Source organism: Elephas maximus, chromosome 8 (assembly GCF_024166365.1).
Source record: "Elephas maximus indicus isolate mEleMax1 chromosome 8, mEleMax1 primary haplotype, whole genome shotgun sequence".
NCBI lineage: Eukaryota > Metazoa > Chordata > Mammalia > Proboscidea > Elephantidae > Elephas > Elephas maximus.
Genome location: NC_064826.1, coordinates 72,024,366 through 73,177,798, shown reverse-complemented (window position 1 = coordinate 73,177,798; position 1,153,433 = coordinate 72,024,366). Strand labels below are relative to the sequence as shown.

Below are 1,153,433 nucleotides of genomic sequence, written 5' to 3'. Positions count from 1 at the left end.
GCATAACCTTGCTGAACTTCAGTTACATCATATATAAAATGTAAATAAAACATTACAACTTCATAAAATTGTATATCATGCTCAAAGTGCTTAGCTCAATGCCTGGGCCATACTAAGCACTCAATAAATGTTAACAATAAAACAAAACTGTTGAGGTCGAGTGGATTTTTCAGAAGTAGATCTCCAGCCCTCTGAGTGGATTCAAACCTACAACCTTTTGGTTAGCAGCCAAGTACTTAACAGTTTCACCACTCAGGGGCTCCCAACAAATGTGAATTACTATGAATACTATTAAATGCCTGTCCCCATACTGTGTTTACCACAGCAAAAAAATAATGATTCTGTTTAGAAATACTTTCAACCAGAAAGCTAAAAAAAAAAAATTATAAAGGTATTGAAAATAGAAAAAGCAGTGGATGATATTGCTACCCACTGTCCACATTGATCGTCTTTAAAGTCTCCCAGGATCATTCACACAATGTACATTCACGAGCCCATGAAAGCAAATGTCAGTGTTACCTTGTGTAACCTTCATCTGTTACCTTCATCACCCTCCCCACCCATTTTCTACATGTCATAGCTATCCAAAACGCAGCAAGGTTTATCCTATCTTTATCTCTGCTCAAATCTTGGTTTTGTGAATGATACGTCAATTTGGCTTCTGGTTTCTAATGTTCTTAGATGCCATCGAGTTGGTTCCGATTCATAGCTACCTAATGTACAACAGAGTGAAACACTGCCTGGTCCTGCACCATCCTTACAATCCTTATGCTTTAGCCTATTTGTTGCAGCCACTCTGTCAATCCATCTTGTTAAAGGTCTTCCTCTTTTTCACTGACCCTCTCTACTTTACCAAACATCATGTCCTTCTCCAGGGACTGGTCCCTCCTGATAACATGTCCAAAGTATGTAAGATAAAGTCTCCCCATCCTTGCTTCGAAGGGGCATTCTGGCTATACTTCTACCAAGGCAAATTCGTTCGTACTTCCTGGCAGTCCGTGGTATATTCAATATTTTTCACTAGCACCATAACCCGAAGGCATCGATTCTTCTTTCGTCTTCCTTATTCATTACCCAGCTTTCACATGCATATGAGGTGATTGAAACTACAATGGTTTGGATCAGGTGCACTTTAGTCCTTAAAGTAACATCTTTGCTTTTTAACACTTTAAAGAGGTCTTTTGCAGCAGATTTGCCCAATGCAATATGTCATTCGTTGATTTCTTGACTGCTGCTTCCATGGGTGGTGTTTGTGGATCCAAGTAAAATGAAATCCTTGACAACTGCAATATTTTCTCCATTTATCATGACGTTGTTTATTGGTCCAATTGTGAGGATTTTTGTTTTCTTTATATTGAGGTGCAATCCATAGTGAAGGTTGTAGCCTTTGATCTTTATCATTAAGGGCTTCAAATCCTCTTCATTTTCAGCAAGCAAGGTTACATCATCAGCACATTGCAGGTTGTTAATGAGTCTTCCTCCAGTCCTGAGGCTGCACCTTTCTTCATATGGTCCGGTTTCTCAGATTATTTGCTCAGCATACAGATTAAATAAATATGGTGAAAGGATACAATCCCAACGCACACCTTTTCTGACTTGAAGCCATGCAGTATCCCCTTGTTCTGTTCAAACTACTGCCTCTTGGTCTATGTACAGGTTCTTCATGAGCACAATTAAGTGTTTGGAAATTCCCATGCTTTCCAATGTTATTCATAATTTGTTATGACCCACACAGTGAATGTCTTTGCATAGTCAATAAAACACAGATAAACATCTTTCTGGTATTCTCTGCTCTCAGCCAAGATCCATGTAACATCAGCAATGATATCCCTCCTTCCATGTCCTCTTCTGAATACAGCTTGAATTTCTGAAGTTTCCTTGTCTATGTACTGCTTTTGAATGATCTTCAGCAAAATTTACTTATGTGTGATATTAATGATATTGATCAATAATTTCTGCATTCTGTTGAATCATCTTCCTTTGGAATGGGTACAAATATTCATCTCTTCCAGTCAGTTGACCAGAGAGCTGTCTCCCAAATTCCTTGGCATAGCCAAGTTGGGGCTTCCAGTGTTGCATCATTTGTTGAAACATCTCAATCGATATTCCGTCAGTTCCTGAAGCCTCATTTTTCACAAATGCCTTCAGAGCAACTTGGACTTCTTCCTTCAGTACCATTGGTTCTTGATCATACACTATCTCCTGAAATGGTAGAACGCCAACTTCATCTTTCTTGCCTATAAGCTATGACTTTGTCCAGTAAATGGCATTTGCCTTGCCCCATGATCTTTAGGAAGAATTCTCAATCCAGGTACAAGTAAAGAAACTTTACCTCAATTTCAAACTCTAGACCAGTGTTATTACCCTGGAAGTGAGGGGCAAGAGAGATAAGATTTAAATATTTTATAGCTTAGTAGCCTAAGTTACTATTTGAGGCTAGCTTATTATTTTTTTTATATGTATAGAATGATCACATTTAAAATAATTGGATAATGATAATCTTGGTTTTCCATTTTCCAAATATTCTGTCTGAATTAACAGTTTAGTATGAATGTGTTTCACTAAACGAACTTGTTGAGTTAAAGACGCTTGATCAAACAAGGAAACCCAATTTGGCATATCTATAACCAGGCAGATGATATGTACATACCAAATAACTGATTACGTAAATTACATAATTGAGGGGTTTTTATCATAACAGATGCCTTTTGCTTTTTGGCTACACTGTTACAGGCCATTATGGAAAGGATATATGAATATGCTCCCAAATACCTATTATTCTAGTGCAGCAATGATATATTTCAAATACCTTCTTCATTCTCCATTATTCCTTTTCTATGGTCTTTTTTCCCAATTTCCAACAGTAAGCTAGGGTAATAAAAAATGGGCCAATTTATGAAAACTCTTGTTAGCTAAACAATTAACATGCTGATTACAATTAGGATGAATATCTCTGATAATTATATTTTATGAAAAGCATTCATTTTTAAAATTACATTTTTTATAACAGCAAACTCAGAATCTATATTCAGTATAGATTCATAACATCTAGAGAAAATATGGAATCACACAAAACAAGTTTTAAGCAGCTTTTTATTTCATTTCTTAAATAAATAATTTCTAAGTTAGACCTTTCCCCCTTAAGTGTCCAAGTGTTTTAAAATTTCTACTGAGTTAGTTTCAAACCACCTGGCATTTCTCATATTTCTACAGGAGCAGCAGGTAGCACTGGGTGGGGGCTAAATTATTGATCTAAGAGATGTGAATTCACCTAGAACTTATTTAATTTGGAAATCCTGGAAACAAGCTCTCATTTGCCTCTCTAAATATGTCACTTAATTGAAAAGAAAGGTTGACTTTTCCAAGAACTATTTTGAAGCCAAAATTGGCATTTAGCCAAAATTCAGCTACCTTGTATTTGCATCTGTGATTTTCCTGTCATATGTGGACTGTTTTGCATTTGATCTTATTGAGTTGCATTTTGGAAATGAAATTTTAGTGAAGTGCTCTTTCTCAGAGCTGGGAAAAGCTAATGGTGAGTGACACAGTCTTGAAGTTAATAATTCGTAGGTTTATTAAAGACTTGGGGAAGGCAGTGGCCAAATGGAGAGAGATGATTTTCCAATTAAGTAAAATTTGAAAGTTTTACTTAAAAATGAATTTCTTTCTAGAGAGAAATAACAATATATATCAAGAAAAAAAAAATTTTAGCACTGAATATTTATAATTCATTAAATGAATTTCACTTATCATCCAATCAACATCTATTCTTCTAAGTGCTCATGTGATACTTGAGAACTAACATTACCTCCCTTGTAGCTTTTGTTTGAACATGTGCTAACAGAGACATCTGATTCTTATATGAAGTTCATAAACTAGTCGGAGAATTAGTTATGTATTCTAAATATTGATACTATGACCAGGTGTTTCCCATGCACGAGACCTGGTTGACCAGTTCTTATTGCATGTAATTGCACAAATGTCTGAATTTTTTAATAACCGCATTGAGTTTGTGCTATATACCAGCAAGTGGGTTAGGTGCTTTATAGATTCCCAAAGAAGACTGAAGTTGTTTTCATTCTTTCAGTTAAAAACATTTTTGCTTGGAATTTTTCCACTGCTTTTGTTTTAGTATTGAAGTTTTCCAGAGACAATTGACTTTAAAGATGAAATCTTTGATTGGTCCAAATTAATCCACTGGATTGGTTTAATTCAGTGAAAAGAAATTACTCAGAATATTTTTTAGCCTTCTGTGAAAAATGGACTCAAAATCTCACTTTCAGCCTGCCATGGTATCATCATGTAGTCATAGACTTAGAACCTGGTGAAAGGAGGAGTCCATGTGGTTTTAAAAGTTCCTAGTTCAAACTTTGGCAGCATTGTCGCAATCAGAGTCCAGATACTGCAGAAACATTTAAACTCCGTAAAATATATCTTCATGCTTTTCTATGTTCGGTGTAGTTTTTCTTTTCCTTTGAGTTTATTTCAGATTCTAATGGGTTATCTATATGGATTTTGAGCTCAGAGCCAAAGTATTTTATTTAGTTTCTAAGTTTCCGTGCCAAGTTCCTAGAATAATATTAAGTATCAGGTGGGTGAAATAGAATTCAAATAGGGTGAGCATCAGGCTCACAATCCAGTTGCCAAAATTATTTCCATATACATTATATTGCATTCATGGGCTATTTTCTCTGAAGGAAAAAAAAAGTGGGGGGGGGCATCAGGTTTCAATCATAAAAATTAAGAAAACAGGCTAATTGTATTTATATTTGACAATAGTCTATCAGTTCATTTGCCATAATATTAGTAAAGAGTTAGTTCATTCTTAAAATATATATGGACAATCTGATTCCAGAATTTGCATTGTGGACCAAAATACTACAGTATATTCAGATTAGAACCCTTTGCATCACTGAAAGTGTTAGGAAAGAAAAAAACATGTAAAATCAACTGGGGAATCACAATTTAATGCCTATAATCCTTTTCTTCCCTACGTACAGAAATAGGAAAACAAATAAATTTAATACATTTGTTTAAGAAAGTATCAGTGAGGTGATAAAGCTGTAGAACATTGACCTTGTATTGTTAGCATATCTGACTGCATTTGGCTTCCATGGTACTAAGGCAGTAAAAAGCAAATAAAACCTAATAGCAAATATTCAATAAATACTGTTGATTGAATATTCTGTGGAAAATGAGACATAACTCAGTTTATTGGAAAGTCACAGAACTTCTAGGACTTATGAAAATGTTATTGCTAGAAGAAAAGAAGCAGATTCCACCTCAACCATGCCTGTTTTACAAAGAAAGATATTTTGAAATCCTAAATAAGTGACTTATGCAAGGTCCTATAAGTAAATACCGGCAGAATTTGTGAAAGTCACTTGAATTTTCTGGGCTTTGTTTCCTTACAGGTAAAACATGTGTGTACAGGGAAAAATAAGGATGAAAATCTATAGTTTTGCTTGAATCAACATTTTCACACTGAGCTGGCTTTCCATGTGCTCTGCTCATCCAGAACAGGTAAACAACAGGATTTCATGATCTAGTGATTAATATATTGGATTAACGTCATCCTTATGAGCCAACTTTACTCTCAAATCCCCACACCCAAGTCCAGCCAAAATCAAGATGCTTATTGTAATTCTACTTTGAAGGACTTCCATTTGGGTTTCAGACAATTAGTGAACCGGGGGACAGAGAAAAGCTCAGTTTCTCTCAGAGACTTTGTAAGTAAGGACTTCTCCCTACCACATCACGAAAATTTAAACTTCATCATTCCTTTGGACAGAAGCAAGGAGAAATTAAAAATGCAATTTCAATGTTTTGAAAATTTCATAAAGAGGCAAAATATAAATTAGTTGCTATGAGCTGGCTGAATTTGTACTACGATAACAATAAGGGCAGACGCAAATGTCTTATTTTTTCATTGCCATGAAGTGAATGTTCAATAACATAAAAGAAGCAGACAAAAGAAGAAAATCTTAGTTCAAAGAGTTGGGGAAAAGTGCTTAAAATGCCCTACTAATAAAAGTACAATATGAGTCCGGTTACATCCCCAGCCTGAAATGGCCTGTAGTCTACCTCTAGACATTTATCTTTCCTTAATCCATTAACCCATTGCCGTCGAGCCAATTCCGACTCATAGTGACCCTATAGGACAGAGTAGAACTACCCCATAGAGTTTCCAGGGAGCACCTGGTGGATTCAAATTACCAACCTTTTGGTTAGCAGCCATAGCACAGGGTTTCCTTAGTAACATGCACGCATATAAAAAAAAAAAAAATTCATGCATGTAATCAGGGAAACTAGCTGGTAGCAGAAAATATGTTAGCAAGAAAAGTTAATAATAGCCTACATGTACTCCAAAATGGGAATTTATAAAATAATTAACAAGAAAATAATTGGGGTAGAAATAAATAATACATTTTCTTCTAAAATATTAAGTCCAGTGAGTTCATTTAACCTCTTACATTTTTTCTGATCTCTGGAGAAGAGTTATCTCTATTGTCGAGACAGGAAACCATAGTCTTGAGATGTGAGATAACTTACCTAAGTTTAACCAGAGAATCCATGACAGAAGTAGAAATACATTAAGATCTTCATAGACAAAAACTGATACATTTCAGATACAATAAGTCACATTTTGTCTATGATTAAGCCATTTTATATTCTGTAGTATAAAAAGGAATAGAACTCCATTGTTCAGAACACATGTAACAACAAATGAAAAGAATCATGAAAGTCTACTATTACTTAGTCCAATCTGCAGAGCAAATTGTTTCAATAAGTTTGAATAAACATCCAAGTGTCTGGCAATTTGGACAATGATCTTTTCCTTTTTTAGTGGCTTTTTCAATATCCATTCCATGTTCCAGCAGAAAACCTTGTTATACTTTCATATTTCTAGAGTTTTCCCTGACTCAAAATGAACAGAGATAGCAATTTGTTGGAGAATGATATGGTCGTTACTATTTTCCTGATTCTTCCAAACATAAAATCTCAGAATGAAGTATTTGCAAGGCTACTTGATAAAAAAAATAGCCTCTAATAACTTAACAAAGAGTTAAAGCTACAAAAAAAAAAAAAAAAAAAAAAAAAACCTCTACCACCACCATTTATCTTCTTTAGCTTTATTTTGATAGTTTGGGCTGTTCAAAATACATCGATTTATGTCTTTTGCTTTTGAAAGATCGCAAAAGCTTAATCCAAAGTGTATTTTTCTTGTCCGATGTTATCTTGAGACAATATTTGTAGCAAATACATAACACCATACCCAATTTTAGTGATCATGACATTTCAGAAGAACTCCTGGTGGATCAATGTGGAGATACAGGAACCTTTCAGAAGGTCATATGACGAGATCTGTCCACAAGGAGAGGAAAAAGTAGTGCAACCCTTCCTTGATTTGCATATGGATGTGGTCAGGTGGGCCTTCTGTGCTAACTCACCAGCATGTGTCAATCAATCTTTTCCTCAAAAGGATACCCACACATTAAAAAAAAAAAAAAAAAAACACATTAAATGCCAACAATTCTAGGAGACATTTCTCTTGAAGGTGGAATATCAAACTCTAGTGTATTTGTTACTGTAACAGCCAAAAATTAATGAAGAATAAAGCTGAAAATGCTTCCTTCCCCAGAGCATATGAATAATACATTCTTTTTTTTTTAGTGTGTGCAACAAAACTGTACACTAAATATCATTCTGCTTATTCTGCCGGTTGAGAATATAATATGGAGTTTAGAAAGCAGATTAACACTGATTTTCAGTTATAAAGACTGTATTTTTGGAATTGGATTTTTCATTGGATTAGATATAGGCTGCTTGTTTAAAATACATATTTTGAGCAATCTCTAATATGTCAAGATCGCTGGTGATGGAAGAATGTGGGGGTAAATCTTGATTTTCCTTTATATATTTATGCTAGAGCATCTCTGACTTTGCAAGTGAACAAGGTCATGTGTACGTGCACTTTAAACCACGCAACTGAATGTACCTGTCTTAGTTATGCAGTGCTGCTATAACAGAAATACCACAAGTGGGTGGTTTTAACAAACAGAAAATTATTTTCTCATAGTTTAGGAGGTTAAAAGTTCAAATTTAGGATGCTGGCTCTGAGGAAGGCTCTCTCTGCCTGCTCTAGGGAAAATTCTTGTCTCTTTCAGCTTCTCTTCCTCTATTCTTTGGCGACCTCTATGTGGCATTATTCTTTCTGATAGTGTCCCACCTGGCCAGTGTTTGAGGCAGCGCCAAAAGCGTAGGCTGGAGTCATGGGTAGTAAAGCAGCCCCGAAATATTCTTGGAAAGATTTGGTTCAGATTACAAAAAAAGAGGCAGTAAAAGCCATGCTGATTGGACTGTTGTTAGATGCCGCAAAGTCACTTCTGACTCATAGCTACTCTACATACAATAGAATGAAACACTGCCTGGTCCTGTGCCATCCTCACAATCTTTGCTAGGCTTGAGCCCATCGGTGCAGCCCTGTGTCAGTCCATTCACTGAGGGTCTTCCTCTTTTTTGTCTTTGGTATGGTTACTTTGTACCCGGCATAGTGCAGCAGTTGTCATTAAAATGCCTGCTACTCATGTTAACCACAGAATCCATCCCATAATTAACAATAATTACCCCATTGTCAGGAGATTACATTATCAGTTTTTTTTCCTACTTACAGCTATAGCTTGTTCTTGTGAGGCCAGACCAGAGGAGGTTATTCCATGCCCTGGAAGGGTGATATCTACTCTCCATGTACTTACAGAATATTTAGGGCCACCCCCCGTGCTTAAGGTACTACTCATATCTCTTTGTTTAGTTATCCAAGATGACTTCAGTCCAGTCTTGGCCTTTCAACAGCGAAGTCCACCAGGGAGAGCCTCCTTGGCTGTAAGAGGCATTAATCAATCACTTAGCCAACAATCAAACTGATTTGCTATTTTGACACTATAATGAGCCCAGGAAAGAAACATGTTTTCCTGTGTCTTCCAAAGAGAATTAGAAGGGGTGCAAAGGAGAAGGCAGACTGAGTTTTTAGTGGAAAGAAATTTATTAGATACATATATGGGGCAGTCATTATTTTCCATTAATATATAACTTTCATTATTATTTCTGTTTGCCAAAACTTCAGTGCCTAATGGAGTTTTTCCTTGCTGGGTGTGTACCATACCTTGTGCCCAAGGGGGTCTATTTTTGTAGTAGTTGCAGTCAATGGGAAAGGCAGGATCCAGCTTACTGTTGCAGCCAGTGTCCCTCGTAATATACGTTGTGACCCATACCAATACCACATACTCGCCTTAAACTCAGGGCCACTGGGGAGCATGGGGTCAAAGGCTAGAGAGAGGGAATCCTCCTACCTTACTGGCAGTAAGAGTTCCACCCACTCATTTGCACTCCTTGGATACCCCAATCTATTTCCTCCCTGTCTAGGACTTACATTCTTTGGTGTCCTCAGTGATAGGACTCATCTGGTAGAGTTTAGTTCCAGCATATATGTGGCTGGCGAGGTCTTTATAGCCTAGAAGATGGGCCTGGGGATGGCTTGACAGCTAGTCACTCACATAAGCACCACCCTTCCATAGTGGGAGTTTCATTTAGATTTCTCAAAACCACAGGGAGAGCTATGGTCCAATGACACAAAGTGGGGAGACCAGTTAGGGTTTTAATTTGCTTCTTAAGAAGGCTGTTTCTTTTGTTTTGTTCTATTTTATTTTATTTTTTTTATTTTTGATTAATCCTACCCTTTGGGGGTTATGTTACTGTTGTTAAGCACCATCGAGTTGGTTCCTACTCAAAGCTACCCTGTGAAGCACTGGCTGGTCCTGGGCCATTCTCAACATCGTTGTTTGCACTTGAGCCCATTGTTACAGCCACTGTGTAAATTCATCTCATTGAGGTGCTTCCTCTTTTTCACTGACCTTCTACTTTACCAAGCATCATGTCCTTCTCCAGAGACTGGTCCCTCCTGACAATATGTCCAAAGTATGTGAGACAAAGTCTTGCCATGCTTGCTTCTAAGGAGCACTCTGGTTGTACTTCTTCCAAGACAGATTTGTTCATTCTTTTGGCAGTCCATGATACATTCCGTATTCTTTGCCAACACCATCACTCAATGGCATCAATTCTTCTTTGGTCTTCCTTATTCATTGTCCAGCTTTCACATGCATATGACAGGATTGAAAACACCATGGCTTGGGTCAGGCGCACCTTAGCCTTCAAGGTGACATCTTTTCTTTTTAACATATTAAAAAAGTCTTTTGCAGCAGATTTGCCCGATGCAATGGATCTTTTGATTTCTTGACTGCTGCTTCCACGGGTGTTGATTGTGGATCCAAGTAAAATGAAATCCTTGACAACTTCCATCTTCTCTCCATTTATCATGATGTTGCTCATTGGTCCAGATAGGAGTTATAAACCAAATCAAAACCAAACCCAGTACCGTTGAGTCGATTCCAACTCATAGCGACCCTATAGGACAGAGTAGAACTGCCCCATAGAGTTTCCAAGGAGCACCTGGCGGATTTGAACTGCTGACCCTTTGGTAGCAGCCGTAGCACTTAACTACTACACCACCAGGGTTGCTAGCTAATGCCTTGATTTTCAGCCCATTGCTGGACAAGGCTCCAGTAAAGCGAGACCCTTGGTCACTATTAATCTGTTTAAATGTGTCATACATTGCAATTAATTTTTCAAGGCCTGAAATGGTAGCGGCCTGATTCGCCCTTGTCCTAGGAAAAGCTCGCGATAGCCCACTCTAACTATCTACACAAGGGAGACATGATATCCTTTGGTTTGGGGAAGAGGTAGCATATAATCTATTTACCAAATTTGCAAAGGATGTCCTGTTACATCCTTAAATTGAAAAGGTCATTTAGGGTAGCAAACAGGACTTAACAGCAAGCTCAACGTCATTTTTAGTAACAGCAAGTCTGGCCATTTGTGCTAATCTCCAGGTAGTTTGGACACCTCGGTGCCCTCCCTTTTTGAGTATCCATATGGCAATGTCTTGGCTATCAGTAAGCTCTTAGAGCTGTTATGGTATCTGCTTCTATACCGCCTGTGGGGAATTAGCGGTATTTTTTTTTTTTTTACTACAACATGGTACACATGTTTTTTACTACAACATGGTACACAGCCACTTTAAACCCAGATTGTTTTAACTTGTCCCAAATATCTTGCCACAACTCCTGCCCCTATAAAGGCCTTCCATTAATTTCTCATTTATTCTTTTCCTTTTGTGATATCCAAAGTGTGAGGCTTTCATTACTGCCCAAGAGCCTGTGTAAATATTCACTGGGTGTGGTTCTTGAGTAATCACTAACCAGACCACAGGTAATTCTGTCCATTGAATACTATGCCCAGTACACAACTCAATCAGTAGATGTCCATGGTGGGTTGTACTGCCATGGAGGCTCAAGCGGGTGGCTGGCCTGCGCTACAGCCATCCATATACCATGCACCTCCTGCAGGGGTGCCTTCTCCTTCTGAAACTTGTTTAGGACTTTCAGGGGGTATTAGGCATAGTGGTTAAGTGCTACCACTGCTAACCAAAAGATCAGCAGTTCAAATCCACCAGGCGCTCCTTGGAAACTCTATCAGGCAGTTCTACTCTGACCTATGGGGTCTCTATGAGCAGGAATCCACTCGATGCCAACGGTTTTAACAGTATGAAAATTAGTTTGCTACAGACACTCAGCATGGTCTCCTGGTACTCCAATAGCTCTCTTAGATTCTAGTTTTTCACTTTCTTGCCTTGTCTGTTAGGTATTGAGGCTTTTTAGGTCACAGATTATTTTGAGAATCCAATGAACACTCTGAACTACCTTCCTTTAAAAGTGTTTTTCCCACAAGAAAATTATGGGGATTTCACAGAATCAGAGATTGATTCGTGAATTGTTCTTGTTCAGTGCTGTTTGGAGCCGTTGAGTCGCTCAACTCATAGCCGGGTCCTGTGCCATCTTTGAAATCATTGTTATGCTTGATCCCATTGTTGCAGCCACGCTATCGATCCATCTCATTGAGGGTCTTTTTGTTTTTCGATGACCCTCTACTTTACCAAGCATGATGTTCTTCTCCAGGGATTGGTCCCTCCTGATAATATGCCCAAAGTACATGAGACAAACCTCACCATCCTCACTTCTAAGGAGCTTTCTGGGTGTACTTCAAAGACAGATTTGTTGTTTCTTCTGGCAGTCCATGGGATATTCAATATTCTTGAAAACACCGTAATTCAAAGATGTTGATTCTTCTTTGCTCTTCCTTATTCATTGTCCAGCTTTCACATGCATATGAAGTGATTAAAAAAATACTGTAGCTTGGGTCAGATGAGGAGCTCTGGTGGCACAGTGGTTAAGAGATCAGCTGCTAACCAGAAGGTTGGCAGTTCGAATCCACCAGCCACTCCGTGGAAACACTATGGGGCAGTTCTACTGTGTCCCATAGGGTGGCTATGAGTCAGAATTGACTCAACAACAATGTGTTTAGTTTTTTGGTTAAGTCAGGCACACCTTAGTTCTTTGACTTTTAACACTTTGATTTTCAACATCTTTGATTTTTAACACTTTAAAGAGGTCTTTTGCAGCAGATTTGCCCAATGTAATATGTCTTTTGATTTCTTGACTGCTGTTTCCATGGGTGTTGATTGTGGATCCAAGTAAAATGAAATCCTTGACAATCTCAGTATTTTCTCCATTTATCATGGTGTTGCTTATTGGTCCAGTTGTTTTCTGGATTTTCTTTATGTTGAGGTGCAATCCATATTGAAGGCTGTAGTCTTTGGTTTTCATCAGTAAGTGCCTCAAGTCCTCTTCACTTTCAGCAAGCAGGGTTGTGTCATCTGCATATCACAGGTTGTTATACTGCTGAGTCTTCCTCCAATCCTGATGCTGTCTTCTTCCTCATATAGTCCAGCTTCTCGTATTATTTGCTCAGTACACACACTGAATAAGTATGGTCAAAGGATACAACACTGATGCACATATTTCCCGACTTTAAGCCATAAAATATCCCCTTGTTCTGTTCCAACAATGCTTCGATTAGTGAATTATGGACCCCAAATTAAGATGCCTGTCCTAAGGAAAAAAGGTATGCTTTGGGATATCATAATAGTCAACTTTTAAAACAATTGTGGTTTCAACATGTTGGGCATGGTGATAAAGAGACCCTCAGTTATTTGTCTTTGGCTTTTACCAATGAAGGGTCAATCCAAAACTCTTCTAGTCAAAACTGCTTTTACTTATTTTCAAAGGTTAATTTTGATTCGAAGTAAGCTTGTGAGACTTTAATTATTTCAGTGTTAGTTGAATTGAATATGGTTATAGCACTATCACTTGTGTATTCAAAAAAAGTCTTTGCTTTAAAAGGGGATCGGTTGTGAATACCAAGATTGCTTTCCGTGGACTACCTTCTCAAATAAATTTTTCCACAAGGAATCATCCAGACACCATCATGTTAGCTGTTTGACTGATTAGAAAAGACAATTTTTAGGTGTCATGTAAGTATGGGTTCAGAACATCAATCTATGTTCAACGAGCAGTATGACAGTATGACAACAAGCTGATTCATTGTTTCTCTAGTTAGAGTAGTTTTCTGCCTTTTTTCTTTTTTTCTGGTTAACTAACTCATTGTTGATCTATTGAGATGAATTGTCAGTTCAAAACAAAACACAGAATCCCTAGATGAGCCCCTGTTGGCACAGTAGTTAAAGCGCTCCACTGCTAACTGAAAAGGTTGACAGTTCAAAACTAACAGCAGCACTGAAGGAGAAAGATGTGGCAGTCTACTTCTGTAAAGATTACAGCCTTGGAACCCTACGGGGCAGTTCTACTCTGTCTTACAGGGTTGCTGTGAATCAGAATTGACTCCACCAAAACGGATTTATTATGTGTGTGCTTATGTTCGTAAATATTATCATTCTCATTTTTCTTGCATACTTTATTTGAAATAAAATTTCTAATTACAATACTTAATAGATTGTAGATAGAGAAACGTACATTATTACTACTTAAATCTTTTTATTTATTTTTTGTTAATAATTATTTTCTTGTGCTTTTTCCATAAATAATACAAGCATAGCACTTTAACTTTTATTATTAATGCTAGGTTATAAAATAATTTTCTAAATCTGATGTAATAAAAATGATTACTAAGATTCAGGTCTCAAGATAATGCTTGAAATGCTTAAATAACATTTTTATAAACATAAAATAATGTACTATGGTGTTCAAACCCATTTATCTAATCTTCATTTTGTTATAGAGGTAGTTTGTATATACAAAATAACATACATTTACATGGGGGAGGGATTGCGTTTCCTCCCATGTCTGCTTACATATTAAATCATCATACTGTAGGTAAATGTAGGTTTTATACTACGTAAACAAGTGAGAGGATGAGTCTTTTCACTAATCCATATTTACATGTATTATCTGAATTTTTACTGGTGACAGTGAATCAAGTTGTCATCATGCTTTATGGAAATGTACATTGAAAACTTAAAAAAATGCTATATAAACATGTTGTTGTTATTAGCTGTTGTCAAGTTGGCCTCTGGCTCATGGCAACCCCATGCACAATGGGATTAGATCACTGGGAGCCATAGAGTTCTTATTAGCTGATTTTTCAGAAGTAGATTGCCAGGCCTGTCTTCCTAGTCTGTCATAGTAGTCTGGAAACTCCATGGAAACATGTTTAGCATCACGGCAACACTCAAGCCTCCACTGACAGATGAGTTGGTGACTGTGTCTGAGGTCCACTGACTGGGAATCAAACCTGGGTCTCTCGCATTAATGGCAAGAATCCTACCACTGAACCACCAATGCTTTCACAGTCCACTCCCAACTGGTTGTCTTGGGATGCTTGCTCTGGGGTAAGCCAGCACCATGTAAGAAGTCAGCTTACTGTGTTTAAACAAAAAAATATTATACAAAATCATATATATGGTGAGAGATCAAACATACTGTAAAAAAAGAGGATACAAAAAAGGAGATGGCCAGTGTCACTGAACAATTCTTATAGAAACTGTTAAATAGAAACCTAATTTTCTACGTAAACTTTCACAAAAAAAACAATAAAATATTATTTTTTTAAAAAAAGGAGGTACGTAACAGCAGAATGTTGATAGTGCTTAATAATCTGGGTGTTGGAACTATGAGTCATAATTCCCAGTTTTAATATTATAATGAAATTTCCAAAATATTTATTTAAAAGTATTCATTGCCATTATAATCAAAGCAAAATAAGCCAATAAAGAAAGAGAAAAATAAATTATATTGTTCTGTTGTTATTAGCTGCTGTGCTGTTGACTCTGATTCATGGCAGCCTCACATAAAAAACAACAGAGCAAAATGCAATCCAGTCCTACATCACTTTCACAACTGTCAACATGTGCAAGTCCATCAATATTATTCTAGGTAAATTTAAATATTAATATTATTCATTTAAAATGTTTTCTTTTGCTATTTTCTAAGTACTCTAAAATTTCAGTCAAATATACAGTTATAAGAAAAAAAATTTAGAAGACTGGGGACTTTAAATAAAGTTATTATTCCTATCTAAAGGATGGGAAGAGACTAAAATGATGTATAGAAATTTTAGCCTTTTTGTGAGGCCTGTTGCCCAAATGTAATATTCCAAAATGAATGAGGGATTATTGATCTATAAGTAATATAGTTAAAAAAGTGTTTTATAGCATATCAGAATTAAAAGTATGGTGAAATAAGCATGTAACATAAAATAAACCAGGGTAGGTCAATAAAAGAATCAGACACAGGTCATTCAAGTTAACATGCTTTGTCTTTTTAAAAAATATTTACAGAAGTGAACTGACATGTGAACACTTTGCAAATGCACACACACACACACACACACACACACCTATTTTGCTCTTAATGAGTCTGATTGGCATGTTTTCAGACTGAGTTATATGTTTTCTTTAGGAATAATTCATTTTTATTTTGTATTATAAGTTGTACTAATATAATCATGCCATTAAATAATGGGATAAAATTATGGCTATTCAAATTCTGTATGTAAACTAGTAAGAGACGATATTACCAAATTAGGTACCTAGTAAAATGTGTGGCAATGTTAAGGCATAGATCAGAAACCAGAGTCTAATTCTGATTTAATAAAACAAGATAAAAAAATTAGTATTACTACACTGTTCTTCCAAAGAGTGTTAAGAAAGGGAAAGGTCCTGGGTAAGAATTATTTGGTTGTTGCTGCAGCTGTGGTTGCTGTTGCCATTAATGCTGGTGTTGTGTGATTACACAAGCTCATTACTGATTCAGATATGAAGGGACTTGAAAGGACTGTATGAAATAATTTTATAAATAAGAAAATTTTCCAAATTTATGCAGTATATCGATGTTGGAGGTGGAGTAGAATGCTAGGACCTCAGTTAATTCAGTAAATGTTTATTGACTGAGTAAATTGATTTTTTCTTATCCAGCGTGTGCTCATTATTAGTTTAGATACAATGGCAGATACAGAAATTTTTCTCTCTGAGCCAAAAAAATTTATATATATGGATTTTTACAGCCTAAAAAGTTTTTGTTCTTCTTTAATCCCTTAGCAGAAAAAAATATCCATCACCATCTTATTACTGTCATTCTCAAACGCCATCATTATTCTCGATCTTCACCTTTTGGAAACTGTGTTTCTCTACCTGGCTACCTCACTCTCCAGGTTATGTAGATTTCTTATAACGGGAGTTTCTTTAAATTATGTTTGTGATTTCTGTGGGGGATTGGAAAAAATAATAAGCATAAGTTTTTTTATAGACTGCAGTTATAAAGAAGAGAAATTAAATGTTAAAATATGGCTGCTTATGGCCTGATTAAAATTTAATTATTAGAATTACGAACAAGATAAAATAGATTTTCTAATAACAATTTGATCCCTGCTACAAATAACTGAAGTATATTAAATCAATTAGAGTTGGGAGCTGACTTTTGGTACAATAACTCTAGAAAAGATGTCCAATGAAGCTTCCTGCTTCTGATGGTGTGAGCAGACTTGGGCGTGTGGGGAGAAGCCTGATCCTCAGGGCCTGAGTGGAAACAGCTACACTGAATATGATATATATTTGGATTATGCACAAAGACCTAATTCAAAATTTTGGTTTTGGTTTTTCCTCTGAACTAATAGCAAGAAAAAAAAAATATATATATATATATAGCAAGAGCAAGGCACCTGAAATATTCAAGACATGGTCCAGGGGGAATCAATAACACTGCTTTGTCACAAATCAAGTCTAGTAGGACAGTCTTGCCCACAAGAATGCTCTGCCTTTGGTGAAATGAAGAGTTTAAGAGACTGGGGTGATAATGCTGCAAGATCCTTCTTTTCATTGCACCCAAAATATATCTACATCTGTATCTTAATATTTGGAGGCTAAGTATTAAAAAAAAAAAAAAAAATTTCTTTTTAAGTATTAAGAATGCCCTTGACTTCTTTCTTGTAACATATGGAGTAGCTTATATTGAAGTAACATTTTGCCAAGAACAATTATAAAAGCTGAAAAAATTAGCTGTTGGAAGGTAGCTGATACTTGAGGGGCAAATATTCCAAAGAGAAGGAAAATTCATTGAAATGAACCCTGCATTCACAGCAACTTTTAATATTCAGAGTATTCGCTAATTCCCCGTGTAGGGTGGAGAAGATGAAAACTAAGCATCGTTATACCAGGGAGACAAATATTGGAGGATACCAGGCCGCAAGGCTCGAATATCCAAGATCTCAGAAAAATGGAAACTGCAAATTAATAAGACGAAAATTCTGCTTTAATTTCTCCCTGAGATATTTGCCATGTCATAAGCTTTGCATGGACAAATAATCAGAGACCTGCAGCTACAAAATGAAAAATCTAGAGAAAGAAATTGAAACCTCAGGGGCTGCAGCTATGACAACTGGGGTTCAGAGTATGGCAAGGAGGATGGACCCTGATAAATCAGGCTTTCAGTTGAGAAACTGGAAGGATAATGTCCTCAGAAGAAAGCAGATTTGTCTCTACACCACCTTTCAGTCAAAAGAAAATGAAATTCTTTTACGAGCAAGACAACATCATTCAGAGTGTCATCTCAACAATTTTTCATATGCAAGGTACTACATTCAGGAAAAAAATACCATGGATGCCAGGAAAACAAGTCTAAAGGGCCAAAAGATAAAAGAAACACCCACTTAGAAGATCCAGATATCAAAGTTATAGGAAATGGACTTTGAAATAACTGTGACAATGTTCATTAAAATAGATGCTAAAGTAAGAATTCAATCAGATACTTGGAATACATAAAAAAGTAACAAATGATAATCGTAGAACTAAAAAAAAACAAAATCACTGAAATTAGGAAAATATTAGAAGGGTTTTACAGCAGACTAGGATTAGTGAACTAAAAGATAAAATTCTGGACTGAATCAAAGAGAGAAGAAAGGATGGAAAATACAGAAAAGAGCATAGGGAATGTACAGACTCTTGTGAACAGCTCTAACATATACATAATCAGATTCCCAAAAGAATAGGAAAGGAAGAGTAGGAAGAAGCAACATATGAAGAGATACCATCTCAGAATTTTCCAAAACTGATGAAAGACATCAAGTTACGGATTCAAGAACCTCTATAAATTCTATAAACACCTTTATAAATATGTACCTTATAGTACAATCACTAAAAAACAAAGCAAAAAGAAAATATTAAAAGCAGCCAGAAGAATTGCCCTCAGAAAGCGTGGAAATACAGGAAGAAATGAAGAACAACAGAGAGGAGACATACGTGAGTAAATACAAACAATGCTATTATGCCGTGTAGGCATTAAAATATATGTAGAATGTAGAATTAAAATACCTGTCTTCAATAGCACAAAAGACAGTAATTAACTATATGGAGTGTTATAAGTATTATTTATCCAGAAAGTGGTAAAAGTACTCATTTAATGTTGAATTTATTAAGTCAATGAATAACACTGGAACCTCCACATTTTTCTCTTCCTTCAGGGCAGCTGGTGGGTTTGAACCACCAACCTTTCCATTGGAAGCCGAGCACTTAACCACTGCACCACCAGAGCTCCGTCTACTGGCCTAGGGCAACTGGTAAAGAGATAGTAAAAGAATGTATAACCCAAGCTAATAAAGGGGGGGATGTTAAATAATTGAATATGTTTTAATAGTAATAATAAATAGTTAATTAATCCAAAAGAAAGCAAGGGAAAAAAAAAAGAGAGAGAAGACTATGAGAAGAATAGAAAACCCTCATTTGGTAGGCTTAAACGAAAAGATACCAGGAAATTCTTTAATTAAATGGCATAATAACTTCAACAAAAGACAAAGATTTTCAGAAAACAACCCATATATCTATCAACTACAGAATGGATAATTTAGATGTGGTCTAGTCACACAATGGAATAATACGCACAGTAAAACCTGGGAAAGCTGGAACCTATGTGAGGTGGAAACCTGTCAGAGAAGGAAAATGCAAATATTTTCCACTAAAATGAGCAAGAGAAACATGGTAAGACTGCACTCTGTCTAAGGTGGAAAACTTGAGAGACCCGGAAAAAGATGGAAATCCCATTGAGTTCCCGCTCTCACAGGTTTCCCTGTACATTGAGCTACTACTATATACAATAACATGGATACATCTCCGCAAAATGTTAAGTAAAAGAACAATACAAAAGACTGTACATACTGAATGACTTGATTTTTTTAAAAGATACAATGAAAAGGCAACAAGTAATTTATGGTCAAAGAATCAAAACTAGTAGTTTACGTTGACAGAGTAATGACTTAGAGGAGGTATGAGGGAAGCTTCCGGGAGATGATAGTGTTCTAAATTCAAACTGAATGATGATTATTAAAAAGTTTTGTCAAGCTTTACATTTATTATTTGTGTTCACTTGAGGTATGTACACTTCAATAAAAATATTTACAAAAAAAGAGGTATCTTCATTTTAAATGTAGAATCTATTGGGAGATGCCAACTAGGAAATTGTTTATTTGGTTGGTTGGTTGTTTCATTTTGTTTTAAATTGCAGCAGAGTGTGGCATTGCCAAAAATGCTCTGAGTTAGGAATCAAAACACCTGTGTTAGATCTGTCGCTCACTAATTGTTCTTCCTTGGTGATGTCATTACCTCCTAGTACCAGGATCCTTACCTGTAAAATGAGCAAAATAAAGATAACTACTAGTTTGTTTGCCTTCACATGATGGTTGTGAAGATCAAATAAAAAATTATTTTTAGAAAGAACTATTGAGGCTACAATACTCTTTGCATCTTGTCCAGTTTTTCTCCTATACCTCTGTCGTGCTTCATAATGACCCTATGATTGGTATATACTGAGTTAATCATCTATGAGGTGTAATTGGAAAGATCCTGAGAAAGACTACTTCAAGGCAAAAATATCTTCGTCTATCCTAGCCTGAAATTAAATCACCTTTCATGTACTTTGGCATTTAAAGCTTTTTTTCAAAGGACAAATGAGTGAATTAAAAAAAAAAAATTGGCACATATGGGAGATTCGAGATTGATATTCATAACACTCCAAGAGTTCCTACAAACTTTTTAAAAAAAGACTATCTAATTTTAAAATGGGCAAATTTTATAAAGAAAAAAAAATCACCGATGAGGAAGTCCACATGGCCAATAAATATGAGAAAAGATTTCATCTCACTAGTGGTTGGAGAACTTCAAATGGAAGCAGCAGCATCTGCATATCATTATTCTCCCATCAGATTGGCAAAGTTATTAAGAATTTTCCTGTCCAGTATTATCATAAAAGTGTAGAAAGGGAAACTCTTTTGTGTTGGTGATAGGAAAGTTCGATACGAATGCTTTTTAGAAATTTATTTGGCAATATCAATAAAATGAGAAATACCTTGGATCTAGCACTCCCTGTTTGTGTATAATATCTACAAACGGGCCATTTATAAACAGGGCATCTGTAAAAGGTCTGAATCGCAGCATTTTGAGGGAGGGTCTATCAACAGCAGTTACCAACTTAGGTATCTATGAACAGAGGAATGCTGAATAGATTGTGGTATGTCCACAGTGCAGAATATTTTGTATCTGTGAAAAATAGTGAGTTAGATCTATACATATAGACCTGAAGGATTATATAGTTCCTGTTTTAGGGGAGAAAAAGATACAAATGGATACAACATAACTTGATTTTTATAAAAAGAAAAACAAAAGCTTCCCAAATGCTCTGTCTGTGTGCCTGTGATGTCTATGAGTGTGAGTAAGTATGGAGATGGATACATACCATGTGGTAATAATAAGTTACCTGGGATAAACCAAAAAAAACAAAGCAGTTGCCATCGAGTAGATGCCAACTCATAGCGACTCTATAGGGCAGAGTAGAACTGCCCCACAGAGTTTCCAAGGAGCGGCTAGTGGATTTGAACTGCCAACCTTTTGGTTAGCAGCCGAGTTCTTGACTACTGCGTCCCAGTGCTCCACCCGGGATAAAGCAGGGTGAAAAGCTTGTGGTATTCTTTTAAACTATTTCTTAGGAATTATCTTGTATTATAAAATAAATACTCCAGAGGCTGTTATTAATATTTTCCTAGAAATTAATTGGTGAATCCTGAGGAAGAGCCATATAGCATGAGTGATAAACACTGGGGATAGCCAGAGAGAAGTTTTCTTTGTCAGGAGAAAAAGGGAAGTTACCAAAAATAAATTTAATCAACTTCACAATTTTTTTCAGGGACCACCGACAAAGATCTAGAGGTCAGCACAAGAAGCCATACACAGAACAGGCTAGTGAGACAACAAGGTGTTGTGGGTATCCTCAGGATATAAATTAAGACAGGAAAACCCTCAGTTCAAGGAGCTCCCAGTTTAATAGATTGTGTTCTTCTCTTTATTTAATATTTATATGAAATTAAAACTTGTGCAGTTCCTATTCATATAAAGATCAAATTATAAATTAGAAAATGACATTTTAACCTCTGTGATCAATTACATCTATGGCACATTCAGACTTTTTTTTTTTTTTTTTCCTAATTTAAGGAGCTTGCTGCCACCTATGGATAAGAATAGAGTATTACAGTTTTCATCAAGACACCCCAATATCTACCAGTGAGCTATATGGCTCTAAGTAACAGATGTAGGCTTGAGTTTGATGCAATTTAGTTCAGTTCAATTCAGTTAAAACAATATTTATTATCAATTTTAAACACTGAGGCATTCAAAGATGAATAAGCAAGACACTGATCCTCAAGGTGCTTAAAGTATCATGAGTGAGACAAACCTAACCCACTGCAGTCGAGCCGATTCCGACCTAGAAACACATAAAATTTCAGCACCATGAGATAAAAGCAAATGTACTTGATACAACACCGTAGCTCAGTTTTAATGACCTGTAAGGGTGAAACAGAACGTGAGGATTAGAGGCTGAGGAATTAGATACAGCACGGGTCATGGACAACTGTGCACACTGCAGTGGTATAGAATGAGTTAAGTCCTGGAATGCTGGGTACAGATGTTGATTACGTGAATGTGAAACTCAGCCAAAAGGTCGGGACTGGAAATAAACATTTATGAGTTGGTGGGTAAGAACAATGGATAACCATGCAAATGGATGTATGACACAAAAAGAGTGTATCAGACTGTGTGCGGTGAAAAATGGGCAAAAGAGAGGAGTTAAGAGCACCATTAACGAAGTGAGAGAAGGTCAAGAAACCAATCAGGACATAGTTCGAGAAAGGGAAACCCAGAAATGCAGAACAGAATTTCAAATTCTTGTGGAATCCACACTTTCTGGACCCATTAAGGCTGGATGAACCCCCGAAACTATTATCCTGGGATAATCTTGAAACTTTAAGTCTTAAACCAAAAATATTCCCTGAAGTTGTATTTAAACCAAACAATAGTTTAGCTTAATTAGTAAAGAACGTCTGCCTTGAGCATTGTGCTCTTTTAAGAACTATTTATATAGGATCAAACTGACAACAGCAACTCAAAAGATTAGATAGGAAATGTAGGAGGCAGTGAGTTTATATTAACGGGGGAGGAACAATTTGGAAGGGGAAACCCAGGATACTGAACAGAGATTTTTGTTTTATTTTTTCTGTGTCACAGAACCCTGAAAAAAAATTAACTTTGGTAAAAACATAGGTTCTTTCCCAGAAAAACACAAAAACCTGCTTAAAGAATAAATAATGCATTGCATTTATGTAATTTCTTTGAAAATAAATTTAAAAATATAAAATCAATACAAATATGCAGAATAGCTAATAGTAACAGCAATTAATATAACCAATATAATCAATATTAACTGGTAAAAAAATTAATATATCTCATACAATCAATAATAAAATATAAAAATCAATATTGTTATGTATTTGCCCTCTATTTTTCCTTTTGCATATATATAGAAATGAAAGCAAGAAAAAAACATGGCTCCATGGAAAGGATTTTGATTTTGCTGAGTAGCCCTAGTGGTGCAGTGGTTAAGAACTTGGCTGCTAACCAAAAGTTTGGCAGCTTTAATCCAACAGCCATTTCTTAGAAACCCTATGGGGCAGTTCAACTCTGTCCTATAGGGTCACTGAGTCATAATCGACTCGTAAGCAATGGGTTTTGGTAAGTAGATTTTAAGTGCAAACTAAATATTATATTTGATATTAATTTAATCTTTTAATTATAATTATAATGGTGTCCAATGATGAAAACCCTGACACAAAATATTATAGCTGCATATAGGAAAGCCACCACTCATCTGTCAGTTTGTCATACTGTGGTGGCTTGTGTGTTGCTGCGATGTTGGAAGCTATGCCACTGATATTTCAAATACTGGCAGGGTCACCCATGGTGGAGAGGTTATAGTAGAGCTTCCAGACTAAAACAGACTAGGAAGAAGGTCCTGACAGTCTACTTCTGAAAAAATTGGCCAGTGAAAACCTTATGAATTGCAGCAGAACACAGTCTGATATAGTGCCGGAAGATGAGCCCCTTAAGTTAGGAAGCATCCAAAATACAACTAGGGAAGTAGAATTGACCTTAATGACATGGATGGAATAAAGCTTTCAGGACCTTCATTTGCTGATGTGGCACAACTCAAAATGAGAATAGCTGCAAACATCCATTAATAATCAGAACATGGAATGTACAAAGTATGAATCTAGGAAAATTTAAAGTCATCAATAATGAAATGGAACGCATAAACATCGATATTCTTCTAGGCATTAGTGAGCTGAAATGAATTGGTATTAGTCATTTTGAATCAGACAATCATATCATCTACTATGCTGGGAACGACAAATTGAAGAGCAATAGCATTGCATTCATCACCAAAAGAACATTTCAAGATCTATTCAGAAGTACGACACTGTCAGTGATAGGATAATAGCCGTATGCCCACAAGGAAGACCAGTTAATACGACTATTATTCAAATTTACACATCAACCACTAATGCCAAAGATAAAGAAATTGAAGATTTCTGCCAAATTCTGCAGTCTGAAATTGATCAAACATGCAATCGAGATACATTAATAATTACTAGGGATTGGAATGACAAAATTTGAAACAAAGAAGAAGCATTGGAAGTTGGAAAATATGGCCTCGGTGACAGAAACGACACCGGAGATCACATGATAAAATTTTGCAAGACCAAGGACTTATTCATTGAAAATACCTTTTTTCAACAACATTAATGGCAACTATACACGTGGACTTCGCCAGATGGAATGCACAGGAATCAAATCAACTACATCTGTGGAAACAATAGAGAAACTCAATATCGTCAGAACAAGGCCAGGGGCCGACTTCGGAACAGACCAACAATTGCTCACATGCAAGTTCAAGTTGAAGCTGAAGAAAATTAAAACAAGTCCTTGAGAGCCAAAATACAGCCTTGAGTATATCCCCCGAGTTTAGAAACCAAACCAAGAATAGATATGATTCATTGAACACTAATGACTGAAGAGCAGATTAGTTGTGGGATGACATCAAGGACATCATATATGAAGAAAGCAAGAGGTCATTAAAAAGACAGGAAAGAAAAGACCAAAAAGGATGTTAGTAGAGATTTTGAAACTTGCTCTTGAACATACAGTAGCTAGAGCAAATGAAAGAAATGAGGAAGTAAAGGAGCTGAACCGAAGATTTCAAAGGGCAGCTCAAGAAGACAAAGTATTGTAATTGAAATACAAAGACCTCGAGTTAGAAAAGCAAAATGGAAGAAGCCACTCGACATTTCTCAAGCTGAAAGAACTGAAAATTCAAGCCAGGATTTGCAACATTTAAGGATTCTATGGACAAATACTGAAGGATGCAGGAAATATCAAAAGAAGATGGAAGGAATACAGAGAGCAACTGTATCAAAAAGAATTGGTCGACATTCAACCATTTCAGGAGGTAGCATATGATCAAGGACCGATGGCACTGAAGGAAGTAGTCCAAGCTGCACTGAAAGCATGGGTGAAAAACAAGGCTCCAGTAACTGATGGAATACCAATTGAGATGTTTCAACAAACAGACGCAACACTGGAGGTACTCTCTCATCTATGCAAAAAAATTTGGAATACAGCTACCTAGCCAGCCAACTAGAAGAGATCTGTATTTGTGCCCATTCCAAAAAAAAGATGATCCAAAAGAATGCAGAAATTATCAAACAATAGCATTAATATCACATGCAAGTAAATTTCGCTGAAGATCATTCAAAAGTAGTTGCAGCAGTACATCGACAGGCAACTGCCAGAAATTCAAGATGGATTAGGAAGAAGAAGTAGAATGAGGGATATCATGGCTAATGTCAGATGTTTGTGTGTGTTTTATTGACTATGCAAACGCATTCGACTGTGTGGACCATAATAAATTATGGATAACATTGCAAAGAATAGCAATTCCAGAACACTTAATTGTGCTCATGAGGAAACTGTACATATAGACCAAGAGGCAGTCATTCAAACCGAGCAAGGGGACACTGTGTGGCTTAAAGTCAAGAAAGTTGTGTGTCAGGATTGTATCCTTTCACCATAATTTTTCCATCTGTATGCTGAACAAGTAATCTGAAAAGCCAGACTATTTGCCGAACGCAGCATCAGGTTTGGAGGAAGGCTCACTAACAACCTGTGATATGCTTGCTGAAAGTGAAGAAGACTTGAAGTACTTACTGATGAAGATCAAAGACTGTAGTCTTCAGTAGGCATGACACCTCAACATAAAGAAAACAAAAATCCTCACAACTGGACCAATAAATAACATCATGATAAATGGAAAAAAGATTGAAGTTGTCAAGGATTTCATTTTACTTAGATCTACAATCAACACCCACGGGAATAGCAGTCAAGAAATCAAATGACATATTTCATTGGGCAAATCCACTGCAAAAGACCTCTTTGAAGTGTTGAAAAGCGAAGATGTCACTTTGAGAACTAATGTGCAACTGACCCAAACCATGGTGTTTTCAATCGCCTCATATGCTTGCAAAAGCTAGACAATGAATAAGGAAGACCGAAAAAGAACCAATGCCTTTGAATTACAGCGTTGGCGAAGACTATTGAATAGCCCATGGACTGCCAGAAGAACAAACAAATCTGTCCTGGAAGAAGCACAGCCAGAATGTTCCTTAGAAGTGAGGATGGTGGGACTTCGTCTCATGTAGTTTGGACATGCTATCAAGTGGGACCAGTCCCTGGAGAAGGACATCATGCTTGGTAAAGTAGAGGGTCAGGGAAAAAGAGAAAGCCCTTCAACGAGGTGAATTGACACAATGGCTGCAACAATGGGCTCAAACATAATGATTGTGAGGATGGCGCAGGACTGGGCAGTGTTTTGTTCCGTTGTACACAGGGTTGGTCTGAGTTGGAACCTACTCGATGGCACTGTGAACAATGCAGGAGATAAGACAAAAAAGGTGGAGGGAAGGTTCAATATAGAGATTGAGATTATATAGGTTCCAAATGATATGGGGTTCCAGAGGACACAGTGAAAGAGCTGGCAAGTAGGAGGACTGAGTAGCAGGAAGGAGCAAAAAAAATTCTGAGATAAAATGCGGGAGTGATTAAAGGACTATGTGACATGACTAATACTTTGCAATGGAATTAGTTGGCTTCAACTTTGTGTTGAGCATTGTCGATTAGCATTCAGTTTCAGTTCCACCTCCTCCAAGCCTGCTATCCTGTAACACAGAGGCTGAAAAGCCGAAAAGCTTATTTCTGATTCTCTAATTTTTTTTTTTTAATATAGTCAGTTTTCTAGGTACAAGTTAGATTCCCATCACTAGACTCAATCATGAGGATTTGGAGGGCATGTTGAAGCGATGGACACCTTCCTGATGTTTTGGGATCTTTCCTTCTAGCTGTCAAGAACGTAAAGAAGTAGGTTTTCCGTGGCAGTGCTCTATTCCAGGGCCCAGCCAACAGCTTCATGGCTGTCTGGGGGCACTCTAGTGAGGGTAGTGACCAGACTTTTCCGGTGTTCATTCAACAACTTTGTGGCCACTGAGAGCCACAAGTGCTGGTGGCTGAAGAGGCATCAGCAACTCCCTAATCCCTACGGCATGCTGCTTTGCTTTTATCTAAGGAAATGTGCCTCTGAACTATTTCCAGCGATAGGCTCTTGTTTTCTAACATGCCTGACAATGACAGGGGTAGAAGGTCCTCTATCAGGGTAGATTCTTCTGCCCTGAGATTCCTGACCCAGACTAGAGCTTGTTCCTGAGCACTTGCAATGATTTTGTGAGCATCCAATTCCTGAATTAAATCCATTTCTGCTTATAGTATCACGGTGGTTTTTGTTTTCTGCACTGCACCTTAATGGATAGCTTTCTCACTATTTTTCTGTGACCTATGTGTTACTTACTATTTCACCTACAGTACCCAATGCATAAACCAAAAATCAAACCCATTACTGTTGAGTTGATTCCAACTCATAGGAACCCTGTAGGACAAAATAGAACTGCCCCATAGTGTTTCCAAGGAGTAGGTGGTGGATTTGAACTGTCGACCTTTTTGGATAGCATCCAAACTATTAACCACTGTGCGGCCAGGGCTCCATCCAAAACGTAGTGACCCATTAAAAATAAATATTTGTTTAAGTAATAAACATGGAGGTTTAAATTCCTTGGGGATTTTTAATTCAAGTAGGAGATGCAAAAACACAAGTGAGCAACCAATTTGGTATTTTCTCTATTCTGTGGTTTTCACAATTTCTCATTAGAAATAGGTCATGCTTATTTATTAAAACAAGCTGATCACTATATAGAAATAAGGTTTAAAACAGAACCATAAAAAAGAGGCTTTCTGAAAGGGACTTCCAGGTATCTTCTTGTTTATACACTGCTTCTAATGGTGAGCTATACACTTGATTTTAAGAAATGGGACCTGAATATAGTGAATTAGATCCTTTGAAATCTTCTTCACTTAATACAGATAATGTGCTCTCCCAGACCAGGCCTATTAACTATAAAATCCATTTATTACAGTTCCTCACTGGTATGTGAACTTTTCACTGCTGCTGAAAGATGAAACTCTCAATCAGCAGAAACACCATTATGATTCCAAGAAATAACACTGAGGAATCCATGAGGCCTGAAGCAAGGCTAGGAATTATCTTTTGTAATTAGAGGCTAAGAAAGGTGTCCTTTCAAGGTTTCATTTTTTTGAAAGTCTATTATTAAAGTCATTCAACATGACCTTTTTTTTTTTGTACAAGAAGCTACATGTTTCCTCAATACATCAATTTTCTTGTCTCCTTTTGTAGTGAGTAATATTCGTTTGCCCACTTTGAACTGCAGCTCCTTCATCTTTCAGGTTAAACAAGTGTCAAAATGTAATGGTGAAAGTGTGGCGTTTTATGCTCCACTCCCATCTGGCAGACGCTCCCCTGTATGACTATGGTGCACTGGATTTTCAGTGTTACATATGTGAAGAACTACACTCTCAACCAAACATTCTTTGCAAACTGCCACATGAACTAACATTGCTTTTTAATTACAAAATAATACACTGGAGGACACATTTCTGATTCATGTAGTAATTTTTGGAGATAACTAGCCAATAGGTCAAGAAAAAAAAATACAGGTCTATAGCCATAGTTACCCGATGAAGCTGAAGCCACCACCTCCACCACCAGTTGTCGTGCAGGCAACTCCTACTCATGGTGACCTCATGTGTGTCAGAGTAGAACTGTTCTCCTTAGCGTTTTCAATGGCTGATTTTTCAGAAGATCAACAGGCCTTTTTTCCAAAGTGCCTCTGGTTAGAATCAAACCTCTAACCTTTTGGTTAGCAACCAAGCACAGTAACCACTTGCACTACCCAGGGACTGATTAGGCCTGTTATCTCTTTTCTCACTAACTCACTTTCACGTTTTCATTCCTATTTAAAAATAACTCCACTCATCAAGTGATTACGCCAGGGATGGGGTTAAGCGCTTTCCACTCACTATTCCATTTCACCCTCACCACAACCCTAGGAGGTATGCATTGATACACTTATGTTACAGATGAGGAAGCTGAAATACAATAGGACCCAGAGATGGGATTCCAGAACAGGTCTGCCTAATTACAAAATCTCTTAACTGCTACACAATCAGCCCAGTGCTGTTCTTTAATCAAAAGACAACGTGGTTAGTGAAAAGGCATTTGGAAAGTGAGGTCAGAGACTATAATGCCAACCATCTTCGAGTTATGAAGACTTCTGATCCTCCATACCCTCAACTATAAAACCTCTTGAGCAGAGGTTGTCAGATAGCAGCTTTTCCATTCAGTTGTTTCTTTGGCCTGAACAATGTTTAGTTTTGTATTTTTAATTAATTGTTACCTTTAAAATTGGAATTTTTTTTTAAATAAAAAAAGTAATATATCTGACTTTTCCTGAACATAAAAGATCACCTGGCAAAAATAGACCCAAATTATCTGATGCAACAAACAGCTGGGGGTGGAAGACATTCCCTTGACTGCATTCTTGACTTCCTAATTCATACTACTTTCAATTGCATTGCACCTAACAGGAGTCACACATTTACATCACCTACCCTGCCTCTGTGGACATTTGAGTATCCACTTTTTCCTTAAGCCATGGTTTGTAAAGTGCCCTATGCAGAGCTAGCAGGTGGGGCTCTACTCCATATTCAACCAAAACTGTTATTGATGCTGTCTTAGTCATCTAGTGCTGCTATAACAGAAATACCACAAGTGGACGGCTTTAACAAAAAGAAGTTTATTCTCTCATAGTCTGGTAGGCTTGGAGTCTGAATTCAGGTAACAGGTTGCAGGGAAAAGCTTTCTCTCTCTGTCGCTCTGGAGGAAGGTCCTTGTCATCAGTCTCCCCTTGGTCTGGGAACATCTCCGCACAGGAAACTCAGGTCCAGAGGATGTGCTCTGCTCCCACCGCTGCTCTCTTGGTGGTATGAGGTTCCCATGTCTCTCTGCTTGTTTCTCTCTTTTATGTCTCAAAAGAGACTGGCTTAAGACACTACCTAGTCTTGTAGATCTCATCAATATAACTGCCACTAATCCATCTTATTACATCATAGTGATAGGATTTACAATACATAGGGAAATCACATGATAAGATAAAACAGGAGACAATCATACAATCATACAAGGGAATCATGATCTACCCAAGCTGACAGATATTTCTGGGAGCCACAATTCAATCCATGACAAATGCATACAAAATAATTCGAATAAGTTTTTCTTCACCTTAAAAACAAAGCTTAAAAACCACCGATCTAGATGATTCCTTCAGCTCTAAGGTTTTTTTTAATTGAGATAGAAATAGAATATCTTTAGTTCTGATTTATTATTCAAGAGATTAGAAAATACAGAAGTTCTAAATTAAAAATCTGTAGTGAGTTTCAATAAAACAAAAAAATAATATATGGTTAAATATTAAGGAAAAAACACAGTACTGAAAAAAAAATAAGGCAGGATTAATTTAATGTTATTTAAATTTAATTTTAAATGCAATATTCCAAAAATTTGTGAGGGGTGAGAAAACTACAGCAGGCAGGCCAAATATGACTGCTGCCTGTTTTTGTAAATAAAGTTTTATTGGAACAAAGCCAGACCCCTTCACTTCTATGTTGCCTATGACTTTAATAGCATCACAATGGCAGAAAAATGAGACCTGCTAGTCTTTAAACCATATGCTCAGGCATTTGTTAGAGGGTAGATACTGTGAAGTTATCAACTAAGAAGGCAAAAAAACAAAACAAACAAAAAAGCCTTTTGCAGATATTGCTGAACGATAAATTCACAAATTGTCTGTTGCAAATTGGTCCTATAGTAAACAATTATTTTATTCCTGCTGATCTCACAAATAAACTGAGAAAGTGAAGTTTATCTTTTTGTCCCAGTTTTATAACGTGTTTTACAAGTTGAAACTAAAGACATACACTAAAAAACATCAGGGCTTTCATCCAACCCTTATTACATTTTTCTTTCATAGGCTTCAAGATGAGTATTTTCATCTGGCTCCCCTTACTTAAAAAATATGCTATATTTCATTTTAATCCTAGGAGAGCAGGTGCCTTTTTTGTGTATAATAAGGGTTTGCTCAACACCACATTTTCTCCAAGAAAACTTAAACCTTTACTTTCAGAAACAGGCTATAAGCATTTAAATGGCAATTTCCATTTCAAAAAAATGAACTATAAACAATAAATAGAATTATCCATTTGGCCACCTCTTGCCTTTAGCATCATGCCTATTCCTCCAAATCTATACGCAGATCTGTGGCCTGAACTCTGATACTCTCCAGGGCCTCAGACCAGTCTCTGTTGATAGATTTTCTCCTTTCCCTTCAGGTAGGGATTCTGTGAATGGAGTTGCTCATAGCAGTTTCAGTAGTCCTACAGGGAGGCTCAGAGATTGAGACTGCCAGAGAGAAACTGGGACCCATTCCCTCTGCAAACACAACCACACTTCTGAAGATGACCCAATGGTTTGAAGTCCATCCCTAGGGTCACACTATGGGAGCTATGCAGCCATGACTGAAGAAGACAGGTCCACATGATGGTAGGATCCTGGATCATCGAGTCACTGTTGGAAGATAAGCCCCCTCATTCAGGAATGCTTGGATTGATCCACTGACTCCACTGGAAATTCATGAAATGTGAAGACATTGCAAGTTCTAGCTGATATTTCCTGTGTTTTTACTTCTGAAACCCAGATCATTGAGATAATATATTTGTTGAGGCCTTTCTTCCCCAGTGTCTGCTCACCTACTGTAACAAAACACAAATAAGGGAGATTGCTTCCAGGGTGTCTTAATTATCTCGTGTTGCTATAACAGCAATACCACAAGTGGATGGCTTTAACAAAGAGAAATTTATTTCCTCACAGTAAAGTAGGCTAAAAGTCCAAAATTTGGAGCATCAGCTCCAGGGGAAGGCTCTCTCTCTGTTGGCTCCAGAGGAAGGTCCTTCTCATCAATCTTTCCCTAGACTAGGAGCTTCTCTGCGCAGGAACCCTGGGTCCAAACGACGCACTCTGCTCCCGGCACTGCTTTTTTGGTGGTATGAAGTCCCCCTGTCCCTCTGCTCACTTCTCTTATATCTCAAAAGTACCAGCTCAAGACACAATCCAATCCCATAGATTGAGTCCTGCCTCATCAACACAACTGCTGCCCATCCACCCTCATTAACATCACAGAGGCAGGATTTACAACACAAAGGAAAATCACATCAAATGGCAAAATGGTGGACAATCACAGATTACTGGGAATCATGGCCCAGCCAAATTGATGCACACATTTTTTGGTGAACACAATCCAATCCATGACACAGGGGTAGGAAATTTCTGTGTCCTTTGTAGACAAGATCAGGTTTCCAGACTACAGATGGAAACTTTAAATCCAGAGAAGACTTATGTAGGGAAATGGTTAGAAGTAGGACATTCCCAAGGTTTCAATAGGCAGTTACAGCCTACAAGCTACTGGCCAGAGGAGAACTGCAGAGCCCTTTGGAACCATACAGTGACTACTGATAGCCACAAAAATATCTTTCTAGCTAGTCCTGGAGCAGGTGTACCATATTCTGATGATGGTGACTGAATTATGGGCACAAAACTCAAGTCTTTTTGAGTTTTCCTGAGAAATTGTTATGCGCTGCTTTGATTTTTTTTTTTTCCCACCAGAAGACAGCACACTGGAGAGAGAAAAAGAGCTAGCTAATCTGTCTTCTGCCCTAGTTGAGAGTATCTTTAAATCAGTGAGAATATTGGCAGAACAAAGAAACTTTTGACACCCTGGATTCACTTGCAGTGAAGACCAGTCCTCTGGAGAACAGCTCTGCCTCTCTGCCTTTTCACTGGAAGATACAGTCCATCTTCTTGAGATAGAACTGAAAAGTGAATTCCCCAAAATTTCATGCCACAGAGTGATGATGGCTCACCTTCAAGGAGACACGGTCACTGGAAGAGGCATCAAAATCCCTTCTATATGAAGTAAATGAGGCCGAAAACATCTTAAAGCTATCTCAGGAGAATGTAGGCCACCACCAGAGGGAAAAAGTTCATGGTTTTGTTGAAAATGTTCAGCTTTAGGAAAGCCTGAAATTTTTCGTACAAGAAGATACTGAGTGGAAGAAAGAGTGCGGGAGCTGAAGAAGCAGGAAAAAAAAATACGCTTGAAAACTTCCACGCACAAAGGGAACAGGTTGTAAATGATAAAAATCTGACTGAAACTGTGCTGAAGCTGATAAATATACTGGCTCTCTTTAAGAAAAAACTGCATGAATGACAACCACAAGGAACTAGACAGCAAATTAGAAAATGGAAACCAAAATTATCCATCAGAAATCATTCGAAGAAACCCGTGAGGTTGTGAATTTAACTATTTCTTTAAAAAAAAAAAAAAAAAACTTGAAAAAGAAAAACAAGGAACACTTAAAATTTTTCTGCCAGAAAAATCAGATGAATTAAGAGGTTATATTTAAAATCAAAAATCTCCAACCAGCACGACAGGAGACTGTGGCAGCTGCGAGGCGGCAACGGTGCTTCGTGCCTTGACGAGAGCGCCTGGCTTTCAAGCAGCGGATGGATGTAACCGGCTCAGCACGAGGTCGGGGAAGCGACTGGCAGTGCGGCACGTGGCAGCTCGGAACGTCTGCTTGGCACGTACTCATTTGAGTATAAATTCCACAAAAATGAAAATGCAGTTTTAAGCGCGGTTTTAAATGTCTCCATGGGAGCATTTTACGGATGGGCCACCAAAAAGTGAAATCCACTTGATGATTATCAAGGGAAGAATGTTGAATAGACAGTATTGCTACAACATGAAAACATAGCTGTTAAATGTAATGAGTTACATCCACCTACCTATCTATGTAACACAGGTTTTAAGGGAGAGCAATTTTTGCTTAAGCGAATATAACACAACTTCATAATTGTTGAAACAACACAGAAACCCTCCGGAAAACAGCCATGCTCCCGTGTGTTTTCTGTGAGTATGGAGGATATACACAATGTGGTAATATTTGGTTACTTAGGAAATAGGGCATGGTGAAATCTTGTAATACTTTTTGTTATTACTTAGTAAGTCACAAATATTACTTAATATGACACAAATAACTTCAGAGTGTCATTGATATTTTATTCAAAATCGACGAATGCTTGAGGAAAAGCCATAAGGAATGAGTTATAAATTTTAAGGGGCAGTCAGAGAGGGAGGCTCTTTATTAAGGAAAAGAGGGAAGTTACCAAAAATCAACATACTATCTTCACAATTTTGCTCAGGGACCACCAAACAAAGATGTAGGGTCAGCACAAGAGCCAGTGCAGAGAACCTTTTAGAAGAAAGAATTCTCTGCCAGTGAAACACTAATCCCCAGAACTTACGTTAGGAGGACGATTAAAAAAAAAGTCCTATTTGGTGAATAATTTTGAGGACCAGAGAACATTGCTTTTAAACCATGTAGAAAGATTTTTTCAAATACAGGTATTTTCAGTAAGCCTTGATAAATTAGGTAACCAAGCCATAACGAATGCCATATTGTCTTTTGATAACTTCAGTGGGAAACAGCTATCTACTTATATATTTTGGTGACATGACATTTCATTTTGTAAACCACTTGCTACTTTTATGTCATATCTACCTAGCCACATTTAACTGGTTTATTATGGCAAAATGGAATCCTGGAAGGAAAACTGTGTCTACATTAAAATAATTTGTTCGATATCCAAAAAAAAGTTAACTTTTCAAATATCTTTTTGCTTTTAAACCTTGTTATATTGTCCAGAGAATGTGAAAAAAGCAGGATGTGGGCTATCCATCTATATTTACCTATAAAAACCCATTATCACTGAATCAATTCTGACTCATGGCAACCCCATGTGTTACAGAGAACTGCTTCATAGGATTTTCTTGGCTGTAATCTACAGAAATAGATGACCAGGCCTTTCTTCTGCAGCACTGCTAGGTGGGTTCACACCACCAACCTTTAGGTTAGCACCCAACTGCAAATCACTTGTGCCATTCAGGAAAATTTATCTGCATTTTCTTCAAAATTTGAGATAAGCTCCTCATACCATTTGGCTCTGGGTGAAACTGGCAATCAGTTTATACTAAAATGAAAAGGTTGGAAGGCAGTGAGACAATGATGCATTACAGGTGACTGGGGATTCTACGTGACTAAGACAGAAAAACCCTCAATTCAAGATGATCTCAGTTTAATAGACTATACTCTTTCCTTGTTGCTTAATACTTCTGCAACTAAAAGTTTATGCAGTTATTATTCTTATAAGACTAAGGTTTAAGTGAGATAATGTAATTGTAACCTCAGTGATCAATTATATCTATGGTGCTTATAGACCATTTGTTTCCCAATTGTAGAAGCTTGCTTCCACCTATGGATAAGGAGAGAGCACTGCCGAATTCATCAGGATATCCCAATATTTACCAGTGAGCCATCCAGCTGTGGGTATGAAACGTAGGGTTGAGTTAGAGCGAATTTAGTTCAGTTCAATTCAGGCCAACGATGTTTGTTATCAATATTAAACACTGAATTAGGTACGCAGCATTCGAAGATCAGCAAGGTTGGATGCTCAAGGCGCATAATGATGTGTGAGATAAACCTAGTAACAGATAAAATTTCAACACCATGAGATAAAAACGAATATACTAAGACAACAGCGGAGTTCAGTTTTCATGATGTGTAAGTTTGAACCAGAAAATGTGAGTAGTAAAGGCTGAAGAGTTAGGTACAGCCCAGATCACAGACAACTGTGTATATTAATGGGTGATAGAACCACCACCATTGCCATCGAGTCGATTCCGACTCATACCGACCTTAGAAGACAGAATAGAACTGCCCTATAGAGTTTCCAAGGAGCACCTGGCAGATCCGAACTGCCTACCTTTTGGTTAGTACCCATAGCACTTCACAACTATGCCACCAGGGTTTCCAGGTAATATAAGTTTGGGTAGAAACGTTTATATGTAAGTCTGAAGCTCAGTAAGCGGGAGATACACATTTATGGGTTGGTGGGTAAGAATAACAAATAAACCATGAAAATGGATGGGTCATGAAAGAAGAGTATACAGACAAAGTGAAAAGAACTATGGGCCAAGGCGAGGAGTTAAGAACACCATTAATTAAGGGTCAAAAGACCAAGAGATTTTTCAGGAGGTAGTTTAGGAAAGGGAATCCCATAACCAAGAGAATTCAGGAGAAGTTAATTCTAGATCCCCAGATCAAAAACCAAACTCACTGCCATCAAGTCGATTCCGACTCATAGCGACCCTATAGGACAGGGAACTGCCCCGTAGAGCTTCCAAGGAATGCCTGGCAGATTCGAACTGCTGACCTCTTGGTTAGTAGCCATAGCACTTAACCACCATGCCACAAGGGTTTCCTCTAGATCCTGGAACCCTTAAAAAAGTTGTGAAAGAAACACATGGTTGCTTTTTCAGAAAAATGAATAAAAACCTATAAAAATAACTTGTATTGATTGCTTTAAAAACAAATTTATATAGAGTTTTTATCCATAGTAACTCATTGTATATATAACTAATATAATCATGAATTCCTTGGAGCTAATACAAGTCATCTAATTCTGCCTGTAGCCAGTACCCTATGGCCTACAACTGCACGCTGAGAACACTTTGAGTTGTTCTACCTCTAACTCAACCAAATGCTTGGCACCACAACATACCATCAGTTGGGCTAGTGGGAGGGGACAGCTTTTATAAACCAATGCTAACTTTGGTCTGTTCACTGCACAGGCAGAAAGCCTTATCATTCCCAGTTGGGGGAAATGGAAAAGGCTGATTACACCCAGAGCAAACCAACCCGTGAGCTGTGAGCACTCTAGGCCTACTGGTCCCACAGGAAATCTAGGCAATTGTTAAGGATTATCTCCTTCAAAATGATATGTTAAAGTCCTAACCCTCAGTATCTTTGAATATGACCTTGTTTGGGAATGGGGTCTTTGAAGGTATCAGTTAACAAGAGGTCATACAAGTGGTGCCCTTATAAGAGGAGGAGACAGGAGACACACAGAAGACGGCCACATGAAGACAGAGGCAGAGGTTGGAGCTGCAAGCCAAATAATGACAAGAATCACCAGCTGTCACCAGAAGCTAGGAAAAAGGCATGGAACAGATTGTCCTTCAGAGCTCTCAGAAGACATCAACACACCCAACACCCTGATTTTAGCCTCCTGGCTCCAAGAACTGAAGCAGTAAACTTCTGTTCTTATAAACCACCCAACGTGCAGTACTTTGTTATGGCAGCCCTAGGAAACTAACACAGGGATCCTAACAGTGTTGTGCTCCAACCCATTCTACACACGGGCAGTTCAGTTTTTTAGTGGAGCAGGCTGCCATAGAGGACTTGTGTGCCCATGTCCCTGGGTAAAACTTTCTTCTGTAATTTGGAAGCCTAAACCTGTCTACAAAGGACACAGAAATTTACCTCCATTGGGAGCAATCTCCATCATTTGTGTTTTGTCACATTAAGCAAGCAGTCACTGGGGCTGAAGGATCTCGACAAATATTTTATCTCAATCAGCTGGGTTTTAATAGTAAGGACTCAGGAAATACCAGAACTGCCAATGCCTTCATATTGCATGGATCTCGAGTGGATCCAATGTGTCACATGAATCCAAGCATTCCTGGATGAGGGGGTGTAATGGATTGAATTGTGTCCCCCAAAAATACGTGTCAACTTGGTTAAGCCATGTGTGGTTGTCCTCCATTTTGTGATTTTCCTGCATGTTATAAATCATAATCTCCGCCTGTGGTTAAAAGGATTAGGGTGGGATGTAACACCCTTGCTCAGGCCACATCCTTGATTCAATGTACAGGGAAGCAAGCATAGAGTTGGGGACCTCATACCACCAAGCAGCACCAGAAGCAGAGCACGTCCTTTGGACACGGGGTCTCTGTGCCTGAGAAGTTCCTCGACCAGGGGAAGATTGAGGACAGGGACCGTCCTCCAGAGTCAAGAGAAAGCCTTCCCCTGGAGCCGATACTCTGTACTTGTAACCTATTAGACTGTGAGAAAATAAATTTCGTTTTGTTAAAGACATCCACTTGTGGTATGTTTGTTATGGGGGCACTAGATTACTAAGACAGGGGGCTTCTCCACTTGTGACCCAATGATCCAGGATCCTACCATCATGTTGACCTGCCTTGTTAGTCATGGCTATATGGCTCCCACAGTGGCCCTGGGGATGGACTCCAAACTAACGCTGTCTAAATAAGTGTGGTTGCCTCTGCAGAGGGAGCACGTTCTAATTTCTCTCTAGATGAGTCACCTCCAGTGGATACAGGCCAGTCCTCTAAACTTAGAAAGTCTGTTTGGCAACAACAAAGATGAGAACTGGTCCATCTTTTCACTGGAGAATACAGTAGACCTTCTGGACAGAAAATTCAAATGGTGGTCCCCTAAAATTCCATTTCATGGAGAGGACGCATCATCTTCAAGGACACTCACTCAAAAAGGCTTATCCAAAGCCCTGCAAAAACACCCTAAAGTCTTATCAGAAGAATGTAGAACATGAGAGAAATAGTTATCGGTTTTGTTGAAAAGGTTCTACCTCAGGGAAGCCTCAATCTTCTTGTCCAAGAAGATGCAGGATGGAAGTAGTATTGAACTGACAGAACATAAAAAAACTGCTTGAACGCTTCAACACACAAAAGCAACTGGTTATAAATGACAGCCGGTTAAAAGTGATTGAAACTGAAGATTATACAGTTACTTGCTTTCTTTAGAGATTACATGGATGACAGCAACAAGGAATTAGAGTAAATCAGAAAGTACATAGTTGTTAGAAACTCTTTTAGAAGTTAGAATCTAAATTTTTAGAAACTCGATGCTGTATTTGTTTCCTTTAAAAAACTTGAAAAAGAATATTTAAAAATGTGTGTGAAGAAAATCAAATTCACAAAACACTCATACTTCCAATAAAGTCCCCTAACAGTAGAAGGGATGGCTAACATAGCTGGTGGCAGCAAAAAGACAGTGATGAAGGGCACATCTAGCTTTTAACAAGTGGAGCTGGTAGTGAATCTATATAGCTCAAGGTACAGGAAGCCACTGGTAGTGCATGTAGTTCTAGAGATGTTTATTGAGAGAAGAGTCCATGTTCAACCTCTTTAATCCCTGACAAAAAAAAGTTTAAAACAGTAAAGTTAAAACTATAAAACAAGGTCTCAACCCACCTGGATCAAAGGAGAATGAAGAACACCAAGGTCACACGATAACTATGAGCCCAAGAGACAGAAAGGGCCACAACCAATGACTGCCCTGACAGGGAACACAACAGAGAACCCCTGAGGGAGCAGGAGAATAGTGGGATGCAGACCCCAAATTCTCATAAAAAGACCAGACTTAATGGTCTGAGACTAGAGGAATCCTGGCGGTCATGGTCCCCAAACCTTCTGTTGGCCCAGGACAGAAACCATTCCCAAAGACAACTCATCAGACATGGAAGGGACTGGACAATGGGTTGGAGAGAGATGCTGATGAAGAGTGAGCTACTTGTATCGGGTGGACACTTGAGACTGTGTTGGCATCTCTTGTCTGGAGGGGAGAAAGGAGGGTAGAGAGGGTTAGAAACTGGCAAAATTGTCACGAAAGGAGAGACTGGAAGGGCTGACTCATTAGGGGGAGAGTAAGTGGGAGTATGGAATAAGGTGTACATAAGCTTATATGTGACAGACTGACTTGATTTGTAAACATTAAAGCTCAATAAAAATTAAAAAAAAAAACTATAAAACAAGGCAACTTCATTAGTACTTCCTCCTTGTGTTCAAATATGAATATTAAATGAAAGGTGACTTGTTCTTATCTTCTAAGTTTCCTGTCCTGTAGAACAATCTACAGCGTGAAAAAAAAATTACAGGCAACATTTTAACTGTTTAGGATATGATTTTGCCCTGTTATCTTGATCTTAACCTGTTTTACTAAATTTTCTTTGTAAAAAAGGAGCACAAGCACCCCTTCACCTAAAATCTGCTAAATATTAAAACCCAATTTCTTAGGTCATTTCCTGAAAACACTACACCTTATCATGAAAACACTGATCCCTGCCTTCTTTGTTCTGCTTATAGATTTAATAGGTCTTCATGAAGAACTTTCAAAACTGCATGTATGTAATATATCAAGCATTTATCAGACAAAATATTCCACGAAAAAACCACCACTATTCATAAAGATGCTGTCATGGATTGAATTATGTCCCCCCAAAAATGTATCAACTCGGTTAGGCCATGATCCCCAGTACTGTGTGGTTGTCCTCCATTTTGTGATTGTAATTTTATGTTGAGAGGTTTAGGGTGGGATTGTAACAACACCCTTACTCTCTCAAGAAATAAAAGGGAAGCAAGCAGAGAGTTGGAGACCTCATACCACCAAGAAAGCAGCACAGGGGGCAGACTATGTCCTTTGGACCCAGGCTCCCTGCACCTGAGAAGCTCCTCAACCAGGGAAAGACTGAGGACAAGGACCTTCCTCCAGAGCTGAGACTGAAAGCCTTCCCTGGAGCTGATGTCCTGAATTTGGACTTGTAACCTAGTAGACGATGAGAAAATAAATTTCTCTTCATTAAAGCCATCCACTTGTGATATTTCTGCTACAGCAGCACTAGGTAACTAAGACAGATGGTTCAACGTTTACTAAATCGCACAACCCTTTTCTTCTATGTAATAGCCTTGTAATCTCTACTTACGTAGGCTCTAAGCTCCTATTAAAGTTGTAACTTCTTTAATAGAACAGAAATACAAGGTGAGTGACAAATGTTTATTCATTTAGTTTTTTTAAACAGCTTTATCAAGATAGTTCACACCACATTTAAAGTGTACATACAATTCAATGGCTTTTAGTATGTTAAGATGTGAAATCACCAATTTTAGAATGTATTTATAATCTCAAAAATACACCTGTAAAAAAAAAATAAAAAAATAAACCTGTACCCTTAACTATCACTCCCTTACCCGCCCACCAGTCTGAAGCAACCACTAATCTACTCCCTCTGTGGACTTGCCTATTCTAGATATTAACATAAAGAGTCACATAGTAGGTGGTCTTTTGTGATTGACTTCTTGCACTAGCATGTTTTCAAAGTCTGCTCACGTTACTGCTTGAAGTTTTCTTACAAGGCCCTCAGAACCACCTGTGCAGCCCTTAAAACATGACATATTCACACGCCCAATCTCACTATGACCAGCCCTTTCTGAGCCTCCTCATCCCAGAGTACTGAAGTACTCATTTTTAAAAATATTTACAGTAACTCAGCTCTGAAGATATTGTTGCACTATTTAAAATCAAGAAACAGATATTAAAACAAAAATAAAAAAACCTTCCACATCTTGGCTATTCCTCCAACTCCCCCTGAAATGTAACTCTTCCATCTCTCTTTCCAGTTTCCATAATGAAAATTTCTTATCTTCAAGGCTACCCTCAAAAGCTAGTTCCAAGGAACTACTTCCTGATATTGCAAACATATAATCCTCCACTGAAAGCCTACAGCCCCCATTTTTGTTTTGATGTCTTACATGTCACTTAATCTCCCTCATATCCTAGTCATTCAAAAAACTATCATTTTATTGTTTGCTTTACACTCTCCTCTTCACTTCCTTTCTAAATGCCTTCATGGATCTAATCTTTGTGTGCCTCACAGCAGGTATTAAATTGCCTCTCCAGATTTCTTGTTTCTTCTTCGGGTTTGTGTTTCTTATTTGTTGGTTGGGGCGGGGGGGTATGGATTTTTTTTTAAGCAACAAAAACTCATTAATCATCATCCGTGGATGACTCTGCCTCTGTCGGTGTCTGTGACACTTGGTCACTCACCTCGCCGCTGATGCATAGGGAGTGTAGTGTTGCCCGCTCTTCGCGTGAGATTTTACGCTCAAAAGCACTTTTGAGTGTGCTTTCAGGGAGCCCTCCCCTAATGTGTTTCCCTGCTCTATAGTTGCGCATAGTTGGTGTTGTCTCTGCTGCGTGGTACAGAGCCGCAGATGCCAGGTTTGGAAATGCTGCCGTCTTCACCTTCTGGGCTTCAGGGTGTTTGATTGCCTTGGCATAAGGAAACCATTCTCCAGTTTTTTCACGAAGTCTCTCATATGCTTCATAGAACTTGGGTATCTCCTCTTTTACTTCAGGTATTAGGATCAAGCTCGAATCACACTCGTTAAGGAACCTCTTAATAGCACTGAGAGTAGTCATCTGTGACCATCGAGCCACCATATGGACTTGCACCATCATCTGTTCAGCTGGACCTGTGAATTTGGTACTTAAAATTCTACGCAAGACTCTATGACACCAGGGCTGAAGAGACAAGTAGATGACATAAGCAGACACATTAATAGCAGGATACGGTGTGTGCTCCATGTCTGTATTGACTGCCACCTTGAACGCTTTGAACCTGTTTTCTGCAGTCCTCATATGGCTATTGTCCCGTGAGTCCTTGAACAAGGCGATGAGAATGTTCAGCGTTGCATGGTATAATCCAAGCCTATGTTCCGGATCATCGGGAACTTCAGGGATTGACAGCTGAGGGGTGCCATATAACTGCATTTGCCAAGTAACTGCTTCTCCAGTAATGACAGGGGTGACCTTGACAACAGGACCTTTGAAGGTTGGGAAAACAGCAGATAAGACAGTCATGCACAGGGTCCTAATAGTTCGTTTTCGCCTCATTTCTGGAGAGTATAGCATTGCCAGGGCAAGCCGATGTCTGTCAGCAGCAGGCAAAGCAACGATCCTCTTGGCCTCTCTGGAAAAAGGGTGCACAGGCACCGCGTCGTCATCTGAACCAGTCGCCATCTGTCTGATTTGGTTAGGCTTGTGGAGGGAATCCTCTGCAGACGTTCTAGGAAAGTTTCTGAGTATTTTAAGTTACCTAAATTGAGAAATGACAGTAAAATGGTTTATTAAAAAACAAAACAAATCTGCTACATCACTGCTACCAAGCCATTCTGTTGTCTGAGCAAACAAAGCAGCTCCCACTTACTCACTCTGGACTTTCTGGAAACCTGAGTAAAATGATGCTCACTACTAGACTACTTAACAGATAATTTAAGTACACTTTCAAGGAACCTACAACCCACAAAAATACCGAAAAACTGTATGAAAACGTCAATGATCATGATTAAAAACTCTAAGCTTTGTAGGCTTTTCTTATCCTTCAGTGTTGTTTTTAATTATTTATGGGTGGTAAACCTATAAATCAGCCCCAGTTGTGAATATACGAAACAGTGCTCTACATTACTTTGCACTCAAAGTTTACAGCTGTAACTAGTAGTACTGAACCTGCTGGGACAAAAATTAACATTCTCCTTAGTATTTCATCCCAAACTGAAAAACTGTCTAATTCACTATCTCAATATACAGTTCTCCATTATAAAATTCATCAACGATCATTTTTTCTTGTGGCTCTAGGGACAGTGCCTGAATCCTGGGAGATATACAGTAATGATGAAGTTGTGCACTTGGAGTCAAGTTAGAATTCTCCTATCATTTCCTACCTGATGTACTTTGGGTAATTTATTCTTTTCCTCACCTACAAAATTTAAAAATCCAGGGTCTTATAACTACCTACTGAACATATCCACCTAGACATCAAGTATGTCTCTCAAAACTTCCACGTCTAGAAGTGAGCTCCTGATCTCTCCTCTGATGCACACACCCAAATCCACTTTTCTCCGTTTCAGTAAATGGCTGCCCCATTCTTGCAGCTGCATCTTTTCTCTATAATCCATATTCAGAAAATCAAAAACAGCCATTTGGCCATACCTTAAAAATATTTCTAGACCGATAAAACTGTACTTCCCCCCCCCCCGCCACCTTAGGATGGTACATTACTCCTTTTAACTATAATAATCCTTTTATTCTTGCAAAGGTAAAGCTATCACACACTCAAAATGTAATCTTCCCCAGGGCACTTCTCATAGCTTTTGTACACATTATGCATCCTGGAACTGTCCTCCTGTCTCTCCAGGGTCACATATCAACTTTAGCCAACCAGACAATGAGAAGAGTATAAGGCACCTTCATGATTTCAACTTACTGCCACTGCTACTAAAAAAGCCTGGAAAAAAAATTGCCTCTAACACAAAATACAGCAAAGGAACTGATATTCCCTCTACAGATCACAAATACCACTAAAAATTTTCACTCAAGAGACAGTATAAAAAAAAAAAAAAAACCTTAATAGCAGGCGGGAAAGGGAAAATACTGGGGACAGAGAAGTGGTTTCCCTTATTATTGCTTTACCATTACCATCCAGTCAATTCCGACTCAAAGCGACCCTATAGGACACAGCAGAACTGCTCCACAGGGTTTCCCCCAGGCTGTAATCTTCACAGAAGCAGACTGACTGCCACATTTTTCTCCAGCAGAGCGGATGGTGGACTCAAACCTCTGGCTTTTGGTTAGCAACCAAGTGCTTCAACCACTGTACCACTAGAACTACTTAGTATTATGGCTTTTTTCTTTTCTTTCTGGTCTTTTGACTAAACACAACTGACATGAAGTTTTCATTTTAATTCCAAGGGTTTTTAGAGCATAAAGCTTAGCTTAGCTGCAGGGGTTTTATTATATCTGAGCAAATGAATACCAACATTCTTCAGAGAAAAAACAATGCAGTAACACATATCCCTAGCAATTCTTCCTGCTCCTTGACAGGTGGGACAAGTGACACTATCTTTTCCTCTGAATCCCACATAAAGAAACTGAGAGACATCTTCACTTTCTCCATCTTCATTAAGGACTTCACTACTAACCAATCCATTCCCTATTTTCAGTTGATATGACTCCATCATAAGCATTGTCTTTATTTGAACACAGCAGCAAAGGAGAAAAAGATTTTTCCCATGTCTACAGAAAAACAAAAGCCTTACAGTAAACTTCAAGAAAAAAGTACTCTAAAAATCACTACTACATGTTTAATTTAATTAATTTGAAATGAATTTCAAGGGGAGGTTCAAATTCTTTTTTGAAATAAGAATTATATGCCATTGAAACACCAAAAACAAGTAAACCATTTACTAGACTTCAGAAGTGGTTTTCAAAAAAAATTATGAAATTCTGTCAGTCTTGTGATAATTAAACATTCATACATTAACAAAGGTCTATACTGAAGAGAATCACATGGGCTTCATTTGCCTTAGAATAAAAGAAAAACATTCTACGTTTCAAACAATTACTACTAAAGGCAAAAGTTGCTTTGGGGAGACAAGTAGATATAGTTAAATGTACTATCAGCTAATTTCAAAGTAGTTTTCTCAGCCTTTTAAGTTTCATGCCCCTTTGTAGTAAATAACATTGATATTTCTTCCCACCCTCAACTCCACCCTCAGATTTCCTATTTTAATCTTTTAAGCACTTGCACCCAACATAACTCAAAAACAAATTCTGCAGATTTTTCTTTCAACAGCAGGCAGTTAAAATTATGAAGATAAATTCCAAAATATTATATATAACTCATACTAACTAATATAGATAACTCATATAACTAATACTAAGCAGCAAAATTTGGAACATTAATTTCAAAATTTTAGGATGACAGTGTCAAAAATAACACAGGGAAAACTAAGTATAAAATTTAAAAGCATGTAAGAAAAAGTAATTAATACTAATACCTATACAAAAAAAAAAAAAACACCTCTACAGGTAGGTAATACAATAACATTGCAGCTAAGGCCGTACGATTTTAAGATTGAGAGGAATTTATAAGTCATATAACACAACAAAAGCAAGCGCCAACAGACAAAATGTATAAACGGGACCTCATAAAAATTATTTTTGTTCAAAAGACTTTATTAAAAAAAGTGAAAAGATTTTGGAGAGTGGTGTCTGGGGTCTTAAATGCTAGCCAAGTGGCCATCTAAGATGCATCGATTGGTCTCAACCCACCTGGACAAAAGGAGAATGAAAAACACCAAAGACACAAGGTAAAGATGAGCCCAAGAGACAGAAAGGGCCACATAAACCAGAGACTACATCAGCCTGAGACCAGAAGAACTAGATGGTGGCTGGCTACAACTGATGACTGCCCTGACAGGGAACACAACAGAGAATCCTTGAGCAAGCAGGACAGCAGTGGGACGCAGACCTCAAGTTCTTGTAAAAAGACCAGACTTAATGGTCTGACTGAGACTAGAAGGACCCTGGAGGTCATGGTCCCCAGACCTTCTGTTAGCCCAAGACAGGAATTCCCAAAGCCAACTCTTGAGACAGGGATTGGACTGGACTATGGGATACAAAACGATACTGAAGAGTGAGCTTCTTGGATCAAGTAGACACATGAAACTACATGGGCAGCTCCTGTCTAAAAGGGAGATGAGAGGGCAGAGGTGGTCAGAAGCTGGCAAAATGGACACAAAAATACAGAGTGGAGGGAAGGAGTGTACTGCCTCATTACGGGGAGAGCAACAAGGAGTATACAGCAAGGTGTATATAAATTTTTGTATGACAGACTAAAAAAAAAGTGAAAAGATAACCCACAGGATGGGAGAAAAATTTCAGGAACCATATATCCAATAATGCTAATAGTCAAAATACACTTTAAAACTTCTACAACTTAACGACAACACACACAATCAAAAAACAGGCAAAGGACCTGAACGGACATTTCACCAAAGAAGATATTCAAATGGCCAACAACACATGACAAATTGCTCAGTATTATTAGCCATTAGAGACACAAACAAAAACTACAAGATACCACCTCATCCCTATTAGAATGGCAATGATTAAAAACTAAATAAAAAAGGGAAATAGGTGTGGCAAAACTGGAACCCTCATCCATTGCTGGTGGGAATGTAAAATGGTACAGCTGCTATGGAAAACTTCTGCAGTTCCTCAAAAAGTTGAACAAATTACTACCATATAACCCAGCAATCCCAACCCTAGGTACGTACCCATTAGTTAAAGTTCGACTATAAACAGAAACCTGGGCACCACTTTTCACAACAGCTAAAAGGTGGAAACAATCAAAATTTCCATCAACAGATGAACAGATACACTAAATCTGGTACATACACACTCCTCCATAAAGAGAAATGCAAGTCACAACATGGATGAACCTTGAAAACATCCTGCTGAGTGAAATAAGTCAGTCCCAAAAGGACAAATACTGTATGATCTCACAGGAAATAATTAAATAAATGTATCACTGGTTAACAGGGGAGGGTGGGAGGGAAAAGGGAGTTTTTGCTTAGGAGGCATTAAGTTTATGTTAACGGTGGTGGAATGATTTGAAAGATAGGAAGAATGGGTGCACAACTTGAAAAATGTAATCAATGGTACATGTAGTAATTGCTAAGATGGCATATGTTACATATATTTTCTCCATAAAAGACAAAGTCATATAATCCAATCTGCCAATTTCTGGAGGGAAAGTTAAATAAAGGGAGAAGGCAGAATTATAAAATATTTCCTCTCTAAATTTGATCATATATCTCTCATCGGTTCCTAAAAACAGATTAGATATTGGTACAAAGGGATAAATTATGTCTTTTAAAAATCCTCATCTTTTGATGAGGAAAACTGACACTTTCAACAATTCTATTCATCCAACTGTATGAAAAAAAGTTTACTTTTTAAAACTGGCCCACCTCCCATTTGTTACAGTCACTCAAACACAGCACAGTGAGGGGAAACTATACTATTACACAAGCTTAAAACGGTAAAATGAGAAATAAAGATGCTGTTTCTCTCTGTCTCAATTAAAAAACCCATTTTTTTTTTTATGTACAAGTTGTTCATATAAGTTCATAACAAATGACCTATACCTTCTAAAAAAGCCTATCTTTTGATTTGGCTTAATTACATTTAATTCGAGCCAAACCAATCAATACTTGCAAGCTACAGGTGGTTCAAAGGTGAATTAGCATCCCTGTCCCACAGGGTCCCTGAGTCAGAATTGACTGGATGATAATGGGTTTTTCTGTTTGTTTGTTTGTTTTGGTGGCGCAGTGGATAAGAGCTCTGCTGCTAACCTTTGACTCCACCAGCGGCTCCTGAGAAACCCTATGGGGGCGATTCTACTCTGCCCTATAAGGTCACTATGAGTCGGAAATACTCCATGGCAACATGTTTGGTTTTTTGGTCCCATACTTGACCTTGAAGGATTGTGGAATACTACATGAGCTGGGTTCAGTGGGCCTCACAATCTTGGCCTCAAGAGGCAACCGGCTCTAGGATCTGATGGGGCGGGGGGTGTTATGTACATCCCATTGGAAGGCCTTTTGGGGGGAAAAGGCACAGAAGGCAAAGTCAAATGGCTCTCAGCCTGGCCTGTTCTCTATCCTTATTGAACAGTTGTCTGATAGGGTCTGCCTCTTGTCCGTCAAAGCTAATGGACAAGCGCCATCCTTTATCAGATACTAGGCATCCCCTCCTCCTTGGCAGATTTTCTTCTGAGCACTGAGAGTTCAATTAGGTTTATTCTTGGAGACACGTTGATTTATTAAGAGGTGTCAGACACCTTTTCCTCATCCCTATGCTCAACGCTTTTATCGCAGTCTCTTAATTTACTGAAAACCAACGCTGATATCAGAGTCAGAATAGGAAAAATTAATAAAAATATAATACCCCTTTCTTAGTAGGCCGGGATCCCCTGCGCAAAACACTAATTTCAGTTCTGTAAGGGCTTGAAATATTGCGAAGCCAGCACTTTTCAAAAGGGCTTTGAACAAATCCTAGCTCATGGCCTACTCTGTAAGGGGAAAAAAAAAACACCACGGGGAAAGTAAAAAAAAAAATCAGGGGCCTGCTGGCGGATCACGGCTCGGGGGCCTGGAACCAACCCCAACCGCCCGACTTGCGCCGAACCGGGAGCCCCTTAGCAGACGGCGCGGCCCCGCAGGGATAAATCACGCGACACCTCCACCTCCCAGCCCAGCACGCTGCCCGTCCCCTGACGGCCTCCCCTCCTCCTCCCCGTCGGCCCGTCTCTTCCGTGACGCCGCCGTTGGCCTTCTTCCAGAAAGGGCTGCGAGTCTGGGGTAGCTCACCGGCACGCTGGACGCTGCGCAGTCCCGGGCTGTTCCGACGCGAACAGGCCGGAGGACGGCTCACCAAGGCCGCAGTCGTAGGTCCGGGGGTGGGAACACAGGGGCTGCAACGTGGGATGCCGCAGGCTTGCGGTGGGGGAAGCGGCAGCAAGTAGACGTCATCAGCTGAGGACGGCGCCTGCGCAGAGTGTTCCCTAAAGGTGCAGAAGCTAGCACAACGCATGCGTCCGTGCTCGGCCTTCCTTAAGCCGAAGAGCTGTGTAGAATGTGCGCTTTACCGATCTCCCCAACTCCGTTTGTCCAGCTTTGAAAGTAAAACGTAGCCACTCTAATGCTGGAAGCTTCAAAAATAGTCCCTCCTTCTTGCTTTCCTAACAGACGATTTCGTCTTGTAAAGGGATAAAACACACGCTCTCAGTTGAGCAGCCTCCTGGCCCACGCTCTGGGAGTCGTCCCTGATACCTGCCTCAGACACACGTCCGGCATCCAAAAAGTTGCAACTATTTTAACCTAGCACCTCTTGCACACTAGAAAAGGGAAACTGCAAAGGAACAATACTACTGGTTTTTGTTTGGTTTTGCTCATACTCTCTAATATGCATGCAGATAGACCCCATATGATAATTTATTTTTGACATGCGTTAAAAAAAAAAAGCAGGATGCAATAGACAACAGAATCTATAATATAAAAATACGATGTAATCACATACAGATGTAAGTGTATAGTTATATGTGCCTTGAAATGGAAGGAAATACACAAACTAGCAAGAGGGTCAAAATCAGGATCAGTACAAAAAGGTAAGCATGGGCGATGTCTCGGAGGGTTCTTAACGTGAAAGTTGGGCAACCAAAAAAGAGAAAGCTACTCTCAAAAGTTCATACATGTCTTTCACCAACCGGGAAATGCATGGAGCAGCAGTGTCTGGAGCTTTTTACTGGCTTCGGTACTTAAGCATGATTGAATCACGCTCCCCTCCTTCTCTCCCTGAGGTCAGCTGGTATTAGGCCATGATGATGGTCTTTAGGGTCAGGCCAGCCCCCACATTAACATAAACCCTCAGGTGATGCTCAGGGGTTTTAATAGGCACTGAATTTGCTCAAGAAATTCCAATGATTATCTTTCAGAAACCAAAGAAAAAGGCCAAATTGCTCTCTGTAAAGTGATTCATTAACACACTAAGTTGGAATGGACATGTTGGCATTGTGAGGCCAACAGCCTCCGGGCACCATTACCAACCCCCAACTTGCAAGTAGAGTAGCATGAGCCATCTCCCCTTCTAACTGGTTTCTCCAGATGTTTTTTCGACAACAGGCCAACTTCCTGCCCAAGATAAAAAAAAAAAAAACAGACCACAGAATCAGTTAAGACCAAATTGGTCCCGCCTCAGGTAGCAGAGCCATCAACCCCATCCTCTGAGTGACCCCAGAACCTTTCTTCCACCTGAAGAAACTAAACTTTAGCGGCCCAGGATGGGGGAAGACTTTCAGAAGGGAGGGGTCTGGGCCTAAGATTTGGTTTGAAAGCCCTCCTTTTGGACTGAGCAAGCACACAGATGGAGCCGCCCATGAACGCCTTTCCGGGACAAACCAATCAGTGACCACTTCCCACCAGGACACTTCCTCGGTTCTTGCCCCTTATAAAAACTGTTTCAGCCATTGTTCAGGGAGCCATCTTGTCAGCCTAAGTCCCAGTGTGCCCATTTGTTTGGCCAACCAAATAAAGCATCTTTGGCTTTCACCCGTTTAGTGTCTCTGTGGCTGCGCTGGAACCCATGGTAACAATGGGTTTGGGTAGGTTGAATTTTCTAATTTTTGTAAAATTTAACATGCATTATTTTTCAATGAAAAAATTTATTTATTTTTTTAATTCCCAAGGCTTAACCACTTTTCTCTCAAGTAAGTTCATCACTTAAAACACGTTGACCAAACCATTGGAGTTCACACAGGAGTAAATCTTTATAAGAGAAGATTCTTTAAAAAGCAGTATAGTGCATGATTAGGGTCGAAGACTTAGCCGACTGCGTGGAGTTGAGCCCCAGCCTGGTTAGGACTTACTAATTGGAAACCCTGGTGGTGTAGTGGTTAAGTGCTACAGTTGCTAACCAAGAGGTCTGCAGTTCCTATCTGCCAGGCGCTCCTTGGAAGCTCTATGGGGCAGTTCTACTCTGTCCTATAGGGTCGCTATGAGTCGGAATCAACTCCACGGGAGTGGGTTTAATAGAGTCGGTGGAACAGTGAGCAAGATATTTAACTTCTTTGTAAGAAAATATTATCTGTAAATTGGAGATGGTAATAGTACATACCTCAGGGTTGTACATGTTCAGGAGCCTGACACTTGTAAGGAACTCAGTAAACATCAAATATTATTTATGACAGAATTACAGCCTATAAAGCAATAAAGTATTTTAAAGACAGATATTGAACGCTGAGTGCATTTGCTCCTGTACTCCCAGTTTTCAACATTAAAGCACATTTTGAAAGAAAAAAATTTCCAATTGTTTAGTTAACAATGATTTACTATATTCTGATTTCAGTACCAGTCTTGTGTGCTCTCAGGTATGAAAGTCATATCATTTTAAGAATTTTTGGTGAAGATACTAAAAGGAAATCTTCTCCCAAACCAGACAACCTCTCTACAAAAATAAAAGAGAAAGAACACTTTAATATTGAATAAGCATTAAATCAGAATGTGATGCATCACAGGCAATCTGCTAAAGAGATTGCAAAGACAGAAATCTTAACAATTAAATATTTAAGGGGATACAATCCATTACATTCATATTTTCTAGATAGTTGTTAATTTTCTAATCTTTTGGACCCAGAGATAGGACTGGGCCATTTGAATTTATGCTAATCTCCTTCCTAGGAAGAGGAAGATGGAGGAGGATCACCTGAAATTATACTCCAGAGAGGTAGCTGCCAGACTTTTGAGGAGATCTCTTAGATTTGCATACTATTCAAAGAAACAAATAAGTTACAATTACAAGTTATCTAAAGTGAATTCTGAAAGAACAGAGCAGGAGGAGAGCTTCTTCCCTGTTTTCAATGGGGATAATTAAAACTTCTTATATTCAATTTGAATTTTTCCTTACAGAGTCCAGTATAACTTAGAGTAGTAAGAAAACCATCATTGCTGAATGATTTCTGGTTATAATTACCATTGCTGCTCAAACTAAGGGATTTCTCCAGGTTGAATGGAAATCTTTTTTTCTGTACAATGGTCCTGGATCAACAATGGGCTCAAACATAGCAACAATTGTGAGGGTGGAGCAGGACTGGGCAGTGTTTCATTCTACATAGTGTTATAGAAAAAAACTCCAACGCTGTTTCAAGTTAAAACAGATTTATTAAGGGTTTAAAACAATTGGAATTGGGTAACTACACATAGCCCACTGGAAATAGAACCAGGTAGTCCAAGTGCAGTTGGTTATACAAGTATTTTTAACCTAACTTGACTGTTCCAGGTCCGCTTGGCAAGGCCATAGATACACAAAATGGGTGAAAGTGAAAGAAGAAGCTTTATTTGGTTGGCCAAACAAAGGAGCACACCATCACTTGCATCACCAAGATGGCTCCCTGAACAATGGCGGAAACAGTGTTAGGGAAAGGGTCCTAGGGAAAGGAGCAAGGTCATTAATCAGTCTGGCCGGAAAAAGACGTCCCAGGGCGTTCCATCATCTGCACTTGGTCAGTCCAATAGGGGAGAGTCTCTCAAACTAGGGCTTAGGCTCAGACCCCTCGTGTCCGAATCTTGGCCCGCTAAAATTTGGCTCTGTCCAGCAGGAGAAGAGTTCTGGGTGACCCTGGAACTTTCCTCCTGCTGAAGAGAAAGAAAATTTTTATTACTGAATAAGCATTAAATCAGTATAATACATCACATGCAGTTTGCTAAAGAGAGTTCATAGAAAGGAATCTTACTCTTCAGATAGGTAAATGGATACAACCCATTACGTTCATGTTTTCAAGATAAAATTACTAATTTTCTAATACACTTATGGCAGGATATCTTAAATTATGCTTATCTTGTGGGAAACTGGGAGGTAAAGGTATGAAGGTCCTTGATGATTACATTTCGAAAGAGATGGCTCCCAGGCCTATAAGGAAACATCCTTGATTTACATTTTCAAAGAAACAGAAAAAGAATTTACAATTACAGGTTACTCATTGCCATAGAGTCAATTCCCACTCATAGGGCCCCTTTAGTACAGAGTAGAACTGCCCCACAGGGTTTCTAAGGCTATAATCTTTATGGAAGCAGACTGCCACATCTTTCTCCTTCAGAGTGGCTGGTGGGTTCAAACTGCCAACCTTTTAGTTAGCAGCCAAGTGCTTAACAATTACTAAGCCTCGTTAATATTTAGCATAATGCCTGGCTAATAATCAATAATCGACAGCAATAGGGTCACTATTAGTCAGAATCAATTCGATGGCAATGGTTTTCTTTGTTTGTTTTTTGGCTTTCAGTATATTGCAAGCACAATAATTCTATTCAATTTTTTGGGACAGATAAATATACTAATTAGAAAATGAGATCTAAGTGAGCAGGGACACTGGTCATCACTGAGCATATTTTACTAAATATTACCCAGTAATATTTTTAATATCTAGATATTGCTTACTAATGTGTAGAAGCACCCCAAATTAATTTAGGGCTCCCAGTATGAGATGGTGGCTATGCTAAGATCTGCAGCCAGAACTCCATTTTGAATCAAAAGTATCATCTGTGTCAAGAATGAAGCCTATCATTTCTGTAATTCCTCACTGTACCCTGAGAAAATTACTTGGTGAACAATTTTAGAGGAGAATGTAATTTTGCTTGCTTAAGAATATACCCTGCTCAGGAAACTGAGTCCAAAACAATTCTCAGAACAGATGCTTACTCAAGATAAACCTTAGAATTATGTGTGTCTTCTCTGTGGTAATGCAAGGAGGGTCTCATGATCATTTCTAGGCCAGATGGACCCAATTTAATGACTACTTTGTAACTTTTTTTGTAACTTTAAACAAAACTCTTCAGATGTACCCTCTGATGTACCAATCAGATGTCCCCTCACCTAATTTTGTAACCATTGCTGGAAAAATGGCATGGCTGAGTCCTCTGACCTCCTCTTAACTTCACAAGGGGGAAGGAGAATCAAGATCAACAGCCCAAGGCTGATTGCTACGAGGCAGAGGTCAGACATGCCTTGCTCTGCCATCTTTACCAATTCTGTCACAATCATCCTTCCCACAGCACTTTATACTTTTCTGCTGAGTTTGGTAATTCATTGCAATGGCCACACAAATCTCACAGACAATATTCACAATTATGGGGTTTATTAGGGAAGTAACAGGTTACAATTCAGATTCCAGAACACTCAGGATACAGTTCTTCCATGAGGACAGCCTCTTCTTAGCCACGCCCACAGGCACACCTCTCTCTGGGCACCAATCAATGTAATGGCACTAAGTAGATAATTAGGCAACAAAGCTCTATAAGTCAATCATTGGTAAGGTTCCACTTTGTTATCCTGCCTTTGACAATGATGTATCTTTACTTCCTTTTGTAACAGTATATTAGCTGCCTCCTGATTGTAATTCAGTGGATTTTGCTAGTTTCTTGTGCCAGATTCACACTGGCAGATCCCTCATTGCAATGATTTTCTTTGTCTCAGTCTTGGCTTAATAAAAATATTTTTTAATCAAATTTGAGTCCGGGGTCTGTTTCCCTGAGACGTTATCTTCAGAGACCCCGAGAAATTGATAACCCAGAGTTCTGGCATCAGCATGAGCCCCCTGAAGCTCATTCATCTCCACAGACTCTTGGGTGTCGCTAGGGTAAGCCCTCTTCAATTCAAGCTCCACTTTGTTGAATAGAGCTTTTTGAGATTTATTGAAGGATCTGGTTTCATTTTGTTCTTACAAGCATTAACCTGTGCTAGTGGCAGTAGTAGAGGTTCTGGGTTTGCGCAAAACACAGTCCTAGAAGTTTTTGGGTTTTTGGAATCTCAGGCTCAAAACCAAGGGCATGGGTCAGCTGGTTAAAAGCTGTTAGGGCAGCCACCAGCAACAGAAAGTGGTTAAAGTCTCCTGTGACAGGATAAGCTAGTTCAGAGGATGGGCCAGAAGCAGTAGGCTACCCGTTGACCACAAGACAACACCTCTGCAACTCTCAGACACACATGGTTTAAGCAATACACTCTCCAAACCCCACGGCACACTCCATCAGGATTTTACAGAGTCTGAGAGTCCAAAACTTTGAACAAACTCGAACCTTCTCTGTAAATGATAAATACCATATCTAGGGGACAGTCAGTAAAATATATGGCCACTTTGGGGTTCTTTTGAACTATCTGAATTGAGCCTTTTGTGCAGTAAATTAGAACAGAAAGGCTCCTGAATTAAAAAGCCTGTAAAAGACATCAAGAAAGCAGAATAGCTTCCCTGTAGGTTACTGTATCCAAATTAACAAAACAAAACATAGAGCTAAAATGTCAAAGCCCTGCTCCTATCTGCCCTTTTAAAGTCCATCCTAGTATGGATATTGAGGGTACTTTCCAATTAGAGAAACTACCCAAATATGTTTAAAATAAGAGACTAGGTCTATAGCCGGCAAAATGACAGGCTCAGAAGAAATGAAACCGGGTTTCGTATGGTTGCTACGAAGGAACCCCAGAGGACTGCCTCCCTGCCAAGAGTTTTATTTGACTCTGGGAAACCAAAGTTTCAACCTAATTTTTAACATGGCTCATGAATGAGCCTGGATCCTCCACCCCTACCAGGACGCTGGTTTGGAGTTCATATTTTAAACTGAATATACTAGGAATATTTTAGAATTTCAGTCATTCTTTTGAGAAGACAGGTTCTTTTTCCCACCCATTTTCAGAAAATGAGTTTCCATTTGAGTTGCCTCTTCTTTCCCCTGAGGAAATTTTGTTTAATCCTCAGGTTTTGCTGCAAGATTTAATCTACCTCCTTTTAAGAATCTGGCAAGTTAATAAGTTTATCTAGGACCTGTTTTTTCTGTTAAATTGATTTGATCTCATCCCCCCCAAAATTAATTACTATATACATTTTAAGAAACTGGATTCCCCATATGTTTCTGTTGTATGGTATTGTACAAGCCTGGTTTTTGAGCTGGCCTCACAGACGAGTAAATGTATATGGTTTTTCTGTTTCATTTTATGTTTCTGTCTTGTCTAGTAACTATTATGGCTAATAGTTACTAGGTTTTTTCTTTTCTCATGAAGCAGTCTTTTAAATCTTTTAAGTCTCAGGAGTCAGGCTTTCAGTGGCTACATTGAGAAAAATTTAATATAAATTGGTCTATTTGAAAAGTGCGTTAAAAAAAGGATAACTTGATTATTTTTGATTGGTATAACAAGGCCTTAAAGAGACAAATTATTCTAAACTGCTTCTCTAAAGGATCCTGTGAAGTATGCAAAAGTCAGGATTATGAAAATATAATAATTTCCTATTTCTGGGTGGTATTATTAGATTATAATATTTTCTTAAATAACTTGCTATGATTGGTTTGACAAGTAAGCATTTATATATATTAAATAATCCTAATATTCCCAAGGATCAATGAAAATAAGTTTGTTCAGACAATGGTTTTTATGTCAACCGTGAAAACAAAATTCTAAAAGAAAAACCTTTCTAAGTAACTTAAGTCAGATATTATATGAAATGTGTGTTATTCAAAGAAAAGACATAATTTTTATTAATTCCAGAAGGACAAGAAATAGAAGGCTCACAAGACTGGGAAAATTTAGACTCCCCTATAGTAGCTTTCTGAGTCCCCATAACTGAGAACACCCAGTGCAAAACAAGAAAAACAAAGTAAGAAGCCCTTCTTAAGTTTTATGACTCTAATTTTCATGGATTAACTTTAGAAAGTTTTATAACATCAACAGTTAACTAAAACAGAAGACATTGGAACATAGGAAAAGGCTAAACTGATTACCAAGACTATAATAAAAACTGGAAGAAAATAATTTACTTATTTCTTGTCTTTCAAAATACCTAAGCCAATTTAAACATATGTAAATGAATTAAGATTATAGTTTTCATTGTATATGTAATTCACATCCCTGGTTAGACTTATTCCGAGGTATTTTATTCTGTGGGGCCCTGGTGGTGCAATGGTTAAGAGCTAGGCTGCTAACAAAAAAGCTGGCAGTTCAAATCCACCAGCCGCTCCTTGGAAACCCTGTGGGGTGGTCCTCCTCTGTCTTACAGGGTCTCTATGAGTTGGAATCAGCTCGATGGCAGCATGTTTTTTTTTTTTTTTTAATTTTATTCACTTAAATGCTATTATAAATGGAATTGTTTCCCTAATTTCCCTTTCAGATTTCTCACTACTGGTGTATAGAAAATGAGCTGATTTTTGTTTGTTGGCCTTGTACCCTGGAATATTGCTAAATCCCCTATTAGCTCCAGAAGTTTTCTTGTGGACTCTGGGATTTTCTATATATAGGATCATATCATCCATGAACAGAGATAATTTTACTTCTCTTCCAATCTGGATAAATTTTATTTCTTTTTCTTGTTTTATTGCTCTGGCTAGGACTTTTTCTGCATCCATATAGATGTTCATGTGGTTCTTTTCCTTTGTTCTATTAATGTGGTGTATTACATTTATTGATTTTCTAATGTTGATGTGTCCCTGCTTTCCTGGAATAAATCCTACTTGGTCATGGTTTGTGACTCTTTTAATATGCTGTTGTATTCTGTCCATTAGTATTTTGTTGGGGATTTTTGCATCTAGATTAATAAGAGATATTGGCTTGCAATTTTCTTTTTTTGTGTTGTCTTTGTCTGGTTTTAGTATCAGGGTTATGTTTCTTCATAGGATGAATTAGGGAGTATTCCTTATTTCTCTGTCTTTTGGAAGAATTTAAACAGTATTTGTGTCAATTCTTCTCTAAATGTTTGGTAGAATTCCCCAGTGAAGCCGTATGGTCCAGGGCTTTTGTTGTTGTTCAGAGTTTTTAAATCACTGATTTGATCTCTTCACTTGTTATGGGCTGTTGAGACTTTCTATTTCCTCTTGAGTCAGTTTGGGTAGGTTGTGTACTTCTAAGAATTTGTCTATTTCATCTAGGTTATCCAGTTTGTTGCCACACACTTGTTCATAATATTCTGTCATAATTCTCTTTGTTTCTATCAGGTCAGTTGTAATGTTGCCTCTTTCATTTCTTACTTTTTTGCACCCTTCCTCTTTTTTGCCAGTCTAGCTAAAGGTTTGTCAATTTTGTTGATCTTTTCAAAGATCCAACTTCTTTTATTGATCCTCTCTATTGTTTTCTATTTTATTTATTAAACCTCTGATCTTTATTATTTCCTTTCTTCTGGTAGGCTTAGGCTTAGTTTGCTCTTCTCTTTCTAGTTCCTAGAGGTGACAAGTAGGCTGTTAATTTGAAAATTTTCTTCTTTTTTTATGTAGGCATTTATTGCTATAAGTTTCCCACTGAGTACTGCCTTAGCTGCATCCCATAAGTTTTGGTATGTTGTGCTTTCATTTTCATTTAGCTCTAAGAAATTCGTGATTTCCCTTTTGATTTCTTCCTTGACCCATTGGCAGTTTAATCATGTGTTGTTTAATTTCCATATGTTTGTGTATTTTCCAGGTTTTTTTCTGTTATTGATGTCTAGTTTCACTCCACTGTTTTCAGAGACAATACTTTGTATGATTTCAATCTTTTTAAATTTATCCAGACTTGATTTGTGACCTAAAATGTGGTCTGTCCTGAAGAATGTGTGCACTGAAACAAAACGTTTATTGTGTTGTTTTGGGTGGAGTGTTCTATATATGCCTATTAAGTCCAGTTGGTTTGTAGTGTCGTTCAGTCCCTCTGTTTCCTCGTTGTTCTTTTAGATGTTCTGTCCACTATTCAAAGTCTCCAACTGTTATTGTAGTACTGTCTATCTCTCCCTTCAATTCTTTCAGTGTTTGCTTTGTGTATTTAGGCACCCCGATGTTGGGTGGATATATATGATTACTGAATCTTCTTGATTTGACCCTTTAATCACTATATAATGTCCATCTTTATCTCTTTTGACAGATTTTGACTTAAAGTTTACCTTGTCTAATATTAAGATTGCTATTCCAGCTCTCTTATTGCTAGCATGGAATATTTTTTTTTCAACCCTTTCACTTGCAACTTATTTGTGCCCTTGGGTATAAGGTGTGTCTCTTGTAAACAGCATACAGTTGGATCATGTTTTTTTAATCCATTCTGCCATTCTCTGCCTTTTGATTGAAGCATTTAGTCCATTTACGTTTGCTGTAATTACTGATAAGAAGTGACTTACTTCTGCCATTTTGTTATTTGTTTTTGTGTGTCTTAAGCATTCTTTGTCTTTGTTCTTTACTACTGCCTGCTTTTGTGTTTTGTTGTTTTATTGTAGTGATCCTCATTGGTTCTCTTCTCCTTCCCTTTTGTGTATATTTTTTAATATATTAGTTCTTATCATGAATATTACATTTAAGAGCTTGTATTTATAACATTCTAGAGTAAGTTGGTACCAACTTAACTTCAGTAACATACAAGAAATTCTATATCTACATCATTCCTATCCCCTCCTTTTGTTGTTATTATCAGTAATTATGTCTTTATATTTCATGTGCTCTGTAACATACTTTTATCCTCACAAAGGACAAAATATTTAAAGTTATCAAGCATGAATACCTTATTACTAGCCCTTAAACTTGTCCATGATTTTCCCTTTATGAGAGATCTTTCTTTTTATGCATAGCTTTGAATTACTTTCTAGTGGTTTTTCCCTACCATCTACAGAAGTCCCGTTAGTATTTTTTGTAGGGCAGGTCTGGTGATATGAACTCTTCGCAGCTTCTGTTTGTCTGGGAATGTTTTAATTTCACCCTCATTCTTGAAGGATAGTTGAGCTGGGTATAGTATATTGGTTAACAGTTTTTTTTCTTTCAGCACTTTAAATATATCATTACATTGCCTTCTGGCCTCCAATGTTTCTGAGGCAATATCAGCACTTAATCTTATTGGGGGTCTTTTGTATGTGACTGTTTGATTTCTATCACTGCTTTCAGGATTTCCTCTTTATCTTTAATTTTTGAGAGCATAACTATGTGTCTTGGTATACATCTCTTTGGGTTTATTCTGTTTGGGGTTCTTTTAGCTTTTTGGATTTGTAGATTCATTTCATTTGTTAGATTGGGGAAATTTTCTGACATTATTTCTTCCTATAGTCTTTCCATCCCCCTCTCTCTCATCTCCTTCTGGAATTCCCATGATGTATATATCAGACCTCTTGTTGTTGTCCAATAATTCCATTACACTGTGCTTAGACAACTTGAGCCTCCATTCTTGTTGCTCATCAGCCTCTGTAATTTTAACTATCTTATCCTCTAATTTACTCTTTCTTCTGCCTGATTAAATCTATAGGTATGTCCTTCTATTGGGTTTCTTGTTTCAGTAGTTGTCTCTTTCAGTTGCGATATTTCTTTTCTTAGATCCTCATTCTGTTATTGCATTGTTTCCCTTATTTCTTTTTTTAGCTCTTTGTCCATGTTTCCCCTTAGTTTTTAAATTGTATTCAATGTTGTATTATAGTCTTCCTTTTTGTTTATTATTTGTTCATTTCTGGATGTGTGTTCACTCCCTTTGTCATGTTCATTTGGATGGGCCATTGTTCCTCTGTTCTTTGTGTGTCTAGTAATTTTTTGTTGGGGCATTGGAATTTTTGAGGGTGTTAACTGTTTCAGTTTTCCCCAGCATTTGGTGTTTTTGCCTGCATTACTTTCTGCAAGAAACTCTTAGGTGTGTAGAGTCTCTGGCCTTTGCCTACCATTTCCTCTCCCTCTCCACGATAGCTCCTTCTCCCTCCCTGGTTTAATTGGGATTCAAGAGTCCCAGATGTAATTTTTCAACTTCCAATTTCTCCCAAACACACCAGGGAACAGGCTGTGGTCAGTCTGTCCACCAGAGGGCACAACAAATGAGGCGAGATATTGTGTACTAATCAATCTGTCCACGAGGTGGCACAGTTCCCTCTCTGGTTATTACTCCCTTCTTCATTCAATCACGTTTTTTGAGAGAAAACTCACACCCAGTGAGCCCCCTTCGGGGCTGGGTGTTGCCCTCTGGTTTTGCTGTAGGCGTCCTTCTCTGCTCTGTGAGGGCTGCTTATATCTCAGCTGGTATTCAGGAGAAGCACAGGCACACTTTGTTTCTGGAGGAGGAGAGGCTGTTGCTCTCCAGAAGATGTCTTGTTGTTTTCAGAGCCCCACTGGTCCTGTGATGGTTGAGGGACCAGTCTTGACTTAGGTGACCCACCTCCTGACTCCACTGTAAATAACTATCAATGTTTGCAATCTTAATAATCTTATCCTCTAATTCACTGATTTTTTTTCTTCTGCCTGATTAAATGGGAACAGACTCTACTACACAGGTCTTCTGTAGTAATTCACAGTAGGCTTGCAGCTGACAGTGGGGCGGGGGGGTGCTGGCACACGACAAATGGACCCCCAGGGATGTCTGTCTTGTTGCTCTCAGAGCTGCCCTGGAGCATGTTGGCTGTCAGTGTATCCTCCACTCAAGATGCCTGCATCCTAGTACACAGCAGACTCAGTCAGCAGTCCTCAGCACCAATCAGAGGGGAAGCAGGCAGACCCAAACTGAATCTCTGGGAGGTTTGTCCTTTTGGTTTCAAAGCCCTGTGCTATGGGTTGTGCAGGGAAGCAGGTAGCATGTTGTTTATGAGAACAGATTCCATTGCACTCTACTTCCATAGCAATTCACAGTAAGCTTGCAGCCGACAGTGTCCAGGTGGCAGAGGTGCTGACACAGTCCAAATGGACCCTCGGGAAGGTCTCCCTTGTTGATTTTAGAGCAGAAGCTTGGGATCTTTTCTCTTCGTACAAGCAGGGGGTGTGTAATTAGAGAAACAGACTCTTTTTCTGGGGCCACTTGCCCAGTTCACAGCAGCCGGTGGCCCACGCGGCTGAGGGAGGAGCAAGGATGGTGGGAGAAGCAATTTTCTTGCTGTACGTGACTCATTGATTTGTTGATTCTCCCCTGTCTGCAGTTCCCCACTGCTTTCCTCTGCCCCCCAATTTAGAGTCCCTCAAAGCCAAGCACCATTTCCTTGTTGTATTTCTTGTTGTATTTGTAGGGGAGGATTGGAATGATGCTTTGTTTATGCTGCCATCATCCCAGAATTTCAAAGGTAATTATGTTTTAGAGTATACAAGCTTAAAATAATTTCTAAGATCTTTAGTTAATTTACTGATATTCAGTTAATATTCTTTATAATTTAAAGTTCATACTCCTTCCCTTTTTATGCCACAGAGAGAAGATATTTGGGTCTGCTAATGAATGTGTTCATTATTGCCACTTAAAGAGTTGTACAAATGACAAAGTCTGAAAAGTTTATGAAAATGGGAAATTATTTCATACAGTCAAAGTTTTTAGCTATCCAGCTAAATGTTTGATGAGTTGATTTATGAGATTTTTAAAAGCTTTAATGTCAAATAGCAAAAAAAATTGGGTTTCTCATTGTTAAAAGAGCAGTATTTTCTGTGATAACTGAGGTGAAGAGTTAGTTTATTTTTTATGTAATCTGCCTCAAAGGCCAGGGCTTGAAGTCTCATTAGAATAAATTCTTAAGTCAAAAAGTAAACCACATGGCTTTGAAAAAGCTCAGGTTTTTTTGCTTTTGTTTTTTTATCCCTTAAGAGCTCTGGTTAAATAACTCAAGCATTGTTTTGCAGGGACCTATGATAAACTGTCGACAACCGTGAAACTTTGTAGAAAGCCACAAAAGAACTGTTTGTTTTATAAGGAGAAAAATGCTAAAAATAAAAGGGTTTACTTAGTATGTAATGAACTACATGAAACATTTGATCTGAAGAAAATCAGAGCAAGTCCAAGAGAGCCAAAATATGACCTTGAGTATATCCCACCTGAATTTAAAGACCATCTCAAGAATAGATTTGACGCATTGAACGCTAGTGACCAAAGATCAGACGAATTGTGGAATGACATCAAGGACATCATCCATGAAGAAAGCAAGAGGTCACTGAAAAGAAAGAAAAGACCAAGATGAATGTCAGAGGAGACTCTGAAACCTGCTCTTGAACGTCGAGCAGCTAGAGCAAAAGGCAGAATTGATGAAGTAAAAGAACCAAACAGAAGAGTTCAAAGGGCCGCTTGGGAAGACAAAGTAAAGTATTATAATGACATGTGCAAAGAGCTGGAGATGGAAAACCAAAAGGAAGAACACGCTCTGCATTTCTCACGCTGAAAGCACTGAAGAAAAAATTCAAGCCTCGAGTTGCAATAGTGAAGGATTCCATGGGGAAAATATTAAACGATGCAGGAAGCATCAAAACAAGATGGAAGGAATACACAGAGTCATTATACCAAAAAAAAATTAGTTGGTATTCAACCATTTCAAGAGGTGGCATATGATCAGGAACCAATGGTACTGAAGGAAGAAGTCCAAGCTGCTCTGAAGGCATTGGTGAAAAACAAGGCTCCAGGAATTGACGGAACGTCAATTGAGATGTTTCAACAAACAGGTGCAGTGCTGGAGGTGCTCACTTGTTTATGCCAAGAAATATGGAAGACAGCTTCCTGGCCAACTGACTGGAAAAGATCCATATTTATACCTATTCCCAAGAAAGGTGATCCAACTGAATGTGGAAATTATAGAACAATATCATTAATATCACACACAAGCAAAATTTTGCCGAAAAAAAAAATATATATATATATTTTTTAAGATCATTAAAAAATGGCTACAGCACTATATCGACAGGGAACTGCCAGAAATTCAGGCTGGTTTCAGAAGAGGACATGGAACCAGGGATATCATTGCTGATGTCAGATGGATCCTGGCTGAAAGCAGAGAATACCAGAAGGATGTTTACCTGTGTTTTATTGACTATGCAAAGGCATTCGACTGTGTGGATCATAACAAACTATGGATAACACTGCGAAGAATGGGAATTCCAGAACACTTAATTGTGCTCATGAGGAACCTTTACATAGATCAAGAGGCATTTGTTCGGACGGAACAAGGTTTAAAGTCAGGAAAGGTGTGTGTCAGGGTTATATTCTTTCACCGTATCTATTCAATCTGTATGCTGAGCAAATAATACAAGAAGCTGGACTATATGAAGAAGAACAGGGCATCAGGATTGGAGGAAGACTCATTAACAACCTGTGTTATGCAGATGACACAACCTTGCTTCCTGAAAGTGAAGAGGACTTGAAGCACTTACTAATGAAGATCAAAGACCACAGCCTTCAGTATGGATTACACTTCAACATAAAGAAAACAAAAATCCTCACAACTGGACCAATGAGCAACATCATGATAAACGGAGAAAAGATTGAAGTTGTCAAGGATTTCATTTTACTTGGATCCACAATCAACAGCCATGGAAGCAGCAGTCAAGAAATCAAAAGACGCGTTGCATTGGACAAATCTGCTGCAAAGGACCTCTTCAAAGTGTTGAAGAGCAAAGATATCACCCTGAAGACTAAGGTGTGCCTGACCCAAGCCATGGTATTTTCTATCACATCATATGTGTGTGAAAGCTGGACAATGAATAAGGAAGATCGAAGAAGAATTGATGCCTCTGAATTGTGGTGTTGGCGAAGAATATTGAATATACCGTGGACTGCCAAAAGAATGAACAAATCTGTCTTGGAAGAAGTGCGGCCAGAATGCTCCTTAGAGGCAAGAATGGCGAGACTGCATCTTACATACTTTGGACATGTTGTCAGGAGAGATCTGTCCCTGGAGAAGGACATCATACTTGGCAGAGTACAGGGTCAGCGGAAAAGAGGAAGACCCTCAACGAGGTGGATTGACACAGTGGCTGCAACAATGAGCTCAAGCATAACAACGATTGTAAGGATGGCACAGCACCAGGCAGTGTTTCGTTCTGTTGTGCATAGAGGGTCACTATGAGTCGAAACCGACTCAACGGCATCTAACAACAACAACAACAACATGAAACATGTTGTTGAATCAGGAGAAATGCCGAATTTTCTATGACGTAAAATTCACATGTCAATTATGTTTGCCTAATATAAAATAATAAGTATGTAATATTATGTCATGATTTTATTATTTCAACTGGTAAGTCAATCACAACTTTATTTTCCTTTAAATCTAGCATTCATCAAGCCAATAATTTTAAGTAAGGAATTCACATCACTCCCCCATGGAATTTTTTAATTACTATTCAAATGTTTAAAGACTCAATAATCTTAGTTTATTCATGGTATATTCTATTTAATATTATGTCTCAAAATTATTACTAAAGCTCTTTAAAAACAAGGTTAATCATTATGCTTAGAGATATTTTCATTTAAAGTTCTTTTTTGTTTTTGAATTGACTTTATTCAGCTTCGATTTAATTTTATAATTAATTCCTATTTTTATTTTTAAGAAGTATTATTATTATTATAAGTTAATCATGACCATTTTAAGTTTGTCATCTGCAGATATTTTACTTTGCTTGACCAAAATATTTCAACAAAATAGACTGTCAGACCTATGAAAAGGAATATAATGTTTCTAACGTGGGCACTATTTGACAAAATCAAGATTTCTAGAACTCCTATGTAGAAGATGATGGAGTTTTCCAACTACTATTAATCTAGAATTGCATGGGACCAAAATTAACTACATAGGATGGAGTAAACAAAAAAAAAATTTTATCCTAAGGTTTATATGAGAATATTGCTGATGTTCAATGTTCTATTGTCTAGATATAAAAAATCTTTTTTTCTTTCCCTTGTTAGCCCAGATTTGTATTTCAATAGTGTAATCATTTAACTTCTATTTGTGTACCTTGAGAAGGATTGGAAGATATTATAGCGCAAGTCAAAATTCTGACTAAATATATTCAAAGTGTTTTAAATGATTCCAACTGTGGATTACAGGAAATGAATACTGAGATGACTATGATAAGAGAAGTAGTGCTTCAAAACTGAATGTCCTTCCCTTATGTTACTTATACCAACAATTTTTAAGCTAATGTTATAAAAGATACTTTTCACAAGTTAAAAAAATACCTTTCATAAGCAAAGACTAAATCCAAAAATCTACTTAACATCTCCCCAGGATAATATGTATATTGGAAGAGACAGGAATTAAAGAACTCATTGGACCCTTGCTAGAAGGAACTGTACTTAGTCCTTCTCACTAACCTTTATGGTGCTAAATTACAGGGAGTTAAAATTTGAATCCATCTTTTTCAGTTAAAGAAGGCTAAAGCCCCTGACTGGACTGTTAAACCTACTGAAGGACTTAAACTGAAGTTCAAATGTCCTTGTGACCAGAAACAGACAACATCGAAAGTAGATGGCCCCTTCCAAGATCACAAAACAAGGTTCATGTAACCTACTAAAATTTTTGGACTTTGTTTCCTGATTACTGGTATTATTATGGTAGTTGCTTTATTACACACTTATGGTATCTCTTGTTTTAATAGCCTCTTTTTTATATGCAAATAACTGAAGGAGAATGTTTACATTATCATAACTATTATTTTTATGATATTTGCTTTATTGTATTACTTTGTAGTTAACATTCTTACACTATGAAACCTTTCTTAAGTGTTCTCTTACTGTATATAGTGACTCTTGCAGATGTCTGGCATAATAATGCCTTTGTTAGAGTAATTCAATCAGTAGCCAGTGCTGGTAATCTGACTGACTGTTCAATTTGTCATCATATTCCCAAATCTGGACATACTTATCCAGACCCTTTAACTATGCCTACGTTTAACTACAGCTCTTTACTTAATTCTATTGTAAATCCTAACATTTCCATTAAGCAGGCTATAAATGTCAGGTTATAGTACCCTCCAGAATAATTAACAAGTCCCCAGGTGCCTTATTTCAATTTAACTCAACACCCTCGAGTCAGTGATACAGGGAAAATCTTAAAAACCTGTGCCAAAAATTCATAGAAATTTTACCCATGGACTGATTGGTCACTCATAAGCCCAAGATATCTCGGGTATCTTCAAACTCTTATACAAGGACCTTACTGTGGTACCAAAGAAAAGCTGTCCTTTATGTTGGGGGCTATTATTTAAAAGAACGACTCAAAAAGTCAACAAAACCATCCCTTCTCCACAAAATGACACTACGAATAATATGAACTGTGCTCCTCTTGAATATGTATTTTTGTTGGGGATCAAAATACCCCATTAAGAAAAGCCCAAATCAGAATAACAGAACCTATGCTTGGGCATACATAGATGGTTTGAAAATAACAGGTAAATGTACACTTAGCAACTGGACCAATAACCTGAAACTCTTTTCCTGACACAAAACAAATTATGAAAACCCTGTGATGGACAGGTCCAGGGATGGATGAACATTTTTCCAGGGCCTTTTTTGACTTGTGGGTATCCCCAAACTTTAAAAAATCTATTCGCAATTTTTCTGCTGCTATTTTTTTTTTTTATGTTCCAAATAAAAAATGAACTAGCGAACAGCATGGAAACTCAACAAAAATCTATAATCTCTCTTACCAAAGTTGTGTTGGATTACAGAATTGCCCTAGATTTCCTTCTGGCACACCAAGGGGGATTATATGTTATTGTTAATACCTCTTGTTGCACCTGAGTAAACAGATCAGGTAAAACAGGACAAAATTTAAAGAAAGTTTGACAGCAAACCACTTGGCTACAATCAATGACATCCAGACCTGACTTTTCTTTCTTAGATATTTTTTAGCTGGTTACCTGATATAACAGGATTTTGTTTTCATTCTATCCTTCAAGCTGGTCTAGTCATACTAATTGTTGTTATTATTATAATTATCTGTACTATTAAATGCTGCATGAGATGTATGTCTAATACATTTGAACAAGTTACAAATTCTATGCCCATAAAAAAACGATGTACTTAGAAAAGAACAATTACTAATATGACTTTGACCTCTTACCATAAGCTCAGCCTCCTCATCATGTCAGGTGAGGTCTCTTATTTCTGTTCAGCTCCTTACTCTCCCAACCCATTACTTAACATCCAGTGGTGCCCAGTTGTCTAATTACAATGTCTATGATCTTAAATGTCTGTAGAGGCAGACTGCCATCCAATAAGAAAAGACCTTGTTGAAGATGAAGTTACTCCTTTGTGGGAGCTCAGAAAATCTGAAAACTAGTTCACCCTGAAGATGAGACTCCTATCCCAGCAAGGCAGAAGATTGAAGATGTGATCAAGGAATCTCTTTCTAATGAGATTCATGATCAAAAGGGGAAATTGAGTAGGAGCACCTCAAGTTAACTTATTAACATGAGATGGTGGCTATGCTAAGGTCTGAGGCCAAAACTGGATTTTGAATCTAAAGTAACTTCTGCATTAAGAATAAAGGCTGTCATTTCTGTAACCCTCCACTGTATTCTGAGAAAATTACTTGGTAAACAATTTTAGAGAAGAATGTAATTTTGCTTGCTTAAAGGTTTTCCTTGCTCAGTAAACCCAGTCCAAAATCTCAGCAACAGGTGCTTACTCAAGGTAAACCTTAGAATTATGCATGTCCTCCCTGTGGTCATACAAGGAGGGTTCATGACTGTTTTGAGGCCAGATGGACCCAACTTAATGATTACTTTGTAATTTGAAAAAAAAAATTTTAAAACATATGTAATCTACCAATCAGATGTATCCTCACCAAATGTTGTAACCATTACTGAAATGTCAACCAATCACTGAAATTTAATTGAAGTTCCTTGTTTTCTTATAAAAACTCCCTGAACTGTCTCCTCCTTGGATCACTTTGTTCAGAATCTTCTGGCCCTTGTGATTTCCAATGCACAATTTTTTTTTAATTCCTTCAATAAAACTCTTTGCTTTAATTTTAACAGAGATGCTAGTTTGATCTTCGACACTAATTATTACAAAGATTGGATACTCATACTTACCATAAAGTCACAGAAATCTGGTCAAGAATATCATAGTATTTCTAGAGTAGCAGGCAGTTTATAAATTGTTAGATTTCTGAAAAAATAAAGAAGAATGCAAAAGCATATTTTACAAATTTGATCTGAGTACAATGGTCAATGGAAAAAATTTCTTAGCATGTTTAGGTAGTTTTCTTCCAGACTTTGCTACAGCCATTATATGTATTACAAAGAATGAAAGAAGAAAATATTACTGGTCATTGAAAAAAGAGACCAACTGGCAAATAGGCCCAAATTCTGTCAGTGGGAACAATCAGCTGGAGGGTAGTAGCAGCTTCCTTTATATGGTCAATTCTTCATGCCCTAGTCCCCACCACTCCAAGTTGCCTCGTTCCTAACCAGAGCCATTAGTTTGCATCACCTGTTGGCGTCTGTGAGTATCTGAGTTTTAACCTTCACATTGAGCTCTGTTTTCCAAACTGCCCTCTGCAGAACTGACAGATGGGACTACAAATCCTCCTTCATCTTCAACCAAAGTATTATATATGTACCACTTTCTTTGAATAATAGCTCTTCATCTTAAAAAAAGCTTAAAAGCCACTGATCTGGATGATTTCTCCAACTCTAAAAATGTTAAACTTAATTCTGATTTAACTAGAGTATCTTTTTACTATTTTTATTATTATGCAGATTAGAAATACTGCATTTCTAAAATAGATTTGAAATGAGTTTCAATAAAACAAAAAATAAGGTAATATATTTAAATATTAAAGAAGGAAAAACATTCATTATGTAGAAGATGGGTAGGAAATAAGACATAATCTTTTAAGAATCCGTGAGGGACCAGGAAACTATAGCCCACAGGTCAAATTTGACTATTATCTGTTTTTTGAATAAAGTTTCATTGGAACACAATCCTGTCTATTTGTTTATGTATTGTCTGCAACTATTTTTGCTCTATAAAGACAGTAAAAAAGTGAAAACAGAAATCATACGGCCCTCAAAGCCGGAAGTATTTGCTCTCTGGCCATTACCAAAAGTTTGTTGAGCCTACGGCAAAAGCTACATAGCACCCATATTGCAGAATGGTTCTAGCACAATTGGGGAATGCTCTTGTTGTTAGGTCCCAATTGAGTTGGTTTCGACTCATAATGACCATATGTACCACAGAACGAAATACTGCTTGGTCCTGCACCATCCTCACAATCTTTGCTGTGTTTGAGCCCATTGTTGCAGCTACTATGTCAGTTTATCTTGTTGACAGCCATCCTCTTTTTCACTGACCCTCTGTTTTACCGAGTATGATGTCTTGTCCAGGGACTGGCCCCTCCTGATAACATGTCCAAAGTATGTGAGATGTTTCACCATCCTCCCTTATAAGGAACATTCCGGCTGTACTTTTTCCAAGACAGATTTGTTCATTCTTCTGGCAGTCCATGGTATATTTAATATTCTTCACCAACACCATAATTCAAATGCATCAATTCTTCTTTGGTGTTCCAGGGCTAAGTGATGACTAAGGCAGTTTCCTGCCCACTTAGATCTCATATTCTAATTAGTATATTCACTCTGTCACAAACAATTGAATAGAATATTTCAATTACTGTGTTTGCAATTTATGTACAAATAATATAAAAAAATTTTTCAGTCAATTATTGAGCACTTGACAGGCATTATGCTACATATTGGAGCCCTGGTGGTATGGTGGTTAAGGACTACGACTGCTAATCAAAAGGGCGGCAGTTCAAATCTACCACCCGCTCCTTGGAAACCCTATTAGGGCAGCTCTACTCTGTCCTATAGGGTCACTATGAGTCAGAATGAGTTGACAGCAATGTTTTGTTTTTTTTTAATGCTAAATATATATAAATAAATACATGTATGGGTATATATACAAATATATTTATAATTTAATTTTCATACCATCCCAATAATTACCCCTTGCCGTGGAGTCAATTCCAACTCATAGAGTCCTTATAGGACAGAGCAGAGCTGCCTCATAAGGTTTCCAAGACTGTTCTTTACAGAAGCAGACTGCCACATATTTCTCCTGTGGAGTGGCAGGTGGGTTTGAATCTCTTTTGGTGAGGAGCTGAGTGCTTAAACATTTTTCTACCAGGGTTCCTATCCCAACAATAATAATAAAAAAAAAAATAGACACTACTGTATCATTTATATTTTCCAGATAGTTTAACTAACATGCTTAATGTCACATTTAAATCCAGGCATCAATGTCTAGAGCCTCGGCTCTTAAGAACAAAGTAGGGGGTCATGGAAACATATGATGGAAGCAGGGCTATGCCCTCAAAAACAAAGACGTTTGCTAGAGGTGGTTTATTAGTTAAATTGTAAGGAATGAATGGAAGTTAACCAGAAAAATAGGATAGAGAGAAAGATTACTGCCATAGGCAATCTCTAAATTTCCCGATAATTTAGTCTACTTCAGACTGCAGAGAAAAGTTATGCTGAGATAATGAAGTTGCATTGACAGGCTACATGAGAAATAACAATACAATAACAAAAACCTCAGTCATTTGTTGAGCACGTTCTATAAGCCATGTATGCTAAAGTTTCATATGTATTGTTTTATTTTACCCACACAATAACTTTATTAGGCAAACACTGCTTTATGAACTCAATTTCACAGATAGAAAAACAAAGGTAAAGTATCTTGCTTAGAGTTACCTAGATGGGAAGTGGCAAGCCAGTTTTCAAAACAAGGTGTTCTTCCATTGTGCATGGCCTTAGCCACTGCACAAACTGTCTCACATCATTCTTTGAGTATGATGCCTCCTTCAGCCTAATGTGGTTTCTCTCACAGCAGTAGAATTCTGGTGGTTACCTTCCCGTGTCAAGAATTCAAATTCTCCAAAGATGAGGACATGATGGATTCAGAGAATCAGCGTCTCTCCCATGTGGCAGAACTGCCATGCATCTTTTCTTCCTGTGGGTCAGGTAGGGATCCCTTGGCCAACTAGCTGCAGAGTAACACATTCAAAACTTTAGGCGATCACAGGGATGAGTGTGGCACTTTGCAAATCAAGAATTCAATTTCATGAGCTCTCAGGTAACTTGCCCAAAGTCATCCACCTTTTAGAAATGTCAGATCCCAAACTTTTAATCAATGTCAGTTTAATCCAATAATGTTTGGTCCTCTTTTCTGTATCATGATAATTTACACACATATACAGAACTTAATTTCTTGATACTTAAAATATCAGAAAATCTAGAATTTACTTAAGCACACTAAAGCCTTCAACTTTTCTTTTAATAGTCTAAACTGTATTTTAGGCCTGATGAGTTTGCTAATAGGCAAGAATTATGGGGAAAAAAAGGTAGAGAATTCCAGAAACTGTATATTTTTATGTGTAATAGTTATGATAGTTTGAGAACATTTTAGAGGCCTTGAGAATATCTTCAAAATTTGTCATTCCAATTTTATATGAACACCAAATTTTAAGAGATTTTACTTAGCTTTATTGCATTAAGTACCAAGTGAAATGCATTGAAATTTTTCAGGCAAACAGTGTTACTGTTGTTTTTACATCATAGCTAAAGGTATTATAACATTTTTGCCAAGAAGGATTCAAAATTAAATCGCAGAAGAAAACAAGAGACCTAATTTTATGATCAAACCGTTTTTGATAAGAGATTTTTATTTTGGAGGAAAATAAATGCAAGTTGAGAACACACATATGATAATCCAATTTCTTTTTCCTCTTAAAACAAGTTTGTTTGGAAAATAGTATGGAAGTTTCTTAAAGCTAAACATAACAACATATGGTCCACCAACTTCACACTTAGATATCTACCCAAGGGTAATGAACACACATACCCACACAAAAACTGAAGACTCAAATGTTCATAACAGCGTTATTCACATTGGCCAAAAACTGAAAAAACAAAACAAAATTCCCATCAACTGATGAGTGGATAAACAAAATGTGATATAATGATACACTGGAATCTTATTTGGCAATAAAAAGAAATAAATGACTAATACAGCTATATCATGAATAACCTCAAAGAATAAAATAAGCCAGTCACAAAAGAATACTGTGATGGTTAATGTTACATGTCAACTTGGCCAGGCCATGATTCTCATATTATGTAATTATCCTCCATTTTGTGATCTCATGTAAGGGTAGTTTCCTTGGGGGATATGGCCTGCATCCAATATATATGGACTTTCTGGCAAAGTTCACTAGCTCTCCATCCTGCATGCAACTTGTCATCCCCTGACCTCCAGTTCTTGAGATGTCAGCCTGCTGCCTTACCTGCAGATTTTGGGATTTGCCAGCTCCCACACCCCTGTGAGCCAGCAGCCTTCCGCCTGACCTGCTGATTTTGGGTTCATCAGCCTCTGCAACCATGTGAATCAGGAAAAGCCTTCAGCCTGATGCCTAACCCGTAGATTTGGGACTTGCCAGCATCCACAATTGTGTGAGCCATTTCCTTGAAATAAATTTTTATGTATGTATCTATATATGCTTCACTGGTTTTGGAGTGCTGGAGGTGCAGCGGTAAAGAGCTCAGCTACTAACCAAAAGGTTGGCAGTTCGAATTCACCAGCCACTCCTTGGAAACTCTATGGGACAGTTCTACTCTGTCCCATAGGGTTGCTATGAGTCAGAATCTACTCCATGGAAATGAGTTTTGTTTGTTTGTTTCACATGTTTTGCTCCTCTAGAGAACCCAGCCTAAGACATTTGGTACTGAGAATGGTTCTAGAGGAACAAAATCTAAGGAATAAGTTTTCTGAATTGGTTCTCAAGTCTGGCTAGACCTAATTAGACTGATAACTCTCATTCCAGTAGGGAAGAGGACACTGCTAATACATGATGTGAGGTGACAGTAGAAAAAAGTAAAATGTCACCACCATTGGATCAAATATTTGTGAGAAACAAGGCTCTGGGTGACTGTATATTTGATACTCTTCTACCATTTTGTCAGACTGAGAAGTATCAAGAGGCTAGTTGGTTGGTCCTGCTTTGCTAAACAAGGTGGCAAGAGAAAGAGATGAGCTCAGGGATTCTGAGTCACAGCACAAGCGCTGCATAAAAGGCCTAAAAGTGGCCATTTGTCCCCTGAAAGAAGCCTTATTTCTTGTGGTACCAGAGCCAATATTTCCAAAAACCAAACTGAGAGTCTTATCTTAAGAGTGGCTGAATTACAACACCAATTGAATTCCCAAGTTCTAATGGTGTCTGAAGTTAGAGTGAGGGCATTGATTGGCAACAAATGGAATCCTGAAACTTGGGGTGGGGACATACAGGCAGATAATCAGGAAGCTGGGGACAGCCTTAAATTCCATTGAGTCACTCCTGCCAACAGAACCAGAACACCTATTCCCATATGGAGAGATTACTGTCTTTGTCTGCTAAGCAACCCCCCAGTAAAACCATTATTCCTTTCACCCCCATCTAATGAGATTAACCCAGCTGTGTCTGAAGAGCCTTTGTCTGAGATATGCCCTGGGATGGCATTTGGGGCATTGACAGGAGCATCACCTGAGACAGATGCCTTACAAGACATTGCTGAATGTCCCCAGAACCCACTCCCCACTACCTATTTTTGCTTCTAGACATATAACTAGACTTAAGTTCCAGTGAGCCTCAAGAGGAAAAGTACAAAGTATAACCCAGGATGAGGTTCACTACACTCCAAAATAATTGCTTGATTTTTTCTCATATATACAGAAACCTGGGGAATGTGTGTGGAAATGGCTATTAAGGGTGTGGGATAATGGTGCAAGGAACATACTGTTGGATCACTCTGAGTTTATTGATATGGACCCACTAAGCACAGATTCTTCATTCAAAGTTTCAGTTGGAGAGGTCAGGAAAGGATCCAGTAGTTTATTTGGTTGGTTCACTGAAGCATGGATTAAGTGGTGGCTTACAATAAGTCAAGTTGAAATGCCAGAATTGCCTTGATATGCTGTAGAAGAGGGTATCAAAAGGCTTAGGGAAATTGGCATGTTAGAGTGGATTTATCAGGTTGGACCTACAGACCCACCCATGTACTGCCCAGAGGACACAACTTTCACCACAATGCTAAGGAACAAATTTGTGAAGGGAGTCAAGCACCCTTGAAGACTGCTGTAATTGCTATTTTATGTAAGCCAAATTTGACACTGGGAACTGCCCTAAGTGAATTAAGACACTTAGATCAAGAGGCAGCTGTTCGGACAGAATAAGGGGATACTGAGTGGTTTAAAGTGAGGAAAAGTGTGCATCAGGGCTGTATCCTTTCACCATACCTATTCAATCTGTATGTTGAGCAAATAATACAAGAAGCTGGACTATATGAAGAAGAATGGGACATTGGGATTGGAGGAAGACTCATTAAAAACCTGTTATGCAGATGACACAACCTTCCTTGCTGAAAGTGAAGAGGACTTGAAGCACTTACTGGTGAAGATCAAAGACCACAGCCTTCAGTATGGATTGCACTGCAACATAAAGAAAACAAAAATCCTCACAACTGGACCAATAAGCAACATCATGATAAACAGAGAACAGATTGAAGTTGTCAAGGATTTCACTTTACTTGGATCCACAATCAACACCCATGGAAGCAGCAGTCAATAAATCAAAAGACACATTGCATTGGGCAAATCTGCAGCAAAGGACCTCTTTAAAGTGTTGAAAAGCAAAGATGTCACCTTGAAGACTAAGGTGTGCCTAACTGAAGCCATGGTATTTTTAATCGTATCATATGTGTGTGAAAGCTGGACGATGAATAAGGAAGACCGAAGAAGAATTAATGCCTTTGAATTGTGGTGTTGGCAAAGAATATTGAATATACCATGGACTGCCAAAAGAATGAACAAATCTGCCATGGAAGAAGTGCAACCAGGATGCTCCTTGGAAGCAAGGATGGTGAGACTGCGTCTTACATACTTTGGATGTGTTGTCAGGAAGGATCAGTCCCTGGAGGAGGACATCATGCTTGGTAAAGTACAGGGTCAGTGGAAAAGAGGGAGACCCTCAACGAGGTGGAATGACACAGTGGCTGCAACAATGGGCTCAAGCATGACAACGATTGTAAGAATGGCGCAGGACCGGGCAGTGTTTTGTTCTGTTGTGCATAGGATCACTGAGCTGGAACCGACTTGACAGCACCTAGCAACAACAACAAATTACAATAGGGCTGATTGGACCCCTGAGTGGTAGGGGCCAAGTGGCGGCACTTCACCACCAAAGACAAGGTGAGTGTGGTTACCATAGTGCACAGCAGAGTCAAAGAAGTAGTCAGAATAGTCTGACTTGTATGGAGTTAGGCACTGGCTACTTAGTCACGGCTTCTGTAGGAGTGAAATAGATCAGAAAGCTCCTAAAGATTTACTTGATCTACGCAAGTGGAAGAATTCTAGATCAAGTGAATGGCAGTCTAACTCAAGTCACCAGTATAGAGTGTCACAGCCATTCAATTAATCCCAAGACTTGAGCCAGTTTAGAGACCCACAGCCCTTTGAATGAAGGCCAGGTCCCCTTGAGGAAGGACTCCACTACACTGCCAAAAATTTATACCATTAATCTTTCTCCCAGCCTTCTCCAAAGGGGAAATGCCTGTTATGAGAGCAACTGTTCATTAGGGAAAAGGAAATAATCAGACTTTTGGGGATTGCTGGACACTGGCCCCAAACTGATACTAATTCCAGGAGACTTAGTATGTCACTGGGGCCCACCAGACAGAGTTGGGATATACAGAGGTCAGATTACTATGGAATCTTAGTTCAGGTCCATCTCACAGTGGGTCTAGTGGGTCCCCAAATCCATCTTGTAATGTGTTCCCCAGTTCCAGAATGCATAATTGGAATAGGCATACTCAGTAACTGGCAGAACCCCCATATTGGATCCCTGACAAGTAGAGTAAGGGCTATTACAGCAGGAAAGGCCAAGTGGAAGCCATTAGAACTGACCTTACCTAGGAAAAATAGTAAACCAAAGGCAATACCATGTTCTTGGAGTGATCACTGCCACCATCAAGGACTTGAAGGGTGGAAGGGTGGTAATTCCCAACACATCCCCATTCAACTTGCCTATTTGACCTATGCAAAAAACAGGTGGATCTTAGAGAATGAGAATGGATTATTGTAAACTTAACAAGGTAGTGATGCCAATTGCAGCTGCTTTTCTATATGTGTTTTCATTGCTTGAGCAAATTAATACAACTGTTGGTACCTGGCAGGCAGCTACTTATCTGGCCAATACATTTTTCTTAATTCTGGTTTCAAAGGAACACCAGAAGCAGTTTGACTTCAGCTGGCAATATCAGCAATACACCTTCACTGTCCTGCCTCAGAGGTATATCAACTCTCCAACCCTATGTCATAATTTAGTCTGCAGGGACATTGATCACCTTTTCCTTCCATAAAACATCACACTGGTCCATTAAATTGATGACTGTATGGTGAATGGACCCAGTAAGGAAGAAGTATCAATGAATCTAGACTTATTGGTAAGACACTTATGTGCTGGAGGAAGGGAATTTAATTTGACAAAAATTCAGGCTCCTTCCACCTCAGTGAAATTTCTAGGGGTCCAGTGGTGTGGGGCATGTCAAGATATTCCATCGGAAATGAAGGATAAGTGGCTGCATCTGGCCCCTCCTACAACTAAAAAGGGGGCACAATGTCTGGTGGACCTCTTTGGATTTTGGAGGCAACATATTCTTCCTTTGTGTGTACTACTCTGGCTTATTTATCAAGTGCCTTGAAATGCTGCTAGTTTTGAGTGGGACCCAGAACAACAGAAGATTGTGAAACAGGTTCAGCCTGCCATGCAAGCTATTCTGCCACTTGGGCCATATGATCCAGCTGATCCCTTGCTGCTTGAAGTGGCAGTGGCAGATAGAGATGCTGTTTGGAGTCTTGCCAGGTTCTATTGGTGAATCACAGAGAAGACCCTTAGGACTTTGGAGCAAAGCCCTATCATCCTCTGCAGATAACTGTTCTCCTTTTAAGAAAAAGTTTTTGGCTTATTACTGGGTCTTAGTAGAGACTGAATACTTAATCATGGACCACCAAGTCACCATGTGGCCTGAGCTTCCCATCATGAACTGAGTGTTATCTGACCCACAGAGTCATAAAGTCAGACATTCACAGCAACACTCCATCACTAATAGAAGTGGTATATATGAGATGGAGCTCAAGTGGGCCCTGAAGGCACAAGTCAGCTGCATGAGGAAGTGGCCCAAATGCCTCTGGTCTCCACTTCTGTTACATCCACCATTCCTCTCCCAGTCTGTACCTGTGGCCTCATGGGGAGTTCCTTATGAACAGTTGACTAAGGAAAACTTGTGCCTGGTTTATAGATGGTTCTGTGCGATGCACAGGCACCACTAGAAAGTAGTCAGAAGCACCACTGCAGTCCTTTTCTGGGACCTCCCTGAAAGATAGTGGTGAAGGGAAATCCTCCCAATGGACAGAACTTCAAGCAGTGCACCTGGTTGTTCACTTTGTTTGTGAAGGAGAAAAGCCAGATGTGCAACTGTATACTTATTATTGGGCTGTAGCCAATTGTTTGGCTGGATGGTCAGGGACTTGGAAGGAATATTATTGAAAACTGGTGAGATAGGGACAAGAGGTATGTGGATAGACCTCTCTGAATGGGCCAAAGCAGTGAAGATATTTGTATCTCACGTGAATGCTCACCAAAGGATGACCTCAGCAGAGGAGAATTTTAACAATCAAGTGGACAGGATAATGCCATCAGTGGAAACCAGTCATCCTCTTTCCCCAACCACTCCTGTCACTGTCCAATGGGCTCGTGAACAAAGTGGCCATGGTGGCAGAAATGGAGGTTATTCATGGGCTCAGTAACATGGACTTCCACTTATCAAGACCATGTTGGCTAGTCACTGCTGAGTGTCCAATCTGCCAGCAGCAAAGACCAATGGTGGGTCTCCCACATGGCACCATTCCTCAGACAACCAACCAGCAACCTGGTGGCTGGTTGGTTACATTGGATCACTTCCATCATGGAAAATACGGTGTTTTGTTCTTACTGGGAGAGATACTTACTTTGGATATGGATTTGTTTTCCTTACACGCAATGCTTCTGCCAAAGCTACCATCCATGGACTTATAGAATGCCTTATCTACCATCATGGTATCCCACAGAGCATAGCCCTTGGATCAAAGGACTCACTTCACAGCAAATGAAGTGCAGCAATGGGCCCATGCTCATGGAATTCACTGGTCTTACTATGTTCCCCATCATCCTGAAGCAGCTGGCTTGATAGAATAATGGGATGGCCTTCTAAAGATACAATTACGGCACCAGCTAGGTGGTAATACTTTGTAGGGTTGGGGCAATGTTCTCCAGCAGGCTGTATATGCTGTATATGCTCTAAACCAGCAACCAATATGTGGTGCTACAGGCCCAGAAATCAAGGGGTGGAAATGTTAGTGGCACCACTCACTATTATCCCTAGTGACCCACTCACAAAAATTGTGCTTCCTGTCTCTCCAACCCTTATGCTTTGTGGGTCTACAAGTCTTAGCTCTAAAGGGAGGACTGTTCCCAACTGGAGACACAACACTGTTTCCACTGAACTGGAAGTTAAGAATGCCACCCGACCACTTGGGCTCCTCAGGCCTCTGGATCAACAAAGAAAGGAGTTACCATATTGGGTGGTATGATTGATCCTGATTACCAAGGGGAAATCAGATTTATATTATATAATGGAGCTAAAGAAGAGTATGTCAGAAATACAGGAGATCTTTAGGACATCTCGTAGTACTACCATGCCCTGTGATTAAATTAAAGTCAATGGAAAACTACAGCAACCCAAGTCTGACTTGACTACTAATGGCACAGACTCTTTGGGAATGAAAGTTTGGGTCACCCCACCAGACAAAGAACCATAACCAGCTGAGGTGCTTGCTGAGGGTAAAGGGAATACAGAATGAGTAGTGGAAGAAGTAGTTCTAAATACCAGTTACAACCATGTGAGCAACTGCAGAAACGAGGGCTATATTTGTTTTATATATATATACACAAACACCCCAAATATTTTTGTTTTCTTTCTTCCCTTATTCCATTACTTATAAAATATAAGATATAAACAGGGCTCATGCGTTTTTGGTTGTATGCATGTTAGTTGTATCATGTTGGGTGCAAGTATGACTTTATAATTTTATTTATTTAGAGATTATATATGTTTTAAGGACATGTGTACAGGTGCCAAGTTGAAAAAGGGATGGACTGTGATGGTTAATGTTATGTGTCAATTTGGCTAGGCCATGATTCTCAGTATTATGTAATTATCCTTCATTTTGTGATCTGATGTAAAGGGAGTTTCACTGGGGGTATGGCCTCTATCCAATATATGAGGACATTCTGACAAAGCTCACTTGCTCTCATTCCTGCATCTGACTTGTCATTCTCTGACCTCCAGTTCCTGGACATGACCTGCAGATTTTGGGAATCTCCAACTCCCACAACTGCTTGAACCAGTTCCTTGAAATAAATCTCTCTATATTTATATATGTAGCCCTGGTGGTGCAGTGGCTGAGAGTTACAGTGAGCCGTGGCTGCTAACCAAAAAGGTTGGCAATTCGAATCCACCAGCCACTCCTTGGAAACCCTATGCAGCAGTTCTACTCTTTCCTATAGGGTTGCTATATATATATATATACACACACACACATATATATATGAAAAGTAAATGTAAACACACACACACACACATCACTGGTTTTGCTCTAGAGCCTAAGACAAATACATATCTATGATCCCTTTTCAATGAAATTTCAAAAGGCATATATATATATATATATTTTTTTTTTTTTAGAGACAGAAAATAGATTAGTTGTTGCCTGTGGCTGAAGACTGGACTGAGGAGTGAATGTAAGTTGGGTTGAGTTTTCTCTTTAGAGTGATGGAAATGTTCTAAAATCAGATCGTGGTAATGTTTGTACCACCCTGTAAATATACTAAAATTCATTGAATTATATAAACCAAAAAAAAAAAAAAAACCAAACTCACTGCAGTCGAGTGGATTCCGACTCATAGCGACCCTATAGGACAGAGTAGAACTGCCCCCATAGAGTTTCCAAGGAATGCCTGGTGGATTTGAACTGCCAGCCTCTTGGTTAGCAGGCGTAGCACTTAACCACTATGCCACCAGGGTTTCCATTGAATTATATATACACTGAAAAACTGGTAAATTTTATGCTATGCAAATTACATCTCAATAAAACTGTTTTTAAAAATGAGTTTGTATCTTCTAAAATATCTAACCGGAGATGGGCCAAGATGGTGGAGTAGTCAGGTACCTCCTGTGGTCCCTCTTACAACAAAGGCCTGAAAAAACAAGTGAATCGGTTATATATGACAATCTAGCAGCCCTGAACATCAAAGGCAAAGTTAAGAAATTGGACTTAGTGGCAGGGGGAGGGAGAGATGGTTCAGAAGCAGCGAGGAGATGCCAGACCTGATCCAGCAGGAAGCGGCACCCTGCAGGCCGGGATCAGCTAGCACCAGTGGTGAGGCAAGCAGTGGAATTTGGGATGCGTTTTCCACGTCGGGAGAGACCAGTTGGCAGAGTCTAACCTACTCACACCTCCGGAATCAGTGAAAATCAGTGCTCAATCGACAAAAGGTAAGTACATGCATCTAATCTACCACGAGGATCAAAAAACACCCCTTTGGGAAAAACCTCTTCCCCTTTACCTGCCCCCTTCCAGCTCTGCACTGGGTCTGAGCTGGTTTCAGAGATTGCAGCATCCTCTGGGCCAGAAGTAGGATCTGTCAGGTGCCTTGAGCCATTCTCCCAGCCTTGGAGGGGGAACAAATTAACAAGCAGGAAAAAATAATCTGCCAGCTCCCCAAAGCTGGCAGAAACAGCTCCTTTGCCTATGCACAGGCATAAGGGGTCCACAGACTTTGAATGCCTTTCACCCCCCTCATAGACCTGTGTGGGCCCGTTTCAACAGCGTAGACCCTCATTATGCAGTACAACAGAGTATATACCTGAAGTCTAACTTCAACTGTTTCACCTATATGGTGGAGAAACAGCTTCGTGACATTTGACACCACTCTGCCTATTAAGCAGGGTCCTCATCTACCCACATCAAGGACCTGAGAACTGGCGGCTCCACCCACACCACCTAGCCACCCATGACAGAGGTCCAAGAATAAGCGGTGCCTCCCAGTCCTCACAGCCAACAGCATCGCGTGCCCATAGTCTGGCTGCAAAACGCACCCACCTATGCACTCTAGGGAATGGGGACACTCTTTCCTCACAGACACTCAGGGGCAGTTGTCAGCCCAGTCTTGCTCAGCGTGTAACCCCCTACTGCAGCCAGACACCCGTGCCTACACCAATCACCCTTGCTCATCTAGAACTGTAGGTGAGAGCCTGCACCACACACTTAGTGACTGGCTACCTGGACACCTGAGCTAAATTCACATAAGAAAAGTAAATGGACCCCTGGGCTCACATACCTAGTAAACAGGTCTAACCACCTGTGACAGGACATTAGAGCTTCAAAGCCACCAATGATCAAACTAGCTCACTTGAGCAGCCTCCTTGGACATATCAAAATGAAATATCTAGCTCACTTCACATTGAATTAGGATGGCTGTTTGGGACTAGCAAGGACAAAAAGTAAATTCACTAATATTTATTAGATTGTTCTATAAATCCAACAACTCATTTCCTAAATAACACTGCTGCTCAAATATTATCAAATATTCCTCCTATAGTTTTAAAATTTAACAAATTATATATTACAAGTTACAGTTACATGGTTTAAATGCTTTGTGATTTAGAAAGTATATGATAATGTAAATCATATAAACAAAACCATATATATCATGTAGCTTTACCACCCGCTACAACATTTTATTTAAAGCTTTTAGAAGAATCTAAATGGATCATTCAAACATAGCCATACAGAAAAGGAAAAATAAATAGAAATTTCATGATTAAAAACTTTGAAATGTACATAATGGAAACAAATACATAAATTACTTACCAACCAGACACTTCAATTTCAAAGGCATTTTATAATGTATATTTCACATTAAACAGTATTACCTGATATATATGGATGACTGTTGAAAGGAAAAACATAGACCTTTGTTTAACTTCATTCACAGGAACATTAATATTCAAGGCTCATTTTTAAATCACATTGTGGAAAATATTAATTTGAAACCAGTTACATTCTTTATTAAAAGTTGCTTTTATTGTATAAAAATGACATAAATAAAACATTTGCAAAGTAATTTCTCAGACTCCTGAAAAATATTCTGTAGCGCTGGGATATTTTTCCACATTCAAATATTAAGGTAAAAAGAGTCCACTGCAATCTTATAGTACAATTCTCTCATTTTGCTGTTGAAAGCAATGCATTAATGACAGCTATAAATTTTTCCTGATAAATACAAAAATTTATGTTCCTACTTGTGGGTTGGCTGTATGTTAGCACTTTAACGTGTCTATTGGAGATAGCTGAAATTGTGAAAACTCTAGTAGACAGAATAACGACCCTGCCAATTCATGTCAATATCCTAATTTGTGGAACTTGTAAATATGTTACCTAAGTGCAGTAGTTAACAGCTCAACTGCTACCCAAAATGTTGACAGTTTGAATCCAAAAACTGCTCCTTGGAAATCCTACAGGGCAGTTCTACTCTGTCTTAAAGGGTCACTGTGAGTCGGAATCTGAACTGACTCGACAGCAACAAGTTTATGGGTAGAGGGTAAAGGGGCTTTGTAGACGTGATGAAATTAAGGATCTCTAGATGTGGAGGTTATTCTGGATTATCTAGAGAGGTCCAATAGAAGAAGGCAGGGGGATCAGAGTCAGGGAGAGATTTAAGGACCTAAGCAGAGGTCAGAGAGAGAAGATGCTATGCTGTTGATTTTGAATGTGGAGGAAGGGGTCATCAGCCAAGGAATGTAGTAGATCTCTAGAAGTTGGAAAGGAAAATAAACAAATTCTTTCCCTAGAATCTCCAGAAGAAGATTGCTGGCCTATCAACAACTTAATTTTAGCCCAATAAAACTGATTTTGTACTTCTGATCTCCAGAACTACAACATAATAAGAAAATAAGGTAATCAATTCATGTTGTTTTAAGTCATTAGATTTCTAGTGAGTTGTGTGGGTGGCACAAATTTTAAGTGCTCAGCTACTAGCCAAAATGTTGATGGTTCAAACCCACCCAGAGGAACCTTGGAAGACAGGCCTAGTGATTCGCTTCTGAAAAATCACAGCGTTGAAAACCCTATTGAGCAGTTCTGCTCTGCACATGTGGGGTAACCATGAGTCAGAATCGACTCAATGGCAACTACCACCACCACCAACAGCAGGTTTGTGGTAAATTTAACAAATTTCCACAATATTAAAATAGTAATAGGAATCTAATACAATGTTTAAAGAACTAAGATTATCATAAAAGTTTCATAAAAAGGTTCATAGACACATCCAAACTCCCTCAGAGGCCGATTTGCTGGGCGGAGAGCTGGGGACCATGGTCTCGGGGGACATCTAGCTCAATTGGCATAACATAGTTTATAAAGAAAATATTCTACATCCTACTTTGGTGAGTAGTGTCTGGGGTCTTAAAAGCCTGTGAGTGGCCATCTAAGATACTCCACTGGTCCTAACCCTCCTGGAGCAAGGGAGAATGAAGAAAACCAAGGACACAAGGGAAAGATTAGTCCAAAGGACTAAAGAGCCACAGCTACCACAGCCTCCACCAGACTGAGTCCAGCACAACTTGATGGTGCCTGGCTACCACCACAGACTGCTCTGACAGGGATCACGATAGAGGGTCCTGGACAGAGCTGGAAAAAAATGTAGAACAAAATTCAAACTCACAAAAAAGACTAGACTTACCGGTCTGACAGAGACTGGAGAAACCCCAAGAGTATGGCCTCCAGATACCCTTTTAACTCAGTATTGAGGTCATTCCTGAGGTTCACTCTTCAGCCAAAGATTAGACAGGCCCAAAAAACAATACACGTAGCTCAACCATGCATATAAGACTAATTGGGCACACCAGCCCAGGGGCAAGGATGAGAAGGCAGGAGGGGATGAGAAAGCTGGACGAATGGATATGGGGAACCCAAGGTTGATACATCACGGGATTGGGAACCAATGTCAGAGAACAGTATGTGTATTGTTTAATAAGAAACTAATTTGCTCTGTAAACCTTCATATAAAGCACAATTAAACAACAACAAAAAAAAAGCTGGTGCTGAAAGGAAAAAAAGAAAAACTAAGATTAGTCTAGCCTAGTAAATGCACTGTGAATACTTTTTTTTTTTTAACCTTAGTCTAAATCAATTATGGCATTTCTGGTGAATTGATATTTTAATTTCAAGTATATAGAAACTGGACTGAGATCTCAACTCCTAATATGGACATTTTTTGAGTTCTAGTCCTTAAAAATGCTAATCACAGATCCATTCATGCCAGGGATACAGAGGTAAAGAAAAGAGTGACGCCCTGCTTAGAGCTTACCCTCTAGGGGGGTGGGGCAAATAATAAACACAGATACAGATAAAATATTTGAAGTTCTAAGAAGGACATAAATGGTGTGATGGCTAGAGAATGTCCTGTTAGTGAAACAGAGTGTTCAGGAGGTGAAATTCCACTGAGACCTGTAGGATAAGCAGTCAATCATGTCAAGGGCAACGCCTGGCTTGTTTTTGGAACTGTCAGAAGACCAGTGGGTGGAGGCTGAGTAGGGTTAGGGAAAGAAATAAAAACATTTGAATATAAAGAGATAAGCCAAGGTTCAAGTCTTGCAGGTAACAGCACTGCTTGTGGGTTTACCCATTATGACTGGGAGATCAGTGAAAGATTTTAACATTGTGAAAGCTCAATGCGGCTGTTGTATGTCGAAGACAGACATTGGATGGGGTCAGACTGAAGCACTGAAAACAAGTACAGGCAGTCCCTGTATTACAAATGAGTTCCATTCCTAAATCTGTCTTTAAATGGAATTTGTAGGTAAATGGGAACAGTTAGGCATGGTTTGTATCTAAGTTAGGCAAATGTTTATCTTAGTGCACAGTGTTACCTCTCTATACATAAGAAACATTAAAAAATCACTTCCAAATACATTAAAACATCTTTAACATAATAATACAGTAACATTTTGACGTGTCACAAAGTACTGCCCATTTGTTATTATGAACCAATGTATGTACCTTGAATATAACACCAAAAAAAAAAAAAAAAAAACCCATTGCCATCAATTCCAGCTCATAGCGACCCTACAGGACAGAGGAGAACTGTCCCATAGGGTTTCCAAAGCAGTGCTTGGTGGATGCAAACTGCCAACCTTTTGGTTAGCAGCTGTAGTGCTTATATAATAGTTTTACCTTTAATATAGGTACTCCAAGGAACTCTATGGGGCGGTTCTACTCTGTCCTATAGGGTCACTATGAGTCGGAATTGACTCGATGGCACTGGATATTAGATTGTACCTTTAATATAATAGGCCTTACAGGGGTTAGTTCATAACTATGACCTGTATATAAGTCAGATGTTCCTAACTCAGGGACTGCCTGTACAGTGTTTTTTGAAGTAACCCTCATGAGCAATAGTGGTGGCCTGACCCAGGGTGATGGCAGTGGTATACACAGGAGTACAAGGATTTGAGGTCTAGACATCTTGTTCATGGACTCAACACAGAGGTAGAGCAATGACTAAAAGAAAGAGAGGAATCCTCAAGCCAGCTTCCTGGTTTATGACTGGAGGGACTGTGAAGAGAGGTGCCATTTACTGGATAGGGGAGAAACAAGGGTTAAAGAGGCTTTTTAGGAACTAAACAAATGTTTCACTCTACTTTTCTTTTGAAATTTATGAGAGTGTCTTAGCTCTACATCAAGTAGGTATACCAACATGGATAAAGCAAATTTATAATGCCGCTTTCAGGCATCATCTTTCCAGCTATCAACTGACTTTCTTCATGAATATATTTTAATGAAATAAACCTTGGTCACTTTTCCTTCTCATCTGGTTTGCTATGAGCCATAGGCCAGAATGACTAATAACTAAAAAAAAAAAAAAAAGAATATGAGGAAAAGTTTTAATTCTCCTGGAATCCAGATTTTTGGCATTTATGGAGTTGGGCTGACCCACCCAGGTAATTTGCCCTTTTGAACCTTAAGCCTTAAGGGCACTGGTTTTCCTGGTATCACCTTCAGGTCAAACAATAGCTTTGTAAGCAGTTTAGCAGAGACCATTTTGCGACAGGCATTGGGCTCTTTTAGAGAATTATCTATGTGCAGCCAGCTTCCAGAAGCAGAACTCCAGGGTCTGACTGGAAGTGTAGGGCATGTCCTTAGTGACTTGTTTCTACAAATGGCCTACCATGGAATCCTGCTTGTGTTCTGATGCTATCTCCAGAGAAATTAACATGACAATGACCTATATAACACGTTTTCACTATCCCCTCTTTCCCTGAGCGCCTTTCCAAGACTTTCAGGTTGAGGCTGCTTGACAGCCATCTACCCACAATGAATACAGTTACACTACTTTCTCTTTTTTCTCTTTTTGACAATTATTATTGTTTTTTAAAAAAGCAGGAATGAGAGAAAGTTCAGCCTATGAAGGAGAATTAAAATTAGGATTTATTTGGCAAATTTCATTTTTTGGAATTCATCGTGAGGAAGTTTCAATTCTCCTGGAACCCAGACTTCTGGGTCCACCCAGACCATATTCCTCAGATCTTTTGAACCTGGAGCCTTGAGCACACTGGTTTCTAAAAGGCATCCTTGAGTCAAACAATAGTCTAGATAATTTTATGAAGACCATTTTGCAACAGACATTATGCTCTTTTTAAGAATTATCTATTCGCAGTCAGTTCTGAGAAACAGAGATGCCAAAGGTCAGAACAGAGCTGTTTTAGTGTTATGTCAGTAATTACACTGTTCTTCGAGACACTGCTTTAAGAAATCCTTCCTGAGCCACAAATTATTTTTTCAGTTTTGTTCTGGCTCTTTTCCCATGGGCAATGTTGATATGGCAGGGTATAAAAATCTTTGGAGTTTCGCCATCTTCAGAACCCTTTTGACTCCCTAATGGAAATGCTACTCCTATTTGCAAATCGTATATTCAATAAAGTTCAATCAATTTCTATTACTGGCTTAATATGATTTTTATCAATTGCCAATGCATCTTACCTCTTTCCTGTATTTTCAGGTACCATCTCTATAATTGATTGCAATAAAATTATTGATCGTATATAGGCAGTCACCAGACTCTTGGAAAGGGAAGCAGCTATGCTGTCCAGGTCTTTACAGCAGTGAATTATCTTATGAAAGATACTGAGCCTATCTGCTGATTTTCTCACTCTGAAAATGAGCAAACCGAACTATCTTGATTGGATAGGGTCTGCTTAGCAAAAGACCAGTTTATTTTTCCTTGTAAACAAAGGAATACCACACATAAATTGACTGCAGGATTTACACCTTCTTTACTAAAATATAGGAAACCCTGGTGGCGTAGTGGTTAAGTGCTATGGCTGCTAACCAAAGGGTCAGCAGTTCGAATCCGCCAGGCTCCTTGGAAACTCTATGGGGCAGTTCTACTCTGTCCTATATGGTTGCTGTGGGTCGGAATCGACTCAACGGCACTGGGTTTGGTTTGGTTTTTGGTTTTACTAAATTCCCTGGCTGGCCTAATTGGCTTGTGCTTGACTACTAACCTAAAGGTTAAACAAAAGACACTAAAAAAAAAATCTCCGGGTTTTCATCCTTTTCACCTTAAATTGTTCTTCCATATTAAAAACGAAAATCATTTGTCTACCCCCACCAGAAAGCTCTATTTCATTTTATCCTATAAGACCGAGTGCCTTCTCAGGGTGTAAAAGGGAGGCTACACACACACACATTTTGTCCATCATGAAGACATTCTTTTCCAAAGTGGACTAATACTTTATTTTAAAGATGTTTTAAATTTTTAAACTTAGTAATTTTCCTTCAAATAAAGTTATTAAAAAGTTGTTAAACCCTCCTTTATGCACTGAGCCATCTGCTGCCCTCACTCATGCTTAGTCCAAGTCTCCATTCTCCAAATCTATACAAGGACCTGTGGTCCGAGCATTGTGGTGCCCAACAGGGCCCGCAGACTACCCTCTGCTGACCACTGTCTTTTCTACTCAGGTAAGAGCACTGGGAATGGAGTCACTGAGGGCAAAGTCCCAGGTGATGGACAAAGGGGCACCCTTTCTTCCCATTGAACTTTGCAAAGCTTCCTTTACTGGAAGTCCATCACAGCAGTTTCTAGGATTACCAAATGTTCCCAAAACATTAAGACAGTGAGACTCAAGATGCCAAGCTTCATCTCCGGAGCTTGCCTGTTGGCTGTGCAACTGTAGAAATGACATGCAAAGTGCTGAAGCCACAGTCGGGACTTAAAGGTGCACCTTGAGCTCCTAGAGGTGGGCGGTTGTGGTTTTCTGACTGGTGGAGGGAGTGAGGGAGTTGTGGAGTGGCTCCAGGGAAGGTCCATTGTCTTGCCTAGAAAGGCCTGGCAGCTCCTCAGAGTCAAGACATGCAGCTCCCCTGAAGGCAGAGTGAGAATAGAGGGACAAAGTTCAAAGACAGGAGGGCGGAGGGGCTAAGACAGACGTCCCCAGGCTGTGGAAAATTCCACTGCCTCAAGAAGCTTCCTTGACATACCCTGTAGCTTTACATTAATATCCTGGTTGCCCTTTCCTAACTGCTGCCCAGAACTACAGAAACTGGCAGAAACCAGTTTAGGTGTTGTGATGGTTAAAGCTGTGTGTCAACTTGGCTGGGCCATGATTCTTAGTGGTTTGGCAATTGTATGATGTAATCACTTCCAACATCTGTGACCACCTCCGTAACAGGATCTGCTGTGAATATTCATTCAGCTTAAGGGAGTTTCCTTAGGTACGCGCCCTGCGTTGAACTTAAGCGGACATTCTGGCAAGGCTCATAGACTGTTACTTGCTCTGGATCCTGCTCTTCTGACCTCCAGTTCTTGGGACTTGAGCTAGCAGCCTACCTGCTGATCTTGGGATCTGTCCATCTTCACAGCCTGTGACCAAAAGCCCTGCTCTCTGACCTGCCAATCTTGGGTTCACCAGTCCCTACAGCTATGTGAATCGGAAGAAGCCTCGATCTTGACCCATGGACTTGGGATGTTCCAGCCTCTACAACCACATGAGACATTTCCTTGGTATAAATGTCTCTATAGAGTCAGAACTGACTCGAGGGCACTGGGTTAATATATTTATATGCTTCACTGACTTTGCTTCTCTAGAGAACCCAGCCAAAGACACTCTATTAACCTAAGTTTTTTTAATAAATGTAAAATAACTAGGCTTTTTTTTTTTTTTTAATGTCAGAATGCCACTTTACTATTTTACAAAAAAATACCCAGGTATCTAAGATTGTGCTGGGGTTTTCAGCACCTTACTCCCCAAGGTCAACTTACATGGGATGCAAGATCATGACCCAGTACTGCTGTTTTTATAATTTATTGTGAGAAATTACTGTCTACAAGATCTCATACCACCAAGAAAGCAGTGCCAGAAGAGTGCTTCCTTTAAACTTGGGGTTCCTAAACTGAGAAGCTCCTAGTTCAGGGGAAGATTGATGACAAGAACCTTCCTCCGGGGTCGACAGAGAGAAACCCTTCCCCTGAAGCTGACACCTTGGACTTCTGGCTTATCTGACTGTGACAGAATAAACTTTGGTTTGCTGAAGCCATCCACTTGTGGTATTTCTGTTACAGCAGTACTAGGTAACTAGGATAGCCATCATGTTGACATTCTAGATAATTTTTTAACTCATTAAGTACCTCATTCATAGTAACTTTCCTGCCTGTGGGTAAAATTTAACTGCCATTTTTTGAACACGTGGTGCATGAAGTTATATGTAAACCCCATTGCACCTGCGTAATATGATTAGGTATGATGCTGATGTAACCTCTATCAACTTCCTGCTTGTAAACCCCTCTTACCCTGGCTAAGCAGTCTTGGAGGCAGCAGCCTCAATTGTTCCTTTCCTTGCACAAGGAAATAAAGATGCCTTTCTGATGTCCCACCTCAGCCTCTTGCTTACTGGCTGTAGTAAGTAGCACTGAGCAAAACCTTGGTTTTCGATCCAGCCAGAGGGCAGCAGTGGCCCCATCCTCCCACACTAGCAGTGGGGACCCTGGACGCTTTTGGCCCCCACCCACCTTCACAGCAATGATTGGTAGTGCCTGGGCTCTGGCTGATGCTTCTGGTCCGAGTAAAAGTCCTCGAGGTAGTGGTTCTCCAAGAAACCACCTGGACCAAAGGGGGAGGGGAGCTGACTTCTCAGATGACATGCAGTAACCCTGTGCATTTCGATGAACCACATGTGACATTTGGTGCTGACAGCCGCCCTATCCTGCTCCTGTGTTTGCAATGGTCACTTTGTTGCTTAAGCTCTTTGGTTTTCCATTGTGTGCAAACAACTGCCGCTCCTTCTCTTGCTCTAATGGCTTGGTCCTGTTTTGTTGCTGGGGTGGTTGTTTTCTGTTGATATCCTCTTCCTTGAAGTCCCTGTCATTTCCTGTAAGAAACTTCGATCTGTCAGGGATCCTACTAGCAAGTGGATCTGAACTTTCAGAAAGTTCAGTATCCAAATGCACACTGCACTATTTCTACCCTCTGCCCCACAGAAATTACTGGGGAACATTTTCTCTCTACAATAAATCAGTAGTTTTTTCTATGTCAGAATTAGTTTTGCTACCGTAAAAGAAATCTCTACTGAATAGCCCACTCTCAACGTCTTTAATCCCTGACAAAGAAAAGTTTAAAATATAATGAAGTTTGGAAAAAAAAAATAAAACAAAGCATGTCATTAGCCCTTCCTACTTGTGTTCAACCGAATGTGGAGATCATTGAGTATCATTAATATCACACACAAGTAAAATTCTGCTGAAGACTATTCAAAAGCAGCTGCAGCAGTATATCAACAGGGAATTGCCAGAAATCCAGGCCAGATACAGAAGAGGATGTGGAACCAGGGATATCACTGCTGCTGTCAGATGGTTCCTGGCTAAGAGTATCAGAACGATGCTTACCTGTGTTTTATTGACTACACAAAGGCATCAACTGCGTGGAGCATAACAAATTATGGATCACACTGCGAAGAATGGAAATTCCAGAACACTTAATTGTGCTCATGAGGAGCCTGTACATAGATCAAGAAGCAATTTGTTTGGACAGAACAAGCAGATACTGCGTGATTTAACGTCAGGAAAGATGTGCATGAGGGTTACATCCTTTCACTATACCTATTCAATCTGTATGCTGAGCAAATAATACGAGAACGTGGAGTATATGAACAACGGAACATCAGGACTGCAGGAACACTCATTAACAACCTGCATTATACAGATAACACAACCTTGCTTGCTCAAAGTGAAGAGGACTTGAAGCACTTACTGATGAAGATCAAAGACCACAGCCTTCAGTATGGATTACACCTCAACATAAAGAAAACAAAAATCCTCACAACTGCACCAATAAGCAACATCATCATAAACAGAAAAAAGACTGAAGTTGTCAAGCATTTCATTTTACATGGATCCACAATCAAAACCCATGGAAGCAGCAGTCAAGAAATCAAAAGACACATTGCACTGGGCAAATATGCTGCAAAGGACCTCTTTAGAGTGTTGAAAAAAGCAAAGATGTCACTTTGAAGACTAAGGTGTGCCTGACCCAAGCCATGGTACTTTCAATTGCATCATATGTATGCAAAAGCTGGACAGTGAATAAGGACTGAAGAACTGACATCTTTGAATTGTGGTGTTGGTGAAGAATACGGAATATACCACGGACTGCCAAAAGAACAAATCTGTCTTGGAAGAAGTACAACCAGAATTCTCCTTAGAAGTAAGGATGGCGAGGCTGTGTCTTACATACTTCGGAAATGTTGTCAGGAAGGATCAGTCCCTGGAGAAGGACATCATGGTTGGTAGAGAGTCAGTGAAAAAGTGGAAGACCCTCGACAAGATGGATTGACACAGTGCCTGCAACAATGAGCTGAAGCATGAGGATTGTAAGCACGGTGCAGGACTGGGCAGTGTTTCGTTCTGTGCTACATACAGGGTCACTATGAGTCACAACCGACTCGACGGCACCTAACAACAACAACACTTGTGTTCAACTAGGAATACTAAATGAAAAGTGAGTTGTTCTTATCTTCCAAGTTTCCCATCCTGTGTACAACTACCTGCATCTTGGGGAAAAAAAAATGTAAGCAACATTTATTCAGGATATGATTTTGTCCTTTAATCATCTTCTTGACCTTAATCTGTTTTATTCAGTTTTGCTTTCTAAAAACAGGGAGCAAGCACCCCAACCTAAAACTTGCTAAATATTAAAACCCAATTTATTAAGCCATTTCCTGAAACACTACCCCTTATCATGGAATCACTGATGCCTGCCTTCTTTGTTTTGCTTAGTTTTAACAGGTCTTCAAGAAGAACTTTTAAGACTGTATGTATATAACACATGAAGCATTTATTAAACAAAATATTCCCCCAAAATCACCAATGTTCGTAAAGGTGCTTCAAAGTTTACTAGGTTGCATAACCCTTTTGCTTCTATATAACACACTTATGTCTACATTTGCAGGCTCTAAGGTCCTATAATTATTAATTTCTTTATGTTTAACTGAACAGAAATACAAGATGAGTGGCAAATGTTTATTCATTTTCTTTTTTAGAACAGCTTTATTGAGATAGTTCACATCCCATTTGAAGTGTACACTTCAATGGCATTTAGTATGTTCAGATGTGAAATCACCAATTTTAGAATATACTCTCAAAAATAACCTGTAAAAAAAATTAAAAAAGTAAACCTGTACCCTTAACTATCACTCCCTTACCCCATACCCCACAGCCTGAAGCAACCACTAATCTACTTTTCCTCTATAGATTTACGTATTCCGGATGTTGTACAAAGAGTCGCATAGTGAGTGATCTTTTGTGACTGACTTCTTGCACTAGCATGTTTTCAAGGTCTGCTCACGTTACGGCATGAAGAGTTTTCTTACAAAGCCTTCAGGGCCACCTGTGCAGCTCTTAACGTGACATATCCACAAGCTCAATCTCACTATGACCAGCCCTTTCCGAGCCTCCACATCCCCGAGTGCTGAAGTACTCAATTTTAGAAATATTTACAGTAATCCAGCTTTGAAGATATTGTTGCACTATTTAAAATCAAGCAGACATTGAAAAAAAAAAAAAAAAAGTTTCCACATCTTCACTGTTCCTCTAACTCCCCCTGAAATGTAACTCTTCCACCTCTCACCAGTTTCCATAACGAAAATTTCTTATCTTCAAGGCTACCCTCAAAAGCTAGTTCCAAGGAACTACTTTCTGATCGTGCAAACATATAATCCTCCACTGAAAGCCTACAGCCCCCATGTTCGTTTCGATATCTTACATGTCACTCAATCTCCCTCATATCCTAGTCATTCAAAAAACTATCATTTTATTGTTTGCTTTACCCTCTCCTCCTCATTTCCTTTCTAAATGCCTTCATGGATCTAATCTTTGTGTGCCTCACAGCAGCTATTAAATTGCCTCTCCAGATTTCTTTTTTGGGTTTGTGTTTCTTATTTGTTTGTTTGGGGGGGGGGGTTACGGATTTTTTTTTTAAGCAACAAAAACTCATTAATCATCATCCGTGGATGACTCTGCCTCTGTCGGTGTCTGTGACACTTGGTCACTCACCTCACCGCTGATGCATAGGGAGTGTAGTGTTGCCCGCTCTTCGCGTGAGATTTTACGCTCAAAAGCACTTTTGAGTGTGCTTTCAGGGAGCCCTCCCCTAATGTGTTTCCCTGCTCTATAGTTGCGCATAGTTGGTGTTGTCTCTGCTGCGTGGTACAGAGCCGCAGATGCCAGGTTTGGAAATGCTGCCGTCTTCACCTTCTGGGCTTCAGGGTGTTTGATTGCCTTGGCATAAGGAAACCATTCTCCAGTTTTTTCACGAAGTCTCTCATATGCTTCATAGAACTTGGGTATCTCCTCTTTTACTTCAGGTATTAGGATCAAGCTCGAATCACACTCGTTAAGGAACCTCTTAATAGCACTGAGAGTAGTCATCTGTGACCATCGAGCCACCATATGGACTTGCACCATCATCTGTTCAGCTGGACCTGTGAATCTGGTACTTAAAATTCTACGCAAGACTCTATGACACCAGGGCTGAAGAGACAAGTAGATGACATAAGCAGACACATTAATAGCAGGATACGGTGTGTGCTCCATGTCTGTATTGACTGCCACCTTGAACGCTTTGAACCTGTTTTCTGCAGTCCTCATATGGCTATTGTCCCGTGAGTCCTTGAACAAGGCGATGAGAATGTTCAGCGTTGCATGGTATAATCCAAGCCTATGTTCTGGATCATCGGGAACTTCAGGGATTGACAGCTGAGGGGTGCCATATAACTGCATTTGCCAAGTAACTGCTTCTCCAGTAATGACAGGGGTGACCTTGACGACAGGGCCTTTGAAGGTTGGGAAAACAGCAGATAAGATAGTCATGCACAGGGTCCTAATAGTTCGTTTTCGCCTCATTTCTGGAGAGTATAGCATTGCCAGGGCAAGCCGATGTCTGTCAGCAGCAGGCAGAGCAACGATCCTCTTGGCCTCTCTGGAAAAAGGGTGCACAGGCACCGCGTCGTCATCTGAACCAGTCGCCATCTGTCTGATTCGATTAGGCTTGTAGAGGGAATCCTCTGCAGACGTTCTAGGAAAGTTTCTGAGTATTTTAAGTTACCTAAATTGAGAAATGACAGTAAAATGGTTTATTAAAAAACAAACAAAACCAAAAAAATTTGCTACATCACTGCTACCATGCCCATTCTGTTGTCTGAGCAAACAAAGCAGTTCCCACTCACTCACTCTGGACTTTCTGGAAACCTGAGTAGAGTGATGCTTACTACTGGATTACCTAACAGGTAACTTAAGTACACCTTAAGGTACCTACAACACATAAAAACACTCCAAAGCTGTATGAAAACTTCAATGATAGTGATTAAAAATTCTTAACTTTATTGGCTTTTCTTATCCTTCAGTGTTGTTTTTAATTATTTATTGGGTGGTAAGCCTATATAAATCAGCCCTAGTTGTGAATATATGAAACAATGTTCTAGATTTGCACTCAAAGTTTACAGCTACAGATAGTAGCACTGAACCTACTGGTACAAAAATTAACATTCCACTTAGTATTTCATCCCAAATCGAAAAATTGCCTAATTCACTATCTTAATATGTAGTTCTCCATTACAAAATTCATCAATGATCATTTTTCTTGTGGCTCTAGGAACAGTGCCTGAACCCTGGGAGATACATAGTAACGATGAAGTTATCAGAGTTGCGTGTTGTGTTTGGAGTCAAGTTAGAATTCTCCTATCATTTCCTACCTGAAGTATTTCAGATAATTTACTCTTTTCCTCACCTACAAAATTTAAAAATCCAGGGTCTTATAACTACGTACCTACTGAACATATCCACCTAGACATCAAGTATGTCTCTCAAAACTTCCATGTCTAGAAGTGAGCTCCTTCCTGATCTCTCCTCTGATGCACACACCCAAATGCACTTTTCTCCATTTCGGTAAATGGCTGCCCCATTCTTGCAGCTGCTTCTTTTCTCTATAATCCACATTCAGGAAACCAAAAACGGCCATTTGGCCATACCTTAAAAATATATCTAGACTGATAAAACAGTACTTTTTTCCCCCCACCTTAGTATGGTATATTAGTCCTTTTAACTATAATAATCCTTTTATTCTCAAACTATTATTCTTGCAAAGGTAAAGCTATCACACACTCAAAATGTAATCTTCTTTGGGGCACTTCTCATAGCTTTTGTATACATTATGCACACTATAACTCTGTCCTTGTATCTCTCCAGGGTCATATATCAACTTTAGCCAACCAGACAATGAGAAGAGCACAAGGTATCTTCATGATTTCCACTTATCGCCACTGCTACTTAAGTCCCCTAGGTAGCTTGGAATAAAAGTTGCCTCTAACACAAAATACAGCAAAGGAACTGATATTCCCTCTATAGATCACAAATACCACTAAAAATTTTCACTCAAGAGACAGTGTACATCTACCTTAATAGGAGGCGGGAAAGGGAAAATACTGGGGACAGAGAAGTGGTTTCCCTTATTATTGCTTTACCATTGCCATCCAGTCAATTCTGACTCAAAGTGACCCTATAGGACACAGCAGAACTGCTCCACAGGGTTTCCAAGGCTGTAATCTTCACAGAAGCAGACTGACTGCCACATTTTTCTCCAGCAGAGCGGATGGTGGACTCAAACCTCTGGCTTTTGGTTAGCAACCAAGTGCTTCAACCACTGTACCACCAGAACTACTTAGTATTATGGCTTTTTTCTTTTCTTTCTGGTCTTTTGACTAAACACAACTGACATGAAGTTTTCATTTTAATTCCAAGGGTTTTTAGAGCATAAAGCTTAGCTCAGCTGCAGGGGTTTTATTATATCTGAGCAAATGAATACCAACATTCTTCAGAGAAAAAACAATGCAGTAACACATATCCCTAGCAATTCTTCCTGCTCCTTGACAGGTGGGACAAGTGACATTATCTTTTCCTCTGAATCCCACAAAAAGAAACTGAGAGACATCTTCACTTTCTCCATCTGCATTAAGGACTTCACTACTAACCAATCCATTCCCTATTTTCAGTTGATATGACTCCATGGTAAGCACTGTCTTTATCTGAACACAGCAGCAAAGGAGAAAAAGACTTTCCCCATGTCTACAGAAAAACAAAAGCCTTACAGTAAACTTCATAAAAAAGTACACTAAAAATCATTATTAGATGTTTATACTGATTTAATTAATTTGGAATAAATTGCGAGGTAATGTTCAAATTCTTTTTTGAAGAATTATATGCTATTGAAATAGCATCTAAAACAAGTAAACCATTTACTTCAGAAGTGGTTTTCAAAAAAAATTACGAAATTGTATCAATCCTGTGATAATTAAACGTTCAAACATTGATAAAGGTCTATACTTTTGTAGGGCTCTCTGAAGAGAATCATGTAGGCTTCATTTGCCTTAGAATAAAACAAAAACACATTCTACATTTCAAACAATTACTACTAAAGGCAAAAGTTGCTTTGGGCAGATTACAAATAGGTATAGTTAAATGTACTACCAGGTAATTTCAAAGTAGTATTTCTCAGGCTTTTATGTTTCATGCCCCTCTCTAGTAAATAACATTGATAATTCTTCCCACCCTCAATTCCACCCTTAGATTTCCTGTTTTAAACTTTTAAGCACTTGCACCTGAACACAACTCAAAAACAAATCCTACAGGTTTTTCTTTCAACAGCTCGCAATTAAAATGATAAAGATAAATTCCAAAATATTATATATAATTCATTAATACTAAGCAGCAAAATTTGGAAAATTTCAAAATTTTAGGATGACAGTGTCAAAAATAACATAGGGAAAACTAAATATGAATTTAAAAGCCATGAAAGAAAAAGTAACTAATACTAATACCTGTACAAAAAATAACCTCTGCAGGAAGTAATATATCACAGTAACATTGCAGTTAAGAATTTGAAGACTGAGAGGAATTTAGAAGTCATATAATCTGACAACAAAAGCAACCAGCAAAAGACAAAATGAACAGGACCTCATAAAAATTACTTTTGTTCAAAAGGCTTCATCAAAAAAGGAGAAGAGATACCCTACAGAACGGAAGAAAAATTTCTGGAACCATTTATCTGATAATGCTCTAGTATCTAAAATATATTTTAAAACTTCTATAATTTAACAAAAAGACAACACAATTAAAAAATGGGCAAAGGACTTGAACAGACATTTCACCAAAGAAGATACTCAAATGGCTAACAACACAAAAAAAGTTGCTCAGCATCATTAGTCATTAGAGACGCAAATCAAAACTACCAATGAGATACTACTACCTCACCCCTTATTAGAATGGCAATGATTAAAAACTAAATAAAAAAGGAAAATATATGTGGCAAAACTGGAACCCTCATCCATTGCTGGTGGGAACGTAAAATGGTACAACCACTATGGAAAAGTTCTGCAGTTCCTCAAAAAGTTGAACAAATTACTACCATATAACCCAGCAATCCCAACTCTAGGTATATATCCAGGAGCGAAGGCTTGACTACAAACAGAAACCTACGCACCACTGTTCACCACAGCACTCTTCCTGATAGCCAAAAGGTGGAAACAACCAAAATGCCCATCAAAAGATGAATACCCAAAAAACCCAAACCCATCGCAGTCAATTCCGACTCACAGCGACCCTATAGGATACAGTAGAACTGCCCTATAGGGTTTCCAAGGAGTGGCTGGTAGATTCGAACTGCCAACCTTTTGGTTAGCAACCAAAGGCTTGCGCCACCAGGGCTCCGTAAAAAGATGGATATACTAAATCTGGTGCATACACGCTCTGCCATAAAGAAAAATGCATGCCACAACTTGGGTGAACCTTGAAAACATCATGCTGAGTGACATAAGTCAGTTGCAAAAAGAGAGATGCAGTATAGTCTCATTTACAGGAAATACATATATAGTGGTTAACAGGGAGAATGGAGGGGAGAAGGGAGTTTTTACTTAGGGAGCACTGAGTTTATGTTAATGGTGGTGGAATGATTTGGAAAAGAATAGAAAGAATGGGTACATAACTTGAAAAATGTAATCAATGGTAAATGTAGTAACTGTAAAAATGGCATATATTATGTATATTTTCACAATAAAAGAAAAATCATAATTCAACTCGCTGATTTCATCCATTTGCTGCAGTCACTCAAACATAGAACAAACAGTGGGGGAATAGACAAAATTGTCAAATGAGGAACAAAGCTGATGTTTCACTCTCACAATTATAAAAAAAAATCTATGTACAAGTTGTCCAGATAAGTTCACAACAAATGATTTACGGCCTCTAAAAAAGCCTGCCTCCCTTGATTTAGCTCAATTACATTACATTCAAGCCAAACCAATACTCGCCAGCTACAGGTGGTTCACAGGCGAATTAGCATACCTTGGTGTGCACTGGTTGAGAGCTCAGCTGCTAAAACCAAAGGTCAGTGGTTCAAATCCACCAGCCTCTCCTTGGAAACTCTATGGGGCAATTCTACTCTATCCTATACGGTCACTATAAGTTGGAAATAATCGATGGCAACATGTTCGGTTTTTCTGGTCCCCACACGTGACCTTGGGGCCTAGAGGAAAACCACATTAGCTGGGTTCAGTGGGCCTCACATCCCGGCCTCAGAGGCACCAGCTCTGGCATCTCAGTTAATGCAGGTGGGGGTGTAAGGTGCAGTCCACTAAAGGCCTTGTAGGGAAAACACACAGAAAGCAAAGCCAAATGGCTCTCAGCCTGGGCTGTTTTCTACCTTATCGAACAGTTGCCTGATAGGGTCTGCCTCTGACAGGTGTTTCGTCAAAGCTAATGGACAAGCGCCATCCTTTATCAGATACTAGGCATCCCCGCTTCCTTCCCAGATTTTCTTCTGAGCACTGAGGGTTCAATTAGGTTTATTCTTGAAGACACGTTGATTTATTAAGAGGTGTCAGATACCTTTTCCTCTTCCCTATGCTCAACGTTTCTATCTCAGTCTCTCAATTTACTAAAAACCAACGCCGATCTCAGACTCGGAAAAGGAAAAATTAATTAAAATACAATACCCCTTTTCTTAGTAGGTCGGGATCCCCTGAGCAAAACACCGATTTTAGTTCGATAAGGGCTTGAAACATAAGGAAACCAGCACTTTTCAAAAGGGCTTTAAACAACAACAAAAAAGGTACCACGAGAAAAACAAAACAAAACTAGGGACCTGCTGGCGGCTGATGGCGCGGGGGCTTGGAATCAACCCCAACGGCCCTACTGGAGCTGAAGCGGGAGCCCCCTGGCAGGCGGCGCGGCCCCGCAGGGGTAAGTCACGCGACACCTCCACCTCCCAGCCCAGCGCGCGGCTCGGCCCCAACGGCTTCCCCTTCTCCTCATCAGGCCCATCTCTTCCGTGACGCCGCCGTTGGCCTCGCTCCAGAAAGAGACCTGAGGACTGCGAGTCCGGGGGTCGCTCACCGGCACGCGGGGCGCTGCACAGTCCCCAGCTGCTCCGACGCGAACAGGCCGGAGAATGGCTCACCAAGACCGCAGTCCTAGGCCCGAAGGTAGGAGCGCAGAGACTAAAACATGGGGCGCCTCTGGCTCGAGGCTTGGAGGGGGCAGCGCGAAGACGTCATCAGCTGAGGCCCACGCCTGCGCAGAGCGCTCCTTAAAGATCCAGCAGGAAGCACGACGCACGCGTCCTTCCTCGGCTTGCCGTAAGCCAAAGAGAGCCGCAGAAGCTGTTGTGTGCTTTATGGATCTCCACAACTCAGTTTTTCCAGGCTTGAAAGTAAAATATATCCGCTCTAATGCTGGGAGCTTTAAAAATAGCCCTTCCTCTTTTCCTAAGAGGCGATTTCCTATTGTAAATGGCGAAAATATACACGCCCTCTGTTGTGCAGCTTCCTGGCCCACACTCTGGGAGTCGTCCCTGGCACCTGCCTCAGACACCGTCCGGCAGTCAAAAAGTTCCGTGTATTTTAACTTAGCACTTCTTGCCCACTAGAAGGAGAAACTGCAAGCGAACAGGACCTCTGGATTTTGTTTGGTTTTGTTCATGCTCTGTCATATGCAGGCAGGTTAACTGCTCTAATAAACCGTATGTAATAGTTTGTACATTTTTTGACATGCGTTAAAAAGTAAAAGCAAGTCTCAATAGACAACAGAATCTATAGTATAAAAATACAATGCAATCGCATGTAGATATAAATGAATAGTTTATATGTGCCTTGAAATGGAAGGAAATAGACAAATTGTAAGCAATCGTTTGTGAGACTGCTTAGAAAAAAAAAGTCCTCAAAATGTGGGATCACTCAAACGCCCATCTTCCCCTTTTCTCTCCAGTCTGATACCAGCTGCCACTCAACACTTCTTTCTATGACGCTAGACACTTGAACATAGGTCAGATCTCACAAGTTGAAAGGACACCATCCTTTAGATTGTTAAATAGGCAGGCGCCATGGCCATAGGGTTGGAGGTCCACAGGGCACCCTTCTTACCTGTTGAGCAATAATTAAGGGTTTCGCACTAGCCTTTCAGAATGCCAGCTGCAAGTCAGGTACTTCCTCTGGGTTCCCCCTCACTTTTGACTTGCTGGCTCCCACTGCTCTTTTTGGTTTGATAATGCACTTGAAGTTCTCAGGAATGTGCTATACTTACATTTACATTTCACCACAGCCTTCTGCAACAAAGAGAGTTTTATTGTGACATGCCAGATAACAAAAATGAGAAATTGGCCATAAGCACTCAGACTATAACAGACTAAAATGTAAAGACATGCAATCCATAAGTGCTTTCTATACATTTTTGACAGTTACTGATTCATTATGAGTAAGAGTCTTTCAACATGCCCTTTACAATCATTGGAACATGTACCTATGAGTAAATTACTTACAGACTGTGACTGGTTAAAGTAAAGACAAAGAACTAAGATCATGATTGGGTGAGCTTTTCTTGTTTTTCTCTTCTAGCAAATTGGTCTCTTGGCTCAGGAGTCCTGGGTCTGTCATATGATGGTGACTTTTTATTTGTTAAATGTGGGCTATGTGTGATGTTGTGTAGATCTTTAACTTGTTTCTTGGGGTAAATTGTTACTTAGTGTTGACATGCACCTCTACAGTCCATTGACCTGGTTGGAGCAACTCTGTCCTACTCCTTTAATGTAGTTTCCTATTTTTTGAAGTCCTATAGATTCTGATAAACAAGTTAGCCTTTTTTGGTTATGGCCTGTTGTGGTTAGGTTAACCCTTTATCACTCTCTCCTTTTGATCACTGATTACTGTAAGTACATAGATGATACCTGGATTTTGCTGGGCCCCTAGATGGCAGCCATGGCAGGCACTTTACACTCACAGTCTGATTTTCACCGGATATTGTCTGCTTCTTTGCCTGGGTTGTTAGGTAAGGGTTACAACTCCGTCAGTTGTATTCCAGAAACGGGCAGAATTAATATACATTATTGGTTTTGGAGCTGAACATGTTCTAGGGTGCTGGCATTTATTAATTCCAGAGAGCGCACATTTGAACAAAATATAGATTAAGCCAATTAATATTATTATTATTGAAACACCTTGCAAAGGGGCATCTTAAGATGGCTGCTGGGTGACCACTTCCAACTGCAGGCCTATAACCATAAATCAGAGATCCTGATGAACATGAGGTGAAGAATATTGCTTTGCTGAATGAGAAAAGATGTGAAGTGGGCTACTACTTCCTAGCCTAAATGAAAGTGATGTTGAGTTGAATTCTGAAGATGAAGCCACATCAGAAAGCTCTAGCCTTCACTTACAGGGAACTAAAAAAGATCATATGACTAGAAAAACAGAAATCTCAGATTTCTGTACAGATGGACCAAAGACTGAAATAGAGGCAAATGTAAATGCATATAAAGAGTGATCTTCCACAATTTCCTTACATATCTGGAATAAATTTTAAAAATTACATAAAAAAAATTCTGAACAGAAAACCTCAACCTCAAGTTTCAGGAGGAAAGAAAGAAAACACTCCAGGAAAGGTGTTTATTTTAATTCAGGTAAATTGAAGAATGAAGAGATATCTCATAGTGAAAGATCCTCAAATGAAGCCCAGTGGAAGGAGCTTAATCAATATCTTAGACTCAGTAATAGGTTTGACCCCACTGTAAAAAAGAAAAAAAAAAAAAACATGACAAGTCAGGTGTTGAAAAGAGCATAGACAAGGCTGTGGAAGATTAGAATATTGGGAAGGCTGGGGAACTCAGTAATCAGCTGGCTACTCGACAGCTTGGTGTTAAAATTACCAAAGCTATCGCCTGCCACTACTTTGTAAAAGCCAAAAAGGATGCTGAAAATTCGCAGGTTGTTCAAAAAAAGAAGAAACTTGCATGGAAATTTGAAGCAAAGAAGAGATGGCAAACCAAACTCAACATGGGAATGTAACTTGCCAGAGTTCTTCAGGATCTTTCTAGACTCCAAGTACTCGAAAAGATTCTTCTGTGTGTATTAAATGTGTCAAGAAACTGATAGAAGTAGAAAAACTAAGCATAAAATTTAGGAGTTGATTATCAAACCTTTTCAGTCTTTTTCCAAAGAGCTTATACTATTGAAGCAGAGCACTCTGTTATTGGTAAAAGAAATCTAAGCATACACACAGAAACAAATGATAGGATTCATTTATTTATTTATGTAGACTTTATAGTATAAGGCAGCCCTGGTGGTGTAGTGGTTAAGTACTACGGCTGCTGACCAAGAGGTTGGCAGTTGGAATTCGCCAGGCACTCCTTGGAAATGCTATGGGGCAGTTCTACTCTGTTTGGTTTTTAGTTTTATAGTATAAAGTCAATTTTACTTTTTATCCATTTGGCATAACATAGCCAGTGAGTTCCTTGTACTTTTTTTGTCTATTTGGTTTAACTGCACTTATTCTGGAATTTGCTTTTTAAGATTGGTATTTGTTTACCATAGATGGTCATAAGTGCTAAAGAAATCTCACTTGGTACTGTCTTTTACAGATGATTGTAATTATCTTTTTTGGGGGGTTAATTATCTTAATGTTATAAAAATAATTATTGACTTCTTTATTGGGAGGTAGTAGATATTTCACAGTTAAATGGTAAAAGCAAATGATTAATTTTTGTGTACCTTCATTTCAATAAAAACATCACAGACTGTAAAAACAAACAAAAAAATAAACAAAGCAATGCTTTGTAGGAACGAGTAAGCCCAAGATCCTATTCCTTGGGGGAGCCATCCAAATAAATCTAGGGTTTGTAAATGGGGAATAGTGTATAGCCAAACAGCCTGTTGTCTAATTTTACGGCTATTTTTTTCTACAATTCCAGAAGCATTTATCTAAGAGCAATAGGATGTATTGGCTACCACACATACCCCTCCTTGCTGTGCCAATAAGAAGTCTAATACGATCCGATTGCCTAAGGTAATCTTTGCCAGAGAACTTGTTGCCATGAAGTCAATTCCGACTCGTAGTGACTGTATAGGACAGAGTAGAACTGCCCCATAGGGTTTCCAAGGAGCAGCTGGTGGATTCAAATAGCTGACCTTTTGGTTAGCAGCCAAACACTTAACTGCTGTACCACCAGGGCCCCACAAAGTGTCATCCCACTGTATTGGCCAGGAATCAAACCTCGGTCAACTGCTTGGAAGGCAGCTGTGCTCATCACTATACCATCAACGCCATTGCTGAGTTAGAATCAACTTGATGGCAATGGGTTTGCAAGAGAGGTTAATGAGTTTTGTTGAGCTGACGTTCCATCAGCAACGTTATCAGCTATTTATGCCACTGTAGCAGACAGATTTTATAAAGGTTTTTCTAATCCTATTATACCATAAACCCACTACCGTTCAGTCGATTCCAAGTCATAGTGACCCTATAGAACAGAGTAGAACTGCCCCATAGAGTTTCCAAGGAGTACCTGGTGGATTCGAACTGCTGACCTCTTGGTTAGCAGCCGTAACACCTAACCACTACGCCACCAGTATTTCCCTAGTATACCATATGAGTGAATTAATGCTCTTAAAAATGATCAACCCCATCTTGGCTGTTATTCTATGGGATTCTCATATACTTCTCTTTGGATTATTGAAATTTGTTTGATACTCCTCATCCAATGTTGACTGGTGCTTTTGGAATAAATGTTAAAAGTAGTACCTGTTGGTCCTAAGGTTGATTACCCTTACATTCTCCACCCATCTACACATGGAATAGCCTATGATGAGGACTGTTTCTAGGAAAGGGTTGTTTAAACCACTGTTATTTGATCCCCCACATAGGAACACATGACCCTAAGGGGCACAAATGACAGTATTGGTACAAGGGTCAGGAATAGAAAAATTTACATGAGTTAGCCATGTAATTGCATATTGTTATTGTTATTGCATATTTGAAGTTTTCCAAACTTAAGTTCTAACTTAGTATAATTTTCAGAACAGGGATTGTCATTAATAGTTTAATTGTAGTTGTCATATTTAGGATATGGCTCATTTAAAGTTTTTAAACAATTCTGATATCAATGATCATAATACCTAGGTGATTCAGGATAGTATTCTATAAAATATAGTCCTAATTCTCCTTCCTGTACACATGAAACTTGGGGGATAACTACCTTTGCTCCTTTACAATCTATAACTAGGTATACCTGTGAAATTGTAGCAAGGAATATTTAGGTAAAATGGCATGTTAGGGGGATGCCACAATTTAACCCTTAGTGCTCATTTTAGGACAGAGATAGAATTTGTTGTTGGTGAAGGGATAACATAGTAGTTTAATATTGGCGAAGCTAAGGGATCTGAATTGTTTTGTACAGAATTAAGATTATGATTACATATCCAACAATAAGTTAAATTCCCTGCACCAGCAACTGATTGAGCTAATTTTACAAATCCATTTTCTTCTCAGGCTGAAGTTAAGACACATATGGAGAAGACTAGAGTTATATTAATTAAACCTGTAATAATATAGATGAATAACAGACAATGGATGAAATATAGCAACTATCAGGATTATTGCTATGATTAAAGAGACTAAACCACAAACTTCAACCTAATGTATTTAACACTCTTGTTTTCAATATACAATAATTACAATAAGGCAAGTTAGCATAAAAAAAAAGTCCTACTAATTGAGCCAACTCTTTTTTTCTGTTCCTTCACTTTCTGGTGTAGGTTGGATGGAAGGTTCGGCCTTTGGTGGAGGACCATTAGTGGTGGTGTGCAGGCAGCATTTAAAATTCAGCTTTAGTCTTCCTGTTGGTTCAATAACCCATTTAGAAACTTTGGTTTTCTTCAGGTGGGATAGATGTAGCCATAATTTTACTCCCTGTGGATTTAGCAGCACAATCTTTAGTTAGTAGCACTAAGTAAGATTTTTTCCATCAAGGTTTGAGGGAATCATTAATTTGATGATGATTCCAATACACATAATCTCCTGGTTCAGGTTTATAAGTTGAAGAATTAGAAATAGTGTGCTTGTTTGATATGCATGTTGCAGCTGGTAAGCATGATCTTTAGCATATTGAACTAAACCTTGACAATATTTCAGCAGATTAGTAGAAAGGCGATTTCACTTAATATTATTAACCCCATAAGGTAAAACCATAGGGCAGCCAGTTATAATTTCAAAAAGTGTTAGTTTGTGAGGACCAAAGGACATTGATCGTAAATCAGCTAAGACCAGGGGAAAAGCTTGAGGCTAAGCCAGTCCTAATCAAGAGGTTAATTTAGCTAATTGGTTCTTTATAATACCATTGGTTCCTTCTACCAGTCCTGAGGATTGAGGATGATATGGACAGTACAAGCGCTGTAGAATGGGAAAAATTTTACACATAGAAGTTACTACTTGCCCAATAAAATGAGTTCCTTTATCATTACAATGAATTCCTGGAGTACCCCAAGTAGGAATTATATTTTCTAAAAGTTTCTTTGCCACAAAGGTGGCAGTGGAATTCCTACAAGGAAAAACCTCTATTCAACGAGAATATCTACAAATCATGACCAATACATATTTGTATCCCTGTGAGGGAGTTAATTGAATAAAATCCATTTGTCATTCGAACATAGGTCTGGTGGAAAAGGGTACCTGCCAACCAGGGGTCTGAGTCCTTTCGCTGGATGAAATTCAGCACAGGTTGGGCATTGTCTGACTACCTTATCTGAAGCCCTCCAAAAATGACCCCAATAGTATTTCTTCATTATTTGCCCTCCCTTATCCTGTCTTAAATGATCTCTTAAATGAAAACTAGTAGCCACTGGGATGTGTAAATCCTTAGGGAGTACATACTGATATTTAGTCCCATGCACAATTTTGTTTGCTAGTTTATCTGGCATCCTTCAGCTTTCCATTGAATTTGTTCAGAGGAAGGGGCAGCTTTTTGATGTAATGACAGGCTATGCCATTTTTCTTCCCCTTTTTCCCTGGATCCTCAAACCAAGGCTCAGGTAAAGGGATATTTTGTGCATTATAACAAATCCGGCATAGGTCTCATCCAAAAAATGTATATGTGGAATGATACCTGTTATTTTCAGTTGTGCCAGCCATTAGCATTAGTCTAAATGCCGGCACTAGTCCACTTCCTACCTCATATAGATAATAGGCTGCTGCCTTAAAATTTCCCCGAAACTTTGATCAAAAAAGGCAATAAGATCTTCCTTCCATATAGATTTGATTTCAGATAGACAGTCTAATAATAATATAAGGTGGGGACCTTGAGGTATTACTGGTCTGTTTGCAGGTTCCACCCATAATTGGGTGGTGGCATCTAGACAACACTCTTCTGGAGCTACTTGCTGGTGTTGTTTTATTATTTGAAAATGTGGGTAAGTTATGAATGGTGATTAGGAGTTAACAAGAGGAGGGGGAAGACCTCAAATTCTTCTATTTAGAATTTTGAGGGAGCCTGTGCTAATTCCCTTAAACGGAGTTGAACTCCTATTTTGCTCATTAGCTGAGACTGAATATTCCTGAAGGGGGGTCTGAGGAGCCAGTTTAGCAGCTTTGTCAGCCAATCTATTTCTCTTTACTTCCTCTCTTTTGGGGTCCCAGTTAGCTTGTATTTTTATTAATGCTATTTCAGTAGGTAATAAGAGAGCTTCCAGCAAATTGGCCACTAAAGTACCATTCTTTACAGCTTGTCCTGAGGAAGTTAAAAATCCCTTCTCTTTCCATAGCATTCTGAAATAAAAAATTATTTCATAGATGTAACAAGAATTGTTATATATATTGACTGGCCTTGTGCCAACTTACATGCTCTTGATAAGGCTATAAGCTCAGCATTTGGGCCAAGGTTACCTCAGACAAAGGTCCACTCTCCAATACCTCTGCCATGGTAGTGATGATGTATCCTTCTTGATACCTAGAACTAGAAGCTTCAAGTTTTAGATAGGAAACATCTACAAACAGCACAAGTGAAGGATTGGAGAGCAGAGTTTCTTACAGATCTAGTCTAGGAGATAAAAGTTGATCTGTTAAATCAAAACAGTCATGATCAATGTCATTATCAATTAGATCAGGCATGAGGGTAACTGGATTTGAGGCTTCTATGGTGTGTAATCTATGGTTGGGCAACAAGAAGAGCATCATAGGAAGTTACCTGGCTAGCAGAAAAGTGTTTGGTTAGAGTAGAATTTAAGAAACTGCAAGTAAGACATATACATCTAGATCATCTCCCAGTGCTATATCAGTTTTTGTTTCTACTAGTTTGGCAGTGGCTGCAACTCCTTGAAGACATGGAGGATAAGCTTTGACTATTGGATCTAATTGTATACTATAGTACCCTACAGGTCTGTGTCTGTCTCCAGGCTCCTGAGTTAGCACTCTTATAGGCATTCCCTTGTATTTCATAAAGGAAAAGAGAGATATCTAAATAATAGTTAGGGGACCCAAGAGCTGGAGTGTGATTTAGAGATTCTTTTAGTTTAGTTATGGCTTGCACAGCTTCCATAGACAGGTCAAAAGGAAGATTAAGAGATATTACCTTTAAGAGTAAATACATAAAGAGGTTGTGCTAACAAAAAGAAATTTGAAATCTGATCTTTACAAATCCACATAATCCTAAAAATCACTTTATCTGTTTCTTTGTTGTAGGTATAGGGTAGAAAAGGATAGCTTCTTTTTGTTTTGGATCAATTGAGATTCCTTTTGCAGAGATTAAATGACCAAGATATTTTATTTGTAGAAGGGCAGACTATAATTTTTCCCTGGACATATTATGCCAGACGATGTAATAACAGAAGACTATCCTGTACGTTTGCTTGCTTAGTGTTAGAACAGTCTAAAAGATCATCAACACATTGGAGTAACACAGATTTATGTTCAAACTGTAAAGGCAACAAGTCAGCATGTAAAATCTGGAAAATGTGGTGAGGCTGTCAGTGAATCCTTGGGGTATGACAGTTAAGATTGTTGTTGATTATTCCACATAAAGGCAAACAATATTTGGCTCTCTGGATGAACCGGAATACTAAAAAAAAGGCATCACAGAGGTCAGCGACTGTAAACCATGTGGTGTCTGGTAGAATTTGGGCTAATAGCAAATGTGGATTTGGAAAAACAGGGGTTTGAGAGATAACAATGTAATTAATAGCACTAAGCTCTTGTACAAATCACTAACAGTGGCTATTAGGTTTTCTGACTGGAAATAGTGGGATATTACAAGGGTTAGTGTGGTTTTTTAGTATATGAAATGATGAATCCTCTCAGTAAAAAATCTTGGATGATAGGTTTCAGTCCTTCCTTTGCTTCAGGTTTTAAAGGGTATTGAGCTACTTTCAGTAAGGGCTTAGTGGGATCTATTTGGACTTTAATAGGTTTAGCTGATAGAATGTGGCCGACATCAGTTGACAAGGAAGCCAAGAATTGTGATGGTATTTGATTTAGAATTTGAGTCTCTTTTTCTAAGGGCAGGGTATCCTTGTCCTTCGATACCAAAAGACCTTGTAATAAACACAGGGTTTATTTTACCTCAGGCAACCGGGTCTTATCTTCTTTTTTCAGCTTCAGAGAAATTGAGTAATACATCCCCTGCGTCTGCAAACTGAATATGGCATTTCCATTTGGAAAGAAAGTCACACCCTAACAAATTTACAGGAGTACTATCACTTAGTAAAAATGAGTGGAAGTCTTCTATTGGCCCTAAAGAAACTGGTATGGGTAAAGAATGAGTTAAAATTTGTTCCTCATTGGAAATCTTTACAACATAAGAAGTCAGAAGGAAGAAGCCTTTACAAACTCACAGCCGTATCCACAAAAAAAAAAAAAAGGAAGGTATAAAACCAAACCAAACCTCTTGCCGTCAAGTCAATTCTGACTCATAACAACCCTATAGGACAGAATAAAACTGCCCCATATGGTTTCCAAGGACCACCTGGTGGATTTGAAATGCCAACCTTTTGGTTAGCAGCCCTAGTGCTTAACCACTGTCCCACCAGGGTTTAGGCTCCCCATTTATTTGGAGCATTGTTTCTTCCTGTTAGGACAAGAGGACTACTATCAAATTCCTTATAAGTTGCCCCGAATATCATCACATTGATTTTTCTAAAAGTGGAGTTGAAGGAGTCACTTTTTATTTATTAAGCTTAAAACAATCCATTTAAAGTGACCAGGTTTCTTGCAATAGTTACAGACCATGGGAGTAGTATTATTGGTGGGAGAATTCCTTGCTTTGGGTTTCTGTAATTGCCGTAATTGGAGAGCCATTAACTTTTCTTTGTTTTTTTTTTTTCTCAGCCTCTTTCTTTTGCTGTTCTGTAATTTGGTTTAATTTATAGGCTAAAGTGGCTAATTGAGAAGTATCAATACTGTCCCAATTTAATTGATGCCTTTTTACCATTTGGGCTACTTCAAGATTCAGCCCTCCTACAAATAGTGAATTAAGGGTGACCTTAAAAAAATCTTTTTTTAGGCCCTTCATTAGTAATTTTTAACGCTGAATGTTCTATAAATATTTTAGTTAACCTGTCTATAATTATAGATAGATTCATCTTTTTCTTGATTGCAAGCTTGTAATTTCGTCCAATTGACTTTTGGAGGGGAAACTTTGAAGAAACAGTCTATAAGTTCTCTTATTAATTTCTTGGTTTCTGTTCTAACAGTTGTACCTGAGGCACCTATGTGGATACTTAAAGTTTTTTCAGGATCTACTTTAAAAAAAAAAAAAAAAAAATTTTTTTTTTTTCTTACCCATTTTGCTGCTTCTTTCTTTTGTCCTCCGATGGGCATCACCAGGTGCTAACAACATGTTTGTTAAATTATAAATAACAACAACAGGACTGACTTCAAATATTTCAGCTAATATCCTAAATTCATGAATAAAGTTGTGGGGATTTTCCCTTGGGTCAGGGAATTATTTTACAATGAGCTAAAGTTCAGCCTTAGACCATGGGTGGAAGGAGACTTCAGTGTGCCCATCTTCGGCCCTCTGTTTAACTACCAAGAGCCTGGTAGGCCCAGTATCTTAAGAGCTAGCAAATGACATTTCAGATAAAGCCAAATTCTCTAAGTCTGGATAGAGATTGGAAGGCAATAATTTGACTGAGTCCAGCGTTGTATTGCCTTCCAACCCTTTTTGCAATGTTTGAATTTATTTGGCTTGCTTAGACACTACTTCCTATAGGGAGGAAAATTTGTCACAATATTGTCATTGAGATGGCTCAAAACACCAATTATAAAAAATTTCCTATTGTGGTTGGTTCACACGAGACCCTTGACTTCCTAGTTTACATCTCATCTCAAATACAATATTTAAGCCAAATTAAAATTTCCCCATAGGGACCTCTGTTTAGCCTTACAGTCCTTAGTAAGATTGTGCAATTTTTCGAAATACTGATCAGCAGTGGCAACAATTTTGAACCATATAGGACCAGGGATCCCAGGTGGGGAGGATATTGTCGATCTGGTTATTATTTGCCATTATCTTTTGTTAGCTAACACAGAAAAGAACAGGAGACAAAAAAGAAACACAACCATAAAATTAAGAACTACAGTTTTACCAAAAGACCTCCAGATGGAGCCCTCAAAAATCTCAAAATGAAGCTTCAAACAAAAGTTACCAAGTCTTTTTTTTAACAAAAATATTCTGCAATTATATTTCCTATTATGCAGAAAAGCAGTAAAGTTTGTATTAGACAGCACTTATCTCAGTGGAAGAACCTCTGAAGGCGACGCAACAAAGCAGAATACAATGGATCTCCAGTGGTGCCAATAAGCAGGTCAGGTCTCCTGGAGATCCAACGAGGAATTCGCTAGAGAGGACTCTGCTTGTGCTGTGCCAATCTGTTCTAGGGAAACAGCATTTACCAAAGACTTCTGCAACAAAGAGATTTTCATTGTGACATATCGGAAAACAAAAATGGGACATTAGCAGCAAGCACTCAGACCAGAACCCAAATAAGTACAATCTGTAAGTACTTTTTTTTATACAATTTTGACAGGGGCTGATTCATTATGAGTAAGCGTGTTTCAACTTGCTCTTTACAATCATTGGAACATGTACCTGTGAGTAATTTACTTACAGACTATGATTGGTCAAAGCAAAGACAAAGAACTATGATCACGATTGGGTGAACTTTTACTTTTCTTTTCTAACAATTTGACTTTTTGGCTTAGGGGTCCTGGGTCTGTCATATGATGGTTGCTTTTTATTTGTTATGTGGGCTATAAGTGATTTTGGTAGGTCTTTTTTTTTTTTTAACTTGCTTATTGGGGTAAATTGTTACTTAGTTTTGGTATTCACGTTCACAGTCCATTGAACCAGTTAGAGTACTCTGTCCTACTCCTTGGATGTAGCTTCCTATTGTTTGAAGTCCTATAACCCACCCAGTCCTATAGAATCTGACAAACAAGTTGGCCTTTTGTGATTATGGCCTGCTGTGGTTAGGTTAACCCTTTATCAGATTCTAGCAAGAGGATCAAGATCAGGATCAGTACAGAGAAGTTAAACATGGGGAGTGATTGGGGAGAGTTCCAAACATGAAGGCTGAGGATCCAAAAAAGAGGACGCTACCCTCAAATGTTCATACATGTCTTTCCCCAACTGGGAAATGCACGGAGCAACAGTGTCCAGATCTTTTATTGGCTTCATCTTGTAGGCACGATTGATTGAATCACGCTTCCCTCCCTTTCTCCCTGAGGGCAGCTGGTAGCAAGCCATGACAGTGACCTTTCCAGTCAGGCCAGCCCCCGCTCATTAGCATAAATCATCATGAGGTGCCCAGAGTTTTTAAGTATAAAGGCACTGCATTTGCTCAGGAATTTCCAGTGGCTATTTCTGAGGACACTACATTTCTGAGGAACCAAGGAAAAAGGCCAAACTGCTTTGTAAAGTGATTCAGAGTCAGAATCAACATGATGACAATGGGGTTTGGTGGGTTGAATTTTCTCTAATTTTTGTATAATTTAACATGCATTATTTTTCAATAAAAAAAAGTTACATTTTTTTAAATCCTAATGCTTAACCACTTTTCTCTCAATTTATTACTTAACGTAAAACACATTGGGCAAACCGTTGGAATTTACACAGAAGTAAACCTTTCTATGAGAAGATTTCTTTAAAAAGCAGTGTAGTACATGGTCAGGGTCATAGACTTAGGAGCCACACTGCATGGAGGCGAACCCCAGCCCAACCAGGACTTACTAACAGAGTCAGCGGAACACTGAGCAAGATACTTAGCTTCTTTATACAGAAATATTATCTGTAAAATGGAGATGGTAATAGCACATACCTCATACGGCTGTACAAGCTCAGGAGCCTGATGCTTGGGAGGCACTCAGTAAATATTAAGTGTTGTTATTACAAAATTACAGTCTACAGAGCAATGAAGTATTTTAAAGACAGATATTGAACACTGAGTGCATTTGTTCCAGTACTCCTATTTTTCAACATTAAAGCAAATTTTTTTATATATATGAAATTTTAGTTTATTTCACATTTATCTATATTAATGGGGGCATGGTTTTTGCTAACACTTTAAAATAAAGAGGTCTTTTGTAGCACATTTCCCCAATGCGATGTGTCATTTGATTTCTTTGTTGTTGTTGTGTTTGTTTTTAAATTTTTATTGTGCTTTAAGTGAAAGTTTACAAATCAAGTCAGCCTCCTATACAAAAACTTATATACACCTTGCTATGTACGCCTGGTTGCTCTCCCCCTAGTAAGACGCACACTCTTTCTCTCTACCCTGTATTTCTGTGTCCGTTCAGCCAGCTTCTGTACCCCTCAGCTTTCACTTCTCCCTCCCAGGCAAGAGCTGCCCACATAGTCTCATGTGTCTACCTGATCGAAGAGGCTAGCTCTCACCAGTATCATTTTCTATCCTATATTCCAGTCCAATCCCTGTCTGAAGTGTTGGCTTTGGGAATGGTTCCTGTCTTGGGCTAATGAAAGGTTTGGGGACCATGACCTCCGGGGTCCTTCTAGTCTCAGTCAGACCTTTAAGTCTGGTCTTTTTACGAGAATTTGAGGTCTGTATCCTACTGTTCTCCTGCTCCCTCAGGGATTCTCTGTTGTGTTCCCTGTCAAGGCAGTCATCGGTTGTAGCCGGGCACCATATAGTTCTTCTGATCTCAGGTTTTATGTGGTAAAAAAAAAAAAAAAAAAAAAGTTTTTTTTTTTCTGTCTCTTGGGCTCATAATTACCGTGTGTCTTTGGTGTTCTTCATTCTCCTTTGCTTCGTGTGGGTTGAGACCAATTGATGCATTTTAGATGGCTGCTTGCTAGCATTCAACAGTGAAGCACATTTTGAAAGATAAAATTTTCTGAGAAGTTTCCAATTGTTCGGTTAACAGTGATTTACTGAATTCTGATTTCACTGGCAGTGTATGTGCTATCAAATATGAAGGTCATATGATTTTAAGAGTTGTTGGGGAAGACACTGAAAGTGAAATTTTCTCCCAATTCAGAAAACCACTCCACAAAAATAAAAGCGAAGGAACAGTTTTATATTGCATAAGCATTAAATTAGAATGCCATGCATCACAAGTTTGTTGAACCTAGAACAAAAGCTAGGTAGCACCCATATTGCAAAATGGTTCTAGCTCTGTTGGGGACTGTTGTTGTTAGGTGCCAATAGAGTAGGTTCTGACAGATAGCGACCCTATGTACCAGAGAGCAAAACACTGCCTGGTCCTGCACCATCCTCACAATCATCGCTATGTTTGAGCCCATTGTTGCAGCCACCATGTCAATTCATCTCATTGAGGGTCTTCCTTTCTTTGCTGACCCTCTGCTTTACCAGGTATGATGTCCTTCTGCAGGGACTGGTTCCTCCTGATAACATGTCCAAAGTGTATAAAACAAAGTCTCACTGTCCTCTCTTGTAAGAAGCATTCTGGCTGTACTTCTTCCAAGACAGATTTATTTGGCAGTCCATAGTATATTTAATTTATTTAATATCTTTTGGCAACATCATATTCAAATGCATGAATTCCTTTTTGGTCTTTCAGGGCTAAGTGATGACTAAGGCAGTGTCCCACCCACCTAGATCTCATAATTAGTATATTTACTCTGTCGCAAACCATTGAATAAAAATTTCAATTATTGTGCTTGGAAATAATATACAATCTTTTGATGAGCAGCTGAGTGCTTAACCACTATCCCACCAGGGCTCTTATCTTAACAATAGACATAACTATATTATTTCCATTTTCAAGATAGTTTAACTAACATGCTTAATGTCACATTTAAACCCAGGCATCCATGTCCAGAGCTTTAGCTCTTAAGAACGAAGTAGGGGGTTGTCTTAGCTATCTAGTACTGCTCTAACAGAAATACCACAAGTGGATGGCTTTAACAAACAGAAGTTTATTCTCTCACAGCCTGATAGGTTAGAAGTCCAAATTCAGGATGCCAGCTCCAGGGGAAGGCTTTCTCTCTCTGTCCCTTCATCAACCTTCACTTGGTCTAAGAGTTTCTCCGCACAGGAACCCTGGGTCCAAAGAACATGCTCTGCTCCAGTGCTGCTTTCTTGGTGGTATGAGGTCCCCATTTCTCTCTACTTGCATCTCTCTTTTATATCTCAAAAGAGATTGGCTTAAGACACAATCATATCTCGTAAATCTCATCAACATAACAGCTGCTAATCCATCTCATTAACATCATAGTGATAGGATTTATAACACTTAGGAAAATCACATCAGATGACGAAATGGTGGAAAATCACACAATACTGGGAGTCATGACCTAGCCAAATTGTTACATATTTTGGGGGAACACAATTCAATCCATGACGGTAGTCTTGGGAGCATATGATGGCAGAGGGGCTCTTATTCAGCACTCAAATGCAGGGACATTTGCTAGAGGTGATGTATTAGCTAGATTATAAGGAATGAATAGGAGTTAACCAGAAAAACAAGAGGGAAAGAAAGATTATTGCCATAGCCAATCCCTGAATTTCCTATAATTTAGTCTACTTCAGACTGCAGCGAAAGTTATGCTGAGATAATGGAGTTGCATTGACATGCTACGTAAGAAATAATGTAATAACAAATACCTCAGTCATTTGTTGAACATGTTCTCCATGCCAGGTATGCTAAAACTTCACGTGTTTTTTTTATTTTACCAACACAATAACTTTATTTGGTGCACACTGTTTTATGAACTGTATTTTGCAGATAGAAAATCAAGCGTAAATTATCTTGCTCAGAGCTACCTAGATGGGAAGTCACCAGCCAGTTTTCAAAACAAGACATTCTCATTCCATAACACATGGCCTTTGCCACTGCGCAAACTATCTCACATCAATCCTTCAGTATACTGTATTTTTATGCAAATATCATGCGCATTACATGTTTTTTGCCTACCGCTCAACCCCCCTTGCTATTTTTGTAAATGAGCTATCTGCACATTACATGTGTGGGCATGTTATTTATGTGGGTGCTTTTTATTGGTGAAAAAATATGGTAATGCCTGTTATGGATTGAATTGTGTCCCCCCAAAATATGTGCCAACTTGGCTAGGACATGATTCCCAGTAGTATGTAATTATCCTCCTTTTTGTGATCTGATGTAATTATCTTCCATTTTGTGATATTATGTAACTATCCCCCATTTTATGTGTTGAAAATCTAAAATCTGTATGAGATGGGATTAGTGTGGGATCTATCTTGAGTCAAATCCTTCAGGTCACTGCCTTAGTCAAGTCACTGTCATACTCAAATCATACCCTTATTCAAGTTACCACCTTACTCAAGTCACACCCTTACTCTAGTCACACCCTTGATTGAGTCATACCTTTTGTCTTACAAGAGATAAAAGGCAAAAGAAGTGAGTAGAAAGTCAAGGGGCCTCACTACCACCAAAAAAAGAAGAACTGGGAGTGGAGGACATCTTTTGGACCCAGGGCCCTGCGTTGAGAACTTCCTAGACCCAGAGGAAGATTGTTGCCTAGACATATGGATCTCTCCAAGGAATGCCGGGCCCATGGATGTTGAAAGGAGACAAGGATCTTCCTCCAGAGCTGACAGAGAGAGAAAGCCTTCCCCTAGAACTGGCACCCTGAATTCAGACTTCTATCCTCCTAAGCTGTGAGAAATTAAATTAATGTTTATTAAAGCTGCCCATTTGTGGCATTTCTGTTATAGCAGCACCAGATAACAAAGACAGCCTCCTTCAGTATAATGTGGTAGCTGTCACAGCAATGGAGTCCTGGCAGCTGACTTCCCTGTGTCTAGAATTCAAATTCTCCTGACATGATGGGTTCAGACACTTAGCATCTCTCCCATGGGACAGAACTGCCATACAGCTTTCTTCCTGTGGGTCAGGTAGGGATCCCTGAGCCAATCAGCTGCAACCAGAGTAACACATTCAAAACATTAGGTGATCACAGGGATGAGTGTTGTACTCTACAAATTAAGAATTCAATTAAAAAACAAACAACAAAAAAAGAATTCAATAATTTTTTTTCTTTTTTAAGTAACTTGCCGAAAGTCATCCAGCTTTTAAAAGTGTCAGATCCCAAAGTTGAATCAATGACAATCTAGTGCAATAATGTTTTATTCTTTTTTCTATATTATGATAATTCACACATATGTAGAAATTTAATTTCTTGATACTTAAAATATCAGAAATTGTAGAATTTACTTAAGCACATTAAAGCCTTCATTTTTTCCTTTAATGGCGTAAAGTGTATTTTAAGCCTGAAGGGGCCTGTAAAAGACAAAAAAAAAAAGGCTGAAAATTTCAGAAATAGGATATTTTTATATGCAATATTTATGATAGCTTAAGAACCTTTTAGAGGCATTGAGATTATCTTTAAAACCTGTCATTCCAATTTCACACAAACAGCAAACTTTAAGAAGTGTAATTTAGCCTTATTTCATTAGTACCGAGTGGAATGCATTGACATTTTTCAGACAATCAGGGTTGTTGTTTTTACATCATAGCTAAATGTATTATAACATTTTTGTCAAGAACGTTTCAAAATTAAATCACGGAAGAAAATAAGAGACCTAATTTTATGATCAAAGCATTTTTGAGAGATTTTTATTTTGGAGGAAAATAAACGGAAGCTAGGAACGCTATGAGTCAGAACCGACTGGAGAACATCTAACAACAACAGGAATACACATATGATAATCCGATGTCTTTTCCCTTTCAAAATAGGTTTGTTTGGAAAATAATATGGCAGTTTCTTAAAAAGCTAAACGTAACCTTTACATATAATCCAGCAATTTCACTCTTATGTGTCTACCCAAGAGTAGTGAATACCTATACCCACATAAAAACTTAAACTGAAGTGTTCATAGCAATATTATTCACAATGGTCAAAAAGTGGAAACAAAACAAAATTCCCATCAATTAATGAATGGATAAACAAAATGTGATATGTGAATACAATGGAACCTGCTCTGACAATAAAAAGAAATAAATAACTGACATAGCCACAATATGACCTCGAAGAGTGAAAGAAGCCAATCACAAAAGAATATATACTTATGATTGCATTAATATGAAATGTCCAAAGGCAGAACATAGATTGGTGCTGTTTTTTTAAGGCTGAAGATTAGAATGGGGAGTGAGTAAAGTTGGTATAAGGTTTCTCTTTAGCTTGATGGAAATGTTCTAAAACTTGAGGGCACTGCGTTTTTTTGTTTTTTTTTTTAATGTTTGTACTACCCTGTAAATATACCAAAATTCATTGAATTATACACTTAAAATGGGTAAATTTTATGGGATGCAAATTACATCTCAATAAAACTGTTTTTAAAAATGAATTTGTACCTTCTAAAATATCTGGCTCATTTTTAAATTGAATGAGGATGGCTGTTTGGGGCCAGCAAGGAAAAAAACTGAATTCACAGAAGTTTATTAGTCTGTTTTGTAAATTGAACAATTCATTTCCCTAAATAATGAAAAACACCCACTGCTGTGTGTCAATTCAGACTCATACCGACTCAAAAGGACTTCCAAGGCTGTAAATCTCTGTGGAAGCAGGCTGTCAGATCTTTCTCCCGCAAGCCACTGGTGGTTTCCAGCTGCATGCCGGCCTTTCCTTTAGCAGTGGATGGCTTTAACCACTGCACCACCAGAACTCCTTAAATAATGACGTTACTGCTCAAATATTATCAAATATTCCTCTAAATTCATAGAATTTAACAAATTATATATTACAAGTTATAATTACGTGACTCAAATGCTTTGTAATTTAGAAAGGAATGATTATGTAAATCATATAAACAAAACCAGGTATGTCACATAGCTTTACCACCTGCTACAATGTTTTATTTAAAGCTTCTAGATAATAGAAGATTCAAATAAAGCCATGACAGAAAAGGAAAAATAAATAGAAATTTGACGATTAAAGTCTTTCAGATATGTGCAATGGGGACAAGTACGTAAATTACTTGCCAGCCAGACACTTCAATTTCAAAGGCATTTCATAATGCATGTTTCACATTAAACAGTTACTTGATATATATGGATGACTGTTGAAAGGAAAAACATAAACCTTTGTTTAACTTCATTCAAAGGAACATAAAACTAAGTTCATTTTTAAATCACATTGTGGAAAATATTAAACTGAAACAAGTATGCTCTTTATTAAAAAAGTATTTTTAAATGTTGCTTTTATTGTATAAAAATGACAGCAGTAAAACATTTGAAAAGTAATTTCTCAGCCTACTGAAAAATATTATGTAGCATTGGGCTATTTTTCCACATTCAAATGCTCAAATTTTAGGGTAAAAAAAGTCCATTGCAATCTTGTAGTACAGTTCTGTCATTTTGCTGTTGAAAGCAATGCATTAATGACAGCTATGAATTTTTTTTTTCCTGATAAATACAATTTATGTTTCTACTTCTGGGGTGGCTGTATGTTAGCACTTTAATGTGTCTATTGGAAGATAGCCAAAATTGTGGAAGCCGAAGTATATTAGACAGAATAATGACCTTGCCAATATATCTCAACATCCTAATCCCTGGAACCTATAAATATGCTACCTTAGATGATAAAGGAGCTTTGCAAATGTGATGAAGTTAAGGATCTTTAGATATGGAGGTTATCCTGGATTGTCTAGAGTCTTACATAATCACAAAGGTCCTTATAGAAGAAGGCAGGGGGATCAGAGTCAGGGAGAGATGTAAGGACCTAAGCAGAGGTCAGAGAGGAGAGGAGATGCTATGCCGCTGGTTTTGAAGATGGAGGAAGGGGCCATGAGACAAGGAATGTACTAGGTCTCTAAAAGATAGAAAAGGCAAAGAAACAAATTCTTCCCCTAGAGTTTCCAAGGAGATTACTGGCCTACTGACAACTTAATTTTTAGCCCAATGAAATTGATTTTATACTTCCGACATCCAGAACTGAAATGTAGTAAGATAATAAGGTAATTATGATCATTAAGTTTGCGTGTCAGCTTGGCTGGGCCATGATTCACAGTGGTTTGGCAGTTATAATATAGTCTGGCAGTCATACAGTGGTGTGATCTCCACCACGATGAGATTTGATATAATGTGATCACTTGCAAAATGGGATCTGCTGTGAGCAGCCAATCAGTTGAAAGGGAGTTTCCTTGGGAATGTGGTCTGCATCCGATACAGGTGGACTTTCTGGTAAGGCTCGTGGGCTTTTGCTTGCTCTGGATCCTGCAGCTGGCTCCTGTTCACCTGACCTTTGGTTCTTGGGACTTGAGCTAGCAGTTTACCTGCCGTCTTGTCTGCTGATATTGGCATTCGTTGGTCTTCAAAGTCTGTGAGCCAGAACCCTGTTGTCTGACTTGCCAGTCTTGGCAAGGGGCAGCAGCTGGGGAATCAAACCCAGGGAGCAAGAGAATGCACAGGCACAACACCCCATCATAAGTCCAGCTACGAATCCCAGAGGCCTCAGGGACAGGAGCCATCTTGCATCGCTCTAGGCCCTCCTCATCTCCACTTGCAAGCCTCTTCGATAAAGCTTTGCTCGTGTGGAAAACTCTATGTGCCTTACCTGCTCATTCTTGACCAGTGAGAGGCAAGAACCTTATTCTGGTAACAGCTTCACCCTTTCACAGATTGACTAAAAACTGTCCCATCACTGTGATTCTACATTTTGAATTATTTTTCTTAATAATCATGGAAACCCTGGTGGCATAATGGTTAAGAGCTATGGCTGTTAATCAAAAGGTTGGAAGTTCGAATCCACCAGACGCTCCTTTGGAAACCATATGAGGTAGTTCTCTTCTGTCCTATAGGGTCGCTATGAGTTGGAATCAACTTGACAGCAACGGGTTTTGGTTTAACAATCATTGGTACAAGTTTCAGTGACAACAGTCAGGAGGGTCTTCATTTGTCCAACAAATCTTACTATTTAATAAATACTAAGAGAAAAAGAAAGCAGTGGAAAATATGTGGGACTTTTGTACTGTTTCAGGTTTGCTTATATGAAAGATTCCCTAAAAGATGTTTTCCAAGGTTGCCCTAACTATTGTTTTTACACCTTAGGGCCCAGTTGATGTGTCCTTGTGAGCCCAGCTCCAGCTGGGCCATGTTTTTTATACTCAAGGACAAGGAATAAGGGCTCTAATTTCAACTCCTAAATCACTCCCTAGTGGAAATGTTAACCCAGTTTGCAAATCGTATATTCAATAAACTTCAGTTTCTATTATAGGCTTAATATGGTTTTTGTTTTAACAACTGTGCACCTGACCTCTATGTTTCCTGTAGTTGTTTTTAAGTACAATCTCTATAAAAGATTGCAGTGAAATCATTGATCATATATAGGTAGTCACCAGACTCTTGGGGAGGAAAGCAGCTACATTGTTCTGGTCTTCCTGGAAGTGAATTATCATCTTGTGAAAGATACGGAGCCTATCTGCTGATTTTCTTACTCTGAAAATGAGCAAACCAAACGATCGTGATTGAATAGGATCTGCTTGACCAAATGTCCAGTTTATTTTCCCCTTATACAAATGAATGCCATGTAGAGATTATGACTGCATAGTTTACTCCTTCTTTAGCAAAATAAGGTCCCTGAGTAGAGAAATCGGTTTGTGCTCGACTGTAACCTAAACCCTCTGGGGCAGTTCTACTCTGTTCTATAGTGTTGCTATGAGTAGGAATTGACTTAAAGGTTAAACAAAAGACATATATTAAAAAAACTCTGGGTTTTCATCCTTCCCACATTAAGTTGTTTTTCCATAATTAGGCTTAAAGATGAAAATCATCTGTCCACCCCCACCAAAAAGTTCCATTTCCTTTTTATTCTACATGATCGGGTGCCTTTTCTGGGTGTGAAAGAGAGGCCACTTATACATATTGTCCACCACGAAGATAATCTTTTTGGAAAATGGGTTAATACTTTATTTTGAAAGAGAAGTTTTAAACTTAGTATTTTTCCTTCAAATAAAATTCATAACTTTTTTTTTTTTAAAAGCTTCCTTTATGCATTGCGAAACCCTGGTGGCATAGTGATTAAGAGCTATGGCTGCTAACCAAAAGGCCGGCAATTCGAATCCACCAGGTGCTCCTTGGAAACCCTATGGGGCAGTTCTACTCTGTTCTGTAGGGTTGCTATGAGTCGGAATGGACTGGATGGCAACGGGTTTATGCAGTGAGCCATCTCCTGTCCTCACCCATGCTTAGTCCAAGTCTCCATTCTCCAAATCTATACGAAGACCTTTGGCCCAAACCTTGTGGTGCCCAACGGTGCCCCCAGACTACACTTTGCTGACCATTGTCTCTTTTCCACTCAGGTAAGAGCACTGGAAACGGAGTCGCTGAAGGCAAAATCCCAGGTGATGGAAACGGGGGCATCCTTTGTTCGCACTGGACCTTGCAAAGCTTCCTTTACCGGACGTCCATCTCAGCAGTTTCTAAGATTACCAAGAGTTCACAAAACCTTTGTTAAAGACTGCAAGACTCAAGGTGCCAAGCTTCATCTCCGGAGCTTTTCCCTTGCCTGCGCAACTGCGTAAAGGACATATAAAGTACTGGAGCCACAGCCGAGACTTAAAGGCGCACCTCGAGCTCCTAGAGGTGGGCGGTTGTTGCTTTCTAACAGGCGGCGGAAGTGAGGAGGGAGGAGTTGTGGAACTGCTAAGGGAAAGGCTCATGTCGTGACTAGAAAGGCCAGGCTGCTCCTCAGAGCCAAGACATGCAGCTCCCCTGAAGGCAGAGTGGGAACACAGGGACAAAGTCCGAAGACAGGAGCGCGAACGGACTGCGGCGGCCCCATCCTCCCCCATCGGTACTGGGGACCCTGAACGTCTTTGGCTCTCGCCCGCCTCGGGAGCGATGGTTGGCACAGCCTGGGCTCTAGCGCTGGCGCTGATGCTCCTGGCCCCGGGGGAAGGTCGGTGAGGTAGGGGGCTGGCAGGTGAGACTCCGGGGTGCGGCCAGGAGCACAGGGGGAGGGGAGCTGACTTCTCAAATGACAGGCAGAGTGTCCCTGTGCATCTCGGTGACCGCATCTGATATTTGGCGCTGACCGACAGCGGTTCTGTCCCGCTCCTGTGTTTGCAATAGTCACTATGTCGCTCGAGCTCTTTGGTTTTTCATTGTGTGCAAACGATTGCTGCTCCTTCCCTTGCTCTATTGGCTCCGTCCTGTTTTGTTCTTGGGGTGCCTGTTTTCTGTTGATTTCCTGTTCCTTGAAGTCCCTTTAAATTCCTGTAAGAAACTTTTGCTTGATCTGCCAGGGATCATACTGGCAAGTGGATTCGAATTTTCAGAAAGAAGTTCAGTTCCAAACTGCAAACTGTACAATTTCTACTCGCCACCTCTTACAAATTATTAATTGGGGAACATTTTATTTCTACAACAAATCGGTATTTTGTGTGTGAGGTTTTTCATGTATCTGTTAGAATCAGTTTTGCTACTGTAAAAAAGATCTCTATTGAGCAAATAGCCCACTCTCAACGTCTTTAATCCTTGACCAAAAAACTCAACAAAACCTAGCTTAAAATATAGTGAAGTTAAAAAATAAAACAAAGCAATTTTATTAGCCCTCCCTACTTGTGTTCAACTAGGAATACTAAATGGTAGGTGACTCATTCTTATCTTCCAAGTTTCCTGTCCTGTGTATACCTGAATCTTGGGGGGGAAAAAATGTGCAATATTTATAACTTTAGGATATGATTTTGTCCTTTGAACATCTTGTCAACTTTAATCTGTTTTACTAAGGTACATCTTACTTTATAAAAAGGGGGAGCAAGCATCCCCTGACCTAAAATTTGCTAAATATTAAAACCCAATTTATTAGATCATTTCATGAAAGGATACAACTTAACATGGTATCATTGACCCCTGCCTTCCTTCTTTTGCTTACAGATTTAACACGTTGTCATGGAAAGGTTTTTAAAAAAATACACGTATATAACATATCAAATGCATATTTATTACAGGGAGACAAAATGTTCCAAGAAAAAAAAATGACCAATATTTATAAAGGGAGAATCTTCAGTGTTTAGTATAGATTACATAACCCCCTCCCTCCCTTTTGCCTGTATGTAATAGCCTTCTGATCTCTTTATTTAAGGCAAACATTGTCGCTTACCAGGTTCTAACATTCTATCATGATAAAGTTGGTAACTTCTTTATGGTTTACAGAGTGAAAATACAAGGGGAGGAAAGTGGAAAATACATTTAGTCGGCATTTTTTGTATTTTTTTTCTTAAATAGCTGTATTGAGATAGTTCACATTCCATACGACTGACCCATTTAATCTACACAATTCAATGGCTTTTAGAATATCACAGATGTGTGCAACACCTATCTGTGCTACACCACAGTCAGTTTTACATTTTCATTACTGAAAAAGTAAATGTGTGTCTTTAACTCTCACACTGTGTCTCTCTCCCTTCCCCACAGACCTAAGTCGCCATTAAACTACTTTCTGCCCGTACAGATGTGCCTATCCTGGATATTTATTACAAAAAGAATCATAAAATCGGTGGTGTTTTGTGAGTGGTTTCTCTCACTTCGGATGTTTTCAAGGTTCACTCATGTTGCTACCTAAGAGTTCCCATATATCCCCTTCTTCCTGCACACTGTTACTCCTATTATTAACATGTTGTTTTCCTGTGGTATGTTTGTTACAATCGAGGAACCAATATTGACATATTATTATTAACTGAAGTCCATAATCTACATTAGGGTTCATAATTGGTATTGTATACCCCTATGGGCTTCGACAAATGTATAATGTCATGTATCCGCCAACACACTTTCATGCAGACTATTTCCACTGCCCTAAAAAGACTAGAGGAAATGTGCTCAATTTATTCATCCCTCCTCCCTCCCCCTTGAATCCCTAGTAACCACTAATCTTTTCATTGCCTTTATAGTTTTGCCTTTTCCAAAATAGCATGTAGTTGAAATCATACACTATGTAGCTTTTCCAAACGTTTTTTTTTTTTCACTTAATAATATGCTGTTAGGATTCCTCTATGTCTTTTCATGGCTTGGTAACTCATTTCTTTTTTTAATCACTGACTAATACTCTATTATATGGATGTACCACAATTTGTTTATCCATTCACCTATTGAAGGGCATTGTAATTGCTTCCAATTTTTGACAATTAACAATAAAGCGTGTATAATCATTTGGGAGCCTTGGTGGTGAAGTGGAATTGATATGATGGCACAGAAGAACAACATAAACATTTGAGTGCAGGTCTTTATGTGGATATATATTTTCAACTTATTTAGGTAAATACCTATGAGCCCAATTACCGGTTCGTATGGTAGGGCTATGTTTAGCTTTGTAACAAATTGCCAGACCATCTTTCAAAGTGGCTCTACCATTTTGCATTCCCACCAGCAATGAATGAGCGTTCCTATTGCTCCACATTCTCACCAGCATTTGGTGTTATCAGTGTTTTGGATTTTAGTCATTATACGTATGTAATGATGTCTCATTGTTATTTTGATTTGCAATTCCCTAGTGGCATATGGGAAACCCTGGTGGCTTAGTGGTTAAGTGCTGCAGCTGCTAACCAAAAGGTTGCCAGTTCAAATCCACCAGGCACTCTTGAGAAACTCTATGGGGCAGTTCCCCTCTATCCAATGGGTTCACTATGAGTCAGAATCAACTTGATGGCAACGGGATTTTTTTCTTTAATGGTATATGGAGTCCCTGGGAAGTGCAAACAGTTAAGGAGCTTGTGTGCTAACCAATTCCACCCAGAGATGCCTCAGGATAAAGGCCTGGTGATCTACTTCTGAAAAAGTAGCCATTGAAAACTGTATGGAGTGCAGTTCTACTCTGACACACCTGGGGTCACCATGAGTCAGAATCAACTTGAGAACAAGTGGTTTTAAATCTTTTTGCCTTTGCATTGGTGGTGCAGTGATCGACTTCTCACCTTCCATGTGGGGGACCTAGATTCGATTCCCTGGGATTGCAGCTCATGCATAGCCACCACCTGCCTGTCAGCGGAAGCTTAGGTGTTGCTATGATGCTGAACAGGTTTCAGTGAAGCTTCCAGACTAAAACAGACTGGGAAGAATGGCCTAGTGATCTACTTCTGAAAATCAGCCACTGAAAGCCCTATAGATCACAATGGTCCAATCTACAACCAATCCTGGGGATGGTACAAGACTGGGTAGTATTAGGTTTTGTTGTACATGGGATTGCCATGAGTTGAGGGGTCTACTCAGTGCTAACAACAAGAACAAAATCAAGAACAATTGGCATGTTGTTAAGTGTTAAGAACTAGTGACAATAGAGTTTTTGGAGCTTAAATACATCACTAACAGTGTTTATGAAAACTGCACGTTAAGTCACCCTTTGACTTACTAAGAGGCCCTAACATTTCAGATATCTTTATGTTCAGTTGTGTGTTTATTTGCCTTACTTTTGTTTTGGAATTCAGTTTTAAATGAGAACTTGAATATGTTAACTCTGAAAACACGTATGTAAAGATACGAATCTTTCTATCCTAGCTCAGGAGTGTTCTCCGGGGGGACACCAGATTCTTCAGAGCCCTTACAGAGGTGTCCATTTTGACACAGTGCACCGCCAGCAGTCAGCTGTTCAAAAGCTTATATGTGACCATTCCCTCTCCCCTGGATGGTATCGTTTTCTCATCTTTGACAGACCTGCTGAGATGCCAACCAAATGTGTCGAGGTATTTCAACTCACTGAGAACTTCATGAGTTATTTCTTTATTTATTTAAAATATCAGGATTGAACCTTCTTACAACCCATTTATTTTCACACCAAAATATTATTTTAATTTTGTATTAAGATTGAATTAATTTAAAGGAGTATTCCCATTTTCCCATTCTAATAATGACAGTAATAGTTGATGTTACATACCATGCAATCCACCAACTGTTTTTAGCCAGAGTGTTTTATATAATCTTCACAACATCTCCAGATAAGGAGTATCATTATTATTTCCATCTCATAATGCAGAAAACTTGTATTGTTAAGTGTAACTGCTCTGGGGTCACCCATCTAGCTGGTGAAAGAGTTGAGTCTTGAACGCAGGCAGTCATTCTTCAAAGTTCATGTGATTAACCACAAGTAAACTACCATCAAGGAGCCCTGGTGGCACAGTGGTAAAGTGTTTGGCTGCTAACTGAGAGGCTGGCAGTTTGAACCCACCAGCTGCTCTGTGGGAGAAAGATGTGCCAGTCTCCTTTCACAAAGAGTATAGCCTTGGAAACCCTATGGGGCAGTTCCACTCTGTCCTACAGTGTCGCTATGAATCAGAATCGACTCAATGGCAGTGGGCAGTGGTAAACCTGCAAGCAGTAAGATACCATATTTATTTTCAAGAACTTCAGTTCTATTGGTTGCTGTCTGGTGCTGCCTTTGTTAACTGTGGGCTCTGATGGTTTGAAAACTAGAATCCAGCACCTCCTATTCCAAGACTAAAGAACTCAGCCTGGCAGTGAAATCTCAAAGCAGTTCCTCGTTCCCAATCTAAAGGCAGTGCACCGAGAGCAAATTCAATACTCACCCCAGTGAAACCTCCCTCTCAAACCTACACTGTGCATGGCCAACAAACTCAGCATACCCTTGCATTTCTTTACAGCTGTGAACACAAGCGTGGAACTTTCAAAAACACGTCATGTTTAATTTTGTCTATTTATGAACTTTTATAAATGAAATCACACAGGATGTATTTTTCTGCAATTTATTTTTACACAGAGCTCACGTTCTTAACTACAGCAAATTCTGAGTCTCATCGTAGCAGGTTCGTGTTTAGCTGAACTATCCCAACTGCCTTTTTTCACTCAGAGAGCCTTGACTAATACATTTCCTTTCAAAATGCCTCCAAGAGAAGGATGTCGAGTGTAAGAGAAGGAGGTCTTGCAGCAGTAAGTGGCTCAGTTCTGCCCAAAGCCCAGTGTTTATTCTCATTGACTCTGGTTTAATTTTCTATTTAATTTTATCTTCCATCTAGAAATGATGTGATAATTGGCTTCAAGTGTAGCTTTAACTTGATCTTTTTCCAGATCTCCAATCAATTGCTCCGTCACCAGATTTTGAACAATCTTTTCCTTCTCTCGTGATACGTTATGCCTCCTGAACTATGTATTAACTTCTCGTAGGTACTACTTCCATCAATTTTTCAAGAAATTTCCGAGATCGGTATGTCTTTGTGCGGACAGCAACTTCAGATCGACTTATGTGGTCTTTGAATGTGTGAGCCATTTTAGTGGATTATCAGATAATTTCTCTTGTTTACAATAATAATGCTACAAATGGAATAGACATATTTATAATGTAATAAAGGTATATTAATTATGAGGAATCGACCCTTAAATTGAACATTCCTTAAAGTTATTTTTTCTTATATAGTTCAAGTCCAAATTATTAGAGTGATAATTTAGTATTTTTTTAAAGGTCGTTCAGGAGAAAATGCCAAGCTGACATATCTACCATGCGTGAAAATAATTTGGATTTTCAGTTTTTTTTTTTTTTTTTTTAAATCCTCTAATGCAAAAGCCGAACCACTGTGGAACACAGATGCCCATCTGGTTGTCTCTGAGAGATTCGAAACACTGCCTCCTCCTGGGGAGATGACGCAACTGACTGCTTGTGCCACATGGCAGTTTTTGTTTAGCACTACGAAAGACTGTTGCCTTTTTCAAATCCCCGTGTCTGTAAGAAACTGTGGAAAATTTTTCGTGTATTTACTGCAGCCCACTCAAGGATGTATGGGATATTGTGCAGAAGGTAAGAAAACATTAATAATGCATGTAAACTACTAATTATGGAACTATGTCAATGTGTGCCATTTTCCGCCTAAGTGGTATTGAGCTCATGCAAATCTCACTAATTGTCCATTATTACTAGAGAAAAGCTATATTTAGGGCTTAAATTGGCCAGAATATTTGTTTAGGATTCTTTACCAAGATTTTAAAATCCTCAAAAATAAATGTTGGTGTGAAAGAATCAAAGCAGACTTGTTTTCATTTTCCCACTTAAAAATTCTTCTGCTTTCCTTATTCCTGTTTATACTTTTTGAATTAAGGGATGAAGGGTGGTGAGTAAAGATTATTGTGAAAAATATGTGTTTAATTTAATTTTCCAAATATCTACCTTTGTTGAATGCTTATCCTGTGCCAGGAATTATTTTAGGCCTGGGGTTATAGTAGTGAACAAGACAGATGGAATATCTGCTGTCATGGAACTTATGTTCTAGCAGAAGACCGCGAAGAATACTCATATAAAAATAAATAGGATGTAACCCAAAGAACAAAAATAAGTATCCTTGAGTCTTTACTCATATAAATACATGATTGATGGAATAAATAAATGGGAGAAAGGAGACGAACATTCCTTAAAGAAGAATTGTGGTAATACACGTAGCTAGTACCCTATGCAGAAGGTGGAGCTTAACTCCCTGCCTTTTGACTGTGGATCGGACTTAGTGACTCACTTCTAAAGAATAGGATGTGGACAGGAAAAAAATAGTGACTTCACAGGGAGAAGTCTGGCAGACACCATCTTAATCAAGTGATCAAGGTTAACATCATCAGTAATAATCCTGTTGATATAATGTACTCCTGATAACATGCCATAAAAAAGGGCACTTCACCTCTGTGGTAATAGTGGTGGTAGCACAATGGTTAAATGCTTGCCTGCTAACCAAAATGTCGGTGGTTCAACTCACCAGCAGCTCCATGGAAGAAAAGATCTGGTGACCTGTTCCCATAAAGATTACACCCTAGGGAACCCTACGAGGCAGTTCTACTCTGTCCTGTAGGGTGACTATGAGTAAGAATCAACTTGATGTCACAGAACAGCAACAACAACGTCTGTGATATACTTCCCAACAAAATATAACTCAAGCCTAATCATGAGAAAATGTTGTTGTTAGCTGCTGCTAAGTCAGCATCTGATTCATGGTGATCCTATGCACAATAGGATTGGAAGGCCACTGAGCCCTGTACAGCATCATAGATAGCAACATGCAAACCTCTGGCAGATGTACCCAAGTCTCCTATATGGAAGGCGAGAATTCTTCTTGGATATATGCAGTTTTATATTTTTTTACGCCCACTTGAATAATTATACAAATTTTAACCTTTTGCAGCTATTTCTGATTCAAAGTTACAACAGTGTGGCCCTGATGAAATTGAAATCGGAGGTGACTGTGTTCGTAAGTATCACATTTTGTGTTTTTAACAACGTACTAATAAACTAGTAATTTCAACAGCTTCAAACCCTGAAGACAGGTAGTTTGGCAGTTTATCTCAACATTCTTAAAAATGTACATATCTTTGTATGTAGCAATTCTATTTCCAAGAATCTACCTTAAAAAAATATTTAAGGAATGCTCAAGCACTATTTTATAACAACTTTTCTTAATAATATGAAAATAAGAAACAGCAAATACACAATAAATGGTGATTGGTTCAATACTTAAGATGTATCCACAATGGCAAAATACTCCATAAACACCATTAAAATGTAGGAAAACATTGTCATTGGTCAATATTCATGGTATAGTGTAGCTTAGAAATCAGATTATACTGTATAATCCCACTTTTGTTTTCTAGAAATGGTTTTATTAGTACCAAATAAGTCTTGAAAAAGGAACACCTAATATATTAATGGTGGTTGTGATTTTTTTTCTCTTTAATCTGTATTTTTACTTTTCTATCTTTGTGTTTTTCCTTCTTTAATTTGTAAATGTTATTTCAAATATTTAAAAACAGTCTTACTATAATAATTCTTAAAATAAATCACTCTGAGTTGCTTTTCCATGCCCTATATTCCAATTGAAGCTCTGGTGGCACAGTGGTTAAGAGCTCGGCTGCTAACTAAAAGGTTGGCAGTTCTTATCCACCAGCCGCTCCTTGAAAACCCTGTGGGGGCAGTTCTCTGTCCTATAGGGTCACAATGAGTTGGCATTGACTCAACAGCAACTTTTTTTTAAAAAAATACAATTAGAAATACATTTTTCAGACTCCTTTCCTACTATTCTTTAAACAAGCTGTTATATCTGAAATTCTCAGTTTAATTAGACCCCGTGATTTAATTTCTTAAGAGAATAAAGCAATATCCCTAATAATACCAACTAAAACCAAACCCATTGCTGTGGAGTTGATTCTGACTGACAACAACCCTATATAAAAAAAAAAATAGCACAAAGTAAAACTGCCCCATAGGGTTTCCAAGGAGCAGCTGGTGGATTTGAACAGCTGACTTTTTGATTAGCAGCCAAATGCTTAACCACTGCACAACCAGGGCTCCATCCCTAATAATAGTAACATTAAACATTATATTGACTGTTATGCATAGTAGGTATCATAGTTATTTCTATAACAGAAACACCACAAGTGGGTGGTTCTCACAATAGAAGTTTATTTTTTCACAGTTTAGTAGGCTAGAAGTTCACATTCATGGTGCTAACTCTAAGGGAAGGCTTTCTCTCTCTGTTGGCTCTGGGAGAAGGTCCTTGTCTCTTCAGCTTCTATTCCTTGGCTCCTTGGTGATCTTCATGTGGTGTGGCATCTATCTTCCCCCACCTCTCTATGCCTAATCTGCTCTCTTTATATCTGAAAAGAGATTGACTCAAAACACACCCTATACTAACACTGCCTCATTAACATAACAAAGAAAACCTATTCCCAAATGAGATTATAACTGCAGGTTAAAAAAAAAAAAACCACCCAAACCCACTGCTGTTAAGTTGATTCCGACTCACAGCAACTCTATAGGACATAGTAGAACTGCCCTGTAGGGTTTCCAAGGAGCAGCTGGTGGATTCGAACTGCTGACTGTTTGGTTAGCAGCCACAGCTCTTAACCACTGCACCACCAGGCTCCTAACCTGAAAACCAAACTCGTTGCTGTCGAATCCATTCCAACTCATAGTGATCCTGGTGGATTCAAACTGCTCACCTTTTGGTTAGCAGCTGTAGCACTTAACCACTAGCCACCGGTGTTTCCAGGCTCCTAACCACAGGTATGAAAAAGCAAAAACCAAACCGGTTGCTGTCGAGTCGATTCTGACTCATAGTGATTCTATAGGATAGAGTAGAACTGCCACATAGGGTTTCTAAGGAGTGGCTGGTAGATTTGAACTGCTGACCTTTTGGTTAGCAGCTGACTGTTAACCACTGCATCACCAGGGTGCCACCACAGTGATTAGGCTTTACAGCACATATTTTGGGGGTACACGATTCAATTCATAACAGTAGGTAGGAATTTTGTTTATGATGTACATGTGTTATAGTAAAGCCCTCTTTCTTCCTTTAATAAACAGGAAATCTCAGCTAAATTGGAGCCACTATGCTAATTTTTTGTTTTTTTTAACATATTGCAGTAAAAAATTAGCATAACATGCTAAGGAAAAGACATAGAAGGCACGAGTTGTTTTCATAAAAATATGGTACGTAAGATTTTTTTTCCACCCTTAGGTTAATTAAGGTCTCTCAGAATTTTCCACAATCTACATGACAGGGCAGAAAAATTAATTTTGTGATTATCATAAAATTACCATATACATAATAAAGAAAAATTACTTGAACATTTTAAAATATTTTTTTAAATCTTATTTTTTAAAAATTCATCACTTAGTTTTTTTCCATATTTAAAACAGAACAAAACAAAAGCCTGTTTAGCCCAAGAGACAGAAGGGGCCACATGAACCAGAGACCTACATCATCCTGAGACCAGAAGAACTAGTTGGTGCCCGGCCACAATCGATGACTGCCCTGACAGGGAGCACAACAGAGAACCCCTGAGGGAGCAGGAGATCAGTGGGATGCAGACCCCAAATTCTCATAAAAAGACCAGACTTAATGGTCTGACTGAGACTAGAGGAATCCCGGCGGTCATGGTCCCCAAACCTTCTGTTGGCCCAGGACAGGAACCATTCCCGAAGACAACTCATCATCAGAAATGAAAGGGACTGGACAGTGGGTAGGAGAGAGATGCTGATGAAGAGTGAGCTAATGATATCAGGTGGACACTTGAGACTGTGTTGGCATCTTCTGTCTGGAGGGGGGATGGGAGGATAGAGAGAGTTGGAAGCTGGCAAAATTGTCATGAAAGGAGAGACCAGAAGGGCTGACTCATTAGGAGGAGAGCAAGTGGGACTACAGAGTAAGGTGTATATAAACTTATATGTGACAGTCAGACTTGATTTGTAAACATTCACTTGAAGCTCAATAAAAGTTAATAAAAAAAAAAAGGCCCGTTTAATCTTGCAAATTCCCAGAAATTAAAAATGGTGAGATATTTCTATGAGCTTCTAATGAAAACTTCTGAATTTTTTTAACCTCAGAAAAATGAAAAGAATAAACCTAGTGTTCAACATCTGCTATATTTCGCTAAGACAGTACGATTATTCCTACAACAAACACCTCATTCAGTCCAGAGTAATCGTGAAAATCATAAGTAAAATAATAAGTCATCTGATTTTACTCCAATGACTATTTTTCTTTATGTCATGCAATTGTAATGTATAAAATCTTAATTTTATTTTTTTATTCTATCCTTTAGAAAAGGTAATTGTTCAAAAGAATATACTTTCAAAAAAAAAAAAAAAAGAATATACTTTCCTGTTTAAGAGCTAGACCTTTGAAGGGTAAACATTTTCAAAATATATTAATATAAATGATAACTTACGATACTATCAATATTTGAGTGATTATGAGTCAAAATATATGTTCTGCTTTGTCGGTGGCTAGAGAATAGTCATTTTCCTAAATTTGTTTTATTTTTCCCTTAAAATAAATCTGTAAATTACGGTTTTCGTGTGCTTTTTCTGAAAGCTAGTCTCCATATTTCTTTCAGATGCTCTACTAAAAATTATGCCTTTTCTCCCAGTAGGTCAACTGCCTGCCTCATTCCCACCACCACCTCCAGGAAGGCCAGAGATACTGGTGGAATTGATTGAGTTCAGGCTTTTCTGTAGGTGTGCCTTTGATGTTTCTCCTACAAACAGCTCTGTGGGATTTCTCACAACCTGGTCTAGACTTTCTTCTCAAGAATTCAAAGAGGAGCTGAAACAAGAGACCACAGTTCAGGCATTCTCTCTTTTAGAACTTGACGGTATAAATCTCAGACTTGGAGACAGGGTATGTTTAAAAACAATTTGATTTTCTTTTCTTTTCATGAATACATTGTTTTTCACAATTTTTTTGTTCATATCCTAAATATAGTTTTTCTACCCAGAATATAAAACACTAATATTTTTCTTTTTCTTTTTTCCTTGGCAATTGTGCTAATTCCAGTGATAACTGAGTGAGTCAGAAATCTTATTAATTATACATGAGTATCTGATTTTAGCAATTCATTGATTATTACTGATGAATCCTTATAACTCTATGTGTTTTTATGGTTTTAAAATTATATGCTTTTATTCTAGAAAAGTGTTTTAAAATTTTTCCAATGATGATAATAGTTTTTCTCTCTTTTAAAATACATTTTAAATGTAAAGCCTCTTGTTGTTATTGTTGTAAGGTGCCGTCGAGTAGGCACCAACTCATAGAGACACTATATACAACAGCACGAAACCCTGCCTGGTCCAGCACCATTCTCACAATTGTTGTTATGCATGAGCCCATTGTTGCAGCCGCTGTGTCAGTCCGTCTCATTAGGGTCTTCCTCTTTTTTGCTGACCCCCCATTGTAAAGGCTACTACACTTTAATTTGAGGTTTGAATAAGTAATTATAATGATGCAATTTTTCTCAATTTTCAAGCATTTTTAAATTATTTAGTATGTTTTATTATCTCATGCACGAAGAACTGAAATTAAGTATTTAAAGATAATTTACACACATTTCCTCCATTTTTTTATTGCTAAGTGATTATTTGTTAACTGTATTCATAGATATTCTGTAGTGCTTCCATCTTTTTCTTGGAGAAACCACATGTACAAAGTTTAGCCATTGAAAGCCAAGAGTTTTTTGCGGGAATTAAGGTATGTAGCAATGGGGATGGTTCAGAAAGATTTTTCCTCTGTGACCTTCTTTTCCAAAGCGTGATCTATGTATGATGCTGGTTGTAGGACCGCATTATAGATAGAATCAAAATATGGAGAACCAGGAGTCTATTTTTGAAGAATAACCCAGATTACCCTAATACATACAAAACCTGACTGCCCTTGTTAATAAAGTTGAAATATATTTGGATTATTTCGGTACTTCTTAAGTTAGAACCATACAAAAGCTCTATTCCTACAGTTCACTCTATCATGCAACTAAAAGTTGGAGTATTAATATTTAGCTATTGCACGTTTGAGAAAGCAAGTACCAAGCCATCTACTAGAGCCTCTCACTAGGGTAGAATTGACACAGAGTGATGGGCTCTAAGGACTGCAGAGTTTGAGCTAACTAAACAAACACCAGGGATCCAAGAACTGATGAGCTGTTGCAGCAGATGAGTAGAGGTGACAGGGAATCCAGGAGTGGTGGAAGGAGCAGGACAGTACCAGGAGGTCCAGACAGGCAAGCACTGTGCCCTGGGAATTCTCAGCCACAAGACCAGAGTTCGTTCTGACTCATCTCTAGTCCAAGGACAAGATGGGGTATTCGATAGATTGCAAGATTGTGACTCAGGAAGAGAATAAAGTCTGTTCCTGGATCAAGTCCATGTCTACACAGCAGGGACCAGAGAAAGGAGTGAGAAAAGTGGACTACATTGTCAGAATAGTGTAACCACAGTGGGGTGGGGAACTACAACGTTCTCAGAATAGTATAACCACAGTGGGGATGTGGGGAAGCTGAGGTCAGACCTTGGGAACACAGGAACCCTTTGACCCACATCCTTAAGAGCTTGGTTAGCAAACAATATCAGGGCCAGTAGCCAATCACTGAAAAAAAAAAAAAAAACCAAACCCATTGCTGTCAAGTCAATTCTGACTCATAGTGACCCTGTAGGACAGAGTAGAACTACCCCATAGAGTTTCCAAGGAGTGCCTGGTGGGTTCGAACTGCTGACCTTTATGGTTAGCAGCTGTAGCACTTAACCACTATACCACCAGGGTTTCCAGCTAACCACCAGGTACTTAATATTTGTTTGGCTAAGAAACAGGGCTGGATTACCCAATAAGAAAGGTACAAAGGGGCCCAGTTGTGCCTTCCCGCCAATCTGCAGTGCACAGTTTCACCTGTGCCCCACCACGTCAAAGATGTGGTGAAACCCATGTGAAACTGCTCACCACAGATCAGCAAGTAAATAAAATTATGTCCGTGTATACCTTGCTCAGTACAAGCCAGTGCTACTGTATTTACTGGGTAATCTGCCCCTGCTAAGAGAAAGAGAATATTCAGTTCTAAAACACAGCTGTTCTGAAGACTAGCCCAGAATGGAGAATGCCTAAAAACTTCATGCCTCGAACTAGGATTGGCCTGTGAACCAGGACAGGGTCTGTCCTATGGTGCAGTACTCAGTAAACTCAACTGTGGAAAATAGAGGCTAGGAAATAAGCTGAAGGTTGAGATATTTCAGATGACCAACAATAAATTAATTTATAATCCAAAAAAAGTTAAAATTTCTAATTGAGTTGATGAATACTGTTACTATTGTTAGGTGCCATGGAGTTGGTTCTGACTCAGAGAGACCCTATGTACTAATCCCTAAGAATAAACAGACTTACTTGTGGTGTGAGTCAGTAAACATTAGCAAAACAAATGGAAGAATTAAAGAATCTGTCTCCTCCTTTGTCCACTGCCCACCGTGGAACCAGAACCACTAAAGCAGGCTCTGATGAGACTTCCCCGACATGTGTTGGGGAGCTAAGTTGGGTCTAAACTCAGAGCAGAACAGCCGCTCCATGTACTCTCTGTGCATTGCTCAGAGAAGTTTGATTCTAATTTCTCTTGTTTAATTAAAAAATTCCAGTGTTTAAGTTATTACCACCAACTCGTTTAACAAAAAATGAATTGTTAAGAAAAATTACCTTATGAAATAATTATATCAAAAAATAAGTTATATTTTAACATGATTGCTCTATATATTTTCTTAAACTAGTTGCAACCTGAACTGAGCACTATATCAGAAGATGGGAAAGAGTACCAGTTGAGGATAGAGAGCACAGTTCCTATCGTTTGTTCTGAATTCAGTGAGCTTGATCAGGAATGCAAAATCTCATTAAAACTAAAAACTGTTGATCAAGGTAATATACTAAATTCATTTAATTGTATGATTAGATCTAAAATAATAATGGAAGCTTTTTTCCTTCTAGAAAATGTCACTGAAATATACGTATATATTAAATATACATATATAATTAAATGTTTATATCAAGTTATAGCTGAATCATGTTAATAATATTGTGCTAAATTTATGATTGTCAAAGCAATTCACATTTATTCAACCTGGTCTAATGTATAAATAAATAATAATAATAATTCAAAGGAGCTCTGGTGGTACAATGGTTAACACTCAGCTGCAAACCAAAAGGTCAGTGGTTCGAGACCACCAGTTGCTCTGTGGCAGAAAAGACCTGGCAATCCGCACCCATAAAGATTAAACCAAACCCATTGCCACTGAGTCGATTCGGATTCACAGTGACCTTATAGGACAGGGTAGAACTGTCCCATACAGTTCCCAAGGAGTAGGTGATGGATTCAAACTGCTGACCTTTTGGTTAGCAGCCCAACTCTTAACCTGCACTATCAGGGCTCCCCCATAAAGATTACAGTCTAGGAAACCCTATGGGGCAGTTCTACTCTGTCATATGGGGTCACTGAGTTGGAATTGGCTTGATGACAATAATAATTCCTTGACCAGCCTCCTCTTTCTCCCTCTCCAACTTCTCCCCGTTTTCCTCCTCTTCCTCTGCCTCCTTCTTCTCTTTCCTTGGTTTTCATAGATTGAGGAACAAACTACTCTTCCAGAATTTCCACATCATCCCCACTAAGGGCAGTATGATCAGTTATGTTCACATTTCCAGTTCATGCAATGTGGGTCTTATAATTCATTCTTCACGCTTGTCTCCCTAATGTCAGCTTATGTTTGGGATCTTTTGTTTTAGAATTCTTCTGTTTAAATTAATAGTTATGTAGATGTTACATGCATGGCCACATATACTTCACTGACCCAAGCAGAGAGAGAAGACTGAAGTCTTTACACAGAACACGGTAGAATATAAGAAGACACACAGTGTGTGGCAGTGATTGTGTTGAGCCTTCCCCCCACCCACAAGCCTCTGACTTAGAGACCAAATCAAATAAAAGATACATAGATTAAAATGTAACCTTTAAGGAAGATTTTATTCACCTACCCTTTTACCGTAGGGCATAAAATTTTATTTGTTGTTGTTAGGTGCCGACTCATAGCGACCCTATAGGACAGAACAGAACTGCCCCATAGGGTTTCCAAGGAGTGGCTGGTGGATTCGAACTGCCGACCTTTTGGTTAGCAGCCATAGCTCTTAACCACTTTGCCACCAGGGCTCCAAAATTTTATTTAGTAATAAATAAATCAAACACAATGTTTAAAGGTCTTCATGTCTATATTATACCTAGTTAAATCAGAGAAACAAAAGGATGAAAAATGTTTGGAAAGAGGAAGAGTCTCTTGGGAATTATACAACAGGAAAAGAGATGGATAAGGATATAGAAAGAGAAATTAAGATATGCTATCCTATTTTTTTTTTTTATCCTATATAAAAGAAAAAAAAAGTTTTTTTTCTTTTATAGGGTCGCTATGAGTCAGAATCGACTCGACGGTACTGGGTTTGGTTTTGGTTTTGGAACCTGAGATACTGAGCCCTGGTGGCACAGTGGTTAAGAGTTTGGCTGCTAACCAAAAGATCGGCAGTTCGAATCCACAGCTCCTTGGAAACTCAATGGGACGGTTGTACTCTGTCCTATAGGGTTGCTATGAAGTGGAATTGACTCTATGGCAACAGGTTTTTTTTGTTTTTGTTTTTAAATCCTGAGATATTTGACAGTAAGCAAACTAAAATAAAATCCAACTACTGACTCAGATCATAATGTACTGCAGTTTACATGATAAATAGGGGAGAGGAAGATGTTATTGATATTTGTAGAAGCTGTGTGAGGCAGAGATCTCCTTCAGTTATAAATGGATTTAAAATAGAATCACATGCTCTCAGTTCTTTCCAACAATGCAAACATCACTATAATAATAACATCCTAAATATAGTCCTACATTTTGAGAATTTGCATGTTCTTGTTTTTGGTCAAATAAAAACAATTTTTTTTTTCCTGGAGAAATATCTCTGGATTTCATTCTGAATATTATGTTATGTTCTTTAAGTATATTGCCTGTAAGTCTGTAATAGAGAACCAGATGGTATCTTTCAGTGTATCTCTAAAAGACTATGCTGCTTTTGTACAGGTTCCAAAGAATAGAATTCTTGGCCCTCATACCATATACAGACAAAATGATGTCAGGGGCTAGATCTAGGCCAGATATAGTCCATATTCACCTTAAAGAGCCAGTTAATTGTGTGGATGTTTCTGTTATTTTTCCATGTGCATGGGAAAAGTCTATATTTTTAGGAAAAAATGCATAAGGAGAAATGTAATTTTTTCAGAAATTTTGAATCTAGTATACTGTACCTATAACTGATAATTGACCAGTATGATTTTACACCTGAAAAAGATGTGTGAGAGAAAAGGAGATAGAAAGCTTTTAATGATTATTTTCTTCTTCCTTGACTCTCAGGAGAACTTTGTAAAATTATTAACTGGATGCAATAGGAGAATACACACAAACACACATACGCACACTTCCTTTGTGGACAATTTTGCAATTATGGGGTGGGGGATCTACTCTTTTTGTTTAAGCTTTAATTACTTTCTCCAGCTTTTTGAAGTTACACAAATTCATGGAGTTCCCTCTTCCTCTTTTGTTACCATTTTCTTTCCAAATTATTTTATTGTTCTTTTTTCCCTGGGAGAGGTAGGATCTGAGTTTCTGAAAATATTAGAATATGTGGGAACTGAAAGAAGATAGATTGCTTATTACTGGTGTGGAATCATCTGAATTTGTTTTAAGTCTTCTAGTTTTAAGGAGCCTCGGTGGCATAGTGGTTAAGAGTTTGGCTGCTAACCAAAAGGTTGGCAGTTTGAAACCACCAGCTGCTCCTTGGTAACCCTATGGGGCAGTTCTACTCTGTCCTGTAGTAGGGTTCAGAATCAACTTGAAGGCAATGGGTTTGGTTTGGTTTATATTAATAATAATAATGACATTGCTATAGTTCAACAATAGATAAAACATAAATACACGCCCTAGGAAATATTGCAGAAATACCTGGGCCTAGGGCCAAATCTTAGGCAGAAAAAAATCAAATTATAGTGTTTCTTGGTGCCAGAATTAGGGTTTGTTTTTTTTTTCAATAGTAACAGGATGCATTTTGTTTTTACTTTTGAATTCCATGCGGGTGTACATTAACTTATAAATGTAAAGAAAACAGCAATTTTGTGTGTATATATGTATGTATTGAAGTTGGTTAATTATGTATAAAGATCACATAGAGTTTAATAGCTTTGATTTTATTTAGAAAAAAATGCAGCCATATTTTTTCAAGTAAGAGAAAGTAATTTAAGAATAATCTCTCAATTTGGTATTCTCTGTTGATCGAGCTATTAGATGCTTTGGTTATTATATTTTTCTAGGAAAAAAACTAATACAGTTTTTCATTAAAACAGGTGAAGAACAGCTAGGCTTAAATTTGGCCCTTTCTTCCTGTCATGTGGACCTTCATCAGACATCATCCTGTGAAAATGGAACCTGTAGCCATGGTTTTGTGTACTACACTGCTGTAACAGACTTTTCTCGAGATGGAAATCGAGTTACAAACATTTTGGTGGAGCCTATAGTCAGTGAGGATTTCCTGTGGAACAGCTACAGTCCAGCCAGCGTCCAGGTGGACAAATTATAAAAACGTCTTAATAAATGAAGCTTTGGAAAGATGCATGTATTTTATCAGTATATCTTGTAAAATTTACATTTCAAAATTATTTGGTAAAAATTACTTTTGTTTTTTAAATGACTCGATTTTCAATAACTGGTAAAATGATAATTAAAATATATTGAGATTGCTAGACAGTTTATTATATATCACTAAATAATAATAGTAATATTTACTGAAAATTTCTTTGCTTTTAAGATCAGAGTAAAAGATGTCCCAACTGCTTACTGCTATTCATTTACTGACCCTCATATAATTACATTTGATGGCAGGTAATTTTCTCAAATTTTTTTCTGTTAGTATTTTTTGTTTTGGTCTTGGTTGTTGTTTTGTTCTAAACACCATACTGTTTTATTATTTTGTTATTCCCATTCACTGAAAAATCACAAAGTAAAGGCATATATGGTTATCACTGGCTTGTTTCCAAATACTAGCTTATTTGTATAGAAGTGTTTGCCTTGAAATTTATTCCTTAGTAAAAATATGGACTAGTTTTGAGGCTGAATTTGTAAAAAAAAAAAAAAAAGAGGATTATTGTAAATGCAGACAGTCACCTTTGCTTGACCATTTATTCGTTTTTAATAATGATTAGATTATTTGCTTTAGAGATATTTACTGTTTCGATTTTACATGACATTAAAATAAGCCTTAAGACGTGGGCAAGAAGATTAAGTTAATACATTAGAATTAGTTAAAAAAAAAGCTTCCAGTAGCCGTGTTGAGTTGATTCCAACTTACGGTGGCTCCATGTATGTCAGAGTAGTACTGTGCTCTGTAAGATTTTCAGTGGCAGATTTGTCAGAGATATATCACTAGACCTTTCTTCGGGGTATACTACTAGACTTTTCTTCTGAAGTGCCTGTGGTGGACTCCAACCTCTAACTTTTTGGTTAGCAACCGAGAGCATTACCCATTTGCTCCACCAAGGGACGTGGAGATTTATTTAATGCAATTCAATTCAACAACGTCAATTGTGCAACAACTAAGTGGCAGACTATGTTCTAAGTGCTGGGGTATGGCCATGAATAAAATAGACAAACATTTCCTGACCTTAACTTTCAATAGGTGAAGAGAGATATGAAGATGATTAATAAGTAACTATAAAGTGTATCTGATGAAGATATGTGCTATGAGGAAAACTAAAGCAGAGGTGGAAAAGGGAATGCTGGAGTTAGGGGTTGCAAATTATATTAAAATAGGGTGGTTAGAGAAAGCCAGAATGTGACTATGCCGTTTGGGCAAAGACTTGAAGAAAGTGAGGGAGACAGCCATGAGCACATGGGAGAAGCCCTCAGCAAGCCTCTTTACCACAGGGCCTTTGCACATATTGGCACCTCTATCTGGAACACTCTTCCCCCAAATATCCCTATAGCTCTTTCTCTTATCTTTTTCAAGTCTGTAGTTATATGTAACCTCAGTGAGGCCTTTCTGGTCACCATAGTCATCAATATCTAACAAGTCAGATGTTTTACTTATTTATTTATTTTGCTTCTTGTCTCTCTCCCTGCTAGAATGCAGATTCCATGAGAGCAGGGAATTTTGTCTGTTTCCTCAGTTCTGTTTCTGCAGCACCATAGCAGTGACTGTTACATAGTAAAGGTGATAAAAAACCATGGTTGAATAAATGAAAATGAAGTAGTCTATCCTTTATTATTTACTGTTCGTTCTTGTATATGTTTCGTTATGAAACGTTAAGTGAATAATAGATGTTTTTTGTTATTTTCCCCATCTTGAAAAAATGTATCTGGACCCTGTTTCCTCTGTCAACTGTAGCCCCATTTTTCTGCTCCACTTTACACTAAAACTTCTCTAAAATATTAGAATGCCAACAAACATAAATTTTTTTTTTACCCCATCCTTTGATTTTTTTTATGTTAACTTTTATTGAGCTTCAAGTGAACATTTACAAATCCAGTCAGTCTGTCACATATAAGTTTACATACATCTTACTCCGTACTCCCATTTGCCCTCCCCCTAATGAGTCAGCCCTTCCAGTCTCTCCTTTCGTGACAATTTTGCCAGCTTCCCACTCTCTCTATCCTCCAATCCCCCCTCCAGACAGGAGATGCCAACACAATCTCAAGTGTCCACCTGATATAATTAGCTCACTCTTCATCAGCATCTCTCTCCCACCCACTGTCCAGTCCCTTTCATGTCTGATGAGTTGTCTTCAGGGATGGTTCCTGTCCTGTGCCAACAAAAGGTCTGGGGACCATGGCAGCCGGGATTCCTCCAGGCTCAGTCAGACCATTAAGTATGGTCTTTTTATGAGAATTTGGGGTCTGCATCCCACTGATCTCCTGCTCCCTCAGGGGTTCTCTGTTGTGCTCCCTGTCAGGGCAGTCATCGGTTGTGGCCGGGCACCATCTAGTTCTTCTGGTCTCAGGATGATGTAGGTCTCTGGTTCATGTGGCCCTTTCTGTCTCTTGGGCTCATAGTTATCGTGTGACCTTGGTGTTCTTCATTCTCCTTTGTTCCAGGTGGGTTGAGACCAATTGATGCATCTTAGATGGCTGCTTGTTAGCATTTAAGACCCCAGACGCCACATTTCAAAGTGGGATGCAGAATGTTTTCATAATAGAATTATTTTGCCAATTGACTTAGAAGTCCCCTTAAGCCATAGTCCCCAAACCCCTGCCCTTGCTCCACTTACCTTTGAAGCATTCAGTATATCCCAGAAACTTCTTTGCTTTTGGTCCAGTCCAGTTGAGCTGACCTTCCCTGTATTGAGTGTTGTCCTTCCCTTCACCTAAAGTAGTTCTTATCTACTAACTAATCAGTAAATAACCCTCTCCTACCCCCCTCCCTCCCCCCCTCGTAACTACAAAAGTATGTGTTCTCAGTTTATACTATTTCTCAAGATCTTATAATAGTGGTCTTACACAATATTTGTCCTTTTGCCTCTGACTAATTTCACTCAGCATAATGCCTTCCAGGTTCCTCCATGTTATGAAATGTTCCACAGATTCGTCACTGTTCTTTATCGATGCATAGTATTACATTGTGTGAATATACCATAATTTATTTATCCATTCATCCGTTGATGGGCACCTTGATTGCTTCCACCTTTTTGCTATTGTAAACACTGCTTCAATAAACATGGGTGTGCATATATCTGTTCGTGTAAACGCTCTTATTTCTCTAGGGTATATTCCGAGGAGTGGGATTTCTGGGTTGTATGGTAGTTCTATTTCTAACTGTTTAAGATAACGCCAGATAGATTTCCAAAGAGGTTGTACCATTTTACATTCCCACCAGCAGTGTATAAGAGTTCCAATCTCTCCGCAGCCTCTCCAACATTTACTATTTTGTGTTTTTTGGATTAATGCCAGCCTTGTTGGAGTGAGATGGAATCTCATCGTAGTTTTAATTTGCATTTCTCTAATGGCTAATGATCGAGAGCATTTTCTCATGTATCTGTTAGCTGCCTGAATATCTTCTTTAGTGAAGTGCGTGTTCATATCCTTTGCCCACTTTTTGATTGGGTTGTTTGTCTTTTTGTGGTTGAGTTTTAACAGAATCATATAGATTTTAGAGATTAGGTGCTTGTCGGAGAAGTCATAGCTGAAAATTCTTTCCCAATCTGTAGGTGGTCTTTTTACTCTTTTGGTGAAGTCTTTAGATGAGTTTGATTTTTAGGAGTTCCCACTTATCTGGTTTCTCTTTGTCATTTTTGGTAGTGTTTTGTATTCTGTTTATGTCTTGTATTAGGGCTCCTAATGTTGTCCCTATTTTTTCTTCCATGATCTTTATTGTTTTAGTCTTTATGTTTAGGTCTTTGATCCACTTGGAGTTAGTTTTTGTGCATGGTATGAGGTATGAGTCCTGTAAAAATTTTTAATATATTGTATTTAATATATTGCTAAGTACATTATAATTTACAAAATTATTTCCTCTACAATTCATCTATATGGCACTAACCAAAATGTAGACTGTTCTAGTAATAATTTCTTAATACTTGTCTTTTATTGATGTTAAAATATTATTAAAACATTAATGAAACCTCAATTAGGGACTGGTAGTGCCTCTCTGCTATTTTTATTGGTTCAATAGTGGATAATGCTTCTTTTAATACTGGATTACTCTTAACATTTAATGGTTTAATTAATGTAGTAAATAATATTTAGGGCATACTTTAAAATATTAATTTGCATGTGCTTTTAATTTGGGCATTAAAATTAGTTTTTTTTACGTGTAATTTAAAAAAATGTCCTATTCTGTCATTTTTTCCCCCAATGACAAAGCTCCTGAAATTACAGAGCTTGAGAATGCTGGATTTTGTGATGTTCGAAAATATAATTATATGATGGTGAGAGTTTTTGGTCTAGGTTTCAAGGAATCATCTTCAATTAAATGTGAAGTTACTAAACTGCAGGTATGTGAATTAGGCGTTGATGACAATTAAATTTTGTAAATAATTCAGATTAATTTTAACTTTGATTAATTTGGTGTATCAATTAACAACATGCCTAAAGGATGAACAGGATTTCAGAGAGACTTGAACAGGAAAATGATCAAGTTGCTTACCCTTAAAGTTCCCCCTATTAGTTAACTCTATTAAAGTCTTTAAAGTAATTTTTGAGGTATTGGTCCACTACTTTAAGTCAGCAAGAAATTAAAAGAATATCAAGCTTGATATGTATATTTCTGTATTTCTTAGAAAGCAAAAACACAAAAGAATAGAGATCATTCTTCATTAGCCAGGACACCCAGCAATGAATTTTAGGTTATAGGGTTATGAACGTTTTCCTTTTACAAACCAAAAATGTGAAGATTAATTGATCTTATCTCTTATATTTCCCTTAATGTGAATTACATACTGAAAAATTACAAAGCAAAAACAGTGTTTTTTTCTTTCTTGAAGTCACAAAAGACGGCCAAGATCACTCAGTTTGAACATTGATATATCAAATTATACCTTATATTTGATGACTATTCATATAATCTTTCTTTTCTTTATTCAAGTAGAATTTTAAGGAAAGCTCTATGAATTTAGAAAGTATTTACATGGGTAAAGCTGATCATTTAAAACAGCAAATCATTATCTTCATTTTTTCTCCAAATTAATGAAGCCATGTGTGATTGAGATTGAGAATTTACAGGAAGAAACTATTTTTTATCAAAAATTTATTCACAAGGAGTATGCTTGTTTAGAGATTTTTAAGGATAGAGGCTTTTTAAATGAAATATTAACTATTTTAATCCCAATGAAATAATGAAGCACACAATAGAAAAAGTAATGTATATAGTTTGATTCACTCCAATATTACCCAAGAGAGTGAACATTATATTGGTCTTGGCAGAATGAATCATATGACATCGCCCTGCCATTAAGCGATTTGCCAAAAGAGAAATTTATAGATTTATCTTCTTTTAAACCAAAAAACAAACAAAAACCCACTGCCGTGGAGTCAGTTCCGACTTATAGCGACCCTACAGGACAGAGTGGAAACCCTGGTGGCATAGTGGTTAAGTGCTACAGCTGCCAACCAAAGGGTCGGCAGTTCAAATCCGCCAGGCGCTCCTTGGAAACTCTATGGGGCAGTTCTACTCTGTCCCATACGGTCGCTATGAGTCGGAATCGACTCGACGGCACTGGGTTTGGTTTGGTTTGGTTTATAGGACAGAGTAGAACTGCCCCACAGGGTTTCCAAGGAGCGCCTGGTGAATTTGAACTGCCAACCTTTTGGTTAGTAGTGTAGCTCCTAACCACTACACCACCAAGGTTTCCTTATCTTCTCTTACAAAGTACATTTTGTTCTTAGTTTCATATACATTATTTGCTGTGATATTTCTTCTCATACTACTTCCCTCTTCCAAACATCTTATAAATAAAGAGTAACTATGGAGCCCTGGTGGCAGAGTGATTAAAGAGCTTGGCTGCTAACCAAAAGGTCAGCAGTTCAAATCCACCAACCGCTCCTTTGAAATCCTACGGGGCAGTTCTACTCTGTCCTTTAGGGTTGCTATGAGTCGGAATCGACTTAACGGCAATGGGTTTGGTATGGAGCCAAATTAAAATTCTCTAACACACTGCACATTATTGAAAGAAACAGATACGTTCTCTCGACAAAACCAAGATTAGAATCTAGTATTTATTTTATATTATGCTGAAGGTTTTAAGTTGGTCCCTCCCGACTTCAAACTCACTCAATACTGGGTTTTAAAGGCTCTTCTATCTTTTGATCCCTTGATCCGAAACTATCTAATTTGGCATTGTTTTAGAATCCTGAACCCCACCTGCAAACCTAGTTTGTTTGGAATGAAACATCAAGTATTCGCTTGTGCGCTAAGCTAGTAACCTTGTTACATTTCCAGTCAACATAAGCGAATTTCTGTCCACTTTTTTAGTTTGTACCCCAGTTTCCTGCAGTGACTGGACTCCTCTTAAAAATCTAGCTTCTTGGATAAAAAAAAAAAAAAGATCATGCATAATCTCTCATGATTGCTGTAGCATGAAAGAGTAATTAAAACATTTTTTATTTTGGAATAATTTGAGACTTGCAGAAAAGTTGCAAAAATAGTATAGGGAGTTGCCAATTATCCTTCACCCAGCTTCTCCTAAAACTAACATTTTCCATATTCATAAAATAATTATTAAAACCAAGAAATTAATCATAATACAATACTATTAACTCCAGGTCTTATTCAAATTTTGCCTATTGTCCAACTAATATTCCTTTGTTTGGCTCAGGATCCTGCCCAGGATTTCATGTTGCATTTGGTTGTCATGTGTCTTTAGTCTCCTCCAAACCATGACAGTTGCTCAGATTTTATTTGTCTTTCATGTACTCGGAACTTTTCAAGAGTACTGGCCAGTTTGTAGAATGTCCCATAATTTGGGTTTGCCTAATGTTTTCTCATGATTAAATGAGGTTATACATTTTTGGCAAGAAGACCACAAACTCATGGCTTGCCGTTATCAGTGCACCCTCCCAGGTACAACATCTGACCTTTCTCCCCAGTCTATTCATTAGATTATTTATATCAGTATGGACTAATGAGTGTTTTATTTTATGGGTTATCATTCAATACTGTCAATATTTATTTTGCTGGTTAAATCATCCCAGCATTGACCATTGCAGGCTTGAACCTCTGGCTTCTGCTCTACTAAAATCCATGCTGCTCTATACATCCTTGTCTTTTCACATACTATTCCTTCCAGGCATGTTGAATCTCATTCCCTCTGTTTCTGCCCCAAGAGTCCAAATGGCAAACTCATTTTTTACTTTCCGGAATAGAAGTATCATTTTACTTTGAAGCTTTCCTTGACTCTGCTAGTTCGATTTGGTGGCTTCTTTCTCAATTGTTGCACCTTATTTGAATGTGTTACAGCAATAATAAAATTATATTGTGTATGCCTGCCCTTTGCTTTGTAATCTCTTTTCATTGGAATACCCCCTGCACGTAGTAGATACTCACAAAATATTTATTAATAGAAAAAATCAGAGCCAAGTTTCTTCATCCTTCTGGGTAGGTCAAAAGTCATTATGTAGTGACCAATTCTATATGGTCAGTATTGGTAAACTTCTTTCATTTGAGCCCTCAAGAAATTGTTGAGTCAGAAGAAGCAATTTATGTCAATGTAGATAAATTTTCATTATTCCAAATAAAACTTAGTATCAATGTGACTTTTGTTTTCTCATTATACATTCTTTTATCCCAGACATGTATTTTAAAATTTATGATTTGATTATGTGTAATTCACTAGCAAAATATTTTCGTAATTTAACAGACTTTAATTGCTTTCTCATTATCCCTTCACTATAACAGCAGTGCATGGGTCCTTGGAGAACCCATCTGTGTTCGTGCTGTTTTTCAAAATAGCAGAATTGTTGATTGCCAGCTGCCCACTGGTGTCCAGCAGTCTGATACCATGGATCTGATGGGTGAGCAGCCAATTGTGAAGTGGCAAGTGAAGGTAAAAAACCCCCACAAAACTATGTACATATATGTATATGTGTGTGTGTATACATGTATAGTTTATATATAGAAAACTAAGCGAATATTTATAAGTTAACATTTCGTAATAAATTTGTGAGGCTACATATAGAACAAATTATCTTATTATAAAACTACATCTTACAGGTATCTAATGATGGTTATAGATTCAGTGATCCCAAAATAATTATCATATACGATGGTGCTTGTCAAGTTTGTGGTCTCTATGAAAATGACTCATGCACTCTGAAGGTATGCATCTTTTCACTTATTTTCACATTTACATTATGGGTATTTTTATTTCCCATATTACTTGTGGTTTTTCCAGTTGCATATCAGAAATGCTAATAGAGAAAAACTTCTCAAGTTTATATAATTTAAAACTATATAATCTTGAGAAAAGCTTTTCTCTATTAGAAACTATTACTCTGCATAAGTCTTCTTGAAATTGCAAGGGTGCATTTCTGCCTTTAACATTTTAAAGTGGTGTGTTGTTTATTCCTAATCAAGAGGAGATTCAGACTGAATTTTTCACTCTTTCACTCTGACATACGTTCTTTTTCTAGTAGTAATAATGATTTTCCAGTAAGATATCTCTACTTGGATATCTGGTCCTCTTTGTAGTGATATGCGTTTGGGTAGAATTTGTCAAATGCATAAGGTTAATGCTTTTTTTTTTTTAATTATTGTACTTTAGATGAAGGTTCACTGAACAAACTAGCTTCTCCTTAAAAAATTAGTACACATATTGTTTTGTGACATTGGTTACCAACCCCATGACATGTCAACACCCTCTCTTCTTGACCTTGGGTTCCCTATTACCAGCTTTCTTGTCCCCTTCTGCCTTCTACCCCTTGCCTCTGGGCTGGTGTGCTCCTTTAGTCTTGTTTTGCTTTATGGGCCTGTCTAACCTTTGGCTGAAGGGTGAACCTCAGGAGTGACCTTAGTAAGGTTAAGAGGAGTTTCTTTTTCCACCTGAAAAGTAAATTTGTTGGACCATGCAGATATGTGCCACTTGATGGATTACAGAAATATGGGACAGCCTGAGTGGAGTCCTCATGGTCACACCCTTTTCTTAATCTATATCTAGACTACTGGGTTTGTCAACAGGCTTCTTATATATGATTTGCTGATTTAACATACACTGTTGATCATTTTGGGTTTTGTTGATCTCATAGGGAGCCCTGGTAGCACAGCAGTTAAGCTCTCTGGCTGTTAACTGAAAGGTCGGTGGTTCAAACCCACCAGCCGATCAGCGGGAGAAAGATGTGGCAGTCTGCTTCCGTAAGGATTTACAGCCTTGGAAACCCTACTGGGCAGCTCTACTCTGTCTTATAGGGTTGCTATGAGTCGGAATCAACTCAACAGCAATGGATTTGGTTTCAGTTTTTGGTCGATTTCATATGACTTGGGTCTTCAAAAGTGAGGAATATATCAAATAATATTTATGTGTATGGAACAAAAAGTATTTTTTCTCAATTTTAACTCTGACTTTCCTTAGTAGCCATCAGATCATATCAATAAGAAGTTTCTGTTTTTCAGAAGTTGCCTGATTTTTATTTTCTTCCACATATTCCATTTCTACATGTCCTACAATAACTACTTTTAAAATGTTAAAGATTATTTTATAATCTTGAGGCTTTTTTTTTTTTACAATGTTCTGGATGATCTCAAGGGAAATATTGTAAAATGAGCTGTTTATATATTATGAACAGAATTTGGTCTTTTCCTAGGTTAAAAGTGATTGCTACATTTAACAAGCATTATTTCTGTGTGTGTCAACTTCCTTTTCAACTGTTTTGTGTAATGATGTTCATTATCCAGTGTGGATAATTGTGCCATGAATTTGACCCCACTGATCGCAGGGCACAGTGGGCTGCTAGAAGAAGGGAGGATAGCTATAAATTAATGTGAGTCTATAAGATGTATGGGGAGGGGAGAAAAAACAAAGCAGGTTTATTACTTTATAAATAAAATATTTCCAGCATGAGTTTAGCAGAAATAAAACGGAGCTTTTATTTTGTGTTATTTTAAGTCCAGTAGTTCTGAATAGGGATGCAGCTTTTTCTATTCCTTCCAAATTGATCAGCTTCATAGGCATTTACACACAGGAAATAATTTGTTTTCTAACATGCATTTATGTTTGTGAGATATGAAAAAATACTTCCTAATCAAAACAGATTTATAATTCAGTTTTACTAGAATCATTAGTATATATGTGACTATCCTCCTATATCGTTTTTTCTCACTGAATACCAACTATGGTTGTATGTTCATTGGTGTTTTCTTTTTTTTAAAATTCCGTTAGGAAAAAGTTTGCTTTATCGATGGACTCTGCTATGTTGAAGGGGATAAAAATCCCACCAGCCCTTGTTTGATATGTAGACCTAACATTTCAAAATTCACTTGGTCATTTTCAGAAAGTAAGTTATTCTTTATTAATCTGTATATTTCCTATAGAAGATATTTGTAAAGCAGTCTTAAACCATGACTTAAATTATTTTGTTTGAGATGGATGAGCACTGTATTCAGTTTAGCATCTCTCTTAAATGTGTAATTTACTTTGCTTTAAGAAAATATAAGATTACTTCTTTTTATAATTTCTGTTATACTTCATATGGTATTGAATTTTTATTTTAATATTTAATGAGGAAAATGAACATGAATTATCAATGGGAGAAATGGATAATTTAGCTACACACAATTTGCGAAAGTCCAAATACCTACTAGCAAAATGGCCTCTCAAACACTTTATACAAAAAAAAAAAAAAAAATCCATCAACAAATATCAGTGTGTTTACTGAAAAAAGAATATTAGTTTGAAGGCGAGGGCCTAAATCCTACTCTTAGCTTTACCAATGTTCAGTTTTATGACAAAGTTTTGACTATTTAACCTCCCAAGGCCAGAGGTTCATCTTCTGTTCAATAGAATACCTGCACTCAATAATCTATGAAGTGCCTTACAGCACTATCATTTTGTGACTCCGAGTATAATACTGGGTATGGTTAATTGCTGGATACTTTGTTCTACTCAAACAATATACCAAATTCTAGTTATATGCCAGATAATTTATTCACTTTCCCAAATAGAGCTATGTATTACTCCATGTATGTGCCCCTCAATTTCTCTTCCCTCAGTGGGAAGACAAAGGCATCATTAGCTACAATAAGTTACAATTACTCCCCAACCTCATGTAATTTTATCTAATGGAGTCGTAAAACCTTATATTTGCACAGTGTTTTGTGATATCATTATACGTGTTTGGGCGTTATTGTGTTAGACCATCTGCCACATGATTCACAGCTCAGGTATAAGACTTATGGAATATTTTAAGATGACAGTGGAAATATGGGGAAGAATTTATTGCAAGAGACAAAGAAAGCAGAACATAACTTCTGAATCAGTGTCCATTTGTATTTTTAATGGCTATATATGATTGATTCAACATAGAGTCACAGTGTCAAAAGATATAAGGGATCTTAAAATATTACCTGTTCCAATTCCTTCATATTGAGGATGAGGAAACTAATTATCAATAAATGAAGCTGCTGTGTAAGGATATGCAGGGCAAAACTAGAGCCAGAAATGCAGTCTCTTGGCATCAATGCTTCCTTGATGCAAGCAGAGTTTTGTGCCCAGTGCAAGGTAATGAGTCTGTTCTATCTACTAAGCCAGTAAGTTTTGCATATAAGACAATATAAAAAGATGTATTAAATCACTTCATGAAAGTAAAGGACCTGTCTCTGTCCCCTGAAATAGCCACCATATGAATGTGTAAGCTCAGCCACTAGAAGGATTTTTGAGGAACAGAAGATTGGCACGACTGTGTTGTTGAGTTGCCATTGAGTCGATTCCGACTCACAGTGATCCATCTGTGCAGAGTAGAACTGCTACATAGAGTTTTCAAGGCTGTGATTTTTCCAAAGCAGATCACTAGGCCTGTCTTCTGAGGTGCCTCTGGGTGGGTTTGAACCGCCAACATTTTGGTTAGTAGTCAAGCGCTTAAACATTCGTGCCATCCAGGTGCCCCTTGATTGGAATGACCACTGATTCACAAATATTATAACTGGAGAGATGGATACAGCAAGGAAAGTTTAGGGGAGAGAAATGAACAATCCAGTCATGGATGGTAAGGGAGAGATACAGAAAGGAAGGGCTAGAGGGTGAAAGCGAGGATGAAAGGGACAGATGGTGAAGGAGAGCCAGTGAGAGAGCCAGCAGTGAGGTAGCGAACACTGAGAATTAATTTCAGATGCAGAGGAGTTGCACCCCGCCTGGGCAATGAAAATGCATTTATTTCTTACTATAGTCAAAGTGTTTTCGCGCTTTCATAGCAAAGCTTGGAGTCTTGCACCTGTCCCTTACTTTTACATTTCAAAGAATGGAATGGAATTTATTCAAAATGTTTTAAAAAAAAAAAAAGGAGATGGTGGTGGTGGTTTGGGGAAGGCGGCTGATAGAAATTTTAGCAGAGGTCAAACTGTATAAAATGCCAGTGTCAGTGGGAGCTTTCCGCATCACACTTCTTTCCTTTTCTACTCAGGTACAACACTACATGTTTTCTCTGTTAAAGGTAACCAGCCCCCAGCGCTTCAAGCACTACAAGACAAGTTGCAGGCATTTTATGGGGAAAACTTTGTGTACCAGTTCATGGCCTTCCATCCAGAAGGTTCTGGCATTCATTTTGCCTTAGACTCTGGTCCTGAAGGAGCAAGTGTTTCCCCCACAGGACTGCTTATGTGGAAAACAGTCACATACCCCCCAGCGATTCACTCTACACCTTAGTGATGACTGTAATGCTGAAACCAGAGTCACAATAGAGGTAATATTTGTAATGATGAATACACTTGATTTTTAACAAGAGTAATAACTGCATAATTTTTTACTATTCCTTATAAGACTTTAAAACATTAGGAGAGAGCTTCAGTCATGGCAAGCGTGCATCAAATCACTAATTCCTAGACCACTGTCTTCTGAACTCAGCTATGCTGAGGATACAGAATTCATTCATATCTCCCTCCATTAAAGGTCTGTATTAACCTCTGATTAGCTTATGCTCTTTTCCATCAAGTGATGGTTATTTTAGAATTTCAAGTATTGAATTAGAAATCAAGGTTATAAATATAAGGCTTGAAATAACAAATTAGCAACTATGGTTCTATTTTTTTAATTTACTTTTTTTTCTGTCAGTCATGAGCTCTTAATACTTATAAACTGCTTTGGTGCCCTCTGCTCACATGAATCTTGGGGCACACTTTTCACAGAAATGACACTATAAAGGGCACTTAGGTTCTGTATCATGTTAACCTAGTCATTTAAATGATCGTTTGGGAACTGACCCAGGTATCTGTCTTCTACCTTTTTTTTTTTTTTTCAGTTGTTCTGCTTGCATTATGGAAATTATCCCAAGGATCTATTATTTTGTCTGTGCTCTGGTATAATTGCCTTATTAAGCCATTTTAAAAAAAAAAAATCATGGTATTAAATGTATTTTTAAAAATTGTTTGCAAAAAATGTGCAATTTGGTCATACTTGTACGTAAACATGCATGCCTATCATGATTCCAGGGGCATAAACTGAAGAAAATTTTATTGCAAAGTAAAGCATTTACCTTTTGTTTCTCTTGTAGGTGACCGTGAAGTCTTGTGATTGCTTGAATGGTGGCTCATGTGTGTCTGATACTAGCTTTCCTCCAGGAAGTGGGGCATACTTGTGTGTCTGCTTGCCTGGCTTTCAGGGTGATCTTTGTGAAGAAGACATCAGTGAGTGCCGATCTAGCCCCTGTGGCCGTGGCTGATGTATTAGTGGTTTTCCCAGTTATTCCTGTCATTGTCCGTCTGAGCTCAAAGGTAAGTTTTGGTTCCTTATGAACCAAATTAGAATGTGAAGAAATTAGAAAGGAAAACGCCTTGGAACTTTCATCTATAGATTTCTCAAGCACATGTGTGGTCCTAGAGATTTTGATAAGCCTTTTTAAAATTCTAATAAAAAGTCATCAAAAATATATTTGCTGTCCATATTTCTTGGTTTTGTACTGCTTACATGGATTCTTGTAATTTTGCTCATTTTTCTGGTTTTAATAGCAATATTGTATGTCTGTACTGTGTTTTGCCTATTTATAAACATTTTTCTGTTTATAGTTCAGATGTAGAAATACATTTAAGTGTATTATTACTAAAATATAATATGGAAAAGAAAATTATGACTAGAGCAATATAAAATAATCACTCAAGAGGTTTTATTTATAATTCATTAATTTAGAAATATTGTGGTATAAAGTTAGATTGAAATGAAATGAACTTTTAGTATATTTGCTAACTTATTAAAAAAAAGTTGTCCTAAAATGCTTGGTTCCAGTAACCCCAAGTAAGTATATAACTGATGACCTTTAAATTTCAAGACTTTTAAAAAATGTATATAATACCTTATTTAATTTAAATGGACGTAAATGTTAAATAAGTAAATATGCAATAATTTAACTGGTGTTTTTCTTGAAGACAATTATTTTAACATTATAACAGAACTAAACAGAATATTCATGTGTCTTCTAATTTTCCTCAGCATTTTAAAATAAAAATTTCATCATTCAGGACTATGAACATAAGTAGCTTTTATTTTTTTCTGTCATATTGTGCTATAGACATTTGAAAGAATTCAAATTTTTCCCCATTGGTACTTCATAGATTTTTCTATAATATGGGTTACCATTAATGACTCTGAATTTGTTCATTCAAAGAAGTTGTTACATACTCCAAAGAACATCACTTTATCTTAAAAATTTTTATTGAGGGAAATCCCAAGACTGAATTTTCTAGCACACAGTAAAATTTTCATGGAATTTCACAGCCAGTACAATGGCTGAACAAAGTGTCCTTAAGCTAAGAAGGAAACTCTTCCGAATAGCTTTTTTTAATCACGGAATTTCTAAACAATGTAGAAATTACTACTATAATATGGTAATTTTGTGCTTTAAAAATATTAGTGCCCTTCTTAAATCACCTTAGTTCTAGGGAAAATCTTATGTACTGAAGAGCCTGGTTGATTGTTAAATGGAATTAACTAATAACTTTGTATTTGATATATAATGCAGCATCATTCTCCTCTCATAATGTATTTGACTGCTCCATGCGTAGTGGTTAAGTGCTACGGCTGCTAACCAAAGGGTCAGCAGTTCAAATCCACCAGGCACTCCTTGGAAACTCTATGGGGCAGTTCTACTCCGTCCTATAGGGTCGCTATGAGTCGGAATTGACTCGAGGGCACGGGTGTATTGGGATTAGAGTGGCATACATAAAGAGTAGGGGAAATCAAATAATGAAAACCTGATTGAACATATAGTATTTTTAAATTAAATAACTAGAACTCTTGATCTATGTTTTGTTTAGGCCAAAATTGCCAGGAAGATGTTGATGAGTGTGAATCCAGTCCTTGCTTTCCAGGAGTGGAGTGCCTCAATACCTTTGGCTCTTATCATTGTGGTTCATGTCCAAAAGGACTTTATGGTGATGGAAAAATATGTCGTGGTAAAAGCCTCTGTTTTCTTCCATGAGAATTTCTTTGCTGCATTTAATTAATTCAAATCACTGTTATATTCACTCTTTCTCTCATGCATTCATTCAGTACATATGCATTGTGTCCTGCCACAAGCTAGATCCAGACAATGCAGACTTAAGACAGGTCCTCTGACTTAATACCTTAGAGTGTGATAGCAGGGAGTAGGGCATGTAGCTTAAAAAGGCAGGATAAAGTATTCCTTGTATTTTGGTAAGAATGCCTGCAGGGAATAGTAGAGACACTACCCAGGGAATCACATCTACCTGAAAGGGTGAAGAAAAGGAAATATCACTAGGGCTGAATCTGAGAAATCTTAGGAAGGAGAAGGTGTTCTATGAAGAAGAACAGTAGGAGCAAAGGCCCAGAGGCACACTTTGGGAACTATGAATAATTCAGCATGTCTAAAGCATAGGGAAACCCTGGTGGCATAGTGGTTTCAGAGCTGCAGCTGTTAACCAAAAGGGTGGCAGTTCAAATCCACCAGGCATCCCTTGGAAACCCTATGGGGCAGTTCTACTCTGTCCTATAGGGTGGCTATGAGTCAGAATCGACTGGACAGCGGCTGGTTTGTTTGGTTTTTTCTAGAGCGTAGGAGCTAAGGGGGGACTGCTATAAGAGTTGAAGCTAGAAAGGTAGCCTGTGGCCAGATCACTCGCCAAGACTTGGGGGGTCACTTTTTAAATAGGATTTTGAAGTAGACTTTGAAGTAGAAGAGGAACAGGATAAGGTTTACATTTGAGGAAGTTCATTTAAGGAGTAGTCTGAAGAATGGCCCATTTGTAGGGAAGGAGCTAGGTAAGCCTGAAAGTGGGAAGAAGAGCTAAGACATTATTAAGACTATATAGCAACACTTGAAGTTGTTTTGACCTAAGGTGAGATGAGAATGGATGAAAGAGATGCTAAAGAAGCAAGTTGACAGTGCTTCTTCAGTGAGTGGACTTAGAATGGGGAGGGAAAAAGAGCAATTAAGCTTCACGTGCTTGATTTAGAAAAAAGGGAGTATAGAATTGGCAGTCACACGCAATATGAAAAACCAAGGTGATTTTGGAGGGGGAAGATAATGGATACATAGAGACTGAGGTCACTATGGAATATCTAGGTGGAGCTCAGGAAGGAGAACTGAGTTAAAGATGCAATTCTTTGGTTCATTAGCCATGGGATGAAATTGCCCGGGGGGGGGGGCACTGAAATTAAAAAGAGGACAAAAAGAAATATTAGGGGATGTTAACATTTCAAAAGATTTAAGTAGAAATGTAAATTTTAGAAGACAGTATTAAAGAACCATACTTTAAGGTAATGGGACCCTATTTTGGTGATTTACCACCTTGTGCTTCAAATTGGTGTGGGTCTGTCTAGTGGTGGAGGCAACAAAAATGAAGAGCATAGCGCAGTATGGCAAGGGGAATTCCCTACTATTTCAGCAACTCACATTTCTCCCTTAACATACAGAGCCTAATACTCAATACTGTCCCACCTTCCACCCTATGCACTTAGGCTATCTAACATCCTTCTTTTGCAGAGGTCCATTCCCTCAACAAAACCCTTCTTAACTGGGATTAAAAATGAAAGCAAGTCTAACCAAATCTCACTGCACATGAATAACGAACAAATCTCTTCAATTTGTCATAAGTATTGTGTATTTTAGGAGGAGAGTTATTAATCCAAATAATTTTTTCAAGTTTATCTTTATTTTTTTTTTTATTGTACTTTAGATGAAGATTTACAAAGCAAACCAGCTCCGCAAAATGTCAACAAATCCAAATAATTTTTGATTGTTGGCAGTTTTTAGTGAGTTTTATGTTAGGCACCAGAGTCAATGCATGTAAAAATAATGTGCAGTTGTTCTTGAAATTATTACTAACTAGTAGAGGAAAGAGACAGTTAATATTGTGAAGAACACAGTTTTGTGGGAGCATACAGTTGGAAGAAACCGATTGGGTGGCTGAATGGGACTGAGGACAGGTGCCATTTAAGCTAGTTTTTTTCCTACTCTCATTTGGAACGAGTTTAATCCAAGTGATACTTGTATGTTCTTATTCACGATGCTTTGATTTAATAATAGTTTCACTCCGATGGTCATTTCTAATTCTTTTTTTTTTTTTCAGAAAGAGTGAGAAAGCTTATTAAAGAAATGCATACATCACCGGGGACCCAGCAGCAACACAGGCTGTCTCTGTGGAGTCCCAAAGAGCAGTTTTACATTAGAGGTTATATAGAATCTTACAAGGGTTACAAGTGTCTTTGTAGTCCCCTGCCAGACATTTCTTTATTAGGCTAAAGACATAAGACATACATATCTGATACCTGGGCTTCAACTTTCCTGTGGGGGTCATATGCCACAGATAGTCTGGACAGAACAAAAGGTTATTTGCATCAGTTTAAAACAAAGAACAAAGTCATTAACATCTGCTCAAAACAAAGTCATTAACAGGTATGTGAGGAGGCAGGCAGAGGAAGAACAACTTTTTTTTTTTAGTTCTGTCAAGCTCTCAGTTGCCCGTTTTGAAATAGGAGAAGACATGCTGGGTGGTGTTGGGGTCACATATTCCCCCCTCTGAAACTTGGGTGAGCATATTCACTAATCCCAAGTTTCAACCTATTCCTTACAGATCACAGTGTTTCAGGCGATAGAATTGGGCCTTCTGCCTGTAACAGGTTTGAGCTATCTATTGGACAGAGAATGTAATTTTACATATAAGCATAAATTGGAGACAGGTAACATTAATAGGCCTATAACAACCAATTTAATTTCACTAATAAATAAGGTTTTTAACCATGTAAAATCTGGCAATTAAGAAAAATTAAATTTTTCATGAATTTTGTAACAGTTCTCAGCTATAAATATTAGAATATTAACTCTGTGTACGAGAATACAAACTTTGATGAGACAGGACTTGAGGGCCGAGTTAGGCATGTAACCCTCTGTTCAGACAGGGCAGACAGGAATCAGTAACGTTTAACACTTCTCTAGCAATATAGATCTAGAAATTTTTATTTCTTAACAAGGGGTTGGGGGTGCGTTTATCTCAGGGACAAAGATTCCCTGGGCAAAGGTCTCTCTAGCTCCTAATAATAGTCTCATTCAAGTTAGCATTAAAAACATTTTTACTTTTTTAACCTTAGAAAGTCTTAACTTCAGGCCGTTGATCCGTTAGGCTTTCTACTCCTTGTCACTGTAGACGGGGCAGGGCTTGACTTGGAATGATGGGTCCATGGCTTGACTCCTGCAAGCTTTACAACTGTGTCAGTGCTGAGTGGTGCGGTGAAGGCTCCAGTCCACTTAGGTTGTAACAGGAGGTCCTTCTACTTCCGGAGGAGCACCTGGTCACAGCTATTTCAAGAGGGAACTTTTATCTGATATAACTGGGAAAGAGTTTTGGTTAGAGAAAGCAAGTATTTAGACATCATTACATTAGGGGCTGGGTGGAGGATCACGGGGAGAGTTGGTGGAGACAATATGGTCTCTCATAAAGTATCTCAAAAGCACTGATTTTAAGTTTTCCCCGGGGTGCAATACAGGCTCAGAGGAGGGCCAGTGGCAGAACATCTGTCTGTCTAGGGCACAGTTTACTAAGATGACAGTTTACAGTCTGATTCATTCTTTCACACTTTTCCAATAGATTGAGGTCTCCATGTTGTGTGGAGTTTCCACTCTATTCTTAGGGACAGTTAAAACCTGTTGTACCTCTCTCTAGCCGTCTTGGTCCAGCGGGGAAAAGCCTCTGCCCATCCTGAAAAAGAATCTACACACACCAGTAAATAGTTCATCCAATGTTTAGTATCGAACACTTTACAAAAGTTAAATTTGATTTCTCTCAAAAGCTGTGTTTGGTGTACTGTTAGCCAACTAGAGGTAAGCCACAAATGTCCTTTTTGTTGCAATACTACAATCACTGCATGAGGGACAAATGGGATAGTATCATGTCCCAAAGAAATTAACACAATCACCTTTGATAATGTTAGTGGTGGCCCTTCTGCAGCGGGGACTGGCACCTCCTGGAGTGGGTAAAGCCCTCCCAGGGGAACTGGGCCAAATTTTACCCCATGGCTAGTATGCGGTGGGGAGACCGTATCTGCCCCGCCTCCTCTGCCCCCCCTTTCAGCGCCTTCACATTCTCATCTTTTGATACCACCTGGGAGGGCTCACAATGGGGTTTTTCCAGGTGGGGGAATAAGAACATCCCTAGGTTCTTCATCTCTTATCTTGTCATCATCATTCACCTGCACAACAGGGGCAAAAGCAGAGGCTTTATCCTTTTTCCAGGCCATAAAGTCATAAAACATTCTGCATACAGTTTTTCTTCTCACTTGTTAGTTCAAGTACAGAACAGATCAAGCTTTACAATAGTACCAAAATCTCCAGAGCCATTTACAGACCACACTTGATTACGCAAAATATCAAGACGTCTCTTAGTTAGGGAATCCCATCCTAAATAAGTCCAATTCTTAGTGGACTCTCGGCTGGAATCTTACCTCCTGGGTACCCACTAGGAACAGGGAACTGCACCGTTCTCTCGTCCAACCTCACGGGACCTAGTCACCAGTTCTTGGAGGGAGTCTATGAGGACCGATGCCCCTGTGGCTATTACAGAGGATTTACCACCCGATGCCATGGCCAACAGAAACTTTCTCCCTTTATCTGGAGCTCTCTGCTGTGGAGTCCTTCCCCATCACCAGACCTCTGGGCCACCACAGGTTGAGAGACCTCCACAATTCAAGGAGGGGTGCACCTTCCCTCTTCCCAGGTCCATCCCAGGGGCTTGGTCCTTAGGGAGATGGAACCAGGGCCTGAATAATTCGAGCCCCACATTGGGCGCCAAATTTGTTACCTGATTAGGGTCCATGCCCTGGATTAGTCGAGCCAATGAAACATACTCCAAGTCAGAAAGAGTGAGAAAGTTTATTAAGGAGATGCATACATCACCGGGGACCCAGCAGCAACACAGGCTGTCTTTATGGAGTCCCCTCTAATTCTTAATAAAATCATTAATTATTGTTCTTTAACTTTTATGCTGTCCAACATTCCAAGTGATCTTGTGAACTGAAATGGATAATAAATTTCTTGAAGGAAAAAACCACATCATTACTTCTTATGGCCTGGTTCCTATAGTGTCATACATATAAACCCCAAAACCAAACCAATTGCTGTTAAGTCGATTCTGACTCATAGAGATCCTGTAGAATCCTATAGAACTTCCCCATGTGTTTCCTAGGTTGTAATCCTTACAGAAGCAGACTGCCACATCTTTCTTCACAGAGCAGCTGGTGGGTTTGAACCCCTGTCCTTTAGATTAGCAGCCGAGCACTTAATCACTGTGCCACTAGGTATCCTTGTTATACACATTGAAAACAATAACAAAAAAAAATCAAACCTGATGCTGTGAAGTCAGTTCCCACTCATAGCAACCCTATAGGACAAAGTAGAACTGCCCATGGGGTTTCCAAGGAGCAGCTGGTGAATTCAAACTGCCAGACCTTTTGGTTAGCAGCCAAGCTCTTAACCACTGTGACACTAGAGCTAAAAAAAAAAAAAAATGCTAAATAAAGAAATGAATTACTACCAAATTGTGAGTAGAGCAAAGTATTAGTAAATGTTATTGACTAACAATTTCTACTTGTTTTTCTGTTGTTTACATATAGATTTTCATCCATCATCAACTGAGAATTCATCAATTGGTACAAACTTTACCCATAGTCCTGCTACTATCGAAAAGTTTATGGACACAACTAACCATATCTCACACTTACTAAAATCAGTTACAACTCAGATGAATAATTCAAAGAAGTCTATTTCCTATCATACGTCAGGTTTTGAACGTGTGGATCATGCTGTCGGCACAAATCTCAGTCTGGATGAGTTGAAAGTTTCTGTACACAACCTTAGTTCTTTAAGCATCAACCCAAACAGCTCCCATGGCAAAGCAAAGGATGTCATTCAGGGCACCATCCAGAAAGAAGCAGGAGAGTATAATTCTCAGATTTATAGGTCTTCCCAAGGCTACACACAGCAAAACAGGATGGCTTTGCATCATCAGTTACTAGAGCAATCACTATCTCACCAGAAAAGCCTGGATCCACCAAAATATCAACTTGTGCTGATTCACCTTGTTTTCTTGTGTGCCAACCACAGATGGTCGCTTCAAACGTGGACGCTGTCCATTTGGGTATTACGGAGATGGTATCAATTGCAGAGGTAGTATAAAAACTCTTCGGAAGATTCAAAACCATTTTTCTAGTTCTAATTTAAGCAATTAAGAAGAAATGCTTTTCTATTTTTCCATTTATTTATTTCTAATTATTCCATTTTTTCTGTATATCCTTTAATAGTTTGAAGAAAAACGGATGCTTTTTTCCTGTTTTTAGAATAATGTTAATATTATATAGTATTGCAAGTATATAATATATATTATATATATAATATTTATTGTGTACCTGCCTACTGTGTTTCAGGGTCTGTGGAAACATTCTGTATCAATAATGTCATATAATCCACAAAAATCCCACAGAGTGGGTGTTATTTTTCCCACTTTACAGATGAGAAAGAACTTTGGAGGGCTAATTGACTTTTCTGACATGAAGCACTAAAGGAGATAAAATGAGGATGCGGACATAGGCCTGATTAACACTGTAGTTTGGACTCTTTTCAACTCACAGTGGGCATTTGCCATTTCAAACTACCAATTCTAACATATTTTCTCATTTGCATAAACTAGGTTTCTTGTAATTCTGTGGATAAAAGAAGTACATGGCTTTAATTTTGAAAGAAATGTTTACATCTTTTCACTATCATCAGTTTTGTTTTATCTGATACAAATCAAATCTTTAGCATTGACAACATAGAAGTTATTTTTTTGTTATTGTTTTGGCTTGTTTGAAACCAAATTTAAGCAAGACAGCAGTTGGAGAATTCCTTTTGTTCCCAGTGTTACCTAGAGGAACTTGGTTTTTCTCTTTTCTGTGGGCATAATAATAATAAAAGTATCAATAGCTAAAAGTTTATAATAGAAAACTCCTTTTTATTTAGGAATAAGACAAAATAACCTTTTGCATTTCAGCCACTTCAGAAAGTGTTAAATGCCAAATACAAGATATCAGGCAGATAGAAGAAGTCTAAGGAATACTATAAACTTAAAATTTTCCTGGCATCTTGATCTTGAAATTATGATTATCCCTGGCATTCACCAACATTTGATTAGTACCTGAAACTTCTTCATCACCCCCTGAAAAAGACTAATCCCATTTACGATTAGCAGTCAGCCCTGACCAGGTTCTGCTAGGGGAGTAAATACCACCTATGATACTTCTTTTTTTACCCTTAAATGTTTTCTCAGTCATTGTAGTAGTAAAATAAATATAGGGGAAAATAATGATATACATAAATGTAGTGGTTATTGTTTAATAACAGTATTAATGTTTTCAAATTTCAGATAATTTTACTTTTACTATAAATCTATGGGCAACATGTATATTATATTGACAATTAAGTCTTTTTTTCTTGACTTTTACAGCCATTTGTAGACACCCATGTGGAAAAAGCAGGGAGTGTGTTGCCCCAAATATATGCAAATGTAAACCTGGTTACACCGGTTCTAACTGCCAGACTGGTAGGTACAGCTTTCATTAGTTTACTTAATGAATTTTAATTGATAATTAATAGTCTAAACCAGGAGCGCTGGTGGCACAGTGGTTAAGAGCTGCTATGAGCTATGGCTGCTAACCAAAAGGTCTGCAGTTCAAATCTACCAGCTGCTCCTTGGAAACCGTATGGAGCATTTCTACTCTGTCCTATGGGGTCACTATGAGTCGGAATCGACTGGATGGCAATGAATTTGGTTTTGGTTTTGGTTTTGGTTTTTTGGTCATTCTAAACCATGGTTTTTATTTTATACAGCTGTATGTCACCCTGAATGTAAAAACTATGGAAAATGTATTAAGCCTAACATTTGTGAATGTCCTCCAGGACATGGTGGAGCAACCTGTGATGAAGGTGATAATCTAAATTAAAAATCAAGTAGTAGAGCCAAAATAAAGTACTTCTTTTTTTCTTTAAAATCTTTTCTAAAAATAATTCCATTTTACTGTGTATATACTAATATGTATTTGTTAATGTTGGTGAGGGACTATGAGTTTTATAAATGTTTATTAAAAGTAATTTTATTTATAGATATTAAAAACTTAAAGTTTCTAAAATCAGAGTGCCTAAGCAGAAACTTTTTTTGTCTTTGGCAAAATTATCTCCTGAAACAATTTCTTGAGATTTAGTTACAAGGTGTCAGTTTACCCCTATAGGTATTTTAGCATAAAGCAAAGGATGCCTAATTATTGAATGACTTGTCAAATATATTGTTCCAAGGAAATGTTAATTGCCAAATAGATAAAAGACAGCAGGTAGTTAGAAGAAACTTGGAAAGTGTTCTTTTAAGTATGCCTATAGCCTTTTTTTTTTTTTTTTTATAGCCTTATAATTTCATTGCTTTGGTTTAAATCTAAAATAGAGAATTTATTAAATGGCATTTCTAAAATGGATAATATTTTAAAGAAACAAATTTGTTGCTTATTTTTAAAATAATATTACAAAAAAATATACTTTGGTAAATGGTCCATACAGTTGTTAATAAATTGTGAGTGACCTTAAATATTTTCATGACTAAACCCAAAAATACTTTCATGACTAGGTAAGGTACAAATTAACAAAGTAAGTTTAGAGTGAATTGTGGAAACATTTAATATAAATATCATATGAAAATAACTAAGGAAATATAGAAATGTTTATTCATTTATAGAGTAGGGATACATAATTCCAAGTCTCACTTTTCAAAAGAAACTTAAGGTTCATGTATGCATCAAGTTAAGCAAAAGTTTCATAAACCAAAGGATGCTGATGATGTGTGGTGTTAACCCATATAGTCAGTCCCGCAGAGATAAACGTCACAGTAAAAGAGAACCGAGCTCATTGTACATTGCTCTTACAAAAAGGTTTAATTGTGGTAGTGTGTCATTATTACAAACTAACTTCTTTTATTAAAAGCTGACTTAATAACATAATCTGTGTCTGCAGAACACTGTAACCCGCCTTGTCGACATGGTGGCATGTGCTTGGCTGGCAATCATTGCACTTGTCCTTACGGTTTTGTAGGACCAAGGTGTGAAACAAGTAAGCAAAACTCTTGCAGTCTATCATAATGATAGTCTCCTCTGACTCACTGATGGATAACATTAAATGAGACGAACACAAACCCTAAGTAAACAACACACATTCATGATTTAGTACCACTGTCATTAAAAAACTAAATGACACCCATTGCCATTGAGTCGATTCTGACTCATAGCGACCCTATAGGACAGAGTAGAACTGCCCCCTAGGGTTTCCAAGAAGCACCTGGTAGATTCAAACTGCCGACCTTTTAGTTAGCAGCTGTAGCCCTTAACCACTACACCACCAGGGTTTCCCCACTGTCATTACCATCCAGCATGTCACTGTGAGCAACCACAGGTGAGCAGTACCAAGATAAAGAAGCTTGTTCTTTGAGATAGTAGGAATTTCCGTTTGTTATTTGCATATAAATTTATCTTATTTAATTTATGCTCATGACTGCTTTCATCAGTAACTAGTGGTTTTCCCAAACATCCAACACTTGTTTACCACTCAGTGATTTTCTCCTTTTCCCATTTCTATTAGCAAAAAGAACTGAGTTTGAGAATTGGATGGCTTTGAAAGCTGAAGTATAAATTATGTTTTATTTTTCTCTCTGATATTAACAGAAAATGATTGGCAGTTATGAGCTGGTAGGTAATAGCCAACAATACGATCATTCCAAGTCTCATTTACCTTTCTTTTATAATTTTATAATCTTAGTGGTTTGTAACCGGCACTGCGAAAACGGATGTGAATGTGTTACACCAGATGTTTGCCAGTGCAAGCCTGGCTGGTATGGACCCACCTGTAGTGCAGGTAAAATCAGAAATATTTTCAATGAACATGTCTGTTAAAAGAAACTTAAAATGTGGCCATGTCCCAAAGACTTGCACCTAAGAAACGTAAAACTGATTTGACAAGCCTGGTATGAGGTCATTTTTTCAGATGGATTTTTTAAACAGCCAGTTGCAATTGAGTTGATACCAACTCATTGTGACCCCAGGTATGTCAGAGTAGAACAATGCACCATATGGTTTTCAATTGCTGATTTTTTAGAACTAGATCACCAGGCCTTTCTTCCAAGGTGCCTTTATATGGACTCTAACGCCCACCTTTCGGTCGGCAGTAATTGTGTTGAACTCTTTGTAACACTCTAGGAACTCCAGGTTTTTAAAAACCCTATCTCTAATCTACATTCTTTTTCTTCTTATATTAAACTACACAGTGTTTTATAAGCTCTACTGTAAGCCTATCCAATCAATTTTTTTGACTTTATATTTCTCTCATTCCACTTGTCTGTCTCATGGCAGAAAGCAGAACTTTGTTGCATCTTCTATGTTTGTTAAGTTTTTCAACCACATTACGCACATTATATTTCATTAAATGTCCATGCAATTCTGAATGAAGTAGACACCTATTGTGTTAGTACTAATGTAATTCCATGTATTTATCACAGTTTTAGGTTTGCTTCTTTGGCATCAGTGTTTGTGCTTCTCTATGCTTAATTTAATGTCCCTTGCAATTTTCTTAATGTCAACTGAATTAAACATTTATGGCTTACCAACTATGTGTGAGGAATGATGTAAGGAGAGGCTTGGATCAATACAATTTTGCTCTGATTTCAAGTAACATATTATTAGTGAAGGAGACATGAGTTACAGTTATAAAAAAATAACTATGATGTAAGTTGGGTTATAAGTAATGTAATTGGTGCACAGTTCCCTGGAAACAGAGAAGAAAGAAATTAATTCCAGCAAATGGAGGTTGGAAGAAAATAGTGTTTGAGGTAGTATTTGGGGAATGGGTGTGGTCTAGATAGGCCTTTCTAAGTGAAGCAAAGAAGCAAAAGCAGAAAATGTTTCTGAATGTGCTAGGACTTGTGTGCAGTGTTCCTGTTTGAATGGGGGTGACTTAAAGAATTACACATGGCCAAATGTATTTGAACAGATTAGAAGCCATCCAGTTAGCGCTGTTGAATTGTCTTTTCTTGACTTCCTACCGTTTTTTTTCAGTTTACCAAGGGCTTGGTATTATTTGTAAACTTAACGGACATACTTTCAAAGCTATTGCCCAGTTATTTCATTCCTCTTCTTTTATGGTGACACAGTGGTTAATGTGCTTGGCTGCTGACCAAGAGGTTGGCGGTTTGAACCCACCAGCCGCTCCGCCGGAGAAAAATGTGGCAGTCTGCTTCTGTAAAGATTTACAGCCTTGAAAACCCTATAGGGCAGTTCTACTCTGTCCTACAGGGTCGCTAAAAAAAAAAAACCAGTTGCCTTCGAGTCCGACTCATAGTGACTCCATAGCACAGAGTAGAACTGCCCCATAGAGTTTCCAAAGTGCCTGGTGGATTCAAATTGCTGACCTTTTGGTTAGCAGCTGTAGCACTCAACCACTACACTACCAGGGTTTCCAACAGGGTCGCTATGAGTCAGAATCAACTTGACAGCAGTGGGTTTGGTTTTAGGGTTTTACTTACAGCAAACAAAACAAAACAAAACAACAGGCACTGTTTTGTACTTCTGTGAAGCTTTCAATTTTTTTAAATAATAAAACTTTTGTGGTCTCTTTCCCTTCTGCTTTCATTAGCTTTGTGTGACCCCGTTTGCCTCAATGGTGGTTCCTGTAATAAGCCAAACATTTGCCTCTGTCCAAATGGATTCTTTGGTGCACAGTGTCAGAATGGTAATTATCATTTCTTTATAAAAAGTCAAAGGGAAGGTTATTCATAAATGGATCTTTGTGTAAATATGATGAGATAATTTCTAAGGGGGAGATACTGTTTATTTCAGGGCTCTATTTGGATGTTGTAGGTTTGGCCACTAAACTACCAATTCATAGAAATGTATCAGAGTTATTATATAAAAGGGTTGTATTTATCCAACTCATGCTTGACTCACAACCTTGTCACTTGTCTGTATGGTTTCGTAGGACCAAGGTGTGAATAACAAATCAGCATAGTTCTCTTGCAGTCTATTGTAATGAAATGGCAACAGTTTTGCTGCCTTCACAGTAAAAACGATGATTTATGGTCCGTCTAATGTCCACTACTATCCCGTGATCTCTCTTGACTTTATTTTCATTAAACATTTGTGAATCCTATGGACAACACTGTGCAAGGTGATGTGGGAAATAAAGATCCATCATATTCCCCCTTCATGGCCTGATACTTGTGACTCCTTCCATGATGTAATTAATGCTGTAGGTTTCATCAGAATAATTCAAATATTTTGAGGCTGACAGTGCAAATGTGACTTAATGTCAATAAATGATATTTAAAATATATTTTCTGTGTCTTTATATGCATTGGATTTCTACAAAATGTAAAGCAGATTTTTTATATAGAACATGTCATACCTACCTTGAAGTCCTGCTCATATAGTGGCTAAGAGCTCGGCTGCTAAAAGGTCGGCAGTTTGAATCCACTAGCCACTCCTTGGAAACCTTATGGGGCAGTTCTACTCTGTCCTATAGGGTCGCTCTGAGTCGGAATCAACTTGATGGCATTGGGTTTGGTATACTCCTTGTCATGTTAGAGTTTAATTCACTATCCCATTTTTTTTTTTTTTTTCTTTTTTGGAGTTTTGCTAGGATTCTCAGGACGACATTGAGACAGAAAAGAAACCACCATTTGGTGGCACAATGGTTAAGAGCTATGGCTGTTGACCAGAAGGTCGGCAGTTTGAATCCACCAGCTGCTCCTTGGAAACCCTATGGGGCAGTTCTACTCTGTCCTATAGGGTCTCTATGAGTTGGAAGTGACTCGATGGCAATGGGTTGGGTTAATATGAAATATATGGACATAGGAAATGGGTTCCTCTAATTCAGATTTCCTTAACAAAATAGTTTGAGAAATGAAAAGAAGTAAGGAATACATTAAGGCATATCTTGAAAACTGAGAGACTATGACTAAACCCATGCCAAAGGGTTATAGATGTGGTTCCGAGTGGAGAATGTAAGAAAGGAAATGAAGGAGCTTACATTTCTCATGCTATCTGCAGTAGCTGGAAACTATGAGAAAATTCTCTTTCTCCAAAACTTAAATCCCAACCTATGTAACTGGAAAAAGGAAGACATATGTAAATCATTAAATTGAATTAAAAATTATCTGTTGAACATATGCCATGTGCTTAGAGCCTGGAGAAAAGGTTGCTGTAGTGGGAAACAAGCAGGTTTTGGAGTTTGCTAGTCTCTACAACTAACAGTCATGGACTTTGGAAATTCCCTTCAACTCTCTGGGCCTCAGACTTAGTCCGACCTGGGTAGTTGCCGCGAGGTGAAAACTAGACATGCGGTGGACTACCTGCACCTACAGTGGACAATCAGCGCATGGTTGGCTGCCATAAGCAGTCTTATTATTATTGTCATTAGGACATGCCATGGAAGATGCAGGTAAAATATAAAACGAAAAAAATAGTTATTCTTGTGAGGCCAAATGGTAGGAAGGGAACATGGCATATACACACCAAAAGCAATTGAATAAAATCAGGTAGAGTACAGCTAAAAATAAATATGAGGAGCATATACTGTGTATGCTATAGAATTTCAAAAGAAGAAGGGAGGAATTATCGTAGAAACATCAGAAAAGGCCTAAACGTCTTTATTAATAAAGAAGGTTAAAATGTATGGCTGGAGAGATGTTTGAATATACCTCCCAATTTTCTTACCCTCTTGGATGCCATAAGCCCATTCCACATGGGGGGAGCTCCAGTTACTTGGCTCACTTTGGGGTCTGATGGGCGATTCATCTGAGGCAGAGAAAATCACCAAATCGATGTGTGTGAAGGTAGATTTTCTGATAAACTTTTTTTTTCCTAAAACGGGATTGTGGTGAGCATGACCAAGTTTAAGATTTATGCCTTTTATCAAATGTTGTTTTCAATTATATGTGTACTTTTGCACATATATTTATCTATATTGTATTGTAGATATTTATCAATTATAGCAAGTCTTATCATAATCAGTTTTTTTTGTTTTTTTTTTTAGTTTAACATTTCTAATCATGGGCATTTCCTCTGGTATTTTGCAATCTAAATAAGTAATTTTCCCTAATAGAAATAATCTTAGATTATATAAAATGGAAGAGCTTTTCTACATTAATAAAAAGTCCTAATATAACCCCACATGAGAGAAAGTGTACTCAGGCATGAACCAGGAAAGATTCAGCGTAAAGGAGTGGAAATTATCCACTTACTAATAGCATTCATTTATATCGTTTTACAGCTAAAATACTACGTTATTTTCATTTATAAATCTCTTTGACATTAGCGAAATTTTTCTTACAATATTTGGAAATAAAGAAAGCTGCTATTTAAAAATGCAAACTGGGAGTCAACTTATACCAGCACTGTGACCAAAACCGGTTAATTAGACATCCATCTGTAAAAGAGTAAACTAATTCCTAAACCTGAATGGTGCCTAAGATTTCGGAAAGTTATTAATCTATTTAATCAGCATTTAGGGAGGGATTAAATGTTTCTGAAAAACTCCAGGCCAGTTTGCCTGGATACCGTTTTAAAAATAACTATTTTCATATTTGAAAGAAACATGAAGCGATAATAATCATTTCATAAAAGATGGTAAACATCAGCCTCTGAATTCCATGGACAGAATTATATACACAGAAGATACTAGTAAAAAGTATTCAAGATTAACCAATAAATTGTTCCTAACAAAACCAAGGATTTGCTGTTGAGATTTGGACCAAGCCTTCACCGGAGCAAGCTGTACACGAAGCTCCACCTTCATTACCTCAGTTGGTATTCAAAAGTCTATCTTAAAATATTTTTAATTATCACATGATAGGCTGTTGGAATCCTTCTAATTTCCACAGAAACAGGTACATTTTTATTTTGAGCTTGGTTCTAACTTATTTTCTTGTTTTTTGTCCAGACCATTTCATTCTCTAATTCAAAGGATGGTGGAACAGAAGTTTCATAGTATATGCACTATGATACTGAAGACTTCATTCATTATCAATATTTCAGCAATACATTTCAACTTGTGCTAAGCCACTAGCAGCTTATAGCTACTAGCATTAGATTTTATGATTTAGAAGGGACAGTTTTAATGACTTACAGTTGTGATCTTTTACTTTAATAGCACATCCCTCAGCCTTATGGCCTTTTAGATAAAAAGTACACGATACCATGTGTAATGTATGATAATGGAGCATGTAATATTCACAGATTGCTGCCTTGTGCTCTTTTAGCTATCTGTCGTCCCCCCTGTAAGAATGGTGGCAACTGCATGAGACATAATGTGTGTTCCTGTCGTGATGGATATGCTGGCAGGAGATGCCAAAAAAGTAAGACACACCTAAATGTATTTGCCAAATACAGGTAAAGCTTTCACAAAACGGTTTTTATACAAGGGCTGATATTTTATGTTTTTTTTCTTAAGGCATCTGTGATCCTATGTGCATGAATGGAGGAAAATGTGTGGGACCAAACGTCTGCTCTTGTCCTTCTGGTTGGAAAGGGAAACGATGCAACACACGTAAGAGGAATCCTCCTAAAATGCTAAGCCTTCATCCTTTGTGGGGACAAAAGGAAAGCATTTTCCTTGATTTTGTTTGTTTGTACTTATTTATTTGCTCCTGTTTTAGGAGAAATCATTTTAAAGTAATGCAAAGCCCTATGAACTTTCGGAGTAGCAGAGGAAAAAAATTTTCCTTTCTATGAAATTACTCTTTCAAATCAGCAGCTATTGCAGTGTATTTGTGGAAGTGAAAACTGGGAAGCAACATAAACTTCCAACAATTGGGGAGAATCTAACTCATGATGCATGTCAACGATGGAACACTGTACAAACATTAAAATCACGTTTTCTAAGAATGTGTAATAACATTGAGAAATGTTCTTGATAAAATATTAAGGCAAGAGATCCTTTAATTGACTTTTAACCATCACCTGTTTTCTTTATTTCAATTTTTGTTGTTTGTAATAGGATTAGACTAGTAGTTAAATTTTCAACTTGTTTATATTTCCTATTATCTGCTTTCAGAAATGTAAAAATGGCGGTGAATGTATTGCTCCAAGCATGTGCCATTGTCCAGCTACCTGGGAAGGAATGCAGTGCCAGGTATGTAAGACTATGGGAACTGTTTCCTACTAAACATTATGAATCTAAATCTGTTGTAATTGAACAAAGCATAGCCATAGGGCACTGGGGGAATTCAGACGCTAATACTCTTTTTTAAAGTTTGGTTTTAGAAAATAAAGATTAGTCTACGTTATACCCATTTAAAAGAAGAAAGTATCTTATACTATATCAACACTTTGTATGGCATACACCGAATAAATAACCCCACTGCCATCAAGTCAATTCTGACTCATAGTGACCATATAGGACAGAGTAGAACTGCCCCATAGGGCTTCCAACCTGTAAATCTTTAGCGAGACAGACTGCCACATCTTTCTCCCTTGGAGTGGCTGGTGGGTGCAAACAGCAGCAGAACGCTTTAAGCAGTGCACCACCAGGGCTCGTAAAAAAAGGCTGTGGCATAAAAAAGGCTGTGGCATAGCTAGCCTCAAATATGGTTTTTGGGTCTTCAGTGAAGTTCCTTCTGGATAGCGACCCTAAGGACAGAGTAGAAATGCGCTATAGGGTTTCCAAGGAGAAGCTGGTGGATTCTAACTGCCGACATTTTTGTTAAAAACCAAACCAAACCCGTTGCTGTAGAGTGGATTCTGACTCATTGCTGTAGAGTGGATTCTGACTCATAGTGACCCTATTAGCGACCCTATAGGAGAGAGTAGAACTGCCCCCATAGAGTTTCCAAGGAGCACCTGGTGGATTCAAACTGCTGAACTTTCAGTTAGTGGCCATAGCTCTTAACCACTACACCAGCAGGGTTTCTGACCTTTTGGTTAAAAAAAAAAATTAGCAGCCGAAAATGCTAGGAAGAAGAGTTAGCAGTCACAATTTGGGTTGTTTGTTCTGGAAAGAGGACTGTGTGAATCATGAGAGGTAATGTTGAGAAGATGTTAACAGCACATTAATGTGGAAATATGCCCAGTGGTTGCAGATTGAGGTGCTCTGAAAGGCACAGCCATGGTTTGTGGACCCTGAAGCACCTTTGTATGGATTAGAAAACCTCCCCCTTCCTCTTTGTATGGATTAGAAAACCTTCCCCTTCCTCACAACGTTTTATGACTGTCCTAAAATAGTGCTGGAGCCCTGGTGGCACAGTGGTTAAGCACTCAGGCTGCTAACTAAAAGGTCAGCAGTTCTAATCCACCAGTTGCTACTTAGAAGCCCTATGGGGCAGCCCTATTCTGTCCTGTAGGGTCGCTGTGAGTCTATTCCAACTCATAGCGACCCTACAGGACAGAGTAGAACTGCCCCATAGAGTTTCCAAGGAGCGCCTGGCGGATTCAAACTGCCGACCCTTCGGTTAGCAGCCGTAGCACTTAACCATTACACCACAAGGGTTTCCTTTTTAATATCGTGATGATATTATTTGAATAGGAGCCCTGATGGCGAAGCAGTTAAGCGTTTGGCTCTAACCAAAATGTCGGCAATTCAAATCCGCCAGTCGCCCTTGAAATCCTTATAGGGCAGTTCTACTGTGTCCTACAGAGTAGCTTTGAGTCAGAATCAACTCCAAGGCAAAAGCCTTTGGGCTTTTTTTTTTTCTTCTTCTTTTTTCTTTTCGGTATTATTTGAACAGGATGTGTTACTGCCATCTGCTGGCTAGTTTTTGTAATAAGGATTCAAATCTATGATGTCCACAATGTAAATAGCGCTTCCTTAGCTGTAGGGTCCTTGTGCCTTGTACAAACTGCCCAGCTGTATACAGCAGCCCTGTGGAAAACACATCCCTTCAAATGGTATAAAACCAGATGGAACATATTTTTGAAAAATGCAAGTTTTCAATATGAGGTACTGAAACAGTACCTCTCCCCTGAAAAATGACTGTACGCTATATAATTTTATATTCTGCTTATTTTCACTCAAAGGCGTAGTGGTTAAATGCTATGGCTGCTAACCAAGAGGTCAGTAGTTCACATCCGCCAGGCGCCCCTTGGAAACTCTATGGGGCAGTTCTACTGTGTCCTATAGGGTCGCTATGAATCAAAATCCACTCGACGGCATTGGGTTATTACTTAAAAGCATTTATCGTGTCCTTAAAAATGTAATTTTAAATGATATAAATAATTCCATTATGTAATTACCATAAATCACTTAACCTTTCTCCTTATGTTAAACATTCTATTTACTTACAAGTTATTACTATTGTGGAATTGCATTTATATTAAAAATAGGTATTTTTAATAAGGCTTTTCTTCTCCACAAACGTAAAAGTTCCTGTTGCCAGAGGTTTTTTTTTTTTTCCCCCTCTCTTTCACCCAAAATGGCTGTATTCTTTAAGCAAAAGTTATTTAAGTCCCTGCGAATTCTCCATTCTCTAGAAAGAGCTTCCTCTTTTATTAGGGAGCATTTCTCCAATATACAAATTGTTTATTAAATTTGATTTAGGAAATTATATTGGAATCATTATTCCCTGTCCTTGAGCATAGAAAATGTGACCCAGCTGGAACTGGGCTCGCAAGGGCTCACAAGGACTCACAAGGACACATCTACTGAGCCCTGAGATAAAGACAATAGCTAGGATAATCCTGGGAAATATCTTTTAGGGAAGAAAAATATCTTTTAGGGAACCTTTCAAATAAGCCAATCAAACAGCACACAAAAGACTTTCTACTCTTCTCTTTTTTATTAGCATTTAGTGAATAGAAAATTGTTGGACCAACAAAGACCCTCCTGACTGTCATTACTGAAACCTATACCAATGATTATTAAGAAAGATGATTCAAAATGTAGAATCACGTTGATTTAGCAGCTTTTAGCCAATCGGTGAAAAGGGGAAGCTTTCAATGATTCTACTCATCCCGTGATGTTAGTATATACTGATGATGCTGTGACCTTCCTCGGATTCGGGCAGACATTAGCTCTGGCAGCATGCTCGTCTGCTTCCCACTTTTGCCTTTTTGAATATATGCCAGATAAAACTTTCTTTTTGCTTTACTAAACTATATGATGTTTTTTCCCTACAACAAATCATAGTGCAATCAAATATGGTGTTATTTTAAATTAATACATGATTATATTTTTAACACTATGATAAGTGTTATAAGCATTGTCTCTGTATGTAGATATATAGGTAGATGCAGATTTTTTAAATTTCCTTGAGAGAGATTTCAAGAGAGAAATTTCTAGTACAGGCAGTGTGAAAATCTTTAAGAAGTTTCCAGTAGAATGTTTTACATTCAACTCGTAATGATTGTATATGAAACAGTCAGTTTTTCATACATTGGCTAGTATTGCGTTCTTTCTTTTTTGAATTCTTGCTAAGTTGTTAAAAAGCAAATTATAAACATTTTCTGTTATTGATTTGACTCTCTTTCAAAAAAAAAAAAGCAGACTACATTAAAATGTAGCCAATGTAAATTTCTAATTGCTCTAATAACATCTTTATAGAATTGCAAAAGTGTTGTTTAGAGATTTGGGTATTTTGCTTTTCGTTATATGTGTGTGTGTGTATGTGCGTCTTCTGTTTGTGGGAAAATGGGAGTTCAGTCAGCCATTCCTAGCTTCTTATGACCACTTTAGTGGTCCAGTTACTAAATAGCTTCAGATTACTGGAATACAAAATGTCACAAGTATTCCTTGTCAAAAGATAAAAATTAACGTATTGCAGCAGTTTGCAATACAGAGTGTCTTTATGGAGGTAGGTATGTATTTCCCGATGTGTGTTCTTGCCGCACTGGATATTCTGGAGTTAGATGTGAAAAGAAAATTCAGGTATTTTAAATGAGTAGTAGCTTGGCATCTGCATGTCTGTCCAGATATTCTATTTGTATCTGTTACTGTTTTATTTTCTTTTATTTCCAAAGGAAAAAAACATATAAGGGTGACTATTTGTCTCTAAAACAAAAAAGTAATATCATTTTAATGTCATTATAGGCTTTTCCATACAAAATTCTAATGTGCATTTGAAAAATTTCAATGTGTAGGTAAAACTGTCAAATGTAATGCAGTATTTCATGGCACTGGAGTGGAAAGAGCATATATTCCCCGATTTGTATTTAAGACACCACTATTTATACTTTGGTCAAATACTAGATCAAGAGAAGCCTTCGCCGTCTTAAAAAATGAATCTATCACTCTTAAATCAGTGAGTCACTATGTCATTGACTTGAGGTAGCCCTAAATAGTTTTTAGTGGGGCATGTTTCTCTGATCATATCTGTGTTTTTAAAGATTGAACTACTTTTTGTTTGGTCTTTAATCTTAAATTTCCAAATATCAACTGCCAAGATATTTTTTCAGCCCTAGGGTTGCTATGAGTAGGAACCTACTGGATGGCACCTAAGAACAACACAAAGGAATACAGCAGATCTCTCAAAAATTGCTTAAAGTTAATCTGTATTAGTTTTAATATCAGTGTATGCTGGGGTACTGGGATTTTAAAAAGTATAGGAAATTTTCTTCTTGAAGTTTGACACTGGATCAGTCTGTCTTAGGGGTAAAATGGGTGGATATATGCTTTTCTCCGGGGACTGATGTTCACCCTGGAAGAATATGGCTCCTATTTTGAAAATAATAAGAGCATAATAGGACTATCCCCCAGGTATCTGTCAGGTTGTCGTACTGTGGAGGCTTGTGTGTTGCTGTGAAGCTGGAAGCTATGCCATCGCTATTCAGATACCAGTAGGGTCACCCATGGTGGACAGGTTTCAGCAGAGCATCCAGACTAAGACAGACTAGGAAGAAGGACCTGGCAGTCTACTTCTGAAAAGTGTTAACCAGTGAACACCTGATGAATAGCAGCAGAACATTGTCTGATATAGTACTGGAAGATGAGCCCCCCAGGTTGGAAGGCACTCAAAAGATGACTGGGGAAGAGCTGCCTCCTCAAAGTAGGGTCGATCTTAATGATGTGGATGGAGTAACCTTTCGGGACCTTTATTTGCTGATGTGGCACAACCCAAAAGGAGAAGAAACAGCTGCAAACATTCATTAATAATTGGAATGTGGAATGTATGAAGTATGAATCTAGGAAAATTGGAAATCGTCAAAAACGACATGGAATATATAAACATCAATATCCTAGGCATTAGTGAGCTGAAATGGACTGGTATTGGCCATTTTGAATTGTCTACTATGCCAGGGATGACAACTTGAAGAGGAATGGCTTTGCATTCATCATCAAAAAGAACATTTCAAGATCTATCCTAAAGTACAACGCTGTCAGTGATAGAATGATATCCATATGCCTACAAGGAAGACCAGTTAATACAAATATTATTCAAATTTACCCACCAATCACTAAGGCTAAAGATGAAGAAATTAAAATTTTTACCAACTCCTGCACTCTGAAATCAATCGAACCTGCAATCAGGATGCATTGATAATTACTGGTGACTGGAAAGTGAAAGTTGGAAACAAAGAAGGATCGGTAGTTGGAATATATGGCCTTGGTGATGGAAACGATGCTGGAGATTGTGTGATAGAATTTTGCAAGACCAATGACTTCTTCACTGCAAATACATTTTTTCACCAACATTAACAGCGACAATACACATGGATCTCACCAGATGGAATACACAGGAATCAAATAGACTACATCTGTGGAAAGAGATGATGGAAAAACTCAGCATCATCAGTGAGAACAAGGCCAGGGGCTGACTTTGGAACACAGATTGCTCATATGCAAATTCAAGTTGAAACTGAAGAAAATTAGAACAAGTCGACGAGAGCCAAAGTACGAACTTGAGTATATCTCACCTGAATTTAGAGACCATCTCAAGAATAGATTTGACGTGTTGAACATTAATGACTGAAGAGCAGACGAGTTGTGGAATGACATTAAGGACATCGTACGTGAAGAAAGTAAGAGGTCATTAAAAAGACAGGAAAGAAAGAAAAGACCAGAATGGATGTCAGAAGGGACTCTGAAACTTGTTCTTGAACGTCAAGCGGATAAAGCAAAAGGAAGAAATGATGAAGTAAAAGACCTGAACAGAAGATTTCAAAGGGCTGCTCGAGAAGCCAAAGCAATATATTATGATGACATGTGCAAAAAGCTGGAGAGAGAAAACCAAAAGGGAAGAACATACTCGGCATTTCTTAAGCTGAAAGAATTGAAAAAAAAAAATTCAAGCCTCAAGTTGCAATACTGAAGGATTCTATGGGGAAAATATTAAATGACGCAGGAAGCATCAAAAGAAGATGGAAGGATACACAGAGTCATTACACCAAAAAGAACTGGTCAATGTTCAACCATTTCAAGAGGTAGCATATGATCAGGAACTGATGATACTGAAGGAAGAAGTCCAAACTGCGCTGAAGGCATTGGCAAAAAACAAGGCTCTGGGAATTGATGGAATATCGATTGAGATGTTTCAACAAAGGGATGCAGCACTGGAAGTGCTCACTCAACGTATGCCAAGAAATTTGGAAGACAGCTACCTGGCCAACCAACTGGAAGAGATCCATATTTATGCCTATTCCTAAGAAAGGTGACCCAACTGAATGTGGAAATTATTGAACAAGATCATTAATATCACACGCAAGCAAAATCTTGCTGAAGATCATTCAAAAGCAGCTGCAGCAGTATATCGACAGGGAACTGCCAGAAATTCAGGCTGGTTTCAGAAGAGGATATGGAACGAGGGATATCATTACTAATGTCAGATGGATCCTGGCTGAAAGCAGAGAATACCAGAAGGATGTTTACCTGCATTTTCTTGACTATGCAAAGGCATTCGACTATGTGGATCATAACAAATTATGGATAACAATGCAAAGAATGGGAACTCCAGAACACTTAATTGTGCTCATGAGGAACCTGTACATAGATCAAGAGGCAGTTGTTCAGACAGAACAAGGGGATACTGCTTGGTTTAAAGTCAGAAAAGGTGTGCGTCAGGGTTGTTTTCTTTCACCATACCTATTCAGTCTGTATGCTGAGGAAGTAATCCGAGAAGCTGGACTATATGAAGAAAAACGGGTCATCAGGATGGGAGGAAGGCTCATTAACAACCTGCATTATACAGATGACACAACCTTGCTTGCTGAAAGTGAAGAGGGCTTGAAGCAATTACTGATGAAGATCAAAGACCACAGCCTTCAGTATGGATTACACCTCAACATAAAAAAAACAAAACTTCTGACAACTGGGCCAATAAGCCACATCATGATAAATGGTGAAAAGATTGAAGTTGTCTAGGATTTCATTTTACTTGGATCCACAATCAACACCCGTGAAAGCAGCAGTCAAGAAATCAAAAGACGCGTTGCAATGGACAAATCTGCTGCAAAAGACCTCTTTAAAGTATTGAAAAGCAAAAGATGTCACCTTGAAGACTAAGGTGTGCCTGACACAAGCCATGGTGTTTTCAACAGTATCATATGCGTGCAAAAACTGGACAATGAATAAGGAAGACTGAAGAAGCATTGACGCCTTTGAATTGTGGTATTGGTAAAGAGTATTGAATATACCATGGACTTCCAAAAAAACGAACAAATCTGTCTTGGAAGAAATACAACCAGAATGCTCCTTAGAAGCAAGGATGACTGCATCGTAGGACTTTGGACATGTTGTCAGAGGGATCAGTCTCTAGTGAAGGACCTCAAGCTTGGTAAGGTACAGGGTCAGCGGAAAATTGCAAGACTCTCAACTAGATGGATTGACACAGTGGCTGCAACAATGGGCTCAGGCATAACAATGATAGTGAGCGTGGTGCAAGACCGGGCAGTGTTTCATTCTGTGCTACATAGGGTTGCTATGAGTTGGAACTGACTCGATGGCACCTAACAACACCTAAGAACAACAACAGGACTATGGTTTCAAACACTGAAGATAAAAGTTATTAAGTACTTATTTGATTAGCTATTGTTCAAAAATAAAAACAAAAGCTGGAGTTCCCTAGATTTGAGGGCCACTTTAAATATTATTTTATTTAGAAAACCACGGCACTGGGTCTGGGATGATCTCAAAAATTTTCAATTACATCTTGAATTGACCCTGTGAACCTGAATACTTCTGTGTTTCCATTTTTATGTATTTATTTACAACCTGAGTCTTTCCTTGTATGATCAACAGCATATCATCTTCATCCCCATTACTGTTGCTTCCAGGACTGCATCTGGAACCGTATTAAGGAAGGGAAGGAAAAGGAAAAGGAAAATAGAAATATATAAAGACCAGCTCAAGGACGAAGCATATTTCCTGCTTTACTCTAATGTGCCCTCTTAACTTCATTTCTCACTCTAGCTTTTTATTCTTTTGCTCATTGGTGCCATCATTTTTGTTTGTTTTTGATATGTCTTTGGTTCCTAAACACAGGGCACAAAGGGAATTTTCTTTAGTAAGAAAACAACCACTGGAACCTTCACTAACTCCTCCCTGCTCCTCTTCCTCCTATCTTCCTCGAAGTAGAGTGCAGGCTTGCTGAATTACCTCTGGCCTGTCTTTGGGCATCCTGAGTTAATGGGTGAGAGAAAGGAATGGAGGATACTGATTGGATTGCTGGAATTTCACTGAAAAGGACAGAGATTGACTGGGTAGAGACAGAAGACACAGAGAAAGGGGAAATGGACAAGGGAGGAAAGAGACATTAAAGAGGGCGTTACTGTCGTTGTTGAATCGACTCTGACTCATGGAACAACCCCGTGTAACTCCATGTATGCAGGGTAGAACTTTTGGAAGCAAATCACTGGACGTCTCCCAGGTGTCTCTGGGCAAGTTTGAACCGCTCACCTTTCAGCAAGTAGTCCCGCGCTTAACTGTGCCACCCAGGGACTCCTACTAAAGTGAATAGGTTGATAAAGAGCTTTGAGAGTCCTATAACCTGTTGCCAAGCCGCCCGATGCACTTAGCACTGGCCCTTCTACATCTTTTTTCTGTGACCTTCGGCAAGTTATTTAACCCCTCTGAACCTCAGATTTCTCATCTGTCATGCAGAGCAAAACTATCACCTAATCATAGGGTTGCTGTAAGGATTAAATATGTTAACGCATGTGAAGTACCTAGAACAGTACCTGGCACATAATAAGGACTATGCAAAACGACTATGCAAGAGTGTGTTAATATTGTTTCATTTAATAGAGGAGTAGAGAGAGGCAGAGGAGGAGAAGGATGAGAAAAGATATTTGGGAGAAATGTTGCAATGCGTTATGAATATAAATCATCTGTTTCTGAAGGATATCAGACAAAAATGTACTTGGTTTTGTTGGGCATAAATGTTTCTTGAATGTAACCCTTTGCCAAGATGGGGTCATGTAGTATCCAAGTTCCATTCAGTTGCGATTGTTTTTTCTGTTCTTCAAATTTGATCTTGATGATACCCCAATTTTATAAAAGCTGTTTCAAGTCTCTAATAGCAAACATAGAATCAAAAGATCTTTATGTATTATGGTAAAGGAAAGGAGGCAGCAAATAATGATTAAGAATTAAAATGATTTCTAATATTCACTTGTGCTTGATTTCCCCCTTCCTACTACAGGTAAAACACCGCTGAGTAACGTCAAGTATATGAATTACAAGCACATGTCGTAAGAAGAGAAACTTCTTAATCACGGAAGTGAAGATAACTACTTGCAGTTTATCTGAATATCATTTCAAAAATATTTTAAAGACTATAAAACAAAAATAGAAACTAATAAAAATAAAGTTATCCTAGTTTTTTTTTTAGTTGTCATTGTTAGAGAAACGCAAAAAAGAAATCCAGGTTATTGACTTTGAAACGTGATTTGATATTTGCATATTGAGCTGATTTATCTGACATTACAGTCATTTACGATGTTTAGTAAACCAGCAATCTTCCCAATCCTTAACTGTGACTATGTCTGTGTTTTCAGGGACCAGTCAGCATAACAGAAGCCACATGATGTATTCCAGGTATAAAGCGTTTAATACAGAATTAGGCATTGTTTTTTTTAGGACTTACAGGAGTTGGGGTGGGGTTGGGGGGACAGAGGTCTTGGAAGCGGCTGCTGAAGGTCCGAGAGGTTGCTACTGAAGGTTTAAGCCTGAAGCACTAAGCAGTCCTTTACAGAAGCTTTCCTGCGTCTGTTGCAATACTTGAGAATCTTAAAAATTGACCTCTAAGTATCTCAGGAAAAGCGTGTGATTCTCAAAAAATTTGCTGGAAGCAACTGAGAATCTTTGATCTGCCCTAGCCTCTAGCTATAAAGACTTCTCGAGAATAATGGCTTCCTCCACATTTTCACGTCCAACCCTCAGGCAAGTTCTTCTCACTGGCAAGTTCTAACTCAGGAGTAAAAAGGAGCCCTGGTGGTGCAGCGGTCAAGCGCTGGGCTGCTAACGAAGTTTAAAACCAGCTCCATGGGAGAAAGATGTGGCAGACTGCTTCAGTAAAGATTTACAGCCTTGGAAATCCTATAGGGAGTTCTACTCTGTCCTACAGGGGCACCATGAGTAGGAATGGATTTGATGGCAATGGTTTGGGCTTTTAGGTTTTGGGGCCCAGAACCACACAGGGAAGAGGATTCTGGAAAATGTAGTTCCCAGCCTTAGAAGGGAGTGGCAGTTACACCAAAAGGAAAAGAGTGAGCTAACAAAGAAAGGCTAGACATTTTGCATCTTATTGCTTTTGCCTGTATTTAGGAGATCAAAGTATCAAAGCCGTCACTTCCAGTGATAAAAACCACCATATTTAGTTTGGTCTTTCTATTGCTCTGGCCTATACTGTTCCAGGCGAATGGGAAGAAATAATGAACACTTTCACTTTAAAAGACTTACTCAATCATTGTATTTATGCGTAAAGACAATCTCAAAATGCCATTGTCATCTTTCCATTCTTTTGGTACCATGATCCATTTTGGTGTAGAAGTCAAGAGAGAGGTAATCACAAAACCAAATGCTCCTGCAAATGTCAAAAGTGAAGTGGATACTTAATAAAAGCAAAATTAGATTAAATGAAAATGTCAACAAGGAATAAATATATAACTAGAAGATTTGTCTCAGAGACGCAAATAATTGGAAGTTCCTAACCACAAAATGAAACCCGTTGCTATCTAGTCGATCCTGGTTCATATGACCCTATAGGATAGAGTAGAACTGCCCCATAATGTTTCCAAGACTGCAATCTTTATCAAAGCAGAATGCCACATCTTTCTCCAGTAGGAGTGGGGTGGTAGGTTCAAACCACTGCACCACCAGGGCCCCTAACTGCAAGTTAGCTAATGCTATAAATCTTCCTTTTCTTTACTATCTCATGTTATTGTGTACTGTTGAGTCCATTGCGATTCATATCGACCCTATTGGAGAGTAGAACTCTCCCATAGGGATTCCTAGGCTTTAATCTTTACAGGAGCATATTACCAGGTCTTTTCTCCCATAGAGCAGCTGGTAGGTTCCAACTGCTGACATTTTGGTTAGCAGCTGAAGATTAACCATGCATCATCGGAGCTCCTCTTCTACCTCATATTTGACCTGAAACTTTTCATTTAGCTTTCAAAAAACTTTTAATTTGAACATACTCATATTCAATCATATGAACTTAAATACAAAACTTATTTTATCTTTTAAGTAGAAAATAAAAATGCAAAATAAGCTTTTAGACACTTATCGTGTACTTAAATTTTTTAATTCTTGTGAAAACATGAGGACTAGGAAGGAAAAATAGAGCCCTAGTGGTGCAGTGGTTAAGTGCTTGGCTGCTAACCAAAAGATCAGCGGTTGGAACCCAACAGTTACTCCAGAGAGAAGAGACCTGGGAATTTGTTCCTGTAAAGATGACAGCGTAGGAAACCCTACGAGGCAGTTCTACTCTATCCTACAGAGCCCCTAAGAGATGGATTCAACTCGATGGCACACAACAGCAGGAAGAAAAAAGTACTCTAGAAAAAAATTATTTTTAAGTTGTTTATAATGCAAATTGAAATACTATGAGAATACATATAATTTTCACATCAGTCTCTGTCAGTTTTGCTCAGTATACAAATAACAATTTTATCATTGATTTTCAGTGTGTACTTGTTACAATTAAAAAGTTTTAATTGCTCAAGGGTTCCTCTATTCTGAAATGCCTAAACTAATACATTTAACTTTTTATAAACATTTCCTAGTTCCACACCAAGAATCCTAAGATACAATTAAAATATTAATCAGTAGACTATCCATTTGTAATAGATTTAATGGACCTGTATATACTAATAATGCAGAAATGCTATGGTTTACAGATTTTATCTGAAACTACTCCTTATGAAAGCTAACAACTCATACAAATGGAAGCAATTTCTTAAAAATGTAAGTTTAGAAAAGTAAGTAACTTGATAAATTTATAGGGAAAAATATAGTTCTTGGCTTATTTCTTGGTGATATTTTCACATCAACTACCCTAGCTAAAAATTTAATCAAAATCTATTTGCAAAATATTCTGAAAATAATGAATGTTGAGAATTCAAGCAAAGGTACTTACAAATATGTACCTTTCAATGTTCACCTTATAAATCATTTCCCAAAAAGAATTCAGATCATTGACCTTGTTTTATGTGCTTGGTTGTTTTGTGTTTACTCATGTTAACATTGAAATGAAATGTTTGAGTTGTCAAAAATTCTCTTACCCTCTACTTAAAGCACAGCACTTCTCTAAACTTTAAAATATGCCTATTAGCCCTTATTCTAAAATATTACAATCTTTTTTTATAAAACAAATTATAAACTTATCTACTTTTTCATATTCAGAAGTTAAAAAAACCTTAAAACTGCATACAAGATAAAATTTAAAATTTTAAGTTAAAGCTGTTTGGGAATATTTGGAACCCATAATGTAAACATAGGTATATTGTATATATATTTCAACTTTATAAAGTACAATTATGTAATTTTTAACAAGCATCTATGTGCTAGATTTTAAACCATGTGTATCTATATTAAACAAAATGAATACAATTTAATTTTACCTCCCTTTTTACCCTGGTGGCATAGTGGTTAAGAGCTATTGCTGCTAACCAAAAGGTTAGCAGTTCGAATCCACCAGGCGCTTCTTGGAAATCCTTTGGGGAGGTTCTACTCCGTCGTCTAGGATGACTATGAGTTGGAATCAACTCAACAGCAATGGCTTTTTTTTTTTTTTTTACTACTTAATCATTTGTTTATTACTTATGATACATGCCAGTTACTTATGAGTCTGAAAAAAAACATTAAATAGGAGAGTGGGAGGAAACAGTAAATACAGAAACCTAAAAGGAGAAACACTGTCTTCTGTATCTACAATCTTCCTAACTATAGATAAGAAGTAAATTATAGGGCAGAGTTAAAAGATTTTTTTTTTTGAGAAATAGCCATCTGTTCATAGAAAGCAAAGTAAGAAATCTAAGTGGATGTATTAACTATTTATTACATAAGGGGCATTAAATAGCACTGCAGATGATATTTTCTCAATTACTATTTTCAAACGATACTGAAAATATCAACTCAATTCTTGTTTATAGGAAAAAAATAATTCTGGCCTTAAAGTCCTTAATGATTGTGTAAGTCTTAATCACATTTTCCTTGTCTGATGAAGTGGATGAAATGGTAGATTTGTAAATAGTGATAAGGCAGAGTTGTGCTGGAATTGCTAGTATTTCATGTTGAATAAGAAATTTATCCTATAAAACTTGTTCTCAGATGCCTTTCATCTTTCAAAGCACTTGGCTCTTAATCCCAGAAAATAGGTTGAAAAGACAGATGTTGATTAGTTTTTACCCCAAGTTTCCAATTTTCCTCACAAAGACAACCTGGTTTTACACTTTAAACTTTTCCTGTTGTTAAAAACTATGGACTAGGATCTTTGACACTCTACTTCCTCTAATCAATCATGTTAACAATGAACTGGATTGATCTAGAGTTTGCTGAGGGCAAGTATGTTGAAATGCTACCTAGCCCTGGGGTTGAAGAGTGGGAAAGTACCTCAGTTTCAGTCATTTCTTGTCCCTATCCTAAGAAGTTCACTTTCTCCAGCAAGTCTACTTTCTCCCACAAGTTGAAGTTTTTGTTTGGTTCAACCCAATAAAAATGATAGTTTATTAAAAGGATACGGGGAAATCCCAGAGAGCCCAGGGGCAAGAAACAAACCTGGGTTTATAGGGCACCAGGAAGCAATCAAGAAAAGAGGTCCACTCTTTTCTCTTTCTGGAGCTGCAGGGTCCATCCTATTTCTGCTTCTCTGTAAGTCTCTGGTCCTCTCTGCCCATTGCTGTTCTTTATTGATCTTCCTCAGGATCCAGTGTTGCTACCAGATCTATATGGTGATCTTTCACTTCCAAATGGTTGCTACACATTGGCTAGAAAACACGTCATTTAGTTCCAAAGTCTTGAGTAAGGAAAATCTCATAGGGTAATGACGAGTGAGTAAATTGTGTGGGCTGGTTATGCTATGAATGTTAAAATAAAAGATGTTAATTCATTGATAGAAATATTCTGAAAGGAATGTGTTCCAAGAAGAATTCCTGAACCAAGAGCCTGTTTTATTTTAGGTATGGGGTATGTATGCATCCACACCTTGGAGGCACTAGATGTTAGATAAAGAAGACTCTGCAGAAGTAGACCTGGAGGCAGGAAAGCAGCATGGCACATCGGGCTGAGGCTTTAAAGTCATTGCACTTGGGCTTGAATTTAGCCCCAAATTCTGACTTTACCTCTTCCCATTTATATGGACTTGTGCAGTGTGCTTCACTTCTCTCTACACTTCGATTCCTTTTGTAAAATATGAATTGTTAGTTGCCCTCAAGTCTGCTCCAGCTCACGGCGACCTTACGTAGAGCAGAGCGAAACGTTGCCTGGTCCTGCACCATCTTCACAACCATTGGTATGTTTGAGTCCATTGTTGCAGCTATTGTGTCAGTCCATCTCACTGAGGGTTTCCCTCATTTCTGCTGGGATAAATAATGCTTATTTTACAGGATTAGTGCAGTAGTTTTACATTTTAAATTGAGGTGTATAAATAACTTTTCATAATGACTGTCGTCTGATAAACTCTCAATATATGGGTGTTACTGTATGCTTTTCATTGCTAAAAATGACTGTGAAACTAGCTGAGGAAATGATGCAGTTAGATCCTTATTTGGGTTTTTGGTTTTTTAATGACTGCTATCTTGTTTCCTGGCTAAATAATTTATTTTTAAAAAGTATTAATTAAATAACATGTGAGTTAAAAAAAATAGGTGAAATAAATTTTAAACCAACTATGGAAAACATTTGGTAAGAACCAGACTAAAAGGACTGAAAGTAGCTGGAGCGCAAAGATGAATTTGGGGGCTAAGTGGGTGCCACACCCTGTCCTAAGTGGTTCAAGTGATTCACCTGTGAAGAGGTACTCTTTGTGGTCCCATTTTAAAGAGGGGGAAATAGACACAGAATAGTCAAGTGACTTGCCTGCAAAAAAGCGGTGAGCTGAAATATGAATTCAAAAAATCTAGCCCTTGAACCTGTTCTTTACATTACACTATGCCTTCCTCAGTGCTACACAGGCTCTGGGTACCGGGAGAGCCAGACTCTTTCTAGAGCATGTTTCACCATGTTCAATAGTATAACAGTGTTTTTGAAACCCTGCCATACAAAACCATGCAGAGCATCTCCATTTAATCAAACCTTAGCTAGTTAGTTCTTCCACACTAAGCAAGCAGCCTGTGAATACGACTGGGTTGTCACCTTTGTGGGCCAGATATTCTCCTCTACTTAAAAACATCAAAATTACATTTTACCACTGTGTTGGAATAAAGACAAAGATATTAATACTATCTATTTATTTTCTTTGACCTAAAAGTTCATTTTTTTCCTTTTGATTTTTAAAAGAAATTTAAACATTTTCTTGGGCCTGAGGCACTGTCTCCTGGCCCTGCCTGCTGGTTTGGGACAATTTACATACCAAAGCTTACACCACTTTACATAACCATGTGGCTCCTCTGGGAGAATAAAAGAAAGGAAAAGAAAGAAAGGAAAGTCAAACTAGAAGTCATTGCAATTTACCTTTTTACTGTCTAGAATAGCCTTCTGCCTCATTGCTGAAACAATTTTAACCTCAATTACAACTTGTCAAATTGTTTCTACTGCCAGATGAAATTAAGCAAATTTTGCCTGCAGATGGCGCCAGATCCTCAGTTCCCAGTTAACACATCATAAATGCAAAATGACCACTTTGGTAAGAGAGTGCATTAAATGTTTAATGCGAACATGACATTTTTCAAAATAAAATTCTTAACACGATATCAATCTTTCTGGTGCGTTTAGGCATCTTCTTTATACCTAGCGATTATTCAATAATTTTAGCCACTTGCCTGAGTACAGCTAACAGTTTTCATTATGCTAGTAAGGAATATTACTTTCATTTAAAGATTTGATGACTTACTGAATCTGTCTGAGATTAAAACTGCTCTGAGTAATATTAGGTGAGGCAGAAAAAGTTTTTTTCTGTATATATTGAATTAAAAAAGTCAAGTTTTAAAATAGGCAGTACTTTCAGGTGTTTCAACATTATCATACCTTTCCTGTCATTGAGAAATAATCATATAAAATCAATATATATCAATTATATACTGTATACACACACACACACACACACACACATACACAAACATATATAGACTGGATTCTCATATAAATCTTAAATCTTCCTCACCCAAGGAATCGGCAATAATCTTTGTGTAGTGTGGCCAAGGTACTATTATGGTCTAATTTGGATTCTTCTCGGATCTCAGAACTACCATCTGAGCTTCCCTCACTGCTTTGGTTCCATGCTGCCTGAGCTGAGATGTCCTCTTCTTGGTTCAGGGTTCCAATTACTAATCAAAGGAAATGCTTAGTTGGCTTATTTCACTCGCTAAGTTGTATTTTTAGGTACCAAAAACCCACACCAAACCAGTTGCAGTCTAGCTGGTTCCAACTCTTGGTGACCCCATGTACTGCAGAGTGGAGCTGTGCTCCATAGGGGTTTTAAGGCTGTGACCTTCTGGAAGCAGACTGTCAAGCCTTTTTCCAGGGCACCTCTGAGTGGTTTCAAATCACCAACTTTTCGGTTAGATGCTGAGTGCTTAACCTTTTGCACCACCCAAGGACTTCTTTAGGCACTAAAATCTATCAATTGATTGCTACTGAAGACTGATGCTGTCTTCTATATGAGTTAATGAAGATGGTGGCTGCATGATGCTAAAAAAAAAAAAAAAAAAAATGCTACCTTCCTCTAATCTGACTGCCCTTTGCCACGTCATCATTCTCTGCGGACGCATTCTCAGCTGATGACTGACACTTTCTAATGACTGTGAAGATGGACAGGATTTTTTCAAACTCCTTTTTGTGTCGATAGGCAATTCCTTCTTTGGATTTGACCTGAAAACCTGTCTCCTTATATCAAAGGGTCAACCCACTTCCAGTGGAATGTCACCCAGATACAACTGTGCAGCATTACAGACGCTGTAACAGTCCGACTACTTCCTTTCCAGTAGTAGATACCCTACAGGAAAAGAGTAGAAGGGGACTGCCTGGTTCAGTCTAGGAGTAAATTGCAATGCAGCAATCAAGCTTGTTGAAAAATCTGGGCACCTTCACAGAGAAAATTAGTCACATGAGTCACAGGCAAATATTTTGAAAAAATATGCTAGTTTTCATTTTCGCCTCATAAAAGAAGAAATGACTATAGGAAATTTGCACTTCCAGAACATAAAGCCTGAGTCGCTCACTTTGAGGCTGCCATACGGTTGTGTGCCTGGCTCTGTAGAGCGAGAGTGGGATTTTTCTAGAGCATATGCCCGAATCAAGAAGGGCAATGAGATAGAGAGGACAGAAGGCAGTTTACAGTTAATGCTAAAGTCCTGATGCCTAAAACATTCTCAGAAAGCCTCCAACTGTAGACCTGCATTAGGAAGGAAGATGCTGCCAAGAAATACATAGAAGTTTTTTCTCCTGAAATAAAAGAACAAAAATCTCAGAGTATTACTTGTCAGCTCTGCTTAGGTGGTCTAATGTTCTAATTACTGTTAAACCAAACAATTAAGACAAAATTCCCATTTCTAAGGGTTTTGAATATCATTACAGTCTTCCAAGTAAATAAATATTGAGTCCCCACTAAAAAAATAAAGCTCCCTTTCCAATCCATGCAGGGAGGCAGGTTCCAGCCTCTGCCGGTCCCCATTACTATACTGCAGTGAGCAACTTGCTAGAAAGAGAAAATTGTTGGGTTCCCCAGCCTCCACCCAGTTCCCATCACGTCAGCTCAGACTCATGGCAACTTCTTGTGTGTCAGACTAGAACTACAAGGTTCTTAGTGGCTGAGTTTTTGAAGGTGGATCACCAGGACTTTGTTTTGAGGTTCCTCTGGGTAGACTCAAATTTCTGACCCTTTGGTTGGTAGCTAAGTGGGTTAACTGTTTGCAACACCGGGGGACTCCCCACCATCCTTCAGGGCATACTAAAATGACAAACATGGTTGAAACTTCAATAACTAACCAGTTTGTAACTTCTGATAAAACACTCATGCTGAAAATATCCACATGAGATTTTTAGTTAGGCCCCAAGCTCTTTGTAAAAGCCATGTTGCAATTGATTAAAATGATTGTTACTCGTTACTTAAGAAAAGAAACAAAGTAAATTCGTTATTACATGTAGAAAACTGTCACAGAAAGGTAAGCACACTTACACCCCCATATTACAGTTATTATTGATACAATATTTATGAGAACAACTTTGTTATTTTTTAGTGTTCATTTGAGTTGAAATCTGCAGACTATTATGAATACTTCAGTTAATATTTAATAATAATTAAATTAACAAAAAACTAAAATAAAAATTTATAATCGTTTATTGTGATTTTTTCACATGGCCTTCTAGAATCAGAGGAAATCAAAATTTTAAATAATATCAAAATTTTAACAATTACCCCTTGATATGTCAGTTATTCCTCTAATAATTTATCTTACAGAGATACTTCACTATCAAAAATATTTATTAGAACACAATTTCCAACAATAAAGAATAATACGTAATAAAAAATTTTAAATGACAATGAATAAGGAAATAGCTAAATTATCATATATAAAGCCATGGGATTCTATACTACCAATTAAAACATAACACTACACTCTAATAACACATAAATATGGCTATGTTATTGTTATGGGTTGAATTGTACCTGCCTAAAATGTGTGTCAGCTTGGGTAGGCCATGATTTTCAGTGTTGTGTGGTTGTCCACCATTTTGTGATCTGATGTGATTTTCCTATGTGTTGTAAATCCTCCCTCTATGATGTTAATGAGGCAGGATTAGAGATAGTAATGTTAATGAGGCAGGACTCAAGATAGAGGATTAGGTTGTACATTGAGTCAATCTTTTTTGAGATATAAAAGAGAGAATTGAGTGGAGGAAGGGGACCTCATGCCATCAACAAAGAATCGCCAGGGGCAGAGCATGTCCTTTAGACCTGGGTACCTACATTGAGAGGCTCCTAGACCAGGGGAAGATTGATGACTAGTACCTTTCTCCAGAACCAACAGAGAAAGAAAGCATTCCCCAGGAGCTGGCACCCTGAATTTAGACTTGTAGCTTCCTGGACTGTGACAGAATAAATTTCCATTTGTTAAAGCCGTTTCTGTAACAGCCACACTAGATAACTAAGACAGTTATATCAGATGAAAAATGTGAAAAGGCAAATTTCTTGACAATAATTATAATATAATCTCACAGTGGGTGGTGTGTGGTGGTGGTTAATCTCATTTTAAAATGTATATACTTTTGCATGTTTAAAAATGTATATATTTTTAATGTCATAGAAAATGTCTAAAAAGACAGGTACCAAATTTTTAAAGTCATTACCTCAGACAAGTGGGATTATGGGGTGAACAGTAACTTTAGGTAGATTTTACTTAATACTTCATATATATTTGTACTACATAAAAGATTTTATAATAATCTTGAATTACTTGCATTTTTTTTTAAAGAAACTCCAAGTCTCAAACAATGCAGCTTTCTAGAAATACAACATTCAGAATAATACGAGTTGAAAATCAAAGAACTACTTCATTCTTTGTCTTATTTGAAAAGGAGGAAGAATGTAATAAAATGAATAATGAAGTTAATCTCTTAATTTTATAAAATTTTAGACATGGTACTGTATAATTGCACTTTTCAGAGTAAAAGATTTTGCAATCTCATTATTGAATACGTATTAAAGTTGGAGACTCTTGCATTTAAATCAGGGGAACGGTTTACAGCCTCATGAGTCTTACCACAAGATTAAAATTAATTACTGAGAATTTTCCTGTGAGGCCAAACTGGACAAGCAATCAGTCATAAGATAATGTTATTAGCTTGATTCATGTTATCAAAGTGTGTTTCTGATAATACTGGGCGGAGAGTGGTGATGGTACAGGAGAGACATATACTACATTTCAAAATGATGAAACCACGTTCTGTTTGCTTTGGTTCTAAAATTTACAGTTCACACCCATGGCAAAGAGTTGAGTTTATGACCTAAATAATTCAAGCAAAAGGCTTACATTTGTCTAAATTTATGGGAGCACATATACCACAAAATAATATTTTCTACTGATAAGTTGGTAGAATGCATTTTGTGTGAAAATTTTTAAGACATTTAAAGGACATCAAATTAATGATACTTCAAAATGAATTAATGGATCTTTCACTTTAAAAATAGAATTAACTTGCAGTATTCATTTCATATATAGATAATCTGAGGTGTGCTGGGATGAAATGACCTTCCCAAGGACTCATAAATCAGATTGTCAAGGGTCAGTCTTGAATAGGTAAAGGATGTTTTGTTACAAAAATGACTGCTGTTTTTCTTTTTCTTTCTCTAGATTTTATTTATTTTGTTATTGTTGTTGAAATACATATGGTAAAACATACACAAATTCAACAGTTTCTACATGTAAAATTTAGCAACAGTGATTACATTCCAACTCATACCAACACTACAAGACAGAGTAGAACTACCCCATAGGGTTTCCAAGAGTATAATCTTTACGGAAGCAGATTGCCACATCTTTCTCCTGCAGAGTGGCTGGTGGGTTCGAACCACAGACCTTTCAGTTAGCAGCCAAGCACTTAACCAGTGCACCACCAGGGTTCCTGTAATTTAGCTAAATGTTTGCTCACCATTCTCTGTTGCCTCTCAAACGTCTTTTTGGAATCATTTTTCTTCCTCTTAAAGTACATCCTTTTTGAAGCTCCTTTAGCGAAAGTCTGTTGATGGTAAATATTGTTTTTGTTTATCTGCAAATATTACTATAATCCCTCATATTAGGGATAATTTTGCTAGATACTTAATTCTTGATTTGTAGTAAGTTTCTTTCTATGTATTGAAGCTATTAGTCATTGCCTACTGTTGTTAAAGTTTCTGTTATCAGTCTAATTGTTTTTACTGACTTTTATTCTGGTTGTATTTCTATTCTTTTTTTAATTTGGTGCTGTGTAGTTTAACTGCAAGGTATCTGGATGTCAATTTATTTTTTATTTATATTCCTCAATAATTACTGTGCTTCCTGTATCTATGGATTCATATCATACCTACTCATAGGGTTGTTATATGATCAAATTACTTAGTGAATGTCAAGCACTGTTGAGAGCACCTGGCACATAGTAAGTTCTCTGTATGTGTTTTCTACTATTATTGAATAATTGTTGCATTTATTATGATCTCCTTTAATATTGCCCCCCTTAACTCCATTATTTGTATTCTTTTCCCTAAGGTGCCTATTATAAACATAAAACATTTGTCCATCTCAATGTTCATGTTAGTTAATTAGTATTTCCCATTTTCTGAATCCTTGTTTCTCTGTGCTACCAGGTATTTTCTTCAAACTTATCTCCTAAGTCACTAAATCTCTTTTAAATTGTGTCTAATCTTGTGTTTAATCTGTCTATGCCGGTAATTAGCCAATTGAACATGCACACCCATTCTCTGCCCTTCTCGCTGGCTGTGTGCCTAGATATTGAACTCTACAGAGTGTCTCACCTAGGCTGCTTTATCTTATGGTTTCTGATTGGGTCATGGCAGTGGAAGTCATCAGCAGTTCTAAGGGCCGAAGGAGTGCCCTGCCAAAACAAAACCCCTCAAAACTAGGCCTATAAACAACATTTTGATAAACAGTGAAGAAATTGAAGTTGTCAAGGATTTCATTCTATGGATCAATAATTAATGTCCATGGAAGCGCAGCAGTCATATTGGGTAAATCTGCTGCAAAATACCTCTTTGAATCTTAAAAAGCAAAGTTGTCACTTTGATGACTAAGGTGCACCTGACCTGAGCCATGTGTATATCACATGCATGTGAAAACTGGACAATAAAAAAGGAAAAGTGAAAAGAATTGACACATTTGAATTGTGATGTTGGTGAAGAATATTGAATATACCATGGACTGCTGGAAGAACAAACAAACCAGTATTGGAGGAAGTATGGCCAGCATGCTCCTTAGAAGCAAGGATGGCAAGACTTCATCTCAATTACTTTAGACACATCATCAGGAGGGACCAATCACTGGAGAAGGACATCATGTTTAGTAGAGGGTCAGCAAAAAAGAGAGAGGCCCTCAATGAAATGAATTGATACAGTGGCTGCAACAATGGGCTCAAACATAGCGATGATTGTGAGGGTGGTGCAGGATCAGGCAATGTTTCTTTCTGTTACATATAAGGTTGCTATGAATTGGAGCCCATTCGAAGGCCCCTAACAACAACCATCTCCCTGGGTTATCATAACACTTGTATTTTAATAATATTAACAATTTGCTTCTTTGTAAAGCCTGGCTTTATTTTTGATATATGAGAGACAGAAGAATACAAGAGCATGTTTCCTCAAAAAAAAACTGAATTGCATTCTGCAGAATCATTACAAATTCCCAAATAAACCAAGAAAAACAAATTATTTTTGCTTCACCTGGGTATTATGCCCATCATCACTGAGTGATTTATGTAAAACTGCTTCAAGAACGTTAAGGATAAATCGATGAATACTTTCTCACCCTAAGTAAGAGAGGCAGAACAATTCTCTTTAAATGTAGCACAGCTGGTAACAGAATGGACATTGTTGAATGAAGATGGAGAATCTGATTATAAAAAGGAAGAAAAACTGTTTAGAGACTAGCGTAAGTGATCCAAAGCTTTCAGAAGTGGAAAAAATAAAGGCAGCTGAAAAGTAAATTTATGAGCTAACACGTTGTTTTCTTGCTCACATAAATGATGGATGTGAATCATAAAAAATGCATTGCTGCTCTTCTGTATAGTTTTATTATTTATTTACATGTAATTAATACAATATTAATAAGGACATAACAAAGTGGAAGTTTGTGCAGTTAACTTTTAAATTTATGAAGGAAGAACAGAACAACAAAAAAAGGAAAAGTGAAGAAACTAATCACATACTGGGGAAAAAAATATTGCTTTATTACACAGCTTCTTCACTTTTAGCTACATTTTACAGTTACTGACCTAAATTTACTAAGTGTGATCATGGGCGCTGCAATAGTCCTGGATCATTTTTAGTTTCCCTACAACATCTCCATGAACTGAAACATGTGCACATCATTTTCAGAGCTGCTGTTCTCGCTCCCAACACCCCTACTTTGAGTTGGTAGCAGGAAAACTTAACCAACTCTCCAGATCTGCCCAATGATCATTTTATTAATCCTAACCTGTCATAGTCTCCCTAAGGTCCTTGAGACAACAACTATCCTCCAAAATCCCCTCTAAGCAGTTCATAGTCCTTGAGCTTTCTACCTACTCTAGCTGTGCTTTTAACCACCCTACACATGACAAGAAATAAAATAGTAATGAATATGATATAATTGTTCACCTTGATATACACACTTCTTGTTGTAAGGTGTGTGTATATCAAGGTGAACAACTATACTATATTCATTATTACTATTTTATTTTTGGTCATGTGTATGGTGATTAAAAGTATAGCTAGGTCAGATAGAAAGTTCAAGGACTATGGACAAGCATAGAAGGGCTTTGTGGTAGGCATACCGCCCTAGTTGTTATCTAAAGGACCCAAGTCAATGAGAGCCAAAGTAGGACCTTGAGTGTATCCCACCTGAATCTAAAGACCATTTCAAGAATAGGTTTGACACATTGAGAATAAATGACCAAAATCCAAATGAATTATGGGATGACATCAAAGACATCATACATGAAGAAGGAAAAAGGTCATTAAAAAGAAAAGAAAGAAAGACCAAAATAGATGTCAGAAGAGACTCTGAAACGTGCTCTCGAATGTAGAATAGCTAAAGCAAAAAGAAGGAACGATGAAGTAAAGGAGCTGAACAGAAGAATTCATAAGGCAGCTAGAGAAGACAAAGTAAAGTATTACAATGAAATGTGCAAAGGCCTGGAGTTAGAAAACTAAAAGGGGAAAACATGCTCAGCATTTCTCAAGTTGAAAGAACTGAAGAAAAAATTCAAACTTCAAGCTGCAATATTGAAAGGGTCTATGGGGAAAATAGTGAATGATGCAGGAAGCATCAAAAGAAGATGGAAGGAATACACAGAGTCACTGTACCAAAAAGAATTAGTTGATGTTCAACCATTTCAGGAGGTAGCATATGATCAGGAACCAACAGTACTGAAGGAAGAAGTCCAAGCTGCATTGAAGGCACTGGTGAAAAACAAAGCCCCAGGAATTGATGGAATACCAACTGAAATGTTTCAACAAATGGATGTAATGCTGGAAGAACTCAGTTGTCTATGCTAAGAAATTTGGAAGACAGTTACATGGCTAACCAACTGGAAGAGATCCATATTTGTGCCCATTCTAAAGAAAGGTGATCCAACATAACGCGAAAATCATCGAACAACATCATTAATATCACATGCAAGTAAAGTTTTGCTGAAGACAATTAAAAAATGGTTGCAGCAGTACAACAACAGGGAATTGCCAGGAATTCAAGCCTGATTCAGAAGAGGACATGGAATGAGGGATGTCATTGCTGATGTCATTGCTAATGTCAATTGGATCTTGGCTGAAAGCAGAGAATATCAGAAAGATGTTTACCTGTGTTTTATTGACTATGTAAAGGCATTTGACTGTGTGGATCATAACAAATTACGGATAAAATTGTGAATGGTAATTCCAGAACACTTAATTGTGCTCATGTGGAATAGACCAAGGAGCAGTCGTTCGGACAGAATGAGGAGATACTGCATGGTTTAAAGTCAGGAAAGGTGTACGTCACGGTTGTATCCTTTCACCATACTTATTCAATCTGTCTGCTGAGCAAACATTCCAAGAAGCCAGACTATATGAAGAAGAAGTTGGCATCAGGATCAGAGGAAGACTCATTGTCAACCTCTGAAATACAGATGACACAATCTTGCTTGTTAAAAGTGAAGAAGACTTGAAGCACTTACTGAAGAAAATCAAAAACTATAGCCTTCAGTATGGATTATGCCTCAACATAAAACAAAAATCCTCACAACTGGACCAATAAGAAACGTCATGATAAACGGAGAAAAGATTGAAGTTGTCAAGGATTTCATTTTACTTGGATCCACAATCCATGCCCTTGGAAGGAGCAGTCAAGAAATCAAAAGATCCATTGTACTGGGCAAATCTGCTGCAAAAGACCTCTTTAAAGTGTTGAAAATACAAAGATGTCACTGAGGACTGAGGTGTGCCTGACCCAAGCTGTGGTATTTTCAATTGCCTCATACACATGTAAACAATATGCCTCATATGCATGCTGAATGATGACTAAGGAAGACTGAAGAAGAATTGATGTCTTTGAATTATGGTGTTGGTGAAGAATAGTGAATATGCCATGGATTGCCAGAAGAACAAACAAACCTGTCTTGGAAGAAGTACAGCCAGAATGCTCCCTAAAAGCAAGGATGGAGAGACTTCATCTCTTGTACTTTGGACATGTTATCAGGAGGGACCGGTCCCTGGAGAAGAACATCATGCTTGGTAAAGTAGAGGGTCAGTGAAAAAGAGGAAGACCCTCAACAAGATGGACTGACACTGTGGCTGCAAAAACGGGCTCAAACATAACAACGATTGTGAGGATGGCACAGGACATGGGAGTATTATATTCTGTTGCACGTAAGTTCACTATGAGTTGGAACATAGTTCAATAATTAAAGTATAAAAGATTTAAATCAGGAAAGAAAAAATCTAATGGAAAATTGGTCTATAACAATTCAGGAAGTTAAAAAATACTAATACCCATGTTTGGAGTTGACAAATTAAACTTATCTTGGGGGTTTTAGAATTTATCTAAGAAGAAACTCCAAATAGTACTGTTGGCTAAAACAACCGTATATTTCTTTTGAAAAGATGGTGCTTTAATGAAGGTTTGCTTCAAGCCAGCAAAAGCATGTATGTGTTTGTTTTGCAAGTACTAAGGGGTTGGCAAATACGAGTATTTCTAAAACCAAATCCAATTTATTCTCATTTTGAATAAATTGACCAGAGTATAACATCAATGGGGAAATGTGAAAACACACTTTCTGTGTTACTTAGAGAAAACCGCGAATAAATGTATCTGTCCTGAAAAATATATAACTGAACTCAGCACTCTAGATACTTTTATCAATTATTAAGGATGCAAGTAAAGGAAATTTTAAGGCCTCTATTCCTTGCTCCCCTCTGCCCTATAGTTTTAAAGCATCTTTGTTCCTTGTGATTTATTGTCATGTTTGTGCATTCTAGCCCCAGAGTCATAGTTAGGGGACAGCTAAAATTAAGGGACTAAAGAATAGCCTGCCAATCTTTGCCCCTTGGGTAGAAGGCTGCTATAAAGCAAGTGAAAAATGAAGCATCATTAAGAATAAATTGTAGGCTTTCAGTTTGTTCCTTTATTCTGAAAATGGGTTTTCTTTTTTGAGAATCATCTCTTTCCATTTGAGTTGGCTTGTATTATAAGCTGATTGTGGCATTCTGTTTTCATCTGAATCTGCCCAGATGTTCCTTCCATTTACAAGATAAATTTCTACTTCACATACAAAGTTCTGTATATTTAATCCCCATCTGATGAGTTAGGTTTCCAAGTCCTGGTAAAGTTTTTAGAAACTTACAGCATTTTTTGTTTTTTGTTTTGAATCTATGCTGTCTGATATCAACACAGTTTTTGTTGACTTTTTTATTTTATTAAGTTTTCTAATTTTTTTGCCAATCAGTTACATTTTATATTTAAAAGCAGCATATTCATGTTAAAAAAGAACCTGAATATTCAGTTTTGAAGTGTGTTTTTAAAAGTTCTATTTCTTACTTTTCATTTTCATTATTAGTATGGATGAAAATTTTAATGTTCAGTTTCTTTTTAATCATATTTAATTTATAACTATAGAAAATGATATACAAATACAAATTAAATTTCAAGGTGAGTTGAACTTCTTCATTAACCAGGAAATGATGAATACATATTGATAATTATGCTTGGAAGGTAAGAGGAAAAAATGCAGAATCCCGGGTCCCACTGCAGACATACTAGATCAGAATCTTCATTTTAAACAATATCCCCAGATGTTTCGTCTGTACAGAAAAGTTCAAAAAGCACTGATATATATATATACCTTTTGTCTGTCAGTTCGTCATACTGTGGTGGCTTGTGTGTTGTTGTGATGCTTGAAGCTATGCCACTGGTTGACAGGTTTCAGTGGAGCTTCCAGCATAAGACAGATTAGAAGAAGGACCTGGTAATCCACTTCTAAAAAAAATTGGGTAGTGAAAACCTATAAATAGCAGCAGAACATTGTCTGGTATAGTCCTGGAAGATGAGCCCCTCAGGTTGGAAGGCACTCAAAATATGACTGGGGAAGAGCTGCCTCCTTCAAGTAGTGTCAACCTTGATGATGTGGATCGAGTAAATCTTTTGGGACCTTCATTTGCTGATTCGGCATGACTTAAAATAAGAAGAAAGCTGCAAGGATCCATTAATAATTGAAAAGTGGAACATACAAAACATGAAACTAGGAATATTGGAAGTCATCAAAAATAAAATGTAGCACAAAAAGATTGATATACTAGGCATTAGTGAGCTGAAATGGACTGGTATTGGCTACTTTGAATCAGACTACTATGGTCTACATATGGTCTACTATGGTGAGAATGACAAATTGAAGAAGAATGCCATTGTATTCATTGTCAAAAAGAACATTTCAAGCTCTATCCTGAAGTACAATCCTGTGAGTGATAGGATAATATCCATATGGCACCTGCAAGGAAGATCAGCTAATACTACTATTATTCAAATTTATGCACCAACCACTAAAGCCAAAGATGAAGAAATTGAAGACTTTTACCGAATTCTGCAGGCGGAAATTGATCAAACATGCAATCAAGATGTACTGATAATTACTGGTGTTTGGAATGTGAAAGTTAGAAACAAAGAAGAAGGATCAGTAGTTGGAAAATATGGCCTTGGTGATAGAAATGACACCAGAGATTGTGTAACAGAATTTTGCAAGACTGATGTCTTCTTCATTGCAAATACATTTTTCAGCAACATAAACGGTGACTATTCACATGGGCCTCGCCAGATGGAACGCACAGGAATCAAATCGACTACATCTGTGGAAAGAGCCGACGGAGAAGCTCAATATCATCAGTCTGAACAACGACAGGGGCCAACTGTGAAACAGACCATTAATTGCTCATACGGAAGTTCAAGCTGAAGCTGAGGAAAATTAGAACAAGTTCACAAGAGCCAAAGTATGACTTGAGTATACCCCACCTGAATTTAAAGACTGTATCAGGAAGGGATTTGACACATTCAACACTAATGACCGAAGATCAAATTGTGGGATGACATCAAGGACGTCACACATGAAGAAAGCAAAAGGTCATTAAAAACACAAGAAAGAAAGGAAAGACCAAAATGGATGTCAGAAGAGACTGAAGCTTGCTTTTGAAAGTAAAGTAGTTAAAGTGAATGCAAGAAATGATAATGTAAAAGAGCTGAACAGAGGATTGCAAAGAGCAGTTGAAGAAGACAAAGTAAAATATTATAATGACATGTGCAAAGGCCTGGAGTTAGAAAACCAAGGAAGAATACACTTGGCATTTCTTAAGCTGAAAGAACTGAAGAAAAAATTCAAGCCTTGAGTTGCAATATTGAAGGATTCTGTGGGCAAAATATTGAATGACGCAGGAGGCACTAAAGAACATGGAAGGAATAGAGTCACTATACCAAAAAGAATCGGTCAATGTTTAACCATTTCAGAAGGTAGCATGTGATCAAGAACCAATGGTATTGAAGGAAGAAGTCCAAGCCACACTGAAGGCATTGGTGAAAAAGAAGGCTCCAGGAACTGACAGAAAACCAATTCAGATGTTTCAACGAACAGTTGCAATGCTGGAAGTGCTCACTTGTCTATGCTAAGAAATTTGGAAGACAGCTATTTCGCCAACTGACTGAAAGAGATCCATATCTGTGCCCATTCCAAAGCAAGGTGATCAAAAGAATGCATAAATTATCGAATAATATCATTAATATCACATGCAAGGTAACTTAAAAACGGTTGCAGCAGCACATCAATAGGAAACTGCCAAAAATTCAAGCCAGATTCAGAAGAGGATGTGGAAGAAGGTATATCATTGCTGATGTCAGATGAATCTTGGCTGAAAGCAGAGAATCCAGAAGGATGTTTTAATGGTGTTTTATTGACTATGCAAAGGTGTTAGGCTGTGTGGATCATAACAAATTATGGATAACATTGTGAAGAATGAGAATTCCAGAACACTTAATTGTGCTCATGTGGAAATTATACATAGACCAAGAGGCAGTTGTTCGAAGAGAACCAGGGGATAGTGCGTGGTTTAAAGTCAGGAAAGGTGTGTGTCACCGTTGTATCCTTTCACCATACTTATTCAATCTGTATGCTGAGGAACTAATCTGAGAAGCTGGACTATATGCAGAAGAATGTGACATCAGGGTTGGAGGAAGACTCATTAACAACCTGCAGATGTTAATGCAGATGATCCAACCCTGCTTGCTGAAAGCAAAGAGGACTTTCACTGCCCAGTCCTGTGCCATCCGCACAGTAGTTGTTACGCTGGAGCCCATTGTTGCAGCCACTGTGTCAATCCACCTCGTTAAGGGTCTTCCTCTTTTTTGCTGACCCTGTACTTTACCAAGCATGATGTCCTCCTGACAACAAGCATTCTGGTTATACTTCTTCTTCTTTTTTTTTTTTAAACAATTTTTATTGAGCTTTAAGTGTAAGTTTACAAATCAAGTCAGTCTGTCACATATAAGCTTATATACACCTTACTACATACTCCCATTTACTCTCCCCCTAATGAGTCAGCCCGCTCCCTCCTTCCAGTCTCTCCTTTAGTGATCGTTTTGCCAGTTTCTAACCCTCTCTACCCTCCCATCTCCCTCCAGACAGGAGATGCCAACATAGTCTCAAGTGTCCACCTGATACAAGTAGCTCACTCTTCATCAGCATCTCTCTCCAACCCATTGTCCAGTCCCTTCCATGTCTGATGAGTTGTCTTCAGGAATGGTTCCTGTCCTGGGCCAACAGAAGGTTTGGGGACCATGATCACCGGGATTCTTCTAGTCTCAGTCAGACCATTAAGTCTGGTCTTTTTATGAGAATTTGGGGTCTGCATCCCACTGTTCTGCTCCCTCAGGGGTTCTCTGTTGCACTCCCTGTCAGGGCAGTCATCGTTTTTGGCCGGGCGCCATATAGTTCTTCTTGTCTCAGGATGATGTAACTCTGTAGTTCATGTGGCCCTTTCTATTTCTTGGGCTCATAGTTATCATGTGACCTTGGTGTTCTTCATTCTCCTTTGATCTAGGTGGGTTGAGACCAATTGATGCATCTTAGATGGCCGCTTGTTAGCATTTAAGACCCCAGATGACACACTTCAAAGTGGGATGCAGAATGTTTTCATAATAGAATTTATTTTGCCAATTGACTTAGAAGTCCCCTTAAGCCATGGTCCCCAAACCCCCGCCCTTGCTCTGCTGACCTTTGAAGCATTCAGTTTATCCCAGAAACTTCTTTGCTTTTGGTCCAGTCCAGTTGAGCTGACCTTCCCTGTATTGAGTGTTGTCCTTCCCTTCACCTAAAGTAGTTCTTATCTACTAACTAATCAGTAAATAACCCTCTCCCACCCTCCCTCCCTCCCCCCTCTCGTAACCACAAAAGAATGTGTTCTTCTCAGTTTATACTATTTCTCAAGAACTTATAATAGTGGTCTTATACAGTATTTGTCCTTTTGCATCTGACTAATTTCACTCAGCATAATGCCTTCCAGGTTCCTCCATGTTATGAAATGTTTCACAGATTCCTCATTGTTCTTTATTGATGCATAGTATTCCATTGTGTGAATATACCATAATTTATTTAACCGTTATTTAATCTGTTGATGGACACCTTGGTTGCTTCCAGCTTTTTGCTATTGTAAACAGAGCTGCAATAAATGTGGGTGTGCATATATCAGTTCGTGTAAAGGCTCTTATTTCTTTAGGGTATATTCCGAGGAGTGGGATTTCTTTTTTTTATGGTAGTTCTATTTCTAACTTTTTAAGAAAACGCCAGATCGATTTCCAAAGTGGTTATACCATTTTACATTGCCACCAAGCAGTGTATAAGAGTTCCAATCTCTCCGCAGCCTCTCCAACATTTATTATTTTGTGTTTTTTGGATTAATGCCAGCCTTGTTGGAGTGAGATGGAATCTCATCGTAGTTTTAATTTGCATTTCTCTAACAGCTAATGATCGAGAGCATTTTCTCATGTATCTGTTAGCTGCCTGAATATCTTCTTTAGTGAAGTGCGTGTTCATGTCCTTTGCCCACTTTTTGATTGGGTTGTTTGTCTTCTTGTGGTTGAGTTTTAACAGAATCATATAGATTTTAGAGATCAGGCGCTGGTCGGGGATGTCATAGCTGAAAATTTTTTCCCAGTCTGTAGGTGGTCTTTTACTCTTTTGGTGAAGTCTTTAGATGAGCATAGGTGTTTGATTTTTAGGAGCTCCCAGTTATCTGGTTTCTCTTCGTCATTTTTGGTAATGTTTTGTATTCTGTTTATGCCTTGTATTAGGGCTTCTAAAATTGTCCCTATTTCTTCTTCCATGATCTTTATCATTTTAGTCTTTATGTTTAGGTCTTTGATCCACTTGGAGTTAGTTTTGGTGCATGGTGTGAGGTATGGGTCCTGTTTCATTTTTTTGCAAATGGATATCCAGTTATGCCAGCACCATTTGTTAAAAAAGACTATCTTTTCTCCAATTAACTGACACTGGTCCTTTGTCAAATATCAGCTGCTCATATGTGGATGGATTTATATCTGGGTTCTCAATTCTGTTCCATTGGTCTATGTGCCTGTTGTTGTACCAGTACCAGGCTGTTTTGACTACTGTGGCTGTATAATAGCTTCTGAAATCAGGTAGAGTGAGGCCTCCCACTTTCTTCTTCTTTTTCAGTAATGCTTTACTTATCCGGGGCTTCTTTCCCTTCCATATGAAGTTGGTGATTTATTTCTCCATCACATTAAAAAATGTCATTGGAATTTGGATCAGAAGTGCATTGTATGTATAGATGGCTTTTGGTAGAATAGACATTTTTACTATGTTAAGTCTTCCTATCCATGAGCAAGGTATGTTTTTCCACTTATGTAGGTCCCTTTTAGTTTCTTGCACTAGTACTTTGTAGTTTTCTTTGTATAGGTCTTTTACATCTTTGGTAAGATTTATTCCTAAGTATTTTATCTTCTTGGGGGCTATTGCGATGGTATTGATTTGGCGATTTCCTTTTGTTGATGTAGAGGGATCCAACTGATTTTTTGTGTGTTTATCTTGTAACCTGAAACTCTGCCGAACTCTTCTATTAGTTTCAGTAATTTCCTTGAGGATTCCTTAGGGTTTTCTGTGTATAAGATCATGTCATCTGCAAACAGAGATACTTTTACTTCTTCCTTGCCAATCTGGATGCCCTTTATTTCTTTATCTAGCCTAATTGCCTACACAATGTTGAATAAGAGTGGTGATAAAGGGCATCCTTGTCTGGTTCCCGATCTCAAGGGGAATGCTTTCAGGCTCTCTCCATTTAGAGTGATGTTGGCTGTTGGCATATAGATGCCCTTTATTATGTTGAGGAATTTTCCTTCAATTCCTATTTTGCTGAGAGTTTTTATCATGAGTGGGTGTTGGACTTTGTCAAATGCCTTTTCTGCATCAATTGATAAGATCGTGTGGTTTTTGTCTTTTATTTATATGGTGGATTACATTAATGGTTTTTCTAATATTAAACCAACCTTGCATACCTGGTATAAATCCCACTTGGTCGTGGTGGACTATTTTCTTGGTATGTTGTTGAATTCTATTGGCTAGAATTTTGTTGAGGATTTTTGCATCTATGTTCATGAGGGATATAGGCCTATAATTTTCTTTTTTTGTGGTGTCTTCACCTGGTTTTGGTATCACGGATATGGTGGCTTCATAGAATGAGTTAAGTAGTATTCCATCATTTTCTATGCTTTGAAATACCTTTGGTAGTAGTGGTGTTAACTCTTCTGAAAGTTTGGTAGAACTGTGCAGTGAAGCTGTCTGGGCCAGGGCTTTTTTTTTGTTGGGAGTTTTTGGATTACCTTTTCAATCTCTTTTTTTGTTATGGGTCTATTTAGTTGTTCTACTTCTGATTGTGTTAGTTTAGGTAGGTAGTGTTTTTCTAGGAATTCATGCATTTCTTCTAGGTTTGCAAATTCATTAGAGTACAATTTTTAATAATAATCTGACACGATTCTTTTAATTTCAGTTGGGTCTGTTGTGATATGGCCCATCTCGTTTCTTATTCGGGTTGTTTCCTTTCCTGTATTTCTTTAGTCAGTCTGGCCAATGGTTTATCAATTTTGTTAATTTTTTCAAAGAACCAGCTTTTGGCTTTGTTAATTCTTTCAATTGTTTTTCTGTTCTCTAATTCATTTAGATCAGCTCTAATTTTTATTATTTGTTTTCTTCTGGTGCCTGATGGATTCTTTTGTTGCTCACTTTCTATTTGTTCAAGTTGTAGGGACAGTTCTCTGCTTTTGGCTCTTTCTTCTTTTTGTATGTGTGCATTTATTGATACAAATTGGCCTCTGAGCACTGCTTTTGCTGTGTCCCAGAGGTTTTGATAGGAAGTATTTTCATTCTCGTTGCATTCTATGAATTTCTTTATTCCCTCCTTAATGTCTTCTATAATCCAGCCTTTTTTCAGCAGGGTATTGTTCAGTTTCCAAGTATTTGATTTCTTTTCCCTCATTTTTCTGTTATTGATTTCCACTTTTATGGCCTTGTGGTCTGAGAAGATGCTTTGTAATATTTCGATGTTTTGGATTCTGCAAAGGTTTGTTTTATGGCCTAATATGTGATCTATTCTAGAGAATGTTCCATGTGCGCTAGAAAAAAAAGTACACTTTGCAGCTGTTGGGTGGAGTGTTCTGTATAAGTCTATGAGGTCAAGTTGGTTGATTGTAGCAATTAGGTCTTCCGTGTCTCTATTGAGCTTCTTACTGGAAGTGGTGTGTTGAAGTCTCCTACTATAATTGTGGAGGTGTCTATCTCACTTTTCAGTTCTGTTAAAGTTTGTTTTATGTATCTTGCAGCCCTGTCATTGGGTGCATAAATATTTAATATGGTTATATCTTCCTGGTCAATTGCCCCTTTAATCATTATGCAGTGTCCTTCTTTATCCTTTGTGGTGGATTTAACTTTAAAGTCTATTTTGTCAGAAATTAATATTGCTACTCCTCTTCTTTTTTGCTTGTTGTTTGCTTGATATATTTTTTTCCATCTTTTGAGTTTTAGTTTGTTTGTGTCTCTAAGTCTAAGGTGTGTCTCTTGTAGGCAGCATATAGACGGATCGTGTTTCTTTATCCAGTCTGAGACTGTCTCTTTATTGGCACATTTAGTCCATTTACATTCAGCGTAATTATAGATAAGTATGTGCTTAGTGCTGTCATTTTGATGCCTTTTTGTGTGTGTTGTTGACAATTTCATTTTTCCACTTACTTTTTTTGTGCTGAGATGTTTTTCTTTGTAAATTGTGTGTTCCTCATTTTCATAGTATTTGACTTTATGTTTGCTGAGTCGTTATGTTTTTCGTGGTTTTTATTTTGAGTTATGGAATTGTTAGACCTCTTTGTGGTTACCTTAATATTTACCCCTATTTTTCTAAGTAAAAACCTAACTTGTATTGTCCTATATCGCCTTGTTTTCCTCTCCACATGGCAGTTCTATGCCTCCTGTATTTAGTCCCTCTTTTTGCTTATTGTGATCTTTTACATAATGACTCCAATGATTCCCTGTTTTGAGCATTTTTTTTCTTTTTAAAATTAATCTTAATTTGTTTTTGTGATTTCCCTATTTGAGTTGATATCAGGATGTTCTGTTCTGTGTCCTTGTGTTGTGTTGGTATCTGATATTATTGATTTTCTGAACAATGGTTATACTTCTTCCAAGACAAGATTTGTTCATTCTTTTGACAGTCCCGGTATAATCAATATTCTTCGCCAACACCACAACTCAAAGGTGTCAATTCTTCTTTGGTCTTCCTTATTCATTGTCCAGCTTTCACATGTATATGATCGACTGAAAATGCCAAAGTTTTGGTCAGGCACACCTTAGTCTTCAAGGTGACATCTTTGCTCTTTGACACTTTAAAGAGGTCCTTTGGAGCAGATTCGTTCAATGCAATGCATCTTTTGATTTTGTGACTGATGCTTCCATGGGTGTTGATTTTGAATCCAAGTACAATGAAATCCTCTACAACGTAAATCTTTTCTCCATTAATCATGATGTGGTTTATTAGTCCATTTGTGAGGAGTTTTATTTTCTTTATGTTGAGGTATAATCTATACTGAAGGCTGTGGTCTTTGATCTTCATCAGTAAGTGCTTCAAGTCTTCTGCACTTTCAGCAAGCAAGGCTGTGTCATCTGCCTAGGGCAGGTTGGTAATGAGTCTTCCTCTGATCCTGATGCCCCATTCTTCTTCATATAGTCCAGTTTCTTGGATATTTGCTCAGCATACAGATTGAATAGTTATGGTGAAAGGATACAACCATGACATACACCTTTCCTGACTTTAAACCATGCAGTATCCCCTTATTCTATCTGTACAACTGCTTCTTGATCTATGTACAGGTTCCTCATGAGCACAATTAAGTGTTCTGGAATTCCCATTCTTCGCAATGTTATCCATAATTTATTACGATCTGCACAGTCATGTTCCTTTGCATAGTCAATAAAACACAGGTAAACATCCTTCTGGTATTCTCTGCTTTCAGCCAGGATCCATCTGACATTAGCAATGATATCCCTGGTTCTATGTCCTCTTCTGAATGTGGCCTGAGTTTCTGGCAGTTCTCTGCCAGTATGCTGCTGCAGCCACTTTTGAATGATCTTCAGCAAGATTTTTGCTTGCGTGTGATATTAATGATATTGTTCGATAATCTCCAAATTCAGTTGGATCACCTTTCATGGGAACATGTATAAATATGGATCTCTTCCAGTCAGTTGGCCAGGTTGCTGTCTTCCAAATTTCTTGGCATAGACAAGTGAGCACTTGCAGGGTGGTATCTGTTTGTTGAAACATCTCAATTGGTGTTCTGTCAATCTTGGAGCCTTGCTTTTCACCAATGTCTTGAGAGCAGCTTGGGCTTCCTCCTTCAGTACCATCAGTTCCTGATCATATGCTATCTCTTGAAATGGTTGAAAGTTGACTAGTTCTTTTTGGTGTAATGACTCTGTGTATTCCTTCCATCTTCTTTTGATGTTTCCTGTGTAGTTTAATGTTTTCCCCACAGAATCCTTCACTATTGCAACTCGAGGCTTGAATTTTTTCTTCAGTTCTTTCAGCTTGAGAAACGCGGAGCATGTTCTTCCCTTTGGTTTTCCATCTCCAGCTCTTTGCACATGTTATTACAATACTTTGTCTTCTCGAGCCACCCTTTGAAGAGTCTTCTGTTCAGTTCTCTTACTTCATCATTTCCTCCTTTTGCTTTAGCTGCTTGGTGGCTCAACATTCAAAAGGAAATTTCAGAGTCTCCTCTGACATCCCTCTGGGTCTTTTCTTTCTTTCCCACCTTTTCAAGACCTCTTGCTTTCTTCATGCATGATGTCCTTGATGTCATTCCACAACTCGTCTGGTCTCCCATCATTAGTGTTCAATGCATCAAATCTATTCTTGAGATGGTCTCTAGATTCAGGTGGGATATACTCAAGGTCATATATTGGTTCTTGTGGACTTGCTCTTGTTTTCTTCAGTTTCAACTGTTCAATAATAGCTTAGTAAATAGGAATTAAGGTTCTTAACGTAACAACGATTTCAGGGGTTGAGTGTCTGGGTCTTGACTCCACAGTTCCATGATATCACCGGTGTCCTGGAATCCTTATCTTTCCAAACTGCCTTCTTACCATTTGGCCACAATTCTCATGCTTGCTGATTCACGGTCCAAGATGGGTGCTCTATCACCAAGCTCATTTCCATGTTTTATGCAAAAAGAAGAAGAAGCAGGATGAATGAACTTTTCTATCAGGAAAGCAGAAGTATTGGAAGAAACCCTCAGCTTTCATCTTATAAGAGAGGGCTTTCTAAGCTGTATGCAAGTCTAGAATAGTATTTTATGTCTCGACACATTGTTACCACAAACAAAATTGGGATTTTTTTAGGAAGAAGAAAACAGAATAAACATTGGGTAGGCAACTAACAGTGTTTTCTACAAGAAATATATTTACATGGATAGACACTATTCTTAGCACAAAGTGACTATCACTCAATTACCTGGTTAAATTGATCTGTATTAGGCAGTTAAACTGAGTAATTCAGACCACTCCCCACCTCACAGGATAATGTATTATAATTAAAAGTAGATGATTCAAGATACGGAAAAAATAAGTTTCTACATGAAATTGCAATTCTTAAAAATATAACTGTTATTCTCATTGTTTTTATTATCTATTATCATTACAGAATATGATTTTTTTAAATTAGAAAATGGGTTATATATAATGTACAATTAACCACAGCTAAACTTGCATATATAAAATCTATTTTAATAACATGTTTGAAAAGCTACACTGCAATTTGACTTCAACAGAAAATTGAAAAGCGTAAGCTATTTGGCAGAGAACATCTATTTCTTAATTTCAAAGATTGTTAAAATCAATTGAGAAATTGTTTCACCATATCCTTTCATTCCACTTCATAGCACTCCTAGTGAAACCCACAGGGCTTGGACAGTCATGCCAAGATGGCTATCATGCAACATTTCAAACTCTGTTGGCTAGTTATGTAGTCATTAAGAAGAATGATTTTTTTCCTAAAGTAATTTTCATATTTCTGACTAAATTTTCCATTAAATTATTTAAAAAGTTGTAGGACACAACGGAGATGTGTGATAAAATAAATTGAGCACAAATTAGAAATCTGATTTAAACCACTGTTCTATGTTTTAACGTTTTTAAGTAATTTGCTCCTGTGTTGAGGTAATTTAAAAAAATATATTCATTATATTGTTTCCATCGTTATGCTGGATATTTCCTGTTCATCTCTCCAGATACCCTCTATATCTGTCTCCACCCTGGTCTGTGCCCCAAGAGGCTGACTCCAGGAGGCATCATTGGTTTTCCTGCCCATGGGTGTTTGTTTCTGCCAGTGAGGAAAAGTCAGGAGATTGGAGAGTGGGAGGAGAGTAAGGTCAAGATATTCATTCCTAAGGCACTTCCTCCATGCTATATCGCCTCTGGTTGTTTGCTGCACCATGGCTCCTGTCAGGTGACCTTCTCTATACAACTTCTATAAAATTCTCCTGTACCTAATAGTTGCTACTTCCCCTCACTTCTTTAAAGGTAGGACTAAGAAAGGCTTCCTGCTGCTATTTGCCCAGGAGGGGTGGGGGGTGTGAGGTTGAGGCATCATTCCGCAATGCTTTTTCTAATCCATATCCTCAACATTGTAAAAAGTCATTTTACTTAATGCTCCTTCATGACCAAGCTTGAGGGTCAGTGTATTTCCTACTAGGACCTTACCCAAACCAAAACCAAACCCAGTGCCGTCGAGTAGATTCCAACTCATAGCGACCCTATAGGACAGAGAAGAACTGCCCCATAGAGTTTCCAAGGAGTGCCTGGTGGATTTGAACTGCTGACCCTTTGGTTAGCAGCCGTAGAACTTAACTACTATGCCACCAGGGCTTCTAGCAACCTAACTGATAGCAATTGATCTAAGTATGTTCCTCTTTCCTATTCCAAATAGCTAGAAAAGCTTTAAAAGCCAGTAAATTTCTACAGAGTCAAAAACTGAATAGTGACCTTAATTTCTGTGGACACACATCACTTTATTTGAAAATCCAAGATGGATGGTTGAACTTCTTCCTTGCAGACAGAACACCTTTCTTCCAATGTTCTCAAATAATTTTTTTGACCAGTTATATGTTTCCTTTTTTCTGTTGCATGGATTTTACAATTAATTTTGGCCACTGAGTATCTTTAGAAAAAGTAAAGATAATGATTTTACCACAGATTTGTTCTCTTTGAAGCCTATATTATATCTTTAAGACAAAAGGAGAAAAGTGGAGGGGGCCAGCTTCTACCTATTTAAAAGTTTGTTTTGAATAATTCTCTTTCTTCTCCCAGTCTCTGCTTCTACCAAGTGAACCAAGGATTTATACAATATTTTCCCAGTATATCCTCCTCTTTCCAACTCAGCCTAGAATAACAAAGTTTTGAAAAATCTTAAGCACTATTGAAGTGTTACCTTTACCCAATGCCCAAATCAGTACAACCAACTACTTATTGGATATTTCTACCAAGGTATCAGATAGACCTCTCATATTTAATATGCACAAATATAAACATTAAGTTTTTATTTTTCATCTGGCTCACTCCTCTTCTTCTATGGTAAATGGCAGCATTGTCCTCATCAAATGAAAAACTATGTTCATTCTCAACTTTTTGTTTTTCCTTTCTCTGCCATCAAGTAATAATGGTTATTACAATGACAGCTCCAAGCATGTACGGATTACCTTTTACATCCCATGCTTCAAATAAGTGCTTAACATAAACTGATTTCTGACACATTTGAAAAAATAGCTAAAATTTTGGGGGAGTGATATGTATCGTACATCATGCTAAGAGTTTAATCTGCATTATCTCAGTCTTCATAACATCACTTTGGTGTTAATTTTATCTCCATATTTCCCAGATGAGGCTGAAACAAGTAAGTTATATAAACTCCCAATGTTTTAACTCCCTATTATCCCAATGTCACATATAAGAAAACTGATTCTCAAAGATCCTTAATAAATTTGCTTAAGATTACATTGGTGCTATGCACAATTTTTCTTCCAAAATGCCCAGATACATAGCTTTTATTCAAATTTGTTCAAAGAGTGGGGGGTTTTAGCACAACATATACCCATACAAAAACTGGTACAAGAATGTTCAGAGTAGCACTATCCATAATAGCCAAAAAATGGAAACAACACAAATGCCATCAACTGATGTATAAAAAAAGTATAGATAAACAAAATGTGCTATATACATACAATGGAATATTATTCAGGCATATAAAAGGACAGAATTGCTGGTACAGGCTACAACATTAATGAACCTTGAAAACATTATTCTAAGTGAAAGAAACCAGTCACAAAAGATGGCATATTTTATGATTATGTGTATACGGAATGTCCGGAATAGGCAAATCCAAAGAGACAGAAAATAGATTAGTGGTTGCCAAAGGCTGGGGTAAGAGGAAAAATGGGGAGGGACTGCTACTGTGTAAGGAGCTTCTCTTTTGGGTAATAAGAACGTTCTGTAATTAGATAATGGTGATCGTTGCACAAGGAGCCCTGCTGGTGCAGTGGTTAAGCACTAGGCAGCTAACTGAAAGATCAGCAGTTGGAACCCACTAGCCACTCCTCCTGGGAGAAAAGACCTGGTGATCTGCCCCCTTAAAGATTCAGGCTAGAAAACCCTATGGGGCAGTTTTACTTTGTCACATTGGGTCACTATAAGTTGGAATCGACTTGATGGCAGACAACAACAATGGTTGCATAATTTTGTTAATATACTAAAATCACTGAATTGTTCACTCTGAAAGAGCGAATTTTACGTATGTGAATTATATTTAAAAAAGAAAAGATCTGGTTTAAAAAATCCTATTGTGTTATTTCCCTGCTTAAAACTCTCCACTGATATATAAAGCCCGTGTTTAGGCCTTTGCATAGCTATGCAGTCTTATCTTTTACCAAGGCTTTTCTACCATCCTATATATTCCATATTATACATATGTGTGTGTATGTGTGTATATATATATATACACACACACATATATATACACATACCACCAGGGCTCCTTAGATACGTACCTATGCCCCCCGCCCACACACATACCCTCATATGACACGTGCCTTCTACGTTTGTTTGTTAAATGTACCCTCTCCCTGTGAGGTATTTTCATAAGGGCTACTATGTCAATCTTTTTTATATGTTGGTGTATTCTCTCTAGTTTAAAAATGTCTCGATGCCTAATTAAACATAAAATAAGCATCTCTCATGCATTGAATTTTTATGTCATTTTATGACTATGACAAATAAAATTAAATTTTCTAGTGGGCAGCCTGCTAATTCTTGTGGTTTCATAATAAAAGTTTAAATGTAATGAAAACATGTAGTGATTTAGTTTGGAAAAAAGATCAAGTCCATTAAAATAATATAAAACCCAAAGTGCCGTTGATACAACGTCATTATTTTTAAAAAATAAATATTAAATAATTCACAGTCTGTTACTCTGAATAAACAAGTAGTCAGCTAAGACATTACTTGCTAAACTTTAAGAGTATGAAAACATGGAATAGGAAGATCTTGAAACGTTCTTTTTGACGATGAATGCAACGCCATTCCTCTTCAAGTTGTCATTCTCAGCATAGTAGACTATATGATTGTCCAATTCAAAATGGCCAATACCAGTCCATTTCAGTTCACTAATGCCTAGGATATCGATGTTTATGTGATCCATTTCATTTTTGATGATTTCCAATTTTCCTAGATTCATACTTCCTACATACCAGGTTCCGATTATTAAAGGATGTTTGCAGCTGTTTCTTCTCATTTTGAGTAGTGCCACATCAGCAAATGACGGTCCTGAAAGCTTTACTCCATCCAAATCATTAAGGTTGACTCTACCTTGAGGAGGCAGCTCTTCCCCAGTCATCTTTTGAGCGCCTTCCAACCTGGGGGGCTCACCTTCCAGCACTATATCAGACAATGTTCTGCTGCTATTCATACCACTTCTGAAAAGCATTACGGAAATTACTTTTCAAAATTTAATCACTTGTTCTGGCACTAAGGAGTTGCTAGAAAAAGATTTATACCCCCATTGTGGATAAGTATAAATGCTGAAAAAAGTTTATAAATGCATTAAAAAAAAACCATTTCCTGACACTGGAAAGCACCAAGTAACAATGGCGTGATGACAGGGTCTGATGTCCTCCAACCCCACAAGGGGGAAGAAGAACCCAGATCAACAGTGTGAGGCTGACTCCCATGAAGCAACGGCCACACAAGTCTTCTCTCTCCATCATCTTTACTAATTCTGATACCAACGGTCCCTCACACAGCACTCTCTACTTCTCTGCTGGGTTCAATAATTCATTCCAGAGGCCACACAGAATTCAAAGGTCATACTCATGATTAGGGGTTTATTATAAGGGAAGTAACAGCTACAATTCAGGCTCAGAATCACTCAGGATAGAGTTTTTCATCAGGACAGCCTCTTCCCAACCGTCCTCTCAGGCAAGCCTTTCCTTGGCCCTAGGCATCTCCCCAAAGGCACTCAGCTTTCTCTCTCCATGAGCCAGGAAGCCGACAGCGCCATCTCCTGCTGCTGGGTCTCTGCTGTCAGGTCTCTCTTGCCATTAGTTCTCACCATCTTCAGGGCTACAGCTTGCTCTGTCTCTCTCACTCAGCCTCTTGCTTCCAGGGGCTTCTCAGCACAGGGATCCCAGGATGCACTCTCCACTCCCGGCTGTTCTTCCTTGGTGGTGGTAGGATTCTCCTCTCTGCTCTGGAATTGGCTCTCTTTTAAGGCAAAACTGACCAATCCCCTTGGTGGGCCACAACTACCCTAACACAGAGTCCCACCCAATCACCTGTGTGGGAGTTACAAGACCATGGCTAGAAAAGCCACATACAAAAGTAATCAATTGCACCATACACCACACGGTGGGAAAAGGAAGAAGATGAGGTGAGCCCACATTCACTCTGGCTTTCTCTCTGAATATGTTTCAAGCTGCAATCTCGGAAAATAGAAGAAAAATGTTGCAGTTTCACTAGGTGGAGAAAACAAAGATCAGAGTGACACACTATGCTAGGGTTTGTGGGTTAGCGTACTGAAAAGAAGGGAGCCACACATAACAAGACCAAAAGCTGTGCATAAATCATTCTTCTTGGTCTTTGTCAAACTCCTTGCATATTCAGTATGAAGAAACTCTCATTTGCTAAAAACAAACAAACAGCAACAACAAGAAACCTTTTAACCAGCAGGTAATAGCTGCCGGGGTATTGAAGAGCTTTGAAGAGCTAAGCAGACATTATAGACTGGCCAGTACTACGAGAAGCCAGATTGGATTTGGGACCCATCCAGAGCGCAGATTCCTTCACAAATAATTGGAGCTTGAGTTTTTACTTTAGAACTCATAAAGGCCAGCCTTATGAGTAAAGACAATAAATTTGATTAAGAGGGTAATTAAAATAGAACAAGGCTGCAAGTTATACCTCAAAAAAAAAAAAAAAAGGCACATTTTCCTTTCCCATGCAAATGAATCAACAAAGAATTGCAATCTTTTTTCTTCATGCAATTAACTTTTAGTTCTGCTTCAAAGATAAATGGAAACATTATCTTCAGTATATTACATTGTATTTTCTTTTAAAATTTAATTGTTAAGATAATTTTCATATTTACCTTCCTTTTTTAAAAAAAATTTATTGTACTTTAGATGAAGATTTACAGAACAAACTAGTTTCTCATTGAACAGTTAGTACACATAATGTTTTGTAACATTGGTTAACAGCCCCATGACACGTCAGCACTCTCCCTTCTCAACCTTGGGTTCCCTATTACTAGCTTTCCTGTCCCCTCCTGCCTTCAGTCCTTGTCCCAGGGCTGGTGCTCCCCTTTGGTCTTGTTTTGTTTTATGGGCCTGTCCAATCTTTGGCTGAAGGGTGAACCTCAGGAGTGACTTCATCAATGAGCTGAAAGGGTGTCCAGGGGCCATACTCTCAGAGTTTCTCCAGGCTTTGTCAAGCCAGTAAGTCTGGTCTTTCTTTTTGAGTTAGAATTTTGTTCCACATTTTTCTCCAGCTCTGTCTGGGAACTTCTATTGTGATCCCTGTCAGAGAAGTCAGTGGTGGTGGGCACCATCTAGTTGTACTGGACTCATTATGGTGGAGGCTGTGATAGCTGTGGTCCATTAGCTTCCTTTTGATTGTTTATGTTATAAAAAACTAAATCAGATTGTTGCCAAGTATACACTGGATCATTTATTCTAATGTTTTAGCAAAAATTGAGAATTGGAGTTGTGATACTAATTACTAATCAAAGATCTAAAGCAAACATCTTTGTAGAGTTAAATGATGGCTTCTCCTGGATTTTGTCCCAAAATGAAAATGTCTAATTCAATGGTCCCTTCACTGTCTAGTTGAGGAGTACTGAAATTCAGAGCGAGGGACTATAACTATGCAGTCAACACTTTTCAAATATTTTTTCCTAGGTTTGTGGAGTATTTGCTTAGTAACAACAATCATTCTTTTTCAGTTTATCCATTAAGCAACAGTGTAATAAGCTAGGAATCTGGACATATGGGACAGAGGAATGTTTAAACTAGTTTATCAGAAATATAGTCTTATCTTGGGAGGCTTAGGTAATATTAAGTAGCTTTTTGAGCATTTTGTCTTAATGACAGATCAGCCATTTGTGAGAGATTATAGCGGAAATATCTTTAGATTGGGAATCTAGCTCCGCGGTATTTAATTATAGGGCCTTCCCTAAGTCCCTGGGTCTCAACTTCCTTAGAAATATAAAAAGGGTTATTTCTAAAATTCTTCCATTCTATTGCCTAAGATAAAGTTCCACAATAATTTTTTAATATACTGTATTATTGTATTATGGCTTTCTATATCATAGCCACTTATCTATGCAGACTTATTAAGAATTCAATCACTTTTCCACTTTATATACAGATCAGTGCTTTGCTAACAATAGGGAAAAGAGGGACATTTCTACATGTACAATAGTAATTTCAAGAAAGCTTTATCATATGCATGGATTCCTCCATTTTCTCCCCTCCTTTTACATGATAGCATGAAAATGTTACAAATACACTCACCTGCATCAGTAACATCTTTTCAACCCTGTCCTGGTACTTGAGAAAGCCATAAGAGCTTTGTTACATAATCAGGAGCAGCTTGTTTAGATATAAAAATGTAATAACCAAGTCAACGGACTGTTAAATATTTTGTACTTTTATAAGAATAACTATGCTTTTATGAGACCAACATTAGAAAATATGGGTGTCTTAGTTATCTAGTGCTGCTATAATAGAAATAACACAAGTGCATGGCTTTGGCTTTAACAAACAGAAATTTATTTTCTCACAGTATAGGGGGCTAGAAGTCCAAATTCAGGCTGCTGGGCTCTAGGGGAAGGCTATCTCTGTCTGCTCTGGAGGAAGGTCCTAGTCTCTTTTCAGCTTCTATTCCTTGGTTCCTTGTTGATCTCCATGTGGCTTGGCATCTATCTTCTTTCATTTGTGCTTGCTTGATTGCTTAATCCGCTCTTTTATATTTCAAAAGAGATCGATTTAAGACACAGTCTACAGTAATATGCCATATTAACCTAATAAAAACCCATTCCCAAATAGTATTATAACCACAGGTATAAAAAAAACTGTGATCTTTAAGGCTGTGTGTCAACTTGGCTGGGCCATGATTCTCAGTGGTTTGGAAGTTACGATGTAGTTTGGCAGTGGTATGATAATGTGATCACTTCCATGATGAGATATGATATAATGTGATCACCTCCATAATGGGATCTGCTGTGAATAGTCAATCACTTGAAAGGGAGTTTCATTGGGAATGTGGCTCACAATGAATACCAGCAGAGTTTCTGGCAGGGCTCGTGGGTTTTTGCTTGCTCTGTATCCTGCAGCTGGCTCCTGTTTGTCTGACCTCCAGTTCTTGGGACTTGATCTAGCAGCTTACCTGCTATCTTGCCTGCTGATCTCGGGATTCATTGGTCTTCGCAGCCGGTGAGCAAGAGCCCTGATGTCTGATCTGCCAATCTTGGGTTTTCCAGACTCTGTAGCTACATGAATCAGGAGAAGCCTCCAGCCTGACCCACAGATTTTGGCCATTCCAGTCTACAACTGAGTGAGCCATTTCCTTTATATAAATCTCCTTACATCTATCTATGCCTTTACTGGTTTTGCTTCTCTAGAGAACACAGCCCAAGACAAAAACCAAACCAAAGCCGTTGCTGTCGAGTTGATTCTGATTCATAGGGACTCCACAGAACACAGTGGAACTGCCTGATAGGGTTTCCAAGGAGTGGCTGGTAAATTGGAACTGATGGCCTTTTGGTTAGCAGCCAAACATTTAACCGCTGTGCCACCAGGGTCCCCCAACCACAGGTATAGGGGTTAGGATTTACAGCATATATTTTTGGGGGACACAATTCAATTCATAACAATGAGTAAAACACCAGTTTATACAAAATAACATGGATAGCATAATTTCAAAATTAATCTCATTTTCTGCCAAACAGCATGCTTTGGGCAGCCACTGTGGATCAAGGAATCTGGGCAGGGAAAGAGAAATTTCGTGGAAGTTTTGAGGTTTCTCCTCATCCCATCCATACGTGACCAATAAGCAACATCATGACAAATGGAGAAATGATTGAAATTGTCAAGGATTTCATTTTACTTGGATCCATAATCAATGCCCATAAATGCAGAAATCAAACAATACATTGCTTTGGGAAAATCTGCTACAAGAGTTTTAAAAGTCTTAAAAAGCAAAGATGTCACCTTGAAGACTAAGGTGCTCCTGTTCCAAGCCATGGTGTTTTCAATTGCCTCAAATGCATGCAAAAGCCGGACAATGAATAAGAAAGACTGAAGAAGAATTGATGCCGGCAAACAGTATTGAATATACCACAGACTGCGAAAAGAATGAACAAATCTGTCTTGGAAGGAGTACAGCCAGAATACTCCTCAGAAGCAAGGATAGAGAGGCTATGTTTCATATGTTTAGGACATGTTATCAGGAGGGACCAGTTCCTGGAGAAGGACGTCATGCTTGGCAAAGTACAGGGTCACTGAAAAAGAGAAAGACCCTCAATGAGATGGACACAGTTGCCGCAACAATGGGCTCGAGCGTAACAATGATTGTGAGGATGGCGCAGGACAGGGCAGTGTTTCATTCTGTTGTACATAGGGTCGCTATGAGTTGGAACCACCTCAAAGGCACCTAACACCAACAACGATGAGAACGTCACCCCACCCAGTCCATGTCTGGAATACTCCTCCCACTTGGTGGCCCCAGACCCCACTCCTGGGCATTTGTCTTTAAAGATTCTCCAAGAAGCCTGAGGATGGAAGGCCAGGTTTAAATTTAGAATTTTCAGGCTCTTCTTAGCTCTGCTGCTGAATGTGTTGATGGCAAAAGCCAGTCCCCTGTCCCTTGCTCATCCCCACTTCACTGCCTACTCCTCCTCTTCCCACAACTGCATCATCCTATACTGGAAGGGACTCCTGTGCCAGTGGGACACCCACACAATCAAGATTCGTGGATACCTCTTCTACTGTCTAGGTGTGAGTGCTCCTCCTGCAGGCTGGTCAACAGGCTCCACAGGCCTGAGAAAGGGGTCCAAGGCTTTAGTTTCAGGGCAGGGAATCCAGAGTCCCAAGTACCCATGGCACAGCCCTGATAGCCATATCCTTTTGGCTCTCTGGGGAATGGCTGAAAGGAGACTGTAGCACCTGCTGGGGCAGAGGTCCCTGTTGACTAGTCTGAGATGTATTGATCATAATGCTACTGGAAAGACAAAATTTGCTGTGTTCAACACGTAAAATACAAAGAATTGTGCTCAAAAGGTCAATGTTGTTAGAAAGTAGAATGATAGCAAGAACATTTGGTGAATGGAAAATACTGTCTTGGGATTGGAGTCTTATGACTCTGATGCTTACTGGCAATCACATCTGACCCCAGGAAGAATTGAACCATGTGGGTTTTGTGTTCATGTGTTCCCACCTCTCTGTGCCCTCTCTGTTTTCTCTCAGGATATGGAACCTGGTTAAAACAGAGTTGCTTCACTTAAAATTGTTGTTGTTAGGTGTCGCAGAGTTGGCTCCAACTCATAGTGACATATGTACACAAGAACAAAACATTGCCTGGAATTACTCTCCTTATGAAGAGGTGACCTTATTTTTGTTTTCCTTCTCACCCTTAGATACTCCTTTCATCTTGAGGAAAACAATATCATCTAGGTGAAAGGAAAAAATCAAGGGCAAGAAGTGCAATCTCCTCAACAGAATCCTCTCAGGGGATTTTTCATTTTAAAAGATGATACTCACTGGCAGAAATGAATTTTTTCTTGGTGGAAATCCAGATATTACAGCAAAGCTTGTTGAAGAGATTGTTTGGGTCAATGTATCCTATCGATAGCTACCTCAGTTGAGATGAAAGGCAATATCACAATGAGTGGTGCATTTTTGGAAAATATATTAAAAATAAATAGGGTTGTGAAGATTTACTTTTAACCTAGGAGCACTGAGAGTGCTATTATACCACACAGATGTTAGTGATGGAGGAGAGGATGGAAAGACAGGATGGAAGATATGTAAAATTAATGTCTAAAATTTATATCAAGTGATAGAGAAAATATCATTAAGTTTACCTCAGTGTACAAAAAAAAAGAAAGAAAAAAAACCAAAAAACTTAGCTGTCTCCTTCATAAGGAAGAAAAAAAAAGACCAACTGTTTTTACAAACTCTTTATAGGCATTTATACAGTACTTGTCTATTTCAGATTCTCATTTTCCTACTTTACAACCTAGGAATGACTTTTTAGAGGTGCAGCTAATGGCCCCATTTTCTTTCACTAATATAATTATTTCACCGGAAATTACTACTATATATTGTTTTATATTTCTTCCATAATTTTATTCATATATTAATCTCATATGGTGCCTACCTTATAAGAGAAACACATTCTAAGAAATTATCAGGAGAGATTTTATGCAGAAATAACAATGGTATATGATGTCCCTACTTAACCGTTTATGCTTACATAACTCCAGCGGTGTTCAAAGCGTTCCACAAATATTGAGTCATTAAAGCTTAGTACCCCTGTGAGGTGCATGTGGCTACTATGATTATACTTTATTATTACTCAGACACATCAATTTTTCCCCGGAGTCCTGAATGGCCCTTGCAGAAAGTATTGGCTATTTAATATCCTCTGTCTGAGAATCACAATTCAGATTTATAAAATTAACTCGTTTTTTCCTTGGATTGTCTCTTGTGAGCTACCAGCCATGATCCACTTCAGGTAGCATAGCTGAAATAGTGCTCAACCACTTTTCAGAAAGCCTCCAGTCAAAAGGTCCATTTTGTCTGCTTCCAGAGACATGGAAAAGAAGCAAAATACTTGAAGGATGAAAAGTAATCAGTAGGTGACATGAAAATTACTGGTGCATTTTCTATTATTTATGGAAGAATATACGATGTGCCTGGATTGTGCTGAATCTACTCTAGAGACAAGGAGACTGAGCTTTTGAAAGACTGTATAATTTGGCAAAATACAGCTCTTAAGTGTCATAGGTGGTCCCAGAACTCTGGTTTCTTTAGTTCTAGCCCGATGGTTTAAGCCTCATAACTGAATTTCCCAAGGTATAACACACTTGCTCCCAGTACCAGTTGCCTTTGAGTCTATTCTGACTAATGGCGAACCAATGTGTGTCAGAGTAGGACTGTGCTCCATAGGGTTTTCAATGGCTGATTTTTTTTTTTTAATATTGAACATTTTATTGTGCTTTAAAGTTTACACAGCAAATTAGTTTCCCATGCAACAATTTATACACAAATTGTTCTGTGACATTGTTTGCAATCCCGGCAATGAGTCAGCACCCTCTCCATTTCCACCCTGGGTTTCCTGTTTCCATTTGCCCAGCTTCCTGCCCCTTCTTGCATTCTCGTCTTTGCTTTTGGGCAAATGTTGCCCTTTTGGTCTCATATAGTTGATTGTTCTAAGGAGTACATTCCTCACACGTGTTATTTTATAGGCCTATTATTGGGCTAAAAGGTGATCTTGGGGAGTAGCATTAGTTCCAAGTTAGAAGGGTGTCTTAGGGCTATAGTCTCGGTGGTTCCTCCAATCTCTATCAGATCAGTAAGTCTGGTCTTTTTTATGAATTTGAATTTTGTTCTACATTTTCCTTCCACTCCAACTGGGACCTTCTCTTGTGTCCCTGGTCAGAGCAGTTGGTAATGGTAGCCAGGCACCATGTAGTTATTCTGGTCTCAGGCTAGTGGAGGCTGTGGTTCATGTGGGCCATTACTCCTTTGGACTAATTGCTTCCTTCAGTCTTTGGTTTCTTCACTCTCCTTTGCTCCAGATGGGAAGAACAATGGTTGTATCTCAGATGGCCACTCACAAGCTTTTAAGACCCCAGATAATACTCACTAAAGTAGGATGTAGAACATTATCTTTATGAACTACGTCAATTGACCTAGAAGTCCCCTGAGACTATGGTCATCAGCTGCTAATGTAGGGACACAATTTGGCACGATTTGACTTTTCTCTGTCATAAATATATTTCAATTTAATAATTATGTATTTCATTGTATTTTTAAAATATTTTTTCCATCAAATTGTTATATTATAGAAATTATAGTTGAGGAGATGGATCTGGAGTGCTAGATAAGTAGAAATGATGGCTATCACAAAGGTGCTACATTAATGCCTAAGGTTTGGCAAACGTACTATGTACGATTTCAAAGACTTTGAAGTGTGTTTGCGTGTGTGTGTGTTAGTGTAGAGAGGGTGTATGGTTAGAAGGTAAGGATGTTGTAGAGGCTGGTAGCTCTAGCTCCAGTGTATTTTTTTTTTTAAATACTTGTGTTTTTGGTGAACGTTTACACAGCAAATTATGTTCCCATTTAACAATTTCTATATATACTGTTCAGTGACATTGATTATATTTTCTACATTGTGTCAACATTCTCATTTCCATTCTGGTTGTTCTGTTTCCATTAATCTAGGTTTTCTGATTCAATAAGTCTGGCTTTTTTTTAAAGAATTTGAGTTTCATTCTACAATTTTCTCCCATTCTATCCGGGACCATCTATTCTGTCCCTGGTCAGAATGCTTGGTAGTGGTTGCCAGGTACTATCTTGTTCTTCTGGTCTCAGGGTGCTTCTGTTTATTTTTGAGGGAATAAAACTGATTTTATATATATATATATATATATATATATATATATATATATATATATATATAAAGAAAATGAAAAGTTTAAAACAAGCAGCTTGTTCTATCATGACGCTTTAGATTCATACCGATATGCTGAAATCCTAGTACATCCACTTACTAGTTGTGTGACCTTAGGAAAGTTATTTGTCTCTCTGATCTTTGGTTTCTTCATTAGTAAATGGTGATAACCCCTGACATTTAGTACTAGAGTGAGGATTAACAAATACAACATAGAGAGAGCACTTAACTTGCACTAGAAAGCATTAAACAAAAGATGTCTACTACTGTTACTTCTGAAGTCCCTGGGTGGTGCAAATGGTTAATGGTTTCAGCTGCTAACTGAAAAGGTTAGTAGTTCGTGTTCACCTAGAAGCACCTTCGAAGAAAGGCCTGGCAATTTACTTCTGAAAAATCAGCCATTGAAAACCCTGTAGAGCACAGTTCTACTGACACAAATGTGATTTTCAAATTCATGGTTATCTCATAGTCTCAAAGGGCTGCTACAGGTCCTGCTATTAAGTTGGGGTACCAGGCAACAGAAAAGAGCAATGGAAGAAGAACATGCCCTTACTCTTTAAAGACTACCATGAGTCCCATATAATACTTCCACATACATATTATTAGCTAGATTTAGTCATATGCCATTCTCTGGGTGGTACAAATGGTTAGTCACTGGACTACTAACCTTGCAATGTTGGTGGTTCAAGCCCACCCAGAGGATCCTCAGAAGTAAGGCCTGTCACAGCCTTGAAAACCCTGTGGAGTGCAGTTCTCCTCTGCAAACATGGGGTTGGCATTAGTCAGAATCGACTCAATGGCAACCAACAACAACAAGCCGCGAGAAAGGCTGGTATGGTCTTTGACTGACTGGCAATGTGCCCACCTAAAAACCAAGGATCTAAGAAAGGAGAATCGGTATTGTAAGACAATTAGAAATCTCTACCAAAATGAAGGCGTTACATTACCTTTGTGAGGAACTATGCCATTAGAATCATAAGGTGTCCCAACAGATACATGACTAATGCATAGAGAAGCCATTCACATAAAGGGCAGCTGATTTATTAGCCCTTCAGCTGCTTTGTTCCTTGAGCTTACATAAATCCAAACACTATAATCACCTCTACAGTGTCCGCACAATTCACCCACATTACATTGTTTGTAAATAACTCATAAATGACAGATTAGCACCAACAAGAACACTTCATGTAAACATTGACTAAGCAATATCAATTTGATTTCCATAACCCTTGTTTGTCTAGCTAATATATATAAGATTCTTGTTTTGTGAAAATCATGTATTAATATGTTGAACAGAACATTAAAATCTGTCTTCATCTAAGAAATAGATTTTGTAATAGCAATGTTTTATGTACTACATTGCATTGAATAAAATTTTAAAAACATGTGTAGTACCTAAATCTAAATGATTTCTTACATATCATTTAAAAAAACAGATTGCCCATATAGTAAATTTGCATCAGTTATCAAAGTAATCATAAGCAATTAATTTTTAGTAATTGTGTTGCTCGCACTGGTACTAAAAGATCCATATGGTTGAAATAACTTCTTTTTGTTATATTTCTTCCTTAGCGACCTCAAATATCTTTCTGTGGAACAATTCTGATTTGTACTGAGTATACTTCTTGTTTTAATTATGCAATTGACACCAGCTAAATTGTAGAAAAAAATTGAAACTATAAATAATGGGAAAAAAATTAAAACCACACATCATCCTACTTGAGATTTACACTGTTACTGTCTTAGTCATCTAGTGTTGCTATAACAGAAATACCAAAAGGGGATGGCTTTAACAAAGAGAAATTTACTTCCTCCCAATACAGTAGGCTAGAAGTCCAGATTCAGGGCGTCAGCTCCAGGCGAAGGCTCTCTCTCTGTTGGCTCTGGGCTCTGGAGGGAGGTCATTCTCATGAATCTTCCCCTGGCCTAGGAGCTTCTTCATTTAGGAACTCAGGTTCCAAAGGATTCACTTTGCTCGTGGCACTGCTTTCTTGGTGGTATGAGGTCCCCGTCTCCCTGATCGCTTCTCTCATTTATATCTCAAAAGAAACTGGCTCAAGACACAATCCAATCCTGTAGATTGAGTCCTGCCTCATCAACACAACTGCCACCCATCCTCCCTCATTAACATCATAGTGGCAGGATTTACAACACAGGAAAATCACATCAGATGACAAAACGGTGGACAATCACACAATACCAGGAATCATGGCCCAGCCAAATTGATACACACATTTTTGGGGGACACAATTCAATCCATGAGTTACTAAATGGGTATATATCCTTTCCGAAATTTGGTGTGGCTGCTCAGTCCACTTTGACTCATTTTTTTCTGTGCACTACTGTGTTCTCTACTTTAAGGTACCAAACCAAACCAAACCCACTGCTGTCAATTCCAACTCATAGACACCCTATAGGACAGGGTAGAGCTGCCCCATAGGGTTTCCAAGGAGCAGCTGGTGGATTCGAACTGCCGACCTTTTGGTTAGCAGCCTGAGCTCTTACATACCTGCTAGATCAAAATGATTAAGTTAATCAAATCTTCTATATCCTTAACTTTTAGTTTCAGAGAAAGAAACGTTACATCCTCCACTAACGTCAATTCTTGCTTTCTGTATTTTGAAGTCATTTGGTTTGGTTAAGGGCAGCTCTCATTGTTTTATCCGGAGGTGATCACACTGTTCAGTGTCCCTTGGGCCCTCTCTAGTTCCCTGTTTCTACCCCTGCAGGCATGCAGCCTCTTGCTTCTACCTTTTAGGATGGTATTATCCCAAGGACTACTTTCTATCTTTAATATGATCCTGTTTTTTACGGTTTTTTTTTCCTATTTCATGGATATTTCCTCAGTTTGTAGTCAAATGTGAGCTCCTCTTCTCGGTTTTTGAGTTATAAATTTTTCTTAAAAAAAAAAAATCAATTTGAGTGAGGAAAAACATACTGCAGTGCATGTTTAATCTGATACGTTAAAATTTGAAATCCATACTTACATATTTATTCATACAAGTATTTCAAGAAGAAAAAAATACTAAAACTAGATTGTTCTATCCAGGCAAACACATATTTTAAATTGGGAGATAAATGACAAATTGTTCTCCAATAAAGCTAGTCACTTAGCAAATGAGAATGTATTATCATTGCAACACAATTTTGCCACTAGTGGTTAGTATACATTTAAAAAAATATTTTATAGTCTGGAAGGAAAATATTACATTTTATTGGCATTTCTTTACTTGTGAGTTCAAGTGTAAATTCCCACTCAAACACTTGATTGCAATTGATATCTGAAACTAATGGATTTGAATTACAAAAGGTAGGCTTACATTAGCTTCATCTTTTTTTTTTTTTTTTAAGACCATAAAACCTAGGGCTAAAAAAAAAAAATCGGATGATTGCATTACCTATGATATGGAATAGAAAATAACGCTCATAAAGAGAATAAATAGACATGGTTGTTAGGCTGCCTTAATGTTTCAACTTTTCAGCCACAAAGTAACTTAGCTTTGAAAAATAAATACTGATGAAAACATCTGTTATTTGCCCTAGTTGGAGTTCCAATTAACTCTGGATACAGCCAGCTGGCCTGGCTAAACGTCTCTGCAGCTCAACTGGAATCCTATTACAGCAAACTGTCTGAAACTTTAAATAGGCAGTTTGCAAGACAATTCAAAGCGGCAGCTTGCTGGCAGTATTTTTTGTCTACGGCTCTAGATAACTAAATAAAAATACTCACTGTTAAGAGCAAGTGTCCTTGAATACTGTATTTCTACAACTGAAAAGTGAATGAGGACTTGAAAAAAGCCACCAGCACTTAAAGTCATGTTGCCTTAAAAAGAATGTTTGAAGTGCTCACTCACCCTATATAATGCCATTTTGACCTCCTTGTAAATCAGTATGTATACATATCCAGAATTGGTATGTAATATGTATGGTCATCCTCAGAAGTCAGTTATCATATTTTTATACACACACACACACACACACACACACACACACCTGGTGGCACAATGGTTAAGCACTCAGCTGCTAACCTAAAGGTTGGTGGTTTGAACCCACCTGGCAGCTCTGCAGGTGAAAGACCTGGTGATTTGCTTTCATTATGATTACAACCAAGAGCACCCTGTGAAGCAGTTCTACTCTGTCACGAGGTTGCTCTGAGTCGGAATCGACTCAACTGCATCCAACAACAACACACATGTATTTTAAAATTCAGTTAATTTAAGGGAAAATAATTAACAAGGGTACAATCTATTCTAATGAAAGTTTGGGAATGATGTCCTATACTTCCTTTCAGAATAGGATTAACAAACAGAAATTATTTTGTTCATCATCTCCTTAAGTATAGGGCTTGCCTAAATTGTCTCTCCGTGACACTCAGAGAAAATAGCATTTGTTCAGCCCAGTAGGACAAACCAAGGATGCACATAGCCTGAGATGACCAGCCAACCCAGGATCCACCTGGCCAGCAGAGGGCGGGCACACCTGTAATCCATTTGCAGTACAATGATCAGAAAGTTCTTCTCAGACTTCCCATGATCTTCCTTGCCCGGTATCCCATTCTCCCATCCCGCTAAAATTCTATAGCTGTATTCCAGCTCCAGTGTCCATCTTAGTATTGAAATGAGTTCTGAAGACTAGGGGAGAGTACAAAGTCCAAGAGATAGCAGTGGGTGAACCACTTTATTCATATTCTCTAAACTGTCTCTTTTTGAGGTTGGGGCTGTTTTACCTTTATCTTTGTACCCTTATAGTACCAAACACAATGCCGTGTATGTAGTTACACTTAAAGCTTACTGGATTGAAAACTTTGGGGATCCACCGCCACAGTGCTATTTTGAGTTCTTGCAACTCAAAGTATCATAAAATGGGTCTTTAAACAGTCTTTGAAAAACATGATAAAAATACTCTGCATAAAAGGGAGATTGTGATAATATTTATACAATACCCTCACCTTTAATCAATCTAAAAATGCTAAAAGCAGGACCTAAAAACCCTAACAGCCTGCAAGAAAAGCAATGTATCACTTTTCTGACATTGTTATTTTTTATTGAAAGGTCAAGTCAAATTTAAATTCCAAGTTGATTTCCAAAGTGAAAATTAGTTTTTTTTTTTTTCTTAAATCAGCCTCTTCAATGCAAACATTGTCACTTTGCAAAGCACTGCCTTAATGGACATACACATTTAAAGAAAAAAAAAACTGCTTATATCCTGTTGTCATTCCTATATCAGAATACCAATGAAAAATTCACGTGTTATTAAGATACTACTAGATATTACATTGAAAGTAGCAAAAAATTGAAATGACTGAGATTCTATATAATTAATGGCAAATAAGTGAAATGCTGCAAATATTAAGCTCTCACATCAGCATTATTACCTAGTATTATCTGGAGTAGATATCTGGAAGCTGTACATCAATCCGTGGAGATAAGAAAGCAGTAAAGTGTTAATAATGCAGTTTTCTAGATTCAGGACAATGTTCCAATCCTAGTTCCACCATTTACTAGATGTATGACTTTAGAATTGAATATTCTCATGACTGCAAAAAGAACAAATCAGTGTTAGAAGAAATACAATTAGAACACTCCTTAGAAGTGAGGATGGCAAGACTTTGATTCACTCTGAACGTATCATCTGGAAAAACCAATCACTAGAAAAGGACATCATGTCTGGTAGAGGGTCAGCAAAAAGAAGGAAAACCCTCAGTGAAATGGACTGATGCACAGCTACAACAATGGACTTGAACATACCAAGGATCATGAAAATGGCACAGGACCAGGCAACATTTTGTTCTGTAATACATAAGGTTGTGTAACTTTAGGAATGTTACTTAAATGTCTAAGTCTCAGTTTTCCTGGAAAATAACAGTAATAGTGCCTACCTCATAAAGCTGCAAATATTACATAAAATAATGCATAAAGAATGCTTATTACAGTGCCTGACAGAGAAAAAGCTCTAAACATCTTAGCTATTATTTGATCATTTTATGAAGGAAAAGAAGACATTAGTTGAAGAAAGTTTGCTTTTAAAATCAGCATAAGCAACAAATATTCAAATAATGTAATTTTAGGAAATTTTATAGTATCTCAAAAAAAATGCAGAAAAGCTATTCAAAATAGACACAAATATATAAGTAGGTCAGGGAGTAATTTTTAAAAATTATAGTTTATATATGAATAACTTTTGGGGTGAGACCTTTTTACTCAAAGTATACAATTTCAGATACATGAAGTTCACGTTTGAATAAACATCCCTTTTGAAAAAGCTGATTTTAACCTTATTCTAAACTTCACATAGGTTGTTACAGATACCACTGATGTCTCCATTTAAATTTATTCTAAATGGTAGAAAGAACTGTTGACAAATTATTAACAAGGCAGTAAAGGTGGTTTTTGTTTGTGGGATGACAGGCGCATCCTCTTAAAGAATAAAATATCTGAAGCAGACTTGGGACTAGAATTCTTTCAGTTCCAGTCTTTTCTTGGCAATGTTTTAAAAATATCACTGGTGCTACAGTGGCTAAGAGTTCAGGCTGCTAACCAAAAGGTCAGCAGTTTGAATCCACCAGCTGCTCCCTGGAAACCCTATGGAACAGTTGTACACTGCCTATAGTGACACTATGAGTCAGAATTGACTCAACGGCAGTTTTTTTTTTTTTTTTTAATCAGTGTATTTAAAATCTGGGATTCATGAAACCAAATGACAGAATTTTCTATATAAAACTACTTCAAGATGACATCCATTGTACAGTCTCAGACATATTTTTTTAAGTTCCTTTCGAAGACTAAATATTTGAAATATATATTAAAATGTTTTCTCTATCACCGTTATTTTAAAAATAAGTCCTGTTTTTCTCTATTATTCTATCAAGAAAGTTTTGGGCACATTTCGAGAACTTCATGCTACTTGGTACAAGATTTAAAAAACCATAATTCAAACACTACAATGGCAAAACATGTTTAAGTGTTGATTAAAATAAAAGTTTAAAATGAGAGTTCAAAAACGTCTTTGTGATTGGGCAATTCCTTTAAAAGTACATACTCAGAAAAAAAGTTGCTAAGCGTTGAGTAGGTCTGGAGAGAAAGTTGAATCTGACAAAAGCCTTCAAGAATGAAAGGACACTTGTGCTGGGCATTTAAAAACAGGTATTGGTAATGGCTGCATAACATGACTGAGGTAATTGGTGTTAGTGAATTGTACATGTGAAAAATGTTGAATTGGTAAATGTTATCTACATTTTTATAATGACAAAACAGAAAACAAACAAACAAACAAAAACCCAGACAGGATTGGGAGCAAAAAAGAAATACAGAATGAGCAAAGGCATAAAGAAAGAAATGTTTCTAAGGAATGACAAAGAGCTCAGTTTGGCTGGGACACAGGTGACAGGCAATAAGAGGAAGTAAGATTGTGAAATTTAGGTTATGGTCAGATAATGAAAGGTTCTCAATACCACAGTAAGGATTTTGGCTTTTTTCAGTAAAAAAAAAAATTGGAGTAATAACAGATTTCAAGTATGAGGCAGATTCCAGAGATATTACAGCATTTGGCAACCAATGACTGCAAGTGGATGAAAGAGAGATATCAGAGAGGGTCTTAAAGTGGATTATTTGGAGGGTTAGTATTGTAAGGATTTAACAGTTTTTAAGGTAACATTCATACGTGGATTTGTTTACAGCAACAGAACTTCAGAAGCATAACCAAAATATTTGACTGAAATGAATTTTATTTTTCATGCTAAAATTTTTACAGTTTTGTCATACACAAGAACAGAGCTGAATTTAAAAAAACAGCATTTCTATTCATTTACTGTCATAAGCACGTTTTGTTACATGAACAGCAACAAGTTATAATTACAGAACACCTAAACTTGGAAATTTAGTAAGTGCTTTATGATGGACACCACTACATAATATAAACAAAAGTACTTGCTATGGATGGAATTACGTCCCCCCCCCCACCCCCCCAAAAAATAGGTGCTGTAAATCTTAACTTCTATGCCTGTGGTTATAATCCCCTTTGGGAATAGGTTGCCTGTTATATGAATGAGGCGGCATTAGTGCAGGGTTTGTCTTGGGTCAATCTCTTTTGAGACAGAAAAGAGATTAAACAAGCCAGCAGAGGTGAGATGGATGAGAGGTGCGCCAAGCCACAGGAACATCTTCCAGGACCAGAAGCTACAAAGAGACGAGGACCTTCTTCTAGAGCTGACAGAGAGAGAAGGCCCTCCCCTAGAGTTGCTGCCCTGAATTTGGACTTCTAGCCTCATAAACTCTGAGAAAATGAATTTGTTTGTTAAAACCATCTACTTGTGGTATTTGTCTTTCAGCAGTACGGGATAACTAAGACAGCACCCAAACATATTCTCACATTCTCTATTATTATTCGTCATCCCACAGTTAAAATCAAGGGCTAGAATCTAACTAGTAATACAAATGTAACTAGTAATTCAAGTATCTGACCAAGCAGGTCAGTCAGCAAGCATGCCAAATAATTTTCTAAAATCTTTAGTTGTAAAAGGAAATACAAGACAAAGCACACAAGGCATGACTTGCTGACATTTTATGCTCAAAACAAGCTATCATACAATGAAATTGAAATTCTGCATCTAGAAAAAAAAAATAACATCTTTTGCTGCTTGGCACTGTTCCATTTACACAATAATGCAAGGATGAACAGCACGTACAGCACTTAGAATCATGCAATTATAGCTGATACAGTGCCTCCCACACTTCTAGTTTCTAAAACTCTGGGGGACGTGGGATAATTTGAACTGTAATAGTCTACCATGGGTAGTAATATTACCTCTTGGCCATTGGCCCAACACTAATCCTTCTTTTTTTTTGGTATACAAAATATGCTGGAAACACTTCTCTTAAACACATTTCAATTAATGTAATTAAACAGAAGGCAATGAGTTCCTTCTAGAAAAGTTAGATTTAGCTATGAAAAATTTGCCACATATTTTTATTATGGGAGATTTTTAGGGTCCAACAGCAAACCAAAACCAAACCCACTGCCATCAAGTCGATTCCAACTCACAGCGACCCTGTGTGACAGAGTAGAACTGCCCCGTAGAGTTTCCAAGGAGTGCCTGGTGGATTTGAACTGCCGACCTCTTGGTTAGCAACTATAGCACTTAATCACTATGCCACCAGGGTTTCCGGGTCAAACACAGACCATACTATATTCTTTAATTTAAAGCCACATATAAAGAACTACATACATAATCACATCTGCCATTTAAGAAGTGGAAGTTATCATTTTTATCTCCATAATAACTACAAATGTATTACTTGCTTTTATCCAAATTAAAGATAATTTCAAAAATCTACTCTGAAATTTACATTCTGACTATGTACAAAAACACACAATTCTTCTTCCTAATCAGGAATTTTAGTTGACAAGTATTTACTTTGAAGTAAGTAGATCTGGGATATAGAAGGTTTTGATCCAAGCACATATGCCGTATTTTTATGCGAATAATGCATGCTTTCTAGTTTGTTTGCCCACCATTCCCTCCTTCCACAAGGTATTTTCATAAGGGCTGCTACACCAATTTTTTTTTTTTCATGTTGTTGTAACGTGAAAACGCCTCACGGGGACAGTGCAGTTTGCAAACAAATGTAGAAGGCAACTATTATTTTTGTAAAACTATGTTATTTTACTTTAATGTAAAAGTAAAAACCACATTTTTAAAATAAAGCTTAAATTGTTTTACCCCACCCTCTCAAACATGTAATATTTTTTCCTTAAAATAGTTTAAGATAAACATCTCATTTAAAATCTGATTTTACAAAAAAGAGAAATAAAAATTCACTCTTAGGTGTGTTTGAGTCAAGTAGTTGCTGCCTCCAGATGTGTAAGCTAAAAACCATTACCTGGTGACATTATGGTAACTAACCATTTTCTTACACCCTAAAAAAAAAAAAAAATAGTAGCTTGAAATTCAAGTCATACTGCTTATCAAAGAAGAATATGTTTAAAATTTTACAATTTTTAAAAAGAAAAAAAATTATTGTCCAATAGATATGCATGAGTATCTTTTAAGCCAACAGTAAATATTTTCACTATACCAAAGATATACAAAATAATAAAATATCCTAATAATCTTACGTGTAAGTGCAGCAACAAATATATTTTTTTCAAATAGAATATTTTTAAAGGCTAGCAAGAAAACAGGTTAAATAGTAATAGCAATAATGCTTGAGTCAAAACAGAACTGGCTTCAATTCCAAATCTGTCATTTTCTAGCATACGCGTATTAACGTCTCTAAAAATCATTTCTCTTAGGTGTAAAATGGGGGAGAATAATAGTAACTACTTTAGAGAACTGTTTTGAGGAATAATAATATATAAAAGATGTGCAGTATCTGACAAACAGCAAGTATCCAATAAATACTAGCTATCCTGAGCAGTAACTTACTTTGGGGGTACTCAACTGAAACTATTTTCCTAAACAAGATATAATCATTATATAAGAAACTCCATGTCCTTCCTTCCTCTTCTGAAAGATGAGGACCCTATCTCCTTCCTTGGTCTGACTCATAGGCCTATGGGAATTAAGAAAATATGTGAAAGAGCTCAGAAAATGGCCAAGTGTATCTATATACATAAGGTAATATCAGCACAGTCAGAAAGAAGTCTATTAAGGTGTAATGTAAGAGAAAGTTATTACTAAAGTATCAGAAACAAGTATCTAAGAACTGTAACAAAACAAACAAGAAATGGGGTTGGAAGAACTGGGGGGATGTCATCCAATGACACTGTACAATTTATATTGCAATAAAGCCGAGGTTAAGTACCACGAGTGACTCATTAAGGCTAAAGTTTCAAGTCTCCTAATAAGTTACTTTTATTCTGTTTTGGCAGTCACTTCATATGTATTTTAGCACTTACTGTGCTATTTTCAAGCTATAATTCAGAAGATCTGAAGTGAGTCATATATTCTTATAAATTTTTATAGAAAATAATCATCTCATTGGCCTAAACAAAAAAGGCCTAGAAAAACTGCACACAAATTAGTCGTTTAAATGTGATGTACTAGAATAAAGATGGTCATTTAGCAATTTTAAACAATTTATCTGGTTATCTAATATTTTCATTGTGCTCTTATTTTCAAAACTCAAATATATCAGCCTCTATTATTTATGAATTTCTCTGACAATGTATCAGTTGTGTTATTCTGTAATCAAGGAATAGTAAATTTTAACAGAAAAATTAAGCTATACATTATGCTCCAATGTATTTTATAAGTGTTTATGCCCCACTTGACAAATTTCAAATACCAGTTTAGAACTATATAAATCTTAGTCCATCAGTACTACTTTGATCGTTGACTATTAATTCCGTGACCTTTTTCTCTAATTTTTAATCATACTAACCTGAGGCAGGTAGGGCTGTCCAATGGATACTTTAAATGACAGACCACAGATGTGGGAGACAGAAAAACTAGATCCAACCCCAATTACACTGTTTACTAACTCTATGACCCGCAAGAGGTCCTTTAACTTCTCCACGTCCTTCTTCTTCTGAAAGATGAGGACCCTTTCGCCCTCCTTTGTCTGACTCATAGGCCTGTGAGGAATTGTGTAAGAAAGTATGTGGAAGAGCTCAGAAAATGGCGAAGTTCTATATACAGAAGGTAGTATCAGCAGAGTTTGCTGTAATATTGGATTTGGCTAGAAAGAACAGTCTATTAAGGTGTAATGCAAGAGAAGGTTATTACTGCAAGTATTAGAAATAGATTTGTAACATCTTTTACCATGTCTTCTGGATAAGTTCTGAAAACACCATTATAAATGTATTTAAAAAATGTTTCAATACTTATCCAATTACCATTTAAAAGCAGGAATTGGACACTGACCTAAGGGAAGTTAATCTCATTCACTCTTCCCAGATTTTTTACAGCTATAATGCTCTCATACCTGGATGTGTTTCTGTAGTGTTTTACAGTCTGTTTTGTTTCAGCTTATCCAGATAGTTACTTAACCCCTAAGAATAGCGCATTTTTTTCCCCTACCATTGTTTTCTTTCTTCCTTTTAAATTCTAGTGTTTTCTGACTTAAACTGTACAATGAAACTAGGTATAATAAATGGGTTTTTAATAGGATATAATAAAGTTTAACTTTTTTGATTTTACATATAGAAAGTTATCAAAATACTGTATTTCTACGTCACTAGCTAAATGTGAAACTAGATAGGTGACTAGTCAGGTATCCAGAAACAGGTTTGGAAGCCCTAACCTAGATATAGGTGACTGTTGAAGTCAGAGGAGGAGAAAGGGCAGACAAAAAGGAACCTAGATCATGCTCATTAATAAAGATAGGTAATGAGAGAAAATTGAAATGAGAATGATTTTAAAAATACAAGTAGAATCAATACATTAGAAAAGTGTATGGTTTCACATACACACACACAGTAGTAATCAGCAAAACGTAAGAAAAAAATGAAAATAAAGATTGGGTTTGACTAGAAAATCCATAATGAATTTACAGTGGTGATATTGGTTTAAATAAGACTGGATGAGACAGCAACGAATGAAAGGAATACTGAGTAAGGGAAAGAAGTTACCTAGCACATTTCATACATTTAAAATGCTCACTCAGGAAAATTTGGAGAAAATGATCATGAAAGCTAAGGGGAGACCTGAGTGTGCTTAAAGGCAGAAGGCAGGGCTTCATTAACTCTAAATAATTATCGTATTTTTATGCAAGTAACACACATGTATGTTTTCGGCAAACCATGCAGCTTCCCCTACGCGTTACTTTCACAAGCGTGCTACACTCATATTTTTTTACATGCTGCTGACTTCAATTTTTCTTTCTATCCAATGGACTTAATATTGCCAGGATAAAACTGATCCCATAGAAACTTCATTTAAGGTAGGTATTTTCCTTAATCAAGTGCAACCAATGGTGAACTGAACAGACTTGTGATGGAAATACGACGCCATGTTGAAACCAAAGAGTACGAATGCACGTAGAGCTGGAAATTACTAAGAAATGATCTTAGCCCTAAAACTACAAAAAAATGTTGTCTACATTTTACTGTTTTCATAAATCTTAAGTTGAAACATAATTTTTGATAATCATGTCTTTGAAATCAATAAAAGTCACCAGCAGAAAATGTTTTCATCTTAAACTAAGCCATTTTAGTTTATTATCATCACCATCATCATCTGACTTCCGGAACCCTTCAAAGTTGACCAATTTTTGCTCCTAGTCATCTGGAAGTTGCTGGCCTACAATGGTTCTCATTCTCATGGAAAGGCCGTTCCTTTCCGTGAATTCCCAGGTGAAACCCGCCTTGAAATTTGAGAGTCCGCTTTCATCTGCCAGAAGCTTCCCTTTGATCTGCAATGTGACAGTAGAGACTGTTTGATTTTGTTCTCTTTGAGAAATAAATCTACTCGAATTTCAAGTCATTCTCCAACTCAGGCCATTTCGTTTTGGGCCAACGATGTGAGCATTTTTGCAGATTCATTTTCTCCAGCTCCCTTTTCTCCTTTCTCCATTTGTGAATGGACGGCTCTCCAACCTGTAACTCTCTCACTGCCACTCTGCTGTTTATTTCTTCCATCCTTGCAATGACTTTCAGATTGAAATCAGCACTGTAGGACTTGTGTTTAATTCCTGCTGTGATCCTAAAGGGTTCTAAGATTTGGATTTATAAACTGATAAAATGTGCACAATATAATCGATAACTGGCTGGTTCTAGCAGAGAGATCACAAAATTCAAATGTGAGGTATACAAGTGGCAAGGGTCTTTTTATATGCTTGCGAACATATAACTAAGATAACTTATGATCACTGATGAAAGACACTGGTGTTAAAAAGACATAATAAGACTATGAAATAAACAGACCCAACACAGTTTAATGGTTTCACTTAAGATGATCTGATAAGGTTTTCACATTCAACTGTTCAGCCAAGAGCAATTGTTTATCAGTTCTGCTTTGTTTACGCCTCCAATTAAAAGCCAGAGTCAGAAGATGACTGTGATAATTATGCCAATACAGACCGAATCAAGATTTCTACTGACAGCTACTTTATGCCATTTATGCCAGTGCAGGCTTTGCTTTAAGCTTCCAATTGATAGCATGTAATTTACGGACAGGCTTCAAAAGGTTCAAGGTTTTAATTGATAACTCAAAGTGACAGGGATATAACTACCAACTTAAATTAACAGAAACAAACACAAAGTTTCAGTTTTTTATTTTCAGATTACTAGGTTATTATCAAACTTGATTCATGACTTCTTGACCATGGCTTATACTTTTATTATACAAATATGATCAAAAGTAACATTTTTGGACTACTGAATGTGGCAGTTCTACTCTGTTCTGTAGGGTCGCTATGAGTCGGAATCGACTGGACAGCACTGGTTTTTGGGTTGGGAATGCGGCCAAAATTCACTTCTGGAAATGTCGTGAGACATGCGTGGTATATACAAGGGGGTGCTATACCAGAAGTTTTTTTTATATAACTTTGTCATTTCTGCACATTATATGTGTGTGCACGTTTACGTGGGTGTGCTACTTGAGAAAAAATACAATAAATGTAGTTCATATTTTACAGTTCAGAGTGGAAGGCTGATAAATAGGTTATGTTTCAAACCTAAGTTAGGCACTTGGGGATGAGGAATGCAGGGACAAACGTGAATTCTGTCACTGAGAAACAGAAATAAATCAATCTCAAGCCTTTTACTTTTTGGTGTTATACCTCATACCCTAGGCTCAGTAATACGTATTTAAAGGTACTCAGAACTTGGTGAGTGAAAAGACAAAAAGACCAAATAGAAAATGTATTAAAAAAATAAAACAGCAAAGCCAGTAACTCAGTAATTTACACTTGAAAACAATTTTAAATAAAATCAAAACTAAAAGTAGCAAGCTTTTAGAGCATCATACCCATGTGATATGCAAGGTGATTAAGTTTTTAAAAGCACAAAGTTTGACTTCAATATTGCCATCGTCATTTAGTGGTTTAATGATCTTGAATATTTTACAAAAGAAATAGTTCTCTCCTCTAAAATACTGATAAAATTGATGGCTTTGGTACCTAAAGCAAGGGTCTTCACAATTCTTCAGTATGAAAAGCAACATAACGAGGATCATCAAAATATGTGATTTCAAATCTACTTTATACGCCAGATGCAGTATATAGCTGGAACCATATCCACATTTTACAAGTTTCTGGATTTCATTTATTTTTCTGAGCAACTTACTTTAGTTTTGAATCTGTACGACTTTGACATTTATTAAAGCTATATAAAAGCCATGCACAGTTTATAATATTGCACATTAAATGACTACTTTTGAAGATCACACAAAAATGTCACAAAACTATAACATGGAAAGACATGAAAAACATTATTCAGGAGTATTAAAAATTTTAGGTATAGAGTTTTGCAAAGATTATTTTGGTTTGTAAGTATTATGCAAGCACTAGCTTGAAATAAGACTGGCAAAACATGCAAAAGAGCAGAACTTCGACAAACGAAAAGCTAAAGTATTTTAGCTAAAAGCTGAAATACCAGGTAGTTGAAATACTACCATGTAACAATGGGAATTTATAAAATAGGAAAAAAAGTTATTCTTTAAAAGTCTTCCATGAATAATAGGCTCTCAGTAATTCTCTATAAAAACATTCAGAAATAGAGTTTTCAAATTATGTTCATCACCACAATTGTATTTTTGTAGTGATTGGATCTGTGAATTTTAAATAATTTATTGTCCTACAGAGGAAGTTCCACTTTTCCCCTATGGGGTGGGGGGGGGGGGGCGGGAGGGAGGCAAAGAAAACCAATTGGTAAATTTAGATCCAAGTAAAATATCCTGATACAAATATATCATTAACACCAGAGTGGAAAGTTGCAGTAACTGCAAGTCCACATACTTCTAACTGTACTCTTAAAATAGGAGTGTAAACTTTAGATTTGTTCAATTAAAGATCTCCTATTAGGAAGTACCTTATCTTTGAAAGTTTTAAAAATATCAATAGGCATTTCTTCTTTTCCAGCTGTATCTCCTTCAGCTTTTACTGCTGTGGCTGAAGAACATTCAGATACTCAGACTGGCCCAACTGGTAAGTTGTGTTCCTTCCACAATCTACATACTGGTACCTCTCCTGGGATATCTGCTCAGAGTGCCCGAAGTATGTTGTTGTCACAGTAACTCTAAAAATAAAATAAATGGGGACAAACAAAAATAGTTATATAAAAAGATTTTCTAAAGTGAAAATACTTTTAAATATAAAAATTCTCTTCAGGAGAGATTCTTTGATTAATGATAACTTAATATTGTGAATGGACCCTTGGTGGTGTAATGGTTAAGCGCTCGGCTGCTAACCAAAAGGATGGCAGTTCAAATCCACCTGCCACTCCTTGGACACTCTATAGGGCAGTTCTACTCTGTCCTGTAGGGTCACTATGAGTCAGAACCGACTTGTCAGCACCTAACAACAATATTGTGAACAGAGGCTGTTGAAGGAATATTTCCGCAACAGACAACCACGATGCTAGTTGAGCAAGCCCTATCCAAATAATAAAACACAATAAACGTAATTTCTTGAAAACATTTATCTTCAGTTAAAAATACGTAAGGTACCCCACACTTAAAAGTAATCATACAGTTCTTTTATCATAGGAAATCTGTTAACCAAATGTCAGCTAAACATCAAAGTACCAAATCCACAACTCACTAATGTTTGATTGGCTTACCCATTGCCATCGAGTCGCTTCTGATTCATAGCAATCCTACAGGATAGAGTAGAACTGCCCCATAGGGTTTCCTAGGCTGTAATCTTTATGGAAGCAGACTGCCACATCTTTCTCCTATGGAATGGCTGGTGGGTTTGAACTGTCAATCTTTCAGTTAGCACCTGAGCACTTAACCACTGCATAACACCCAAGTAAAAAGCCGATAACATTCTAAAGTTTTTTTCTAAATTTGTCTTTTTAAAAAAAATTCAGAATGTTTACTCCTATAGAAAAATTGTGCTTAGGTTTTCAGGGTGATTCCCACAAAGCCTTTTTTTTTTTTTTTTATAGCTAGAACACCTTAGATTTACAATTTAAAAAGTAAAAAACAATAATGCTGTAATATTAACTTTAAAGAACTAAATTAAGAAGATGTTCATCATTGATGCTAATAATGAAATAAAATTGTAAGGAAGAGAGGTAGTGTGAGATTCTGGGAAAGTTTTGCTTACTTTCACAAATCATGTCTAATTTTAAGTGGGTAAGTATGAGAATTATAATTTTTAAAAGGGATTATAAAAATCAAATTATAATTGTGAAATCCCAATAAATGTCACTGCTCTGCTCTTAAATTAAATCCTGGTCTCAAAAAATTAAAACATTTTTTAACAAAATTTGTATTTACAAAAAAATTGTCAAAATAATGGTACTATGTTTCATCTCAAGTTACAAATATATTAAGTATGGTAAAAAATTAAAAATAAACATTTAGGAGGAAGAAGGGAAATCGTGGTTGATCCAGGCTCCTCCAGCTCACGCCCTGGTATTCCTTCATGCAGTGAAGGTGCAAACCCTGAACTCAAAGAACGGTTAATGCTCTCCACTGACTGTGACTCTGCCAGTTCTAAGAACGGTTAATGCTCTCCACTGATTGTGACTCTGCCGGTTCTAAGAACGGTTAATGCTCTCCACTGACTGTGACTCTGCCGGTTCTAAGAACGGTTAATGCTCTCCACTGACTGTGACTCTGCCAGTTCTAAGAACGGTTAATGCTCTCCACTGACTGTGACTCTGCCAGTTCTAAGAACGGTTAATGCTCTCCACTGACTGTGACTCTGCCAGTTCTAAGCCACAGACCTTCAGACAACTATCAACCTTACCTCCTATTGAGAATTTTTAGACCAGCCTATGACTTCTCTGCTCTACAGGTGCTAGGAAATATGTAATATGCACACACTTAGGCCACTCATTCTCATTCTCTGTCCAGCGTCCTTCCACCCAAATCCTATCCTGCTTTACTGCTCCCAATCTTATCTACCATGCCCTCTGGAGCATCTTTTCAACTCATAGCAGTGTGTTTTTACTTCCTTTCCTAAACCAGAATCCAGTTCATCCTGGAACAATTAAGAAGCTGATTTCTTCCATACACAAGACATCACAGGGTAGGGCCTGCTTGCTCTCAGCATATGCCAACATCACTGTCCTCAAACAAAATCTATACCCTTTTAGGGACGGCTGATACTATCTTCTCCTTCTCATTACTATTAACAAAAATTTACCACAGGCAGAAAGGTACTGGATGTCGAACTAAGACTTCCTCTTTACCCAACCCATACCATTTTCCTGAGCTTTTCAATGCCTAGGTTCACTATTTGTCAGCCATGTGATCCTTCACTACTACTCTAATCTTTCATTTACTTATTTGTACAGGGGATAACATTTATCTTACTTTATGACACTCTTATAAAGCTAAGATACTCTATATGCTATAAGCCAATATGATAAATATAAAGTTTTAACAAAAAATATCTTTCAGAGGGAAAAAAAAAATCATACTTACTGCATCATGAGTACTATGTTATGCACTTTGATGGATATCAGTGTACAGAAATCACTGTCAAAGCAAATATATCAATAAATGCAAATTATGACATTATAAATTTAGAACAGCTTAATTACCATCATTCTTCCTATATTAAAGCTAATAGATACTATTAAAAACAGTTTAATTACCATTCCTCTTCCTATATTAACACAAATGTAGATACTATTAGGAAAACAAGTATTTTATTTATTGAGCATTTTCTATACTTCAAATACTAACTGACATATTTCATGACTTCTTATTCTAAAATTATATATGCTTTAATACTCTTACAGTTGGAGAGTTGTTTTAATGTGGGCCACAAATTACTTATACTTTCCACTAACCATCTGAAATCCTTAGTTACCCAAAATTTCTAGGTCCAGGCTTATTACCAAAAGACGATGAAAACTTATAATTATTTCTTCTAATCAACAAGAATAATAATCATTTAAATCTAATTTAAAAGCTTCAGAATTTCAAACCACTATTAGAGTATTACACATTATTACCATTTATAGTCCTCTTATACTAAAGTAGAAATCCTGGTGACGTAGTGATTAAGTGCTACAGCTGCTAACCAAAGGGTCAGCAGTTCGAATCCGCCAGGCACTCCTTGGAAACTCTATGGGGCAGTTCTACTCTGCCCCATGGGGTTGCTATGAGTCGGAATCGACTCGACAGCACTGGGTTTGGTTTTGGGTTTATACCAAAGCATCAATATATGAACACAGGGCTGTCGTAACATAGTGAATACAAATAAAAACTGAAATAGTGGTGTTTATAATCCTAATCCTCAAAAATAAAACAAAAAAATCATAATTTTGTGTATAAGCATAAGGGAAGAATGGAGATGAACACAGGCCAGAAGGAATATTCCAAAATTCACTGATAAGATTATGGGAAATTAAAAAAATATATATTCTTTATACTTTATTCTACAGCTTTACTATTTAGTAAAACAAGTTATTAAAAAATCAGAACTTACAACATATAACTCATTTCTTCTGCTATAATAGTAGGTACTGTGTAATCAATCTGAAAGGCAAAAAATGAAAAGAATCAACAGAGAATAGAATCAAAACACCAAATACTTCAGATTCATTTCATACCTTCAACGAGTTCAGGAATCTCTCTCTTTATGAGCTTGATTCTAAGATCTCCTCTTATACATGCAAAAGTCTTATATATTTCAAAGTCAAATTTTTGAGAAATTCTCCTGCCCTCCTCAAGTTAACATGATACACAAAGTTGAGGCTTGGTTAACTCCTTGAAATTATCTCATGACTGAGGCTTACTTGTTTCATATCAAGTGGACCAATATTGGTTATGTTGTTTAAGCGTGCCTTTCCGATAACTGTTTTTGAAAACTGAACTTGTGCAGTGATGTTTTCAACTTCAACAGAATAATAGTTATTGTTCGTTATATTCAGTGTGTTCTGCAAGAGAAAAAAGGCAGAAGATGTAGATGTTATCTGAAAACATGCATAATACATATTCAAATTAATAAGAACAATGACTTCATCTAGGAAGAAGAAAAGTGTTACCAAAAATGTCAAAGAACATCAAATGATGTTGGTATATTGTATGCATATACAAATATACCAAATATTGTAGGTATATTGTATGCATAGTGCTCACCCATAAAACCAAAGAACATTATTTGGTTTTATGGATGAGCACTATGCATACAATATACCTATAATAAACACACAAATTCACAAAAAACAAACAGGTCCAGAAATATATAGTATAGGAATATGGAAAAATGAATGTTAGAAAATGTATTTGAGGCCTTAGTTAGCAAAATGTTAATAAAAATAATAAATTTATTCTATATGTAATCTACGTTTTTTTACTAATTACAAATATATATTGGTATCCGTAGACTATGTCAAAAGCTGCTTCCTACTCTATTACATATAATGATGACCGTTTAAAATGTTAACTAGTACTCAAAATAACTTCTCTTGTTTAAAGCAAGAAAAAAAAAAATCAAACCTGCTGCAGTTGACCGATTCTGGCTCATAGCAGCTCTCCAGGGCAGAGCAGAACTGCCCCATGGGGTTTCCAAGGAGCGGCTGATGAATTTGAACTGACCCTTTGGTTAGCAGTCTGAGCCCCCAGGGCTCTCTTCTCATTTAAAGGAAAGTAGTATTTTAACTTATATACTAGCAGGATTTATACCAAGTCAGTATAGAGGAGAAATAAGATAGATTCAAACCCATTTGGTTGGAAAGAAATATGTGGCTGCATCATTTCTATACTTAGGTAACAACTGGGATCGGTTTCTGCATTTCTTATTCACAACTATCGTCTCAAATTACTTTAGAAACGGTCAATGAAAACAGAAACAAAAATGTTAAATTAAGAAACAACAGATGATAATAAAACATCTAAAATAGAGCAAAAGATAGCATAAATAAAATCAATAGGTAAAAATGATAAATCTGGAAAAAGTATTCATAAGGCAGAAGGCAGACAGCAATGGTTACCATCTATAATGTACAATCAGACCTTAAAAATTAAAAAGAAAATGACAAAGGCCTAATAGAAGGCAAAAAAAAAAAAGGTAGGCAAAGGATATGAGCAGGCAAATTAAAAAAGTAAAAAACCTAAATGGCTAAGAAACATTCAGAGAGATTCTCAAATTCAATTTGAGTCAGGGAGTCTGTAGTCAGGAAAAAGTTAATGGAAGTAAAAATGAAATACTGCTTTATATTCATCTAATCAATAAGGTTTGTAGAAAGCAACAAATTCTATTCCTGGCAGGGACATGGACAAAGGGAACACTGCTGTCAAATATGTGAAGTGTTACTGTCATTTTGATAAGTAATCTACCAACATCCATTAAAATAAAAATTATACAGCTATAGATATGTATCTGTATGTATGTATCTCCTTGACTATGATACATCCCAGAATCTACTGCACAGAAATAAAAACACTAGGACGTTAATGACAGTGTTCTTTGGAGTGGCAAAAAATAAAAAGAAAATTAATGCCCATTAATAAAGGGGATATTAAGTTCTTACACGCAGTATTACAAAACCATTAAAAAGAAAAGATTAACTCGAAACCAGATAACATACATAAATCTACAGTATTTGATACTCGAATAGTTTTTGGAGGTTGGACAAAAAAAAACCTGGCCACTGTCTGAAACCATGTTCAAATGGGACAATGTGCTGTTGTTCCAAATGAATTCTCCAGTCAAATAAAATGATTCATAATCAGCATTGCTCTATGAATGTTTTGGTGCACGTTTTTACACAGATAGTTAAAAAAGAAAAAAAGTCCATAGATTGACAGCTTTTGAGAGTCTGCAATAATACAATGAGGGTGAAAGGAGCCCTGGGGATGCAATGGTTAAGCACTCAGCTGATAACCGAAAGGCTGGTGATCCAAACCCATAAAGCAGCTCTGTGGGAGAAAGACCTGGCGATCTGCTCCTACAAAGATTTCAGCCTAGGAAACCCTACGAGACAGTTTAACTGTGTCACACTGGGTTGCAAAGAGTCTGAACTGACTCTCCCTCACCTAACAATAACAAGTGAGGGTGAATGTATTCTGAGGAAGTTCTATTTTTATCTTGTAATTAGGCAGCAATCCCATTTTAACACACATTCCTTTTCACTCCATCCCTCCCTCTTCTCAACCACACATCTCTACCTTAATTTCAATCAAACCAACCATTTCCACAAGAAAAACCAACTGAGTCCAGTATCTCTCTTCGGAACAAATGACTGCCAACAGATACACTTTGATGCTTGAAGGCATAAATGGTCAGTAACAGCATGATTAATATACATCTTTTTTTTTTTTCCCCTAATGCAGTAGTTTGCAAACCATGCTTTTCTCAAACAAATGTTAACAGGTAAAAGTCTTTCTCTGAGGGTGGTTTTTTTTTTTTTTTTTTTACTGTGCTTTAGATGAAGGTTTACAGAGCAAATTAGTTTCTCATTAAACAATTCATACACATATTGCTTTGTAACACTGGTTGCCAACTCCACAACATGTCAACATTCTCTCCTTCTTGACCTTGGGTTTCCCATTACCAGCTTTCCTGTCCCCTCCTGACTTCTAGTCCTTGCCCCTTAGCTGGTGTGCCCCTTTAGTCTCATTTTGTTTTACGGGCCTGCTTTTTTGCAAGCAAACCTCAGGAGTGACTTCGGTACTGAGTTAAAAGGGTATCTGGGGGTCATACTCTTGGGGTTTCTTCAGTCTGTCAGACCAGTATGTCTAGTCTTTTTTTGTGAGTTAGAATTTTGTTGTACATTTTTTTCTAGCTCTGTGTGGAACCCTCTCTATTGTGATCTGTCAGAGCAGTCAGTGGTCGTAGCTGGGCACCGTCTAGCTGTGCTGGACTCAGTCTGGTGGACGCTGTGGTAGCTCTGGTCCATTAGTCCTTTAGGCTAATCTTTCCCTTGTGTCTTTGGTTTTCTTCATTCTCCCTTAGTCCAGATGGGGTGCTTCTCTGAGGTTTTTTCAAATAGAGGGTACATCTTCAAATGTGTTAATTTACGATAGAGAAATCTGTCACCTGTACTTTACCTTTAAACACAATAAAGGAATGGTCCGTTAAAAATGACAAAAATCATATTTCACGATATACAAAGGAGTGAAAATTTTCCAGCTGTAACATCTCTTGAATGCAAGTATGTTAATACCTTGCCAGGAGCTATTCAGAGTCAAATGTTGAAAGGCTAAAACAACAACAACAAAAACCACTGCTATGGAGTCAATTCCAACCCACAGCAATCCTAGAGGACAGAACAGAAGGGCCCCATAGGGTTTCCAAGGAGTGGCTGGTGGATTTGAACTGCCAATCTTTTGGTTAAGCAGGCTTATGACTTAATCACTGTGCCACCAGTGCTATTCAGTGTCAAATGTTGCAAATACTTTCATTTTTTTCCTGGCAATCAACTGGTTATTTTATTTTACCTTCCTGAAAGCATCTTGAAATGCTAAATGCTATTGTAGTACATTTGATATGCAAAGAATTGCCAGTATTTATTATTTGCCATTTTCAGCAGAAACAAGAATGATAGAGAAGGTCAATACAACAAAGACACACAGAAAGCAATATGATCAGCATTACATTTAAAAAACATCCTCCCAACATGGTCAAAGGTACTGCTTAACAGGAAAAAAGACTATGTCGAATATCTTTAATATAAGTTTGTACTTACTGTGATATTTAAATATATTGTACGCTTTTGAACGTCATAGCTAACATATGCTGACTTTACTCCAACGTACTTCACGTCGATAGAGTGAGGAAAAAGGAAAAACACAGCTAATCCGGAAAGGAGCAGACAGACAAACACAGATGCCATCACATACAGCTTTCTGAAAAGGAAAATTGAATATTCAAATATATATAAATCAAAAATTACATAATGAAACATTTTGAAAAAGTATCTTAAACTTGAAATTTCTCCCAATATACTACACTAGCAGGAAAAGGTATATAATTTAACCAACTTTTTGTATTTTAAAAGTATTGGTAAAGGTTCTGTCCGTCTACTTAAGTTTGAAAATGTTCTTTTTAAAAGATGAATTCACTTTCAGGGAGAGTGGGATTTTAGGTTTATGACAGAAAATTTGTTGCAGTGATTCCCAGACCAGGCTACACATTGGAATTAAGTTGGGGAGCTTGATAAAAATACAAATTTCAAGAATTCCTTCTGAACTCATTGAAGCAGTATTTTCATGTGTGCGTTTTGTCATTACATAATCCCGACTGCTTATCAGAACCACCTGTAAAGCCCTTAAAAAAATAGCATATCCACATGCCTCACCAACCTCATTATAATCAGTCCTTTTTGAGCCTCCCTATCCCAAAGTACTTAAATACTCAATTAAAAAAAGTACTGTTTACATTAACTCTGCTTTGAAGATAACTGTTACCCTGTTTCTTTAAAATAAAAAAAGGAGATAATATTATGTATGTAAAGGAGAAGTTCATGAAGTCTTTCTGACCAGGACTAAATGACTGAATTAAACTCAGTTTTTGTTAAATTAAACCGGTCTTCATGCCTTCCTGGGACTCACTGCCTAGCTGGTCTCATCACCCAATCCAAACTTTTCACAGGCACCTGCAATCTGGCTCCTTAATTGCTAGTAGCCACGGGAACTGGGAGTTTCACTTTGTGGTCAAACCAGGATGTAAAAGAAATACACTCTAAGGAAGGCAACCTTGACACAGGTGTCTTTTTGTGTAAAGTGGGCCTAATAAATGTTTAATTAACAAAAATGTTTATTAACAAGGATGTAATAAAAAAAAATTGTTTTGAAGGGATCTTGGAGCTAGCCTTACCTAAAGTTTCCCAGACAACTTAAACAGGGTTTTGTTTTAACAAGCTGTCTCTGGGAAATGAGGTACTGGTACTGAAGGGTTATCACAAATCCCTAAGATGCAGTATTGCCATTCTTGCTTCTAAGGAGCATTCTGGCTGTATTTCTTCTAAGACAGCTTTGTTCCTTCTTTTAGCAAGCAGTCCGGGGTATATTCAATACTATTCCTCAACGCCACAATTCAAAGGCGTCAATTCCTCTTTGGTCCTCCTTATTTGTCATCCAGCTTTCACATGCATATGAGGTGACTGAAAACACCATGGGTTGGGTCAGGCACACCTTACTCTTCAAGGTGACACCCTTACTTTTTAACACTTTAAAGAGGTCTTTTGCAGCAGGCTTGACTAACGCAATGCAGTCATTTGATTTCTTTTGACTGCTGCTGCCATGGGTGTTGATTCTGGATCCAAGTAAAATGAAATCTGTGACGTCAAGTAGTGTCTAGACAAGGTGAACCAGGGGAAAAATCGCACTGTCAGTCTAAGCCATCAGATGGCGATCCTGTTGTTTCTGTTACTCAGGCAGCCACTGTTACACCTCCTTCTCCTGCTGCCACTCCTCTCTTTCCTCCTCTGGCAGATGCCTCCCTTCATCTGCCTCTACCTCCACGTCTCCTTTTCTATTCTAAAAACATAGCAATTGAACTTCCTTATTGTGCTGAGGACTTTGGACTTATAATGGCCAAAGACAAGCCCCACATCAAGATGCCTTTTAAAATTAAGCAACCCGACCAAAGTGGGTAACTTCCACAAGTAAGTTTTACACTGTGGAGCAAGACAGAGCCAAGAGTCACAGTTAAGGATTTTCCCAAGCCCAGGGAAGATCTAGGTAAATTTACTGAGGAACTCCAAATTCTCACCTCTACCTACCAGATAGGAATTTCTGACCTTTATCAATTTATTCTTATGTTGTTGGGGCCTGGGGAGGCCCAATTGTGTATCACAGAGGCTGGATGGTATGGGAAAGGGACTCTGCACAGAGGCTGGATGGTATGGGAAAGGGACTCTGCTGATTCCCTTTTCACTAAAAACTACTAGAGATCTATTGTTGGAAACTAGGCAAATTTATCATCTGTTGATTAAAGCAATCCCAAGAGTACTTCCAAAAACAAACCTTCGAGCTTGTGAACAAGGGTAGAAGTGTACAAATTTTAGAGATAGATTAGAAATGTTCCTTAAACACTAAGGATTAAAATCAAAAGATTCCGAGATTGCCTTCAATTCTATTTTTGTCAATGGTTTGAACCTAGAGCTTCAAAACTGGTCAAATGCCACTGCTTAGACTGGAAACAGCTCCCTGTAGAAACCTTTTTGGACACTGTTTACAAAATGGCTCAAACCACTGAGCAGCAAAATCAGGCCTGTGAACAAAGAACTAAAACCAGGCAAGAAAAACAGATAGCCTAGGAGCTGCAAACTCCTGGGGTGCAGGAGTTCAATACTGGAGCCCAAAGGGGAGAAAACCAATTGGGAATACCAGTGTATTTTTACTGTAAGAAACCACAACATTTTAAATGGAAACATCTAAATTAAAGAATAAATTGGGAATGCTACCTCCTGCTTTGTCTCCAGTAGGATCAGTTGATGGGGCTCTGGGGATCAAAGGGGGTTTTTCCAGTAGTGGCTTTAAATAATCAGGGAAAAACTATTAGTACATAGGGAAAATTGCAAGTTTTTAACTGATACAAGAACCACTTTGTCAGCTTTGAATCCCATGTGATTGAAAAATCTCTTACCCTGGAGTAATAAAACTTCTAAAATTGTGGGAATTATGAACCACGAGCAAACTGTAACTTCTTCTCTGCCAGTTAATGTTTCTTTAGAATCTACAGAAGGTGTACAACCCTTTTTATTAAGTTTAAATACGTTTTATGTAAATGGAATTGTTTAAATACCTTTTATCTAAATGGAATTATCATCTACAATTTACTGAACAGGCAAAAATGCTTCTTAGAAGTTATCTGGGATGAGTGAATTATGGATAGTGAAGAAACTACTATTTTCAGGGACTTACTATGTCTTTACAGGAAGGCAACCCTCACCCAACCACTGATTCCATTTCCCGTGTCAGGCAGGCAGAAGTGCTGCTGCCACCTCAAGGGTGCCCAGTGACCATCACTGGGATGCTGGGTGGCCCTCCTGCCTCAGATTACCGTTCTGCAGTTCCAGAAATATTAGTTGCCATGTCTTCCACAGATGTTGGTGGAGGTTTGTCAACTGAACCCAACAAAATTCAAATAGATCATGCTAAGTCTTTGCCTAGGGTTTCATAATACCCTATAAGGAATGAAGCAAGGGAAAGACTAGCCACAATAAAACAAGATTTCCTTAAAAAAGGGACTCGTTATCTCTTACACTAGTCCATGTAACACTCCTGTTTTCTCTGTAAAGAAATCCCAGAATTGAGAATGGTCTTTTGTGCAAGTCTTATGAACCATTAACTGTGTAGTCATCCCGTGCTTTCTGATTTTGCCTAACCCCCACCTACTTTAATATTCCTCCTGAAACTACCCATTTTACTGTAATAGATTTATGCAGCACCTTTTTGGTGTCCTGGTTCACCCAGAAAACTAATACCTATTTGCTTTTATGTGGAATAATCAAAAGTTTACCTGGACGGTTATGTCCCAGGAGTATCCTGAAAGGCCCACTTACCTTTCCCAAGTTTTACACACCGATTTACAGTCTTTATAATTCGCTGATGGTTTTGCTCTCCTCCAATACTTTGATGATTTGTTAGTCTGTTCCCTTTTATTAGATGCATGCTTTTTAGGGATAATATTGTTACTACAGCATTTGGCCACTAGGTGGCATAAAGTATTCAAAAAATTACAATTGGCTCTACTTTCAGTAAACATTCACGGCATATTATGTCAACAAAGAGAGTTTATATGGACTCACAAAGGAAGGATTCAATTCAGGCTTTCCCTATCCCTACCACTACGCAGCAGCTGAGAGGATTCTTAGGGTTTTGTGGGTACTGTCATGCCTGGATTCTTACTTTTCCCTAATAGGTCAGCTGCTTTACCAGTTTTTAAAGGGACCTGCACTTGATCCATTTCGGTTATCTGAGGAGAGCATCCGAGTTGTTTTTAAGTTAAAGGAATCACTTCCCACCACCCCAGCTTTAGGATTTCCCAGTTATAAACTGGATTTTTCTTTGTATGTCCTGGAAATAACTAGAAAAGCTTTGGGGGTCCTCACTCAGACACATGGGGGGCAGCAGTGACCCATGGAATGCTACAGCTTACAATTAGATCCAGTAGCCAGGGAGTATCTCCCATGCCTTAGAGCAGCTGTCACCACAGCCTGGCTGGGGGAAGCCAAGCCAATATTGTACTCACGCAATTTTTTGGTGTGTATGTCCCCACGCTGTAGCTGCAATCTTAAATTCTTCCCTAATCCAGTATTTGTCCGCCAGCAGGGTAGCCTGCCATGAAGTCCTACTTTTAGCTGTGTCTGACATTATGCTGCACACTATTAACTTTTTAAACCTAGCTATCCTGTTGCCTATACCTGATGATTTTGAAACTGTTCTTCATGATTACTTGGATTTAACAGACCAGTCACTCACTCCAAGACAAGACCTGCAGAGACTTCCCTCCCCAATCCTGACTTGATTCTTTTTGTTGATGGGTCATATCTAAAACCAGATTCCTCTAGTTCTCGTTATTAAGGTGGATATACTACTACTACATCTACTGAGGTCCTGGAAAGCAACCCACTACCAGATGTTACTTCAGCCCAACAAGCTGAACTGACTGCACTCACCAGGGCTTGTGAGATGGCGTCCAGAAAATCCGTAATCATTTACATGGATTTGAAGTATGGCTTTGGAACTGCTGATAATTTGGGGATGTTATGGAAACAAATGGGGTCTTGAACAAATTAAAATTAAAAATCCCCTAGTGACTGACCTCCTGGACTCTCTCTTGCTCCCATCTGAGATTGCAGTAGTTAAAATCCAGGCCCATCAACCTAACAACATTCCCCAAATGGATTTAGAGGGAATGGTTTATCCGATGAGGCTGCCAAAAAGGCTGCACCTCAATCCACTGCTGACAGTCCCTGCCACGACCAGGATAAAAAAAACCTCGTAACCCGTTGCCATTAAGTCGATTCCGACTCATAGTGACCCCATTGGACAGAGTAGAACTGCCCCATAGAGTTTCCAAGGAGCGCCTGGTAGATTTGAACTGCCGACCTTTATGCTTAGCAGCCATAGCACTTAACCACTATGCCACCAGGGTTTCCCGGGATAAAAAGCAGGGAATAAAAGAATTAACGGCCTTTGAAACTGCCAAACTCTAATTATTTGAAAACCTTAATCCATGTTAAGTTAGGTCTGGCTAAGCAGAGTCCATGCCTTTTTAATTTCTCTTACTTTTTAAAAATCCTTAGCCGTTACAGCTTCTGAGGAAGAAGTCAAGGACTGGAGATATGCTGAGTTCTATCAGGGCTCCACTACGCAGCTCTGCATAGGCCTGGCAATAGACCTGTCCTGCCAGGTTGTTTACATGTGCCCTTACTCTGAACCTGTTTCACAGACATGAGGAACATGTCCAATGATGAAGTGATTAGTTTTTTAGAAAGACAATTTTTGGAAAGTTTTTTAGTCGCAGTCAAGCACGTTACATTCTTTCGCCCATGTTGCTTTCATTATGATGAATGCTTCTAGCAGTGATTGTTACAGACCTCCTTAGAAGCACTGTCCTGATTACCCCTCTATTCATGGCAAATGCCACACTTGCAATGCAGAATCCCTTGGAGCAGCCAAGGGTATAGCAACTGAAGACCCTAAACGGGACCCTCCAGTTTGGCATGATTTAGCCTGCCACCAGGAATATGCTCCTGAATTAGAGGTGGAACAGTAAATAAAAGAAGGCTGTAAATTTAATAATCTTCCCTGTGGGAAGGGCCTGATGCCAAATCTGTTGTCCCCAAGGACTTGCATATTCCCCTTGCACCCACCTTCTCCATGAAAGAACATCTGGCAGAGACAAAACAACAGGCATTTTACAAAAACATTTTTTGGGACAGTTTTGGAAGGCCGCGGACAAACTAGTCAAGTAATATTCTATCTACTCAGAATTTAATCCAGGTAAACATTATTAACCCCCACCTGGAAAGTATCCCTTGCCAACTGGCCAATGGTCAAATGGGAGATACGTTTTATGCACCTAACACCTGCCAATGGTTATATATTTTTACTAGTTATGATTCGCAGATATTCACATTGGATTGTGGCCTTTCCTTGTCTAAAAGCCACAACAGCATTTATCGCAAAAATGTTATTAAAATATATCCTTCCCACGTGGGGAATACTAGCTGTGCTTTGCAGTGACAGAGGAATCCACTTTATGGGACAAATAATAAAGGTCACTTGTTGTATTTTTCTGAGACTCTGCTGTCTTTATCATCCCTAGTCTTCTGGCCTTGTGGAAAGGACCAAGAGAATCATAAAAACTCAACTGGTGAAGCTCAGTGTCTACAGGATTGACCTAGCTGCAGGCCCTCCCGTCAAAATGTCAATGAACATGCCTTTCACCCTGCATAAATTAACTCCTTATGAGATTGTCATGGGTTGGACAATGAACTTACCATATTCAGTAGTCATTGCAGATTCAAATTTAATCCAAGCTGATTTATTGAAGTATTGCCAATCTTTGATTCACTATGCTAAAGAACATGCTACCTTTCTTAAAGAGGATTTTAACACTAAGAATATTGAAGAGCCTGCTACCTTTCCTCTATCTGGAGATTATGCCTATTGGAAAAAACATCAATTAAAGGATTCCCTTGAGCCTCGATGGAAGGGACCCTACTTAGTCTTATTCACAAATTCTTGTGCTGCCAAATTATAGGCAGTCAAGGGCTGGATTCATTTATCCCAACTGAAGGAAGCCCTGACTCCCAAATGGACAGTTGAGCCTCAGGAAGGATTAAAATTCAAACATTGCCAGGAAAACAAAAACAGATGACAGCTGGGTAGACTACTTTCCCAAGAACTCTGGACCTGGCCTGAAACTTCCTACACAGCCTGCGGTAAAATTTGGAGTGTCTGCCTTTTTCTTTACCATTTTTGATATCTCAGTATTGTTAGCTGTTATACATAATTGAGGAATTATATGCTGGTGGTTTTGGTGATATATTAAGCCAATTGTTATTTCTGAAATAAGTTATGTAAATGAGGGCTTTAACTCTTTGAATTTTTCTTAGTCACTAGGATCATATACTCTTTACCTGTGGGTGTTTACTGGTTTTAATAATCTAACTTATTTGTGGTGCCACCTTCTGACCATTATAGTTATTTTTGCTTTATCCAACTTTTTAACTTGTATGGGACTTTAGGACTACTCTTTTCTTGTCTTAAGTTTTATAACTGTTTCTACCATTTATATTCTATTAACTCCTTGCTATTAATGTGATCACTGGTTAATTTAGTAAAAAAAAAAAAAAAAAATTAGTAAGATCCATGAATTTTTGAAATAACATTATAACTTTTTATTAGTGTTTTAATTATATTTGTCCTTTGTTGGTTAATAGTCTTTTTATCCTCCTTTAAGCCTTTCATTGCTGAAATTTATTTTGTTATTGCTATTATTTAAATGTTAATACCCCCTGTTTATTTCTTTTGGGCTGTGTTTCTCCACTATGAAACTCTTCTTAAACTTATCTGTCATACCTGCTGCTCATCGCACCTCCCATTAATTGCTGGCAGAATGCTTTTCTTAAGCTCATTCAGGCAGCTGCACGATTCACAAATCTTACTGATTGCCGGATCTGTCATCCTTTACCCAAAACTGTACATGAGAACTCAGATCCATTAGCTACTCCCATACTAACTTACAGTTTTGTTCCCCTGCTACCACTAATTTTAACACCACCTCTAGGTCAGCCATATATGTGGGACTATGGTGTCCTCTGAGATACTGGCTCAACCCCAGGTCTCATGTTTCAATCTAACTAGGGTTAGAGCCAAAGAGTGTTTCAAAATACCCTGGGCCTCCTCTTCAGATTGTAAAAATGATCCCTTAATTTCATATAATACCTGTCTCAGACACTGGAATGTGGCTTTTTCAGGAAATTTAACAGCGTGTATACAGGGAAAAAGGTCTTTTTGTGGCCAAATGGAGGCTTGGTGAGGTTAGAACTACTGTCTATTTCCAACAACTTCTTGACAGAAAATTGGCTTGAACAGATAAACCAAACCACCCCTCTCCCAGGTAAACATGCCAGGACCAGCATAAAAAGAGCCCATACAGCTATGTATTTTTCTGTGGAGGATCAAGATACCTCACCTTTGACAATTCACATCCAAATGATGAGTCCTATACCTGGGCTTTATCTTGTTTGGATGACTGGAATATGACAGGCCATAGGGGAATCCCTTTAGACATCCATTCTTACAATGAGAGTTTACACTGGACTAACCACCTGAAATTATTGGAAAGGAGCAGAAACAACTGGTCAAGAGATAAGCAAGGGAGAGGTAGAGGGAACCCCTTAAAGGAGTTCAGTGGTTTAGGTTATAATTTTTTGAGGATATTTCTCTTAGTGCAGAGTAGGAGATTTACAACATGTCATCCGTAACATCTCCAGAACCATGGAAGAAATAGCAGATGATGTTGCCAATGCTATGACTGCTCAAGAGAAATTACTGAACTCACTTGTCAAAGTAGTTTTGGATAATCAAATCGCTCTAAATTTCCTGTTAGCCCAGCAAAGAGGGGTCCATGCTATAAATAACCTCTTGCACATCTGGATTAACATTTCAGGAGAAGTAGAACATGATACTACAAAAATATGTGAAAAGACCACCTGGTTACACATTACCAAAAAAAATACATTTGGTTTTTCCTTTTCTGATATGTTTAGCTAGTTACCCAACAGAGTGGGTGCCAAGATTAGGTCAATTCTGTTCTCCAGTGTTATGGTTTTAATGTTAAGTTATTGTAATCAGCACTGTTAAATGCCATATGAAAGTAACCACTGAAGCTCTGACCCACAGAAACAACCTGATGCCCATGCGCAACCTAATGTATGTGGAGGCAATGATCATTTTTAATGGGCTGGAAGAGTCGCATGTTTAGTTGAACTATATTGTAAGGTGACTCTAAGCCACTAAGTATTCTTCTAACCAATGTAAGAGCTTTACAATAGTATGGTGAAGAAAATCTGAAGCTGCCTAATAGCTACAAACACCTTGCAGAAGATGAATACTCCTCTGTGGGAGACCTAAGACCAGCTCACTCTGAAGAGTAGAACTCCCATACAGCAAAGGTAAAAATAAAATGTTTGCTGGTTCAAGCAGCTATCAGGAAGGAGCATAACCAATGATGATTTAAAACTAAGTCCATGCAGAAGAACTAATTCTTAACGTGATCAGAGGATGTGCAATAAAACCTCTGATCAAAAGAAGGGAAATGTAAAGAACTTCATGAAGCCTTTCTGACCAGGATTAAATGACTGAATTAAACTCAGTTTTTGCTAAGTTAAACTCATCTTTTTACACGCTTGCCTGAGACTCTATATTTGCCTAGCTGCTCTCAACAGAGTCAACCCAGACTTTTCTCAGGTACCTGCAATTTGGTTCCTTAACTGCTAGCAGTCATAGGAACCAAGAGAATTTCACTCTGCAATCAAGCCAGAATGTAAAAATAACACACTCCAAGGCAGGCAATCTTGACACTGGTGTCTTTTTGTGTAAAGAGGGCCTAAGAAATGTTTCTTTATAACAAGGGTATAATAAAAAAAATTGTTTTAAAGGGGTCCTGGAGCTAGCCTTATCTAAACCTTCACAGACAACTTAAAAGGGTTTTGTTTTAACAAGCTATTTCTGGGAAATGAGGTACTGGTACGGAATGGTTATCACAAATCTCTAAGACATCTGGTTAGAGCTGCTTAACATCAACCAGTAATGTTTTTATAACCTCTCCCAAGGGATATGTGACTATGACTGAAAACCTCTGAAATTACTCCCTGAACTCAATCACTGTAAGCCTTTGTTCCCAATTAACCAGTAGAAGCCCACTCTCCATCTCCTAACCCACCCTTCTTGTGACCTCAACCAAAGACTAGCCAAACAAACCACAGCATTGTAATTTCTTTGTTCCTTGGACTATATCTGTTCCTATTAGAGGCTCTCTTGCTGGAGTCATCAGTTCTCACTTATGTGAGCTGGTGTTAAGGACTGAGTGGTTTTATTCTCCACAACATGCACATACAAGAAAAAATCTCGCACGCCTTTGCTGTTCTTCTAACTGTCTCTGAAATATATCTTTTGCATATCTCACTCTTTCTTTCCAGTTTCCACTGATGGAAATTTATCTTCAGTATTACCCTCAAAAGCTCTAGTTTCAAGAAACTATTTCCTGATCTTGCCAATATATAATCCTCAGTGGAAAGCCTACAACATTCTTCGGCTTCTATGTTTCATGTCACTTACTTTAATCTCCCCTTCATATTCTAGACATTCAAAAAAATTATCATTTTATCTTTCCCTCTACTCTGTCCTCCTCATCACCTCCTTTCTAAATCCCTTGATGGATTTAATCTTTGTATGCCTCACAACAGTTACTGAAGATTCTCCTTCAGATGTTGTATAAATATTTGAGTATCTTAAGTAATCTAAATTGAGAAATGAGAATAAAATGGCTTATTAAAAACAAAATAAAACTAATATTTGCTGTATCACTGTTACTACGCCCATACTTTTGTCTGAGCAAACAAAGTGGTGCCCACTCACTCACTCTAGACTCTCTCAACTTGAGAGGTAACCACCGCTGGGTTACCTAATAGAATATGAAATGAGGGATATCACTGCTGATGTCAGATGGACCTTGGCTCAAAGTAGAGAAAACCAGAAAGATCTCTGCCTGTTTTATCAACTATGCAAAAGCATTCAACTGTATGGATCACACTGGAAAGAATGGGAATTCCAGAACACTTAATTTTGTTCACAAAGAACCTGTACGTGGATCAAGAAGCAGTTGTTCAAACAGGGAAAGGGGATACTGCACTGGAAAAGGCATGTGGCAGGGCTGTATTCTTTTACCTTACTTATTCAATCTATATGCTGAAAAAACAATCTGAGAAGCTGGGCTACATGAAGAACACAACATGAGGATTAGAGAAAGACTCATTAACCACCTAAGGTATGCAGATGACACAACCTTGCCTGCTGAAAATGACTTGAGGTACTTAATGATGAAGGTAAAAGATTATACTGCCTTCAGTATGGACACCTGAACATAAAGAAAATCAAAATCCTTACAAATGGACCAATAAACGTCATGGTAATGGTGAAAAAATGGAAGTTGTCAAGGACTTCATTCTTCCTGGATCAACAATCAATGTCTATGGAAGCACCAGTCAAGAAATCAAATGACATACTGTATTAGGCAAACGCGCGGCAAAAGATCTCTTTAAAGTGTTAAAAAAGCAAAGGTGTCACTTTGATGACTCAGGTGTGCCTGGACTGAAAAAGAATCGACGCATCTGAAATGTGATGCTTGTGAACAACACTGAATGTCATTCACTGCGAGAACAACAAACAAATCTGTCTTGGAGGAAGTACACCCAGAATACTCCTTAGAAGTGAGGACTGAGAGACTTTGTCTTGCTTACTTTGGACACGTTATTGGGAGGACCAATCCCTGGAAAAGGACATTCTCGGTAGAGGGTCAGCAGAAAAGAGGGAGACTATGAGTGAGGTGGACTGACACAGTGGCTGTAACAATGGGCTTAAATATAGCAATGATTGTGAGGATGGCGCAGGCCTGCACATTTTGTTATACACAAAGTCACAACGAGTTGGAGCTGACTTGACAGCACCTAATAACAATAGCAGGCAGGAGAATTGCAGCCTTTAAGGCTTTTTTTTCCCATTACTTAGGGAGTACTCTTCTGAATACTCCACTCAATGCCCTGTGAATTATGTTTTCCATACTCATAACGTAAAAACAATTGAGTTGGTGAAAACAAGCATTCCTAGCTCTCTTAGAGCTCAGAGATTGTTCCATCTGCTCCTTTTGAGTTGTTCCTTTCCACCCTCAGGTGCTTTGCTCACATGTGTTGAGCAGTACTCAGGTGACGACTTAAAGCACACCCTCTGCGTATCTCTGGAGCTTTTCCTCTGTGCAGCTGCCTCCTCTCTAGTACTCTACCCTTTTAACTGACTTCTGAGACTCCCAGTTCCATCTCCTCAATTCATGGAGATTGCTGAGCTCTGTCTGGATTCCTTTCCTTGTGCCGCAGCCTGAAACCTTGCTCTAGGCAGTAAGCTGGTACAATCATAGCTTTGTTTTGTTTTCTTTTTCTTAAGGATTACTGTCCTGCATTGTCTGATATCCACTGTTTAAAAACATTGTTTCAATTTGTTCAGTTTTTTAGTTGTTTCAGGTGGGAGGGTAAATTCAGTCCTTACTCCATCTTGGTTGGAAGTGGGAATCCAATTTATTTGACTTTGTATCTCTTTGCTCTTACGCTGAAAATCTTAATGGTACTTACATAATTACTTAGTTGTTTTATTCTATAAAACCTGTGTAATAATTTCAAAATAACACCAACATTACTACTATCAATGCAACTACTGAATGCAGTTCAAAATTTTGTTGTTGTTGTCATTTAGAACACATCTCACTAAACCTTGACAGTCAAAGTGTTTTCAAATCATTTGAAGTAATTCTTTCATGTGTGGTCCTGTCACAAACTTGATATACAGTTAGATTTGCTAGTTTCAGTTTACTTCAATTTTTATTTAGTTATTTTTTTCCAAGTTTGTCTTTTTAGGTATGCTAAAAAAAAAAAAAAAAATTACATGGTTCTAAAGCCAAACATAGGAGCCCTGGTGGTGCAATGGTAAAGCACTCAGCTGCTAACTGAAAGGTCAGCAGGTCTAACCCACTAGTGGCTCTGAAAGAGAAAAGACCTGGCGATGTGCTCTGGTAAAGATTATAGCCTAGGAAACCCTATGGGGCAGTTCTCCCCTAACGTACAAGTTCACTATGAGTCAGAATCGACTCTAGGCACGCAAAAACAACAAAGCTAAAACAATTAAAGACTATGATCATATACAGAAACCCTGGTGGTGTAGTGGTCAAGTCCTACGGCTGCTAACCAAAGGGTCGGCAGTTCGAATCCGCCAGGCGCTCCTTGGAAACTCTATGGGGCAGTTCTACTTTGTTCTATAGGGATGCTATGAGTCGGAATTGACTCGATGGCACTGGGGTTATGTACATATACAACATACATATATACATAAACACAAACATGTACATGTATGCATAAATATATGTATGTCTGTGTGTATACATCTTGTTTGCTTATCTGTTTCCTCTTCTAAGTCCCCCCCCACCCCAAACTCTGTAAGTAATTAGTTTTATTAGTTTTTGGTTTACCATTCCATATTCCATTGTTTCTCTCTGTATGTACGTGTATGTGTATGCTTGTTTCTTCAAATAAAAACGTGCTCTGGATATCACATGATAGTAACTTACACAGTTCTTAGTCATTCACTTTACCATCATGTAAACGTAGCATAATTTATTCTACCAGTCCCCTATTGTTAGTCATTCAGATTGTTTGTAGTCTTTTGCTATGTCACAAACACTGGCACAATGAATACTTATGCAAATTCCAACTATCCTTAGATTTTTCAAAGTAGAATTCTGAAGCCAAAGGGTAAATGCATAAACAATCATGATCAAAACCAACAAAATCAAACCCGCTGCCATTGAGTCCACTCTAACTCATAGAGACCCTATAGGACAGGACAGAGTTGCCCCGTAGGTTTCCAAGAACGCGCGGTAGATTCGAACTGTTGACCTTTTGGTTAGCAACTGTAGCTCTTAACCACTATGCCACCAGGGTTTCCAAAAATAGTAACTGTGACAGGTAATGCCAAATATCCTTCCACTAGCAATGCATGAGTATGCTAGTTTTCACAGGGCATTGCCCACAAAATACGTTGTCAAAATTTTGGATGACTGCCAATCTGATAAAAATCTGATAGATGAGAAAAATACCTCAGTGTAGTTTCCATTTGCAATTCTCTTATGAGCAAGATTGAATACCTCTTTACATGCTGAAGGGCCTTTTTTTGGCAGGGGGAGAACTGGCTGTTCATAGCTCTTATCCATATTTTTAGTTGGTGACTGGCGTTTCTCCTCTCAATTTCTGAAGCTCTTTAAAAAGTAAGGATATCAGCCCTCCAACTAAGTTACAGGCGTTGTTTTCCGGTTTGCCATTTGAATCTTTATTTCAATTAAGGTTTAGTTTTTGACCTTGTAAAAATTTACCTATACTCTGTCAAATTTATTAATCTCATCACTTCTGAATTCTGAATGAGTGGGAAAAGCTTTCTCCACTCTCAGGTTTTTCACTCTGATTGCCTGCATGCTTAACAGATTTCACGCTTAAAGATCAGATTAACTATTTATAAAATCCTTGTTTCAGTTCATTTCAGTGAGTATCTTAAACATGTTGCTCTACTGCCGTTTTGTTTCAAGCACTGTGGTCAAGAAGTAGCATGCCGATCTGATTTTCTATCCCTTAAATCAATTGATCCTTTGCCTGGGTGCTCAAAGGATCCCCCCATCCCTACCTTTCAAAGTCTAGTAATTTCACTGGCATGGATTGATTTTTCCAGGATCATGGTATGTCTTTTCAACATGTGGGTTCAAATCTTTTACTTCAAGAAAGTATTCCTGAATTAAATATTTAATGTTTGCTCAGTTCTACTTGTTTTCTTCAGAAATGCCAATTACGTGTACATTCAATCTTCTCTGTCTTCTATATCATATTCTCTCAAGTCCTTTTCATTACTTTGTGTCTTCTTTTTCCTCTTTTATCCCCTATTTCCTTTATAGTACTTGTCATAGTATCTATTTACACTTCTATTCTCCCAGTTTTATCTTCATTTCTGAATTTTCCCCAGATTAGTTCAAGGGGTGTGTAGACTATTTTCACATCCTCTTGTTTATTCAGCTCATTTCTGAACTTTTCAATTTCTGACTTATGCTGTTCTTTCATGGCTTCCATGGTTTTAATTCATTTTTGAACATTTTATATCAAAGTTTTTCATGTCTTTCTAGGTACTTTAATCACCTCTCAGCATTTTGTTCAGTTCTCCTTTTCCTCCCCGCCCCCCCGCCCCGCCCAATATCTTTGTATGATGGTTGACTGGAATTCTCTTCTGTTGCTCATGTGTAAATAAGATGGAATTTTGGAATTTTTAAGGTTCTAGTTTAGGAGACTGGAATGGGCCAGAGTGGGTTTCCTAGTTTCATTGCTCAGGGGCTTCCTTCTTCGTAATTACAGAAGTATTAGAAAAGATGGCTTCTATGTGTAGCCACCTACATAGTTCTGAGATTCTCTCCCTCATATCTGAGACTTTACTAGCTTGTACAAACTGGATACGATCCTCAGCAGTTTGGATTTTTTCCTTCCCCTTAGGATGTATCTTTGTCCTTTTGTAAGAGTTTTGTTGAGTTTTTCTAAGGTCTTTGAGGACTTAGGATGCTCCAGTTCCTTCTGACCTTCTCAAGGCCCCTTTGTGGAACTCTGTGGCCTTTCTGCACTCTTCCTATGCAGTCTTCCCATTTTAACAGATGACCTTGAAGGTTATCTGTAGAGGGGAGAGAGTCCTCTGAGTGGAATCTTCCCCTTTTGGCTGACTATTTGCCCATAGGGCCCTTACGAACTCCCCTGTTGCTTCCTTTTGCAACTGCCACACATCTACTAAGCAAATTTGGGTCTCTGCTGTCATGATGGTTTGAATACTTATTTTTATTCTGGGGTTGGAGGAAATACCTTATCGCTAATTTTTTTTTTAAAGAAAATGTTGTTTGCGGTGTCCTTATTCTGCTGTATTTTAGGCCTTTCTGTTTTAACAAATAGATTTGAAGAGATTCACGTATTGTGCTGTCTTCAAGACCTTATCTCGACTAGGCAATTTTTTTTTTTTTTTTGTAAGGATAAAAAACATATGACGGCATGCTTGAACATCCAAACCAAATGCAAACCTGGTGTCATCGAGTCGATTCTGACTCATAGTGACCCTATACGACACAGTAAAACTGTCCCATAGGGTTTTGAAGGCTGTAATCTTTACGGAAGCAGACTGCCACATCTTTCTCCCATGGAGTGGCTAGTGGGTTCGAACCACCGACCTCTCACCAGTTGAGTGCTTAATCACTGTGCCATTAGAGCTCCTTATGATTTAACAACCTGATATTGTTTTCCTTTTAATAGTTTAAATAATTGTAATTATACAAAACACAAAAACAAAAGAAAACGAAACACAATTGCCATTTTCTTTAAATTACTTACGTTCTTCTTGGCCTTAATCTCTGATCACTATAGGGAATCAATGCCACGAGTTGGTTTTCTTGTCCTAAAAGTACAAGAAGTTTGATTTAGAAATTTATTAACATGATTAATTAAAATACAGTGGGGCTCTGCATCACATTCTGGTTTGGAAAGATCAGAATATCATCTAGCTCTCATCTCATTCCTCTAGGAAAGTGCTCTAGAAGTTAAAAAAAATTATTCGGTAGTTTAGCTCCATATCAGACACTACGTTTTTTCACACCTATGTATCTGTTGTTGTTAGGTGACCTCGAGTTGGTTCCAACTCATAGCAACCCCATGTAAAACAAAACGAAACACTGCCTGGTCCTGTGCCATCCTCACAGTTGTTGTTATGCTTGAGCCCACTGCTGCTGCCACTATGACAATCCATCTCTTCCTCTCTTTTGCTGGCCCTCTATTTTACTAAGCACGATGTCCTTCTCCAGAGACTGATCCCTCCTGATATCATATCCGCATGTCTTGCTGGTCAAAAACATTACAAAGAATGAGTACTCTATTACTTTCTTCCACTGAAGATCTAAAATACCCCTGCTTTTAAAAAAAAAGACAAAAAACCCCAAACCCATTGCCGTAGAGTCGATTCCGACTCACAGCAACCTTAGAGGACAGGGTAGAACTGCCCCATAGAGTTTCCAAGGAGTGCCTGGTAGATTTGAACTGCTGACCTTTTGGTTAGCAGCTAAAGCGCTTAACAAAAATCACACTACTTGATTTACGAACAGCAATCTGGTAGAGCTGATCACTCTCTCCTCCTTGGTGGATTTTCTTCACTTGTCTTCCAGGAAACCACACACACAGGAATTTCTTACTCCCACTCTAGCTGCTCTTTCTCAGTGTCCTTTGCTAATAATTCCTTCTCATCTCACTGACTTTGAAATACTGGAATGCCTCAGGGTTCAGTGCTGGGCCTCTTCTCTTCTGTATCCACACTAGGAAATTTGGTGCTCTTATCTACCTCATGGCTATAAGTACCATCTATACACTGCTGGCCTTATCTATATCCTTGAATTCAGGCTCTTTTAACTAACTGTGAGCCCTGGTTATGCAGTGGTTAAGAAGATGGCTGTGAACCAAAAGGTCGGCAGTTTGAATCTCTGCTCCTTGGAAACCCTATGAGGCAATTCTACTCTGTCCAATAGGGTCACTGTGAGTTGGAATTGACTTGATGCCAACAGTTTGGTTTGGTTTACTGTCTTTGGCCCTGATGGCAACAGGTTTGGTTTTTATAGTTAAGTGAGTAGCCCTGGTGGCACAGTGGTTAAAGTGCAGAGCTGCCAACCAAAGGTTGGAGGTTTGAACCGATCAGCTGCTCTGTGTGAATCTGTGTCCATAAAGATTTACAGCCTTGGAAACCCTACTGCTGTCAAGTCGATTCCTACTCATAGCAACCCCTACAGAACAGTGCAGAACTGCCCCACAGGGTTTCCAAGGCTGTAAATCTTTACAGAAGCAGATTGCCACATCTTCCTCCCACGGAACAGCTTCTGGGTTTAAACCACTGATCTTTTGGTTACAGGTGAGCACTTTAACCACAGGACTCCAAACACAAGGTACCTTTATTATTTCTGCCTGTTGCCACTGATACTAAAATAGTCTGGGGGTGGGGGTTGGGGCTCCCTCTAACACAAAATGTAGTAAAAGAACTACGATATGCCCTCTATAGACGCCAGATAGTCCTAAAGGTTTTCACTCAAAAGACAGTACATATCTATTACAAAAAAACCCCAAACCCACAGCGACCCTACAGGACAGAGTAGAACTGCCCCATAAGGTTTCCAAGCTTATAATCTTTAGGGAAGCAGACTGCCACACCTTTCTTCTGTGGCGTGGCTGGTAGGTCTGAACTGCCGACCTCTGAGTTAACAGTCAAGCACTTAACCATTGAGCCACCAGGGCTCTCTACTACAATAACCAAAAAAACCCACTGCCATTGAGTCAGCTCCAACTATAGCAACCCCACAGGACAGAGGACTGCCCCACAGGGTTTCCACGGAGTGGCTGGTAGATGTGAACTGCCAACATTTTGGTTAGCTGCTGAGTTCTTCTCCACTGTGCCACCAGGGCTCCCTCTACTATAACAGCAGGTGAAGGAAAAAATACTGGGGTCAGGGGGGTGGTTTCCATTGCTGTTGCCTTAGGAACTGTAATAATTAATATTCATATCCCGGTTTTTTTTCGTGTGTGTGTGTGTGTGTATCCTTTAAAGATAACTCACATGAAGTTTTAATTCTAAGAATTTTTAGAACACAGTGAAAGGCTTAAACAAGTGGGTTGTGTATTTGTACAAACGCCTGCAATCTTTATGTAAAGCAGAAACAATGCAATAACACATACCCCTAGGAATTCTTCCTGTTCCCTGACAAGTGGGACAAGTGACACTATCTCTTCCTGTGAATTCCACATACGGAAACTGAGAGACATCTCCATTTCTTGTATCTTCATTATGGACTTCACTATTAACCAATCCATTCCTCATATTTTCAGTTGATGTGACTCCATCGTAACCATCCTCTTTATTTGAATGCAAAGGCAAATGAGAAAAAGACTTCCCCATGTCTGAAAAAGAAGAAAAATCATACAGTAAACTTCAAGAAAAAGTACAGTCAAAATATTATATTTGTACTGATGTAATTAATTTGAAACAAATTTCAAGGGAGTGTTCAAGTTACTTTTTGGATTAGAATTATATTCTATCAAAATAATGTCTAAAAAAAAGTGAGCCATTTACTAGAGTTCAGAAGCGTTTTTCCCACAAAATATCACGAAATGACATCAAACTTGTTATAAGAATAGGTATACAAACACTGACAAAGGTCTGTACTTTCTCAGAGTTCTCTGGAGAGAAACATGCAGGCTTCATTTGTTTTAGAAATGAAACAAAAACACATTCTACCTTTAAAATAATTACCACTAAAGACAAAAGTTGCAGTCACTCAACATAGCACAAACAGCAGGTGAAAAATTAAACCACTAAACAAAATTGTAGAATGAGAAATAAAGATATATTTTCACTATTTCTTCATTAAAAAAAAAAATCTCTGACATTGATTACATTCTTTGAGTTGTGCAACCATTCTCACTCTGCTTTTCTGAGTTGTTCCTCGATAAGCTTACTGCCCCCTAAGGTTCCTACTTAATCTTTGAAATTGTCATTGTCAATTTGATCCCATATACCAAAAACAAACAAACAAACCCACTGCCATTAAGTAGATTACGACTCACAGCGACACTATAGGACAGAGTAGAGCTGCCCCATAGAGTTTCCAAGAGTGCCTAGTGGACTCGAACTGCTGATCTCTTGGTTAGCAGCCATAGCACTTAACCACTATGCCACCAGGGTTTCCTGATCCCATGTAGATAGGTCTTAAACGATCATAATGCTCAAGGCAGACTTTTTTTTACTAGTTAAACTATGCTATTATTTGGTTTTATGAAGACTTCGGGGAATATTTTTGATTTAAGGTTTACAGATTATCTCAGGGCAATACTTTCGGAGGTTCAATCAGCCTCCATGGCTCCAGAAAGTATGGAGTCCATGAGAATTTGAAATTCTGTTCTACATTTTCCCCTTTTAATGAGGATTCTTCTTAGAATCTTCGATTACAAATGTAATCAATGCCACTGAATTGTATATGTAGAAACTACTGAATTGGTAAATGTTTTGCTGTGTATAGTCTCACAACAAAATAAATAAAATTTTAAAAGAATCCACATACAAGCTGCCTATATAAGTTCCAAAACAAACGATTTATGATTTCTAAAAAAGCATTATTTTTCTCTTCATTTGGCCCAGTTACATAAAGTTGGAACCAAACCATTTACCAGGTACAGGTGGTTGAAAGGCGAATTAGCATCCCTGTCCCCACATCTAACCTTGCCGCCTAGTGAGATACCACAAGAGCTGGGTTCAGTGGGCCTCAGAGCTTGCCCCAGAGGCAATGGCTCCAGGATCTCAGTTAACGCAGGTGGGGGTGTAAGGCGCAGTCCACTGGAAGGCCTTAAGGGGAAAGACAAAAAAGGCAAAGCCAAATGGCTCTCGGGCGGGCCGTTCTCTATCCTTATGCAACAGTTGCCTAACAGAGTCTGCCTCTTACAGGTGTTTCGTCAAAGCTTATGGCCAAGCGCCAGATTTTACCCGGTACTAGGCATCCCTGCCTCCTCGCCAGGTTTTTGTCTGAGCCCTGAGCGTTCAATTCGTTTATTCTTGGAGACACGTTGATTTATTAACAGGTGCCAAACACCTCCTCTTCCCTATGCTCGATGTTTTTATCACAGTCTCTTAATTTCCTGAAAACCAACACGGATCTCAGACTGGGTAAAATTAAAAACAAAAAAAGTACAGCAACCTATCCTTAAATGGGTCGTGATCCCCTGCACAAAATACTGATTCTAGTTCTGAAAAAGCTTGAGATACAGGAAAACCAGCAGCTTTCAAAAGCGCTGTAAACGAAACCCAGCATACAGCCTACGCATTAAGGGTAAGAAAAAAAAATTCAAACCAACCATGCAAAAAACCTCACGAACAGTCAAAACTGGCCAGCGGGCCACGCAAGGCGTGGGGGCCCGAATCAACCCCCAGCGCCCGACTTGTGCCGACCCGCAGCCCCTTGGCAGGCGGCGCGGCCCGCAGGGTAAGTCACACGACACCTCCACCTCCCAGCCTGCGCGCCGCCCGGCCCCGACGGCCTCCCCTCCTCCTCCTCGTCCGGCCCGTCTCTTCCCGTGGCGCCGCCGCCGCTGCTCGGTCCCGTTCCCAAAGGGGACCTGAGGGCTGCGATTCCGGGGTCGCTCACCGGCAAGCGGGGCGCAGCTGCGCACTCCCGGACTGCTCCGACGCGGACAGGCCCGGGGATGGGTCACGAAGTCCGCAGTTGCGGACGCGGGGGTGGCCCGTGGGGCGCCGCCGGCTGCAGGCGGAGGAGGAGCAGCACAAACACAGCATCAGCTGAAGCCCGCGCCTGCGCAGAGCGCTCCCCAAAGCGCCAACGAATGCACTACGCATGCGCCTTTCCTCGGCTTTCCTGAAGCCCGGACGCGCAGCCGATGTGATTGTGACCTTTTCCGATGTGGACAACCATGTTTCTCCAGACCTGAAAGTAAATTATGGCCGCTCTAATTCTGGAAGCTTTCAGAGTAGTCCCTCCTGCTTTTTTCCCTAGCAGTCCATTTCCTCTTGCAAAAGGGGAAAACACGCACGTCCTCACCTGAGCAGACCCCCGGCCCATGCTCTAGGTGTCGTCCATGACACCTGCCTCGCACACAGGTCCGGCAGCCAAAAAGTTACGTCTATTTTAACCTAGAATCTCTTGCCCACTAGGAAAGGGAAACTGCAAGCGAACAGGACCCCTGGTTTTGGTTTTTGTTTGGTTTTGGTTTTGCTTATGCTGTCTCTCCTTTTTTACTTGTGCTGTCTGATTCGTGGTCCTTAACTCAGTGGTTAGCTATGCTGTGGTGAGACCCAGGGTAAAATCCTAGTGCCACACGTCATCGCTGTGACTTGGAGCTACTCTCTCCAACACTTCTAAGCCTAGATATTCTCATTTAGGAAATAGGAATAATAATACAGAGTTGTTCTGAGGTTTAAATGAAATTGTAATAGCTACCAAGAGCAGACTACTCTCACTATCTGCGAAAGGTTAACATTTAATGAATGGTAGCTATTGTTAGAATCAAATTCACAAGATACGTAGTAAACAAGCAAAGAACCATAATGGTAATTTATTTCTCTATTCTGACAGGATCACAGTGTGTTTGGCCAATGGAATGTGAAGATATGGAGTAGTAATATAAGAAATGGAAGGTAAAACAATACACCATTTAATATTTCCAGTGATTATATCCAGGTTGGTTAGGTGAAGATGTTGGTGAAGATGTAAATTCTTAACTGTTTTCTAGTGGGACAGGCAATATATATCAAGACTTAAAAATGCTGACATCCTTTGGCACAGCAATTCCACTCTTAGGAATTGATCCTAAACCTCATGAGAGCTTTACAACCATTTATGTACCAGGTGTTTTTCCTTCAGTAACCTAAAGGTCTAACAAAGGGATATTAATTAAATTGTTATTTTTCATCCTGCTTTATTTAGCTCATGTCTGAAGTTGTGGGGAAAAAAAAAAGAGCAACTCCAAAGCTTTTTCTAAAAAGCTTCCTTTGAAGGTATGACTGTCCGCTTCTTAGACTTACTGAGTTATTTGAATTAAGGAACAGCCATGCAGTGACATCCTATAAAGCCAGTAAAACTCATATCGTGGAGATGTTTTGTTACATGGGGAATGATAATAATACCTTAAAGAATAAAGTAGGATGCAATAGGTAAGAGAATATATAATATTAAAATAGTATATAATTCTTTCTGGCTTGACTTCAGGAATGACTCCCTAGATAGATAGCGGAACTACCATTTCCTGTAACCACTGTCCCCCATTCAACCCCTTATTTTCATAATCGAAATCTTCACATTCCCTTTCTTTTAAAAGCTGTATCCTGTATTAAATTCTGCAAATAATTCCTCTCTCCAATCTTTGTGTCCATATTTCTCTTTTTTAAAATAATATTTTATTGCATTTTTGGTGAAAGTTTACACAGCAAATTAGGTTCCCATTTAACAGTTTTCTACACAAGTCGTTCAGTTCATATTGCTTTTAAGGTAAGATCTTCTATATGTCCTGTGTCCCCTCCGTGTTGCCTCACTCTAATATGGGGCTAATCTTCTCTTTCCGTATGTTAAAATGTCATTTCCAAAATATGAATTTAAAGCTCATGAATGATTTCCGCTATAGTTATTTGAATCTTTTGTAGTCTCATTATAATAATCATCATAATTTCTAATAAGAATAATTATTGTTGTTGTTAGGTGCTGTTGAGTTGGTTGCCACTCATAGTGACCCTGTGTACAACAGAATGAAACACTGCTCAGTCCTGTGCCATCCTGACGATCGTTGTTATGCTTGAGCCCATTGCTGACCACTGTGTCAGTCCATCTTATTGAGGGTCTTCCTCTCTTCCATTACCCTCTATTTTACCAAACGTGACATCCTTTTCCAGGGACTGGACCCTCCTGATAACATGTCCAAAGTAAGTGAGATGAAGTCTCACCATCCTTACTTCTAAGGAGCATTCTGGCTGTACTTCTTCTAAGACAGATCTGTTCATTCTTCTGGCAGTCCATGGTATATTCAATATTCTTCACCAACACCACAATTCAAAGATGTCAATTCTTCTTTGGTCTTCCTTATTCATTGTCCAGCTTTCAAATGCATTTGAGGCATTTGAAAATACCATGGCTTGGGTCAGGCGCGCCTTAGTCTTCAAGGTGACATCTTTGCTTTTTAACAGTTTAAAGAGGTTTTGTGCGTGGTAGGACTAGTTTAACCCAGTGAAGGATGATCTGTTACAATATCTGGTATTTGCTCTTAAATTATTTCATGTTTTGTGTGTTTTAATTACATTTTATGGTCTGTAAATCTTTGGTAATAATCTGACACACATAGTTTTCTGTTCATGGTGCTTTGTGGTATGATGGTGAGGAACCACATTTAAACATGTGGCAGAGTGATGTAGAGAGACCAAAGGAGCATCCAGAAGCAGTGATATGACACCACAAAGTCATGGAGACTTGAGCCAGGATCAGAGCACAGAAAACAATGACAGTCAATTTTTAACAAAAGTTAGAAGCCCTCCTCAGAAATCTTCAGAAAAAACTGGGGAGTACAGCCCACTAGAGAACAGGGTTTAGGTAGAGTTCAGCTGCTAACCAAAAGGTCGGCAGTTCAAATCCACCAGCTGCTCCTCGGAAACTGTATGGGGCAGTTCTTCTCTGTCCTGTAGGGTTGCTCTGAGTTGGAATCAACTCAATGGCAGTGGGTTTGTCTTTGGAAAGGGTGACCGTAGAAGACTGGAGAACTAGGGAGACATGTTGGGTAATTACACATACGGAATCTCTACTCAGGTATTTTCAGTTTCTTGTCTATTTCCAATTCTAATCTCAAATTTAATCTAATGAGAAAGAATGGGAAGCAGAACCTTCTTGGTTTCAAAGGGTGGAGCCACAGCCTCCTAGCTTACAAAGAGTTGAATCTTCGTCAACTCATTTTTGGAGTGTGGGGCTACCATTAAGGTGTGCCAGGGACATGGAGCCACCACCAGAGCTGAAGGGGTGAGGCCACTATGCCCAAGGGGCAGAAAAATGGGGTTTCCTGGGGCTGAGGTAGTAGGGTTGCCACTCAGATGGCCTAGGAGAATGGGGCTTCCCAAAGACAAAGGAGCAGAGTTGTTGTCCCAGTGAGGCTGGAAGGTGGACCTGAAGCCCAGGGCTGAGGGACCTCCACCCAGAATCCAGAGGGTGTGGCCAACACCCAGAGTCTAGAGAGCAAGACCATTGCCTAGATGGTCTCAGCGAACAGAGGATTATTATCAAGCCTTGAGAGCTAATGTAAATTTTTCTTGGGGGTTTTGGACTTGCTTGGTGCTTGTTATCTCCTTTTTCCCTCCAGTTTCTCCCATTTGTAATGGAAATGTCTACCTTGTGCCTGTTCCACCATTGTACTTAGGAAACATAATTTGTCATCTAGATTTTACAGGTTCACAGATAAAAGGAATTTTGCCCCATGATGGAATACTCAAGGATGGTGAGACTATGTCTCACATACTTTGGACATGTTATCAGGAGGGATCAGTCCCTGGAGAAGGACATCATGCTTGGTAAAGTAGAGGGTCAGTGAAAAAGAGGAAGACCCTCAATGAAATGAATTGCCACAGTGATTGCAACAATGGGCTCAAGCATAACAACGATTGTGAGGAGGGCGCAGGAACGGGCGGTGTTTGTTCTGTTGTACATGGAGTTGGTATGAGCCGGCACCTACTTGAAGGCACCTATCAACAACAACAACATGCCTGTTGTTATAATTTCAGTTGGAAATTGGTAGTCTTTGTTATGTTAATGAGACATGATTAGTGTAGGGTGTATTTTCAGTCAATCTATTTTGACAGAGAAAAGAGATTAAACACAAACTAATAAACCAAGATGAGGGAAGAGAGATGCCACACCACATGAAGATCACCCAGGAGGAGAAACTCAAAGAGACAAGGACGTTCCTCCAGAGCTGACAGAGAGAGAAAGCCTCCCCCTAAAGCAGGCACCCTGAATTCAGACTTCTAGCTTCTTAAACTGTGAGAAAATAAATTCCTGTTTGTTAAAGCCACGCACTTGTGGCATTTCTGTTATAGCAGTGCTAGATAGCTAAGATAGGGTCTTAAACAAATATGCTTTTAGATATTTCTAACTTTTTCATGCATACTCTTTTGCAACAGGTCAAGAATATTAATATTACTTGTGTTTTCAAGTATTAGCCTAGTACTTCACATATAACACAGCCATAAGTTCTTCTTTTAAGTGATAACAGGATTTATCAAATTAGAATTCATTCAAAATGTATTCCAGGGCAACGCTTGTTAAATTTTTTTTATGTCACGAATCTCTTTAGCAATCTGACTTTCCTCTCCCAAGAAAGGAAAGAGTCATACAAAAATGCTTCGTATTTATTTTTAAACGGTTCACAGATTCCCTTGAAGTCTCTCCATGAAGTCCAGATTTAAAAATCTGGCTATAAAATCGGGAAGGATTAATGTGGCAAGGAAAAGGATTGTAAAACCCAATTAGATAAAGACAGCTATATTTAGGCCCAAGTCATTACAACAGTGGTGTTATATTTGCTAGTAATTATTTCTTCTCATCCCCAAAAGTGGTTTTCGGACATAATAATTATGAAGTAGAGTTAGAAAGGCAGGATATAAATGTGGCTTATCAGTACTAGTTGATCCTACATTTCTTTTCAGAAAACCCTGAACAAATTCATTTTCTTCTTTTTGCAGTTTTTCTATTTTCTGTCTTGAAAAAGTGTTATCATTATTTAAACTGAACTTTAAGTTTTAAATGAACAAATTTTCATTTTTATTTATGGAACAGGAAGCTGCTTGGATACCTCGATTCTGGCTATAGGGGTTTCTCAAAGTTGCCTCAGTGGCAACCAAGGTGAGGAGGGGTGGGGAGAAGTGTAAGTGGATTCAGCTTTATATGGATTGTCATTTAAAACTTACCAACACCCTAATCATATGTGATGATCTTCTAGATATGACACAGTAAATATAAAGTATGAATAATTTAATCAAAATCAAATTAATTAAAATTTTAAAGTTTATGTTTCAAGGGAGTTCCTACATGTGTAGATCTCATCGCTTCCACACCGAATATTTCCCTGAGCTCAAGATAATTTTTTAAAAAGACTATGTAGGGCATATAATTCAATAAATTTGTTCTTTCTCATTAAATATTAAATAAAATAGACAAGAAACTGAACATACATGAGAGTAGAGATTTCATGTGTGTAATTACCCAACGTGTCTCCCTAGTTCTCCTGTCTTCCAGAGTCACCCTTTCCATTAGTAAACCCAAATCAAATCCATTGCCATTGAGTTGATTCTGACTCAGCAGACCTGACTATAGGACAGAGTAGAACGGCCCCATAGGGTTTCTAAGGAGTGGCTGGTGAATTTGAACTGCCGACCTTTTGATTGGAGCCAAGCTCTGCCTGAACCTCTTCTCCCGAGGCTGTACTCCCCAATTTTTCTGAAGATTTCTGAGGAGGGCTTGTAACTTTTGTTAATAATTGATTGTCATTGTTTTCTATGCTCTGCTCCTGGCTCAAGTCTCCATGATTTTGTAGAGTCGTATCACCACTTCTGGATGCTCTTTTGGTCTCTCTACATCACTTTGCCACATGTTTAAATGTGGTTCTTCGCCATCATACCACAAGGCACCTTGAACAGAAAACTATATATGTACTGTTCTTTAAGCAGTAATTTATCGTTTGAAGCTAAACGGTAAAAAGTTAAATATGAATAGTAGAATCCCTAGACCAACTTTGTCTGGCACAAACATAGTTAAGTCACATGTGTAATTTTCAGTTTTCTGTAGTTTGCTATGAGGAACTCTGGTGGCATAGTGATTAAGAGCTTGGCTGCTAACCAAAAGGTCGGCAGTTTGAATCTACCAGCCACACCTTGGAAACCATATGGGACGGTTCTACTCTGTCCTGTAGGGTTACTGTAAGTTCAAATCAACTCAGTGGCAACGGGTACAGGATAGATTGAATTGTGTACCCTCAAAATATTTGTCAACTTGGCTAGGCCATAATTCCCAGTATTGTGTGATTGTCCATCATTTTGTTATCTGCTGTGACTGTCTTATGTGTTGCAAATCCTACCTCTCTGATGTTAATGAGGCAGGATCAGAGGCAGTTATGTTAATGAGGCAGGACTCAATTTACAAGATCAGGTTGTATCTTGAGTCAGTCTCTTTTGAGATACAAAAGAGAGAAGCTGCAGAGAGACAGAGGGACCTCATACCACCAGAAAGTAATGCCAGGAGCAGAGCATGTCCTTTGGACCTGGGGTTCCTGCACTGAGAAGCTCCTCAACCAGGGGAAGATTGGTGACAAGGATCTTTCCCCAGAACCAAAAGAGAGAGAAAGCCTTCCTGTAGAGGTGGCACCCTGAATTTGGACTTTCAGCTTCTTAAACTGTGAGAGAATAAATTTCTCTTTGTTAAAGCTATCCACTCCTCGTATTTTTGTGTTAGCAGCACTAGATAACTAAGACGGTACCTATCGTCTGATCTGACCATCAGTACTACCTAAACTCTGAAGACCCTTCTTGTATTTTATGGGTCTTTAACATTGCAATATTTACACAGTGCAGTTATGTGAAACAGAAAAATGATTTGTTGGTGTTGAAATAAGTGTTAACATTACACACTATAAATTTGAAAAAAATTACTTTTATAAAAAGTAAATTGAGATAAAGGAGGTGACTAATAAGTGGAATTTGAACCTTTGTCTCTGTATTTGAATGCTTTTTTCCTACACATCTGACCTGACCTGATCATAAATAATTTGGATGAAACTTCTAAATCCAATAAATATTACCTTCTCATATAATAAATTCCATGAAAACGATTGTATGTTGTTTATCTTTAGTTCTCCTTCATATTTACTATTAGTTGTTTTCTGGCTTATTAAGTCCAGTTAGTACAATCCGGTTTGACAAAGAGACCAAGAAGAGAGAGGAAATAGATCCATGTGATAATCCAGAATTCAGAAGCAGACAGCAGATTCAGACTGACTAGTACGAACCAAGAGGCATAATTGACAGTAGCTTTAATGAGCTAATACCAGATGATGATACTGACAGGTCGTTTGTACCTTTATCTAGGGAAAGGGCTAGTGAATGTTCTTTTTCCGCTGGAAAAAAGCATTGAGGATTGTAGCCTGCAGAGCTAGCTGATTAGTTCCACAAGAGCGTGCCCTTTTGTTTGACTTTTAGCCCCTTGATGTCTGGCCTTGGGCATATGGGCTGAGTGTTTGTTAGGATGGCTGTTTGACGAGATACTGATGCCTTCTGCAGGGGAATCCAACTGTAAACACACTGCCAGGCCTTGCTGCCCTTGGTCTTCATCTGCCTTTCCTGACTTGTTCTCTCTGCCACTGAGACTTCATTCCTGTTCTGCTCTCTTAGAATGTGCTTACCACCTTCCCATTGCACTTTTGTGTGTTTTTACTGCTTAATCATTATTTGCCAGCTAATGTTAAATAGGTAGTGTTAGTGCTGTATATCGTTAGTACCTTACTTTTATTAACCTCATTTTTAAGAATTAATGATCTACATGCAAGTGTTATTATTCATTTGCTTACAGATTTACTTGAACTTTTTCCTTAATATGATCATTCCGATGGCATTTGCCAATCTATTTTCATTAAAATACGTTGGAAAGCTCATAGAATACTGGGCAGCAATGCTTTGAATCACAGATACAAAAGTAAACAACACTCAGGGAACATTTGAACAGACTTTGGCACCAGCTAAGTAAATCAATGGAAAGACACAGTCTGTTGCTTGAATCTAGTACCTGATGACTAATGGAAAATTACAGTGCCTTGCTTCTAACTTTGTCCTTCCTATAAGGCTTTAGTTTCACAAGAGATCAGGCTTGCGTATGTAACTGATAGAACACCCAAACAAAAATAAGCCTTGTTAAAGCAATCATCTGCGAGAAGGTTCTACTTACTTTGTTTTTCCTACTCATGACACAAAACTTGGCTAGAGTAATCACAGACAGGTCATTGTTTCAAATGTATCTGATAAAAAATTCTTCTATTTGGACATTATGAAGGCTTTTTTTTTTTTAATGTTTAGAACCACTGAACTCCCTATAGACTGAGAACTATATAAATTCTACTCTACAGTCCACTGGGAACATAGTCAAGTGCAACAGACAGCAGGTTTTCAGATTCCTTTTTCACTGTAAAGTTGCAATATGATGTAGCCTCATGTATGTGAGGATGTTGCCTTTTTTTTGTTCAAGTCTGAATTCATTTTGTTGTGAAATCCAAATTGGTTGAGTCTTCTTTTGTGTCTCTCTGTGCTCTTGATTTTGTAAAATTTTCTAGTTCTTGCCCCAAGTCTCCAAAATTTGTTAAGCATAGCCTTTATTGGTTGTATTTTTGAAATGTTGAATATCTTTCTTGGCTTCTTTTTTAATCCAGCGTACAACCCTTCTTTAACGACCCTTCATGAGAATTGGCTGAGAACAGTCACACAATACGGGGAATTATGGCTTAGCCAAGGTGACACATATTTTGGGGGGACAGAATTCAATCCATGACAGGCATTTACCTAAGAGTGGAATTGCTGGGTCATATGGTAATTTTGAGGCCCTGGTGGTGCACCGATTAAGAGCTCAGCTGCTAACCAAAAGGCCAGCAGTTCAAATCTACCAGCTGCTCCTTTGAAACCCTATTGGGCAGTTGTACTGTGTTTTGTAGGATGGCTATGAGTCTGAATTAACTCCATGGCAACTGGTTTAGTTTGGTTTGTGATATTTCTGTGTTCAAGAAGTGGGAAACAGTTCAACTTCTTGAGGAACTGCTAAACTGTTTTCCACAGTGGCTGCCTCATTTTATAATCCTACTAACACTTTTTTTTTTTACTAACACAGGATGAAAAAAACACTAATTTTAAGAATAAAATTTATGTGATTGTAAATTAAATGTATTCATTTACTGTTGTCCTCATCCGTATACTTTCACTCCACCAGTCTGTTTTCTTTCTGTCTCTTCAAAGCTTCATCTTATTCTTTGGAGCTTACCAACAGTACATGCTTTTGCATAGATTGAAATGCTCTCTTAAAACATACATTTTAATTTACATTAATAAAAATCTGCCAGAATTTTGGTGCACTAGAAATGCCTTGAACATGGCCGCCTTGTACTGCCTTACCTTGGATATATGCAAACACTATAATAAGTAGTGATGATGACACAGGAAAGTAATGTTTCATTAATTATGTGAATATCAATACATATGAAAATGATGTCAGTGATTGATTAAAATTAGGCACAGAAAAAATCCAACCCAACCTGTTGATATTGAGTTGATTCTGACTCATAGTGACCCTATAGGATGGAGTAGAACTGCCCCATAGGGTTTCCAAGGAGTGGTTGGTGGATTTGAACTGCTGACCTCTTGGTCAGCAGCCTGAGCTCTTAACCACTACCAGGGCTCCATAAATTAGGCATAGTCAATGTTAAATATTTTATTAGGAAAATGCGAAATGGTATAATAATGAAATATTAATAATAATATTATTACCTATATGCTTTAAATTTGAGGAGAGAAATGGGATACCTGAGTAATGTCGAAACATCAGAAACTTTTAATATGGAATTCATACTTGAAATAGATGTACTTTAAATTTGTCAAGCAATGTATAGGTATGCTAATGTGGACAAATAAGGAGGTATTGATGATAGTTACATAATACTCTAGACAGAACTTTCCCTTAACAGAATCATAATTCTGTAAAGCAGTACTATCCATATTGTTTTGCTGCTCTCTCTGTGCTTCTGCCCATAGGTTTACTTCACCTATCAGATTTGGTTTTCTAACAGTCACCAAATGGGAAGAGTGTTTTGTTTCACTATAGCTGTTCTATTGCTTATATATATGATGCTTTTATTGTTGTATCAAGGGAATTTCATGTTGAAATTTAATGAATGATAGTCCTTGGGTGAGTAAAGTGTAAGCCAATTGGGTGAAATTGAACCACCCTCAATTGAATAGGTTGGTTTAATTCCTGGAATCAGCATTGGTAACTTTGCTGGGAAGACCCACCAAAAACTATTTTATCAATTATGAAATTGCATAGGTGATTGTGGAGACCATAATACACTCCAGATTTAACAAGCAATGTGGCGAAATACCATTTTAAAACATATAATACTACCAACCTAATACCAGTAGCATGTATACTCATAGCTGTTCTTCCTGACATAGGGGATCATTTACCTTAATTCAGCAATTTCTCTCTCTCTTTCCCTCTCTCCCTAAACACACCACAAGAACACACAAGCACAAACGAACTTACTCAGTCTTAAGATTTAAGGGTATATTTTGGAGGTATACAACAGACTGAAATTAATTGACTTATAAAGGAACTTGTATCTCATTAGCATATTGCTCTTATTAACTGATTTGTTCATCATTTTATACTCTAAAAACTTTCCTGCATTATTCAAAGCCTAACGAGTTAAATTTCACAGCAAAAAATGTTCATTTTCTGTAATTTATGTTTTAATATTTTATTTAAAAATCTGTTAAATGGTCAAGATCTTTTAATGATAATACTTGAATTAAAAGTACTGTATTTAAAAAGTCATGCTGAAAAAGAGTTGCTTTGTAAGTTGATACAGAACAGATCAACCTATGGGTGTTGTCACTATAAGTTTATTTCAGAATATTTTTGATTTTCTAACAATCGCATGTGCATGAATACAGACTTATTCTGTTTATTACTATTATTAATAAGGAATATTTTATTTAGAATTTGTTGTCGCCTCTTAGATAATAGTTTGAAAACAAGGAAACCACAAAAAGATGGCTATTATGTAGTTTGTAGAATCATGTAATTTATATTCTAGTGGGAAAGACTGACAATAAACCAGTAAAATAATAGATCATCGTACCGAAATACCAAGTATTGATAAGTGCTATGAACAAATGTAAATAGAATAAGAGGTAAAAGAATAATGAAAGAGTAATATTTGTCATACATCTTTCTGAGAAGATGCTGCTTTGGCTGGGACTGATTAAAGGGCAGAAGCCAGCCACGTGATCATGTAGAGGAAGAACATTTTGACAGAGGAGCAGCAGTGACTCTGAGATCAGGGACTGTGAGGCATATTCCAGCAAAAGAAGGAGACCGGTGTGCCTGGAGAAGAGTGAGAAAGGGGAGAGTAATTAGAACCATGGTCATAGAACTAGATCATCAAGCATCATTATTTTCTCAGTATTGTGGGAAGCTGGGACTAAGAGTAGGGGGAAAATGATTTTACATTTTAAAAGAATTGCTATGGCTACTGTGTGAAAAATAGCAAGAACAGAAGCGGGTTGTCCAGTTAGGAGGCTTTTGAAGTAGTCTAGGCAAGAGATGATAGCTTGTATTAGGGTGGTAGTGGTGAAAGTGGTCATAAATGGACAGATTTTAGATATATTATTTAGGTGGGATCAATAAGAGTTGCTGATAAATCACAAATGAAGAAGCGATAAAAATCAAGGGTAACTCCAAGATGGTGCCCTCTCTCTCTCTCTCAACTCTCCTCTCTTTTGTTACCCATCCACCTTCTCAATACCCCCCCATCATTCCTCTCTTCTTTCTCTCTCTCACACACAGACCTCTGCTTACTCTCCTTAACTCTCTTCCCGTCTGTCCTTCATTTCCTACCTTACCTTCTGCTTTTCTCTGCCTTTCTGCTCCTCTTTCCCCTTCCATATTTTTCTCTCTGACTTTCATTATTTTAAAAATAATTGTTTGCTATGTTGAAAATGTACTGTGGGGAGTCTGAGCTGTGAGAACTGTAAGAAGGCTTTCCATTAACCTGGATGAGTGACTAGGATGGTGAGCAGTGGACAGGGTAAATGGTTAGATTTGGGACACATTTTTAAGGTTGAGCCAGCAGGACTTACTGACGGATTGAGTGTAATAGGTGGAGTTGAGAATAATCATAAATTACTGCAAGGTTTTGTGGCCCGAGCAAAGTATAAATTGTGCCATCTTCAACTGAGATGGAGAAGACTCTGGGGCAAGTAGGTTTGGTTGAGGATTTTGAGTGGGGATAAGAAGCTTTATGTTTTTGAACATTTTAATTTTGACATTCAACATCCAGTGGAGATGTAGGGTAGCCTGGAGTCCAGGGGAGAGGATGAAGCTAACTATAGTCATTCAGTTGTTGCGGTATACATGCCTTAACATGGCCCCCAATGAGTCACGCCCTTGTGAAATCCCTCCTTGGAGTGTGGGTGGAACTTGTGACTTGCATCTGACAAATCAAATATGACTAAGGTAATGAGCTGTCATTCCTATGATTATGCTTTGTTATATAAGATTGTCCAAGTAGAGTGGAGAGAGATTCTCCTGTTGGCCTTGAATAAACAAACAGTCATACTGTGAAATTCCTGTAGATAAGGAAGGACTACATGGCAGGCAACTACTGGTGACCTCTAGGACCCAAGAGCAGCTTCCACTCAACAGCCAGTAAGAAGTAGGGGCCCTCAGTCATACAGATGCAAGGGAATGAATTGTGCCAAAAACCTGAGGGAGTTTAGAGTCTAATTCTTTCCTAGTCAAGCCTCTAGCTGAGAACACAGCCTAACCAACACTTTGATTGCAGCCTTGTGTGACACTTTGATTAAGCAGAAGAACGAGCTGTGCCGCAGGCAAAGTCCTGACACGCAGAAACTGCTAAACCACTTGCATTTGTTATGCAGCAATAGAGAACTAATACAGTTGTGGTAATTAATCTTAAAGATGAAAGTTTTCAGTTTTTAGTCAGTGAGAATATTATGGGTGCCTTTATTTTTTTTTGCTTTACTTTGCCATAGTTGTTTTGAAATTTTTGAGATGAAAAAGTAAGGCATATAATCGGAAATGTAAAATAATCTATTTTGAAATATGTTTAAGGGTATTCTCTCTTCCTTCTTTGTAAAGATGACAAAATGAAATGAAACAAATTAAAGATAAGGGAATAGTTAATTAAATTAGTATTACTAGTTATACTTATTGAAATATTATTCAAAAGTAACTCTGAAACAATGTGGAAAAATGTTGGATACAGAACTATAAATGTGTATACCAAGACTAGAAGGAAATTTTCTAAAATGTTGAATTTTTTATTTCTCAAACTTTCTGTAAGTTAATGTGATATTGTCTTTATAACAGACTCAAAACCACAAGCATTCTAGGAATATGAGTAAAGCCTTTAAAATGGCTTTTGTAGTTCGATAACAGTGCCAGTATCCTATAAATGGCTAATTACAGAATACGAAAATTTTGCAAATAGATATTATGTGATGTAGGTAATGAGTTTCACCATAGATGTGGCTTTAGTAACATGACTGTATTTATCTTGTATATGATTATAATATAAGCAATAGCTAATGCACTTCCCTTGCCCTTAAGAAATATTGACATATTGACTGAGATATATATATATATTTGGCATTCTAGGCTCTGACACAGTCCAAATATAATAATTACTGATGACATCATTATATCAGCTCAGAGGAAGAAATTTAAGATGGAGTTTTTTTTTAAAAGTAGACTGTATTATTTAGAGCAGTTTTAGGTTTACAGAAAAATTGTGCAGAAAATACAGAAAGTTCCCATATATCCTGTTTCCTCCTGCTTACTCTTTCTCCTGTTATTAACATTTTCTCTTCTTGTGTTATATTTGTTGTACTTGATGAATTAGTAATGGTACATTATTATTAACTAAAGTCTAGAGTTTACATTCGGGTTTGCTTTTTTTGTTGTGTAATCCTATGGATTTTGACAAATATATAATGTCATGCATCTGTCATTAAAGTATCATACAGAATAGTTTCATTGTCATAAAATTGCTTGTGTTCCATCTATTCATCCTTCTTTCCTTTCCCTGAGCCCCTGGAAACCACTGATCTGTTTACTGTCTCTATAGTTTTGCCTTTTGCAGAATGTCATATTATTGTTGTTAGGTGCTGTCGCGTCGGTTCCAACTCATAGTGATCCCACAGGACAGAGTAGAACTTCCCCGTAGGGTTTCCAAGGAGCGATTGGTTGATTTGAACTGCCAATCTTTTAGTTAGCACCTGAGCTCTTAACCATTACGCCACCAGGGCTCCAGAATGTCAGGTAGTTAGAATATTACTATACTATTTTTTTTATGTAGCTTTTTCTGGAAACCCTGGTGGGACAGTGGTTAGTGCTACGGCTCTTAACCAAGAGGTCGGCAGTTCAAATCCGCCAGGCGCTCCTTGGAAACTCTACTGGCAGTTCTACTCTGTCCTATAGGGTCGCTATGAGTCGGAATCGACTCCACGGCAGTGGGTTTGGGTTTTGAATGTAGCTTTTTCAGACTGGCTTCTTTCATTTAGCAGTATGTGCTTAATGATCCCCCATGTCATTTTGAAGCTTAATAGTTCATTGCTTTTTATCAACTGTATGGATGTGCCACAATTTGTTTATCCATTTACCTACTGAAAGCATCTGGGTCACTTCCAATTTTTGGCAAGTATGAATAAAGCTGTTACAAACATACATGTGCAAGTTTTTGTGTGGACATATATTTTCAACTCATTTAGCGTGATTGCTGGATTATATGGTAAGCCTGTGTTTAGCTTTGTAAGAAACTGCTAATCTGACTGTAACATTTGCGTTCTTTCCAGCAATGAATGAGAGTTCCTGTTGCACCACATCCTTGCTAACATTTGTTGTTGTCAGTGTTCTGCACGTTGTTGTTGTTTGCCATCAAATTGGCTTTGACTCATGGAACCCTCATATATAACAGAAGGAAATGTCCCATCTTGCACCATCCTCACGATGGTTGGTGTATTTGAGTCCATTATTGTGGCTATTGTTGCAGTCCATCTCATTAAGGGCTCCATTGCTTTCGCTGACCCTCTATTTTACCAAACATGATATCATTTTCTAGCAATTGGTCTTTCCTCATGGAGTATCCAAAGTAAGCAAGCTGAAGTTTCACCATCCTTGCTTCTGAGGAACGTTCTGGTTGTATTTCTTCTAAGATTGTTCTGGATTTTAGCCATTCTAAATGGTAAGCTGAAGTTTTAATGAAGTGTTTCTCCACGTTTAGTTTTTGATTGTCTCAAGGAGTCAACAATAGCAACTAAAATATGATAATACTGGACAAAGCAAGAAACCACTGAGTCATTCTTTCAGCCTAAACCATTACCAGTTGATTCTGCACCTTAGAGGAATACCCAAAATTCAGTCCTCAAGTAGAAAAAATGTGGTCAATGAGATTTGTATTGAATAAAGTCTTACATCCTACCTTGAGAGCTTTGGATACTTTAAAGTTCTGGTCTGTAAATGTTTTGCATTAGGTGTTATTTCCTAATTACCTGATTGTATTTTATTTGACTTGGATATTATATCAATTTTATAAATTATCAAACTGAAACTAAGATCAATAGCATCTCCCTCATTTGTGCTCTTTGCAGATCAGTATTAGTAATCTAATGCCACATGAAATTAGCATATATATCCTTAAAAATTTGTCAATTATATAGTTTATTCATAACTTAGAATTAATTACAGACACCACATTATTGATAAACCAATGCCAGATTGCTGCCTAGGTTTTGGGCTTGAGTATCACAACCCATCTGTTTGTCCCTACAGTACAATTTTTATATCTAAGTCATGATAGGGTCAAAAAGCCATTGTTAATTGTTAGAGAAAAATAAAGGATATGTTCTTCTGCAAATGCATTGCCAATTTGTATAAATTATATTAAGAATTATACATACATTATACTTAACCATTCCGTGTTAAGTGGAATGTTTCAATTTATCAATCTGTCATCCATTACATTGCTGATTATGACACCAAGTTAAAGTGTAAAATTTACATGTCACATATGCATTGATTGTTTAAATCTTACTATGTCTTATATAAATACTTCAAAGTAAAAAAGCCATTTGAATATTAATGCCTTTTATGATTTTCCTAAATTATTCTTCAAATAATTTGCATGTAATTCAAGTAAAGAAGGTTTTTCTATATTTACTAAACCAGTGTTATTCTTTGCATTTTCTTGATTTCAGTTCCTTAGTTTTCTTGCTCTTACAATTTGGCTGAACCATATGAAATAGCAATTTCTGCAGTTCAAAATGATCAAATATGGGCAATTTCATTTGGTTCAAGTTCATATAAGAGAAATGACAACAGAAAATGGATAAATGTTTATAATATGGAGGGTACTTGTCCTTGAAGAGCCAATGACTAATACTGTAGTATCAATTATTTTTTTCTTGGAAAAGAAAGATCAGTTGGAATTACGAGATGAACGTTAGGTTTCGCTTCATCCGTGTAAAGTTAGTTTCCTCAAGACGCCAAGATCAATTCATCTGAGGTTAATCATGTTGTAGGCATTATTATTTACTGTGAAATAACATTTATCTTACAATGATGATGTAATATTTCTACTTCCAAAGCACACAAAGCATATTCTTTCCTAATAAATTATTTGTCTTTAAAGTTGCTGGATGACCAGTGATTCTAACTACTGCATTGTGGATTCTGTGTAAATTTCTAGTTATTATACAAGTGATCTAGCTTGATAGGATTTATTCCATATGTCCTGTTTTGTTTTGTAAACAGTCAGGCTGTAAAATTGACAATCTTTTGTAATAAATAAATAATGAATGTATGATAAGCTGTAATAATGTTTTATGTTCATATGAAATAATAATTACTAGATTAGTATTGGTTTACTCTTTGATTCTGTTTCTTTTTAAACTAGATGAACTGTTACACAGTGATGTGCAAACAAGTGGGAGTCAGTATTTGTAACAGTATCTAGTATTCATATCTTGTACTCTAGTCGGGTTAGTGTGGAGAGAAATATGAAAGAAAACATTGAAAATACTTTTAGCTTTTATTTTAAGTGGCAGCCTATTACTAGATATATAAAATCATTTGGTATTTATTGGAAGATATTCAGTTATCAAAACAGGTAAGAAAAAGTGAAGCAAAACATTTTAGCATTAAAAGAAGCAGGAGTTATTAGTTTTTAAGCTGATATTGATAAGTTTAGGATTGACAACACCAGGAAGTCTTATCAATAGTGCTCCTTCATAGCACATTTAATGCTACAGTATAAAAAATGGAATGAACATAGTTAGCTGTAGCTAATTAAAAATTTTAAGTGTTTTACAAAAACAGATTTTCTTCTGGTGGAATAAAAGAAAAAGAAGATGTAACTATAAAATTAGGCCTCCAGCCCTGGTGGCATAGTGCTCAAGACTGTGGCTGCTCACCAAAAGGTTGGCAGTTCAAATCTACCAGCCGCTCCTTGGAAACCCTGTCGGGCAGTTTTACTGTGTCCTATAGGGTCACCATGAGTTGGAACTGACTGGAGGGCAATGGGTTTAGTTCAATTTTATTCTATACACCAGAGATCTGTGGCAAATTAATTTTATTCTATTACAGTTATATGGAATAGGAAGGATAGGAAGAATTAGGATCATTTTTAATACATTTGTTTGCACCATCACTGTATTACGGTTCGTCTAGTTACAAGCAATAGTGACAACAACAAACAGAATCAAGAGTGAATCAATAGGTATCTTGTTATTTTACATGAACATAGAACATATATCTTTCTTCCTTTTCTACCTCTCTTCTGTCCCTCCTTTGTACTTTCTTTTTTCCTTCGTTTTTCTTTTGAGGAAAAAAAATAAGAAAAATGGGTTGAGTAGGAAAGATAGGAAATGGTTTTATTACTGTAAAAACTTTCAGTGACAAAACAACAGTCTTAAAGATAAGAGGAGAAAGACTTGTTAATTTCTCTCACCCATGTATTATGGAGGTCTTTTCTCCCCATTAATGCCCTTTGTGAGATGACAATGATCTATCTAGATATTCTTGGTATTACTCTATCAGTCTCACTTTAAGGCTCTTTATCCAATTTCACAGATGATAACTTCTAGTTTGTAAACCATTGGTTATCAATTAAAAGAAATCATCCAGAACTAACTCCTTGGCTAGTGCAATTAATCTTATATAGTCTAATCCCTATTTGATGAAGTGATCTGCATCAAAAAACGGAGTATTTACTCCATATCATACCTTTGGTGTGCTGATAATCAATTTTTACTATCATCATACTCATTAGAGGAAGAGGAGAAGAAAATGATGTATCTCACATGCAGGCCATCATCCATCATATTGCAAATCATACCATTTCACAAGATGAGGAATTCTGAATACTCTGCCTTCCTATGCAAGGTCAAGTCTGGATGTAAAATAACAGGAGCAATTAAAAATTATGTATGAATAATGACAAAAGTGTTAAGTATGAATCTTTGTTTAGAGTATATATTATATTCCAACTCTTTATTCATTTATACCAATAATTTATAAAGATATTATTGTGTAATATAAAATGCTTAAAAACCTGTTTTTAATTTCTGTAGCTACTCCTCAAGACTGGATGTCAGTCATTTAAACCAGTGTTCCCTGCCTTGCCTCCAGGGGGCATTTGGCAATGTGTAGAGACATTTTGATTGGAAGTGGGGTACTACTGGCATCTAGTGGGAAGAGGCTAGGAATGCTGCTACGTATTCTACAATGCACAGGACAGCCCTCTACAACAAAGATTTATTTGATCCAAAATTTCGATTGTGCTGAGATTGAGAAACCCTGATTTAAAGACATACAGACTAAGCACATCCTGTGTGCTTACTGTTGCGCTAGGAGCATTTAGCCATACGAAATATACAGCATTGCAGATTCACGTATAACTTGGTCCCTCCATAATTCTGTAATACTATCAAGGCATATAATCTGAGATTCAGCCACAAAATAGGTTCTTCCATGGCCACAAGCAGGAAGGTAGATAGCCATGAATATCTGATATTCATATGGATGCCTTGCACAAAACGTGTTTGAATAGCTCCAATAATTAAAGCAGGTATTCCAAGGATAACTCTCCAGTCTGTCAAATATTTGGAACCTCTATCAGATCTTTATTATTTCTTATCAGCTTTTGGGGGGTAGATGTTACATACAATAAAATTGATCAATGTGTGTACAATTTGATGAATTTTGGTGTATTCACCAGACTGTTCCCTATGCCCTCAGCCGTCCCTCTTCTTCCACCAGCCCTAGCTCCTGGAAACCATGCATTTGTTCTCTCACAGTATAAGCTTGTATTTTCTGGACATTCAACATGCATGGAGTAATACAGTATGTAGTCTTCTGTGTCTGACTTGACTTAGCAGCATACTTCTGAGATTCAGCCATGTTCTTGTATGTGTCAGTAGTTCCTCCCTTTTTATTTCTAAGCAAGGTTCTATTGTATAGATATGCAAAAATTTGTTCACCCACTAACCAGTTGATGGTGATGTGATTTGTTTTCAGTTTTTTCTATTGTGAGTGAAGCTACCATTACCATTCAAGTACTCTTTCTGTGAATGTATGTTTTCGTGTTTGTTGTGGGTAGTTATCTAGTACTAGAGTTGTTGAGTCATACGATGAGCGTATGCCTAACTCTGCCAGACTTTTTCCAAAGTGATTATATCATTATTCCCACTGTCGGTGTTCAAGAGTTACTACACATCTTTCTTCATCAACATTTGGTATTGTTTGTCTTTTTAATATTAGCCATTCTACTTGGTGTATAGTGGCATATCATTGTTTTAATTTGTATGTCGTTAATGACGGAGTATTGTTCTTCTGCTTATTTGCTGTTCATATTTTTTTCCTTTCGGGGTAGTTTGTGTTCTGGTCTTTTGCTCATTTTTTAATAGGATTTTCTGCCTTCTTATAAAATTGTAAGGTTTCTATATATATTCTGGAAAAGTCATTTATCAGATAACTTTTTTTTTTACTAGTGTTGTTTTTCTGTTCTAGGATCCAATCCAGAATACTACAATATGTTTAGGTTTCATGTCTCTTTAAGTTCCCCTGATTGATTACATTTTCTCAATAATTTTTTTGGTTTTCATGACCTTCTGAGTTTTGAAAATTACCTGTCAGATGTTTTGTAGAAGGTCCCTTATTTTGGATTTATCTCATGTTTTCTCATCATTACACTGTACTTATGGATTTTGGAGAAGAATACTCCAGAAGTATTCTCATCACATCCTATGAGGGGGTAATAATACCAACATGCATTATCACTGGTTATCTTAACCTTGATCACTTGATTAAGGTTGTGTCTGCTAGATTTCTGCATTGTGAGGCTACTATTTTTCCCTTTACATTTTCTGTTCTTTGGAAGTGAGTCATTAAATCCAAACCATACTCAAGAGGGGGAAAGTTAAACTCACCTACTGGAGGGAGGAGTATCAAAAATTTTGTATACATATGTTAAAATCATAATAATTAATATTTATTTGAGGAAAGATACTTTGGGCTTATGCAGCTATTCTGTTTCTCCTTAGAATTATGCCAATGAATTTTAACATTCAGCAGCATTTCATGTCTGCAGCAATTATTATTGTGTCTGATTTTATATATATATATATATGCACACACATATGTGTGTGTGTATACACATACACAGAGATGGATACAGACATTAACATCTATGTATACATGGGTTAGAATATCTACATATATTTTATAAATATATGCATATATATATTTGTATATCTACTTCTCTGTATATTTATATACATATGAGTGCATACTGATATCTGCAACTCCATTACAGTATCAGAGGATTTATTCTATCCTTTCCCATTTGCTTATTTGTAACTTCTTTTTGTAGCATTGAGAAACCGGACTCTCATTATCTCAAATTGTGGTAGGCAGAATTCTAAGATGGCCCCTCAGATATTTACCTCTGGTATTACTCCCGTGATTATATTACATTACATGGTTGAGGGATTTTGCAGATGAAATTAAGTTTACCAATCAGTTGACCTTACCATAGGAACATTATGCAGGATGGCCTAACTTAACCACTTGAGCCCTTTAAAAGCAGAGAGTTTTCTCTACCCAGTCTCGAAGGCTACGTCAGAGAGTTTCAAAACATGAAAGAGACTCTACCCAAGAGAGCTTCCCCATTTCTGAGATGGCAGAGAGTATGTGGAGGGACCTGAGGGTGGCCTCTAGAAGCTGAGAGTGACCCCTGGACATCAGCCAGCAAGAAGATAGGAACCCCAAGGAACTGAATTCTGGAAACAACTTAAAAAAGCCTGGAAGTATTTTCTTTCCCAAAGTTTCTAGACGAGACCCTGGGCTAGCTGACACTCTGATTCTGGTCTTATGAAATCCCAGCCAGAGGTCCTAGTCCAGCCCACCCATACTTTGAACCTACAGAACTGTGAGATAATAAATAGGAATCATTTCAGGCTGCTAAATTTGTGGTAATTTGTTACACAAGTTTGTATTGTAGAATAGTAATACAAAAATATATTTACTTGTTTTTCTACCCTAATACCCATAAACCAAAAAAGACCAAACCCAGTGCCGTCAAGTCAATTTGGACTCATAGCGACCCTAAAGGACAGAGTAGAACTGCCCCACAGAGTTTCCAAGGAGCGCCTGGCGGATTTGAACTACTAGCCCTTTAGTTAGCAGCCATAGCACTTAACCACTACACCACCAGGGTTCCTCTAATATACGTATAGTTTCAAATTGCTTTTCTGTATTCCTGTGAGAAATAATGTTATCAACTAGAGTACAGTGTTTGTGAACAGTTCTTTTTATCTTTAACCTTACAATACCCAGTCAAAACATTGTTTTCCTGTGCTCACTTCCTCAGCACATATACTAAAATTGGAGCGATACAGAGAAGCTTAACATGGCCCCTGCACGTGGATGACATGCAAGTTCATGAAGCATTCCATATTTTAAAAAACCATTGTTTTCCAAAATTACATCAGTCAGCTCCTTTTAGTAAGATTGTTATATATATGCAATACAGTTAGATTTATTTCTCAAAGTCTGCTTTCTGTCTCGAGCCTCTCTGATATTCTGGTTGAATTTTCCAGGATGCTTTTTCAGTATTTTCAGTTTGAGGGTGGAAACCCTGGTGGTGTAGTGGCTAAGTGCTACAGCTCCTAACCAAAAGGTCGACAGTTTGGATCCACCAGGCACTCCTTGGAAAATCTATGGGGCAGTTCTACTCTGTTCTATAAAGTCTCTATGAGTCAGAATCAACTCGACAGCAATGGGTTTGCTTTTTTTTCTTTTTTAATTTTCTTTCTGTAACCCTGGTGGCCCAGTGGTTAAGAGTCTCACTGCCAACCAAAAGGTTGGCAGTTCTAATTCACCAACTGCTCCTTGAAAACCCTATAGGGAAGTTCTGCTCTGTCCTGTTGAGTTGTTATGAGTTGGAATTGACTCGACGGCAGTGGGTTTGATTTTTCTTTCTTTGGCTATTTTCTTTCTGACAGTTGTATAGCCATGTTAGGATGACAGCTAACTCTGTTCTCTTTTCCAGGCACTCTTGTTTGTTTTCTCAGATTGACCTTGCTCACTGCAAAAGCTTGTGACAGTATGAGAAATCACTTGCTAGGATTTGATGATTTTTCTTATTTTTACGCATAGGTTTTTTAAAGTTTGGGCATTCTGTGCTTTCTAAATACTCTGAGGACATGACCCTTGTGTGGTTTTATTTGTGTTTCTGAATTGTTTTGGGAAGCATGGGAAGAAGTGATTTGGCTACTCAATTCAGAAATCTTTTAATTTTGATCCTTGAATATATTTATTTTGATTTTAAGACCAGCTGTGTCCATTAGTTTTCTTTGGTGTGATGGTTAATTTTACACGTTAGTTTACTAGGCTGTAGTGCCCAGGTGTTTGGTAAAAGCTAGTCTTGTTGCTGTTATAAAATAGTTACATGTGATTAAGTCAGTTGGCCTCAAGTAAAAGAAATCACTTTCCGTAATGTTGATGAGCCACAATCAATCAGTTGAACTCAAGAGCTAAAAGGGAATTTCCCTAGGATGTGTTCTGCCTCCAGACTATAAATATCTATTTTGCCAGAACAAGCTTACTCTTCATTCCTGCTGTCACTTCACCTGTGGATTTGGGGACCCAAGCCTGCAGGAGGCTCCATCCTGTTGCCTGAACTACAACTTTTGGACTTGCTATAAACCAAACCCAACCCAACCCGTTGCCTGCCAGCTCCTCACAATCAGGTGAACCAATTCCTTAAAGTAAACTAATCTCTCTTTCTCACACTCTCTCTCTTTTTTTTTTTTTTTTTAATTGGTTCTGCTTCTCTAGGGAACCCTAAGACATTTGGCTATATTTATTTTTTAATTGCTCTGGGTTTGACACAGAGACAGTAATCAAAATAATTTTGATCAGAAGTGATCTAACATACTTCTTAAGGCCACCCTTGGTTACTGAGGAGAATTTATCGGATGTAGCCGGGGTGATCAACTACGTAGAATTTTGGTTTTGGGTTTTTGAGTTAAGAAGTGTGCTAAGATGTTCACAGGCTATGTGGAGGCTACAGGGTAGATTCAAGCTGGATTTTGGAGGAAAAAATCAAAAGTACCTGCTACTCTACGAATTTAAGATTTTGTCTCAAACTTTGTAAACTTTTATGATTCTGACATCTGTTAGTATACTGTTAATTATATATATATATAAAAGACATTTCATAATAACCTGTATCTTTTAAAAAAATTTACAGACATTTGGACATTATCTCCTAAATACATTTAATTGAATGGAAGGTAAAATGTTTTTTGGGGTGAACGTGTTGGTGGTTAAAGATTTGACCGTTAGGAGATATTATTTCTTATTGGAAATACAATTTCTTAAAACTTGAGCCAACTTTCGTGGTCCATTCCTACATTTTACTTATGAGAAAACTAAGGCTTTGAGAACGTTAGCCATTTGCAGAGCTGGCACCAGTATCTAGACCCTAATGCTAGTGAATTTTTTTTTTTTTCCATTACCCTTTGCTGCCACATACAGAAGAAATGAGTATATTAGTTAAAAAAAAATAGGGTTAAACTATTTTTTAAAAAGTTGTGCAACGGAAATGATTTAAAACTGCCCAGTAGATAGAATATTGGAAATAGGAAGCCCTTTGTTTGGTAGTTATGACTGCTTACTGCGTGAAAGGTGGCAAGCAATAAAATAAGCTCCCAGAAATAAGTGCTCTGGCTACCACTTATTTTGGCAATTGTCAGGAAAGATGAATTAGTCAGTATAAATTCCCCAATGGTGGCATGACATGTAAGACTAATAAAACTATACCTGATGATTCCCTTGGAGAGTGAAAGAATAACTTCAAAGAAGAACCAGAATTAACAAGAAATGAGGCCAATCTTTCACAGCACCATGAAGGTTAGAAAGATAAAGCTATAGTACTCCAAAAGCCATGAAATTACTTCTAAAGGCAATAATCGATTTAGTGGGAAATATTAGAAAAGTCAAAAAACAGCATCAACAAGAGTGGTAAGCCCTGGAGGTCACAATCATCAAAACGGTGGCTGGTAAATCCTGTTTCCCTCCCCCTGTTCCTCAGCTAAGATTGATTCCATGCTGAATCCTGAGCCTGAAACAACTGTTTCCTGAGAAGAAGCCTTTTACTTACTAAGAATTACTTTCCCTTGAAAGGAAGGGAGGGAGGGAGGGAGGGAGGCAGGAAGAAAGGAAAAGGAGATAAAAGGGAAGGACTATCATTGTGTTTTCTTCCTAATATTCTTTACTTGAATAGTTGACCTAAAAGACTTCAATAAAATAGACTTTCTGAGGTTTCTTGTATCTCTCACAATAACATTCAGTTAATGATTTCTTGATCATTTCAAGTCTTTTTTGAATATTATGCATTTCTTTGTGCTCTAGTAATCTGCATTGACTCTCCTCTCACATTCAGTTGTCAATTGTTAATCGGAGATTTTCAATCCGTAATTATTTATTGAGCTAGCACTATGTTATGTCTTGTGGATACTGAGTTGGAAAAAGTCTCAGTACACACATAAACCACTGACGTCTAGTTGAGAGGTTCCTCCTTTTATCTGAGATCATCATTACCCGTTTGAGATGGAACAACTCTGGAGAATGGTTAGGGAAATGTAACCAAGTTAGAACAATAATTTTCTCTGTTTTTCTAAGTTTTGTAAAGTGAACACATTTTCTATGACAATCACAATAATACTAAAAATTGTTTTAAAACTTTAGAGACATCAAAACAAAAATTTAGATTAAAAAATCAGAAACCGTGAATATATTTTTGTTTCTTTAGTTTTTACTTGTACCTCAAATTTTTGTCGAATAATAAATATACATTTTTGAAGGATTGGATGATATTTCAGTATTCTTCTTACCCCCCCCACACTCCTAAGTCCCTTTACCCAGAGATGCCACATTTAATTGATTCTTGCAGTACTTTAGTCTGTTATTTCTTTTTTTTTAAAATTTTTCTTGTGCTTTAAGTGAAAGTTTACAAATCAAGTCAGTCCCTCACACAAAAACTTATATACACCTTGCTATACATTCCCAATTGCTCTCCAACTAATGAGACAGCCCGCTCCCTCCCTCCACTCTCTTTTCGTGTCCATTTAACTAGCTTCTAACCCCCTCTACCCCCTCATCACCCCTCCAGGCAGGAGATGCCAACATAGTCTCAAGTGTCCACCTGATCCAAGAAGCTCACTCCTCACCAGCATCCCTCTCCAACCCACTGTCCAGTCCAATCCATGTCTCAAGAGTTGGCTTTGGGAATGGTTTCTGTCCTGGGCCAACAGAAGGCCTGGGGGCCATGACTACCAGCATCCTTCTAGTCTCAGTCAGACCATTAAATCTGGTCTTTTCATGAGAATTGGGGTCTGCATCCCACTGCTCTCGTGCTCCCTCAGGGGTTCTCTGTCAGGGCAGTCATCGGTTGTAGCTGGGCACCATCTAGTTCTTCTGGTCTCAGGCTGATATAGCCTCTGGTTTATGTGGCTCTTTCTGTCTCTTGGGCTGGTAATTACTTTGTGTCTTTGGTGTTTTTCATTCTCCTTTGATCCAGGTGGGTTGAGACCAATTGATGCATCTTAGATGGCTGCTTGCTACCGTTTAAGACCCTAGACGCCACTCTCCAAAGTGGGATGCAGAATGTTTTCCTAATAGATTTTATTATGCCAATTGACTTAGGTATCCTCTGAAATCATGGTCTCCAAACCCCTGCCCCTGCTACGCTGGACTTCAAAGCATGCAGTTTATTCAGAAAACTGCTTTTGGTTTAGTCCATTTGTGCTGACCTTGCCTGTATTGTGTGTTGTCTTTCCTGTCACCTAAAGTTGTTCTTATCTACTATCTAATTAGTGAATACCCAGTCTATTATTTCTAAATAACATGCCTGTACTGATATTTCCTGAATTGCAGTTACAGATATTATCTACAGAATTTCTTCAGTGGACTATGAGGATAAGGTTTTCTTTCTCTTCTTTGGTTTCTCCCCCTCTATCACACACTTTTCCTATTCCAGTTTTTGATTGAGTCATTATTTATGGTTGTAATGTTTATGACTACCTAAATACTATTTACCTCAAGTTGGAGATTTTCTAACCATATAAAATATACCTTTGGTTTAGTTTTTGAGTAAGAGATTGTTTTGATCACTTCTCATGGGCAGCTTCTGATTTCTCCCTGTGGTAGCCTTGACAGTTTTTTTTTTGTTCTCCCCCAAAAATACATTCCACAGAGAAGCAGTGAGCAAAAAAGATTTTACCAAAGACTGTTTAGAGAAGGAGGCTTTTTAGGGGTATAGGTCATATACTATATACCACAAAATATTTTTACTCCTCCCAGAACCTCCCTGAGAAATTTTTTACCAAGTCTTTCTCCTCAGTTGCCTGACAACAAAGATCTCCTCTCTATTTCCCCTCCCTCCTGATAATTTTTATAATTTCCTGTGCATAGATCTCTCTCTAATTCTCCCACCCTGTGCTTCAACTCTCTTCTTTCATATGCTATATATTTTAGCTCTTCTCAGGCATCTCTACATTTGCATCCTCAAGACAAAATTTGATACCACTTCAAGTCCATGGGAGTCCTGGTGGCGTAGCAGTTAAGAGCTACAGCTGCTAACCAAAGGGTCAGCAGTTTGAACCCACCAGCCACTCCTTAGAAGCCCTGTGGGGCAATTCTACTCTGTTCTATAAGGTTGCTATGAACTGGAATCAACTTGATGGCAACAGGTTTGATTTGGTTTTCAAATCCGTGAAATAGCTTTGCATCAGTCAGGATAAGCTAGATTGTGCCCTAGTAATCAACTACCCCTAAATTTCAAGTGCTTAATGTAGAGACAGTTATTTCTTACTCATGGTACATGTTCCATGCAAGTTGGCAGGCGGAATCTGAACAAAGTAATTACTTGGGGACCCAGGTCGATTCGTGCTTCCGTGATCATGGCAACAAGAAGGAGGGTGACACATTTCATTTCTGACCAACCAAGGCCATCTAGTTGATTCCGAATTATTGCAATTCCACATGTGTCAGAGTAGAACTGTGTTCCATGGGGTTTTCAGTGGCTGATGTATTTTCAGAAATAGATCACCAGGCCTTTCTTTCCAGGCACCTCTGGGTGGACTGGAACCTCCATCCTTTCAGTTAGCAGCCTATCATGTTAACCATTTGCACCACACAGGGACTCTCCACTCACACTTTATCAGACAAAGCAAGTTACATGTTTACACTGAAGTTCAACAAGGACGGAGAAGTATAATACCCTACCCTGTGCCAGGAAAGAGAAACGGAATATATGTGAACAGCTTTAATGACAGCCTCAGCCATTATACTGTGTGGAGACTCTGTATATTACAAACAAAGGGGGCTGTTATAAATAACATCCATTTTTAAATTATCTGTGAAAAGAATTTTTTTCTTCCATTACATATATTTTGATAGTTTTTAGGAAATACGAAAACACCAGCAACCCTGACTCACTTCTGACAAACGCACCCAGTGGATCTCATAGCATTCTAATAGAGGGAGATGTAATTTTCCTTATCTTGAAACATTTTCAAAAAATATCCACCTAAGAGTTTACTTTTAAACTGATTAAACATTAACCTTAAAATATTTTGAAAGCTATTTAAAATTTCCAAAATGTAACACCCAACTTCTTAGAAATGAAAATAAATCCAAGGCAAAAACCTTGGATTAGATGCATATTTGGTTTGCTACTATACTACATTTAATTTATGACAATTATTAAAAATCTAAGATAGTAATTTAGCATTGAGAACATTGAAAACACTGAATATAAATTTGCCTCAGAAGGTAAAATTTTAGTCAGAAATTGAATACCAACCAATATCACATATTTATTGTCTTTGATTAACTTTAGGGCCTTGAAAAAAACAACATTAATATAACAATAATACAGGCTTTTGCTTACAGCAAACTGTGTTTCTCACTGCCAGTAACCATCATTTCAGGTCCAGTAAGCAAATAGAGACTACCCATTCATTTCATGCAAGCCCTGACAAGCTGACTGTGGAAACAAATGTCCCTTGTTGCTCAACTAGGTTGGGTTCAAACTGGTGACTTGGAGGTGAAAGGTTGTGGATTCTGTTATCAATCATTTAACCTACTCACTCCTCCAGCAGCAAAGCACCAACTCAGACATGAGAGAGAATTGTTTGGTTCAATTCATTAGCCCGTTACTCTGTTAGCAAAATACCATATTGTATAAAAAATGAATAGCATAAAAAGTAGCTTCCTTTTACTGTAACATGTGCAATTGTGTGAGTAAAATCTGCCAAATATGATGTCCTGCAAATTGCTATGAATTATTAGTGAGAAAATTCATTTGTAGTTTCTAGGTATTTCTTCTTGTCTGTGACTGTCAAACAATGGCAGTGTGATGGATTGAGTCACCCCAAGGAGATCTGCTGTGAACAGAGTCTCTGGCCTCTGACAAATAACATTACAGACCTAACATTAACACTTACGTTAACATACTTGGGGAATAAGTTATTTTACTTTTCCAACACACTATTTTTATTTCTTCCCTTAAGTATATAGTAGAGAGCAGAAGGTGATTGCTAAGAGAAGTCAAGAGTTGCAGTTTGGGTTTACTTATTATTTTATAACTCTGAGGATAATTCATTTAAAAAAATTTCTCAAAACAATATAAAAAGATGAAGATTGAACATAGTCTCATGATTAGCATACAACATTTGATAAAAGTTTAAAATGTACTTTTATGTTACTCTCTGTGATGACTTGAACTTCTAAAAGCACTGTGGCAGCATGTTTATTCTGGAAGGGTTCCAACTGCAATTTTATGTCAAACTGATCAACTGCTTACTTTGTGCTTACTCTGTTCCAGGAGATAGAAATTAATACAACTAACAAATTACCTACTGTTATGTAGCTTATATTCTATGGAGAGGATCATATAAATGGATAAACAAATATATAATAACGGATAAATATATAATAACGATGATGATTTTAATAAGTGCTATGAAAAAGCAAAACCAAACAAAAAACAAAGCAAGATAAGTGAAATGGGAATCTTGCAGTTTTTTACTTTAGGTAGATTAATCATAAAAAGCCTCTATGAGGAAATAGCTTGGAGACCTGGTGGTGAAGTGGTTAAGAGCTTGGCTGCTAACCAAAACATCGGCAGTTTGAATCCACAAGCAGCAACTCGGAAACCCAAGGGGGCAGTTCTACTCCGTTCTGTAGGGCTGGTATGGGTTGGAATCAACTTGATGGCAATGGGTTGGTTTGGTTTTTAATGAGGAAATAGCTTGTGAGCAGAAATTGGAATAAAGAGAGAAAGTAAGTTTATTTAAGGAAAAATTCCAGACCAAAAAGACAGCAAATAAAAGTTGTATTCAAAAATCGGCAAGGAGATCAGTGTAGCTGGAGAAAAATGTATGAAGGGAGGAAAGATAGGATATGAGGTAAGAGAACCAGACGTCAGATAATTTGGAGCCCCAAACCGTGTAAAGCCTTGGGACTTTGTTCTGAGTGTCACAGGAATCCTTCGGAAGGATTGAGAACAGGAAATTAATAAATGATTTATCTGTTAATGGATATTCTTTGGCTGTTGTGTGAACAGTAGACTTTAGACTGTCAAGAGTCGAAGCAAAGAGGGCCTTACAGAAGCCCAGGCAAGTATTCACAGTGGTTGGGTCCAAATGATGGTAAGAAGTAGTATATTCTCGGTATAATGTGAAAGAAAAGCTAATAGGATTTTTGAGTCTGAGAAGAACAAAGGCATCAAGAATGACTCCAAATGTTTGACTTGATCATATAGGTGAATGGTGGGGCCATTAGCTTAGATAAGGAACACTGCAAGAGATGTGAATTTGAGTGGCAGAGGAATCAATAGTGTATACTGTACATGATGAATTTGTGAGAAGATGCCTATTAGAGCCCTATGTTTGTGCTCTATGCTGCATAACAAATTACCACGAATTTAATGGCTTAAAACAATACAAATTCATTATGTCACGATTTCTTTGGGGTTTAGAGTCTGGGTAAGGAGCCCTGGTAGCTCAATGGTTAAGTGCTTGGCTGCTAACTGAAAGGTTAGCAGTTTAAACCTGCCAGCTGCTTCATGGGAGAAAAGACCTGGTGATTTCCTGTAAAGATTAAAAAAACAAAAAACAAACCCCCCAAAAAAACCCTCGCTATCGATTCAATTCTGACTTATAGCAACCCTGTAGGACAGAGTAGAACTGCCCCACAGGATTTCCAAGGAGCAGCTGGTGGATTCCAACTGCTGACCTTTTGGGTAGCAGCAGAGCTCTTAACTACTGTGTAACCAGGGCTCCACTATAAAGATTATAGCCTTGGAAATCCTATGGGACAGTTCTACTCTGTCCTATATGGTCGCTATGACTCGGAATCTTCTCAACCACACACAACAATAACAACAGAGTCTGGGTGACTACTTAGCTGAGTATTCTGCAAGCTTGCAAGATGCCCATCAGCTGAGTTCTCATCTGGAAGCATGACTGGAGAAGTATCTGTTTCTAAGCTCACTCATGTTGCAGCTTTAGGGCTTATATAAACTTGCTTTTTTAAAACCAACAGGAAGAAGAAGACTCTAGAAGAAGTCTGCTAGTAAGATGGAGTCTTATATAATGTAAATAATCAGAGGAGTGATATCGCATTATCTTTACCACAATCAGATCACAGATTTGTCCACACTCAAGGGGAGGGGATTCTACAAGGGCTTGACAACAAGGCTGTGGGGGTCATGCGGCCCACCTTAAGGTCTGTAGACATCTAAGTGGATAAACTGAGTAGGCAGTTGAGTATACATTCCAGAAGAGACATCAGGGCTGGAGATAAAAATTTTAGAGTTGTCAAAATATTAATGTTTTTAGAGCATTGGTTCTAGATGAAAACATAATTAGTAACCATATGGAATTAGTAGACATTTTGTTTGAATTGCTATATAGGAAGAATATCCCCATTAATAAGATTTTTTTTTTTAAAAAGTGCAGAAAATATTTCTTAGTGGGTAAGTTCTTACTTGCCATACCATGTCTATCACTATTAATTGTTGTCTAGTATTGTCTAGAGATGGATTGACATAGTGGTTACAACAATGGGCTCAAACATAGCAACGATTGTGAGGATAGTGCAGGACTGGGCAAGTGTTTCATTCTGTTGTACATGGGTCACTGTTAAGTTGGAACCAACTCTACGGCACATAACAGCACTAACATTGGATGCTTAGGATGTGGTGCTCAAATATTGTGCTAAAACTTTAATGAGGTCGTCTCGCCTGATTCCTGTAGTAAACTAATGACAAAGGTCATATTATTATTTATTTTTTTAATTCATGACAAAACATGTTCAAGATCACACAACTGCTAAATGATACAACGAATGTGACCCGTAACCCACGCACTTAACCACATCCTTTTGTGCTTCCCTTTGTGGCCAATTTACATGGATCCTTGTTTCCAAGTTTCCACTCCTGATCATTGATTAGTGTTCTTTTTGTCCCCTTGAGCTTGACTTTCTTCTTGATTTGCTTCCTCTAGTCCTTCATCCATATCATATCAACTTACTTCCTCATTTCCTTGGGAGCAATCAACATGTTTTTGCAAGCCACAGTTGCTTTAATGTCCTGTAATAGACAAATCCACCACTCATCTGTCAGTTTGTCATACTGTTGTGGCTTAAATGTTGCTGGAAGCGTTGCCACTGGTATTTTAAATACCAGCAGGGTCACCCATAGTAGACTCGTTTCAGTGGAGCTTCCAGACTAAGATTACAAAAAAGGACCTGATGACCTACTTTTCAAAAAAATTGGCCAGTGAAAATCTTATGAATAACAGTGGAACATTGTCTGATATAGTGCCAAAAGATGAGCCCCTCAGGTCGGAAGGCACTCAAAACACAACTGGCGAAGACCTGCCTCCTCAAAGCAGAGTTAACCTTAATGATGTGGATGGAGTAAAGCTTTCGGGACCTTCATTTGCTGATGTGGCATGACTCAAAATAAAAAGAAATGGCCACGAGCTTCTATTAATAATCAGAACATGGAATGTGAGAAGTATGAATCTAGGAAAATTGGGAGTTGTCAAAAATGAAATGCTTGAAGATTTAGTGAGCTAAAATGGACTGGTATTCACCATTTTGAATGGAAAAATGATATGGTCTACTGTGCCAGGAATGACAATTTAAAGAGAACAACGTTGCATTCATTATCAAAAAGAACATTTCAAGATATATCCTGAAGAACAACGCTGTCATTTTTGACTGTTTTTGGGGGGATAAAATAGACTCTCTGTATTCTTGTACACCTTGCAGTATTCACATTGTACACCCTGCAATTCTGTTTTACCCTGAATATGCAGTAGAAACACATCTTATTACTAATATTAGGGCAAGGATAACAACATTTAGAGTGAAAGAGATAGACTAAATTACATAATACTGTAAATGAATGCAGTATATAATATATATTAATTATAACCTTTCACCTGGAGCTAAGTACAAAATAGCATAAGAGAATCAGCTAAAATTTATTTTATGAAGCATTCCACTGTAATTGAGAAACATTTCATATCATCCTTTATCATTATTATGTATACATTTCTTCTGTGAAGCAAAATTCTTAGTACCTTGTGCCTTGATTAGATAGTTCCATACATAAAGACACTGAATGACTCTGGGTAATTGTTAAGAAATACTACTGCTACTACTATTACTGCTGTTGCTACTACTACTATGACTACCACTACCAAAAAAAACAACTACTAGCAAATATGTAGTTGTTATTATATCTCTTTTAATTGCCATAACCACTCTATGAAGTGCATACTATTATTGTCTATATTATGCAGATGAGGATACTAAGATATGGAGAGGTTAGTGATGTCCCTAAGATTACACAGCTAGTTAGCATGCTTGGAGTTAGAAATCAGACTTTCTGACTTTGGAGTCCATCTAATTACTGTCAGTACAAAATAGTATTACCGATAACCCACGTCGTTGTTGTTGTTAGGTGCCGCCAAGTCAGTTCCAACTCATAGCAACCCTGTGCACAACAGAACAAAACACTGCCCGGTCCTGACCCATCCTTACAGTCATTGCCATGCTTGAGCTCATTGGTGCAGCCACTGTGTCAATCCACCTTGTTAAGGGTCTTCCTCTTTTCCGCTGACCCTGTATTCTGCTAAGCATGATGTCCTTCTCCAGGGACTGATCCCTCCAGACAACACGTCCAAAGTATGTAAGAGGCAGTCTCACCATCCCTGCTTCTAAGGAACATTCTGGCCTCACTTCTTCCAAGGCAGATTTGTTTGTTCTTTTGGCAGTCCATGGTATATTCAATATTCTTCGCCAACACCACAATTCAAAGGCGTCAACTCTTCTTCGGTCTTCCTTATTCATTGTCCAGCTTTCACATGCATATGATGTGATTGAAAATACCATGGCTTGCGTCAGGTGCACCTTAGTCTTCAAGGCGACATCTTTGCTCTTTAACGCTTTAAAGAGGTCCTTTGCAGCAGATTTACCCAATGCAATGCGTCTTTTGATTTCTTGACTGCTGCTTCCTTATCATGATACCAACATCATCATAAACGGAGAAAAGACTGAAGTTGTCAAGGATTTCATTTCACTTGGATCCATAATCAACAGCCATGGAAGCAGCAGTCAGATAACCAACAAGAAATTATAAACCATCGTAATTTTTCTGTTGCTATTTGCCCCAGTGAAAATCACTTTAAATCTGATTTGCCCTGACAAAGAAGTGGAAAAGGGGCTTCATTTTAGAAAGATACAGGTTTTCTTTGTTAATACTTTATTTGATTTGCAGATTCTAGTCATGAAATGGAGACTGTAGCATGTTCTCTGTAGGCTGTATCTTGGGTGCATCTGTGCCCTTGCAGTGCTTGTATTCTAGTGCTGAAACACACCAGACATACTAAACAAGTGTTAGAAAATGATCATGCTTTAGAAAAAGAATAAAATAGAGCAGAATAAAAAAATCAGGAGCATGAGTATAACCCGTTGCCTTGGAGTCAATTCCAACTCATTGTGACCCTATAGGACCGAGTAGAACTGCCCTATGTGGCTTCCAAAGAGTGCCTGGTAGACTCAAACTGCCAACCTTTTGGTTAGCAGCCATAGCTTTAAACCACTCTGCCACATAGGGAGTTGTAATTTAAACAGGAGGATCAGAATGAACCTCACTGAAAAAGTTAAGACTTGAGCGAAGACCTGAAGGAGGTGCGGGAGTTAGCCAAGTGATATCTGGGAGTAGAGGATTTCAGCACCTGGGAATAGGCAGTCACAGACTCTAATGAGATAGTGTTCCTGCCGTTTTTTTTCCAAGTAACAGCAGGAGGTCTGTGGGGTTGGAATGGAGTGAAAGAGAGGAGAGTAGACTGGTGAGGTCAGAGAGCTAATGAGCAGGGGGTGGCACTGGTGATTGGGGGACAGCGTGTTATGTACTCTCTATGGGAAAAAACCTGAGGGTGGATATAAAATATGAATATAAAATATGTAAAACTTCATGAATAAGAGATCATATTTATTAAAGATTAGACAGATGAAAAAATTGTGATTTATTCTGGACACATAATGAACAAATAAAGAGGATAAATAGTATTCTGCTACAATTCTTGGTTTGTTCGTTTTAGTTCTGTAGAGATTATTTGCAGATTGTGGTACATATTGAAATATGTAATTCCATTATGTGGTTCATTTTTAAAAAGACACCACAATAAGTTAGACCCATTGAGATGGGACAACTGTATGTATATCATGTTGAGGTTTTGCAATATGATTTTGCATATTTATCGTTATTTGTTGAATATATTTAATACATTTGAATGCGTTTCATTTTGCTGGAGTACCAGTGATTTTCTATATTAAACATCCTCTATGCTTTGATGCAGAAATTAATGCTTGGAATTCACTGCACACGTAAAGCACATAAATACTTGTTTTGATGTTGAGTAAATAACTAGCTTTTCCACCTTGCCTTTTCTTCCAATTTCTTTAGAACAGGAAGGTGTAAGAGAAAACCTGGGGTGCTTCGTGAGCATTGTTATGGATTGAATTGTGGCCCCAAAAAGTAGATATGGCTAGGCCATGATTCCCAGTATTGTATGATTGTCTACCATTTTGTCATCTGATGGGATTTTCCCTTGTGTTGTAAATCCTGTCACTGTGATGTTAATGAGATGGGTTAGCAGCAGTTACATTGTTAAGATCTACAAGGTTAGATTGTGTCTTAAGCCAGTCTCTTTTGAGATATAAAAGAGAGAAGAGAGCAGAGAGACAGGGGGACCTCATACCACCAAGAAAGCAGCATCTGGAGAAAAGCGTGTTCTTTGGACCCCAGGTCCCTGTGCCTGAGAACCATCTGACCAGGGAAGGTTGATGACAAGGTCCTTCCTCCAGAGCCAACAGAGAAAGCCTTCCCCTGGAGCTGATAGCCTGAATTTGGACTTGTAGCCTACTAGACTGTGAAAGAATAAATTTCTCTTCGTTAAGGCCATCCACTTGTGGTATTTCTATTATAGCAGCACTTGATGACTAAGGTAAACGTGAAAGAAAAAATAGAATGTACTACGTTTTTATGTAGGAAAGCTACAATATAAAGCTTTATATATTTAAGAAATAACATTCAAATGGCTCATTGATACAGGGTTTAGTTAATGTTGCATGTTTGGGATTAGTGTTTCCCTCCATTTATTCTTAATGTAGCTGTTAGAATTTTTCAGCATACTCAACCTCAGATATAATGTGAAATAAAAGTAAAAATTCTACTGTTTCTCCCCATACAAGATTCCCTTAGTCCATGATTGCTTTCTATTTGTGAGTGTACCAACTTCTTAAACCTGTAAAAACTCTTGTCTTCATACTAACATTTATCTCATCACATTGCTTTTGCATTTTCAAACTACTTGGCTATTTTGTCATTTTAATACAAAATTGTAGCTTGATAATAAGAAAGGTTACTTAGACTTGTGCCTAAATAGAAATAGACCAATAAGCCTTTGCTAGAATGAAAACTTCATAGTCCTTACTACCCAATCTGTCTTCTCCTACAGAAGATTCTGATTTTAATTTTTTTTATTAATAAACATTGTCTTGTGCGATAATATTGAATTTATACAAAAGTTACGAACAAAGTGCAGAGAGTTCCTAGATATCTTTCACCCATTTTCCCTTAATGGTAACATATAACCACGGTAACATTTGTCAAAATAAGAGATTAACTTTGATATATGTCTTAGTCATCTAGTGCTGCCATAACAGAAATACCACAAGTGGATGGCTTTAACAAAGAGAAATTTATATTCTCACCATCTAGTAGGTTACAAGTCCAAATTCAGGGTGTCGCCTCCAGGGGAAGGCTTTCTCTCTCTGTTGGCTCTGGAAGAAGGTCCTTGTCCTCAATCTTCCCCTGCTTGAGGAGCGCCTCAGGTGCAGGGACCCCATGTCCAAAGGACGTGCTCTGCTCCTGGTGCTCCTTTCTTGGTGGTATGAGGTTCCCAACTCTTTGCTTGCTTCCCTTTCCTTTTATCTCTTGAGAGATAAACAGAGGTGCAGGCCACACCCCAGGGAAACTCCCTTTACCTTGGATCAGGGAGATGACCTGAGTAAGGGTGGTATTACAATCCCACCTTAATCCTCTCAACATAAAATTAGAATCACAAAATGGAGGGCAACTGTACAATACTGGGAATCATGGCCTAACCAAGTTGATACACACATTTTTGGGGGGACATAATTCAATCCATGGCAGTATATTACTACTGACAAATCTACGGACCAGTTTTCTACTAAAGTTCCTTTTCTGTTCCAGCACTGAATTTCTGTTTCAGGATATCATATTGCATTAGTCAATGTTAGTTTTTAAGTGGAGTCCCTGGGTGGTGCAAATGGTTAACACACTCAACTGTTAACTGAAAGGCTGGAGGTTAGAGTCCGCCCAGAGGCATCTTGGAAGAAAAGCCTGGTGATCTACTTCTGAGAAATTTGCCATTGGAAACTCTGTAGAGCACAGTTTTACTCTGACACAGATGGAGTTGCCATGAGTCGGAATTGACTCCATGGCAACTGTTTTTTTTCCCCCCCAATACTGAAGTTTTATCTATTGTCTTCCCTCAGTATGCTCTAATTTTGCTTGCTTGATGAACCTAAGAATGTTCTCATGTTTCTGCTACTCCGACTCTAATCTGACTCTTTGAGTTTATTGCCCTCTGCATTCCAGTTTTTTGAATCAGTGTTCTTGGCAGGATCCGTAGTCATCAATGGCTATGATGATACTGTGAAAGATGATGGTGGCAAAGATAATAAAAAGAAAAGGATTTAGTTGAATTGTTTTTAGTAGAAAGAATCTTTTCATGCATGAAATCTCAAATTACAATGCATCTGCATTACTGCAATATCATGTCATGACCTCGGACACCTTGAATATTCCCAAGGCAACAACAGAGCCAGGACATCAGTTTATACCACACACTCTTCAGCCTTTGGGACTGAAAGAATCAGGTTTAGTTATCTTAACTAAATAAGATAATGCTTATATAAATTTCGTTGCTTATAAACACAGTTTTCTAAACTTAAAAAGTTAGTTGCATTGAAAATCCACTTTAAAATATTTATTTTTAATGTATGCATATGGTTAAAAATAGTTTAAAAGAGCTTTTAGTAAATAGTAACCATCCTCTCTCTAACCCCAATTCACCTCTAGCTAGTCACTTTTTTTTTAATTCAGAAGTCCTAATTTATTGTGAACTCCTTATTTCTTTTGTAATTCCATAGTTCTGAACATTAATAAATATATATTTGTTCAAAAGCTCTAGTGTCTAAACTTTCTCAAAGTTTTTCAATTAAACATTTATTTTTAAATGATTATAGATTCAGATGCAATTTTAAGAAATAATATGGGGAGATCCCATATACTCTTCACCCAGTTTCCTTCAGTGTTAACATCTTGTGAAACTGCAATATAATAACTAAGATATTGACATTGATACAGTAAAGATGCAGAACAGTTCCATCATCACAAGGATCCCTCATGTTAACCTTTTATAGCAACATCCACTTTCACTCTCACCTCTCCTTAACTCTCCATAACCACTAATCTGTTCTCCATTCATATAATTTTGCCATTTCAAAAATGATATATAAATGGAATTATGCAGTATGTAACATTTAGGATTGGCATTTTTCACACAAAAAAATTATCTGGAGATTCATCCCGGTTCTTGTGCGTATCAATGATTCATTCCTTTTTATTTCTGAACGGTATTCGATGGTATGACTATGCCACAATGTGTTTAACTATTTACCCAATGAAGGACATCTGGGTTGCTTCCATTTTGGACTATTATGAATCAAGCTGCTATAAATAATTGTGGATAGATTTTTATGTGAACATGATTCTTCATTTCTGTGGCATGAATGCCCAGGAGTGGAATTGCCAGGAGTGGAATTGCTGGGTCATACGGTAGTTGCATGTTTAGATTTTTAAGAAACAGCCAAACTGATTTTCAGGGAGAGTGGACCATTTTACATTTCCACCCGCAATCTATGAGTGATCCAATTTCTTCACATCCTCACCAGCATTTGTTGTTTTTGGTATTTTTTATTTTGGCCATTCTGATACGTCTGTAAACCAAAAAAACCAAACCCATTGCTGTTGAGTCAATTCTGACTTATAGTGACCCTATAGGACAGAGTAGAACTGCCCCATAGGGTTTCAGAGGAGCAGCTTATGGATTTGCACTGCTGACATTTTGGTTAGCAGTGGCGCTCTTAGCCACTGCACCACCAGGGCTCCCCATTAGTGACCTATTATTGTAAGTTTAATTTGCATTTCTGTTAGTTAATGTTATTGAACTCATTTTAGGTACTTATTTGCCAAACATGTATCTTTTCCAGTAAAATATGTTTGTATGTCTTTTGCCCATTTTAAAATTGGATTTTTGTTTTATTGTTTATATTTGAGAATTATGTATTCTAGATACTAGTTCTTTTTTAGATATGTGTTTGCAAAGTTTCTTCCAGTTTGCACCTGACCTTTTCATCATCTGAACAGAGTCTTTCACACATCCTGACAGTGTTGCAAGAATGAAGACCAGGAACCTCCCTTTTCTAGCTTCATTTGAAAAAAATCTTTGGAAAGGACTATTGTTAACATGGCCTGGATTAATAATCATGGACTAAGAGACTGGTTGAATTATGACTGGCTCTGCTTGGGTTTTCTGCTCGTCCCAGATAATCGAAAGAAGAGAATGTAGCACATTGTGGGGATACTAGCGTGGATTTAGGTAGTTGCCCCTATGTGTATATACAAAAATTTAAAATGCTCTTAAATAATCCAAATTGTATAACACACATGCAAAACACATACATACACACTAGCAAGCCAAAAACTCTTAAAAATATTATTGTGCATATTAAAATCTTCGCACATAACAGATTGTCTAAAGTCATTCAATTGTGTATTTGGTGGCTATTTATTAAACAAAGATACTAGCTTAAAAAAAATAAACAGATAACTATACACAGTTGTAGACCAAGCAAGGGAAGTGGCAGAGAGTACAATTCTTTTTCTTAAAACTTTTTTCAGGTTGCATGTGGGAGACAAAGCACTTCAGAAACATTTCCATGGAACACCAGAATATATTTATATATACGTCAACATATTAATTAGTGCTTCTTTTGGGGATGTCCTGATAAGGAAAGTGATTCAAATTTGTCTTTCATTATTCTCCATGTTCATGTACTGAAAACCTTTATATGAGCGCAGCGTTCAGGCAGGTCGCTTGACTCTGAACGTGAGTGTAACCAGGCAGTCAGTTTTAGGTAGTAATAAAAACCTCTGTGGTCCACAAATAAAAGAGTTTGCCCTTTGATAAAATAACAAAAGAGGCTGTAAAATGAAATGGAAAGATGGGACACAATAGGATAATTTAGACTTGAAATCAAATATGAAAAACCACAGAGATCCTGAGAAATCTGGTTAATCCTGAATTTAATACTTTATCAAGAGCTCAATCAAAACATCTTTATAAAAAAAACATTTTCGTTTCCGTTTTTCAATTTCTTCTTCTCCAAGATAATCAGTTAACTATTTGTTGCCTATCTATTCCACATGTTTTTCATTTTCTTTCGTAATAGGCTCATCTTCTTTCTGCGAGTAAATGGAAAGCAGATCAATTCATAGCTGGTAAGTGCTTCTTTGCTGTTACAAAAGGTACTGTAGACAGCATCGTAAAGACAAGTGAATCAAACCTTCTCACATGTTTGCTTTTGAAATGTTTATTACAAATACTATGGCATAAAGATTTTATATACTTTTATTGCAGAAAAGCAAACTTTAACAAGTTATGAGGGAGGAGCCAATGGGGCAGTTCTGCTCAGCGGCAATGGGTTTTTCATCTTCGGCTGTCTGTAAAAGAATATAAAATCTTTACAACATAGTATTTGCAGTATAAATATTTCAAAAGTAAACATTTGAGAAGGTTTGATTCACTTGTCTTTACAATGCTCTCTCGAGTATAATGCCCAAGAAGCACTTACTAGCTATGTATTATTTTGTTTTCCATTTACTCACAGAAAGAAGGACATATTACGAAAGAAAATAGTGACCATATAGGACAGAACAGAACTGCTGGTTCCAAGGAGTGGCTGGTGGATTAGAACTGCCGACCTTTTGGTTAGCAGCCGAGCTCTTGACCACTGTGCCACCAGGGCTCCTGAAGAAGAAAATGGGACTCAAACTCTCAGTATAACCCACAATTTCCACCTCCAAATAGTTCCCATGTATGAGATCCCTTAAATTATATTGTAACCCTTCCCTCTAGGGACTTGACCTCCAGTTTGAGAAGTACTGGCATTGATATATGAAATACACAGATAATGCAAAAAAACCTCATTTTACCAGGTAGTTTTATCTTCTGCCCCCATCAATCATATTACAAAATCTGTCAACAGGAAGCAAATTGCCTGGCTTAAATTTCACCTCCGCTTCCTTCACATGGTCAGTCTGGAGGAACTGTTAATGGCTAATATAAATGATGAAAGTGAACAGGAATGAAAATATGGAGGTACTAGTCTAGTTAATTAGCCTCTAAATAATAAGATTCAATTAATCTATGGGTGGGAGCCCTGGTGATGCAGTGGTTAAGCAGCTCGCTGTTAACCAAAAGGTCAGGAGTTCAAACCCACCATCCGCTCTGTAGGAGAAAGATGTGGCTGTCTGCTTCTGTAAAGATTAAAAAAAAACCAGTGCCAGCCTTGGAAATCCTATGGGGCAGTTCTACTCTGTCCTACAGGGTTTCTGTGAGTTGAAATTCAACTCAATGGCAATGGCTTTAGCTTTTGGGTTTATATTACAATGCTTGTTTTGAAAGAAAAATAAATTCTTCAATTTGAAAAATAAAACGTAGCATATTATTTAAGTTCTGAAGTATTGTGATTTAGACTATAAGAGTCATAGTTATTTGGGGTGGGGCCAAGTAGGGTGTGATTAGACATTTTCAAGAAGAAAGTAGAATCTGAGTCCTGCTTTGAATGTTGGACCTAACGTGAATAATAAGAAGGGAGAGGGGTGTTCATGTCAGGTAAAGAACAACATGAAGGCAGATCAAGTGCCTACTAAGTCACTGGCTGCAGACTCTAGGAAAATAGGTCAGAAAAAGCCAGAATGTTAGAGTGTATAGGTAGGTGGTTTCTTGATGTACAAATTAAGGTTTTACTAGGAAAAGGTGAAGTTAGATGTGCTCAATGGTACTTGAATTTTTTTTCTCCTAGAATTTACCTTACTAGATTTTTAAGGACATTATATTGCTATGGAAACCATAAATCCGACCTTAAGAAATGTGTGACTGTAAAATAACCCTTGGGCCCACTGCCTGCAGGAAGTGAAGCAAGAATGCTTCACAGTCCCCAGAGCATCACAGCCTCCAAACCCACTTCATACGTGGCCTACAGGACAGAGTCTGGGTCACAGAAGATAATAACCAAGATAATTCCTATGAATACAATTCCCTCTTTAAAAGTCCCAGAATGAGAGTTTTAATACCATTATTTTGCCCCTGGTCTACCATTGTGTGTGTGTTCTTTGTCTGTGTATGGCTATGTATATAGTGAGTGGAGGGAACAGATTGATTCTCTTTTAGCTCACAGTCACCTCTGGCCTGAGGGAAAGGGACTCACTTAGAGATCTGAGTTCTCTAACTGGACTAAGGAACTGGTGGGAAATTTGTCACTTTGGACTGTTTCCTTTGGAGAGGGGGATGATTTTGTTCTATCCATGGAAAATGTGCATATGTATATTTGATGACCAGAGTGGCAGACAATGTTGTTTACTAAAATTGTGTTTTCTTTCTCCTGGGAACAGGATAGATTACATTTATCAGATATGAAGAGCTATCCATTGTGTTATGAAAATACAAAAATAATAGTATCTCAAATATATAAAAGCCAATAATTATTTTGTTGGATCTTCTCCTAACTAATGTGCCAAATATAGATTGTCTGCAAAAGATAGTAACTTTTTGGCTCAAAGTTTAGTCTTCAAATACCTCATGATAAAAATTTTAGCTGGCAATAATTTTTCTATGATAGTGTCTTAGGTATCTAATGCTGCTATAACAGAAAAACCACAAGTGGATGGCTTTAACAGGAAGAAATTTATTTCCTCACAGTATAGTAGGCTAAAAGTCCAAATTCAGGATGTTAGTTCCAGGGGAACACTTTCTCTCTTTGTTGGCTTTGGAGGAAGGTCATTCTCATCAATCTTTCCCTGGTCTAGGAGCTTCTCCATGCAGGAACCCCAGGTCCAAAGGATACGCTCTGCTCCCACCTCTGCTTTCTTGGTGGCATGAGGTAAATTTTTGTACTTTCATAGTACAGTGGCTAGCTCTTTATATCTTACCAACAAATATCAGTATAAAAGTCTGCCTTTATTATCCCCTTTTCCCCTTAATAATGTGCTTTTAACTGCCTGGAGAAGTCTGGTCAATGTATTATCATATAATTCATAATCATAATGATCATTAAGGTGCATCAGATTCCAAAGTGCTCAAGCTTATATCCAACATTAAGATTTTCAGCATCTGAAATAATATTGTTTATTGAGAGCTATAATAATTTTATAAACAAAGTATAAATTTTCCATATTAGCAAAATTATTATATTTATTTAAGAACATATTTTAAACTCTAAACCAGGTCCCCTATCTCTCTGCTTGCTCCTCTCCTTTATATCCCAAAAGATACAATCCAAACACATACAATCCAATCCCATAGGTTGAGTCTTGCCCATGAACACAACTGCCGCCCATCCCCCCTCATTAACATCACAGAGGCAGGATTTACAACACATAGGAAAATCACATCCAATGGCAAAATGGTGGACAACCACACAATACTGGGAATCATGGCCCAGCCAAATTGATACACATTTTGGGGGGACACAATTCAGTCCATGACAGATTGTTAACTTATATACACTGGTATCTTTAGTTTGAAGTACAATAGAATTTGCTACTTAATAAATATTTAAGCTTTGTGTTAACTGGAATGATAACCTTGGTGACATAAATTAATCTAGCAGTATCTTTCTTTGGAAAATATTGTGTGAAATTGGGAGAGGCAAATTTGTTTTCCTTTTACTAATGATGTATTTTTTAGGGTGAAAGAGTAGTAAATTTATTTAATGGGGCCAGATGCTTTTTCTTTTTATTTAAATTATTTCCTGGATGTTAGAAAGTTCATCAGGTCAATATGATGCTCTGAAATAGAATCTCGTACATGAGAGTAAATCAGTTATTGTAGGCTACTACTATGCTCTGACTATGGGAGAGTGGTTATCTTTCCTTTGTGGGAAGGGTCTATAGCCTCCTACCTTAACTGCTGTCTGAGCACACATGTCCCTGATTCTCATTATTCTGTATGCCAGAGTCGGTGTGGGATTGGTGTTATTAAAATTAGTTCAGAATCTCTTGAGCTGGGATCTAGGCATCAGTGTTTTTAAAGTGGTATGGAACCCTGCTGGTGTAGTGACTAAGAGCTCAGGATGCTAACCATAAGGTCGGCAATTCGACTCCACCAGCTGCTCCTTGGAAACCCTATGGGGCAGTTCTAGTCTGTCCTAAAAAAACCGAACCTGTTGCCATTGAGTCGATTCCGACTCATAGCAACCCTATAGGACGAAGTAAAACTGCCCCGTAGGGTTTCCAAGGAGCACCTGTTGGAGTTGAACTGCTGACCTTTTGTTTAGCAGCTATGGCACTTAACCACTACGCCACCAGGGTTTCCATTCTGTCCTAGAGGGTCTCTGTAAGTCAGAATTGACTTAACAGCAATGGGTTTGGTTTTGTTTGGTATACAGAACATTTAGGCAACGAAAATCAGCAAAGGTAGAACACATGGGAGCAAAATTGGTGAATATCAATTTGGGCTAGAATATAGGCTTCACAGAGTGAAGCAATGGTGAGTCACTGTGCCACCAGGGTTTCTCAGCAATTTATTAGGAATATTAAAGTGGCAGTGGTCTACGGGTAGATTGGAAATGGGAAAGACTAGATCAGAAATTTCCAGACTAATGTCTGTGGTCTGGATTCTGTAACTCAGTTAATCCTCAGAAACTGTATAGGATTTTTTTAGGAAGAGAGTATAAACTTACCATTAGATTTTTAAAGGCATCTGGAAACTCTGGTAGCATGTGTTTAAGAGCTATGGCTGCTAACCAAAAGGCCGGCAGTTCAAATCCACCGGGCGCTCCTTGGAAACCCTATGGGGCAGTTCTATTCTGTCCTCTAGGGTCACTATGAGTCAGAATTGACTTAACGGCAATGGGTTTGGAACTCTCCAAAGGCTAAAAACAACTAGATTAGAGAAGCAACTCAGTTAAGAGGTTTTGACTCTTGCCCACATAAGAGGTATTGAATACCCAAATCATGCTTGTGGCAATTGACACAGAAAGATGATTGATGATAGGAATGTTTTGTGGGTGGACTAAGGTCTTAGGTCTTAGAAGCTGAACGTGTGTGTGTGTTTATGTATGCAAGAGAGAGAGAGTATTAAAAACAATAGGAATTAGGAGACGAGAGAACAGAAAGAATGCTTGATATGATTAAAGAGGAAAATGGTTATCAGGAATGAGCAGTGGAAGAGATACCAAGTTCATATATACCTTGAGTCTGACAACTAAATGGATAGAGCTGAATTTCTAAATAAATTGTATTCATCAGAAAGGAAAAAAAAAAAAAAGAAAGAAAAGTCAGTAGTAAATCCAGGCTCCTTATATTTTCCCCATCATCATTTAACATTTATGACAAGTAGCAGACTAATTTTCTTTTTATTCATTTGTTCTTTGCTAATAAAAATATATCTTTTTATTTTCTGATTACCGTTCTACATGTAAGTAAAATTAAAAAAAAATGTACTGAGAATAGAATAAGACTCTTTAACCATAATTTCAAAAAAAGTTTTAATTATAAAAATATGTACTTAGAGTTTTAGATTTAGATACAATTGTGGGAAAAGTGTAGGCGTTCATTATAATTATGAAGAGATAAATATTTAAAATTTCATTTTTCTCACATAAGGATAGGAAACAATTGATGCTCAAGGATCTGAGAGATGGATGAAATCTTACTGCTGCTTTGCAGATAAGGCTCAGGTGAATGAAATGATAAATGGTCATTGGCAACAAAATTGACAGGTCCCTACATTCAACCATATCACATATCTGTAGGGTCAGGGCAATGAAATATGATGCCCTTGGGTTAAATAAAAAACCAGTGAGCGAAAGAGTAGATTTGATTCCTGGCAGATTAGACTTATAAGGAAAAACCAAACCAAACCAAACCAAACCCACTGCCATCGAGTTGATTCGACTCATAGGGACCCTACAGGACAGAGTAGAACTGCCCCATAGAGTTTCCAAGGAGCGCCTGGCGGGTTCGAACTGCTGACCTTTTGGTTAGCCTCTGTAGCAAGGAAAAACCACGTACGATTTATGCTAATAAAATCAGTTGAGGGTTGCTTGAGAGAAGCCTTTACAAATAGTTATTATTTCAAACAGAGAGTGAGTCAGTCACAAAGTCTGTCTGTGTTTATCATTATTTTGCCACTTGATTGATTTCTATAGCTCCAGCAGGTACATCAACTTTACCTAATAAACTTATATTTTATTTTCTACATTGTAACAATCTGATAACTTCCACAGAGCTAAGTATACTAAGTAGTGGCTTAGTTTTCTTTCTGCTTTCACCAGCTCTCTTTTCCTTTTTTTTTGGACACAGAGTTATGTTAGCCCGTATGCTTCCTAGACCCAGGGTGGGGAATGACTCTTTTTCTGGTAAAGTTTTGATGTAACATCTGTAATGCCGTCTCTCCAAATCAGCTCCTTTAATAAAGCAACATTTGAGTGGCATGACAGTATATTTTCTCTTTGTTTGAAGGTTCGTATTGAAGAATAGGATATGTGATAAAAACACTGAAGGAGAATTCTTTCTTGAAATTTTAATTCAATCCGCCAAGTAGTTTTTAGTGCTTACTAGGCATTCCATGGAAACCCTGGTGGTGTAGTGGTTAAGTGCTACAGCTGCTAATCAAGAGGTCAGCAGTTTGAATCTGCCAGGTACTCCTTGGAAACTCTATCGGGCAGTTCTACTTTGTCTTATAGGGTTACCGTGAGTCGGGGTCGACTTGACGGCAGTGGGTTTTTTTTTTTAGGCATTCCACATTTTTTTTTTTATACATAATGGGAATCAGTGAAATTAGAAAGTTCCCATCTGTTCCACTAAAGTTTACTTTTTTCTAGCTGACTTCAGCAAACTAGAAGCAAGTTCAGACTAGAAACAAGTTGGATACTAGTTGGGATTTGGGCAGATGGGTAGGAAAAAAGACCAAGGGAAACAGAAGGGAAGAATATTGATGAGAGTTTTTTTAAATAACGGGTAATGGATTCTGAGTTAGATAGTGAGAATGATGGTAGGGTAGTGAGCTAGATAGTAGGATGATGTCACTACGTAAGGAAAGTGTAGAGGTCCTGGCCTTCTCAAAGATATTGTAGAACAGTGAGAGTGAGAATAATTAAAGCAAAACAATGAAAACCAGATTTCTGTACTAAGAGAGCAGGGTTTTTTTTTAGAGTAGGTGCTTAAAAAATACTTAATTTTTTCCTGTTGGGTCTGTTTTAACTGATGGTGACCCCATAAGTGCAGAGTAGAACTGCTCCATGTTGTTACTGTTGTGGTTAGGTGCTGTCGAGTCGGTTCCGACTCAAAGTGACCCTATGCACAACAGAACGAAACACTGCCCAGTCCTGTGCCATCCTTACAATCGTTGTTATCCTTGAGCTCATTGTTGCAGCCCCTGTGTCAGTCCACCTCGTTGAGGGTCTTCCTCTTTTCTGCTGACCCTGTACTCTGCCAAGCATGATGTCCTTCTCCAGGGCATGATCCCTCCTGACAACACGTCCAAAGTATGTAAGACACAGTTTCACCATCCTTGCCTCTAAGGAGCATTCTGGCTGCGCTTCTTCCAAGACAGATTTGTCCGTTCTTTTGGTAGTCCATGGTATATTCAATATCCTTTACGAACACCACAGTTCAAAGGTGTCAACTCTGCATCGGTCTTCTTATTCATTTTCCAGCTTTTTGCATGTATATCATGCGATTGAAAATACCATGGCTTGGGTCAGGCGCACGTTGGTCTTCGGGGTGATATCTTTGCTCTTCAACGCTTTGAAGAGGTCCTTTGCAGCAGATTTGCCCAATGCAATGCGTCTTTTGATTTCTTGACTGCTGCTTCCGTGGCTGTTGATTGTGGATCTAAGGAAAATGAAATCCTCGACAACTTCAGTCTTTTCTCCATTTATCATGATGTTGCTTATTGGTCCAGTTGTGAGGATTTTTGTTTTCTTTATGTTGAGGTGTAACCCATACTGAAGGCTGTGGTCTTTGATCTTCATTAGCAAGTGCTTCAAGTCCTCTTCACTTTCAGCAAGCAAGTTTGTGTCATCTGCATAACGCAGGCTGTAAATGAGTCTTCCTCCAATCCTGATGCCTGTTCTTCTTCATATAGTCTAGTTTCTCAGATTATTTGTTCAGCATACAGATTAAATAGGTATGGTGAAAGAATACAACCCTGACCACGCCTTTCCTGACTTTAAACCAATCAGTATCCCCTTGTTCTGTCCAAACGACTGCCTCTTGATCTATGTAAAGGTTCTTCATGAGCACAATTAAGTGTTCTGGAATTCCCATTCTTCGCAGTGTTATCCATAGGTTGTTATGATCCACACAGTCGGATGCCTTTGCATAGTCAATAAAACACAGGTAAACATCCTTCTGGTATTCTCTGCTTTCAGAGATCAAAAGCTGTGATCTTTTGGAAGTTGTTTGGAAGCATCTCAGAAGAAAGCCCTGGCAGTGAGTTCAAACTGCCAACTTTCAGTTAGTAGTCCCTCGACTACTTAACTGTTCGGACTGCCCAAACCAAACCAAACCCATTGCTGTGGAGCTGATTTCAACTCATAGCGACCCTATCGGACAGACTAGAACTGCCCCATAGAGATTCCAAGGCTGTAAATCTTTACAGAAGCAAATGGCCACATTTTTCCCCTGTGGAATGGCTGGTGAGTTTGAACCAGCAAACTTTTGGTTACAGCTGAGTGCTTAACCATAGCACCATTAGAGCTCTTGCACCACCCAAGGACTCCTAAATACTGTCTACCCACCCACTACCATGGAGTCCATCCTGACTCATCGCAACCCCATAGGGCTTCCAAGGCTGTAAATCTCAGTGGAAGCAGACCGCCACATCTTTCCGCTGTGGAGATACTGTTGGTTTCGAACTGCTGACCTTTCGGTTAGCAGTGGATCTCTTTAACTACTGCACCACCAGGGCTTCTTAAACACTCTTTAGTGTCCTTTATTTTCTTCTTAATTTAAGGATAAGGAGAATTTGATGTGTGATATTATCTAACTCCTTTATTTAGATAACGATTTGTTAAAATAGAAATATATATTATACTTTAAAATAATTCCTAATTCTAAAAAAAAAAAAAAAAGAGAAAATGACTATGGCATGTTAGGAAGGGAAAATATTAAAGTGACTTTAAATGACTGTAAGGAATATTTTTATTTTAATCATTTTTAGAGTCTCGCTGTAATAATTATAGTGTTCTTATTTCTTGCAGTGTACTGATCAAGCACAGTTACAGTTAGAGCACATGAAATACCAAATTACATTACTATAAAAGACATAATAGCACACTATTAACCAGTTTGGTATCCCATGTATATTGAGTAGCCTAAGGGATTAAATTGTAGATATTAAAATTACCTTTCTTTTCTTTTAATGGACAACTTACTTAAAGCTAGTGTAAAAATCTACTTATTATAAAATTGAATAAAACTATGTGCTACAGTAAATTAGCTATAATGCCAAATCTTTGTTTATGAAAATTTGCTTTTCGGCTTTCACTAATAGTAATGGGAGACAATTTATCATATAGCTGTTTTTAGATGACAGAATAAAAACATGAAAACATAAAACATCATTAATTTATGGTAAATTATAATGCCTAATATGATCTAATTTCAACCTTGGTCAAATCTATATTTACCTGTTTAAAAAATGATTTAAACCTAATTCATGGTGTCTTTATTTCCCCTTACCTATCTATGATTTGGGTGCTTCCATTTTAATAAAGAGGAGGACAGGGTATATATTAAATAAATATATGTAAAGATAGGTTTGCTTTACCATTTTTAAAAATTGTCTGCAAGTCATTCAGAGTTTATGCATGTGTTTTAGTGGGTAGAAATGATTGAGATATGTTACAAAACAAAATGTACTCAGACTCAGATGGGGTGTCAGGGCATACATGAAATTGATCCTTATGCAAATATAGAACTCATACTGATTACTATGCTCTTCAACCTACACCTTCACTCATACAAGAAATAAATAGCTCCTACTTTTTTTTACCCTCAAGGAGCTTACAATCTAGAATAGATAGGTAATGCAAATGTAAGTGCAACAATAAAATGGTGTTCAAGGTTGTCATCAATTGAATTATGTCCCCCCAAAAAAGTTTGTATCAATTTGGCTAGCCATGATTCCCAGTATTGTGTGATTGTCCTCCATTTTGTGATTGTAATTTTATGTCAAAGAGGATTAGGATGGGGTTGTAACACTTTTAAGTTCACATCTCTGATCCAGTGTAAAGGGAGTTTCCCTGGGATGTAGCCTGCACCATCTTTTATCTTATAAGAGATAAAAGGAAAGGGAAGCGAGCAGTGCTGGGAGCAAAACGTGTCCTTTGGAGCTGGGGACCCTGCCCAGAGAAGCTCCTAGCCCAGGGAAAGATTGATGAGAAGGGCGACAGAAAGAGAAAGCCTTCCCCTGGAATTGAAGCCCTGAATTTGGACTTTAGCCTACTTCACTGTGAGGAAATAAATTTCTTTTTGTTAAAGCCATCCACTTGTGGTATTTCTGTTATAGCAGCACTAGGTGCCTAAGACAAAGGTACTGTAAAGTTCAAAGATGTCTAACTCAGACTGGGGAGTCAGGGGAAGCTATATAGAGAAGGCTAACACTTCAACTGAAGCTAGTCGGCAAGTTGGATTTAACTTGTTTGAATAGAGTATATAGGCCAGTGTGTATAGGGATAAAGGCTGCAGGATATTCCAGGCAGTAGATCAGCTTGTGCAAAGATTTGGGATTATGAGAGAATGTTTCCAATGATAAATATTAAAAATAGTTAAGTATGGCTGGAGTGTAAGAGAATCATAAGGATGAACCTAAAACGTTGGGTAGTAGCACATCATGAAGGGAATTATGTGCTAAGACAAGTGTTTAGAAGTGTATCCTTCAGCCCAAAAGGAGCCATTGAAGGAGATGAAGCAATGGAAAGATTTTAGAAAGGCCTCTCTAGTTGCAGAGTGGAGGATGGATCGGAGACTGTTGACTGGAGGAAAAAGATAAATGTAGAGATTTAATAGGCACGTACAAACTAAAACCACAAATGTAACAGAAGGGGATGTTTCCAGCTCTTTTTGCAAGAGAGTTAAGAATCTCTTTGCTCTTAACTTGGAAACTGTTTCCTTATAGCCCTTCTAAAATATAGAGAGGTAATTCTAATTACCTGACTAGTTCTTAAGATCTCCAGTATAAGACCAGGTATTGTCCATAAAACTGAATTTCTCATACTCCCTCACCTGCACTGTGGTATCATAGGGCCTGGAACAATATACCTTGAGCATTTTTAGACTAAACTACTCTTATGCCGGAGGAAGTGAAGATAAGCCTACGGCGTGATCATTTCTCCCCAATTTTATTGTTGTTTTTAGTTGCCATTGAGCTGAATCCAAGTCATGGCAACCGCATGTGTGCAGAGTAGAACTGCTCCATAGGGTTTTCAAAGTGGTAGCCTTTCGGAAACAGATAGCCAGGCCTTTCTTTCGTGGAGCCACTGGGTGGGTTTGAAGCTAGTAGCCAAACACTTAACTGTTTGCACCGCCCAGAGACTCCTTCTCCCTAAATTGAAGAAACCGGCCTTTTTTGAAGAGTTAATTAAACAAATATACAGTGAGAAACTGAGAAGAGGAACAGAGAAAAAGAGCTTTGAATTTCATTTGCTGTAGTCCCTGCACCACACTCCATTATATATTCCCAAGGGTGATGATTCACTACTCCCTCTATTTCTATAAGCTCTTTCAGTACATTGTTTCTTTTTTGCTTAACCTAGTTTGAGGTGGGTGTTTATTACCTGTACCCTGATTAATATATCCTCTTTCTCACCAAAACATTATCCTCATAAATGTGACATATTTATTCATTTCTCTATCCTTTTCATGATGTTTATATCCACTTAATCTTAATATCCCATCACCTCTACCTGTTGATTCAGTTTTATAAATACTGAATGACGTTATTCTATGGGTAACAGTGTATATTGTGCACTGTTGATGCAGAATCTAGTAACACATAGTGCCTAATCTTGAAGAGTTCATAATATATGGGAAATCAAACATGCTAGCAGAAAAGAACAATGCCATGTTATAATCTTTGAACTATTATTAGAACCATGAACAAATTACTGCAGAAGCACAAAGGAGGGAGTCAGGGTCCAGACAGTATCATTAGTAAAATTTTTTCGAGAATATTCTGGACCATATTAATCTCCTCTGTGATCTCATATCACCTTTCATTTTGCCACTTAATCCTATATAAAAAAAAAATCCTATATAAAAAAAAAATCCTATACTGTCTTATTTTTGTTATCTAATGATTTCATTGATGTTGTATCTCTTTTCTAAAACTTATTTTAAGCCCTTGGTGTGTAAAGAATGTGCTTTTCTTTTCCTCTATACTTCTTCAAGTATTTACCACTTATTAGAAGGTGAAATAATACTCAGAATTATAGATTCAGGATTATAAAAGTAAAATACTTTAAAATCATCTAAAGCCTTTAAAAAAAAAAAAGAATAGAAACAGGCCAAGTGGTTTTTAAGCGACTGGCTTACAAATTATCAAAGCCATTTAGTGGAAACTCTAAACCAGAGTCTCTCAACCTTGGTGCTGTTGACATCGGCAGTGGATAATTCTTTGTTGTGGGGGCTCTTCTGTGCAATATAAGATGTTGGTCACTGGCCTCTACCCACTAGAAGCCAGTGGCACTACTCTTTGGGAACAAAATTGCCCCTTGTTGAGAACCTCTAATCTAAGCTCTTTTCCTCCTATTTCTCAATTCCTAGTCTCTTTTTACCACTAGATACTACACAAAATATCATTTTTTATATTGTAGTGCAGTGAATTGCTTAATATGGCCCTTCTAGCCATAGTCTTTGTGACTCACACACAGTGATTGAGTAAGACTATGCAAATAAGGTATATGGAACCCTATTCAGGAACTGGTCTATTTTGCCATCCTGCTAGACTTAAAATGAACCATCCCAGAGACAGGAGGAGAGGATCTCACCACCACCAAGAAGGAAGAGCCAGGAGTGGAGTATGCCCATTGGACCTGGGAAACTGTGCTGAAAAGCTCCTGAAACCAGGAGACCAAGAGAGAAATAGAGAGCGGGAAAGAGAGAGATAGAGAGCCATAACACTGAAGACAGCAAGAAACGGTGGCAGAAAAATGGCAGCAGGAGAGACAGGCAGGAGACAGTGCACTGAGGCTTCGAAGCCCATGGAGCAAGAAAGCTGAGTGTCTTTGGGCAGGAGGCTTGCTACCTCTGGGCACTTGGTGGATTAGGGTGCCTTGGAGCACTTATCAGTAGAGCTAAAACAGCTTTGTAACACTTGCCTGAGTAAGGCTAAGGCCAGAGAGAGGCATGCCTGCAGGCACAGCTAAGAGGCTCTCCTGATCAAAGAACTGTATCCTGAGCGTTCCTGAACCTGAATTGTATTTATTCCCTAACAAATCCTATAATCATGAGTAGTGTCTGCGCATTCTGTATGGCCATTGCAATGAATTACCAAACTCAGCAGAGAAGTAGAGAGTGCTGTGGGAAGGACAGTTGGTGTCAGAATTGGTAAAGATGGTGGAGAGAGGAGGCATGTCTGACCCCTGCCTCATAGGAACCAGCCTTGGACTGTTGATCTAGATTCTACTTACCCCTCGTGAAGTTAGAGGAGGTCAGACGCCACCCCCATGTTGTTTTTACGTATATGTTTTTACTTTTCTAGGGCTGTATTTTATGGCTGTATTTTCTAAAAGCAAAGTTCAGCTATATTAAATAGCCAAACTTAAGAATGCTGTGAAATCAGAAATAAGTTAAAAAAAAAAAAAAAAGTTATAATGGAAAAATTTGGATGTTAAAACAGTATGTCATAATACAGAAATGAAATTCAGAAGAAGAAATATTTTTCCTTGGGTTGGTATTTTTCCCTATTTGTACCTTCTTCTCTTGAACCACTTGGATCTGTTCAGATTTGCAAGCAGAACCACTGACCATCTTATCTTCTCTAACCCTCATTATGGTCTTGCAGACAATTGCTTAGAAATTGCCACAGCTAAAACTAAAAACAATAAACATTTGTCATCTCAAAGTTTCCAAGGGTCAAGAGTTCAGGCAAAGCTTAGCTGGTCCCTCTTCTCAGAGTTTTGCAAGACTGCAATCAATGAATTGGCTGGTCTGTGTTCTACTCTGGAGGCTTGAATAAGAAGAAATCCACTTCCATGCTTATTGAGGTTGTTCACAACATCCATTTCCTTGTGGTTATATGACTGAGAGCCCCAGGTTCTTACTGGCTGTTGGCTGGAGGTCATCCTCAGGTCTTAGAGGCTACCTCCAGGACTCTGCTACTCCACTGGGTAGTTCATGACATGACAATTTCCTTATTCAAGTCCAGCAGGAGAGCACATAAACTAATTAAGGGAGTAACATCCCATTACCTTTTTCATATTCTATTGGTTAGGAGCAAGTCACAGGTGCCATTTGAATTCAAGGGAAGGGGATTATACAACGATGTGATTCATAGGAGGCCACTTTTAGAGTATGTCCTCCAAAAATACATTCATCAAGTTCTTGGTCAAAAGTAAAAATCTAATAGTGATCCTATTGAAATTGAATGATCCATTTTGTTTCATACAGTGGTCTTTAAAAAAATATAATTGGATCCATGGACTACAACCATCACCCTTCTCCCACTACTTATAACGTTGCAATAATTTCCCAGCACACCTGGAATAAAGGCTGAATTCCTCGCTAACATGAGTTGGCACCTGTTGACCTCATCTTCTGTGACTTTCTCCCTTGCTCCTGTGCCCCAGCCACACTGTTTGTTTTCAGTGTAGGCCTTTGAAGTAGTTATTACCTCTACTTACCTTGTCTTTGTAAATTCTGCCGCAAAGTAAAATCTCAGAAGAGCCTTCTCTAACTGCTCAATCTAGAATTTTACTACTTGTTGCTCAGTTATTACATAACCTCGATTGTATAGCACTAGTGATGTTTTCTTCTGGTTTATATTGGCTGATTGCTGCTTAATCCCTACCTCCTCCACAGTAGAATACAAGCCCTGTCAGAGCCTGGTCCTGATGCGCTGGGTTGAGTTTTTTTACTCCCAGTATCCAGGGCAGTTTGTCTCATTGGAAGTGCTCAACCCGTATTTGTTACGTGAATGAGTGCCCCAAATTAGTCCCCACTGGAGGCATCTGTTATTATTACAAAAGAAATAGGATTCCCACTTTTAAAATGCTTATTTTCAGATACAATGAAATCCCAAGCAAAATTCCGACAGCATTCTTTATAGAAATGGAAAAACTAATCCTGAATTGGAAAGACAAGGGACCACAAATAGCCAAGGCAATTTGGAAGAAGAACAAAGTGGGAGGCCTCACACTTCCCCACTTCAAAACATATTACAAAGCTACAATAATCACAACAGCCTGGTACTAATTTATTGATAAACACATGGACCAATAGAATAGAATTGAAAACCCAGAAAGAAATCCAAACATCTTTGCTCAATTGATTTTCGACAAGGAAGCCAAATCCATTCAATAGGGAAGGAACAGTCTTCAACAGATGGTGCTGGCAAAACTGGATTCCCATGTGTAGGAAAATGAAACAAGATCCACAGCTCACACCACACACAAAAACTAATTCAAAATGGACCGAGGACCCAAATATTAAATCTAAAACCATAAAGTTCTTGGAAGAAAATATAGGAGCAAAGATTTGAGACCTAGTTTTTTTCAATGATTGTTTATCAAACAACAAATGCACAAGCAGCAGAAAACAAAATACATTACTGGGACCTCATAAAAGTTAAATACTTAGTCTCAGCAAAAGACTTTATCAAAAGAGTAAAGACACAACCTACAGATTGGGAAAAAATCTTTGGGAACAATATAATTTTATATTTAATATCTACAATATATTGAAAACTTCTACAACTTACGAAAAAGACAACCCAGTTAAAAACTGGGCAAAGGACATGAACAGACATTTCACCAGAGGATATTCAAATGGCCAGCAAACATATGAAAAGATGCTCGATGTCATTAGCCATCAGAGAAATGCAAATGAAAACCACAATGATATACCATTTCACTCCAACTAGGTTGTTTAAAATTTTTTTTAAAAAGGAAAATAACAACTGTTGGAGGGGATGTGGAGAAATTGGAACCCTCATCCACTGCTGGTGGGAATGCAAAATGGTATAGCCATTGAGGAAAATAGTCTGGCAGTTCCTCAAAAAACTAGAGATAGAGCTGTCTTACGACCCAACAATCCTACTCCTAGGTATATATGCAACGGGTATAACAGAAGAGACTAGAACAGATATATACACACCTATGTTCACTGCAGCACTATTTAAATAGCAAAATGGTGGAAACAACTTAAGTGCCCATCAACAGATGAATAGATAAATAAAATGTGGTACATACATACGATGGACTACTACTACTCAGTGATAAATAAAAAGTGAGTTCCCAAAACATCTTACAATGTGAATGAACCTGGAGGACATTATGTTTGGTTGAGCAAAATAAGTCAGTTACAAAAAGACAAAAATTGTATATTCTCTCTTTTATGAAATAACACAAATAAGTAAATATACAGAGACTAATGTTTTAATGTTTAGAAGCCCTGGTAGTACAGTGGTTAAGCACTCATCTGCTAACTGAAACGTTAGGGGTTTGAACACACCAGTTGCTCCATGGGAGAAAGATGTGGCAGTCAGCTTCCCTAAAGATTAAAGCCTCGGAAACCCTATGGAGCCATTCACTTCTGTCCTATAGGGTTACTATAAGTCAGCATTGACTGGATGGCTATGGTTTTTTTTTTTTTCTTTTTCAGAATGTTCATTAGTGGTTACCAGGGGTGGGGGTGGGGAGAGGGAGAAGTATGCCCTAGGTTGTTGTTGTGGTTAGGTGCTGCTGAGTAAGTTCTGCTCACAGTGACCCCAAAGTTAACACTTGTTTACTATCTAGTTAGTAATTTCCCCTCCCCACCCCTTCCTTTCCTCATAACTATCAAAGATTGTTTTTCTTCTGTATGTAAACCATTTCTTGGGTTTTTGTAGTAGTGGTTTTATATAATATTTGTCCTTTAGTGACTGACATTATTTCACTCAGCATAATGCCCTCCACATTCATCCATGTTGTGAGATGTTTTGTGGATTCATCATTGTTCTTTATATTCCATGTGTGTATGTACATAATTTGTTCATCCATTCATCCTTTGATGGGCACTTAGGCTGTTTCCATCCTTTTGCTATTGTGAATAATGCTGGAATGAACATGGATGTGCATATGCCTATTCCTGTGACAGCTCTTGTTTCTCTAGGATATATTTCTAGGAGTGGAATTGCTTGATCGTATGGTATTTCTAGTTCTAGCTTTTTAAAGAGGCACTATATCATTTTTTCATAGTGGTTGTACCATTTTACATTCCCACTAGCAGTGCATAAGAGTTCCAAGCTCCCACAAACTCTACAACATTTGTTGTTTTCTGTTTTTTTTTTTAATTTGTGCCAGTAATGTTAGAATGAGATGGTAGCTCATCGTAGTTTTGATTTGCATTTCTCTAATGGCTAATGATCACAAGCATTTCCTGTGTCGCTTAGCTACCTGAATGTCTTCTTCCATGAAGTGTCTGTTCATATCCTTTGCCCATTTTTATTGATTGGGTTATTTGTCTTTTTATTGTTGAGGTGTTGAAGTAGTCTATAGATTTTAGAGATTAGGCCATTGTCAGATATGTCATAGCCAATTTTTTTTTCCTGTTTGTAGGTTCTCTTTTTATTCTTTTGGTGAAGATTTTGATGAATAAAAGTGTTTTATATTTAGGTCTTTGATCCATTTTGAGTTAGTTTTTGTGTATGCTGTGAGATATGAGTCCTGTTTCATTTTTTTATAGAGGGACATCCAGTTTTGTCAGCACCATTTGTTAAAAAGACTATCTTTTCCCCATTTAATGGACTTTGGTTGTTTGTCAAAGATCAGCTGGCTGTAGCTGGATGGATTTACCTCCAGATTCTCGATTCTGTTCCTTTGGTGTATGTGTCTATCAGTGTACCAGTACTAGGCTGTTTTGGCTACCGTGGCTGTATAGTAGGTTCTGAGATAAGGTAGTGTGAAGCCTCCTACTATCCGAGACCTCTTTCCTTTCCGTATAAAGCTGGTGATTCTATCTTGCTGTCTCACTAAAGAATGGTGTTGGTATTTGGGTTGGGATTGCGCTGTATCTGTAGACTGCTTTGGACAGAATTGACATTTTTGCAATGTTGAGTCTTCCTATCTATGAGCTTGATGTTTTTCCATTTATGTAGATCTCTTTTGGTTTCTCACAGTACTGTTCAGTGATTTTTTTTTGTATAGGTCTTTTACAACCCTGGTTAGATTTATTCCTAAGTATTTTATCTTTTTAGGGGCTATTATAAATGATATTGTTTTCCTGATTTCCTTTTTGAAGTTCTTGTTGTTGGTGCATAGGAATACAACTGATTTTTGTATGTAGACCTTGTATCTTGCTACTTCGCCGAATCTATTAGTTCCAGTAGCTTCTTGTGGAATCTTTGGGGTTATCTATGTATAGTATCATATCATCTGTGAATAGGGATTGTTTTACTTCTTCGTTGCCAATTTGGATGCCCTTTATTTCTTTTTCTTGCCTTATTGCTCTAGCTAGGACTTCTAGCACAATGTTAAACAACCAAAAACAAACCATTGCCCTTGAGTCAATTCTGGCTCATAGTCACCCTCCCTATAAGACAGAGAAGAACTGCCCCATAAAATTTATAAGGAGTGCCTGGTGGATTCCAAATGCAGACCTTTTGGTTAGCAACCATAGCTCTTAACCACGATACCACCAGGGTTTCCAGCGTTAAATAGGAATAGTGATAAAGGGCATCCTTGTCTTGTTCACTTCTCAGGGGAAATGCTTTTGGCTTTTCTCTGTTGAAAATGATGTTGACTGCTGGTTTTATATAAACCAAACAACAGAAACCCATTGCCGTTGAGTTGATTCCAACTTATAGTGACCCTATAGGTCAGAGTAAAACTGCCCCATAGGGTTTCCAAGGAGCAGCTGGTGGATTTGAACTGCTGACCTTTTGGTTAGCAGCCAAACTCTTAACCACCGCACCACCAAGTTTTGTGTAGATGTCCTTTATTATGCTGAGAATTTTCTGTTCTATTCCTATTTTATTGAGAGTTTTTAATCAGAAATGGGTGTTGGACTTCATCAAATGCCTTTTCTGCTGTTTGAAATAATCATGTGATTCTTTTCTTTTGTTCTATTTTTGTGGTGGATTACACTGATTCATACCACTTGCATAAGTGGTATGAATCCCACTTGGTTATGGTTTTCTAAAAAATATGATATCGAATTCTATTGGCTAGAATTTTGTTGAGAAGTTTTGCATCTATATTCATGAGAGATATTGGGTCTGTAATTTTCTTTTTTTGTGGTTTGTTTACCTGGCTTTGATATCAGGTTATCCCGGCTTTATAGAATGAATTCAGGAGTATTCCTTCCTTTTCTGTGTGCCGAAATAATTTGCATAGTACTGGTATGAGCTCTTTCAATGTTTGGTAGAATTCTCCAGGGAAGCCATCGGGCCATGGCTTTTTGTTGTTGTTGTTGGGAGTTTTTTTTTTTAATTACTTCCTCAATCTCTTCACTTGTTATGGGTCTGTTCAGATTTTCTGTCTCAGCTTGTTTAGGTAGGTAGTGTGTTTTTACAAATTTGTCCGTTTCCTGTAGGTTCTCAAATTTGTTGGAGTACAGTTTCTTACAGTATTCTGTTATGACCCTTTTACTTCAGTTGGGCCTGTTGTACTGTCCCCCATGTCATTTTTTATGTGGGTTATTTGATTCCTCACCTCTTTTTCTTTTGTCAGTTTGGCCAGTGGTTTGCCAATCTTTTCAAAGAACCAGCTTTTGATCTTGTGGATTCTTTCTATTGTTTTTCTGTTCTCTATTTCATTTATTTCTGCTCTAATCTTTATTATTTCCTTTCTTCTAGTGGCTGTGGGCTTCTTTTGCTGTTCTCTTTCTATTTGTTCAAATTTTTGCACATTCTTTTTTGATGTGTGCTTTTATTGTTAGAAACTGACCTCTGAGCACTGCCTTTGCTATGTTCCAGAGGTTTTGGTATGATGTGCTTTATTCTTATTTGATTCTAGGAATTTTTTGATTCCCTCTTTGATTTCTTCTATTACCTAGTTGTTTTTAAGCAAGGAGTTATTCAGTTTCCATGTATTTGATTTTTTTCCCCTGGTTCTTCCTGTAACTGATTTCTGTTTTTATGGCATTGTGACCAGAGAGGATCCTTTGTATTATTTAGATGTTATGGATTTTGTTGAGGGTTACTTTGTGGCCTAAAATGTGACCTATTCTGGAGAACATTCCATGGGCTTTAGAAAAGAATGTATACTTTGCTGTTCTTGGTTGGACTATTCTGTATATGTCTATGAGGTCATGTTGGTTGATTTTGTCATTTACATCTTCTGTATCTTTGTTGAGTTTCTTTCTAGAAGTTCTGTCCTTTACCAGGAGGAGTGTGTTGAAGTCTCCTATTACAAGAACAGCGTGGGGGCAGTGTTCAACCTCCTCCAACCTCACAAGGGGGAAGGAGAAACAAGATCAACAGCGCAAGGCAGACTCCCATGAGGTGGTACCCAGACAAGCCTTCTCTTTCCACCATCTTTACTTATTCTGATACCACACTTCCCTTACACGGAACTCAAAGACCATACTCACGATAATGGGGTGTATTATAAGGGAAGTAGCAGTTATAATTCAGACTCAGAAACACTTAGGATACAGCTCTTTCATCAGGACAGCCTCTTCCCAACTGTGCTCACAGGCACGTCTCTCCCTGGCCCCAGGACCCTCCCCAAGAGCACTCAGCTTGCTTTCTCCCTGGGCCGGGAAGCCTACCGTGCCATCTCCTGCTGCCAGATCTCTGCTCCTGGATCTCTCCTGTCACCACTTCTCACCATCTTCAGGGTTACAGCTTGCTCTCTGTCTTAGTCTCCTGCTTCCAGGAGCTTCTCAGCACAGCAGTCCCAGGTCCAAAGGATGCACTCTCCACTCCTGGCTGTTTTTCCTTGGTGGTGGTAGGATCCTCCTCTCAGCTCTGGAATTGGCTCTCTTTTAAGGCAAAACTGACCAATCCCCTTGGTGGGCCACAATTACCCTATCACACAATCCCACCCAGTCACCTGGGTGGGAGCTACAAATCCATGGCTAGAAAGGCCACACAAAAGTAATCAATCCCACCACAGACTATCCTCTGGCTTTTCTAGTCATGGTTCTTTCATATTTGGAGGATAACTTCCCCCTCCCAATCATTTTACCAGCCCAAAACAGCCATTAGCAATTAGTCTTTCAATAGGGCAAAAAGCCCACAGGGTGAGCATACTTACAAAAAAAAAAATTAGGCACCAGCAATTCATTGTCATGGGGGCCTGTGGGTGGGGGTGGGCTGTTGTGCCAGTGGCACTCTATCCATGGTGGCACGGCAGGGACTGATGGGAAGTAGGGGGAGGTAGTGTATGGGGCTAGGTGGAAGGGAGAAAGGAAAGGAAAATAGAGAAAAAAATGGAAGTGTGGCGGGGCTGGTGAGTGGGGGTGAGGTGTACCTTGTGGCTGGTGAGAAGGCAGGGGAGGTGATATACTGGGCTAGGTGGGAGCTCTTTGAAGTTGCCTTCCCATACTCCCTGTCCAAGGTTGTTGCTGGCTGTGCTCCAGGATAGTGACGCTGTGCCATGTTGGTTGGCAGGGGACCTCCATTCTGTATTTCTTCTTGCTTTCTTCTTTCTTTCAGTTTCTTTTTCCATTCAGTGTTTGATCTAGTTCTTTCTCCCTTCATTTGATGCTTAGGGTTCCAGGATTGACATTTGTATCTGTTTTACTTAGTTTTTCGGGTCTTTGCTGCAGAGGTCTACACGGTATGTCTGTCTGTGGTGCCTTGTTGGCTCTTCCTTCTGTCATTTTATTTCTTGACTGCTGCTTCCATGGGTGTTGATTGTGGATCCAAGCAAAATGAAATCCATGATAACTTCAATATTTTCTCTTTTTATCATGATGTTGCTTATTGGTCCAGTTGTGAGGATTTTGTTTTCTGTTGAGATGTGTTCAATAATGAAGGCTGTGGTCTTTGATCTTCATAAGTAAGTGCTTCACCTCCTCTTTCCTGTCAGCAAGTAAGATTGTGTCATCTGCATATCACGGGTTGTTCATGAGTCTTTCTCCAACCCTGATGCTGCATTCTTCTTCATATAGTCCAGCTTCTTGACTTATTTGCTCAGCATACAGATTGAATAAGTGTGGTGAAAGGATATGACCCTTTCCCATACCTTTCCTAGGTAGTAGTCACTTTTTGTTTATAGTTATAGGAAAGGGTGATTACAGTGTGACTGATGTAATTGATGTCAATAAGCTGTGCATAGGGAAAATGGATGAATGGGCCAATGCTAGGTTTTGTATGGTTTTGCAACAGTAATAACAATCAAAAGGGAGGGGGGCTACAGATGCTGATACTACTTAGACATAACCCTGTGGGATTAATACTCTTGGTTTGGGGGCTTAGTGTCGTCGTCTCCTGGGATAATCAAGTCGATTAACATAATATGGTTCTTAAAGTTTATGTTCTACCTCCCAGTATGGTGAACAGTGTCTGGGGTCTTAAAAGCTTATGAGTGGCCATCTAAGATACAACTATTGGTGTTTATTCATCCAAACAAAAGAGAAAGAAGGAAATCCAAGAATCAGAGAAATAACTGGACTATAGGACTAATTGTCTCTATGAAGCACTGCGTTCTCTACCTTGAGACCAGAGAACTAGATGGTGCCTGACTACCAGTACTGATCATTCTCATCAGGGACACAATAGATGAATCCTGATAAAAAGAAAGAAAAACGTGGGACAGAACTTCAAATTCTTAAGAATTTGGACTTACTAAACCTATTGAGGCTGGAGGAGTTCCTGAGACCATGGCCCTGAGTTGCTCTTCAAATCTTGAATTGAAACTACCTCCTAAAGTCACCTTTAAAGTAAGTAACAGTTTAGCCCAAAGATTAAAGACCATCACCCTCCAGTATTGTGTTAGAAAAAGAAATTATCTATGTAAGGTCAAAGGTTCAACAGCTATAATTGTCCTGTTATCTGTGGAGGATTGGTTCCAGGACCCCCTGCAGATACCTACCAAAATCCGTGGATGCTCAAGTCCTTTATATAGAATGTCGTAGTATTTTTATAAAACCTATACACATCCTTCTGTATACTTTATATCATTTCTAGATTACCAATAATATCCAATACAATGTGAATGCTATCTAAATAATCTAAATAGTTGTCAAAAAAACCAAACCCAATGCCGTTGAGTCAATTCCAACTCACAGTGACCCTACAGGACAGAGTAGAAGTGCCCCCAAAGAATTTCCAAGGAGCGCCTGGTGGATTCAAACTGCCAACTTCTTGGTTAGCAGCCCTAGCACTTAACCATTACCTCACCAGGGTTTCCAATAGTTGTCAAGTGCTATGTAAATAGCACTTTATGCTCTGTCTTAGCCTTTGAGGGATTGCTTTGACCACTTAATAGCTTTTTGGTAGCCATTTTTTTTTTTCACAGAAACAAAGGATGCACACAACACAAGTAGCCAACAAAGGAGATGCAAGGTGAACAATGCTGAAACGGATGAGTGATAAAGAGGGACTGAGGATCTGTGAAACAGCAGGAGGCTGAAGCAGGGTGTGCCTACACATCGCTTCATTTGTGTGGATTCAGCAAAGAGCTCGGCATGCCGCAAATTCAAGTTTTGCTTTTGGGAACTTTATTTTATTTTTTAGCATTTTCAATCTGCTGTTATTTCAATTAGTGGATGTGCAACCTGTGGACACAGAGAGCCAACTGTATTTTAAAGCATAGATGAGAAGGTTGAGGGGCTGGGAGTGTAAGTAAATGGAAGTGGAGCAGCTAGAACAGAAATAATGAGAACGCTGACACAATGTGAAGAATGTAACCAATGTCACCAATCATTATGTTTAGAAACTAGAATAGGAGTGGGTTTTGCTGTGTACATTTTCATCAAAAATAAAAAATATTCTTAAAAAATGCATATCTTTTCTCCTGGGTTTTTGGTTTGACCCCCTGTGTAATTTGTCGTAACCTTAAAAACAAGTACTGTGATTTGTAATTCTTAGTGATCGTGACAAAACCTCACACTCTGAGAATATCATTTCTGGTACTTGATAAATGTGTGTTACTTGCCAGGACTCCATGACTCTTTGTTGAAATGCATTCATGGATTAACTGGTTTGCACTTATTTACTGATTACCAAGTGTTTTTTTTTTTTTTTTGCTAGTTTGATATTGTTATTTACAAGTCGTATTGTTACTAACTAAATATATTCTGTACGATATAAATTATTATGTATGCCAAGAAAAAAATAATGAAGAAACCTATTGCAACTGCAGTCTGTTTATTTTCTTAAAGAAACCCATGCATCACAATGTTATGCTTAAGATTATCAATATCTGGTTTAATACAAATATCTCAAGAATTTCAGTAATTTTAGGACTATTCCACTATATTTGAAAGGCAAATGATAGCTCCATTAAAAAAAAAAAAATCTCTACTAAATAAATTGTAGGTCCTGGGACCACTTCCAGCTTATACAGTGCTTCCATGTGATGAACTTGATGAAGAGGTTGGTTTGTGTTTGGGGTACAACTGATACTGCTGGCAGTGTGGACTAGAGGAAATAGAGACCTGGACTGGAAGTGGATAAACGATGGATTGTGCAGAGTTTGCATTTTCATATAGTATTTTTTTTAATTTGAGAATTATTCTACTCAAAAAAATATGTACTTTAAGATATTTTTTATACCAAGTATAACCCAAAACCAAACCCACTGCTGTCGAGTTGATTGCGACTCATAGCGACCCTATAGGACAGAGTAGAACTGCCCCGTAGAGTTTCCAGGGAGCACCTTGTGGATTCGAACTGCTGACCTTTTGGTTAGCAGCTGTAGCACTTAACCACTATGCCACCAGGGTTTCTGTACCAAGTATAAGCGTCACTAAATTCTGTAAGATTGAAAATAAAATCAAGTATGTTTCTTATCAGGAGACAATTTGGACTTTTAAAAGCACACTTAAATATGCAGGAATTCATAGAAGAATTCATTTAATACTTTATAGCACAATGGTTTGCAAAGAAGTATGCAAAAATTTATACTTAATTAAAAGGTTAAGAATGCTGACTATGGAATCTCCCATAACCATCTGCTCCAGTAACAACTGAAGGAACAAAGCTAGAGGAAGGTAATTAATCTTCGAGAGTAAAAGTGTTGCACTATCAATTGTCCCATTTGAGATATATAATTGAATTTTCACAAACCATACAATAATCTACTTTTAAAGGCGAAAACACAGAATATGTATATTTATGACATTTCTTTGGCATCTTTATTTTTTGATGAAGAGTTTCAAAACTACTAATCTGTGTAACATTTCTATAATAACTGTTCAAAAGTTGTCTTAGACCAGTTTTACTAAATAGCTCATGACTGTTAAATAGTAAGTGACAGAGTTTTAATGAATGCCATTAACAAGGACCTCATAAGTAGAAGGAATAATGTCTTTTCCAGCAAGACACATTGTTTTCTTTGTGATGCTAACCCAGAAAAAACCCAGTGCCTTAAAATATCTTTTCACGTATTATACAAAGCCTGCAGCATTACTTTGAGCAGACTGCACTTGTATGCCCTTCAGTGATAAGGTTTCAAATGAAAGCCCTTCTCCCGAATGAGAAGTGTGTGGGAGGAAAATCCCATTCATTATTCAGCACTGTACACAGGGCAGTCATCGTGATGCACAATAGATTTACCTTGTTAAGTAAAATAGAAGGGGTGCTTGCACTTTGGTGTTTTCTGTCTATTGAATAAACAAGTTCACAGTTGTTGTTTTTTTTAAGAATAGCTGGTGCTAAGGCTCTGAATGAACAGTGTTTGGGATGTAAAACAGTAGGAAACTTGCTTAGAGTTGGTGCTCAAGGAGGGCATCTCTGGGGAGGTAGCTTATTTAAGCTGAGATTTGAAAGATAAACGGGAGAAAGCACTAGGTAAAACCAGGGAATGTGGCTTTATATAAGCCAAGGAAAGAGAAGAAAGTTGTCTGTAGTCACTGCATTTCAGTTAGTTAAGAACAGTGACACTTAGTCATTAGATTTAATAACAGGAAGGCTGTAAGTTGCTTTGGCAAGAACAGTTTCAGTTGAGTGCTTTTTGTGGTCATTGTTAGTTTCAGTGGAGTGGATTCCAACTCATGGAGACCCCAGGTGTGCTGACTAGAACAGCTCCAAAGGGTTTTCAAAGATGTGACCTTAGTCCTTTCTTCTGAGGTGCTTCTGAATGGGTTTGAACTGCCAATCTTTTGGCTAGTAGTCGAGCTTTTAACCATATGCGTTGTCTGGAACAGAATTTAAATTAGTCAGAATTGAGGAATGAATGGGAGTGGGGTGGGAGGTTACTGTGAAAAGGAAGCCCTGCACACAGACAGCCAACCTCAAATACAATGTTTTTTAGCCTATCTCATGTTGTTGAACAATCTAAAACTTAACAACAGAAATTGTAAAGTGTAAGTTAATAACATTGTAAATTACTACAGTGTAAATTTTTACAAAGGAGTTTTATACAACCATTAAAAATGTGCAAGAGAAAGATTTAATGATATATGGAAATGCTCAGTGTTAAAGTTGAAAGAATATAAAATTGGGTATACAAAATTTTTTTTTAAATATATGTAACTGTAATACATTTGCCTATGGATATAAATAGAAAATGAATGTAGATATTATATATTATATTTTATGCTCGATATATGTGTATATATGTAAATGTATATAACTGGGAGGGAATACATTGAGATATAAACAGGTGTTTTCTTTGTGTGATAGTTTTATTGATTTTTTTAAAATGGATGTACATTTTTATAATCACAATTTTAAAATTAAGCGTTGTAAATAAAATATCGTAAGCTTTCAAATCAGATAGATTTGGTTCAAATCTATGCTCTGATATTCACTAATTAAACTTTTCCAAGTAAAACTTTTATCCTCTGTAAAGGTGGAATTATAGTAACTTCCTTGTAAAGTTCTTGGGAAGATTAGATTGACAGTGTACTAAAAGCTCCTAACACTTTAAAAATACTTATACCTTCAACAACTTGCCATAGATTTAAAAAATATATATATCTTCAGTTATATGGAGTAAGAAACAAAGAGCAACGGTACAATAAATTAGGAAAAGAAGATAAAATTTTAAGTAAACTAATAGAATTATCAGATAGGCTAGTGGTTACAACGTGGTGGTGCAGTGGTTAAGAGCTCAGCTGCTAACCAAAAGTCAGCAGTTCAAATCCAGCAGCTGCTCCTTGGAATCCCTGTGGGGCAGTAAAACTCTGTCCTGTAGGTCACTATGAGTTGGGATTTACTTGATAACAACAGGTTTGGTTTGGTGTTTAGACAGCAAAAAGCTTCAGTGAGTCTGTTTTGGCTTAGTTTTTTAAGAATGAAAATACAGAAATTTTTGTCAGAGGAAAGTCTTTATCATCCATAATATGTATTCTTTGAAATTTTTCTGTCTAGGTAAGTATATCCAAAAAGTATACTGTCATTAATGACTAGGTGCTTGCATGTTCTACAGAAACCTAATGTGACCCATTTTGATCTTAAATCCACTCATGGTTATACTTCTGGAATTTGGAGGGTGAAAGAACTCTGGAAGGTTAACATGAAAAAATACAAAAAAAAAAAAAAAAGCCAGTTATAAATTGGACCCACAATAATAGAAAGTGGAGATTTTCCTACATGACTTTATGAAAAACAGAGCCAGGTCACTCCATTATTTTTATTTTAAAATTTAAGAAACAGATAAACTAACTTCTTTCCTTCTGAGGTTTTGTGGTAAAATGTATCCCTTCTTGAAGAGTAATAGAAAAAAGAGAATAAAATTTTCTACACCTAAGGCTAAAACAAAATTGCAACCTAAATGAAATTCCTCTTTCATGCATCCTCTGGCATGAATCCAGGTTCATAAACTTCAGTCTTTTGAGTGTCCTATAAAAATGGTAATCTAAGTTGAATTTAGTAGATATCTTTTTATGTATATTAAAAAACTACTTAGTACATATATGCTTTAGTGATATTCTTATGAGAGCTATCCCCCTTAAGCAACTATGATATCGGGCATACAGAGGAAGATTTGGCAAACGTGGACCCTTCCGTTAAGGGGGTTGCAGTCTATGTTTGATAACATGGATGGGAAGTCACATAAAGGGTATCCAGGAGAATGAATAATACCAGCATTAAGTAAGAAACAAAAATAATGAGATCTGGGTACGTCTTGAAAGAGATCAGCAAAAGAGTTACGGTTGTATATGCAAGTAAGATACATTCAGATCAGAGGTGCTACCCTCTCCTATATTTCTGGGGAGAACTTCAGGGAAAATAATGGGACTTCAGTGATAGTTTGAGTAGTAGAAGGAAGCCCATGAGTGGTAGATACTCTAGATATCAGATACGTCTGCTGAAATACAATGACGATTTTCCTCCACTGAGAATATAATTAGATTACATATAAACTATCAAAATGGTGTTATATGATGAAGTCATTTAAAAAAAACAAAAACCCGTTGCCATCGAGTCGATTCCCACTCATAGCTTCCCTATAGGACAGATTTAGAACTGCCCCATAGGGTTTCCAATGAGTGGCTGGTGGGTTCAAACTGCTGACTTTTTGCTTAGCAGCCAAGCTGAAGTCATTAGGAATAAAAAAAAAATTTTTTTTTTTTTTTGCAGTCATTAGTAACCAACAATTCAGAGTCCTGTAACTAGACCAGGTAAGAAATCCAGGAAGCAGTATGGATAAAACAGCTGTGTTAGTTAAAAGCACCTTCTTTGGAGTCAGACATCAGAATTCCAGTAGTGGCTCAACCACTTATTATAACTTAATTTCTAAGCCTAAATTTTCTGACCTGTAAAATATGGATAGTAAGTAGTCCCACAAGCCCATTCTGTCCTATTAGCAGCAATGACCTAAGGTTGGGATTGATCATGAAACTTATGAGACACAGTGCATTTTAACCAGCACCAAAATTCTTAACTTTAAGAGAGGACAGGGAAGGAAAGAACACAGCACACAGAGCAACAACATAGCAGAGGCAGTACATTTCCCATGACTAATATGCACTGCTTTTGTTGTCCCAGTCTTTTCATACTTGGGACTCTGATCATGAGAGATGATGTTGGACAATCTCATCTTAGGGGAGCAATTAGCTCTGCAATGTCTTGGCTCTTATCTTTAATTAGGTACACAGTCACCTCAGGTACTCATGATTAGCCTCAATCTTCAAAGAAGTTTTTTGTTATTAATATGGATTACTTAAGTAATTTTCTGAACAAGGCAGGTGCTTGGTCCAGTACATAGTTCTTGGCAGTATTCTCACTTATCTTCTATCTGGCATCCTATTTTACTATAAATTCTAGGGAATATGATGCTAGGAGGATTGACCAAGGGACAAATTCTCAGGCATTCCTAAAGCTAGAGGAAAGGTCACACACAGAGCTGTGAGCTCTTGCCATCCAGATTCTACCACAGAGAATTTTATGAGGATTTAATAGAATAGTATAATTAAATTGCTTAGCATAGTGAATGGCATGCAGTGCTTAATACATATCAGTTAACAATTATTAATAAAGCTCAATATATAAATATTTGGTTTCATGGTTTTATCTGACCATATTTTATTTAGGATGTAATATATGTGACTGTAGTTACTGGCTTGCTACTACTACTCAACACATATCTACACACCTTTATATTTTTCATGAATATCACATTTGGAAGAAATTTTATAGTTTGTCATCAGGAGCCAAAGATACTTTATATTACTTAGTTTATATTTTCATCACTAAATGAACACTTAGATATATATTTAAGTAGTTATTACAGAGAATTAATTTGGTTATGACATCAAATCTGTTTATTTCATAATATTAGAGTAAGTCTCCATTCAGGCAAAGTTGCTCAAGATCTTTGCCCTGTCATCAATAAATTATAAGAATTATTGTATTATTTTAGTGGAAATTATAAATAGAAACAGATGCTCCATAGGATTAATTTATATGCACACTTATTCTTAACGTTATGTCTCTAGAAGCAAAGCATATGGGGAGGTTATAGCATTTTGTATTATTAGCCTTCAGAGGAACATAGAAGTAAAGCAAGGAATGAAACCAAATAAAGTTACCCTCTCTGCTTTTTCTAGGGCTGCTTTTCACCCTGATCATGATTTCTTAAAATCCGTAAAATAAAGAAATACCACATTTTGAGTATTTGGGGCCCTCTGGTCCATAGGCTGTCTTATTTATTAGATTTCAAAGCATTTTGGAGAATGTTAGGAAGAGATTTATTTTTAGTCATGGCATGGTTTCTTGTTGCTCTTCTTTTCCCTGTTTCTGTTAGTTGTCTTTCCTCTGTATTCTTCTTTCAACTTTAGTCTGATAATCTTACAATTTACTTCAGTGTGTTCCCTTAAAAAATCATATGAGAAAGGTATAAGTAAGTAAAGTTAACAAAAAATACAAGACAATAGCCAACCAAAATTTGGATAATTCCCCCTTTTATATTCTATCAGTTCCTAGGTGTGCTTTCTCTTAGGAAGGTACTTAAGCTCTCATGAGGATGGTCTCTTATCTGTGCTACTTTTTGTAAATAGTTCGTGGATTTCTAAAGGAGGGGAGAATTAATGGTTTTAATGGACAGGCAAAGACTGCCTTTAAAGGGAAATATTCCCAGAGATCAACAGGGGCAACCCTGATGCCTTTAAGGATTCTGTGCTTAAATGGTATGCCTGTTCATTTCCCAGCAAGAGTTAGGACTGCTAGACTCCTAGCAAAAGATAATGCATTACTTTCCTAGTGAGTTCATGACTGAATCATGACTTAATCATGTCCTAGCACATGCAGATTTAATGGTAAAACATGTCGAGGCCCTAGATCCTAGGCTGATGAAAAGAGGGAGGAGGCGAAGGTCCAGCTTGATAGTGGCAGGAAAATGAATCCAGCTACAGAGTTATGGAATGACATCAAGGACATCATACATGAAGAAAGCAATAGGTCGTTAAAAAAAAAGGAAAGAAAGAAAAGACCAAAATGGATGTCAGAAGAGACTCAAACTTGCTCTTGAACATACAATAGCTAGAGCAAAAGGAAGAAATGGTTATAAAAGAGCTGAACTGAAGATTTAAAAAGGGCTGCTTGAGAAGACAAATCAAAGTATTACATTGAAAAGTGCAAAGACCTGGAGCTAGAAGACCAAAAGGGAGTAACACACTCAGCATTTGTCAAGCTGAAGGAAGAGAAAAAATTCAAGCCTCGAGTTGCAGTTTCAAAGGATTTTATGGGCAAAATATTGAACAACACAAGAAGCATCAAAAGCAGATGGAAGGAATACAGAGTTACTATACCAAAAAGAACTGGTCAATGTTCAACCATGTCAGGAGGTAGCATATTATTAAGAACTGATGTTATTGAAGGAAGAAGTCCAAGATGCTCTGAAGGCATTGATGAAAAACAAGGCTCCAGGAATTGACGGAATACCAACTGAGATGTTTCAGCAAAACAGATGAAGTGGTGGAAGTACTTACTCATCTATGCCCAGAAATTTGGAACACAGCTACCTGGCCAACTGACTGGAACAGATCCATATTTGTGCCCATTCCAAAGAAAAGTGATCCAACAGAATGTGGAAATTATTGAATAATATCATTAATGTCACATGCCAGTAAAATTTTGCTGAAGATCATTAAAAAATGGTAGCAGTACATTGATAGGGAACTGCCAGAAATACAAACTGGATTCAGAAGAGGATGTGAATCAAGAGATATCATTACTGATGTCAGATGGATCTTGACCGAAAGCAGAGGATAACAAAAAGATGTTTAACTGTGTTTTATTGACTATGCAAAGGCATTCGACTGTGTGGATCATAAAAATTATTAATAACATTGCAAATAACATTGGAATTCCAGAGCACTTAATTGTATTCATGCCGAACCTGTACCTGCCCAAAGTCAGTAGTTCGAACAGAGCAAGGGGATATTGCATGGTTGAAAATCAGGACAGGGTTGTATCCTTTCACCGTACTTACTCAATCTGTATGCTGAGCAAGTAATCCAAGAAGCTGGACTGTATGAGGAGGAACATGGCATCAGGATTGGTGGAAGACTCATTAACAATCTACGATATGCAGATGACACAACCTTGCTTACTGAAAGCAAAGAGGCCTTGAAGTACTCCCTGATGAAGATTAAAAACTTCAGTATGGATTACACCTCAACATAAAGAAAACAAAAGTCTTCACAACTGGACCAATAAGCAACATCCTGATAAATGAAGAAAATATTGAAGTTGTTGAGGATTTCCTTTTACTTAGACCAACAGTCAGCACCCATGGATGCAGCAGTCAAGAAATCAAATGATGATGTGGCAACAAATGTCACAAAATAATATGTGTAGTAATTCTTTAATGAGAAACTATTTTGCTTTGTAAACTTTCATCTAAAGTACAACAAAAAAAGAAATATGGGAAATAAATAAAAACCAATAAAATATAATGTATTACCACAGCAAAAAAAAAAAAAAAAAAAAAAGCAGTGTATTGCATTGGGCAAATCTGTTACAAAAGACCTCTTTAAAGTGTTGTAAAGCAAAGATGTCACTCTGAGGACTAAGGTGTGCATGACTCAAGCCATATTTTCAATTGCCTCATATGCATGAGAAAGCTGGGCAATGAATAAGGAATACTGAAGAGGAATTGATGACTTTGAATTACAGTGTTGGTGAAAAATATTGCATATGCCATGGACTGCCAGAAGAACAAACAAATCTGTCTTGGAAGAAGTATAGCCAGAATGCTCCTTAGAAGCAAGGATGGTGAGACTTCATCTGTTGTACTTTGGACATGTTATCAGCAGGGACCATTCCCTGGAGAAGGACATCATGCTTGGTAAAAGAGAGGGTCAATGAAAAAGAGGAAGACCCTCAATGAGATAGATTGACACAACAATGGGCTGCAACAATGGGTTCAAACATAGCAACGATTGTGAAGGTGGCTCAGGACCAGGCAATGTTTCCTTCTTTTGTACATAGAGTCACTATGAGTCAGAACCAACTTGATGGCACCTAACAACAACATAGAGCTGGATCCTGCAGTGGATAATTAATTATCTGCATGTAATCTGAAGGGCTAAGAGAGAAAAGTCATGGATCAGGCACTTGTGGGCAATTTATGGAGCCATATGCTTCACTTGGGTTCAGCAACATGAAAAGTGTAGGTGGCACAGTGAGAGAGTCATTGGCATCCTGATCCAGGTGATCTGTGCACCATGAAAAAATTCTAACCAGTTATTCTAACCAAGCAAAGGAAATGCGACTCAGGAAAATGTTACTTCCCATTTAGAGACCAAATCTAAAACCAAACCCATTGCTGTCAAGTAGTTTCTAACTCACAGAGGCCCTGTAGGACAGTAGAATTGCCCTCTGAGCTTTCCAAGGCTGTAAATCTTTACGGAAGCAGACAGCCACATCTTCCTCCTGCATAGCAGCTGATGGATTTGAACTGCCTACCTTTTGGTTAAAGGCTGAGTACTTAATCACTGCACCACCAGTGTTCCTTCCCTTTTAGAGAACTGATACTTTAATCTGGGATGGAGTTAGAATCTCAGGCCTGTATGCTCTAGCTCATTCCTGCAGAGAAGTTAGTATAACTGTATGGGAAAAACACCGTATACTGTGTCCATGGCTGGGAGATAAGTTACAATCCCCATTGAATGATAGGCAGAGGAATCTGGAGACAAGTGTACTCAGCATCTCCTTCATACCGCTCATGCCTTCCTTTCCATAGAACCTCACTTTAGGAATAATCCTTGGAATGCAGCAATGAAACGAGTGGTTTTAGGAACCAATCGGATGAAATATATAAACATCAGTTTTCTAACTCTTCAAGCAAGTTTAGTCTAATGAAATGTTGTTTCAAAATTTGAAAACAAGCCAATAAGTGCGCCAACTTATTAGTGCCCAGTGTTTATTTCCCAAGCAGTGGAGACGTCTGATTCCTGTCAAATATAAAGAATACTAAGATTCTTACTGCAGATATGTTAGTGTTTCTTGTTTTGACATGTTTGAATGCTGCAAGGATTATGCTATAGGTACTCCTCTGACTTTGAGAAGATGGAGTGTGCTTTGTAACTGAGATTATAAGCTTATGACCTTCTTCAAAATGTTAGAGATAACACTTTTTTTATAAAATTGCAAGCAGATTACATTTTAGACTCAATGGGAAGTATGACTTGTGTACTGCATTTTCTTAAAATGAAGTTTTGTTGTTAGGTGCCGTCGAGTTGTTTATGACTCCTAGTAACCCTGTGTACAACAGAACAAAATACTGCCCAGCCCAGCACCATCCTCACAATCATTGCTATACTTGAGCCCATTGTTGCAGCCACTCTGTCAATCTATCTTGTTGAGGGTCTTCCTCTTTTTTCACTGACTCTATACCAAGCATGATGTCATCCTCCAGGAACTGGTCCCTCCTAATAACATGTCCAAAGTATATGAGGTGAAGTCTTGCCATTGTTGCTTGAGGAGCATTCTGGCTGTACTTCTTCCAAGTCAGAGTTATTCGTTCTTCTGGTGGCCCATGGTATATATTCAATATTCTTTGCCAACACCATAATTCAAAGGCATCAATTCTTCTTCTATATTCCTTATTTATTGTCCAGCTTTTACATGCATATGAGGCGACTGAAAATACCATATCTCAAGTCAGGAATACCTTAGTCCCCAAAGTGACATCTTTGCTTTTAACACTTTAAAGATGTCTTTTATAGCAGATTTGCCCAATGCAATACGTTGCTTGATTTCTTGACTGCTGTTTCCATTGGTGTTTGTTGTGGGTCCAAGTAAGATGAAGTTCTTGACAACTTCAGTCTTTTCTCTGTTTATCATGGTGTTGCTTATTGGTCCAGTTGTGAGGATTTTTGTTTCCTTTGTATTTCGTAAAGATGTGCGGTGGGATTGATTACTTTTGTGGGTGACCTTTCTAGCCATGGTCTTTTAACTCCCACCCAGGTGACTCTGTGATAGTATAATTGTGGCCTACCAAGGGGATTGGTTGGTTTTGCCTTAGAAGAGAGCCGATTCCAGAGCAGAGAGGAGGAGTCCACCACCAAGGAAGGAGAGAGCAGCCGCAGACACCCAGCAGCAGGAGACGGTGCTTTGGGCTTCCTGGCCCATGGAGAGAGAAAGCTGAGTGCCTGTGGGCAGAGACTGTGGGCCAGGGAGAGGCGTGTCTGGAAGTACGGCTGGGGAAAGGCTATCCTGCTGGAAGAACTGTATCCTGAGTATTCTTGAGCCTGAATTGTAACTGTTACTCTCATAATAAACCCCATAATCATGGGTGTGGTCTGTGAGTTCTGTGTGGTCATTGCAATGAATAGTTGAACCCAGGAGAGAGGTAGAGAGTGCTGTGTTAGGGACCGTTGGTGTCAGAATTAGTAAAGATGGCAGAGAGAGGAAACTTGTCTGGCCTCTGCCTCACGGGAGTTAGCCTTGTGCTGTTGATCTTGGCTCTCCTTCCCACTTGTGAAGTTAGATGAGGTCAGACAGTGCCCCTGAGCTGTTTTTAGAAGGTGCAATCCATACTGAAGGCTGTAGTCTTTGATCTCCATCAATAAGCGCTTCAAGTCCTCTTCATTAAATGGAAATTATCTTATTTTTCTATATCTGAAAACCATTTGTGATACGTTTAAAATGCTCTTCAGTAGTCCATGTATCAATTACTAAACTTCGGTGTCAGAATCACTTGGAATGCTTATTTAAAAAGGTAATGTCTGTCCAACCAATTTGGAATCACCAGCTGACTCTGATGAGCAGCTGATGGTCTCTTCCACTGTTGGCTCCTGACCTTGTTCAGACTAATATTGAGCTTCTCCATTGTCTCTTTCACAGATGTAGTCAACTTGATTCCTGTATATTTTGTCCGGCGAGGTCCCCAGTCACTGTTTGTGCTGCTGAGAAAAGGTAATTCCAATGAATAAGTCATTAGTCATGCAAAATTCTGTCATGCGATCTCTGGCATCATTTCTATCACCAAGGCCATATTTTCCAACTACTGGCCCTTCTTCTTTATTTCCAACTTTTGCACTCCAATTACCAGTAATTATCAATCCCTTTTGATTGCATGTTTCATCAATTTCAGACTACAGAAGTTGGTAAAAATCTTTAATTTCTTCAAGAAACCAAAAGACACGTTGTGTTGGGCAAATCTGCTGCAAAAGACCTCTTTAAAGTGTTGTAAAGCAAAGATGTCACTTCGAGGACTAAGCTGTGCATGACTCAAGCCATGGTACTTTCCATCGCCTCTTATGCATGCTAAAGCTGGACAATGAATAAGGAAGATCAAAGAGGAGTTGATACCTTTGTATTGTGGTGTTGGAGAAGAGTACTGAATATACCATGGGCTGCCATAGAACAAACAAATCTGTCTTGGAAGAAGTACAGCCTGAATGCTCCTTAGAAATGAGGATGGCAAGACCTTGTCTCACATACTTTGGACATGTTATCAGGAGGGACCAGTTCTTGGAGGAGGACCATGCTTGGTAATGTAGAGGGTCAGCAGAAGAGAATACCCTCAAGGAGATGGATTGACACAGTGTCTGCAACGATGGGCTCAAGCATAGTAAGATTGTGAGGATGATGCAGGACCAGGCAGTGTTTCATTCTATTGTATGTAGGATCGCTATGAGTTGGAGCAGACTTGATGGCGCTTAACAACAAAAAGTGCTACAGGTGCAAAGAAGAAATGTACCCTCCTTAGGAGAGAAGAGTGAGGTACACTATTTCACGGAACAGGTGATTTGCAAATTTAGCTGAAGCAAGTTTTCAGAGAAGGAGAAAGATGCTCCAGGGAGGAAAAATAGATAGTCCTATATATTTTTTTTTTTTTTATGTGTTCAGACAGAATGTGAAGTTCTGGTGGCTGGAACCCTGTGTGCATGAGCAGAAATCTAGGGGTTTAATTAAGGTGGTTCATGTGAATTACAGTAAGGAGATTCTGCTAGTCTGTTCATAATGAGCAGTATTGAAAGATTTTAAGGAAAAGAAGTATATGACCAGATGGTGTTCTACAGCCTTTAGTATATTAAATAGAAAATAATCTCTTAAAAGGAAGCTTGTGTCCCAGTATCTGTCTCCATTGCACCAAAACAGCAAACTGACAGTGATTATTTTGAATGAATACGCAATGCAAAATGATCAGCTTTTTTTTTTTTTAATTGAATTGATGAGATTACTGTCATCCAGGACACGCAATCAAAGATTCCAGTAATTTTGCTATGGGCAATGTTCCAAATGACTCTAATCCTGAATTTTTTATGTAAAGTAAGCAATCCTGTACAGAGAAAGGCAGTTTTTAGGTTTATTAACATCTGAATGAAAATGATGTTTTTAAATTCTATTCTTATTGGGACTTTTTGCCTATATGTAGAATTCCTGGATGCAACTCAGCTGTGACAGCTACGTGTGCTGTTGATTTTCTCAGGCACACAGCACACCAAACTGGCCTCTCCGTGCCTGTCCTTCACCAACTCAGAAAGTTCTTATTTAATCCTCAGGGACAGAGAAAGAAAAAAAAAAAAAAAGTCTAAGGAGAGGCCAAGGAGATTCAACAACTATTTATAGACTAACCTTGTATTTGAGAAGACCAGCTCTTACAGAGAGGGAACTAAAGCTTTCTGTGTGTGTTTCATAGAAACAGCAGCAATGGGAAATATAAGAAAATGATTCCTAAATAAAAAGAATATTTTGTGATTCTAAAGAAGGTCGGGAATAAATATAAAATTAACAAGCACACTAAAGTGAAATGAGTCTTTAGTGTCATCTCTTCTTTCATTGTTCTCTTGGGATGTTTATCTTGAAATTATTTTCTCAGATTCCCCTGACTCCCCAAGAGTTGCCAACATTATAAAACAAATTTAGTATCACTCTCTATCATGAATGTAAGATGTAAACCTCTGTTGAAATTTTCTTTAAACGTAAAAATTAATAAATATTAATACGTTAGTGACTTTAAAGAAATGGTACTGTTTACATAACATTGGAAGTATGAGAGATGCTTTGTTCCTTTTTTGTTTGGGAGCAATTTCATGGAGCTGTAGGATTTTTTTTTTGCGACACTGTTGTTGTTGTTAAAAAAAAAAATTTTTTTTTTTTTTGTTGTTGTTGTTGTATAACCCTGCCCAGAAGATTCCCATCCCCCATCTGTTCACTATAATGTTTTCTTCCCATTTTATTCCAGAAGATGCCAAGACAGCCTCCTGGTGGGTTACCTTGGCAACCTCATGTGTCATGTTTTAGAATGTCCCGGAGCTGCAGTTTTATTTCCATTTGCATGCACTTCAGTCACCTAACTGTAAATTAAGAAGGTCTGTTGTCGAGCCAACCTTTTTTTCCTTGCAGTGTGAAAAACAGATAATTAGAATTACTGTTCAGTAAAATCCACTTATATTTAGTACTGTATACAGGAATCGACTCGACAGCACTGGGTTTTTCTGGGTATATAGGAAAACTTTGATTACTGTTATCTAAAGTCATGATTTTTTCACATGACACTTCATAAACTGATGCAGTCATACAACAGAATATAGTACACAGTGTATTAGACACATAATATACCCAGTGTGACTGCTTGATCTCATCTTTGAAAAGCATGTCACTTTACAATATTTTGATGACAAGCATACAAAGGCTTTTCTCATCAGAACTTTTGACATGTCAATCAGTATAAGACTGCAGTGGCTGAAGATTATTATATCAAGCTACAAATCTCAAACAGCTTCCAAACAAATGTTGAAAGTATTCCATTTTAATATTTTGCTTCTGAAGAATAATATCTCTTATAGCCATATCTTTTAAAAGTTAGTGACATACTTTCTTTTTTATCATCTTAAAATAATTTCATATGTACTTTTTGTGGGAAATAGCCTACAATTTGTATTAATTTTCAAAGGTAGACTTTCTGCAGTTTTATAAAAAAACAAGAGATAGAGAAGTCCTAACATTTGAGCAAAATTGTATCTAAAGTTAGTAGCAAAGCTGAAATGAAAAGTAATTTTCTCTATATTTATTAGGTATCAGAATCAGTTTGATGGAGCACTGTTTTCTCTTCAGGAGGAAAACCAACAGCACCTGTGCTCCACAGTCTGAGATGTTCTCTGCTTCTCAGTAAAGAGTTCAGGCATTCTATGGTCACTTAGGAAACCCTGATGGCATAGTGGTTAAGTGCTATAGCTGCTAACCAAAAAGTTGGCAATTCAAATCCACCAGGTGCTTCTTGGAAACTCTATTGAGCAGTTCTACTCTGTCTTATATGGTCGCTATGAGTCGGAATTGACTCAACGGCAACGGGTTTGGTATTTTTTTTGTTTTTATGGTCACTTAGGAAACCCTGGTGGTGTAGTGGTTAAGTGCTATGGCTGCTAACCAAAAGGTCAGCAGTTCAAATCTGCCAGGTGCTCCTTGGAAACTCCTTGGGGCAGTTCTACTCTGACCTATAGGGTTGCTATGAGTTGGAATCGACTCGACGGCAACAGGTCTGGTTTTTGGATTTTTTATGGTCACTTAAAATATTCTGAGAAGGATATGCTTCTATGGATTAGTGACTTCTCTGACTCAGACTCAGTGTTATTTTGAAATTAACAATCTTCTCTTTCTAAGCAAGGGTCTCTAAAGAGCTTATTCTGAGCAGTTTTTACTATCACTATAAATTGAACTGTATCTCCCCGCTTTTGTTCCTTTGGAGCACTGGCTGAACATACTTAAATAAGTGCTAGGAAATCCAGTAGCTACTTTTTAAAATAATGTTTCCTTCCAGGCTTGATTATCCTGTATTATGCTGTATTTTAGTTTATAGAGTTTGATGAAAAGGATGAAAGTATATCTTCATTGTTCGTGAATTTTCCATTTTCCAAAGTCCTTCCCACCCTAAAAGTATTAGCAAAATCTTCCAATATGATGCGTTCCCGAAGGATATCTGTGCCTGAATATCATCCTTTTATGAACATCCTCACAGCGATACGCTTCCTTTAGAGATGCGTTTGTAATGGACAATGCAACGCATTATATGGACCTAGAGTAAGACATGGTGTGTTTTAACTCCAAAAGGAAGTAAAACTAACTTGATATCTTGCTTATCAGTATAAAAATGCTTTGTAAGTAGATAACAAGCAGACAAAAGACCAGTGCCTGGGCTGATTAACTTTGACAGCATAATTCAGCTTGTTTGTGATACATTAACTATCAAAACTTGAGTTTGCCTATCCAAATTTTGTTCTTTAAACACTATTGAAGTCTTCTCCAAACTTTAGCTTTTCACAACATCGATGATTCATTCTGTATTTTTAGGTTAACAGTTTTAATGGTTGCATAACAAAGGTAGATTGTTAGCTGGTACTGTATGACTGGTAGAATAGACTGCTGCTGGTTCTGAGCAGCTATAATAGACAGCGTTTATCACATGTAGTCAAGTGTGATTTTTCATTTAAAATACTTTAGAAGACCTCAGGCACATATGGATGGGTTAAAATCATCCTTCCCAGTTCATGGAATATTGTCAATAATGTTCTATGAAATATTGTTTTCTTTCTTTCAAAATTTTTAAAATAATTTTGTTGCAGTATAATTTACATAGAATGAACTGAACATATTTAAGTGTACAATTTGATGAATCTTGACGTGTGAATACGCCCATAAGAGCATCAACACAATCAAGAAAATGAGCATATCCATCGGCACCCAAAGTTCCCTTGTACACCTTTGTAATCTCTCCCTCCTGCCACGTCCCAACCATGGATCTCCTTTCTGTCACTATCTCTTTCCAGTTGTCATTGACTCATTTCCAACTCATATGATCCCGTGTGTGTCAGAGTAGAACTGTGCACCATTGGGTTTTCAATGGCTGATTTTTTTGGAAGTAGATTGCAAGGATTTTCTTTCAGGGTGCCTCTGGGTGAACTGAAACCTCCAACCTTTCGGTTAGCAGCTGAGTGTGTTAACAATTTGCACCACCCAATTTGCACCACCCAGGGACTCCTTTCCTTCTGTTGTACATGTCCCCATGAGTTGGAGACACTCAGTAGCACCTAACAGCAACAACATCCCAATTTATGAATATACCACTATTTGTTTATCCAACTTCTGATGGATATTTGGATGTTTTCCAGTTTGGATCTATTCAATTATGTGATGGTAAACTGGCCCTCTGGAAGAAAAAATGCACTGATTTGTAGCATTTGCCAATTCCCCTAGTGTAAATACTTTCACCATGGCCAATTTTAAGCTGCCAATGGCTTAACAAGCTTGCAAAATTCCTATATTTAACAGTTGTCTCTCGTGAGCTGCTGCAAGCTGGCTCCAACACACATCTGGAGCTATTATAAAGAAAGCTGCTCTGGATGCTCTTGTGCAAGGCTTTTTGTTTTTTGTGGACATAGTTCATTTGGGTATGAACTAAGTGAGATTTCTGTGTCATAGAGTAGGCATATGTTTAATTTTAGTATAAATTAACAAATAATTTCTTAGTTTGCTGAGAATTATCACAATAAATAGGATTAAACTAAAACCAAACCTATTGCCATTGAGTTGATTCCGACTTACAGTGACTACATAGGACAGAGTAGAACTGCCCCATAGAGTTGCCAAGAAGCACCTGGTAGAGTCGAACTGCCGACCTTTTGGTTCGCAGCTGTAGCACTTGACCACTACACCACCAGGATTTCCATAAATAGGGTTCCAAACCAAACCAAACCCAGTGCTGTCGAGTCGATTCTGACTCATAGCGACCGTATAGGACAGAGTAGAACTGCCCCATAGAGTTTCCAAGGAGCGCCTGGCGGGTTTGAACTGCTGACCCTTTGGTTAGTAGCCATAGCACTTAACCACTACACCACCAGGGTTTCCATAAATAGGGTTAGAGCTTATCAAATTTCATCTCTCCATTTATTGAAATAGTATTGTGCTTTTTCTTCTTGAGCCATCAATGGGAAGAATTGTAGAGATTTTTTTTGATCTTAAACTTTACATACATTGATGGTATCAATCCTATTTGATCATGTCATATTATTTTTTGAACACTTTTTTGGATTTAATTAGCCAGTGTTTTGTTTAGGATTTTTGCATGTATGCTTTAGTATTTTTTTTCCCTAAAATGAAAGCATAATTTCTAAACTGAGATTAAAATTTAAAGTATATTAATTGCAGCATATAAATGTTTCTCATATTTCTATTATTGCTTATTTTTAATCTTATTTTTTTCCTTATTCTTTAAGGCCATAGTCCTAAATCCATGGTTTTCAACCCTGGCAGTACGTTGGAATCACCTGGGGAACTTTTATGAAAAATCCAGGGACTCCCCTAGACAAATCAGAATCTCTGAGGTTGGAACCTAGGCACTGTTAAAGCTCTGCAGGCCATTCCTGTGTGCAGCCAGGTGTGAGATTGACTATTCTAAAAGTTGACAGATCGGGCATGGGTATTATAAATGTTAGGGAATGGCTGTGAGAATCACATTGGGATCTCACTTTCTCTTTACAGAGAATTTGCTGCTTTTGGAAATGCCTAGGTGTGTCTGGAACACACACGCATATAACACACACACGACCCTGAAGACTCTCTTGTAGAGATGAAATCTTAATTTCAGCCATCTTTGTAACAGCTCTTCAGTATTAAAACCTATTAAAACTTATGTTGCCTTAGATTCCAAGGAGTTTTTTGTATGTTTATCTTATAACCTGAGATTCTGCCAAACTCTTGTATTAGTTTCAGTAGTTTTCTGGAGGATTCCTTAGGGTTTTCTGTGTATAAGATCATGTCATCTGCAAATAGAGATAATTTTACTTCTTCCTTGCCTATCCGGATGCCCTTTATTTCTTTGTCTAGCCTAATTGCTCTGGCTAGGACCTCTAGCACAATGTTGAATAAGAGCAGTGATAAAGGGCATCCTTGTCTGGTTCCCGTTCTCAAGGGAAATGCTTTCAGGCTCTCTCCATTTAGAGTGATGTTGGCTGTTGGCTTTGTATAGATGCCCTTTATTATGTTGAGGAATTTTCCTTCAATTCCTATTTTGCTGAGAGTTTTTATCATGAATGGGTGTTGGACTTTGTCAAATGCCTTTTCTGCATCAATTGATAAGATCATGTGGTTTTGTCTTTTGTTTTATTTATATGGTGGATTACATTAATGGTTTTTCTAATATTAAACCAGCAGTCCCACTTGGTCATGGTGGATTATTTTTTTGATGTGGTGTTGAATTCGATTGGCTAGAATTTTGTTGAGGATTTTTGCACCTATGTTCATGAGGGATATAGGTCTGTAATTTTCTTTTTTTGTAATGTCTTTACCTGGTTTTGGTATCAGGGAGATGGTGGCTTCATAGAACGAGTTAGGTAGTATTCCATCATTTTCTATGCTTTGAAATACCTTTAGTAGTAGTGGTGTTAACTCTTCTCTGAAAGTTTGGTAGAACTCTGCAGTGAAGCCGTCTGGGCCAGGGCTTTTTTTTTGTTGGGAGTTTTTTGGTTACCTTTTCAATCTTTTTTTTTGTTATGGGTCTATTTAGTTGTTCTACTTCTCATTGTGTTAGTTTAGGTAGGTAGTGTTTTTCTAGGAATTCGTCCATTTCTTCTAGGTTTGCAAATTTGTTAAGAGTACAATTTTTTGTAATAATCTGATATGATTCTTTTAATTTCAGTTGGGTGTGTTGTGATATGGCCCATCTCGTTTCTTATTCAGGTTATTTGTTTCCTTTCCTGTATTTCTTTAGTCAGTCTGGCCAATGGTTTATCAATTTTGTTCATTTTTTCAAAGAACCAGCTTTTGGTCTTGTTAATTCTTTCAGTTGTTTTTCTGTTCTCTAATTCATTTTTTTTTTTTAATTCATTTAGTTCAGCTCTAATTTTTATTATTTGTTTTCTTCTGGTGCCTGATGGATTCTTTTGTTGCTCCCTCTCTATTTGTTCAAGTTGTAGGGACAGTTCTCTGATTTTGGCTTTTTCTTCTTTATGTATGTGTGCATTTATCGATATAAATTGACCTCTGAGCACTGCTTTTGCTGTGTCGCAGAGGTTTTGATAGGAAGTGTTTTCATTCTCGTTGCATTCTATGAATTTCTTTATTCCCTCCTTAATGTCTTTTTTCAGCAGGGTATTGTTCAATTTCCAAGTATTCAATTTCTTTTCCCTCATTTTTCTGTTATTGATTTCCACTTTTATGGCCTTGTGGTCTGAGAAGATGCTTTGTAATATTTCAATGTTTTGGATTCTGCAAAGGTTTGTTTTATGACCTAATATGTGGTCTATTCTAGAGAATGTTCCATGTGCACTAGAAAAAAAAAGTATACTTTGCCACTGTTGGGTGGACTGTTCTGTGTAAGTCTATGAGGTCAAGTTGGTTGATTGTAGCAATTAGGTCTTCCATGTCTCTATTGAGCTTCTTACTGGAAGTCCTATCCTTCTCCGAAAGTGGTGTGTTGAAGTCTCCTACTATAATTGCGGAGGTGTCTATCTCACTTTTCAGTTCTGTTAAAGTTTGTTTTATGTATCTTGCAGCCCTGTCATTGGGTGCATAAATATTTAATATGGTTATATCTTCCTGGTCAATTGTCCCTTTAATCATTATGCAGTGTCCTTCTTTATCCTTTGTGGTGGATTTAACTTTAAAGTCTATTTTGTCAGAAATTAATATTGCTACTCCTGCTCTTTTTTGCCTGTCGTTTGCTTGATATATTTTTTTCCATCCTTTGAGTTTTTGTTTGTGTCTCTAAGTCTAAGGTGTGTCTCTTGTAGGCAGCATATAGGTGGATCGTGTTTCTTTATCCAGTCTGAGACTCTCTGTCTCTTTATTGGCACATTTAGTCCATTTACATTCAGCATAATTATAGATAAGTATGTGTTTGGTGCTGTCATTTTGATGCCTTTTTCTGTGTGTTGTTGACAATTTCATTTTTCCACTTACTTTTTTGTGCTGAGACATTTTTCTTTGTAAATTGTGTGTTCCTCATTTTCATAGTAGTTGAATTTGTGTTTGCTGAGCCATTATGTTTTTCTTGGTTTTTATTTTGAGTTATGGAATCGTTAGACCTCTTTGTGGTTACCTTAATATTTACCCCTATTTTTCTAAGTAAAAACCTAACTTGTAATGTCCTATATCGCCTTGTTTTCCTCTCCATATGGCAGTTCTGTGCCTCTTGTATTTAGTCCCTCTTTTTGATTATTGTGATCTTTTACATACTGACTTCAATGACTCCCTGTTTTGAGCATTTTTTTCTTTTTAAAATTAATCTTAATTTGTTTTTGTGATTTCCCTATATGAGTTGATATCAGGATGTTCCGTTCTGTGACCTTGTGTTGTGCTGGTATCTGATATTATTGATTTTCTGACCAAACAATTTCTTTTAGTATTTCTTGTAGCTTTGGTTTGGTTTTTGCAAATTCTCTAAGCTTGTGTTTATCTGTAAATGTTTTAATTTCGCCTTCATATTTTAGAGAGAGTTTTGCTGGGTATATGATCCTTGGCTGGCAGTTTTTCTCCTTCAGTGCTCTATATATGTCATCCCCTTGCATTCTTGACTGCAAGGTTTCTGCTGAGTAGTCTGAACTTACTCTTATTGATTCTCCTTTGTAGGAGACCTTTCTTTTATCCCTGGCTGCTTTTAAAATTTTCTGTTTATCTTTGGTTTTGGCAAGTTTGATGATAATATGTCTTGGTGATTTTCTTTTTGGATCAATCTTATATGGGGTTCGATGAGCATCTTGGGTGGATATTCTTTCGTCTTTCATGATGTCAGGGAAGTTTTCTGCCAACAGATCTTCAACTGTTCTCTCTGTATTTTCTGTTATCCCTCCCTGTTCTGGAACTCCAATCACATGCAAGTTATTTTTCTTAATATAATCCCACATGATTCTTAGGGTTTCTTCATTTTTTAAAATTCTTTTCTCTGATTTTTTTCAAGTATATTGGTGTCAATTGCCTTATCCTCTAGCTCCCCCACTCTGCATTCCAATTGCTTGATTCTGCTCCTCTGACTTCCTATTGAGTTGTCTAATTCTGTAATTTCACTGTTAATCTTTTGGATTTCTGAATGCTGTCTCTCTATGGATTCTTGCAGGTTATTAATTTTTCCACTATGTTCTTGAATAATCTTTTTGGTTTGTTCAACTGCTTTACCAGTGTGTTCCTTGGCTTTTTCTGTAGATTGCCTTATTTCATTTCTGAGGTCATCCCTGATGTCTTGAAGCATTCTGTAAATTAGTTTTTTATATTCTGCATCTGGCAATTCCAGGATTGTATCTTCATTTGGGAAAGATTTTGATTCTTTAATTTGGGGAGTTGTAGAAGCAATCATGGTCTGTTTCTTTATGTGGTTTGATATTGACTGCTGTCTCCGAGCCATGTATAAGATGTTGTAATGGTTTATTTTATATTTTCTCACTGAGTCTTATCTTGTTTTGTATTCTTTCAATATATGTAGATGGGCTACTAGATTGTGCTGTCTTGATTGTTGTAGCCCTTGAATCACTTATGTCCTATTACCAGCTGGTTTGGGCTGTTACCAGATATATAAGCCTATGAGTCGATTCACTATTCTTGAGTAGAATCTGATTTCGGGTCACCGAGTGTGTGGTGCAGACTGTCACCTAACCACCTAGAGGAGTAGTGGTGATAGTTGTGTGCATCAGATTCTAGTAGCAGCAGGGGGTCACATTCCAGGGGGGACAGGATGCTGACAGGCTTCCCCCAAGTTCTAGTGAAGTAGGTGTGTCTCTATTCCTAAAGCACTTTGGTGGGTGGGGTCTGCAGCTGTACCTTAGGCACCCAGTGCATGTATCTCTATAGATTGGTCGGTGTCACCATCCTCAGACCCCTAAGGCAGGAGGCTAGGTGGTCTGGGGGTAGATTCAGCCCTCATTTCCCCGTTGTGGGTCGGTGAGGGCTCTGTTTAATACACAGAGATATCAGACCTGGGAAACTTGTCTTTGCAGTAATCCGCTAAAACAGTTACAGTCAGATCCCTATCAGAATTGCCTTTGCATTATAATAGCCACCTTGTTCCCTGTAGGGATGAAAGCCCAAGTCTGTGGATCTCATATGCTTGGCTGGAGCTGGTTCTGTATTTTTAGTCCAATTTCAGGAAGTCAGGGAAGGATTTTTGGTCCCTGGGTTTTTTGTAGCTGCTTCTCTCAGGCCAGGAGAATGGGTTAGGAAAAGACAAAAAAAAAAAAAAAAAAACGAAAACAAAAACTGCAGAACACTTCACTCTCTGGCTCAGGAAATTCCAATGTTAATGAAGCCTCCTGGGAAGGGGAGGGGAGGGATTAGATAGGTAGGAGAGAGTAGCACCCCGAATATAGACAAAGTTACTTATCTTGCATGGTGATGACTGTTTTATCTGGGATTCGCAAGGGGTGTGTAGCCTGTGTGCTATTGGCTGGGTTGAGATTGCCCCCGAGAGTCAGGCCCACGTCCTGTGCTTGTGCAGTCTCAGAAGCCGTGGTCAGTTCCTCTGCTCCCAGTCCAAAGCCTAGCGCCAAGGTTCCCCGGCTGGGACTCCACACTCCAAGCTCCAAAACCAGTTGGTGCCTCCCAGTGACTGCTCCTCCTGTCAGCTGAGTCGCTGCGCTGCCTGCGTGCACTGGCTGGGCTTCCGCCAAGGTCACTTCTGAGGGCTAGGGCTGCATCCCGTGTTTGTGTCATCTCAGGATGCCTTGCTCAGCTCCCCTGCGCCTACTCCAAAGCCTGGTGCTAAGGTTTTCTGACTGGGACACTGACTCCAGGCTCTGAAAGCAGTCATTGCTTCCCCGTGGTTGCTCATTCTCAGTCTCTGTCACTCAGGTCAACTCTTTAGATCTGTGTTTGATGGTCAGGGTTCGTGGATTGTCATGTATGTGATTGATTCACTTGTTTTTCCGAGTCTTTGTTGCAAGAGGGATGCAAGGTAGCTTCTACCTAGTCAGCCATCTTGGCCCCCTCCAACGAGTTTTTTATCTGCTTTTATCTGTTCCAACAATTTCAGCATTGTCAGCAATGATCTTTACCTGCGAGTTTCATTTTGTTAAAATGTGATTGAGGAGAGGGTTAGATTAGATGGCCTCTCATTCTCCTTTGGTTCTGGAGTCCTGTGAGTCTTAAAGAAGGTGTTAATTTGCCTATTTAGCTCTTTTAATTAGTTTTGCAGCCCATCGACCAGCTATCCAGTCACACCAAGGTGAAATATATTTTTACCATTTTTTGCCACCATCTCTCCTTTTCTTGTCTGAAAAGAAATGATCAGAAAGTTCCAGGTGGTGAGGGTCTAGCATGTGACTACATGCTTACAGTCTCAATAAGTCCCTTAATTTTCTAACTGGGAAAAAACAAGTTACTTTATTTTCAAAAATAAGAAAGTATTATTTTCTCCCCTTCCTTGCTTCACATAGGTTTTCTGTGTATTTATACATTTATCTCTGTCTGCTTTTGCCAACCATCTGCTTCCATAAAGGGTTTTTTTCCATTCCATCTTGAAGTTTAATTCTTTAAATTTTGTTTACACATATTGACTTTCTGAATTTTGAACAGTAGTTTTTGAGTGTGATTTTCTTTATTGTGGTATGTATGTATATAAAACAAAACATTTTAAAATAGCTATTTTCCAAAATCTCAGAGTTTTAAAATTAATAAAGTGAAATTTTCTATAGTCTTAAGATAATTTTGGGTACACTTAATGAGATAGTTTTCAAGTCCATCAAAAGAAGAGCCTCCCAGGTACCTTCCCTTTCAATCCTGAAAGTATGGGCTCTTATGAGACAGCTGAGACTCCAGAAACACCCAGAATCAGAGTGAATTGACTGTAGATCTTAAGTTTGAATTCAGGTTTATTAACTCCTGGGCCTTCAAGTCGCAACACAAAATAGACAGTTTCTTTATTAAGCACATTGATCCTAACACTGTGTATTTTGGAGTATTATAAACATTTGCTAGGTGTGGTCCAGACCAGTGAAGTAGGGAACCCCAAGACCCCACTGCTGTCGTGTCGATTTCAATTCATAGCGACCCCATAGAGTTTGCACAGCTGTAAATCTCTGTGGAAGCAGGCTGTCACGACCTTCTCCTGCAGAGCAGCTGGTGGTTTTGAACTGCTGACCTTTCACTTAGCAGTAGATCGCTTTAACCACTGCACGAGCAGGGCCCCTTAAAGTAGGGAAAGATATACAAATTATAGGAGTCCATTCAGAAGTGTGGAAAGAGTATAGGACCAAGAATGGCGTTCTTTTGTTTACTGTTGTTGAGGAAGTCGTTTACCGTTTCAGTGTTTCCCATTCCTTGAGATGGAAGACTGATTCTTCCTAATTTATCTTAAGATTCCTATGAGTAATAAATGAGGTAATAGATAAGAAAGTTCTATCAAATTTTAAAAGTGTAAGGTACATCAAGAATTTATGAATGTTAAAGCCAGTCACTGGGATGACTTTGTCCATTGTGGGAAATCTATAGAGGTGAGTTGAAGCCAGAGCCGTAAACAGTGTATCGTCAATGATGAGAATCCTATGACCTCTATTGAATACCTTTATTTTAGCTACTTAGTATATTTTGTTGCACATGGCCACTTTCCTTTGCTATGGGTATAATTAATCTCTAAGAAATCATGCGAATATGTTTAATGTTATTATTTCAAGGCAGTTTTTCTTCCCCAATCAGGAAAGTAAGGACTGGCATTAGATCTCTTATCAGGAAATAAATTACCATGCAGTTTAATTCAATAAGTGGCATCTTTTTATTAAATTGATTTTGTAAATGAGAAAAGGTCTGAAACCTTGTTATACGTAGTATGTTGTATTTTGTTTTCCATTTTTAATCAGATTTAATCTGTAAATTCTTCATGCGTTTCCATTTTGGACGATCTACAATTCTCTTGATTAGTGTATCTATCCATTTCCTCACATACAAGGCAATTAATCTTATCTTTTCCCTAGAGTCTATTTTTAATACATTAGTTAGGGAAAGGAAATAGAATGTAAAATGTCAGTAAAGAAATTATGTACTTCATTTCCTTTTAGTTTTGAATAATATAGATGGATTAAGTATATGTGATACCTAAAGCCCAAACCCACTGCTGTTGAGTTGATGCCAACTCCTAGTGAGCCTACAGGACAGAATAGAACTGTCCTACAAGGTTTCCAAGGCTGTAAATCTTTAAGGGAGTAAACTGCCACATCTTTCTCCCGCAGAGCAGCTGGTGGATTCAAACTGCTGACCTTTTGGTTAGCAGCTGAGTACCCTAACCATTGTACCATCGGGGTTCACTTAGGTATACATGATAGCCCCTGGAAAACACTAAATATTGTCTCCTTTCTGCTTAAAGAATACCAGGATCATCTGTGTTGTAAAGAAGTAAATTTTTCTAAGTAAATGAATCACAGGATTCGGTACTTGGGTCATTTAGATCATTGGTTCTTGAGGGAGAAGGGGAGATAATTTTGCCCCAAAGGAGACTTTGGCACTATCTGGAGTCACTTTTGTGTAAAATACCTGAGGGGGTACTACAGACATCTAATATGTAGAGACCAAGGATGCTACTGAAGATCCTACAATGCAAGGTCAGAATTATCAGGTCTAAAATGTCAGTAGTGCAAGGTTGAGCAAACCCTGCTTAGATTCAAATGGCGATAAAAATTTCATGATTACTTGAAAAGAACCTATTCACAGGGAGCTGAGGATGAAAAAGAAGGAATTTCATAGAGGAAAGTCGAAATAAGTGTAAAAGAAATGAATGATCTCAGCATCCAGCCTGGCAGTACTGTAGTGTTTACATTAGTTTCACCTTTGACACTTCCAAAAGTTAGGAGAAAGACCCAAGTAGACCTAATAGCTTAAATCCGAACGCTGTTCTGTCAAGGGTTGGTGGTGGCAGGGTGGATCCATGGCTGCTTCTGTCTTTGTAGATCACTGCCAGATACGGAACCCTTTGCAGTAAACGATTTGGCCTTTTGGTCCTGGTTCCTGAGAGCAGGACCACACCTGAGGCCAAAGAGTGGTGGGCAGACCTGATAACAGGGATCACCTGGGGGGGCGATGCTAACTAAGCTTCAGGAAGCACAAGGTGAGGCCAATAAAGGCCTTTGAAGATGGAGACTCACTAGAGCTTCTAGGATGGAGAGAGTACACACATTCTGGGGGGGGGGGGGGGAGGGGTAAGCACGTCCCCTGGGGTGTAACCAGACAGGTCCAGGTCTGCTCGGTGCTATAAAGATACAAAGCAGGTGAAAGTGAAAGAAGAAGCTTTATTTACTTGGCCAAATAAAGGAGTACACCGCTGCTGGTGTAGCCAAGGTGGCTCCCTGAATAATTGCTCAGGAGGTTTATATGGGTAAAGTAAATTGGGTATGGGAGTCTTCAGAAACGCCTTAAGACGAGGTCAGCTTGCGGTTGGCTTGGCAGAAAAAGGCGTTCCCCCTGGGGGCAGTCTGGTCTTCTGTGCCTGCTCAGTCTGAAAGGGGTGCCATAAAGATGGCGTTTTGCCCACTTTAGGGGCATCGAAAGGGGGGTGTTTTTCCCGGCCTCTGATATCTGTAAGTCATCTGAAGGACATTGATTACTAGTATTGTGCACATCTGGTTCTTTCCAATTTTAGTTGGTCCTAGACCCCAGTCTTTGTTTTTCTCAACTGAGCTGGAAACAGGGAACATACCTAATAAGGGGATAGTTTAAAAACAGGGTGTTCTTTATCGCTTAAGATGGCGGGCACAACTCCTTGCCTATCCAAGATGGTGGGTGTGCTGTCAATCTCAGGGGGACATGGAAGCTTTGTGCTGAAAACCCCTTCCAGCCATCTTTCTTCCAGTTTGTGTCCTTTTTAGTTCTGTGTTAAAGATAACCCTTTCCCTGCAGTTTGTGAATTGCTTTTAACCCATTATTGGACCTAAGAAACACAAGGGACCTGGCCCTGGGTAAATGGTGAGGAGAGAAGAAGGATTGGATCGGTACTGGATGACCTGGCCCTGGATAAATAGGGCTAAGAGAGGGAAGGGACCCGTGCCCAATGATCTATCCCTGGATGGCTGGGATTGAGAGAGTAATGACTGCACTGGCGGCTGGAGTCTGAACTGACCAGGGGAGGGGTGAGAAAAAGCGCAGTCACTGAGGACGGCCAGGAAGAAAAATAATCGAGGGGAAAGTGGAATAAAAACAAAATTTAAATAGTATAGGAGTACAATGGTGTCTTTTGTCGTTCTGTGTAGTTTTATTAGGGGCAAGGGCGGTGGCAGGGCCGGAAAGACATTGGGGAGCACAAGGAGTGTGTTAACCATTTCCTAGCGGGAAGTAATGGTGCCAGTCTCTCAGCCTACAGCCTCCAAAGCCAGAGTGAACCCTGGTGGTCCTGAGACCAGCCGGGGACGCAAGGGTTGGGTCCGAGGATGGCACACCAGGAGGCTGAGCTTTCACCTGTGTCACTGCCGGCTGTGGGACCTTTGCAAGGGGGCGTGGGCTCTAGCGAGTGTACAGGACAGGGTTGGGGAAGAGGAGTTGTGGGGACTGCTGCGCGAAGCTGGGGAGCTGGGGCTGGAGACGCCGCAGATCTTAACGGGCAGGGATGGAGTGAGCCGGCCAGGAGAGGCACCTAGGTCCGCTGCCTCTGCACTGCGGCTGGAGCCGGTGGCTGGGGCAGCAGCGGTGCGGTGGCAGGGTAGGCGGTGTGTACAGTCCCCGGTCGGAGGCAGGACGCGCGCCCCCAGCAGGCGCCTTTGAGGAGCGCGCAGGTTCTGAATGAGAAGCGGCCTGATTCGTGGCACGAGGCCGCGCCCCACTTCCTTGTCTCCCCCCTTTCCGACGCCCTGCGTCCTCCTAATGGAAGGGTGGTAAAGGGAGTATCTCTCGCCAGCACATACTTTCTTTGAGGGGCTACACGGGGAGCCGAGGGCTGCACACAGTGGGGTCCACGCTGTGGGACGTCGCAGGAAGAGGGCAACCTCAAGTCTCGCACCCTCCGCTCCCTCTGTCCAGGTCTCTTTTGGAACAGCTCACTGGGAAAACTGTTGCTTGTAAGTTTTGTCTGCTTAGTTAGACAACTAAGTTCACAATATTTTCTCCCCTCTTTGGTGGTGGTGGGGGTTGAGGGGATGTTGGTGGAATGTGGAGAGAGCAGGGAGATTTGCCTTGGATGCAAACAGTAAATATTTTAAATAAATATGTTCATAGTAAAGTTTTATCCTTCTCAACTGTCACCTCTTACTCTCTTCAACAACTATAACTTGAAGCTGAGCACAGTGAAAGAGGAAGTCCATGCTGACCACAAAATTGGAGGTCTCTCATTGAGCAGACCTAGTTAATGAAATCTATTCAGCTGAAACCGGGGCTTTATTTCCCTTTGGACCCCTCCCTGATGAGAATTTGCATTTTCGCCCCAGACCTACTGAATCAGAAAATGCAGGTTCTGATTCAGTAAATCTGGGGTGGATTTATGAGAATGCAGATTCTCAGCAGCAGGTCCAGGGAGGCGGGTAATAAACAGTTCAAAGACCTGGCGGAAACAAAGAAGTGGCAGGATATCATTAGAAAAACTTAAAAATAGTTCTCTGTTCCTTGCATGCATTTAAAGATAAAGTTGGTTTTATATGAAAGAAAGCTAAAATTGGTGCCAATTGTGTTAACCAACAAAATCCACTGGCACTGTACACATATTGAACAATTCTGTGAAAATCAGCCTAATGTAAAATACTAGGAAGGAGACTTTTTAGCAGGGGAAGAGGAGATAAAGATTTCTGGAATAGAAAACAAGTTTAATGCCAAACCTGTAAGCTAAGCTACTTCAATACAATTTTAGTTACATATATGATGGAGCAGGAGTCTGAAGGTTTTTGTTGGAGCTCTGCTTATTGATTAGGTGGCATCAAACAAGCCATTTAACAGTTTGAGGCTAGTTTCCTCAACCTTAAAATTAAAAGATAATCAGTGGTTTGGATAGTGGGAATAAGGTATACAGCTGTTTTTCAAACTCTGCATGCCTCATCAGCTTCCCCAGCCCCAACAGCTTTAGATGACCAGGTTGGGGGCTGTGGGGTGAGGGAAATAGGGTATATTTCCCGGGTGATTCCGATCATGGTCTCTTACTCATTGCTTCCCCATTAGGAAATCCTTGAATCCCATTGGACTGGCATATGGGTAAGTTAACATCTAACTCTATAAACTACTGAGTACTTTTTTTTGTTTTTTATGCAAAAAATTTTCCTTCGGTCATTTTTTTCTCCTGAAGAACCAAAATAGTAAAATACAGATTATAAAGTAGGGTGAGATGGTGAATGCTTTAACTTTGAATTTTATTATTAAAGGTTATCCAGTTTTTCTTCTTGCCATGAGTATGGCACAACACATGTTAAATTCACTATAGCAGGCCTAGCATTTTAAGAACAAATTTCAAAATCTTATAGGCTATGGGGGAATGAGTTTATTAGCCAATTAAGTCTTTAATTTCTAACTTGTTTCATTTGTCTGAGGCTGCCTGGGTGAGTCTTCTGCTTAAAGTGGGCAAACTCAACCTAAGCAGGTTTCTCGGACTGACAGCATGCCCTGTCTCTGACAGCATGCCCTGTCTCTGACAGCAGCTGAATTGCACCAAGGGCTGAATCCTCATTTCACTGGAATCTACCTGGAATTATTAATATCTGAGGTGAATATCATTTTGTCAAGTACTTAAGCTATTATTGGTAGATCATGCTTAGAAATTTTTATTTGTCTTGATTGTTATAATGTATATATTATATACATTATATGAAAGTATTAGATTTATTCTCTTGAGTGAGATAATGGATATACCTGAATCCATGGGATTCTGAGCAACAAAAAGCATGCGTATCCCTTTTTGTGGCTGTTATTAATCATTTGATACTAAAATCTAACTTAACAGTTAATTCCTTGGTGAGGATTAGTTTGTGTTTGCTTAGGTTGGATGAATACTCGTTGCCATCGAGTCAGTTCTGACTCATAGCAACCCTATAGAACAGAGAACTGCCCCATAGAGTTCCCAAGGAGCAGGTGGTGGATTCGAACTGACAACCTTTTGGTTAGCAGCCAAGCTCTTAACCACTGCGCTGGTTGGATGGATAACCAAAACCAAACCAAACCTGTTGCCATTGAGCGGATTCTGACTCATAGCGATCCTTTAGGACAGAATAGAACTGCCCCATAGAGTTGGTTGGATGGATACAAAACCAAAAACCAAACCCAGTGCCGTCGAGCTGATTCCAACTCATTGTGACCCTATAGGACAGAGTAGAACTGCCTCATAGAGTTTCCAAGGAGCACCTGGCAGATTCGAACTGCTGACCCTTTGCTTAGCAGCCGTAGCACTTAACCACTATGCCACCAGGGTTTCTGGTTGGATGGATAGTCTATGCAAATTCAATTCTTTAACATATTCCTCAGGTATTTCCAAGGTTATAGGTTGGGGAAAATTCTTCCATTTCTATTTAAATCTCTAAAATAATCACAACAGGATGATAAAATGGCAGAGTTTCAACAAAGGAATGAAAGAAAACAGTTAGTACTCAGCATATTCCACAGTGAGGTGTGCCTGGAAAGGAACTAGAGAAAATCTAGTTCTCAACTCTTATGTTATTGGAAACATGTTAGGGGTTAGTTTGATGAGGATGTTGAGGAGGCCTGATAAGAAAGTTTCTTTGGACCAAATAAGTGCTTCCACATGTTTTCCATTGAGAAAGAGACAACCAATGTTTCATTTATAAAGGAAGGAAGTGAAAGAAGGAGTCACTCCCAGTTGGAATCAAGTAAAGGAACTTCAGAGTGCCCAATTATTGTGTAACAACCCAGTGGCACCTGAACTCAAGGTAGACGCATCTCCAAGAGACCAAAGAAAGTCTCCAGAACCAGTGATCATGACTTATGGATTATTGGGAACCTTACTTATGGGACTACCAGCCCATAGCAGTGGCTGGACCAGTTTAGTGCTCTGCAACCGCTTAGCAGGGGTCACAAACTTATATACCATTCCAGCTGTGACCAAGGCTCATTGTTTTTCTCCTACGTCCTTGGTCAGCCAGCGTTCCTAGGGACTTCACGTCCAGGCCCAGGTGTTTTTTTTTTTTTTTTAATTGTGCTTTAAGTGAAAGTTTACACATCAAGTCAGTCTCTCATAGAAAACCTTGTATACACCTTGCTATATACTCCTAGTTGTTTTCCCCCTGATGAGACAGCACAGTCCTTCTCTCCGCCCTGTGTTTCTGCCAGCTTCTGTACCCCTCAGCCTTCACCTTTCCTCTCCAAACAGGAGCTGCCCAAATAGTCTGATGTGTCTACTTGATCGAAGAAGTGCATTCCTCACCAGTATGATTTTCTGTCTTGTAGTCCAGTCCAATCCCTGTCTGAAGAGTTGGCTTCAAGAATGGTCTGGGTACCATGACCACTGGGATCCTTCTGGTCTCAGTCAGACCATTAAGTCTGGTCTTTTTACTAGAATTTGGTGTCTGCATCCCACTGCTCTCCTGCCCCTTCAGGGATTCTGTGTTGTGTTCTCTGTCATGGCAGCAATTGGTTGTAGCTGGGCACTGTCTAGTTCTTCTGGTCTCAGGCTGATGTAGTCTTTGATTTATGTGGCCCATTCTGACACTTGGGCTCATGCTTACCTTGTGTCTTTGGTGTTTGTCATTCTTCTTTGCTCCAGGTGGGCTGAGACCAATTGTTGCATCTTAGCCGCTTGCTAGTGTTTAAGACCCCAGATGCCATTCTCCAAAATGGGATGCAGAATATTTTCTTAATAGTTTTTATTATGGCAATTGACCTAGATGTCCCCTGAAACCATGGTTCCCAAACCCTCGCCCCTACTACTCTGGCCTTCGAAGCATTTGGTTTATTCAGGAAACTTCTTTGCTTTTGGTATAGTCCAGTGTGCTGACCTCTCCTGTATTGTGTGTTGTCCATCATGTCACCTAAATTAGTTCGTATCTACTATCTAATTAGTGAATCCTCCTCCCCCTCCTTCTCTCCCTACCCCGTCTCATAACCATCAAAGAATATTTTCTTCTCTGTTTAGACTATTTCTTGAGTTCTTATAATAGTGGTCTCATACAGTATTTGTCCTTTGGCAACTGACTAATTTCACTCAACATAATGCCTTCCAGATTCCTGCATCTTATGAAATGTTTCACAGATTTATCATTGTTCTTTATCAATGTGTAGTATTCCATTGTGTGAATATACCATAATTTATTTATCCATTCATCCGTTGATGGGGACTTTGGTTGCTTCCAACTTTTTCCTATTGTAAACAGTGCTGCAGGGAACATGGGTATGCATATATCTGTTTGTGTGATGCAGGTCCAGATGTTTTTCTTCTTGTTGCTAAGGCATTCCTTGGCCTTGGCCACTGGCCCAGTCATGCCACCCCTGGCCTTGTACCTTAGCCGGAGTCCATCCTGAGCTCATCCCCAGAATGCTTCAGAGAAGAGCAAAGCTGACTCCATTAGGAGGGAACACATATAGCTGAGTAGCATTACCTTATATTCCACCCCTGCATACCCTCCTAATGTCCCTTACAGTCTTACCGCCTCCCTCTTCCATGATAGCTCTCGGACTTGGTATGCAGAGGAGCATTGCAAAAGTAGACCACATATGCAGTATAACCCACAACACAGAAAAAGACATAGTAATAAGAGTCCCAGTATCACCCAGGAGCCTGTCCGCTAAGTGGATAGGAGGGACTGCAGCCAGCTGGAGATGGGGTCAGTGGTGTCAGGTTCCATAGCAGTGATGTGTTGCTGCAAGTCCTGGAGAGCCAAAGATGCATTTTTAGAGCCATTAGGGATATATACAAGATTCAGTTTTTACCATGGCGCAGGTGGTGCCCTGGGCGATAGTCAGTATGTCAAGAGCCATCCTATTCTGAAGGACAACCTTCTGTATTTGTTGAGTCTCCCCATTCAGAAGGGTGATAGCCCACCTGGTGTCATTATATGCAGCCTTGGTGTCTGGCTAGCGCCTCTACCTGCCACTCCACATCTGTAGTGGCAGCCTGGGGCGAGAACAGGGCTAAGGGATAAAACCATCATGATGTGCACCAGTGTCTGTGCCAGGCTGTTACAGTTTGCTAGTTGCTGGGAACACTAGGGAGGGTGGTATATATAAATATTAGCAGCTATGTATGACCGTCCCCAGGTGCAGCACCCCAACCAGTCATAGGGCAGGTATGGCCGCCCATGCGAGCCGCATGTCCAAAGCCACCCCTTGGGCAATGGGTATGTGCCTGTTCATAGGCTTTGCTTTTGCTTCCCAAACCCAACTATTGGCAAGAGCTAGCAGGGTTCTAGCACACAGTTGTCAGGGGTCCAACCCATCACCCTGAGGGGTTGAGAAGTATTAGTCCTGTTCCTAAGCTCCGAACAAAGGGGAACTTGGCCCTTTTTAAGGACTTGCTTCCACTTGCAGTAGGGCATTGTACACTGCCCATGACTGTTTCTCCAGCATGCTGTACTTCTCTTCCACTCCTTGCCACAACTGGGACTAAAATCCCAGTGGCACTCTCTTGTTGCTTTGCCATTGCCATAGGACCCACCTGTACCCCTTGGGTAACAGGCTACGTCCAGTTGGCACGGCTGACCCTGCATTAACGCTCCTAAAGCCTGTATTTGTTTTACAGCGAACTTTGCCTGCTGGTTTACAGCGAACTTTGCCTGCTGGAACGTTTCCTCTTCCTTTGTCTTTCAGTCCCACACTGCTCTTTTCTTTACACTCTTTGTGTCTCTGTCCTTCCTCTCTTATGGGCTCTCTCTTCTTCTCACACCCTCACTTTCTAGAACTCTCCCCAGTCTCACCTTTTGTCTCTTTCTCTCCAATCTTTGTCTCTTCTAATCTCTCTCTCTCTCAGTCTCTTCCACTTTAGCCCCCTCCGCCCCCGTATCACTTTCTCACCCAATCTTTTTGCCTCTCTCTCCCTCAGTCTCACTTCCTTTTTCACTAACCTATATAGGGGCCGTAGGGGCTGTACCAAATGGGGTATGAAGGGGTGCTAATACCCCAGGAGCCTGACAAATGCCTTCAGTTGCTTCACAATTTCTGGGCAAGGGTAGGGTTGGATCTTATCTATCACTGATGTTCACTGCCCATCCCCGCGACTGGAGGTGCATGACTACCTCAGCAACTGCAGTCTGCAAAGAAGCAAACGAGTCAGAGGTCAGCATGACATCATCAGTATAGTGGAATACACCCACCCTGGCAGGGAGAGTCCACTGCTTAAGGTCAGCAGCAACCATGCCATGGCATATGGTGGGCCTGTGGTACCCTTCTGGGAGCACTGTGGAGGTCCACTGTCTCGCCTCCCAACTGAAGGCAAACTGGTCCTGGCTGTCTGGGTGTAGAGGGATGCTAAAGAAAGTGTTAGCCAAGTTAAGCACAAAATGATAGGTGCCCAGTGCCTCCCCCATTTGTTCCATCATCTGCGCGATGTCGGGTGCAGCTGCGGACAAAGGGGAGTCACCTTATTCAATTCCTGGTAGCCTACCATCATTCTCAGGAGCCGTCTGGCTTGCTCACTGGCCAGACAGGACTATTGAAGGGGTTCTCGGCCTGTCTCAGAATCCCCACTCGGTGCAGCTTGTGCATGGTCTCAGTGATTTTTTGGTGCCTTGCAGGGAGGCAGTTCTGCTTAAGGGCTACGAATCGAGCTGGGGAGGGCAACCACATAGGGGACCATTTAGCAGTACCTTGTACTACTACAGTTTTTACGGCTCTCACTCACAGGTGGAACTAGCCTGAGGAGGTCTGCAACTCCAGCCCTACCAGGATATCTGTGCCCAGAATGTACCCTGGTACTGGGGCTACGTATGCATACCTGGGGCCTTTGGGGGTAGGCTTCCAATCTCCACCACTAGTTTGATTTGGCACACCCTGATGGCCCTGCCTCCACGTCCATCAATGGCTTAGTGGCCCTTTAAGCCTGTTCAGGTTACCGCAAATAAGAGTGCATTCTGCTCTGGTGTCCACCAAAACCAAAACATGTTGCTTGTTAGTGGGGGTCCAGTGTATGATCATTTCAGCGTATGGCCTCCAGTCCCCCATCACCAGGTGGAGGGCTTCCTGCACCCAGGGGGCACCTTGGCCATACCCCTAGTTGAGGGGCCAGGGAGGCTCCCACCCCTTGGCAGGGGTGGGGGGCTGTAGGCTTGGCCTCCTCTCTTCCTCTCTGGTCACTGCCTTTGTGGAGCGCAGATCTTTTGTGGAACAATTGTGTACCAAAGAAACACATTTTATAGAACAGACAGTTTGATCAAACATATGGCACAAATAAGAAATGCCCTTGCAGAGAACTGCTGCATTGAGACCCCAGACTGCTTGCCTGAGATGCATGGTCCAGGCTGGGGTTGTCTTGTCCCCTCCTATCAGCCCTTTAAACTTGTCCATTGAAGTGCTCAACTGCCTCTATGACTTGGGGTGATAACGAATGTGAAGAGTTCATTCAAGATCCAGTGGAAGCCTCTGTATAGGATAAAAAGCCCCGATATGATTTACCTGCTGAGAACACCCTGGCCTGTTGGCTCAGGAATCTGTCCCTGAACAGGTTTTAGCCTTGGCCAGGGTCTTGTAGGCAGGTCAGCTTCCCTGTGCTGTCTGGCTTTTTCTGATGATAGTGGCAATCCATGCGTGTAGGCCCAGTCTAAGGTGGTATGTGAATCTGCATGGACCGTCCTCTCTTAAATCCAGGAGGTGGTCGGTTGCACATCTGTTTGCTCTGGAGCAGACAGTGTTTCAGCCTCTGCAGTCAACTGGTAAGACCAGTCTGCTTGTTGGTTGTTTTCTACTGTCAGCATAGGGGCTTTTCTGATGACTGTTCACACAAGTAACAAAAGCTTATCAGGAGCAGAACTGATTTTGGTTTTTTTTGTCCAGATGTCTCATCCATAGGGACCTTCTTTATATTTCAGTCTGAGGGTTGTCAGTGGCCAGACTGAATGGCCAGGCTATTAGCTATAGCCCACGTCACAGTTTCTGTGTGCCTCTAAAAATGGCCCTGTTATTGTTTTTAGGTGCCGTTGAGTTGTTACTGACTCATAGTGACCCTATGCACGACAGAATGAAACACTGCCCGGTTCTGAGCCATCCTTAAAATCATTGTTAATGCTTGAGCCCATTCTTGCAGCCACTGTGTCTGTCCACCTCACTGAGTGTCTTCCTCTTTTCTGCTGACCCTGTACTCTACAAAGCATGATGTCCTTCTCCAGAGACTGATCCCTCCTGACAACATGTCCGAAGTATGTAAGACACAGTCTCACCATCCTTGCTTCTAAGGAGAATTCTGGTTGTACTTCCTCCAAGACAGATTTGTTCATTCTTTTGGCAGTCCATGGTATATTCAATATTCTTCGCCAACACAATTCAAAGGTATCCATTCTTCTTTGGTCTTCCTTATTCATTGTCCAGCTTTCACATGCATGTGAGGTGATTGAAAATACCATGGCTAGTGTCAGGCACACCTTAGTCTTCAAGGTGACATCTTTGCTTTTCAGCACTTTAAAGAGGTCCTTTGCAGGAGATTTGCCTGGTGCAATGCGTCTTTTGATTTCTTGACTGCTGCTTCCATGGCTGTTGATTGTGGATCCAAGTAAAATGAAATCCTTGATAACTTCAGTCTTTTCTCCTTTTATCATGATGTTCCTTATTGGTCCAGTTGTGAGGATTTTTGTTTTCTTTATGTTGAGGTGTAATCCATACTAAAGGCTGTGGTCTTTGATCTTCGTTAATAAGTGCTTCGAGTCCTCTTCGCTTTCAGCAGGCAAGGTTGTGTCATCTGCATAATGCAGGTTGTTAATGAGTCTTCTCCAATCCTGATGCCCGTTCTTCTTCATATAGTCCAGCTTCTCATATTGTTTGCTCAACATACAGACTGAATAGGATACAACCCTGACGCACACCTTTCCTGACTTTAAAACACTCAGTATCCCCTTGTTCTGTCTAAACAACTCCCTCTTGACCTATGTACAGGTTCTTCATGAGCACAATTAAGGGTTCTGGAATTCCCATTTTTCACAATGTTATCCATAATTTGTTATGATTCACACAGTCAAATGCCTTTGCATAGTCAGTAAAACACAGGTAAACATCTTTCTGGTATTCTCTGCTTTCAGCCAGGAGCCATTTGACATTAGCAATGATATCTCTGGTTCCACGTCCTTTTCTGAATCCAGCCTGAATTTCTGGCAGTTCCCTGTTAATATACTCCTACAGCCGCTTTTGAATGATCTTCAGCAAGGTTTTTGCTTGCGTGTGATATTAATGATATTGTTCCATAATTTCCACATTCTATTGGATCATCTTTCTTGGGAATAGGCATAAATATGGATCTCTTCCAGTCGTTGGTCAGGAAGCTGTCTTCCGTATTTCTTGGCATAGATGAGTAAGCACTTCCGTTGTGGTATATCCGTTTGTTGAAACATCTCATTTGATATTCCATCAATTCCTGGAGCCTTGTTTTTCTCCAATGCCTTCAATGCAGCTTGGACTTCTTCCTTAAGTATCATCAGTTCCTGATTAGATGCTACCTCTTGAGATGGTTGAAAGTCGACTAATTCTTTTTGGCGTAATGACTCTGTGTATTCCTTCCATCTTCTTTTGATGCTTCCTGCGTTGTTTAATATTTTCCCCATAGAATCCTTCACTACTGCAGCTCTTCAGTTCTTTCAGCTGAGCGTGTTCTTCCCTTTCGGTTTTCTATCTCCAGCTCTTTGCACATGTAATTATAATACTTTGTCCTCTTGAGCTGCCCTTTGAAATCGTCTGTTCAGTTCTTTTGCTTCATCATTTCTTCCTTTTCCTTTAGCTGCTCGACATTTGAGACCAAGTTTCAGAGTCTCCTCTGATATCCATCTTGGTCTTTTCTTTCTTGACTTTTCAATGACCTCTTGCTTTGTTCATATATGATATCCTTCCACAACTTATCTGGTCTTCGGTCATTATTGTTCAACATGTCAAATCTGTTCTTGAGATGGTCTCTAAATTCAGGTGGCATATACGCGAGGTCGTATTTTGGTTCTTGAGGACTTGCTCTGATTTTCTTCAGTTTCAGCTTGAACTTGAATATAAGCAATTGATGGTCTGTTCCACAGTTGGCCTCTGGCCTTATTTTGACTGACGATATTGAGCTTTTCCATCGTCTCTTTCCACAGATGTAGTTGATTTGATTCCTGTGTTTTCCATCTGGCCAGGCCATGTATATGGTTGCCATTTATGTTGGTGAAAAAAGGTATTTGAAATGAAGAAGTCATTGGTCCTGTGAAATTCTATCATTTGATCCCTGGCATTTTTTTTCTATTACCAAGGCCATATTTTCCAACTACCAACCCTTTTTTTTTGGTTCCAACTTTTGCATTCCAATCACCGGTAATTATCAACGCATTCTGTCTGATTGCATGTTCAATAAATTTCAGATTGTGGAAGCTGATAAAAATCTTAAGTTTCTTCATCCTTGGTCTTAGTGGTTGGTGTGTAGACTTGAATAATAGTTGTATTAACTAGTCTTCCTTGTAGGTGTGTGGATATTATCCTATCACTGACAGCATTGTACTTCAGGATAGATCTTAAAATGTTCTTTTTGACAATGAATACAACACCATTCCTCTTCAAGTTGTCATTCCTGGCATAGTAGACCATATGATTGATTCAAAATGACCAATACCAGTTCATTTCAGCTCACTAATGCCTAAGCTACTGATGTTTATGGATTCCATTTCATTTTTGATGATTTCCAATTTTCCTAGAAAATTTCCTACATTCCATGTTCCAGTTATTCTAGGATGTTCGCAGCTGTTTCTTCTCATTTTGAATCATGCCACATCAGCAAATGAAGGTCCTGACAGCTTTACACCATCCATATCATTAAGGTCCACACTACTCTGAAGAAGCAGCTCTTCCCCAGTTGTCTTTGGAGTACCTTCCAACCTAGGGGCTCATTTTTTGGCACTGTATCAGGTAGCGTTCTGCTGCTATTCATAAGGTTTTCACTGGCTAATTCTTTTCAGAAGTAGCTGCCGGGTCCTTCTTCCTAGCCTGTCTTAGTCCAGATGCTCAGCTGAAACCTGTCGACCATGGGTGGCCCTGCTGGTGTCTGAATACTGGTGACATGGCTTCCAGCATCACAGCAACATGCAAGCCCCTTCAGTATGACAAACTGACAGACATGTGGGGGAAAAATGGCCGTAACTGCAGCAATTCCAATCAGGACTTGGAGGAAAATATCTACTGAGGTATGCATTAATACATCAACAGCATAAGTATATACAATAAGGGTTCGTAGGGGCCCCAAAAGGACTTACCCATAGTCAGGCTTGGGCAAGTGTCTCAATGATAGTGACCTCAGATCCCAAAGTTTACCTCATTGAACTTTAATTGTAACATAAGGCCTTTGGCTCTGCCTGGTGACAGAGACACCTAGGCTTAATTCTCGGTCTTAATTATTTCTGAAAGAAGATCTGGGAAAAGTTGGCAGAGCTGTCACTCATTAGTGGAGCCAAGCCTCCGCCATACCAAGTGCGAGCATGGGTCCAGCCCAGTTGCCTGGTAACCTGGAGATGGTCCAGCTATTTTAATTTTCCCATTACTGTTGCAGTTGCAACTATGTTGCTGATTGGTTATTTTGGCAGGGGCAGCTATCCAAGAATTCCAGAGAGGGCCTCTGAGGTCTCTTCAAGGTTGCTCACACAAGCTATATTGAAGGACTTTTTGCTTCCTTTTTTTTTTTTTTTTTTTCCTTTTTTCCCTGCTGTTTTAACTCTTGCTTTGTACTGGATGTTATAGGCTCTTCTCCTGCCAGGGACCTGCTTAGCTCCTCCAGCTATCTACAGTCCCATTCTCTACCAGCTGAGCTAGCTGGGCTTCACTGGCCAACCTGGGATTTCCCCCACAGAAAATCATACAGGTCAGGCTTCCCCACAAAGCGGTCTCTGGCCAACCCAAGGTTTCCTCCACAGATGCCTCTTGCTCCTGCAGACAAGACACTGATATTTCAGTGGACGAGGAATGTGCTGCATGCAAATCCTCCAGTTGCAGCTCTGCTTCCAGCTGCCTAATTAGGACCGTAGTGGCTATCTTCACATTGGGCACCCCCTCAGTGCTGCCAGGAGGAGCCATCCCACACTAGCTGCCTCAGTGTGGCAATCCTGCTTTTGCGTTGAGGCCTCCTGCTGACACAGCATATGTTCAATGTCCTTAGGCATTTTTGGGGCATCCCCATATTCATGCAGTGGGCTCCACTTATCCAAGATAGCTGCGACCTCCCCCCTACATGGAGGGCAGAGGCCATCTGAACCTGTCCATGGAGGACAGGGTCCATCCCCAAGCCCCACATGAAAGACAGGGGCCATCTGACCCCACCCACCTGACATGGTGGACAGGGGCCGTCCTGGGATTCCTTCTGTCAAGGTCCCTCTCCCCACCACATGTCCAGTGCTCACAGTTTCCTCGATCTCCTAGCTGGCTCTCTAGTTGGTGTGTAACAGTGCAGTGGCACCTGAACCCAAGGTTGGCCGTGTCTCCAAGAGACTGAAGAAAGACTCCAAAACCAGCAGTGATGACATATGGTTTATTGAGAAGCTTATTTACAGACTGTTGGCCCAGGGTGGTGGCTGGACCAGTTTAGTGCTCTGCAACTGCCTAGCAGGGGACACAGCTTGTATACTGTTCCAGCTGGGACCAAGGCTTATTGTTTTTTTCCCACGTTCTTGGGCAGCCAGCATTCCCAGGGACTTCACATCCAGGCCCAGATGTTTTTCTTCTTGTTGCTAAGGCGTTCCTTGGCCTTGGCCACTGGCCCAGTCACACCACTCCCGGCCTCGTACCTTAGCCTGAGTCCATCCCGAGTTCATCCCCAGCATGCTTCAGAGAAGAGCAAAGCTGGCTGCATTAGGAGGCGTGCATATAGCTGAATAGCATTACCCTACAACAATGACAGGGCCAAGTCTGTGTTCCTTGTTGTTTTGGCAATTAATGTTTATGTGCGCCTGAAAAGTCTAAAGATGAGAGCCTGAAACACCCCTGACTGACCAGAGAGGTAGAGTGCTCCATTGCAAATGAGCTGCACTGACATGTACAGCAGGGTAGGTTGTATAAGTTCCTCCTGTTGATGCTTTGGAGGAAGCTAGCCTGAAGCAATTTTGCAAGGTTTTCCACCCAAGAGGGACAAAGGGACTTCTGGAAGCCGAGGGGTTGAGGGAAGCAAGTGGAAGCCACCAGCTGAAAGAGACAACATCCATGTCATAGGAAGTACAGAGTTCCCAGTAGATAATACTTTTGAAGAATTACAAATATGTTCCTCCCCCAACCCCCAAACCAGGAGTCCCTTTTCCCGCTAGATCTGAGCTGTACTGAGCTAGTCTAATAAATCAGAGAGAAGAAAGCACCTTATTCTCACTACTACAGGCTTCTCATCCTGGGAAAAGGATATTTTACTTTTGTATGATATGTGATTTTGATCATTAAGTAGACATTTAAATTAATGAAATGAAACTACTCTTCTGACTAAAAGAGGACATGAAAGCTATGAATATTTCCTGAGGTTTTATCTAGGAACTAGGAAGAAACTAACCCAGAGAAGATGGATGAAAGAATAGTGGGAGAAGGAGAACTTTCCTTATAGACACTAACAAGTCTTAACTCTTTTAATAAAATCATTATACTCTAATAATTCCTTTGGCTTGGCTGTGAGACCTTTACCAGTGTGATTAACTTTCCAAAGATTTAGTTTTTATGTCGGTAAATAAACATTTTCAATTAGTATTTATTAAATATTTTTCACTCTAATTTTTACTGATATTTAATAATACTCATCTCAAATCATATTGTGAAAATCAAGTTGTTATTAGTACAGTGCTTGACACAATGGAAGCAAATGCTACCAGCTATTCTTGATACTATTGAGTTTTACACAAATGTCATAGCACGTGGTTCAGTATTGGACTCAGTTAGGTGCATATTAAAACCAGCTTCCATTGAATCAGTCTGACTCATGGTGATTCCATGTGTTTTCTGTTAAGTTGAATTATCGCAACTGCTTGGCTGAGGCAATAGATACAGATTTCTAGGACTGGGTTAGAAGTTCAGGCAGTCCCCGGGTTACGAACAAGATCCATTCCCAAGTGTGCCTTTAAGTTGAATTTGTAGTTAAGTTGGACCAGGTGCATCTTATTTAGCCTTAGTTTAGTGCAAGAAAAGTCTTGAAGCCTTTTCAGTTATTTAGAAGCTGCACATGCAGGAAGTGAAGGTGATTTTGATGAATTTGTTGCTGTAGGGGCTGGTTCAAGGAGTCCTGGTGTTGCAGTGGTTAAACTGCTTGGCTGTAAACCGAAATGTTAGTGGTTCGAGCCACTCCCTGGGAGAAAAGTGTGGCAGTCTGCTTCCATAAAGATTTAGAACCTTAGCAACGCCTTGCTAAGGCGTGCCTTGGCCACTAGCCCAGTCACACCACTCCCGGCCTTGTACCTTAGCCTGAGTCCATCCCAAGTTCATCCCCAGCATGCTTCAGAGAAGAGCAAAGCTGGCTCCATTAGGAGGGGTGCATATAGCTGAATAGCATTACCCTATAATGATCATAGGGCCAAGTATGTGTTCCTTGATGTTTTGGCAGTTCTATGGGGCAGTTCTACTCTGTCCTGTAGGGTTGCTATGAGTCAGAATCGACTCGATGGCAGTAAGTTTGTTTTTTGTTTTTTTGTGGTTTAGGGATTTGTTCAATCATTTCAAAGTGAGGGTAAATTTACATAACATTAAAGGGCAAGTACGGCTTGTCCATAAGTTGGACGTTTGTAACCAGGCAACTTACTGTAGTAACTGAAAGAATAAACATGTCTGATTTTTCTGTTGATCCTAGCTGTGAAGAAGGAAGCTTTCCTAACAAGTCTTTTCCCAGACTCCTTCAGTAGTAAAAATGATAAAACAGCTTCTTAAAGATATAACTAAATGTGTAGTTGTGAAAGTCGGGACAGAAACTAGGACTCTATTGGCCATTTTATAAAATGGTTTGGGGGAAGAAGAAAAACAGGAGATTCTGATGTTCAAAATGGAGTCAAATTGTTGAAGGCAGAGCTAATACTTCTAGGTCAGATTATATAGATGTCCATTTGCCAGTGAACTGTTTTCAGATAACTGAAACATCAAAGGCACATGTGGCTGTGGAGAAGATGTAAATATTTGGGAATAATCAGAACCACTACTTTGGCTTTAAACACCAGGAAAGTTCATGTTCAACTGATGACCATCTAAGAGTTAGATTGACTTGGATTAGAGAAAACTAGGTTAGTATTTAGGACTGTATTCAGTTATAATCTTTTTCAGTTATTTTTATGAATTGCCTAGGTGAGTCTTGTCATGACTTACAAGACAAATGATTGTGTTAACACTTGTGTTACTGAAATCAGTATATTTTGGAATAAAGCAGTGTATAGAATAGGCACTGCATTTTCTTTAAAAGGGCTTGTACGTTTGTATAAGACAAATTTCACAAGTAGCCATCCATTCAAACTCCTTTAATTAAATCTCCTTTTCTCCAGTCACCATAATTTAAGGTAAACTACCTTTTTCTTTGAGTATAAATGATGCCCTCTAATTTAACCAACTATGTGATGGACTTGACGTGGAACTAGCTAAGTAACAATGAAAACTGCTATCAGAGACAAATGTAAAATGTATTTGATAGTTTCACAGGGATTTTCTTCTGTTTGATATATGGTGATGTTAAAATCACTGGGAGTATTTGAAGGAAGACTTGGGTCATTAAGTGAAAGGTAGGTGGTGGTTCATCCATGTCAGTTCTTGAAATTGGTTGTAAAATGCACCATGAAATGAACTTCTCCCATTTGTTATTATGTCTCTAGATATCTTTGATATTAAGCATTAGACTACCAGATTGAAATTGTTGGACTTAAGCATTTAATTAGGTGACACAGAATCAGATATGTGGTTAAATATAGGAGTCTGTGACACTTGTAAATAAACAGTTACATTGTGGCTTATGTGGTCATAATATATTTAAGGCATGATCAGAACAGTTATCATCTAGTAACAGTTCAAGAATCCACAGTTATATTTGGTCCTTTTAAAATTACATTCTCATTAACTTTTAGTCTTTATGTTGGTTTGTTGGTTTATTACAAAACAAGGACAATGTTCTTGCTAGCATAAATCAGTTAAATTGACGTGATAGTACCTTTAATCACGTACACTAATTTAATATTTTCCCATGTTGGGAGGATATTGCAGTCTTGATTTTAAAAACAGACAAAAAAACCCTAGCCTATTAGCGATGAGGAATGTGAGCTCTGAAGCCAGATAGACTGCATTCAAACCTTGGCTCCACCTTACCCTAGCCATGTGATCTTGGGCGTGTTAGTTATCCTTGCTGAGGCTGTTTCTTTATTTGTAAAGTGATATAGTATCTGTACCTTCTTCAAAGGGTTGTTGTGGTGATTGAATAACTTAATATATATAAAGGACTTAGAATATTGCTTGACACAGGTATTATCAGCAAATCTTAACTACTAGCTAAGTTTTACATATTTTTTCTGTCCTGTACCAGGTTTTATACATTCTCTTCTGTTAAATTTTCATCTTCTTGACTTCCTTTAGTTTCCTACGGATAAGAATCTAACTTCTCTAGGCTGGAAGTGTGTTTGTCTTAGTTATTTAGTGCTGCCATAACAGAAATACCACAAGTAGATGGCTTTAATGAACATAAATTAATTTTCTCATAGTTAAAACAAAAAACCAAACCCGTTGCCGTCAAGCTAATTCCAACTCATAGCTACCCTGTAGGACAGAGTAGAACTACCCATAGGGTTTCCAGGTTGCGACTGGTGAATTTGAACTGCCGACCTTTTGGTTAGCAGATTGAGCTCTTAACCACCGTGCCACTAGAAACATGAATTCAGGGTGCCAGCTCTAGGGTAAGGCTTTATATCTCTGCTGACTCTGGAAGAAGTTCCTTGTCTCTTCTAAGCTGCTGCTCCTGGGCAGTCTTCATGTGGCTAGGCATCTCTCTTCCCCTGTCTGTGCTCTCCTCACTTGTTTAATCTCCTTTATATCCCAAAAGAGGTTGACTCAAGACATACCCTACACTAATCCTGCCTTATAACATAATAAAGACAAACCATTCCCAAAAGGGATTATGATCACAGGCATACCAAAAAAAACTTGTTGCTATAGAGTTGATTCCAACTCATAGTGATCCTATAGAGGTTAGGATTTACAACACATATTTTTGGGGATATAATTCAGTCCATAACATCCTACCCTTTGCTTCCCCAAATTCATGTCCTCATCAGTGCAAAACACATTCACCCCATTACATCATCCCAAAAGTCTTAAATCAACTCCGGGGCCCAAATCTCCTGTTCTGAATCATCTAAATCAAATATGGGTGAGACTTTAGGCATATTCCATCCTGGGAAAAAATTCTTCATCTGTGAATGTGTGAAATGCAGAATACAAGTTATCTGCCTCCACAGTACAACGGTGGAACAGGCACAAGATAGACATTTCCATTACAAATGAGAGAAATTGAAGGGAAAGAAGTGATAGTAGGCACCAAGCAAGTCAAAAACCCAGTAGAACAAATTACGTTAGCTCTCAAGTCTTCAAAATAATCCTCTGTTCTCTGAGGACATCTGGGCAATGGCCTTTCCCTCCAGACTCTGGGTGTTGGCCATATTCTCTGGCTTCTGGGTGGAGGCCACTCAGCCCTGGGCTTCAGCTCTACCTTCCAGGCCCTCTGGAATTGCAACTCTGCTCACTTGGCTTTAGGCAGCCTCATTTTTCTAGTCCATCTGAGTGGCGACAGTACTCCCTTGGCCCTGACAGGCCCTGGTCTTCTGTTCCTTGGACATGGCAGCCCTGATCCCTCAGTTTTAGGCAGCGACCCCATCCCCCTGGCACTTGGGAACAGTAGTCCCACACTCCTGAGCCAAGTTGGTGAAGATCTGACTCTTTGAAAACTAGGAGGCCATCGCCCCACACTTTGAAACACAGCAGATGTGCTTCCACCCTATGAAATTGAGGCCGCCTGCATCCTGTGCTCCTTCCAACAGTCCCACTGAATTCTAAGCTGCTCCAGAGATGGTCCTTTCTTTTCTTGGAGGACAACAGATGTAGCTCCTTTGACCTGTTGCTTGTGTGGAGTTCAAGAGGCAGACAGCGTTCTTTCATTTATCTTTTTCTGTCCCATTTAGTCTAAGCTGATGGGTTTTCCGATGTGGTACTTAGTTAGAGCCATCAGTCACAGGCTTAATCTCTTTAACAAAAGATTGTGTAGACACGTTCTTGGTGAAAAGTCTAGGACACATGTCCTTAGCTTCCACTACAGAATTTTCCAGATCTTGCTTAGAAATCTCATTAACCAGATATCCAAGTTGATCACTTACAAGTTCTACCTTCCACCAAACATTTGGACATAATTCAGACAAGTTCTTTGCCACTGCATAAAAAGCGTCGCTCTTCCTCCCTTGTCCAATCAGTTCATTATTTTCTTTTAAAGTCTCACCAGAAGTGCATTTAAATGTCCACATTTCTAGCAACATTCTATTGCTCATGCCATATGTATTCTTTAAGATACTTTCTCTATAGCTCTCCTCACTTCCTTCTGAACCCTCACCAGATTTGCCTTTGACATCCATAATTCTACCACCAGTCTCTTCAAGGCAATCTGCTTTTACTGTTAAAAACCAAACTCACTGCCGTCAATTCCAACTCATAGCAACCCTATAGGACAGAGTAGAAGGGCCCTAGAGGGTTTCCAAGGAGAGGCTGGTAGATTCAAACTGCCAGCCTTTTGGTTAGCAGCCAAGCTCTTCAGGACTCTGTAGGCCTTTACTACTAAACTCTTCCGGCCTCTACCCATTACGCAATTCTAAAACACTTCTACATTTTAGGTATCTGTTAGAGCAGCACCCCACTCTTCTCATACCAAATTATGCCTTAGTTATCTAGTGCTGCTATGGCAGAAATACCACAAGTGGATGACTCCAACAGTCAAACTTATTTTCTCACAGTTTAGGAAGCTAGACATCTGATTTAGGGTGCTAGCTCTAGGGGAAGACTTTCTCTCTCTGTTGGCTCTAGAGGAATGTCCTTGTCTCTTCAGCTTCTACTTCCTGGTTTCTTGGAGATCTCCATGTGTCTTGGCATGTATCTTACCCCATCTCTGCTAGTTTGTGTTTAGCCTGTCTTACCTCAAAAGAAATTGACTCAAAGTACACTTTATGTTAATCCGGTCTTTAATGTAGTAAAGACAGCCCAGTCCCAAATGGGATTGTAACCACAGGTGTAGAGGTTAGGATCGGCAGTAGCTTTTGGTTTGGTATTTTTTCAGGACACAGTTCAATCTATAACAGTGTTCCTGTGGGCATATTTACATATTTAGTATAGGTGCATATGTGTATTTACATGTATATATTTTATGTAATAAAAATTCTGTTTTGAGGGAAGATGTATCTGAAGCATTTGCAGGATTCTCTTTATCCTAACAGCCATCATTTTGTTAGAGGCAATTGTGTACTGTTCTAAATACACAACTACATAAAATGTTTACAAGCCTTAATCGGTGACTGACATAGATCACCTATCATTGTGTATTAGATCACTTGTTCCAAAGTGTCTTTGAAGAGTCCTTTAATGATGACAAAGCTGCACATGATACTTGAAAAGTTTTTCTTTTTAAATAATCAAAAAAAAAAAAAAATAAAGGGCACTAAAAATTCAATGTGGGAAGCTTCAGGGTAGTGAAGATTGACTGAAGTTTGGGTTAGAGCCCTGCCTCTGATACTTACTAGCTGTGTAACCTTACACAAATTATTTAACCTGGGTTCCTTCTTTTAAATTATACATTTCTTAAAATTCATTTAAATGCATTCATATGATTCATGTTTCTCATGGTTTATACAATGCTTAAAACAGGCTGGCACAGAGTAAACACTAGAAATGTGATCGCTGCTATTACTGTTCTGTAACTCGTATTAACAACTGTCTTAAAAATGTTTGACTTTGTTTTACAGTGGAAGCTGTTATGGATTGAATTGTGTACCCCCAAAATGCGTTCTAAATCTTAACTCCTGTGGCAATGTGCTTGGCTGCCTGCCATAATGTCGGCGGTTCAAACGCACCAGTCTTCTCTGTGAGAGAAAGATGCCGCAGTATGCTTGTATAAAGAATAAAGTCCTTGCCATCAAGCCAATTCTAACTCATAGAGTCCCTATAGGACAGTAGAACTGTCCCATAGGGTTTCTTTAGGGAAGCAGGTGGCCACATCTGGTGAGTTCGAACCAGTGACCTTTTGGTTAGCAGCTGAATGTTTAATCACTGCACTACCAGGGCTCTATTTTCCGTGAAGATTACAGCCTTGGAAACCCTATGGGGGAGTTCTTTTGTGTCCTATAGGATCACTATGAGTTGGAAACAATGGGTTTGGTTTGGTTTTTATATCTGTGGTCATATGGTTTCATTTGGAAATGATTTTCTTTGCTATGTTAATGTGACAGTATTAGTGTAGAATGTCTCTTAAGTCTATCTCTTTTGAGATATAAAAGATTAAACAAGCAAATGAGAAGTAGAGGTAGGAGAAGAGAGATGCCAAGCCACATGAAAATCGCCTAGGTGTGGAAACTCAAAGAGAGGAGGCTCTTCCTCCAGAGTCCACAGAGAGAGGAAGCCTTTCCCAAGAGCTGGCATCCTGAATTCAGACTTCTAGCCTCCTAAACTGTGAGAAAATAAATTACTATTTATTAAAACCACTCTTTGTGGTATTTCTGTTATAGCAGCCCTGGATAACTAAGGCAGAAGCTAACAAAAAAATTCATCATTTTTTCTCCCCAGTGAAGAAATCTCCAAGAATATATAATTGGTAGTAGACCAGTATGGAAACCCTGGTGGCATAGTGGTTAAGGACTATGGCTGCTAGCCAAGAGATCAGCAGTTCGAATCCGCCAGGCGCTCCTTGGAAACTCTATGGTGCAGTTCTACTCTGTACTATAGGGTCACTATGAGTCGGAATCGACTCGACGGCAGTGGGGTTTAGACCAGTATAGCATCTATATATATGAATGACAGTAATTTCAATTCTCAGTGAAAGTAGCATGTGTAAGACAGCTATTCTTCATTTCAATTTGAAAATAACAAAAATTGTTTTCTTAGTGTCAGAGGTCAAAATTAGACAAATGTCAATACAAAATTGGACTATCTCACACCTGAAATACCTTTTGGTAGCTTGAGTAAAAACCTCAATATTAAGTGTCTATTACATTTACTTTTCAATTTTAGTACAGAATAATCTTATTTAATGAGCATAAAAGTCAGGAATAGTTTTCAGTTTTGCTTTGGTTGTGAAAACTCAACCTGAGAAGGATCACTTCCAGATTTACATAACCACATCTTGTCCTTCTAAGATTTAAAAGAGAAAGGACTGCCATTTCTAAATACAGGTAGAGCAACATGTGAGTTCCCCAATGTCAGTTTTCACAAAGGAGAGACTTTTGAGGAGCACTTAATATGGGAAAAGCCATGTGGCTAATTGAAAGACATGCGTCCTTAAAACCAGCCTCAGCAAAGCAACTCAAAAATGAAACCCTAACCCAGAAAGTTTTATGTCTTAGAAGACTGACACAATAGCAGAAGTTTAATTTTCCAAATATATGAGTGTATGTTTTATTAGTTTTTCAGAACATTAGATAATAGACAACACAAATTGAAGGGAAATGTGTTTGTGAGCTGAAATTAAAAAATTCTAAATGAGCAATTATTAAGGCTTTCATTCCTGTGACTGGGGACAGCTGCAGAGTTAGAGGCCCATGTCAGTTACTCAGCATTTATGGAATATCTAGTGTGTGCACTAAGTTCTAGATAATACTATAACATATACAGAAATACATCAATCACAAGCAAATTTTCTTCTTAAGCATAAATTATTTTAAGTTGCATAGGGACTTTTTGGAACAAGGTAGAAGATAGTGTAAAATCAAGCATTTACTACAGTAGGCATCACTGTTGGAAAAGGCAACTTATTTATGGTCCTTACAACTGTGACACATAATTTATGATTATGAAAAGCCTTTGAATTTAACTATAAATCATTAAAATGTTAATTAAAAGATTTTGTAAAATAATTACACTCTTGAGGGTATAAAACAGAAACATTTTATAAGGCATCATCTTGCTAAAGCAGCTATATTTAAAGATGTTTCCAAAATTGCAGGTATCTAGGGAGTTATAAAGACAGCTATGATATGTGCATTTCAAACCACATTCTGCCAGGAAGCTTGAGACATGGACAGGGAGGGGTGTTTTTCACTCTTTCTCAATGGTGTGAGCTGGTAGGAAATAGAAAAAACTAGTAATAAAAATGCCCAAGTTGTCTTTTTTCTCCTCTTACCAGCTTTATCCAGTGGGCTATGGAAGGGTAAGGAGCAGGAACCAGAAATGAGTAACTCTTCTGTCTGCTGGCAGATAGTGTCTGCAACTGGGAACTGTATAGGAAAGAGAAAGGGGACATAAAGGTTGCTATCATGCAATATCATGCAGAGGAAAAAAATGTGAAATTAAAATTGAGTTTAAATACAGATGAGAATGTTTACAACATATTTATAAAAGAAAAAAATTGTCCTAAGATTATATCATGTAAGAAAATTCATTTAGGTTTCTGTGCTTGAAATTCTGACCATACAGAAAAAAAGTGTGGTCACTATTTTAAGGGCAGAGAAACATTGTCATTCTTTGGACAGACTCTTACACTTTGCTAATCGCAAACAATGGCTTTTTTTAAACTATCGTTTTAAGCCAAGGATTTAGCAAAGAGGTTATACTAACAGGTCTCAACTTATATTAGCCCCCTCTGTATCCCCTGCTTGCTAATTAGATACCACCCCTGTCAGATCTTTACCCCATTGCTTTTAGAAAGTGCTATTGGTTATATCTGCCCTTTGACTTTTTTTTTAATTAGTAATTCTGTTTGGAACGTGTTCTACTTTCTATTCTCTGGCTATTTTAAACATCCTAAAAGATCAGGTTAAGTTCTGCATCCTCAATAATGTCCTTTAAATTTTTTTCCGCTACAGCCCTCACCACATTTCATTACTTATTAAATAATTATGAATAATATTTTATAATTGTAAATCATGCAAATGTGAATTCAAAGTCCAACTAAGATGCAAACTCCCTTAGGCATGGATGCCATATTCTTTCTTCTGTATTCTGATCAGTGTAAATAATAGTGATAAAAACAAAGTTGGTAATGAAGAGATACGAGGGTCAATCAATGGGAAATTTGTATTACAACATTGTATAGGAAACTTGTATTATAACATAGTATATCATAAAAAAAATCATACTTGCAGAAATAAGTTATTTTGTTGTTAATCAAATGTAATGGTTCTCTACTGGTATGGTATAGGACATTGAGTTCTCAAGCCCTTCATAGATGTGTCTCAAATTTTGATCAATGTGTAGTTTTTAAAAAATAGTTCAAAATGATTCTGGCCATCAACTAGAAAGCTTAATTTAGTTGACCATAAGTTTGAGAGTAAATAACAATTTGCTGCTCATTTAAAAAATGTGTAAATACAATGCATATATCATACAAACCAGTCTTTAATTTAGTCCATGTTTATGCTACTATTTGATATTTTTTCCTTTAGTAGACTAAGTTGGAATTATTTACTACAAATTAGCCATGTTTATATTTTGAACTTGTTCGTATGGTGGTTATTGAATGAAAAAAAATCTTTATCTTTTTTACTATAGGTGAAAATAAAATTCTGAAGCTTGACAACAGATGAGTCTCTTAAATTATATAATCTTATATGTAAAAAAAAAAAATTTTTTTATGTGTAATTACAACTAACGAAATTTTTGTGCCAGTCTAGATTTTGCAAAGTTTTGTGATGCTATGAAAGAAATAGCTATATTACTCAGATACAGCAGAAGGTGCTAATTCAGCACTTCCTATTTAGATATTGAAAATATCTGATAGTTAAGGGCGTATAGTCCAGAAATTCAGAATAGCATTTGTTTATCTGTGTGCTAATGATATGAAAATTCCATGTCTGGGACCTCACTTTGGAAACCCCTTTTAATGTCTTGTAACAGAAACAACTGGGAAACATATTTTCTCTTCAAGTATTCAGAAATAATGCAAAGATCCCTCTGTTATCTCTTTATATTAAATATAACTCACCCCTGGAGTGGCATAATTTCCAGAACCCTCAATATCATTTCCTGTTTTCAGCTGAATTCTCCCTAGTTGATGAGACTCTTCTAAATATGCGGCAAGTTATCTAAAACAAAAACTTACCAGGCCAACAGAAAAAAAAAAAAAAACAGCAACCCAAGACAACTATTTGTGACATGTAAGTAAAATGCTTAACATTTAATTAACTTTTAAATATTTTACCTATGAGAAGAGTGGATTGTGGGATTTAAAATAAGAAAAAGGGTATGACTTCGTGAGCTATTTGACTCCTAAAGAGTTCTCTCCTGTGAAATAACAGAAGAAATCAGTTTAGAAATCATTATATGCATATAAACAACTTTTTAGATTTGTATACTATGTTTTCCTTAGATTGCTAAGCTAACTGTGAAAGCATGACCTACTTTCCTCAACTTCTGCCTCATAAGTGGGTATTTATTTATATATTATGCACTGCTATTTTCTCCCTGAGTCACTTTTACAAAAAGCACTTCCAAAATTGACTCATTAAAAACAGACAGTTCTGCGAATCTTAATCAGAGCTTCATAGTTTGTATTCATCTGGTTTACAACTCTGAATTGCCAGTACTTGTTGAATTATTTATATAAAAATGAATGCATTTTAACTTTTCTTTAATTGGCAGTATCTAATAATATCTCCTATTTGCTACTCGCCTTGTGGACATTAAGAGAATGGTGATAAATTCAATTGCCATTTTGGAAGCCTGGCCTAGATAATCCTTTTTCTGGAAAATTGCTGATTTATGCCAGAGCACACTTTATAAATTTCTTTTGAAAAATACATCACTCTTTTCCTTTATCCTTAATGCAGTCCATGAACTCTTTCTCTTTTTAATGTTTTGCTTCTAAGAACTGATGACCTGGAAAAATTTAGGTAGATACCAACCAACATAAGGAAATCTCAATAAAGGTAGTGTGGTATAGTGGCTACGTGCATGGAGCTATAAAAGTCAGACTGAGTGGGTTTGAATTCTTTCTTTGCCCTTTTTGGGCTGGATGACAATGGGTAGGCTTCTCAAACTCTCTTGGCTTTAGTTTTCTTATCTGTGTAAGACAGGTAATAACACCAAGGGCACTATTTAGGGTACGGTAGAAATGAAGATTAAAAAAGGTAATACATAAAAGGCTTGGGATTAGTGCCTGGGGTGTGCAAAGCACTCAGTAAGTGTTGCATTTTAATATTTATAAAATAATTGTTGTCGTTAGATGCTGTCATGTCAGTTCCTACTCATAATGACCCTATGTACAACAGAAAAAAACACTGCCCATTCCTGTGCCACTCTCACAGTCATTGCTATGTCGAGCCCATTACTGCAGCCATTGTGTCAGTCCATCGCATTGAGAGTCTTCCTCTTTTTCACTGACCCTCTACCTTTCCAAGCATGATGTCCTTCTCGAGGGACTGGGCCCTCCTGAAAATATGTCCAAAGTATGTGAGATGAAGTCTCGCCGTCATCACTTCCAAGAAGCGTTCTGGCTATACTTCCAAGACAGACTTGTTCATTCTTCTGGCAGTTCGTGGTATAGTGTTCTCCACCAACACCATAATTCAAAGGCATCAATTCTTCCTCGATACTCCTTATTCACTGTCCAGCTTTCACATGCATATGAGGCAATGGGAAATACCATTGCTTGGGTCAGGCACACTTTAGACATCAAAATGGCATCTTTGCCTTTCAACACTTTAAAGAGATCTCCTGCAGCAGATTTGCCTAATGCAATATGTTGTTTGATTTCTTGACTCCTGCTTCCATGAACGCTGATTGTGGATCCAAGTAAAATGAAATCCTTGACAACTTCAATCTTCTCTGTGTTTATCATGCTGCTCATTGGTCCAGCTGTGAAGATTTTTGTTTTCTTTATGTTGAGGTGTAATCCACACTGAAGGCTGTGGTCTTTGATCTTCATCAGCAAGTGCTTCAAGTCCTCTTCACTTTCAGCAAGCAAGATTGTGTCATCTGCATAACGCAGGTTGTTAATGAGTCTTTCTCCAATCCTGATACTCCGTTCTTCTTCATATAGTCCAGTTTCTCAGATTATTTGCTCAGCATACAGATTGAATAAGTATGGTGAAAGGATACAGCCCTGACGTACAACTTTTCCTGACTTTAAACCAGGCAGTGTCCCCTTGTTCTGTTCGAACAATTGCCTTTTGGTCTATGTATTTGTTCCTTATGAGTACAATTAAGTGTTCTGGAATTCCTGTCCTTTGCAGTGTTATCTGTAATTTGTTATAATCCACACAGTCGAATGCCTTTGCATAATCAATAAAACACAGGTTAATTATCTTTCTGGTATTCTCTGTTTTCAGCCAAGATCCATCTGACATCAGCAATGATATTCCTTGTTTCACGTCCTCTTCTGAATCTGCTTGAATTTCTGGCAGCTCTGTCAATGTACTGCTGCAACTGTTTTTGAGTTAATAGTAGCTAACAAAACAAATGCCAAATTTTCATCTTTATTCAGCTGTAACAGGAATTGGACCAGTTTTCAGTATTGTCACAGAAAGAATAAATGAAAGTCAAACCGAACATCTCTCCCATGATTAACCTTTTGCTCCACCCTTAGCATATTTGCTTGAGATATTAAGAACAGAACAAAAAGCAAGACAATTAAAAAAAAAATTGTATAAGACCACTATTATAAGATCTTGAGAAATAGTTTAAACTGAGAACACATTCTTTTGTGGTTACGAGAGCAGGGAGGGAGGGTGGGAGAGGGTTATTTACTGATTAGATAGTAGATAAGAACTACTTTAGGTGAAGGGAAGGACAACACTCAATACAGGGGAGGTCAGCTCAACTGCTATTGGACCAAAAGCAAAGAAGTTTCCTGAATAAACTGAATGCTTTGAAGGTCAGTGGAGCAAGGGCAGGGGTTTGGGGACTATGGTTTCAGGGGACATCTAAGTCAATTGGCAAAATAAATTCTATTAAGAAAACATTCTACATCCCACTTTGAAGTGTGGCGTCTGGGGTCTTAAATGCTAACAAGTGGCCATCTAAGATGCATCAATGAGTCTTAACCCACCTGGATCAAAGGAAGGCCCAGGTCACAAGGTATGAGCCCAAGAGACAGAAAGGGCCACATGAACTAGAGACTACATCATCCTGAGACCAAAGAACTATATGGTGCCCGGCCACAACCGATGACTGCCCTGACAGGGAGCACAACAGAGAACCCCTGAGGGAGCAGGAGAACAATGGGATGCAGACCCCAAATTCTCGTAAAAAGACCAGACTTAATGGTCTGACTAAGACTAGAAGAATCCTGGCCATCATGGTCCCCAAACCTTCTGTTGGCCCAGATTTAGCCAACTCATCAGACATGGATTGGACTGGACAATGGATTGGAGAGAGATGCTGATGAGGAGTGAGCTACTTGCATGAGGTGGACAGTTGAGACTATGTTGGCATCTCCTGTCTGGAGGGGAGATGGGAGGGTAGAGGGGATTAGAAACTGGCAAAACGTTCATGAAAGAAGAGACTGGAAGGAGGGAGCGGGCCGACTTATTGGGGGGGAGTAAGTGGGAGTATGTAGTAAGGTGTATATAAGTTTATATGTGAGAGACTGACTTGATTTGTAAACTTTCACTTAAAGCACAATAAAAAATTATATAAAAAAAAAACCCCACAGGAGACTAGAATTTAAATGGACAAGATGTTTTAAGAGATTGGGCACAACTTGAGCCATATATGGAAAGAGTTTCAGAAGTCTTTTGCTGAGCAGGATGTTTAGCAGAAAATAGCAGTCCTCAATAAGTGCATATCCCATTCTGAAAAGAATTAATGTATCATAACTTCCTGGTAAGGTCCTGTGGTTTGTAGTTACCTCCCTTGCCTTTCATACAGGAGGACTGTAATAGAACCCTGCACGCTAAGGTGGTTTTATGATATATAGTTCTGAAATATGAATCTTTGGCTGGGGGTTGACTATGATGATAGTAGAGTAAGATTGATACTCTTGACCTTTTGGTGGCTTAAATTACCCTCTTCAATTTTGGAATAAATTATTTTAAGAGTTACATTCTAGCCTTCTATCCACTGGCCTACCCTGTTTTTCCTTTTTATCTGTCTTACTCTTCTCAGAAGTCTAGAGGTACAGTCCACAGGGAGATTATGTTCACAGTGAGTGTCATAGGGGGAAAAAGCAGAGTACGAACTCCTGGTCCTTTTTCCCAACCTCCCCTGCAAGTCTCTTGCCAACATTCACACTGTGTAGAAAGCTCTGAGGTTAAAGTTTCATAGAAAGATCTAGAGATTGTTTAAAAAAAGATCTCTGAAGTGACTAATTTGATATTTTTTTCTATATTAACATATATTTAGAATGTTGCTTGGCTTCTATTCAGATAGGTTTCATAAATTATAACTTATATGTAGTCAATAATTTTACATTTTAAAATTAAATGACTGTTACTTTGCCGTATTGATCATATTTAATCTACATCAATCAATACTAATCTTTCAGGCGAATCAGTTTTTACATTGACCACAACAAAGTCATTATATGCATATTAGTCAAGTGCCACAACATAAAAATTGTATTAATTTAAGGAGTGAAAAAGTATTGCATTTTATACTACTTGATATTTGATGCTTACAGTCTTAATTCTTTACCTCATTTTTACTGTTAATGAATTATTCCAGTGGCTAAACCCTCAACCATGTGCTCATCAAATGAAATAAAATATGTAAAGTGCCCAGGACAATGTCTGGCACATAAATGAGTTTACCAAATATTGTATTCTTTCAATTTTTACCTTTGAAAATGAGGATATTAAGAATTTAATCAACTCAGGTAGGTAGGAAGATACCAAACCAAACCAAACCATTGCTGTATTATTATTATTATTATTATTTTTACTTAAAATAACTTTCTTTTTATGCCTGGCAAAAATATCTGAGGTAAGGAAATGCTAAGGGCCTTAGTCCCTGCTTAGCATGGAGAAGGGAGGTAAAAATCAGAAAGAAAATCAGTATCTCAAAGGAATATGGTCACATATATGATATCTTAAAAAATATTTCAGATATCGTAAAAGGAAATGATCGAGATTCTGAACATTTTCTTGGATCCCACCAACATTCAAATTGCCTGGGTATGTGCGCAGAGAAATGTGTGTGGGTTGGGAAATAGACGGGCTAAGTAAACGGTGCTTCTCAAAGTCCTGGGAATAATGAACTGTTTTTCCCAACCACTCCTGGACCAATACTTTTGTAAGATACACTGGAAATGAATTATTAGAAATATGAAATGAAGAAAAAAGACCCCCAAGATAGAGGTTCCATTTGTTTGATTAAATAATCATAAAATTAAATTTAAATAGAGATGATCAGAACAAATATCCCAGGAGAAAAGGAAATTATGCAACTGTGTATATGTTACATTCTGGAAATGATGTATCAGGATACATTGTCAATTAATGTAAAATCACTATTACACTTACAACTTTTTGTTATAAAGTTATATCTTAACAGTTATGAAGGGAATAGGGAGTCCTCATTATCAACACATATGAACAATTTAATCTGTTTGTATATCCATGTCTTAGTCTGGATTCTCTAGAGGAACAAACCCAGTGAAATGTGTGTGTGTGCGTACAGAGAAATTTACTTCATGTAAATGGCTCACGCAATTGTGTTGTTTGGTGCTGTGGAGTCAGCTCTGACTTATAGTGACCCTATGCACAACAAAACGGAACACTGCCTAGTCCAGTGCCATCCTCACGATCATTGTTATGCTGGAGCCCATTGTCACAGCCACTGTGTCAATCCATCTCATTGAGGGCCTTCCTCTTTTTCACTGACCCTTCACCAAACATGATGTCCTTCTCCAGGGGCTGATCCCTCCTGATAACGTCCAAAGTATGTGAAACATAGCCTCACCATCCTTGCTTCTAAGAAGCATTCTGGGGTTGTAGAGGTTGGCAAGTCCCAAATCTGTGGGTCAGGTAGCAGGTTGGAGACCTCTGCTGGCTCACGAGGTTATTGGGGCTGGCGAATCCCAAAATATGTGGGTCTGGTAGCAGGCTGGAGACCTTTGTTGCCTCACAGGGTTGTGGGGGCTGACAAATCCAAAATGTGCAGGTCAGGAGGCAGGCTGAAGACTTCCTGCAGGCTTACATCCCAAGAACCAGAAACCAAGTGGTAAGAAAAATATAGAGTCCAGAGAAAGTGAGCTTAGCCAGGACATTTGTATAGGAGAGGCAGGCCACACCCTCGGGGAAACACCCCTTTCAATTGATTGGCTTACCACATCAGATCATGTCATGGAAGGTGATTACATTATATTATGGAAAAGCACCCAGCCCACTGTCTCCCAAACCACTGAGAATCATAGCCTAGCCAAGTTGACATATTAGCTATCACAATAAAGTTTTCAATGTGATGCATGAACTAATCTAAACTAGATTGAATTAATGGCCATGCTACTCTCAAGGGGAAACAGCCTATATTGTTTTTGTATTTCAGTGACCCTAGTGATAGAAAAACTAGTATTATGAGTATGTTGATGGGAATAAAGAAAAAAATTTTAAAGCAATTCTAGAAAATTCAGAATATTCATTTTTAACTTTCATCCTAAATGTAGCAAGTGATTGCTGTATTTTCAAAAAAATCATTTTCAATCCTTCATCCATAGCTACTTCCCACAACTTACTCTATAACGATTTGGTTGAATTTAAATTCATTTGATTGAATAAATTGATTCCATATCTATGACTTTCATATATATGGATCTTCTTTTAATGGAAAATAAAATTCAGAATTCCACCTCAAATTGTAAGGTGTAATCTTTTCAGATAATCCAGTATGAAAACTATCACCTACTTCGTTGGTAATTGTTAAATCATTCTAGATCTTTTCATGCCAACCAGTAGAAACTCTCTCCTTTTATACTTCTCGCTTTTTTTCTCTAAATTTTATTTATCATTGAAAATGTTACATTCCTTAATTGCATGGACATATCGTGGCTAAGAGTTTGGCTGCTAACCAAAAGGTCAGCAGTTTGAATCCACCAGCTACTCCTTGTAAACCCTATGGGGCAGCTCTACTCTGTCCTGTAGGATTGCTGTGAGTCGGAATCAACTCGACGGCAGTAGGTTTGGTTTTGGTTTTTGGCATTAAGATCATTGAAGATACTGAGAACATCAGACAAATTAGCAGGTCTTGATGTCCAAGTTTTTGTCTTTAACTGTTAGAGACCAAACATTTCTTACCACTCAGAAAAACTAAATGTCTGTTCCATAGTTCAAAGATTTGCAACAGAACTTTTCCCCTCTATAACCAGCATTGATATTAGTTGTTATGGACTACATTTTGAGGAGTACTGATCTAAATAACTATTGCAAAAAGATCTTAACAGTGAACAGCAGAATCATCCCCACTTAGGCAGAACGAATGGGACAATGTTTCCTTTTGTCTATAAACCATTCTTGGCTATGTGTTTGGCTGTGTGTTGTCCCTATATTCTCTGTCTCCAGGAATATCCCTGTTGCCCATTTTAGAAAGATTTTACTTATATAAATTGTTGGGTGATTCGTGAAGATATACACTAGGCTTTCTGCGGCCCTGACAATGGTCCTCTCTTTAGATCACAGACATGGTACTGGGAACATAATAACTGCTTAGTCAAGTCCAGTTTATTGGTCTGTGTCAGGCCACAGTTTAGTTCTTGTTTTCCATGGATGGTAGGAAGTTTCCTTTCTCAAATATTTACATTTAGCTTAGACTTAGTCACAAAAGGAGGTTATGTTTTGTTCTCCAGAAAGTCTAATATTTCTAAATATGTTCCAGGGGATAGTTGGGAATGTAGGCAGCCAAGTTTACATCAGGCAGCATTAAAAAATGATTATACAGTTGTTTCTTGAATTCTTGTTCCTTTCTCCCTTTACTCGTCTCTGTACTCTAGACCCTCACTCTTAGAAAGTCTATTTTTAGAGAACTGTCAGGAAATTAGTCTCTAATGATTTTGTCATAGCTTCAAGGCTTTAAAGTTGCTGTGTGAAAGACTCAATATAAATAAGGGGTAATTATTATAATTTTGTATATTTTAATGTAGGAAACACAAGAATTAAGAATTCTTGTTTTCATGAGGTCTCCGTTTAGAAAGCCTAATCATTTCTGGGATTGTTAAAACGGGCTTCTTATTAGTCATATAGCTTCTCTCCAGCTATGCCCCTACCCCACTTTGCCTTTTTCCTCCCTACTATTGCTAGAGTAATCTTGTAAATACAATAAGATATCATTTTTCTATTTTCAAATTCTTCTGTAGTTCCAGTTGAGTTTTTTAGTAATTAAGGAATTGTTGCTATTTTTTTCCAGTGTGCTCTTGGCACTGTGGTCATGTTCCCTCCCCACCAAAAAAGGTCCTAATTTTTATTTCATTTTTATCTTTAGGTGTTGTAATTCTATGATTTTTATTTTGTTCTTTGACCTTTTCTTGATATTCTATTCCTAGAACTAGGTATTAAAAAAAAAATATCCAATGTGTGTTATTACTATATTAAAAAAATCCTTTAATGGCTTCTCATTGCTTTATTTATAATGTCTAACTTTTTAACACCACACTAAAATCCATGTCTACCTGTCATTCATATTTCCATATATTTTCTCACAGTCCTGTATTCCGAAATACCAAGGTATCTGCACCTCAGATTTCTGATTCCTTGTCCTTTCTTGTCTCTGTGTGTCTGTTTGCATTGTTCACTCTATATTGAATGCCCTTTCCCCTTCTCAAATTGCTAACTCTTGTGCTGCTTTAGTAATTGAAGTGCATGCATATTATTGAAATTTGTACCCTATGAAATGACACATTTTTTCAACCCCCTTTTACACAGTGGGCTACTTGGAAGCAGCATGCGTGTCTTTCCTGTCATTATCTGGAATGGTATATTGTTAGCTGCTGTGCAGTCAGCTCCCACTTATGGCCATGTATAACACGATCAAATGTTGCCCGGTCCTATGCCATCTCTATGACCTTTGACATGTCTGAGCCCGTTGTTGTGGCTGTTGTGTCAATCCATGCTATTGAGGGTTTCCCTCATTTTCACTGACCCTCTACTTTACATTTTTAGGTATTGGTCCTTCTTGATGACGTGTCCAAAGTAAGCAAGACAAGTGTTGACATCCTCGAGTCTAAGGAGCATTCTGACTTTATTTTTTTCTAAGACCAATTTGTTTGTTTTTCTGGCAGTTCACAGTATATTCATTATTCTTTGCCAACACCGCAGTTGAAATGTGTCAATTTTTTTCTGTCTTTTTTCATTGTCCATCTTTCACATGCATATAAGGTGATTAAAAAGCTCGTGGTTTAGGTCAGGTGAACCTTAGTCATCAAAGTGACATCTTTGCTTTTTAGAACTTTAAAGAGTTCTTTTGCAGCACGTTTGCCCAATTAATACATTGATTTCTTCATTGCTGTTCTTCTATGGGAAACCCTGGTGGTGTAATGGTTAAGTGCTTCTGACCAAGAGGTTGGCAGTTCATATCCTCCAGGCACTCCTTGGAAACTCTATGGGGCAGTTCTACTCTGTCCTATAGGTCGCTATGAGTCAGAATCGACTCGACAGCAGTGGGTTTGGTTTGGTTGGTGTGCTCCTGTGGGCATTGATTATTGAACCAAGTAGAATGAAATCCTTGACAATTTCAGTTTTTTCCTCCATTTATCATGATGTTGATTATTGGTCCAGTTGTGAGGATTTTTGTTTTTATAAAGAAAACAAAAATCCTCACATTGGAATGGCAGAAAGTAGGTATTTGTGTTTAATGAATAACTGTATACGTTTGTAGGCCCAAAGCATTTTCTCTTACCCTGCATTATCTTCCTTCCCATGTGAGAGACAATTTCTAACCTAGTGTAAAGAAACCTTCTCCATGCTTCAAACTTGGGTAAGTCATGGGGTTGAGACAGACTTCTTCCTTTCTCCTTCCTCCTCCTTTCTCATCAAAATCATTCTTCCCACTCCACCTAGAAACATTAAAAACTAAAAGTAGACACAAATAAACAAGAATGGACTCATGTTGTTAAGTTGCAATCACTTGGGCTCCAACTCACTGGCGACTTTATGTATAACAGAATAACACGTTGCCTGGTCCTGCACCATCTTCATGTTAGTTGGTATGTTGGAGTCCATTGCTACAGCAATTGTGTCATGCCTTCCGACCTCAGGAGCTCATTTTCTAGTAGTATATCAGATAATATTTTTTGCAAACCATAGGTTTTCATGGGCTAATATTTAGATTGCCAGGCCTTCCTGATTTTAGTCTGAAGGCTCTGCTGAAACCTGCTACCATGCTGGTATTTGAAATACCAGTGGCATAGCCTCCAACATCGTAGCTGGAATGGACTCAATAGATGTGCTCTGAAAAAAACTCATTGTCCTCCATATTTTTTGATATTTTAAATATCTGGCTTCTGCTATTTCTTTATGTGGACAATGCTAGAGCATAATTTACAGATTTTTTCCATTCATAAGAATATCTGGAATACATTTTCTTTAAGGGCACATAATGTCTCAAATTACAGCTATTGGGTTTGATATTATAATAAAGTATGTTAAAACTTAAGTTTTTGGTTTCTTTGCTTAAATGCAGATTGTAATGCTACAATATAGAAAAATAAAGTAATGCTTCACAAGGAAGATGTTTACTGACTATCCATTACTGTATTTGAAATTTATTTGAAGTGGAGAAATTACTCTTTGAAAATTAGTTCACCTATTTCTCATGACTAAATTATCCTTACTTAGTCTTTTTTTTCCCCCTTTGAAACAGTACTGTTTTATCTGTATATCTTAACATCACTAAGGAACATTAATCAAATAATACTTTCACATAAAACTGCAGGTGCAGATCCATTACAATATTTTAAATGTAATTAATTCTTGTCAACCATAATGGGTTGAAAATATGAAAATATGTGGTGGTAGAATAAAGAAAAGATGCTTTTCTCAAGTTTGCTTTTTTTTTTTTTGTGAGAGAAAACAAACACCCATTTAGTTTTAACTGCTGAGTTCAGAAGGTAGACATGTGCTTCTAGCTAAGGTCTAAATAACAACCAGCCTCACAGTAATTCTGGTATGGTAATGATAGCATCATTAAATCACCGTGATAACATAATGGATGGGATGTTTGTTTCAGTAGCTACAAGGTGTTTCATGTTCTTGTGTCTGCCTGAATATAGATTTGTCTCTCCCTAATACCAAAAATTAAGAGATGATCTAACTTTATACTTCCAACTGAAAGCTGTTTGTCATTAAAAAAAGAAAAAAAGTCTTTATAATAGTGAGCTGCTTGAAGAATCTAACTTGGTTGGAAAAGCATGGAGAACTTTTTATTTCGCTGATGTATTTCACGTCCTTTTGAATGAGCACTTATACTTTTCCAGCAATAACACACTCTTTTAGAAAATTAGTATGAATAATATCTGCTTTTAAAAGCACTGAATCTAAGTGCCTGATTTTACACATTATGTATACGTTACTGTTAAACAAAATTGAAATTGGGCTTAGATTTCCCGTAATCTCTATCTCTCAAGCAAAAGGTAACTGTAGTCAACAATATTCTTGCATTTTTATTGAAAAATATTATGTAATAGTTATTTAGAGTCTTAAAAACTTTTTGTTGTAAATATAAATCTTCTTAATGTATGCATATGTGTATATATGAAGCATTCAGAATGATCTTTAATAATGAGCAAAAAATGAACATATCACCCTCATGTTTAAAAATTTGTGGCTACTCGTCATCTGGCTTGTGCCACCCTCTCCAGTTTCAACTAGAATTACTCTTTCTTTTTCCATTAGAGCCAAAGCCAGGCTTCTTTCACTTCCTCAAATTAGCCATACTTTCTCCCATCGCAGGGACTTTGCCTTTCTCTTATTTGGTTGTACCTTTTCACTGTTACCTGATGGATGAAAGGCGAGAAAAAATGCAGTGCAGAAGTCAAAGTGAAAAGAGCTAGAGATCTTAACTGAACTGTGGCTAAAATATTTATACAAAATCTTAAACCATATGACCTTGTGAACATATTTCTAGGGTCCCTCTCAGGACTTTGGAAGAGACTCACGCCACTGAGAGGCCAGAAGCTTACACTTCATTATCCTTGTTCAGTATTTCTCTCTGTTACTATTCTCTGTAAATAAAACATTTTAAAGTGTGCATGGATCCAGGTACAGCGTGACCAAATGATTTCCTTGGGAACAAACATTTTGAAAATTCTTAAGAGTGGAATATAATTCACAACTCTTGGAATTTAGGAAGCAAGCTAGGGAAGGTCACAAAAAAAGCCCAAACCATTGCCATTGAGTCAATTCCTGCTCATAGCGACCCTTTAGTGTGGTGATAGAGAGAAGGTAAAAAGTAGATCACAGCTATCACCTTCCTACTACATTAGCCGTTGCTGAATAATTAAACACGCATAATGCTGGTTTCTTCTTATGCTTTGTCTATGCTATTTGTCATCTTGAATTTGAGGACACCTTTTGTGAGGCAAATTCAGTCTTCAATTAAAAACGAATAGAATAGAGCCCTAATGTTTCCCACTAGATAACTCTTCGGAGCTAACGCCGTTTAAAAAAACTTCCAGATACTTGATTCTGGCTGTGATGAGATTCTGTTTTTTAATTGTGTGTGCAAGATAACTTGATGTAATAATGCTGCACTTTCTAAAAATAAAAAAAAAAAAAACTTCCTATACATATCCGAATCATATACCCAGACCTGTGGTGCTGTATTAGAACCGAGGGTATCTCATATAGATGTATTTAAGTCATCAAACCAATAAGAGATCGGGGAATGCAGTTGTAACTTTCTTATAGTAGGAAAATTTACATTCATCTTTAAATCTTTCATAACAACTAGCTCAGAGCTTACACTTTGTAGAAACTAAATAAATTTTGTTCATTGAATGGATCAATGTACTAAGAAGAAGTGTAGTTATGGATCCCTTGTACCAAGAAAAATTTGATTCCAATTTGCTGTTTAAGCTATAGATGAAAGAAATAAAAGTAATTTATAGCTCTTTCCAGCATGAAACTCTCATTTTTTCTTTTTCAACTAATGAACCATTTTCTAATATCTTTTAGGAAAAAGAGTTGGGAGAACACAATAAAAGATGAAAATGAAAGACTTTACATGGTATGATAACATATTCTAAAAAAAAAACTAAACTAAAAGGACTATTGTTGTATGTTTACAGTACAGATGCCTATAATAACTACCATAGTGCTTGGCATATATTTAGCTATTATAGTAGTCACTGGTGCTATCAACCAAGTGTTATTGGCTCTCTACCTCTGGGCACATGATATGACTGACATTCCCCACCAGCTGAATGAGTTAGGTATTGCCTTATTACTTGCTTTGTTTGATGGAATGGGTGCACAAGCAAAGATTTAAAAAAAGCCTTGGCAATTGTCGAAACATGGAGATGAAGCCCCTCTCAGCCTGAGCCTCTGAGAGATAAAAACATGGAACATTGCCACAGCTGATCTGAATAGACGTGCAGTACGAGTGAGAAATGGATTGCTGCTGTTTGAAGGAACTGAGATTTTAGAGGTTGTTATTGCAGTATAACCTAGTCTATTCAGATGAATATAGTCATGGATAGATATCTGACTGATGTGATAAAAAATAAAACATAATATTAATTTTTCCAGTGTTTTTTGATTTAAAAAAAAATAGAGGATTCAGGTTTTAGGATTGAATTTAGGCATTTACATGAATTAAATCATGTAAACCCATATTAACCCAAATATTTCTGTATTGTATAAATACAGCATCTTAAATATATTTTGACAATCGTTTCTTTCCTGTATATGACTCTATAATATGAATAGAAAAATTTTAAAATAATTACAAATGATTATAACATATATAATTATTGTAATTATATGTGTAGAATCACATATAATATTTAATATATAGAGATAAGGAGTTATTTAGCTCTTGAGATTCTTCTTTATAATATTTTCTTGATGCACTGAGTACCCGGATAGAGGTTTCATAATCCATTTAACTAGGGTTTTGTATTGATTGATTTCTAAATTCTGAAATGGCTGTGCATGGTGAAATTGTGAATGAGTCATCTGGGATAAAATAAACTTAAGCAAATTATTACCAATATTTTCAAAGATTAAATTTTATTTAGCTTACTGTATACTCGTTATATTTGAATTCTTTGCTTTTAAGAATTGTTGTGTGCTGTAGAGTCGATTCTATAGTAATAGCAACCCTACAGGCTGGAGTAGAACCACCCCATAGGGTTTCCAAGGAGCAGCTGGTGGATTTGAACTGCACACCTTTTGGTTGGCAGCCTGAGCTCTTAACCACTTCACCACCAGGTCTGTGTAAGGGTGGTCAGTGTAAAAAGAACATCTTTGTAGATATTAGAGATCAGATCTGCTAGTTATGAATAAATGACCGTTGCTCTCACAATGCCATATTTTCTTCATTTTTATACAAATTAAATTTCTTTTGTATAATATTGAGTGTGAGTTTCTGTATGCTTTATAAGAAAAATGCTTTTCAGAATTTTGCTTTATTATTTTTTCAGATGATCTTAGCCTAATCAAGAATAATTTTCTACGTTCTAATTTTCTTTATCCCAATAATGAATATTTTCAAAGAAGGCAAACTTCAAAGAGCTTCATTTTATATAAAGCCTGGTAGCAGTGGGAGTGTGGAAGATATTAAATCACATATGATTGCTCAAAATGATTCAGGATTTTCTAGTAAGTTAATTGAGGTAGGATGAGAAGAAAGGTATATTTTACTGTTTCTACAGAGATAAGCTTATCATTTCTTTCAAAAATGATTATTTCTTTGCAGTTCCCAGTGCTGAATATTCTCTTTTTTCTAGACTAGCTTTCAAATGTAGTTAATTTTTCTTTTGGAACTTGGAATGATTCCTTTTCTCAATTCCCTGTGCTACAAGATCAGCATCTATTGCCTGGATTCTTAAAACAGTCTCTTAAGGTGGAATGCAAACCTCTGGTTCAGTGGCTTCCCTCCTTCCCTTCCTGCTTCCAACTCCCTCCCTCCCCAGTGTACACAAAATGCATTCACTTATCATTCAAACTTTCTCATACCATCTCTCTTTGAATAGGTTGCCAAAAACAGTACATGTTCTCTGAGCCGCTGTTACATATTAAATTATGTTCCCCCAAAAGACGTTAATGTCCTAACCCCTGCACCTGTGAATGTCACCCTGTTTGGAAATGGGGCCTTTGGAGATGTTAGTAGTTAGGTTCACATGAGGCTTACATTAGGTTGATTCTAATCCAATATGACTCTTGTCCTTATAAAAGAGAAGATACTGATACAGAGGCAGAGGAAGGACACCATGTGATGCTGCAGTGCAAGCCAAGGAATGCCTGGAGCAACCAGAAGCTAGGAAAGAGGCATGGAACAGATTCTCCCTCAAAACCTCAGAAGGCATCAACATGGCCACCACCCTGATCTCAGACTTCTAGCCTTCAGAACTGTGAGACAATAAAAGTTCTGTTGTGTAAAGCCACTCACTTTGTGGTATTTTGTTATGGCAGCCCTAGGAAACTAATACAGCCACCATGTTTGAACTCTGGTATAGAAGATAAGTTTTAAAGATAGCCTCTGCAGGTTAAAGATGTGGCAGCCTGTTTCCATAAAGATTTACAGCCCTAGAAACCCAAAGGGGCAGTTCTACTCTCTCCTGTATGGTCACTATGAGTCGGAATTGACACGATGGCAGTGGGTTTGGTTTTGATTCGGAATACTTAACAACCAGAGAAGTCAGAAGGATGGCAGCTTTGGGACACCTCTTCCCTCTAGAGTGTTGGGGGTGTAACACAGGATAGGGAAGTGGAATAAAACAGTGCATCTTACTAAATAAGGCCTGGGCTGTTGTAGGCCTCTCTTGGCCAATAGCCTGGAAATCAGGGTCCATTGTATAGCAGGTCTCCTCCTTTCTGTGACATGTCCGTGCATACGTTGGTGATTCTTGCCATAGAACATCCACCTACTCTGGGACATCTATTATGACTGGATATCTATGGTACAAAACTTTGCCCTTTAGAAAATGACCAAAATAATATTCCGGGAATTCTTTCCTGAGTCTGTGCCACTGGTCTTATAACTGTGACATAGAAAAATTTTTTGCAATGCTTCATTGGTCTAGAGAGAACAGGGGGCGGCAGAAGTGTATGAGGAAAGAAGGAGGGCAGAGAGTTTCCTGTGAGGAGGTAAAAGTTGTTCTGGGATTTTGGGCCTGCATTGGGAGGTTCAGAAAGGTTAGGAGAGAAAAGGTGGGAAGATGACAGAGCTGGAGGAGGAGTCTTTGAAAAAAGTGGAAGGGACAAGGAAGAAGTAAAATACATACAGGGATTAGAGAATGGAAGAAAGTAAATGATACCAGAAAGAACTTAAGTTTAATGGACAGGGCCTCATCCCTCCTGATTTTGGTGACTTCATTTTAGAACCTTGAAGAGAACTACAGGTAAGAGATCTCCAGCGATATTAGGTTTCAAAAGAACCAAGGAGAATGCACATAAAGTCGTTCATGTTCAGAAAGTGCAAGGTCATATCAGAGCAGTTAACAATCAAGTAAGAATTTTACTGCCATATGTAATTTTTGAACTCAGACTGCCAAACTTTTTTACACTTGATATAATGTTATTGTTAGGTGCTGTCAAGTCGGTTCCTACACGTGGTGACTTTGTGTACAACAGAATGAAACACTTCCCGCTCTTGCACCATCCTCACAATTGTTATGTTTGACCTCATTGTTACAGCCCCTGTGTCAATGTATCTTGTTGAGGGTCTTCCTATTTTTCGCTGACCCTCTACTTTACCACGCATGATGTCCTTCTCCAGGGACTGGTCCCTCCTGATGATACGTTCAAACTATGTGAGACGTAGCCTCACCATCCTTACTTCTAAGGAGTATTCTGGCTGTATTTTTTCCAAGACGGATTTGTTCGTTCTTTTGGCAGTTCATGGTATAGTCAATATTTTTAGCAAACCCAGCAGTTCAAAGGCATTAGTTCTTTAGTCTCCTTTATTCATTGTCCAGCTTCCGCATGCATATGAGGCAATTGAAAACACCGTGGCTTTGGTCAGGCACACCTTAGTTCTCAAGATGTGACATTTTTGCTTTTTAACACTTTAAAGAAATTTTTGCAGCAGATATGCTCAGCACAGTGTATTGTTTGATTTCTTGACTCCTGCTTCCGTGGGTGTTAATTGTGGATGCAAGTAAAGTGAAATCCTTAACAACTTGTATCTTTTCTCCATTTATCATTGATATAATACTATTCCTAAATAATGACTGTGGTTTACTGGGTGTAGACTGTACAAACAGCATGGTATATATGTTGAATACCTGCTCTGCTTCTGGGAGTCTGGAATTTTGCTAAATGCTAGGCAGAGGGTGCCTACATGGCCAGCCCCCAGTAAAATCCTTGGTCACTGATGTCTAATAAGCTTTCTTGGTAGGTAGCACTTCCCGTGTGTTGTTACTATTTGACATTAGAGGAATTAAGTCTGTCCTGGATGATTCGATGGGTAGAGGACTTTTGGAAGCTTGTGCCTGGTTTCTTCTGGACTTCATCCAACGTACATTTTTCCTTTGCTGATTTTGCTCAGTTTTCTTTAACTAATAAATTTGAGGTATGATTATGACTATATCCTGAGTTCTGTGAGTCCATGTAGCTAATCATAGAACCTGGGAAGTGGTCTTGGGGACCCTTGGCACAACTCTATCTCAATTTGGAAGCAAATTGAGAAAGACCAGGGTACTGATCCTGAGGAATTCATAGTCTTATGGATGAGAAAGAAGGGGAAAAGGAGGGTGTGTAAGGGGAAATTATATATTCATATAGATGGTGTCAGTGTAATTTGGTTCACAATGACAGAGGTATACAGTGGGAACACTAAAAGGGATATTTATTCCCGGGACTCAGAATACTTTAAGTCAGGTTTTAAAGAATGAAAAATATTTAGCCAGTTTTAGGAAGGTGGGAAATACATACTGAGTGAGCAGAGGGACCTGAATATCTAAGGAAAATAATATTACTAATAATAGTAGTAGTAATAATTATAGTAATGGGTCACAAGAACAGCAGCAAACATACAATGCTTACCAAGTGCCAGAAATTTTCTAAGTCCTTTACATACATTAATTCATTAAATCCTCATAGTAATCCTGTGAAGTAGATAATATTATAGGTTTTGAAAAATGAAGAAACTTGGATAGAAGAAATTAAATATATTGTCTAGATTCATACCTGGTGTACCTGGAGGAAACGCTGGTTGCGTAGTAGTTAAGAGTTCAGCTGCTAACCAACAGGTTGGCAGTTTAAATCCACGAGCTGCTCCTTGGAAACCCTATGGAGCAGTTCCACTCTGTCCTGTAGGGTCGCTATGAGTTGGAATCGACTCGACTGCAGTAGGTTTGGTTTTGGTTGATACACCTGGAATTTGAACTCAGACAGTCTGGCTCTTAACCATTACTACGTGCTGTTGTTTCAAAGAAAGCAGGGAGGATATATTTGTTTAATAATTTTCTTTTTCAATTACAAACTTCTGATGTAGAAAATGTATTTGAATTAAACACACGTGCGTTGGGAATTTCCAGTATAAGAATTGCACACCTAGAATAATGGAACATGCTCTGATATGTGATGTAGACTAAGAGAGCCAATGTGGATATGAAGCTTTGTTTCCTTTGTGTATGTGTAAACTCAATAGTGTCCTCATAGTGCCTAGAATAGTAATATAAGCGTGGCAGCATAGCAAATAATTGATGCTTTTGTTGAATAATGTCTAGTCTCCCCTTGGATAGTTTGTAGTTTGTAGCTCTTGTACTATTACATCTGACTTAATATTTTCCGTGGTGGATGACTTTTTTCATATGTCTTTATCTATACAGTGAATACTGTGAGAGCCAGAACTCAACAATACTCCCTTGTTTTTCTAAATCTCACAAGTTTTCTGCTTTTGATAGAGTGCGGTCTTACCACTTTCTATGGCTCCTTTTGGTGGAAAATATTAGCATTTTCCTTCTCTGACAGGTTTTCCTGCTTTCCCAGGTTTTATCATATCTATCTATCCATCCATCTGTCATCTATCTCATTATATAAAAGGTGTGGATATGTGATTTCTTAAAGTTTTAGATAGAATTAAGAGAATTAAAATTGCTACCTTTTAACTTTTTCTCCTTGAAACTGTAATAAGGCTTCAGTACTTTAAGTAATATCTTTAGGTCCATTTAGTATTTTAGCATTCTCTCTTGCTAACCTTCTTACTGCTGTATCATCGTGAACTGTACTCATTTTTAATGCACTTGGAAAAGTGAAATTTTCAAATGGTCTGGCACATATGTATAACAAATGCTACTTTGATAGATGGTGAATGAAAGCCAGACATACAGTTGAGCATAATGATGAGATTCATATATTTATGGAGTGATTTTTTGTAAAATTAGCCAATGAAGTTTTTTAAATAATGTACTTTTTAGGAAAATGGTGGTACTATTCTCATTTAGATATAGCTTTTTTTTAGATATAGCTTAGTATGATCTTTGATATAATTATATGCCTAGAGTGATAACATTATGCTACTTAATTTTAGTTATTTTCTTTTTTAATTCCTGGAATTACCATTTGATTCATTTTTATAGTTCTTTACTGAAGTTCTGCTCTTGTTATCTAAACTTGTGACCATAATTTACAACTTTATTTTAATATCCATGTCTGTTAACTCCAATATTTATATCTGCCTTGTGTTTATTTCTGTTGTCTTTTTTTCTGGCTTTCAGTCTCTTGGTCTTTTTTCTTTGTATGCCCGATAATTTTTTATGGAATGTTTTCTGTCCATTGTGTATGAAGAATTTTAGTTGTAATTTGAATCTCTGGATAGTGTTTTGTTTGTCCTCAAAAGAGAGTTCACTTTTGCTGCTTTAGTCAGAGAGAAGGAGTATATCATATTATTCAGTTCAGTCAAGGAGGGCACTTATTCAGAATTGCAATGCAATCTTAGTGAGGGTTGGTCTACTTTTGGCTCATCCTGAAATATGTGTGTGTAGATGTATATATGTACATATGCAAATACAAGTGTAAACATATCTGACATAAAATCTTATTTGGCTAAGTGGAATTTATATTAACATTCATGAGTCCTAACTGGAGTATTTACCAGAGCCCTTTCTCCTGACACCTTTGAACTCCAATTTCTGTCTTCTAGCCCCATAAGGCTGTTCAAAGCTGTGTTCAGTTTCTTAGCCCCCTATCCCTGCTCTTTGGGATCATGGGGTCTCAGTTCTCCATAGCATTAGCAGTTCTCAAGTAATTCTGCCTTCAGATTGGTATAATGTGGATTTTGTACAACTTTTCCAGTTCTGAGCAGCATAAGTCTACAGCAAGTTTTTTTTTTTTTGGGCAGAAAACACTACGTGTTACTGAAGAATACAAAATGTAGAGCACACTTAGGCATTTTATTTGCTGTAGAATCTGTGATAATCAATTGCAGAACACTTGGATACTATTAAAAAAACTACACTGAACAATATCCCTATTGTGCAGTAAATAGCATATTAGTCGGGGGAAGGTGAATAAACTTATATACCTGTAAGACACTTAACATATAGTGGATAATTAGGTTTAATAATTGCTTAGTTACATATTTCCCAGTCCAGAGCATAGTCTGCACTTAGACTTCTACACATCATGCCATTAAAAAAGTAAATAACTCAATAACCTATACCTCAAGCTCCATGCTGTAGCTAGTTTCCCATTGTGGCTCATATTTGAAATTCATCTATTTCATTTTTTTTATAGCTGTAATCATTATGTTTTTATCTTATAATAAATGAGTTGGTAATAGGTAGGGACTTGAGTATGAGTGATAGTAAAAAGTATAAAGTATCTGAAAATGTATAAGTATCCCTTGCTTCTGACTGCTGGTCTCAATGTAAGTTCACTACTTATAAAAATGTCATTGTTTTCAGATCTTGATGAGAGCCTTTTCCCTCAATAAATTAGAGGGAATGTCATTTTATTACTTCACATAACTCAACACTAAGAATTACTACAGATGCACATTTCCCCAGAAGCTATTTCACATACTTTTACAAACAAATGAGAAAAGGCACACAAGAGGAATTAGGTATTTAATCATTTAGTAGCAGTTCTAACTTACAGCTTTGACATAACACTTCAACAAAACAGTGAATTGATTGATTCAAGAAAAGTACTCAGACTGTTAATTACACTCTTTGAAATATTTGGTTTCAAAATTTCAGATGTGAGTTATTCTTTTGACAGTCTGTGGGCGTTCGTTTAATTATTGATGCCTTTTACAAGTGCTTTGTGTGCATCAGTTTTACAAGAAAAACATCCCTCCTCGTTACCACCTCCAACCACATCGTCAATACACAGAGATCATCCACAGACGAAAGTGTTGACTCTGAGCCCATTAGATTGTATTCATATTGGAAAAGTAAGTTTGGCTTCTAATTTTGGAGTATTTCTAACATCTGAGAGGTCAGCAATAGTATGACTTTCAATTATGAAATATACCCAAACCCAAATCCACTGCCGTCAAGTTGATTCCAACTCATAGAAACTGTATAGGACAGAGCAGAACTGCCGCATCGGGTTTCCAAGGCCATAAAATCTTTATGGAAGCAGACTGCCACATCTTTCTCCTTGGAGTGGCTGGTGGGTTTGAACCATCAGCCTTTTGGTTAGCAGCTGAGCACTTTAACCACTGCACTACTAGGGCTCCTTCATGATATGTACGATAACTAAAATAGCCTGTCCTAGTAATTTTTTTGTGGTTTCTTCTCACCTCTAACCCAGAACCAACATACTATTTTTTAAAGTAGGTTAATATCACCATTCTTTACTTCTGTTTCTTCTTAGCAGTCAGAATCCCTCTGATCTCAAGAATGAAAATATGTAATTCTGTATACATCTTCATATATTATTATTTTAATACATCTTCATATAATACATTATAAATGCTTTTGCATTTATTCATATGCTGAATGAATTCTGAGGAATTTAATAAATTCTTACTAAAATGCATTTTTGGTTTTTATCTCTTTAGGACTAAGTGACTGTCAGTTTGGACATAATGGAGTTTGTTACAGGAATGTGACTGCATTTGGTACATTTGAGCATGAATCACTTGACCATGCTTTGCATCCTATTCTTTATACATGTTCCTACTTATATGACTACATCAAATTGTATGGACTTTTGTACTAAGGAATACAGAAGTAGATGCTAGCTACTAAGGATCTCTATATGCAAATATAGAGAAGGAAATAAAAAAAATGGGTTTTAGACAGAGTAATAATAATCATTGTAATTATTATAATAATTACTTTAAGTTAGGCTAAATGCTTATGAAATACCGGTCTGTGTTCTAAGCGCTTGGGGTTCTTGACGTTTCAGTGTCACAGGAGGAAGATCATAAAGCAGCAATCATAGTCAATAGAATGTCTTCAGGCACGAATCAGGACATGTTAAAGAGCAAGGCTGAAAAGATAAACATGCAGTTTTGGCTCAAATATGTCTTAGAATGTGTGACTTTAAGCCATGGTCCTTTGTTATATAAGCAATTACTTTTCATACTTTTGAGAAATTATTTATATGATTCGTTACTTATTTGGATGTATTGTTGTTACAAGGTGCTGTTGAGTTGATTCTGACTCACAGTGACCCAATTTAACAGACTAAAACTGCCCTGTAGGGTTTTCTCGGCTGTAATCTTTACGGAAGCAGATCACCAGGTCTTTCTCCCATGGAGCTGCTGGGTAGGTTCAAACTGCCAACCTTTCGGTTAGCAGCTGAGCACTTAACCATTGAGCCACTAGAGTACCTATTTGGATATGTAATTTGATTTTATGTATGTAAACTTATATTTTCCTTAATAAGCACGCTCTTATTTGCACACACCCAAACTGGAAAGTGACACCAGCTGCAGAGGAGCTTCTGTTAATGTCTTCCAGTTGGAAATGCCCTAAGGAAATTTAATTTTTAAGATAAATGATACCTTTATATAATAGAAGAAATGACAAATAGATACAAATACAGCGAGTGTTAGGCACCATGAGGAATAAAAAAAATCTGAGGTGATTTCTGTCAGACGGACCCTTATAACATAAAAGAAGTAAATAAGTATTAACCACAGATAGATAAAAATGGAATTTGCCAAATTGTAGGTAAAGAGAATAGAAAGAGTTAAGGGAAGGAAAATCCTCTCTTACAGAGCCATTGCTCTCAAACAGAGGAAAAGGAACTGAATCTCATGGACCTTTAGAATTTGATCTCTGTCTTCAAGGAGCCATGTAAGAGAATAGACTTCTTTTTCTGTGTTTCAGTGAACCATCCAATTAATCTCTTAGCTTCTTTTATCCTGGACTGGATGCTAGTCTTAGCTTTTAATGTTGGATCTTCCCCTCACTACTCAATTTGTTGTCTGCTCCTTTCTCCTCCCCTAATTTTGCAGAATTTGCGTCTTCATGCTGTACATTTTAAAGCAAGAAGATCTGATTTACAAAGTAAACCATGTCTCTTCTAAATTGATTGAGTAATGTTACAAAAATAAAACCTTCCTTCGGCTCTAGGCCTCCCAGCTTTCCCTGGCAGAGAAGAGGTGGGGGTAGGTTGGAGACTGCATATATTTCCACAGATTTGAAGAAAGGTTTTGATTCTTACACTGAAGATGATTTGTATGCTGATGTATGCTAATCACACAGCAGAATTCTCTAATAACATGGCTAATTAATGATGCTGACTCAGGCTAAAATGTTAGCCCGTGTGGCATGTTTATCTTGTCCTCCAGCACCAGTGGTGTAAAGGGATTGATTTCACCGTAATGCTAGTGAATATGATGAATTTCAAAAAGTAGATTATTGTTTTGTTATAGATCAAACTAAATCTTAATGAACAAGAAAAATAATTGCTGGAAAGTGGGTTTGGGGTTGACTTCGATAGGGTTGATATAAGTAATGTGAGGAAAACAGTAATTACAAGCAAGTAAACTCCCTCAAGCACTATTTTAATGATGGATACATTCCAAGAGGGCTCTTGTCTCCTCAGAGCAAAGGTTGGAAGCCCCTTTCTGACACACAGTGATGTCTTATTTTGGTTGTCAGGTGCATACTTTAGGAGAAAAACAGATCTAGAAATATATAAAAGCACGGTTGCTTTTCAGGAGGGAAACATACTGTGGCTATAAGAATCAAGCTTCTTCAGAGGTTTTTTGTTGCATATCTGAACTTCTGACTCTTTGGAACATAGGTAGATTTTAGCAATTAAAACCCTTTAAATGAAATTAGACAATAGGAAACATGAATATTTTTCTTCCTGTTATGTCTTGGACTCAAGCTGGAATGAATTTGGGGTCTATTTTTTTTTTTAATTTTGTTGAGAATATACACAGCAAAACATACATAATTCAACAGTTTTTACGTGTACAGTTCAGTGACATTGGTTACCTCTTTTGAGTTGTGTAACCATTCTCACTGTCCTTTTCTGAGTTGTTCCTCCCCCATTAGCTCTCATGGTTTGCTTTTAATGGGTACTTACATAGGGCATTAATTCATAACTATTTCATGATAATCCATTTTGGGATATGTATCCTTATGCATGTTAAGTTAGAATTATGTACTCTCTTCTGCTGTTGGATGGCAAGCACATACTTCTAATTATGAGAGTAGCCAGGGGTTGAATTCAGGCCTCTGACTGGAGACTCCCTCCTACTACCCTTCCAGATTGTTCACAAGAGAGCAGGCAGAAAAGGGATGTCCTAGAAAATCACGGACTGGTCCCTGGCCCAGGAAGCCTCTAGAAATGTGGGCTGTATGTCCAGGACCTTTGAAGATGCCTTTTAGTAAGAAAGATAAATGTTCCCTCTGACTTTTAAAAATTTTGAGTGAAATATGCAGAGAGGCAAGTGCAAAATCAGTATTAGAATAAAAATTTAGGACAAAGAAAATCTGGACAAATGAAAGGATGGACTAAATCTGAGAAATTTAATGATCTTCGTACTAATTATAGGGCTGCCCACCAATTCAGGAAAAAATGGTGAATAATTCACATAAATGATTACAAAGACCAGCCCACTGCCATCGAGTCGATTCCAACTCATAGCGGCCATATAGGAGAGAGTAGAACTGCCCCATAGGGTTTCCAAGGCTGTAAATTTTCACAGAAGCAGGCTGCCACATCTTTCTCATGTGGAGCAGCTGGTGCGTTGGAACCTTCAGTTAGCAGTTGAGTGCTTTAGCCACTGTTCCATCAGGGCTCAGTAAAGACCAAACCGCCCAAACCAAACCCATTGCCATTGAGTTGATTCCAACTCATGGTAACCTCTAGGGAAGAGTAGAACTGCCCCACAGGGTGTCCAGGGAAGTGCTGGTGGATTCAAACTGCCAACCTTTTGGTTAGCAGCTGAGCTCTTAACCACTGCGCTACCAGGGCTCCCCAGTATAAAGACCGGTGGTCCTCAAATTTGGCATGCATCAAAATCACAAAAGGGCTTGTTAAGATCCAGATTGCCAGGCTCTGCCCCCAGGGTTACTGATTTATTAGGTCTGGGGCGGAGTCCCAAAATTTGCATTTTAGCTAGTTCTCAGGTGATGGGGAATCTCCTGGTCTGGGACCACACTCTGAGAATCATTGGTGAGTACCTTTAACGTATGTGACAAACTCCATAGTTCAGGATTCATTAAGGGGAGACTAAGGAGAAACGAAATCATTGGCTCCTCTGTCGGTCATCTTGACCGTTCTAGTTAGGAACAACCTGAAGGAAGGCCCAACCTGAAAGAGGGAGGAAAAAGAAACGCTTATTTCTGCCAGACTTTTTAGCTAGAGAAAATGAAAGACAAAAGGAGTGGGGCTTTAACATAGGCTGCTCTAAGACCTACTTGAAGAGCCTTGGCTCCTTTTCCTAAGGGAAACTGTTTAACATCTGGTCCTCAAATAATTTTTCCAGTTTTGTGTAAAGAACCCCATGTGATTCAAATGTGCAGCAAAGTTTAAGAACCACTGGGTCAGGAATTTTCTGTTACAGGAGTTTTCTATTTTCTCTGTCATTATTTTTAACCTTAAAGCCTGGGTGTAATTCACTCATCATCTTCACATTCTCTGGGTCCACAGTCGTGAACCATGATCTTGAGAAAGACACAACACGACCTTAGTTCTACATCTCCTAGTCTCTGGCAGTGACCTTTGCTTCCTAAATCAACTGGGATTCAGGCTTGCTCTGGCTCAGGCAGTGTCCAGTTAGTTCCCACCTGGCTCTCTGGATCACAAGCTCTTGACACAGTATAGTCCCTCCTCTCCTCAATATGGTGTTGCCTGTGCCTTTCAGAATAGGATCTCCGAAAACAGGGCCCCATCTGGCTTCTAAGTGTGGCCTACTTGAAAGTTTTAGTGCAGATTTTATAATTTTCGCCAAATTAGCGCTAAGAGTTGCTACTAAGATTATCTGTTCATTTAACTACTGGCAACAGCTGCCTCAGTGGTGAGCTTAGTTAAATAGTAATTGTAATGGAAATAAAATGTAATTAGTTATATCATTTGAGTGGTTCTGGCTTCCATTAAAAGGCGGCATGAAACAAGGCATATCATGATGGATAACTCACAAAGCTAGTTACAACTATGTGTCAAGCACAGTGCACTTGACTCTAGAGCTATGTTTTCTTCTCTGGCACCTTCTTGAATTCCCAGTATTATCAACAAAACAATCAGCTGGCTAGATTTCTGACCATTAGGCTGGCTAATCAGAGCACCTGGTAGCATAGGGTTACTTTCTGAAGGTTTCAAAGGCCTTTTCCTAAAGGCTTTCTATCTGATAAATGCAAATGTAGGAAACCTACTGCCCATTTGAAAATTAGGTCTAACTATTTATTTTCATTTCAAAATGGTAAAAATGCAATTCCAGTGGAGAAACTTACATTCATTATTTTTATTATAAAACTGGCCTGGATATAAAATAGGTTGTTTCTTTTTCTGATGTAGCAGAGTAACAAACGACTTGAGCATAGCTATAGAACACTGCATGATCAAATGAGTGAAATGTCATAAAATTTTCAGTACTGGGTAGAATTCTCATCACACATTAAGTTGAAAAATGAGAGAAGCAAGACTTCTGCTGCAACACACTTTGGTAAAAAGTCCAGTTTTCTTGATAAAAAAAAAAAAATGCCTATCCCACTCCCTTTTGAGCAGTATCTTTGAAATATTACTAACCTCCATGGCAGAGGTTGCTTAATCTGCAAATTTATCATCTAGCAAGCCATTATTATTGCTAATAACCCTTATTCACATTACCCAGAGAACTGCTTCTCCTACCATTCCTTAATAAATGAAGTACAGCATAGTAGGCGTACTGAAACCTATTAGATTTTCACACATCATTAGTCCCCACCTCCCTTAAAGTTTTAGCGTATATTTTTCCTTTATGTCATTTTCTCCACTGAGGCGATTTCCTTCTACTAATCAAACATATTGAGTTAAATTTCATACACTTTAGTATAATTCTGTCTCATTCTATTTTAAAAATATTTAAAGCGTAGTCTCAAGTGGGTAGGTGAAAATATATTTACTCAGTCTGTTTGATGACAGTATTTTGTAAGTACAAATAATCTGTTTTGATTGTATGGATGGTGTCAAACTTGCTATATAGTATGTAACTCAACAAAAACAAATCCTTTAGTTTGACTGTCATGATTCATCATGATAACATCACAACACACTCTTTTCACCAAGATCATTTTTTGGGGTTGAACTTACTATAAAAAATTTACTTTTTTTTTTTGTAGTTTAGATGAAAATTTACAGAACAGATTAATTTCTCATTAAATAGTATTCATATTGTTTTATGACATTGGTTAACAACCCCATGACATGTCAACACTCTCCCTTCTCTACCTTGGGTTCCCTATTACCAGGTTTCCCGTCCCCTCCTGCCCTCTAGTCCTTGCCCTGGGCTGGTGTGCCCCTTTAGGCTTGTTTTATGGTCCTGTCTAATCTTTGGATGAAGGGTGAACTTCGGGAGTGACTTCATTACTGAGCTAAAAGGATGTCCCAGGACCATACTCTCGGGGTTTCTCCAGTCTCTGTCAGGCCAGTAAGTCTGTTTTCTTTTTTTGTGAGTCAGAATTTTGTTCTACATTTTTCTCCAGCTCTGTCTGGGAACCATCTAGTTGTTCTGGACTCAGTCTGGTGGAGGCTGTGGTAGATGTGGTTCGTTAGTCCTTTGGACTAATCTTTCCCTTGTATGTTTAGCTTTCTTCATTGTTCCTTGCTCCCAAGGGGGTGAGACCAGTGGAGTATCTTAGATGGCTGCTCAGAGGTCTTTAAGACCCCAGACGCTACTCACCGAAGTAGAATGTAGAACATTTTCTTTATAAACTATGTTATGCCAGTTGAGCTGGGTATTCCCTGAGACCATGGTCCTCACAGCCCTCAGCCCAGCAATTCAGTCCCTCAGGGAGTTTGGATATGTCTATGGAGCGTCCATGACCTTGCCTTGTATAAGTTGTGCTGGCTTCCCCAGTATTGTGTACTGTCTTAACAAACCAAAAAACAAAACCCGTTGTTGTTGAGTCAATTCTGCCTCATAGCGACCCTGTAAGGACAGAGTAGAACTGCCCCATGGAGTTTCCAGTGAGGGCTTGGTGTATTTGAACTGCTGACTTTTTGGTTAGCAGCCGTAGCACTTTACCACTAGCCACCAGGGTTTCCATGTACTGTCTTCCCCTTCACCAAAGTTACCACTTACCTATTGTCTATTTGAAAATGTTTACTTTTTAATGTTCTTTTTCATTAATTGTTTCCAAGTCATTTATTTACTTTTGATACACAGTACTTCAGCACATTGTACCAGAGTTTCCACCAAATTAGGTAAAAGTATTTTGAAGGAATGGCATACAAAAAAAAAGCTTTCTTTCCAGTTTCTCATGATTTTTGTTTCCTTCATAAATTTCCGTAGGAGAATTCAACCTCTCAATTAACAGTGAACATTCTGTCTTTGACCCTGGTGGCGCAGTGGTTAAGAACTACAGCAAGCTATGACTGCTACGCAAAAGGTCTGTGGTTCAAATTTACCAGGAGCTCCTTGGAAACCCTGTGGGCCCATTCTACTCTGTCCTGTAGGGTCACTGTGAGTCAGAATCAACTCGAAAGCAATGGATTTGGTTTTTTTAGTTTATTCTGTCTTTAAGGGACCTTGGCAGTGCAGTGGTTAAAGAGCACACCTGCTAACTGAAAGGTCAGCTGTTCAAACCTACCAGCCACTCCTTGGGAGAAAGATGTGGCAGTCTCCTTCCATAAGGGTTTACAACCTTGGAAACCCTATGGGGGTAGTTATACTCTGTCCTATAGGGTCAGTATGAGTTGGAATCGACTGGATGGCAGTGGGTTTTTTTTAAATTCTGTCTTTGGTTAGATGTAGCAAAAATCGGCTTGCTAATCATATTCATGATGATCTTCCAGCAGATCTTAACAGTCAAGGCTTTTGTATGTCAGTCAATACCAGGTATGTTTCAAAACACAAGTAGACCTTTTGGGATCAAATTCTGAACTTAGGAGCCTGGATATGTGTTGTGAAGGTCAGCAGAACCAGCTCTCTTTTTCAGCAGATCAGGGCAGTAAAGTCTGCAGGTTTTCAGGATAGCTGAAGTAAGAGGAAAAACTATGTGGTGACTGCTTTGATTATGTCCTTGAATGACCACATTTTAATGATTAAAGAATGTTATTTTTTTTTTAATAAACAAATTAGGCAAACACTTTTGTAGCATTTATCCAAAGCCAGGTACTTCATATATATTACTTTTGATACACTCTTTTTGAAATGATCTAAAACTTTTAGAAAATATAGAGAAGTATTTTCCCTAAATAACTTGAAATCAAGTTGTTGACATGATGACCCTTCAGCCCCAATATATTGTATGTATTTCCTGCAAAAACAAGGACACTTTCCTTCTATATAACTACAACATATAAATCAGGAAATTAACATTGGTACATTATTAACAGTTAATCATCAGACCCCATTCAAGTTTCATAATTTTTTCCAGTGTCCTTTCTAGAAAAACGATCTAGTCCCAAAACACATGTAGTTTCATGTCTGCATTGTCTCCTTCAATCTGGAAAAGTTGTTTTAGTCTTTCCTTGACTTTCATGAAGTTGACACTTAGAAGATTACAGGCCAGTTATTTTGTATAATATTAGTCTCATAATTTGGGTTTATCCGATGATGTTTCTTCTTGATTAGATTCAGGTTAAGCATTTTTGGCAAGAGTACAACCAAAGTAAGATTCTGTCCTTCTTATTGCATTCTGTCAAGTGGCACGTGATTTCCAGTAGTCCCATCACTGGTGATTTGAACTTTGATCACTGGGTTAAGATGGTGTGTTCCAGTCTTTGTCAGTGTGAAGTTACTCTTTTCCCCTTTATGATTAATAAGATCTTTTGTGTCTGTGTGGTAAATAATTCAGGATCATGTAAATATCTTATTCCTCATCAACTTTTCTGCTGAATTCATATATTTCTTTATGTCATTATATCTCATAGATTCTCACTGTGAGTTATGCTTTGTTTCTATTATATGTTTTGTTGCTCAAATTGATCTAGATTTGACCAGTGAGATTTCAAGCCAGCCTCTGTGTCCTTTTGATATGTCCCCATCATACATTGAGCACTTCACACTTTTTGACTCCTCCAGCCTATATGCAGGTACTTCTCCAAGGATCTCTGGTTCCTTTGAGTGGAGGAGGATATTTAGAAAACAAGATCTGGGTTCCATTTATACTGGTAGTTATTTGAGTGTCACTGCTCCCAGGTCTAGTCAGTTGGGTCCAGAGATGGGGGTTAAAAAATACACACACACATATACACAAAAATACACATACATATATTTCTACCTATATTTATCTATATCTGGTAGGAGTTCACACCAATACCTTTAAATTCAATCTAATATCATTTGGTTCATTGTAATTATTTTTCCTTTCCATATTTATAACTACTTTCTCCAATAATGAAAAACCTGGCTCCCATTATCCACAATATGTTTGCTTATTTGATTGGTTCCCCTGCAAGTAGCCAATCTTTTTTGGCCTGCTGCCGCATACTCCTTGCTGTACCTCCTTCTCCTACCCCACCTCCTTTGGACCTTCTCCAGTAACCATTCAATCTCTGATACCTTCATTATGTCATCTTGGCCCTCAACTTCACCCTCAGTGATAGACAATCCCCTCATCATGCTGGTGTCTGACACCTTGCCCTCAGTTACTACTGCCACCTTGCTTTCCCCCTCACCACCTCACCATGTGAATACCTTCCTCAGACTTCGTGGACTCAGTGTTCTGCTGTCCTGAGCTGCTTCAGATTTGCCTGACCCATATATATTCACATGTAACTATGCTTAACATGAAAGTGCGTTTGCACCAAATTGTCCATAAAGAAAAGAGAAAGGGAAAAATCTCTATGTAATATATTTTGTAGGTTTACAACCTCCAGCAAGATTGATAACATCATCACCCTCATATTTTAGATTTGGAAGCTAAGTGTTGAGAGATCACTTTGCAGAAAAGTTATGAAGCTGGGATTTGAATCTCGGCTCTTACTTCACAATCTTTGTTCTTTATACTCCGTAATATTTTTTTTCACTATTATAAGGTATAAAGGTATTTTCAGTTATATAAAATACTTACCAAGATCAAAACACAAGCAACATATATTAATGGTGAGACAAGGGTAAGTTAAATTCCTTGTAACATGACTAGGGAAGACCAGGCTGAGCATTGTGGCCAACAAGCAGGTTAGGTTCTGAGCCTTTAAGCCAAAGGAAGGGGGACCCTTGTGACGTGCCCAAAACAAGTTTGGCAAATGGACCAAGCAGAATAAATTCTGCCTGAGAATATTAAGAGGAAAGAATATATTTGTTCCTCCCCTTACCATTTCTGCTTCCACTAAGGAACACAAAAAAAGGGGGATTAGTAAAAAAAAAAAAAAAAAAGAACTAAATAAAAAACTGTTATATTTGTTGATATATCACTTGGGTGAATTATCTATAATGACATGTAGAAGACCTTCATAATATCTTTTTTTTTCTTTTAAGTTGTTGTTAGATGCTGTTGAGTCAGTTCTGACTCATAGCTACTCTATGTACACCAGAACAAAACACTGCCCAGTCATGCGCCATCCTCACAATCCTTGTTCTTGATCATATGCTACCTCCTAAAATGGTTGAACGTTGACCAATTCTTTTTGGTACAGTGACTCTTTGTATTACTTCCATTTGCTTTTGATGCTTCCTGCATTATTCATTATTTTGCCCGTAGAATCCTTCAAAATTGCAACTCGAGGCTTGAATTTTTTCTTCAGTTCTTTCAGCTTGAGCAATGTCCAGTGTGTTCTTCCTTTTTCGTTTTCTAACTCCAGGTCTTTGCATTTTTCATTATAATATTTTATTTTATCTTTTCGAGCTATTCTCTGAAATCTTCTGTTCAGCTTTTTACTTCATCATTTCTTCTATTCCCTTTAGCTACTCTGGGTACAAGAGCAAGTTTCAGAGACTCTTCCGACATCTGTTTGGGATTTTTCTTTCTTTTTAATGACCTTTTGTTTTGTTCATGTATGATGTCCTTTATGTCTTCCCACACTTGTCTGGTCTTTGGTCATTAGTGTTCAGTGTGTCAGATCTATTCTTGAGATGGTCTTTCACAGGTTCCTTATAGTATGGACCTCATCTTGTTATTTTTGAATCCTCAGAACCTATTACACATGACTGGGAAATTGTGGGTACTCCATAAATGCTTATTGAATGAATGAATGGCCCAGCAATAATATCACAGCCCCAAAGAAGACACTGTACTAGGTTGAAGGGAAGGAGCTACTAAGTGAAGGGTTGGAGATTTGAACCCACCAGCAGCTCTCTAAGAGAAAAGACTTGGTGATCTGCTCCTGTAAAGATTATAGCCTAGGAAGTCCTATAGGGCAGTTCTACTCCATCATATAGGGTCATTATGAGTCAGAATCAACTTAACGGTACACAACAACAGGCTGATGAGACAAACATGAAAATAGACAACATTTTTGCTTCGGTACATTTTTTAAGTCAATGGAATTGCCCAAATCAAAGTCACTTTGAAGTTGACTGTGTACAAATCTGACCACTGCTCGTCCACTTGCTTCTCCCCTTCTCTGCTGTTCTCTTTCCCTTCTCTTCTTCCTCTCCCCTCCCTTCCCTTTCCTTTTTTTCTCTTCTATCTTTCTCTTTCTCTCTCCCTCATGCCTTCCCTTTCTCTCTCCCCGAGCTCCTCTCCTTTTTTGTGGTTTGCTATAGGTTAATGTATTAAACTGTTACAATGTTTTAACTCTGGTTTTCTTTTGGGGAAAACAAAAAAGTTCTTCTGACAGTCTGTAGTAAATATATTAATGAACGTGGTGAATTAATTTTATTTCCAATTTTTATTTCTTTGCTGGGCCAAACTTTGTAACTGTTAATCTTATTTGTCAGTTGAAAATGACATTTTAAATATTTTAACAACCTAATAAATTCTAATATCAATTTTGTATGTAAAATAAACTGTACTAATTATAAATGACATTTATGAATATTTGGCATGCAACTAGTTTTACTTAAAATTATTGAAATCACTGAGGCTGTTAAAGTAATCTGGTAGTTTATAGATTTATACTTTAGGAAGTTGAGAACTTCTCTGGATAGAGAAGAGCTATTAGAAAAATAATTCCTTATCTTTGTCACTTATGCATTAATAGGAATGTTGCTACCACAGTGATTTCTGGGGATCTCAGTCAGTCTTCTTTTCCACCTGTTGGGCTTTGCAATCTGTCTAGTTGCATTCTACTCTGAGAATGCTGGAGTTCCATTAAACATCACTTTTTAAATCAATAGCCATCTATATTGAAGAAGTATGAGATTGAGGAAACAATATTCCAGATCTAAGCAGAAATCAGAATCAAATATATTTGACTTTCATGGCTAAGTGCTATTAGATCAACTTGTGTCTTACAATTTGATTAGGGCATACATTAAGGTCAATATGGTTTCCATTACGCAGGGAAAACTCAAGAAGTTTTGGAAGGATTCTGACTAAGCCTGTGCTCTCTCAGGTCCTCCTGTTATAGGCGGCCCTAAAAATATCAGTGGCAATAGCCACAGCTGTAAAACTGTCTTTTTTTTTCTCCCACTTATGTTAACTATATAATATGCACATAAATTAAAAGAAGAAAAATCATCACCAATGATTACTATATGCAGATATGACCGCTGCTAATATTTTGATGAATATTCTCATTCTCTCTCTCTGTGTCTCAATCTGCATCACACAGATGAAACTTAAAAAAAAAAAAAAGAATGGCGGAAAACACAAGTCAAAACTCAAAACTGCCCAGAGGGATACCTGCTCTTTTTCTTTCCAGTTCTCAACTCTGTTTCCTTGGGTTTGTGGATTCACGGTGGCTGTAGCAGATACAGGACATGTATTTTCTCAGACTCAGGGGTGATAGAAAAAAGTATACTCCTCTTTCCAGTTACTTGAAAGACTGCAGATTAAGTCTGATTTGAGCCTGGCACTGTGAAGTCTTCTGGGCCAAGAATCAAGAAATGTGGTAGGGGAATAAAGAGGGTGGTTCATCAGAAACTTATTAGAGTGAGGTTTTCAAAAGAAGAGTAAGTGGCTGTTAAGCTACGAAATGATGTCTACCATGTGTGTTTAATGGTGTGTGTGTAAATGTGTTTGTATGAATTAAGTGTTTAAACAATACTATGATGCCTGCAATTTGAAACTTCCTTCATTTATCCAACTTACTTTTCAGAAAATTTTCATGTCATTATATATTACCTTATTATGTTAAAGCCCGTCGTCTTCCCCCTTCCAGCCTTTTATGTCTCTTGGATCTCCCAGCCAACTCCCCAAACAGTTTCCCAAACAACATCTAGGGCAGTTGAGCAACAGTGATCCCTCAGACCCACCATACCCCTCAGTAATAAAAGGGACTCTACTGATAACAGGTGAGCCCTGGTGGTGCAGTGGTTAAGAGCTCAGCTGCTAACCAAAAAGTTGGCTATTCCAGTCCACCAACTGCTCTTTGGAAACCCCATGGGGCAGTTCCACTCTGTCCTGTAGGAATCGACTCCATGGCAAAGTTTTTTTTTTTTTTTTTTTTACTTACAGCAGGATCCTCTTGCTCTACCAAAAACCCAGTGCCGTCAAGTCAATTCTGACTCATAGCAATCCTATGAGACAGAGTAGAACTGCCCCATAGAGTTTCCAAGGAGCGCCTGGTGGATTTGAATAGCAGCCATAGCAGTTAACCACTATGCCACCAGGGTTTCCCCTCTTGCTCTAGAGAAGGCTAATTGCTTACAAAAGCAATTTTTTTAACCTATGGAAGACATTATTGTCTAGAAATTGTGCGTTGTTATAAATTGTACATCTCTACAGAAATGCCAAATACTCATGTGCAAGTCCTGTAGGATTCTGTTTTCCATATTTTCGATCTACAGTGAGTTTATGAAGCAAACTTGTTCTAGAAATGAATGAAAATGACAAAATAACAGGCAAATTGCAGAAACCACATTAGCGATGAGAGAAAATGGTGAGGTAGATTAAAAAATATTGAAAATTATTGAATATTGAACTGCAGATGATTTATAAGAGATATTTTTTAGGTGCCTCATTTTTCCAAATGACAAACTTTTAGAAAATTATTATGCAATTTTGGGGGCATTTATGAAAACATTTAAATTATATTAAGTTTGTAAGCGAGTTGCAGTAATTCTTTGATAAATATTATAAATGGGAAAAAATTTGTGTAGAAATGTGAACTAGCTTTCCTTGATTTATATTTTATGGTTAGATTTTTTTTATTACTTTTAAAAGTTGTGCATATTTATAAAAACCTTTTTTTTTCTGTTCCCATAAGGGATGTCAGACATGGCAGAAACAATATTCACCCTCTCCTGACTTTATTTGTCTGACAATTTCATTAAGATGGCGCCTTTAAAAGGGGCTATGAAGAAAATATGGCAGCTGCTTTGTAAGGTTGGAAAAAGAGAATAAATGAATAAAAGAGAAAAGAAAGAAAATATTAGAGTAAGGGGAATATGAGAGTTTCCAGGGTAAGTGTTTAAGGAAGAAAGGGACAGGAAAAATAAGAAAATGAGAGGTTTTTTTCCTGAGGGAATAAATCCAAGTTTTCAGCCTTTTTTTTTTTTTTTGGTTTCTGCCTTAATTATACAGTATCACCATTTTCTTATTTTATCAGAAAAAGCTTGGATATGGGGAAAATAAGGGAGGGACCAGTTTATGAGGCCGTACCTTGGCTCCTTGCTTTTATTGGTATTTCTTACTCTGCCTTTTTGCTGCCCTTCACAAGTCAAAAGGAATATAAATGTTTAGGAGTTAATATGTATGACAGTCCTGAAAATGATCATGTTTTCTGAGATAGTAAAAATTTATTTTAAAATAGTGGAATGCAGTATTAAATTAATCTTACTGAGTGCCTCCTCATTTCTTAGGTGTCTGGATTTAAACATTTTTCTTGAGCAAAATTTCTGTTTATTTTCAGACTGTTTCTATGGCAACAGAAATTTTAGATGTAAAGCTCAATTTTAGCTATTCTTTTGCCCTTTCAGCCTTTATAGAAAAAGGCTTTCTTTCCGATTCCCTCATTTATTTTCTTCAGTAAAAATAGCTTCTATGTACAGTCTTAGCTGTAGGCATGCTATTCATTAAATCTAACTGCTTGATCTCTTAGCATATACTCAGAGAAACCTTAAGTCTGAGCCTTTGCTTATAATGATTTCTCTGCTGAGATATTGAAATACAGATTCCAAATTGTATTTGTTTACACACACACACACATATATACATACATATGTATGTGGGTATATGTGTTTGCTATATGTTCTATGTAAATTTTTTAATATCCTATTTAGGGTGTCAAGAGCTCTAAGGTTTTTGTATTTTATTATTTTGCCTAAAATTATAAAAATTTATATCTTCTTCTGATATGCACTTACATCTCTGCCAGCTTGAATCAAATTTTATAAAATTGGTTGCTTTCACGTTTTTTAATTTCCTAGTCTCTTTCATGGCTGTTTTGGGTCTTGTCTATTTTATATTCTTCTTTTTTTTTTTCTCAGCTGGATGTTAAAAAGTGTGCAGTGTGCTAAAATGTGTCACCCAAGGTCTTTGCCTTAGAGCAACTTACTGTTGGAATAATCTCCCATGGAATATTAATGACATGTAAGAATAATGTGAAAGTAGTGTTCAGAGTCTACTGTAGCCTTCTGAAAACCCGGGGAATATTATAGTTCCAGCTTCTTTCCTTTTTTAATATATGTGTACTTATATTTATTTTTTGTCTTGTTCTTAATCTTGGAGAATCTTTTCTACTTAAGATTTTGTGATAATTTTGTTATAGTTATCTCAGTATAGATCGTCATCTTGTTTTCAGAATTAATTGTGAGATTCTCAGGATCACAGCTAGGGAAGAAATCCTCCTAGTGATTCCTATTTTACATTTCAGGAATCTGGTAGTGGTGATGGCAGTAGTCTAAGAGACATAATGTTCTTCAAAATACATGTAGAGTTCCTTTAATTTTCTCCCCCATCTATATCCCTCTATTGCCTCTAGCCATTTCTTAGGAAGTAGGTGAAAATGGGGAGGCCTGTCTTAACTAGTTGGGCCTAGTTGTGGGTAGATCATTGCCAGCACACCATATTTAGAATGTTGTCAAAGTCCATTATGACCATGGTGTAGGGAGGGGACTATGACTTTATCTGCTCTAGATTCTACTGTAAGCTCCTGTTCCCAAAATGAATACATATGTAGGGTATTAAGGGAAATTGAAGAAATTATTACTATAGACTTTAAGTAGTTGACCCAAAGCTACCTCTGCAGAGTTGTGGAGGTAGAGGACGAAGTGGGTAGTGCCTCTTGCTTAGCTACCTGATTGCTGCTTCTCACATCAGGATTGATGGCTTGGACTAGGTCTTGGACTATGGAATGGGTGGATGTTAAACATGAACATCTTTACTTCACTCTCTCCATTCTCCACCCCTTTCCTTCAGTCTTCTCTCTTTAATCACTTCCTTTTGTTCTGAATCCCCTTCCTGCTTCCAGCATCTCTGACACACAAACACCTAAGGATTTAGTTTTTTTTTTTTTAGTCTCCAGTGATCCTTTGTGTCTTGCAAATTTTGCAGCCTAAAGCCTCTGCTGAAAGTCTTCAGCTTTTCTGCTGGTTTTGCAGAGGAAGGAAGGGGAATGTGCTAAGGCTTCTGTGTCTTTTATTTGTGTTAGAGGAGTGTAATGATGACTTTGTTTCTCATTTGGAGAGAGGAGATAGATGATAGAGTGGGCCAGGGGATTTCACTCCAGGCTGTAGCTTATTTTCACCTGAAGTATCCGAAATCAAACACATCTCCCACTGTGGTGATTCATTTATTTATTTCAAAAGGTCCCCATCTGGTCTACATGAGAAATTCATATCCCTTCTATTAACATAACTTTGACCTTATTTCTTACACACAAATAACTAATAATGCTAGCCTTATTATAACACAAGAGCATCCGCCTTTCCCTGCCCTGGGCTATGCTAAAAATTGCCTTATATTAACAGGTAATGAAGGGTGCTATGCCATTTGCTGCTCCCCAATTCCTAGGTTTCTTCCTGAACACTAGGAGGGATAGGAAGGAAATTCAATTCACCAAATTGCTTCTTAGAAAACAATTTGTGCAGTGGTGTCCTGAAATTAGTAATCCAGTAGACACACAACCTCTAAGAGATTCTTGTTTTCTTTCTTCTCACTCTAAACACTGTAGGTTTTGTGTCCTGTGTAAAATAGAAATGTTCCCGAATATCTGTATGAAGCATTCAGTTTTGTTTTTATTTTTTCAAACTTTCAAGGTAAAATAATCCAGAACTGAAATTATAGGTACTTTTATTTATGGAAGGAGTACATGTAACAGGATAATTTACAAAATTTAGTTTAGGACACGTGTTCTTTGATAATAATAGAGCTATCTTTTCAGTCATTTACATCCCTGAATCTTTTGGTCACTATTTCTATTTAATATTGGAAAAAATCATACAAAAGCACTCATGGTTTTTGTTTGCAAAGAACGAATATTTTTACAAATACTTTTAATAGTTCATTTTTAGAAATAACTATCAAATGCTACATTTTTCTTATATTTTTATAAAAGTGTACTTCATGCTTCTGTTACCAAAAAAAAGACCTTCAAACTTTTATTTGTGATAATTTGACAGATAAAATTTATCAGAACTTCAGTTTTTCTGAATGTGCTCACAATTTCTCTTTCCCTATATCATGGTACCTACTTTTTCTGGTTTATCTGTAGCTTGCCATTTAGCCCTTAGTTCTTCACTAATCTCTAATCTCACACTTGTAACACAGGCTATTTATCATCCCTGGTTCCTACCATTCATATATTTTCCTTTTTTTTCATTTATCTCTGTATTTCCTGACCAGTTTATTTTTTTCCTCTTTGCCTGTTACTTGGACCTCATCATTGCCAAATATTTTTCTCTTTACTAACTGCTATTTGTCTTCTGAAATTATATGATATAGCTGTATTTTCATCATTTGTTACTAGATTTTATTTCCTTTCTGAGGGTCTTAGATCTAATGACACTGTGTGGAGGTAACAGCAATTGGATTTTATCCTCCTACTGCTTCAAATGAGGTACCATTATCCATTTTATAAGTTTATTGATCAACCACAGTGTCATGTGCCAGCCATGTGCTAGTGGCCCTAGGGATACAAAGATGAATAAATCATAGTTTTTGAAGTCAAGAACCTTATAAAATAAGCTGCTGATGAATGTCTGATCCACATAATCAATGGTTTACGATGACAGATAATTCATAGCTACAAGTTCATTATGATGGCAAATTTTTGTAATTCTCCATATCCATATTTGAACTGTTACTGATATTGGAATTATATATGCTAATCACTTCTTTAAAGAGCCTTGGTGGTACAGTGGTTAAAGCACTCAGCTGCTAACTGAAATGTTGGTGTTTTGAACCCACCAGCTACTCTTTGGGAGAAAGATGTGGCAGTCTGCTTCCATAAAGATTACAGCCTTGGAAACAGGTCGGTTCTACTCTGTCCTATAGGGTCGCTATGAGTCAGAATTGACTTGATGGTGATGGGTTAACTACTTCCTTAGCACTGCTAGAGAATAAGGTAGTCTGTATAATTAGTATTTCTAAATAATTGAGCAATTTCTAGGTTCTTGGCATATTTTAAAGGTTTTGATGGGTACATTTCTTTTTATAGCATTTTATGGATGACATGGTCTAGAAGTTGGAAAGAATGGGGAGTGTGAATGTCATGAAGCCATTTTAAAGTAACAAATAGTGACCAAAGTTAAGATTCATTTTTTATTTTAGATAATATTTTATTTAGTTCAGGTGAAAGTTTACACAGATTAGGTTTCCTTTCAACAATTTCTACACAAATTGTTCAGTGATGTTGGTTACATTCTTCACAACGCCTGAACATTCTCATCGTTGCTGTTCTGTATGTTCCATTTCCAGTAATCTAGTTTCCCTACTCCCTTACCTTTTCATCTTTTTTTTTTTTTTTAAAGCAATTTTTGACCTTTTGGTTAAGATTCATTTTTGTATAATTATAGAGTAAAATATGTGTTCAAATTTTTCAAATTGTTTTTATTTAGGAAATACAATTAACAGTATTTTTTATATTTGTCAGGAAAAAACTAGTTGACATTTATTAATTGCCTGCTGTGACAGTGGCTTGGCTGGACATGTGTTATCTTATTTAACATCCTAGCTGACCTATTTTGTGACCTCAGATACCTAGTTTATTCTACTACATATGATGTTCTTAAATATTGGAAATAGATAACACAAATGAAAATTTGTAGTTTTTATCTAGTATTTTTGTGCACAGGCAATCTTTGTGATCAGTCTATGTGCATATCTCAAAAGTGAAGATTCCTTTAAAAAGAACTGACTCAGGCAAATGTCTACTCAAATACCCTTCTCCTGGATGCTACAAATTATAATTTCCTTTCTACTGTTGTTGCCTATTATTGAAAAGCTCCATTTCTCAAACTTCGATCCCCATTTTCACTTCTTTTTCTAACGTTAGTACCAGATGAAGTCTGCAATAGTATGACTAGAAATCATAAAAACCCATGGAGAAGAGAGATAAAGCTCTGAGAACACTTCCGTTTTCCACTCTTTACTGTTCTCATAGGTTTTGTTCCTTAGACCCTGTCCTGCCTTTGCTCTTCGGTAAGTTTACTTGAGAGGCTGCTGAGTTGAGGGTTTATAAAATAAAGTTCAGATTTACTTCAGACTTTTATATATACAAATATCCTTCATTATCCCTTCTTAAAAATATTTAATTGGGCTTTCAGTAAAGGCATACGTTACAGTTTAGGCTCCCATTACGTTGCGGTTTAGGTTTCCATTCCACAATTTCTACACAAATTATTCATTGACATTGGTTACTTTCTTCATAATGCGTGAACATTTTCAGTATTTCCATTCTGGCTATTCTGTTTCCATTAATCTAATTTCCCTGGCCCGCTACATTCTCATCTTTGTTTTAAAGTAATCATTGATCATTTGGTCTCATATAGATAGTTTTTTGAAGAATCACAACACAGGCGATATTCTTTATTTTGTGAGCCAATCTGTTAGCTAACTAAGAGGCACTAGTTTCGGTTCAAGGTTTAAAGAGTATCTCGGCAGTAATCTCAGGAAGTCCTTCAGTCTCAACTGGTCCAGTAAGTCTGTTTTTTTTCTTTTTAATGGAATTTGAGGTTCTGTTCCATATTTTTCTTCCATTCTATCAGGGTCCATCTGTTGTGGCCCTAGTCAGAATTATCGGTAGTTGCAGCTGGGTTCCATCTAGTTCTTCTGGTCTCAGGGTAGATGAGGCTGTAGTTCATGTAGACTATTAGCCCTGTAGATTAGCTTCTCCTTTGAATCTAGCCTTTGGTTTTTTTCTTTCTCTTTTCCTCCAAATGAGTAGAGACCAAGAGTTGTATCTTAGATGGCCACTCATTAGCTTATAAGACCCCAGATGCTACTCACCAAACAATGATGTGGAACATTAACTTTATAAACTACATGTTATGCCAATTGACTGAGATGTCCCATGAAACTATGACCCTAATCCTTCAAACCCAGGAGATCAATCCCACGAGGTGTTTGGTTATATCTACTAAGAAGTAGACATGGAAATCCTATGGGGCAGCTCTGCTTTGTCCTATAGGGTTGCTACAAGTTGGAGTCGATTTAACGGCAATGGGTTAATGGGTTATGTGTGACTCTGACCGCAATTGTGCCGTAGTGTATGTGTGTGTGTATATACACACACACATAATATATGCATACTGTTCACATATGTACATATACTTATGCATATACCTATATATACACTTATATACTTACCTATATGCATATATGTGCCTACATACATACATACATATATACCCACACATATATTTTTTTGGTTGTTGGTTGCTGTTGTTTCATGATTATAATGCCATGACAATTACCAAAAGTTCCTTTTCTTGTGTACATTTTAGTGACATTATTTACCTTCATCAAGCTGTGTACAGTTCGCCCTCAGTGTTACCTGTTTCCATCACCAAAAATAATGTGTCTACCATCTAGAGATAGAATCACCCTTTCTATCTCTTCCCCCATCCCTGGTAACCACAAATGAACATTAGTTTCTGAATAGTTGTCTGTTCATGTCATTTCATAAAAGTGAGAACATAAAATATTTATCTTTTTTGTGATTGACTTATTTCACTCAACACAATGTCCTCCAGGTTAATCCACCTTCCCAGATGTCTTGGGAACTCATTTTTCTTTATTGCTGAGTAGTATTCCATTGTATGTATGCACCACATTTTACTTGTCCGTTCATCTATCGATATGCACTCAGGTTGTTTCCTTCTTTTTGCTGTTGTGAATAGTGCTGCAATAAACATAGATGTGCATATCCTTATCTCTTATATGTATCCATTTTCCTTGTACAAAGAGGTACAGTGTGATATTAGGGACATTATTTTTAGCAATAACCAGTCCTAGAAAATCAAAAAAGGTTTTGATTTAGGGAAAGACTGATAGGGGAAAAAATTTGTAAAAATATATTTATTTCCACAATGGACTTAGAGAGAAACTGTGGGTAAAATATAAGTCAATTCCTAGGACCCCCAGAAGAGGGTGATAAGGAACCAGTAAACGAAGACATGTTCTGTATGTCTTACTACAAACTCTTGAAAATACACTGCTGGCCCTTCACTCTACTTCCCCTTACTGATGTCTTATTGGACCCTTGCCTCAGGCCTTGGGATTCACTAAAATGTAATAGGTGTAGTTCTCTTTTCTAGAAGCAAAAGAAATAGTTACATGATTTCCAACTTTGAAGTACATCAGAAGGCAGCTGGTTTTGTCATGGTGTTTGAGAGTCATCATTGGATTTTCCTTCCAAAACGTATTTCCAGCTATCTGACACCATGCCTGCGGGTTCATCTTTTAAAAAAGAAGAAATTATTTCTTAGAGGCTTTTAAAAAATCTTTTTATTTCAAGGAAATCTTACTAAAAGGCAAATTTCCCCAGGGAAGTAATTAGTATTATGGTGTATGGCTGCTTTTGCTCCCTAACAGCAGAGTTACTAGTTGCAACACAGACTGTGTGGCCCACAAGGCTTAAAATATTAACTATATGGCTTTCTTAAAAAACTTTTACTAATCCCTAGTTTAGAGTATGAGCTCTGAAATTCAAATTGTGTGGATTTGAATACCAGCTTTTACTTAGTTCCTTGACCTTGGAGAAGTAACTTAAAGTCCCAGTATCTGTTTTCTTATCTGTAAAATAGAATAATAATAGAAAGCACTTGAGGCTGTGTCTAACACATAGCACTCAATGAGTATTAGCTCTTAAACAGACCTAAAATCAAAATATAAAATTTACTTACTCTGTTGAAATGAATTTATTATATCGACCAATTTTGATGATCTGATTGACTGAATTTAAAGCCTTGATTCAGATTGGGTCAGTGGGCTGCTGTTTCACATTCACAGCAGTTCTACTGAGCTCAATCCATATGAAAGTTTTACAAATAATTTTAAAATAGCCACCATAAAAAACAACCAAAAGAAGCAACTTAAAAATTCGTTAGTAATTCTTTATCTTTTGAAACAGACAGCAGTGTCCATATTTTCTGTTTTGGCTTTATCAGCTTATGTTAGGGACTGAGCATGGAGTCCAGCTACAGGTTGTATTTTTGTATTGATCTTCTTTCATATTGATCTCGTTTATTGAAGTGTAGTGAACTTGGTCATGCTGAAATCCACTCAGCAAATCCCAGTAACAAAAGAGTTGGTTGAAACCAGGCCAAAGGTAATATTATCAGTGAGGCAAAAGGATTTCATTAAGGATAGCAACTGATTCTTTTAACGAGCCAAAAGTGCATTTTAGAATTTTGAACCTGAAAAATCTGTTGGATAAGATAGTTAATGTATGGCTTTTGACATACACTGAAACATTAGGCTTTTCTCTAACTGCTTTTTGATCCATTTTCTTGATAAACACGTAGCGTCTACATTGCTAAAAAGACACTGTCATAATGACAGATTATCTTAAACAAAGGTATGCAAAAGAACGTGTCATGTTGATTAATGCCACTTATATTACTATATTCAGTAATCTTAGATGTTTGATCATTTAAATACACAATGGAAAATGAGCTAAGCATTTGTGTATGTGTTTGTGTGTATAGTGTGTATAATGCTGCTGTCAATGACTTTCAAAATATGATGTATGTGATAAAACTAGATTTCCTCTTATATGGGAAGGTATGTGTGCTTAGGGGTTTGTAGAATCCTTGAGAAATATCTTCATGTGAGTGTATTTTCTACGGATGATGGATTTGATATTCTGTATCTATCTTTTTTCTGATAGTCTGGACCTATCTTATCTGTAAAGCAATGCAAATATTCAATAAAAATCCTGCCTTGCAATGGGAATCCCTTACATTCAGGGGTCAGAAATCTTAGAGGTAAATAAAGTATCAGCATCAGGATAGTAATTGTACATAAAGATTACTAACACAGCTTAAAGAGAGTCATGGACATGGAAACAGAATGACATAAGTATTATTCATTATCCAATTCCAGATTCAGTCTGTGAATTAAATCTGAACTAGAAGAGTTGGTTCCTCTTTGTGCTGAACATTTCAAGGCGGACTGTGTAGTCAGATGTTTTATATCAGAATTGAAGTAGCATTGCTGTTAGGTGCCATCAAGGCAGTTCTAACTCAGAGCAACCCTGTGTACAAAAGAACGAAACACTGCCCAGTGCCATCTTCACAATCGTTGCTATGGTTGAGCCCATTGTTGCAGCCACTGTGTCAATCCGTCTCATTGATGATCATCCTCTTTTTCACTGACGCTCTCCTTTACCAAGCATGATGACCTTCTCCAGGGACTGAACCCTCCTGATAACACGTCCAAAGTATGTGATACGAAGTCTCACCATCTTCGCTTCCAAGGAGCACTCTGGCTGTACTCCTTCCAAGACAAACTTGTTCATTTGTCTGGCAGTCCATAGTATATTCAATATTCTTTGCCAGCACCATCATTCAAAGTCATCAATTCTTCCTTGGTCTTCCTTATTCATCGTTTAGCTTTCACATGCATAGGAGGTGATTGAAAATATCATGGTTTGGGTCAGCCGCACCTTAGTCCTCAAAGTGACATCTTTGCTTTTCAACACTTCTAAAGAGGTCTTTTGCAGCAGATTTGCCCCGTGCAATGCGTCCTTTGATTTCTTGACTGCTCCTTCCATGGGCGTTGATTGTGGACCCACATAAAATGAAATCCTTGACAACCTTAGTCTTTTCTCTGTTTATTATCATGTTGCTTATAGGTCCAGTTGTAAGGATGTTTTTTTATGTTGAGATGTAATCCATACTGAAGGCTGTAGTCTTTGATCTTCTCAGTGTCTCAAGTCCTCTTCACTTTCAGCAAGTAAGGTTATGTCACTAGCATTTCATAGGTTGTTAATGAGCCTTCCTCAAATCCTAATGCCACATTCTTCTTCATATAGTGCAGTTTCTCAGATTATTTGCTCAGCATACAGATTGAATAAGTATAATGAAAGGATACAACCCTGAAGCACATCTTTCCTGATTTTAAACCACTCAGTATCCCCTTATTCTGTTCGAACAACTGTCTCTTGGTCTATGTACAGGTTCGTCGTGAACACAATTAAGTGTTCTGCAATTCCCATTCTTTGTAGTGTTATCGATAATTTTTTATGATCCACACAGTCAAATGTCTTGCATAGTCAACACGATATAGGTAAACATCTTTCTGGTATTCTCTGCTTTCAGCCAACATCCATCTGACATCAGCAATGAAACCAGAAACTTTAGTCATTACCCATTCTATAAATTTATGGCCTGTAATTCTGGGAGTCACATTTCTTAGCATTGTTTATTATTACCATTCACATTCTTAGTTATTTATTTGAATAATAGAAAATTTGTTAGCAATTAAGGTTTATTGTTGTTGTTGTTAAACCCCTAGTCACCTAACTTAGATTAATTCTTTAAGTTTTCTTGCATAATATGAAACCAAAGAGCCAGATGTGGTGGGATTAACATGAGCACCTATAAGTTCTTCCTCTTCTCAAATAACAAAGAAATAGCATTGCTTTTTTTTTTTTTTTTTTTTTATTATTTCCTATAGTTTCTTGGGGGCAGTTCTACTCTATCCTGTAGGGTCGCTATGAGTCCAAATCGACTCGACGGCACTGAGTTTGGTTTTTTGGTTTTTGGTATAGTTTCATTAATGCCTCTCGGTGTCAGAAGTGGGAATCACCAGATATGACTGTTCTTTGTCTCAAAAGGTAGAATTGAAGTTAAATAACTTATTCTTGGTTAACATTAGATTTTGACATTTAAATATTTCTTACGATTGGAGGACAACGAGCTTTCTCTAGTTTTTCTTATCTTCTTCTGTAATTGTAAATACTACCTACCTGCTTGAAACTCATAATTTATGCGCCAACTCAAAGCATTTTTTTTTAGAAACTCAGACATGTGGATCCAGTTGCCTACTTGACATCGTCTCTTATATGTCTCATATAAAACATTAAACTTTTTAATGTGAAAAAAAAAATACATGCAGAAAAGTGCCTTTACTGCCACCTCTCCAGTAAACACTGTCCTAATTTCTGACAACATTAATTAGTTTGGTGACCTGGTTTTTAATGTAGTAATAATCTTATTATTTATATTCATAATACTTTAACTTTATTGCAGTTACCAATATACTTATTTGTTTACTGTCTGTCTCACATAAGCTGTATGCTACCTGAGTACAAGGTTTTATCCATAATATATCATAGCATAGCTAAACAAAAGGGTGGAGTCTCAATTGCATCCCTGAAGTGCCCTTAGAAGTAAGACCTGGCGACCTACTTCTGAAAAATCAGTGATTGAAAACCCTGTATAGCACAGTTCTGATACACATTAGGGTCGTCATGAGTCAAAGTCTACTCAATGGAAACTGGTTTTTGTTTTAGTTACATAGGTGTATACATGAGCACAAATATGTGTGCACATGCATATAACCTGAAGAGCTTAGCTTTTGATCATGACTGTTCTATTAAATACCTAAGTTAGTTAAAGCATGCGTGGGGGTGGGGGAAAACTATAAGGTGGTATCTTAAAATGATGTTTGGGGTTAAAAAAAGATACAAAACTATTAAGGTAGTATCCTAAAAACTGACAGTACAGCTGTGCTTAGAGGCAAAATTTTACTTCTTTTAAAAAATACCTTGCTAAGTATTTTATAAATTACTGTTTTTAAAGCACTAGGGAAAAGAAAAGAAAAAAAAAAAAAAACCTATTGCCATTGCGAGCCCATTCTGACTCACAGTGACTCTGTAGGATGGGGTAGAACTGCCTCATAGAGTTTCCAGGGAGCATCTGGTGGAGTCGAACTGCCAACCTTTTGTGTATATGATAATATTATCTGTGAATAGGAAGTTTTACTTCTTCCTTATCAACTTGGATGCCCTTTATTCCCTTTCTTGCCTTATTGCCCTAGCTAGGATTTCAGTACAATAATGAATAAGAGTGGTGAGAAAGGGCATCCTTGTCTTTCCCATTGTCAAGAAGAATGCTTTCAGGCTCTCTCCATTGAGAATAATGTTGGCTGTTGGTTTTGTATATATGCCTGTAATTATATTGAGGAATTTCCCTTGAATTCCTATTTTGCTAAGGGCTTTTATCAGGAATGGGTGTTGGACTTTATTAAATGTCTTTTCTTCATTGATTGAGATAATCATGAGATCCTTGTTCTTTGCTTTATATGTGATGGATTTACATTGATTGATTTTCTTTTTTATGTAATTTTTTATTATAGGTGTGACTTGATCGACTTTTCCATATAAGCTTATTTTCCTTTTTTTGTGTGTGTGTGTGCTTTAGGTGAAGGTTTACAGAGCAAATTAGTTTCTCATTAAGCAATTAATAATATGTTGTTTTGTGACATTTGTTGCCAACCCCACGACACATCAGCAGTCTCCCCTCTCGACCTTTGATTCCCCAGTTGTCCGGCTTTCTGGTCCTCTCCTGCTTTCCCGTCCTTGCCTCTGGCCTGGTGTGCCCATTTAGTCTGGTGTACATGGTTGAGCTAACCTATCTAATCTTTGGCTGAAGGGCAAACCTCAGGAGTGACTTCAGTACTGAGTTAAAAGGGTGTCTGGGGGCCATACTCTCAGGGTTTCTCTAGTCTCTGTCAGGCAAGTAAGTCTGGTCTTTTTTTGTGAGTTTGAATTTTACTCTACATTTGTATCCAGCTCTGCCCGAGACCCTTTATTGTGATCCCTGCCAAAGCAGTCAGTGGTGGTAGCGGGGCACCATCTAGTTACGCTGGATTCAGTCTGGTGGAGCTGTGGTAGTTGTGGTCCATTCATTCTTTGGACTAGTCTTTCCCTTTTGTCTTTGGTTTTCTTCATTCTCCCTTGCTTCAGGCAGGGTGGGACCAGTAGACATATCTTACAAGATTTTTATGTTGATTGATGTTCTAATGTTGAACCATCCTTGCATACCTGGTATGAATCCCACTTGGTCATGGTGAACTATATTTCTGTATGCTGTTGTATTCTGTTTACTAGAATTAGAACTGTAGACCATTTGGTTAACAGCCAAGCTTTTAACCACTCTACCACCAGGGCTCAGGTAGGGCCATATGCATTTTTAAGCATCTTAGTGTACATGCTGCTGATTTCTGTGCTGAAATTCTGATAATACTAATAAACTTGCTTTAGAAACTTTTCTGACCAAATGATAAGTTTCTTTTTTTTTATTCCTGAAAATAGTATATTAGCAGTTTTAACTGCTTATAATTTCTTTTGAATATAATTTCATCATCAGCAGCATCAGTATAAAGAAAACTAAATACCAGTCTAAGTGTTGAGGGTGTAATGCTGTGAAAATAATTGAGTAGTAGGAAAAACCAGAGTCAATTCAGTTCAACATAGACTATATGACTTCCTTCTGCAAAGCAAAATTGATATATATACTAGAAAGATTAAAGTTGGTTTTTCTGCTAAGCAACTGAAGGAACTGGTTTTTTGAAAACATAATTTATAAAAAACAGAAACCTATGCTTTATGAGAATTTTCCTCAAATGCATATTTGACCAAATTATGGGATGTTCGTTGAAGAACTTTGAGGGGCATAAAGTAATTTTTAATTTAATTAGGAAACTATGCCAAATGATAATTAAAACATAAACATGGCAGGTAAATAATTTGTTGCTCCACAGTGGATCATGGGTACATGAAAAGAGCGAAACAACAACTTCCTATAAGGGAGTAAATGGGATGTGTCTCATTGCTAAAAGGAAGCATAACTAAAAAGGTAGTTTGGAAAATAAATTATTTGTTGAGGTGGCATTTAAATATGCTTAAGAAGATAACCACGCCTCATGACAAATGTGGGGTGTGTAGAATAACTTACTGAATGTTATTCTGTGGAAACATTTTGTAAATCATGCTCATGTTAGATTTATTTTTTCCATTAAAATATAAAAAGCCTCTCAACAATTCCTATCCCTTAAAAGAATTTAAGTTACTGGTTTGTTGGATTTTTTATACTTAACTTGAAGCTTGTTTGCCTGTTGTATTTGAACTTAAATAATGAGAAAATAACCTTAAAGTAATAAAATATTACTTTAATATTATCTGTCTTATTACTTCCATTTTTTCCCTTTTGGTTAAATAAATGTATGCATCTGATGTAGGGACAAAATTTAGAGCAGGGAAGAAAAGCAACAAGACAGGGAGACTCAATTCTTCATTCAACAAAGCCCTTTTAAAACAAATTATAGTAATGTGAAGGTCAAGCTAGACTTAATTTTTGATAAGAATTAAAAATAAAGAACATGAAGACTTTTATCATCAATATCCTTTATACAAAAGTTTAGAAGACTTTTTTTCCTTTTACATGTAATTGCATCTTAAAATTTAATGTTAAACTTAAGACAATGCTGGTTAAGTTAAAATTGGTGAACTATATGAAGAATCATGTCTTGGAAAACAGCTCTTGAATTCTTGTGGCTTTTTTTTCTGATCCCAGAGTAAAGTTAGCTAGTAACTTTTTTTTTTTTTTTCCAATAATTAGTTGATAGCTCGATGTACCTCTGAAAGTAACGGAGAAAGCATTAATCCAATGGGTCTCCTGTCCTTCTTCTGTTCCCATCTCATCTTTCTAGCCTCACTTTTTCTTGGAATTTAAAATATTAGCAGTTTTTATACTTCTGGCAGCTGTAATAGGTGCCACACAACAGTAATAAAGAATTTAACATGGTTTATTTATCTTACAAATGATTCCTATGCCTTTATTTAAAACTGATGTCAGGATCAATTCAATAGACATGGCTCCCAAGGTCACCTAATAAAGTATTCTATTTCTAAAGGTTACTTAATTTTTAAGTAAAATGTCATATGAACACTTAAATCCATTACCCACTAGTACCCACTGCTGTCGAGTTGATTCCTACTTATAGCGACCCTATAGGGCAGAGTAGAACTGCCCCATAGAGTTTCCAAGGAGCGCTTGGCAGATTTGAACTGCTGACCTCTTGGTTAGCAGCTGTAGCACTTAACCACTACGCCACCAGGGTTTTAGTCTCTTAAAAATGAATATAGTTATATCAGTTATAAAGAGTCCTGGTGGTGCCGTGGCTAAGTCTCGGCTCCTAACCGAAAGATAGGTGGTTCGAACCCACCAGCCGCTCTGTGGGAGAAAGATGTGGCAGTCAGCTTCCCTAAAGATTACAGCCTTGTAAACCCTATGGGGCATTGCTACTCTGTCCTGTAGGTTCTCTGTGAGTCACAATCAATAAGACGGCAAGGGGTATGGTTTTTGGTTTTGATACTAAGTTATACACTTATTGTGGCTTTATCTCTATATTGTAAACTTAGACTTCAGAATAATTCAGTACAGATTAAAAAAAAAAAAACTTGTTGCCATCAAGTCGATTTCAACTCATGGCAACTCCATATATTACAGAGTAGAACTGCTCCATAGGTTGACTTGCTGTGAAGCCTAGTGAAGGGCAAACAGGCTTAGCTGGACATGGCTGCTGTCATGTTTTCTGCTAGTTCACTGGCATTTGCTAAATAATTCCTAGTGTAATTCTTGCTGAGGAGGGTTACGTAAGTCTGGAGGCATCCCTGGCTTGTAGCCACTATTGTTCAACACCACCATAAAACCCGTCTCCCACTGTGGAGTGCTTGGTCCTGCTGCTGCTCAGGACCTGACATGTATATAAGTCTCCCTAATAAACTCCTTTGCTGCCACCCTGGAGTTGCCCACCTCTTTGGTCTCTCATAATCCTTTATTTTTGGAGGCAAGTTTCATGTTACTAGCCTGTGCTGGGGTAGATGTCAAGGAAATGGATAGTGGGAGTGAGGCCTCTGGGGGGGAAATCCTGGGTTGGCCAGCACCCTCCTTGTGGGGAGGTTTGGCCCACATGCTTGATGTGCATGGGCCACCACGTGAGTACGGGGATGCCCCAAAAATGCTAAGCGGCATAACCCGGTTGTAATGTAACGGAAGATGCTCACCTTCATAAGTATGGAAAGGAATCTAGGAAAACAGTAGCCGCTGCAGGGTGGCTGCTGCTCTGGACCATTTGGCCGGCCACGGATGCCCAGTTAGCTGCTGAAGTGTGCGTAAAAGCTTTGCAGGAAGAATTACAGTTGGAAAGGGATGCGCAGCAATCGTATGTGTCCGTGATCAACATATTGAGCAGCTGCATCTGTAAACGGGATGAGCAATAAGAAATGCTTACCTGCAGGTTTGTAAAATTGGGAGGAAGGAAAGTTCCAAAGGCAAAGATAAGAGCATTGTTGATGAAAGGTGACTGGGACGTGAAAACATGGAATCCTTGGGAAAGCAAGTCTGATAGTGACTTGTATGTACAGCCAATAGTAGAGGAGAAGCCTTGCTTGGAAGATCAGCCCTTCTGGGCATGGCTGCTCATTACCCATAAAATGAAAATTGCTCATGAGTCCAATGACCATAGACAAGAAATCTCGGCTTCCAGTTCTATGACAATCCCGGAATATACTCCCACTGAGTTGACTGGATTATGTGAGAAATTCCAGCAGAAAGGAAAGGAAACCATTACAGCTTGGTTATTATATCTGTGGGATATTGGAGGATACAGTGCCTCTTTAAATGGATCCAAAGCAGAAAAAATGAGTAGTATAGTCACCTACCGCACCCTCTGGTAGCATCCACGCAGCTCAGAACACTGAAGACATACACATCTTCACAAATTGGACCATCTTGTGTTATACAAAGTGTGGCCAAATGAGGGGGATCTTCCTGATATTCTTGGGAAGTGGTCTGCCATAGAGGAGCTACAGCAACTAATAATGGAAGCTAGGCATGTGCCATACCATTTATGCTCAGCACTTCCGGGGACCAGACAATGAACTCTTCCCTACAGGAACGAAAGCAAAGATCCTACAGGTGGCCCCACCCTCCTGGTGCGTCACACGGATGGCTATAGCTAGTATCTTAGAGTGCCAGACAGTCTACCAGGTGGGACAAGCCATAGCTGTTTTGAATTGAACTGAGAGGGCTAGAGAAAAGGGGGTGTGAGTCATCGGAAGAGAGAAAAGAAAGGCTGAATATAAGACAACCATCCAAGGACCCCCTTAAAAGTAATCAGGAAGCAGATGTAGGTGGACTTTAGTGGCTGCTGGGACGGCAGTAGAAAGGGTAGATAACTGAATATGGTTTTAGTCAACCTTTGGAAGAATCTGAGACTGGAACAACAATACCGCCCTCTGGGTCCCACTGCACCCCATGAGGACGTGCCTGTTGCCACCAGGTAGACCCCACCAATCCTTAGAGACTAGGGGTGGGGCCAAGGTCACCGGCAGGTCAGGGCCCCGCAGGGGGACTGTAGGCCCCACGTAGAGGTGACAATACATTGATCAAAAACAAACAAGCAGCGGTGCTCTCTCTGGTTGAGGGGCAGGATGCATCCTTACCTTTGGAAACTCTGAATGAGTTTAAGGGTCTCCCTTGGCAGTTGATGGGTATGGCGGAAAGTCCATCCATGTACATCAGGTACTTCTGACCCTACAAATAGGACATACTCCCCCTAAACCAAATCAAGTTTGTATTTCCCCAATACCAGAATACGTTCTAGGGGCTGTCCTCACGGCACTGACTTTGACTACAACTGTGGGTGAATTCCAACTGTGAGCAAGGGTGGTAAAAGCAATCTTCAGGGGGTAATGTTTCATGGGAATCAGTGACCTTTCCTCTACTACAAAGAGTGGTAGACATCAGAAAACATAAGTTGCCCAGAAGACATAAGAAAATCAGTGAAACCATTTTGAAATTGAAAAGATAGGCTTCCTCCAGGAAGCCCACAGTGCTTTAATAGCCATGTATGACCTGTGAAGAAATTAGATGGGTCCTGGCATATGACTGTGGACTATAGAGAACTTAACAAGGTGATCCCTCCTATACATGGTGTAGTACTGAACATAACTTTCTTGTTGGAAACCAATAGTAGAGGCCTGAGCATGTATCATGCTGTGTTAGACCTGGCCAATGCATTCTTCAGCATCTCTCTAGCCCCGTCTGCTGAAGACCAGTTTGCCTTCACCTGGGAGCGTCAGTAGTCGACATTCCAGGTGCTACTCCAAGATAACGACATAGTTCCACATCTGCCACTATGGTTGCTAGGATCTCTTTTCTCCTTCCCCACCATTGTCCAGTGGTTTCATTACATTGATATCATGTTAACTGCTTAAGATGTTTCTCTGTTACGGGAGTGTCTAGATGACCTAATCATTTACCTACAGAGGAAAGGATGGGTTGTGAATCCCCAAAAGGGGCAGGGGCTGGGAACATTGGTAAAACTCCTACGGGCCGTCTGGTCAGGTAAGACCTGTGTATTGCCTGAAGCCATAGTCAATAAATTACAAGCTTACCCTACCCCTGAGATACCAAAAGAAGTGCAGACCTCCTTGGGTCTTTTGGGGTGTTGGAGAGTATTAATTCCCCGCTTGGCCTGGTGCTTGAGATCACTCTATCAACGGGTAAAAAAAGGGTGCCTCTTGGGATTGGAATAATGAACAGTAGCAAGCTTTCGAGAAGGCAATGGTGTTGGTTGCCTAAGTGAAAGCGCTGGGTACGATATGGGAAGGGTTACCCTTCCGGTCAGACGTAAGCAGCACTGAAGATGGCTTTGGCTGGGCTTTGTGGCAAGATCAGGATGGAACTAAAGTACCTCTAGGTTTTTGATCTCAACTATGGAAGGAGTCAGAAGATCAATACAGTCCCATGGAGAAACAATTATTGCCTGCCTGTAATGTTCTCTGTCAGGTAGAGCTGTTAACAGGGGCAAGAGGGGTAACCTGTTACACAGTTTTGCCCTTAAATGAGTGGGTCAATAGGCTGTTTTCCAAGTCATTATCAGCTATCACCCAGACAGCTATGTTGACCAAATGGCATGCATGCCTGCAACAGCACAGTGCCCTTTCTGCCAGTCCGTTGTCTCAAGAGTTACAGACTGTACTTGGTCCAGCGACATATCAAGATGACCACTCAGCACAGGCTAGTGAGCCACCGGATCCACCTCCCCTCTCTTCTAAAAGATAGGAAGACCTCTTGCCAGCAGGCACCTGGTGCACAGATGGCTCTAGCTAAGGTATACCACCACTATGGATGGCAGTGGCTGTGCAAGCCTCTACTGACACCATTTGGTTTGAAACCAGCTCAGGGCAGAGCAGTCAGTGGGCTAAATTAAGGGTGTATGGATGGTCGTCGCCCACAAACCCAGTCCTTAACCCTGTGTATTGGACAGTTGGGCGGTGGCCTGTGGGTTAACTATGTGAATAGGCTAATAACATAAGGAGCAGTGGACAGTAATGGGTCCTGTCCTGTCGGGGAAAGCCGTGTGGCAGAACATCTGGGATCCGCTCCAAGCCTCAGATGCTACTCTGTCTTCAAGTAGCAGCCCATTCACCTCTTTCCCCATTGGGAAGCCAAAAGCAGACACTATAGTACAAGTTAGAACAGTACATCCCGAAGGGGAAACTGCCCATAGGATTCACCAGAAAAGTGGCCACTGTAGTGCCCGTGTTGGTTAGAAAATACCTAAAGAGCCAGGCATAGCAGTGAAGTATAGTGATTTGGTGGTGGTTATACAAAATTGCCCCCTGTGCTCATACCAATGTCCAAGACATCTGCCCCACGATCCTGGGAAGATACATAAAGAGAATACAGCCAGAGGTGGACTGGCAGGTAGATTATATAGGGCCCGTACCCTACGGTAAAGGAGCAAAATACTCTCTGGTTTGTGTGGACACTGCTACCGGTTTGACACAGGTGTTCCCATGGAAACGAATGAACTAGACTACTGCAATAAAAGGATTACAAAAATTGAGTATTATGTACGGAATACTGCAAAGGACTGATAGTGACCAGGGCACACACTTTACAGGTCATGAACATCATACTGACACTTGGCATATTTCAGCATGAGAAAACGAACAGTACTTTTAACCATGCTAGAGAAGGCCTAAATCCCTTCTCCGTGCATCCTTTCCCCTGAGCTTAACCACGGTTGGCATTTGGAGTTCTGGAATATAGAACGCAGCTTCAAAAATGGTGACCCTGTGGAGAAGGAAGGGCTCTAGTAGAAAATAAAATGTTTAGAAAGGAGAAGACCAAAAGAGAAGGTTTTAGGAGAGCAAATTTTAGAGAAGGGAAAACCTAATTATCTTTTCTATTGAAAACTGAGCCTCTTAATTCCTTTGTGTTTCTGAGGATTCTATAATATGAGAGCTTAGCAATCATAGAGGTGAAATGAGACTGGTGTGAACCTGTCCTGGAGGTTTAAATTTGATCCCAGAAAATGTTTCTTACAGGATTATTATAAGGGTAAAATGAGTTACTGGAAGTGAATTAATCCAGTTTAGTGCTTAATAGAGAGTGGTGACTACCAAAGCGAATTTCTCTTTCATGAAGGAGAATATCTATGGACAGCCCTCTGCTGATCTTCTGGTCAGTAAAATTTAAAATCTCGTAGTTGTATGTCTCCTAATATACATATCATAGAATTATAAAATTTTACCCCAGTTTCTTGTGAAGGATGCTTTAATTTGTCTTTTACAGATTTTCTGGAAGAGAAAAAAAGAACTTTCAGAAATATACATTAGATAACCTTTTTTCCCCTTCTGCTATTAATTCAATTCATTAAACTCTAATGTAGTTCAATAACTGTATTTATAGCATTGTTTTTCATAACCCTGACTCCTTAGGCCCTTGAGGATGCCATTTCACTAATTAAGTATCTTTTGTCTAGTCACATGTTTTTCCCTAAGTAGTGTGAAATAAGCTCATCTATTCTATACTATTGTCAAGATCCAGAATAATTTTCATTTTCTCTAATAAAAAACAAACTCTTCCAAATCTTATATTTTCTACTCAGGGGATCATACTAAAACTTTTGATATTCTCAAATCATGGGAAAAAGATTAATTTAGCAAATATAATTTTGTGATTCTTCTAATTTACTATTGACCAAGACACACACACACACGCACGCACACACACACACCCCAAACCAAAAACCCAACGGATTTTAAAAGTTAATTGCTAATCTACCTTATACTAACAGCTACAGATACATTACAAATGTACGTATTGTTTCTCTTAGCCAATAAACTGGTTTATTAGTTAGCATTTGCCTTCCACATTGCTGATAAAAATAGCACAAGTATATATGACCAAGCAATTAAAATAAAAGGCTTCCCAAGAACATACTAAACCCGTAGTATTTAAAAGTAAAACTAAAGTTGCTGTCTTGATTTTTAGTTAACTTGGAATTAAGTGGTTATATATGCGTGTTAGCAGCAATCAAGCTGAATTTATTTGCAAACCCTGAGATCATTCAAACAGTGTCCCAGGGGGCCCTGAAAGAACCAATTAGCCTATACCAACCACTCAAGATATGATCATCCTTAAGTACCATGTAAACTAAACCAATCTGACTAAAGAATTGTCTGTCTGAATGCCTCATTTAATGATAAAAATGTTGTAAGAAAGTGAATTGTCTCTTATTTCTCTGAACCACTTTCCCCTAACTATTGTTAATTCACCAGAGTGAGAATAAACCATATGGACCATCCAATTCTGTCAAACGAGGAAGACCCTCAGTGAGGTAGATTGACACAGTGGCTGCAACAGTGAGCTCAAGCATAACACAACGATCATGAGGATGGCACAGGACGGCGTAGTGTTTCGTTCTGTTGTACACAGGGTCGCTATGAGTCAGAACTGACTCCATGGCACCTAACGACAATCTTACAGAAAGGAGAAATGACTAGCCAAAGGGCACATAACAGGTTAACGAGAAAGGTGCGATTGAAATCTATGTCTCCTTAGCCTAATTAAGGATAGTGTTGTATGTAATAAAGTTTCCTATAAATTACTATACATAGTGGAAGGGAAAAAAAAAGGTAAAGACTCTATGACTTCTATTATTTTTTCCAACTTATTCTACTTATATTTCACTTTTTTAAAAATCTTTCCATCATTAATTAGTCACCTCTTCTGCATTTTTAAAAATTTTATTTTGTTGTTGTTGAAAATATACACAGCAAAACAACACCAACTCAACCATTTCTACATGTACAATTCAGTGACATTGATTATATTCTTTGGGTTGTGCAACCATTCTCACCCTCTTTTTCTGAGTTATTCCTCCCCCGTTAACATAATCTCATTCCTCCCAAGATTCCTTTCAAGTTGGTGTTGTCACTTTGATCCCTTATAGATAGTTCTTAAAAGAACATGATGCTCAAGGCAGACATTTTTTACTAGTTAAGCTAAACTTGTTTGGCTTTAAGATTTCAGGGGATATTTTTGGTTTAAGGTTTAAAGATTATCTCAGGCAATAGTTTCAGGGGTTCATCCAGCCTCCTTTGCTCCAGAAAGCCTGGCATCCATGAAAATTTGAAATTCTGTTTGCATTTTCTCCCTTTGATCAGGATTCTTCTATAGAATCTTTGATCAAAATGTTCAGTATTGTTAGCTGGGCACCATCCAGTTCTTCTGGTCTGATGGCAAAGGAAGCAGTTGTTCGTGGAGACAGTTAGCCACACATTTCATATCCTCTTCCTATTCCTGACTCTCCTTTCTGTATTGCTCCAGGAAAATAGAAACCAATTGCCACATTTCGATGGCTGCTTGTAAGCTTTTAAGACCCCAGGCACTACTCAATGAACAAGGAGGTAGAACAGAAGCACTAAAAACATTATGATGCTAATTAACTGTAATGTCCTATGAAACCATGACCCTAAACCTCCAAACCAAAGAACCAAATCCCACGAGGTGTTTGGTTGTACTTAAGCAGCCTCAGCAGCTACTCTTTTTTTTTTTTTTTGTCATCATAGTAAATATATCTGTCACACAACTTTTGCCAATTAAACTTTTTACAGGTATACAGCTTATTGAAAGCAATTATAGTAATCAGCTGTGCAACTCTACGCTTGATAAATGCAATTTTTCTATCACCGTTAACCCCCTTTTTACTCTACCCTCCCTCTCCTAGTAACCACTAACAAATTTTGGTTTCTATTCATTTCTCTTTTCTTGTCTTTTTATATATGTGAGGTCAGACAATATTTGCCCTTTTGTGACTGACTTATTTCACTCAGCACAGTGTCTTCAGGCTCCATCCATATTATAGCATGTGTCAAGACAGACTTCATTTCTTCCACTGGCCGAGTAGTATTCCATTGCATGTATGTACAACATTTTGTTTATTCATCTGTTGTCAGGCATTTAGTTTGTTTCCTCCACCTTTTGGCTATTGTGAATAGCACAATAAACATTGATGTACAAGTCTCTGTTTGAGTTTCTGCTTTCAAGTCTTTTGGGTATATACTTGGAGTGGAATTGCTGGGCTATAGGGTCGCTATAAGTCAGAATCGGGTTGACGGCAGTGGGTATGTTGTTGTTGTTGTTAGGTGCTGTGGAGTTATTTCTGACTCACAGCAACCCTATGCACCATGGAAAGAAACCACTCCCAGTCCTGCACCGTCCTTAATAATCATTGTTATGCTTGAGCCCATTGTTGCAGCCACTATGTCAATTCATCTTGTTGAGGGCCTTCCTCTTTTCTGCTGACCCTGAACTTTACCAAGAATGATGCCTTCTCCAGGGACTGATCCCTCCTGACAACATGTTCAAAGTATGCAAGACATAGTCTCGCCATCCTTGCTTCTAAGGAGCATTCTGGTTGTACTTCTTCCAAGACAGATTTTTTCGTTCTTTTGGCAGTCCATGGTATACAATATTCTTTGCCAACACAATTCAAAGGCATCAGTTCTTCTTCGGCCTTACGTATTCATTGTCTAGCTTTCACATGCATGTGGGACAATTGAGGAAATACCATCGTTTGAGTCTGGCGCATCTTAGTCTTCAAGTTGACATCTTTGCTTTTCAACACTTTAAAGAGGTCCTTTGCAGCAGATTTGCCCAGTGCAGTGCATCTTTTGATTTCTTGACTGCTGCTTCCATGGGTGTTGATTGTGGATCCAAGTAAAGTGAAATCCTTGACAATTTCAATCTTTTCTCCGTTTATCATGATGTTGCTTATTGGTCCAGTTGTAAGGATTTTTGTTTTCTTTGTGTTGAGGTGTAATCGATACTGAAGGCTGTGGTCTTGGATCTTCATCAGTAAGTGCTTCAAGTCCTCTTCACTTTCAGCGAGCAAGATTGTATCATCTGCATAACACAGGTTGTTAATGAGTCTTCCTCCAATCCTGATGCCCCGTTCTTTTTCATATAGTCCAGCTTTTTTCGGATTATTTGCTCAGTGTACAGATTGAATAGGTATGGTGAAAGGATAGAACCCTGACACATACCTTTCCTAACTTTAAACCACTCAGTATCCCCTTGTTTTGATCTATGTGCAGGTTCGTTGTGAGCACCACTAAGTGCTCTGGAATTCCTGTTCTTCAAAATATTATCCATAATTTATTATGAGCCACACAGTCAAATGCCTTTGCATAGTCAATAAAACACAGGTAAACATCCTTTTGGTATTCTGTGCTTTCAGCCAGGATCCATCTGACATCAGCAATGATATCCCTGGTTCCATGTCCTCTTCTGAGTCTGGCTTGAATTTCTGCCAGTTTCCTGTTGATATATTGCTGTAGCCACTTTTGAATGATCTTCAGCAAAATTTTGCTTGCATGTGATATTGTTCAATAATTTCCATGTTCGGTTGGATCACCTTTCTTGGGAATAGGCATAAATATGCATCTCTTCCAGTCGATTGGTCAGGTTCTTGTCTTCCAAATTTCTAGGCACAGACAAGAACGGGTATGGTAGTTCTATTTTTAGTGTTCTGAGGAACCACCACACCTTTTTTTGAAGGGCTGCACCATTTTGCGTTCCAACCAGCAATGGGCAAGTCTTGCAGTTTCTCCACGTCCTTGAAAACATTTATTTATTTTAATTTTAGTTGTCCTTTTGTTGTGTTATGTGCTGTCGAGTTAGTTCTGACTCATAGTGACCCCACATACAACAGAATGAAACACTCCCTGGTACTGCGCCATCCTCACAATTGTTGCTATATTTGAGCCCATTAGCCATTCTAATGGGAGTGAAATGCTATCTGTCTTAGGCTGAGTTCTCTAGCAAAGCAAAACCAGTGAAGTGTGTATATATTCCAACTCATAGCGACCCTGTAGGACAGAGTAGAACTGTCCCATAGGGTTTCCAAGGAGCAGCTTGTGGATTTTGAACTGCTGGCTGACCTTTTGGCTAGCAGTCAAGCTCTTAACTGCTGTGCTACAAGTGTGTGTGTGTGTGTGTGTATACACATACATATATATGTATATGTGAATATATGTAGATGTATATATACATATATACACAAATAGAGCGAGAGAGAAAGAGAGATCTTTATCTCATGGAAATGGCTTCTGCCATTGTAGAGGCGGCAAGTCCCAAGTCTGTGGGTCAGGCATCCGGCTGAATGCTTCTTCTGACTCAGGTGGGTGCAGGGGCTGTTGCACCCAAGATCTGTGGCTCAACAGGCTACAGAAGCTGATGTATCTAAGATGGGCAGGCAGTATGACAGGCAGCTGGCTCAAGTCCCAAGAAACAGAGGTCAGATGGTGATGAGTTGGATTCAGGATACAGAGAAAGCAAGCCAGCTTTGCCAGAATGTCCATATATATATATATATATATATATATATATATTGGATACAGCCCACACCCCTGAGAAAACTCCCCTTACAACTGTTTGGCTAATCACATCAAATCACGTCAGGAGGATGAGTACATCATTACATAACTGCCAAACTACTTTATTACTGCCAAACCACTGAGAATCATGGCCCAGCCAAGTTGACACACAAACTTAACCATCCTAATATCTCACTGTGGTTTTGATTTGCATCTTGCTGATGGCTAATGACATTGAGCATCTGTTCATGTGTTTGGTGGCCATTTGAATGTCCTCGTTGGTGAAATGTCTATTCAAGTCCTTTGCCCATTTTATAATTGGGTTATTTGTCTTTTTGTTGTTGAGGATTTATATATGTTGCCATTCCACATAAAGTTAGGCTTGGTTTTTCCATTTCTATAAAGAAGGCTGTTGACCTCTTCTGCATTTCTGGTAAATAAAACAAAATTATCGCTTCCTGAATGAATTTGAGGTTTAGCTCTTTGCTGCTGTATTTCTTTAAAACATTCTAGACAAATAAAAGTTTGCCATATTTAAGAAGATTCCTGTCATAGCATCCTTAATTTGGAAGTATCAGTGGTTTCATTCAGATTTAGAATTTTTAATAGACTTAAGGGATATCATTACACTTGGATAAACTTTCCCTGATAAATGGTTAAGTATGACTATATTTCTGAATGACAAATAGATGACTGTTTTTATATCTTCCTGTTTTTTACCAAAAACTCCAAAATCCTTTGTATTTAATGAAGTATAGTTGCTAAAAGACTAAAAGAACATTTTGTTCGGATAAATATTAGAGTATTCATCTATTTCTTTCCATTAAACAAACAAACAAATGAAAAACTTTTGTTTTCCTTGCAGAATAATTTCTACTGGAAAAGATGCTTTTTTTAAATTATAAGATAAAATTTAGTTGAGCACAGTTTTTTTTTTTTATGCTTTTGTTTTGGTTTTTATGAATCTGAGTCTACAAGCTGTAATTGAACATGATGGTTAAATGGTGGCACAAGGTTTCGATGTGGGTACAGATTATTGGCCTTGATATATTGAACTGTAGTTGAATCTAACAATTATATACAGTATGTGCTGTTATGAAGATTAAAGTAGTTTGAACTTTTCATATATTTACTCAACTATAGTAAAATGCAGATTAAATGTTTCTAAAGTAAATAGTTTTAAAGTCAATAGTCTCCAAGAACCACAAGTACCCTTCCTTGAAAATACACTCCTTAAAAATTTTACTCCGTCATTCTAGCATGAGTTTCATTTTAGTTTGCTTGTCTAACCCTGTCTTACCGAAATAAGGAACTTAATTTGATAATTTAATAACTTAATTATGATCTTGTTGGCAGTTTCTGTGTTGAAATGTTTTTAAAATTCTGACTACCAAATAAATAGAAATATATGCCCCATATATTTTAATGTTCTCATATATTTCTCTGTATTATTATTATTTTTTTTTTTTAGCTCTTTAACATTTAGATATAAAGCATTTAACAAGATCTGAAGGAGAGACTATAATCCTGAGAACACATTTTTTCTCCTTTATTACTGTTGAGTAGGAGGAGGTGCATGTTAAAGACAGGCCCTGACCTCAGATGCCGTCAGCCACTGCTCTTCTGCTGTACTGCTCTTCTCTCCCACTCTCCCACACAACATTTTTCTTTTAAATTAAACTGTTCATTAATACTGTTCCACCCTGGAGTCCTTTATGGATTTTCTCACATTTATTATATGAATTTCCTTTTTGTCAGCAAAATTATGACAGTTAAAACACAAAGGTTTTGAAAGCTATGTGACATTTTTAAAATAGAGGCTGACTTTAATGCAGTTTAGAGTTACACAGTGGAAAGATACTTGTCGTACGTCAGGTTTGTCCAAACGCTTTTCTCGTTTCTCCATAGGTAACTTTCAGATTTGCACAGAACAGGAAATTTCTAATATCTTGGGGATGGCAAATATGATTTTAAATGTAATGCGTAGTTAATTTAAGGCTGTTTTTCAAATATGTCAATATTTTCACATTTTAGTTTATGACAGTTGAAAATTAGTTAATTGAATAATTTAAGTGCCTGAGGGCATTCTTCTCCAGAAAAAAACACAAAGGAAAAGAAATAAAGCTGAAGTAAACAGAAGAGAGGAAATTAATGTTTTATAGATATACTCTTATAACTGCATAGTTTAATTGTTGCTGTTCTTGTGTTACTGATATCTGTTTGCTTGTAAGGGGTCTGCAGAAACACATTTATTTAATCCTTTCTTGTGTTAATCCTTTTTTTGTGTTTAGCAAAGGACCTGTTTTGTTGTTTTTGTTGTTATCATTCCCTGATTGCAGAAAGTCAAACCCTCTATAAGGCTGTGTTTCCATAGAGTCAGTTATCAACATGCACTGCTTTTAGATCTGTTCAGTCATCATTTAATCATGAGTTACTTTTCATTTATGCTAAATATTAACTGCTTTTTGCCAATTTTTTTGGCCTTTGTGCTTTTGCTTATTTTCTAGTTCTTAAATCACCTGATGTGAAGAAAATAAACTGAAACACTTGAAGCAGGAAACTTAGTAGTATCTCTTCACAAATGTTGGGTGAATGTTTGGCTCAAGTTAAAAGTAAGAAATTGTTCTGTTTTTCACTGATCGTGACTCATTATGCCTAAATTAGATAGTTCTTTAAAGCAATTATGTATTATATAAAATAACATGCTTGGTAGAGGGTCAGTGAAAAAGAAGAAGACCCTCAACAAGATGGACTGACACAGTGGCTACAACAGTGGGCTCAAGCACAACAACAATTGTAAGGATGGCACAGGACCGGGCAGTGTTTCATTCTCTTGTACACTGGGTTGCTATGAGTCAGAACCGACTTGATGGCACCCAACAACAACAACAATAACAGTAACAACAAAATATATAATATGCATTATATAATATATATAAATGTCTTATGTTAAAAAAAAGAAAAACTTGTTGCCATTGAGTCCATTCCGACTCTTGGCGAACCCTTGTGTTACAGAGTTGAACAAATCACCAGGCCTGTCTCCTGAGGTGCCACTGGGAGGTGTATTTGAACTACCAACCTTTAAATTAGTAGCTGAGTGCAAACCATGTGCACAATGTTGTAAATACAACAAAAGTAAAGAAACAAGGAAATATGTTATGGCATTTTTTTTACTGAGTCACTTAAGTGTTTTATGTTTAGTTTTGTAATTTCTTTCTGCCTGAGAATAACTTTTTCTTTATTATATAAAAATACAGAAATTCTAGCTGAAACAAAAATATACCCAACAATAATTAGGCTGACATAACTTTGAAAAAAGTAAAAAAAAAAAATAATAATGAAATGAAAAGTCCACAGTAGAAGAGAAAATCTAGGTAAACACTTTTTAGATAAAACATTAAAAGTGCAGAGTTCATGAAAGAAAAAAAAAGTTTGACTTTATTTAAATTAAAAACTTCTGCTCTGTGAAAAACATGTTAAGAGAAGGAAAAGGCAAGCCATAGACTGGGAGAAAATATTTGCAAAACATGTATCTGCTAAAAGATTTACAATCAAAATATACAAAGAATTCTTAAAACTCAGAAACAACCCAATCACAAAGTGAGCAAAAAATCTGAACAGAACCTCATCAAAGAAGATACACAGATGGTAAATAAGCATAAGAACAAATGCTCAACATTATATGTCATTAACGCAAACCAAAACCCAAATCAAAACAACAGTGTGGTACTACTACACACCTATCAGAGGGGCTAAAATCCAAAGCACTGACAACTGGAGTAGAGCAACAGGAATGCTCGTTAATTGCTGGTGGGCATGTAAAATGGTACAGCCACTTTGGAAGACAATCTGGCAGTTTCTTATAAAGCTAAACGTAGGCTCACCATATGATCCAGCAGTTAGCTCCTAGGTATTTATTCAAATGAGATAAGAACAATTGTTTATATAAAAACCTGTACATGAATGTTTATACCAGCTTTATTCAGAATGGACCAAAAATTGTAAGCAACTAAGATGTATTTGAGTAGGCGAATGAATAAATTGTGGTACATTCATACCCTCCCCCCCCCAAAAAACCCCTTGCTGTCAAGTTGATTCTGACATGCAGAGATCATGTAGGGCAGAGTAGAATGCCCCCATAGGGTTTCCGAAGCTATAAATCTTTACGGAAGCAGATTGCCACATCCTTTTCCCATGGAGCAGCTGGTGGGTGTGAACTGCTGACTTTTCAGTTAGTAGTCAGTGCTTTAACCGTTGTACCGCCAGGGCTCCTTATATCCACACAGTGGAGTATTATTCAGTGATAAAAAAGAAATGAGCTATCAAGCCACTGAAAGATCTGGAGAAACCTTAAGTTCATATTGCTAAGTGATAACGGCCAGTCTGAATAAGGTAACGTACGACTCCAATTACTGTACTTTTATGCAAATAGCGCTCACCTTCTGCGTTTGTTTCCCAGACACACGTTTCCACCATGAGGCACCCTCACAAGCAACACCATGCCAATCCTCTTCCACATGCTGCTGTAAAAAAAAAAAAAAAAAGTAGCATAGAGCACTAACTTGTGGGGAGGGGAGGGAAGGGTGTGGCTGGCAAACAAACACAGAAGGTGTGTGTTATTTGCATAAAAATACGGTGTGTGACATTCTGGAAAAGGCAAAACTATACAGACAATGAAAAGCTCTGTGATTTTATTCTAGAGTTTCAGGGAGAAGGGGGAGGAGTGAATACGTTGAGCACAGGGCATTTTTAAGGCAGTGAAACTTCCGTAGGATAATTTAACAATGGACACGTGACATTATGCATTTGTCAAAACCTATAGGACTATCCACCATGAAGAGTGAACCCTAATGTAAACTGTGGACTTTAATAATAAGGTATCAACATCAGTTCACCAATTATAATAAATGTACTACAGGAATGCAAGATGTTAATAATTTGAGAAATAGTGTGCACTGGGGAAATGGGTATATGGGAATTTTGTACTTTCTGTACAACCTCTAAACCTAAGACTGCTCTAGAAAAGTCCACAATAATATTTTACATTCAAGAGCAAGGTTCAAATTATAAAAACCTGGTGTAAGCTTGGGTTGCTTAATTGGTACTTTACCAGTGAGCCCCGTATTACCAATTTAAGATTCATCTATAATCATGACTTCTAAAGTTAGAGAGCTAAGGTTTTTGGAGAGATTCCAGAATGTTTTAAACTATGAGCATTGCATTTTGTGTTTTTATGTAGTGATTGGCTAAGCTTTATGTAGTGATTGGCTAAGCATAAGGTTATATTTATTCGCATGTATGAATTTATTTATTTCAGCATTTATTTACTGAAGAGCTAATAAGTACTCAGCTCTGTGTTATGTATTGGGGATATAGCTTCTTGACAAGATAAAATCAGTTTCTTTTTTTAAAAATAAAGTAAAAATACTGGTTGAAAATTGAGAACAAATGGAAATGCTCACTTCTTCATTTACTGACAAAGAAAAACGCAGGAATGATACAACAGCTATGGAGGGTGGCTACAAGGGCATTGTCCTCAGGCAGAAGGAAATGTATCATTTACCCTCCCACTCCAAGTAAGGCAGGGGCTCAGCAAGTATCAAATCCCAACAGTATTCACCCTTGCCAGACACAGGGTGGAAAGGGAAACTGAAGGAGAGAATTGTTTAAATGAAGTTAGAACAAAACTCCAAAAGAATATTTAATTGGACCAAAAAGCCCACACAATTTGATGTGCCTATAAACAACGTTTCCACGGAAATTTCTTCTAAATTATTGTTTGGGAGACTTACTCATGCCTTTTTTATTTATATGCAGAGAATAGCTTGTTGTATTTCCCTGTGGTGGGCAAATTAACTAGCTTTACTGCCCTGGCATACTTTCTCTATGTTTCTAAACTAAATGCCAGCAACCATCTATAAAGTATCAGTAGAAACCATCAGTAATGAGGTAGCCAATGAGATTGCATGAAAGGTGCATTTGGGGGTTCTAACCTGGTCTCCATATCTTCCATTCTGTCTGTTAACTTCAAAGAGATTATCTTCTTTCACAATTTGTCTTACTATTTGCAGTTTATCTCAAAGTGAATGTTCTGTAGTCACCTAAGGTAAATACTGCAAAGTTAGAAGTTACAGTATTTTAAAAATTAATTCCTAACACGTGTTATTTTTACATTGTTAATGTTAATTTTAAAATAAGACTCGCTTACTGAAATGTGGTAAAATACTGAAATGTGGTAAAATACAGAAGTGTAGAGGAGAAGTTAAAAATCAACTCGAATTTCAGGAGAGAGTAATTGTCAGTATTTTGGAGAACTGCCCTCCACGTGTAGACATAAACACACGCACACACATTTATATAAAAACTTAGCATCCATGTGCATAATGAGATTTACCTCAGAATGACTGGACTGCACCCTTAGTTTTTGCTTTCCTGTTTCCTCATTGCCACTGGCAATACTGTCATACTGAGGTCACGGGCCAGGTCTCTTGAAATAGTATTTTCATATCCCTTTTATACATATAGCCTACCGTTGAATATATCCTATCGTTGAATTGTGTCACTTCTTTCTAACATCTGGAAATTTTCAAACATTCAAAAAAATGGGGGCAATAGTATAGTCCCCTCCAACGCATTTATGTGTTATGTGTAAATATTTTAAAGGAAACCTCACATTTTATTTTTGTATCCATAAGTGTTAATACTTCAGTATTTATCCCTACTGGAGAAGGATTTTTTCTCCCATATCTCCTCTATAACAATAATTAACAATAAAACTAAATGCCTAGTCTGTGCTCAGTTTTCCCCAGTTGTCACACAAATGTTTGTTTATAGTTGGTTTGTCTTAATCAGGATGCAAATAAGGTCCAAACACTGCAGTTAGTTGGTGTGTCTCTTAAGTCTGTATTACTTCACCCTCTTCCCCTCCTATTTTTTACCCTCCACATTTATTTGTTGAAGAAACAAGCTGTATGTCCTGTAAAAATATTCTACATTTGGGATTTGACCAGTTGGGATCCTTTTGTGGCATTTAGTATATTCTCCTATACCCATTCCTCCATTACCTGTAAACAATTCATTAGATCTTGACATTTGGTTAAAACCATGTTCAATATTTTTGGCAAAAAGCTATTGAAATGTATCAGGAGGCACATAAGATCTTGTAATAGCACTTTTAGTGATTATAGTGTTATCAGTCTGACCTATCCAATAAGTGTCCCATCAACCTTTCACCCTAACAGTTTAATTAGCCACTAGTTGCCCAGATCCATTATTTCATTGTTGCTGTTGTTGTTAGGTGCCGTTGAGTCGGTTCCAACTCACAGCGACCCTGTGCACAACAGAACGAAACACTACCTGGTCCTGAGCCACCCCCACAGTCCTTGTTATGCTTGAGCTCATTGTTGCAGCCACTGTGTCAATCCACCTCTTTGAGTGTCTTCCTCTTTTCCGCTGACCCTGTATTCTACCAAGCATGGTGTCCTTCTCCAGGGACTGATCCCTCCTGACAACATGTCCAAAGTATGTAAGACACAGTCTCAACCATCCTTGCTTCTGAGGAGCCTTCTGGTTGTACTTCTTCCAAGACAGATTTGTTCATTCTTTTGGCATTCCATGGTATATTCAATATTCTTTGCCAACACCACAATTCAAAGGTATCAGTTCTTCTTTGGTCTTCCTTATTCATTGTCCAGCTTTCACATGCATATGATGTGATTGAAAATACCATGGCTTGGGTCAGGTGCACCTTAGTCTTCAAGGTGACATCTTTGCTCTTCAACACTTTAAATAGGTCCTTTGCAACAGATTTACCCAATGCAATGCATCTTTTGATTTCTTGACTGCTGCTTCTGTGTGTGTTGATTGTGGATCCAAGTAAAATGAAATCCTTGACAACTTCAGTCGTTTCTCCATTTATCATGTTCTTGCTCATCGGTCCAGTTGTGAGGATTTTTGTTTTCTTTATGTTGAGATGCAATCCATACTGAAGGCTGTGGTCTTTGATCTTCATTACTAAGTGCTTCAAGTCCTCTTCACTTTCAGCAAGGAAGGTTGTATCATCTGCATAACGCAGGTTGTTAATGGGCCTTCCTCCAATCCTGATGCCCTGTTCTTCTTCATATAGTCCAGGTTCTCCTATTATTTGCTCACCATACAGATTATTTCACTAGGGTTGAATAATGATGAATTTCTAATCCTGTCATGCTTACTACATTTTTTGGCCATTGAATACAGGTTCTTATATGGTGTTCAAGAGATTACCTTGGCAATGTGATCATTTCAGTTTGCCTGAGAATCACCTGGTTTTAGCAGTGATTGTCCTGTGCCCTGGGAAACCTCTCAGTTCCCAGAAAACCAAGGCAGGTCAATTTATGAACCAACCAATGGTTTTCTATCACTTTTAGCTATTAACTGTTGCTTTATTCAGGAAATTATGATGTGGTGGATTGAGGAGATATGGATGTTTGACTTCAGTCTCTGTCTTTTAGGCAACTCATGTAAACTTTAAAATCTTCAGTTTCTTATCTGTTACTTAGAGCATGTATCTTCTTCACAGGTAATTGAACGGGTTGGCATCAAAAAGCATGTGAGTATAGAAAAGTGCTACACAAAATCTAAGGATTACTAGTCCCCATTTCCATCATGTTTCATCTCTCATATTACACCTGAAGCCCTTCTTCTTTACCATTTGGTATCATTTTGAGTATTAGTATTCAGTCTGAGCTTCACCCCATGTGGGAGCTAAAGCTCTCAACCCCCAGGTCCTTTTAGACCACATATAGCAAATTACATTCAGTTGTGAATACTACATTGGAATAGATCTTAACATCAAAGGGCTTGTCCAGAGAAGGATGACCAGGATGGAGGTAGGCAAGAATCTTTATCATAGGAGAAGGATATCTCAGAGTCACTTATACATTAAAACTATGAAGATTCTTGTGTCATCTGTTTTTTTTTAGGCTTTAAGCTCCTTTGAATTAGGAGATAATAAAATGCCTGGCATATTAAAAGCCTTGATATTGATCTTCTGAGAAAATAAAAAAAAAGATAAGCAAATGGATTAGTAATTGAGAGGCCCAACGTATAAACGCTCAGATGAAGAAAACCTGTAACTTGATTTTGGTGTGGGCAGAGCCAGGCCTTGGACTAGAACTTAGGTTATTTTAGTCCCATTCCCACCTGTTTTCCACAGCAACAAACTGCCTAGAAATGTTAAACAAGAAAATAAAATAGTTAAAAGCATTATAGCAATCTACTAATATTTGAATGGAAGAGTAATTAGAGTTGATTTATGTAATTAAGGGTAAGAACCATAATAGCCAGAGCTGGACTATAACTATGAGAGAGCATTCCAACAATGAGAGTTGCCCTACTGCAGAATGGGCATCCCATCTGGAAGTGCTCAGTTGAAGCTGGGTGAGCATCTGTCAGATTTTACAGAGGGAATATGTATGCTGGCTGTTTTCAAACTACCTCCCAACTGTAGGACACTGTTATTATAAGAAATAAAGCAATCATAGGTACAACTCTCTAATTTCTCTGATAGAAATGGGTGTCTCCACTGGCAGGGACCCAGCTCCTCCTCAGCTGCTTCTGCTGCCGTCCCCAGCCATAGAAAGGAAGAGGGGGAATAAAGAGTTGGGCCTTTGTCCTTCCAGAGTCTAGTACTGTTGGCGGAACATCCCCTTTCTCATCAAAATGATTGGAGCAGTGAAGATGGTTATACAAGCAAACAGAGAATACGTTTTCATAAGCTTTGTTTTATTATAAACATGTCTCACATATGGTTTACTCTCCTTCATTTTCACTGTTATCCTTATTATCAACTGTCTGAATACTAAAATAGCTTCTTGACTGATTGTTCTCTGAACTTTCAACCCATTGATTCAACATTTGCCTGTATTTCTCTTTTTAAAAATACTGATTTCAGTGTACTGTATTTTTATGCAAATAATGCTCACCTTCTATGTTTGTTTGCCAACCATGCCCTTCCCCCATGAGGTATTTTCGTAAGTGCTGTTATACCAATTTTTTTAATGCTGCTGTTAAAAAAAAAAGAAAAAAACAGCATAGTGCACTTCCAAAAATAGCTTGCAGAGGGAGAGCGTGGTTGGCAAATAAACGTAGAAGGTGAGCGTTATTTGAGTAAAAATATGGTATTATTTGCTGTAAATTACTGGGCCTCTCTTTATGATTTATTCTAGGCTTTTGCTGTCTAACTTTCAAAGCACTTTAAGGTTAGTCTCTTATTGAGCCAACAGGTTGCCTTCCTTTTCATATTATATTGATGGTTCCTCCATAATAAATCATACAGCCTCTGAGGAAGACAACTCTAGACAACATGTGACCTTAAGGAGTTTCCTTAACCTTTTTATTATCTCTAAAATAAGAATAATAAAATTTTATTTATGGAATTATTAGGAATAGAGAAAAACACTCTGCACAATGCTTGACATATGATAAGAACTTCATCAACGTCAGTTCCTTTCCTTTGTCCCCAAGCTTCTTATATTTACTATGCCCATAGAGTTATTTTAATTGGGCACATTGTTCATTTTTCGCCTAATGTAAATTTGTTTGCCCATACAGTTATTTTAATTGGGCACATTGTTCATTTTTCACCTAACATAAATTTGTTTGTATATTTCATTAGTTGTCTTCTTTTTTTTTTAAAGGTTCACCATTGTGCTGTCAGGGTCTGCACTAGCAAATCCTGCCAACAATGCCAATTATACAAACTAGTCGAAGAAGACTAAGACCACCCATCTCTGATGACAAACTGTGTGGTGGATAATAAATCCCACTCCACATGCCAGCTGTGTTCTATGGAAATGTCAGCTCCCCTTACCTATTCAGACCCAGCTGCCCATGCAGCCTTTCTTCCTCTCACCCCCAGCCACTTGGGGCTAGGTCAGTGGGTACCAGCTGCAGGCTCAGGAGTCCACATGATTCTTTCTATTTCAGATTAGCCAGCCCCAAACCTGAGGCTTCTTTCTACCCCCTCAGGATACCAGCAGCAAGCACAGGAGTCCACACAACTCCCTTTTCTTTAGGTTGGCCAGCACCCCTGCTCCTTTGGGTCAAATGATTTCCTGAAATGACTCACAGAGTTCACAGGAAATGCCGTAACTGTGATAACAGCTTTACTATAGCAGAGAAGGATACAAACGAAGAGACACAGAGGGTGAAGCCGGGGGTGGGGGGGAGGGGTGAGGGGTGACAGTCTGGGGCTTCCATGTCCCAAGAGGATGTACTACCCTCTGAGAGCAGATATTTGCATTTACTAAACAGGAAACTTTCTGAGCCTCTGTCTTCCATAGCCTTTATTGGATTCACCATAAGATCATTCCATCATACCCGGTAGAGGCTTAATAAGCATCGGACCCCCAGGTAGTCCCTCTTGGCTGGTCACGACACCGCCTGACTCACATTTAGACTCACTGTCGGTCCAGCTCTTAGGAACCGAGACCAAAGGCCAAATGGCTTTCTGCAAGGTAATTCCACACCTTGCAGCCACTGGAACAAATTAGACTGAAAGTAGTAGTGTTATTTATTATAATATGGCTATTTGAAAAATAGCATGTGATGAATATTTGGGAAAGGCAGAAAGACTGAGTCCCTGCCTTATATAAAAAGGAAATTTTACATAGTGATGAAGGAAGAAGTGGCGTTCGTCTTCATATTTTATATAATTTAGCATGGCTGCGATACGTAATGAGCAGTTTGAACACTGATCCTTTGTTAGTCAGCCAAAAAGTGGTTGCCACATTGCATTTGTCATAATTTTTCACCAAATTCACTGAAAATTTCTTAGGCCAGAACCTAGTGTAAAATGATGCACATTCCACAAAAGAAATTAATCTTGTGCTATGCATATTATGGGTATCCACAAATTAGGTGAGTGCATGACAATTTATATCTAAAATAAAAGAAAGAGCAGAAATAAAATTCCAAGTATATTTAAAGTTATTGAGTTTCCCTTTAACTTGTCTGGCTTATATTGATACTGCTGTTTTGTTAGACTGAGTAGGTATAGTTTATAAATTGCTCTATGATTTTACGCTTGTTCTCTTGAGAGGAAGGAAGCCATTATTTTAATCAAATATTTATATAATACCTTTTGAGCAGCTTGGGGTCTAAATGAATGGTTGTCTGTGATGATGAAACGAAATTGACTTTGTTCCACTGGAAAATATAATAACCCACCAAAGTAAACATGAAAAGGCAAAAAGTGCAAGATGATAGGGAAAAAGTGTCAGTGGTAAACAAAACAACACTAAAAGCTCCCATGCTGTGATCTCAGAAAAGTTTTATATCCTAAAGAGTTCTTAAGTCTGAAATGAAGATATGATTTTATATACTTCGGAAACCTTGAAATGTGTACAGTATATTTGTTGCTAGAGAATACTTCTAGGGCATTGATCACCTGGTCAGAGTGCCTGCTTTTGTGAAAGTTCTTTAGTCCCAGCTCACTATAAAGGGCAATACCAGGAGGAACAAGGAGAAAAAAGCAGGACAGAAACAACAAAGCCAAGCGCAATTGTCTGAAATTCCACATTCTGTTTCACTTTTCAGTGTCCTCTCACAGTGCACCAAAAGTTACTAGTTTTCAAAGAAACCTAATTAATAGCAAATTCTTCTTCAAAAGAGTTCTGAGAAATAAGACAAAGAATCAAGGGATGGAGGCCAATGTCTTTGAAGGTATCTATGTTTTTAATGCTAGGGGCCTGCCTTGATTAGTGTTACACCACGGAAGAGTAGATTCTCCTGCTCCCTGCAGGTACCTTCCTCCAAGGGAAAAATGGAAAGAACTATGCTGAGAATACCCAGTGTGTTACTCCAGAATTCCCCAGTTGGCTAGCACCATTCCTTCTTCTCTGAGAAGAAGTGAGTGAGGGACTGAAGAGAGGCTAGGCATGTCAGAACAGTGGTGTTCCCATCACATACCAACATCAGGATTGTGAGAGAAGTAACCCTCAGTAATCTCATTTCCATATTAATCTGTAAATTAAATGCAATTCAAGTAAAAATTCTAGCAAGTGTTTTTGAGGAACCTGAGAAATTCATTCTAAAATGTGTAGGAAAAATCAAATTTTGAAAAAGATGAGCAAGGGGAGATATTTCATCCTACCAGATACTAAGACATGCTACAAAGCTATAGTAATATAAACAATATGGATATTTGTGCAGGAACAAACATACAGCCCAGTGCAAGAGAATGTAGAGCTCAGAAATACATCCAGGTGTAAATATGGGGGTTGATATATGGAAGAGAGATGGCTCCCAAAATCCATGAAGCAAATATGGATAGTTTATTTAGATGTATTGAAAAACCTGGTTTACTATAAGGAAAAAAGATAAAATTGAAGTGTATTTCACACCATGTAAAGGTGTTTTCCAGATGGATTTAAAGATAAAAATGTTAAAACTATAACTAAAATGGAAGAAAGTAGAGGTGATTGTCTTTGTGACCTTGGAGTAGAAAAGGACTTCCTCAAAAGACCCCTGTAATCACAGACTTGGAAACCCAAGTGGCGTAGTGGTTAAGTGCTGCGGCTGCTAACCAAACGGTTGGCAGTGTGAATCTGCCAGGCTGTCCTTGGAAACTCTATGGGGCAGTTCTACTCTGTCCTATAGGGTCGCTATGAGTAGGAATCGACTAGACGGCACTGGGTATTTTTGGGTTTTAATCACAAACTAATGAGGAAAAAAAATCCAGCAGATTCAACTACATCAAAGTCATTGATTTTTGTTCAGAAACTTGCAAAAATGGTAATAGGTTGGGGGAAAGTATCTGCAACATCCAAATCATTAAGAAAAATACGTGTTGACAGTATTAATAAACTATTTTGCATCAGCTAAAAAAAAAACAGGGAATTTAAAAGAAAAATGAGTAAATGGTAACTCACAGATAGGAAATGACTAACAAATATATGCAAACTCATCAGTAATGAAAGCAATGCAAATTAAAACAACTGTGAGACACTATTTTAAATAGAATATATATGTATTATTATTATTTTTTAACTTTTATTAAGCTTCAAGTGAACATTTACATATCCAATCAGTCTGTCACATGTAAGTTTACATACATCTTACTCCCTTCTCCCACTTGCTCTCCCCCTCTTGAGTCAGCCCTTTCAGTCTCTTGTTTCGTGACAATTTTGCCAGCTTCCCTCTCTCTCTATCCTCCCATCCCCCCTCCAGACAAGAGTTGCCAACACACTCTCAAGTGTCCACCTGATTTAATTAGCTCACTCTTCATCAGCATCTCTCTCCTCCCCGCTGACCAGTCCCTTTCATGTCCTATGAGTTGTCTTCGGGGATGGTTCCTGTCCTGTGCCAACAGAAGGTCTGGGGAGCATTGCTGCCGGGATTCCTCTAGTCGCAGTCAGACCATTAAATATGGTCTTTTTATGAGAATTTGGGGTCTGCATCCCACTGATCTCCTGCTCCCTCAGGAGTTCTCTGTTGTGCTCCCTGATAGGGCAGTCATCGATTGTGGCCGGGCACCAACTAGTTCTTCTGGTCTCAGGATGATGTAGGTCTCTGGTTCATGTGGCCCTTTCTGTCTCTTGGGCTCTTGGTTGTCGTGTGACCTTGGTGTTCTTCATTTTCCTTTGCTTCAGGTGGGTTGAGACCAATTGATGCATCTTAGATGGCCGCTTGTTAGCATTTAAGACCCCAGACGCCACATTTCAAAGTGGGATGCAGAATGTTTTCATAATAGAATTATTTTGCCAATTGACTTAGAAGTCCCCTCAAACCATGTTTCCCAGACCCCCGCCCCTGCTCCGCTGACCTTTGAAGCATTCATTTTATCCTGGAAACTTCTTTGCTTTTGGTCCAGTCCAATTGAGCTGACCTTCCATGTATTGAGTGTTGCCTTTCCCTTCACCCAAAGCAGTTCTTATCTACTGATTAATCAGTAAAAAACCCTCTCCCTCCCTCCCTCCCCCCCTCGTAACCACAAAAGTATGTGTTCTTCTCAGTTTTTACTATTCCTCAAGATCTTATAATAGTGGTCTTATACAATATTTGTCCTTTTGCCTCTGACTAATTTCGCTCAGCATAATGCCTTCCAGGTTCCTCCATGTTATGAAATGTTTCAGAGATTCGTCACTGTTCTTTATCGATGCGTAGTATTCCATTGTGTGAATATACCACAATTTATTTACCCATTCATCCGTTGATGGACACCTTGGTTGCTTCCAGCTTTTTGCTATTGTAAACAGAGCTGCAGTAAACATGGGTGTGCATATATCTGTTTGTGTGAAGGCTCTTGTATCTCTAGGGTGTATTCCGAGGAGTGGGATTTCTGGGTTGTATGGTAGTTCTATTTCCAACTGTTTAAGATAACCCCAGATGGATTTCCAAAGTGGTTGTACCATTTTACATTCCCACCAGCAGTGTATAAGAGTTCCAATCTCTCCGCAGCCTCTCCAACACTTATTATTTTGTGTTTTTTGGATTAATGCCAGCCTAGTTGGTGTGAGAAGGAATCTCATCGTAGTTTTAATTTGCATTTCTCTAATGGCTAATGATCGAGAGCATTTTCTCATGTATCTGTTGGCTGCCTGAATATCTTCTTTAGTGAAATGTGTGTTCATGTCCTTTGCCCACTTCTTGATTGGGTTGTTTGTCTTTTTGTGGTTGAGTTTTGACAGAATCATGTAGATTTTAGAGATCAGGCGTTGGTCTGAGATGTCATAGCTGAAAATTCTTTCCCAGTCTGTAGGTGGTCTTTTTACTCTTTTGGTGAAGTCTTTAGATGAGCATAGGTGTTTGATTTTTAGGAGCTCCCAGTTATCGGGTTTCTCTTCATCATTTTTGGTAATGTTTTGTATTCTGTTTATGCGTTGTATTAGGGCTCCTGGGGTTGTCCCTATTTTTTCTTCCATGATCTTTATCGTTTTAGTCTTTATGTTTAGGTCTTTGATCCACTTGGAGTTAGTTTTTGTGCATGGTGTGAGGTATGGGTCCTGTTTCATTTTTTTGCAGATGGATATCCAGTTATGCCAGCACCATTTGTTAAAAAGACTATCTTTTCCCCAATTAACTGACACTGGTCCTTTGTCAAATATCAGCTGCTCATACGTGGATGGATTTATCTCTGGGTTCTCAATTCTGTTCCATTGGTCTATGTGCCTGTTGTTGTACCAGTACCAGGCTGTTTTGACTACTGTGGCTGTATAATAGGTTCTGAAATCAGGTAGCGTGAGGCCTCCCACTTTCTTCTTCTTTTTCAGTAATGCTTTGCTTATCCAGGGCTTCTTTCCCTTCCATATGAAATTGGTGATTTGTTTCTCTATCCCCTTAAAATATGACATTGGTATTTGGATTGGAAGTGCGTTATATGTATAGATGGCTTTTGGTAGAATAGACATTTTTACTATGTTAAGTCTTCCTATCCATGAGCAGGGTATGTTTTTCCACTTAAGTATGTCCTTTTGAATTTCTTGTAGCAGAGCTTTGTAGTTTTCTTTGTATAGGTCTTTTACATCCTTGGTAAGATTTATTCCTAAGTATTTTATCTTCTTCGGGGCTACTGTGAATGGTATTGATTTGGTTATTTCCTCTTTGGTGTTCTTTTTGTTGATGTAGAGGAATCCAAGTGATTTTTGTATGTTTATTTTATAACCTGAGACTCTGCCAAACTCTTCTATTAGTTTCAGTAGTTTTCTGGAGGATTCCTTAGGGTTTTCTGTGTACAAGATCATGCCATGTGCAAATAGTGATAACTTTACTTCCTCCTTGCCAATCCGGATACCCTTTACTTCTTTGTCTAGCCTAATTGCCCTGGCTAGGACTTCAAGTACGATGTTGAATAAGAGCGGTGATAAAGGGCATCCTTGTCTGGTTCCCGTTCTCAAGGGAAATGCTTTCAGGTTCTCTCCATTTAGAGTGATATTGGCTGTTGGCTTTGCATAGATGCCCTTTATTATGTTGAGGAATTTTCCTTCAATTCCTATTTTGGTAAGAGTTTTTATCACAAATGGGTGTTGGACTTTGTCAAATGCCTTTTCTGCATCAATTGATAAGATCATGTGGTTTTTGTCTTTTGTTTTATTTATGTGATGGATTACATTAATGGTTTTTCTGATATTAAACCAGCCTTGCATACCTGCTATAAATCCCACTTGATTATGGTGAATTATTTTTTTGATGTGTTGTTGGATTCTATTGGCTAGAATTTTGTTGAGGATTTTTGCATCTATGTTCATGAGGGATATAGGTCTGTAATTTTCTTTTTTTGTAATGTCTTTACCTGGTTTTGGTATCAGGGAGATGGTGGCTTCATAGAATGAGTTGGGTAGTATTCCGTCCTTTTCTATGCTTTGAAATACCTTCAGTAGTAGTGGTGTTAACTCTTCTCTGAAAGTTTGGTAGAACTCTGCAGTGAAGCCGTCCTGGCCAGGGCTTTTTTTTGTTGGAAGTTTTTTGATTACCGTTTCAATCTCTTTTTTTGTTATGGGTCTATTTAGTTGTTCTACTTCTGAATGTGTTAGTTTAGGTAGGTAGTGTTTTTCCAAGAATTCATCCGTTTCTTTTAGGTTTTCAAATTTGTTAGAGTACAATTTTTCGTAGTAATCTGAAATGATTCTTTTAATTTCATTTGGTTCTGTTGTGATGTGGTCCTTCTCGTTTCTTATTCGGGTTATTTGTTTCCTTTCCTGTATTTCTTTAGTCAGTCTAGCCAATGGTTTATCAATTTTGTTAATTTTTTTGAAGAACCAGCTTTTGGCTTTGTTAATTCTTTCAAGTGTTTTTCTGTTCTCTAATTCATTTAGTTCAGCTCTAATTTTTATTATTTGTTTTCTTCTGGTGCCTGATGGGTTCTTTTGTTGCTCACTTTCTATTTGTTCAAGTTGTCAGGACAGTTCTCTGCTTTTGGCTCTTTCTTCTTTTTGTATGTGTGCATTTATTGATATAAATTGGCCTCTGAGCACTGCTTTTGCTGTGTCCCAGAGGTTTTGATAGGAAGTATTTTCATTCTCGTTGCATTCTATGAATTTCCTTATTCCCTCCTTGATGTCTTCTATAACCCAGTCTTTTTTCAGGAGGGTATTGTTCATTTTCCAAGTATTTGATTTCTTTTCCCTAATTTTTCTGTTATTGATTTCTAGTTTCATTGCCTTGTGGTCTGAGAAGATGCTTTGTAATATTTCGATGTTTTGGACTCTGCAAAGGTTTGTTTTATGACCTAATATGTGGTCTATTCTAGAGAATGTTCCATGTGCGCTAGAAAAAAAAGTATATTTTGCAGCAGTTGGGTGGAGAGTTCTGTATAAGTCAATGAGGTCAAGTTGGTTGATTGTTGTAAGTAGGTCTTCCATGTCTCTGTTGAGCTTCTTACTGGATGTCCTGTCCTTCTCCGAAAGTGGTGTGTTGAAGTCTCCTACTATAATTGTGGAGGTGTCTGTCTCACTTTTCAATTCTGTTAAAATTTGTTTTATGTATCTTGCAGCCCTGTCATTGGGTGCGTAAATATTTAATATGGTTATGTCTTCCTGATCAATTGTCCCTTTTATCATTATATAGTGTCCTTCTTTATCCTTTGTGGTGGATTTAAGTCTAAAGTCTATTTTGTCAGTAATTAATATTGCTACTCCTCTTCTTTTTTGCTTATTGTTTGCTTGATATATTTTTTTCCATCCTTTGAGTTTTAGTTTGTTTGTGTCTCTAAGTCTAAGGTGTGTCTCTTGTAGGCAGCATATAGATGGATCGTGTTTCTTTATCCAGTCTGTGACTCTCTGTCTCTTTATTGGTGCATTTAGTCCATTTACGTTCAGCGTAATTATAGATAAATAAGTTTTTAGTGCTGTCATTTTGATGCCTTTTTATGTGTGTTGTTGACCATTTGATTTTTCCACATACTTTTTTGTGCTGAGACGTTTTTCTTAGTAAATTGTGAGATCCTCATTTTCATAGTGTTTGACTTTATGTTAGTTGAGTCGTTACGTTTTTCTTGGCTTTTATCTTGAGTTATGGAGTTGATATTCCTTTTTGTGGTTACCTTATTATTTACCCCTATTATTCTAAGTAAAAACCTAACTTGTATTGTTCTATATCGCCTTGTATCACTTTCCATCTGGCAGTTCAATGCCTCCTGTATTTAGTCCCTCTTTTTGATTATTGTGATCTTTTACCTATTGACTTCCATGATTCCGTTTTGTGTACTATTTTATTTATTTATTTATTTTAATTAATCTTAATTTGTTTGTTTTTGTGATTTCCCTATTTGAGTTGATATCAGGACGTTCTGTTTTGTGACCTTGTATTGTGCTGGTACCTGATATTATTGGTTTTCTGACCAAACAATCTCCTTTAGCATTTCTTGTAGCTTTGGTTTGGTTTTTGCAAATTCTCTAAACTTGTGTTTATCTGTAAATATCTTAATTTCGCCTTCATATTTCAGAGAGAGTTTTGCTGGATATATGATCCTTGGCTGGCAGTTTTTCTCCTTCAGTGCTCTGTATATGTCGTCCCATTCCCTTCTTGTCTGCATGGTTTCTGCTGAGTAGTCTGAACTTATTGATTCTCCCTTGAAGGAAACCTTTCTTTTCTCCCTGGCTGCTTTTAAAATTTTCTGTTTATCTTTGGTTTTGGCAAGTTTGATGATAATATGTCTTGGTGTTTTTCTTTTTGGATCAATCTTAAATGGGGTTCGATGAGCATCTTGGATAGATATCCTTTCGTCTTTCATGATGTCAGGGAAGTTTTCTGTCAGGAGTTCTTCAGCTATTTTCTCTGTGTTTTCTGTCCCCCCTCCCTGTTCTGGGACTCCAATCACTCACAAGTTATCCTTCTTGATAGAGTCCCACATGATTCTTAGGGTTTCTTCATTTTTTTTAATTCTTTTCTCTGATTTTTTTTCAGCTATGTTGGTGTTGATTCCCTGGTCCTCCAGATGTCCCAGTCTGCATTCTAATTGCTCGAGTCTGCTCCTCTGACTTCCTATTGCGTTGTCTAATTCTGTAATTTTATTGTTAATCTTTTGGATTTCTACATGTTGTCTCTCTATGGATTCTTGCAACTTATTAATTTTTCCAGTATGTTCTTGGATAATCTTTTTGAGTTCTTCAACAGTTTTATCAGTGTGTTCCTTGGCTTTTTCTGAAGTTTGCCTTATTTTGTTTGTGATGTCTTGAAGCATTCTGTAAATTAGTTTTTTATATTCTGTATCTGATAATTCCAGGATTGTATCTTCATTTGGGAAGGATTTTGATTCTTTTGTTTGGGGGGTTGGAGAAGCTGTCATGGTCTGCTTCTTTATGTGGTTTGATATGGACTGCTGTCTCCGCGCCATCACTGGGAAACTAGTTTTTCCAGAAAATCCGCTGACTGGTATGCTGGCTCCAGGCTCTGAAAACAATCGCTGCTTCCCCGTATTTGTTTGTTCTCCGTCTCTAAATCTGTGTTTGTTGTTCAGAGTTCGTAGATTGTTATGTATGTGATTGATTCACTTGTTTTTCCGAGTCTTTGTTGCAAGAGGGATCCGCGGTAGCGTCCACCTAGTCTGCCATCTTGGCCCCGCCTCTCTTTAAATAGAATATATTTTTTAAATTTAGAAACATGGATTATTATTCAGCAAATAGAGGACATAAGAATCCTTCTGTACTTCTGATTGGCAAGTAAACTAACATAGACTCTCTGGGAAGTAATCTTACAGTGAATAGTGAAATTTAGCATGCTAAAATCTTATAACCCAGAAATTTTAGTGTTAGAGGATTTCTCAGTGGGTCCATGAAAGTGCTTATATAAATTCAGTCATTGCAGTTTGTCCTGTGCTATCGGAAACTGTTAGACAAATTAAGATATCCATCACAAAAATAAAGTATAAATAAAAAGTGGAAATAAAAGCAGAAAAGTTTGAAATTGATCTCAACAATGGAGTTGTTGTTAGGTACCATCAAGTCTGTTTCGACTCAGCAACCCCATCTACAAAGGAATGAAAAACCACCTGGTCCTGTTGCATCCTCACAAATCATAGCAATATTTGAGGCCAGTGTTGTAGCCACTGTGTCAATCCATCTTGTTGAGGGTCTTCCTTTTTTTTGCTGACACTCTACCTTACCAAACATGTTGTCCTTCTCCAGGGTTTGGTCCCTCCTGATAATATGTCCAAAGTACATGAGATGAATCGCAGCACCCTCACTTCCAAGGAGTGCTCTGGCTGTACTTCCAAGACAGGCTTGTTCATTCTTCTGACTGTCCTTGGTATATTCAATATTCTATGCCAACACCGTAATTCAAAAGTATCAATTCTTCTTTGGTCTTCCTTCTAACTTTTGCATGTATATGAGGCAATTGCTTGGGTCAGGCACACTTTAGTCCTCAAAGTGACATCTTTGCTTTTTAACACTTTGAAGAGGTTTTCGCAGATTTGTTTCCTTGGCCACAGCTTCCGTGGTCGTTAATTATGGATCCAAGTAAAATGAAATCACTGATGTCAGTCTTTTCTCTGTTTATCATGATGTTGCTTATTGGTCTGTTGTGAGAATTTTTTTATGTCGAGGTGTAATCCATACCGAAGGCCATAGTTGTTGATCTTCAGTATTTCACGTCCTCTTTACTTTCAGCAGGCAAAGTTGTATCACTTGCATGTGGAAGGTTGTTAATGAGTCTTCCTCCAATTCTGATTTCTTCTTCATGTAGTCCAGTTTCTCATATTATTTGCTCAGCATACAGAATTTATAAGTATGGTGAAAGGATACAACCCTGACACACCTTTCCTGATTTTAAACTGTGCAGTATACTCTTGTTCTTTTCAAACAACTGCCTGTTGATCTATGTACAGGTTCCACATGAGCACAATTAAGTGTTGGAATTGCCATTCTTTGCAGTGTTATCTGTAATTTGTTATAATCCTCAGAGTCAAATGCCTTTGCATAGTCAATAAAACACAGATAAACATCTTTCTGATAGTCTCTGCTTTCTGCCATGATCCATATGACATCAGCAATGGTATTCCCCCATCCATGTCCCCTTCAGAATCCAGCTCGAATTTCTCACAGTTCCCTATTTATGTACTGCTGCAACTATTTTTGAATTATGTTCAGCAAAATTTTACTTGTCTGTGTTCGATAATTCCACATTCCACTGAATCATCTGTTTTTGGAATGGACACAAATATGGATCTCTTCCAGTCAGTTAGCTAGGAAGCCATGTTCCAAATTTCTTGGCATAGACAGGTAAGCACCTCCAGCACTGCATCCCTTTGTTGAAACAGCCCAAGTGGTATTCTGTCAGTTCCTGGAGCCTTGCTTTTTGCCAGTGCCCTCAGTGTAGCTTGGACTTCTTCAGTACCATCAGTTTTTGATCATATGCTACTTCCTGAAATGGTCAAAAGTTGGCCAATTCTTTTGATTACAGTGACTCTGTGTATTCCTTCCATCTTTTTTGATGCTTCCTTTGTTGTTCAGTATTTCGCCCATAGAATCCTTCAGTATTGTAACTTGAGGCTTGAGTTTTTTCTTCAGTTCTTTTAATTTGAGAAATGCTGAACCAAGCATGTTCTTTTCTTTTGGTTTTCTAACTCCGAATCTTTGCACATTTCCTCATAATATTTTACTTTGCCTTCTCAGGCCACCCTTTGAAATCTTCTGGTCAGCTCTTTTACTTCATCATTCCATTCGCTTTAGCTACTATACATTCAAGAGCAAGTCTCAGAGTATCTTCTGCCATCCATTTAGACTTTTGTTTCTTTCTTATCTTGTAAAGGACCTTCTGCTTTCTTCATGTATGATGTCCTTGATGTCATCCCACAATTTGGTCTTCGGTCATTAATGTCCAGTGCGTCAAATCTATTTTTGAGACGGTCTCCAAATTTAGGTGGCGTACACTCAAGGCTCTATTTTGGTTCTTGTGGACTTGTTTTAATTTTCTTCAGCTTCAACTTTAACTTGCATATGAGCAGTTGATGATCTGTTCCGCAATTGGCTCCTGGCCTTGTTCTGATTGATGATACTGAGCTTCTCCATTATCTCTTTCCATGGATTTAGTCAATGTGATTCCTGTGTGTAGTGCTGTTCATGTTGTTGAAAAAAGTATTTGTAATGTCGTTGGTCTTGAAAAATTCAGTCACGCAGTCTCTGGCATCATTTCTATCATCAAGGCCATATTTTACAACTACAGATCTTCTTTGTTCCCAATTTCCATGTTCTCAATTTAAAACTGTAGAAGTTGGTAAAAATCTTCAGTTTCCTCATCTTTGCCATTATTAGTTGGTGCATAAATTTGAATAGTGGTCGATTAACTTTTCTTCCTCGTAGGCACATGGATATTGTCTTATCACTGATCACATTGTACTTCAGGATAGATCTTAAGATACTCTGTGATGAAGAACGTGATGCCTTTTCTCTTCAATTTGTCATTCCCAGAGTAATAGATCATATGACTGTCTGATTCAGAATGGCCAGTACCTGTCCATTTCAGCTCACTATTGCTTAGAGTTAGGGATTGAATTGTATCCGCTCAAAATATGTGTTAACTTGCCTAGGCCATATTTCCTAGTATTGTGTGATTATTTACCATTTTGTCATTTGATGTGATTTTCCTATTTGTTGTAAATTCTACGTCTATGATGTTAATGAGGCAGGATCAGATATGGTTATGGTAATGAGACCACACTCAATCTTTAAGATTTTGTTGTGGCTTGAGTCAGTCTCTTTTGAGATATAAAAGAGAAAAGCTAGCAGAGAAACAGAGGGACCTCGTACCACCAAGAAAATAGAGTTGGGAGCAGAGCACATCATTTGGACCCAGGGCGCTACATTGGGACACACCTAGACCAGGGGAAGGTTGAGGACAAGGACTTTTCCCCAGAGCCGACAGAGAGAGAGAGCCTTTCCCTGGACCTGGCACCCTGAATTCGTATTCTAGCCTCCTAAACTGTGAAAGAATAAATTTCTGTTTGTTAAAGCCACCCACTTGTGGTATTTCTGTTATAGCAGCACTAGATACCTAAGACACCTAGGATATCTATCTTCAAGCATCCATTTCATTTTTGATGACTTCCAATTTTTCTAGATTCATACTTTGCACATTCCATATTACAGTTATTAATGGATGTTTGTGGCTGTTTCTTCTCATTTTGAGTCATGCCACATCAGCAAATGAGAAGATCCTGAAAGCTTGACTCCATTCACATCATTATGGTCAAAACTACTTTGAAGAGTGCCTTCCAACCTAAGGGATTTATCTTCGGCACCATATCAGACAACGTTCTGCCACTATTCATAAGGTTTTTACTGGTCAGTTCCTTCTTTCTAGTTTATCTTCATCTGGAAGCTCCGCTGAATCCTCTCCACCAAGGATGACCCTGCTGGTATTTGAAATACCAGTGGCATAGCTTCCAGTATCACAGCAACACACAAGCCACCACAATACGACAACCTGAGAGACATGTCTGTGGTGGCAATGATATAGAAAGTATGCTAAAAAAAAAAAAAAAAAAATAGACAGTCATTATTTCTGAGTGGCTAAATTAGAGATTGTTGTTTTCTTTTGTAAATATTTTTGTTTTTCACATTTCCAACCATGGGTACATTTTTATTTTAAAATCAGGAAATATATCTGATTTGGTTAAAAATAATAATCTTTATTTAAATAGCAGTTCAAGAGATGTTGTCGCTCAGTAGGTTAAACTAGTATCAGCTGAAGAGAATGACAAAGATAAATGCAAATGTATCCAGGCATGAGACTGGTGCTTAGAGCAAGGACTTAATGATTGTATGGCCTAAGTGAGCTACGGGTATCAATAGCCTAAGAGATACAAATTGAGAACAATGTCTATCCTTGGAGAACTAGCATTACAAAGATACCTTTTCCTGTTCTAGTACATTTGAGAATTAGACCATTATTAGTTCTGATGCAAAGATTATTTTTTAATGTACTAAATATTATATTTCAATACTGTGATTCAATGGGACGTCAAATTATATGTTAATTCTCAGCACCAGAACCTGTCTTAGGCTGGGTTCTCTAGAAAAGCAAAACCAGTAATGCGTATAAATATTTAGAGAGAGATTTATATTAAGGAAACAGCTCATGTGATTATAGGGGTTGGAACGTCCCAAATCCTTGGATTAGGATAGAGTCGTTTCCTAATTCACAGAGCTGCAGAAGCTGGTGAACCCAAGATGAGCAGGTTGGAGAGCAGGGATCCTGCTGACAGGTTGTGATGGTCAAGGAATCCCCAAGGTTGGCAGGCAAGATCATAAGGTTTCTCCTGAGTCAGCTGCAGGGGCTGGCGAACCCAGGCAGGTCGGGGACCAGGACTCTTGCTCACTGGCCGTGAAGATCGGCGAATCCCAAGATGGACAGGTAAGCCGCTAGTTCAGTCCCAAGAACCAGAGGTCAGACAAGAGCTGCTGGATACAGAACAAGCCAACAACCTTTGCAAGGCGAGCAGGAAAAGGAAGTAGACAGCGGAAGGCAGAGAGATGAAGGCCGAGGGGGTGGTGAGCCATCACAGGCCCCACACCCACCGGTACCCCTTGGCACCTTCCATCATAGGGATGATCACATATCAGATTTCAACAGGAAAGTGATCACATTATACAACTGCCAAAACACTGAGAATCATGGCCCAGCCAAGTTGACACACAATCTTAACCATCACAGAACTCTTAAAGGATTTTTTTGAGTTTTGTAATATGTTCTCAGCTATGAAAAGTTTTAATTTTGTTAAGTGCTGTTATGATGATAATGTATCACCATATCAATTAACTAATATGATACTAATAATTTGGGTTCCAAAGTATGTATCACTACCTCCAGATCTTATAATCTCTAAGCATTAATATCTACTGTATATTTCATATAAATACTTTACCTAAACTGAGGGATATTCTTCATGGGTGTTATTACTACAGCTCGGGGAGCTTGTATTAGCAGTCCCCTGGAGCCTGGGTTTTTTCTTTCCTCCTGGAGATGGAGGGGTATGTGATATGTGATAGACTGCAGTGTCCCTGAGGGAACTTGAGTAAATGAATAATTCTGTGTAGATAAGCCATTTAATATCTCTGTTTAGAAGCATGTCCCTTCTAAAAGTTCCTCCTATGTTCCATTCTGCATTTCATTTGTAACTTAAAAATCAGATATATCAAAAGAAAACTGTGATGGTTAAGGGGAGACATAAGCTCTGGCTCCAAAGAGCAAAGAAGTAAAAGAGGGCTGGGAGTGATGTAGCCAGGTAGGCTATTGCGTTAATGAGAATTACCAGATGTTAAAGCTGCAGTCGTTAGTATTAATCAGATGGAGTCCCAATGTTTAAAAGAATTGGACTAAACTATAAACAAGGCTGAACATTATTAAAATTTCCTCCTGCACTCAAGGATCTGACATTCTCTTCCCAAAACTCAGTAATCGGACCATCTAAGATACAACTGTTGGCCTCTACTCACCTGCAAAAAAAAAAAAAACTGAAGGAAACCAAAGACTCAAAGAAGAAACTAGCCCACAGGACTAATAGCCTACACGAACCACACCTTATCAGAAGAACTAGATGGTGTCCATCTACCACTACCAACGGTTCTGATCAGGGACACGATAGAAGTCCCAGATAGAATGGGAGAAAAATGTAGAAAACTCAAATTCCTAAAAAAGTCAGACCTACTAGAGGAACCCCCTAAGATATCCTTTGAACTTGGAACTGAAGCCACTCCCAGAGATCACTTTTCATCTAAATAGTAGTTTGGCTTATAATATAAACATCATCTGAGAGTACTAAAAAAACTATGCTTCCTTAAATAACTATGTGAGACCATATGGTCAACATTAACCCTAAAGCAAAGATGAGAACACAAGGAGGGGCAGGGAAGCTAGATCAATGGAAACAGAACAAACAGAATGGAAATAACGAGACTGCTGACACATTGTGAAAAACGTAACCAATGTCACGGAACAATTTGTATAAAAATTGTGAAGTAGGAACCTAATTTGCTGTGTGATCTTTCACCTAAATCACAATAAAGTATTATTAAAAATCGACACATTGGCAAGTTATGGAAATAAGGAGAAACTTCGCTTATCCAGAAATACTAGAAATTCCAATCTGAAAATCAAGTTGCCTGAAATTTTTTCTGGATTTAGCTTACACTGCTCAAAATTTCACTTCTCAAAAAGTAAAGGAAGTGGCAGAGCAACTACTAACTTGGAGCTCTAATTCAGCCTAATAACGAGGACCTGAGTGCTCGGCAGCTAACCAAAATGTTCGCAGTTCCAACCTACCAGCCACTCCGAGGGAGAAAGATGTGGCATTCTGCCCCTATAAAGATTACAGCCTTGGAAACCCAATGGGACAGCTCCGCTCAGCCCTATTGGGTCACCAGGAGTCAGAATCGACTCTATGGCAGTCGATCTTGTGGGGGATGTCAGTGCAGATGCACGCTCAGATTCACGTCCTGGATGCATAGACGACAAGGCGGCCAAGCTCTGGGCAACATGCACCCAGCCGCTGCCCAAAACTGATCTGGTCGAGGTCTGAACATTAAACAAAGGCCAGAAAATCATCTAAAAAGTAAAGATGTGCTAGTGAAAAGGTATTAAATATATACCCAATATTAATTCATAACAATACATACGTATTTTATACCCAGTATGGACAAGTTATTTCTGTTTAAAAAATGAGTTTTGAACAGAAACTGCAATTGATTATTCCCAATAAATTGGTATTTTTTGAAATTGCAAAAAAAAAAAAAAAAGAATATTGAGTACATAATATGTACCAGAAACTGTGGTTGGTGATAAGGGTAGAAAAAAAAAAAAAAAGAAAAATACATTATACATAAATTATAAGTATAATTAAGTTAAAAGAAATAAAACAGAAAACTTTAAAAACAAAACAGTCAGTGGTAGGAATTTACACAATGGCTTTTTTCTCCAGGAACTGCTTTAGAATACTTTTCTCCACATTCTATAGTTACTTGGCTCCTTAGCTATTGGCATGATTTTCCTCAGTCTGGTATGTGGAAATCTAATTAGCCTATGAATTTTGTTGTACAGATGCCGGACATCAGGAAGGGTACACTAAGAGTGTATGATTCATGAATGACAAATTGTTATTGGTTCATGATAAGATAAGTACAGAGGTTGAGAGTAAGTGTTTAGAAACTTTGACAACAATTTGATATTTTTGTGGTGTTCAAACATGTGGTCAGGGACTAGTCTGGTTGAACAGGGTATAAAATAGCTCTGGTATTGAACTTGAGAGCTGAGTCGCAGAAGGCACAAATTGTGTTCTGGCGTCATGTGTTACAGGAGCATTTTAATGTATAATATTTAAAGACTCATTTAACAACTGTAGCCCAGTGTTCTATAAAATTTGGAATTCACTAACTTCTTCTATTGAAAGATAATGTAAATGTAATATAAATACAGGACAAATTATTGAAACAGGCTACTGATGAAATTTTGGAGATTAATTTTGAAAATAGAGCATGTCTTGCTTCATTTTGGATAAAAGTTAAAAACTAATATACTGAGTTGGATGGAATTGCTTTAAGAGCTTTTTTTCCTTTCCTGTCAGCTTATATATGTGTGAGAATAGCTCTCTACTATTAGTTTTATTTAACAAATGTAGAAATTGTTTACATATGTGGTATTGCCTGCAAATAGCATTGCCATCGATCCAATATAGATTAGATGTATTAACAAGAAGCAAGCTTATTTGTCACATCAAAAACTGTAAAAATTGTTATACATGGTATCTGTTTAAACTGTGTGTATAATTTTTCAGTATAGGAATTACTGTTTCACTCCTAGCTTTGTGTAAGTTATGGCAGCCAAACAAAAAGGAAAAGTTGCAAGAGTAATAATGATTTTTTATACTAATCGCCCATATACACACTTTCAACAAATTTATATAGTTTTTTTCTTAAAATCTTCTCTTATCCTGTGTCATGTTTATTCTGATTATATTTATTGAAATGGAATTTTGAATCTGATAATAAAAATTGGGTCTTACACTTTTTTTCATTTATTTTTCTAGTAATTAATTTTTCTTTTATAAACGTATTAGTCTGCAACCGTTTGGAAAAAATAACTTGGTTTGCCACATGAGTTAGCTTGAGAAGCTCTGTACTTAGAGTCTAAAATGTAGTAGGACATCAGAAAGAATGTGTGGAAGGAAAGTTTTTGAGGATACTGCACACCCTGTATATCACAGACAATATGGAGATATATCAGAAGTGCCCCGACCTCCATTTAAAATAATAGTAAGGTGAGTACAGTGTCCTAGACACCTTTACTTTTGTTTTTCTCCTCCTGTTTCATAGCTGCTGTTTCTAGAAACTACTTTCCCTCCCTCCAGCATACCTGTACAGATTCCATGATTTCTGTGGTATCAGCAGGGATGGCTTCACAGATTTGTGACCTAGGCAGTGGCACAGTGCCCCATACTTAGAAGAGCCCCACATGTACTTCAATACCCTGCTGTTGCCATTTCAAAATGCATAATGTTGAACAAGGAGCCCCATGTTTTCATATTGCACTGGGCCCACGACATTATAGCCCATCCTGGATAGCAGCCCTTTTAGTATGGTCACATTGATTAATTCAAAGCTAGGTGCCAGGTTGTAAGGATGGCACAGGACTGGGCCGAGCTGCATTCTGTTGTACATAGGGTTGCTATGAGTCAGAACTGACTTGACGGCACCTAACAACAACAGGTGCCAGACTGAAGCTTGGTCATCATAGGGTTTCCTAGGAATTTGAAATTCAGGTACAAGAGATGGGGAGACAAGTCTCAGTAACCATAGCAGCCTTGTAGATCTACAGACTTCTGCAGGAGCTCACCTTGTTCTTTTAATTTTTTTTTTTTCTGAGGCTTTTAACCCAAGAGGTCTTTGGTGGTGAAAATGTCGTGAACCACTGAATTTTAAGGCTTCCTCTTTCATTGATAAGAATGGAATTTGATCATTATGTAAGTCTGTAGTTCAGGGTACACATTTGATTGGTTTATGTTTTCTGGAAAAAAAAATTAATGCATTAGCTTAGACTCTGGGGCGGTTCTAGGTTTTGTAAGGCCAGAGGATAAAACAATTTCAGAGGCGTCTTTAAGAAAAAGAATGCAAAATTACTAATATAATATGTTTAGTGTCTTGGAAGGACTGTGCAAATGAGAGACACTCTGAAACTTAAGCTTCATTGCTTACATGTTATATCATTGTCTGCTGAGATGCATTTTTCCTCTTTTCACTAGAGTCTTGTTGATCATTTTCTTTGGGGCACATTTATTGTCACATGCAAATCACAGTTTTCCTTTAAAACCCTTTCATTGCTATTGGATTATAAAAAAAAATATATCAGCCACTTTTTATGTCTCAGGACCTCAGAGGTAAGCCTTTATTCCTGTTCTAATGCATTTCCCTTACTCTGGTTCTAATGCATTTAACCTCAAGGTGGGTCTCTTTTGAAATGTGTAAAACTCAACAGCCCTGAGTTTGGAGCTTCATTGTTGTGTAGATAGGGTATTCAGTTAGGCTTCCTGGGTATGCTTGTTTTGTAAACTTTTGCCTGTTTACCCTTAATACTGCTAGATAATGATGCCTGTTGGAATCGGAATCGACATTCAACGGCAGTGGGTTTTTTTCGGTTTAATGATGCCTGTCGACGGCATTGGCTTTTTTTTTAATGATGCCTGCTATGTTTTTCTGTTACTCTGTTCTCCTGAGAATTGCCTCTTCTCCAGGATAAAAATGTGCTATTCTTACCTCTCATTCATTCACAGCGGCCATCTTTTCCTGGCCTCACTCATTGTGGTCAGGAGTTGCTGCTCTACTACTATGAGGTTTGGAATTCTGCTTTAATCTTCCAGGACTGCTTGTCTTATCTCTGAATAGTAAGTAGTGGTTTTGTGATTAGGGAAACTGCATTGCGTTCGTAATTTTGAAGAGACTCTGACCCTTATAAGGTTTTCTTTACCCGGTATGCACTCTTAGATCCCAATCATTGCTTCCCTGTGTAGCTGGTGGCATGCACAGCTGTGAGCTTTCCAGCAATGTTCAATGGCTGCTTTTCTTCTTGATTCTTAGCTTTTAGTACTGCTTTTTGCAGTATTGAGGAATGTATAGTCACAATAATGTTCCTGAGGTAAAAAAAAAACCTCCTTGGTTTCCTGTAGCTGGGAAGGAGACTGCACTTAGGCAATTTTCTCCCATCGTGTATTCTCATGTTTGTTTGGAGTCATGCAGTAGTAATTATTCTAGTTTTGTGGAACCAAGAACTATTTTTTTCTGGTGCATCCCTCTGTTTTAGAAATGGTCAAGAGATTTAGAAGCACCAAGGAAGCAACAGAATGTTACTTTTCTCCACCCAACTGTGATGATCCCTCTGTTGACCTCAGCGATGATGCTGGAAAAAAAAAAAAAAAAAAACCTGAGTCAAATTCTGACAGTGGGAACCACAACAGTGACATGACAGAGGCGAGGAAGTGATGGGTGGAGCAGGGGAAGAGGATGGATTGTGTGGCGATGATTATGATGCAGGTGAATGGTCCGAGTGTAAGGGGGCCAAATGTGGGCCTTGCCTAGTGTGCAAGGAAAGCCAACAACCAAGACACCGGCCTTTGGAAAATGGAAAGCAACATTTATCATGAGCCAGCAAGAAAAGAGTCAGGAGGAATTTTCTCAGGTCAGGCTCTCTGCTCAAGGGTTGTGCCACACATTTATGGGGCAGCAGAATAAGGAAATTGCACATATTAAATTTCTGGTTAATCATATGCATAATAACAGCAAAGCGGGGGAGGATCTCAGGGCTGGATGCTGGTGTCAACCTCTCACTTCTGAATGCTTTCCCTCAATTTTGTACTGCAGCCTTTTGGTTCCTTCTGGTTTTTTAATGGCACTTTTGTTCCTGAGAAGTCATCTGGAGGACATGTGAGGTCTCTCCTCTGCATGTGTTGCAGGCCGCAGCTGGTCTTTACTGGTTTTAGCCAGTTTCTAACACCCAGGTGAGGATTTTCCGGGAAGATCAGAAGCTGAAAAACAACTTAAAATATCTTTAGCGGGCATGGCAGAGCTTCTTGCAAGACACCCTTACACAAGGATGTTTCCTGCTTTGAAAATCTAAGTGTCACTTAGATATGCTTCCCCAGATTTACCCTGACTTGGAAGAGTAAGAAAGAGAAAATAAGTTATTTTCTGTCAATATTTAACAGAAGAGATGTTGGAGATTATAAAGGACCAAACTAATTTCTACATGACCCAGGAGCGCATCAAACATTTTAAAGGGAAGAATATTGCAAGCCCCTCCATAAACTGGAAGCCTGCTTCCATAGAGGAAACAAAGACATTCATTGCAGTGCCCATGATGGGCATGTACATCTGACCGGCATGCAGACACTGTCGATCCAGTGACCCCTGCCTGGGTGTTGTTTGAATTCAAGAAATAATGGGTAAAGGCAGATTCATAAAACTGATTGAAAACATATACTGTAATGACAATTCAAAAGCTGTGGCAAGAGGAGAACCGGGCTATGACAGGCTGCACAAATTGTGCTCATTTATTGATGAGCTCAGTAGTCATCTAAGTGTATGCACCATCAAGAGTCACGGCAGTCAATGAAATCCTGGTACCATACAAGGAAAGATCATCAGTAAAACAATACATGCCCACGAAGTCTGTCAAAAACAGGTACAAAGTTGGTGTTTGGATTTTTAAACTGGCTTTGCGATTAACTTTGACATGTATTGTGGAAAATAAGACATAGCCAATGACTCATCTCTGTCCCTCAGAAAGTGGTGTTAGGGCTGTGTTAGCTGTGGTTCGGTACTCGGGCTCACAGCCTGAGATAATTTTTTACATCCTGTAAATTGATAAGCGTGCTGGAGGCAAGGGGATTGTATACTGTAGGCAGAACGAGAGTAACTAGAAAGGGGCTATCAGTCTATGCCGTGGGAGAAAGATAATTTACAGCATGGAGGATGTATATATTGTATGTGTGTCAGCTGTAAAGTGGCAGGACAGTAAACTGGTGACAGTTTTATCAGTGCCCCACAATCCACTGGCAAGAGACCCTCATTTTGGGTACATTACAAACAAGCAATAACTTCGGTGCTAGATGAGGTACAGCTCCAAAAAAGTGGGAAGCATTTTCCTGTAAATCCATCTAACAGGTGATGCAGGCAGTGCAACACTATGAAGAAGCAGAGTAGAACAAAATTTATGTGTGGGCATTGCCAGGTACCTTTATGCTTTACACCATGTTTTGCAAATATTAATGAATGAGGGGGGACAAAAAAGGATAAGAAGGAAACAGGAATAACATTTCTGTGCAGTCTTTGCCAGATGAATTCACATTTTACCTCATGGTTTGCATATTTTCAATTAAAAAAAAAACAAACACCAGAAAAGATTTTATCTTTGACTTGTATTGCAGATGTTTACTACTGCCAGGTCCTGTTGATAATAATGTGATACCAGAAATTGTATCTGAAAATCCATAACTCGTAAAAAATTCCAAATTGGTCTTTGAATCAGCATGTCTTCCATTAGTGAAAACACATGACATCAAAAAAAAAAAAAAAAAGTAATGGAAGGGTTAAAACGGTGTTAGTGATATTATAGTGTATATGTTTTTGGGAGTTTGAGCATATCAAAACAGAAGAGAAATTGTTTATTAATATTATTTACAGTGTACCTATGCCAAAAAAACAGTGCTTAATCTTCAATGAACTCCAAGTTATAGTCCAGTTATTATGCAATAGTATTTTTTTTTTTATTACAATATAGTAGACTTTCTGCATCCAGAGAAGTCCTTTTGTTAGGGATTTGCTTGGATAAAGCAAAATAAAAAATAATTTAAAATCTGTCTTGATATTTCTTTTTTCTGCTTAAAATCATTCAATAAGTAAATTTTATTCCAGCACAAAGCAACGTAGTTGAAAAGTTTGAGAAGGTAATGTGACCAAAAGGGAGAAAATTAAATATACGTTTATAGTTGTTTTTATTGGTGTCTAAAGATAAAGACTAAGTGTTTTGTTTGCACTATAACCGTATGCGGTCACTCACTTTGGACCACATGTGATATAGCACTATCATCTTAGAGAAACATTGCTCTGTGCGCCTTCAATTGTAAATATGTCATGAGACCTTAAGTTAATCATATTTGGGGTTTTAAAAAATTAAAAATTAATATTGTTACAGAATCATTTTACTAGGCCCCTGCATGTCCTCCCTTAAATTTCTCTCTTTTTTGGTGGTGGCTATTCCGTGATGATGTACATATGCTTCCTGTTACCCCAAGAGCCATTTGTACTGTATTTTTACGCAAATAACACGTGTTATACATTTTTTGCCAACTGTGCAACCCCTTCTACACTGTTTTTGTAAGTGCTGTGCAGGATGCTATATTTAAACTTGGGAGTGTTTTTGCAAAATAATATGGTAAATCAAAAGGGAAAGCAAACTAAAAAATATTTCTTACATCATTTAAAATGTGACAAATTTTGTATTATACTCTTAATATTTTCAAATTAAATACAACTTTTTATATAGCTTTCAAATAGAAAACTGGAAATACATTTTTATGTTATAAACATGACCAACTCCTAGAACGTACCCGCAAAACGTTTTGCTGCTTGTGTCCTTTTAAATTTGCATGTAAATTTCTAAATAAGTTTTTAACTTCAAAAGTGACTAGATATTTTAACTGTAACAGAAGGGACCTTGGCAGTCTAGAGGATACAGCCCTTTAAGTCAAGATGAGAATAATCAGCAGATGGCATCTTGAATACCTGTAGAGGCTATCAGGACATTGCATTTTTCAGAGATCTAAGAGAAGAGGCACAGCTGTATTCTCAGTTTTGGTGGGATATCAGCCTTGGCTGAGGCACAAAGAGTGTTATGGGTACCACACCATGGTTAGGAGGCATCTGGAGAATTGCAAGAGCCCTGGTGGCACAGGGGATAAGCACTCTGCTGCTAGCTGAAAGGTCAGCAGTTCGAACCCACTGGCCTCTTCATGGGAGAAAGATGTGGCAGTCTGCTTCCGTAAAGATTACAGCTTGGGAAACCCTGTGTCAGTTGTACTGTGAGTCGGAATCTACTTGATGCAACAAGTTTGTTTGTTTTAAGATGGACATATCCCAAGGTGAACCAAGTAGAGAACCACAGTTAGTGTCCTAAGAAGTCTGTGTTGTAAACAGGAAAATTATAGCTTGCATAAATATAAAGGGTAAATCAAGAAAAGAAACATGAGTGAGAATAATCTAGAGCAGCACTAATGCAGGCCTCAAATGTGAGGAACATAAATAGTTTCAAATTTTCTAGTAACTCATTTAAAAAGTGAAAAGAGGCAGGTGAAATTAGTTTTAATAAACATTTTGTTTAACTTAATATATCCAACATATCATTATTTCAACATGTAATCAATTTACGAATCAAATTACAAATGAGAGATTTTACATTTTTTTCCCAAGTCTTCAAAATCCAGTGTGAATTTTTTACTTAAACAGCACATCTCAGAAGCTGCATTTCAAGTGCTCGGTGGCCATATTACCTACGGGGTGTTGCATTGGACAGCACAGGCCTTGTAGTCACAGGTGACTAATGGGTTAAGGTGAAAGACTATAGGGTTAATCCATCAATAACAAGTTTGCCAGAGTCCCTTTTGTTTCAGTGCACATAACGGGAAATATAATAACCTAAATATTAGCCTCAGTTGTGCTTTTTCTGCTTACTTTCTGAATCTTAGATTTATTGGCTATGTAGACACAAAAATATATTCTCACGGTATAGGCCTTTGATATTCTATGAATGAGGACTTTCAATGCTATTAGAAATATGAAGTATATAGTTCTTATTCTATTACAAAGTATACTAGGAGAAGTTAGGAGAAAAAGTATATTAAAATTGAGTGTACCTATCTACCCAGAACAAATGACATTTTTATTTCACTGACTTTTCCGTAGCTTGTATTAAATAATCAAGTCTTTTAGGCAGGACCTGGAATTACTGTGTTTCTATCAATGAGCTTTTGAATTAAACAAGGCAATTAGATTAAACAAAAATATTTGGTCCTGTTCTAATTAAAAGCAAACATAAAAAGATTAAAAATCTTACAATATTATTAACAGTACTTATAAGTAGTATTTATAACTTTACATGCAAGGGGAAAAATACAGTCCAAGGGAAAGTACAGTTAATAAGGCAAAAAAAACTGGAATCAACCCAGTGGGATGAATAGACAGAAAATCAATGACCCAATGATTACCCTGTTTTCTCAAGAAAATAGTATGTGTATTTCTGTCATGCTACTATTAAATTAATAGTAAAAAGTGTGTGCTTTTTATACTGTATAATTAGAAACAAGGGAAATATAATTGCTCATTCAAAATCAGCTATAACCTATTATACTTGGGGAACAACTTTGAAGAAGATGCAAACACATAGTGAGAATTAACATCATGAATGCTTAACTAAGCTGTATGTCTCCTTCATGGCAGTTTGCACTTGTCTAAATTGGAAGATTACATTTTTGAAACTGAACAATGAAGTTATTTGACCTGTAATAATATAAAACTAGGAATCTTTAATGATGTTGGAGTATCAAATATATTCACACGTTTCTGTTATTTTAGCTATGAGTGGAATTACTAAGTCACAGAGTTTGTGCGTTTTTAATTCTTGGAGGCAATGACAAGCTACCTTCCAAAGTGAATGTGCCAATTTACACTCCTGTGAACTGTTCCAAGTCTTTACCAACACGTGGTATTTTCAAAGTTTTAAGCCAAGGCATCTTAGTGGGTTCGTAATTGTATTTCATTGTAGTTTTAACCTGTGCTGCCCAATTTACTAATAAGGCAGAAAACACTCATGTCTTTATTGTTGCACAGTAAGGATCATCATGAATCCAGCCCCAAAATGAGGAGGTTGATCAAGTCCTCACATTCCCACCTCTCCATCCTTGTCCCCAGCTGCCCCTGTGACACTCTTTCTCTGACTCTAGCAACCTGGAGCTAGGTCAGAACTCACACGTTAAAAAGACACCATTCTTCTGATGTTCAAATAGGCACATGCCAGCAATAAGTTTGGGGAATCCATACAGCACGTCAACCTTCTGACCTGCTGGCCACAAATTTGGGGCTGATTTCCTATTACCTCCGCAGGATGCCAATTGCAAGCCTGGAAGTCCACGTGACACCCTTACTTTCTGACCTCCTGACTCCTATTGTCCCTTTGGGTTCAATAATTTATAGGAATGACTGACAGAATTCATGGAGACTATATACTTGTGACTACAGATTTATTCCAGAAGCATACAAAGGAAGAGACACACACATAAGGCAAGGTCTGGGAGGGCTCCCCCAAAAAAGCTTCATGTCCCAAGGGATATGCTTCCTCCTGAAAGTAGATGTTCTCACAACCAGGAAGCTGCCAACCAGAAATCTCTTTGAGCCTAGAGTTCCAAGATTTTATCAGCCCGTCCTGCCTGATAGGCTAAATTCTGCCTCCTGAGACCAGTTAATAGCAGTCTCCCAGGTCTGTCCTGACCCAATTCATCAGCACAGATTCTCAGATACAGCCTGGAAGTGCCAGACCAAAGCAACCGAATCTCTCCAAGGGTTTTTTCTCTGGAGCCAAGGACAAAGGCCACCTGACTTGGGATAAAACCAAATCTTTTGGATATTCTCCTTTGTAAAGTACATCTCAAATATTTTGTTCATTTTTCTGTTTTGGGGGTGTCTCTGAGTCCGAATTGATTCACTGGCAATGTGTTAGGCTTTGTTTTTTTCCTCATTGATTTGTAGGTGTTATTTACATAAGCATTTTTTTAGAATTATGTGTTATAGATAGCCTCTTGACTCTTAATATTTTTGTTGAACAGACTTACTTAATTTTAACGTAGTTCAAATCATAAATTTGTTTATGGTCAGTGCTTTTTTTTTCTTTCCTATTTAAGAGGTTTTTCTCAGTTCTGAGCTCACGAAGATATTCTTTTTAAAGCTGAATTGCTTTGCTTCCTACATTGAGATTTACAATCCTAATGGAAATGATTTTTCTGTAAATGGTATGAGGTAGCAGTCAAGTCTCATGTTTTTGTTTTTTCCATATCCTGACTCAATTGACCCAGCCCTAATTATTGAAGATTGCACTTTATTTGCTGCTTTGCAGTTCCATCTTTGTCATAAATTGTCTGTGCGGGTCTGTTTCACAGATCTGTTTTTCTGCTGGGCACTTTGTTTGTATACCAGTATTGTTCTGTGTTATTTTAACTTTATAATGTTAGAAGGAATGTTCCCATTTGATCCTACAGTTTAAGGTATTCCTGGCTCTTTTTTTTTAATACCCTTTTTAAGACAAATATTGGAATAAATAAAAAATATCAAAAATCATTTTTACATTAATAAGATCTGTAATGATATCCTTTTTTCATTTCTGATATGGTTTGTGCTGTATCTCCAACCACTCCCTCTTTTTTTACTTCTTTATATGTCTTGCTTGGGTTAATCAATTTTATTTTCTTCTCTTATGTTCTTTAGACTCAATTTAATTTCCCATTCAAGATTTTTCATGAAATATTTAGGCTCATAGATTTAGTATTATTTCCTTTTCTAATATGTGCACTGTAAAGCTATACCTTTCCCTTTAAGTACAGCTTTACCATCATTAAAAGGTTTTTAAATATAGATTTTTCATTATTTAAAAAATAAAAATATGTGTACACTTCTAGCTTGAAAATATGCATACACGTAGTATGTATTAAGTTTCCTTTGTGATTTCTTCTTTGATCTATGAGGTATTTATATTTCTTAATTTCCAAATAAATGCTAATTCAAAATATCCTTTTTGTTATTGATTTTATTTATTTATTTATTTATTTATTTGCATACACGTAGCATGTATTAAATTTCCTTTGTGATTTCTTCTTTGATCTATGAGGTATTTATATTTCTTAATTTCCAAATAAATGCTAATTCAAAATATCCTTTTTGTTATTGATTTATAGTTTTACTCCATTGTGATCTGTGGCCATATTCTGTATGACTTTAATATACTAGAATTATTGAGTCTTGTGTTCAATTTAGTGATCAATGATTTTTTTTTTATGCCCTTGAAAATAAAGGTATATTTTGACTGTTCAACAACTGCTGTGTGTGTGTGTATACATGTGTCTCCATATTCAATAGGCCAAGATTGCTGAAAGTATAGTTCAATTTTCCATATTTTTTTGTCTTCTAGTTTCATCAGTGTCTGAGAGGTGTGTTAAAAATCTTCCACGATAGTTCTGGATTTGTCCATTTATCCTTGTATTTCTGTCAGTGTTTGCTTCATAAATATTGTGAATAAATATTGGGAAACACAAATTGAAAATTATCTGTTATGGATTAACCCTTTTATAATTAAGAAATAAGCCTCTTTATCTCTAATTTTCTTGTTTTAGCATAGACTTCTTTTTCTTAATAGTCTCACAATCTTTTCTGTTGATCGGAGCATTTAATGCCCTTATAGTTAATGTAATCAATGATATATTTTGGTTTTAATCCACTATCTTTCTACTTATCTTAGTGCTAATTCATTCAAGTGCTTTCTATATCCTTCTTTGTTCCTTTTTTCTCTTCTTATCAGTCTTCATTTTTTTTCTATATATCCACTTGGAAGTTACTTTACTATTACTTTAATTGATTCTTTTGGTGTTAAATAAACATTGTTCACTTATCAAAATAAAATACTAATTGACACCATTAAAATATTTTGTGCAATGCCAAGTACCTTATGATACTGTATCTTCATTTACTCCCCTCCCAACATAAAGGTCATTATTGTTGTGAATTTAATTCTATACACGTTTTAAATTCAAGCAAGACATTATCGTTGTTTGTTGTATATAGCCAACATTCCAGTATATTTACCTACATATTTACTATTATATTCTTTTGCATTTTCAGGATTGTCAGTTATGTTTTCCAACATTTTAAGATACTGTTTTCTGGTTTCTATTGTTCTTTTTGAGAATTTACCTATTAGGCTAATTCCTGGTGGTGCAATGATTAATGAGTCTGGCTATTAACCTAAAGGTTGGCAGTTTGAATCTACCAGCCACTCCTTGGAAACCCTGTGGGGCAGTTCCACTCAGTCCTATAGGGTTGCTATGAGTCAGAATTGACTTGATGGTGTCTGGTTTTATTTAGACTACTTCCTGCTCCTTTGAAAGTAATCTGTATTAATGGTTGCTTTGAAGATTTCCCTTTTTCTTTGATATTCAATAATTTTATTTTCATGTTCATAAGAATAGATTTCTATTATTGGGTTTATAGGACTGTTGTAAATTTATATCAATATCTTTAATCCATTTTGATCATTCTAAGCCATTATAATAGTATGCTTCATTTTTTCTCTCTATCCTGTTCTAGGACTCCAATCTATCCTGTTCTAGGACTCCAGTTAAACATATGGTAGACCTCTTCACCATATCTCCTATATTTCTAGCCCTCTCCTTTTATTCTTGATGGTGTTCTTTGAAGCACAAAAGTTTTTAATCTTGATGAAACCCAATTTAGTTTTTCTTTTTTGTCTTGTGCCACATACTAAGCCAAGTACATGACGATTTACTCTTATGTTTTCTTCTAAGTGTTTTATAGTTTTAGCTTTTGTGTTAAGGCCCATGATTCATTTGGAGTTAATTTTTCTTTATATTATGAAGTGGGAACCTAACTTCATTCTTTTACGTGAGTATATTCAGTTGTCCCAGGACCATTTGTTGAAAAGATTAATCTTTCCCTAATGATTTATCTTTATACTTTTCTTGAAAATATTTGACCATAACTGTAATGATTTATTTCTTTACTCTTAGTTGTATTCCATTGTATTTTATCTCTATTCTTGTAACACTACCACACTGTCTTGATTACTGTACTTTGTAGTAGATGTTGAAATCAGGAAATAAGAGCCCTCTAACTTTGTTCTCTTTTCCAATAATTTTTTGGCTATTTTTGGTTCCTTGATTTTCCATATCAATTTTACAACCACCTTGTTAATTTCTGGAAAAAAGGCAGCTGAGGTTTTTGGTAGAAATTGCATTGAATCTGTAGCTGAATTTTGGGATTATTTACCACTTTAACAATAGTAAGTGTGATCACACTGTTCAGGAAGTCCTATTAGTAATCCTCATTAAATGCTGCCTACAATATTAAGCAAATTGTGCACAGATATAACACCCATCAATGTTGTGCACCAAACCAAATGGGCAATTGGCATGGCAGGACATGGTACTGTTTTGTTTTTTCTGGCATCCTGATGCAACTTAGGGTAGTGGACTATTGGGAGGATGATCTGCCTCCATCCCTCTGATTTGGGCTGCCTAAGCAGAGGCCTTAGGCCCAGAGCATTCTCTGATAAGGAGACTGGAAATTGGGTTTCTGTCCCTTTCCTAAGCCCTTCCTCTTACCAGAGAAGCCTTCTACCCTATTCTGAGCACATAGTAACTTTCTCTGTTTTTTGCACATGTGCGAGCACCGTATGGTACCTGGCCAACCCCATTTCAGTATTTATTCCCTTGGGGAGGTAAGGAAACCCTGGTGGTGTAGTGGTTAAATGCTATGGCTGCTAACCAAAAGGTCCGCAGTTTGAGTCTGCCAGGCGCTCCTTGGAAACTGTATGGGGCAGTTCTACTCTGACCCATAGGGTCCCTATGAGTTGGAATCGACTCGACGGCAATGCGTTTGTTTTTTGGTGGGTTTAGGGAGGTAATGGGATCTCTTGGTCGGCGGCACAAGAGGGATGTGCACAGAGCAATGTCCTGTACCAGCTGTGAGGAGCAACTCCCTCTCTGGCCATGGGAGACATGCCCACAACTGACGTTAATCTCACTCTCTCTCTTGGTGAGTAAAGCGTTATTCTATGCACTAGTAAAGCTTGTGGTTTGTATCTTTTGTTGGTGACCTAAAAACCCTGTTATGAGTTATACAATGGGGAAATTTAAGCACAGGATTTTAGAGAGTTTCCCAAGGTCCCCCAATATGTGCCCAAATAGAACTGGGATTCTGAACAGCTTACTTTGTCATTTTTCTTTGTTTTGGTCGCTTAAAAAGGTGTTGATTTAAGCAATTAAAATTTTTGTAATGTATTAATCAGCTTGCTTAATTTAGTCACTTTAAATCATTATACATTTGTACAATAGGTCTTAATTATATTGCAGGCTTGTTGTTAGCTGCCGTTGAGTCACCTCCAATTCATGGTGACCCCATGCACAACAGAACGAGGACAATTTTGGTCAATAGGATTTTCATTGCTGATTTTTGGAAGTAGATTGTGAGACTTTTCTTCCTAGTTTCCTAGTTTAGAAGCTCTGCTGAAGCCTGTTAAGCATCATGGCAACACATAAGCCTCTACTGACAGACAGGTGGTGACTGTGTTTGAGGTGCATTGGCCAGGAATTGAACCCAGGCCCGCCATATGGAAGGCAAGAATTCTCATGAGGTTTGTTCCTCGACAACATGAGAGGCCAGTGAGAATATCCAACCTAAATTTTTAGTGAAATCCCTCTTTGACAATAGGTAAAGCACCAAGGGAAGCCAAGTGTATTAATTCTTTGTGAATTGACAGTATCTTTCAGTGTGCTCTCTAATTTCTAATATTATAGATAATGTGACTTCTGACCCACTCTGTGGGACTGAAAGACACAAAAGAGGAATAAATCTCCCGCTTACCATTTTTTCCTGTAACATCCTTTAGGATCCTTGAATAAAAGATATTTTGCAAATGCTGAAGACTTTATATAAGAATTGCACGCAGTCTAGAGGTAAAGGTCTATGGTGAGTTCTGCCATATGGTACACATGTCTAAGATAGGAAAGCATCTAATACACTATTTTGACAGGCAGTCATTTTTAATGGGCAATCCAGATTATCCTCAAAGGTATTGAATATATAGGGAAAACAGTCATGTATTCAATGGCTTGAATTTTCCTTCTTTTAATTTCCCAATTCCCCATAACTACTCACAATTTGCCTTGATTTCTATGCTAATTACTTCATTAATGCTTTGGAAATGAGGATGTTTGCTATACTCTGCAATTGTTAGGTCAAGGCAGAGTAAATTCTAGCTTTAAATAATTTCAATAAAATTATCACTGAAATGCTACCATTTATGATTTTTGTGCCTTTAAAATGCTTGGGAGATCCTATACTCCTTTAATTATACTCTGTTTTATATATGTACTTATACATACTTAGGGTGTTATGAAAAATATTATCCCAATTTAGAAGCTGTTAGTTGTTATCTTGATTTTAACAATATTTTAGTGTATGAAATATACTGGACCTTTTGAAATCAATATACTGAACATATCTAAGCAAATACTCTTGTGTTCCCTTTATACGTTTGTATAAAAACTTCAGAACTTATTATCTCCTAATTCCTCTCATATATTTAAAGGAATTAGAAGACATCAAGTTCTGACATTCTGTCTGTTTTCAGGCTTAATCCCACAAAGTGGGATTGATACAGTCTGTGAAATTTTACCACTATCATGAGATAAATACATTTTATGTTTAATATAGATGGATGGAAGTTCTTTTCTTTATTATATGTCACACAGCTCAGGTTACTATTTTAAAAACATTAAAATCACCGTGTACCAATTTCAAACATGTTCATAATTATCCTAATGAAAATATAATCTCAATTCCAAACAAAGGTGGAAAAAATGAAATGTGCCATAGAATACTTATTACCTGATTGGGTTAATTTAGGCTGTGGATTAAAGAAAATTCTGTTTTACTGACCAAGGAAGTTTTGTTTATAATTAATAGAGTCAGAGGATCTTGAAAATAAGATTTTAAGGTACATGCTAATTTTTATTTTTGCCCATAACTCTTCTAATACATGAAAGAAAATGAAGCAGCTAAAATTTTTTCTTAAAATAGTTTTTAATTATGATAGTTTAAATAAAGTATCCTTTTCTATAAATAAATAGGATAAAATCTTGAAACATATTACTATACATTGTAATTCTATCATTTTACTTAACATTTTATTAAATAATTTGATCTTCAGAACGATCCCCTGAGCTAAGGAAAATAAGTATACCCATTCCTCACTTATCAACATGTTTAGGTTCCCAAGACCAGGTTGTTAGGCAAAAATCGACATTATGAGAAAATGGAGGATGACCACATCATAAAAATAACCACAAAATCTCATCATTACATAACTGCCGAGCCACTGAGAATCATGGCCCAGCCAAGTTGACACATAGCCTTAACCATCACAGCCAGTGTTATTCTCACTTTGCACCTGAGCATTCATTACTGCCAGATGTACTTTGTCACTGTCCAAAATAGTTGGATAGATCTTTTACTGCTGTTACAAATGCGAAATTTGGATAATGCAATAGTTGATAAGTGAGGAATAGGTGTATAATATTAACACTGAATATTTAGGCATAGAGACATTAAGTTAATATTTTAAGAGCTGAAGTGAATACTCAAGGGTTCTGAATTCTAGTGCCCATTGAATTATACCAGTTATAAAGCATCAGTCAAAAAACCATAAAATTATAGAATTTTATAAGATTTTATAGAGCTCTATTTTTTTTAATAACACTTATAGCATGATTTCAATAATTGTAATAGGATATGAGATCGTCGAATTTTAGACATGCAGGCATTTTTAAAAAATTTAATGTGCTTTAAGTGAAAGTTTACAAATCAAGTCTGTCACACAAAAATTTATATACACCTTCCTATATAATTGCTCTCCCCCTAATGAGACAGCACACTCCTGCTCTCCACTCTCTATTCTCTCTATTTTCATGTCCATTCGGCCAGCTTCTGACCCTCCTCTGCCCTCTCATCTCCCCTCCAGACAGGAGCTGCCCACATAGTCTCATATGTCTACTTAATTGAAGAAGCTTACTCCTCACCAGTATCATTTTCTATCCCATAGGTCAGTCCAATGCCTGTCTGAAGAATTGGCTTTGGGAATGGTTCCTGTCTTGGGCTAACAGAAGGTCCAGAGACCATGACCTCCAGAGTCCTTCTAGTCTCAGTCAAACCATTAAGTCTGGTCTTTTTACGAGAATTTGAGTTCTGCATCCCACTGCTGTCCTGCTCCCTCAGGGGTTCTCTGTTGTGTTCCCTGTCAGGGCAGTCATCGGTTGTAGCCAGGCACCATGTAGTTCTTCTGGTCTCAGGTTGATGTAGTCTCTGATTTATGTGGCCCTTTCTGTCTCTTGGGCTCATAATTACCTTGTGTCTTTGGTGTTTTTCATTCTCCTTTGGTCCAGGTGGGTTGAGACCAATTGATGCATCTTAGATGGCTGCTTGCTAGTGTTTAAAACCCCAGATGCCACTCTCCAAAGTGGGATGCAGAATGTTTTCTTAATAGATTTTATTACGCCAATTGACCTAGATGTCCCCTGAAACCATGGTCCCCAAACCTCCACCCCTGCTACGCTGGCCTTTGAAGCGTTCAGTTTATTCAGGAAACTTCTTTGCTTTTGGTTTAGTCCATTCGTGCTGACCTCTGCTGTATTGTGTGGTCTTTCCCTTCACCTAAAATAGTTCTTGTCTACTATCTAATCAGTGAATACCCTTCTCCTTCCCTCCCTCCCCACTTTCATAACCATCAAAGAATATTTTCTTCTCTGTTTAAACTACTTTTTGAGTTCTTATAATAGTGGTCATACAATATTTGTCCCTTTGCAACTAATTTCACTCAGCATAATGCCTTCCAGATTCCTCCATATTATGAAATGTTTCACAAATTCATCACTGTTCTTTTTCGATGGATAGTATTCCATTGTGTGAATATGCCATAATTTATTTATCCATTCATCTGTTGATGAGCACCTTGGTTGCTTCCATCTTTTTGACATGCGAGCATTTTAACTATTAATGATAGAAACTTTATGATACACAGGATGAAAGGGGCCCAGTTCAAGGGAGATAAAATATGTTTCAATAAGTTTAACATATGGTTTCATGAACTATAATGACAGAAAGATTTCTAAAATACAGGCAAGAAAATTATGTTCTAAATAATATAAAAAAATAATAATATAGAGTACTATAAAATTGCATACAGTTGATTGATTCATTTATTCATTCTTTCAGGTCACAAATATTTACTGAATGCCTGTTATATGTTAGACCCTATTCTAATAGCTAGGAATACTAGATGGAATGTCTTTTAGAGAATTTGTTTTTTTAATAGTTTCATGAGTACTATGTAATAGTGAAGATGATGTTGAGTACTGATTTAAATCCTTCATATTTGGACTTTTTCAACATAATATACATTTGAATTATGAACACTGATATAATAATGATTGTAGCTGCTATAAACCTGTTACTGTTGAGTCTATTCGGACTCATAGCGACCCTATAGGATGGAGAAGAACTCCCCCACAGGGTTTCCAAGGAGTGGCTGGTGAATTTGAATTGTTAAATTTTTGCATAGCAGCCTAGCTCTTAACCGTTGTACCACCAGGGCTCCACAGCTGCTATAGTTTAAAATAAAACAAATTGAGGGATGTTGAGTAAAATGAAAGAAAAAACAAACTTGCAAATAATCAAAGGGGCAATGAGAAAGAGAAATGGAAATGAAGATACTTTGTCAGTTCTAATTATCCTAATTTGAAAAAGCAAATAGACCCACCAGATGTTACTACATGAGTTAATTCTGTTTTCAACGTATTAAAAGTAATTAACTTACATGCTTACACTTGTACAATTTCTTAGACTAGAGTTAAATCACGTTATGACTTTACATAACAGTCTTGAAGCAAAAGCACCTATTAGTGTGATGAAAACTCTTTGCAAGTGGAAAAATGCTGGCTGTATAATTATACGCTATTCTTTGAGGAGACTTCCCAGGACAGGCCTTAACCACTCCCAACATTTGTGGCAGGCATGGGGGGCTGAGACTTTGTTGTCATCCTGCTCCATTAAGTGACTGCTTGGCCACTCCTCATTAGGATTCCTCTGACACATTTCCTTTACATCCATAACTCCTCTAGAATCCCATAGAGGGAAGGTAAATTGAGGCAGTAAAGCTTAGCCTGCATTTTCCGTATGCTCGTCCACTTGTTAGCTGCTGTAGAGTCCATTTGGACTCGTGGCAACCCCATGTGTACAGAATAGTACTGTTCCAAGGGGTTTTGAAGGTTATGACCTTTTGGAAGCAGATTGCCAGCCCCGTCTTCTGAGATGCTTCTGAGTGAGTTCAAACTGCCAATTTCAGCTAGTAGTCGAGTGCTTATCTGTTTGTGCCACCCAGCTACTCCTACTGGTCAACTTAGTGACTTTGTAATAATAGCAGCTTTCATATATAGAGGAAACTCTAGTGGCATAGTGGTTAAGTGCTATGGATGCTAACCAAAAAGTTGGGAGTTCAGATCCACCAGGGGCTCCTTGGTAACTCTGTGGGGCAGTTCTACTCTGTACTATAGGATCACTATGAGTCTGAATTGACTTGATGGCAACAGGTTTGGTGTTTTTGTTTGTTTCATATATACAGCGTCAGAGACTGTCCTAAGTGCTTTACTTCTGCTTACATGTACCCAGTCATTTAATCCTTACAAGTCTTTAAGGCAAGTTTTTTTTTTTTTTTCAGAGTCTCTAGTTTACAGGTAAGGAGCTCTGGGTGGCACACAGTTAAGCGCTTGGCTGCTAACCTAAAAGGTTGGCAGTTCAAACCCACCCATCAGGTCCGTGGAAGAAAGAACAGGCAATCTGCTCCTGTAGAGATTACAGCCTAGGAAATCCTGTCGAGCAGGTCTACTTTGTCACACGGGGTTGCTATGAACCAGAATTGACTCAACAGCAACCAGCAGCAATTTTACAGATAAACTGCTGAAATCAGAGATCCAGAGAGGTCACGGGGTCAGTAGACACCCAGTGGAGATTCGAACCCACGCTATCTAGACTAGACAAGTCATGACCCTGAGGGAAAATATTCTATGATTTGGATTTTCCCATATTCGTGAGTTCTTTTCTTTGCCTTTTCTAATCTTTCTTAACGTAGATATGTTCATCTATAAAAGAGGAAAATTAGTATCTGCCTGCTTCCCTCACATGAAAAAAATTTTCGAAACTGTAAAATACTGTATAAGTGTCAAGACCCATTATCATTATCCCTTGGCAGTGTTGACAACCTCCTTCTTTATGCCACTCTTTTCTTTCTGGCTTTGTGGCAATAATCTTAAAAAAAAAAAAAGCTGAGAAGCTTTTCCCCAACTTATCTTACTGCTCCTTTCTTTTTCCTTTGTTGGCTCCATTTTCTCTTAACACCACAAAAAGTGGGTAAGAGCCAGGCTCCTATCCTTGGCCCTGGAGAACTGAGGTATGTTCTAGTCGGACTTCTTCATTTTATAGATGAGGAAACAAATTTTGAGTAGTTATTTGGTGCCACAATGTTAATTTTGTCAGAGATTGTTCATGCTCTTACCCAGCCTGAAGTCCTTCCACTGAAAACGCCAAGCCTATTGAATAGGAGGCATTTCTGCATCAAAGGGTGTCAGATTTGGAAGTTAAAGGTGGTTAAACATAAAAATTGCAACAGGAAATTTTAAAGATTGCAAGTAGTAATATCAGTTAAAAGGAGAAAATTAGACAAATTGATTCCATAATAAGAAGATACGCATTATCAGGGCAGAGTAACTAAAACATCTGTTTTTACATCTTTTGGGGAGGAAAAAACTAATTAGTCTGGACCTGGTTCAGAAAGATGTCATCTTAAATTACTTGTTTCTTCTGCTTACCAAAATAATGCAATTAGTTGGAGTGAGTAAAATAAAGAAGATAGGTTTAAAACAGATGTCTGGCATTAGGCATGCACACTATTAAAAACTCTGTATGGAACTGCCTCGTAGGCAGATTTATGCAGAACTAAATGTTGGTTCATTCTCAAGAAAAATTAGCCTTGATTGAAGTACATAGAATTAGCCATAGGTTTCATTTTTAATCAACAGAGAACATCATTTGGTCAAGTTAGAATGACGTGGTTTGTTATTCGAGGGAGAGGTGGATACTGATGGGAATTGTTTAGGTTAATCAGTCTGCTCAGTGGAAATAAAGCCATTGCCGTCAGGCTGATGCCGACTCATCACAACCCAATAGTACAGAGTAGAACTGCCCCATAGAGTTTCCAAGGAGGCCTGGTGGATTCGAACTGCTGACCTTTTGGTTAGCAACTGTAGCACTTAACCACTATGTCACCAGGGTTTCCATATATATATAGACATAGATAGATACATATATATGTGATATGAAATTTTATTTATTTTGTTAAATTAAAAAAATTTTTTTCTTAATTTTCTTTCAATTTAAGTTTTGAATGTATCTCTAGGTATATATGTATTTATACACACATACAAAGACACACTCGTCCTCAGAGAATTAAATGACGATAAATCTTATGTCTAATTTAGTAAATTTTTAATTAAACTTAACCAATCCTTTTCCTTGGTTTTCTTTGAATAAGGAAGACAACGGTTGGAAAGTTAGTCTCAGATGGCAACAAGCAGTTCTGTCCAAAGCATAAAGGGGATTTTTCTTTGAATTGGCAGCGTATTTAAGATAAAAGCAGAGTGGGACTTAAACTCCATTAGCTAGCTAAGGATCTTTAAGCATTTTCTTGGTGCCATGTAACCCTTCATAACCTATAAAGAATAAATGTTAGAGCAATAATAACTATAGTGTAATTAAATAGCTTTTCGTCCCTAGAAACGTCTGTGTACTTTTTTCCTCCCACATAGAATCAATTACCTTTATTTTTAAGCATGCAATTTCATTTTTTTTTTTTTTTAACTGATCAAGAATCCAGGGTGTATGGACCTCATATTTGTTTCCTAAGGCCTGGCCCAAAGCCTTGTGCCAACTTTTTAAAACATTTTTATTGTGCTTTAGGTGAAAATTTACACAGCAAATTAGTCCTATTGAACAATTCATACTCAGATTTTTCTGTGGCATCGGTTGCTATCCCTGCAATGTGTCAGCAGTCTCCCCATTCCCACCCTGCCTTCTCCATTTCCATCCCACCAGTTTTTCTGCTCCTCCTTGCCTTCTCATCTTTGCCTTTGGGCAAATGCTGCCTTTTTGGTTCCCTTTAGTTGATTGTTTTAAGGAGCAAATTCCTCATGGGTGTTACTGTTTATTTTATAGGACAATCTATTATTTGGTTGAAAGGTGACCTCTAGGAGTGGCTTTAGTACCAGGTTGAAAGGATGTCTTAGGGCAATCGTCTCAGGGTTTCCTCCAGTGTCAATTAGTCCAGTAAGTCTGATCTTTTTTTTTTTTAATGAGTTTGAGCTTTGTTCTACATTTTCATCCCATTCTAACTGGGACCTTCTACCATGTCCCTGGTCAGAGCTGTCAGTAGTGGTGGCCAGGCACCATCTAGTTCTTCTGGTCTTATGCTAGACTAGGCCATGATTTATGTGGGTCATTAGTCCTATGGACTAATTGGTTCCTTGAGTCTTTGGTTTCTTTCACTTTCCCTTGCTCTGGATGGAAAGAGACCAGCAGTTGTATCTTAGATGGCTGCTCACAAGCTTTTAAGACCCAGATGTTACTCGCCAAGCTGGAACATAAAACATTATCTTTAAGGTATGCCAGTTGACCTAGATGTCACCCGAGACTATGGTCCTTAGCCTTCAAATCCAGTAACACAGCCCCATGATGTGTTTGGCTATGTCTAAGAAGTTTCCGTAACCGTACCCACTATGTGCTCTGTTATGTATATGAATATATATGCAGCACATACAAATACATATATACAAATGCCCACGACTGTACCTATACATGGACATGCATGTACTCCCATACACCTTCCACACCTATACGGCATACATATCTACCTATGTAACCACTCACAGATTTTTGGTTGTTATTACTGTTGTTACAGAATTGTATATGTATAGCATATACTGTTGTTACTAGATGCCATCTAGTCCATTCCAACTCATAGAGACCCTATGTATAACAGAATGAAACACTGCCTGGTCCTGCGCCATCCTCACTATTGTTGCTGTTTGAGACCATTGTTGTAGCCAGTGTGTCAATCCATCTAGTCAAGGGTCTTCCTCTTTTTTACGGACACTCTACCTTACCAAGCATGATGTCATTCTCCAGGGACTAGTATCTCCTGATAACATGTCCAAAGTATGTGAAACAAAGTCTCACCATCATCACTTCCAAGGAGCACTCTGGCTGTACTTCTTCCAAGACAGACTTGTTCGTTCTTCTGGCAGTTCATAGCATACTCAGTATTCTTCCCCAACACCATAATTCAAAGGCATCAATTCTTCTTTGGTCTTCTTTACTCATTGTCCAGCTTTCACATGTATATAAGGCAATTGAAAATATTGTGACCTGGGGGCAGGTGCACATTAGTCCTCAAAGCAACATCTTTGCTTTTGAGCACTTTAAATAGGTCGTTTGCAGCAGATTTGCCCAATGCAATACGTTGTTTGTGGATCCAAGTAGAATGAAATCCTCGATAACTTCAATATTTTCTCCTTTTATCATGATGTTGCTTATTGGTCCAGTTGTGAGGGTTTTTGTTTTCTTTATGTTGAGGTGTATTCCATATTGAAGACTATAGTTTTTGGTCTTCATTAGTAAGTGCATCAAGTCCTCTTCACTTTCAGCAAGCAAGGTTGTGTCATCTGCATATGGAAGATGGTTATTAAGCCTTCCACTAATCCTGATGCCCTGTTCTTCATATAGCCCAGCTTCTCGGATAACTTGCACAGAGTACAGATTGAATAAGTAATGGTGAAAGGCTACAACCCTGGCACATACCCTTCTTGATTTTAAACCACGCAGCAGCCCCTCGTTCTGTTCGAACAACTGCCTTTTGGTCTATGTACAGGTTCTGCATGAATATAATTAAGTGTTCTGGAATTCCCATTCTTCACAGTGTTATCCATAATCTGTTATGATCCACAGAGTCAAATGCTGTTACAGAATCAGTAAAACACAGGTAAACATCTTTCTGGCATTCCTGCTTTCAGCCAAGATCCATCTGACATCAGCAATGATATTGCTCATCAATATCATATGCAAGCTGAAGCTGAAAAAAAAAGAAAACAAGTCCAGGAAAACCAAAATACTACCTTGAGTATATCCCACCTGAAATTTGGAGACCATCTCAAGAATAGATTTGATGCATTGAACACTAACGACCGAAGACCAAATGAGTTGTGGGATGACATTCAGGGCATCAAACATGAAGAAAGCATTTATCGTAGTTGTCCTTTAATTTGCTTACTTCTTAGTGTCTTCATTTGCCTTGGTCACATTGTGCTGACTTCCCCCATATTGTGTATTGCCGTTCCTTCAGCAGAATTAACACATGTCTACTATCTTGTTTTTTAGGGGGGACTATTTTGTGATTCTTCTTCCCTTCTACTCCTATCTCTGGTAACCATCAAAGAACATTGCTTTCTGTGTATAAACCTGTTCTTGATTTTTTATAAAAGTGGAGTCATTCAGTATTTTTCCTTTTGTGGTTGACTTATTTCATTCAGCATAATGTCCTCCAAATTCATCCATGTTTTAAGATGTTTCGTGGAATCATCATCATTCTTTGTTGTTGTAGGTATGTACCATTGTATGTATGTACCACATTTTGTTTAGCCATTCATCCATTCATGGACACTTAGGTTGTTTCCATCTTTCCGCTATGTCAATAATGCAGTGAACATGGCTGTGCATATGTCTATTCATGGCACTACTGTAATTTCTCTAGGATATATAGCTAGGAATGGGATAAGGACATCATGCTTGGCAAAGTACAGGGTCAGTGGAAAAGAGGAAGACCCTCAATGAGGTGGACTGACACAGTGGCTGCAACAATGAGCTGAAGCATAGCAACGTTTATAAGGATGGCGCAGGACTGGGCAGTGTTTCTTTCTGTGGTGCATAGGGTCGCTATGAGTTAGAGCCGATTCGGCGCACCTAACAACAACAGCATATACCTAGGAATGGGATTGCTGGATCATATTTCTATTTCTAGCTTTTTAAGGAAGTGCCATACCATCTTCCATAGTGCTTGTACCTTACAATCCCACCAGCAGCATGGAAGAGTTCAGTCTCCCCACAACCTTGCCAGCATTTGTTGTTTCCTGTTTTTTTTTTTTTTTTTGATAAATGCCATTTTTGCAGGGGTGAAATGGTATCTCATTGTAATTTTGATTTGCATTTCTCTAATGTCTGATGATCCTGAGCATCTCTTCATGTATTTGTTAGCTACCTGGATGTCTTCCTTGGTGTATGTTCTTGTCCTTTGCCCATTTTTTGATTGGATTGTTTGTCTTTTTGTTGTTGAGGTGTTGAAGTTATCTATATATTTTAGAGGTTAGACCCTTTCAGATATGTTGTTGCCAAAACATTTTTGCAGCCCGTAGGTTCTCTCCTTACTCTTTTGGTAAAGTCTTTTGATAATCAGAGGTATTTAATTTTTAGGAGATTCTAGTTAACTAGTTTATCTTCTGTTGTTTGTGCATTTTTGGTTATGTTTATTTATGCCATAAATTAGGACCCCTAGCTTTGTCCCTGAATCATCATCCAAGAACTTTATAGTTTTAGGTTTAACATTTAGGTCTTTGATCCATTTGTGTTAGTTTTTACGTATGGTGTGAGGTATGGATCCTGTTTGTTTTTTTTTTTTGCAAATGGATATCCAGTTTTGCCATCACCTTTTGTTAAAGAGACTATCTCTTCTCTATTGAATGAACTTCTACCCTTTGTCAAAGACCAGCTGTCCATAGCTGGATGGATTTAATTCTGGATCCTTAATTCTGTTCCATTGATCTGTGTGTCTGTCATTTTACCAGTACTGGGCAGTTTTGACTGCCATGGCTGTATATTAAGTTCAGAGATCAGGAAGTGTTAGGCCTCCTTCTTTGTTCTTCTTCAATAGTGCTTTAGCTATTCAGGGCCTCTTTCCTTTCCATATAAAGTTGGATATTAGTTTTTCCATTTTGTTAGAGAATATTCTTGGGATTTGGATTGAAATTGCATTATGTCTATAGATCACTTTGGGTAGTATTGACATTTTCACAATGTTAAATCTTCCTATCCATGAGCATGGTATGTTTTTCCATATATATAGGTCTCTTTTATTTTTTATTTTTTTGGTTTCCCACAGTAGTGTTTTGTAGTTTTCCTTGGATAAGTCTTTTATGTCCCTGATTAGATTTACTCCTAGGTATTTTTATCCTTTAGGGGGCTATTATAAATGGTGTTGTTTTCTTGATTTCCTTTTTGGAGTTCTTCTTGCTAGTGTAGATGAATCCAACTTATTTTTGTAGATTGATCTTGTACCCTGACACTTTGCTGAACCTTCTTTCAGTTCCAGTAACTTTCTTGTGGCATCTCTGGGATTTTCTATGTTTAGGATCATGCCATGTGTGAATAGGGTTAGTTTTATTTCTTTCTTATCAAATTGGCTGCCCTTATTTCCCTTTCTTGCTTTCTTGCTCTGGCTAGAATTTCCAGTACAATATTGAGTAAGAGTGGTAATGATGGTCACCTTTGTCTCATTCCCATTTTCAAGGATAATGCTTTCAATCTCCATTGAGAATAATGTTGGCTGATGGTATTGTATATGTGCCCTTAATTATGTTGAGGAATTTCCATTCTGTTGCTGTTTTGTTGAGAGTTTTTATCAGGAAAGGATGTTGGATTTTATCAAAAGCCTTTTTTACATCGATTGAGATGATCGTATGATTCTTTTCCTTTGTTTTATTTGTGTGGTGAGTTACATTGATTGATTTTCTGTTATTGAACCACTCTTGGATTCCTGGTATGAATACCACCTCATCGTGATGTATTGTTTTTTTGATACGCTGTTGTATTCTGTTGGGTAGAATTTTGTTGAGAATTTTTTCATCTGTATTCCTGAGGGATATTGGTATTAATGTACTCTTGAAATATTTGTCCATCTATTCATTAAAAACATTTCCTGAACATCTATGCACAAAGCATGGGACAAATGAGGATATGATGAATACAGCCTCTTCTCTCACAGAGCCTATTGTCCTGTAAAGGATGTAGATTTATGGTTTTCAATTCAGTGTGATATGGGGTGTGGGATGGGAACTTTTAGTGAGCTCTATGTATGTATATAGAGCCAGCTAATCTATTCTGTTGCAGGAAGGTGAGAGGGAGCAGGAGAGTGGAGGGATATGGCAAGGGAGGATATGAGGCTGCATTTTGCAGAGGATGGAAAGTTGGCAGAGCCAGATTATGAATCGCCTAATGAACTTTGTGGAGCTCTGGTGATACAGTGGTTAAGTGATATGGCTACTAACAAAAAAGGTCGGCTGTTCAAATCCACCAGCTGCTTCTTGGAAACCCTATGGGGCAGTTCTACTCTGTCCTCTGGGGTTGCTATGGGTTGGAATCAACTCCCTGGCAATGAGTTTTTTTGGCTAATGCACTTTGCTAAGAATTTTAAAACTCATGTAGTGAACAATGGACAACCACTGGATGGTTTTAATGGGGAAAGACATGAGTGAGACAATTTGCATTTTAGAAAGATCATTGTTTAAATTGATTTGCCAATTAGAATTCTTTTTAGGCAGGATTTATTTCCTCTAATTGTTTACATAGCTATCTGTCAATACAGGCTTATCAGATACTACAATAAAGAAAGGAGAAATTTGGTTTTGTTCATTTCTGTCTGATAGTTATCTATTGTGTGCTTACTAAGCATATTGCAACTTGCTAGGTTCTGTGAAGTATAATAAGAATCCTGAGATTACACCAGGGCTGTTCCAGTTATAGAGCATGATGGAGTTCTGAGTAAGACAAAGAATCCCTCCACATTCTTGATTTCAGAGAGTGGAGCAATCACTTGTTTACTTTTCTAGTCCAGTTGCTTTTAAACCAATGCTGAATCTCCTTACAGAGATACCCTGAGGAGGCAGGGCCAAGATGGGGAATAGTCAGATGCATCCTGTGGTCCCTCTTACAACAAAGACCAGAAAAAGGAAGTGAATTGATTATACATTACAGTCTAGGAGCCCTGAACATCAAAGACAAAGTTGAGGAGTCAGACTGAGCAGCAGGGGGAAGGAGAGACAGTTCAGAAGCAGCAAAGAAGTGTCAGACTTGAGCTAGCTGGCCCGCTGCATGCTGGATTGGCTGGTGCATGTAGGCTGAGGCAAGCAGTAGTGCTTGGGATGTATTTTATCACTTTGGGAAAGACTGGGTGGTGGAGAGTCTGCACAATCCTCCAGAGCCAGGGGGAAGCAGCACTGGATCTGTGACAGTTAAATGCAAGCATCTAACCTACCCCACCAGATCAAAAGAAATCCTCACCCTCTGGGACTTTCATAGCAGAGAAGTGCCTCTTTCCCGTCACCCACCGCCTCCTCACTTAGCTCTGATACCAATCCAGCAGAATTCAACAATTGCCACACCCCCTAAGCTGGAAATAGGAGCTATTGTGACCAAACCAGTCTTGAGGCTTTAGGGGAAAAAACAAACATATAAAACCTGCCAACTCCCCTAAGCTAGTTACTAGGGACTAACCACGCCCAAACCAGTCTGTTGGCTTTAAGAAATCACCACATGCCCTAAGCTGGGAATTCAAATCAGGCACTGTCCCTTTGCCTACGCACAGGCATAAGAGGTCCATGGACTTCGAATGCCCTTTACCCCTGCCTAGACCTGTGTGGGCCAATTCACCAGTATAGGCCCACATTAGCATAGAACAACAGGGTATATACTTGAAGCCTATTTTCACTGCAACAGCCAAGAGCAGTGGCAGATTCATGACATTTGACACTGCCCTGCCCATTAAGCAGGATCTTCATCCACCCACATCAGGGGCCCGAGGACTGGCGGATTCACCCATTCCACCTAGCCACCTATGACAAAAAAAAAAAAAAAATTATTTTTTATTTTTGGTGTGATAATAAGTGGTGCCTCCCAGACCTTACAGTCAACTGCATTAGGTGCCCATAGTCCAGCTGCAAAACCCACCCACCTATGTGCCCTAGGGGACAGGGACATACCTTCCACCTAGGTACTCAGAGGCAGCCATCAACCCCTTACCTTGCTCAGCACATAGACCCCTACTACGTCCAGATAACTGCACCTGCTCCAATCACCCCTACATAGGTCTGCCTATCTAGGACTGTATGTGAGAGCCTGCACCACATACTCGGTGACCGATCACCTGGACGCCGGAGCTGAATCCATACAAGAAAAGTAAACAGACTCCTGGGCTCACACACCTAGTAGCAGCTCTTATCACCTGGTGACAGGGCATGAGAAGTTCAAAGATGCCAATAACCAAAGTAGCTCACACACCCAGCCTATTTGGGCATATCAAAACAAAACAAAATAAAAGAAAAAGCTAGGACGCAGTAAGCAAACATACAATAAATATAACTTATTGATTAAAAAAAAAAAAATTTTTTTTTTTTTATTGATGGCTTGGACACAATTAAAATATCAAATCACATAAAGAAGCAGATCAAGATGGTTCCAGCAAGTGACCAAAACAAAGAACCAAGAAACCTTCCAGAGGAAGATAAAGTCTTAGAATTACTGGAGGTAGAATTCAGAAGTTTAATATACAGAGCTCTTCAAGAGATCAGGAAGGCGATCAGGTAAAACTCTGACCAAGCCAAGGAACACACAGACAAAGCGATAGAGGAATTCAGGAAAGCTATACAAGATCAGAATGACAAATTTAATAGGTTGCTAGAATCCATAGGGAGACAGCAAATAGAAATTCAAAAGATTAACAATAAAATTTAAGAATTAGACAACTCCACAGAGGTACCCTGAAATCACCCTCTTTATCTCCCATTATCCTTTCTTTTCTACCTCTCTCCAGCCAGACTTTGATGGCAGTCGTGGGTTTCTCCAAGAAAATCCTCTTTTATACAGCTGTCTCCTGAATTCATGCCTGCAAATCCTAATTGCCTTGGGTCTTCACAGTCTTAATAGCATCTAGAAGAAAATGTTTTTTTTTTAATTTTTATTGTATTACTTTGATATACTAAAACCAGGTTATGCTGATAAATGTTTAACAACCTGCTTTTTGGGGAGGGAGGAAAGTGCCATGATTTGTAGCCACTGTCAATGGTGTAAATAATCCCACCATTATTGATTTCACGCTACAAACTTGACCTCACTGAATGTGGAGTTGGGAAGAGATGCATATACCTGGCTCTTGCAAGTACAAGCCAGCTCCCAAGTACTATGGAAACATTCCCTTCCTACTGGATGAGGGAATAGTGAGGGACAAAAAGAGGGCAGAGAACTCTGGAACCCCATGATGCCTCACATAAGTCAAGTGAAACAGAGAAAAGTAAATTAAGAGAAATTGTTCTTGAAAAAATTTTCCCTGTCAAGCTCAGAATGTTAGAAATATTCCTTCAGCTCTGGGTTTAGAAATTGAGAATAAAAAGGTAGTTGGCTTTTTGTCTGCTAACTTGCTTTTGGTTTTGAAATCTAGCCTATACATGGCCGTCAGAGAGATACTTTGAAAATGCTAATGTAATCTGTTCTGCCCTTCTGCTAACTTTTAGTCTGATTTGTCTGTGTACCATACTTCTTCTACTTGTCCTTGTTCCAATTGACTTGAGTATGATGTTATATTGTATTGTAAAATTTTTTTCTGATGTTATATTAGATTGTATTTTAAAATTAGAAATATATAAAAAGGAAAAATAAACTTAAATACTCTGTAATTCTACAACAGAAATGCCTGCTGGAAATATTTTCAGTTAGTTTCCTTCATGTCTATCTGGTCTCTCTGATTATCTGTGTGTCTGTGTGTATGCACATTTACTTAAAGACATATGTAAAATATTTTAATCACTGTATAATCTTATTTTCTTCATTTTTAATAGAAAGTAAATCATAGGTATTTTCTACATAATAGATATTTTTAGTAAATCATATTGGTAGTGGTTAGCGCATACTCTGTGATAAACAGTATATCAGAATTACTTCTTTGTGTATTTTGACAATTTAAGAAATTTATAATTATTTACTATTATAGATAATATTCTGAAGAACATGTATTTCTTTATATGCATTTCTTATTTTTTTCCTTGGAGTAGCATCCCAAAAATGAAATGAATTGTTCAAGAGCATGAGTTTACAAGAACTTCAATATAAAAATGCTTACAGGAAAGATTAGAGAAAAATATTGCTTTCCCTCAGCAGAATACAAGAGCTACATTTTACTGCAACATCACTAGTATTCAATATTAAAAATATTTGCTAATTTGTTAGAAGAAAATCAGTTTTTAACTGTTTTGATTTCAGTTTAGTAGTAAGGTTTAATATACATTTGTTTGCCCTTTTTTTTTTAATCCTTTCATAAACTGATCAGTGTTTGATCCAGTTTTCTATGGTGATCTTAATTTTTTTTTAATTAATTTGAATGGACACTTGAAATTTAGAGACTTATTGATTTCTCATTTTGTGGCTTATTTTGCCTTTTTTTAACATAGGAATTTTTTTTATGATTTACTTTTTTGCTTAGAATCCTGTCTTTTACACCAGGAACAGATACATGTTGACTTGTACTTTCTTCTTGTACTTTTATGATTTAAAAAATTGTTCAGCCCTTTAATGTATCTGAAATTTATTCTGGTGTATTATTGAGCTGAATGGGAATTGTGGTGGTGTAACAGTTCAGCACTCTGCTGCTATGATGGTTAAGGTTATGTGTCATCTTGGTTAGGCCATGATTCTCAGTGATTTGGCAGATATTATGTAATCATCCTCTATTTTGTGATCTCATGTAAGCAGCCAGTCAGTTGAAAGCCAGTCAGTTTCCTTGGGGGTATGGCCTACCTCCAGTATATATGGATGTTTTGGCACAGCTCTCTCAGGATCCTGCATCCAACTCATCATCCTCTGACCTGCATCTCCTCTGCACTGTCTGCATCATCCTCATCTTTGGCAGTCCCTCTGGCTGTCAAAAGTGCAGTGGCTGTGACCTTGCACTTTCTTAGGGTGATGTGGGAGGCCATCTCCTTCAGAGCAGCCCCATCACCCCTCTGGAAGTGGTGGAGCATGATCTGCAGCTGCTGGCTTACCTGGGGCAGACTCGCTCCACAACTGTATCAGACTTGGTGGTCATATGCTCTCTGAGGAAGTCCTGCACTTCATCTAACACCAAGTCAGCATTATGGATGAAATACTTCTCCACTGCACCACCCACCCCTGCTCCCCCCGCCCCCCACCTACTTGGCCTTCTCCTGGCTGTGCACAACACCAAAGCCATTCTCCACAGCAGTCTGGAAGGCTGACCGTGCAAACACCAGCTCTGGAGAGTGCCTGTGAATCTTCACTGATGCTTGACCCACGGTTTTGGGACTTGCCAGCTTCCACAACTGCATGGACCATTTTCTTGAAATAAATCTTTCTGTTTATAGGGTCGCTATGAGTCGCGATCGACTCGCTGGCAATGGGTTTGGGTTTTCGGTTTTGATATATATATGTATACGTGTGTGTGTATATATGTATATATATATATAAAAAAAAATATATATATATATATATATACACGCACACACTTCACTGGTTTTGCACCTCTAGAGAACCCAGAGGATGACAAGTCAGATGTAGGATCCAGAGAATGCTTTGGCAGAACATCCATATATATTGGATGCAGGCCACACACCCAGTGAAACTGATTGGATTTCAACTAATTGGCTTTCAACTGATTGGTTGTTCAAGTGTTTGGCTGCTTATGTCATATCCCAAAATGGAAGATGATTGCATAATATCTGTGAAACCACTGAGAATCATGGCCTAGACAAGTTGACACATAACCCTTAACCATCACAGTTGCTAACCAAAAGATTCATGGTTCAAACTCACCCAGCAGCTCCATGGGAGAAAAGTCTTGGCAATCTGCTCCTGTAAAGATTATAGGCTAGCTATGAGTCAGAATGGACTTGACAGCACCTGACAAGAACAACAATCAATTTGAAGACCTAAATTATTTTCCCAACACCTCTTCATTTCCTTCTTAGCATTTACTTAAACAACACATTTTCATTATTGACTTAGTGCTTTATTTGTTATATATTAAATGCTATATTGAAAAAAATTCTATTTCTAGGTTATAGCTTGTTTTTCATTTATGTCTGTATGCTTACATGCTGCTGGACTATTAAAATTATGCAGCTTTTTTTGTTATTTAAATGTGATAATGCATATCCTCTCTCATTACTCCGTATAAATTTTACTTGGCTCTGTATATCTGTTAATTTTTCCAGTTAAACTTCACTTTAATTTCATTAAATTAGTTGTTAATCTCAATCCCACTGGAGTGTTATTATGGGAAGAATTGAAGTTTTTACAAACAATTTGTTCACATTCAGTAACATGGTATTTTTTTTCCTCCATTTATTTAGGTATCCTGCATGCATTTATAGAAAGATGTAGTTTCCTATCTATTTAAAAATGCATTTCATGCTAGCTGTTACATACTTTTATTTGGTTGCTACTGTTAATGGCTCCCATATCCATTAAATAATCCATTGCTATGGTACGTGAAAACAGGCAGTAATTTGATAAGTTGTTAATTATATAAACTTTATCAGTTGGTCCTCTTCTGTTATTTTTTTAAATAAAATTTTGAAATGTACTGAATTTATAATATTGATAGCTTTTATTTCTGCTTAATAAGTTGTTTATTTCAGGACTTCCAGAATGAAATTATAATCGATACCCTGAAACATATTTAACAGGGGATTTCTATATTCTATAGGGTTGCTATGAGTTGGAATCAACTCAATGGCACTGGGTTTGGTTTTTGGTTTATTGTTCAGTATAAGATTGATTTACATAAGATACAATTGGTCTCTATGTGTCCGGAGTACAAGAGAAAGAAGGAAACCCAGACTCGGAGAAGAAACTAGTCCACAGGACTAATAGTTTACACGAAGCACGACCTCATCTACCCTGAGATCAGAAGACAAGACGGCGCCCAGTGACCACTACTGACCATTCTGATCGGGAACACAATAGATCTTGATAGAATGGGGGCAAGATATATAACAACTCAAATTCTTGAAAAGTCCAGACTTACTGGACCAGTTAAGACTGGAGAACTCCCTGAGACTATGACCCAGACCCAAAAAACCAAACCCAGTGCTGCTGAGTCAATTCCGACTCATAGTGACAGCGTAGAACTGCTCCATAGAGTTTCCAAGGAGCGCCTGGCGGATTTGAACTGCTGACCTTTTGGTAAGCAGCCATAGCACTTAACCATTAGGCCACCAGGGTTTTCCTATCGCCCAGAGATACACTTTAAACCTTCAACCAAAACCATTCCATGAGGTCAGTTTTAGCTAACAGATTGGCTTATGTTAAGTGCTACCACCCGTGAGTACTCTTTTAAAATATCATCTATATGAGACCAAATAGCCAACATTTACTCAAAAAATGAAGATTAAAGAAGGCAAGGGGGTAGGGAAAGTAGATAAGTGGAAACGAACAACCAGTACAGAAATAATAAGAAAGCTGACACACTGTGAAAAATGTAACCAATGTCACTGAACAAATTGTGTAGAAATTGTTAAATGGGAATCTAATTTGCTGTGTAAACTTTCACTGAAAACACAATAAAATATTTTAATAAAAAAAGGTGTATTTAAAATAAGTATTTGAAAGTTTTAAAGCATGGACATTGGATTTTATGTAAAATATTTTTGTTATATTGTTGGTCCTTGTTCATATAATTGTGTCTATAAGATGATGCTGGCATCTGATGTCAGAGCATTAGTGCATTACTAGCATTCTTAGAAAAACCTGCTTTGACTGTGATAAATGACTATTTTACTATACGACTGAGTTCTATTCATTTGCCAGCATTTGGTTCAGCATTATAAAGCTCATATTCACGGAGACTGGATCTCTGGTTTTACTATTTTATGCTTTTTGTTTCAAATCATATTAGGTTGGTAGTATTGGTTAGATGAAATGATTCCCTAGTTTAGCGTGTTTCTTACATAGTAAATACTGCATATCTCAGAAATCTCATAGGTGAATGAATGCTACTTGAATGCTTTATGCAGCGTTGGAATTAGACTTTTATTTTGTACATTCAGGTCTGCCATAATGTGACATATGTGTCTTAAAAATCACCCACTGTGCAAAATCATGTAATAAAAACCACAGGGCTTATGGGGAAAATGGGGTTATGGAGCATTTAGAATCATTGCCAATGACACACAAAGAAAAAGATTAGTACCAAGTAAAAACTGTAGCATGGTTTTTTACACATGTTAAATGGAGATGGATCTATCTATCATCTAAGTTCTTTTCCTTTCTGTCATCAATACTACAATATGATACTTTACCTTAAAAGTCCTGAAGTTTGCTTTTAGGTAGAAGTCAGAAGAATTGCAGCTTGAGTTATTGTGGAGTTGTGAAAGGAAGGTTAACTAAAAACAGGAAAAGTTGTAACCTGTATGGATCGGTGTGGCTCACGATGAATTCTGAGAACTGGGGTAGCTGGGAGATGTTTGAGGTATGTACATGGGTGAGTTTTTTGTATTCTTACATGGCTCAGTTCAGTTAGGTACAGTTTTCTGCTTTCACCTAGTGTCTCTCCCAGATGAAACCACTCAAGCAAACCCAATTTGTGTTATGCTAATATTGTTGTTAATATACCAGTTGTGTTGGAACAAATTCACAATTTAAAAGAAATATTACAAAAGAACTGACTGCATTTGAAGGAGCTCAAATACTTTGGGAATTACTTTAGCAAGTAGTTCTTTTGTAAGTTCTATTTTTTGTTTTTATTCTCTATTTTTGATCTATTCAGATTTTCTTCTGAAATCACTTTTGGACATCCTGTGTATTTTATCTGCATTCTGGGTATACTTCTACTTTCGGGGCCTGATATTAGTCTTTGCCTCTGGCCCAATGCCCAGCCCCAATATCTGTATATGAGCCAATTGGGAAAAATAGAAGGGAGCCAATAGTTCCCAGAGGAAATGTTTATAACACCTTCTACCTCATTTCTCTGCCATGCATGAAGTCATCTCTCCTTTGGAGCAATTTTTTCTGCCAAAATAGTGGAGTTTAGAGTTTGTGCTGGTGCTTTTTCTGTGAATCATGACTATGACAGTCTATAAAATAATGATTCTTGTCTTACTACTTTAAAAGTGTGTTGTGTAATATGACAACTATATTTAGAGTTTTCAAGGAAGCAAATAATGTAGCATGATTATTCTACTAACTGTCTCAATAGTGACATGTAGGTATGGGAGCTGTTTTTAGAGCCTAAAGAAAATCTTAGGTACCACAAGCTCATATCCCATGATGAATAGCCAGAGCACCCCTTTATTAAAATCATGTTAGAATTTGAATTATATTTGCTTGAAAAAGCAGAAATGATCACTCAGAAACAACTACAATTTAAGAATTGCATAAATACCGAGAAATGCAAAATAAATGGGAATACTTTTACGAAGTAGGAGTTAATTATGAAAAAAGAAAACCACGGGAGGGGGAGGAAATGATGTGGGGCAGACTGCACAGCTAAGTGATGTTGTCTGTGTAATACTTAACCCTATTTCAACTTTGTCTAAAGGTAGAGGGGTTGCTTACTCCTCAGGTGAATACATGTGATAATTATAAGAATTACTACTAATGATACTAATGTATTGGTGGTAGTGATTCAGTAACTGATATGATGTAGTTTAAAAACTATTTTACATCATCTGTGCTCTGTATCTAGAATAAAAGGCTACATCAATTTGTTTATCCTTGGTATTGACAGGGATTATATAAGGCTTCTGTAAATTCCTACTCGAGAAGAACAGGTTCCTCCTTTAGCCTGTCACAAAATTTTGGTTGCAGAATTGTTTTAAAAAGGCAGAGAATTAGTAGGTTTCCAAGGAAAGCAAATACTACTAAAAATCTAGGCTAGTTGAATCTTACTTAAAATTCCATAGTGCCTAATTAAGAATTTCAAAGGAGTGAAAACAAAAGCTTGAACCCCAGCTGTCTCTTGAATGCAATATCAGGGATTCGCAGGAATAATGAACCATCTACTCATTACACATCGGTGGGGTTTGTTTGTTTTGTTTTTTGCAGACAGTCATCTGGTATTTACATTATGCTTTTTCTCCTATATCTGACCTGTGAAGACAGTCATGCCTTTTTTTGACTTTTCTTCATTTTAGCTAAGGAGAAGCCTATAAGAACAATAACCAAAATAGATAATTTTTCTGAAGTTTGATGAATTCAAGTCATTGAATTTGTGATGTTTTAAACTTTTAAAAAATCGTTTAGACATTACAAGAAAATTTTAAAAGTACTTTGAACTTATATATCTGACTATGAGTTAATGATAAATTCCCTTCTCTAATGGTACCTTATAATATTCCAGAGAAAGAAAGTTATAAACTTTTCAATGAAATATACTTCTCAGAAAAAAGTTCTGATGGCCTCAGACCAAAAGAGAGAGAGAGAGGGAGGAAATATTGAGCCAAGTAGCTTGCTTGCTCCTACAAGCAGGGTATGTTTGCCAATGGAACCTATTCCAAAAGTACCTGTATGGTATCAGATCTAATTACATTAAAATCATTCTAATGAATGAATGTGACTTGGCTTGAATACTCTTCTTAATTTCTGCTTTTTCAGTTTATACTCATAATTTGTCTATGACATGTTTTCACCTCTGTGTCGGTTGGAATTGTGAAACTGGATGGAGATAAAAGCAGTTTGCAGAATACTGTCACAAAATATTCTTTCAGTAATATTAATGGCTCTTCAAACTGGTTCCCAGGCATGACAAAATAATGAATCAAGGCGGAATTAAATTTTTTTGCATTCTTTCGAAGTGTGGCAACAGCGTTAGTCGTTAGGGTTGTTTTGTTTTCATTTAAAAGGTAGTAGTTAGTGCAATAATGCATCATATTAGTGTCTAACTAGCTAAAAGCATTTAGACACTGCTGTGAGGAAAAGCCTGTAGAGGGATAAATATACCCTCCCAACTCTAGAGAAACTGATTTTAGATGAAAGAAGTTTGGCTGGGAAAGACATTCTAAAATGGATAGAGAAGAAAGAACCATGGAGACTCTTAACTGAGACAAAGTTGAAGGGAGTTACTTGTTTGGTTTGCATGTAACATATTCCATTATTCATATTTTGGTGGCTTTTGCTATTAATGATCAGTTTCTAAGTACTTTAATATGTTTGGGTTCAAAGGTTAGGAACCGTTTTATTAGTATCGTGGTTGTAGGAAATTCATTTTAACCTTTAAGCCTTCATTGTTTCATATGTAAAATGAGGATTAAAATCCCAGCTCTATGTCCCATAAAAGACTGTGAGTGTGAAATGAGATAATACAATAAAAGAATGTTATAAACTTAAAGGTGTCATACACATTAGGTAACAGTATCATATGTCCATATATAGTTGAAAGAACTTAAGCATATCGTACTTTCTTTAGTCAGTATGAAAATGTAATTTATGGAATGAGGACTATGTGTCCCTTTGAAACTGCCTCTCAACTTCTAGTTTGTAAAAAACAGGCACCTATTGCATGATTCTCTGCGCAGTAACCAGAGTGAGTGAATAAAATCCAAATTTCTTACTATGGTTCACAAAGTCTATGATCATCTCTCCAGACTCATTTTCTGTCAGTCTTTTTGAGCCACACTGGCTGCCTTGCTGTCCCTAACAAGTTTATTGCCACCTCAGGGAGAATTTTTACTTTGGGTTCCCTCATCTTAGAATATTCTTCTGCCAGATTGTCACACATTTTGCTCCTTCCCCTCATTTATATTTCTACTAAAATACCACCTCTTTGGAGAAGTCTTTCTTTGCCATTCAGTGAAAATTTTCTCCTCACCCCCATTACTGTCTATCCTCTTACTCCCCTTAATTTTCCTCATTACTCGACATCATACATATATTTTCATCTTTATTATGATGGCTTGTTTGGGATTTTTTTTTCCTCTTTCCCCACTGGAAGGGAGTCTTTAGAAATTTAATAGTGTTGTTCACAGTATCCCAGCATCCAGACATTTTATGACACAGATAAGGTACACAAGAAGCATTGGGAAAAGCAAGAAAGCAATAAAGGAGAAAAAGAGAAGAAAATCAAATGAAAGGGGATGGAGGGAAGCAGGGAGGAAGAAAGGAAGGAAGGAAAAACACATGGGAGATTCTGGCCTATACATCGTGATCATTGGTAACTATTGTTTCCCAGTAGGCCAAAATACTGATTCAATATGTTGTCGTTAGGTGCCATAGAGTTGGTTCCGACTCATAGCAACCCTGTGTACCACAGAATGAAACACTGCCCAGTCCTGTGCCATCCTTACAATAGTTGTTATGCTTGAGCCTATTGCTGCAGCCACCATATAAATCCACTTCATTAAGGGTCTTCCTCTTTTCCACTGACCCTGTACTTTACCAAGCATGGTGTCCTTCTCCAGGGACTGATCCCTCCTGACAACCTGTTTAAAGTATGTAAGACGCAGTCTTGCCATCCTTGCTTCTAAGGAGCATTCTGGTTGTACTTCTGCCAAGACAGATTTGTTCGGTCTTTTGGCAGTCCATGGTATATTTAATATTCTTCGCCAACACCCCAATTCAAAGGCTTCAGTTCTTCTTCAGTGTTCCTTATTCCCTGTACAGCTTTTACATGCATATGATGTGATTGAAAATACCGTGGCTTGGGTCAAGCGTACCTTAGTCTTAAAGGTGATGTCTTTGCTTTTCAACACTTTAAAGAGGTCCTTTGCAGCAGATTGGCCCAGTGCAACACATCTTTTGATTTCTTGACTGCTGCTTCTGTGTGTGTTGATTGTGGATCCAACTAAAATGAAATCCTTGACAACTTCAGTCTTTTCTCCATTTATCATGATGTTGCTTGTTGGTCTAGTTGTGAGGATTTTTGGTTTCTTTATTTTTATTCCATACTGAAGGCTATGGTCTTTGATCTTCATCAGTAAGTGCTTCAAGTCCTCTTCACTTTCTGCAAGCAGGTTGTGTCATCTGTATAACGCAGGTTGTTAATGAATCTTCCTCCAATCCTGATGCCCCGTTTTTCTTCATATAGTCCAGCTTTTTTTGTATTATTTGCTCAGCATACAGATTGAATAGATATGGTGAAAGGATACAATCCTGACACATACCTTTCCTGACTTTAAACCACTCAGTATCCCCTTGTTCTGTCCGAACAACTGCCTCTTGATCTACATACAGGTTCCTCATGAGCACAATTAAGTGTTCTGGAATTCCCATTCTTTGCAATGTTATCCATAATTTGTTATGATCCACACAGTCGAATGCGTCTGCATAGTCAATAAAACACAGGTAAACATCTTTCTGGTATTCTCTGCTTTCAGCCAGGACCCATCTGACATCAGCAACTATATCCCTGGTTCCACATCCTCTTCTGTTGACATAGTGCTGCAGCCAGTTTTGAATGATGTTAAGCAAAATTTTACTTGCATGTGATATTGTTTAATAATTTCCACATTTAGTTGGATCACCTTTCCTGGGAATAGGCATAAACATGGATCTCTTCCAGCCTGTTGGTCAGGTACTAGCTTCAAAATTTCTTGGCTTAGATGAGTGAGCATTTTCAGCGTTGCATCTGTTTGTTGAAACAGCTCAATTGGTATTCTGTCAATTCCTGGAGCCTTGTTTTTCACCAATGCCTTCAGTGCAGCTTGGACTTCTTCCTTTAACATCATTGGTTCCTGATCATATGCTACCTCTTGAAATGTTTGAATGTTGACCAATTCTTTTTGGTATAATGACTCTATGTATTCCTTCCATCTTCTTTTGATGCTTCCTGCGTCACTTAATATTTTCCCCATAGAATCCTTCAGCATTGTAACTCAAGGCTTGAATTTTTTCTTCAGTTCTTTCAGCTTGAGAAATGCTGAGTGTGTTCTTTCCTTTTGGTTTTCTATCTCGAACTCTTTGCACATGTCCTTATAATACTTTGTCTTCTAGAGTCGCCCTTTGAAATCTACTCAGTTCTTGTTCTTCGTCATTTCTTCCTTTTGCTTTAGCTGCTCGACATTCAAGGGCAAGTTTCAGAGTCTCTTCTGATATCCATTTTGGTCTCTTCTTTCTTTCCTGTCTATTTAATGACCTCTTGTTTTCTTCATGTATGATGTCCTTCCACAACTCATCTGTTCTTCAGTCATTAGCGTTCAATGCATCAAAGCTATTCTTGAGATGGTCTCTAAATACTCAAGGTCGTTCTTCAGCTCTCGAGGACTTGTTCTAATGTTCTTCAGTTTCAACTTGAACTTGTATATGAGCAATTGATGGCCTGTTCCACAGTTGGCCCCTGGCCTTGTTCTGACTGATGGTATTGAGCTTTTCCATTGTCTCTTTCACAGATATCATCGATTTGATTCCCCTGTATTCCATCTGGCGAGGTCCATGTGTATAGTCGCTGTTTATGTTGGTAAAAAAGGTATTTGCAACGAAGAAGTTGTTGGTCTTGCAAAATTCTATCATGTCATCTCTGGCATCGTTTCTGTCACCAAGGCCATATTTTCCAACTACCAGTCCTCCTTCGTTTCCAACTTTCTAATGCCAATCACCAGTAATTATCAATGCATCCTGATTGCACGTTTGATCAATTTCGGACTGCAGAAGCTGGTAAAAATCTTCAATTTCTTTATCTTTGGCCTTAGTGGTTGGTGTGTAAATTTGAATAATATTTGTATTAATTGGTCTTCCTTGTAGGCATATGGATATTCTCCTATCACTGACAGCTTGTACTTCAGGATAGATCTTGAAATTTTCTTTTTGACAATGAGTGCAACGCCATTCCTCTTCATTCCTGGCATACTAGACCATATGATTGTCTGATTCAAAATGGCCAATACCAGTCCCTGTCGATATACTGCTTTTGAATGATCTTCAGTAGACTTTTGTTTGTGTGTGATATTAATATTGTTTGATAATTTCCACATTTGGTTGGATCACCTTTCTTCGTAATAGGCATAAGTATGACAGGGAACTGCCAGAAATTCAGGCTGGATTCAGAAGAGGATGTGGAACCAGGGATATAGTTGCCGATGTCAGATGGGTCCTGGCTGAAAGCAGAGAATACCAGAAAGATGTTTACCTGTGTTTTATTGACTATGCAGACGCATTTGACTGTGTGGATCATAACAAATTATGGATAACATTGCAAAGAATGGGAATTCCAGAACACTTAATTGTGCTCATGAGGAACCTGTATGTAGATCAAGAGGCAGTTGTTCGGACAGAACAAGGGGATACTGAGTGGTTTAAAGTCAGGAAAGGTGTGTGTCAGGATTGTATCCTTTCACCATATCTATTCAATCTGTATGCTGAGCAAATAATACAAAAAAAGCTGGACTATATGAAGAAGAACGGGGCATCAGGATTGGAGGAAGATTCATTAACAACCTGCGTTATACAGATGACACAACCTGCTTGCAGAAAGTGAAGAGGACTTGAAGCACTTACTGATGAAGATCAAAGACCATAGCCTTCAGTATGGAATAAAAATAAAGAAACCAAAAATCCTCACAACTGGACCAACAAGCAACATCATGATAAATGGAGAAAAGACTGAAGTTGTCAAGGATTTCATTTTAGTTGGATCCACAATCAACACACACAGAAGCAGCAGTCAAGAAATCAAAAGATGTGTTGCACTGGGCCAATCTGCTGCAAAGGACCTCTTTAAAGTGTTGAAAAGCAAAGACATCACCTTTAAGACTAAGGTACGCTTGACCCAAGCCACGGTATTTTCAATCACATCATATGCATGTAAAAGCTGTACAGGGAATAAGGAACACTGAAGAAGAACTGAAGCCTTTGAATTGGGGTGTTGGCGAAGAATATTAAATATACCATGGACTGCCAAAAGACCGAACAAATCTGTCTTGGCAGAAGTACAACCAGAATGCTCCTTAGAAGCAAGGATGGCAAGACTGCGTCTTACATACTTTAAACAGGTTGTCAGGAGGGATCAGTCCCTGGAGAAGGACACCATGCTTGGTAAAGTACAGGGTCAGTGGAAAAGAGGAAGACCCTTAATGAAGTGGATTTATATGGTGGCTGCAGCAATAGGCTCAAGCATATCAACAATTGTAAGGATGGCGCAGGACAGAGCAGTGTTTTGTCCTTTTTTGCATGGAGTCACTATGAGCCGGAACTGACTTGATGGCACCTAACAACAACAATACCAGTCCATTTCAGTTCACTGATGCCTAGGATATCTATGATTATGCATTCCATTTCATTATTGACTATTTCCAAGTTTCCTAGAGTCATCCTTCATACCTTCCAGGCTACAGTTATTAATGGATGTTTGCAGGTGTTTATTTTCATTTTGAGTCATGCCACATCAGCAAATGGAGATCCTGAAAGCTTGACTCCATCCACGTCATTAAGGTCGACTCTACTTTGAGGAGGCCGCTCTTCCCTAGTCATCTTTTCAGTGCCTTCCAATCTGAGGGGCTCTTCGTCCGGCAATATATCAACATTTCGCTCCTATTCATAAGGTTTTCACTGGCTAATCCTTTTCAGAAGTAGACTGCTGGGTCCTTCTTCCTAGTCGGTCTTAGTCTGGAAGCTCAGCTGAAACCTCTTCTCCGTGGGTGACACTGCTGGTGTCTGAATACTGGTGGCATAGCTTCAAGCATCACAGCCACATGCAGGCCCCCACAGTATGACAAACTGACAGACACGTGGGGGGATTCAATATGTGGAGGTATTGTTAATAGAATCTGAAGTTTAAAAATGCACTAGACTTTTGGGATAACCTTATATCTACATCTGTGTAAACATATAGATCATATGTGTATATTTATTACTGTATCTAAAAGGGTATAGATTCATATATCTAAATGGATAGATGTACATGTATATGATTATCAATGTATATACATATACACATGTGTGTATGTGTGTGTATTATATACGTTAATATTATTCTCACCTCCCCATGTGTGGTTGATACTTTTTACTTCACTGTATTGAAGCTAGTTGGCATTCAGCTGTTCTGTATTTTCCTTGTAGGACTTTGGAAGAAAAAGTTCTACTGTGGTGAGCATTTCTCTCCTTCCGTAGCTGGTAATGGCACAGTGGTTAAAGCACTCTGCTGGTAACCAGAAGGCCAGTGGTTCGAACCCACCAGCAGCTCCATGGGAGAAAAATGTGGCAGTCTGCTTCAGTAAAGATTACAGCTTTGGAAACCCTATGAGGCAGTTCTACCCTGTCCTATAGGACCACTGTGAGTCCAGATTGACTGGATGGCAGTGGGTTTGGTTTGGGTTTAGCTTAGCTGTTAATGATGTGTGATTTTTATTGCTGCTTGTCTACATATCTTTCAGCTAGATGAGCAGGCAGCATTACTATAAACCCACTGCTGTCAAGTCGATTCTGACTCATAGTGACTATAGCTGACCACAAAAAGTGACTGTGGTATTGATGGTATTTTTCACCTTAATCAACAATGAATGGAGTTCCATTTCTATTAAATTTACTGGTTATATTCCATTGCGAACACATTTTCTTAGTGAATCAATTACTTGACAACTAATAAATAGATCATAAACATTGCTACTTAGGTTTGAAATAATTAGCCCGGAGACCAGTATGGTAATTATTGCCATTCCATGTTCCTATAGCTCAGTGGTTCTCTAGAGGTATAGATTTCATTTCTGAAGATCAATCACTAGACTCATCTTCTGTGGTCTAATGCAATATTAAATCATTATAATATATCTTCGTTTACTGAGGTTGGGATCTGGTTTGGGGTTGAAAGAATTAGTTCCCTTTCTGCATTAAGCCGTTGGTCTCAATTATAGGTAGAATTTATATTCCCCTGCGTATAGAGAACCACATCAGAGCATTTGCTCTGTTTTTCAGATGGCATTGTTAACACATCACGTACCTCATTTTGTGTGCTATGCCTTTTATTTCTCTTTAGTATTCCTTTGAATTGCTCCATTAGAGGTACAACTATTCTTTTTTCTGGATATCTTGCCAATATCAAAGATGCTTGTTAATCAGTTCCAAAATTTTAAAAGAAATCAATCTCACATCTTTTGTTATCTTTCTATTATATGCTATGTAATTTTTGTTTCCTCATTTACCTGGAGGATATAGGGTAAAACAACTTTTGGTAAGTAAATGATGTCGGTTTTCTTAATTTTATTGGTTCCAAGTAATACCTAGTATTATGTAAACTAAATTTTTATACTATATACAATTTTAAATGTAACTTGCCTATTTCTTTAAAGGAACTTTTTATTGAATGTTACGATATTGATGATTCTCTGGTGATTTTTCTAGGAGAAATATTTTCTATGTATGTCTTGTTACAGTGGTAATGAATTTTACTTTTAAGCCTTTCAATTTTCTGAGGAGCATTTTATGTTCAAAATCATCCATTGGGGTTCATTTTGTGATAAGGTAGAACAATATGATCCCACACATGAAGACATGAAAAATGTAGTTTTCTTTAGATCTTAGATTATAGCCTAAATTTAATATTCCACAGATATTGCAACAGAAATATGGATAATAGAAGTAATATGCTTTACCTGAAACTCCATTCTCATTTATAAGCGAATATCCTGTTTTAATAGTCTTTCTGTTCCTCCTCAGATATTATAATATGCTCTCTCTGTTTTAGCAATCTAGACTGGAGCATATTTATATGCCCATGGATTTCACCAGCCTCTCAGAGTGTCATGACTCCACAAAAACTAGATGGTATATAGAATTTTGCATGTGATTTCGAGGGGTTTACTTCAGCCTAGGAAACTCTATGGAGCAGTTCTCTGTCCTGTAGGGTCCTAGGGTCACTATGAGTTGGAATCGACTTGATGGCAAACAACAACTTCCTTACCAGAGCCCATTTATGTGTAGGTGTGTTTTTATTTTGGCCCATGAAACTTTTCAGTGTGCAGCCATCCATATAATAACTGAAGTTTAAAGCATCATAGCTAAGGCCTCCTTTCTGAAATATGTTTGGAATTTAACATTTTTCTTGCAGAGTAGAGAGATCAGATTTAGTTTTACATTTAGAACCGGCTTCAAATCTAAACAGCTGTTGATTATTAACAGCTTGACACTACTGCAAAAATAGCCAGTGAGAACTGGGCAACAAGAGAGTTCATGTAATTTCTAAGACCATCAGCTGTGTGGGCCTTTTCTTCACGTAAACCCACCAAAACCAAATCCACTGCTGTCGAGTCAATTCCAACTCATAGTGACCCTATAGGACAGAGTAGAACTGCCCCATAGAGTTTCCAAGGAGCACCTGGTGGATTCAAACTGTCGACCCTTTGGTTAGCAGCTGTAGCACTTAACCACTACACCACCACGGTTTCCTTTTCCTCAAGTGCCTAAAAATAATACAGTAAAATGTGAGTTGTCAAGAAGATGATAATATTAACAAAAAAAAATTTAATTTAAAACACTTTAATATGAAGTTGTAAAAACGCAGGTATCCAATAACACCAGGACCTTCATTTGGGGGAAAGTTTTATTTTAATTAATTTCTGTATGTTTTTATTCTGCTTGCCTGTACTGCAAAATGTGTGTAGATTTCTCCTTCCTACATTCTGTGATGTCAGTGGAAGAATAAACTCTTATTGTCCACCCTTAATAATGTACTCTGTGCCCAATACCCTAACATTTTCTGAAAGGCTTTGTCTCCGTGATCACCTCCAATAACTCTATATCATATCCCTTTCACTTTCCTTCAGATTAGAAAATACTTTTCTATCAGAATTTACATTCACTCTCAGATCCTGCAGTTTCCCTGGTTCTCACCTAATCTGTTTCTATCTCTCCACAGACAAGTTTCTTTTCTAAGAGGTAATTTATTATCATTGTCTCTAATTTTTCACCTCAGTTCACTCCTCAAATCAATGTAATCTGTTTTCTGCCCTAAGCGTTCTTTTTTACCTTCTTCCACCAAGATTACAAATTATCTCTTAATTTACAAGTGTAATGGACACTCATTTAAAAAAAAAAGCAAAACTTTATTAATTGTCTTATTTAAAACATTTAGTACTGATAACTATGCCTCCTTCTTGATGTTAGATCTCAGCTCTCTCACCTTTCCCAACATTCCTCCTGATTCCTCCAGCCATCTCATAACTGTTGGTCATCCACATGTATTCCTCCTCTGTCCTCTCTATTCTATACATCTCTCTTTGGTTAATTTCACATATGCTTTTAACTTGCAAATATGTGCTCATGACTCTGAAATATTATAATTCACCATATTCTCCTGAGTTGCTAGACCATATTTTCGTATTTCCTACCTCAGTGTCTCACACGCATCTCAGAACTTTAATTTATCTTGGGACCCTAACTTGCAGCTTCTTCAATATTCTTTCACTGAATGAGTGTACAGCTCTGCACACAACTGCCTAAACCAAAATCTGGGCATCAACCCATAGTACATTAATTAATTTTGTTTCAAGCACAAACCAAAAAAAAAAACAAAAACCAAACCCGTTGCCGTCAAGTTGATTCCAACTTATATTGACCCTATAGGATAGGGTAGAACTGTCCCATAGAGTTTCCAAGGAGCACCTGGTGGATTGGAACTGCTGACCTTTTGGTTAGCAACTGTAGCACTTAATCACTACGCCACTAGGGTTTCCTGAAGCACAAAGAAAGGCCCTAATAGGTTTTAAGCCCATCCCATTGCCATCGAGTCGATTCTGGCTCACTGTGAACCTATAGGACAAAGTAGAACTACTGTATAGGGTTTCCAAGCAGTGGCTGGTGAATTTGAACTGCTACCCTTTTGATTAGCAGCCAGATGTTTAACTACTGCACCACCAGGGTTCTGAATAAAATAATGTAGGAATAATCTTACAAAATCTTGTTGGTTTTTAACCTGACTTTCTATCTTCTGTCTGAGTAATGGCCTGGTTGTGAAATGTAGTCAGCCCAAGGAGGGAGAGGTCGATGACTTGGTGATGATTGTTAGATTTTGAACTATTAAGAGCTTAGCTCAAAACATGATGATGATTAGTATTATAGCAACATATTAGTTTATTAGTGGGTACAGTATACTCTATACTAGGACAAGCCTTTTCTGTAAGGATCCAGAGAGTAAATATTTTAGACTTTGTGGGTCAAGAGACAAAATTGAAAATATTATGTGAATTCTTATATAATCATTTAAAATATAATCATATAAAATTGTAAAAAAAAAAATGATTTTAGCTCACCAAACATGTAAAAGCAGGCAGGGGCCGGAGTTTTGTATGCCCCACAGGTCCTAGTTTCCCAGCTTGTGCTCTGTAACATATTATAAATAAGAGCATCAAATTCTTGGTGCAATGAGCAGGACTAAAAAAAATTTTTTTAATTAACCCCCAAATTATATGCTATCTGACATTTTAGGTAGATAGATATAGTTGCTGTCAAGTTGATTCCTACTCATGGCAATCCCATGTGTGCAGCATAGAACTGCTCCACTGGGTTTTCAAGGCTTTAAACTTTCAGAAGCTAATTGCCAGACCAATCTTTCAAAGTATCTCTGGGTGGGTTTGAACCACCACCTTTAGTCTAGTGCTTAACCGTTTGTGCCACATGTATGTATATGTATGTGTATATATACATATACATGTATGGTTGTCTGTGTACATAAACATTAGACATATAGTGTATACATATGTGTATGTGTATATTGCTATGTTAAGAATTTTTTTCTTTGGAAACAGTAATTTTAATATTTAGGACTTAGTTTTTATTCTTCAGTGTTGTAATTTCTTGGTCGATGTAACTAATAAAGCACTAAATAAGTAATTGCATTTTTACTGCAATTGCATGTGAGCCAGAAATCTAGAATTTTTTATTACAAAGTCTCCCTAATTTTAAAATGTTTGCAACTTACTGAATTAAAAATTAAAAAAAGATGAAACAAAATAAATCTCCATCCTTTTCTCTTTAGATTCAGAATTACAGCTTGTTCCTTTGAAACAAATTTTACTATCAAAAGCAAAAATTCAAGTGTACTTGCATTCTAGGCATTTAAGATGGAGATCAGGTGTTTGGGGCTATGTATGCGTGTTTGAGATTTGCTTCAACCAAAGTTGTCTGAATACTAAGTCTTGCTAATGATTGCTAATTCTTTCTGTGGTTCTCACGTTCAATTTGTTCAAGAGAGGAGATTCAGTTAGTTAATAGATCATCATATTGGACAAAACATTTGTATTTATCAGTTTATTTGTTTTTACTAGACCATCTCCAAGGTCTGATGTCAATCTCTAGTCTGGCGTTTAAAGTCGGGGGAGCAGGTCATGACCAGTCAGTGTGTCATCACTCAGTGTGTAACCATGGTTGTGGGTATAGCAGGTAATTGCACTTTCATAGACTGTTCTACACATTATGTCTGTTCTCTGATCACTGCAGGTAAGATTCGGGTCAAATGCGGCTTGTATACACATTTACAATTTTATTCATTGAGATATTGAAGGGAAATAAGTGAAACTCAGAAATCTTTATTATTTATGTTTTATGACACCTACGTTCAAACTAAAAAATACACATCCAAATCTGAAACAATACAATAATCAAGAGAATTGCAGATAAAGAATAGAATCCTTCAAAAGTACAATTTATCATTTAAATATAATATCACTATCAGCTTTTGACTTGTAAAAAAAATTTTGGTGAAAATATATACAATAAAACATACACCAATTCAACAAATCTCTTTTTGACTTTGGTTTAAGTTCCAAATTGTTTAACAGTATAGTCTTGTTGAATTGGCAAATGTTGTGTTAGCTATATTTTTACAAAAAAAAAAAAAAAGACTAGGGAAGAGCTGCCTCATCATGGATTGACACAGTACCTGCAACAATAAACTCAAACATGCCAACCAACAATCGTGAAGATGGTGCAGGACCAGGCAATGTTTTGTTCTGTTGTGAATAAGGGCACCATGAGTTGTAGCTGACTCAACAGCAGCTAGCAACAACATGAAGATGTAAGGGAATAATACAGAATTTATTCTGCTTTGAGGGTGCTTATAAATCAGGAAAGCATGAAGAAAAGGTGGCTGTGGGGATACAAACATGAAAATTTTAGTTAAAATTTATTAGATTGGAAATATTCTGACTTTTAAAGAATAATAATAAAAAAAGAAACCTATTGCTGTTGAGTCAATTTCAACGCATAGAGACCCTATAGGATGGAATAGAACTTCCTCACAGGGTTTCCAAGGCTGTAATCTTTATGGAAGCAGACTGCCACATCTTTTCCCATGGAGCCACTGGTGAATTTGAACCTCCGACTTTTTGGTTAGCAGCCAAACACTTAACCCCTGTGCCACCAAACCAAACCAAACCAAACCAAACCAAACCAAACCAAACCAAACCAAACCAAACCAAACCAAACCAAACCAAACCAAACCAAACCAAACCAAACCAAACCAAACCAAACCAAACCAAACCAAACCAAACCAACTAAAAAATACCACATCCGTCGAGTCGATTCCAATTCATAGTGACCCTATAGGATGGAGTAGAACGGCTCCATAGGGTTTCCAAGGAGCAGCTGGTAGATTCAAACTGCCAATCTTTTGGCTAACAGCTGAACACTTGACCACTATGCCACCAGGCCTGCTTGAAAAAAAAAAAAAAGAATAATGCCCCTCAGTTTCTCCAGTGAGTTTCTGCAAATGTCTACTATATCCGAGACATCCTGTGGAGAGTTTGTGCTCTGCTACGTATAATTCCTGATGAGATATTCATAGTTTCTCTCCCAGTGCCACTTGCTGATGACAGTAAATAATATATAGCTTCAGATTCTAGGCTGTGTATTTGTCATTAAGCTTATAGGACAAACATAGATCAAGGAGAAAGAACAGAGTTTATACGCCGTGATTTATTTTTGAGTTACATGATTCAGTTGTGATTGATGTATGTGCAGCAGCTGGCTTTTGATGTAAAATACAATTTAAGCCTAAGAATCTATTAACCAAAGAGCTATGATTGGCATTAACTACAGTTATCTCATTCCGGGAAGTGAAGCCATATTTATAGAAGGGAACAGATAGCTTCTGAACGTATGTTGTAAACATATGGACAACATATCAAGGTGGTGTTTCGCCCAATTTTTATAGGCTACTGTGATGCACATTGCCATGGTACTTTTTTGTGTTCAAGTGATAAACTAGTTCAAGGTAAACAGGAACTCTGCATTGTAATTGCTAGCATCAGTGTACCAAGTGCCCTTAACAACTCGATTTAGAAAATCTGAGCCATTGACACAATAGGGCAGGTTAAAGCCAGGGGTACCTCAGTAACATTCTGAATAATGACAGCTTTAACCAGCAGTTATACCATCAAGGGTACTGAATTCAACCATGGGGAATTCATTTTTTCAAATCCAACATAGGCTACTTCATGCTTTATCAGATGACAACAGATAAAGTGATAAGTGAGTCATAACTTACAATATATATTGACATTGGGAGCTCAGTTTTATCATATTAGTATTTGTAACCATATTTCATTTCTTCCTTTCACGTGTGTTAGTAATTGAAGAGTTGATGCCAACAATACTGATCTCTCTCAAATACACAGAGAAACAATTTAAAAAAACAAAATAAAACTCTAGGAAAAGTATTTAGTTAACTGTGCTTTCCTCCTAAATTGCTGCCAAACCACCATCTTCTTTATGAATCTTTTGCTTCTATGACCCGGAAGTAGTGGATGGTAATAAATGATGTTTTCTGGGGTTCATATTTATACCTTAAAGGGCAACATCTGTAATATGTTTCCACACGAGAATCATCTGGGGAGTTTTTAAAAATACAGGTTTGGAAACTCCATCTGCACATATTTTACTTTAGTGAGTCCGGCTGGAGTGGAGCCCAAGAAACTGACCGGTAACCTCTTTCTCCCACCATGATTCTGATGAAACCCTACCTGGGGAAAAAGCTTGGAAAACACTGGAAGCAATACATACTTGATCTAATCAAATAACCCAATCATTTATATTTCCAAACATTCATTTAATAGATATTAAATTATTGTCATCAATACTTTGGAATGGGTTCTGTATTTATATTGTGTTTCTGCTGAAAGAGATCAAAGGATGCAACTTCCTTATTTTTAGATGAAGACCCAGGTGCGGTAGACTAGCCTAAGATAGTACCCAAACCCCAAAATGCTAATTTAGTGAATACATTTCTGATTTTACTTCAAACTTATTAGGTATAAAATACAAACTCTCCTCGTGCCTCCACAGATGTATATTAATACATGGAATATTAAGGTAATTAAGCTCAATAGACCTTGAAGTTACATTTTTTAATTTTAGCCTTAGATATATTTCCCTTTACTCTTTAGGATAAAAAAGTCTCCTTCACTGAGGAAAAGGAACAAGAAAAATACCAGGGATTTGCTTATTTATAAGGGCCTCTTCTTCAGTGTTTTGCATTATTTAAAAAAAAAAAAAAAAAACCTACATTTCAGATCTCTTTATTTGTTCATTTCTGCTTTTTAAATTAAATGTGATTATGAGTATAGTCCCCATAGATAGACTAGGAAATTTATTATTATTTTTTAATAATAGTAGAGAAAGATCTTGAAGAACAGGAGAGAAGAGCAAGCAAGTGAGCAAATAAAAAAGAGAACCCAAAAAACAAAAACTTAATTATGTACCTTTCCCAAGTCTGCTAAGAAAAAAAAAAAAAAAAACAACAAATTGCATTAATCTTTTATTTCATAAAAGATTAAAGTCCAACTACATACATGTATTCAAACACTCATCATCATTTTAAAGAGGCACAAATAATTTACTCTCACCTGTTCCATTCAAAAGGCTGTTTTGCCACACTATCAAGGGACCATGGCTGTCAGGAAGTTGTGTCTGTCTGTCTTTTTAGCTTGAAGATGTTCATTTCAGACTTAACTTTTTTTTTAAATAGCAAATTTACCACATTATTCCTTACCAGGGCTTTAGGAAAATATATGTATATGCAGAGACATGGAACCATCTAGCCTACTGTGTTTACTTAGTATGTGAAAGCCCTGGTGGGAGTTAATTGAGCCCATGCTGATTAATTATCAATGGAAATGAGTTTGGCCATTTTCTTTAGCACTGGGAAATTTAAACAAATAACATTGTTGAGTAAACATTGATACTATATTTGTGCATCCATTAAAGCATAAAAGCCTCTCATTTGAATTCCAAGCGGGTGGGTTAGAATAAGAAAAGGATTAGATGGAAGTATACTGCAGTATAAATGTATTCATGGGCTGGGTAAGCTCGCTTTGAGTAGAATCAGATTTACAAAGGAATCTCCATATACTCAGTTTCTTCTAAGAAGACTTGATCATTTTCAGATGAGAGAACCAATTCCTGGCTGAACATAATTAGAAATAACATCAACTTGTAATTACTTAATAAGCAGAATTATTTTATGGCATAATTTACTGGTGCTAACTTGTCAATTGATTATTTTCTTTTAGATATATAGCTGCAATAATGATCCACCCATGTGTTCACAGTGCCTGTGAATTCTCCTCTACCTCTTAAAAATATTGATCTCTGTTCAAAACTAAAACCATAGCATTAATGTTGCTTTTCAAAATGCCACTATCCACCGGCACCAAGTTTTCAAAACATAACTGCATTTATTTTAAATATTTGGAATAAAATGCACGTTCTACAATTGTTTAGAGGAAAAAAGTTGATATCACCTAAAATATAGTTGAACCAATAGCACTTTTTCAGAAAATGTTTTGGATTACATGAAAAAGCATATTATAGAAGATGGCGGAATAGACAGACGCTTCTGTCAAGCCCTCTTTACAACAAAGACCTGAAAAAACAAGTGAAGCAAGTATATTTGTGACAAGCTGGGAGCCCTGAGCATCAAAGACAAGCTTAGACAACGAACTGAGGGGCAGGGGGAGGAAGAGGCCGTTCAGAAGTGGAGAGGAATTACCTGACTTGAATTGTGGAGAGCCCTCGGGCACCATTCCTGGAGCAGTGGCAGCAGTGGCCGAGGACTGGTACTAGCATTTGGCTGTAGTTTCCTCAGGGAGAAGCAGCCAGCCACACAGCCTACTTACACCTGTAGAACCTGAGGAGAACGACGCTCTCAGCAAAAGCTAAGTATATGCGTATATTTTACTGTGCCCACCCACCCCCAAGCCGGCTTCAGTGGCTGAATCCCTGGGGGCCTGAGATAGACCCTGGTGATCACCTAGAGCAATCCTCCCGGCCTTGGGGAAGGAAAAAATTTGCAACTGGGGGGAAAAGATAATTTGCTAGCTCCATTAACTGGGGGAGCTCAGGACAGAAGTGGCTCCTGTCCAGGCATAAACTGTCTGTGGACCTTGAGCACCTTTCCTTTCTGCATGGACCTGTGTGGGCCTATTTTAGGAGAATAGGCCCTTGTTAGCAAACTCCAACCATTTCAGCAGTGTGGTGGAGAGGTGGGTGTTTGATGTTTGACATCACTTTGCCTATTAAACAAGGTCCTCATCTACCCACATCAGGGACCTAAGGACTGGTAGCTCCACTCAGGTCACCCAGCCACCTGTGACAGGGGTCCAAAGATAACTGGTACCTCCTAGTCCTTACAGCCAAAAAACTTTGGGTGCCCATGGTCCCTCTGCAGAACCCACCCACCAGCACACTCTAGGGAACAGGGAGACTTGGGGGTCAGTTTTCAGCCCCCCTGCCTTGTTCACAGCATGACCCCCTGTTGCAATCAGATACTGGTATATACACCAATCACCCCTGCCCCTCTAAGACTGTAGGACAGAGCCTGTACCACACACTTGATATCAGCTACCTGGAAACCTGAGCTGAATTCATACAAGAAAACTGAATGGACTCCTAGACTGTTATACCTGATAACAGCTCTAGCCAGCTGGGGACAGGACGTCAGAGCTCCAAAGGTGAAAATAATCAAGCTAGCTCACTCAAGCAACTTATAGGGGTATACCAAAACAAAACAAAGCAAGCAGCTATGACACAGTAAGCAATCATAAACTAATACTACTGTATAGTAACTTATAGATGGCTTGGAGACAACAGTCAATATCAGGTCACATAAAGAAACAGAACATGATCACTTCAACAGGCTCTCAAAACAAAGAATCCAGGGATCTTCTAGATGAAAGTGCATTCCTGGAATTACCAGATGCAGAATACAAAAGTTTAATATACAGAACCCTTCAAGACATCAGGAAGGAAATGAGGCAACATGCAGAATAAGCCAAGGAACACACAGATAAAGCAACTGAAGAAATCAGAAAGGTTATTCAGGAACATAATGAAAAGTTTAATAAGCTGGAAAAATCCATAGACAGCAATCAGAAATTCAGAAGATTAACAATAAAATTACAGAATTAGATAACTCAACAGAAAGTCAGAGGAGCAGAATTGAGCAAGTAGAAGCTAGAATTTCTGAACTTGAAGATAAATCACTTGGCACTAATATATCTGAAGAAAAATCAGATAAAAGAATTAAAAAAAATGAAGAAACCTTAAGAATCATGTAGGACTCTATCAAGAGAAATAACCTACGAGGATTGGAGTACCAGAACAGGGAAGGATAACAGAAAATACAGAGAAAATTATTGAATATTTGTTGGCAGAAAACTTCCCTGATATTGTGAAAGATGAGAAGATATCTATCCAAGATGCTCATCAAACTCCACATAAGGTAGATCTTAAAAGAAAGTCACCAAGACATATTATAATCAAGGTTGCCAAAACCAAAGATAAGGAGACAAGTATAAGAGCAGTGAGGGATAAAAGAAAAGTCACCTACAAGGGAGAGCCAATAAGAATAAGCTCGGACTACTCAGCAGAAACCATGCAGGCAAGAAGGCAATGGGATGACATATTTAAAAAATTGAAGGAAAAAAATTGCCTGCCAAGAATCATGTATCCATCAAAACTGTCTCTTAAATATGAAGGTGAAATTAAGACATTTCCAGATAAACACAAGTTGACGGAATTCGTAAAAACCAAACCAAAGCTACCAGAAAACTAAAGGGAGTTCTTTGGTTAGAAAATCAATAATATCAGGTATCAACCCAAGACTAGAACACTAGGCAGAGGAACCAGAAGTCAACCCAGACAGGGAAATCCAAAAAAACAAAGCAAGATTATATAAAAAAAAAAAAAGCCCAAAACAGGGTAACAGTGATGTTATTATATAAAAAAAGACAACATTAAAATAATAAAGAGGACTAAGAAATGTAATTATACACCTTCCATATGGAGAGGAAGATAAGGCGATACAAAGAAATAAAAGTTAGCTTTAAATTTAGAAAAATAGGGGTAAATAATAAGGTAACCACAAAGGAGACAAACTATCCTACTCATCAAAATAAAATATGAGGGAAAAATACAGACTCAGCAGAAACAAAATCAACAACAACAAACATGAGGAAAGGACAATATATAAAGAAAATCTACTCAGCACATAAAATCAAGTGGGGAAAAGAAACTGTCAACACACAAAGACATCAAAATGATAACACTAAATTCATACTTATCCATAATTACCCTGAATGTAAATGGACTAAATGTACCAATAAAGAGACAGACAGTGGCAGAATGGATTAAAAAAAAAGACCCGTCTATATGCTGCCTACAAGAGACACACCTTAGACTTAGAGACACAAACAAACTAAAACTCAAAGGATGGAAAAAAAATGTATCAAGCAAACAACAATCAAAAAAGAGCAGGAGTGGCAATATTAATTTCTGACAAAATAGACTTTAAAGTTAAATCCATCAGAAGGGATAAGGAAGGACACTATATAATGATTGAAGGGACAATACACCAAGAAGATATAACCATATTAAATATTTATGCACCCAATGACAGGGCTGCAAGATACATAAAACAAACTCTATCAGCAGTGAAAAGTGAGATAGACAGCTCCACAATAATAGTAGGAGACTTCAACACACCACTTTTGGTGAAGGACAGGACATCCAGAAAGAAGCTCAATAAAGACATGGAAGATCTAAATGCCAAAATCAACCAACTTGGCCTGGTAGCCATATACAGAACACTCCACCCAACAGCAACCAACTATACTTTCTTTTCTAATGCACATGGAACATTCTCTAGAATAGACCACATATTAGGTCATAAAGCAAGCCTTAGCAGAATCCAAAACATTGAAATATTACGAAGCATCTTCTCTGACCATAAGACCATAAAAGTGGAAATCAATAATAGGAAAAGCAGGGAAAAGAAATCAAACACTTGGAAAGTGAACAATACCCTGCTCAAAAAAGACTGGATTATAGAAGACATTAAGGATGGAATAAAGAAATTCAGAGAATCCAATGAGAATGACAACACTTCCTATCAGAACCTTTGGAACACAGCAAAAGCGGTGCTCAGAGGCCAATTTATGTCAATAAATGCACACATCCAAAAAGAAGAAAGGGCCAAAATCAAAGAATTATCCGTACAACTTGAGCAACAAAAGAAACCCACAGGCACCAGAAGAAAACAAATGATAAAAATTAGAGCTGAACTAAATGAAATAGAAAACAGAAAAACAATTGAAAGAATTAACAAGACCAAAAGCTGTTTTTTTGAAAAACTCAACAAAATTGATAAACCACTGGCCAAACTGACAAAAGAAAAACAGGAGAGGAAGCAAATAACCTGAATAAGAAATGAGAGGGACTATATTACAATGGACCCAACTGAAATTAAAAGAATCATATCAGATTACTACAAAAAACTATACTCAAACTGGAAAACCTAGAGGAAATGGATGAATTCCTAGAAACACACTACCTACCTAAACTAACACAATCAGAAGTAGAACAACTAAATAGACCCATAACAAAAAAAGAGATTGAAAAGGTAATCAAAAAACTCCCAGGAAAAAAACCCTGGTCCAGACGGCTTCACTGCAGAGTTCTACCAAACTTTCAGAGAAGAGTTAACACCTCTACTACTAAAGGGTATTTCAGAGCATAGAAAAGGATGGAATACAACAAAACTCATTCTACAAAGCCACCATATCCCTGATACCAAAACCAGGTAAAGACACCACAAGAAAAGAAAATTACAGACCTATATCCCTCATGAATGTAGATGCAAAAATCCTCAACAAAATTCTAGCCAATAGAATTCAACAACATATCAAAAAAATAATTCAGCATGACCCAGTGGGATTCATACCAGGTATGCAGGGATGGTTCAACATTACAAAAACAATTAATGTAAACCACAACATAAATAAAACAAAAGACAAAAATCACATGATTTTATCAATTGATGCAGAAAAGGCATTTGACAAAGTTCAACACTCATTCATGATAAAAACTCTCAGCAAAATAGGAATAGAAGGAAAATTCCTCAGCATAATAAAGGGCATTTATACAAAGACAAAGCCAACATCACCCTAAATGGAGAGAGCCTAAAGACATTCCCACTGAGATCGGGTACCAGACAAGGATACCCTTTATCACCACTCTTATTCAACATTGTGCTGGAAGTCCTAGCCAGAGCAATTAGGCTAGATAAAGAAATAAAGGGCATCCAGATTGGCAAGGAAGAAGTAAAAGTATCTCTATTGCAGATGACATGATCTTATACACAGAAAACCCTAAGGAATCCTCCAGAAAACTACTGAAACTAATAGAAGAGTTCCGCAGAGTATCGGGATACAAGGTAAACATACAAAAATCAGTTGGATTCCTCTACACCAACAAAAAGAACATTGAAGAGGAAATCCCCAAATCAATGCCATTTACACTAGCCCCTAAGAAGATAAAATACTTAGGAATAAATCTTACCAGAGATGAAAAAGACTTATACAAAGAAAACTACAGTACACTCCTGCAAGAAACCAAAAGAGACTTAAGTGGAAGAACATACCTTGCTCGTGGATAGGGAGACTTAACATTATAAAAATGTCTATTCTACCAAAAGCGATCTATACATTTAATGCAATTCCGATCCAAATCCCAACAACATTCTTTAATTAGATGGGGAAACAAATCACCAACTTCATATGGAAGGGAAAGAGGCCCTGGATAAATAAGACATTACTGAAAAAGAAGAACAAAGTAGGAGGCCTTACTTTACCTGATTTTAGAACCTATTATACCGCCACAGTAGTCAAAACAGCCTGGTACTGGTACAACAACAGATACGTGGAACAATGGAACAGAATTGAGAATCCAGACATAAATCCATCTACATATGAGCAGTTGATATTTGACAAAGGCCCCAAAACAGTCAAATGGGGAAAAGACAGTCTTTTTAACAAATGGTGCTGGCATAACTGGATATCCATTTGCAAAAAAATGAAACAAGACCCATACCTCACTCCATGCACAAAAACTAACTCAAAATGGATCAAAGACCTAAATATAAAATCTAAAATGATAAAGATCATGGAAGAAAAAATAGGGACAATGTTAGGAGCCCTAATACATGGCATAAACAGTATACAAAACACTATTAAGAACGCAGAAGAAAAACTAGATAACTGGGAGCTCCTAAAACTGGAACACCTATGCTCATCCAAAGACTTCACCAAAAGACTAAAAAGACTACCTACAGACTCAGAAAAAGTTTTTAGCTATGACATTTCTGATCAACACCTGATCTCTAAAATCTACGATGCTGCAAAAACTCAACTGCAAAAAGATAAATAACCCAATCAAAAAATGGGCAAAAGATATGAATTGATACTTCACTAAAGAAGACATTCAGGTAGCTAACAGATATATGAGGAAATGTTCACGATCATTAGCCATTAGAGAAACGCAGATCAAAACTGCCATGAGATTTCATCTCACTCCAACAACAACAACAACAAAAAAGGCTGGCATTAATTCAAAAAACACAAAATAATAAATGTTGGAGAGGCTGTGGAGAGATTGGAACACTTATACACTGCTGGTGGCAATGTAAAATGGTACAAAGACTTTGGAAATCGATTTGGCACTTCCTTAAAAAGCTAGAAATAGAACTACCATACTATCCAGCAATCCCACTCCTTGGGATATATCCTAGAGAAATAAGAGCCTTTACACAAACAGATATATGCACGCTCGTGTTAATTGCAGCACTGTTTACAATAGCAAAAAGATGGAAACAACCAATGTGCCCATCAACAGATGAATGGATAAATAAATTATGGTATATTCACATAATGGAATACTATGCATCACTAAAGAACAGTGAGGAATCTGTGAAACATTTCATAACATGGAGGAAACTGGAAGGCATTATGCTGAGTGAAATTAGTCAGTTGCAAAAGGACAAATATTGTATAAGACCACTATTATATAAAAAAAAGAACTTGAGAAATAGTTTAAACTGAGAAGAAAACATTCTTTTGTGGTTACGAGAGAGGGGAGGGAGGGAGGGTGGGAGGGGGCATTCACTAATTAGTAGATAAGAATTACTTTAGGTTAAGGGAAAGTCAGCACACAATACAGGGGAGGTCAGCACAATTGGACTAAACCAAAAGCAAAGAAGTTTCCTAAATAAACTGAATGCTTCGAAGGCCAGCGTAGCAGGGGGAGGGGTCTGGGGACCATGGTTTCAGGGGACATCTAAGTCAATTGGCATAATAAAATCTATTAAGAAAACATTCTGCATAACGTCTGGGGTCTTAAATGCTAGCAAGCAGCCATCTAGGATGCATCAATGAGTCTCAATCCACCTGGATCAAAGGAGAATGAAGAACACCAAGGACACAAGGCGATTACAAGCCCAAGAGACAGAAAGGGCCACTTGAACCAGAGACTACATCATCCTGAGACCGGAAGAACTAGATGGTGCCTGGCTACAACCAATGACTGCCCTGAACAGGGAACACAGCAGAGAACCCCTGAGGGAGCAGAGGAGCAGTGGGATGCAGACTCCAAATTCTCATAAGACCAGACTTAATGGTCTGACTGAGACTAGAAGGACCCTGATGGTCATGGCCCCCAGACCTTCTGTTGCCCCAGGACAGGAACCATTCCGGGAGCCAACTCTTCAGACATGGATTGGACGGAACAATGGGTTGGAGAGGGATACTGGTGAGGAGTGAGCTTCTTGGATCAGGTGGACACTTGAGACTGTGTTGGCATCTCCTGCCTGGAGGGGAGATGAGAGGGTGGAGGAAGTTAGAAGCTGGCGAAATGGACACAAAAAGAGAGAGTGGAGAGAGAGTAATTGGGAGTGTGTATCAAGGTATATATGGGTTTTTGTGTGAGAGACTGACTTGATTTGTAAGCTTTCACTTAAAGCACAATAAAAATTATAACAAAAATTAGATGTTTAGAATAATGTGTTTTAAATCTGATGCTACCTTCAAGCAGGTGGGACTTCATAGGTGGCAGTCCCTTTCTCTGAATATTCCCAAAAGTGGTGACTTTTCAATATTTTTGCACTAACCAAGTTGACAAGAGGGTTGTTAAGAATATAAAAATATTTTAATGGAAGTAGAGTTAAAGCAAGGGTGTGATACACATAAAGTAGCAGAGTGGCTACAGTGTATGTATGCTTGTTTTTCTACAATCTAATGCTCTGGGCCCTAGCACCAGATATGGATACTCATGTTAAATTTTACCTCTGCTTCTGCTACACATTCAATTCCTTACCTAGCTTTGTTAAAAGAGTCCTGGTGAAGTGTTTCTCAGTGAGAAAAAAGGGCAGACCTGAGTCTCGTTTCCTGTATCATCATACACAAACACCAATCTGGGGATCAGGTGATGGGCCCAGGAATGACTTTACCTCATTTAGTTGGCACTGCCTCTTTCAAACTCCTCTTTGCTTTATCCTAAGTTGAGTATGTACAGTGACTGCATGTCTTGGGGGAATTTATTGATTCTTCTGACAAACAGATAAAGATAAGGTTTTAAGACAAAAGTGGGAAGATACATTGTTATTTGGGTAAAGTAATTGTCTTAGTTATCTAGTGCTGCTAAAATAGAAATACCGTAAGTGGATGGCTTTAACAAGCAAATTTATTTCACAGTCTAGGAGGCTGGAAGTCCAAATTCAGGGTGCCAGCTCCAGGCAAAATCTTTCTCTGTCAGTTCTGGGGGAAGGTACTTGTCATCAATCTTCCCCTTGTCTAGGAGCTTCTCAGTGCAGAGACCCCGGGTCCAAAGGACATACTCCACTCCCAGCTCTTCCTTTCTTGGAGGTATGAGGTTCATTTCTTCTTTGTTCTTTTTATATCTCAGAAGAAATCAACTCAAGATACAACTTAATCCTGTAGATTGAGTCCTCCTCATTAGCATAACTGCCTGTAATCCTGCCTCATTACATCATAGAGGTGAAGATTTACAACACATAGAATAAATACTTCAGATCACAAAATGGTGGTCAACCACACACTACTGGGAATCATGGCCTAGCCAAGTTGACACATTTTTGGGGGACACAATTCAATCCATAACAGTAATCAAAGGGCAAAGGAAGGAATTTAAATATCTCCTATACTTTTAAGAATCTTTTCATTTTTCGGCATTTTCTAAGGGCTTTTTTTAAAGACAGAAATAATTATTTTTGTGGGTATCGTCCCTTTATGTTCTTTAAAATGAGGATTCTAATCACACCCTTTGGACCAACCGGCCCTGGGTCTCAGATGTCCATATATAGCCCAGCTGGAGGAAGCAGTATCATTCCTCTTTTTTCTAGTCACATTATTTATGCGGATTGCAAAATTCTAGTCCTAAATTGCAGCTACAAAAAATGTCACTGTGTCTCAGTTTTATTTTTACTGACATTTATCCCTTGTCAGCTAATTTTTCAAGTACTATATTGGGCCCAGGATATCATTGCTGTTGTCAAATGGATCATGGCTGAAAGCAGAGAATACCAGAAAGATGTTTACCTGTGTTTTATTGACTATGCAAAGACATTTAATTGTGTGACTCATAACAAATTATGGATAACATTGTGAAGACTGGGAATTCCAGAACACTTAATTGTGCTCGTTAGGAACCTGTTCTTAGACCAAGAGGTAGTTGTTCAAACAGAACAGGAGGATACCGCATGTTTTAAAGTCAGGAAAGGTGTGTGTCAGGGTTCTCCATGCTTATTTAATCTGTATGCTGAGCAAATAATACAAGAAACTGGACTATATGAAGAAGAATGTGGCGTCAGGATTGGAGTAAGACTCATTAACAACCTTCGATATGCAGGTCACACAACCTTGCTTGCTGAAAGTGAAGAGGACTTGAAGCACTTACTGATGAAGATCAAAGACCACAGCCTTCAGTATGGATTACACTTCAGTATAAAGAAAACAAAAATCCTCACAATTGAATCAGTAAGCAACATCATGATAACTGGAGAAAAGATTGAAGTTGTCAAGGATTTCATTTTACTTGGATCCACAATAAACACCCATGGAAGCAGTAGTCAAGAAATCGAAGGATGCATTGCAGTGGGGAAATCTGCTACAAAAGATCTCTTTAGAAGTGTTAAAAAGCAAAGATGTTACTTTAAGGACTAAGGTGCACCTGACCCAAGCTGTGGTGTTTTTAATTGCCTCATATGCATGTGAAAGCTGGACAATGAATAAAGAAGACTGAAGAAGAATCGATGCCTTTGAATTATGGTGTTGGTGAAGAATATTGAATATACCATGGACTGCCAGAAGAATTAACAAATCTGTCTTGGAAGAAGTAGAATGAGAATGCTCCTTAGAAGCAAGGATGGCTTCATCTCACATACTTTGGACATGTTGTCAGGCGGGACCAGTCCCTGGAGAAGGACATCATGCTTGGTAGAGTAGAGGGTCAGCAAAAAAGAGGAAGACCCCCAACAAGATAGATTGACACAGTGGCTGCAACAATGGGCTCAAGCGTAACAACAATTGTGAGGATGGCTCAGAACCCGACAGTGTTTCGTTCTGTTGTGCATAGGGTTGCTATGAGTTGGAACCAACTCGATGGCACCTAACAACAACAACATGTTGGACCCAAGCATAAAATTTTCATTTTCAAATCTTGTGTAGTCCAATATAGGGCCATAAAATTAATTCTAGTATCTGTAATGAAAATCAAAAGGTAATCATCTATTCACCAAACGTATTATGCGTAGATGTTGGAAATGTAAAGGCGTTCCTGCTTTTGCGGCCATGGGGAAAGTATCTTCATAAACCAAAGATAGTAACCTAACTGCCTCAGGACCATGGTATAATATCAAACCAGGGATTTTAATGAAATCTTATATACAGTATAAAAGGCGTGTAAATATTTGGGCAGGATCTTGACGGATTGATAGATATAATATGGTCATGGAGAAATATGGTACAATGGGAAGAGCGTATTCCTGATGAAGAGAAGTTGCATGGGCAGTAATATAGAATTAGAAAAGTAAAAGGCCTGACCAGATGATGGCAAGTAAACTGAGTTGGCTGGAGATCTAGCAGGTTGACAAGTACTAGCTATCTAATAGATAATATCTAATAGTTATTGAGTATACTATATGTGAAAGGAAATGTGTCAAGCCTTTCTGTAGCTATTAGACCATTTAATCTTTACAACAATGTATTTTTTCATTTTTTATTGTTGTAAAAATATATAACATATTTGCCAATTGAGCGTTTTTCACATGTACAATTCAGTTATGGCAATTACATCAATCACGAATGACAATATTTTGAACTAACTATTCTTATGGAAATTTTGCAATTGAAGAAGGTGAGGCTCAGAGTTTGGTCATAGGTAGGCGATGCCAGGTATTAGAAGTATTTAATCTCATGTTACGGACCTGGTACCTTTTTTTTTTTTTTTTTTTTTGGCAATATGAATTTATTGAAAGCCTTGTAGTTTGTTTTTGCTCTTTAAAAGGAAATTAATATTTAATAAAGTGTAATTCATACGCTATGATAAAGCAACTTTAGTTCAGCACATAGACCATTTTCTAATAAGAATATGATGATTATTGCTTAATTGTAGAATTTCTTGATGTGTAAAGTATTGTTTCATAACGTATCCTTTGCCAGCTCTTCTTCCTCCAACCTACTTTTAAATATGAGGTCTAGGATCTGCTTCTCTTCCCTAGCCACAATTTTCTCTATATGCTGTCATCTAATTTGATGCTTTAAAATAGAATCTAACTTCCTACCTCTCTAGAATTTATATTTCTGATCTTAACCTCTTGCATGAACTTCATTATATTCATGTGATCAGTTGAGATGCCCACTTAAGTATCTAAAAATAAATTCATACTCTTGATTAGCCTGTATTTTTTGAGTTAGGCTGCCTGTTATGACAACTACAATTATTAAATAAGCCACCCTTTTCCCCACTCAGTTGAAATACTTTGTTCATTTATTTCCTCTACCTACTTAGGTCTGTTTCTTGACCTTTTTGCTGTATAGTGTTATCCTATTTTGATTGTGCAGATTTACATTTTCTGGTTTTGGTAGGCAGAATTCTAAGATAACCTCCACTTTAACCATGTATAATTCTCTACCCTTTGAATGTGGGTGGAATCTGTGAATATGATGAATCACTCCATAATTATATTACTTTATAGACAAAATTGACTTTATGAAAGGGAGATTATTTAGATGGGCATAACTTTATTACATGAACCCCTTAAAAGCAGAGTTTCTATGGCTGGTGGCAAAAGAGAAAGAACATGAGAAGTATGTGGGCGTTTCAACAGTAGAGAGGTTCTTCTTTCCTGCAATGGAGGGGAACCACTGGACAGGGATCCCAAGAGTTGCCTCTGAAACTGGTCCTCACCCAACAGCCAGCAAGAAAATGAGGACTACAGCCCTCCTACAACTACAGAGAACTGCATTCTGCCAATAACAGGAATGAGTTCAGAAAAGACTTCAAGTTCCAGATGAGAGAATGCAGCTTGCTGAAACCTTGATTTCAACCTTGTGATACTCAGCAGAGAACCCAACTATGTAGTGCTAGACTTCTGACTTAAAGAACTGTGAATAAAATGAATGTTGATTGAATCCACTAAGTTTGTGGTAATTTGGCACAAAGCAAAAATTAATACACTGGTAGAACACATTTCCTTTATAATATTGATTTTTTTTCCCAAACATTTATTAACTCTTCTTGGACATACGTTCTTCTGTCTGCATTTTAAAATCATTTTTCTGGTTCCCAAAACAAAAACAGTAAAAATACAATAATAGGATACTGATTAAAATGGCATCGTATGTTCATTTTCAAATGGATGATATTCTTAGAATATTATTTCCCTCAAGAAAATGGAATTTCTGTCAAGCCTTTTTTATTCTTTTGATTTTGATTTTACAACATTTTAATATAACTTTACATAGTTCATTTTAAGTTTATCTTTAATATGTATCTATTTTAATTTTCAGATATTTTGATTTTTAAAATCATCACCATTGAGAATAGAATATTTTGTTTCTATAATATAATCCCCAAAGAAAGTATATGTATTTTTTGTTTTTAATATATACCATTAAATGTTTAATTTTCTCAGCTAATTGTGTTAGCTAAACAGTTCAAAATAATATTCTATGACATTAAAATTTTATTTTACCATTGCAAAGTGCAATCAACATCGCACTTTGTGAAGATTAGTTAGTTTCAATATATAGGAGAGATTGGATAAAGAAAGGTATTCAAGACAGCAGGGAGAACAGTTAAGAGCTTATTTCAGTGGCCCAGGATGAGAAAAATGAAACCAAGGGTATATTTCAAAGGCAACACAGAGGTAAAATTGACAGAACTTAAGGACAAATGGAAATAGAATATAAGAGTAGATTAATTCAAATACAAGGTTTTAAATCTATATGCTCTGTCATTGGTGATTCAATTTACAGAGCCAGGCAGGAGCATAAGAGATAGAAAGTGGAGCAGAAATCAATGAATCTAGATATAATTCCACTGAGTTTATGATGCCAGAGGGACAATGAGGTTGAGGAAATTTGTCTGTTAAAAATTAGGGCCACATAATGTGTTGAAAGAAAACTCACCCTGAGAATATGGATTTTGGGTTGGATTCTCCCTCAAACTTTGCTGTAGAATAGCTGTGTGATCTTGGATAAAACATTTAATTTTCCTCAGCTTCAGTTACCTCATGTACTAAGCAAAAATAGTTAATTCACAAACATATTGAGCATCTATTATGTGGAATATATTGTTCTAGAGATTATGGGGCGGGGTTAAAACTAAAGTCATTTGAGAGATATCAAAGAAGAGTTGGAGGGGCGGAGCCAAGATGGCGGACTAGGCAGACGCTACCTCGGATCCCTCTTACAACAAAGACACGGAAAAACAAGTGAATCGATCACATACATAACAATCTACGATCCCTGAACAACAAACACAGATTTAGAGACGGAGAATGAACTAATACGGGGAAGCAGCGATTGTTTCCAGAGCCTGGAGCCAGCGTACCAGTCAGGTACGGTACAAGCACAGAGAGCTGCTCCACCCCCCTGAACTAACCCCGGGAGGGGGACCAGCCGGTTCCACGGGCGGCGTGGGACGCAGCCGGTAGGAGAAGTCCCCGGGAGGCAATGACTGGTCTTGGAGCAGAAAGAGCAACGTCCGAGCGGGGGAACCGTCCTGCAGGGATTTGGACTGGACGCAGGTACGGCAGAAATACGGAGAGTTGCTCCACCCCCCTGAACTAACCCCGGGAAGGGGCCCAGCCGGGTTGCGCGGGCGGCGTGGGACGCAGCCGGTAGGAGAAGTCCCCGGGAGGCAGCGACTGGTATTGGAGCGGGGAGAACAGCGTCCCAGCCGGGACACTCGGTCACGGCACAAGCACGGGGAGCTGCTCCACCCATCTGAACTAACCCCGGGAGGAGGCCCAACTGGTTCTCGGGGGGGCACGGCCACGCGGCTGGAGGGACGAGAAGTCCCCGGGAGGCAGCGACTGATTTTGGAGTCGAGAGTGCACCGTCCCAGTAGGGGAGCCTTGACGCTGGGCGTGGGGCTGGAAGCGGAGGATCTGACCGTGACTCCAGCGGGCCAGACCCCCCGGGGGCAATCTCCACACAGCCAGCACACATAGGCGACGCGCCCGCGGGAATCTCAGATATAATAGTCATTCCAAGCAAGACAAGCAACTCTGGCTATATTCTGAGGTGCTACTCTCCTATCTCTCTGTTCCCTCCCCCACCCTCCCCAGGCGGCTTCATTAACATCTGAATAGCCTGAGCCAGAGGGAGAACTCTGATAGGGATCTGACTGCATTTTTTTTTTAGCGGATTTTCTGGAAAAACTGGTTTCCCAGTGATGGCTTGGAGACAACAATCCATATCAAACCACTTAAAGAAGCAGACCATGACAGCTTCTCCAACCCCCCAAACAAAAGAATCAAAACCTTTCCCAAATGAAGATACAATCTTGGAATTATCAGATACAGAATATAAAAAACTAATTTACAGAATGCTTAATGATATCACAAATGAAATTAGGATAACTGCAGAAAAAGCCAAGGAACACACTGATAAAACTGTTGAAGAACTCAAAAAGATTATTCAAGAACATACTGGAAAAATTAATAAGTTGCAAGAATCCATAGAGAGACAACATGTAGAAATCCAAAAGATTAACAATAAAATAACAGAATTAGACAACGCACTAGGAAGTCAGAGGAGCAGACTCGAGCAATTAGAATGCAGACTGGGACATCTGGAGGACCAGGGAATCAACACCAACATAGCTGAAAAAAAATCAGATAAAAGAATTAAAAAAAATGAAACCCTAAGAATCATGTGGGACTCTATCAAGAAGGATAACCTGCGGGTGATTGGAGTCCCAGAACAGGGAGGGGGGACAGAAAACACAGAGAAAATAGTTGAAGAACTCCTCACAGAAAACTTCCCTGACATCATGAAAGACGAAAGGATATCTATCCAAGATGCTCATCGAACCCCATTTAAGATTGATCCAAAAAGAAAAACACCAAGACGTATTATCATCAAACTCACCAAAACCAAAGATAAAGAGAAAATTTTAAAAGCAGCCAGGGAGAAAAGAAAGGTTTCCTTCAAGGGAGAATCAATAAGAATATGTTCTGACTACTCAGCAGAAACCATGCAGGCAAGAAGGGAATGGGACGACATATACAGAACACTGAAGGAGAAAAAGTACCAGCCAAGGATCATATATCCAGCAAAACTCTCTCTGAAATATGAAGGCGAAATTAAGATATTTACAGACAAACACAAGTTTAGAGAATTTGCAAAAACCAAACCAAAGCTACAAGAAATACTAAAGGATATTGTTTGGTCAGAGAACCAATAATATCAGATATCAGCACAACACCAGGTCACAAAACAGAACGTCCTGATATCAACTCAAATAGGGAAATCACAAAAACAAACAAATTAAGATTAATTAAAAAAAATAATAATACACATAACAGGGAATCATGGAAGTCAATAGGTAAAAGATCACAATAATCAAAAAGAGGGACTAAATACAGGAGGCATTGAACTGCCATATGGAGAGTGATACAAGGCGATATAGAACAATACAAGTTAGGTTTTTACTTAGAAAAATAGGGGTAAATAATAAGGTAACCACAAAAAGGTATAACAACTCTATAACTCAAGATAAAAACCAAGAAAAACGTAACGACTCAACTAACATAAAGTCAAGCACTATGAAAATGAGGATCTCACAATTTACTAAGAAAAACGCCTCAGCACAAAAAAGTATGTGGAAAAATGAAATTGTCAACAACACACATAAAAAGGCATCAAAATGACAGCACTAAAAACTTATTTATGTATAATTACGCTGAATGTAAATGGACTAAATGCACCAATAAAGAGACAGAGAGTCACAGACTGGATAAAGAAACACGATCCATCTATATGCTGCCTACAAGAGACACACCTTAGACTTAGAGACACAAACGAGCTAAAACTAAAAGGATGGAAAAAAGTATATCAAGCAAACAATAAGCAAAAAAGAAGAGGAGTAGCAATATTAATTACTGACAAAATAGACTTTAGACTTAAATCCACCACAAAGGATAAAGAAGGACACTATATAATGATAAAAGGGACAATTGATCAGGAAGACATAACCATATTAAATATTTACGCACCCAATGACAGGGCTGCAAGATACATAAATCAAATTTTAACAGAATTGAAAAGCAAGATAGATACCTCCACAATTATAGTAGGAGACTTCAACACACCACTTTCGGAGAAGGACAGGACATCCAGTAAGAAGCTCAACAGAGACACGGAAGATCTAATTACAACAATCAACCAACTTGACCTCATTGACTTATACAGAACTCTCCACCCAACTGCTGCAAAATATACTTTTTTTTCTAGCGCACATGGAACATTCTCTAGAATAGACCACATATTAGGTCATAAAACAAACCTTTGCAGAGTCCAAAACATCGAAATATTACAAAGCATCTTCTCAGACCACAAGGCAATAAAACTAGAGATCAATAACAGAAAAACTAGGGAAAAGAAATCAAATACTTGGAAAATGAACAATATCCTCCTGAAAAAAGACTGGGTTATAGAAGACATCAAGGAGGGAATAAGGAAATTCATAGAAAACAACGAGAATGAAAATACTTCCTATCAAAACCTCTGGGACACAGCAAAAGCAGTGCTCAGAGGCCAATTTATATCAATAAATGCACACATACAAAAAGAAGAAAGAGCCAAAATCAGAGAACTGTCCCTACAACTTGAACAAATAGAAAGTGAGCAACAAAAGAATCCATCAAGCACCAGAAGAAAACAAATAATAAAAATTAGAGCTGAACTAAATGAATTAGAGAACAGAAAAACAATCGAAAGAATTAACAAAGCCAAAAGCTGGTTCTTTGAAAAAATTAACAAAATTGATAAACCATTGGCTAGACTGACTAAAGAAATACAGGAAAGGAAACAAATAACCCGAATAAGAAATGAGAAGGACCACATCACAACAGAACCAAATGAAATTAAAAGAATCATTTCAGATTACTACGAAAAATTGTACTCTAACAAATTTGAAAACCTAGAAGAAATGGATGAATTCCTGGAAAAACACTACCTACCTAAACTAACACATTCAGAAGTAGAACAGCGAAATAGACCCATAACAAAAAAAGAGATTGAAAGGGTAATCAAAAAACTCCCAACAAAAAAAAGCCCTGGCCCGGACGGCTTCACTGCAGAGTTCTACCAAACTTTCAGAGAAGAGTTAACACCACTACTACTAAAGGTATTCCAAAGCATAGAAAATGACGGAATACTACCCAACTCATTCTATGAAGCCACCATCTCCCTGATACCAAAACCAGGTAAAGACATTACAAAAAAAGAAAATTATAGACCTATATGCCTCATGAACATTGATGCAAAAAATCCTCAACAAAATTCTAGCCAATAGAATCCAACAACACATCAAAAAAATAATTCACCCTGATCAAGTGGGATTTATACCAGGTATGCAAGGCTGGTTTAATATCAGAAAAACCATTAATGTAATCCATCACATAAATAAAACAAAAGACAAAAACCACATGATCTTATCAATTGATGCAGAAAAGGCATTTGACAAAGTCCAACACCCATTCATGATAAAAACTCTTACCAAAATAGAAATTGAAGGAAAATTCCTCAACATAATAAAGGGCATCTATGCAAAGCCAACAGCCAATATCACTCTAAATGGAGAGAACCTGAAAGCATTTCCCTTGAGAACGGGAACCAGACAAGGATGCCCTTTATCACCGCTCTTATTCAACATCGTGCTGGAAGTCCTAGCCAGGGCAATTAGGCTAGACAAAAAAATAGAAAGTATCCGGATTGGCAAGGAAGAAGTAAAGTTATCACTATTTGCAGATGACATGATTATATACACAGAAAACCCTAAGGAATCCTCCAGAAAACTACTGAAACTAATAGAAGAGTTTGGCAGAGTCTCAGGTTATAAAATAAACATACAAAAATCACTTGGATTCCTCTACATCAACAAAAAGAACACCGAAGAGGAAATAACCAAATCAATACCATTCACAGTAGCCCCCAAGAAGATAAGATACTTAGGAATAAATCTTACCAAGGATGTAAAAGACCTATACAAAGAGAACTACAAAGCTCTACTACAAGAAATTCAAAAGGACATACTTAAGTGGAAAAACATACCTTGCTCATGGATAGGAAGACTTAACATAGTAAAAATGTCTATTCTACCAAAAGCCATCTATACATTTAACGCACTTCCGATCCAAATTCCAATGTCATATTTTAAGGGGATAGAGAAACAAATCACCAATTTCATATGGAAGGGAAAGAAGCCCCGGATAAGCAAAGCACTACTGAAAAAGAAGAAGAAAGTGGGAGGCCTCACCTTACCTGACTTCAGAACCTATTATACAGCCACAGTAGTCAAAACAGCCTGGTATTGGTACAACAACAGACACATAGACCAATGGAACAGAATTGAGAACCCAGACATAGATCCATCCACATATGAGCAGCTGATATTTGACAAAGGACCAGTGTCAATTAACTGGGGAAAAGATAGCCTTTTTAACAAATGGTGCAGGCATAACTGGATATCCATTTGCAAAAAAATGAAACAGGACCCATACCTCACACCATGCACAAAAACTAACTCCAAGTGGATCAAAGACCTAAACATAAAGACTAAAACGATAAAGATCATGGAAGAAAAAATTGGGACAACCCTAGGAGCCCTAATACAAGGTATAAACAGAATACAAAACATTACCAAAAATGATGAAGAGAAACCCGATAACTGGGAGCTCCTAAAAATCAAACACCTATGCTCATCTAAAGACTTCACCAAAAGAGTAAAAAGACCACCTACGGATTGGGAAAGAATTTTCAGCTATGACATCTCCGACCAGCGCCTGATCTCTAAAATCTACATGATTCTGTCAAAACTCAACCACAAAAAGACAAACAACCCAATCAAGAAGTGGGCAACGGATATGAACACACATTTCACTAAAGAAGATATTCAGGCAGCCAACAGATACATGAGAAAATGCTCTCGATCATTAGCCATTAGAGAAATGCAAATTAAAACTACGATGAGATTCCATCTCACACCAGCAAGGCTGGCATTAATCCAAAAAACACAAAATAATAAATGTTGGAGAGGCTGCGGAGAGATTGGAACTCTCATACACTGCTGGTGGGAATGTCAAATGGTACAACCACTTTGGAAATCTATCTGGCGTTATCTTAAACAGTTAGAAATAGAACTACCATACAACCCAGAAATCCCACTCCTAGGAATATACCCTAGAGATACAAGAGCCTTCACACAAACAGATATATGCACGCCTATGTTTATTGCAGCTCTGTTTACAATAGCAAAAAGTTGGAAGCAACCAAGGTGTCCATCAACGGATGAATGGGTAAATAAATTGTGGTGTATTCACACAATGGAATACTACGCATCGATAAAGAACAGTGACGAATCTCTGAAACATTTCATAACATGGAGGAACCTGGAAGGCATTATGCTGAGCGAAATGAGTCAGAGGCAAAAGGACAAATATTGTACAAGACCACTATTATAAGATCTTGAGAAATAGTAAACCTGAGAAGAACACATACTTTTGTGGTTACGAGCGGGGGAGGGAGGGAGGGTGGGAGAGGGTTTTTTTATTGATTAATCAGTAGATAAGAACTGCTTTAGGTGAAGGGAAAGACAACACTCAATACATGGATGGTCAGCTCAATTGGACTGGACCAAAAGCAAAGAAGTTTCCGGGATAAAATGAATGCTTCAAAGCTCAGCGGAGCAAGCGCGGGGGTCTGGGGAACATGGTTTGCGGGGACTTCTAAGTCAATTGGCAAAATAATTCTATTATGAAATCATTCTGCATCCCACTTTGGAATGTGGCGTCTGGGATCTTAAATGCTAACAAGCGGCCATCTAAGATGCAGCAATTGGTCTCAGCCCACCTGGAGCAAAGGAAAATAACACCAAGGCCACACGACAACTAAGAGCCCAAGAGACAGAAAGGGCCACATGAACCAGAGACCTACATCATGCTGAGACCAGAAGAACTAGTTGGTGCCCGGCCACAATCGATGACTGCCCTGACAGGGAGCACAGCAGAGGACCCCTGAGGGAGCAGGAGATCAGTGGGATCCAGACCCCAACTTCTCATAAAAAGACCAAACTTAATGGTCTGACTGAGACTGGAGGAATCCCGGCGGCCATGCTCCCCAGACCTTCTGTTGACACAGGACGGGAACCATCCCCGAAGACAACTCATCAGACATGAAAGGGACTGGTCAGCGGGTGGGAGAGAGACGCTGATGAAGAGTGAGCTAATTATATCAGGTGGACACTTGAGACTGTGTTGGCAACTCTTGTCTGGAGGGGGGTTGGGAGGATAGAGAGAGAGGGAAGCAGGCAAAATTGTCAAGAAAGGAGAGACTGAAAGGGCTGACTCAAGAGGGGGAGAGTAAGTGGGAGTAGGGAGTGAGATGTATGTAAACTTATATGTGACAGACTGGATTTGTAAACGTTCACTTGAAGCTTAATAAAAGTTATTAAAAAAAAAAAAAGAAGAGTTGGACAAAGATGAATGGCTGAGATTGGGAGACACACTGATGAGGAAAACCAAATCTTATTTGGGAACACTGGTCCAGTGAACTGAAATAGATACGGGAATCCTGAAGTCATCCACTTGAGAAGATGAAGATTTGAGTTAATGAAAAGAGGATGGAAGTGATTTCTTTAATCAAAACCGGTCTATGCCTCCTTACTGATAAATATGAGCCAAACTCTTGGTTTGAACATTAAGATCCTCATAACTCTGGTTCAGCTTTCCACATGATAGATGCTCTATATGCTTGGTGAATTTAACACCCTTGTCCTAGCCATATTGGTATACCAGCTCCGTTTCTGTACAGTGAAGTGGAGAAATTTTACCCTACTGAAGTGAAAAATCCAAAATGTGTCCATTCCTCTTTTAAAAATCTTTAAGTAGATCACTATTGCTTATAGGATAAAAATCTAAACTCCTTAGCGTAGCGTAAAAGGTGGTTTATGATCTTTCCCTGTCTAACTCCCTAGACTACTGCTTCCATTTTCACCTTGTATTTGAGTCATTTCAACCTGGTTACTACTATGCTATTTCAAATATACCTGACCTCATACATGTTTTTCCTTTGGCCTGGAATACCTTCCCCCATCACAGCATTGCTTACTCATCCAGTGGCCATAAGACTTCAAACCAATTTGATTATCATCTCCTTTGTGAGAAGTACTCTGACCTGCTCTCTTGCTCATCACAGAATCACTCATCTATGCCACTGTCATCTCCTGTGCACTTATCTATGTCATTGCTGTTTCATGTGCACCCTTTATTTGTTATAGTTAAAACATTGTTATTTGTTCATATCTTATTTCCTACATTTTTAAAGGTAGGGTGTATGTCATATTTTACTGCTCTTATTAAATATTTGTTTTGAGTTTTTCATCTTGGAATTTATTTTTTACCAGCAATTCTAGAATCAAGCCAGGTCCTCCAAAATCATTACTAAATAAGCGTTATTCTAGACAAATCCATTTCAATTGTCTGAATTGCTGTTCCTTTAGATTCTAAACACATTTCAAAATTGAAATAACCAATTTGCCTTTCAGCTATAGAGGAGAGAGAGCTTATCTTAAGCAAGCAAAAAAAAATAAAATAAAATAAAATATTCAGTACAGAGATCAATTCACTCTTTTGGAGGCTTTATCTAAAAAACATTTTACTCTGATACCCATTGAAATTTTTAGAAAAAATATATTCAATCTATTATTTCTATAATCAAATTCTCACTTGTAGGCTTGCATCACAATTTGTTTCAATCTCAGTTTAAAGCCTTCCTCTACTAGCACATTTATAGAACTGGGACATCTGCTACTGTTGGACACTCGGACTCCTGTAAGAGCTAGCTGCAGCATACATTATTTATTTGAACAGCTGGTTGATTTGTAAGTCTTTAAAAAATTCTCTTTCTAACGCCTCAACGTGTGATATTTTCTTTTGTACTTTCCTTTTTGGTCATTTATTTCCTACATATGTGAAATTTTTTAATATAACCAGGGTAATTAAAATAATAACAGTGAGAAACCTCTAATACAATGCCATCTACCCTATAGTTTTCCATATATTTTAAAAAAAAAGGTGTAGCATTATTTAATGTTCTGGAAGTCACTTATTAAGATATCCATGTTAGAAATAAAAATATCTGTGAATATTTCAGGGCTTCAAACTTGTTCTTTCTGGCTTGAGCCTCTGCTGAGAATTTGCCTTTCCACTCCAGATATACTGAGTCAGAATCTATGTAAGAATCACCTGGGGATCTTGTTAAAATATTACTTTTGGTCTTGTAGTGTATGTACCTTTAATAATACACTGAAATAGTACATATTTCCATGCCACTGATAACCTTTTTGGCATATTATTTTCTAATGCCTGTATACTTTTTCATCGTAAGGATGAACCACAGTTTAGTCAGATCCCTGTATTTGAACCCTAAATTGTTTACAGTTATTTGCTGTTATAAATAATTCAGCAGAGAATATTAAAAAAAAATCTTTCATAGTCCGTGAAAAAATCCTTAGGATACATTGCTGTAAAAGACAAAGGAAACATTTGTCTTAGATTATATTGCCTCTTACGGCTGATTTGCTCACCAAAAAATTTGTACCTGTTTATCCTCTCAGTGATTGTAATTACCAATTTATTATAAATTGTTCTATAGTTTTATGATTTCTTTAGTAAAGAAATATGTGTTAATTGTAGAAAAACTTAAAAAATATCCAAAGAGTAGAAAATCACCCAAAAATAAAAATCAGAACTCTCTCAATTTTACTACTTAGGTAAAATCGTATGCATGTGCATTTTATATATATATAAATATAAAATATATTTATATGCACATAAATACATATATATGTCTTATATACATACATATATAACATATACATATAAACGTGCGTGTGTGTGTATATATACACACACACGCACGTTTATATGTAATATATATATTCCATGAGCATTTTAGCAACGTGGCATATTATATGACATTTTAATGTTTTTCACACATCTGGCTTTATCTGTAAGATTCTAGATTCTAGAGTGGTGCTGTTCAATATGGTACCTACTAACCACACAGGGCCTTCGAGCACTGGAAACATGACCAGTTTGAATTGAGGTGCTGTAATTGTAAAATTCATACCCTTTTTGAAGACTTAGCATGAATAAAAGGATGTAAAATGCCTTAATAGCTACAAGCGTGCTGCAGCTTGTAGTATTTGCACAGAGATAGTAGCAAAAAAATTTTAATTAAAAGGAAACCTAGATCATCCTGGAGGGTAGAGATTCTTTTTTTCCCTTCAGTTGTTTGTACACAGCAAGCCAACTAAATCATCCTCCCAAACCTAAGCTCCTTTCTGGTGCCTCACATCCTTTTGAGATTAGCCTTAAGGTAGAGCAGTAATAAAGAACAGAAACTAGCTAAATAGTACCTTTGAGGCTTGAAGTAACTATGCAGCTTCTTATATAACAGTTAGAGACTAATTTAGACCCTGTGCGCATCTAGGCAAATAAATGTTATTCGATAATGATCCATTTTGTTTGCTTTGTGTTGCATCAAGCCATGGATTTGGTTTATAATGCAAGGACTGTTAGTGATTTGACACGAGGCACACTCAAACTGGGCTGGTGTCTTTCGGGTGTAAAGTGACCTTGCAGCACAGTTGATAGGCTTTTTTCAACCTTTAGAGCTGGGAGCATAGTAGTGTCCATTTGAATGCCAAATTGTGATAAAGTAGCAGAAGCAAAATTGCATACCATAATCACTGCAATTTTTTATCGAATTGAGTGCTTTGCTCTTTCTCTTGACAGAACAGTTTATTGAACGTGCTTTTGGAAAACAAAGAAAGATACTTTTTTTTTTTTTTTTGGCTTAAGAATAGAATGGAGCAAAAATGTGCCTACTTCAAGAGTGCATTTCTTAAGTGGAAGAACACTTTCAGGTGCAAACAGACTCTTTAGAAATATCATAAAACTGTGCTGCTCAAGGGCAATTCAGTGACTGATGAGGTTTATATCTGGCAGCCCAGTCAACTTGAACAATAGAAGTTTCTTATATCTTTTATTCCCGGGAAATGGAGAAATTCTACCAGCTAATAAAATATTTTCATTGTAAAGTAGAAAGATGATTTTAACAGAAGGCTAATACATTACTGTATACATTCAATAATAAAGGGTCTGCAGGTTAAAGTTTTATGATGAACATGAATGAATAGAAGAGCAATTCAGTTGTCCAAAGCTTAAGGTAGAAAATGACATTGGGAATTTCTGGCTTTCAATCATAGCTTCCGCATTGATGCCATTTTGGGTATTTAGGAAAGTGGCTACCTGGCCTTTCTTTGCACTCTTGAATTTAGTAATCTTTGAAAATATAATCTTGCAATTTTTATATCGTGTATTTTTTTTAAAGGGGCACAATGGTATTATCACAAAATATTTTGGTGATATTTATTAATACAACAAAAGCCTCAATTTTCAGAAGCTGAATTTTATTGTTATTTGTTTTTTGTTGTTACCTGTTCCTACAGATTATTTATTCTGATATTATTGACATTTTCATTGATACTATAATCTCATACTATAATAGAAGTGAATATCAAGAGTCTTGTAACTTTTATCCTTGTGTAAAATATCATTTCTTTTTAGTATGATTTTTAACAAAAATTATAAAAATAATTGATTATTTTGTATTTTGAAAGTTTCATATTCTTCAGTGCTAAATATCTTGATCATGATATTGACTTTTTCTAAACATTACTTAGCACAAATACTGTTCTACAAAGCATTTTATTCTGGAATCCCTTCTTTTATGGATTGAATTGTGTCCCCCCGAAAATGTGTGTCAACTTGGCTAGGTCATGATTCCCGATATTGTGTGATTGTATACCATTTTGTGATCTGATGTGATTTTTCTATGTTATAAATCCTATCTCTATGATGTTAATGAGGCAGTAATACAGGCAGTTATGTTAATAAGGCAGGACTCGATCTACAAGGTTAGGTTTTAAGTTAACCTCTTTTGAAATATGAAAGAGAAGAGCCAGCAAAAAGACTGGGGGACCTCATACCATCAAGAGACAAAAGCCAGGAGAATAGCATGTCCTTTGGACCCGGAGTCCTTGCTCTGAGAAGCTCCTCAACCGTGGAAGGTTGATGACAAGGACCTTCCCTAGGAGGTGACAGAGAGAGAAAGCCTTTTCCTGAAGCAGGTACCCTGAATTCAAACTTCTAGCCTACTAGACTATGAGACATAAACTTCTGTTAAAGCCATCCCCTGATGGTATTTCTGTTATAGCAGCACTAGATAACTAAGACACCTAAGCCAAGGAGTAGAAACCATATTATGCTTCAAGTCTGGCAATGTCTTGGTCAATATGTTTTAGAAAAAAAAATCCTGTATTTGATGGAATAGCTTGAAATGCCTGGCAGATGTTTACTCTTGCCCATTCTCTTGAAATTACTTACTATCCATTTAAATCGCCATTATTACTGAAAAATCTTAAGCATAAATTAATGAAGTCTTCCCCCAAAGAGAGCCAGACTTACAGCAACAGGGGTTACCAGGAAACTAAAGTTTATCCACTCATTATGTGTATTCCATATTTCTCTTTTGTTGGTGGCACTAAAATATATGTCTACTGATGAATAAACAGTTTAATATTGAGTGTTGATATAAAATTAAGAATTTAAAGTAGAAGGGCATTAAAAAAGGTAGATGATATTGTAAGCTTTTCTTTTCTCCTCTCCACCCCCCAGACCCTTCTGCCTTTATATAGTTAGGCTGTTTCTACAATTTCATCTTTCAATCTTGAGGACTAAGATTTTATTTGGGAGTATGCTTAGGTAAAGTACAACATTTTGGGGTATCTCTATTAATGTACTGTGTCTTTAGTTCACTTAAGTGAATGGCATATGTAGAAAAGAATTGAGTAGTACAAAAAGAGTTGTCATAAAAGGTAATTATAATTAATTGCTCAGCTATTGATGAGGCTCAGATCATATGAGGAAAAGCTACACCTAGCATACTGAGATATATTTTATCTGTTTTATTAGTACGTATATTATTATCAATTTTTTTAGATACTAGATACTGTATTTTTTCTAGACTCAAGTTTTATTAAGTATATACTGTGCAAACAAAACGCAAACTACTTTTCATGGGAAATATGCAAACAATCTGTATTTTAAAATGGACTATTACACACACACAAAAAGGAGTGAAATTAATTTTATCATTTCAATTAGTGTTTCCTATGTGATGGTCATCTTTTACCTGATTTTTGAACCATCTCTGTAGTGCATTAAAACTTCCTATTGACTTGTAAATCTTAATTTGAAAAATAATTACTAATAGGTAATTTCCATGTAATTCCTTATCTCTTTTCCTGTAAATCAATATAAATGAATCATAAAATTATAATTAATTCCCTACTTTACTTCTTTGGAAAACCTGGTGGCATAGTGGTTAAGTGCTACAGCTGCTAACCAAAGGGTCGGCAGTTCAAATCCGCCAGACGCTCCTTGGAAACTCTATGGGGCAGCTCTACTCTGTTTTATAGGGTCGCTATGAGTCGGAATCGACACGACGGCACTCGGTTTGGTTTGGTTTTGGTTTACTTCTTTTGTATGAAAGGCACCAGTTCCTGATAGCACAGGATTTGTAGAATTCTTTTTCTTCTGATAGGTTGTTCCTCAAATGCTGTCCTTAGGGTATCTTCCTTATATTACTGGGGCATGTTTTTATATCAGGTACTTAAGTTCCATCCTTAGCCTGGAAAGATATAGTTGCTGCAGATTCCCCTGCTGCTTCTGTTCTTGCTCTGATGGGCCTCTACTGTTTTGGCATAAATATTGCATTTACACCCTGAGAATGATTTTCTTGGTATTTAGGAGAGCTGTTATCAAGAACATGAGGAAATCATGAACCAGAGTATATTTTTGCACTCTGTATTCCGTTTTTTATTTATTTACTGTGTGTTGTCATGTCCTCAAATCACATGATTTATTTTCACAGTGTTATTTATAGAGCATGATGTACGCTCAGATAGGCATTGCAGCAGATTTTGTTTTCTTGTGTGGTTATATTTTTATCCAATTTATATTTGTCACATTTTTTACTATTTTTGCTAATGTTTAGAGTTTTTCTTTAGAAGCCATATGTGTAGTAGAAAAAACTTGGGCTTTTGGGACAGACATACCGGGGGTTAGAATGAAGCTCTCCTCCCTACTCTGTTATATTGGACAAGTTATTTCATTTCTAAAGTCTTAGTTTTGCCTTATAGGAATGAGAATAATAGTATCTTTTTTTGAAAATTGTTATGACAATTAAATGGAATAATGAATCTAAACTATGCTGCTCTGGGAAGATAGATGTTTAACAAATCTTAGCATCCCTTCTATGCTAGGGCATTATTAAATTTTCCAAATTAATTAGTAATAGAGGAGAGAATAATACGTATCTAAATTGGTCCTTGGTAGCTTTAGTAAATAAATTCTGCAGAGACCTGTCATTCTAAACTGATTTCTTAAGTTTTTCTTAAGCATTTCTTAGCAAATGTGAAGTCCCCAGTCTTCTGGCAAAGATCAGTTGAAGTTGTAAAACTCTGGATATTGCTGAAGTAGGGTTGAGTTTATCCAAGACAACATTGATATTAAAGAGGCTCAAACTGAGCAGTTTCTTCACAGAGTACTTTGAAAGGGGCCAAGAAATCTCCACTGTTTAAAAAAAAAAAAAAATTCTTCCCAATAATTATGCCTCATCTTCACGCATTTCCCTGTGATAAAATTTGACCCTATTTTTGAAGGAGCAGGAGCCTTAACAGTGATTAAGCACTTGGCTGCTAACCAAAAGATTGGTGGTTTGAATACACTAGCTGTTCTGTGGGAGAAAGATATGTCAGTCTGCTTCTGTGAAGATTACTGCCTTGAAAACCCTATGGAGCAGCTCTACTCTGCACACATGGGGTTGCCACGAGTCGGAATCAACTTGATGGCACCTAACAACAGCAACAATTCAGATTAATATGAATTGTATTGTTATACTCTTTTCTTCTGTAACAAGGGATTTGGGCAACAGGAGTTTTGATTGAGAGTTGGCGCACATAAGAGCCAAAAAAAATTTGGTGGTTGTCCTTGGGTGGAGCAAATGATTTGCACTAGGCTATTAACTGAAAAGTTGGTGATTCAAACTTACCCAGACATACCATGAAAGAAAGGCCTGGCAGCCTGCTTCCATAATGATTACAGCCAAGAAAACCCTGTGGAGCAGCTTTACTCTGTAACACATGGTGTTGTCATGAGTCAGAATTAACTCAGTCAGTGGCGACCAGTTTGGTTTGGTTTTTGAGAAACAACCAGACAGATGAGATGCAGGGTTAGCACACTGCTGTTTATTAGGAAAGACGCTTCATCCTAAAACCATTCTAAAGACAGTAGTACTTTATTACTATACCATTTAGCCCTAACCCTAGAGAAGTTTAGTTAACTTCAGTGTCCAGTTTTATCTACATAAAAAGAATGGCCTCCAAAACTTTCCTTGTCCATCTTGTGCTCCGTCTCGTAGGTATGGGTCAATACTATAAGAATAGTGACAATCTGTTAAAGACACAGTTCTATCATACTTACGTGACTAGATGAGGCTTATTCACCCTGAGGTAACGAATAGAAAGTGGCTTTGGGGATGATGGAGAGAAGGGTTTACCCCAGTCTCATGGCCAGTATGCAGATTTTGAGAATAAGTTATATCCAAGCATAATGGGTAAGTGACAAGAGCTTACGTCCAGCCACCATGGCACTGTATTAAGGTAAGTGTTGTGTGTGTATGTGTGTGCTATATGCACAAGCATGCATGCATTCGTGTATGTAAACCTAATAAGTTTGACGAGTTTAAACACTGAAATTATATGGAAAAATGTGACTGGAGCCCTTGATTGTGCACATTTAATACATTTGAAGAGCTCTTAGCTTCTTTGTAGGAAGTATCCATGCCCCAGATTTGAAAAAAGATTTACTAGGCTACTAATTCACCACGTATTTTAGCCATTCTTGCCTGGTTCAATAAATCATATGCCAAGTGTTTTGATGCAAACACTAACTGCTGATATTGTTGAAAAGAGTGACTTATTGGATGACATAGCAGACTTCCTGTTTTATTTTGTAACTAGTACACTTGCCTTTGGATTGAAGATGCATCCCTAAGTGTTTACATAGTGAAATAATTAGAAAGAGGGAAGACACTTATAAAAGTTGTTTAGTCAGACTAACTTCAGTTTCATGATTTCTTAACCCATTAGATGCTTGAGCTTGCAGAGGAAACAGCTGTCCCCAAGCATAATAAGAAGTGGAGCCTGAAGGAAGGGAAGAGATACAAGAACTTGTAAGATTCCACTTTCATGAAACTCTGGAAAAGGCAAAACTATAGAGTGGGAAATATATCAGTAATCACCAAGTGTTCGAGGTGTGTAGGTGGAGGGTTTTTCTATAAAGGGATAACATAGAGGAATTTTCAGGAGATGGAACTGTTCTTTTGAAACTGGTAATGGATGGATGATTCCATGCGTTTATCAACATGCATGGAACTGTGCATCACAATAAAGTGATTTTTACTCTATATAAGTTAAAAAAGAAAACCAGAATTTTTTTTGAAAGATGAAATACAGACTGTGACAAATAAAATTAACTTTTTTTATAAATCAGTCATATTACCACACTGAAGGGAATGGGAAAGAAAGGAGCTGATTCAAATAAGTTTGGAAAACAGTGTTTAATTGGATACTTTATGTTCAAAAGAAAAAGGAGCTTATAAAACACTTTACTGTAGCTGGTAAATTTGTCTCTCACAAGGTTATGGGCTAGCAATTCTGAAATTATTTCTATACTTGGGTTGAACAAATAAGTATATATATTGTAGATAATGAGAGCCAAATTTCTCTCTTTCAGAGAAAGAAGTTAAAATTACAAGGAAAGAGGCAGGTTATAATAAACCATGTGGAGCTGGATTTGAGTTAGAGTAATTTCTTAGGCTGGCTTCTCTAGAGAAGCAAAACCAGGAGAGTGTGTGTGTTTATATATAACAAGGAAATGGCTCATGTAGGTGTAGAGGCTGGCAAGTCCCAAGTCTGTGGGTCAGGCTGGAGGCTTCTCCTGACTCACATATCTACAGGGGATGATGAACCCAAGATTGGCAGGTCAGGCAGCAGGTCACTGGCTCACAGGCTGTGAAGGCTGATGAATCCCAAGATTGGCAGGCAATACGGCAGGCAGCTGGCTGGAGTCCCAAGAACTGGAAGTCACATGATGATGAGGCAGGTGCAGGATCCAGAACAAGCAAGCAAGCTCTGCCAGAACGACCATATATATATATTGGATGCAGGCTACACCCCCAAAGAAACTCCCCTTACAACTGATTGACTGATCAAATCAGATCACATCGTAGAGGATGACCACATTATTATGTAACTGCCAAACTACATCATTACATAACTGCCAAACCACTGAGAAACATGGCCAAGCCAAGTTAACACAACTTAACCATCACAGTAATCAACAGGAATCATGGTGATAGATAAAGAGATAGATCTATATAGATAGATAAAATGTGTGTGCATACATGAGTTAATATCCATACTTATACTGCTAATTGAAGGAGAAAGACTGGATGGATACCCCAGTAAGTGCTTCAAGTCTTCTTCACTTTCAGCAAGTAAGGTTGTGTCATCTGCATAACCCAGGTTGTTAATGAGTCGTATTGATCTCATCTAATTCCCAGTATGATGCACTGAGAAGGACGTGTCACCTCTGTGTGGTCTTTCCAATAATTCATCTCCTCAGTCTAATCATGAGAGTACATCAAACACCCTAATTTGAAGAAGATTAAAAAAAAGCAAACAAATAGTACTCTTCAAAGGTGTCGGGGTCAGGAAAGAAAAGGAAAGACTGAGGAAATCTCACAGATTGGAGAACATTAAGGAGACATGGAAACTAATTACAATGTAAATCCTGAATAGGACCTTGGAACATAAAAAGGACATTAGAGGAAAAATTTATGAAATTTGAGTAGGTCTGTGCATTAGTTAAAATATTCTACCAAAGATAATTTCTAAGTTTTGATAGATATTCAAAGGTTAAATAAACTGTTAACATAAGGCCAAAATGAATAAAGTATCTTCTTGGTATAATTTTTACCATTTTTGAAATACTTCTTTGAGTCTAAAATCATCTCAAGCTAAGTTTTGGACTTCATTTTTACCTAAGCTGGTGAAGCAGAACACATTGTGATCAATAAACTTAGTTTTCTTTTATCATGTCCCAATTTGTTGTTTAGTTCCTTTTTCACTGTTTTCCTAATCTGCTCTACTGATATTGCTTAGAAATAGATTTGCTTCACACTGTTAGTGTTAGCAATTTACATTGGACTCCTGAAGTTTTCAGAGAAATATTTGAGTAACATTATTCCCGAGAACCATGTAGTTTTTTTAAAAAAGCATTTAAGTTTAATAAAAATAAAAAGCAAAAGCAAGACATGTGATTTTAATGTTATTCAAAAATGTTTCCTAGTTCCTAGAAATATTTAAAATATACAAAACTATATCAGCCTGAAAGGTAGCATTGTGAGCATCAATTTAAGGGTTTTTTGTTTCCTTGTTTGTTTCTAAGATATATCTGTATGTTGTATTTGGGTGATTCCTTTAAATGAGTCGGTGTTGGATGACATTTAAGAGAAAATAAATTGTAAAAATTATTTAACCATTAATGACTAGATCCCATTTTCTTAACATAAAAAGTGATGCAGTATAAAAAATTATGTGGTAACATCTCATGCCACCAAAACCAAACCAAACTCATTGCTGTCAAGTCAATTCTGACTCATAGCGACTCTATATAGGACAGAGTAGAACGGCCCCATAGGGTTTCCAAGGAGCGCCAGGTAGATTCGAACTGCTGACCTTTTGTTTAGCAGCCGTAGCTCTTAACCACTACACCACTATGCCACCAGGGTTTCCTAGGATCTCATAGCAGAGATTTATTCATTTTAGACAGCTTCAGAAAATTATGGCAGCTCTTGAAGGCTCAGCTATATCTCAGCAAGAAGATGCAGGTGGAAGGACTAATGATAATTATAAATGGTGACACTGCAGTGATGTTTGGCTGTTTACCCAACATTTTCATGTACATCATCTTATTTAATTCTCACAGCTATCCTGTGAGAAGCTTGAAAGTGTGAAAAAATATGAAATCCCTTATGAAAAATCTGAAACCCAGAAAACTCATTCCCAAGACAACTATCATTTATGAAGAAAAAGAGTTACAAGAATGACATCATCACATTGGAGTAAAGGAGGAGAAAAGATGCTACCTGTTCACTAGTCAAAGAACCTCCTGACCTCTTAACAGTCTGAAGGAAGAATGTGAGTCATGTGCAAGGAGCCAAAGTGGTGTCACTTTGAATTATTCCTTTGTAATAAAGAAAAAAAGAAAATTTAATTTGCATAGGACCTTACTTTTTTATGGTTTATACATTTTGTTGATTTACTCCCTTTTTCCTCAGCATTGGATCTGTCATTCTGCATTGTTTATTCCTGAGCTTTTCCACCAGAATGTGGAAAACAACCAGTGTAATAATTTAAGCCACAAAAATGCGTGTATTGAATTCTGTATAGAACTAGCCTCAGAAGTTTGTTTAGTTACATTGTTGTCCAGCTGAGGGAAAAAATTTGCAAGGAATATTAAACAGATGGTCTATCATGAGTATGTTGAATTTTAGCCATTCTAATGTGTATGTTGTGGAATCTCATTTTGGTTTTAATCTGCATTTCCCTGGTGATCAATGATGTTGAATAAAATTTCCTGTGCTCATTTGTCATTTTTGTCTCTTCTTTTTTGAAAAACTTGATAAAGTTTTGCCCATTTTTAAAATGGGTTGTGTATCTTATTATTGAGTTCAGAGAGTTCTTTATATATCCTGGCCGATGTCCTTTAGCAGATAATGTATTAACAATATTTTCTGTTATCTGTGGCTTGCCTTTTTCTTTTTTTAAAAATTGTGCTTTAGGTGAAAGTTTACAGAGCAAATTAGTTTCTCATTGCCTTTTTATTTTCTTAATAGTGTTTTCAAAGAGCAAAAGTTTTTTTTTTAAATCCGATGAATTAATTTTTTTGTTTGTTTACAATTTTTATATCCTATGAAATCATTGCCTATGCCAAGGTTGCAAAAACTTTTCTCCTATTTTCCTTGAGAATTATGATTTTAGCTTTTACATTTAAGACTATGATTCATTTTGAGTTAATTTTTGTGTGTGGTTTGAATTAAATGTCAATATTCATTTTTTTCTCATAGAAATCCAATTATTCCGGCAACATTTATTGAAAAGACTTATGTCCGCTGTTGAATTGCTTTGGCACCTCCATTGCAAATCACATAGCCTGGCATATGTGGGTCCATATATGGATTCTCTATTTGATTCCATTGAACTCTTTATTATTTTGGCAACACCAGACAGTATAGGTTACTGTAGATGTATAAAAATTCTTAGAATCAAGTAGTTTGTTTTCTTTTTTAAAAAAATAATTGTTCCCCTTTTCCAGATCCTTTATATTTCATATATATTTTCGAATTAGCCTGTCAGTTTCTAAAAATAAATAAATAAAAGCCTGCTGCATCTCTGAATGGGATTGTGTTAAATGTATACATCAATTTTGGAAGGATTACAATTTAAGACTATTGAATTAATACTGTTAATTATATATATGTATGTGCATATCTGTACATATATAGGTATATATATTCCACAACATAACTTTTTAAGTTCTTAAAACATGTATTTGTGAAAACATCTGAGCGAGTTTAAGAGAAAAATACATAATTTTCTGTTTAATTTTCTCTTAAACTCACTCAGATGTTCTTGCAAATGCATGTTGAGTCGGAGCCAACTCAGCAGCAACTGATTTCTGGTTTTTGTTTTTAGTTTTTTACTTCATAATTGAAAGAGGTTGCACTAAGGTTCATTAAGTCAATGAGTAAGGTTAAATAAAAAGGGGGAAATAACAGATAAAATTGCTTCATTATAGGGGTTGGGTCTGAAAAGAACTAGGGAGCGATGAAGATATGATTCTTTGAAACTCACCCTAAACTACCTTTCTGCCTTTTGTCCTAATGACTTACCTATCTAAGTCTTTCTGTTCACGCTGGCTTACTTGAAATATTTCTGAAAGTTCTTTTATTTTACTCTTTCCACATTTTCGTTATGGCCGTAATGACACAACTGGAATGCCTGACTTTTCTCAGTCTGTTGAATTGTAGTCCTTCTTCCAGGTCAAACCTACTATGTTAAACCTTCCCTGACTTTTTGGTTAGCAGCCAAGCTCTTAACCACTGCACCATCAGGACTCCTTTTCCAGGGTAGAGTTGATCTTTCTATTTTCGTAATTACATTTCTATATGATCACAGTATCATAGGATATGCTCTATTTGGCCTGGAACTATGCGCGCTTTCATATCAGCTTGGTTCTTTCCTTATGCTTTTTCACTTTAAGCAAGTTTGTTATATGATTTCACATTCGTATGCTTGATTGTAAAGACAGAAATAAATAGTAGTTGAATAGATCTCTTTATTCTTGTCATAATTTTTCATTTCTCTCTATGGCAAACAGGTTTTACATCCATACCAGTCACTTAGCAGTTGCTGTGTAAAGTGCTGTATGGAGAACGACTGAGAAGCCACATCTCTACTTAGTGGTAAAAAGTGACATAATCAATAAGCAATGTTTGCCAGAGGCTTAGGTGGTGGCTGTCAGTGTGTCAAACCTGCATTATATTATTTTCATGAAATGTGGACCTGTTCCTTTACTAGTCTTCTAATTATAAACATGGTTCAAAAGATAATTGTAGTGTTGTTAGCTCGTTCTAGGCGTAGCCTTCCAAGTATTTTTTGGTTTATAACAATGCTGTAGTCATAAATTTTGGTTTCATATGCGCACTTTTTACAATTGCATTTCTATTTCCATTAAAAACCAAGCTGATATTATGGAGCTCTGGTGGCTCAGTGGTAAATGCCTGGCTGCTAACTGAAAGTTCAATGGTTTGAACCCACCAGGCTCTCCACAGGAGAAAGATGTGACAGTGTGATTTTGTAAAGATTACAGCCTTGGAAATCTTACGGGACAGCTCTACTGTGTCCTATAGGGTCACTATGAGTTGGAGTTGACTTGATGGCAATCGATATAATGGGTAGAGAGAGAGAGAGATCTGCAATGCATACATGAAAAAGATTGGTACTTCACCACAAATAGTTTGTAAATTACTCAGCAAAAGAGCTATGATGTACTTAAATGAAAAAAAAAAAATTACAATCTAAATATGGAATAATTGAAACATGTTCCCTAGAAAGCCCCCATTATTTTATGTGCAATTTGGCAGTCATCGTTAGGGACCTGTTTTTTCCTTTAGCCTCTTGACACCAACATTGTTTCAGGTCTATTACCTACTTCAGATTTGCTGTACTGTTCACAGTCATGGTGCCTCAATTTGTTTAAGACTTGGCTAGAGACTTTAAATGTGTTGCTAAGGGAAAATAATCCATCTAGTGCAAAGGCAATGTTCACATAAATGTTTTTAGTGGATTACTGGATTCTAGATGTAAAGTCATTTTTCTATCATTTAAAACCTACAAATAATACTAAAATCTATCTTTTTAATGGCCATGGTTTAGTTTATAGTTGGTACTTACCTGCCTGTTTCAAAAACACTTTACCTCTCTGAATAATGTTTCTTACAGTTGATTATATGATAAAGAAGCCTATGAGCAACTATTAAATGGTTTGGCATATATCATAACCAGTGATTACTAGTTTCATATATTAGAAATTATTTCTATGTTGTTAATAAGACTTAAAAATTAAATGTAAATACCCCTAAAGAAATATATTACTTTAATCTGTTATCACCCAAGGCAGTTTTAGGTACACTTTTGATGATTTCCTTACTCTAAGTGAAACATTGATATAGGATACTCTTCCCATGAGCAACGACAGGGATGTCCTGTATAAGATCGTCCTTACTGGTACTTCCTTGTGTGCCAAATTCAGCAAACTTCTGCATAGAAACTACCTTTTATTTATTAACTAATTCACTTTTCAATAATGAAGTGCTTTTATGTGATAGCTTCATTAAATTTTCAATTTTCTAAATATGTCATCAAAATAGTAAAACTTTTTCTGTTAAATGTCTTGATGCATTTGAAATTTGAGCTGGAAGAAAGCTAGGAACGTTGATTATGATTTCTTAGGTCGTCATGTTCTTATTCCTTTTTTTTTAAAAATCATGTTTAGTACGACTTAGCTCATTTTAGTGTGACTTCTTTTTCTCATCAGTGCAATCTCATCTCTCAGCCACTTTTCCTCATTTTCTTTTCTGAACTACGACATATTTATCATTCTCTTTTTGGAGCTTCTGTTATCCTTTATTGACTTTTTGTCTAACATAGATTCCATTTCTTACTTGATTACTAAGACACTAGTCTACTTTTAATTTCATTATTTTTCATTTCATACTTTTAATTCCATGAATGTTTTTAATTCTCTGAATCTTCTCAAGGTTAACTATATATTACGAAGTTTAAAGTTCTATATTATAATTCTTTACTGAATTGAACCTGAATTCTGCAATATTCTTAGGGATATTTATGATGATATGTCCCCAAATATATTCTTTTGCTTTTTTTATTTAGATATTCAACAAGCTTTTCTTGCTTATCTTTTGTATTCTAGTCACTATGTTGTGTACTGGGGACATAAAGATGAATATGGTTTATCTTTTTATACCTTGTATTCTACATGAGGAAACCCTGGTGGCGTAGTGGTTAAGTGCTATGGCTGCTAACCAGGAGGTCGGCAGTTCAAATCCATCAGGCGCTCCTTGGAAATTGGTTGGGGCAGTTCTTCTCTGTCCTATAGGGTTGCTATGAGTTAGAATCGACTCGATGGCAGTGGGTTTGGTTTTTTGAGGGGTTTGTTCTACATGAGGAAAGCAGGAACTTGGTAGTATATCCTCAACATAGGACAAGCATCAAAGCAAGAGGAGGTCCACGGTTACTTTATTTTGTGATACACCTTTCAAAAGGCAACAGTGGTTATTACAGATTGGATTGTGTCCCCCCCCCCAAAAAAAGTGTCAACTTGACTAGCCCATGATTTCCAGTGTGATTGGCCACCATTTTGTCATCTGATGTCATTTTCCTATGTCGTAAATCCTATTTCTATGATGTTAATGAAGTGGGATTAAAGGCAGTTATGTTAATGAGGCAGGACTCAATTTACAAGATTAGGTTGTGTTTTAAATCAATCTCTTTTGAGATATAAAAGAGAGAAGCAAGCAGAGAGACATGGGAATCTCATACCACCAAGAAAGAAGCACTAGCAGCATAGCAGGTCCTTTGCACCCAGGGTCCCTGCACTGAGAAGCTCCTTGACCAAGGAAAGATTGATGACAAAGACTTCCCCCAGAGCCGACAGAGAGAGAAAGCCTTCCCCTGGAGCTGGCACTGTGAATTTGGAGTTCTAGCCTCCAAAACTGTGAAAGAATAAATTTCTCTTTGTTAAAGACATCCACTTGTGATATTCCTGTTATCACAGCACTAGGTGACCAAGACAGACATGTTATCAGGAGGGACCAGTCCCTGGAAAAGGACGTCATGCTTGGTAACGTGGTTTGATAAGTGTTGGCAGAAAGAATGAATTTTCTTCTGTTTGTTCTTAGATGACTATGACATGGGCATATTTGGTAAAGGGTATTTCTGTATGTAACTTTTGGACTGTGAAATTGAGATAAAAAATTAAAGAAGAAAAAGAGACAACTTGAAAAAGTCTCTGGTCTTGTCTAGGATAGAGTGTTCCTTTTGGAAAAGAGTACAGGAATAGTGGCACACTTGCTCTTTGTGCTGGTTGTTAATATAGGAAACATTTTTTAAGTCAAAACCATTCGGTATGGGTAACCTATTTTCTTAAGCCATGTTTCCTGGGAAACAAATTCTGAGATGAGATTTGTGTGCAAGAAATTTACTGGGAAGTTTTCTCAGCAGTAATACCAGTGAGGGACTGAATAAGGTAGGATCAGGCAGAGATAGAAGTTGGACTGCAATTCAAGGGGAGCTCTGGAGCTAGGTGGCCTTTCAGAGTTGTTTTAAATTGAGGCAACCAGGCTCACTGGATGCTTTCTGCCCTGAGGAAGGAGGTGTAACCTTGGGTAAAGGACCTCCCTTCAGTTGCTTCTGGGTAGCTAAAGGCAGTTTCTGGGGAGAAATTTAGCTCTGAGCCATCAGCTGACAACTCTCCCAGCTGAGGAATGAGTTCCTAGATCCTAAAGGGAGATAGGAACAGTGCATAACAATATCACCTGTATTTGTCTCCTTTGTTTGTGTTGCTAATATTTGGAGTGGTGAGGAGGACTGAGAAGTGTACTTCAGTGTGATTTTTCCTCCTACTAAGAAAAATGCTGAAATTTATGGTAAGTGAGACTTGCTTATTTGCAACTCTAACTGTTCACATAGACCGCTTTGATAATTCTTCCTACCTTATTTACTTTTCCCTTGAGTTCACCTTAGAAGCAGAGTAATGTAGCAAGTCAGGAAGAAATCATAGTATACTTAAATAATTGCTCTTTTACTATACATTACTTAAGCCAATTGTATAGATTTGTCTAGTTATTAAATCAAGAGCTTATAATAAGAATTTAATATATCCTAACTGACACATTTTAACTGACACATTTTAACTAGTTCTTAACTATGTTGAAGTTCTTGTCATTTTATAGTGACAAATAATTAGAAATAATGTCGCCTGTATAATTCAAATCAAAGTAGTATCTAACTAGCAGACCCAGTGCAGTTTTGCTCAATTTCTCACTGAAGTACTCATGAAGATACTGAAGAGAACCCTTGGTAACTCTGTTAACAGACACTAAAAGGACAGCCTAATGTTAGATTCTGGCAAAAGTTGACTATTATTATGAGTAAATAAAAATGGATTAAGTAAAATCTATACAGATTTGGCACATAATAGATCCCAGTTTTACTTCAGGAAAAAAAATGTTTGGAAAAGGCAGAGATATGCTTTGTCATTCCTCCCTGCAAGAATCTTAGAGCATGAACCAGAGAACTTGGCACTACCCTTCTATAGTTCTTGGGATTACTCCATGAAGCAAATAGAACCCTTGATGTTTTTCTTCCCATTTTCTCAACTACCATCTTTCTGTGCCTCGGCATGGACTGCCAATGTCATAAAATAACTTAGACAAGAATAAAAAGATTAAAGATAAAGGTAGAGGAAGTAGAAGATCTTGCAATGATACCAGTATATTCCAGGTTATACCCTACAATCAAGAAAGGGTATCATGATTAGATCTTAGATAACAGGGAGTTGTACACCTCAGGAGGATAGAGGTATCTAAGGTGAAAATCTGGTAGAACAAGAAGCATTGTGCACATCTTTAGTACAGGTAGTCCTTGATTTACAACACGGTTCCATTTCAACGACTGTTGTAAGTCAGTTCTGAAGAAGTCAAATACCTCATTTTTTTAATTTTTAGTTTTCATTATTATTGCCTTTTATTATCAGCAACTTTATAAATCCAATCTTTGTCTTTGGGGGTTAGAAACATTACATATAAACTTACAGATATATTTTAGCACATACATACATAAAAAATAGACAAATCATGAAAATTTACTTTGATGATGAAGAAGAGTTGAATGGCACTGGCATTTTGTTGGTTGCAGTAATAACTCCACCTGTGGAAAGTTCTGGATCACCTGGTCATCCTTAGGGATGGGGATGGCATTTCTAGTCAGAAAGTGAGTGTGGTCCTTTTCTTTTTTTCTTCATATATTTTGCAGTAACATCTGACTGTTTCCCACATCTGTCTATTGACTTTAGCAAAGTGATCAGTGTTTGGGTCCATGTTTTCAAGCAACTGAAGCTCCTGGTTTAGATTAGAAGAAACTCCAGCTAATCCTTTCACCATAAAAATTTTGATATCTTCTCTCCTTCCTCTTCCTCATTATTTCATTCTTCTTCAGCTTTTCTTTCCTCTTCAAAATCCATTAAGCCCTAATCTGTCAATTCCCCTTCTTCCTGCTCTATAAGCTGTTCCACATCAGTGATACCAAGCTATAAATTCAGCGTTCTTGCTGTATGGATGATTTTTCCACCAATATCTTCCATCATATTATCCTGATCAAATGCCCGAAGCAAGTTCACATAACTTAACATTTTTTTCCCCATATTTCCTGCATGCATTTTCCAGTAACTTCCTCCTAGGAAGATGCAATATTCTAGATACACTGACAGTCGTAAGTATGGTTCATCTAACTTGAACACATCATAAGCTGGGGACTGCCTGTATAGATCTGGACAAGAATCACAAGTGAACAGAAATTGTTTAAGTGCAAACCACTTACTCTATTGATAAAAAATAATAGTGGCCCATTTTGGGGGGATAAAGAGAATGTTTTCGTTACCTTGTGCTGCCATAACACAAATCCCACAGATAGAGTGGCTTTAAAGAACAAGAATTTATTGTCTCAGTTTTGTAGGTCGTAAGTCCAAATCAGGACATTAGCTCCAGGAGAGGGTCTTACCTTGTTGGTAGCCCAGGTGTTTCTTGGCGTTTCTTGCCTTCTCGAGGGATCTTTATATGGTGTCTGTCTTAACTCCCGGTATGTGTCTGTATCTATTTTGCAAGACACCACTCAGAAGGGATTAGGTTACAGACTCACCCTCTTCCTGTGTGACCTTATTAACATAACAAAAGAAGACCCCTATTTCGTAACTGTTGCTAACAGGGTCTTGTTTACAGGTACAGGGATTAAAACTTTAATGTAACATTTTTGGAAGATACAATTTGATCCATAATAGGAAAATAATATAACATGTTATGCAAATTATTGTTGAACAAGAAAAAGGGAATAATGTCAAAAATAAGCACAAACTTATTATAGATAACTGAACCAAAAAAACAGGTGTAATTTGGTATTCTCAAGAGCTTGCAATAAGACTTACTGTCTTGAAATGGAGATAATAGTGCATAAATAGTGCAAACGATGACACAAATGAGAATAAGAAAAATAACACAGGGAAATGAAACAAAAATCCAATACCAGAAGTAAAATCCACATTGGAAGAAGTTAAAAGTAGAATTTATGCAATGGAAATAAATTTGTAAAGTGAAAAAAGCAAGCAAATGGGAGAAGATAGTCCAAAATGCCAATGAATTAAAATGAGAGAGTAAAAGCAATTGACATGGAAAACAGAAAACAGAACGCCAATTATGTGGCTACATAGCATTACTGACTAGGACCTGAGTAAAAATGGGCATAGATATTATCAAAGAAAAGATTAATACTCTCCTGGGCTGAAGAAACACCTGTGCATGTAGATTAAAAAGAACCTCGGTGTTTTAGACAATTAACTTAAAAAAAAAAAATGCTCCAACCCTAGATATTTTACGGCCAAACTTCTGAACTATAAAAATTAAGAACATTTCTACGGATTCAAAGGAATAAAGGTAGGTTACCTACGAAGAAACAAAAGCCAGGCTGTTATCTAACTTCTCTCCAGCAATATCAAATGCTAGGAAGTGATAGACTAATGTATATAGTTTTTTTTTTTTTCCTAATAAAAGGATTGCAATCTGTCGAATAATGCTAAAGCTGACAAAAACAAACAAATGAAAACATTTTCAGGTATGCAAAATCTGTTCAAAAAAGATATAATAGAAAAAAAAGCATTCAAGAATGAAGAAATAATGGAGAAGCAAGAGCCCTCAATAAGTCCTAAAATTTAATGCAATTTTCAAAAATCATTGTGAAAAAAGATATGCATAAAGTATAGTACAATAACAATGCCTATGATATTAAGAGAAATATTTTGAGAAACTTAAAGAGATAGAAATAATATGATTTTTTAAAATACACCCTGTAAGACATTGGATAAAACTAAACAAAACATTGATTGTATATATATCAGGAGAAATAAAAACAGAAAGCCCAAAATTAAGGCTATGTAAAAAATGAAAAATGTAAATTTTTATTGTTGTAAAAAATACGTAACACATTTGCCAGTTCAACATTTTTCAGGCGTACAACTTAGTGAAATCAATTATATCAATCATGTTGTGCAGCCATTATCCATAATCGATGCCAAATTTCCCATCACTGTAAACAGAAACTCACTGCTTCCTAAACAATGGATCTCCCTGTCCACCTCCCTTTTGCCCCTGGTAATCATTAAGAAACTTTGGTCTCTATACATTTGCCTGTTTTTATCATTTTATATTAATGAGGCCACACAATATTTGTCCTTTCATAATTGACTTATTTCACTCAAGACAATTTTTCAAGGGTCATCCATGTTGTAGCATGTGTCAGGATTTCAATGAATGTAGGTTTAATAAATATGTGTAAATGAATTAAACTTCTGTAACATTAATAATAATAATAAATCTATTCAACTGACAAGATATATACTAAAACAAAGTGTCACAACACGGTAAGAATTCAAGACTGGAAGAATTTACGTGAATAAAAACAAATAATTAATGCAAATATACTTCCAGGAAGGAGAGACCCTGGTAACACTGAGCTGTAAGCTGGGAATTCAAAAGACTGTATCCTAGGAGTAAGGTTTTCTTCCAGAGACAGAAGCCAAAGTAAAGAACCAACAATCAGTTGCCATCGAGTAGATTCTGACTTATGGCGTCTCTGTGTGTGTCAAAGTAGAATTGTGCTCCATAAGGTTCTCATGGGCTGATTTTTTATAAGAAGATCATCGGCCCTTTCTTCTGAGGTACCTCTGTATGGCCTCCAACCTCCAACTTTTTGGTTAGCAGCTCAGTGCATTAACTGCCTGCATCACCAAGGGACTCCAGAGAGTAAGGAAAGAACTCTCTCCCAAAAGAGCAGCATGTTCCTTCTTGAGTAAAAAACCCAGTGCCGTCGAGTCGATTCTGACTCATAGCAACCTTATAGGATGGAGTAGAACTGCCCCATAGAGTTTCCAAGGAGCGCCTGGCAAATTCGAACTCGCGACCCTTTGGTTAGCAGCCGTAGCACTTAACCACTATGCTGAGTAAAAAAAACTCAGCGTATCTACTTCTAGATTGACTACAGGGTAAATGTAAACAGCTTTTTTTCAGACCAACCATTCTAAGCCAGTTTACTAATTCAACTTGTTATCTGTTAAACAACCCACCCTAATTTTTATCTGATAGCAAGAGGCCAGGAAATAAGTAGATTTCTTAATGAAAATATTTTAATTTTCAAGATAATTCCCTGTTAGTCCCTGCTGAGAAGTGCATCTATTCTTTTGAGCTTTCATATTGCTTGACTGAATATGACTGCTTTTTTGCTTATTTCCCAGATTTCAAACAACTTATTGTGAACTTTAGAAACTATAATAAACTTGCTATATCGGTGTCACCTCTTACAATTTTACAGTACTTGTGTTTTATGTGTGTGTAAACTGAAAATCTATTAATTTCTCTATTCCACCTCACTTTTACTAAGCCTTCTCCCCATGATACCCTCTATTTAATCAAAAAGCCAGTGATGCCAAATGGTCAAGTCAAAAAAATGAGTGAATAGTGCAAAGCATAATTCAAAATACTCATTCCCATATCGCACTATCAGTCTGCATCTGAAGGTATATTACCCACTGGGGCCTGCTTGTTGAAGCAATCATGCACTTTATGTTTGTTATTTGGTCATTAAAGCTTCTGTCTAAGCACCTAGAGAACTGTATTTGTCACTCAGATTTCCTTTTATCTATTTTCATTTTCTGTGAGAAAACATTGTAGAATGGGAGCAGCTATCCAAATTGCTTCTGGGGACCCATTCTCTAAGATTTCCTTGTTCAAAGGAAGCCATTGCAGATGTTATTCATTCCAGGGATTTGTGTCTTGAAGAACAAAAATGTCAAAGGTGAGATTACATTACATTACTACCAGATCAATTTTTTTCTCTAGAGAATTACAGAATTTTGTATAATTAGTTTTCAGAAACCCTAAATTTAAAACTAATTTTTACATTGATACTTTAATAATACTTTCTTTTGCATTGCACTTAACTTTATTCATGTGAAAACACCAAAACAAATAAATTTCATTGTAGTACTATTTGCTTGTGTATCAGATATTCATAATCATTGAAATGATGTCATGGGAGATTTCGAAGATAAACTTATTTAGGTTAAAACAATGGAGAAAATAACTTGTGATATTCAATCAACTCAAGCTTCCAGCTTGTTTAAAATAATTTATCTGGCAATAACTAAATTTATTTTGTAAATCTAAAAGCGTTTTTTTCAATGCTGCCAACATCTATTTTCTTATTAGCTAATTTTATGGGTTTTGTTTTTTATCATGCCTTTTAGAAATACTACCCTATATGTACTCACAAAATATTTAAAACTAGGTTTGAAACAGTTGACATGACTAATGTAATAGTTGATTCATTAAAAGTAAAAGACATAACAACGGCATACTGGTTAGAGCAGTGAATTACTGAAGACAGTTAATATTTTGGGATTTTGCCTCTGGGAACTTGGTCCTATCTCTGTCCAGACAGCAATGTTTGTGAGCTTTCCAGGCCAGATGGCACAACATAGAATGTTGGAAAGAAAAAAAAAAAAAATCAAAGATGAAAGCTTTTGTTTTATTCGTGTTAATTTAATTAGAATAATACAAATTCCAAACTCTTAAATACTGATTGAGTTTGCCTTATCTCTACAGACTGAATATTTCTTCTTCATCGAATATCGTGATTAGGTTAGGTTGAAAGATACAGAAGAGATGAAAGTATTGACTATTATTCCTGTTTTTTAAAAATTAAATTGCTACTTACTGACATACAAATTAAGGAAAGGTTTTACTAACATTATTTTAAGTAAGTTTTAAGAGTTTTCATCGTGACATTGTACGCTGGTGTTTTTAAGCCAATGAAGTTTAGATATAAATGATGACTAAGCAAATTGAATCTAGCTCTTTTAAGATTTACTTACCTCCTAGTCTAGAAAAGAAGCATTGAACTGAGAATTAGATAAATACGTTTTGCTCCCAAGAGCGCCACCAAATCAATCACTCCTCTCTTAAGTATATTATGAAATTATTCATCCCAGAAGTACTGAAACTCACTGAAATTTTTATAAAGAAGATATGCTGTGATACAAAGATTAGAAAGTTTAGGCTTTACTTACCAATTTAGTCTTGAATGTTAATTATTAGAATATACTCTAGGTGTCCTTGTTTAAATAAAACCATTGTGGTTTGTTTAAAAATGAAATTTAATTTCAATAGACAATAATTATAGCATATTAATGATGAAGTGCTTTTTGGAAAGCAAGATATTCTTTTTATTTGCTGTTATCTTTTGTAGTGAACTTTTTATTTTAAATAAATTTCTTGAATATATCTCATTTTGATTTCATTTAACACTTATATTTGAGGGAAAGATAAATGTAAAGGTAAAATGGCAAATTTTACAAAGCCTTTGAGGTTCTGAGGTAATATAAAAATAGAAGCTGACACTCTTGGCATATATCTGCAGTGCTAATTAAGTTGTGATCTACTGGTTCCCATATGGTTTGCTTGGCTGCCATGATCACTGTTCTGATATCTCTAGGGCTTTAGAGGAGACATGAAAATAAGTAGAGGCCCAGGTGTCCATGGCCTAATTGGAACTGGGCAGTTAGCATAAGGAAAAATTAAACATTTTACTTCTCCTTTCTATTTCCCTTATGTCACATTATTTTTAATCTCTGTTTTGGGTGGAACATCAAATGTTTCTTCTTCAAGCAAATATCTTTGCCTATTGGTAAAAGTGATTAAACTCAAATATTGAGAGAGGACCTCTTACATACAATGTACTGTGCCAGATAGTAGGGAAACAACTAATGTGGTCCTTGCTCAAGGAAATTCTAATAAATTATGAAGTATAGGCATGTGAACAAATAATATAGATACATGTTAAATCATAGTTGTTTTCGAAGTGAGCATAATCATGATCACCTAGGGGAGTCAAGTAATGAATAGAATGATTACAAAGAATATTTAATACCATATCCATTCATTGTCTCTTAAAAAAGCAAAATCCGAATCTGTTGCTGTGGAGTCGATTCTGACTCATAGTGACCCTACAGGTAAATTGTTAGTTATTAGTCAATTTTTTTTTTTTTTTTTTGCACAAGTGAAAATGCCTTGGAAAATAGAGAAGCAAATAAAAATGGGGAAGCTCTTAACAGTTACTTGAGAGTCAAGTAGGAATGTTATGTCATCCTGATTTTTTAATGCTATTGTCTTACACCCACCAAATCAAAGATGATTGTTTTTGAAATACAACCTAATAGACAATATCACATGAGACTCTGCCAAAACATAACACTGGTAATCACTAATGTTTCAATTATAAGACATAAACCTATGATATATTTGCTTTATTTTTGAATAGGTACTACATTTCTATGGAAGATACATAGTCTTTCCTTATAGAAGCAGAGGAATCTTTTTTTGTCACTATTGCTTTGACACTATCAAAGATGATATATTCTGTTTTCCTTATTAATTATATGATCTAGGCCTTCTATATTCATAATTATTTTGCTCAATGAATAGGAAAATGAATGTGAAAAGTGAATCTAAGTTGTATATTACTATTTTGTTTCAGTATATTTTCTTTTGTATCACTGATAGTTTTTGCTTCATGAATGTTAGTACCATATTATTATGCACAGATATTTGCAACTTATATTATTTTTTACACTATGAAATCATAACTATGAATTTATAATGACTCAATTTTCTATTTTATTTTGCCATTGCCATCGAGTTGATTTTGTCTTATGGAGACCCCTATTGCTAACATATCCTCTAATCCTTTAAGACAATTTTCTTCCTCCCTATCCCACTTCCTTTTTTTATGTCTACCTTTAGTCAATTATATTTTTTCTTAGAATTTACCTATATAGTATTCAATGAGCTTGTACTACTCTACTTGATATATAAGATTTAAATTATATCTGTATCAAAAAATATAATAATTACTATAGATAGGGTCTGGGTTATAGATAATTATGTAATTATTGTAATTATGATTATAGCTGTTTTCAAAGCAGACATAATCATGTTTGCCTAGGGGAGTCAAGTAATGATTGGTATGACGTATATTTGGACTGGTAAGTATAAGTGATAATGAAAGTAATACACTTGCATTACTGCCATCTTTTGACACTCTTACTGTCGGTGTCTTAGTGTGGATTCTCTACAAGAGCAAAACCAATGAAGCGTATATATATATGAATAGATATAGAAAGATTTATTGCAAGGAGATGGCTCACGCAGTTGTTGGGGCTGGCAAGTCCCAAATTGGGTCAGGAGGCAGGCTGAAGACTTTTGCTGGCTCATGTGGCTGCAGGGGCTGGTGGGCCCAAAATCTGCAGGCAAGGAGGCAGACTGAAGACTTCTGCAGGCTTACATCACAAGAACCAGAGGTCAGGCAATGAGAAGAGTGTAGGGTCAAGAAAGAGAGTGACCCTTGCCAGAACATCTATTTACAGTGAAACCTGTGAGAGGGCTCCGGAACTTGACGGGGACTGCCTTGTTTTCACAGGTCTCTCAAGTTTTCTGCCTTTGACAAGTGCAGCCTTAACCCTTTTCTATTGCTTCTTTTAGTGGAAAATATTTGTTTTCCTTCTCTGACAGGTTTCCACCTTAGTCACATTCTGTCTTTCACAGGTTTTACTCTATATACTGGAGGCAGGACACACCCCCAAGGAAACTCTCCTTTCAACTGATTGGCTGATCACCTCAGATCACATCATGGAAGATGATTACATTATATTACATTATGGTAATAAGTCTAGTGTCTGCCAAACCACTGAGAGTCATCACCTAGCCAAGTTAACTTATAACATTAACCATCATACTTACTTTTTAAACTTTTTCTAATTTTAAAAGTTTTATGTAATTTTTTTCTTGCCACCATACTTCATAGATTAGTTTCAGAGATATTATGAGAATATAATATTGTTAAATAGATGTTGTGTTCACCAGTAGTCTTATTGCTTTAGTTTTCCTCATCATCCCTAAGTTATCTAACTGATCCTTCAGGAAAAATTTCTGGGAACATTATGCCCTAAACTGTTGCATAGTTCAAACTCTTGCATGTTGCCTGGGTGTAAATTCCTAGTCATAGTTTGTTTCATTAGGAATCTGTGGAAGTTTCCCCATTATCTTGGGGCATTTAAGGTTGATGTGAAGGTACCTGAGACTATTAAAAAATATTCCTCTTATATTTTGTTTGATCTTTCTGGCTGGCTGCACAAATGATAGTTTCTTTGACTTTAAACACCAGTAACTTTAGTAAGATATTTTTCTGTGTTGACGATCTTGGTATTTTTTTTCCTAGGATCAAGTTTTTGTATCAAAATGTAGATTCAAGTCTACTTGTATTTTAAGACTTTAATTATTTCTATGTGTATGTAAATATGTATTATGTTCCAGCCTTTTTTTTTCTTCTTTAGGAATTTCCGTTTTTATGCCCTTTTATGGGTTTCTATCAGGCTCATTCCAATTCTTTCTTAATTTCTCAGTGTTTTAATTTTAATCTACATCTTCGCTGAGCTCTTTCTGTTTGTATTTTATCCCTTCCTGTTTTTTTTTTTTTGTGGTATCTTCCCTAAATTTTCGTATCTGTGACACTTTGATGCATGAAAGCTATATCTTTATTCAATTTTGTAAATCCTTCAAAAAATTATTTAACAAAGCTTTCATCTATTCCTTGGCAACCTTTTGAAAAATTGTTTTATTATGGTAAAAATATATATAACAAAACATTTGCCAATTCAACATTTTTTATATGTGTAATTAGTTGCGTTGGTTACATCAATCATGCACAATCATCACTACTGTCCATTCCCAAAATATTCTACCAACATTAATGGAAACTTAATGCCCCCCTAAGCAAAGACTCCCCTTTTCTCCATCCCTCCAGCCCTCGTAACCACTAATAAGTTTCGGTCACTACGCATTTACCTATTTTATATAAGTGGGATTATACAATATTTGCCCTTTTGTGACTATCTTTACTCAACACAGTGTTTTCAAGATTCATCCATTTGTAGCATGTACCAGGACTTCATTTCTCGTTATTGCTGAGTAATATTCCATTGTATGCATACACCACATTTTGTTAATCCATTCGTCTGCTGATGAACAGTTAGATTGTTTCTACCTCTTGGCACCTCTTTGTAGGGCGTTCTTTTCTGCTTGTATTTTGTTTTATATTTTTCTTGTAGTACTTTCGTATAGATTGTAAAAACTCTATGCTTGGTCTAACCTTTAAAGGGATTTTGCATTTTTGTTTTTGTTTTTCAATTCTGGAGAGGCTAGAAGAATTTTCCAGTCTACCAGAAATTTTTTAAGTTAATGACTCAGGGATTTGTGTTTCTATTTGTTTAACCATATCTTAAATCAATAGGTACATACAACTGTACTTTTGTACACAATAAAAAGTTTCCTTCTTCCCTGGTGCCACAGATACTGAAAAATGCTTTCAAATATGGCTTGCATGTGTGCTCCCATCCCCAGCCTATGCATCCATTACAGCTACTGCAAACGTGGGATTTAGCTTTTGCACCTCGGTTTGGTTAGAGCCTTTTTACCTATTCTGTGTTTTAGGTTTACCAAAGGTAGCATTTATATTACTGTATATTATTCTTTCACTGACAGTGGGTGATTTTTTAGAAAGACAAAGGGTATTGCCAATATCATACCACCATTTTCACACAGGAAGTTCTTTAATTATTTAAATGGAAATTCAATTTTGATGGTAGTCCAAGATGAATTTGACTCTAATTACCCTACTGGGAGACAATTTAGTCTATGTAGTCAGTTGAGGATATGAGATTTAGAACTCTGTTATCCAGATGTGAATTTTAGCTCTTCTTCCTCTTTACATCTTTTAGAAAATTACTTAACTTTCCTCTGCTTCAATTTGTTCACCTATGAAACTATATTGATAAATAGCTGCCTCTTAGAGTTGCTGAAAGGATGACATGAGCTATCTCTGTAAAGTGCTCCAGATTAGAGCTTACCACATGGAACATCATATTCATCATCGTTATGCTCTGGTACTCTTAAACACAATATTATCACGTTTCACAAAAACGAAATCTTTCAAAAGTATAGATTTGCATATACTCTTCTGAAATTTCATTTTTGTTGAAGCTAAAAAAAAATTGATTGATGTCTAGGTGACTCAAAAAGAAGCCAGTTAGTTCATGAGTTTAATTTTTATTCATTTATCATCAGTAATGGGCCTCCGTATCAAAAATGGGATCCATTTTCAAAAATAAAATACTTAACATTTTGTCTGTAGGACATTTCAATTTGAAATTGCTTTAGTTTAACTTTTATGCAACAAAGGTCTTTCTAATTCACAAAGCTTTCTTTGGTATAAAAAGATTGTGGAATTATATCCTTAGTCAATTGATAATGAGAGTTTCCTACTAAGATTATAAAATATATATATATATATTTTTTTAGATTATAAAAAAAATTTTTATTTATAATCTTTTAAATAAATATGTCTATCATTTAGCTCTCCAACTAGCATTATTTCAGTTCGTTACCACATTGTTTCATTTCTTTCAAATTATTCCATTTTTATATTTAATTTTTAGCAACCATTAGCATACATTTCCTGCTCATTTACTGTTATTGTTCACTAATAAAAAAAAAAAAATAGGTCTGCTTAAAATCGTCAAGGGAATTTAGCTTTCCCTGGAAACAATCCAGGTGTTTGCAGACAATTGTCACACTTTCCTTCTGTCTTAATCATTCATTACTCAGTAAAGTATTCCTGCTCTAATTCCATTAAGATTCCTCATACATCAATCCTTTACTTACTCTTAATGTTCTTCTCTGAATCCTCATGATTATTTTAATCTTTCCAGTAAAGAGGCACCCTGAAATGAAAGTAAAGGGAGAAATAATATTGTATAAGTCAAATAGTCCCAGTGTATTATAACTTCCTAGAGTACAATAAAACATTCATGTAAACGCTAAGATAGTAAATACTCATTTACCCCTGGACTTTCAGAGAAGGATATATTTCAGAGTATCAAGTTGGGGGAAGGGCAGCTGTGTCTTTATGCACCCATGCATGGAAGTGTAATTTGCGTGGGAGTATTATTGTTTCTGAATAACTAAGCTATTCTAGAAATATGTAGTTAATGGAAAAAAAAAATGGAAAAAATTCTATTTTGGAAACTTGCTGGAAGAACAGTCCTCGGTGTAACAGTTTTCTTACTGGAACTGAAAGGTGTTTTTATGCTGAGGTACTTTACATGAAAGTATTTAAATTCAGTGTCCTTCTGGTGAAATTGACTCATCTCATTATCTGAGATCATCTGTTCTCATTCTTTTGGCTTTATTTAGCATAAAAACTTAACTTTTAAGCCGCCAACCCTCTTAGTACAAGATGAAAAACAAAGACTAAAAAGTCTTTGAAGGAAAACTGAACTGCTATGTTGAAATTCCGGTTCCCAAAATGAAGAAAAGGAAACTGAGTGGTACTGGATAATTTCAACCAGTTAGTCTTCTATGGTTAATTTCATAGTGAATGTGAACTTGCAGATCACCATTCAAAACCAGAATCCTAGGACTATGGACCCTACCCTAGCCCAGGAAATTTTCTGCTTTTTGGAAAGTCTTTTCTCTCTCAAATGAATGGAGGACTATTTTCCATCTTAATGCCTTTCACCTAATAAATGTATATTTGACTTTATGCAGAGTAGTTTTAGGGTTGATGATTTTTAAACTATTACAACATGAATGAAGAATGTGTGTTATGATGTTTGAGCAATATTGTGTATGTGGTGATAATGCTATAGAAATTTCAAAACTTTGACACTCTGGCAAACCTCTTCTAAATCAGTGCAGCTAAGGAGAAAACTAGCTAATTTCTTGATTCTCTGCCACATATATGTAACTCTCAAACCATGTAAAAAAATATGGAGACAAAATCAATACTCAGTTGTAACATTGCCTTTATTTTTTATATCTTTTTTACTTTTTTAGACGGTCTGTGATCTGATTTATCCATATATCAGTTTATTTTGCATTACGTTTGAACTTCAAAACTCCTTATATATGAAGTGCAATGAACATATATAAAAGGATACTTTTGATAACCATATGTATGTATAATTTACAAAACATCCCATTTAATTTTTTCTCTTTAAGTATTCTCAAAACTTCTCACACACTTATCATTCAAAAACTTATGAAAATTGTTTGTTTACGTATGTTTCTATAACTGATACCAAACCTTTTATACTGACGTATTTGAGTTGAATTTTGGTCTCACTAGAGTCGGAATCGACTCGACGGCACTGGGTCTGGGTTAATGAAGCTCACACATGATACTATTTATAGAAACCTAGTTAGTCCTTCTGTAAGTTCGAATTTACAGTGAGATGCAGCTATCAGAGAAGTCTAAACACAGTAGCTTTCATCAGAGAAAAACTCACTTCTTTTTCACTAATGGTTCTGGTAGGCAAATTCAGTTCCACTGAGTTACCCAGGACCCTAAACTGGAGTGTTGGTTCTGCCATTCTCAGCACGTGCTTCCTACAAAGAGCATGAGGTATCTACTCTAGCTGTCAGTCTGTATGACAGAAGAAGGTGCACTAGCACTGTGTCCACTTTCTGAAAGCATGCTGCAGTTTTATAGCCACAATTATGAAATAATGCAGTTTCATCCTTCATAGGAACCACTTGATCTTTGCCTGTTTTCCCACCCCCACCGCTAGCTCATTTATCTAGCCTCCTCATTTGCCACTTCCTCACTCAAATTGCATTCTGACTACAGAGAGCAAATCCTAAATCCTAAATATGTCATGTTCTGTACTGTACTATTTACACATCACGGACAGGCAGGCCCTTATGGCTGTAATTCCTTTTCTTTCCTAGCCTCGTTAACTCCCTCTCAGTCTTCAGTACACAAATCTCTGTCTTTGTTCACAATGTATCTCCTAATTATATTGTAAACTCCTTATGTAGTTATGCCATTTCTGAGTTGTGTGACCATGGGCAAGCTACTTAAACTTCCTGTGCCTCAGTTTCCTCCTGTAAAATCAGTGATATAAATTGTGCTTTCCTCATAGAGTTTAGGTAAAGACTGAATGAGTTCATCTATGCAGAGACCTTAGAATACTGTCCCTTTATATGACATTCAAGACTGAAAAAACTAATACATGGTGATAGCAGAAATGTGGTTACATATGGGGGTTTGAATCAATTAGAGGGGCAAAAGGAACATTCTGGGGTCTTAGAAATGTTCTGTATCTTGATTGGATTGTGGGTTTCATGGATGTATACATTTGTCAAAATCCACGGAAATGTCACTTAAGGTATGTGTACTTTACTACATGTAAAATTTACCTCCAACCGTGTGTCTGTCAGTTTGTCGTACTGTGGGGGCTTGCGTGTTGCTGTGATGCTGGAAGCTATGCCACTGGTATTCAGATACCAGCAGGGTCACGCACAGAGGACAGGTTTCAGCTGAGCTTCCAGACTAAGACAGACTAGGAAGAAGGACCCGGCAGTCTACTTCTGAAAAGCATTAGCTAGTGAAAATCTTATGAATAGCAGAGGAACATTGTCTGATATAGTGCTGGAAGATGAGCCCCCAGGTTGGAAGGCACTCAAAAGATGACTGAGGAAGTATTGCCTCCTCAAAGTAGAGTCGACCTTAATGACGTGGATGGAGTGTAAAGCTTTCGGGATGTTCATTCGCTGAAGTGGAACGACTCAAAATGAGAAGAAACAGCTGCAAACATGCATTAATAATCGGAACCTGGAATGTACGAAGTATGAATCTAGGAAAATTGGAAATTGTCAAAAATGAAATGAAATGCATAAACATCAATATCCTAGGCATTACTGAGCTGAAATGGACTGGTATTGGCCATTTTGAATCAGACAATCATATAGTCTACTCTGCCGGGAATGACAAGTTGAAGAGGAATGGTGTTGCATTCATTGTCAAAAAGAACGTTTCAAGATGTATCCTGAATTACTATGCTGTCAGTGATAGGATAATATCCATATGCCTATAAGGAAGACCAGCTAATACGACTTTTACTCAGATTTACACATCAACCACTAGGGCCAAAGATGAAGAAATAGAAGATTTTTATCAGCTGCTGCAGTCTGAAATTGATCGAACATGCAGTCAAGATGCATTGATAATTACCGGCGATTGGAATGTGAAAGTTGGAAACAAAGAAGAAGGATCAATAGTTGGAAAATATGGTCTTGGTGACAGAAACAATACCAGAGATCAAATTATAGAATTTCCTAAGACCAGCAGCTTCTTCATTGCAAATACCTTCTTTCATCAACATAAATGGCGACTGTACACATGGACCTCGCCAGATAGAACACATAGAAATCAAATTGACTACATCTGTGGAAAGAGACGATGGAAAAGCTCAATACCATCAGTCAGAACAAGGCCAGGGGCCGACTGTAGAACAGACCATCAATTGCTTATATGCAAGTTCAAGCTGAAACTGAAGAAAATCAGAGCAAGTCCACAAGAGCCAAAATATGACCTTGAGTATATCCCACCTGAATTTAGAGACCATCTGAAGAATAGATTTGACACATTGAACACTAGTGACCGAAGTCCAGACGAGTTGTGGAATGACATCAAGGACATCATCCATGAAGAAACCAAGAGGTCATTGAAAAGACAGGAAAGAAAGAAAAGACCAAGATGGATGTCAGAGGAGACTCTGAAACTTGCTTTCAAACGTCAAGCAGCTAAAGCAAAAGGAAGAACTGATGAAGTAAAAGAACTGAACAGAAGATTTCAAAGGGCGGCTCAAGAAGACAAAGTAAAGTATTATAAGGACATGTGCAAAGAGCTGGAGATGGAAAACCAAAAGGGAAGAACACACTCGGTGTTTCTCAAGCTGAAAGAACTGAAGAAAAACTTCGAGTCTCGAGTTGCAATAGTGAAGGATTCTATGGGGAAAGTATTAAACGACGCAGGAAGCAACAAAAGAAGATGGAAGAAATACACAGAGTCATTATACCAAAAAGAATTAGTCGACGTTCAAGCGTTTCAAGACGTAGCATATAATCAGGAACTGGTGGTACTGATGGAAGAAGTCCAAGCTGCTCTGAAGGCATTGGCGAAAAACAAGGCTCCAGGAATTGATGGAATATCAATTGAGATGTTTCAACAAACAGATGCAGCGCTGGAGGTGCTCACTCATCTACACCAAGAAATATGGAAGACAGCTTCCTGGCCAACTGACTGGAAGAGATCCATATTTATGCCTATTCCCAAGAAAGGTGATCCAACTGAATGTGAAAATTATAGAACAATATCATTAATATCACACGCAAGCAAAATTTTGCTAAAGGTCATTCAAAAATGGCTGCAGCAGTATATTGACAGGGAACTGCCAGAAATTTAGGCTGGTTTTGGAAGAGGACATGGAACCAGCGATATCATTGCTGATGTCAGATGGATCCTGGCTGAAAGCAGAGAATACCAGAAAGATGTTTACTTGTGTTTTATTGACTATGCAAAGGCATTCGACTGTGTGGATTGTAACAAATTATGGATAACACTGTGAAGAATCAGAATTCCAGAACACTTAATTGTGCTCGTGAGGAACCTTTACATAGATCAAGAGGCAGTTGTTGGGACAAAACAAGGGGATACTATGTGGTTTAAAGTTAGGAAAGGTGTTCATCAGGGTTGTACCGTTTCACCATATCTATTCAACCTGTATGCTGAGCAAATAATCTGAGAAGCTGGACTATATGAAGAAAAACGGGGCATCAGGATTGGAGGAAGACTCATTAACGACCTGCATTATGCAGATAACACAACCTTGCTTGCTGAAAGTGAAAAGTACTTGAAGCACCTACTGAGGAAAATCAGAGACCACAGCCTTCAGTATGGATTGCACCCCAACATAAAGAAAACAAAAATCGTCACAACCAGACCAGTGAGCAACATCATGATAAACAGAGAAAAGATTGCAGTTGTCAAGGATTTCATTTTACTTGGATCCACAATCAACAGCCATGGAAGCAGCAGTCAAGAAATCAAGAGATGCATTGCATTGGGTAAATCTGCTGCAAAGGACTCTTTATAGTGTTGAAGAACAAAGATGTCAACTTGAAGACTAAGGTGCTCCTGACCCAAGTCATGGTATTTTCAATCCCATCATATGCATGTAGAAGCTGGACAATGAATAAGGAAGACCAAAGAAGAACTGACACCTTTGAATTGCAGTGCTGGCGAAGAATATTGACTATGCCATGGACTGCCAAAAGAACAAATAAATCTGTCTTGGAAGAAGTACAACCAGAATGCTCCTTAGAAGCAAGGATGGGGAGACTGTGTCTTACATACATTGGACATGTTGTCAGGAGGGATCAGTCCCTGGAGAAAGACATCATGCTTGGCAAAGTACAGGGTCAGCAGAAAAGAGGAAGACCCTCAACAGGGTGGATTGACACAGTGGCTGCAGCATGAGCTCAAGCAGAACAAAGATTGTAAGGATGGCACAGGACCAGGCAGTGTTTCGTTTTGTTGTGCGTAGGGTTGCTGTGAGTCGGAAGTGACTTGACGGCACCTACCAACAACAACAACAAAATTTACCTCAATTTAAGAAATGAAACAAAACATTAAAAAGTCAATGTATTTGGTGACAAAGAATGTCAAAGGACAGTTTGCTGGGTGGGGAGAGGAGTGGGAAATCAAGGGTTCGGGGTTAGGTAGAGATGTCTGTACTATATGATAACCCTTATCTGAAATGAGGTGCTGTTCTAGAGACAAATATTTGGGAATAATCTGTATGTTGTTCTATTAATAGAAGATATTGTGTCTTCTTCTTCTTCTTGTTTTTAATGGGTGCCATAGCTAATTCTTACTGTAACTTCGAGTTCAAGGTTGACTACAGGGCCAGAGTTCCGAAACTGTTAATCCTATCTCTTGCATTCTAAACTACAACTTACTTCTTTTTTGTTGTTATTTGTTTTATAATATTTTAATTTCTTGGTATTACAAAGACTTTCCTCGTTACTTTCTGATGAGAGAATATGTCTATTCTAGTGTTAGTGTTCTGAAATTAAAACACTAAAAAGACAAAGAAATCCTCAAGACTTTTATCAAGGCTTGTTATTTAATCGTGACATATACATATAGTGGAGAAAAGATGAGGTCACATAATCAAAAGAATCGAATGCTCTATTTTAGTTATAAACCATTTGCATATTACATAGAAAAATTTTCTGTTTTGGTTAGGTGATAAATGGCTAACTATCCAACACAATTATACGATTCTACTTGTTACAGGTAAAGTGAGTATTAATTTGAATTAATATTTGTTAATTTTGAAAAAATAAGTTTATTAAATTTTACCAAAAAAATGGCTTTCTGTGAAGGTTATTCTCTTGATTTGTGAATAATAATCTTACTAATTAAACTTTTAATGTTTAGTTTGTCCAAGCATGAGGGAAAAAAAGCACACCCTTACTTGAAAGACAATGTTGTATGTATTTATGTCACCTAGACTAGTGGTTTTCAAAGTGTTTTTCTCTGGTCCTGCAGCATCAGCGTCACCATCACCATCACCATCACCAGGGAGCTTGTTAGAAATACAGATTTCTTGGGCCCCACCCAGAACTATGGGATTAGCAACTCTGGGGGAGGGCCTAATTATCTCTACTTTAACAAGCCCTCCAGGTGGTCCCAATGCATGTTAGTTTGAGAACAACTGACCTAGCAGACTAACATATTTTATTATCACATATACTTGGCATCTATGTATGTATGTTCTAAATATTAGTATTCTATATGCTGCTTTTTTCACATAGGTTCTGAATTAGAATTTTTATAACAGAATTAAAGCTGTATAACATGATTTTCAAAACATGAATACCATTGAATTGTTTGGCTGGACCATATTTTTACTATCGTTAAACATTTATGTTGTTTTAAATTTTTTACAAATATGTCATGATTAACAAATATGTAGAAAGGTTTGTCGTTGTTTTTTGGTGGGTTTATTTATTTTTGAATCTCAGGTTATCCCTTAAGGCTATATTCCTAGAGTGAAATTGATAAACCAGAAAATTCAAATATTTTTAAGCCTCTTGTTGTTTATTATTTCGTGACCTCTTTGTCCATTTATTCCCAGTAGAATTTATCTCATTTCCTTATATTTAAAAAAAGTTAAATATTGTTGTATAATATGAATTATATATAACTCCATCCCCTCCCATTTTGTCATTTATCTTTTAATTTTGCTGATGGTGGTTTTCCTACAAGAAATTTTGAAAATTTTACATAGTCAAATCTATCATTTTTTTATTACTTTTCTTTTTATGTTATGCTTAGAAAGACCTTTTCCACTAAAAGAGTTTCATAAATATTGATCTATATCTTGTTCTAGTATGTTTATGGTCTCTTTTAGTGTTTAACTCTTCAATCCATCTCAGCTTATAGTAAGAAAAGGACAAATGTTTACTCCAATGAAATTGCACGATTACTTTCATTCTTTCCTCATCCATTCGAAATGGCAGCTTTGTCACATAGCTCTCATGACTGACTGGCTGTTGCCACTCTCCCCACTGCTTCTGTGGTTATCCTTAGTTAACCATAGCAGAGCAGCCAAACGCTTCGTCCTGCACAACCAATGACGTATTTGAGGGAAAACCAGTGTCATAGAGTTTTCCCTTTCTTTTCCTCCTACTTAGTTTTGCATACTCTAGGTTAAAGTTTGTGTAGCTTTTGTCCAAATGATTCTTCTTACTCAGTAATTTAATCATATTAGTTGCCTTTTTGAGGCCCTATTAATCTCAGAAAAGAAAACAAAGCTCCAATAATCCTTGTATTTACCAGTTTTTCTTTCATATGCTTTTCTACTATGTTCTCCTGTGCACAAAGGTTCATGACCACTACTTCTGAATTATGGGCTCTCTTTGTTATAAAAGTAAATAAGTTTTATCAAATGCAATGCTTATTTTTATATTAATATTGTTACTTTTGCTGTGCTTTTGTTTACTTAATATGTATTCTCCAATCCTTTAACTTCTCTGAGCAGATGATTTTGTCTTTTGTTTTAACTGTTTTATTGTGGTGTAATTGACAGAAACAGTCTCCTTGGATCTCATTTAGAGCATAAATCAGACATATTTTAACAATTCCATATTTCTTACAGTAACTATTTCTCTGAGAAGACATCCTCTAATTATTTACACATACCCGCCTTTATGTGAAACTCCAGTATCTTTTCACATGTCTGTTAATTTTTCCCTGTTTGTTGATTTTTATGGGTAAAAGTCACAAACCTCAATCATAATTAGTAACTGAGATGAGCCCTATTAGCCATCATGTGCTTTCTGCTCTTTGCATTTAGTGCAAAGTAGCAGTTTAAAGTAATAACAACGCTGTGGGGTCCTCACTCAGGGTTACCTCTGACAATTCATCTGTGTCCAGAGGACTTGGTGAGATACAGGTGTGCGTCTGCAGGGCCTTGCCTCTCCCGGTTAGGGAATGTCAATGTGGTTCTGCGATAGTGTCTCTCCTTCTTTTCCCAGATGGGCTGTCTCACCACGGGAGAAGCCATAAGTCAGCCTTTCTTTCAATCTCTATCCTGACTCCTTTATATGAAGAAAGAAGTCCTTACAGTTTCAATATGATTCCATCTGTAGTTTCTATGACTCGCACTAGGTGTTACCTGACTGCATTTCATCCCTTCGGGTGAATTTAGGGAAAAAGAGAGAATAGTTTGATGAAGTTGCTTTCTATTCAAAAGTGGTTCTGATTTTTTTTTTTAATTTGGTGAAAAACCTTATATTTTACTTTTAATTGTATCTTATTACATTTAGCTTATCATTTAAGTCTTTCAGTATATATGGATATCTTTTTGCCTATAATCTAATGTATTTTATATCCCTCCCAGTTTAACTGTGCATATAAATGTGATGAACATTTATACAAGTTATTCATCCAAATTTTTAATAAAAGGAATAGGCCTACAATTTGTCTTTAGAGGTTGTCAGCTTTCCTATCATGGTCACTAATTTTAATTGTACTACATTATACTACATCTGAGAATATCTCACCTTACCCCAAGTTGGAAACCCTGGTGGTGTAATGGTTAAGTGTTCAGCTGTTAACCGAAAGGTCGGCAGTTCAAATCCACCAGGCGCTCCTTTGAAACCCTAGGGGGCAGTTCTACTCTGTCCTGTGGGGTCACTATGAGTCCGAATCGACTAGACGGAAATGGGTTTGGTTTTTTTGGTTTACCCCAAGTCGGTTTTTGTTTTGTTTTTACATTTTTTTCCCTTTGCTAGGCTAATGCACCCATCCTGCAGCACTGTGGGTACCCGTTAATAACAACTCATGTGTGTACCATTCTCTGGAGGACTGCTCTTAGCCGTTGGTGCCCCCTCCCCTGGAAATGCCTGAGATGGTATGCCCCACACTCTTTGGCCAATAACTGTCAAATGAGGGGGTATGAATGTCCAGCCTCCTTGTCTCAAAGCAGTATGCACCCTGTGGTAAAATTCATGCTCCAGAGCTCTCTATGGGATCAGGCTGAGGCTAGATTTCTCCTGAAACCACATTGTTGCATAGCATCTTCCCATACCCTGTACAGCTGCTCTCACTCCTTTACATGTTTATCCTAAGGGTACTCCTTCAAAAAAATCCTTAACACAGCTCTACTCCTAGGGAACCTACCTAAGATAACCACTTAACAAGTCTGGTACCTATGGCTTATTGACCCAGCCATTGCTGTCCTGATTCCAAATATCCAGAAAAGAGAACTGGGTCGATTCAGGCTGAGCTCAGCCCAGCTTCTAGGTTGAAGACCTGGGCCAGGTGTTTACTCCAGATACAATCATCTGTGGCCAGGAAGGGGTCAGAGTTATGTAGTATAGAATAAATGAGGTGTGTGGAGAGAGGAGGGAATTCTCAGAAAAGATTGGTCAGTCTCTGCAAAAGTGGATCCTACCACCTGCCCTACTCTTTGGTTTTTCTTGAATTGATTTTCTCAGTCTGTCTCCTTACTCCTCACCTCTCTCCCCACCTACAATCACAGGTTCAGATTGGAGAATGAGTTTTTTGTTTTTTTTTTTAATTGCACTTTAGGTGAAAGTTTACAGCTGAAGTTAATTTCTCATTGAAAAATTTTAATATTTACCCCAATTTTTCTAAGTTTAAACCTTTTATTTCTTTATATCACCTTGTCTTCCTCTCCATATGAAAGATCTGTGATTACATTTCTTAGTCCTTCTTTATTGTTTTAATGTTGTCTTCTTTTACGTAACGACATCACTGTTTCCCTGTTTTGAGCATTTTTTTATCTTGATTTTTTTTCCCTATCTGGGTTGACATCTGGTTGCTTTGTACTATGTTCTAGCCTTGGGTTGATATCTGATATTATTGATTTCCTAACCAGAGAACTCCCTTTAGTATTTCTTGTAGTTTTGGTTTGGTTTTTACAAATTCCCTAAACTTCTGTTTATCTGGAAATATCCTAAGTTCACCTTCATATTTGAGAGACAGTTTTGCTGGATATATGATTCTTGGCTGGCAATTTTTTCCTTCAATGCTTTATATATATCATCCCATTGCCTTCTTGGCTGCATGGTTTCTGCCGAGTAGTCTGAGCTTATTCTTATTAACTTTCCTTTGTAGGTGACTTTTCATTTATCCCTAAAAATAGCCACTCTTAAAATTCTCTATTTTTGGTTTTGGCGAGTTTAATTATAATATGTCTTGGTGACTTTCTTTTGAGATCTACCTTATGTGAAGTTTGATGAGCATCTTGGGTAGATATCCTCTCATCTTTCACGATATCAGGGAAGTTCTCTGCCAACAAATCTTCTACAATTCTCTCTGTATTTTCTGTTATCCCTCCCTGTTCTGGTACTCTAATCACTCGTAGGTTATTTCTCTTGATAAAGTCCCACATGATTCTTAGGGTTTTTTCGTTTTTTAAAATTCTTTTATCTGATTTTTCTTTGAATATATTGGTGCCAAGTGTTTTGCCTTCAGTCTCACTAATTCTGACTTCCACTTCCTCAATTCTGCTCCTCTGACTTTCTGTTGAGTTTTCTAATTCTGTAATTTTATTGTTAATCTTCTGAATTTCTGATTGCTGCCTCTATGGATTCTTGAAGCTTATTAAATTTTTCATTATGTTCTTGAATAACCTTTTTAATTTCTTCAACTGCTTTATTTTTGTGTTCCTTGGCTTTTTCTGTGTTTTACCTGATCTCCTTCCTGATGTCTTGAAGAGTTCTGTATATTAATCTTTTGTATTCTGCATCTGGTAATTCCAGGAATACACCTTCATCTGGAAGATTCCTTGATTGTTTGTTTTGAGAGCTTGTTGAAGCAATCATGATCTGCTTCTCTGTGATTTGATATTGACTGTTGTCTCCGAGCCATCTATAAGTTATTGTATTAGTTTATTTTATGTTTGCTTGCTGTATGTTAGCTTCTTGCTTTCTTTTGTTTTGATATGCGCAAATAAGCTGATTGAGTGAGCTGCTTGATTATTTTCACCTTTGAAGCTCTAACATCCTGTCATCAGATGGCTAGAGCTTTACCAGGTATATGAGCCTAGGAGTCCATTCACTTTTCTTGTATGGATTCAGCTCAGGTGTCCAGGTAGTTGGTCACCAAGTGTGTGGTACAGGCTCCGTCCTACAGTCTTAGAGGGGCAGGGGTGATTGGTGTAGGTACAGGTATCTGGTTGCAGCAGGGGTCACGCTCTGAACAAGGCAAGGGGCTGGCAACCATCCCCCAGGTGTCTGTGAGGAAAGTGCATCCGTGTTCTCTAGAGCGCACAGGTGGGTGGGTTCTGCGGATGGACCATGGGCACCCAAAGCTTTTTGTTGTAAGTACTGGGAGGTACCACTTATCCTTGTACTCCTGTCATGGGTAGCTAGGCGAAATGGGTGGAACCACCAGTCGTTAGGTCCCTGATAGGGGTAGGTGAGGACCCTGTTTAATAGGCAAAGTGGTGTCAAACATTAAACACTCACCTCTCCACCACACAGCTGAAACAGTTGCAGTCTGCCAACAAGATTCTCCTGAAATGGGCCAACACAGGTCCATGCAGGGGTGAAAGGCATTCAAAGTCTGTGGACAGTTTGTGCCTAGACAGGAGCCACTTCTGTCCTGAGCTTCCCAGCTTAGTGGAGCTGGCAGATTATTTTTTCCCCTAACTGTGAATTTATTCCTCCAGGAGAATGGCTCAGAGCATGCAGCAGGACTTATCTCAGGCCCAAGGAAATTGACAACCCCCGAAGCCAGCTTGGGGGCTGGGGGTGCAGTAAAATAAATGCAAGTACTTGTCTTTTGCCAAGAGGTCCGTTCTTCTCTAGTTCCAGAGGTGTGAATAGGCTGTGTGACTCTTTGTCTCTCCTTGAGGAAGCTGCATCCAGAATGCTACCGCAAGCCCTGCTGTGTTCACTCCAGGGAACGGTGCCTCAGTATTCCTGGTAATTCAGGTCCGGCAGCTCCTCTCCACTTCTGAACCATCTCTCCCTCCCCCTGCTGCTTGGTCCGTTTTCTAACTTTGTCTTTGGTGTTCAGGACTCCTAGCTTGTTGTATGTATAATTGTTTCACTTGTTTTTTCAGGTTTTTATTGTGAAAGGGATCACCAGAGGCATCTGACTGCTTCGCTGTCTTGGCCCTGCCTCTCTCATACAAAAATTTATACACACATTGTTTTTTGGCATTAGCTGCAATCCCCATAATGTGACAGCACACTCCACCTCTCCATCCCGGGTTCCCGGTGTCCATTCAACCAGTTCCTGTCCCGTCCTGCCTTCTCATCCTGCCTCCAGACAGGAGCTGCCCATTTGGTCTCTTATATCTGATTGAACTAAGAAGCACATTCCTCACATGTATTATTTTTGTTTTATAGTCCTGTCTAATCTTTGTCTGATGAGTGGGCTTCGGGAATGTTTTCAGTTCTAGGTTAACAGTGTGTCTGGGGGCCATAGTTTTGGGGGTTCCTCCAGCCTCTGTCAGACCATTAAGGCTGGTCTTTTTAGGTAAATTTGAGTTCTGTTCTACATTTTTCTCCTGCTCTGTCTGGGACTCTGTTTTGGGCGGTCACTGGTGGAAGCTGTGCACCAACTAGTTCTTCTGGTCTCAGGCTGGTGGAGACTCTGGTTCAAGTGGTCTCTTAGTCCTTTGGGCTAATGTTTTCCTTGTGTTTTTGGTTTTGTTCATTATCCTTTCTCCACATGGCATGAGACCAATCGATCTATCTTAGGTGGCTGCTTGCAAACTTTTAAGGTCCCAGATGCTGCTCACCAAAGTGGGATGTAGAACATTTTCTTAATAAACTTTGTTATGCCAGTTGATCTAGATGTCCCCCAAAACTATGGTTCCCAGGCCCCAGCCCCAACTACTCTGTTCCTCACTGTGTTTGGATGTGTGCGGGAAACTTCTTACCTTTTGCTTTGGTCCAGTTGTGCTGACTTCACCTGTATTGTGTGTCGTCCGTACCTTTGCCAAAGTTGATCCTTATCTACTATCTAGTTACTGACTTCCTCATTTTTTTTACGGATCCACCTTTAAAATAAATTCTGATTTTAAACATGTATGAATTTGAGACTATAACCTCAAGGCATATTTAAAATGGTGTCTACCGAAGAGGTAGGGCATAGTGAATTTACAGGTGGTAAAGCTGGGTTCATGGGTGTGTAGAAATATTGGACAAGCACCCAATAGTCCACTTATAGTTTCCCATTTACCCTCAAAATGTTCTGGGAGCTTCGTTTTATATTCAACACCAGTGATCCCACATCCTGGTAACTTTGGAAGTGACATAAAGCCTTGCTTGTTCCAGGGTGATCTCATTCCTCGTGGCCCTAACAGAGAGTGTCCCTGGGTCATAATTACAGTCTGTTTTTTCTTTCCATGTGAAGAACTTTTGTAAAATAGGTATTATATCTCTATTCCTCTGCAGTATACTTTAAAGAGATGGCTGGAGTGTAAGAATAGATAATTCACTCACATTAATCTGACTTTTTCTTACTGATATTGCACATTTATTGCTGTATACACTAAAAAGTTGTATAATTGGTTCTTATATATTACTCAAAACACACCTATTATATGAACCTTCAACTTGGCATTTGGATCCCTCTATAGGGTCACCCTGGTGGTGTAGTGGTTAAGTGCTACAGCTGCTAACCAAAAGGTCAGCAGTTCAAATCCACCAGGCACTCCTTAGAAACTCTGTGGGGCAGTTCTACTCTGTCCTATAGGGTCGCTATGAGTCAGAATTGACTTGACGGCAACAGGTTTGGTTTTATAGGGTCACTATGAGTTGGAACTGACTTGACAGCAATGAGTAATGGGTATAGGTTGCTGTGGAGCCCCGGTGGCACAGTAGTTAAAGTGTTCAGTTGCCAACCAAAAGGTTGGCAGTTCAAACCCACCAGTTGCTATGAGGAGGAAAGATGTAGCAATCTGCTCCTGTAAAGATTTATAGCCTGGAAAGCCCTGTGGGGAAGTTCTGTTCTGTCCTATAGGGCCACAATGAGTCAGAATTGACTCGAGGGCCAGTGGGTTCAGTTTGGCTATAGGTTGCTATGAGTTGGAATGAGTGACGGAAGTGGGTTTTTTTTTTTTTTTAAATAGATTTAGAAACAGGAAAATTAACTATTTAGCCTGTGTCTCATGAGGCTGCTATAGCATGTTGTGTGCTTTTACATTTCCTTTCATTTGTATTTGAACGTTACACTCAAACTGTTGAGTTCCCAAACATTTTGATTTACATCACAAAAGCCATATGGCTTTTTATCTTTTCTAGTACAAAGTTTCTTTCCCTTTGTGGGGAGATTAGAGCTTAATCCAACAACTTTTTCCCAACTGATATTATCTTAATAAGTTTTTATGAAAATAAGCTTCTCCCTACTGAACTAATTTTAATCATCATCACTGGCAAATGTTTTTACATGTGACTTATTGTTAGAGCCCTGTTGTTTCCTCATCCCGAGTTTCCCTACAGAATTCACTTTCACAGCTGGTTTGTGTTTGAGGCTGTGTGTCTTCAAAACAGATATTGGGTAAAGAAAGAAACTTGATAAAAGGACGTACAAATCAGGGCAATGTCAGCTGCATAAATATCCCCCACGTACAGGTTCTCACCAGGCAATTTTCAAATATTAAATAAAACAATATACACTTTGGGGGAGAAAGCTTATCTGTGAGACAGGGTAATTAGATGTAGTACATGTACGTGCATTTGAAATGAATAGCCTGTTCGTTAGCCAAGTAAAATACCAGCAACAAAAGGGTGACTTTTTTCCTTACATTTTCATTTAGTTTATTCTGCTTCTCTTTTCTTTGAATGGAATTGTCAATTTCCTGCTTTTCCATGGGAAAAGTTTCAGTGAACATTTATGTAGACACTTTTTTTTTTTTTTTTTTAGCTAAAACTAGGTATGCAATTGTATGGAGTTAATGGATATTAAGTCTGTTTTGCAATTTTCACATATTATGTCATTAATGAAAACATTTTCACTGCATTTAATGGCCAACAATCAAGGCCACTGTCATCTATGTTTTCCTTATTTAAATTCAGAATTATTAAGCTCTTTGGGTGAAATTGCCTTACAAACCCTGATTAAATTATCTAGGCACAGCTGTATATAGAACCACAAGTCTAGTAAATATTTGCAATCCATTATATTCTCTGCTTTGGTGATTAGTAGTCCATAAAGAGATTTTAAGCAAAGCTACGGGTTTAATCTATGCAGGCTTTACGTCTAGGATGCCAAACTGAATCGGGCAGTTATAGCAGGAAGTCAATGATGCAGCCACAATTTCTAAGCTACGACAGTGAATTTTTTAAAACCCGGAGGAATTGCAGGCCCATTTACTCCATCTGTGGTACACGGCAGGGGTAGACAGGAGCAAGGGTGTGTGAGACTCCAGTTACTGAATATAATGATTCTTCTGGGCATCAAGGGCTAACAAAACACACGTTAGCATGCACTGTGGGGTTTAGTATCTTCCACAAAGTGAGAGAAAGGGGCTTTTTATATCCAAACAAAAACTGTCTAGAAAACCAATTTATTCTGTTCTGATCTTAAGTTCTTTCCAAAGCATCTAATATCTTTTTATGACCTTTTATAAAAATAATTAAAATTAATTGATAGTTTTCTATTTTGATTGATTTATTTTCTATAACTAGGAGCCTCAGTTCCATAATTTTCAATGTGCCTTTACAAAAAAAAAAAAAATAATCAACACAAGTGCATACTGAGAGTAGAATTGGTGAGGCTGTATCTTTGAAACATTCAGCAATTGCAACTAGGAGACAACAGAAAAGAGAAAATAGTACAAGGAAACAGTGCCATTATCACAGGTTATTCATGGATTCCTTTTTAGACAGTGATTTGTTCAAGCGGTGGAATAATTATATGACAGTCATTTGATTGAGGATCTACATCTTAGATACAAATGGTGTTCAGACTCAGCTATTTACCAGCCTCAGTTTAAGCGGAGTGTTTGAAGTGTTAATAAAACTGGAGGCTCTTGAGTAACAGACCATCATGATAGCTGTCAGCCTTAAAGTAGAAACAGAAAGACATTAAAGAATTTTCAGAAACAAGGCATTTTAGAAATTTATATGCTATTAATTCTACTTAATTCGACGGCATTGGGTATTAAAATTCTACTTAGCCACCTCATTGTTTAAGAGTGACATGTCTATAAAAAGAAAAGTCAATAGAATAATGGCTAAATCAAATCTAAGTTCACAATTCTTGTATTGATGTCTTGTTTATCAACTTCTTCGTTCTTTCTCGTTTTACTGCCCTTTTCTAAGTTACGAGTCTATATGTACTAGCTGTATCTTTATTTGCCTTTTTCTGTGTACATAGGAATGCTTAGTAAATGGTCTCAGAAGCCAACACAATTAAATTACTCGTATCATCTCTCTATCACCCATCTATCTATCTATCTGTCTATCTATCTATCTATCTGTCTATCATCTATCTATCTCTGTCTCTCTATCATCTCTCTCTCTCTTCTATCACTTATTATATCTATTCATTTCCTTCATATTCCAGGAATGATTTGAGGTAGGTTGAATGGGGTACACTTAGTAAGAGAGAGAGAGAAATAAACAAGGAGACAAACTGACCATTGTGGAAACTGAGTCAAAATGAAAATGAGGATAGCAAATTTAGAGGAATTAAGGCACCGATTTCCTGTACAAAATTTGTGACATAAAGTCATGCATAATGTTTCCTAGTGTTCTTAATATCATAATCATCCAAATATGTAAAGAAAGAAAGAAAAAGATTTGGCAGTATCTGCAAGATTTCATAAAAAAAATATTTCTCACAGAAACTCAGCTTTTCATATTAGTGTGAGTTGAAAGAGAATGCAGTGAACAAGGGACAACATTGTTACCAATTCACAGCAATAAACATGACAATCATCTAAGGCCTTTCCTTACAATTTCCCTCATTACAGCTTGATGGCATGATGTCAACACAATGCAGCATAAGCACTATTGGAGGGCTGTAACTTCTAACCATGCAATGCCCTAATGCTGCTTTAGACTCGGAAAGGTAATTTGGACTTCTGAAAAAATACATTCTTCAACCGATTTTCCATGAACACTATTTCTCATAATGGGGCTTTTATCATCAATAATTGAGCAATTATAGATTTCAGAAAACAAAAAATTATAAACATGAAGGCTCTGGGAAAATTAGATAAATCTACATTCACCAAATAATACAAAGAAAAATTTTTTAGATGTATCTTAAAATCATTTTAGTATCTGTATGTATTTGCATAGTATAGAATATGTGCTTAAAATATTAAAATATTTCAACTTTAAAGGTCCAAAACCCAACATTCAATAAATATCTGAAATAGATGGGGCTGTCATTATTTCCATTTTACAGGTCATTTGTGTCCTTGACTTTTTTGTTTGTTCGTTTGTTTTGTCATTTGGAATTTTACATAAGTGGTTGGGCAGATTTTCATGAAGGAAGAGAAATCTATTCTAAAAACTCTTAAATGGTGAGCATCATGTCAATTTTGGTCAAGAGGGTATAATGAATTATTAAAGGCATGGTTTGTAGGGATATAAAAGAGGAAGAAGTGATCACTAAAAACAAGCATTAATTCAATAATAATATTCTGGACTATCTGTATTTCCATATTTAGAGATTTTAGTCTTAAAATTAGGGAAAGATAGTATACATAATGTATTCAAACTTGAACAAAGTATGTTATACTGTCCTTCTTCCTGTTCTTGAGAATAATATGGTACGTTATGTCACTTCCAAAGGCACCAGCATGTGGAGTGGTAAACCCCTGGGAACACTCATGTTGACTATAAAACGAAGCTCTTAGAACATTTTGGGGGTGAGTGGGAAATTATATGGGAACTATTGAATGCTAGTCCAATATTTCTACACACCCATGAGTCCAGCTTAGTTTTATCACCTATCTCTTTGGTAGTTATATACAATCCTACTTAGGATAATAGAGAGTCTTGGTGGCACTATGGTTAAGAGCTTGGCTGCTAACAAAAAGGCTGGCAGTTCGAATTCACCAGCTGCTCCTTGGAAACCCTATGGGGCAGCTCTACTCTGCTCTGTAGGGCTGCTATGAGTTGGAATCGCCTCAACGGCAAGGGGTTTTTAATGGGTTAGGGTGGTTTGGATTTGGGAAAAGAAATATAAACTCAAAGCATGTATAAAAACAGAATTTATTTTAAAGATGGCTCTGTGAAAAATGAGAAAAGCTTAAAAATGTAGAAACAAAATAAAACAAAACAAAAAACTCAACTTGGGGTAGGGTAAGATATTTTCAGTTGTAGTAAAATGTTATTGAAATGATATTTGGATTAACTAAATTTATTTCCATATCTGGAGTAGGAATCTTCATTCTAACATTTAATTAGCATGTCACCCATAAATCCCAGGTTTTCTTGGAAAGTCACAATTGCACTTCACATTTATATTTTTATTGGAGTCCTCAAGCCATGTGTCCAGTTAGCTGGCTGGAAATATATGTTATTATAGGTATTGGTAAGGTGACTTATTTTTTTCTCCCCCCCCCCCGTCCTTTGCTTTAACTTAAAATTTAAATACCAATCTATTTTAACTTTTTGAATTTGAGTAGGTTAAAGGATATTTAAGATGAAGAGTATTTGGAAAAGTAGATTTTTTTAATAGTATTCTAACTAATCTGAGTTTAGCAATGCCTCTGCTAACTTGATTGTTAAACCACTTTTTCTGATGGAGTGAGTGGATTAAATTACTTTCTAACACTACAAAAATTAAGGCAGAAGTTAAATCTTATTTTTTTTAATTTATGTTTGTGAGAACTTTCTGTTTTTCATACAGTCTGTTGAATTAAATCCTGTCGTAGGTTTAACTTTATCTTGCTGAGGAAACTCTGTAAAGAGATTCAACTAAAATAATTTTGGCAAAATATAAATAAAAGCACAAGCACAGCCAAGTAGCTACAACTTACCATAAAATGGTCCCACAAGAAAAAAGAAAAATCTATATATTGAGAAAGGATTCCTGGTGGCACAATGATTAAGAGTTGGCAAAGTATATATAGACAAAGTCTCGCCATCCTTGCTTCTAAGGAGCATTTTGGCTGTACTTATTCCAAGACAGATTTGTTCATTCTTTTAGCAGTCCATCCTATGGTCATCATTCTTCGCCAACACTCTAACTTATAGGCGTCAATCTTCTTTGGCCTTCTATATCATTGTCAAGCTTTCGAATGCATGTGAGGTGATTGAAAACACAATGGCTTGGAGCAGGCACACCTTAATTCTTAGAGTGACATTTTTCTTTTTTTTAACACTTTAAAGAGGTCTTTTGCAGCAGATTTGCCCAGTGCAATGCGTTGTTTGATTTCTTGACTGTTACTTCCACGGACGTTGATTGCGGATCCAAGTAAAATGAAATCATTGACTTCAATTTTTTCTCCCTTCATCATGATGTGGCATATTGGTCCAGTTGTGAGGATTTCTGTTTTCTTTATGTTGAGGTGCAGTCCATACTGAAGGCTGTAGTCTTTGATCTTTATCAGTAAATGCTTCAAGTCCTCTTCACTTTCAGCAAGCAAGGTTGTGTCATCTGCATAATGCTGGTTGCTAATAAGTCTTCCTCCAATCCTGATGCCTCGTTCTTCTTCTTATAGTCCAGTTTCTCGGATTATTTGCTCCACATACAGATTGAAAAGGTATGGTGAAAGGATACAACCCTGAAGCATACTTTTCCTGATTTTAAACCATGCAGTATCCCCTTGTTCTGTTCGAACAACTGCCTTTTGATCTATGTACACATCCCGCATAAACACAATTAAGTGTTCTGGAATTCCCATTCTTCACAATGTTATCCATAATTTGTTATGATTCACACAGTCAAATGCCTTTGCATAGTCAATAAAACACAGGTAAACATCTTTCTGATATTTTCTGCTTTCAGATATTAATTTCAAAAGGGATATTGGAAACAAAATAAATAAACAAATGTAAGGTAGTGGTTTAATAAACTTTACTGCAATTGTACTGTGCAATACCAAAAAGCGTATTACAGGAGTATGTTAAAACAAAATATTAAATAGTAAATATGGTTGGAGAAATAGTTTCAAAAGATAATTCTTTAGGTTTGTGAATAAAGTCAATTTTCACATCCCACATTAACATTTGAATTGAGAAGCATGAAGCTGATACTGTTTTTCTGCCTACTTTCATGCAAAAGATTTGAGTTTGCCCTTTTCTGGTTCAGTATTAAAGTAAGCATCTAAAATTAGCAACCTTGTTATGAGTTTTGTTAAGGAGAATTGTTATAAATTTAGTTAAGGAGAATCTCTAGGAAGTAAAGCGAGAATAAAAATAGCTTCAACATTAACAAGAAATGATAATTGTTAACATGTATCAAGCAATTGTTATATAGCAATGATTTTAAAATGCAGGGTCTCATTTAATCTACAAATATATACTAAATTCTGATTTTCATCCCATGTTAGAGACAAGAAATTGAGGCTTAAACCATCTAAGTAATTGGCCAATATCCTAGTTGGTGAGTGTGGAAGCCAAGGTGTGAACCATGTAGTTTGATGCCAGTTAGCAAACTCTTAACGGCTAGTTGTAATGCCTTCATGTGTTGTTGGATTCATAAATAAGGTTGTTGGATTTGTAAATAATAGTTGTTGCTACTTTATGCACTTCAGAGGAACAGAAATAGAGAACTGAATGATGTAACAGAGTATTATGAGGAAAACAAAGTAGAAGGCAGCCAGAAAAAAGTTATAAATGCAGTAAAAAGCTTGATTATTTTCCATATCCAAGGACAATATTTATTTCCTGACCATTGACATATCAGCTGAACACTCAAATGTGAAACATCCAAATTCATCTTAAATCAACAAATACGTAGAGTATGTATTATGTGCAGACAACTTTCCGGGAATTGGGATGCGAAATACCGACTCCCAGAATTCAGAGTCTAACTATAGAGACAGCTGGTAAAATAAAGTGGGACAGAACATTGAACATTACCCACTTACAGAGTGCCGCTATGAGTCCTGTAACTCAGTCTAAGGATTAGGAAAGACCCTCTGTAGGAAGTAAATTGCGATTAATTTTACAGAATAGGGAGAGGTTTCAGAAAGAGGAGGCATCATGAGCAAAGACAAGGAGATTTTGAGAGTGAATGTTGTGCTTGAAGGACCACAAGTATGTCTTGCGAGCAGGGTCATCATATGTGAGGTGGAGGGATGTGAGATGGGGCTGTCTAGAAGTGGATAAGAATTACTTGAGGAAGGCTTTGGATGCCCTGTTAAAATGTTAAGCTGTTTTCTTAAAGATAATGGGAACCTCCAATTTTTAGCTGGAGGGAGGAGAGGAGGAAGATTAGCTGTCTGTGTTAAAAATATGGTTTTGACAGCAGCCTTGAGAGTGTATTGCAGAGGTGTTTTCTAGAGTCTGAAAGACCATTTCTTTCTTCTTATTTTTTTAAGTTATGTTTTAGGTGAAAGTTTACACAGTAAATTAGCCAAAGCCCAAACCTGTTGCTGGAGAATGGTACACACAGGAGTTATAATTAAAGGGCACTCACGGCAACTGCAGGATGGGTGCATCATCCTAGTAAAGGAAATAAAATATAAAAACAAAACAAAACAAAAAAAACAACTTAGGGCTAAACCAAAAAAAAACAATCTCATTGTCATCCAGTCAATTCCAACTCATAGAGATCCTACAGGATACAGTAGAACTGCCCCATAGGATTTCCAAGGAGAGGCTGGTGGATTCAAACTGCCCAACTTTTGTTTAGCAGCCATAGCTCTTGACCACTGCGCCACTGGGGCTCCACACAGTAAATTAGGTTCCCAGTAAACAATTTTTGTATAAGTTGTTCCAAAACATTAGTTAAAATTTTCAGAATGTGTCAGCATTCTCATTATTTCCATTCTCTTTGTTCTGTTTCTATTTATCTAGCTTCCCTGCCCCTTCTTGTCTTGAAAGACCGTTATTTCTGAGGTTAGTAGGTCCAGTGTCAAATTTATGAAAGTTGAGTTGGAAAGGAAAGGTCTAACTTAATTAGAATTGGCAGCCCCCATTCTAATTGAATGGAAATGCTAGTGGCACAGTAGTTAAGAGCTACAGCTACTAATCAAAAGGTCTGCAGTTGGAATCCACCAGGCGCTCCTTGGAAAACCTATGGGGCAGATCTATTCTGTCCTATAGGGTCACTATTACTCGGAATTGACTTGACGGTAACGGGTTTGGTTTTTTTGGTTTTATCCTAATTGAATGGTTTACAGCCTAGGGGAAAATGAGTGTAAACTTAATTTTTTTTTATTTTATTTCTCCAAAATCTTTAGATGTAGTATTTATTCTGAGTACTGTATCTGTATATTCATCCAGTTGGCCCCTTAACACATAATTCTTCCACATCACTGCAAAATGGACCTCATATCCTCACTCCCCAAATTTCTCTTCCTCTCACATTTCCTATTTTGAGTAACAGAGATGTATGAATATAACTGAGATTCAACAGAAGTAAAACCACTTGTAGAATAGAAATTTAGTAGTATCTTGCCTACTAAATGAAGACTGGCCTTATTTAAGTTGTTTTCATATTAACAAAAATTAGTAAGAAATGAAGACAGAACCATGTGAGGCAAATAAATGGTTTATTTTTTCCACATAAATATTGGTATGTTTGAATAATACAAACCATCATGACTGCAATATAACTATTTAAATACTCATCTTGATAATGAGGAAAAGGTTTTTCTAAAAATATAACATAGGTAGATCTTAAACCAATATTCTCTTTCATAAATAATTTTTCAGAGCTCATTAACTCAATTGTTAATAACTTAGTTGAGTGTAAAATCTTTCTGTGAAGGTAATACATTAATTGAAAAACCCAGTCCTCATTCTATAGTGTAACTTTCCATCAGATAATTAATAAAAATATATTTGACATCAAATGATTCAATTATTTCTAGTCTTCCAAGGGAGCTTTTTGTCCATTCCCTACAAAATATGTCATGTATTACCAGTTAATTACCACTAAATATTTTTCCTCTTTGATGGGGAGAATGACTGCCATAATATATTTGTCTTTTTCTAATAAACTTATTTGATAGTTTAAAGTATGAAAGCACAGTTTAAAAGTGAAAGTGAACAATGGATAGGATACAATGCTGTGAGTGTTAAAGTGGACAATGAAGGGATGTTTTTTATTAGATTAGAAATACTGTTTCTTACAACTGAAGATGAAAATTATGTTGTGCTATAATGTTCCTTTCTAGCACACAGGATAAAATTTGCATATCTAAATTGGATCAGGCCAAATGGGTTTGCCTGGTCTCTCCTTTTCTCTTCTGAGCAGCAGCCAACTTGAAAAAGCCTGCAGGTGGATCCCAACAGTGAGTTTTAAAAAGTCCTTGTTCAAAAGTCTTCACATATGTGTGTATGTGTATGTGTGTATGCCTGTATATCTGTATGCATATATATTCAATTTATTTATTTCAATTTTAATTTCTTAGTTACACTGACAGCAAATTCCTCTACTTCCTTATAACTTATTTGCTTTACATGATTTTTTCATTCTGTGCAATTTTCAGAATCTTCTTTCTGCTCGTAGTGCCCCACACTGTTTTTCTTTCACTAGAATTTCTCTACCAGTTGATTTTTCAGAATGTGATAAATATTTTAAACTTTAAATTCTGAATGAAGTTATCCTTATATATTAATAAGTTATGCTTTCCTTTCCATTTGCATTTAAGGAAATAGCTGAAATATTTGATAAGGAATAAAATGGATTTTCCTGGAATATTTGTTATCCAAATAGATCCTATGTATTATTTCTTAAGTTCAAATTATTCGTTTTGTTTAGTCTCTTTATCCATAACTAAATTTTCCAGATAATCCACTAATAGGCAGATACAAACTTGACCCAAAATGGAATGTGCTCAAATTTTCATATTTGCATATATATTTGTCTTAAATTTTCATTTTTAATGAAATAAAAATGATATTTGTATTTCAAGAACTTTGAAATCTTATCATGGTTAATTACCCTCACACATTTTTAAGTTTAGAGAAAATGAATACAACGTGGAAATAATGCACCTCTTTGTTAGAATTCAAACAAGAATTCCATGTTCAAAACACTTGACACTAACCAAAACAAACCTGCTGCCTCAAGTCGATTCTGACTCATCGGGCCTATATATTTTTAAGCATTAAAATAAATCCAAAGACTTATAAGCCAAGACTATCTTATGCTCTTTTAGTGTTTTTAAAAGTTGGAAATGTTTTTGTTATTCTATTATATATGAGATGTTGTTGTTGTTAGGTGCCATCGAGTCAGTTACGACTCATAGTGACACCATGCACAACAGAACGAAACACTGCCTGGTCCTGCACCATCCTTACAATTGTTGTTATGCTTGAGCTCATTGTTGCAACCACTGTGTCAGTCCACCTCATTGAGGGTCTTCCTCTTTTCTGCTGACCCTTTACTCTGCCAAGCATGAGGTCCTTCTCCAGGGACTTATCCCTCCTGACAACATGTCCAAAGTATACAAGGTGCAGTTTCACCATCCTTGCTTTTAAGGAGCATTCTGACTGTACTTCTTCTAAGACAGATTTGTTCATTCTTTTGGCAGTCCATGGTATATTCAATATTCTTCGCCAACACCACAATTCAAAGGTGTCAATTCTTCTTCAGTTTTCCTTATTCATACATGTGAGATACTCATATATTTGTGAATAGAAAATAATGTTTTATTCAAAAACAGGTAGTCCCTGACTTAAACAATGGGATTCCATTTCAATGACTCTGTGGTTAACTGGGTTCAACATATGTGGAACACATCATTTTTTTTTTTTTGTTTTCATTACTGTTGTCTTTTATTATCAGTATTTTTATAAATTTGATCCTTCTTTGTCTTTGAGGGTTGAAACATTAGATATAAACTTACAGGTATATTTTAATACATACATACATTCATAAAAAAATACACAAATCGTAAAAATTTACTCCAATGATGAAGAGTTGGACAACATCGGCGTTTTGTCAGTTGCAGTAATAACTCTACTTGTGGAAGGTTCTGGATCATCTGGATCATCCTTGGGGATGGGTATAGCATTTCTAGTGAGAAAGTTAGTGAGAGTTTTCTGTATAGTCCTTTTCTTTTTTTCTTCATACATTTCATAGTTACGTCTCACTGCTTCCCAAATTTGCCTATTTGACTTTAATAAAGAGATCAGCATTTGGGTCCTTGTTTTCAAGCAACTGAAGCCCCTGATTTAGTTTAGAAAAAACTCCAGCTAATCCTTTCACTGTAAAATTTTTGATAGTTTTTCTCCTTCCTCTTCCTCATTATTTCTTTATTCTTCAAAATCCACTGAGTCCTGATCTGCTAATTCCCTTTCTTTGCGATCTAGGAGCTGTTCCACATCGAGATATCAAGTTCTAAATTCAGTGTTATTGCATGTGGACGATTTCCCACCAATCTGTTCCATCATATTGTCCCGATCAAATGCTCAGAGCATGTTCACATAACATAACAATTTTTCATATCCCCTGCATGAGTTTCCCATAACTTCTTTCCTGGAAGATGCAATGTTCCAGATACACTGAAGAATATTATAATTCTTCCAGAAACCGCATAATGTTACCATACCTCCACCTGTTGCAGCTATTGTCTGAGTAAACATAGTCCATACGTAGTATGCGTTGAAGGTGGCGATTGCACCTTGATCTATAGGCTGAATCACGGCTGTCATACTGAAAAGTAGATCCATCACTTTCACGTCTTGATTTAGATCATCTGAGATCATATGAGAAGGATATCCTGGGGCATTATCAGATAGCAGCAGGATCTTGAAAAGAATACCCTTTTCAAGGCAGTCAGCATGCACTTCTGGGATGAAACAATTAAAAAACCAGTCTTCGAATAACACAATTGTCATCCAGGCCTTAGAGTTACTTCTGTACTAGACTGGCAACTTATTTTCATCAATATTCTTTAATGCCCTGGGGCTTTCAGAATAGTAAACAAGAAAAGGTTTTAATTTAAATCCAGCAGCATTCCCTCCAAGCAGGCATCGACTTCACATCTTTGTGAATGTAAGTTCATTCTGGATCCTCTCCCAAAACAAGCATGTTTTATCCACATTAAAAATCTGCTCTGGTGGATATTCTTCATCTTGTATTAGCTTGTCCAGCTCATCTTTGAATTTTTCGGCAGCTTCAACATCGATGCTTCCTGCTTCTCCAGTTATACACATGTTGTGTAAACAAAATCTGCCTTTGAAGCGATGAAATCAGCCCTTGGTGGCCTTAAAGTACACATGGTAGTATTCCCCTTGCTGTTCCTCCAAGTTTTCAAAAAGGCTGGGTGTTTTCTTTTGAATTGTAAGTAAACTCATAGGAATCATTTTCTGGATTTGGTCTTCTATCCAAATCATCAATAGCTTCTCCACCTCATAGATTGGCCCTTGCCTCTTCTTTGTTAAAATTGTCAATTTTATGCTAAGCGCTCCTTTAACTGCCTCCAAAATCCTATTCTTATCCTTAATGACTGTCTAAACAGTCGAATGAAACAGTCCTTCCTCACATGCTATTTCACCAACTTTCTTTCCATTATCATAGGCCTTAATCATCATCATCTTTCTATCCATCTGCAGGGCTTTCCTCACCTTCTTTTTTGGATCAGAACTTTCAACGTCATGACTTCTTTTGCTAAACATATTGCTAGGGGTATAAGCAGTGCTCTTGTGACATACAGTTAGAGAAACTTGAATAACTGGACTTCAAATTAACAACTGATGTTTCTTATGGTACAAAATGCTGAATAAGATCATTCTATAGGCCTGGCCTACAACAAAGTTGGCCTCAGCGTCCTAACAATGAATTCAGAGTCAGAATGGTTGTTGGGCATCTGGTCAGTTCAGCTGTCATGTGTTGTTGGAATTGAACATTGCCCAACTTTCTATCCATTACGACTCCCAACACTGACACTGACTTCATTGTAGACTAGGCCATAGCCTGGTATATAGCTGTTTTTCGAACAGTAAATGATAAAATCGAACATCTTTGAGTGATTATCTGAGAATAACATCAGCAAATTACACACTGCAACATTGTATGCAGTACATACTGCTAATGATAAAAAAACCAAACCCAGTGCCGTTGAGTCGATTCCGACTCATAGCAACCCTATAGGACAGAGTAGAACTGCCCCATAGAGTTTCCAAGGAGCGCCTGGTGGATTCGAACTGCCGACCCTTTGGTTAGCAGCTGTAGCACTTAACCGCTATGCCACCAGGGTTTCCGTAAGATGTATTAAAGAAAACCTAAATGGACAGTTGTCAGTGTAGTTCATTGTAACTTGAATACATTGTAAATCAGGGACTACCTGTATCATAAAATTATGCCTATGATGCCTGTCTTCATTATTCATAGATAAAACGTCCAGTTTGTAGATCACCTATTCTTTAAATTTCTCAATTTTCATCAAAATTTACCTTTTATCCAATTTATTTCGGACTATGTATTTTGCTTTATGCAGCCTTGTTTTAATATATGAAGGATAAGTTAATAAAAAATTATCGCTTAAAATAGTGTTTTGGTTTCTAGTAAAGTGGTAACTTCATGATTTGAAAAAACTTTTGAGAAAAAAAAAAAGAAGAAATGCAACAATGCAACACCAGTACTACCATTGTTTTCATTATTTAGGATGTAGTTGACCCCAGACCAATTTGAAAATTTTGTTTTATAGAGTGTATTCTCCAATGTTTTTGTACCATATCTTCTGTAATTTTTGTTTTTGTTTTTTAGTGGCTCCTGTACTATCTATATACCCTCAAGTTCCCCAGTCTTAATTTCTGTTCCTACTTCTTTTCTTCCAGGGAGTGAGGGAACTTAAGAGAACTCTTCGTATAAACAAATAGATCATTTTTAAAAGGAAATATTTTAGGATATTGGAAATTTTCTATTGTACTCTGTACTTACTGATGCTATACAAGAGCAGTAATCTACCTAGGACATATTCAGTGTGTGTTATTTGTGATAAAGAAGTATAATTAATATATATATGCATGCATGCATATATAATTAGATAACATGTTCTATTATATAATATAAGGAGCTCCGGTGATGCAGTGGTTAAGTGCTGAGCTGCTAACCGAAAGGTCAGTGGTTCAAACCCACCAGCTATTCCTCAAGAGAAAGAAGTGACAATCTGTTTTCGTAAAGTTTTACAGCGGTGAAAATCCTATGGTGTAGTTCTACTCTGTCCTATAGGGTAGCTATGAGTCCAAATCAACTGGACGGCAACAGGTTTTTTTTTTTAATATGTGTATATTATTGTATATATATACATGTATATATATTTTTAACTTACCTATATGCTAAGTTGCTTCTAATTATTTAATTCGTATGAGTACTGACTTTCAACTGGGTTCTAGTTTCATGGGTGTGTGGAATGTTCTATTTTCTTCTGGTCAGATCTAAGTCCTGGGCAGGGGGTCAATACTGATTTGGTGATTCTTTGAAGAAGTATGTAGAAACAAATTGACATTGGCAAAAATGTTTAAATATTATGAAATCAACTACAACTGGAGTATATTTAAAAAGACATTTTTGGAGAGTAACTTGGCAATATCTGGTAAAGATGTACATGCAGGCAACAATACCATGTAGGGGTCTTCAATGGAGAGACACTCTTGCACATGTGCACAGGAAACATACACAAAGGTGTTCAGGGTAGTGTCATTTTTAATAGCAATATATTGGACTCAATTTAAATGGTCACCAAAAGGAAAAATATATGTTTATTCAATAGATTTTAAAGTGAGTAACGTGATTTATCATCAGTGTCAATGTGGATAAGTCTTAAATTCGTAATGTCGAGTGAAAAAGCAGGCTATAAAAGCATGTATACAGTCTGGGACCATTTTTATAAATTTTGGAAATCTCACAATGGTTACACATGGGTATGTGTCAATATAAAAAATATGGATTAGAAGGTATATTAGTTTCAGTTGCTGAGAAGTTATCCTGAGACAAAGCTTTTAATTGCAGGTAGTTTATTTTGGAGGTGACCCCAGGAAACACCAAAAGCGTAGTGGGGAAATGAAACAGGGTAGGAAAGAAAGCCAATAAAGCCTGTGTTATCGAGTTCCACTGTGGGCAACTTGAGCACAATCATGTTGGGGAACTCTAGAAGACTGTTTGGAAAAGGTACCTAGGAGTTATCTCACTTAAGGGACCAGGGACACCAACTTGCATCAGTTACTAGTTAAGGGTTGCTAGAAGGTGGGGAGAAGGTGGCCTGTTTCTTGGGACTACTGACCTGCTACATACACATGGGGTAGGCAGAGTGGACTCAAGTGGTCAGAGATAGCGCTAAGCCAAGAGATGCAGGTGCTGGCAGTTGAGTCAGACTAGTGGCAAGTGCCTGAGGATCCCCCAGGGGATACCTGTTAAATTCATGACTGATTTTGCTGGTGGGGATTTGGATGGGAGAGGAATGGCATTGGGTCTGGAAACAAATTCAGCTTATATGATTTTCTTTCTTATTTAGTTAGCAAAAATATTTCTGTAAATATGGCAACAAGTTAATGATTTTCAATTATGGTTGTGCATGCACAGATGTTTGTTATGGTATATTTAAATATTGCTATAACATTTGCAAAAGTTCTTAAAATAAGGTAAAATAAAAACCAAAAAAAGCCATTTAGGCTTTTTATTATTTAGCAAATATGCAAAGGCTTAGAGTAGAGATGTGGATTGTGAGCTCCTTGATACTTGACATCATCCTACTTTGATTACCAGGAAACTTATACAGAATCTTGGAGTAAGTTTATAAAATAAATGACAGAATCAATTAATTATGGATGCTGGTTGATAAAGCCATGACTCTATAGGCATTCTAGGCCAGCTATGAGTCAGGCTTTTTGGCATTAGCCACTATCAATGTAATTGTCTCTAATTTCTCTAATGGACTTTGGCATTGACTGGGTGAGAAATTTAATGTCTATTCTTAATTGACCTTAGCATCCAATACTGGCATCTAAAAACATAGGTCTTGGATAATTGCATTTCCTCTAGGGTATGTGAGTAAGCAAGAATATATTAAGAAGCCAGTTATTAAAGATTCTTGACAATGCTCTAGATATATGACAGTAAGTCTTTGAAGGTGAGTTGTCCTTTTGTTTGTTACTTTGAGAAAACCATTTTAGATTGTATTGTGGCAACACCTTAATCCGTGTCCTTATACAGAAGTTGCTAACAAACAATACGTACATGTGCTTTCTTCCTCTTTATTTGTTACTATTACAGAGGTGGCAGCCCTGCCAAACATTTCCTCTGAATAGTAAAAAATGCAAGGAGAGATGAGTGAATCATGGGGCTAACCCTATTCCAAAAAGTAACCAGAAAATACCCCAGCAGCGCATGAAACCTCTTTGAAACAACTCTTGGGCAGAAATCTACTTCATATGAACCAGTTCATACTACATTGTCCAACCAGCATGAACTGAATTTTATCAGCCTTACAAATAGCTATTCTGCCTTTTACCAAAGGCTATATAACAAAATTAAAACCAGTTTCTATTGAGTCAATTCCGACTCATAGCGACTCTATGGGACAGAGTAGAACTGCCCTATAGGATTTTCAAGGAGCACCTGATGGATTTGAACTGCCGCCCTTTTGGTTAGCAGTGGTAGCTCTTAACCTCTAGTATGTATTTTCTTTGTTCTTTTTAAGGGAATAATAGAGGTGATAAACACAAAATGTAAAGTAGGGAAATATAAATGCTTCAAATTATACAGGTAACTCTACCTCATAGAAAATATTGTTTGAAACAAAATCAAGTCCTTTTCATTGAAAAAGAAACACGTCTTCTCTTCCTTACATAATTACAATGTGAAGGAATTCCCTTTTAGAATGAAAACTGCTTTATGATTCCAACACCAAGAGTATTTTTAAGAGTTGTAAAAATGTAATGGTTTTCAAGATACTGTCTAAAACTAAAGCATGGCAAAATAAAATTTCAAAAGTCTACAGGGCACATAACATTTTGTGTTTACGTAATTTGCAGGTTTAAAAACTCACCATTTGTTTTGCTTTGATCCCAGATAACAAGACACGCTTGCAAAAGTAGAGGACCAAACACCAGCCCCAGACTTCCTACTGATTTCAGTTTTTGCCTTAGGCAGTATGTAATGCCAGTGTTTTAGATTCTAAATATAAAACTTTGTTTCGTTGTCAACATCCTTCAACCGGATGTAGTGTGAGCTTCACCTAATTAGTGATTCTGAGCAGCTCTGAAACACAAACTGCTGTGTTTGTCTATCACATGCTCCTTTGCCACAGATTTTTTTTGGTATGGAAATCATAAGCAAGGATGATTTATGCTTGTTAACCAGTAAGTGCTGAGTTTCTCCCAACTTTTCTGTATGTTTGTAGCACATGATTAAAAGCTATCAAAGCATTATAATTGAACATGGGATTAGAAATCTCTAAGAAGTACTCATTTGTGTATGTACACATGGCTTGTATCCATGATACCTATCATGAAGTGTGGAACCCATTTTGTACAAAGTTTTAGAGCCTAATGATAACCTTTTTTTTTTTTTTTAATTGTGCTTTAGGTGAAAGTTTACACTGTAAATAAGTTTCTCAATCAAAAATTTGTGTACAGATTGTTTTGTGACATAGGTTGCAATCCCTGCAATGTATAGCACTCTCTCCGTTTCCACCCCAGTTTCCCTGAGTCCGTTCATCCAGGTTTCCTGTCCCTTCCGGCGTTCTCATCTTTGTGTTAGGGCAGGGGTTGCCCATTAGGTTTCCTATATTTGATTGAACTTAGAGTCACTTTCCTCATGTGTGTTATTATTTGTTTTATAGGCCTGTCTAATCTTTGGCAGTGAAGAGGACTTGAAGCACTTACTGATAAAGATCAAAGACTACAGCCTTCAGTATGGATTGCACCTCAACATAAAGAAAACAAAAATCTTCACAACTGGATCAATGAGAAATGTCATGATAAATGGAGAAAAGATTGATGTTGTCAAGGATTTCATTTTACTTGGATCCACAATCAACACCCATGGAAGCAACAGTCAAGAAGTCAAATGACATATTATATTGGATAGATCTGCTCAATATTGAATATACTATGGATGAACAAACCTGTCTTGGAAGAAGTAATGCCAGAATGCTCCTAAGAAGCGAGGATGATGAGACTTTGTCTCAAGTACTTTGGACATGTTATCAGGAGGGACCAGTCCCTCGAGAAGGACATCATGCTTGATAAAGTAGAGGGTCAGAAAAAAGAAGACCCTCAGCAAGAAGGATTGACGCAGCGGGTGCAACAGTGGGCTCAAGCATAATGACAATTGTGAGGATGGGGCAGGACCAGACAGCATTCCATTCTATTGTAGATATGGTTGCTGTGAGTCGGCAGTTCATGGTATATTTAATGTTCTTCACCAGCACCATAATTCAAAGGCATTAATTCTTCTTCAGTCTTCCTTATTCATTGTCCAGCTTTCACATGCATTCGAAGTGATTGAAAATACCATGGCTTGAGTCAGGAGCACCTTATTCCTCAAAGCGACATCTTTGCTTTTTAACCCTTCAAAGAGATCTTTTGCAGCAGATTTGCCCAATGCAATATGTGGTTTGATTTCTTGACTGCTGTTTTCATGGGCATTGATTATGGATCCAAGTAAAATGAAATCCTTGACAACCTCAATCTTTTCTGTGTTTATCATGGTGTTACTTATTGGTCCAGTGGTGAGGATTTTTGTTTTCTTTATGCCGAGGTGCAGTCCATACTGAAGGCTGTGGTCTTTGATCTTCATCAGGAAGTGCTTCAAGTCCTTTTCTCTTTCAGCAAGAAAGGTTGTGTCATCTACATATCACAGGTTGTTAATGAGTCTTCCTATAATACTGATGCAGCGTTCTTCTTCATATAGTCCAGCTTCTCAGATTATTTGCTCAGCATACATATTGAATAAGTATGGTGAAAAGACAATCCCTGACACCCTTCCTGATTTTAAACCGTGCGGTATCCCCTTGTTTTGTTTAAACGACTGCCTCTTGGTCTATGTACAGATTCCTTATGAGCACAAGTAAGTGTTCTGAAATTTTATTTGCAATATTATTAATAATTTTTCATGATCCACACAGTCAAATGCCTTTGCATAGTCAACAAAACACAGGTAAACATCTTTCTGGTATTCTCTGCTTTTAGCCAAGATTCACCTGACATCAGCAATGATGTCCCTTGTTCCAAGTCTTCTTCTGAATCTGTCTTGAATTGCTGGCAGTTCCCTGTAGATACTGCTGAAACAGTGTCATACAAATATTACTTACTTATTCTTAGTTAAAATTAAAATATCTTTGGAAGACAAAAAATAGGCAGTAAGTGTCTCCTAGGGTCGCTATGAGTCAGAATCGACTCGACGGCACTGGTTTTTTTTTTTTTTATATCTTACTTCTTATATGTCTTACATATTTATAATAAATCTCATAAAGGTTTGGTTAATGAAGGGTATATTGCCCTTAGAATTTTGATAAATGTTCCCAGACCCTGCAAAGATGTTGTACCTCACCATGATCCCACATATAGAGCATGGGATTGTAGGGTTCTCCACAGCATCACCCGAGAGCATTTCGATGCTCCTAATATTGGACTACAGGAACCGTTAACCATCCCATTGCAGATATTGAATAGCCAACACTACAATAAATTTGAGTATGGTACTTCACTAGGAAGGATTGCTGGACAAAGAAGTGAATATTCCATTAGATGTTATTAAACATTTTTAATATGTGCTAATATGATGGGTAAAAACTGGCTTCTCATTGCTATTTTATATTTCATTTTTAAAAATTATGAATAGGATTGAATGTTTTTATGTCTCTTGGTGTCATGGATTGAATTGTGTCCCCCCAAAATATCTGTCAACTTGGCTATGTCATGATTCCTAGTATTGTATGATTGTCTACCGTTTTGTTGTCTGATGTGATTTCCCTATGTGTTGTAAATTGTATCACTATGATGTAATGAGATGAATTAGTGACAGTTGTACTGATGAAATCTACAAGATTAGATAGTATCTTGACCCAATCTCTTTTGAAATATAAAAGAGAGGAGCAAGCAGAGAGACAAGGGGACCTCATACCACCAAGAAAGCAGTGCCGGGAGCAGCATGTGTCCTTTGGACCTGAGGTTTCTGCGGAGAGAAGCTCCTAGACCAAGGGAAGATTGATGACATGGACCTTCCTCCAGAGCCAATGGAGAAAGAAGGGCTTCCCCTGGAGATGATGCCCTGAATTTGGACTTGTAGCTTATTAGACCGTGAGAGAATACATTTCTCTTTGTTAAAGCCCTCCACTTGTGGTATTTCTGTAATAGAACACTAGATGACTATGACACTACTGTACATTTTACTGTTATAGATTGAATTGTGTCCCCTCCTCCCCCAAAAATGTGGCAAATCCTATACTTATGGATATAATTCCATTTGGAAACATGGTCTTATTTGTTCTGTAATGAGGCCATATCAGTTTAGGGTGTATTTTAAACCAATCACTTTTGAAATATAAAAAGAGCAGATTAAGCACAGAAGCAAGGAAGCACAGATGGAGGAATGTAGATGCCATGCCACAAGAAGATCACCAAGAAGCCAAGAAACAGAAGCTGAGAAGAGATAAGGACCTTCCCCCAGAGCCAAAGGAGAGAAGAAGCCTTCCCCTAAAGCCAGTGCCCTGAATTCAGAATTCTAGTCTTCTAAACGGTGAGAGGAGCCCTGGTGGTGCAGTGGTTAAGAGCTCAGCTGCTAACCAAATGTGGGCAGTTCGAATCTACCAGCCGCTCCTTGGAAACCCTCTGGGGAAATGTTAATCTGTTCTACAGGGTCGCTATGAGTTGGAAAGGACTCGATGGTGATGGGTTTTAAACTGTGAGAATGTAAATTTCTGTTTATTAAAGCCACCCACTTATGGTATTTCTGTTACAAGAGCACTAGGAAACTAAGACACTGTCACTTAATCGTATAGATTAATATAAGGAAAATGTGTGTAATGTAAATTGATGAGCATGTAAAAGAATTTAGGGGTAAAACCATCTGCTTACATTTAAGTAGGTAAGCCTTTTTCTTTATTTAGGATACTCCCTCAGGAGAATTCAGATTTTCATTTTATACAGGTTTTGTGCATTTCTGATTGATTCCAAAGTATTTTTAGTTCATCTCATTTATTAATTTATGGATGGGAATCCCTTTAATCGCATTTTATAATCAATTGTTCTTAGTTTTAAGGAAATAAACTTTTTACGATTTAAACATTTAATTTTCTGAATTATCTTATTGATTTTAAAGGTTTTCCCATTTATAAATTGGGTTTCATAGATATATGCTATTGTAATTTGCAATTACTTACAATTTTCACTCTTTGTAATACTTATCCTTCATTTCATTCTCTTCTAATTATATTTGCTTGTACTATTAGAGTATGAAACTTCAGTGGCAATAGTGGTAAAAAAAAAAATTTGTGTCTTATTCACTGCTTTGGTGAGAATAATGTTCTGTGAATAAGAATATAATTGCCTTGTGGTAGTGGCGGAATCATGCATTATATCATTTATAAGAATATTCATTTATTCTTTAAATTTTTCATAAGAAATGTTATCAAGTGGTTTTTTGGCATCTTTTATGATAATCACAAAACATCCTCTTTTTCTCTATGAATATGGGGAAATAGATAATAGATATCCTAGTATTCAACAATCCTTGTATTCTTGGCCTGACTCCAAATAATATTGTTGTGTTATTCTATTGCTGATTAAGTAACTCAATTTACCAGTATTTTATTTTAAATTTTTGCATCAATATTTATTAGTGAAACTAGCTGGCAGTTTTATTTTTTGTCACATCTAATTATCATCATTATCTTATTATTGTGCTGGCTTTAGTGAAGCAAGAAAACACAATGTTAATTACATTTAATTTTTAATAAATTTAGGGAAGATGACAAAAGAATATCTATTTTGTCAAGACCTTGCAAAGGATGCAAAATTTTCTAAAATTATCGTATTTTTACACAAATAATGTGTGCCTTCTACATTTGTTTAGCATCCATTCCCTTCCTCTGTGAGATATTTTCAGAAGTACCGTTATGCCAATTTTTTTTTATATGTTGGTGTAAAAAAATTAGCATAGCACAGTTTTGAAAATGCCTTGTGGGAGGAGGGAGCGGTTGGCAAACAGATGTAGAAGGTGCTTGTTATTCGCGTAAAAATATGATAAATAACAGGTCTTGAAAACTAATTTTTGTGGGGGAGGGTAATAATGCCATTTGGGGATATGGAAGGCCATAGTAACGTACGCACCATTTCATCAGAGATCTTCATCCTCAGTGTGTGCTGTTAGGCTTGGTGGGATTGAAGGTAAGATGACTTTCCAAGCAACTGCATAACTTCTTGTTGCCCCCTTCCCTTGCTCTACCCAATCTCATTTTCCTAGATTACTATGATTTGCCTGTATTGTTTTATTTAAAACAACATTTATCTTCATGAGTCAGGTGGAAGTTGTGTGGAGGGTGTGACTCATATTAGTTTATTTAAACTTAATTTCAAATGGCAGAAATGTAAGATACCCCAACTAATACATAAAAAAATAAAAGAGCTTGTATATATATACACACACACACATACATAATAGTTTAGAGGATAAGATCATATCTTAGTATACTCTATCCTTTCTTTGTTGCGTAAGCAGATTAACCTTCTCTCAGCACCTATGAAGAAACACAATCCTTTATTTATAAAGTATTTCTGTACACTAGCCATCATCCTTTTATATGAGATCTCAATAATTTGTCATTGATATTGCCTATTCTGAACTAATTATTAAACTATTTCAACATCATGGTAAATTGCAATGGTTTTCCAATTATATTACCTTAAGAGAATTTGATTCACTTTGAACTTTTGAAATGAAAGGATTGCTAAGGCAACTAACTAAACTTGATTTGCAATAAAAATTTATGCTTACTGTAATGGGACAGCATTTCAATGAAAGTTTCCTATTTTTTAAAATATCATTTTAATTCACATTTATTAAGTGAAATAAATTTTACTTTGGTCCTGTTTTAACCAACACAGGGCAGTGATGGAATTTGGTTACAAAAATGTGTTACAGTTAAATGCTTAACAAACAAGAAGGAAAATGATTTTTCTTGAAAGCAATTGCTAGGAAAATATGAGTTTTATAGTTGTGCCTATAAAAAAAAAAGCTATATGAAATATGAATTAATATTTTAAATATTTCAAGATATAACACCTTGAGTTAAAGTTATTTACTGACAAAATGAACTTGGATACCTCTATAGATGTGTGGAGGTATAAAGAATACTCATATCTAGGTAAATAATGTTTATAAAAAGTTAAGTAAAAAATAAAGAAATGCCATTTGGCATATTATTTTTCACTCTGAATTTCATACACTTTGAATTCAGATTTATATTCTGTGAAACTATCTTTTTTTACTGTTTCTATAATCTGCAGGTAATTGTCCTTAGTTTCGTTGCACTTGCTAACTGGACTAACATCTAGATTAACAAATTGTAGATATTAAAAACATCCGTACAACAAGGTCAGTTTGCATTTTAAAATTATGCTTTGAGTTGACAATTATGAAGATAATACATAGTTTCCAAAACGTATTAAACTTCTTGATGATTTAATGGTCTCAAAGTGAGAAAAGGAAGACAGTAAGATAATAGAAGCCTGTTAACATCCAGGATGAAAATTACAGATATAGAATGAAGCCTAATTTAATAATAGTTTTATTTTCTATCTGCCACTGATGTCATAGATATAAGTACAAATTATACAAGCTTAAATATTTTAAAGTTTGTGATTACCTGATTGTTCCAAACACATTTTAGAGGATTCATTTATTTGTAGCATCAAGTTCAGAAAGTTGAAGGAGTCTCACATGGACCACATTTGTCAAACCTGTAGTATCTGACATTGTAGGATGTTAAATGGGTCTGTGTAATGCTGTGACAATTTAAGTTCCTTGCAGGCATGTAGGGGTATTGTTATGGATTGAATCATGTCCCCCAGAAATGTGTGTCAGTTTGTCTAGGCCATGATTCTAGTATTGTGTGATTGTCCTTCATTTTGTCATCTGGTGTGATTTTCCTATGAGTTGTAAATCCTACCTCTATGATGTTAATGAGGTGGATTAGAGGCAGTTATGTTAAAGAGGCAGGACTCAATCTACAAGATTATGTTTTAAGTCAATGTCTGTGGAGATACAAAAGAGAGAAGCAAGCAGAGAGACTGGGTGACCTTATCCCATCAGGAAACAAGAATCAGGAGAATAGCATATCCTTTGGACCCAGTGTTCCTGTGCTGAGAAGCTCCAAGACCAGGAAAAGATTGATGACAAGGACATTTCCCCAGAACCAATAGAGAGAGAAAGCCTTCCCCTGGAGCTGGCACCCTGAATTTGGCCTTCTAGCCTCCTAGACTGTGAGAGAATAAGTTTCTCTTTGTTAAAGCCATCTACTTGCAGTATTTCTGTTACAGCAGCACTAGATAACTAAGACAGATATCAAAGTATAGCTTACTTTTTGGAGCAGTATGCAACCATGGCCTTTGTGCTGCACAGTAAAGGTGCTGCAATAACCATTTACTCAATAAGAATCTTAACTAGAACATAGACAATTAAATGCATATTTCAATGCAGAATTTCCTAATTTTGAAGATTAGACCCTTAATTGTAAGAAATTATAATCAGCCCTCTGTTGTTGCTATTAATAGACTGCTCTTTAATACAAATTGATTTTGGGGATTTAATTACCATGCTTATATTATTTCACTAAAAAATAAGTTACGAAAATCTATTGATTTGGGTTCTTATGAATGTTCCTTTATTGGGTGAATGAAAGATCTTTAAAGTTTCAAATTAACTGGGCAGGAAGGAAAGCTCACCACCATTCTGGTAGCCACAGCCAACAATGAAATAGTTTTACTTTATTATATTAAGAAATCAAATAATATTTTGATAAAATATACATGTAAAATAAATATTTTTAAAGGAAACCGATTGTTCAAATAAACCAATTAGAAAAAGAAAACCCTGCATCACAACCTCTCCCCCTTCAGATTTCAAATGCAACATTCTTTGTGATAATCTCTGGGTCACTATAGTTATTAGGGAAATAAGATTACAAAAATGTTAATTAAACGTAAAATAACCATTTTACTGGAAAATACAAGATAACTTGGGTAGTCTGCGATTATCTTTGATGAAACACAGATTTGGTATTTTGCAAAGAAATCATTTGTTCTGCCTTAGTGAAGTTAATTATTCTCAGCATGCAACCCCTGTTTCAAATTGCAAAAGGCACATCGGCCTTTGCTGTATGTTGCAGGAATTAAAACCCAATCAAATGAGATAATAAAGTGCATACAAAGAATATGATCCCACTTTTGCAATGCAATAAAAGTAAAAGCCATTTAGAGAAATGTTGCAAAAATTATAATTTAGAGAGAAAAAACATGCTGTAAAGCACATGTTTACTATTTATTTTAATTACTACTTAGAGGTAAGCCTTAGGTTTATTTATCATGTGGTTAAGATTCTTCATTTTAATGATTAAAGAATGTGGTGGCTAACAGTCCAATATAAAGCAACATAATGCAAAGCTTATTTTGTAACTTTATAAGAAAACTAAAGAAATAGTCCATATCATGTCATGAATGAAGGTAGACATTTGTAGGAATTTTGTGAAAATATGTTAAGAAACTGGTTATTAATTATGGACGAGCTTTTTGTTGTTCTCTGTGTAATTTGAAAGAATAACATATATAAGTGCTCTTATTTATTAAAAAAAAAAAAGATCTGATGTCTACCACAACACACTACTCTTTTAAAATCTCTCCTTACTCTATCTTTGTGAATGCTGTTTTTTTTAAGGCAATGTAATCCATTTGTTGCCCCCACCCCAAAATTGCCAAATAAGCTAGTGAAATATTATTGGGTCTGTGTCTGTTTCTTTTCACTGAAGAGAAATCTCTTGTAAATTAAACCCATTGAGTTAACTTATTATTATTGCAGCTTTGTTTTTATTTTTGTTTCCTTCCACAGTAGCTGCTTTCAGTCATGTTTCCCACCCCCACCAATACCACTTTTCAAGCCACATGTGGTAAAAGTAAGGTAGATTATAGGTTTTGTCTCCTGCTTGATATGAGAGAAACCGGAACAAGCCTCCCTCTTAGCTGCCAAGAATGTGCAGTCATCTCAGCAGCCCAGATTGTGAAAACAGCAGGATTCAAACATCAGCAATGACAACACAGACAGCACCAAGTTTCTGTTTATTACTCAGGGGGGAGAGGAGCTGCCTGTCTGGAGCAGTTTACTCTGCAAAGTATTAATTTGAGGATAATGAGTACTGTTTGCTATTTACTTACCATCCCAATATCCTAAGTAAAAAACTAATATATTAATGGGCTTTTCTCTTTGACTCTGTGTTCCTTCTTTGTATTGCTCTGTGTCTTTGTGTATGTATCAGTCATATAAATTATGTTGTCCTATGGTTGGGAAACACTCAGTTTGGCTTTTGCATGTACAGTGCCAAATTCAGTGCCACACGTATATGAAGGCTCAGTGAGTAATGTATGAGGTATAAGTCACTGTATTCCCACAGCTTGACAGAGTGCCTGGCACATAGCAGGAGCTCAATAAATGTTTGCTCATTGAATGAATGGGTGAATTTGCATCAGAGGTTTGATATGCAGGACATAATGAAGATCATGTAAGAATAATAATAAAGTAAGTGGGTACTATGGATTTCTCCAGAACCCCATCTGGACTTTGACTCAGCAAGCACTGGGAAGAGCCTGGCTGTAGATGTTTTGGCATGCACTGTTTAGATGGTGTTGCTGTTAAGTCAGTGTTAGGTTCATATGTTTAATTGAGGGAGAAACATTTTATATTATTTCAGTATAAATGTTTCTGACCAAGGGCTTTTTTTAAAAAGCTGTAGATTTTTTGTTTGCACCAAAAATTTGACAGTTACATAATATTCAGACAGCTACAAACTGTGATTTTTATTTGTTTTAATTTAGAGGTGCATGTGTTTACAAGGGCATTTTGTCCTCACTCTCAACCCTGTTGCTTTGGGTGCTTACAATAATTGACTAAGTGAAGTACGTTGAGAATGAAATAGTCCTGCCTGCTAAATAGTTTTGAGCAACTGCATTTAGTCATATCCCAGCTTAGCTGCTTATGTTCATCCGGAGTCAAGTAAGCATAGATGGCAAGCTATTTTCAGCCAAAGCTTGACATCTTTCAAGCCTTTATTCAACTAGAAGCAGAGAAAGAAATAAAAAATTTTTTTCTTCTTGTAAGATCTGCAACATTTTCTGTGCCATTGATTAGCAAATGAAAGAAAAATTATTTTCTCTGTAAGTTATAAAAGGATGCAATTGTATGTTGAGAGAGGTTAGCATCTGTATCTCAAGGGAAAAACTTTTGGAAGTAGCAGATCTGCCAGTAGCAATTAATTAGAAAGCTTTTCATACTGTTTTCAGTTACAGACATGTACTAGCAGTTTGAGAAAATTGGTAATGATGTCTGCTCTCACCACAGAGTAGTACAATGGATGAAGCTAATTTACTGACATTTGCTTTTTTTTCCCCCAAGGTGTCATATCTTTATCCTAAGCTGAGTCTGATTTTCATTGCCAAATGGTTGAATTCAGCATTATATGGATTTTTTAAAAAAGCATAATGCATGGTGTGTGAGATGTAAGCATATCTTAGTGCATAAGAATGAAGTATCTCACTCTTATGAATGACAAAATGCATTGAACAGCTGGTCTCTTTTAACCGCCTACTAAGTAGGAGAAGTATAAAAGAAGGCCACTCTTTTAGGAGGCAGAAAAAGATATGTCAACTTAAAATATCAAATGCAAGACAGTCAAAAAATTATTTGTCAATTTTTCTAGAATAATAACTTTTATACAACAAATTGAATTTTATCTGAAGGGTAAGCTTTACTCTTTAGCTTATTTTAGGAGTTATAATGTACACCAAGATTCATTACTTTCTTTGGAAATTATTGTTCTTGACTTCATTCTGCACACCAGTTACTGGAAAATTTATTTACTTTCCTCCCCAATTACTAAATAAAAAACCAGTTCCTTTTAAATATCAGACATGTTACATTTATTTAAACGGTTTCCCTCTTTTGCGAAGTATAGTTCTTGTGTCTATTATGGATCTTGGATTACTCTAAACAAATTTGAATTGAACAAGAGATAACCCACTGCTGTTGAGTCGATAACAAGAGATAGCCTCTGATTATCTCAGAGATTCTTGAGTGTGTGTGCATGTGTGCTTTAATACTACTATCAGATCATGAACTCAATGGCTTGCCAAATTGTGTGTGGTTGTTAGCAGACACCTCTGTCATCCTTACTGTTGCTATAAACCTATTCCTGTCTCATAATTGATCATTTAAATTCATAAGTATAAAGGAGAGCAACTTCTTCATAAATCTACTGTTAGCCAAGTGGAATTTTTAAACCAAGAAGAGAAAAGAGACAGAATTAGGAAGAGAATAGTTACTCTGCGTATTTGTGATTATTCTATTTTTTCAGTAAAAACATTCTATACAGGAGTAAATGATTTTAATAAAGCTGTTTCTGAATTTTGTAACACAATAGATAGGGAAAATACGGCATCCTACTGCTAACCTACTTCCAAACTCACCAATAACTACATGGGGAAGTTGTTAAACCTTTAAGTCTTATGTTTCTCATCTACCACATAAACAGTACATTCCTCACTCACTCCATATGATTGTTATAGATTTTACTGACATTTTACATGTGTAGTGAACACCAGGAAACCCTGGTGGTGTAGTGGTTAAGTGCTACAGCTGCTAACCAAAGGGTCGGCAGTTTGAACCCGCCAGGCGCTCCTTGGAAACTCTATGGGGCAGTTCTACTGTATCCTGTAGGGTTGCTATGAGTTGGAATTGACAGCGCTGGTTTTGGTTTTTGGTTTTGGAGTGAACACCAGTAAATTAAGTGTTAAAGTTTTGTCTTTGTAGTTGAGAAGAAAAATATAAAAAAAAAGCATTCACTTCCAATTAAACATGATAGAATAAATATAGGAGTTTTCTCTCCTGTATCCCCGAAACCCACTTAAATATCAGCAGAAGAATTTGAAAGTATGAACACATATGGCAAAACATAACAAGAGAGGAGAGGAGATAATACCAAAATTAATTGTGTCAAAAATAATTTAGAAATTGGAACAAGAAGACTTTCTATAAACCTTAGCTGAGCTGGGGAAGCTGAGACCCTATATGCATCTAAGAGTAAAGCAAAAGCTATGTGTCAGGAAGCCTCAGAAATCAGAAGTATCTTGTATTCTGAAGGTGGGAAAAAACAGGGCTGTTATGTTGCAGACTCAGGGAAAGCCATTCACAGTGTAGCTTACGTGAATGATGTCTGAGGGAATATGAAGTGAAGTTTGATAACCTGTTATAATGGCATATCAGATAAAAACCTGAGTCTGAAAAAGAGACTTAAAGGGATAATATAACATAGGAAATAATTATTCATTCACTTCTTTAATCAAAGCGGCATGGATTTTAGAGTTCTAACATTGCCAACTTAATTTTTGCTAACTTGCTAGAGAACACACCCCAAATTTTCACCTTTCAATGACTGTTAATCCACTATTGCCTACCAAGCTACCTAACAATTTGACCCATAAATATGTAGATGGTTATAACATCTAGGTAAGCAGGCAAAGCCTTTTGTGGGACAAAATTGTCTGAATGTGTAAATCTGTGGCAGTGATAATACTATGTATTTATCAAATCCATTCCATCTTCTTGGACTTACCCCCAAACCAAACCCATTGCCATCAAGTCGATTCTGACTCATAGCAACCCTATAGGATGGAGTAGAACTGCCCTATAGAGTTTCCAAGGAGCGCCTGGTGGATTCAAACTGCTGACCTTTTGGTTAGCAGCTGTAGCTTTTAACCACTATGCCACCAGGGTTTACCTTGGGCCTACAAGAAGATAAAATTTCCAGCATCTCTTTAAATTAAATTATGGCCATATGATTTGGTTCTGCCCAATGGTATAGAGAGTGTAATTCCAGTCATGATCCTTAAAAACATCTCATAGGACTCTCCTATCCCTTCCTTCTCTTCAGTGGCAACCATGAAGGCCATTTGTCAATATGCTGAGGCAAATGATGGAATAGCTTAGATCCCTGGAGAGTATAACAGTTAAATCAGAAAACCTGAACATAGATCAATAGAAATGATCTCATCTGAAAAACAGAGAGGGAAAATTATATATATATATATATATATATATATATATATATATATATATATATATATATATATATAACCTATTGCCGTAGAGTCGATTCCGACTCATAGTGACCCTATAGGACAGAGTAGAACTGCCCCATAGAGTTTCCAAGAAGCGCCTGGTGGATTTAAACTGCCGACCTTTTCGTTAGCAGTTGTAGCAGTTAACCACTATGCCACCAGGGTTTCCTCTCTCTATATATATATATATAATGAACTGAGCCTCAGAGACTTGTGACCTAACATCAATCATGCCAAGAAAGGCAGCAGAAGAAGTATATTAAGAGAAGGAGAGGAGCAAGAAAGGGACAGAAAAATGTATGTATTTGAAGAAATAGTAGTCAAAACTTCCCAAACTGAATGAAAAAACGTTAATCAAAACACAAAGAACCTCAGTGAATCCCAAGTAGAATAAGAGATCTGCATCAAATACAACAAGAAAAAAAATTATAAAGCAGCCGGAGAAATATAGCTTATTATATACAAGGGAACCACAGTAAGATTAATAGCAGACTTCGCATCAGGAACAATGGGCCACAGGCAGTGGAATGTTATTTAGTAAAAAACCCAGTATCAACCATGAAATCTTTATGTAACAAAATCATCCTTCAAAAATGAAGGTAAAATAAAGATATTACCATATTACAAAGTCTGAGAGGATTCATTACTAGAAAACCTGCCTTACAAGGAATACTAGCAGAAGTCCATCATGCTCAAACAAAGTGAAAACAGAGTAATTCTAATCCAAAGGAAGAAATGAAAACTGTAAGAAATTGTAAATATGTGAATAAATCTAAGTATTTTAAAAATATATTTTCTCGTATCTTCTACTTTCTTTAAAAGATACTAAATTTTTAAAGCAATAATTATAATGTGTTTTTGTCAGGCTTACAGCATATATGGGTTATACATATTGATTATATATACATATATGCAAAATATGCAAAAGATAAAGGAGAAAAAGGAAATATATAGGAAACAAGATTCTTTATTTTAAAGTAGTAACTTAATAATATTCTAAAGTAGACTGTGAAAAGTTAACATAGATGTTCAGTCCCTAGAGTGACCACTAATATATCAACTCAAAAAGTGTTTAAAAAGAAAACAGAAAGGTCAACATGGTATGCAATAAAACAAAAAAGAAAACATGAAGAGTAATAGGGAACAAAAAAAGATATGTGATGTCCACAAATGTTCATAGCTACATTATTAAAAATAGTCAAAAAGTGGAAAAAACTCAAATGTCCATCAACTGATTAATGTATAAATAAAATGTGTTATATTCATACAATCAAATATTATACACCCAAAAAAGGAATGAAGTCCTAATACATGCAACACTACAGATAAACCTTGAAAATCTATGCTAAGTGAAAGAAGCCATTCACAAAAGGCCACATATTTTATGATTCTATTTATATGACATGACTAGAATTGGCAGATAACATACAGGCAGAAAGTAAAATAGTTGGTTTTCAGGGTCTGGTGGAAGGGGGGAATAGAAGTGATTGCTAATGGGGATAGGGCTTCTTTTGGGGTTGATGAATACATTCTAAAATTAGATGGCATTAATTGTACAAATACCATGAATAAACCACTGAATTGTATACTTTAAATTAGTGACTTCTTTGATATGTGAACTATATCTTGATAAAACTGTTATTTAAAAAAAAAGATAAATAGAAAATAAAGAGCAAATTGGCAGCCATGAGTCTAACCATATCAATTATTACATTAAATGTGAATAGACTAAATATTCTGCTCAAAGGCAGAGATTATTGTACTGCATGAAAAAATGAACTCAACTATATGCTGTTGTAAAAATGGCGTGGGAGCGATGTCAACCGTCCTCTAATTTCACGAGGGGGAATAAGAATCAAGGTCAACAGCCCAAGGTTGATTTCTATGAGGCGGAGGTCGGACATGCCTTCTCTCTCCGCCACCTTTACCAGCTCTGACACCAATTGTTCCTCCCATAGCACTCTCTACTGGGTTTGATAATTCATTGTAATACAATTATGGGGTTTATTAGGGAAGTAACAGGTTACAATTCAGACTCAGGAATGCTCAAGTATACAGCTCTTCCCTCAGGACAGCCTCTTCCCAGCTGTGCTCTCAGGCATGCCTCTCCTTGGCACTAGGCCTTTGCCCAAAGGCACTAGGCTTTCTCTCTCCATAGGCTGGGAAGCCCACCATGCCATCTCCTGCTGCCGGGTCTCTGCTGCCGCTTCTCCCTGACTTTAGTGTTATAGTTCTCTCTTTCTGTCTCCTGGTTCTAAGAAGCTTCTCAGCACAGGGATCCTAGGTCCAAAGGATGCACTGGCTTTTCTTCCTTGATGGTGGTGGTATGTTTTCTTCCGGCCTCTTGGGTGTTTCATCTCAAATCCAGCAGGATGGCAAAACTGACCAATCCCTTTGATGGGTCACAATTACCCTATCACACAGTTCCACGCCATCACTAGGGTGGAAGGTACAAGATCATGGCTAGAAAGGCCTCACAAAAATGATCTGTGGCACCACAGCTGTCTACAAGAGAAACACCTTAGATTCAAATGCACACATAGGTTGAAAATTAAAAAATGGTAAAATATATACCATGCAAACAGTAACCATAAGAGAGCTGAAGTAAATATATTAATATCAGAAAAATAGACTTCATGGCTAGAAAAGTTAGTAAAGACAATGAGAGACATGCACTAATGATATAAATGAACAATAAATCAGGAAGGTATAATAATCAGTGTATGTATACACATGTAACAATAAAGTCCCAAATTATTTGAAGCAAAAACTAACAGAATTAAAAGGAAAAGTAGACAATTCATCGACAATATCTGGAGCTTTCAATAACTGATAGAACAACTAGACAAAAAATCAGCAAGGATATAGAGCAGTTGAACAACAGTGTCTACCAACTTCACCTAACTGACCTTTATACTACACCCCACTCTATGTCTAAACAATACATTTTCTTTTTACGTGACTATGAAACATTCTGTTGTATAGGCCACATACTGGTACACAAAACAAGGCTCAAGAAATGTAAAAAATTTTGAAATCATTCAAAGTACTTCTTACCCCCCCCCCCGCCCTGCAAAATACATTCTATTTCTACACCAGAAATGTTGTTAATTGCCACTGAGTCAGTTCCAACACATGGCAACCCATGTGTGCAAAGTAGAATTGTTCCACAGCGTTTTCAAGGAAGCAGATCCCCAGGCCTGTCTTACAAGGCGCCTCAGAGTGAGTTCAAATCACCAACCTGTGCTTACCAGGGTCTTAAATTTCATGTCCTTATAAAGTGCCAAGTCTCCCTTAGCTAGTCTTGTGTTCTGAACTCTTTAATCAAACATTCTCAAACTCCAGTCTCATGAATACTCCTGGCTCCCACTAGTACATGTTGGCTAATTTTTGCAGCTCCATTGCCGTATAGTCTTTCTGGTCTCTTATCAGGCCCAGAATGTCCTAGGCTGATTTATGCTGCAACTTGTTCATCAGTCTGGAACCCAGGAGAGGAGGGGCAGACAGATCCCGAGGTGGTCTCAGTTGCCTTGCAGGGCAGGAGGTGTGCCAGCTTTTAATAGGGAAAGGGATCACCACTGAGGGCTGTGAGAGTTCAGAGGAGTCTGCGGCTATCCACTCAGACAAATGTAGCCTAGGTATCCAGGTCCCAGGTTTTCCCAAGCAGGGCCCTGATGTTAAAAAAACAAACTTGCCTCAGTTAATCATCTTTGAAGCTTGGAGACTCTTGTGTTCTGAGTTTGGTCTTTAGCTTTTTCTTCTCTGCACTGGAGGAGGTAAGATTTTTGTTGTTGTTATTAAAAGCTGCCAAAGTGGACTTCTGACCATATTTAGTTTTCAATTTTTTTGTTAAAAGCTCATACCTTTTCATTATTCCTCCGTTGAACAGCATCAGAATTAGTGATGACTAGCCAATTCTATTGCTCTTATATACATTGTCCCCGTGTATTTTTCAAATGCCTAAATCATTCCTCAGCCAGTTGTTCTCCTCTTTGAAAACATGCTCCCAGATCACCACTGGTGGAATTGATTTAGCAATTGAACTCTTTCCTTGCGCCGGGGACTGCTTATGCCTCACATACCACTTGGGATGGGATTCTCCTTGTCAGGCCTGCAGTGAGTGAGCCAGTCTCAAACCCTGGAAGGATCTCAACCAAAATATTGTACATTTACACTTGATGCTCAAAACAAGAGTTTCAACTGTTCCTGGCAAATCCTGTTGTTTGCTTTGAAACAGATTTAGTTATGAGTAGAATAGAGATACCATGGAATTAATTTTCTGTAAAACTATTAGAAATTTAGAATTTATCCTTCCCTCATCACACATACCTACAAACCAGCAAACCAATCAACCAACCAACAAAACAAAGTGGCTCTAAAGAAAAAGGAACTGGAAGGAAAAGAGAGGGTGAATATTAATCAGAGTTAGAAAAGAAAGTAAAATATATGGCTATTTATTACAAAAATTATGAAAAGTGAAATATCTAACCTCTAATGGTTTGGCTTGGTAGGTGTGGTAGGGGACAAGGGAGGGATAGAAACAAGCCCTAAATAAATCTTGCCTAACCTAAATCTTGGTCAAGTATGACACCTAGAGGCCACACAAACAGAATTCCTTTGGGTGATTTGTTTTTTAGGATGCAAGATGCATTTATTTAGGGAAAATTATTTAAAGTTTCTATTTCAAAAAGGAAACCTTGATGGTGTAGTGGTTAAGAACTACAGCTGCTAACCAAACTGTTGGTAGTTGAAATCCACCAGGCACTCCTTGGAAATTCTATGGGGCGGTTCTACTCTGTCCTGTAGGGTCTATAGGGTCACTATGAGTTGAAATCGACTCCATGGCAAAGGTTTTTTTTTTTTTTTTAATTTTAGGGAGGGCATCCTTAGAAACCTTCCCTATATAACACTATGTCAGTGAATAGCTTTGTTTATATGCCTTTATTTATTCATTATATTTATTCATAAAAACTGATGATATTAAAAGCTGTTTTCTTTTTTGTCAAGTGATGAATTTTTAATCATTGGTTTTAAATACTAGTATTAATCTTTGTAAATCATTGTCCATGCATCTTATGGGTCATGATGTATTTTTATGTTTGTGTTGTAATAGAAGATAAAACACGTATGTATATATATGTACACACCCTCACACTCTAGAGTTTAGAAATGACGGCAAGGATAATAAAGTCAGATTCATTATACCACATGAGAGGTGATAGGTTCAGAATTGTCTCATTTCTAAATATTAAAAAAAATGCTTTGCATTTTTCATCCATTGGTTTGGAAAACTTTTATAACCCTGGCTCATTAATGCTTGAACAGTTCTTCATGAAAAATGATGAACGATTTACTTCATGGCAGGCTGTACAGATGGTCAATTTAATCTGCATCCTTGAGACTTCTCATGACTAAATTTTGACATCATGTCATTAAGCATTTGTGTATTATTTATATCATATTCTAGAAAACAAAGATTGCTATCTCTTGCCATCTATCAATTTTATTGATAGGATTTATTCAATTGGACACTACACCTTTTGCAAAAGAACATGTATCTGAATATATGTATCACTTCTCTCTCCTCAGAGACCCATACATTAGTGTCCTCAAGTGCAATAATGACGTTATAGAACAGTTATGGGGCAGTGGTGGAGACAAATGTTTATATGTCCTAGATTCTGTAGACTTGTCCAGAGATGTCTTAACCACTAAGTGATTTTATATATAGATATAGGTACAAACTTATTGCAAATACATGTGTGTGTGACCGTTAAGTTTTGTATAAATTTAAATTAAAAGAAGGAAACTGATTTTGGGCCATTGTCAAAGAGTACTGCAGAACATGTCACCCGAGGTGTCTATTTTAAACAACAGCAAATTTTGACTCAGAAGTTGCCCCTGGCTCTTATGTATAATGCTTGAAGTTGTTGAGCAGTTGAGTAATTAGACAACCATGGATAAACATAAAGATCAGAATCTTACATTTTCTTTTGGCATTAAGCTATTAAGTATAGCATCTGGTGGCTTTTCGAAGGTCTAGGTATTTACCCTGCACATTAAATTGTATTAACTTGTCTCCTTAGATTCTGTCTTCTCTTATATAACGAGTTTCCACTTGGTGAATTGATTTCAGGCCTTCCAAGAATGCTCAGAATGGGCTGATGTTAACAGAGTGCTTCCAGTTTGAAATCCTCCCTGTACCAGAAACCCAGACAACCAGTGCCCTGTACCAGAGTTGGAGAAATTTCAGGGTTTAATGCGCTACTAACAGCAGCTCAGAAATATAAACAAACAGGATAGGAGAATGCTTCCACTGTGGAGTGGTATCACAAGTTTTTCCTAAGAGGACAGAGCCAAGAAAGCAACAGCAGGTCCGGTTTTCCTCTGTGGTGTAACTCTCAAAACAAGTGCTCCTTCAGGGAGCCATACATTAGTTAGGATCGGATCAGGCTTTCTTTGTGTCCCTTATCAACCCATAATCTTTTGATTGTTGCCTGTTTTTCACCAGTAAAGAAACAGTAATCCACGCTGGTTTATCTCTCCTAATCACAGACCCACAGAGCTAGGGCTCTCTGAGCTTTTAATTCCCTTTTAGCAGCCTAACACAGTGGAAAGTAAACAAAGACCAAATTTGCAACCTTCAACATTGCTAATTTCCTCTGATGTCAGAATACTTAAACAGGCAAGACCTGGGAATTATTTGATCAAAACTGCTTTTAATCTAATGCATGCAGAAGGGCTGTGTCTGGAAGATCTACAAAATGACAGGCGTCCCAAGAGAGCCTTATGGAAGGTTTCCTCTTTCAGAAACAGTAGCTTCCTCATTTTAAACTCTTGGGTTGCTGTGTTGTTAGAATAAATTCATAAAGGGTAGTTTTCCTGCTTTTTAAATTTTATATCATTTGGCTGAGATTTGCTGACTTGATGAGAATAGCTTTAACTTTCCATTTGCAGATTTTTTAAATTGACTAAATGCCTTGATACTATTTTGGTTTTACTAGGAAAGGAATTAATAATAAAAGGTTATTATTGGAAGAAAGGGAAAAAGAGAGGGCAAAACGTTATATGACTTCATACACATTTCTTACTGTGGTGATAAGAAAGTGAAAACACAAAGAACAAAAGACTCAAGCTCATTTGGTGCTTTATTTAGACTATGAAAGGCATTTTCTACAGTGAGAGTTAAATTAGCATCTGGGATGTTTTAATAATTTACTAATTTGGAGATATCCAAATAATGTTACTGACTCAATTTGCCCTTTAATTTTACTCACAATTATCTAGAAGCTTAAAGATGACAATTTTTTGACAGAAAGAAGGTAAATGGATAGCACTTTTATTCACTTCGTACCTGATATATTAATTTCATGAATAGTTTTTGTAAAATGTGATTCATGCAATAACACTGAATACATATTAGAATGCAGGTTAAAGGCTATTAAAAGACAATGTACTTTAATCTGTCAAAGTAAATCAACATAGCTCCTATTTTATTTAGAACAGATAAAGTTAAAAAAAAATTTTTCCAAAAGTGTTTAAGTGCATTTCGACAAGTTAACGTGCCTGCTGTCTTACTGTTTTTCACATCTAGTCATAAATCTATCCGCATAAAGTAATTTCTAAGCTCCAGCTTAAAAAAAAAAATTATAAACACTGATGCTTCGTGTAAATATACAGTAGGAATAACATGCCACTAGATCTAGCATTTGACTACATGGGTGACAATGAATTTCAATGCCTGTTATTTGTCATTCTGAAGCCAGCCGGGTGATGATTCTTTTTATTGGTGTATCCATCCAAACATATTTCATCGCACCATGTGCACGGGAGTTCTCTGGGAGGCTATGTTGGATCTGGGTGCCGCCCGGCTGCCGCCCTCTCCCCTTCGCTCTTCCTCGCCCTCAAGCTCTCGCCTCCCCCTGCCTTCAGCCCCCTCTCGCTCCTTTCGGCTCACGCCCCACTTCTCTCTCTCCAGCTGGCGGCGGGGGCTGCGCTGCCTTCCAGGCCTCGCGGACCTGCTCAGTCAGCTGGGGCCTCCTGCGGACGGCTGCCTCCCTCGCCGCTAGGACCTGCCACTCTGCGCGGAATGGCAGCGGCAACAGCATCCGCGCCGGCAGCGGCGGCGGCGGCCAGGGCCACCGCGGACGCTATTGTTCCCCGGTGTTAGACGCGCTTTCCCTCCTTTTCATCTGAAGCGAACAATAGCAGGAAAGAGCTTTGCTTTCTGTACTCCTTGGGAAGACCTTCTCAGGGCGAAGGAAAATTCCTTGCCGACCGTGCTACGGCTCTGGACCCTGGAGCGGCTGCAGGCGGCATGGGGCTGCAAGCCAGGCGCTCGGCGTCCCGGAGTCCGGGCGCTGCGGGGCCGCGCCGGGGCGTCCTGCCCCTGCTGCTGCTGCTGTGCCTGGGCGCCTGCGGGGCTGCGGCGCAGGGCGAGGCGGGGGCGCCCACCCCCTATCTGTGGAAGACTGGTAAGTGGGACAGAGTTCCCCCTTCTTTCCACTCTCACGTCTGGGTCCACAGTTAGAAGCTGCTGGGTTTCTGAAGGGTCCTCTGGTGCTGACGGCTCGGTCGTGCTGGGATACTAAGGTGAAAAAGTAGGATACCAGGAAGCAAATCAGGTCACGCCCGATGCTATTAGAAAGGAAAAACACAACTAAGAGCCACCAGTGAGTCACCGGAATGATATTTCTCTAGCAGCCCTGTAGTTAATGAGGGCAACGCTGCACTTTCATAATGAACTGCAATATTTTTAACCTCTGGATTCTCATTCTGCTTGGAGTTTCTAAAACGTATTTCTAGCAAAGAACAAGAAGACAGCCTAACCCCAGTCTATATCCTGACTTCAGGGAAGCAATATGTTCAGTGTCATGATATATGTGGCTGTAGAGTTGGATTTGTTAAGTATATCGGTGTGATATGTGGGACACGTGGAAACACGCTAAGTCAGGGCAGTTTCAGCAATTAAAGGCAAATAGGGGCTCCATGGGCACTTGGCAGACTGTCTAAAGCTCGAGTCTTAATGAGGGAATTGCATGATTTTTAAAGTGCACAGCTGTCAGAATGTTTAGGTTTAAACTTTTCCTTTCTTAAGAATTCTTTTGTTTTCAACTATTCAACCAACATAAGCAGCAACTAACTACTGCCACTCAGAAGCTCCCGGCAAAACGCTTGGAGTTCTTGAGGGTGGGGGTGGGGGCAATGACCGGCAGCAAAACAATACCGAGGGGCAACTCCGCTCCCTTGCTGGCCCCTCTTCTCGTCCACTAAAGGACGCAGAACTGTGAAACTTCACATATTTATAGGAATAAAAGTGGGAAAAGATTATTCCTGTTGCTTGGAACTAGAGATAAATTAAGAGTTCCTTTGCAATATACAAATACTAAGAGAAGGGGATAATAGAAAGGGAAAGCATGTATTCATCATGGGACTGCAAACAAGTTACAGAGAGTGAGTCTTTTTCCTGGCTTCAGCTTTTTCTGGTCTTTTGCTGCAGAGACAGATCAATCTACTCTACAATTATACCAATATCCTGAATTTTTAAAGAAGTTGCATCTATCCAGGAACTCAATGAGGAGATGGAACAGAAATTTATTTAAAGCCAAAGCAGATTATTTGCCTCTGAAAATTACATCACACACACACACATCATTCTTGCTAACACTTTGTTTAAAAATTAGTTGCTTAATGAAAGCAGATGAAATTAAATTAATATATTTCAATGTAAAACAAAGAGCTGATGATTTTTTCTAGTTGTTTTAAAGCCATGGTTTTACTTTTCAAAATCTGATTCATAAAGACAAACACTAATTAAACTATAATTTGCTATTGACTGCTATTCCTTGCATGCTTAGTAAGAGCTTTTCCAGTAAGTAAGTGTTGGACAAAATAGTACTTACCTGGTTAAAACTTGTACCATCAAAGTAACAGGAGCCAAGCACTAATTCAGATGGAAGAAAAGCCTGGGCAACATTGACTGCAGCATCTGAGGTGCCAATATATGTCAACATAAACGTCATGGGGGGAACACAAGCCAATAAACAGATTAAAATAGTGGAAGGCTCTCAGGAGCAAGGATATGGGGACCTTGGTTCCAGTGCCAGTTGCAGCTGTTAGTAGCTATAGCAATGCTGGGAGTTGATTTAACTTTTGACTCCCAGTTTTCTCTACTGCATATAAATAAGATGATACCTTCTGTGTTGTTATGAACACACCACAGTTTTGTTGTGAAGTTCAAATGAGTTATGAGAAAGTAATTTGTAAACTTTAAGTTCATATGCTTCTATGATGAGGATGAGGTTGATACCTTCTTTATAATATCTTTAGTTTGATCAGGAAAAAATGGTGAATTAAACGAGAGAACAAGAACAACAACCAAATGCCCCCTTTTTTGTTCTTTTCTCCAGAGCGAAAAGGAGACTTTACAATATCTTTAAAAGAGTTGAGAGTAGTTCTCTGAGAAACTAGAGCATATTTAAAGGAGAGAAATGCACTTATAAAAATATAGAGGTGACAGAATCATAAGTTTCTTATTTGATGAAAATAAAGAAGTAGGACAGGAATTAGGAGAGAAAAGGAAGTGAGACAGCCCAGGTTGTCTATTCCAGTGGGATGAGCTTAGTCTTGGTGAAGCAGATTATAGGGAGTGACATTAGTGGTGAGATCATTGGATTAAAGTGGTATAGTGAAAGGTACACTAGACTAGGATCTGGGATATGATGCCTACCCCTATGTATGTCACTAATAAGCGATAGAACTTTGGGAAAGCCACTTAATGACTTTGGCCTATTTTGAATGATTAGGAGAGATGACATCTAAGGGTCTTTCCAGTCTTAAAGTGCTTCATATACATACATATGCATAGCCATACACCATACACATACACGCATATATACATGTATGCATATATAGTATATTATATATGTGCGTATACATAATACATATTACGTATAATTTATATTTGACATATAATGTATAACGTACATTATGTGAAAGGTTTATTAAGTCAGCTAACAACAAAGAGTTATGGAGGATCTAAAATATACAGTCTTTGTAGTAGAAATTGTTTAGGATATTATCATTTCTGACCTTGGGAAACTCACAACTGACCAAGACATATAAACAATTACAACATGCCACACCATATACATGAACAAAATACCACGGGAGCAAAGAAGCTACGGAATTGATAAATGAGGTTGTGGAGGGCTCAAAGAGAAGCTAATAGTTTATCTGAGCCTTGAAGAAAGAGCTGGATTTTTATTGAGGGAGGAGTGGAAGACAACTCCAAGCAGAGAGAAGAGAGAAAATAAAAGTGAAAAGGCGTGGCAGCATTCCAAGGTCTTGGAATTCCCTGTGGTACACTGTAGCTCTAGTTCAGGATATTTGGTGGGAATGACAGAATTTAAGATCAGTGAGGTGACTTGGGACCAGATTGTAAGAAAACGTTTAAAAAGTGGTAAAGGTGTTGCAGTTTAACTTGTAAGCAGGTGGAAGCCACTGGAATTCTGAGCAGAAGATTGGCAACTTTGCACAGAATGGAGAGAGTTGAGCCTAAAGGCTAGAAGGCCAGTAAGCAGCAAGGTGAGTGACAGGCCACACGAGAGACAAAGGAGAGGCAAACAAGGGCCATAGAAGTTATAGTGGAGGGGAGAGAAGGGCTTGGTATCACACTGCGGAAGTGTTAGCTCAGGTTCACGGTGTAGGAGAACCTACACCCAAATGTCTTCCAAGGACAGTAGGAACTGGTGCTATCAAAGTTTCTATCATGCCTGCACTCACTATCTTGAGGCACAGTGTGTAAATGAAGGAAGAGCAGGTTTCTAAGGCTTAGGAAAGAACAATATCGGTTTAATTCAGATATACTGAACTTGAAGTAAAAATGACTCATTCAAATGAAGGGACTAATGGGAAAATTGATGAATGCGTGAGTAGTTCAGGAGGATTAGGCTGAAGGTGTAGGCTTGGAACATAATAAATACATAATCTATCAAGTCTTGGGAGTGGAAAGAATCATTAATGAAAGCAAAATATTGAAAAGAGACATCAAGATACTGCACAGATAATGAGATTTAAAGGGCCACCTGGGGGAGAAATCAGTGAAAGGCTGAGGAAGTGTGGTCAGAAGAGGACCAAGGAAAATGGAGTGAAGCACTAAATAGAAAAAGGCATTTTATTAGAAAAATGGTGGCAAAAAGTATTAAAAAATTTCAGAAAAGCCAAGGAAATGGATTATGAAATATTTGAGAGAAGATCAACTACAGTGAGGAATAGGTAAGACAATGAACAGTGGTTAGGGAAAGGACATTTTATTATTTATTTATGTATTTTTTTATTGTGCTTTAAGTGAAAGTTTATAGTTCAAGTTAGTTTCTCATACAAAAATTTATACACACATTGTTATGTGACCCTAGTTGCTCTCCCTACCATGAGACGACACACTCCTTTCTGCCCTAGACTCCTGGTGTCTATTCAACCAGTTCCTGTCCCTTTTTGCCTTCTCATCTCGCCTCCTCACAAGAGCTGCCCATTTAGTCTCATGTATCTACTTGAGCTAAGAAGCACTGTCTTCATGAGTATCATTTTTTGTCTTATAGTCCAGACTAATCTTTGTCTGAAGAGTTGGCTTTGGGAATGGTTTCAGTTCTGGGCTAACAGAGTCCAGGGGCTGTGTCTTGTGGGGTCCCCCCAGTATCAGTCAGACCATTAAGTCTGGTCTTTTTACTAGAATTTGAGTTCTGCACCCCACTTTTCTCCTGCTCCATCGGGGACTCTGCTGTGTTCGCTGTCAGGGTGGCCATTGGTGGTAGCCAGGCACCATCCAGTTCTTCTGATCTTTTGGAGTTTCTGGTTTATGTCGCTCTTTCTGGGCTAATCTATGGTGTTCTTCATTCTCCTTTGTTCCAGGTGGGTTGGGACCAATTGATCTATCTTAGATGGCCGCTCACTAGCTTTTAAGACGCCAGCCTCCACTCACCAAAATAGGATGCAGAACATTTTCTTAACAAACTTTATTATGCCAGTTGACCTAGATGTCCCCTGAAACCACAGTCCCCAGATCCCCACCCCTGCTACTCTGTCCCTTGAAGTGTTTGGTTGTATTCAGAAAGCTTCTTAGCTTTTGATTTAGTCTAGTTGTGCTGACTTCCCCTGTATTGTGTGCTGTCCTTTGCTTCACCTAAGATAATTCTTATCTACTATCTAGTTAGTGAATACCTCACTGCCTCCCTCCACTCCCTCAAAACCATCAAAGAATGTTTTCTTCTGTGTTTAAACCTTTTCTTGAATTCTTATAATAGTGGTCTCATACAATATTTGTCCCTTTGTGACTGACTAAACACACTCGGCATAATGCCTTCCAGGTTCATCCATGTTATGAGCTGTTTCACAGATACATCATTGTTCTTTATTGTTGCATAGTATTCCATTGTGTGAATATACTATAATTTGTTTATCCATTTGTCAGTTGATGGGCACCCGGGTTGTTTACATCTTTTTGCTGTTGTGAACAGTGTTGCAATGAAAATGTGTGTGTGTGTGTATCTACTCATGTGATGGTTCTTATTTCTCTAGGATATATTCCAAGTAGTGGGATTTCTGGATCGTATGGTATTTCTATTTCTAGCTTTTTAAGGAAGCACCAAATTGATTTCCAAAGTGGTTGTACCATTTTAGATTCCCACTAGCAGTGTATAAGTATTCCAGTCTCTCCATAAGCTCTCCAACATTTATTATTTTGTGTTTTTTGAATTAATGCTAGCCTTGTTGGGGTGAGATGGTATGTCATTGTAGTTTTGATTTGCATTACTCTAATGGCAAATGATCATGAGCATTTCCTCATTTATCTGTTAGCTACGTGAATGTCTTCTTTGGTGAAATTCCTGTTCATATCCTTTGCCCATTTTTTAATTGAGTTGTCTTTTTTTTTTTTTTGAGGTTTTGCAGTGTTTTGTAGATTTTAGAGATTAGAGCCTGATCAGATTTGACATAGCCAAAAATTTTTTCCCAGTCTGTAGGTTGTCTTTTTACTCTTTTGGTGAAGTCTTTTGATGAGCATAAGTGTTTGATTTTTAGGAGCTCCCAGTTATCTAGTTTCTCTTCTGGTATTTGTGCATTGTTAGTAATGTTTTGTATACTGTTAATGCCATGTATTAGGGCTCCTAGTGTTGTTTCTATTTTTTCTTCCATGATCTTTATCAGTTTAGATTTTGATTTTAGGTCTTTGATCCATTTTGAGTTAGTTTTTGTGCATGGTGTGAGGTATGGGTCTTGTTTCATTTTTTTGCAAATGGATATCCAGTTATGCCAACACCATTTGTTAAAGAGACTGTCTTTTCCCCAATTAACGGACTTTGGGCCTTTGTCAATTATCAGCTGCTCATAGGCGGATGAATTTATATATGGATTGTCAATTCTGTTCCATTGGTCTATGTATCTGTTGTTGTGCCAGTACCAGGCTGTTTTGACTGCTGTGGCAGTATAATAGGCTCTAAAATCAGATAGTGTGAGGCATCCCACTTTGTTCTTCTTCTTCAGTAATGCATTACTTATCCAGGGCCTCTTCCCAGGAAAGGAGATTTTTAATAGAGTGGGAGAGTTAAAAACTTGATTGAAAAATAAACAAGATAAAGGAAAAGATATACAGCATTGATAAAGTTGAATGACAAGTGGTATTTAAGTGTGTCTACTACACTGTTGTTGCTTTTATAATAGGGAAAGATCCAGAATTCAAGATACTAAAAGTATTTATTGAATGTTTAATTCCTTAACAGTTTTGTTTTAGTCATCTGTTTATTTGTGTGAATAATTGGAAAATATTTCATACATGCAGAGGTATAGCACTTATATTATTGGAAGATGCACAATTACTAATACTGATAACTGTTTGACAGTTTTGTACATTTTTATTACTCTAGTGGATGGAATTCTTTCAATAATAAATGTGGCTTATTACATTCACCTGGCCATTCCAAATGAAGAATATCAATGCATTGAGCATTAAAAAAAAATTAGACAGAAAATATTGAATACATCCAACTTTTATCAGCTCTTTCATGGAGATATATCTTCAAGAAAACACTAATGAAGTCATTGGATATCATTTTTACAATAATGAAATTACATTGCTATCTAAGAAATAGGTACACGCTAGCCGTTATTCAGAATTCAGGTGACAAAAGATTTACAGGTGTGAATTTTCTTTCAAGGAGAATACTTTCCATGTTCAGTACTTTTGAACTAGGTTCATCCCATTCATACTATTACTGACAGAATCGCTGCAGCCTTTACACAGTTAAGTACATATAGAATAGTTTCTTGGTTCTTCAATTAAAAAAAACAAGTATCATTCTTTTCTTTTTCTTTCATGTTCTTGTACTAAGATAGCTTATTAATCAAATATGAAATATTCTGCAGTGCATATGGACAAAATAAAACCTGTTGCTGTCAATTCTCACTCATAGCGACCCTATAGGACAGAGCAGAACTGCCCCATAAGGTTTCCAGGGAGTGCCTGGTGGATTCAAGCTGCTCATCTTTTGGTTAGCAGCCGTAGCACTTAACCACTACACCACCAGGGTTTCCATGGACAAAATAACTATCTTAATTCTACCATTCACTAAATAACAAAGGAGATAGGAATATTATTCCGGGTAGTATTAACATAAGAGTGTCATCACCCTAATATAAAAAGTTTCTAACTTAAATTGTGCTTAAAATTTGTATTAATTTGGAATGTGGTAAGTTTGCTCATTAAATTGAGGAGAAGTACATAACAGAGGGAGCAGAGCAGGGGCTTCAATATCAATCAGTTTGGGGCAGTGTGGATTGAAAATTTTTTATCCATGTCACCAATGTGATTATTCATCACTTGAACCACTTAGTTTCCAAAATGGATTCATAATATCTATTTTATAGGAATTGTCTGAGGATTAAATATGATAACATATGTAATTTACTAGTAGAGTGCTTAGCACATAATAGAAGTTTGATAAATTATAGTTTTTATTATTACTATTATTATGTTACATTATACAGTGGCTGCTTAATTTTATGGCCTGAAGTAAGGAAGTCCAGTAATGTACTTTAGCTTTCTCAAAAGCATCTCTTTTTTTTTTTTTTTCCAGTAAATGCACTGTTGTTGTTGTTGTCGTTAGGTGCTGTTGAGTCTGTTCTGACTCATAGCGAACCTATGCACAACAGAATGAAACACTGCCTGGTCCTGCACCATCCTCACAATTGTTGCTATGCTTCAGCCCATTGTTGGAGCGACTTTGTCAATCCATCTTGTTGAGGGTTTTCCTCTTTTTCAATGATCCTCTACTTTACCAAGCATGATATCCTTCCCTAGGGACTGATCCCTCCTGATAACATGTCCAAAGTATGTAAGACATAGTCTCGCCATCCTTGCTTCTAAGGAGAATTCTGGTTGTACTTCTTCTAAGACAGATTTGTTAGTTCTTCTGGCAGTCCATGGTATGTGCAATATTCTTCGCCAACACCACAATTCAAAGGCGTCAATTCTTCTTTGGTCTTCCTTACTCATCATCTGACTTTCACATGTATATGAGACAGTTGAAAACACCATGGCTTGGGTCAGGAGCATCTTAGTCCTCAAGGTGACATCTTGGCTTTTCAATACTTTAAAGAGGTTTTTGCAGCAGATTTGCCCAATGCAATGTGTCTTTTGATTTCATGACTGCTGCTTTCATAGGTGTGGATTGTGGATCCAAGCAAAATGAAATCCTTGACAACCTCAGATTCTTCTTTGTTTATCATGATGTTGCTTATTGGTCCAGTTGTGAGGACTTTGTTTTACTTTATGTTGAGGTGAAATGCGTACTGAAGGCTGGGGTCTTTGCTCTTCAGCAATCAGTGCTTCAAGTTCTCTTCACTTTCAGCAAGCAAGGTTGTGTCATCTGCATAACTCAGATTGTTAATGAGTCTTCCTTTAATTCTGTTGCCCCATTCTTCATAGAGTCCAGCTTCTCAGATTATTTGCTCAGCATACAGGTTCAATAAGTATGGTAAAAGGATACAACCCTGACACACACCTTTCCTGACTTTAAACACAAGGTATCCCCTTGTTCTGCTCGGACCACCACATCTTGATCTATGTACAGGTTCCTTATGGGCATAATTAAGTGTTCTGGAATTCCCATTCTTCCCAGTGTTATCCATAATTTGTCATGATCCACACAGTCAAATGCCTTTCCATAGTCAAGAAAACACGGGTAAACATCTTTCTGGTATTCTCTGCTTTCAGCCAGGATCCATTTGACATAAGCAATGATATCCCTAGTCCCATATCTTCTTTTGAATCCAGCTTGAATTTCTGGCAGTTCTCTGTTGATATACTGCTCCTTCCTCTTTTGAACGATCTTCAGACAAATTTTACTTACCCACGATATTAATGATATTGTTCAGTAATTTCTGCATATGGTTGGATCACCTTTCTTGGGGATAGGCATAAATATAGGTCTTATCCAATTGGTTGGCCAGGTAGCTGTCTTCCAAATTTCTTGCATATACGAGTGAGCACTTCCAATGCTGCATCTGTTTGTTGAAACATCTCAGTTGGTATCCCATCAATTCCTAAAGCCTTGGTTTTTTCCAATGCCTTCAGTGCAGCTTGGACTTCTTCCTTCAGTACCATCAGTTCCTGATCATATGCCACCTCCTGAAACGTTGAATAACGACCAATTCTTTTTGGTATAGTGACTCTGTATATTTCTTCCATCCTCTTTTGATGCATCTCATTTTGTTTAATATTTTCCCTGTAGAATTCTTCAGTATTGCAACTTGAATCTTGAATTTTTTCTTTGGCTCTTTCGGCTTGAGTAATGCCAGGTGTGTTCGTCCCTTTTGGGTTTCTATCTCCAGCTCTTTACACATGTCAATGCTATACTTTACTTTGTCTCCTCGAGCTACCCTTTGAAATCTTCTCTTCAGCTCTTTTACTTCATTATTTTTTTCTTTTGCTTTAGCTGCTTGATGTTCAAAAGCAAGTTTTGGAGTCTCTTCTGACATCCCTTTTGGTCTTTTCTTTCTCTCTTGTCTTTTTAATGACCTCTTGGCTTCCTTCATGTATGATGTCTTGATGTCAATCCACAACTCATCCAGTTTTCGGTCATTAGTGTTCAACACATCAAATCTCTTCTTGAGTGGTCTCTAAATTCAGGTGGGATTTACTCAAGGTTGTACTTTGGCTCTTGGGGACTTATTATAATTTTCTTCTGTTTCAACATATAAGCAGTTCATGGTCTGGTCCACAGTTGGCCCTTGTCCTTGTTCTGACTGATGCTATTGAGCTTTTTCATCGTCTCTTTCCACAGATGTTGTCAATTTGATTCCTGTGTATTCCGTCTGGTGACGAGTTTAGTCATCATTTATGTTGTTGAAAAAAGGTGTTTGCAATGAAGTTAGTGTTGCAAAATTCTATCACGTGATCTCTGGCGTCGTTTATATCACCAAGGTCATATTTCCCACCTATTGTTCCTTGTTCTTTGTTTCCAACTTTCACATTCCAATCACCAGTAATTATCAGTGCATCCTGATTACATGTTCAATCAATTTCAGATGGCAGAAAGTGGTAAAAATCTTCAGTTTCTTCATCTTTGGTCTTAGTGGCTGGTGTGTAAATTTGAATAATAGTTCTATTGTGGTCTTCACTATGGGCTGATGGATATTACCCTATCACTGACAGTGTTATACTTCAGGATAGATCTTGAAATGTTCTTTTTCACAATGAATGCAATGCCATTCCTCTTCAAGTTGTCATTTCCAGTATGGTAGACCATATGATTGTCCGATTCAAAATGACCAATACCAGTCCACTTTAGCTCACTAATGATTAGGATAGCAATGTTTATGCATTCCATTTCATTTTTGACGACTTGCAATTTTCCTAGATTCATGCTTCGTACGTTTCACGTTCCCATTGTTATGAATGTTTGTGGCTGTTTCTTCTCATTTTGAGTTGTGCCAGATCAGTAAATGAAGGTCCCTAAAGCTTTCATCCATCCACATCATTATAGTCAACTCTACTTTGAGGATGCAGCTTTTCCCCAGTTGTATTTTGAGTGACTTCCAACCTGAGGGGCTCATCATCTGGCACTATATCAAGCAATGTTTCACTGCTATTCAGAAGGTTTTCACTGGCTATTTCTATTCAAAAGTAGACAACTGGGTCCTTTGTCTTACTCTGTCTTAGTCTTGAAGCTCAGCTGAAGCCTGTCCACCATGCGTGACCCTGCTGGCATTTGAATACTGATGGCATAGATTCCAGCATCCCAGTAACACATATACCACATAGTACAACAAACTGACAGACGCGTGGGAGAGTAAATGCACTAGAAATTACAAATTGATACAGTTAACTAGAGCTGTTAGATACGTTCAACAAATTGTAAGGGATGCAGCATTGTAGAATGGAAAGAACGTGGACTTTGGGATCAGACACACAAATGTTTAAATGTTGCCTCTACCCAACTGATCACATTACTTAAACTCTCTGACTTGTTTTCTCATCTTAGAATGATGATAGAAGTTTCTATTTCAGAAGGCATTCATGATGTAACAGGTAGTAGATAGAAAGTACTTAGCACAGTGCCCTAAACATTAAAAAATGTTAATTCTTTTCCCATTCTTTATCTTTTCTACCCCTAAAAATGACATAGTATTTAGGAATTCTACAGATCCAAAATTCTTACCTGTTTTCTTCAACTAAAGAATACTATGAAAAACAAATAAAATGAGTCTAGAAAGAGAGGTTATTTTTCTATAGACTTGCCTTTTTTATTATCCTGGTGCTTATATGTAGACAGCGTGGGCCAAAGACCATAAAAATAGTTTGAACAGGGAGTTCAGCATGAATTATGTCAATGGAATTTTTATACTTCATTTTGTATTGTGTCTAGGGTGATTTCTCAATAATATGAAATTGTACATTCTTGAAATTAACATTTTCACCTATCCCCTGCAAATTCAGTATTTGTGTTTTATGCGTTGTTTTGTTTTACTTTTTAGGTGGTTATTTCAATACGTTTTTATTTATGTCTTGTCTTTCTCTCCTGTTTTCTTGGTGCACATAGCACAGTTAGTGCTCAGAACTCAGTAAGAATTCAATAAGAATTGATAATTTGGATCAAAAAGTCAAATGCTCAGGTGGTTTTGTGAAGTGTTAATATCTTAATGGAACCGTCGTAACTCAGGCCACTCCTTATGCAAGTTATGGTTAGCTACCTGGTCTGCAAAATGATGAAAGCCCCAATCCAGACTGAGGTTAAGAGTGCTTTGGGCAGCACATGACCCAGATTTTCTACTATCCATCATTCTTATATAGGCAAGTGGCCTGATGGCTGTGGAATGAGATGCTGACATTCTAAGTTGGTTGTTGCAGAACTGTGGTTGTGGTTTCCATCCTTTTATGAGGAAACGAAGTCCTCAGCCTCTGATGTAAGTTAGAATGGTGACACTGGACAGTGGGAACTGTCTGGGAAGAAGAGTGGAAGCCTTTCATCTTAGCGAATAGGTAGAACAGATTCCATTAGGATTAACATAAAGGTACATTAGAGTATCCCTTAGTTAAAGAAGCATTTGGGAAGTGACATCTGGGAAAATACATCTTTTCTATTGCGAGGAAAGAGTAGAGTGTGAATTAGAGGTGCCAGTGAATCATAAGGTAGAAATCCTTTCTAATTTCTTTCACAAGAACTTCATACTTTACACTTTAGAATGCACTAAAATGATGTAAAAATAAAGCAATTTGCATTTAGAACCAGGTACCCAAGCAGTAAGAAAGTAATCTCTGTGTTCTTTCTGATGCAATAGTTATACCTATCTTAAAAAAAAAAAATTGGAAACCCTGGTGGTGTAGTGGTTAAGAGCTACAGCTGCTAACCAGAAAGATTGGCAGTTTGAATCCACCAGGTACTCCTTGGAAACCATATGGGGCACTTCTACTCTGTCCTATCAGGTCGCTATGAGTCGGAATCGACTCAACGACCATGCGTTTTTAAGGGGATATTGTCTCATCCTCTAGAAGAAGTATTGAGCTAAGTGACATTTTACATTGTTTAATATGTGGATTTATAATTATTGCAGTATTATTTCTATTTGTTACTTATTATTGTATCAAAGTTATACTATGGGAAGAACAATGAAATAAGGGCATATCGGGGGAAAATCACAAGTGAGCTCCTTCATACAAGTATGTAGTATTGATCACAGGGGTTTCATGTCACAGGGGATGTCAGAGTGAGATGGTCAGCATAGAGGGAGTCACTAGTGAATTCAAGGAAGCTGTGCGTGACCGCTAACACTTGGTAGGAAACTGAGACATTGTAAGAGAATGATTTACCTTCTTTTAATCACATGAGTAAGAATAACGGCAGCATTTGGGGCTCGTAGGAGGTGGAGTTCAAGGTCGTAACCCAGCACAGTCCATTTCCTGTTTCCCTGACAATGTGATCCACACTAAAGATGTTTCTTTTGTAATAAAAAAAAAAACACACAAGGGAATTAAGCAAAGAATAATTGGAGATGGGTCTACACAGTGTTTAGTTTACTTCACCTTGAGGGAGGACTGGGGCAGAAGGACTAGCAGAGAGTTTGGAAGTAATGAACAATATCTTGAAGTGAAAGACAATGTATGATAAAAGTTAAATGAAACATGGGAGCTTATGATATTTTCAAGTACATCACCCACCTGCTGTATCTCTGACTCTGGTCTGGGTAATAAATCATGCAGTTATATACCTGCTTTTCTGTGCTCTTGCAAGGAAGAAGCCATGGGCTCCTGGGAAAAGGCAGAGGTGCACTCTCCTCCTAAACTTCTAGGAAAACAGGTATCCTTAATCCCTGGTAAATTGACCTGGAATCTGAGTTGTCAGGCAGCCTAATATTGAGATTGCTCCCACTGACCTCCTCATGAACACAAAGTTTTGAACTCCCCCAGAAAGGGGGTAACAGGACAATGACTTAGAAGCGAACTGTTTGATTGATAGGGGTAGAAATATAGCATCATATCCAAATAGCTAGACTTAGAATTATATAGTGAGCTTGAAGAAAAATTAAGTTGCTCAAGAGAATGTATCAAGCACACACATTGATTATAAAGTTGGAATAATTTAACTTATGGTATATGGCTAATGGGTTCTTTCTAAAAAGTTATCCCTTTGACTATTACAGCAGCAACAATAGCTAAGACATTCTGGATACTGTAGATAGGTAAGTGTAACGTGTCTGTAAAAGACTGGCATCAGAACACAAATATGCCTCTTTGGATTATACTACTTAAAATTTATTTTTATTTGGTTTACCAAAATCAGGGAGAGCAACTGTAAATGTCAGAGAGGTCCACTGTCTTCAGGTACCTCCCAATTAAAGTGAAAGAGATTCGTTGCACAGAATTGAGCTCACAGCTAGGAATGAAAGAAGCACTGATTTCTAAGTTGCTGTATCTATCTATGTCTATATCTATCTATATATAGTATGTGTGTGTGTAACAAGTAAAACAAGATGTTCAAGAGCGAAGATTTTTGAGTAAGACTGGCATGAATCTTGACCTAGTTTTGTCATTTATTAAGAACATGATTTCTTATCTCTCTGTGTTTCTCATTCTTCAGTGATACTGTAAGTACGGTATTTGTATTGACCTCTCCGGGTTATTTTAAAGTTATTTGAGATAAACTTGTAGAGAATTTAGCACAATGCCTGGCAGAAGTCAGTGCTGCATACCCGTTATCTCTTACTGGACTGTGATCCTAGTGTGAACTGTAAAGTTTCCTCACTGGGTTAGTCTGTCTCCTGGCTTGGTCTGATCTGCCTGAATTCTTTCTTTCCTCGTTTGATGATTCTTCGTGCTTGAATCTGCACTTGCATTTCAGTCTTCTCTACAACTGACATCACTCTGTGTTCTACCTACTGTCAGAGCCAACAGAGAAACTGCAAAGCCGTCATCCTTGTTGTTGGCAAGGTTGTTCAAAGTACAGTTTTTATGTACAGAGACATTCAGCTTCTAGTTTCATTTTTACTTGTGATTGTGCATATCTTTGCTATGTAGGAAATGCTGGAGGTGTGACTCTTTAAATGGAACTGTGCTTTCCAAAATCCCTTTGCCTGGAAATACCTGAGAATATCATTGACAAAACTTTCTTGTGATACTGTGGGTGAAAGGGTATAGGAAGTGTACAGTGAATGATGAGGTTTCCTGTCCTAAAGTCAGGGACACCTGCCTTCTAGGCTAAGTGCATTATCTTTACAGAACCCTGTAATCTACAGCATATGTATATATGTATGTACAGATACCAAAAAAAACCCATACCAAACCCGTTGTCGTTGAGTCAATTCTGACTCACAGTGACCCTGTGAACAGAGTAGAACTGCCCCATAGAGTTTCCAAGAAGCACCTAGTGGATTCAAACTGTTGACCTTTTGGTTAGCAGCTGTAGCTCTTAACCACTATACCACTGGGTTTATATATATATACATATATATATGTATGTATAAAAATATGTATTTATTTGTATACTCATTGCCGTCAAGTTGATTCTGACCATAACCTAGCCTAAGGGGCTTCCAAGGAACAGCTGGTGGATTTGAACTGCTGACCTTTTGCTTAGCAGTTGAACACTTAACCACTGTACCACCAGGGCTCCCTTCTTTATATATACACATACAAATATTCTACTTCCAAACCTCTATATATGTAGCGATGTAGCTTAAGATCTTCAGATTGAAACAAAAATTTGACGTTTCATGTCCATTACGACCCATTTACCCCTACGTTTTGTAAAATTTATGTAGCATTCATAAACTTATGATAGCATTACAATAATAATTTAATGCAGCATGAAAAGCATACACACACATGCACATGAAGACGTACTATAAATGCGTCATTTGTGTATGTCTGTATGTATATGCCTGTGTGTATACAGGCACACACAAATGACGCATTTATAGCCAAATGAGCACACAGAAATTCATATTTTATCTGGTATTGTGAGAATTATTGCACCTCCTAGGAGCCCTGGTGGCACAACGGTTAATCACTCAGCTGCCAACAGGTTGTCAGTTTGAACCCACCCAGTGACTTTGCAGGAGAAAAGACCTGGCCATCTGCTTCTGTAAAGATTACATACAGTCTACAAAATCCTGCGGGGCAGTTCTACTCTCAAGTGGGGTCACCGTGCATCGGAATCGACTCAGAGGCACACAACAATGTATTTGAAACATAGTTTTCATAGTTGTGACTTTTTAATATGTGTGCAGTTTGTGCATATAAGCATTCTTTAGTGGTGCCTTGAAACTTTTCACTAAAATATTAATTATACAAATTTATGTTAAAATTTTAGTTACTTAATAAAATTTTGTGCCTGTCTTTGTAAGAACCAGCTCATATAAAAGCTCTTAATATACCCAGACCCAGTGCCGTCGAGTCGATTCCAACTCATATCGACCCTATAGGACATAGCATACAGGTTGTTACATGATCTCCCACTAACTTATAGCTTTTATTTTAAGATCCTCTTATGTCTAACCATCTTCCTGTGTTTGCCACTTTGGTGCCTGGACAATGTCTTCAAACTGTAGTGCTTGCATAAAATGTCTAAGAAGTACATTTCTTCTAATAGCATCTGCCTGTTAGTATGTCTTTGAACATCATTTATATAAAATATTACTTGGACATAGTTTACATTGATTACGTCATTAAGTCAGTACAGACCCAGATGGAATAATAGGGGTTCACTATTGCTTCATATATGAATATATATGTATGTATATATTTTTTCTTTTTTCCTTTTCTTTTATTATGGGAGTCAGTTCATCCAGAGCCACCATATTGCACAATTTCAATGGACTCCATTCACAGACAGAATTAGGTCACCTTTGTCTTCCTCAGTTTGTGTTGATCAAGTTCAAGTAAGTAAAACTGGAAGATATTTAGTTCCTATTCTGTGCGAAGCTCTATGCTAGGTGCTGGGAATCTGACATGAACAGCACATAAGCTCATCCCTCCAGCAGCTCTCTATCACATATAACAAAGTAATTCTAGTCTGTCGAACTTATTGCAAAAATAGAAGTATATGAAGATATAAAGTCAGAGAAGGGGTGATTATCTTGCCCAAAATTACAAGGAAGGAGAGATTTCACAAAACACAAGTTTGGAAAATAAATGGTTTACCAAATGGACAAAGGCTAAAAAGAGAATTACAGGCAGAGAAGGAGCAATTGTGAAGACATTAAATGTCATTGTGTGTCCAGGGGCAGGAAGGAATTCCGAGGCTTAAAAAAATAGGGAATGGGTTTGGGTGGGAAATGGTAGATACGTTTTTAGAGAAGTGAGTGGATGGACTAAATAACATCTGCGATGAGAAGACCTTGTCCTTTGTTGCTGTCTGCTTTATGGAATCTAGGAACCCAAGCCTATTTGGATTTATAAAATATTATTAGGAATTAAAGAATATATTTGTAAATGTTTAGTCAAATGAGAATTCAGGAACTTTATATCTTTGTTGCTTAAATGAACTATTAGAATTCTTTCTGTCCAGATATTTACTTATTTGTTTTATATGAAATTCCTAGTAAGTATAAGACTATGTATCAGTATTTGTTGTCACTAGTCAGTTTTTTATAGTTTTGATAATTTCTTCTGATTTACTTTTAAAAAATACTAAACTAACCAAACTTTCTATGATAAATACTGTCTTCCAGTAATTCTAATGGAATGTAGTTATTTCAATATTATAGTGTTCATTCTGAGCCCTGGTGATACAGTGGTTAAGAGCTCAGTTGCTACCCAAAAGGTTGGGCAGTTTGAATTCACCAGCCACTGCTTGGAAATGGGTTTGATTTTTGGTTGAGTATTCATTCAGGTTTATTAATAAGAGCAATTTTATATTTTCCTTGCCAGTTTTGATTAGACCAGTGTTAAAATTAATAAACCTCAAATCTCTATATGTTTTCTGTGCTTAGGTCAGTAACAGAGAACAGAAATAGGTTAGGTGGGTTGGACATGGTATAAAGGCTGGTTGTACTCAACTTCTTTTGATTGTGGTCATGGGTAACTCAAGAAGCAAGCAAATCATTTAGAGGTGGGGTTCAATTAAAAAAAAAAAATCCCATCAGAGACAACACCGTGTTGGCTAAATACAAAGTCTGGTGAGCCAACTTGGTTTATGGGGCACTAGTTTGCAATTTTTGCTGTTTAGCAATCATATCAGGTCTTCAAAAACCTAAAGTTTAAAAATGGGGGCAGAAAAGATATCCAACAGATACTTTCTCTGAGGATTAGAGAATGACTACAGGAGACTGTATGGAACACCAAATTCAAATTAAATTATCCAAGTAGCTAAACTTTCAGCCAACGTCAATGTTTTCCTCCATCTCTCTACACACTGTGCTTTATTAGTTCTTATTAGGAAACCAACCTTGTGGGATGAGAGGAGCTATCAGGATCAGGGCCATGCTGCTTCTGAGCTGGTGTATATAATCACAGAAAAGCAGCAGAGATCATAGAGTTCAATCACACTATAAAACAGCTTCCTCTGACAGTTTACAGTGGTGACTAACATATCTCTAATGGGAGAGCCATCAAAATGGATTTGGATTTATGGAATCAAATAATTCATAAGGAAGCTTTGACTGCTGCTAAGAAACATTTCTCTTCCTGTCCCTTACTGGAAGATTTAATGTAACTTTGTCAGTTCCCTTGGCTTGTTTTATAAGAGAACCGACTTTGAACTGCTTCAGCTGTGAAAATTCCACAGGAAGAGAATAAATGTTACAGAGCAGACAAGGTGGTCTTTCAACCTTGGTTGATCAAGCGCTGCAGAACCACGAACATCACAATGTCCCAAATCGTAATGAAAGTTTTTAGAGCTTTCAGCATCATCTTGAAGTAATTTTCTATCTTGATAGAATCACCTAAAAGCTGTATTAATTTATTTAAGGAAAAATGTAAAAAGTAGAGGAAAGAGTAAGTTTGGTCACCATGTTGTTATATATAAAACAAATTTTCTTTGTTGGCTGTATGCTGAATAGGTGGGGTGGCTATTGCAGAGCCATATTTTTTTAAAAAAGTTTTATTGGATATAATTTACATACCGTATAATTCATCCATTTAAAGTGTATCAATTAATGGCTATTTGTGTGTTCACAGAGTTGTGCATCCATTGCCACAATCAATTTTAGAATATTCTTATTAATATTAATTCTCATTAATAATTACCTCTGTATCACTTAGCTGTCACCCCAGTATTCCCACTGTTCCCAGTCCTGCCCAGCCCTAGACAACTACTAATCTACTTTCTGTCTCTATAAATCTGCTTTTTTAAGACATTTATTATAAATGGAATCATATAATATATGATCCTTTGTGACTGACTTCTTTCACTTAGTATAGTGTTTTCAAGGGCCATCCACCAGTTTCAGTACTTCATTCCTTTTTATTGCTTAGTAATATTCTACTGTGTGGATATACCATATTTTATTTATGCATTCATCAGTTTATGGACATTTGAGTTTTTTCCACTTTTTGGGTATTATGAATAATGTTGCTATGAACATTCATGTACACATTTGTGTGGACATATGTTTTCACTTACGTGTGTACCCAGGAGTAGAATTCTGGATAGTATGGTAACTCTATGTTTAACCATTTGAAGGACTTCCAGACTGTTTGAATCATGTGTATATATATATATGTATAGCAAACAAAACCAAACCCATTACCATTGAGTTGATTCCAACTCATGGTGACCCTATAGGACAGAGTGGAACTGTCCCCATAGGATTCAAACTGCTGACCTTTTAGTTAGCACCTGAGCTCTTAACCACTGAGCCACCAGAGCTCATATATATGTATGTGTGGAAGGTAAACAGAAAATACAGTGCTTTGGGGGACCTAGTTCATAATTATAAATGCACATTTAGGAGGAAAATCTGCTTAGGTAACCATGGGGGGACTTGATAGGATGGCTAGAAGAAATTCCTCCTGGGTTTTTATCTGATCATAAAGTGAAGGCAGGCAGAAATAAAAAAAAATAATAAAGTGGTTGGGATGGAAGAATAGTGATGACTTGGTGGTGCAGTAGTTAAGCACGCTCAACTGCTAGCCATAAGGTTGGTGGTTGGAACCCACCAGACATTCTGCAGGAGAAAGATGTGGCAGTCTGCTTTCCTATCTGTAAAGACTTATAGCCTTGGAAACCCTATGGGGCAGCTCTACTCTATCTTGTAGGGTCTCTATGAGTCAGAATCGACTTGATGGCAGTGGGTTTGGTTTTTCCTGCGTTAAAGAAAAAGATGATGGTTTAATCATATGTGTTTAAAAGATGCAGAGAAAACTAAGTGATACTAATGAAACATTTAAATGTTGATGCATTTTAGGTGTTGTCCACTTGGTTTTTACAGCTTAGTGGATGGAATAACAGTATTTGCTTGCATTCTCATGGTACTCTATTTATAATTCTTTTGTTTTGTTTTTTGAACATTTTATTGTGCTTCAGGTAAAAGTTTACAGAGTAAATTAGTTTTCCATTCAATAGTTTGTATACAAATTGTTTTGTGACATTGATTGCAATCCCCACAATGTGTCAACACTTTTCCTCTTTCCAGCCTGGGTTCCCCATTTCCATTTGTAAGGTTTTCCTGCCCCTTTCTACCTTCATGTCTTTGCTTTTGGTCCAGAGTTGCTCATTTGGTTTTGTATACTTGATTTTTCCTCATGAGTGTTATTGTTTATTTTATAGACCTGTCTAATATTTGACTGAAAGGTGAACTTCGGGAGTGGCTTCAGTTTTGTCTTAGAAGAGTGTTTAGGGGCCCTAGCCTGGAAGGTTCCTCTAGTCTCTGTCAGACCAGTAAGTCTGGTCTTTCTTGTGAATTTGAATTTTGTTTTAACTTTTCTCCTGCTCTGTCGTGGACCCTCTATTTTGATTCTGGTCAGAGCGGTTGGTGGTGGTAGCCAGGCACTATCTAGTTCTACTTGTCTCAGGCTACTGGAGGCTGTGGTTCATGTGGTCCATTAATCCTTTGGCCTTATTGCTTCCTTGTGTCATTGGTTTTCTTCATTCTCCTTTGCTCTGGACAGGATGAGACCATTTGTAACTTAGATGGCTGTTCGAAAGCTTTTAAGACCCCAAAGTGGATGTAGAACATTTTCTTTATGAACTACGTTATGCCAGTTGACATAGATGTCCCCTAAGACTATTTGTAATTCTTACAGCACTCATGCTCACATGTTCTTTTTCCAAGTTCTTACAATTTCTTCATTAATACAGGGAAGGAAGTAGTGTTTTTCTTTTATGAAAGAGTTAATGCAGTTACCTGAGGAGCAGGTGATTTGACCCAAGCTACGTTCTCACTGTAAGACTAGTGGCCAAAACAAATAACATGATACCCTTTCTGCCTGACAAACAGAAATTAAAATTTTAAGTAATAACAGACTTGGGTCTCATACTTTCAGACAAGCATAGGGAGATAGAGTAAATAATTATAGATTTTAGTTTTGATAAATATTTTGACAATTAGGTATGTTGACTGGACGCATGGCTGTGTTCTTGAGATTCTATCATTTCCACTTACAGGTTTCTTCAAGTATGTGACATATAGAATAGTACTATATTTTATTTAAACAATTCATTTCTCTACAATCACATATAAACATATTTTCATATTGTTCCATGATGCAAGGAATTTTGCTATTGAAAAGTATAAAATCCTGCTTTAAGTCATAAATCAGTATTCTATTTTAGCATATTATCATTTTCTTTCTTTTTAAAGAGTTAAATAGATTTTTACTGTGGACTTTCTTAACAGTATAGCACTAGTGCTTACACTGTATACCACACAACGAAACATCCTAAATCTCTCTTCACCTGTACATATCCCCACGTATACCACTGAAATTCAAGCTTCAATCAGGCTCTCTCTTTATCTCTCTTTCTCTCACACACACATTTACATAAAATCTCATTTCCCTCTCCCATATGAACTCATGTTTTTTTCACTCTCTTTTTAAAGCTCTCTCATTACTGCTAAGCTCTTTCCCTCCTCTTCCATCTTCCTTGTCCCATCATGATCATCAGATAGTCTTTTTCAAGTATGTAAACTGATATAACTTCTTGGATAGTAGTAATTCAGTCCCTGGAGAAGGACATCATGCTTGGTAAAATAGAGGGTTAGCAAAAAAGAGGAAGACCCTCAAAGAGATGGATTGACACAGTGGCTGCAACAATGGACTCAAGCATAACAATGATCGCGAGGATGGCACAAGTATGGGCGGTGTTTCATTCTGTTGTACATAGAGTAGCTATGAGTTAGAACTGACTTGATGGCGTCTAACAACAAAAACAACAACAATAGTTTAACAATAGAAATGCTGACTTTTGCACTTTTCTATACAAGGAGTCACCATTCATCTGTCAGTTTGTAGTGCTGTGGTGGCTTTTGTGTTGCTGTGATGCTGGAAGCTATGCCACCAGTATTTCATGTATCAGCAGGGTCACTCATGGTGGACAGGTTTCAGTGGCACAGGAAGAAGGACCTGGCAATCTACTTCTAAAAAAATTGGCTAGTAGAAACCTTATGAATAGCAGCAGAGCATTGTCTGATATAGTGCTGGAAAATGAGCCTCTAAGGTTGGAAGGCACTCAAAATATGACAGGGAGAGCTGCCTCCTCAAAGTAGAGTCAACCTTAATGACATAGATGGAGTAAAGCTTTAGGGGCCTTCATCTGCTGATATGGTATGACTCAAAATGAGAAGAAATGGCTGCAAGCATCCATTAATAATCAGAGCATGGAATGTACAAAGTATGAATCTAGGAAAATTGGAAGTTATCAGAAATGAAATGGAATGCTTGAAGATAGATAACCTAGGCATTAGTGAGCTGAAATGGACTGGTATCGACCATTGAATCAGACAGTCATATAGTCTATTATGCTGGGAATGACAAATTGAAGAGGAACAGCATTGCATTCATTGTCAAAAAGAAAGTTTCAAGATTTATTCTGAAGTACAACACTGTCAGTGATAGAGTAATATCCATACGCCTACAGGGAAGATCAATTAATGTGACTATTATTCAAATTTATGCACCAACACTAATACTAAAGATGAAGAAATTGAAGATTTTTACCAACAAATCCTGTAGTCTAAAACTGATCAAACATGCAATCAAGATGCATTGATAATTACTGGTGATTGGAATGCAAAAGTTGGAAACAAAGAAGAAGGATCAGTAGTTGGAAAATATGGCCTGGTGATAGAAATGACTCCGGAAATTGCATGATAGAATTTTGCAAGACCAATGACCTATTCACTGCAAATACAACATAAACAGTGACTGTTCGCCTGGATGTTGTCAGATGAAATACACAGGAATCAAATCAACTACATGTGGAAAGAGATGATGGAGAAGCTCAATATTATCAGTCAGAACAAGGCCAGGGACCAACTGCAGAACAGAGCATCTATTACTCATATGCAAGTTCAGGTTGAAGCTGAAGAAAATTAGAACAAGGACACGATAGCTAAGATATGACCTTGAGTATATCTCATCTGAATTTAGAAACCATCTCAAGAATACATTAGACACATTGGACACTAATGATGAAGACCAGGTGAGTTGTGGGATAACATCAAGGACATCATGCGTGAAGAAAGCAAAAGGTCATTACAAAGACAGGAAAGAAAGAAAAGACCAAAATGGATGTGAAAGAGACTCTGAAACTTGCTCTGAACATAGAGTAGTTAAAGTGAATGAAAGAAATGATGAAGTAAAAGAACTGAACAGAAGATTTAAAAGGGCAACTTGAGAAGACAAAGTAAAATATTATAATGAAATGTTCAAAGACTTGGAAATAGAAAACCAAAAGGGAAGAACCTGCTTGAGATTTCTCAAGCTGAAAGAACTGAAGAAAAAAATTTCAACCTTGATTTGCAATACTGACAGATTCTATGAGCAAAATATTCAGTGATGGAGGAAACATCAAAATAAGATGGAAAGAATACACAGAGTCACTATACCAAAAAGAATTGGTTGGTGTTCAACCATTTCAGGAGGTAGCGTATAATCAAGACCCGATGGTATCGAAGGAGGAAGCCCAACCTGTACTGAAGGCATCGGTGAAAAACAAGTCTCCAGGAATTCACAGAATACCATTTGAGATGTTTCAACAAATGATGCAATGCTGGAAGCGCTTACTCGTCAAGAAATTTGGAAAAGAGCTACATGGCCAGCCTACTGGAAGAGATCCATGTTTGTGTCCTTTCCAAAGAAAGGTGATCCAACAGAATGTGGACATTATCAAACAATATCATTAAAATCACACACAGGTAAAATTTTGCTTAAGATAATGCAAAAGCAGTTGCAGCAGTACATTGACAGGGAATTGCCAGAGATTCATGCCAAATTTAGAAGAGGACACAGAACGAGGAATGTCATTGCTGATATCAGAGGGATCTTGGCTGAAAGCGGAGAATACCAGAAAGATGTCTACCTGTGTTTTATTGACTGTGCAAAGACATTTGACTATGTGGATATAACAAATTATGTATAACATTGTGAAGAATTCCAGAACACTTAAGTTTGCTCATGTGGAACCTGTGCATAGAGCAAGAGACAGTCATTCACAGAACATGGTTTAAAGTCAGGAAAGGTGTGCATCAGGGTTTATTCTTTCACCACACTTATTTAATGTGTGCTGAGGAAATAATTCAAGAAGCGGGACTATATGAAGAAGAACACGGCATCAAGATTGGAGGAAGAGTCATTAACAGCCTGCGATACGCAGATGGCGTGATCTTGCTTGCTGAAAGCAAAGTGAACTTGAACCATTTACTGATGAAGATCAGAGACCACAGCCTTCAGTATGGATTGCACCTCAACATAAAGAAAACAAAGATCCTCACAACTGGACCGATAGGCAACATCATGATAAAGAGAGAAATGATTAAAGTTGTCAAAGATTTCATTTTACTTGGAACCACAATCAATAACCATGGAAGCAGCATTCAAGCAACCAAACGACATACTGCTTGGGGCAAATATGCAACAAACAGACCCCTTTGTTAGAAAACAAAGATGTCGCTTTGAGGACTAAAGTGTGTCTGACCCAAGCCATGGTATTTTCAATCACAGCATATGCTTGTGAAAGCTGGACAATGTGTAAGAAATATTGGAATACTGAAGAAGAACTGGCGCTTTTGAATTACGGCGTTGGTGAAGAATGTCGAATATACCATGGACTGCCAAAAGAACGAACAAATCTCTCTTGGAAGAAATACTACCGAAATGCTTCTTAGAAGGGAGGATGTGAGACTTTGTCTCAAATACTTTGGACCTGTTATCAGGAGGGACCAGTGCCCGGAGAAGGACATTATGCTTGGAAAAGTAGAAGGTCAGCGAGAAAGTGGAAGACTCTCAGCGAGATGAACTGACACAATGGCTGCAACAGTGGGCTCAAACATAGCAACAATTGTAAGGACTGTGCAGGACCAGGCAGTATTTCATTTTGTTGTCAGGGGGCTGTTATCAGTCAGAACTGACTCAATGGCACCAAACAACATGCAAAGGAACTTGCTTTCCAGCTGTAGTGTTCCTCTTGTTTTTCTCCCCTAGAAACCGACAAAGTGAAAACCTGCCAGCATTATTATATTTGTCTGCAAGCAGCTAAACTGTGATATATTCAGTGTAGACTACTCTATGGGATACAGCTGTGAAATGAGCTAGAATTTATTATTGCAGGTAAAAGAGCTAGTGTAAATTTATTCAAATGAAATCCTGCGCAAACATCATAGTAATAGGATTTGGAAACAGTCTCATTATCTTTTGTACTTTAAAGAATGACTTTTCTGATAATACTATATATTTCAGTGCAAGTTATGAAGGATATGAAAATTAGGACTTTTAGTATTCAGGAATTTATACGATGGGGTTTCTTTTACCACCAGTGCTGTAAGATTTTTAATTTCCATTTAAATCTGTGCTTATCTCCTCCTAAATATTGGTCCAACGTCAAAGTTCTTGACCCACTGGATGACTGTTGTTTTTAGTAGCTGTCAAGCCGATTCTGACTCATGGCGACCCATGTGTGCAGAGTAGAACTGAACTCCATTGGATTTTCAAGGCTGTGATTTTTCAGAAACAGATCACCAGGCCTGACTTTTCAGGAGCCTCTGCTTGGGTTTGAATCTCCAACCTTTCAGTTTATAGTCCAGTGCTTAACCATCTGTGGAACTCAGGGAGCAGGGATTCCTAAATGCATTGTGATTACATTGTAGAAGCATTTTACTCCTTAGAAACAAAATATATTACCAGATAGCAATTTTACCCTGCTGGAAAAATTAAGTTGGTGTATTGTTTCCATTTTAGAGGTTATTTACATAATTTGTGTACAATATATGTTTTGGTTTAAGTTGTTTGTGTGTATGTTCAATAATTCTGTTGCTTAATGTGTGCAGGAAATTTGGTGTCTTAGTCAAAGTCTAATTAAGGGGAAGAAGAGACATTACTCATGAATTACCACATTTTAAAATATTATAAAACAATAAAATGTACTTAGCACTAACATCATATTGCACATAATTTAATATGTAGTTTTCTGAAATGCAGAAATGCCTTCAGAAAGCTGAAGTGCGCCAGAATCTTCATTATGAGCAAAAATGCATTGCTGTAATGGAGTTGTGAAGAAGTTCTAGGGAAATTTTTTAGTTTACAGGACGCTGTATTAAACCATATTTGAGAAGTCTGTTAGTCTTTCTAATTTAATCGTGACCTTTTAAGGAATATTTGACAATATCAGTCATTCAAAAAATTTAGAGGGAAACATGTCACTCTACTCACGTCTACATCTTTGAGAGTGGAAATTAAACCATCCTAGAGATGTGTTAATATTTTCAAGGATTTTGCTACATATACGTGCATATGTTATTTCTCTTATTGTAGCATTGTATTAATGCATCTGAAATGGAAAGATAAATTTGGGATGACAAAGTGTTTGCTCCTTCAAGCGAAGCTGTTCTCCCCTGTCTGTTTTATTTTATTATAAACAGCTCAGTGATATCAGCATTAGTTACGGAGCCCTTGGAGCCTCTTCATTTAGTGAACAAAGCTACTGAAATCTGGGCTACAGACTATTCTGTCTAAGGCAAATATAGACACATATGATTGGGTCCTTTGGTCACTGATGAGCTCGTATCTTTGAAGGAGATGCATAGATGGCACAACCATAAGTCTGTGTGATTAGGACTGTGAACAAGGCATGTCTGGATTGCTCTAAGAATATGTAAGAGGGAGTGATCATTTTCCTCTGGGATGGGGAAAGACAAAGACCCGACAACTCTGACAGAGGCATTTATGGCTATGCTGGGCCCGAAAGGATGAGTAGAAATCTGAAATATGAGAGAGATGATGGGATATCGCACAGTAAAGGCAGCTTCCTATTGGTGTACTCAACAACCTCAGTGATTTTGCCAATTTTACCTCTTGTCCTTCCTAAATCTGCCAGCTGTATCCTAAAGAGCTCTGAGCTTTCACCTGGTTTTTACTTCTTTGCTAAAAGACTCAATCTTGTCTGTCGGATTCCCAACTCCAACTTTATTCTTGATCTCTTTATTTTTACATGTTCCTTGGCTTCGTGGTCTCTAACAAAATGGCCAGTTCAGTTCAGCTTCCTTGTTCAACCTATTGTTTCAGAATCCCTACCCTGAACATGAGCCCAGAAAAATCAAATAATTAAAATTTGATAATAAATACAACTTTCAGCTATATTTAACATGAATCATGTGTTATATCACTTACAGTTTGGTACATATCAGATCCATTTGGGGGCTTGAAGGAGAAACCAACTAGAAGTTGTGTAGAAAAATATATTACTAGTGTCTCCATCAGTCATAGAAATTAAGCAAGTAAGCAAGTTCCAGAATTACTTGAAATAGTTCATTTGAGTTTAGAAAATGTCTTATGCTATGGCTTATTTGATTATATAATTTTGTTACTTTAATATTTAGCATGGCTAATTCTTATCGCTTGATTTCACATAAAGTATAATTTGGTACATTTGTAAGACTGTGATCATAAGGCTGTGAATATCCTCCTACAATAAGTGAGCCAGGGATTTTTTATACTTACAGGCAAACCAGACACAAAGAGAGGGTTCATTGGGAGTAGTCAAATTTAATCTCTTCTTTGAAGTGCCTGGTACATAAGCAACAGACAGCCCTAACTATAAGGCTAGAAGATTAAGGAATCCAAAAACTGACCTTCAGTGAAGACTCAGCTCAAATGCTACTTTGTCTCTGAAGCTTTTGTGACCTTTCTCCCTGACTTATGGTAGCACTTTAGCAACAATACTCGATTCCCTGTTCTTTGCACCCTGTGTTTGGAGTATGTGTCTATAACAGTTTTTTTTACATCGTTGCTTATATGTCCATTTTACTCTTACTATTAAAATGTGAATTCCTTGAAAGAGGGGTTGTCTTAGTCATTTTTGTTGCTCAGCATCTATCATACACTAGGTGCCAATATGTAGTTGATGAGTGAATATATTTCTGAAGCTTATTTTAGTTTGCATAATTTTATATCTCATGCTTTTTACTTTATAACATCTAACATGGTTTTATTATTTTATTAACTATCCTTAGAAAATTTAATACTTGATAGAGTATTTTTTTATCATTTGAAAATATGGTCCAGTTACTTAAAATTCCTTTAATACTGGCCACTTAGGTTGTTTCTTTTTTATCTTAGACAAGGTGCTGTGAATTATATTCTTGTAAGTATATATTTCTTGCACATCTCTGAGTATTTTCTTATGAGGCATTCCTAGAAGTGGAGTTCAGTTAAAGGACATGAACTTCTTCTGAGATTCTTAATACAGATTATCAAATTATTTCCATTTATACACCCACCAGTAAGGAATGAGGGTGCTTTTTTCATATGACCAAATTTGGGCATAACAGTTTACAAACCTTTGCCAGTATGACAAATCTTGTTTGTTATCTCAATATCATTGTACTTTTTTCCAGTTATACCTATTAAATATGGCAGAGAAACACATATTTTTCAATTTTGGTGGAATTTCGTTTTTCTAAACTGCCCTGGGGAAGGTGTGGGATTGGAGATGCTCCAACCTGGCATATTCACAATAGCTCAGGAAGGAGGAGGGAGGCAATGACTTGTGTGGAGCTGGGTCTGGATAGGTAGAGTGGGGTAGGAGAGGCCTCCTGGGGTTGCTTGGGGCAGGGGAACAACGGGGCACTTTGAAGCCCGGTCTGGGGTGTCTGTCAGTATTGCCCTGACCGTATTTTTTTTTTTTTTCTCAGTCATGTTGGTATTATCTAATTTAGAATCATTGCCCCTAGTTCAATCTGTGAAAATAGTGTTGCAAGAGGCTAGGCCCCCTGCCTTTTTTTTTTTTTGGTTTTAGCAAAAAATAAATAAATAAATAAATAAATGAATTCAGGCTTATATATTGTAGCTGCAGCAAAATATTCATTGATTTAAAACATATGTCAGGAGTTCTTTACCAAGAGTGAACTGCTCAGACCAAGCCTTAAAAAAAAAAAAAAAAAAAAGCCTTAGGTGCTATAAATATTCTCCTGAAAAATAAAAAGCATTTTGAATGAACTTCAGTCATAAGTTAATATTGTTAATAATTCACGTCACATTTAATATGCTTTTTTCAAAATGAGTTTTATTTTTGATGGAGCTACGATTGCATTATTTAATGTTATCCCACTTTGGTTTATAGTTATATAAATTTCCAGATGAACAAGGTGATAACATCAATAACTTGCTTCAAAATTTTACCTTTGTTGTATTGTTTCTTTTCATATTATTTACACAGGTAAGAAAGCAGAGTTTTACTTAGTTAAAAATACAATAAGTAATTATGGACTCCCTTGACACCCAAAATAAATAGTTTATGTGTATCTTTCCCTCTCACATGTATTTTAGGTAGTTACCGTGGCCATTAGCTGATTACTGGTTTGAAATATTGATGCAAATAACTTCCTCCCTTGAGCTTCCCAGACCCACTCCCTCCCGGGTCTTAGTTCCAGGCTCCTATCATGCAATTCCTGTGGCATTTACCAGAGAGCTGCACCCACTTCCTACGTGCAGTGGAGGACTGAGAGTGGAGAAGACAGCTTCTACATACCTTCCATAAAGTGCAAAAGGTACATATGGGGAACAGTGGTTTCTTAAAAATGCTTCATAGTGAAAAGGCAGTTAGTAGCAGTTACGTGGGTTCATGTCGTAGTGCCGGCATAAAATTTTAAAGAAAACAAATTATAAATCCATAGAATACCCTCACACATGAGTGCAAGCGTGCGAGACAGAGAGACTGAGAAAAAAGCGTTACAGGGAATATGGAATGGATTCATGGAATTAGAGTGAGGGATTATGCCTGAGTCTGAGGTTGGCAGTGGAGGGGAGACATAAAGATCCAAGGGTCTTAGATGGAGAAAGTAAAAGGCCTGAAACACAAACCTGCAGCAGGAAGAAGAGCACCTGCATCTCCCTAGCTGCAGGCCAGGTACCTCCCTTCTCCCAACTGTCTGCTCACCCCCCTGCCCCGTGAGCCTTTTCTGCTAGCTTCTCCTCAGGTTCTGAGCAATACACTGTTTATCTGAAATCACCAGTGATGAGGTAATCATCCAAGAATCAATCTATTTTAATGGGGAACCATTTTCACACAAGAAGCCCTGAAATACTCCTACCTCATTTATTTTTCTAAAAAAAAAGAAAAGACTAAACCAATAACCGTTTTAAAATTCTGTTGGCTAAAGTTAAAGTTCTCTATTTATAGATCCTAATATTTTTCCCTTTACCATTTTAAATGGATTTCTTTATGAAGATGGACCATATAGTCCATATTCCAAAAACCCACTGCTGTGAGTTGATTCTGACTCACAGTGACCCTGTAGCACAGAAAAGAACTGCCCCATAGGGTTTCCAAGGCTGTGAATTTTATAGAAGCAGACTGCCACATCTTTCTCCAGTGGAGTGGTTGGTGGCTTCCACCTGCCGACCTTTCTGTTAGCAGTCGAGTGCTTAACCACTGTGCCACAAAAAAAACCCCAAACTAAACCCGTTGTCCTCGAGTTGATTCTGACTCATAGTGACCCTATAAGAACAGAGTAGAATTGTCCTATACGGTTTCCAAGGAATGCCTGGTGGATTTGCACTGCCGACCTTTTGGTTAGCAGCTGTAGCTCTTAACTACTATGGCACCAGGGTACCTTATATTCCAGAAGGTCTATATTTTATACATTGGATGTTTTAATTCCTGGTGATATTTTTGTTTTGGTTTTATTTTTTTAAATCAAGTATTAAATTCTGGTTTAACATGTTTTAAAAAAATTAATCTAGGAAATTATTTCTCTTAATATTTTTATTCTTCATAAGGAGCAAAAAAAAGTATCTGTGGGATTTAATTGCACAAATTGAGGTTTGAACACAATTAAAAATAAATATTTAACAAAATTTTGGTAGAGCAACAGTTTTTGACTCTGATGAAGACATACATGAATTATTCCATTGATCATATGCCTTTAAATAGTTCTGTTTTGCTTATAAAAGTTTAAATATTCTTTAGGGTTTCACAGAGAAAACCTGATATGGTAAGTGTTGTAGGTCAGAAAAGGGTGACAGAATTCTTTTGACTTTTGAATGAAGGTCAAAATAAAAATAAGGAATCAATCACTGAATAATTTTGTATTTTGTCCTTGCAAGCTTCTGAAATCACTCAGTAAGGCAAATATGAATTCATATTAAGGTCGGTACTACTGTTATCCTTTAGAAAAATAAATTGGCTATAAGTCACACTCTGTTATTGTAGCGTGCCACTGAGTTGATTCTGACTTATAGCGATCCTATGTGACGGAATAGAACTGCCTAGAGGGTTTCCCAGGTTGGAATCTTAATAGGAGCAGATTGCCAGGTCTTTTCTTCTGTGGAGTGGCTGTCAATCTTCTGGTTTGCAGCCAAGGCATTATGCCACAAGGGCTAAGTTAGACTCTAAATAAGTGAAATTCAGAGTGTAACTTAGCCATATTTTAAAAACAGTGAGGTATAAATGATGTTGAATGCAAGCAGTTTATAACAAACCATTTCTGAACAAGTTTGTACAGTTTTTATTGTTCCAAAATGCTTAAAATTGCATATATATGATTGTAAGTTTGTCTTAATGTTGAAATTGCTATTTTTTTTTTTTTTTTACAAATTATGCCACTAGCTGACATTTCAAAATCATATGATCAGATGTGAATCACTAAAAGTTATCAATGAATCTTGTCATCTGTGCATTACAAAAGGATATTGTGTTTTATAAATCAACTTTATTTTTGTTGTGTGCCATCAAGTCGATTCTGACTCATAACCCCTCTATAGGACAGAGGACAGAGTAGAATTGCCCCATAGGGTTTCCTGAGCTGTAAACCTTTACAGCAGCAGATTGCCAGCTCTTTTCTCCCATGAAGCAGCTGGTGGTTTCCAACCACCCACCTTATGGTTAGCAGAAGAGTGCTTAACCATTGCACCACAAGGGCTTCTAAATAAACTTTCCAAACCAAAACCAAACCTACCGCCTTCAAGTCGATTCCGACTCATGGTGACCCTATAGGACAGAGTAGAACAGCCCCATAGGGTTTCCTAGGTTGTAAATTTTTATGGAAGGTGATTGCCACATCTTTCTCCTGTGGAGTGGCTGGTGGGCTTGAAACGCAGACCTTTCAGTTCGCAGCCAAGCGCTTTAACCATTGCACCACCAGGGCTCAAATAAACTTTAGGGAGGTGTTAAAGGATTTAATTGGAATATTACTCATAATATATAAACGAAAGTGTGTGGAGATTTTTGTCTGTATGTATTTTTGTTTGTAAACACTGCATAAACAAGATGTAGAATTGTATACATGAATACTTTTATTTGGTAAATAAGGATAATAACATTTATCACATTATAATACTTCTGCTATAGATGCCAGCAACAATAAATAAAGCATAATATGTCAATTAGTATTTTGATAATTATGGAATCATTCAGTGGGATACAGAGTTACTAAGGAAATTTTAGAAAATACTGATGTCCAGACCCTATCTAAGACAATTAAATCAGACACTCTTGGGGAAATAGATCTGGCATTGGTATATACATTAAAAAGCTGCCAGGTGATTCTAAGTTGTAGTTACAAATGAGAAACACCATCTTGAATAAAAGATTTCCCTAAGTTTTGTTACAGTTTATATTAAGGTGGATTCTTACCTAGTACAGCCATGAATGAAATAAAGAACCTTCATACCTTCTATTTATTTGCTGTCATAAATGAGTATATCTGTGCCCAAAGCAAAATCTTGATACGTAAGAGGGTATATTCCACTTCACCATTCCTTTCCCCTTTTTCCCCCTCTCCTAGCGTTATAGACGTAGGTCCTTCCTGATGCCAACTCTTCTTCTATTAATTCAGGAGAGGACTTAACATTATTTATACCTTGAAACACATGTATGCTCAAATGAAGAAAGAAATCATAGACTTCGGAATTGAACTAATGGAATTTCCATTTTAAGTTTACTGCTCATTACATTTCATAGGGTCACTATTTGTCGGAACCGACTCAACTGTAACAGGTTTTTTGGTTTTGCTTACATATTTAAGTTTTCTAAGCTTCAGTTTTCTCAAATCGAAAATATTTATGGAAATTTCTAATGTAAAGAATTGTGATGATTAAAGATAAAATCCCTAGCCAGCATGGTCACCAATACATAAGAGGCATTTATAGTAACCCCAAGGCCCACACACATGCTGTTTTTTTTTTTCCTAAAAGGTACCCACCTGTCCCCATCCTCATAACTCCTGCTCTTTCTTCAGACTTCTCAGAAAAACATTTACCACTCTCTTTCTGTCAAATCCTCTTATTATAGATTCTTTTAGCTCCATCTATCTCTTCTTTTCTAGACTTACCACTGATGTGCGATTATTTGATTAACATTAGTGCCCTTCGCAAGACTCTAATCTTCCTAAGCCATGTCTAGATTTCCTCACCACTGTTTTTTAATAACAAAGCATAGAGCCTGGTACATTTTAGGATGCAGATTCTAGTTGAATGCGTGGATGACTGAATGAATGAATACATATTAATGGAAATATTTAATGAGCATTTAATAAGTTTTAGGTCTTGTATACTGAGATGATTAACAAACACACATGCACAAATCTATAAATTAGGTACTTTTATGTCTAAATTTGGAGCTCTGGTGTAGCAGTGGTTAAGAGCTTGGCTGCTAACCAAAAGGTCAGCAGTTTGAATCCATCAGCTGCTCCTTGGAAACCATTTGGTGTGGTTCTACTCTGTTCTGTAGGGTCTCTATGAGTCGGTATTGACTCGATGGCAGTGGGTTGGCTTTTTTTTTTTAATGTCTTGATTTAATTATAGAAAGGTGGACTAATTTGCCCAAGGACATGCAACTTGTGAACAGCAGAGCTGGACTGAGAACCCGTGACTGTGTCAATAACTTATTACCCTCCCCACTCTTAACTTGGCCTCTCTTTATTTGCCTTTTATTTATTCTACTTATTGTGAAATCCAAATAAACTGCCCCAAGATTAGCACATGCTAATCCTCCCACAGTATAATGATCACACATTCATAATCTCAAGTCCTTTGTGGCCGTGTTTCCAGTCTCAAGGTTTCCAACACACAGACGATGTTTTTCAAAAGTTTTTCCTGCATTAGAAGCCCTTGAGAAAATATTTAAAATGCACACGCCCTTTCCTTACTTCAAGAGGCTTTAATTTAGCAGCTCAGAGGCCCATTTTTATGAAATCCCTGGGTGAAGCTGATGCAGGGACGGTGCCTGATCAGCGTTAGAGGAAATTGAGCCCAAGGGAGTATAACTTCGGGAGGGAAACAAGATTTTGAAGGGCTTCTTAGGTATGGAAATGTCTTTGGTGGCACAAATCATTTGTGCTCGGCTGCTAACCTAAAGGTTGGTGGTTCGCATCCACCCAACGGTGCCAGGAAAGAAAGGCCTGGTGATCTGCTTCTGTAAAGATGATAGCCCAGAAAACCCTATGGAGCAGTTCTACCCTGTCATACATGGAGTTGCCCTGAATCCGAGCCAACTTGATGGCAACAGGTTTGATTTGTTTTGGTTTAGGTATGGAGCAGTTGTGAAGATTCCTGGGCCCCAAAACCAGGAAATGTCAGCCTTGGGGAAACAAACTCTCACTGTTGGAAACTAAATAGTTTGTAAAGAGAACAGAGGTGCCTTTGTGGTTAGATATTGCTATGTCATACACAACAGGCAGAGAAGCTATCAGTACTAACAGCCTTAAAAAATCCTGCTGAAGTACTGACTGGAATGAGAAATCTTCACGTTGTAGAAGTTACACTAGAATTATCTAAGTTAACTGCTTAAATATATTCCTCATAACTATGTCGCCTGATAACACGCATATATATATTTTTAAACATGTGTCAGTAATTTTGTAGTAAGTTTTGCCTAATTAGAACAGTACACTGTGTACATAAACTCACAGACTTTTTAAATTATTGCTCTTGAACAAGTTAGAAAAGCATGATTATAACTTACAGGTTTATTGTGGTTATTTTATTTTTTTTTGATTTGACAATTTTTTAAAATTTATTGTGCTTTAAGTGAAAGTTTACAAATCAAATCAGCCTCTATTGTGGTTATTTTTGTTATTGTTTTTGTTGTTTATTTTTTGCTCTGGTACTAAAGAAAAATTTTATAGCAGTTCACTTTTACATAATTTACTCATTCCTTCTAATTCTTTGGGAAAATCTTTTACAAATTTAAGGTTATGTATCCATTCGTATATGGATAGGACTAATTGTGTTTAAAATTATGCCACACTCGATAATATAGACTCCATTAATTTGTAATCCGTGATAATTTGAGGGGTGATGGACATTGTGTACTCATATACACCTAGGTTAAAATTCTCTTTTTGCCACTTTCTAACATTGTACCCTGAGTAAATTCTTTAATCTATTTTTGCTGTACTTCACAGATTTTCTGTTAGTATTAGGTGAAATTACCTATGTGAAAGCCTTACTATGGTTCTTAGCAAAGAGTAGGTTCTCAGTTAAAAAAAAAAAAGAAGCAAAAAACAACAACAAAAAAAACCGTAAGGCAGTATAGACGTCCTGTGACATATCCAGCACTGCAGCTTTGAGAAATGCTGCAAGGCAGTGGGTTTCTCTTAACTCCTGGGTCCTTTATCTATAGCCCAGTGTGATATTTAAGGTTGTGTGTCAAGTTGGCTGGACCATGATTCTCAGTGGTTTGGCAGTTATATAATGAGGTAGTTTGGCAGTTATGTAATGATGTAGTTTGGCAGTTATGTAATAACATACTTTGGTAGTTATGTAATGATGTAGTTTGGCAGTTATGTAATGATGTAGTCATCCTCCATGATGTGATCGGCCAATCAGTTGTAAGGGGCATTTCCTCCGGTATGTGGCTTGTAACCAATATGTATATAGACATTCTGGCAAAGCTTGCTTGCTTGCTCTGGATCCTGCATCTGGCTCGTCATCATTTGTTCTCCAGTTCTTGGGACTTGAGCCAGTGGTCTGTTGTCTTACCTGCCACACTTGGGATTCATTGGCCTTCGCAGCCTATGAGCCAGCAGCCTGCTGTCTCACCTGGCAATCTTGGAGCCTCTGCAGCCTGTGAGCCAGTGGCCTGCCATCTGAGCTGCCTATCTTGGGCTCACTAGCTCCTGTAGCTACGTGAGTCAGGAGAAGCCTCCAGCCTGATGCCTGACCTGTGGACATGAGACTTGCCTACCTCTACAGCTGCATGAACCATTACCTTGAAATAAATCATATATATATATATGTATATATATACACACACACACATATATGCTTCACTGGTTTTGCTTTAGAGAACTCAGCCTAGGATAACCAGTATACACACTCCTCTCCCTTGGGATCCTGTGTCTCTTATGTGTGATCTTGACTCTATGGACTTCATCCCCTCACATTGCTATGCTTCAGCTAATCATTTTCAAAAGCTATTCATATCTCACAGTAGGAGCATGAATGCTTCAGTTGATATTATTTTAAAATATGTGTACTATGGTAGCCAAATCTACAGCTCTGCTGCTAATTAACTGTAATCTTGAGCTTCAACAACTATAACAGAGTGAACTGAATTTTTCTCTTTAGCCATATCCAACTGTTAAAATCTCTAATTCTATAATGATTCCTCATGTTGTAATATTGTCCCAATTTGGATCCATTTTTGTATAGGAAAAATTAATTTGTATATGAGTAGTTATTAAGTGAAAAATTAATTATTTCAATATGTATAGGAACTTAGATAAAACCCCAAATGATTTTGTTCCTTTTACTATCAATGAACAATGCAGTTGAATGTTTTAGGATGACAACCAGGAATATGATCTAAGGTATGAGTGAATTTATTTGTAGGCATACTAATTTATTTAAGAAGGTTGATGAAGCCTATTAGTATAAAATATTATTTTCTAATGAAATACATTATTAGTTCCTCATGTTATATAAAAATGCAACAGCTTTATTAACTGAACATTAATGTTTTCCTATGCAGTTATGAAGTAATATAATTTGGAGCATAATGTAGTTTAAAATCCATGTAAATAAAAACAATGTATTATATTAAGCCATCACAAATAAAGCCAGAATCAGTGCTGTAGAATTTTCCCCACTGGAAACTAAAGAATTTCCAAAATGCCTCTGGGTGGATTTGAACCTCCAACCTTTTGGTTAGCTGGTTAGCGGCTGAGTGCATTAACTATTTGCAACATCAAGGAACTCCCTAAGCATAATTTGGAGTATTAGAGCATGTGATGATCAAAATTTTATTTTAAAATAGTTGATGGGTTGACTTTATATAAAGAGCTTATATAAAATTTTGAAGCTGATGAAGTTCTGCTTAGTTTTTTGCTGAATCCTTCTTTGGGTGTTCCTTGATCCTGTATTTTTACTCCTCTTCTCATTCCAAATATCCTTATTTCGCAGGACTCCTCCCTCTAGCAGTTCATTGTATACTGTGGCCCATTGTTTCAAATTTTTGGTATGCATCCTGTGAGGGGGGAAGGGATAGAAAATATTTTAATATATGTACATTTATTTGTAAATTATATGCATGCGCTTCTGTGATAACACACATACTTGAGGTATAATTAAATATCTTTGTTTCAGTTATGTCTCTAAAACACAAGTAAACCTACGGACTAATAAAATGTGGTATATTGAATGGAGCCTAGAAATTGGGCTAGATCTTTTTATTTTGTTTTCATCAGACCATTCCCACAAAAGTGATTGAAGGCCATCTATTATTTGTGAAACATTAATGTGTGATTTCCTATGTATAGGCTAGTATCACTTTATGATAAATCATAAATGGTTTGCTAATGCTAGTGGGGTTGAGGTCAGGACTATTAGGATATTACTATGACTCTTGAGGTATTTTCTCTTTAAAAAAATAAGAGTTATGTGTATGCATGTGTTGTATATACAGGCATGTATATATATCTATATATACACACACTTAATATATTTTAAGATTTTAAAGTATAGTTAATTTTCTTGAGAATGCAGTAATTTCCTTAAAATGAATGGGTGTATCCCTAACGTTTTGCAAAACCCAAGGGTAGACCTTGTTGCTGCAAAGTGTTCCTGCAACATTTTGTTAAAATATAGTCTATTAAAAAAAAAAAAAGCTCACCACAAATTTCTCTATCTTCTAGATATAACAGTGTTCAATTTGTGTTTTGTTTTGTTTTTCCATTAATTTCTCTATCTTCTAGGTATAACAGTGTTCAATTTGTGTTTTTTTTTTCCCACTAATTTCTCTATCTTCTAGATATAACAGTGTTCAATTTGTGTTGTGCATGTTTGAAATTATTCTAGAAGACAAAAACCTCTGAAAGCCAATGATAATATTTGTGAAGTATGTAATTTGGTTCATTGTTCTGGGTACTTAGAAAAATGAAATCCTGTTTCTGGTTCCATTTGTGTCTTATTGTCCTTAAATATAGCACAGTCAAAAATAAATAAAGAAAGAAACTTCTAGTGTACAATGCTCTGACATAAAGGATTTGCTTCTATTTTGAACAAGCCAACAATGTCATGTGTGCTTTGTATGATAGAAGAGTTGGTGGGGGGGACGTTGAAAAATATCTCACTGGCAAAGAGACTTATGTTTCAAGTGACTAAATGAAGATGAGCCCCTCATTATTGATTCTTAGGTCTTAGGCGATAACGTTAAAGCTTACTGGAAAATTAAACAAGCTTAAATACCAGTACAGACCCCTCAGCAAGCTGCTTTTCCATTCATGCTGTGGATTAGTAAGAGATTGACCTGAATTAAATCCTTATATCTTATTCGCTGGTACAAAAGAAGCAGGAGGGAGAAAAGGACATGGATGTGTAGAAGAGAAAAGATTTTCACTTTCCTTTATGTCTGGTCTGAAAGACATCACTAATGATCATTAATTCTGAGCAGAAGTTTGATATGGATGTAATTCTAGGCCAAGAGGCTGCTATTCAATTTGACTTAATAAGAAATTTTCAATTAAATTATGCAAGGAATACTGTCAAGCTACTGTGTAAACTTTGAAGTATTGACTGATTTTTCAGATTCTGCGTAGAATTATGATTTTATACATCTCTATAGTATCTTCGGAAACCCTGGTGGCATAGTGGTTAAGAGGTACGGCTCCTGCCCAAGAGATTGGCAATTCAAATCTGCCAGGTGCTCCTTGGAAACCATATGGGGCAGTTCTACTCTGTCCTGTAGGGTTGATATGAGTCAGAATTGACTCAACAGCAACAGGTTTAGTTTGGGTTTTGCTACAGTATATCCTAAGGAGCGCTGGTGGCACAATGGTTAAAGTGCTCAGCTGCTAACCAAGAGGTCAGTGGTTAGAACCCAACAGCTGCTCAGCAGGAGAAAAGACCCGGCCAGATTACATTAGCTAATCTGATCATTAAACCCTGGTGGTGTAGTGGTTAAGAGCTATGCCTGCTAACCAAAATGTCGGCAGTTTGAATCCACCAGGCGCTCCTTTGAAACTCTATGTGTCAGTTCTACTCTGTCCTACAGGGTCGCTATGAGTCGGAATTGACTCTATGGCAACGGGTTTGGTTTTTGGTTTAACCTGATCATCATTTTGAAAATACTTCTGTACATTTAGTTAGTCTTGATTTTTGGGGGTTCTTGTCTTTTCTCAAAAATTTAGAAAAGAAATATAAATAAGCAATAAAAAAGTATAATATTACAACTATGAGGCAACATGATTAACATTAAAATTGTTTTTTTATTCTGTTTTACTTATTTTTTAAAATTGTTGGAAATTTCTCCATATAAATTTTTGTATCTGATTTTTTACTTGACATTTCCATGTGACTTTTTTTTCCTTGACATTTCCATGTGACTTTTAAACAGCCTAATTATCTCACTTAATATCTATATATTACTTTTTTATTATTTTTATAATTTTTTGACATTTGTATTTATCTAGCTTTTTTATATTAGACCAATATGATATTTTCTTAGACTTTGTTTCATTTGAGACTATTTCCTTAGATTAGATTTCTAGAAGGAAAAAAAGAAGTATTTTTTACCATAATTTTCCTATTTTCAGTTTATTTTTTAAGTGTAAATTTTGCTTTTATTAAAATTTTTCTGATTTATTCCTCAGAGTAAGATAGGGAGCAAGGCTCTGAGATCAGAGGGTGCCTGTTTGAGGAATAGCAAAGAGACTGGTGTGGTTAGAGGAGAAGCAAGTAAAAGAGAGACAGGCTATACTATCAGGGAGATAATAGAGGGTTGGGTGTGGAACCTAGGGACTTATTAAGACAGGGAACAGAGGGGCCCCAAATCTGCAAACAAAGTAAGAAGAAATGGGCCAGGGCACAGAAACAAAGCCATTCCCCAGAACAATGGGGCAGGGTATCAGAAAATAGCCCGCAAACTTCTTTAAAGTTGTCTTTCAGAAGCAGCTGGAGAAAACAGTCTCAGGAACATGTGCAGAACATCCACCTGTGACTGCTGTGTGACCTTCCACTAGGGGCAGTGAGGGGCTGTAGCAGCAGCCTGGAGACTGCGCAGGCACGACACCCCATAATAAGTCCTGCTACGAATCCCAGAGGCTCCAGGGACAGGAGCCATCTTGGGAAGTTGCTGCATGGGTACCGTCGTTAACATATCCCCGCCTATGTCTGTGAATAAACATGAATCTTTTCCCGCCCAAGAACTTTTAAAAACGCAGGCTAGTCTTTTGTTCTGTGAGACGGGGCTGAGACAGTGCTAAGCATTGCCTTAGGCCCTCCTCGTCTCTGCTTGCAAGCCTCTTCAATAATGCTTTGTTTGTGTGGAAAACTCTACTTGCCTTACCTGCTCATTCTTGACCAGTGAGAGGCAAGAACCATATTCTGGTAGCAAGGGCAGAAATATTTTTCAAGTTCACTCTTCACTCCCTGACCGTAGCTTTCTTTGCCATCACCTTCTGTTTTTGCATTACCTGCTGAAAGAATTATTTTTAATTTTTCTTTTATGACTGCTGGTTTGAGCATCAATTTTTGGTTTAGTCTTACTTAAAAACTAAATGTAATTCTGCCATAAAATTTTGGTGTCTTGGAATACTTGTTACTTCCTCTAACTTCCTCTAGCTCCCTTTTTATTGCTTCTTCTTGCCTTCCCATCTCATCTTCTCAGCTTAATCTCTCCTTGTGATTCTCCTTCCTGTTGCATAGAAACTATGTGATTATTATATTAATTTGAAGATTAAAGTGTTATATAATTTTTTTTGCCTTTTTCTGATGATAACTTATTTAACACACAACAAAATCTTGATGGATTCATGGGAGTCTTACTTTGAAATCATAATTCTGTGGTATACAGGAAGAGTTGAAAAGTACAACCCATAGGCCAAATCAACCATTGTGTAAATAAACATTTTATTGGCACAGAGTCATGCTTATTCATTTATTGTTTATGGCTGTTTCAGTGCTACAATGAAGAGTACATACAACAAAGTACATACAAATATTATGGACTACACAGGTTATCTTGGCAGGAAGGCTCAGTAAGACAAATTGCATTTTTTTCTTTGGCATGTAGGCTGGTAAACTGGGTTTGACTGGCTTGAGCCACACCCAGTGCTTGGAGGACAATGGACAGGAGGGGGCAGGTTCCCCTTTGTCTGAACAGCTCCGAATTGAGCCACACCCAGTGCTATAATTTAAGGCTTTGTTTGATAATGGCTAAGCAGCTCCTGGCTGCTTTGGTTTTCAGTTCTGCTCTGTCCTATAGAGTCACTATGATTTGGAATCTATTCCATGGCAGCAGGTTTGGTTTTGGTATAGTAGAAGCACTTATTTATTTTTTAAAATTCTTTTGTTGTTGTTGCTATTGTTTGCCTTTGGCTACTCATCCTCTCTCTGAGGGCTTCTGTAATACTGTACTATACTGATATTTCAGTTTCCTCATTGGAATCTGGAAGGTATTATATTCATTCTGTGGTGTTAATGAATGACCTTGGCTAGGCTATTCAGATGTGCTGCTCCTGGAATATGAATTTGAATGGAATCCATTGAGTGGTGAGCTCTGATTAGATTGCATCTACTATGAGACTAGCTATAAGATAGATGCATTGGGAGAGAGTAGAGTTGGTAACGAACTCAGGAAGATAAAGGTTGGAGTTAGGAATCAGATTATTGAGAACACATGTACCATGAAGTTTAGTTTGCAATGGGCAGCCATCAAAGACTTTTCAGTGAGAGAATGGCATTCAGGTTTATGCTCTAGGGCAGGCAGATCACTTTGCTGACTGTGGAAAAGCTCTGCTGTAAAGTCGAAAAGCTTTTTGTTACCAGCAGAATGATCAGTGTGATTTAGAATAATCCAAGCCAGAAGGAGTAAGAAACTTGAAGCATTAATGGTGGAGATGTGATAGAGTACTATTTAGTAAAAGCAATGATAGGTAAGATGGAGAGAGTAAAATGAAGAGAGGGGAAAGGTGGTTCTAAGGATCTAGTCTCAACAACTGAGTTTATGATAGGAAATGCACAGAAAAGAATGGTTTTAGTAAAAAATAAAAGTTCATTGTTTAGGCTTATTGGGTTGAAGGTCTCTGGGGGTATGTAGGTGAAGTTATGGAATGAATAGATTACCAGTGAGTAAGAGTAAAACTAAAATACAGTCACTGGGATAGCACCAAGAAATGCCCCAAAATAGGGGTTAGTCGAGGAAGGAAAGGCAGTAAAAAGATCAGGATAAAGCATCCAGAAAAAAGAACTAGTGCAATACCCTATTACTTTTGTTAACCTGACTAAACTTAACCCAAAATGGAGCTGCTTGTCCTGAGCCCCAAGTCAGCAAACTGAAACCTAAATTTCCATTTCTTGTAAATGCCTAACTTTGCCAGGAGCCAAATCCAAGCCAATCTCCCTGAAAGGAAACCTCAACTAGCCAGTCAGGACTTGCTTACTCAGTTCAACCTAGCTCAAAATTCCCCCTTAATCCGAAATAAGGAAAGAAAATGCCCTCCAGCCAATCCAAAATTTGCCCAGCATAGCTTCCTTGTCCCTGTGCGTCTGCTGTTAAAGAAGCCCTGCCACATTTGGGAACTCTTGTCTGACCTCCAGACCATACAGTTTGTGGACTGAAAAGTAAAGCTTATGAATTCATACACAAATTTAATATTGTGAAAATTTTATTTTTAACAGTCTTAAGTGCCACTTATTTCATGAATCTTCTCTTTGACTTTAAAATGTAGAAATTATTTTTCATTTACTTCCATGAAAGAAAAAATAACCTTGGGACTAAAGCTTTGAGATTCAAAATACTAGGCTATATAGATCATGCCCTATTTTTGTCTAAGGAAATTATTAAAAAGAAGGCAACAGTAAACACCTGGCAGCTATATAATTTTCTAAGGTATTTTCTCAATAAAACATTTGTTTCTATCAGCAGATAGAACTTCACTTTGTAATATACTTTATAGAAAACCCTTAACGATGACAATCAACTCAACTTTGGGAAACTGGAACTTTCCTGAACCTTCAACAGAGAGTCAACATATCTAATTCTTTGCTTATACTCCAGAGATTTCCCAGGAACAGCAGATGAAGGGGAAATAAGATCTTTTTCATTATGAGAGGGAAGCAGCCCAACAAAATTTCCATAGCTATCTACGATAGGAGATAACAAATGCCAGTCATCAATAAATTGAACTGAAGGTCTCCTGCTGATAGAGCAGGCACTGCAGAGCAGGCTGCTGAGACATGCAGTCTTTGAGATTTTTGACTACCATCTCAAACTGCATTAATGTATTGACTGTGTCATAGCAGGCCAATTAGGAACACATCATTGAAGTTGTCAGATTACTTCACAAAAATGAAAGGCTTAAATACTATTTTTTTTTTTTATTTTTGATCTTGTAAAATTATAGTAGATAAGAAAATTACATAAGGTTTGACTTCCAACCTTCCTCACTGTATTTTTCATTCTTCAGAATATCATAAACACAGTTGCAGAATATAATAGAATATAGAGGACTGTTTGCGATGGTTTCTTTTGAAAACATGGTGGGAGGAAGATGTGTGTGAATAGTGTTAAAACAAAAATTATATTAAGTCAATAATAGAAATTGATTGAAGTTCATTGGATATATGATTTGCAAATTGGGGTAACAATTCGACTAGGGAGTCAAAAATGTTCTGGAGATGAAAGAATTCCCCCAAATTCTTATACCCCATCTTACCAACATTGCCATGGAAAAGGGCTAGAACAGTGTTTATATAATAACAATTTACCCTAAACACAGCTTCTAGTCTGACTTTGGAGTTCCTGTTTCCCTGAAACTGACTGAATTCTTCACAAGAACACCATGGCCAAGACAAAATGGTTTTTATTAATTAGCAAAAATATCATTTGACTTAAAGGTGACTTTTAGGAGACCAGTCTGCTCAAAGCTCAAGGTTCAAAAGGCTGTCTAAGGGCAGTGGACTGAGTGGGTTACCCCAACACCATGGGTCCCAGAAATCTGAATTCTAGAATTAAAACTGTTTCTCAGTAGCCAACCAAATAAAAAAAGTTGATTTAATATCTTGTCTTTTGTATAAAAACTATAGAAACAAAAATTTAAATCACGTATTGCATGACTATCTTCTAAAGATGTATTTACCAAACTTTATTTGTATTCATTTTTTACAGATTGGTAATAATATGTATGGGTGTTCATTTATATATGTATACATGTATAATTGAATCTTAATTTTTAACATAAGAATCATTTTGTAAAAATTTTTCTAGCTGCTAAATATATATTTATCACTATTTGCCAGCCTTATAGTCTTTAACTTTTTTTAAAAATAATTTTAAGGAAGAATTTGAAGTAGAAAACTTCTCATGTTTTTATCATAGTTTTAATTTCCTCATACAGAAATTTTCCTTTTATCTTTCATTGCTGTTGTTAGGTGCCATTGGGTCAGTTCTGACTCATAGAGACCCTATGTACAACAGAATGAAACACTGCCTGGTCCTGCACCATTCTCATGATAGTTGTTATGTCTTACCCCATTGTTGCAGCTACTGTGTCAATCCATCTCGTTGAGGGTCTTCCTCTTTTTTTGTCAACCCTCTACTTTACAAAGCATAATGTCCTTCTACAGGGACTGATCCCTCCTGATAGCATGTCCGAAGTATATGAGAGAAAGTCTTGCCATCCTGGCTCTAAAGAGCATTCTAACTGTACTTCCTTCAAGACAGATTTGTTTGTTTTTTTGGCAGTCCGTGGTACATTCTTTCATTACAAACCCAAAACCCACTGCCGTCGAGTCGATTCTGACTCATGGCAACCCTATAGGACAGAGTAGAGCTGTCCCGTAGAGTTTCCAAGGAGTGCCCGGTGATTTTGAACTGCTGACCTCTTGGTTAGCAGCTGTAACACTTAACCACTACGCCACCAGGGTTTCCATTCCTTCATTAGGAAGGCTTTATTGTACAAACCTTGCCTGTGTGCCAAAACATTTATGAACAAACATATAAAAATCTAAAGTTCTTAAGTATGAAACCATTTAGTTTTAAGGAATTGGTAGCTTTTTTTCTGAAGCTGCACCAAGCCTCTCTACAATTGCTCTATTGTTTTTTTGTGTGTAAATGTTGCAAATCAGAGGATATTGGTTTACAACTCACTCCCCTTAAATATAGCTTGTTGTTATTTTATTTTCTCTACAGTATTGCTTACCTAACTGCCTTATGTGGCAGTCACTACCATGCCCTTTTCTGTTTTATTTATTTTTATTTTCTGTACAGTGCAGCAGTATTTGAACCGCTCAATTTGATTTTCAACCCAAAATAATTTGGTTCCTTTCATTATAAAACACTCAGCATTTTTAGCTTCAATCATGTATGCTTTTATTTATACTCTGAAAAGCCAATAAATACTTAATTTACAGTATTTTAGACTTTGGAAAGAGAATTCTTTACATGTAATCCTTGATTACAATATGCATTTTATGTCTCCTTATCTCCTTTCATTGTATCTATGTGAAATTTTATTTTCAACTAAACATTGAAAGAAAAATAATGCAATGAAAAGATTTTCCTATTAATATTTCATAGCATTTTGGTATTTGGTTCCAAAAAATATACAAAATTATTTTCACTAGCAATTAATTATGACACAAAATTAGACACACATAAGCCTATAGCACATAAATCCTGTCCACAAAGAGCTTATAGCATACTTAGAAAGGAGGGCACCCAAATGAACAATTATCCACCGAGTGACATAGGGAAGCACACATAAACGGCAATTTAAACGAGGAACAGTAGAGTCTCTGTAGCAAAGGTATTTTTGGAGTTGTTCTTAAAAGACAAATAAGATTTGCTTACTTGGAAAAGAGGATAAGGGGTATCTTTCTTTTGCTGGTTGACTGCAGTGGCCTTTTGACTGGTGTTGCCTCTTCCACACTTGCTCTCCACATAACCATCGGAGAGATCGTGTTATGTCCTTGCTTAAAATCCTCTAAGGGCTTCCCATTTCTCTTAGAATAAAAGCTTAACTTCTTACGGCAGCCTGCAGTGCCATACATGATCAGTTGATGGCCTGCCTCTCTGTTCTAATCTCTTGCCTCTCTCCCTTCTGCTCAACAAAGTTCCAGGCACACTTGCCTTTATGATGTTCAAACAAACCTCTTGGGACCTTTGCACTTTGCTGTCCCTCCTGCTTGAAAGGCCGTGCCTTTGGATCTCTGCAGGGCTGGAGATATTTGGTAATCCAGGTCAGCGCTTCAATGGTACCTGTCCACAGAGGCCTTCCTTGATCATCCATTCAAATTTTCTGTTTAAGCGAATTATGATCTACCACCCCACTTGATTTAATATTCCTCATAGCCCTTGTTCCTATTTGAAAAACCATCTTATCTGTGTAATGACTTGCTTCTCGTCTCATTTTTCTCACTGGAATGTAGTGATAATAGCAGCTTACGTCAAAAGACTTATTTTCTAGCACTTAATCTGTACTTAAAGGAGCCCTGGTGGCACACCGGTTAAAGCGTTAGGCTGCTGATCGAAAGGTTGGCGGTTTGAAACCACCAGTGTCTCCATGGGAAAAAGATGTGGCAGTCTGCTTCTGTAGAGATTTACAGCCTTGGAAACCCTATGGGGTCACTGTGAATCAGAATCGACTCATTGGCAGTGGGTTTGGTTTGGTTTTGACTCTACTTATTTAGTGCTAAGTAAAAGCATATATTAGCTTATTTAAACTTAATAATAATACCAAATGGTTGGTTATATTATTATCCCCATTGTACAGATAATGAAAATGAGTCACAGAAAGATTAAAAATTCATCCAAGTAAGCGTAAAAGCAGTCTAACTTTAGAGTTTATCAACAACTCCATAATGCAAACCCCAAAGTCTCTCTGTTTAATGTCTTTTCTGCTGAAGTCTAGGAAAGAACATGTCTCATTTTCTGAACTCAAATAATTGTTAAAAATTTAAAAAGCTGTTCTGGGCCCTGAATATCATATATGGGCATACGTATCATGTGTAGAAGCTGGATGGAAGACATTTTCTGCAGTGAGTAATACCATGTGTACAGGCTCTGAGGCAAAAAAAAAATGTTGCCCAAGTGCAGGAAATACTGAATACTTGAGAAATTAAGTAACAGGTGTAAATCTGATCAGGTGGATTTGGGCTAGACTACAGAGGTACTCATATGCCAGATAAAATGAAGTAGTGGAAAGACAGTCCAGGTAGTTGAGTAGGAGACCACTGGTATCAAATTTGTGTTTAAGACAATTAATGTGCAGAAGCATCAAAAAGGAACTATGGAAAAGATATTAAAGATGGCTGCATCATTATTGCAGTAATTCAGACAAGATATGTTAATGGCGTTAATACAGTGGGTTCATAGAAATGGTTGAATTCTTCAAAGGTTAATGCTATAGTATTTGGCTCCTAATTGGACTGAAATCTGAAAATGGAGAGAGTAATAGATGAAACCTTGTAGGATGCTTGTAGCAATAGGAGACAAAGGGAAAATGAGGATAAAAGAATTTATAGGGAAGATAGAATTTGGTTTTGGCCATATGGACTTTACAATGATTGCAGGACATTCATCTGGACATTCCAGCTTGTGTTGGAAATATGGAACTAGTATTTGAGCATATTAAGAATGGAAGTTAGGAGTCTGTAAAAGTTGGTCCATCCTAAGTCATTTTCTAACACAGCAGATTAGGAGTGGATAGAGAAAGAAGATGAGAGATTCCAGGGCAACATGTTTGGGGGCAAGATCAGAAACAGAAACCAGAGAAGGAGGAGAACAGGGACAATTGATCATTAGGGAAGGGTGAGGAGGAGAGAGAACCTAGGAAGAGCGGGTGGTCAGGAGTGACAAGTTCCTACAGAATTTGAGGAAATTAAGAGCTGGGAAGAGTATTAGGGTTAGTGATATGCTCATTGGTAATACTCTAGAATAATTTTAGTTGATTAGTGAGGGCAGAATCCAGACTGCAAGTGGTAAATGCCTGTGGAGGGTAGGCATGTGACGTAAATAAATGAAACTGGCCAGGTAGGGATGGTGATGGAGAGGAGAGTGTTCACCTCCATTTAAAAATCAGCTACTGCACAGATCCAACAGAATATAGTGCCCTGGAAGTATCAATCAGTCCAGTGTTCCCTAATGTTTTGATTTTTTTTTGATGAACTCAGAAATCCAAAGAACTGAAATTTTCTGATGTTTAGGCTTTGGTAACTAATTTATAACTCGTATAAACTCTCTGGGAACCAACATAATGCCTCTTGTCACTAATGTGCCCTGAGAGCCACCCGTCGTGATCACTGCTTAAGTGTGAATGGTTGGTGACATATAGGCATAGTGGGCACAGATATTTTGTTTAAAGTTTTAAATTTTGTCATTTGGGTGGGGAGGGGAAGAGAGATCAAAGAAAGGTGCCTGTTAATATCATGTTGACTTGCAAGTAATAAAAATGAAGCTATGTTAGTTTCTTTTTTTAATGGCCATTTATTATTTCATTAGAAAGAAGTTTGCACTAAGATATCCAAGGGATTCTGTGGCTGAAAAATATATCGAGAGCCCAGATGCTTTCTGCTTCTCTACTTCACCTTTCTTACTTAATAGACTTTTTTTTTTTTTTAAGTCCTGGCTTATGGGTGCAAGACAGCTACTGCACCGGTAGACTTAACAACCACATTCCGGGCAGAAAGAATCGGGGAGGCAAAGAGACAAAAGTTATTTCCCTTGGCAAGGCTTTCCCCTTCTATTTAATGAGAGAATTTTCCCCCAGGATTTTTTGGTTACATTTTATTGGCCAGAACCATGTAGCAGGGCTGTTCTTGGCTGCAAAGGAAGGTGTATGATTAATTTGATCTTCTTGTCTCTATTGTACAACAAGTTAGGGACAATCAGTTTAGTGATAGAGTATTTGTGGCGGGTCCAGTATCTGCCACAGTGTAGTGTTAGGTTGTTGTTGTTCCACGGAGTTGATTTTCAACTCATATCAACCCCATGTGACAGAGCAGAACTGTCCTGTAGGATTTTCTGGGTTGTAATATTTACAGAAGTGTTAGGATAGGATGGGAGTCTAAAAAATTAACCAAAATATTCTAGAACAGGATGAAGAAATTGTTGAGAAGGAATTATTAATGATGCAAAAAAATATGCAAAAGAAAGGAGAATAATTAGTAAAACAAATCATTCCTTGAGATGAGAAGGAAGAAAGAAATGGGTTAATATGTAGAGACATTCTATAATGAATAAACCAATTTAAAGGAAATTATTTCAGATTAAAACGAGAAATGAGATCCAGGATAAAAGCAAGGAAATGTCTCAAAGACCCAGTGAAAGAGGGGTTAAAGATGACAAATTAACAATAAGAGCCCAGTTAAGTTTTGGGAAAATTGTTTTGTAGAGCAAAATATTAACCTATTATTTTCTTCGTTAAAGCTTGGCAACCTGAATTTTAGATGAGGGTAGGGTTTGTGATTGTAAAAGCAGATATGGTATAAAATGCATTGTGTGAATTCAGGGTGCTTATTGGAATGTTATTTTAATAACCAATTGTAGAGTCCATGAATATAGAGAAAATAAAAGCATAATGAGAACACATAATGTGAGTAGGAATAAGGGAATAGGAAATATTTGAAGGATATTGGTAAAAAATGGAAATGAACAGTTGAAATGAGAGATAGTATTTCACACACTGTGATACAGTAAAACGAAATCCACTGCTGTCGAGTCGATTCTGACTCATATAGGACAAAGTAGAACTGCCTCATAGGGTTTCCAAGGCCATAAATCTTTGTGGAAGCAGACTGCCACATCTTTCTCCCGTGGAGTGGCTGGTGGATTCAAACCACCACCCTTTCAGTTAGCAGCCACGCACTTAACCACTGCACCACCGGGACTCCTTCTCATACAGGGTTACTTGTTTCTCCCAGTTTCATAGCTTTGTTTCCTGCCCTCAGATTCCTGTAAAAACCCAAGGACCTTGATTAATAAATTTGTAAACACTTCAGCTCAGCCTTAGTTTCATTGTGTATTTAACCAGTCTCGTTTTCAACCCTATGTTTTTGGTGCTTCAAATTTCCTTTCCCTTCTAATGAGCTCACCCCTACACTTAATGTTAGATGATATTTTACTAAGCATTTCCATTTTGTAAAGGGAGGTTTTTCATGACATGTAGTTTCATGATAGGTAGGCCTTGGGTTTTTACATGAATCTGAGGGCAGGAAACAAAGCTGTGGAACTGTGTAGAAGGAGGCAGGTGAAACAAAGACTTTTCACATAAAACTTGGAGACTTGAAGGGCTACGCTCATGAATAAAGAAGGGTGTTATCACAGACCTCCATCTCATATGCTTGAAGTTCACATTTACACTCAAAGTGAGAAATTAATTTATAGTGATTCCACCTTGGTAAATCTTTTAGGATACTTGGTAAAAGGAAACACAAACCCAGAATGTAAAGAATTCCTACAGTCAGAATATTTGCTCATAGCCTAAAAGTGTAAAACACACTAAAACTCTGTAGAAACTATAAATAACTAAGAATTTCAGTGCAGGCATTATTGACTTCAACCTTTAAAGTATTTTTTAATGATTCAAATAATTAAAAAAAATTGAAAACTTAATAAGAATAGAAAAAGATATCATCCTAAAAGACCAGGCATATTTGAAAAGGAATAAAATAAACCTTTTAGAAACAAAGAAGGATGGTAATAATTAAAATTAAGAATTCAGTGGATAAAATAACAGCAGATCAGACATGGATGAATAGAGATTTAGTTAACTGAAAGGTGAAATTAAATTGAATGTAAAAGAATTTGGAAATTATGAAGAGATTAAGAGACATGGGGGATAAAACAGAATCTAACATACATCGAATTGAAATTTTGGAAGACCATATTTGAAGAAATATTAGTTGAAAATTTTCCGGAACTGATGAAAGCCATAAATTTTCACCTCAGGGAAGTGTAAAAAATCTCAAGCAGAATAAAAAGACACATATGCAGGGATTTCTGGAAGGAAGCGCAAGCAAATATTAACAAATCTGTTCTTAGAGAAACTGGGGAGAGAACCTGGGATAAGAGGAGAAGACTGTTCACTTTTGATTTTGTCTCTTTCTGTGCTATTTGAATTTGTTAACAGTGTAATTTTACAGTCAACAGGGATGATGGTTTTTTTTGAAACTTATTTATGTTAACAAAAAATGCCATAAAAATAAACATTCTAAGTGTGTAGTCATGGTTTATATATTAGAAATTAATTAACTGATGATCTAAAAGGGATTTGTTTTGCATTTTTCTTTTCATTGGATTCTCCTAAAAAAAATTTAGTGCACTTTTTATACGTAGAGACAACTATTTCCTCTTTGCAACTAAAAGAATATATCTAAGAAATCAATGTAACACTCAAATTTCTGAACAGTTATATTTTATTGTTTGTATGAAATGTAACATAGTAGATGCTTTCAGTGGCCCATATTTCTTCTAACTCACTGGTTAGTTGAATTCTAGTGACCAGAATCTGCATTTATTTTCTGAAGGGCCTTCTCTGGCCATTGATGTCTGCTTTGCCTCCTTGTGCAGGAGGCCAGAAGTGTCAGAGAATTAGTGTTTCTGACAGCAGTCCTCAAACAGTTACTTACGAAGGTTGGGGTAGAGATACCCTAGCTCCCTTGTCCTTCAGTGGGATAACTTGAATCAGATATTCCATACTAGCTCCCAGAGTTTTTCTATCAGGATTAAAATTCAGTTGCTCTCAGTGGCTTAATAACATACTTAGTATTGGCCCCTTCTCCTTTTCACTTCCCCACTCCCCTATCAATGTGTCCTTTCCCAGAAAATTAAGTGTGTGCACCCAAATCATTGTTTCAGGGTCTGCTTTTGCAGGAACTCTAACTAAAACAAAAATAGCATAATTTTGCTGTTTTTGTAACACAGGTTCTGGAAAAATAGACCCTTGCAAATCATTCCCGGAAAGTGAAAACATTTATGTAAAATGAGCATTTATTGTAGAAAAGTTTCCAAAATACTTTGTGATATTGCCAGGTAGTTTCCAACACTGCAAAAAAAAAATTCCCTTTGCTTTCCACACTTACTGGTGCTACAGGAAAGACATACTGAATGGCAGAGATATCTGTAAGCCTAGTTAGTAGAAGAGAATCAGAAACACACTTAATTTTTATTTTGTATTTATATTTCTGTTTTAAGTCCATGTTAGAACATTTTGTTGTGTAAATTTATTTGAGACCTTTGATTAATTTAGGTATGATTAGTGTTCACTCAGCTATGAGGTTTTGACAAAACAGAGGCTTGGATTGTAATTTCTGACAACCCAGTGCTTAAAGAAAAAAATTTTTTTTCCTTTCTGAAAGGATAAGCTTGTAGTTCATTTGGGCACCCTCTAGAAGTACTGAGAATGAATGGTTACTTTTTAAATATATATGAAACCCTGGTGTCTGAGTGGTTAAGAGCTACGTTTGCTAACCAAAAGGTGGGCAGTTTGAATCCACCAGGCACTCCTTGGAAAATTCTGTGGGGCAGTTCTACTCTTTCGTATAGAATCACTATGACTGGGAATCGACTAGACAGCAGCAGGTGTGGTTTTGTTTGGTATATATATATAAGAGCTTTGTTTATCTTTGATGATAAGAACATCCCAGGCTCATCTCTAAAAATATTTTTTCCTGTTAATTCTTAATGTCAGACTGATCATTTGTGGCAATCAACAGATTATTATAACTATGGTAGATGGCCTCAGACTCTTTAATCAGAAAATCTCAACTGAAGGTTCTGGATTTTCTTTCTATTTCATCCTTTGGCCTAAAGTGCTGTAGAATAGATGGGAGTGCTCCTACTTGTTGCTATTAACTTATCTTTTTCAGTAGATGTTTATAAATTGTCTTAAATTATCATGTCTATACCAGTGGTTCCTAACCAAGGATGATATTTGCACCCCAGAGGACCTTTGACAATGTCTGGAGACATTTTTGATTGCCACAAATTAGAGGAGTTAGAAAGGCAAGGGATGCTGCTAAACATCCTGTCATGTCAGGAATAGCTCTTCCCAACAAAAAATCATCCAGCCCCTAATACCAGTATTATCTGTTGCTGACTCGTAGCTACCCTATAAAAAAAAAAAAGGACAGTGTAAAACTGCCCCAGAGGGTTTCCAAGGCTGTAATCTTTACAGAAGCAGACTGCCACATTTTTCTCCCCCAGAGTGGCTGATGGGTTTGAACTGCTTGTCCTTTGGTTAGAAGCCGAGTGCTTAACCACTGCACCACTAGGGTCCTTATATCAGTATTTTTTTTTTTTTTCATTGCTGTCGAGTCGACTCTGACTCATAGCGACCCTATAGGACAGAGTAGAACTGCCCCATAAGGTCTCCAAGGAACAGCTGGTGGATTCGAACTGCCGACCTTGTGGTTAATAGCTAAGCTCTTAACCACTGTGCCACCAGGGTTCCATATCAGCATTAGAGGTTTGGAAACCCTAGTCTATGTGTTATAAGAATTTGCCCATTTTTCTCTTAATGTACAATAATTGAGAATATTCAAATATAATTTTTGTATTAAACTTTTGGAAATGGAACCCTTTAAGAGCTGTATTTCAAAATAGAAAAGAATTGGGTTAGTGTGAATGTAGAATCTCCCCTTCCCCCCATTTTTTAAAAATACCTAACACAGCTGCTCTATGAACTTGCAAATAAGAGAAATATGTGATGAGGCAGATATTTTTAGTTTAGGGTCAACCTAGGTTTTGCTAATATATAATTTATTTGTAACAAACATAAACTATGTATGAAATAAAATGGACTGTGGGGAAGGTTGTTAAATTGTATTTTTATGTGAGGGAGAGGGTGTATAGCATGACCTCTTTCTTTATCTTCTGACCTTGAAAAGTGCTTTGTACAGTGCATGCTTCCACTGCCTCATACCTATCACTCATGTTTTGATTTTTCATCCATAATATTTTATTCCTACATAATTCCCCCACCCCCATAAAATTAAAAATCTCCTTGTATTACTTAGCCATTACTGTATAAAAATTACTCCCAAACTTAGTGGCTTAAAAGAATAAACATTATCTCACTCAGTTTCTGTGGGTCAGGAATCTGGGGAGTGGCTTAGCTGGGTGGTTCTGGTTTAGGGTCTCTCTTGAGGTTGCAATTAGGCATTGGGCAGGGCTACAGTCATCTGAAGGCTTGACTGGAATCCGCTTAACTTTGAACCCACTTCAAAGGTGGCTTACTCACTTGCTTAGATCTGGTTGTTGGCTAGTGGCCTCGTTACATGTTCCTCACCAGATGTACCTCTCTTCAGGCCTTCTTGAATGTCCTCAAAACATGGCACCTGGCTCCTGTCTGTTGCCATGATCTTGAACTACTGATCCAAGAGAAGCCAAGTGAAAGCTAGAATGTCTTTTATGACTTAGCCACAAAAGTCATGTGTCATCATTTCTGCAATATTCTATTGGTTACTTAGGCCAGGCTTATTCCATGTGGGTGGGAACTATACCTTACCCATTGCTGTCGAGTCAATTCTGACTCATAGCGACCCTATAAGAAAGAGTAGAACTGCCCCATAGGGTTTCCGAGGCTGTCATCTTTATGGGAGCAGACTGTCACATCTTTTTTCCATGGAGCAGTTGGTGGGTTTGAACCACTGACCTTTCAGCTGGCAGCTGAGCGCTTAATGCAACGCCAGAGATCCTGAAGGAGCTATAAACCAGAAGAAAAACAAACCCATTGCTGTTAAGTCGATTCCAACTCATAGCAACCCTATAGAACACAGTAGAACTGTCTCATGGAGTTTCCAAGGAGCACCTGGTGGATTCGAACTGCCAACCTTTTGGTTAGCAGCAATGCACTTAACCACTACGCCACCAGGGTTTCCGAGGGAACTATTTAAAAAAAAAAAAAGGGAACTATACAAGGGCATAAATACTAGGAGGCAGAGAACATTTGGGAAATCTTGGATTCTGACTCCCACACTCATGTTCTGATAGATTTCATAAAATTTTGGACAATATTTCCAAAGTTTTTACTTCCTTCTGTAAGCCACAGTGTATCTCATAAATTATTCAGCTGTGTTTTGCAATAATAATTCTGAGACCCAATGATTGGTGACTTGAAAAGGAAAGAGATTAGGTGTAGGGAAATAAATAAGCAAGTTAATATAATGATTCATGTAAAGAAGGGTGAAGACCAGGACTTTGGAAGCAGCAATAGATACTGAGTGGTGGGAGAAGAATGGGGGGATAAAAGGTTGAATAAATAAGCTTTGAGTATAAGTTAAAGATGTTAACTGAAGATGATTCTGAGGGTTTAACCCTCTGCTTGTAGAAAAAAGGTGACCTTAAGAGACAAAGCCCACGGTAATAAGTACTTTTAGATATTGAATTCAGCTTTGATTCTCACGACTTGAAATAAGTTCATTTAAATGCCAGTAAGGAGTTGGAAGTATGGGTATGTTGTACAGATGAGGGCACCTAATTAGAAATCTTGTTTTCAGAATTGACTGCTAATAGGGATAGTTAAGGTGTATGAAAACTGCAGAGAGAGAGACCCTGTAGAGCACATTAGCACATCGACATTGAGCTGCACTAAAATTCTGGGTAGGAAAACTTTTGGAAAAGTGCTGGAAGAATATTTGTACATTACAGGATTGGTGTGGCAAAACTCCTTTTCTAATTAAAGTAACATGGTGTAATGAAAATGGCACCACATTAGACGTCAAATCTATCTATCTCTGGTACTAACTAGTAGATTGCTTCCACAAATCATTTGATTTTACTTGGGCGTGTTTTTCTTGCCTGTTAGAGATTTAACCTAGGAAATCTCTACAGTACTTCTAGGTCAAAAAGTTAATGACACTAATTACGTATAAGTTTGTTATATGTGAATATTAGTGGTCTAGTTCTTAGGATTTGTATAAGAACAAAAGAAGATAATATATATGAAAGCACTTTATAAGTGTAACATTTTAATGCAGAGTCCGCGTGGTGTTTAAAATTAATAAGCATATTTTACGCTTTGTTTTTGTATCTAGTTTGTAAAACCATTGATACTTCTCACTATATGATTTCAGTGTGACACTTTCTGTTCCCATGAGAATATTTCTAATAAATTATAGTCTGTAGTTGTTTTCTTTCACTTGTCCCTCTAGGCCTGAAAGTTGGAACTATGACATCTGAATATAGATATCATTCCTCATAATTTTTGAAGTGTTTTATTTTTTAGAAAGATACCTTTATTTCAAAACTGGTGAATTTTCTAAAAGAAACACACTCTTCCCTTCTTCTTCTACCCCTCCATCTTCCATCTGGCTTCCACTTGGTTTGACCTTCTCAGAAGTAAATTGGGCCTTGATTTATGGAGTTTATTTTGTTGGCACTATTATCCAAGTACAAGTCTTTAACATTAAACAAAAAATAAAACCAAACCAAAACAAAACAAAATCCATTATGTGGAGTCGAGTTTGACTCGTAGTGTCCCTATAGACAGAGTAGAACTCTTAAGATTTCCAAGGAGCAGCTGGTGGATTCGAACTACTGACCTTTTGGTTAACGGCCATAACTTTTAACCACTGTGTCACCAGGGCTTCTCTTTAAGATTAGATATGAAAATATACCCATCAGATAAGTGTCACAACTTTGTTAATCATTACAACTTGGTTAAAGCATTATCTAGTGAGTAATAATGTAAGACGTTATTTGGAGAAGGATTTTCTTGTTATAAGGAGTCCTGGTGGCTCATTGGTTAAGTGCGCAGCTGCTAACTGAAAGTTCGAACCCACCAGCTGCTCCAAAGGAAAAAGATGTGGCAATCTGCTCCTGTGAAGATTACACTCTTGGAAACCCTATGGGACAGGGACACTATGAGTCCTGTAAGGTCGCTATGAGTCAGAATGGACTCGATGGCAGTGAGCTTCTTGTTATAGGAGCAGGTACAATTTTAACAGCTTCCATGGTGTAATATAATCAGGATTATAGTAAGAAAAAAAAAATACCAGTTTCAAAAGTGAGCTAAGGCACAGTTCCTATAACAGTTATTTCATCTGTATTAAATATTATTAATTTAACCGCAAGTTAAAGTGTTTGTGTGTATGTGTATGTGTGTGTGTGTGTGAACTTAATTTACATTTGAAACATAACTTTTGTTACACTATTGTAATAGAACGATGGCTTTTCATGTCAGTTTATTGGGTCAGTTGGCACTAGTGCTCTCTGCATTTTTGGACATGTAAGCATTATCTTCATTGAATTATTGAACTTTTGGCCTTCTTGTGAAAGAAATGTAGTGATTCTCTTGAAAATTTCATTAAATGAGATCAAATGTCCCTTTCTGTTACTAGTTCACACCCTGTAAAGGAAATGGGCTCTTTAGAAATTGAACTGAAGAACTTATATTACTTTTTGCTTTTATTCCTTCCACATTATCTCTGGTGATTTGTTATCATGCAAAATAAGCATCATTTTACATTCTGTCCTTGAAAACGAAAAATTATATCTTCAAATGCTTTTATAACAACTGTGACTATACGCAGAAAGAGTGCCTAGATGAACAAACGTAGGGTGGTTAAACTTCTTGATATTAAATCAACTGTAAAATCTATAGCAATGTTTCAAAAGCTAACAGCAGTTGTCATTAATGGCTAAGGCACCTTAAATTTATACTGGGCCTGATGAGAGAGATAGAATCCATTAATATTGGCACTTCCCAATTTTAAATAGCTATGAAATACTTTAAAGCTTTTCAATGTTAAGACTTTCATTTGAGAGAATCGTAGGAATTATCAGGGTGCATCTTTGTCTCCTTAGCATTTCAGCAGGTCGTACAATTGAACTTAATGTCTATATTTTCAGAAGCTGATTTTTAAAAAAAAAAAATTTTGTAGACCATGTGTGAAGAATGTAATGATGAAGTTCCAAGTTTTACAAAACATAATGAACATTAAAATGGACGAATCCAAAAGAAATAAATCTGCTGTAGTGCTTCATCCCCTATAATATGCATTTGAAGAAGGCACTGTATAAAGTCATAAAATAAAAAATGAGATCTGATTATAATGGACCACCCCCTTTCTTAGCAAATGAGGTTGTGAAGAGTGACCACATAATAAGGGAAGGCCTGTTTTTTGTTTCTCTGTCTCCAAGGAATTCTGAAAAATTATAAAGCCTTCAGCATTTTCCTCCCAGGCATTTTAGTAACAGCAGGTTGATGTGTTCCATTATTTGGACTAATTTTTCATATGCAGATTCAGTCTCTGGGGCAAAATTTCATACGTGAGGTTAAAACAGCTTCTTCTACAAATTTGTTAGCTGCCCTGGAGGAAAAATGAAACATATGCCACAACTTTCATGTTTTAGATCTTTGGTGGTATGGAAAGAGGCAATTTTCACCCAACAGAAGCTATCCAAAGAATCATTTTCAGTTTGCTTCATGGAGATTGCAACTCCCTTGGGTCAGTCATATCTTAGGAAACATCTGCTTCACCATAGCAAGAGGTCCAGCCTCTGTATTATCAACTTACCTGTTAAAAGAATATGAAATCTCATTTATTTTACTTGCCAGATGGAAATTTATATGATGGTAGTGAATGCATTCTTGTGAAAATGTAGAAAATATGGTAACTATTTCAATATTTGAATGTCCACAGTTGTTTTAGATTAATCTACGGGATATTTAGTTTGATTCCATTTTTTTTCATTACAGATAACGTTACACTAAACAATCTTTTACTTAAATATTATATCATTTGATTTTCTCAAACTACATTCCTAGATAGATATTTACTGGAACTAAGGGAAGGCTAGTTGTACAGTTCTTGACAAATTGTCTTATAGAATTATTATTTTAATTTATACCCCCACCAGCAGTGCATGAGTGCCACTTTCACCAAATCCTTACCAGTACTGAATATTATTATCATTTTATTATGTTAAGTTTAGGTAATTTAATGGTTAGAAATTAGTTTTCAAATTATTATTATATAAAGTTGGATTATTTATAATTTGACTAATTGTACATGTGGTATGTGTATGTTTGCATGAGTGGTCATGACATTTATTCCTTATTCTGCATGGTTTAGTTTTCCTTTTTTTTTTTTTTCCTTCTCATTGAAATAAGGCTTTCTATTCACCACCTTATATGTAGTTTTTCTACTTAATAACTTTTATGATTTTAATACAAAATGTCAAAATTCAAAGCTTTCTGTAAATACGTTGATTTTCTTCATTTTGGTATAGTTGACTTCATACTTAGAAGATCATTTTTCACCATCCAACACAATTATTACATACTTGTCATAATGTTGTTGTTGTTTAGGTTTTGATTTTACATTTAACTGCTAAATTTATGTGGCCTTTATTTTTTATTATGATGGACTCTAAGGAATCACCTCTTATCACCTCAAAAACATCCTTTCTTTCCCCACAAATGTTTGATAACATTTTTTTACATACAAATTCTTAGGTGCATTGAGCCTTAAGTATGGCCTTCATTAATAATATCACTGATTATTGCATGAGGGTCAGTGTTAACTATTGTAGTTTAGAAATTTCTTTTAAAACTCAATTTGGAATAATTACTATACTTCTTCAATATTCTGTTGGCTATTGTTAGATTTTTATTCTTCAAGATGAACTGTAGAATTATTTTTCCAAACTTCAGAAAAAAAAAAAAAAGCACTGGAATTTTTATTGGAATTGCATAAACTGAGAATAATATCTCTAAAATATACAGACTTCTTAACCTGGTTATTTGTAGATTAAAATTTGATGGTTACTGCTTCATTAACCAATGTTTTAAATTAGCTATTTTATATGGGCTACATTTATGTACTGGGAAACCCTGGTGGGGTAGTTGTTAAGAGCTATGGCTGCTAACCAAAAGATCGGCAGTTCGAATCCACCAGGTCCTCCTTGGAAACCATATGGGGCAGTTCTACTCTGTCCTATAGGGCCACTGTGAGTCGAAAATGACTCGACGGCAACAGGCTTGGTTTGGTTGGTTTTATGTACTGAACTATAAATATAAACTAACTGTCTTAGTTATCTAGTGCTGCTATAACAGAAATATCACAAATTTATTTTTTCACAGTTTAGGAGGCTAGAAGTCCAAATTCAGGGTACTGGCTCTAGGGGAAGGCTTTTTGTCTCTGTCAGCTCTGGAGAAAGGTCCTTGTCTCTTCCAAGCTTCTGCTCCTGGGTGATCTTCATGTGGCTTGGCATCTCTCTTCCTCCATCTCTGCTTCTTTTGCTTGCTTGTTTAATCTCTTTTATGTCTCAAGAGAGATTGATTTAAAACACACCCTACTAAATCCTGTCTCATTAACATAACAAAGACAGCCATTCCCAAATGGAATTATAACCACAGGCATAGACATCAAGATATACAGCGCATATTTTGGGGGGACACAATTCAATCCATAACACTAACTTTTTCACAATCCCAAACTTTTCTTCCTTTATTCATAAGATCTTTAATGACTTCATATTTTGTGCTATTTATATATATATATTTTTAATAAGCATTAAATTAAAATTCTTTGGTTATTATTAGTAGTATGCTCAGTATGTAATTGGTACAAATATTTATTAGATTTAAAAATGCCAATATTGGTTTTTTTTATAATTAATGGAAAATGCTTTTAAATCTGTCTATGGAATTTTTTCATTATATATGAAAAAGGTGTTCCATAATATGTGATGAAAAATCTCTTATGGTAAATTTATTTATCTGTGTATATTTACCTCAGGTTTGAAAAATTGACCATTGGGTTAAAAAAAATATGAAGGAAAGGTGTTACGGGATACATATATGAAGAAATTATCTTTCTGTTTTTAGTCCTCTTTTTGTGCCTCAGAAAAAGGAGCTCTGGTTGTGCAATGGTTAAGCGCTTGGCTGCTAACTGAAAAGTTGGTGGTTTGAACCCACCCAGCTGCTCCAAGGGAGAAAGACCTAGCAATCTATTCTCAAAAAGATTACAGCCTAGAAAACCCTATGAGGCAGTTCTACACTGTCACATGGAATTGCTGTGAGTCGAAATCGATTCAATGGCACCTAGCAACAGCAACAAATGTCTCAAAAAATGAAAACATGTTTTAAATGCCCATATCTTTGTTAAGCAAACTTATTTAGACATTAGTGGGTTTTATCCTTTCACGTATAACTAATATCTTTGATTAAAAAAAATTACAAAGAATGCATTTTTTCTATTCTATTACAATGATTTCATCTGTCCAATAAACCTTTATTGGAATATTTCAGTATATTCAGCCTATTTTGGGATGAAATGTATTAGCCCCACCCCCCCAAAAGTTTTTTATTGTGCTTTTGGTGAAGGTTTACTGAGCAAATTGATCCCAATTCAATAGTTTATACACAAAATATTCTATGACGTTGGTTGATTGCAATTCCTACAATGTGTTAGCACTCTTCCCCTTACCACCCTGAATTCGTCATATCCATTTGTCTAGTTTTCCTGCCCCTTGCTGCCTTCTCATCTTTTGTGCCTATGCTGTTCTTTTGGTCTCATATAGGTGATTGTTCTAAGCAGCACTTTCCTCATGTGTGTTATTGTTTATTTATAGGCCGAAAGGTGATCTCCAGGAATGGCATCAGTTTTAAGTTAGAAAGGTGTCTAAGGGCCATAGTCTCGGGGATAGCCTATAAATATTGACCTTGCTTTAACATTAATTTTTTGCCAAGTGTACATGAATGTTCACTATTGGGGAAAGAAAAGGGGAGAGATGACATGCTTATTTTTCACCCCAAAATTTTGGAAGTAAAAAAGAAATCTTTTAAATCACACAAGCTAGAATTACCTATGATAATTCAATTTAGGATTTAAATTTCATGCTGTCTCTTTAGTTCTTGGAGTAGAATAGGGATTTCTAGGAAGATCTGAGTAATGACAAATTTCAAAAGTCAAACCGAAACTCTGTTGATTTCCTCCTGACAATTTTAGTCCTTTTCTTAAGGAACATTTGATAAAATTCACTCACTATCACTTTTAATTCTAGGACAAAAGAAAATGTTCCTGTAATTTCATATAGAATGGCTTTTTGAAGATCAGATTTTGAGCAAATTTAAACCTAGGATTAAACTAGATTATTGCAATTAGGGTTAAATACAATTCTAGGAATGCTATTATTTCCCGTTAGCAAAAAGCATTTTGTTTTGGCTTTTGAGCATAACATTAATTAATTAAACTGTAATCACTTAAAATTAACTATGATCTAATTCTGATCTTTTTATTGGTTAAATAAATCCTTGAGTATGACAAAAAAATCAGTTGCAATCAAGTCAATTCCAACTCATAGCAAAACCCTGGTGGCATAGTGGTTAAGAGCTACGGCTGCTAACCAAAAGGTCAAATCCACCAGAGGCTTCTTGGAAACTCTGTGGGGCAGAGTTGGAATCAACTCTGTCCTGTGGGTCACTATGAGTTGGAATCAACTCAACTGCAATGTGTGTGCCTGTGTGTGTGTGTGAGTATGATAAAGTATAATTCAACTGAATGATGAAAAAGTAAAACAACTTTATAATAGTATTCACAAGGACAATTTGATGTTATTTTTTTTCAAATACTTTTTTACTCTACTTACATAAAGATCAGAGAATTAGGTGTCAGTTCGTTATGTAAAACAACACGTAGAATAGTGATATTAATGTTAACTCACCACTATTCTTAGCCCACTTTGACCATATGTCCTTTGACATAGCTCGTAATTTTTGTATTAGGATCAGATGCAATAATGACAAGAAGATGCAATAATGACAAGTAAATGCAATTTAAGATTAGAAAAAAAAAATCCCTTGCTGTGGAGTCAATTCCAACTCATAGCAACCGTATGCGACAGAGTAGAATTGCTCTATAGGGTTTCCAAGGAGCTACTTGGTAGATTCGAACTGCTGACCTTTGGGTTAGCCGCAGAGTTCTTAACCACTATGCCACCAGGGCTCCAAATAATATAAATGAAATATCCAGTTTTGCAAAATGTTGTTTTTGTTATATTATTTAATTTTAAAGATCCTTGAAATCATATATATGTATATAAAATATGATTTTAGATTAAAATTAATACGAGATCACATTTAAATATTTCTTATTTAGAATCCAAGTACTAGTAAGTAAAACTAAATACGCAAATATTTATTACATATCAACTAGATATAACTAAATAAAAAGAAAGTATGCAGTAATGGATTTATAGATAGTAGGTGCTCATAACTATTTGCCAAAATTAATAAATAGGACAGAGAGGATTACATTGGGGGCAGTAAATACCTCAGTGTGAATACAAGAAATCTTAGCTAAAATACGTGATAGAATTTTGCTTAGAAAAGTATGTTCTTCTAGAGACCATTTCTCATGGGATAGCTTCCTGAACAAAAGTGATAAATAGTTAAATTCATTTATCATCATAAATTAATATTTATTAATATCACATGCAAGTAAAGTTTTGCTGCAGATAATTCAAAAAACAGTTTCAGCAATACATCAACAGGGAACTGTCAGAAATTCAGACTGGATTCAGAAGAGGATGTGGAATGCTGATGTCGGATGGATCTTGGCCGGAAGCAGGAAATATCAGAAAGATGTTTATCTGTGTTTCATTGACTATGCAAAGGCATTTGACTGTGGATCATAACAAATTATGGACAGCATTGCTAGGAACGAGGATTCCAGAACACTTACTTGTGCTCATGAAGAACTAGTACATAGACAAAGAGGCAGTTTTTCGAACAAAACAAGGGGATAGTGCGTGGCTTAAAATTAGCAAAGGTGTGCATCAGGGTTGCATCCTTTCGCCATATTTATCCAGTCTGTATGCTGAGCAAATAATCTGAGAAGCTGGGCTATATGAAGAAGAAAGGGGCATCAGGACTGAAGGAAGACTCAGCAACCTGTGATATGCAGATGACACAACTTTGCTTGCTGAAAATGAAGACGACTTGAAGCACTTACTGATGAAGATCAAAGACTGCAGCCTTTAGTATAGATTACACCTCAACATAAAGAAAACAGAAATTCTCACAACTGGACCAATAAGCAACATCATGATAAATGAGAAAAGATTGAAGTTGTCAAGGATTTCATTTTACTTGAATCCACAATCAACGCCCATGGAAACAGCAGCCAAGAAATCATACAATGCATTGCATTTGGCAAATCTATGAAAAAAAGACCTTTTTAAAGTGTTCAGAAGCAAAGATGTCACATTGAGGACTAAGGTGAGCCTGACCCAAGCCACAGAATTTTGAATCACCTAATATGCATGCTACACCTGGGCAATGATTAAGGAAGACTGAAGCATTGATGCCTTTGAATTATGGCATTGGCGAAGAATATTTTATATGTACCACGGACTGCCAGAGGAACGCACAAATCTGTCTTGGAGGAAGTACAGCCAGAATGCTTTTTAGAAATGAAGATGGTGAGACTTTGTCTCCCACACTTTAGACATGTTATCAAGAGGAAACAGTCCCTGGAGAAGGACAACATGCTTGGTAAAGTAGTGGGTCAGCGAAAAAGAAGAAGACCCTTAACGAGATGGTTTGACAATGTGGCTGCAACAATTAACTCAAGCTTAGCAACAATTATGAAGATGCCACAGGACCAGGCAGTGTTTCATTCTGTTATACATAGGGTCACTATGAGTCAGAATAGACTCAATGGCACCTAATAACAACAGTAGTCACAAACTAATGTTAAATGGTAGCACAGTGAAAAATTTATGGGTCATTTCCTTAAATCCCAAACAAGGGACCTACACAATTGATTATTTAATAATCAACTCTTATTTGGTTATAAATGTCTTTGAAATGAATTTTTCAGAATAGGCTACAAGAGATTATTTTAAAATCCCTTAAATGTACTCCAATAGTCTCTGTGTTTAAAGGACAAAGAATGAGATGCTTAAGTTAATTGTGATCCAGAAAATTTATTTGTAAACCAATCCAAAAAAATCAAACCCAGCGGTGTCGAGTCGATTCCGACTCATAGCAACCCTATAGGACAGAGTAGAACTGCCCCATAGAGTTTCCAAGGAGCGCCTGGCAGATTCTAACTGCCGACCCTTTGGTTAGCAGCTGTAGCACTTATCCACTGTACCACCAGGGTTTCCGTTTGTAAGCCAAGTGATTGTAATTCAAAATATATTTTTCATATAAACATGTTCTTAGATGAGACTTTAAGAACAATGTATTTTATATTATAAATTAACAATGGACCATAAATTGTACTTCATTTTTTTTTTAAACAACTAATCTGTGTATTAAAATCATGGAAAATCTCCCAACGCTTTCAACGAAACCATTTAAAAGTTTTAGTGTCCTTAATTCGGGAGGTCTGTCCCTAAATTCAGACTGTATGGGAGAATTGGAGATCACTTTTGTCCATACCTATCACTAATCTCTTAAATATGTCAAGGAGAGGAAAAGCAAGAACCCAATCCATATCCCAAGAAGAAGCTTCATACCTTCCTACCTCAAAATCCCTATACGTCTTTCTCTACTCCCAGACAGTTTAAATGACTCCGTGTTGCCTCATGGATACTTTGCTTGCCAATTGGTATGTAGTCCCTATGGTATTAAGCCAGTTTGTGATTGCATGCCTGATGTTAATAGTTAAAATATGAACTCATTAGGAGACTTTGAGAAACATATTGTTCCATTTAGCCAGCATCCCCAGTATATTGTATGACAGCAGTGATAATGGCCCAAGCACTTTTGGGAGTGAGTTTTGAAGGCAGGTAACATGCAATCTGAAACATGAACATAAACATTATCATGGGATAAGGATACTAAATAGCCCCAACAAGTATGGTCCTCTTCTTTAAATTCTGATGAAATATTTCTCCCACATTACTTATAAATATTTCTTGCACATCACACTGGATTATATATATATTCTAAATCCTTCAAATTGTAAATGATCATTTCCACATTATAGAGTATCTAGAAAATGGTGAATATATCTATTTCACTCCTTTTTTAGTTCTTTACTCATATTGTTAAGTGAGCAAATAGCTGTGATTACTGTGCCTTCAGGTCGTCTCTCACTCTAACTCCTTATTCCTGGATTTTCTCCCAGTCTTCTAGCTCCCTGTGTTGGAGCTGCTTCCTCCTTGGAGCTTTTCCTCTCCCTAACCCATTATGCTCCATCACAAAAGAGGACTCAGATCTTTCATTCTCTAACTACAAGGAAAGCCATGAGGCTGTTCATTTACTAAATTTTTGTTAAGAATTAATTAAGCACACCTATGTGCCAGAAACTCATCTAGGCTTTCAGTCAACAACAACAACAAAAATCCATGCCCTTTTGGAGCTTACTTTCAAATGATATGAACAATGAAATGAAAATACTATATAATCAAATGTATAATGTATGCAAACAAACAGACAGAAGTACAGGAGATTAAACTGAATTACAATTTTAAATAAGTTGGTTAGAGTAGATCTCAGAGTGGTGTCTTTAAGTAAGGAATTAAAACAATTAGGGTAAGAATGTTCCAGGCTGAGGGAACGGGCTGTACAAAGGAGTGACTGGCATGTTTCAGGAACAGCCAAGGAGCCAGTGTGGCTGGTGTGAAGAACCAAAATGAGAAGTGCTGCAGGGAAAGAGGTCAGAGAGATTGGAGGAAACAGATCATGTAGGGCCTTGTAGGACATTGTAAAGACTAGCTTTGATTCTGAACAAAGTGGGATGCTGTGCATGTTTTTAAGCAGAGGAATAACATGACCTGATTATTATTTTAAATTAATTTTTTAAAACCCTATAAGGAAACCAAAAGAATGTATGGCTGTTTACGTCTTACCTAGATTCACGAACAGTTCTCTTCCAATAATTGTTCAGTTTCTCTCTACACACACACACACACACACACACACACACACACACACACTTTCATTTTGCCAAATCATTAAAGGTTGGCTACAAACATCATGGCACCCCCCCTAAATATTTAATCCTGAATTTCAAATAAAGACATTCTCCAATACAGCCACATCACCATTATAATACCCAAGAAAATAAACAGTAATTCGCTAGCATTTTTCAAATCTCATACATTTTCAGATTTCCCAAATTTTCCTCAAAATGCTTCTTTCAACTTGGTGATTGTCCTTCAACTTTGGATAAAACCAAGTTCCATTCATTGCGTTGGCTGAGATGTCTCTTTATTCTCCCCGGTCTGAGTCTGAGTCCTTCTGCCTCCCTGTGTTCTTCATGACATTTAATCTGAAGAACCTGGGCCTGTTTTCCTGTAGATCACCTCACATTCTGGATCTGTCTGACAGGCTCCTCGTTAATAGGTTCAGGTCATAATATCATAATACACTTTGCTGTTTTATATAGTCATTGGCTAGCTTGGTAAAGAGAGTAAAGTTTCTCATATTTACAATGTCCACTTGACATTCACTCTAATGAACTCTGTGAGGTCAAAAGTTTGAACAACAGAGTTACATCTAAAAGTCATCGTTAGTTGGTCCACTATGATTTTAGATTCAATACCCTGTGGGTTTGCCTTGGAAAGTTTTGTCTTATTTACCTATATTATTTATCCCATAAGGCAGGTGGTTGAATTCTAAATTTTGGAACATTCTAGTTAGATGGGTTATTGATGAAATCACTGTTTAGATCTGATGACAATTTAATATAGAACAAAACTGGATTGAGTGACCTCTCCTGCAATTGACGTTGGCCTTTCTTCTTTTTAAGTGACTGGTCAATTTATCTAACTTATAGGAAATATTGTGATTGCTAAATGGACTGTCAAAGATAAAGATATACACCATTCATCTTGAAAAGGTTCAGTGGGCAATAGTAATAACAGAAGGTCAAAGGACAGGGGCCTTCATAAACCTTTAAAATTCAATGTCCTTCCAAACATAAGTAGTTGAATTTTTTTTCCACTTTTAACTATTTACTCAGAGTTCAGTATCACTCAACAGATATTTTGCATACCCAGTGGTTAGACTATGTTTTACTAGATCGTTACAAAGTCAACCTGTTTAGATTTCTGTTTTAGAATAAAACATAATCTTTGTTTAGTCTTTGATATGAAAATTCAGGCACAGATAATAATTATTACTGCTGTTAAATTGGTCAAGTTCTGGGCTCCTTCAAAGGAAAATTGGATTTATTTTCTTATAGTGCCATATGTGGTCAGGGTATGTGCAGCCTGAAAGGGGTAGGACTGTATGGGCATAGCTAGTTTGTGTATAAGATATAAAACCATTGTTATATACTTGTGTGAAACTGCACACAGGAACCAGCCCTTGTTCAGGAGAATCAAAGCAGGTAAAATGCATAATATTCTCACTTAGTGACAGAATTTGTGCCTAAAATGAACTTAGAAAATGTAGTTTGAACACAAAATTTAAGTTGGTAGTAGCTGAATTTCTTTTTCTAGAAATGATTCTGTAAGCCACATATATTTTAAGTATTGTTTATTCTAAGCAACTTTTAAGGAGTAAAGCATTTGTTTTTGACTTAATATAATTTGCTGTTGTTCATAAGCAACTTGTCACAGTAGAACTGGTAGAAAGAGTTGTTCTTATTTCTATTGACTGGTACATCTCTTAAAAACATGCCAAAGCAAGGGAAATTTTTCTTGATCTTTATAATTATAAAGGATATTCATGAATCTATGATGAAATAACCTAAAGTAAGATAGCAAATTTAGATATGGACATCAAAACTCATATTTGTATGGGCTAAAGGATGATGAACTAGAGTTTATCTTTCACCTTTATAGCAAATTCTTAGCTAGTGAGTTCCTGAATAATTTTTTTGTTAAGGAATCTGTATTTTTCTATAACCCATTTATGCATTTGCAAGTATACATTTCTCACAAAAGTGAATTTTCATTTGATGGATTTTCCCTATTATCCACTTTTGATAAAGTATTTGAACATCGTTTACCCTACACATTTCGGTATATTTAAAGTTTCTACAACCTCCATCATTTCTCAAGATTATTTTTAAGAGTTCCCGTACTGTTACATAATTTCAAACCATTCTTCCGTACGTGAGGGTGTGATGTGATATTAGTCTCTTGAAATCCTTGTCCTTTTTTCCAAGTTTTTTATAATTTTGGATTTAATGAACTATGTAACAAGAGAAATTCACTAAAATTTTCTGAAATATAGTTATTTCATTAGAAATACCACTTTTGTTAGAAGGCTGAAATTAAATACGTTAACTGAGTTCTTGACATTTCTTTTAGGTGCTATGCTCTATCGTTGTTAGGTACATTAGTTTACTATACTGTTTCATTCCATATTTACTCAAAATTGTAGCGAAATCAGGATTTATGTTTTTAAAAAATATTTTACAATATTGATTTGATTCTCTTTTTGAAGTTTTTACGAGAAACTATATGCAGAATTATGTTTTCATTTGCAAACCAAAAGAAAATATTTCACAATTTCTTTCCCTTTATTTTCCTATTTATCTGTTTTTTATAGTAGAGGTTATTTGTAAATATCATTTATTTAATTCTAAGCAGTAAAATAACAAAGACAATCTTGTTGTTAAATACTGACTGTTTACCTATCACTTTTCTACCTTAGTGTGAATCAGTTTCTGAGATATATGGTAATACAACAAAAACAAACAAAACCCGTTGCTGTTGAGTCAATTCCGACTCATAGCAACCCTTTAGGACAGAGTAGTACTGCCTCATAAGGTTTTCAAGGAGCCACTTGTGAATTCGAACTGCCAACCTTTTGGTTAGCAGCCATAGCACTTAACCACTGCACCACCAGGGCTCCATACAGTAATATAAGATTGAATAATCTTGTAGTAAATTAAATCTCTTAAGACAATAAAGTAGTAATTATGTGTTTAAGCAAAAGACTTGCAGGATTTCCCCCATACTCTGTATATACTCTTTTTCTGATTTTGAATGTGTGAAGAGGAAGAAAAAACAGGGAAGAGAAGAAACAATTTAAAAATTAATAACTGATCTTGCAATGTAACTTCAAGATTTTGTAAAATCTAACTCACTTTCAACCTCTTAATACTAATCATAGTCTTATAGCAGCTGCCTCACAAAGCAAAATTTATATTATCCCTCTAACTAGCGTATAAAACCTATCAGCTTCGAATGACCATAGAGTGAGCAATAAACGAGAGCTTTGAGAAAATCTAAAGCAATTATTGAAACACCTTTTTCTGGAAAGGCAAGAACCATATTTAATGACCAGCCATGAATTTTTGCCATACTCATTAAGGGAAATTATGTTTTAAGGATGAGTCAAGGTGGTAAAAGCTAACCTGATTTTTTTATTGTTAAAATTAAATTAGAAGAGCTAACAAGCCTTATTATTAATCTATCTACTTGCCTTTTTAAATAGACTGTTTTCAGGTCCCATGCTACAAGCTCCGATACATATACACACACATGCACGTGCCCATGCACATGCGTATACACACATTAACAGTACAATGTAAAAATATGAACACAAGGGAGGACCCAACTCAGCTAAATGAAGATGTGGGTAACAAAGAATTACCTCAAGAGATGACATTTTAACTAAGACCGTAAGTATCAATAGAATCAATATGGAAGATGAGGACAGAGACGGGTGAAGGCATACCAGGCACAGAAAACAGCACAGGCATGTGTCTGATTATGGGCTGAGATGGTTTCCAGTAGAATCAGACTGAAGTGTTTATCGAGAGAATAGTTGGAAAGGAAGATACTGAAGCAATTGACAATGGTCTATGTGCCATACCAAAGTGTTAGAGACGTAATAAAGAATTTTGAGCAAGAGAAGTACTCATTAGTTTGCATGTTAGAAAGACAGCTCTATATCAAAATGGAGAATGGCTTGAAAGGATGTTTGTGGCAAAAGTAAGGGAGTTTTAGAAATTGTCGTTTTGCAACTCTCTCACCATAGATGGTAGGTGTTAGGAAGTAGTCACAAACTCATTCATATGTTTTTACAGCTGCCTCATGGAAACAGTTTATATATACAATGAAATAATACCCCTTACATAAAAGATCCATGTTAAAAGTATTTTCCTGAAATAAGAGCTAAGAAAATGTGTTTCCGTATCAATGATTCTATCTGCAAGTGAGTTTTATATTGAACAGAATTGTAATGGTCAAAAATATTATATCTTTTTGAACCTTAGAATAACAGATTTTAGATTTCCATTTCCCCCACACAAAAATTTATCAATATTTCTATCATGGTTAACTACTAATGAGGTATATGTCCTTAATGAAAACCCAGAGTCACTTTTGAATGAGTCATGTCTCACTAGTACATTAGTATATGCCAATGACTAAACCCTTGCTAGAGTCGCTATGAGTTGGAATCGACTTGACTGCAAAGGGTTTGGTTTTGAATTTTTATTTAGAAAAGGATTTACATTTTTTGTTGAGTATAAAGATCTTGAAAAGTGTTCAGTGTGAATGAAGTTCTCATCAAGTTTTAGAAACACCAATTTCTAAATTTTTATTTGTTTGACATATTTATAAGTTTATGCAGGATATATTATTGTTTATCACCATCTTAGTGGTATGAGAAGTTTCCATTAGACTTGTAAATTAGAATTAAATATTGTTTTTCAGTAGTTTTTGTGTTCTAAAATATATAGAATTAGTGGAAAATTAGCTTTTGACTAAGTTTTTTTTGTTAATCAATGATTAGTATCATATTAGAACAAATTTAAATTCATAAATTATTTCCAGTTAAAAGTAATAGTTTTTATTATCTGGCTTTTATTGGTTGTTTGCTGTTATTATTAGCTAAGTATGCCATGCCAAAGGTACTTGTACAGCATGAAAGCTGTAATAAAATCTACTGTAAACCATCCATGAAGGGGGACTTTTACAGATGTTGTGATTATGTGAGCCTAGAGGCTATATTCTTATAATTGGCCTCCTGTGAGGCTGGTGTTCTGCAATTGTTCCTGGAAGTTCAGGGAGCAATAAGATTAGATTTCACAATGTTTACATTTGTTGACTGTTGATTTGAGTTACCATCATCCACATAATGATGAACAGCAATTCATACTTGCAACATGGTTCTTTGGATATAAGATGGAAAATTATATCCTGTTTTTTTTTCATTATAGATTCAGGTATGTTAGTATTTTTGAACCGAATATCTAGTAAATATTACCATATTGAATGTATTAAATACATGGTCAACATTTTAATTAGGAAGAATTATGCTATGCAATTGATCAGTTTTATTAAAAGGATAGTTTTTAAAATTTTTTCCATAAATTTTGACGGACCAAACGGGTCTTCTTGCCAGTTGTTCAATAGTTGGAGATGAATATGATCTTAGAGATTATCTTCCGCTCTGTTGTGACTTGTGGGGTGTTTGGCTGCCACCCAATACCTTATCTACACTTCCCTCCTCCCATTATTATTTTTTTTTTCTTCCTAAACTCATGAGCAAGATCCAGACACTCAGTTTGTATCAAATAAATTTAGATTTTGCAACCTGGCAATCAACAATCTTCAGGTTCTGACATCGAAGTGAGGGAATCTGAGGGCTGCATGGTGAGGGCAGGATGGGGACTGGCAAAAAGAAAAGAAGCTATGCCATTGTTTTGAGGGACAACAAATACATAAAAAGTTGTTTTCACATTGCTTTCTCTTTTGATTTTTCCTCAGGGTCTAATATTAGCTGTGGGACGAGAGAAATTTTTGACGTTTTCTCACTGATGTATTCCACACACTTCAGGGTGCCTAGTACATATGTATTTCTTGAATGCATGAACTGGTATATTTTGAAGGTAAAGCCAACAAGATGTGCTAGCAGACTGGATGTAGTGAGGTAAGAAAGAACAATAGAAGTCAGAAATAGAAAAGATGGGGTTGCCATTTACGAAAAAGAGTGGAGCCTGGGAGAGAAATAGGTATACAGGGAAAATGAAGGGTTCAATTTAGGACATGTTAAATTTGAAATGTATATGAGATGCTGACTCACAGTGGATATGTAATTCGGGAATTCAGTGGGAAAATAGGGACTAGAGATACCATTTGGAAGTCATCCATGTCTGAATAGCTAATGGCTACACTGGACAGCAAAGGATTCTCTGAAGGGCATTTGTTAGGGATGGGGTATGCTTTCAGATTATTTTGGCAACAGTGCAAAGATTGTAAGAGAAATGAAGAAACTACTTGAAGTGGGAGATTACTCTGATATTTTAGGCAAAAGGTAAAGTGGTCCTGAGCAAGAACAGGGCAAGAGGGAAAGAAAGGCAGGACTGAATTTATGAGCACTTAAGGAGGGGGAATCTTCAGGTTTTTAATAACATACTAGATGTGGAGGGGATAGAAGGAAGGAATCAAAGGAGTCACAGTGAATAATCTGGTACATTGGCTGTGCACATAAACTGGAGTGTGGAGATCTCATAAAGCAGAAGTAATGGTAAAGATGTTTTGAGTTAAGTGGAGTTTAAAGTGCCTTTTAAAAGTTGAGCAAATTTTTAGCTGAAATTTGGAAATTTATAATTGTATGCAAATTTTATTTGAAAATGACAGCCTTTTCAGAACCATTTAAAAAATGTGTCTGGCATATTTTTCTTATTTCTCTAAAAGTTATTATCAATGCATAATTACATAATGATTCTTTCCTACTTCATTTCAATTTTTTTTTAAGTAAAAACATCTAGATTTCTTTCCAAGGAGTACTTCTTTGAACTGAAACATATTAAAGTATATCTAACTTGTTATTGTCACAAGTGAATTATACAACTCATATGCCTTGAATACATGCATTTACTAACTTAAGAGTATGACTAAATTTAATCATAAAAGCTCAAAATAAATAACACAGCTGATTTCCTAAATATAATGCTCTATCTTCTTTTTGCTGTTAGAGAATATTCTTTTTATTGTGTTACTGAAAGTAATGGTAAAAGAAGAAAAAAAAAGTTCCTATTGAATGATTTTCGAATAATTATTGTGATGGTCTTGAAGGTGTATTGTTCAAACCTTTCTTTCAGAAAATCTGCTCTTGCCAGAAACAAGTCTGATTGACAGACTCTAGTTGCCACACCTTTGGAACCACTGTCGTGTTTTTGCCAAGATCATGCTTCCCCTAAGCAATTCCCAACCAGTGACTATGCATACAAGAATACTAGAGCGAAACCACTCTGTCCAACATGGAACTCCTCTAATTGGCATTTTTTGTCCAGATACTCCCCATCATCATGAATGAGATGTCTTCAGAATGGTGTTGCAGTCTGAGGCTTTTTCTACACAAATCTTTGTTACCTATCTCTGTCACAGATGAGAGACTTACATTAGGATTAAAGGCTTGCTCTGACTTATCTTGCCACTCCCCTTTTATGCATAGCACCCACTCCTCAGTTATCAGCATGGTTGGTTCCATTATGTGAAAATGGAGGGTGACCACATCAGATCACAAATGGAGGATGGCTACGTCATTACATAACTGCCAAACCACTGAGAATCACGGCCCAGCCAAGTTGACATATAACCTTAACCATCACAGCCAGTGTTACTCTCACATGATGCCTCTGCATTTGTTACTGCCAGACGTACACTGTTAAGGTGCAAAACATTCAGATAGTAGAGTATTTGCTATTGTTGTAAATGTGAAATGTTGAATAATGAGATAATCAATAAGCAAGGAGTGGGTGTAGAAGCATTTCTCCCGATAGAAACCTTGAATGTCCAATTCTGTCTTAGCATCTGCTTCTTGGAGAACCCAAAGTGACACAAATATTTTATGGAGTTTTTAAATTTATGATTTGTGTTGGTAAAGAATATTGAATATACCGTGAACTGTCAGAAGGATGAACAAATCTTTCTTGGAAGAAGTACAGCCAGAATGCTCCTTAGAAGTGAGGATGATGAGACTTTGTATCACATACTTTGAACATGTTAGGAGGAGGGACCAGTCCCCGGGGCAGGACATCATGTTTGGTAGAGGATCAGGACATCATGTTTGGTAGAGGATCAGTGAAAAAGAGGAAGACCCTCGACGAGATGGATTGACGCAGTGGCTGCAACGATGGGATCAAACACAGCAATGATTATGAGGATGGCAAAGGACCAGGCAGTGTTTTGTTCTGTTGTACGTAGGGTCACTATGAGTCAGAAATGACTTGATGGCACCTAATAACAACAATAACCTATGACCACATAGTTTTCATGAACATGCTTTTACTTAGTATTATAGTAACTTGATAAGAATGTTTACCATTTTGCAAAATACTTTATTCAGAACCTATGTGAAATATTGTCCTAACATATACAGTCATGTGTCACTTAACATCCACGATATATTCTGTGAAATAGGATGTCATGTGATTTGGACATTGTGCAAACACCATATTATATACCTTATAGAGCTTTCATTGAAATGTGGCTGGTAGAAACCATCTTGGGTTCAGAAGAGTTGAGTGTATGTCACAGACCAGTCTCCAAGTGAGTTGGTTGGACCCCAAAGAGGCTGAGATCTTGATATTTGGGCGGCCTTATTATCAGGAAGAGCCCTGTAGTGTAGTGACTAAGAGCTCGGCTGTTAACCAAAAATGTTAGCAGTTCAAATCTGCCAGCTGCTCCTTGGAAATCCCATAGGGGCAGTTCTACTCTGTCTTTTAGGGTCGCTGCAAGTTGGAATCAACACAATGGCAATGGGCTTTTTTTTTTTTGGTATTATCAGAATGACGTAGCCAAGATGATCATGAACTTGGTCAACTATCACCACCAGTGCTGGGTGCAAAGTTCAGAGAACGGTCCTGTTCTGAAGACTGGCACCCACCAGGCTCTGGAGGCAGCCGCAGAGGCTGGCACCCAGTAGGCTCTGGACACTGCATAGGACTGGGTTACCTAGCTTTGAAGGTAGTTGTGCCCTGGGTAGGGAGCCATGCAGAAATTAAAATGGAAGCCCTTTCTTGAACCATGTTCTTATAGGTCCTGCTTCTACCCCCTGGGTTAAGAATGATGGGGTGTTTTTTTTTTTTCTTATCCTATACTAAATGTTTGCAAATACAAATTTTAGGAGTTCTAATGAAGAACAGAATTAAAAAAAAAAAACCTCTGACGTGTATGTGGTCCGTTGCCCAGATGTTATGTATCACATGACTGTACAGTGTCCCAAGACTAGAGCTTCTCAACCTCAAGCACTATTGACATTTTTGACTGGATAATTTTTGTTGTGGAGGACTGTTTTATGCATTGTAGTAAGTTCAGCAGTGTCCCTGGTCCCTCTATTTACTAGATAACAGTAACATACACCCCCAATCTTCAAGTCACCAGTCATTGCCAAATATATATCTGTGTTGGTGCCAGTGTTTGTGTATGTCTATATCTAGCTCTGTGTTTATATTCATGTCCCTAAGAATTTGTATTTACTGTGTCTGACTATCTATGCTAGATAATCCTTTCCTTGCAGGTAGAGACTGTTCTCATGTATGCTTCTCCAGCACTTAGGACAAGGCTTGACGCATTGTAGACATAAAAATGTTATGGATAAAAGAAAGAATGAATAACCCCCAAGAAGCCAAATTGATAAAATTAAATTATATTTCAAGAATAAGTATGTTGGTACTAATTTAACAATGTGAAGAAATTTCTATATATTTCAGTGTTTCTTAGTTCACTTTATTTTTAATTTAAACTTGCTTAAGGGAGAGGTATTTTGGTTCTTAAGCTCTCTAGGTGAAGCAGGACAAACACACATCTTTGTATCCATGCCTAGGGCAACCTCACAGGCTATCTTTGGAGAAAGAAAAATAAAAATGATTGTACAAAATGCTAAAGGTACATGACACTATAAAAATATCTGATAAGTGTAACGTGATTTTCTCATTACAGGTGTTCATATCTGCTAATAGTATTTTAGATTCTCATTTTTAGATGCAAACTCTTCATTAAAATATGAAAACTAATCATTTCAAAAGGAGAAAATACATTTCCTTTCTTTTATGGAAAGTTAAAGAGGCCATTAATTGATAAAAAAAAAAAAAAGACCCTCAAAATAACTTTCACTCCAAATTACTTTGTAAGTAGATGCACTCATATAGGAGTCAGTGACATTCATTTCTGGAAAATAGACATCATTGACATGAGACAGTGGCTCTATAATCAATAATCAATATCAACATGTTAAAAAAAGGAAGGGCAAGGAGAAGAAAAATCTTCCTTACAGAAGAATACCAAGTAATGTATACGCCCCCTTCCAGGTGGTAGAGCTTAACCCATCCCCTTGAGTGTGGGCTAGAGTTAGTGACTCACTACTAAACAGCAGAGTTAGAAAGGGAAAAATAGTAACTTTACAGTGGATAATCCAGGCAACAGTACCTTAACCAAATGACCAAGGTTAACATCACCAGGATAAATCATGTTGGTATCTGGTGCCCCTTATTTATTGTGATGAGAGAGGTACTTCATCTCTGTAGTATTTGTCCATAAAACCAATAAGTCTAGGCTTTTTTTTTTTTTAATCATGAGAAAAACATCAGACAAACCTGAAACAAGTGGTATTCTACAAAATGTCTGACTAGTACTCCTCAAAACTGTCAAGGTCATCAGAAACAAGGAAAGTCTGAGAAACAACCAGTCTAGAGTGGCCTAAGGAAACGTGGTGTCTCAGTGCAATAGGGGATGCTGGATTGGGTTCTGTAACAGAAAAAGCACATTTATGGAAAAACTGATGAAATTTAAATAAAGTCTGGAATTTAGTTAATAGTACATACCAGTGCTGGTTGCTTAGTTTTGACAAGTGTACCATGGTAGTATAAAATGTTACCATTAGGAGAAGTTGTTGTGTGATAGGTATATAGGAACTCTCTATACTATCTTTGTAGCTTTTATGTAAATCTATAAAAATATAAGGGCCAACGCAACAATTTAAAATTAAAAATGGCTACAGCATAGGATATAGTCCTCTAATCTGACAAAGGCTATCTAGATCTTCCAGTTAATTAAAAGGTAAATTAAATCAAGTATTATAAAAATTGGTACAACACAGGTTGATCTAATTACTTTAAGTGAAAACAAATAAATATGTACATTTATCAATCTTTTGATGTAAAAGCAAGGTTTGCTCTTTAAATTTCTTGTTGCATATTTTGGTACAATAGTCAGTATGCTTATCAGAAGGAATAAAGGGCTTAATTTTAATCCAACAAGTCAGTTACATGAAGATCAACAAAGAGAGCTTCTACACTTTCAAGAACTGGATAGTTATTGTGTAAAAATGTTGTTGTTAGGTGCGGTTGAGTCTATTCTGACTTATAGCAGCCCTGTGTACAACAGAATGAAACCACTGCCCCATCCTGAGCCATCCTCACAATCCTCGTTATGCATAAACCCATTGTTGCAGCCACTGTGTCAATCCATCTCATTGAGGGCCTTCCTCTTTTTCACTGACCCTCTACTTTAGTTCTCCTTATTCATTGTCCAGCTTTCACATACATATGAGGTGACTGAAAACACCATGGCTTAGGTCAGGCCCACCTTAGTCTTCAAAGTGACATTTTTGCTTTTCAACACTCTAAAGAGGTCTTTTGCAGCAGATTTGCCCAATGCAACGCGTCTTTTGATTTCTTGACTGCTGCTTCTATGGGTGTTGATTGTGGATCCAAGTAAATAAAATCCTTGACAACTGCAATCTTTTCTCTCTTTATTATAATGTTTCTTATTGGCCTGGTTGTGAGGATCTTTGTTTTCTTTATGTAGAGGTGCAATGCATACTGAAGGCTGTGGCCTTTGATCTTCATCAGTAACTGCTTCAAGTCCTCTTCACTTTCAGCAACCGTGGTTGTGTCATCTGCATAACGCTGATTGTTAATGAGTCTTTCTCCAACTCTGATGCTCCATTCTTTTTCATATAGTGCAGCTTCTCAGATTATTTTCTCAGCATACAGCTTAAATAGGTATGGTGAAAGGATACAATCCTGACACACACCTTCCTACTTTAAACCACAACGTATTCCCTTGTCCTGTTTGAACGACTGCCTCTTGGTCTATGTACAGGTTCCTCATGAGCATAATTAAGTGTTCTGGAGTTCCCATTCTTCCCAGTGTTATCCATAATGTGTCATGGTCTACACAGTCAAATGCCTTTGCACAGTACATAAAACACAGGTAAACATCTTCCTGGTATTCTCTGCTTTCAGCCAGGATCCATCTGACATCATCGGTGATATCCCTAGTTCTACATCTTCTGAATCCTGCTTGAATTTCTGGAAGTTCTCTGTTGATATACTGCTGCTTCCTGTTTTGAATGATCTTCAGCTAACTTTTACTTACTTGCGATATTAGTATTGTTTGATAATTTCCACATTCGGTTGGATCACCTTTCTTGGCAATAGCATAAATGATCTCCTCCAGTTGGTTGGCCAGGTAGCTGTCTTCTAGATTTCTTGGCATAGGCTGCATCCATTTGTTGAAACATCTCAATTGGTATTCCATCAATTCCTGGAGCCTTGTTTTTCCCCAATGCCTTCAATGCAACTAGGACTTCTTCCTTCAGTACCATCGGCTCCTGATTATATGTTACCTCCTGAAATGGTTGAACGTTGACCAATTATTTTTGGTATAGTGATTCTGTGTATTTCTTCCATCTTCTTTGGGTGCTTCCTGCATCATTTAATATTTTCCCTATAGAATCCTTCAATAATGCAACTCGAGGTTTGAATTTTTTCTTTAGTTCTTTTAGCTTGAGAAATGCCAAGCATGTTCTTGCTTTTTGGTTTTCTATCTCCAGGTCTGTGCTTATGTCATTATAATACTTAAAATATATTTTGTCTTCTCAAGGCACTCTTTGAAATCTTCTGTTAAGCTCTTTTACTCCATCATTTCTTCTTCTTGCTTTAGCTACTTGACATTCAAGAGCAAGTTTCAGAGTCTCCACTGACATACATTTTAGTCTTTTGTTTCTCTCCTGTCTTTTTAATGACCTCTTGCTTTCTTCATGTGTGATGTCCTTGATGCCATTCCACAATTCTGGTCTTTGGTCATTAGTGTTCAACTCGTCAAGTCTATTCTTGAGATGGTCTCTAAATTCAGGTGGGATATACTCAAGGTCATACTTTGGCTTTTGTTGACTTGTTCTAGTTTTCTTCAGTTTCAACTTGAAGTTGCACAGGAGCAACTGATGGCCTGTTCACCATTGGCTCCTGGCCTTCTTCTGACAGATGATATTGAGCTTTTCCATCCTCTCTTTTCACAAATGTAGTCAATTTGATTCCTGTGTATTCCATCTGGTGAGGTCCACGTGTATAGTCACCATTTATGTTCGTGAGAAGAGGTATTTGTAATGCGGAACTCATTGGTCTTGCAAAATTCTATCATGCAATTTCCAGCATTGCTTCTATCACCAAGGCCATATTTTCCAACTACCAGTCTTTCTTCTTTGTTTCCAACTTTCACATTCCAATCACCAGTAATTATCAATGCATCCTAATTGTGTGTGTGATCAATTTCAGACTGTAGAAGTTGGTAAAAGTCTTCAATTTCTTCATCTTTGGCCTTAGTGGTTTGTGTATAAAAATACTTATCTGTAAACACCAAGCATGGGGCAAAAAAATCACGAGATGTTAAGTTTTCATTAACAGTGTTTGGATTACTTTTGGGTTCCCTAGAAAAACAGAGCATCTCTAGAAAGAAATATCCTAAAAAAAAAAAGAACCACTCAAATGCTATATGATGTCAGGCCATTGTATTAAATGCCTGAAAACTGGTTTATGTTTAAAGTTACAGGAAGGGGAAGAATATGGTAGGTGCCATCAAAAGTTATCAGTATTCCCAAAGTTCATTTGAATGATGGAATGTTCTGCTATCATTCATTATTTTTATCTGCAACTTGAATTTTTCAAAAGTCAAGACTTCGTTATTATTTGTGGGCAACAGGAATATTCACAAAATAGGCAAGATATGCTTTTTTGAAGAGATTCCTAAATGCAATACAGAGCAGTTTGTTGGTGTCCATAGCATAGGATTGGGGAAGTAATATAAATTTTCACTTAACTTTCCACTTAGTCTCTATGTGACCATGTTGTAGTTTGCTTCTAAATCAAAAGGAAAGTGTTTCCCAGAGAAAATATATACTCAGAGAAACCCATCATACACTAAAAGGAATGGATTAAATTCAGTAATTAAAAAGAAAACCTGAAACCAGAATAGAAAGTACTAGATTACAAAAGGGCATATGATGTTTTTTCTTAATTATTTGATATTCTCAAAGAAACATTGCTCCCCGTGGACTCTCCCCAACATCGATGGGCTATTTAAAGAAAACATAATATGTAAATTTGATCTCTCATGCCTTGATGAGTATTCCCAGTGCATAATAAATTTATTTCCAATTGCTATAAATTTTAGGTCTGAAAGATAAGGAAACATAGTACCTGTAAAACCAAGTTTGGTGTTACATTCTAAACACCTCAACTATTTATTACTGAGCTGCCTTGTAAAGATAATGAAAGTCAATAGAGCATTGCTAAGCATCTCATCTATTAGGACCATAAAATATTTGTATGCTTTCATAAATGTTAATGAAAGAGAATAGATAAACAAATGTCACTGACTATAAATTAGAGCTTGGAAAGGCAATAATATGTAGTATAGCATTTTAAATCATAAGATTCCTCAGTCTTTATTCATTGAATGAAACTTGATGTAGTAGCATATTTCTTGAATAAGGGAAAGGAGTCATGACTCCTAATTGCAGAGATGTGCTTCTAACCTTGATGGTAATATCACTGAAGAATTATATGAGAAAGTGGCAGTTTGTATTGTGAACCTCAATGAGCAGAGTCATAATGCCACAAAAGACAGCCATTAATTAAGTATGAATTACTATATTTTAAAACTCTGGCTGTGGAAGGAGAAATGCCACCTTTGAATGAATGGCTTTCTCCCTCTGATCTGACCTCCTCCCATTTAGATGTGAAGGTGATAAATCACTGAGCACAGGAACAGCAGGGATCCTTATTAATAGCAACCTCCAAGTCTCCTGGCAATCAGCGCAAGCGCAAATGACGCGCACAAAGGTTTTCCTTTTCAGCTGGAAAGACGTGCATTTTTTCTGAGAATTTCTTAGAAATGAACATAGAATTTCTGGGTCATGCATCTGAACACTTCATCTATTAGGCAATGTAAGGGTTCTTAGAAAGTGCTCCACCACTACATCAAGCTGTCACTGTATTATCATAATGGCTTGGATTAAAGATTTTATATTATTATAGTAGCTATATTCTTGAAACAAAGGAAGAAAAAAACACTTGAATTTATTTCTCTTTAAATGCAACGAAAAGTGAGGCAATAGGCAAAACAGCCAATTTTTATCACATAAAGAGGAATCCAATTTTAAAATGACCACCAAAAACTGTATATAGCTATTTCCCTCTCTCCCTCCCCAATTTTTTCAAAGCCTCATTGTTGGGCCTGATCATGTTTTTATTATCTTTGTTATTCCACTGCTTGAGTTTAACAACTTCCTTGAAAGAACCCAGCCAGATGATAAACTAGAAGTAGTGAAGTTCAATTTCGATTTTGAAACTTTTTTTAGTACTCCTAGTTAAAGACTTTTTGAAGGAATAGGAGTGTGAATATAGTATGTATGGGTTTAAGTCCTAGATTAATTCTTGTTTGACCTTGGATCAGTAACTTCACCTGGAACATCAAAACTAAAAAGAAAAAACTAGCATCTGTAAAATAGATATGCCAACATTATCTAAATTAAGGGATTTTTGTGAGAACCAGAAGAAACAATGTAGCTTTGGAATTAGTAAACGAATATACAAATATACAAATTTAAGGTAGTTTTATAAATGTTGAAGAGCCCTGATAGTGCAGTGGTTAAGCACTGGCCTGCTAACCGAAAGGTCGGTGCTCTGCTGGAGAAAAATGTGGCAGTCTGCATTCATAAAGATCACAACTTTGGAAACCCTATGGGGCAGTTGTTCTCTTCCTATACATCACTATGAATTCAAATTGACTCGTTGGCAGTGGGTTTGGTTTGGTTATAAATATTATTGTTGAAGAAAGAGCAAAATTAATGACACAAAGTGGGGTAATATGAAAGCTTTATATTCTTCATTTCTGTCATCGACATAATTAATAAAAAATTGTATTGCATAGATAGTATATATTTGCTTTACTCTTTACTTCCCTTTTCCCCTTCTGTAGGTTTTAGCCTTAAATTTCTTAAAATATATAGTTTTTAAGATATTCTTTTAACCATTCCATTTATATGTCTAATATTTTATCTAATATAAAAATAATACAACATTAGTGAACTTGACTAAAAAAATCACTCATAAACTTGTTTTTAGTATTCATTTTATTCAGTGCTTATATAGGATGTATAACTGTGATATTAATAATAAAATGTATTGAATATTTTACTGGTGTGGGAGGGGGCGGGGGAGGATAATGAATAAAGATGTACTCAGAACTTGGCATGGCATGAATGTTTTTGGATGAAGAGAAATCTGATTTCCCCTTGGATCTCTTAAGTAGGGCGTAACTTTTCCTGCCAGATGAAAAGTATTTAAAATGGTCTTTCCTGAGTCAGGACCACAGAGCAGGGTAATCTTAAAGACAGAAAATAAACATCTTGCACCACCAGGGGGGAAATTTATGGTGTATTTAAACCTAGCAATGTACTTAGGACACAAGTGTGACTATATATATGCTCACTGTTCTAGTGTAATTATTAATAGTACTTCCTTACACTCTTCCAGTTGAACAATAAATTAGATGATTACTTACATGGTAGGCACTTAACAAACGTTAACGTATTTTTCATTGTCCCAGCTGAATAATAATTTATATGGTCACCATTTAATAAATGGCAAAATCCTTTTCTTCTGTCAAAGTCTTTTTTTGCCTAAAATTACTATGGTAAAGCTAAAGTCATTTATTCATCCATTTAGCAAATATTTATTGAATGCTTACTGTGTTTCAAGCACTGCCTAGGTGCTGGTAAAATAGCAGTAAGGAGAAGTAGATTCTAGAATAATAAACAAATGCATAGATAACATATGTTCAGCTAATGACAAGTATAACATAAGCTGAACACATGTAATTGAAAATTAGATGTTGTGGGAGGTGGTAGGTACATTTAGATAGGGAAGGCATCTTTCAAGAGGTGACATTTGAGAAAAGAGCAGACGACCTGAGTAAGAGTACCATACAAGTATCTTAGGGAAGGATATTTCCAGGAGAGGGAATACCTGAGTGCCTAGCCACTGAGATGAGAATAAAGCTTGGCATGATTGAGGAACAGCAAGAAGACCAACATAGCTGGAGCAAAGTAAGGAAAGAAGAGAGTGGGAAGAGATGGGGTTGGAGAGATGTCAGGTACCATGATAAAGTGTGAATTGTATTAGAAATGCAGTGGAGAGCTATCAGAGATTTACTTTCAACCTTATTTAGCTTTTAAAATGATCATTGTGGCTGATCTGTGGGGCAAAGACTACAGAAGGGGTGTATTATATTCATCTTATGCTCTTCATTAGATACTCTCAACTGCACCTGTGTCTGGGACCAGTGACCACTAGATTCACCCAGCCACCATGGCTTCCAATATAACGTGGGCATAATATTGCCTTTCTCTTTGCCTTTGTCTCATGCCTCTCACCTCCCATTCTAGGGCTTCCCTAAAGCCATTGAGGTGTGAGATACATGTGACCTTAAAAGTTGTAGGGCAGTTAACATTTTAGCATGGTCTTTCACCCATAGGAGAAGGGAGCCAGTGGATAAATTCTTCTCTCTCTCTCCTTCAGGACCAACTTTTTTGAGATGGAGTAGTTCATGTGGTCTCTTATAATGTCATCCCAAAAGAATGAGCAATCAGTTGTGCTTGATACCAAGCCATGGTCAACATGATAATGCATCCTCCTATTCTTTCTTCCTTCTCTGCATGACCTACTTACTCCCTCATTCCTGCTTCATTGGGATTATACTTCCTAATACAAGGGAAACACATAAACTTTTTTCCTGGCTCAGCTTTCTGGGGAACTAGGCTAAGATAGGGACAAGAGGAGAAGTAAAGTAGTCTAATGGTACAGTTGTTAAGTGCTCAGCTGCTGACTGAAAGGTTGACAGTTTAAACCCATGAGCTGCTCCATGGGAGAAAGATGTGCCAGTCTGCTTCTGTAAAGATTACAGCCTTGGAAATCCTATGGGGCATTTTTACTCTGTTCTGTAGGGTCGCTATGGTTGTAATCAACTCCATGGCAATGGTTTTTTGAGTTGTATTTGTCTAGTATTCAAGAATGTGATTTCATTAAATATAGCCTTTCTTTATTTCCACTTTCTTTATTGCCATACTACCCACCTGAAATTCTTTTGCCATTTTGCTTGTAAGACTGAGATGCTCTGTCTCTTTTTTTTTTCCCCGTCTCTTTCCCCTTCCTCCACAAGCTTTTTAATTTTTTACTCTGTCATTCCAGTGCTCAGCGGGCACTGGAATAAAACCTTCAGTTTATCACCATATTAATTAAATTCCTTTGCTGATATTTCAAGACCCTCCACAATCTGGCTCCACTAAATCTATCCAAATTTATATCTTATTGCTTAAAACATTATATCCTCCTTAGTGCTCATAGTGAATGCTCTCATTCCTAGCATCACACTTATACACATGTTGCTACCCCCATATAGTCAAATTATGTCCATCTTTCAAGGTTTACTTTGTTCATGAAGCATACTGTATTTTTATACAAATAATGTGTGCCATCTATGTTTGTTATGCAACTGTACCCCCCCACCCCGTGAGATATTTTTGTAAGCGTGCTATGCTGATTTTTTTTACAGCAACATGTAAAAAAATTGGCATAGCAGTGCTAATGAAAATACATTGTGGTAGGAGGGTGCAGTTGGCAAACAAACATAAAAGGTGTGCCTTATTTATGTAAAAATATGGTATACCATCTGTAACCTGGACCACCCAGTAATAACAATAATTGAGCCAACACTTATCTTTATGCTTTTCATATATTACTCTTTTCAAAATCTCTATTAGGTGCCCATTAATATTGTCATAGTTTCCTATTACTACTGTAACAAATTACCATAAACTTAGTGGCTTAAAACAAATCTGTGGTCTTCTAATTCTGGAAGTCACAAGTCTGAAATCGGTGTCACTGGGCTAAAATCAAGGTGACAGTAGGACTTTGCTATTTCTGGAAGCTGTAGGAGAGAATTTATTTCCTTTCCTTTTCCATACTCTGGAGGCTATCTGCATTCCTTGCTCATGGCCACTTCTTCTGTATTCAAAGCCAGAAGCATGACATCTTCAAATCTCTCTCTGATTGACCTTCTTCTTCTGCCTCCCCCTTCCATTTTAAGGGAACCTTGAGATTATACTGGGCCCACCTAGACAAATCCAGGATAATCTTTCTACTTTAAAGTCAGATGATTAGCAACATAATTCCTCTTTGCCATGTAACATAACATATTCACAGGTTTCAGAGTTTAGGACATGGACATCTTTGGGAGGGGGGCATTATTCTGCCTACAACAAGTATTATCACCATTTCCAATGAGAAGTCTGAGGCACAAAGAAGTTAAGTAACTTGTCAAAGGCCACAAAGGTAGTAAGTGGAGAAGCAGGTCATCAGCTCAAAACCTGCATGCTTAACCATTGAGTCATACTGCCATCTCTAAAGAAGAGTAAGGCTTTGTTAGTACTAAACCAAAACCCACTGCCGTTGATTCGATTCTGACTCATAGTGACCCTATAGTTAGTACTGTCTTATAGTTTTTTGATTCACATTCAATTAACAAATATTTGTTGAGATGCTATTATATTACACAAATTGTGAAGTAGCATGCTAAATGCTGTCATGGATATAATGTTTAATTGAACATAGATCCAGCACTCAAAAAGCCTAGAGTCTAACAGAGGAGAAAAAACATATTATGCTATTTATCATGAGTATGATAAGTATTGTAACTGGGAAACATTTAAAGTGCCATAGGCACTCAGATGAACGAGATAGTCATGTAGTTTAGTCCATTTCTCCAGCTATGTTGCTATCCCCTTGATAAGTCATGTCTTATATCTCTCCAATTGTCCATTTATTATTAAATTCACAGTTACACTCATTGACCACAGTTGCTGCCCTTATCTGGCCATAAGCCCAGATTTTCTTGAAAATATTTACTGATGGCAAGCACTGTATGAGCGCAGTAAATTTATCCTTGGGAAGTCTTGGAAAAGGCCACAGAGAAGGAAACACAGCCAATCTTGCATGGCTCTCTGCCTTGTCCTTCGCTCTACCCTCCCTGCTTGGTGATCTTCTACAAGCCACTGCCTAGTCGAGGCACCCCTCCCCAACTATGTAAGGCCCAAAAGAAGTGTCATTAGTTCGATCTCCTTCTTCCTACTCCCACTAACACAACAGCTTCTCACATGAAACAGCATCTCTCTTTAGAAACAGCCGCTCCTCTCAGTCTGATCTGACCTTCCCAGTGCTTTTATATTGTGGTATATTAAACATTCTCCTTGTTATGTCAGCAAAAAGAAATGAATGCCAGAATATCTTCAAAGTCATTTTCTAGCCTTCCTTGAAGACTACGAATGAATTTTTGTTTTTTCTTTAGTACTTCTAAGCTGTGTTTTCTACTTGTATGTAAGAGGATTGTGGGGGTAATTAGTCTTTTTCTTTTGAGTATCAAGAAAAATTGTGATTTTATGATTTTAAAACCAAAAGAAAAAGCCAGTATTTAGAGCTTTCTTATTGCAGGTTCGTTATAGCTTTGAGCAATTCTAGAAATAGAAACCCTAACTGAATCTTATGTTTAATATGCCAAACATATTAATATAGCTAAAGATGGAGAACATTGTTCTGACTTCTCCCACATGGACCTATTTTGTTATTATTAAAAATACTATAATGCTTATATAATCTTAGCCAAATCCTATCTTCAATTACTCTATATACATTCATCTTTAGAAAAGGATTCACTCAATATCCATAGACAACATACTTGGGGCTTCTTAGGCCTTGATACTAATCTGAAAATTTAGTTGTAAATTGGTAATATAAACTGTGTTATTGAACTTTAAGAACTACCTAAGATTTATCGGGTGACTGTCTTTTGATTGACATTCAAAAAACAAATATTTGTTGAAATGCTATTATATTACACAAATTGTAAAGTAGCATGCTAAGTGCTGTTATGGATATAATGTTTAAAATTTAACATATATAAAATATGTTGAATATAGTATTTAAAATAATAAACATTCTTTTAGTATAAGAAATCAGGTAGTACTTGTTCCACTTTTCTGGTCATTTAAAACAATTTTTAATACAGAATATTTCAATGTGTGTGTTTGTTTTCCATCTATAGCTAAGTATGTACAAACAAGACATTTATATCATAAACTGAGCACTTTGCTCTTGATGCCTTCCCTTGGGTCAAATTTTTCATTGTCCACCCAGCCATGAATGATACAAAGTTTGGCATCACATGAGACTATCTCAAACTATTGTTTCTTGCATAATTATATGAAACAAAAAGTAGTTTTGAGACTTTCATCCATAAAACTTGTGTTTGAAAGCCAGTTATAACATATGGCCCCTCCTCTCTTTCATATACAAGTTAAAAATTCTGTCACAATATTATTTAACATTTTTGGCACTTCAAAAAATCTCACCCATTAATATATTCTTAAATGTCATACAAGCAATAAATTGATGTGACAAAGAAGAAAAGAAAAAGCCTGCACAGAATGATTTGGAGAGACTCCAATGGAGGACTAAGAACTTGAGCTGCAAATGTATTTGAAGTAGCTAGGTCAACCGGAGGGTGGAAGGTGTTTCAGGCAGAGTTTCCGAACAGTTTAGGAGACCTGTTTGAAGAAGCAGGGAGTTGTTACTGAAAAATGTTGAAACTCATAAAAGTTATAACCCACGTTCAAACAGCACTTTTAAGTATAATACAAGAGGGCTGGATTTGGTCCTCTAAGCAGCAAAAAGTCATTTACTATAAAATCCTATCAAGTGACTATAAAATCAACTGGATAAATACTTTGTTGACAAATGGAAGTTTGTTCATTTACTCCCTTTCTTGATGTCTCTTTATGCCATGTGTGGGATAAAATTTTAGTAAATTAAAATACTAGTCCTTGGGAGCAATTTCCCTCCTTAGGAAGTTTGCATTCTAGAAAAGGAAATAATATATACACAAATACTAGTAATAGATGAAAAGTAATTAATTATTAGTGCTCAAAGGGAGAAACCAAAATAATGTACAGGTGTTCAAAGGAGAGAGAAAAGCTTATTAAGCTAGAAAAGGGCAAAGAATAATTCATCATGGAGCTGGTATTGGTATTGAGTACTTAAAAGTTACTAGGATAACAGAAGGTGAACATTTTGAAAGAGTGAGAAAAGAAAGGCTTGACACCACATATGTGAGACAGAGTTGTCAGTTTTTCTGGAGTGTGGGGCATGTAAAGGCTGTAGCAGGAGACAGGTTAACAAAACCAAACCCATTGCCATCGAGTCTATTCCAACTCATAGCGACCCTATAGGACAGAGTAGATCTGCCCCATAGGGTTTCCAAGGAGCAGCTGGTGGATTCAAACTGTTGGCTTTTTGGTTAATAGCCAAAAAAGTAAATAGTTTTGAAGTAAGATTGTAAACACATTTAGTTTCATACTAGTAATTTCAACTTTATTCTTTAGATAATAGAAATTCAGGTAGTTTTTGTTCAAATGATAAAGGGCTTTGCATTACCTGGCCGTGATGTAAAGATTGTTTGGGGAAGGGCAAAAAAAAAATTTTTTTTATGACTTTTATTGTGCTTCAAGTGAAAGTTTACAAATCAAGTCAGTCTCTCACACAAAAACCCATATACACCTTGCTACACACTCCCAATTACTCTCCTCCTAATGAGATAGCCTGTTCTCTCCCTCCACTCTGTCTTCATGTCCATTTCGCCAGCTTCTAACCCCCTCCACCCTCTCACCTCCCCTCCAGGCAGGAGATGCCAATGTAGTCTCAAGTGTCCACCTGATCCAAGAAGCTCACTCCTCACCAGCATCCCTCTCCAACGCATTGTCCAGTCCAATCCATGTCTGAAGAGTTGGCTTCGGGAATGGTTCCTGTCCTGGGCCAACAGAAGGTCTGAGGGCCATGACCACTGGGGTCCTTCTAGTCTCAGTCAGACCATTAAGTCTGGTCTTATGAGAATTTGGGGTCTGCATCCCACTGCTCTCCTGCTCCCTCAGGGGTTCTCTGTTGTGTTCCCTGTCAGGGCAGTCATCGATAGTAGCCGGGCACCATCTAGTTCTTCTGGTCTCAGGATGATGTAGTCTCTGGTTCATGTGGCCCTTTCTGTCTCTTGGGCTCGTATTTGCCTTCAGTCCTTGGTGTTCTTCAAAGGGCAAAATTTTAAGTTAGAGTCCATTAAAAGATTTGGGCAACAAGAAATTAATATTTTAACTAGAGAAGTAAACATGGAAAGAAATATTTTCTCAAAACATTTTACAGCTGAAATTGCTGGGATTTGGGGGCTAATTGGATATGACACCTAATCAACAGGGAAGGGTCAAAGCTAACACTAAGGAGTCTCCAATGAAGTGAGCCTGAAATATGTGAGGAAGGAACACCAAGAACGGAGCCCTGAGAAATTCATCTTTAATAAGTGGAAAAGGAGGAGGTACTGCCAAGAAAATATAGTGAAATAAGAAGTTAATATTAATTAATAGTATTGATAGGAGAAGATTACAGTCCATAGTATTATTAACAATGCATAAATTATTTCAAGATATTAAACTGAAAAATATCACTGAATATCAGATAGGTAATATCAGTTTTTAGTAAGTGAAAAAAACAAAAAAAGACTGGTTAAGGTGTTTGTGAACTTAATTTCTACACTATCTAGAGTTATCTATTCATGATTGTTTTATTCAAAAGCCAAATCTTTCTCAACCATGTTGAACGGTTAGGACTGACTTAGAAAATGACCTACTGCTTCAGATCTCTACCTTCCATCCTCTATTTAGAAGGTGCCTCTTGTCTACTGCAGAATTTATCTTTCTTTCCCAGTTAGAGTCAGCATTCCTCCAGTTACATCAATCTCATTACTACTTCTCTCTGCCTCCAAAAACCGACGTGAAAGTGATAGAGAACTGAATTACAACAGTGGCTCTTTAGATTCTAGGATGTTTGAACACATATTTTCTGTCTTTTTTACAAGCCTTATGTCCAGGTATTTCCTAAATTTTGATCATTACAAGTTATTTCAGATGTCCCAACATAAACATGAAGGTGTTTTGGTCAGTGCATATAAATCAAGATGTAGTTCCTGACTTTTGGAGCTAACAAATGAAAATTCAACAATGGGTTAACAACAGGCTTGATATTAGAAAACTGTGAAGTGGAGTAATCCACACCTGTAGTATGTGGATATGTAAGACTCATATAGGCATTAGTTTCGTGAGAAACACTGATTCCCTGAGGATTTTTCTAGGGCATAGGATTCAGCAGAGGAAAGTAAATGCCTTATTGTGAAGATGAGCTGGGATTGACTAAACAAAAGAAATGTCATCAGAGATTGTCAGTGTATTCTCATAATAGTATATTTCAAGTTTTGGCTAATTAACATTAACCACTACTAGTCAAATATTTATGTTCAAGGATCTATGTTTACTGAAAGTTTGTAGTAATATAGGGTAGATGAATGCTGCTAACCACCATCTGTCTGTCAGTTGGTAGTACTGTGGTGGTTTATATATTGCTATGATGCTGGAAGATGTATGTCACGAGTATTTCAAATACCACCAGGATCACGCATAATGAACAGGTTTCAGCAGACCTTCCAGGCTAAGACAGTCTAGGAAGAAAAGCCTGGTGATCTACTTCCAAAACCAGCCAATGAAAGCCTGAGAGATAACAAAAAAACAGAATATTATTGCATGTAGTGCTGAAAGATAAGCCCCCTGGGTTGGAAAAAAAAAAATTTTTTTTTTTTCTGGGTTGGAAGGCACTCAAAATACACAGTGGCTGCGACCGTGAACTTGAACCTACCAACAACGTTGAAGGTGATCAGAACTGGGCAAATTTTCCTTCTGTTGTACATGGAGTCACCATGAGTCAGAGCTGACTCTGATGCTCTAAATATGCTAAATATGTCCTGGACCATCCCAATGTACACATTTCTTTGAAATCATTAAAAAAAATCTGTGAAAAGTATAGACTACAACTTTGAAAATGATTCATCTGAAGAAATAGGCTTCTGATCATGGTTCATATAGTCTCACCTCCATTTGATAATTCTTCAGTAAGGTCACTGTCACAGATGTCTTACATGTACTTTCAAAGACATAAAGATAATTAACTCTGGATCCAACGTTAGGCAATGCTCTATAGATGGATTTCAATGCACATTTATTGTTAATGGTGTTGTTGCTTTATAAATAATTGAAAGGTCTTTACCACGTGTGTAAATGCTTTGTTTTATATATTATATACCGTAGGAACAGTCTAAAATATTTTTTTGCTTTAAAATGTACTGGAAATATTTTTACAGATTACAAGCTTTGAAGGGTAACCCCTTTAGAGTTAAACTCATGAATAAGAATTAATCTCATGTTTAACATGGTTTCACTCACTTTGCACTTTGTGTCCGTCCGCAGTATGCTGCATGGCTGACTGCACTGGGTTTTCATCACTTTACATTTCTGAATTGTGGTTCACCTTTTTACATTTTAAGATGAGGCATTACCAAACTTGAAGCAATGCATGCTAAATTTTTCAAACGCTAACTGTAAAGAGATTACTAAAGGGTGCTGTGCCAGTCTTCTTCTGTTAAACTCAAAATAAGTGTTCATATTTACAAGAGAGCAAAAATGTGTCCATGTGTTTGATGCTCAATAAACATTATCTCTTTTCTTGCAGCTAAGTATATCTCTGCAGTGAGGATTTCTCAGAGATGCCTTTTACAATCCTTAAGTAATGAATGACATTCTTAATACATGCATAATTATGCAAATACTCATTTGTTAATTTTGCTAAAATGCCTGTACAGCATGGTGGAGTATATCATAAACAGTGGTATACTGTGGATCGTAACATAAACAGAAGCTGGACTTACAATGCTATTATTTATGATAATGATTAGGTTGATCAAGTGTAGAATGCTCTGAATAACACTTTTGAAGCAGGAAGATAGAATGCCATGTCTCATAATTCTTTTATCAACAAGATTTCTCTGCTTCTATGAGCACAAATTAGATTCCTTTGCAAAGGCTGTCTGAGGTTTAGCCTATAGCTTGATTTTCTCTGCCATTTCAACTAGACTCCATTTCTGTTTTACAGGTGCATTGATTGCTGCCTGGCTCATTGCTTGTATTATTTATTTAGATCAGGCAATAGAACTTACTGTAACTCCAAAAATGAAATAAAATAGACTACAAGCTGCAATAGTAAAAAAAAAAAAAAAAATTGAGATATTGGAAATAAGACCAATTTTTAAACTCAGGCAATTGACTTTAAGAATCCACTACAAACTTGTAACTTTTCTTAATAACTTTAAGTTGTTAGAACTCTTAATTTTAGGATTTACACATAAACATATGCACAATACATACTTTATAAATATTTCCCAAAATAATAACCTTTATTAAGAAGCATTTATTCTCTGTCAGATAACATGTTGAGCATCCTTGGGAATGCACATTAATCCGCAAGGATATCTGCCCTCAAGGAAGTTAAAAACCACATAAGAAAGGGGTATTGTTATGAAAAGTAGTAAAATAATTAAGTATCAATGAATATAATGGAACAGCAATACAATAAGATAATGTATGTACGTGGCAACAAGGGACTTAGTGTTAAACTATCTGTATAGGGAATACATGCTATAGGATTTCAGGAAGAGAAGAAATAACTTCAGTATATTAGAAAGGGACAAAGTAAAATATAAACTGCCTTGAAGGAAATAAATTAGTTAGATATCCAGAGAGGCCAAAAAGAGCATTTTAAACAATGTAACGATTGAAGTAAATTGAGACTTTCTATGGTGTGTCCTTGGGAAGGTTGAGAGGCTGTTTTAACTGGAGCTCCTGGGGGATACAAACAGTTAATATGCTCGTCTAACTGAAGGGTTGGAGGTTCAAGTCCACCTACAGGTGCCTTAAAGAAAAAGCCTGGTGATCTATTTCTAAAAAGTCAGCCATTAGAAACCCTATTGAGCACAGTTCTACTCTGACACATGTGGGCAGCCCTGAGTCTGAGTCAACTTGATGGCAACTGGCTGGTTGAAAGGTTTAGAATTAAATTTAATATTTGATTTAATGTCTCTCCGGGGTGCAAAATGAATTTCCAACGAAATAGGTGAATCCAAAAGTAAAAACCAGATCATTCTTCATGTTTACAAAGTCACAATATTCATTTTCAAATTTACTCAGCAATTATATGAAGTATGATGATGGTGGTGGTGTTGAAATTTAGCTATTTATATCTCGATCTTTGCTAATGTCAATCAGTTGTTTGGGCAAACTAATTGGTAGCCCTTTTTTGGGGGTGGGGGATCAATTTCTTATCAGGTATGACTAGATTGTCATTGTTTTTACTCTACAATATGGCTGAAAAAGAGCTTGTACTAGACAAAAAAAAAAATAATTTTGCCTGTTTCTTGTTCACATACTTTGTTTCTTGTTTGCACACTTTGTTCCATCTTTAGTTCATGTTTTCTTTGCACTTTGCAAGCCATGTATTTGTTTTGTGAAGGTTGGTTTATGCTACTCTAGATTGTATAAGCCTTCAATCTGCTTATCAGCATATTGGGAAACACCAGTACACTACAACAAGCAGAGAGTGAAAGTAAGATTGAGCATGGCTTTGCATTGATCAACTCTGACCTTCCCTCAGAATTGTGTATATACAGAGTGAATTGAGTGAGGCTGCCAGTATCAATTTGTACACTGAATATTAGGAACACTTAGCGTGTTTCTTCTTAAAATATGAGTAAAAATTATAATGGTTTCTTCTAACAGAGTTCCCTAAATACTGATGTGCACATGAAACACCTGGAGAACTTTTTGCAGATTCTGATGTAGTAGGTCTGGAGTGGAGCATAAAGAACATGTTGGTGTGTTTCACTTTTTTAAGATGCAAACTTTGTTTAGTGTTCTACATCTAACCCTTGTGCTAAGTTGGTAACAGCGACCCTATAGAACAGAGTAGAACTGCCCCATAGAGTTTCCAAGGAGCGCCTGGCGGATTCTAACTGCCGACCTTTTGGTTAGCAGCCATAGCATTTAACCACTACACCACCAGGGTTTCCCAGTGTATATTAATTACTTTAATATTTTAGTCCCCAAAATAATTTTGAGAAAGAGTAATAAGTGGAAGTATACCTTATAGTAGGTATTTCTGTAGGGAATATGGAGCCCTGGTGACACAGTGGTTAAGAGCTTGGCTGCTACTCCAGAGGTCAGCATTTTGAATCCACCAGCCACTCCTTAGAAACCCTATCAGCAGTTCTGCTCTGTCCTTTAGGGTCACTATGAATTGGAATTGACTTGATGGCAACAGGTGGTAGGGAATATACTTGTTAACTTTTTCCACCATTGGATCATTGTTTTGAACTCTTCCTTCACTTCATTGTGAGTGTCATCATTTTGAGATTTCACACTTTCTTGGTAGGAAAGGGGATTGCCGCTCTTAGGATGAAAATGTGATGGCCTGGAAAGGAAGATGGTGGACGAGAGGAGAAAGTCAAAGAGATGGTGGGGAAGAAATGAATGAGGGGTTTAAAAGAGTTGAAATTGAATATCTGGTGACAATGGGAGCTTCATCTTCATGACTCAGTTTCACAAATATGTGTCCATTGCCTGCTGTATTCCTGATACAATGACAGAGTACAGACTTCTCTCTGTCTGCTGTAGCCTACATTTTCATTAGAAAAACAATACCTGTAGTGTGAAATAATATCAGCACTGGGGGCTCAAGATTAAATGAAAAAATAATTTGGATGCCTCTGAAGTGCACCTAGGAACTCTTATCATCCAGCCAGTTGTGGGTGTGTCACGTAACTCTTATCAGAGCCCCAAGCCTTGTCAAGAGCTGTGCCCCCAACCTCTGGTTCTCATTATAAGAAAGAGAGACTGAATGGACATAAGGTATTATTCTTAGATGACTAGAAAACATGAGACCCACTAGGCATAGTGTATTTATGTTTTATGATTCCCAAGTCAGTGCTATTTTCCTCAGACTATGAATGGCAATAGGAGAGGAAAATAAGTTAATTTCAGCACTACTCATAGGCTGCTCAGGATTCATATGGCACTCACAGATAAAACAGCCAATGTGGAGAGAAATGTCGGTCCAAATTGCATTTCTCCTTGATTCGGGTATACCATGAGGGAGTCACAATCCATTTAGAATATCAGTGCAATCATTGTCCACCTCAATCAATTTAATGCAAAGGGGAGAAAGGGAATCATTAGGGCACAAAAAAATCAATTCTGGGCATCTGTCTGCATGCAGACCTTAGGCCAAACCAGATTGAGTACCGAAAAAAGTAGACAAAAGGGAAATCCCGGGTTTCATTGTGCGATTCTTTGGTGCAGCTCCTATTACGTGACTAATGAACCCTCCATTTTGAATCGGTGTGTCTTACAGCTGCACATAATCATTGTTTCTGAGACCTAAAACTATGATGTGTGGCAAAAGCTGTAGAGGAGGTGAGGCGTGATGGAGTGTCATTGTCAAATTATTAATAGAAAAGTTCATTTTATATTAGAAGTATAAAATGTGATATTTTATTCACATCTCCCTTTTGAACTCTGGTTCCAGCTGCAAAAATGGACTATAGCATTCAAGACTGAACAACTTTGTCAAAAGATGAGAGGTTATTTAGCAATACATATATTAAAATCTATTTTATTCTAGCTCTTACAAAAACTATTTAGCATTATTTTGTTTCCCCGTAAAGCACAAGGAAACATTTTTTTCTAAATAATATTAACATGTGATTAAACAGTTTGGTAACCACAATGAAAGAAGAACAATTCAATAACTAGTGAGCCTTATTTCTATTGAAATATTAATTGATAAGAATTGTTTTTAAGTCACTTTCAATATGTTCATAATATACCTACCTATTCTGTAGAATTTAATTATTGCAACACTATCAATTATATAGTAGATGAAAAGACTGAATGAAACTCACAGAGGATAAATAATTCATCTAAAGAAGACCAAGCAAATAAGTATTGAAATTACAATTTGAATGAAGTCCTGAACTGAAACCTGGTATGGTACTCTTGGTAATGAAGGTTCAGAGAAAACAAGAGCTTTGCACCAAATGTCACACAGCTGGTTTTAGGTCTTTAGATCAATATTATATGTATATCTACTTCATGCACATATATAAAACATGGAAAAATACCATGAACATCTCAACATGCACAAATAAAAGCTGATTTCAAATATATAACTAAGCTTATTTTTTTATAAAAGTAACCATTTAAAATTCAATCATAGAAGTTGCATATCACTTTCTGTTTTTATATGACTTTATAAGGAGCCCTCAGAGCCCTGGTGGTACAGTGGTTAAGAGCTCAGCTGCTAACCAAAAGATTGGCAATTTGAATCCACCAGCCGCTCCTTGGAAACCCTACGGGGCAGTTCTACTCTGTCCCATGGGGTCTCTGTGAGTCAGAATCAACTGCAAGGCAGTGAATTTCATTTTGGTTTGGTAAGGAGTCCTGGTGGTACAATGATTAAGTACTCTGCTGCTAACCAAGAGATCGGTGGTTCGAACCTATCAACTGCTCCATGGGAGAAAAGACCTGGCGATTTGCACCCATGAAGATAATTGTTTAGAAAGCCTAGGGGGCAGTTCTACTCTGTCCTATAGGGTTGCTGTGAGTCAAAATCTAATCGATGGCAGACAACAATAACAATAACATCGACTTTTCACTTTACAACCTGAGTTCTAAATTGATGCAGAATTACTTTACAGAATAAGAAAGTAGTGAATCTTAGTAGATTCTGTGCCATCTAAAGCAAAACAAGCTAAGTATTTTTTTATAACTTTAACAGCAAAAACACTCCAGGAAACAGTATTTCTGAAGACATATGACACAGGACTTTATCTTAAGAACCGTGCTCCATGCTTAAGCAAGCCCCATCCCTGTGTAGTTTTTGGTGAGGACATCTCAAGTCTAAGAATCTGAATGTTAATCCTATTTCATTACATGTGTAATTAAGTTAACAAGCAGTATCAAGCATCCTTGGGCATCAGAGAGTAGGCTTTTTATTTTTACTTTTTATTAGTTTTGGCTATTAGAACTTCAGCATCTTATCATAAAACAACAAAGTAATGTTATTAAAACTCAGATTTTAAAATATGTTATTTTTCCATGAATCTTATTTGTTTGCATATGAGTGAGATTTTAAGGTGTGCAAATAAATGATAGAGTTAAAGGGCTTTCCTTTCCAGCTGTTTCTTTGCTCTTAATTTTAAGGAATTTCTTTAATTTATGCATTAACCTTCTTATAGGTCTTGCCCTGAGAAGTTGTCCTTAGGGATAAAATAAGTGATTAGGTTGTTTCCTAGTTTGGATTGGTAGAAACTCCTAAGTGGTAGTTACTTTTGATTACTGCATTCACGGCTTCCACAGCAGACTTGATAGATGTGTTTTAGCTGTTACATTTACTTGCATGTAGATTCTCCTTGTGTTCGCGTACTGATTTGGTATTCAGATATTATCATAGTGGTCTTAAAATAAAATAACTCTTTTTCTTAACCTAAAAAATTATTTTTTCATTTTAGAACTTGGCTTCCTTATTGTCTGAAATAAGTTGAAAAGCTGTTTTCTTTTCTTTACTCAGTACCAAAACTTAGGCTTAATAACACATGATTTGGATGGGGGGGTGTGTGTGTGTGAGGGGGGAGAGTTATATACACTTTTTTCCTTAATTAAATATTTGTCTATGTTTGATTTCTAGTGATATTAAACATGCACAATTCTAAGCAATAAAGTCAGTATAGAGCTCTCCCTTTGTCATACCACAGAACCATGCCAGAGGAGAGCTACTTGGAAATGTTTAATAAAGAGATATTTTTAATACTGACACTGAATATGCCAAAAAAATGAGGCTGTCCTGACCTGGCTGCAGGAAGACCTTGCACTATGTCGAATTCTTAACTAGAAATTATTTATTATCATTTGGCTCCAGAACAACATTCAATTTGTTGTTGTTAGGTTGAGTCAGCTCTGACTCATAGTGACCCCTTGCACAACAGAATGAAACACTGCCTGGTTCTGCATCATTCTCACGGTCATCGCCAAGCTTGAGCTCACCGCTGCAACCACTGTGTCAGTCCATCTCCTTGAGGGTCTTCCTTTTTTTCGCTGACCCTCTACTTTACCAAGCATGATGTCTTTCTCCAGAGACTGGTCGCTCCTAATAACCTTATTCTCATAACCACATTGAATCTATTATTAACTTATATGGGCTCAATTTTCAGAATGTCTCCCCATTCCTACTGCTTATGCCACCTCTATTCCTGTTTATTTTGTCTTAAACCACCATCATCTCTCACCTAGATTATTGCAATAGCCTTCTAACAAGTCTCCCTGATTGCACCCTTGCTACTTTGGGATCTATTCTAAATTTAACATCTATACTACACACAACGTGCCCTTTAGTGTCCTATAAAACTGGTCCATTTATCTACCTGACCTCATTTTCTGCTAATCTCTTGCTCATTCTGCTCCAGTCATACTGACCTTGTTATATTTGAAACACTCCAGTCATACTTACCCCTCAGAGCCTTTGGACTTGCTGTTCCCTCTGCTGAAATGCTCTACCATCAGATATATATGATCAGATTCTTACTTCCTTCATATCTTCACACAAATGAGAACCCTCTGGTCACAGCTCCAGTAAAACTGCAAAACCAATTAACCAACCAACATATAACCAAAAGTGATGTTTCCCATTTTGCTTGTCTGCTTTATTTTTATTCTTAGTTCTCATTGCTATCTAATATACTATTTATTTTACTTATTTATCTATCTAATTTTCTGTCTCCTCTACTAGAATGCAAACTGTGAAGGCGGGAACTTTTACTTTTCTTCATTGCTTAAGCATTTTGAGCAGTGCCTGACACATAGCACATAGTCAATATCATTTGTAGGAATGAATGAATTCAGTCGAATAAGACAGCTCATAGGAAAATGTACGGGTTCTATTTTTGCATTTATTTGGTAGATAATCAAAAATCTTACCAGGATATTTTGGGGAGATGATGAAGATAGCAATTGTATTATTAAAAGGTAGTTTGGCAGATGTAAAACATTTTAAAGACATGTATTTGTCCTTCTTGGCCAGTATTTAAATTCAATTTACTGGTGTATCTAAATTCCTCATGAAGGACACTTCAAGTTGTTCAAGTCTTATGAAAATGGCTCAAATAAGGAAATAAAGGAAGCAAGGAAAGAGAATTATGCTACCTGCAAATGCAAATTAACAAGGAAGCAAATTCATTGTATGATCTAGCAAATTACTTACATTTTTGGGCCAACTTTTCTACATTTTGTAAGAGAGGATGTTGAAAGAGATGACTTCTTTGATCCCATACAGCTGGAAGATCTTTTTTTTTTTTTTATTAATGCATATGGAATAGAACTTTGTGCTCATTTAAGGTATACACACACATGCGCTCATGCACACACTGAAGGCATTTATACACTATTTTGGGAAAAAAAGATATTTATTGAATTTCTGTTTTGAAGGAAAGGTATGAAGAAGGCAGGCATGTTATCTGACTTCAATAAAGTTGCACTTTGACTAAGAGAAAAAATTATTATAATAAAGTGTATTAAGAAGCCTGATAAGTGGCATGAGGAGGATATACAGTGCCTCTGGACTCTCCCAAGACAGACATAACTGTATTTAGAAGGTCGAGAAAGACTTTCTGGAAGAAAATGTCACTTAAGCCATGAGTTAAAATATGAATAAAACTAACCAGGCAAAGAGGATAGGAAGCTTTTGAAGCAGAGGAAAGAGCATATTAAAGGGCCTTGGGGGCAAAAGATTATGAGGGTTCACTGTATATGAAGCATAGAGAGCATGAGGGAGAGAGCCTCCAAATGAAGTGGAAGAGGTTGTGGAAGAAGGAATCGTACAGGACAATGTTAAAGCAGGCAAGGATGACTTTATTCAAAAAGGATTACTGCCAAGAATGGAGGCGGGTGCTATTGGAAGTGTGGTACTGCACTAGGAGGGAGGGAGACCACTGCAATAGGGAGGAAACAGACTCATGTCTGAGTTCAACTCCACTGAAACAAAAGACTGTGAGGGTATTTTAAAAATCTGGGGTGGGCTAGCAGAAGAGTAGTGAAGAAAGTTAAGGTGGTTGATCACTAGGATGGGCGAGTGATACTAAGTCTGCAATTAATTAGGACCATTTGTCTCAGAATGCTTTCTTTTCTTCTGATAAGCATTCCTGGATCCTGGGAGATCCAGGGAAGGGAAAAGGAGACAAGGGATTCTCTGGTTAGGCACTCGGAGATTGTGAGAATGAGTGAGGGGGGAGGCCAGGGAGATACTAAAACAGATTATTAGGGATGTCTTGGTCAGTTCTTTGCAGTAAGTCATTTTCTAGAACCCAAAAAATTGTGTGTGTCGGGGGTGGTGGGATTTATTTAACCATTACTGCTCTTCAGGATCATAGGGCTTGGGTAAAATTTAACTTTGTATACTGGCACCACATTTCAGAAGGCCTGGCATGTGATATGTGTTTGAGATTTTACCTAAGATCAGTGGGAAACGATTGAAGGGTTTTTAAAATGCAAAAATTGGTTTTCCAAATTAGAAATAGGGCTGCAACTTGGAGAATGAATTAAAGAAGAGGGAGACTATCTGTAAGGAAGAGTTAACAGGTACTAGCAGTAATGCAGGGAGCCCTGGTGGCGCAGTGGTTAAGAGCATGGCTGCTAAGCCAAAGGTTGGTGTTTCAAACCCACCAGCTGCTCCATGAAAGAAAGATGTGGCAGTCAGCTTCTGTAAAGATTTACAGCCTTGGAAACCCTATGGGGGCTGTTCTACTGTGTCCTATAGGTTTGCTATGAGTCAGAATCCACTCGACAGCTGTGGGTTTGGTTTGGTCTTTATCAGTAATGCAAGTGAAAGACATCAGTGGCTGCTTTAGAGTAATAGAATGGGAATTGAGAGATGTCGCCTAATACTTTAGGATATAGTATCAATAATTTTGGAGACTGAAGTTGGATAGTGGGGTTATGCACAGTGGGAGGGAGGAATTAAAGAAGACCCCCAGCTTTCTGTCCTGAGGAACTGGGTAGAACTGTGGTAACATTTTCAGAATAAGAAATATGAGAGAAGAAACAGATTCTTAGCCTAAGGTGTTACCACAAGTCTGAGTGACTGGAGAGGAGTTCAGAAGAAAAGCCACTGGGTTATTGGGGATATAGAAGTAAAAGGACTAAGCAATCTAGGTGTTTCATGACATAGAAGTCACTTAGATGATGGCAGGGCTTCAAGTGGAAAATATTGATTAAGTTACCCAAATTATTAGCCCATGAAGGGGAGCAACCAGGAAATTGGAAAATAACTGTCGTGAGAAACAATGACCAAATGTCATGAGTTTCAAACAAAAAGCGTATGAAAGGGAGTGGAGGACTAATGAACATACAATAGCTATGGTTAAACCCTTAGACACTGAGGTTCCAAGAGTGTAGGAGAAAGAATTCACTTGACAGAACTCAGAAAGAAACAAAAGCACATGAAAGAGCCTGGTTTGAGCTAAGGCAGGAAGATGGAAAGGCCTAGAAAAGAGAATAAAGAAGTAGGGTAGTTTGATAATCAGAGTTTTATATAGATCACCAAAAAGACTTACCTTTTCTGGGGCTTGAAAGATGTGACACTTGGCTTTTTGTGGGCTTTATAAGAAGAAACACACACACACATACTCACTAGAATATTGTTTGTGCAGAAAAGGTACAGTTCAATTATTGTTTTTCCAATTGTAGCTATAGAATTCCTTAGTGAGTATAAATTAATTTATCTGATGCTTTCTTTGATATACTTTTTGCTTTTTATAATTGCCCCCATTTCAATATTGGTGGTGTTGCTTTCGTTAGATGTTGTGGAGTTGATTCCGACTCATAGCGACCCTGTGTATAACAGAACAAAACACTACCTGGTCCTCCCCCATCCACACCGTCATTGTTATCTTTGAGTCCATTTTTGCAGCCACTGTGTCAATCGATCTCATTGAGGGTCTTCCTCTTTTTTGCTGACCCTCAACCTTACCAAGCAGGATGTCCTTCTCCAAGGACAGGTCCCTCCTGTTAACGTGTCCAAAGAACGTGAGACAAATTCTTGCCATCCTCACTTCCAGGGAGCACTCTGGTGTACTTCTTCGAAGACAGACTTGTTCTTCTGGCAGTCCATGGTATATTCAATATTCTTTGCCAACACCGTAATTCAAATTACATCAGTTCTTCTTTGGTCTTCTTATTCATTGTCCAGCTTTTGCATGCATGTGAGGCGATTGAAAACACCATGGCTCAGGTATACCTTAGTCCTCAAAGTGACTTCTGTTTTTTAACATTTTAAAGAGGACTTTTGCAGCAAATTTGTATAATGCAATGTGTTGTTTGATTTCTTGACGGCTGTTTCCGTGGGTGTGATAGTGGATCCAAGTAAAATGAAATCCTCGAAAACGTCAATATTTCCTGTTTATCATGTTTCTTACTGGTCCAGTTTTGAGGATTTTTGTTTTCTTTATGTCAAGGTATAATCCATACTGAAGGTTCTAGTCTTTGATCTTCATCAGTAAGTACCTCAAGTCCTCTTCGTTTTCAGCAAGCAAGGTTGTGTCATCTGAGTATGACAGGTTGTTAATGAGTCTTCCTCCAAGATCAACATTGGTACCTATATCAAAATTTGTTGAGACAGAAAGAGGAAAGTTGTGATGAAATTCATTCAGTTATACATTCCCAAATTTAATTTTTCTTTATTTATTTGAACAAAATCAGGGTTAAAATATGCCCCAGGAAATGATGTATTGTTTTGTTTTTTAAACCTGTTTTGCGGCTTTATCATAGTTACTCTTTAAAGGGAGGGACTGTGGATTATGTGAAGATTTCTTACCAGTTAATTCCTTGGTCAATTCTTTATTCTCAGTAAATGCACTCAGTAGAAAATCTGTTCCAACTCATAGCGACCCTATAGGGCAGAACAGAACTGCTCCATAAGGCTTCCAAGGAGCTACCTATGGATTCAAACTGCCGACCTTTTGGTTAGCAGCCAGACGCTTAAATCCCTGTGCCACCAGGTCTCTACACTCAGTAGACTAATCTAATACTCTATCAGGACCTACTGATAAAAGCAAACTAGGTACACACTGATAATTTAAAAAAAAAAAAAAAAGGTAGATAATTGTCATAATTGTATACGTTATTTACTGGAGGGCCCTGGTTAAATGTACTGCTAGCTAGCCCCATGGAACACAATCTTTTAAATCATTCTTAAAATCTATAGAATTTGACAGTAATTAAACTAAATTGCAAATATATATAGAAGGTCAAGATAAAATGTGGGAACATTTTATTAGATTTTATATATGCATACATATATATGTGTATGTGTGTATATATGTAGTCCCCGACTTACATCATATTCGAGTTACGATGAACTGTACTTACAACTGACCTTTTTTTGTTTGTATGTCTTATCCTTAGTAATATGTACTACATACAGTGTTGCATCATGTAATGTGCTGATGTTAGCATTCTCAAATGTTCACTCACATATGTTCAATTTTATGACTTATTGTTCAAAATGCCATGTAGTAAAATAATGATAATAAAATGAGTCATTTGACTTACATCAGAACAGACTTATGATAGAGTCGTCAGAAGGGAACCCTGTCGTAAGTCAGGGACTACCTGTATATATACACACACATACACATGTTAGACTGGGCAATTTTGGCAAGGGAGAACAAAGTTTCAGCAAGTAAAGTTTATTTAGAGTCTTCCTATAATCTAAAAAGCTTGACTGAAGGAGACATACAAATTGTGTTGCAAAAGCAGAAATTTGCTAATCCTTATGTCATTTTGCGTTTGAACATTAAAGTACTCTCAAGTGAAGGATATAGCATGCTCTTTAAGAGCTTGTGCTTTGGCTTTGGTCCAAGCAAATTATATTTCCTTTATGGAAATTACTTCCATGATGATTGCAGATATATTGTTTATAATCTTTTACAACACATAGAGAGTGGAGTCTCAAGGAGGGTAGTTGTCTTGAAATTCATAGGGAGAAAATTTGAATTTCGGAAGTTGCAGGTTGAGCAAAGATCCGGGAAGCAATTATCCTAAGATATTGTGCAAGCCCTTTGGAAAGCAAATATCATAGAAACCAAATGAAGGTGTGGCTTCTGGGGTGATTGCCATGAAAGTGCTGGCTAAAGATGTGGGAGTTTGAGGACCAATAAAACTTCATTTCCACTTCTTAGTTTGGAACCAAATTATAGCAAAGAATCAGACAGAAGGAGACAGAAATAACAACTTTATGAATCAGTGGATATATGGCCACAATGAGCTCCCTAATACTTTGCCGGGCATTAGACAGACATAACCTCTTAGTAACTCTCACATCTGGACAATGGAAAGATTTCTGCATGGAGGCAGGCCACATGCCAGAGAAGAGATCAGAATTTACCATCCTGCTAGAAGGCTGCTTCTAAGAAAGAAAAAGAGGAAGCAGCTGAGCTGGCTTTGTGCAATTTCTTCTCCTATTTTCACTCCTTCCTCCATGGAGAAGGATAAATGAAAAGTGGGTTGGTCATAGGAGCAGTGAGGAGGCAGTATTGTTATTATAGTGAAGTTCCTCCATGTGGAAACAGAAGGATAGGGAAATAAAGGTTTTCCCTCAGAGGGGTAGAGAAAGTGTATGTAACAGAAAAGCAAAGATGGGTTAGAGGAGAATTCTGGTGTATATGGACATTTAAGGGATTGGCGATAATACAGCCACTGCTAGGAAGCCATCTTTGATACACCCGACTTTGACTGAGAAAGATCACATTTATTATTTCCATTTTGTTCCCACAAACCAATCTTCTGAAAACAGCCAGGTTTTGGTCTCAGTATGTTAAGGTAATGAACACTAGCAAATGATTAGTGTTTAATAAAGTTCAGCTTTCTCTCCCTTGTGTCTTTCATTTCTAAGAAAAAGCATAAGCAAATGGTAGTAATGAGGAAGAGAGCTGTTTTTGCCAGGAAGAGACTTGAAGAGTTCATGATAGGAATAGGAAAATGCAAGATGAGAAAGGTGGCTCCATTTTATGAAGTCTCACTGCCACTGCAGGTTTTTGTTTTCTGAGTTTTATGTTTGTATTATTGTTGTTCTTATTACTATTAAGGAAGCAACATGACAAGAGTTTTTCTCCAGGAAGACATACACTAGAATGGATTGGAGAGAGGAAAAAAATGGAGGTACAGAGATCGGTTTGGAGAATGTTATAGGCAAGCAGTAATGAAAGATTGGGTAATCTGAGCGGCAGTGTGAACAAGGTGAACTAAATAATGTAAAACATGTAATGAGTTACAAGATACCTACTGAATAGACTATTGAATTCTGTGATTATTTTATTGAAAAATTTAGTGAGGGAAGTTTTACAGGGTCAGAGTTGAGTTCCAAGAATCCAGGGATTGGGTGAGAAAAATAGGGGGGAAAAAAAAAAAGAAAGCAGAGATCTGTGGCTTAAGGAAGCAAGAATATATGTAGGGTCCACAGGGCAGGGTTAGTTGCCTCTGTTTTGTTTTTCCCCATAGCACTCTGCATATCCTCATCATGGTCCTCGTCGCCATTTATTGTAATTTCTTGTCACCTATTAACCTCTACTTCATTGTTGATCATCTGCTATGTGCTAACCAGAGAGATTAATTGAACATGGCACTTCCAGACTGGAAGAGACATAGAAGGCATTGAGGAGGACTGGAGATAGTTGGAGGAGAGGCATTCCTGACAGAGGGAACTACATGTGGGATCCTTGCATGTAGGAGAGCATGATATTTTGGAGAACTGTAAGAATTTTAGGGAAAAATATGAAGAGGCAAGAAGTATGGCTAGAAAGAGAGGTAAGCAGAATTGATATTAGTTTAGCAGGCAACTTGAGGGGTGGGGTAGACAAGAATACGTGCGTCTCTGTTTCTTAAATGACAATGTCATCACACCCTGATGACTCTCCTCTTCCTAGAACCCTAGTAACTCTACTTTAACTGCTCCAGAGTGCTTGGATTCCCCCAGTTTTTTTTCCCCCTACCTTGATGAAAATGCTGTTCTTTCATATGGTTACAAACACAGAAATTTAGTTTTTAACATTTACCAAGTAGCCCTAATGTTACAAAGTGTTCATTAGTTTTTATTTTTTACCCCTGTGGGAAGTTCAAGGATGAGAGAACAAGAGATAAGATAGACTCTTGGGCTACCTTATGACCAGTTAAATAAGGATGGGAGTCCTGGGACTCTGCAGATATTTAAATCCAAATATCTGATTCAAATAACACTGTACCTTTGGTAGACAGCAAAAGTGAGACTTTTACTAAAATTCTGTTCTCTGTTTTAAATGAGACTATAATAAAGTAATATTATAATTTTTAAATAAAAATTCTGTTGCTTTGAAAGAGAGAAAGGGGAAAAAATCTCAAAAGCAGGTTGTATACATTTGAGTTATGTTTCATACACTTCCGTTTCTAACTAGTTTAGTCACTTTTCACTAGTTAATCAAGCTGAATAAAGCCATTTAGGAACGGCAAAACTCGTTGCCATTGAGTCGATTCTGACACATTGTGACAGAGTAGAACTGCCCCCTAGGGTTTCCAAGGCTGTAATCTTTATGGAAGCCTATTGCCACATCTTTCTCCTGTGGAGTGGCTGGTGGGTTCGAACCGCCCACTTTTCGGTTCACAGCCGAATGCTTAGCCACTGTGCCACCAGGGATCCTTTTAGAAATGGAAACCTTAAAAAATAATTTTTAAGCATTCATCATGTAATTTTTTTCTCCTGTTTGAATTGCTATTGTACTATTTAATCAGCAAATACTAAACTGAATTTATTTTGCTTTGGGCTTTACTTGTAGAATTACCCTCCACATATAAACTGGGAGTCTCTGCTTCTTCACAAATGAAGTTTTATTGCAATATAACTAGGAGTTTCGTCTCTTTCAAAATCAAATAATTTAATTTTGCTGCGCAGAATTTACTTTTCATGATTTCAGTATAATTATCCACTTCTTTCATAAGTAGCTTTTCCTTGAATAATAAACGTATCTAATTTCTGACCCAGCTTGTATTGATCTGGAAGAGTAAACTTATTCAAACTAATTCCCTTTTGCTGTAAAGCTATGAAAGAATCATAGAAACCACTTGGCCAGGCTTGCTTGGCCTAATGTGAGGGAAAATGTGAATAGTTTCTTTCCTTGGGCCCCCTTCTTGATGTGATTATGTCTGGATTCACTCAGCTAATCTTGATGTACCTCTTGCAATAGTCACACTGAACAATATGCTGTAGCTTCCAGGCTTGGAATTGTTAAAATTTGGCTAAAAGGAGCCATGTGCCAAAATGAGTGTTAAAGAGAAAGAATACTGATTCAGAGTTCTCGGGATAAATTTTTTTTTTTCCTAATAAATTTGGTCAAATGGAAATGGTATCTTTTAACTCAATATATCCTCATGCCTCATGGTAAGAGTGTAATTTTAGACAGACTGGTTCCCCACCCACCCCCGCCAGCATGTTTTAATTAAGAAGACACCTTCTTGTATTTGCTTAAAGAACAAGGGATGGAGGGTGGAAGAGGTGTCTTCAATTCTACCATCAGCGTGTTCTGTTGTTGTTAGTTGTTAGGTGCCGTCTGGCCAGTTCGAACTCATTGCGACCCTATGTGCAACAGAATGAAACATTGCCCGGTCCTGTGTCATCCTCACAATCTCTGTTATCCTTGAGCCCGTTGTTGCAGCCACTGTGTCAGTCCATCTCATTGAAGGTCTCCCTCTTTTTCACTGACCCTCTACTCTACCAAGCATGATGTCCTTGTCCAGGGACTGGTCCCTCCTGATAACATGTCCAAAGTGTGTGAGACAAAGTCTCGCCATCCTTATTTCTAATAAGAATTCTGGCTGTACCTCTTCCAGGACTGATTTGTTGGTTCTTCTGGCAGTCTGTGGTATATTCAGTACTCTTCACCAGCACCATAATTCTAAGGCATCAATTCTTCTTCTGTCTTCCTTATTCATTGTCCAGCTTTCACATGCTTATGAGGTGATTGAAAGTACCATGGCTTAGGTCATGCACAGCTTAGCCCTTAAAGTGACATCTTTGCTTTTTAACACTTCAAAGAGATCTTTTGCAGTAGATTTGCCCAATGCGATGCATGCTGTAATACTTGGAAAGTCAGAATCATTTATGTACTTATGGATACATTATATTACAGCAATTCAATCAATATGTTATTATAAAGCCTCTAATACATGTCTTAGTTTCTCAATCTGTGTACTGTGGGAACTAAACCACCAAAATCATAGGGTTAACATAAGGATTAAATGAGAAAATATATGTAAATCACTATGAATGTTGCGTGGCACAAAGCACACACTATAAAATATCGCTATATACTATTATTTTATGAACACATTTGGAGGTTTCAGTGCTGCAGGATTTATTAACATCAGTGCCTTGCAAACTATTTTGACTGTGACCTTCATTTAGAAATAATTTAAAAATTGTGATCTGATATATATACATATCAAATATATCTTAAATGTTTCAAGTTATAATACCCTTATTATATATGATACGTTCTAATTTTCTTATCCTTTTTTTCCTTTCTGTTACTTCTAAGGGCTTGGAGGCCCTCCAGACTCAATGGGTCTTTGTTTTTCTCTTGTAAGAGTACACAGAGGAGACAATTTTGGGTTCAGCTCTAACAGGTTTATTTTACTTGTGACAAGTTAAAGGAGTCAGTGGGGGCTCATGCTGCTCCAAAAGATTGACTTGAAAAGGGAAGCAAGGCAAGGGCCTATACGGGTTCGGTGGGGACAGTACAGCGATGAATATTTAGTGGGTTTCTTTGAAGGGGCACGTCCTTCTCAGAATGGCAGTGCATACTAATTAGTCTGCACACGCATCTGGAATCCAAGATGGAACCTCCTGATATTCAAGATGGAGTCCTCTTGGCAGCCCATGGCATCACTTATGGGATATAGCACAGGCACACTGATCTTCTGCACTACATTGCCCCCTTTGGTGGGCCAAGGAAGGTTAAACAGTGGTCACATTTTGTTCCTCTGCACAAGTGGAGCCTGTAAAGGGGGAAGGGACTAGAAAAACGCTAAGAAGGAAGTAGTAATTTATGGGTTGTTTTAACCTTATCTCATGTTGACAGGATGTGATTCCTGTTTACCAAACTTCTAGATGGTAATCTTTTAACAGCTCTTCTGTTCCACCAGCAGAGTTAAGCCTATCTGTCTCATTTCCTTTCCTATTATGTTCTATTTCACTTTTTTTTTTTTTTTAAAGGACTGGCCTTGAGCCACCTATGGGCTGTAACCTTCCATTTGAAAAAAAGACTATGCACCTACTCCTCACTTATTGACTATCTCATTATCCAACATTTTGCATTTACGGTAATAGTAAAAAATCTACTGTCACGAATTGAGTTGTGTCCCCCAAAATATCTGTCATTGTGGCTAGGCTATGATTCCTAGTATTGTGTGATTGTCCACCATTTTGTCATCTGATGTGATTTTCCTCTGTGATGGTAATGAGGCAGGATTAGAGGCAGGACTCAATCTACAAGATTAGATAGTGTTTTAAGCCAATCTCTTTTGAGATATAAAAGAGAGAAGTAAGCAAAAAGACAGAGGAATCTACCACCAAGAAAGAAGTGCCAGGAGCAGTGTGTCTTTGGACCTGAGGTTCCTGCACTGAGAAGCTCATAGGCCAGGGGAAGATTAATGACAGGGACCTTCCCCTAGAGCCGACAGAGAGAGAAGGCCTTCCTCTGGAGCTGGTACCCTGAATTTAGACATTTAGCCTCCCAGACTGTGAGAGAATACGTTTCTCTTTGTTAAAGCCATCCACTTGTGGTATTTCTGTTATAGCAGCACTGGATAACTAGGACATCTACTATCTGATTATTTTGTACATTAGCAATCTACATTGGTAGTAACAAATGCCAAGGTGCAAAGGGAGAGTAACACTGATTGTGATGGTTAAGGGTATGTGTCATTTTAGGTGGACCATGATTCTCAGTGGTTTGGCCATTATGTAATGATACAACCTGGCAGTTATGTAATGATGTCACTTGGCATCATCCTCCATTTGTGATCTGATGTGGTCATCCTCCATTTTTGCATAATGCCAACTTTAATGTAATAACCTTACCTTTGGAACCTAACCATGTTGGTGAGTGAGGAATGGGTGTACTGCCAGTATTCTATTTAATAAAATTCAAGACATGCTAGGAATTCAGGATTCACTGATAAGAGTTACAATGTTTAAGTGACAGGGGAAAATCTGGCTTCAGTGTTCCTGTTAAATTTTAGAGATTTGCTACTGTACTGAGAAATACTGGACTCATACAATTGCCTGACCTGTTTAATATAGGATGAGGTTCAATTTCGTTTCTTTATCCTAAAAATAAAAGTTCTAGAATTTTGTGGGCATAAGATATGCTTAAAATTGCTGCTGGATACATACAATAAGCTTTTGGTGTTTTCTCTGTCTAGGAAGTTTCCTCTATATTCTGCCTATAGCTATTTAGGTCAGCACAAGTGGTCTGCTAAAGGGCCAGGAAGACAGTAAATTTAAACCTCATTCTCAGGGAATGAATTAGCAATGGAACTGGAAATCAATTTATTTATTCTTTTAAACAGTTTTGAATTAGTAGTCATTACTGTAACATGTCCTGTTCAAGCCATGCTGAAGGAAGCACTTTAAAATGAAAAGATGATAAGCAAAATGGGAATCTGACTGAGATTAGCTTTTTTTTTCCTCACCTAATTATTGCTTTCTTCCAGTTCTCCCTTTCGAGGAATAAGAGTGTTATGGATTAAATTGTGTCCCCTAAAAATATGTGTTGTATATCCTAACCCCTACACTTGTGGAAAGGACCCCTGGGGGCAGAATAGTTAAGCCCTTGGCTACTAACTGAAAGGTCAGCGGTTTGAACTCACCAGCAGCTCTCTGAAAGAAAAGACCTGGTGATTTGCTCCTGTAAAGATTACAGTCTAAGAAACACTATAGGGTGGTTCTACTCTCTCTGTCCTATAGGGTCTCTATGAGTTGGAATCCACTCGAGGGCATACAACAGCATACTTGTAGATGTAATTCCATTTGGGCATAGAGTTTTCTTTGTTATGTTATTGAGGCCATATCAATATAGGGTGTGTCTTAAATCAATCATGTATGAGATATAAAAGAGCAGATTAGGCACAGATGCAAGTAAGCACAGATTGGAGGAGATAGATGCCATGCCACATGAAGATTGCCAAAGAACGCAAGAAGAGATTCTGAAAAGAGGCAAGGACCTTTCCCCAGAGTTGACACAGAGAGAGAAAGAGCCTTCCTGTAGATCCGGCACCCTGAATTTGGACTTCTAGCCTCCTAGTCTATAAGAAAATAAATTTCTGTTTGTTAAAGCAACCCACTTGTGGAGTTTCTGTTATAGCAGAACTAGATAACGAAGACGGGGGGAAAACATAAAATGCCACATCTCAGGAGTTGGGCCTTGCATGTCTTCACCTGGCTGCTAACTGGTTCAGCAGCAAAGTGCTGTATACATCTGTGTTAATTAATGAGCCAAAGCTTTGGAGCTGTTGATTAAGGCATCCTGTCTTTGGAAGAGTTAAGAAGATTATCTGTTCACTCAATCATTCTTTAAATATGTATGGGCACACACAGATGAAAAATTGATGAGAGGCAGGTAGAGATGTAATGCTTTGAAAATTTAAAGGAGGGAGAAATTTGACACATTTCTGAGCTTGGGATGTTTAAGTTGGAAAGAATTTAAGTTCATGTAGGCTCTAGTATTCTATTCTGCATATGAATTACGCCCTTTATCTTGATTTATGGTTTAAAATTTCTTGTAAGGATATTGATGATTTCTGCTTAGGAAACAAGACAGTTTCATTCCCAAAATAACATGCAATCAGCCACGTATATCATTTATCAACTGTCAGATTTGATGTTAGGATAAGTAGAAGACATTTTTACTGTATAAACACAGGGTATAAGTATATAAACTTGTAAGTCGATAAATCTAGCAAATCTGAGACTCACTCTGGGCCACTAGAGAATTAAGTTCATCTGGGTCATGGATACCTAAAGTCCGTAGAATATAAAAGTAATTACTGCAAAGCATTATGCTCTTTTAAGATCTATCTGGGATCAAATTGACAACAGCAACTCAAGAGATTATATAGGAACCTTAGATGACAGTGAATTTATGTTAATGGGGGAGGAATATCTCAGAAAAGGAGGGTGAGAATGTTTGTACAATTTGAAGAATGTAATCAATGTCCCTGAACTGTACACATAGAAACAGTTGAGTTGGTGTATGTTTTACAGTGTATATTTTCAACAACAAAATAAATTAAAAAAAAAGTAATTACTGATATTTAGAGAAAAATGCCTAAAGTTTAGTGCCTAAAGTTCAGATTACTGATTATATTTGTGCTACATCAAAATGCCAACCTTTTCCGGGGTAAATGTTTTGGTTTCAGTGAAGAGTAGGTGACTTCTGTATAATCTTGTAACTCCCAAGCAAAGTGGCATTTTTTCTCTAAGAGAGGGAAAAGTTCCTCCCTCCGGTGTATGATTATGTATTTATGATTCAGAAACCCAAGCACAAACCAATAATGAATAATTCCTGGCTACAGTACTAGACTGTGGAATGTAAGAGTAGTGTTTAATACATAGGATCAGTCTAATCACCCAGGAGCATAAGGTAGTAAATGGACCTGTCATTTTGCATGATGCTGTCATCATTCTCTTTAGGTAAATTCATTGTTTGTACTACCCCAGTAATCAGCTGTAAAATAACCTGGAAACATGTACCATAAACACAAGTTCTGTTTTTTTCTCCCATCCATACTTACATTGTTTTTGCATCAAGGTTGTTTTTTTTTTTTCAATTTTTTTTTTGTAACTTTTTCTTCTTGTGATGACTTCTTAACTAGGAGAAAGGTTTCAGCTGAGCACTTTTGTTTCTTTTTGCTCCGTAGTAACTAAAACCGTTGCCGTCGAGTTGATTCTGACAATAGTGACCCTGTATATGAGTTGGAATTGACTCGACGGCAGTGGGTAGGACAGAGTAGAACTGCCCCATAGGGTTTCCAAGAAGCACCTGGTGGATTTGAGCTGCCAGCCTTTTGGTTAGCAGCTGTAGCACTTAACCACTATGACGCCAGGTTTCCCCTGCAGTAACTAGAGAATTTTAAAAATAGACTAATTCTGGTGAAAAAAGAAAAGCCCAAATAAAATATGTGAGCACCTGAAAGATGGCTTTGAGGCTTTTATTGATATGTGTACAAATATGGTAAATATGTAGTTCTTAACTGATTTCTGGTTTTTTGAACTGATATATCCATATACTAGTTGGCCTTTGGCCACGTTTCTCTTGTTCAAAATCGTTTCCCATTGGATGAAACTGGGGCAGAACAATGGAGACTGTGGTCATTGGACTCACAAGACTTCTGCATATTCTCATTGGGAAGTAACAGGTTAGCTTTTTATTCCCCCTTAAGAAAAATTACCATGCTTAGTACCTACATTGTGCCATGTGCTATAGTTTCACATATATTATTCACATGTAATATCTCAGTAACAATCTTAGGAAAAATCTTGTGATAATTAATCAGAATGCCAGTTTCCTGATGAGGAAACTAAGGTTGTCCAAACATGGGGAAAAAAAGGAATGTAATAACAGAGAGCTTATTTTTAAGTAATTTTATGAGCGAATGGATGCCAGGGTTAGGACTGAAGCATTATTTCAGAAATTTGACTTGGGTCATAGGGATATCACATTCACCCAGATTTGGACAAGTGTGTGGCAAAGATTATGTACTTTTCTGCTTTTCTGCAAGCTACTTTATTTATAGCACATGTAATATGTTATGGAGGAGAAAACCCTGTAGTTTGAAAGGGCTGGGGCACAAAATTATTAAAAGTTCCTTGCCTCTGTATTTAACTAAATACTTAGAACGCATTTTCTTTATTGATTGATATTTGTTTCTTCGACTTTTCAAGACTTTTCAGCACTTCCTAGAGAATAAAAGATGGTGTTGGGAATATCCTTAAAGGTTTTTCTGGGAATGAAGTAAATGGAGGCTTCCTTGATTGCTGTCTTAAAGCTGTTAATACACATATCATTTAAAAGATACATCTTAGAACTATTTAATACATAAATCTTTCTTGCTCTCTTAATATGTAAATCATATGATCAAATAAAGTAATAAACACAACTATCATGTGAATAGCAAGCCTAAGGTAATTGGATCCTCAAACTTACTCAAATTCAACTATATCTTGTCTTTTCTTCCCATTTTTAATGTCACCTGCATAATACTCTGATGATTTGGAGCAAATGATAGTGGGGAAATAGGGGCATGTGCCAAACAGAAATGTAATAATTAAAAAAAAATTTTTTTTTTTTTTTTGGTTTTCTTAGGTGAAATAATTAAGCATTTTGCAAATCTTAATCAACCATGCCTTCCTTGGAAGTAGATCAACATTCAGATGCATTAAAACTCAAGAATTGATTTTTTTATTCCACATGCAAGAACCCAGCAGGGGTATGTCTGTCTCATATTATATGGCAACTCTAAAATAATCCTAGCTGCCCCTCACCCCAGCTGGGACTTACTCATTGCAAATTTTACAGCATGGTTTGGTTGACAAAGACTTATATGACCTGCTTCAGAGTTTCATCTCTGAGACTTAGCCCTGATGAGTAGATGGAACAAAATTAGAGTTATTGAGAATCTGTGTTTTCAGATCCCCCAAATGATCTGAAAGACATATGAGTTAGAGAAAGTATATGTATTTGTAGTTAGAAAAGTCACTAAGTAATATTCTTATCAAGATTTTTATCTTTTCTATTTTTCTTGCAAAATCATTTTTTTAATCCTCGATACAGTGGTTGCCAAGGCTTGTTACCTAGTCCATCAGTATTGCCTGGTGTCTTAGCCTGGGTTCTCTAGAGAAGCAAAACCAGTGAAACATGTATGTGTATATATATATATATATAGAGAGAGAGAGAGAGAGAGAGAGAGAGAGATTTATCTCAAGGAAATGGCTCATGTGGTTGTAGAGGCTGGCAAGTCCCAAGTACGTGGGTCAGGCATCAGGCTTCTCTGACTCACATAGCTGCAGAGGCTGAGGAACCTAAGATCAGCAGGTCAGATGGCAGGCCACTGGTTCACGGGCTGTGGAGGCTAATGAATCCAAGATTGGCAGGCAGCATAGCAGGCAGCTGGCTCAAGTGTCAAGAACCAGAGGTCAGATGATGAAGAGCTGGATGTAGGATCCAGAACAAGCAAGGGAGTTTTGCCAGATCGTCCATATATGTCTTGGATGCCGGTCACGCTCCCAAGGAAACTCTCCTTGTGACTGATTGGCTGATCACATCAGATCACATCATGGAGGATGACTACATTATTACATAGCTGCCAAATGACACCATTACTACATAACTGCCAAACTACATCATTTCATAACTACCAAATTACTGAGAATCATGGCTCAGCCAAGATGACACACAACCTTAACTATCACACCTGCGAAGTTGAGATTTGTTATATCTTCATTGTTGGTGTCAGGAAAAAAATAGATATCATATATTTGATATTATATTTAAGATTGATCTACTCATTAGCACATATATATTAAGAGTTACAGGTCAGCAATCCTGACTGCATGAAGTTTTGTGCCAGTAGGGATACACATTTGCACTGATTTCTTTGGAAAGCCAGAGTACCTTCAACTTTTTTACCTCACACAGAAGCACAGCAAGCTTTAGCAGGAAATACTGCATTTCTAACAAACTTACTGTGCTTTCTGTGGCTTCTGAATCATGATTTACCTTCTGAATCCAAGTAGTTATTTTCCTATTGATAATAAAAGATCATTTTCTGCAACCTCCTATGTACTGTTTCTCTCAGGTATTTAGTATAGCATAATAAAAATTAAGTTAAACTGACTCATATGTGTCCATCAAGTCCTTATTCAATTCTTTTTTTTAATATGTCAGGGGCAGACTAAAATATAGACCACAAGAGACACAGTTGGGGATGAGTGGAGAAGGAACTCCTTCTGGTTCCTTCATCCTAGCCATGAGTTATGTCCATAGAGTAAAATCTGAATCATGAGTAATTCAACTCACCATAACTCATTTATCGGGCCAGATCATGAGATTGATAAGCAGAAAGTGCCGCAGCCCTGACACTCAGGTAGTGTGTAAATCATGCCCACAGGTTTTTATGATCTCAGGCTGATCTGACTAAAGTAAGGTATTTGTGGGTATAAATTCATGTGGCTAGGAGAATCAATCATTTAAGAGGCATCCATTGGGTGCTTACTGTGTACAAGGCACTATGGGAAATATAAAGATAAATCTCACATTGGCCCTGTGCAGCCTGAGCAGAGTGTCTAGAACACAGCAGGGCCTCAAGATATACTGTGAATGAATGGCTCAAAAACCCTATAGCCTTGTCTTCTTCATGGCCTAGCTCAGATTACAGTAGTGATTTCCATGACAGCAGGAGTCATGTCTTATACATTTTTATATTTTCCAGAGCTAAATACAGAGTTCAGAGATATTAAGTTCAAAATGGGGCCCTGGTGGTTCAGTGGTTAAGAACTCAGCTGCTAACCAAAAGGTCGGCAGTTTGAATCTACCAGCTGCTCCTTGGAAACCATATGGGGCAGTTCTACTATGTCATGTAGGGTTGATATGAGTTGACGGCAATGGGTTTTTAAAGTTTAAAATAAATCAGTTATTCAGTCTCTTCTTTTTTCTGAATTTTCCTTATGACAGTTTTGTAAACCATCGTGTGCCATTGATCATTTATTATGTTGGTACACTTTATTTGCCCACATATAGTAGTCATAATCATTGATATTCTATATACCTAAATCTCTTAGGAATTTATACTTAATTGATGCACAATGACTAGATGTTAATGATTTTGGCATTAGCCCATTAGAATACAACATATTAGACCATAATGTAAGAGATGACATGTAGCAGAGCATTGTTTGCTGAGTTGGTCCAAAACTTTTGAATTCAAAGAAGGCAGACATGCTTGGCCTAGAGAAAGTAGAGAAAACGTAATGACACAGGAGTTCAGAGCGAGAGTGAAATTTAGAGATACCCACTAACCCACTGCCATCGAGTCGATTCCGATTCATAGCAAACCTATAGGACAGAGTAGAACTGCCCCGTAGAGTTTCCAAGGAGTGCCTGGTGGATTTGAACTGCTGACCTTTTGGTTAGCAGCCGTAGCACTTAACCACTACACCACCGGGGTTTCCAATCTACTCAAAGATAATCTACTCAAAATTCCCACATTACAGCTGAGAGAATCTATTTCCTGAACAATTATGTGATTTATTTTCAAGGTCATATGGTTTTATGGTGACTTGTCCTTTGTTCTCCGAAATTTCTAATCTTCGACCTAATTAGAAGTTTTTTTGTTCAGGGATGTTCTTTTGCATCCTCACTAGCATGTAGTAGAGCAATAGGCAAATATGCTAGAAAGCAAACAGTGAATATTTATGGTTCCTGCTTGTTAGCTATTTTTGTTTTTCCAGACCTATGTAAACTTTCTCAAACCTATAGAAAGCACAAGCACAAACCATCTGGAATTAAAGAAACAAAACAAAACAAAATATATCATAATAAGCCAAAAAAAATAAAATAAACCCAAACCTGTCAAGTCAATTCCGACTCATAGCGAACTTACAGGACAGAGTAGAACTGCCCCATAGGGTTTCCAAGGAGCACCTGGTGGATTCGAACTGCCAACTTTTTGATTAGCAGGTAAAGCTCTTAACCACTACGCCACCAGGGTTTCCTGAATATATCATAATAGTAGCTAATATTATAAAATTATCACTAATTTATAACAAATATTTCTACATCAATTAAAGGAATAATTATGAGTTTAACACTGAGTACTAAATTGTAAGAATTGCCCCTATATTATCTCTACAATACATAAAATATTTGTTTAATTAGCTTTAACTCCAGGCTTCGAACCAGACATTTTGAAGATTCATAAAAAGTGATTAGGCAAAGAGAAGCTGGGATACTCTTCGAGATTGGAGAAGCAGGCTGAAAAGCAACATAAAAGGGGGGCAATTGCAAAGAATGTTTGAGCACCCCTTTGTATTCTTCAACTTAGATACAACGGCATGATATTTTCTCAGCTAATTTATTAGCATATTTTCTTAAGAAACTGTGAGCAGGGGAAGAGATTAAATTATATATGCATATTCAAATTATTTGACAGTCTGTTAGGAAAAAGTAAGTAGAAAAGATAAAGAGATCCTTGAATAAAATATTTTATTTTTATGAGCTTCTTTCACTTTCAAGAGTTATTTTGGCCCAAACCAAATGAATTTCAAAGGAATACCAAATAAGCATTGAAGGATGCAGAGATGGAAACGAGAGTATACCACACACTCCCGAAGGCTTTAGAACAGATTCCTTGGGGTCCTGCAGCCTCTGATTTGGATGTGCACTTTATATTAATTAAAAAATAAAAATAAGATTTCTTCCCTGTCTGGGGAAGATCAGAGTCTCTCTGATGGTTTTTGCCTGCCAGGCACACACATCCAAGGTTTTGCTGAGATTATGATGATAGAATATATTGATTTTAGCTAACAAATGGCAACACAAAAATCAGTTGGGGTTCCTCTTAATAATAAATGCTCAGAGTTTTCCATGATTCCTAAATCCAACAGAATTGTATAGACTGGTTCGGCAAGCAGCCAACACACTTGTCATACTAGGTGGAGTGTCATAGAAAACAGAAGCTCTGTGAAAAATTAATAGCTTTGTGACTGGAGACAGCACTCAAACCAGGAGGGCAAAAAACTCTTGCAAGGACAAACACTGTGATTACCTTCCTAGCGTGGCTCCACTGTTATTTACAACTACTTGGGCTCGAATTCACAGAAAAGCAATGGAAGGAATCAGAGAGGTTAATAGTGTCATTCCAATTCTGGAATTCAGAGATCCCTTTGAAAGTGGTTGCTCTGCACTCATTTTCTAAACTCAGTGTGAGCTCCCTTAGTTCACTCGTGTCAAAGAAAAAATTGCACTGGACAGTGTTAAAACAGGTAAAAACAACTTTATTCAGTAGAATCATTTTAAAGAAAAAAAGAGAGGACTATTGGAAGAGAGGGGAAGGAAGGACCATTTTAATGGGAGGGAGGGAGACATTATAAAGGGGAGAAAGATCAAAACTAATTTGAGCTCCAACTATGCTGAGAGAAAGAACTAGGAGGTTTATAAAAGAAAGTTAAGGGGGTGGAGGATTGATCAGTGGGATGAGTGACTGATTGACCAAGATAAGAGATTCCCTGGTTAGGCATCTGGAGATTGTAAAGAGAGAGAGAGGGGAAGGTCAGGGAGATAAAGCAGGACAGATTTGGTGAGTTGTTTGCTTAAGCCTTTCTATGGAACAAAAGGTTAGGGGGATTTCTCTAACCATCTCTGTGCTCCAGGATCATAAGGCTTGGATAAAATTTATTTTGTCTTCTATTAAATCATTCTGGGAAACTCATTCCAATTTATACTTAAGCCAGTCACATGTTTTGGGGAAAAATTCTTTCTAGAATCTCTTTTCTCTCTTTAGTTTACGCCGAGGAGCCCTGTTGGCGCAATGGTTAAGAGCTGGTCTGCTAACCTAAAGGTCGGCGGTTGGAACCCACCAGCCGCTTTGCAGGAGAAAGTCAGCTTCTTAAAGAGTACAGCCTTGGAAGCACTACGGGGCTGTTCTACTCTGTCCTGCAGTGTCGCTGTGAGTCAGAATTGACTGGAAGGCAATGGCGGGCTAGTTTATGCTAGGAAGGAAGGCAGGACAGAGGAAGGAAGAAAGGAAGGACGGAAGGGAGGCAGGAAGAAAGAGCGCATCAATGAACAACCCTTGCGTACAAATCACAAGCTGAAAAACCCTAAGTCAGAGCTGAGTGGATTGCTTGGTCATCTGCAGTGTTAAAATAATGACAAGAAGACCAATCACTCACTTGCCTTTAAGTCATTGGTTCTTTAGCCTCTGATAAATGTATTTTAATGATTTTCCATTAAGCTTGGGCTTAATCTTTGAAAGTGATTAGAACACATTTCCTCTTTTTTCGTATTATTTTTACCTGGTTTATAGGTATACCTTGTTTTAAGAAGCGAATGTGTTCCTGATAAGCAGTTGGTATGTGTATATATGTATATGATCTGTCCTATAGGGTCATTGTGAGTCAAAATCAACTCGACGGCAACGGGTTTGATTTTTTGTGTGTGTGATATATATAATACATACATATATATGTATATATATCACCTTTTACAATGTTTAAGCTATTTTCAAAACTCAAGTGATAGAAAATTTTATAAAGAATAATCTAAGGTAACAAAGTTCAAGTGTACATGTTAATACACTACTGAACACAAGTGAAACACATGTGTCCTGTCTTAATAGACTAACTTTGTGAATAAAGTAGATTGTGTAGCTACCAAAATCTAAAGGAAGATTTCTTCAAATTAATCTCATTTTGCTTTACTTTTGGAGGTATTGCAGCCTTTTAAGTGCCATGGCGTGCTTTCCCACTTACAAGTGCTTGAAATAGCTACCTGTACCCCAATGAAAATAGCACTTCATTTTATAAATATTCGGTCTGCATTCATAGTCAAGACCAGAGCACTTGGGACAAAACACATGTGATTCTTGCTATCACACAAAGAGATACATGTACCAACTTCAAATTGTGCCTTTTCAGGAGCATATTTTAATGTAAAATGGTGTTTGATAATATTACATGTAGATATTATCTATACGGAATAACCTTCTTGGAACAATTTTCAAGTGTAAAATTACAGTAATTCTGAAACATTTTGTGAGAACCAGATCAATGTGGTTTCAAAACATTTCAGTAAAAACATAATCTGTATTATTGATATAGCATAGAAACGCTAGTTGTTATATTACTGATAATTGTGTGTATTTATTATTATTGTAGCATATTTTGTAGCATGTTTTATTTAAGGAGGAGCCCTGGTGGCACAGTTGTTAAGTATTTGGTTGCTCACCAAAAAAGTCAGTGTTTCTAACCCACCAGCCACTCTGTGGGAGAAAGATGTGGCAGTCTGTTTCTGTAAAGATTTACAGCCTCGAAAACTTTATGGCCCAGTTCTACTGTATCCTACAGTGTCACTATATGTTGGAATTGACTCGATGGTACACAACAACAACAATAACAAAAAAAAGCAATGTTTTATTCAAATAGCCTATATTTAAGGGTAAGATGTAAGCATCACCTTGTGACAGATGTTCTTTGAGACACTGCATAATAATAATAGTGAAATAACATGGTTGATGAGGTTTTCAAACCATTGCAAAGAAATATTTGGGCAATTCCTAATACACTCACAGACTGATTCATGAAAGTTAATTTACAATGGATTGTGGTACTCCAAAAACTTTTTTCCTTAAGGGAAAAAAATGAATTATTTGTCCATTAAACTAATTTAGATGAAATGTGCCAAAAAAGTTGTACAGATTTTATTATAAAACATAAATATGGTAAGAATCCTCCTGCATCTCTCTACTCCCATCTTGAGGGCATATCTTCCCTTGCCTTTTTTTGGATGGCAGGTAATAAAGAAGGTGTGGGTGCAATAGGAGCCCAGGTAACAACAGGCTGACAGAAAGGCTACCAGTAAAGAAGAAATGTAAGTCCCATCTGCCTTTAAAAAGGCAACAGGATTCCTGGAACCACCATGACACCCAACCAAATTTGATATCACTAGGTCACCTTTCAGAAATAGAAGATGTACTTAGGCCTGACTAATTGAAATCTGGAAGCACTTTTATATTAAATTATTGAAATTTATAGTAGGTTTTTTCTGAGTTTTGTATATGCTACTTACACTCCTTAGTAGCTTAAACATGCTTTTCAGTTATTTAAATATTTCTGTGATTCTTTTAAGTCACAGATGAGGCTTTGTATATTATTGAGTATGCTACAGGTAGTCCCCGATTTACGACGTATTCTGAGTTATAACGAACTGCACTTACAACTGTTTTTGTTTTGGTACATCTTATCATTGGTAATATGTACTACATACAATGTTGTGGCACATAATTTGCTGATATTATCATTCTCATGCCAAACCCCAAAGACAATAAAGATTGGATTTATAAAGGTACTGATAATAAAAGGCAATGATAATGAAAACTAAAAAAAAAAAAAAAAATGAAGTATTTGACTTAAATCAGAACTAACTTACGACGGAGTCGACATAACAGAACCCTGTAGTAAATCGGGGACTACCTGTATATCTATAGATTTAAAGAGTCAGATTACTGGTATTTGATACTGTTATCACAATTTGGTGCTTTAACAGTGACAAACACTTTTAAATAGCATTCAATAACCCAAACAACGCCTTTATTCTTCTTCTTTATGCATGAGAAATTAATCGCTTCCTAAAATCAGTCATAGTACTTTGAGAATATTTTTAAAAAGGCACTTAGTTCTGAAGTGTCAATTAATGATAAGCATTTCAAATAGGGTGCAGCCTTTAAACTTCGCTTAGGTGGAGCATCCACTGAAAACATGCGTTTTTCTTTGGAGAGCTGATTTAAATGATGCCTGTAAGCCACGTGATTTTCTTTAGGGTGACATGTTATATAAGTTTCCAAGCCATCACGCAGCTTGGAAAATAATGCCCCCAAAATCTCAAAAGCTGTAGAGGAATAGTTTCTTAACCTTTTTGTGGTCATGGGCCATGAATCACAGACTGTATGTTATTGACCCTCTCTCCGGGGAAGAACTGGAGAAGCAGCAGCGTATCTATACTTTTACATGTAATTTATGGACTCCAAGATAATCTTAGGTTACAAACCCCACTCTGGTGAGATAGGATTGGTAGAAATGTTTCCAAAGGCTCCAATGGTAAAAACTACACTTTAGGAAGTCCTTTCACAGCTTCTGCTTTGCACTGAACGCTGTTTACAAAAGTGAAAGGTGACAGTAGGACTAATGCTGGAGAAAACTCAGAAATAGGTGTTTGTCTTTAGCCACCTATGGCGCCAATAAATAACATGTAATCAGCATATCCAAAACCAAACCTATTATCTCTAAATGTATCCCAGCCCAACTTTTCCTCCTTATGTATTCTCTGTCAGTTAAAGAGACATTCATCCTAGTTACCCAGGCCAAATACGCGAAAGTCATCTTTATATAGCTCCCTACTCTTAATCTCTTTAGTTACCATATTCTATAAAATTAACTCCAAAATTTCTCTTGAATTGGAACAACTCTCCTCCATACACATAGTCAATCATATAGTTCAGTTCCCTCACCATCTCTTATTTATATTTAGCTCCCCCTCTGATTTCCCTGGTTCTTATCACTTCTCATTTCTCTTTTAATCCATTTTAAACTCGGGATCACGAGATCTTTCTAACATAGAAAGTGTATGACATCTTATTCCTGTTAAAAATTCTTCAGTGCCTATTTAATCACCGTTGGTGGAAAAATAAGAACAAAATTAAAAACAATAAACTCTTTAACGTAGAATACCAAACATTTTGTGTTATATAGCATTTCTGGAAAAGTAGAAAAGAATGATTTAGATATATGGAATATAATTTGAAGTCGTGCACAGGCCAGACATTAACTAACAATGAATCAATCATCTGCTGAAAGAGAAGTCTATCAACTCTCCCTTTCTAGTATCTCTCCCCCTTTCTGTTAGGTCATTTCATCCAGGGTATGAAAATGCTATTGTTTCTACCATTAAATGAGAGAAAAAAAAAAAAAAAAAGTAAATTCTCATAACAGCCCTCTTAAGATAACTACCCATTACTTTTCTCACCCGAATAGCTAAACCTTACCTAGAACTGTGAAGGGTCTTTTAGCCTATTTATAAGCTAACAAAAGAAGCCCTGGTGGGGCAGTGGTTAAAGCGATCGACTGCTAACAGAAAGTTTAGTGGTTCAAAACCACCATCGGCTCTGTGGGAAAAAGACATGGTGTTTTGCTTCTGGAGAGATTTACAATCTTGGAAACCCTATTGGGTCACCATGCGTCAAAATCAACTGGATGGCAGTGGTTCTGGGTCTACTTTTCTCATCCTAATAGCAGAACTCTGTCTGTAACTGTGAAGGGGCTGAGATTTTACCCTATTTATAAGATAACAAGTTGGCGTACAATAGTTTTTTGGATGCTGGCAGAGGACACAAAACTCTTGGACCAGAAAAATAGGATTTTATTACCCATGGCAAGATCAGTAGCCAGAGTATCAACATTTTCTTGCACCCATTCCCCAAGCCTATAGTTCCACAGGGTGTTACAAAGAGGGCCCGGTGACACCTGTACATGCAGTAGGTTGCATTATAGGACAGGAACTCTGAGTATAGGGAACCCAAATCTTTTATAATGAACAGTAAATAAACCTGCTTGATCTTTGTCCCAGGTGGAGATATTATCTTTATTATACTGGACAGTAAGCAAACCTGCCTTCTGTTTTAGAGGAAGACACTTATCTTTATACTCTACCAACATCCTTTAACAAGTAGTCTGGATCAAAGGGAGTCAGTTCCTCTGCTCACAAGATTTTCAGAAATCAGCTTCATGGAGAAATGTCTGTCAACATACTCCACAAAAGAAAGTCTGTGTTTACTGATTTTACTTTTTAACCTCTCATTCTTTCCACAGTTCATCCAACTAGATTTACTTACCACACTATTTAAACTATTCTTCTCAAGATATTGACTTCTCTTTTGCCAAACTCAATAGTCAAATCTTGGGCCTTATGCTGCTTTCATTCTACTCTCAGTAGTGTTTGACAAAGCTGATTAGCACTCCTGCGTTCTTGCAACAATTTTCATCAGAAACACCACAATTATATGGTTTTCCTCTCACTTTATAGACTTTCTTCTTAATATCCCTTGTTTCTACCACTTCCCTTTCTTGATCTCTAACTAATGGGTATTGCAATCTCAGTCATCTCTGTCTCTACTCGCTCACCAGGTGACCTTATGCAGGTCCATGAATTTAATTAATATCTATTTGAAGGTTTGCAAAATTTAAATCTGCTGCCCTAATTAGAAACAAAGATGAGTGCACTGAAGAAAAATAACATTGTTTGGAGACTTACAAAAATTTAACTGGGGCAATCTGTGGCATCAGTAAAGGCATCCCTGAAGAAAAAAGATTTAAATTAAGATGTCAAGAGGGATGGTAAGCATTTCAGATAAAGAAAATAGCATGCAAAAAAAGTACTAAATTAAATCATAACAGGTACAGAGAACTGAAAGAAGTTTGGAGGACTGGATTAGGGGATGGGGGAACTGAAGAATGATGTCTGTAAGATAGGCTGAATTCAAACCAAACATGGTCTCGTAGACTTATTAAGGATTTTGGTCTTTGTTCATAGATTCATGGTTTTTATCAGGCAGTCATATCAGGTAGAATTCAGGGAACCAGGTAATAGACTATTGCAATGTCCAGATGAGAAATAATGATAACATTGAATAGGATGGTGGTAGTGGGAATGGACTGAGGGATATGGCTATTTACTTAGAACTAGAGATGAGGAAGAGCAGTATGTCCAGGCCTATTCTTGGGTCTCTGGTTTGCAAAATTCTGTGCATAAGGGGTCCATTCACTGTAATGGTAAGTTCTGGAGGATCAGTTTGGGACTTGTTGACTTTGAGACAGTCAACTTGACATATCAGGAAGGAAAATATGTGTGTGAATCTGGAGATAAATAAAATCATGATTAATCATATATAGATAATAATATAGCTGTGAGTATAAGTGAAATTGTCTAGACTTCGGTCATGGAATGAGAAGAAAAAGAGTCTGAGGATCGCTAACATTCAATGGCTGGGAACAGGAAAATAAAGTTGAAAAGGCAACCAGAGAATTAAGCACAAACCAAAACAGTGTTTCAAGAGATTGAGAGTGATCAGCAACATAAAAAGCTACTAACGGTCAAGTAAAGATAGGACTGAAATACATTGGATTTAGTGTTATTTATGTCAGTAGTTACCTTGGAACATATAGTAAAACCTGTGAGAGCTGGAATTCGATGGAACTGTCTTATATTTCCAGGTCTTGCAAATTCTCTGCCTTTGACAGTGCAGCCTTACCACTTTTCTGTCACTCGTTTTAGTGAAAATATTTGAGTTTTTCTTCTCTGTCAGGTTTCTGCCTTCACAGGTTCTGGCTTTCATAGGTTTTACTATGTTTCCTTACATAAATGAGACTAGAAGCTGAACAAGTTAGTTGAGGAATAAGGAGAGAATTAAACTGAGACAGCTAGTATAAACATTTTTTTTTTTTTAATCAGTTTGCCTTTGAAAGAGAAGGGGGAGAGAAAAAGTCTATATAGTTTTTTTTTTTTTTTTTTTTTTTAAGGTAGAGATTAACCTGTTAAACCCATTGCTGTTGAATCGATTCTGACTCATAGTGACCCTATAGGACAGAGTAGAACTGCCCCATAGAGTTTGCAAGGAGTTCCTGGTGGAATCGAACCACCAATCTTTTGGTTAGCAGCTGTGGCAGTTAACCACTACACCACCAGCATTTCCAAGGTAGAGATTAGTAAAGTTTTAATATTAAGGGGTCAAATCTACTCAAGAGGAAGAGATTGACTACAGAGGAGGTAAAAGAGATTTATAATGTAAGAGTTTTGAAAGAGTGGAAGGAAGTGGATAAGGATCTAAAAGATTTGTGGAAGCATTAGCCTTACATGGGAGAGAAACCTTGTCTACTGAAACAGAAAGGAAAGTTCCACGTAATAATTACAATACAATAATAGTTATTATTCATTGGGCTTATCATGTACCAGACCCCATATTAAGCACTTTATATGGATAATTTAATTTAATCCTTGTAACAGTTCTATAAAAAAAAAAAAAAATAGAGACTATTAAATTCCAATTTTGCAGGTGAAGGAGCTGAATCTTACAGAAAATAACTAACAGGCTAATATCACCCTTTAATACGTGGAGAAGCCAGACTCTAAAGCCCAGGATATTAATCACTAAGCAAGAATTCAAACAGTGGTGGGTTTGAAGGTTTGGTAGCAAAAAGTTGAAGCTCATTCAATGGTTTACTTTTCCACCATGAAGCATGAGGCAAAGTTATATCCTGGGCTTAAGGAGTAAGTTTGACGAGGGTTTAACTTGAAAATTTTTAAAATGCTTTTTCTGCTTTGATGGAAAATGTGTCTCCAATTTGATTAGAGAAACTGGTATGATTTTCAGAAGTTATATGAGGATGTTGTTGTTAGGTGCTGTCGAGTTGGTTCTGACTCATAGTGACCCTATGCACAACAGAACAAAACACTGCCCTGTCCTGCACTAACCTCACAATCGTTATGCTTGAGCCCATTGTTGCAGCCACTGTGTCGATCCATCTCATTGAGGCTCTTCCTCTTTTTTGCTGACCCTCTACTTTACCAAGCATGATGTCCTTCTCCAGGAACTGATGCCTCCTGATAACATGTCCAAAATGTGTGAGACAAAGTCTTGCCATCCTTGCTTCTAAGGAACATTCTGGTTGTACTGCTTCCAAGACAGATTTGTTTGTTCTTTTGGCAGTCCATGGTATAGTCAATATTCTTTGTCAACACCATAGTTCAAAGGCATTAATTCTTCAGTCTTCCCTATTCATTGTCCACCTTTCACGTGCATGTGAGGCGATTGAAAACACCATGGCTTGGGTCAGGTGCATCTTAGTCTTCAAGGTGACATCTTTGCTTTTTAACACTTTAGGGATCTTTTGCAGCAGATTTGCTCAATGCAATATGTCATTTGACTTCTTGACTGCTGTTTCCATGGGTGTTGATTGTGAATCCAAGTAAAATGATATCCTTGACAACTTCAATAATTTCTCCATTTATCATGATGTTGCTCATTGGTCCAGTTGTGAGGATTTTTGTTTTCTTTATGTTGAGGTGTAATCACAAGCCCCCACGGTATGACAAACTGGCAGACGAGTGGGGGATATGAGGATAATGATTATGAATTATATGATAATGATAACAATCTGACCTGATAAGTGGATTTTTTCCATGAATTCTGGAAATCTCCAGTGCTGGTATTTTTTTATTTTTATTTTTTTTGGTATTGAGAAATAGAGTTTGCTTGGGTCACTAATGAAATGATAGGCCACTATATCAAAGGTAAATAAGGAAAATTATGAAGAAATAAAAGAAGAAATTGAACTCAAGTTTCTAATAAAGTTGAAAAAAATTGTAGTGGGTGAAGTTGAACAAACCAGCTGGGGAATAATGAAATTAGATTCAGAAAGTAGGATCCTAGAATGGTGAGAAGTGGTTTCTAGTTCAAGGTGTGACTCAAGAATGATTGGATGAGGTAGATGATATTCTTTTAGGTATAAGTGATGAAAGTATAACTCAATTAACTTAAGCAAAACTGGGGAAAAATCATGGAAGATAGGATCGGCCTTACAGTAACCTAAAAAGGTTAAGCACTTGGCTGCTAACCCAAACCCACCAAGCAGCTCTGAGGGAGAAAGGTGATCTGCTTCTCTGAACAGCATAGAAAACTCTAAGGGGTAGTTCAACTCCATCGTATGAGGGCAGTATGAGTTGAAAACTAACTCAATGGCAGCTAACAGCAGCATTATTCTAAAACAGGTATTCCATTTGTATCCCTATTTCTCAAAGATTATATTACTTAAATTTTGTGCAAGATTCAGGAAGAAAACATTGTAATTCCATTAAAGATTAGAAATGTTTTAGTATACCAAGGTATGTTATTATCTACTGTGTCCTAATGTATTTCTATTTTATTCTCATATTCAAAATGAAATCCTGAGCATTTTGGATTTCAGTCAGTCTCGTGATATTAGGAGTAATAGTACACCATGATTCATTGCTGGAAGTTTTGCTTTAAGTTTGATTAAAAGCTCAGATAACTTGTAGGTAGAAACTCGTTTTCACACTTGCATTAAGGGTCTCTAATGAGGGTTTCCAATGCTTTGTTCCTCTCAATTAAATACTTGTTCTTTGTATAGAATTAGTATAAAGATTAGTTTATGGTTCAAAGATAGCACTAATTAAGTGATAATCTAATTATTCTGAACCTGTTTTGTTTTCAGCTCAAGTTTGTGTCTGTTGCCAATTATACCACAATTAATTCTAGTTTCAGGATAAGAAATTTTCTTATTTCTTCACTGCACTACATACAGGGGATGCCTTTCACTGAAGCTTCTCTGATCTTCCAGCTTTCCCTCTCTTTCAAAAAAGATAAGCTATATGAAGGATGTTATTTTCTGCATTTCATTAGGTCCTATTGTCCATGCAGGCCTTTTTGATGAGAGCAATAGTAAGATACAATGGGTGTATGTGAAATCAAAGGGAAAGAGATGGTCAAAGTACAGCCAAAGACTGCATTGCTTATTTGAATCTTAACATTCTCTAAACAAAAATTTATTAAACACTTACTGCATTTAAGACATTATGTCTGGCACCATGTTAGTACATAGTAGTACATTTTGTAAACATTTAAGAAATACAAAATGTCTTAAGATAATGACAAATATTAATTCCAGAATAATAATAACAACTTCTCAGTTGTGATTAATAAGAGAGGCCATATAATGACTGCAAAACCTATGGACATTGAATCTACACTGAACCAAGTTTTAATCCTGCTACTTCCACTTATTGGGTATAGAGCTCTGAAATAAAATCTCCCTGATCCTCAGATTCCTGAACTGCAAAGTAGGAATGATAAGTAAAGTACAGAGTTTGAGTGTTTGTGAATGTGTGTGGGGAGAGGGCGAGACATAACTTGAGGTTATTTCTGACACTTTGTACACGTGAGCCTATGTCTGTAATTAGATTAAAACAATTTGGGGAAGGGTTTTCTAGCCTCATAGGCACTAAGTTTGAACACTGTCAGAAAGTTTGAATGGTTATGTGCAACAAAACACATGCTAGCTCACTTTGGAAGGGCGAGACAGAGGCAAAGAGCAGTCGGAGAGCTGATCTTGCCTACAGAGAAAGAGACTAGTTGGAGTGTTGTGTATATTTTCCCTGAGCAGAACTACTTAGCTTTGATCACATTCCTTCAGATAGTTGTTGTTTAACAGGTTTCTTTCTTCAGGGAGTTTCTAGAGGGTAAAGCAAAGACATGACTGTAAGTTTCTGCCTGAAGATGCTAAAGAGAATTACACTAGCTAGCACCAGAGACTAAAAAAGTTTGGGCAAGTGAAAGATGTCAGCAAACATAATATTGATAATAGTAATTGCAGCTAATGTGTACTGAGTACTTTGCATAAGTCAGAGAGTGTTTTAAATGCCTTAAATATATTAAGATATTTAGTTATCACAAAGAACTTATGAAATAGATACTCATATTATTCTCATCTACAGATGAAGAAATTAAAGCACAAAGAATTATTTAATTTACTCAGGCAGAATTCTAAGATCGCCTGGCCCTTGGTTATTCAATTAAGCATTAGTCTAGGTACTGCTGTGAAAGTATTTTGAAGATGTAAACCCCCAATTTAGTTGACCTTAAGATAGAGAGATCAGCTGGGTGGGACTGACATAATCACTTGAGCCCTTTAAAAGCAGAGTTTTTTCAGGCTAGAGGCAGAAGAAGAAGAAGTCAGGGGTTCAAAGCATGGTTAGGGGTGATGTACTGTCACTGGTTGATGATGAATGGGTCACGTAGACAGGACATAAGAGTGGCTTCTAGGAGCTGACAACAATCCCCACTGATAGCCAGTGAGAAAACAGGGACCATGGTCCTGTAGCAGCAAGGCTCTTGATTTTGTCAATAAACTAAAACTAAATGTGCTTGGTAGTGGATTTTTGCCAAGAGCCTACAGATGAGAACTCAGTTCAGCTGACACCTTGATACAGCTTTGTGAGCAGAGAACCCGGCCATGCTATAGCGAACTTCTGACCTACGGAAATATGCGTTACTAAAAAAAAAAATGTTCTGAGCTACGCTGTTTGTGCTAATTTGTTACACAGCAATAAAAAATGAATACCACAAAATAACTGAGAAGTAGAAGATAGACTGAGACACTGGAAATAGACCCGAGACCGAGGAAAAACACCTCAAAAATGCTGAGAACTGTGGTTAGAGTTGAGACATGAACCCATCATAAAGCAGCCCAAGAGCCTGACATGAGAAATCATCTACAGGTACACAGAGGAGAAAGCTATCTCAGGTGTGCCCAGGTTTTAAGACTGAGAGACACTGAGATAGACATACAGACTGATTCAGAAATTGGATCCTTCTTATAGCCCAGTTATTATTACATGAGTCAACCTCAGGGAATTTGGTTTGTCACAGCCCTTCTGGTTTATAAGCATTAGGGAAGTACATAGAAAGAACATGAACATGAGTGTTTGAGCCTTAAGATTCAAAATGTGGCTTGAGGACCACTAGCATTTACAATCACCCAGGAGCTTATTAGAAAGCTGAATGTAAGTCCCCTCCTTAGATCTACTTAGCTGGAATCTGCATTTTAACAAGATCCCAGATGATTCTTTTGCACGTTGAAGTTTTAGGAGTGCTGAACTAGGGGAAAAAAAATCAGTTTCTATATAACAACTTGACTCAGATTTCAAGTAGAATGTAACTGAAGAAAAAAGGTCTTAAAGGAATTTGAACTATTTTTTCTTATTTTCTATTTTTAGTACCCTTCTAGTGAATTATAGTGATACATGTGGCTTATAAAAATTGTTTCAGAAAATTCAAAGGATGAAACAAATGAATTGTAGAACTAAGAGGTAAATCTTATATAATAACCCATGTGTGTGAATCTTCAAACGATTTACAATCTTCAAAAAGATCTGCATATTGAAAATATGTATGTTGCTGCAACTGAATCATATATGAAAGCGCTGGTAATATATTTACAATATGTTGCTTGGCCTGATCTGCCATGGTGAGCAACATCTCACACCATTTTGTTTTTGAACATTATGAATGATGTGCACATCTTGAAACGTGCAAATTGAACCCTAATGAATTTTATTACATCTTGAAATTTTAAAGCAAATCTCACTATTTCAGATTCTACAAATGTATTCTTAAAAGTCCATGTGTATGTCATTAAGAATGAGATGGTGTCCAGCTACCACTCCCAACCATTCTAATCAGGGTCAGGAATAGTTGGACCTTGATAGATTGGGATAAAAATGTGGAACAGAACCTCAAATTCCTAAAAAACAAACAAGACCAAGAAACAAACAAAAAACCAGACATACTGGACTGTTCGAGACTAGAGGACTCCCCGATACTATTGCCCTGAGATACTCTTCAAACTTTGAACTGAATCTAGCCCCCCAAAGTCACTTCGTAGCTAAATAGCAGATTGGCTCACAAAACAATGAATATCATCCATAAGTACTGTGCTCCTTTACAAAATCACCTATATAAGACCAAGTGGTTAACAATTACTTTAAAACAAAGATGAGGCTGTAAGGGGACAGGGAAATAGATTAATGGAAATAGAACAACCAGAACAGGAATAATGAGAATGCTCACGCATCATGAAGAATGTATCCAATGTCACTGAACAAGTTGTGTATAAATTGTTGAATGCAAACCTAAAATGCTGTGTAAACCTTCATTGAGAATACAATAAAATATTATTTTAAACAAAAGTCCATATGATAGTATAAGAATTACAAAAAGTTTAACAACAGTGTATGAAGAGGAAGGATATTTTTCAAGTTCTTATAAAATATAATTCATATTAAAATTAAAAATTCCATTGCTTTAAAGAAGACCTTGCGAAGAACCTACATATATAAATTTAAATACAAACAGTTCTTTTAAAATTGCCAATTTTTCCCCAGATGAATCTGGAATTGCTTGTAGATGAAGTCTGTTATTTTTTGCCGAGCCAGGAGCAATGGTAAATACGGGGATACTTTATTAAGTAGATAAGGCATTGACAACAAACAGGCATGAAATTCAGGATGCAAGAAACCCAACATAAGATGCCATTAAGATCGAAATAAATTATTACAGTTTTCTGAAATGACTGTGGGGTGATTTAGATCTTCAGCTGCTTTTGGAAAGGATTATTCGTAAACAAGTACAACATACCACAAACACACTAAAACTACAGTTTGAGCCATATTTTTGAGTAAATATCTTATGTAAATTTCCTTTTACACGTGAAATACCTGCCATTTTAATAAATAAACATCAAGCTGTTAATTTTTTCTCATTGAAGTCAATATATGTATTAGTTGCTCATTTGAGCTAATAATCTTTATGTTAATCTTAAATTTTTTTTTTCGAAAGTGGACATTTTTAGTAGGAAAAAAAACAGAATTAAAAAAAAAAAAACTTGACTACTTTCCAAAAGTTATAAGAAATGAACAATATCATCTAGCAGGTTTATGTTTCAAATGAATGTTCTTAACCCTGGTTTGCACTACTATTGTAGAAAAAAAAGAGTGCATTACTTAATCAATTTCCCTCTTGTTTTCCCATGAGTTGGCAGTCTGCCAGGCTTGATCTAACAAGTGGCGCCTATTTAACCTCATCTACGGTCAGGAGACTCCTCCTATAAAATAGGGACTCATATCTTTAGCATATTGTGTGCCTTGTGGTTTCATAGAAAGTAATTACTTTATTAAAATACTAAATCTTCAAACATTACAAACAAAATAAACATAACTATAAAATTGTTAGTCAAAACCATCTCCATATAATTTTAAGAATATTCTTAATGACATACACTGTTCTGACTCTGCTTCTAAATAAGTGAGAAGATTTTGTCTAGGGCGACACAAGGTGTGCTGGGTCAGAGCAGCCATCTCTGTGTACACCTTCAGTGCCTTGCCCTGACATTTCCATCAATACAAGTTGTAATCACTTGTATAACACACATTCTACTTACATGAGATCCAAGAAGTCAGTTATGTGGTAACTGTCACACTTCAGTTACTTAGGTACAAAGGTGAACATTTCACCCTGGAGAAGTACTGTTACCAAATAGCAAAACTGGTGTGTTCTGTATTGAAGTTTGAGTTTGAAGGGGAATAAATATGCATTAAAGGCAACTTTTATTTAAGACATACTTTAACTGTAATTAATTAATTTTGTTATTGTTATAAAAACAAAGAGAACACAACATTCGCCATTTCAACATTTTTCATGTGTACAATTCAGTGAGACCAATGACATCAATCATGTTGTGCAACCACCACCAGTATCAGCTGCCAAATTTGCTATCCCCATAAACAAAACTCAAACTCAATGCTTCCTAAACAGTGACTTCCTCCTTTTCTTGTCCCTCCTGCCCCTGGCAACCACTGTTGCTGTTGTTAGATGCCATTGAGTCTGTTCCGACTCATAGTGACCTTATGTCTAACAGAACAAAACACCGCCTGGTTCTGTGCCATCCTCACAATTGTTGTTATGCTTGAGCCCACGTTGTAACTACTGTGTCAATCCATCTCATTGAGGGTCTTCTCGTTTTTCAATGACCCTCTACTTTACCAAGCGTGATGTCCTTCTCCAGGGATTGATCCTTCCTGATAACATGTCCAAAGTATGTGAGACGAAGTCTTACCATCCTCACTTTTAAAGAGCGTACTGGTTGTACTTCTTTCAAGACAGATTGGTTCGTTCTTCTGGCGGTACATGTTATATTCAATATTCTTTTCAAATTCAAATGCATCAATTCTTCTTCAGTCTTCCTTATTCATTGTCCACCTTTGCATGCATATCAGGCGATTGAGAACACCATGGCTTGGTTCTGGCACACCTTACTCCTCAAGGTGAGATGTTGCCTCATAGCCTCATAGCCGGAGAGAAGAGAAAATGAAGTACCTAAATATACTTCTCAGTAAAATTAAACCCCTCTTGTTCTAGTATTGCTCTATTTATATGATGCTTTTTGTGTCTTCTCCTTGATAAAACTGGGAAAACTTGCTAGAAAATGTCTTTCTAGTAAAAAATACTAATTTAAACTTAGTATATTCCAGGATGTTCAGATATTTATTAGCATTATTAGTTTTCCTTTCAATAATAATACTTCATTTTCTCTTCTCTGTGGTTATGAGGCATGATTAGGGGGAAAAAAAAAAAAAAAAGCCAGTGCCTTTTAAAGAATGAGGCTAGAGTGCTTAGGTAGAAGTTGGGATTCCCTGCCTCAAGGTCAGTGTCTAGCTAACCTAAGCCCAGCAGGCATGCTCTCTTATTAGTATGATAGAGGTTCATTTATTTTCTTGCAGCAAATCTGCTGCATTGGGCTTTTCTAGTTCTTAATTAGTTATCTGCCTCTTGGCAATGTTAAGGTGTATTGTCATTATGAATGCTAAAACAACAACAGTAAGTCAGTAACATTTCAAGTTACCCACACACAGATATGCTTATATTTAAAATCTTTTTTATACAAGATAAACCAGGACTACAGAGCTGATCCAAAACCTGATCTGACTCTTCAGTTTTAGGTAACTATGTAATTTTTTTTTTTTTTATGTAAAATGCTCAGAACTCTTGGTTTCTATAATTAGCTTTGCTCTCTCTCCACATTACATTTCTGAAATCAGCAAATTTCCTAATCTGTGTACTGCGCTTCCTTTCAATGTTGGATGATTTCCAATTTGAAGTGTTATTTTGACCCTAAATAGAATCAGCCCAGAACAGCTCTATGATACACTGAGGAATAAAGCTGTCTTTGGAGAGAGAACTTCAAGTGCAAATTAACTTGGAATAATTTAACCTGAGTGTGGAATAATTTGCAGTCTTTCTTCTGTGCGGTTGTGGGAATTGCTTCGTTAGGCCTAGTTGAGGGAGTTGCCTGGCTACTAGCAATTTTGTCACATCTGTCAGCTGTAGCTAAATGGAAAATATAGTCAGAGGTAACATTACATAGATTTGGGACATTCCCTAGAGAGTCTTGTCTCCTTGCAGCAGTGAATAAATTATGTGAACTCTGAAATGAAATACAGTATTGTTGATTTTTATTGACTTGCCTACCCATGCAACTTGAAAGAAGAAAAAGAAATCATTTCTTCTTAGATCTACTATTTAAATTCCCTATCTGCCATCCTCATTAGTACAGTGGTGAGTATCCCCACCTGTCACACGGAAGACGAATTCCCCAGCGGAGAGGCCTCGGACATTATTGGAACCCTGGTGGCACGGCGGTTGAGCTTGGCTGCTATCCAAAAGGTCGACAGTTCGAATCCATCAGCCTCTCACTGGAAACCCTATGGGGCAGCTCTACTCTGTCCTATAGAGTCTCTATGAGTTGGAATTGACTCAATGGCAATAGGTTTGGTTTTTTTGGTATAGCAGAGAAGCACCTATCTACCATGATCCTATCAGGTAGGGCCCAAATCAGGCCAGTGTTATCTGAGCATATTTTTTTTTTTCAATTTGTAATTTTTTATGTGAAAATGTCTTACAGAGAAATAATCATTAGATCATATTTAGATATATGCATTCACTCGTTTTTTTAAAAGAATAGAATTATGTTGAGTCAGTGCTGTCCCTGAGAGCCTGGCAGATGTGCCAACAAACATACAATGTAAGTAGTGGAGTCCATCAAAATCTGATGTAATGACTATGATTCTATGCTAAGGACAGCCCACAGCTTCCAGATCAACTAGGTGAATTTGTAAAGTGAACATATAGCTGAAACAACAGGTATTGGACAATTTATAGTTTACTAAAATTAGTAAATTATAGTTTATTAATTAAAATGTACTCATTTAAATTTTAGTTTATGATCCGTAGTTTAGTAAATTTAGTTTATTAATTAAAATCTGCCAATCTAAATTTTAATTTACAATTAGTAGTTTGCAGAAAGATGGCAATATGCACTGTCTCTTTACACGCATTTAACTGGTACTGTTTTTAGTGACTGAACGTAATGATTTCGGTTCCTAGGAAGGCACTTAAGTGTGGAAACTAGGTGACCTTCAATCTGGTCTTCCTGCTGTACAGGTTCCTACGTTGCCTACACATAGATCCTTAACAGATGGGGCTTAATAGCAATACCTGTGCCTCTCATCTTGAAGAGTTTTTGTGAGGACGAAGTGAGAAAACATTTGACAGCAATCTATACACTGTAAAGCATCAATAGCAATTATTATATTTTGGAATCCAGTAAACAGCTGACTTCAACATATCTCTTTTTGGGGGTCACAGTTCAATCCATACCATAAATCTCGCAGTTGGAAAGGTCATCGGAATGCACTGTTAAGTTTACAGAAGTGGCAGTGAGTTTGGCCTTGCCAAATTAAATGGTATTGAATTTCGCCAGTATTTAAAAGTTGGCTATTTCAGCTTTTTTTTTTTTTTTTTAACTTTTGACCAAAACTGTAATGGTGGGTCCATATTATCTTTGGCCATAATCATTAGAACTGAATAGTCATATTGCATTGCAGATAGGACATGTGCTGTCCTTACTATAATACCGCCGACTCTCTTAGTTATTTGTGCTACTTGCCTCATGCATATAGCTATGTGAGTTTCCAAACTCTGCTTTATAAGATGCAGGAACTCGCTGTTTGACACCCATGATAGTCTTGATCTCCTTCTCTTTGCATGCTACCCAGGGATTTCCCTTGTAAGGCAGCCCCTTCAAATTTCAGAACATGTTTAAATATTCTTCTTTACACCAAATTAAAATATACTTCCTTGTATCTTCTACCTGTTGGCCCTATATTAAATGGAGTCACATATGAAATCTGATCTTTTTCATATGGTAAGCTTGTAAAGCCATATAGTATCCCTTGGCAAATTCACCTTCATTTATGCATTTAACTACCATCTGGTTTGTCAGATCATTATTTCTACCTGTCTACTGAACTTTTTTTTTTTTACTGAACACCTTTAGATCCTTATCCCACAGTCATTCAAGTATAATATGTCTGAATGGAGGCTGAATTCATCATCTTCCTACCAAACCAGGTTCTACATTTAGACAACCAACTAGCCTCAGCATTCACCAAATGACTCAGCCTAGAGACCTGGAGTCTTCCTAAACTCCTTGCTCTATCTCACACTCCGTATCCATTCAATAAGTATTGCAGCTGCACTGAAACTTACTTCAATCCTTCATTATCATTGGCATGAACCATTGCTATAGCCTCCTAGTTCCCTCGTCCTAAATCTTCCCTGTCTTCAATCTATTTTCCCTACTGCAGCCAGAGGATCACTCTAAAACGCAGATTTTATCATGTTATCCCCTAATTAAAATGTCATTAGTTCACTATCATATTCAAAATGAAGCCCAGACTACTTAGTTTGCCATTCAGAATATGTTTCCATCTACTTTCCAGTACCATTTGTCACAGCATCCTAACATATTTGGACCAATCACATCAAAGTTTATTTTTTCATATTATCTTTCAATTAACTGCTCTCCCCAAATCCTTTTCCATCCCACTTGACAGGTTAACTCCCCAGAGTCCTACACTGTGAGTTCAGTTAATACCTCCTTGATCAGGCCATTCTGCTCTACCTCAATCCAGACTGATGATGCGCTCAGTTTTGTGTTTCTGTAGCACTGTGTGGAAATTAGGTTTGCTTATTTTTGTCTTTCTAATACTTGGCATTCATTAAATGTTAACTGGATGAATGAGTCAGTAACTTTTTCTAGGTTAAACATCCTCACATATATGTATATTCTAGACTCTCTGCTATCCTGGCTGTTCTTGGTGTAGTTTCTATTTTGTCAATAACCAAAAACCCATTGCCGTTGAGTCAATTCCGACTCGTAGCAACCCTATACTGTCCTTTAATTGAGGTCTATGACCAGCAAGAGAGGAACAAGAGGTGTAATTCTGTATTGAGAGACTGTGAACTTTAAAATCAGATAGAGATGGTTTAATATTTCATTCCATTGTTACCTACATGATCATGGAAATTTGCCCTCACTGGGTCGTGGTTTCCTCATCTGCAAAATATGAGTAATAATATATAACTATGGGATTATTACTAAGACTAAATGAGACAGTATAGTGAAGAGTCTAGCAAGTAGCGAGGTAATATTCCATTCTTTACATTAGGTTCATTTTCTAGAACTTATCTTATTGTTGCAATCTGTAACAGTTATGCCAAAATTTTTATGAAATAGACTTCCAGAGTTAGATTTTGAACTCTACTCTTTTGATTGGTATATAAATACATTTATATTTCTAAGCAGTGGAATATAGAATGTTAGTACTTTAAGTTAAAATATTGGAATAGGAAGAATATTGCATATTTTAATTCAATTATTGTAGCTGCTTATTGTTCAGCATTACAGTGCTTACCTAAGAAATTGATCAGAAACAGTTGTGTTTTTCTGACCATTGTGAACTGTATTCAACAAACTTTGTGAGAAGTGTGTTGAATTATTTTTCCGTTATGATGAGAAATTATGATGAAAGCTTTACCACTCGTACTGAATTGGTGAGATCAGTCAGCCACACTCTCTGCAACGCCTGCCATGTAAGTCCTTTCATTGATATTCTATCCAATGTCTGAATAATCTCAGAATTCAGCTTAACTAGAAAACTACATTAATGATAGAATAAAGATGGAATTTTAGTGGCTGGCATATTACAGACAAAAAATGAGGGGTACTATATCTAAATCCTGTTCTTCTACAATGGAGGCTGGCAATTCCGTAGCTCCTGGTGGATGGAGCAGAGTATAAACCAAAATAAATAAATAAACTGTTGCCATCGAGTTGACTCCAACTCATAGTGACCCTATAGGACAGAGTAGAACTGCCCCATAGAGTTTCCAAGGAGCAGCTGGTGGATTTGAACTGCCAACCTTTTGGTTAGTGGCTGAGCTCATAACCACTGCGCAGAGTATAGAGTTGGGCAACGGTGTAACCTCGTTGAAAAATATGAAGGCAAACATCAATTATTGGAAATAACATCCTAAGAGCGTGGCACTGTAGAAAGTGCAGAATGAAGTCATTCATCCAACTGAAGTCGAGCTTACAAAGATACCCAAGGAAGACAGCAAAATGAGACCATAGGAAACAACGGTGACAAAGCAGGAGGTGTGAACTCCTTAGTTATCTTCACTTATACTTTTATATAGCTGCATAATTTTAAAATCTCCAACCTAAAAACTTGAGTACCCTTATAAACCTCAATTTTATTGAGTTTTGGGTAAAAATAAAAGCAAAAAGAGAAGCTATTTCTGTGAGTTTTATGAAATAAATGACAACAAAATGTTATTTACTTTGCGAACTAAGTAAAATAGGTGGCTCAATCAGTTGGATATTTCATGTATTATACAACTTTTTTCAAAAATACACTTATAATAATGACAATTCTAGTAACCATAACAACAACTACCATTTATCAAATATTTGCTACATGCTAGGTTCTGTTCAAGGAGTCCTGGTGGCACCGTGGTTAAGCGCTCCACTACTAACCCACCACTGGTAACACCGTGGTTAAGCGCTCCACTACTAACCCACCACTGGTAACACCGTGGTTAACCACTCCACTACTAACCCAGCAGCCACTCCATGGGAGAAAGATGTGACAGTGTTCTTGCATAGAGATTTATAACCTTGGAATCCCTCTGGGGCAGTTCTACTCTGTCCTATAGGGCCACTATGAGGCAGACTTCACCCGATGGCAATGGGTTTGGTTTTTTGGTTTTAGGTTCTGTTCACATACATTTTCTTACTTCCTCTAACAGTAACCCTGTAAGTATTACTATCCTTGTTTTCCAGATGAGGAAACAGAATGAAGCTAGTAGTGGTAAACAAAGAATTCTACCAGATAGTTCTCTGATACCAAAACCACTACTCTTGTATTATGGAAACAAAATATGATATCTAATTTTGGTTAGCGTTAGTATTGTCTTGGTACTCCGATAACACTAATCTTGGACCCAAGACTAAATGTTAGGCTCACCGCCATCATTTCTGACTAACACTGAGCAAGTCACTTAGACTTCAGGAGCCTCATTTTAAAATTAGAATATGTGTACCAAAAAAAACAAAAACCCGTTGCTGTCAAGTCGACTCCGACTCATAGCCACCCTATAGGACAGAGTAGAACTGCCCCACAGGGTTTCCAAGGAGCAGCTGGTGGATTTGAACTGCTGACCTTTTGGTTTAGCAACGAAACATTTAACCACTGCACCACCAGGGCTCCAATAATATGTGTACAGTATAAGTTATTACTACCTTTATAAGATTTTGAGGGTCTACGAAGTTAGTACATAAATGTACTCTTGTTGTTGTTGTTGTTAGGTGCCATCGAGTCAGTTGTAACTCATAGCAACCCTATAGGACAGAGTGGAACTGCCCTACAGGGTTTCCAGTGAGTGGCTGGTGGATTTGAACTGCTGAGCTTTTAACCACTATGCCACCAAGGCTCCAAAATGTACTGTATGAACTATCAAATGATGTATGTTTTTGGTAGTGTCCTGGACAAATAAATCAACTAGATTATAATGCTCACATATCTTGAAGACACTGCACAATGTATTTGTCCTTGGTTAAAAATGTTTCCTAAGTGGCAAAATATATACACACATATCAAAATACAAAATATATACACACATATCAAAATACAATTCTATTCACTCTAAATTCTATTTAATTTGTTTTCCCCAAATTTTAAAGACAAATTTATGTTATTGAGAAGTTCACTGGTTTAAACTTAAGCATAGGGGTCACGTCAGGAAGAATATATTTAATGTTTTAACAGCGTACTCTCCTAGAAAAACTGTTACAGCTTTAGGTTCCCCTTAGTTGCAATATGCGAGTTAGTATCTGGGGAAGTGACTTAAAGGCTTACCGGCTATCTGCGGAGCCATCGACTTGATCACAGAATCTTCTCCTGAAGGGTATCAGTTATTGGTCTTGAATTATGGTGTTCAGTAAGGCTTTAGGCATCTCTCAGGCTCTCTTATTTATAGAGTAAAATATTTATGTCTGAAAGTTCCTAATAAAAATTAATTCCAGAGTTCACAGTTTCCCTCCCCCTCAAACTGTTATTTTTATTTTAAGGAAAATTTGTTTTCTTTATATTGACTTAAAGCAGTGATTTTTTCCCCAGCTGTTTCGTGAGGAATACTTGAGGTGCCTAAGAGGGGGTGGGGGGTGGTGAGAATGGAAGTGATGTGACTAGCTGTACTCCTGAGCCCTAACCTCCTCAGATCAGAGCAACTTTACTCTCATTTGTTGTATACATTAAGGAGCTGACTAATATTTTAGTTGTTGTTTTTAATATTCAGCTGCTAAAACCAAATAAATGGAATTTTAAACTGACTGGCATAAAATAAAGCTGCTTTATTTACCCACAGGAGATGATAGAGAATTGATCTTGAAATAATATACCATCCATTTAATCATGGAAACTGAGAGCCTTATCTGTTCTATTTCCGTACATTCTTAGCATCTTATTTAAGTGTATTAGAACCATTGTCAGCACGTGCTTCAGTAGGAAGTGTATGAAGCCATTTTGCTAGATCCGTAATTATGCCCAATGCAAGTATTGCATTGTTATCAAACTTTAATATTTTTAAGCAATATTTCTACTCCAGCCTTCTACCTTGCTCCCACGGATTTTGCTCTTTCCATTCCTGTCTCCACAGAGCTAGAGCCATTGGATCCCTCTAACTCTACCCAGCCTCTCATAGCCTGACATGGTATGCACTCCACTGGACCCTTATGACTTAATCACTTTGCACAGTCTTTTCCGTGGTTGGGTTTTGTTAACATAGAAATGCTTGAGTTTCTCTGCTCACTAATTGATGAAAAATTTCTGTAATGCTATATGTGATTTTTAAATGTTCGATTATTTATTTTTGAATTATTATTACATGTCTGCATGTTATATATTATTTCCTATGCTATATGGTATGCCTTTCAGCTTTAGGAGAAATATGAATGTTTTCTCTTTTATTTTTATATGCCAAAACCTTCATTTATATCCAGAGTTTAAAAGCCACCAAAATTACCTAAATCATTCAGTTTGATTAAGTAATATGAGAAATTAAACATATTTAAAAACATTATCATTGAGTCATATTGCAACTCATAGCGACCATATAGGGCAGAGTAGAACTGCCCCATAGGCTGTGATCTTTATGGAAGCAGACTGCCGCATCTTTCTCCCTTGGAGTGGCTGATGGGTTCAAACCACTGACCTTTGGGTTAGCAGCCAATTACTCATCCAAAATATTTTACTATTGCTGGGCTTCATGTAGAATGCTATATAGAGGAATTTATAAAATTTCGTATCATTCTTGCAAAATTACTTGCAGAATATCAATTTTGGAAGAGTCTCACAGGCAAGTATAACCTTATGGGAAGGTAGTCCTCTTTTTACAGAGTTAACAGCTACTAGGTCTTCTTATCAACTTACCCTCTCATTTCCATAGGAAGCCTCCACTGATCCCCTGGGCCAGGTTAAGCACCTCTGTTGTACTCCTGTATAGCATCATGTTCCTCTCTTTGATGGTATTTACTACAGTTGCAATTTTTCATGCATCTTACTATGAGCATTTCACTAATGTCTATCTATTAGACTGTGAATTCCTTGAGGACAAAGAGGATCACTCTTTTTATTCCATCATTATATCCTCAGTGCCTACCTTAATGCTGAACCTACCAGGTTGAAGAAATGTGTTAAATAAATTTGAATGGATCCATGAATGTGAATTATTTTACTCATTTAAAATGACATTAACCCCAAACTTTAAAGGATACAAAAACCTATTATGAATTTTTTTATTTATATGTAAATTATGTTCCTTCTGATATTAATTTAAAAAATATGATGAAAATACCTGTTCTCTCTTTTTTAAAAAAGTGAGAATTGCTTAAAAATATTATTAGTTTAGGAACTCAATATTCCATTTAAATTTGCCATTGATACTTATCTACTTTGGTTAAAACTTTGTTATTTAGAAAATACCATTAAGAATAGCAAAGAAAACTAAAGATTATGTATTGATTGATACATAATCCAAGTATCCTATTACTTGAACACAATCACATTCTACTCAGCTTATATTTTTAAAAGGAATATTTAAGATAAACAGGGAGGTTAATCGTATGAGCACAAATATACTTTTAATTTTAATTGATATAAAAGAATTCTTGTGCAGGAAAAAGATGTGACAGCCAGCTTCTGTAAAGCTTACAGCCTTGGAAACCTTGTGGGGAAGTTCTAATCTGTCCAGTGGGGTTGCTATGAGTTGGAATTGATTCAAGGACAACAGGTTTGTTTGCTTGTTTTGGGTATACACAAATATATAAAAATTAATATTTATTAACAAAAAAGAAAGAATTTATGTATATTTTCCGAAGAGCCTTGAACCATGTTCAGATTTCAGATGGCAGACTGTTCTTCAAATTCCTTTAAAATATTGTATAAAAATAAAGGTTGTCTTATTCTTGTTTTAAAAAGGATTCTTGTTAGGAAATTGTTGACTAGTTTTTCCTGGGGGGTGGAAGGGAGGGAAACATGAATTATTTTGGAAATGACATAAAGATAAACCAGGTTTAGGTATAAGGAGCCTCGGTGGCACAACGGGTAAGCATTTGGCTGCTACCCAAAAGGTTGACAGTTGAAACCCACTCAATAGTCCCATGGAAGAAAGATCTGGCGATCTGCTCTCATAAAGGTCACAGTCAAGAAAACCCTATAGTATAGTTCTACTCTGTCACGTGGGTTTGCCAGGAGTCAGAATCGACTCAGTGGCACCTAACAACAACAACAAGCCCTCAGGTATTAATCTCTCCCGGTAGGACTCTCAGAGTGGGTCAGCATGCCTGCTGTGGAGCCAGAGTTCTTAACAAAATATGTTTGTTTCAAATTTATACCTCCCCAAATACTGGGGAAATTTCCTAAAATAACAGAGCTGAAGAGGAAGCACACCCATAGGCTTCAGCACATATTTCAGTACAGGCAATAAAATACTAGACAGCCAGTGGGACAAATTGTTTCTACCAGTCAAGACTGAGACTTCAAGAAATACAGCCTGAGAGAGAGAGAACTGAAATGTGTTTGTCAAAATGAGTACCTACCTCAAAGCTTCATTACAATATCCTTATCCTTTTCCTGTAATATCGATCTACCATACAATTTTATTTTGAAAAGAACTAAACAACTTCAAAATATATGGCTACCTTACACTCTCTGAACCAAGGCAAGTACATGCTGTCCTTCAGCGTATTCACCAAATCTGGTTACTTTTTGAATCGTGAAGAGTTGGGAAGATAGATAGTAGGTTTTATAATAGACAGTTTATTCCATGAATAATTCCCATGAATAGATAATAAAATACTTAGATTTCCAAGAATTGTAAAAGAATCTTGAGTGTTGTCTGTTTTCTCCATTCTAGGATTATATGGTCATATTGAATATTTAGGTTCATATTTGGTATTTAGTATGAATTCTTTATTTGCTTAAAGCTAGAAAAAAAAAGTCTCATCCTCCATGAAATGAAATGAAATTTATAATTTTACAGCATATTGAATAGCAACCAGAGCTTTGAATTTAATGCGGACAGATAATGATCTCTGGAGCCCCAGCTTGGAAGGAGAGCTGGATGGTCTTTGTCCAAAGCTAGCCTTTTTCCTTTATTCATTCCAAATGGTTGAGAGTTTTCTTAACTGGAGTAGATTTCATACATAAAAAGCTATCTTCACTCCATTTACTATTGATTTCTAAAGGTCTGACCTCTCGTGTTTTTTGGAGCCATGGGTTAACCTTTTTGCCTGAAGGAGAATTGCACTTGGGAATGACATTTCCATTTTCTAAAGTAATGCAACCAAAGAAGCAGGACTAAAACGGCCTATGACATTAACCTATGGCTCTTAAGAGGATAACATCATTTACTGGGTTGGATAAAAAAGAAGAAAGAAAAAATGCAGTTTTATTTTCAATTGACAAAAACGAAGAGTATGAACTCTTCCTTTCAAACATCTTCTCAAAACCTTTTCTCTATAGGGTATGACAACCCCAAGGTCATAGAGGTCACTTCATTTCCCTTCATTGTCAGTTGTTCAAATTCATAATCCTGCTCCAAGAAAAAGTTACTTCTTTCTTTCAATCAAATTGGGGAAAATGACAGTTAATAGAGAAGCTTTTTAGTTCACATTGTGACGTCTAAGACAGTCATTGAACCAGGAGGTGCTTTGACCTGACATAATAATTCCCATCATCAGCTTTAGCCAATTTGGTCATAATTGCTGGGCAGATAATTTGTCAAATAAAGAGTTCCTCAGCTCAGACTCTTAGCTCAGCTTCATCTTGTATGACATACCCAAGATCAGTGAAGTCACAAACCATCCCCAACATAAGACAGTCATTTGTGCTTATCGCAACAAAACATATTACATTAAAAAAAATTTTTTATTGTGCTTTAAGTGAAAGTTTACAAACTAAGTCAGTTTCTCATACAAAAACTTATATACACCTTGAAAAAAAAATTTTTTTTTTTTATATACTCCTTGTTGCTTTCCCTCTAATGAGACAGCACACTCCTTTCCTCCACTGTCTATTTTCATGTCCATTTGGCCAGCTTCTGACCCTCTCTGCCCTCTCATCTCCCCTCCATACAGGAGATGCCCACAGAGTCTCATGTGTCTACTTGATCCAAGAAGCTCACTCTTCACCAGTATCATTTTCTATCCCATAGTCCAGTTCAATCCCTGCCTGGAGAGTTGTCTTTGGGAATGGTTCCTGTCTTGGGCTAACAGAAGGTCTGAGGACCATGACCTCTGGGATCCTTCCAGTCACAACCAGACCATTAAGTCTGGTCTTTTTACGAGAATTTGAGGTCTGCATCCCACTGTTCTCCTCCCTCAGGGGTTCTCTGTTGTGTTACCTGTCAGGGCAGTCATCAGTTGTAGCCAGCACCATCTAGTTCTTCTGGTCACAGGCTGATGCAGTCTCTGGTTTACGTGGCCCTTGCTGTCTCTTGGGATCATACTTTTCTTGTGTCTTTGGTGTTCTTCATTTGCCTTCGCTCCAGGTGGGTTGAGACCAGTTGATGCATCTTGGATGGCCGCTTGCTACTGTTTAAGACCCCAGACGCCACTCTCCAAAAGTGGGATGCAGAAAAACATTTTACATTTTTGTGTTAAATGTCTAAATTCCCTCTTTTTACTTATTGACAGAATACACTTTATTTCTTTAGTATTATCTGTATCTTAATGCACCTTTTATTTTTCAAAACTGTAGATTCTGTTATAATGCATATGGGCCAGATGTAGTTTGAGTCAAGTGATGCACTCATCTCGAGTGGAGAATTTAAGTGGAGGTAACCCCAAACCCAAGATACGTGATACTTTAATATTTTAGAATATGACAAATGTGATTTTAATCAATAAAAAGTAATTAAAAAAATTCATCATGAACAAAATACCAAAATTTTAAATAAAGACCATCACCATGCTGAACCATATTGGAGCTATGGCAAAATGAAAAATGTATGCCATATATATATATAATGTATTTCTTAATGGCTAATTATCAAACAATATCATTAATACCATACACAAGTAAAATTTTGCTGAAGATTACTCAAAAGTGGCTGTAGCAGTATATCGACAGGGAAATGCCAGAAATTCAAGCTGAATTCAGAAGGGGACATGGAACCCGGGATTTCATTGCTGATGTCAGATGGAGCATAGCTGAGAGCAGAGATGTTTACCTGTGTTTTACTGACTACGCAAAGGCATTTGACTGTGAGGTTCATAACAAATTATGGATAGCATTGGGAAGAATGAGAATTCCAGAACACTTAATTGTGTTCATGGGGAACCTGTACATAGATCAAGAGGCACTCATTCGAACAGAACAAGGGGATACTGTGTGGTTTAAAGTTAGGAAAGGTGTGTGTCACGGTTGTATCCTTTCACCATACCTATTCAATCTGTATGCTGAGCAAATAATCCGAGAAGCTGGACTACATGAAGAAGAACATGGCATCAGGATTGCAGGAAGACTCATTAATAACCTGCAATATGCAGATGACTTAACCTGGCTTGCTGAAAGTGAAGAGGACTTGAAACATTTACTGATGAACGTAAGTGACTACAGCCTTCAGTATGGATTACACCTCAACATAAAGAAAACAAATCACAACTGGACCAAGAAGCAACATCATGATAAACAGAGAAAAGATTGAAGTTGCCAAATATTTCATTTTACTTGGATCCACAATCAACACCCATGGAAACAGCAGTCAAAAAAATCAAACTATGCATTGTTGTTGTTGTTCGTAGGTGCAGTTGAGTTGGTTCCAACTCATAGTGACCCTGTGTGCCACAGAGCGAAACATTGGCTGGCCCTGCACCATCCTTACAATTGTTGTTATGCTTGAGCCCGTTGTTGCAGCCACTGCATAAGTCCACCTTGTTCAGGGTCTTCCTCTTTTACGCTGACCCTGTACTTTGCCAAGCATGATGTCCTTCTCCAGGAACTGAGCCCTCCTGACAACATATCCAAAGTATGTAATATGCAGTCTCGCCATCCTTGTGTCTAAGGAGCAACCTGGCTGTACTTCTTCCAAGACAGATACATTTGTTCTTTTGGCAGTCCATGGTATATTCAATATTCTTCGCCAACACCACAATTCAAAGTTATCAATTCTTTGGTCTTCCTTATTCATTGTCCAGCTTTCACACACATATGATGCAATTGAAAATACTATGGCTTGGGTCAGGCACCTTAGTCTTCCAAGTGACATCTTTGCTTTCCAACACTTTAAAGAGGTCCTTTGCAGCAGATTTGCCCAATGCAATGTGTCTTTTGATTTCTTGACTGCTGTTTCCATGGGTGTTGATTGTGGATCCAAGTAAAATGAAATCTTGACAACTGCAATCTTATCTCCGTTTATCATGATGTTGCTTATTGGACCAGTTGTGAGGATTTTTGTTTTCTTTATGTTGAGGTGCAATCCATACTGAAGGCTGTGGTCATTGATCTTCAACAGTAAGTGCTTCAAGTCCTCTTCACTTTCAGCAAGCAAGGTTGTTTCATTTACATAATACAGGTTGGTAATGAGTCTTCCTCCAATCCTGATGCCCCATTCTTCTTCATATAGTCATTCAGCTGGACTATATGAAGAAGCTTGAACGATGCATTGCATTGGGCAAATCTGCTGCAAAAGACCTGTTTAAAGTGTTAAAAAGCAAAGCTGTCACCTTGAAGACCAAGGTGTGCCTCACCCAAGTCACTGAGTTTTCAGTCACCTCATATGCATGCGAAAGCTGGACAATAAATAAGACCAAAGGAGAATTGACACCTTTGAACTGTGGTGTTGGCGAAGAATATACCATGACTGCTAAAAGACCGAACAAATGTGTCTTGGAAGAAGTACAACTAGAATGCTTGTTAGGTGCAAGGATGGCGAGACTATGTCTCATGTATTTTGGACATGTTATCAGGAGGGATCAGTCCCTGGAGAAGGACATCATACTCGGTAAAGTAGAGGGTCAGCGAAAAAGAGGAAGACCCTCAATGACATGGATTGACACAGTGGCTGCAACAATGGGATCAAGCATAACGATTGTGAGGATGGACAGGACTAGGCAGGGTTTCGTTCTGTTCGCTATGAGTTGGAACCAACTCAATGGTACCTAACAACAACAATAACAACCATATTATAGTAATTAAAAAAAGAGTTTGAAAAATTGGTTATTAAAACTCATGGCATTATTTTGTTTAAATATTTTATATCAAAACAGAATTTATTATAATTTTACTTCACTTAAACTAATTAAAGTTATTTTCCATTGTCACTTGGTCAAGAGAAATTCTCAACCATGGGAATTTTTTCAGTTCAAAACAAGATAAACAAAGAAGTATATTTTGAAAAAATGGTTGATAATTTTGCTTCCATTAAAGCCAGGGTACACATTTTCCCCTTTGCCTCAGTCCCCAACATGGCTCCAAAATGCACTGTGTTGCATAGAATAACTCTTTGTTTATAAAGCAGTTTAAGTGTTGCCAAAAAGGATATGTGACACTCTTAAATTAAAATTCAAAGCAAAAGGTAAAAAATGAGACAAAGAGGATTGTTGTATGTGGATAATAAAGACTTGAATTTAAATATCGCAATATAGTACCTGTGTAAATACGCAAAATGTTTTAAAAGTGAAAAAAGTCAGTGAATTGTAATTACTGTACGAACAGCGTAACATTAGCCTAAAATAGAACATAATCCAATGAGAAAATTTAAATAGTAGAGGGAAAGGTACGATCTAATGCCTAGATGCCAACTTGTCCAAATTTTAAAAAAATGCAGTAAATTTTAAATAGCATCAATTGCACAAGCTATTCTTTGATGGCAAGGAACAAGAACAGAAACAATACTGAAAGCAAAAAGTAAAAATCAGAAATTACTATCTGATTGTGAAAAAAAGAAAAATCTTTATGAGGGATCCGAGACAAAGGAGGAAGAGCAGTGGTTTTCGAATTAGAAATACCCACAGCCAGGAAATGAGAACAGTTTCAAAGTTGTGATAGCAAGTATTTTAGAAGTTCTAGAATATTTCATAAGCTCAAACAAAAGGAAGTTTATAGAAGTTAAGAATTAAAAAGTCCAGAATTGTGCTGAATGACATTCTTCATCATATTTTGGCATTGTTTTATTTTAAAAAGTGAGAGAAAAAAAGAGTGAAGCTAAGAGCAAAGGAAAGGAAAAAAAAAAAGTTTTCTTGACATCACTTTATCGTCAGAATTTCAATACATGATTTATTATAAAATCCCCTAGCTCCTTTAGGAATCTGCTAAATAGCCACAGAATGGAAGAAAAAAAAAAGGGGGGCGGGGGGAATTTCTGTGGAAATGTTTAATCATCATTATTTGATTTTCATTTATTACAGATGAAATGTGTCTAATATGTTTCATTGCCCTAGTAAGGTTTCCTGACACACCAAAACATATTTTTAATTGAACCTCTGTCATCTATTTTTTTTTTATTAACTTTTATTGAGCTTCAAGTGAACGTTTACAAATCAAGTCAGACTGTCACATATACATTTATATACATCTTACTCCATACTCCCACTTGCTCTCCCCCTAATGAGTCAGCCCTTCCAGTCTCTCCTTTCGTGACAATTTTGCCAGCTTCCAACTCTCTCTATCCTCCCATCCCCCCTCCAGACAGGAGATGCCAACACAGTCTCAAGTGTCCACCTGATATAATTAGCTCACTCTTCATCAGCATCTCCTACCCACTGTCCAGTCCCTTTCATGTCTGATGAGTTGTCTTCGGGGATGGTCCCTGTCCTGTGCTACCAGAAGGTCTGGGGACCATGGCCGCCGGGATTCCTCTAGTCTCAGTCAGACCATTAAGTTTGGTCTTTTTATGAGAATTTGGGGTCTGCATCCCACTGATCTCCTGCTCCCTCAGGGGTTCTCTGTTGTGCTCCCTGTCAGGGCAGTCATCGATTGTGGCCGGGCACCAACTAGTTCTTCTGGTCTCAGGATGATGTAGGTCTCTGGGTCATGTGGCCCTTTCTGTCTCTTGGGCTCTTAGTTGTCGTGTGACCTTGGTGTTCTTCATTCTCCTTTGCTCCAGGTGGGTTGAGACCAATTGATGCATCTTAGATGGCCACTTGTTAGCATTTAAGACCCCAGATGCCACACTTTGAAGTGGGATGCAGAATGCTTTCATAATAGAATTATTTTGCCAATTGACTTAGAAGTCCCCTTAAAACATGGTCCCCAAACCCCCGCCCTTGCTCCGCTGACTTTTGAAGCCTTCATTTTATCCCGGAAGCTTCTTTGCTTTTGGTCCAGTCCAGTTGAGCTGACCTTCCATGTATTGAGTGTTGTCCTTCCCTTCACCTAAAGCAGTTCTTATCTACTAATTAATCAGTAAAAAACCCTCTCCCTCCCTCCCTCCTTCCCCCCCTCATAACCACAAAAGTATGTGTTCTTCTCAGTTTATACTATTTCTCAAGATCTTATAATAGTGGTCTTATACAATATTTGTCCTTTTGCCTCTGACTAATTTCGCTCAGCATAATGCCTTCCAGGTTCCTCCATGTTATGAAATGTTTCAGAGATTCGTCACTGTTCTTTATCGATGCGTAGTATTCCATTGTGTGAATATACCACAATTTATTTAACCATTCATCCGTTGATGGACACCTTGGTTGCTTCCAGCTTTTTGCTATTGTAAACAGAGCTGCAATAAACATGGGTGTGCATGTATCTGTTTGTGTGAAGGCTCTTATTTCTCTAGGGTATATTCTGAGGAGTGGGATTTCTGGGTTGTATGGAAGTTCTATTTCTAACTGTTTAAGATAATGCCAGATAGATTTCCAAAGTGGTTGTACCATTTTACATTCCCACCAGCAGTGTATGAGAGTTCCAATCTCTCCGCAGCCTCTCCAACATTTATTATTTTGTGTTTTTTGGATTAATGCCAGCCTTGTTGGAGTGAGATGGAATCTCATCGTAGTTTTAATTTGCATTTCTCTAATGGCTAATGATTGAGAGCATTTTCTCATGTATCTGTTAGCTGCCTGAATATCTTCTTTAGTGAAGTGTGTGTTCATATCCTTTGCCCACTTCTTGATTGGGTTGTTTGTCTTTTTGTGGTTGAGTTTTGACAGAATCACATAGATTTTAGAGATCAGGCGCTGGTCGGAGATGTCATAGCTAAAAATTCTTTCCCAATCTGTAGGTGGTCTTTTTACTCTTTTGGTGAAGTCTTTAGATGAGCATAGGTGTTTGATTTTTAGGAGCTCCCAGTTATCTGGTTTCTCTTCGTCATTTTTGGTAATGTTTTGTATTCTTTTTATGCCTTGTATTAGGGCTCCTAACATTGTCCCTATTTTTTCTTCCATGATCTTTATCGTTTTAGTCTTTATGTTTAGGTCTTTGATCCACTTGGAGTTAGTTTTTGTGCATGGTGTGAGGTATGGGTCCTGTTTCATTTTTTTGCAAATGGATATCCAGTTATGCCAGCACCATTTGTTAAAAAGACTATCTTTTCCCCAATTAACTGACACTGGGCCTTTGTCAAATATCAGCTGCTCATATGTGGATGGATATATATCTGGGTTCTCAATTCTGGTCCACTGGTCTATGTGCCTGTTGTTGTACCAGTACCAGGCTGTTTTGACTTCTGTGGCTGTATAATAGGTTCCGAAATCAGGTAGAGTGGGGCCTCCCACTTTCTTCTTCTTTTTCAGTAATGCTTTGCTTATCCGGGGCTTCTTTCCCTTCCATATGAAGTTGGTGATTTGTTTCTCTATCACCTTAAAAAATGACATTGGAATTTGGATCCGAACTGCATTATATGTATGGATGGCTTTTGGTAGAATAGACATTTTTACTATGTTAAGTCTTCCTATCCATGAGCAAGGTATCTGTCATCTATTTTTAAAACATCAGATGCATTATATCTTTCTAGTCATTTACCTATAAAGTATCATGATTTAGAAAACAAAAACAGCAATGGCAACAACAAAAAAAGCGATTTTATGTGCCTGTCTTTTAAAAGGGTGTGTAAAGCTGTAAATGGGTTTCACAGCAATTCAGCAAACTGCAAATTACAATGAATAATAAATGAACACAGGGCCAGCTTGATAGGATGTGTCTCAGCAAGAGGAGTGTCTTGTAGGCTTCAAAATATTCATGCGTATAAAATAATCTAACTGTTGTTCCTACAACTTAAATAATGAGGTATTTGATTATTACTAATAAACAATTGATAGCTCTGAATTATGTCTGCTGCTGAAAAGTAAACTGTTTTATCCCAGGAGTTTGTAATGTCATAAATAAAACCATGCAGAGCCCAGGAGCACAACCAGAGGCTATCAAAGGAGCCAGCCATTAGGTGTCCATCTGACTTTGAAGATTGATTTCACTATTGCTGGGAGCGTCAGAAAAAGCAACTAAAAGCATTTGCTACTTTCCATTGCTACTGTTTACCCTTGAAAATCTATTAATGTTAGTTGTAGCCTTCAGGTACTCCACAGACTGACAGGAGAGCTCTTCATTATCTGCTGTTAGCCTCCAGAACTGCACACAGGAAAAATTCTCTTCAAACTTGAAACGTCAGCAAAGGTGTTAAGCCTTGTGGAAAACAGTGTTAACTTTACTACCCAGTTGTAATGCTGGCTGCCAGTCTATCAAGAAAACATGTGCAATTAGTGAAAAGCGTTAGCTTAACATCACAGCAGTAAGGAAAAATATTTTTGGATAGTTTGAGTATGTATTGATATCTAGTTTCCCTGGCTTAAGGTATTGTGAAAGCATCTACAAAAAGATGGAATTGAATCTCTGTTGGAAAACCTGGTGGCTTAGTGGTTAAGAGCTACAGCTGCTAACCAAAAGGTCGGCAGTTCGAATCCACTAAGTGCTCCTTGGAAACCATATGGGGCAGATCTACTCTGTGCTATACGGTTGCTCTCAGTTAAAATCGACTCAACAGCAGTGGGTTTTTTGGTTTTTGAATCTAGAGGTTAATAGATTTATACCAAGGACTTTGCAATATCCCAGTCTTGTGAGTTAGTAAAATAAATACTGTCAACAGTGCTGTTACATCAGCACCCACCCTCTCCCCCTATGTATCACTTTGTTAAACTATAAAGATTCTGGAAATAGGCACCTTAGCCGTCAAGTCTTTGGTAAAAATCAGTTTGATTCCAGCAGGGCTATGCTACCTACGTGGTAATGCAACATCAGACAGAGTAACTTATCAACCTATGATCTACCATTAACATTGGGTTGGATTTGCTTATCAGTTTATTTAGCTGTCTGGCACAGCCTTAAATAAAAGATTCTTGAATAGAAATATTCTACTCCTTTATGCATATAAAATTTCTGGACTGAGGGCCAACCCAAAATGTTCCACGCTGAATGCCTAGATTATCTGTCTCCCTTCCCTGGTGGCGCAATGGTTAAGAGCTTAGCTACTAACCAGAAGGTTGGCAGTTCGAATCCACCAGCTGCTCCTTGGAAACCTTATGGGGCAGTTCTACTCTGTCGTATAGAAGCGGAATCAACTCCATGGCAATGGATTTGGTGTTTTTTTTTTTTCTTTTCTTTTTTCCCCCATTCCATAGCCACAGTGGTTAGGCTTTTGGCTTGTCCCTACTCACTGAAGATTCCTCTGTGGTAATAGCTCTCCATTGTCTACACCACAGAATGTCACACATTTCAAATTATATTGCTCATCTTTGTAACATACACACATGTCTACACGTGTGAATGCATGCAGGTGCAGGAGTGTGTACACAGACACACACACACACACACATCAATGCAATACTGTTCCTAGTTCTCAAATTTGGAATAGTTGTTATTGGAGAGGGAAATGGCTTATAAATGGTTCCAGTAAGGGAACAAAGCTCTGGAATTCCAAGGCAAACTGTTTATGAATAGGTGCACCTTAGATGGAGGATTACATGTGTAGGATGAGATCATGTCTGTTTCCTTTCTGTGAACTCTGTTAATAAGAGTTCATTTAGAAGTACTGTGTCTCTGATGCAAGGTCATTAGATTCTGGTTATGACTCATAAAATTATATCTCTTGTATATCATAATGTTGTTTTTGACTGAAATCTTTGCAAGACTGAGTTTTTGTAAGACTTTTTATTCATTAATTCGTTTTTAAAATAAAGAATTCATATTCATTGAAGTCCCAAATATAAGATTTTTTAAAAAACCAATAATTTACCTAGAATCAAGGAAATCACTACCAAAAAATAAGGTGGACTGAACTTTCCCTAACTCCCCAAACACTCCTTTATTTGGATGTGCTTTATAGTTTATGCATTCTTAAATTACAGCATTCACATCCATAGTAAAAAAAGCACTGCACTAGACTCAAGAAACCTGTCTTTCCTTCCCCATTGTGCTGTAAGGATACCGTGGAAATATCACGTCAGTGTTCTGATTTCTCTATATACAATGCAAAGTGTTTCAGCTCAACGCTTCCTGAAATCTCTTCTAACTAAGAGTATGCATTAGTTTAAGAATTAACTTTAAAATTGTCTATGGTTTTTTTTCATAATTAACAAACTTTCATTTAGTATGTGGCTTGGGAAATTTTTCTGAGTGCTTTTAACAAAGAAAATGAGCAATTAGTCTCAGATTTTTTCAAGGTTGCTTTATACAGATCTGTTAAAATAAATCAAGGGAAATTACTGAAAGAATCGTGGTAATCACAGGTGACTCTCAATTTACATAGTAACATAGGAAATAGGTTGCTAATCACAAAATTCTTGTTGGACCATTGACGTTTATTGGCATGTAAACTGTGGGCCCAGGAGGAACATCTTCTCCTTTAACAAGAGTATGTTTGTTGTAATGCACCGCAAGAGCACTGCAGTTGCCTTGCAGAGGATAGATGATTTTCTTTGCTCCACCTGGCCATACTTTTTAATATTAATCTAATGTTTATTACAAGCACTCCTATTTCAAGACAAAGTTTTGACAGAAAAGAGTTTGTTATTAATGTTGTTACATGATTTCGAGTCGGTTCTGACTCATAGCAACCATATAGGACAGAGTAGACCTGCTCCATAGGGTGTCCAAGGAGAGGGTGGTGGATTTGAACTGCCGACTTATTGGTTAATGTACCTTTGGTTATATACTTTGGATGTGTTGTCAGGAGGGATCAGTTCCTGAAGAAGGATATTCTCCTTGGTAAAGTACAGGGTCAGTGGAAAAGAGGAAGACCCTCAATGACGTGGACTGACATCGTGGCTGCAACAGTGGGCTCAAGCATAACAACGATTGTAAGGATGGTGCAGGACCAGGCCGTGTTTCGTTCTGTTGTGCATAGGGTCGCTATGAGTCGGAACTGACTCGACGGCACCTAACAACACCAACGACGAGTTGGAATTGACTTGTTGGTGACGGGGATTAATAATATGGAGCCCTGGTGGCTTAGTGGTTAAGAGCTCAGCCGCTAGTCAAAATGTTGATGGTTCAAACCTACAGGTTGCTCCTTGGAAATCCTATGGGGGAGCTCTACTCTATTCTTAGGGTCACTATGAGTTGGAATGGACTCGATGCCATGGGTTTAGTTTTTTGGTTTGTATATATATGCCCAAAAGAATTGAAAATAGAGACTCAAGCAGGTACTTGCATACCAATGTTTATTGCAGCACTATGCACAGTAGCCAAAAGGTGGAAACAACCTAAATGCCATCAGTGGATGAAAGGATAAACAAAATGTGGTACGTACATACAATGGAATACTACCACAGCCAAGAAGAGAAATGAAGTCTTGATATATGCTACAATATAAAAAAAAAAAAAAAGTTTTTTTTTGTGGATGAAGCTCGAAGACATTATGCTGAGTGAAATAAGTCAATCACAAAACGGCAAATATTATATGACCTCGCTTATATAAAAATACAAGAAGAGGCAAATATATAGAAACCAAAGTTTATTAGTGGTTACCAGAGATGAGAGGAAGAGGGAAAGGGGTTAGTGCATATAGAGCACTGAGTTTCAGTTTACAGTAATGGAAAAATCATATTGATTAAGGGTAGGGTTCCACAGCTAATTAATGTAATTGCTGTCAATAAGTTGTATGTCTGTAAAAAGTTGAATTGGTAAAAGTTGTGTGATACATATATTTACAACACAACAACAACAACAAAAAGAGTAACTGCTGAGGCTGCTCATGGACAACCAAACATCTCATGGAATTTGGGTTTCTTAATTTGGAGGTTTAGGGTCATAGTTTCATGGGATATACCAGTTAATTGCTCTAATATCATATTTAGTGCTTCTGTTTTACCTCCTAGTTCATTGCATAGTGCCTGGGTTCTTAAAAGCTTGTAAGCGGCCATTCAAGGTACAACAATTGGTCTATATTCACCTGAAGCAATGGAGGAAGGAGAGTCAGGACTAGGAGGGGGAAATGAAATGTGTGGCAAATTGTCTGCATGAACAACTGCCCCCTTTGTCTTGAGGCCAAATGAGCTGGATGGTGTTCAGCTACCATTACTGAACATTTTGATCAAAGATTCTATAGAAGAATTCAGATCAAAAGGGGGAAATATAGAACAAAATTTCAAATTCTCATGGACTCCAAACTTTCTGAAGCCATGGAGGGTGGGTGAACCCCTAAAACTGTTGCCCTCAGATAATCTTTAAACTTTGAACCAACAAAAACAAACAAAAATTATTAATAAAAAAAGAAGAAAGATGAAAGGTAAAGTACAAACTGTTGTGTTGTAGGTTGAGGCAATACTGATTTTTAATAAAAATTGTAAAGGAAAACTTGTTAACAAAGCAAGGTGTTTACTCAATAGACCTATGCCATTTCTGACAATTAGAACTTAGTATAACACTGAATTTTTTTTTTCTTTTGAGAGTACCGTCTAAATTCCAATGGATAATAGTTTACTTTTTAATTTTTCTGACTTGTTTTAATATGTTTGCATTAAAAAGTAAGGCAAGTATAAGTTAACAAGAGTGTAAATTTTATTAATATTAATAGCTGCCATTTATTGAACACCCACAGAAACTGCCCAGGACAATTTCTCAATGTATTATTATTTACATCTTAAAACTTTTTGAGGTACACGAGTTAACTTAGAATCAATGAGGTAAATAGCCTGCTCATGTTTACCCAGTTAATTAAAGGAGGTTTTACTGTGAAGAGAGTACAGCCCATCAGACACTTTCTAAGATCCTGAATGGGGGGAGGGGCTGTTTCATGGTCATATATATTTTGTATTCATTAAAATCTTGCAATTTGTGTTCATTTTCTCATTCTATATAAAAATTCGCCTTTGTACCTAAGCTTATATTTTAACTTTGTATTTTTCCTTCTTAGAGAGGGCCCACAAATTGTACATACTTCAAGTCCCCCCAAACCTGAAACTGTTCTACAGGAGAAGAATGACTGGCCTGGACTCCAGACTTTAAGACTCTTCAGGCTGTGACTTTATCACATGCCTCAGCGTCTTAGGGAGCTGCCACTCTAGAAAAGGGAATTTTTGTGTGTGTGTGCAAACAGCTAGCAATTACAAAGAGGTGATAAGTGTTCCAAGCCACTTATATCACAATATTGTGAAAGGCTTGTAATTGTCACGCCCTGCAAACTTCCTTGAGAAGGGCTGAAACAGCTTGTGAGTGGGGTATGTGTGTGACAGACAGAATCATGTGAGGTTCAATTAAGGAAACAATAAAAACCCAGCTCACATTTGCCTTATTTTTCTCTGGGGTTTTAGGTCTTGACCTTACCACTTATTAGTTCTACTCATACTATATTTATTGAATTTATATGCCTTCAGAGCTCCTCTACAGCTGGCAGACTTTGAAAATTATTGGTAATTATCATTAATGGGCAGGAACATTTTCGGTGGAAATTAAAAATCCTTTGGTGTCATGGCATAATAACTAGCTCACAGGGTCGTCTCTTTCAGCATTCACATTTTCTCTTTAGAGATAAGCTTTGACACGTGGCCTTATTTATGCAGAGAGAACCAAAGGGTTTTCTCTCCTTTATTTGGGCTTCAAACGTGCTAATGCCATCAAGAATGAGCCAAGTAAACTCTGCTTGACATCATAGACGAACCTTTGATACTGCTTTACCTGTGAATTGGTATTGATGGCTCCTGAATTGTGAAACACTGCTACAAGTAACAGACCAGCTAATTTAATACTCAAGTCACCCTTTCCCTTTTCTTTGATTTGCATCCATCTTATTAGAAAGTGACACTGTGTTATTGATCCCATTCAACCCTTAAAAGAGAAGATAAGAAAAACGAAAATGTGACAGAGATAAGAGGTTCTCAAGGTGATCCATGGATAGAGTCTAAAGGGAAGGATTGTTTCCAGGGAAAACTGGGGTCTCAGTAAATTGTGTTAAGGGGCAGCATTGAGAGAAGTGTCTAGAAAAAGCATTTTAAGGTTACCATTACGTACTTGAGAATCTGTTCTGCGACTCTTTCCTTGGTAGTAATTCAGTTGTTTTGATGTATCTCTCAGCTTTTATGTTTCTCTCTGCAAAGCACATTACACTGATGTTACAGCTGATAACCATATACAACCTTGTACCAATTTCAATGCCTATTTGCTACTCATTACTGAGTAACTAAAATGTCAAAATATACTTTCAAACCAAAAAAAAAAAGCAAACCGGTTGCTGTAAGTTGATTCCGGCTCATAGTGACCCTATAGGACAGAGTAGAACTGCCTCATAGGGCTTCCAAGTAGCAGCTGGTAGATTCCAACTACCGACATTTTGGTTAGCAGCTGTCATGGATTGAATTGTGTATGTATGTATGTATGTATCAGTTTGGCTAGGCCATGATTCCCAGTATTGTGTGATTGTCCGCCATTTTGTCATCTGATGTGATTTTCATGTTGTAAATGTAACGTCTCTGATATTAATAAAGTGGGATTAGGCAGCAGGTGTGTTAGTGAGGCAGGACTCAATATACAAGGTTGGATTTTGTCTCAAGGCAATCTCTTTTGAGATATAAAAAAGAGAAGCCAGCAGAGATACAGGGGGTCTTCACACCACCAAGAAAGACCGGGAGCAAAGCGTGTCTTCTGGTCTTGAGGTTCCTGCCCGGAGAATCTCCTAGCCCAGGGGAATATTGATGAGAAGGGCCTTCCTCCAGAGCTAACAGAGAAAGCCTTCCCCTGGATCTGAAGCCCTGAATTTGGACTTTTAGCCTACTAGACTGTGAGAGAATAAACTCCTGTTTGGTAAAGCCATCCACTTGTGGTATTTCTGTTATAGCAGCGCTAGATAACCAAGATAGCAGCCGAGCTCGTAACTATTGTGCCACCAGGGACCTGAGACAAATGTGATTTCTAATCCCTAGATCTTTCCCTTTCAGTAACATTAACACCAATAATAGCTAAGTGTGATCTTTTTAATATGCAAAACAGCCTTATAAGCTATCATTTATTATTATTCTCTATTTTTATATAAAGATAAGGAAATTGATGCTTTCAGAGGTTAAGTGATCCAAGAAGTAAAGTAGGTAAAAGACAAACATCTGCACAAACCCAAGTTTATGTAATAGTGAGCCTACCCAAACACTGTTTTTCTGTCTGTCGTAGACTGTATTTGGTTAGAAGCAGGGACAACATACATATGATTTGACAGGCTTCAGAACCCCTATGTATTATTCTAACAGCTAGATTCTTGCCCTTCTTGAAATATTTTCTATCAGAATAAATTTATTGAATTGTTCATAAAAGACTAGAAGTGGTAGGAACTGAGGGCAATAAAAGATGAATACGAAAATTTTACGCTAGAGATGAGGCTAGAGAACTCTAATAGCATACAGAGGAGTGGATAAAATGCAGGTTAAGGTGAGGTGTTTACCTTTTAGTCCTGATGGAATTGAGCTTGGGGAATTCCATCTTCTCCTCTTTCAATTATGTTCTTCCTGAATTTTGGGAGTCTTTTTTTTTTTTTTTTTTTTGGTCTTCCTTTGTCAAAATCAGACCTGTTTAGCTTTCCTCACTGTTTAGGACACCTAAAATATTTCTATTTCTTGGCTCAAAGAACACTTCCATTTCTACTCTTTACTTCACCAGAAGGTCTTCCTTTGTCAAAATCAGACCTGTTTAGCTTTCCTCACTGTTTAGGACACCTGAAATATTTCTATTTCTTGGCTTAAAGAACACTTCCATTTCTACTCTTTACTTCACCAGAAGGTCTTCCTTTGTCAAAATCAGACCTGTTTAGCTTTCCTCACTGTTTAGGACACCTGAAATATTTCTATTTCTTGGCTTAAAGAACACTTCCATTTCTACTCTTTACTTCACCAGAAGAAGGTTAGTTGGCAGTAGAGCAGCAGGGGAGGAGGAAGAGCTGTGGTTTATAACCTGTTCAATTCAGGCAGTAAGTGATTTTAGCTTTATTTGAGGACTTATATTGAGCTTTAAATACTTCGTAAGACATAGCTACAAGTTAACTGTGCTACCAGAATTTCAGATAGCCATTGGGTTTATTCTTTTACCTCATGTGAGCCCAGCAACTATGGGGTTATCTCGAGGTGAAATAAGTAGCAAAATGAACACCCCTGCTGTGAATGTTTTGGGGGAAAGAAAAACTGTTGAATACGAGTATCAGCTTTATTCTCTACTTTGATTCTTAACATTATAAGTCAACATCACACTAATGAAGGTTGACCATAGTTATTCCCAAACAAAAAGAAACCAACTCTTACCAGGTCTTGGACTGTGATATCACATTACTCAGCTTTATGACGTTGACTCCTAAAAGCAGGTGAAGTCTTAAGAGTGAAACAGATCAGCAGCCTATAGTGTCTCTGCCACTCTGCTCTTACGTTCAGCTGATTGCCGTGTGGGTGGTGGGATGTGGTGAGGCACTCTCTGTGGACTTCATCGGTTTTTGGTACATTTCCTACCTAACCTTTGAATAGGCTCCTATTTAAGTACAGAAAATAGAACCAATTTTCTTTCTTTCTGTGACACATTCTGCTTATTTTTGAAATTAATTTTATCAGAATTTATTATTTTAAATTAAAAACACCAAAATAGAAACTAAAATTAAGATCATCAATTATCTTACAAGACAGAAAAATGTCACCATTAGTATTTTCTAATATCATTCCACTTGTGTTTTCGTCCAACAAAATTGAGCTTCTTATGTATTTGATCTTATATATCATGATTTTACCTAATAATATATGTTAAGGAATTCTCATTTCATTTTGCTGATGGATTTTTAAACATTAAAATCAGCCTTGCATTGTCAAGGTAATCTTCAGTTGATCATTATATGTTCCTCTTTTGATATATTGCCGGATTGAGTTTGTGAATACATACATATTTTTTTAAATTTTTGCATCTATGTTCATGAGAGCGATTGGCCTGTAATATTACCCTTTTGGAATGGCTTTGCCAGGCACTGGTATTCAATTTGTTCTGACTATGAAATGAACTGGGAATTATTCCTTCTTTGTTTATGTTCTTGAATATTTTTTTTTTTGGTCATATTATCATAATGTTTTTCCCCCAATATTTGGATGAATTGAAGCCATTGGGGCCAGATATTTTCTTTGTGGGAATGTTTTCATTATGGCTTGAGTAGATACAGGTATATTTACATTTCCATATCTTCTGTCAGTTTTAAAAAATTGCATTCATCTGGATGTGTTTATTTCATTTAATTTTCAAATTTATTTGGCATAAGACTTATCATAATATCCTCTTATTTCATTTTAATGTCTGCAGAACATGTAAGGAGATCTTCTTTAATTTCTAGTATTGCTAATTTTCTCTTTTTTAATTCATTGGTCTTGGCTGGAGTTTATAAATTTTATGTCTTTTTTTTTGTGGTACATTTATTTTCTTGTTCATTAATTTTGGCTCTTAATTCTTACTAATTCCTTCTTTCTACCTTCTTTTGGTTTACTCTATCATTCTTTTGTAGCTTCTTCAGATGGCAACTTAGATCATTTTTTAAACCTTTTCCTTAACTGTTTATAACTAAAGCATTTAAAACTATAAATTTCGCTCTAATAATCTTTTGGTCTTACAAATTTTGATATGCCACATTTTTATTCTCATTTACCACAAAATATTTTGAATTTCCATCATGATTCCTTCTTTCTCCATGGGTTCTTTAGAAGTGCATTCTTAATTTCCAAGCATTCAAGGAATTTCTATTTATCTTTTTTTATTGCTATACAGCTCAATGCCACTGTGGTTGGAGAATATCCTTAGAGATTTCTTGAAACTCGCTTTGACCAAACTTGGCCAATGTTTTACATGCACTCAAAGAATATATATTTATTATGCAGCAGTGAATGCAATGGCATTTGTATGTCAGTTATGTTAATTTTATTAATCATGTTGCTCAAATGGGCTAAATTGTATTTTCTCTACTTGTTCTCTCAGTTACTAAAACAGCTATCCTAAAGTCATTTATTAAGATTATAGATTTGTATTTCTTCTAGTCCTGTTCATTTTTACTTTATATATTTGAGGCCCTATATTATTAGATGCATACAAATTTAGAAATGTTTTATATTTCTGGAGGACTGATACTTTAATTAAGATTCAATGTCCTTCTTTAATGTTTCTTGCTTTGAAATAGACTTTGTCCAATATTAAAATACCTGCACTGGTTTTCTTTTGGTTAGTTTTTGTATTCTATTGCTTGCTCCATCTTCTGGCTATTAACCAATTTAATTATATTTAAGATGTTACTCTTATAAACAGCTTAGAGTTGAGTTTTGGTTCTATATCCAGTCTGAGCACCTTTGACTTTTATCTGGGGTTTTTATTTAATTTAAAGTTGATGCAAATTCACATATGTTGGTTTAAATATACCATCTTACTATTTGTTTTCTCTTTTTTCTCTCCTCTATATTCCTTCTTTTCTTTAATTATTTTTTATTATTAACTATTTCTTCTCTAATAGCTTGTTAGTTATACACTCTGTGATTCTATATTCCTTCTTTTCTTTAATTATTTTTTATTATTAATTATTTCTTCTCTAATAGCTTGTTAGTTATACACTGTGACTACTTTTTGTAGTGACTTATACTTACCATATCCATTAAATTCAACTCTAAATTTGTAATTCTATCATATCGCAGAAAATGCAAGAGCCTGAAAACACTTTGCCTCTATTTACTCCACCTTTCATCATTAACACTCTTAGTAATGTCTATTATAATCCTGTATAATTGTAAACCTCATTTGTGTATAATTCAATATTCATTTGGATTTATCATTTCAGTCTTTATTCCTTCCTGAATGCTTTCTTAGACATTTTTCTCTTTTCTCCTGGTCATTCCATTGTATATTAAAGATACGTGCTTTTTAGATCTTTGTGTCATTCTAGGTAGTTTAATTTGAATTATCATCTATCTCATTAGTTCCTTTTGCTGCTAAACCTATTTATTAAGTCCTTAATTCAATTATTGTATTTTTGTGTCCTAGAGTTTGCATTTGACTATTTTGAAAGTAAATGCCTATTCTCTGCTGAAAGTCCCCATTGTGTTTTTTCCCATTGTTTGGAAAAGATTAATCACTGTTACTTTAAAGTACAAGTCTGATAACTTAGATGTCTGGAAGTTCTATATCTTAGTGTGCTAAGCAACTCTTTATAATTGGTAAAATTCTCCGGATAGGATTTCTTTTTGTGTCTGGTATTTAGTTAAGGGAAGCTTGTCTTAACCTAATTTGGAATTGAGCTATTAGAAACTGAATTTCAGTCTTTTTTAAAGCTGATCTTTTGGTTTTATTTCTTATGAAATAAAAAATGTCTTAATATGGAAGCATAAAAGGCCTCATATCATTGCTTTTATTTGTAAAGTTTGTCTTATATATAGATGATTTTAATAAGAGATGACATTTGAAATCATTATTTCTAAAATTATTTTATTGATATTTCTATTTTAATTATATTAACCTGTATTTTCTGTTAGTTTTTGCTTAAACTGTTGAAAAAAACATGTATGTTTATACTTTTTTAAGCTAATCTTCTGAGTAGGTGGAATGCTGCATGAGGGCAGTAACAGCATCACTTTGAACACCACGGTATGTCTTGTACCTAGTATAGTACTTGGAAGACGGTTGCTACTCTCTACTCTCTATCCATTTATTGAAAGCATAAATGCATTCATAAATGATTCGAGGATAAAATGGCTTTCTCTCCGTATTAATTTTTTACATCTAGGAACACAATCTTGTCCATCTATTCGGGTATAAACATCTCTTTTATAAGTCAGTGTAAGTTAACAATCTCTGCTTTGTAGATTCTGGTTCTGTAGGTCCAGGATTGGACCTGAGATTCTGCATTTCTTATAAGCTCCCGGGCATTGCTGATGCTGCTGAGTCCCGGCTCACACTTTGAGTGGAAAAGGTCTAGATTCTTAAATAGGACTTCTGGAAAAATGTATGTTTTAACAGAATTAAAGTATGGTTCCCACTGGGAGAGATTTCTCCTCACTCATAAATTAGCAGGGATAAATTTTACTAATTAGGCAACTGGACTATTATTGTTTATTTTCATTCATTCATTCAAAAAGTATTTCTGGAGCACCAATCAATATGTGATATGCACTGTACTAAATGCTGGGCATAAAAAAATAACAAGACAGTGCCTACTGAGGTACTGATACCTAACAGAGAAGAAAGACGTAAACAAATAATTGCAGCACACTGAGAGCTATGATAGACAACTCTTTGAGGGAAAAATGGTGTAGAAGACAAGAGAGCACAATATAAAACCTTTTGTTGTCTAGTCGATTCCAGTTCATGGGAACTATAAAGGACAGAGTAGAATGTCCCATAGGGTTCCTAGCCTGTAATCTTTACAGAAGTAGACTGCCACATCTTTCTCCCATGGAGAAGCTGGTGAGTTGAAACCGCTGACCTTTTGGTTAGCAGCTGAGGGCTTAACCATTGCACCACCAGGACTCCTTGCACTATAAAAAGAGGGAGGAAAATATGAGATAAGCTAGGAGAGAGAAGTATGGGTCAGATCATGGTGGAAGTTTTGACATCTGGTTAAATTGTGTCCTATATTGTGTGCTAATGGGGAGGCATCAATGAGTTCTAAGCAAAAGGTGATGGAAACAGACTTGCATAACTGAAAAGATCTCTCTGATCTACTCAGTGTGGAAGCAGATTTGAGATGGGCAAAAAGGGTTGAGTGGCTTACAATTTTAGAATCCCAGGTGTAAATATAAGTTGCTCAGGTGCCTATTAGCAGATTAATAAGATACTGTAATCAAATGGATAGCCATTAGCATTTAGACATTTAAGGGAATCAGTGACATATGAGTAATAACCGGAAGAAATGGAAATTTATATGTATAAATACTTTTTTTTTTAATTTGAGTGAGTTTGAAACCCAAAATGCGTCATACATTTTTTTTTTCTTTTGGAAATACCTCCAATAAGGCAGCTCAACTTCTAAAATAGATATACTTACATTTGGTAATTTTCCCATTTTTTTCATTTGTCCTCTGAGGCATATACCATATTTATAGTGAGTTCTCAGAATCCTAAAATATTATCCAGTCAATCTTACATGTGCTCATTTTCTTCCCAAGAAAAGCAAAAATTACCATGTATTCTAGGAGCTAAAGACCAATCACAGCTAAAGAAATTCCCACACCAGTAGCCCCTGCTTTATAATTCCATATGTCATGAAAAATGCAAGAAATCAAAGAATATAAGACTGGAATTTTTATGGTACAAAATTCTGAAAACTGCTTGTCTACAGATAAAAAAAATCAGCCTTTGGCAAAATGAATAAAGAGCCCTCTAAGATATTGAGGCTTTCCTGTGAGAGCTGTGAATCTGGAATCTTGGGGCAGTGTTTGTCACAGGAGAAACAACAAAGCTTCAAGATGGTAGCAATTATGAAAATATAACACACCCTCTGAGAGACATTATGACACTGAAGAAAATGCCATTGAAATAATGAGTCAACCATTAACACCATCGGAGCGAAAGGAGACCTATATGGGGAAAATAATTTTAATTTCATCACTTCTTTCAGTCATCTTCACAAGCATATTAGCAAGTGACAAACAAGTCTAAAATAAAATACACATGATAAGCATGCATCCTGCTGATGCCAACCTCTGGAAAAAGAAAATAAACCAGGAGGAAAATAACGTTCAGGTTTGCTAAGTTAAATCTTCATTTTCAACCATCATGGCTTTCTCTATATTGAAATAGTTGCACTTTAGGTGTAATTGTCTAATGTCTTTGAGCAGCTGCTTGAGTCTTGGATTAGTTTTTAGGCACAAATTTCCTTCATCTATGAGTTCACTTTTCTCACTAATGAGCCCTGCAGTCGATGCATTTTTTGATCGTAGACTCACCGACGGCTGGTCCTTTGTTCAATGCTGGCACGGTGGCCTCACCACCTAGGACTTAACTTTTCATTGTTGTCAAGCTAATGGTTATATAACTTTCACCTTCATAGTCAGGAACTCTATTTACTAGCCTCTTGATAACTCATACAAGATGTCAGTTTTTTTCTTTTTTTTAAATACCGAGCCTTTTCCTTTGAGTTTTTGTATAAACAGCTATCTTCTGCTATATCTCCTGCAGCTCACCAAGTATTTATTAAGGAGCAATGCCAGCTATATATTAATGGTACTTTGAAAAATACTTTCACATCTTTTTTATTGGGAGTCTACTACTGTGCTCCACACAGTGGAAACTACAAAATGAATATGACAAACGCCTATCAGGTTGCTTAAAAATCTTATTAGAGAAATGTATTTGCATATACAAAATATTTAGTGAACAATATAGGATGTGATTTAACGTATGTGGGACAGATCATGAGAAAAATCCTCTTGAATCTGCCTAACCTGAGAACAGTTTATAAGTGAGCACAATTAAGCTGGTTATTGAAGGAGAGTCCGGATTTACCTATTATAAAGTACGGTAAGGTATATTAAGCTAGAATTTGCATATAGTAAGGTCTTCAAGGCCAACCACAAGGTGTTTCCAAGCTCCCTTTCCTTTTCTACATTCTGTATTTCTTCTTTTTATTCCTGTTGTTGCTTCCTATTTCTGGAATTCCCCAATCTCACATTTGTACCTGTCATCTTCAAGACCCATGATTTCCATTTCTACCTATCCAACTCAAACCCCATTATTTTCACCAAGCTTTGGGTTCCCAGTGAGATTTTAGCATCTTTCCCTAGGGTCTCAGTGCACCTCTTTTCTCCCATTCTCCCACAACGCCCACCTTAGTGTTAAATGTTAATATAGGTTACAAGCCAAGCAGTTAAAAAAAAAAAAAAAAAACTAGTGCATTTAATGCATTTTTTATTGTGCTTTAAGTGAAAGTTTACAAATCAAGTCAGTCTCTCATATATAGCCTTATATACGCCTTTCTGTATACTCCTAGTTGCTGTCCCCCTAATGAGACAGCACATTCCTTCTCTCTACCCTGTGTTTCCACTTCTATTCAGCCAGCTTCTGTCCCCTTCAGCCTTCACATCTCCCCTCCAGACAGGAGCCACCCACAAAGCCTCATGTGTCTACTTGATCCAAGAAGCCCACTCCTCACCAGTATCATTTTCCATCTTACAGTCCAGTCTAATCCCTGTCTGAAGAGTTGGCTTTGGGAATGGTTCCTGTATTGGGTGAACAGAAGGTCTGGGGACCGTGACCTCTGGGTTCCCTCTAGTCTCAGTCAGACCATTAAGTCTGGTCTTTTTACTAGAATTTGGGGTCTACATCCCATTGCTCTCCTGCTTCTTCAGGGACTCTCTGTTGTGCTCCCTGTCATGGCAGTCATCAGTTGTAGATGGGCACCATCCAGTTCTTCTGGTCTCAGGCTGCCGTAGTCTTTGATTTACACGTCCCATCCTGACTCTTGGTCTCATACTTACATTGCAATGCATATTTTTAAAGGCACATTGCTAAGATATATGCCTTCTTACCTCACTATTCAAAATAATGCTTACAGAATACTATATGGAGTTTATTCCATGGCATTTTTAACAATTGGGTCACATAGAACTAACCTCAAAATTTATTGTGAATAATCAACAAATTAATTACTTTTTGTCATTTTTAAAAAAGGAGATAACAAGTGTTCACCCTTTTTTCCTACTTTATAAACTGCTTGAATTTACCAATAATGATAATGTATGTGAAGTAAAATTCCATCCCACTTCCAACTTCAGGTATTTTACACTTAGAAATTCATGGATAAATGAGGAGATACATAATTATGACTGACTCCTTGGATTGGCAGTGAGACGTGGATGCTTAAAATTCTGGGTACTTATAATAATATTTACTAAATTAAAATAAATTGTTCAGTTAACCAGATATTGATACAAACAAGTGATATGTATAACTAATTGGAAAGATTACCGTATTAGTTGGCACACTTGTTTTAAAGAAAATTGTTGATCTAAAAGTCATGCCTAGAGGCAAGGCCTTGAAAGAAGTACAGCCAGAAGGCTCATTAGAAGTGAGGATAGTGAGACTTCATCTCGCTTACTTTGGACGTATTATCAGGAGGGACCAGTCTCTGGTGAAGGATATAATGCTTGGTACAGTAGAGGGTCAGTGAAAGAGAGGAAGACCCTCAACAAGATGGACTGACACAGTGGCTGCAATAATGGACTTAAACATAGCAATGATTGTGGGCTTGGCACAGAACCAGGCGGTGTTTCATACTGCCGTGCGTGGGGTTGCTATGAGTCAGAACAGACTCGAGGGCGCCTAACAACAACAACAACAGAGACAAGGTAGATATATTAAAAAGATAATCATGAAAACTAATTTCAGTCAGGGGACACAATCTAAGTAAATCCAAATGCAGGTCTTTGTCCCTCTGGTGTGTCCAATTTAGCCGGAAACCATCTGTGAACTGTGAGCCCCTATAACCTCTGTACTCTAGGAAATAATGAACATTTAGGATGGAAGGCCCAGAATGATTTTAGCATTGGCACTGGTTCCTAAAAAAAGAATTTAATTTGTTATGAGTGCAATTTTGGTTTAAATAATTCTCATTTCTTTCTACCAAGATAATACTAAATTGATGCAGTTGGAATTTGTAGTGTTTGCTGTCTGTCCATTCTTATTTCTTGATAGAAAAAAAATTATGTTATGAATATTTATCTTGAGATGTAACCTATAAGTTATAAATTCTTGTCTAAGCAATGGAACAATATAGCCTTCTGGAAGGAAAAGGCTGAAGGATGTGATAACTGAATGTGTGGCACCTCAAGAGCCTGGGTTGGTGAAGGATGCTGGTTAAGGAACCTGAAAAAGCTTGCGGGTGAAGTATAGATCTCTTTCTCCTAGTGAACCCCTGGACAGAATTTTTGAAGAAATAGATTCAGGCACAGGATTTTCAGTATCTGCCTTTGTCTTTATGGGACTGACTTGGCCAAGCAATTATGAAAAGGAATAGCTGTGGTAAGTAAATTCACCACGTGGCGTAGTGTAAATCAAGAAATTCTAAACCTTGTCAGAAAGTGTGAGATGAGTTAGCAGAGTATTTAAAGAGGCTTGTGGGGAGACTTGTCATGTTGAAGCGGTTATGAGGTTATTTGACTTTTTATCTCAACAAGGACAAAAGATGTATGGAAGTGGTCAGGTCTTTTATCTGTTTATTATTTGTATACTCCATTTTACTTTTTTTAAACCAGTTCCCAGATTGCTTTATTATATTATTGTACAGTCTAGGAATATGTCAGAAAAGCAAAAAGTCCAATGATGGTACTGAAAGTCTTATTAGGAATAAGCAAAGAAATGGAGACTATTTTGTTTGGAGGAAAGGTGATGGTCAGTTTTTAAACATTTGAATGGCTGTCAGGGAGAAGTTAAGTTAGAATTCTTAGGAAGATTTTGTAAGAACATGGGTAAGAAATCTCTAATAAGTAAAGCTGTCCAATATCAGAATGGCAGCTTTGTTAAACAATGAGGTCTATCACCAGAAGTGTTCTAGTCAAAGTTAAAAAAAAAAAAAAAAAAAAATCTTTCCATGATACTATAAGATAGAGAAAGAGTGTATTCCAGGACCTCCACAGATCCTTCTAACTCTCAGATTCTAAGATAATGGTAATTTTTGCACGTGATTTAGTGAATTATTTATGGGGCCCAAGATTACCTTGATAATTTACTAAGTTACATCCATTGAGTCAGTTCTGACTCACAGAGGCCCTATAAGACACAGCAGAACTGCCACATAGTGTTTCCTAGACTGTAACCCTTACGGGAGTAGTTCACCATGTCTTTTCTCCTGCAAAGCTTCTGGTGGGTTTGAACTACCGAGCTTTCAGTTAGCAGCTGAGCTCTTAACTATTGCGCCACCAAAAAAAATAAATAAATAAAAACAAGACAAAAAAACTGCTGTCAAGCCCATTCCAACTCATAGCTCCTTTAATTTACTAACTACTGAAGCCAAACCCATTGCCGTTGATTCTGCCTCATAGCAACCCTATAAAAAAACCCTATGGCTTGGGAAATGTAGTTTCACTGTGAGCCATTCATCTGAATTAAAGTCTCCGAAGATAGGGTGGGAGAGAGCTGGGCTGGGATGTTAAAACACTGGGATTCTAATCCTGGCTTAGATAATGATTGCATAAAAAAAGAAAAAAAAAAGCTGCAACAAATCATTTAGCTTCTGATGGTCTCAAGGTCTTGGCTGTAAAATGTTGAACTATTCGTCACTAAGATTTTACACTTTACAATTTCCAAGAAAGCACAACTGTTAGTTCTCACGTTCCTCATCTATCCATCTGCCTTAGTTGATTCTTTCCCATTTTTTTAGAACCAACTACTCAGTGAAGCCATGTGTAGTAATGCCCTGAATTAATTTCAATTGCTATATATTATGTTTGAAAATGCATCTTTAACTGCGATCTTTAATCAAGCAAAAGAAATATTACCTCTACATGTTTCTTCAGAAAAGACTAATGATATGTCTTAAATATAAATTGGTCTCATAAACTGGTATTAATATACCTTTTAAATTATGGCTATTTGATACTTATTAAAATTGTCAGCCATTGAAATTTAATGTACAAAGAGCAACTTATACTCACACATAGAAAATATGTATGTACAAAAAATGAGAAAATGGATGCTCGCTATTGACTCTCTAATTTTGAATAAGGTCTTAATGCTTCAGGCTAAAAACAATTTTTGATAGTTAAATGATGAAATGTAAGGTCCCATAGTTAATAAAGAACAATTATCAGATTTGTATGCATCTTCAAAACTTCTTTATTGGGTGACATATTTTTAAAGATAAAACTGATTATCTGATTTTATTAATAGAGGATGTCTTTTCATCATAGTTAGGAATATCCAACATTGATAAAGTCCAGTTATGGTTTCTCCTTTTATAACTTAATTTAGGACTTTCTTACATATGCCACACTTTCCAAACTAAAGTTATTATAAGAAAATAATAATAAAATAATCTAATTCTTAAAAAATTTGTACTTTTATAGATTATATTTTATTATCAAAATCTCAGATATTCTTTATGCAATTACACACCCCAGAATTCAGGCTATTAATTTTTGGAGATTCTGCTCTTAGCAGAAGTTATCGCTCCACATCTAATTCCTACATGGAATAACTTGAACTGTGCTTCTACATCTTCTCAATGTTTTCCTCAGTGATATTTTTAAGTACATAGGAGACAACCTTTGTTTATGTTGTTAGGTGCCTTCAAGACAATTCTGACTCATAGCTACCCCATGTACAACAGAACGGAACACTTCTGTGCCATCCTCACAATCATTGTTATGCTTGAGCCCATTGTTGCAGCCACTGTGTCAATCCATCTCGTTGAAGGTCTTCCTCTTTTTTGCTGACCTTCTACTTTACCAAGCATGATGTCCTTCTCCAGGGACTGGTCCTTCCTCATAACATGTTCAAAGTATGTTAGCAGCGCATACTTTGCCTCTAATCCTTGTCTCTAATGAGCTTCCTTGCTTCGAATGAGCATTCTGGCCGTACTTCTTCTAAGACATATTTGTTCATTCTTTTGGCGGTCCATGGTATATTCAATATTCTGCACCAGCACCATAATTCAAAGGCATCAGTTCTTCAGTCTTCCTTATTCATTTTCCAGATTTTAAATGCATATGAAGTGATAGAAAAAACACTATGGCTAGGATCAGGTGCACTTTAATTCTTAAAGTGACATCTTCGCTCAGCAGAAGACAATCTAGTTATTATACGTTAGTATTTTTTATCTATTTAGGTACAATAGTTAGCAAATAAACTACTCATTCCAGTGAATAGGTGAAAAATAATCAATTTTATTGTGCTTTTATATTAACTTAATCTGAGAAGCAAACAAAGTAATGCATTCAGAATTTTTGATATTTACAGTACCTGACTGTGTTGGGTTTTCCAGGCAAAATATTAGTATGAACTGAACTTCAGCCCATCCTGCTACTGTGCTTGTTTTAGATGAGGTGACCCTGCCCATTGTATGTACAGAACTGTCAGTAGGCTGCCCTACTCAAAACCACAACTAAAGTACTTAGAGGGGATGCCATTGTACGGCTCTGGAATCGGAGACTTTGGATCAGTCTTTATTTAAGAAATGATTGTGCACAGTTGCTCTGGGAGCAAAGCCCTGAAGTCAGACAACTTGGGTTCAAAAATCTCTCTTTGCCATTAAATGATGGTATAACTTAGGGTACTGTCTCTTTGTCCAAAATTAATAGGGCCTCTTAAATTCTCAGATTTTTGAATTGGTAAAGTGAAAATACTTAGTTAAAACCGTTCTGAAAGGGCTGTTATAAGATTCAAATAGTGAAGTGCATGCAAAACGCTTAGCAGCACGGTGTCTTCTACAGAGTAAGTATGCAATAAATACCATACTTGTGCGTATAGTAAATGAGTTGGGAAAACTCTGCTGAAAAATTAGGTATTTCTAAATTCACTTATTGGGAAAATGAAGCATTTACAGTTAACTGTTTAATTTATAGTATACTGATTATTTTTGTTAGCATCTTTTAATTCTGAGCTTATGTTTAACTTTGCAAAATTCACTTGACCTTTACCCATCATAAAAATATCAATCTAAGTACTAACAGACATTTCCAAGTCACTGAGGTTGCAAAAAGGAGCCTTGGCAGTACGGTGGTTAAAGCACTGAGCTGTTAACTGAAAGGTCGGCAGTTCGAACCCACCAGCCACTCCTTGGGAGAATTATGTGGCAGGCTGCTTCCATAAAGATTACAATCTAAGAAACCCTATAGGGCAGTTCTACTCTGTCCTGTAGGATTGCTATGAGTCAGAACTGACTCCTTGGCAGTGGGTAATGTTGCAAATTATTACCGTAAAAAACCATGCAGTCAATTTCCTTGGATATGTGGGGCTTGGAAGGATTAATCTGGTTTTGCCTAAGTAAAAGGAGCCCTGCTGGCACAGTGGTTAAAGCACTAGGCTGCTAAACAAAAGGTTGGTGGTTCAAATCTACCAGCTACTCTGAGGGAGAAAGATGTGACAGTAACCGGAGGTATAGCTCAGTGGTAGAGCCTGTGCTTAGCATGCATGAGGTCTAGGGTTCGATGCCCAGTACTTCCACTTTAGGAAATCCTGGTGGCTTAGCAGTTAAGTGCTATGGCTGCCAACCAAAGGGTTGGCAGTTCAAATCCGCTAGGCGCTCCTTGAAAACTCTATGGAGCAGTTCTACTCTGTCTTACAGGGTCGCTATGAGTTGGAATCGACTTGATGGCCCTGGGTTTGGGCCTAAGTAAGCACGGCTATTTACAATCAGATTTTTTATTCTTAAATGAAATATACTGGTAGCAAAAAAAAAAAAAAAAAAGTATTTAAGAAGTATAGTTACAGATATTCATATACATACAAATTACTGTTTGGGGAAATTTAATGTTTTAGGTACTTGCTTACATTTCTAATCCTTTATAATTAAAGCATTTATGAATATGGAGAGCATGAAAATATACAGTAATGTTTATTGCCATTGATTAAGGTAACCATGAAGAAAGGCTTTGAATTCTCCTGTAAAGACGTTATCTGAGTATAATAGCAGTCTTTTTAAGAAGATAAAAAAGTGAATTTATTATTATCCTTGATAATAGCTTTTAATGAAGCCAGTCCCACTCCAGTGCAAGAAAAGATGCAATTGGCTTTTTTTTTTTTTTTTTTCCCTGAGCCTTTTTAATCATTATATAACTTTAGGAGAAAATTTTAATTTGGTCCCAATTTACATGAGCAATTTATTGTATACAAGAGAGTACTAAAATTTAATATATATCTGTAAATTGATAAAAGTAAGAGATATGCAGATGTTTGTTAATCAGAATATTAGTAACAAATGTCCTAAAGAATCAAGGAACAAAATGTCTTTCTAGATGTGTAATGAAAATAGCAAAGAAGTCAAAAGGTTGTTATTTCCACTTAATTTTTTACTTTCCACACTGTAAAGATAATACCTATAATTTTACATTGTGGTCTAAAACTATATTGCAGTTGCTGAGATGTGTAATTAAAAATGCCTCATTATTATCAGAAGAATATATGATTTCTAATAAGAATTAAGGAGCCCTGGTGGTGCAAATTGTTAAGTGCTTGGCTGCTAACCAGTAGGTTGGTGATACAAACCAACCCAGTGGCTCTGCGGGAGAAAGACTTGGCCATCTGCTTCCTTAAAGATTATATCCAAGAGAACCCTATGTGACAGTTCTACTCTGTCACACGGAGTCGCTGTGAGTTGGAATTTACTCTATGGCACCCAACATCAAGGAGAACTACCTACTTGATGTGCCAGGCATATGAACTAATCGTAATGGTGTCATCTCTGAGCTACTTTTTCCAGTTTTATTAAGACAAAGAAAGGTCTGTCAGATCTATGATTGGTCCTTCCCTTTTTGGTTGAAGGTCTCAAATAATTTGCCTCTAGATGTAAGGAACTTACGAACACTCCAAGGCGTTGGTTTTGGCAGTAAATTCCTAGAACCTTGGCAGCCATGTTGCCATATGCAGAAATGTTCTCTAAGTTTCAGAGGATTATACACGTGAATACATGGTGGCTAAAGTTTGTTGTAGTGCTTTGTTATCTTAATACATATCTGCTTTTCTTATATATCACAGCACCTGGCAGATTGTACCAAAAACAAAACCAAACCCGGTGCTGTCGAGTTGATACCGACTCATAGCGACCCTATACAACAGAGTAGAACTGCCCCATAGAGTTTCCAAGGAGCACCTGGTGGATTCGAACTGCTGACCCTTTGGTTAGCAGCCATAGCACTTAACCACTACGCCACCAGGGCACCGGCAGATTGTAAGTCCTCACTAAATATTTGTTGAATGAATAAATAAATGTGATTAAGAATGCTGACATCTTCAGCCTTTAGCAATTTGGTTCCTAAGGTTTATTGGTCCACAGAACAATAGATGCCCTTGATTTGGCATTTTTAGAAGAAAAACAAAACAAAAACTCCACCACTAGCTCAGCATGTGATGTCACTTTTATGCCACTGAACATCCTCTTGGACCTATCTCCACCTTCAGCCACTCATGTGACGTCCAGTTTTGTACAGGCTTTAGCCAGATTTATAAAAGTGCAAACTGATAGCAACTCACTGCAGGCTGAGCAACTACTTTCTTCTTTCCCTGAGCCTTCTCTGACACTGCAGTGTAGGACTTCTGCAGAAACTCACTCAGCACTCACTCTGGCACTACTTGGAACTGTGGAGGAATTAATACTCATGGGCCCGCCCTTGACCAATGAAGACCTGGGGTCAGTGGATAAATGCTTTGTTTTTTGACCCCTGGGCTGACATACAGTAACTTACTATTGAGAGTTACCAAGACTATCACGAATTGATATAATTGGATGAGTTGCAGATGAAAAGTGCAGCATTTTGTGCTCTGGCTGTGGTGTTAGAACAGTACAGGAGCAATGGCAATTACAAGGGGAGGTAATAATATCACATCCTTGGGTGAGTCTACTTCATATCCCTATTCGTCAGTATGGTTCCTGGAAAAACTAGAACAAAACTCTCTGGTTCATGGAAGATGATAGCAAGCTACTGCAAACTGAACCAAGTGTTAGGTCCAGTTGCAGCTGTTATGAAAATGTGGTATCTAAATTAGCACAAATCAACACAAACTTTGGCACTAAGTATGCAAATACTGACTAGCAAACATGTTTTTCTCAATTCCCACTAATAAGGAGGATCAAAAGCCATATTTTTTTACTTGGGAAGATAGCAGTATACATTCACTACCCCACCATAGGGCCAAATTAACACTTCTACCTTTTGTCAAAATACAGTCTTCAGGGATCTTGATTGTCTTGACATTTCTCAGTACATCACACTCATGATGTGATGGTGGTTGGATATGGTGAATAGAAAGAGGAAAGTAGGAGAGATGATCTAAGAAAAAAGATTTATATCAATTAACAGGAGATAAAACCCATGAAGTTCATGTACCTAAACCTTAGTTAAAGCTTTTAGGAATCCAGTGACCTGGAGTAAGCCAATATATCCCTTCAAATGTGAAAGAAATCTATTGGTGTACCTTACATCCCTTACCATTAAGAAAGAGACACCCTTCTTAGTTGACCTTTGTATTAATTCTCTTTTGCTACATAACAAATTGCTCCCAAAACTTGACAACTTAAAAGACAAATATTTACTATCTCAGATTCTGTGGTTCAGAAAACCAAAAGCAGCTTAACTCAGTAGTTTGGCTTAAGGTCTCTTAAATTTTGGCATTGTTTGACACCTGGAGAGACTAGAGATTTTGAAAACAAGCAAGTACTGGCTTCTTTTTGTGTAAGTTCTTCTGTAGCTTACCTCTCTTTAGTCACATTTTGTTACAAGCAGCAAGAGGAAACCAGGCAACACCTTCAATACTCCATCTGGAAAGCTTAGCTAGGTCACTCAGTTCATTAAATACATGTTCTACTTGCCACATAACTAAATTTTCTACTCTTATGTAACAAGAATCCTCTTTCCCTAGGTTTCCAATAGCACTCTCACTTCTTTTTAAGCCCTGATTGGCAGCCACCTTTAGTGCCAACAGGCAGGCTTCTTCCAGCATCTCTTCAAAGCATCTTTGGCTTTTACAAAATTGCCCTCATAGTTCTTCTAGCTTCTGCCCACTACCCAGTTCCAAAGCCACTTACACATTTTAGATGTTTTGTTATGGCAACATATCCCTTTCAGGAACCATAATCTGTATTAGTTATCTATTGCCACATAACAAATTACCCCCAATTTAACACCTTATAACCAATAAATATTTATTATTTCACAGGTCCACATGTCAGAAATTTAGAAGTGGTTTCACTGGGTGGTTTTGGCTCAGGGTCTCTCATGAGGTTATACAAAGGTCCTGGTGTTGGCTAGGACTGAATTCATCTGGAGGCTTGACTAATACTGGGGGATCTACTTCTAAGCAGTTCATAGGTCACTTACATGGCTCTTTGCAGAAAGCTTCAGTTCCTTATCATGTGGACCTCTATGTAGGACTGTTTGCATATCCTCACTATATTGCAGTTGGCTTCACCCAGAGCAAATGATCCAAGAGACAGCAAGTCAGAGGCTACCATGACTTTTTGACCTAGCTTTATAGATTATGCCAACATTTCTGCACTGTCCTAGTAGTTATATGGTCATCCCTATTCAGTGTGAGAGGGGACTATAGAAAGGCATTAATACCGGGAGGTAGGCTGGCTACCACACCCTCTTTGCATTCTGAAAGCATCATGTATCATACTTGGGAATATTGCCGCAGTTTATTTATTGGTTGACTTGAACATTTATAAACTTGGAAGGAAAAAAATCTGTGATCCTAAAGAATATTTTTCCGTAAGAGATTGATTTTGGTATCCAATTATTTCAATGGGGCTTTATTAAAAAGTTAAGGATTCTTTGTTATGAATATATGAATTCTCTATATGGGGTGCTCAAATACAGCTAAGATAACTTTTCTATTTTTGGATGCTTACCTCCCTCCAATGAAACAATAGAAATATTTTAGAGGCTAGATGGCTTTATAGTTTTCTCAAATCTATAAAGATTGAACCTATTAGGTTCAAACTTACCTCATTTGTTCTTCCTATTTAGCACTGATGTTAAGATCGAATGAGATCATATACGTGAAAGTACACTCTACAATTACAAATAATAAAGAAAAACATAATAATAAAATAAACGAGAGCAATGTAATCTAGAAATACCATGTTGAAGGTACCTTTGATCGCCATGTTTTGCTACTAACAAGTGGTACCTTTAAATCATGGTAATGTGTACTCTTGGTAACATTACCTAACTATGAAGAAAATAAAATGGTTAGTAGTTTACCTTTTAATATATACAAAATAAATTCCAAGTTGATTCAACATATTTGTCTTGAACGGATCTACAAAGATGAAACTTTGAATGTGTTTTTATATTACCTCTGTATTCGCAAAGCTTTTTTCACCATAAAAGCAATGGAAGAAACAAGTAGTCTTAGTAAAATGCAGGCATATCAAAAACATTAACCAAAATAACACATAAAATACAAAGGGAAAATATGTTTCAGGTGTCACAGAAAATGTTACTATCATCAAATAAATACAATAAGGTGAAAAGTAAAGCTATGATGCTGCTGGAAAACATAGAAAAGAATTTAACAAATAATTCACAGGAAAGGTGATAATTATGCTTAAAGTCATATGCAATAAAAATTCAATTAAAAGAACAATGGGCCTGTGTGCATTTATCAAATTAACAAGGAATTTATTATAATAATCAATGCTGATCAGGGTGTAGTGAAGGGAGGGTAAATTTCCACAAGGTTCTCTCACCAAAAATCATTTGGGCAACATATTTTTAAAAATCTTAAAATTGTCATACACTTTGACCTAGTTATTCACTTTAATGGAATCTAACCTAAAAAATTTATCACTGACACATGCAGACTTTAAAATCTTAAGTCAAAAAAAGTGACTCTTTTTTGTGTAAGAGAAAGACATTTCACTAACTTCTTTCACAAATATTTCTAATAATGTTGACATTTAGTTTATGGTTCAGGTAGTGTTATAAGACAATGAGAGTTAGTGACATGGTTTATATAAAATTTTATAAATGGGCAGACCAGGACCCAAGAAGGTTAAGTCATTTTCTGAAGAAAGATCGACCATGATAGGTCCTGCGAATAGATGACTGTATTTGGAAATGCTAAAATTGGCTATCCTAGTTAGTGATTTCTCATTTATTGTCTCATCAGATTTAAGGAGTTTGCTCTAATTTTGTACATTTAATTTGATATTCTTATATAATTTCTTACTAAAGTTTAATTAATTTTGAAGATGAAAACGCAGCCTGACTTCCACAGTGATCTTTCCTTATTCACCAAACTGATTTGTCATTTGAGAGTTATGTTTTAAATTTAAATTAAATTAAATTAAAACTCAAGGCAAAGAAGCTATGAGCCCTCCTTTTTGTTTAAAAATGAAATCTTAATTTGGGGTCAATAAAATATCCAAAATTTAATTGTTCTTATGTTCACAAATCTGTACAAAGAGGTCTACTAGACAGATCACATATTTATAATTAAATCAATTAAATTAATTGACATTATGTTGAATGGCAGAGTAATGCCAGGCATTCAGATTATCAATCTATGGGACTATTACAAGACAGACGTTTAGGTCTACATTTAGTTCTAACCCCATGAAAGCCCCTTTAGAATTATAAAATGAATACAAAAGAAGCAAAATCATGTTTTAGTGCTGAAAAATAGGAAAGGGTATTATCAATTCTTCAGGAACTTTAAGGTCTTTCTAGTGTACACAGTACAGGAAGGATTACAAAACCAACCAAACCAAACCTAGTGCCGTCCAGTCGATTCCGAAACTCATAGCGACCCTATAGGACAGAGTAGAACTGCCCCATAGAGTTTCCAAGGAGAGCCTGGAGGATTCTAACTGCTGACCCTTTGGTTAGCAGCCGTAGCACTTAACCACTACGCCACCAGGGTTTCCCAGGAAGAATTAGATTTAAGGAAATAGAGACTATCTTTTTAGTCAAAATAGTCAAAGGATGGACCCTCCAAGAAAATAAGCTCATAGGATTCATCCTATGGGACCCCAAACTTATAGAAATTCCGGTCTGCTGATATCAAGAAAAAAATATGCTCATAAATTGCTGGCGAGAGGGGAAAATGGTACATTTTCACAGTCAGTTTCACAATACTAGATTTATCAAAACCTTGAAACTTTGCAGAACCTTTGGCCAAATGATCTGAACCATGTGTGACAATAGATGTTCATTGTAGCATTCTTTATAACATTGGAAACAATTAGAAAAGACTTAAGTGTCCACAGCAACACATGCCCACAAATATAAAATAATTAGATAGATCTTGATAAATTGCTACCATGAAATACTGTACTCATTGTTATTATTGAGTCAGCTCCGACTCACAACGACCTTATGTATAACAGAACAAAACATTGTCCAGCCCTGAGCCGTTTTCATGATCATTGATATGTTCAAGTTCATTGTTACAGCTATTGTGTAGTGCCTTCCACCACAGAAGCCTTATCTTCCAGCACTATATTGAACACTATTCTGTTGTGGTCCATAAGGTTTTCATTGGCTAATTTTCAGAAGTAGATTGCCAGGCCTTTTTTTTTCTAGTCTTCTTCTCTGAAACCTGTCCTCCATGGGTGACCCTGCTGGCATTGAAATACTGGTGGCATGGCTTCCAGCATCACGCAAACCCTACAGTATGACTGACAGGTGATGGGTTGTAACCATAATATGCTGTTGTTAGCTGCTGTCAAGTTGGCCCCTGACTCTTGGTGACCCCATGCACAACCAGATTGGACTGTTGTAATCCCTAGGGTTTTCAATGGCCAATTTTCTGAAGTAGATCACCAGGCTTTTCTTCCTAGTCCATTTTAGTCTAGAAGCTCTGGTAAAACTTTTTCACCATCACAGCCGCACTGACAGAGAGTGATGGTTGCTCTTGAAGTGCATTGCCCGGAAATCAAATCTCCCACATGGAGAGTAAGAATCGTAGTATACGTCTATCTAATTCTGTAGAAATGAAGAGCAAAAAAAACCTGTCTAATAGGTTCAATCCTTGTAGATCTAAAAAAAATATGAAGCCATCTAAGCCTCCTCACATCTATTGAAATGGAAAAGTTATATAGTACATTGCAAAGTAAAAAAGCAGATTATAAAAGAATTTATAGTACAATCCCAGATTTATTTAAATATAGTTTTAATTGCTTAGAATCACAGCAAAATGTAGACTAGTTACTTCGAATTGATGAGATTTATGAGGAATTTTCCTCCCTTTTAGCAATAATTTCTAATTTTTTGGCACTGATTTGCTTGAATAAAAACAAAAAATAATTTTGTAAATTTTAAAACAGGTTACTATGTAATGTTCAGGAGACAGAATTAGTATATTACTAAGCCATTTCATACTCCTTGATCTTGGTAGAGTAGGACATGCTGCTCCATGAACAAATCCAGGACTGGAAAACACATTACCTCATTTGAAGGAGGCAAATGTATTTAGTCAAACAAGAAACTGGCTCATTTGAGAGTTTTATAGCAAACAAGGACAGAAAGTAGTTTGCATAATTTTCTCATACTCCTTTTATAGTGTTTGTCTTTTATAAGACGGAGGCTCTTTTAAACAATTACTGGCCACCTGTCAATAATGTGGCCTTTTATAGACTCAGCCTTTCATTGTTCCCATGCCCTTGACTTACAAAAAAAGTCTTAGAGAAGTCAGGATTGAATATGGTAGGCAAAATACTAATTTTAAATTAAAAAGACTGTCTTTTTCTTGATGGAGATAGAGAATTTTCAATGAAATGAAGAGACTAGGCACATTATAAAATCCTAATTAGCAGGAATAAAAATAAATTCATTATTTTATCAACAGTTTTGGAAAGTTAGTTAAGAATTATATCTGAAGACTTAGTCTATGGAAAACTAAGCCAAGTAGTATACATTTAAAGTTTTGTCACAATTTCACATAATTTGACATTGATTTCAAGTGACAATATTTGTGTTGTGAGCCTATCAATTACACAAATATTTTGGGTATATAAATAGTTGCTTTAACTTCTTTTTAGTGGTGTAACGCATCAAGCATTTCTTTTCTTGATTTACATAAAATCTGCCAAGCAAACTGTTTTACACGTATTTATTGACCTACATTCTAGAAGTGCTTAGCATGATACTGAATAAACACAATCCTACAGATCTGTACATGGGAATATGTTTCTCTACATAAGGGGTATTATCCAAGGCCTTAAGTAGAAAGCTGCCTATGCTTTGTTTTGCTTTTGTTCAATTAGATTCCAAGTTCCCTTTAAACAATCATGCACAAGAACAATAAATGAAACAAGTTTCAAACCAATGGAAATTCTTTATGCTCTTGTTAAAAAGCAAACATCTCCATTCCCTTACCTTCCCACCACCACCACCTCCCAATTTTATCACAGCAGTATGAGTTGTAGGGCTGACTTTTAGCATTTCTGTAGGGACATTTGATCTTAAATATTACCTTCTTACGTAGTACTTGTGAGAGTATGTCATGTTTTCTTTGATAGAGTTTGCATATTGTGCTTTCAAAGTGCACTTTAAAATATTTGCACTCATTGAAACATGGTAGCTAATTGGACTAACAATTGTCAGCTGTCAAGAGCAATTTTAGATATGGTCTCTTTTCTGTTCAATGTGTGATTATTTCAAGACAGCTTGGAGGGCAGAAGTAGACAGCCCTTCATTGGGTATACAGTGGTGAAGATCTGATCTTTCAAGAGGTCTGTTAATTGGACACACATGTAATACCCAAGGTGCAATGATAAGATAAGCCAGCAGTTAAAGCCTGCAAGGTGAATGAGTTTTCCTTAGGTTCAATCATGATTATATTTCCACCTCTGCTTTAGCTGGTGCCTTTGTGCATTTTATTCCTTTTCTTTAGCGTCAGTGGGTATTTTTATAGATCTCCATAGAGTTTTGTGGGGATATGCTATCTTATGGTGTTCAGTGTAAATATACTTGGAATAAAATAAACCCAACAGGATTATCTGCAAGTAGCTAGTTAATAAGAATCTGGGATGATCTGATTGGAATGGGAATTAAAATGTATTTGTATTTAAATGTGTGCTTTTTCTAGTTATCTAGGTAAACCTTAGAAATTCTAACTCATCATCAGTATATATAAAATAGTGTAGAAATGTTCCTGAACTCACATTCTTCCATCTGGCATTGCCATCGAGCATGTAATACTTTTGATATTAAGATCTACAAACTAGCCTTTCTCCTTTCTGAACAAAATAAATGAGGAAATTCATTCAAAAGTTTGATATGAAAATTAAAAAAACATGATCAAAACATGGCATGTAACTAATTATTCCATTAAGTTAATGGGAGTGTGAAGCTTTTAAAATATAATTACATTTATACAATGTAAAAGGATGTACACAGAAACATACACACATGCACACACACATGCACACACACACATGCACACAAACACACACACACCATGTTCCTCATATCCAGTGAGAAACATCAAAGTAAGAATCATGCTACCTTGTGACAAACTACAAATTTGAAATTTACCCCTGCCAATATTTCGATGTCAAATTGTAACTTTTTTTTTTTTTTTATAATAACTTTTATTAAGCTTCAAGTGAACATTTACAAATCCAATCAGTCTGTCACATATAAGTTTACATACATCTCACTCCCTACTCCCACTTACTCTCCCCGTCTTGAGTCAGCCCTTTCAGTCTCTCCTTTCTTGACAATTTTGCCGGCTTCCCTCTCTCTCTATCCTCCCATCCCCCCTCCAGACAAGAGTTGCCAACACAATCTCAAGTGTACACCTGATATAATTAGCTCACTCTTCATCAGCGTCTCTCTCCCACCCGCTGACCAGTCCCTTTCATGTCTGATGAGTTGTCTTCAGGGATGGTTCCTGTCCTGTGTCAACAGAAGGTCTGGAGAGCATGACCGCCGGGATTCCTCCAGTCTCAGTCAGACCATTAAGTTTGGTCTTCTTATGAGAATTTGGGGTCTGCATCCCACTGCTCTCCTGCTCCCTCAGGGGTCCTCTGCTGAGCTCCCTGTCAGGGCAGTCATCGATTGTGGCCGGGCACCAACTAGTTCTTCTGGTCTCAGGATGATGTAGGTCTCTGGTTCATGTGGCCCTTTCTGTCTCTTGGGCTCTTAGTTGTCATGTGGGCTTGGTGTTCTTCATTTTCCTTTGCTCCAGGTGGGTTGAGACCAATTGCTGCATCTTAGATGGCTGCTTGTTAGCATTTAAGACCCCAGACGCCACATTTCAAAGTGGGATGCAGAATGATTTCATAATAGAATTATTTTGCCAATTGACTTAGAAGTCCCCGCAAACCATGTTCCCCAGACCCCCGCGCTTGCTCCGCTGAGCTTTGAAACATTCATTTTATCCCGGAAACTTCTTTGCTTTTGGTCCAGTCCAATTGAGCTGACCTTCCATGTATTGAGTGTTGTCTTTCCCTTCACCTAAAGCAGTTCTTATCTACTGATTAATCAATAAAAAAACCCTCTCCCACCCTCCCTCCCTCCCCCCCTCGTAACCACAAAAGTATGTGTTCTTCTCAGGTTTACTATTTCTCAAGATCTTATAATAGTGGTCTTATACAGTATTTGTCCTTTTGCCTCTGACTCATTTCGCTCAGCATAATGCCTTCCAGGTTCCTCCATGTTATGAAATGTTTCAGAGATTCGTCACTGTTCTTTATCGATGCGTAGTATTCCATTGTGTGAATATACCACAATTTATTTACCCATTCATCCGTTGATGGACACCTTGGTTGCTTCCAACTTTTTGCTATTGTAAACAGAGCTGCAATAAACATGGGTGTGCATATATCTGTTTGTGTGAAGGCTCTTGTTTCTCTAGGGTGTATTCCGAGGAGTGGGATTTCTGGGTTGTATGGTAGTTCTATTTCTAACTGTTTAAGATAACGCCAGATAGATTTCCAAAGTGGTTGTACCATTTTACATTCCCACCAGCAGTGTATGAGAGTTCCAATCTCTCCGCAGCCTCTCCAACATTTATTATTTTGTGTTTTTTGGATTAATGCCAGCCTTGCTGGTGTGAGATGGAATCTCATCGTAGTTTTAATTTGCATTTCTCTAATGGCTAATGATCGAGAGCATTTTCTCATGTATCTGTTGGCTGCCTGAATATCTTCTTTAGAGAAATGTGTGTTCATATCCTTTGCCCACTTCTTGATTGGGTTGTTTGTCTTTTTGTGGTTGAGTTTTGACAGAATCATGTAGATTTTAGAGATCAGGCGCTGGTCGGAGATGTCATAGCTGAAAATTCTTTCCCAATCTGTAGGTGGTCTTTTTACTCTTTTGGTGAAGTCTTTAGATGAGCATAGGTGTTTGATTTTTAGGAGCTCCCAGTTATCGGGTTTCTCTTCATCATTTTTGGTAATGTTTTGTATTCTGTTTATACCTTGTATTAGGGCTCCTAGGGTTGTCCCAATTTTTTCTTCCATGATCTTTATCGTTTTAGTCTTTATGTTTAGGTCTTTGATCCACTTGGAGTTAGTTTTTGTGCATGGTGTGAGGTATGGGTCCTGTTTCATTTTTTTGCAAATGGATATCCAGTTATGCCAGCACCATTTGTTAAAAAGGCTGTCTTTTCCCCAGTTAATTGACACTGGTCCTTTGTCAAATATCAGCTGCTCATACGTGGATGGATCTATGTCTGGGTTCTCAATTCTGTTCCATTGGTCTATGTGTCTGTTGTTGTACCAATACCAGGCTGTTTTGACTACTGTGGCTGTATAATAGGTTCTGAAGTCAGGTAAGGTGAGGCCTCCCACTTTCTTCTTCTTTTTCAGTAGTGCTTTGCTTATCCGGGGCTTCTTTCCCTTCCATATGAAATTGGTGATTTGTTTCTCTATCCCCTTAAAATATGACATTGGAATTTGGATCGGAAGTGCGTTAAATGTATAGATGGCTTTTGGTAGAATAGACATTTTTACTATGTTAAGTCTTCCTATCCATGAGCAAGGTATGTTTTTCCACTTAAGTATGTCCTTTTGAATTTCTTGTAGTAGAGCTTTGTAGTTTTCTTTGTATAGGTCTTTTACATCCTTGGTAAGATTTATTCCTAAGTATCTTATCTTCTTGGGGGCTACCGTGAATGGTATTGATTTGGTTATTTCCTCTTCGGTGTTCTTTTTGTTGATGTAGAGGAATCCAAGTGATTTTTGTATGTTTATTTTATAACCTGAGACTCTGCCAAACTCTTTTATTAGTTTCAGTAGTTTTCTGGAGGATTCCTTAGGGTTTTCTGTGCATATAATCATGTCATCTGCAAATAGTGATAACTTTACTTCTTCCTTGCCAATCCGGATACCTTTTATTTCTTTGTCTAGCCTGATTGCCCTGGCTAAGACTTCCAACACGATGTTGAATAAGAGCGGTGATAAAGGGCATCCTTGTCTGGTTCCCGTTCTCAAGGGAAATGCTTTCAGGTTCTCTCCATTTAGAGTGATATTGGCTGTTGGCTTTGCATAGATGCCCTTTATTATGTTGAGGAATTTTCCTTCAATTCCTATTTTGGTAAGAGTTTTTATCATAAATGGGTGTTGGACTTTGTCAAATGCCTTTTCTGCATCAATTGATAAGATCATGTGGTTTTTGTCTTTTGTTTTATTTATGTGATGGATTACATTAATGGTTTTTCTGATATTAAACCAGCCTTGCATACCTGGTATAAATCCCACTTGATCAGGGTGAATTATTTTTTTGATGTGTTGTTGGATTCTATTGGCTAGAATTTTGTTGAGGATTTTTGCATCAATGTTCATGAGGGATATAGGTCTATAATTTTCTTTTTTTGTAATGTCTTTACCTGGTTTTGGTATCAGGGAGATGGTGGCTTCATAGAATGAGTTGGGTAGTATTCCGTCATTTTCTATGCTTTGGAATACCTTTAGTAGTAGTGGTGTTAACTCTTCTCTGAAAATTTGGTAGAACTCTGCAGTGAAGCCGTCCGGGCCAGGACTTTTTTTTGTTGGGAGTTTTTTGATTACCGTTTCAATCTCTTTTTTTGTTATGGGTCTATTTAGTTGTTCTGCTTCTGAATGTGTTAGTTTAGGTAGGTAGTGTTTTTCAAGGAATTCATCCATTTCTTCTAGGTTTTCAAATTTGTTAGAGTACAATTTTTCATAATAATCTGAAATGATTCTTTTAATTTCATTTGGTTCTGTTGTGATGTGGTCCTTCTCATTTCTTATTCGGGTTATTTGTTTCCTTTCCTGTATTTCTTTAGTCAGTCTAGCCAATGGTTTATCAATTTTGTTAATTTTTTCAAAGAACCAGCTTTTGGCTTTGTTAATTCTTTCAATTGTTTTTCTGTTCTCTAATTCATTTAGTTCAGCTCTAATTTTTATTATTTGTTTTCTTCTGGTGCCTGATGGATTCTTTTGTTGCTCACTTTCTATTTGTTCAAGTTGTAGGGACAGTTCTCTGATTTTGGCTCTTTCTTCTTTTTGTATGTGTGCATTTATTGATATAAATTGGCCTCTGAGCACTGCTTTTGCTGTGTCCCAGAGGTTTTGATAGGAAGTATTTTCATTCTCGTTGCTTTCTATGAATTTCCTTATTCCCTCCTTGATGTCTTCTATAACCCAGTCTTTTTTCAGGAGGGTATTGTTCATTTTCCAAGTATTTGATTTCTTTTCCCTCGTTCTTCTGTTATTGATCTCTAGTTTTATTGCCTTGTGGTCTGAGAAGATGCTTTGTAATATTTCGATGTTTTGGACTCTGCAAAGGTTTGTTTTATGACCTAATATGTGGTCTATTCTAGAGAATGTTCCATGTGCGCTAGAAAAAAAAGTATATTTTGCAGCAGTTGGGTGGAGAGTTCTGTATAAGTCAATGAGGTCAAGTTGGTTGATTGTTGTAATTAGATCTTCCGTGTCTCTGTTGAGCTTCTTACTGGATGTCCTGTCCTTCTCCGAAAGGGGTGTGTTGAAGTCTCCTACTATAATTGTGGAGGTATCTATCTCGCTTTTCAGTTCTGTTAAAATTTGATTTATATATCTTGCAGCCCTGTCATTGGGTGCGTAAATATTTAATATGGTTATGTCTTCCTGATCAATTGTCCCTTTTATCATTATATAGTGTCCTTCTTTATCCTTTGTGGTGGATTTAAGTCTAAAGTCTATTTTGTCAGAAATTAATATTGCTACTCCTCTTCTTTTTTGCTTATTGTTTGCTTGATATACTTTTTTCCATCCTTTGAGTTTTAGTTTGTTTGTGTCTCTAAGTCTAAGGTGTGTCTCTTGTAGGCAGCATATAGATGGATCGTGTTTCTTTATCCAGTCTGTGACTCTCTGTCTCTTTATTGGTGCATTTAGTCCATTTACATTCAGGGTAATTATAGATAAATAAGTTTTTAGTGCTGTCATTTTGATGCCTTTTTATGTGTGTTGTTGACAATTTCATTTTTCCACATACTTTTTTGTGCTGAGGCGTTTTTCTTAGTAAATTGTGAGATCCTCACTTTCATAGTGTTTGACTTTATGTTAGTTGAGTCGTTACGTTTTTCTTGGTTTTTGTCTTGAGTTATAGAGTTGTTATACCTTTTTGTGGTTACCTCATTATATACCCCTATTTTTCTAAGTAAAAACCTAACTTGTATTGTTCTATATCGCCTTGTATCACTCTCCATATGGAAGTTCAATGCCTGCTGTATTTAGTCCCTCTTTTTGATTATTGTGATCTTTTACCTATTGACTTCCATGATTCCCTGTTATGTGTATTTTTTTTTTAATTAATCTTAATTTGTTTGTTTTTGTGATTTCCCTATTTGAGTTGATATCAGGACGTTCTGTTTTGTGACCTTGTGTTGTGCTGATATCTGATATTATTGGTTCTCTGACCAAACAATATCCTTTAGTATTTCTTGTAGCTTTGGTTTGGTTTTTGCAAATTCTCTAAACTTGTGTTTGTCTGTAAATATCTTAATTTCGCCTTCATATTTCAGAGAGAGTTTTGCTGGATATATGATCCTTGGTTGGCAGTTTTTCTCCTTCAGTGTTCTGTATATGTCGTCCCATTCCCTTCTTGCCTGCATGGTTTCTGCTGAGTAGTCAGAACATATTCTTATTGATTCTCCCTTGAAGGAAACCTTTCTTTTCTCCCTGGCTGCTTTTAAAATTTTCTGTTTATCTTTGGTTTTGGTGAGTTTGATGATAATATGTCTTGGTGTTTTTCTTTTTGGATCATTCTTAAATGGGGTTCGATGAGCATCTTGGATAGATATCCTTTCGTCTTTCATGATGTCAGGGAAGTTTTCTGTCAGAAGTTCTTCAACTATTTTCTCTGTGTTTTCTGTCCCCCCTCCCTGTTCTGGGACTCCAATCACCCGCAGGTTATCCTTCTTGATAGAGTCCCACATAATTCTTAGGGTTTCTTCATTTTTTTTAATTCTTTTATCTGATTTTTTTTCAGCTATGTTGGTGTTGATTCCCTGGTCCTCCAGATGTCCCAGTCTGCATTCTAATTGCTCGAGTCTGCTCCTCTGACTTCCTAGTGTGTTGTCTAATTCTGTTATTTTATTGTTAATCTTTTGGATTTCTACATGTTGTCTCTCTATGGATTCTTGCAACTTATTAATTTTTCCAGTATGTTCTTGAATAATCTTTTTGAGTTCTTCAACAGTTTTATCAGTGTGTTCCTTGGCTTTTTCTGCAGATATCCTAATTTCATTTGTGATATCATTAAGCATTCTGTAAATTAGTTTTTTATATTCTGTATCTGATAATTCCAAAATTGTATCTTCATTTGGGAAAGATTTTGATTCTTTTGTTTGGGGAGTTGGAGAAGCTGTCACGGTCTGCTTCTTTAAGTGGTTTGATATGGATTGTTGTCTCCGAGCCATCACTGGGAAACTAGTTTTTCCAGAAAATCTGCGTGCAGTCCAAATCCCTGTGGGACGGTTCCCCGGCTCAGATGCTGCTCTTTCTGCTCCAAGATCAGTCACTGCCTCCCGGGGACTTCTCCTAACGGCTGCGTCCCACGCCGCCCGTGGAACCGGCTAGTCCCCCTCCCGGGGTTAGTTCAGGGGGGTGGAGCAGGTCTCTGTGCTTGTGCCGTACCTGACTGGTATGCTGGCTCCAGGCTCTGGAAACAATCGCTGCTTCCCCGTATTAGTTCGTTCTCCGTCTCTAAATCTGTGTTTGTTGTTCAGGGTTCGTAGATTGTTATGTATGTGATCGATTCACTTGTTTTTCCGTGTCTTTGTTGTAAGAGGGATCCGAGGTAGCGTCTGCCTAGTCCGCCATCTTGGCTCCGCCTCCAAATTGTAACTTTTACATGATCGGAAAACTATTGTGTCTGTAATGTCTGTACTAGAGGAATTATTGTCAAAGATCAATAGAGAAACAGGTGTTCAAAGAGATGCTTCTAGTTGGGAAAATTTAGCTTCTTCAAACTGAAGAATAAAAATATACTCCATGGTTCCCTTAGGGAGTATATTTGTATTCTTTACAAAGTGCAGAATAAGCATTTGAGTCATAGTTTCATAAACAAGATGCCAGTATTATTAAACTTCTACATGAGCTGTTTTCTTTTTATTTTATAGGGCATTTACACATTTTGAGTAGACAGGAAAGTTTATTTTATTTTTTATATGTAGATGAACATCATTGCTGGAAAATGTGCTTTGTCTAGCTCAAAAGCCAAGAGAAAAACAAGAAATACTGTGCGTACACATCCAGGATAATCTAAAATCTGCTAAAAAGCGATGCCAATTTAAGAAAAATGTTTTGCATATTTACGTATAAAAAATATATGTAATAATATTAAAATAAGTTACATGAAAAAATTATAGGCTCTCAAGATTATGTTATGGGTTCTGGTTGTAATTGAATATGTCACTACATTTAAAAATTTTTATTAGTAATTGCATCTTTTTTTAATTGCTACATAAGAGTCAAAAGTTTTTAGATAACAATGATATATTGGAATGACTTAAAAGAAAATTACATTTTGTTTTTATCCTCAATTACCTCTACAGCTGCCATCTGCTGAATAATAAATTAATTGGAAAAACATTTACATGATTTAGTTTCTGATTTTATTCATTTATTTAATAAATATTATTGAGCTTGTCCTGTGTGCATGGACTACCATTGCTAACAGAAGACAGGTGAGGGCCTGCCCTCAAGGGGCCATGGTGTTGTTGTTTAGTTGTCCTTGAGTAGATTCTGACTCATGGTACACCGTATGTACAGAGTAAAACTACTCCAAAGAGTTCTCAAAGCTGTGACCTTTTGGAAGCAGATTGCCGGGCCTGTCTTTCAGGGCGCCTCTGGGTCAACCTTTTGGCTAGTAGTCAAGTATTTAATCGTTTGTGCCACTCAGGAAACCCCATGGGGCCATAGAGTCAGTCTAATTTGGTAAGCAATAAACTAATTGAAATTGTCATAAGTGTGATGTGAGAAACATGCAGGATCCTCAGAATTTATAAGGAAGGAACTCATCCCAATTTAGTGTCAGTAAGCCATGAATCATTTTCAAGGTAACTAAAATTCATTTTTAGTTTAGAATAAACTTAGAAGTAAGTTGGAGTCATTTGCTAATATTCATTTTATATGAATTTAATATCTTTGCCAGTCCTAACCTTGAGAGTTAGCTAGTGTGTAGTTCTACCTCATTGTGTTGTTTAGAAAAAACATATTGTCAGTATATGTGGTTTCTTTACTTATCAATAATACAAAGACTTTAAGTCAATTCATTTTATATAGTCAGATTTCTGTAATAACATTTCTATTAATTAGTTAAAAGTAGCAAACCAAAACCAAATCCATTGCCATCAAGGAGATTTCGACTCCTAGAGACCCTATAGGACAGAGTAGAACTGCCCCATAGGGTTTCCAAGGAGCAGCTGGTGGATTTGAACTGCCAATCTTTTGATTAGCAGCCTTAGCTCTTAACCGCTGTGCCACCAGGGCTCCAGTTAAAGCACAGCCATTAATAACAATGCAATCTTACCGAAAACATCCAATTGAGGTTTTTTTTTTTCCATGCCAAATGTATAACTGCTATAAAAAAGTTTTTGTTTTTACTTTGGAGATAAAAGATTAACTTCTTAATAGCCCTGATTTGATTAATCAGTGTAATTTCACAATTAACTTCAAGGATTAGAAAACAAAATATTCAGAAGTTCTCTGGAATTGCATTTTGAATTACTTCAGTTTAGACTTTGAGTTAATTCAAGACACTTCTGTTTTGAAATTTAGACTTAATGGCGTATAGCTTACTCTTAAGGGTCCCGCATAAACACATCTTTAAATGCTGTGTTTAATGTGGAACATAAGAACTATTGTTTTTTTCAGGTTTAGTGAGAAAAAGGTGTAAATGCCAAAGATGTGTTTAATTAATTCTAAATATATATATATATATATTTTCCTTATTGTGAAGGATGGTAAATTCTGCAATTCCCAAACTGAGAATTTAAAAAATATCTAAGAGATCAACCTATTTGTGAATATTTTTCTTTTTTAAAAATTAAAAATAAAATATCATCATACATTTACTGTTGGCAGATGCAACAAACCCACTGACACTCAGCTTTCTAAGCCCATCAGGTTTTGACATCAGCACTCTGGGAAGACTATTTCCCTAATGCATTATAAAAACAAAACAAAAAAAAAGACCCCATTGCCACTGAGTCAAATCTAACTCATAGTAACTCTTTACATATGAACTTCATAAAGTAATGATATGGGTATGCCAAATATCTGGTCCTTATTTCCATGTGATAATGATTAGTTAGCACAATATTTGTGGTTAGTCTCTTTTCTATTTACAGCTCCATTATACAATTTGTAATGAAGGTAACATCATCAAATTGAAAACATCTTCTTAGGTAAACAAAATGAAATATTGGATAAACATTCTTCATATTTCATTCTTTGTTGATTAACAACTATTTTGTCTAGAAAAAAGTATCTAAGCCTTCAGCTTTAAAATCGACTCTAAATCCTTAGACCAAAAGTCAAAAGAACTGGGATTAAAACTCAGGATGGCTTTGTTATTCATCAAGATGTGAAGTTGGAAAATCACTCCACCTTTTTGTTTCTGTTTTTCTCATCCATAGAATGAATCCATTGGCCTAGTTTAGTCGTTTTCACTTTCAGCAGCAGAAGCCTCTTGTCAGAAAAAAATATTATACATCTTAATATATATATAATTAAATAATAAAATGGAGCTCCTCTTATCAAAGCAGCAATGGGGGAGGAGTACAGGGCAGGGGAAGTTGGGCCCAACAACACTATTATATGCTGGCCCTCACCTCCCCACACAGCCTATTATAGATGACTCTAGGGTACATCATATGATTCCTCAAATTCCATGGAACACATTTTGAAAATCGTATAATTTCATGATCTTTAAATTTCTATACCATTTTAAAGTAATTCTCAACTTCCTAAATTGAGATTGGTCTGTTAAAGCATTGAAAATCATAAAATCTACCTTATCGAAAGAAATAATACATGCAAATGTAAGAAGGTTTCAGTCTGCACTAAGAAGTGTTCTAAAGTAGAAAGCCCACATTTCATAATAAAGCCACTGAAGCATAAAACAGCTCTGGAATACCAAATATTGAAGAAATGAATAAATTGATAAAATCCTAAATACTCTTTGAACGTTCAGAAAATTGCAGAAGTCTTTTAATTGAATCTAAATTTCCTTATCCACCTCTATACTTTTCTTGGGGGATGAAAAAATTAATTGTTTGGTAAGTTTAAAGGCAGAAAGTGCTTAAGTGGCACTTTCTAGCTTTGGTTACCAGAAAATAAACACTTTAAATTCTGTCAGCACACACAGTATACAACTATTATTCCTTGCAGTCATAAGTGTGTAACACCAAAAAATGAGGAGGTAGAAGAGAGCACATTCTATGAAATAGTTAATTGCCCAGGAAAGAAAAAGTCTGCAGGAGGCAAAGCATTTGCATGGGGCTATTTTCTTTGGCAGTTACTGAAATGGATTTGGTGGTTTTAAGACAGGAGTAATGGGTCTTCACTGTGACTAATATCTGATGTCTTTTCTGAGCAAGGATCCTCTAACTACCTAAAATAAAAGAAATGAATAAAATCAAACTTTTAGTAATCCCAAAAGGACCCAAAGTGAAATTGTCCCAGCAGTTACCTTATATAGTCTCTGTGACACAGTTCCCTTTTTGCAAAAATACTTAGTCCTGATGGTTACTTTTCAACAGTCATGTACAGAGACCTACTTTATAACACTTTAGGGAAGTTAATGTACTAGATCTTGAAAAGTCTTTCTGGAACGTGAAGTGACTTGTAGATTTCTTCTAGTAGCACTGTTAACTCTTGTGTTGTTTTGTAGGTCCATGGGGCCGATGCATGGGAGACGAATGTGGTCCAGGAGGCATTCAGACCAGGGCTGTGTGGTGTGCCCATGTGGAAGGATGGACGACATTGCATACAAACTGTAAGCAGGCAGAGAGGCCGAATAACCAGCAAAATTGTTTCAGAATTTGTGACTGGCACAAAGAATTGTATGACTGGAGGCTTGGCCCCTGGAATCAATGTCAGCCCGTGATTTCAAAAACCCTGGAGAAACCCCTCGAGTGCGTTAAGGGGGAAGAAGGTGTTCAGGTGAGAGAGATCACGTGCATCCAGAAAGGCAAAAACATTCCTGCAGAGGACATCATTTGTGAGTACTTTGAGCCCAAGCCTCTCCTGGAACAGGCCTGCCTCATCCCTTGCCAGCAAGATTGCATTGTGTCTGAGTTTTCTGCCTGGTCCGAGTGTTCGAAGACGTGTGGCAATGGGCTCCAGCACCGGGCACGTCACGTTGTCGCGCCCCCTCAGTTTGGAGGCTCTGGCTGTCCAAACCTGACGGAGTTCCAGTTGTGCCAGTCCGGCCCATGTGAAGCTGAGGAGAGCATGTACAGCTTGCATGTGGGTCCTTGGAGCACGTGTTCAATGCCTCACTCGAGACAAGCAAGACAAGCAAGGAGACGTGGGAAGAATAAAGAACGGGAAAAAGACCGAGGAAAAGGAGTAAAGGATCCAGAGGCCCGTGAACTTATTAAGAAAAAGAGAAATAGAAACAGACAGAACAGACAAGAGAACAAATATTGGGACATCCAGATTGGATATCAGACCAGGGAGGTTATGTGTGCAAACAAGACTGGGAAAGCTGCTGATTTGAGGTAATGTTTTTTATTACCATTAATTACATGTGTCTGTCTGTCAAAGTCATGGGTAAGGATAACACTCAAGGTGTGCTGTACTAAGTCCTGGAATACTACATGCACAATTTAGAACAAATTACTCCCATGCATAACCTTTGGAGCTTTAAACCTTTGAAACTTCTGTGGATATTCTGGGGTTATTTCTATTTTGCTCCTGTTTAGGCACTATAACACAGCTGTTGCTGTCAGCACACCAAACCCCGTTGCCGTCCTAGTTGATTTGGACTCATATCAGTCCTATAAGACAAAGTAGAACTGCCCCATTGGGTTTCCAAGGAGCGGCTGGTGGGTTCTAACTGTTGACCTTTTTGGTTAGCAGCCAAGCTCTTAACCATTATGCCACCAGGGCTTCCTCACCACATCTGTTGCTGTCAAGTTTATTTGAATCATGGTGACCATATGTCAGAGTAGAATTGTGCTCCATAGGATTTTCAGTGGCTTCTTTTTTGGGAATAGCTCACCAGGCTTGTCTTCCTAGCACATTATGGGTGGACTTGAACTTCCAACCTTTCAGTTAGCAGGTTAGCAGCTGAGTGTGTTAACCATTTTCACCACCTAGGGACTCCTGGGACTCCTGGCATTATACTAAAAAAAAAAAAAAAAAAAAAATACTACTTGAGTTAATTTAACATTCCCTTTCAAATCTAGAGCATGTACAGTTCTCCAGGAGAAGATACTGCTTCTTCAGGTTAATAGTGTTGTTTCCTTTTATAACAGTAAAAAAAAACTTATTGGCTGGATTGTTAGGATTTGAATTCAGATACTTATTTTTAGTAAAATAGAGTAAGGCAAACTTGTAATCTCTCCAGGTTTATAGCATTTTGAGAATTACCCTATAAACAAAATCTACTCTAAACAACAACCTAGGGAGCTATAGCTAAGAATAATTTTAGTTCACATTTTATAAAATGGAATAACTCTCCCCAGGGAAGAAAAGGGAAACCTGGTGTATAAAATAAGTTAAGTATTTAATCATGAACAGCCTAGGTTAGAAAATATGTAATTAATTGGCTGAATATTCTAGACAGAAATTATTTGGAAAATTTTCTTTAAGTAAATAATGACTATATTATGAAATATGAAAGACTTTCTCATACATTACTTATTTATTGTGAAAATAATATTCATTGAGGATTATCTAAAAGATATGATGTTCTCTGGATATTCTCAGTTTTGCTCTTGAATAAGCCAGACCATCTGGGAGTGGCTTATCTGAATCGTTTGCATAATGGCTTTTTCTGAAATATTTATGTAGTTACGATTTGTGCTGAACTGAAATTACAGAAACATCACTCAGAATTTGATATTGTATTTATTGTAGAAATGACATTGAGTGTGTCATCTACTACACCATGCAGTCTATCCTATTGACCGAAAACATGTAAGATAAATTTCACTGAGGTTGCAACTCATGTGTTTTTGGTGAGCAGTTGGACTGCTTTTCTTATAGCTCCTGGAAATCTTGTAAAAGATCACATTTTCCTGTTTGGCCATTGGGAACCAAAAGAGGACCATGTGGCATGCGTTACCTCACTGGCATCATCTCTTCTCTCATCCTTATTATTTTTCCTTTACCCATTCTTGTCTAGTAATATTATTATGTGTGGATTTTGAAAGCTTATTTAAAGCTCTTTTTGGAACAGGATATAGTTTAAATATGTAAGTAAAAAAACAAGCAAACAAACAATTGATTCACATGTTTAAGACAATAACTTTCTGTCAGTATAGCATGGTTCTGTTCACTACTTTAGCATATTTCCTACCCAACCCCTTTGTACTTACACATTTATATTTTATTTCAGCTGTATAGTAATCTGCTCTCTCTGTGTTGTGGTCTCTTCTCTCTAACTCCTTCTCTGACTTTGCTAATGGCTGCCTTTTCTCCTGCCTTCATTCTCCTCATTCCTTACAACTCGTGTGTGTGTGTGTACGTGTGTGTGCACGTGTGTGTGTGTTTAACCTCTGGTTCTGGGTCATGCACGCTTTTCAGTTCAATCCTTGTTTTGTTCTTTTCTGACTGTCCTTGTTCCAGTGATTTCCTGATCTCTTTTCCTGAAGTATTACAGTTACATTAGTTACTTGGATCCCACTGAGTAATTGAATGAGCCTCCAAGGCACCTTGAGTTGTCTCCTGCTGTCATTGGGTTAACATGCTGAAGACATATAATTTAATGTTGACTACTCAACTAAAAGTGTAATTAGGGTAGTAGCTACCACTGCATGGTGCCAAGTACCATGATCCTAATATTCCTATCCAGTTGTCTGAATTAAGCAAATATATTAAGTAATCTGTAGGCATTTGTCAGGTTCTTATATTCCATTGAAAATACCATATCTAACTATTGCAGTAGAATGGTAGTTGCATTTATATTCTGATTTATTGGGGTATAGATTAAAGTTTATGTTAAACAATTAAATTGGTTATTAATATTTATCATATATGAATTATTGTACATGGTTAAGAAAGTTAAAGTCCTAGTGAAGAAGAGACAAAAAAAAGGTGTATTGACTACATTTTGCTGAACTATTACACCATGATATCAAGGAAGCAAACCAACAAAACACAGTGCCATAGATCAATGACTTGATGATTACTTTTAAAGTGTCTCATCTTCTAACAAACTCAGAAATAATTTTATTATGTAAAAGGATGAAAATAATTTAAATATGGCTAACAAAACCCTGTTACGATACCTAAGTAAATTTGGCTATATAACTGGTTTTTTTTAAACCCAAGAGTCCTGGGGAAGTAGTTCATAGGTAAATAAATAATATAGTAGAGCTACTGCTAATACTTCCAAGTTAAAGATGATAGATCTGACCTGCTTTCCTCTTTCAAACTGATCAAAATCAGTAAGAGCGAAAGTCCATTCCTACTTGGACTTTAGAGAACAGTCACAGTCCCAATCACAGTAGAGTTGGTCAGTGTGGTGAAATTAGGCCTAAGTGAGTATTCTTGGGAATATTCAAAATTTCTGAACTTTCTGAGGGGCCAACTCGATGACCCCTTTCTGAGGGACCAAGACCGTAGTATGGCATGGTCTGTGTTAGCACAAGGGCTCCTTCAGTTCTGTTTGAAAACAGAATGACATGATAGACAGAACTGCACAAGGACACACGCTATGTCATTATTCCTGACAAAAGACTATCAGTTGGACAGAGTGAGAGATTGAAAGTTTTGGTCAGTAGTGGAAAACCCACTGCTGTCAAATCGATTCCGACTCATAGCGACCCTATAGGACAGAGTAGAACTGCCCGATAGTGTTTCCAAAGAGTGCCTGGTAGATTCAAACTGCCGACCTCTTGGTTAGCAGCTGTGGCACTTAACCACTACACAACCAGGGTTCGGAATTCTAAATCATTACACACACACCATGATGCTTGAGGATTCCCTGTGAACCAGTGACTTCCAACCGGCTTCAATGGAGTCTTACCCAGGGCAAAGTTGGTTTGAAATTATGGACCAGTATTTCTCCAAGAAATCAAAGATATTAAAGGAAATTTTTCACTGAATAAAAACATAAACAATTGCAGTGCTCAAAAAGGAGAAAAGAAAATAGAATGAGCGTAAGGTGACATGACAGAGCTCAGAAAAGAAATAGAGAAGAATTATAGAACAAGACTAGAACTAAAATTCACATCGTTACTGTTGTTAGTTGTTGTGAAGTCGATTCTGACTCATGGTGACCCCACGTGTACAGAGTAGAACTGCTCCATAGAATGTCCAAGGCTGTGATCTTTCACAAGCAAATCACTAGGACTGTCTTCCAAGGTTTCTCTGGGTGGGTTCGAACAACAAATCTTTTGGCTAGTAGTCTAGCACTTAACTGTTTGTGCCACCTAAAACCAAAAACCAAATCCATTGCTATCAATTTGATTCCACCTGATAGTGACCCTATGGGAGGAGTAGAACTGCCCCATAGAGTTTCCAAGTCTGTAAAATATCTGCAGAAGTAGACTGCCACATCTTTCTCCTGAAGAGTGGCTGGTGGGTTTGCACTGCCTACCTTTAGGTCAGCAGCCTAGTACTTAACCACTGTGCCACCTAGGGACTCAAAATTCACATTAAAAGCAGCAAAAACTGGAAAAGTATTCTGTAGTAAGAAGAGTTCATGATATAGAGAACAATTTTTATAAAAGATAATGGATACAGAAACAATGGAGATCACAATGTGAAGCAACTGTGTTCCTAAAGATAGGACCTGAAAAATTAGAACAGAAGAGAAAATGAGAGAATAGAAGACTTTCCCGAATTTAAGGAAGAAGTTAATTCAACTACTGAAATTACACAAAGCTAATACTCTGCTGGAAGAGGGTGAAATTATGTCCTCATAGAAGAACTGATATACCTCAATTTTTAGATATATAGATAAAGAGACATCAAACTGTAAGCCAGCACGATGCTTAATTGTGAAACATTACAAGCATTCCCTTTTATGTCAAAAAATAAGATTGGACAGCGTATTCTCTCCACTCTAAGTTAACACTGAACTGTAAGTACTAGTCAATGGAGTGAGAAAAAAGAAGGAAATGAAACTTGGAAAGCAGGTGGCAAAATTAACATTTTTTCACAATATGATTGTATACTGGAACTCTAGAGAATCAATTGAAAATATACTATAAACAATAAAAGAATTCAATGAGATAGATGGACACAAAGATAATAGCCAAAAATCAATATATTCCCTAGATGCAAACAGAAAACTAATTTACTTAACTAATAAGCAATATGGGAGGAAAATGATAGGAATATCCCATTGGCAATAATTAAAAAAAAAAAATCTGTAACTCTAACTACAAAAAGTCTGCACACAACACCAGACTTGGTGTAGAAAAGTAGATATGTACCTGTCTATAACATTTAGTAAAACATACCAATTGTCCCTATACTAAAAAAACAAAAACAAAAAACCTGTTGCCGTTGACTCAATTCTGACTCATAGTGACCCTGCAGCAGGGTAGAACTGCCCTAATAGGGTTTGCAAGGTGTAGCTGGTAGATTTGAACTGCGGACCTTTTGATTACCAGCTATAGCTCTTAACCACTGTGCCACCGATTAAGTTACTGTAAAATACAGAAGGAAAAAATAAGCATACAAGACAGGCCAGGAAAATACTGAAAAATAAAAACAGGAGAGACTGTACCAGATAATTGTATGCATTATATTTGATAGTAATGATAATAAAAATAATCATAATAATAGTAAACTAATTTGATATTAGTACATGAATAGTCAAGGAGCCCTGGTGGTGCAGTTGCTAATCACTCAACTGTTAACTGAAAGGCCGGTGGTTCGAACCCACCAGCCACTCCATAGGATAAAGGTGTGGCAGTCTGTTCCTGTAAAGATTACAGCCTTGGAAACTTTATGAGGCAGTTCGACTCTGTCCTACAGGGTCACTATGAGTTGGAATCAACTTGATGGTAATGAGTTTGCTTTGTTTGTTTGTTTTTGGATATGAACAGTCAGATGAAACAGAATAGGGTCTAGAGACAGATCGCAAAACCATAAAATATGTTGTCTATCATGTTTTTTTTTTTTTTTATCATGAAGGGACATTTACAATTTTGGGGAAAAGAAATAATTTAATGAATTTATTTTAGGGGCAGTTGGTTTGCCATTTGAAGGAAGAAGATTAAAAAAAAAAAAAAAGAACTGAATCCCTCTACAAGATTGATTGAACAGATTGATTCAAAAAGACTTAAAATATATTTTAAAAAATACCAGAAGATAACAGACATTTTAAAAAATCTTAAAATGAGGCCCAGACCACAGAATGTAGAGATCATAAAGGAAGATTGATATACTTGATCACATTTAAAAATAATAATATTATGCTCAGAAAAAGTATATATTATTAATACAGCTAAAAGCCAAATAGCAAACTGAGAAAAAATACTGCAAATTGACAAACAGCTAAGTTTCTTAATATGTAAAGAGTTCCTACAAATCATTAAGAAAAAGACCAAAAACTGAATATAAAAATTGGCAAAGGACAGCATCAGGTCACAGAAAATATGTTAATCCTCAATCACAATTAAGAAACATAATTTTTTTTTTTAATTTAATTTTCATCTCTCAAATTAGTACATACAAAATTTGGTAGTTGTGTTGGGGCTCATCAAGGCCACCCCCAGGTTTGGTGATTTTCTAGAAGGACTCACAGGACTCAACATATAGTTGTACATATGGCTAAAATTTATTATAGTGAAAGGATATGATAAAAAATCAGCCTAAAGAAAATGCAAATGGAAGGAAGTCTAGAGGAAATCAGGGGCAAGCTTCCAAGAGTTTTCTCCCAAGGAAGTCACACAGGATGCACTGAATTTCCCCCACAAAGAATTGCAACAACACGTGTGAGACGTTGTCTACCAGAAAAGTTTATTAGAGACTCAGTGCCCAATGGTTTTATTGGGGGTTAGTAATATAGGCACCCTCTACTTTGCACATATGAACATTACAGGCTCCCAGAAGGAAAGCAAGTGTTCAGCATAAATGTTTGTACAGACAGATGAGGCATAGTTAAGACACTCTTATCATTTAGGGAATGATTTACCCATCAAGTTTTAGACACCAATTGAGGGGATACAATTCAGTTCGGATTTGACACCAGTTGCAAATGTGTTACTACTTCCTCTGACTCTAACCACCAGAAGTGGATCAGTTCTCACACATTGGAAAGGACAGTCCTGGATTTCTGGCCAACATGGCGCCATAGACAGAAGCAGCACGCTGTCCCTCCAAAGCAAAGACCCCAAAAAACTAAGTAAAACACAGACAAACATCCATTCCTGAAACCCGAAGTGCCAAATGCAGAGATAGAGAACACAGCCAAGCACCAAATGAAATAAGAAACTGACAGAGGACAGAGAGTGAGGAGAGATACATGCGGAGGGCCCTATCAGCTAATGCAGCATAGATCCACCATCTTGGACTCCTGCTGGAGATTGGGAGACAGGGAGCACGGGAAGCAACTTGGCGGAACTCCCAGCAGGAGACAGAGCAGCCGGTAACCAGCGATACACGCTTTCCCACCCCCCATTCTCTCTCCACTGCTCTAACCTCTGAACTTCTTGGCTGGCTGTGGTGGCTGGGCTGGCAGGGAAGTGTAGCATCTGTTCTGCTTGGATTCACCCCACCCACATTGGAGGTCAGCGGAGAGGGAGTACGGAAAACAGCTTCATGAAGCTCCCAGCAGGAAATGAGCACCTGGTAACGAGTGATATATTTTTTCCTAGCTCCCCTCGTCCACCTCGGCCTCTCTTCTGCTTCCCACCAGCTACAGTCTCTTGGTTGGGAGGCAACTGCTTTGGCCTCAGGCTGCTTGGATTCTTCCTGCCCATACTGGCTGGTCCCCTGAGCTGGTATTGCGTCTTTCTATCTCCTTTGGTTTCTTCTGTGCCTCCTACCACCTCTCCCCCTTTATCTGGAAGGCTTGGGTCCAAGCGCCACTTTGCTTCTTCTTGAAAAGCTGTGAAGCCACGCTCGACTGGGGATCCACTCCCCCGGTGTGCAACACCACACTGGTGGGATTTCTGGGTTTTTTTTTTTTTTCCTTGTTTTGCTTTGTTCTGTTCTGTTTTGTTTTGTTCGTTTGTTTTCTTGTTCTTTTCACAGGTTGGGAGCCCCTTCTAGCTGGGCTGCACTGCACTGCTTAGGAGCCACTCCCCCAATCTGCGCAGCCACGTAGGTGGGATCCCTGGAGGCATTTCTTTTTTTCTTTTCCCTCTCTTTTTCCCTTTCTGTCTGTCTTCGCTTCTCAGTTCTTGTCTCTCTACACTTACCTTCTTTTCCTGTCTCCTGAATACCTGGTGCTGTGTGACATTTATACCCCCTCTAGCCAGGCTATACTGCATAGCCTCGGAGCCACTTCCCCAGTCTTAGCAGCCCCACCAGTGGGACTCTGGGACTCCTGGGGGCTTTATTTTTCTTTTCCAAATTTTTATCTAGTTATTTTTTTCTTTCTTTTTCCTTTTTTGCTTTTCTCCATTTCTCGGCTTCTCATCTCTCCACTCCAACATGAAGCTCCTTTAACACTCTTTTTTTTTCTCTTTGTTTGCTTGTTTGTTTTTGGCTCCTGTTTTTCTCTCCTCTCTCCCGTACCCCTATTAGCTGCACACATCACCACCTCCCCCCACTTTCCTGCCTAACTGTACCATGCAGTGAACATCACACCTCCAAGCAGCACAGGCACGGCCTACTGGAACCTGCCCAGCACTGATTCCTGACCCGACCTGTCAGCCCTAGTATGTGCCATAAACAACCTATTCCAGCCCCTCTCCTGCAGCTGGACCTGCCTTGCTGCACCATAGCTGAATGACTGGCCCTGCCCTTTGGACAAGGAGGTGAAAAGTACCATGACTACAGATGAGCAAACAACAAAGAAAGCACAGCCCACCTGCTCAGACATAACCAAATAAAACAAAAAAAGCAGGAGAAAACAAACAAATCTATAATCAAGAAACAAAGGAAATAACTACTGAATGTCCTGAAGACAGCAGACAATATCAAAACATATTTTAAAAAGGACAGGATGGGTCCAGTAGGCATCCAAAATAAAACACCAGATAACTTTCCAGTAGAAGAAAAGGCACTAGGACTACCTGACAGGGAATTCAAACGCTAATATTCAGAGCAATCCAAGAGTTGAAGCAAAAAGCAGACAAAAATGAGGAAAAAATAGACAAATTTTTGGAAAAGGCAGACAAATTCATGGAAAATATGAGCAAAAAAAATGGAACATTCAGGAAAGTAATACAGGAACAAAATGCCAAAATAAATTCACAACTAGAAATCATACAAAAACAACAATTAGAAATACAGAAGATAAACAACAAGATTTCAGAAATGGACAGTGTCATAGAAGGGCTGAGGAGCAGATTTGAAATGATGGAAGACAGAATCAGTGAAATTGAAGAGAAACACTTGCCTACAACTCTGAGGAAAAATCAGCAAAAAGAACAAAGAAAAATGAAGATACCCTGAGAATTATGTGGGATACAATCAAAAGCAAAAATTTGTGAGTGATCAGAGTTCCAGAACAGGGACAGAAAATGGAAAACACAGAGAGGATCATTGAAGAATTGCTGACAGAAATCTTCCCTCATATCATGAATGATGAAAAGCTCACCATCCAAAAAGCTCAATGAACCCCATATAGGATAGACCCCAAAAGAAAAACACCAAGGCATGTCATAATCACACAAAGAAAAAATCCTGCAAGCAGCTCGAAAAAAACAAGTCACATACAGAGAAGAAATAATCAGACTAAGCTCTGATTATTCCTCAGAAACCATGCAGGCAAGAAGGCAATGGGATGACCTATGCAAAACCTTGGATGAAAAACATTGCCAACCAAGAATAATATATCCTGCAACACTTTTGTTCAAATATGATGGTGAAATTAGGACATTTTCAGATAAACAAATTAAGGGAATATGTAAAAATCAAGCCAAACTTACAAGAATTATTAAAGGGAGTCCTTTGGTCTAAGAACAAACAACATCAGACCACAGCCTGAATCTAGGACGCAAGATTGTACCAGCCACATACCAACATAGGAAATGAACTCTCAAGGACTGTCCAAAACCAAAACAATTGCAACAGGGAACTAGAGAGGTTAATCTGTAAATGACAACAAAGTCAGAACAACAAAAGAGGGAATAAACGGTATAGGCATGAACTTTCTAATGGAGAGGAAGGCAAGGCGATACCAAGTAATAATAGGACCCTATTACTTTTTTTTTTTTTTTATTACCTAGGAAGACAAGGATAAATTTCAAGGTAACCGCAGAGAAAGTTAACAAACTTATCAAAATAAAGAAGAAAAACATAAAGTCTCAATGAAAACAAAAGAAATTAAAAAGAAATCCACAAACAAAAGGAACTCAGCACAGAAGAGTAAGAGGAGCAAAGAAAATGTTAGCACCACACACACAAAAAAAGCACTAAAAAATGACAGCAGTAAACTCAAAGATAAAGAACAACAATGGATCTGTGAAGCATCCCATGGATGTACCTGGAGGGCATTATACTGAGTGAAATAAGTCAATCACAAAAGGACAAATATTGCTTGAGACCATTACTGTAAAGACTCATGAAAAGGTTTACATACAAAAAGAAACCTTATTTGATGGTTACAAGGGAGGGGAGGGATGGGCATGGAAAAACAGTTAATAGACAAAAGATAAGCAGTAACTTTGATGAAAGGTAAGACAGTACACAATACTGGGGAAACCAGCACAACCTGTACAAGGTAGCTCCATAGACTCATCCAAACTCCCTGAGAGACTGAATTGCTGGGCCAGGGGCTGTGGGGACCATGGCCTCAGGGAACACCTAGCTTAACTGGCATAACAGAGTTTATGAAGAAAATGTTCTACATTCTACTCTGGTGAGTAGCGTCTGGGGTCTTAAAAGCCTGTGAGTGGCCATCTAGGATACTCCACTGGTCTCACCTCTTTGGGAGCAAGGAACAATGAAGAAAAGTAAAGACGCAAGGGAAAGATCAGTCCAAAGGACTAGTGGACCACATCTAGCACGGCCTCTACCAGACTGAGTCCAGTACAACTAGATGGTGCTTGGCTGGGATCACAATAGAGGACTCTGGACAGAGCTGGAGGAAAACATAGAAAAGAAATCTAACTCAAAAAGAAAGACCAGACTTGCTGGCCTGGCAGAGACTGGAGAAACCCTGAGAATATAGCCCCGGGATCCCCTTTGAGCTCAGTAATGAGGCCACTCCTGAAGTTCACCTTTCAGCAAAAGATTGAACAGGAGCATGGAACAAAATAAGACTAAGGGGACGCACCAGCCCTGGGGCAGGGCCTGGAAGGCAGGAGGGAACAGGAAAGCTGGTAATAGGGAACCCAGGGTTGAGAAGGGAGAGTGTTGACATGTTGTGGCATTGTTAACCAGTGTCATACAACAATATGTGTACTGTTTGATGAGAAACTAGTTCTGTAAAACTTCGTCTAAAGTTCAATAAAAAGAAAGGGGCGGTCCTCCAGACTTTCAAGTCTCCCCAAGACTTCAGATTCCAGTTGCAAGCTATAGGGTCCTCATTTCTGTTTTTCTAATAATAAATTCAAGGGTTCTCAGGGTTTCCCACTGTGCCTTCAAGACCCCTAAGCTCAGTGGTCCCTTGAGTCCTCCTCACTTCTGGCCTGCTGGTTACAAATTTGGGGATTTCAATGATCTCCTCAAGCTCAGTAATTCCCTAGAATGACTCGGGAAAGCACTATACTTATGAAAACAATTATAGCAAAAAAACAAAAAGGATCCAAGTTAGGACCAGCATAAAGAAGATATGCATAGGGTGAGGTCTGGAAGGGTTACCAATGCAGAGCTTCATGTCCCAAGAACATGCCACCTTACCCTGTGCATAGATGTCTATCACCAACCAGGAAGCTCCAGGAGATTCAGTGTACAGAGCTTTCATTGTGGTTTCATTATGTAGGCATTATTGATTGAATTACTGCTCAAGTGGTTGAACTCAACCTCCAGCACCTCATCTCCTGAGGTCAGTCAGATATCACATGGTGGGTCTTCCTGGCTTGGCAAGCCCCCTCCCAAAAGTTGCCTCGTTAGCATAAACCCTCAGGTGTGGTCTGGAGTCCTCATAGATAACAAAGACTAAAAAAAAAATCACCCTGGATATTCTGTGTTTTTAGAGATTATCTCCATGAGTTAAGGACAAAGATCAAATTCTCTGGGTAAAGTTCATTGTAAACCTTACATCAGCCAAGGGCAAACTTTGCAAGCAGGCTTTTCTAATGATAGTGGTCTCAGGCTAGCTATGTGAACTTTTTTAACTTTGGTACTATGTTTTTTTTTTTTTACTATGTTAACTTTTTTCCATGTAATAGTATTTAATATTAAAGAAATTGGGGCGGGGGGAAGGAATGTCTCACATTCTAGGTGGGAGCATTAATTGGTTCAACCTATTTGAAAAACAATTTTGTAGTATGTATTAAAATATGAGTCAGAATCGACTCGACCGCAGTGGGTTTGATTTGGTTTTTTGGTATTAAAAATATGCATTCTCATTGGCAGTGATCCTATTCCTAGGAATTTCTTCTAAAAATATATCTGTGTAAGTTTGAAAATATATGAACACCTCTCATTGTAGCATAATTCATTTTAGAAAAACAACCTAAATCCTCCTGAAAAGGATAATTTGGTGGATTTGGTTAACTCTGCTTAAATCATGGTGTTTCCGTACATGGAAGAGCATGCAGTTATTAACTAAATGTAACTTCTAATTAAACATGCAGGATTAAAGGCAATTTACTCCACTGCCCTGTCTTGAAATTAATGAGAACCACCAACAAGGGAAATAAACATTTCTATCTATGGTGAAAAAGGAAAATGAAAAAAGGAAATGGCCACGTGATAAATCTGGATCTAAATGAAGAAGGAAACCAGGACCCGAAGCATTAAAAAGAGACTTCCCTAAAGTAATTAGTATAATCCCGAGAGGCCCATCTCAGGATATTTTTTATTGAATTGTCACAATCTGGGGAATGGGGCAGGCTGCAGGGGGTGTGGGGAAAGTCCTTTAAGCTAGTTCTTTACCCCGGAATTGCAGGGCAAGTGTAGCTGAGGGAGAAATTAAGCTGGAATGTGACTTCTCCGGTCTCCTGGCTGAGGAAGGCTATCAAAGGTGAAATGGAGAAGGGGTTAGGAGAGGAGGGAGCCATCTCTAGATTGCAACAAGGCTTTGCTGTGAGCTGCCCCCACCTCTGGAATGCTTTAGCTGTCTCAGTTCACCTCCTCCTGACATAAAGACCCAAGCCTGTCTATCAAAGGCATATCAGGTTTCAGGAAGGACTATGGAATCTGCTACAGATAATACAAGGAACATTTAGTGGGAAATGTTACATACTTTTGAAAATATCTTCCATTTGAACGTGGCTTGTTTTGTCATATTGCCTGACAAAGGCAATTATTTGTAATTATGAATTCAATAGAAGCATTGCCAAGAGGTGTGAGAAATTCAGCCAAGTACGATCCTGAAGTAACAAGACAATTAGGATTTAAAACAGATTTCTGATGGTTAAGCCAAAAAAATAGATCTATCCAGTTTCTAGATAACTTCATAAAGCAAACGCTTCAGGCATGTATACATCAAGATGATAAATAATTGAGTAAACAGGAAGAGGCAAATAATCTAATATCCCCTGGAAATAACTAGTGTATTTTTCTCTCATTCTTGTTATCAGCTTCATTTCTCTTTTTAACTCTCCCTATAAAAAAAAAAAAAAAAAATTTTTTTATAAATTCTAATCAGCCTCAGATTTCAGAGACTAATGTATAATACTCCGTAAGTGTCTTTTTGATTTTTTTCCCCTAAACTCATATTTTTCTGAAATGCTCTCTCATCTTCAAAATAAAAACAGTTTAACAGGAAATTGTATCTTTTCTCAACACATTTAATCTCTTTATACCTGATTCCTTACTCTGCCTTAGAAAACTAGCTGTTGACTACTCCAAACTTCTGTTTCAGGATTGTTCTCTAGAACAGTAATAGGCTTGAATATAAAGCTACCGGTGCAGTGGTTAAGAGTTTGGCTGCCAACCAAATGGTCAGCAGTTCGAATCCACCAGCCACTCCTTGGAAACCCTATGGAACCGTTCTACTCTGTTCTGTAGAGTTACTATGAGTTGGAATCAACTCAAAGGCAATGGGATTGGCTTTTTTTTTTTTTTTTTGGCTTTGAAATAGCCTGAAAGCTGGCTGAAACCTCTTCCCTCATGGCTATGTGATGTTGAACAAATCATTTAAACTTTCTCAGATGCAGTTTTCTCATATATAAAAGATAGTTGTGGAAAATGGTTGGGGAATGATAGCGGGGAGGAGGGAGCTGAAAAATATCGAAATTATGTGATTCTAATACAACAACCATACCTGAAATGGTGGATATAAAATCCTATTTATTTTCTTGATGAAAAGTTAACTTTCAACATAGTCCACAAAGCAGTTCATACTGAAAAAGTAGAGGATTTATGTGCAGTGCATATACAATAAGGCAGCTTCCAGCAGTCTTGAAAGTAACTTGAGTGTTTTTGCTCAGTTGATGTGCTGTGTAGTTCCTGAGGGCCTATTCCCACACCAGAACTTTGTGAATCAGTGAAATTGCAAATATAATCCTAACCCCACAAAAAGAAAGGAGTAAATTACTCACTATTTAAAGTAATACTAACTCCTTTTAAGTTGTTCAGAATCCATTTATAAAATTACTACTTCCCATGCATAAATAACAGGCTTTTAGCTTAAAAAAAATTCTGTAATATCCAAAGTGATGATTTGCCTGCTGGATGGATACTCATCATTTCTCACTAGATTGCCTCAGCTGCCTTTTGGACACAGCTTACTAAAGAAAGAGCGTCAATATGCCCAGATCCTTTAGTAGGTGGAAGATGGCTAAAGAGAAAAATGGGTTTCAAAATGTAGAGCTGGCTGGGCAGTATACTTCTGATTTCCCCTAGAGAACCAAACTCAGCCATCACTGATCCTGCTCTGAGCACTGCTTGAATCAGGTTTCCCAATACTCTTCTTTCTGATTGGATTCTACCATGGGAGGCAGTATATCAGCATGTGGAAAGAGGGAATTTGGGGTATTTATTCTTGCCTGCTCATGGCTAGGCAGTGGCTTAATCCTTCCAACAAAAGCCACAGTCCGTGTCCAAAAGCCCTTTCTTACAATTAAATCTATTTCAGGTTCTGACAAAATTTTCTCTCTTGGTCCAGGTCGTGGATTGAATTGTGTCCCCTAAAAATATGTCACCTTGGCTGGGCTATGATTCTCAGTGATTTGGCAGTTATGTAATTATGTAGTTGGCAGTTGTGTAATGACTAACCATTTTTCTGATCTGATGTAATTGACCTCCATTTTGTGTTGTTTTGTAATTATCCTCCATTTTATATGTTGTAAATCCTGAACCTATATATGTTAATGAGGCAGGATTAGTGTAGGGCATATCTTGAGTTCATCTCTTTTGAGATATAAAAGAGATTAAACAAGCAAGCAGAGGGGAGATGTGGGAAGATTGAAGCCAAGCCACATGGAGATCTCCAAGGAACCATGAAAAAGAAGTTGAAAAGACAAGGACCTTTCCCCAGAGCTAACAGAAAGAGCCAGCACCTTGAATTTAAATTTCTAGTCTCCTAAACTGTGAGAAAATAAATTCATGTTTGTTATAGCCACGTAGCGGTTAAGTGTTATGGCTGCAGATCAAGAGGTCAGCAGTCCACCAGGTGCTCCTTGGAAGCTGTATGGGGCAGTTCTACTCTGTCCTATAGGGTCACTGTGAGTCGGAATCAACTCGACAGCAGTGAGTTTGGTTTTTGTTTTATAGACATCTACTTGGTAACTTAGACAGTGCCTCTGTCACCCAGGGTGCTTCACCAACCCTTGGCAATTTTTCTCAACACTGCCCACACTTTTTTTTAATAATCTTTTAATTAAACTATTTTGATTGACCCATATGACTTGGCAATTCATTTTCTGCTGACCCTGAATGATACAACTACACTAGACCAAAATGCTAGAGCCAGAGAACTACTTCTATGTCATTGTTAGTTCACTAATTAATTGATTGCTTAATTTACTATACTTTTAAAAGTATTTATTTACTCATTCAACAAAATGCAAGACATTCTGGGTGCTGTAATACATAGACGAAAAACCATAGGTGATTAGCTAGACCATAAGCTGCTTTATTGAAGAAAAACCACACAATAGTAGCCCTTAGAGTCCCATTGACCTAAGACAATACCACCACATAATCACCTCTCAATAAATGCTTGCTAAAAGTAATAACATTTAAGGGAATCTTTCAGTTCTAGAATTTGAGCCTTTTAGAAAAATGATAGGGAGTCATCTGAAAACAACAGGAATGGAAGCATCTATAGGTTATGAAGAAAATAATGTGTCCCCAAAAAGGAATAGATCATATTCAATTAAGAGCATATAGATTTAAACTTATTCCATTCAAGACACGTTATTTAGAATCTATTTCAGTATTATTACTGTTGCACAGATAAATGAATAAAACATTTTTCTGTAAAAATTAGGAAATGTATCATTCTTAAGATTGTAATTGTGCTCCAATAATTTCTGAGCATGAGTTCTTTTAATCTTTTATTTTCAACCATTCTTACATTGTTTGCTACTCTTGTTTTTATACCCAGAAGCCACCAATTATCATAGCTATCAGTATAGTTACAGGTACTAGTTGGCATTGATAACAGCAGATGAAAGGTTAATATTCTTAATGCCTACCTAAACTTCTACTGAATTCAAAGATAACAGTGATCACCAGGGTATTCTCCAACCTAAGATCTGACTGCCCCACCATTCCAAGATATCTTTACTTCTCCCACACCTTTCCTCATCAACTCCCAGGGGTATTTTTGTTTTAAACAGGGATCATACCATGGGACAAGGAAGCTCTTAGGTAGGATTTTAAGTCTTTGATGTTTAAATTGATGGAATGGATTTGAGGTTGGGCATAACCAGAAATTACATTATCCATACCACTGCCTAATCCCTCTCCACATAACTTTAAATAAGATCCGTTCTAATTCCCTCACTCTTCCTCAGAGTTTTATTAATATCTGCCATTCGACCATTCTAAGTTTAGCTCTTGAGCTTGAGACGGTGTGAGAGCAAGTTTCCTGTCAGAGCTGGCACTTCCTTTAGCAGCCTGACTGCTGATTGAGGCAGTGACCTTTCATCTCCTTGGCAGCATTTGGGATCTCACCCGTTGTTTTCATTTATTTGCTGGAATTCTACCAGCTTTAGATGGGTAGTACTTTGTTTCTGTCTGACTTAAATATAACAAGAAGGGTATTATATGGGAGAAAATACTTTAAAAAAAATAGGATTAGGAATGTAACATATCATCGATTCAGTATTTGTATAACGTGATTAAAATATACTTGCTCTTTCAGAGTATGCTAACACATTGTATTAGTAGTTTCATGTATTTTATCACATCTGCTTCTTAAAATTATTATTCATATATTATTATTTTATACCACTAATCACAATTTCATCTTGCTATGTTCTTTAATTTTTTTTTTTCTAGTCTTCTATCATTTTATAATAGGTTGACTATCTGGTTTTTACCCAAAATTTCACTGACAGATTATTCCCAATTAAGTACAAACATGCATTCGTTGATATTAGAGATTTTTAAAAGGATGTGATCATGGAAAGTATATCTGAGTAATATTTACCAGGATAGCAATTGAATTGTAAATGAATAAAATAACTGTGCTTCACTTAATACAAGAAGCCATTGTATTGTAAAGATACTGGAATGTTGGCACAATCATGCACAGTGTGGTGTGCTGGAACAAACAAAGCAAGCTTTTGAAAAAGAGAAATCAATTATAACCACCAGAAGTTGAGAAGACACTCGTTTTTCTTTTTAATTTTATAAGCCAATAAAAATAAAAGCTTCAAAAGACTACTTACAAATATAAGCGAGACCACAAACTGAACATATGTGTATCTATATCTATATATATGCTCATATGTACATAAAATATATTCCTATTGACAGACTGGTAAAGATAAAAATATAGAAATAGAGATGTACATACTAACTCAAGAGTAATAACTATGGCTCTCTCATAAACTATTTTCAAGGGTATGAAATTTGAATATATTTTGAATTTCATATAGTATATGGTATACCCCCTGTGCATCTGTCAGTTTGTCATACTGTGGGGTCTTGCATGTTGCTGTGATGCTGGAAGCTGTGCCACTGGTATACAAATACAAGCAGGGTCACCCATGGCGGACAGGTTTCAGCTGAGTTTCCAGACTAAGACAGACTAGGAAGAAGGACCTGGTGGTCTACTTCTGAAAAGAATTAGCCAGTGAAAACCTTATGAATAGCAGCAGAACATTGTCTGATACAGTGCCAGAAGATGAGCCCCTCAGGTTGGCAGGTACTGAAAAGATGCCTGGGGAAGACCTGCCTCCTCAAAGTAGAGTTGACCTTAATGACTTAAGGGACTTAAGGAACTTTCATTTGCTGATGTGGCACAACTCAAAATGAGAAGAAACAGCTGCAAACATCCATTAATAATTGGAACCTGGAACTTACGAAGTATGAATCTAGGAAAATTGGAAATTGTCAAAAATGAAATAGAATTCATAAACATCAAAATCTGAGGTGTTAGTGAGCTGAAATGGACTGGTATTGGCCATTTTGAATTGGAAAATCATATGGTCCACTATGCCAGAAATGACAACTTGAAGAGGAATGGCATTGCATTCATCGTCAAAAAGAATATTTCAAGATTTATTCTTAAGTACAGCACTGTCAGTGATTGGATAATATCCATACACCTACAAGGAAGACCAGTCAATATGACTATTATTAAAATTTATGGACCAACCACTAAGGCCAAAGGTGAAGAAATTGAAGATTTTTACCACCTTCTGCAGTCTGGAATTGATCAAACATGCAGTCAGGATGCACTGACAATTACTCGTGATTGGAATGTGAAAGTTGGAAAGAAAGAAGGACCGTTAGTTAGAAATGTAGCCTTGGTGATAGAAACAATGCCGGAGATCGTGTGATCGAATTATGCAAGACCAATGACTTATTCATTCCAAATACCTTTTTCACCAACATAAACGACAACTATACACATGGACCTCACCAGATAGAAGACACAGGAATCAAATTGACTACATCTGTGGAAAGAGATGATAGAAAAGCTCATAAGTCAGAACAAGACCAGGGACTGACTGTGGATCAGGCCATCAATTACTCATATTGAGTTCAAGTTGAAACTGAAGAAAATTAGAACGAGTCAATGAGAGCCAAAGTACAACCTTGAGTATACCCCATCTGAATTTAGAGACCACGTCAAGAGCAGATTTGACATGTTGAACACAAATGATTGAAGACCAGACAAGTTGTGGAATGACATTGAAGGACATCATACATGAAGAAAGCAAGAGGTTATTAAAAAGACACAAGAGAAAGAAAAGACATAAATGGATGTCAGAAGAGACTCTGAAACTTGCTCTTGAATGTCAAGTAGCTAAAACAAAAGGAAAAAATAATGAAGTAAAAGAACTAAACAGAAGATTTCAGAGGGCGGCTTGAAAAGACAAAGTATTATGATGACATGCACAAAGACCTGGAGATAGAAAGCCAAAAGGGAAGAATATGCCCAGCATTTCTCAAGCTGAAAGAACTGAAGAAAAAATCCAAGCCTTGAGTTGCATTACTAAAGGGTTCTACCAGGAAAATATTAAATGACACTGGAAGCATCAAAAGAAGATAGAAGGATACACAGACTCACTATACCAGAAAGAATTGGTCAATGTTCAGCCATTTTAGGAGGTAGCATATGATCAGGAACCAATGGTACAAAAGGAAGAAGTCCAAATTGCGCTGAAGGCATTGGCAAAAAACAAGGCTCCGGGAATTGCTGGAATACCAATTTAGATGTTTCAACAAACGGATGGATGCAGAGCTGGAAGTGCTCAGTCATCTATGCCAAGAAATTTGGAAGACAGCTACCTGGCCAACCAACTGGAAGAGATCCATATTTATGCCTATTCCCAAGAAAGGTGATCCAACCAAATGTGGAAATTATCGAACAATATCATTATTATCACATGGAAGCAAAATTTTGCCAAAGATCATCCAAAAGTGGCTGCAGCCGTATATCGACAAGGAATTGCCAGAAATTCAAGCTGTATTTAGAAGAGGATGTGGAACCAGGGATATCATTGCTGATGTCAGATGGATCCTGGCTGAAAGCGGAGAATACCACATAGATGTTTACCTATGTTTTATTGACTATGCTAAGGCATTCGACTGTGTGGATCATAACAAATCATGGATAACATTGTGGAGAATGGGAATCCCAGAGCACTTAATTGTACTCGTAAGAAATCTGTACATCATCCAAGAGGCAGTCTTTCGAACAGAATGAGGGGATACTACATAGTTTAAAGTCAGGAAAGGTGTGTGTCAGAGTTGTATCCTTTCACAAAACCTAATCAATCTGTATGCCGAGTAAAAAATCTGAGGAGCTGGACTGTATGAAGAAGAACGGGGCATCAGGATTGGAGGAAGACTCATTAATAGCCTGTGTTATGAAGATGACGCAACCTTGCTTGCTGAAAGTGAAGAGGACTTGGAACATTTACTAATGAAGATCGAAGACCACAGCCCTCAGTATGGGTTACATCTCAACATAAAACAAAAATCCTGACAACTGAACAATAAACAACATCATGATAAATGGGGAAAAGATTGAAGTTGTCAAGAATTTCATTTTACTTGGATCCATAATTAACACCCATGGAAGCAGCAGTCAAGAAATTAAAAGAGGCATTGCATTGAGCAAATTGGCTACAAAAGTCCTCTCTAAAGTATTGAAAAGCAAAGATGTCACTTGAGGACTAAGGTGCGCCTGACCTAAACCATGGTGTTTTCAATCGCCTCATATGCATGCGAAAGCTGGACAATGAATAAGGAAGACCAAAGAATTGACACCTTTGAACTGTGATGTTGGCGAAGAATATTGAATATACCATGGACTGCCAAAAGAATGAACAAACCTGTCTTGGAAGAAGTACAATCAAAATGCCCCTTAGAAGCAAAAATGGTGAGACTAAGTCTCACATACTTTGGACATGTTGTCAGGAGGTATCAGTCCCTGGAGAAGGCCAAAAAAAAAAAAAAAAAACCCAGTGCCATCGAGTCAATTCCGACTCATAGCGACCCTATAGGACAGAGTAAAACTGCCCCACAGAGCGCCTGGTGAATTCGAACTGCTGACCTTTTGGTTAGCAGCCGTAGCACTTAACCCCTACGCCACCAGGGTTTCCTGGAGAAGGACATCATGGTAAAATAAAGGGTCATTGAAAAAGAGGAAGACCCTCAACAAGATGGATTGACATAGTGGCTGCAACAACGGACTCAAGCATAGCAACAATTGTGAGGATGGCGCAGGACCAGGCAATGTTTTGTTCTGTTATGCAGAGTGTCGCTATCAGTTGGAACTGACTCGATGGCGCCTAACAACAACATATGGTACAACGGCAACATGTATTTTGGATATCATTGAGTTTTCAAACCATTTTACCAAAAACGCAGCTCTCTGAGAAGTTCTAATTTATCAAGGATCCCATGTACTGAAATTAAATAAGAAATGCATGAACAAGAATGCAGTAGGCACCATGGAGTTATAGTTTTGTGTGAAACATTATTCCTGCACTTCATATTTTTAAGTCTATTCATGTGGCAGGGAGACAAAAAGAAACATATGTAAAATTACTGTAACTCCAGGTTGGCCCTTACATTTTTTATCCATTATGGTTAGCATAATATAAAGTTTATAGTTGATAAAAATAAATACTTGATGGAAGGATAAATCTAAGATAAAATGAATAAAGCAGTCAAGAGAAAGACTGCATCTGTATTGGCAAGAATAACTTGATAAGGCAGTGGGATTTGGCCCAGTTCCTGAAAAATGGATAGTATTTACCTAAGCATGGTGTGAAGGGAAGGGAAAGTATTCCAAGTCAAACATGATTAAAAAAAAAAAATCTCAGAACTAGGAATGAGCAGGTTATCATCAGAGGGCAATGGAGATAGTAGTATAATTTGAATTAAAGCAAGTAGCAAAGAGTAGTAAATATCTTTAGAGTGGGAACTTGATAGCCTTGATAGGGAGGCAAAGAAATTTGGGCTTTTATCTAGTAAGCAGGATCAAAATTAGATTCATGAGTGAAAATGGCATGCAGGATGGATTGGAGGGTCCAACATCTGAAGTTTGGTCAGCCAGGCTGTGATGGTTAAGATTGTGTATCTACTTGTCTGGACCATGATTCTCAGTGTTTATGTGTGATCACCCTCATGATGGTATCTGCAATAAACAGCAAATCAGTTGAAATGGAGTTTCCTTGGCCGTGTGGCCTGCATCTGAACATAAGTGGACATTCTGGCTTTTGCCTGCTCTGGATCCTGCAGCTGCTTCCTGTTTGTCTGACCTCTGATTCTTAGGACTTGCGCTAGCAGCTTACCTGCCGATCTTGGGATTTGTTGATCTTTACAGCACGTGAACAAGACCCATGCTCATCTTGGGTTCACCAGTCCCTGCAGCTACACGAATCAGGAGAGGCCTCTATCCTGATCCACAGACTTGGGATATCCCAGCCTGTACAATCTTGTGAGCTGTTTCCTTGATATAAATCTCTCTCTCTCTCTCTTTATATATTTGTATGCTTCACTGGCTTTGCTTCTCTAGAGAACCCAGCCTAAGACACAGGTCTAAAACATGGTCATAACTTGGTATAGGGTGAGGAAGACCAGGATCAAGGTGTCAGCAATGGGGATTTTGAGGTCAAATGAACAATACAAGAGCAACTTAAGAGGAAATTCAATCTTGGAAATTTCCGTTGAACAGTTTGATCCCAACCTGGGTCCAGCCTCCAACTTCCAGAGATCTGACAGATAAATGACAGAATGCTAGGATGGTTGGAATAACTAAAATGAAATGCTGGAAAGTGGGAAACACACACACACACACACACACAAAGTTTCCTCTCCTATTTTGGTGGTCTTTTACTTCATGTTCCACAAATAATATGTAGACTTTAAAGTGACTGTTTTATTTGGAGTCCCACTTCCTTAACAGAACAGAGCCAGGGACAGTCTGGAATGACTGAAAGTGACCCAACCACCATGGGCGGCCTCTGGCTGTGCCAGCTGAAAACTAGTCATCATGATGACAACTAAGGTTTTCTTCTGCACCCTGTTAAACATATCCATATGTTTCACTTCTGATCCTTACAATTAAAATAATGTGTGCCAGCCAAACTCCACATTCCCCAGGTTTTATTGCTCTAAAAAGGAAAAGAAAGAGAATGTTTTTTAATAATCCCTTTACTTTACTCACTCCCACCTCCATTTATTTTCTCTCTCTAAACTTGTAATGAAATAAGAGGGAGTCTGCCATGGGAGTATGGCATACTTTTCCCCCCCTTTCTTTTAGATAAAGAGTAAGGACATGGACTTTTAACTAAGGAATAGTAGACAGTGTAGACTAGTGGGGGTGAGACAAGGGCCCAACTAAAGAGGCACCTAGGGCACAAAAATTAAAGAGACACTCACTCTTAGAGCAGTGCAAGTGCCTCCTTAAATTTGCTTGCTGGGCACCTTTTTTGCTTCACCCTAGTCGTGGTCCTGGGTGGGAAGGGGAGTGAGTTGCCTGATGTGCTAAGGAATCTCATGTCTTCTCCTACCAAAGAGTGTTCACTACCTGTATTTGTGTATTTACTCAACAAATATTTATTGAGCACAGATTTTCTGCAGAAATATTTAACATTTTGACACATTTCCTTTATTCTTCTCCACAACTAAGCCAACACATCTGAAGCCTTTCTAAGTGGTACCCATGATATGCCATTTTGGAGACTTACTCTGCTCAGCAAAAGTTAATTAAATTTAACTTTTTTTTCCCTCCGTGTTTACTGGCTGTTTGACCTAAAAAAAAATCATATTACTTATTTATGATCATAATATATGGCTCTTTGCTGTGTTGTTAGAAAGGAATATTAAGTGGAGCAATTTTAGAAGTTAGGGCAGCTTAGTAGAGAGAGCGTTTAAGGTAGGTGAGTCCCTGGTGATCCTTTTAAAGACAGCCCCTTTGGAGCAGTGTGGAAACAGGAGGTAGCATCCTTATCTGCAAGGAGCATAGAAACTAAGGTAGATTACATGATAGAGAAATAGCCTATGCAACCGATTTAATGGTCAGAACACTAGCATCAGACTCAGATGGTCTGGATTTACATCAGAACTAAACCACATATTTCTTAAATCAAAATGAGAATAATGATCATGCATTACATATGTGTCAGGATTACTGTGAAAAAAATATGCACGTGAAATTTCTTTTTAAATTGAACATGGCTGGGAAAATGTGAATTTTTATTAATCTTGAAGGATAACTTTAAAATGATTCAATGGTAAGCATCACTAAAAACAAAGAGAAAAGAGAAAAGAACACAACTCTCACCTTCTTGGATTCTTTAAATCTCTTTTGAAAGGATAGAGTTATGTTCCATAGTGCAAAAACATCAATGTCTACGTAATGTTTATATGATTTTACAAATTAAAAAACATTGTTTTTGAATTTATGTACCTTTGATGTGTTCGGATAAGACCAGTATTAAATTTTTAAGTATTGTACATTTTACTATAAATATGTCTTTCTGCTAAACTCACAGAGTCTCAGATTTTACTCATACTGCTCAGGAAAACTGCTTTAAATGCTAGAATCATTCAAAATATCATTAATAGGGTGTTTTCTTTGGCTATGTCCTAGTAAGCACAAGTAAAATTCTCTTTGCATAAAAGTCTCACTATTGTGACAAGGATATTTAAAAATAATTTTTTATGATCCATGATATTTAACAAATTCAGTTCAAATCTGTGGCAGACAAAGTCATTGAATATTTTATCTTCAAATAAATCATAGAGATTTCCCTAGAGAGAGAATTACAGTATCATGGATTTCCATTTCAAAACCATTATTGACTTACCGTTTGTTAATTATTTACCCTTAATATGTTTCCTAACTTGTGTGACTCTGCATTCAAAATAAATCAGTTTATAAGGAAACTTTGTTTACATTTTTGTTTCTACGAGTGCCATGTGTTTGTGTCTACAGTAGCCTCTCCATAGAGACAGAACTGTGAGACTTAGTTCAGAACACGATGGCATTTTCAATATAATAATAATAAAAAAGATAAATCAGAAAGGGGAAAGTAAGATAAACCAAATCTGCAATTACAAAATAAAAAAAGGAAAGAAAATCAGGGTTGTGTTGGAAGCTGTGAAGAAATTATTAAAAGGACGTAAGAGGACAAATCATATAAAGTGTATACATTGGCAAAAAAGAGAGGAAAGGGCAAAAAGGCACTAAAGGAAAAATATTAGAAAGCTTTGAATTAATTGAAACTAGTTTTAATTGAATTTATCATGATTTGGAAAACGTAACGTTAAGCAAAAACACATAATGGGTTATACCATGTAACGTTAATTTTGACAACTGTAAATCAGACAAGGAGACACTGAAATCATCATGAAGGATGCACGTCCTTACAGTGTCATCTTAATTTTAGAATTGCAAATTTGATTTCTGAAACTGTTTGAGTTTGATCAGCCAAAGCGGGGTGCCGTGAAATAAATCAATATGCAAAGAAAACATTCCATAATGTGATTTGTGGAGTTTCTCACGGTGAACTGGTAACATATTTTTGCAAAGTTGCATTTTTACCTTATACTTCCATTATAATTTGTATAACTAGAGTGATATTTGGTAAGACTAACCTACACGTGATTTGGCCTTAAAGCAAACCTGAACTTTTTTTTTTTTAATTTTAAGATCTATTACATAAAGAACAGTAAGAACAGTAGCTAAGCACTGAAGGAAAACATTGTGGTTAATTTTCCTTTACCCTCGTTCACTTCTTAATTATACCAGACAGTAGCATCTAATGAAAGGTGAATTATAAGAAATTGGTGATTGTTAGTAATATGTGATATTTAAATAGAATGCTAAATGTCTTGAAGCATTAGTGTCATTTGGCAACAATACAAATGTTAGAAAACTATTTATCTATTTGAGATTTCTGTTAGCATTCATATAACGTAGTTATAGTCTGTCTACTTCCAATAAGGTCTTGGGCTGGTTTTACAATAATAAAGCTAAATGAATTAACAAATGAATAAATACATGCATACATAAATGCAGCCAATGCAGGAAGAAGGGAAGGAAGATATTATATAAAGTTTTAAAATCACTTTTAAAATCGCTTTTGGATTACAGCTATAGAAATTGAAAACGAAAATGAAATTGACATATCTGAACAGCTAATGGAAGAAATGAAATATGATTTGTATTTAAAATGTGTATGCATGTACTTTTTTTGGTCAACTTCTGGTGAACATTAAGAGCTCAAGTTTATACAAGAGTTCTCTGAGACAATTCAAGAGGAGACAGAACACTATGAATCAGATGTAAAGTTTCTTTTGGCTGGAGGAAACCCTGGGCTCATAGAATGTTATGCTTAGACATACTTGCATAGACTACCTATAGTTATAGTTATTTTGCAAAGCACTAATACATCATCGTTGTGAGATTTAAAAATTATTTATGCCGTGTATTCAGCGATGGTTTTTCTGATCCTTTTTAAAGAATGATATAATTACATTAAAAATGAAAAAATTATTAATGATTGTTTTACAGGATAAAATAAAAAACCTACGGCCTTCTTTTGTGCTTTTTAGTAGCTAAATTTTTTCCCTTTGTCTTTTTTTCTGAGGAGAAAAAAAGGGACAGTTTAAAGTAAGAACGAGAAAACATCAAGGAACCAAGAGGGAAGGCTGGAAGAACTTAAAACTGAGCCACTTCCTTGCATTTAGCAAATCCGAGAAAACAATTTTCTGGTCTCATTTTATGTGTAAAAGAAATTGAGAAAAGGCAGAAATTTCAATTTTAGCTGTGCTTCCTAAAGTTTATATCTCTGCCTCTGTTGATGGCTTTGGATCAAAATTGCCATACCATATTGTTATTAGAGCACATGTGGCTTAATCTGTTGATAGTGTTCCAACATGTGCCCTCTTGACTTGATTTGTTATATGTCCAATTTGGTGGGAGGAAAGAAATCAGAACATTTGAACTATATTTCAGGTACCTTTTGTGATCATGCATTTTTCTCTTGAACATGGAGAAATTGAGAAATGTGACAACTTCATGAAGGAAGAAGTAGTAAATGTGTCAAAAGACAAATTACTAATAATGTTGAAAATGTCTATACTGATGCAGAAATATATATGTATATTTTTTATGTATATATATTAAAGGACTTGAAGATTATCTCTATGAAAAATTTAAGCATACAATTTCTGCTCACTTATCAATTATCTCATCCAACATTTTGCATTTACAACAATAGTGAAAAATCTACTCTGACTATTTTGTGTATTAATGACATACATCTAGCAGTAACAAACGCCAAGGTGTAAGGTGAGAGTAATGCTGGCTGTGATGGTTAAGGCTGTGTGTCAACTTGGCTGACCATGATTCTCAGTGGTTTGGCAGTTATGTAATGATGTAATTTGGCAGTTATATAATGATGTAATCTGGCAATTATGTGAGGTAGTCATCCTCCATTTTGTGATCTGATGTGGTCATCTTCTATGTTCACGTAATGCTGATTTCACATAACAGCTTGGTCTTTGGAACCTAACCATGTTGGTAAGTGAGAAGAGGGTGTATAACAAAGGAAGTATCATAAACCAATGGACAAAAAAAAAAAAAATTATTCAGTAATCAGTACTGTTATATGGTAGAATTTAGTGGCAATTATTTATAAAAATTAATTTATAATTCTTTTCACACAATACAACAAAATGAATACCAATGAGATTTTTAAAATTTAAATAATGGAGGAAAATAGAAGAAAATATAAATAAATATTATTTAAACTCTAAATGTATTTCCTCAGTTAAAATAACGGAAGAAATCACAAAGGTCAAAATTATATACTGTGGTTGCTAAAATGCACTGTCTGAGACCAAATAGATCTGAATGAAATCAATCTTCTTCCACTATTTCAGACAGACTACATTTACTACAATACCACATTACAGTTAGAAATTGCAACTAAAAGATGCCAAAAGAAATGTATGTTTGCTTGTGCTAAATAGGGGATCAAGCTAAAAAGAAAAAATGAAAGTTATTTAAAAACAATGGAAAATGAATATCTACCCACTGCCATCGAGTGGATTCCGACTCATAGCGACCCTAGAGGACAGAGTAGAATGAGTATACTACATACCAAATATATAGTATGGAATTTAGCCAAAGCAATAATTACAGATTTAAGTGAATTTATTAGAAAATTAGTATATTGGTCAAAGTTCTTAGCTGCAGACAATAGAACCCACAAAAGCTAGTTTAAAGCAGAAATGTTATTTATTATTAGCACTGGGCAGAGTACAGAATTTCCGGGAGAGTCACGAAAACAAGTTTGAATGCCGCCTAAAAAGAAATGAAACTGGGAGAATTGCCCAGTCCCGTCAGGTGAAAATTCCAGCAGAGGTCCCATGCCTCTATTCACAGTTCACTAATTAACATCCCTGAAGCCAGAAGCTGCGCTCAGGCTGGTAAAGGATACGGTAATCCAATGCCTCTGTGCCTACTTGCCACCACCTCAAGGTGTTCGTGCTCCTTTGAGTTGCATGCAGTTGCATTTTTCTTATGGAGTGTAGGTCACATGTGGGACTCAAGCTGCCAGGGTGCCACATATGTGGTTTTTTTTATCTTTCCAGCCTCTGATATGCAAGAAGCCATGCTCCAGGGAGATTGGAGTAAAGTGGAATAAGATAGTCTCTGATATTTACCATGGTCGGTCCTCTCCTTTGGATATACAATATTTATAATACTTTTGTTCCATTCTTAAAATTTCAAATCTCAATGGTAACAACAACATGCTATTGAAATTGAACTATCCCTTTTGTAAAGGAAAATTTGCTCACCTGCTTTCCAAAGTCTCAATAGTCGCTGCATTCCATCTCTCGATGAAATTTGTTTCTCCTCTAAATCAGCTACCATCCAAAATCATATAAATATGCATTATGTTATTATCCGCAACCAGCATGCCCTATATAAAATATGAGGGCCAGTGGGGAGGAAAATATTAATATAATTGATATAATCGAACACATACATACAGAACAGAACAAAAAAGAAAAGCTGGCATAGACCTTGTTTCTGTAATTGGTCACAAGGCCCCAGTGGGCATTTATAACTTCTTTCCTTCAGTTCAATTTTCCCTTAACAACATTTCAGTTGTTCAGGGTCCTTCATCTGGTGACTTCATTCTGTAACACTCCATCGCTTTGAGCTCAGCGGATCTCCCTATCTAACACTAGACATGGCAGTACCAGGAGACACCCCCGTTTTGGAGCAGCAGCTCCCTTTGCCTGTGATGATCATGACCATTCGCACAGCCAGTAGAGTGTATCTTCCTTTTTTTCCAGTTGATCTTGTGGCACAAAGAAACAAAAATAGCCTATTGGCATCCTCAGCTTCCAAATCCCTAGAAATAGTGTCTCCTGGTAGAAGCATTTCTCATTTGGGAACTAAAATCTCTAAAACAAGATGTCCAAAGTCATAAATAGAAGAAACCAAAAATTTTGAAGTGAATCATTCAATATAAGTCCTTTTCCCACCTTTTACTTCCCAGAACTATATATACTGGCTTTGGGGAAAATGGTACCATAGGCTGGTTACTGGTTGTGCTTCCCTAAAGATTTACAGCCTTGGAAACCCTATGCAGCAGTTCTACCCTGTTCTATAGGGTTACTATGAGTCAGAATTGACTCGATGGCAATGGGTTTTTGGGTTGAGATAAAACATCCAACTCTACAAACTATTATATCCTACCTGGCACCTTACCTGGACCTTCATTTGACCATTCTATCTTTCTTTAGGGCCAATTACTTCTGGATGAGAGAGTGTGTATTAAGACCAGTGGATTCCACTAAAGCCATCCCATTGTCTTCATTTCTTTGTTGTAAAATAAGTTCCTCATTCAAAAGCAATAGGGTGCCATGGCTGTGAATAAGGCATTGAATCAGTCTCTAGAAAGTGGTGCTGGCAGAAGAATGGTGGGCAGAGACAGCAAATCCACAGCCAAAAGAATTGCATATTCCAGTGATCAAATTGCTACCCCTTCTACAATTAAAGAAGTTCAAAGTGCTCAGTCTACCACAGATAACAGAATTGTTCCCCCAGAGTATGGTGCTGTTCCAGGGCTCAGGATTGTCCACTGCTGCTTGTGGAATGGGCAACTGTTTAACTTTGGTGAAGGGAAGTGCACGTTTATAAGTTCTTGCATAACCTCCATCCTTGCCAGCCTGACCACTTTTACGTAAGCAAGCGTTCAGGAGACTAGACAAAGAAACTGACTGACATCCATAGAGGTAACGGGGTGGGGGATGAAGGAGGGGTGGTTCAGAAATTTAAACAAACAAACAAAAAAAGCATGACTTTGCACAAAAACTTGAGAGCATCTTTTGTGATTATTCCATTATTCTTGGTTCTATTGAGCCATAACAGTCAAGCTCTCAGCTGCTTGCATTAAAGCCTAAATGAGCTGGAAGTACTTTGCTTGTTAGCTTATTTTTCCCTGGACCTTACTCAAGACTGGCAATTTACTTAATAAATGGATCAGATCAAAAGAACTGTATGTTGTGTATTTTTCCTCTAAAATCCAAAGACTTCCACAAAACATTATGCCTCTTTCTTAGTGTCAGGTGAAGTCCAGTATAGCAATTTGCCTTTCATTTTAGTTCTATTGTGCCCAAGATCGAAGGACACTCCAAAACCTCACTATTGTGGGACTCCCCTGAATTTTTATTGGATGTGTTTCCCACTTCTAACACTCACGTATTTTACCAGACGTCCTACAGTAGTTGCCACTTCTTGCTTAGATTTTATTGGCATGCTGTCATCAATATGGTAGGTCAGCATAATGTCCTATAGGATGGTGTTATGAGAAAAATCTTTGCTAACTATGGCACAGAGAGTATATGTAGTTCTAAGGTACGACAGTGAAACTGGCCTGCTCTCCTAGCCATGGGAGATAAAGGACAGTATACAAAAGACCAATTGGTATTTAAAGAAATGCTCATCCTCACTAATAATCAGAAAAATGCAAAATAAAAACAGCAAAGAAGTAACCACTTACCCTTCCAGTTAAAAAAAAAAAAAAAGTATATAAAATGTGATAATATTAAGTTTTGGTTAGGGTGTGATAAAATGAGCCTTGTACACTGCTGATCAGAATGTAATTTAAGATTATTGTATTGGAGCAGATCTGGTAGCATTATTAGAATATAGCTATCGAAACATATGACCCCCAAAAGTTACTTCTGATACCTTTCATTGAGTTACTGCATATATACATGTAACTGCAAATGAATGTCTGTTTAATTTTTGTGCATATGCAATATATCTCTAGGGCACACATATAATTAAAAAATAAATATCTGCACACTTATTTGACAGATCTTTATTCCTGTATACCTGCCTTAAGAATATAAAAAGAGATCAAAGCTCAGAGAGAAGAGGATCTGTGAAGTGATTTCATTGAAGAGAGCTGCTGTTCTCTTGACTTCATATCTAATGAGGAGCCCTTGCATGGGATCCCTCCGTTTCCTGGGGTCTGGGAATCTAATGGGTAGGACTTGGGCTGACTGATTGCTTTGATGGTAGTGCTTGACTGAGCACTGCTATACCCAGGGAGGCATACAGGGTGAACCCTACACCCTAACTGTCAGTTATGGAGAAGAATGCTTCCTACAGGCTAGAGGAGTACCATGCCAAGGAGATGGAGAACAGTGTGGGGTCATCTTGAGTCCTTTTTCCAGTAGTGCCACCTGAGGCAACATTGAACCCCAGTGGCAAGAAGCTGGTACCTTTCCCTTAGGCAGGTGAGGATATAAAAGGTGGGGCTGAGCACTGTCACGAATGACTTAAAGCTTCTCACTTGTCTCTAAGGTGGCAGTACTTCATAATGAAGCAAGAGAGCCAACAGCAATGGGCCTATGAATTTGGCCAATTGCTTAACATTTCTGGATTCGGTTACCTTTTCTGTAACACTGAATATTAAGAGATCCAACTGGGATATTATATTGAGTTCATTTCAAGGAAATGAACCTTTATGGTACTTTAGGGCCAGTCATAGAAATTTATCCTGAATTACCTACCACCTTCAACAACCGCCTGTGTTTTTCTATGTTTTTACTTCAGAAAATTTAAAGCCCAGTAAATTATGTTATCACATTATTAAATCTATAAATTTATAATACAAATATGGTATACCTAGTAGCTTTTCTGGGCAAATAATGAGGTTTAATGCCTAACAAACCACTAAATCAATGATGATGGTTATCATTAATATTAATAAAAATAATCATTATATGTATTATAAACATTTAACCTACAGTAATTATTTTCACAATATGATAGGTCTATTGCCTGAGTACACAGTTATCCATTGCTATTAGAATTAAAGTACTCTGAAGAATAGAATATTCAGTTATAGGGTATGTGACATGATAAGATATTTTAGCTAATCGGTCACTCCTCCACAAAATGTCAATCTGCATAAGGCAATCCCCGGGTTATGAACGTCTGACTTTCATACAACCCATAGTTATGAACCAACCTCCATAAAAGATATTATATTAAAAATTCAAGGTACATACAATGATTCATAGTAACAAACAGGTGCTACTTTGTCATGAGCATCAAACATCATTCTTATTATTATTTGTTAAAGATGTTTTATTGTATCTGCAAGAGTTTCTTTAATGTGTTTATGCATAGAAAGATAATACTGTATAATATATGCTAAGACAAACATTTGACTAACTGATGTTAGATATGAACGGTCTCAAACTGTTCCAATTTACATACAAATTTGACTTAAAGATAGACTTAGGAATGGAGCTCTTTGGCAATCTGGGGACTACCTGTATTTATAAAGTATCATCTACATATATTTCATACATTGCCTTCTTCCTGTAAAATAAAAATTGGATTCAATTTTTTTATTGCACATTAAATGTTGATTTAGTTAGACCTTCCCTAACATTTGAAATAGAATTTCAATAAAACTCTATTTTAACTGAAAAAGCATCATTCCAAATTCTCATACTTTTGACAAATAGTTATGATTGAAGTTGAAACATGAGATTCTTTCACATTCTGTGGCTCTTAGAGTCCAAACCAGACCTCAGTTTATAACTTTAAATCTTCTATGTCTTCGGGTTTATCAAACAGATGTTTAAGCAGGGAGACTGGCCTCTCCTTTTATATTAATCTCCCTTGAACATCCTCTTTCATGTAACTCTGTAATTCAACAAAAGAAATTTTTTACCATTAAAAAGCAATAATTTCAGCACTATGAAGTGCATATAAAGGAATACTGTGGAAAAAGCAATGAAATAAAATATAGCAATCAACAGGCACTTTGCCACTAGGCTGAAGAAATGTTCTAGCGGGAATTCCCAGATAGTTATAATGACTTTTTGTTTTTCCTGTTTATTGCAATTTATCTAAAGATGTTGATTTTTAAGTCTTATATTCAAATTCCTTGGTTTCTTTTCTGAGACTTTTGATGCCTTGAGAACGCATTACAGAATGGCAAATAGAATTACCTCCTTTTAAATGATCTCCCATTTTTTCCAGTGTAGATAGAACTAAACAAACTGCTCTTCATCCTACAGACTGCATATTTCAGGAATTTATTAAAGAGTTTGTGAGTAGTATATTGGATGTTTTAAAGTACTATTTCTCAAGAACTCTATATCTTTCAGTTTAAAGTCTCTCCTTCAGTTTTAATACAAATAAAATAAATATTTTTTATTACTTTCATCTACAATGTTGATGACGAAGTCTTCATTTTTGGTTGTGTGCATCATATAGTTTATCAGTCAAGTGTATATTGTATATTGCTAGTCCAATATTGTGGCAAAATAAGCAAATGAGTAAATGAGACCAGGTCTCAATCTTTGAGGAAGTGTGAAATTCCATAGGGGAGAAAACAGTGTCACATACGTAAAATTTGGGGGAAAAATTAGGGAAAAAAATACTATAAATAAGTCCCCTTTTCTTCATTAGAGGAGATACCAGTTTTAGTTTAAATAAAAGTAGGTGATATCCAGAGAAAGGAGCCCTGGTGGTGCAGTAGTTAAGCTCTGGGCTGCTAACTGAAAGGTCGGTGGTTCAAATCTATCAGCTGGTCTGCAGGAGAAAGTTGGGGCAGTTTGCTTCTGTAAAGATTTAGAGCCTTGGAAACCTTGTGGGGCAGTTTTACTTTGTCTTATAGAGTTGTTATGAGTCAGAATGTGCTTGACTATAATCAGAATGTCCAGAGGAAAAAGTTAATACCAAAATTTACATTAATGTAAGTCTGTCCATCATGTCCTTCCCATCTTCATGCCTACCATTTGTATATAATAATGATTTCCAAGGAGCTTGCATGTCAGTTATTCACTTGATTCTCACATCCTTGTTAGAAAATAGAAAAATAACATGTTGCCATCCCTAATTTGGAGATTGGAGAGGGTAATTTGCTCAATATCATGAAACAAGGAAAGGACAGGTATGCAGGCCTTTCACTCACTCCAGGCCAATGACTCTTGTTCTCTGCCAGTGGTTTTAATTATTTTTTTTAATTTTTGCAGCAGAACATTTAATTCAACAAAATTGAACATTGACCCAGACTATCTATCTATCCATCCATCCATCCATCCATCCATCCATCCATCCATCCATCCATCCATCCATCCATCCATCCATCCATCTATCCATAAGGTTTTCACTGGCTATTTTTTTTCAGAAGTAGATCACCAGGTCCTTCTTCCTAATCTGTGTTGGTCTGGAAGCTCGACTGAAACCCGTGCATCATGAGTGACCCTGCTGGTATTTGAATACCAGTGGCATAGCTTCCCCCACAGTATGACAAACTGACAGACAGGTAATAGTGTTTTCAATTGGCTTATTCACGCGCAAAAGCTAGGCAATGAGTAATGAAGACCAAAGAAGAATTGATGCCTTTGAATTATGGTATTGGTGAAGAATATTGAATATACATGTTTGCCAAAAGAGCGAACAAATCTGTCTTGGAAGAAGTACAGCCAGAATGATACTTAGAAGCAAGGATGGCGAGACTTCATCTCATGTACTTTGGACACGTTGTCAGGGGGCATTAGTCCCTGGTGAAGGACATCATGCTTGGTAAAGTAGAAGGTCAGCAAAAAAGATAGATTGACACAATGGCCATAAAAATAGGCTCAAGCATAGCAGTGATTGTGAAGATGACACAGGACTGGGCATTGTTTCATTCCATTGTGTACAGGGTCACTGTGAGTTGAAAGCGACTCAACATCACCTAACAACAACATACACACACACACAAATATATACATACATACATATATAGCCAAATGAGCTTCTCTGGAAGAGAAGGGTGAGAGTCTAGGAGTATCATTAAAATCCCTTTAGCCTCCCTAAGGACACACTACGCTCCTGATGGATGTTCACCTAGATCCTGCTTCAATTCTTCCAGACCTCATCTCTTTTTAGGCCGCTTTTTAGATTTTGGACAGCAATAATATTTGTGAATTCCTCCCTATGTGAAGAGGAGTTCCATTCCCATTTAAGTTTTACCTGCTTTGAACCCATTCACACCTTTTTGTCAACCCTGTTGATCCACTATTCTTAGGGACCAGCCTGCCTCTTTGTTAATTGGATTGTTATTAAATCTTCCCAATTCTGGATGTATCACTTGCTAATCTAAATTCAATAGTCTACATTTTTTCCTATTCGGTATTCAATAAAAACTTCATGGGCTTGAGCAGGTCTTTGAAAGAATTCAAAAGGCAAAGGGAAAGAATGAAGAACCTTTAAGCAATGGAAGGGAGTAATCGACATGCCACATTTCTGTATCTATGAGATGACAGTTGATGGTGTAGAGGACCTTGAAAGTCAGGCTAAAGGGTCCCATCTGGATGAAATAGATTCTAAGCCAGCCATTGTAGATTGAACAGGTGATAAATGGGATGAAAATACATTTGTCAGAAAGGTCATTCTGACAAGGCAATTCAGGATGGTATGTAAAGGGACAGATTAGAGAAAAATGGCAGTCTTCCCTCCTAATCTTCCCACAAAACAGAGAATACTTGGTCCAGAGCTATAAACATGGAAAGGGAGATGAGAGGATGATTTGAAAAGATGCTCTGTATAAGGCTTTGTGAGAACTTGTTGCTGAATTGTATAAGGGAGTGCTGACAATGAGGAATCAACAGAAATGGGAAATAGGCACAGCAAGTCAGTTTGAAGAAAGGAGTTGAATTTTGTATGGAAGCTACCATATTTTAGGTAAATAGAAATAGTCATATCCATAGTTGATTCAGCTGAAGTCATGGTTATAGGTGATCACCTAAGAGACTAAAAGTGTAGAGAAAACAGGAGACCAGGGAAATACCCTGGAATTGGTGATCCAAAGTGGGAAAAATTGGCATTATTTTAGAATAACTGCAGTGTTCTTTTCTTACATTTTTATGAATGTTTACTGTGGGCTGCTGTGCTGATTTGGTTCTATGCTAATTGCAGTAGAGCAATCACCAGGCTTCCAGGTTTTCCTAGCAGTGGGGAGTTGCTAGGTCAGGTGAATGTTAATGGAATCCAATGTTCTAGCTAATATGGAGGAGAATTTCCAACCATTATTGCTGCTGAAAGCTTTCTTGCCTTTAGCCTCTAACCCTGTACTTGGGTATACTAACTCAATTTCTCTCTCTCTTTCATTTTTTGTAAAAGTTATGTGACAGTTAATCAATTTTTAAGTTGATACTTGATGGTGTTAGAGATTGAATTGTGTCCCCCCAAAATGTGTGTCTATTTGGCTAGGCCATGATTCCCAATATTGTGTGATTGCCCACTATTTTGTCATCTGATATGATTTTCCTATGTGTTCTATAATGTTAATGAGGCAAGGATTAGAGGCATTTATGTTAATGAGGCAGGACTTAGTCTACAACATTAGGTTTATCTTAAATCAATCTCTTTTGAGATATAAAAGAGAGAAATGAGCAGAGAGACAGGGGACCTCCTGCCACCAAGAATCAAGAACTAGAAGGGGAGCATATCCTTTGGAAATGGGGTCCCTGCACTGAGAACCTCCTAGGTCAGGGGAAGATTGATGACAAGGACCTTCTCCCAGAGCCAACAGAGAAAGAGCGCTTCCCCTGGAGCTGGCACCCTGACTTCAGGCTTCTAGCCTCCTAGACTGTGAGAAAATAAATTTATCTTTGTTAAAGCCATCCATTTGTGGTATTTCTGTTATAGCAGCACTACATAACTAAGACAGTTGGTATCTCCTTTTAAATAATTGATACCTAAAATAGTCCTGTAGTTAAGTTTTCCTACTCTTTTTGTTTAGTTTGAGTTTTAAAAACACAACTCTTATAGGCAAAAATTCCTTAATGCTAAAGATTGCCTTTGATGAAAAGAATTGCCAAAATCAATTATGCTAGTTAGCACCATTTTTTTGAAGTCTAAAAAATAGCTCTTACCCTTTATTATAAAACTATCTAGAGTGTTCACTTGTTGAAGTGGATCTGGGATTCTGCCATGACTCTTCACCATGGTTCTCCACCTGGAACAGCATGGGTAATAAGGAAGCAGTTGCATGCAAGCGTTCGCTGTGTGAAAGGATAGAAAATCTATATGCTGGCCATTTCATTGAGGGAGGCCTCATTGCTGTAGCAGTTTATCCCATTACTAAAGACGGGCCATGCTGATATCCTCGCATTCAGCTGCTGACCAGCAGCAGGGCACTCAGCTTTAATAGGGAGCATATGATCGCTCCAGCTGGCAGGGTGACACCATTTGGCAATGTTCCCTGGCAGCTCAACAAAAGATTTTCAAATATCAAAGCAAGAGGAGAGACCCCTGTCTTTATAAGGAAAATCATTTCGCTGTGCATGCATTTTGCTTCCATATAAATTATTACTTAGAACTTGCTGAATCCTGTGAAATTCACTCTGAGAATTTGTAAACTGTTAATTTAAAATGATAAATAAATGGTAAGTTATAGGAAACTTAATTTTGTATTTACGCAGAGAAAACAGCTTGAACATAGTTAAAAGTGAGACAAGTCTTTGCTTGTTTTTAAAAAAGAGCCAGTGTGAACACACAAGGCAATCAGGATTTAGATTGGTTAGATTACGAAAACTTAAGAATCATGTAATTTTACTGCAAAACAGGACCTTATTTTAGCAAAGTATAATTTCACCGTATGGAAAAGCTGTGTGGCAGAGTGATTGTTGCCTGATCAAGTTCATACAATTTATAAGTGGCAATTTAGGAATGTGTTGGTTCTCTTGACTGAGCAGTGTTCATTATTTTCTATCCTGCCAAAAATAAGAATTTAAGAAAAACTGGGCAGTTATCCTGGTCTACCCATTAGTATTAAAAAGCTACATTAGATTAGTATGAACAATAAATACACCTGAGCATTATATTCTAGAACTAAATCTCTGACTCTTATTTTAAAATTTAATCTGTTTACATGTAAGAACAAGAGATGGGACTACAGACATGATTGTCAATTGTCTGTTGGCTATCTTAAAAAAATGTATGTGAAAAAGCTTCCACCTATGGAAGACCATGGCATTTATTTTTTCTTGGGTAGTCAATAGAATTACACTAATACTGTATATGTTGTTTAAGTCTCATTAGCCTTATATTTTGTCGACCAGGATTAAAGCAACCACTTTCATTCTGGGAAAAAATTACCTAATCACGTAAAATCATATAAAAATCATCTGGTGATTCTCCTTCCACTAACAGAGTATGTTGGTGGTTGTGGTGGCTGTTGAGTTGATTCTGACTCACGGCTACTCCATGTGTGCAGAGTAGAACTATTGCATAGGGTTTTCAGGGCTGTGACTTTACAGAAGCAGATCACCAGCCCTATGTTTCAAGATACCTCTGGGTAGTTTTGAACACCAAGCATTTGGCAAGTAGTCAAGTGTTTAACTCTCTGTGCCACCCAGGGATTTTATCAGAGTGTAAAACCAAAAGCCAAACCCTTTGCCCTCAAGTTGGTTCCAACTTATAGCAATCCTGTAGGACAGATTGGAACTGCCCCACAGGGTTTCCAAGGCTGTAATCTTTGTGGAAGCAGACTGCCACATCTTTCTTCTGTGGAGAGGCTGGTGGGTTCAAACTGCTGACATTTTGGTTAGCAACTGAGCACCTAACCACTTTGCCACCAGAGGTCCTATAGAAGAGTTTACAAGTGTAAAAATATATTTTGTTTTATACAAACAAAATGGATATTTTAAACAAATTGTGTTTGTTCACATCACAAAAATTAAAGATGCTTGTTACATTACACAAATATTTAGAGTAGTATCCTTTTACAAAGAAAATCTTCTTACAACATGAGTAGTGTTATCAAATTTACTTGCATCTTTACAGGAAGAAAACCTGTTCTTTAATTCAATAAAAATGTTATACGTGCTTATTACAGGCTAATTCTACAGGGACTAAAACACACATATTGCTATGGCTCTTGTTTATAGATAGTATGTTTTTAAGTGCAAAAATAACTTATATTTATAAGAAGAAGTCATGTGATCTCATCACAGTTTAATAGGCCTCATGAAGAAGCTAGGAATTGAGCTGGGTTTGGTGGTGGGTATCACGGATTGGCTGGCTCATCAATCTCCCAGCTCCCCAGTAGAGTGCTTCTCAGTCTATCTGTGGAAAGGGCCAAAGTTTTGGTTGTTTCTTTTTATTTCTTATTGATGTAATAACATGGTCGTACTGAGCAAACCTTGTTCCTACCAAGTTTGGCTTACTCACGTCACATGCCTATCACCATGAAATCTGACATTGACAAAACTGGCCTATACTCTGTTCACTGAGATGAGTCCACGAATGATAGATGCACTTCGTTGTCATAGCAACTTCAGATTGCTGTAAAATTCTCTCTATACTTACTCTCAGTTCCTGTGCTTACTCATTGCACACTACTAGCAAATAGCTGCCTTGGTCCATTGACCATGTTTTGACTAGTGCTGCCCTAGTGGGACTTCCTATACTGCAAAGGCAGAAAACTGAAAGTGATATTTTCCAAAAGTTACTGGCAGCCAGGTTTCTTGGATGTAATTCAGGCTCTGACAATTACCTGTATTAGAGATGGGCTGTGATTTGAAACAGGTCAGGATTTAGTTCATGGGGAAGTTTGTAGTAGAGACATCATGGTTTCCCGCAGCCGCAGCAGCAGTTTTGTGGATCAGGAAATGGCAGTGAGATTCTGAGGGCTAGGAGTTGTTCTGGAAGCTTGACCTAGAGCCTTCTCTTCCAGCCTCTGCAATTATTTTGCAAACCACCTAACAAACCCATTGCTGTTCAGTTGAATTCAATCATGGTGGCAATAAATCTTGTTCTGTGTGACTTATTCAGTTCCTTTGTCTGTGGACCAGTGGTTCTCTAACTTCAGTGTGCGTATGGATCACCTGGGGATGATGTTAAAATACAGATTCTGATTCGGGGGTGTAGAGTGGGGATCTGAGATTCTGCGTGTCTAACAAGCTCTCAGTCAATGCCAGTGGTGTTGGTTTCTAGACCAAACATTGAGCAGCAAAACACTTAACTAGACTAAGCCTCCAAGATCAACTTCCACCCCCAGAACCACATTGAAGGTATTAGGCTTCAGCAAGACGGTGAGAAACTATTCTGATTGCTTTTATTACTTCCCCTGGAATAGAAACAGTCTACCTATGGCAATATCCAAAATCCAATCACAATTTCCTTTTTTTAAACTTTATTAGGAACAACAACAAAAAGATGAAGTTTTTTTTTTTTTTCGTATATCTATATATCCATATCTAGATAAGGAGCCCTGATGGCACAGTGGTTAAGAGCTTGGCTGCTAACCAAAAGGTCCATGGTTCAAGCCCACTATCACCACTGCAGGAGAAAGATGTGTCAGTCTGCTTCTGTAAAGATTTACAGCCTTGGAAAACCTATGGGACAGTTCTACTCTGTCCTGTGGGGTTGCTATGAGTTGGAATCAACTTGAGGGCAGTGGGTTTGGTTTTTGGTTTTATCTAGATAGATCATATGAGAAAGATTAAATAAATTAGATTCTTAGCAAAGAAACTTCGAACAGGGAACTTATAGGTATCATTTTTTAGCCGCTTCAATGCAGATATGCACCCTACCTATTTTAAGGGACACATAATTCTTGTCAGTAGCCTATAACATCATATTCGCAGTCTATTAATTTTATCTGGTTCCCAAGAGAAAGGAAAATCATCATATGTTGGTGTTTGGGAGAGGGATGTCTCAGGCCACATTTGGAGGCATTCCTGTGGATTATCTGTACCACCTAGGTCCTGAGAGATTTTGCTTCAGAGAGGAAAAAAGAATGGGAAAACTTATATGAAATATCTATAATAGGCAAATATTTAGAAACCGGGGTTTATTAGTGGTTACCAGGAGCTGGAGGGAGGAGGAAAGAGAGAATCATTGCTTAGGGACACTGAGCGTGTGTTAAGGGCTATGTAAAAATCTGGAAATTAGATAGTGGTGATTGTTTCACAACCTGATGAACGTAACTACTGTCACTGAATTGTACATGTAAACATGTTGAAATGACAAATGTTTTGTTTTAGGTAGATACATATAGATCTTTTAATGTCTATTTCCTCATCTATAAAATATATATACTTTTTAATTATGGCATATATATATGTATATATGCCACAATTAAAAACAAAAACAGGATGGGTGATAGAATTCCAGATGGCAAAGAGTGTGGGCAATGGTGGGGAAATAGAACTGGGCTGTTTTTCCATAAAGACAGTGAGGAGAGTGGGCAGAAATGCAGGTTACTGGAGAGGAGGAGTTGTGGCTAAGCGTAGACCTGAGAGATGGCAGTGGAGGTAGTGACAGATTATATAGAGCCTTGACTGACAGGTGGAGAAGTTTGGATTTGATACTGTGAAAACGAGAGTCTTGAGAAGTTTCTAAGAAGCTAAAAAAAAAAAAAAAAAAGAGGTGTTATTTTGGGAGATGCATTAGGCAACCTTCAGAAAGCAGGTATGTTTTCATGGGTATTATGATTATTAATATGAGCTACAAAAGTAAATTTAGGAAAGGATTTGGAGTGGCATTCTAATTTTGTGTAGCATAAAGTAAATTAGCAAAAATAAAATAAAATAAATTTAACAGTTTATCAGTTTTAGCCTTGACCTAAAATAAAAATTGTCAAATATATTGGATAATCTTTGCTCTGTCATCCCTTGAGGAGCTATCTTTAAAGACAAATATTAAACTTTACTCTCCACTTTTTTCTTTTCCTTTTATTTTCCAATATTTATCTGATTATACTCCATCTGATACCAAGTGTGTGAAGTAACATCTGCTCTGTTCCAAAGCCAAGCATTTGTTCTATCCAGTCTTAGTCATCTGGGCTATCCTGAACATGGCACATAAATGAAAAGGAAGCTGCCAGAGTGACCATCACATCTCCTAGCAGGCCACCCTTGCAGAAGCATAACCCATGCCTTTGGCTTCTCAAAGGGGCGTGTTATTGTGAAAACCATTTTGAACTAGAACATACAGTTCTCTCAAGCTGTATGGTGTCAACTTTTTGCATGGTCAGAATAAAGCAGAGAATGGTAGGGAATGGCAGCTGAATAATTTAGTAACTATTGAATTTAGTTTCACTAGCAATCACAAAATGAAATCAATAAACACCATAGTGCTGCTGATCCTACCAAGCCCACTGTACCACCATGTGTGAATTATGCAGCCCCGATGTGAGCGCTCATCTTCTCCTATGGCCTTGGCTGTGAGCGCTGATCCAAACCCAAACCCATTGCCATGGAGTTGATTCCAACTCATAATGACCCTATAGGACAGAGTAGAGCTGCCCCATAGGGTTTCTAAGGAGCAGCTGGTGGATTTGAACTGTTGACCTTCTGGTTAGCAGCTGAACTCTTAACCACTGCACCCCCCAGGGCTCCAAAGAATACCCTTTGGGAACTTGAACTCTGTTAGGCTCCTGATTTCTTGAATAGATATGCCATCCAGAGATTTAAACTGAATGCTGACTCTTAATTATGACTGCTTACTGGAAATTTCTGCCTACTGTATATATATCCATACCAAATCAAGAAGTTAATGTTACACTCACTTATTAACTACTAGAAACTTGCTTCTATGTTCTCCATTTTAGACAGTTTGAATACAGCTCACCAGATGGGCAAAGCTAGAAACGTCCAAGTTATTTAGTTATCTTTAAACCCCTTCAACTATCCACCAGGTTTTCAGTTTCTAACTCTCCCTTTCTAGTTGCTTGTAACTTCTTTTTGTTTCAATGGCCATTGTCTTTGTTTCTACCCTCATAAGCAGAAAGTTCCTGTTTGAATTCCAGTCCATTATTGGAAACCCTGGTGGGGTAGTGGTTAAGTGCTATGGCTGCCAAACAAGAGGTCGGCAGTTCAAATCCACCAGGCGCTCTTTGGAACTCTATGGGGCAGTTCTGCTCTGTCCTATAGGGTCACTATGAGTCGGAATCAGCTTGATAGCAGTGAGTTTTGTTTGATTTTCTTACTGTATGAACTGGAATATAGAGTTGGAAATTTTAAGTCTATTTCCTTATCTGTAAAAAAGAAAGGCAGATCTCCAACTTACAGAGTAGATTTAGGATTACATGGATATTCTAGGTAAACTCAACACAGTATATAACTCATAGCAGACATTCAATGAAGGTTAACCCATTCTTATCATATACTCAGCTCCACCACTCACTAAACAAGACCTTGGGAAAATTTCTTAACCTTCCTGTGGCTCAGATTCCTCACCTGTGAAGTTGAAGTAAGCATAACACCTTACTTCAAAAGGTTGTTCTGAAGTTTAGATAATTTAATACCTTTAAAATACGTAAGGAGTTGAATAGTGTTGGCACATTGTTGTTGTCGTTAGGTGCCATTGAGTCGGCTCCGATTCATAGCGACTCCATGTACAACAGAACGAAACTGCCCAGTCCTGTGCCATCATCACAATTGTTAGGCTTCAGCTGGTTGTTGCAGCCACTGTGTCAATCCATCTCACTGAGGGTCTTCCTTTTTATTGCTGACTGTCTACTTTACCAAGCATGGTGTCCTTCTCCAGGGACTGATCCCTCCTGATAACATGTCCAAAGTACAGGAGATGAAGTCTTGCCATCCTTGCTTCTAAGGAGCATTCTGGCTGTACTACTCCCAAGACAAATTTGTTCGTTCTGACAGTCCATGGTATATTCAATATTCTTTGCCAACATCTTAATTCAAAGGCATCAGTTCTTCTTTGGCTCTCCTTATTTGTTGTCTAGCTTTCCCATGCATATGAGGTGATTGAAAATACCATGGCTTGGGTCAGGCACACCTTAGTCCTCAAAGTGACATCTTTGCTTTTGAAGACTTTAAAGAGGTCTTTTAAAGCAGATTTGCCCAACACAATACATTGTTTTATTTCTTCACTGCGGCTTCCATGAGCATTGATTGTGGATCCAAGTAAAATGAAATCTTTGACAACTTTATTATTTTCCCCATTTATCATGATGTTGCTTATTGGTCCAGTTGTGAGGATTTTTGTTTTCTTTATGTTGAGGTGTAATCCATACTGAAGGCTGTATGTAGTCTTTGATCTTTGTTAGTAAGTTCTTCAAGTCCTCTTCACTTTCAGCAAGCAAGGTTGTGTCATCTGCATATCACAGGTTGTTAATGAGTCTTCCTCCAATTCTGATGCCCTGTTCTTGTTCGTATAGTCTATCTTCTTGATTATTTGCTCAGTATACAGATTGAATGAGTATGGCGAAAGGATACAACCCTGAAGCACACCTTTCCTGACTTACAAAACCACACAGTATCCCCTTGTTCTATTTGAATGACTACCTCTGGGTTATGACACATAGTAAGCACTCAACATTTATTTTCCATATTAGTTGTTATCATCATCATTTTCATAGGCCCCCTGCCCATTAACACTCAATACATGACATTTGAGTAGAAATGGGATTTTAGTCCTCTCTGTTGTTATAGGGAAAACAGAGCTAACTCACATAGACAGCCCTCTGACCTCTGTTATCAGGTGATTCTACTTCCCACACCTCTCAGCTCAGACAAATTGACTTTGATGTTTTGAGCTATAATTGTCTCCTAGGAATGCAATCTTGGTGCATATGCCAGTAGGATTAAGAGGATTGAATTTGAATTGTTACATTAAAAGGAACCTGCTTCTCTCTATGGTTGATTATCACAGAGAAATATAGTACCTGAATGAGGAGACAGAATTTTCAATGCATTCTCCCATTGGGCCAGATGACTCTGCCATGGTGACAGGCTGCCTCTGCTAATAAACTGTACCACTGGTTATTAAGAATGGTCAAAAGTTCAACTAAGAACCAACACAAGTCCATCCAATTCCAGGAAAATTCCTCAAAGTACATACCCCCTTAGTGACTGGCAACCATAGTATCATCTTCATCTTTGTATGTAGTCATTACAATTTAGAGTCTAACATCCCTCTAACTCAAGATAATAACAGCTTGAACATAAATACTTTAGTGATAAAATAAATAGTGGAGATATATTTAGAGGATATCTCTAATTGTAGATATAAATAGATTTATATTTTAATACTTATATCTAATTAAGATAACCATTTATACATACTCTATTAAAGTGTGAATTTAAAAGCTTGATGTATATCAATAAGCACACATACTTGTTACAGCTAAAGTTTCAAAATGATATTAAAAAATACTATTAGGTGTATATTAACTTACTTTTTCCTTTTCAAGACAGTATTGTACTAAGTTAGCCAGACATGTTTATTTTAAATCACTAAAGAGAATAAAAATTAGCATATGTTAACAGTTCTTGGTTTCCCATTTTCTAAATTAAAGCAAATCTGGAATGAGTGAATTGAACAATATGGTAAACTTAGTTTCTGCTAATCTTGCTTAATCCCTTTATTTTCTCTTTACTGTGAATAGTTTAACAACCCTTACAAAACAGCAGAGATGCAAATGTTAATTTTGAATCTAACTGCTTTTTCACGTTGTAAATGTTGATATATTTTCAGTGAAATTGCTATTGCACCTCCAAGTAGAAATAAAAATGTCCAACCTGATTTTACTTTTGAGTGTAGAAGACAAAGTTCATAACTGCCTGTGAATCCGTGGTGAGAATACCAATGATTTTTTGCAGCTTTTGCCAGCAAGAGAAGCTTCCCTTGACCTTCCAGTCCTGTGTGATCACCAAAGAGTGCCAGGTGTCTGAGTGGTCAGAATGGAGCCCGTGCTCAAAAACATGCTATGATACGGTGTCACCTAAAGGCGCTCGTGTAAGGACACGCACCATCAGGCAGTTTCCTCTTGGCAGTGAAAAGGAGTGCCCAGAACTTGAAGAAACAGAAGCCTGTGTATCCCAGGGAGACGGCATCGCACCTTGTGCCACGTGAGTAAATAAAGAGGAGACTGTAGTCTCTGCTGAAGCATTGCCCAAATTGCATGTTCCTCCAGCTGTTTGATTTTTGTGCATTCTAACTAGAAAAAATGAAGCATCACTTTATAAATACTGTTATAAAAGAAATACAGGCTATACAGGGGAAAAGGTGTCCTTAACAAACTAAATTTCAAAATCTCCATGTAGATTTTTAGTATAAATTCTGTTTTCTTCATTTTCCATAACGGGTTGGCAAACATTTTTTGTAACATGTCAAATATTTCTCTGTTGCAACAAATCAACTCTGCCATTGTAGCCGTAGACAATATGTAAACAAATTAGTATGGCTATGTTCCAATAAAACTTTATTTATAAAAAAGAAGTGATAGGGTCACTTTGGCCCTTGGGTCATAGTTTGTCCACCCCTGTTCTATAAGGTGAAATGAACTTGCAAAATACTGGTTTCTGTTGCTCACTGTGCAAGTATTATTGAAATTCAGTACTGTACATAATAACAAATCCTATTACTGAAAAGAGTAAAATACTACTTCAGAATAAGGAGACTGTAAGCTTTTTGAGGACAAGTATTACCATATTCTATGCAAATAATGCACGCCTTCTGTGACTTTGCCTGCCTCCCCCTTCCCACAAGGTAAGCCCTAGGCTTTTTTTTTTTTTTCCACAGCAACATGTAGAAGAGGATTGGCATGGCAGCATTTGGGAGAGTGCCTGGTGTGGGGGGGAAGGGTGTGGGGTGTAGCTGGCAAACAAATCCAGAAGGAGCATATTATTTGCATAAAAATATGGTATGCTCATTAATTTTTTTTTTTTTAATCACTAGCTCTTATCAGAGCCTGGAACACAGTAAGTGCCCAATAAATGTTCATAGAATTCAGGCGAAATAAGAATAGTTCTCAATTATTTGGCAATGTTGCAGTATCCTTTTTGTTCTTAAAAATGATCACTTCCAAGACATTGCTGTGAATTATTTTGGCAATAATAATTATTTCAGCTTTATCTGAAAATAGGTTATTTATAAAGTAATGTTAAAAAATCTTAGTTTCATGGTAAATATGCATGAGCTTCTTTGAGAGCCTCCCTGGGATACTGCTTAAAGAGTATGTATGTGTACAGCTGGAACTTCATGAACCAGTAAGCAAAAAAATTAACATTACTGTTGTTACAAATAATAATAGCAGTAACAAATATAGTGATAATTTATCTGAGCTCTTCAACTCAGCAGCATTTTGGAAATGCCCATTCTCCCTAAAGTAACAGGTAACTGAAAACCCCACAGAGGGTTTCCTTCCTAACATCTCTTCTTGTTCCACTGACTATTGTGTTCTTTGTATATTCAGCTCAAGAAGTTGCCGGAATTTCCAAAGTGTTTTCTCTCCTATGGGATTCCTCAATTTTCCCTCATGCTGGATACTTTATTATTTTTCCTGTCACATATTTGGAACCCTGATGGCCCAATGGTTAAGAGCTCAGCTGCTAACCAAAAAGTTAACAGGTTGAATCCATCAGCCACTCCTTGGAAACCCTATGGGGCAGTTCTATTCTGTCCTGTAGGGTTGCTATGAGTCAGAATCGACTTGATGGCAATGGGTTTGCTTTTTTATTTCCTCATATATTCAAACACCATTAACAAGATAAACATCCCTGAGCATCTGTGTCCCCCATTTTTCTTAGAATGTGTAACCAATTAACAGTTATTGTTCAAAATGCATTCTTCTCACAGGACTCTTTAGGATGACCTAGATTGGGACCCCAGTCTATTAAAACTATATATATATATATATATATATATATATATATATATATAATTTTCAGTTTTACTCCACTAACGGATGACTCTTTTCTTTCTTTCCCTCACCCCAGGCATCAATTACTCATGTTTTTTAGAACTGACCCAAGTGCTATACTTTCTTTATAAACAAGTGTCAATAGTGTTGTTCCTTGATGACCCAGTCCTGCAACTGTGTTAGTGATGAATCCCCACTTATAAAAATGGAAAACGGGCATGAAGGTCAGCTTTACTGTCATGAAACTTTACCGTTGACTGTGGGAAGCATCTAGATCAGACATGGCAGGCCCTGTTTAACCTTTTTGTCTAATTGAGATGAACATTAGCACATCCACTTGTACCGACATTGGCTGTTAATCTGATTACTAAGGAAGCAACTTGGTTGTAGTGACACAAAGTGTTATGTGAGCCATTTTTTTTTGTGCTTTTAGACTATCCACTTTCCTTCAGGTGGAGAAATTCCATCACTTTCTATCTTCAGTGGCATCGGGAAATGGTTCCCTGACTATCTCCTTAAAGCACGTGTTGGGCTGACAATCCCCTGACATTTCTTTCAAGTCATAATCTTGATTGGTACTTAAATTTAGAACCAAAGCTCATCTTTCCTGTGCTCCACTGATTAGAAAGGTCAGCTTTTTTCATCACTCACCAAGGATGCTCCTGTACAGAACAAAAAGCATTGTTATTCTTGGCAATGAAAATCCTAAATCATTCTGTTACACATTTTAAATCCTAACAATTATAATTTTTATCCAGTATGAAGAAGCAATATTTATATATTTTACTAAAAGTAAAAGGAATGTTTGTGCTTATCACTTGGAATGTGTCCCATTCTTAAATTCAGTCCTTTGTTTATAAGCATCAAGAAAGGGGAGGCCTGGGCTTACCTTAATTGAACATAAAATTTCATGTTTTCAGCTTTATGCTCTCTTTTCATAAAACATTTATAAGGAACTTCCAGTAGTTGCTATTGAAACAGGATCGCCCTAAATTTAACCCCTTTTTGAACGGAGCCCTGTTAAGGACTGAGGAAGAGGAAGGCTTGAAACTGAATCTGCACCGAAGATGTAGTCTAAGATTGATTAAAGGGAAAAATGTTTCTTAGGTTAATTTTCTTAATTAAAAAAAAACTAGAGTGGAGAAAAGTTTTATTCAGTAAAATAAAATATGGTTGCTGGCATTTTCTTTATTTAGATATGGCTGGAGAACTACCGAGTGGACTGAGTGCCGCGTGGACCCTTTGCTCAGCCAGCAAGATAAGAGGAGGGGAAACCAAACAGCTCTGTGCGGAGGAGGGGTCCAGACCCGAGAGGTGTACTGCGTGCAGGCGAACGAATACCTCCTCTCGCATTTGAACGCCCACAAGGATAAAGAAGGTGAACTTGATTTTCTTTGCAAAATCACTGATTTTGATCAGTGTGATTACATGTTTGGTCACTCATGGAGACCAAACATGTCAACACACTGGAGAAATACATTAATTAGGAGTGTGAAGAGCCTATTTTCTGCTCACTTTATGGTTGGAATCCACTATAAAAAAAATGAACAGTAATCCAAGTTATGATTATAAAACCTTTAATATGACTCCATTTTTAGTCAGTTCTGATTTTTTTTTTTCTGATTTACTGACAAGACAGTCTTTAAATTTTTTGACTTAAATGCCTTCCTATTTCAAGCTCTTAGTCAAAATTAAGCTGGAATAATTAATTATAAAAAAGAATAAAAATCATGTAAGTATACACATACAATGCAAGCATATATTCTAATTTTTTTCTTTATGTAACAAGTAAAGCCTCTTTGTAAACAGCATCTTATTTTGTTGTTTATAATGTGGTAGGAAAAATTATTATGGTATTGAGTGAAAATTTTAATTGGAATATAGAATAAATACAGAATAAACTATAGTAAAAGGCATTAATGTAATATATTGTATATTAAAGTATCGTAATTCTAACTCTTAAATTAGGGAAAGTTGAAGGAAAATATTGAGTCTAATGTCCAACTTCCTATTAATAGTGACCAAAAAAATCAGATGAGCTAAACCCAAAGGCATGACTCTTTTTTAAAAGAAAATTCTTCGGTAGTTTGCCAGACATATATTAGATTTTTTTTTTTTTTAAATCTCAGTTTGAAGAACAGATGCAGTAAGTATACGAACCAAAAAAAAAAAAAAAAAAAAATGAAACCTTGGTGGTATACGAAAGGACAAATGAATTCAAAGTGTCCAGGACTTTAGTATTTTAAGAATACATAATTGTGTATTAATATTACTGTGAAATTCTTGCCATTACAAGTTTATATTGAATTGGTGGCTCTTAAGTTCGAATCCGCCAGGTGCTCCTTGGAAACTCTGTGGGGCAGTTCTACTCTGTCCCACAGGGTCGCTATGAGTTGGAATCGATTCGAGGGCACTGGGTTGGGTAAGTTTACGTGAACAAGAATATGAATACCTGAAGGACAGCAGAACTTCCTTGGCTAATCTAGTCAATAGCTACTAATCGAATATCTGGAACAACGAAGTTCCCAAAATCATGCAAGTTAGTGAGGATGGAAATAAAAAAAAAAAAAAATTCATGTCATTAAAGAGCTCACATTCATCATAAGGTCAGATTAACAAGCTAATAGTTATAATACAATATGATATGGATTACTGATGTGATTTGGAATGAGTGTTGTGGAATCTTACAAATAGAACCCTTCATGGAAGAGGTGTCACTTGAACTGGGTGACGAAGCATAGAGACAATTGGATCAGAAATACAAGAGGGAATTTATTCTGTGCAAATCATGTATTAGGGTACACTGCTAAAGATCTGAAAAACAAAAAAGACAAATTTCAGCAGTAGAGATAGCATGTTGTACTTGGCAAATTGTTGACAGGATAGTGTTTCCTAGGAAGCATGTCGATTGGAGAGGGTAAAGAATCAGGATAAAGACCCTCGTAGATACTGGCAGTTGAAAGACTAAAAACGGAGAGAATTCAGGGCAGGAATCTGAGTAAGAATTATCAGAGAAGAGGGGAAAGAACCAAGAGAAATCGGTACTGTTAAAACCAGGAAAGGAGAGAGCTCCCCTTTCACCGGTCGTGTACAGAGGTCATGGAAGATAAACACTCAAGTTTTGCATTTGCAACTTCTAAAATTTAATTGTTCTATGTCCACTAACTTTACACAGCATGTCAACTCATTTAGGAATATAGCCTAGGGATACATTTTACTACTAATGTATCTCGAGGTTTCAAGGAAGTTGCATAAAACACATAATGTTAGTGCATTAATATTTTCCTGCCCACTTTAATGGCTGCTTTTTAACACTGTTTGGTAGATTTATTATAGCAGTCCTTTCAGAGTAGTATAATTTCATTGCTAGAGGTAGATCAGATTTTAGTTTCTGAATGTCAATAATGTCCTGTAGGTTATTACTTTCAAAAGATCCTTCAGAATTCTGAATTGCAACTAGACATTTTAAAAATAATTTTTTCATAGTGTCCTCCCACCTCTACCAAACCACTGCAGACCATCAAAAATAAAAGTCACAGAAAGAAAGACATACAAAAACAATGTCATTATTAAGATGTATCTCTTGGACTAAAGTAAATGCGAATGTAAAGGTCAATAGATAAAAAAAGAAGTCATTAATTCACCTAAAATTAATATTTATCATGTAAATATGTAAAATGAATAACTCAGGGATTTTTGCCCTTTCATGTCAAGTACCAAGAATACTAACCTCTTATAGTCTTTGTAGACAGCTGATTCTCTCTAGAAGTTGTATATTTTGTCTTCAGAACTTAGGCTTTGAAGGTTACCCCCCAGAAGCATTTAACATTTTCCAGTAGGAAACTTACTGAGCACACCAGCATGCCAGGGATGACATCTAATGGCTATAAAGAAGTGTGATTAGAGAACAATTAAACTGAGGGCTGTGAGGATTGTTCACAATCTTTCTTCAAAAATATGGAAGAATGAAAGCTCACCTTATGGAAACAAAACAACTCCCCAACAACGAATAAGTCACTAATCTCAAAAACCCTGGCTCTGTAACCATGAACAAACCAACCTAAGACCAATTCTTATGTTATTTAATTTAAAGAAAAAAGTCTAGATTGTTCTACTTGCAGGTTCACACTATTTGTTCTTTGGATGAATCGTTCTCACATGTAACCAAGGTGTTAAAATTATCTTAACTCAAAATAAAATACCTTAACTTAAAATTAAAATTTCTTGATGCAAAATTACCAGAAGCAAGTGATATGGAATTCATTTAGGCTTTATTATATTGGCACATCAGATTACACAGATGACTGGTAATGATCACCTTAGTGCAAAAAAAAATAATTTTTTTTTTTTTTAGGACAGGGTATATTAGCTTACCCAGGCACCTAGTCACTGGTATATTCACTACTATATCCTGGCCTACCACAGTGGCCAGGAAAACTTTCCTCCTTGGAGCTGATGTATTTAATTTCCAGAAAGTCAAAATATGTGGTATTAACTCACAATGTGTGTAGTATAATTGTTGAATTATACAGTTGAATTATCAGAATCTAGATTAACTTGGTGATCGGATCTGTAGACAGCTAGGAAAATAAATCTACTTGATTTTGGAGAGTATTTACGTTTGATTCGTGTACTGCTGCTGGTTATAGGTAGCCCTCCCAACCCTGACAACCTTTCGCCCACAATATTCAGGTGAGCAAAATTTCCACTGTCACTTCTTTGGAAGAAAGGCTCAGCAAGTTCCCTCTGATGAGAATTAGCAATAAAACCCTTGACAATCTTTGTTCAGCCAGCTGCTCAGAATTTCAATTGGCTGTGAAAAGTGTCCAGTTTATGCTGGTGTAAAATCTACCCTTATCAGAACATGAAAGAAAGAGGCCTTCCCCGTGGGGAGGTGATCTGTATAAGTCCTAGAAAACTGATTAAAGCATTACTGATCATTGGATGCATGAACTTGAATTGATTTTTTAAGAGTTTAAAATGAAATTAAAGTAGATTTTAGCAACAGTAGCTCAAGAAATTCTTCCATTTGATACTGACTGAGCATACTTTTTAATGAGGGAAAACAAAGTGTTAGTTATAAAGCACCATGAAGCTTACGAAGGATATTACAGGAAACCAAAAGAAGAACGTTTCTCTGAAGCAAACGTATCAAATAATCTACATTAAAACCTGGGTAAGGTCTGTGGTATGTGGGGCTATTAAGAAGGAAAACCCATATAATGAATGAGCCTGTATAATGGCATAGAATGAGATAGACCAACAGAAAGGTTTGGAAGATCAATGAAAAGATGGACAAATGGAAGGACAATTGAAAGGTGGACAGATAGAAGAATGGATAGAGATCTAGTGTTTCTCTGTTTTGCAATGAAATTAAAGTAAAATAGTAACACTGCCCCTAAATAGGATGAAAATTTTTACATTGTAGTCTTTTATATACAATTTCCAGGAACTAGTTCACCTTTGTCAAAGTTGAAGGAAAAATAAAAAAAATATTGCTTATGGTGCTATTTCCCTGTTATTTCAGAAAGTAAATATCAGAGTACATGGAAGTCTAGTGCTGCACCTTTTCTATCCATCACTTTTGAAATAACAGGTAGGTGATAATATTCTATATGACATTTCAATCAGAAATGTGCATCAGAGAATCTTGGGGCTGAAAGAGATTCTCCATAGATTCCCTGGTACGACCCTTACCCCATTTAAGAAAGATAGTTATTTACTTTTACTTTCTACTTTGTTAGAGATATATTAAAGCATGGCCATGAAATATAAATAATTTAATGTTTCTTCTTCAATATTATTACTAGGTGCAAATTTTAAACAAAATATTTTTAAATTTGCAGATTTTTAAAAATTTCTCCTTCATACCATAAATACAGTAAACAAATACCAAAAAACCAAAAACCAAACCCAGTGCCATTGAGTCGATTCCGACTCATAGCGACCCTATAGGACAGGGTAGAACTGCCGCACAAAGTTTCCAAGGAGCACCTGGAGGATTCAAACTGCCGACCCTTTGGTTAGCAACTGTAGTACTTAACCACTATGCCAACAGGGTTTCCATTAAACAAATAAATAAAAAAAAAAAGTACAGCTAATTTGGTTATTGTCTTAGTTATCTAGTGCTGCTGTTACAGAAATACCACAAGTAGGTGGCTTTAACAAACAGAAATTGATTTTCTGACAGTTTAGGAGGCTTGAAGTCTGAGTTCAGGGTGCTAGCTCTCAGGAAATGCTTTCTTTCTCTGTTGGCTCTTTGAGCTTTTGCTTCTGGGTGATGTTCATATGGCTTGGCATCTCTTTTCCCCCCATCTCTGCTTCTCTTGTTTGCTTGTTTAATCTTTTTTGTATCTCAAAAGAGATTGATTCAGGATACATCCTAATTTTGCCTCATTTTATTTTTATTAATCCTCATTGATATAACCTAATCCTGCTACACTAACATAACAAACACAATCCATTCACAAATGGGATTATAGTCACAGGCAGAGGTTAAGATGTACAACACATATTTTGGGCGGATACAATTCAGCCCATAACAGTTATGAACTCCTTTGCTGAGATTAGTAAGTGTAGCTATGAGCACTTTTTGTAATTTATCATATTTCTAAAGCCACCACTTTGTGCTCAGCTAATCTTAGTGTGGTAAATGCCAAAGGAACTAAATCACACCATGGCTACATTTTATAAATCTAGAGTCTACACTGATGCAGTGATATATAAACAGCAATGTAATGTAATTATAAAATAATTCAAATAGGAAATTCCTGAATGTATCAGATCATCCTTAAAAGTCAGTTCTCTGGATATGAGAGAGAAGAGCTCTTTCCTCTGGAATCTCTCTGTGATCAGTGGGTTACAAAATGGAAAGTGAGATGCCAAAAGGTTTTAGCCATTGGGATAAGAGCTAATAAAAATTCACATGCTGGGAATTAGATTAAGGTAGTTAGTGGGCTACCCCAGAGAGAACTTTGAATTTTTATTGCAGGAAGAACGTACTGATGAGATGTCAGGAAGTAGTCAACCAAAAAAGACAATCGAAGAAAAAATATAATGAGGCAGCTTGGAAGTCAAAATATGTAAACTTGCGAACAGTGGTTATCAGAATGCCTTGACTTAGGAGGCATTTAATAAATATCTCTTGTTTTACATGGTTACTGAACCTCTGTAGAATGGCACAATGTTTGAAAACTTATCTGAAACCTATTTTTAGAAAATTTCAAAAATACTCCCTTTTTTAATATTCTTTATATTGGCAAATGACTGTATTCACATTCACCATGCCCTTATCTCTGAGTAAATAACCATTTATGTCTCTGAATCAGAGTAAACATGACCTAACTGTTAGATCAGATGACAAGAATCAAGATTCTTGTGCTTTGTTCGGGTTTGGCTGCTCATCTAAGTGAATCCTGTTTGTATACCTAATTTCTCTTTTCTAGCTATAACCCATTGCTGTCAAGTTGATTGCAACTCATAGCTTCCCTATAGGACAGAGTTGAATTGCCCCATGGAGTTTCCAAGGAGCACCTGCCAATCGTTTGGTTAGCAGCCGTAGCTCTTAACCATTATGCCACCAGGGTTTCCATTTCTAACTATAGTAGATATTTTAAAAGTCTTTTGAATTTTCATCATAAGACTACAGCCTTGGCCTTGTACCTTTATGCATATTACTTAGCTTTATTTGCCCGGAAATATCTATTCATAATTGATTCTTCTGTCCCATTTCCAGCAATATGGCAGACTAGATTACCTGAAAATCATCCTTTACAGATTCCTAGACATGCGGGATACAATATTGTTTTACATGTTTTTAAGTACAAGGCTGAGTTCTCAGTTAACTGAACGCTCCCCAAACCAAACCAGCATAGATGTGCTGATGCTCTCTGTGGTTGCCCTGGAGTGGAGATAGGACAAGCAGAAGATTACCTATTATAGGGCCTTAGGTCCTTGATACAGGACTTTTGGCCAACAAGAGAGAGTACAACTAGAAATACTGCCTAACCTAAAAGGGCTATACCATCAATGTATGACTAGAGAAACTAACTCACCTGTGCAATGAGATGATAAGGAAGTAGGTGAACCTCAGTCCCAAACCTCTCTAAGAATTCCAATATTGGGCCTGTACTCATATTAGTTTTAGGTTCAAATTTATGGTACTTCTTTGAATCAAACAACCACAAAGCTGAGAAATTAATATAAGAAATGATACCAGACCAAAGATACCACCGTGGTGCTTAGAATAAACACAGAATGAATGACATTGGAAAATGAATGATTACCTACAGGAGATAATAAAATTCATTGTCTATATCAGTGTCTTGGACAAAGTCATTGATAGAATACTGATAAAATACATGAGTGATATTAAAGTAATAAGGATAAAACATATTGGATAAAAGTATTATGACACAAAAAGAATATATTAGCAGACTACAAACAATGGAGTATCTTCAACAATATGAAGTCTAAGGAAATATCTATAAATTCCTATACTTAAGCCCCAAATGCTCACAGCAAAAGAAAATAATAGTAATATCAATGATTATGGTGGTGACGATGATGATGACAATGACAGTTGATTGTGTTTATTAAGGTAGCTGTGTTAATTATTTGGTTGTTGTGAAGATTAAATGCTTATGTGAGGAGAGAACACTTGGAATCAATGATTTGATATTAAACTTATTTTATAATTGTTTTCCTAGCACTGCTCTTATGCACATCAACCACAGTTTGATTGATGAGGTGTTACAAATTTAGATCTCCCACCTGGTATTCGTTCATTCAACAAATGTTTACTGAACAACTATGTAGTGGGTAAGAGCTACGGCTGCTAATCAAACGGTCCGCAGTTTGAATCCACCAGATGCTCCTTGGAAACCCTGTGGGGAAATTCTTCCCTGTCCTGTAGGGTAGCTATGTGTCAGAATCGTCTCAACAGCAACGGGTTTAGTTTTTGGTTTTTATTGGATTTTATCTCTGATATGGATTTCGAAAATAGAATGTTTGAAAAGGTGGAGTTGATCCCTGTTATAGGGAGCTGATAGTATAATAGTAGACTTGTATTTACAGTTTTGTTTACTGAGGGCTCAGAACTGACCCGTTACAAGGTTGATATGGAGAGACTTCTGCAGACATGTCAGTTTGGGGTTCCCCATTTAAACTTAGAGTACACTACACCATGGTCCATCTTTAATAAAGAATTTTTACCCCTATTCAGTGGGTGAATTATTTTTCTCTAATGCACGTATTCTCAAAATGTAGTTTAAGAGTAACTTAAATGCAGAAATCCTTGGGCATTATCCACTGAGTTTCTAATTCTGTAGGTCTAGAATGGGTTCAGGAATCACTGTGTCTTTTACAAGTATTGTCATTGATTTTATCATAATCTTATAAGAGTCCTTTCAAAGGCCCTTTTCATAGTCTAGGTAGGGAGTGGGGGAGGGTCCAGGTTTTCTGCCCTCGAAGCTTATGCAATTTAGGAGACCCTTCAGGTTAAAAACAAATTTAAAATTCTAAATACAAATAACTAAGGTTTCTCCCGGGGTCTCAGAAGGGGCTTGTGTGCATGAGGGACTCTGAAAGTTAAGCTTCATTGGCTTCTCAATAATTCTATCCCTAATTCTAATATAGATTTTTGGCCTCTATTAAGGCATCACTACCAAAGAGAATCATTACATTAAGATAAGAAAAATGTGCATACATGTCTTGAAAAGTCTTGTTTCTTATGGTTCTGGGGACATTGGGGAGACTGGTGAAAGTCACTATATGTTTTGTGAATGAAGTAGAACTTACAAGTTCCAGTATTGGCCTGGCCTACACTGATTAAGCCCTAATTTTAAGTCTCTGAGCTATGTATGAATCTTTACATTAGCACTTTCTAGTATTTAAGCTAGGAAACTGCAGACGAAGAAAATCTCACATTCTTGGAGGTATTGTTTCATCTTACTTCATCCCTGTAACCTGAGATGGAAAGAGCCCATAGCCGTTAGAACAGGACCTTCTATTAATGAAAGAAAGATGGCGGATAAAATGTCAGATAACCTGACACTATCAAGTGACTGTAGCACGTGTGCTTTTCTAACCCTTAAGCACTTATTTCAACGAGTTCGTTGCAGATGAGTGATGGCACTAGGAGGAATTTTGAAAGGAGCACTCAGAGATGTGCGCTGGTGAATGAATAGCATTTTTTTTTTTTTTTTCAGAGGCACACTCCTGCTATCCATGGATGTAAAAGAAATGGTTTGTGGTTGGCTGTTCGCTGCCTTGCTGATATTACTCAGTAGGGAGTAGCTACTCTCTCCAGTGTTAACAGAGGAGTACAGACTACATTGTGGAACTCATTAATATTTATTTCTTCTAAAAGCAGTGGGCAATAAAAAGGAAAATAAACCAGGGAGAATAGCAATGGGAAAAGGAAGCCATGACAATAAATTTATCTTGGAAAGGTTTCACCATTTATTGTACACAAAAATAGACTCCAAATACAAGGATCCATATTATTATGTTATTAGTCTGGAATCCACTAAAAATGCCTCTCATTGGGTGAAATAATTTAAGAAAAAAATTGCATATTGAACACAATTCAAGAATCAAAGCAGTGATCTTTATAGATTACCGCTTTGGTTCTTGAATTTTATGTACCACCTTACAATTTCACATTGTCTCTATTCAGCAAAGCTACGTGCCTTCAGGGTTAGTCTTGCTGTGTCTATGGACAGAACTCTCTCTAAGATAAGGATGGCTGGTTTATCACGTAAGACCAATAACATCTCTGTTCCTATACTCTTGTGGCTCTCTCTTTTGTACCATGAAATGCCATCCACTATTGTTCCAACTAAGGGGCCCTGGTGGTGCAGTGGTTAAGTGCTTGGCTGCTGACCAACAGGTCAGCGGTGAGAAAGGTGTGGCAGTCTGCTTCTGTAAAGATTTCTAGCCTTGGCTACTCTGCTCTGAAGAGTTGCTGTGAGTCAGAATTGACTCTACAGCAATTTAAAAAAAATTGTTCCAACTATCCAAATATCTTTTTAACAAATAGTCTTTTTAACTGTAGGACCCCAATGATCTTCATCCAAAACCGACAGCCCTTTTTTACTCTATTACACGATTTAAGATTTGATTACATATTATTTTACAGTTGTTTCATGAATATTTATGTCAACTTCCCAAGATTTTACACTTCTGAGTGAGGGCATTTGGGTTTTTTTCCCTCAAAAGTTCTTTGGTATAACCCATGGTTCTTAGCAAAGGGTAATTTTGTCTTTTTGGAAATGTGCTAATTGTGTCATCTGGGAATGTCTTACAGAAAAAGAAAGCCCTTCAGTTAGTGGGTGCTGACTTTCTGGGCATTATAATTGATAGTGCTTCATTTTGGATTAACCTATCTGCCTCACTAACTTAATTCTTTTCCTCTTTTTCTTTCCTTTCTTCTGAGTAAACTTAGTGAGGTAAGGTACGGAAAGAACTACCTACCACAAGGCCTTGCGCTAATTATTATGTTAAATGAATACCAGTGTGTTTGTTTTTTCTGGCTAACTTGAGGGAAAAGGGAGCTTTTCCTTTTTTTTTTTTTTTTCCAAATAACAGTTTTGCTGCAAATCTTGTGCATGTAATAAAGGCATAATTGCATGCTGGCTTTTCTAATTGATTATATAATGGCAAATGTATAATAGATGGAGTTTCTTTACAATATGTCCCGAAATTCTGCTGTGTGCTCAAATTATATTTATAATTCCTTCTTTCTTGCCAGCAATGGAAGGGATAGACATTTTCCAAAGCTGTCTTTGTAGAATTTTAGAGTTAAAAAAATATATAATCTGATTTCACTTCTATGGTTATGGGAGATGCAATAATTACAGCTTCCTTTCCTTTGTGACTGAATCATTGGGACGTTTAAGCAGCAGTCAGTCCATTGCCAAAGATTCTGAAGGAAATGTCTTTAGTAATCCTGGCATTTTTGGGGGCAGTCTGAAAACACTTTCACCATTGCTCAGTCTGGGGATGTCACACTGGTTTTTCTGCCCCTTACATCACACAGGATTTTCTGGGCCTCTGAAACCACCTTGGTTTGTCAGAGTTATGTCTGGAAGACTTTAACACTTGTGGTTAAATGATAGTAATAATAATAATGATTAAAAAAAAACTGATTAGGCACAGAAAAAAGAATATTTAGAAACATGAGGACATGTGTTGCATGTGCTCAACCAGATCTGGTTGGAAAACCGTGGATCAGTTAATCCCCTACTCCATTAAGGAATTTCCAGAGTGCTTGGAAAAGAAGGCATGTTTTTCACTAAGAAAGCTGCTGATTTGCTTCTCACTTTCTTTCAACAATCCATATTAAGGGCTTAAGTAAAGTAACTAAGATGGTAGATAGAGTTTTCTCATTTATAGATGATTTTCCCAGCCACACCGAGACAATAAGTGACAGAGCATGGACTCAAAGCCAATTCTTTGACTCCAAATGCTAAACTCTATCCCGTGGTACTCCCCTGCCCGGTGCATTTGCCTCAGAGTAAATACACTGGATCTATTGTTGTCCATTACTTTATCAAAATCATCAGGAGTAAATACATTATATTGTCTGATGATATCTCTGTTGCAGAACAAGCAAGCAAACAAAAGTGACACAGTTATTTACCTTTCGTAAATTAAAATGAATGAAAACTGGCCCTAATTTAGGCACTTTTTTAGGAGTCAATTCAATTAAGAAGTTTATTCCCTGAGATGATTCTATAAGGTCAGTATGGAGTCTTGTCCATAATTACTTGAACCAACACCAGTAATAGATTGAACTATATGAAATTGCTGCTTTTATAGGTCAGCAACAGTTGATTAGTGGCAATTTCACATGATTCGACTGAATAGCCGCCATTGATGTGTCAAGTCATCTGGTGTAAACTACGCTTGTCTCAGGCTTTCCACAGCTACTATCTATGAATTGTAGTCATTGTTTCCACACGAGCAGTATGCATTTGTGCTGTATGCATGTGGTTTAGATAAGGCAAGAATTGTCTCCTGTAATAATATGTAGATTTCCCCACAGTAGGTATTTTTTATGGGAAGGTAACTCACACCGATGGCTTGAGAGTGACTTGAATTCATCAAGCAGCATTTATTCCATGCACAGTTTAATGAAAGAAATCTCCTACATTCAGTAATGGGATTTTCAGTACTTAACCTATGTCCTGCCTTGTGTGTAAATACATTCAATAAAGGGAGATACAGTGATTTTAAGGACAAATGTATGAGCTAAGTGGGATAAAGGAAAAATATTAGTGGAAAGAGAATATCAAACCAATAATGAAGCTAATGTAGATTAAGTAAAAAATGGGTAAATAAGATCCTGTAAATTTCTTGAAGTAGGACCACAAGTTTTGTCTCTAAGCTTATAATTACTGTCATGGATTGAATTATGTCCCCCCCCAAATGTATGCATCAGCTTGGCTGGGCCACGATTGCCAGTATTGTGTGGTTGTCCTCCACTTTGTGATTGTAATTTTATGTTAAAAAAGATTAGAGAGGGATTGTAACACCCTTACTAAGGTCACATCCCTGATGTAATGTAAAAGAAGTTTCCCTGGGAAGTGGCCTTCACCACCTTTTATCTTACAAGAGATAAAAGCAAAGGGAACGGGAGGCAGGGCCAACATGGCTGACTAGGTAGACACTACCTCGGATCCTTCTTACAACAAAGACTCGGAAAAACAAGTGAATCGATCACATACATGACAATCTATGAACCCTGACCATCAAACACAGATCTAAAGAGCTGACCTGAGCGACAGAGACTGAGAACGAACAACCACGGGGAAGCAGTGACTGTTTCCGGAGCCTGGAGCCAGCGTCCCAGTCAGGAAACCTTGGCACTGGGCTTTGGACTGGGCACAGGGAAGCAGAGCACTGCATCCTGAGAGGGCGCAAACACAGGGCGCAGCCCTAGCCCCCTGAACTGACCTCGGGGGAAGCCCAGCCACTGCACGTAGGCAGCACAGCGACGTGGCTGACAGGAGGAGAAGGCACCGGGAGGTAGCGACTGGTTTTGGAGCCTGGAGTATGGCATCGCAGCCGGGGAGCCTTTGCCCTGGGCTTTGGATTGGGAGCGGAGGAACTAACCGCAGCTTCTGAGACAGCGCAAGCACGGGACGCGGGCCTGACCCTCGGGGGCAATCTCTACCCAGCCAGCGCACACAGTCGACGCGCCCCTCGGGAATCTCAGATAAAAGAGTCATCCCAAGCAAGATAAGTAACTTTGTCTATATTCCAGGATGCTACTCTCTCCTATTTATCTGAACCCTCCCCTCCCCTTCCAGGCGGCTTCATTAACATTGGAATTTCCTGAGCCAGAGAGTGAACTGCTCTGCGGTTTTTCTTTTTCTTTTTTTTTAATGCTCTTTTCCTAACCCATTCTCCTGGCCTGAGAGAAGCAGCTACAAAAAACCCAGGGACCAAAAATCCTTTCCTAATTGGACTAAAAACACAGAACCAGCTCCCCCCCAAGCATATGTGATCCACAGTCTTGGGCTTTCATCCCTACAGGGAACAAGGTGGCTATTATAACGCAAAGGCAATTCTGATAGGGATCTGACTGTGATTGTTTTAGCGGATTACTGGAAAGACAAGTTTCCCAGGTCTGATATCTCTGCATATTCAACAGAGGCCTCACTGACCCACAACAGGGAACTGAGGACTGAAGCTCCCCCCAGACCACCTAGCCTCCTGCCTTAGGGGTCTAAGGAGGGTGACACCTACCAATCTGTAGAGGTACTTGCATTGGGGGCCTAAGGTACAGCTACGGAGCCCACCCACCAAGGTGCTTTAGGAATAGAGACACACCTACATCACTGACACTTGGGGGAAGCCTGTCAGCATCCTGCCCCTGCCGGAGTGTGAACACCAGCTGCTACTAGAATCTGGTGCACACAACTATCATTACTTCTCTAGGTGGATAGGTGATAGTCTGCACCACACACTTGATGACCCAAAATCAGATTCTACTCAAGAATAGTGAATGGACTCTTAAGTTTATATATCTCGTAACAGCCCAAACCAGCTGGTAATAGGACATAAGTGATTCAAGGGCTACAACAATCAAGACAGCTCAATCTAGTATCCCATCTACGTATATTGAAAGAAAACAAAACAAGATAAGACTCAGTGAGCAAATATAGAATAAATCACTACAATATCTTAGTGATGGCTCAGAGACAGCAGTCATTATCAAACCACATAAAGAAGCAGACCGTGACAGCTTCTACAACTCTCAAACAAAAGAATCAAAATCTTTCCCAAATGAACATACAATCCTGGAATTGCCAGATACAGAATATAAAAAACTAATTTACAGAATGCTTCAAGACATCAGTGATGACCTCAGAAATGAAATAAAGCAATCTACAGACAAAGCCAAGGAACACACTGATAAAGCAGTTGAAGAACTCAAAAAGATTATTCAAGAAGATAGTGGAAAAATTAATAAGTTGCAAGAATCCATAGAGAGACAGCATTCAGAAATCCAGAAGATTAACAATAAAATTACAGAATTAGACAACGCAATAGGAAGTCAGAGGAGCAGACTTGAGCAATTAGAATGCAGACTGGGAGATCTGGTGGACCAGGGAATTAACACCAATATAGCTGAAAAAAAATCAGATAAAAGAATTAAAAAAAAAAATGAAGAAACCCTAAGAATCATGTGGGACTCTATCAAGAAGAATAACTTGCATGTGATTGGAGTCCCAGAACAGGGAGGGATAACAGAAAACACAGAGAGAATAGTTGAAGATCTATTGGCAGAAAACTTCCCTGACATCATGAAAGATGAAAGGATATCTATCCAAGATGCTAATCGAACCCCATTTAAGATTGATCCAAAAAGAAAATCACCAAGACATATTATCATCAAACTTGCCAAAACCAAAGATAAAGAGAAAATTTTAAAAGCAGCCAGGGATAAAAGAAAGGTCTCCTACAAGGGAGAATCAATAAGAATAAGTTCAGACTACTCAGCAGAAACCATGCAGGCAAGAAGGGAATGGGATGACATATATAGAGCACTGAAGGAGAAAAACTCCCAGCCAAGGATCATATATTCAGCAAAACTCTCTCTCAAATATGAAGGCGAAATTAAGATATATACAGATAAACACAAGCTTAGAGAATTTGCAAAAACCAAACCAAAGCTACAAGACATACTAAAGGAAATTGTTTGGTCAGAAAACCAATAATACCAGATACCAGCATAACACAAGGTCACAGAACAGAGCATCCTGATATCAACTCAAATAGGGAAATCACAAAAACAAATTGAGATTAATTAAAAAAACAAAACAAAAAAATGCTCAAAACAGGGAATCATTGAAGTCAATGTGTAAAAGATCACAATAATCAAAAAGAGGGACTAAATACAGGTGGCATAGAACTGCCATATGGAGAGGGATACAAGGTGATATAGGGCAATACAAGTTAGGTTTTTACTTAGAAAAATAGGGGTAAATATTAAGGTAACCACAAAGAGGTATAACAACTCCATAACTCAAAATAAAACCAAGAAAAACATAACGACTCAGCAAACATAAAGTCAAATACTATGAAAATGAGGAACACACAATTTTCAAAGAAAAACGTGTCAGCACAAAAAAGTAAGTGGAAAAATGAAATTGTCAACAACACACATAAAAAGGCATCAAAATGACAGCACTAAACACATACTTATCTATAATTATGCTGAATGTAAATGGACTAAATGCACCAATAAAGAGACAGAGAGTCTCAGACTGGATAAAGAAACACGATCCGTCTATATGCTGCCTACAAGAGACACACCTTAGACTTAGAGACACACACAAACTAAAACTCAAAGGATGGAAAAAAATATATCAAGCAAACGACAAGCAAAAAAGAGCAGGAGTAGCAATATTAATTTCTGACAAAATAGATTTTAAAGTTAAATCCATCACAAAGGATAAAGAAGGACACTACATAATGATAAAGGGGACAATTGACCAGGAAGATATAACCATATTAAATATTTATGCACCCAATGACAGGGCTGAAAGATACATAAAACAAATTTTAACAGAACTGAAAAGTGAGATAGACACCTCCACAATTATAGTCGGAGACTTTAACACACCACTTTTGGAGGACAGGACTTCCAGTAAGAAGCTCAATAGAGACACAGAAGACCTACCTGCTACAATCAACCAACTTGACCTCATTGACTTATACAGAACACTCCACCCAAGGGCTGCAAAGTATACTTTTTTTTCTAGCGCACATGGAACATTCTCCAGAATAGACCACATATTAGGTCATAAAACAAACCTTTGCAGAACCCAAAACATTGAAACATTATAAAGCATCTTCTCAGACCACAAGGCCATAAAAGTGGAAATCAATAACAGAAAAATTAGGGAAAAGAAATCCAATACTTGGAAACTGAACAATACCCTGCTGAAAAAAGACTGGGTTATAGAAGACATTAAGGAGGGAATAAAGAAATTCATAGAATGCAACGAGAATGATAATACTTCCTATCAAAACCTCTGAGACACAGCAAAAGCAGTGCTCAGAGGCCAATTTATATCAACAAATGCACACATACAAAAAGAAGAAAGAGCCAAAATCAGAGAAACTGTCCCTACAACTTGAACAAATAGAAAGTGAGCAACGAAAGAATCCATCAGGTACTAGAAGAAAACAAATAATAAAAATTAGAGCTGAACTAAATGAATTAGAGAACAGAAAAACAATTGAAAGAATTAACAAAGCCAAAAGCTGATACTTTGAAAAAATTAACAAAATTGATAAACCATTGGCCAGACTGACTAGAGAAATACAGGAAAGGAAACAAATAACCCGAATAAGAAACGAGATGTGCCACATCACAACAGACCCAACTGAAATTAAAAGAATCCTATCAGATTATTACAAAAAATTGTACTCTAACAAGTTTGCAAACCTAGAAGAAGTGGATGAATTCCTGGAACAACACTAGCTACCTAAACTAACAATCAGAAGTAGAACAACTAAATAGACCCATAACAAAAAAAGAGATTGAAATGGTAATCAAAAAACTCCCGACAAAAAAAAAGCCCTGGCCCGGATGGCTTTACTGCAGAGTTCTATCAAACTTTCAGAGAAGAGTTGACACCACTACTACTGAAGGTATTTCAAAGCATAGAAAATGACAGAATACTGCCTAACTCATTTTATGAAGCCACCATATCCCTGATACCAAAACCAGGTAAAGACGTCACAAAAAAAAGAAAATTACAGACCTATATCCCTCATGAATATAGATGCAAAAATCCTCAACAAAATTCTAAGCAATAGAATTCAACAACATATCAAAAAAATAGTCCACCACGACCAAGTGGGATTTATACCAGGTATGCAAGGCTGGTTTAATATTAGAAAAACCATTAATGTAATCCACCATATAAATAAAACAAAAGACAAAAACCACATGATCTTATCAATTGATGCAGAAAAGGCATTTGACAAAGTCCAACACCCATTTATGATAAAAACTCTCAGCAAAATAGGAATTGAAGGAAAATTCTTCAACATAATAAAGGGCATCTATACGAAGCCAACAGCTAACATCACTCTAAATGGAGGGAGCCTGAAAGCATTTCCCTTGAGAACGGGAACCAGACAAGGATGCCCTTTGTCACCGCTCCTATTCAACATTGTGCTAGAGGTCCTAGCCAGAGCAATTAGGCTAGACAAAGACATAAAGGGCATCCGGACTGGCAAGGAGGAAGTAAAATTATCTCTATTTGCAGATGACATGATCTTATACACAGAAAACCCTAAGGAATCCTCCAGAAAACTACTGAAACTAATAGAAGAGTTTGGCAGAGTCTCAGGTTATAAGATAAACATACAAAAATCACTTGTATTCCTCTACAACAACAAAAAGAACATCGAAGAGGAAATAACCAAATCAATACCGTTCACAGTAGCCCCCAAGAACATAAAATACTTAGGAATAAATCTTACCAAAAATGTAAATATATAAAGAAAACTACAAAGTACTACTACAAGAAACTAAAAAGGACCTACTTAAGTGGAAAAACATACCTTGCTCATGGATAGGAAGACTTAACATAGTAAAAATGTCTATTCTACCAAAAGCCATCTATACATACAATGCACTTCCGATCCAAATTCCAATGACGTTTTTTAATGTGATGGAGAAACAAATCACCAACTTCATATGGAAGGGAAAGAAGCCTCAGATAAGCAAAGCATTACTGAAAAAGAAGAAGAAAGTGGGAGGCCTCACTCTACCTGATTTCAGAACTTATTATACAGCCACAGTAGTCAAAACAGCCTGGTACTGGTACAACAATGGGCACATAGACCAATGGAACAGAATTGAGAACCCAGATATAAATCCATCCACATATGAGCAGCTGATATTTGACAAAGGCCCAGTGTCAGTTAATTGGGGGAAAGATAGTCTTTTTAGCAAATGGTGCTGGCATAACTGGATATCCATTTGCAAAAAAATGAAACAGGACCCATACCTCACACCAAGCACAAAAACTAACTCCAAGTGGATCAAAGACCTAAACATAAAGACTAAAACGATAAAGATCATGGAAGAAAAAATAGGGACAATGTTAGGAGCCCTAATACAAGGCATAAACAGAATACAAAACATTACCAAAAATGACGAAAAGAAACCAGAGAACTGGGAGCTCCTAAAAATCAAACACCTATGCTCATCTAAAGACTTCACCAAAAGAGTAAAAAGACCACCTACAGATTGGGAAAGAATTTTCAGCTATGACATCTCCGACCAGCGCCTGACCTCTAAAATCTATACGATTCTGTTAAAACTCAACCACAAAAAGACAAACAACCCAATCAAGAAGTGGGCAAAGCATGTGAACACGTACTTCACTAAAGAAGATATTTGGGCAGCTAACAGATACATGAGAAAATGCTCTCGATCATTAGCCATTAGAGAAATGCAAATTAAAACTCCGATGAGATTCCATCTCACTCCAAGAAGGCTGGCATTAATCCAAAACACACAAAACGATAAATGTTGGAGAGGCTGTGGAGAGATTGGAACTCTTATACACTGCTGGTGGGAATGTAAAATGGTACAACCACTTTGGAAATCTATCTGGCATTATCTTAAACAGTTAGAAATAGAACTACCATACAACCCAGAAATCCCACTCCTCGGAATATACCCTAGAGAAATAAGGGCCTTCACCCGAACAGATATATGCATACCCATGTTTATTGCAGCTCTGTTTACAATAGCAAAAAGCTGGAAGCAACCAAGGTGTCCATCAACGGATGAATGGTTAAATAAATTGTGGTATATTCACACAACGGAATACTACGGATCGATAAAGAACAGTGACGAATCTGTGAAACATTTCATGACATGGAGGAACCTGGAAGGCATTATGCTGAGTGAAATGAGTCAGAGGCAAAAGGACAAATATTGTATAAGACCACTATTATAAGATCTTGAGAAATAGTATAAACTGAGAAGAACACATACTTTTGTGGTTACGAGGCGGGGAGGGAGGGAGGGTGGGAGAGGGTTATTTACTGATTAGTTAGTAGATAAGAACTACTTTAGGTGAAGGGAAGGACAACACTCAATACATGGAAGGTCAGCTCAACTGGACTGGACCAAAAGCAAAGAAGTTTCCGGGATAAACTGAATGCTTCAAAGGTCAGAGGAGCAAGCGCAGGGGTTTGGGGACTAGGGTTAAGGAGACTTCTAAGTCAATTGGCAGAATAATACTATTATGAAAACATTCTGCATCCCACTTTGAAATGTGGCGTCTGGGGTCTTAAATGCTAACAAGCGGCCGTCTAAGATGCATCAATTGGTCTCAACCCACTTGGATCAAAGGAGAATGAAGAACACCAAGGTCACACGATAACTATGAGCCCAAGAGACAGAAAGGGCCACATGAACCAGAGACTTACATCATCCTGAGACCAGAAGAACTAGATGGTGCCCGCCACAACCTATGACTGCCCTGACAGGGAACACAAGAGAGAACCCCTGAGGGAGCAGGAGATCAGTGGGATGCAGACCCCAGATTCTCAAAAAGACCAGACTTAATGGTCTGACTGAGACTGGAGGAATCCCGGTGGTCATGGTCCCCAAACCTTCTGTTGGCCCAGGACAGAAACCATTCCCGAAGACAACTCATCAGACATGGAAGGGACTGGACAATGGGTAGGAAAGAGATGCTGATGAAGAGTGAGCTACTTGTATCAGGTGGACACTTGAGACTGTGTTGGCATCTCCTGTCTGGAGTGGAGATAGGAGGGTAGAGAGGGTTAGAAACTGGCAAAATTTTCACGAAAGGAGAGACTGGAAGGGGTGACTCGTTAGGGGGAGAGTAAGTGGGAGTATGGAGTGAGGTGTATATAAGCTTATATGTGATAGACTGACTTGATTTGTAAATGTTCACTTAAAGCTCAATAAAAATTATTTAAAAAAAAAAAAAAGCAAAGGGAAGCAAGCAGAGAGTAGGGGACCTCCTACCACCAAGAAAGCAGTGCCAGGAGCAGAGCACATCCTTTTTACCTGGGGTTCCTGTGCAAAGAAGCTCCTAGTCTGAGGGAAGATTGATGAGAAGGGCAATAGAGAGTGAAAGCCTTCCCCTGGAGCTGACACCTTGAATTTGGACTTTTAGCCTGTTTTACTGTGAAGAAATAAATTTCTCCTTGTTAAAGCCATCCACTTGTGGTATTTCTGTTGTAGCAGCGTTAGGTGACTAAGATAATTACCATTGCAGAGAGGAATACAACAATAATCATGAAATCCATAATGCCTATGAGACAACAGAAACAAGTTGTAAGGGAGGAACACAATTTCTGGTTCGGGCGCCAGAAAGAAAATTTACCAGGGGGCCTTCATAAAGAGGATGCTGTTTAACTATATTGAATTACAACCTCATTAGCATCTTTACAGTAAACACCACAATGAGTTTTAAAAGTAAGCTTTTTATTTAAGCCATTTTTTTCTGTATAGGCCACTAGCATGAATAGGAAACTGTAATGCAGTGAAGGCAAATCAAGGGGAGTTGATGTGATATGGTACAGATTTATAGGTCGCTGCTAACCTGGATAACCCAGGGATAGAGTTAAGAACAGCTAAATGAATGGATGTTCAGCTATTCCCTCAGGCAATCTTCTGTGAGCATTGATAGATATTGAGAGGCAGTGAGTTCCCTTATATCTCTTGACACAAGGATCTAGAGTATGGCTATTCTTGCTGCTACCTAGGTACAGTAAGATGCAGACATGTTTTCCAACCATCATCTAGGTGAGGATAGAATTAGCATTCTCAAATGAAAACCAAAAGACTAGACAAAAACAGAAGCTTGAATAACATGTTATCCCACTTTGACAGGGGGGTAAGTCTAACTGAAAAAGAAAAGATTTATCTGAGTATAGATAAGGGGAAACCAAAGGTCCTTGCATCTACTCCATTTCTCATAGCCCTTAGCGAAAATCTGAAACAGGTACAAAGGACACTGTCTTTTAGGAGAAGCAATTAAACTTTTTGGTATCTTCTCCGAGATAAAATGATTGCAGAGTATAAATATATGGAACTAATTGAGTTAACTTGAAGTAATAATGATAACGATGAGGATGATGAGATGGTGATAGGAAATATCCATGCGATGCTTGCTGTTGGCAAGGCCGTTCTAAGCATTTTACACATTTATCTTATTTATCTCTCACTGCAAGCCTATGCCGTAAGTACAATTATTGCATACTATTGAAACACAGAGAGGTTAAATAGTCTTCCCAAGACATGTAGCCTGTAAATGTCATAACCAGGATTGGGAATCAAAGAAATCTGACTCCTGGCCCCTGCTCTTAACCACTTTGCCATGGGACATAGGCTTACTAATTATTAGCCAATTTGATGCTGGTAAATATCTACTCCCCAAAAAATAATATTGGTTTTAGAATATTTGCCCCCCTCCCTTTTTTTTTTAGTAGTATTTAAATCTTAGAGCCAATGGTCTATTAAGGCTATTCCTATTTAATGACAATAAAATTGTGTGTAGAGTGTGGTACTCTGTATGTAAGACAATGCTCATGTTTGTGTTTTCTGGACCAGGAAGGTGTTTATTTATTCATTCAGCCAATATTTCCTAAGTGCTTTCTATGTTCCAGGCACTGTTCTCAACGCTGAAAATAGATAAGTGAACAAGACAGAAGATTCCTGTTGTCATAGAGTTAGTGTTTTCATGGAATAAGACAGACTGTAAGAAAATACTCAGTAAAATAAACAATATAAGAAATATGAAACAAGAAATAATGGTAATTCAGTGCCATGCAGAGAATTAAAATAGTATGATGTGAGAGAGAATGACTGAGTGGCAAATTTAGATGGATCACCAGGGCTTTGTGTGATTCCTAAATCTATATGTTCATCCCAAATTTCTCCTCTGAGCAAGTCTTGTACTACGACTAGTAGTACGAACTAGTTCCATTTCTAAATCTTTTAATCAAATTTGTATGTAAGTTGGAACAGTTAGGTACAGTTCATATCTAGCATCAGTTAGTCAAATGTTTTCTTAGTGTATAATATTTAGTGTACTTTTCTATGCATTAAAAAACATTAAACACTTACAAATACACTAAAACGTCTTCAACATAACAATGCAGTAATAATAATGCTTTGATGCCCATTGAAATGTAGTGGCCATTTGTTACTACAAACCGTTTTATGCACCTTCTCCACAGTTGAACAGACACCTACACAGCAAATGTTACCCAAAATATTCACAAGATTCTGTTCTGTAAAATCTTTGAGACCAACTAGATACTTTATAGACTGTGAACTAAAAAAATCTACATTGTACCACTGGGCTTCATTTCTGCTGAGTTTTGAACCCCTCCTTGGCAGAGGCAAGGAGGGTGGGAGTGTGGGTAGGGTGGTACTGTGAGGCCAGACAGGTCATTCCCCCATCACCTCCACACCAGCCTGTCAGCCCCATGCACTAACTTTGAGGCATTTGCCTCAGGGTGCAAAGAAAGAAGTGCTGCTCAGGGTGTGCTAAAAGTGAGCCCAGGGCCCAGGGGTTGGGAAGAGGATGCTTACAGAAACCCAAGTCCAAAGTTCTCCATGACACCCTGAAACCATATGGACTTACAGAGGTCACAAATTTAAGACTGCCCCCTCCCCCTGCTTCCAGCTGCAAGAATGCTAAGAACCTCTGCAATAGTGAGATCCCACATGTGTAAGGTAGGGGAAACAGAAACCCAGAGAGGTGCTGTGATGGCCTTGGGTTGCACAGCACAGAGGGCTGGTCAAGATGGGGTGAGGTGGAACTGGGTAAGGAGGTGCTGCAGAGGCCCGGCCAGGTACCCAGCACAGCATACTGACCGGTTGTACTCAGAGAACACGTAGAGCACTGTGCCTACATCCTGCCTGCCAGCTGTCACCACCTGCAGGCCTGCCAAGCAGAGTCCAGTTGCAGTACTTGGGGCTGGTCCTTTCCAAGCTCTGAGGGAGGTGGGTTTTCCACTCCTTGCTGTGGGCCACATCGAGACTGGGTACAGCATGTCCCAGGGGCCTGCTTACAGCCAGTAAACAACCAAGGACTTGCTGTGGCGCCTGTGCACACGGGAGAAGTGCAGCCCATCATGGGAGCCTCTTGCCCAAAAACAAGTCAGTTTTGTTCTAACAGGTTTTATAGGGGATTGGTTCGTAACTAAGAGTTGTATGTAAGTCACACCTTCATAACTGGGGACTGCATGTATATCTAATTTTCTACTTGACGTCTGTGTGACATCTTCAGCTATGTAACTAAAATGTTCTTGTCTCCTGTACACACACTCTTGTAGTAGCTGAATAAATAACATTTTAAAAGTATTGTTAGAGTACATATGTCTTAATAGTGTAAGCACCACAATCTGTTGAATAGATGTGTTAAAATAAATCCTTTAAAGCTTCTTGGGGCGGGAGGACTATTAACAGGGTTGGCAGCATAGCAAATGTTCACTAAATGTTTATTGAACAAATGAATAAATGGACTCAGTGATGAAACCCAAAAGTTGATAAATACAATTACCAGCGAATCTTTACTCTGGCAAAATTTCTTTCTCTGGTAGCCAAAGAGATGAAAAGTCTAAAACATGCATATTTAGAAATATATCACAGAACCTGGCAAGCAAATATTTAATATAATCAGAAAAGCAACCAAACACAATGTTGGGCTTCTGCTTCTAGCCATAATAGAGTAACTGGAAGCCTCCCAATAAAAACAACTATAAAATTGAACATAATATGTGAAGCAGTTATTTTTAGGCATTGAACAACAAGCAACAGAAGATTGATAACAGTTGTGAGGTGAACGTCACAATCACCTTGTCTTCTACTGAGAGCTCTCTCCTGCCACAGAACAGGGGTGTGAAGAGAAGCATAGGATCAGATCTCACTGAACTAAAGCAAATCAAACCCATTGCCACATCTTTCTCCATTGGAGTGGCCAGTGGGTTTGAAGCACAGACCATTCAGTTAGCAGCCATGTCCTTAACCACTATGCCCCAAGGGCTCTCTTGCTGAGCTAAGGAGTCAGAAATCTAAGTTCTGGGCTATGGAAGTGTCTGGAGATTTCGGGGCAGATTACAAAGAGGGATCTGCATGGTTTGGAGGGAGTGTAGGGTCCAGGTGTCTACGTGGGGATAATCATGGATCCTTGGCCCAGGACTGGAATGTACACATTTAGCACATCTCTGTGATGCTTGGCAAAGATCCTCTGCTGCAAAACTGAGAGTGAGATTGCAGTAGTATAGGTAGTGCAATGCTGGGAGTTCCAGCCCTGTGAGGGTAGAGAATGGCTGAGCACCTCAAGCTCCAGAAATATCATGCCTTAGGAGTAAGAAGACTCCCTCACAGCCAAGTTCAAACCTGAAACAGACCAGCAATTGAATGCAAATGAAACCAAACCTTAAAGGATTAAGAGGATCTGCCAGTAATGAAACAAAATTTAACAGAACAAAATTTAATACCCTATTTTTATAAAGGTAGGTGACACAACCCAAACTGTCTACAAAGTATCATTCACAAAGCCCAGCATACAATAATAAATTACTACATATGCAAAGAGAATAAAGTGACTCATTATCAAGAATAAAAGCAGCCAGTAGAAACATACCCTAAAGTGATCCAGTTATTGGAATTATCAAAGAAGAATCTTAAGGAGTTATTGTACATATTTTCAAGGACTTACAGGAAAATATTGTTTTGGGGAGTAAACAAATGGCAAGTATTTGAAGAAGAAATAGACATCGTAAGAATAAGGAAAGTGAAGAACTGTAAAATACAAAAATCTGCAATGAAAAATTCAATGAATGGGCTTAACTATTGGAGATTGTAAATGAAAGGCTTAATCTTGAACACAAATCAGTGGAAACTGTTGAATCTGAGCAGAAGAAAGGGCTAACGATCTTGAAGACGTCAATAGAAATTATTGGATCTGAAGAACACAGAGAAAAAAGATTGGAAAAAAAAGGGTAGAAATTCAGTGACTGGCAGAGTAATATCAAGCGGTCTAATGTATATGAAAATGGAGTTCCAGAAACAATTTAAACATATATAAAGAAATAATGGCCAAAAAGTTCTCAAATTTGGTGGAGAAAGACAAAAACAACAATATTGACTTACAGCCTAAGAAACTCAGCAAATCCTAAGCAGGATAAACACAAAGGAAACAGTTGAGACACGTTAAACTCAACTACTGAAAACTAAAGATAAGGAGAAAAAAGTATAAAGCAGACAGAGGAAAAAAAGATACAATGCATATTGGTGAATCAAAATACGAATTAGGGTTGACATCTCATCAGTGACAATGAAAGCCATAAAACAATGGAACAATTTCTTTAAATTGCTGAAAAGAAGTTCTCGTATTTCTGTAAAAATAACCCTCAACAATGAGCCTGACAAACAAATGTTTTCGGAGAAATGAAAGCTGAGAGAATCCATCGACAAGTAGTTAAGACTGTAGATGTGGGAGCAGAATGCCTGAGCCATGTGATCTCTGACAAGTTATTTAACTTCTCTGCGAACCTGTTTGTTCCTCTGTAGAATGAGAATAATAAAAACTGTGAAAGTTTTAAATGAGAGCATTCATGTATTGTACTTCCAACCATACCAAGCATAGACTTATAAATCTGATCTAAAATATAAGGTTGTTTTTAGTTGCTGTGGAGTTGGTTCCGCCTCATAGTGACCCTACATATAACAATGAAATATTGGCTGGTCCGTGCCATATTCATGATCATTGGTTGTCAGGCAATGTTATATTGTGGTCCGTAGGGTTTTTGTTGGCTAATTTTCAGAAGTAGATCACGAGGCCTTTCTTCTCTGTCTTAGTCTAGAAGCTCCACTGAAACCTGTCCACCAGGGGTGATCCCGCTGGTATTTGAAATACTGGTGGCATAGCTTCCAGCATCATAGCAACATGTATGCCACTACAGTATAACTAACTTAACAGATGGATGGAGGAAAATATAAGGTAGGGCCCGTGATCTAGAATAAATTTTCCTTCTGTGAGAGTTGAAAAATGGAATTCAAGAGTAGTTCTTTGGGGGAAAAAATGCCCACAATTATCGCTTCAACACTGAGGATTTAGTAAGTGGCCTTCTCTCCCCCAGAATAACATCCTAATTTATTTTGGGGTGATAAATGATCTGTGAAGCTGCCACCATCTTTTCTAGTCCAGAGAGCTCTGGTTCCAGCGGAAGCAAAATCCATAGTCCAGAGGAAAGACAAGCACCCCTTCTCGTGTGGTGGCTTCTCTTATTTGTGGTGCCAGGTGGCCTAATACCAGTCCTGACAAATAAACATGGCCTCCCAACTGAAATGCAGCTGAACCCGTAAGGAACCATTCCCCTGACTACAGAAAGGAGCTGAGAAAAGCCACAGCCAAGAAGGCCCTCCAATGACTCCGTCAAGAAAGGACACAGAAAATAATCTCGACATAAGAACACAAAAACCAGGCTGTGTACATATGAGACCAGAGCCCTGGTTATGGAACCATGTCTAAATGTCCTCTTAAGAGTTCTTTTCCAGTTTTATGCACCTGGTCCCTCATCAAGGTCAAGCCAGAGGCTTCAAGCCCCCCTCTCCCCATCACTGTCCCTCCTGGCTTAGATCACATTGTTAGCACTTTTTTTTTTTCTCCCACATTCAGCACTTCCTTGTGTCAGGCTTAGTGGATTTTAAAACATGTAGCTCCTTATATAAGCCTTGAATGTCATGAAACATTAAGGAACAAAGCTACTACATTTTTTAAAGTGACATTTGAAAACACTCAAGACCTTGTGGGGATAGACAATCAGCAGAATGAAGGGAGAAAATACTACTCTCGTACTTCTGTGGGCTCTCTCATATTTGTTATCTAGAAAATGAACAAACAAAAACAAACTGCAGTACATAAAAATAAGTACTTAATAGTAATTGCCTTAGTGCTCTAGTGCTGTTATAACAGAAATACCACAAGTGGATGGCTTTAACAAAGAGAAGTTTATTTCCTCACAGCCCACTAGGCTACAAGTCAAAATTCAGGGTGTTGGCTCCAGGGAAGTCTTTCTCACTCTGTTGGCTCTGGAGGAAGGTCCTTGTCATCAACCTTCCCCTGGTTGAGGAGCTTCTCAGGCACAGGGACACCAGGTCCAAATGACATGGTGTGCTCCTGGTGCTGCTTTCTTGGAGTATGAGGTCCCCAACTCTCTGCTTGCTTCCCTTTCCTTTTTCTCTCTTGAGAGAGAAAGGGTGGTGCAGGCCACACCCCAGGGAAACTCCTTTTACATTGGATCAGGGATGTGGCCTAAGCAAGGGTGTTATATCCCACCCTAATCCTCTGTAACATAAAATTACCGTCACAAAATGGAGGACAACCACAGAATACTGGGAATCATGGCCTAACCAAGTTAATACACACATTTCTGGGGGGGGGGGGGACATGATTCAATCCATGACAGTAATTGTTGAAAGATCAGTAGTAGAATTTTTTAAATTGCAAATAAATTTTGAGAGAAAAAGTAATGTGGTGTTAAATATGATACTTAAAGTATCATTTAAATAAAAAAGAAAATGAAAAATCTTAGTAAAATAACATAATTTTGAATGATTGCAGTAGGCTAGAAGTCAAAAAAATAAATGTAAAAGACATAAAACATTAAAAAGTTAAAATCTGTGAGGTTTACATCAAATATTAAAAAGGGAATGATTAATAATAGAAATGACCAAACCAGAAGTTTAAGTGAAAAACATAAAATCTGTAAGGAGAGAACTTTTTAAGAAAAGGAAAACTTTGAAGATTTGAGAGAGAATAGAAAAAGAATAGGAGACTGAAAGCAGACATGGCAAAAGCTGGGTTCAAAATATATGGAATGGGTCTTGCTCGTAGTGGTGAATTCTGAGTTATGGTTTGCAACCTTAGCTGTTCATTTGAATTGCCCTGGAAGCTCTTAAAAATCCTGAAACTCAGGCCTTACCCTAAACCAATTAAACCAATTGGCCGGGGGAGGAATCCAGGCATCAGTGTTTTAAAAAACTCTCCAGGTGATTCCAATGTACAGGCAAAGTTGAGAAGTAGTGCTCTATAGGAACTCAAGTCAAGGGTGCATTGACAATGCAGTTTCTTCCTGGAGTATGTAGAATCTTGGGCCCCAAAGGACTATCAACTTTCATTTTATAAGATAGGGCCAGAGACACCTGAAAACAAACAAATCTAGAGCTGGTTCTCAGAGATAAACAGGGACAACCCAACTTACGGAACTTTCCCAGTCAGTACTCTCTCCCTTTTCCCACAAATTCATCCCCTTTGGCTGATACACAATCAGCCCACAGAAGTGAGTCAGGAAGATCACTGACTTCAAACTTTGAGAAGGATTTCCTACGGTGGCTTGAGATCTGCAATGACAGATATTTCAGAATCTCCAGTACTGTTCTTCTAAGCAGTTTTATTTAAAAGAGTATATGGCATAGTGGTTAAGAGCTAAAGCTACTAACCAAAAGGTTGGCAGTTTGAATCCACCAGGCACTCCTTGGAAACTCTAGGGACAGTTCTACTCTGTCCTATAAAGTTGATATGAGTTGAAATCAACTTGATGGCAATGGGTGTGTATGTGTGTGTAGTGTCCTAAATGTTGAAAAGCAAAGATGTCACTTTGAGGACTAAGGTGCACCTGACCCAAGCCATGGTATTTTCAGTTGCCTCATAAGTATACGAAAGCTGGACAATGAATAAGGATGACCAAAGAATTGATGTCTTTGAATTATGGTGTTGGCAAAGAATATTGACCATACCATGGACTGTCAGGAGAACGAACACATCTGTCTTGTAAGAAGTACAGCAAGAATGCTCCTTAGAAGCAAGGATGGTGAGACTTCGTCTCATGTGCTTTGGACATGTTATCAGGAGGGACCAGTTCCTGGAGAAGGACATCATGCTTGGTAAAGTAGAGGATCAGCGAAAAAAAGGAAGACCCTCAATGAGATGGATTGACACAATGGCTGCACAATGATGGACTCAGGCATAACAATGATTGTGAGGATGGCGCAGGACCGGGCAGTGTTTTGTTCTGTTGTACATAGGGTCCTGTAAGTCGAAACTGACTCGATGGTACCTAATAACAACAACAGTGTATGCTTGGCAACATATTCCAACAGAATTTTTGTGCTGCCATAAGTGAAAATAAGTATCTATGCTCAGGAAAATGTCCGGAAAGAAATATATCATTAATACAAAAAATAAAATACCACTGAAGAAATAATTCTTAATATTCTTATGGACAAAGCAGATAGCAAGCAATTCTTCACCAGAGCACACACAGCTCCGTCCTGCAGTGTATTTGACATTTTCTGATGGGTAAGCATTTAGTACCACGGTGCTGTTTGGCGTCTTGTGGTTAGCTTCAGCTCTAATCCCCCATAGCTGTTTCTTAAAGGGCAGTTTGAGTATTACCTGCATCAGAATCATCTGAAGTGCTTGTCAAAAATCCGTATTCCTTAGGTGTTCCTTGGTTTCAATCCCAATGTAGTGAATCAGGATTTTTAAGGAATTTTCAGGAGTTACTTTCTTAAAAATAAGCCTTTTCCCATTCACACCCACAGTAGTTGTTGCATGTACTCACAACTCAAAAATCATAGTTTCAAGGTTAAGCGTGGGTCATTAAAATCATGATTCTGCTCCATGCTTGGAAACCAGTAACTTGGTCACATTCGAAAAAGCTCCAGTGCTACATGATGGCAATTTCCAACAGGAGATGGTGTGACTCAGTAACATTTGACCTTCTATGTTTGTCTATTTATTTCTGAGAAATACATGCTAGAATTTAATAATCCCAGGAAGCCTTACTACTATTTCCTTCAAGTAGCCTTAACACGGATTTCAAGTGTCTTACTTTGAGTGGGGTGGACATTAACAGTCCTTATGCTGTTTTGTTCTCTGCTAAATTCTAAGTATCCTAAGCAGTGCCTGACTTATAGTAGGTGCTCAGTAAACATTTGTTAAATGAGTTAATGAGGTAAATATTCACAAGGTATACCTGATCCTAACCAAGAATAAGAAGAATTTCAAGAATAGTAATTACAAAGGACGCAATAGAGGAGATTAAGTTGAATAGGAATCAGATCAGAGATAGATATAAAGAATCAGGTGAGCCAGAAAACCTGAGTAGGCCTGGAACCGTGAAATTCATTATGGCAGTGGTTTATTTGTAGGTGATAAGTGGTTTTGAGGTTACAGGTCAAGGCTACTCACAAATCATGCTTTTATTCTTTGCCTCAGTGTTCCAAGTTGTATTTTTTTTAACTCAAATGTCTTAAAAGGAAAGGTCATAAAACTTCCCCAAGACTTTTGTCAAGTTCACCCTCTAGCCAAGCAATCATTGAGAAATCAGACTCTACACTTAGAATTCTATAAATGGAGATTTTTAAGGAATACTGGAAAAATACAGTAAAAAGAGAAAATTCCATGCTATAAATGTTTAACTGTTTCTAAACGAGTTGTGGTCAGACAGTAATAGTGGCAACCACCTTCTATAAAAAAACTTGAGTGAACTCAAGGTGAGCAGATTTTTTTCCCCCAGAAGAATAACAGAAACTTGATAAAATATGGCAGTGAATATGGTCACACGCTGGACTACATTGAACTCATTATTCAGAAAGTATTTCTGTCTTCAATATCCCAGCAAGCTTAGCCATCAGAATAATTATATTTGGAGTAGCTCAGCAAGTGTGTGGAGCTGGCTGTAGACCTTGTTTGATTAGATGCTGAAATTCTTCTTCATTATTCAGTTTAAAACATAGGGTGTAATTCTTGAAAATTCTAACTGCCGAGTTTCTCTGTTATTATGTTGTGGATAACATATTGGTTCTAAACTGCTTATTTTAATAATTTATAGTACCTGTTAATGCTGTTTTCCTATTTAAGGACATTATAAGTAGAAATTAGGATAGTAATGGGGTACTGTTGAAGATTTCAGCATGAGCTTTTTGTAGATTATTCTACAGCATGCCTTGTTTAAAGAAACAGAACAAAACAGCAAAAAAGAACTCCGTATTTGCAGTGTTGCAGCAGGTGGTACATCCCTGCAGTAAGAGTGATTTCTCATGGAACTGTTGGTACATTTTGTGAGATTTAAATCCTAACAATGATTGACAAAGCTGGGAAGATATATATTTTGAACAACCTCCTATAAATGTTCTTATCTTACATGAATTAGGTTCAGTGAGAGAATTTATCTGGCAGATGTTTGTTCAGTTCCATTTTATTCAAATCACGACATGAGGAGAGTGGTTTTCTAGGCAATATGGCATTGTGGGCACAGACATATGGATATCTGTCTACAATTCCCATTAAAATGATCGATGGAATAGGGAAAACCTGCATCAACCCTTGAAATAATGGGAGAATCCTTTCATAGACTAGGCCCTTTGAGGAGTTTCTGTTTGCTGAAACGATACTTATGTAAGATTAAAGGAAAGGAGGTACTGCAGCAAAGGAAGAACCCCTTTGGGATTGAGTAGAACTTCTTGGAGCAATAAGAAGGGACTTTAGTAGAATTCCTGCTGGCATCTGAAGCAGAGGGAAGGCTGAAGGCAAGGGCAGTAATAGGCCTGTCACTTGAATGCCCTTCTAACTCTGCTGACAGGTAGCATTCAGACAACAGACCAGCTGCAAGGTGCTTGAGTCCTTTAAATAGAGGATATGGCTTTCTTGGAAATCTGCCTATGTTTTTTACAATACTTTCATTGTTTGTGTCCCATCCCCTTTCCCCTTCTTCAGTCTCCTCAATATCCATAACTGAGAAGTTAAAACTAGAACATCTAGCTGAGGAGAACAGAAGAGGAATTCTCCTTATCTTAATCTGGACCTACAGATCCTTGATCGAAATATTTGAGTAGAACTTCATATCAAGTTGAACCCCAACTCATGGAAACCCTATGCAAAATGGGATTGAATTATTGTGATCCATAGGATTTTCACTGGCTGAATTTTTGGAAGTAGATCACCAGTCCTTTCTTCCTAGTCTGTCTTAGTCTGGAAGCTCTACTGAAACTTGTTCAGCATCATAGCAACATGCTTTGGCAGGGAATTGAACCTGAATCTCCTGTATGGAAGGCAAGAATTCCACCCCTGAACCACCACCACAGGAAACCTAGATCTTCTATAACTCCAAAAGGATGAAGAAGTGGCAAAATCAAGAAGTCTATGTAAAAATACCATAATTCCAAAGAAAGGGATTGTAGAAATAAACAACTTAATGTTTTTTTATTGTACTTTAGGTGAAGGCTTACAGAACAAACTAGCTTATCATTAAACAATTAGTCAATTAATACACATATTGTTTTGTGACATTGGTTACCAACCCCATGACATGTCAATACTCTCCCTTCTTGACCTTGGGTACCCCATTACCAGCTTTCCTGTCCCCTCTTGCCTTCTGGTCCTTGGCCCTGGGCTAGTGTGCCTCTTTAGTCTCATTTTATTTTATGGGCCTGTCTAATCTTTGGCTGAAGGGTGAATCTCAGGAATGACTTCATTACTGAACTAAAAGGGTTTTTGGGGGCCGTACTCTTAGGGTCTCTCCAGTCTCTGTCAGGCCAGTAAGTCTGGTCTTTTTTTATGAAGGTCCTGTCCAGGACCCTCTATTATAATCCCTGTCAGAGCAGTCAGTGGTGGTAGCTGGGTGCCATCTAGTTATGCTGGACTCAGCCTTGCAGAGGCTGTGACAGTTGTGGTCCATTAGTCCTTTGGACTAACCTTTCCCTTGTGTCATTGGTTTTCTTCATTCTCCCTTGCTCCACATGGCATGACACCAGTGGAGTATCTTAGATGGCCACTTGTAGGCTTTTAAGACCCCAGACACTACTCCCCAAAGTAGAATGTAGAACATTTACTTTATAGACTATGTTACACCAATTGAGCTAGACATTCCCAGGGACCATGGTCCCCACAGCCCCCAGCCTACTAATTCAGTCCCTCAGGGAGTTTGAATGTGTCTGTGGAGCTTCCATGACCTTGCCTTGTACAAGTTGTGCTCGCTTCCCCAGTATTGTGTACTGTCTTACCCTTCACCAAAGTTACCACTTATTTGTTGTCTATTTAGTGTTTTTCCATCCCCATTCCTCCCCTCCCTGTAATCATCAAAATTGTTTCTTTTTGGGTGTAAACCTTTTCATGAGCTTTTGCAGTAGTGGTCGCATACAATATCTGACCTTTTGTGATTGACTTATTTCACTCAGCATAATGCCCATCAGATTGATCCATGTAGTGAGATGCTTCACAGATTCATCACTGTTCTTTATTTCTGTGTGGTACTCCATTGTGCATGTGTACCATAATTTGTTTATCCATTCACCTGCTGATGGGTATCTAGGTTGTTTTCAACTTTTTGCTATTGTAAACAATGCTGCAGTGAACATGAGTATGTACATGTCTGTTTGTGTGACTACTTATATTTCTCTAGGGTATATTCCTAGGAGTGGGATTGCTGGGTCATATGGTATTTCTATTTCTAGCTTTCTAGGAAGCGCCATATTGTTTTCCAAAATGGTTGTACCATTTTCCATTCCTACCAGCAGTGAATAAGAGTTCCACTCTCTCTGCAGCATTTCCGACATTTGTTATTTTCTTTTATTTGCGCGAGTCATGCCAGGGTGAGACGGTATCTCATCATGGTTTAGATTTGCATTTCTTTAACAGCTAGCGACCATGAGCATTTCCTCATGTGTCTGTTAGCTGCTTGAGTGTCTTCTCTGGTGAAAGTGTCTTTTCTTTCCTTTGCCCATTTTTTAATTGGATTATTTGTCTTTTTGTTGTAGAGGTGCTGGATTTTCCTGTAAATATAGAGATTAGACCATTGTCAGATTTGTTATAGTCAATTTTTTTTTCCTAGTCTGTAGGTCCTCTTTTTACTCTTTTGGTAAAATCTTTTGATGAGAATAAGTTTTTAGTTTTTAGAAGATCCCAGTTATCTAGCTTATCTTCTGGAGTTTGTGAAACAACTTGATTCTGAAATAGTCTAATGCAAGAAACAAACGAACAAACAACCTGACTTTACCTCCACACAATTCAAGAGATTATTTTAGCAGTAAGCACAAGCATGCACAAAGAGGAAGCAATCTGTGATTAAGCAGAATCAACTGGGAATAAAAATCTTGGCTATCAATTCATGGGCTGCAGAGGAGGCAGTGATTAATCAGTGGGATTCTGAAGACATTAATTATGATGGAGAAAATGAACTCTAGTATTTCTGATCTATGCTTCCTAAATAAACTACATAATGTCTTGGGTTGAAAAAAAAGAAAAGATTAGTCAAAAACAATAGCTCAATATTGACTTAATCACAGAAGTGACTGGCAGTGAGCTTTGCACACATTACATACTTAAAGATAATTTTCAGTAATTGTTTTAAATATGGTTACAAAATTGATTAAAAAATAAGTGTATTATCTTTGAAAACAATGTTATATACTGTTAAAAAGAACATGATGGCTTTTGTGACCCCATTATATTAACTGGTCTGAGAGAGACAAGAGAAAGGAAAGTTCTGTGAATGAAGTTTAATACAAGAATATCTTTAAAAAGCTTGAAGCAATCACTGGTACACATAGAATTTAATTCATTCATTAAAAAAATTAAAAAAGAATTTTATTTCTTGACATTTTCTTTTTTACACCTGTGGTGATTACGTATGTAAAACAACACATTTGCCATTTCAACATTTTTTACATGTACAATTCAGTGACATTAATTATGTTCATCATGTTGTGAAACCAAGTTTTAAAGAACAAATTTGTAGTGCCAGTAGCTGATCTTTCTTTTAAACAGGACCTTTCCTTGTTTCTATGAGGTACTATTTTGGGGTAGGTATAAGTGAGTATTGAGGAAACCAACAAAGAACCTTCCTTGATTTAAAACTATACTGGCTAACGATACTCTAAATCACTACTACACACTTGTAGTAGTTAAGAAAAGCAAAACAAAGATTAAAACAAAAGCCACCAGTACTGTGATTGGCCCCATAGCATATACTGGCATATATAGTCTAACATAATTGTAGTGCTTTGCACAAACCCAGTTGCTGTCCAGTCAATTCAGGCTCACAACCACCCTACAGGACAGAGTAGAACTGCTCTATAGGGTTTCCAAAGAGCGGCTGGTGGATTCAAACTGCCGACCTTTTGGTTAGCAGACATAGTTCTTGGCAGCGGTTAATCATTGCACCACTAGGGCTCCATGCTTTGTACAAGTATGCATTTAATATTCCTTTAGCTGACTAAACAACAGAATAAGAAGAGAAAAAGTCATTTGTAATTTTAATTGTATTTATAGGTCTTTGGGATCTTTTTATTATCAGATGCCATTATATTTAACAATAAATTTTGGTCAGTTCCTATATGGAAATGGAATTTTAAATCCAAGTGAATTACCTTGTAGTTGTGATTTAGTAATTGAATTAGATAGTTAAAGGGGAAAAAGTTATTTCTAGAAAAAGGTAGGTTTTTAGGGAAGACAAAGGAAAATAAATACAAAATGAGGAGTATTTGAGTTCCTAAAATGCTAAGATGTTTTGCTAAATGGACGAATGAATAATTAAACTCACTGTATTTTTCTCAACCTTTGCCCTCTAAACTGAGTACAGAAAGGGAATATCATTATACAAATAGGTCTGAAGTAGACTTAGTGTCAGATCTCTGATTTAAAATATTTTGAGAATCCAAGACATTTCACAGACGTGCAAAAGTCAAAAACATATGCATGTGTTGTATTATTTGGGCATTAAAAATAATGAAACTTAAAAAAACTAGATATTAAAGTGGATGAAAAGCTACTGAGCAATAAAGGAAATGAACTATTAATGTACAAAACCACCTGGATGAATTTTCAGAGAATATTCTGAGGGGAAAAAAAAAATCCCAGAAGGCTACATACTGTATTATACCATCACATAGTTACTATGTAATGGAATAATGTGATATACATTGTGACATATCATACTCTAGGTATATAATGTGTCTGTACTCTCGATATACAATGTGATATACTCTAGATTTTTTCCCTCTGTACATGACTTTTATTATTTACATAATACAATATAGCATCGATGCTGAATAGCATGATTGTATGCTTTTTTTTATGCAATACATAAATATGAGCTATCTGTACACACACATCTATAGATCTAACTCAGAACTAAGGTATGGAAATCTGAATGTTTTAAGAATAAAAGTAAAACCAGGACCAAACACTGCAATAAATCAGAAGTAGTGCCTCCTGTACATACTGTACTATTTACAGATGAAAACAGGCATTACCACAATACTAATCTAACTGTGCTCATTTATATAGAAAAACACAAGTATCATACATCATAAAAAACCTTCCTTTGTAACACAGAAGTGATATTACCAGACAAGCATCAGGGAAGCATACTGCCTTTCTAGCTGTTATTGTACATTGCTATGTCTGTAAATGACTTAATTGCAGAAATAAAGAACAAATTAGGGATTACCAGGAGTTAAGGAGGGGTGGGGCAGGAGACAAGTGGTTGTGTTTTAAAGTTAACAGGAGTAATTTTTGTTGTGATGAAAATTTTCTGTACCTTGACTTTGTCAATGTCAAAATCCTGGTTGTGATATATTGTACTCTAGATTTGTAAGATGTTGCCATTGGGGAAACTGGGTAAAGATTACACAGAAATCAATATCATACATAAGATTGAAAATTTTAGAAGGGAATTAAGGTGTCTTAGTTATCTAGTGCTGCTATAACAGAAATACCACAAGTGGATGGCTTTAACACAGAGAAATTTATTTTCTCATATTCTAGTGGCTAGAAGTCCAAATTCAAGGCGTCAGCTCCAGGGGAAGAATTTCTCTGTCAGCTTTCTCATCAATCTTCCCCTGGACTAGGAGCTTCTCCGTGCAGGGACCCTGGGTCCAAAGGACATGCTGTGCTCTCGGCACTGCTTCCTTGGTGGTATGAGGCCCATTCTCTCCTTGCTTCCCTTTCCTTCTATCTCTTGTAGGATAAAATGTGGTACAGGCCACACCCCAGGGAAACTCCATTTACATTGGATTGGGGATGTGACCTGACCAAGAGTGTTACATCCCACCCTAATCCTCTTTAACCACAGGCAGAGATTATGATTTATAACACATAGGAAAATCACAAAATGGAGGACAACCACACAATACTCAGAATCATGGCCTAACCAAGTTGCCACATATTTTGGGGGGATACAATTTGATCCGTGACACAAGACTTTATCAAGGAAAAAGCAAAAACCAAACCTGTTGCTACTGAGCTGATTCTGACTCATAGCAACCCTATAGGACAGAGTAAACTTCTCTGTAGGGTTTCCAAAGAGTGGCTGGTAGACTCAAACTGCTGACCTTTTGGTTAGCAGCCAAATCTTAGAAAGGTTACTTTTTTTATTTCTTCCAACTACATGTGACCTACAATTATCTCAAAATAAAACATTTCATTAAAATAGATATATTCATTCTTTTTAGAAGTTATACAATGGATGTGTTTTCAGAATCTCACGAGCCACATTGCTGAAAACAGAAGGCTTAAGTTTATTTTCTATAATGATTTTTTTTTTTCTCATTTGTATGTAATGCTGTAAACATACAAAAATATTCCAGAACTAAAATAATGTGCTGGTCTTATTACTTTTTTGGTGACCAGCACATTATTTTAGTTCTGGAATATTTTTGTATGTTTACAGCATTACATACAAATGAGAAAAAAAAAAAATCATTATAGAAAATAATGGAAAAATCCAGACACTCTTTGGTGACCCTATGAACTATGGAATGTACATTTAATTGAATTTTCTTTAGATCATATCTGGAACAATAAAATTTCTCTTTTTTTCAAGTTATCAACACTACGGCTTTTTTAAAAAATCATTTTTTAAAAATATGTTTCATTGTATTGCACTTGTGCTGATCGAACAAAATTTTTAAGTAGTAGAATTATAGAAGGGTAATGACTAAGCCATTCCAGAAAATTCAATTATCAATATTTGAGAATGAGCTCAGCAGTAAACATTGTGTTATGTAATAAACAACTACAGGCATTATACCCCAGAACATCTTAATTAAATCTGCAGGATATATTTCAGAACTGACAGATTTAAACTAGAACCCCGGAAGGTCTTCTGAGTCTGTCTTTTACTTCATTTATTGATCACACTATTATTGACCTACAGGTTTTGAGGAACTCAGCTAGTATCTGTGACTCACATTAATTGATATATACATTATTTACAAGAAAACCTATAATGAAAATCACCAAAGGAATAGAATTATACACAAATAACTACATAGGCTTTCTACCTCTGTTTCTTTGATTAATGAAAGGGCTTTAAATATGTAAAAGGACATCTGTTGAACAGAGGTCATTGTCAAGAATTATCTCAGAGTTGACTTGGTTGGCTTAGCAATACAGTTAAGCAGCCCTCAAGAGTATTTTGCTTCAGCAGTACTTCCTTGAGCCTCTATTTCAATTCACTTTTAGTAGCTCAAGAAGATTGTGGAATGATTGTTCTATTTGATTCATTCAAAGTATGCCAAAAGCTGAAATTACACTTACAAAAAAAAAAAAAAAGGCCAGGAATTAGAAGTACAATGGCTTAACTTGTTTCCTTGAAAAAACCTGTTTCCCTCCTAAAGTTTTCAACCTTGTATATAATTTTAGTTTTTCCAGGCTCCAATATTCCTCACAATTGCATGTCCAAGAGACTTCCCTTTTATTGGAACTATTATTTTTAAGACAATATAACGACACTAAGGCTTAAAGGTACTTTTTGTCAATTGAAAGAAAAAAAATGGGGAAATTTCAGGTAATTACAAACACAGCTGCTAATTTAAATGGTAGTCTGAATGTTTTTTTTCTGGGTTTTCTGAATGGTAGATCCCAAGGGGAAAATAATTCTGTTAATTTGTTGTTGAAGGGAGTTTCCCACATACTGTAGATTCTTCTGCATATAAGGACTTCAAAAGTTCATTTTCATGTGAAATACATGTCATTGATGCCAAGTTATTTCTTATATTAGAGACTGTGAAACACGTATTTCTATACTTTCTCTCATTAGTGTGCCAAGTACTTTCACTATTAGAAAGCAATAGAATTAATCATTTTTTGGCTTTGTTTGATGTGATGAGGCACATTGGCAACAATTCTGATAAACTCGAGTGAGATTACTCACTGCACTACATTCTAACCAGGTTAGAGCCGGCCAGTTATTTATTCTCACTGCATTGTGTGTGTGGGGGGGGGGGCGGGGGGTTGGGGGCGCAGGGAAAGGTAGAAGGGAAGATAGAGTAAGCAATCCTAAAAATAAAAAGGGAAAATAAAATCTGCAGAATATTTTTCAGAACGAACAAACTGTGGCAGTAAGAGAAGCATTAATATGATAGGTTTATGAGTGTGTGTTTCCGTGTGTGTGTATGTGGACTTCCTCAGCCAGAACTTGAGGGTTACACAATGCCTATGTTTACTTTAGAGGTTAAACTGCAAACAGACATATGCAGTACTACTGTTATAAAATTAGGATAATATAGCTCAAACTATTTTAATTTCTCTCTGCGCTTCTATATGCAATTGAAATTTGGTAGTGCCTTCACATTTGCAGTCCTGATAGCACAGTGATCAAGCATTTGGCTGCTAACCAAAAATTCAGCAGTCTGAATCCACCAGCCACTCCTTGGAGGCCCTATGGGGCCGTTCTACTCTGCCCTATAGGGTCACTATGAGTCAGAATTGACTTGACAGCAACAAGGAATCACCTAAGGAGAATGAGAAGCATCTGAGGCTTCCTTATTTCACTTCTGTTCTCTCAAAGTTGAAAATTATCAGAAGAAAACAGAAACTGGTTTTATTAAAGGAAACGTGAATCCAAGACATTTACTTCTTAATTTTTTTTTTTTTTTTTTTTTACCACAAAGTGGCTCTAGCTGTTAAGGTTTGAAATATACAGCTAATCCTGATTTCTTCTATTGAATATGTAGTTTCAAATATCATCCTCAGACATTTGTAACCAGAATTGTGAGCAAAACTTGATATTATCTGCAAATATGTGTGCTGTACAAAAGAGCCAAACTTCAGGCGCCAGGATAGAAAAGAAGTGAAGCAAGGGGAAGTAACATTTATCCATAGTTCATAGTCAGTTTATCAAAAGGCATAGATAATTATAAACTAGTCCCCAGAGCAATTCTGCGGCTTGGGTCACATATGTAGATAATGTATTTTGTAAAAAGTTCTGGAAAGGAGTCGAGTGAGTCATGCAGGTGGAGGTGGAGAGAGCGGCGCCCTTTGGTCCATGAGCTCTTCTTTCATCATATCTACCTGTTGCTTCTCTATACCTGTGAGCCAACAGGTTACAGAAATTGCTCTGCCTGAGGCTTCTCAGTTCTTCTCCCTATAAAGTAAAGCTGTGGTCCCCCTCTTACTGTGATCAGTCCTCTACAGCAGATTCTACTTTTAAGAATAACCGAAAAGTGAAACCAAACCGTTGCTGTGACTCCATGTGTTACAGAATAGAACTGCACTATAGGTTGGTTACCAGTTAGGCTAACGTAGCTCTTACTGTTAAGCTGTACATCAGGGGGAAAAAAAAGGACAAAATTGCAAATAAAATATTTTATATAATTTTACAACTGCAACAGCAGCCAAAAAACTGTACCTGTACACACTACTTAGGTACAACTAAAAACTTCATGGGATTAGTTTTCTTGGTTCAAAGGTTTAGGGTCATGGCTTCCTGGGTCTATCCCGTTAATTGGCCTAATGTAGTTTTTAGAGTTTCTGTTCTAACTCCTGGAAGCCCTGGTGGCGTAGCAGTTAAGTGCTACAGCTATTAACCAAAAGGTCAGCAGTTCGAATCCACCAGGTGCTCCCTGGAAACTCTTATGGAACACTTCTACTCTGTCCTGTAGGGTCACTATGAGTCGGAGTCGACTCGACGGCAATGGGTTTGGTTTTGGTTTTTTGGTTCTATCTCTAGTTCAGTGAGTAGCACCTGAGGTCTTAAAAGCTTGCAAGCAGCCACCCAAGATACAATTGGTCTCTATTCTCCTTGAACAGCAAAGGAAAAAGGAGACCTAGGAATCAGAGAAGGAAATGGACTGCAGGTTTAATTGCCTCCATAAACTACTGTCTCCACTACCATGAGACCAAAAGAAATGGATTGTGCCCAGTTACCATTACTGAATATTTTGATCAAGGACCCAATAGATGGATCCTGATCAAAAGGAGGTAAATCATGGAACAGAACTTCAAACTCATGTGGAAATCAGATTTATTGGATCCATTAAGAGTTGGAGAACCCCCACACCTAAACCCCCACATCTAAATAATCTTTAAACCTTGAACTGAAACTATCTCGTGAAGCTATCATTAAACTAAACAAGAGTTTATCCCAATTAATAAAGAATGTGTGCCTTAAACACTGCGCTCTTATAAAAAATTATTTGAGTGTAAACTGACTACAGTTAATCTAAAACACAGATGAGAACTTTAAGGGCCAGAGAGCCTAAATTAATGGTGATGAAACAATATGGGTAGAAATAGAATGGTAACACAATGTGAAGGTTGTAAGCAATGTTATTGAACTGTTCATGTAGAAATTTTGAAGGGATGTATATTTGGTTGTGTATATCGCCACCAAAAATAAATAAAATATTTTTAAAAAGAACTGCTCCAAAGGATTTTCTTGGCTGTAACCTTAATGAAAGCAGATCACCAAGCCTTTCTTCCACTGCCAACCTTTAAGTTAGTAGTTGAGCACAAACATTTTGTGCCTCCTAGGCACCTTTATGGAAACCCTGGTGGTGTAGTGGTTAAGTGCTATGGCTGCTAACCAAAGGGCCGGCAGTTCGAATCCGCCAGGTGCTCCTTGGAAACTCTATGGGGCAGTTCTACTCTGTCCTATAGGGTCGCTATGAGCTGGAATCGACTCGATGGGACTGGGTTTGGTTTTTTTGGTTTAGGTACCTTTATAGAATAAAACCCACTGCCATTGAGTAGATTCTGACTCATAGCAACCCTATAGGTTTCCAAGGCTTTAAATCTCTACGGAAGCAGATTACCACATCTTTCTCCCACTGACTGGTTTTGAACCACCGACCTTTTGGTTAACAGTCAAACACTTTAACCACTGTGCCACCAGGGCTCCTTCACATTTATAGAATAACCCGTTGCTGTTGAGTCAATTCTGCCCCACAGAGTTTCCAAGGAGCACCTGGTGGATTTGAACTGCTGACCTTTTACTTAGAAGCTGTAGCGCTTAACCATTAGGCCACCAGCGTTTCCATTTATAGAATAGAGCTATAACATTTTAGAGATAAAATTTAACCTTAAGAATTACTTTACAGACTAAGAAAGTTAGACCTAGCATTATTAATTGCATGGCTAGTTTGTCGTGAAGCTGATAAACTCAATTTGTAAGACTTCTAATCCAGTGTCCTTTGACTATACGGTACTACTTTTTTTCCCACTATTTCTCCTTTTATTCTCTGGGAGAAGCTGAGAAACACTGGAACAACATTTTGGTGGCACTTCTTTAAGCATTTTCCTTCTCCCCACTCGCAACGTATCAGAAAAAATCATTTATGATGATGATTTGTTTTTGTATAGTTTCTTAAGGAATCTCTGTATTTTTCTCTAAACAGCCTCAAAACCAGTAGACCTGAAATTATGCAGTGGTCCAATCCCTAATACTACGCAGCTCTGTCACATCCCCTGTCCAATCGAGTGTGAGGTTTCAGCTTGGTCAGCGTGGGGACCTTGTACTTACGAAAACTGTAATGACCAGCAAGGCAAAAAAGGTATGTTATATTGACATAATAATCTTGAAACCCTCATCAATTGAGTCAAAACCATTAATTATTTAAAAATGCTGCCCTGTATTTCTTGGTTGTTCGTTTGTGATATTTTCCAGAATAGATAAAGAGTATTGATTGTTAAAGATGAATAAATCTATTCTGGTGATGGTATTACAAGATTAAAACTAAAGGATATAGGCAAGATGCTTGTTGATTTAGACAACAGATGGAGAATGTCCGAGACAGTTTAGTGCAGTGGTTAAGATGAGCTGTGGTGTTAGGCTGACCTGGATTAGAAAACCTACTCATTCCCTTACTGTGCAGATAAATTAATTCACTTCTTTAAATCTTTTTCCCCACTATCTGTATAGGAATGTAATAATATTTGCCACCCAGATTTTTCTGCAGATTAAATGAGATAATAAGCTTAAGACTTTTAATTCCATTCCTGGCACATAGCAAGCACTCAATAAACAGTGCTTATTACATTGAAAGCAAAAAAAAAAAAAAAAAATCCTCTATTGCTTTTATAATGCAAATTACGTCTAAAAGGAGTAGAATAAATGCAATGGTTTACTATGTACTAGGCTTGATGAGCTAATTTTTACATGATTAGGAATTGAAAGCAGTTGCCTATTTTCTTTAAAAGGACAGTCTTCTAGTGAATCTCAAATGTTCGTATAGCAATAAATAGACTTTACTAATTTCGTAATACATTGTCAAAAAGGACAACACTTAGGGCAAGACTTCGAATAACCCACAGTAGAACCCAGATGGTTTATGTTCCTAATTCAAATTTCCGGAGTCTAAAAATCAACTGAGGCTCAAAGAGACATTTTCTCTAGGAGCATACTAAATTCTCAGAGGTTGCTTTTCCAAATTTAATTGTGACAGTGTTGAAGAATTCAAAATAAGATATCAAGATTTCTGTCTGCTCATGACTTCTACTTTCATTAAGCTTTCACTCAAGGGTTTTGTTCAGCTTTCTGAAATACTCAACCCCTGATAGTAACAAAAAAAATTTCCTTCCCCAATAATTCAGGTTTCAAACTGAGGAAGCGGCGCATTGCCAATGAGCCTACTGGAGGCTCTGGGGGGACCGGAAACTGCCCTCATTTGCTGGAAGCCATTCCCTGTGAAGAGCCATCCTGCTATGAATGGAAAGCAGTGAGGCTTGGAGACTGTGAACCAGATAATGGAAAGGAGTGTGGTCCAGGCACTCAAGTTCAAGAGGTCGTGTGCATCAACAGTGATGGTGAGACGGATAATGTGTCTATCACGTTTTATGAATGTCTGTTTAACCCTAGACATATGCTTTTACCTTAAGTTAAAACCTTGTGTCTTCTTTTATCATAACTGGTTCAATTTACAAACATAGAAATACCTACTTCATTCTCTTCCTTTCTCCCTCTCTTCGTAACACTATATGTTACTTAACTCAATATATCTAAAATATTAACATGTAATCAATATAAAAGTTATTAATGAAGTACTTTTAAATTACTTTTTAAATATTTTATAGTAGGTATAACATAGCCATTTTAAAGTGTACAATTCAGTAGCATTAATGACATTCGTCATGTTGTGTAAGTATCATCACTCTTTGATTTCAGAACTTGCCAAACTCCATAGCCATTAAGCAGTCACTCACCATTACCCCTTCTCTGGTTTCCGGCAACTACTAATCAGTTTTTTATCTCCATGAATTTGTCTGTTCTGGATATTTCATGTAAATGGAATCATACAATATGTGGCTTAGCATAATGTTCTCAGGGTTCATCCATGTTATAATATGTATCAGTACTTTATTCCTTTTTATGGCTGAATAATATTCCATTGTATGACTATACCACATTTTGTTTATCCATTCATCTGTTGACTGACATTTATTTTGTTTTGATTTTTTCCATTTTTTGGCTATTATGATGGTGCTGCTATGAATATGTATGTAATATTTGAGTACCTGTTTTCACTTCTTGTAGGGATATGTCTAGGAGTAGAATTGCTGGGTCATATAATTCTATGATTCACTTACTGAGGAACTACCAAAATGTTTTCCATAGCAGCTGTACCATTGTACACTCCCATTAGCAATGTGTGAGGGTTCCAGTGTCTCCTCTACATCTTGTCAACACTTGTTACTTTATGCTTTGTTTTTTTTGTTTTGTTTTTGTTTTTAATATAGCCATCTTAGTGGGTGTGAAGTGGTATCTCTTTGTTGTTTTGATTTGTATTTCCCTCATGACTAATGATGCTGAGCATTTTTTCATATGCTTTTTGGCCATTTATGTATTTTCTTTGAAGAAATATCAATTCAAGTCCTTTATCTCTTCATAAACGAGGTTGTTGATCTTTTTGTTGTTGAGTTATAAGGGTTCTTTATATGTTCTAAATACTAGACCCTTACCAGATATATGATCTGCAAACGTTTTCTCCCATTCCGTGGGTTGTTTTTTCACTTTCTTTATGGTATCCTTTGATGCATAAATGTTTTTAATTTTGAGAAAGTCTAATTTATTTATTTTGTTGCTTGAGCTTTTGGTGTTATATTTAAGAAACTATTGCCAAATCCAAGGTCATGATGATTTGCCCCTATGGTTTTCTTCTCAGAATTTTATAATTTTAGTTCTTACATTTAGGTCTTTGATCCATTTTGAGTTAAATTTTGTATGTGGTGTGAGTTAAGGATCTATCTTCATTCTTTTACATGTGGAGATCCAGTTGTCCCAGCACCATTTTGAAAAATAGCTCTTCTTTCCTCATCGAATGGTCTTGGCACCCTTTCAAAAATCAATTCACCATTGATGTATGGGTTTATTTCTGGACTTTTAATTCTCTTCTATGGACCCATATCTCTATCCTTATGCCAGCATTGCACTGTTTTGATTACTATAACATTGTAGTAAATTTTGAAATTGGGAAGTGTGAGTCCTCCAATTGTATTCTTCTTTTTCAAGGTTGTTTTGGCTACTCAAGGTCCCTTGCAATTCTATGAGTATTTTAGGATCAGCTTTTCCATTTTATAAAAAAAAGGCCATTGGGATTTGACAGGTGTTGCATTGAATCTGTAGATCACTTTGGAGAGTATTTTATCTTAGCAATATTAAACATTCTAAACCATTTATTAAGGTCTTCTTTAATTTATTTTGGCAATGTTTTATAGTTCTCAATGTACTAGTCATCTACCTCCTTGGTTAAATTTACTCCTAAATATTTTATCATTATTGTAAATGGAATTGTTTCTTAATTTCCATTTTGGATTGTTCATTGCTGTTGTATAGAAATACAGCTGATTTTTGGGTGTTGATCTTTTATTCTGCAGCTTTGCTAAATTTGTGTATTGGCTCTAACAGTTTGTATGTGTGTGCAAGTGTGTGTGGATCCTTAGAATATTCTACATATAAGATCAAGTCATCTGCCGATAGAGGTAGCTTTTCTTCTTATTTTCCAATTCGGATGCTTTCTATTTTTTCTAGCTTAATTGCTCTGGGTATTTCAGTACAATATGGAATGTTGTTAATGTTGTTAGGTGCCATCAAGTCAGTTCCAACAAATAGCAACCCTGTGTACAGCAGAATGAAACACTGCCCAGTCCTGCACCAAAATTTTTGTTTGAACCCATTGTTGCAGCCATTGTGTCAGTCCATCTCATTGAGGGTCTTCCTGCTTTTTGCTGATCTTCTGCTTCACCAAGTATGATGTCCTTCTCCAGGGACTGATCCCACCTGATAACATGCCCAAAGTACGTGAGACAAAGTCTCGCCATCCTTGCATCTAAGGAACATTCTGGCTATACTTCTTCCAAGACAGATATGTTCCTTCTTCTGGCAATCCATGGTATATTTAATATTCTTTGCCAGCACCACAATGCAAATGCCTCAGTTCTTCTTCAGTCTTCCTTATTAACTGTCCAGCTTTTGCATGCATTGAGATGATTGAAAATACCATGCTTTGGGGCACTGGGTTTTTTTTGGGGGGGGGTCAGGCACACCTTAGTCCTTAAAGTGACATCTTTGCTTTTTGACACTTTAAAGAGGCCTTTTGCAACAGATATGCCCAATACAATACATCATTTGATTTCATGACCGCTGCTTCCATTGGCATTGACTGTGGGATTTTTTTCATATATACTGTTTATCATGTTGAGAAAGCTTCTTTATATTAGTTTGTTGAGTGTGTTTATCAGAAAAGAGTTCTTTCTTTTTAATGGTGGCAGTATTGGGGATTCGTGAACAGTCACAGGGTATTTTTAAAATTGAAAACAGGTGATGTAAAATAATGAATCATCATCAGGAAAAGAATGTCAAATTTAAAGGCAACAACATAAAGGTGACATTTCCCCCAAGTGATATTTGTTATTTGCCATAGAAAATAACGTGGAAATAAAGAGAGCTTATAAGCGTTGTGAACATGACTCTAGACGTCTTCTTTTTTTTTTTTTTTCTCTCCTCATATTGTGTCTTAGTGATAAAATTTAACTTCCAGGCTCCCATGGTATGAGGCCTAACACAGTCTGAACTTCCTTGACCAGTCTTCTGCTATCCTCCTGAGGCCTGTTATCTAAGAGGGTCATCAAGCTACTTGGGTGGTAGTTTTTCATGTGGTTCTTTCCCTAAACCACAGGATTTTACATTGGACTTTTACAACAGAATTTTATTTGTTAAAATATTCTGTCTTTAAAGTGTTCTGATGTTAGCCCTGACATAGGATTTTCCCGTATTTCCCAAGAATACCACTACCCTTTGGGGGAGAACTCCATGTCCCTCAAAAATCTCTGAATCGCACTTAGGAGCCGCAAGGCTTCCCCAGACGTAGTTTAAAACCTCTGGATAAGATTCTTTCTCAGGTTTGTTTTAACTCTCAAATCCTATGACTCTGCACATCAGAGCAGCATAAGCACCAAGCCCCAGGGTCCCGTGGTTTGAGAGTTTATGCTGTTTACAGCATATGTGGAAACATTCTGGTAACCCCTTAGGGGCACTGGAACATCTGCCAGGCATCATAATTCCTTCCATCCTATTTTCTTCCAGCAAGCAGTATTGTTTCCTCCCGTGACTCAGTCACTGTGCAGTAGAGAAAGATACTCTCTGGGGTGGGAGAATGACAGACACTGCTGTGACTGAGATATTAGCCTTCAACATTGGAACACACAGTGTCATCTTTTGTCCTGGGTCCAAGGCTGCCAAGCAGGATAACATTAGGCAAAATCCAAGCCAGCACATGAGGTTGGTAGGCGATGAAGGGATTATTGCTCCATACCTTTTATCATGGGTTTTATAAATTCTGTTTTTTTTCTATGTGGGTGTAATCAGTTATGATACATCCTCTTTCTGGCTTTTCTGAGTTCTATGCTAAGGAGAAAGAGAGGAGAAAATAAGGCTTAGGGATTGGCACTTAGAAAAAAGCAAAAGAAACCCATTCTTTTTCTCTTTTCCTCCCACATCAAATCCTTATTTGTATTAGATGGCACTCTATTTTTTTGTGAATTACTGTAATAACTGTCAGGATCATATTTAGCATTATTGGTAACCCCTTATTTATACTGCTTCTTGATTTTTTTTCTCAATTTGGATAATTCTTCTTGTCCTCCTATAGACTTAACAAGGAACTAGAATCCCTCGCATTGTAGAAAGTGTATCTGAGTGAGGCAAAAGTTAAATTGAAAAATGAATTGTGCATGTAGTTTCTGTCTCAGTGTTATCAGATGAAAAACCAGGACCACCTTACTTTGCGCAATGATCCTCCTGGATGATTGTGCCCAGTGGGTATACTTGAAAAATATCAGTGGTTAATTTTAATATTTTTAGGGCAGAAATACTTTGTAATACAAATAATCACCTCCTAAATTGTTTTGTGATGCGTTAAAGAACAAGCTGAGGAGTGAGTTAGGTATATGTAGGTGTACTGGAAAATAACATATGTTTTCATCTAAAAAAAACAAACTGATAACCATCACAACAAAATTATAAGCTGGCTTCACTTTGTCCGCTTCAAAGACAGAAGGAATTAAAAGAAGACTGTGACAGATATTCTGTTTTGTTATTACTATCCTTTATCAGGACATGTCTTTCCTAATTCAATTTTACCTCCTGATATTAATTTTTTTTTTTTTATTAATTAGCTATATATAGTGCAATTCAAGTACTTGAACTGACTTAAGAACAGAGGAGTATGTATAAAATCAGGAAAATTCTTTATTGTTACAAATCCTAGAGCCTGCTTAAATTTGTATATAACTGAAACAATTGTGCTGATAGGATCAGAGCAAAAGCAGGAGACCTATAAATACTTCTCCAATATTATCACCTGGTACGTGTTTAGCAGCTGCACCAAATGTTGTTTTGTAATTAAATCGGGTCCAGGGAATTAAAGTTGATTAGTTGTACAGGCTCTACGTCTTGGCCTGGGCTGTAGCTATAGATTTTGTTTTATGATTAAGTTAAAGTTCAACTAGGGAAATGAAGAAGTAGAGCTGGTGAATCTAGCGAATAATAAAAAGACTTTTTTTACTTCCCACATTCCTCACAAATTTCACAACTCTGTTAATGACCTCAAAGCATTGAAAATCTCTATTTTTTCCTTAAATGCTCTTGTCCGGGGTCAATAGGATTGGTTGATGTTGGTGTATATTTTTCCTGTTGTCTTCTAGGGAGCTGTGTTGGGCAAGGGTTGTGAGGGTGCCCAGGAGAGAGCTCTGAGCTTCCTGACAGACAGAGGCATATAACAGAATTGCAAGACTAAGGGGAGCTAAGAAGACAATTAGACTCCCCAGAAAGAAGTAAACATTTTTTGTGTAATAGAAAAAGATACTGCTCATGTTTACAGATCTTTGAAAAGCAGGTCCAGCTTTCTGAGCACAAATGCAGGAACTAATCAAAAGGTCTATGGGGGGAGGGACTGGGGGGGTGGGACCCTAGGGGGTGTTGTAGCTATGGGACACTCAAAGTCTGTGCTATTTTCAGTTTTGCGACATCTGGGTATGTTTTTTTAAAATGCAAATTTGACAAGTCCAGAATATTTTATTTCCCAGATTGGTTAGTTAGAGGCAGAGTAAAGCAAGGTTAATAATAGGCTGAAGGTGGGGGGAAAAGTGCTATTGTCTTAAAAAAAATTGTCTTAGCCAGTACTTAAGGAAGAGGGAGACGGTAAACCAAATATTGTTTCCACCTGCCCTCCTCTTTGTGGAAAAATATAAAGGATGCCATCCATGTCTCGTTACCAAGAGGTCTATTTCAGATGTCAAAACATTGATATATTTCTGTGGGAATTTTAAAAACTCAGTTTTGTTATTTTGTTTTCTGTATTATGTTGTAAAGCAGAGAACCTCAGTAGTTTCAAAATGCCTACACTTCTGTGCTACTTATAATTTCTCCATGTTAGTGAAAGTTAACTAAACACACGTAACCAGGACTCCCATGCATGACTCACTTGCTGTGTGATTGACTTTTATAAAATCAAAACATAATCTTTTCATTGAAGTCCCTGGGTGGTGCAAACAGTTAATGTACTTGGCTGCTAACCGAAAGGTTGGGGGTTCGAGTCTACCCAGAGGCACCTGGAAGAAAGGCTTGGTGGCCAAATTCCAAAGAATCAGCCATGGAAAACCCTATAGACCAGTGTCTACTCTGACACACAAGGGATTGCCGTTAGTCATAATCAACACAACAGCAACTGGTTTTTGTTTTTTGGCTTTGTTTTTTACGTCACTGCAACAATTCATCATTATGAAGATATTAAAAGTAGTATGGAGCAGTTCTACTCTGTAAAACACGGGCTCACCATGAGTCAGCGGCCGACTCAATGGCAATTTAAAACAACAACAGTAACAGTAACAAGGATCACGGGCCATGGCCCTTACATGCACTGTGTAGCTCTTGAAGTAGTAGGCCTCTGGCTCAATTCTTTCCTTTCTTTCCACTGAGCAAAGCATATCAATTTTTAAAAAATAATTAAGAATGGTATAACTATATGGATAATCTTGAAATTTCTTTGATTTATTTATTAAAAATAGCTGACTGACTTTAAATTGTATTCGCAACAATTGTCTTATGTACACCTAAAACCAGACTATGACTGACCACTGGACCATGTCACCACGGTTAAAAACTACTGGATTATTAAGAACTTCTGTCAACAAATTCTTTGTTGCAAATAGAGGTGTATCAATAATATTAGATGTTTGTAAGTCACATATAAGTGAAAAGAAGAAACATATGCACACATGTAATTCACACAGAAAGATAAAAAAAGATATTAGATTATATAAATGTGCTTACGTGTGTGTGTGAATTCATTACATGCAAATCTTTTAAATCTTTTTCTATTTTACCTTGTGAGGTACTGTCTGGTTTTGCAAGTGTACTGAATTCACCAGCATCAGAATCTCCTTAAATGTGTGATATAAAAGCAGATTCCTGAGTCTGATATATAGACCAAATGAACCACAACCTATGAAAAGGTGTCCCAGAAATGTACATTTTTATGAAGGTTCCTGGATGGCTCTGAAGTGCATTGAAGTTTGAGAAACACTTTACTAAAATGGAGGAAAGGATTGTTTCCGTTCAGCTTGAGGCCTAACTTTACCCAAAGTTACCCAAATAGTCCCAGCACCACAACACACTGGCTGGTTCTGGGAATGCTGATGAAGGCCTGTGGTTAAGAACATAAGTACTGAGATGAGCCTTTGTAGTAAGTTTTTCTGTCTCTTTAGGAAATAATTCTGTGTATCTTCAGAAGTACCAAAAAACAAACAAACAAAAAAAAACTGAACAATGACAAAAAAAAACTGGGAAAATACTTGTGGAAAGATGACTTTAATATCCAGAGCACTGTCTTTTCATGTGACAGCTTAATCTTATTGGTCTTTTAACTACCAATTTCTTCTTTCTGAAATGGAATATGTATCTCTACATGAGTAGATGGAAAGAAAAATTTGAGTACTATTTCTTTCCCAAGTAGTTTATGTCATATTTTGTAGTTTGTATTAGGAGGAAAAAAAAGGGCATGCCATTTAGATACCTCGAGGTAAATATTAGAATAAAACCAAAACGCAAACCCATTGCCATCAAGTCAATTCTGTCTCATAGCAACCCTACAGGACAAAGTAGAACTTCCCTGTAGGATTTCCAAGGCTGTAATCTTTACGGAAGCAGACCGCTGCATCTTTCTCACATGACCCGCTCGTGGGTTCGAACTGCTGACCTTTTGGTCTGCAGCTCAGCACTTAACCCACTACACTGCCAGGGCTCCTAGATATAGGAATAGACACCAAAAAAAAAAAAAAAGTGTTTACCTCTGGAGAACAGGATTCAGCATAAGGAGAGATGGGGCAAGTTAGGACCTGTTTTATTTTAAGCCTATAGTACAATCTGTAGGAAGTCTTGGTGGTGCAGTGTTAATCAAAAGGTCGCTGGTTCAAACCCATTAGGCAGCTCTGTAGGAGAAAGATGTAACAGTCTGCTTTCATAAAGATTTATAGCCTTGGAAACCCTATGGGACAGTTCTACTCTGTCTTATAGGGTGGCTATGAGTCTGAATTGACTTGATGGCTATGGATTGGCTTAGTACAATTTGTAAGCTATTTCAAACTGTATAAGTAATGGATAATTTGTCTAAATATATATATATACACATGTATATATATATTTATATACCAAAAAACCAAACCCATTGCCGTCGAGTCGATTCTGACCTATAGTGACCCTATGGGACAGAGTAGAACCTCCCCATAGAGTCTCCAAGGAGCAGCTGGTGAATTCGAACTGCCAACCTTTTGGTTAAGCTCTTAACCACTGCACCATCAGGGCTCCGGAACCACACTGTTGCCGTTGAGCTGATTCTGACTCATAGCAACCCTATAGGACAGAGTAGAACTGTCCCACTGCACCACTGTAACAGCTTGGAGGGGACAGAGGTTTGTATGGTGAGGGGTATTTGGTAGGGAGAAAAGCATTCCAGGAATAGAAGAAATTACAAAGCTGCTGTTTTTGTGTGTGCTGTCCAGTCCATTATGACTCATGGCAACCCCAAGCGACAGAGTAGAACTGCCCCATAGGGTTTTTTAGACTGTAACCTTTACGGAAGCAGGTCGCCACATCTTTCTCCCATGGAGTCGCTTGGCATGTTCACCTGCCAGCCTTCAGGTTAACAGCTGAGTGCTTAGCCGTTGCACCACCAAGGCTTTTTACAAAGGTCATAGTTGAGATCGCTATCTTGGCTAACTCAGAATATTCACAGGTTCTCCTGGAAGCATACATAGGTTAGGTCAACTATTAGGATACATGCAATTTATTAAAGACTGTCTCCCAAGAGAAATTACAGAGGCTGATGGAAGCAAGGTAGAGAAGAGGTGATATGTCACTGGTCTCTAAGACTACTCCCAGGCTCAGAAATTTGCTTATAGAACTCAGAGGACTCAGCATATAGTCGTACTCGTGGCTATTATTTACCACAGCAAAAGGATATACAGCAAAATCAACAAAAGGAAAAGGTACACGGGGTGACGTCTGGAGGAAACCAGGCACTAGCTTCCAAGAGTCCTCTCCTAGTGGAGTCAGACAAGACATGCTTAATACCTCCACCAATGAATGGCAACAATACATATGAAGTGTTATCTACCAGGTAAGCCTGCCTGAGTCTAGAAGTCCAGGGTTTTTATTAAGGATCAGTCACATAGGCACACTGCGTCTTTTACATACCAAAATTCCAGACTCTCAGAAGAAAGCAGATGTTCACCTTAACCACGTTGTTTGTATGAACAGTTTAAGCACAGTGAGCAGCTCTTATCATTTAGGAAATCCTCTATAAATTCAAGTGCATGCCACAGGCTAACCATGCAAGAAGACCTTTCTAAGGATGGAAGTCTCAGGCTTGTTATGTTAACCTTTTTCTGCACAAGGAAAAACCAAAGAAGAGTATAATTTCAGGTGAAGTTACAGACTCAGTCTAATTAGGTGAGGAGCTCTGAAGTGTAAATTACACTTCAAAAGTTGTGGTTCTAGAAACAAAAGAGCTGGGCTTTATACACTCATGCCAGTCAATCATTGGCTCACAGAAGCTGTCTGAGGGGAGTTGGGTGGTTCTCAGAAACTTCCAGCTTTCCACATTGGCCAGATCACCCTAGTTTCCAAGTGCAATTGGCTGAATGTCAGAATAAAGACTTTAGAAACAGAATCTGAGAGATGGGTACATAGATCCAGTAAAAGGGATCCCAGGAGTTCCAAGCTAGGTAGCAACAATTGTCCATTAATGGAAGGGTGGGAAGGAGTATAAATGTATTTATTTTAAAAGGTAAAACCTGATTGCAGTGACTTCTATACTAAAAAGGAATGACTGTGAGGGCATATGGTTTCCAGCTTAGAAAAATGTTTTGTTGGGACATTTTGGCTGAGAAATATGAGGTACTGTCCACTTTGCCTGGATAGTAGCTGGAAAGAAATAACTGAGTTGTTCCGCAAAATAAAATAAGAGAATTCTTAAGTTACCCCGTCAGTACAAGAGAGAAATGTAAGCGAATTAGGAATGGTGGAAGAAAATGTGAGAAGATTCTGGGAGAAGTGAGAGTAAGGAAGAGATAGAAAAAGAAGAGTCCAACTGGAAATACCTTTTTGTATAAAATGGGTGACAATCTTACAGTTTTGTTCAGGATAGTATTATTTCATTTTCTTGGGGGTAATTATCAATAGCACCACCTTCTTGCTTTCAGAAGTGTCCTCATTTGAACAATCAGTGATATGATCACCCTACGAATGACTGATACATTTTGAACAGAGGAGGTAGAACAAAAGTGTCAGAGAATTATTAAAATCCTTAGAGAAAATAGAGGGAGAGCCCACTGCCACTTATGTGGTTCCTGGATTCCCCAGTGGAAATGAAGTCATTCAGTTCAAACTGTAATGGAAAAGGTAGGCTGGAAAATGTAAAGACACCTGAGGCTTTGGCATTGCTTAATGTTTGCAAATGTTATATATTTTCAAGTACTTAAAATTGAACAGCACAGTCATAAATATGTTTGCTCCTTTCCATCAGTGGAAATAAGTTTTGTGCCATATTTTATCCTAACTATTCATTAGTGATGGACAAGAACATCATAATACCCGAGAGAGAGATAAAGACCAAAAGTGAAATTAAAATTTGTTAAAGTTTAAAATGGAACCTAAACTAAATAAAGGCTTTGCTTCTAAAGCTTTGGTGAGAACTCTTGAGTTCAGATCAATTTAAATGTCTATAGAGCTAGATGAGAACATAATTTCAAATGCATGATCACCCTCTGGAAGTGGAATCTACTTCTTAACACAAATTACACAACCATTACAGGGAAAAGCTGATCTTTTAAATGCAAGAGTATGTCCTATAACTGAATTGTTTTCCCATGATTTAAGCAATAAACCAACTAAGAATTTTCCTTTCTGTGGAATGCTAAGCCATTTAATGTGTTTGGAATATAATTAGGTTGGATATTATGCTTAAATCTAAGGTCTCTTACTTTACAATTAGGATCATCTAACACTGTTGGTAGGAGTTTGTTTCCTATAATTAGGTTGAGACTCTCTATTCAATTTGTTGTAAAGCTGAAAGTCATTATAGCCTTTTAGAAAATTTAAGGCAATAGGTTAGTTTTCAGTGTTGGTTTGTAGTAATCACAATTTTATTTTGGGCTTAAAAAACCTGGCATAGATACTCTGGTCTGTCTGATATATATATATATATATATATATATATATATATATATATATATATATATATATATATATATATATATATAATGTTACAGCATACTTTGATGTATTGTTAATAAAATAAAATATTTATTTTTAAGAAAACCATCAGGACTGAGTCAGTATTATTTTAAATAACAATGTCATAGAAAAGAGTAAGATTTTAGAAAATATTTTCTTTTTTTTATTTATTAAGAGAAATGTGTACTTAGCAGAGGCTTCAGATGAGGGTTAAGTAAGTAAACAATAGCTTACTTACCACTGTATTATCCCACCCACTGCATTATATAGCCATACAAATTCTCCTGTTGAGTTTTAGTTACCACTCAAATGGCAAATATAAGAGAGAGCATCCTCTTACTTTGTCATAGGTGAATAGTGTCTTAAGACAACCCAGGGCAATCAGTTTTCTCAGAGATGGTAAAAGCCATTATGGATGGAAGGCATACATTTCAGTCAAATGTGCAGGAGTTTAATTATTAAATGTAACAGATGCATCTCATTGCTTACATTATCGGGCCCCTCCGTTTGCTTCTTTGATTCTGTTTACTTCTACCTGTTTCATCAGACTCTGTCTCCCCATGGCTTCCACAATTCAGCCTTCCTCTGATTCTCTTCCTACCTCTCAGGCCATTTATCATTTAACTATTGCCTGGCTAACAAACCGCCAGTGGCTGAACACAGCAATTAGGATCTTTCATGATTTTGGGAAATCCCTCTTCAGATTTCACCTGGACTCACTTGTGGAGGTTTGGTTATGGCTGAAACATTCAAGATGGCCATCTTCACCTGTACGGCAGTTAGTGCTGACTGTCAGCTGGAGTACACTGATATTTCTCCACATGACCTCTCATCCACCAATAGGCTAGGCCACCTTCTTTACAGGTGGCCTGAGGGCACTGCTTCAAGAGGACAAAAACAAAGCCTCTTGAACTCACACGATATCACTTTTGCCATAATCTGTTGGTCAGAGAGGAGCCCTAGTGACACAATGGTTAAATGCTTGGCTGCTGACAGAAGGGTCAGCAGTTCAAATCCCCCAACCACTCTGTGGGAGAAAGATGTAGCAATTTGCTCCTGTAAAGATCACGGCCTTGGAGACCCTATAGTGCAATTCTACTTGATGGCAGTGGGTTTGGTTTCGGATTGGTCAAGGAAAGTCACAAGGGCAGGTCAGAATTAATGGTAAGGAAATAGACTCTACCTCTTGATGGGAAATACTGCGAAAAAATGTGGCCATATTTACCACAGTCCACTCTCTGGTAACAATTATTTTCACTTCTCTCACATGCAAAATACTCCCACCACCCATCTAAGACTACCAAAAGTCTCATGCAATTATATTATCAGACTTAAAGTTTACTATCTCATAATCTAGTTTAGATACGGATGAGGCTCTTCAGGCCCAGCAGCTTGGGTGTGACTATTTTTGACCCAGAGACCTGTGAACATAAAAGACAAGATATCTCCCATCAGTTCTCTCTAAACATAAAACATATAGTGATGTGACAGGGACTGGATAATCAGAATAAACTCTCCTATTTGAAAATGAAAAAGAAAACTGGAAAGCATTTACCAGTCACTGGTCATACCAATCTGGAAATCCAGCAGATTCAGTCTGCATCAGGAACAGGAAAAGTATCTTTACTGGGGCCTGGTTTTGTTCTCTGGGAGTGTTTCCCTAGTTCTTTATTCTTCTTTGCTCTTTGCTCTTCATTCCAGGCTCTTGGACCTCTCTCTGTCTTTCCTTTTTCCATAAGAAATGGCTCATATTTGTAGCTGAGGAGCTTTCTCAGTCTGCCTTCTGCTCATAAAAATCAGGGAAACTAGAGGACTTTTTTCAATTTGAACTGTCTCAATTTCTTTAAGTCCGAGCTGGCAGTATTTTTATCAATTCAATGCTCTTAAAATGTTTTGGGTTTCTTAAGCATCTCAGTGGAGGTCACTCAGTACCCCAAAAGCCATATCCGTAAGTGTTTTTGAATTAAGTCTCCTTACTTTGGTCCACATGTGAGGCTTCTATGGAACAATGTCTTTAAGATGGTTAGAGTCCTTTTTGCCTGAGGAGTCTAATAGGAATCACTTAAATCTTTCCAAGTTGTAAGCAAAAGATTATTAACCACAACTTTGATTTTTAACTTAGACCATTTCATACTCTGAAAACCTTTTCCCCAGAAAACTGGATATGAGAAATGGTTTTTATATTCCATTTCAGTACATAGGGGTATCCTCTAAATTCCAATTGCAAACTGAATCATTCCTTCTTTTATTTCTCTTCCCATATCATATCAACCTAAGGGGAAAAAATAGTTGACATTTTAACATTTTTCCTAGAAACCTCCTTATGTAGATCCACAGGTTCATTATAGGCATTTTCTATCTTCCAGGTTTCCACAAGCAACAGTTGTTTTTTTTGTTTTTTTGGGGGGGGCCAATTTTTCGATCTCTGTATAACATGAGTTTCTGTCTTCATCTTCCAGTAATAATCTTCTCACCCGTCTTCCAGCCTTTACCCACTCCCAGTTCCAAAGCCAATACTACATGGTTTAGAATTAAGGTAAATTTTGCCACCTTCTATAGAGTAAAGCAAGTTGCAAGGCCAGCCTAGGTTCAAGGGATAATAGAATAGATTATACCTATTGATGACAGGTACTCATCAGAGTTTATGGGTATATCTAACCTACAACAGGCTTCTTCCTCTGTTTCCTGTATGCTTTGTTCTTTCTCTGGTTCTTCTTTAAATGTTAACTTTCCCTTACATCCTTCTGCTATAGACTCTCACCTGGAAGTCCCACTGTACCCTGCTGGTATTTCTAACTCAGTGTGTACCAAAGTCAAACTCATTGTCCTTCCTCCAAAATTGATTTCTCTTCTGATTTTTACAGTCTAACGGCACTATTTACTCAGACACCTGTGTCTCCCTCTTCCTCAGAACCAGCATTTAATCATCAAATTCTGTTGCATATATCTAAAAAAAAAAAAAAAAAAGTATCTGCTTCAGGTTAGACCAGTGGTTCTACACTGGTTTCAGATTCGCCTGCAGGGAACATTTGCCAACATCTGGAAACATTTTTGGTTATCACATGTGGAGAGGTGGTGCTACTGGCATCTAGTGGGTCCCAAACCCCCCCAGTGCCGTGGAGTTGATTCCGACCCATAGTGACCGTACAGGACAGAGTAGAACTGCCCCATAGAGTTTCCAAGGAGCGCCTGGTGGATTCGAACTGCCACCCTTTTGGTTATTTCCCAGTGGGTAGAGGCCAGTAATGCTTTTAAACATCAACAATCCATATCCAAGGACGGTTCCCACAACAAAGAAGGATCTGATCCAAAATGTCAGTAGGATTTAGGCTGAGAAACACAGGGTTATGCTAATCTTACCAGAAATATTGCAATAGGTTACTTATCCTTCTCTATTCACCAGCAGCTCTAATTCATCCTCTCTTGTTATATCTAAGTATACTTTCTAATCTTTACATTTGATACAGTAAATAATTATGTAGCACCACATATGTGCCAGCCCTTGTTCTAGGTGCTGAAAATACAGCACTGAACAGAAGAGACATAGTCCTGTTTTCTTAGAATTTACAGAGAGACAATAAATGAATAAACAAGAAATGCAAAGTATATCAGGAAGGTCTAAGTGCGATGAAGAAAAATTAAGTAGGATAAGTGGAAATAGAGAGTATCTAGAAAAAAACAATTGTTATCTAGGGATCAGCAAAGCTACTGCTAATAGAGTGCTGTCTGTGCAGAGGTGTGTAAAGGAGATGGGAGTAAGCCCCATGAAAATCTGGGAAGAGAACATTCTAGGCAGAAGGAAGAGTACATGCAAGGCCTTGATGTAGGAACTGCTTTGAATACCTGAAGAATAAAAAGGTGGCCAGTGTGCTTGGAGTAGAGCAAGTTGTTGTCATGCTGATCCCAACTCATAGCAATTCCGTCTCATATAGGGTCACTAAGAGAGTGAATTAGGGGGAGAAAAATAGGGAATAAGTTTAGAGAGGCTACATAGGGGTGAGGCCATCCAGGAGCTTTGGCTTTTACTCTAAGATGGGAATCCATTGGAGGGTTTGAGCAGGAGAACGATCTAAATTAACTTATTTTTTTTAAGGAATCACTCATGTTGCTTTGTTAAGATTAAGTTTTAGGGGTGTAGGGAAGAAGCAGTACGGAGACAGTTGAAATAATTGAGGTGAGAAATGATTGTGTGGCTTAGACAAAGGCTGCAATAGTGGAGGTAGGAATAATTTAAAGAATTACACTAGTTGTCTGGTCTGGGAAGAACTAGGTCAACTTAGTGGCGATGTTGGTATCCCAGGATCAAGGTTTGTTCATTCTGATTATAGATGTTCCACCATAAATGCTCCCTCAATCATGTAATTCTGCTACTTAAAATCTCTTGCTGGTTTTTTGTTGCCTTCTGCATAAAGTCCAAAGCCATTGGGGAATCACAGAGTGCCCTCCCTCATCTAATAACTACCCATTTTGCTAATCTCCTTGTCTGCCCTCCATTTACTACACTGTTTTATATTTTATTAATATTGGTTATTTATACTTTTCTGTTCCCCACTATCCCTTCTAGACTGTTAGTTCTATTGGGTCAGTATCATGTCTTATTTATTTTTGTGTACGTATTTCCCAACACTGTGCTCCATATAACAGATGGTCAATAAATCTTCATCACTGATTTCTTCCCTTTTTTTATCTCTAAAAAACAGATTTCTCCAGGAAATGACTCTTGATTTGTCCTTAAGTAAACTTTTGTTACTGCCTTCACTGCAAATTCAAACCTTGCCTACCAGATGTCAGATAAAGATACCAAATTGCACACCCTATTACCACCTCGATATGCTTTCAAATCCCATTACTTCAAGTCCCAGTACACCAGAAAAAAAAAAAAACAACTACTGCATTTGTGTAAAGAGAAAAAATAAACAAAATGTTCACAAAAACCTACAATCTGAAGGATTGCTTTTGCAGCATTTAATCATTAGACTGTTGTTTTGTTGTTATTGTTGTTGGGTTTTTTTATTGATGTTTTTTGTCACAATTCAATTTTTTCAAAACCATGCACTGAAACACTGATTCTAGGTTCAAATGCTAACTTTGCCACTTTCTTGGGCAAGTTTCTTAAATCCTCTGTGACTAAATTTCCTCAACTGTGAAGTGAAGATAGTACCATTACTTACTCATAGTAATTTTGTTAGGAATTAATGAGTTAATATATGTTAAACGCAAAGAATTGTGTCTGATGCGTAATGAATGCCAATTAAGTGTTTTTTATTACAATTTTTCCTTTAAGTTAAATTCAGTAATGAAAGTTAACTAAACACGAAGACCTTTATTTCCTTTTTTTTTTTTTTTTTGGTTAAGGATAAGTAATTTGGGGTTTAATTTTATTACTTAGCCATAAATGATTGTCCCCCCAATTATGTCCCCCCAAATTATGTCCCCCCCCCAAATCTGTGCTTGGTTAGGCCATGTGTGGTTGTCCTCCATTTTGTGATTGCAATTTTATGTTAAGAGGATTAGGGTAGGATTGTAACACCGTACTTACTCAGGTCACCTCCCTGGTCTAATATAAAGGGAGTTTCCCTGGGGCGTGGCCTGTACCACCTTTTATGTCCCAAGAAATAAAAGGAAAGGGAGGCAAGCAGAGAGTTGGGGACCTCACACCACCAAGAAAGCAGCACCAGGAGCAGGGCATGTCCTTTGGACACGGGGTCCTTGCACCTGAGATGCTTCTCGACCAGGGGAAGATTGAGAACAAGAACCTTCCTCCAGAGCCGACAGAGAGAGAAAGCCTTCCTCTGGAGCTGATGCCCTGAATTTGTACCTGTAACCTACTAAACTGTGAGAAAATGAATTTATCTTTGTTAAAGCCATCCACTTACGGTATTTCTGCCCATACCTTTTGAGACTGAGGCAGCTTGGCTTCTTGTGCTGTCTCTTCAGCTTCTGCTTCCTGGTTTCTTGGCGTCTTGGCTCTTCAGTCCTCATGCCAGCATCTTTTTTGCTGACTAAGACAGAATTTGGTACCAGGAGTGGGGTGCTGCTCTAACAGATACCTAAAATGAGGGACCTTACACCACCAAGAAAGCAGCATCAGGAGCAGGGCATGTCCTTTGGACACGGGGTCCCTGTGCCTGAGAAGCTCCTCAACCAGGAGAAGATTGAGGACAAGGACCTTCCTCCAGAGCCGATAGAGAGAGAAAGCCTTCCTCTGGAGCTGATGACCTGAATTAGATTTGTAACCTACTAAACTATGAGAGAATTAATTTCTCTTCATTAAAGCCATCCACTTGTGGTATTTCTGTTATGGCACTACTAGATGACTAAGACACTGATCAAATGATTTACAGTCTAAGTCACTAAGTATTATAACATCTTCATGAAGTAAGTGTAATTATTTCAAAGCACATATATGTGACCTTAAAGAAATGGATACCTGCTTCTTGTTCTGTTAACTCTCAGAAAATAGTAGGTGTATAAGAATCAAAATCCATAATAGAAATCCTTTCCCCCATTATACAAGAAAACAAATCTCTAAATTGGCATTTCTTTTTTCAACTTGACACATGCTTTTGATCTGAACTGATATTAAGCTAGCAATCTCTCCTGAAGAAAACTAAGGTTATTTGCGTATGTGACTGAACTTATGAAAGTTAATTATTATAACAATGTTGTTCTTAATTTTAAAGTAAATTAGAAGTGTGCATTTTTATTTGTGTGATGTAAGAACTGCACTGAGTGTGTCACACTAAGAGAATTTTCTTTTCTTCCTTAGAAAGATAAGAGCAAGTTACTAACTATGGCCAGAAATTGTACTTCACTTGATGTATATAAGATCAGGGAATATTGCTGTGGAACGGCAATTAAATATATTGAAAAAAGGAATCTTTGAGCATCAAGACTACTGGTACTAAGCACTGCATTAGGTGGGAACTGGGGGAAAAAATCTCTTCCATAAAAACTCACCAGAAATCTACGTCGAGAAGTGAAAGAAGAAATGTTGCTTAGCTGTGATTCTCAACCTGAGATTTCATATCCCAGAAGCAGCTATTGTTGTAACACAAATATGGTATAAAAAGCCACAGGATTAACATGGTGCATTTTTTTGACTTTCAGTTTAGCCAATTGTCTAAAAGAAGGTAGGGAATTTAAGTAAATTAGATAGTAAAAATGTTAAATTGCTGATCTTATTTTGAAATAAATTGCTAAGTTGATATAAAATTTTAAAAGATATATATGAATTGTATTTTATTTGCCTCACCAACATTCATTCATTGTCTTCTCCCACTAAGTGGGCCTCTGATTTTCCTTTGGGGAATTTGTCCATCCCCTAAACTTATTCATGGCTTACTGAGATTGACCCCACCTCCAAGCCAAGCCAATTAGTGTATTCCATCTACCTGACCGTAGTGATTGCCTTAAGGATGAGCATGAGACCTAGTGTGGACTAACAAGAGAGAATACATGTAAGAACTTGTGTAGAAACAACTAAAAGAGACATGAACCTGTTTAAGGTCACTACAAAAAAAGGGGGATGGAGAAGGAGGTGTTTGTATCATTTGCACCAGCCCTGACTCTGAGCTTTACAGTTATTTAAATCAGTAAAATTTCCTCATTTTTTCAGTCCCCAAAGAGTTATAACTTATCAAGAGAGAGACTAGAAAGAAAGTCCATGCTTTGAATGAGTGACTACGTGGGCATATACTCTCAGATGTATCCAATATTTTCCCCTAACCAGTTATTCACTCTCCTTTTTCTTTAAGAATATGTTTATGAAAACATTTGGAAGACTGCTAGATTACACTAAAGAAGGACCTAACATGGCTCTTACAAAGAACTTAATTTCTACAGCAGATTTCTCAGTAAAAAGGTGTCTAGGGTGACAGTTTGGCTACAAGAGGAGTCTTTTGCAAACTGTTTTGTCTCTGCAGAGCATTCAATGTTAGACTGAGAAAATATGAGTTGTTCCACCAAAGCTGAAGTACACTAACAGACACTGTGAAGTTGCTAAAGTGCCTCAAGCCACTGGTTTTTACTACTATTGCTTCCAGTATCCTTTTAAAAGATTATTCTCTTCTACCATGTAACATTAAAACACTCCATTGCCAGAAACCATTGCTGAAATCATGATAGGAATGACATGATGGTACAGAATGCTTGCCTGATATTTTTCATGAAGAATCCAAAATTTCAACTTTGATTCAGGAGTATATCAGGGTTTTTAAATAAGGAATTAATGCAGAGAATCTTCTGGATATTTAGTTGTGGGTTTTTCTAGGATATGCAGCGAAGAAGATGGCTACCATATGTATTCCATGAGATTGTTACAGCCCTTTGGAAAAGTCCTGATCTCATAAACATTTAGAATTAGTTGGATTTTTTAGAGTCTGTGATGTATGCTCCTTTATTCATTCATTCTACAAACATTGATTGTGCTTCTATGTTCCAGCATGGTATCATGTACTGGGGACACCCATATTGCTAAAGACAGCTCCTGCCCATCAAGTGCCCACTGTTTAGTTGGAGATGGGCAAATTTGTAATGAAATCATTTTAATAGAGCACAATAAGTGTGTGATACTCTGGGTGCTAAGGAGCAGAGTGGGTAGAGTAAACTCTACCTTGGAGGGTCCCTGCAGGCTTTAGAAAGAAAATGATTTATATGTGAAAGCATGAATAGAAATTCTCAAGAGAAATAAAAAGGTCCATATATTTTTGGCTGAAAGCACAACTATGAAAACGCACAGGGGTGTGAAAAAACTTGAGATATTTGAGGAAGTGCAAATATTTTGGCATGTCACTGAGCATAATCTGTGTTTGGAAAGTTGGAGATGAGTCTTTGTGGATGAGGCCAGATCAAGAAAGAATTGATAGGCCAAGTAAAAGGAAGCTCTTCTTCATTCTATCAGGATTAAAAGTGTTCTGGTAGGGAAGTAGTATAATTAGATGATTTTGAAGTAGAACTCTGACCACAGCAGGGAAGAAGGGAGGAGGAGACACAGGCTCTTGTTCTTTTAAACTAAACCAAGAACTCCATTGGACTGGAAAACAAACCTGATGTAGGAATGATCCTGAGAATTTCATTGCAGTGAAATTCGTTTTAACTAGTAATACGTTGATGCTTACTTGTTCCCCTAACTGTCACATATTAAATTAAAAGTGAGGAGGTATAGCTAAATGTTTTAGAATCTATGTTTTATGTGAAAGACCTTTTATGGTTTGCCATAATGCTAATGAAAAGAGATGTTGCAAATGAGTATGATCTAGTAAGTAAATGAAGAAACAACAAAATAAATAAAATTATAAAAAAGAAAGGAGTTACATTGCACACTTTGTTTTCTATTTGCTTAATATATTTGTAATACATTCATTTATAACGTTGCTTATTAGTAGGGTGCATTTAAATTACATAACTGTTCTCCAGTGCCTTTTAGATGGACAGCACTCAGGCCTGATCTAATGATTGTAGTTAGGGGAAAACAAGAGAAGCAAAATTGCAGCAGAGTGATAAAAGAATCCTTTACCAGTGTTCACAGTGTAAAATTCACTTGTTCTAATCTGATAAAAGCATTTTAAAATAGATTTCCTGATGGCTTAAAGTGTAGCTTTGGTCAATAGAAAGGTTATTATTAAATGTGAGATACATGATAATGTGTATGAAGAATATGCTTTTCATCCTCAGAAAATGCAAGTGTTTATTTCTTGTTAAAATTGAAAAAGGCAAGGCAGGTTCCCTGCTGTTTCTTTGAAAAATAATCCTGTAATCATTTAGTCGTATTAAGGAAAAATAACAAAGAATATTGCTTTTCAAATTCTTCTTGTACAAAATTGTATTTCATCTAGTTTTGGGGTATGCATTAACCATCCACTCTGAATTAAGTGCAGCTTGAGTTCTTTCCACCTTTACTTGTTCTCATAAAAGAGACTGGCAGTAATTCTTTTGAAGGAGAGTGGTACCCTTATTCTGATTTGACTGACCGCATATGTAAGAGGAGGAAAACAGAGCTCTGGCGACTTTCAAAACACCCTTGAGAGCTCAGACCCTGGGGAGCTCTGTGTCTGGCTGGATAGTCATGCATAAAACATTTTTGCAACTCAGTTGCCTGTCTACCTAGCATGTAGCCATATCTCTGTGTTCTGAGCATGTGACCTGAGTGTCTCTGTAGAGTTCTATTTCAGAAACCACACTGGCGAATTAACAGTTGTTGCTGTTTTTTAAGTTAGTGGTTACATATAAAGTTCTTTGGAAGTAAGAGGTTTTGTAAACATGATTGGTGTGTTATACTCTTGGAAAGTCTAATACTCATTGCTAAGAGAATGGAAGGTGACCTAGGTGACATTTTGTAAGCTGAAAAAGTATTACTAATGGGATAACTCAGATTGAGGACTCTTGTTTATCTGTCTTTGTAGGTATGTATATACGTACGTGTGGGTATGTTCAGACACATGAAATGTATGAATGTTTAGTGTGATAATTATCATTATGCTATATGAACCAGGTTGGTGATGTTTTTGAAGTTCTTTAGTAAAATACAGAAATTTTAGATATGTGTAGTTTTCAGTGCAACATCTGTGGGCTTATTATTATTTTTAACTGGCATGGTAAGCATTCTGATTCCTCAGAAGACCCCTCAGTGTATTTGTAAAATGGTGGTCTGCATATTGATCCCTCTTGTTTCCATGAATAAAATTGATTTTTCTCCCCACTGAGACTTTTTTCTGTCATCAAACTTACTTTTTCTTATACCAAAATGACATTTGCTTGGATTATTCAACACAAGAAGGCTTCCCTGGTTGAGCACAATCGATACGCTTGTGTTCACTGATTTTATAGACCTTTCAGTGACTACCTTTATAAATGAATGCTGGAATGGTTCATGTTCTAGTACAAAACGTCAGGATTTTTTTTTACAATCACAAACTCTTTTATCAACCTAAAATAGTAGTAAGTCTATTCCTAAAAAATGTGTACTCATATACAAATATGATATCAATAAACAAACTTTCTCAAGCACTTATTATTTGCAAGATACTGTGGTATTTAAAAAAATTTTTTTTTATGGTATATGCAAATATGTACAGATGGTTCATACTCCAAAACACTTTTTATCCTGTGGCGTATGTAGAATAAATACAGAAACGTAAATAGACAATAAAAATAGCATATAATTAATTTTAATTGATTAATACTATCAATGCTATCAGGAGCTCTGATGATGCAATTGTTATGAACTTGGCTGCTAAGTAAAGGCTGAGATTCAAGCCCATCCAGTGGCTCCATGGGAGAAAGACCTGGCGATCTGCTTTTATAAAGATTACAGCCTAGAAAACCCTATTGAGAAAGGTCTACTGTGTTATATGGGTTCACCGTAAGTCGAAAATTGACATGATGGCACCTAACAGCAGCAACAAATACTGTCAGGAATGATAGAATTAACATCAACTATTTTAGCAATTACTATGTACCAGACTCTTCCTACTGTGCTCATCTATTGTATCTGTCATTTCAAATTTTTATAACAATCCTCCCAAAGATTTAGTGTTGTCTTCATTTTACAGAAAAGGAGCTAGTTTCACGAGCTGAAGAAACTTACTCAAGGTTGTGCAGCTGGAATAATTAAAAAAAAAAAAACTCAGCTCTATTTGACTGTATTGCCTGCCTTCTCGCAAAGCAACAGATTGCATTCCAATGGGTGTTACAGATAGAAGAAATTAGGTTCTGGTTCCAGCTGTAGTGGCCAGGAGGATTTGAAAGAGATGGTGCAGACTGATTCAGCTTTTCGTGGTGTGAAGGAATCAGATAAGGGGAGAGAAAGAAAGAGGAGGTTTCAAGTTGTAAAGGAAAGACACTGTGAGTAAAGATAAAAAAGCAGAGGAGCACATAGGTTTTCAACAATTGAATATACTGATATGTCAAGAGCAAATGATTCATCTGAGAGAAGTTGGAGATAAATTTGAAGAAAGTCAATAAAATCAGATTGTAGAGGGCTTGCATGCTGCCTAATGGCTTGGAATATATTCTTACATGTACTAGATTTACTTGAAGGCTTTGGGGGAAAGTATAATACTGTTGAACACTGTATTAAACATACTGCAGTACTCTGACAGGGTTATAGGATATATAGAATATATGAAAATTTGGAATGAGGAGACATTCAAAAACGGTCCAAAGATATAGTGCTAAAGTTTAAGACAGGGGTCATGCAATAGAACCGAAAGAATATAAGTTGGTGACATTTTCAAGGACAAATCAGAACCTCTTTGTGTGTGAATACATTTGAGTAGAGAGTTATAGATTACTTCAAAATTTGGAGGCTGAGTAACTCGAAAAATAATGTTATTATGAATGGATACATCCAAATTTACAGGAGCAAATGTCTCTGAGAAGAAGGGTAATTTAGATGAATTAAGTTCTGTGTATTTTGGGCATGAGAAATTGGCACATATGCACATTGGAAGCACCCAGCAATTAATGAATATGGGATCAAATATCAAGAGATATGGTAGGAAGTGAAAATTGAATTGGCATATGTAAAAGATATATAAAGCCACAAGACTAAATCAGACCTCGAAAAAAAACAGTATGATATATTTAAAGGTTTCAAATCCTCTAGAGTATGTTTTCTAAGCATATGACTATCAAGCTAGAAATCAATATCAAAACAAACAAAACACAGTAAGATCTCCATATGTGTAGAAATTAAGAATCTTCCAAGTAACACAGGGGTCAAAGAAGAAATCACAATGTAAAGTAGAATATTTTTTGAGATGATTAGTAATATAATATCAAAATTTGTGAAATGTAGCTAAAGCTATGTATACAGAAAAATATATAGCTTTATAGGCATGTATATTAGAAATAAATGAATGCTGAAGAATCAGTAAACTAAGAATCAATTCCATGCATTTAAAAAATATAATAGAAATATAAAATCAAGGAAAAATAGGAGAAATTATCTTATTTTCCTACTTCTGCCATAACAAAAATACCAAATACTTTAAAGACCAGGAATTTATTTACTCGTTTTGGAGGCTAGAAGTCTGAATCAGGGCACTGAGTCTAGGGTCAGGTCCTCCTCGTCTGTAGCTCCAGATGTTCCTTGGTGTCCCTTGGCTTGTAGATGCTTCGTCACATGGGTTTTCCCCTTGTGTATGTATCTCCATGTCTGTTTCCCTCTTTAAAAGGCACCACTTAGAAGGGATTAGGCTTAGGACTCCATCCCACTCCAGTATGACCTCATTTGACATAACAGACAACAAAAGAAAAACTATTTCCACAAACAAGGTCATATTCACAGGTGTGTTAGGACTCCAACATAGCTTTTTGGAGGACACAATTCAGCCCACCACAGAAAGAAAAAATTAAAAACCAATGAAATAGAGAAGAATAGTGATGATCAATTAATCCAAAAATTTTATAAGAATATAACATTTATAAATCCAGAAGGAGACAAATCAAGAAAAAGAAAAGATAGTAAGTACACATTACCAATGGCAGGGTGAAAAAATGGAACACCGTTAGAGACTATAAAGACATCAAAAATAGTAAGGGGATATTATTAACAATTTCGTGTCAAAACATTTAAAATTTTAGACTGAAAAACCAGATTCCCAGAAAAATACAATTCACCAAAACTGAATCCATCACAAATATCATTCCACAAAAAGCTGTAGGCCCAGATGGCTTCGCTAGAAAATACTGCCAAAATATTTAGAAATAAATAATGCCAATTTTATACAAATTTTTGGGAGAAGCAAAGTGAAGAACACTTCCCAACTTGTTTAATGAGGCCAGCATAATGTTAATATCAAAATTAAAGGCAAAATTAGGTATCAAAATTAGATGCAAAAATTCTAAACAAAATTATGAGCCAGTCATGTCCAATGACATATAAACACAATAACATATGACTTTGTTGTTGTTAGTTGCCATCAAGTTGGCTCAGTACATAACTAGCTGTGTTTTTTCCAGAAATGAGTAAGTTTATAATTCAAAAATCAAACTGTGATTCAACACATTAACAAATTAAAAGAAAAACTAAGCGTATAATTGTCTTGAGTAGATTGAGAAAGGGATTTGATAAAATTCAGCATTCTTTTTTTATAAAAACTCATAGTGAGCTGTGAATAAAATCTATCTTTAATTTGATTAATATACAATAAATATGTTTAAAGCAAACATCATATTTAATGGTGAAATATTTAAAGCTTTCTCTCTGAAATAATCAGCAGAGAAGGTTGCACACTACCACTACTCTGCTAATTAATTAATTAATCAAATCAAGGTGATTTTTTTGTATATTAAAATTATATTAAGCAACTATGATAAGATTTTAATAAAAATTATAACTTATTCATGTACTCTTCAATTTGAACTTTTGAGCTAACTCTCACATTCATATGGAAATACAAGGGATTAAGAGTAATTAATACTCTGGAAATTGGGTTGTCATCAATCTTCCCCTGGTCAAGGAGCTTCTCAGGTGCAGAGACGCCAGGTCCAAAGGACATGCTTTGCTCCTGGAGCTACTTTCTTGCTGGTATGAGGTTCCCCATCTCTCTGCTCACTTCTTTTTTTATATCTCAAAAGAGATTGTCTTAAAACACAATCGAATCTTGTAGACATTGTCAATATAACAGCCGCTAATCCATCTCATTAACATCATAGTGATAGGATTTACAACACATAGGAAAATCACATCAGATGACAAAATGGTGGACAATCACACAATGCTGGGAATCATGACCCAACACATTGATACACTGTCCTTAACTCTGCCACAAAATTTGATAATTGATTATTCCACATCAGATCATTTTGTCCAATGGACTAGAAGTTTCTAGAAACTACTGACCACATTTAATTGGCATTAAAATTCCCACAGCACCTAGTTCTGAGTACATAGCACATCCATGGCAAATACTTCTTTGGTGCTTTATATAAGTCATCCCATTGCCTTCTTGCCTGTATGGTTTCTGCTGCGTAGTCTGAGTTTATTCTTATTGACTCTCTTTTGTAGGTGACTTTTTGTTTATCCCTAGCCGCTCTTAAAATTCTCTCTTTTTCTTTGGTTTTGGCAAGTTTGACTATAATATATCTTGATGACTTTCTTTTGAGATCTACCTTATGTGAAGTTCAGTGGGCATCTTGGATAGATATCTTCTCATTTTTCACAATATCAGGGAAGCTTCTACCAACAAATCTTCAACAATTCTGTCTGTATTTTCTGTTATCATTCCCTGTTCTGGTACTCCGGTCACTCATAGGTTATTTCTCTTGATAGAGTTGCACATGATTCTTAGAGTTTCAATTTTTAAAAATTCTTTTATCTGATTTTTCTTCAAATATATTCTTGCCAAGTGTTTTATCTTCAATCTTGCTAATTCTGACTTCCAGTTCCTCAATTCTGCTCTGCTGACTTTCTACTGAGTTGTCTAATTCTGAAATTTTATTGTTAATCTTCTGAATTTCTGTTTGCTGTCTCTCTGTGGATTCTTGCAGCCTATTAAATTTTTCATAATGTTCTTGAATAATCTTAATTTTCTCAACTGCTTTATCTGTGCACTCCTTGGCTTATTCTGCATTTTGCCTGATCTCATTCCTGATGTCTTGAAGAGTTCTGTATATTAATCTTTTGTATTCTACATCTGGTAATTCCCAAAAGACACCTTCATCCAGAAGATTCCTTGATTCTCTGTTTCGAGAGCTTGTTGAAGTGATTATGGTCTGCCTCTTTATGTGATTCGATATTGACTGTTGTCTCTGAGCCATCTTAAGTTATTGTATTACTTTATGTTTGCTTACTGTATCCTAGCTTCTTGCTTTATTTTGTTTTGATATGCCCAAATAGGTTGCTTGAGTGAGCTAGCTTGATTATTTTTGCTCTGAAGCTCCAACGTCCTGTCCCCAGATGGCTGGAGCTGTTATCAGGTATATGAGCCTAGAAGTCCATTCACTTTTCTTATATGGATTCAGCTTAGGTGTCCAGTAGTTAGTCATCAAATGTGTGGTACAGGCTCTACAGCCTTAGAGGGGCGGGGTGATTGGTGTAGGCACAGGTATCTGGTTTCAGCAGGGGGTCATGCTCTGAAGAAGGCAGGGGGCTGACAGCCATCCCCTGAGTATCAGTGAGGAAAGCGTGTCCCTGTTACCTAGAACGCACAGGTGGGTGGGTTCTGCAGCTGGGCCATGGGCACCCAATGCTTTTAGTTGTAAGGACTGGGAGGTACCACTTATCCTTGGACCCCTGTTGTGGGTGGGTAGGTGACATGGATGGAGCCACCAGTCCTTATGCCCCTGCTGTAAGTAGGTGAGGACCCTGTTTAATAGGCAAAGTGGTGTCAAACAGTAAAAACCCCACCTCTCCACTGCACCGCTGAAACAGTTGCAGCCTGCCAACAAGGGCCTATTCTCAAGAAATGGGCCCACACAAGTCCATGCAGGGTTGAAAGGTATTCAAAGTCTGTGGACAGTTTGTGTCTGGACAGAAGCTGCTTCTATCATGATCTCCCCCAGTTAGTGGAGCTGGCAGATTATCTTTTCCCCCACTTGTTAATTTATTCCTTCTCCAAGGCCAGAAGAATGGCTCAGAGTGTGCAGCAGAACCTATCTCAGACCCAGGGAAATCGACAGCCACTGAAGCTGGCTTGCGGGCTGGGGGCACGGTAAAATAAACACAAGTACTTAGCTTTTGCCCAGAGTGCTGTTCTTCTCTGGTTCTGGAGGTATGAGTAGGCTGTGCAGCTTGCTGTCTTTCCCTGAGAAAACCGCCTCCAGAATGCTACAACCAGCCCCGCCATGGTAGTTCCAGGGAAGTGTGCCTGAGGGGCACTGGTTTCTGCCAAGTCAGGTCCAGCAACTCCTCACTGACTCTGAACCATCTCTTCCTCCCCCTGCTGCTCAGTCCAATTCTTCATTGTCCTGTATATATAATCCTTTCACTTTTTTTTTTTTTTTTGGTCTTTGTTGTAAGAAGGATCACCAGAAGTGTCTGACTACTCCATCATCTTGGCCTTGCCTCAGGCAAATACTTCTTGTGTAAACAGTTTCAGACAAAAATTAATTATATACATATTTGTGTGCTTTTTTTTTTTTTCTTACCCCTCTTCTATTTTGTCAGGAAAAGAATGCTTTATCTTCTTCACTGATGTATCCCCTGTACCTAGAGCAGTGCCTGGCACATACACAAATGAAGCTTGGTATGTAGCAAACCATTTCGTCAGGTGCCCCACAGGTTTCTCCTCCATCAACTTAGAATAGTTTCCTACTCACTTCGTTTCTTGAAATTCTACTCATTTGTCAAGAGCCAAATTGAACAGTCTTCACAAAGCCTTGCTCACTTTTCCCTAATTGCTTTTCCCTTGCATTCCAGTAACAATTTCATTGTATCCCTATCATGGCATGTATAAGCTCTCCTTATATTATACTTGTTGTTGTTGTCAGGTGCTATCAAGTGGGTTCCAACTTATAGCAATCCCATGTACGAAACACCACCTGGTCCTGTGCCATCCTCACAATTGCTTCCATGTTTGAGCCTGTTGTTGCAGCCACTGGGTCAATCCATCTAGTCTAGGCTATTCTTCTTTTTCACTGACTCTATACCTTACCAAGCATACTGTCTTCTGGGTACTGGTTCCTCCTGATAATATGTCCAAAGTACATGAGACGAAGTCTCACAATCCTTGCTTCCAAGGAGTACTCCAGCTGTATATCTTCCAAGACAGACTTGTTTGTTCTTCTGGCAGTCCATGGTATATTCAGTATTCTCTGCCAACACCTTAATTCAAAGGCATCAATTCTTCATTGCCCAACTTTCGCATGTATATGAGGCAATTGAACATACCATGGTTTGGGTCAGAAGGACTTTAGTCTTCAAAGTGACCCCTTTGCCTTTCAACACCTTAAAGTCTTTTGCAGCAGATTTCCTCAATGCAAAACATCATTTGATTTCTTGACTGCTGCTTCCATGAGTGTTGATTGAGGATCCAAGTAAAATGAAATCCTTGACAACTTCAATTTTTTCTCCCTTTATCATGATGTTATTTATTGGTCCAGTTGCGAGGATTTTTATTTTTCTTTATGTTGTAATGTAATTCATACTGAAAGTTGTAGTCTTTGATCTTCATCAATAAATGCTGCAAGTCCTTTTCACTTTCAGCAAGCAAGGTTGTGTCATCTGCATACCAGAGGTTGTTAATTAGTCTTCCTCCAATCCTGATGCTGCATTCTTCTTCATGTAGTCCAGCTTCTCAGATTATTTGCTCATTTTAAGACTGAATAAGTATGGTGAAAGGATACAACCTCGATGCATACATTTCCTGATTTTAAACAACGCAGTATCCCCTTGTCCTATTCAAATGACTACCTCTTGGTCTAACTACGTGTTCTTCAGTGTCCTGGAATTCCCTTTCATCAGGATGTTAGCTGTAATTTGTTATGATCCACACAGTCAAATTCATTTGCATAGTCAATAAAACACAGGTAAACATCTTTCTGGTATTCTGTGCTTTCAACCAAGATCCATCTGACATTAGCAATGACACCACTTGTTCCACATCCTCTTGTGAATCTGTCTTGAATTTCTGGCAGTTGCCTGTAGATGCACTTTTGATGCAACCAGTTTTGAATGATCTTCAGCAAAATTTTACTTGCATGTGATATTAATGATATTGTTTGATAATTTCCACCTTCGGTTGGTTCACATTTCTTGGAATAGTCACAAATATGGATCTCTTCCAGTCGGTTGGCCAGGTAGCTGTCTTCCAAAGTTCTTGTCTGTCTTAGCCTAGAAGCTCTGGTGAAACCTGTCCACCATGGCTGACCCTACTAGTATTTGAAATACCAGTGGCATACCCTCCAGTATCACAGCAACACACAAGCCACCACAGCACAACACACTGACAGACGCGTGGTGGTATTATACTTAGTGTTACATTTAGTTGCATATGTATCTGTTTTTCTAACTTAAACTGTAAGATAGTGGAAAATGTGGGAAAAGCAAGAGGGAATACACAGGCACTAACATTTTCTTGATATGTCCCAGTCTCTGTGGCCTTCCAAGTGACCTTACAATAAATATGCTTATCTAGTCTCACAAAGGAGCCCTGGTGGCACAGTGGTTAAGAGCTCAGCCGCTGACCAAGAAGTTGGCAGTTCGAATCCCCCTGTCACTCCTTGGAAACCCTATGGGGCAGTTCTACTCTGTGTACAAGGCTGCTATGGGTCAGGATTGATTCGGTGGCAATGGGTTATGGTTTTTGGGTTAGTCTCACAAATGAAGAAATGAAGGCTTTGAGAAGTTAGATAATATTTTCAAGCTGGCACATCTAGCAGAGATCGAGCTTTTATTTGTACACAGGTTTCTCTGTCTCTGAAGTCACCTCCCTTTTCATTTTCCCATGTGTCTGTCTTGTCTCTTGTCCTTATAGCTCCTTACCCCTTTTATTGTCCTCCACATGAGGGGTCAAGAAGGATTTATAGATTTCAATAGTCTGTTGTTTCTTTAGTTACAAATATTAAGTTTCCATGAAGAGCGCCTGATTCTAGGTGGGAAGAATGTAGATTAGAATATTGAGGAGATACGTCTTTCAGTATTTATAAGGTATCAGAAAAATAAACTTACTGCAAACTTCTATTTATCTTATTATATGCATCTTTTAATGTGCTTATCTATACATGACACTTATGAAGTTGTGTGTAAAATCGTGTTCTTGTATACTGACAGCTCAGATCAAGAGAAGGCCCTAAAAAGACTTTGAGATAAAAGGGAAATCAAAGGCTCACACCAAAATATTGTATGTTGGGCTTTTCTTGTTTGATTTTTTCTCCTACGAGGTTCCTGTGTGCTTATTTTTCACTTTGTAGCCTGTTCTTTGTTGTTTTCAATGCCTCTGCTTTTTTTGGTTTTTTTTTTTTTGAACAATTTATTGTTGTTTTGGTGAAAGTTTATAGAACGAATTAGCTTCCCATTCAACAATTTATACACAGCTTGTTTCATGACATTGGTTACAAACCCCTGAATGTGTCAGCATTCTCCCCCCTTCCTCCATGGATTCCTTATGCCCATTTTCCCAGCTTTCCTGCCCCTTTTGTCCTTCCATATTTTTTTTGGCGGGGGGAGGCAAATCCTGCCCTTTAAGTCTGAGATGTTCGTTCCCTCACCAGTGCTATTGTTCACTTTATAGGCTTGTCTATTGTACGGCTATAATGTGATCTCTGGGAATGATTTTAGTTCCAAGTATGAAGGCTTTTTAAGGGCCATAGTCTCAGGGGTTCCACCAGTCTCTATTAGACCAGTAAGTCTGGCCTTACTTATGAGTTTGAATTTTGTTCTACATTTCTCTTCCACTCTGTCCATGATCTATTACTGTGTTTCCAGTCAGAGTGTTCAGTAGTGATAGCTGGGCACCATCTATTTCTTCTGGTCTCAGGCTAGTGGAGGTTGTGGTTCATGTAGTTCATTAGTCCTTTAGACTAATTGTTTCCCTGAGTCTTTGGTTTTCTTCACTGTTCTTTACTCTGGACTGGAAGAGACCAATTGTTGAATCTTAGATGGCCTTTTGCAAACTTTTAAGACCCTAGTCACTAGTCACCAAGGTAGGATGTAGAACTTTGTCTATATGGATTATGATATGCCAGTTGACCTAGATGTCTCCTGAGACTATGGTCCCTAGCCCTGAAGCCCAGTATCTCAGTCCCAGGAGGTGTACAGATATGGCTAAGAAGTTTTCATGACTGTGTTCCCTCAGCGTACTGTTGCATACATGGATATATTTGCAGCATGTACACACACACACAAACACATGTATATGTATACGGGTGTACGTATATACACTGTCCCACCCCTATTCAGCTTACATATCTACCTGTGTATCCATTCGTATATTATTGTTTGTTGCCTTTTACTCTTGCGCACCTTTCAGTGTCTTCCTTTATATTAGCACAGATACTGACACACAGAAGTATAATTTGTATTTTTTTCCTTGGTGCATCAGATAATTGAGCACAATGCTGAGGAGGTAATATCTGTAATCTCTCTGTTGATTATATGGCTTCATACATGAGAAAATGGGCAAATATTACACTCCTACCAGCTCCACATGATAATGGAATATTAGAGACTCAATTTTATTGCTAACTTGTAGTGTGATCTTGGGTAAGTCTTTTGTATTTCTTAATTTCTAAACTGTGTCATCACCCACATCCTTTCTGGCCACTGGAGAATCATAAGAGAGAGCAGATAAATCAAGCAAATTTTCCACCACTACAAAGAGAGGTAGTCCCGTGTAAACTTGGACATGTTACTCAACCTCCATGCCTCAGTTTCATCCTCTATTATACGGGTATAATAATCATGCCCACCTCATAGAGTTGTTGGATGATTATACCAGTTAAAACATGTAAGACATTAGTGCCTAACAGATAAACCAAAAACACCAAACCCATTGCTGTCGAGTCAATTCAAACTCATAGCAGTCATATAGGTCAGAGTAGAACTGCCCCATAGGGTTTCCAAGGCTGTAATCTTTATGGAAGCAGGCTTCAATGTCTTTATCCTGAGGAGTGGCTGGTGGGTTTGAACCATCCACATTTCGATTAGCAGCTGAGTGCTTGACTGCGGTGCCACCAGGGCTCCTTTGCCTAGCAGTTAATAATGCTCAGTTGTTCTTAGGTGCAGTGGAGTCGATTTTAACTCATTGTGATCCCATGTGACAGGGTAGAACTGCCTTATAGGGTTTTCTAGGCTGTTATCTTCACAGAAGCAAATTGCCAGGTCTTTGTCCCACAGAGTCACTAGGTGTGTTTGAACCCCCAGTCTTTCAGTTAGCAGCCAAGCACTCAATCATTACGCCTCAATTAGTGCTCAATTACTAATTCTAGATTATGATTTAATGTGTATGTTCTTTACACTGGAAATCAAGCACATGGTATTCAAATCAAATGGTAATAGCATATCTTTATACATCTGACTTATTGTAGAATTTATCCTTTGAAAAATTATGATCTTAATAGCACAGCTGAAAATACTCTCTTATTTTAGTCTCTATTGTCGTTCACTCCATTGACTTCCCAGTAACTTAACTTGTCTAAAAATCTTAACACCAAAAATCCCCTATTATATTGGTTGTATGTATTTTATCTCATCCATTCTCCCCCTGGCTTTTTAAATCCACCGAAACCCAAGCAGAGTAGTTTATTATTCCTACCCTCAGGGTAAAGACATCAAAAGTCTTAGTAGATTAGCTCTGGGACTCATTCAGCCTGCATCTTCTCTCCTTGTTTGATCAAATAGGCAGCCTCTGTTCTAGTTTTCAGATGTACACATAAGCCAAGCACTTTTTAAGATTTCTCTAGTTCAATAGAGTTTTTGATTTTTTAATGGCTTCTAGAGAGCAGTGTCTTGGCACACAATGCTAGAAGATATATTTTTACAATAGAAAGTATTCAAATTGATTTTATGTTATCTTCATTGATACTGTTTAGCAACTACTGTAGAACTGGGGCATAATAGAGCTGTCGCTTTGCATGTGAATGTGATAATGCTTGCCTTAGTATCCTGGCTGATCTTTAGAAAAAGCATTAATGTGTGTAAATAGTATTTATTTCTCTTACTTTTTCCTTTCTTTGCTTATTTGGTTAATATTTTTGTTAATATTTATTCTCATAGGCACATGTGAGCAATGACCTTCTTAAAGCTTATTGACCTAGATATTGCTTATGTTCTGAGCCACAGTTTATGAAATTATGATGTAAGACAGTATATGTATGCAGAGTAAAAAAGTAAAGCCAAAGGTTAAATTATAAATCAGATGAAATTTCATCTGAATAAACATTGCTTTGTAAGCCAGAGCAATTTTTTTTTTTAAACTTTCCTTATCGATGTACAGTTTCTGGCAATTTATCAAACTACAAGCTTAGAAAAAGAAATGTATCAAAGATCAAGTTGCTCATAAAAGCATTACTGAAATGTCAGAAACAATTACACCAAATAGAAGGGGAAAAAAAAAAGAAACACCCATTTATGAAAAGTTGCCTCTGTACCTTGGCTCCATTTCCCAAAGTCGTACAATTCATGATTTCAAGATTATTATGGATTAAATTGTGTCCCCCCCCCCAAAAATGTATGTCAATTTAGCTAGGCCATGATCCCCAGTATTGTGTGATTGTCCACCATTTTGTCATCTGATATGATTTCCCTATGTGTGTTGTAAATCGTACCGTATGATGTTAATGAGGCACAAGATTAGAAGCAGTTAATGAGGCAAGACTAAATCTACAACATTAGGATGTATCTTGAGTCAATCTCTTTTGAGATATAAAAGAGAGAAAAGAGCAGAGAGACGGGGGAACCTCATACCACTAAGAAAGTAATGCCAGGAGCAGAGGGCATCCTTTGGACCCTGGGTCTCTGAGCTGAGAAGCTCTCAGACCAATGGAAGCCTGATGACAAGGATCTTCCTCCAGAGCTCATAGAGAGAAAAAGCCTTTCCCTGGAGCCGACACCCTGAACTTGGACTTCTAGCCTCCTAGACTGTGAGAGAATAAATTTCTCTTTGTTAAAGCCATCCACTTGTGGTGTTTCTGTTATAGCAGCACTAGATAAATAAGACACAGATTTAGGTAGATAGGCTATATTTTAAGGGTGGATTATGGAGAAAACTGTATTTTGGAAAATGCTCTAAAGATTTGGGTAAGCTTTTTTGTTTTACCAGTTTTTATCAAGTGCCTATTAGATGCTTCGGAGCCCTGGTGGCACAGGGATTAAGAGCTCAGGCTGCTAACCAAAAGGTCGGCAGTTTGAATCCACCAGCCACCTCCTTGGAAACCCTATGGGGTAGTTCTGCTCTGTCCTATAGGGTCATCATGAGTTGGAATAGATGCGAGGGCAACGGGTTTGGGTTTGGATCAGAGTTCAAAGCCAAGGTCACAGGAGAAGAGAAGCACTCACATCTGGGAGCTCCATTGTAGGGCTTCATAATTCACACGTGGTGGTACAGTGGACCTTGGTAGGGCCATGACCACTGAGATGTTTATTAATGAGTCAGAATTGACTCTACACCAACCTTTATTTTTAAGATTAAAGAAATTTTATTAAGATATAGTTGACACTATTGAATAAAAATATATTTCAACAATGTATCGGATAATGACATGCAGGTGGTCTGTCTTGCTGTTCAACTTTTACCTTTTAAGAAATCTATTTTATGTCATTTTGCTTGTAATTTTTATTGAGCTTTAAGTGAATGTTTACAAATCAAGTCAGTCTGTCACATATAAGCTTATATACACCTTGCTCCATACTCCCACTTAATCTCCCCCTAATGAGTCAGCCCTTCCAGTCTCTCCTTTCATGACAATTTTGCCATTTTCTAACCCTCTCTACCCTCATATCTCCCCTCCAGACAGGAGATGTCAACACAGTCTCAAGTGTCCACCTGATACAAGTAGCTCACTCTTCATCAGCATCTCTCTCCAACCCATTGTCCAGTCCCTTCCATGTCTGATGAGTTGTCTTGGGGAATGGTTCCTGTCCTGGCCAACAGAAGGTTTGGGGACCATGACTGCCGGGGTTCCTCTAGTCTCAGTCAGACCATTAAGTCTGGTCTTTTTATGAGAATTTGGGGTCTGCATCCCACTGATCTCCTACCCCCTCAGGGGTTCTCTGTTGTGCTCCCTGTCAGGGCAGTCATCTATTGTGGCCAGGCACCATCTAGTTCTTCTGGTCTCAGGAAGATGTAAGTCTCTGGTTCATGTGGCCCTTTCTGTCTCTTGGGCTTGTAGTTATTGTGTGACCTTGGTGTTCTTCATTCTCCTTTGATCCATGTGGGTTGAGACCAATTGATGCATCTTAGATGGCCGCTTGTTAGCATTTAAGACCCCAGACACCTCATTTCAAAGTGGGATGCAGAATGTTTTCATAATAGAATTATTTTGCCAATTGACTTAGAAGTCCCCTTAAGCCATAGTCCCCAAACCCCCGCCCTTGCTCCACTGACCTTTGAAGCATTCAGTTGATCCTGGAAACTTCTTTGCTTTTGGTCCAGTCCAGTTGAGCTGACCTTCCGTGTATTGAGTATTGTCCTTCCCTTCACCTAAAGTAGATCTTATCTACTAACTAATCAGTAAATAACCTTTTCCCACCCTCCCTCCCTCCCCCTCCTCATAACCACAAAAGTATGTGTTCTTCTCAGTTTATACTATTTCTCAAGATCTTATAATAGTGGTCTTATACGACATTTGTCCTTTTGCTTCTGACTAATTTCGCTCAGCATAATGCCTTCCAGGTTCCTCCATGTTATGAAATGTTTCACAGATTCGTCACTGTTCTTTATCGATGCGTATTATTCCATTGTGTGAATATACCACAATTTATTTAACCATTCATCTGCTGATGGATACCTTAGTTGCTTCCAGCTTTTTGCTATTGTAAACAGAGCTGCAATAAACATGGGTGTGCATATATCTGTTTGTGTGAAGGCTCTTATTTCTCTAGGGTATATTCCAAGGAGTGGGATTTCTGGGTTGTATGGTAGTTCTATTTCAAACTTTTTAAGAAAATGCCAGATAGATTTCCAAAGTGGTTGTACCATTTTACATTCCCACCAGCAGTGTATAAGAGTTCCAATCTCTCCGCAGCCTCTCCAACATTTGTTATTTTATGTTTTTTGGATTAATGCCAGCCTTGTTGGAGTGAGAGGGAATCTCATCGTAGTTTTAATTTGCATTTCTCTAATGGCTAATGATCGAGAGCATTTTCTCAAGTATCTGTTAGCTGCCTGAATATCTTCTTTAGTGAAGTGTGTGTTCATATCCTTTGCCCACTTCTTGATTGGGTTGTTTGTCTTTTTGTGGTTGAGTTTTAACAGAATCATATAGATTTTAGAGATCAGGCACTGGTCGGAGATGTCATAGCTGAAAATTCTTTCCCAATCTGTAGGTGGTCTTTTTACTCTTTTGGTGAAGTCTTCAGACTTTTTTTTTTTTTTTTTTTTTAATGAGCATAGGTGTTTGATTTTTAGGAGCTCCCAGTTATCTGGTTTTTCTTCGTCATTTTTGGTAATGTTTTGTATTCTGTTTATGCCTTGTATTAGGGCTCCTAATGTTGTTCCTATTTTTTCTTCCATGATCTTTATCGTTTTAGTCTTTATGTTTAGGTCTTTGATCCAGTTGGAGTTAGTTTTTCTGCATGGTGTGAGGTACGGGTCCTGTTTCATTTTTTTGTAAATGGATATCCAGTTATGCCAGCACCATTTGTTAAAAAGACTATCTTTTCCCCAAGTAACTGACACTGGGACTTTGTCAAATATCAGCTGCTCATATGTGGATGGATTTATATCTGGGTTCTCAATTCTGTTCCATTGGTCTGTGTGCCTGTTCTTGTACCAGTATCAGGCTGTTTTGACTACTGTGGCTGTATAATATGTTCTAAAATCAGGTAGAGTGAGGCTTCCCACTTTCTTCTTCTTTTTCAGTAATGCTTTACTTATCTGAGGCTTGTTTCCCTTTCATATGAAGTTGGTAATTTGTTTCTCCATCACGTTAAAAAATGTCATTGGAATTTGGATTGGAAGTGCATTGTATGTATAGATGGCTTTTGGTAGAATAGACATTTTTACTATGTTAAGTCTTCCTATCCATGAGCAACGTATGTTTTTCCACTTAAGTAGGTCCTTTTTAGTTTCTTGCACTAGTACTTTGTAGTATTCTTTCTATAGGTCTTTTACATCTATGGTAAGATTTATTACTAAGTATTTTATCTTCTTGGGGGCTACTGTGAATGGTATTGATTCAGTGATTTCCTCTTTGACGTTCTTTTTGTTGGTGTAGAGGAATCCAAGTGATTTTTGTATGTTTATCTTACATCCTGAGACTCTGCCAAACTCTTCTATTAGTTTCAGTAGTTTTCTGGAGGATTCCTTAGGGTTTTCTGTGTATAAGATCATGTCATCTGCAAATAGAGATAATTTTACTTCCTCTTTGCCAATCCGGATGCCCTTTATTTCTTTGTCTGGCCTAATTGCTCTGGCTAGGACTTCCAGCACGATGTTGAATAAGAGCGGTGATAAAGGGCATCCTTGTCTGGTTCCCGTTCTCAAGGGAAATGCTTTCAGGCTCTCTCCATTTAGAGTGATGTTGGCTGTTGGCTTTGTATAGATGCCCTTTATTATGTTGAAGAATTTTCTTTCAATTCGTATTTTGCTGAGAGTTTTTATCATGAATGGGTGTTGGACTTTGTCAAATGCCTTCTGCATCAATCGATAAGATCATGTGGTTTTTGTCTTTTGTTTTATTTATGTGGTGGATTACATTAATGGTTTTTCTAATATTAAACCAGCCTTGCATACCTGGTATAAATCCCACTTGGTCGTGGTGGATATGTTTTTGATGTGTTGTTGAATTCTATTGGCTAGAATTTTGTTGAGGATTTTTGCATCTATGTTCATGAGGGATATAGGTCTGTAATTTTCTTTTTTTGTGGTGTCTTTACCTGGTTTTGGTATCAGGGATATGGTAGCTTCATAGAATGAATTAGGTAGTATTCCGTCATTTTCTATGCTTTGAAATACCTTTAGTAGTAGTGGTATTAACTCTTCTCTGAAAGTTTTGTAGAACTCTACCGTGAAGCCGTCCGGGCCAGAGCTTTTTTTGTTGGGAGTTTTTTGATTACCGTTTCAATTTCTTTTTTTGTTATGGGCCTATTTAGTTGTTCTATTTTTGATTGTGTTAGTTTAGGTAGGTAGTGTTTTTCTAGGAATTCATCTATTTCTTCTAGGTTTGCAAATTCGTTAGAGTACAATTTTTCTTAATAATCTGATAGGATTCTTTTAATTTCAGTTGGGTCTGTTGTGATGTGGCACATCTCGTTTCTTATTCGGGTTATTTGTTTCCTTTCCTGTATTTCTTTAGTCAGTCTGGCCAATGGTTTATCAATTTTGTTAATTTTTTCGAAGACCAGCTTTTGGCTTTGTTAATTCTTTGAATTGTTTTTCTGTTCTATAGTTCATTTAGTTCAGCTTTAATTTTTATTATTTGTTTTCTTCTGGTGCCTGATGGATTCTTTCGTTGCTCACTTTCTATTTGTTCAAGTTGTAGGGACAGTTTCTCTGATTTTGGCTCTTTCTTCTTTTTGTATGTGTGCATTTAACAATATAAATTGATCTCTGAGCACTGCTTTTGCTGTGTCCCAGGGGTTTTGATACGAAGTGTTTTCATTCTTGTTGCATTCTATGAATTTCTTTATTCCCTCCTTAATGTCTTCTATAACCCAGTCTTTTTTCAGCAGGGTATTGTTCAGTTTCCAAGTATTTGATTTCTTTTCCCTAATTTTTCTGTTATTGATTTCCACTCTTATGGCCTTATCGTCTGAGAAGATGCTTTGTAATATTTTGATGTTTTGGATTCTGCAAAGGTTTGTTTTATGACCTAATATGTGGTCTATTCTAGAGAATGTTCCATGTGCACTAGAAAAAAAGTATACTTTGTAGCAGTTGGGTGGAGTGTTCTGTATAAGTCAATGAGGTCAAATTGGTTGATTGTAGCAATTAGGTCTTCCGTGTCTCTATTGAGCTTCTTACTGGATGTCCTGTCCCTCTCCAAAAGTGCTGCGTTGAAGTCTCCGACTATAATTGTGGAGGTGTCTATCTCACTTTTCGGTTCTGTTAAAATTTGTTTTATGTATCTTGCAGCCCTCTCATTGGGTGCATAAATATTTAATACGGTTATATCTTCCTGGTCAATTGTCCCTTTAATCATTATGTAGTGTCCTTCTTTATCCTTTGTGGTGGATTTAACTTTAAAGTCTGTTTTGTCAGAAATTAGTATTGCTACTCCTGCTCTTTTTTGCTTATTGTTTGCTTGATATATTTTTTCCATCCTTTGAGTTTTAGTTTGTTTGTGTCTCTAAGTCTAAGGTGTGTCTCTTGTAGGCAGCGTATAGACGGATCATATTTCTTTATCCAGTCTGAGACTCTCTGTCTCTTTATTGGTGCAATTAGTCCATTTACATTCAGCATAATTATAGATAAGTATGTGTTTCACTTTGATGCGTTTTTATGTGTGTAGTTGACAATTTCCTTTTTTGCACTTACTTTTTGCACTGAGAAGTTTTTCTTTGTAAATTGTGTGTTCTTCATTGTCATAGTGTTTGACTTTATGTTTGCTGAGTCGTTATGTTTTTCTCGGTTTTTATTTTGAGTTATGGAGTTGTTATACCTCTTTGTGGTTATCTTAATATTTACCCCTATTTTTCTAAGTAAAAACCTAACTTGTAATGTCCTATATCGCCTTGTAACCCTCTCCATATGGCAGTTCTATGCCACCTGTATTTAGTCCCTCTTTTTGATTATTGTGATCTTTTACATATTGACTTCAGTGATTCCCTGTTTTGAGCGTTTTTTTTCTTTTTAAAATTAATCTTAATTTGTTTTTATGATTTCCCTATTTGAGTTGATATCAGGATGTTCTGTTCTGTGACCTTGTGTTGTGCTGGTATCTGATAGTATTGGTTTTCTGACCAATTTCCTTTAGTATTTCTTGTAGCTTTCGTTTGGTTTTTGCAAATTCTCTAAGCTTGTGTTTATCTGTAAATGTTTTAATTTCACCTTCATATTTTAGAGAGAGTTTTGCTGGATATATGATCCTTGGCTGGCAATTTTTCTCCTTCAGTGCTCTATATATGTCATCCCATTGCCTTCTTGACTCCATGGTTTCTGCTGAGTAGTCTGAACTTGTTCTTATTGATTCTCCTTTGTAGGAGACCTTTCTTTTATCCCTGGCTGCTTTTAAAATTTTCTCTTTATCTTTGGTTTTGGCAAGTTTGATGATAATATGTCTTGGTGATTTTCTTTTTGGATCAATCTTAAATGGGGTTCGATGAGCATCTTGGATGGATATCCTTTCGTCTTTCATGATGTCAGGGAAGTTTTCTGCCAACAGATCTTCAACTATTCTCTCTGTGTTTTCTGTTATCCCTCCCTGTTCTGGGATTCCAATCACATGCAAGTTATTCTTCTTGATAGAGTCCCACATGATTCTTAGGGTTTCTTCATTTTTTTAATTCTTTTATCTGATTGTTTTTCTGGTATATTGGTGTCAATTCCCTGGTCCTCCAGATCTCCCAGTCTGCATTCCAATTGCTCAAGTCTGCTCCTCCGCCTTCCTATTGTGTTGTCTAATTCTGTAATTTTATTGTTAATCTTTTGGATTTCTGAATGTTGTCTCTCTATGCATTCTTGCAACTTATTACTTTTTCCACTATGTTCTTGAATAATCTTTTTGAGTTCTTCAATTGCTTTATCAGTGTGTTCCTTGGCTTTTTCTGTAGATTGTCTTATTTCATTTCTGAGGTCATCCCTGATGTCTTGAAGCATTCTGTAAGTTAGTTTTTTATATTCTGCATCTGGCAATTCCAGGATTGTATGTTCATTTGGGAAAGATTTTGATTCATTAGTTTGGGGAGTTGTAGAAGCAATCATGGTCTGCTTCTTTATGTGGTTTGATATCGACTGCTGCCTGTGCGCCATCACTAAGATATTGTAATGATTTATTCTATATTTGCTCACTGGGTCTTATCTTGTTTTGTTTTCTTTCAATATATGTAGATGGGCTACTAGATTGCTCTGTCTTGATTGTTGTAGCCCTTGAATCACTTACGTCCTATTACCAGCTGGTTTGGGCTGTTACCAGATATATAACCCTAAGAGTCCATTCACTATTTCTGAGTAGAATCTGATTTTGGGTCATCAAGTGTGTGGTGCAGACTGTCACCTATCCACCTAGAGAAGTAGTGATGATAGTTGTGTGTACCAGATTCTAGTAGCAGCAGGGTTTCACACTGCAGGGGGGGCAGGATGCTGACAGGCTTCCCCCAAGTGCCAGTGAGGTAGGTGTGTCTCTATTCCTAAAGCACTTTGGTGGGTGGGCTCTGCAGCTGTACCTTAGGCCCCCAATGCAAGTACCTCTACAGATTGGTAGGTGTCACCCTCCTTAGACCCCTAAGGCAGGAGGCTAGGTGGTCTGGGGGGAGCTTCAGCCCTCAGTTCCCTGTTGTGGGTCAGTGAGGGCTGTGTTGAATATGCAGAGATATCAGACCTGGGAAACTTGTCTTTCCAGTAATCCGCTAAAACAATTACAGTCAGATCTCTATCAGAATTGCCTTTGCAGTATAATAGCCACCTTATTCCCTGTAGGGATGAAAGCCCAAGACTGTGGATCACATATGCTTGGCTGGAGCTGGTTCTGTGTTTTTAGTCCAATTAGGAAAGGATTTTTGGTCCCTGGGTTTTTTGTAGCTGCTTCTCTCAAGCCAGGAGAATGGGTTAGGAAAAGACCAAAAAAAAAAAAAAAAAAAGAAGAAGAAAGAAAAATCACAGTGCAGTTCATTCTCTGGCTCAGGAAGTTCCAGTGTTAGTGAAGCCGCCTGGGAAGGGGAGGGGAGGGTTCAGATAAATAGAAGAGAGTAGCACCCCGTAATATAGACAAAGTTACTTATCTTGCTTGGGATGACTCTTTTATCTGAGATTCCCGAGGGGCGCATCCACTTGTGTGCACTGGCTGGGTAGAGATTGCCCCCGATGGTCAGGCCCACGTCCAGTGCTTGCACTGTCTCAGAAGCCGTGGTCAGTTCCTCTACTCCCAGTCCAAAGCCCAGCCCCAATGTTCCCCGGCTGGGATGCCACACCTCCGGCTCCAAAACCAGTCACTGCCTCCCGGTGCCTTCTCCTCCTGTCAGCCGCGTCGCTGCTCTGTCTGCGTGCACTGGCTGGGCTTCCCCCAAGGTCACTTCTAGGGGCTAGGGCTGCATCCTGTGTTTGCACCATCTCAGGATGCCATGTTCAGCTCCCCTGCACCCAGTCCAAAGCCCGGCGCCAAGGTTTCCTGACTGGAACGCTGGCTCCAGGCTCCAAAAACAGTCGCTGCTTCCCTGTGGTTGTTTGTTCTCAGTCTCTGTCGCTCAGGTCAACTCTTTAGATCTGTGTTTGATGGTCAGGGTTTGTAGATTGTCATGTATGTGATCGATTCACTTGTTTTTCCGAGTCTTTGTTGCAAGAGGGATCCGAGGTAGCTTCTACCTAGTCAGCCATCTTGGCCCTGCCCAACCTTTTTTTTTTTTTAATTAGATGCTTCTGCCTGGAAGTTATCATGTCACAATGGAGAAAATACGGACTTTGGAGTCCAAGAATCTGAGCGTGAAATCCTGACTGTTCAACTAAATAACTGGTCACTTTGGGCAAAGGGGGAAAAAAAGCTCTGTTGGGGCCTCCATTTCAAAAGCTGTAAATGTGATTTAAAAAAATCTTTACCCCTTGAGGAAACCCTGGTGGTTTAGTGGTTAAGTGCTACAGCTGCTAACCAAAAGGTCGCAGTTCGAATCCACCAGGCACTCCTTGGAAACTCTATGGGGAAGCTCTACACTGTCCTATAGGGTCGCTATGAGTCGGAATCGACTCGATGGCTGTGAGCTTTGTTTTTTTTGGTTACCCCTTGATGCCCAGCCACAACTGATGACTGTCCTGACAGGGAACACAACAGAGAGCCCCTGAGGGAGCAGGTGAACAGTAGGATGCAAACCTCAAATTCTCATAAAAAGACTTTACTTAAAGGTCTGACTGAGACTATAAGGACCCCGGTGGTCATGGTCCCCAAACCTTCTGTAGTCCCAGGACAGGAACCATTCCCGAAGCCAACTCGGCAGACATGGATTGGGCTGGACAGTGGGTTGGAGAGAGATGCTGATGAGGAATGAGCTACTTGCATCAGGTGGATGCTTGAGACTATGTTGGCATCTCCTGTCTGGAGGGGAGATGGGAGGGTAGAGGGGGTTAGAAGGTGGCAAAATGGTCATGAAAATAGAGACTGGAAGGAGGAAGCGGTCTGTCTCATTAGGGGGAGTGTAATTGGGAGTATGTGAGAGGCTGACTTGATTTGTAAACTTTCACTTAAAGCACAATAAAAATTATTAAAAAAAAAAACTTTACCGCTTGAATTGTCATTATGATCATTTGCTTGGCACATAATAGTTCCTCGAAAGTGCTATTTCCTGTTCCCTCTCCCCTGGGGGTAATAATCAGTGTGAAACTATTACAGATTTTTAAATAGGGAAGTAACATGATGAAATAACTATATTAGGTCATTTTACCTGGAGTTAAAGTTATGGGCAGATTTAGATTGGGGAGAAAATCAGGTTGCATTTTTTTTTTTTTTTCCAAATTATAGTGAAACAGTGGGAATTAAGAGAACAATTAAGAGGTGCTTTGGGGATCTCTTTAAAATGATCTTCCTCTGTGGATCCAATTGACTAAATTTCTGATACAGCCTGAGGTAGGAATACTTAGAAAATCCCACCAGTTTAGGAAACTGTGAGCTAGGATAAATATTCCTACATTGGGCCGAGATCCTTGTTCTCATTATCCTTTAATTTTTACATATGATGACTGTTTGCTAAGGGCCATTTTGGCCTATTCTAGATTAGCCAGTTCCTTCTTTATCAGTACAGGTATGAACATTTAACAGGGTGCTCAGGTTTGCTTTCTGCAAATATTCATTGATCATGGTTTTGTTTCATTTGATTTTGTCAGACACTTTCTATCTCAGTTGTTGTGCTGATGATACTGCTTATGAGCTACACATATATTTATTACAAATTTTCTGATTGTTGTTAACTCTGAGATGGCCCTGAGCAACATTTTAAAAATGTTAACTGTTGATGAAATGGGCTGAAAGTTCCTAAAATGTTAGTGGTTTCCAATATGAAGAGAGCAGCTATTAGACTGATTAATGGAACACTTCCCCAGTCACCAGCAAACATTCCGCTACGACTATAAAGATTAAAAGGACAAACTGTGACTGAATCAGCCATGGATCTCAGCTTAGTCTTTGTGGTTCTAACTTTTCAGTGTTTCTACGTGGGAGTCATCAGAGGACAGAAAGGAAAATTTTCAAAAAAAATTTAATGGTGTTGTTTAACTCTTTGAATTACTTTCAACTTAAAAGCCTTTCCATGTAGCTCAATCTCCTATATTTATACTGTTCTCCCTTCCTCATTTTCAATCACTTAAACTTCATTCCTTCAAAACCCTCTTCAAATTTCACTGCCTTCAAAGAACCATCCTTTATGAACTGTGCCACCTCTGATCACTCCATCAATCCAGTCTCCATTATGAGCAGATATTTTACACAATGTTTATTGTGTATGTTTTTATGGGATAAACATAATATTTTATGTCATTTTATCTTCTTACCAATCCCAGCAAGATTCAATGGTCAGATTTAGGTCTATTTAAAGTTCTTTGTAATTTTTCCATTACTCAGTAGATTGGTTTGCACATTGTGATCTTGAAATAGCTATCTGTGGAATAATCATCCTTTCTATTTTTATGAATATGAAAGAAATCTCAAAAAAACAGAAGTATAGAAAAAGAGGTGACAAAACATTGTTTTAAACAAGAAAATTTATAAATTGAAACTGGTTTTTAACCTAGCCCTAAAGCATAGGTAAAGTCACAGAGTTACCCTATTCCAGGCAGTGGAGTCCAACTGAAGCTTTTCTTCTTACAACTCTACCCAGAGCGTGGGAAATGGACTTGCTAGATGTCAAGTGGGGGCAAATGGTGGAATGTCTTAAAATACAGCAGACAAGAATGCATGCTTGATCTGGGGAACTACAGAAAGTCATTACAGGGTGTGATGTAATCACTGCAGTGTGGCTGGCAGACTATTTGGTTGATAATTTTCAGGACAGATTGGAAGTGTGTGCATCCCTCAAAGAAAAAGTACAAGGTAACCAAGATCTAAAAAAAAAATTACAAAATGAAAGGATTACACTTCTTCATACACAAAGAACCCTGCTAGGTTTTTTAAAGGACCTACTGGGGATGGACTGGGAGAGAGAGAGAGCAGAATTCTTTAGTGAGAGGAATGGCAACCCTGGAGAGGTCAGCACAGGAATTTTATTTCATCTCAGAGTTAATTGATTTCTGTTGAAGTACTTGATGTGAAGCTATTTACATAAACTTTTCAAGTTAAATTAATTAAACCAGTAGATTGTAATGAATGTAACTATTTTGGTGATTATATTGATAACCATTCAAAATGACTATAATACATTTCTCTTGTTTAGTAGTATCAACACTGTAATGGTGGTGCAAAGGTTAAGCGCTCAGCTGCTAACGGAAAGGTCTGCAGTTCAAACTCAGTGGAAGCTCCATGGGAGAAAGACCTAGTGATCCACTTCTGTAAAGATTACAGCCTAGAAAACCCTTTGGGGCAGCTCTACTCTGTCACATGGGGTCACTGATTCAGAATCAACTTGACAGCACCTGATAACAACAACAGTATAGTTCAATGTAACTGTATCATAGCACTTACTTATAGAATACATTTTTTTTTCCCATCTTGTTTAAGAGATGCCTGAGAGGGTTTGATGATTGAAAGTATTTGTGTGCAGCTCTGTAACTTACAGTTTCTAAAAGTTGATATAAATTAAATAGTCCATAGGAAAAAAAAAAGGCTAAAGAGCATTATAGAGTGTCATATGTCTTGGAATTTGTGGTTGACACTGTGAGCTAAATATCTATAATTTTCAATTAAAAATTTTTATTGAGGCCCAAAAGATGGTATAAATAATGTTTAAAAAAATGAACAATAAGATTTAATAATCATAATTGCACAAAATGACTTTTCATGTGATTTGTGTATTTTCTCACAACCTTAGCACTTTAAAAAATACAAAATCATTGAATGATCAGGCTTATTTTATCAGTTTAGTGTAACGACATTTTATCTCCACCTTCTTGCAAGCTCATTTATAAGCAGAATTAGGAAAAAATAATTAAAATTCACTATAAATACAGTAATTTATAGTGGAGTAGATTCACTCCCATAGTGATATGGAAGGGATGGTCATCTCCTCGACTGGCAGGTGATAATAGTAGGCATGGTACCATTGTTACAGATAACATTTTTCAACTGCCAGACACAGTGCTAAGTCCTTAAAAGTAAAAATAAATAAATAAATAAAAATGATCATTTAATGCTCACAACAATATGCTATCACTAGCTTCCATTTTACACATCAGGAAACTGAATCTTAGAGTGGTTAATTCATTATCTCAAGGACACATAGTTGGTAAGTAGTAGAGATGAAATTTGAACAGGATGGTTTGACTTCTAATTACTAAAAACATAAGTTTGGAGGAGACGAAATTAACATTGTAGAAAATTTAAAGCTGAAAAACAATTCAGAGGAATGAAGGTACAAGAACTACTGAAAACTGGACATATAAAATAAATCTGGGGAAAGAAAAAATGAATAAAATTTTGGTTAATCTCCAGTCTTGCCAAAGACATATGTTATTTGAATTTTCTAGAGTTTCCAGAGTGATTTCTAGAAACATAAGCCAGCTCGCACTGTAGTCATTGAAAATAAACAAAGCAGGTTACTTTGGGACTTTCAGGCAGACAAACAAAAGTATAAGGGCATAAAATATTTATTTCACTTAAGAAAAACCAAACCAAACCAAGCCTGTTGCCATCGAGTCAATTCCGACTCCAAAGCATGTCTCATATCTTTATTCCTAAAATATATGCACATATACGTTACTCTGTATTTTCTGTTATCCCTCCCTGTTCTGGTACTCCAATCACTCGTAGATTATTTCTCTTGATAGAGTCCCACAGGATTCTTAAAGTTTTCTTCTTTTTTTTTAATTCTTTTATCTGATTTTTCTTCAAATATATTAGTGCCAAGTGATTTATCTTCGAGTTCAGAAATTTTAGCTTCTACTTGCTCAATTCTACATTACTCATATACACGTGAAGAACACACATAAAAATGTGCCACGATAATTGATGTTAAACAAGGGCAGAAATCACAGGCCCCGTGCTGAGCTTGACAGAGAATAAACAACAGCCTTCACCAAGTAGTTAGGAGGGAAAATTGTGGCTGTAAGTAACAGAAAAATGCTTGCCTAATGCCCTGCTCATTGCATGAACAATTTATGCTATGGGTGACTTAAATTAAGTGAAACAAAAAAATGCACAGTTATGGGTGACTTCAGACCTAACTTTCCATCATTCATTTCCAAAAAATTGTGCTATTTACTACACTTTATTAGAAAGAGTTCTATCTCAAATACAGAGTTAGAGGTTGTATTATTGACTACATCAGGGCCTAGAATTGGAAAGTAGACACCACCAGGGGAAAGAACGCAGCCTTTTACCTCAAGGTCAACCAATTCATTTTGCTCAGGTCATGAAAGAATGAAAACACAGACACAGCCACGAGATAACAAAATGAAGAAAGAAAGACTACAGGGAGGCGAGCATACTGGGAATATAAAAGACAAACTTATTAAGAATAGAAAGGATTTTGAAGAAAAAGATGAAAAAGAAAGAAAACCTGTAAATCATAATGTGAAGAACTTAGATAGCATAAAGATACTTAAAAGTCAATGAGTAAATATACAGACTGAAACAAGGAAAGAAAAAATGAGGCTAAAGAAAATATTCATATTATAGATTAAGTATAAAGGTTGATGATGTTGTTATTAGATGTCGTCAAGTCCATTCCAGCTCTTAGCTACCTATGTACAACAAAACAAAACACTTCCTGGCCCTGTACCATACTCACAATCATTGCTATGTTCAAGCCCACTGTTGCAGCCACTGTGTCACTCTGTCTCATTAAGGGTCTTCCTCTCTTTTGCTGACCCTCTACTTTACCAAGCATGATGTTCTTCTCCAGGGGACTGGTCCCTCCTAATAACATGTTCAAAGTACGCGAGAGGAAGTCTTATCATCCTTGCTTCTAAGGAGCATTCTGGCTGTACTTCTTCCAAGACAGATTTGTTCATTCTTCTGGCAGTCCACGGTACATCTAATATTCTTCACCGACATCATAACGCAAATTCATCAGTTCTTCTTCAGTCTTCCTTATTTATTGTCCAGCTTTCACATGCATATGAGGAAATTTAAAATACCAGGGCTTGGGTCAGGTGCACCTAGTCTTCAAAGTGACATCTTTGCTTTTTAACACTTTAGAGAGGTCTTTCACAGCAGATTTGCACATACAGTAAGTCATTTGATAAAGGTTGATAAAACCAAAAAAAAAAAACCCAAACCCATTGCCATCAAATTGATTCTGACTCATAGTGACCCTACAGGACAGAGTAGAACTGCCCCATAGGGTTTCCAAGGAGTACCTGGTGTGTACGAACTGCCAACCTTTTGGTTAGCAGCTGAACTCTTAACCACTACATCACCAAGATTAATAGTAACCTAAAAATTGAAAATGTGTAAGTACCACTGATTTTACGGAGAAACAAGGTATGTCCTGGGATTTGTGGTCTATTTGTTTACTTGTCCAGCACACATTTATTGTGACAGTTTTTGAACCAAGTATTTTAGATACAAAGGTATTGAATAAGATACAGACCTAACCTGAAGGTACTCATAGGCCAATGGGGATAAGAAGTGTGTGAATAGCCAGTGACAAAATGTCTTAAAAGTGATATGTCTATGATGCTGTGGGAGTAGAGACAGTGGAGCACAACTCCATGTGGGGAATTTAAGAAAATCAAAGAAGATTGACAGAGGTAGAAAATCCAGACCTAAAAGATGACTTAGAAGAAGATGGGGCCAACAGACAAGAAGAACACCTTATGCAAAATGGCAGAGGAGTGAGAAAGCATGTCACTTCATGGAAAAGCAAGTACTGTATGTAGCTAGAATGTAGGGAAAACATGAGGCAATGGCAGAAGATGAGGGTTTTCTATGCCCTGGTAATGACTGTGATGATCCAATTTGCATTTTAGAAACACTTCCTGGGGGTCAGGGTGGGTAACGGACTACAGGGAAAATGTGATGGATGCTGCAGGGGACCTGAGGAGGCTGCAAAGAACTGAAAGAGAGGATGGATTCGAAAGATATGTAGTAAATTGAACAAATCAAACTCAGTACCTGGCTGTAATAACAAAGGGAGTGGAGGGATTTGGAAACTTCCCATTTAAAATGAAGAGATGTGTAGCTTCTCTTCACGAAAGTGAATGATGAAGGTGTTGTAAGACTCAGTTTCTGGGACTTCTACTTCATTAAGCTGACTGAGAGTGATACTGATTCTACATATATTATGGTTGTTATGAAGTTCAAATAAGATCGCTTTATGAAAATGCTTTCTAGAATGCTCCATATAAATACAAGGCTCCACTCTTTTTCTATTTGAATTCTTTTTTTGGAACAAGATTATCAATAAATAAATACATAGATATGATTGACTATCAAAAGTCAATCAACAGATGAATGGATAAACAAACTAGGGTACATACATACAATGGAATATTACCTAGTCATAAAGAGAAATGAAGTCCTGATACATGCTACGATATGGATGAAGCTTAAAAACATTATGCTGAGTGAAGTTAAGTCAGTCACAAAAGAGCAAATACTATATGGTCTCAGATGAAATACCTAGAATAGGCAAATGTGTAGAGATCAAGGTCTAATAGTGGTTATGAGGGGGAGGGGGATCATTGTTTAAAATGCAGTGAGTTTCTGTTTATGGTGACGGAAATTTGGCAATGAATATTGGTGATGTAATTGGTGCCACTGAATTGTACACATGAAAATGTTGAATTGGCAAATGTTCTGTTACATATATTTTTACCAAAAAAAAAAAGTCAATGTGAACTTTTAAGATAATTTCTTAAGAATGTAAAAAATATCAACGACTCAATAATAATTCTCAGGGTTACCGTAGCATTTGTATAGGTCTGTCAAGAGAAATCTAACCCCAAAATTACAATACCCAGGACTCTAAATAATGTGCTTTTTGATCTTGTCTCTGTATCTGGTCTTTTCCCTGCTTTAATTTCTTCTCTCTGCTTAGCCACCTCTCAGTGCTAGTATATGTTATGAGTTTCTACTTGCAATGCCTTCTAGAGGTGCATTGTCTGCACTACTACTGCAACTTTTAAAATCAGCCAAAATTATCTGCACATGTCTAAGATTAAAAAGAAGTCAGAGTGATACAAGAGGTGCTTACAGAATGGAGACAAGGAATAATTATATGTCTGACAACTGATTATATTTTTGAAATTATTAACTTTTGTATTCTTAACACCTAAACTATAAAAACCTCGAAAAGAAGGACTATGGCTTATCTTTTATATTAGTTTTAATCTCTAACACAATGAATGCAATAAGCTTTCAGATCTACTTTTACCAAGGGGAAAAAAAGAATCTATCCTCTGATTTCAATTCTCGGTTTGTTTTATTTCTATGGAAATCTTCATGGATTTTTAGTGTAATTATCTCAAACATATGCAATTCCCTTAGCCTGGTAATATGAGACAGAGGAAAATAAAAGGGGACATTTTGGAAGAGAAGTAAGTGGTGTTGGTGTAAATAGACTTAAGGGAAAATTTTAGAGTGAATTCGAAAATATCAAAAATGTATGTTTAAGCTTTTTAACCCACTAACCTGTTGCCATCGAGTCAATTCTGGAAAAGAATGAATTATTAAAAATATGTTCTTATAGTCACATGTGGGGAAAAAAAGAAATTAAATGAAGGAACACCCACTTAAATATATGTCTTGTTTTGAGCTCATTAAAAATAGATAATACCAAACACTTCCATTTTATTTCTCAACCTATTGCATACACTGCCATGCCCCGTTGCCATCAAGTCGATTCTAACTCATAGCAACTGTACAGAACAGAGTAGAACTTCCCCATAGGTTTTCCAAGGAGCAGGTGGTGGATTCAAACTGCTGACCTTTTGGTTAGCAGATGAGGTCTTAACCACTATACCACCAGGGCTCGAACCTATTGCACAGGGTATCACAAACAAATTTAAACCAGTTAGATATGCTTTAGTTAAGGCTCCAAAGTAAGATGTAAACTGTAAGATGTAGACAATGATTCATTTATTTAGTTCTGTTATAATATTCATGTAAAATATATCCTTTTGCAGAGTAGGTTAAAATGCCTGAGGCTTCTTGGGGAAAAATGAGCTATATAAATGCAAGACAGTCTTTTGAAACTATTTAAGTTGGTAAATGTATACCAAAAAATGGTATATTTAATACACAAAGGCGAGCATGAGATGGTGCTAAATGTTTATGATATCACGTTCAGTATCTGGCTAAGAAATTGTCTTCAGAAAGATGAAAGAAGAAAAACAAGCTGCATCGGCCTATGTCTGTATTACTGGTAGAACTACATCGATCACAGTAGTGACAATTGGATGTATCCGCCCTGATTGAATGGCATGCACACTTAGAAAATCAAAACCTCAGATGGTTCTACAGTGGGGTCATCTGATGGTTGAAAATGCCCTGATGGTAGAGCAGGTAATATGGAAAAAGGGAATTCGTTAAGTGAAAAAGGAGCTCGGTGGCACAATTGTTAAGCACTTGGCTGCTAACCCAAAGGAGAAAAGACCTGGTGATCTGCTCCTGTAAAGATTACCAAACCAAGATCAACCCTGTTGCGTTTGAGTCTGACTCATAGTGACCCTATACAACAGAGCAGAACTGCCCCCTTTGGTTTCTAAGGAGAGGCTGGCAGGTTCAAACTGCTGACCTTTTGGTTAGTAGCTGAGCTCTTAACCACTGTGCCACCAGGGCTCCCCAGTAAGGATAACAGCCTAGAAAACCCTGTAGAGCGGCTCTACTCCATCACATGGAGTCTCTATGAGTTGAAAGGGACTCTCAACAACAAGCAGGAAAAATTCTCAATATTCCAATAATAGTAATACATTTCTCTACATGAAAAGAGTATAAATTACCCTAATATTTGGGTCTTTGCATGTTCGTGAATTTACTGCTGCCTATTTTCTGAGGCATAACCCTGGTGGTGCAGTGGTTAAGATCTACAGCTGCTAAGCAAAAGACTGGCAGTTCAAATCCACTAGCAGCTCCTTGAAAACCCTATGGGGCAGTTCTACTCTGTCCTATAGTGTCGTTATGAATCAGAATCGACTAGATGGCAACAGCAACAACGGCAATTCTCTGAAGTAATGTCATGCAAGACAATTCTTATCTAAGCAAAATAATATCATTTATCAATCAAAAACAAGTTTTAATGTGAGAAAGAGGTATGAAATTACTTTCTGCTGCTTTTATTAGTAAAGACTTTATTTCCGGGGTCGCTACTTATATAAGAAAATAAGATTAAAGCCACAGCTTCAGGAGGTAGCTGGAGATAACAAATTATGGAGTTGTCATTGGTAGCCATAGGTCCAGCATTTTCTTCTTCCTCTAATGACTTGTTTCTGGAATGCCAGGAATTTAGCTTAAAAAGTACACAGTTCCTAAGAGCTCCAGTTTGTGGCCAATTAACTAAGTTAATTAAAGCATTCATTGAAAGCAAAGTCAAATATCTGAATAATCCCATATTCTCACAGATCCATTGCTGTTTTCTCAATAGATACAAGCTAAATATGTGACTGTGGCCATGTCAACAATGCACACTCTTTGTATTTGAGGCACTATGTGGCTAGCACGATGCATCACAGTGCCTGTTTCCTGACTTCTTTGTAGACAAAAGCTAACTCATTATTAACTGTCTGGGCATATTCAGTTCTCCCTATGACTGTATCAGTTAGAAGGTAGATTGAGAAATTGGTTAGGTCTCAATTCAAAACTCTGCTCATTTAGTCAAAATCTGCTATTTGAGACCATTTACAAACTATGTCTCAATGTCCTTTGTAAGTAAAAAATAGATATTAATACTTATGTCAGAAGGTTGGAACCCTGGTGGCACATTGGTTAAGAGATTGGGTGCTAACCAAACGTCAGCTGTCCGAATCCACCAGCGGCTCCTTGAAAACCCTGCGGGCCAGTTCTATTCTGTCCTATAGAGTTGCCATGAATGGGAATCAACTCAACAGCAACAGGTTTTGGTCAGAATGTTGTTGTGGGAATTAGATGAGATGAGGTATATAATATTCATATCACGCAGTGCTTGACACAAGATGGGCAGTCACTAACTATTCATTGAATGAATGTTTTTATCACATATACTCTGTGTAAAGTATAAAAGGAAGTTCCACAGAAAAGGGAATGACATTATGTATAAGATACAGATGAATTTTTTTTGTACAGCTGCCCCTGATTCTCACCGAGCCACAAGCTAACAAAGGCAGAAAAATCCTCGAGAAACGTTTGTTGGATTTTATAAGCATATGAATCACCTGGGATCTTTTTAAAATACAAATTCTGATTCAATATGTGGAATACGGGAAGCTGTATTTCCAGAAAATTCAAGGTGATATGCTGCCTGCCTACTGGCTACACTTTAGCAAGTTCCTGGAGAATTTGAATACAGTACATGGCAATTTAAGAAATACTGGACTTAGATCCATATTTATCTAGTCCAACACTCCGTTTCCTGGCACAACAGCTTAAAATTAATCAATTAATCTACTCATGTAACAAGATATTCTTTAGTGTCTATTCTATCAGATACTTTCTAGATACTGGGTATAAAGTAATGAATAAGACAGATAAGGATCATGCCCTCTTTGGGCTTTTAGTCCAGTGGTAGGGACAGGCAAGATGGATGTGTAAACAGACAATCAATAAAAATAGTTTCTGGATGTGATTAAAACTATGAAGAAAATAAAACGAAATTACTCTGAGAGTGTGTAGATGGTCAATGAAGGCTTTTCTAGGGAGGAGCCAATCGAACAGAGACCTGAATGTTGAGAAGCAGTTTGCCACGTAACGATCTGGAAGTTTCGTGTGAAGAAAAAAAAAAAAAAAAAAAACTGGAAAGGCTCTGAGGCAACAATGGGCTTGGTTTAAGAGAGGAAAAGGAAAAGAAAACAAAACATTGTGGTTAGGACATAATGCTGTAATGTAAATGGAAGGGAGCGATGGCCCTGAGATCGGAGAGGTCAGCAGACAAGAACAGGCATGGGGAGAATACAGGAAGGGCTGAAAACATCAGGGAAAACTTAGTGGAAAGGTTGTATCTGAGGTGGGTCTTACTGGCATCTCAGAGGGCTAGGGTATTCTCCGTGGGTGGAGGTAATGTGCCTTCAGGAAAAAAAAAAAAAAGATGGTGGGCTAAGCAGAACAGCACAATGGAAAAGAGCTAAATAAGGTGTGGGAGACAAGTAGAAACAAAGAATCACTCAAAAAGCAAAGAAGGTTAATGTTGTAAATTCCTTATGTAAACACTACAACAATCAGAAATACACCATTATGCCATGCAAAGTAATCTAATAGTATGTGTGTAACAAACTCTCAATTACTGCAGAATGAATTAAAATTTTCTAAGTAGAAATGATTGAGTAACCACTAGAGAAGGCATAAAACTGTAACTCTTGGTTGACTCTAGACTGTATCCTCAACTTGCCTCGCTTTTCACAGAACATTGGAAACATAAATGAGAGAGGATAGATGGTACAATTTTAAAAAAAGCAGTGAAGAAAATAAGACATATGCAAGCCCCACTTGCAAGTTAGCAGGAAAAATATTAACTCTCTTGCACTGTAATGATGTTTTTATTCTACGTACCTATCCATGTATCTACTATCTCTATATCTATTGTACAGTTTTATTGGGATATGAGCCAAAACCTAAAGCCGATAAAAACAGAATTTAAAGGACATCCCATAGAAATTTCAGAGTAACTAAAGAAGAATGAATGGTATAATGATAATGCAATTGTAATTTTAATGAGCCTTCATTACTTATCGGTGAGGAAGTCTAATAATTTAAGGCCTTGCAAACTAGTGGCTATTAACATGGCTATTAATATATAAGTGCATTCCAATTGACTTCTGATTTTGTCAAATGATGTAAGGCCTTGCAAGCTAATAGCTATTAACGTGTTAGAACATTTCCAATTGATTTCTGATTTTCTGTCTTGTTTTTCAACTATATGAATAAAGGACCGTGCATTAAAATAATGCTCCAAAGCCTGCATCGGAGATAAACAGCTTTGAGCTGCTTATCCAGTAGCAGTGAGGAAGGGCATGGCCATTCATTCCTTCTCATCTGAACGCATGGTGTCCTGAGGCACACATTTCTGATATATTCATCCAGCATTGTGGGTATATCCTGTAACAAAATGACACGTTAATTTTTGCTCGTTTGTGTGTTGTTCCTTGGCCTCGTTAGCACCCTACTTAACCAACTAAGCTACAGAGTTCGGATTTTTCATCATACTCCCTTTTGCTCGTTTATTTTTAATCCTTTTGGTTATCTTTGACATTTTTCTTTTTTTTTTGGCCTTTTGTATATCTCATTCATTCATTCATTCATTCATTCAATAAATACTAGAGGAATGTCAATTTTTTGCAAATCTCTCTGCTAGACATTGAGAATACAATTATGAATAAGAAAGGTCCAAAGCTTGGAGTTTAATGGGGTTAGAAGCAAACAAGCAAATGCCTATGGGAGAAATACGGGTGCTAGGAAACCCTGGTGGTGTAGTGGTTAAGTGCTACGGCTGCTAACCAAAAGGTTGGCAGTTTGAATCTGCCAGGCCCTCCTTGGAAACTCTATGGGACAGTTCTGCTCTGTCCTATAGGGTCGCTATGAGTCGGAATCGACTCGACGGCACTGGGTTTTTTTTTGTTTTTTTTTTTATGAAACCCATATGTGGAGCAGAAGGCTCGGGATGGTGATATCAGGAAACACTTCCCATGGAAAATTTTTCTAAACTGAGAATGCAAGAAAAGGCAGGATTAACTAGACTAAAGAAAAGTGTATGTACTGGGAGCCAGGAGCCCCAAGCAGGAGAACAACATAGGAACTAAAGACTCATAAGGGAAAGAGCTTTAAAGACTCATAAGGGAAAGAGCTTAGCACGGATAAAAGAAATGAGACCTGTTCCACGTGACAAAAACTTCCAGGGCAAAGAGAGGGAGTGAAGTGAGATGAGGCTAAAAAGGGAAACAAGAGCCAGGTCATTTGAGGTGATGTAAACTTTTAGGAAATCTAGTCTTTATCTTTAGAGCAATAGTCTTTATCTTTTTAAGCCCTGGAGTGACACCATCTTGCTTCTCTCATTTGTTTGCCTTGTCTTTGTTCTCTCCCTCTCCCAGTGTGACCACAATGAACAGTAGTAGTTTGATATTGCTATGCCATCATTTACATTTCTTGGCAATCTGCAACAAACAATCTCAATTTTTTACGAAAGAAAAAGATTGCCAGTCGTATAAAAATAAATTCCTTGGGAGACACAAGAGAGTTTGTGAAAGAGATACCAAGGAGTTGGGTCATGAAAACATGTGACACATGCTATGGATATATTTATTATTTGTCAGCGATGGCTTGTTTCTAGTAAACAGGGGAACATATTTCATCAGTGTTCTTTATTTCAAGTCTAATAAGTATAAAAACCACGTAATGGACATGTATCTGCAGCATAAAAATACTGTTAGTTTTATACCTGATTCACATCTTTGCCTCTGATAATGAAAATCTCATTTGAAGAGATACGCACACACAAACACAAGTTCCTGGTGTTCTAATATCTAGCTCTATGCAGTATCTGTCTCGGTAACGAATACATTGGCTTTCTTTTTAACTAAGACCAAGGGGGATATAATTTAATTTATCTGGGTCCCCATCTGGTTTCAATTGCTCATTCTACAATGATTTAACAATGATAGACTGTTGGTGCCCGTCTCTTTCCCAGGAGAAGGAGTTGACAGACAGCTGTGCAGAGATGCCATCTTCCCTATCCCTGTTGCCTGTGATGCCCCATGCCCGAAGGACTGTGTGCTCAGCATGTGGTCTTCTTGGTCCTCCTGCTCACACACCTGCTCAGGGAAAACCACCGAAGGGAAACAGATACGAGCACGGTCCATTTTGGCCTATGCAGGTGAAGAAGGTAAGGTCACCAGCTTCAGAAGGGACTTGAGTTTTTTTTTCTTTTCTCGGAAGTGGTGTTCATTTTCTTTGTGTAGCCTGGATGAGATAACATTTTTTGAAAACCAACTACCAAAAGCCCAGCAACGCAAGAGGATTTGCTATCTCTTGAGGTATTAAGCAGATCAGTTCTCTTCCCAAAATTAATCTTGAAACTGGATGAACCTTTCAGAAAAAGAAGAAATGCTTTTGAAAGTGAACTCACTTTGTTGTTTGGTTTTCTTTTATTTTTTACCCTCTTAATGATTCAAGTTCTTTCCACTCTAAGATGGTAAACCTGCTAAAAGGTCTGAAAATGGCCCCCGAAATTCTAGATGCCAAGTTTCATTGTTTTCTCTGTATTTCAGTAGTCATTTTTCTCTTTTGAAATCATGTTCTCTCTCCTCATAAATTAGCATATAAAGTTAAGTAAAATGAAGTAAACTGACAGGACACCAGTATGTTTACTGCCTCACCGAAAATTATGTGGATTTTCTACCATTCAGGTCTCTCAGCATATATAGACTCTGAGGTACAGAATCCTCATATGCATATTGTGTTCATTTTTAAAATATGTTGTTCCTAAATCACTTCATGCTATTGGGTGAACAAAGCATGCTTTGTCACATACTCATACCTCACTTGTGCAAGCTTTATTGAGAAATACACGGCTCTTGGTAATTGTCTCTCAAGCTTATATCCAAATGCTAATTTGGCCTCTGTGTGACTGGATGATATAATGTTATACTTAATCTTGTCATTCTGGAAAATAACATAGGAGTAAGGGAAGCACAGAAGCAAATCAAGTTCTGTCACATTAAGGCATGTTCTTTCTCAGGAAAATTGCCGTATGTTATTTTAATATTATCAAGCTAAATGGGCCCTTCTCATTATTCACATTTAGTTCTGATAAATAATGATTTGTATTTATAGTATGTGTCTGTATGTCCCCCCCACATTACCAACTTCAGTTATTAGGGTTTTATGGGCTTTCTTATGCCTTTTGTATTTTTCTCTTTCTGAAATGTTTTAGCAGTAGACTCTGATAGTGTTCTTATTTAATAAGACTTGCTATCTGTGTATGTAATATGGACGCAAAAAATATAATTACCTGGCCCTAAGATATGAGTGATAAATTTTACATATTAAAAAATGACAATGTATGCAAAAATTTAGAGTTTTCATTATATCCAGCAACTTTTTTCTTCTCACCTTAATATAAACTTAATTCCTTGCTTCAAAAAAAAAAAAGTATATCTGTTGAACATACCTAATAGAAAAAAATGGACTCCTTTAGAGAGAAAGTTATATTACTTATATTGTCAAACAGTACTTCTAACCTTGTACAGATGATGTTCAGACGTCAAACTCTATCAGCTCAGATTATGTCACGGGCTTCATTAAAATTAGATCTGTGGTCACCCTGCTTCCTGTAAATCCATTCTTCTCTGCAGACACTTGCTGTGTGACTAGTAATGAGCGACTCTTCACCCTCTGAGTCACATGATGGATTTTGCCATGCTTGCAGAACTCACCAGATCATTATTTCAATAGACATGATGCTTCACACTGAAAGGTCATGAAATGTTTTAAAGGCAGACATTTATGATTACTCTTTGATATGCATCATGCACTTAGTTTGAAAGGGTAGGACTTCAGTAATTTTTAATTAAGTCTAGTAGCTGCATTATAAGCAATTCTTGATGGAAAATTATAGGTATTTATATAGTAATCATAAAAGCATAGAATTCAAAACATAATTCTAAATGGAAACCATGGTGGACACTGTGTCAATGGTGAATCTGCTGCTATTTATCTCTGTTAATAACATTTACACAAAATGGTTTAATTATATGAAATGTTTGATAGAGAATTTACCATTCAAAGAGTATTTACTTAATACCTATTATTTACTGGGCCCTAAAACACATCTTCCCTTCCTCAAAATAGGTCTTAGCTAATTCTGAGCAATTTTTAAAATAATTTGGAACTGTATTTGCAGGAAGATTTAAAACATGTTTTCCTGGCAATTCCACATAAAAGCAGGTCTTTCTAGTATTTCCCAAGAATTTGTTTAGTATGTTTCGTAAATGTTCTTAATTTTTACGTACAGAAATTCATTGTGATAATCTTAAAGGGAAAGACCAGTTTAGGAAAATTATATGTTGAATGCTTAGACATGAAAGAACACTAGTATCTGGTGAAATAACGTACAGGGCAAGTTCATGTGCAAAGTATTTATTTGGATTTACAAAATAAGTGCTAAAACTTATACTTTTGTTTATCTCAGTCAGAACCTCACCATTAAACATTATGCTATAGATCAGTGTCTTAGTCATTTAGTGCTGCTATAACAGAAATATCACAAGTGGATGGCTTTAACAGAGGGAAATTTATTTCCTCACAGTACAGTAGGCTAAAAGTCTAAATTCAGAGTGTCGGCTCCAGGGGCAGGCTTTCTCTCTCTGGTAGCTCTGGAGAAAGGTCCTTGTCCTCAATCTTCCCCTGGTCAAGGAGCTTCTTAGGCATAGGGACACCGGGTCCAAAGGGCGTGCTCTGTTCCTGGTGCTGTTTTCTTGGTGGTATGAGGTCCCCAACTCTCTGCTTGCTTCCCTTTCCTTTTTTCTCTTGAGAGATAAAAAAGTGGTGCAGGCCATACCCTCCAGGGAAACTCCCTTTACTTTGGATCAGGGAGATGACCTGGGTAAGGGTGGTGTTACAATCCCACCCTAATCCTCTCAACATAAAATTAGAATCACAAAATGGAGAACAACCACACAATACTGGGAATCACGGCCTAGCCAAATTGATACACACATTTTTGGGGGGACATAATTTAATCCCTGACAATCAGATAACACCTCTTGTATTAGTAAGGAGGCCTGGTGGTGCAGGGGTTAAGAGCTTGGCTGCCAGCCAAAAGATCGGCATTGCGAATCCACCAGCCACTCATTGGAAACCCTGTGGAACAGTTCTACTCTGTCCTATAGGGTTGCTATGAGTCAAATTACGAGTCAAAGTCAACTAGATGGCAATAGGTTTTTTGGTTTGTATTAGTAAGGATCGACTAGGTTGTGCTGCAGTAAGAAACTGCCTGGAAGTTCAGTAACTTAAAAGAAAAAGATTTATTTATTCCTTATAGGAAGTTTTGCTACAGATTTAGGTAACTCCCCAGGGCAGTCTGTCCTCCATGAAATGGCTCTGCATTGTGTAAACTCTATAACAACAACTGCTTCCACAATCCCCCTGCCAGAAGAAGAAGGTAGTTGGAGAGTAAAGCAAAGTCGATGAAGTTCTTATATCCAGAAGTGATTTATGTCGTTTTATTGTTAAAGAAAGCCACATAACCATGTCTAACTTCAAAGGAATAGGAAAATAATCCTACTGTGAGAAGAGAAATGGCTTTTGGTCTTACCCTTGATTTACTGAGTCATTTTAGTGTGTATGCATTGTGTATTTGTGTATGTGCATAATGCGTATATGTGCATATATAAAAAAAAAAAAAAAAAAACCCGTTGCTGTCGATTCCGACTCATAGCAACCCTATAGGAAAGAGTAGAACTGCCCTGTAGAGTTTCCAAGGGAGTGCCTGGTGGATTGAAACTGACGACCTTGTAGTTAACAGCCATAGTGCTTAGCTGCTATGCCACCAGGATATATATATATATATATTTCCAATAAAAAGAACCATGGATCCTTGGAGAAAAGGCTGATTGCAGAGGACTGAAAAAAGAAAAATATAAGAAGTGTGCAGAGGATCATGTGCCAGAAAGTAAGGGAGAAGAAGACATGTCAAAAGGCTATAGAAGGGTCTCCTACCGGTGGTATATGGGACAAGCAGAATACCAAAACAAATAACAAAAGCAACAAATCATAATCCATTAAATAAAATGGGAAACCATGGATCCATATTGATACAAATAAATGAATGAATAACTTGAACGTTTGATGAAGAATATCTACATAGTCTCAAGTGTCTCCCTAATGAAGAAGTATGATAGACACCACCTTTATCCAGTGATCAAAGTTAGCATCACCAGTAATGGAGCAAATCAGAATCATGTGTCCTTGATGTGATGCAGTGAAAACATGACGTTATTTCTGATGATTTTCTTTTCAAAGATGCAGATACAGAATCTAATCCAGAGAACCACCATCATCTGTCAGTTTTTTGTTCTGTGGTATCTCGTGTGTTACTATGATGCTTGAAGCTATGTCACCAGTATTTCCAGTACCAGCAGAGTTACCTATAGTGGACAGGCTTCAGCAGAGCTTTCAGATTAAGACAGATTAGGAAGACCTGGCTATCTACTTCCAAAAATTAGTCAATGAAAGCCCTATAAATCACAACAGAATATTGTCCAATATTGTCCAATATAGTGCTGCAAAATGAGACCCCTAGATTGGAAGGTACTCAAAATGCACAGTGGCTACAAAAAAGGACTCAAGCATACCAACGATGATAAAGATGGCACAGGACTAGGCAAAATTCATTTTGTGGTACATGGGGGTGGCCAGGGGAACTGACTCAACAGCAACAAATAACAATAATGAAGAGGAAACATCAGACAAACACTAAATGAAAAACATTCTACAAAATAACAGTTGGGTATTCTTCAAGAGTCTCAATTATGAGGATGTATTCCAGACTGAAGGAGACTAACAAAACATGACATCTAAATAAAGCATGACATCTAAATACAACATTTGATTCTCAACTAGATCCTTTTCCTATAAAAAATATTTTGGACAAATTAGTAAACTTCAATGAGGCCTGATGCTTAGATGACAATAATATATCAAGGTTAATTTCCTGATTTTTTTTTTTATTGTGTGTGTTTATGTATTGGAGAATGTCCTTGTTTACAGAAAATACATACTATTGAGGGTAGTGGAGCATCATTTTAACAACTTCATCTAAATAGCCTGAGGAAAAAATTATTTATACTGTACTTTTAATTTTTTTGTAATTTTGAGGTTAGTTCAAAATTAAAACATAAAAAAGAATAATGGAATAAAAACAATTTTTATATAAATGCTTTTCACACAGTCTTGAGTAACATTTTATAATATGAAAAAATTTTTTTATTATCGGCAATACACAAATATTGCCATAAGATGCCTCTTGTTGAAGTATTGTCTGATGGAACCCATATCACAAATAATAGCAGCTGGAGATAGTTAATGTAGTGGAGAAAGTAAAAGCAATTCTTTTCACTCTAAAGCAAAATTACATAATATATAAAGTCTCTAGCTCTGATTTCTTCTGGTTAAGTAAATTGGTAATTCTCTTTTTAACATTGAATGATACCTTGAAAAGCCCTGGTAGTACAGCAATTAAGCTCCCAATTGCTAACTGAAAGATTGGTGGTTTGAACCCACCCAGTGGCTCCTCAGGAAAAAGACCTGGCAATCTGCTCCTGTAAAGATTACTGTCGAGAAAACCCTATAGGGTAGTTCTACCCTGTCACATGGAGTCACTGTGAGTCAAAATCAACTCAACAGCACCTAACAACAATAACATGATATCGTGAGGTAAAAAATTTCCTTGTATTATGTAAATTTTAAGATTGGTCCAAAAAGCATCTATAAAATTATGTTAGGAAGTTCTAAAAGGAAGCAATCTTTTAATACTTAACTCTTTTTTTTTATAGGAATAGTAATAGGTTAAATTTAAAATTGGAATTAAAAATTGGTGTTATATTTTTAGCTTTCTCAATTTTTTGAACTGTTACACGTCCTTAACGAGCTTGATTTAAAAAGGAGAAATGATTACAAAATATTTTCCACTGAATATAATAACAACTCCTGTTAATTCTCATTATGTAGTTAATTATCCGTAACAGAACAAGAAATGAGAGAATATTTATTTTCGCAAAGTTCAGAATGACCTGATGTTATAACTTCGTCAGCCAAATTTTAATATGCCTTCACACCTGCTTTATACATGCAGAGAATAGAGGCAAATTGAAATAGAATTATGCCAGTTTTTTCTCAAATAATAAGTAATCTGCAAAAAAAAAAAATTGAATTTTATAAAAGTGCAAAACACTGAGGAAGGGAATATTTCTAAGCTGTTCAGTTTTTCGAGCTAAATGCTTTTAATTCTAAAAGCCGAGGAACACGTGTATTTCCTAGAATGATTTGAAGAGCCCTGGACCCATTGTATGTAAATATATATATACACCCGTAACTTTGGCTTCTGAGTGAATACTGTCATTCCCTCACTCTTCCACTATTAACTTTGAATGGGGAGCTCTATTTCAATCTGCCCCTACAGGACCATCACACAGAAATTATGCAGGCTCCACAGTGGGAAGTCTTCTACCTCTTGCAAAAAAAAAAAAAAAGAAAAAAGGAGAAGGAGGGGGAGTATGCTGCGGTCGAATCTCCTGAGGTTCTCTGCAGCTCTTCCAATTCACTTCCCCCAAATCATGCCCTCCCCAATGCGTGTTTTACCCAGCTGTGGTCTCTGCTAAAGGAATTTGGGCTGCAATAGCAAAGTTAGAAACACCTTAAAACTGTAATTCACAGTACACTGATAGCCTCTTCATAGCATAACCCCAACCCACTTCTTTATCCTTGTTTCCAGTTAATTCCCTATGTGAACGTTACACTCTAATTGACTGCAATCGATATGGCTAATTCCCAAGGTCATACCTGCCTGCATACCTTTTGCTTTTATTAATTTTTCTCCTATGTAGATAAACAGCTCTCTTCTTTCTCTCCTTTCCTAGACTCCTTTTCCTTCTCAAAAACTCATCTCGATGCCTTCTTCTGCCTTAGGTATTTTTGGCCCCCCAAAACTAATACGATCTCCCTCTTTTGAATCCCAATTATACTAGATACCTATCTTAATATAATTTATTATATTCTGTCTAGAATTATACCCTTTTGTATACTCGTTTTATCCTCCTACTTCTTTCCCCCCTGGATTGTATAATCCTTGAGAGTAGTATCATCTGTTTCAAGCCCTTCTAGGTATCCCCTGAAGCATCTCACACAAACTTTTTATAATGCTTAATGTGTATGTATCTAATTATTGTTTTGAAGAAGGTTTTTTTGTTGTTGTTGTTTCAGTCTATCATCTAAGTTGTAAGATAATCAGTGCCAGGACCAGAAACACGAGTGCTCAATACTCACCTGTTCAAACTTGGAATGGAGAGGAAAAGCCAGCTTTTCATATCTGAGAGAAAAGTTTCATATACTAGCTGATATTTCTATATGGGCATGTTGTTATTGTTGTAGGTACTGTAGAGTCAGCTCCTACTCATAGCGACCCCATGTACAACAGAACAAAACACTGCCTGGTCCTGCGCCATCCTCACAATCCTTGTTATGCTTGAGCCCATCGTTGCAGCCACTGTGCCAATCCATCTCATTAAGGGTTTTCCTCTTTTTCACTGATCCTCTACCAAACATGATGTCCTTCTCCAGGGATCGATCCCTTCTGATAACATGTCCAAAATATGTGACACTCCTTCCTGATAATGTCCAAAATATGGGAGATGCAGTCTCGCCATCCTTGCTTCTAAGGAGCATTCTGGCTGTATTTCTTATACGGGGATAGAATTTTATTCATGTTGTAAAATGTCATCATATTATAAAGCCCTTCCTTTTGATAGAATGATAGGAAATCTAGATAGTTGTATTAATTACCAAGCATATATTTTTATAAGTAAGAGAGTATTCTTTAACACATTTATTACTAGTTTTGTCACAGGTTGCCTTTTATAATTTCCCCAGTACTGGAAAATATTCCCAGATGTCTCGAATTAGATCTTCCTAATGGATAAATTCAAAATTATATCTGTAAATTTTTCTACCATAAGATTATTCCCCAAACAGCATGAGGATGCTGGAATAACTGATTACTACTCTAAGCCATGCTTTCAAAACTGCCATATTGTTATTATAATTAAGACCACGTTGGGGCTTATCTGTGCAAGTAACCTGACATCAGACCAAAACTGCTGATGTGGCTTTAATGTGAATTGGGCAAGAAAATAAATAGCCTTTATGTCTGTAAACTTAACAGCTATCTAGCAGTCCCTTGACACATTATGCTGATGTTGTAGAAGTTTTTTTTTCCTTTGTCATCACCTTTTTCTAAAGCCAGCCAGTCAATTCCAATGTCAAAAACAATTCAGAGTTTTTAAGTCATAACTTAAACAGCATACTGATACACACATGTAAAAGTATGTTAAGAAACACATTTTTTGTAGATCGATGATTTTACTATTAAATACAGTTAATATTTCTATATATTTTTTACTACCTATATATTTTTTACTACCTATATCTATTATATATATATATATATATATATATATAAAATGTCTGTAATTATCATGCGTTCGTCTGAGAGAAAAGATTGGATAAATCTAGCGCCTCAGGGAATGTGTGCTAGGAGGGCTCATTTACTTCTCCCCAGTCCAATTAGTAAGTTTCAGGATTCATTCCTATTCAAATCCTAAACTTCATTGCAGGTGTTGTCAGGACCACTAAACTCTGTGATAGAGGATAGGGCATGAACTGTGACAGATGTTTGTTTTCACCTTCATGAATCAGGGAACATTACTGAAATGCTGTTTAATGCAGGTTATCCTGATGTCGGTTCCGCAATCAACACTGTATAAATGATTCCAAATTGCAGTTAAGTTCTCACATAAACTGCTTCCCAATTTATTTATTGTGCAGAGGGATGTCTTTAATCATAACTGAAACCATATCTAAAGATCAACACAGGGTGTAGCCACCAGCTTTGTTTATGATGCTTGCCCAAATCTCAGACCCCTTGGGCTAGCTTCCCTGCTAGCTAAGGTCTGTAGCCACTGGTCACTTTTTTTTTAATTTGCTTTCCAAATATCTAAAACTCATTACTTATTATATTCAATACTTCCTTCATTTACTATCACAGATTTTTATGATGATGACCCAAGGTTTCTGTCATTCCATATCAATAGCCAGATATTTTCTTTTCCTGAGAATGAAATCCAGAGGCTGCATATGTTCCAGTAGATCCAATGGTCAATAAGGAAGGCAATGTATTCCTCCAAAACTTTGCTTTTAACCATATAAGCTTTTTTTTTTTTTTACATAATTGGCATTATAAAATAGTATAGTGGTAAGAAACTTGGCTTCATGATTTCCTAGTTGTTGCAGTGGTCACATCATTCAAGCTATATGAGTTCCTCCACTTAATAATGTTTACCTCATAAAACAGTTGTGGACATGACATGAGGGCACACCTATAAAGTGCTTATTATGGGGCTAAAAACTTAAAAAGGGTTCCGTAATGATAGCTCCCATACTGTAGTCCATTGATGGAAAAAATGTATCTCTGGAATTATTATATCTTACAATGGATACATTTTAAAACCACTGGGCCAGGCAGCAGTTAATCATATAGTTGCCATTGCTTATGCATGTAAACTTGGTTGTTATTCCTGCAATACTGTGATGTTTCTGCCAAAAACAAACAAACAAATAAAAAACTGCTAAGGACCACTTGGGGATGGAAAATGAAAATTGACACCTTCTGGTACAATTAAGAAAGCAACAGCATCCAAACTTAAAGATGACTATCAGCATCCTAGAAGAAAGTCCTGGAGACAACGGTGGAGCTGTTTTTTCGAAATGCTGTTTCACCAACACCCTTGATGCCACAGAAGATGATACTACGCAGGAGAACACAGACTTCCAGGAGTGCGAGTTAAAAAGCGCTTTGAAAGATTTGGAATCTGAATGTGAAGAAGTTTTAGAAATACCTCAACCAGTTCATTCCTCTTATACTTCCTTTTCGTGTATAGAAGAGTGATATGTTAAAAAAAAAAACAAAACTATGTAAATCAGTATTAAAAAGTGATTTCAATAACCATAAAATAAAAATTAGAGTTAATAAGGGATTGATGTGTCATAGTTTGCCGCCATTTGTCTTTCTTTAGTACATCTTAGACTTGAAAAAACATGTTATTATCATTACTAGATAAAGCATCATTCAATTTTAAAATGCCATTTCTAATCACCCTAGAGTCTAATACATGAAAATGTGCATGTGATAAGTAGCGCTTTAGAACCTGTAATTAAGACTTTCAATTTGACTATAACATTGGAAAAGACACTGGTTGGAAATCACATAGGCTTTGTTTGTATTTCTTTCTTCAGCTTCTCTGGAGAACAGTGACCGCTCCTTTTGAAGTCCTCCATAGCCCCCGAAATAAATATCGCACATACCACATAGTTTATATTTTAAGCCAGACTGTGCCAAATATGGTAAGATTAATGTGTCAGATTAATTTGCCTACCTAGCAGTGTGCTGGTCATATGCTATGTGCTGGTCAAGTAGCAGATATAATTGTTATTGTTAACCATGTTAATTCCAAGGGACAGAGAATGGCAGGGTTCCTGATGGCACCATATCTAATCTACTACCCTTGTTCATTGTTGTAGGTAGAGCTCGCTGTCCAAATAGCAGTGCTTTACAGGAGATGCGCAGCTGTAATGAGCATCCTTGTACTGTGTACCACTGGCAAACTGGTCCCTGGGGCCAGTGCATTGAGGACACCTCGGTATCATCCTTCAACACAACTACAGCTTGGAATGGGGAGGCCTCTTGCTCCGTCGGCATGCAGACAAGAAAAGTCATTTGTGTACGAGTCAATGTGGGCCAAGTGGGACCCAAAAAGTAAGGGCTTTGGAATGACAACAGTAAATCCTGTGGTCAGCCGTGCAGAGGATTGGTTCAGGCTTCACTTGTTTCATGAAATGGAGCATTTTGATGCTTGTCATATCTGTCTTCAAGAGTAAGATGTGTTTGTTTTGAATGTCAGTCACTGATGAAGTTACGATAGCCTGAGAGTCCTGTGTCTGGGATCCATAAATTCTGGAGGAAACTTTTTATATGGTACCTACTTTCTGTTTTATAGTAGCACTTTTTGCTTTTATGAAGCTAGTGAGGCCACGAAAGAAGTACTTGCTCTAGGCCTGACTGATCAATAATGACAGTATGCGAAGTCCTGACAGTGTAGGTCATCCGTAACCTCCTATGTACCCGTAGGCTATGGAGGCTGCCAATCTAGTTTAATTGGGTAGTAGCCTTCTATGATCTGCCTTTCAATTCCCCTAGAAAATACTATATCAAAAAATACCGAGGCCAAACTTATTATATCTTCCAATGGTTAAAATAGTGAGCCATTTACTTCCAAGAGAGAGCCTTGGGATAGGATGAATGTTGTAAGTTGAGAAACTATCAGTTTCTCATTGTGGTTATGAGTACTATAATAGCAAGGCAAACAGTTTGCTAGAGGGAAGGACAAAGGACTTGGGAGCTGACATATTACAGGAGAAATATAAACAAAAACAAGTAACTGAGCATTACTGGACTAATCAATACTTAGAGAAAATTAATTAAAAGTAATCAACTCAATTAATATTTCTTCAGGGAGAGAACCTACTTATCTTTCAAAATCTGGACAACATAAACTTTTAAAATTCAAACCATATATAACAAGAAATGTCAAATCAATCAGTTTTTCATAGGTATAAATGTGGCCTATTATTTTCCAAGTACTTAGCCAAGAAGGTAAGGGTTGTGTGTGATCTTAAGCATGCTACTTAACTTCTTCTGGCCTCAGTTTTTAAAGTTTGTTGAGAGGATTAAATAAAAACAATAACAGTAATGTAAACACTCAATAAATGTTAGAAGTTATTATTTTGTCTTAGGAATTTGAGGTACTTCTTAGTGTTTCAGGGAAATAATATTATACCTGATGTATGAATACCTCTAGAGGGATAGATAAGATTCCTGTTGTGAGCTGCTTTTTCTTGCCAGAGACAGACTTTTACCCAATATTTACCCAATATTCTATCCAATTTTACCCAATATTCTATTTGTTTATATAATTTGCAATTAGGAAAACATTAAAATGTATATGCTGTAAGAGATTTGAATAAATTGGGATAATATTCCACATGCTTAATGGATAGCCCCAAACCAATATTTTGATAGAAATTATGATAATGTTGTTACGAATCTAACTCTGAAAATTAATGTACAGTATATTGAAGTTCAGTAGTGGTAGCCACAGGAGCAGAAGTCCTGAGTCCTGGAGGATTCTGGGTCCTGCTGGGACAAGCACAGAGGTGGAAACATTCACTGCAGGGGATTATAACATGACTGACCTGTTGTGGAGCAGAATGGAGGATTACTGTCTGAGCCTTGTCAGTGAACAGAGCTGAGAAGCTACGAAATATACGTATGCATTTAGTATACACATGTGCATACCCCAATGCAGGTATATGCCCATGCATACACACATCTATATTTATTCCTATATCTGTCTATATATGTATGTGGATAGTGATAGATACATAGAAAGATATGTTCCTGTTTTATAATTAAATACCTTCCAAATGTAGATGTTGGTATTTTATTCATTATACAAACTATAAAATATTTTGCCCAGTAATGGATGACAACAAGCAAGTACCTGAGTACAAGCCTCTGTGTGAAAGAGCATGCTGGATTAGCTTCATTAAATCCTTCAATAGGAAGTGTATCCTGAAGCATCATGTCGGACTACTGCAATAATCCATTAAAAATTTGCTTCACCTTTGCAGCCTTTATTCAATGACCTAGATGCATATATAGATTTGTTAAATCAAATGAATTCACTTTGCCCTTAAAAATTAAGCAAACACTGAGCGTTCAAAAGAAATGTTTTTGCCCATCTCCCTAAATGTGAGTTAAAGCCAATGAATGCTTTTTAATACCAAGCATTTGAAACAAAAAAATGCAAATAGAAACCTTGTTTTAAACTCCTCTTAATAAAACAGATTACTGTGCAATGGTAAAATCAATGTTATTGATCTTATCTATCCTCCGAGTAACAAACTTCAACTCCTATCACATCTGTTTAATTTGACCTTGAATAAGATTTGGGGGGAAATCAATTCCTGATTTAAAACACAAACACTGAATACAAACAGTATAAAGGAGAAAAGAAGCATGTTGACTGAACCAATTGCTTCTCCAAAGAAGTCTGAATTAGTTTTATTGGATGTAATCTAGGCTGTATAATTTATTCTTGTGTGTTCATTTAACAGCTTTGTTGTTAGTAATTTTGTTCTCCACAGTTAGCCAAGTATCTTGCAGTGGACATTTCTAAGCTAAAACTGAATATTCGAAGGTTGCCAATGATAACATCGTAAATTCTATTGATTTAGTCAGGGCTGCAATTTGAAGAGCATGCAATTGAGTAATGCTCCCCTGTGGTTAACGTTATAAAATTGCCTTATTGAAAAAGAGTGCTTTCAATAATAATTACTAACCAATAATTCCATAGTTCCAAAAGAATCAGCTGAATTGTATGTGGGATGTTGCCATATAATATTTGCTGGATAAGAATGCACGTTAAATTGAACTATGAGTGATTTATAATTTCAATTGTAACAATACGTTAACTTCTATAATTCACATCTAAATTTCTTTGTAGTCCATGACCTTGAGTGCTCATAGTAATTAGGGAAAATCCAAGCTTATCCTCAGTGGTAATTGAGGAGATTATTTCTTTTTGAAATATTAAAGCCTGTATATGTTTAAATCCATTTCCAAATAAACCCTAATGGTTTAAAACGAGAGGAAAGTATGTATCTATATAACTGATTAGAGCCTAATGTTTATGTATGAGATAGAACATGTAGATAAATAATAAAGTGCTATAAAGAAATTATGGCAAAGAAATTAGTGGTATTAGCTTTTTTCACTCATAGCACAGTTCTAAAAACCTGATTAACTTACTTGATGAAAGACAGTTTATCCCGACCTACAAAAAATTTGGCTTCCTCCATGTGGAGTCTTCTAAGATTCCATTTCCCACTAATTGATCAACTTATTCTAGCAAGAGTTACATTGGTTGTTTGGCTTATTAAGTCACAGCCTCTTAGATTAGTTGGCAGGGATGTATGTGACCTCGAAGCAGAACTGCTTAGGAATGAGAATACAGTGAAATCTGTGAGAGCCAGAACTCAAAGGGACTGCCTTGTTTTCCGAGTCTTGCAAGTTTTCTGCCTTTGACAGGGTGCAGTCTTAGCACTTTTCTATCAGTCTCTATTAGTGGATAATATTAGAGTTTTTTTTTCCTCTGACAGGTTTGCACCTTAAACAGGTTTCCAGCTTTCACAGGTTTTACTGTATTAAGTTACTCTTAATTATCTGAATTATGTTAGTGTATTCTATTGTCCTAATATAAACCGTCCTCTATGTGCATGTTCATGACCAACATTTGCCCACCAGCAATAGGAGAATCAGATTATGAAGCTGCAGGGAAGAATTGGGAAATCTAAAAATCATAAGTATAGAATAAATAAGATAGTACACTGAGATCTTTATTCATCAACTTCCGAAAATGATGTTCTAGGAAGTACAAACCTTATACAAAGTAAGACACTTTTATGGTTTGTCATTCTGAATTTACTCTTCTAATCCCAATAAATAACATATTCTTGTTACTTTTTGAAAACAATTTAGCTATTTTATCATAATTTATGTTAATCACTTTTTTTTTTTTTTAGTTGAACATTTATGTTTTATTTTTATTTGGTGGCACAAACATTTAACTGCTTGGCTGCTAACCAAAGGGGTGGAGGTTCGAATCCATCTAGTGACTCCATGGGAGAAAGACCTGGTGATCTGCTTCCGTGAAGATTACAGCCTAGAAAACCCTACGGGACAATTCTACTCTGTCACTTGGGGTTGCTATGAATCAAAAAAACTTGACAGAATCTAACAACAATAACAACAGTTTATACTGATTCTTTTTGTTCCAAAAAAGATATTGCAGTTTATAAAAATATAAAAAATATTCTAAGTCCCATAAATTAAAACTAGGGTCAAAAAGAACAAAAAATAAGAATAGAGATGCTAAATGAAATGAGCGATAAAGCAAAAGCTATTTATTATAATTTTATTTGTTTGTTATGGAACATATAATACATAGCTATAAATACAATATTTTTGAACACATGCACCATATAAATTTATTTTATGCTACACATATTTTATAAATATAAAGTCTAGGATAACTAGAAACTTTTAATAGGCATTAAGCCTATTTAGTTACACAAAGGTGTAGAATTGGGTCCTTAAATTGGTCATTTGAATTGCCACAAAATTTCCTATACATATTAAAAATACATATTTTATATTGGAGAGATTATTGTAAAGGGGTAAGGCATAATTATTATATTTCATTTTAGATAGCATAATTGGTATTATTAAATTTGTATATACTGCAGGGAGAAACTGTTTTAAGGTCCAGTTTGAAAGAATTGATGTATAGTTCTTGTCAAAACCAGAGAGGCTCCTGGGAATTAAATAACACAGATTGGTGACTGTTTAGCAATAAAATTTCTCAAAATATTAAATCATCTGGTTTTCTGGCTGACTATGGAGGACTAGTAATTTCCCTTTGCTTTTTTCAGGTGTCCTGAGAGCCTTAGGCCTGAAACAGTGAGGCCTTGTCTGCTTCCTTGTAGGAAGGACTGTATCGTGACCCCTTATAGTGACTGGACAACGTGTCCCTCCTCATGTAAAGAAGGTATGGTCTGTAAAGTTCTGAAGGTTATTCACCAGGAAGACACACTCATTTGGACCCCCAAGTCCTTCTGGCTTTGTAATGTTCATGATTCTTACACCGAGAGTGTAATTCTGATTTAGCATGAATGCCATATAACTTTGGTGTCTCCCTAGAAAATAGTATAGCCTTAAAGTATCAAATAACGTTTATGCCAAAAGCTGACTTAGAACTTTATCATATAGATCAAAATTAAAGGATTCTAGATTTTATAATACTAGTAATATTTGTTTTTACATGAAATGTAAAAGAATAGTGGTCTTATGTAATTAAGAAAGAATGTATTTTGTTCTTATCAATACACACCTGGCTTCCAATCAACTTAATGACAAGAAACAACCATGGGACCAGGTGATCACAGATTTAAATATGAGACTCCAAGGATGGGAATAAAGTAAAGAGGAAAACAGCCAATTTTTTTCTCTGCCAATGTTTAATTAATGTTATGAGGCATTTGCAAGATAAGGATTTGCTTCCAGTTTGGTTTGGTTTTGCTTTTATTGTTCACAAAGACCCTTTAGTGTCATGGCAGACACTTTGATAATTCTTTCCATACTCTTCAGGACCAGGTCCTTTCTCATTGCTGCTGAAAAAGGTATCAGCATCCTCCAGATGACTTATGCAATCACTGAGCATATCTCCTCTCAATGTCGCAGATTACACTGTGTCCTATTTTTTATTTTACACTCCCAACAAAGAGATAATTTTTTTCTTGAATTCTCTATGCTTTTATTTTGTTTAGGCTTCTTGACTCTAACTAGAAAAATTCAACTAAGGATCAACTTCTAGTTTAACAACGAAACAATTAAATTGACAAGAAATTGTTTAATTCCCTAAATTTAGTATATCCAATTACAAATTTAATAATGGATTATTTTTACAGAGTGATTATCATTTTATGTAGTTGAAATGTAAGCTCCTTATGCTTTTTTAATTTGAAATACTCTTGAGTATCAAATAAAATTAAACCACAAAGTGGGCAATAATTTAAACAAATTTTTAAAATGCTTTTATAGGCATCTAAAGAGCTTTTGAGAGAAAAGCAGCTACATGCATAAACTTTAAAAAAAATAATGGTATTAAACTTACTAAAAAAGCGATATTATAGTCTGATCTTTTCCCCCAGATTTTCTTTTTTTTATCTCTATTTTCTTAGGAACTAAGTAACACCTGCTATAACTTGATTTGGTCGTAGTCAGCAATAGAATTGTACTTTTTTATAGGTTATTGTTCTGTAGTAATTGTTGCTTATTTGTCACTATAGATTATCACAATGAAAAAAAGTTATTTGATACATGGAATTCATATGTTTGCCAATATTATTCTTGACATTTTGTATTAGTATTGCATAAGGTCATTTACTAATAATGCCAAAACATATGCATTTACATTTGTAACCAGTGATTAATAATCTAACAATTTTATCATTTTTCAGTAAAATATTTGAAAGTGGGAGAGACCTTAAGCTTTTCCTTATATTGGCTATTTCCTTTTATTGAATAAGATACTTTAAAATTAAACTTGACTTAGTCTGAAGTATTTCAAAAAAGAAAATAGAAATGATTCCATTAAATTCTTAGATAGCAGTGAAAATGAAGGATCAAGTAAATTTCTCTCATTTTTTACTCTTTGATAATAACTTGGGATGTTGAAATGTATCTAGGAATTAAGAACCAGTTCAGTAGCCAACAAATTTTATACTGTATGTTTTTGAAAATGCTTTTGTGATTTTATTATGCATTATATTTCTGGAAAGTAATATATATATATATATGCAACTTACTCAAAAAAAAGCACAATAACTGAAAATCAAATAAAATGCTTTTCAGTTTGATCTCTGTTGATGATTTTTATAGTATTAAGAAGTGATTTATTCTTCTCTGATCCAAAATTTATAAAATAAAAATCATTTTATGTGACAAACGATGATAACTCATATGATGCACTTTTAAAAAATTTTAGCTGATAGATGAGAGAATAGTTGTGAATGCTATGCATACATTAAATAAATGAGTACACATCTTATGTTTATGTAATATGTAATATATATTTTATTTATTATATAAATGTATATCTTATTATATAAATATACATATTTATATAATAAATATACATGTTTATTATATGTATAATGTTTATACATATAACAAATATTATGTAAATATGCATATTTATATAAAAATAAATACTTATTGAATTCTTGTTTATTAGCACATTGCTGGTTCTATAGAGACGATACAGCCCCTGTCTTCAAGGAAGATTTTGATCTGATGTAAAATTTAAAACTTTTCTAAATAGACCAGATAATGAAGCTTTATGTGTGTCAATAAAAAGATTAATGGTAAAACAGAAGGAGCGCTAGGAGTGGGGAGAAGGGAAAAATCATTGTGGGAGCAAATCTTATCAAAAAGAGGTAGAAGAGATCTTTCTGAAAGAGGGACCACGTAAATGGATTCCAAATGAAGATCAGAGGCATCAGGAAAAGCCTTTAATGACCATGAGAAAGATGTGTTGGAGAAGAGTATGGGGCCAGTCCATTGGAGTCCAGGGTGTGTGTAGGAAAGTCATGATATGAAGTTGGACAGAAGAGTGGAGTCAGGTCACAGGAGAACAAGTTGGACTTACTCTGATATATCAAAAAACAAAAACAAAAAAAAACCAATGTTGTTGAGTCGATTCCAACTCACAGTAACCCTATAGGACAGAGTAGAGCTGCCCCATAGGGCTTCCAAAGCTATAAATCTTTATGGAAGCAGATTGACACATCTTTCTTCCGTGGAGCAGCAGGTGGGCTTGAGCTGCCGACCTTCTGGTTGGCAGCCAAGTGCTTTTCACTACTGCACCACCAGGGCTCTCTCTCGGATATACAGTGGGAGATGATTTTTAGTTTTTGAACGTAGGCATGAGTAAGGAGTTTCATGGTGTAATGGAGTGAGTGGAATCAGCATATCTGCTTTGGAGACCTGCCTGGGTCACTTAGCAACCAGGGGACTTAAGGTAGGACACAAGCTCTCCAAGCTTTGGTTATAACATTTATCAGTTGTTCCATACTTCAAATTAGATAATATATGGCAAAGTGCTCTATGTTTTGTGAACTGTGGTCTAATCAAGATAATACTTATCTATAGTGATTATAAACTCCTATAGGAAAGGAGGAAACCCTGGTGGCATAGTGGTTAAGTGCTACAGCTGCTAACCAAAAGGTCAGGCAGTTTGAATCTACCAGGCGCTCCTTGGAAACTATCGGGCAGCTCTACTCTGTCCTATAGGCTCGCTATAAGTCCGAATCAACTCAAAGGCAGCGGGTTTGGTTTTTGTTTATAGGAAAGGAACTTCTATCCTACGTATGTTCGGTATCTAGTAAATGCTTTAATTTGGCATGCTGAAAGCAGTTTTTTTGAGATTAATTATGTATCAGTATGAAAAAAGTATTTTGACCATAATGAAAGCAAACTTATTAATATAAATTTATAACTGAGTATTATTCATTGGAGATTTACTGATAAATTTACTAAAAATTATTTTTAAATGATTTGTTGTGTCATTAAACATCGTATACACTATTCTAAGTAATCATTTTTTTATTAATCATTTTTTTTTTTATTAAACAAAGATTTCTTAAGTAGCTACAGTATGCCAGGCACAATGCTAAATATAAGGGATACAGCAGTAAACAAGGAGACCAGTGTTCCTGCTCTCAGGAAACTTACTTCCTGGTGTTGTGAGACAGACAAAACATCTAAATAACTGTTTTAATCTGTCAATGAGTGTTAAGAAAGATTAATTACTGAGCATGAAGATCAGGGGAAAGGTGTATGGGATTTGAGGGAAGAGACAAAGGTGTGACACCATTTTGGGGAGGGCAAACGTCGACAAACGAGTAATATGTAGTAGAATTTTTAGGCAGTATCATGTGACTATTTAGTCAGGTGCTAGTGTTTCTCCAGCCGTATTTAACTGCCTTCCTGCAGGCATAGTATAGGAAAATAATTGATTTCAATTAGGGTTCGAGTGTTTCTGGGAGAGTCCAAGAAAGGAAGAGAGGAACAGAGAGCGAAAGGTGTTTGCAAGGGATTTAATTATAATAATAATGGAGTACGAAATATAAATAAATTGGATTCGGAGGGAAATGAGGCCATGAAGTGGTGATAGCTAGTGAAAAAGTGATAGGGAAAGTGGATTGGCAGTCTCCATTGAGATTACAGAATGTTAGTAAAACAAGAACTGGACCAATAAACTGGAAGGTTAACAGGTGTGGTCAGAAAGTGATGTTTGAAGATGAGAATGTGCAGCTACTGATGATAATAATAATAACATCAAGGAATAAATAGGAGAGTGAGTAATTAATGTGAGATGCAGGGAAAGATCATTGGCTGTGAGGAGTGCAGTAATTCAGTGTCCAGTATGGTGAATGAATTAATTAACCATGTGGATTCCAAAGCCACAAAAATGGTGATAGAGGTAGGAGTAGAAAAGATCACCATGAAGGACTTTTAAAGTCATTAATTTATGAAGAGTTGATAAATGATTGTTACAAGGTGGATATCTGATGGTAAAGTTAATAGCAGTAAGGAACGTCAAAGGAGCTGGAGATTTTTGAAGGTAAAGGGGGGAGAAAAGACTGGGAAATAAAAGGCTGGGCAGAGCGAGCTTCCACTGGTAAACAACATGAAGGAAATTCTCCAACAAGAGACTGAAACAAGGGACCATGAGTGGTAGAAGGGTAGAGAATGGAAAGGAGTGAGAAATTGAACTGCATGTAGATAGCACTGTGAGACTGAGGGTCCAAGCGATGGTGGCAAACATGAGGGAAGAGGGTGTCCAGTTTCTTTTGGTGACTTGTAGGTATGTGAGGTATAATGGGAGAAGGTGGTTAACTGCCATAAATTAAAATCCATGGGGCCATTAGGAGACTGTTCTTTTCTGCAGCTCCTGGAATGGTGGTGACCAAGGAGTGCAACAATAGCAACTCAGGAATCCACTGTATTGGGAACAAGAGGCTTTCGGAGAGCAGAAGATATGTCTGCCTGGGCACAGAGCATCTCACTGGGCGCAAGAGATCAGTCCTCCCTGTTTGGTAGCTCTGTATTGAGTCTTCTACAGCAAAAGCCTTTCAGAACCCCTAAACCTGGGCACTCAGACTTTAAAAGAATGAGTATAACTGTGATTTGAGAAAATAAAGAAAAACTGGGGGTAACAGAGGGAGTGGCTGTAGGACAACAGTGCCAAGATGCTCTGCGCTCCAGTGAAGCCTTTTCTGTTTTGTCTGTAGACTGCTCCAGCTGTGAGCAAGAATACAATGGTGTTATAGAAAACTAGCCTTTTGTTGTGAGAAAAATTAAGCAATGGCATGAGGTTAGTTTTTTCCATTATTTGGCAAGAAATGGAATGATGCCAGCTTCGTTGAAATTACAGTGGCTTCCGCACACAGTTAAAAAAATGCTAAACGAAGTTGAGTGTTCAAGGAGAGATGATAGCAGCAGAAAATTAATACAGGGATGGTGAGGTTCTTTTTAATTTAATTCTGCAGGTAAAGTCTAAATTCTATAAGAATTTGGAGCTTATTAAAATGTATAAGGCTACCCTGCTTTTTAAAACTACTTTAAAGAGGTAAAATTACACTGTGGTATTATAGAAAACAGAAAAGAATAGCTTAGGATTCCAGGAAGAATAAAAAGAGTTATTTGAAATGTTACTCAGCTCTCTCTCAAGGTATGTCTTGAAAAACCAATGGCGATAAAGATCAGCATTGAGTAGAGAGTAGTTTAATCCTCAAACCAGTGCACTTGTTCATTTTTTTTCAAATTTTCATAAATTTTGACAAAGGGCATTTTAACAATAGAAATCATTTATGCATATCAATTATTTGTAACTCTAATCTTAAAAAAATCAATACTTTTGATCTAATGCATTTGGTTGCTCAAATTCTATTTGCTCTTTTTTTTTCCTGTCTACATTTATTGCCTTGAGAGCTAGGACAGATACTGCAGAGTCATCTGTTCTACACTCTTGCCCTTAAGCACTACATACTACACTGGAATTACCTCAGAGATCTGAAAACTACGTCTGCATTTTGCTTCTTGCATGAAACGTTTCCCTTTCAATTTGCTATCACTATGCTGCTCCAGCCTGCCACTCATCCTATTTTCATTTTTACATGTCTTGATAGTTTGGCCTGCCCTTTAAATCCTTCCATCAAGTGATTTTTTTCCGGTGAAATCTATCTTGAATGTCTTATGATACTCATGTTAACTCTGTGAGAGATTACATGCTCTCTGAACCAACGTCTCATTATCACATAATTGTTTTCTGAATGTATAATGCTTTTTTTCTATTTCTATCCTAGATAGGTTATTTTCAAGTATAAACACTACAGGTGATTGCCTTTATTTTTCCCAAGCTTACCACTTCCAGTGAAAAAAGTAATAACTTACTTTTTTATTTATCCTCAATGCACAGACTTAGTATCCATGTACTTACTGCTATAAGGGAACAGATAACAAAGAAATAGAAGATAAACGTTTAGTATTTTTTAATCCAGTTAAGGTGAAACGTAAACATGTCTGTAAGTTCAGCAAATATTTATTAAGCACTTACTATATACAAGTAATGATCTAGGTGGCCAAAACATGGACATAAATGGAAACTACATATATACATCAACCACATATCATAAATTAGGCATAAATACATACAGGAAACTATGAAGGTTGTAAAATGGCAACTTTGTCAGCTCCCTTTTTTAGTGAGTATCCATCTACTTTTCTTTGTTAACATTTGCTGTAGCTCTCCCTTTGTGCTCTATTTGAGGGCTCTACTGGCTGAGCTTTATAGTGCTCTTGTTTCTTTGAGTGCACAAGCAATTTCTTGACTAGGAGTTCAGATGAAAACAGACCTCCCAGTGGGCAGACGCATGGATGTCATGACACTTTTTATGTAACCCCATTTAACTTCCTCTATGGATGTTATAGCTTTGGAGTATTCTGCTTTAATCAGGTCACAATCTCTATGCTGTGGGCTGCACAAGGTTAAGGAATTTGAACGTGTGATAAGAATAAATGGATTGCCATTGTGGAATCCATTATGGACTTGAAAAGAGTCATCATGGTCTTATATATCAAGTACAAACTTGTGGAGTTTGAGATGAGAAAGCACTAGAATGTTACAGGGTTGCATATTAGGTGATATTTTTGCTTTGAAGTCAATGAACAAAATAGAATTGAAACAATAACTTTTGGTTTCTGCTTCCCAAATTGGAGCAGTCCTCTCCAACACATCAGGATAGGTGATATCTAGATAGATAACTTGTAGTTACAAAATAGTAATTTAAGATGAAATTGATGAGAAATTTGCCATCTTAATAAATCTGTCTTTAATTCTGAAATGACAAATAGTATAATTGTATTTTTACACCATGAATATTAACTTAATGACCCAGGAGCTTCAATCTATAAGATGCCTTAATTCAGTGTTCCCTCCAGTATTTAGATCCCTCGGTCCCAATCTCAGTTCTGTTTGCTATCTTCTCTGCAGGTTAAGAAGGGTTGAAGAGTGATTTCCTCTAAGAATTTTGAGCATCTGGGAACCAAAGACCACTCTCTTTGTGCTCTTTTCCTCTTTTCTCTGTTGAAAAACAAGCAAACCAAGAAACACACACACACACAGCTCCTTCCTTCCCCCAATGCAAAACAAAGGATAAGAATGGCCATTTAGTTTGTATATTCTTTTAGAAGGATTGAAAACAGATCATAAATATAAACCAAAAGAAAAATAGTAATAAAAAGTGTAAAAGAAAGATGAAGCAGAGGGGCAGAGGAAGAGAAAAATTATATCGGAAAATCAAAGTTATGGTAAGCTCCTGCAATTGAGAAGAAAATTAGCTCAGAGATTCTGGTTACTGAAGCAAAAAATAGAAGCACATGGATTCTTAACATGTTGTCAAGGGAAACAAAATTTTTCCTAGCTTTAAATTACTAGAGGACTTTATCACCCAGGTCTTAAAATAGGGGTCATTGGACAACATAATAGATGTAGACTGTACCAGCAATTTTATTAAAAGTCTTATTGGCCTTTCTTAGAGCTCCTCTAAATAAATCATATGTAACATGTAAAAGATTCAGTTGGCATTCAAACTAGTATTGTTACAATAAAAAAGTCCGTAATGATATTTTCAAATACTTTAATTCTGTGTTGCTCCCTACCCCATTACCTGAAGCATTCCAATTATTCACTCTAACAGTTGATGCAATCGTTAACTAGTACAGGTTTCCCCACAATGGAAATAATCCAGAAATTGTATGTCAGTCCTTAAACTGAGACAAGACATAGAAGATTATCTATTCCAATAAATCTCAAACCTGGCTTTTCAGCCCTATTACCTGGCAAGCTTTTTAAAAGTCAGATTCCCAAATCTGACTCCCAAAGATTCTCATTTAGTAGTTCTGGCTAAAGTCCCAGAAATCTGTTTTATTTATTTATTTGTTTTTGGTTTTCTTTTTTAAGAGCTCTCCAAGAGATTCTCCAATGTCGTCAGACATTTTGGAATCAGTAATCTGACCCAGTCTCCCTCTAATGCAGGAGCCCGCTCTAAACATTTCTGCCAAACTGTGTTGAGGATTACTCCTACTTCCTGAGACAGTATGTTCCATTGCTGGAAAGTTCTAATGTCAAATCATATTTTTCCACTGACTAACACATAACTTTAAAAATGTTTGATTTCATTTCTAATTAAACTTTAATTATTAGAAGCTGCTATCCTCTTAAATTTTTCTGCTCTTGTAGTCTGTGTATCACATATTTAATGATCTTGCAAAAGAACATAAATGTATCAGGGGAACTCTATTAAAATAATCCTTTAGGGAATCTTTTATAAATGAAACTGTGCTAAATGGCTATTCATCTTTAGAGTGTATATATTATAATTGGAACATATTTTATTAAAGTTGGCAGGCCTTATATATTATCTGTTTCTAGTATTTTTTAAAAAAATTGAACATCTTCATATCATAATACTGTCAAATTGATATCTTCATTGAAGATAAATCTTAGTTATTTTCATTGCCTTTTGACTTAATCTAGAGTGATTTACTTTCGGTAATCATTACTATTTTGAGTGTTTCTCTAAAAATCTGCCTCTAGGAAATCACTTACATTTCACTACTTGCAGCACTGATGTTTAGAATACGACCTGAGTGGAAGATCTTAGGCTGTTTAACATGAATAATAAATGACTAGAATAATTTATGAGTTATGCATTTCAAATTAAGTCAATAACAAAGAAATAAAATTTCACATTAAAACATTGAACATATCCTCCTACAGAAGATTCATTAATGTATACGCTGAGGAGTACGAGTCCCATGTGGTAAAGAGGGCTGTGTGAAAAGGCAGGAGTATAAACTTAAGGTACAGGAAAGTAAATTAATTAGATCTGTCATATTTCTCAAGGGGAAAGAAACATACAAAAGAGCAATTACTCTGTAACTGCACATTAGGAAGGCTCTAGTTGAGAGTGGAACTGTTTTCTCCATTCTTCACATTTCAAAGTATGAATTGATTGGGTTTTCAACACAAACATTCTTTAGGAGAATTTAGTAAATGATTAGATGAGGCCTCTCACTCAGGGATGTCAAAGCACATGTGTCTGGAGGCAATGTAATTTCTTCACACAGGCTAGTATTTGGAGATTCTTTTCTCAATGCAAAATAAAACCAGTTGCAGTCGAGTCAACTCCAACTCATGGTGACATCATGTGTGTCAGAGTAGAACTGTGCTCTGTAAGGCTTTCAATGGCTGATTTTTTGGAAGCAGATCATCAGGGCTTTCTTCCAAGTCACCTCTGGGTGGACTCGAACTTCAACCTTTAGGTTAGCAGCTAAGTGTGTTAACCATTTTCACCACCCAGGGACTCCTAGTGCAGAATACCTAGGTTAAAAAGCTGCCTCATTCTAGGGGACTCGGGAGTCAGGAAGCAGTCTCGGCATCGGGTCATCATTCAGCTGCCAGCCAATGGAGGCCGGGACTGCATGGATCCTCTCTATGAAGAGAAGGCCTGTGAAGCCCCTCAATTGTGTCAAAGCTACAGGTAACACAGTTAAAGGAAAAGCATCCCGAACAATAAGCTTGTTAAATACTTTAAGATCATATTCTTTTACGTGATTAGAAAAGGAAGCCAACACAATCCACAGGCTTGGTGGAGTTTGGATGTTTGTGGCTGTCTGTGCCCTCTCTTGCCTCTTTAGGAGAGCTGTAGTGCTACAAAATCCTCTCCAAGGAGATGAATACTTGTCTAATGGCCAAACTACCATTAGCTCCAGTAGTTTGGGGGAATTTCTTATGCTGATATAAACTATGAGAAATGCAGAAAAGTGGTTAATAATAATGAAAACATGCTTTAGGAAGCAATTCTTTTTCACTTAGAGGAATAGCCTAAGCATTTCTCCCCTGGCACCAAGGAGCACCTGTTTCTCATAAATGCTGGCATTCTGGCTTAGGAAATGACATCTTTATCTCAATGATGTTAGTAAGATGTCTGTTCTGTTCCTTTTGTGGCCACTCCAAACAAAATTAAGATTATTGAAGCTATATATCATCTTGATAATTTATTAGAGACATTTTGTCTCATGACAGTTAAGATAGAAAGGGTCTAATTGAAACCTGATGTAGAATATAATTGCAATCCTGACAACAAATGAAATATTTTGGCATCAATTGATGGAGCTTATAATTATAAAATACTAATTTAAGATGAAATTGATGGCAAATTGTAATCTTAATATATATGTCTTTAATTCTGAAATGACAAATAGTATAATTGTGTGTTTAAACCATGAACATTGATGACTATTAGCCTGTATTTATTTTGGGAATTCATTTTTGGAATGTGTAATGTAATTGCAGTTTCTGAGTTACCTCTACAATGCTAACCAAAGGAACACTATACAATACCTGTGCTCATGACTGGAATGCAGCTTCATAACTTGAATGCAAAATAAATATACCTTATTTAAATGGGACACATCATTTCTGGTGCTATCTGGTACATCTCTTAGCAATCCTAATCATTAAAAAGGTCAACTGTTATTTGTAGAGTCCATTCCTATAGAACTTGACAATGGTGTACTCTTCTCCTCCCTGCATAGAAAGTACTTTTATCTTTAATGCTGCTATTTGTGTTACCTTGATGGAGATCTACCTTAAATGTAGATAGGACTGAGCATTCTCAAATAATTTCCTGTTTGCAGTGGTCAAAGTCATGTCTCCAATGGTATGTCTATGATTTGCTTGGCATTTTTGCCTCCTGTCCATTGAGCTCCCACTTTTTTCTTGTAGGTGGAAGACTCACAAATGGCGCAGGTGCCAGATAGTTCCCTGGAGCGTGCAGCAGGGCAGTCCTGGAGTCCAGGAAGGCTGTGGCCCAGGACGACAAGCAAGAGGTGAGAGGTCCCATTCCACAGTGGATTTGCTTTTCAGTCCTCCAACATCACTAGCATTCTCGTCTGTTTGATGAGTTTTGCGTTGACTCCATGCTTTGGAAACGCTGCAGAGCAGGTATGAATCTGCTACCACCCATCTACAAAACACCAAAACACAGAAGCTTGTGTTTTTAAACCGTCTTTTGTTCTTTGACATTAGCTCTTAACTCCTCGGTTTAAGTTCTTCCCTCATGCATATTTGGAAGATAATCAGACCAAGCTTTTGAGAGGGTTATGAGGTAGATGATACAATGTAGTTTGTTTTTTGTTTTGGGAGCAATGCAATCCATAACATTTTGCTTACCACCATAATGGTAAGATCCTTACTTTCTTGCCTGTTTGTATATGTGCTTGCATATAATGTAATATAATTGGTTAACCACCCCAGAAGTTTCCTATCATTACCATGAGTACCCACAATTCTGTTCGTATTCAGTACTGATTTTTCAATGACAGATTTATTTACTCAAAAATGTGTGAACTGCAATCTGTCTGCACTACTACATAACAGGGGATCTTGCAGAAATGGTGGTGAAAATGTTTCAAGCTTGCCGTAATTATTTACTAGACATAACAGAGAATGCTTAAATCCTTTGACACGTGTTGTTGTTTATACATGAAGCTAATTCAGTCTTTACAGAATACATTTCGTGTTTTTACTCAAATTGGCTTTTAGTGCATAGTTTCTTCTATGTTTTAAATGTAGCTTAATATGCAATTCAACATGTAATTACCTTTCTTTAATTCATAAAGACATGTTTGCTCCCTCATCTGTAGTCAGGTATCTGGTGACGATATAAAGTTTGAACAGATAGGGCAGAGCTCCACTTTTTGTTGATTTGATCTCTTAATAACATCTTTACAATGTAAGATTGCGTTTTTAATTTGGGAAAAATGACTTCTCTTTTGTAAAGATCTTATATTTATAATCTTCATTTTAGAAGTTCCCATTTAAAACATAAAATTTGATTTATGACTTTTTAGGATTCTATTTTCTATGCTCAAATTTTATTATATATCCCCTACAGCTTCAAGTTAAAAAACAAACAAAAAACTGTTGCTCTTTACAGTTATAGAAATTTAGGAATGTAAAATCTAAAATCATTCTCACCATTTCAAATCGGTCATTGAGAAATTGAGTGATAAGAGGTGTCCTTTTCATGCCTGCTAATTTCTCTTTGAATCAAGCGTACATTTGTAGACATTTTGGGCCGTACATAGAGTTTATAGTGAGGAAGTACATAATTTGGGAATCGGGAAACGTAAGTTATAGTTTCAGTTCTTTCACTAACACAGTGTGAGAATTGCTCATCTCTTCTCTCTAGTTCTAAGGTTATTAAGATTTAAAAAAAAAAAAAAAGAATAAAGAGATGATTGGACCAAATGATCTTTTAGGATTATTCCAATTTTTAGATTCTATAATCTATTTTTTTTTTTTATAATCTATATAATGGGCCCAGGTGGCGCAGTGGTTATAGCACTGGGCCGCTAACGGACAGGTCGGCGGTTCAAACGTAACAGCCACCTCATGGGAGAAAGATGTAGCAGTCTACTTCCCTAAAGATGACCGCCTAGGAGACCCTATGGAGCCGTAATACTCTGTCTCGTAGAGTCGCTGTGAGTCGGAATTGACTTGACGACGAAGGGTTTTGGTTTAATAATCTATGCACAAATAATGCCCAGAAATCAAACTGTGAAATGAAAATCTGAGACATGGCAGAAGCAGGAAAAGTGTGAAAATAGCGTCAGTTCCGAATTCTATCACTTACAAACTGCACAACCTTACTTGATTCATTTTCTCTCTCTCAGCCTGAGAACATAAAGAGCCTTGGAGTGCTTGACCCATATTAAGTCCTGATGAAATGTTAAATGTTCCCCTTCCTAAAGATCACAGCACCAGTGAATGTTCACGTGTGTCACATGAGGCATAAAAGCAATATTAACATGAGCCTTTTGTTTTTTGATACATTAAAAAAAAGAAAAAAACAGTGACTGTCAAGTCAATTCTTACTCACAGCAGACCCAAGTGTGTCACAGTGGAACTGTGCTCCGTAGGCTTTTCAAGGGCTGATTTTTTTTTTTAAGTAATTTGCCAGGCCTTTCTTCCAAAGTACCTCTGGCTAAACTCAAACCTCCAACCTTTACAGTAAGCAGCCAAATGCGTTACCTGTTTGCACCACCCAGGGTACAAGAAATGTTCTTTCAGTAATTACTGGTACCCTTCTCATTTCCTAATCTGAAAGCCTCTGTTCACCCCTCATCCCGTGTGACCAATTGGTAGTGTCTAATACTATTAACGCATTCCTTTTGTGAAAAAGGGTCTTTAGCTTCTTCACTGCCATTTTTGTCTGCCTCGTAATTGTTTCATTCTCAAATTCCTATTGCTGGTGCCTCTTCCTCTGCAAATTTTTAAATGCCTTCTAATCTTGGTATACTCCTCATACTGCTTGCTCTATTTTGGCAGTCTTAATCCATTTTTAGGATATCTGGGGAGAGAATGTTACATTATAACAAGTAATATCTGAATAAATATACTCAGGATGATCCCTTTAGCCTTTTTCTTTGTTGCCTTGGTAGATTAACACTTTTTTTCTTTAGATCCTATGTTTCTACAGAAACACCAGGTGGGGAAAATTCAGGGTGCAGAAGTATCTTTTGCTAATGGCAAGAAGGTAAAATTTTCTTCTTTGATGGTCAAGGCAGTTTTCAGAACTCTACATGATCAACCTGCCAAATTCTTGCCATTTTCACCCTTGTCTTCATCTGGCCAAAAACTTAAAAAAAACAACTTATGCTGTTTTTAAATGATCAAAATAATAGTGTAGTAAAGATTAGCATTAATCAGCAAATACAATAAAGAAGCTCCAGGCTGTTCTCCCTAGTACATCGGACTTTCTAATTCCAGTCACAGAAGACTGTGTGAAAAGAACCATGAGTGTCAGGAAAGGATGAAGTTGTTCAAGCCAGAAAGGTTGCAGGTGGTAGGGAAATGAGATCGCTGCTAACATCACCCAACAATTAGGAATCGAAGACTCAAACTGATTAATTGCAAAAACAGTCATTCGAAGCTAAAGAGCACTTCTAGAAAGACCTAAAGGACGAGATGGAAGTTGACTTGTACTATAATATTAAAATAAGTAGAAAGGAGAAAAAGTTCAAAATAAGATCAATGCTATAAGCTAAGTGTTTGAGGTAAGAAAAGCAAAAACATTAAATGGGTACACAGAAAAGTAGTAGATTGAAGCTCTGAAGATGTGAGCTGGAGCCTGGGGTGATTTTGTGGAGGGATGTAAATGTCAGGATCAGCATTTTAGACCTTGTTCGATCAGTGGTAGGAGCAGTGGCCTGATGAAAACAGTGTTTTTATCTGTGTGCAGAATGAATTAGAAAGGTAAGACACATGGGCCCAGGTGCCAGCTCGGAAACAGTGGTAGCAATACAAGGTTGGACTAAGGGGCTCAGATTAGAACCACGATAGTGAAAATAGGCAAAATTAAATGTATTTTGGGCAAATCACAAAGAAAAATGTTTTTAGGACTTAGTGGCAGACAGTAGAAGGAGTGATAGAAATGAAGAGTCAAATATAATCATGTGATTCTTTAACTCCAGTATTTTCAGCTTTAATTATTGGGAAAATAGTTTTATTATAGGTTAGAATAGTTGTAATATTGGTGAAAATTCGCAGGCCTGAAAGCAGAGCTAAATTTGGAAAGTGCGTTTTGTATATTTTTCATTTCAGGTGATGGCAGGGTAGCCAAGTAGAAATGTTCATGTATGCATTTGGGAATACAGAACTGCAGCTGTAGAGATAGCTTTGGGCTGCACATATAAATCTGATTAGGCCATAAGAGAAGCTAACATCTCAAAGATATGTTGTATATAGGAGGAAAAGTGGCTATTATATTTTATGATTAGTACATTTTTCTCCCTAACCTGTTGGCATTTGTAGACTCTTTAAACATTCATTTTAACCTAAAGAACTTAACGTGAATGCAATTAACTGTAAACTACTATTTCCTTATTTGCTTTGGTAATAGCATTGTATGAACTAAAATACAAAATAGCTAAATCTACTATTCTATAATTCTAAAGATAGAAATGTTTATTGTATAGCTTTATCAAACTATTTGTCTAGAACAGCAGTTGGTAAACTATGGCCTGTGGTCCATTTCCAGCCTGAAGTCTATTCTTGTAATTAAAATTTTATTGGAGCATATAGCCATGCTCATTCATTTATCTATAGTCTATGGCTGCTTTCATGCTATAAAGCAAAGTTGAGTAGTTGCAACAGAGACCATATAATCCACAAAGCCAAAAATGTTTACTACCGAAGCCTTTAAGAGAAAAGGTTTGCCGACTTCTGGTGTCAAGTCATGTAATAAATGACATAGATGCTGTTTTTAATAATACTGAATAGTCATTATCTAATGCCAGAAACCAAACTCATTGCCATTGAGTCAGTTCCAACCCATAGCAACCATGTAGGGTAGAGTAGAGCTGCCCCATAAGGTTTCCAAGGAGTGGCTGGTGGATTCAAACTGCCAACCTTTTGGCTGGCAGCTGAGTTCTTAACCACTGTACCACCAGGGCTCCTATCACCTAATAGGATCAGAAAATTCCTAGAGTTTATCTGGTCATTTGGGAAGAAGTTTCCAAATTCAGTAAAAAGAGAGCATTTTAGAGTTATGAGAGTAGTGGGCTTTAAAAGCCATTAATAGTAGTAAAATATTTGCCTTTATAATGAAATTGCAGCATTCTTTGGGGGAATTTGTGAAAAAAATTTTGACTCAAGGAACTTTAGAAGTAAAAATAAAAATTAAAAAAAGGGTTAAAGATGAAACCAGATAATACATGGGATATGAAAGACAAAAGAAAAATATATTCTGGGTCCCCATTATTCCTCTGTCTAGAGGCTGGTGACTCATACCTCAAAACTGGACAATTTGCTAATTGTGCATGTAAAAGGAAAGGATTTGTGCCTCATATAATATACGTCGCTCAGCACAACACTTACAAGGTCACGTGTTATGATTCAGTTTTTCTCCAATGACTTAACCTTCCATAGTAGTAGAAAAATACAACACTAAATTCTCTTTTACCTCTTTACTACCCAAGCATTCTCAAGTCTTCTCTTATCCAGTAATATAGCTACTTAGCTACTTGTTAACAATAAAATGACCATTATAGACAGACGGTCATCTTTACTCTTTATACTGTTAATAGCATAATTGTTCCAGTTGTAGAACTATCTGTGGTTACTTATGTTTCTAGGATTTGGGAAGCAGTTTTGTTCCCAAGGTCCCTTTAACAGGTAATCAATTGTAACTATTTATATTCTCAGCACTGACCTGCAAAAGTTAAGCAAGTTAATGAGAACCATCCTTACCCAGAAGTGGGTTAGAACAGTGCAGCAGGAAGGAATATAGAGTCTACTCCGAAAAAGGAAATGCAGTCTTGACCAAGTCTACGTTCTACGCATTTCAAGACTATATGAAATGATCTATTACTTTAGAACACAAAATGCTTGGAAATCCTTGAAAAGTATATATGAATATGTGCTTGTCTACGACCCAAACGAAAAAACCAAACCCGTTTCCATCGAGTTGATTCCGACTCATAGAGATCCTACAGGACAGCATAGAAAAGCCTCATAGGGTTTCCAAGCAGTGGCTAGTGGATTCGAACTGCCAACATTTTGGTTAGCAGCCGAGCTCTTAATCACTGCCCCACCAGGGCTCCTATATATGACCCAAACCAACACCCAGGGCTGTTGAGTTGATTCCGACTCATAGCGACCGTGTATTTAAATTTAAAAGGAAGTAATGGTGAATGGTTTGTATCAGTCTTCCCAGAATCACTGGTACTTTTTACCCACTCTTCTCTAAATTGGATTAGCTACTCTGCTATATATAGCATATTTTTCTTTAAGTCTATCAAGTGTTTTTATAGAAACATCAGAAATCTTTTGTAAAAGTAAATGTTTAATACTTGGTTTCAATAGTGAAACATCAGTGCCTTTAAGTAAAAATTCTCTCCCAGGGTACAGAGTGGTATGTTTGTACATTTTAAGCACACTCAACAAACTGTAAAAACAGGATAAAATCTGTTTTAGGGATAAAATCTATTCCCTAAAATCTAATTCAGACTTCCTGAATAGTATTCAATACAGTTTACTCATTGATAAAACAAGTACTTATAGAATACAAATATATGTTCCACGTTGCTTACATAGTACTGGGCTCAGCATGGAGATGGAATAGAAACGTATAACAATTAGTTTCAGTTTATTTCTTATGGTAGACTCTTACCATGTGTGTATTTCAGGTTTCATAATTCAACTTTCAAGGCATATTGTCACATTAGTTGTGTATGTACAGAATAAGCACTAAAGAATTTGGAGGGAAAACAAAAGAGGTAACCCCTGGTTGAGCATTATGGAAGAGGAAGTTGCGTTTAAAAACAGGATGACCCAAGCAAAATGATAAGAAGTAAAATCCATGTTTGGGGAAGAGCACTGGCCAGATTAGCTAAGGTCCTGAGAGTGAGTTGAAGGTGAAGGACCACAATGTGAAGGATCTTGAATACCAGGAGGAAAAGGAGGACACATTTTCTCAATAGAAAATTCAAAGCACTGGAGAATTTTAGCAAGGTTTTGAGTATTGAGAATAGCATGTTTCAGGAAATTTTATCTAATAGGATAAAGAGTAAAATGAAAGAGAAGAAAGAGAGCAATGAAGAAGGGATTAACAAGACTGTGCAACTTTAAAACTTGAATCGTTTTTCAATCTCATGTAGAAATTTTAGAAGACCTATGAATTAGGCATTTTTTCTTTTAGCATTCTCAATGGAAGAGAAATTAAAATTATGTCCACATTCTATTTATTCTCTAGGTGAAGAGACAGTTTATGTTTGACTCATACTACTCAAGTCACTTGTTTGTAAGCTTTTTAATAGAACTATAACCACTACCGTCTTTTTTCTGTTCCCATTTCTACAGTTTGGATGGTATTTAGAAGGTTAAAACGTTGACTGGTTGGTGACTATATCATGAAATTCTAGCCATAATAGCCAAAGATAGAGTTACCATTACATTTGCATGGCTCCAAAGAATCACAGTTTTGGACCATGTACTTATTTTTTTTTTTTCTATGACTGCCGTAAGAGGCAATGTCAGTCACTGCTACTCAAAATGCATATATATTATTCCATTGTTTATTACCTTGTGACTCATTTATACCAAGAGCATGATGCAAAATTGGCATGGATTAGATGCAGAGATTTTATAAAAATTACTTCAAATTTTCTCTTGTCCAATCTCCGTGCTGATCTTCATGCCATCTCCTGCCAAGTCCACCTTCCATAGATTAGGTGGAACTCGAGTTAATAGTCCTAGGATCAACCTTGCCTATCCTAGTCCCCTGCCCCCTCCGCATCCTTGCCTGCAGAGGAAATTCCATTGTAATACTGGCCTGTGCCTAGGATACATTTGTCTCTTTATATGGAAGCCAGCACGATTTGGATGTCTTCTCAAACCTAGACCACGAGAAAGAGAAAACTTCAGTATGTCTAACATTGCAGGGTCCCTCCTGGCCCTGAGACTGTACACGCTGCATTACTTATTGGTTAAATACATAATAGAAAAAGGAAGTTCTAGAAATTAAAAAGGAAAGTTCTAATTCTACCTCTACCAAAAATAATTATAAACGATTTATGGAATGTGAAATATAAATATCTAACTACATTTTAAATGTTGTTATTTTGCAAGTGTATGAGATAATGTGCTTAAATCTTATGCTTATTAATCAAGTGACTTCAATCTATATTGACCCCTTTTGTATAACCCTTTTGCCTATGTCCCTGGCCCACTTTGTTCTCTTTTCAAAGATTACATCTTAGAGACGTTGTTGAGGTTAGGCCCAGAATGAGATGGCTACGCTAGAGAAAGAAAGAAAAAAAAGAAAGGAAATGGAAAAGAGAAAGGAGCTTGCCCTAAAGAAATTTTAGACAGGAGTGATTTTTAAAATCTTCTCTTTGCTAAAGTATTTATTAGTTATCACCCAATATTTTTGCACCTTTCATTTATCTAAACCATTATTTTAAAATCCCAAAATTCTTTTTAAGTGTTTTCCTCTAATTTCTTATAAATATTAGCATCCTAGTTGAGTTGGGGATTTTGGTATTGTTTTCTATTTCTCCGAGGATCCTGACATATAATGCTATTAGCATTGGTTGTTTTTTAAATAAAATGGATCATAAAATAAGCTTCACACTGTCCTGTGCCTGTGATGTTTCCTGGATCTCCCATTTGTTGTGATGCAGTTTGTTAACCCTTCCAGATCCCAAACAGGCATCCAACTGACCTTGGCCTGAGCTACTCCACTGGGAGCTGATTATTATTTTCTCATTATGATCCCAGGACTTTCATATATATCATGAGCATCAATGAGATTGGTGGTCATTGTAACCATTCAGGATCAATAAAAAAGAAAAATGCATTTCGTTCCATTCTTCGAGGGTTATGTTAACAAATTGTAATTAGGAAGCGTAATTTGACAAACTTGTCAGTGAAAATCTCTTCTTCACAGAGAAAGACCAGGATCATTATATCTACCTAGTAAACAACTGGGGCTCTCTTGCATTATTTATAGGCTTGGTCTTATTTCTAAGTACAATTAGCTCTCTTGGTAACTAACTCCCACTCACGTTAAGCTTTATCTTTTTTTTTTCCCCATTTCTCCCTGATTCATTCTCACTCCTGGCTTTTCTTTTTTTTTTTTTTAATGAAACTGTAGGAAAAATCACTCATCTCCTCAGTCAATCAGCTGAACGTATTATGTCCTCCAGTGCTTCTCAGATACTATTGCAGTGGGATAAACCATGTTAATATTGTTCAATTTAATAAATAAGGTTTCAGGACTCCTTGAATTCTTTGTTACATATAATCTAATGGCTTTCAAGGCACTATGGCATTGATCTTATTCTGTGTTTTCTGTAATGAACTTCTGTGTGCACAGTCTGGATCTGGTGATTTATTTCAGCCTGATGATTCACACAAGAGGACAACATGACCTCACATGCTGAAGAGTGGTCTGTAGATCCATAAAACTCCACTTTTTTGTATAGCCTAAATAAGGAAAGAGTTTCATTCCTCTTCAAGAAAATGAAGATGAACAACTATACTCTGAATTCTGTTAGATTAACTTCAGAGCTGAATCAATAGTCTTCCATTTACATAGTCATATATGCATAACACAGGTATTCATGTCCTTCCAGCTCAAACTAATGGTGTCTAGTTCTCTTCATTCCATGCACCTTTATTATTCTCCCCTTTAAAGCATAGAGCAAACCTCAACTAATGTCAAAAACTTTCTGGAGTTGATTCTAGTCACTTTACTTATTGATCTGTTTTTATTTAAACTGGGGGAAATTGGAGGCAGAGCCAAGATAGGGGACTAGGCAGACGCTACCTCGGATCCCTCTTACAACAAAGACACGGAAAAACAAGTGAATCAATCACATACATAACAATCTACGAACCCTGAACAACAAACACAGATTTAGAGACGGAGAATGAACTAATATGGGGAAGCAGCGATTGTTTTCCGAGCCTGGAGCCAGCGTACCAGTCAGGTACGGCACAAGCACAGAGAGCTGCTCCATCCCACTGAACTAACCCCGGGAGGGGGACCAGCTGGTTCCGCGGGCGGCATGGGACGCAGCCGGTAGGAGAAGTCCCTGGGAGGCAGTGACTGGTCTTGGAATGGGGAGAGCAGCGTCCCAGCTAGGGAACCGTCCCGCAGGGATTTGGACTGGACGCAGGTACGGCATAAACACGGAGAGCTGCTCCACCCCCCTGAACTAACCCCGGGAGGGGGCCCAGCTGGTTCTCACGGGCGGCGTGGGCCGCAGCCGGTAGGAGAAGTCCCCGGGAGGCAGCGACTGGTATTGGAGCGGGGAGAACAGCGTCCCAGCCGGGACACTCAGTCACGGCACAAGCATGGGGAGCTGCTCCACCCACCTGAACTAACCCCGGGAGGGGGCCCAACAGTTTCACAGGGGCGGCACGGCAACGCGGCTGGAGGGACGAGAAGTCCCCGGGAGGCAGCGACTGATTTTGGAGTCCAGAGTGCACCGTCCCAGCAGGGGAGCCTTGACGCTGGGCGTGGAGCTGGAAGTGGAGGATCTGACCGTGACTCCAGCGGGCCAGACCCCCCGGGGGCAATCTCCACACAGCCAGCACACATAGGCGACGCACCCCGCGGGAATCTCAGATATGATAGTCATTCCAAGCAAGACAAGCAACTCTGGCTATATTCTGAGGTGCTACTCTCCTACCTCTCTGTTCCCTCCCCTACCCTCCCCAGGCGGCTTCATTAACATCTGAATAGCCTGAGCCAGAGGGAGAACTCTGATAGGGATCTGACTGCATTTTTTTTTTAGTGGATTTTCTGGAAAAACTAGCTTCCCAGTGATGGCTCGGAGACAACAATCCATATCAAACCACTTAAAGAAGCAGACCATGACAGCTTCTCCAACCCCCCAAACAAAAGAATCAAAATCTTTCCCAAATGAAGATACAATTCTGGAATTATCAGATACAGAATATAAAAAACTAATTTACAGAATGCTTCAAGACATCACAAATGAAATAAGGCAAACTGCAGAAAAAGCCAAGGAACACACTGATAAAACTCTTGAAGAACTCAAAAAGATTATTCAAGAACATAGTGGAAAAATTAATAAGTTGCAAGAATCCATAGAGAGACAACATGTAGAAATCCAAAAGATTAACAATAAAATTACAGAATTAGACAATGCAATAGGAAGTCAGAGGAGCAGACTCGAGCAATTAGAATGCAGACTGGGACATCTGGAGGACCAGGGAATCAACACCAACATAGCTGAAAAAAAATCAGATAAAAGAATTTAAAAAAATGAAGAAACCCTAAGAATCATGTGGGACTCTATCAAGAAGGATAACGTGCGGGTGATTGGAGTCCCAGAACAGGGAGGGGGAATAGAAAACACAGAGAAAATAGTTGAAGAACTCCTGACAGAAAACTTCCCTGACATCATGAAAGACGAAAGGATATCTATCCAAGATGCTCATCGAACCCCATTTAAGATTGATCCAAAAAGAAAAACACCAAGACATATTATCATCAAACTCACCAAAACCAAAGATAAACAGAAAATTTTAAAAGCAGCCAGGGAGAAAAGAAAGGTTTCCTTCAAGGGAGAATCAATAAGAATAAGTTCAGACTACTCAGCAGAAACCATGCAGGCAAGAAGGGAATGGGACGACATATACAGAACACTGAAGGAGAAAAACTGCCAGCCAAGGATCATATATCCAGCAAAACTCTCTCTGAAATATGAAGGCGAAATTAAGATATTTACAGACAAACACAAGTTTAGAGAATTTGCAAAAACCAAACCAAAGCTACAAGAAATACTAAAGGATATTGTTTGGTCAGAGAACCAATAATATCAGATATCAGCACAACACAAGGTCACAAATCAGAACGTCCTGATATCAACTCAAATAGGGAAATCACAAAAACAAACAAATTAAGATTAATTAAAAAAAAAATACACATAACAGGGAATCATGGAAGTCAATAGGTAAAAGATCTCAATAATCAAAAATAGGGACTAAATACAGGAGGCATTGAACTGCCATATGGAGAGTGATACAAGGCGATATAGAACAATACAAGTTAGGTTTTTACTTAGAAAAATAGGGGTAAATAATAAGGTAACCACAAAAAGGTATAACAACTCTATAACTCAAGATAAAAGCCAAGAAAAACGTAACGACTCAACTAACATAGAGTCAAACACTATGAAAATGAGGATCTCACAATTTACTAAGAAAAACGCCTCAGCACAAAAAAGTATGTGGAAAAATGAAATTGTCAACAACACACATAAAAAGGCATCAAAATGACAGCACTAAAAACTTATTTATCTATAATTACGCTGAATGTAAATGGACTAAATGCACCAATAAAGAGACAGAGAGTCTCAGACTGGATAAAGAAACACGATCCATCTATATGCTGCCTACAAGAGACACACCTTAGACTTAGAGACACAAACAAACTAAAACTCAAAGGATGGAAAAAAGTATATCAAGGAAACAATAAGCAAAAAAGAAGAGGAGTAGCAATATTAATTTCTGACAAAATAGACTTTAGACTAAAATCCACCACAAAGGATAAAGAAGGACACTATATAATGATAAAAGGGACAATTGATCAGGAAGACATAACCATATTAAATATTTATGCACCCAATGACAGGGCTGCAAGATACATAAATCAAATTTTAACAGAATTGAAAAGTGAGATAGACACCTCCACAATTATAGTAGGAGACTTCAACACACCACTTTCGGAGAAGGACAGGACATCCAGTAAGAAGCTCAATAGAGACACGGAAGACCTAATTACAACTATCAACCAACTTGGCCTCATTGACTTATACAGAACTCTCCACCCAACTGCTGCAAAATATACTTTTTTTTCTAGCGCACATGGAACATTCTCTAGAATAGCCCACATATTAGGTCATAAAACAAACCTTTGCAGAATCCAAAACATTGAAATATTACAAAGCATCTTCTCAGACCACAAGGCAATAAAACTAGAGATCAATAACAGAAAAACTAGGGAAAAGAAATCAAATACTTGGAAAATGAACAATACCCTCCTGAAAAAAGACTGGGTTATAGAAGACATCAAGGAGGGAATACGGAAATTCATAGAAAGCAACGAGAATGAAAATACTTCCTATCAAAACCTCTGGGACACAGCAAAAGCAGTGCTCAGAGGCCAATTTATATCGATAAATGCACACATACAAAAAGAAGAAAGAGCCAAAATCAGAGAACTGTCCCTACAACTTGAACAAATAGAAACTGAGCAACAAAAGAATCCATCAGGCACCAGAAGAAAACAAATAATAAAAATTAGAGCTGAACTAAATGAATTAGAGAACAGAAAAACAATTGAAAGAATTAACAAAGCCAAAAGCTGGTTCTTTGAAAAAATTAACAAAATTGATAAACCATTGGCTAGACTGACTAAAGAAATACAGAAAAGGAAACAAATAACCCGAATAAGAAACGAGAAGGACCACATCACAACAGAACCAAATGAAATTAAAAGAATCATTTCAGATTATTATGAAAAATTGTACTCTAACAAATTTGAAAACCTAGAAGAAATGGATGAATTCCTGGAAAAACACTACCTACCTAAACTAACACATTCAGAAGTAGAACAACTAAATAGACCCATAACAAAAGAAGAGATTGAAACGGTAATCAAAAAACTCCCAACAAATAAAAGCCCTGGCCCGGACGGCTTCACTGCAGAGTTCTACCAAACTTTCAGAGAAGAGTTAACACCACTACTTCTGAAGGTATTCCAAAGCATAGAAAATGACGGAATACTACCCAACTCATTCTATGAAGCCACCATCTCCCTGATACCAAAACCAGGTAAAGACATTACAAAAAAAGAAAATTATAGACCTATATCCCTCATGAACATAGATGCAAAAATCCTCAACAAAATTCTAGCCAATAGAATCCAACAACACATCAAAAAAATAATTCACCATGATCAAGTGGGATTTATACCAGGTATTCAAGGCTGGTTTAATATCAGAAAAACCATTAATGTAATCCATCACATAAATAAAACAAAAGACAAAAACCACATGATCTTATCAATTGATGCAGAAAAGGCATTTGACAAAGTCCAACACCCATTTATGATAAAAACTCTTACCAAAATAGAAATTGAAGGAAAATTCCTCAACATAATAAAGGGCATCTATGCAAAGCCAACAGCCAATATCACTCTAAATGGAGAGAACCTGAAAGCATTTCCCTTGAGAACGGGAACCAGACAAGGATGCCCTTTATCACCGCTCTTATTCAACATCGTGCTGGAAGTCCTAGCCAGGGCAATTAGGCTAGACAAAGAAATAAAAGGTATCCGGATTGGCAAGGAAGAAGTAAAGTTATCACTATTTGCAGATGACATGATTATATACACAGAAAACCCTAAGGGATCCTCCAGAAAACTACTGAAACTAATAGAAGAGTTTGGCAGAGTCTCAGGTTATAAAATAAACATACAAAAATCACTTGGATTCCTCTACATCAACAAAAAGAACACCGAAGAGGAAATAACCAAATCAATACCATTCACAGTAGCCCCCAAGAAGATAAGACACATAGGAATAAATCTTACCAAGGATGTAAAAGACCTATACAAAGAAAACTACAAAGCTCTACTACTAGAAATTCAAAAGGACATACTTAAGTGGAAAAACATACCCTGCTCATGGATAGGAAGACTTAACATAGTAAAAATGTCTATTCTACCAAAAGCCATCTATACATTTAACGCACTTCCGATCCAAATTCCAATGTCATATTTTAAGGGGATAGAGAAACAAATCACCAATTTCATATGGAAGGGAAAGAAGCCCCAGATAAGCAAAGCACTACTGAAATAGAAGAAGAAAGTGGGAGGCCTCACTCTACCTGATTTCAGAACCTATTATACCGCCACAGTAATCAAAACAGCCTGGTACTGGTACAACAACAGGCACATAGACCAATGGAACAGAATTGAGAACCCAGACATAGATCCATCCACGTATGAGGAGCTGATATTTGACAAAGGCCCAGTGTCAGTTAATTGGGGAAAAGATAGTCTTTTTAACAAATGGTGCTGGCATAACTGGATATCCATTTGCAAAAAAATGAAACAGGACCCATACTTTACACCATGCACAAAAACTAACTCCAAGTGGATCAAAGACCTAAGCATAAAGACTAAAACGATAAAGATCATGGAAGAAAAAATTGGGACAACCCTAGGAGCCCTAATACAAGGTACAAACAGAATACAAAACATTACCAAAAATGATGAAGAGAAACCCGATAACTGGGAGCTCCTAAAAATCAAACACCTATGCTCATCTAAAGACTTCACCAAAAGAGTAAAAAGACCACCTACAGACTGGGAAAGAATTTTCAGCTATGACATCTCCGACCAGCGCCTGATCTCTAAAATCTACATGATTCTGTCAAAACTCAACCACAAAAAGACAAACAACCCAATCAAGAAGTGGGCAAAGGATATGAACACACATTTCACTAGGGAAGATATTCAGGCAGCCAACAGATACATGAGAAAATGCTCTCGATCATTAGCCATTAGAGAAATGCAAATTAAAACTACGATGAGATTCCATCTCACACCAGCAAGGCTGGCATTAATCCAAAAAACACAAAATAATAAATGTTGGAGAGGCTGCGGAGAGATTGGAACTCTCATACACTGCTGGTGGGAATGTAAAATGGTACAACCACTTTGGAAATCTATCTGGCGTTATCTTAAACAGTTAGAAATAGAACTACCATACAACCCAGAAATCCCACTCCTCGGAATATACCCTAGAGAAATAAGGGCCTTCACCCGAACAGATATATGCATACCCATTTTTATTGCAGCTCTGTTTACAATAGCAAAAAGCTGGAAGCAACCAAGGTGTCCATCAATGGATGAATGGGTAAATAAATTGTGGTATATTCACACAATGGAATACTACGCATCGATAAAGAACAGTGACGAATCTGTGAAACATTTCATAACATGGAGGAACCTGGAAGGCATTATGCTGAGCGAAATTAGTCAGAGGCAAAAGGACAAATATTGTATAAGACCACTATTATAAGATCTTGAGAAATAGTAAACCTGAGAAGAACACATACTTTTGTGGTTACGAGGGGGGGAGGGAGGGAGGGTGGGAGAGGGTTTTTTATTGATTAATCAGTAGATAAGAACTGCTTTAGGTGAAGGGAAAGACAACACTCAATACATGGAAGGTCAGCTCAATTGGACTGGACCAAAAGCAAAGAAGTTTCTGGGATAAAATGAATGCTTCAAAGGTCAGCAGAGCAAGGGTGGGGGTCTGGGGAACATGGTTTGCAGGGACTTCTAAGTCAATTGGCAAAATAATTCTATTATGAAATCATTCTGCATCCCACTTTGAAATGTGGCGTCTGGGGTGTTAAATGCTAACAAGTGGCCATCTAAGATGCATCAATTGGTCTCAACCCACCTGGAGCAAAGGAAAATGAAGAACACCAAGCCCACACGACAACTAAGAGCCCAAGAGACAGAAAGGGCCACATGAACCAGAGACCTACATTATCCTGAGACCAGAAGAACTAGTTGGTGCCTGGCCACAATAGATGACTGCCCTGACAGGGAGCACAGCAGAGGACCCCTGAGGGAGCAGGAGATCAGTGGGATACAGACCCCAAATTCTCATAAAAAGACCAAACTTAATGGTCTGACTGAGACTAGAGGAATCCCGGCGGCCATGGTCCCCAGACCTTCTGTTGGCACAGGACAGGAACCATCCCCGAAGACAACTCATCAGACATGAAAGGGACTGGTCAGCGGGTGGGAGAGAGACGCTGATGAAGAGTGAGCTAATTATATCAGGTGGACACTTGAGATTGTGTTGGTAACTCTTGTCTGGAGGGGGGATGGGATGATAGAGAGAGAGGGAAGCCAGCAAAATTGTCACGAAAGGAGAGACTGAAAGGGCTGACTCAAGAGGGGGAGAGCAAGTGGGAGTAGGGAGTGAGATGTATGTAAACTTATATGTGACAGACTGATTGGATTTGTAAACGTTCACTTAAAAAATAAATAAATAAATTGGGGGAAATTTCAGATACACAAAAATAGAGACAGTACTGGTAGCGTACTCATCACTCACTAATAAAGTAGAACTTGTTTCCATTTGGGGTCATCTGCCCCTCCCAATACACTTTTGAAAAGATAATTGCAGAAATATTTTAAAGCAACTCCCAGATAAGGTACATATCACGCCTAAATAATATCAGCCATTTTTTAACATAGAAACTGTTATTATCACACTAAACAGAATTAAGAATGATTCTTTAATATCATCTAATATTCAGACCGTGAATGTTTTCCCCATTGTCTATTCACAGTCTGTTCAAATCAGGGTCCCAAAAAAGGTCCACACATTGCAGTTGGTTGGGTATTTGTTTTAATTAAAAGTCTCTTTTAATCCAACAATAGTTCTAAAAAACCCACTGCCGTCGAGTCGATTCCGACTCATAGTGACCCTATAGGACAGAGTAGAACTGCCCCATAGAGTTTCCAAGGAGTGCCTGGAAGATATGAACCGCCAACCGCTTGATTGGCAGCCGTAGCACTTAACCACTACGTCACCAGGGTTTCCAACAATAGTTCTAGTTCCCTTTATTTGTTGAAGAAACTGGCTTTCTTATTTACCTTTACAATATGGCTAAATTTATTCATGTGTAACCCACATGTAAGTCACATGGATGTCTCCCAGACTTCCAGTCTGCCTCATGGCACTTAAATAAAAATGGCTGTGCCCAATATAAATAAACTGAAATAATAAAATAAATGGATATGATCAGCATGAAGTTAAATATGGAATTTTACTTTAAAACATTTTGATATTTGATGATCTCACTAAGAACCTCATTTTTTTTCTCATGGTGAATTATACATAAGGCAGCATGAACTCTAGGGAGCTCAGCTCTACTCTGTACCGCATGTAGCAGTTGCAATCCACTCAATGGCAACAGGTTTGGTCTGGTTTTAGCTAACAGGGACTCAGCTCAAAGGAGAACTTGCATAATCATTATACACAAGATATACTCCACCTGTATATACAGACACAATTTTCTGTGTATATATAGATTTCTGGTGTGCTAGGAGCCCTAGTGGCACAGCGGATAAGAGCTCAAGCTGCCAACCAAAAGGTCAGGAGTTTGAATCCATCAGCCATTCCTTGGAAACCCTAGGGGGCAGTTCTACTCTGTCCTATAAGATCGCTATGAGTCAGAATTGGCTCAATGGCAACGGGTTTAGGAAAAGATGCATAATATCTTTTCCACAGTTAAAACTACCTTGTTTTCAGTGTCTTGAAAATGACTTTCTATATTTATAAAGCTGAGAGACCAGATGGTTTCCTTTCCAAAGGTTTATATTTTTCTCTCCTTAATAGCAGGAAGTTCATTTCAGATTGCATTCCTGTTTTTGAATTGTTATATTTCCTCTAGATCAGAATACAAACAAGTTGAAATGTGTGATAAATTTTCAATATATTGTATGAAAGGCACTGTTGCTACTTGTTTTGATGACATTGTTTGAGCAATTCATTCCAAAGTACACTGTCTAAAATCTCAGATAAGAACAGTGGAGTGCTGAGTGGGTTTCTGTAAACAGATACAGGAATGCTACACATTTCTTTTTCTTTCCAATTAGCTGAAGCACTTAAGATTTTACACACTTTATGAACATGGGAAAAGGGGTTTCAGATTTATGTGAACAGTATAGATCTTCACAAAAAAAAAATTGGTTTCTGGAATTGTGTTGGTAGTGGTTTTATTTTATTTTGCTTTTATTAGTGTCACTGAATGTCTTAGTTATCTAATGCTGCTGTAACAGAAATACCACAAGTGGGTGGCTTTAACAAATAAATTTATTCGCTCACAGTTTAGGAGGCTAGAAGTCCAAATTTAGGGCACCAGCTCCAGGGAAAGGCTTTCTCTGTCTGTTGGCTCTGGGGGAAGGTCCTTGTCATCAATCTTCTCCCAGTCTAGGACCATCTGAGCATAGGTATCCTGGGTCCAAGGGTGTGCTCCACTCCCAGCTCTTCTTTCTTGGTGGTAGGAGGTCCCTCTCCTCTCTGCTCACTTCTTTTTTTTTATATCTCAAAATAAATTGACTCAAGATACAACCTAAAACTGTAGATTTTGTCCTGCCTCATGAACATAACTTCCCCTAATCCTGCCTCATTAACATCATACCACTGCTGTTGAGTCGATTATGACCCATAGTGACATAGAAGTTAGGATTTACAACACATAGGATAATCACATCAAATCACAAAATGTTGGACAACCACACAATACCAGGAATTATGGCCTAGCCAAGTTGACACACATTTTTGGGGGACACAATTCAATCCTTAACACTTAATGTGATGATAAAACCCGTTGCTGTTGAGTCGTTTTCGACTCATAGTGATCCTATAGGACAGAGTAGAACTGCCCCATAGAGTTTCCAAGGAGCACCTGGTGGATTTGAACTGCCGACCTTTTGGTTAGCAGCTGAACTCTTAACCACTACACCACCAGGATTTCCAAATGTGATGATAGTTGGAAAAATTCTGAAATACAATTTGAAGATTGGAGAACCTAAGGCAAATTCGTTAATTTTCTCAAAAGATTTCTATTCAAGTCTCTGTTTCAGAGATCCAAATCGGATGAGTAGGTAAAAGAAGTCTCATTTCAAAGAACCTGAAATTAGTTCTGCAATTTTTGTCCAGTTGTAAGCAGCACAACCCTCTTCACAACTGGGGGTTCAAATATGGTTAAATCTCTTATTTTCCAAATTAATCATTCTTGAGATTCCTCCATATCCTCATTAGTATCAAGTATAATATCTTTCTCTGTGTCAGTCCTTCTTGAGCCTTCTAGGGATAATTGTATCCATGAAACTCCTGTAGTTTACTACATTTGAAGTATTTAAGGAGTCAGCTTCCAAATGGCAGATGTAGAGAGAACTGTAAAAATTTTGTCAGCTCACTAGTATGCTGTATTGTGGAGTTTCTCATACCACTCCACAATGACGTTCTTCCAAACTACGTGGACACTCTTTTTCACCCACTCCCTATAAAAGATCTATGATGCCCTTCATTTCAGCTCCAAGGTTAGAGCTCTCATAGTTCACACCCAAATGCTCAGCCATTGTTTCCCAAAACTTGGCACTATGCCAGGGTAACTGGGCACCAAACAACTTTCAGTCTTAGCCACAGTTCTCAGCCAGAAGCTGCCTATGCCTTGAATACTCAAGCCACTGGGTCTCAAACTTAAATGTGCATATGACCACCTGAGCAGCTTGAAAAAAAATGCATGTCTCCTAACCCCACACACAGAGATCTCATTCTGGGATGGGCCCAAGAATCTCAAGGTTAATAACATTTCAGATGTTTCTGATGGAGGTGGAAATAATTGACCTACTAGAGCAGTGGTTCTCAACGTAGGATGTATATTTGAGCAATCAGGGAACCTTAAACTACTGATGCCAGGACCCTGTTGTTGCTGTTGTGTGCTGTTGAGTCTATTCTGACTCACAGTGACCCTCTATGACAGAGAACTGCCCCATAGGATTTTCTAGGCCGTAATTTTTATGGAAGCAAATCGCCAGGTCTTTTCTACTGTCGAGCGGCTGGGAGGTTTGAACCACTGACCTTTTGGTTAGCAGTTGAAGACTTAACCGTTGCACCACCAGGGCTCCTTCCCAGGACCCTGCCATACACCAATTAATCAGAATATTTGGAGTTAACAAAGGCATGGGTATTTTTCAAAAGCTATAGGTTACTATGAATCGGAATCGACTCAAAAGCTATACGGTCACTATGAGTTGGAATCGACTTGACAGCAATGGGTTATCCAAGTTATTATAATGTGCAACCAGGGTTGAGAACCACCTCCAAGACTGTTACAATGAACACAGAGCACCAGTCAACTCCTTCTCCATTGGGTGAGATGCTGTTTGGGTCATTTGTTCCTGTCATGTTTTAACCCTAAATCCAACTCACTTGTAATTTTAGTTTCAAAGTTTAGTTTAAAAATTTAATACTTTCTCTTCCAGGCTCTTTACCTAGGCCCTCTCGCCTTTCATCTCCCAATGCACTGTCCTCTATAGCTGGTAAGAGGGAAGGCAAAATCTTTTTCAGTTTTTTTTTGACTTGGCCATTTTAAATTCATTTAGTTACCAGGCATAACTCCTTGATTTTTACAGAAAAAAGGAAACATAATCTATATAGGTTTGATGCTAACAACTCTTTAAGAGCTAAAGGGAGATATGGCCACATTGAGTTTCATTTTAAACTTTCTACCTTTTTTTCCTCCTACTGTCTCCTTCCCTCAAATGCCATCCAGTGAGAAGACTTGTAAATGTGATCTGAGAGGCAGGAGCAGAGCCACTATCTCCACTGAAGCTGTAACGGTAGACTTGTAATTGCAGGAAAACTAAACTCTCTTTTTACAGCCCTGCCACCCCTTGCTGTGTGTATGTATATAATACATTGTCCTTCATATGTGAAAGATCTATTGTTGGAATTCTTCGGTGTAAATATATGTTGGGTTTTATTTATAAAGAAAGAAAAAGAAAGCCACTGCTGCCTATTCAACCAGGTTTTATCTTTAAAATTCAGGGGCTCTTATTTTGTTTTTTTTCCTTAAACAAATTACCCCTTCCAAAACTGTTTATTCTAAATGAAGAGACATCTATAGCTAGGAAATAGTTGAGTGCTCACCTACATTTGCATAATGAAGAAGGGCCTTATATAATTCTTCCTGCCACAGTTATACCTGGTGTGTCTACCTACAAAGAGAAAGTCTTCCCTTGCTAAAATTGTTATGTTCTTTACACACACCAGTACACAGCCCTAGACTACGAGGTGTTTAATCTCACTGCATAAATCCAGAGAGTGTTACCGAATCCAGGACCCTCCAAGGGTCAAAATGTCAGGCTCTTTCCCCTTAGTTCGTGGTGATAGAATCCTAGCAGGGCAGAGATCAGCAGCAGTTTCAACCTAGACCATAAACCTGAAAAAAAAAAAAAAAAACCTGAAAGGCCATGTAAATCAGTCCGAATGAGGCCATTTAAACTAGCTCAATTAAAATTAAACTTTAGGACCAAGGTCTAAATGTTTCATCTGTTTCCTGATCAACTGAATGAATTATTTATAAAATCAGATGAAGAAGGGATCAGAGTGTGTGTGTGTGTGATTTTCTGTGCATAAAACCACTGAGACTTATCTGTTATTTAAAAAAAAAAAAACAAACCCTACAGGATCAGTATAATGACTACTGTTAATTATTAGAACACTCTTACTATATTTCTGCCACAAATAAGAAATTAAATGTGGATTCACTTGGATATCTAAGAAAATGTTAGAAACATTTCTAAATTATAGAATAATTACAGACCTTTGAATGTATTATAATCAGCTTTATGCTTTTGTTTTAGCCATTACTTGTCGAAAGCAAGATGGAGGGCAGGCTGGGATCCATGAATGCCTCCGATATGCAGGCCCCGTGCCAGCCCTCACCCAAGTTTGCCAGATCCCCTGCCAAGACGACTGTCAGTTTACCAGCTGGTCCAAGTTTTCTTCGTGCAATGGAGACTGTGGTGCAGTTAGGACCAGAAAGCGCACTATTGTTGGTAAGAATAATTGTGATAACAAAGCCAATTATTAACAAGGTAGAAAAACACAACAAAAGTCAGACCAACAGAATTCTGACAATGTATTTGAAAAACGCATAGGTAACCCTCATTGTTGCTATGCTTATATCTAACATGTTCCTGTATTCAGGTGTATATTCTAATGTAAGTCAGCAGTCATAGAACATTATGGATGCTTAGTAGAAGAAAACATAGCCTTAAGAATTGAACTCTCACTCTCTATACAGCAAGTGGCAGATTACATTTTGTTATAAAAATATACTTTCAATGGATTGCCTAGAGACTGTGAAGTACTTGAAGCAAAGTTTTTGGGAGAGAAGAGGAAAGATTGCCACCTAATTTTCTTAACTTATTGTCACCACCACAATTAATCCGTCCTTTCCTAAAATGAGGAATATAACACTAACTCTGTATCTGAAAACTGCATTTTAAAAAGCAGTCATAATGAAAACTGCAGTGATGTTGGTGAGCAAGCAGGGGCCATTACATTGAACTAAAACCAAAAACCAAACCCATTGCTGTTGAGTCAATTCCGACTCATAGCAACCCTATAGAGCAGAATAGAACTGCCCCATAGGGTTTCCAAGGAGTGGCTGGTGGATTTGAAGTGCCAACCTTTTGGTTAGCAGCCGAGCTCTTAACACTGCACCACCAGGCCCTTACACTGAACTAACCCATCCCCAGTGCCATTGAGTCGATTCTGTCTCACACTGAACTAGAGGCTGGTAAATTTGAAAAACTTGTCAGTGGCAAAAAAATAACTAAATGTATTAATGCCATACTATTCAACATTAAAAAGTGGTAAAATGGATCACCTCTCACAGTGAAGACTGTTGAATGCTATAAAAGGCAGCCAGTGACAGAGATAAATACATGCAATATATATGTAATATAATATACATAACACAATAGTATAAACATAAATAGTATATGTATTATAATTAAAATAGTTAAATGTATATTTTTCAAGCATGTATATAACTTAATATCAAAAGAATTTTTTTATTTTTAAAAGGGAATTTATTTAGAGTATTTATTTATATTCAAATCATTTCAAATATTTTTATTCTGGTATTAAATACCTTTGTTTTGAATATTGCTAATATTTTTTTTACATTAATTACCAATATGTCAAAGTGATTATTCTTCAGAAACACTAAAAGATGCAAAATTATGATCAGAAAAGTAAATCTAAAATCTCATTTTTCTAATTCTAATCCTATTCAACTCTGCCACTGCTTTTGGAATTAACAAAAGAGCTGTACAGTTGAAAGCAATGACTCTCTCCCCCTCTCATATTTTTGCCCATGTTATAAAGAAGAGGATTATGCACTTAAATTCGCCAGTCAGTGAAGTCACATGATCATTTTAGAGGATTGTAATCATTTTGAAGAGTGTAAAATGCAGCACAACACTTAGTGCCTCATGCAAAATGGGCTATTTTTAAACTAAAAATAAAATAAATTTCACAATGCAAAGCACATACTACTAACGAGAACGTATAGAAAGATTGCAGGGTATGGAAATAGCATTTGTTTACAGATTACTGTCAAGTGTGGTTAAAAATAAAGGAAGTTTAAGAAAGTAGAAAATTTGAGGATGCTTAAACTAAACAATGTTATTTTCCAATATAAATTGCCTGTTGCTTTCTTTTCCACAGGAAAAAGTAAAAAGAAAGAAAAATGTAAAAATTCTCATCTGTACCCCCTGATTGAGACTCAGTATTGTCCTTGTGACAAATATAATGCACAGCCTGTGGGGAACTGGTCAGATTGTATTTTACCAGAAGGTAAAGTCGAAGTGTTACTGGGAATGAAAGTACAAGGAGACATCAAGGAATGTGGTCAAGGATATCGTTACCAAGCAATGGCATGTTATGATCAAAATGGCAGGCTTGTGGAAACGTCCAGATGTAACAGCCATGGTAATCCAAATTTTCTTCTCTGTTACATATTTGCTGTCTTTGGGAATGGGTGTAAAATAAAACCAAATGCACACGTATAAAAATAGAGGGGAAATGAAGGTTTACAGAAGCAGCGTGTTCTTCTAAATTGAACACCATGGGGGACTACACTGTATATCATTTATATGTTGATAGGATATTGAGTGTTACTTGTCTCATTGTCTAGAGTCAGCAACTAAGTCAATTAAACATCTTCTGTTTATTCTCCATTGAGTTGAGAATGGTCAAAAAAAAAAAATAGATAAATGTATATACTCTTAGGAAGCTGTGCTCACTTCCATTTTCTAAGCCAAAAAAGAAAAGTAAAATCAGTGATAATTTAGTTGTCAAAAATTTGTGAACAATGATTGGTCATCTTTGACCAGAGTGTGTACTAAACTCTAGTTTTCTGTCTTAATATGGTCAGCATTAAGCAATATATATATATATATATATATGTATATTTTTAAGACATTTGTTTTCTTATAGGCCGTGGTGGTGCACTAGTTAAGAGCTTGGCTGCTAACCAAAAGGTCGGCAGCTCTAATTCACTAGCCAATCCTTGCAAACCCTATGGAGCAGTTCTACTCTATCCTCTAGTGTCGCAATGGGTAGGAATCAACTCGATAGGGGTCTTCTTATAATGAAATGAGATCAGTTTATAGCGGGTGGGCCTGAGTCATAGATGTCATATATTTGCAAGCAGTGGCCAGTGTTCTCTCACCTTCTTGATGGGGATGACTTAAGAAGGATGAGCTAAATTGCTAGAAGGGGAATATGTGGCCGTTACTCTCCAACCTTGCTGAAATAACTTCTACTGGAACCGTTCTTCAGAAACACATCACCAGGCCTGTCTTCCAAGGAGCCTCTGGGTGGTTTCGAACCCGCAACCTTTCAGCTAGTAGTAGAGTGCTTAACCATTTGTGCTACCTAGGGACTCCCATAAAGAAGGCATATGAATTAATATAATCATCTTACATTTATAAACCATCAAGGTGCCATGGTGACACATTTGTTTGGAATTTTTTAAACCTCTGCTTACAAAGAAGCTTCCAAAAACTTGTCCCAAAGTCCTCATAATGTTGAAGCTCTAGGTATAAGTATTTTTAGGTAAATGTATTTGCATTGCTGGTTAGGATGATTCTATGTGTTTAGAACAGGAACCACACGGGAGGACAATTTAGTATGTATAAAAGGTAGACGTTGAGAAACAGCTGCAAAACTACCGGAGTATTTTAGTCTCTACATCAAAATAGTGCAGGTGTCATAAATTAAATACCAAGAAAAATGTAAATACCCTTCCTATTTTGAGGCGATATGACCATAATTAGTCGTTAAAATGTAAAACCGAACATCACTTTAAAAATGTATTTCTCCTGGCTTTCACCATGAAAGTGTTTGTTCACATTTTAAATTTTTATGCGTATATAATCATTTGTTTTTAACATCACCTGTGAGCTTCTAGAATGATTTTCATACATTCTCACTTTTACCCTCATCTGTTAATTAGATGCATGCTCACTTCAGTAAGCTACTTAGCAGTCAATTTATTTCTAGAAAAAAAAACTTTTAAAATATCCTGTAACTCTCACTAAAAAGTTTGATCCCTGAAAAAAAGGAAAAGTACAAAAATAATTTAAATTCGCCTAAAGGCATTGCCAATTCACAACCTGGAGAAAGTAATATTCTATTCTAGAGAAAAGCACATATAGACAAAGGTGGGTCCGTGACAGCACTGAACTTCGTAGGGATTGTGAAATGATCTAAGAAAGACTGTTAACTGAGGGAGCCATTCTAATTTAGTTCCTGTTTCTGTCCCACATTCTTCTTGTCTCATTCAATCTGATCTATGATGGGATGGCCAATGGGATATTTTTGTGTTCCCTAACATATTTATGAAAGGTGAAGTCTGAGGAAACTGAATCTCTATTGCCTGATTGCTTTGAAATTTTGTCACTTTCTTTAAATATGTCCTGCCAATCCTGATGGTGTTTGTGGAATGTAGTAATCTTGCTACTCTATCCTAGACATGACATGAGCCCTAGACTGGTGGCACAGAGGTTAAGCACTTGGCTGTTAACTGGAAGGTCGTTGGTTTGAATTTATCAGCCACTCCCTGAAAGAAAGACATGTGGTCTCTAGGAAAAGCACCTTCCCTCAAACATATTAGTCTTCTAGATGGATGGTGAAAATGGGCTTTTAAAGTGATTTTGGAGAGAAAGAGTCTCTTCCTACTTTCGCTTTGAACATAAAATTGATCCTCGTGTGTTTTCGTGCAAGGACACTACTTTCCTATTCACTCTGTCCTTAGGGCATTTCTATTTAATCATAGTTGTCTGTCTGTGAGTCAAAATATTAGTTATACTGATAAAGTAGTTTGAGTTTCACCAGTTTAATTATATTATTCTACATTATTTCCCTTATGATCACCATTTGTTTGAATTTTTAAAATTTGGGCATGATTCTATTACATTTTAACTTCCTCATAATGATCAACTCTGTACTGAAAAGAGATCATATTCTAAAAATCAGATCTTAAGGAATACTTTGGGAGCCACATAAATGTGCATCCATTGTGATACATGATATTAAAAAGAATTCTTGTAAAAATGTTGATATATAAATACCTTTTTGGCACTTATCTATCATAAAAATGTAATACAAATTATGTATATTTACTTTGGTAGGAATTTTAGATGGTGTCACTATAGCAACAAATTTTAAATCACTCAAAAACCAAATCACACATTTCTTATGCACTATTAGATTCCTCAGTGACTCTCGATTGATTCACTAGAAATTCATTGAATTTCTGACTACATAATACTAGGTACTTCTCAAGGTAACCACCTTTAAAATTTTCACAGAAGAAAAGGTAGGATTTCTGGAATTAAAAAAAATACATAGGGAGGCAGAGCCAAGATGGTGGAATAGACAGACGCTTCCGATGAGCCCTCTTTACATCAAAGGCCTGAAAAAACAAGAGAAACGAGTATATTTGTGACAAGCTGGGAACCCTGAGCATCAAAGGCAAGCTTAGATAACGAACTGAGGGGCAGGGATAGGAAGAGACCATTCAGACGTGGAGAGGAGTTACCGGACCTGAATCACGGGGAGCACTCAGGTACCATTCCCTGAGCGGCGGCAGCAGCGAGCTGGTACTAGCATTCGGTTGCAGTTTTCTCAAGGAGAAGCAGCCAGCCACACAGCCTACTCACACCTCGGGAGCCTGGGGAGAATGGCGCTCTCAGCAAAAGCTAAGTACTTGCATATATTTTACTGCACCCCCCAACCCCCAAGCCGGTTTCAGCAACTGAATCCCTGGGCCTGAGATAGACCCTGGTAAGCACCTAGAGCCATACTCCTGGCCTTGGGGAAGGAAAAAATTTGCAACTGGGGGGAAAAGATAATTTGCTAGCTCCATTAACTGGGGGAGCTCAGGACAGAAGCAGCTCCGGTCCAGGCCCAAACTGTCTGTGGACCTTGAGCACCTTTCCCTTCTGCATGGACCTGTGTGGGCCTATTTTGGAAGAATAGGCCCTTCCTGGCAAACTCCAACCATTTCAGCTGTGTGGTGGAGAGGTGGGTGCTTGACATTTGACGTTGCCTACTAAATAAGGTCCTCACCTACCCACATCAGGGACCTAAGGACTGGTACCTCCACTCAGGTCACCCAGCCACCCATAACAGGGGTCCAAAGATAACTGGTACCTCCCAGTCCTTAAAACCAAAAACTTTGGGTGCCCATGGTCCCTCTGCAGAACCCACCCACCAGCACACTCTAGGGAACAGAGATGTGTTTTCCTCAGAGACACTTGGGGGTTGGTTCTCAGCCCCCTACCTTGTTCAGAGCATGACCCCTGCTGCAATCAGATACTGGTATATACGCCAATCACCCCTGCCCCTCTAAGACTGTAAGACAGAGCCTGTACCACACACTTCATATCAGCTACCTGGAAACCTGAGCTGAATTCATACAAGAAAACTGAATGGACTCTTAGACTGATATACCTGATAACAGCTCTAGCCAGCTGGGAACAGCACACCAGAGCTCCAAAGGTGAAAATAATCAAGCTGGCTCACTCAAGCAACCCATAGGGGTATACCAAAACAAAACAAAGCAAACAGCTACGACACAGTAAGCAAGCATAAACTAATACAATAACTTATAGATGGCTTGGAGACAACAGTCAATATCAAGTCACATAAAGAAACAGACCATGATCACCTCAACAGGCTCTCAAAACAAAGAATCCAGGGATCTTCTAGATGAAAGTGCATTCCTGGAATTACCAGATGCAGAATACAAAAGTTTAATATACAGAACCCTTCAAGACATCAGGAAGGAAATGAGGCAATATGCAGAACAAGCCAAAAAAACACACAGATAAAGCAACTGAAGAAATTGGAATGATTATTCAGGAGCATAATGAAAAGTTAATACGCTGGAAAAATCCATAGACTGACAGCAATCAGAAATTCAGAAGATTAACAATAAAATTACAGAATTAGATAACTCAATAGAAAGTCAGAGGAGCAGAATTGAGCAAGTAGAAGCTAGAATTTCTGAACTCGAAGATAACTCACTTGGCACTAATATATTTGAAGAAAAATCAGATAAAAGAATTCAAAAAAATGAAGAAACCTTAAGAATCATGTGGGACTGTATCAAGAGAAATAACCTATGAATTATTGGAGTACCAGGACAGGGAGGGATAACAGAAAATACAGAGAAAATTGTTGAAGATCTGTTGGCAGAAAACTTCTGTGATATCGTGAACGATGAGAAGATATCTATCAAAGATGCTCATTGAACTCCACATAAGGTAGATCTTAAAAGAAAGTCACCAAGACATATTATAATCTAGCTTGCCAAAACCAAAGATAAAGAGATAATTATGAAGTGGGGCCAAGATGGCTGACTAGGTAGAAGCTACCTCGGATCCCTCTTGCAACAAAGACTCGGAAAAACAAGTGAATCGATCACATACCTGACAATCTACGAACCGTGACCATCAAACACAGATCTAAAGAGTTGACCTGAGTGACAGAGACTGAGAACGAACAACCACGGAGAAGCAGCGACTGCTTTCGGAGCCTAGAGCCAGAGTCCCAGTCAGGAAACCTTGGCGCCGGGCTTTGGACTGGGCGCAGGGGAGCTGAGCATGGCATCCTGAGATGGCACAAACATGAGACATAGCCCTAGCCCCCAGAAGTGACCTCGGGGGAAGCCCAGCCAGTGCACGCAGGCAGCACAGTGACGTGGCTGACAGGAGGAGAAGTCACCGGGAGGCGGAGACTGGTTTTGGAGCCTGGAGTGCGGCGTCCCAGCCGGGGAACCTTTGCGCTGGGCTTTGGACTGGGAGCAGAGGAACTGACCATGGCTTCTGAGACGGCACAAGCACAGGACGGGGTCTGACCCTCGGGGGCAATCTCTACCCAGCCAGCACACACAGACAACATGCCTCTCGGGAATCTCAGATAAAACAGTCATCCCAAGCAAGATAAGTAACTTTGTCTATATTCCAGGGTGCTACTCTCTTCTATTTATCTGAACCCTCCCCTCCCATTCCCAGGTGGCTTCATTAACACTGGAATTTCCTGAGCCAGAGAGTGAACTGTGCTGCGGTTTTTCTTTTCTTTTTTTTTTATGGTCTTTTCCTACCCATTCTCCTGGCCTGAGAGAAGCAGCTACAAAAAACCCAGGGACCAAAAACCCTTTCCTAATTGGACTAAAAACACAGAACCAGCTCCAGCCAAACATATGTGATCCACAGTCTTGGGCTTTCATCCCTACAGGGAACAAGGCGGCTATTATAATGCAAAGGCAATTCTGATAGAGATCTGACTGTAATTGTTTTAGCGGATTACTGGAAAGACAAGTTTCCCAGGTCTGATATCTCTGCATATTCAGCACAGCCCTCACTGACCCACAACAGGGAACTGAGGGCTGAAGCTCCCCCCAGACCACCTAGCCTCCTGCCTTAGGGGTCTAAGGAGGGTGACACCTACCAATCTGTGGAGGTACTTGCATTGGGGGCCTAAGGTACAGCTGCAGAGCCCACCCACCAAGGTGCTTTAGGAATAGAGACACACCTACCTCACTGGCACTTGGGGGAAGCCTGTCAACATCCTGCCCCCCCTGCACTGTGAAACCCTGCTGCTACTAGAATCTGGTACACACAACTATCACCACTACTTCTCTAGGTGGATAGGTGACAGTCTGCACCACACACTTGATGACCCAAAATCAGATTCTACTCAAGAATAGTGAATGGACTCTTAGGCTTATATATCTGGTAACAGCCCAAACCAGCTGGTAATAGGACGTAAGTGATTCAAGGGCTACAACAATCAAGACAGCTCAATCTAGTAGCCCATCTACGTACATTGAAAGAAAACAAAACAAGTTAAGACTCAGTGAGCAAATATAGAATAAATCACTACAATATCTTAGAGATGGCTCAGAGACAGCAGTCAATATCAAACCACATAAAGAAGCAGATCATGATTGCTTCTACAACTCACCAAACTAAAGAATCAAAATCTTTCCCAAATGAAGATACAATCCTGGAATTGCCAGATGCAGAATATAGGAAACTAATTTACAGAATGTTGCAAGACATCAGGGATGACCTCAGAAATGAAATAAGGCAATCTACAGAAAAAGCCAAGGAACACACTGATAAAGCAATTGAAGAACTCACAAAGATTATTCAAGAACATAGTGGAAAAATTAATAACCTGCAAGAATCCATAGAGAGACAGCATTCAGAAATCCAAAAGATTAACAGTAGACTTGCAGAATTAAACAACTCAATAGGAAGTCAGAGGAGCAGACTCAAGCAATTGGAATGCAGGGTGGGGGATCTGGAAGACAAGGGAATTGACACTGATATAGCTGAAAAAAAATCAGATAAAAGAATTAAAAAAAATGAAGAAACCCTAAGAATCATGTGGGACTCTATCAAGAAGAATAACTTGCATGTGATTGGAGTCCCAGAACAGGGAGGGATAACAGAAAACACAGGGAGAATAGTTGAAGATCTGTTTGCAGAAAACTTCCCTGACATCATGAAAGACGAAATGATATCTATCCAAGATGCTCATCGAACCCCATTTAAGATTGATCCAAAAAGAAAATCACCAAGACATATTATCATCAAACTTGCCAAAACCAAAGATAAAGAGAAAATTTTAAAAGCAGCCAGGGATAAAAGAAAGGTCTCCTACAAAGGAGAATCGATAAGAACAAGTTCAGACTACTCAGCAGAAACCATGGAGTCAAGAAGGCAATGGGATGACATATATAGAGCACTGAAGGAGAAAAATTGCCAGCCAAGGATCATATATCCAGCAAAACTCTCTCTAAAATATGAAGGCAAAAATAAACACAAGCTTAGAGAATTTGCAAAAACCAAACCAAAGCTACAAGAAACACTAAAGGAAATTGTTTGGTCAGAAAACCAATAATATCAGATACCAGCACAACACAAGGTCACAGAACAGAACATCCTGATATCAACTCAAATAGGGAAATCACAAAAACAAATTAAGATTAATTTTAAAAAGAAAAAAAAAACACTCAAAACATGGAATCATTGAAGTCAATATGTAAAAGATCACAATAATCAAAAAGAGGGACTAAATACAGGTGGCATAGAACTGCCATATGGAGAGGGAATCAAGACGATATAGGACAATACAAGTTAGCTTTTTACTAAGAGATAATTATAAGAGCAGCGAGGGATAAACGAAAAGTCACCTACAAAGGAGAACCAATAAGAATAAGCTCGGACTACTCGGCAGAAACTATACAGGCAAGAAGGCAATGGGGTGACATATTTAAAAAATTGAATGAAAAAAATTTCCTGCCAAGAATCATATATCCATCAAAACTGTCTCTTAAATATGAAGGTGAAATTAAGACATTTCCAGATAAACATAAGTTGAGGGAATTCATAAAAACCAAACCCAAACTACAAGAAATACTAAAGGCAGGTCTTTGGTTAGAAAATCAAAAATATCAGGTATCGACCCAAGACTAGAACACTGGGCAGAGCAACTAGAAGTCAACCCAGACAGGGAAATCCAATAAAAACAGGCAAGATTAAAAACAAACAAAAAAAGCGCAACACAGGGTAACAGCGATGTTATTATATAAAAGAAGACAACATTAAAATAATAAAGAGGGACTAGGAATGTAATCAAACACCTTCCATATAGAGACGAAGCTACGGCGATACAAAGAAATAAAAGTTAGCTTTAAATTTAGAAAAATAGGGGTAAATAATAAGGTAACCACAAAGGAGACAAACTATCCTACTCATCAAAATATAATACAAGGGAAAAATACAGACTCAACAGAAACAAAATCAACAACAACAAATATAAGGAAAGGACAATATATAAAGAAAATCTACTCAGCACATAAAATCAAGTGGGAAAAAGAAACTGTCAACAACACACAAAAAAAGACATCAAAATGATAGCACTAAATTCATACCTATCCATAATTACCCTGAATGTAAATGGACTAAATGCACCAATAAAGAGACAGAAAGTGGCAGAATGGATTAAAAAACAAGATCCGACTATATGCTGCCTACAAGAGACACACCTTAGACTTAGAGACACAAACAAACTAAAACTCACAGGATGGAAAAAAATATATCAAGCAAACAGCAATCAAAAAAGAGCAGGAGTGGCAATATTAATTTCTGACAAAATAGACTTTAAATTTAAATCCATCAGAAAGGATAAGGAAAGGCACTATATAATGATTAAAGGGAGAATACACCAAGAAGATATAACCATATTAAATATTTATGCACCCAATGACAGGGCTGTAAGATATATAAAACAAACTCTATCAGCACTGAAAAGTGAGACAGACAGCTCCACAATAATTGTAGGAGACTTGAACACACCACTTTCGGAGGACAGGACTTCCAGAAAGAAGCTCATTAAAGACACGGAACATCTAAATGCCACAATCAACCAACCTGACCTCGTAGACAAATACAGAACACTCCACCCAACAGCAACCAACTATACTTTCTTTTCTAGTGCACATGGAACATTCTCTAGAATAGACCACAGATTAGCTCATAAGGCAAGCCTTAGCAGAATCCAAAACACTGAAATATTACGAAGCATCTTCTCTGACCATAAGGCCATAATAGTGGAAATCAATAAGAGGAAAAGCAGGGAAAAGAAATCAAACACTTGGAAAGTGAACAATACCCTGCTCAAAAAAGACTGGATTATAGAAGACATTAAGGATGGAATAAAGAAATTCAGAGAATCCAGTGAGAATGAAAACTCTTCCTATCAGAACCTTTAGGACACAGCAAAACCGGTGCACTTAGGCCAATTTATATCAATAAATGCACACATCCAAAAAGAAGCAAGGGCCAAAATCAAAGAATTATCCCTACAACTTGAACAGATAGAAAGAGAGCAACAAAAGAAACCCACAGGCACCAGAAGAAAACAAATAATAAAAATCAGAGCTGAACTAAATGAAATAGAAAACAGAAAAACGATTGAGAGAATTAACAAGACCAAAAGCTGTTTTTTTGAAAAACTCAACAAAATTGATAAACCATTGGCCAAACTGACAAAAGAAAAACAAGAGAGGAAGCAAATAACCCAAATAAGAAATGAGATGGTCGATATTACAACAGACCTAACTGATATTAAAAGAATCATATCAGATAACTATGAAAAACTATACTCAAAGAAATTAGAAAACCTAGAAGAAATGGATGAATTCCTGGAAACACACTTCCTACCTCAACTAACACAAACGGAGGTAGAACAACTAAATAGACCAATAACAAAAGAAGAGATGGAAAAGGTAATCAAAAAACTCCCAACAAAAAAAAAGCCCTGGTCCTGACTGCTTCCCTGCAGAAAAAAAAAGCAGAGTTCTACCAAACTTTCAGAGAAGAGTTAACACCACTGCTACTAAAGGTGTTTCAGAGCATAGAAAAGGACAGAATACTACCAAACTCATTCTATGAAGCCACCATATCCCTGATACCAAAACCAGGTAAAGACACCATAAGAAAAGAAAATTGTAGACCTATATTCCTCATGAATGTAGATGCAAAAATCCTCAACAAAATTCTAGCCAATACAATTCAATAACATATCTAAAAAATAATTCACCATGACCTAGTGGGATTCATACCAGGCATGCAGGGATGGGTCAACGTTAGAAAAACAATTAATGTAACCCGCCACATAAATAAAAAAAAAGACAAGAATCTCCTGATTTTATCAATTGATGCCGAAAAGGCATCTGACAAAATTGAACACTCATTCATGATAAAAACTCTCAGCAAAATAGAAATAGAAGGAAAATTCCTCAACATAATAAAGGGCATTTATACAAAGCCAACAGCCAATGTCACCCTAAATGGGGAGAGCCTGAAAACATTCCCACTGAGATCGAGAACCAGACAAGAATCCCCTTTATCAACACTCTTATTCAACATCGTGCTGGAAGTCCTAGCCAGAGCAATTAGGCTAGATAAAGAAATAAAGCCCATCCAGATTGGCAAGGAAGAAGTAAAAGTATCTCTATTTGCAGATGACATGATCTTATACACAGAAAACCCTAAGGAATCCTCCAGAAAACTACTGAAACTAATAGAAGAGTTCAGCAGAGTATCGGGATACAAGATAAACATACAAAAATCAGTTGGATTCCTCTACACCAACAAAAAGAACATCGAAGAGGAAATCACCAAATCAATGCCATTTACAGTAGCCCCCAAGAAGATAAAATACTTAGGAATAAATCTTACCAGAGATGTAAAAGACTTATACAAAGAAAACTACAGTAAACTTCTGCAAGAAACCAAAGGAGACTTACACAAGTGGAAGAACATACCTAGCTCGTGGATAGGAAGACTTAACACTATAAAAATGTCTATTCTACCAAAAGAGATCTATACATTTAATGCAATTCCTATCCAAATCCCAACGGCATTCTTTAATGAGATAGAGAAACAAATCACCAACTTCATGTGGAAGGGAAAGAGGCCCCAGATAAATAAGGCATTACTGAAAAAGAAGAACTTACTTACTTTACCTGATTTTAGAACCCATAATACTGCCACAGTAGTCAGAACAGCCTGGTACTGGTACAACAACGGATACATGGACCAATGGAGCAGAACTGAGAATCCAGACATAAATCCATCCACATATGAGCAGTTGATATTTGACAAAGGCCCCAAAACAGTTAAATGGAGGAAAAGACAGTCTTTTTAACACATGGTGCTGGCATAACTGGATATCCATCTGCAAAAAAATGAAACAAGACCCATACCCCACTCCATGCACAAAAACTAACTAAAAATGGATCAAAGACCTAAATATAAAATCTAAAACAATAAAGATCATGGAAGAAAAAATAAGGCCAACGTTAGGAGCCCTAATACATGGCGTAAACAGTGTACAAAACATAAAGAATGTAGAAGAAAAACTAGATAACTGGGAGCTCCTAAAAATCAAACAGCTATGCTCATCCAAAGACTTCACCAAAGGAGCAAAAAGACTACCTACAGACTGGGAAAAAGTTTTTAGCTATGACATTTCTGGTCAGTGCCTGATCTCTAAAATCTACATGGCACTGTAAAAACTCAACTGCAAAAAGACAAATAACCCAATTAAAAAATAGGCAAAAGATATTAATAGACACTTCACTAAAGAAGACATTCAGGTAGCTAACAGGTATATGAGGAAATGTTCACGATCATTAGCCATTAGAGAAATGCACCTCAAAACTACAATGAGATTTCATCTCACTCCAACAAGGCTGGCATTAATCCAAAAAACACAAAATAATAAATACTGGAGGGGCTGTGGAGAGATTGGAAGACTTATACATTGCTGGTGGGAATGTAAAATGGTACAACCACTTTGGAAAGTGATTTGGCACTTCCTTAAAAAGCTAGAAATAGAACTACCATACTATCCAGCAATCCCACTCCTTGGAATATATCCTAGATAAATAAGAGCCTTTACATGAACAGATGTATGCACACCCATGTTTATTGCTGCACTGTTTAAAATAGCAAAAACATGGAAGCAACCAAGGTGCCCATCAACGGATGAATGGATAAATAAATTATGGTATATTCACACAATGAAACACTACACATCGATAAAGAACAGTAAGGAATCTGTGAAACATTTCATAACATGGAGGAATCTGGAAGGCATTATGCTGAGTGAAATCAGTCAGTTGCAAAAGGACAAATATTGTATAAGACCACTATTATAAGAACTTGAGAAATAGTTTAAACTGAGAAGAAAACATTCTTTTGTGGTTACGAGAGCGGGGAGGGAGGGAGGGTGGGAGAGGGGCATTCACTAATTAGATAGTAGATAAGAACTACTTTAGGTGTTGGGAAAGACAGCACACAATACAGGGGAGGTCAACACAATTGGCTTAAACCAAAAGCAAAGAAGTTTCCTGAATAAACTGAATGCTTCGAAGGCCAGCGTAGCAGGGGGAGGGGTCTGGGGACCATGGTTTCAGGGGACATCTGAGTCAATTGGCATAATAAAATCTATTAAGAAAACATTTTGCATCCCACTTTGAAGAGTGGCATCTGGGATCTTAAATGCTGGCAGGTGGCCATCTAAGATGCATCAATTGGTCTCAACCCACCTGGATCAAAGGAGAATGAAGAACACCAAGGACACAAGGCGATTACGAGCCGAAAAGACAGAAAGGGCCACATGAACCAGAGACTTACATCAGCCTGAGACCAGAAGAACTAGATGGTGCCCGGCTGCAACCCATGACTGCCCTGACAGGGAACACAACAGAGAACCCCTGAGGGAGCAGGAGAGCAGTGAGATCCAGACCCCAAATTCTCATAAGACCAGCCTTAATGGTCTGACTGAGACTGGAAGGACCCCGGTGGTCATGGCCCCCAGACCGTCTGTTGGCCCAAGACAGGAACCATTACTGAAGCCAACTCTTCAGACGTGGATTGGACTGGACAATGGGTTGGAGGGGGATGCTGGCGAGGAGTGAGCTTCTTGGATCAGGTGGACACTTGAGACTATGTTGGCCTCTCCTGCTGGCAGAATGGACAAAAAAGAGAGAGTGGAGGGAGAAAGCGGGCTGTCTCATTGAGGGGAGAGTAATTGGGAGTGTGTAAAAAATAAAAAATAAAAAAATTGGGAGTGTGTAGCAAGGTGTATATGGGTTTTTGTGTGAGAGACTGACTTGATTTGTAAACTTTCACTTAAAGCACAATAAAAATTATGAAATACATATATATATATCATCGAACCTTGATATTTTAAAGAACCTTAGAAGTAACCTAGCTTATGCAAGTACAAGATTTCCATTTAAGCGTTGTGATAGAATTATATCATGCTGCTCCACCAACCCCTACCTAGCTCTCCTAGGCCCCTCATCCTGCTCTATTTTTTGTATTTCTGAAGCATGTATCACCTTATAACACAGCATATAATTTACTTATTTATTACATTTGTTTATGTTTTTTCTTCCCTACATGAATGTAATTTGATGAGAGTAAGAATCATGATCTGTTTTATTCACTGATATAGCACAAACACCTAGAAGAATAGGTGCTTAATAAATATTTGTAGAATGAATGAATATTTAAATGAGTGAATAGCGGAAAAGAATTATCTTTCATATGAAAAACTGAGCCCCACTGGGGTTGTAGCTGATCCGAGATCAGACTAAGACACTTCTTTTTTCTGGACAGTGTCTTGTCCTCTGTATGACATCTTTGAAAAAGGATCAGACAAATCTTTGAGAACAGCTAAAATCTTTGGAAAAAGTAAGAGCTATGAATAAAAAAAAAAGAAAAAAAAATTTTTTTTTATTCATATCACAGGCCTTCTGTATGGTACTTACAAAATATTTGTGTCTCTTTATTTCCTAAGCAGGAGAATAAAAAATAATCACATACCCATTCCACTGAGCTAGGTCATCAATGTCAGTATTGGCGAGTCTCTTTTACTGCCATTTAAAACCTACTGTTCAGAATTGCCTCATTTGTACAACACTGGCTGTAGACAACAGTTTAAGCTTTGGGATTGTGTTAGTGATTGTGACAACTCACATTTTCCCAAACTCTATTTACAACTTTAACTGGATTTTGGAATATTTGTTTAAGTCTTTGCTTCCACTCATGTTTCCTTGAGAAAATAAGTAATGCAATCTCTGATAATCTGTGGGCGAACTGGATAAAGTATAAAAATGCCTGAGGCTCCAGTCTTGAGCTCTATGAACTAGCTACATTTGTAATTTCTTCCAGACACTTCTCTTCAATCTTTATCCTTAGCAAACTTATCTTTGCTATTTCTCATTGGCAGTTTAAGCCATAATGCTTTATTAATAAATATTTTAAAATAGAGCTCAATTGTATTTGCAGTTTTATCATCTGTTAATATCAATAAGCAGAAAGACTTGTCTGAGATGATTGTTCTTCGTGAACCCACCTTGTTTAATAGTCATAGCTCTCCTAAACCCTGAAATTAAAATATTGTTGTTGATGCCCGTCAAATATTCGCCAATATGGAGACCATGAGGAAGCTCAAGAATCAGCTAGTATATTAAATTACTTGTCAACAAATGTTTCCTCAAATGGCCAGATAGCAAATATTTTAGGCTTTGAAATCCAAATAGTGTTGTAACTACTCAACTGTGCAGCCATAGGATGAAAGCAGCTGTAGACAATATGTGAATGAATGGGTATGGTTGTGTTCCAATAAAACTTTATTTATAAAAGCATACCTGGGCCATCACTTGCCAAAGGAGATCTAAACCCTTGCTAAGCAAAATGTGATCTGCAGCATTTTCATCAACGGGAACTCGTTAGAAATGCAGAAGTTGAGTCCCCATTTCAGACCTAGTGAGTTAGAATCTGCGTTCCTGTAAGATCCCCCAGAAAGTTGTATTGCACACTGAAGGTTTGAAGATTACTGCACAGAACCATGCAGACACTCACAGGGCCCCTGAGACTTAGTAGGGATCATGAATTTGAGCCTGAGGAGAGAAGGAAGGACTTTGGAAATTACCTTCTTGTGAATCATGTGATGATGCTACTGTGGGCAAAGCAGTCAACACCCCCCATATGACAGTTCCCATTACCAGATACGGGAATGAGGACATTTAGAAACTTCTGAGATTTATAAGGATGGGTTTTCATAAGAGAAAATCTGTTTAGGTATGGTTTTGAATAAAGAATGAGTCTATAGGGCCTTCTTTGAAAAGGGTATTCGCAGTTTACAAATTGCAGTGAGGCAGTGCTGAGCTTCACTGTGGTGGTGTAGTTACAGGAAAAATTTTGAGATCATTTTCTTCTCTTGTAATGAAAGGAGCATAAGTAGAAGCATTCTACTATTCTTACACTGTTTCTTCATTAGATGTTATTACCCCCATGTAATAAATACATTGAGTAATTAGTACATAATGGAAAATTGGTGGTGAGCACTATAGGAATATCAAAGCCCGATTAATTCATTTTTTGTCCTTTTGAAAATGCTGCTGCTTTTAGGTGCCACTCATACAGACCCCATGTGACAGAGTAGAACTGCTCTATAGGGTTTTCTTGGCTGTAATCTTTACAGAGGGAAACCTTGGTGGCATAGTGGTTAAGTGCTACAGCTGCTAACCAAGAAGTCAGCAGTTCAAATCCACCAGGCACTCCTTGGAAACTCTATGGGGCAGTTCTACTCTGTCCTCTAGGGTCGCTAGGCGTTGGAATCGACTTGACGGCAGTGGGTGGGAATCTTTACAGAAGCAGATTGCCAGGTCTTTCTCCTGTGGAACTGGTGGGTGGGTTCAAACTGCCAACCTTTCAGTTAGCAACTGAGTGCTTAACCATTTGGGCCACTAGGCTCCTTCCTTTTGAAAATGGTCATAATTTTGCCGAGGAAACTCTATAGTTTGCCATTTCCAGAATGTCATATTGTTGGAATCACACTATATGTAGCTTTTTCAGACTGGCTTCTTTTACTTAGCAGTGTGCATTAGACATTCCTCCATGTCTTTTCATGGCTTGATAGCTCATTTCCTTTTATCAGTGAATAATACTTCATTGTATGGATGTACCACAGTTTTTTTTTAATCCATGTACCGATTGAAGGGCATCTTAGTTACTTCCAAATTTTGGCAGTTATAAATAAACTCAATGTGGTTTTTGTCATTGAACTATATATAGCACTTTTGATGTTTAAAAAAGAAAAAAAACGTAAAATCATAAGAAAACATAAATCAGTTTATCAAAATATCACTCAGTAGTATTGTGGAAGAAAAAAGTCTCTTTTAGTTTAGATAGAGAAATAAAAAAAAAGAAATAAAAATCCTGGTGGTGTAGCAGTTAAGTGCTACAACTGCTAACCAAAAGGTCAGCAGTTCAAATCCACCAGGTGCTCCTTGGAAACTCTATGGGGCAGTTCTACCCTGTTATATAGAGTTGCTGAGTCAGAATCAGCTCGATGGCAATGGGTTTGGTTTTTTTTTTTTTTTTAGGCTTATTTACTGTCCTATTGATGAATATAATATAATGTTACATTAACGTGCTGTGCACATTTTACCTCAAGCACTTTGTCATCGTGATCCAATGGCACAAAACTTATACTGACGTTCAGATAGGTGTGATACTTTTGTAGGTCACCTTACACCCTTTTAATTATTTCAGTTTGTCTTCTAACTGTAGTCACAACTGAATAATTGAGAATCTTTTGTCTTATGCCTTGTTAGTGTAAGATTAATTTCTGCTTAGTGCTAATTGTACAGATTCAGTGATTAGTATTGGCTCTTCAATGCTCTCTCTCTTTGCCTACTGTGTTTATGAATGGATTACAGAGAACCTTCTGGCCATTAATAAATGGCTTTAACAATTAGTTCTGAAAGCATCTGTGAGATTCTGAATGTGCCCACTAAAGTCTGATATATTGAAAAAACCCTTTACTGGCACCCAAAGGTGTTTATATTTCCTAGGGCTTGCTTCATAGGTACTTTGCATTAGAGCACTGATTATTAAAACAAAAAGAAAGTTCTGTAAAATTTTCCAGTAAAGCAAAGGACATTTAATAAAACTTTTTCGTATTATAGCTTACCCTAAACGTAGAAGCATTTAACATTATTGCCTAATAGCATATGTGGTCTATACCAGCTTCATAATACAATCATAATACACATGATCTCAGAGTAGACAGTGTGTTTAAAGGACCATCTCTAGCTGCTGCAAAGAACGGCAAATATCAAATGCTGCTTTATCTGCCAGAGACCCCAGCACACATGCCACAGGTGTAGCATTGCTTTCTATCAGAACTTGTAGAAACAGAAAAGAATCATCATCAAAAATCAGAATAGGAATATGTCCCAGGCGTGTGGTCCAAGTGCCCAGGTGAATTGAAAACATTCATATAGACCCCAATCTATAAATAGATTTTAGTTTAAGAACATGTGCTTTTAAGTCATTGTGTGTAACTTAGGGTACCCTGATGGAAATATTTGTGTACGTGGTAGAGTAGATTGGGAGGATAACCCATGTGACCACTCAGCCATAATGCATTAGAAATGTATTACTTTTTGTAATGGGATTCTATAGAAGATTATATAGGTTTAATATTAGAAATTAATTAGAAACAAAATTGAATGAGAAATTGTTCCCTATGGTAGTGAATGCTCATATTTGAGGAAGAACACATTCAATTAAAATGGGCAGAAGAGGAAATAAATAGTCTTGTAAGCAAGCTGAAATGCAGTTCTAGATTCTCTGAAAGGCTTTTACAGTTGATGGAATTTATTTTTAATGTCTAATTCATTTCAAAATTTAAATCTCTCCTTCAGTGGCACAGGTATGGCTAGTATTTTATAGTTATTCACAATTGGGATCCTTTAAAATGAAAAATACTGGCAGAGGATGAGGGAGAGATTTTTCTGAAGGTAACTGGCTACGCATTTAAAGAGCCAGGGAAAGAAGGACAAGAGCTGTGAAGAATACTTGAGTACACACAGAAAGCAATTGCCTAGAGTCAAATTTAAATAAGGTGTGGATACCAGAATTATTCTCACATAGGTTCCCTGAGGGAGAACAATGAAGGTGATGGGAAAGAAACTTCAAATATTTCCTGCAGCCGCCATTCATGTCACCTGTCATGGAAAACCATCTGCCCTTATCATATAGCTCCGTGGACACCAAGGCCTGGACACCAATCACCTATTACTTAGTAACATAGCTTTCAAACTGGGCTCCTTGGAGCCCCTCAGGCCAGGCTGTGAAACACACCTTCAGTATATCCATTTTACTTACTGGACTTTTTCAAGCTTTAGGAAGGAGTGTTCCACTGCTTAAAATAATTTTAACTGCAGAAACATTCATTATTTGTGACACTAAACAATAAAGAAATTTGAACTTTGTCTTTACCAACAATTTCTGCCATTATATTTTACTCCTCATTCTTCTAATTGGTCCCTGACCCCTTCTTGTCTCTTATGTTATAAAGAACAGCACTAATTTCAACTAAATAATTTGAAGTGATAATTTTGGTGATACTGGCGATAGCTTTATCAATAAAACAGACATGTACGTTACTTACACTATTAAAAGGTTTCACAGTTCATGAAGTTACAGAATGGCAGGTGTGGATCCAGATATAGATTCCTATTATATTGGTAAAATGCTACAAATAAAAAACATAGTTTTAAGTCTCTGTATGACATTCCACCACTCGTCTGTCAGTTTGTTGTACTGTGGTGGCTTGCATGTTGCTGTGATGCTGGAAGCTACGCCACCAGTATTAGCCATCTTGAATCAGACAAACATATGGTCTACTATGTCAGGAATGACAAATTGAAGAGGACTGGCGTCACATTCATCATGCAAAGAACATTTCAAGATATTTCCTGATGTACAGTGCCCTCAGTGATAGGATAATATCCATAAGCCTACAAGGAAGACCAGTTAATATGACTATTATTCAAATTTACATACCAACCACTAATGCCAAAAAGGAGGAAATTGAAGATTTTTTACCAACTTCTGCATTTCTGAAACTGATTAAACATGCAATCAGGATGCATTGATAATTACTGGTTATTGAAATCTGAAAGTCGGAAACAAAAAGCAAGGATTGATATTTCGAAAATATGGCTTTGATGGTAGAAACAATGCCAGAGATCACATGACAGATGTTTTCAAGACCAACAACTTATTCATTGCAAATACCTTTTTCAACAACATAAGCAATGACTATACAAGTGGACTTCACCTGATGAAATACACAGGAATCAAATCGACTACATCTGTGGAAAGAGATGATGGAAAAGCTCAATAATATCAGTCAGAACAAGACCAGGGGCCGACAGTGGAACAGATCATCAATTTCTCAAATACAAGTCAGTGTTGAAGCTGAAGAAAATTAGAACAAATCTACAAGAGCCAAAGTATGACCTTGAGTATATCCCACCTGAATTTCGAAACCATCTCAAGAACATATCTGATACATTGAACGCTAATGACTGAAGACCAGGCAAGTTGAGGGATGACATCAAGGACCTCACAAATGAAGAAAGCAAAAGGTCATTTAAAGGACAGGAAAGAGAGAAAAGACCAAAATGGATGTCAGAAGAGGCACTGAAACTTGCTCTTGAAGGTAGGGTAGTTAAAGTGAATGGAAGAAACGAAGAAATAAAAGAGCTGAATAGAAGATTTCAAAGGGTGGCTTGAGAAGACAAAGTAAAATATTATAATGAAATGTGCAAGACCTGTAGCTAGTAAACCAAGAGAGAAGAACACACTCAGCATTTCTCAAGCTGAAAGAGAAAAAATCCAAGCCTCCAGCTGCAACGTTGAAGGGTTCTATGGACAAATACTGAACAAGGCAGGAAGCATCAAAAGAAGATGGAAGGAATACACAGAGTCACTACACCAAAAAGAATTAGTTGATGTTCAGCCATTTCAAGGGTAGCATATGATCAAGAACTGATGGTATGGGAGGAAGAAGTCCAAGCTGCACTGAAGACACTGGCGAAAACCAAGGCTCCAGGAATTGACAGAATACCAGCTGAGATGTTTTAACAAAAGAATGCAGCACTGGAAGCACTCACTCATCTAGGCCAAAAAATTTGGAAGACAGCTACCTAGCCAACTGACCAGAAGAGATCCATATTTGTATCCATTCCAAAGAAAGGTGACCCAACAGAATGCAGAAATTATCAAACAATATCATTAATATCACACACAAGTAAAATTTTGCTTAATATAATCCAAAAACAGTTGCAGCAGTACATCAACAGGGAACTGCCACAAATTCAAGCTGTATGCAGAAGAGATGTAGAACCAGAGATATCATTGCTGATGTCCAGTGGATCCTGGCTGAAAGTAGAGAATACCTGAAAGATGTTTACATGTGTTTTATTGACTATGCAAAGGCATTTAACTGTGCGGAACATAACAAATTATGGATAACATTGTGAAGAATGGGAATTCCAGAACACTTAATTGTGCTCATGGAGAATCTGTACATAGAACAAGAGGCAGTTGTTTGAACAGAACAAGGGATACTGTTTGAATTAAAGTTAGGAATGGTGTGCGTCAGGATGGTATCCTTTCACCATATTTATTGTATGCTGAGCAAATGATCCGAGAAGCTGGACTATCTGAAGAGGAACGGGCATCAAGATTGGAGGAAGACTCATTAAAAAAAAATAAAATAAGAACCTGCAATATTCAGGTGACACAACTTTGCTTGCTGAAAGTGAAGAGGATTTGAAGCACTTCTGATGATGATCAAAGACCACAGCCTTCTGTGTGGATTATACCTTAACATAAAGAAAACATAAATTCTCACAACTGGACCAATAAGCAACATCGTGATAGACAGAGAAAAGATTGAAGTTATCAAGGAGTTTGTTATACTTGGATCCACAATCAAAGGCCAGGGAAGCAGCAGTCAAAAAATCAACCAAAGTATTGTATTGGACACACCCGCTGCAAAAGACCTCTTTAAAGTTTTGAATTAAGGTGTACCTGACCCAAATCATGATATTTTTGATTGCCTCATGTGCGAGTGAAAGCTTGCCTCATGTGCGAGTGAAAGCTGGATGATGAATAAGGAAGACTGAAGAAGAATTGATGCATTTGAATTATGGTGTTGATGGAGAATATTGAATATACCATGGACCATCAGAAGAACTAGCAAATCTGTCTTGGAAGAAGGACAGCCAGAATTCTCCTTAGAAGCGAGGATGGCGAGACTTCATCTCACATACTTTGGAGGGACCAGTCCCTGGAGGACATCATGCTTGGTAAATTTGAGGGTCAGTGAAAAAGAGCAAGACCCTCAATGAGACAGATTGACACAGTGGCTGCAATAATGGGCTGAAACATAGCAATGATTTTGAGGATGGCACAGTTCCAGCAGTGTTTCATTCTGCTGTACACAGGGTAGCTATGAGTTGGAATTGACTCGATGGCACCTAACAGCAACAACAACAATATGACATTATTTATGTATAGTTTCATTCCTAAAACGTAGGTTTTTTCCTACATCATACCATTATCAAAATGGTCAAGTAGTCTACAAGGTTTTAGCATAAGAATGTTTTACATAAATGTGTTAAGAAGGCATTATGTATTAGATACATATCATATCTATGTGCTCAAAGAGTTAACCTATGAACCCACCAAAAAATTAGTGCACATTTCCAATGTCATTTTTAAGAAAAAAAAATCTTTACTTCTACTTACTTTCATTGTTTATTACATTTCTTCATAGTTACATTGAAGGCCCATTCCACCCTTCCATGAAATTTTAATTACACTGCATATAAAACAAAACTGACTCCTTTTATGGTCTTTTTAAGTAGCCATTAAAAAAAAACAGTTCAGGAAGTTTCTCCCCATAGTAGCTTCCCTTCCCTTTGTTGAAATTAGTTTCTGCACTAGCTTATTCGTAAGCTTAACTTAAACTTTAAAGCATAAAATGATTTAAGAAGAAAAACGTTTTTTTTAAATTTGTGAGATTTTCTTTTTGCATTTTCACCCCTATGTGGAAATGAACTTTTTTTTTAAAAAAAAATGTTTTAAATATCTTTAAAATTCTGTATGGTTCAACACATAAAAATTAGTTGCCATAGAGTTGGTTCCGACTCATGGCAAATCCGTATGTGTAGAACTGTGCTCCGTAATCACTGATTTTTCAGAAGTAGATCTCCAGGCCTGTCTTTTGTGGTGTCTTTGAGGTGAACTGAAACCTCCAACCATTCAGTCAGTAGCAAAAAAATAAAAATAAATTAAAAATTTTTTTTTTAGGTCTCCAGGCCCGTCTTTTGCGGTGTCTCTGAGGTGAACTGAAACCTCCAACCATTCAGTTAGTAGCCAAGCACATTATGTCCAATTATATATAATGAGTTATAATTTTAACTAACCTGGATGATTTTTCTCACTGGCCTAGAAAGATGTAGGAAAAGTCAGCAAATGTGGAAAACGCAGTGTTTCAGTCATCTTCCTAGAGATTTACGATTCTTTTTAGCAAAATAGTGAAAGTATAGGCTAAAGAGACCTGTTTTACCTAGTTGGATGCAACAATTTTCCAACTTACTTGACCACAGAACCCTTCTTTTTTAATTATGTTGAATTATGTTGAACATTTATTAGCATCAAACAGACTAGTATTTAAAGACTATCCTTTGCAAACACCTCTTTAGCAGTATAAGATTTTCAGTGATTGAAAGAACCGTTCCCCACCTTGAGTCAAGTTCGAAATAAATAATTTTTTTTTTTTTTTTAATTTTTATTAAGCTTCAAGTGAACATTTACCATTCCAATCAGTCTGTCACATGTAGGTTTACATACATCTTACTCCCTTCTCCCACTTGCTCTCCCCCTATTGAGTCAGCCCTTATAGTCTCTCGTTTCGTGCCAATTTTACCTTCTTCCCTCTCTCTCTATCTTCCCATCCCCCCTCCAGTCAAGAGTTGAATAATTTTTTTTTTTAATAACTTTTATTAAGCTTCAAGTGAACGTTTACAAATCCAATCAGTCTGTCACATATAAGTTTACATACATCTCACTCCCTATTCCCACTTGCTCTCCCCCTCTTGAGTCAGCCCTTTCAGTCTCTCCTTTCTTGACAATTTTGCCGGCTTCCCTCTCTCTCTATCCTCCCATCTCCCCTCCAGACAAGAGTTGCCAACACAATCTCAAGTGTCCACCTGATATCATTAGCTCCCTCTTCATCAGCGTCTCTCTCCCACCCGCTGACCAGTCCCTTTCATTTCTGATGAGTTGTCTTCGGGGATGGTTCCTGTCCTGTGTCAACTGAAGGTCTGGGGAGCATGGCCGTCGGGATTCCTCCAGTCTCAGTCAGACCATTAAGTTTGGTCTTTTTATGAGAATTTGGGGTCTGCATCCCACTGATCTCCTGCTCCCTCAGGGGTCCTCTGCTGTGCTCCCTGTCAGGGCAGTCATCAATTGTGGCCGGGCACCAACTAGTTCTTCTGGTCTCAGGATGATGTAGGTCTCTGGTTCATGTGGCCCTTTCTGTCTCTTGGGCTCTTAGTTGTCGTGTGGCCTTGGTGTTCTTCATTTTCCTTTGCTCCAGGTGGGTTGAGACCAATTGATGCATCTTAGATGGCCACTTGTTAGCATTTAACACCCCAGACGCCACATTTCAAAGTGGGATGCAGAATGATTTCATAATAGAATTATTTTGCCAATTGACATAGAAGTCCCCGAAAACCATGTTCCCCAGACCCCCGCACTTGCTCCGCTGACCTTTGAAGCATTCATTTTATCCCGGAAACTTCTTTGCTTTTGGTCCAGTCCAATTGAGCTGACCTTCCATGTATTGAGTGTTGTCTTTCCCTTCACCTAAAGCAGTTCTTATCTACTGATTAATCAATAAAAAACCCTCTCACACCCTCCCTCCCTCCCCCCCTCGTAACCACAAAAGTATGTGTTCTTCTCAGGTTTACTATTTCTCAAGATCTTATAATAGTGGTCTTATACAATATTTGTCCTTTTGCCTCTGACTAATTTCGCTCAGCATAATGCCTTCCAGGTTCCTCCATGTTATGAAATGTTTCACAGATTCGTCACTGTTCTTTATCGATGCGTAGTATTACATTGTGTGAATATACCACAATTTATTTACCCATTCATCCGTAGATGGACACCTTGGTTGCTTCCAACTTTTTGCTATTGTAAACAGAGCTGCAATAAACATGGGTGTGCATATATCTGTTTGTATGAAGGCTCTTGTATCTCTAGGGTATATTCCTAGGAGTGGGATTTCTGGGTTGTATGGTAGTTCTATTTCTAACTGTTTAAGATAACGCCAGATGGATTTCCAAAGTGCTTGTACCATTTGACATTCCCACCAGCAGTGTATGAGAGTTCCAATCTCTCCGCAGCCTCTCCAACATTTATTCTTTTGTGTTTTTTGGATTAATGCCAGCCTTGCTGGTGTGAGATGGAATCTCATCGTAGTTTTAATTTGCATTTCTCTAATGGCTAATGATCGAGAGCATTTTCTCATGTATCTGTTGGCTGCCTGAATATCTTCCCTAGTGAAATGTGTGTTCATATCCTTTGCCCACTTCTTGATTGGGTTGTTTGTCTTTTTGTGGTTGAGTTTTGACAGAATCATGTAGATTTTAGAGATCAGGCGCTGGTCGGAGATGTCATAGCTGAAAATTCTTTCCCAGTCTGTAGGTGGTCTTTTTACTCTTTTGGTGAAGTCTTTAGATGAGCATAGGTGTTTGATTTTTAGGAGCTCCCAGTTATCGGGTTTCTCTTCATCATTTTTGGTAATGTTTTGTATTCTGTTTATACCTTGTATTAGGGCTCCTAGGGTTGTCCCAATTTTTTCTTCCATGGTCTTTATCGTTTTAGTCTTTATGTTTAGGTCTTTGATCCACTTGGAGTTAGTTTTTGTGCATGGTGTGAGGTATGGGTCCTGTTTCATTTTTTTGCAAATGGATATCCAGTTATGCCAGCACCATTTGTTAAAAAGGCTATCTTTTCCCCAGTTAATTGACACTGGTCCTTTGTCAAATATCAGCTGCTCATATGTGGATGGATCTATGTCTGGGTTCTCAATTCTGTTCCATTGGTCTATGTGTCTGTTGTACCAATACCAGGCTGTTTTGACTACTGTGGCTGTATAGTAGGTTCTGAAGTCAGGTAGGGTGAGGCCTCCCACTTTCTTCTTCTTTTTCAGTAGTGCTTTGCTTATCCGGGGCTTCTTTCCCTTCCATATGAAATTGGTGATTTGTTTCTCTATCCCCTTAAAATATGACATTGGAATTTGGATCGGAAGTGCGTTAAATGTATAGATGGCTTTTGGTAGAATAGACATTTTTACTATGTTAAGTCTTCCTATCCATGAGCAGGGTATGTTTTTCCACTTAAGTATGTCCTTTTGAATTTCTTGTAGTAGAGCTTTGTAGTTTTCTTTGTATAGGTCTTTTACATCCTTGGTAAGATTTATTCCTAAGTATCTTATCTTCTTCTTCTTGGGGGCTACTGTGAATGGTATTGATTTGGTTATTTCCTCTTCGGTGTTCTTTTTGTTGATGTAGAGGAATCCAAGTGATTTTTGTATGTTTATTTTATAACCTGAGACTCTGCCAAACTCTTCTATTAGTTTCAGTAGTTTTCTGGAGGATTCCTTAGGGTTTTCTGTGTATAAGCTCATGTCATCTGCAAATAGTGATAACTTTACTTCTTCCTTGCCAATCCGGATACCTTTTATTTCTTTGTCTAGCCTAATTGCCCTGGCTAGGACTTCTAGCACAATGTTGAATAAGAGCGGTGATAAAGGGCATCCTTGTCTGGTTCCCGTTCTCAAGGGAAATGCTTTCAGGTTCTCTCCATTTAGAGTGATATTGGCTGTTGGCTTTGCATAGATGCCCTTTATTATGTTGAGGAATTTTCCTTCAATTCCTATTTTGGTAAGAGTTTTTATCATGAATGGGTGTTGGACTTTGTCAAATGCCTTTTCTGCATCAATTGATAAGATCATGTGGTTTTTGTCTTTTGTTTTATTTATATGATGGATTACATTAATGGTTTTTCTGATATTTAACCAGCCTTGCATACCTGGTATAAATCCCACTTGATCAGGGTGAATTATTTTTTTGATGTGTTGTTGGATTCTATTGGCTAGAATTTTGTTGAGGATTTTTGCATCAATGTTCATGAGGGATATAGGTCTATAATTTTCTTTTTTTGTAATGTCTTTACCTGGTTTTGGTATCAGGGAGATGGTGGCTTCATAGAATGAGTTGGGTAGTATTCCGTCATTTTCTATGCTTTGGAATACCTTTAGTAGTAGTGGTGTTAACTCTTCTCTGAAAGTTTGGTAGAACTCTGCAGTGAAGCCGTCCGGGCCAGGGCTTTTTTTTGTTGGGAATTTTTTGATTACCGTTTCAATCTCTTTTTTTGTTATGGGTCTATTTAGTTGTTCTACTTCTGAATGTGTTAGTTTAGATAGGTAGTGTTTTTCCAGGAATTCATCCATTTCTTCTAGGTTTTCAAATTTGTTAGAGTACAATTTTTCATAATAATCTGAAATGATTCTTTTAATTTCATTTGGTTCTGTTGTGATGTGGTCCTTCTCGTTTCTTATTCGGGTTATTTGTTTCCTTTCCTGTATTTCTTTAGTCAGTCTAGCCAATGGTTTATCAATTTTGTTAATTTTTTCAAAGAACCAGCTTTTGGCTCTGTTAATTCTTTCAATTGTTTTTCTGTTCTCTAATTCATTTAGTTCAGCTCTAATTTTTATTATTTGTTTTCTTCTGGTGCCTGATGGATTCTTTTGTTGCTCAGTTTCTATTTGTTCAAGTTGTAGGGACAGTTCTCTGATTTTGGCTCTTTCTTCTTTTTGTATGTGTGCATTTATTGATATAAATTGGCCTCTGAGCACTGCTTTTGCTGTGTCCCGGAGGTTTTGATAGGAAGTATTTTCATTCGCGTTGCTTTCTATGAATTTCCTTATTCCCTCCTTGATGTCTTCTATAACCCAGTCTTTTTTCAGGAGGGTATTGTTCATTTTCCAAGTATTTGATTTCTTTTCCCTAGTTTTTCTGTTATTGATCTCTAGTTTTATTGCCTTGTGGTCTGAGAAGATGCTTTGTAATATTTCGATGTTTTGGACTCTGCAAAGGTTTGTTTTATGACCTAATATGTGGTCTATTCTAGAGAATGTTCCATGTGCGCTAGAAAAAAAAGTATATTTTGCAGCAGTTGGGTGGAGGGTTCTGTATAAGTCAATGAGGTCAAGTTGGTTGATTGTTGTAATTAGATCTTCCGTGTCTCTGTTGAGCTTCTTACTGGATGTCCTGTCCTTCTCCGAAAGTGGTGTGTTGAAGTCTCCTACTATAATTGTGGAGGTATCTATCTCGCTTTTCAATTCTGTTAAAATTTGATTTATGTATCTTGCAGCCCTGTCATTGGGTGCGTAAATATTTAATATGGTTATGTCTTCCTGATCAATTGTCCCTTTTATCATTATATAGTGTCCTTCTTTATCCTTTGTGGTGGATTTTAGTCTAAAGTCTATTTTGTCAGAAATTAATATTGCTACTCCTCTTCTTTTTTGCTTATTGTTTGCTTGATATACTTTTTTCCATCCTTTGAGTTTTAGTTTGTTTGTGTCTCTAAGTCTAAGGTGTGTCTCTTGTAGGCAGCATATAGATGGATCGTGTTTCTTTATCCAGTCTGTGACTCTCTGTCTCTTTATTGGTGCATTTAGTCCATTTACATTCAGCGTAATTATAGATAAATAAGTTTTTAGTGCTGTCATTTTGATGCCTTTTTATGTGTGTTGTTGACAATTTCATTTTTCCACATACTTTTTTGTGCTGAGGCGTTTTTCTTAGTAAATTGTGAGATCCTCATTTTCATAGTGCTTGACTTTATGTTAGTTGAGTCGTTACGTTTTTCTTGGCTTTTATCTTGAGTTATAGAGTTGTTATACCTTTTTGTGGTTACCTTATTATTTACCCCTATTTTTCTAAGTAAAAACCTAACTTGTATTGTTCTATATCGCCTTGTATCACTCTCCATATGGCAGTTCAATGCCTCCTGTATTTAGTCCCTCTTTTTGATTATTGTGATCTTTTACCTATTGACTTCCATGATTCCCTGTTATGTGTATTTTTTTTTTTTAATTAATCTTAATTTGTTTGTTTTTGTGATTTCCCTATTTGAGTTGATATCAGGACGTTCTGTTTTGTGACCTGGTGTTGTGCTGATATCTGATATTGGTTCTCTGACCAAACAATATCCTTTAGTATTTCTTGTAGCTTTGGTTTGGTTTTTGCAAATTCTCTAAACTTGTGTTTGTCTGTAAATATCTTAATTTCGCCTTCATATTTCAGAGAGAGTTTTGCTGGATATATGATCCTTGGCTGGCAGTTTTTCTCCTTCAGTGTTCTGTATATGTCGTCCCATTCCCTTCTTGCCTGCATGGTTTCTGCTGAGTAGTCAGAACATATTCTTATTGATTCTCCCTTGAAGGAAACCTTTCTTTTCTCCCTGGCTGCTTTTAAAATTTTCTCTTTATCTTTGGTTTTGGTGAGTTTGATGATAATATGTCTTGGTGTTTTTCTTTTTGGATCAATCTTAAATGGGGTTCGATGAGCATCTTGGATAGATATCCTTTCGTCTTTCATGATGTCAGGGAAGTTTTCTGTCAGGAGTTCTTCAACTATTTTCTCTGTTTTCTGTCCCCCCTACCTGTTCTGGGACTCCAATCACCCGCAGGTTATCCTTCTTGATAGAGTCCCACATAATTCTTAGGGTTTCTTCATTTTTTTAAATTCTTTTATCTGATTTTTTTTCAGCTATGTTGGAGTTGATTCCCTGGTCCTCCAGATGTCCCAGTCTGCATTCTAATTGCTCGAGTCTGCTCCTCTGACTTCCTAGTGCGTTGTCTAATTCTGTAATTTTATTGTTAATCTTTTGGATTTCTACATGTTGTCTCTCTATGGATTCTTGCAACTTATTAATTTTTCCAGTATGTTCTTGAATAATCTTTTTGAGTTCTTCAAGAGTTTTATCAGTGTGTTCCTTGGCTTTTTCTGCAGTTATCCTAATTTCATTTGTGATGTCATTAAGCATTCTGTAAAGTAGTTTTTTATATTCTGTATCTGATAATTCCAAGATTGTATCTTCATTTGGGAAAGATTTTGATTCTTTTGTTTGGGGGGTTGGAGAAGCTGTCATGGTCTGCTTCTTTAAGTGGTTTGATATGGATTGTTGTCTCCGAGCCATCACTGGGAAGCTAGTTTTTCCAGAAAATCCACTAAAAAAAAAATGCAGTCAGATCCCTATCAGAGTTCTCCCTCTGGCTCAGGCTATTCAGATGTTAATGAAGCCGCCTGGGGAGGGTGGGGGAGGGAACAGAGAGATAGGAGAGTAGCACCTCAGAATATAGCCAGAGTTGCTTGTCTTGCTTGGAATGACTATTATATCTGAGATTCCCGCGGGCACGTCGCCTATGTGTGCTGGCTGTGTGGAGATTGCCCCCGGGGGGTCTGGCCCGCTGGAGTCACGGTCAGATCCTCCGCTTCCAGCCCCACGCCCAGCGTCAAGGCTCCCCTACTGGGACGGTGCACTCTCGACTCCAAAAGCAGTCGCTGCCTCCCGGGGACTTCTCGTCCCTCCAGCCACGTGGCCGTGCCGCCCCCGAGAACCAGTTGGGCCTCCTCCCGGGGTTAGTTCAGATGGGTTGAGCAGCTCCCTGTGCTCGTGCCGTGACCGAGTGTCCCGGCTGGGACGCTGTTCTCCCCGCTCCAATACCAGTCGCTGCCTCCCGGGGACTTCTTCTACCGGCTGCGTCCCACACCGCCCGCAGGACCCAGCTGGGCCCCTTCCCGGGGTTAGTTCAGGGGGGTGGAGCAACTCTCCGTGTTTATGCCGTACCTGCGTCCAGTCCAAATCCCTGCAGGACGGTTCCCCTGCTCGGACGTTGCTCTTTCTGCTCCAAGACCAGTCATTGCCTCCCGGGGACTTCTCCTACCGGCTGCGTCCCACGCCGCCCGTGGAACCGGCTGGTCCCCCTCCCGGGGTTAGTTCAGGGGGGTGGAGCAGCTCTCTGTGCTTGTACCGTACCTGACTGGTACGCTGGCTCCAGGCTCTGGAAACAATCACTGCTTCCCCGTATTAGTTCGTTCTCCGTCTCTAAATCTGAGTTTGTTGTTCAGGGTTCGTAGATTGTTATGTATGTGATTGATTCACTTGTTTTTCCGTGTCTTTGTTGTAAGAGGGATCTGAGGTAGCATCTGCCTAGTCCGCCATCTTGGCTCCGCCTTCCGAAATAAATAATTTTAATGTTTCACAGTGAAATGATTTCCAATTATTTCACCTTTACCATATGAACAGTCTGTCATATGTTTGTATTACTTACAAAGCCCATTGCCAATGTGAGTTTTTTAGAACCTGCGTCTGATTTTTAAAAGTGTGTTAGTTAAAATTGTAAATGTTAAATTAGAGAAGAAAGTGAATATATGCTTTAATCTAAGATATTATTCCCAAGAGTTATTTTGGTATAAACTGTAGCCATCCACACTGATGCTGAAATTTTCTGAGGAAGTCTACAAGTACTTAGCAAATACGAAGAGATATGCCAGAATACTTATATAAAACAAATAAGTATAAATAAAATTAAAACTAAAACAGCATCTCATTGTAGTTTTATACATTACCCTGGTCATCTTGCTATGACAATTCGTTGCCCAGTGCTGATTTATAATTTTTCGCACATTGAATACATGAATTTGGATAAAACATTAGAATGTAGGAGTTTGAATAGATACATAGCATTTTGGCTTCCCTAGGTTGTCAGGTTACTAATTCTTAGTATATAATTGCTAAAGAATATCATTTGGAAACGTGAAAGACAATGATTTTTTTTTCCTCATTTTTCACAAACCCGTGAGGACCATCATAGATAAAAGTCAAGCTGGATTTTGTCATTCCTGATTTGCAGCCTTGGGCATATAATGCACATTTCAGCTGAGTCAATTCTGACTCATAGTGACCCTATAGGATGGAGTAGAACTGCCCTATAGGGTTTACAAGGAGAGGCTGGTGGATTCGAACTGCTGACCTTTTGGTTAGCAGCCGAACTCTTAACCACTGTTCCACCAGGGCTCCAAAGAATATCCTTTGAGAACTTGAAAACCAATGATTTTTTTTTTCATTTTTTCTCAAACCCGTGAGGACCATCATAGATAAAAGTCAAGCTAGATGCTTTCATTCCTGGTTTTCAGTAGGAGAGGTTTTTAAGGTCAATTTTGAGATGAATCCAGATGTTTCAAATAGAATGCCAGAGTTGCTCAATCTCCCAGCTGTAAATCAGAACCAACCAATATTTGCCTTGTGTTTTCAAAATGAATGGTTTAATCCATCAGCAGTGCACCTTTCAAAAACACTATTTGGTAATTGTAAAGGTTGTTGGAAACTGCATTATCTGTACACTCATAACTCAAATGAATGAGGTGATTGGATCTATCTCAAAGAGAATATGTCCACTGCTTGCCACTTTTATCTTGCTGGTGCTTTATATTCATTCCAACCTAAAAGCAGCAGTCAGATCAGATATAGTATACAAAAAATATGATCAGAAGTCAGGGGTTTGATTTTTCCATGTGTTAAAATCCGTGTTGAACTGTTAAAAGTTTTAACACTGTTAATTGCGATGTCATTTACTTTTTTCCAGAATTCTTCAGAAATCATAAATTGCTACAAGATGCCATCAGTTTATTTGGCATTAAAACGCTTCAAATGTTTCTCTATCTCTCTGTTCCTCATGATTATTTGGTGTTAATTGCCCTCAAAAACGATCTTAGCAGAGAAGGCCGGGGAATGCTTATCTAGCAGTTCCCTAGTAGCATTAAGGATTTTAATGGTGCTAGATAAACATGGCAGGCAATTATTGAATGTTGTTACACATCGGAAAATAAAAACGGGATACTCAGGAGTATACTCTTTTGCAGTTTTGTCTTTATCTCAGCGCCTAATTTGTATCTTTTAACAGTTTAGTAGATTTGAGTTTTATCTGAGAGATGTTCTCTGGAATATGCTATTGGAAAATCAGACATAAAAGTTGTTTATATTTTCAGCAAAACAAAAAAAAGAAAGAAAAATTTTTTGTATTTCCTTCCTTAATAATATAATGTGACTCAGTCTGACATGTTACATCTCAGTAATGCCATAATAATTCAACAGACAAAATGGAAAGAACTTCAACTTATTCATTTCTCTATGAAGTAGTGGCATGAAAGATCATGTGATTCTATTTTCAATTATAGTTACTGCATAATAAAGAATTAGAGGTTTGCTCTTGACAGCCATTGTGCATTTAAGCAAGAGGGAAGAACGGTACTCTTCTAGAAATATTCCAATATTTGTATTATCTTTTGAAATACTGGCATTCTTTTGCCAAAGCCACTGATAATATTCAGAATTTTTTTTTAATTCATGAACTTTTACAAATATTATTAAATAATGAGGTCACAGAATGGCATTAATTTGGAAATGATGTTAGACATTTTTATAGTTTGACTGTATTTATGAAACTCTTACTATTAAATACAAAACAAATTTTTATTGGCCCCAGTCAGAAAATCATGACTTAGGCATCTCATACTATTTGATATAAATTGATTTACCAGCTGTGTTGTAGGAAGAGAATGCGGAATCTGAAATATATCTGGCTTCAAAACAGGGAGAGAGAAGGAACTTGTTTCTCTCCCTCGAACCATAATTAAAGTACCAGGTTTAAGTAGATCATTGCAATGTATTTGAAGAATAGCTGTGTTTAAAAAAAAAATAACTACTACTACAAAGTACTACTTCAATCCTTTATTTGACTTTCCTCTGGATTGTTAGCAATTGTCCAGAAGCCTTCTCCAATGTCAGAGGTGCATTCAAAAGTAAGCACTGGCGTCTTTTCTCCATCCCCACAGTTTCATAAGTGACAGAATGACAGCTAGCATTTCTATCCTCCAAAAGCATGTCTGAGAATTCTCACCATTTGAAGACTCTTTCATTGTATCCTGGTCTTCATACTAAGTATGTGATCTCACTTAAAAAAAAAAAATACATTTCATACTTCAGTTACAATTAAACCAAAAAAAAACCTAAATCCGTTGCTATCGGGTTGATTCCAACTCATAGCAACCCTATAGGACAGAGCGCAACTGTCCCATATGGTTTCCAAGGAGTGCCTGGTGGATTCAAACTATCAACCTTTTGGTTAGCAGCCATAGCTCTTAACCACTACGCCACCAGGGTTTCCCCAGTTATAATTAGGTGATATAATATTCATACCACTCATATCACTCCTAGGAATACATCTTGCAGAAATGAATATGCATGTTCACCAAAAGACATGTTTTAGAATGTGCATAGCAATGTGGGTAATAATTGTCCCAAACTGAAAACTACTCAAATGCTCATCAACAATAGAATGAATGAATAAGCCATAGCATATTCACACGGTAGAATACTACACATGAATAGGAGTGGACAGTCTTCAATGGCATGCAGCAATATGGATGAATATCACATCACAATGTTGAGTGAAGGAAGGCTAGAACAAACAAGTATACATGGTGTGATTCCATTTGTATAATTTTTAAAATTAAAATTACATCTTGAGAAGCGAGGATAGTGATTGCCCTTGTGAGAAGGGGGAGTGATTGTAGAAACACAAAGGAGGGTTCTGGGGTGTTGGTTTCATAGATGTGTTCAGTATGTGAATATTCACTGAACTTTATACTTTAGAAAGGTATACTTTTGTTGTTGTTAGCTGCCATCATTGTGATCTCATGCACAATGGAATGAGATGCTGCCTGGTCTTGCACCATTCTATGATTGGTTGTGATCCATAAGGTTTTTATTGGCTGATGTTCTGAAGTAGATCACCAGACCTTTCTTCCTAGTCCATCTTAGTCTGGAAGTTCTGCTGAAACCTGTTCAGCATCATAACAACATGCAAGCTTCCACTGACAGATGGGTGGTGGTTGCACATGAGTTGCACTGGCCAGAAATCAAACCCAGTTTTCCTGTCGGAAGGTAAGAGCTCTCACACTGAACTGCCATTGTTCTCCCTTTTTGTGAATTGTTGTTGTGTGCCATGGAATCAATTCCGACTCATAGCACCCTATAGAACAGAGTAACTGCCACCATAGGGTTTCCTACGCTGTAATCTTTAAGGCAGCAAATCACCAAGTCTTTTTTCAGGCAGAGCTGTTCATAGATTCAAACCACTGACCTTTCAGTTAGCAGTTGAGTGCTAAGCTTAAAAGCAGGTAGTGCATATCTTTGACAAAAGTGTAAGAGATAATATGTGGGAAAAAATACCACAAATTCACTGCTCTTCCAGATTTTATTGGTTCTACCTGTGTCTTATTAGAGTTTTCCCTAACCTAGGTCCTACACACTTGCATACACAAAAAAGTACAGTTAAACTGGGGAAGCCAAATAAGATTAATGGATTATATTAATGCCAATATCCTGGTTGAAATTATACTACAGTTACCATTGAGGAAAACTGGGAAAAGTGTACAAGGGACCTCTCCATTATTTCTTATAATTGCATTCAATTTACAATTGTCTCAATAAAAAGGTCAATTATAAAAGTGTGGGAGCTGAATAAACTCAAGAAGATATATTAATCCCCCTCCACACACACACACAAAAACTGTATCAGAATATCCAGCGGGAGGGCACGTTTCCCAGGTAATTTTATGATGAGGTAAGCCTGGGAACTACTATATAATAAATTGCCTAGAATTTTAGCACTACTTCAATCCAGGACTGTTTGGGCACAAGTTTACAGAATTCACTTGCCATTTTAATTTAAATGGCATTGGATTTCCCCATGATAAAAGAAGTCGATGCTTACTTATTGGTTCTCTTTTAAATTTACCTATAATAAAAAGAAGAAAATACTTAGGAAATAAATTTAACAAAACAAATGTGAGCTTTTTACACTGAAAATTACAAAACATCATTGAAGGAAATTAGACAGGACACAACTAAATGGGAAGACATCCCATGTACATGAATTGTTAAGATGACAGTACATTTAACCAAACTGATGAACAGGTTGAATACAATAAAAAAACCCAGTGCCATCAAGTCGATCCCAACTCATAGCAACCCTATAGGACAGAGTAGAACTGCCCCATAGAGTTTCCAAGGAGCGCCTGGAGGATTTGAACTGCTGACCCTTTGGTTAGCAGCTGTAGCACTTAACCACTACGCCACCAGGATTTCCTTCAACACAATACCTGGATTCAATCAAAATCCCAGCTGCCTTTTCTGAAGAAATTGACAAGCTTGCCCTAAAATGCATGTGGAAATGCAAGGGACCCAGACGCATCAAAATTATCTTGAAAAAGAACAAAGTTCTAGGACTCATTCGTCCTGATTTCAAAACTCACTACAATGTTACAGTGACTGAAGCAATATGGTACTGACATAAGGACAGACATACAGATCAATGCAATGGAGTTGAGAGACCAGAAGTAGACCCTTATGTGTGTGGTCAGCTGATTTTCAACAAGCGTGCAAAAAACAACTCAATAGAGGTAGAGTAGTCTTTTGAACAAATGATTCTGGGACAACTGGATATCAACAAGCAGAAGAATGAAGCTGGGCCCTATCTTATACCATATAAAAAAATTAACTCAGAGTGGATCACAGACTTAAATGTAAGAACTAAAACTAAAATTCTTAGAATAAAACATAGGTGTCAGTTCTTGTGACATTGAATTAGGTAATGGTTTCTTAGACATGACACCAAAGCACAAGCAACCAAAGAAAAAATAGATAAATTGGACTTAAAATTTTAAAACTATTGTGTTTCAAAGAACACTATCAAAAAAGTGAAAAGAAAACTCGAAGAATGAGAGAAAATATTTGCAAATCATATACCTGATGAGGGGCTTGTATCCAGGATATATAAACAGCTCTTAAAACTCAACAATAAAAAGAAAAATAACCCAATTAAAATGTTGGCAATGGATTCAAATAGACATTTCTCCAAAGAAGACGTACAAATGGCAATACAGTAAGTTCATGAAAAGATGATCCATGTCATTAATCATTAGGGAAATGCAATTCAAAACCACAATGTGATTTTATTTCACACACACCAGGATGGCTGAAATCAACCAGTCAGGTAATAAAATGTGCTGGCAAGGATGTGGAGACGTTGGAATGCTCATACACTGTTGGTGGGAAAGTAAAATGGTGCAGCTGCTTCAGAAAACAGTTTGGCAGTTTCTCAAATGGTTAAGCTATAATTACCATAAAGGAAAAGAAAAAAAAAACATTGCTGTCCAGTGGATTCTGACTCATAGCAAGTCTATTGGACAGAGTAGAACTTCCCCATGGGGTTTCCAAGGAGCAGCTGCTGGATTTGAACTGCTGACCTTTTGGTTAGCAGCCATAGCTCTTAAGCACTGTGCCACCAGGGCTCCATAGTTACCATATGACCAAGCAATTCTATTCCTAGCATATACTCAAGAGATATGAAAACATATGGTCACAGAAAAACTTGTGCACAAATGTTCATAGCAGCATTATTCATACTAGTCAAAAAGTAGGAACAACCCACATATCCATGAACTTATGACTGAGTAAACAAAATGGGGTTTATTATTAGTTTTTTTTAGCAAGAAAAAGGAATGAAGTATTGGTACATACTCCAACATGGAAGAACCTTGAAAACATTACGCTAAGGGAAAGAAACCAGTCACAAAAGAACAAATAATGTATGATTCCATTTATATAAAATGTCCAGAGACATTTCCTATGATGAAATCCATAGAAATCAAAAGTAAATTAGTGGTGACCATGGGCTGAGGAGAGGGGAGAATGGCGAATGACTGCTAATGGGCATGGCACTTCATTTGAGGTGATAAAAATATTGTAAAATTGGATATGGTAGTTGCATAACTATGAATATACCAAAAACCACTGTATCATACACTTTGAAAGGGTGACTTTTATGGTATATGAATTATACCTCAATATTTTTTAATCTATTCAAGTTCCCTGTTACAAAATGTTTATATTATAATTGTTTTTAAAATCGAACCTCTGCTGTTGATATTAAATGCTAGAGCAGAGTATTACCTTGTCTCGGAATGACCTTTCTCAACAGTAAAGGTGTTTTAGAGAACCACCAGGTATTTGACTCTTGACCAGAGGAAGTTTGCTTTTTGCTACACGTTTGCCTTGAGAAAAATGGTGATAAACTGATATTCTTGAATGCAAATTGGTAGTGACAGCCCGTTCAAAGATAACGTGCCAATTTCATAAAAGAAATCTGTAGACTATTAGTGTAACTGGCTGTGGAATTTGATGAAATGAGTCCTGAACAAGCCCTCAGAAAGCCTTTTCCCATCCCTTATTGTGTGACCTTGGACTAGTCAGTTATCTTTCCACAATTGTTTTCTTATCTGTCCAGTAGACTATCAATTCCTACTCAACACATTCATAAGATTTTCAAGAGAATCAAATGAGTACAAGATGTGAAGGTGTTTTGAAATTGACAGCACTATGAAAATATGAGGCATTATTTAACATCCTTCATCAGATTCGATTTTCAAAGAAGGGTAAACATAAGGTGCTAAGTTAAATGATTCCTTTTGGATTTTGATTGAGAGGGACTGGCTTTTCTTCTTGAGGAAAAATGTTGCATAGATGCAGAAACCTGAACTCGTTTGACATTAACAGATAGGGTTTTATAGAAAACTGTGTTGTAATTTTTTTTTAATGTATCTTTCTGGCAGCATGAGAAGGATATGGAAGCAGACAGGTTATTGTCAATTAAAACACGAGCTGTCAGAAAGTCAGAAATGTTGAAATATGGTGAGCATGAATCCTAAGCAGATCTTATGGCAGCTGCTCAGCTGTTATTTTAACAGAGTCGCTATATGTATGTGTCATTTTCCTGCAGAATTTAATTTGAGTCCCTAACAAAGGAGACATCCATGCATTTGCATGCTGTTATTAAGTCAAACTTAGACCTTCTAAATGAGCTGGAGTGTTGGGCAGTGTTGGAAGAGTGACATGTGGAGGTGATGTTCTTTCTCTCATTGTCACCCACTCAGGTTACATTGAAGAGGCCTGCATCATCCCCTGCCCCTCAGACTGCAAACTCAGTGAGTGGTCCAACTGGTCTCGATGCAGTAAGTCGTGTGGGAGTGGTGTGAAGGTTCGGTCTAAATGGCTACGTGAAAAACCATATAATGGCGGAAGGCCCTGTCCCAAACTGGACCATGTCAACCAGGTATTTCGTATTATTGAGAATATTAAAATATTGTTTAGATTCACAGTGATCTGTTTTCTTCTCCAAAGTTATGAGTAAATTATGGCTCCTGAGTAAGACATTCAGCCCATTTTAAGTTTAAAATACCTGAGTGAATACATGTATATTATTAAAATGCTGAACCAAATTTATTACTTCTGTATTCTCAGGAGATGTAGTAACCTATGTGTATATATATATATATATATATATATATATATATATATATATATATATATATATAATTTAGCAACATATATATATTTAATAACCTATATATGTATATGTGGAAACCCTGGTGGCATAGTGGTTAAGTGCTAGGGCTGCTAACCAAAGGGTTGGCAGTTTGAATCCACCAGATGCTCCTTGGAAACTCTATGGGGCAGTTCTACTCTGTCCTGTAGGGTCGCTATGAGTTGGAATCGAGTTGATGGCACTGGGTTCTGGGTATATGTATATGTATGTATAGGTGGTTTATCTACTCTGTCCTGTAGGGTCGCTATGAGTTGGAATCGACTTGATGGCACTGGGTTCTGGGTATATGTATATGTATATGTATGTATAGGTGGTTTATCTAAGCCTGTATATATATATACACACACACACACACACACATATATATATATATATATCACCCGCTGCTGTTAAGTCGATTCCAACTCACAGCAACCCTATAGGACAGAGTAGAACTGCCCCGTAGAGTTTCCAAGGAGTGCCTCGTGGATTTGAACTGCTGACCTTTTTGGTTAGCAGCCACAGCACTTAAAGCACTACGCCACCAGGGTTTCCATATTTATAAAACCAAAAAAACCACACTTGTTGCCGTCAAGTCAATTCTGACTCAAAGAGTCCTCTGACTGCAGAACAGAATAGAACTCCCCCATAGAGTTTAGAGTTACCAAGTGGTGGATTTGAACTGCTGACCTTTTGCTACACACACACACACACACACACACACACACACACACACTAAATCTCCTGAGAATACAGAGATAACAAGTCCGGTTTAGGATTTCATAATATATGTATATATAAACATAATTCAGTGGAAATAAAAATGACACCTACCTTTGAAATAATGTCTAAGTATTTAATCTGTCATAAAATTGTATCCAACTTGTTTGCTGAGATCAAGGTTGTATCACTCTTAAGAGTTCCACTAGACTCTCAGAAAAGACATTCCAATTACCAACCACTGATACCAAGTTTAAATTAAAGCTGGAGAAAGTACATGGGTTTGGTTCTAAAATTAGAAGGTATATATATTTATTTCAACTTGCTTGATATAAAATAAGTGTGAGAAAAAATTTAAAATGCCCTCAGATTCACTGTAAGCAGGATATCAATTTAGTTGTTGGCCTCTTCTATTTTATTTGGAACTTTATTTGACTTTGGATGCATGGTTCATTAGTCACTGTTAATAGTTATTCCTGTTTTGTTGGAGAAAAAAAGTAGAAAGGCTAATAGAGGGAATTTTGACTAATTTAAATGTAATAAAATATGTATCGGACAGTTATCACCTTTGGCCTACAAGTGAATTAACAAAGAAAGAATTTCAATACTAAGTGTAAACATTAAGATGTGTATTTAAATCTAAGTTGCAATCAAATGAGTCAAGCCCTTAATTAAGTATATAGATATATTACATGCATAAAATAAACCCATTGCCATCGAGTCGATTTCGACTTATAATGACCCTATAGGACAGAGTAGAACTGCCCCATAGAGTTTCTAAGGAGCACATGGTGAATTTGAACCGCCAACCTTTTGGTTAGTGCGAAGCTCTTAACCACTGCACTACCAGGGTTTCCAAGCATACAAACCCAAAAAGCGGTTAAACTCGTTGCTCTCAGGTTGATTCCGACTCGTAGCGACCCTACAGGACAGAGCAAAACTGCCCCATAGAGTTTCCGAGGAGCGGCTGGTGGATTCGAACTGCCAACCTTTTCGTTAGCAGCCAAGCTCTTAACCGCTGCTCCACCAGAGCTCCTAATACATATATAGACTGCCTACTTCTAACCTCAAACACTGCTTACCAGTACACATACTTTCATTTCCCAAATTTACCTAAATTTATTCATAACGATAAAAATATATTGTAAAGAAAACGAAAAGAACTTTTTTAATAAAGGAATTAATGACAAAGAAAGTGCAAAATTAAATTCCATAGAAAGTGCCCTAAAAGAGTCCTGGTTTATCCCACGTTAATTTGCTGAATTTGCCCTTTAAATGCCACTGAGAATGGGTAATACGCTGTACTGCCGCCATCTACTGGCACTTAGGTTTCCCTGGCGTAGAAACATTTTACATTTCTATGATGCTCATGAAGAAAATTTAGCTTGATGACCCAAATTTTATAAATGTGAAACAGAATAACTGAAATGTAATGTTTATCATAGAAAAGAGAATTTCTTTAAAGGTTTTTAAAACCTTAAATTTCCAATAGTAAATTTAAATTTTAATAATGATCATCAGTCTTAAAAAATTCTACGCATACTCATACCCATTACACCATAGTGTGTATTTGAGTACATGTATATACCAGTCAAATCTGCAATTAAAAATTTGTGTTTGCTTCAGCATTACCTTTAAGAGGGCATTTCCAAAGGTTCAAAAACTTGGGCCAAGATGTCTTTGATATAAAGTTTATAATCTAAACTGTTTTTCTGTCACTCACCAACAGTGACAGAACCTGATGCAGAGTTTTATGGGGAGATTTGTGTACTTTTGTCAGCTTATTGGTGGTTTATCAAGACATTTGCAATTGAAAAGTCAAAGCTAAAAGAAAAAAATGATAGATTCTTGAACATTTGATTTTGAGTATAAATGTGCATAAAAAATAGAAACTTCTGGGGATTTTGGTATTAGTAAAATATTTAGGAAAAGTGAAGAATATGCAAAATTTTTTGTTCACATTGGTAATTGTAAGTCATGGAAATTTTTGCTACAGTATATTGTTCAATACAATAATTGGTCATCTGTTTACTTAAAAATAGTCTGCAAGATTTCCTTTTTCATTTACTGTGAAATACGGATTGATGAATTGGTTTGGATAGATAGGTAGGTAGTGTTGGGTCATAAGTTATTTGCAGCCAGTTATCGATTCTCTGCAATATGTATTTCCAGTTCTGCTCAGTTATCTAAGACTTGTTCTCTTGCTCATCTAATCCTTTCCTTGGCTGTGCTGTTTTCAATATTAATTTGTGTATCTTTTCAACAATAATAGTGAACTGTTTTTTATTTCCTAAGATATAAGAAAAATGTTCTAATTCTTTACCCCAAAAAGTAGGATTTTGTATATGGATAATACTCAAAAGTTAGATTGTGAGTTCTTCTCATAATTTACTGATGTATTTATTTATTTTTGCTTTTCTCCCTTTTCTTCATTCCTGGTGATTACCACTACTCCAGGCTCAGGTAAGAATTCTTAAACCCTAAGGTTCGTAATCCAGGGTTCCCCCCAACCCTTTTTATTCCTGATTTCAGAGAATGTATTTCTTTTCCCACTACTGTCTTCTATCTTTTATAGGAAGAAAATACCACATTTTCCATAAAATTTTTGTTTTGTGGATGTTCCCTTATATTGCCTGGCATAGTCACCTGTGTTTTCTCGTCTTAATATTAGAGGCTGAGGTGAAGGTGTTGGGGAGACCAGGCTTCATTTCACCAGTCCTAAAAGGCAATGATACCCCCTATTAATGGTCTCATGCTTTTCAGAGGATGAGGTTAAGGGTGAAGATGGGCTGAAAAATGGGTGGGTAGAGATTGTTCTGAACTAATTTGTATTCTTTCAAAGGTAGGAGATTAAAATGAAGGCCGTGAAAAGATTAGGAGCAATGGCATTTCCCCTTCAATTATTTACTTCCCACAAGCTGTGGGGTAGTGTTTTACCCTGTGGTATTTACTCCGATTTTAATAGAGCACCCAATAGTGAATGTGATCATTAAAGCAATAATTGTAGAGTCTTACTCCAATAGTGCATATTTTTTATTCCTATTTGGAAAAAAAAAAAAAAAAAAAAACAGTAAAAGGTCTACTTTATTCACTTTGCTTGAATTTTTAGTCCACTGAAGTTTGCACAAAAGAATGGCTCCAAAGGACTGCTTAAATTTATATTTGCTGAAATGAGTCCCATAAAACATTCACATGTTATAGTTTGTGTGTGTGTTGGACAAAATAGGAAATAGATTATTATGAAAATATTGTATAAGTCATTTTTCTTTGATAGTTGAGTTGACTCAGTTGCTGTGGATTGTGAGCAATTTATTTCCTTTATTTACTAATTCTTCTCAGTGAGAAAAGAGTATAACTGGTTCATTGTTCTAAAAATCCTGAAACCAAACATATCACCCCAAACTTGGAGCTGAAAATCCTTATGGACACCAGAGCACTGACAAAAATTTGGTTTGTTTCATGTGACCCTTGCTGCTGCTGGGCTGTAACTGAGCAACATGAGGCCTGTTTCAGATCTCTCTTCCAAGCCATGTATGATCAAAGATTAGTTTTAAGGCGGCTTTATTTCATATTATTTTTGCTTTAGTTTCATGTATGGAACACAAAAATATAAATCCTCATTACATATTTTTTGGGGAAACAGACCACATTATATGTATTTGGAAAACAGCTACTTTTACATACTCATTGAATTCATTTCTTCATTTGTCCATTCATTCATTTATTCAAGATATCTTTACTGAGCACCTAAGATATGAATACCCTAGACTAGATGCTGAAGTCACATAAAACTGTGAACAAAACAGATGGTCCAGGAAATTACAATATATTGTGGCAAGCGTCAGCACAGGGAAAGCGCCTAATGTACCTGGTGTGGTTCAGTGGGTCAGATCTATACCTGCGGTGTAATAGCAGAGCTACAGAATAATAATAAAAAAAAAAAAAAACAGAATACAACACAGTTAGTCCCACCTTTTCTCACTAGACTCTCAAGGTTTGTATATACTCCTGTTTTAGGATAATGAACAGTAAGGGAGAGGAATAAAAGTAGCTAAACAGTAATTTAATGATTGTTGTTATGTGTCAGTCTTCCCATGGACTCTCATTGGGTTCCCTGAGGCGATCATTGAGAACGTGGTGTGTTTCAGGTGTATGAGGTCGTCCCGTGCCACAGTGACTGCACCCAGTACATATGGGTCACAGAGCCATGGAGCATCTGCAAGGTGACTTTTGTGAACATGCGGGAGAATTGTGGAGAGGGCGTGCAAACCCGAAAGGTGAGGTAAGGACACAACTTAATTACATAGAGAAGCAAATGCACAACCATCTCCCAACTTCAAAAGTGCCGACATGAGCGTTCACTCCTCCCCAGTGCCTGGAACAAAGTTGTTACTGGTTTTGTTTTTAAGAATCTGTGTTCTTGGAAAAGTCTAAGGGGATCTTCTTCAAGCAGTAGCTTATGATATTCTGGCCTTCCTTGGTGTCTCTATGAGTCGAGATCTACTAGACAGCAATGGTTTTTGTTGTTGTTGATGATGATAATGATTTGGGAAGTTTTCTTTCAAGATACGCTTGAGGGGAAGGAGCAGCACATTGAATGTCAGCTGAACTAATGCAGATTTTCAGCCACGATCATTTCTTCTTTCCTTATAGGCCAAATATATTTCTAACAGCATTTTAATGGTTACCTATTATAAATGCCTGCTCCTTTATATCAAACTGACTAATTCTTAATACTTTCACCCCCTCCAGGAAATCTTTCCGGAAACCTCAGGCTGGCTGGTGACTCTTGTTTATTCTTATATAGCTGCACTGTTCAACATATGACTATTTCAAATTAAATTTAAACTAATTAAAATCAAATAAAATTAAAGTTGCATTTCCTCAATCACACGAGCCATATTTCAGGTGCTCAAAAGTCACATGTGACTAGGAGCTATTCCTTGGACAGTACAGGTGTAGAATATTTCCATCATCACAGAGCATTTTCTGTTACTGCATGTGATTATATCATGCCCTATATGCCTCTCATGGAAACGCTGGTGGCATAGTGGTTAAGAGTTTGGCTGCTAACCTCAAGTTTGGCAGTTCGAATCCACGAGGGTCTCCTTGGAAACTTTACAGGGCAGTTCTACTCTGTCCTACAGGGTCGCTATGAGTCAAAATCGACTCCATGGCAACACGTTTTTATATAGCTCTTACTGGGTTGAAAAGATCAATTTACATGGATGTCATCTTCACTGTGTTTCCGTAAACAGGGACTCTGTGATATTCATAGGAATTCCCTTATACCTAACACAAATTTGACACTCATTAAATTTGCCATACAGCATCTGCCATATGATTCTCACAGGGTTCTAGACCCAGTGAAACAAGGGCATGAGGTTTTATTATCTTGATTTTATAGATCAGATTCAGAAGTACTAAATGGCTTACCAAAGATACAAACTTAGCAAAGTGGCCAAGTTAGCATTTAAAATCAAGTCTCCTGTCATTCTTTGTATTGTAACAGTTTCTTCTAACCCTGTTCAGTGGCACACAGTAAAGATAGAGACATAAAAACATCCAGAACTTGATAACCTATGTTGTGAAGAAGCTCATTCTTACCCATAACCTAACTTTCCTTTCATGTTTCACTTTAAGATTCATATTTCTTAATCTGTTTCAGTAGAAAAGATGGATGAATTAACCTGTGTCATAAAACCTTCGCACATACATCTCTGAGTAACTTTGTTTCCAGAAGAAATAATTCGTTTCTTTACAAAAAAAAAAAAAAAAGTGAAAAAGACAGAAATTCTGTTTCCCACCATTCTCCTTCAAAGTTAAGATTTTTTTCTTCAAGAATTTAAAAATATCTTCCTTATATTAAGAATTTGTTCAAGTTGGTTTTGTGTTAGTGAAAGAAATTACAATGAAAGGACTACTGTTTTTCAGCTTTCCCTTTTTAGTTCTTCAACTGTATATATGTTGCTGTTTTTTTTTTAATCTTTGTCAGTAGATAGTCTCAACATTTCCAAAAAAGTAACTCTTCAGATGAGCTTACTTTTCCAGTAAATATCAGCAATGCAAATAGAGAAAAAAGAAGGGCAGTATTGACTGTGATTTCTAATCATGTAGTTATATTCCTGTTTGTGTAGTGATTGAGTAGTACACCTCCCTAACTTTATCCTCTGCTAATTAAGGTCAAAATGGCCTGCTTGGATGCAAACACTGGATAACATTCAGTACAGATAAATCTATAAGACAGCAAGTTTCAATTTCTCCAGCTTCATTCTTCTTCTTTTAGGCTGGTATGGTATACCAAGGTTGGATAGTGGAAGTGGTCTGCCCTGGTAGGAAGGGGTATCTTATCACTAGCATTATTTAGAATTGGCAGCACATGGTGATAATTAAAAAAAAAAAAGGGGGAGAGAGAGAGAGGATTTAATTGGTTTTATTGTTGCTTTTGAATTCTCTGCAGAAAATGTACCCCCTTATTGCTAGACCTCTGGTGGAACTCTGGTCCCATCCTTTGCCCGTCCACAACTTACTTGGTCCTCTACCATGTATTTCTAATGCAGTTCAATTTTCCCACAGCATAATTCTCTCTCCTATGAAAAGAAGAAAGGCCAAGAATTTGAAAAAAAAAAAAAATGACTTTAAAAGTCCCTTCCCCTGGGCTTGGAACTTGATCGAAACATGTATTCTAGGATGATAGAAATATCATTAATATAAAATAAAACCAATAAATAATTTGAATGTTCAACGATAAGGGTTTTTTTTTTTAGTAAACTGTGACGCATTCAAGGAATGGAATTCCAATGTACTCATTAAAATTATATCTTAAAGGAATAGATGTTCCTGATGTATAGTTGATTTTTTTCTCTTGGTACAAATAGTGAAAGTTTCCTCCTTTTTATTAAATGAACATATATGTTTATAAGAGTCTCTTAAGAGTGGATAATAGTCTATTAAGAGTTGGTATCTCTCAGTGATGGAGTTATGAAAATTTTATGATTTCTTCTGATTTTTCTAAAATGAATATATTACCTGTATAATAATTTTTAAAAAGGTTGAGAAAACCCTTTGTAAATAAAGCTCCATACATTTTATGTACATAACTTCTTAATACAGCATTGGACATATTTTCTTAACTCTGGATCAATAAATAATTTTGCAAGTTAAACCTAGTACATTGTGTCAGTATCTAACATGAATGCAATCTCACCTTAGCCGCAAATTAAACTTTTGAGCACTGAACTAACCCATGTCTGTTCATGTCCTCTCTAAGCCGCCATCCAAAGAACATTTTTTGAAATGCTGTTGAAGGTAGAACCTTTTGTCGAGAATCTAAAATTCTGCCTAAGACATTTATAATTCAATTTTTCTTTCAAGAATAAAACCGTAGGCATATTCACCTCTGTATTTTTTATGATTACTTTATATATATATATTTATCCAATATGCAAAAAGATGCAGAGGTGGATTTGTTCTTTTTCAGGCTACAAATTATGACATGACCAACAGCACAGTTTTCCAGTCTTTGAATTTATCCCATAGGAAAATGACATTTGCCTTAAATTTGGCAGCACTGTACAGAAAGCTGATTCTGTAGAGCAGATTTGTAAAGACGCAATGTCCCTACCGAGTATAAATTCGTGAGTAAGGTTGGGAGTCTAGGTAAAATTGGTAAGGTAAGTCAGCTGACAGTTTAAAACATTGCAGTGGGTTTGAGTGGCTTAGGAGTTCAATCTTTCCTTTTCATCTCCCACAATGCAGTTCTCTTCCCAAACTCATTAATTTGATTGACCTTCTCTGAGTTATAGATGACGGATAAAGTTTTTCTCCTCTACTAGAAAAGTGGCTGGAGAGATTATTAACTATGCTAGAAATGAAGGCAGGTACTAGTCACATTTATTAGATTCCCAAGAGATAAGTAAAGAGCCCTTCACAACTGTTTATAATAGAATAAAATTGAATACAGTGTTTGAGTTTGTTCTCTTAAAAAGAAAAAATAATAATATAAAAAGTGTCAAGGTATAGGATGATCCTGTCCAAGAAAAAATTACACTGGCCAATGTTAAAACAGGCAGGGTTGACTTTATTTAAAAGGGATTATTGCAAAAAGGCGCCGGGGCAAGGGTGACTATTCCAAAGTTGCAGTAGGAGAGAAGGACCAGAGCTAAGTCTGATTTGACTCAAGCCTGAAGCAGAGGCTGAGGGGAAAAAAAAAAAAAAACCCACCAGCCACCATCTAGCTGATTCCAACTCATGGTGATCCCATGTGTGTCAGAGTAGAACTGTGCTCCGTAGGGTTTTTGATGGCTGGTTTTTCAGAAGTAGATCTCCAGGCCTTTTTTCTAAGGCAGCTCTGGGTGAACTTGAGCCTACAACCTTTAAGTTGGGTTGTTAAAAGCTGGGATGGGCTATAGGAAAAGCAATGAAGAAATTCTTTTAAGAGAGGTTGATCACTGGAATGGGAGTTTAAGATTAGGACCATTTGGCTTGAAATATTTCTTTTGTTGTGATAAAGTAGCCTAGATCCTGGGAGATTGGGGGAGAGGAAGATCCTTAAGGGATTCCCTGGTTAGGTGCCTGTTGTTGTGTGCCATCCAGTTAATTCGAACTCACAGTAACCCTATGTGATAGAGTAGAACTTCCCCATATTGGTTTCCTAGGCAGTAATCTTTATGGAGACAGAACACCAAGTCTTTTCTCCCGAGAAACGGCTGGTGGGTTCCCTTTCAGTTAGCAGCCGGCCACTTAACCATTGCACTAGTAGGGCTCCTTGGTTAGGTGCCTGGAGATTGCAAAGTCTGCCAGAGAGAGGAAGGTCAGGGATGTATTTATAAGCAGGAGACCATTAATCCATCTTGGTTAATTCTTTGCAGTAAACCATTTCTCAGGACCCAAAGAGTGAGAGGGTTTCTTTAGCCATTGCTGCTCTCCAGAATGATAGAGCTAGGGTAAAATTTAGTTTTCTCAATTCAAACATTCACACTTAGAGAATTAGTGCTCTTACTATTGTAATCATCTTTTTACTTCCAACTTTTTTTTTTTAAGGCTATAAAAATTAGCAACAGATGACAAGATTAAATTACCTTTAAAATGAAAAAACTAATAAATGCCTCCAGTTACATTTGGAAACACTCATTGAAATCTCTCACTAGTTTTCTGCTGTGCATGGACCAACTCTGCCTCATCTACAGAATCCACCATTTTCTTGGAAAGAAAAAAAAATGCATTGTATTCCAAAATTGCTACCCTCTATGAAGCTCTTTGGAACACTCTTCATTATTTTCCCCATCATAAACCAAAAAAAAGAAAAAAAAAAATCGGATCTGTTGCTGTCAAGTCAATTCTGACTCATAGAGACCCTATAGGACAGAGTAGAACTGCCCCATAGGGCTTCCAAGGAGCGGCTGGTGAATTCAAACTGCCGAGCTTTTGGTTAGAAGCCAAACGCTTAAACCACTGAGCCCCCAGGGCTCCTCCACATTATAGATGAGTGTAAGTGACCTTCTCCTTCCAGAGGAAGCTCATCTGACACTCATTGCATACACACACACAGTGGTTATTATTTTTAAAAAGCACGACCATGCATGCAAGCGTAAATATTTAAATTGTGCTGAAGCGTTACAAGTATTTATGGGAAGCTAGAGATCCTTATAAATCTTCATTTTTTGGAGAATTTTGATTTATTAAATGCAAAGCTTCCTGCCCTCCAAACCCATGATAGCATCTTAAGGGAAACCACCTATTCTATAGATTGGTGATTGTTCTAACTGTCCTCGTGGCTTCACTGACATGTGTGTTTTCTTCTAGGTGTATGCAGAACACAGCAGATGGCCCTTCTGATCACGTAGAGGATTACCTCTGTGACCCCGAAGAGATGCCTCTTGGCTCTAGAGAGTGCAAACTGCCATGCCCCGAGGACTGTGTGATATCCGAATGGGGTCCATGGACCCGATGTGCTTTGGTGAGATGATTAACTCTTTTATTAATATGGGGTTTGCTTAATTCTTTAGCACTAACTCTTTAAAGATATTATAAAGAAAATAAGAAAATCCAATGTAAAGTCTGTTCGTGTGCTTTATTTACCAAAGCCAGGTGTGTAACCTTGGCCATTTCATTTTAAGACTGTGCCATCTAAAGTCAGCATTATCCGCCTCACACTAGAACAGCTTGACGTCTTGCAAGCTTTAAGTTCCTTCTCCACCATCCTCCTATCACAGCTCAAAATGCCTTCAGTGTGGCCTATCAATGCACAGCATGTCAAAAACTGCAGTGGAGATAATGGGAAAAAAAAGAATGGATCGCTAGTAAAGGCAGTTTAATGGTATCAGATTATTGCCATCCCTTGCTGCTTGCCCAATCCATTTTATTTAAATGGTAGGAATAATCTTTCACACAGTGGGGGCACGGCAGCATGAGTATTGACACTAAAATGAGAGATCCCAGGCAAGGCACAGAGTAGAAGGAAGAAAGCAGTGCATCAGTGAATCTCTCGTGCGCACTGACCCTGTGTCTCTTTGGACTTGGGAAGCCAGCTGAGTTTAAAATCGCACAAAGCTTTTGGATTTCAAACGCCAGCAGGGACTCTTCCACAGAACTCTGGGAAGAGAGTCATTTGAAACAGGACTGGCTGCTGAGGGAGGAAATGTGGCTTACCCTTGGGCACCTTTGTAAAGTTGTACATTTCCGAACAGCATCAAAGGCGTGGGGAAAAGACATTTAATGTGGAACCAATTTGCTCAAGTACAACAAAGGAGAGTTTTTAAAAAGAGTTTTTGGTGCATGTTTTTCAAGGAGAAATTAATTTTCCATCTCGTTGTTAACACTTTTGAAAATGCTGATTGGTAGCCAAGTGAGACAGCAGGAGCAAAACAAGGCTGGCAGTGGACCTGGGTACAGGTTAAATTGCAATAAAGAATAAACTGTTTCGGTGGAGAGGAGTATGCTGTCTCATTAGGGTGAGAGCAGCTACAAGTACATAGCAAGGTGTATATAAATTTTTATATGAGAGACTGACTTGATTTGTAAACTTTCACTTAAAGTACATTAAAAAAAAAGAATAAACTGTTTTACAAGGTTTGCAAATGATTTTCTATTCTAATCCCATGGCATCAGATTTGAAGTTACCCCAGATAGGTAAGCTGCGTTCTACAGTCTCTGAACATGTTTATGATTTTAAGATTCTTATTGCCACACATTGTGTTGCAAAGATATTCCATTTTTATGAAGCAGAGAGATATTGAACTAGGGCCCTTTCTTAAAAGGAGCTCTAATAACCAGAACCACTGAGCTGCAACTTTGCCCATTTGGTTTCTATTATAAATGACCAAAGGTGATCATCTTTACAAGAATAACTGAGGCTTCACATGTAAAAAAGAGAGTTGGTAAATCATGCTGTGTGTTCCTATTTAACTAGTTAAATAGCTGTGCCTCTTGGTTTGGACTTCATATTTTACCTTTTATTCATCTTGTTCCCTCACTCGAGCCTTTATTAAATCAGGCATGGGGAATGGGGCAGAAGGGTCTCTTGCCCCTGGGCACAAGTCCAGGGGGGTGCCAGATGAGGCACAAAGGTACATGGTGCCACAGATATGAAAGGCACCTGACTAAGGCAGCTGAACAAGAGTTGGGGAGGTGTTTCTGCTGACAGTCACTGCTGTCAATATCTATTCATCTTGAAATTGGGGGGGTGGGGTTTGCAACCTAGATATTGCCCCTGGTCCTCATTGCTCTCTACTTCGGCCCTGCATTCAGCATTGGTTAAGCATTTTTATCTACCAGGGACTGTGTTAGATGCAGAGAATACACAGGTATACAGGACATAATTCTTCTCTCAGTATACTCACACTCCAGACGGGGGACAAGGCCTTTATATAATTCACATTCTGTAGGGCAATAAGTGTTAATCTAGGAGCCCTGGTGGCGTAATGGCTAAGTGCTCAGCCACTAAGTGAAAGGTCAATGGTTTGAACCCACCAGCTGCTCCACGGGAGGAAGATGTGGCAGTCTGCTTCCATAAAGACTACAGCCTAGGAAACCCTATGGGGCACTTCTACTCTGTCCTTTGGGTTGCTATGAGTCAGAATCAACTGAATGGCAATGGGAACCGTTTTTCTGGCGGTGTGACCAAAATACAATGGGAACAGAGAAGAAAGCAATTATTTCAGACCTTGAAAATTCAAAGGAAACTTGTCCCTGGCTGCCTCTTGTCCTTAGAAACCAAATGTTTTCAGAACAAGACTGTGCCAGTAGGATAGTGGCATGTCAGGCTTTGTAGGTGCTAAATTGCCTTTATGTACATGTGTATGTATGCACTGGGATAACAAAGGTTACTAACAGCCAGATGGTTATTTAAAGTTACCTTTAAATCAGTTTTATTTCAGGCCTAAGAGATTATACTCTAAAATATGTTATAGATTTATAATAATTTTTGTATTAGCATTCTACAATAATATATATGACCATACGCGTGTGTGTTTGTGTGATGTGATGTATGTGTATCTGATACATGGAATCATGGAATCTTATAGCTAGACGGGACATCGGTATCTCATTCAACACCTTCATTAACAGATTTTAAAAAAACTAGGGTGCGAGGTTACCTGACTTGTTCAGGCTAGCCCAGATGTTCTAATTCCTGCTTCAGTGCTCTACCTAATATACCGGCTGCTGTGTGTTTGAGTATTCACCTTTCTGAGGAATTGTATTATTCTTTGAAAGCCTTGCAATCAAAGCAGTTTCCGGCAGAGGTCAGCTGATCCCGTCAGACAACCTGTTGAGGAAGGAAAACCCTGCCCTGATGCTGTTGAGAAGGAGCCCTGTAACCTGAACAAAAACTGCTACCACTACGATTACAATGTAACAGGTACGAGCGTCACCGTCTGATCAGGGAGTTAAAGGCCAAATCCCCCGTTTGACAGCTCTGAAGCCCTCAGTCAGCATTGTTCATCTCCCTCTAGACAGAACTGTGTGTCTGTTGGGCATGCTGCTTGCTCTTCTAGAAATAATTATTTATTAAGTGATGGAATTATGTATCTGTTTTAATTTTTATTAAATATCAAGATACATAGAATGATAACCTCACATAGACATTAGCCCTTAAATTAGGTTGTGATTATTCTACGTGATCCTATTTAAGACATTCTTCCACTTTGGGAAAGCACAAGCAGATGAAATATCTTTTCCACAGTTATCAGATTTATTGAAAGATACGTGTCCTTTTACAGAAGATGTTTAAGCACTGTAATAGATGGGGCAGCAATTCTTGATACGTCAACAGTCTATTAACATGATTAGTCTGATCTAACAATGTTAGCAGTCTTGAACTAGCCTTAGTGTATGTGAAGAAGAAATAAATATTTCAATGGTATAAAAGGTGCAGATGACAAAGGATAAATGAGTGCTTTTCAAAAAAAAAAAAAAAAGCCTTAAAATTTGATTTTTTTTCCTCTAAGCCTCATCTAAATTTGATTTTTTTTTTCCTCTAAACCTCATCTAGTACCAGCAAAATATGAATATTCTAGGAAAGAAAAGATTTCATTAGTTCTTATGACTTGGGCAACACAGAAGCTTACTCTGAAAATTTTTCCAACTAACTTTCGCACTGAAGTAAACTAAAAGAATTGCACAGTGACACACAACTGCCAGATTGGCTTTTTGTTCCTTTTGGTTTTTCTCTTCAATTTCCTTTGATGACACAAAGGAAAGCACAGTTCCCTGAGACATTCTCTGTCACCCTGGAAAGAGAGATGACAAAATTATTTTGCAGAACACATACAATGAAGGAATTAAATAAACGTGGCAAAAGCAATTTTGAGGAGAATAAGTACACATCTAAAAGCATTCTAAAATTAGACTATAAATGAAACACGTAGTGTTTTATTTGAATATAGCTACATGGTTAAAATACCATTCATTGAAATTATCATTATTTTGTAAAATCATAAATCCTGCTTTTATTAGGAAAAAAGTTTTTTAAATGACATTTGATCTGCAAGTCAAAGCTGTTTTTACAATATCACCAAATTGCTATCAAAATGGTCAAGTAGACATCTGCCTTCAAGAATAATCCCTGAAGCTACGTGCAACTCCAGCAATTCCATTTGACTCTTGATATGTTCAAAGCTGGGACCCATATGCTCTGCATGTGGGATGATTGATCATGAGGCTTAGGAAGCAGTTGTGAATTAAATATGGGATTCAGGTCATCAGAGTTTCATATGAAATCTGTTTCATACATAGCCTTCTGTTCTGATGGGCTCCCTTCGTTTCAGACTGGAGTACATGTCAGCTAAGTGAAAAGGCAGTTTGTGGAAACGGCATTAAAACGAGGATGTTAGACTGTGTTCGGAGTGATGGCAAGTCAGTTGACCTGAAATATTGTGAAGAGGTGGGTGGAAACTGTGTTATATCTTTGCGAGTAAATTCTTCCCTAATAATTTCAATTTCTGCTGAGCCAAGTGACCTGTGCTCCATGCAGCCCATTGCCAGCAGATGTTTTTCTGCACTATTCACAGGCTGTTAAGTACTCTCTTGAAAAAGAGACGGTGTCCAACACTACTGATTCTACACATAATTTCCTGTGTTTTGTTCTGCTTGGAGTCCAAAGGTATGCTAATTAGCCCATTCTGAAAGAAATGCTTGGGGAACAATAAGTAATCAAGGTGAATAAAGGCAATAAATCTTAATCCGACTACTCATCATCTTTTTGTAATTTGATGTGCATTTCGTGTAGTGCCTGGGACACCTGCCAAGACCCATCATTTATTCTCTCTGTTGTTAAGCATTGATCACATGTGGTTTGGTAGCAGATTTTGATATTAGGATCTAATACCCAGCTGTGAGATTCTAAGTACTCAGATTTGGATAAGAGCTTGAAATTCAGACAAAGGCATGGAGTCTTCCATTTTTAAGTACAGAGAATTACAACCGTGAATTTACAGAATCTACCAATTTACAAAAGAAAATGTCATCATTTCTAGATATGACCTTATAAAATGTGAGGAAACATAGTTGTTGGCCTCATGAAGCTACACTTCATATCGTAATTAACTTGTCTGATTTTCATACCAAAAGAGTAGTCACATTGCTGGCAGGTTTTGGGCTCACTAAGAGTCTGTGGTCCAGTGGGTTAAATAGGAACCAAGATAAGCAGGAGCCTTGAAGGATCTGGAATAGACTGAGAGTTTATAACCTCACTGAGGCTCAGTAGACACAGCGACCATGACTTCTGTCTAGATGTCCTGGAAGTTATTATAAACCTGAAGTAGATTGTTCCAATTCCAATTTCCGAAGGGAAAACTCAGAATGGAAATATTTTAATCCATTTGTTATCTTTGTCATAGGGACCTAATTTAACTTGCTTGCGTCTCTGTCTATGGAAGCAGAGCTCCTAGATGTGCTGAAATAGTTGAGTTAATAGTGCTTCCTACTATCATCTTAGATTTCACTAATTAGAAATTTCACACCTGAATCATTTTTGTTTTGAAACTAGTAACACTGAACTGATGAGACCATCATAAAAATACTAGTACTAATGGAGATTATTATAGTAATATACTGCCCAGAGGGCTTTTTGTGATTCTCATTATTTAATACATCCTTTTTTTTTTTTTTTGCAAATATATACTTAAATACCCTCCTGGGCGAAAAGGAGATATAAGGCAAATGGCTCTAAGAACTTTTTGAAAACTGAACCCAAATCATGCAAGAACAGTTTTAAACTATTTCATTTAACTACAGATAAATGTATAATTAGCATCCTTAATTTTTTAAATGAAATATGAGTAAAAACTTGCAAAGTCAATAATTTTAATCATATGGGAGCCTGGGTACGTTTACTTTTATGTACAAATATTATAATACATAAATACTGAGGTAACAATTAGAGATTCAAATCATAACATTGTAGCGAACATTGTCTTCAGGAAGAACTGTGCTACTGTCTGCAGGAACTGGATCGAACAGCTCATATCCCATTTTATATATCTAATGGATGCAGTAGGATTTAACGACAGCTCTGAGAAACACTGGACTATCTTTTTAAATAAAGGATTGACTCATACCCATTAATACATGTGCAAAATCCTGGCTTGGTGCAACAGCAGTAGCTCACTCTTGCTGCTTCTCTAATGGCCAAAAAGAAAGATGGCATTAGTACCCAACAAAGAGGAAAATTAGAGTTAAACCCACCTAGCATTTATATAGTATTCTTTTCTTTGTTGTTTTCCAAATATCTACTCACCCGATACCTAGTTATTGGTTTCTTCTCCCCTATTTTTTGATTTCTGGGTAGATTTTAATTTACTTAGATGAAAGATAAGTAGAGAGATTGATAGGTGATAGATTAGATTAGATAGATAGATAGACAGACAGACAGACAGGTAGGTAGGTAGATAGGTAGATCGGTAGATAGGCAGGGAGACAGAAGAGAGATACATAATAAATACAAGAAAAAAAGTTATACACAGTTAAAATATCTTACTAAAAACCTGTTGCTGTCGAGTCAATTCTGACTCATAAATATCTTACTAGTACCCGCAAAAAATTAAACCCATTGCTGTCGAGATACTCAAAATATCTGTGAAGAGACATCCTGTTCACCTTTCTAGTGGAATAAATAAATCGGAATTAGTTCAATTCTGTGATACAAGCTTTCCATGAAGCTATTATCTATTTTAAATGTAATACATCATTTTCATGATATTACCTCAAGACTCATATCTCCAACTTCCTGTGACCGTAAGTGACTTTATGAGGCTTTCGTTAAGTGATGTGGTAAAAGTCTTCATATCAAATACTCAGCTTTGTTAGGTCTCACAGGTGGAGTATGTAATGGGAATGTCTGCAGCAGATAAAGTACACAAAGCTTTAATCTGATCCTCTTTCAGTGAATAAGATAGAGCCAAGAGCTGTACTAAATACAGCATAACATTTCCAGAAAATATTTCATGTGCCATCTTCCTCGGCTATAAATGTCTCTTCCATACAGAAATAAAAAAGGTCTTGAAAAATTCCAGGGATTACCAATTAAATATTTGTATTCTATCAAGCTCTACCTTAAAAAAACAAAAACCAAACCCATTGCCAAGTCAGTTCTGACTCATAGCGATCCTATAGGACAGAGTAGAACTGCCCCATAATGTTTCTAAGGCTGTATTCTTTACAGAAGCAGACTGTCACGTCTTTCTTCTGCAGAGTGGCTGGTGGCTTCAAACCACTGACCTTTCGGTTAGCAACCTAGCATTTAACCACTGCATCACCGTGTTCCTCAAGTACCTTCAAAAAACAAACAAACCCGGTGCTGTCCAGTTGATGCCCACTCAGAGCAACCCATAGAGTAGAACTGCCCCATAGGGCTTCCAAGGAGTGGCTGGTAGATTCAAACTGCCAACCTTTTGGTTAGCCGTCAAGTTCTTAACCACAGCACCACCAGGGCTCCTCAGGTACCTTAGACTTCTTAAATGTTTGAATATGCAGTAGATGAATTTGAAACCTCATATTGTAAAGTATTTTATTGTAAATATTTAATATTCTAAATATTTAGATGATAAGTAATGGAACTCAAATGTCAATAAATGGCATAACATTATTATCTGATAAGAGGCTTAATATGAAAATAACTGGATTACACCACAGTTATATGCTGAGATGAATTTTAAAAGAAAAAATATTTGTTAAAAATAAATATATACAAAATATTTATAATAAAAAAAAATCTAGGTACCCACATTTCCTTCTGAGAAGGACAATTTATTTAAAGTTGAGATTTTATAGTATGTTAATACACTTTATCCTTTGCTTAAGTGACGGTTGGCCTTTAAAACCTTTGTCTTTTACTCTTTAGTTTAATGTGCACATGTAAAAATAAATAATATCCCAAAACCGTACTTACAGGGCTATATATTGATAATATTCATGTTTTTTAACTAAAGGAAAAAAGATGCTTACAGTTATTTATTCCTCACTTAAGAAAATACAGCCAATCTGAAGTATAATCTACTTTTTTTTCACTGTTTTTCAAAAAGTTCAAAGAATAAATAAATATATTGAGTCAGTGGACCCCTCCTTTCATCTTATGCCCCCTACTCCTATTCTCCTGGATTGACCTACTTTATACTTTTTACAGTTTAGGTATATGTTCTCCAGATATTTTTTTTATTCTATTATATAGCTTGCTTGTGTATGTATTCTCTCTCTCCGTGTATCCCCCTATGCCCTTCTCCTGCTCAACAATATAGCCTGGTCATGCCCCCATGTCAGTACAAACAGATCTACCTCTATTCTTTCAGCTTGGGCTGGAGAAGAACTGGCAGATGAACACATCCTGCATGGTCGAATGTCCTGTGAACTGTCAACTTTCTGAATGGTCTTCTTGGTCAGAATGTTCTCAAACATGTGGCCTCACAGGTTTGTTTGCACCTCAATTAGCATTATCCTAATGGTCAAGGAATATGAAATAAAATATCCCTCTTGCTTTGAGTCTTATCAAATAATCTTCAGTAAGATTGGATTGGGTGTCTTTCTTTCCAAAACCACTAAGCCTTCCTTGTTCTTCAGACCTTCTCAGGTGAGATCTCTGTGATGCCTTCTCCCACTAAGATATATGCTTGTGCAACTGTATCACCTACCTTGCATTACTTTACATCTTTTAAAGGAAAAATGATCCGAAGACGAACAGTGACTCAGCCCTTTCAGGGTGATGGAAGACCATGTCCCACCCTGATGGAACAATCCAAGCCTTGCCTAGTGAAGCCCTGTTACCGATGGCAATATGGCCAGTGGTCTCCATGCCAAGTCCAGGTAGAAGTTGTGTGAGAATGTGTATTCTTTATCTGCAGAAACTTGGTTTCAGAAATATTTTTCCAGAGCTTACACATGGAAGGTTTTCTCTTCAAGATTTTAAGTGCCTAGCTATGTCATAACCAACAAGTCCCTGTCCTGTATTTTGAAAATCATTTGGAGACTGATTTGTTTTAATGAGAATTTATTTGCCTGTCTTTGGCTAGAAAACAAACAAATTGTTCAGTGTACGCTTTATACTAGTTCCCCCATAGGGCTTCTTCCCTAGGGTTTGAGATGCTTCTCTAACCATCTATAAATCAAAATCAGTGGTGCAGAGATTCCTGAAAGTGATGAGCTGACTAATGAATTATTTTTCTTTTCTTTAATTAGTTCGTTCTTCCTCCATTCCAGGATGCCCAGTGTGGAGAAGGTACCAGAGTAAGGAACATTTCTTGTGTAGTGAGTGATGGGTCAGTGGATGACTTCAGCAAAGTGGTGGATGAGGAATTCTGTACTGATATTGAACCCATTATAGACGGTAATAAAAAAATGATTCTTGAGGAAACCTGCACGCAGCCTTGCCCAGGTAACAACAGCAAAAAAGAATTTATATTTTGGTGATTTCTTCCCAGGACTAGGGCCAAGTAGGTGCTACATATATAGTATGAGTTAAGAGATGTCAACAACCTTCTTATTCAGGAATAGTTATGCCAATAGCTAAAAAAGGTGCCTCAAATTTATATCACTAGACTCACCCTTTGGGTTATAATTTCCTCAACGGAGAGGCCAATGAAAAGCAAATATTTACACTGGGATAAACAACATTTATACTTTGTCTCAGTGTTATATCAGTAGTGGAGTTCACTATGTATACTAAGTCTAGTCAAGAGTAGACAAGAACATACGAAACATTACAAAGAATTTGGCATGCTGGAAAAGGTTATGAAAAAGGCAAGAGTCTGTAGAAGAGGACAGCCCCAAGTGTAAATGTGAAGCACCATGAGTATGCCAATGGAAGCCGACAGTCCTTATTAGTTTTTCTAGGAAGAGAATATTTTAAGAGGATATTTTAAGCAAATAATGGAATCTTGTAGTCAATTTTGCCTAAGTCACAAATTTGTTAGAACCAGCCCAGTTTCCTTTTTTTAATTTTTTAAAGTATTTCTATGCCATTTAATGGAAACCCTGGTGGCACAGTGATTAATAGCTACAGCTACTAACCAAAAGGTCGGCAGTTTGAATCCACCAGGCACTCTTTGGAAACCCTATGGGGCAGTTCTCCTCTGTCCTATAGGGTTGCTGTGAGTCAGAATCAACTAGAGGGCAATGGGTTTATGCCATTTAATGCTGTGTAGTTTTATGTAGCCTCAGCTACAATCAAGATACAGAACTATTTCATCACCACAAGTCTCCCTTTATATTCACACTCATCACACATCCTACAACCATTCCTAACCCCTGGCAATCATTAACCTTCTCTCCATTGCAATAATGTTATAATTTCAAGATTATTAAATAACTGGACTCATCCAATATGTGAGCTTTTCAGAGTGGCTTTTTCACTATGTGTAATGCCCTTGAGATCTATCCAAGTTGCTGCATGCATGAATAGTTTATTCTTTTTTTTTTAATTGAACTTTAGATGAAGGTTTACAAAACAAACTAGTTTCTCATCAAACAGTACACACATTGTTGTATGACATTGATTAACAGCACCACGACATGTCAGCACTCTCCCTTCTCAACCCTGGGTTCCCTATTGCCAGCTGTCCTGTTCCCTCCTGCCTTCCAGTCCCTGCCCCGGGGCTGATGTGCCCCTTTAGTCTTGTTTTGTTCCATGGGACTGTTAAGCCTTTGGCTGAAGGGTGAACCTCAGGAGTAGCCTCATTACTGAGCTGAAAGGATGTCTGGGGGCCATCCTCTTGGAGTTTCTCCAGTCTCTGTCAGGCCAGCAAATCAGGTCCTTCTTTTTGAGTTAGAATTTTTTTCTACATTTTTCTCCAGCTCTGTCTGGGACCCTCCATTGTGATCTCTGTCAGAGCAGTCAGTGGTGGTAGCCTGGCACCATCTAGTTGTACTGGACTCAGTCTGGTGAAGGTCAGGGCAGATGTGGTCCATTAGTCCTTTGGACTAATCTTTCCCTTATATCTTTAGTTTCCTTCATTCTTACTTGCTCCCCAAGGGGTGAGACCAGTGGAGTATCCTAGATGGCCGCTCACAGGCTTTTAAGACCCAGACACTACTTACCAAAGTAGAATGTAGAACATATTCTTTATAAACTCTGTATGCCAATTGAGCTAGATGTTCCCCGAGACCATGGTCCCCACAGTCCTCAGCCTCTCAATTCGGTCCCTCAGGGAGTTTGGATGTGTCTATGGAGCTACCATGGGCTTGCCTCGTACAGGTTGTGCTGGCTTCCCCAGTATTGTGTACTGTCTTAACCTTCACCAAATTTACTACTTATCTGTTGTCCATTAAGTGTATTTACATCCTCACCCCTTCCCTCCCTTGTAACCATTAAATATTGTTTCTTTTTCTAAGTGAACCTTTTGGTGAGTTTTTACAGTAGTGGTCTCATACAATACTTGTCCTTTTGGGACTGACTTTTTTCACTTAGCATAATGTCCTCCAGATGCATCCACATTATGAGATGCTTCACAGATTCATCATTGTTCTTTAGTGTTGTGTAATACTTCATTGTGTGTATGTACCATAGTTTGTTTATCTATTCATCTGTTAATGAGCATCTAGGTTGTTTCCATCTTTCTGCGATTGTGAATAATGCAGCAATGAGCATGGGTGTACATATATCTATTCTTGTGATGACTCTTATTTCTCTTGGATATATTCCTAGGAGTGGGATTGCTGGAACAAATGGTGTTTCTATTTTTAGCTTTCTAAGGAAATGCCATATCGTTTTCCAAAAAGTTTGTATCATTTTGCATTCCCACCAGCAGTGCATCAGAGTTCCAATCTCCCCACATCCTCTCCAACATTTGTTATTTTCTGTTTTATTGATTTGTGCCAGTAATGCCAGGGTGAGATGGTATCTCATTGTGGTTTTGATTTGCATTTCTTTTGATCGTGAGCATTTCCTCATGTGTCCGTTGGCCACTTGAATGTCTTCTTTGGTGAAGTGTCTGTTCGTTTCCTTTGCCCATTTTTTAATTAGATTGTTTTTTGTTGTAGAGGTGTTGGATTTTCTTATAGATTTTAGAGATTAGACCTTTGTCTGATTTGTAATAGCCAAAATTTTTTTTTCCCTGTCTGTAGGTTCTCCTTTTACTCTTTTGGTGAAGTCTTTTGATGAGCATAAGTGTTTAATTTTTAGAAGATTCCAGTTATCTAGCTTATCCACTGGAGCTTGTGTGTTGTTGGTGTGATATGTATCTCTGTTAATGCCGTGTATTCGGGCCTCTAGTGTTGATCCTATTTTTTCTTCTATGAACTTTATGGCTTTTGGCTTTATATTTAGGTCTTTGATCCACTTTGAGTTAGTTTTTGTATATGGTAGGAGGTATGGGTCTTGTTTCATTTTTTTGCAGATGGACATCCAGTTTTGCCAGCACCATTTGTTAAAAAGACTGTCTTTTCCCATTTGATGAACTTGGGGCCCTTGTCAAAGATCAGGTAACCATAGTCGGATGGATTTACATCTGGGTTCTCAATTCTGTTACGCTGGTCAATGTATCTGTCCTTGTACCAGTACCAGGCTGTTTTGACTACCATAGCTTAATAGTAGGTTCTGAGGTCAGGTAGTGCAAGTCCTCCTACTTTTTTCTTCTTCTTCGGTAGTGCTTTACTTATCCAGGGCTTCTTCCCTTTACATATAAAGTTAATGATAAGTTTTTCCATCTCTTTAAAGAATGTTGTTGGTATTTGGATCAGTATTGTATTGTTTTTGTAAATCACTTTGGATAGAATTGTCATTTTCACAGCGTTGAGTCTAGCTATCCACGAGCATGGTATGTTTTTCTATTTATGTAGATCTCTTTTGGTTTCTTGCATTAGTATTTTGTAATTTTCTTTGTACAGGTCTTTTACATCCCAGGTTAGATTTACTCCCAAGTTTTTTTTTTTTTTTTTTTTTTAGGGGCTATTATAAATGATTTTGTTTTCCTGATTGCCTTTTCATCATTCTCTTTATCGGTGTATAGGAATCCAACTGATTTTCGTATGTTTATCTTGTATCCTGCTGCTCTGCTCAATCTTTCTATTAGTTCCAGTAGTTTTCTCGTGGTGTCTTTTGGATTTTCTAAGTATAGTATCATATCATCCGCAAATAGGGACAGTTTAACTTCTTCATTACCGCTCTGTATGCCCTTTATTTCTGTTTCTTGCCTTATTACTCTAGCTAAGACATGCAACACAATGTTAAATAGGAGTGGTGATAAAGAGCATCCTTGTATTATTCCTGTTCTCAATGGGAATGTTTCTGCCCTCTCTCCATTGAGAACGATGTTGGCCGATGGTTTTGTATAGATGAAATTTCACTTCTATACCTTATTTTAGTGAGAGTTTTTATCAGGAATGGATGTTGGACTTTATTGAATGGCTTCTCTGCATTGATTGAGATGATCATGTGATTCTTTTCTTTCCTTTTATTTATGTGATGGATTACGTCAATTGATTTTCTAATGTTGAACTGTCCTTGCATACCTGGTATGGATCCTATTTGGTTGAGGTGTATTATTTTTTTTGATATGATGCTGAATTCTATTGGCTAGAATTTTGTTGAGAATTTTTGCATCTATTTTCACGGGAGATATTGGTCTGTAATCTTCTTTTTTTGTGGTGTCTTTGCCTGGTTTTGATATCAAGGTTATGCTGGCTTCATAGAATGAATTCTGAAGTATCGCTTCCTTTTCTATGTTCTGAAATAGTTTGAGTAGTACTGGTGTAAGCTCTCCTCTGAATGTTTTGTAGAATTCTCTAGTAAAGCCATCTGGGCCAGGGCTTTTTTTGTTGGGAGTTTTTTTTTTTTTTATTACCTTTTCAATCTCTTCTCTTGTTATGGGTCTGTTCAGGTTTTCAACGTCATTTTGTGTTAGTTTGGGTAGGTAGTGTGTTTCTAGAAATTTGTCCATTTCCTCTAGGTTTTCAAATTTGTTGGAGTATAGTTTTTCATAATACTCTGTTATGATCCTTTTTATTTCAGCTGGGTCTGTTGTAATGTCCACCATTTCATTATTTGGGTTATTTTCATTCTCTCCTGTTTTTCTTTTGTCAGTTTGGCCCATGGTTTGTTGATTTTGTTCATCCTTTCAAAGAACCAACTTTTGGTTTTGTTGATTCTTTCTATTGTTTTTCTATTCTCTATTTCTGCTCTGATCTTTATTATTTCCTTTCTCTGGTGGCTGTGGGCTTCTTTTGGTGTTCTCTTTTTTTATTTGTTCAAGTTGTATAACTAATGTTTTGATTTTGTCCCTTTCTTCTTTTTTGATGTGTGCATCTAGTGCTGTGAATTGTCCTCCGAGGACTGCCTTTGCTATGTCCCAAAGGTTTGGGTATGATGTGTTTCCATTCTCGTTTGATTCTAGGAACTTTTTTATTCCATCTTGGATTTCTTCTATTACCCAGTAGTTTCTAAGCAGAATGTTATTCAGTTTCCATGTAATTGATTTTTTCCTTACTCTTCCTGTTGTTAATTTCTATTTTGATGTCATTATGGTCAGAGAAAGATACTTTGTATTATCTCAGTGTTTTGGATTTTGTTGAGGGTTGCTCTGTGGCCTAAGATGTGGTCTATTCTGGAGAGCATGCCATGTGCATTGGAAAAAGAATGTGTACTTTGCAGTTGTTGGGTGGAGTGTTCTGTATATGTCATGAGATCAAGTTGGCTGATTGTGCTCTTTAGCTCTTCTGTATCTTTGCTGAGTTTCTTTCTAGATGTTCTGTCCTTTACTGAGAGTGGTGCATTGAAGTCTCCTACTATTAATGTAGAACTGTCAATTTCAGTGCTGTTAGAGTTTGTTTTATGTGTTTTGGAGCCCTGTCATTGGGTGCATAGATGTTTATTATGGTTAAGTCTTCATGATAGATCGTACCTTTAATCATTATATTGTGCCCTTCTTTGTCTTTTATGGCAGATTTTGTTTTAAAGTCTATCTTATTTGAGATTAGTATTGCCACTCTTGCTCTTTTTTGGTAGTTATTTGCTTGATATTTTTTTTCCATCCTTTGATTTTTAATAAATTTACGTCTTTGTTTCTAAGTGTGTCTCTTGTAGACAACATGTTGATGGATCCTGTTTTGTTTTTTTTTTTAATCCATTCTGCCACTCTGCATCTCTTTATGGGTACATTTAGGCCATTCACATTCAATGTATTGATAGGTATGAGTTTACTGCTGTCATTTTGTAGTGCTTTTTTTTATGGTGCTAACATTTTCTTTGTTCCTCTTACTCTCCTATGCTGAGTTCCTTTTGTCTGTAGATTTCTTTTGTTTTTGTTTTTATTGAGACTTTATGTTTTTCCTCTTTATTTTGATAGGTAGGTTTATTAACTTTCTCTGTGGTTACCTTGAAATTTACCCTTATCTTCCTCGGTTTGAACCAGTCTATTATTACTTGGTATTGCCTTGCCTTCCTCTTCATTAGAAAGCTCTATACCTATACCTTTTATTCCCTCTTTTTGTTCTGACGTTGTTGTCATTTATAGATTAACCTCTCTGGTTCCCTATTGCAGTTATTTTGGTTTTGGATAGTCCTTGAGATTTCATTTCCTAGGTTGGTATCTGGCTGGTACAATCTTGCATCCTAGATTCAGGTTGTTGTTTGTTCTCAGGCCAAAGGACTCCCTTTAATAATTCTTTTAAGTTTGGTTTGATTTTTACATATTCCCTTAATTTTTGTTTCTCTGGAAATGTCCTAATTTCACCATCACATTTGAACAAAAGTTTTGCAGGATATATTATTCTTGGCTGGCAATTTTTTCCTTTCAAGGTTTTATATGTTTCATCCCCATTGCCTTCTTGCCTGCATGGTTTCTGCCAAATAATCAGAGTTTAGTCTTGTTGTTTCTCCTCTGTATGTGACTTTTTGTTTTTCTTGAGCTGCTCAGAGGATTTGTTTTCTTCGTCTTTGTTTTTAGCGAGTGTAAATATGATATGCCTTCGTGTTTTTCTTTTGGGGTCTATCCTGTATGTGGTTTTTTGAGCTCCTTGGATGGTCAGCTTTTTGTCATTCATGATATTAGGGAAGTTTTCTGTCAGCAGTTGTTCAATAATCCTGTCTGTGCTTTCCATTTTTTCTCCCTGTTCTGGAACTCCGGTCACTTGCAAATTTTTGCTTTTAATTGTTTCCCACATAATTCTCAGGGTTTCTTTGTTTTTCTTCTTTCTTTTTTCTGATTTTTCCTCAAACAGTTTTATCCAAGTGTTTGTCTTCAGTTTCACTGTTTCTGTTTTCCATCATTTCAGACCTGCTCCTCAGCCTTTCTATGACATTGTCCATTTCTGAAGTCTTGTTGTTTATGTTTTGGATTTCTAATTGTTGTTTTTGACTGATTTCTAGTTGTGAATTTATTTTGGAGTTTTGTTCCTGTATTATTTTCCTGAATTGTTCCATTTTTTGTCTGTATTTTCCATGAATTTGTCTGCCTTTTCCATTAATTTGTAGATTTTTCCTCATTTTTCTCTGCTTTTTGCTTCAATTCTTGGATTGCTCCGAATATTAGAGATTTGAATTCTGTGTCGGGTAGTTCTAGTGCCTTTTCTTCTACTGGAAAGTCATCTGATGTTTTATTTTGGACACCTACTGGACCCAGCCTGTCCTTTTTTAAAAATATGTTTTGATATTGTCTGCTGTCTTTGAGACCTTCAGTGGTTATTTCCTTCATTTCTTGGTTGTAGATTTGTTTGTTTTGTCCTTTTTTTTTTTTTAATTTGGTTATATCTGAGCAGACAGGCTGTGCGTTCTTTGTTGTTTGCTTATCTGTAGTCATGGTACTTTTCACCTCCTTGTCCAACAGGCAGGGCCAGTTATTCGGCAATGGTGCAGCAGGGCAGATCCAGCTGAAGGGGAGGGACTGGGACAGTTGTTTGTGGCACATACTAGGGCCAACAGGGTGGGTCAGGAATCTGTGCTGGGTAGGTTTCAGTAGGCCATGACTGTGCTGCTTGGGGTTGTGATGGTCAGTGCACGGTGCAGGTAGGCAGGGATGAGAGAGGAGGTTGTGATGTGTGGAGCTAACAGGGTTATGGGAAAGAGGAAAGAGAGAAACAGCAGCCAAAAACAAATTAAAAAAAGAGTGCTAAGGGAGCTTGCCATTGGAGTGGGTAGATGAGAAAACAAGAAATGAAGAAAAGCAGAAACGAAAAAAAGAAAGAAAGAAAAAGGGAAAAAGAAAGAGAAAATAACTAGATAAAAATCCAGAAAAGAAAAACAGGGAAGAATAACCCCCCGGAATCCCAGAGTCCCACCAGTGGGCTGCTACGACTGGAGAGATGCCTCCCGGGCTTCACAGTATAGCCTGGCTAGACGGGATATAGATGTCACACAGCACCAGGTATTCAGGAGACAGGAAATGAAGATAAGTGTAGAGCGACGAGAACTGAGAAATGGAGAAAGATAGAAAGGGAAAAAGAGAGAAAAAAGAGAAAAAAAAAAAAGAAAAAAATGTCCCCAGGGATCCCACCTATGCGGCTGCACAGATTGGGGGTGTGGCTCCTAAGCCGTGCAGTGCAATCTGGCTAGATGGGGCTCCCAAGCTGCGAAAAGAAAAAGAAACAAAGCAAAGCAAAACAGAACAAAGAAAAACAAGGGGAAAAAAGCCCCAGGGCTCCCACCAGCATGATGTTGCAGGCCAGGGGAGTGGTTCCCCAGTTGAGTGTGGCGTCACAGCCTTTCAAGAAGAAGCATAGATAGTACACGGAGCCAGGTGTTCCAGAGAGAGGAGGGGGACGTGGTAGGGGACACAGAGGAAACCAAAAGAGACGGAAAGAACCCACACCAGTTTAGGGACCTGGCCAGTGTGGGCAGAGCGAATCCAAGCAGCCTGAAGCCAAAGCAGTCACCTCCCGCAGAGGAGGCCAAGGAGGGCAGAGCAAAAGGGAGGTTAGGAAAGCGTGTATCACTCCCTTCCGGGTGCTCTGTCTCCTGCTGGGAACTTTGTCAAGCTGCTTCCTCGTCCTCCCAGTCCGCCAGTCTCCGACGTGGGTGGGGCAAATCCAAGTGGCACAGACCCTGCACTTCCTGGCCAGCAGAGCCACTGCAGCCAGCCAGGAAGCTTGGATGTAGAGCAGCAGGGGGAGCGGAGGATAGGAAAGCTTGTATCGCTGGTTATTGGGTACTCTATCGCCTGCTGAGAGTTCCACGAAGCTGCTTTCCCATGCTCCCTGTCTGCCAATCCCGGACAGGAGTCCAAGATGGTGGATCTGTGCTGCACGTATCTTTCCTTGCTCTCTGTCCTCTGTCAGTTTCTTACTCCATTCCGTGCTTGGCTGAGTTCTTTATCCCTTCGTTTGAGACTTCAGGTTCCAGGAATGACATTTGTCTCTGTTTTACTTAGTTTTTCGGGCCTTTGCTGTGGAGGGATGGCATGGTGCTTCTGTCTCTGGCACCATGTTGGCCAGAAGTCCCTAAGTAATTTATTCTTTTCATTGCTGAGTAGTATTCCATGGGAAACCCTGGTGGCATAGTGGTTAAGTGCTGCAGCTGCTAACCAAAAGGTTGGCAGTTCGAATTCACCAGGAGCTCCTTGGAAACTCTGTAGGGCAGTTCTACTCTGTCCTATAGGGTCACTGTCAGTCAGAACTGACTTGATGGCAGTGGGTTTGGAGCATCCCATGATATGGAGGCACCACAGTTTGTTTCATCTTTTAAAGGAAATTTGTGTTGTTTCCAGTTTGGGGCTATTATAAACATTCATGCACAATTTTTTTGTTTCATTTTGTGGGAGTAAGTTTTCATTTCTCTGGGATAAATTCCCAGGAATATTATTGCTGGGATGTGTTGTAATTATATGTTTAGTTTTTTTTTTTTTAAAACTGCCAAACTTCTTTCCAAAATATCTGTACCATCTTACATTCCAACCAGCAATGTGAAAGTGATCCAGTGTCTTCGCATCCTCACCAGCATTTGCTTCTGTCACTATTGTATTATTTTAGCTGCTTAGGTGCATCGTGATATCTCATCGTGGTCTTATTTATTTATCATCCATATATCCTCTTCAGTGAAATGTTCCACATGTCTTTTGTCCATTTTCTAATTGGACTTTTTAGGGTTTTTTTTAATTTGTTTCCAACTATTGAGTTATATATATATGCTCTTCTAAAATTTTAATATTTATATTTATATCCAGGATCAATTATTAGTTAATTTTTGTATAAAAATTTAGGTGAGGTTCATTTTTTTTGTCTATGACTATCCAATTGCTCCAGCACCATTTGTTGAAAAGACTATCCTTCCTTCATTGAAATGCATCCTTGTATAGGTATATTTCTGAATTATCTATTCTCTTTCATTGGTTTGTGGTCCTATCCCTTCACCAGTACAATACAGTCTATATTACTGTATCTATATAATATTGTTTAAAACCATTGAGCCAATTTTTTACTTACAGTGACACCATAAGAGAGTAGAACTGCCCATAAGGTTTTCTAGGCTGTAATCTTTATGGGAACAGGTTGCCAAGTCATTTTCCCACGTATCTGCTGGGTGGGTTCAAAGCACCAACCTTTTGGTTTAGAAGCCAAGCGTTTAAGTGTTGAACCATGAGGGCTCCTTCGTATCTATACAATAAGTCATAAAATTAGGTAAAGATTCTGATAGACTCAACACTGTCTTTCAGGTCCAACGATAGCTATAAATACCTTCTCCATTTCCCTCTCACTCTCACTTTTCTAAAAGATACACTCTACCCTCTAGAGTTGCTTTTCTGATAAGGTAAAACAGCAGTCGATCCGGAAAAATAAAGAGGTATATGGGAAAGATATATTTTATTAAGTCTTCCCTGTCCTTAAAGTGGTTGAAGTTGATGTGGATACATTATGGTCTGGCAAGTACACTCTTAGGTGTATACCCAATAGAAATGCATATATATGCTCACCAAAAGACTTGAACTAAAATGTTCACAGAGCAGTATTCATAATAAGAAAAACTTAGAACTCCCCACATGCCCATCAACCCTGAAAGACGTCAGATACAAAAGAGTACATATGATGTGATTCTGTATGCATAGCATGAAGGAAGTTTCTGAGGTTTGGGGAATGGTCTGTTTCTTGATTTGAATGTTGGTTGCAGGCATATGTATTCAAATTGTGGAAATTCAGCTAGCTGTGTATTTATGATAAGTGAACTTTTTGCATGTATATTATACCTCAATAAATAATTAATGAAATAAGGGAGGATGATTGAGGATGTAGAAAGGGAAAATGGAGAGTATTATTGTTAGCACAGCTGCTCAATCAGCTGTCCCAGCTCCACTCTTCTGGGAAGAAACATGGATAAAGCAAAAGTACCAGATTTCTCAGCCTTGGGGTTTAAGCTTTTTATGAAATTATGAATTATTATAAGACAAGTTCTATATATATTTAGGTTTCCTTTGATACCATCCTTTGCTTAATAAGCCCTTTTACAATATGATAATAACAAGGGATGGGTTGTTGTCTCGTAAGAGCAGGTAAATCACAATGAACAAGCTCCTTGCAAGTAATAGTTTACATTTGCTATCACTCAGCAGTAACATCCACTCAGAAAATAAAAACATTAGTACAAACTTATAGAACTATGTACATTTTAAATATTAAATATGAACATTATGTATGACTGGCACACCTACAAACATCACCCAGTGGGAGTAGAATTAAAATGACTATCTGGCTGGCTATTCTCTGTGGGTAATCGTAGAAATTATAAACCTGTGCTTTTCAGGTGACTGTTATTTGAAGGAATGGTCCTCGTGGAGCCTGTGTCAGCTGACCTGTGTGAATGGTGAGGACCTTGGCTTTGGTGGAATCCAGGTCCGATCCAGAGCAGTGATTATACAAGAACTAGAGAATCAACATTTGTGCCCAGAGCAGATGTTAGAAACAAAATCATGTGATGGTGAGTGCTGAAATTCATGAAATCTATAGATTTAGTTTTGTGTTGATAAGCAAACGCATAAGTCGTAGAACTTTCTGTTAGGCAAATTTGTCAAGACTTCATGTGAGATTGATAGAACTGAATTAAGGATATTGAATTCTAAATACTGAATTTAAAGATTTAGAGAGAGAAAATTTTTGTCACCCTTTGTAATTAGATGTAAAATATTTTTTAAATGGTTCCCAGTTTTGTGAGCTAAAGCCAGCTGATATATTTAGGATCAAATTGTATTTGGACACATAATAATCCTGATCATGTATGATCTTAACGTTCTCTTCAAATTTTTTGAAGCAAGTGACAGAAAGAAAATTAAAAATACACAGTTAAATGAGAGATATTAATATATTCTCAGAATATAAAATCCAATTACTGATCCTTAACAAATTTAATCTAAATTCAACATAGAACACATATAAGCATATACGTGTGTGCATATATATGTGTGTGTTATGTTTGTGTACACACATGTAGAATTCCATACTCAATGTAGGAAAATAGATGACATTTTTAAGAAGCACAGAGCATTAAAATGTCATCGTTTGGAAACACAGAGGAAGCCTCAAGGAAAACAAACAGAACACGGGGCTCAATAACAACTCCCTCGTTCTTGCTTTTGTTCTGAAACAAAGAAGAAATATGACATACAATAGCAAATAAGAGCCAAATATCACCTTCATTATTAAAAAGTAGGAGAGAAAGCTTAATATGTTGAAGGAGAATGCTTAGAAAAAACAAATGCGCCAGATAAGTTAACCCTAGAAGTGAATAGAATTCCTGGCACGGTAAAGGAGTAGAGAAAGTTCAGGTGTTGCAATAAATGAAATAACTCCCAAGGAAAGAAATAGCGGGGTTTGGGGAAGCTTGTTAACCCAAAGTGACAATGAAATAAAATTAGAAATCAGTAACAAAACTGCAAAAGAAATCTTCTCCATTGACACACAGGATTAAAAACTGAAAACCATACTTCTAGAGCATTACATATCAAAAGTTGTGTGGGATGCATCAAGGAAGTAAAAAAAAGACTTAGTCTCAAATGCTCATATAGGGGGAAAAGTGCAATACGGATAAATGCTAATCCACTGAGATAGAAAGCAAAGAAGCAAGAGATAATCAACAAAACCAATAGACAAGCTCATAGCAAAATCGATGAAGAAAAAGACACAAATAGTATGACTACAAATAGAATAGAGTCTAGGAAATTAAGTTTTCTGTGAATAATTTTGGCTAATAACTGTAAAAACTTAAATACAGGCAATTTAGAATATTAGAATTTATCAAGAAGTAAGAGAAAGCCTAAACCATTGTTTCTAAATAGCTATTAAAAATTCAAGTCTCTTATCAAACATGCATGTACACATGCACACACACTAAAACTCGAATGGCTTTAATTATTAGTTTTACCAAAACAAAAGAATCCTATTTATATGAACAATACAAAGTTGGGTGAACAAAAAGTGTGTAAAATATCCCCAACTCCTACTTTATTTTCTAGTCTTACTATCTCATCTGTAACGTTGACATTGTTTCAGAATGATATATCAAAAATGATACATTTTTAAAACATTTAAGACTACTTAGAATATATATACGATAATATACAGAATTCCTGGGTGGCGTAAATAGTTAAGAGCTGGACTACTAATCACAGGGTTAGAGTTTCAAACCCACTTAGAAGCGCCTCAGAAGTAAGGCCTGGCAGTCTGCTTCCAAAAGGTCACAGCTTTAGAAATCCTATGGAGCAGTTCTCTGCACACATGGGGTGCCATGGGTAGCAATCAACCTGATGGTAACTAAAAACAACATATATATAATATATACTGTTTATAACATATACTCTTCAGTATATATATAATATTAAAAGAACAAAAAACATGAGCACTTAAGGCATACATCATCTTCAGAATAGTGTTTATTGGCGGGACACAGGGAGGAAGAGCAGATCAGGAAAGAACACAATAGAACATCAAATTTATCTGCTATGTTTTATTCATCACGTAAAAGAAAAGTAAAGCAGATATGTCTAAATGGTAATATTTGTTAAAATTGCATATCACGTAATTGATTTTTTTTTCTTACTATTCTTTGCACTTGTCTGTATGTTAGCCTTAAATGCTCACATGGGGGAAAAATACTGAAAAAAAAAAAGTTGAATTAAAAGTCCAGGTTCACATCAGATAGTATGGCAACAGACCTGGAAAATCAATTGGGGTTTAGGTATATATCTAAAATTTTGTAGTATTTTTATATCAACTTGAGAATAATAAATTGATATTTGAATCATCAGAGATGTAGTTCTTAACACATTTCAATAGTTCATAAATATTTGATTAGCACTTTATCCCCATGATTGTCCTTCTGGGAAACAGAATGCTTCTGTTTATTGTGTCCACACAGATGGCCAGTGTTATGAGTATAAATGGATGGCCAGTGCTTGGAAGGGCTCTTCCCGAACAGTCTGGTGTCAAAGGTCAGATGGTGTAAATGTAACTGGTAAGCCTTCCACTTCCCTTTGTTGTTTGAAGGACGTTTTTTATAACACACATGTAATTGGTTAAGGAAAATAATGAAGGGAACAGAAAAATACTCTTTCAGCGCTCAGCACCAGGTCCGCATTCAGGACACCTGAGGTGTGTACCTGTCTGGTGACCGATGACAATTTTTTTTATTGTGTAATGTTTCAAATTCTCTCTCACCCTGCTATTTCAGATATTGCTGCTAGAACTTAATTAAAATACTAACTCTAATAGGGAGTGTTATCAGTAAATAATTTTCAGATTGTTTTACCTAGAAATTTTCTGTATTAATAACTCACTACTTAAAAAAAAAAAGTGTTTTGTTGACTGTGTCTGCTTCTGTGCCTTGAAGGCAGTACAAGTGCAAACTGAAAATAGCACAAAGGGAGTTTTTACGAGTCCAGATATCGTGGTTGGATTCAGAAATCTATGGTTTAGAGTTTTTATTAATTAAATTTTTAATTAAACTGTAGTTTTTTAAGTGACCATGCGCAAAATAGGGAAGACCTGGTAGTAAATCTCAACTCCAAATCATCAGAGCAGCTCACCTGCTAGGGTTCCAAACAAACGTTATTACGCATCCAAAGAAGAAACCTAAAGGAAGAACTCTTTTTGATTATCCTCTGACCCAAGTATATCCCAGAGAACTATGCTAATCTGCAAATACTAAGTTTCCTTTCCTGGGCCCAGTAAATGCAAGGGATCCCAAAGAACTCTTGCGTGGGGAAGAGACTATCTCCAGGTATGTAGTGAACCATCCTGCAAATTTCCTAGAAAAAAACAAAGGTCAGAAACACAACCTCAGCCTCAGGCACATAGACCCCAAAATCTAATAGATAAGTAGATAGATAGCTGCCATTGAGTTGACTCAGACTCGTGGCCTCCTTATGTACAACAGAACAAAACATTGCTCAGCCCTTCTCCATCTCCAGAATCACTAGCATGTTCAAGTCCATTATTGCAGCTATTGTCCACCTTACCCTAGGAGTTCCCTCACCCCTACCGGCCCTCTGCTTCATGAAATATTATGATCCCCTCCCCCAGCAACTGACCCTTCCTGTTGACGTGTCCAAAGCAAGCGAGTTGAACAGTGTTCTGTTGTGATCCATAAAGTTTTCCTTGGCTAATTTTCAGAAGTAGATCTCCAGGCATTTTTTTCTAGTCTGTCATAGTCTGGAAACTCTGCCGAAACCTCTCCACCGTGGGCAACCCTGCTGGTATTTGACATACGTGGCATAGCTTCCAGCATCATAGCAACCTGCAAGCCACCACAGTACAACAAACTGACGGATGGGTTGTGGAAAAATCCAATGCCTCCCATAAAATAACTTCTTTTTATAGATCTAGTTAGTCTACAGGAATCTCCATAGCATAGCAACAGCATGAATATTGACAATTAACCTCTCCAGGGGACCTGCTGACTGGCTGCCATTGCTTTGACCCTCCTACGGAAAAAAAAAGTAATGTGCATTTCGGTGTCTGTGAATAACGTTCAATTATAAATTCAGCTTTCATAAAATAACAGAAAGTGGGATCAATATGCTTTTTGAAAAGCATTAACTTTTTTATTGAATTTTAAAGTACCTGGGTTCATTCAAATCTAATTACTCATTTCTTCCTAAGAAAGGTGGAGCGGGATGTCAAGTTGTATTCTTGGGAAGACATGACTTTATACACGAGAAAAAATCTGTAAAAATCAAGAAGGCTGTATTAGCAAGAAACCCTTGATAATAGTGACTCCCAGTGGATGCATATATAACTAAGACAAGACACCTACCATGGAATGCTTCATCCTCTCACAATATTTTCTGGGAGAAAACTCAATCCCGTCTCCACCACTTTAAGAGCTATGGAATGAAAAAAGCCCTGGGCAGGGAAGCAGAGCCTTTCTCAACCGGAAGGGGTTGTGGGAGTCATCCACTCAGCTAAGATCTTAGAAATGAATGTCCTCATTCTTCTTTAAACTTTTCAGAGAAAGGTTTACAGCTTCTTCAGAGGGTCCAAGTAGTTTTCAATATTTTCTTTTTTCCAATTATGGATTCAAATAATATTTTTCTGCCTCTTCTGTATTTTTAAAAGTGATTTTTCCACTGCTATTGGGGCTATTCCCCAAATCAAAGGTAAGTCCAATTTTAAAAGACTTACCCATGAAAATCATATTTTCAATATAAAAAATACCTAATTTTTTTCTCATGCTGTTTGACACCAAAAGAGCCAATATGGAAATAAATTGTGAAAAACTCTCTATACATTATTCTTCCATATTTTAGGAGAAATGAGATTCTATATGAGAAATAGAAAATCATGTAAAGTATGTTGTCTTCCTTGATCAGTTGCTTTACTTTTATGAATAGCTGTCCTTATAAGAAATTCAAGATGTTGCTTTCATTTTTCTTCATGTTTAATGATAATAACTTCAAAATGGACTCCTAACTACAATTGCAATGATGGCTTTTCCATAATTTTTCTGTATTTGTGTTCATAATATCAAGAAATAAGGCAAAGAATTAGCACTAGTCAGCATTAATTAAATTCCAGAGGGTCATCAATTCCATAAATAAAGGGGAAAAGTTGCTAAACTTCTGTTCAACAGAACAAGTATGATTTGAAATTATAGTTCCTTCCACATCACCAGTATTACTTCTTTATGACATCTGTTCTCATCTTACTGATAACAACTTGTATATAGTTGCTACCGTACTCGAAAACAAGGAAGAGAGAAGAAAGATAAATAGCTGCAATGTCAAGCTAAAACAATAGTGCAAACACACCACTTAGTAACTGCATTTGTTTTCTTTGCTGTACTCTAAATATATCCTGAATTAGCAGGCATGGTGATTTTTTTCTTAAAGAAATATGCATTATAAAATATATATTTATGTGGTGGTCACATAAACTTGAGTTATCTTTTCAAAGAGACATGAAAACTATTGTTTTCCATAACCAAGAAAGAATTTTAACTTTAAAAGAAAATTAAATCAGCTTTTTATTTGCAGGAACTGTAGACAGAAATTGCTTGTATACAGTTAATGTTTTTTCAAAGCAACTATACAGCTATTTCCTTTCCACAAATGTTTCTTGAACGCCTACTCAGTGCCAGGCACTGTGCTGCCCTGCCCCACTCCCTCAGGTAGGAAGGACCTCAGATTTCTAAATAAAGTGGTCAAGGTTAACCAAATATTTCACAGCTAACCAGTGTCAGAGAATCAGTGGAATCCTCAAAGTGGTTCAGGATTCAAAGTGTCAGGCTATGACAGCATAGTATTTTTATCATAGCAAGAGATGTTATTTGTCAAAATGTGATTTTCTGTTCTGCAGGGGGCTGCCTAGTGGTGCGCCAGCCTGATGCCGACAGGTCATGTCATCCCCCGTGTACTCAACCCCACTCATACTGTAGCGAGGTATGTGCAAACTCATTAGGATGGACCAGCCATCTTCGTCATTTGTCACCCCCCTACCTCTTTTGCAGTCCATTCCAAAACAAGCATGTCTTGAAGCATAAAAATTCTCTTTTTTCACCTCTTCTGTTATCCATATAAACAGTTCTAAGTGCACTTGCTTTTATTGTTAGAATAGCTTTAGATATAGTACTAAAATTGTGTACTGTTAATATAAAGACAAAAATTGCATGTAGCAAATTCCCAAAGCAATACTTCTTTAAAGCCTTGTCTTCAGGTCAGCTGTGTTGTCATGCTGTCAGAGATCATGCATAGCATTACGTCTCCTTGTTCTCCTGCAGACAAGATCATGCAGTTGTGAAGAAGGGTACACGGAAGTCATGTCTTCTTATGGTACACTTGAGCAGTGCACACTTATCCCCGTGGTGGTGATACCCACCGTGGAGGACAAAAAAGGAGATGTGAAAACCAGTCGTGCAGTGCATCCAACCCAACCCTCCCTTAACCCAGCAGGACGGGGAAGGACCTGGTTTCTACAGCCATTTGGGCCAGGTGAAGTGGTTAGACAGTGTGGATGTCGAGTTCTTGGATTATACCATTAGCCAATGCCAAAAGATTGGGGGGAAAAAAAAACATTTCTATATGAGAGATTTATTACTTTAGCTATATATATTTTGATATTGCCATGTATTCTTTTTATAATTATTTTTACTATTATGAAATAAGCACTCATGCTCACATTTCGCAGAAATGAAATTACTTTCTTCTGAGAAAGGTTTTAAGATAGTACTTTTTTTCCATTTTGGACCTAAATTTATATGTATAATATTTCACTTGGAGCAAAGAAATCTGAGGATGAAAATAATCAGTTAAAAGAAAAGTGTATTGCCATTCAGAACTGAAACAAATAAGACTATCAAGATTTTCAAGGATTTTTTTTTTTTTTTTGAACACCAAGGGGTAATCGTTTGAACTTAAATGGGAACCTCAGTAATGTAGGTCTGCAGCAGGGGGCATTTGGCAGCTCCAATACTAATGTAATTTCTGTCTTCTATACTACCAATGGCTGTAAATTATAGACATCACACATTTTCTATGAAAGATAGCTAAATAACTTTACTAAATCTGATGGAACAATCGAATAATCTTTAGTTAGGGTAATATACCTTGTCTTTTCAGTTCTAAAAAGATAACGGCCTTTTATTTTGGAAGCTTCAGAAATGTGTACTCTGTCCTATAGGGTCGCTGTGAGTTGGAATCGGCTCAACAGCAGTGGGTTGGTTTTGTGGTCAGAAATGCTAATGTTGTTTAATAGGTATTAATTTTCCCAAGGAATGCTTTGAGTAATTGGACATTCTCTAATTAGTCAGTGACTTTTTGGTGCTCCCACAGGATAGATCCCTAAACTGTGAGAACCAGCAAAGTTTTTCATGGTCGGAAAAAAAAACTCCTCATTCAATATGCCCACTAACAAAAATAACAGGGGAACATCAAAGAAAAAGTATACTTTACTGTGTCTTCAGGATGACCCCAAAAGAGGCTTCCTTTATTAAACAAGTATGTAACAATGTATTCTGCCAGAAAAATAAAGCTCAAATCATTCTAACTTTTAAATGAGTTGGTAATACTTTCCTGCTTCAATACGCTCCCTGATTTTGACTGGATACCCTTAGACAGCCGTACAGATTTAAACAAAATGTAAATATATAGGTCTTATCAGGTGTCCCCTTCTTTACTACAGAAAAGTTTTCTATTTTTTCCTAATCATCCCTGAGGCCTTGATTTGTGAATCAAATTAAGTTAGGCGAAGCCATTAGTAGTATCTTCTTCTGTGTGAAGTTATTCTGAGCATAAAACTGAGAAATTCAAAGAGAACTAGACCAGAAAATCAAACAAGAACAGCTTCTGTCATGTCTGATCTCATGAAGTAGAAAAGGTGAGAAAAAAAGTTAGAGATTCTTTTCTGTGTAATCAAGCTTGGTTATTTTTGCAAATAATATTGTCAAAACAGTTTTAAAGCACTCTCTAAGTGCAGACTAGATCAAAGGTTTTTAATTCTAAAAAATGTTAACTTTATTCACCTTCACTTCACGTGGAACAAAACAAAACAAAACACAAAAATACTTAAAAGGCAATATTTGATATAGAAATAACTCAATAAACTCTAGACTGTAGAATTCTCTTTAAATTGCATTATTTTTCTTATAATTGCTATTTTCAAAATAAAATGAAAATCTGAGAACAGATTGTTTATATAGCAAACACGCACAGTCCACATATATTGGGTTTTAAGTAAAGTCCAGATATGAAGCAGTAGCAGTTTAGACAGAATAGTTTGAGATCTGAACTCAAACATTATTTATTACTTTCCAATCCAGTTTTCATTGATAATTTCTCTTTAAAGAAGCAGCATCTAACTCATAATAGCAGCTTTCTATCAACCATTAACTGTGCCTAAGCAATATTCATTTGGGGTTTTGAAAGGACTTGATCATATTTGGCTGGTCGTTGGTCATAGTTAAGCACTGTCTTATATATACCAGACTAATGTAAATTAATGACTAATATCCATTCTTCTAGATGGGAAACTAAAGACCTGGGTTTACGGTGTAGCAGCTGGGGCATTTGTGTTGCTTATCTTTATTGTCTCCATGATTTATCTAGCTTGGTAAGTGTTTAAATATTTCAAAATCTAAAGGGGTATATAATTAGTCTATTTCAGAGGGCTTTCAATTGACTGTAACAGAGAATTAGCAAACTAATGTCTCAAATAAGTATTCCATATTTATTTAGTGTTAATCTCAAGTTCAAAATAAACATGACTTTAGTCTTAGATGGTTTAAAACTACCAAATCTGAGCCATTTAGTTTCCAAAGATGAGTCAGGACTGCTCCAAGTCATCTTCTCAAGTATGTTCTTCTTGGTTATGCAAAAGAACATTCCTTTATATGGTTTCTGGTGAACTATAGATTTTTTCATAGCAAATTACTCCTGGAGAAAGATATCATAGTAATTCCTAATATGTATTATTTATAAAGGTTTCTGGCCAAATGTAAAGGGTTATCCTATCATGTTCCCTCTGTTGTTAGTAGTAGAGAAATTCCATTTGAATAATTTATCTTCCACAGGATAATAAAATATTTGAAGAGTTTTTTATGGTTGAATTTAGGTAATGGCAGGTCAATCAATTTGTTTAGTTTTTTTTTTTTTTCATTTAAAATAATAAGTTTTACAATTAAAGATTGATTTTTTCTCCCAATATTTTTATAATTTATTTTTTTTTTACAGCAAAAAGCCAAAGAAGCCCCAAAGAAGGCAAAACAACCGACTGAAACCTTTAACGTTAGCCTATGATGGAGATGCAGACATGTAAAATACAACTTTTCTTGGCAACAACTAGTTTCGTCTTTCTGACTTTGTAGTAGATATCCAGAGGCCAGGAAGGTATTCAAACTGTGTGGATTAAAATGCATTTTAATTTTTTTTTAAAAAGAAAAAAAAAATCATAAAGAAAGGAGTGAAAACCATGGTACCAACGGGAATATCCAAGACAGTACCACTTGCAGATAGACCATCAGCCCTGAGAATTCTAGATTTAGTTGAACACATTCTGCATTCTGAGAGTTTTGTGATCTATTCTGAAATCTACCAACTGAAAAGTCACTTTTATCTCTAAAATATGGTGGTGGAATTGGCCGATTAGGACGCCAGGTGGAAGACTCCGTCGGCAGCGTTAACACTTAGTAACTTTTTAGCATGAAGAGTTTATACCAAGATCTCTACTATACTATAGTCAAGCATAATAACATGTATACTGAATTGAATGATACATATTATCATGTCAAATTATGTACTTCTCAATAAGCAATGTTAATGCTGAATAAGAGATAGGCTCTAAACTGAGTAGAAAATCCACTGAATAAATTCAGCGTCTTGGTGGTTGACGGTAACTTTATTGACCTGCATTTCAGAGGCAAAAACATTTATACGACTTTATTCTTGTCTGTCTCCAAAGTATGAATGCTGGACATGTACTAATATCTTAGAAGAAAAGAGTCCTCCAGTTTAGTATTTTATAGCAGTTATTGTCGGGAAAACGAATTTGCTCGTGTTAATACGTTTCTACGTTCCCTGATTTTCAAGCTGGTTGCCTGTGTCTTTTTTGGTATGTGGAAAGCACATTTTTGCACTATATTAGTGCAGCGTGATAGGCACTTAACCGGTATCGCCATAGAAACTGCTTCTTTTCACATGGGATGAAGACATCTGTGCTGAGTGTCATGGAGACGTTTGCAAGTTCTTGTATCCTGAAGAAAGTACAGTTTGGATGGCGACAGGATGGAATCGGCTATTCCATCTGCTGTATACATTCTTCCTCATCGCTGTAGCTATTATGGAATCAACGGCATGGCGGTATTTAAGTGTTGAAGTCCCTGACCCATGAACCCCTCAAAAGGTGGATTCCTCCAGTTGGTTTTTAATTGTACTTTGAAGGCTGTTTATGACTAGATTTTTATATTTGTTATCTTTGTTAAAAAAAAGGAAAAGAAAAGAAAAAAGGAGCTGGTTGTCTTTTTAATTTTGAGCAAATGGAGCAAATAATGTATCAATGGTTTTTATAACTTAAAAAAATCAAAATTATGTGTTGATTTTTCTTTCTCCCTTGTTTACTTTCCCAGTTTGAGCTCAAATATCTGCAGTATATCAAAATCCATAGTCTTTTGTCTTTCTCACTGGTAAAATTTGAGGAAGTCTATTTAATGTGTGATTTCAAAAACTAAAATTCTAAAAAGAGAGGAATAAATATTTTGTCCAAGGCTTTATTAAATATTTAGAGCAGGGGTAAAAACATTTTCTGTGAAGGGCCAGATAATAAATATTTTTAGCCATACTTCTCAACTCTGGCATTGTTATACAAACGCAGCCATGTACAATAAACAATACATAAAAGAATGACTGTGGCTGTGTTTCAATAAAATTCTCTTTACAGAAACAGCTAGCAGGCCAGATTTGGGGACCTAAAGATTATTTCGATGCCAAAACTCTACTGTGTCATCTTTAGTTTTTATCCATTTACCCTGTGACAATGATCAGTATTTAATTTCAAAGATGAGAAACAGCCATTAAATTTACCACTGTATTGTAAATATCTATGTTTTTCACAGATGTAGCCCTAGGAATGGCATAATGGAACAATATCTAACTTGGCCAGTTTTTCATATGAAAATTCAAAAGGTGCCATTATAAAGCAACATTTACTGAAACAACTTGTGATGGGGGGAGGGAGGTGAGGACATTAGGTTTTCAAGTCTTTTAAAAATCATATTACCAAGCTGTTTTATGTTAAACATAGCCGTATTACTATAAAAGTGTTTGGATTAGATGGTATTTTACCTTCATACTGGAGTTTGAGCTCCCCCTACTGTTCATTAGTGTATTTGCAAAGGTTACAAAAGACATCTTATTAGAATGTCATAACCCCACACATGAAAAGATTTCTACATATTGCAATAAGAATTAAATGCGGTAAGCACTAATTCCTTATTCAACTTCCACTATTTAGACAATGTAAATCATTTCAAAGTGAACAGGCGGTCAGGAAGAAGAGATTTTACTTTAAGGATTTAAACAAAGAAAAAATGAAAATAAAATCCACGTTATGTTTTATTAAAGAGGAATGCAAAAATTATGTTGTAACCTTAAAACTGTGGCTGTCAATAAATTATTGAGGGGTCTTCCAGATAATCCCCAGACTGGTCTCATTGAATAAAATAAATTACGTTTGCCCAAAATGGTTGTGAAAAAAATCTGTTGCATTAAGTTGAAAAGTCAATTTTATGCTGTGTGTAACACTGAACAATTTTGAAATTGCAGATAGAATATAATAGTTACAACTAACACTATACTTAAGATATGGTAAAATGTCATTAATCCAGAAGGTACATAGGTATCACCCTACCTGAATTGTGAGAATTAAATGAACTGATGGATCAGTAATTACAAAATGTTAAGAAAATACAAGGTGTTTTTATTCATTAATTGATTACATTTTACAGCACTGTGTACATGCAGGAGATAGGGCTCAATGTGACCTAACAGATGCATATTGGAAGAAGCTCATTGTTAGAATAAAGGAATACTAGATGACCTCTTGTTAGAAAAGTGGAAGGAACTGGCTATTTTGGACAAATGTGAGATTACTATATTAGTGTTTATAACATGAAAATGGCCTTACTTTTGTTCTTGGCATGAGTTAATAGCAAGTTAAATACATCCTGGCCTTATTCTTCCCATTCATCCTAAGAATTCAAGGAGGGAATATAGTACTAACTTGTCTGTTTACACTTTAGTCATAATAGTCTGTGGCCCCAAAAAGACTTAGAACTGTAGTTCTGTAAGTATGAAGGTCAGTTTGGTTTAAAAAAAAAAAAAAGAAAGGAAGAAAAATATTGACAATATTATACTATTTTGTTGGGCTGTTTCAGTAGGAAAAATATAGAATTAACTGATCTCACTTGAAAGTTTTTTTACTCATTAATCAATACCTAATCTAGCATATTGACCATAATCTTAAATTTAAAGCCTTTGTAAAGCTACAACAGTACAGCTTAAGCTAATTTCAAAAGAAGTGCATAAAAAAAAAAATTTTTTTTTAAAAAAGCACGTGTTTAAATACTTATAACAAAGCACAATTTACTTACAATAATATGAATATTTATTGAATTGTTACGTGCAAGTCACTCTGCTAGGCAATGTAAAAAATTAATAATGGATTTTGTATCCGTATGTACCTAAGATATTCAACAGAAGAAAAAAGTGTTTAATGAGTGAAATTAGCACTAGATGTTTTTAAATGTGGTTAGTATTATTCCTTATGTAATATATGTGTTTCAGACCAGGCTGCTAGATGTTTGATTTTTCCAATCTGGTAAAAAAAAAAAAAAAAAGTTGCCGTCCAGTTGATTCAGACTCGCAGTGACTCATAGTCACTCGAACTTCTCCATATAGTTCCCCAGGAGCACCTGGTGGATTTGAACTGCCGACCGTTTGGTTAGCAGCCATAGCTCTTAACCACTACACCACAGCCCTCTGGTAGGTGGCAATAATTATCAGGACTCTGTTCAATTCTTGTGTGTTTCAAAATAAAGTCACGTAGCCCTGGTGCACAGTGGTTAAGAGCTCAGCTGCTAACCTAGAGGTCGGCGTTTGAATCCACCAGCCGCTCCTTGGAAATCCTATGGGGCAGTTCTACTCTGTCTCATAGGGTCACTATAAGAATCAACTCAATGGTAACAGGTTTGGTTTTCTTTTTCTTTTTTTTTTTTATTTAAAAATTCTTACAACAAGCATGTAGCACCTGTCACAGATTTATTTTTAACTCTCTATATGCTTAGTCATTAATGATGATTTTCTGTAGCTGTCATCTCTCTACTTGGCTCTCTTATCAGAGAATCAGAAGTAGCTAAGTTTGTCTACTTCTCTCAGAGCATGCCCAAATAAATAATTTTAAAAAAGGAGAGAAAAAACTTGTATTTCCCTTAGAGTGAAATGTCACTTAGAGTAAATATTTTGATTAAAAAGAATGCACTGGCGAAAGCTGAGTGAAGGAGAAAGGAAAGATATGGAAGGCTTATGTAAAAAAAAAAAAAAAAAAAAAGACCTACTGGATGAAAATGCCAATTCCTGTACCCATTTCAGTACTACCAAGTAACCTACTTCTCCCTCCTGCATCTTGCACCTTTGTTCACTTTCCATCCTACAAGACAGTAAGGAAGGCCTGCACTTCTCAATACTGACCGTAAAGGAGAGTCCATTCTTAGGCAAAAACTTTCTGAATAGATTCATGAGAACTGTGAATCACAAATACTCTGGATCTCACAATTTGTAAATTCCAAGCAGGAAAACTAACCTGTATTACCAAATGCAAATGTGTTTCTTATGTTATTTTGCCTCCAAGATTGAGGGCATTGAAAGGACAGCAGCCCATGAATAAATCTTTGAGGAATCTTGTCAGTGTGAGAACTAAAACATCTACTTGTTCTGGTAATAACAGTCCCACCTGCTCCTACCCTCAGATAGTCGTGGCTGCAAGACAGGATTCCATGTATCCGTAAACTAGGATGTGGGTCTAGCAAACAGTTATTCTTTATAGAAAGACTGTTTTCCAGCGTGATATGATAATTTTTTTTGGCAGGAACACTGAAAAAAATGCTTACATCTGCATTATTAAATGAGAAAAACAAATGCTAAATGAATAAGTTAATTTTGTGGTTTTATTTTTCATGAATCTCCCAAGCCAGATCTTAAAGCTGGCAGAGTTTTTGTTTGTGGGAATCATGTTTTCAGTGATCAAAGCTCCCTAGATTCTTTAGAATACAACTGTCAGTTTTATTATTGTGTTATGTAAATTTTTGTTGTTGCTTTTTAAGCAATAGTTTCTAAATTACCTGCTTTAAACCCTCAATGAACTTTGCCCAGCTATTTTTCAGGAATCTATTTGTGTTTATTTTTAGAATGTAAACATTAAAATTCTCTTGTTGGTACTTTTCTCGGCTATTTCTAGCATAGAGATTTGAAGAGATCAGTATGTCATTGTAAAATATAATTTATTACATTTGCAGTCTGTCTTTCTCTAAGTTATAATCCCCAAATGTGTTTATTTTGGTTAATATAATTCCTTGATTATTTATTTTGTTAAATAAGGAGGCAGCTGTCTAAGATTTTTTGTTAATATTACTTTGTAAATGGTGTAATGTAATTTTATTTTTAATTATGTACATTTCTTTTTTAATGCACAAAACGTCTATGTACAATTAACTACAGATTTGCAAATAATGTCACTAAGCTTTATTCAGTTAATACAGATGGCATGTGAAGATGTAATAAGCTTTTTTACATTTTCATATGGGTGATTTGTAAATAACTATATTGCTGACAAACATAAACACGGAAATCATTTTCATTCTAACCATGTGTATCTTGTGTTTTAATTTGCACCATTTGCTGCTCAGATGTGGGTAAAAGAAAATTTCAGTGAGTACCTAAGTCCATTTAATACTTTTTTGTCCTCTTCTGGGCCTTTTATAACAATTCCAATTTAGGAAGTCCCCAAAATGCAAACTTTACCTTAAAATTTTCTAAGGCCTCCGGATTAACTGTCATGGACAATTTTGCCAGTTCAGTTCAAAGAGGACTCTCAAAGAGGATGGTAAACATTCTAGAACGAAGCATAACTGTTCTTACCCCCTCAGTCAGAATGCAGGCCTCTCCCTAAAAAAGCCAGGAAGTGAGCTCGCAAATTACAAACACAGAAAGATATGCACAAAGTAGATAAATTGCCCTAAGGCAGTTTGCAGTTAAGACATTTTCTGAAATGCCTGTTTGCCGAAATACAATTAAGCAGGGAACCCTTAAAGCTGTTAGTATATGAACCACTCAAAACATGCAGCTGGCCTCCAATACTTGATGAAACTTGAGCAAAAGACATCGAAAGTGAGAGAAATGTGATTTGCAGCCTCAAAAAAAATTTTTTTTTTTTTAATTTGGAGACCCTGGTGGCATAGTGGTTAAGAGCTACGGCTGCTAACCAAGAGGTCAGCAGTTCAAATCCTTCAGGCACTCCTTGGAAATTCTATGGGGCAGTTCTACTCTGTCCTATAGGCTTGCTATGAGTCAAAATCAACTCGACGGCACTGGGTTTGGTTTTTTTTGTTGGTTTAATGGTTAAGTAGGGTTTTCTGGTGGCACAATCGTTAAAGCACTTGGCTGCTAACCGAAAGGTTGGAGGTTCGAACCCACCAGTTGCTCTGTGGGAGAAAGATGTGGCAGTCGTCTTCCATAAACATGACAACCCTGGAAATTCTATGGGGTAGTTCTGCTCTATCCTATAGGGTCACTATGAGTTGGCATTGACTCGATGGCAATGGGTTTGTTTATTTTATTTTTTTAATGGTCAAGCAAGGAGCCTCTGATGGGTAAGGGGTTAAAGTGATTGGCTGCTAACCAGAAAGTTGGTAGTTCAAACCTACCAGTCACCCTGTGGGAGAAAGGTGTGGCAGTCTGCTTCTGTAAAGATTTCAGCCTTGGAAACCCTATGGAGCAGTTCTACTCCGTCCTACACGGTTGTTACGAGCAAAATCGATTCAACAGAACACAACAAACAATGATAATTTTCCTTATTGTTCATTACAGCTGAATCTGGAAGGATTTTTTTAAAAAAAATCTATCACCCAGATATTTCTTTCTAAATATCTAAATATTTATAGTCAAATTGCTAACTCCATTTTTTTTATTTTGTGGCTCCAATTCATGTCCTGAAAACACAAATATGACCATGACAGGTCTACATTATATACTTACTTCTGTGTCCCTAGTGATTCCTTTCATTAAACTCTGAATATATTCCAAAGAACAGCCAACATAGACTTCAATTTCAATTTCTTGTGTCAACTACCAGTTATTTGCACATACAAAAACGCATAAATGCAGTCCTGCTTTCTGATGTTGCAGTCTCTTCTTTTCAGGTGACTTCCCTCCGCTTTCACCTCCCTCCATCACATCTCCATGCCAAGTTAACAATCTGCTATGTAGCCCACTATATTTTCCTTCTTGATTATATAGTCCTAGAAACATGAGGCTGGGTGATAGGGAGGCAGAGAGAGATGGAGGGGCAGGAAAAGAGTGAGAGAGAGAGAAATTGAGCTAAATTTTGTAGATGAAACTAGGAAATAGCTTCATTTTTTTTCTCCTGTTATTGTTTTCAAACACTGTAAAAGCTCCCTTGTCCACTCCTTTGCAACATCTAAGGCAAATCCTATAGCTTTTCGGTCACAATTTAAGTTATGAAAAAGTCCCAATCCAGGCTAAAACAAAACATCGATCCCTCTCATTGTTTTCGTTTCCTTGGTTACTAGCAAATTTGAGCGACTTTCCATCTTTTCACATATGTGTTGGCTGTTTTGGTATTCTATTACAAAAAGATGTTAAATGGCAATTTTGGTGATGCCCAATTTTAGGGCCATCAACTACATCTTTGAACTGTGCGGTAAATAAAAAAGAGATTGCTGGATTCTATGTCCTCACAAGTTATTTCTTTTATCCCTGGTGCCCTTACAATGGCCTCTGCCATCTCACCACCCCCAGCCCATTGTGGGCTAGATATTCTCTCTGTCCTTGCTAGCTCTTGTGCATACTCATCCCTCTCTCATGCTAACCCTTGGGTGCAGTGTAATGTGGAAAAGATGAAACTGAAAACCAAGACTTCTATTAGAACTATGCACTTTCCTCAGAGCTTTGCCATTACTATTCCCTCCATCTAGAACACTCTTCCCCACAATATAGGCACAGCTGCTCCCTTGCTTCATGCAGGTCTCTGCTCAAATGCCACCTCCTCTGAGAAGCCTTCCTTAATTACTGCTGTCACCACTCTCTATCCTCCTGCCCTTCTTTTCTTTATAGCATCTGATATATCTTTTTGGTCATTCTCTGTCTCCTACACATGATCAATGAGGACAGGCCTTTATCTCTTTTGTTCCTTGCCTGAAAAGATGCCCAACACATAGTAAACATAAAGAATTCTTTTTGGATGAATAAATGATCAGAGAAATTAATGAACTGCAGTATATAGGGACTAAGAGTGGTTAATACAAAAAGGCCACCTGGGTTAAGAGACCAATTAATCCATCCAAAGCTTGAAGTTGCCAATATTCTACTGTAGTGAGTACATTTGACATTCATTTTACTTGCCACACATATGTTAGCCTAAACAACTCAGAAGGCACAATGTTGTGACAGGAACAGAATAGTAAGAGAGCAGTTGAAATAAAAGCAGTACAGACTGAGACTGGCATGAAGGAATGAGAGTTGAAGATGTTCCAGTAAGATGTGAGTCCATGAAATTTGAAAAACTATATTGAAAATAAGGATCCCTGGTGGCACAGCAATTCCGGGCTTGGCTGCTAACCAAAAGGTTGGCAGTTCAAACCCACCAGCCACTCCATAGAAGGAAGATGTGGCTGTCTGCTTCCATAAAGATTTACAGTCTTGGAAACCCCATGTGGCAGTTCTACTTTGTCCTTTAGGGTCACTATGAGTCAGAATTAACTCAATGGCAATGGGTTTATATTGAAAATGGGGCCTGTAAAAGAGAATTCTGCCATAGCTTACTCCCAATTTTAAGTTAAATGCATGGAAAATTCCAGAAGAAGTTGGCAAGGGAGCTAGAATACTGAAAAATGAGGAAAAGGGAATGATTAAAGGAATCACAATTTTTTTAAATTATTTTTTTAATTGTGCTTTAGGTGAAAGTTTACAGCTCAAGTTAATTTCTTAGGCAAAAATTTAGACATATATTGTTATGTGATATTTAGTTGCAATTCCTGTAATGTGACAGCATACTCCCCCTTTCCATCCCCTTTCTTGTGTCCATTCAACCAGTTTCTGTCCTTTCCTGCCTTCTCATCCTGCCTCTGGACAGGAGCTGCCCATTTGGTCTCCTGTATCTGCTTAAACTACGAAGCACACTCTTCACGAGTATTATTTTATGTTCTGTAGTCTGGTCTAACCTTGTCTGAAGAGTGGGCTTCAGGAATTGTTTTAGTTCTGGGTTAACGGAGCTTCCAGGGGCCATGGTTTCACAGTTCCTCCAATCTCAGTCAGACCATTAAGTCTGGTCTTTTTATGTGAATTTGAGTTCTGCTCCACACTTTTCTCCTGCTCCATCAAGGACTCTGTTGTGTTCCCTGTCAGGGTGGTCACTGATAGTAGCTAGGCACCATCTAGTTCTCCTGGTCTCAGGTTGATGGAGTCTCTGGTTTATGTGGCCCTTTTGTCTCTTGGGCTAATATTTTCCTTGTGTCTTTGGTGTTCTTCATTCTCCTTTGCTCCGGGTGAGTTGAACCAATTGATGCACCTTAAATGGCCACTTGCAAGCATTTTAAGACCCCAGATGCCACTCACCAAAGGCAATCACAAATTTTTAAGAAGCCCTTCTTCCAGGATGGAAAGGCAAATTGACTATCCTATGCTATTTTATTTAAAGCAGAAATAAAACAGAAAGAACAGAATAAAGTAAAAATTCAAGGTGCTTGTCAAAGTGCTATAATTCATTTTGGGATCAATAGAAGGAGACAGTCATGTAACTGCAGGAGCAGCCCACTTAAAATCCATTCCTTATGGAAAAGATTTTCTTGATTTCCTTGAGAAGTAAAAAGAATTTCAAAAGCAGATTCAGCTGATAAATCCAAAAGTAATATGGGAGAGAAAGTAAACACCTTAAGGGAAGGTGGAGGCCTGTCTGCCAGCCTTTCATAAACACGTGGTTATAGTGAAACCGCTGTCAAACCTCATCCCCAGTGACCTCTCCAGCTGCTACCCTGACAGCTGATGTATAACTACCCTTTCACAATTTATCTTCATGAAAGTTTCACTCATTTATAATATTAATCTGCTGGGAGACTATTTTTATATTTATCACTTTTTACTACTCCTTTGCCAAAGCGTTACAAGTCTTCCCGGCGCCCCCCTACCCCCACCCCGCCGCAACCCGATGGCATTACCTTGATAAAGCTATGGGAAAAGTCAATTTATAAAAATAAATCAGAAAGAAAATATCTTGAGTGCAGTAGGAAGTGTAGAGGACAGGTGTTTGATCTGATGCTTTTAAAACAGGCCCTTATAAACTACAAAAAAAAATTAAATTTTATATGCTCATAAATTCTAAAGTTTATATGTAAAAATCCATAGGAAAATCAAATTAAAATGTCTCCTATAATAAAGCACACAAATGATAGATTGAAGCCGTGTCTAGTAGTGATCATAATATCAATGTGTGCTACAAAAAGATTATGGTGACATTTGTTCAGTGATAAAGACTAAAGAGCCCTTTGATACAATTTCCTTTAGAATATGCAGTGTATTGGCTTTCCGAAATCAACAACCACTAGTCAGAAACATTTTAATGTAACTACGGAATCATAATCAAAGGAGATGCAGTAAGAAATTGGTACATTAGCTCACTTAGACCACAACTCCATTTATTCCATTGGTACATAAGTATTAAGAACAATAACTTCCACTGACAATTAGCGGTTCCTGCATATTTACAGATGGCCCAATGAGTAAGCGTTATTACACAGTTTTCGAAAAAGGAAACTAAGGAAGGACCAAAAACCTCTATTAAAAGCTCTGTTTTCCTCTCTGGTGAGACGTAGGAGCAGGGCCAGAAGAATAGAGAAGGCAATATAAATGGCTTTTGAACTTAAGGAAAAGATACTTGTGCTCATTCATAGGTAAAGAAATGCTACTTAAAACAATGAGACACTAATTTTAACCCAGGAGACAGGGAAAACAGTTTGACAATCCACTATCTTTTCAAGTATGTAAGAAAAGAGACTCTTTTTTTTCACCAGTGGAGGAAGTATTAACTGGTTCAAGTCAATGAAGAACAATGTGGACATTTTTATAATTAAAAACGAACTTAACTTTTGATCTAGCAATTCCACTTTCAAGAATTTATCCTAAGGTGATAGATAGATCAATAGATTGATAGTTATACATACATCTGCATGAATATGCGTGTACACTGTATGTACGTGTGTGTGCGTGTATGGATGGAGACAGAGATAACACTGCACGTTGATACAGTATAAGGATATTCACTGTACCTCGTTATAGTTTACAAAAGCATGGAAGCAACATAAATGGCCATAAATAATGGAAAGTTTAAATTAACAAATTATGGTGCATACATAATACAGAACACTATGTAATATCCTCTCTGTGCCTCTTATTTCAGTCCCTAACTTGTCTGAACTGGAGACCGGCAAAAAAAATAGTAAGAAATCACAGCACACGCACATATTCACAAAGCGTGTCTTAATTATGCTTTAAAAATGGTCTTTGAGGCATTTATTTTAAATGCTACAAACTACTGATTGGAAATTGAGAATCAAGACCGTTGGTGCAGCACACTGCCCAAAAAGGATTTCCTCCTAATTGTGCACTTTTCAAGCCAACTAAAAAAGCCGTTACAATGGAGGGCACTTCAGTGTAAATTTCAGGAAAAATAAAAATATTTGTCACTTTGGAATGGGTATTTTTTCTGCCTAGACACCTGTATCCTGAAATTAACTTAAAAAACCCTCTTGCTCATTGTTGCTATTGTGAGATCGAACTTTGGAAGTGCCAAAGGACTAACAAAAAATAATTGTCTTGCATTTTTACTAATTGCCTGAAGTTAAATTTAATGAACTGAAAAGAAAGGTTTCTGCAACATTAGGGAGAGTGGCTGAAAAAAAAAAAAGTCCTGTTTCTGTCTGTAGGGGTCTGCGCTTATCAGATAATGAGCAAAATGTTTGCAGCTCATCTGGATTTAGGAAAACATAAAACACCAATGTGGAAGCACAGGGAACTGATTATTGTCTCTTTCTGATGAGATCCCCACCTTCCATTTCTGAGGCTAATAAAGTAGGTAGGGAAAAAACTCCAAAAATGTACATCAGGCCTCTGAAAAAAAAAAAAAAGGAACAAATGTTTATCTAATTAGATTATTGCTACACATCTTATGAAACACTGTTAGAACTTGGCTGTGAAGAACCAGGACAACAAAAACCTAAGAAGCTTTTTATCTTCCATCCAGGGCTAGTTGAACAATGGCAGGAACTCCGTATTAGTGGCCAATCCAAGGGCAGGTGTAGTGAGAGTGCTATCACAAGAAAAACTTAGTCCTAACATTTCCCAATTGCTTCTCTAATATGATAACTGCTGTCGAATATCACAATGAAGCGAGTCGCATGAATTTTTTGGTTTCCTAGTACAAATAAAGTTATGTTTACACTAGACTGTAGTCTATTAAGTGTGCAATAGCATTAGGTCTAAAAAAACAGTGTATATACCTTAATTAAAAAATGCTTTATTGCTAAAAAATGTTAACCATCAAGTGAGCCTTCAACGAGTGGTAATCTTTTTGCTGGTGGAGGGTCTTGCCTGGATGCAGATGGCTGCTGACTGATCGGTGTGGTGGTTGCTGAAGGTTGGAATGGCTGTGTCAATTTCTTAAAATAAGACAGTAATGAAATTTGCCATATTGATTTATCCTTCCTTTCACGAAAGATTTCTCTGTAGCATGTGATGCTGTTTGATAGCATTTAACCCACAGCATTTTACCCATAAGTTCTTTCAAAATTGGAGTCAATCCTCTCAAAGCCTGCCACTGCTTTATCAACTAAGTTTTTGTAATATTTTAAATCCTTTGTTGTCATTTCAACAATGTTCGCAGAATGTTCACCAGGAGTAGGCCATCTCAAGAAACTACTTTCTTGGCTCATTCATAAGAAGCAACTCCTCGTTCATTAAAGTTTTATCATGAAATTGCAGGAATTCAGTCACATCTTCAGGCTCCACTTGTAATTCTAGTTCTCTTGCTATTTCTACCACATCTGCAGTTACTTCCTCCATTGAAGTCTTGAACCCTTCAAAGTCATCCATGAGGGTGGGAATTACCTTCTTCCAAACTTCTGTTAATGATGAGATTTTGACTGCCTTCCATGAATCACAAATGTTCTTAACAGTATCTAGAATGATGGATCTTTTCCAGAAGGCTTTTTGTTTACTTTGCCCAGTTCTATCAGAGGAATCATTATCTATGGCAGCTATAGCCTTACGAAATGTATTTCTTAAGTAATAAGACTCAAAGTCAGATTACACCTTAATCCATGGGCTGCAGAATGGATGTTGTATTAGCAGGTGTGAAAACAACATTAATCTCCTTGTATATCTCCCTTAAAGCTCTTGGGTGACCAGGTGAATTGCCAATGAGCAGTAACATTTTGAAAGAAATCTTTTTTTCCTGAGCAGTAGTTCTCAACAGTGGACTTAAAATATTCAGTAAACCATGTTGTAAACAGACGTGCTGTCATCTAGGCTTAGTTGTTCCATTTATAGAGCACAGACAGAGTAGATGTAGCATAATTCTTAAGGGCTCTAGGATTTTTGGAATGGTAAATGAGTATTGGCTTCAACTTAAAGTCACCAGCTTCTCTATCCCCTAATAAGAGAGTCAAGCTGTCCTTTGAAGTTTTGAAGCCAGGCATTGACTTCTCCTCTCTAGCTATGAAAGATCTAGATGGCATCTTCTTCCGATATAGGAGTGCTTCATCTACATGGGAAGTCTGTTGTTTAGGGTAGCCACCTTTATCAACCGTCTTAGCTAGATCTTCTGGATAACTTGCTGTCGCTTCTGCGTCAGTATTTGCTGCTTCACCTTGCACTTTTGTGTTATGGGGATGGCTTACTTTCCTAAGCCTCATGAAAAAACTTCTGCTAGCTTCAAACTTTTCATCTGCAGCTTTCTCACCTCTCTGAGCCTTCATAGAATTGAAGAGAATTCAGACCTTTCTCAGAAATATGTGGCATTCTGCTTCCATAGAGATTCACAGCCTTGGAAACCCTATGGGGTCCCTATGAGTTGAAATCGACTCAACCGCAGTGGGTTTGGTTTGGTAGTTAGGGCCTTGCTCTGGATTAGGCTTTGGCTCAAGGGAATGTTGTAGCTAGTTTGATCTCCTATCCAGACCACTAAACCTTTCTCTGTATCAGCAATAAGGTTGCTCCTCTTTCTTACCATTCGTGTGTTCACTGAAGTAGCATTTTTAATTTCTTTCAAGAATTTTTCCTTTGCATTCACAACTTGGCTAACTCGTGCAACGGGCCTAGCTTTCAGCCTGTCTCAGCTTCCAACATGCCTTCCTCACTAAGCTTAATCATTTCTAGCGTTTGGTTGAAAGTGAGAGACGTGGGACTCTTCTTTCCACTTGAACACTTAGAGGCCATTGTAGGGTTATTAGTAGGCCTAATTTCAATGTTGTAGTGTCTCAGGGAATAGGAAGGCCCGAGAAGATGAAGTGAGATGGAGGAACAGCCAGTCAATGGAGCAGTCAGAACACACACGACATTTATCAGTTAGGCTTACGGTCTTATATGGATGCAGTTCATAGTACCCCAAAACAATTACAACAGTAACATCAAAGATCACTGATCACAGATCACCATAACATATATAATAATAGTGAAAAAGTTTGAAATATTGCAAGGATTACCAAAATGTGACAGAGACACAAAGCGGGCACACGCAGTTGGAAAAATGGCGCCAATAGGCTTGCTCAATGCAGGGTTTCCACAAACCTTCAATCTGTGAAATGTACAATATCTGCAAAGCTCAATAAAACAAGGTATGCCTGTACATTATAGAGTGAATTGCAGACAAAGCTGAGAGTCTGAGAAAAGCACCTGGTTAGTGATATGTCCAAAACCTTCTCTCAAGCAGATTAATAGATGTGTGTAAGTTTCCACTGAATAGAGGCAGAGGCTTGTGGTGTGTATCTCTCTATCTGTTCATTAGTTCGGTAGTACCTACCAAGAGTCTTTCTATGTGCCAGGCATCATTCTAGGCTCTGAAAATACAGCAGAAAAGAAAAAAGGCAAAATTCTTGCCCTCAGAGAGCATTCATTTTAATAAGGGGAAGAGAAAATAAAGAAATTAAAAAAAATAAAATATCAGTTGTTGAAAAACACCATGGAGAAAAATAAAATAGTATAAAGGCTGTGAGGAGCACTAGAACATGGAAGAAGAGGCCCCTCTGATACAAGTACATCCGAGCGGAGACAGGAAGGAAGTGAGGACTAAGAGAAACAACAGCCTCAGGCAGTGAAAACAACCTGAGCAAAGCTTCTGAGGGGAATCATGCTTTGCTCATGATAGAATTATATTACAAATCTAATGTGGGTAAGAGAATTCTGCCTGATAATAATGGTGGCTTACTCAGTGGGGAAACATCCTCCATCATAATCCTTAGATATTGTGCAAAATGATGATGCCTGAGTCAGAAACTCCACGGAACAAAGACTTCCCGGCCTGAGAAAACCAGGATTCTAGTGTCAGGGCCTCTCCCAGCTTTCTGTCACTATAGTGAAACTTCTTTGCATCTGTTTTAAATTAATCTCAATGTTCTTGGTATACTTGGAAAAAAGTGTTTTAAATATTTGTATAAAAGCATATCTTGTTAGAAATCTGAGGCAATAATGAGTTTAAGAAAGATTTTTTTTTAATTATAATATTCAGTTTTGTCAAGAAAGCAGAGATGGACACGCTCATGAGAAATTTAGCAATATATATTAAGAGTACTGAAAGGTTAATGCCCTTTGACCACGTAACTGCATTTTAGTAATCCTAAATAAATAATTCAATTTTGATAAATTTTTATGCACCTCATTGCAACATTACTCATAGTAATTGAAAACATACATTCAATCTTAGGGAAATACCAAAGGAAATATATTACACTCATATAATGGAATATTAGGCTGACTTTCAACACTTCTGTTAATGAAGAATTTTTGACATGCTGGAGTGTTAAACATATGTGAGCAGCCATCTAAGATAATCCACTGGCCTTGTTCTGTCTGGAGCAAGGGCAAGTGAAGAAAACCAAAGACACAAGAGAAAGATTAGTTTACAGGACTAATGGGCCACAATTACCACAGCTCCACCAATTTAAGTCCAGCACAACTACATGGTGCCCGGCTACCACCACTGACTGCTCTGACAGGGATCACAACAGAGGGTCCCAGACAGAGCTGGAGAAAAATGTAGAACAAAATACTAAGTCATAAAAAAAAAAAAAAAGACCAGACATACTGGCCTGACAGAGACTGGAGAAACTCAGAGAATATGGCCCCCAGACACCCTCATTGCTCAGTTACAAAATCATTCCTGGGGGTTAACCTTCAGCCAAAGATTATAAAAAAAAAAAATACAGGCCCATAAAACAAAAAAGTGACTAAATGGGCACACCAACCCAGAAGGAAGGGCAAGGAGGCAGGAGGGGGGAGAGTACTGACATGGCACAGGGTTGGCAACCAATGTCCCACAAAACAATCTATGTATTAATTGTTTAGTGAGAAATTAGTTTGTTCAGTAAATCTTCATCTAAAGTATAGTAAAAGAAATTAAAAACTAAACACCTGGGAAATTTTTTTAAAAATTGACAAGCAAAAGGTTTATAATGCTCACTGAAAAGAAACAGTACACAAAACTTTATACACAGTGAATATATACTTCAAAAGGCAGCATACCATAATGGAATGTATAAGGAGACTTGGAGAGAGAAGGCCTGTGTTCAAGTCCTTGCTCATTGCTCATCAGCTGGGTGTCCAAGAACAAGTCCCAGAGCCTGCCTACACTTTGGTTTGCTCTTCTGTATAAGAAGAACAGAATAATATCAGTTCTACCTTCCTCACAAAGTTTCAAAAAGCAATTGAAAGAACGTGAATGTATTTGTATGTTTTATAAATCTTCCTTTTATTAGTTTAATCTTCCATTAAACATTGTTAAAACCAGAAAACCCATTGTCATCTAGTTGATGAGAGCTTTAAATTTTATACAGGTCCCTAGGTGGCACAAATAGTTTGTACTTGACTGCTGACCATTGGGTCACTATGAGTCGGAACCAACTCAATGGCACCTGACGACAACAACTAACCTAAAGGTTGGCAATTTGAACTCACCCAGAGGTACCATGGAAGATAGACCCAGCAATTTGCTTCCATTAAGATTACAGCCAAAGAAAGCCCTGTAGAGCAGTTCTACTCTGTAACACATGGGGTCTCCAAGAGTCAGAATCAACTTAATGGCAACAAATGACAACAAATATTATACTGTAGAGTTTGACCTTGGAGTTTTAGCTGAAAATTATGCAGTGAGTATAGAATTTTGAATTTCTTGGGTTGTACAAATGGTTAATGTGCTCAGCTGCTAATCGGAAGTTTTGAGTTTACCCAGAGGCACATCAGAAAAAAGGTCTGGCAATCTACTTCTGCAAAATCAGTCATTGAAAACCCTATGGAGCACAGTTCTACTCTGACACGTATAAGGTTGTCATGAGTCAGAATCAACTCCATAGCAACTGGTTATTATAGAATTTTAGAAGAATCACTCTGGCAGTGGACTGAAGACTACTCAGACTACTGCACTGATCCAGGAAACATAAAATGAGAGCTGAACAAGGAAGGATGGTAGACATCAGAAGAGGATTTCCTCAAGAAATGTTAAAGAGGTTGAATGATAACACTTGGTAATCATTTGAAGAAATTAAAGCAAAAAAACCAAACCCATACCATCAATCAATTCTAACTCGTACCAACCGTATAGGACAGAGTAAAACTCGTAGGGTTTTCAAGGCTATAAATCTTTACAGAAGCAGATTGCCACATCTTTCTCCCATGGAGCAGCTGGTGTTTCAAATCACCCTTTAAATTAGCAGCCAAGTGCTTAACCACTGTGCCAGCAGGGCTCTTTTGAAGAAATTAATGCAAAGTAATTCTCAGGGTGCTATCTTAATTGCCATTTACTAAGACTAAGAATGCAGAATAATGATTGGATTTGGGAGCACTTGCTGAGTTTCAGGTGGCTCTAGGACATCCAAGTAGAGATATGCTGGGAGAAGATTGACATACTGGAGTTAAAACTCAACAGAGAAGTTCAAAAATGTGGATTCAAACTTGTAAGTTATCAGCTCTCAGCTAGATTAGATCTCCAAGAGTGCTGTGTAAAGAGACAGCTCTAAGAAACACCAATATTTAATGGGCAAAAAGATGAAGATGAATTTGCAGAGGAGAAAGATGATTTAGGAATGAGAAAGGAGCAAGGAGAGAGTGATATCATGAAAAACAAAATTAAGAGCTTGTCAAAATACTGTAGACAAGCCAAAGCGAGATGAAGATCAGAAAGAATCTATTAGATTTGGCAATTTGGTCATTGCTGACCATTGTCAGAGCAGGTCAGTGGAGTGGGATGTAGAAGTTTGTGGAAAGGCAAGTTGGAGGGCAGGCCTGGCAATATTTTATGGATTGTTCTATGGAGATTGTTACTTTTAGGACTGCTAGGGCGTTCCCCTAAATAAATGAAATACATGGTAAAGCAATAAAATGTAGGTGATATAATATCAAAGGCAGAAGGAGACCATTGCTACTGAAGATAATATCTTTTATTTATGTAGAGTTTACTACATGTACGGAACTAAGAGTTTAGCATACATCATTATTTCCCTCTCAAAATGACTCAGTGAGGTAATGCATAATCTTTTTTTTAATTTTTATTGTGCTTTAAGTGAAAGGTTACAAATCAAGTCAGTCTTTCATACAAAAATTTATATACACCTTGCTATATACTCCTAGTTGCTCTCCCCCTAATGAGACAGCACACTCCTTCTCTCTACTCTCTATTTTTGTGTCCATTCAGTCAGCTTCTGGCCCCCTCTGCTCTCTCATCTCCCCTCCAGACAGGATCTGCTCACATAGTCTCATGTGTTTAGTTGAGCCAAGAAGCTCACTCTTTACCAGTATCATTTTCTATCTCATATTCCAGTCCAATCCCTGTCTGAACAGTTGGCTTTGGGAATGGTTCCTGTCTTGGGCTAATAGAAGGCCTGGGGACCTTGACCTCTGGGATTCTTCCAGTCTCAGTCAAACCATTAAGCCTGGTCTTTTTACGAGAATTTGAGGTCTGCATCCCACTGCTGTCCTGCTGCCTCAGGGGTTCTCTCTTGTGTTCCCTGTCAGGGCAGTCATTGGTTGTAGGCAGGCACCATCCAGTTCTTCTGGTCTCAGGCTGACGTAGTCTCTGGTTTATGTGGCCCTTTCTGTCTCTTGGGCTCATAATTACCTTGTGTCTTTGGTGTTCTTCATTATGATCATTTTTAAAATGACAATATTGAGGCTTGGGTGACAAAATAGGCATGGGAGTGAAGACAGTCAGCCTCCAAGGCCCGTCCTCTCAACCACCAGACTGTGCCTTGTTATAAGTTAATTGAGCTGAAATCTGCACCCTAAAAATGCCAAATGAGTGTTAGTTTCTCTTCTAGAACTATGGAGAATAATCACAATTCTTTTTTTTTTTTTTTGTCCAACCTTTAAATGTCTAAAGAAAGCTCCCATGTTATATGACAACTCCTTCTCAAGCAAAATGTCCCCAGTTCTATTGCTATTCTACAGGTGTCATTCACCTCTGTGTAGTCTTGCCACTAGTACGAAGGGATTTGAGGGGCACAGGTTCTTAGGATAAAATGCCAACGACTGAGAACAACATACCAGATGAGGTCAAACCATCCTTGTCCTGGATACCATGTAACAGTGAATGCATACTAAGATTATATTCTCATTTTTTGGTTCATAGTAGTCTTTCAAATAAGTAAAACTTCTAAATTGCCATATTCTCATGTGATAGAGTTGTAGATTCTCCCCCACCCTACACTTACAGAGTTTACTGCTTTTAATTGTCACGAAATCATTTACACTTATCTCTAATAGATAATTTTAATTTTATTTTGTGATCTCTGACATATGAAAAATTGTGGAAACTTGTCTGTAACCCAAGTGTCTCTCTCCCAGCTTTACGCCCTTTGTGAGTTTAATAAGTACATGTCTGTGTCTTCATTTAAGGAACCCCGGTGGTGCAGTTGTTGCTCAACTGCTAACCAAAAGGTTGATGGCTTGAAACCACCAGCAGCTCCACAGGAGAAAAGTGTGACAGTCTGCTTCCATAGAGATTTACAGCCTTGGAAACCTTATGAGGTTGCTATGAGTTGGAATCGGTTTGGGTTTGGGTATGTCTTTATTCAATATGTAACATCAGACATGGCAGATTAGAAAACAGATCCTAACTAGTCGGCAGAGATTACCCTTTATAGTCACTCAAATATTTATCAAGAAAGTGCTTCTAGGATACTGGTAATGTTCTATTTTATTACATGAGTGATGGTTACATGGTAAGTACATGTTATGGTAACTCACTGAGCTAAATACTTATGATTGGTGTGTGAGAATAGAGTCCAGAAATAAATCCAGAGACATAGGTAATTTAGTTTATGAAAAAGGTGTTAATTCAAATCAGTGAAGAAAAGATTGATTACTTAATAGATGGTGGTACAGAGACGATTGAATAACCACTTGGGGATTATTTTAATGTATATTTTTAGAGTTTTACTTTAGAGTTTTTTAAAAATTTATTTGGCCTCTACCAGTCTGTAATTTTTAATCTTTGTGTCAATGATATCTTGATTTGTTGATTTTTATTTATTATTCATTTATAAGAAAAACTTCTACATAACTAAAAAAAAAAACTTTTTTCACAAAGAAATGCTATCATTGAGCAAATTAATTCCTAGCAGAAAGATTAATGTGAAAGTCTACTTTTACTACACATCGGATACATTTCTTTACCCATTCATTCATTAAAAAAAAATTTCACATCATTCATTAGCAGTTATTTATTGTATAACCAATATATGCCAGGCTATGCTAGACTGTAGAGACTCCAGTGATGAAAAAACATGGCTCTTCATCTAATGGGGCTCAAGATCCCCTGAGAATCTTGTCAAGAGAAAGATACTTGAGACAGAACAAAGGAATGATCTTTGCCAAAAAGTTGGCAATCAATGTCAAAAATAAAGGAAATTGGGAATATCAAAAGACTTAAAAAACCACAACTTTTGTTTTCCAGTTTGAGCAGAAAGTAGGAAAAGTAATAAATAGAGAAGCCTAATTTTATTAAATTAGATCAATTAAAATTGTTGTTTCCCCAAGGAGAAGTAAATGCCAAGATTTTCCATGTTACTTGCTATCACCACCTGAGAAAATAAAGGCCGTTCTCTTCGTTTGTTTCCTAACGACCTCAATCTCTCCTCTCCTTCAGTCAAGACTACCCCAAAGGATGCCCACATGCCCACTCCACCAGTTCAGGAACAAGTGGGATAAGGAAATAAGACCTCAATCTCTCACCCCATCCCAGACAGCCAAAGAGAGTCTGCAAAGGAGATGAGTACCCCATTTTTTACATTAATTAAACTATTTTATGGTTTAATGGGGCTATTTCAGAGGTTCTGATAGGCTTTGTATACCTATGAAACAACTCTAAAAATGCCTAACTCATGGCAGAACAAAGTAAAAAGTGTGGAGAACATCAACATAAGATGTCTGATAAACAGCTCCCCTTGGAGTGCTCAAAATATTAAAACATCTGTGCAACTCTTGGGAAGACCCCCCAAGAGAACAGACGTAGTATGCCCAGATGCCATGTTATAGAAAGAAGCAGGAAGAGAAAGACACTATCTTAGAGTCTGAACTCTTTTATTCCAGAAAACTGAAACTACTTAAGGGACTATTATAATTATCAGATCAGATTGTATTTTAAAATGGATAGTATGAAAAGTTAATTTTCTCACTCTTACCAGGAGGTGAGGTTCAAGATGAAGGTCAGGGTAGTGATAAGCAAAATAAAGGAAATTTAAAATTTGCTACATCATCACACTGGAATAAAGGCTGATCTTTGTTGATCAATTGGAGTGGTTCCTATATTTTTCTGTTAAGACCTGATTTTTATTTGTTGGGCCTTGATTGGCAGACTTAAAGTTAAACCATAGTAGTTAATTGTTACAAATCCACCAGGCATTCCTTGGAAACCTTATGGGGCAGATCTACTCTGTCCTGTAGGTGGCTATGAGTCAGAATCGACTTGACTGTAATGGATTTGTTTTTCGTTTTGGTTTAGTCAGTTGTAAAAGCTTCCCTTTGTCAAATTTTATCATAAAATTGTGCTCTTAAAGAACGAGAATTCTGTAGCCATACAGCCAGGATTAAAATCTTAGATCTGCACCTACAAGCTGTGTGACCTTGAAGAAATTAATTAACCTTTATGTGTTTACGTTTTTGGTTTTAAAATCTGGAAAAAAGGAATATCATCTCCTTGGTAAATTAAGAATGACTGTAAATTCTTTGCTACTCCTGCTAGGTCCTGTTCCCTTGAATTGGGCAGACTCTGTTACTATTTCATTAACAGAATATGGTGAAAAGTGATGGTGAGCTTAAGACACTGAGAGTTTCAACTTCTTGTCTCTTAGAACACTTGTTCTTGGAATCCAGCCACCATGGCAGGGCTGAAGTAGCTCCCTGGAATGGTCCACCTATAGGAGAACTGATGCCTTTAATTGCCAACATTGGCTGAGTTCCCAGTCAATTAAACAAAACAAACAAACAAACAAAAAAACCCTATAGTGACCCTATAGAACAGGGTAACTGTCCCATATGGTTTCCAAGGCTATAATCTTTACAGGAGCAGACTGCAAAATCATTCTTTCATGGAGAGACTGGTGGGTTCGAAACACTGACCTTTTGATTAAGAGCTGGGCACTTAACCTCTGCACCACCAGGGCCCAGTCGATAGTATCAATTTGCCAGACTACATGAATGAGCTGCCTTAAAAGCCAAGACTTCCACCTGACATCGTTTGGAGGAGAGATTAGCTGGTCCCTCTAACCTCTGCCTTCATTGTAGATTTGTGGACAAAGTAAATGATTGTTGTTATTTTAAACCCGGGCTTCAAACCCGTTCGTTTCTGGTTCATAACTCTGCTGAGAACTTACATTTCCACCCCAGATATGCTGAATCAAAATCTACATTTAGGAGCGCTGGTGGCACAGTGGTTAAGAGCTTGGCTGCCAACTAAAAGGTTGGCAGTTTTAATCCACCAGCCGCTCCTTAGAAACCCTATGGGCCAGTTCTACTCTATCCTATAGGGTCGCCATGAGTCGGAATTGACTAGATGGCAACGGGTTTGGGTTTTTTTGGATCTCCAGGTGATCATTATGTATAATAAAATTTGAGAACCTCTGCTCCACTAGTGGTTCTCAGAATTGATCCCTAACCAGCAGCATTAACATCACCTGGGACCTTGTTAAAAATGCAAATTTTCAGCAGGGGTTTGAACCAGAATGAACCTGTTGGAAGCCCTGTTTTAAACCACTAAGCTTAAACAATAGATAACCAGCAACTCAGCAGTAGGCAACCAGACATAATTTGGAGCCTAGAAGTTGCAAAAACTTTAAACATATGGCATTGGCTTTGACACAAGACAGCAGGTGGAAACTGGAAGAGTGTCAGGAAGGTTGCTTGGGAAAGCTGGAAGGGCCTTTCCTAACTTAGTGAGATGGTAGAGCTTGGAAGTCATATTAGGACAATTATTTACTCCCAAGTTGCTAAAGCATAAAAGTTTTAAAGTATATAATAATTTAAGAATGAAAAAAGAGATCAATTACACTACAGTGCAATTAACTGCTTTGGATCCAATTTAAAGGGTTGTAAAATGGGCTCTATCAAGAAAGTTTTAAAGTTCTTGAGATTAATTAATACTGGAATAGAAATGGCTTGGAAAATTTGCCAAACAACACTCAGTATATCATGCAGAGTTTTTCTCCACTGACGGGACAATAAAACATGTGCTTAAACAGCAGGAAGGTGACAGGTTAGATTTAAAACACACTTGATAACAGAGTTAAGCTTGTAAGTTCCTAGAACTTTGCATAAATCAGCTGAGGTCGCTCTGGGGAAAACCATGACGATCAGTGCAGAGGTGAACTAGTGGGGCTTGGTATTCATTTTTATGCTTTTAACTGCAAGCAACCCTTATTCAAACAACCTAAGCAATGAGGCCATGTATTATTATACATGGCAGGGAACCAGGGACTGCTGTAGGGTTGACTGAATCACTGGCTTGGTTATGTCATTAAGAATCCTGGTTCTTGGTACCTCTTACTAACTTCTTGATGCTACTCATACTCACTAAAAAAAAGAAGTTGCTGTCAAGTCGATTCTGACTCATAGCAACCCTATAGGTCAGAGTAGAACTGCCCCATAGGGTTTCCAAGGAGCAGACATTTTTGGTTAGATTCAAACTGACGACATTTTTGGTTAGCAGTTAAACAATTAACCACTGCATCACCAGGGCTCCACATCTCATTGGTGAGAACTTATTCACATGACCTCACAGAGCCACAGGGGAGGCTGAGAAATATAGTGTCTATTTGATGAGCCATGCATTCAGGAAGAGGGGGGAAATCGATGTGGTAGACAACTGCAGTTTAGCACAGTCAAAGAGTTGGAGGCAAAACCCCAAAGTCTGGATGTGAGTGCTGCTTTTTTCACTTATTAGCCATGTGATTAAACCAAGTCATCTTATTCTATCCTTGTGTGTAAAACTGGGAAAACTACTTCCTGCCTTGCCTATCTCAAAAGTTGGTGTGAGGATCAAATAGATAATTGCATGAAAGCACTTTGTAAATTGTAAAGCACCGTGCAGACATAGACTATTATCACCATCCTGCAGAGTGAGGTGTTTAAACTGCTCATCCCCTGCTTGTAATTAGGGTCACAAGAAGAAACACTTCTAGTTTGGAATTTATTGAGCTATTTCCTTGGAATTCAGAGCGTGGTGCATTGAATCTGAAATTTCTTCCATCTTTACACAAAGCCTACCAGCTTAAAAAAAACGTAGGGTCGAAAGTGGGTGGGGAACTATTTTAAAAGTGAGAAGTGTCTTTTAAGGCCCAAAGGCATGTGTGGCATCTACTGACTTGACGATTTCTTTCTTTCCCTTTTTTTTTTTTTTTTTAGTGAGTAGCACTCAGGCAATTTGTCAGCAAAGTGGGCATGTTGTTGTTGTTAGGTGTGGTCGAGTCGATTACGACTCATAGCGACCCTATGCACGACAGAGCGAAACACTGCCTGGTCCTGCACCATCCTTACAATCATTGTTATGCTTGAGCTCATTGTTGCGGCCGCTGTGTCAATCTACCTCATTGAGGGCCTTCCTCTTTTCCGCTGACCCTGCAATCTGCCAAGCATGATGTCATTCTCCAGGGACTGATCCCTCCTGACAACATGTCCAAAGTATGTAAGATGCAGTCTCGCCATCCTTCCCTCTAAGGAGCATTCTGGCCACACTTCTTCCAAGACAGGTTTGTTCGTTCTTTTGGCAGTCCATGGTATATTCAATATTCTTCGCCAACACCAGCCCCCACGTGTCTGTCAGTTTGTCGTACTGTGGGGGCTTGTGTGTTGCTGTGATGCTGGAAGCTATGCCACCGGTATTCAGATACCAGCAGGGTCACCCATGGAGGATAGGTTTCAGCTGAGCTTCCAGACTAAGAGACTAGGAAGAAGGACCCGGCAGTCTACTTCTGAAAAGCATTAGCCAGTGAAAATCTTATGAATAGCAGTGGAACATTTTCTGATATAGTGCTGGAAGATGAGCCCCCCAGGTTGGAAGGCACTCAGAAGATGACTGGGGAAGAGCTGCCTCCTAAAAGTAGAGTCGACCTTAATGATGTGGATGGAGTAAAGCTTTCGGGACCTTCATTTGCTGATGTGGCACGACTCAAAATGAGAAGAAACAGGTGCAAACATCCGTTAATAATCGGAACCTGGAATATACGAAGTATGAACCTAGGAAAAGTGGGCATACTCTAGCTTTATTTCTTCCACCTCCAAAAATTTTTGTCAAATTTCCCTTGAACAATGAAATTCACCAAAAAATGTATTCTATGTCCAGAGAGCTTGAAATGTATATTTGGAGTCCTCCTATGTCTGGGATAAAGCCACTGAATTGTAAAACATGTTTATTCATATAACAGAATCAATTGACTTACGCATTCTTAAACCTGTCTTAGTTGCCTGAGTTTTCACAAATTATGTTTTTTCACATAAAATATCAAGAGCTTCTTTAAAGAACCACAACATCATAATTGGCATTCCATTCCCCAAATATTGTGTGTAGACATGCTTCAAACGCCATACACTTTAAAAAGAGCTAGGTGATTGGTCATTTCAGGAAGAGCTTCACAGGCTGAAACTGGCTGTCAAATGCAAGAACCAATACCTTAAAGAAAACCCCACTGCACTTCTGTTTAATACTATGGAGAGCCATCACATTTGTCGCGGACAAGATTATTTGCATAAAGGTTTCTGGAGAGCTATGAGATTAATTTACTTCTGCCATCATGATTGACTTCAGAGTGGCAGTCAGGCAACTGAAGTGTCTCCAATCTCCATCACAAATGACTCTAAATGGCTTTGAAGATAAACTTTGCCAAGCCAGTTATGCCTAGCAGCTCTGACAGGAAATGTGCAATTGACTTCAATGAGAAACAAGAGGATTTGTTTGGAGTCTTCACAATAAAACTGCCAACGTGCAAGTGTTTGTTGATGTCCAAGAAGCCAGGGATATATCAAGCACATGGAGAAAATAAGGAGCCTGCTATAGGTGCAGCTCTTATGGAGTTCATCATTCAGCAGCACACGGATGAGCTTGTCTAAAACAACAGATAGAAAAATAAAGCTATGATGGAATTTCATGAAATGTTAATTAAAAAATTAGTCAGGTGCTGTTATTGTGACTTTTTTGTTTCCATCAACTGTTTTTAATGCAGGTGAATCACAAAGAAGAGCAACCTATTTCTCTGTTCCACTTTTTCATAGAGCTGAATTGTGTCTTCACAGTATGGAAATAATCATGTTAACTATGGAGGACAATAGAATTGCCTGGGTCACAAGGAAATTGAGTAATACGTGTTTTCGAGTAAGGATAAAAAGCATACATATATTGTGAGGAAAAAATACCCATAAGCTAAATCTGTTTTATATTGTTTTCTGTTTTGAATTTCAAGAGTTGTGCTTCCTAAAAGTGGTGTTTCATTGCTGTTTAGAAGGAGATCCTGGGTATCTTACCTTTATGATTGACAACACAAGTGATGAGAGATGCCCTGAATGGCTGAGAGTGAACATGAGCTAGAAGTAACCCAGGCCTTTTGTGCACAGAGAGGATGCTACATGCTACCAGAGAGCAGAAATGACCACTTGGCAACAGAGCTATCAGAATGGTCCTGTGAGCAGAGAACACTGGCAAAGAAACATAGTGTTTCTAGGAATAGTTCTTGAGCATCTACTCTGTGCCAAGCACTGTCCTAGGTGCTGGAGCTATAACGAATACGATGGGGTCTCTCCTCTCAAAAAGCTCTCCTCTTAAAGAAACAAAGTAAACACAGCTTATCAAAACTAAGCTAAAACCACGCTTAAAAGAAAATTTAATGCTAATATTAGAAAATAAAAATAATTACAAACAACGATCTAACCTACAATCATACCAAACCAACCAAACCAAGTGCCATCAAGTCGATTCCGACTCATAGCAACCCTATAGGAGAGAGTAGAACTGCCCCATAGAGTTTCCAAGAAGCGCCTGGCAGATTCAAACTTCCAACCCTTTGGTTAGCAGCCATAGCACTTAACCACTATGCCACCAGGGTTTTCCCTACAATCATAAAAAAAAATTTTTTTTTTTTGGAATCTTAAAAATAATAATAAAGAGTAAACTAAATCTCATGTACAAAGAAAAATAAAAAAATAGAACAGATATCCATAAAAGAGAAAATGAACCAAAAAATAGAGAAAACCAATGAAGTCAAAAGCTAACTACTCAAAAAGAACAATAAAATTAATTAAAGCCCAACCAGAATAATCAAAATAAACAAATAAAATGAAAATACAAATAATCCGTGTCAGAAATGAAAGAGGAAATATTGCTATAGATCCTCTAGACATTAAGATAATGATCAGGGGGTATCATGAACAACGGAAACCCTGGTGGCGTAGTGGTTAAGTGCTATGGCTGCTAACCAAAGGGTCGGCAGTTCGAATCCACCAGGCGCTCCTTGGAAACTCTATGGGGCAGTTCTACTCTGTTCTTATACGGTTGCTATGCATTGGAATCGACTCGATGGCACTGGGGTTTTTTTTTTTTGGTTATTATGAACAATTTTATACCAATAAATTCAACAACTTAGGTAAAATGAATGTTCCTTGAAGGACAAACATTACCAATATTAATAAAGAAATATGTGTTATTCTCTATATTAAAAAATTAATTTTATAACTTAAAACATTCCCACGAAGAAAACTCCAGGGTTAGATGGCTTCACTGGTGAATTCTATTAAATATTTAAGGAAGAAATAATACCAGTCTGACACTAACTCTTCCAGCAAATGTGTGAGGACAGGACACATCCCACTAATTTCTCTAGATTAAACTGAAATAAAAACCTGAGAAAAACACTAAAAGAAATAACATCCCTCATGAAATCTTTTTATGAAATCATAAAAATCTTTTTTAAAAATCCCAAATCAAGGATAATATGTCATGGCAAGATTGGGTTTATCCCATGAATGTATAATCTTAAACAATGTTGGTTAATTAATCAATTTAATTCACCATATTAACACACTAAAGAAGAAAATTTACATACTCATCTCAGTAAATGTAGAAAAAGCATCACGCAAAATCGAAAATCTGTTCATGATTAAAAAAAAAAACTCTCATTAAACTAAGAATACAGGGAAACACCCTCAAATTGATGAGGGACATCTATGAAAAATCTACAGTAAGCATCATACCTAATGGTGAATGGTTTTCCCCTGAGAAAAGGTAGAAGGCATTGCTTCTATTCAACATTGTACTGGGTGCCCTAGACATTGCAACAAGGCAAGAAAAAACTAAAACATATAAAGACCAGAAAGGAATAATTAAAACTGTCTATTTTCAGATGAGCTGATTGTTTACATGGAAATTCTCAGAAATCTAGGAAATCAACTACAAGAACTAATAGATGAGTTTGACAAGGTCACAAGATAAAACGTCACCTATAAAATTTAATTGTATTACTATGCACAAGCAATAAACAAATGGAAAATGAAATTGTAAACTATATCATTTATAATAGCATCAAAAAATAAAATACTTAGGGATGAATTTAATGAAAGATGTGCAAGATCTCTACACTGAAAGCTGTAAAATATTCTGAGAAAAATTTTAAAGCATAAAAATATATTGAGAGATAGACCATGTTTATAAATTGGAAGAATCAACATTACTTATTAAGATGTCGGTTCTCTCCACATTGATTTACAAAGTCAATTCAATAACAATTAAAATCCCAGTCAGCTTTTTTGTAGAAACTGAGAGCTGGTTCTAAATTTTATGTAGAAATACAAAGAACCTAAAATCTTGAAAACAATCTTGAAAAATAAAATGTTCAAAGACTTACACTACCTGGTTTCAAGACTTGTAAGAAATTCTTATTAGAATTTCTACATAAACAATCTTCTTATCTGAAAACAGAAACAGTTTACTTAGGTCCTTTCTGATCTTTATGTGATATATGTATATATGACAAAATACTGGTTTCCAGAATACGTAACTCCTACAACTCAATGAGAAAAAGAGAACAACTCAATTAAAATTAAGTGGGAAAAAGACATAAACATTCACAAAGAAAAATATATAATTGGCCAATAAGCACATGAAAACAAAAACATGATGCAGGACAGGGCAACGTTTCCTTTCATTATACAGCTGACTGGACTGCAACTAACAATAACAACAAAGCGCATGAAAAATTGCTCAACATAAGACATTGGGGAAATGCAAAGTAAAACTACTATTGAGATTCCATGACGCGCCTACTAGAAAGGTCAGAAGATTGGCAACTCCAAATATTGGTGAGGATGCAGAGCGACTGCAACTTTCCTATATTATTATGTATTACTGGTTGTCTTAGTCATCTAGTGCTGCTGTAACAGAAATACCACAAGCAGATGGCTTCAACAAACAGAATTTTATTCTTTCATAGTCTAGTAGGCTAGAAGTTCAAATTCAGGGCATTATCTTCCGGGGAAGGCTTTCTGTGTCAGCTCTGGAGGAAGGTCCTTGTCATCAATCTTCTCCTGGACTTGGAGCTTTTCCATAAGCAGAAAGCCCCAGTCCAAAGTATGCCCTCTGCTCCCGGTGCTTCTTTCTTGGTGGTATGAGGTCTCTCCTTCTCTGCTCACTTCTTTTTCCATTTATCTCTTGTAAGATAAAAGGTGGTGCAGGCCACACCCCAGGAAAACTCCCTATACATTGGATCAGGGATGTGATCTTAGTGAAGGTGTTACAATCCCACTCTAATCCTCTTTAACATAATCTAATCTTTCCTTGTTAACCACAGGCAGAGATTAAGATTTACATCAATCACAAAATTGGGGACAACCTCACAATACTGGGAATCATGCCCTAGCCAAATTGTTACACATATTTTGGGGGAACACAGTTCAATCCGTGACACTGGTAAAAGTTTAAAATGGTTCATCAATTTTGGAAACTGTTTACAGTTTCTTATAGTATTGCAAATAATTTTACTCTATGATCCAGCAATTCTCCTAGGCATTTACCACCACTCCTCCCTGCCCCCCAAAAATAAAAACAGATATCCACAAAAAGACTTGTGTAAGAATGGTCATGTTAGCTTTATGGATAATTGTCAAGAAATGGAAACAACCCAAATGTCCATCAATAGAATGGACAAACACTGGTATATTTGTGCAATGGAACACTACTCAGCAATTAAAAAAGGAAAAGCAATGACCTACTGATGTATACAACAACATAGATGAGTTTCAAAAACACTCATCTGAGCAAAAGAATTCAGAAACAAAATCCATACAGTATGATTCCACTTACATAAAATTCTAGACAGGAAAAACTAAACTATGGTGATAAAAATCAGAATTACTCCTGGGCAGCTACCGCAGAGATTAATTGGGAAGGTGCATAAGGGAACTTTCTGGAATAATGGAAATGCACTACATTGTGTTAGGATTGTGGATTACATGGAAATTCTTATTTGCCAAACCTGATTTTACTGTACCCTTAAGATTTGTTTATTCCTCTACATAAAATTTTACATCAGTTAAAAAACACCTCAAATAAAAATGGTAAAATGTTAATGTTAGTTAAATCTAAGTGGTAGGTATATGTCTTAGGCTGGGTTCTCTAGAGAAGAAAACCAGTAAAGCGTATAAATATATATAGAGAGAGATCTATATTAAGGAAACAGCTTGTAGAAGCTGGAATGTCCCAAGTCCATGGATCCGAACAGAGGTTTCTCCTGATTCACATGGGGCTGGCAAACCCAAGATCGGCAGGTCAGAGAGCAGGACTCTTGCTCACAGGCTGTGAAGATCAACAAATCCCAAGACTGACAAGTAAACTGCCAACTGAAATCCCAAGAACCAAAAGTCAGATGAACAAGAGGAAGCTGCAGGATCCAGAACCAGCCAAAAGCCATGACAAGGCAAGCAGTAAGGAAGTAGGCGACAGAGGGTGGAGAGATGAAGGCAGAGGGGTGGTGAGCTGCCACAAGCCCCACCCCTACCAGTACCGCTCAGCAGATTCCATCATGGGGGGTGATCACATATTGCATTTCAACAGGGAAGTGATCAAAACATTACACAACTGCCAAAACATTGAGAATCATGGTCCAGCCAAGTTGACACACAATCTTAACCATCGCAGTTATATAACCGTGTTTAGTCATTTCTATTTTTCTGTATTTTTGAAATAATGCATAACTTTTGAAAATGAATTTTTTTTTTTTTTAAATGAGAGAGAAACTAACACATTTTCAACAATGATGCAAAAACTAGTTTTCTAGGACCTCCTGGCAGAGTCGGGGAGGCACGGGAGAACACTGGGTGGATGGAGGTTGAAGCAGGGAATTGGATAGGGAGTTTGGGAAAAAAAAAAAAAAACACACATACACACTTTGCTAATCTGCGTGCTTATAAGGGACAGGGAACTTTATATTCACAGTTTCAGGGCTCGTAGGATGAGATTAAACATCCATCTTTGACTGCAGTAAACAAGTCTTAGTTATAGTTTTCAAAATCTTGCAGTCAACAGTTGCAGGATAAGTTAAACCCATAAATAAATCATCTGTTGAGTATCAGCTGCAAGAAATACAGTCTCTTAAAGAAATTCAGTTTTAAATGCTATATTAATAATTCTTAGATAAATACTGATGTTAAGAATAATAAAATGTGAATATGGTTCAACATAAACCACAGCCATGCTATTTTGCTTTATTCAACAGATGTGTTCCCCCAAAATTATTATTTTGTAAAATAAAATTCTGTAAATTAATTATTTTTTATTCTTTTCAAATCTTTTTGGACTAAAGGAAGGTATAAAGTCATAAGCCATAAATAAATAAAATTATTGTTTTTAGTTTTGTAGTTGTTGTCTTTATTTCATAGTTATCACCATTTCCTCTGACCAGTCGTCATTATCTGTAGTCTAGCTTCTCTGCCCCTGGTACAATTTATAAACTGCCATTTAGTGGACACCCTCTGAGTTAACTGCCCAGCACCTCCTTCCTGGGTCTTGTGCCTCCCTCCAAGCACAGAATTTTACAGAACATTCCCAGTGGGCACTTTCACTAAAGGGTCACATAAGGGACACCGGTCCTTTCATGGGAGAGTGGGGTAGAATTGGAACGCAGAATTGATTCATTCTGTTGTCCTGATGCCTAGAGCACTAACATATAAACTTAGAACTTTTGGTAGCCATATTTTTGACTATGTTGCCTGGGAAGCAGGGAGCTAGTTGACAGTGGAAGAGAAAAGCTAGTTCATGGATGAGAGCAGATACAGGAAAGGAGGAAGTCTTGAAGGTGTGCAAGGCTCCAGCTGTGTTGGTTCCTAAAATTCAACTGCAACTCTACTATCCCTGCCTCAATTTTAATTAAACTAGTTTAAGGAGATTGCTGTAATTTCAATCCCAAAAGTTTTATACTTGTATTATTATTACAGAGAAAAACAAATTATGATAATTGCTCTTAAATTATCTTACCTTCTAACACTTAAATTTCTGCTCACTAAGGGGAAAGGGCAACCCATTATTAAGGGATACTGAGCTTCTGTTATAAGTGATGGAAAAATTTGGAAACATACTAGTGATTGTTGTACAATGTGATGACTACAAAGCCATCGAATGGTATACGTGAAGAATGTTGAAATGGCAAATGTTATGTTACATATACATTTGTCACAACTAAAAAAAAATTCTGCTCACTGAAATTAATCTATAAACATTTAAATACAGTTATAGAGACCCTGGGGGCTGCAAATGGTTAAGCACTGGGCTACTAACCAAAAGGATGGCAGTTCAAACCCACCTAGAGGTGCTTAGAAGAAAGGCCTGGTGATCTGCTTCCAAAAGGTCACAACCATGAAAACCCTATGGAGCACAATTCTATTCTGCCACACATGGGGTTGCTGTAAGTCAGAATCTACTCCATGACAACTGTTTTTGCTTTGGTTTATAGAGACTTCTAGCTGAAAAGTGTAAAATTATCATCTCTTAGATTATCCTTAGTGGTTACAAGCTATCCACTGCTAACCAAAATGTTGGCAGTTCAAACCCACCAGCCACATTTTGGAAACCCTATGGGGTAGTTCTACTCTGTCCTATAGGGTTGCTATGAGTCAAAACCAACTTGACAGCAATAGGTTCTGATTTTTGGTAGATTATCCTTGATGCAATAAAGCTGCCACTTAGATATGTTGAATTTCTTTGTTAAAATTAAATCACATCTGTAATACATCTAATGGTAGTTGACATTCTGAAGCTTTGACTATGTGTCTGGCCCTTTTACAAACACTTTAGATGTGTTGTCTCAGTTGTTGAGGGGATGGTCTGCCTCAATCTCTCCCATCCAGGCTGCCTAAGTAAAGGCCTTGGGCCCAGAGCATTCTCTGATAAGGAGGCTGGGAACTGGATCACCTTCTCTCTCCCAGTTCCTTCCCCTTGTTCTAGGCACATAGTACCTTTCTCTGACTCTTGCACATGCACAGGTACCATACTGCACACGGCCAACCCCACTTCTATATCTGTTCCCCATGGGAAGGGAGCAGGGTGTCCCACACTGTGGCACAAGATAGGGATGTGCCAGATTGTAAGAGCTGGACTGAAGTGGTGGGCTGAAGGGGAAACCGGCTTTGTGAGGCTAAACATGAGTGCCCTCCCGTGGTCTGCTAGTTCACTACAGTTTACTAAGACATGCTTACATATGTCCCTGGAATATAGCCGCTATTTTCCACCACCACTATAAAATTTCTGCCTTCCCACTACGGAGTGCGGAGATCTGTTTTGGTCCTGCAGCTGCCTAGCTCTTGCTTCAGTATGTAAGTCCCACTAATAAACTCCTTCACTGCCACACTGGAGTTGC

At 37.5% G+C, this 1,153,433-nt stretch overlaps 4 protein-coding genes, 2 long non-coding RNA genes, 1 other non-coding gene and 2 pseudogenes across 20 annotated transcripts; 6 read left to right on the top strand and 3 right to left on the bottom strand.

Annotated features, from left to right (window-relative positions):
• Nucleotides 1-41,500: 41,500 nt before the first annotated feature.
• Nucleotides 41,501-101,593, bottom strand: LOC126081717 (uncharacterized). Of its 11 annotated transcripts, XM_049893750.1 has the most exons (5): nucleotides 101,415-101,588; nucleotides 95,025-96,075; nucleotides 73,133-73,190; nucleotides 71,983-72,275; nucleotides 70,788-70,866 (listed from the first exon to the last, which is right to left on the bottom strand). In XM_049893750.1, the coding sequence occupies exons 2-3, from the start codon at nucleotides 95,997-95,999 to the stop codon at nucleotides 73,152-73,154; spliced, it is 1,014 nt and encodes a 337-aa protein (XP_049749707.1). In that variant the 5' UTR covers nucleotides 96,000-96,075; nucleotides 101,415-101,588; the 3' UTR covers nucleotides 70,788-70,866; nucleotides 71,983-72,275; nucleotides 73,133-73,151. The 11 variants fall into 11 exon arrangements, with proteins under 11 accessions (XP_049749703.1, XP_049749705.1, XP_049749706.1 ...); XM_049893744.1 differs by lacking the exons at nucleotides 70,788-70,866; nucleotides 71,983-72,275; nucleotides 73,133-73,190 and adding exons at nucleotides 83,295-89,842; nucleotides 91,488-91,846 and having other exon boundaries at nucleotides 101,415-101,589; XM_049893746.1 differs by lacking the exons at nucleotides 70,788-70,866; nucleotides 71,983-72,275; nucleotides 73,133-73,190 and adding an exon at nucleotides 41,501-43,022 and having other exon boundaries at nucleotides 95,812-96,075; nucleotides 101,415-101,592.
• A 2,038-nt stretch (nucleotides 101,594-103,631) lies between these two features.
• LOC126081583 (protein FAM204A-like) lies at nucleotides 103,632-104,356 on the top strand (annotated as a pseudogene).
• A 20,272-nt stretch (nucleotides 104,357-124,628) lies between these two features.
• On the top strand, nucleotides 124,629-178,487 carry VWDE (von Willebrand factor D and EGF domains). Its single transcript, XM_049893551.1, is given in 30 exon segments — nucleotides 124,629-124,686; nucleotides 128,280-128,464; nucleotides 130,297-130,342; nucleotides 130,345-130,527; nucleotides 131,891-131,956; nucleotides 135,639-135,886; nucleotides 136,643-136,732; nucleotides 138,784-138,928; nucleotides 142,437-142,654; nucleotides 142,898-142,971; nucleotides 146,930-147,074; nucleotides 150,465-150,620; nucleotides 150,788-150,892; nucleotides 152,949-153,063; nucleotides 155,215-155,395; nucleotides 155,397-155,463; nucleotides 156,271-156,524; nucleotides 156,782-156,806; nucleotides 158,027-158,164; nucleotides 160,805-160,910; nucleotides 165,704-165,799; nucleotides 166,087-166,182; nucleotides 167,254-167,349; nucleotides 168,052-168,147; nucleotides 169,921-170,016; nucleotides 173,543-173,638; nucleotides 173,734-173,830; nucleotides 174,324-174,418; nucleotides 178,037-178,140; nucleotides 178,353-178,487. Coding segments are annotated over 30 exon segments (3,612 nt in total).
• A 52,788-nt stretch (nucleotides 178,488-231,275) lies between these two features.
• TMEM106B (transmembrane protein 106B) lies at nucleotides 231,276-271,010 on the bottom strand. 3 transcript variants are annotated; one of them, XR_007518406.1, is made up of 9 exons: nucleotides 270,927-271,010; nucleotides 268,468-268,689; nucleotides 266,092-266,155; nucleotides 249,592-249,751; nucleotides 245,698-245,838; nucleotides 245,388-245,437; nucleotides 244,376-244,429; nucleotides 241,807-242,013; nucleotides 231,276-231,373 (listed from the first exon to the last, which is right to left on the bottom strand). XR_007518406.1 is itself a non-coding variant. In XM_049893445.1 (8 exons), exons 2-8 carry the CDS (start codon nucleotides 268,685-268,687, stop codon nucleotides 241,875-241,877), a joined length of 828 nt encoding a protein of 275 aa, XP_049749402.1. In that variant the 5' UTR covers nucleotides 268,688-268,689; nucleotides 270,927-271,010; the 3' UTR covers nucleotides 240,034-241,874. The 3 variants fall into 3 exon arrangements, 1 of the variants encoding a protein (XP_049749402.1); XR_007518407.1 differs by lacking the exon at nucleotides 231,276-231,373 and adding an exon at nucleotides 233,805-239,189; XM_049893445.1 differs by lacking the exon at nucleotides 231,276-231,373 and having other exon boundaries at nucleotides 240,034-242,013.
• A 143-nt stretch (nucleotides 271,011-271,153) lies between these two features.
• Nucleotides 271,154-347,920, top strand: LOC126081498 (uncharacterized). Of its 2 annotated transcripts, none has more exons than XR_007518408.1 (3): nucleotides 271,154-271,229; nucleotides 271,872-271,933; nucleotides 347,732-347,920. It is a non-coding gene; the product is annotated as an uncharacterized LOC126081498 (long non-coding RNA). The 2 variants fall into 2 exon arrangements; XR_007518409.1 differs by lacking the exon at nucleotides 347,732-347,920 and adding an exon at nucleotides 335,289-335,832.
• Nucleotides 293,007-293,113, top strand: LOC126082313 (U6 spliceosomal RNA). Its single transcript, XR_007518550.1, has one exon. It is a non-coding gene; the product is annotated as a U6 spliceosomal RNA (small nuclear RNA).
• A 15,048-nt stretch (nucleotides 347,921-362,968) lies between the features above and the next one.
• Nucleotides 362,969-389,264, top strand: LOC126081931 (uncharacterized). Its single transcript, XR_007518475.1, has 3 exons — nucleotides 362,969-364,848; nucleotides 365,936-365,968; nucleotides 389,061-389,264. It is a non-coding gene; the product is annotated as an uncharacterized LOC126081931 (long non-coding RNA).
• A 121,490-nt stretch (nucleotides 389,265-510,754) lies between these two features.
• Nucleotides 510,755-611,284, bottom strand: LOC126081581 (uncharacterized; annotated as a pseudogene).
• Nucleotides 611,285-636,819: 25,535 nt separating this feature from the next.
• THSD7A (thrombospondin type 1 domain containing 7A) lies at nucleotides 636,820-1,123,934 on the top strand. Its single transcript, XM_049894144.1, has 28 exons — nucleotides 636,820-637,464; nucleotides 835,164-835,995; nucleotides 881,945-882,193; nucleotides 885,183-885,364; nucleotides 928,208-928,363; nucleotides 929,403-929,615; nucleotides 987,743-987,937; nucleotides 998,407-998,641; nucleotides 1,003,438-1,003,553; nucleotides 1,013,541-1,013,673; nucleotides 1,014,921-1,015,024; nucleotides 1,037,206-1,037,400; nucleotides 1,039,082-1,039,345; nucleotides 1,077,528-1,077,706; nucleotides 1,081,136-1,081,141; nucleotides 1,082,827-1,082,960; nucleotides 1,088,483-1,088,636; nucleotides 1,091,393-1,091,537; nucleotides 1,092,946-1,093,061; nucleotides 1,096,963-1,097,080; nucleotides 1,097,328-1,097,473; nucleotides 1,097,867-1,098,041; nucleotides 1,109,328-1,109,501; nucleotides 1,111,935-1,112,030; nucleotides 1,115,372-1,115,454; nucleotides 1,115,793-1,116,003; nucleotides 1,118,032-1,118,119; nucleotides 1,118,740-1,123,934. Exons 1-28 carry the CDS (start codon nucleotides 637,308-637,310, stop codon nucleotides 1,118,822-1,118,824), a joined length of 4,941 nt encoding a protein of 1,646 aa, XP_049750101.1. The 5' UTR covers nucleotides 636,820-637,307; the 3' UTR covers nucleotides 1,118,825-1,123,934.
• Nucleotides 1,123,935-1,153,433: the final 29,499 nt, after the last annotated feature.

Bases quoted from the DNA above. Each gene is read 5' to 3' on its own strand.
- TMEM106B (XM_049893445.1), bottom strand. From the start codon at position 268,687: ATGGGGAAGTCTTTTTCTCATTTGCCTTTGCATTCAAATAAAGAGGAT. The intron at 244,430-245,387 runs GTAAGTTCTGAT...TTGCTTTGACAG, and splicing joins GAAGAAATGAGTTATATGTT to TGATTTCTGTACACTGATAT. The intron at 242,014-244,375 runs GTAAGTATGATT...TTTTATTTTTAG, and splicing joins AACATAGTACTCATGATGCA to AGTTACTGTGACAACAACAT.
- THSD7A (XM_049894144.1), top strand. From the start codon at position 637,308: ATGGGGCTGCAAGCCAGGCGCTCGGCGTCCCGGAGTCCGGGCGCTGCG. The intron at 882,194-885,182 runs GTGAGTAAATAA...TTCTTTATTTAG, and splicing joins GGCATCGCACCTTGTGCCAC to ATATGGCTGGAGAACTACCG. The intron at 1,097,474-1,097,866 runs GTAGAAGTTGTG...CCTCCATTCCAG, and splicing joins GGTCTCCATGCCAAGTCCAG to GATGCCCAGTGTGGAGAAGG.
- LOC126081717 (XM_049893744.1), bottom strand. From the start codon at position 95,999: ATGGCGACTGGTTCAGATGACGACGCGGTGCCTGTGCACCCTTTTTCC. The intron at 91,847-95,024 runs GTGAGTGACCAA...AGTTTCTTACAG, and splicing joins CCCTATGCATCAGCGGTGAG to GAAATGACAGGGACTTCAAG.